Source organism: Monocercomonoides exilis (assembly GCF_001643675.1).
Source record: "Monocercomonoides exilis strain PA203 chromosome Unknown scaffold28-1221067, whole genome shotgun sequence".
Lineage (NCBI taxonomy): Eukaryota > Preaxostyla > Oxymonadida > Polymastigidae > Monocercomonoides > Monocercomonoides exilis.
In genome coordinates this window covers 1-1,079,054 of record NW_027150573.1, presented here as the reverse complement: position 1 = coordinate 1,079,054, position 1,079,054 = coordinate 1, and the positions used below count along the sequence as shown (strand labels likewise).

At 38.0% G+C, this 1,079,054-nt stretch overlaps 275 protein-coding genes across 275 annotated transcripts; 135 read left to right on the top strand and 140 right to left on the bottom strand.

Moving 5' to 3' along the window:
• Window positions 1-473: 473 nt before the first annotated feature.
• On the bottom strand, window positions 474-3,708 carry MONOS_1195 (putative copine 1/2/3). The gene is made up of 6 exons (XM_067864527.1): window positions 3,573-3,708; window positions 3,468-3,524; window positions 3,306-3,411; window positions 2,959-3,257; window positions 2,800-2,876; window positions 474-2,684 (listed from the first exon to the last, which is right to left on the bottom strand). The coding sequence occupies exons 1-6, from the start codon at window positions 3,691-3,693 to the stop codon at window positions 729-731; spliced, it is 2,616 nt and encodes an 871-aa protein (XP_067725801.1). The 5' UTR covers window positions 3,694-3,708; the 3' UTR covers window positions 474-728.
• Window positions 3,709-3,991: 283 nt separating this feature from the next.
• On the top strand, window positions 3,992-5,994 carry MONOS_1197 (putative Leucine-rich repeat containing protein; the record flags this gene model as incomplete). The annotated part of the gene is made up of 8 exons (XM_067864547.1): window positions 3,992-4,019; window positions 4,075-4,249; window positions 4,308-4,868; window positions 4,990-5,125; window positions 5,234-5,284; window positions 5,418-5,531; window positions 5,652-5,742; window positions 5,801-5,994. 8 exons carry the CDS (start codon window positions 3,992-3,994, stop codon window positions 5,992-5,994), a joined length of 1,350 nt encoding a protein of 449 aa, XP_067725800.1.
• Window positions 5,995-6,034: 40 nt separating this feature from the next.
• MONOS_1198 (dynein haevy chain 8, inner dynein arm 4) lies at window positions 6,035-20,568 on the top strand (the record flags this gene model as incomplete). The annotated part of the gene is made up of 4 exons (XM_067864557.1): window positions 6,035-6,039; window positions 6,099-6,144; window positions 6,224-6,298; window positions 6,378-20,568. 4 exons carry the CDS (start codon window positions 6,035-6,037, stop codon window positions 20,319-20,321), a joined length of 14,070 nt encoding a protein of 4,689 aa, XP_067725799.1. The 3' UTR covers window positions 20,322-20,568.
• Window positions 20,569-20,577: 9 nt separating this feature from the next.
• On the bottom strand, window positions 20,578-21,958 carry MONOS_17730 (putative G2/mitotic-specific cyclin-B; the record flags this gene model as incomplete). Its single annotated transcript, XM_067870679.1, has 3 exons — window positions 20,578-21,459; window positions 21,518-21,805; window positions 21,893-21,958. The coding sequence occupies 3 exons, from the start codon at window positions 21,956-21,958 to the stop codon at window positions 20,722-20,724; spliced, it is 1,092 nt and encodes a 363-aa protein (XP_067725798.1). The 3' UTR covers window positions 20,578-20,721.
• A 27-nt stretch (window positions 21,959-21,985) lies between these two features.
• MONOS_1199 (uncharacterized protein) lies at window positions 21,986-26,807 on the bottom strand (the record flags this gene model as incomplete). Its single annotated transcript, XM_067864568.1, has 6 exons — window positions 21,986-22,228; window positions 22,311-22,371; window positions 22,462-22,805; window positions 23,024-23,964; window positions 24,151-26,727; window positions 26,790-26,807. 6 exons carry the CDS (start codon window positions 26,805-26,807, stop codon window positions 22,084-22,086), a joined length of 4,086 nt encoding a protein of 1,361 aa, XP_067725797.1. The 3' UTR covers window positions 21,986-22,083.
• Window positions 26,808-27,027: 220 nt separating this feature from the next.
• On the top strand, window positions 27,028-27,717 carry MONOS_1200 (putative DNA-directed RNA polymerase II subunit RPB4). The gene is made up of 3 exons (XM_067864579.1): window positions 27,028-27,201; window positions 27,260-27,337; window positions 27,419-27,717. Exons 1-3 carry the CDS (start codon window positions 27,038-27,040, stop codon window positions 27,582-27,584), a joined length of 408 nt encoding a protein of 135 aa, XP_067725796.1. The 5' UTR covers window positions 27,028-27,037; the 3' UTR covers window positions 27,585-27,717.
• A 364-nt stretch (window positions 27,718-28,081) lies between these two features.
• On the bottom strand, window positions 28,082-28,954 carry MONOS_1201 (uncharacterized protein). Its single transcript, XM_067864591.1, has 5 exons — window positions 28,914-28,954; window positions 28,706-28,805; window positions 28,575-28,646; window positions 28,419-28,513; window positions 28,082-28,365 (listed from the first exon to the last, which is right to left on the bottom strand). The coding sequence occupies exons 1-5, from the start codon at window positions 28,935-28,937 to the stop codon at window positions 28,243-28,245; spliced, it is 414 nt and encodes a 137-aa protein (XP_067725795.1). The 5' UTR covers window positions 28,938-28,954; the 3' UTR covers window positions 28,082-28,242.
• Window positions 28,955-29,442: 488 nt separating this feature from the next.
• Window positions 29,443-30,831, top strand: MONOS_1202 (uncharacterized protein; the record flags this gene model as incomplete). Its single annotated transcript, XM_067864602.1, has 4 exons — window positions 29,443-29,586; window positions 29,692-29,905; window positions 30,074-30,207; window positions 30,294-30,831. The coding sequence occupies 4 exons, from the start codon at window positions 29,443-29,445 to the stop codon at window positions 30,693-30,695; spliced, it is 894 nt and encodes a 297-aa protein (XP_067725794.1). The 3' UTR covers window positions 30,696-30,831.
• A 1,577-nt stretch (window positions 30,832-32,408) lies between these two features.
• MONOS_1203 (uncharacterized protein) lies at window positions 32,409-43,892 on the top strand (the record flags this gene model as incomplete). Its single annotated transcript, XM_067864612.1, has 1 exon — window positions 32,409-43,892. The coding sequence occupies one exon, from the start codon at window positions 32,409-32,411 to the stop codon at window positions 43,224-43,226; it is 10,818 nt and encodes a 3,605-aa protein (XP_067725793.1). The 3' UTR covers window positions 43,227-43,892.
• A 15-nt stretch (window positions 43,893-43,907) lies between these two features.
• MONOS_1204 (putative Coiled-coil domain containing protein 94) lies at window positions 43,908-45,391 on the top strand. The gene is made up of 2 exons (XM_067864623.1): window positions 43,908-44,212; window positions 44,273-45,391. Exons 1-2 carry the CDS (start codon window positions 43,939-43,941, stop codon window positions 45,223-45,225), a joined length of 1,227 nt encoding a protein of 408 aa, XP_067725792.1. The 5' UTR covers window positions 43,908-43,938; the 3' UTR covers window positions 45,226-45,391.
• A 41-nt stretch (window positions 45,392-45,432) lies between these two features.
• MONOS_1205 (uncharacterized protein) lies at window positions 45,433-50,017 on the bottom strand. Its single transcript, XM_067864634.1, has 2 exons — window positions 49,987-50,017; window positions 45,433-49,919 (listed from the first exon to the last, which is right to left on the bottom strand). Exon 2 carries the CDS (start codon window positions 49,906-49,908, stop codon window positions 45,559-45,561), a length of 4,350 nt encoding a protein of 1,449 aa, XP_067725791.1. The 5' UTR covers window positions 49,909-49,919; window positions 49,987-50,017; the 3' UTR covers window positions 45,433-45,558.
• Window positions 50,018-50,877: 860 nt separating this feature from the next.
• Window positions 50,878-51,576, top strand: MONOS_1206 (uncharacterized protein; the record flags this gene model as incomplete). Its single annotated transcript, XM_067864645.1, has 1 exon — window positions 50,878-51,576. The coding sequence occupies one exon, from the start codon at window positions 50,878-50,880 to the stop codon at window positions 51,574-51,576; it is 699 nt and encodes a 232-aa protein (XP_067725790.1).
• Window positions 51,577-51,690: 114 nt separating this feature from the next.
• On the top strand, window positions 51,691-52,580 carry MONOS_1207 (putative ubiquitin-conjugating enzyme e2 j2). Its single transcript, XM_067864656.1, has 5 exons — window positions 51,691-51,749; window positions 51,850-51,990; window positions 52,049-52,063; window positions 52,120-52,239; window positions 52,296-52,580. The coding sequence occupies exons 1-5, from the start codon at window positions 51,740-51,742 to the stop codon at window positions 52,481-52,483; spliced, it is 474 nt and encodes a 157-aa protein (XP_067725789.1). The 5' UTR covers window positions 51,691-51,739; the 3' UTR covers window positions 52,484-52,580.
• A 3-nt stretch (window positions 52,581-52,583) lies between these two features.
• On the bottom strand, window positions 52,584-56,005 carry MONOS_1208 (DNA mismatch repair protein Msh2). The gene is made up of 6 exons (XM_067864667.1): window positions 55,706-56,005; window positions 55,583-55,651; window positions 55,345-55,524; window positions 55,140-55,250; window positions 53,322-55,037; window positions 52,584-53,188 (listed from the first exon to the last, which is right to left on the bottom strand). Exons 1-6 carry the CDS (start codon window positions 55,974-55,976, stop codon window positions 52,743-52,745), a joined length of 2,793 nt encoding a protein of 930 aa, XP_067725788.1. The 5' UTR covers window positions 55,977-56,005; the 3' UTR covers window positions 52,584-52,742.
• Window positions 56,006-56,458: 453 nt separating this feature from the next.
• On the bottom strand, window positions 56,459-60,013 carry MONOS_1209 (uncharacterized protein). Its single transcript, XM_067864678.1, has one exon. The coding sequence runs from the start codon at window positions 59,924-59,926 to the stop codon at window positions 56,954-56,956; it is 2,973 nt and encodes a 990-aa protein (XP_067725787.1). The 5' UTR covers window positions 59,927-60,013; the 3' UTR covers window positions 56,459-56,953.
• Window positions 60,014-64,718: 4,705 nt separating this feature from the next.
• MONOS_1210 (uncharacterized protein) lies at window positions 64,719-64,943 on the bottom strand (the record flags this gene model as incomplete). Its single annotated transcript, XM_067864691.1, has 1 exon — window positions 64,719-64,943. The coding sequence occupies one exon, from the start codon at window positions 64,941-64,943 to the stop codon at window positions 64,719-64,721; it is 225 nt and encodes a 74-aa protein (XP_067725786.1).
• A 3,745-nt stretch (window positions 64,944-68,688) lies between these two features.
• Window positions 68,689-73,576, top strand: MONOS_1211 (putative cation chloride cotransporter). Its single transcript, XM_067864704.1, has 8 exons — window positions 68,689-68,764; window positions 68,821-68,845; window positions 68,905-69,016; window positions 69,072-69,114; window positions 69,169-69,453; window positions 69,549-69,788; window positions 69,991-70,214; window positions 70,366-73,576. The coding sequence occupies exons 1-8, from the start codon at window positions 68,722-68,724 to the stop codon at window positions 73,369-73,371; spliced, it is 3,978 nt and encodes a 1,325-aa protein (XP_067725785.1). The 5' UTR covers window positions 68,689-68,721; the 3' UTR covers window positions 73,372-73,576.
• An 88-nt stretch (window positions 73,577-73,664) lies between these two features.
• MONOS_1212 (uncharacterized protein) lies at window positions 73,665-93,482 on the top strand (the record flags this gene model as incomplete). The annotated part of the gene is made up of 6 exons (XM_067864715.1): window positions 73,665-73,713; window positions 73,792-78,107; window positions 78,221-78,332; window positions 78,443-85,756; window positions 85,891-86,229; window positions 86,378-93,482. 6 exons carry the CDS (start codon window positions 73,665-73,667, stop codon window positions 93,019-93,021), a joined length of 18,774 nt encoding a protein of 6,257 aa, XP_067725784.1. The 3' UTR covers window positions 93,022-93,482.
• A 2,902-nt stretch (window positions 93,483-96,384) lies between these two features.
• MONOS_1213 (putative Activator of Hsp90 ATPase, N-terminal) lies at window positions 96,385-97,307 on the bottom strand. The gene is made up of 3 exons (XM_067864725.1): window positions 97,224-97,307; window positions 96,799-97,077; window positions 96,385-96,726 (listed from the first exon to the last, which is right to left on the bottom strand). Exons 1-3 carry the CDS (start codon window positions 97,258-97,260, stop codon window positions 96,596-96,598), a joined length of 447 nt encoding a protein of 148 aa, XP_067725783.1. The 5' UTR covers window positions 97,261-97,307; the 3' UTR covers window positions 96,385-96,595.
• Window positions 97,308-98,074: 767 nt separating this feature from the next.
• MONOS_1214 (putative TM2 domain) lies at window positions 98,075-99,041 on the top strand. Its single transcript, XM_067864734.1, has 2 exons — window positions 98,075-98,213; window positions 98,281-99,041. Exons 1-2 carry the CDS (start codon window positions 98,107-98,109, stop codon window positions 98,732-98,734), a joined length of 561 nt encoding a protein of 186 aa, XP_067725782.1. The 5' UTR covers window positions 98,075-98,106; the 3' UTR covers window positions 98,735-99,041.
• A 1,702-nt stretch (window positions 99,042-100,743) lies between these two features.
• On the top strand, window positions 100,744-107,968 carry MONOS_1215 (uncharacterized protein; the record flags this gene model as incomplete). The annotated part of the gene is made up of 3 exons (XM_067864745.1): window positions 100,744-100,757; window positions 100,869-100,998; window positions 101,206-107,968. The coding sequence occupies 3 exons, from the start codon at window positions 100,744-100,746 to the stop codon at window positions 107,485-107,487; spliced, it is 6,426 nt and encodes a 2,141-aa protein (XP_067725781.1). The 3' UTR covers window positions 107,488-107,968.
• On the bottom strand, window positions 107,896-111,430 carry MONOS_1216 (putative HECT-domain). The gene is made up of 4 exons (XM_067864756.1): window positions 111,109-111,430; window positions 110,932-111,000; window positions 109,645-110,862; window positions 107,896-109,471 (listed from the first exon to the last, which is right to left on the bottom strand). Exons 1-4 carry the CDS (start codon window positions 111,277-111,279, stop codon window positions 108,275-108,277), a joined length of 2,655 nt encoding a protein of 884 aa, XP_067725780.1. The 5' UTR covers window positions 111,280-111,430; the 3' UTR covers window positions 107,896-108,274.
• A 299-nt stretch (window positions 111,431-111,729) lies between these two features.
• Window positions 111,730-112,107, bottom strand: MONOS_1217 (uncharacterized protein; the record flags this gene model as incomplete). The annotated part of the gene is made up of 1 exon (XM_067864768.1): window positions 111,730-112,107. One exon carries the CDS (start codon window positions 112,105-112,107, stop codon window positions 111,730-111,732), a length of 378 nt encoding a protein of 125 aa, XP_067725779.1.
• A 1,813-nt stretch (window positions 112,108-113,920) lies between these two features.
• Window positions 113,921-116,869, top strand: MONOS_1218 (uncharacterized protein; the record flags this gene model as incomplete). The annotated part of the gene is made up of 1 exon (XM_067864779.1): window positions 113,921-116,869. One exon carries the CDS (start codon window positions 113,921-113,923, stop codon window positions 116,867-116,869), a length of 2,949 nt encoding a protein of 982 aa, XP_067725778.1.
• A 90-nt stretch (window positions 116,870-116,959) lies between these two features.
• Window positions 116,960-120,748, top strand: MONOS_1219 (uncharacterized protein; the record flags this gene model as incomplete). Its single annotated transcript, XM_067864790.1, has 1 exon — window positions 116,960-120,748. The coding sequence occupies one exon, from the start codon at window positions 116,960-116,962 to the stop codon at window positions 120,746-120,748; it is 3,789 nt and encodes a 1,262-aa protein (XP_067725777.1).
• A 4,400-nt stretch (window positions 120,749-125,148) lies between these two features.
• MONOS_10393 (putative Serine/threonine-protein kinase TIO) lies at window positions 125,149-143,305 on the bottom strand (the record flags this gene model as incomplete). Its single annotated transcript, XM_067862840.1, has 3 exons — window positions 125,149-135,040; window positions 135,110-143,151; window positions 143,219-143,305. The coding sequence occupies 3 exons, from the start codon at window positions 143,303-143,305 to the stop codon at window positions 125,296-125,298; spliced, it is 17,874 nt and encodes a 5,957-aa protein (XP_067725776.1). The 3' UTR covers window positions 125,149-125,295.
• A 705-nt stretch (window positions 143,306-144,010) lies between these two features.
• On the top strand, window positions 144,011-147,525 carry MONOS_10392 (uncharacterized protein; the record flags this gene model as incomplete). Its single annotated transcript, XM_067862839.1, has 2 exons — window positions 144,011-147,333; window positions 147,516-147,525. 2 exons carry the CDS (start codon window positions 144,011-144,013, stop codon window positions 147,523-147,525), a joined length of 3,333 nt encoding a protein of 1,110 aa, XP_067725775.1.
• A 2,138-nt stretch (window positions 147,526-149,663) lies between these two features.
• MONOS_10391 (uncharacterized protein) lies at window positions 149,664-153,386 on the top strand (the record flags this gene model as incomplete). The annotated part of the gene is made up of 3 exons (XM_067862838.1): window positions 149,664-149,682; window positions 149,817-150,373; window positions 150,680-153,386. The coding sequence occupies 3 exons, from the start codon at window positions 149,664-149,666 to the stop codon at window positions 153,197-153,199; spliced, it is 3,096 nt and encodes a 1,031-aa protein (XP_067725774.1). The 3' UTR covers window positions 153,200-153,386.
• Window positions 153,387-154,443: 1,057 nt separating this feature from the next.
• On the top strand, window positions 154,444-160,319 carry MONOS_10390 (uncharacterized protein; the record flags this gene model as incomplete). The annotated part of the gene is made up of 5 exons (XM_067862837.1): window positions 154,444-154,477; window positions 154,574-154,878; window positions 154,958-155,034; window positions 155,091-155,805; window positions 155,923-160,319. 5 exons carry the CDS (start codon window positions 154,444-154,446, stop codon window positions 160,084-160,086), a joined length of 5,295 nt encoding a protein of 1,764 aa, XP_067725773.1. The 3' UTR covers window positions 160,087-160,319.
• A 378-nt stretch (window positions 160,320-160,697) lies between these two features.
• Window positions 160,698-170,572, bottom strand: MONOS_10389 (putative ubiquitin domain-containing protein; the record flags this gene model as incomplete). Its single annotated transcript, XM_067862835.1, has 2 exons — window positions 160,698-170,439; window positions 170,493-170,572. The coding sequence occupies 2 exons, from the start codon at window positions 170,570-170,572 to the stop codon at window positions 160,698-160,700; spliced, it is 9,822 nt and encodes a 3,273-aa protein (XP_067725772.1).
• Window positions 170,573-173,256: 2,684 nt separating this feature from the next.
• On the top strand, window positions 173,257-175,351 carry MONOS_12506 (putative ancient ubiquitous protein 1). The gene is made up of 6 exons (XM_067865133.1): window positions 173,257-173,525; window positions 173,601-173,643; window positions 173,690-173,939; window positions 174,017-174,199; window positions 174,457-174,908; window positions 175,086-175,351. The coding sequence occupies exons 1-6, from the start codon at window positions 173,294-173,296 to the stop codon at window positions 175,255-175,257; spliced, it is 1,332 nt and encodes a 443-aa protein (XP_067725771.1). The 5' UTR covers window positions 173,257-173,293; the 3' UTR covers window positions 175,258-175,351.
• A 97-nt stretch (window positions 175,352-175,448) lies between these two features.
• MONOS_12507 (Autophagy-related protein 4 B (Atg4B)) lies at window positions 175,449-179,579 on the top strand (the record flags this gene model as incomplete). Its single annotated transcript, XM_067865134.1, has 1 exon — window positions 175,449-179,579. One exon carries the CDS (start codon window positions 175,449-175,451, stop codon window positions 179,577-179,579), a length of 4,131 nt encoding a protein of 1,376 aa, XP_067725770.1.
• A 769-nt stretch (window positions 179,580-180,348) lies between these two features.
• Window positions 180,349-182,646, bottom strand: MONOS_12508 (uncharacterized protein; the record flags this gene model as incomplete). The annotated part of the gene is made up of 1 exon (XM_067865135.1): window positions 180,349-182,646. One exon carries the CDS (start codon window positions 182,644-182,646, stop codon window positions 180,472-180,474), a length of 2,175 nt encoding a protein of 724 aa, XP_067725769.1. The 3' UTR covers window positions 180,349-180,471.
• Window positions 182,647-183,085: 439 nt separating this feature from the next.
• On the bottom strand, window positions 183,086-186,219 carry MONOS_12509 (putative DNA-directed RNA polymerase III subunit RPC3; the record flags this gene model as incomplete). Its single annotated transcript, XM_067865136.1, has 7 exons — window positions 183,086-183,293; window positions 183,410-183,562; window positions 183,699-183,782; window positions 183,982-184,105; window positions 184,238-184,298; window positions 184,540-185,870; window positions 185,966-186,219. The coding sequence occupies 7 exons, from the start codon at window positions 186,217-186,219 to the stop codon at window positions 183,147-183,149; spliced, it is 2,154 nt and encodes a 717-aa protein (XP_067725768.1). The 3' UTR covers window positions 183,086-183,146.
• Window positions 186,220-186,730: 511 nt separating this feature from the next.
• Window positions 186,731-198,074, top strand: MONOS_12510 (putative polyketide synthase PksE; the record flags this gene model as incomplete). Its single annotated transcript, XM_067865138.1, has 2 exons — window positions 186,731-189,801; window positions 189,841-198,074. 2 exons carry the CDS (start codon window positions 186,731-186,733, stop codon window positions 197,576-197,578), a joined length of 10,809 nt encoding a protein of 3,602 aa, XP_067725767.1. The 3' UTR covers window positions 197,579-198,074.
• Window positions 198,075-198,282: 208 nt separating this feature from the next.
• Window positions 198,283-199,806, bottom strand: MONOS_12511 (pre-mRNA-splicing factor SYF2; the record flags this gene model as incomplete). The annotated part of the gene is made up of 5 exons (XM_067865139.1): window positions 198,283-198,703; window positions 198,792-198,919; window positions 198,990-199,057; window positions 199,142-199,394; window positions 199,459-199,806. 5 exons carry the CDS (start codon window positions 199,804-199,806, stop codon window positions 198,505-198,507), a joined length of 996 nt encoding a protein of 331 aa, XP_067725766.1. The 3' UTR covers window positions 198,283-198,504.
• Window positions 199,807-199,866: 60 nt separating this feature from the next.
• Window positions 199,867-200,741, top strand: MONOS_17729 (putative HAUS augmin-like complex subunit 2; the record flags this gene model as incomplete). Its single annotated transcript, XM_067870677.1, has 6 exons — window positions 199,867-199,968; window positions 200,015-200,104; window positions 200,158-200,227; window positions 200,272-200,404; window positions 200,452-200,560; window positions 200,634-200,741. 6 exons carry the CDS (start codon window positions 199,867-199,869, stop codon window positions 200,739-200,741), a joined length of 612 nt encoding a protein of 203 aa, XP_067725765.1.
• An 820-nt stretch (window positions 200,742-201,561) lies between these two features.
• Window positions 201,562-203,864, bottom strand: MONOS_12512 (putative histone acetyltransferase MYST1; the record flags this gene model as incomplete). Its single annotated transcript, XM_067865140.1, has 10 exons — window positions 203,803-203,864; window positions 203,546-203,728; window positions 203,397-203,494; window positions 203,006-203,308; window positions 202,741-202,929; window positions 202,417-202,552; window positions 202,132-202,213; window positions 201,916-202,030; window positions 201,720-201,838; window positions 201,562-201,634 (listed from the first exon to the last, which is right to left on the bottom strand). Exons 2-10 carry the CDS (start codon window positions 203,715-203,717, stop codon window positions 201,562-201,564), a joined length of 1,287 nt encoding a protein of 428 aa, XP_067725764.1. The 5' UTR covers window positions 203,718-203,728; window positions 203,803-203,864.
• A 3,437-nt stretch (window positions 203,865-207,301) lies between these two features.
• On the bottom strand, window positions 207,302-213,606 carry MONOS_5173 (putative nucleotidyltransferase domain containing protein; the record flags this gene model as incomplete). Its single annotated transcript, XM_067875299.1, has 6 exons — window positions 207,302-208,401; window positions 208,604-208,714; window positions 208,901-209,196; window positions 209,413-210,594; window positions 210,711-211,600; window positions 211,907-213,606. 6 exons carry the CDS (start codon window positions 213,604-213,606, stop codon window positions 208,288-208,290), a joined length of 4,293 nt encoding a protein of 1,430 aa, XP_067725763.1. The 3' UTR covers window positions 207,302-208,287.
• Window positions 213,607-214,040: 434 nt separating this feature from the next.
• Window positions 214,041-215,384, bottom strand: MONOS_5172 (putative 14-3-3 protein; the record flags this gene model as incomplete). Its single annotated transcript, XM_067875298.1, has 3 exons — window positions 214,041-214,842; window positions 214,922-215,228; window positions 215,315-215,384. The coding sequence occupies 3 exons, from the start codon at window positions 215,382-215,384 to the stop codon at window positions 214,461-214,463; spliced, it is 759 nt and encodes a 252-aa protein (XP_067725762.1). The 3' UTR covers window positions 214,041-214,460.
• Window positions 215,385-215,485: 101 nt separating this feature from the next.
• Window positions 215,486-222,710, bottom strand: MONOS_5171 (putative ubiquitin specific protease 12; the record flags this gene model as incomplete). The annotated part of the gene is made up of 13 exons (XM_067875297.1): window positions 215,486-216,135; window positions 216,302-216,586; window positions 216,978-217,730; window positions 217,907-220,417; window positions 220,625-220,745; window positions 220,939-221,054; window positions 221,271-221,388; window positions 221,556-221,707; window positions 221,900-222,046; window positions 222,114-222,241; window positions 222,305-222,395; window positions 222,475-222,541; window positions 222,604-222,710. 13 exons carry the CDS (start codon window positions 222,708-222,710, stop codon window positions 215,767-215,769), a joined length of 4,965 nt encoding a protein of 1,654 aa, XP_067725761.1. The 3' UTR covers window positions 215,486-215,766.
• Window positions 222,711-222,881: 171 nt separating this feature from the next.
• Window positions 222,882-228,598, top strand: MONOS_5170 (uncharacterized protein; the record flags this gene model as incomplete). Its single annotated transcript, XM_067875296.1, has 3 exons — window positions 222,882-222,990; window positions 223,053-223,713; window positions 223,794-228,598. The coding sequence occupies 3 exons, from the start codon at window positions 222,882-222,884 to the stop codon at window positions 228,205-228,207; spliced, it is 5,184 nt and encodes a 1,727-aa protein (XP_067725760.1). The 3' UTR covers window positions 228,208-228,598.
• Window positions 228,599-229,326: 728 nt separating this feature from the next.
• MONOS_5169 (putative CBL-interacting serine/threonine-protein kinase 21) lies at window positions 229,327-231,057 on the top strand (the record flags this gene model as incomplete). Its single annotated transcript, XM_067875294.1, has 4 exons — window positions 229,327-229,463; window positions 229,612-229,913; window positions 230,095-230,196; window positions 230,335-231,057. 4 exons carry the CDS (start codon window positions 229,327-229,329, stop codon window positions 230,811-230,813), a joined length of 1,020 nt encoding a protein of 339 aa, XP_067725759.1. The 3' UTR covers window positions 230,814-231,057.
• A 5,178-nt stretch (window positions 231,058-236,235) lies between these two features.
• Window positions 236,236-240,276, top strand: MONOS_5168 (uncharacterized protein; the record flags this gene model as incomplete). Its single annotated transcript, XM_067875293.1, has 1 exon — window positions 236,236-240,276. The coding sequence occupies one exon, from the start codon at window positions 236,236-236,238 to the stop codon at window positions 240,274-240,276; it is 4,041 nt and encodes a 1,346-aa protein (XP_067725758.1).
• Window positions 240,277-240,559: 283 nt separating this feature from the next.
• On the bottom strand, window positions 240,560-243,002 carry MONOS_5167 (uncharacterized protein; the record flags this gene model as incomplete). The annotated part of the gene is made up of 1 exon (XM_067875292.1): window positions 240,560-243,002. One exon carries the CDS (start codon window positions 243,000-243,002, stop codon window positions 241,065-241,067), a length of 1,938 nt encoding a protein of 645 aa, XP_067725757.1. The 3' UTR covers window positions 240,560-241,064.
• Window positions 243,003-243,015: 13 nt separating this feature from the next.
• On the bottom strand, window positions 243,016-244,352 carry MONOS_5166 (Unconventional myosin tail; the record flags this gene model as incomplete). The annotated part of the gene is made up of 8 exons (XM_067875291.1): window positions 243,016-243,409; window positions 243,510-243,568; window positions 243,632-243,738; window positions 243,809-243,874; window positions 243,926-244,086; window positions 244,118-244,203; window positions 244,252-244,311; window positions 244,348-244,352. The coding sequence occupies 8 exons, from the start codon at window positions 244,350-244,352 to the stop codon at window positions 243,375-243,377; spliced, it is 579 nt and encodes a 192-aa protein (XP_067725756.1). The 3' UTR covers window positions 243,016-243,374.
• Window positions 244,353-244,378: 26 nt separating this feature from the next.
• Window positions 244,379-250,084, bottom strand: MONOS_5165 (putative peptidase C19 family protein). The gene is made up of 3 exons (XM_067875290.1): window positions 249,862-250,084; window positions 248,211-249,808; window positions 244,379-247,999 (listed from the first exon to the last, which is right to left on the bottom strand). The coding sequence occupies exons 1-3, from the start codon at window positions 250,049-250,051 to the stop codon at window positions 244,496-244,498; spliced, it is 5,292 nt and encodes a 1,763-aa protein (XP_067725755.1). The 5' UTR covers window positions 250,052-250,084; the 3' UTR covers window positions 244,379-244,495.
• Window positions 250,085-257,841: 7,757 nt separating this feature from the next.
• MONOS_5164 (Aspartate aminotransferase 2) lies at window positions 257,842-261,571 on the bottom strand. Its single transcript, XM_067875289.1, has 9 exons — window positions 261,536-261,571; window positions 261,275-261,462; window positions 261,118-261,225; window positions 260,774-261,064; window positions 260,431-260,682; window positions 260,196-260,279; window positions 259,742-260,054; window positions 258,753-259,498; window positions 257,842-258,502 (listed from the first exon to the last, which is right to left on the bottom strand). Exons 1-9 carry the CDS (start codon window positions 261,555-261,557, stop codon window positions 258,311-258,313), a joined length of 2,196 nt encoding a protein of 731 aa, XP_067725754.1. The 5' UTR covers window positions 261,558-261,571; the 3' UTR covers window positions 257,842-258,310.
• A 68-nt stretch (window positions 261,572-261,639) lies between these two features.
• Window positions 261,640-263,729, top strand: MONOS_5163 (uncharacterized protein; the record flags this gene model as incomplete). Its single annotated transcript, XM_067875288.1, has 6 exons — window positions 261,640-261,655; window positions 261,714-261,786; window positions 261,854-261,980; window positions 262,048-262,134; window positions 262,207-262,285; window positions 262,338-263,729. The coding sequence occupies 6 exons, from the start codon at window positions 261,640-261,642 to the stop codon at window positions 263,174-263,176; spliced, it is 1,221 nt and encodes a 406-aa protein (XP_067725753.1). The 3' UTR covers window positions 263,177-263,729.
• A 361-nt stretch (window positions 263,730-264,090) lies between these two features.
• On the top strand, window positions 264,091-265,130 carry MONOS_5162 (putative cathepsin B2 cysteine protease). Its single transcript, XM_067875287.1, has one exon. It carries the CDS (start codon window positions 264,121-264,123, stop codon window positions 264,964-264,966), a length of 846 nt encoding a protein of 281 aa, XP_067725752.1. The 5' UTR covers window positions 264,091-264,120; the 3' UTR covers window positions 264,967-265,130.
• A 1,940-nt stretch (window positions 265,131-267,070) lies between these two features.
• Window positions 267,071-274,901, top strand: MONOS_5161 (uncharacterized protein). The gene is made up of 4 exons (XM_067875286.1): window positions 267,071-268,126; window positions 268,222-268,625; window positions 268,716-270,677; window positions 270,828-274,901. Exons 1-4 carry the CDS (start codon window positions 267,623-267,625, stop codon window positions 274,495-274,497), a joined length of 6,540 nt encoding a protein of 2,179 aa, XP_067725751.1. The 5' UTR covers window positions 267,071-267,622; the 3' UTR covers window positions 274,498-274,901.
• Window positions 274,902-276,597: 1,696 nt separating this feature from the next.
• MONOS_5160 (uncharacterized protein) lies at window positions 276,598-276,975 on the top strand (the record flags this gene model as incomplete). Its single annotated transcript, XM_067875285.1, has 1 exon — window positions 276,598-276,975. One exon carries the CDS (start codon window positions 276,598-276,600, stop codon window positions 276,973-276,975), a length of 378 nt encoding a protein of 125 aa, XP_067725750.1.
• A 6,301-nt stretch (window positions 276,976-283,276) lies between these two features.
• Window positions 283,277-286,690, top strand: MONOS_5159 (uncharacterized protein; the record flags this gene model as incomplete). Its single annotated transcript, XM_067875283.1, has 2 exons — window positions 283,277-284,052; window positions 285,427-286,690. 2 exons carry the CDS (start codon window positions 283,277-283,279, stop codon window positions 286,688-286,690), a joined length of 2,040 nt encoding a protein of 679 aa, XP_067725749.1.
• Window positions 286,691-288,071: 1,381 nt separating this feature from the next.
• MONOS_5158 (putative cleavage stimulation factor 77) lies at window positions 288,072-292,885 on the top strand (the record flags this gene model as incomplete). The annotated part of the gene is made up of 2 exons (XM_067875282.1): window positions 288,072-290,979; window positions 291,128-292,885. 2 exons carry the CDS (start codon window positions 288,072-288,074, stop codon window positions 292,675-292,677), a joined length of 4,458 nt encoding a protein of 1,485 aa, XP_067725748.1. The 3' UTR covers window positions 292,678-292,885.
• Window positions 292,886-293,127: 242 nt separating this feature from the next.
• MONOS_5157 (putative Prefoldin subunit) lies at window positions 293,128-293,929 on the bottom strand. The gene is made up of 4 exons (XM_067875281.1): window positions 293,826-293,929; window positions 293,632-293,774; window positions 293,476-293,560; window positions 293,128-293,404 (listed from the first exon to the last, which is right to left on the bottom strand). The coding sequence occupies exons 1-4, from the start codon at window positions 293,886-293,888 to the stop codon at window positions 293,324-293,326; spliced, it is 372 nt and encodes a 123-aa protein (XP_067725747.1). The 5' UTR covers window positions 293,889-293,929; the 3' UTR covers window positions 293,128-293,323.
• Window positions 293,930-294,047: 118 nt separating this feature from the next.
• MONOS_5156 (uncharacterized protein) lies at window positions 294,048-299,064 on the bottom strand. The gene is made up of 3 exons (XM_067875280.1): window positions 298,977-299,064; window positions 298,604-298,911; window positions 294,048-298,542 (listed from the first exon to the last, which is right to left on the bottom strand). Exons 1-3 carry the CDS (start codon window positions 299,038-299,040, stop codon window positions 294,319-294,321), a joined length of 4,596 nt encoding a protein of 1,531 aa, XP_067725746.1. The 5' UTR covers window positions 299,041-299,064; the 3' UTR covers window positions 294,048-294,318.
• A 120-nt stretch (window positions 299,065-299,184) lies between these two features.
• On the top strand, window positions 299,185-300,017 carry MONOS_5155 (putative 60S ribosomal protein RPL30). Its single transcript, XM_067875279.1, has 5 exons — window positions 299,185-299,221; window positions 299,281-299,307; window positions 299,383-299,488; window positions 299,609-299,710; window positions 299,800-300,017. Exons 2-5 carry the CDS (start codon window positions 299,287-299,289, stop codon window positions 299,898-299,900), a joined length of 330 nt encoding a protein of 109 aa, XP_067725745.1. The 5' UTR covers window positions 299,185-299,221; window positions 299,281-299,286; the 3' UTR covers window positions 299,901-300,017.
• On the bottom strand, window positions 299,992-302,398 carry MONOS_5154 (putative glycoside hydrolase family 92 protein). The gene has a single exon (XM_067875278.1). The coding sequence runs from the start codon at window positions 302,388-302,390 to the stop codon at window positions 300,144-300,146; it is 2,247 nt and encodes a 748-aa protein (XP_067725744.1). The 5' UTR covers window positions 302,391-302,398; the 3' UTR covers window positions 299,992-300,143.
• Window positions 302,399-303,884: 1,486 nt separating this feature from the next.
• MONOS_5153 (uncharacterized protein) lies at window positions 303,885-304,091 on the top strand (the record flags this gene model as incomplete). The annotated part of the gene is made up of 1 exon (XM_067875277.1): window positions 303,885-304,091. One exon carries the CDS (start codon window positions 303,885-303,887, stop codon window positions 304,089-304,091), a length of 207 nt encoding a protein of 68 aa, XP_067725743.1.
• A 56-nt stretch (window positions 304,092-304,147) lies between these two features.
• Window positions 304,148-304,495, top strand: MONOS_5152 (uncharacterized protein; the record flags this gene model as incomplete). Its single annotated transcript, XM_067875276.1, has 1 exon — window positions 304,148-304,495. The coding sequence occupies one exon, from the start codon at window positions 304,148-304,150 to the stop codon at window positions 304,493-304,495; it is 348 nt and encodes a 115-aa protein (XP_067725742.1).
• Window positions 304,496-307,532: 3,037 nt separating this feature from the next.
• MONOS_5151 (uncharacterized protein) lies at window positions 307,533-308,055 on the top strand (the record flags this gene model as incomplete). The annotated part of the gene is made up of 2 exons (XM_067875275.1): window positions 307,533-307,711; window positions 307,791-308,055. The coding sequence occupies 2 exons, from the start codon at window positions 307,533-307,535 to the stop codon at window positions 308,053-308,055; spliced, it is 444 nt and encodes a 147-aa protein (XP_067725741.1).
• A 332-nt stretch (window positions 308,056-308,387) lies between these two features.
• Window positions 308,388-308,633, top strand: MONOS_5150 (uncharacterized protein; the record flags this gene model as incomplete). Its single annotated transcript, XM_067875274.1, has 1 exon — window positions 308,388-308,633. One exon carries the CDS (start codon window positions 308,388-308,390, stop codon window positions 308,631-308,633), a length of 246 nt encoding a protein of 81 aa, XP_067725740.1.
• A 1,160-nt stretch (window positions 308,634-309,793) lies between these two features.
• On the bottom strand, window positions 309,794-310,387 carry MONOS_5149 (uncharacterized protein; the record flags this gene model as incomplete). The annotated part of the gene is made up of 1 exon (XM_067875272.1): window positions 309,794-310,387. One exon carries the CDS (start codon window positions 310,385-310,387, stop codon window positions 309,794-309,796), a length of 594 nt encoding a protein of 197 aa, XP_067725739.1.
• An 18-nt stretch (window positions 310,388-310,405) lies between these two features.
• MONOS_5148 (uncharacterized protein) lies at window positions 310,406-310,775 on the bottom strand (the record flags this gene model as incomplete). The annotated part of the gene is made up of 2 exons (XM_067875271.1): window positions 310,406-310,654; window positions 310,755-310,775. The coding sequence occupies 2 exons, from the start codon at window positions 310,773-310,775 to the stop codon at window positions 310,406-310,408; spliced, it is 270 nt and encodes an 89-aa protein (XP_067725738.1).
• Window positions 310,776-312,476: 1,701 nt separating this feature from the next.
• MONOS_5147 (uncharacterized protein) lies at window positions 312,477-313,609 on the top strand (the record flags this gene model as incomplete). The annotated part of the gene is made up of 2 exons (XM_067875270.1): window positions 312,477-312,682; window positions 313,048-313,609. 2 exons carry the CDS (start codon window positions 312,477-312,479, stop codon window positions 313,607-313,609), a joined length of 768 nt encoding a protein of 255 aa, XP_067725737.1.
• An 84-nt stretch (window positions 313,610-313,693) lies between these two features.
• Window positions 313,694-314,431, top strand: MONOS_5146 (uncharacterized protein; the record flags this gene model as incomplete). Its single annotated transcript, XM_067875269.1, has 2 exons — window positions 313,694-313,709; window positions 313,761-314,431. The coding sequence occupies 2 exons, from the start codon at window positions 313,694-313,696 to the stop codon at window positions 314,429-314,431; spliced, it is 687 nt and encodes a 228-aa protein (XP_067725736.1).
• Window positions 314,432-314,657: 226 nt separating this feature from the next.
• MONOS_17728 (uncharacterized protein) lies at window positions 314,658-315,355 on the bottom strand (the record flags this gene model as incomplete). Its single annotated transcript, XM_067870676.1, has 2 exons — window positions 314,658-315,247; window positions 315,349-315,355. The coding sequence occupies 2 exons, from the start codon at window positions 315,353-315,355 to the stop codon at window positions 314,658-314,660; spliced, it is 597 nt and encodes a 198-aa protein (XP_067725735.1).
• Window positions 315,356-316,229: 874 nt separating this feature from the next.
• On the top strand, window positions 316,230-327,063 carry MONOS_17727 (uncharacterized protein; the record flags this gene model as incomplete). Its single annotated transcript, XM_067870675.1, has 2 exons — window positions 316,230-316,242; window positions 316,277-327,063. 2 exons carry the CDS (start codon window positions 316,230-316,232, stop codon window positions 327,061-327,063), a joined length of 10,800 nt encoding a protein of 3,599 aa, XP_067725734.1.
• Window positions 327,064-333,330: 6,267 nt separating this feature from the next.
• On the top strand, window positions 333,331-335,029 carry MONOS_2787 (uncharacterized protein). The gene is made up of 4 exons (XM_067872736.1): window positions 333,331-333,403; window positions 333,513-333,576; window positions 333,639-334,129; window positions 334,189-335,029. Exons 1-4 carry the CDS (start codon window positions 333,398-333,400, stop codon window positions 334,948-334,950), a joined length of 1,323 nt encoding a protein of 440 aa, XP_067725733.1. The 5' UTR covers window positions 333,331-333,397; the 3' UTR covers window positions 334,951-335,029.
• Window positions 335,030-336,301: 1,272 nt separating this feature from the next.
• MONOS_2788 (putative COMM domain-containing protein 10) lies at window positions 336,302-337,611 on the top strand (the record flags this gene model as incomplete). Its single annotated transcript, XM_067872737.1, has 6 exons — window positions 336,302-336,382; window positions 336,455-336,496; window positions 336,546-336,728; window positions 336,792-336,920; window positions 336,979-337,053; window positions 337,158-337,611. 6 exons carry the CDS (start codon window positions 336,302-336,304, stop codon window positions 337,425-337,427), a joined length of 780 nt encoding a protein of 259 aa, XP_067725732.1. The 3' UTR covers window positions 337,428-337,611.
• Window position 337,612: 1 nt separating this feature from the next.
• On the bottom strand, window positions 337,613-342,971 carry MONOS_2789 (uncharacterized protein; the record flags this gene model as incomplete). The annotated part of the gene is made up of 6 exons (XM_067872738.1): window positions 337,613-341,601; window positions 341,801-341,871; window positions 341,989-342,088; window positions 342,156-342,353; window positions 342,441-342,583; window positions 342,661-342,971. The coding sequence occupies 6 exons, from the start codon at window positions 342,969-342,971 to the stop codon at window positions 337,961-337,963; spliced, it is 4,464 nt and encodes a 1,487-aa protein (XP_067725731.1). The 3' UTR covers window positions 337,613-337,960.
• Window positions 342,972-343,006: 35 nt separating this feature from the next.
• Window positions 343,007-345,475, bottom strand: MONOS_16824 (putative Secretory protein 61 B (Sec61B)). The gene is made up of 6 exons (XM_067869697.1): window positions 345,358-345,475; window positions 345,163-345,304; window positions 344,971-345,105; window positions 344,770-344,912; window positions 343,335-344,685; window positions 343,007-343,254 (listed from the first exon to the last, which is right to left on the bottom strand). The coding sequence occupies exons 1-6, from the start codon at window positions 345,427-345,429 to the stop codon at window positions 343,148-343,150; spliced, it is 1,950 nt and encodes a 649-aa protein (XP_067725730.1). The 5' UTR covers window positions 345,430-345,475; the 3' UTR covers window positions 343,007-343,147.
• Window positions 345,476-345,673: 198 nt separating this feature from the next.
• On the bottom strand, window positions 345,674-346,625 carry MONOS_2790 (putative 60S ribosomal protein L17-2; the record flags this gene model as incomplete). Its single annotated transcript, XM_067872740.1, has 5 exons — window positions 345,674-345,929; window positions 346,003-346,105; window positions 346,183-346,410; window positions 346,475-346,515; window positions 346,583-346,625. The coding sequence occupies 5 exons, from the start codon at window positions 346,623-346,625 to the stop codon at window positions 345,826-345,828; spliced, it is 519 nt and encodes a 172-aa protein (XP_067725729.1). The 3' UTR covers window positions 345,674-345,825.
• A 102-nt stretch (window positions 346,626-346,727) lies between these two features.
• Window positions 346,728-347,369, bottom strand: MONOS_16793 (putative Ribosomal protein L7Ae/L30e/S12e/Gadd45 family; the record flags this gene model as incomplete). Its single annotated transcript, XM_067869665.1, has 3 exons — window positions 346,728-347,021; window positions 347,155-347,224; window positions 347,285-347,369. 3 exons carry the CDS (start codon window positions 347,367-347,369, stop codon window positions 346,778-346,780), a joined length of 399 nt encoding a protein of 132 aa, XP_067725728.1. The 3' UTR covers window positions 346,728-346,777.
• Window positions 347,370-347,560: 191 nt separating this feature from the next.
• MONOS_2791 (Histone H4) lies at window positions 347,561-348,085 on the top strand. Its single transcript, XM_067872741.1, has one exon. The coding sequence runs from the start codon at window positions 347,627-347,629 to the stop codon at window positions 347,942-347,944; it is 318 nt and encodes a 105-aa protein (XP_067725727.1). The 5' UTR covers window positions 347,561-347,626; the 3' UTR covers window positions 347,945-348,085.
• A 105-nt stretch (window positions 348,086-348,190) lies between these two features.
• On the bottom strand, window positions 348,191-351,553 carry MONOS_2792 (uncharacterized protein; the record flags this gene model as incomplete). Its single annotated transcript, XM_067872742.1, has 16 exons — window positions 348,191-348,563; window positions 348,667-348,863; window positions 348,976-349,035; window positions 349,156-349,485; window positions 349,596-349,656; window positions 349,761-349,827; window positions 350,009-350,097; window positions 350,235-350,305; window positions 350,399-350,477; window positions 350,535-350,613; window positions 350,663-350,798; window positions 350,870-351,100; window positions 351,151-351,218; window positions 351,263-351,343; window positions 351,406-351,485; window positions 351,546-351,553. The coding sequence occupies 16 exons, from the start codon at window positions 351,551-351,553 to the stop codon at window positions 348,191-348,193; spliced, it is 2,010 nt and encodes a 669-aa protein (XP_067725725.1).
• Window positions 351,554-351,680: 127 nt separating this feature from the next.
• MONOS_2793 (uncharacterized protein) lies at window positions 351,681-360,908 on the bottom strand (the record flags this gene model as incomplete). Its single annotated transcript, XM_067872743.1, has 3 exons — window positions 351,681-352,318; window positions 352,438-360,804; window positions 360,857-360,908. The coding sequence occupies 3 exons, from the start codon at window positions 360,906-360,908 to the stop codon at window positions 351,681-351,683; spliced, it is 9,057 nt and encodes a 3,018-aa protein (XP_067725726.1).
• A 303-nt stretch (window positions 360,909-361,211) lies between these two features.
• Window positions 361,212-367,035, bottom strand: MONOS_2794 (uncharacterized protein). The gene is made up of 3 exons (XM_067872744.1): window positions 366,969-367,035; window positions 366,791-366,859; window positions 361,212-366,710 (listed from the first exon to the last, which is right to left on the bottom strand). Exons 2-3 carry the CDS (start codon window positions 366,821-366,823, stop codon window positions 361,311-361,313), a joined length of 5,433 nt encoding a protein of 1,810 aa, XP_067725724.1. The 5' UTR covers window positions 366,824-366,859; window positions 366,969-367,035; the 3' UTR covers window positions 361,212-361,310.
• Window positions 367,036-367,154: 119 nt separating this feature from the next.
• Window positions 367,155-369,907, bottom strand: MONOS_2795 (uncharacterized protein). The gene is made up of 2 exons (XM_067872745.1): window positions 369,833-369,907; window positions 367,155-369,749 (listed from the first exon to the last, which is right to left on the bottom strand). Exons 1-2 carry the CDS (start codon window positions 369,854-369,856, stop codon window positions 367,224-367,226), a joined length of 2,550 nt encoding a protein of 849 aa, XP_067725723.1. The 5' UTR covers window positions 369,857-369,907; the 3' UTR covers window positions 367,155-367,223.
• A 2,277-nt stretch (window positions 369,908-372,184) lies between these two features.
• On the top strand, window positions 372,185-374,234 carry MONOS_2796 (Vacuolar protein sorting 4C (Vps4C)). The gene is made up of 7 exons (XM_067872746.1): window positions 372,185-372,223; window positions 372,332-372,440; window positions 372,511-372,655; window positions 372,720-372,927; window positions 373,036-373,514; window positions 373,649-373,868; window positions 373,958-374,234. Exons 1-7 carry the CDS (start codon window positions 372,194-372,196, stop codon window positions 374,057-374,059), a joined length of 1,293 nt encoding a protein of 430 aa, XP_067725722.1. The 5' UTR covers window positions 372,185-372,193; the 3' UTR covers window positions 374,060-374,234.
• Window positions 374,235-374,276: 42 nt separating this feature from the next.
• On the top strand, window positions 374,277-383,054 carry MONOS_2797 (uncharacterized protein; the record flags this gene model as incomplete). Its single annotated transcript, XM_067872747.1, has 4 exons — window positions 374,277-374,431; window positions 374,495-374,663; window positions 374,742-374,909; window positions 374,979-383,054. The coding sequence occupies 4 exons, from the start codon at window positions 374,277-374,279 to the stop codon at window positions 382,680-382,682; spliced, it is 8,196 nt and encodes a 2,731-aa protein (XP_067725721.1). The 3' UTR covers window positions 382,683-383,054.
• On the bottom strand, window positions 382,952-385,655 carry MONOS_2798 (uncharacterized protein). The gene is made up of 2 exons (XM_067872748.1): window positions 385,398-385,655; window positions 382,952-385,341 (listed from the first exon to the last, which is right to left on the bottom strand). Exons 1-2 carry the CDS (start codon window positions 385,641-385,643, stop codon window positions 383,275-383,277), a joined length of 2,313 nt encoding a protein of 770 aa, XP_067725720.1. The 5' UTR covers window positions 385,644-385,655; the 3' UTR covers window positions 382,952-383,274.
• Window positions 385,656-385,702: 47 nt separating this feature from the next.
• MONOS_2799 (uncharacterized protein) lies at window positions 385,703-386,620 on the top strand (the record flags this gene model as incomplete). Its single annotated transcript, XM_067872749.1, has 3 exons — window positions 385,703-385,763; window positions 385,816-385,909; window positions 386,323-386,620. 3 exons carry the CDS (start codon window positions 385,703-385,705, stop codon window positions 386,618-386,620), a joined length of 453 nt encoding a protein of 150 aa, XP_067725719.1.
• A 466-nt stretch (window positions 386,621-387,086) lies between these two features.
• Window positions 387,087-388,928, bottom strand: MONOS_2800 (putative Glycosyltransferase Family 50 protein; the record flags this gene model as incomplete). Its single annotated transcript, XM_067872752.1, has 7 exons — window positions 387,087-387,375; window positions 387,490-387,751; window positions 387,884-387,969; window positions 388,039-388,207; window positions 388,296-388,583; window positions 388,653-388,764; window positions 388,823-388,928. The coding sequence occupies 7 exons, from the start codon at window positions 388,926-388,928 to the stop codon at window positions 387,106-387,108; spliced, it is 1,293 nt and encodes a 430-aa protein (XP_067725718.1). The 3' UTR covers window positions 387,087-387,105.
• Window positions 388,929-388,939: 11 nt separating this feature from the next.
• Window positions 388,940-390,058, top strand: MONOS_2801 (putative FAM18B protein). The gene is made up of 4 exons (XM_067872753.1): window positions 388,940-388,953; window positions 389,043-389,114; window positions 389,234-389,617; window positions 389,670-390,058. Exons 2-4 carry the CDS (start codon window positions 389,048-389,050, stop codon window positions 389,939-389,941), a joined length of 723 nt encoding a protein of 240 aa, XP_067725717.1. The 5' UTR covers window positions 388,940-388,953; window positions 389,043-389,047; the 3' UTR covers window positions 389,942-390,058.
• MONOS_2802 (putative tubulin-specific chaperone D) lies at window positions 390,044-397,834 on the bottom strand (the record flags this gene model as incomplete). The annotated part of the gene is made up of 6 exons (XM_067872754.1): window positions 390,044-390,772; window positions 390,845-391,774; window positions 392,038-392,611; window positions 392,704-397,220; window positions 397,265-397,388; window positions 397,447-397,834. 6 exons carry the CDS (start codon window positions 397,832-397,834, stop codon window positions 390,691-390,693), a joined length of 6,615 nt encoding a protein of 2,204 aa, XP_067725716.1. The 3' UTR covers window positions 390,044-390,690.
• A 3,438-nt stretch (window positions 397,835-401,272) lies between these two features.
• On the bottom strand, window positions 401,273-408,330 carry MONOS_2803 (uncharacterized protein; the record flags this gene model as incomplete). The annotated part of the gene is made up of 2 exons (XM_067872755.1): window positions 401,273-408,192; window positions 408,273-408,330. 2 exons carry the CDS (start codon window positions 408,328-408,330, stop codon window positions 401,675-401,677), a joined length of 6,576 nt encoding a protein of 2,191 aa, XP_067725715.1. The 3' UTR covers window positions 401,273-401,674.
• Window positions 408,331-410,602: 2,272 nt separating this feature from the next.
• MONOS_2804 (putative histone-lysine N-methyltransferase 2D) lies at window positions 410,603-413,967 on the bottom strand. The gene is made up of 8 exons (XM_067872756.1): window positions 413,735-413,967; window positions 413,588-413,630; window positions 413,235-413,538; window positions 413,069-413,182; window positions 412,892-413,013; window positions 412,660-412,753; window positions 412,450-412,542; window positions 410,603-412,340 (listed from the first exon to the last, which is right to left on the bottom strand). The coding sequence occupies exons 1-8, from the start codon at window positions 413,919-413,921 to the stop codon at window positions 411,078-411,080; spliced, it is 2,220 nt and encodes a 739-aa protein (XP_067725714.1). The 5' UTR covers window positions 413,922-413,967; the 3' UTR covers window positions 410,603-411,077.
• A 32-nt stretch (window positions 413,968-413,999) lies between these two features.
• Window positions 414,000-414,826, bottom strand: MONOS_2805 (IFT27a, intraflagellar transport protein 27; the record flags this gene model as incomplete). The annotated part of the gene is made up of 3 exons (XM_067872757.1): window positions 414,000-414,435; window positions 414,490-414,609; window positions 414,683-414,826. The coding sequence occupies 3 exons, from the start codon at window positions 414,824-414,826 to the stop codon at window positions 414,115-414,117; spliced, it is 585 nt and encodes a 194-aa protein (XP_067725713.1). The 3' UTR covers window positions 414,000-414,114.
• A 156-nt stretch (window positions 414,827-414,982) lies between these two features.
• MONOS_2806 (putative ubiquitin-activating enzyme E1 C) lies at window positions 414,983-416,808 on the bottom strand (the record flags this gene model as incomplete). Its single annotated transcript, XM_067872758.1, has 7 exons — window positions 416,686-416,808; window positions 416,400-416,561; window positions 416,245-416,324; window positions 415,854-416,188; window positions 415,524-415,771; window positions 415,264-415,400; window positions 414,983-415,178 (listed from the first exon to the last, which is right to left on the bottom strand). Exons 1-7 carry the CDS (start codon window positions 416,791-416,793, stop codon window positions 414,983-414,985), a joined length of 1,266 nt encoding a protein of 421 aa, XP_067725712.1. The 5' UTR covers window positions 416,794-416,808.
• A 111-nt stretch (window positions 416,809-416,919) lies between these two features.
• MONOS_2807 (uncharacterized protein) lies at window positions 416,920-417,683 on the top strand. The gene is made up of 2 exons (XM_067872759.1): window positions 416,920-417,065; window positions 417,134-417,683. Exons 1-2 carry the CDS (start codon window positions 416,934-416,936, stop codon window positions 417,422-417,424), a joined length of 423 nt encoding a protein of 140 aa, XP_067725711.1. The 5' UTR covers window positions 416,920-416,933; the 3' UTR covers window positions 417,425-417,683.
• Window positions 417,684-417,772: 89 nt separating this feature from the next.
• On the bottom strand, window positions 417,773-419,375 carry MONOS_2808 (putative lecithin-cholesterol acyltransferase; the record flags this gene model as incomplete). Its single annotated transcript, XM_067872760.1, has 6 exons — window positions 417,773-418,290; window positions 418,354-418,768; window positions 418,829-418,957; window positions 419,038-419,112; window positions 419,184-419,195; window positions 419,370-419,375. The coding sequence occupies 6 exons, from the start codon at window positions 419,373-419,375 to the stop codon at window positions 417,773-417,775; spliced, it is 1,155 nt and encodes a 384-aa protein (XP_067725710.1).
• Window positions 419,376-419,386: 11 nt separating this feature from the next.
• MONOS_2809 (uncharacterized protein) lies at window positions 419,387-420,110 on the top strand (the record flags this gene model as incomplete). Its single annotated transcript, XM_067872761.1, has 3 exons — window positions 419,387-419,511; window positions 419,573-419,643; window positions 419,698-420,110. The coding sequence occupies 3 exons, from the start codon at window positions 419,387-419,389 to the stop codon at window positions 419,946-419,948; spliced, it is 447 nt and encodes a 148-aa protein (XP_067725709.1). The 3' UTR covers window positions 419,949-420,110.
• A 4-nt stretch (window positions 420,111-420,114) lies between these two features.
• On the bottom strand, window positions 420,115-425,967 carry MONOS_2810 (putative Radial spoke head 10 like protein B; the record flags this gene model as incomplete). The annotated part of the gene is made up of 6 exons (XM_067872763.1): window positions 420,115-425,195; window positions 425,249-425,323; window positions 425,387-425,426; window positions 425,483-425,566; window positions 425,637-425,808; window positions 425,892-425,967. 6 exons carry the CDS (start codon window positions 425,965-425,967, stop codon window positions 420,294-420,296), a joined length of 5,349 nt encoding a protein of 1,782 aa, XP_067725708.1. The 3' UTR covers window positions 420,115-420,293.
• A 230-nt stretch (window positions 425,968-426,197) lies between these two features.
• Window positions 426,198-429,769, bottom strand: MONOS_2811 (uncharacterized protein; the record flags this gene model as incomplete). Its single annotated transcript, XM_067872764.1, has 8 exons — window positions 426,198-426,973; window positions 427,089-427,313; window positions 427,598-427,705; window positions 427,806-428,452; window positions 428,565-428,672; window positions 429,102-429,412; window positions 429,613-429,658; window positions 429,728-429,769. The coding sequence occupies 8 exons, from the start codon at window positions 429,767-429,769 to the stop codon at window positions 426,652-426,654; spliced, it is 1,809 nt and encodes a 602-aa protein (XP_067725707.1). The 3' UTR covers window positions 426,198-426,651.
• A 361-nt stretch (window positions 429,770-430,130) lies between these two features.
• On the top strand, window positions 430,131-431,542 carry MONOS_2812 (putative cyclin B). Its single transcript, XM_067872765.1, has 2 exons — window positions 430,131-430,323; window positions 430,500-431,542. Exons 1-2 carry the CDS (start codon window positions 430,147-430,149, stop codon window positions 431,232-431,234), a joined length of 912 nt encoding a protein of 303 aa, XP_067725706.1. The 5' UTR covers window positions 430,131-430,146; the 3' UTR covers window positions 431,235-431,542.
• On the bottom strand, window positions 431,455-433,015 carry MONOS_2813 (DEAD box ATP-dependent RNA helicase). The gene is made up of 3 exons (XM_067872766.1): window positions 432,918-433,015; window positions 432,507-432,799; window positions 431,455-432,457 (listed from the first exon to the last, which is right to left on the bottom strand). The coding sequence occupies exons 1-3, from the start codon at window positions 432,984-432,986 to the stop codon at window positions 431,641-431,643; spliced, it is 1,179 nt and encodes a 392-aa protein (XP_067725705.1). The 5' UTR covers window positions 432,987-433,015; the 3' UTR covers window positions 431,455-431,640.
• Window positions 433,016-438,742: 5,727 nt separating this feature from the next.
• Window positions 438,743-439,639, top strand: MONOS_2814 (uncharacterized protein; the record flags this gene model as incomplete). The annotated part of the gene is made up of 3 exons (XM_067872767.1): window positions 438,743-438,749; window positions 438,814-439,062; window positions 439,386-439,639. The coding sequence occupies 3 exons, from the start codon at window positions 438,743-438,745 to the stop codon at window positions 439,637-439,639; spliced, it is 510 nt and encodes a 169-aa protein (XP_067725704.1).
• Window positions 439,640-439,661: 22 nt separating this feature from the next.
• On the top strand, window positions 439,662-440,177 carry MONOS_2815 (uncharacterized protein; the record flags this gene model as incomplete). Its single annotated transcript, XM_067872768.1, has 1 exon — window positions 439,662-440,177. One exon carries the CDS (start codon window positions 439,662-439,664, stop codon window positions 440,175-440,177), a length of 516 nt encoding a protein of 171 aa, XP_067725703.1.
• Window positions 440,178-440,342: 165 nt separating this feature from the next.
• On the top strand, window positions 440,343-442,365 carry MONOS_2816 (uncharacterized protein; the record flags this gene model as incomplete). The annotated part of the gene is made up of 4 exons (XM_067872769.1): window positions 440,343-440,755; window positions 441,092-441,186; window positions 441,379-441,591; window positions 442,061-442,365. 4 exons carry the CDS (start codon window positions 440,343-440,345, stop codon window positions 442,363-442,365), a joined length of 1,026 nt encoding a protein of 341 aa, XP_067725702.1.
• Window positions 442,366-442,787: 422 nt separating this feature from the next.
• Window positions 442,788-443,127, bottom strand: MONOS_17726 (uncharacterized protein; the record flags this gene model as incomplete). Its single annotated transcript, XM_067870674.1, has 2 exons — window positions 442,788-442,988; window positions 443,056-443,127. 2 exons carry the CDS (start codon window positions 443,125-443,127, stop codon window positions 442,788-442,790), a joined length of 273 nt encoding a protein of 90 aa, XP_067725701.1.
• Window positions 443,128-443,137: 10 nt separating this feature from the next.
• On the bottom strand, window positions 443,138-443,817 carry MONOS_2817 (uncharacterized protein; the record flags this gene model as incomplete). The annotated part of the gene is made up of 2 exons (XM_067872770.1): window positions 443,138-443,384; window positions 443,795-443,817. The coding sequence occupies 2 exons, from the start codon at window positions 443,815-443,817 to the stop codon at window positions 443,138-443,140; spliced, it is 270 nt and encodes an 89-aa protein (XP_067725700.1).
• Window positions 443,818-465,443: 21,626 nt separating this feature from the next.
• On the top strand, window positions 465,444-466,135 carry MONOS_2818 (uncharacterized protein; the record flags this gene model as incomplete). Its single annotated transcript, XM_067872771.1, has 2 exons — window positions 465,444-465,668; window positions 465,896-466,135. 2 exons carry the CDS (start codon window positions 465,444-465,446, stop codon window positions 466,133-466,135), a joined length of 465 nt encoding a protein of 154 aa, XP_067725699.1.
• A 979-nt stretch (window positions 466,136-467,114) lies between these two features.
• On the top strand, window positions 467,115-467,402 carry MONOS_2819 (uncharacterized protein; the record flags this gene model as incomplete). Its single annotated transcript, XM_067872772.1, has 1 exon — window positions 467,115-467,402. One exon carries the CDS (start codon window positions 467,115-467,117, stop codon window positions 467,400-467,402), a length of 288 nt encoding a protein of 95 aa, XP_067725698.1.
• A 91-nt stretch (window positions 467,403-467,493) lies between these two features.
• On the top strand, window positions 467,494-467,961 carry MONOS_2820 (uncharacterized protein; the record flags this gene model as incomplete). The annotated part of the gene is made up of 1 exon (XM_067872774.1): window positions 467,494-467,961. The coding sequence occupies one exon, from the start codon at window positions 467,494-467,496 to the stop codon at window positions 467,959-467,961; it is 468 nt and encodes a 155-aa protein (XP_067725697.1).
• A 2,583-nt stretch (window positions 467,962-470,544) lies between these two features.
• On the bottom strand, window positions 470,545-470,853 carry MONOS_17725 (uncharacterized protein; the record flags this gene model as incomplete). The annotated part of the gene is made up of 1 exon (XM_067870673.1): window positions 470,545-470,853. The coding sequence occupies one exon, from the start codon at window positions 470,851-470,853 to the stop codon at window positions 470,545-470,547; it is 309 nt and encodes a 102-aa protein (XP_067725696.1).
• A 1,068-nt stretch (window positions 470,854-471,921) lies between these two features.
• On the top strand, window positions 471,922-472,122 carry MONOS_2822 (uncharacterized protein; the record flags this gene model as incomplete). The annotated part of the gene is made up of 1 exon (XM_067872775.1): window positions 471,922-472,122. One exon carries the CDS (start codon window positions 471,922-471,924, stop codon window positions 472,120-472,122), a length of 201 nt encoding a protein of 66 aa, XP_067725695.1.
• Window positions 472,123-472,956: 834 nt separating this feature from the next.
• Window positions 472,957-474,190, bottom strand: MONOS_2823 (uncharacterized protein). Its single transcript, XM_067872776.1, has one exon. The coding sequence runs from the start codon at window positions 474,138-474,140 to the stop codon at window positions 473,295-473,297; it is 846 nt and encodes a 281-aa protein (XP_067725694.1). The 5' UTR covers window positions 474,141-474,190; the 3' UTR covers window positions 472,957-473,294.
• Window positions 474,191-476,277: 2,087 nt separating this feature from the next.
• On the bottom strand, window positions 476,278-478,301 carry MONOS_2824 (uncharacterized protein). The gene has a single exon (XM_067872777.1). The coding sequence runs from the start codon at window positions 478,224-478,226 to the stop codon at window positions 476,577-476,579; it is 1,650 nt and encodes a 549-aa protein (XP_067725693.1). The 5' UTR covers window positions 478,227-478,301; the 3' UTR covers window positions 476,278-476,576.
• Window positions 478,302-480,907: 2,606 nt separating this feature from the next.
• MONOS_2825 (uncharacterized protein) lies at window positions 480,908-482,567 on the top strand. Its single transcript, XM_067872778.1, has 4 exons — window positions 480,908-481,011; window positions 481,085-481,155; window positions 481,219-481,712; window positions 481,772-482,567. The coding sequence occupies exons 1-4, from the start codon at window positions 481,007-481,009 to the stop codon at window positions 482,540-482,542; spliced, it is 1,341 nt and encodes a 446-aa protein (XP_067725692.1). The 5' UTR covers window positions 480,908-481,006; the 3' UTR covers window positions 482,543-482,567.
• Window positions 482,568-494,034: 11,467 nt separating this feature from the next.
• MONOS_17724 (uncharacterized protein) lies at window positions 494,035-494,340 on the top strand (the record flags this gene model as incomplete). The annotated part of the gene is made up of 1 exon (XM_067870672.1): window positions 494,035-494,340. One exon carries the CDS (start codon window positions 494,035-494,037, stop codon window positions 494,338-494,340), a length of 306 nt encoding a protein of 101 aa, XP_067725691.1.
• Window positions 494,341-497,390: 3,050 nt separating this feature from the next.
• Window positions 497,391-498,557, bottom strand: MONOS_12491 (putative C2 domain). The gene is made up of 3 exons (XM_067865117.1): window positions 498,375-498,557; window positions 498,220-498,329; window positions 497,391-498,151 (listed from the first exon to the last, which is right to left on the bottom strand). Exons 1-3 carry the CDS (start codon window positions 498,535-498,537, stop codon window positions 497,684-497,686), a joined length of 741 nt encoding a protein of 246 aa, XP_067725690.1. The 5' UTR covers window positions 498,538-498,557; the 3' UTR covers window positions 497,391-497,683.
• Window positions 498,558-498,617: 60 nt separating this feature from the next.
• On the top strand, window positions 498,618-499,339 carry MONOS_12490 (putative 40S ribosomal protein S11-1; the record flags this gene model as incomplete). Its single annotated transcript, XM_067865116.1, has 3 exons — window positions 498,618-498,626; window positions 498,799-499,169; window positions 499,258-499,339. The coding sequence occupies 3 exons, from the start codon at window positions 498,618-498,620 to the stop codon at window positions 499,337-499,339; spliced, it is 462 nt and encodes a 153-aa protein (XP_067725689.1).
• A 944-nt stretch (window positions 499,340-500,283) lies between these two features.
• On the bottom strand, window positions 500,284-500,979 carry MONOS_12489 (Transport protein particle (TRAPP) component Trs33; the record flags this gene model as incomplete). The annotated part of the gene is made up of 4 exons (XM_067865114.1): window positions 500,284-500,309; window positions 500,362-500,545; window positions 500,638-500,761; window positions 500,822-500,979. 4 exons carry the CDS (start codon window positions 500,977-500,979, stop codon window positions 500,284-500,286), a joined length of 492 nt encoding a protein of 163 aa, XP_067725688.1.
• A 69-nt stretch (window positions 500,980-501,048) lies between these two features.
• Window positions 501,049-503,303, top strand: MONOS_12488 (putative flagellar associated protein). The gene is made up of 6 exons (XM_067865113.1): window positions 501,049-501,391; window positions 501,458-501,519; window positions 501,583-501,717; window positions 501,797-502,010; window positions 502,094-502,165; window positions 502,261-503,303. The coding sequence occupies exons 1-6, from the start codon at window positions 501,083-501,085 to the stop codon at window positions 503,065-503,067; spliced, it is 1,599 nt and encodes a 532-aa protein (XP_067725687.1). The 5' UTR covers window positions 501,049-501,082; the 3' UTR covers window positions 503,068-503,303.
• MONOS_12487 (Transcription initiation factor TFIIF subunit alpha) lies at window positions 503,196-505,381 on the bottom strand. The gene is made up of 7 exons (XM_067865112.1): window positions 505,130-505,381; window positions 504,972-505,067; window positions 504,832-504,910; window positions 504,645-504,719; window positions 504,134-504,573; window positions 503,904-504,013; window positions 503,196-503,794 (listed from the first exon to the last, which is right to left on the bottom strand). The coding sequence occupies exons 1-7, from the start codon at window positions 505,367-505,369 to the stop codon at window positions 503,416-503,418; spliced, it is 1,419 nt and encodes a 472-aa protein (XP_067725686.1). The 5' UTR covers window positions 505,370-505,381; the 3' UTR covers window positions 503,196-503,415.
• Window positions 505,382-505,415: 34 nt separating this feature from the next.
• Window positions 505,416-508,378, bottom strand: MONOS_12486 (uncharacterized protein; the record flags this gene model as incomplete). Its single annotated transcript, XM_067865111.1, has 4 exons — window positions 505,416-507,638; window positions 507,707-507,841; window positions 507,899-508,166; window positions 508,242-508,378. 4 exons carry the CDS (start codon window positions 508,376-508,378, stop codon window positions 505,503-505,505), a joined length of 2,676 nt encoding a protein of 891 aa, XP_067725685.1. The 3' UTR covers window positions 505,416-505,502.
• A 60-nt stretch (window positions 508,379-508,438) lies between these two features.
• MONOS_12485 (uncharacterized protein) lies at window positions 508,439-509,431 on the bottom strand. Its single transcript, XM_067865110.1, has 3 exons — window positions 509,322-509,431; window positions 508,851-509,199; window positions 508,439-508,796 (listed from the first exon to the last, which is right to left on the bottom strand). The coding sequence occupies exons 1-3, from the start codon at window positions 509,418-509,420 to the stop codon at window positions 508,639-508,641; spliced, it is 606 nt and encodes a 201-aa protein (XP_067725684.1). The 5' UTR covers window positions 509,421-509,431; the 3' UTR covers window positions 508,439-508,638.
• Window positions 509,432-509,615: 184 nt separating this feature from the next.
• Window positions 509,616-512,158, bottom strand: MONOS_12484 (Thioredoxin-disulfide reductase). The gene has a single exon (XM_067865109.1). It carries the CDS (start codon window positions 511,968-511,970, stop codon window positions 510,486-510,488), a length of 1,485 nt encoding a protein of 494 aa, XP_067725683.1. The 5' UTR covers window positions 511,971-512,158; the 3' UTR covers window positions 509,616-510,485.
• On the bottom strand, window positions 512,153-515,757 carry MONOS_12483 (uncharacterized protein; the record flags this gene model as incomplete). The annotated part of the gene is made up of 2 exons (XM_067865108.1): window positions 512,153-515,462; window positions 515,530-515,757. The coding sequence occupies 2 exons, from the start codon at window positions 515,755-515,757 to the stop codon at window positions 512,232-512,234; spliced, it is 3,459 nt and encodes a 1,152-aa protein (XP_067725682.1). The 3' UTR covers window positions 512,153-512,231.
• Window positions 515,758-516,110: 353 nt separating this feature from the next.
• On the bottom strand, window positions 516,111-516,675 carry MONOS_12482 (uncharacterized protein). Its single transcript, XM_067865107.1, has 2 exons — window positions 516,466-516,675; window positions 516,111-516,398 (listed from the first exon to the last, which is right to left on the bottom strand). The coding sequence occupies exons 1-2, from the start codon at window positions 516,660-516,662 to the stop codon at window positions 516,311-516,313; spliced, it is 285 nt and encodes a 94-aa protein (XP_067725681.1). The 5' UTR covers window positions 516,663-516,675; the 3' UTR covers window positions 516,111-516,310.
• Window positions 516,676-516,795: 120 nt separating this feature from the next.
• Window positions 516,796-518,513, top strand: MONOS_12481 (putative TAP42-like family). The gene is made up of 2 exons (XM_067865106.1): window positions 516,796-518,052; window positions 518,153-518,513. The coding sequence occupies exons 1-2, from the start codon at window positions 516,827-516,829 to the stop codon at window positions 518,268-518,270; spliced, it is 1,344 nt and encodes a 447-aa protein (XP_067725680.1). The 5' UTR covers window positions 516,796-516,826; the 3' UTR covers window positions 518,271-518,513.
• Window positions 518,477-519,617, top strand: MONOS_12480 (uncharacterized protein). Its single transcript, XM_067865105.1, has 3 exons — window positions 518,477-518,870; window positions 518,920-519,338; window positions 519,406-519,617. Exons 1-3 carry the CDS (start codon window positions 518,544-518,546, stop codon window positions 519,470-519,472), a joined length of 813 nt encoding a protein of 270 aa, XP_067725679.1. The 5' UTR covers window positions 518,477-518,543; the 3' UTR covers window positions 519,473-519,617.
• MONOS_12479 (putative glycine--tRNA ligase) lies at window positions 519,598-522,089 on the bottom strand. Its single transcript, XM_067865103.1, has 3 exons — window positions 521,937-522,089; window positions 521,434-521,887; window positions 519,598-521,352 (listed from the first exon to the last, which is right to left on the bottom strand). The coding sequence occupies exons 1-3, from the start codon at window positions 522,058-522,060 to the stop codon at window positions 519,771-519,773; spliced, it is 2,160 nt and encodes a 719-aa protein (XP_067725678.1). The 5' UTR covers window positions 522,061-522,089; the 3' UTR covers window positions 519,598-519,770.
• A 29-nt stretch (window positions 522,090-522,118) lies between these two features.
• MONOS_12478 (Transport protein particle (TRAPP) component Bet5) lies at window positions 522,119-522,885 on the top strand. Its single transcript, XM_067865102.1, has 4 exons — window positions 522,119-522,303; window positions 522,388-522,423; window positions 522,478-522,588; window positions 522,638-522,885. The coding sequence occupies exons 1-4, from the start codon at window positions 522,134-522,136 to the stop codon at window positions 522,762-522,764; spliced, it is 444 nt and encodes a 147-aa protein (XP_067725677.1). The 5' UTR covers window positions 522,119-522,133; the 3' UTR covers window positions 522,765-522,885.
• On the bottom strand, window positions 522,845-526,836 carry MONOS_12477 (putative RINT-1 / TIP-1 family; the record flags this gene model as incomplete). Its single annotated transcript, XM_067865101.1, has 8 exons — window positions 522,845-523,130; window positions 523,198-523,330; window positions 523,427-523,541; window positions 523,617-523,674; window positions 523,942-524,114; window positions 524,210-525,433; window positions 525,553-526,765; window positions 526,817-526,836. The coding sequence occupies 8 exons, from the start codon at window positions 526,834-526,836 to the stop codon at window positions 522,968-522,970; spliced, it is 3,099 nt and encodes a 1,032-aa protein (XP_067725676.1). The 3' UTR covers window positions 522,845-522,967.
• A 690-nt stretch (window positions 526,837-527,526) lies between these two features.
• Window positions 527,527-529,213, bottom strand: MONOS_12476 (Replication factor C subunit 3, RFC3; the record flags this gene model as incomplete). Its single annotated transcript, XM_067865100.1, has 5 exons — window positions 527,527-527,694; window positions 527,788-527,932; window positions 528,027-528,534; window positions 528,640-528,949; window positions 529,016-529,213. The coding sequence occupies 5 exons, from the start codon at window positions 529,211-529,213 to the stop codon at window positions 527,527-527,529; spliced, it is 1,329 nt and encodes a 442-aa protein (XP_067725675.1).
• Window positions 529,214-529,294: 81 nt separating this feature from the next.
• MONOS_12475 (putative protein BOBBER 1) lies at window positions 529,295-530,001 on the top strand (the record flags this gene model as incomplete). Its single annotated transcript, XM_067865099.1, has 2 exons — window positions 529,295-529,361; window positions 529,419-530,001. The coding sequence occupies 2 exons, from the start codon at window positions 529,295-529,297 to the stop codon at window positions 529,898-529,900; spliced, it is 549 nt and encodes a 182-aa protein (XP_067725674.1). The 3' UTR covers window positions 529,901-530,001.
• Window positions 530,002-535,182: 5,181 nt separating this feature from the next.
• MONOS_16510 (uncharacterized protein) lies at window positions 535,183-536,913 on the bottom strand (the record flags this gene model as incomplete). Its single annotated transcript, XM_067869417.1, has 1 exon — window positions 535,183-536,913. One exon carries the CDS (start codon window positions 536,911-536,913, stop codon window positions 535,183-535,185), a length of 1,731 nt encoding a protein of 576 aa, XP_067725673.1.
• Window positions 536,914-541,137: 4,224 nt separating this feature from the next.
• On the bottom strand, window positions 541,138-541,500 carry MONOS_11740 (uncharacterized protein; the record flags this gene model as incomplete). Its single annotated transcript, XM_067864304.1, has 1 exon — window positions 541,138-541,500. The coding sequence occupies one exon, from the start codon at window positions 541,498-541,500 to the stop codon at window positions 541,138-541,140; it is 363 nt and encodes a 120-aa protein (XP_067725672.1).
• A 1,954-nt stretch (window positions 541,501-543,454) lies between these two features.
• MONOS_16751 (DNA replication complex GINS protein PSF3) lies at window positions 543,455-544,233 on the bottom strand. Its single transcript, XM_067869625.1, has 3 exons — window positions 544,046-544,233; window positions 543,629-543,968; window positions 543,455-543,577 (listed from the first exon to the last, which is right to left on the bottom strand). The coding sequence occupies exons 1-3, from the start codon at window positions 544,166-544,168 to the stop codon at window positions 543,477-543,479; spliced, it is 564 nt and encodes a 187-aa protein (XP_067725671.1). The 5' UTR covers window positions 544,169-544,233; the 3' UTR covers window positions 543,455-543,476.
• A 302-nt stretch (window positions 544,234-544,535) lies between these two features.
• MONOS_11741 (uncharacterized protein) lies at window positions 544,536-550,148 on the top strand (the record flags this gene model as incomplete). The annotated part of the gene is made up of 2 exons (XM_067864305.1): window positions 544,536-546,557; window positions 546,800-550,148. The coding sequence occupies 2 exons, from the start codon at window positions 544,536-544,538 to the stop codon at window positions 549,608-549,610; spliced, it is 4,833 nt and encodes a 1,610-aa protein (XP_067725670.1). The 3' UTR covers window positions 549,611-550,148.
• On the bottom strand, window positions 550,062-550,997 carry MONOS_11742 (uncharacterized protein). Its single transcript, XM_067864306.1, has 4 exons — window positions 550,881-550,997; window positions 550,766-550,813; window positions 550,602-550,672; window positions 550,062-550,537 (listed from the first exon to the last, which is right to left on the bottom strand). Exons 1-4 carry the CDS (start codon window positions 550,975-550,977, stop codon window positions 550,283-550,285), a joined length of 471 nt encoding a protein of 156 aa, XP_067725669.1. The 5' UTR covers window positions 550,978-550,997; the 3' UTR covers window positions 550,062-550,282.
• Window positions 550,998-551,013: 16 nt separating this feature from the next.
• Window positions 551,014-551,541, top strand: MONOS_17723 (uncharacterized protein). Its single transcript, XM_067870671.1, has 2 exons — window positions 551,014-551,230; window positions 551,275-551,541. Exons 1-2 carry the CDS (start codon window positions 551,027-551,029, stop codon window positions 551,350-551,352), a joined length of 282 nt encoding a protein of 93 aa, XP_067725668.1. The 5' UTR covers window positions 551,014-551,026; the 3' UTR covers window positions 551,353-551,541.
• Window positions 551,444-553,615, bottom strand: MONOS_11743fu16833 (putative splicing factor 3A subunit 3). Its single transcript, XM_067864307.1, has 3 exons — window positions 553,482-553,615; window positions 553,175-553,424; window positions 551,444-553,094 (listed from the first exon to the last, which is right to left on the bottom strand). The coding sequence occupies exons 1-3, from the start codon at window positions 553,578-553,580 to the stop codon at window positions 551,557-551,559; spliced, it is 1,887 nt and encodes a 628-aa protein (XP_067725667.1). The 5' UTR covers window positions 553,581-553,615; the 3' UTR covers window positions 551,444-551,556.
• A 3-nt stretch (window positions 553,616-553,618) lies between these two features.
• On the bottom strand, window positions 553,619-558,511 carry MONOS_11744 (Structural maintenance of chromosomes 4, SMC4; the record flags this gene model as incomplete). The annotated part of the gene is made up of 8 exons (XM_067864308.1): window positions 553,619-554,107; window positions 554,220-554,354; window positions 554,531-554,870; window positions 555,000-555,700; window positions 555,831-556,366; window positions 556,426-558,079; window positions 558,141-558,332; window positions 558,416-558,511. The coding sequence occupies 8 exons, from the start codon at window positions 558,509-558,511 to the stop codon at window positions 553,772-553,774; spliced, it is 3,990 nt and encodes a 1,329-aa protein (XP_067725666.1). The 3' UTR covers window positions 553,619-553,771.
• An 835-nt stretch (window positions 558,512-559,346) lies between these two features.
• MONOS_11745 (uncharacterized protein) lies at window positions 559,347-562,089 on the top strand (the record flags this gene model as incomplete). Its single annotated transcript, XM_067864309.1, has 1 exon — window positions 559,347-562,089. One exon carries the CDS (start codon window positions 559,347-559,349, stop codon window positions 561,612-561,614), a length of 2,268 nt encoding a protein of 755 aa, XP_067725665.1. The 3' UTR covers window positions 561,615-562,089.
• A 1,286-nt stretch (window positions 562,090-563,375) lies between these two features.
• MONOS_11746 (uncharacterized protein) lies at window positions 563,376-566,997 on the bottom strand (the record flags this gene model as incomplete). The annotated part of the gene is made up of 2 exons (XM_067864310.1): window positions 563,376-566,777; window positions 566,845-566,997. The coding sequence occupies 2 exons, from the start codon at window positions 566,995-566,997 to the stop codon at window positions 563,499-563,501; spliced, it is 3,432 nt and encodes a 1,143-aa protein (XP_067725664.1). The 3' UTR covers window positions 563,376-563,498.
• Window positions 566,998-567,354: 357 nt separating this feature from the next.
• Window positions 567,355-572,118, bottom strand: MONOS_11747 (putative Bardet-Biedl syndrome 7 protein; the record flags this gene model as incomplete). The annotated part of the gene is made up of 16 exons (XM_067864311.1): window positions 567,355-567,578; window positions 567,641-567,770; window positions 567,858-567,961; window positions 568,135-568,244; window positions 568,439-568,584; window positions 568,742-569,494; window positions 569,703-569,921; window positions 570,182-570,297; window positions 570,428-570,513; window positions 570,602-570,684; window positions 570,928-571,012; window positions 571,098-571,151; window positions 571,253-571,406; window positions 571,504-571,651; window positions 571,720-571,848; window positions 571,945-572,118. The coding sequence occupies 16 exons, from the start codon at window positions 572,116-572,118 to the stop codon at window positions 567,445-567,447; spliced, it is 2,625 nt and encodes an 874-aa protein (XP_067725663.1). The 3' UTR covers window positions 567,355-567,444.
• Window positions 572,119-572,247: 129 nt separating this feature from the next.
• On the bottom strand, window positions 572,248-574,090 carry MONOS_11748 (putative Zinc finger MYND domain-containing protein 12; the record flags this gene model as incomplete). Its single annotated transcript, XM_067864312.1, has 5 exons — window positions 572,248-572,683; window positions 572,857-573,220; window positions 573,342-573,683; window positions 573,734-573,875; window positions 573,930-574,090. The coding sequence occupies 5 exons, from the start codon at window positions 574,088-574,090 to the stop codon at window positions 572,433-572,435; spliced, it is 1,260 nt and encodes a 419-aa protein (XP_067725662.1). The 3' UTR covers window positions 572,248-572,432.
• Window positions 574,091-574,191: 101 nt separating this feature from the next.
• Window positions 574,192-575,679, top strand: MONOS_11749 (uncharacterized protein; the record flags this gene model as incomplete). The annotated part of the gene is made up of 5 exons (XM_067864313.1): window positions 574,192-574,250; window positions 574,306-574,568; window positions 574,656-574,855; window positions 574,941-575,207; window positions 575,287-575,679. 5 exons carry the CDS (start codon window positions 574,192-574,194, stop codon window positions 575,677-575,679), a joined length of 1,182 nt encoding a protein of 393 aa, XP_067725661.1.
• A 126-nt stretch (window positions 575,680-575,805) lies between these two features.
• On the top strand, window positions 575,806-578,072 carry MONOS_11751 (putative prolyl-tRNA synthetase). The gene is made up of 2 exons (XM_067864315.1): window positions 575,806-577,300; window positions 577,415-578,072. Exons 1-2 carry the CDS (start codon window positions 576,030-576,032, stop codon window positions 577,911-577,913), a joined length of 1,770 nt encoding a protein of 589 aa, XP_067725660.1. The 5' UTR covers window positions 575,806-576,029; the 3' UTR covers window positions 577,914-578,072.
• Window positions 578,073-578,167: 95 nt separating this feature from the next.
• MONOS_17722 (putative tRNA intron endonuclease, catalytic C-terminal domain) lies at window positions 578,168-579,154 on the bottom strand (the record flags this gene model as incomplete). Its single annotated transcript, XM_067870670.1, has 4 exons — window positions 578,168-578,640; window positions 578,706-578,786; window positions 578,856-578,987; window positions 579,070-579,154. 4 exons carry the CDS (start codon window positions 579,152-579,154, stop codon window positions 578,168-578,170), a joined length of 771 nt encoding a protein of 256 aa, XP_067725659.1.
• Window positions 579,155-579,334: 180 nt separating this feature from the next.
• MONOS_10431 (uncharacterized protein) lies at window positions 579,335-581,650 on the top strand. Its single transcript, XM_067862882.1, has 5 exons — window positions 579,335-579,856; window positions 579,944-580,475; window positions 580,590-580,683; window positions 580,852-581,017; window positions 581,185-581,650. The coding sequence occupies exons 1-5, from the start codon at window positions 579,374-579,376 to the stop codon at window positions 581,299-581,301; spliced, it is 1,392 nt and encodes a 463-aa protein (XP_067725658.1). The 5' UTR covers window positions 579,335-579,373; the 3' UTR covers window positions 581,302-581,650.
• Window positions 581,649-586,431, bottom strand: MONOS_10432 (putative ATP-dependent RNA helicase DDX42; the record flags this gene model as incomplete). The annotated part of the gene is made up of 5 exons (XM_067862883.1): window positions 581,649-585,552; window positions 585,730-585,973; window positions 586,040-586,191; window positions 586,245-586,322; window positions 586,375-586,431. The coding sequence occupies 5 exons, from the start codon at window positions 586,429-586,431 to the stop codon at window positions 581,785-581,787; spliced, it is 4,299 nt and encodes a 1,432-aa protein (XP_067725657.1). The 3' UTR covers window positions 581,649-581,784.
• A 4,045-nt stretch (window positions 586,432-590,476) lies between these two features.
• On the bottom strand, window positions 590,477-591,061 carry MONOS_10433 (uncharacterized protein; the record flags this gene model as incomplete). The annotated part of the gene is made up of 1 exon (XM_067862884.1): window positions 590,477-591,061. One exon carries the CDS (start codon window positions 591,059-591,061, stop codon window positions 590,477-590,479), a length of 585 nt encoding a protein of 194 aa, XP_067725656.1.
• Window positions 591,062-597,786: 6,725 nt separating this feature from the next.
• Window positions 597,787-598,965, top strand: MONOS_10434 (uncharacterized protein). The gene is made up of 3 exons (XM_067862885.1): window positions 597,787-598,110; window positions 598,206-598,427; window positions 598,497-598,965. Exons 1-3 carry the CDS (start codon window positions 597,813-597,815, stop codon window positions 598,805-598,807), a joined length of 831 nt encoding a protein of 276 aa, XP_067725655.1. The 5' UTR covers window positions 597,787-597,812; the 3' UTR covers window positions 598,808-598,965.
• MONOS_10435 (dynein light chain) lies at window positions 598,966-599,649 on the top strand. The gene is made up of 3 exons (XM_067862886.1): window positions 598,966-599,265; window positions 599,339-599,396; window positions 599,467-599,649. The coding sequence occupies exons 1-3, from the start codon at window positions 599,008-599,010 to the stop codon at window positions 599,514-599,516; spliced, it is 366 nt and encodes a 121-aa protein (XP_067725654.1). The 5' UTR covers window positions 598,966-599,007; the 3' UTR covers window positions 599,517-599,649.
• On the bottom strand, window positions 599,569-600,528 carry MONOS_10436 (putative 60S ribosomal protein L15-2). Its single transcript, XM_067862887.1, has 2 exons — window positions 600,466-600,528; window positions 599,569-600,374 (listed from the first exon to the last, which is right to left on the bottom strand). Exons 1-2 carry the CDS (start codon window positions 600,488-600,490, stop codon window positions 599,785-599,787), a joined length of 615 nt encoding a protein of 204 aa, XP_067725653.1. The 5' UTR covers window positions 600,491-600,528; the 3' UTR covers window positions 599,569-599,784.
• Window positions 600,529-600,611: 83 nt separating this feature from the next.
• Window positions 600,612-603,020, bottom strand: MONOS_10437 (putative adhesin). The gene is made up of 2 exons (XM_067862888.1): window positions 602,903-603,020; window positions 600,612-602,849 (listed from the first exon to the last, which is right to left on the bottom strand). Exons 1-2 carry the CDS (start codon window positions 602,967-602,969, stop codon window positions 600,724-600,726), a joined length of 2,193 nt encoding a protein of 730 aa, XP_067725652.1. The 5' UTR covers window positions 602,970-603,020; the 3' UTR covers window positions 600,612-600,723.
• A 9-nt stretch (window positions 603,021-603,029) lies between these two features.
• MONOS_16787 (putative Proteasome subunit beta type-6) lies at window positions 603,030-604,216 on the top strand. Its single transcript, XM_067869658.1, has 6 exons — window positions 603,030-603,096; window positions 603,178-603,377; window positions 603,481-603,566; window positions 603,670-603,768; window positions 603,852-603,941; window positions 604,014-604,216. Exons 1-6 carry the CDS (start codon window positions 603,052-603,054, stop codon window positions 604,148-604,150), a joined length of 657 nt encoding a protein of 218 aa, XP_067725651.1. The 5' UTR covers window positions 603,030-603,051; the 3' UTR covers window positions 604,151-604,216.
• A 433-nt stretch (window positions 604,217-604,649) lies between these two features.
• Window positions 604,650-611,658, top strand: MONOS_10438 (putative nephrocystin-4; the record flags this gene model as incomplete). The annotated part of the gene is made up of 8 exons (XM_067862889.1): window positions 604,650-604,811; window positions 604,879-604,933; window positions 604,996-605,124; window positions 605,183-606,331; window positions 606,489-608,460; window positions 608,668-608,951; window positions 609,101-609,498; window positions 609,676-611,658. The coding sequence occupies 8 exons, from the start codon at window positions 604,650-604,652 to the stop codon at window positions 611,656-611,658; spliced, it is 6,132 nt and encodes a 2,043-aa protein (XP_067725650.1).
• A 118-nt stretch (window positions 611,659-611,776) lies between these two features.
• On the bottom strand, window positions 611,777-612,187 carry MONOS_10440 (uncharacterized protein; the record flags this gene model as incomplete). Its single annotated transcript, XM_067862891.1, has 1 exon — window positions 611,777-612,187. One exon carries the CDS (start codon window positions 612,185-612,187, stop codon window positions 611,777-611,779), a length of 411 nt encoding a protein of 136 aa, XP_067725649.1.
• Window positions 612,188-612,298: 111 nt separating this feature from the next.
• Window positions 612,299-614,067, bottom strand: MONOS_10441 (uncharacterized protein; the record flags this gene model as incomplete). Its single annotated transcript, XM_067862892.1, has 6 exons — window positions 612,299-612,562; window positions 612,650-612,772; window positions 612,866-612,955; window positions 613,038-613,624; window positions 613,696-613,778; window positions 613,838-614,067. 6 exons carry the CDS (start codon window positions 614,065-614,067, stop codon window positions 612,299-612,301), a joined length of 1,377 nt encoding a protein of 458 aa, XP_067725648.1.
• Window positions 614,068-614,215: 148 nt separating this feature from the next.
• On the top strand, window positions 614,216-616,195 carry MONOS_10442 (putative RNA-binding protein 3). Its single transcript, XM_067862893.1, has one exon. It carries the CDS (start codon window positions 614,237-614,239, stop codon window positions 615,761-615,763), a length of 1,527 nt encoding a protein of 508 aa, XP_067725647.1. The 5' UTR covers window positions 614,216-614,236; the 3' UTR covers window positions 615,764-616,195.
• A 251-nt stretch (window positions 616,196-616,446) lies between these two features.
• MONOS_10443 (putative protein of unknown function (DUF4483)) lies at window positions 616,447-617,654 on the bottom strand (the record flags this gene model as incomplete). The annotated part of the gene is made up of 4 exons (XM_067862894.1): window positions 616,447-616,928; window positions 617,028-617,267; window positions 617,324-617,406; window positions 617,489-617,654. 4 exons carry the CDS (start codon window positions 617,652-617,654, stop codon window positions 616,608-616,610), a joined length of 810 nt encoding a protein of 269 aa, XP_067725646.1. The 3' UTR covers window positions 616,447-616,607.
• A 305-nt stretch (window positions 617,655-617,959) lies between these two features.
• Window positions 617,960-621,505, top strand: MONOS_10444 (putative adenylate cyclase; the record flags this gene model as incomplete). Its single annotated transcript, XM_067862895.1, has 3 exons — window positions 617,960-618,303; window positions 618,403-618,613; window positions 618,695-621,505. The coding sequence occupies 3 exons, from the start codon at window positions 617,960-617,962 to the stop codon at window positions 621,503-621,505; spliced, it is 3,366 nt and encodes a 1,121-aa protein (XP_067725645.1).
• Window positions 621,506-629,753: 8,248 nt separating this feature from the next.
• MONOS_13795 (uncharacterized protein) lies at window positions 629,754-630,212 on the bottom strand (the record flags this gene model as incomplete). The annotated part of the gene is made up of 2 exons (XM_067866529.1): window positions 629,754-629,888; window positions 629,934-630,212. The coding sequence occupies 2 exons, from the start codon at window positions 630,210-630,212 to the stop codon at window positions 629,754-629,756; spliced, it is 414 nt and encodes a 137-aa protein (XP_067725644.1).
• A 2,395-nt stretch (window positions 630,213-632,607) lies between these two features.
• On the bottom strand, window positions 632,608-633,721 carry MONOS_13796 (putative 40S ribosomal protein S26-1). Its single transcript, XM_067866530.1, has 6 exons — window positions 633,705-633,721; window positions 633,522-633,618; window positions 633,432-633,467; window positions 633,317-633,365; window positions 633,137-633,261; window positions 632,608-633,055 (listed from the first exon to the last, which is right to left on the bottom strand). The coding sequence occupies exons 2-6, from the start codon at window positions 633,615-633,617 to the stop codon at window positions 632,981-632,983; spliced, it is 381 nt and encodes a 126-aa protein (XP_067725643.1). The 5' UTR covers window position 633,618; window positions 633,705-633,721; the 3' UTR covers window positions 632,608-632,980.
• A 68-nt stretch (window positions 633,722-633,789) lies between these two features.
• MONOS_17721 (uncharacterized protein) lies at window positions 633,790-634,848 on the top strand (the record flags this gene model as incomplete). The annotated part of the gene is made up of 3 exons (XM_067870669.1): window positions 633,790-633,928; window positions 633,986-634,159; window positions 634,229-634,848. 3 exons carry the CDS (start codon window positions 633,790-633,792, stop codon window positions 634,846-634,848), a joined length of 933 nt encoding a protein of 310 aa, XP_067725642.1.
• A 254-nt stretch (window positions 634,849-635,102) lies between these two features.
• MONOS_13797 (putative P-type ATPase (P-ATPase) Superfamily Protein) lies at window positions 635,103-639,827 on the top strand (the record flags this gene model as incomplete). Its single annotated transcript, XM_067866531.1, has 2 exons — window positions 635,103-635,369; window positions 635,455-639,827. 2 exons carry the CDS (start codon window positions 635,103-635,105, stop codon window positions 639,595-639,597), a joined length of 4,410 nt encoding a protein of 1,469 aa, XP_067725641.1. The 3' UTR covers window positions 639,598-639,827.
• Window positions 639,828-640,603: 776 nt separating this feature from the next.
• On the top strand, window positions 640,604-641,158 carry MONOS_13798 (putative signal recognition particle subunit SRP9; the record flags this gene model as incomplete). The annotated part of the gene is made up of 4 exons (XM_067866532.1): window positions 640,604-640,648; window positions 640,700-640,723; window positions 640,785-640,853; window positions 640,912-641,158. 4 exons carry the CDS (start codon window positions 640,604-640,606, stop codon window positions 641,020-641,022), a joined length of 249 nt encoding a protein of 82 aa, XP_067725640.1. The 3' UTR covers window positions 641,023-641,158.
• A 4-nt stretch (window positions 641,159-641,162) lies between these two features.
• MONOS_13799 (putative Methionine aminopeptidase 2) lies at window positions 641,163-643,450 on the bottom strand. The gene is made up of 5 exons (XM_067866533.1): window positions 643,192-643,450; window positions 643,022-643,103; window positions 642,876-642,947; window positions 642,669-642,810; window positions 641,163-642,589 (listed from the first exon to the last, which is right to left on the bottom strand). Exons 1-5 carry the CDS (start codon window positions 643,309-643,311, stop codon window positions 641,344-641,346), a joined length of 1,662 nt encoding a protein of 553 aa, XP_067725639.1. The 5' UTR covers window positions 643,312-643,450; the 3' UTR covers window positions 641,163-641,343.
• Window positions 643,451-644,838: 1,388 nt separating this feature from the next.
• On the bottom strand, window positions 644,839-645,309 carry MONOS_13800 (uncharacterized protein; the record flags this gene model as incomplete). Its single annotated transcript, XM_067866536.1, has 1 exon — window positions 644,839-645,309. One exon carries the CDS (start codon window positions 645,307-645,309, stop codon window positions 644,839-644,841), a length of 471 nt encoding a protein of 156 aa, XP_067725638.1.
• Window positions 645,310-646,518: 1,209 nt separating this feature from the next.
• MONOS_13801 (uncharacterized protein) lies at window positions 646,519-649,266 on the top strand (the record flags this gene model as incomplete). Its single annotated transcript, XM_067866537.1, has 1 exon — window positions 646,519-649,266. One exon carries the CDS (start codon window positions 646,519-646,521, stop codon window positions 649,264-649,266), a length of 2,748 nt encoding a protein of 915 aa, XP_067725637.1.
• A 4,363-nt stretch (window positions 649,267-653,629) lies between these two features.
• On the bottom strand, window positions 653,630-656,600 carry MONOS_4985 (uncharacterized protein). The gene is made up of 2 exons (XM_067875097.1): window positions 656,475-656,600; window positions 653,630-656,388 (listed from the first exon to the last, which is right to left on the bottom strand). The coding sequence occupies exons 1-2, from the start codon at window positions 656,547-656,549 to the stop codon at window positions 654,235-654,237; spliced, it is 2,229 nt and encodes a 742-aa protein (XP_067725636.1). The 5' UTR covers window positions 656,550-656,600; the 3' UTR covers window positions 653,630-654,234.
• A 121-nt stretch (window positions 656,601-656,721) lies between these two features.
• Window positions 656,722-660,564, top strand: MONOS_4986 (putative endoplasmin precursor). Its single transcript, XM_067875098.1, has 2 exons — window positions 656,722-656,808; window positions 656,856-660,564. The coding sequence occupies exons 1-2, from the start codon at window positions 656,753-656,755 to the stop codon at window positions 660,223-660,225; spliced, it is 3,426 nt and encodes a 1,141-aa protein (XP_067725635.1). The 5' UTR covers window positions 656,722-656,752; the 3' UTR covers window positions 660,226-660,564.
• A 2,150-nt stretch (window positions 660,565-662,714) lies between these two features.
• Window positions 662,715-664,473, top strand: MONOS_4987 (putative Serine/threonine-protein phosphatase 5; the record flags this gene model as incomplete). The annotated part of the gene is made up of 9 exons (XM_067875099.1): window positions 662,715-662,718; window positions 662,826-662,867; window positions 662,957-663,102; window positions 663,172-663,294; window positions 663,353-663,463; window positions 663,535-663,633; window positions 663,778-663,888; window positions 663,994-664,164; window positions 664,312-664,473. 9 exons carry the CDS (start codon window positions 662,715-662,717, stop codon window positions 664,471-664,473), a joined length of 969 nt encoding a protein of 322 aa, XP_067725634.1.
• Window positions 664,474-664,607: 134 nt separating this feature from the next.
• Window positions 664,608-666,903, top strand: MONOS_4988 (Adenylyl cyclase-associated protein CAP). Its single transcript, XM_067875100.1, has 9 exons — window positions 664,608-664,638; window positions 664,733-664,825; window positions 664,915-664,986; window positions 665,037-665,159; window positions 665,215-665,396; window positions 665,472-665,920; window positions 666,023-666,075; window positions 666,223-666,603; window positions 666,688-666,903. Exons 1-9 carry the CDS (start codon window positions 664,621-664,623, stop codon window positions 666,766-666,768), a joined length of 1,452 nt encoding a protein of 483 aa, XP_067725633.1. The 5' UTR covers window positions 664,608-664,620; the 3' UTR covers window positions 666,769-666,903.
• A 90-nt stretch (window positions 666,904-666,993) lies between these two features.
• On the top strand, window positions 666,994-671,942 carry MONOS_4989 (putative ATP-dependent RNA helicase). Its single transcript, XM_067875101.1, has 8 exons — window positions 666,994-667,006; window positions 667,073-667,402; window positions 667,468-667,977; window positions 668,193-668,483; window positions 668,712-669,007; window positions 669,280-669,405; window positions 669,634-669,784; window positions 670,087-671,942. The coding sequence occupies exons 2-8, from the start codon at window positions 667,099-667,101 to the stop codon at window positions 671,799-671,801; spliced, it is 3,393 nt and encodes a 1,130-aa protein (XP_067725632.1). The 5' UTR covers window positions 666,994-667,006; window positions 667,073-667,098; the 3' UTR covers window positions 671,802-671,942.
• Window positions 671,943-672,099: 157 nt separating this feature from the next.
• On the top strand, window positions 672,100-677,682 carry MONOS_4990 (putative Intraflagellar transport 140; the record flags this gene model as incomplete). Its single annotated transcript, XM_067875103.1, has 8 exons — window positions 672,100-672,219; window positions 672,326-672,378; window positions 672,440-672,596; window positions 672,689-672,807; window positions 672,873-672,983; window positions 673,057-673,183; window positions 673,280-674,914; window positions 675,001-677,682. 8 exons carry the CDS (start codon window positions 672,100-672,102, stop codon window positions 677,485-677,487), a joined length of 4,809 nt encoding a protein of 1,602 aa, XP_067725631.1. The 3' UTR covers window positions 677,488-677,682.
• Window positions 677,683-677,748: 66 nt separating this feature from the next.
• MONOS_4991 (uncharacterized protein) lies at window positions 677,749-688,340 on the bottom strand (the record flags this gene model as incomplete). The annotated part of the gene is made up of 2 exons (XM_067875104.1): window positions 677,749-688,238; window positions 688,304-688,340. The coding sequence occupies 2 exons, from the start codon at window positions 688,338-688,340 to the stop codon at window positions 678,613-678,615; spliced, it is 9,663 nt and encodes a 3,220-aa protein (XP_067725630.1). The 3' UTR covers window positions 677,749-678,612.
• Window positions 688,341-689,060: 720 nt separating this feature from the next.
• Window positions 689,061-690,713, top strand: MONOS_4992 (putative FK506-binding protein 2B). The gene is made up of 5 exons (XM_067875105.1): window positions 689,061-689,270; window positions 689,324-689,426; window positions 689,514-689,524; window positions 689,596-689,689; window positions 689,743-690,713. Exons 1-5 carry the CDS (start codon window positions 689,088-689,090, stop codon window positions 690,642-690,644), a joined length of 1,293 nt encoding a protein of 430 aa, XP_067725629.1. The 5' UTR covers window positions 689,061-689,087; the 3' UTR covers window positions 690,645-690,713.
• A 4,381-nt stretch (window positions 690,714-695,094) lies between these two features.
• Window positions 695,095-696,498, bottom strand: MONOS_18639 (uncharacterized protein). The gene is made up of 2 exons (XM_067871676.1): window positions 696,070-696,498; window positions 695,095-696,017 (listed from the first exon to the last, which is right to left on the bottom strand). Exons 1-2 carry the CDS (start codon window positions 696,487-696,489, stop codon window positions 695,271-695,273), a joined length of 1,167 nt encoding a protein of 388 aa, XP_067725628.1. The 5' UTR covers window positions 696,490-696,498; the 3' UTR covers window positions 695,095-695,270.
• A 265-nt stretch (window positions 696,499-696,763) lies between these two features.
• On the top strand, window positions 696,764-698,461 carry MONOS_4993 (uncharacterized protein). The gene is made up of 3 exons (XM_067875106.1): window positions 696,764-697,067; window positions 697,139-697,245; window positions 697,306-698,461. Exons 1-3 carry the CDS (start codon window positions 696,791-696,793, stop codon window positions 698,242-698,244), a joined length of 1,323 nt encoding a protein of 440 aa, XP_067725627.1. The 5' UTR covers window positions 696,764-696,790; the 3' UTR covers window positions 698,245-698,461.
• A 158-nt stretch (window positions 698,462-698,619) lies between these two features.
• On the top strand, window positions 698,620-722,053 carry MONOS_4994 (putative protein of unknown function (DUF4486)). The gene is made up of 2 exons (XM_067875107.1): window positions 698,620-708,276; window positions 708,364-722,053. The coding sequence occupies exons 1-2, from the start codon at window positions 698,652-698,654 to the stop codon at window positions 721,896-721,898; spliced, it is 23,160 nt and encodes a 7,719-aa protein (XP_067725626.1). The 5' UTR covers window positions 698,620-698,651; the 3' UTR covers window positions 721,899-722,053.
• A 127-nt stretch (window positions 722,054-722,180) lies between these two features.
• On the top strand, window positions 722,181-727,335 carry MONOS_4995 (uncharacterized protein; the record flags this gene model as incomplete). The annotated part of the gene is made up of 4 exons (XM_067875108.1): window positions 722,181-722,236; window positions 722,300-726,300; window positions 726,363-726,844; window positions 726,938-727,335. 4 exons carry the CDS (start codon window positions 722,181-722,183, stop codon window positions 727,070-727,072), a joined length of 4,674 nt encoding a protein of 1,557 aa, XP_067725625.1. The 3' UTR covers window positions 727,073-727,335.
• Window positions 727,336-728,639: 1,304 nt separating this feature from the next.
• Window positions 728,640-731,594, bottom strand: MONOS_4996 (putative U4/U6.U5 tri-snRNP-associated protein 1; the record flags this gene model as incomplete). The annotated part of the gene is made up of 3 exons (XM_067875109.1): window positions 728,640-731,025; window positions 731,081-731,289; window positions 731,386-731,594. 3 exons carry the CDS (start codon window positions 731,592-731,594, stop codon window positions 729,011-729,013), a joined length of 2,433 nt encoding a protein of 810 aa, XP_067725624.1. The 3' UTR covers window positions 728,640-729,010.
• A 19-nt stretch (window positions 731,595-731,613) lies between these two features.
• On the bottom strand, window positions 731,614-734,552 carry MONOS_4997 (putative condensin-2 complex subunit g2). Its single transcript, XM_067875110.1, has one exon. The coding sequence runs from the start codon at window positions 734,510-734,512 to the stop codon at window positions 731,702-731,704; it is 2,811 nt and encodes a 936-aa protein (XP_067725623.1). The 5' UTR covers window positions 734,513-734,552; the 3' UTR covers window positions 731,614-731,701.
• MONOS_4998 (RINT1-like protein) lies at window positions 734,544-738,288 on the bottom strand (the record flags this gene model as incomplete). Its single annotated transcript, XM_067875111.1, has 8 exons — window positions 734,544-734,771; window positions 734,835-734,967; window positions 735,051-735,165; window positions 735,247-735,304; window positions 735,441-735,712; window positions 735,835-737,130; window positions 737,239-738,118; window positions 738,170-738,288. 8 exons carry the CDS (start codon window positions 738,286-738,288, stop codon window positions 734,684-734,686), a joined length of 2,961 nt encoding a protein of 986 aa, XP_067725622.1. The 3' UTR covers window positions 734,544-734,683.
• A 288-nt stretch (window positions 738,289-738,576) lies between these two features.
• MONOS_4999 (putative methionyl-tRNA synthetase) lies at window positions 738,577-739,765 on the bottom strand. The gene is made up of 2 exons (XM_067875112.1): window positions 739,723-739,765; window positions 738,577-739,639 (listed from the first exon to the last, which is right to left on the bottom strand). The coding sequence occupies exons 1-2, from the start codon at window positions 739,724-739,726 to the stop codon at window positions 738,642-738,644; spliced, it is 1,002 nt and encodes a 333-aa protein (XP_067725621.1). The 5' UTR covers window positions 739,727-739,765; the 3' UTR covers window positions 738,577-738,641.
• A 131-nt stretch (window positions 739,766-739,896) lies between these two features.
• MONOS_16800 (putative 40S ribosomal protein S16-1) lies at window positions 739,897-740,792 on the bottom strand. The gene is made up of 3 exons (XM_067869674.1): window positions 740,724-740,792; window positions 740,281-740,527; window positions 739,897-740,202 (listed from the first exon to the last, which is right to left on the bottom strand). The coding sequence occupies exons 1-3, from the start codon at window positions 740,769-740,771 to the stop codon at window positions 740,057-740,059; spliced, it is 441 nt and encodes a 146-aa protein (XP_067725620.1). The 5' UTR covers window positions 740,772-740,792; the 3' UTR covers window positions 739,897-740,056.
• A 335-nt stretch (window positions 740,793-741,127) lies between these two features.
• Window positions 741,128-746,401, top strand: MONOS_5000 (DNA polymerase alpha catalytic subunit, Pola1; the record flags this gene model as incomplete). Its single annotated transcript, XM_067875116.1, has 7 exons — window positions 741,128-741,317; window positions 741,376-741,501; window positions 741,578-741,662; window positions 741,712-741,773; window positions 741,832-745,382; window positions 745,454-746,192; window positions 746,283-746,401. The coding sequence occupies 7 exons, from the start codon at window positions 741,128-741,130 to the stop codon at window positions 746,399-746,401; spliced, it is 4,872 nt and encodes a 1,623-aa protein (XP_067725619.1).
• Window positions 746,402-746,506: 105 nt separating this feature from the next.
• On the top strand, window positions 746,507-748,195 carry MONOS_5001 (Protein disulfide-isomerase; the record flags this gene model as incomplete). The annotated part of the gene is made up of 2 exons (XM_067875117.1): window positions 746,507-746,816; window positions 746,872-748,195. The coding sequence occupies exons 1-2, from the start codon at window positions 746,518-746,520 to the stop codon at window positions 748,193-748,195; spliced, it is 1,623 nt and encodes a 540-aa protein (XP_067725618.1). The 5' UTR covers window positions 746,507-746,517.
• A 66-nt stretch (window positions 748,196-748,261) lies between these two features.
• Window positions 748,262-749,094, bottom strand: MONOS_5002 (uncharacterized protein). Its single transcript, XM_067875118.1, has 3 exons — window positions 748,624-749,094; window positions 748,450-748,557; window positions 748,262-748,370 (listed from the first exon to the last, which is right to left on the bottom strand). The coding sequence occupies exons 1-3, from the start codon at window positions 749,078-749,080 to the stop codon at window positions 748,357-748,359; spliced, it is 579 nt and encodes a 192-aa protein (XP_067725617.1). The 5' UTR covers window positions 749,081-749,094; the 3' UTR covers window positions 748,262-748,356.
• Window positions 749,095-749,226: 132 nt separating this feature from the next.
• MONOS_5003 (uncharacterized protein) lies at window positions 749,227-755,438 on the top strand (the record flags this gene model as incomplete). The annotated part of the gene is made up of 10 exons (XM_067875119.1): window positions 749,227-749,292; window positions 749,369-749,440; window positions 749,504-749,743; window positions 749,817-750,578; window positions 750,674-750,982; window positions 751,110-753,364; window positions 753,457-753,581; window positions 753,706-754,160; window positions 754,247-754,993; window positions 755,080-755,438. The coding sequence occupies 10 exons, from the start codon at window positions 749,227-749,229 to the stop codon at window positions 755,215-755,217; spliced, it is 5,169 nt and encodes a 1,722-aa protein (XP_067725616.1). The 3' UTR covers window positions 755,218-755,438.
• On the bottom strand, window positions 755,431-757,395 carry MONOS_5004 (putative PIH1 CS-like domain). Its single transcript, XM_067875120.1, has 3 exons — window positions 756,892-757,395; window positions 756,774-756,839; window positions 755,431-756,710 (listed from the first exon to the last, which is right to left on the bottom strand). The coding sequence occupies exons 1-3, from the start codon at window positions 757,372-757,374 to the stop codon at window positions 755,463-755,465; spliced, it is 1,797 nt and encodes a 598-aa protein (XP_067725615.1). The 5' UTR covers window positions 757,375-757,395; the 3' UTR covers window positions 755,431-755,462.
• Window positions 757,396-763,139: 5,744 nt separating this feature from the next.
• MONOS_15833 (putative DDE superfamily endonuclease) lies at window positions 763,140-763,481 on the bottom strand (the record flags this gene model as incomplete). The annotated part of the gene is made up of 1 exon (XM_067868734.1): window positions 763,140-763,481. One exon carries the CDS (start codon window positions 763,479-763,481, stop codon window positions 763,140-763,142), a length of 342 nt encoding a protein of 113 aa, XP_067725614.1.
• A 1,451-nt stretch (window positions 763,482-764,932) lies between these two features.
• Window positions 764,933-766,830, top strand: MONOS_15834 (uncharacterized protein; the record flags this gene model as incomplete). The annotated part of the gene is made up of 3 exons (XM_067868735.1): window positions 764,933-765,280; window positions 765,347-766,077; window positions 766,509-766,830. 3 exons carry the CDS (start codon window positions 764,933-764,935, stop codon window positions 766,828-766,830), a joined length of 1,401 nt encoding a protein of 466 aa, XP_067725613.1.
• Window positions 766,831-770,961: 4,131 nt separating this feature from the next.
• Window positions 770,962-771,385, bottom strand: MONOS_15835 (uncharacterized protein; the record flags this gene model as incomplete). Its single annotated transcript, XM_067868736.1, has 2 exons — window positions 770,962-771,021; window positions 771,074-771,385. The coding sequence occupies 2 exons, from the start codon at window positions 771,383-771,385 to the stop codon at window positions 770,962-770,964; spliced, it is 372 nt and encodes a 123-aa protein (XP_067725612.1).
• Window positions 771,386-778,096: 6,711 nt separating this feature from the next.
• Window positions 778,097-778,877, top strand: MONOS_3628 (putative Rpb8-PA). Its single transcript, XM_067873639.1, has 4 exons — window positions 778,097-778,186; window positions 778,320-778,518; window positions 778,591-778,633; window positions 778,702-778,877. Exons 1-4 carry the CDS (start codon window positions 778,111-778,113, stop codon window positions 778,768-778,770), a joined length of 387 nt encoding a protein of 128 aa, XP_067725611.1. The 5' UTR covers window positions 778,097-778,110; the 3' UTR covers window positions 778,771-778,877.
• Window positions 778,878-778,911: 34 nt separating this feature from the next.
• On the bottom strand, window positions 778,912-780,023 carry MONOS_3627 (uncharacterized protein). The gene has a single exon (XM_067873638.1). The coding sequence runs from the start codon at window positions 779,985-779,987 to the stop codon at window positions 779,046-779,048; it is 942 nt and encodes a 313-aa protein (XP_067725610.1). The 5' UTR covers window positions 779,988-780,023; the 3' UTR covers window positions 778,912-779,045.
• Window positions 780,024-780,225: 202 nt separating this feature from the next.
• Window positions 780,226-784,896, bottom strand: MONOS_3626 (uncharacterized protein). Its single transcript, XM_067873637.1, has 2 exons — window positions 784,734-784,896; window positions 780,226-784,670 (listed from the first exon to the last, which is right to left on the bottom strand). Exons 1-2 carry the CDS (start codon window positions 784,886-784,888, stop codon window positions 780,497-780,499), a joined length of 4,329 nt encoding a protein of 1,442 aa, XP_067725609.1. The 5' UTR covers window positions 784,889-784,896; the 3' UTR covers window positions 780,226-780,496.
• A 32-nt stretch (window positions 784,897-784,928) lies between these two features.
• Window positions 784,929-785,774, bottom strand: MONOS_3625 (dynein light chain). The gene is made up of 3 exons (XM_067873636.1): window positions 785,662-785,774; window positions 785,262-785,502; window positions 784,929-785,163 (listed from the first exon to the last, which is right to left on the bottom strand). Exons 1-3 carry the CDS (start codon window positions 785,758-785,760, stop codon window positions 785,156-785,158), a joined length of 348 nt encoding a protein of 115 aa, XP_067725608.1. The 5' UTR covers window positions 785,761-785,774; the 3' UTR covers window positions 784,929-785,155.
• Window positions 785,775-785,884: 110 nt separating this feature from the next.
• MONOS_3624 (putative Proteasome subunit alpha type-6-A) lies at window positions 785,885-787,416 on the bottom strand (the record flags this gene model as incomplete). The annotated part of the gene is made up of 8 exons (XM_067873635.1): window positions 785,885-786,290; window positions 786,403-786,507; window positions 786,596-786,677; window positions 786,742-786,898; window positions 786,952-787,033; window positions 787,098-787,192; window positions 787,293-787,349; window positions 787,410-787,416. 8 exons carry the CDS (start codon window positions 787,414-787,416, stop codon window positions 785,985-785,987), a joined length of 891 nt encoding a protein of 296 aa, XP_067725607.1. The 3' UTR covers window positions 785,885-785,984.
• Window positions 787,417-787,657: 241 nt separating this feature from the next.
• Window positions 787,658-788,942, bottom strand: MONOS_3623 (putative Proteasome subunit alpha type-5-A; the record flags this gene model as incomplete). The annotated part of the gene is made up of 8 exons (XM_067873634.1): window positions 787,658-787,846; window positions 787,953-788,055; window positions 788,113-788,201; window positions 788,270-788,371; window positions 788,438-788,524; window positions 788,615-788,722; window positions 788,778-788,859; window positions 788,929-788,942. 8 exons carry the CDS (start codon window positions 788,940-788,942, stop codon window positions 787,658-787,660), a joined length of 774 nt encoding a protein of 257 aa, XP_067725606.1.
• Window positions 788,943-789,122: 180 nt separating this feature from the next.
• On the bottom strand, window positions 789,123-790,162 carry MONOS_3622 (putative cathepsin B2 cysteine protease). The gene has a single exon (XM_067873633.1). It carries the CDS (start codon window positions 790,130-790,132, stop codon window positions 789,293-789,295), a length of 840 nt encoding a protein of 279 aa, XP_067725605.1. The 5' UTR covers window positions 790,133-790,162; the 3' UTR covers window positions 789,123-789,292.
• Window positions 790,163-790,213: 51 nt separating this feature from the next.
• On the bottom strand, window positions 790,214-791,467 carry MONOS_3621 (putative TPR Domain containing protein; the record flags this gene model as incomplete). Its single annotated transcript, XM_067873632.1, has 7 exons — window positions 790,214-790,646; window positions 790,714-790,764; window positions 790,822-790,917; window positions 790,973-791,078; window positions 791,161-791,235; window positions 791,291-791,352; window positions 791,411-791,467. 7 exons carry the CDS (start codon window positions 791,465-791,467, stop codon window positions 790,341-790,343), a joined length of 753 nt encoding a protein of 250 aa, XP_067725604.1. The 3' UTR covers window positions 790,214-790,340.
• On the top strand, window positions 791,467-792,109 carry MONOS_3620 (uncharacterized protein). The gene is made up of 2 exons (XM_067873631.1): window positions 791,467-791,757; window positions 791,805-792,109. Exons 1-2 carry the CDS (start codon window positions 791,515-791,517, stop codon window positions 791,901-791,903), a joined length of 342 nt encoding a protein of 113 aa, XP_067725603.1. The 5' UTR covers window positions 791,467-791,514; the 3' UTR covers window positions 791,904-792,109.
• A 56-nt stretch (window positions 792,110-792,165) lies between these two features.
• Window positions 792,166-794,016, bottom strand: MONOS_168591 (putative phosphomevalonate kinase; the record flags this gene model as incomplete). The annotated part of the gene is made up of 4 exons (XM_067869727.1): window positions 792,166-792,392; window positions 792,514-793,812; window positions 793,867-793,937; window positions 794,000-794,016. The coding sequence occupies 4 exons, from the start codon at window positions 794,014-794,016 to the stop codon at window positions 792,166-792,168; spliced, it is 1,614 nt and encodes a 537-aa protein (XP_067725602.1).
• Window positions 794,017-794,065: 49 nt separating this feature from the next.
• On the top strand, window positions 794,066-795,120 carry MONOS_17720 (putative B9 domain-containing protein 2). Its single transcript, XM_067870668.1, has 4 exons — window positions 794,066-794,246; window positions 794,309-794,429; window positions 794,485-794,583; window positions 794,634-795,120. The coding sequence occupies exons 1-4, from the start codon at window positions 794,097-794,099 to the stop codon at window positions 794,822-794,824; spliced, it is 561 nt and encodes a 186-aa protein (XP_067725601.1). The 5' UTR covers window positions 794,066-794,096; the 3' UTR covers window positions 794,825-795,120.
• Window positions 795,121-809,236: 14,116 nt separating this feature from the next.
• MONOS_2650 (uncharacterized protein) lies at window positions 809,237-810,979 on the top strand (the record flags this gene model as incomplete). Its single annotated transcript, XM_067872584.1, has 1 exon — window positions 809,237-810,979. One exon carries the CDS (start codon window positions 809,237-809,239, stop codon window positions 810,977-810,979), a length of 1,743 nt encoding a protein of 580 aa, XP_067725600.1.
• Window positions 810,980-811,754: 775 nt separating this feature from the next.
• On the top strand, window positions 811,755-812,790 carry MONOS_2652c1 (uncharacterized protein; the record flags this gene model as incomplete). Its single annotated transcript, XM_067872586.1, has 3 exons — window positions 811,755-811,898; window positions 812,192-812,538; window positions 812,619-812,790. 3 exons carry the CDS (start codon window positions 811,755-811,757, stop codon window positions 812,788-812,790), a joined length of 663 nt encoding a protein of 220 aa, XP_067725599.1.
• A 3,897-nt stretch (window positions 812,791-816,687) lies between these two features.
• On the top strand, window positions 816,688-817,221 carry MONOS_2653 (uncharacterized protein; the record flags this gene model as incomplete). Its single annotated transcript, XM_067872588.1, has 1 exon — window positions 816,688-817,221. One exon carries the CDS (start codon window positions 816,688-816,690, stop codon window positions 817,219-817,221), a length of 534 nt encoding a protein of 177 aa, XP_067725598.1.
• A 1,262-nt stretch (window positions 817,222-818,483) lies between these two features.
• On the bottom strand, window positions 818,484-819,647 carry MONOS_2654 (uncharacterized protein; the record flags this gene model as incomplete). Its single annotated transcript, XM_067872589.1, has 2 exons — window positions 818,484-819,121; window positions 819,485-819,647. The coding sequence occupies 2 exons, from the start codon at window positions 819,645-819,647 to the stop codon at window positions 818,484-818,486; spliced, it is 801 nt and encodes a 266-aa protein (XP_067725597.1).
• A 2,129-nt stretch (window positions 819,648-821,776) lies between these two features.
• Window positions 821,777-823,439, top strand: MONOS_2655 (putative TAP42-like family). The gene is made up of 2 exons (XM_067872590.1): window positions 821,777-822,877; window positions 822,942-823,439. The coding sequence occupies exons 1-2, from the start codon at window positions 821,793-821,795 to the stop codon at window positions 823,075-823,077; spliced, it is 1,221 nt and encodes a 406-aa protein (XP_067725596.1). The 5' UTR covers window positions 821,777-821,792; the 3' UTR covers window positions 823,078-823,439.
• On the bottom strand, window positions 823,309-825,176 carry MONOS_2656 (CDP-diacylglycerol---serine O-phosphatidyltransferase). The gene is made up of 5 exons (XM_067872591.1): window positions 825,004-825,176; window positions 824,839-824,946; window positions 824,716-824,782; window positions 823,942-824,657; window positions 823,309-823,832 (listed from the first exon to the last, which is right to left on the bottom strand). The coding sequence occupies exons 1-5, from the start codon at window positions 825,161-825,163 to the stop codon at window positions 823,630-823,632; spliced, it is 1,254 nt and encodes a 417-aa protein (XP_067725595.1). The 5' UTR covers window positions 825,164-825,176; the 3' UTR covers window positions 823,309-823,629.
• MONOS_2657 (uncharacterized protein) lies at window positions 824,766-830,299 on the top strand. The gene is made up of 4 exons (XM_067872592.1): window positions 824,766-825,567; window positions 825,634-825,746; window positions 825,808-828,390; window positions 828,473-830,299. The coding sequence occupies exons 1-4, from the start codon at window positions 825,242-825,244 to the stop codon at window positions 830,044-830,046; spliced, it is 4,596 nt and encodes a 1,531-aa protein (XP_067725594.1). The 5' UTR covers window positions 824,766-825,241; the 3' UTR covers window positions 830,047-830,299.
• Window positions 830,300-830,333: 34 nt separating this feature from the next.
• MONOS_2658 (uncharacterized protein) lies at window positions 830,334-832,429 on the bottom strand. The gene is made up of 5 exons (XM_067872593.1): window positions 832,362-832,429; window positions 832,189-832,290; window positions 832,093-832,139; window positions 831,931-832,011; window positions 830,334-831,872 (listed from the first exon to the last, which is right to left on the bottom strand). Exons 1-5 carry the CDS (start codon window positions 832,404-832,406, stop codon window positions 830,450-830,452), a joined length of 1,698 nt encoding a protein of 565 aa, XP_067725593.1. The 5' UTR covers window positions 832,407-832,429; the 3' UTR covers window positions 830,334-830,449.
• Window positions 832,430-832,529: 100 nt separating this feature from the next.
• Window positions 832,530-833,868, top strand: MONOS_2659 (putative Mov34/MPN/PAD-1 family protein). Its single transcript, XM_067872594.1, has 4 exons — window positions 832,530-832,642; window positions 832,695-832,929; window positions 833,020-833,406; window positions 833,488-833,868. The coding sequence occupies exons 1-4, from the start codon at window positions 832,551-832,553 to the stop codon at window positions 833,683-833,685; spliced, it is 912 nt and encodes a 303-aa protein (XP_067725592.1). The 5' UTR covers window positions 832,530-832,550; the 3' UTR covers window positions 833,686-833,868.
• A 99-nt stretch (window positions 833,869-833,967) lies between these two features.
• MONOS_2660 (uncharacterized protein) lies at window positions 833,968-835,026 on the top strand (the record flags this gene model as incomplete). Its single annotated transcript, XM_067872596.1, has 5 exons — window positions 833,968-834,038; window positions 834,099-834,213; window positions 834,286-834,469; window positions 834,524-834,732; window positions 834,819-835,026. The coding sequence occupies 5 exons, from the start codon at window positions 833,968-833,970 to the stop codon at window positions 834,840-834,842; spliced, it is 603 nt and encodes a 200-aa protein (XP_067725591.1). The 3' UTR covers window positions 834,843-835,026.
• Window positions 835,027-835,059: 33 nt separating this feature from the next.
• On the bottom strand, window positions 835,060-836,845 carry MONOS_2661 (Vacuolar protein sorting 36A (Vps36A); the record flags this gene model as incomplete). The annotated part of the gene is made up of 9 exons (XM_067872597.1): window positions 835,060-835,170; window positions 835,324-835,559; window positions 835,636-835,772; window positions 835,885-836,024; window positions 836,097-836,185; window positions 836,240-836,309; window positions 836,364-836,504; window positions 836,558-836,690; window positions 836,742-836,845. 9 exons carry the CDS (start codon window positions 836,843-836,845, stop codon window positions 835,060-835,062), a joined length of 1,161 nt encoding a protein of 386 aa, XP_067725590.1.
• Window positions 836,846-836,925: 80 nt separating this feature from the next.
• MONOS_2662 (Vps52A, component of GARP and EARP complexes) lies at window positions 836,926-840,182 on the bottom strand (the record flags this gene model as incomplete). The annotated part of the gene is made up of 2 exons (XM_067872598.1): window positions 836,926-839,932; window positions 839,993-840,182. 2 exons carry the CDS (start codon window positions 840,180-840,182, stop codon window positions 837,054-837,056), a joined length of 3,069 nt encoding a protein of 1,022 aa, XP_067725589.1. The 3' UTR covers window positions 836,926-837,053.
• Window positions 840,183-842,244: 2,062 nt separating this feature from the next.
• MONOS_2663 (uncharacterized protein) lies at window positions 842,245-842,558 on the bottom strand (the record flags this gene model as incomplete). Its single annotated transcript, XM_067872599.1, has 2 exons — window positions 842,245-842,420; window positions 842,489-842,558. The coding sequence occupies 2 exons, from the start codon at window positions 842,556-842,558 to the stop codon at window positions 842,245-842,247; spliced, it is 246 nt and encodes an 81-aa protein (XP_067725588.1).
• A 1,225-nt stretch (window positions 842,559-843,783) lies between these two features.
• On the top strand, window positions 843,784-847,926 carry MONOS_2664 (uncharacterized protein; the record flags this gene model as incomplete). Its single annotated transcript, XM_067872600.1, has 1 exon — window positions 843,784-847,926. One exon carries the CDS (start codon window positions 843,784-843,786, stop codon window positions 847,924-847,926), a length of 4,143 nt encoding a protein of 1,380 aa, XP_067725587.1.
• A 637-nt stretch (window positions 847,927-848,563) lies between these two features.
• MONOS_2665 (putative Protein kinase domain containing protein) lies at window positions 848,564-858,747 on the top strand (the record flags this gene model as incomplete). Its single annotated transcript, XM_067872601.1, has 8 exons — window positions 848,564-848,831; window positions 848,889-848,990; window positions 849,052-849,159; window positions 849,215-849,388; window positions 849,593-850,155; window positions 850,386-853,084; window positions 853,253-854,652; window positions 855,049-858,747. 8 exons carry the CDS (start codon window positions 848,564-848,566, stop codon window positions 858,429-858,431), a joined length of 8,697 nt encoding a protein of 2,898 aa, XP_067725586.1. The 3' UTR covers window positions 858,432-858,747.
• MONOS_2666 (putative Intraflagellar transport protein 43) lies at window positions 858,526-859,644 on the bottom strand. Its single transcript, XM_067872602.1, has 4 exons — window positions 859,403-859,644; window positions 859,310-859,359; window positions 859,150-859,239; window positions 858,526-859,071 (listed from the first exon to the last, which is right to left on the bottom strand). The coding sequence occupies exons 1-4, from the start codon at window positions 859,617-859,619 to the stop codon at window positions 858,772-858,774; spliced, it is 657 nt and encodes a 218-aa protein (XP_067725585.1). The 5' UTR covers window positions 859,620-859,644; the 3' UTR covers window positions 858,526-858,771.
• Window positions 859,645-860,209: 565 nt separating this feature from the next.
• MONOS_2667 (putative exosome complex exonuclease) lies at window positions 860,210-861,384 on the bottom strand (the record flags this gene model as incomplete). Its single annotated transcript, XM_067872603.1, has 6 exons — window positions 860,210-860,252; window positions 860,305-860,523; window positions 860,611-860,693; window positions 860,749-860,989; window positions 861,069-861,188; window positions 861,242-861,384. 6 exons carry the CDS (start codon window positions 861,382-861,384, stop codon window positions 860,210-860,212), a joined length of 849 nt encoding a protein of 282 aa, XP_067725584.1.
• A 1,324-nt stretch (window positions 861,385-862,708) lies between these two features.
• Window positions 862,709-864,486, top strand: MONOS_2668 (putative snRNA-activating protein complex subunit 1). The gene is made up of 3 exons (XM_067872604.1): window positions 862,709-862,933; window positions 862,995-863,108; window positions 863,200-864,486. The coding sequence occupies exons 1-3, from the start codon at window positions 862,726-862,728 to the stop codon at window positions 864,225-864,227; spliced, it is 1,350 nt and encodes a 449-aa protein (XP_067725583.1). The 5' UTR covers window positions 862,709-862,725; the 3' UTR covers window positions 864,228-864,486.
• A 72-nt stretch (window positions 864,487-864,558) lies between these two features.
• Window positions 864,559-867,065, top strand: MONOS_2669 (transketolase). The gene is made up of 3 exons (XM_067872605.1): window positions 864,559-864,673; window positions 864,739-865,021; window positions 865,086-867,065. The coding sequence occupies exons 1-3, from the start codon at window positions 864,590-864,592 to the stop codon at window positions 866,867-866,869; spliced, it is 2,151 nt and encodes a 716-aa protein (XP_067725582.1). The 5' UTR covers window positions 864,559-864,589; the 3' UTR covers window positions 866,870-867,065.
• A 720-nt stretch (window positions 867,066-867,785) lies between these two features.
• On the bottom strand, window positions 867,786-868,136 carry MONOS_2670 (uncharacterized protein; the record flags this gene model as incomplete). Its single annotated transcript, XM_067872607.1, has 1 exon — window positions 867,786-868,136. The coding sequence occupies one exon, from the start codon at window positions 868,134-868,136 to the stop codon at window positions 867,786-867,788; it is 351 nt and encodes a 116-aa protein (XP_067725581.1).
• Window positions 868,137-868,661: 525 nt separating this feature from the next.
• MONOS_2671 (uncharacterized protein) lies at window positions 868,662-871,211 on the top strand (the record flags this gene model as incomplete). Its single annotated transcript, XM_067872608.1, has 1 exon — window positions 868,662-871,211. One exon carries the CDS (start codon window positions 868,662-868,664, stop codon window positions 871,209-871,211), a length of 2,550 nt encoding a protein of 849 aa, XP_067725580.1.
• Window positions 871,212-871,442: 231 nt separating this feature from the next.
• On the top strand, window positions 871,443-874,655 carry MONOS_2672 (uncharacterized protein; the record flags this gene model as incomplete). The annotated part of the gene is made up of 1 exon (XM_067872609.1): window positions 871,443-874,655. One exon carries the CDS (start codon window positions 871,443-871,445, stop codon window positions 874,653-874,655), a length of 3,213 nt encoding a protein of 1,070 aa, XP_067725579.1.
• Window positions 874,656-874,727: 72 nt separating this feature from the next.
• On the top strand, window positions 874,728-875,495 carry MONOS_2673 (uncharacterized protein; the record flags this gene model as incomplete). Its single annotated transcript, XM_067872610.1, has 1 exon — window positions 874,728-875,495. One exon carries the CDS (start codon window positions 874,728-874,730, stop codon window positions 875,493-875,495), a length of 768 nt encoding a protein of 255 aa, XP_067725578.1.
• A 2,902-nt stretch (window positions 875,496-878,397) lies between these two features.
• Window positions 878,398-880,430, bottom strand: MONOS_2674 (glycerol-3-phosphate O-acyltransferase). The gene is made up of 7 exons (XM_067872611.1): window positions 880,293-880,430; window positions 880,114-880,232; window positions 879,963-880,056; window positions 879,813-879,908; window positions 879,490-879,730; window positions 879,169-879,422; window positions 878,398-878,977 (listed from the first exon to the last, which is right to left on the bottom strand). Exons 1-7 carry the CDS (start codon window positions 880,404-880,406, stop codon window positions 878,558-878,560), a joined length of 1,338 nt encoding a protein of 445 aa, XP_067725577.1. The 5' UTR covers window positions 880,407-880,430; the 3' UTR covers window positions 878,398-878,557.
• An 81-nt stretch (window positions 880,431-880,511) lies between these two features.
• MONOS_2675 (putative L-serine dehydratase) lies at window positions 880,512-882,908 on the bottom strand. Its single transcript, XM_067872612.1, has 3 exons — window positions 881,740-882,908; window positions 881,380-881,622; window positions 880,512-881,197 (listed from the first exon to the last, which is right to left on the bottom strand). The coding sequence occupies exons 1-3, from the start codon at window positions 882,862-882,864 to the stop codon at window positions 880,658-880,660; spliced, it is 1,908 nt and encodes a 635-aa protein (XP_067725576.1). The 5' UTR covers window positions 882,865-882,908; the 3' UTR covers window positions 880,512-880,657.
• Window positions 882,909-882,924: 16 nt separating this feature from the next.
• MONOS_2676 (putative Ciliary basal body-associated, B9 protein) lies at window positions 882,925-886,264 on the top strand. Its single transcript, XM_067872613.1, has 2 exons — window positions 882,925-883,490; window positions 883,555-886,264. The coding sequence occupies exons 1-2, from the start codon at window positions 883,297-883,299 to the stop codon at window positions 885,893-885,895; spliced, it is 2,535 nt and encodes an 844-aa protein (XP_067725575.1). The 5' UTR covers window positions 882,925-883,296; the 3' UTR covers window positions 885,896-886,264.
• MONOS_2677 (TOP2, topoisomerase IIA) lies at window positions 886,110-891,633 on the top strand. The gene is made up of 2 exons (XM_067872614.1): window positions 886,110-886,170; window positions 886,306-891,633. The coding sequence occupies exon 2, from the start codon at window positions 886,315-886,317 to the stop codon at window positions 891,487-891,489; it is 5,175 nt and encodes a 1,724-aa protein (XP_067725574.1). The 5' UTR covers window positions 886,110-886,170; window positions 886,306-886,314; the 3' UTR covers window positions 891,490-891,633.
• An 886-nt stretch (window positions 891,634-892,519) lies between these two features.
• On the bottom strand, window positions 892,520-892,876 carry MONOS_2678 (uncharacterized protein; the record flags this gene model as incomplete). The annotated part of the gene is made up of 1 exon (XM_067872615.1): window positions 892,520-892,876. The coding sequence occupies one exon, from the start codon at window positions 892,874-892,876 to the stop codon at window positions 892,520-892,522; it is 357 nt and encodes a 118-aa protein (XP_067725573.1).
• A 910-nt stretch (window positions 892,877-893,786) lies between these two features.
• On the bottom strand, window positions 893,787-906,062 carry MONOS_2679 (uncharacterized protein; the record flags this gene model as incomplete). Its single annotated transcript, XM_067872616.1, has 2 exons — window positions 893,787-905,850; window positions 905,938-906,062. The coding sequence occupies 2 exons, from the start codon at window positions 906,060-906,062 to the stop codon at window positions 894,180-894,182; spliced, it is 11,796 nt and encodes a 3,931-aa protein (XP_067725572.1). The 3' UTR covers window positions 893,787-894,179.
• Window positions 906,063-907,041: 979 nt separating this feature from the next.
• MONOS_17719 (uncharacterized protein) lies at window positions 907,042-909,277 on the top strand (the record flags this gene model as incomplete). Its single annotated transcript, XM_067870666.1, has 2 exons — window positions 907,042-907,044; window positions 907,109-909,277. 2 exons carry the CDS (start codon window positions 907,042-907,044, stop codon window positions 909,275-909,277), a joined length of 2,172 nt encoding a protein of 723 aa, XP_067725571.1.
• Window positions 909,278-909,562: 285 nt separating this feature from the next.
• MONOS_2681 (Vacuolar protein sorting 34A (Vps34A)) lies at window positions 909,563-917,887 on the top strand (the record flags this gene model as incomplete). Its single annotated transcript, XM_067872618.1, has 8 exons — window positions 909,563-909,573; window positions 909,626-909,811; window positions 909,872-910,478; window positions 910,645-916,469; window positions 916,658-916,815; window positions 917,020-917,111; window positions 917,314-917,478; window positions 917,617-917,887. 8 exons carry the CDS (start codon window positions 909,563-909,565, stop codon window positions 917,755-917,757), a joined length of 7,185 nt encoding a protein of 2,394 aa, XP_067725570.1. The 3' UTR covers window positions 917,758-917,887.
• Window positions 917,888-917,950: 63 nt separating this feature from the next.
• On the top strand, window positions 917,951-919,213 carry MONOS_2682 (putative polyadenylate-binding protein 2). The gene is made up of 3 exons (XM_067872619.1): window positions 917,951-918,003; window positions 918,054-918,147; window positions 918,201-919,213. The coding sequence occupies exons 1-3, from the start codon at window positions 917,962-917,964 to the stop codon at window positions 918,959-918,961; spliced, it is 897 nt and encodes a 298-aa protein (XP_067725569.1). The 5' UTR covers window positions 917,951-917,961; the 3' UTR covers window positions 918,962-919,213.
• Window positions 919,214-922,177: 2,964 nt separating this feature from the next.
• On the bottom strand, window positions 922,178-923,292 carry MONOS_2683 (WASH complex subunit CCDC53). The gene is made up of 4 exons (XM_067872620.1): window positions 923,194-923,292; window positions 922,788-923,145; window positions 922,622-922,703; window positions 922,178-922,544 (listed from the first exon to the last, which is right to left on the bottom strand). The coding sequence occupies exons 1-4, from the start codon at window positions 923,263-923,265 to the stop codon at window positions 922,376-922,378; spliced, it is 681 nt and encodes a 226-aa protein (XP_067725568.1). The 5' UTR covers window positions 923,266-923,292; the 3' UTR covers window positions 922,178-922,375.
• A 117-nt stretch (window positions 923,293-923,409) lies between these two features.
• Window positions 923,410-926,012, top strand: MONOS_2684 (uncharacterized protein; the record flags this gene model as incomplete). Its single annotated transcript, XM_067872621.1, has 5 exons — window positions 923,410-923,438; window positions 923,513-925,180; window positions 925,323-925,463; window positions 925,659-925,794; window positions 925,868-926,012. The coding sequence occupies 5 exons, from the start codon at window positions 923,410-923,412 to the stop codon at window positions 925,922-925,924; spliced, it is 2,031 nt and encodes a 676-aa protein (XP_067725567.1). The 3' UTR covers window positions 925,925-926,012.
• Window positions 926,006-927,389, bottom strand: MONOS_2685 (uncharacterized protein). The gene is made up of 2 exons (XM_067872622.1): window positions 926,912-927,389; window positions 926,006-926,863 (listed from the first exon to the last, which is right to left on the bottom strand). The coding sequence occupies exons 1-2, from the start codon at window positions 927,365-927,367 to the stop codon at window positions 926,114-926,116; spliced, it is 1,206 nt and encodes a 401-aa protein (XP_067725566.1). The 5' UTR covers window positions 927,368-927,389; the 3' UTR covers window positions 926,006-926,113.
• Window positions 927,390-927,406: 17 nt separating this feature from the next.
• Window positions 927,407-931,729, top strand: MONOS_2686 (uncharacterized protein). Its single transcript, XM_067872623.1, has one exon. It carries the CDS (start codon window positions 927,452-927,454, stop codon window positions 931,349-931,351), a length of 3,900 nt encoding a protein of 1,299 aa, XP_067725565.1. The 5' UTR covers window positions 927,407-927,451; the 3' UTR covers window positions 931,352-931,729.
• A 69-nt stretch (window positions 931,730-931,798) lies between these two features.
• MONOS_2687 (putative calcium ion binding protein) lies at window positions 931,799-935,368 on the bottom strand. The gene is made up of 8 exons (XM_067872624.1): window positions 935,309-935,368; window positions 934,967-935,242; window positions 934,338-934,913; window positions 933,977-934,190; window positions 933,510-933,812; window positions 932,646-933,368; window positions 932,353-932,512; window positions 931,799-932,177 (listed from the first exon to the last, which is right to left on the bottom strand). Exons 1-8 carry the CDS (start codon window positions 935,357-935,359, stop codon window positions 932,069-932,071), a joined length of 2,412 nt encoding a protein of 803 aa, XP_067725564.1. The 5' UTR covers window positions 935,360-935,368; the 3' UTR covers window positions 931,799-932,068.
• A 28-nt stretch (window positions 935,369-935,396) lies between these two features.
• Window positions 935,397-936,448, bottom strand: MONOS_2688 (Rab7L2, Rab7-like protein). Its single transcript, XM_067872625.1, has one exon. The coding sequence runs from the start codon at window positions 936,423-936,425 to the stop codon at window positions 935,808-935,810; it is 618 nt and encodes a 205-aa protein (XP_067725563.1). The 5' UTR covers window positions 936,426-936,448; the 3' UTR covers window positions 935,397-935,807.
• A 621-nt stretch (window positions 936,449-937,069) lies between these two features.
• MONOS_2689 (uncharacterized protein) lies at window positions 937,070-941,833 on the top strand. Its single transcript, XM_067872626.1, has one exon. It carries the CDS (start codon window positions 937,124-937,126, stop codon window positions 941,732-941,734), a length of 4,611 nt encoding a protein of 1,536 aa, XP_067725562.1. The 5' UTR covers window positions 937,070-937,123; the 3' UTR covers window positions 941,735-941,833.
• A 15-nt stretch (window positions 941,834-941,848) lies between these two features.
• On the bottom strand, window positions 941,849-944,277 carry MONOS_2690 (uncharacterized protein; the record flags this gene model as incomplete). Its single annotated transcript, XM_067872628.1, has 1 exon — window positions 941,849-944,277. The coding sequence occupies one exon, from the start codon at window positions 944,275-944,277 to the stop codon at window positions 942,427-942,429; it is 1,851 nt and encodes a 616-aa protein (XP_067725561.1). The 3' UTR covers window positions 941,849-942,426.
• A 95-nt stretch (window positions 944,278-944,372) lies between these two features.
• MONOS_2691 (uncharacterized protein) lies at window positions 944,373-946,223 on the bottom strand (the record flags this gene model as incomplete). Its single annotated transcript, XM_067872629.1, has 1 exon — window positions 944,373-946,223. One exon carries the CDS (start codon window positions 946,221-946,223, stop codon window positions 944,373-944,375), a length of 1,851 nt encoding a protein of 616 aa, XP_067725560.1.
• Window positions 946,224-946,762: 539 nt separating this feature from the next.
• MONOS_2692 (uncharacterized protein) lies at window positions 946,763-951,753 on the bottom strand. The gene is made up of 2 exons (XM_067872630.1): window positions 951,485-951,753; window positions 946,763-951,397 (listed from the first exon to the last, which is right to left on the bottom strand). The coding sequence occupies exons 1-2, from the start codon at window positions 951,738-951,740 to the stop codon at window positions 946,884-946,886; spliced, it is 4,770 nt and encodes a 1,589-aa protein (XP_067725559.1). The 5' UTR covers window positions 951,741-951,753; the 3' UTR covers window positions 946,763-946,883.
• A 212-nt stretch (window positions 951,754-951,965) lies between these two features.
• On the top strand, window positions 951,966-952,737 carry MONOS_2693 (putative DEAD/DEAH box helicase; the record flags this gene model as incomplete). The annotated part of the gene is made up of 5 exons (XM_067872631.1): window positions 951,966-951,984; window positions 952,050-952,216; window positions 952,269-952,336; window positions 952,395-952,488; window positions 952,543-952,737. 5 exons carry the CDS (start codon window positions 951,966-951,968, stop codon window positions 952,735-952,737), a joined length of 543 nt encoding a protein of 180 aa, XP_067725558.1.
• Window positions 952,738-953,900: 1,163 nt separating this feature from the next.
• On the top strand, window positions 953,901-956,048 carry MONOS_2694 (putative histone acetyltransferase type b catalytic subunit). Its single transcript, XM_067872632.1, has 11 exons — window positions 953,901-953,954; window positions 954,028-954,203; window positions 954,266-954,460; window positions 954,516-954,673; window positions 954,734-954,838; window positions 954,939-955,061; window positions 955,139-955,204; window positions 955,292-955,493; window positions 955,598-955,776; window positions 955,820-955,919; window positions 955,983-956,048. The coding sequence occupies exons 1-9, from the start codon at window positions 953,912-953,914 to the stop codon at window positions 955,772-955,774; spliced, it is 1,245 nt and encodes a 414-aa protein (XP_067725557.1). The 5' UTR covers window positions 953,901-953,911; the 3' UTR covers window positions 955,775-955,776; window positions 955,820-955,919; window positions 955,983-956,048.
• Window positions 956,049-957,533: 1,485 nt separating this feature from the next.
• Window positions 957,534-959,124, top strand: MONOS_2695 (uncharacterized protein; the record flags this gene model as incomplete). Its single annotated transcript, XM_067872633.1, has 4 exons — window positions 957,534-957,843; window positions 958,027-958,131; window positions 958,218-958,686; window positions 958,773-959,124. 4 exons carry the CDS (start codon window positions 957,534-957,536, stop codon window positions 959,122-959,124), a joined length of 1,236 nt encoding a protein of 411 aa, XP_067725556.1.
• A 9,813-nt stretch (window positions 959,125-968,937) lies between these two features.
• MONOS_15645 (uncharacterized protein) lies at window positions 968,938-969,210 on the top strand (the record flags this gene model as incomplete). Its single annotated transcript, XM_067868536.1, has 1 exon — window positions 968,938-969,210. One exon carries the CDS (start codon window positions 968,938-968,940, stop codon window positions 969,208-969,210), a length of 273 nt encoding a protein of 90 aa, XP_067725555.1.
• A 169-nt stretch (window positions 969,211-969,379) lies between these two features.
• Window positions 969,380-969,682, top strand: MONOS_15644 (uncharacterized protein; the record flags this gene model as incomplete). Its single annotated transcript, XM_067868535.1, has 1 exon — window positions 969,380-969,682. One exon carries the CDS (start codon window positions 969,380-969,382, stop codon window positions 969,680-969,682), a length of 303 nt encoding a protein of 100 aa, XP_067725554.1.
• A 1,233-nt stretch (window positions 969,683-970,915) lies between these two features.
• Window positions 970,916-971,334, top strand: MONOS_17718 (uncharacterized protein; the record flags this gene model as incomplete). The annotated part of the gene is made up of 2 exons (XM_067870665.1): window positions 970,916-971,060; window positions 971,147-971,334. 2 exons carry the CDS (start codon window positions 970,916-970,918, stop codon window positions 971,332-971,334), a joined length of 333 nt encoding a protein of 110 aa, XP_067725553.1.
• Window positions 971,335-971,596: 262 nt separating this feature from the next.
• On the bottom strand, window positions 971,597-973,573 carry MONOS_15643 (uncharacterized protein; the record flags this gene model as incomplete). Its single annotated transcript, XM_067868534.1, has 1 exon — window positions 971,597-973,573. The coding sequence occupies one exon, from the start codon at window positions 973,571-973,573 to the stop codon at window positions 971,597-971,599; it is 1,977 nt and encodes a 658-aa protein (XP_067725552.1).
• A 3,839-nt stretch (window positions 973,574-977,412) lies between these two features.
• Window positions 977,413-990,951, bottom strand: MONOS_7433 (uncharacterized protein; the record flags this gene model as incomplete). The annotated part of the gene is made up of 5 exons (XM_067877757.1): window positions 977,413-978,801; window positions 978,874-980,768; window positions 980,935-981,471; window positions 981,537-990,468; window positions 990,883-990,951. The coding sequence occupies 5 exons, from the start codon at window positions 990,949-990,951 to the stop codon at window positions 977,413-977,415; spliced, it is 12,822 nt and encodes a 4,273-aa protein (XP_067725551.1).
• A 457-nt stretch (window positions 990,952-991,408) lies between these two features.
• Window positions 991,409-995,447, bottom strand: MONOS_7434 (putative Transmembrane protein 16H). The gene is made up of 5 exons (XM_067877758.1): window positions 995,367-995,447; window positions 995,203-995,304; window positions 994,980-995,147; window positions 992,112-994,928; window positions 991,409-991,978 (listed from the first exon to the last, which is right to left on the bottom strand). The coding sequence occupies exons 1-5, from the start codon at window positions 995,388-995,390 to the stop codon at window positions 991,808-991,810; spliced, it is 3,282 nt and encodes a 1,093-aa protein (XP_067725550.1). The 5' UTR covers window positions 995,391-995,447; the 3' UTR covers window positions 991,409-991,807.
• Window positions 995,448-996,017: 570 nt separating this feature from the next.
• MONOS_7435 (putative tetratricopeptide repeat protein 21B) lies at window positions 996,018-1,001,529 on the top strand (the record flags this gene model as incomplete). Its single annotated transcript, XM_067877759.1, has 8 exons — window positions 996,018-996,143; window positions 996,199-997,067; window positions 997,137-998,061; window positions 998,196-998,410; window positions 998,520-999,863; window positions 1,000,016-1,000,237; window positions 1,000,356-1,001,010; window positions 1,001,137-1,001,529. 8 exons carry the CDS (start codon window positions 996,018-996,020, stop codon window positions 1,001,527-1,001,529), a joined length of 4,749 nt encoding a protein of 1,582 aa, XP_067725549.1.
• A 160-nt stretch (window positions 1,001,530-1,001,689) lies between these two features.
• MONOS_7436 (gamma-tubulin complex component 2) lies at window positions 1,001,690-1,005,177 on the top strand (the record flags this gene model as incomplete). Its single annotated transcript, XM_067877760.1, has 13 exons — window positions 1,001,690-1,001,815; window positions 1,001,893-1,001,965; window positions 1,002,021-1,002,217; window positions 1,002,274-1,002,426; window positions 1,002,484-1,002,713; window positions 1,002,891-1,003,027; window positions 1,003,118-1,003,241; window positions 1,003,318-1,003,497; window positions 1,003,620-1,004,119; window positions 1,004,209-1,004,363; window positions 1,004,439-1,004,531; window positions 1,004,633-1,004,935; window positions 1,005,009-1,005,177. 13 exons carry the CDS (start codon window positions 1,001,690-1,001,692, stop codon window positions 1,005,084-1,005,086), a joined length of 2,349 nt encoding a protein of 782 aa, XP_067725548.1. The 3' UTR covers window positions 1,005,087-1,005,177.
• MONOS_7437 (3',5'-cyclic-AMP phosphodiesterase) lies at window positions 1,005,089-1,008,591 on the bottom strand. Its single transcript, XM_067877761.1, has 2 exons — window positions 1,008,417-1,008,591; window positions 1,005,089-1,008,352 (listed from the first exon to the last, which is right to left on the bottom strand). Exons 1-2 carry the CDS (start codon window positions 1,008,547-1,008,549, stop codon window positions 1,005,546-1,005,548), a joined length of 2,940 nt encoding a protein of 979 aa, XP_067725547.1. The 5' UTR covers window positions 1,008,550-1,008,591; the 3' UTR covers window positions 1,005,089-1,005,545.
• A 115-nt stretch (window positions 1,008,592-1,008,706) lies between these two features.
• On the bottom strand, window positions 1,008,707-1,011,791 carry MONOS_7438 (uncharacterized protein; the record flags this gene model as incomplete). Its single annotated transcript, XM_067877762.1, has 3 exons — window positions 1,008,707-1,011,467; window positions 1,011,519-1,011,568; window positions 1,011,615-1,011,791. 3 exons carry the CDS (start codon window positions 1,011,789-1,011,791, stop codon window positions 1,008,707-1,008,709), a joined length of 2,988 nt encoding a protein of 995 aa, XP_067725546.1.
• Window positions 1,011,792-1,012,012: 221 nt separating this feature from the next.
• MONOS_7439 (uncharacterized protein) lies at window positions 1,012,013-1,014,946 on the top strand (the record flags this gene model as incomplete). The annotated part of the gene is made up of 6 exons (XM_067877763.1): window positions 1,012,013-1,012,064; window positions 1,012,142-1,012,197; window positions 1,012,260-1,013,587; window positions 1,013,669-1,014,115; window positions 1,014,212-1,014,612; window positions 1,014,676-1,014,946. 6 exons carry the CDS (start codon window positions 1,012,013-1,012,015, stop codon window positions 1,014,810-1,014,812), a joined length of 2,421 nt encoding a protein of 806 aa, XP_067725545.1. The 3' UTR covers window positions 1,014,813-1,014,946.
• A 3-nt stretch (window positions 1,014,947-1,014,949) lies between these two features.
• Window positions 1,014,950-1,015,420, bottom strand: MONOS_7440 (uncharacterized protein). The gene is made up of 2 exons (XM_067877765.1): window positions 1,015,309-1,015,420; window positions 1,014,950-1,015,254 (listed from the first exon to the last, which is right to left on the bottom strand). The coding sequence occupies exons 1-2, from the start codon at window positions 1,015,400-1,015,402 to the stop codon at window positions 1,015,130-1,015,132; spliced, it is 219 nt and encodes a 72-aa protein (XP_067725544.1). The 5' UTR covers window positions 1,015,403-1,015,420; the 3' UTR covers window positions 1,014,950-1,015,129.
• A 112-nt stretch (window positions 1,015,421-1,015,532) lies between these two features.
• On the top strand, window positions 1,015,533-1,017,204 carry MONOS_7441 (Syntaxin 5B). The gene is made up of 8 exons (XM_067877766.1): window positions 1,015,533-1,015,923; window positions 1,015,977-1,016,066; window positions 1,016,114-1,016,183; window positions 1,016,254-1,016,272; window positions 1,016,339-1,016,538; window positions 1,016,626-1,016,678; window positions 1,016,751-1,016,845; window positions 1,016,943-1,017,204. Exons 1-8 carry the CDS (start codon window positions 1,015,579-1,015,581, stop codon window positions 1,017,100-1,017,102), a joined length of 1,032 nt encoding a protein of 343 aa, XP_067725543.1. The 5' UTR covers window positions 1,015,533-1,015,578; the 3' UTR covers window positions 1,017,103-1,017,204.
• A 2,145-nt stretch (window positions 1,017,205-1,019,349) lies between these two features.
• MONOS_7442 (uncharacterized protein) lies at window positions 1,019,350-1,020,758 on the bottom strand (the record flags this gene model as incomplete). The annotated part of the gene is made up of 1 exon (XM_067877767.1): window positions 1,019,350-1,020,758. One exon carries the CDS (start codon window positions 1,020,756-1,020,758, stop codon window positions 1,019,484-1,019,486), a length of 1,275 nt encoding a protein of 424 aa, XP_067725542.1. The 3' UTR covers window positions 1,019,350-1,019,483.
• Window positions 1,020,759-1,022,376: 1,618 nt separating this feature from the next.
• Window positions 1,022,377-1,023,327, bottom strand: MONOS_17717 (uncharacterized protein; the record flags this gene model as incomplete). Its single annotated transcript, XM_067870664.1, has 1 exon — window positions 1,022,377-1,023,327. One exon carries the CDS (start codon window positions 1,023,325-1,023,327, stop codon window positions 1,022,377-1,022,379), a length of 951 nt encoding a protein of 316 aa, XP_067725541.1.
• A 5,715-nt stretch (window positions 1,023,328-1,029,042) lies between these two features.
• Window positions 1,029,043-1,038,059, top strand: MONOS_7443 (uncharacterized protein; the record flags this gene model as incomplete). Its single annotated transcript, XM_067877768.1, has 3 exons — window positions 1,029,043-1,029,331; window positions 1,029,537-1,029,796; window positions 1,029,877-1,038,059. 3 exons carry the CDS (start codon window positions 1,029,043-1,029,045, stop codon window positions 1,037,392-1,037,394), a joined length of 8,067 nt encoding a protein of 2,688 aa, XP_067725540.1. The 3' UTR covers window positions 1,037,395-1,038,059.
• Window positions 1,038,060-1,038,677: 618 nt separating this feature from the next.
• MONOS_7444 (putative Sugar Porter (SP) Family MFS Transporter) lies at window positions 1,038,678-1,040,474 on the bottom strand (the record flags this gene model as incomplete). Its single annotated transcript, XM_067877769.1, has 5 exons — window positions 1,038,678-1,039,235; window positions 1,039,306-1,039,816; window positions 1,039,874-1,040,185; window positions 1,040,239-1,040,314; window positions 1,040,375-1,040,474. 5 exons carry the CDS (start codon window positions 1,040,472-1,040,474, stop codon window positions 1,038,810-1,038,812), a joined length of 1,425 nt encoding a protein of 474 aa, XP_067725539.1. The 3' UTR covers window positions 1,038,678-1,038,809.
• A 148-nt stretch (window positions 1,040,475-1,040,622) lies between these two features.
• Window positions 1,040,623-1,044,514, top strand: MONOS_7445 (uncharacterized protein). Its single transcript, XM_067877770.1, has 2 exons — window positions 1,040,623-1,040,662; window positions 1,040,718-1,044,514. The coding sequence occupies exon 2, from the start codon at window positions 1,040,721-1,040,723 to the stop codon at window positions 1,044,423-1,044,425; it is 3,705 nt and encodes a 1,234-aa protein (XP_067725538.1). The 5' UTR covers window positions 1,040,623-1,040,662; window positions 1,040,718-1,040,720; the 3' UTR covers window positions 1,044,426-1,044,514.
• A 25-nt stretch (window positions 1,044,515-1,044,539) lies between these two features.
• Window positions 1,044,540-1,045,560, top strand: MONOS_7446 (uncharacterized protein; the record flags this gene model as incomplete). Its single annotated transcript, XM_067877771.1, has 3 exons — window positions 1,044,540-1,044,661; window positions 1,044,721-1,044,817; window positions 1,044,883-1,045,560. 3 exons carry the CDS (start codon window positions 1,044,540-1,044,542, stop codon window positions 1,045,558-1,045,560), a joined length of 897 nt encoding a protein of 298 aa, XP_067725537.1.
• A 164-nt stretch (window positions 1,045,561-1,045,724) lies between these two features.
• On the bottom strand, window positions 1,045,725-1,047,633 carry MONOS_7447 (putative tRNA methyltransferase complex GCD14 subunit). Its single transcript, XM_067877772.1, has 5 exons — window positions 1,047,426-1,047,633; window positions 1,047,183-1,047,345; window positions 1,046,367-1,047,124; window positions 1,046,183-1,046,294; window positions 1,045,725-1,046,056 (listed from the first exon to the last, which is right to left on the bottom strand). The coding sequence occupies exons 1-5, from the start codon at window positions 1,047,573-1,047,575 to the stop codon at window positions 1,045,734-1,045,736; spliced, it is 1,506 nt and encodes a 501-aa protein (XP_067725536.1). The 5' UTR covers window positions 1,047,576-1,047,633; the 3' UTR covers window positions 1,045,725-1,045,733.
• A 58-nt stretch (window positions 1,047,634-1,047,691) lies between these two features.
• MONOS_7448 (uncharacterized protein) lies at window positions 1,047,692-1,053,184 on the bottom strand (the record flags this gene model as incomplete). The annotated part of the gene is made up of 3 exons (XM_067877773.1): window positions 1,047,692-1,052,885; window positions 1,052,939-1,052,986; window positions 1,053,056-1,053,184. 3 exons carry the CDS (start codon window positions 1,053,182-1,053,184, stop codon window positions 1,047,840-1,047,842), a joined length of 5,223 nt encoding a protein of 1,740 aa, XP_067725535.1. The 3' UTR covers window positions 1,047,692-1,047,839.
• A 3,386-nt stretch (window positions 1,053,185-1,056,570) lies between these two features.
• On the top strand, window positions 1,056,571-1,056,843 carry MONOS_17716 (uncharacterized protein; the record flags this gene model as incomplete). The annotated part of the gene is made up of 2 exons (XM_067870663.1): window positions 1,056,571-1,056,662; window positions 1,056,714-1,056,843. 2 exons carry the CDS (start codon window positions 1,056,571-1,056,573, stop codon window positions 1,056,841-1,056,843), a joined length of 222 nt encoding a protein of 73 aa, XP_067725534.1.
• Window positions 1,056,844-1,059,965: 3,122 nt separating this feature from the next.
• Window positions 1,059,966-1,060,616, bottom strand: MONOS_17715 (uncharacterized protein; the record flags this gene model as incomplete). The annotated part of the gene is made up of 3 exons (XM_067870662.1): window positions 1,059,966-1,060,188; window positions 1,060,233-1,060,369; window positions 1,060,545-1,060,616. The coding sequence occupies 3 exons, from the start codon at window positions 1,060,614-1,060,616 to the stop codon at window positions 1,059,966-1,059,968; spliced, it is 432 nt and encodes a 143-aa protein (XP_067725533.1).
• Window positions 1,060,617-1,062,195: 1,579 nt separating this feature from the next.
• Window positions 1,062,196-1,063,679, bottom strand: MONOS_17714 (uncharacterized protein; the record flags this gene model as incomplete). The annotated part of the gene is made up of 3 exons (XM_067870661.1): window positions 1,062,196-1,063,278; window positions 1,063,371-1,063,510; window positions 1,063,610-1,063,679. 3 exons carry the CDS (start codon window positions 1,063,677-1,063,679, stop codon window positions 1,062,196-1,062,198), a joined length of 1,293 nt encoding a protein of 430 aa, XP_067725532.1.
• A 7,087-nt stretch (window positions 1,063,680-1,070,766) lies between these two features.
• On the top strand, window positions 1,070,767-1,071,711 carry MONOS_17713 (uncharacterized protein; the record flags this gene model as incomplete). The annotated part of the gene is made up of 3 exons (XM_067870660.1): window positions 1,070,767-1,070,815; window positions 1,071,083-1,071,378; window positions 1,071,517-1,071,711. 3 exons carry the CDS (start codon window positions 1,070,767-1,070,769, stop codon window positions 1,071,709-1,071,711), a joined length of 540 nt encoding a protein of 179 aa, XP_067725531.1.
• A 1,028-nt stretch (window positions 1,071,712-1,072,739) lies between these two features.
• On the top strand, window positions 1,072,740-1,073,072 carry MONOS_17712 (uncharacterized protein; the record flags this gene model as incomplete). The annotated part of the gene is made up of 1 exon (XM_067870659.1): window positions 1,072,740-1,073,072. One exon carries the CDS (start codon window positions 1,072,740-1,072,742, stop codon window positions 1,073,070-1,073,072), a length of 333 nt encoding a protein of 110 aa, XP_067725530.1.
• A 334-nt stretch (window positions 1,073,073-1,073,406) lies between these two features.
• MONOS_17711 (uncharacterized protein) lies at window positions 1,073,407-1,073,610 on the bottom strand (the record flags this gene model as incomplete). Its single annotated transcript, XM_067870658.1, has 1 exon — window positions 1,073,407-1,073,610. One exon carries the CDS (start codon window positions 1,073,608-1,073,610, stop codon window positions 1,073,407-1,073,409), a length of 204 nt encoding a protein of 67 aa, XP_067725529.1.
• A 532-nt stretch (window positions 1,073,611-1,074,142) lies between these two features.
• Window positions 1,074,143-1,074,911, top strand: MONOS_17710 (uncharacterized protein; the record flags this gene model as incomplete). Its single annotated transcript, XM_067870657.1, has 3 exons — window positions 1,074,143-1,074,215; window positions 1,074,399-1,074,456; window positions 1,074,602-1,074,911. The coding sequence occupies 3 exons, from the start codon at window positions 1,074,143-1,074,145 to the stop codon at window positions 1,074,909-1,074,911; spliced, it is 441 nt and encodes a 146-aa protein (XP_067725528.1).
• Window positions 1,074,912-1,078,731: 3,820 nt separating this feature from the next.
• MONOS_16626c1 (uncharacterized protein) lies at window positions 1,078,732-1,078,983 on the top strand (the record flags this gene model as incomplete). Its single annotated transcript, XM_067869520.1, has 1 exon — window positions 1,078,732-1,078,983. The coding sequence occupies one exon, from the start codon at window positions 1,078,732-1,078,734 to the stop codon at window positions 1,078,981-1,078,983; it is 252 nt and encodes an 83-aa protein (XP_067725527.1).
• Window positions 1,078,984-1,079,054: the final 71 nt, after the last annotated feature.

The window sequence follows — 1,079,054 nt, the reverse complement described above, 5'->3', positions numbered from 1 at the left end:
AAAATATGGGGAAAAATATTTCACTTCAGGCATTTTCATTGATAAATTATGCACTTTTCATTGATTTTCTGAGTACAAAAAACACAATTAAAATAGGTCCATTTTTTGACATAGGCGGAATGACACAAAACTTCATGTTATGATTTCACTGATGCCTGTTTGCAGATGTGAAAATCAGATTTATTCTGAAATCTGAGAAAGTGAAATAAAGTTATGAGAAAAGCAGTTTTTCAATGCCTTGTGCAAAAAAAGCTTGAAAGATCGTATTTTTCCCCATATAATCATTTATATAAACTTTTTTTCATTTAATTTCTTTTAATGAATCTTTTGAAAAACTTGTCTGTTATTTCATAAATGAATTTGAGTTTAAAAAGAAACTCTTTTTATTAACATGAATGTTGGTGAATTCATAATAATGAAATATTTGCTAATTCAAAATGAGAATATATTTTATGAGATTAAAATAGGAAAAATTTGATTTCTTCCAGGCTTTATTTAAAATTTGAATTATTTTCATTAAAAATAAAAATATAAAAAGAATTGAATTGCTCAAAAATAAAATTATAAAATCAATGTTTAATAATACCAAAGAAAAAATATAACTTATTTTAAAAACATTTGATTCAAATACAAAGAATACAAACAAGGAAAAAATTAAAAAAAATTATTTTTTTGAAAAGCCATCAAAGACTATGTATCTGACAGCTAATTGTCTTTACAGTATAACATTATTCAACATGATCAGTGTTTTGAGTTTCATTTGCATTTGAAGCGGCAGACACTGAACTTCCCTCATTTTCAGCGCCTGTTGCCACTGATGGCTCTAAAACTTCACTGCCTGATTCAATTGCAGGCTTCATTTCATTTACAGATGAGGCATTCATTTCAGAGTTGTTGGAGTCAGAAGAACTTGCTGTGTTGTCAGTTGAATCAGATGAAATGGTTGATTTGTCTTCAACAGCAAGAGAAGAAGAAGAAGACGACGAAGAAGAAGGCATTGATTCTGCACTCTCTTTCGGCAAAGAAGAATCAGAAGCATCAGAAGATGAAGCAGAAACTGCTTCTGCCTGTTGAGATAAAGCTGCATTATCAACAGCCGAAGCATCTTGTTGGGATTCAGGCTCAGCTGATGTGCCTTCTTTTTCATCATCTTTTTTGGTCTCATTTTGAGGAGTATTTGAAGAAGATTCATCTGCAGCAGAAACAGAAGCAGAAGAAGAAGATGCTGATGATGAATCAACTGTTGAAGAAGAAGAAGAAGAAGAAGAAGATGATGACGAAGCTGAAGACGAATCATTAGAAGCAGAAGATTGATTAGAACTCACAATTCCTTGACTCCCACTGCTCGCACTAACAGTTGGTGATCGTTTTGGTGCCTGTGGCTGAGGCTGCAGCTGAGGTTGTGGCTGGAGTTGAGGCTGAGGGGGAAGCTGTGCTGAAGGAATGCCTAACAGAGACGATGCCTGTGCGTGCTGTCCCTGATAGAGAATAGACTCAGCAGGGGTCAGCCCTCTCGACTGGAAATACGCTTCGACTTGAGACGGGATGCGTTCGAGAATGACACGCGCCAGCTCTTCCATCGGACGGTTGGCGTAGTCGTTGAAGGCAAGAAAGTGCACTGTGTCCCGCTTCATCGCAAGCCCCTTCGAAGACACAATCGGAATCATCTGCGAGTCCAAAATGCGCATTTGTGAGAAGTCCTCATCGCCCACTCCAACAATGATGACAGACAGAGGCAGCTCTGAAAACTCCACAAGGCAGTCCACCGTCGTCTGCAGGTCAGTCACATTGCCATCTGTCAGAATCAAAAGAATTGTGTAGTCAAAATGTCCCCCTGGCCAGTTGTGTGGAGAGAGCTTCGCAGCCACCTCCAACACTTGTGAGAAGATGGTTGGACCATGCAGCTTCACATTCTCCAGTGCATATTGATACGCCTTCACCACCCCATCGATGCCAGGGACACAGGGATCAGAGGGGTTGAAGTTCAGAGGGAAGCAGTGGGACACACAGTTCTTCCCAGGTATCCACGCACCGAAGCCAAAGGCCGGGTAGATGTCATCAGAGTCGTAGTTCGAGACAATCTCCATGGCACGGATGACTTGGATGTACTCATTCTCTGCCCAGTTCGTCGTGTGCAGCGAGTGCGGCTTGGATGGATCACCATTTGAAGCAGTGAAGTCGATGGCAAACATCGTCTGAATATCGCAGCCTGCAAGAATGTAGTCGAGGAATGAGTATCTTTGCTTCTGGGTGACATCGTCCAGACGCAGCCTGCCCACCACTTTCATTCCTGTTTTGCGCGGAATGACTGTCGGAGCAGCACCTGAAGAAGAGGAGGTGTTTGAGGATGATGCAGTTGAAGTCACTGGAATCCGGCCTTCTTCCTCTGCAATGTGGATCTTTGCTTGCTCAGAAGCGCTTCCTTTGCTGCTCATAGACGAGGCAGATGCAGAAGAAGAAGATGATGACGGGGCCTTTTGTGAAGTCTCCATGTCAGGTGAATATGAATACAGCTCAACAAGTGAAGCTATTTTCTTCTTCTTCTGTGCAAGAAGGGTATTCAGTTGGCGTAATGTCACATCATTGAATGCAAAATCTGTTTTCTCTCCACGAGATGAGACTGAAGTAACCATCAATCGTATCGGTCTGTCATAATCTCCTTCGCACAGACGGCCAAATGGAGCCTAAAAAATACATTGAAACAATAAGTTATATTCAATGAATGCATATAAGTGTTATTGAAAATTGCATAATTTTGTAGATTTATGAATAAAAAAGGAAATTCAAAAAGATACAAACCACTATCGGTCCAAAACTGTGAGTTGAATTTGGATCAATCAAGTCGGAAGAAGCAATAATCGTATGAGATCCGTCATCTAATCATCATTAAAACAAACAAACAAGAACACAGAAGCAACACGAAATATATTATATGTTTTTTATAAAAAAATTTATTACCTCTCGTTTTCATAAGTGATAAGAAAATCCGATTGCAATCCTTTGGCTTAATTAAAAGTGTATATGTTAAACTAATAGTTACATTTATTCCGAAAGACTTCACTTCATCAGCAACAAGTTCCATTGTGCAAGTCATATCTTCGTCATCAGGACTTACAAGAGGCGAAATGATTCTTCTTGTAGGTGATCTAATAAGGTCGATAAGCTCAATGATCATAGATCCGATCCACTCTTGAGATTTTGGATCAGATTCGTGAGTTATATCTGTTATTCGATACACATTAAATAAAAGACGTTGCCTGTAAAAAAAAAAAATAATGAAATAACATTTAAACGAATAATCATACGAATTTCCCATCAAATAATCAACAAAAAATTGGGTTGTGAAGTGAGGTGAAGTGGTTCCTTGTATTGTTTCTGATTGACGTACGGGTATCCATTCTTCATCATCTCCTTTTGAAAAATTAAAATGAAACTTAAAGTCAACAATTCCAGATTTAAATGAAAACCTTCTCCAACAGGCACATGAAGTATAACTTTAAATGCATTATGAGCAGGGTTTGATTCTAATAGAAAAATTTGAAAATATACATATCAAATAAAAAATTTCAAACCACTCGGTAAATCTTCGCAGTTAACATGAATCTCAAATCTCATATTTGATTCTGCATCATCTTTTGAATTTTGAGTTGGAGAAGAAGGACTCAATGAGCCTGTAGCAACGGGTTCAGACATTTTCAAAACCGGTAATTCTTTTTTGCTGTAAATTATGGTTACATTTAATTTTTTTTGAAAAGATCATTAAGAATATAATAAATTTGATAAATTAAATGCCCAGAATTACAGAGGACCTTTTGAGGAAACGTAGTGAACATAATGAAGGGCAACTATCTACACTGGTTTTATCATTGTTTTGCATATTTTTATTTTCTTTTTTATCAAAAAACTATAGGAGGAAATAGCACTTCATCAACAAGATTTAGAAAAAATAGAGGTTATAGGAAGTTTATGTCCAAAATTAAGAATTCTATTAATGCAAAATAATCTTATTCCAAAAATAGGTACATTAATTTTTATAATTATTTTAAACTTAATGATTACTTAAACTATTTGTAGAAAACTTACATAAACTTAAAAATCTTGAATATTTAAATTTAGCGTTAAATCTTATAACAAGAGTGGAAAATCTTGAACGATGCGAATCACTCCAAAAGCTTGATTTGACATGTAATTTTGTTGTGGAGCTGACAAGTGTAGAAAGCCTTTCACAGAATCCTCGCTTTTCAATATTGTTTGAATATTTGCTGTTGAATAAATTAATTTATTTTTAGAACCACATAACAATTTAGATATCTTACTGGTAATCCTTGCACTGAATACACAAATTATCGTGCATTTGTGATTAGTGTTATTCCACAATTGAGAGAACTAGATGGAGAGGAAGTATCTGTCACAGAACGTTTGAGAGCACAACAAGATAAGGCTCAGTTAAGAGAAGAAATTGAAAAGCAGCAATCCATTGGATTAGCTAAATTTGATGCTGCAAGAGCTAAAGATCAACGAGAACTTGAGATGAAAGAAAGGAGAGAGAAAGAAGAAAAAGAAAAACTGAGAGAGAAGCTCAAAAGAGAAATTTTAAAAGAAGAGGAAATAGAAGGCAGTAAGAAAGATGATATTGAAGAAGAAAAAGAAGAAAAAGAGGAGAAAAAGCAAAGTGACGAGAAAAAGAAATTAAAAGAATCGAAATGGCAAAAAGATATTGAAGAGGAAGAGGAAGAGAAAATTGAACAAAAAGAGCAAAGAAAAGAAAAGAAAGAAAAGAAAGCAGAGAGAAAGGAAGGAAAAAAAGAGGATGACAACGAAGACGAAGACGATGATGATATGCCTGAATTGGAGGAAGCAGGAGATATGTTTGTTCAATTTTAAACGATATCGAATTTCAAACTGAACAATAATAAAAAATATCTTATATGAATCAATTCTCTTCTGAATGGCTTTCTCTCTTCTTTTTTAACCGAATGCATTCTTTAGTTTCAAGTACACACCCGAAGTGAGACTGTCTGCTCATCATGAGCTGATGCGAAAGAGAGAAGAGGAAGACGAAGAAACAAGCAAAAAGAAGCTGAAGAAGAAAATGGAAGAGGAAGAGGAAGAAAACAGAAGAAAGGTTTCTTCATCCATTTCTTATACATTTATATGTTTTCTCCTTTTCTTTATTTAATAAATTTGCATTTAATTTCTCTCTCTCTTTTTATATTTGAATTGAACTTGACAGAGATTGGTTCGTGAAGATGGAACGATCATTCAGAAAAATGAAGGCGGATGGGTGTGCTATATTTATTGACTTCTTAATTTTTAATGGATTTTATTTTTCGCACTTTCATAATTCTTTCATATTTCTATTTTCAAATTGTCATATTAACAATATTCATTTTTCATTCATATATATTTTTCTTCAGCCCTTCCGCTTTTATGAGAATTCTCCGCCTGGAACGATCACACTCGAAGTGAAAGTGGGAAGATTTTTAGACACATCTCTTATTGACACACAAGTTCATCCTGATCACATTCTGGTTTGTTTCATTTGATTATTTCAATTGCCTTTTTATCAACATTATTCATATTCTACTTCATTTATTGTCTGTCAATAATTTTTCATATTATTTTATATTTTATTACAAACACACAAACAGATTATGATCAAAGGAAAAGCACTTCAATTGAAGTTCCCATTTGAAGTCTTTTCTGATCAAGCAGAAGGCACAAGAAGCGAAGCCACTGGTGGTATGACACAATCAATGAAATTCTTATAATGAAAATAAATAATATTATTTTTATTTAGTTTTGCGAATTGTTGTCCCAAAAGTTAATCCAAATGCGTCGTTCTATGGTGGCCCAGATTACGATCCGCAAGTCACATTAACAGGAAAAGCACCAAAGAAGCAGCCACCTTTGATCTCTTCATCTGTTGTTGGAGAATTTCAAAATAGCGCCATTTCAACCCAGAGGAGTGCTGTTGGTGGAAAAATTAGTTGAAAACATTTATAATAAAAGCATTTTTAATAATTTCACTTCAATGAAGTATTTCACTTTTTGTTGAATTTTTAACATTTTTGTTGTAACAAATGGGTTTGATCTAGAAACGTTAATTTCTTTTTTCTCCCTTTGAACTTCAAACACTTCATGGTTTGACGAGAAGCTATTTTTTTATTTATGCATTTATTTTTTGTCATCGCATTATTTTGTCAATCCTTTTTGAAAACAGTCTGATCAAAAGAGAAAGGGACGTATTGAATATGTGGGTTTTCCCACTGCTGGAAAGTCAAATAGGCAAGTTACGGTATGAGCTCGATTAAACGTTTCTTTTGAAATATTGTCAATGCAAAAATATGTGAAAATATCATTTATTATTTAAATAGGGTCCATCTTTGACTTCTGAGCCACAAATCCGCGCAAGACAAAAAGGATTTTATTCAGATTTTGTTACAAGTGGAGGTGGACAACCTCTAGATGCAACGGCCCGATCCCAGTATCCTGGTCACCGTTCTGCAATACAATTTGTTCCTGGAATTTCTTCAACTGGTCTTCCTGTTTCGTCAGTTGCTGCAACAACACCAGAAGTGATTGCTCAACCGGCGTCAAAACTTCCAGTTGTAACTCGAGCTCTTCCAAACATTGATGCAATTTCTAAGCCAGTGGTTGAGTCGGCTCTTCCTCTGGCTGAAGAAATTGCTCTTGTTTATCCGCCCGAGGTTCTTGAACCTAAAGTATTTGCAGAATACAATCCAGGACCAGGAAAAATGCCAAGAAAAATTTATGTTGAAAGAGCTAAGCGAAGATATGCAAGCTTGGATATTGAACAGCTTTTAAAACTTGTTGGTATCGATTATTCCGAAGCACCGGATCAAGGTGACTTGAGCAGTTTCCTGAATTTGGAGCTTTTTGACAACACAGATATGGACGTTCGCAAACCAATTGATTGGATCAATCTAGGAATGAAAATTGACTTGAAAAAGAAGAAAAGTAAAAGGGAGAGGATGAGAGAAAAGAAAAGAGAGGAAAGACGACGAAGGAGAAGAGCACATCACCATGTCAATGAAGACGATGAGGAAGAAGCTATCGATGATGAAGATTTGAGCGAAGACGAAGAAAACGAGTTCATTTCACGGATTATGGCTGAGGGAGATGAAGAAGAGGAAGAAGGAGAGAATGAAGAAGAAGACGAATTCGACGAAGAGGAGTTTGATGAAGAAGCGTTTGCCGGTGGGGCAGACGAGGAATTTGAGTTTGACGAGGAAGGACGGCCAATTTTGAGAGGGTCAGGAAGCGGAATGGGTGGAGGAATGGGGATGGAGAGAGAAGACGGAGAGGTTGACGCAGAAGCGGGAAAAGCAGCAGTGAAACTTATTGAGCTGAATGATGAGCCAGAGATGAAGTTCTCTACTTATGTTGAAGCACCTGTGCCAATTCCTGGGCGAGCTGCGAGGTTTCACAAAGACGGGACAGCCAAATGGGAGCCATGCGAAGTGATTGGACTTGTGCGGATGAAGGAGAAAGAGCGGGAGCAGCTGGAAAGAGAGGCGAAAGCACGAGGAATCGAAGTCAGCCAGGATGGCTCGCTTGTTCTATCACAGGCACCTGAGAAGCCACCACCTGATCCGTATGAGCTGATGGACAAGATCAAGCGGATGCGGGCGGAGATGTACGAGCAGCAACAGCAGCAGCAGAACAAACAGAAGCAGCGCCGCAAGAAGTTCTCAAAGGAGCCATCGTATACACATGAGTACTTCCAAGTGCGATGGGGAGACAACCAGCGGAGTGTGCTGCCCCGCATCCACGTGATGTTCCTATCTGAAGACCCCGAGCGCTTTGCAATGCGAGTGCTGCAGGCACACCAGCGCAGGAGGGAGGCAGCGCTGCAGCTGAAATACTCGCTCTGTTTGGACTCGATGCCGACAGAAGATATCGAACTTCCGTCGCAAAAGAGCCTGGAGAACATTATGGACATGGCAACACTATCGAACTTTACACAGCTGCACAAGAAGCAGACGCTTGGCGGAGAAGGCATTTCACTGGGAGGGCTGGCTGATGCAAGTGCTGCGGGTGTTGAAGGCGCTGCCGGAGGAGCGGCATTCGGTGCAGGAGCTGACGGCGCATTCGGTGGAGGTGGGCTGCTGGAGAGAGACAGAGACAACAACGAGGATGATGACGATGACGATGAAGAGCATTTCGAGCCGCCTCTTCTCAGACGGCAGAAGCTCGCTCACATGGACACCACACCGTTCCTCAGAGAGGTAACACAGAACCACTGCAAATCAATGAACCGCCTTGTTTTCGATCAGATGAGGAGAGATGATGCACATGCTTATATGTTTGAAGGCATTGAGCTGCCTCCACTCGCTGAGACTCTGCCTCCACCTGATCAAGGCACTGTGCCATGCCCTGCACACAACATGCAGGATGCCAAGAACGAACTTATCAAACAGTCATTCCTCACAAAGCCGCAGGTGATTGTTGCATTGTACCACATCCGTGCGGAGTGCAACAAGATTGTAGATATGCGGCTGTTCTGCACTTCTGTTTTGAGCGGGAAGACAATCAGACTCGAAGATCTGTCTGGCATGCAGACACAAACATGCTCTGCAATGGTGTCGTTTCTGACTGACCGCTGGATGGAATCGCTGAAACAGGGTGTCTCCAGCGCATTGCAGACAGTGGGCAAAGGATGGTTCAACCTGAACGAGGACAACCAGGATGTGTATGAAGTGAGCAAGCTGAAGAAGTTCTTCAACACTGTAACATTTATGATGCAAGACGCACTGCGTTCGATGATGCAGGCGAGTGTGGAAGAATACGCAGCCTTTTTCGAAGCACTGACACCTGCATATGTTGAGGTGAGAGATATGAATGATGTGACAGTCACGTTCTGCCGCAAGCCAATGAAGCGATCAATAGCAAAGATGATACTTGCTGTGAAGAAGCAGCAGATGAAGCAGCAAAGAGGCGATGCGTTTTATCCACAAAACGGAAACGATGCTGGAATCGACGAGCAGATGGAAGAGCAGCGCTGGAACGAGGCAGACGAAGGCATGACTGAGATGAACGAAGGTGAATGGAACGAAAACCGTTCATCTGTAGCAGTCAGCCCGTCTTCATCTCCATATTCGTCTGTGCCAGAGGAGCAACCGAGAGAGCCTGTAACAGCTGAGATGCTGTTGAGGGACATGATTGCACCTCCTCCACTTCCCACTCCTCTTCTCTCAGTCGACATCGAATGGACACCGAAGGACTCCATTCACACACACATCCCATTCAACAAGTTCCTCGATGTTCCTCTTGCTTTGTTTGACACAGCACTCGAGTCGTGCCAGGAATTCCTCCATTTGGAGACACAGCTGATGCCCAAACTGTTTAAAGTAAAGAAAGATTCGTCTGTCCAAAAGACTGTTTCTGCTGTGCTTTCGGCAGTCAACGCTGCATCCGGCGCATCTGGTGGAGACGGAAGAGATGCAGTGGATGAATTGGAGGACAAATCAAAGGCAGAAAACAATGAAAGTGCTGGGCAAAGCAACAACGCTGAGAAGAGCGCAAAGGAGAGGAGAAAGCAGCTACCAACAAACATCTATCTGGTTGTGCTTGATCCAGAAGACGAATATGCGAAGGCTCGAGTGGAGAGACTGAGAAACGCACTGAGGAGATCAATTGAGCCTTTGCAAGATTATGTGAACACATTTGTACCATTGCATGACATTCTGATGATTGAGCCAAGAGCATTTGCACAGGAAATGAGCGGTGATGGAAGATCTCCATATGAAATAGCCCAGCTCATTCGAGAATATCAGGAAAAAGCAAAAGAAGTCGACACACTTATTCCGAATGAGATGAACTTGGGGCTATTCCTTGTGTCCTGTGTGAAAATCAAGCAGATGTTGACGAAGAAATACCAAGAGATTTCCAAGTCTCTTATCCAGGCGCTGGGACACAGAGTGATGCAGCAGGCGTCTCAGCTGTCTGAAAAGTACCAAGCCATTCAGCAGAAGATGAACGAAAGGCCTCGCAATCCTGAAGAACTTGTGCAGAAAAGAGAGTTTCTGGCGACGATTCCGAAGGAGTTGAATGCGCTTCAGCCAGAGCTAGATGCGATGAAGGAGACATACGACACACTTGAGCAGTTTGAACACACGTTCACTGACGAGGAGTTCAAGAAGCACTGGGCAGGATATGGCTGGGCGAAGCAGATTATGAGCGAGAGTGTGGATGCAGACGCCAATCTGGAGAGATACCAGAAGATCTTCGAGGAGCAGCTGAGCACATCACAAGAGAAGTTTGCAAGGCAGCTGCAGGATGTGACAATTATGGTGTCCAGACTGACACGCCATTCAGACTTTGGGAAGGTGAACGAGGTATTCAATGAAGTTACGAAGATCAATTTGCAGCTTGAAGATATGAAGAAGCGTCAAAAGGAGTTTAACATGAACGAAGGACTTTTGGGAAGAGAGATCACAGAGTATCAGGAATTATCATCCACTTCAAAGAAGTTTGAAGGCTTTTATTTGCTTTGGACAACAGCCAACTCGTGGTCTCATTGGAAGGTCGACTGGAAGGAGTCCGAGTTTACTGAATTGGATGCAGTGCAAATGGACAGCCAGCTTACAAAGGCGATCTCTTCCATGCAGCGTTGCACAAAGATCTTCAGAGAAGTACCTGAACCACTTGGCGTGGCACATTTGGTGAAAGAGCAGATGGACGAACTGGCACCGCATATGCCACTGGTGCTGGCATTGAGGAATCCTGGCATGAAAGACAGACATTGGAAGCAGATACAGAATGAGACAGGAATGGACATCAGGCCAAAGAAAGGAACAACTCTGAATGACATGTTGAATCTGGATCTTCAGGGCAAAGAGGACGTGGTACTGAAGATTGCAGATGTTGCAGCTAAAGAGTATGGTCTGGAAGAGGCACTGATGGAGATGAAGAAAGAATGGGAGACAATTATCTTTGAGATCAAAGAATACAAAGCCACAAAGACATACGTTATGTATGGCGCTGCTGAGATTCAAGAGAGGTTGGATATGCATCTTCTGAGAACACAAGCCATGTCTTTCTCACCATTCAAAGAACCACATAAAGATGCAATTGAGAAGTGGCTGAATCTTCTGCAACGTGTTTCACTTATCATTGAAGAGTGGTTGAAATGTCAGAAGAGATGGATATACTTAGAGCCCATCTTTTCATCAGAAGATATCCAGCGTCAACTTCCTGTTGAATACAAAAGATTCCAGGGTGTTGACAGAACATGGAGAAGACTGATGAATCAGGCACATTCAAAACCAGGCGTGTTGGAGTTTTGCGCACCTGAGAATCTTCTATCATCATTCCAGGAGATGTTTGCAGTGCTGGAATCTGTTGCAAATGGATTGGAATCATATTTGGAGACAAAAAGAAAAGCATTCCCTCGATTTTATTTCTTGTCTTCAGATGAGTTGCTTGATATTCTGTCTCAGACAAAAGATCCCACTCGTGTGCAACCTTATCTGGGTACATGCTTTGAAGCCATTAAATCTGTCACATTCCAGCCAGATATGGAGATCACAGCAATGATTTCAAAGGAGAAAGAAAGAGTGGAGTTCGTTGAGGGTATTTATCCAGAAGGAAATGTGGAGCAGTGGCTGAAGGAACTCGAAGGATGCATGTTCACAGCCGTGAGAGATCAGATTGTGCAGTCACTGGCAGATTACAATGTGCGTCCAAGAAAAGATTGGGTTGGAAGATGGCCAGGACAGGTCGTTTTGTGCGTTGGGCAGATTTACTGGACGCAGGAAGTGGAGAGGTCCATTGAACAGGGAGGATACGAAGAAGTTGACAAACTATTGACAAAATTGAAGGGACAATTAAACGATTTGACTGATCTTGTGAGAGGAAATCTTACAGATCTTCAGAGACTCACACTTGGAGCACTTATCACAATTGATGTGCATGCACGTGATGTGACAACCAGATTGGTAGAGAACAAAGTTGAAGCTGTCACAGACTTCGATTGGATTTCACAATTCAGATATTATTGGGAAGAAGATGATGTGCATGTGAAGATGATGCAGACAGATATTATGTACCAATACGAATATCTCGGAAACACAACTCGTTTGGTGATTACTCCACTAACAGATAAGCTTTACATGACTCTGATGGGTGCTATCAACCTTCATTTGGGAGGAGCTCCAGCTGGGCCAGCCGGAACAGGAAAGACAGAAACAACAAAAGATCTGGCGAAGGCTGTTGCCGTGAAGTGTGTCGTGTTCAACTGCTCTGAATCTCTGAAAGTGACAGCTATGAGCAAGTTCTTTAAGGGTCTGGCGATGACTGGTGCATGGTCTTGCTTTGATGAGTTCAACAGAATTGATATTGAAGTGCTGTCTGTGATTGCTCAACAGATTGCAACCATCCAGAATGCTGTCATGGATGGCTTAGAGCATTTTCATTTCGAAGATGATGATATTCCTCTTGTTCCTACCCTTTCTATCTTCATCACTATGAACCCTGGTTATGCAGGAAGAACAGAGCTTCCTGATAACTTGAAAGCGCTGTTCCGTCCAGTGGCTGTGATGATCCCAGATTATGCTCTAATCGCTGAAATTCGTCTGTTCTCATTTGGGTTCAAAGAAGGATTTGCACTTTCAAAGAAAATGGTTGCCACATTCAAGCTTTCTTCAGAACAGCTTTCTTCACAGGATCATTATGATTTTGGTATGAGAGCTGTCAACACTGTTATTTCTGCTGCTGGTAATTTGAAACACGAATTCCCAGATGTTTCTGAAGAGCTGCTTTTGCTTCGTGCTTTGAGAGACACAAACATTCCCAAATTCCTTGCAGACGATATTCCACTTTTCAAAGGTATTGTTTCTGATCTGTTCCCAGGTGTGGAGCCAATGGTTGTTGATTATGGTGATTTGAGCACAGCAATCAAAGAGACAACAGTGCAAAAGGGATTACAGACATTAGATACATTCATCACAAAATGTCTGCAACTTTACGAAACAACTGTGCTTCGACATGGTTTGATGCTTGTCGGTCCAACTGGTGGAGGGAAATCCAGTTGCCTGAGTGTTCTGAGCACAGCAATGACAACATTAAAGAAGAGAGGAGTTGAAGGATACGAAACTGTCATAATGCACAAGCTGAATCCAAAGTCAATTCCATATGGTGATCTGTATGGAACATACGATGCAGCAACAAATGACTGGAAAAATGGTGTGCTTACACTTATCATGAGAGAATGCGTGAGAGACGAGTCTTCAGACAAACACTGGATCATCTGCGATGGACCAGTCGATGCTGTCTGGATTGAAGATATGAACACGGTGCTTGATGATTCTAAGAAGCTGTGCCTTGCATCAGGAGAAGTTATTCCATTGACTCCTGCAATGAACATGATCTTTGAGGTCGAAGATTTGCGTGTTGCTTCACCTGCCACAGTTTCGCGTTGCGGTATGGTTTATTTGGAGCCTTCTTCTACAGTTCCTCATTCTGCTCGCGTTTATCATTGGCTTCAAACACAGAAAGAAATGTTCGCACCACACATCGAAACACTTCAAACGCTCTTTGATTCGTTTTTGTCTGATTCTCTTGAATTCTTACGTCATCATTGCTCTGAAGCTGTTCCTACAGTGGATTCAAATATATGTGATTCTCTCTTTAACATGCTCGAAGCGTTGTTTGTTCCATATCTGCCAGAAGAAGTGAAGGGAGAGACTATGCCAACTCAACAGAAGCTGGATGATATGGGAGAGTGTCTGCTTTACTTGTTTGTATTTGCGCTGGTGTGGTCCGTTGGTGCTACGACAAACGTTGAAGGAAGAAAGAAATTCAATGGATTCGTGATGAATATTCTGAAGCAGAAGTTCGGAAAGTTTGTTGATGCTTCACTCGAACAACCAGACGAAGATCAACCAATCAAAGGTTCATTTGAACCAAATCCAAAGATTCCTGCAATTTACACATTGTACGACTTTGTATACAACCAAAAGGAGAAAGTGTGGATGCCCTGGATGGATACGATTGATGAGTATGTTATTAAGCCAAAGACTCAGTTCACTGAAATGATTGTCCCAACAGTTGATTCGGTGCGTAACACACACATCATCGATTTACTTGTTAGAAAATCAAAGCATGTTCTTGCGATCGGTTCAACAGGAACAGCAAAGACTGTTACACTTGAACAGTATCTTTTCAAACAAGCTCCAAGCGAATACATTCCTATTCCAATGACATTTTCTGCACAAACATCAGCGACTGCTACTCAGCGCCAACTCGATGACAAATTCGAAAGACGTCGTAGCGGAATTGTAGGAGCTCCACCCGGCTCAAAGTTTGTGATCTTTGTGGATGATCTGAACATGCCTAAGCTTGAAATCTACGGAGCACAACCACCAATTGAACTTTTGAGGCAGTTTGTTGATCATGGCGGGTGGTATGTTAAGAAGGACTCCACTTCTATTCCATTCTTCAAGATTGAAGATGTGCAGCTTGTGGGAGCTATGGGACCACCAGGAGGAGGTCGTAATCCTGTGACTAACAGGTTCCTTCGTCACTTTAACCACATCTACTTCACAGATCTTGAAGAAAGCAGTGAAAAGATGATCTTCTCAACAATTCTGGGTTCATTCTTCAATCAGTTCCCAGATGTAATTCGTGGGCTGACAGATCCAATTGTCAATGCCACTGTCGAAGTTTATCACACAATTATGAGAGAACTTTTGCCAACTCCACAAAAATCTCACTACACCTTCAACCTTCGTGATCTGAGCAAAGTGTTCCAAGGAATTCTTTCAGGCGACGTGAAATCTCTTTCTGATTCTGCACAAGTCATCCGTATGTGGCTTCACGAGACAACTCGAGTGTTTGCTGATCGTTTGGTCACTTCCACGAAAGACACGAAAGACAGAGAATGGTTCCAGCAACTTCTGCGAGGTCAACTCAAGAAGCACTTCAGTGTTACATGGGAAGGTGTTGGCGCCAGCGAGAACATGATGTTCGGAGATATTCTGTCATCATCAAGCAGCGACACTAAGCCATACGTACAAATTACAGATATTGAGAAGCTTAAGAAAGTACTCGACGATGCATTGGAAGATTACAGAGACGCTCAAAAGGGAGGCTCACTTGAACTTGTGCTTTTCCAAAATGCAATTATGCATTTACTGAGAATCGCAAGAATTATCAGACAACCATACGGAAATGCTTTGCTTCTTGGTGTTGGAGGATCAGGAAGACAATCTCTTACTCGTTTAGCTGCTCATATCGCAGACTTCAACCTTCGCTGCATTGAAATTAAGAAGGGCTTCAACAGATTTGAGTGGCATAAAAGCTTAAAGGAGATTATGAAAGGAGCAGGACTTGAAGCCGAGCCAACAGTATTTCTATTCTCAGACACACAGCTTGTTCAAGAATCATTTTTGGAGGATATCAACAACATGCTTAATTCAGGTGATGTGCCTAATGTGTGGGATCCACAAGAAATGGAGACGATATATTCAACAATGAGACCCATTGCCCAATCACTTGGAATTATTCCTACAAAAATTAATCTCTTCTCTCATTTCGTGAAGAGAATCAGAGGAAACATCCACATTGTGCTTTGCATGTCACCATTTGGCGATGCATTCAGAAACAGACTGAGAATGTATCCTGCTCTTGTCACCTGCTGCACCATCGATTGGTTCGATCCATGGCCAGATGAGGCTTTGAGAGCTGTCGCAAGAGTGAAATTGGATGATGTGGACTTTGAGCAGAAAGAATTTGATGAAGGAGAAAAAGACGAAGAAGGAGAGATTAAGAATTCAATTCATCACCAAGCAGAGGATTTGACAGATAAAGTGATCGAGATGTGTGTGATGATTCATCAGTCAGTCGAAAAGGCAAATACAAGATTTTTGAAGGAGCTGAAGAGAACAAATCATGTGACGCCACTGAGCTATTTAGAATTGATCACAACTTTAAGAACTTTGCTGAAAAAGAAGCGAGAAGAACTTAAAGTTATGAAGAACAGATTGTCACAGGGTGTGGAAAAGATCACCAGAGCCACAGAAGAAGTTGTGAGGAATGATGCTCGCCTGAAGGAAGTGCAACCTCAGCTGGAGAAAATGACAATTGAAGTGGACGAAATGATGAAGCAGATCCAGAACGATCAGAAGGATGCCAGCGAACAGAGGACAGTCGTGAAGAAAGAAGAGCAAGAAGTGTCAGCTCAGGCAGAACAGTGCCAGAAGATGAAAGACGAAGCCACTGCACTTCTCGAGAAAGCACTGCCAATTCTGAGAAATGCAGAGAAGTCACTCGAGAAGCTGGATCCTCGTGATATTGCAGAAGTCGGAGGATACAAGGCACCAGGAAAAGGTGTGCAACTTGTGTTGGCTGCATTGTGTATTGTGATGGGAAAACCACCTGAAAAAGTGCCTGATCCTGACCATCCAAATCAAAAGAAAGATGATTACATGGGACCTGCTCGTGGTCTTGTGTCTCATCCTCGTGAACTTATGGATTCTATGCTTAACTTCGACAAGGAGCATTTAGATCCTAAGATGATCCAGAAGATTGAGCCTTACATTCAGAACGAAGAGTTTATTCCAGAAAAGGTGGCAAAGGGTAGTAAAGCTTGCATGTCTATCTGTATCTGGATTCGTGCTTTGTACAGCTTCTATTTCACATTCCTTGATGTCAAGCCAAAACAAGAACTTGTCGCAAAAGCTGAAACTGAACTTGCTGCTGTGTTGAAGACACTGAAAGAAAAGCAAGATTCACTCTCAAAACTCGAAGAGAACATCAGATTGCTTGAAGCCAAGTTCCAAGCAGCTGTTGACAAGAAAGAATCCCTCCAGAACCAAGTGCAGAACTGCGTCACACAAAGAGATCGTGCGTTCAGATTGACTCAAGGTTTGGGTGGCGAATGCACAAGATGGACAAAGGAGATGAAGGATATCGAACTTTTGGAGCACAATGTGGTGGGTGATGTTCTGATATCCTCTGGTACCATTTGCTACCTTGGACCATTCACTTCGCAGTTCAGATCTGACATTATCGCGCAGTGGAAAGAAGCTCTGACAAAGATGAACTTCCCATTCAGTGCAAACGCTTCTATCCAAACAACGTTCTCCGATCATGTGCGTGTTAGACAATGGGGACTTGACGGTCTGCCATCTGATAATCTGTCAGTTGAGAATGGTCTGATTATGATCAACGCACGAAGATGGCCTTTGATGATTGATCCACAAGGACAAGCAAATAAGTGGATCAGAAGAATGGAGAAAGGAAAGCTGGACATTGTGAAACAGACAGAAGATAACTTCATGAGAACTCTTGAAACAGCTATTCGATTTGGAAGACCTGTTCTTATTGAAAGCGTTGGTGAAGAACTCGATCCTGCACTTGAGCCTGTACTTACCAGATCTACTTTTATGCACAAGGGATCTGAGGTGATGAAACTTGGCGATACACTTCTGCCTTACAACAACAACTTCAAATTGTACATGACAACAAAACTGCCTAATCCCAAATACGCTCCAGAAACAAGTGTTAAAGTAACACTTCTCAACTTCACTGTGACACAGAGTGGATTGGAAGATCAGCTTCTTGCAACTGTTGTTGTACAAGAGAGACCAGATTTGGAAGAATCGAAGAACAGTCTGATGTCAAGCAACGCAAAGATGAGAGCTAAGTTGAAGGAATTGGAGGATCAGATCTTGAAACTATTGTCCGAAACAGCAAATCCATTGGAAGATGAGACACTTATTAATACCCTTTCAGAATCAAAGAAGATGAGTACAGACATTGAAGTCAAGGTTAAAGAAGCAGAAGAAACTGAACAGCAGATTGATGAAACAAGAAACACATACAGACCAATGGCTGTTAGAGGATCTCTTCTGTTCTTCTGTGTTGCTGATCTGTCTTCAATCGATCCTATGTATCAGAATTCGCTGCAGTGGTTTATGGATCTTTACAGGCAATCAATTGAGGAGACAGAGCAATCGCAGGACTTTGCCACTCGTTTGAACAATCTGATGGACAACTTCACTTATCTTCTGTATCAGAATGTCTGCCGTTCGCTGTTTGCAAGGCACAAGCTGATGTTCTCCTTCTTGATGATCATGAGAATCTTGACATATGAGGGCAAAATCGACCAGCAAGAATATCGTTTCCTTATCGGTCGTTCCACTGTTGCCAATCCTCAACCAAATCCAGCAGAAGATTGGCTCACGTCACGTTCATGGATCGACATACAGGCACTGGCAGAGCTTCCTGCATTTACTGACTTAGACAAAGACTTTGCTGCAGATCCAGATTCGTGGCGAGTGATCTTCGACTCTTCACAGGCGCATCGCGAGCCGCTCCCAGGCAGATGGAACGATCTGAACCAGTTCCAAAAACTGCTTGTGCTGAAATGTTTGCGTTCTGATAAGATCACTGAAGGCGTGCAAGACTTTGTACAGGAGAACTTTGGAAAGAAATATGTGCAACCTCCAAACTTCAACTTGGCTAAGTCATATCGCGACTCCAATTCAATGAGACCTCTTATTTTCATCATCTCACCTGGTACAAACCCTGCAAAGGATCTCGATCAATTTGCAGTTGAAATGAGGATGACAAAGAAACTCCACTCTCTTTCTTTGGGGCAAGGACAAGGTGTAAAAGCTGAGCAATACATTAATGAAGCAACTGAAAACGGTTTCTGGGTTCTTCTTCAAAACTGCGATTTGTATGCTTCGTGGATGCCTGAGCTCGAACGTATTGTGGAGAACTGGAAACCTGAATCTGTTCATCGAGACTTCCGTCTGTGGCTCACTTCTCAGCCATCAGAGAAATTCCCGGTGTCGATCTTGCAGTCAGGTATCAAAATGACAAATGAACCACCAAAGGGACTTCAGGCAAATCTTCTGAGAACATACGAGTCATTTGATCCTTCAGTTATATCACCTGTGGGAGATCAACACGATCCAAGCGTTTTGAGAATGCTTCTATTCTCTCTTTCCTTCTTCCATGCAGTCATTCAAGAGAGAAGAAAGTTTGGTGCATTGGGATGGAATATCAGATATGAATTCACTGTGGATGATCTGAACGTGTGCATTAAACAGCTGCGCCTGTTCTTAGAGACATCTATCGAAGTACCATATCGCGTGCTTTCATTCCTGTTTGGAGAAATCAACTATGGTGGTCGTGTCACTGATTTCTTGGACAGAAGGCTGCTTTCAACATTGCTCGAGAGATTCATTTGCCCAGATGTGCTACAAGAAGGATACACTTTCTCACCTTCAGGAAAGTACACATCTGTCGACTGCGAAGATTTGAAGGGCTACATTCAAGTGATTCAGAGCTATGATCTGAATGCATATCCCGAAGTCTTTGGGTTGCATGAGAATGCAGATATCACCTGTGCCATGAAGGATACAAATGATTTATTTGATAATCTGCTTTCTCTTCAGCCAAGCACAGCAAGCGGATCTTCTGGACAGACAAGAGAAGAAATCATTCAGGAGAAAGTGGAGTTTATTGGAGAGAAAGTCCCACACATGTTCAATTTAGAAGAGGCACAAAAGAAATATCCAACGTTGTACGAAGAGTCAATGAACACTGTGCTCGTGCAAGAAATCATTCGATACAACAGACTTCTGAAAGTTATCCACACTTCGCTGGATGATATGATAAAGGCACTTGCAGGAAAGGTGGTGATGAGTGCAGAGCTTGAAGCCATGTCTAATTCATTATTTATCAATCAAATACCCAAACTGTGGGAAAAGCCTGCCTATCCTTCATTGAAGCCTTTGTCTGTGTGGGTGGAAGATCTTGCACAGAGATGCGCGTTCCTGGCGAAGTGGATAGAAAACGGACCTCCAGCAGTGTATTGGATTTCTGGATTATTCTTCCCTCAAGCTTTTCTTACCGGAAACCTTCAGAACTTTGCACGGAAATACAAAATTCCAATTGATAAGATATCATTTGAAGCAATCATAAGAGATGATTACAAGAATCCTGAGGAAGTTACAGAAAGGCCAGCAGATGGATGTCTTGTGTATGGACTGTTCTTGGAAGGAGCTAGATGGGATCACGAAGCACATGTTCTGACTGAATCCCGTCCGAAAGAGCTGTACACAACATTCCCTATCATCCATCTGAATCCAGTGGAGAACAGAGTTCCACCAACAGAAGGGTCATACAACTGCCCCATCTACAAGATATTGACAAGGCAAGGAACACTGTCCACAACTGGGCACTCAACAAACTACGTCATCTCACTTGATATTCCTTCAGACACTGTTGAATCTCACTGGATCAAGCGTTCTGTTGCTCTCTTCTGCGCTCTTGATTACTAACCTCTTATGCTTCACATTGGCTTCTTTTTATTTTATTACACATTGCAACATTTTTTTGTTTTTGTTTAAACTATATTTTAATGTAATCAATTCACATGTTTATTTGTAATTATCCTTTAATCATTACTGCTCAATCTCGACTATTTCTGCTATCTCTACCCAATCTTTTCACTTAATTCTTTGTTCACTTCGAATTCTTAGTGCTTAAATCACAATTTAGAAAACAGGTTATTTCTTTCTCTTGTTATATTGAAAGTTGCAAGAAAAGAGGATCTATCTAATGTTAAAGTGACGTGAACTTGACATGGAATAAAATATGAGAACAATATCATTTCGAAAAATGAGTGAAACAAAAAGTGAAATGTGACGTGGGAAAAAAAATCTGAAAAGCTCAATTCAACTAAGTTGACAAGCAGCTAACCACATGCTCTGAAATGTTCAAATATAATCTCTCTGCATATTTCAGATATGTTGACTTGTATCTCAGATTTGGTGCCTTTTTCAACAACTCAACGATGTCCGTGAGGCAATGCCTCATCTGCTCCCATTCATATCCCGTGTAGAATGCAAGAGTAGCTGACCATGGTCTTTTGTTGTGGATGAGCAGTGACAAAGCAACAGAAGATGCTGCCACCATTGACGGAAGATACGAAGTGGAGATGTGGTAGCTTGATAAAGTCTGCTCGCAGATGTACCGTGCCGACAGCCCCAGGGATTGATCCAATTCTGCTATTATTGAAAATCGTTTGAGGAAAGTAAAAGCTGTTGGGAGGCCAAGCTTGAATCTCAATTTATCAAGCACAAGACGTTCCATTACATAAAGATCAGTCAGTGAAGGAAAGGCTTTTGTTAAACTTTTCAGATGCACTGCGCTGGGGTATTGTGTCTCTTCAAACTTGCATGCTATATACAAGCATGCAATTGCCAATAATGGAAGCTTTTGTTTTGATAGAGAAGAAAGACTCAAAAATCTATCAATCATATTAACTGCAAGATATAAAGAATCTGGATTCAAGTTCAATTTTGCTGCCTTAAATGCGTAATGAATTTGAACTAGAAGATCTATAACAGCTTCTCTATCGTCTGCTGTGAAACCCTTTTGAAGATCAATGTAATTCGTTCTGATGAATATCTTTTTCTATTTAGAAAAAAGTAATTAAAGTGAAATAAACAAAAAATTTTCGTTAGAAACAAACTTCCAATTCAGAATAATACTGAAATACTTCTCCAACGTATCGAAAGCAATCCATTTGTATGTTTCCTTCTTTAAAATCCCAGCTTTCGACTTTTTCATCTGGCGGAATGATAAATTGTGGAATTACGAATGTTGATGTTGGCTGTTTTATTATTTGTGCTTGTAACTTTCCGTAGCTGTCCAAAGTGTCTTTATCTTGCGCGGTTTTAGCAATTAACTGTTCATTAACAGATGAACTTCCTGAGACAGAAGCAAGTCTCATTGTGCTTGTTGAAGGAATAGTCATTCTCTTCAAGTAATGTGTCCAGCATGGATCAAGGAATTTTAAATAAAAAATGACTTAAAACAGAATAAAAAATTCTATAAAACAGCAAACAGATAATTCTTCTTTCAATGGATTAATTGAAGACATAGACGTTAAACGAGCTCTTTCTGTTATCATTAGAATAAGTTATAGGTTTTTGAACTGTTTCTTTCTTTGATAATGCAGTTTGAAATTTTCAAATGAAATGAAAGGACAATATGGGTTCAGATTTTTTTCTGATATGAAAACATTTTACAAATAATTTAATTAAATTTTTGTTGTGATGTGAGAAATGGATGAAATGTGGCTTCAGAAGCAGTTGGACGTGTGTGAGGCGACAAAGTTAGAAGAGATATTAGAAATTCATGAAGATCGTCATTTATCTCAAATGGACGAGAAGGAAACAATCTTTTTCATCATTGTTGAAAACAAACATAGATGCATATAAATAAAATAAAATAAAATAAAATAAAATAAAAGCATTTCATACGTGTTGCAAAGCTCTCTCAGGTCCATCGGAGGTATGTAAATATCTGTTATGATTTCTTTTCCTGAATGAAAATATTCAAACATTTTCATAGAAAGGAACGAAAAAGCAATGAGATTAGAAAACATTCATAAATATCAAATTTCAAGCAAACCCATATCACTTGCAGCTTTTTTTACGGGCTCTGAGCCAAAAACCATCATCATCATAACAATCTCTTCAATTTCTAAAACTCCGTCTTTTTCTCTTGCCTTCTCTTTTGCCTTTTCTCTAATTCCTTCCATCTCTTTCTCTTTCTCTTTCTCTTCGCCTTCAATTTTCCCTGCTCTTGCAAATGCGATCTCCTTTTCTCTTTCTCTCCGGAAAATGAAGCTTGAGCAGAGCAGCGTGAGTAAAAGCAAGCCAGCCCCAAACACATCAGACTGCGTAGACAAAGCAAAGGAACTCACAAGCACTTCCAAGCTGCGCAGGCCTCGTGTCCCTACATTTGACGAGAGACTAGGAGAAAATCAATAAAATGAATGGAAGATAAATAAATAAATAAATAAAAAAGGAATTGAGCGTTCGTTAGAAAACAAAACTTCAACAATTTTTTATGAAATAAATGCGAATATATTTTTCAAAATTAATGAAAAATATAAAATTCACTCATCTTCATCCAAAAATATAAACATGTAAAAAGAGCACTTTCATTTCAAATGAACAATCAAAAATACCTTTGCTTAACTAAGGACTCACCAACGATATCACTCAACCCCCAGTCAATCAGCATAAATTGTCTGGAATCAATTTTTGTCTTTTCAGAAGACAAATCGTCTTTTACAATTCCTTTCTCTTCTTTCTCTTTTGCTTCCTCTGCTTTTTTGTCTTCTATTTTTTGAATGTTTTTCTTTCTTTCTCTTTCCTTTTTTTGAGTGTTGCTCCAAACATGATCATATTTAGACAATACAACACTGCCATAAAGTTGCTTCAAGTTCTTTTTTCCCTTCAAATAACTCCCAATTGCATCACACATTTCAGCCAGATTCTTTTCATAGTCTCCAAAATCATTCGCTTCTAAATCTGCACAATTTGTTTGAAGATTCTCTTGTTCGTCCCCCAAAGTCATTGAATCATTGCTAAAATCAAACAAATTTCTCCTCTTTTTGTGTGTTTCAAATGTGTTTTCTCTTTCAATCTCTTTGTAACATTCATCTTCCTCAGAGACTTGACTTTCACCAAAATAAGAGTTCTTCCTTTTTTTCTCTTTAAATTTTTTCATTGTGTTCTTTTTCTTCATTTTTATTTTCACTTTTTTGAAGTCTTCAACACAATCGCATACACTTTCATTGCACTTGCCTTCTTCAACTTTGTCATTGAACTGACGAAGAGCTTCTGAATGAGATGATAGTTTTCTGCTTAAATGTTCATCATTCATGTCAGTTAAAGGCCTAATTGAAGGTAAATCTTTTTCTCCGATATCTGCTTTGCTTGAGTTCAATTTCTTCTTCTTCTTCTTCTTCTTTCTTTGATTATCCAAATGCTTAATTCCCTTCGTGTGGCGAGTGTGAGTGTCAAGTGATTGCTTCTTCTGCATTGTCTTGAAGAGTTCTTCGTCTAATCCTTCGATTGGATCTTCTGAATAGAGGATGTTATCTGGCTTTATATCACGATGAATCTAAAAGGAAATGTAGAAATATGCAACATTAATAGAAAACATGAAAATAAATAAATAAATATTAAAATACACAAAATCGTCGTTTTAATAAGGAATAGAAAATGAAAATCAATTTGGCTCATATGGAAATAACATGAATTCATCGTTGTAATTCAAGTATATCATGAAAATTCAGTAACCGCATACAATTCCATTTTCATGAGACAAAGCGAGAGCAGACAGCAAGAGAGACATGAATGAGCGAATAGAGTCCAAAGAGAGTGAAGACAACGAATTGAAAAATGTGATGAGCGACGATGCGTGTGCCTGTGTGTGCCGAGTCCGAGGATGAGGCAACTGCTTCTTTTTGTTGTGTGAATCAGAAGAAGAAGAAGAAGATGATGATGATGAAGATTGATTCGATGATGATGACGACGATGAAGCTGTTATCGTTGAAGAAGATGAAGAAGTTTGTGTTGATGGTATTTGCAGTGGTTGAGAAGCTGTTGAAGTGATGTGTGATTCTTTCTTATGCTCTCTTCCAATTCGTCCGTTCCTTCCTTTTTTGTTGGATTCCTTTTGAGACGATGCAAAAGAGCTGTGCTTAGACTTAACAAGCGGTGTGGTTGGCTGAGGATTCTTATAAGAGAAAAAAGTTGATGAAATGAAAGGGAAGAGAAACGAGAAAGTGCAACTGAAAGGATTTGAAGAGGATGAAAAAGAATGTGTGAACGAGGCAACAAGATGAGAAAAGGGAGAAAAATACGGCGAGGCCACTAAAGTCGAAGGGAAAACTGCTGGAAACAAAGAAGATGATGAGGATTTATGATGTTTATTACTGTGTTGATCAAGTTCTTGTTTTGTGGTTTTCCTTTTGACTGAAGAAGATGAAGTGGTGGAAGGTGAGATGGCTGATGAGTCAGAACAGTTGCTATTCAAAGGCGAAGGAGAAATGTTTGATGAAGAAGGAGAATTGGATTGTGTGAAATGATCTGAAATGAGGTTATGATGTGCTTGTGAAATGGAAGAGGAAGATGATGACGATGAAGAGGAAGAGGAGGAAGAAGTAGGAGACGGACAGATGGCAGAAGAATGAAATGGAACAGATGTATTTATCCTACTGTTGTTGTTAGTGGTGTTGTTGTTTTCTGCAGCTGAAATGCCAACAGAAACAGGCTTGTTCAGTTTGGAAGAATCAATGAAGTGAGCTGGCTGTGAAATGCTGATTGAAGAAGTCGCTGATGATGGCGAGGGTAGTTTCCAAGGGCTTTTTGGTGGTAAATGAAGCGTCAAGTTGTGGCGTTTGGAGATGCAATTAGCTCTGTCTTCGGCTTGTTTGCTCTTTTCTTTCTTTTCTTTTGCTTCTTCTTCATCTTCTTCTCCTTCCCTTTCATCCAGATAACTTGCACTGCTTTCGCACTCTTCCCTTCTCTTCTTCTCTCCACGAAGCAGAACACTCAATATGCGAAATTCTCTTCCGATGCGTTTAAAAGAAGAAGTCGAAGGAAGAAACATCTTCAGCGCATACGTCGGTGCAAATGCATTCAGATCATCAGATCTTAACAAGTCAGCAGCCTCCGAAGCGCCTTCAGAACAATCGCATTTGCTGTTTGATTGATTTGCGCTTTCAGATGAATGCAGTCGATGATGCAGCAAACTGGAATGGCTGTCTCTTGCTCTGCTCATTCCTTCTCCGCTCTTTGTACAATTCTTTGTTTTTTGGTTGTACTGCGCAATTTCAATCTTGTGCACGAACGGATTTGGAGAAAGAAGAGGATTTGTGAAATAAGTCTGGTTTTCAAAATCAAGTTGATCTCCATTCGATTGAAGCGGAAGAGAAGAAAAGTTCATAAATGAAATCTTGCACGCAGCTGAGTGCAAGGAAGAAGCATCTCTCTGTCTTTCATTGTTTAAGTCCTCTGCTTCAGTATAAACCGATGAATGAAATGTTTGCTCTTTTTGTTGTGCGCCAACAGCGCTGCATGAATTGTGCATCGAAGATGCATCATTTGCTTCTGCTAATTCACTGCAAGTGGATACACCCTCAGAATTAGAGAGATAATCATCTTCTTCTGATTCTTCAAAAATGTCCAGTTTGCGTCGTTTAACTGTATGTTCATGACCATTCATTTGGTTTTTTCTTTTGTGATCATTTTTTCCTTCTTCACTTTCATCTAGATCATTTGTTCTCGAAATGTGTAAACATTGTAAGAATTTTGGTGATTTTAGCGAATTTTCGTTGTAGACTTTCATTTTATAACTCTGCAATGAAGCGTCGCCATTTCCTACAAAAGAAACGCTGATTTTTGATCCTCGTTTATTCTTTGATGTTTGCAATTCTGATCCGGGTCTATATAACTGTTTCAATTCATTTGCCTCAAACACAACTGAAAAAGTTCCACTACCAATAACTTCTCCAATCAACAACGAATCTGGAGATTTGATTGTCCAAGGTTTTATTGAATCCAATTTGGAGAAATGTTGTTGTATTATATATGATGGATGCTGAATAAGAAATTGCTGATGAGTTTTGATTGCTTGTTCTTTAACTGCTTCTGCCATTTTTCGTTTTTCTATATCTGTTGGTGTAGATGAAAAGTAAAATCGAGGTAAGTTCGAATCTACATGGGTTGCACCAATATGATTAGATTCACGTCTAGCGTATTGGAAAAATGTCGTTCCCATTGATTGCACGGAGTGAAGCATTTGCCCTAAGCTGTTTGCATCCTCCTGAAGTGAAGTTTGACGAATTCCATCTGGAAAAGGCGCAAATGTAATCTTTCTCTGAAATTTTTATTGAAGAATAAAAATGCAAAGCACAATTTTAACAGTTCAATTAATCAAACATTTTTTTGATTGCTCATTTATTCATTTTGTAATTGCTCAACAATCCTTGGTTCTACAGAAAAGAAACAAACAAAAACACGAAAAAAAAATTATTTTCTCAACATTTGTTCTTTGATAATTTATATGAGTTAATATAGGTGTAACAATATCTTCTAAAAATCAATTCAATGTATTTAAAATACACAAGAATTAAAAATGGATCTTGAAGTAATTTATATTTCACGCACAAAATTTGACCGCAACTCAAATGGCAATAACTACAGAAAGTGAAGATGATGATAGAATTGTTGACGTTTCTCAGTGCAAGTTGGGACCTGATTTTCAGGATTCAATGCCGTTGCAATACGATCATGTTTTGCAATTGTTATTGTCTGTAAAAGATGCTCAATTTGGAGCTCAAGATCCTCCAGAGTTTGTGTTAAATTACATTGATATTTATATATGAAATTGTTTTAAATGTTCATGAAAGAATTTTTGTGAAATCTTTTGATCATGTTCAAAAATTTGCTCAATTTAAAAATGCTTCTCTGGCAGAAGAACTTCGAAGGTTGGATATTTTTTACTTATAAATAGTGTTCGGTAACTTTCTGTTTTAAATTTTCCAAATTTTATTGTTAAATAAACGAAGAAAACTAACTGATCAAGGCTTTCACGAATATGAACAAGCTCAACTGGCAAACTTAACACCTGAAACGCCTGAAAAGGCTCGTTCATTGATTCCTTCATTGAAGAGATTCGACGATGATGCATTAATTAGAGTTATTCAATTGATGACTGTCTTTAGAAAAGGTTGATGAAACAAAGAAAATTTTCATTTCATAACTTTTGTAACCAGTTACCGTCGGAACGAATGTTTAAAATTTTATCAATCACTTCAGTTTGACTTATTTTATTAAATATATCCGCGCAATTGCGAAAAACCAGAAATGAATAAGTTTTATTTTTCTCAAAATTGAATTTTTAATATTTCTTTAACTCATTGAGTATTTTGATTGATTTGATAAATTAATGGAGAATTCATCATTCAGATGAAAAATTCCAAGTAATTGAAATTATGTCCTCTTTCGCTTATGTTCTATTGTGATTAATGAAAATGAAATAAGGAGCCTTTTATGAAATTTTCATTAAAAATTATTATCGTTCATTCTTTAAGCAGCTAACTTAAGCCTACTTAACAAATCTTTGACTTTTTTTAAAATTAGTGTGGGTGTGAGTATGAGCGCGTTGTTCAGGTATTTTATCCAATTTTCTTTCATTTCTCCTTTAAATAACGTTCACAAAAACCAATGAATAAACTATAAAGTAAATTTTCGCAATTGAAAATGACAATGCAAAATGATAAAAACGAAAATCATATAATAAAATTGATTATTTTGTCTTTAACATAATTCATCTTTCAGCTTTTATTTAAAAAGGAAATAGAAGATATTATTAAAATATATTTTATTGTTTTCACCCTGATTTAGCCTGCTCCTTTCCAAATCTCGCTGTGTGACCATGTATTATTGTTTCTTGAGCGTATTGTGTTTCCTCGCAATGATGTTTTCCATGATACGATCTCTCATCCGGTTTCATCTTTATTTATTTATTTATTTTTTATGTTTCATAAAAGAGAAAAAAAATCATACCAGTGTGGTTGAATAAAAGCCATACATCTGACTTGATGTTAATGGAAATGATGGAGCATCACCTCTGGTTCTTTCCTTTTCTCTTAAAGTTCTCTCTTTTCAAGAATGAAAAATAGATGAATTTGCATAATCAAAAATTGGATTGGGTTAACAAACCTTGAGTCTGTAATGAACGTTCCATTACATCCTTTGGCGATATGTTGCACGGTTTTTCTGGATATGGAATAACTTTTGCACAAAAACGAAAAAAAAAGATAATGAAAATGTTTTCAATCATTTTAGCAAACATGTATGGGGATTTGGCGTATAATCTTCTGTTGTAGTATGATATTTCATTTCAGTTTTAACCATTTGGTCCCAGATTTTACCCTGATCAACCGCGGTAGTCTTTAAAAATAGATTTATCATTTTCAATGTGAAAAGCCAATAAATATTTTGAGCAAATACATATTCGCATAATAGTTCAAAAGGTTACAAAACATATATAAAGCAAACTCCTTGTTTGAAAAAATAAGCCATGTTTTTCAAAAATACAAAAATCAACAGTTATTATAAACCATAAGAAAAAATCATTGATGAAAGGAAATGAAAACAATATAATTTTATTTGTTTGTTTTTTTCGCTTGCATCCTGGAAACTATTTTGAAAAAATGCTTGTATGTATAATTATTTTTTTTCAATATTTTCGGAATGATTTCCTCATGTGAAACGAACGAAAATGAAAAAAATCAAGAAAATTATGTTGGCAACATTATTGATTTGTTGCTTTTAACCAAAAATGATGGGCTTTCACCAACAGAAATTGTATGCAAACTTCAGGAACAAAATATAATAAATAAGCCAGAGGATGTATTGAATGGTTCGCTTAAAAATAACTAACTTATTTAATTTTTATCACTCTTTTTGTGATTACTATTTAGAGACTTCAAAAATTGATATTAAAACATTATTGAAAAAGAAAAGTTTTATTTCACGGCTTAAGAATGAAGCATTCACTAAAAATGTACCTTCTTGCAGAAACTTTATGAGAATAATAACTTGGATGCTTTTAATATTAATCATATCTATGAATGTCATTTCAAAAGTGAAGAGTCGATTATTTATAATTATTGCACTTATCGGCTTATTGATCATAATTGGTTCTGCAATATTGGTAGTTTACGCTTTGGTTTGAGTTACTGATTAATTTTTGTTTTTAATATTGCAATGAATTTCAAAAAATCAAAAAATCAATCATTTTGAATGAACAACTGTGAAAAAAAAAAAAAAACAGAAACATAAGGCGCAGCAACGAAAGCAGGATCCACTTGATTCCACAAAAGAATCTTCTGATGAAAATGCGAATTCAAAAGGCAACAGCTACGATGCACCCCAAGCTTTACCACAAGAGCTTCAAGAACCTCCTACTCTTGATCAACAACCTCAAAACAGGAATCGTGGATTTTTTAGACAAATAATAAATGCTCTTGACGGAGCGCAAAAAGACAGTATAACATATTTAAAAAAAATATTTTTTCCTGCTTTTTTTGTATTTTCTTTCTCTTTCTCTTTTTCTTCTGTTTGAGAGGGTTTTTTTTTTATTATATCAAAATCAAATTATTTTTCTAATGTTTATTTATTTATTTATTTATTTATTTGCAATCTTACGTGTTTAGACATTGCATGTATTGTAATATTAAGTTATTCGCTTTTCGTTATTTCCGAATGGTGGATGAAGTTATTTATATTTTTTGTAATAATTGGTGGCGTTTCTGTGGAATATTATTCCTTTCTTGAAAGAAATCATTTGGTTTGCATTTTTTTTCATTGAATCGGCAATATCAATTTTATTTCATTTTCATTTTTATTTTCTATGATTCAATTTTTGATTTGCAGCCGTTTCCTCATTTGCCCGATCATCACAATTCATTCATCTTGAAGTTGGTCTATTCAATCATGGCATTTTTCCTATCTGTTATAACTGGATATGAAAGTTATTTCTTTTTCGTTCCTCCGCCCCATCTCAGACAGCAAGTTATACAGCAACAGCAAGATGAGCAGCAGAATCCTCCACTTCCACAAAACGAAACAGAAACAACTGAAAGCGATGATGTGGAGTCCAATCATCATGACGAGCCTCTTCTTTCGCCATCTGCCTTTGCACATGAAAAATCGGATGAATCAGAGGAGACTTCACAATTTTCAACAAACTGTATGAGTGAGCAGCATGAGGAAGATAATGAAGAAGTGGATGATGATACTGGAAATTTTGCTGCGATGAAGCGTATTAATAAATGAACATTAATGGAAATCAAAATGCACAACTTATCATTAATTCAAAGTTAAAAAAACAGTGGAATTTTTTAAATTTACGTCTTATAAATTATAGAAATATCTTTTTATTGCACCTCAGATGTGTTTTGAAGGTTTTTTGTTTCAAAAGTGAGTTTTTTTTTTTTTTTTTTTTTTTTTTTTGATTGTTAGAAATGCCCATACTTAAATATAAGAAAGGATCATATTTGAACAGAATTGCTTTTATTTGGTTTCACACCAAAAAATAAGCAACAAATGAGACTGTTTCATTTTTTTTATTGTTTTCAAATCTTGTGCTTTGCCGTCATTAATGATTTTGCGGATGGTGAACAGTTTCTGGAGTTAAATGTTTTATTTGATTTGCAAGACGACAAAAGTTCAAATATAATCCATATAGGTGTGCTTTTTATTTAGGAAAATTTATTTTGAATAAATTGTATGTTTTTATTGATTTTTCAAAAAAAATTTTCATTCTTAATAGAGAACAATTTGAAAAATTCTCTTCTCACAGATTTTGTTCTGAGCAATTCTTCGTTGGAGATATCGCACTGCAACATTTATCATTGTTTTTGCATCCCAATTTTCAGATGCATTTGCTCATCATCTCTGATTATTTTTCAGTGTTCCATTCATTTCAAGGAATCTATGTGTTCAAGCCCGATCTCCTTGTCCGAGAGCGCGACAAGCTTATCAAATATCAGTCTTTACTGTAAATTTCCTGCATTTGTTGCACCTCCTTTGATGAAATCCAATTTATCAACTTCAGGTGCTTGCTGTGAGTTATTGTCGATATCTCATTGCTCTTTTTCCTCAATGATGACTTCCTCTTCACCATTTCTTTTTGCAGAAGGCGCGACTCTTGTCACTGCGTTGTATTCTTCTTTTGAAAATTTGACGAATAACCAAGCAACAAAGTCAGTTTATTATCCTTTGACAATGCCCTCTTTCCATCATTACACGTCAATCAGCCACTGCTCATTCTTTTCAGTTAGCGATGTGTATGATGGAGGACTATTTCAAAGTTTAAACAGTCCTTGTGCATCCTTGACTTCGTTGAACAATTCATTTATTTCTTGCTATCGTTCGTCGAATGATAATTATTCTGGAAAGCAAGAGAATCCATTATCGCTAGAAAGTAAAGTTTTGGGTAAAGGAGAGCATTCATTTGTTTGGTGTGAATGGAAAAATACACCCCCGCAAGGATTTGGGGGTGCCATTGCCATTTCTGCCCGTGGGGCATCAATCAATATTCGTTATTGTTTATTTGACAGCATTAGCACAATTAAAAATGGAGAGTTCAATCATGGAGGTGCTTTATATCTCTCAAATTTGGAAAATGTTAATGTTGATTCATCAAATTTCAGTAAGTGTTGCGCATATCATGGAGGAGCTATTTGTAGCGTTGATCATATGAAAAATGAACAATACATAAATCTCATTTTTTACAATTGTTCGATACTCCGTACTCACGGAATGGTATGCTACTTACGCACTCAATATCTTCAAGAATCAGGAACATTCATTTTCTCAAATTGTCGATTTGTGAAGAATTCGGCTGGAAATTCTGCTGGATGTATATTTGTTAATGGGCCTATTCCAAACATAAACCTTTCAGCACTTTTGATCACAGAAAATACGTTTATCTTCAATACGTTGAATGGAACATTTACAAATTCAACAGTTTTTGGAGGAACAGGAATGTGCTTTGAAGGGCTTTCGGAACAAGCAGTTCAAACCCAATTTATTAGATACTGCTTTTTCCATCAAAATGAAGCGAAGAACGGAATGGGAAATGATGTGAAAATAAATAGCGGTGGAGTTAATTCTAATCCATTTTTCGAATCATATTCAACAACGACAGAAAAGCGAGTGTTTTATGGTGGTACAGCTAATAGCGAAGTGTACAATGGATGGCTTCCTGTAAAGGTGATGCTTCTGACTCGATATGTTCATGAGAATGGAAACGATTTGGATGAGCTTTGCGGTCTGAACGATACAATTCCATGCAAAACGATTGAACACGCATTTGAAAATATGATAGATAATGTTGAATGCAAAATATTTTTGCTTGAATCAGTCTTTACTCCTTCTTCTGTGCTATCCATCAACAGCGATAAAGTCAAAGTGATTGGTAATGGAACAGACAAATCAGTCATAAGAACAAGCACACTGTCAAGTTCCTTAATGCTGTTCTCCATCAATGCAGGTGCTTTGAGTGTCTTCTCATTGACGATTGACCACAACACTGCAACAGAAACAGTTGGATTATTTTCAATTTCTGGTTCGTCTGGAAGAGCTAACCTGAAGCATCTTCTCATTACTTCGTCTAGGGCTCAGTCCACTTCTTTTAGCAAGCCATTATTTGACATTGCTTTCGGAAGCATTTCAATTGATTCCTGTATTGTGTCTTCTTTGAGAACAAGCACTCAGCTCATTAGGGCTCCAATTTCCTCATTTTCTGAAATTTCTAACACTAACCTCACAGAGGTCATTCGAAGCTCTGGAAATGGAGGAGTGATTGAGTGTAACGTTTCAAATGGAGAGGCATTGACTCTGAATAATATATCATTTGATGGGTGTAAATGTGAAAGGGGAAATGGAGGATGCCTTTCCATAATAATGCAATCTGGCTCAAAAATGAGACTTGGAGAAATTGATTCGCTGACTTTTGCTGACTGTGGTGCACAGGGAGCAGGAAGCAACGGATTTGGAGGGGCAATATTTCTGAAATTGGAGAACTCGGCCAATGATTTTATCTTTGACAAGATGACATTCACCAACTGCCGTGCTTCGCAATTCGGAAACAACATTTTTATTGAGGCGGAGGATTTCAGCCAAGTGATCAATGCAGATCGGTTGAAGTTCAGCACTCAACTGAATGTGCTCACTGATCTGTGTGGATATGAAAATAGCGATCGTTCGTTTGCGATTCCTCTTGTGCTTTATCTCAGAAGCAAACCGAGCGAGTTTTATGTTGGGAATGCGAACAAAAGAGATTGGTACATGTGTGGATTTGCTGACGAGCAATGCTCAACAGTCGATTATGTGCTCCTGCAGCACAAAACATCAAGTGGAGTGTCAATTGCGGTCGATAGCAGTTCCACTCTTTCACGAGAGATATCTCTGTCTGAAGGTACTACAAGTGTTCGAGGGATTAGGGCTCAGGCACAACTCATCGTAAACGATAATTCGACAAAAAATCAAGATGGGATGATTGTTGGTAGAGCAACAGTTTCTTTTTTGAGTATCAAGTTTTATCTGCCGAGTTCACTATCTGGAAGAGAAACTCTATTTCTGGTTCAGTCAGGATCTTTCTCGTCTGAGCAATGTGTGCTGATGCTAATGTCAGACACAACAATGTCGTACTGTTTTATTATTTGCGTGGGAGGAACGAGCACAGTGAAATCGCTTGTTGTGAAAGGATTCAAATTAACAGAAGCACCTCTGATGATTTCACACACGAACGGACAACTGATCATTGATCTTTGCAACATTTCGAATACAACTGCCACATCAAATGAAGGAATAATTGAATGCACAAATGGAGGTTCATTGACTCTTCAGAATTCGACAATGGAAGGAATTGTGTGTAACAACAAGGCATCCATAACGATTGAAAATGGAAAAACAGTGAAAGTGGAAAAAATCAACATGAAATCCATTGAACTCGCAAATGGAAATGGAAGCGCAATGAATATTGTGATGAATACAGGAAATATTGTTGAGATTAGTGAGGCAACATTTTACAACTGTTTGGCTTGCTCTGGTTGTGGCGGAGGGATATATGCTTCGTTTGCTGGAAGCGGAAAGCTGAGCATCGGAAAAGATGGAACGCTCACATCGTTTTCAAAGTGCGGAGCAAGTGATACAAGAACTCAATGCGGATACGGGGGAGGGCTGTTTGTGAAGGCTGCTGGTCAGTTCAATGATTATTCGATTTCTTCAGCCAGCTTTACGAGCGGCGTTGAAAAAAACCATGCAGCGAAAGGAGGAAACAACATGTTTTTTGATGAAGCGAATTTGGCAGATTTGATGAATTCTGGAAAAGTGGATGTTACGATCTCAACAAATGCAGCAGAATATGATGATGCAATGGGCTTCGAAAATGGAAATGAGGATTATGGAATTCCTCTGGCTGTTTATTTAATTGATCCATTCCCTCTACCAGTAGTAGTTGGAGGAAACAACGAGAGAGACTTCAGTGGATGTGGTCATTCCGGCTATCCCTGCTCTACAATTGCATTCGTAGCAAATCTTCGCTTTTCTTCATTGAATAAAGATATCATTCTCGATCCTTCATTTGTTTGGAGCGAAGAGATAGGAATGAATGTTGGCGAATGGAAAGTGAAATGCGCCCAAAAGAACACAAGAATTGCTGTTTCTCCACCACCTCCAACAGATTCAACTTCTTTAATAACAGTCACTCAGCCAACAACAATCACAAACATCACTTTTGTTTTGCCCCTATCTCTCAACTCCAGAACATCTTTGATTCAATGCAATGGAAACAGTCTGACGTTCAATGACTGTGGGTTTTCGCGAACTTATTCAGAAGAAAGCAACGAGATCAATTTCAGCTTTGCAAAAATTAGTGGTGGAATATTTGTTGCAAATGGATTTGATGTTGTTGCAGAAACAAACAAAATGGCATTTTCAACGAGTCCGTTTTTGTTTGAAGGAGGAAGCTCATTCACGTTGCAGAGCTGCGAATTCAACGGAATAACCGTGAAAAACGGAAATGGGGGACTGTTTAGTGCATATGGGAATAGAGGAAGCTGTGAGATTGTGATTGACAGATGCCAGATAACCGCTACATGCGAAGATGGAAACGAGCTGAAGGGTGGATCTTTGTTTATCCAGAAACAAGGGAATATGGATGTTACTGTGAAGAACGCCAGATTCAGCAGCTGCAGTGTCCCAAGCGGTGAAGAATCAAACAGAGGAAGAGGATTAGGAGGAGGAATACATCTGCATATTTCAGATAATAATGGAGTTTATTCGCTGAAAAACCTGACATTTTTTGAATGCAATGCATGGAAAGGAAGCAACATATTTGTGGATGGAAGCAATTTGACTGAAGCAGTTCGAACAGATAACTTCCAAATTTCCTGGAGGGAAATGGATAAAATGGATTTGATGGGATATGAGCGAATCTCCTGCAATCGAGATTATGCGATTCCTTTGGCTGCATTACTGATTTCATTTTCTGGAAACGGATATGTTGGGGGTGAGGAAGATGGAGGATACGATCACTCAGGATGCGGATTCACATTTGCTCCTTGCCGTTCAATCAGCAAAGTTGTTGAATTGAGATTTGGATCAACGCAACAGCAAGGTGTTGTTGAGATACTCCCATCATTCCAGCTGGACAGCTGCACAAAGCTTGCCTCGTGCTCTGTTTCTATTTTAGCGACAACAAAAAATACTTCTGTTTTAGTTTGCAGTAACGGAAGCGGGGAAGGGGATGGTTTGATTGAGACAGAAGTAGATGTTTCAATTTCGAATATTACGTTTTCCTTGCCTCCAAGCTTCGTTGAAACGCCTCGTTTGTTTCTGATTCTGTGCCAGCAATCAACTTTGAACATTGCTAATTGCTCAGCAACAAGGCAAATAGATAGCGAGGCAATCGAATTCAGCATTCTTTGTGCAACAGGAGGCGAAGTTCATTTGACTGAATTTGAGCTGAAAAGAATTGATTTTGGAGATATTGCAGCAGTTGAGCTGAGAGGACAAGGAACATCATTATTTGTTGCAGGATGCACTTTTGTAGCGATTGAGAGTCTGACACATAATGGACTGATCCACTTGATAGGTGAATCTTCAGCCGACATTAAGAAGCTAACAGTCAATGGAACAACACTGGAAAGTGGCAGTGTCATTTCTTTTGGGGAAGGAAATGGAATAAAAATACTTTCAAGCGAATTGTCGAATGTGACTCGTAACAACGGGAATGGCTCAGTCTTTTCAGGCGTTATTGGACAAGGAAAGCGAGTGGAGATCAGCAACTGTGTATTTTCGAAAGCTATGTGCCAAGGCGAGATTCCATTTGGTGGGATGGGAGCATTCAATGTGTCGAATGGAGGAGAGCTGATATTCACTCTGAACAGAGTGGAGAGCTGTGCAGCGCTGGGAGCGCAGGGCTATGGGGGAGGACTGCATCTGAAATTCGATGCGAATGTTCAGTATTCGATGAAGTCAAACACTTTCACAGGAAATCTTGCCTCAAAGGGAAGTGATCTGTTTCTGCTTTGCAGCAATCCAGAAACGCTGATCAAAGAAGATCTGTGGTTTGGGACAATCGACGAGCTGAACACGCCTGAGCCAAATTTCTGGGTTATGGACTCCGTTGAAAGCTCAGAAATTGACTATTCAATCAAGAAATATCTGTTTTCTGGAACAGGAGATATTATCTTTGTTGAGGCAGGAAAAAGCACTTTGCCGAACTGTGGAAGCGATGCAAACCCATGTGATCAATTGGAGGTTGGTGTCGGGAACCTCAAAGATAATCAGACAACTGTTCAGATCAACAACTACAACTGGGTTTCAGGAGAGATGAGAAGAGATGGGAAATCGCTGACAATCCGCGGAGTTGCAGCCAAATCTGAGCTGAGAATAGAAAGCAACGGTTTCTTCAATGTGGTTGATGATATTTCACCAACAGTACTTCTACTCAACAGACTTATTTTCAAACTACCAATCTCACCGGTAGAAGGCAACACTGGGGTTATTCAGATGAATGGCGGACGAGTGACAATATTGAATTGTGAATTTGGAGGAAGCGAAGGCTCTGTAGAAGCTGGAAAGCTTTGGATCGTTGTTGGAGAAGGTGGAGAAATCCATCTTGAGAGCGTAGCATTTTCTTATCTGACTTTTCTGTCGAGCTTCGGAATTTCTCGTTTGGAGAGAGGGAAAATGTCCATCAACAATCTGAATGCGTCTCATGTTGCATCTGAAGGAATCGCATTGATTGAGAAAATTGAAGGTGAAAGCTTTGAAGCTAAGGCAGCAAATATCACAGATTGCTCCGCTTCTAATGGAGGGATATTTATTCTTAAGAATGTGGAGCAGGCATCAATTTCTGGAGGATGCGAATTTTTGAGATGCAAATCGAGCAACAGCGATGGAGGTGTTGCCAAATGTGAGCTTGCCTTCGAGAATAGATTCGATATGGAAAACGTTGAAATAAGTGAATGTGAAGCCAATGAGACATGCGGAAGAGGAGGAGGCATTTTTCTTTGTTTAAGTGACGATTCCACAAACAACTTCAAATTGGGAGAGATGGAGTTCATGGAAAATAATGCTTGGTGCGGGAGGGATTTGTTTGTCAGATGTTCTGATTTGAATCAAACAGTGAGCGGGCATCGCTTCTCTTTTAACCTATTAGACGAAAATGGCGTTTCTATTGTGGATATGAAAGGCATTGACAAAAGATTTGATGGCGAAGCAATTGATCTGCTTCTATTTCTTGTGAAATACGAATCGGATGAGGTGTTTGTCGAACAAAATGGCTTTGATGTGATTGGGTGTGGCAGTTTGATCTATCCCTGCTCATCTTTCTGGAGAGGTGTGAAAAATGCCGATTTGAGTTCTCCATCCAGAATTATGTGGATTGGGTCAAACGTTGTCATCCAAGATGAATATGATCTGTCCAATTTCGAAGTCAAGTCCTCTGTCCCTGAAGAGCATGCTAAGCTTGATTTTGCTTCTGAAATAATCGGTTCTGACTCATCTTCTGCGATCATCACAAATTCGATGAATCTTCAATTTTACCTTGTTGATTTCGTATTGCCGTTGGGATTCAGCACCAATCGTAAAGTTCTGATATCTTCTTCCTCTGAAAATGGGAATCTGCATTTAACTGATTGTGCATTTTCATCGAGGCAACAAGGAATAATTTCATTTTCGCTGATTTCTGCGAATGGAGGAGCATTTTCGCTTATTCGTTGCTCAATCGGAAATGAGAAGTTTGATTTCATACCAATTTCTGCATCCTCCTCTTCGGCTGTAATTGAAGCATGCAATATTTCTGGGGCCAAAACAGAGAATGGGATAGAAGGTGGAGCGCTTCGAATCACGCTGAATGCAGAGCAACAATTAATTCTCAACAAAACAGCAGGAAAGAATTGTGAATGCTCACAGACAATTGGAAAAGGTGGGTTTCTTTATGTTAACTGTTCGGATTCAGAAAGCAACGCTCCTTTTGTTTTTGATACAATCACTTTGGAAAACAACAAGGCGAAAATTGGGGAGAATATTTACATTTTGTCGAATGATTTGAATGCAACAGTGAAATCATCTTCATTCATGTTTGATTATTCTTCAATGGCAAATTCGACAAATCTGTTTGTGGGGAATGATGATGCCTTCAACAATGCCAACCTCTTCAGATTTCTTGAGGGTTATTCGAATTCTCGGATACACATCTCTTCACTTGGATTTGATGTGAAGAGATGTGGAAGTGAAGATGATCCATGCTTTTCTTTTTGGAAGGGAATGCAACAAATTGAAGGAGGAGAAGAAAAAGAGATGATTATTCACAGAAAGGCAGCTTTGAAGGACAGCTTTATTCTTTCTAACTTCAAGATATGCTCTGCAACAACATCTGAAGTGGAAGCCAGCCATTCGACGTTGGCTGTGAACCAAGAGGAGCCAGCAGAAGGAAAAGGATTGATTAGAAACAATAAGGCTCTGACATTTTCGTGGATAATTCTTTCAGTGGAGTTTATTTGTGAAAATGGAGAAGAAATCATTGTGAAAAACGAAGACGGTGCTTTGTCTTTTGAAGAATGCTGGTTTTCTTCAATTAACACGGGCAGTACGGTGCAAAACTATTTGTTTGTGGAGATGGAAAAAGGAAAGCTGAATATTGATGATCTGAAGGTGGAGAGAGTCCACACAAAACGAGGCATTTTCGATGTGTGTGATGGATGCGAGTGCAGCATGAACAAACTGAGCGTTCTTTCATCTACAATTGAGAGCGGAAGCATAATTAACGTAAAGGATGCAGTGAAGGCAACAAAACGCAATATGAAAACAATGATAAATATAAATGAATCGACATTCTTTTCTGTTTCGAGGAAGGATGATGGATCGTGCGTTTGCAACAGCGATTACATCAGCAGCGATACTGAAATAATTGTGAGGAATTCCTCGATCGATTCGTGCAAAGCACTTTCATCTGAGAAAGGTGGTTCTCTTTTCTTTTTGCAGAGTTCGGGTGGCTCACTGAAAGTGGAAGAGACACGAATAGCACAATGCTCTTGCTCTATTGCGAGTGGAAGAGGAGGCGGAGCATATTTGGAGTTTTTGCAAAGAGAAGAATTGCTGTTTCTTTTTAAAAATGTAACGTTTTCTGGAAACGAGGCATTTGTTGGCCGAGACATTTTCATAGAATGCACAAACATCTCAAACCAAATCAACGAAACGCAGTTTGCAATGGACATGAGGACAGACTTTTACATTCGTCTGAATGCAATTTATGGGATTGACCCGACGCTCTCCGAGCCGACTGATCTGATCGACCTGGTTACAATATATCAGTCAGCTTCGATTGTGGTTTCGAACATATTCGAAAATGGTGGAGCAAATGACAGGCAATGTGGAACTAACTCCCATCCTTGCCTTTCTCTTGGATATGGGATTAACCATCTTGTTGGTGACTTCCTGAGGATTGTGGCCATTGACGAGCAAAGTGAAATTGAGAAGGAGGTTGAGCTAAATGATATTACTATCCAATCGAAGAGTTTCATAAAAGTTAAGCTAATTGTTTTATCTGCAATTACTGCAGCTGATTTAACATTGATCAAAGCAAAAGGAAGAAATCGCCTTGAATCAGTCGACTTCCTGTTTGCAGACTCATTTTCATCAAATCACGAAACAATTCTGGAAATTGACGAAGGAAACATGCTGATTGCCGATGTTACATTCAAGTCGGAGAATGGAAGTTCAAAAGCTGCTTTTAATGAGCTTATCCGGATGGAAGGCGGAACGTTGTTGCTCAGCCAAGTTTCACTCGAAAGAATTGATGCAACGACTCTATGCACATTCAAAAGAGGAACATGCCAATTCCGTTCAGTTTCTATTGAGGATGTGACTTCACTTCGAGATCTGTTTGTTGTGTTGTGTGAAGACGTCTCAATGAAGGAAGTGACAATCAGCAACACGACCAGTCAGATGAGCATCATCCGTTTGGATGGAGCTGAGAACAAAGCACACAAAATTGATATGAAAGCTGTGTTGTCTGAATGTGTTGTTTCGAATGTTTCATGCGCAGGAGATTATCCTCTTGTTTGTATCAACAATAGAAGAAATGTGGATTTGTCGAATTGTGAAATATACAACTCTTCATCAAGAATCGAGAAAGGAAAGATGATTTGCTTTCTTTCTTGTGTGGATGTCCTTGTTGATTCGTGCATCTTTGATGGTGATTCTGAAAATGCAAAAGAGAACCACGCTGTTGAGAATAAATCAGAAGTTTGCAGATGGAATGGATCTCTTGTGGATATGGTGAAGAGTTCTGTAATGATGAAAGAAACGACAATATCGAATTCATCGACTGGAGGGTTATCTGTTTCAGATGGATCTCTTTCCATTGAAGCAGGAAAGTTTCTGGATAGCAATCCCAAGATTGAGGGATATGGATCAGCTCGAAGAAACATCATATGTTCGGATTCTGGAATGTTGAATGTGGTCAGCTTGAAAGGAGGAGATGGAATCTTGCCAAATACATCTCTTTGGATTCTGAATGATGGCTGCGAATTGGATGGGATAGCAGCTGAAAGGATTTCTCCGTTTTTCATTCCCATTCTGGATTTGGCAAAAATGGAAAAAGAAGAAGATACAACAAAGATTACTTTTGAGGGTTCGTTGCTTCTTCCATGCAATCTTTCGTTCCAGCTTGTGGCATCAATTAATGAAGAAAAGTCAATTACAACATACGATTTCAAAGACGAAGATTTTGCTTCAGAGTCAAGAGTCTCCTCTTTAATCGATTCAGAAACCATTGATTCTGCTCCAGAAGAAGCGGAAGTTTTTGTGAGGATATTGTTTGGAAGGCGGGATGCTCCATCTTTCACATCACCATCAATTTTAAGAAACAAAACAGAACACATCGATGATAGAAATGTTGAAACAGAAAGAGGGAGCAGAATAGGTTCAACATGGGTAACTATAGTGATTGTTTTGGCTGTTCTATTTTTAGTTGTTCTTGTTGGATTTGTTATATTTGTTGTTCGGTGGAGAAAAGTTAAGAATGAAGCAGAAGATTTGAGAGAGATAGTGAATGATAACATAAGAAAAGATCCGAAGGCGTTTGAGATGGTGACGATGGAGATGTCTCCCGAGGACAGGTGGAGAAGAGCTGAGAGGGAGGCAGAGAAGAAGAACGAGGAAAGGATCAAGAAGAGAATATATGATACGAATATGGAACATTCAGAGTCATCAGAGCACCTTCTCTCTGAAAGTGGCTCCACTGAATACATCTTGGGCAGAGATTCAGACAAGATTCCTCAATGGATGCTGGAAAAGGTTGATGAAAATGAAGATGAGGAAGATAAAAGAAAACGAACTCCATCTCCTTCCATTTCATCCACTTCGACAACAGACACTTCAGACACAGAATCCACCTTTGTTCGTAGGGAGGATCTGTGCCCTACAACTTCGTCAATGTCGAATCTGGTGGATGCAATGGCTTGCTCCTCGCCACATGAAAAACTGATAGTTGATTTGAGGGATTCTCTGTTCATGCTTTTTCATGGAAGAAACGAGAAGAAAGAGATGGCGATTGGAACGTTGGAAGAGAGAGAGATGACAGCTGCTCAGATCCTGTTTTGGGTGGCGAATGGAGCACTCCACTCGTTTGATGAAATGGAAATACCGCTTCAATCACTGGATGGTCTGAGTCCTCACATTGTATTGTTCTCTGAACACATGGTGATCTGCATAGCAATGCACTCAGACTGCTCTTCTGATTCTGATTCATCATCCATTTCTTCTTCATCCACCATCATCACTTCCTCGTCAGATTATTCAGCTATCAACAAGAATGGCAGAAAGTGTTCACCTCCTCCTTCATCTGCTTTTGAGGAGGATGATGAATATAAAAAGGAGAGCATGAGATGGAAGGCACCAGAGTTATTGATCAACAAGATGGGAGCAACAAAGAAATCTGTTGTATTTTCGATTGGGATGATGCTGTGGGAATGCTTAACTCTTCAGATTCCATTTGGGGAGTACGAAGCAGAAGTAGCAGGACAAAAGATAGCAGATGGCGAAAGGCCTGATGTGAAAAAGTTAAGAGGAAGCAAATATTTTGAAATGATTGGAAATTGCATTGCTGCGAATAAAAAAGATAGGCCATCTCTTATGGACTTGAAAAAAGAGTTTTTCAAACATTTTCCTGCTGGTGCCACAATGTTCACTGTTTCTGATGCAGTTGATTATACAATTGCAAGCGATAAAAGTGGTGAAGCGAAATCTAGCGAATTGGCGGATATCATAAATATTAGTGTTGATTGAAACCTTTAAAGGAAAAGAAAGATTGTAAAATTTCTGTGAATGGTAGTTTCATAAAGAAACATTCAATTTATGGAAGCGATGTTATGAAAAGAGATTGCATAGGCAATCCATTCAACGAAGAGATAAAAAAAGAAAACGGTGCAAATATTGAATATTAATGAATTTGATTTATCATGCTGCTTATCATTCGATAAATCAAAAATGAAACGTGAAATTTTTATATGGTTAAATATTTGGAAAATCATCATTATGATGACTATTTGCCGTTTGTTAAATTTGAGTTAACACAATTTCAATATAGTTATTAATAGTTTTTTGTTATTATTGGTATTTGATAAAAATTTTTTTCGTTAGCTTTTTTCATATTTTCTCAACTTTCTAAAATATCTCGATTTGACTTTAGAATAGCGTTTTTGAAAATAGTAGGTATCAACACATTTATTTCGTTCACAAAATCCTTTGTTTGTCTTTATTTGTAGTTTTTATGTTTAGAGATCATTTTTTTATTCAAAAGGTTATTTTTTTGAAATGAAAGATGGTGTTTTGTTTTATTTACATATTTCTGTTTTTAAAATGGATGGAATTAATTAATTTCATTATGATGTTATTTATTTCGAACAACCACATCAGTTTTTTTCATTGAAAAGAATAATTCAAATGGATAAATATTTTTGTACCATTATAATAAATATTCATTGACTAATTCTTCGAAATGGCTGAAAGAAAAGTCCTTAACAAATACATCCCTGCAGACTTCGATCCAGATGTTATTCCAAAATCAAAAATGCCAAAAAATATGCAATTTGCCATTCGGATGATGCTTCCTATGAGTATTAGATGTAAAACATGCGGGGAATTTATGCCTGCAGGATTAAAAATAAACTCAAAGCAAGAAATTGTTAAAGGTGACACTTGGATGGGTCTAAGGCACTACAGATTTTATATGAGATGTCCTCGATGCGCTGCTGAGTTTACAATTAAAACGAGTATTTTTTTATTTTTATTTCCATATTTTTGCATTTAAGAGTCTTTTTATTTTTTTTAAGATATGGAAAAGGATAATTATGTTTGCGAGCTGAATTGTGTTCCGCACTACACTCCTCATTGGCAATACCAGGCAGAAGAAGAACAAAAGGCAAAACAAGAAAGAACTCTTCAAGACGAAGATGCCATCAAAGCATTGGAAAATAGAGCAAAAGATAATGCATTGGAAATGGAAATGGATGATGTTTTAAGGGAAACAATGGAGCTCAACGCACATCGGAGCAAAATGAAAATTGATGATGTTCTTTCATATCTAAAAAAGTTAGATGAAGAACGAACAAAAAAAGAGGAAGAAGAAGAAAGAAAAGAAATTGACAGGCTAATTCAAGGAGCGAAAAAAATCCACAACGTAGGTGAAGTGAAAGAAGAAGAATCAGACTTACCTGAACAAGACAAATTGAATGAACCAAGTAAGAAAGAGCCTATTGTAAAGGAAAAAGAAAAAAAGAGATTGCTTATTCAAGAGGCACATGTAATTGATGATGATAGTGATGAAAGCGATGAGGAGAATGTGGACATAAGTGATGCAAGGGATCGAATTAAAGAGGAAGAAGAATTTAAACAGCGAGAACCTCTCTTTGAAGAAGATGAAAAAAAGATAGTCTTAAATGAAAATAATGAACCAAATAAAATTTCGAAGCAGTCAGATGCAGATGTTGCAACGCTATCTTTATTTTCGATAAAACCTACAAAGGCACGTTCTTCGGGTGAACATCAAATTGGTGGAACAGATAGGCCATCACCATCAACGTCCGATGAGCATGATAAAAAGAGCTCACCAAAACAGGGATTCTTACCATCTTCATCTTCGTCTTTGGAACAGCAGAGTAAAACTCAGAAACACAAAACAAAAGAATTACCCTCTTCGACATTTCGATTATCTTTCTCATCTTCTTCTAAACCATCTCAAACATCCATTTCATCACTGTTCAAAAAGAAGAAAAATGGCAAATAGACTGGTTCTTACTTTACTGAGATATGAATTATTAAATTTTTAGACAATCTCAATTCAGTTGTTTTCTGACCATTGACATTTGCTATCTATTCATTTCATTTCACTTCAAATTGTTTCATTTCATTTTTTAAAAACGTATTTTTTCTTTTTTCAAATCAACAATTAAGATTTCATAAATTGCCGATTTGTTAAAAAAAAAAATAATTCTTAATCGTTGATATAGTGATTTTCCCACAGAAATGAATTATAAACAGAAAAGATATCTTTTAAAAAATCAATTAAATTTTTTGTGAAAAAATTCAAATGAAACAAAATGCAACAACATAAACACCTTTATGAAGAATCATCCAATCTGATACTCGACGGATACTCCTTTTTAGCTTTCTTCAAAAGAGACTTAAACTCAGAAAATGGCCCTGTTGAAACTTTCAGTGAAAAAAGAATAGAAGCAGAATTCTCTGTGATTGCCTGATTCGACCCAATGAATCTCTTCATAACCGACATCACTGTTGCAGTCAATGGCGTTTTCTGAGTCTGTTTCCGCTGCTCGTCTGACAAAAGCGGGAGTGTGATCATCAGGCACAATGTTGCATGTTCTATGATCTGCACCACATCCTGAACGCCCTTGAATATTGTGCTGCGCGGGTCGGTGTCGGGGTGTGCAGCCCGGTCATCCCAATTGAAGTCAACATTGAGCCCGTACAGAGTGAGGATATCGTCAATGACACTCACTCCGTTTGCGCTGATGAAGCTGAAGGCAAATGAATTCACTGTCACAAGCTGGGCACACGATCCGAGTGCATACATTGTCAACACAGGGCAGTCGCGATATCTCATCCGAAGAGTCTCCAGAAGCGTTTGCACTGACATCAGATTCCCCAGCATCATCAGGCTCTTCTGCACAAAGCCCAGGCCATACATAATGCCACACAGGTTCTCTGTCATCTTCATGTGTGTCATGTGGTGCGTATTCAGCAGCAGCCCAACAACAGGTACAACTCCGCTGACAGCAGGATCGGTTCGGGCGTCTTTGTTGTTCAGAACAAGCGCACTCAAAACACCGCAAGCGCTTGTCAATGTCTCTGGCGGCAGTTCTGCGTGCTTGTGGATGATAGCTGCCATCGCTGCCCCTCCGCCACATCCAGTCAGAATGTTCACGTTTTCTCGGCGCTGGAGAACCATCAGATTCAGAACCAAGCATGCACACAGAACTATTCTCAAATCAGAGCCTGAATACATGTTGAGAACAGAAACAATTGTTTTCATCCCATTTTCCGCCTCCGCAGCAATCGCCTTCCTCCCTTCCTGCAGTTCGCTCAAAGTGGAAATGATTGCAAGGCAGTTGTACGCTGTGTCAGCCTGAGCCCCCGTGTTCTCCTCCAAAATGCGGAAGCACACACTCACCACATCCTTCTCGATCATCTCGCCCATGAGGGTCCTGTCTCTCAGGAAGTTCTTCAGAATGCCCATCGTCAGACAGGCAATCATCGGAGTCAGAGCAGCGTGCCGCCTGGCAAGATCCACCATGCAGCGCACGCCCTCTGCGCGTATCAACAGCACCATGTCAGACTGCGACTGGGAGACGATGAATATCAGCCGCAAAAGCATCGTCAGGTCATACATGTCCTTCGCAGAGTATGTCACAATCAGCGTCTTCTTCAGCGCATTCTGCTGCAAAATGACTGTTCTGCACTCAGAATTCGGCATCAGCGCACAGCACACCTCTGCAAATGGCTGAACAACATCCTTCCCAACATTGGTGTCCATAAACAGCCCCGCCAGCAGCGGAATCACATTGTACTTCAGAAAGAGTGGTGGACACAAAGGGTGGTACGACAAAACGGCAAGCGTCTTTGTCAAGTCCAAATTCTTCCCGCGCGGATCGCCCTCGACCCTCTTTGCAATCCCCGAAATCAGCTCTTCGTCAGCCAGAATGTCGAACTTCGGAACAAGCGCCCGGCTTTTGAACAGCACAAGCACTTCTGCGTTGCTCTGTGCCAATCCATACGCATCGTTGAATCGCAGAGCCCGCTTGTAGTGTCTGATGCTCCGCCTGATCAGATAGTCCGCTCCTGCCTTGCCTTTCTCCCTCATTCGCTCAGTAATCTCATTCATAAACTGGTCTCCCATCGCTGTTATCGTCCTCGAGTGCTTCGACTTCTCTTTCTCTTTCTCTCTTTTGGACTTTCTGTAATAGCGAGAGTCTTCCTGCTCGATCTCTGCCTCGACCAGCAGCGTCGTCACCAGCCATCTCGAGTCAATCAGCTTGTCAGCTTCGACCTCTCCCAGGTCTGCCATCCCTTCGTCCACTGACGCCACGCCCTCGCACGCTGCCCGGTTCAGCCCAGCCTCCGTCGGCTTCCGCTTCCACAGGCGCTTCATTCCTTCGGTGGCTGCTTTGTAGTACGGCTGCAGCATCGGCAGGAGAAGGCTGAGCGGATCCTGCGCGTCGGCTGGCTGGGTCATCAGTGGAGGCAGCTTGCGCTTCTTGCTTGGATCTTCTTTCTCTGACTCGTCAAGGCCGTCATCGTCGTCTGTGTCAGAGTCTTCCTCAACTCCTTCTTCTACAAATTCGAGTGCAGGGTCCATCAGCGTCTCTCCTGCTCTGCCTCCAAATGACAGTGAAGTAGCATCCTCTTCCAGCTCGTCTTCCAACTCGTCCAAGTCCAATTCAAGCTCCACAACTTCTGCCCCGTCGTCGTCTAATATAATGTCGTTGTGTGCTTTTTCCTTCTCTTTTTCCTTTTCCTCCTCTTCGGGACTTCTATCAATCACATCCAGAATTTTCTCCTCTTCAGCCAACGTCCACATTCCGAATGTTCCGTCCTTGTCAATTCCAGACGTCGATTTCTTAAGCAAAATAGGCGGAAGTTTCCACGCTGCGGCAGCTGCTAAAAGAGCTTGCTGCGCAGAGGAAGAAGATGAAGCAGAAGCAGAAGCAGTGTCAGAAGCAGCAGTGCTTGATGAAGGAACTGATGACGAAGAAGCAGAAATTTGTGTGTCTGCCTCGATAATTGAGCGCCGAAGCTGCTTTTCTCCGGTCGGCCCAAAAAGTTGTGGTGTATTTGGATCGCTGAAGGATATCGGAATCTCCTTTGTTGTGATGGGGTCAGAAACAAGATCGTACCATTCGTCTTCATTCACTCCGCGCTTCTTTCTCTCTTCTTCTTCTGCAATAAGCCTCTTTCGCTCTTCTTCCACTGCTTTCCTTTGCCTCTCTTCTTCTTCTTGCCTCTTCTTCTTTTCTTCTTCAATTCTGCGTCGGTTGTCTTCCTCCTCGCGCCTTCTTCGCTCTTCCTCTTCTTTCCGTCTCTTTTCTTCGTCTGCAATCCTCTTCCGCTCCATCTCTTCTTCTCTTCTCTTCTCCTCTGCAATGCGTCTGGCTTCTCTTTCCTCTGCCAGCTTCCTTTTCCTTTCTTCTTCCTCTTTCTTCTTCCTCTCGCGCTCTTCCCTTCGCTTTCTGCGCTCTTCTTCTTTCTTCTTCTTCTCTTCCTCTTCTTTTCTTCTCGCCTCCGCGTCTTCTTCGTCTTCTTCTCCATCTGCAATCCACTCATCATCATCCACCACGCTCTCCTTCCCGTCTTTCCCTTCCACTCTCATCAGCTTCTTCTGGAACGAGTCAATAAGCATGGCGTGGATCAACGATTCGCTTGCTGCTGCATCAATCGCACCCACATTCAGCTTCGACAGCAGATCCTTCTTCCTTCTCATCCGCACTCTCCTCATCACTTTCTGCCTCCTGTGCCACTTCTCAACACGCTCCCCGTCCTCTTCGACTTCATATTTTTCTGCCCCTTCATCGTCTTTGTTGCAGTCCACCCACTCTTCTTTCTCGACATCCACGTATTTCACATCATCTTTCAATGCTGCTGGCGCTCCTCCACTTTTCTCTCTTGCTTTATCTTCTTCTGCTCCTCCGATGAAGCATTCGTCTCGCCCGTCATAATCTCCCTGGCTGACATCGATTGCTTCGCCTTCTTGTGCCAACCGCTCTTCAACTCCAACCACTTTCCCTGCTGTGTTCATTACTATCGTTTGAACAACACCATAATCATATCCTCGTTCATCTTCTTTGTCAGCAGCACTTTCTGCTTCATCATCTTCTTCTTCAGTGTCTTCGTCTTCATCGTCTGCTGTTTGGGGGCGAACTAACAGCCCTCGTTTCACCCTCTTCCCAATCATTTGCAATACATCGTCGTCATCTTCTTCTGATTCGTTAAAATCATTACCATCGAATAAAATTCGAGATATTCTGAAATGTTTTTTAATTTTCTTTCTTTTTCTATCTGTATTGAGACTACTTATAGCATAAAGTTGGTTCGAAGCATCATCTAATGATTCCGAATCTGGATTTCCTCGGAATTGCATTGAAGATCCTCCAAATCTTTCAATTCTATCTCTCAACGATGCACTTATACCTGTTGGACGCTTTTCAAGAGATTTAATGGTATGATCATTCATCATCGATTGAGCTCTATCCAGTTGATCGAAACGATTTTTCAATGTTGAAAACGTGAAATCGTCAAAATCTTGAGTCTTCAGAAAATTGCGTCTCCATTCATCTGCCGTCATTTCCTCTCCATCGTCACCACGAATGATAATGCGAACTTTTCTAAATATACGCTCCTTTCCATTTGAAGTCGATGGACGAGAACGTTGATGAAAAACAATCAATTTGCTCATTGTATTTTGCACTATTTATAAAATACAAAATGTGTGAAATAAAATTAATAAATTTGCTCAAAACAGAAGATAATTTACCTTGGATAAATTTTTTCAAGCAAAATAATGATAGTTGATCAATAATAACACAATTAAAATTTCTTTCAAAAAAGAAATTAAACTTTTGATTATTATTAACATTTTTATTATTTGAATTCAACAATAAAGAAAATTTAAAATATTAAAAAAAGATGGCATCAAAGATCTTTTTTGTGAAAATGAACAATCAAGCAGAATTGAAAGATGATTTACGATCAAAAATTAAACGTCTGTTAAAATTAAAAATTATAAATTATAAATTGATAAATTTTAAATTGCTTAAGTTGTTATTTCATTATTGAAGTCAGAAATACATTGGAAGGTTACGTCTGAGTTATGCTTACTTCAGGATTGCATAAATAATTCCTCAATCGAAACAATAGTTTCTTGTATTGATCATGATGAATTGATACAACTCACTAATTTTTTTGGAAAAGGAAAAACTGGAAATGAAATTCTTTTAATAACAATTTTCGGAAACTTGTTTCAAAAGATATCTCAATCATACAGCCATCCTGAATTGATACAATTTTACAAGTCAATGGAAAGTTTAGGGTTGCTTACAAAATTTGAGCAAACTGCCTTGTTGGTTGAAGATGAATCGGTTAAACTGGAAATATATATTGCGTCGATGCTTGCACTTGGATGTCAAAAAATAAATAAGACTCCTTATATTGAAAAAGTACTTAAAGTATTTTTGGAAAAATTAAAACAGTTTTCTCAACAGTCTTCTTTTAATGAAATTGATCGTTTATTAAATGGCATCCTTAAAGCTTTAGTCCTTCTTTCAAGGACAACTGGTTTGCATTTTGTAATTAGAATGTTTTAATTCAAATCTTCATTTATGCTGTCTTGGATATTTAAATTTTAGGAAATGCAAAATTATTTCCAATGATTAGCAAACAGGATATTGGTTCAAAAAAGCATCCTCTCCACTGTTTTCTTTTTTCAGATGATATTAAATCTATGAAAAATGCAGGATTTATCATTGTTCAATGTTCAACAGCTTTATATGCTGAGAGATTGGCATTAACTCATCTTCTTTCATCCAATACTGATTTTTCAGAGCTGTACAAAAAAAGGACAGAAGAAGCAGAAGAATCCAATAATTCTCCTATGCACGAGCAGAAACTTTCAAGATTATCTGTACTCAATGAACTCATCGTTCAGTTTCTTTTTGTATGTGAATTGGACGACTCCCTGTCCTCGCTGTTAACAGAAGGGTTGATGAAAGAGCAGCTATGCAACATAGTGATCAATGCTGCATTAAACAAAAATACGGAAGATGTCAATTTAAAAGCTAGAGATCTCATTCGATCCATTTCAACACAGATATCTTCATCTTTATCAACTTGGAAGAAATTTGATTCATTAAGGCAGATGGCAAAAAGGAAATTGGACTCGGGCTATGAGCCAAAAAGCTCTCTGGATAAAGATCAAAAAGGAAAGGATGAAGTTAACGAAGAATCGGATTTAGAAAGTGAAGATGAATTTCTGGAGTTTTTCACTTTGTTGGATTCTCCTCCTGAGCTTGAAAGTGAAGAAGAAACAACGAGCGAAGATGACGAATATGAAGATGAAGGAAACTGACCAAAAGACAAATAATAACAATGAATTACCAAAATGCTACATTACGTTAATTATTCAAAATGATCTGACCCAAATGAAATTGTAAAATTGATTATTCAAAAACTAAGTATGGTATTATATTTTGTTTGGTAGTCTTTTTTCGTTTCCTTTAAATTTCTTTTGGATGCCTACAAGTATTAGTTATTATATTTATTTTTATGTGCATTTTGAAATTATTTTTTCTTTGTTTTGTGCTCGAACTTTCATTCTTCTGTTGTTTTTTGTTTTTTGAAGAACTTGGAGTCAAAAGACTTCAAATCGAATTGGCAAATCTTACAAAAGATCCTGTATTCGGTATTGTTGCAACTCCAAAACCTAGCAACATATTTGAATGGCACTTTATCATTGCAGGACCAAAAGATACTCCATATTTCGGTTTGTTTCTTTTCAATACAATTTTGAGCTTTTTCAAAATATTTTTATTTGACTTTAGGAGGACAATATCATGGTTTATTTTATTATTTAAAGAAATTTTAGGTTGTATTTTTTATCAAAACAATTTAGGAGTATTGAAATTTCCTCAAAACTATCCTTTTGCTGGTCCGGAAATACAAATGTTTACACCTTCTGGAAGATTTGAGACTAACACTCCAATTTGCACAAGCATGAGTAATTTTCATCCAGGTATTGAATTATTTATTAATAATTAATAATTATTTATATTTATATTTTATCCCAAGAGTCGTGGAGTACAACATGGTCCGTCTCTTCTATTTTAGTTGGTCTTGTATCTTTCATGGCTGAAGAGTCGCATGGAGTTGGGAGCATGTCTGCCTCAGACGCAGAACGCAGGAAGCTGGCTGCTCAATCAATTCATTTCAATCAAAAGAATCCTGTGTTTAACCAATTATTTGCTTCTCCTACTTGAAATTATAAATTATTCCGTTGTTCAACAATGTTATTATTTTGCACTTCGCTGATTTTATCTTTTGACACAATTAATATGAACTTTTTTTATTCAAGTGAACTTTACGATTGTCCTAATTGAAAGAAAGAGTAGAATTCGTCATGAATAATGATAATGCACTTGAAGAAAATAACAATACGTGAATGGAAAAATACCGAAAAAAGTGATAACAAATAAAACAAAAGTAATTTTTTTTTTAATGAAAATAAAAAGCAGCAATTTATGCAAGAGTTGAAACAAGTTCCAATGCCTGTTCTGTTGTGAGGCTGTTTGTGTCGACAGAAGCCAGAGCGTCAATCACAGACTCAATGTTGCTTTTTGTTGTTGCGGACGTGGAAGGAGTGACAGCAGAAAATGATGTGGGAAGTGGAGTGGAAGATGATGAAGATGCAGGTGATAAAAGAGACAAAGGAGAATTGGAAATAGAAGGTTCTGGCGCAGTCACAGAGAAATCGCGGCTTTCGCTTTCAAACTCAGCAAGCTTCTTTTCAGCCAGCTCGATGACATGTGGAGGAAATCCAGCCATTTCAGCCACATGAATACCAAATGATCGTTCGCATGGCCCGTCTTCAATTTTAAACAGAAAAGTGAGCACGCCTTCGCTCTGCAAGACAGAAGCATGGCAATTTCCAACAGATGGAAGCTCCTTTGAAAGGGCTGTTAACTCTAAATTTGCAGAAGTAAATAATTGAAATTACGAAAACAGTTAAAAATAGAATTCAAAAAATTACAAAAAAATCCACAAATAAATGTTTAAAATGAAATTTGAATAAATAAATTTGAACGACAAAATAAAAACCGTGAAAATGAGTGGCAAATAATGTCGGTGATCCAATTGTCTTTGCTATTGTCTCGCTTATGCTCCAAGCAAGCCCAAGTCCATCGTAAGTAGATGTTCCTCTGCCCAGCTCGTCAATGATCACAAGAGAATCTTCTGTTGCTGATGAAAGAATCGATGCAGTCTCCAGCATCTCTGCCATAAATGTCGAAAATCCCCCAAACAGAAAATCTCCGCTGCCAACACGAGCCAAAATCCTATCGCGTACAGACAGACGGCAAAATGTGCACGGAACAAAGCATCCAATCTGTGCGAGCAGAACAACAATGCCCACAGAGCGGATGTATGTTGATTTCCCACCCATGTTTGGGCCTGTAACAAGAAGATAGGAAGGAACGATGTTGTCTTTTGATGGTGTTACTGGATTTGTGGTGGATGCTGTCTCCGGTTGGGATTGTGCAGCCTTCGACCGCTCATCCCAAGCACCGCTGACGAGATAGCAATCGTTTGGGATGAAGTTGACGCCTTCTTGCACTTCAAGGCACGGGTGCCTCATTCCACGTATCTCAATCACTCCTCCAATCCATCCGTCACTTGAGCCATCTCTTTCGCGTATTTCATCATAATTTACCTCGTCTTCATCATCCGCTTTTCCTTCTGCCGTTGCATCCTTTTTATCAAGCAGCATTTGCTGTCTTCTTTTCTTTTCAACTTCTGCTCTTCTCAGCGTGCCCTTCTCTTCCATAATTGGTCTCACAAAAGGTGTTGGTGCAGTGCATGAAATTTGCCCAAATGCACATAACACGTCCAATGTCGACAAGATTGTTCCCAAATCTTCCATTGCTGTTGTATACGATGCAACAATATCCAAAGTCCTGAGTTCTAATTCTCTTTGCTTTTCTTCGTACTTCTTCGTAAGCTCAGTGTACAAAGTTGATGCTGCTCTCAAACCGGAGAATGTGAATCTCACACCATCTTTATGAGTTTCAAGCCAAGTGTACGTTTTGCCTCGGCCTCGAATCATCTTCTCATCGTTCTTGCTCATTTTGAGGTAGAATCCTTGTTGTGGATTCTGCTCTAACTTCACTCGCTCCCACGGAGATGATGCATTTCTCCCGCCTTTTCCGCCTTTTTTGGCTCGGCCAGTGCTTTTTTGTTCGTCAATTTCTTCACCCAGCAATTCGCGAACAGCCTGTTGATGTAATCGTTTGATTTTCTCTAATGTTTCATCTCTCTTTTGAGCAATTGCAAGAAGAGATGGATCAAATTCAGCCTTCACCAGGTACATGTTGTCGCTGTCCACCTTTTTCAGGTCGATGACAGATTCAACCAAACCAAGAAATAGCTTGAAGTGTTCGTTCACAGTGAGAAGTGGATCAATGAAATGACAGGCTAATTCTGACAGAGCCCACTTTTCATCGCGCAAAGGGGCAGAAGCCAGTGCAGATGCAACAGAAAGTGAAGTGCGGCCGCTTGAAGGGTCACTCGAAGAAGACTCTATCAGAACGGGGATTGGTGGTGCCATCGCATCAACAAGTACACGCATAGCTTCGCATAGCCCAGGTATCAGTTGCACTGATTGATACAGATGGACTGTGTCTTCCAATGTGCCTTTGCCTCTGGAGAATCGAAGAGCAATCTTCTCGACATCTGAAAAGAAATGAAGATATTGCTGTTGTACTGCTTGTCTCATCTGCGTGTTACGGACAAATATTTCAACAATGTCATGTCGACTTTCTAATAAAAAACAAATTTTTAGTGTGTTTGTGAATGTTTATTAAAGTTAATATAAATAATCATCAGTTAAGAATGAATGAGTTAATTGTTCTCTTTTCAAACCAATCTCTTCAAGATCCGCTGATGGTTGTTTCAGCCACTGTCTAAGCTTCCTTTCTCCCATTTTTGTACTGCATTGATTCAATAACCCAAAAATAGTCATTGTTTTTGGACCTTCAAATTATTATTGAAAATGTTCGTTGAAAAATTATTGAATAATTTTTTTAATCAACGTTTAGAAACATTATATTAAAATGAATGAGCATACCATCTGCCCCGGCATCAAATATTCCAAGAGCATAAGTTGCAGAAGCATCGAGTTGAAGATGAGTTCCAGTATTAATTTGTATCAAAGAAAAAAGTGTGTCACTATTCAATGGAACTGAAACCGTAAATTTTGAGAGAAGTAACTGCAATGCGTATAAGCCCATCTTTTGTTCAGAAATTGCTTTTGAAGCAGATTCGAAAATAAAAAGGTTGAATTGTCAAGGAAAAAAAAATAAAACCGCTTGCGCATTTGTCTCCTCCAACAAGATGACATAGTTCTTCATATGTTTCTTTTGTTTTCATTAAGGCTTAAATGGTAAGAATAATTTATAAAATATTGATTTTGTTAACGAAAACAAAACCTGATTTAAGTTCCCGACCGGTTAAACCGCAGCGAACAAGCACTTGCTTTACTTTTTGTGCTTCATAGTCTTCACCATGCTGCATTAAAATTGTTGGATCTCCTGATACGCTTTGTAATATCGCTGTTTCAAGGTTTGTGTACTGTTTTGTATCAAGGAATTCACCAATTCCAATTTCCTTCCTGTCAACATCAACCCACGCTATCCCAGTGATTCTCTGTAAATTTTTCATTTGCCATGTTATGCAAATATGACGTTCTGGTTCATCCATATTCCTAAAAGTTCAAATCTTAATGATCTGATCGTATAATAAATATAAACAAAAATCTATTGAAAAAGGAAATATTCTCTTGAACTCCCCGTCTCATAATTGATTGAAAAAAGAAAGATTTAATTCTTTTTTTAAAGATTATTATAATTATTATTATTTATTGATTTATGTTCTAATTTATTTGTTTTTGATTCAGAAAATTGATTGTTTGAATATTGAATGTAAACAGGACGTTTTTATTCTCTCGTTTCTTTAATTTTAAGTTAAATAATTCCACTGAAAACACGTGAGGTTTTCGTTTTTGAAATTTTTTTTGACTGATTTGTTTGAACTTCAAATGAAAAAAAATAAGAAAAAATGGAAATGGAAAAAAAATGAATATCATTAAAAAAATGATTTTTCAGTCAACCTATTAATCACAATCATTTTGTTTTGAACTTCATTTTTCGGGTGGAAAATTTTTTCTTTCAAAATAATGCTCCTTTTTTTATTTTTATTTATTTATTTATTGAAATTTTTGAAAGTGAATGTTACCTCGACATTTTTTGCTTCAACTGTACAAATAAGAAAAAAGAAAAGAAAAAGAAAAGAAAGAAAGAAAAAGAAAAAGAAAAAGAAAAAAACTCGAGTTACATTGCAAAATAAACGTATCAAAAACACGTTAAAGGATGTAAATCGTGCAAATGTATGGGGAAAAAAAAGTTATTTTATCAACATTTCTCCGCTTTCTTTAAAAAAAAGAAGAATGAAACAATTGAGGAAAATGTGATAATTGAGCAAAAACGAAAACTCTGATTAAATTTTGGCTCTGAAAGTCAAAAAATAAAAAATATGCAATTAAAAAACTCTTGTTAACATAACAGAAACATCACGAAATTTGCTCATGTGAAAGATTTCACGAAAATAAAACATTCAAAATTTTGACAAAAACATATTCAAACCGAAAAAAAGCATTCAAATTATATGTGTGTCACAAATCAATGGTTTGCATCCTTAATCTCTTTGTATTGCCTTCGTTTTTTTCTTCTAGCCACGCACACAACAGTTACAATCACAACCACAACAGCAACAACAGAAGAAACGCTAACAGAGACAATGATTACAACAAGATGTGTGGAAGGCAATGTGCTTGGATCATCTTTCTTTTGTTTCACCAAAACCACATTTGCTGAATGCTTGTTTTCTCCATTAATAACTCCACTCGGATATGTCAAGCGGCAGACAACTGACGTGTACTCATCCACATCAAGCAAAGATGGAGGAATCCTCACTTTCATTTCTGTCTCATTTGTGTATTCAGAAACTGGGCAATTTGTCCATTTCATTTCTTCTCCTTTCCTTTTTTTGGACACTTCAAACGTAAGTCCACACGGAAACAAATATGACCCGTGCACAACTGCTTCGATTTCTTTCTCAATTTCATTTTCTCTTTGCAGTTCATTCTTTTTGCTGGTGTCATCTCTTTTCAGCGTCACATTCTTCAAAATGGGTGAAAAGAAATATGAATCCATGTTCTCTGCAGCTGTTCCAGATGCTTCTTCATTAGACAACATTCCAAATGGCTTCCCATCAAGCCCATCACTTCCTGGAGACAACGATTCCACTCGAATCCAATCTCCATTGCTTCTAACATTGTGCCGCAAAGATGGAAATTTCTCCCATCCAACATCGATTGGATGGTTGTTTATGAAACTGCAGTTGTACAAATGTAACGTAGATGAATGAGAAAGTATTGCTCCATCGCCAATGTCAATAAATGAACTGTCATTGATCTCCGCCGATTGAATATCATTCATAAAAACAAGTCCCGAATCCCACGAGCACAAGGGATTATCCTCTTTGTAACCATTATTCAAATTCTCCACATTTTCAGCATTTTGATAAGCTCTGGAGCCACATGCCGCCTTTCCGCTTTTACGTTGGCTTGCGTGAGTGATATTCCCGTTTCTTCCGTAAATAACAAGCTGCGTAAACATTGAATAAAATGATTCTGATTTGATCAATTTGTATGGCAACAGTTTTCCTTCGCCACCAAGCACGTTTTCGCTTTTTAAGCCAGTGTACCAAGGCCGAAAAACAACGTCAACAATATAAACATCAAATCCTCCGTAAATCAAATCTATTGCATCTCCTTCAATGGCATCTGGATACTCGATATCCAAATGTTCCATTGCAATATATGTTAGCTTGCCACCGAATACTGCAAGTGCAAAGTCGGTTTTTATATTTGCTCCAATTTGAAGAGCTCCTCTGTTTTGTTCATTTGTTGTCGAAGGCATCGAAAAAGAGTCAATCATCGAAGAAAATTTTGTATTTTGGCATCCAGAAACAGGCTCACTGACAAACACTTTACCAATAATATATACTGACATGTGACTTTTCCATGGCTTGTGTTTGGCTATTCCGCTTAGTTGAGAGCAGGGTTCTTCTTTTCTCCCACATGTTTTCTCATTGCTTGCTTTTTCGCTTCCGATGTAGATGTTTTCTGAATGGTATGGTAATATGTTCTCTTTGTCTGCCATAAGATCAATTATTCTTCCATCTTTCCTATCTTCAAGCAATATGTAATTCTTCTTCCCGTAAATCCCTTCCATCTCGAAAAAAAATTGATCTTCGTCGATCTGCTCTCTTCCTGCTGGAAATGAAAAGTAAACGTATTTCCCTTTTTCTGCTGCACAATTCGTGAACTCCATATCTTTCAATTCAAGTTTCAGCGTTTTTGTGACTTCGTCTGTGGCTTGAATAAACATTGCTCCTCCTTTTGACTCGTCATTCAGTTGAACATTCAGCCGATCTGCGTTATCGTTTGCACTTCCGCACGAACAATTCGAGAAATGCATTCGAAAAAACAAGCAAGGATGCTCGCTATTCGTTATTTCCAAATATATCGCTCCTCCCAATTTGTGCTCAGTTGACCAGCAATTTGTAAATGTGCAATCATCAAACTTTGCAGATTGGCATCCTCCCATTATAGTCAAGATCGATTGCGTTTTGCTTTTCGTGGTGATCGAGTCCAATGACATGGCGAAATTTTCAATTTTTTGAGAGGCTTCAGCAAGTATCAGTGCACAGGAAGATGTAAAATGTGAAATCTTAACACTCTGAAACATCAATTCACCAGATTTGCATTCAATAAGCACGCAGCTCAGCTCATTCCCAATATCTATATTGCTGATATTCGTTTTTTCCAATTCAACTTGTGAACCTTCTCCTTCCACAACAATTAATCCTTGATTTCTTCCACTTTCTCGTTTTGTATCCACGCAAATATCGGCATAGCTAATGTATAAAAATCCTTTGCCTTTAACGCAAAACAAGGCGTCGCCGATTTTCACTTTCTTTTCGTCCAAAGCTGTTGTGACACAAATTATGCTTTCGTCTCCGTTATCAAGTTTGATGCGACGCCCATCAATAACAATTGGCTCAGTATCGAATTTATTGCAGCTTTCTGCTGTATGGATCAATAATTTTCCTTCATGCTTACAATGCTCCACTGCCTTTTTAATAGTTTTGCATGGCGCATTTCCAGAAAGACCACATTCTTCGTTATCAACCCCGTTTTCTCCATCAACTTCAACTTCATTTTCTTCATTGAGTTCTACTTCTTTACACTTAATTTTAGAATGGCATTCAGTAATTCTTTTCTCGTTCTCTTTTCGCAAGCTGAAATCGTCCAAATTCAAAAAAGAGTTTGAATTGACCAAGTCTATAAAATCCCTTTTGTTCCTCTGATCCATGCTGTCTTCAGCTTCTTTAATAATTTCCTTTTGATCTCGTACACATGCTATGACATCTGGATTCAGATTATCAATTCCTTCAGGAGCACTGCAAATATTCTCTGCGAAAAATGCATCCCCCTTTTCTTTTTTTGTTTGCATGTCTTCATCTCCTTTCTTATCTATGCAATTGATGTCGTAGACACAGCAAAAAATGCTCACAAACAAAAACATATCGCAATATTCCGATATTAAATTTTTCCTTTATGATCTTAACCATATATTTATTGAATTTTTTAATAAAAAAATGTACAATCCCAATTGGCGGACATAACCCATAATTTTTCATGTGAAAAAAGAAAAAAGAAATAGATTCAAATATAAGAATCATGTCTTTTTGTTGAAGATATGTTTAAAATGAAAAGTGCTGGTGGGTGCTGTATTTAGAAAATAAAAAAAAAGACAATAATATTTTTTTATTGTTTGCCCATTAAAAATTAATAAAGAAAAACACTGAATGGTTTGAAAAATGAACAAATAGAAAACAATAACTTAGTATGTTATGTGCTTTAACTTGTGGCATTCTGATTCATCGATGTTTTTTATTTCATCTGAAGAAAGAAAAAAAAAAGTTAATAGATAAAAAAACTAAAAAATCAAACTCCCATTTGTTCATAAATATTATTGACAGACAAGGTATCCAAAAAGGTGTAATAAGTGCTGTCTTCTTGCCTTTTGTAAGCGAAAGAATCCATGAATGATTGAATTACTGAATGTCTGACTCCATGTGGTGGGAAGCTTTTACGAAACTAGGACCAGAGACCTTCTATGCGGTTTGTGTGAGTGTTTGTTTCTTTATTAATAAATGTTTTTTTGTGATTGACCATTCTATGTGTGTAACCAAGATTTTCCATTCCATTGCAGGCCCGCCAGCTGTCACTGTTAATTATAGAACCTAATTTAATGTTTCTTCTCACAGAAGAATGAAAAGTGTGCTTTTTTCTATCTGGAACCATTTCCATAAACATATTGCTTTTTCCTTTTCCTGTTTGAGGGACGTCAATACCTCCGAAAACCCACTGCTGAGGTTTTTTTTCTTCCTTTTTTATATTTTCTGCGAAATAAAAGCATCTCATCAATTTGAACTATTCTGTTGACTCCACCAATCCTTTTCTTCATAATCTGCATTTCCCGAGATACGGCGCTCCTAAAAAGAGAATAAATGTGGCAAACCGTGTTTTTGGATAGATTTGTAAGTAAAGTTGCCTGTTTTGCTGTTATGTTTATCCAAAAGAACTGTGACAATTTCATAAATTGATGCATTTTTATTCGGATTTTTTTAAAAACTGTATTTTTCCTTATGCTGACCGATTGGTGTTGGCAACAATAGCGAAATCTTTCATCTGCTTCTTTTTTGAATCCAATCATCTTTTTGCATTTGCCACAGTAAATATGCTTCTTAACCAGATTCCTTTCCACAAGAAAATCAACGGTTTTATCTTCATCGTTGAAGGTTTGGCTCAATTTGGATATTTCTGGTTTTTTATTTGAATTTTCCATATTTAATAATGGGTTATGTCCGCCAATTGGGATTGTACCTTATTATATGCGAGACAAAACTCTTGCTTTTATGAAAAAAACAACGATTTGTTCCAAACTTTTTTCACTTTCAGGCAAGTCACAACTTTTAGTAACATTCAGAAACTAGTTTTTTTTTAAGATTTTTTGTAATAGAATGATTTAACATGATATTGTTAAACATGCAAGTGGTGAATTTCCCATTTTTAGAATTCTTTTTTTTCAATGAAAAAAATCAAATTTTCGAAAATATTATGGAAATGATCAAACTTATTCCTTAAAATAAAAATCAAAATCAACTTTTTTAAAGAATTATTTTAATAAATTTTATATAATTCTAAGCTTTTTTTTTTATTTTAATGAAGAATGAAAGAAAAGTTTGCAATTTATTCAAATATTTATTTTTTTTTTTTAACATTTTGTGCAATCATTGAAACACACGTTTTTTGTGTGTGAAAAAGTGATTTTCAGATTATAACCCTAACCCTATTAATAAAAATATGAACAAAAAATAAAATGCAAACCTTTAACCTAGTATTTCGATTCGAAGGAAAACACTAAAGCAGAACGAAACCCGAGAAGTTCATTTTCACTTCATTTTATTCCTTTAAAACCAACAAAACATTCATTTATGAACTTCAAACATCTTTAATTCACTTAATTTGAATGGAAAGATTTTTACTAACAAATCAATTTGGACCAAACTTAAAATTTTCATAAAATCGTTCAGTTTTCAAATTTCAATTTTTGAAATTAGTTTGATCATGACCATAATATTTTCGAAAATTTGATTTTTTTCTTTGAAAAAAAGTATTCTAAAAATGGAAAATTCACCCCTTGCATGTTTTATTTTTTGATGTAAAATCATTCTATCCCAAAAAATCCGATAAAAAACGAGTTTCTGAATGTTGCTTAAAGTTGTGATTAACCCACTTTCATATCATAACAAGTCAAACATTCTCATCCAAAAATGTTTTGAAACTTTTGAAAAATGAGAAATTTGTTCGGAAACTCTGAATGGAACAAAATTCATAAAGTGAAAAATATCGTCCCATGTACTCAAATTTTGAATAATAATTTTATTTTCGAATCTTTTTTATTCTTTTGAACTTTTGCGACATCTGCGACAAGAGTTTATCGTGTCGGTCGAACAAAATAACATGTGCCAAAGGGTTTAAATTTTGGTGATTATTATTGAAATCATATTTGTTCTTTCAAAATTTTCGGTTCGAAAATCTTCACTTTATATCAACAAAAGAATGATGAAAAGTGAAAAGGCTTATTTTAAAAAAATCTGTATCTTAATTTGAGTAAAACATTAATTCTTAATACAGTTGTGATAAAAACATATATAAAATACAAAAACTCTTCCCAATGACAAACAACCTTTGAAAAATAAACACACCGAAAAAAGTTATGATTTCAAAAATAATTACCCATATATTTACAGCCCTGTGATTATATGCGATGAAAAATGAATGAGAAACAAGTAAAAAATGTCAGTTCATCGAAAAATGAAACAATAAACGAATGTGATTATATTCGACGTGATTATTTCCGGTTTAGACTGTAATGGTGATCCTTTTTGAAATCAGCCTTTAATTCGAGTTTTGATCAAAATTTTGTTCTCATTGGGATTCAAAAAGGAAATGAACTATAACTGTTGATACATATTGTTCATGATATTGTTATTGCAAAAACAAATTTTGATAAAAATCCCATTGAGATAAAAATATTGATCAAAACTCGAACGAAAGGATAATTTCAAAAAGAAACAGCCATATGAATAAAATAATATAGTATGAAAAACAACCACCAGAATATATTTTTATGCTGTGTGATTCAATTGGAGTCTTTGATAAAGTTGGTCAAGTTTTTTCAAAAAGAATTGGGAAAAAATACTGACTTGCAAGCTTTTTTTGCACAAAGCACAAAAAATTGTTTCGCTCATAACTTTATTTCGCTTTCTCAGATTTCTTTAAAATTTTGATTTTCATATCTGTAAACAAGTATCGTTGAAATCAAAACATAATGTTTTCCAACATTTCACGAATATCAAAAATTGGATCAATTTTTATTGTGTTTTTTGATGTGAAAAAGTCAATGAAAAGTGCATAATTTTTCAATGAAAATGCTTGAAGCAAAATATTTTGCCCCATTTGTGATTATTTTTCAATTTTGATACAAAATATCTTCCCTATGATAAACAACATTCGAAAAATCAATATCCAGAAAAAGGTTATTATTTTAAATATTATCACCCATATTAATGAATAAAGAAAACCTTTTTATCATTTAAACAACATCTCTGATATTTTTTCATCTTCATCTTTGGCTTTTGTTCAGTTGATATGAATTCAACTTTTTGATAAAAAAATTTCGCGAATGTCCGAAAACCTTGGAATTTTCAACACTGGAAAAAGTTATGATTTCAAAAAAAAAAAAAAAAAAAAAAAAAACGCAAATACTTTGGGGATTATTTTTAAAATCCGTATTATATCCATCGAAATTTTCAGTTTTTGAATTCGCTTTGAATTAAATAAAAACCACTCGGAAAAGTTATACTTTTTTTAAAAAGTTTAATTTTTCATGAATGAAATTTTCAACATCATAATCTCGAACAATTACTATTCTTTTTTTATTTTTATTTTATAATTCCTTTCTGATAAAATATAATATGGCAAAATTTTTTTGAAAAGTTCCATGACTTTAATTTTGTCCCACAAAAGATCAAAAAAGATCACAAGATTTCGATCATTCCGTTCCCATTTCATATATTGTTTTTTATTGTGTTATCTTTTTTTGCTCTCATCAACAAATATTTAATTTGAACAATACAAATACTTTTTTAACGTTTCGCAATTTTTTATATTTTCTTTTTAAAATTGTTATTTTAAAGCTATTTGATGAAAATATATTATTAGTTATAATTACTTCATTTTCATATCATCAAACTGAAAATTCATTTTGATTTTTGGAACATTTATTTTGTTATTAATATATTTCTTTGTAACATGTTAATTAAATTTAAATTTGCTTAAATGGGAGTATTTTTCGTTAGAAATTGTTATTTGGGGAAATTTCATTGAAACAATGCTTGCTATAATTGAAAGCTATTCAAAAATATTGTTTTCAAAGAGCAGTTATTAATGTATTAATAAAAACATGAAGGGTGACGAAAATTTTCAAAAAAATTGTTCATTTATTAATAACTCAAAAATGGATTCTATTCACATGTTGAGAATAAAACAGTTAGTTGTAATCAAGTTTATTTCATTTCAGCATGTGCATTTCTCTTCGATTTTTCATATCATTTTTTGTATTTTCAAAAGATATTCAGTTTAATTTTTTCGATATTGAATGAAAATAGAAGATTTACTCATCTGATTAATTTTCCTTTTCATATGTAGTTGTTTTGTGAAGTCGTCTCTTCGCTCTGACATTTTTTCTACAGCAGCGTGATTGTCTTTTTCGCAATTCCGGATGCTGTGAAGTGAAAAGAAGATTCGACAGGGGATTGGAAGTTATCACATTCATCATCAGCTCCTGCAATTTTCCATTCAAATGCCTCGGCGGTGGCTGCGTCATACACGTCGGATGCAGCGATGGATGACATCGAGTGGCGGCTGCGGTCAATGGTGCCTGAGGCTGCTGGGGTATATGCGCGGTACATGCTAATGCTGTTGCTGCTCCTTCCATCGCTGTGGGTGCAACATATAGTTCGAGGGATATGTTGTGGAGCGGAGGACGGTGCAGAATGGGGGTGTTGTGTGAACCTCTTATGTGGTGCTTTCGGTGATGCTTTTTGTTCAGCTGGTGGAGAAGCTTTTTTCTCTTGCGGTGTCGGTGAGCACAAAGTCGGGGATCAAGCTGATCTTTCATGAAGCGGATATAAATGCGCTTCCGTCAATCAAAGAACTGCTTATCTCGTCGCTATTGCCGAAAACGATAACGCGTCTAAAATCCCTTCAGTCAATATTGAGGCGCGTGTAAGGTGAAGCGTGAAAAGGAAGTGATAGTGTGAGGGGTTGAAGTGAGGGAGGTTGTTGAGAAGGTGCTTGAGGTGGAGCGGATGATGATCGAAGATGCAGCTCTATCGCATTGGAGGTTAAACTTACTGGATGGAACGAGCGAGAAGAGTGTGAGGAAGAAAAACGAAAGTGTGAGTGAAGTTAATTTAATATTCCTTTGAATTTGTGATCAGATTTTCAAGGATAATTGTAAAAGAGATGGAGATAAATACTGAGATTTCGTACTGTTCAACAAATGTTTTTGTAATGGATGAATAACAAGGCTCCGCCCTTGTTGAAGCAAGAAAAAACCACATGTCAATTAATACGGATTTGGCAAACAAAGAGGAATAAAGTTTGAAGCTGTCGAGCAAGATAGAAAAGAAGAGATTAAACTTTATACGAAGAAGATGATACTGATGTTTGTGAAGACGAGGGATTCTGCGGTGATGCAAATTTAACTCGAGATAGTGAAGGCGAAGAAGAAGGATAGAATGAAGAAGAATTCGATGGAAAGAAGACGAAGAAGGTGTTCATAAATTAGAAAAAGAAGAAGTGGAAGACGAACGAGCGACTGAGTTTGCTTATAAGGATGCAGCAAATTGAGAAGCAAATAATATCTTCTTTAAGGTGTGAATTATCATTGGAATCAAATTTTGTGGAGATAGTGTAAAGTGTAGAGAAGAAGGCAGTTCATGCTCTCCAAAAAGAGAAAACGAACATGATTGTGGATGTGGATGCTTGTGACGTTGTCTGTCTGCATGCAGTCAACCATCACCTGGAATTGCTAATGTTGCTTTTCAACATCCTCCTCCAGCTCCTCATATTTTTCTTGTCTCAACACTTTTTCCATTCTCCTTTAAAGTTTCTGTTTCTTATAATCCTTCTGAACTTCAAGTGCATCTTTGCCCTCATAAATGCTCTCGATCAGAACATATGCTTCCACAAAGATGCCCAAAATGTTCCCCCTCAATGGCTCTTCAATTATCATCCATTTTCATTGTCTTTTCCTCGTCTCGTGCAGACATTGATATTCTTTGGACTTCTTCCGCTTTCACTTCGCCTGCTTGATATTGAGTAACAGCTTGTCGAGATTAGGCGCGAAAAGAGTTAGCGCTTGTTGAAGGAATTTCCAGAGTATAATGAAGATGAAGAAGAGGAAAAAGAAGATTTTTAAAAAGGTGGATTTTGTTTGATGAAAATGAATAAAATTTTATGTGAGAAGATTCATCAGGTGTGTAAATTGAGAAAAAAACAAACGCAGAGGAGACATTAGCGTAAAATAGGCTGGTTATTTGGCATACATGTGAATTGGTGGGAATATCCGATAATAATGACTGTGAAATATAGGAACTGGGAGAGCTGTATACAGATCTGGAGAAAATAGTGTTCAACTTTTCTGTGAAACAAACAATCCATTCTGACTTGATGATCAAAATATTGAAAATTCAGAAAATGGTTATTTGGGACGGTGAAGAAGGCGAAGAAGGAAAAGAAAAGAAATGTTGTGATAATTCTGTTTCAGTTCTTGCTGTTGTCATCGCAGAGTTTAACGATGAACTTGAATCAGAGACTGTCCAACCACTCAGCTCGTCATTTCCTCGGATTTCATGATTTTGATCAGAGAAGGCCAATTCATCGCTCATCGAAATCATTCCACTCACAACAACTATCTTTGTTCCAGTTTGACGTTTAACGGAGTGTTTCATTGTCAAACAAGGGAATTGAACAATTCCACAGCGTGAATGATCATATTCCTCCATGTTGCTCACAAGATTTCTTCCGGGTTGAAGAGATTGATGCACAGAAGGATGGCTACACTCGTATTTACGTTGTCGTATCCTCTCACCCTATAAAAAGAGTCCAAAGAGGCTGTGATACATGTTATATTTTGTAGCTTTGCAGTTCCTTCCAGATTTGGTGAAATAACAAAAATGCCCTTTCCACATTTGGGTATGTTTGTTCTTAATGAAGAGGAGATCAGGAAATATGGACTCTCTTTTATCCATCTTAGGAGGAACTATTTTTTATATAAAGCTTATAATGACCTCTGTCATTCGAAATAGTGCTTCTTCATTTTTCAAAGGCTTTCGCATTTAAAGGATATATTCCTTTATCTTTTCATTTCAAGGAAATGCTGCTCTGTTGCAAATTTTTTATCAACACTGAAAGAAAGAATTGAAAAATAAAGAATAAATAACACAACACAAAATAAAACAGCAAACCATTCATCTTTGTATATTCATTGCTTTCTTGAACATGTTTAAGCAATAATTGGAGAATGAAATGAAATTTTTCGTTCTGGGCATTGAAGATTTCAGTTCAAATAAAAATAAGAATCATCAACAGAAGATTAAATTTTCAATAAAAATTGAATTAAAAAAACCTTGAACAATTTCAAACTCAGTTATTCCAACACGGACTAAGGAAAGATAAAGCATATTCATTGTTCAAAAGCTATTTTAATTTTGATCACATAACAGAATATATAATTTTTTGATTCAAAATATTTTTTTTCATAAAAAAAGTTTGCAATGAACTAACAACAACTGTGGAGAAAGTTAGTTTTTCTAATTAGAATTATGGAAACGGAGTGTTTAAAAAATTAACTTCCATGGGTCAAATTTTTGATCTGATGTCACTTTTCAAAAAAATTTTGCCATATATGAAAAATTCACACTCCAAAAAAAGTTGTGATTTCAAAAATAATCATCAGCATGGAAAAAATTTTTTTTCTTCACTCCTAAAAGTTAAAAAAAAAAAATAAAATAAAATAAAATAAAATAAAATAAAATAAAATAAAATAAAAAATAAAAAAATAAAAAAAATAAAATAAAAAATAAAAAATAAAAAATAAAAAAATAAAAATAAAAATAAAAATGAATTATTTTTTTTGGAAATTCCGTTGACGTCAATATTTTCATTTTATCTAAAATCCTCGTATGTCATTTTTTTGTAACAGTCAATCTTCTTTTAAATATTTTCGAGTCAAACAAGTTTTCCAAAAATGAAACAAAAAAGAAAGATTTGAAAAGTCGTAAAAAAATGGAGTTATATTTTTTTTATAAAAGATTAAATTTGTCTAAACACAAACGTAGTTAATTTTTTTTAAAAATGCAATTGTCAATTACACAATCTATAATTGATTCTCATTTTTTACTATCAATCATCCAAGAAAAAAAAAACAAATCTTTGCTTTCAAAAATATTTGTTTTCGTTTAAATAATAAAATTTCGTTTTGTGCATGCATTAATTTCTTTCGAACTTAAATTATATGATTTTTATTAAAGAAAATCATGATTATGTCAAAAATTAAATCCCATATTTCAGCATATGAATAGCAAAAAATGAAAAATGTTTGTAAAAAATTATCTAAATTAAAGTGGCGAATATAATATCGATTTATAGTATCAAAAAAAGATTCGTCCAAAAAAGCGGGGAATGGCAACTGGAGTAATTGTTTTAACATTGACAAAGCTGATAAGTTTGTGAATTTTATTTAAATCGGTTGAAATGATTTTTTAATTGTTATTTTTAAAGATGTGATGTATTTCGAAAGATTCGGGTTTGATAAGCCATTTCTTCATTTTCTAAAATGAATTCATAATCCATCAATTTGAAAAGTTATATGGTTGGAAATGGAGGAATATTCCTACTACTGGGAATATTTTTGTTATGCATATTGCTTGATTTATTCACGACTCTGTCAATTGGACAAATTCTTGGAACAGGAGAAGTTTGAAAATCTGTTTTGCAAATCTTTTGGAAATAATTTCACTTTTTACGAAAAGCTTAAAGGAGGCGGAGCCTATTATCTACTTTCAAGAACACTAGGTTTGATTAGTTTTTGTTTTTAATTCTTTTTAACAAAAAAATTATTTTGAAAAGGAATCGAATTTGGTGGAATCTTTGGATTTGCATTGATATTTTCTTTAGCATGTTCGTGTGCGATGAACCTCATTGGAATGACTGATTTATTACAAAGCTGCTTTGCTCAATTGCGATTGACTTATCCTTCTATGGATGAAAATAAATATTACTGGATGATTCTTGGGATACAGGCAGCAATCCTTTTTGTCTGTATCTTATTTGCAATTTATGGAACAAAGCTATTTACAAAGGGAACAATCATCACATTTTGCGTTTCTTTAGCAACAGTTCTTTTTATAAATTGTATTGATTTTTTCCCCTTTTTTAATTTCATATTCATTGCATTTTTGATAATCTTCAAATATTTTTTTTTATATTTTTTTTGTTATTTACATAAGTTTGGCTGATACTCTGTGACGCAAAGAATGTTATAGGCGTTACTCCAAGCGGAGAAGAGACAAATTTGAGATTAGAAGAATGGAACTCAAATTTGTTTGGCCATAGCTCACTTCCCCATTTCAGTGCCAATGTCAATGTTATGATACTTGTCAGCTGGACGTTGCCTCTGTTTACGCAGCTCTTCACACCACTGAACGTCGCACAACACATCGCAAATCCCACTTTCAATATTCCTTACGGTCTGCATAAAAGAAAGAAAAGATAAAAAAATAAATATTGTCGATTGAGTTGTTGTGAAATTCTATGTGTTAAATTAAACATATAAAGTTTAAAGAAACGGAACACAATTATAACTTTTGCTTTTTTGTCTTTCTATCTTTCTTCATTTTCATTAAACTCCAATATATTCTTCTTTTATTTGGTGCATTTTATTTCAAACAGGAACACTCATTTCAGTTCTGATAGCGACTCTTATCTATATCGTGACTGGCATTGTTATGTCCTTCCGCATTCCCGCAAGATCTCTTTCTTCAGACCCTTTCATCTTGCTTCGCCTTACTTTCCCTCCAGTTGTCTATCCTCTCGTTGCGCTCCTCTTCCTGTCAAGTGCCATTGGCCATCTTATTTCTGCTGCTCGAGTCCTGTTTATGATGGCTGATGATAAGGTCTGCATTGAAATTAGTTATTTTCATTGGCTTATTCATCGCTATAAAACTTATTTCTCTTCACTTTTAATTTGCATTTTTTACTACATTTCCAAAATCCACTTTCTTTTTTTTTCGAACTCCACATAACTCAACCACACTTCATGAAAAGGTTTTTTCCTGGATGAGTTGGATAGCCAAACGCCAAGCACCATCAACCACATCCCCTTCTTCCTCAGGCTCATCATACGATTCACTCGACTCTCCACGCTCATATTCTTCCACATCCACCGCCTCTGAATATGCTGCAACGTCTTTCTATCCTCTGCCCATCTCCACTTCATACCTTGCCCATCCTCCTTCTGCCAGCGAATCCAACTTTTCATTCACTCACCCGAATCGCTCGCAGAAAGACGGACAAAACGGCACATCTTCCTCATCCTCCACTTCTTCTCAGCTTGCGCTGCAGTCCAAGAAAGCACACTCAGGTGCTCTTCCTCCCTCTCCACATCGCTCAGTTTTGGTTGTCTCTGCGCTGATCCTTCTTCTTCTCATTGTTCTTCCATTTGCAGGCAATCTGGACACAGTCGTTGAGCTAGGCGCTGCTACTAATCTCGGTGCCTATCTTCTGGTCAACGTCTCCTGCTTAATCCACACCCTCATCGGCGCACCAAACTGGCGTTCTTCGTTCAAAGCCAACTCGCCGACTGCTTCTCTCTGCGGAGCCATTCTATGTGCTGTTGGGATGTTCACTGTATCGCCAGTGATTGGCGCAGCTTGTGTGGGAATTGGCACAGGCTTTTGGCTCATATTGACGTGGGTGCACAGAGGGAGTGTGCATGACTGGGGGCAGGTCAGCCAGTCATACGTCTTCCACAGCGCAAGGCGGCAGCTACTGGCACTTGACCCCAAGCAAAAGCACATCAAATATTGGAGACCCAATCTGCTCTTTTTTTGCTCGTTTGAGTCAAAACAGGGCGCTTCTGGGGCTGGTTCTGGGCAGACTTCTGGTGCTTCTGGTGGATGGAGCGGCGGGTCTATTCGAGGCAGCAATGATGACATCGCACTGACAAATGACAATCTGCCTCCATTCGTCACACTCACAAATCCTCATGGTTTTGGACTGCCACCACCAGAAAAGAACAAAATTGTGATGTCCAAGAAAAACCCCCAAGTTGAAGCAGGATCAGGATTTGAAGGAGAAAATGCAGCACCTGCAAAACATGCATCGTCGTCTGAACTTCTTGTGCCACTCACCCGCGGAACATTCACCTCATCTGTCCAGCTGCTGCTTTCATCACCATCGGCAGCTTCGCTTGCTGGACTTGATGAAGAAGCAGAGGATGATGAAGGAGACGAGACACTCCTGAAAGTGAGACAGTCGGATAAAAGCGAGTATTTTGGTTCAAACAACTCTGGTAGAATGACACTGAATATTTGTAATGACTTGAAGAAAGGAGGGTTGCTGGTGTTGGCAAATGTGATCATCAGAGATGAAGGTGAATATGTGACCAGAAATTCGTGGATAAGCAAATACACAAAGGCGAAAAAGCGTGCAGAAAGAGCAAGAAAGAGGAGAAGAATTGAAAATGGTGAGATCATCAAACAAGATGAAGATGATGAAGATGAAGATGAGGAGAATGAAGAAGAAGATGATGACTTCGATGAAGAGAGTGACATGGAGGAGATTGAAGAAGATGAGACGCCATGCTTGAACACAGATGTTATGAGGCAGGTGGAAGAGTCAACTCTTTTGATGCAGAGATCGATTGCACAGAGGGGACTGAAGGCCTTTCCGTGTGTTGTGGCTGCAAGATCATTCAGAGGAGGTGTGCAGTCATTGATATTGTCACAGGGAATAGGAGGAATGAAAACAAACACTTGTGTGTTCCGCTTCTATCAGCTGAAAGATGCATTTGCTGTTCCAATGCCCCCAATCCAATCTTCAACTGCTGCTCATCCTGATGCTGGAGACGGCAAAGAGACTGAACTGACACCGTCCACATTCGTCTCGTGGTCAGATGTTCAGGAGTATGTTGGCACTTTACGTGATGTTGTGTGTGCTGGGCATCACTTTCTGCTTTTCAGACACTTCGACACATTTCAATGGCCAAAGAAACAGAAATCTGGCATATTTGGAAAGATTGCAGGACTGTTCACGGCAAAAAAGGATGGAATGACTTCTGATGAAAAAGGAAAAAGCGAAGGCCAAGACACTTTTTCATCTTCGAATCCTTCAGCAGACGTTGAAGAAAAACGCTACATTGATGTTTGGCTATCTCCAATCGCTCTGCTTCCAGAGGATGAGAACGAGAGCAACTCTTCAAAATCTTCTGGGGGTGCAAATGACAGATCATTCGACTCTTCGTCCTCGATGGCGCTTCTCTTCGGCCATATTTTGTCGCGGCAGAAGCACTGGCAGCAATACAAACTCCGAGCACGCCTTATTGTTGAGAATGCTGAAAGTGCAGAGAACAAGAAGAGCAGAGAGTGGGAAAGATTGCGTCTTCTGCTGCAGAATCTGAGAATTATTGCAGAGGTCGATGTTGTTGCGCTGGAAAAGCCACGCAACGAGCACGGAAAAGACATTGGCGGATGGTTCCCCAAGCTTAGTTATCAGTCTGCAGACAGAGAAAAGGCACTTCACAACAGATTCGAAATGGAAGGAAATGATTCACAAAAACAGAATGGAGATTCATTCAAAGCAAGCCCTTTGCACAATTCATCTTCTCAGCGTGTTCAAAGAGAGATACCATCACAGACATCTGAAACATACGTGTCGCTGATGAGCCGCACAATCCGTAGGCATTCTTCAGACACAAAACTCTGCTTCCTCCCTTTGGATGCTCGCATTCCACCTTCTTCATTGATGGAGTCACGCACAGCATCTTCAACTTTCTACTCTTTCCTTAACACATTTCCCGAGAACGACAAACGAAGGCTTCTGAACCAGAGTGGTGTTCAGACTACAGCAAGAAGACCCAAACGCATTGTGGAATCACATAATGAGAAAGTGAGCATTCCACTGAGAGCGAAGACTTATCAAAAGAAGTCAACAGAAGAGATGATGAGAGAAAGAGCGGAGGAGTACACTCGCATGCTGACAAAACTCACAGACGGCATTCCTCCTGTTATTTTAGTGTTTGCTTCGCGTGCAGTTGTAACCAGAGATTTGTAATCATTAACAAAAAATTATTAATTGAGGTATTTAAATTATTCAGTCATTGTGTATATATATTTTCTTTTTGCAGTATTCAGATGTTTTTATTTTGTGAACGCTCATTTCTCAATCATTATGATTTATTTTTTTTTCCCCCCAAAATTATTTATGTTGTTGTTTTGTGCTTTGAAATGTTTTGTTAAGAGTGTTACAAAAATTTCGACTACCATCATTTTTTTTCAAATAACCGTTACAAAAAGAATTGGGCCATTTTTTCGAGTTCTGAGAGGCCAATCGCATAAAGAACTCATATGGCGACAAATGCATATCTTTTTAATTATGTTACATCAGTTACGCAACGTATGCTATCACTTATTCCTTTTGTATGAATCTTTTATTTAATCTTATCCAATCCTTTATAACAAAATGCCAAAAAAGAAAACATCCAATATGGATTCTATGAATGTGATGTATTAGAACCTGATTTACGATTTTTAACAGAACCAAGCGGAGTTGCAAAAATGCACGAATACAGCAAAGATTCATCATCCACATCATTTCACGTCCTGCAGGGTACAGAGTCAAGCAAATCAACTGCCATTGGAGCAGAAGGAAATGTTAAAAAGACAAACGAAGATGGAATTGAGAAAATCATTTACGTTGGAGATAATTCTAGCTTTGTTGTGTTGGCAAGTCAGCGTTTGGTTCATCTATCAAGTGATCCAACTTTTGAAAAAGATGTTCCAGCGCCCCAACATACAGTTTCTACTTTATCATCGATTGGATATGATCAAGGAAAAGGATCAGCATCATGGTGGAAATCTCTTTCTATGAAAAGCTCTGGATGGAGACATTCATGGCATGATTTTAGTGTTATGTATCCATCAACACTTTCACGTTCTGTTACCGACATGGAATCATTTGACCTGACTTTTGCATCGGAAACAATCATTTCGTTGATTTATGTTGGGTCAATCCATTGCTTTTTCGTCTCAACAAGCGATGGACTGCTATTTGTCCTTGACAAAGACGGGCATTGCGTCACATGTGGAGGAGCCCTTCGAGAAGAAGAAGAAAGCACAGAAATCAGAACATTTGCAGTGGATTCGCACGGACAATGCGCTAAAACTCTTGCTGAGCTGGAAGAAGAAGAAATGCTGGTCGAGGCAGGAGAGAAAGCCAGACAGAAACGAAAGAGAGAAATTGAAGAGCTGAAGGAGAAAAAGATCCAATATCTTGCCAAGCCAAAGAAGAAGAGCAGTGCTGACGGAACGAACGTGCACGGGTTCAGCAATTCGAAGGTGGGACTGCTGAAGAGCGGTGTTGGGCCAGCAGAGATTGCGCGGAGGATGCTGAAAGGAGAAGGCGAGCGAGTGATGAAGAAAGAGCAGGCGAAGAGCAGAGAAGACACAGATGCACGAGGAAGAAGCCTGCAAAGAGGCGATCCGAATGGAGCTAGAAAGAAGAGCTTAGACAGCAAATTGAATGAAAAAGGTGCAAATTTGGGAAAAACAGGGCGAACAGCGAATGATTCATCAACTTCTATTCCGACATCTGCATCTGGTGTAAAACACGGAAGCAAAAGAAACCAGCAAAAGTCGACCAACGGTGCCTTTTCAAAGAAAGGAGGCATCAGCTGGAGCGGTACGAACGAAGACAGACATACAAGACCTTCTGGTTTCTCCCCATTCACTTCAAATTACGCCACTTCACCTCCTTCCACTTCACACACTCCGTTTGTTTCATTGCCTTCAACTCCTTTCTCCTCCTCTGCAGCTTCTCAATCAAGCAGAGAGTCTTTATGTGCCCTGACGCTTTCATACAGCGTTGATATGGACTTGCTATGCGCTGGGTTCAAAGATGGCTCAGTGCGTATTTACAAGTTCACTCCGTCGTATTTCCCACACACAACATCACTCGCCAAGTTCCGTCTCGAACACATCGCAACAATCAACCTGTCCAAACTCTCTTCTACTCTTTCAGCTTCATCGCAGCCTTTCCCACCTTCAACTTCCATCTCATCCGCTGACATTTCACGCAATCCACTCGCAACATCTTCTTCCTTTTCTTCTCCCTCCACATCTTCCTCCTCTTCCACTTCACCCAATTCCATTCTCTCAACCACCTGGGTCAGCACTCTCTTCACCCCCACCCAATACAACATGCTGTCCAATGAGCCACTTCAATTTGACTCACCTGACTATCTCTACCACAAATACAGAGCATCTCTCGACCCTTCCTCGTTCTACGTGGCAATTATGGACAAAGACAAGCACAACAAAAGCAACGCTGCTGCTTTCTCAAATGTACTCAGCCAGCTGAGTCTGCACGCCATACAGAATGAGCCCACATATCAACCATCTCTTGCCTCTTCCATCTCTTCTATAAGTCTATCCACTTCATCTTCATCTCCACTGCACAGTCGCATTCCATCAATCACTTCAACATCTGCACCCACTTCTGATGCTTCTACTCGCGCAACTTCTCCAACACCGTCTTTTTCTTCCTCATCGTCGTCTTCTTCGATTGTTTCTGTGCATTCGGCACGGTTCATTTCTCAAACTGACCGAAAACTCGACGAGCTGATGAAGGCTGTGGAAGAAGCTGAAGGCGAAATCACTAAACGATCAAACAACACAAACAACAACAGCAAAGGAGAAACTTCTTCGAAGCAGCGATCATTTCGATCTTCAATTCCACCCACTTCATCTCCACTTCGCCCACCAACCACTTCATCCGCTAGAACCTCTGCCTCATCTTCGATTTATTCGACCTTCGGCTCATCTGCCCGTGCCAACCCAGCCACTTTCACCATTTCCGATGCGCTTCGTCCAACACAGTCTGTCCTCATTCCCCATTCACTCTCCAGTGCAGAGACCACCAACCGCCTGGCCTGCACTGCCACTTTTGCTGCCATGGGCTCCTCTCTCTTCTGCATCGACTTGGCCAACCTGCGTGTCATTTGGGAGCGGCGCAATGCGCATCCAACACAAATCACAGCTATCACACTGATGAAGGCGTGCAAGCGGCGGGCGCAGGAGCTGGTAGTCACAGGAGGGATGGACGGGACGGTGCGTGTGTGGGACTCAAGTGGAGAAGCTGTGATGTCACTTCTGGCACACGCCAAGCCTGTCACAGGCATTGCTGTGCTGGATGGTTGTGATGCCTTCTTCACGTGTGGAAAGGACGGTATGGTGAAGGCGTGGGATACTTGGAGTGGGAAGTGCCTGGCAGAGCACTCGTTCATGGCACCGATCAACTGCATGGTGCTCTTCCCCTCTCCACCTCCTCCGAGAACAGCGTTTCCTCTTCCACCCCCGGTGAGGATAGCACCAGGCGATGCGCTGATGACAGAGGAGGAGATGATGAGGCTGATGAAGGACAGCTCGAAGAACAAAGTGAAGCCGAGAAGAAGAAGAATGCTGAGTACATCGAGTATGCAGATGAATGCACCCAATGGTGCTGAAAGTAGAAGTCTTTCGCCTCGCTCGTCGTCACGTTCGCCTTCGAGTTATGACAGAAGATCGCACGAAGGAGCAAACAGGGAGAACGGAAGGAATTCGATATCACCTCGTTTGTCCCCTTCGAGAATGGACCGAAAGGGAGGCGAAAGTCCATATTTCTCATCGGCACGCCCGAAAACACCTCAAAGTTCGTTTGACTCAGCTCAAATGAATCAAAATCAAAAGAAAGCCAAAAAAACGAAAAGAAAAGCAAACGAGAATTTTGATGGAGAAAACGAAAATAGCTCTGAAAACAGAAAGAATGGAATGAACAGCCGAGCGAATAAAGGTGTCGAAGACGAAGATTTAGAAGATCTCATCAGAAACGACGAGGAAGCAGAAGACGACGAAGATGATGACAACAACAACAGCGGACAGCAGTCTGACCCGCTGGAGCTGCAAGTCAAAGGAATCAATGCAAGCGAAGGAGAGCTGGGCTTCAGAGGCTTCTTCCACGTGTCACTGGCAGTCTGCACAGCAACAGAGATGCATTTGCTCGTGTGTCATCTGCCCCTTCGGATGTGGGTGAAGAGCGGGACGCGGGTGGCGAAGATGATTCCAGTGACGTTTGCGCCTTATCTGTTTGACAGCAACTTTTTGATGAATGGGCTGAAGGAGAGAGAAGAAGAAGAGGGGGGAAGAAGAGAGGAGGAGGAAGATATTGAAAAAGAAAGGAACAAGGAGATGAGTGAAGCAGAAGGAGTGGAAGGAAGGAAATTGTTAGATAAAAGCGACAACAAGGACGCTACAAAGAATATTCTGAACAGTACGCAAAACAGCTCAAAAGTTGTTTCACCAAAGAAAAATGCTGAAATTGCATCAAATCAACAAAACGTCAACAGTAATGCAGCAAGTGCTGTTGCTGGAAATTCTGCGTCTTCATCTTCGTTGATTGAAATTGAGCTCAAAAAGAAAGAAAAAGCATCTTCTTCACAAAAAAGCACGATTACTCTTTCCAAGTCCAAGCTGCGTTACATCCTCCGCTTCTACCGCCGGCTGATGCCAGCTGCCTTTCTCTCCAAGTTGGAATCGTCTCATCCTCCTCTCAATCACTTCCCTCAGCCTCCAATCATCCCTCTTTCCTCTCATCTTTCTCTGCCTTACTCCCGTTCCCGCTCACCTTCTCGTCCGCACTCTCGCCCCCACTCTCTTTCGCCTGCTGCCGTTCTTCCTTCATCCAATTCACCAAACTCACCCCATCTGCCTGCAATGTCTGCCCCGCCGTCTCCGCCGCCTCCTTCTTCTCCACAGGTTAGTTTTATTCTTTCACTTTCTTGTTTTTAAAGTTTATCTTTGCTATTTTTAATACTTTTTTATAAATTGAATCAAAAATCCTATTTTCCACATTTCTTTTGAAATATCAGTCGATGACAAGAATGAATCCAGCAAGACGCTCTCCAATGCTTAATCGTTCAATGACAACATTCGAGCTGCGTTCAGCTTCTTCATCGCCCAATTCAAATGGCTTCATCAACAGTTTTGTTTTTTTTTTATTCTTTTCACTCAATTAATTCTCAAATATATTTTATGAACTGTTCCTTGAATATGCTTTCTTTCTTTCAAATATCCTTCAATTAATATTTCAGTAATCGATTCTCTTTCTTCCCGGCCTGGCACCGCCGAGTCCTCTCTCTCGTCCACATTGTCTTCTTCTCTCTCTGCCTCCACCCTCACCGCCGCTGTCACACCCACCACTCCCTTCAGCTCTGCCCTCCTCAGCCAGATGTGCCGTGCAGGTGTCACATCTCCAACAGGAATGCTGACTGCCACTGCTCTCATGAGCATGCCCCCGCGCGCCCCGCCCATGTTCCACCCGACCCTCCTCGGCCTCCTCTTCGTCGACGGCTCTCTCCGCATCTTCGCGCCGGGCCTGCAGAGCGTGCTGTCTTACTCTCTGCCTTCCACATTCCCAGCGGAAGAGACTCAAAACGTCTGCTTTTCACTGCGAGCATCACGTCTGTTTGTGGTATCTCCATCTTCACACTCACTAACCAGCTACTACGTCAGTGGCACGCCGTTCAACAAGGACGAAGGGTGGAATGCACAAGGCGATTATCAGCTGAACTGCCTATCTCCGCTGCCTCTGCCCTGCCCACAACCAAATCTGCGCTCCCAGACATTCAAATTGTGGACACGCTTCTTCCGCTTCGGGGCACAGGCGAGGCAGGAGGCAGCGATGGAAGAAGAGGCGAAGAGCGAAATGAAGCAGCCGTCAGATGAGATCAATCAGCTCTTGGGGCTGAAGAAGAATGGCGCTCGTAGCGACGGAAGAGCATCCAGCAAAGGCACCACATCAGGACGATCCTCACTCTACAACTCTGCCTGTCCTTCTCCATTGGGAAGCCCTGCTCCGTATCCAGGGAGACAGACGGGAACTGCTTCAACAACAGCATCTACAGGCTCCGCTGCAGATGCGCTGCCAGCCTCAGCCATTCTGCGGGAGAAGCCAGACGAGGTTCTTGCATGTGGTACTGCCGATGGGAAGATTGCTCTCTACGACTCCAAAACAGGCGAGCTGTGGGCGTGTTGGCTGGCCAACTCTGATAGAAGCCTCTCTTTTGTGACATACGACCCTCTATTCTCGCTCCACCGACCGTTTCCGTACGGCCGCGGTGGGGCGGTGGGTGAAGGGCTGATGAGGGCAGCGAAGATGTGCGAAGAGGCAGACATCATCCAGAGAAGAGAAATGATGACAATGAACCCGAAGATGGCACGGATGACTGGGCTGAATGGAACTATTGTCGATGCAGCTGGTTTGTATGGAGGAGACGATGCACTCAACCAGACAAACACAACTGAGCAGATAGGATTGAAACCATACAATTTGAATTCAACAAACAATGCACTTAGCAGATCAATCAATGCAGATAGAGAAAGCGATCGATTACTTCTTGCATCAACAATAACGTCTTCTTCTTCATCACTTTCTTCCACAGGCTCTGGAACATCCAATCAAACTGGGCAGGCACTTTCTCCTTTGTCGTCTCAACAGAACAGAACGCACCCTCTTCCACCTGCGCTATCTTATGCCCCTCCCTTTGGAGCCTCAACGTTCAACTCTCGTCGCAACGAAAGGAGCTTCAACTGGATGTCAAACAAGCGCTCTCCAACATCGTCGCGACTGCAGAGCATCAAACTGCGCAAGGACACGCCGCTGGCAAAGGCAGCGATCAAAACAGCGAATGGGCTGCGCTCACGAAGAAAGTTCCCATCGGCTGTCAAAAATGAGGAGTTTAATTACTCAGCAATCGCTGGGCTGAACTCACGAAGAGAACGAGCGAACGAAGAGGACGAAGAGAGCTATGCTGATGCAGATGTCTTTGGCAATGGACTGAACATAGATGATGGATTTATCTGCTTCCGTGAACACGATGATGTCGACAACGAGGAGTTTGGATTTGGCCCTCAATCATCGTCAAATTCAGCTTCTTCGACTCTGACTCCCTCATCATTCTTCATCACACAGCCGCAGCTGTCTGAAACGATGCGTAGCAGCAAGCTCATCCGCCCCATCACCATCCACCCAGCATACGCACACCCATCTCCTCTGGCTGAGCAATCTGCTCTCTCTGCCACCTCTGTCTCTGCCACAAGATCTCCCACAAAGCCCTCTTTGCAGAACAGACAAGGCGCAGCATCGCCAATGCGACTGGAGACAGTCACAACACCAGCCTCGACTTCTCCATATGCTGATCCAAATGCTATCGCCTCGCTGACAAAATCGACAGTCTCCACACTCAGCTCTGAGATGGCACGCAAGAAGGACACGGGTGTACTGATATCTGTGTCTATTTCAGGGAACGTGAAGATTTGGGACGCAAATTCGCTCATCCTCATCTGCTCGTGCGATCCAGAGGTGCCCTTCAAACACGGCATCCGTCCGACCGCCCTGGCTGTGATTGCGCCCATCCTCGCACTCACTTTCTCAAATGGAGCAGTCGCAATTTTCTATCCGTTCTCCTTTTTGGATACAGAAAGTGGTTATGCAGATATGTTTGCTGAGGAAGAGGAAGAGGAAGAAGACGATGGGTTGGGAGCAACATCAATGTCACCATCATCTTCTTCTTCTAATTTTTCTCCCTCAAAGAAGCAAAAGACGGGCATTCAGCCAAATATGACACAGCATCTTCAGTCAGGCCAATCCGCACTCCGCCCTCAATCCCCTGAAAAGCAGCGAGCACCGTCTGCCCCTTCGTCCATCTACACCACTGCTCCTGTCGACTGGTGGCATTCCGGTTCAGCTAACTGCGTTGCCTCGTCATATCCGCTGAACATCTTTGCCACAGGCGGAAACGACGGAATCATCAAAATCTGGTCTGTCCAGGGGCTTCTGCTGAGAGAGGTCTATTTGGGTGTGGGATTCCGCTCGAGTATGGTGCCTCCAGTGGACTCGCTCTGCTTTGTAAACAACAACTGCTCACTAGCTGTGGAGCACGAGGGAGATGTGTTCACTGTCCCTCCGCAGGAGTTTCTGCCTCTCAACTACACTCCTTGGATAGATCACGGCGCTATCTACAAAAGGACTCAGACACCTGCCCCGTTTGCATCAGTCAGCAGAGCAGCGAGAGAGCTAATGGCACCAGAAAATGGAGGAGAACAGCCAGCTTCTGAGCAATCAACAGAGCGTTCGGCTGGTTCTGGTGCTTCAACAGTCACAAAATCCTCTTCTTCTGCATCTATTTCATTATCTCTTCAATCAGCAAATCAAAAAGGAAAGAACATAACTTCTTCATCAACAAGCCATCTTCGTCAATCTGATACTCAGCCACTGGCACAAGATTCGACTCTTCAAACTTCATCTTCCTCAACATCATCTGCTCCTTCTTTGTTCACTCTCAACTCAACTCTTAATCCTGATGATCCAACACAAACTTCTTCTTCTTCTATGACTTCTTCCTTATCTGCTGGCAATAACAAAGGAATCTCAGGCATAGCACGAGAATCAACTCAAACACCCACTCGAATAGGGCTTGTTAGAGCAGCCCACAATGCTCTTCCTCTTCCTCTCCCGGCGCCTTTCCCAACACACCACGAGTATCGCAAGATGGTCTCTTTGACGCTGAAGGCGTTGCAGATCAACCCTCAAATGGTCTCTTGGGAGAAGAGCAGAGAGCTCAGCCAGAACGAACAGGCCATCGCTGCTGAGAGAGAGAAAGAAGACGTCGAAAAGGCACTTCGCAGGAAGAGCGGATTGGGGGTAGCTGCTACAAGCACATCGCCTTCTGCTTTGAAGCAGTCACGTGATGGAACAAGGGCAATTGAAGGAAATGGAGAAGGTTCATTCAAAAGTAGAAGTGGAGACGAGAAGTGGAAGGAGAGAAACGGAGACAAAGACGACAAGACGAATTCAGATGAAAGTGCGGGCAGAAGCAAGTCGGGAGACAGAGAAGCAGAAGATGCACACCAAGATGAAAATCAAGGCTCTTCTCTTCTTCCGCCTCTTCACTCTCGTTCTTCGCTCAACCCGTTCTTCTCATCCAGCTCAAATGCAACTGGAAAATCACTCGAAAATCCTCTTCTTCGGATGATCCAAGACACAAATCTCGCACTGACTCAGCAGACAAACACAGCAAAACAGCTATCTCCTTCTTCTCCTTCATCATCATCATCTTCTTCTTCTTCTTCCTCTGAAACAATTCCTGTGTCATCTCTTCTTGTGGAGAAGCCCTCATTCACAGTGGGAATGGTGTTCAGCCAGCTCCTTCGCTCAGGAAAGATCAACATGTCTAACTCAGAAGACTCTCAATCACAAGCATCATCGACAAGCTTGCTGGCTGCACTGAAAACACAAAAAGGAGAAACTGACTTGGCAAAGTTTTCGCTTATGCCACCGACAATTGCAGAGGAAGAGGAAGAAGAGGAGGATGATGAGATGGAGGGAGAGGATGCATCAGACGAGAAATCGAGGTTGAATGAAGGAGGGTCTGTTGTAGGTGTGCCTACAGAAAAGGCAAGTGATGATTCCAATGAAAATGTTGATAAAGAAACAGCTGATGAAACTGCAAATGGTGAAAAGTCTAATGAAAAAGAAAAAGATGAAAATTCACAAAAAACAGAAACTTCAATAAACAGTCAAACAAACAATATGACAGAACTTGATGTTAATAAAATGAATGAAAGCACCAATGAAAACACAAAAGAAATACAAATTGATTCATCTACCTCGCCATTGATGGACATGACTCAGATTTTGTTCAATCCAATTCCTGTTCGAACATCCACTAATCCTTTCGAATCGAATTCTGAACAAGAAACAGCATTCATTCCTTTAACCTCAACTTCCATTTCTTCTCCGAACGAGTCTGGCAACAACACTTCAGCCTCTTCTGCTTCTGCTTATGCTTCTTCAACTGACTTGACTCCAACTGCTTTGTCTCCTCCAATTGTCAACCCATCCACCCCCTCAACACTCATTTCAGATCCCTCTTCTTCTGCACCACAACAACAATCTTCAATTCAAATATCTGAATCTGTCTTTCTTCATCCCGTTGAAAACAGCTCTTCCTCTTTGTCTTCTTCTCCTTCTCGCACTTCCATTCCTCCACTTCAGTCACATCCAAACACTTCCTCACAAATTCTTCCTCCTCCCCTCAAACACAGCGAATCTGCCATTCTGAAGCGCTCTCGCACCAACGCCACTTCAATGAAGACACTCACTCCTGTCACTGAAGACCCCGCTCTCCTCTTCTCCAACGTCACCTGCCCGTCTGTCACTCGCCTCACTCCTTCTCCTCCTCTCCCTCTCACAACACGCTCACCTTCTTTGATGCGTCAAGCATCAGACACTTTGATACCACCACCATCTTCTTCTTCTTCTTCTTCTTCAACAGATGCTCTTTCAGAACCACAATTGTTCCCAGCTTATCCGCAAAGGCCACGCCCTGCACAGTCAAATGCTGCCTTGTCACAATCTCTCACACGAATCTCGCACATTCCTCAGTCTGCTTCTTCTTCCTTCAGACAATCAGCAGATCAGATGCCTTATGGAGATAACAATGACTTCAATCAAAGCAGAACTACTTACGAACAAGTGAGCTATTACTCAAATTCTCGTCCTTCATCAAAGTACTCTGCCAAACGCTTTCCCTCGCAGCAGCAGCCAACAGCATCTCTTTCTAATCTTCCCAAAAATTCTCTTTCTTCCTCTTCCACAAGCATCCACACAGCCACCACAGCCACACTGAATGGCCTTCCGATTGATCAAGCGCGGCTGACGTCAGATGAGATGAGTGCCATCGTGGTAGATGCAGTGAAGACAGGCAGCATCGATAGAAAGGGACTAGAGAAAGCATTGGGTGTGGTGGAGGCACTGATCGGGCTGGCAGAAGGGAAGAAGGGGTGGAAGTGGAGATTGAGGTATTTAGACAGACTGCACAGCCGATTGGCAATGAAGGAGAGGAAAGAAATGAGAAGGAAAGAGAAGGAAAGACTGATGCGTGAACGCGAAAGCGGTGCTTTAGAGTCAACTGCGATGAATATGTCCTCATCTGAAGTTGGCTCTTCGACTCAGCTGTCTCCCACACTTTCATCTCAACTTGTGAATTCATCCACACTTTCAAACACACTCCAATCTGAACAGCCGTCTGAAGGCACACTCAAAGGCTGGTCAACCAGCTATCCCTTTTCGTCCACCAATTTTAAAGCAATCAGCACAGACAGATCTTCTCCTGTGGATGAGCCTATTGCAAGTGTGGAAGATGCAACATCGTCTTTCTTGTCTCTTCTGTTGTGTACAATGGGAACACAGCCTTCTTCAGAGTCAGCTTCTTCTTCTTCAGTGGGGTCATATTTGAATTCCTCTGTAAATCAGTCATTTGGAAAGGAAAGGACAAGGAAAGGCAAAAAATCGAGTAAAACATCAACTTCTTCAACTTCACTGGATGAGTTTTCAGAAGCAACGCTTCTTTTGGAGGCTGAACGGGATGAAGAAGACGAAGAGAAAGAAGAAGACAAGCAGAGGATGTGGCACAGAAAGCTTGTTGAAGCACACGACAACGGAAGAGACATTGCCAACGAGGAAGTGCTGAATGAGCTGAGGGAGGAGTTCAAACAGGAGCTAAAGCAAGCAGAGCAGCCGCCGCTGTTTGCGTTTACGAAGCGGTCGAAGGCAGAAAGGAAGGAAATGATGAAGAAGCTCAAAGAGGAGGAAGATGAGGCGTGGGAAACACGAACAAACAGAGAAAAGAAGAAGGAAGAGGCGAGAGCGAAGAAGAGAGCAAAACAAATGGAGAGAAAAAGAGAAAGAGAGAAGAAAAAGGCGGAGAAAGAAGTTGAAAGGAGATTAAAAGAGGAAGAGAAGAGAAAGAACAAGGAAAAGGAAAAAGAAAAAGAAAATGAAGGGGATGATGAAGCTGTTCCAGATTCTTCAGATGTTTCTGGAGAAATGCAGCAAAATGGGAATGCAAAAGAAGGTGAAGAGAATGCGGAAGAAATAATAAAGGAGATAAAAGAAGAGAAAGTGGAGGGAAAAGAGGAGGAGGAAGAGGAAGAAGAGGAGGAGGAAGATGAGGAGGAGGAAGAAGAGGAGGAGGAGGAAGAAGAAGAGGAGGAGGAAGATGAAGATGACTTGAAATACATTCCAATAGCACCAGTGATTGTGTTGGAGCTGACTACGCAGCAGAAAGAAGAGAGAGCCAAAGAAGCAGCACGATTGGCAAAGGAAGAAGAAGAGAGAAGAGAAAGAGAAGCCATCCGACGAGAAAAGGAGATGGAAGAAGCAAACAGAAGACAGAAGGAGTTGGAGGAGAAGGAGAAGAAGGAGAAAGAAGAGTACGAAAAACAGTTCCTGGAGAAAGAAAAGAAGCTGATGATGGAAAGAATGGAGAGAATGAAGAAGGCAACTGAAAATCTTATTTCTCGAACAGGCGATGATGCTAATAAGCAGTCTTCTGATCAAAATGGTTTGTTTGGTTAGTCAGAATTAACTTAACTTTGTTATTATTTCTGTTCATCAATCATCTTTGTTTTCTTTATCTTTTCTTTTCTTTGATTACTTATGTGTTTATAAATTATGATTTTCCATTCTTGCCAATAGATTCCATAAGACCAATAGAATTCCCTCAAACATCAGAAACTCCATCTTCAAGAAGAAAAGGGAGGAAAAGTGTGAAATCAGGAAAATCCACTCCATCTTCTGCATCGTCTTCACCTAAACCTGGTTCAAGTCGATCCAAAAAACGAGATTCTGGTTCAAAGACACCACACAAAATGCATCAGACATCTTCGTCTGAAGAGAAAGAAAGAAAGATTAATGAAGAAAAACCGGAAAATAAAAAAGATGAAAATGAAAGCAAACAAACGAATGATGGAATAACTTCTCTTCTTTCTCCGTCTCCTTCGACGTCGTCGATGTTTGATCGTGGTAGAAAATTGGGTTTGTTTTTCTTTTATTTTAAAAAATATTGTTTATTTTTAATTATTCAATGCATAATAACTGTAATAAATTTATTTAATTGTGAAATCTTCTTGCATTTCTCCAAATTTATTTGCCAATGTATGTTTTGCATTTATCTTCCTTCCAGAATCGTCGCAAAGCAACCACAATCTTCGCATCGTCGACAGCGACTTCACTTTGGAGAAAGAGTCACGCCCACAAACATCAGACACAGAAATGACAAGAAATCTGAAAGGAAGCGAAGATGCTCCAAAACCAGATGAAACAATGACAGATGCTTTGAAAGATGCAGAAGCAAAAGAAACAAAAGAAGAAACAAAGCCATCCTATCAATTCTCGTCATTGTCTTCTCCTTTGCAGCCTATCTCTTCTCAAACGTCTGAAACCGCTTTATCACCAGTCTCTTTGCCAATCGCAGACTCTTTAGCTTCTATCTTACAGAAGGAACCTTCTTCTTCTTCAAGTTCAACCGAACTTCCAGATGTCAGTAAAACTCGTTCAGTCACATCCTCATCGGCTTTATCGTTGGAATCATCTGACAAAGCAAGCCCACCAGCAACAACAATCGCTCCAATTGCAGATGAGTTGAGCGAAGATTCTGATGAGGATGACACGTTGAATGTAACAAAAAGTCCACAACAAGTCAAAGAATCCCAAAATGAAGCAAGTAACAAGCCAGAAAGAGAGTCCAGCGAGTCTTCACCAGCTGAAGACGAAGCACATCAGCTGACGCGCAGTGAAAGCCATTTGAGTCGAGCCAGCATTGCGAGCAGAGCAACCAGAAGAAGCGAAGACGAAAACAAACTTCTGCTCCGTCGGGCGTCGTCTGCACATCTCTTTTCTGCTGTCACACCGCCTGTGACACCACAATACGTTAGAGGAGGAGAAGTTGATGATGAAAATGCACAAGAATTGGATATCAATGAGAACTTTGGTTCGAATGATCTTGTTGACTCAGGGAATACAAATGAAGTTGACAGATACACAAAAGATGAAGAAACAGACAGCAGCGCAGATAATAATGTTTCGAATATTCGATCTCCTGTTGTGATTGAGAGTGATGAAACAGAAAGAACTTTAAGAGTTGTGATTGACAACAAGCCATCTTCTATCCCATCTTCGGGTGTTCATTCGCAAACAGAAAAAACAGATGAAGAAAACAGCCTTCTAACTCGGAGCAGAGATAGGCCTCTTCCTCATTCTATTCAGATGCAGAAAATGACTGCAGAAGATAGAACGGATGATGGGAATGAAGATAATACAGGAAATGGACTTCGTTTTGAAGGACTTGGGCAACCGAATCAATTCTATTCGGAATCCGATGAAATAACGAGAGCAAACAATCAAAAATACAACGATGAGCAGGTACATGCACATCATTCACATAGAAAACAACATAAAAAGACTTGCCCATATTATCACATGCATCATCACCATCACAATCGTAACAGGCATTCATCCTTTTCTGCTAATTCTTATCCCTCCGAATATCAAACACTTCCTGAACAAAATCTTCAACCAACACCTTCTCCTTCCTCACTGCGGTTGCCTCCTCCGCTTTCTCCAACTAAAACTCGTTTTGCTGAATCTGACCAGCGTTCTGAACAATTGCCTCGTGGGAATGATAAAGAAGAGTATATTTCGAATGTATTCAGCAGTTCCATTGATGAAAACAACAAAATAACTGATGCAGGAAAAGAAAATGGATGGTTCAATGAAAAGAGAGCATCGTTAAATCGAGTTTCTTCCCACCAAAAGATGACACTTGAGCCAACGCAACCTCCTCCTCCGCCTCGAAAAAGGGTGAAGTTTATGTCTGGTCCATATTCAGAATTGATGCCAGTCAGTGAAATGCGCGAAAGAGGGACAAAGAGCGAAATAAATGAAATGAAAGAGCGGATGCAAAAAGGAATGAATGAGCAAAACAGACACGTTGAGAACAATGAAAACAGTGAAAGTGCAAAAGAGAGGAAGAAAAAACATAGTTCGCATCACAACAGCAACACGAACTTGAACGACGTATTGTTTCCCATCATCCAAATGGGAGTGCGAATGTACAACAGATCTCTTCGCGGAATGAAGCACACCGCACACCCTTCAGCTCAATTTGAGGCAAGTCTTCATGCACAGCAGTCTTCTGCTTTATCGTCTTCACTGACTTCTTCAATGAATCAGCTGCACAGCTCCACATTGGATTCTTCACTGAATCTGACAAATGGAAAGTCTTTCTACCCATCACACTACGATCCTTCTTTGGATTCTCCTGCAACTCAGCAAGCAAAAGTTACTTTGCAACAGCAGTTGTCATCGTCGTTGACATTCCCTCAAAGTTCATCACTTACTTCACATTCGCTCTTCTCTCCTTTAAAAGCGAACTCTTCAGATTCGAAATTAAATGCTGAGCTATTTCAAACTTTATCAGCATCAGATATTCATGCTGTAACTTCCAGCATTGCTCCATTGAAGCAAACGTATCCTTCTGACACAAACAATCAGAGTGCAACTCCCATGGCAGTCTCATCAATTCCTCCACATCGACCAAACGCTGCACAACAGAAATCTCTTGTGGATGCCCTCGACTCAGCGTCTTCTCCTTTGTTATCGCGTTCTTTGACAAAAAGCTTTCCTCATTCATACCATATTGCCTCAAACAAAAGACTCGATGGTAAAAATCCAGATTATTCACAAGAAATGCTGAGTGATTCTTTTCTTGATGTTGACTTTTCCTCTTCAGGAAGCGACTACTCAAGCGAAGATGAGTCTCTTTCGTCTTCTTCATATTCAACAGACTCTTGTTCATGTTCGTGTCCAAGCATAGATACAGTGACCGAGTCATATGATGAAAACGAACAAGGGGAACAATTTCAAAACAAAGCAAATTTGGAAATCCAAAATGAACAGCGTCGCCATCGCCATCTTCTGCAGCAGCTACAGAAACAAGAACAAGAGCCATCCCAGCAATTCGAAACAGCTTCAGATGAAGCACACCCGTTCTTATCAATACGCAACTATCCGTCAACAGCCCGATCAAAGCCACACCAGACGCAGTTTACGTCGGGATCGAACTCTTTTCTGCAGCAGTTGAAGAAGATTCAGATGCAGCTGAAGAAAGTGCTGGAGAATGAAGACTCGGAGCTGAAGGAGGCACTGCAAATTAAAGGATCGGGTCCGATGAGATACACAAGGCAGGTCACACCAATACAGCAAAAACTGGCGGAAAATAATGAAATGAAACAGAAGATAGCTGGGGCGCCTTCGTCTTTGGAAGTCAATGGACAGCAAATAGTTGGAAGGCCATTTTATCCCCCTCCTCCTTTATCATTTTATCATGGTCATTTTTCAGCCACACCAACAACTGTCACTACACAAAAATATTCCAGCGATGAGAGACTTTCATCTGAAGGCAGCTGGGATAATGAAAGAACTGACAAGCAATCCGCACCCGTGTTTCTTATGGATGAACTTATCAAAAAGACACTTCCAGTGATGGTGAATGAGAATGAGATAGAAAAGCTTAGAGAAGCCGAAAAGTTAGAGGCTATCCAGATGATGGAAATGGAACGACAGAGAATACAAAGAGAGCAAAAGCTTAAGGAAGAAGCGTTGTTGGGGAAGAATGAAGAGGATGATGGTGATGAAAATGAAGAGCAGCCTGCACTGACTGCTAGGCGAATTCGTCCACAAACACGAGAATTTACATCAAAAGGGAAAGCAGAACAGGAGACAAGAAGGCGAAATAACAGAGAAGAAGTACAAAGAAAAGACGAGGAAGCGCGGATGCATTTTAGAGAACTTTCAGGTGGATCGCGAAGAGGGAATTCAAGAGACAGAGATAGACAGAGTGGGAATGAAAGCAGAAGCAGCTCCACCCAAAGAAATGTTACAGACGAAGAAAGGAGGAGTGCGGATTTATTGACAACTCCGCGAGGAAGACAACTGTCAGTCAGAGATTCGATTAGCGGAAGAGCATATGAAAACAAATTCCATCGAATGCTTGGTGAGGGAGAGTGGGTGCAGCCAACAGCAAGAAGAGCGAATGTAACAGGTGAAAGTGACAGTCCTTCATTAACAACTGAAGACGGACTTGTAGCGAAACAAATAAAACTGAATGATCGTAGATTTGAGTCATTAGGTGTAAATGGAATGAAATTAAACGGGAAATATGCTTCTTCAACATCAAGTGGTTATCCTTCAACCAGCTCTTCTTTGGCACCTTATCAGTCACAGTATTCCGCTCAAACACAGCCCTTTTATTCTGTCACTCCAACTTCAGTTCAACCAAACTACAAAGCAGATTCTCCACTCAGTGAAATACTGAGAACAAATACCAGCTTGTCAGCAAAGCAAGGTTTTGTACAACCTCCATTGCCAGCATCTCTAAGATCTTCCAATATTTTATCTCCTTTACCGATGAAGCAAAAGGAAGAAAATTTGATTTCTTCATCTTCAGAAGAAGATGATGAAGAAGAGATGCAACGCGAAATGTCAAGCACACCAATGCCTTCACCTGCAGATGACGTTCCACACATATTTCCATCTTCGCCTTTGGACGGGAGCAGTAGCTCTTCGCAGAATGAAAATGAAGATGTACCAATTGTCGAATCTTCACCAGAAATAGAACCAGAGTTTTCAATTTCACCTAAAGATTACAGATATCTCCAAAATAGCAGAACGGATGCAACTACAAAGAATAATACATACGAAATTAACAAATCTGTAAATGCATCAGATGAAACAGGAGATGAAAAACAACAAAAAGAAAGGAGTTTCATTCTGGCGGAAAGAGCAAGAAGACTTGGTGGAGATGGCATGAATAGTTCACAAGTATCGCTCAGTTCCTGGAATTCATTGCATCAGACACAACAGGATATGCAAACGGACGAGGAAAAACAAGATGCAAAGCTTTCTTCTTCAAAGGGAGGAGCAAAAGGCAGCACTTCAGCACTTCGAGAGCGAAAAGGATTTTCACCTTCATCTTCTCGCTCTCATTCAACAGCAGACATATCGAATTCAATAACATCTCGTTTGCACATTTCAACTCGATCTTCGTCTGCTTCTCGTGTAAGTTTAGGAGCATCTACCGAAAGAAGTACAAAAGAATATTCAGAAACCAGGGGAACAAGTAGAATTAGTGAGTTAAGTGACGAGAGTTCATCAGCTATTCGTTCGGTGTCGATTCAAAATAATTCGATTGAAAGCAATTTGAATGCCAAAAGAGCAGCTTCCACAATGTCTGAAAAGATGGGTGCAACAACAGAGAAAGAAGGGAGACAATGTTCATCTGCAACTATTCCATTTTCAGTGAGAATCAAACCAAATGAAAGGCCTCATCCGAAACGATGGAAGGAACAAAAGGCAAGGATGCAAAACGAACTAAAAGAAGAAGAAAATAAAAGCGTTTCAGAAGCTCCAACTATGATAGAGAATGAAGAATTGTCAGCCAGAAGGCAAACGGATTCTCTTTCACCTCCACATTTGCATCATATTGTATTTGGAAAAGAAGTAAAGAAATCTGAGATTGAAGAAGTATCAGAGAAAGCAAAGAAAGATTGTTCTCCTGAAGAGAAAGATGAATTGAAAAGCGCTGAAGTTAGAATGACACCGCATTCGACAATTAGACAGGAAAATATTCTTCGAATCAGTCAAAGCAAATCTCATTCAGTTCCATTCACATCTTCTGCTGCTTCTTCATCTGCCATCACTGTGGGTCCTCATTTATTTGATAAAAACTATTTGATGAGAGGGGTTGGCGCACCGCAGCGAAAGTCTTCTAATCTGTCTAGTGCTGATGTAATTCCATCTGCTTCTTCTTCTTCTTCTTTGTTTTCAGTTGATGGGTCTTTCGACAGGAAAAAAATATCTACATCTGGAGCTTCGCGACCAACTCCTCGAAGCGAGCGTAGGGGAAAAGACGGGGCGGAAGAAAGGAGATATACAGACATTTCTGAAAGGCAGAGGTTGATCGGTCCGTTATCGCGTTCGATGGCTTGGAAGGATGAGAGAAGCGATGATTTGTCGAGTACTATCCTTGTGAATCACAAAGAAATCAGCGCATTAGCTGTTAACAAAGAAGCAGCACACCATCATTTTGCACATCAGGGAACTAATGTTTTGTCGAATGCTAACAAGCAAACGAATGCACATCTTTTGAATACACCTCGCAATCGTTCAAATGAGACCAAAGATGATGCACAGCATAGCTCTTTTAATGATAGTGTGTTGCACGGACATCATGCGCCATCAGTTCCAATGTGGAAGAGGACAAAATATTCTACAAATGCGCTGCAAAAGGGGTTTGTTTTTGGAACATCAAATGTTCAGCAAGGACGCGATGAAGGTGGCAAATATGTGGATGATGAAATAGATCCACCACCGCCTCCTCCGTCACCTGCATTGCCTATGGAGAATCATTCGCTTACAACTTCGTCACCTTCAATAACTTCTCCGTCTCTTCGCCTGGTGTCTTCTCTTAGTGCTCGTGAATCAGGTGATCAGCCACTTATTTCTCGAATTCCACCATCAACAACTTCATCTGCCCTGCTGTTGAATGTATCTCCAATGCCAGTTGCTTCCAATGTATCGAGTTCGAACGAGAGAATTTCCTCAATAACCCCAGCGACTCCCGTTTCTGATCTGGAAAGAAGAAAGAGGAGGAAAAGTGCAAGTGAGAAAAGTGAGATATTTGCAACTGCTGGTGAAAACTTCCTCGAACCATCGATAAAGATATTTTATTCTGAGGCGCAAAAGAATGATGTTCCAAGTAAAAATTGATAACCAAAAAATTATCAAAGCAAAATGAGTGTTAATATTAATTCTAAAGATGATGGACTTGAGTGATTGCAAAGAATGAGCTTCGGATTGAAAGAGCAATATTTTATTTGTCAAATTCTGCAGGAAATATCAATGTCGAAGTTTGTATTTATATCAACAGAATTAAAAGCCAATGCTCGATTAAAATGTGTGCATTGCATGAAACTGATAAATGAACAGTTTTTTGTAGAAATCTGTTTGGAAAATAATGGTTATTTTTACATTTTGAGAATATTTAATATTTATATTTGTAAACAAAATTATTTGTATGCAAAAGAATACTTCAGAGCATTACTTGTGAATGCAATGTTGTTTTTTTTAAGTTTTTATATTTTTGTTTTATTGGATACTGGATGAAGCATTTCTCTTTTTTTTAAAGTCTGAAAAAATTTTTTGGTTGTAATATTTTTAAAAAACAAAAAGATTTTAATTTCTCTTTTTTCAAAAATAATCGATATTAATCAAAATAAATTTTATTTTCCATCAAACAAAGGATGTTTGTGAATTAAAGTGGAAGATGATAAAAAAGACAATTTTTTAACATTTAAGACAAAAAAAAAAAAGAAGAAAAAGAAAAAGAAAAAGAAAAAGAAAAGAAAAAGAAAAAGAAAAAGAAAAGAAAAAGAAAAAGAAAAGAAAAAGAAAAAAAGAAAAAGAAAAAGAAAAGAAAAAGAAAAAGAAAAAGAAAAGAAAAAGAAAAAAGAAAAAAAAAAAAAACACAATTTGCTCCTAATTTTTTCTCTATCATTTAATACAAGACTTTCATAACAATGCTTTAAATATCTTTTAATTTTCTTTATTGAGAAAAATTATTGAAATTTGCTGTGAAAAAGAAATTCATAAAACCTATAATTTCGTCCAAAAAATTTTTTATTCAATATTTTTTGTTCGAAGAAACTGTTTAATACGAAAAAGAAAATGTGGTAATTTTTTATTGCATAAACTTAAATGAATTTTTAACACTGTTGCATTAAATCAATGTTGTTTATTTTTTTCAATTAATATTTTTTTTTTTGACATGTGCTTTTCTTTATTTTTTAAGAACAAATGGGGCTATATATTTTGTTTCAGGCATTTTCATTGTAAAATTATTCACTTTTCATTGACTTTTTGATATCAAAAAACAAAATTAAAATTTTTAATTTTTTGACGTTCGTGAAATGTTGGAAAATTTTTGTTTTGATTTCAACGATACCTGTTGAATGAATTGAAAATCAAATTTATTTTGAAATCTGAGAAAACGAAACAAAGTTATTAGAAAAACAATTTTCTCTTGCTTTGTGCATAAAAAGCTTGAAAGTCCGTATTTTCCCCCAAATGTGTTTTAAGATCAATTTCAAAGAGTTCCAAAATTCGAAAAAAAATCACATCAAATATTTTTAAGGAAAAAATTTTTCTTGAACAGGGAAAAAAATCAATATCAAGACCAATCACTAATTCATGAAATTGCTATGACGACAGGTGATATATAATGAATGAAAAATGAACGAAATTTTAGGAACAAAATAAAATGAGTTAAAGGTTTTTATATAAAAAAACCAATTAATAAATGACTGCCCAAAGTGCAAACGATATTCATCCATATTTGAATATGCACAATAACAAAAAGAATTTTTCTTCAATTTGTTTCGATTCGATAATATTGATAATCATCTGAAAATACCAAAATTTTGATTGATCGTCGGTCTGTTGGAAAACAATGACTTTCCATGTGCATTCGAATAACAATATTTTTTGAATAGTTCCTTTTGTTTCATTTAAAGGAAAAAAGGCAAATGTATATTATAGGGGAACACGAATTTTTCAAATTTTTTATTATTAACGAATTCTATATAGTATAAGAATCATTTATTAATTAATAAAAATTTGAGATCATCAAATTTTTTTGATAAATAATAATCAAGGATTCTTAGTATTTATGGGATAGATCAATAAATTTTCATGTTATTTTTAAGTGCTAACCCTAAAAAGAAGAACGGGAACAAACCCTAAACCCAAGATTTGTTACGCAAACCCTAGAACCTAAACCAATCTATTAATGTTGATATTATTTTAGAATTTTAACCCAAATTATTAAAAAATACTGGGTCAGATCAAAATGTTTTGATTGAAAAAAAGAATTTTTAATGATTGATGATCTCATATTTTAATTAATTTATAAATGATTCTTATACAATATTATTTCCGTTTATTATAAAGATTTTGTAAAATTCGTGTTCCCCTATCATCTCCTTTTGCCGGAAAAAATGATTGTTGTTCATTTTCATCAATGTTTCATTCCAACTCACAAATATTTATAAGCGTGAATATTTGAACATTGTCTAATGTTTTCTTCCATTCCTGGAAATTTCGATGAGTTGGAATAAGTAAAAAAAAAAAAAAAAAAAAAAAAAAAAAAAAAAAAAAAAAAAAAAAACAACTTTCATTTTCACCTTATTATTTGACAAAAAGAATTTTTCAAAGAATTTTGCACAATTTGAAAAGAATGTTCGCTCGAGCTACAGAAAGTGGACAAATAAAGATTGCATCTCAAGAAAGAGATGTCAAAACATCATGATGAATAAATTAATTGGAAATTGAAAGTCATCCAAGAGCAATTATTTTATCATTGAAAGTCAAAGGGTTTCGGCACGATAACAAATCAGTTGTCCCAAATATTTGTCTGAAAGCCCACTATTTTGAGCTGCAGATTCTGTTGAACCACCTTATACACCAGATGGAACCAATTTTGAAGGGAAGTAAAAAAAGTCCGTCATTCCCATTGGGGCTAAATTCTTTCATTTATGAAAAAAACAACAATTTGTTTCAAACTTTTTCCACAATGTTATCATGATTTGTCTTTTATTCTCATGTGAAAAAAAAAAAAAAAGGAAAATTTTCATAATAGAGATATTCAATTAAATGTGCAGAATGGAATAGAATTCATAAAGCAAAAAATATCGTTTCATTATCATATTTTCACTTGAAGTTAACTATTTTTGTTTTTCAATTGTTTATCAATAATTCCATTCATTTCCTGTTTATAAATTCAAAAATCTTTTTACATATTCATATATATTTTCTTTCTATGAATGTTTCAACCACAATAATACTTAGTGTTCATTTTTCTTTTCTTTTCTTTTATTTCAATTTCAATTTTATTTTATTTTTTTACATTTTTTTTTTCAAATGAGATTCCACAGCAGAAAAAAAAAATGTCGTTTTGAAGAGTTTTTGGTGAAAGTTCTTTAAAATATAAACAATACTGATAAAAATTGGAGGCACGAATACTCGAGCAATCACTTTATATGATTTCTCTTTCAAATTCTCATATGTTGTCAATTATTTTTTGTCTTTAAAGAAATATAAACTTTGTTTAACAATTACACTTCCACAAATAATCGTTAAACAAAAAAAGTGTTGAATTTTCAAATGTTAAAAACATAACAATACATTATCATTAAAAAATATTTTAAACACGTACAAATTTGAGAAGATGAAAATGCTTGATGAAACGAATGGTTATGTGAGATGAAAACAAGAGAATTTAAGGTGTTTAATGGAGTTCTTTTTCTTCCATTTCTTTGATCCATTGTCCAAATTTGGCCCAGATTTGTTCTTTTGTAGCTTTCAATTTCTCTTTCATTCGGACAGATTCGTCATCGGCTTCATCGGCCGTAAAATCAACTAACGAAAAGTTATGAATATTCATATTTAATAATAACATAAGCTTATTAAATTACAATTAAAAATGCAAACTTTGGAATTTATGATCATCAACATCCTCGCATACATAGGGCATATCAAACTTCCCTGTTTTTGTAACTTTTCCTGTTCCTGTTCCGCAAGTACCCTTCCAACTTCCTTTAACCTTCATTTCATACGTAACAATACGCTTTCCTTTCCTCACATTAATTTGTGCATCGCCATCAACAGTGTCAACGGACTCGATGGTAATGGATCCGTCCTCAAATGGAATGATAACTTCTTTAAGAAGTTCCGGAATACGTTCTTTTGACCATGTTGTTTGAGGACGTTCTGTTACATTTGAAGTTTTGAAAAATTCATTTTTAAGAGTAAAAACCAATGCAAAATATTTCATTTACAAAACAACAAATGATTGAGGTGCAATTTTGCAATTAATTTCAAATAATTAAATTTGCATATAACGTGTGAAAAAAAACCTTCCCAATGCCATTGCCCAACGTTCCAGAGTGACATTTACAGGTGAGAAACAAAAATGATAACTGATCGAAAACTTTCCAAGTATGTACACATTGATCAATATTCAATTTGAACATACTCGTTGACTCATTATCATAAAAATTTATGTGAAATTAAAAACAACTATTAAATCACTTCAATTTACAAGTTATAATTAGAATTCGCGAAATATTATCTTTGTGAAATAAGTTTTCTTCTATTTTTCTATATTTTGATGATAAATAATTTATCTCTAAAAAATTCATAAATTCGGAAACTCAATTCCGTTGCCATTAAAGATAGCAAATCCGAGATTGCTGATAGTATTTTTTATTCAAATTCAGAAAAATCACGGGGAATTCATCAATTATTGGTTTCACATTTGTGATGTCGAACTTTTGAAAATCAAAAAATGAAGCAATTTTTTAAAAAGTAATTAAAATCAACATAACTATTTCTCAATTTGGAAGGTTAATTAGCGCTTACAAAAGAAAATATCTTTCATCAAATCATTAAAAGTGAAAAGAACAATTCAATATTAAAATATCCCTTATATAAATAATAAATATTATATAATTGTTTGCTTTGAAATCGAATGTGAAAACCAATTTTGTTTTTCGGTGTATTCTCTTTCAAAAATTTTGACGAAACAAACTTCTTCATTCAGATTCAACTCCTCCAAATTTCATAATATCTCCACATTTTATTTGAAATGCCAAAAACTTAATATTACAAAGGAGAGAAACGAAAACTCATTTTATGAGAGAAAACAAAAAATAATCGATTTGATCATAGACCATAAACAGTTATGATCTTGTACTAAATAATAAGTGAGATCATTCTTCTTCTTGAAAAAATTTTTTCATGGCACAGCAATATCAAACTGGTGTTTACCCTGGACAACCGCAAATGATGGGAGCTTCTAATCAGGTCAATCTCAATGATCCACGCTCTTTTGATGGAATTCAATGGTACATATTTTTATATTTTTTATAACCAAATTTTCAAATAAATATTCAACATTATTTACTATTTAAGGTCTCCAGAGATTCAAGCAACCGTGAAAATGGGCGTACCTGCTTGGGGGAGTGGACAATTTAGTTCTTCAACAGCATGTCTTGCATGGGCTGCTTGCTTTGTTGGAGTTGCTGGAATGCATCGTATTTATCTTGGAGAAACTATTATGGGGATTGTTTATTGCCTCACAGGAGGTTTATGTGGAATTGGACAGTTGATCGATGGATGCAGTTTGAGCAGCAAAGTTGAAGCTCGCAACGCTGAAATTAGATCAACTGCTCAACAAAGAGCTGCCACTCTTGCAACACAACATCCTCAAGTCGTTGTGCAAATGGGACAACCAATGGTTGGTGGACAACAACCATACCCTCAACAGCAACCTGGATACTCACAACCAGCTTATCCTGCACAGCAATATTCTCCACAAGCTGCACAAAACGATCCATCAAAAGGATCTTATGGAACATCGCAATAGACGCTGAAAATGTAGAGTTTTTATAATTTTTGTTTATTTGTCTGAAAAACTTCGTCTGGATGTTTTCATAATTTTGCACATTTGCTTCAAACTTGTTTGGAGTAACTGTATGATTTTTATTTGTATTACTCTATGAGATAAATTTGATGCAATATTTTAAAATGTGCATTTCTGAATATTGTTTGTGAAGGATTTTTTTGATTTTTTTTTCAACTGAAAAGTTGGTAATTTGTATTTGTTGAGTGTATTTTTATGAAAATCACATTGTTTCTATTTTCAAAATAATACAGTCTATTGAGAATACGAATTTTCTTTTAATTCAAACAACAATAAAAAAAACTCCAAAAAAATATTTGAAGACCCACATTTCATGCCCGAATGGCTCTATTTACAAAACTATCAGTATATTTTCATTTAAAAAAAGAAATACATAACGAATTTCATTGAAATACTTTATTTTTATTTTTATTTTATATTAACATGTAAAGAAAGCACAACTATATGGGCAAACTTTCAAAATGCTTCGTGTAACAAACAGAAATAAAGTCACCAAGCAATCAGCAGGTATAATTTATAACTACCAACAAATTTTATTTTTTATGATTCTTTATTCAGTTCCGTTAACAAAATCCGTTGAAAAAGCTCATGGTGGCCTCTCCGCATCAGTTTATTTTTCTTTCATCGTTTGAACAATTATTTTAATAAATCCAATCTCAAACAATTTCACAAAATTCGCTTGAAAATGAATTGTGAATTTCAAAGAAAAACATAAGCATCCTTTGGATTGTCCTTACAATCTTCGCAGGAGGATTGATCTTTTTTTTCTCGCAATTCTCGACTTCAAAGCCTTTTTCAACAGATGGTCTACTTCACTTCTCATTGGCAAATATGGTTATTGCAAGGTGGATGAATACAGTTGATTTTGGTTTTTTGAGGTTTGAAAATATCATTTTTACGAAAAATTATTACATTTTAAATTTGTAATTTAATCATTTTCAAACAACTTAGATGGATAGTTGTGTTGGAGTTAGTATTTATCGTATGCTATTTGTTGGGGATGTTTATTATCAAAATTGTGCTGAGACAAACAATGAAACGAAACATGTTCAGAGGACTTTCGTGCTCTGATTATTCAGTAATGGTTGAGGGGCTTCCATCCGATTTGAAAGACGCAAAAAGAGTTTGATATATATTTATTCTTACAGAGAAAATGATGATTGAATGTTTTAACGAAATATTTAATTGTACATAATTAGGTAGCAAACCATTTTGAAGTATTTGCGCCTGTCCATTCAGTTCTTCTTTGCTTTGATGTCGGAGAAATGGGATCGGTCCAATCAAAACTTAACAGAGAAATTCGAAAAGTTTGCGACGAATTTCTTCAATGTGTCATCGATTTCTATTTTCATTTATTCTTTTTTAATTTATTTAAATCAAAAATTTTTATATTCATTTTTAAATTTGTAAAGTACAATGAATTCACCAGAATGGAAAATTCATATGATTCATCACAATCATTTATTGAAGAGATTACACGACCGTCGCTAAACCATCCAACAGCAAAGGAAAGAGAAGTTGAAATTGAGATTCCCAATTCATTGAATATTCATTCATCTTTCTGGACGAACTGCAAGCGAAACATGGGACTGAAGAATGACAAAGGTATTTTTTTTTTTTTTTTTTTTTTTTTTTTTTTTTTTTTTTTAAACTTTAAATACCATTTCCAATAACTTGTGATTTCTTGTCTTTTTGTTCCATTGACAAAACACTTTCTTCTTCTCCACTTCTCAAATGTTGTCCATTCGATGTCTATTTGACAAATCAAAGAATATATTGAGAAAAACCTGCTTTCTCTATTCCATCAGAGAAAGAAGCTGAAAGACCCCATTTTGAACCCAGCCACGACTGTTGCATTTGTCATATTCGAATTTGTGAGTGATGCGCAGCGTGTCTGCGAGGAATACAAAAAGAAGACAGAATGGAGCAGATGGTCAGGCGAGCCAGTGAACATGCCATACGCATAGTATGCATCATTCACTGTGATTATATCAAAGTTAATAAATGAATTAAATGTTGATGCTATCTGAAAATTATTTAATATTATTGTTATTTGATGTTTGATCTTCTATCACAGTAAATTTGAAGGAGATGATCTGATAAAGCTTACTCCCCATGTGGAGCCTGGTGACATTGATTTTGTTCATCTTTCGCAAAGTCCAGCAGATGAATGGGCAAAAAAAGTAGCAGTGATTGCACTTTTTCTGGTGTGCTTCAATTTCAGTTGAAATATTTTTGGAATAATTATTGTTGCTATTTAATCATTTTGCTATGCTGATATTTTGCTGTGTAAATGCAAACATGGGGATGAATACTGATTGATTTCATTATCACCTTCAAAACACAATTCATTTTGTGTTTCATTCCGCCTCTTTAACCAATCAATTTCTCACATGCAATTTCTTTTCTTTCAGGTGGTCTCTCTTCTTATTGATGCCATTCCTGTTTTCTGTGGAGAAGCGTTTGTTGCATCAAAGTCTTCAACAAATAAGATCGTGTATATGATAGTTACAGCTGTTATTTTGACGATAATTGCCTATCTCTTTCTCCACGTGATGCGTTCATCGTCATCTTCCTTTATTCATTCTTCGTCTTTTGCTCAACCCCAACGCTTCAAAATCTTTCAAATGGCAATTATTTTCTGCATTTTGACCACTTTTGGAGTGTTTTTGATGTCTTTTTTGGTGAAAAGAACAACCACATATGATGGCATTACACCAAATGATGATAATGCAAAAATGTTGATTGAACCTTCTCTCACATTTCCTGCATCAACAATAGATTATCATTCTTTGTCTCATCAGAACCATTCCTTCAATCAATCTCCATTGAATTCTTCACCCTCTCTTTTCAACCATAAATCATTTCATTCATCCTTTGTTTCGCTTTTACAAACTAATGCTTCATTCAACTCTCATCTTTCTGATCATTCCACACCTCAACTTTCGAACAATTCTGAAGTAGCAGACACAACACAGCATCACAATTTACCATCAACTATCCCCACATCACTGCTTTCTTTGAGCCAAATAGCAGATGCTTCTGTTGAAATGGCATTATCTTCTGCAAACGTCATCACACATTCGAATGATACATCTGATCTAACTTTGACGGGATATGCCTTTTCATACAGTTATTTCGCATTTGCTGGCGCGCTCATGTTTTTTATTGCGCTTTTTGTGCCCTTTGTGGAGATTGTGTACAACTGCTGCCATTTGAAGACGTGGGGAAAGAAATGCTGGCTGAGGGCGTCTCTTCGCCCAGAAGAAAAGAAAAGCACGGCAACAGATAAGAAAGAGAGAAACAGGCAAATGAAAAATTCGACAGAAGATGGCAAAGGAAGTTTGGTTAAAGGAGAATCGAAGTGGAAAGAGAAAGAGATGGAAGATGTGATAGTGGCACATGTTGATGAAGATGACGATTCCTCAGTCACATCCTATTCATCAACCACTCCACTCACAAAGAACCCTTCTCCATCTACTTCTTCTTCTCCACGTCAGTTGTCTGCTTCCTCCTCATCCTCCTCTTCCGCCACATCTTCTTCTAGTTCTGTTTCTTTGTATGAAGCCAATCTTATCGAAAAGCCAGAGCAGTTTCCTTTTGAACATAGAGTATCATTCACCATTGCATTAATCTACATTTCTCTCTTCATTGCTCCAATCTTCCCTCTGATCATCCCAATCCACGCGGCTGTGTTTATATTCCTCTTCTTCACAGACAAATACAACATCTTCCGTGTCTATGCTTCGCCTGCAGTGGAACAAGACGTCCAACAGAGCCCCTTTTCGCTTCTTTCTCTTTCTCTCTCTGCAACGTCTTCTTTGTTCTCTAAACTGTTCACACACATGCAAGCTGCATTGCATTTGCACATCATCCATTTTATTGTTGCTTTCTTTCTGACAATCTACCAGAATAAGATGGCTGACACACCCGAAGGACAAAAAGCTGGTATTGCAGGTATGTATTTGCCTGTGTATGTTGTTGGAGCATTCTACTTGATATACGTCATTTGGAGTGTTGCTGTGGCTGTCAGATCAACATGGAGAAAGAGGAGACGGTTAACAGGGAATCTGAATGCAGTGGAAGAAATGGAAGAGATCAGAGACAATATTGAATCAAAGGGAATTGCGGAAGAACTGAACGAAATGAGAAACGGAAACTCTTCAAATAACAGAATGAAGAGAAGAAAAATAAGCTCTGTCACTCTTCTGTTTTGGAAGATTCTGTATTATTTTTGGCAGTTTATTTGGATGAGTGAAGAAGAAGACGAAGAATGGGTTGAAAAGATAATGGAAGTTGGATGCGATGAGCTGGACATGATAAGTGAATATGGCACAAACAATGAAGAAGAGGAAGAAGATGGCAATGAAGATAACGACGAGGAAGATGGAGAGAGGAAAAAGAAAAGTGGAGAAGAAGTTAGAGCAAACGTTAATCCTGCAGCATTGTTTATGAACAAAGAGGAGGAAGAGCTGAATTCGATGAAGAGATTGCTCAAGATTCAGCGGACGATGCATAGAAATCAAAAAATGCAACTTTTCTCTTCTCTGAATACAATGGCGTTGTCTTCTTCATCCTCACAAACAGCTTCCGCATCAGGCAACGCAAATTCTTCGTCATACTCTTCGTCATCCAATGCAGCATCTAAATCCTCATTCACTTTCAATTCATCACTCGTTTCCTTCCCTCCGTTCTACTTTGATCCTTCGTTCCATCTTCCGTTTGCTGCAGTTGAGAACGTGATCGAAACATACGTCGACAAGCACCCACTTTACATCGAGCCTGAAATATCACCTCTTGCACGGCCTCGCATTCCACCGCCTCCGCTCACAGGAGTCAGAAAGCAGCAGCAGTTGCAAGAGGAACAGCGACTCCAGGCACAACAGAACGGGAAGGCTAAAGACGGAGCAACAGCAACTGCTCAGCCAAAGCCGAAGGCCAAAGTGAAAGTGAAGGCGAGAGCAAAAGCAGTCTCGATACAGGCACCTGTTTCGACACAAGCAAATAATAATGACGAAAGAAGGGCGACTACTCCATCAACTTCTCCAAAGCCAAACAGCACGCCATCTCCATATCCATCTCCTTCGTCCACTCCAACACCTTCACCATCGCTGACACCTAATTCTGGAGTTACTCAAACATCAGAATTGGGAGCAAATAGCAAAAGACCGAACACAGACAGAGAGTACAGATTGAGAATGTATCAGGAGCAAAGGGAGAGAAAGAGAAAAGAACGAGAAATGAAAAAAGCAGAGCAGGAAGCACAAGAAGGAGGCGAAGAGGGGAAGGAGAAAAAGAAGAAGAGCAAAACACCTGTGAAAGGGCTATCACCCAGAATAACAGAAGAAGAAGATGATAGCGAAGAAATTGATGCGAATAACAGTGAAAAAGAGGAACAGGAAGATGGCAATGAAGAAGAGAAAAGAGGCAGAAAAAGAAGCAAAAGCAAAAGCGGGAAAGAGAAGAAAAAGAAAAAGAGAGGAAAATCCAAAAGATCGAAATCAAAGCACAGCATAAGAGAAGGCAGCATCAAATCAGACGAAAGCGAAGAAACCATAACTTCGCTGAAAGACGAGAAAAACGAAGAAAACGAAGCCTTTCTGAAGCCATCTATGAGGCGCAGGAGTGATGCTGATTCAGAGTCTGTTCGAAGTGAAAAAGCTCGAAAGACACCAACAGACACTTCACAACAAGACAAAAAAACAGAAAATTTCAAACAGAATGAGCTCAACCCAAGGGCCGTTGTGTACAGAGACGCCAAGCCTTGCAGACCAGAACAAGCAGAACGCTCGAATGGGAGTCGCGTACAGACAGCTGGAGCGAATGGAGCACGCACCCCCACTCCCACACCCTCAGCCAAGACACCTGTGCAAACAACTGCTTCTGGCTTTGGAGCCTCTTCGTCTGCCCGCCGCCCAACTGTCAAATGTGACACAAAGCCGTCTCCGCAGTACACTTACTACTCCTTCTGGGGCAGAATACCGCATGTGCGTCTGCGCCGGAGGAAGATGGAGAGTCTGCCGATGAAGATGATTGAGCAGTTTGTCGAGTTGGACGGAAGCGGGCGGCTGAAGTCGTATCGCCGCAAAAGCGCAAAGAAAAACCAGCTTCCTGGCTTCGGCTGCCCACGCCCTGTTGCGATGAGATCTATGCTCAACCAAAAGCAGATGGCTGACATAGGAAATGAAGAGGAGAAGGACGCGAATGATTTAAGGAGAGGAACAAGAAATGATTTCGATGAGGACAATCAAACACAAACAAATACAACATCGCTGGCTGACATTCTGTTCCCTTCCACTCTGCTTGAGCCACACAAATCAGCAACTGCTCAAGAAATGCAGGGCAACGGTGACAACACAAACGAGCAAAGAAACGGGAATACTTCTGCTTCTTCTCCTTCGCCTTCTCCACCGACGTCTCCAAGCTATTTGGATCAGTCCAATGAGAATACTCGGCCAGACAATGGAAACGAAGTACTGTTGAACAAAGCAGGAAGTATTGATCAAGAATTAAGTTCAAATCGAACAAGTGCTGCTGATTCTGAATCATCATCATCATCATCATCATCATCATCTTCTTCTTCTGGTTCGGTTCCATCTTCTGCTACAGTTAATCATTTGCTTGATGTTGCAGAGAATTCACCAGCACATTCAAGATCAACATCCTCTGATCTGCTTGCACCTCGACCATATCTTTCTCGCTCGTTTCAGAATGCAAGCTATCCACCCCAGGACGAAGAGAATGAGTCAAAAGGTGCTTCATCAAGCAATGGAACAGTTGCAGTACAAATGACAAATTCTTCTTCATCTTCAAGTGATTCAATGGGTGAAAAAACAAAACCAAGAAAAAAGACAAAAATCAACAAGAAAAAGAAGCCAAGTTTTGATTGTGATGATGAAGGCACGCCTTTCATCTACATTTCTCTCCATTCCATCAAAGACAATGCAACTCCTTCCATTGTAGGCAACATGATTGTGATGCATCCACAAGATCTTCCACAATACTACCTCAGCAACACCACTCTCAACTTTTCTTCCTCTGCTGCGTCGCCGTCTGCGTCGCTTGAGCCTGTTGAAGCACTCTTCTTTCCTTCTTCCCGCCCAGCTTCTCCTTTCACTGTTGCTTCTCCCACTTCTTCGCCAGTCTCTTCTATCTCCCCCCACCAGCACGTCTCATCTTCCCGCCGGTGGAATCTGCAATTCGGAACAAACATCTTCGGCATCACTGCTGGCGATGTTACACTCACTCCGCGTCTTTCCTCCTTCGCCAATCTGCGCACATACGATCCATGCTACTCTCCTGCCACATCTCCGACTATGCAACAGGCAGACAATTCTCCCCTTTCTCTACCCTATCAGCCCAATGCTGGCCAGCCAATGACATTGGACATGCTGCTGACACCACGTCAGCGATCGTCTCTGCATTCGCCTTCACTCACATCTTTGCAACCTTCTTCACCTGCCACTGAAAATGCTCCCCAGAGCTTCTTTAACAAGCATTTCAGACAAGGTTCGTTTAGAATGAACAACAGCAACTCGCCGATTCAGCTTCCTGCAGAAATGGAGAGGATGGGCGATGTTGAAGGAGGCAATGCACATCAAATGAATGCCTATGCAATGTCCACGCCATCACGTCCAGCATCTTCATTGTCTGCATCTACAAGTGCCAGAGAAGAGCAGATGGACGAAAGTGAGGATGAAGGCAGAGATTATGATGAAGAATCAGATCTGTTGAGCGCAGACGAAGAAGAGACGCGAGAGAAAGAAAAGCAGCTGATGATGCTGATGGCACAGATGCCAGACGAATTTACACCAGTATCCACAATCTCCACAGCCACGCTGCAATTTGTTCCACCATCGCCTTCAATAGATGCCTTTTCATCTCCAACTGTTGCTGTCCCTCGCTCTTCCTCGCCTTCTTCTCTTTCGCCTGTGCCTGCACAAGCCAACAACAGTACCGATGCATCATCTGCCAATACTTCTGCAATGTCTTCATTTTCATCTTCCAAACAAGCATATCCTGCTTCCCACAGCCACAGCAACTCAATGGCTCCTCGCATTCCAATATCATCTCCAACCATCCCATCTTCAACAGCTGGTGCATCAAACAGAAGGAACACACTCCATCCGCTTTCCATCTCCTCCTCTTCGACTGATGATTCCCCCGCTCCATTTGTTGGCTCTGATGAAGATGATCTTTTGTCCCCTACTTCTGCTCTGATGGGACAGCCTGACCCATTCCCTGCTGCTTCTGCTGATAAAAGCACGCAAAATAGCAATAGCAGTGTTTCTGTACCATCATCGTCTACTTCTTCAGACGAGGACGATCTTTCTGCTCAATTGTCAGCTGAGCCAAAAGTTCCATTCATTTCTCGAATGAAGCATTCTCGTCAGGATTCTCTTCTGATGATGTATCCAGCTGCACCAGAAATGTCCCATCCAACACAGGCACCACCACAGATATCGACTTCTCTTCCTCTCTCTTCATCTTCTGCCTCATCACAACCAACATCAACAACAACAACATCATCATCGCCCTCATCTTCTTCATCTTCTGGTTACGCTCGTTCCCCTCTCCGAATGAACACGGTTGCTTCTCAACTTCCCCCTTCCTCGCTGTCCACATCGACTGTTTATGACTCGGCGTCGTCTTTGGTAAGCACAGACTCCACTGATTCCACAGACTCAATCGAATAAACAGGCTATTCTGATTACATGTGATGTTGTGATGCTGATTTAAAAGTAAATAGACTCGTAATGTGTTATCCTAAGTCCTATTTCATTTCCTTTTGAAAATTAGTTTGATTATCATTTATTTGTTCTGACATTTCGGAAACAGAATGATTACAATTGCGTCTGCGTGTTGGAGCCTAATTGCGTTATCTATCGATTTACACATATTTTTTATGTTTTTCTTGTTTATTGTCTTCGTTAGTGCTTGTTTTATTGATTTTGTAATTCTCTTGTTGGATTTCTGTAAGTTTTTCATTTTTTTATAAATAACATTATATTCTTACTGCTTTGTTTAAAACACTCAAGCGTTTTAGCTTGCTTCTTTCTATTTGCCTCATGAATCGAAACTGTTAGTTCTTTCATCATTTCGAGTAATGACCAAATCAAAGTTTTATTCATTTTCATGTGAAGTGGATAAAGCAAATAAATATAGAATTTTTAGAAATGAATAATAAAAACTTGAAAGAAATGTGGAAATACATAAAAAGACGAATGGTTAAAGAAATGTGGAACACTTAAAGGAATAATTCGTAAGTTTAAACGAGGAAGTAAAAACAAATATTTTGGATGAGGTGTTTATTTGTATAAGAAGAAAGGGATTCAGCCGACATAATTGCATATGCCTCAAAATTTTGAATAATCTCTTTTGTAAAATGATGAGTAACTTTCGCTATAAAACATTCTTTGACCACAATCCGCAAAATCGTGATTTATCTGTAATAAAAGATAAAATTTCTCTTCACTTTTTTTTCTATTTCAATCCAAAGCCCTCTGCATTTCTGATGGCCGTGAGCAGTTTTTCTTTCATCTTCTCCGCCGACTGATACTCTGGTAGCATCAGCGCATTGAAGCAAGTGTGCGATGTTGGCAGCTGGTCTGAGTCTGGCCCGTTCCTCACCACCACAAACTTCATCTTCCCCAGCCCTCCAATCGGCGCCCTGTCTGTCGACGTCACAAAATGCAGCAGCAGCCGCTTCTCGTCTTCGCTCAGCGTATGCACCACCTTCCAGAACAGCTTAATTGTCGGGTGCTCGCTGCTGAACCCGCCGTCATACTGCGCATTCTTCTCCAGCGCCTCAAAGTCGAGCTCCCGCGAGCCGACGATCAGCAGCTCGAGCTCTTCTGGCTGGAACATGTGGATCAAATCTCCCACAATAGCAGAAAATCCCTTTGCAAATGCATCAAAGTTGTGCTTCACTGATGTGTTGAAGTACCAGTTGATGTAGCAGCAGATGTACTCTTCTCTGTTTTCCCCTGTGACATCCTTGTTCCGCCCGTCGCGGCACAGATCGATCGTCCTAATCTCCCCAAACACGCGCCGCACCACAGAAAACGTCTGACACAGCGACTCCACCTCGTCTGGGGGCATCTGCAGCATCATCTGGAACGAGTGTGCCAGTTCTGGCTGGATCTGTGCGAGGTCAGCGAGTGTGGGTGGGATGTTCAGAAGCTTCTTGTACACAACAAGAGGGAAGTGGAGGTCGAGGATGGTGGAGTTGTAGATGGCCAGCCCAAGCATCTTACCCACAAGCTCTAATGTTCCTTGGTCGTCCTGATAGAATGGATTGAACCAATAAAAAGAAGATGAGTTGGAAGAGGAAATAGGAGATGAAGAAGGAGATGGTGATGGTGATGGTGATTGTGTAGAAGTGTCTGAAGAGGATGAGGAAGAAGATGGAGTGGATGATGATGAAGGAGAAGTGGATGATGATGCAGAAGCAGAGGCAGAAGCAGATGGAGTGGAAGATGAAGAAGGACTTTCTGTGCTTGAATCATCATCACCGTCCAATGCATTTACATCGACAACAATTCCGTATTTCAGATCAAACAGCTCTCTCATCAGAAGCACAAAGAACTCCTTTCGCACTCCTCCTTCGTCAATCGCTTCTTCATTCACAAACACGATCTTCAAAGGCTTTCTCAATTCAGATGCTGTTTTGCCTTCAATCTATGCAAATGTAAGTGAATTCAGAGAGAAATAATTGTAAAATATACGATGACGAATAATGCGAAATAAAATAAACTCCGAATATTATAAATAAAACTCATCAAAATAACTTCTTTTATTATAAATAAATGTTTATTTGAACAAAACACATCCACACAGTCTGGCAACCACACCTCATTCAGAGTGTCTTCGATGAGATGGTCTCTCCGCACTTTCAATGTACAGCTCAGCACATTACTTCCCCGAAGCAGCGACGACAGAAACTGCCCTCTGACTTCGCGCTCTTGCTGGTGCTGGGCCTCAAATCGCAGAATTGTCGCTTTGGAGGAAGCAGTCAGCAGAAAAGGCGAGTTGCAGAAGGAGAATTTCCCTTCCTTCATCAGCACATACTCATCGCCCATCTTCCGCTCGTTGACAACTTCGTTGTAAAAGGCATCGCACATCATGCCTCTTTCGTCTAGCCGGCTCTGCCGCTGCTGCAGCGTCGCTCGAAACATCACTCGCATCGCACCAACAATCACCTCCATGCTTCTCCTCTGCTTCGGAGTAGCCAATTGATCCTTCCCGTTTTCACTCTCTTGCTCTTCTCCTGCAGCATCCCCCGCTCCACTGCTGCTATTGCTTCCGCTGGTTCTGCTGTTCCCGCTGCCTCCTCCAGGCTCATCTGTGCCGGTTCTTCTATTTCCTGCTCTGCCCTGTGAGGGGGTTATACGAAACCCTGTTATCAGAAGGGTTAAAGATACGTATGTCTGCATTGGCCCGATCATCCTTCTCAAAATGGAAGGCTCAAATGAAGCTAGCCAACGAATAAGAGTCGCCTGCGTTTCCATTTCCAGTTCGCACAACACCATGCAAACATTTACCAATATGTCATTGTTGGTAAAATCTGCAACAACATGGCTAAGAAGGAGAATAGGAAACAAAGCAAGAGTCTGTGATGAGGCTTGAATTAGTGAACGTATTTCCAAAAGCTGTCTGACAAGTTGTTTTGTAGATGAAACTAATGTGTTTGTTAACTTTGGATCATCTAATAGAAAAATCGTTTGATACACATTAACAATTGTTGTGGGGTTTATTGTTTTCCAAAATGGAAGTGGTAAGGAGCATAAAGTTGATGATGCTGGCGATGAAACAGATGATGACATTGGTGAAGAATGAAGTGGAATATTGTGAACAAATGGTGACGAAGGAGGTGAAGGATCAATCGAAGCAGACGATGGTATATAAGAAGAATCATCTTCATTAGTTAGACGATGAAGATGATTACTTGTCGGAGGATTTTTTATATCTTCAAATACATGAATAACGTTATTCAGATCTGAAAAACATCTGGCTACTATTTCAATTATCGCTTCATTTGATCTTTCTTCTTGACAATATTCGGCAAATTCCTTGGAACGAAAAAAAGGTGTATCAAATGGAAAAATAATTCTTTAAATTTTGAAATAAAATATACAAACAGCAAAAGTCTGATAGTCTATATTACATGGAATTAGATCTTTCAACGGGCAAAAATTTCTTTCATTCTTCTAAATTGTCATTAAAAAAGAAAAGAAGAAAATTTATAATAAACGCAATAATTTAAGATAAGTCAAAAAAAACTCATTTGTAAATTTGAATTAAAAAATTTATCAAACAAGTGATTCTGCTTCATCGTCAACAGAATTAAGATTTGTATTTTCTCGTGAAGGATAGTTTCTACAATAAGGATTTGTGCATGGATGCTTAGAACAGCCAATTTTTAATTGTCTTTTATATCTTTTGACACGTATCTCCAGAATTTTGGCTGTATCAAGCAAATTTGACATTTCGATCTACACCATACTTGAAGTTTTTAAAAAATAATTGGTGTAATATTTTTTGCCTTTTTAAAAAAAGGAACGATTTGTTCCAAACTTTTTCTGCTTTCATTTCATTTTGAGTCTTTCATAATAATAATAATAATAATAATAATAATAATAATAATAATAAAAGTAAAATTTTTGATAAGCGAAAAAGATTCAGTAATGGAATGTGGAACAATATTTTGAATACACAAAATTTCTTCCAAAACGGCAATCTGTTCGAAGCACTGGACTTCTTTTCGACTGCGTTCGTCTTCAAATCAGATAAAGACGAAATTGATCTGCTCTGATTGCCATTCTCTTCATTCCATTCAGCAACTTTAACTTTTCCTTTGTTCTCTTCCTTCATCGTCTTCTGCTCCATCTTCTTCCTCACCTCATGCTGCCTCTCCAAAAGCATCTCGTGAAATGCCTTCATTCCTTCGTCCTCTGCCAGCCCACTCGTCTCCTGTATATCATTCGCCCAGATGAGTAAGACTGGCTCATCCGCTGCGGCACAGAATCTGACGAAGTATCAGATGAAGAAGGCAGATTATTTGGGCTGAACGTGGATGGATGTGAAGTTGTTGTGGAAAGCAGCACGATGCTCAGCTTCATTGCAATTGCAGAGGCGGAAATAGAAGAAGAGGAGGAGGAAGAGGAGGAAGAAGAGGATGATGACAGAAGAGGAGTAGATGGCTGGCTTTGAAGTGTGGTGGGTGCGTGTGGTGAAGCAGAGGGAGTGAAAGAAGGAGAATACGAAGGAGAAGGAGTGGCTGGAGGAGAAGGCAGATAAGACACGCGAAATGGCATCGTCCCAAGTGGCTGTGCAAATGGCACTGGCTGATTAATCAACCGAGTTTTGTCTGTTTGAGAAGAAGAGATGATTGAAGATGAAGAAGAAGATGATAGTGTTGATGATGATGAAAGTGGAGAAATAGCGACAATTCTTGTCTCGCTGCTCCGCTTCTTTCTCGGCGGGATCAGAAAAGTCGAGTCCAAATCTGCCTATTCTTCCAACTGGCTCTCTGCCCCTTCCATTCCTGTGAATGCAGACGAGGGAAGGAAGACGCAGCAGAACGATGAATAAAACGGATGGATACAGGAGGAGAAGATGAAGAAGTGAAGGAAGGGATTGTGGAAGAAGAAGCAGAAGTAGTAGTAGAAGAAGAAGAAGATGGACGAGTAAAATAAGGAGAGCAGCGCAGATAAAAGAAGAAAACAATCGCAAATGGCAGTGACCTCAAGAAATTGATGTGCAACTGCCAATGAGAAGCAACATGATGAAAAATGTTGTTTCAATTTCCTCTTTCTTTTCTCATCAGTTCAATCACTAAATGAATGAGTTGAATTTTAGTCGATTAACCTGATAAGCATTCCCTTTGATGCTTTTCTGATACAGCATATGATGATGAAGAAGGTTGTGTGTGGAGGATGACGATGATGTTTGATGTGCGTTTAATGATGAAGAAGAAGAAATCCTTTTCCTTTCAATCATGCCTTTGTCGCACCTTTGAATATGTTAATGAGTGAACGTTAATCCATTTCCTCTTTCAAAACGATGCTGATGAATGATAAACAAAAAATGTTCGAAAGAATTGTTTCAATGGCATCTTCTCCATTCTTTGCTTTCACGATCATTATTGCAGTTTGTTCTTTTCTTCTTTAATCCATTTTCAATTTAATTATTCTTCAATCTGATTCTGCCTCCTCATTTTCCTTTTCATTCTTCCTTTCTCCAAAACAAATTCTCCCAGCAAATAGAGTGCGTCAGCCATTTCTCTTATGACTTCCAAAATCCTATCAAATGAGAAAATAAAAATTAAAAGCAAAAAATAAGTATTTTCATGAAAAATGTCATATAAAACAGAGATTATAGCACACCGATTGCAAGTTCAGTCATTCCCTGCAACCACTTTGCGTCAATAAAACATATCCATTTGTACTCATTCCACCTTTATCCTTTTTCCCTTGAACTGAAATTCTATCTCATTCAGCCATAAAAACACATCAAAAACCCAACCCAAATGCTCGTATGACCTTGTTCCATGCATCCCATCCCTTCTGTGAAAAGTGTCCATTTCAGCCAATCTGAGCAAAAACAATCATTTCTTTCAATACATCAAAAATCTCTTCAAATAAAAATATCACAAATAATCCACCAAAAAACATCCATTTATATGTGGTGCAGTACTACAAAATGTTCATCATTCGTTCCTCTTCTATTCATCTGTTTTCATAAATTTTCACATCATTCATTTCTTCCCAAATTCCATTTCTCATGAAAATACAGTCAACAAAATTACATGCTCTAAATCATATGTTGTTCCATCTCAGAAGAAGAAATCGCTGAATGGAGAGTGACGGCTGAAATATCAGAACATCAACAAAAATGGATGAATCATTCTCCATTATTAATTGGATCATAAATGAAATGTTGAAAAACAAGCAAAGGAGAATATTTATTTCCATATGATAATATGATGTTCAACAAAAGCTGAATGATATTAAACAGAAGTGCCCATATTAGTTTGCAATAGAAAAAAGAAAAGAAAGCAGTTGGACAGGCATGATTGTTGCGGTGTCAGGAATATTTTATTGCGCATGGATAATTAGTGTGGGGTGCATGTGCAAGGGTACCACAAGTGATGGAGCAGGATTTAGAGAGGAATCAGTGAAAGTTGAAAATATGAATTATCCTGAAGGCGCATGGCCAGAGAAGGCTCAAAGCAACAAATGTGGTGATTACATTTTATTTGATGAATGCATTAAAGGAAAAGAAGAAGGAGAAAGAGAAACCTCGAAAGAAGAGAAAACAATGAAGAAATACACAAAACAATGGAATGAAGGAAGAAGAGAGATTGTGAAAGGTGAAAAATGGGGTTTTTGCGATGAATGGAAAATGTGGGGAAAGGAGGGTGTGTGCGGTTGGAGTTGGGTTGAGGGAAGTGTTGTTGTAGCCAATTCATCAATGAAACTGAATTCATTGGGATTGATGGAAAGAGGTGGGGAGAGTGTGCTCAGGGCATCGGATGGAAGTTCTGTTGAGGTGAGTGGATGTGTGATTGGAGTTGAGAGAGGGATACCCCTTTTTGATTTGCGTGGGAGCTGTGGATTATTCACCAACATTTCACTCAGATCGTCTTCTGCTTCAGATGAGCAAACATTTCCTTCTCTTTTCTCTTCAAAAGTGATGGAAGGAGAGATTTCTGAGAAATGCTATGTTTCTGTTTGCTCCTCTTATTTCTCTTCATTTTGTGTGTCAACAGCCCCATTCCTTTCTTCACCTTCCATAACCCTTATATCTCTCTCCAAACTCACTTTTTTCAATATTTCAACAGCAAATGATGCATGTCCATCTCCAACAGCTTCATTTCCTCACACCTCATGCCTGATGAGCAGTTGTTCATTCTCATCGGTTTGTGATGTGTATGATGGTGGAATTGCCCCCTCTCTCAACAACCCCTTCACTTCTTTAACTGTTTCAAACACCTCTTTTGTTGGATGTTGTCGCACAAGAAATGTTGCATATACAGGAAGCGAAGGGAATCCATCGAAGCCAGAGAGACAAAATCAGACAGACAATGGGGCAAATTCGTTCACTTGGTGTGTGTGGAATGGCTCAAAAACAACTGGGACAAATAATTCTATTTCGGATGGAGTTTCGAGTGGTGGTGCGATTTACATGTATAACAAGGAATCAGGAACGCTTTCAGTGAAGTTTTGTTCGTTCAATGATTGCAATGCATGCAGTCGAGGAGGAGGAGTTTTGTGCTATGTTATATATTCTTTCAAGATCGAGAACAGCTCTTTCAATTCTTGTTCTGCACAAAACAGTGGAGGAGGAGGAATGCATGCTTATTCGATTTCAACATGTGTCAGGATCAGTGGGTGCGAGTTCCAGAACTGTAAGGCATATAGTAATGGAGGAGGACTTTTTCTTAATTCTTTTCAGGTTTCTGGATCTTCCTGTATTGGAACAGAAAATGGGAAAGGTGAGAGCGCTTGTGTGTTTGAGTGCTTATTCACTTCGTGCTCACTGACAGATAGATTTGGCGGAGGGATGTGTTGCGATAATGCCCCTTCTGCAATCAAAATGAGGAGCCTCCAGTTCATTTCGTGCAATGCAATGTCATGGGGAGGAGGATTTCTTTTTAATCCAAACCAAGAATTTCATCCGATTAATTCTATTTATTTTTATTTCTTCATCTTTCACGATTGCAGATGCACTGATGCAACTCCATATGGACACGATGTGTATTTTGAAGATCAATACAATCTCTTTTCATCGAATAATCCGTTCTATGAATCATACACAACTAATACCAATGAGAAAAGAGTATGCTATTCATTCTATTTAAGTTCTTGGACATATCAGCAGACAGAAAAGAAGGGATGGCTAATGGACAAGTTTTTTGATCGATTTGTAGGAGTGAATGGAGATGATTCAAATGAGAAATGTGGAGAATATGAAATGCTCCCATGCAAAACAATGGGGCATGCTGTGGAGGCGAGCGTGGTTCAGCTGAGCTCTACAATCACGTTGCTGGGTGGGAGGCACGTGAGCGAAGGGACAACAATCAATGTTGGGGAAAAGAAAATAATAATAACAGGGAATGGGAAGACAGTGAGTGTGATTGGGACGAATTCTCTTTCTTCGACTGCAACTACTCTGTTCAGTTTATCTTCTGGTCGGCTGGAGGTGGGGCATGTGGGGATCGACCACAACGCGACAAGAAGCCCATCTCCGAGTGTGTTTGTGGTGTCTGTGGGGAGCGGGGCTCTTTCGCTGGAGGATGTGGTGATCGACTCTTCGACATCAGGAGGGAGTGGAATCTCGTCATCTATGTTTGAAGTGGCTCTGAAGCAATTGAAGACGATTGATGTGGAGATAGAAAATATGAGAATATCACAGTTTCTTTTCGCTGAACCATCATCAGCAGGATCGTCAACTGGAGAGAGTTTGCTGGGGAATTTGACAATTCGGAATGTGAATCGTACAACAGGTGATGGAGTGGTGATGGCAAAAAGCGTGAAGGGAAGTGAGACATTTGTGGTGTGGAACACAACGATGGAAGAATGTGAATGCGAGAACGGGAATGGAGGAGGGATAAAGATTGAATTTGTCTCTTCAAAAAGCAAGGTTCTTATTGGAGATTCAACATCGCACAGTGGAGGGACAACAACATTCAGTCAGTGCAAGTGCAGTGGATGTGGAGGAGGGGTGATGATGAATATGGCTGATGCAGATGAATTGTTTGAGTTATCAGGAGATTTGATATTTGATGGGAATGAGGCAGAATTTGGAAAGAATATGTTCATTTTGGGAAAGGATTTTAATTCTTCTGTGACAAACACTTCGTTCAACTTCGATTATTCTGAAATGAAGGATGATGAAACTCTGTTTGTTGGAAGTGATAATTTTCATTCTAACAAAGATTTGTTCATGTTTCTGATTCCATTCAGCTCATTTGAGATATTTATCTCATCTGAAGGATTTGATGTGGCGCGTTGTGGAAGTGAGGAAGAACCGTGTTTCACAATGTGGAAAGGGATGGAAAACATGGAAAAGTAATATGGAATGAAAACAATTCAGATTGAAGGATCAACAATTATTCGAGATTCATTCAATGTGTCCAATTATCAGATCAAAAAGGGTGTAAAGATGGGAGAAGAAGATACAAAAGCAACTTTGAATTTTGAAATGTCAGTTGGAAGTCAACTGGAATATTTCATGGAAAATGATGATCATCTTGAATTTTCCAACATCAAACTTCAACTGGCATCTGGATTTGACAATTCAGCCAAAACAATTATTTCAAACAAAGGAGGAGATTTGGTGATAACTGGATGCTCATTCCATTCAGAAGCAGGAATGGGCAATGGGTTTGATTGTGTGTTTGTGGATGTGATTGGAGGAAGTATGGAAGTGAATGATTTGTCGATGGAATCGTGCAATGTTGGAAACAGCATTTTTGCAATTAATGATTTTGGAGTTGTTTGCCATTTTGTGAATGTTCGAGTGGAATCATTGAATGAAAGTGGAGGATGCATTTTATCAATCAAGAAACATGAACCAGAATTGAAGATAAATGGAGAAAATGAAGAATGTGTAAATATTGAGATTGAGAAATCATCATTTTCAGGAGTGAAGAGAAGTGATAATGGAGCAAGCATTTTGGAGTCTGCAAGTGAGAGTAAGATTTGTTTGGTTGTGAATTCGAGCAACATCACAGAGGATAAAGCAGAAACAAGTGAAAAAGGAGGAGCAATCTTTTTCACATTGGGTGCATCTGGATCAATGAAAATGGTTGGCTCAGCAATCAGTCATTGCAGCTGCGTCAATGGGAAAGGAGGAGGAGTGTATCTGGCAACAAAGGAAAGAGGGGATTTGAACTTCACATTTGTGGGGATGAAATTCAGTTCAAATACAGCAAGAGTGGGAAATGATATTTTCATTGAATGTTTCAACATCACATCGCAGATCAATGAAAGTCAATTTCAGTTCGATCTTCGAGAGAATAATTATTCACGAATTAATGCAATCTGTGGAATTGATAGTTGCGAACACAAAGAAGATACAAATCTGATTGGATTTGTGACTATCCATCAGAGCGACACTATCATTGTAAGCAGTGTGAATGGATCAAATGAGAGACAATGTGGAACAAACACACTTCCATGTTATTCAATTGATTATGGACTAATGCATCTGACTTCGGAATATGTGAGTCTGTTGCACATTGACACCAAGAGCGCAATTGAGGAAGAGATTAATTTGAAGGAAATGAGTTTGAGCTCTAAGAGCAGAGAAACGTGTGAAGTTGAAGTGAAATCAGAGATAACAAGTGAAAAGAATTCTTTGATTTCAACAACAGGAACAGTCTCATTGGTGAGAGTGAATTTTGTGTTTGATTCGAATTTCATTTCTCAACATGAATCATTGATATCACCAGAGGGAGGAATTCTTGAGATAATGAATTGCTCATTCACTACAAAACGATTAATAGAAGAAGGAAATGTTGTGAATGCAAATATTCCATTTAACATTATCAATATGGAAAAAGGAGAAGAACAACTTGATGGATGCACAATGTCAAATCTCATTCTTCAAAAATCTTCAATATATCTTTCATCATCGCTTCCTTCAGTGATTTATTTGTTTGAGATTAGCAATTCAACAGTTTCTCATTCGCTTGTTGAAATTAATGAATGTGGACAACTAAATATGGAAAAGTTTCATTCAGAAAATATCACAGTTGAGGGAAATGAAGAATCATTGATATCTTGCTTGGCAATGAAAAAGACAATTCAATTAACAAATTGCACAATTGGTGGAGTCAGTTCAAAGACCACAAAAGGAAAATTGATGAATGTGGAGAATAGTTTGGATGTGAAAATGGAAAGCTGCATTTTTGATGGGAGTGCAAAGGAAAGAAATGAGCAGAATTTGAATGATGGAGAAGAGATGTGCAGATGGTCTGGATCTCTTGTGGATGTTGCGAAAAGTTCTGTAATGATGAAAGACACAACAATCTCGAATTCAGCTGAAGGTGGAATAACAATGAGTGGGGGAAATGTGATAATTGAGAAAGGAGAGTTTTTGAATAACAATCTATCATTTGAAGGATATCCATCATTGAGAAGAAATATCATCTGTTCTTATTCTGGAACATTGAATGTTGTGAGTTTGAAAGGAGGAGATGGATTGAAGGATAATTCTTCTCTTTGGATGTTGAATGTTGTGTGCAGTTTTGAAGGGATTGTTTCTGAGAGAGATTCTCCATTTTTTATTCCTGTGTTAGAAAGTATAGAAGCAAAAGAAGAGACAGATAGAATGAAGCTGACATTCAAAGGAATGCTTTTTGTTCCATGCAATCTGTCATTCTCAGTTGTGAAGAGGAAAGGAGAAGAGAAGGAGATTGAAAAACATGTATTTGATGAGGATGGGTTTTTGTCAGAAAGAGAAGTTGAAGGGACTGTTGCAAAAGATCTGATCAGGAGTTGTGGAAATGAAATCGAAGTGAGTGTGTTAATTTTATTTGGAAATGCACAATCTCTTTCATCGACGCAGCCATTCATCTTGAAGAATGCAAGCGAAACAAAAGCAAAAGGAAATGAAACGATCGTTGAAGGAGGAAACAAGACTGTGCCTTATTGGATTATTATTGTTGTGGTATTTGCAATTTTGTTTTTGATTGTTTTGATTGTGTCAATTGTTGTAACCATTCGATGGAGAAAGGCAAAGAAAGAGAACAAAGATTTGAGAGAAATTGTGAATGATAACATCAGAAAGGATCCGAAGGCGTTTGAGATGGTGACGATGGAGATGACACCAGAGGCGCAGTGGATGAGAGAAGAGAGGAAGAATGAAGAGAATGCAAAGAAGAGGGTGTTTGTGAAGACAATGGTGCATTCGGAGTCAGAAGAGTATTTGCTGAGTGAGAGTGGATCGACAGAATATATTCTTGGAAAGGATTCAGACAAAATCCCTGAATGGGTACTTGAAAAGGAAGATGAAAAGGAAGAAGATGATATTGAATTACAAAAACGATCTTCCTCTCCATCTTCTCAAAGCACTGACTCTTCGGACACAGAAACTACCTTTGTTCGAATGGAAGATTTGTGTCCAACTACTTCTTCTATGTCAAATCTGGTAGATGTCATGGCATGTTCTTCGCCACATGAAAAACTGATTGTCGATTTAAGGGATTCTTTATTCATGCTGCTTCATGGAAAGAATGAGAAAAAGGAGATGGCAATAGGCACACTTCAGGAGAGAGAACACACAGCTGCCCAGGTGTTGTTCTGGGTGGCGAATGGGGCACTCCATTCGTTTGATGAATGTCAATTTCAACTTCAATCGTTGGGCAATCTGAGTCCTCATATTGTGTTGTTCTCGGAGCACATGACGATCTGCATTGTGATGCATTCTGACTTTTCTTCTGATGGCGATTCTGATTCATCATCCATCTCTTCATCAACTATTGTGACTTCTGCAAGCGATAATGATGATGATGACTCTCTGCCCTCATCAGCATTTGAGGATGAAGATGGCTTCAAAAAAGAATGTTTGAGATGGAAGGCGCCAGAACTGCTGATGAACAAGAAGATGGGTGCAACAAAAGAATCAGTTGTATTTTCGATTGGGATGATACTGTGGGAGTGTCTGACATTGGATATTCCATTTGGGGAGTATGAAGCAGTGATAGCAGGAGATAAGATCGTGAATGGAGAGAGGCCAAGGATGGGAGATGTGCAATCGAGTTTTGAAGATGTGGTGAAGAAATGCCTTGCACAGCTTCCTTCTGATAGACCATCTCTCTTCAACATGAAAAAGGAACTCTTTCAGCGCTTCCCTCCCGGAGTCATGATTGTTACAGCATCTGATGCAATTGATTATGTAGAAGACACAAATGGGTATTTCTGCGACAGCGAATACGTTACATGCTGAATGGAGCAAATAAATTCAGCAAACATTGAGAGAGAATAAAAAATCACTTTTTATAAAAACAGAATAAGTATCAACTTCTTTGAATAAATTCATATTTGATTGGGAATTATTTCTTCGAAGCTAAATTTGACAATTCTGTGATGAGAAAGATTGAAGAGAGTTGACAAGCCTCGTGTTTCTATTCAAAAGACATTCGCAAATGAATGATGCAGAGTTCATTCCACAAAAATAGGTGGATCCCCAAATTGCTTTATCTTTCTATTTTGAGAAAAACTCCACGAGAAGTGATCTCTTTTGTTTGGAGCTTTTGCATTGTTCTTTGATGATTGTCTGAATTTTTGTGAAAACCTTGAAATTCACTTTTTGTTATCTGTATGCATTTTTGTAGGTATTTTTGCATGTATATTGTGTGTATATTTGCATGTATTCAATAAGTTATTATATAATGATATAAACATTCGAAAGTGGCTTTATATTTGCGGATGCTCGAATTTGTTTTCATTTGCTTTTTTCGTTTTTATTCAATCACATCACGTAAGCATTCAATATATATTGTCAAAATCGGATCTTGCATCGAAAAGAATAAGAAATTCTCCAGAGCAATTTTTCCCGAAATGGAAATTATGGTATATTTTTTTGTAAATTGCATTGAGCAAATCGACTTCAATATATTATATTCTTCATCATTTTCATTTTCTTGAAACAAAGAAGACACTATGAACAATCCTTTAAATTGTTGTTCAATTATCCTTTTCTTTTTATGAAAGAAGGAAACATCAATCCACGATAGTCTCAATATTAAATCTCTCTCTTTTCTTTCGAAAGTTACAATGACAACTGTTTTGATTATTCCTGAGTTCGTGAAAATTTTTTCTTATTCATGATTGGATAATCATGAATTCAAAACTTGTTCTTTTTTTCCAAAAGTGAATTTTTTCAGATCTTCAAACTTGAATAAAAAATTATCAGGATTCCGTTTTGTTTTGAAATAATGAATAGCGTCAACTTTTTAATGGGACTTTTTCCTTTATTGGCTCTTTTTTTGTTTATGCATGCCAATCATTCAATGAAATTTTCAACACTGGATTGATTTCTTTTATTTTTCTCATTAAAAATTTTTGCATGGGAGACTTATTATATTTTGTATATTTTTCAGAGATTTCACAAAATTACTACTAGCATTTTTAACAATTTTCACACTCAACATGAAAATTTCTTTGTTATTAAAATGAAGTGTTAAAATAATAATTTGATATGCACTCATGAAGAAGTGTGGTAAATGTTGAACATCAAATTTTTCTATTTGCATCAAACTCATTAAAACAAAATAAGCATGGTCGCAGATCATTCAATGTTGTGACCATTCACTTGTTTGATGCAAATAGAAAAATTTGATGTTCAACATTTACCACACTTCTTCATAAGAGTGTGCATTTTTCATATCAAATTATTATTTTTAACACTTCATTTTAATAACAAAGAAATTTTCAAATTTGTGTTCGCATGTTGATAAAAAAATGAAATGTGAAAAAATCAAGAAAAAACAAGTTGTTAAACTTAAGATTTTGAATATTAAATGGAAAATGCTAGTAGTTTTAAAAAATATATTTCAAAAATTTGTGAAATACATCTTCGGCTGAAAAAAGTCACTTCAAAATAAATAAAAATTGCTATATGGGATAAAATTTCAGGTTTTGTGAAAAAAAAAAAAAAAAAAAAAAAAAAAAAAAAAAAGATTTGTTCCAAACTTTTTCTGAAATTATATCATAATAAGTCTTGTATTCCCATGCAAAAAATACAGAAAATTGTTTTAATTGAGAAAAATAAAAGAAATTATTGAGTGGAACAAATTTCATAAAGCAAAAAATTTCGTCCCATATCTCTACGAAAAATATACAAAATTTATAAAACAAACCAGAAATTTAATGTGCTCGTTTGATAAACACCCTCATCCGAGTGTTGAGGTCCATCTTGCTTTATTGAATGATTGGCATGCATAAACAAAAAAAGAGCCAATAAAGGAAAAAGTCCCATTAAAAAGTTGACAATTCACAAAATTTGTTTGTGTTTTTATTGAAAGTTTTTTTTATTTAATTCATTTTTTCAATTTCCTTGCAAACAATTAGTTTTTCTTTTTGGAAACAAAGATTATTTGTCCACATAATTATTCTTATTATCGGTGGAGGTTCAGATGCATTTTTTTATTGCGGAAAACCTGTTTTATTCATAAGTGAAATAATTGTGAAAAAAAAAGTAACGAACTGACAAAGTTTAAAATAAGCATTCCCAATATTATTGATTCTTTCAAGCATTCTTGCGATCTATTGATTCTGAGAAATAAAATATATTATGTGGGTGATTATTTTTGAAATCATAACTAATTTTTTAATATCGGTTTTTCAAACGTTGTTTGTTTTGGGGAAGAGATTTTGTATTCATATGCCTTAAATTTTCTTAACTGCTGTCAAAACAAATGTAAAAGCTCAAATAAAGCAAAAGAAATATTTCTTAAAGCCTTTTCACTTTTCAGTATTCTTTTGTTGATATTCAAGGGATATTTTCGAACCGAATTTTTTGCATGGAAAAATACGATATCAAAAATTATCACACATGTTCTATGTCTGTTCTTTGCATCCACTGGATTAAGAAGGAAATATAACATATTTATATAACATCAAAAATAGGTATTATCACAAATATTTTTTTCGACAAATAATTTGATTTCTTGGAAAAAACGTTTCAAAAAGGAATGCCAAGCACTTTATGAGACATTTTCATCTGAAGAATCATCTTGGAAATGGATATAACAACATTTTTCTGAGGTATTTGCAGTTTGCCAGCACTGCAAAAAAGCAAAATATATCAATAAAGGAAGGGGACATTCTAGAATCCTGAAGCGTCCAAAGGACAAGAAAAGTGTTTCCTGCTTAAAAAATGCAACTTTAGAGTCTTCAAAATTACCGATTTCAACAGTGTTGATGATCCTTTCGATGTTTTGGCTGGAAATCAAAGATTGGCAAATCGGGATGATGCTCAATGAATCTCAAATGACGATTGGATACTGGACTAGCGTTGCAACGTCGACTGCGTTAAATTTCTTAAATTACAGAAATAAAAATTGAAGGGACTGGCAAAAGAGAAGAAATCGATGAAGCGGCATGAAGGAGATAGAAATACAAAAAAGGTTTATAAGTCAATAAATAATACTGTGATCATTAATATGAATTTGTTCTCATTGAATATAACAATTTTTTGAATTAGGAAAGCAGAAAAAATTGATGTGGATATGGGTAATTCTTTTTGAAAAGTCGCAAATGTTCAATTTTCAAAGAAATCAAATATTTCATATCTTGATCTAATTTCAAACCCCTCTCATGTGACTTCACCAATGTGGAGGATAAATTTTGACAATGCTATTTAACACATTCCTGTGAAGTTGCATGAGCGGGAACCGAAATTTGGTCAAGATATGAAATTTTTGATTTCTTTGAAAATTAAACATTTGCGACTTTTCAAAAAGAATTACCCATATATGGAGCTGTCGAACGAAAAGGCAAAGAAGAATTAGGAAAAAAATTTGTGGTCATTGAACCAAATCGAAATAAAGAGACTTTGATCCCTATAATTAAAAATTAAATCAAAGAAGGAACAACAATTATCAGCGACGAGTGGAAAGCTAACACTTTTTGAGGAGGAATTGGTTATACACACGAAACCGTCTGCCACAAACTTCATAACATTGATACTGTTACGAAAGCCAATACGAATGCTACAGAAGGAATGTGGGCACATTTGCGATCATTTTCCCCAAGATATGAAGTGAGATAGCGATTTATTCCTGGAGTGCTTGCAACGTTCATTGTGAAAAGATCAGGTTTGCTATCCAACGGAAAATTCATGGAAAAAGCTATAAATGTTCAATCTGAAGATGAATTTGAATTGGAAATTGATGATGATGGAATTGATGAAAACGAAGAAATTCCTGATATTAATGATATTTTGGGAATTCAAGATGAAGAAGATGCTGAAGAAAGATAATATAAATCAGATAGTTTGGATTTTGATCTATTTGGAGCTGGAACAGGAGATTCTTCGGAATTAGAAAAAAAAATTATATTTTTGTGAAAATTTTTCACAAAATAACTACTTTATTTTATTACTTGTATGTATCATTTCGTGAGATGTTTCCCACGGAATATTAACAGAATCAAAAAATGGAACTTCCGTTATTAAAATTAAGTGAAAAAAACTTGAACGCGTTTTGTTTTCTAATGTCCAAAAGTGTATAAAGTGTGGAGAAAATTATCAGAATTCACAATTCATTTGAAATAAACTCTATTGCATTTATTACTATCTATTTTTTTTATCCGAATACTTTTTATTAAAAGAAAGTACCTTCCTTGTACATAGATAGATTTATTTTGTATAACTTTACAAACAAAAAATTGAAGTGAAATTACAACCAGGTGAAAACCAAAGGCAAATTTCATAAAATGCCCAATTATATAACAACATGTGTGTAAAAATAAATACTTGCATTTTCCTTCTCATTGAACAACCTTCTTAAATTGTAATAGTTTCTTGCAAAACTGATGAAGGATGGAGCAGCTCTTAGAAAGAGTTACAGCCAGTTGAAGTGCAGATCCGCGAAGATTGACAGATCGAAAAGGAATAAGAGTATTGTCCAACGGAGAAGAAGGAGAATAAACAGGAACGCATGCAAGCGTAATCAGAAGATAAGGAAAATAAGACTGAGTAGTCAAATAATGAATGATGCTGGGGTTGTAAGTTGCTATTAAGTTTAAGAGAGTCAGACATTGCGAAAGACAAGAAGACAGACGGAAGAATATCAGAAACGGCGGGTTGTCGATTATCAGTGATGTGGGGGGTGTTCCCATCTGAGGCGTAGCTATTGCCACGGCAGAGGGGATGGAAGACGACTGAGGTGGCGTAAAGACTTCAAAGAAGATGTCGCTGCTCTCCTTCTGCTCGGTGTCATTTGTGCGGAGATGGGTTGGATAAGAAGGAGAGTTCAGAGCAGGGCTCGGTTGATATGTTGGTAATGATCTGAGAGATGAAGTGTGAGCAGACTGTGAAGATGGTGCAATGGAACTAGGAGAAGTAGCTGAAGTGTCTGGCGCTCCCACATAAGAAGAAGAAGAGGAGGAGGAGGAGGAAGAGGAAGGAATCTCAACCATTCGCGAAGTGGCAAAAGCAGAATTAGCACAGCCAATCAGATCGTATGGAGGAATGAGCGGATAATGAGTGCCAGAATTCGAAAGCAGAAGAGATGAAACAAAAGTTGTGCTGTTTAGCAGCAGCTCTGCAATGTCGAGCCGAGCAATTCGTTTCGCCAGGCGGTTGTGTGGAATTAGCATCACGAGGAATGTCAGGATAGATGTGAGCATGTCAAACTGCGTCAATGACAGTCCACCATGTATTGGAATAATCACCTCAAACTCAATAATCTTGGTAGGAAGCGGCATTCGGTTAAGTTCATTGTTATACTTTGATTCCTCTCTCACTGTCTTTTGTGCTGGTTGCTTATCGACTTCAGCTGAGTTAATCTGTCCTCCAGAAAGCAGCGCCTGCTCAGCTGGCACTGATGTCTCTTGTGGTTCTCCTTCTTCGTCGCTTGTTGGAGAAGTTGAAGAATCTATTTGCTGTTCTGAAGAGTCCGATAGGCTGAATGGCGAATAGATTGTGGAGCGGAGGAGAAAAGCGCTGGGAGATTTAGACTTTCTCACGAAAGTGCGCAGCGTGTTGACAACGCTCTCAATGACTCCGTTGTCAGAGAGGACACGCACAGATGAGAGGTAGTGGTTGTCGGGAATGATGGATTTCCCTTTGTTCTCAATGGAATGTGTCAGCTTGTATTCAAGCATCCAAATACGTTCTTGATCAATCATTACTTTTCTGTCCAACAGAATCTTTTGCTCTTGCGTGTATTTTGATAAAGGCGGAATTGACAAGGAAGAAGATGTAGAAGAAGAAGATGATGATGACGATGATAGGGAAGAAGATTGAATAGAAGCAGAATTTAAATGTGGAAGAAGGAAGCTTTTGTGATGCAAAAACGATGGGCTGTTGTGTATCTCTCCAGAAGCGGAAGAAACAAGAGGTGTTTTCATCGATGGCCCGTAGTCCTGATACGTCCCCGTCTTCTCCACTCTGATCGAAACACTACTGTTCAGCATGAGCTCGTTCTGCTTTGCCATCAAAGGAATACTGATGAGATCCCAAACTTTGTTGATCAGCAGTGGCCACACAGACTGAATCTCCTTCCTCTGCCTTTCTGCAAAGATCGACCACGACCCCATCAAGCTCTGCGGATACTTCCACCGAAGCGCATCGTCTGTGGCTGTTGGGCGGAGCAGCTGTGAGAGTACATGGAGCGTGTGGCCATTGTTGTGGATGAAGAAGGACAAAGACGATGGCCAGTAAGGATCAGCCACTGGAAAGGCAACACTCAGTGAATGAAGCGAGGGAGCAGGCTGAACCAACGAAAGATATGGCTCAGATGATGAGGAGTTCTGGACGGGCTGAGCAGATGGAAGCATTGAAGGCGGATGGATGACTGGAAGCGTCAAAGAAGTGCCAGGCTGATTAGACTGCTGCTGTGCTGAAACAGAGGAGTGCAATTGTGATGCACCGAACTGCGAAAGCTGGGAATTCAGCTTTTGAGTCCTTTTTTGGAAAGCAGCTGTTGCGACTGCTGAGCGGAAGATACCGTTGAATTCGACGCTTATGCGAGACAGCTTAGTCGCAGCCTCAAGCACATACTCCATAATTAGCAGCACTGAAAAGAAGGATCGCACAGACAGCACTTCAAAGCGGGAGGCGCCAACAGCTGCGATGAAGGAGAACAGATCCACACTCGCAGAAGAAGGCGAGTGGCGGTGCGGAAAGTGGGCAAAGAGCGGCTTGGCTGGAATGGAAGAGGGCTTCACAGGAGAAGCACGTAGACGCGACCGTTGCTCCCCCATTGATGAACGACTCCAAGGCGATCCTCCACCGCCCCATCCACTTGATAGCTGTGCCTCTCTCGAGTTCACAGACGGTATCTTAATGGTCAGCTCGTTTGGAGCAGAAGATGATAATGGAAGCTTAGCAGCATCAGCCATCTGTGCACGTGCAGTCTTGTCGATGTTGTGCAGGTCAGTCATCATCAAAATAGAGAATGGCTGAGTCTTTCTGTTCACAGGAGAATACGAGCAGAGCGGCGGACGCACAGAAAAGGAGAGAGGAGAAGGACAAACAGAAAACACAGCAGGATCGATGAGAGAAATGAGAGTGCCCCAAAGCGATGTGCCGTTGAGGAGGAAAAGCATGATAGACGCATGAAAACTGTATGGATTGGCAAGAAGCAGCGGGACAGTGACAAACTGTGCTGGTGATGCCAGATAAAGAACGTTGTTCCGCTCAGTTGCCAGCTCTTCGTGCGAGCGAGAGAAGGAAAGGGCGTTGCGTGCTTGAATTGGGAGAATGTTCCGATCGCGCCCTTCCAACTGATGCACAGCAGGGAAGAACTCACCCGCTGGCACAGAAGACGCAACAGGAGATGCTACAGACTTCTGCACAGACGGCAGCGCTGCATTGTACAGAAAATGAGAACCAAACCAGTCGAGCATCAGTCGCGATGAATGAGGAATGGACACACTTGGTGGCGGACGAACAAAAGCAGGCCTTCGATGAAGAAGATAAAAGCTCTGGTCGAAGTCTTCGTTGGATACAGCAAACAGAGCAGATGCTGCGTTGTGGATGCTCTGCCCAGCAAATGCATCAACCATCTGCTTCTGCTTCAGATCAGCGGCTCCAAGCAGATCACAAGGAGAGTCAGCACTGCTGCTTCTGCTTCTGTTCTTCTGACTGTTTCGCAGTGGAGACTGAACAATTGGCGAGAGATTCCTTCCTCTTGTCATTGCACCAGACTCGCTGTCATCGCGTGATTCCTTCGAAATTTGGTTTCTTTGCGGAGAAGTGTCCTGTACTGCTGCATCTCTCCTTCTGCCCGTTCTGCCTCTGGTGAACTCTTCTCTCATTGATTGGTGTCTGCTCAGCGACTGAGGTGATGATGAGCGTGAATGCGACGAAGGAGGGACGACAATGCCATGCTCAGTGTCCAGCTTCATGTATGACGCTGCCTGCTCTTCAATTGTCTGTGGATCGCGCTGCAGATGAATCAGCACTTCACGTGTCACTCTGGCAAAGAAGGAGAGCGCATATTCAACTGGAGAATAAGCTAATCCTGACGAGATGCAGTTCGGCATTGAAAGAGGAGTAATCCCACCTCCAAAGCCGTAACTCACAGGTGGTGGTGATGAGATGGCATATCCCAACCACACGAGAATATCGACCAGCCAGACAGGATTGCCAGTGTCGCTGAGTGTGTCAGGAAACGGTGACACTTCATTCACCATCGGCGCAGCTGCATTGCTTTGATAAGGATTTCCAGACGAAGACAAGGTAGACTCTGAATGTTCCGTTGACTGCAACGATGAGTCGAGCGTCAAAGAGAATGGTTTGCTTCCGAATCCAACAAACAGCTCTTTGCGATTGGCTCGAGGCATCAGATGCGGTTGGCGCATCAAAAGCTCCTTTGAGTTGGGAGAAGTGTCTGAACATGCATGCGATGACACAACCATCCTCAGAACAGGAGTGTCTGAATGCACCGAGAAATGGGAAGAGATAAAGTGCGGGAACAGCTTCTTGTTCGGTGGGCCTTGCATCAGATAGAGTCTCTTTTGCCTCTGCGCAACCTCTTCGTTGCTGTGCTCCCAGGCATCCGCTTGGCCTTTCTCGAAGTAGGATGCTGTGAGCGAAGAAGGAGAGCAAGGAGGTGGAGACAACGGATGCACATACGGCATCTGGTCAAATGGATCTTCACCGGAAGTTGGGATGGCTGATAGATGCATTCGCGAGGCAGACTGCTGAACATGCGATGTTGTGACAACATTTCGGATGTATGTGGAGAAGTGGATGAAAGGAAAAGAAAAGAACAGAGGAATGCCAGAAAGAAAGCCGATTGAAGAAGGAAGTAGACTCGATCCAGAAGACGAGTTGACAATCTCCTCCAATTCGTAGTTCAGCTGCGAAGTGAGTGACTTGCAGTGCGACAGAAACTGGAAGACAGACAGGAGATCAGCCTGTGCAACACGAATAGCACGAGGATTAAACACAACAGAACGCTGGGACGAAGAAGAATTGGTAGATGATGAAGCAGCAGACTCAGCTGTGGAAGTGGTAAAGACAGGAGTTGATGTGGATGTTGAAGTGTGCTTCAACGGGAACATGTTGCCTGAAACACTCCACACAGGAAGAAGCGGCAGCCCAGAAAGAGTGCCACTCCAAAGCCATCGTCCTTCTTCTGTTTCCCCTGGTTTGTCTGCACTGCCAGCCATTCCCTTTGAACCAGCTGCTGTTCCTGATGATACATTCTGGTTCAGATTCTTCTGTTGGTAGCTGTGTGGGAATGGAGAGGAGCTCGGGGGCAGAAGAGGCATTGGCGATTCTCTGACAATCGGAGGCGAAGAACGTCCCATCAGAAGCTGTGCTTTGTTGGCTGGGTTCAACAACCGTGGAACAGAAAGCGACCACCAGCCAGACAGAATATCTCTCATTCTGTTTGTCCCGCCAAATACATTGAATGTGTTCACCTGTACAGGCGCAACAACCAGCGAATCGCGAGTGGTGAGCACAATCTGTGGCTGCTCAGCAGACGAACCAGCAGAAGGCATGACAGGCGATGAAACATTGGCAAACTTCGAAGAGGCCTCTGATGGCATCACTGCTGCGATGCTACCTGGAAGCAGCGATGTTTCAGCGTGCATCAGCTTCGACGGCTTTGGCAGGTCGAACGCTGTTGAGTCACCTGTTGTGTCGTCAGAGGAATAGCACATGGCCTCAGTGAAAGCGAAGAAGCTGCACAGCAATGCAGACACAGTGTTCTGGTGATGGCGGAACAGATGCCCAGCCAGTGCAGCACTGGTCTGATCCCAATGAGGAAGAAGGCAGTCTGTGAGAGAATGGGAACTCTGATGCTTTTTCTCTTCATTCAGCGAGTTTTGTGTGATTGGATCAAAAATTCCTGTTTGAGAAATATTGCGTGATTTGCTGTGTCTCTCTTTTTTGCCAATGAAATAATCTTCTGATGAGTCAGCCTTCAGAGAAGAAACTCTCGAGGGCGACGAAACATCCGCTGGTGAGTTCATCTGCGATCCCTTCAGAAACGCCGAGATCGACTTGTTGGCAGTTGTCGATGAAGTGACTGCAATGGCTGAATTGAACTGCTTTGGAGGCATCCTCTTTTTCGTTTTGACCAGCGACGCAGGGAAAGGCAACCCCCATCTGAACACAACATGATACAGATGCTTGCTCTCCTCACTTGCCATCTCTGGATCAATCTGCCCACTTCCTCGTGCGTTCTGCTCACGTGCCACTTCATACATCGTCTTTGGCGACAGCTTTCGCTTGATCTCCTTCGCAGTCGACGGGTCGAGCAGGTCCAGCGGAAGCTGCTGTGCAAACTTGAGCCACGAGCTTCCGTGTGCCCCGCCGATGTTCTCGTAGTACATCTCAAAGAATGTCGGCACAACGCGCACTCGTCGGTAGTCTTCTGTGTAAATGGCAAGCGACTGACGGGGTGTCCAGGGAGTGTGGTGCCTGACGAATGATAGGACTGTCTGGAGCGGATCGTTCATGATCAGAGACGTGTTGTGCATGCAGATAAAGGCAGACACCATTGGCGAGTGGGGATATTCGTGGGGTATCCAAAGCGACAGAATGGACGTCAGACGCAGCATGTGTGCTGGCAGCGAGAAGATCGAAAGACGCACTTGCTCTGCAAATACATCGCGCCAGTGCTGCATCGTCGATGTTGGCATTGGCACAGTCACTTCCTGTGGCAGCTTATGTTCTGCTGTGTTGCCTCTGCCATTCGCTCCTTTTCCATCTTCCTCACCTGGCCGCAAAACGTGCAACAGTGGCTCCGGCCGGTTAATGTCGAGTCTGGAAAGCTTTGAGGCCGAATATGCAGAGTTTTGATTGTCCACTTCTGAGGAATTGCTGGCAAGAGATTGGAAGGTTGGTACCCATTTGGGGTTTTTGGATCGATTTGTGGGAGCTTCGTCTTCTTCTCTCAGAGATGATGGCATGCCAAATTCGATGGAGGATCCGCCAGCTGCCGCTGTTGGAGCTGTTCTGTCAAAAGGAGAAGGCGGGAACGTGATGACTGGCTCAAATAGATTGCAGTTCATAGACAGACGAAGCATAATAAAGCGGAGTCTAATCAATGCTGGAGAGTGTTTGCGCTTTTTGGCACGGACGGATGACTGCTCAGCAGAGATGTGAATGAAGTTCTTTGACGAGGCCAGCAAAGAAGGATGAATGGCAGATGGGATTGAGGAAGCAGAGGAATCTGGTGAAGGAATACCCGGTGTTGAAGCTGATGAGGGCAGAATTGACTGCTTCTCTAATGTTGCAATTGCTTCATTCATCATGTAAGTTCTGCTTCCGCTGCTTGTCGAAACCTCTGTCAACACTCCATACAGTGCAATGATAAGCACAATGTGATGCTCCACATTCATCACGCCGAAGATGTTGTTTCTGTTGTGCATCGAGCTGTCTGGCAGAAGCTCTCTCAAATTCATGTCGCTTGTCTGATCAGGAATGAAGCATTGCCCGCCTTCCAGCAGATGAACATTTCCTCCTCTCTGATTGATGTACGGGCAGACAGACAGGCACTCAAGCTCCAAATCAAGCAACCCGGCCAGAATCACAAGCAGAGGGCTGTTCAGCACATCTCTCTCTCTTCTTTTCATTTCACTTCCTTTCCTCCTTCCTTCTTCCACTCCGCTCCTCTTTCTTGAGCTTGGCAATCCGCCAAAGCCCAATCTAGGCGTTGTATTCGAGTTCTGAGGGAACATCTTTTCATACGCTTTTTCGAATGATGAAGTGCGCTCAGCATTCAAATAAGCATTTGGAGATGAGCCTTCATCGAGTCCCACCGAAGAGTGAGGAGGAGAAGATGTGGAGACATCGAGAAGAGACGAGTCAGCTGTGGATTCAGTCAAGTAGCGCGCAAGGATTCTCTTCGATAGCAGTCCAATCATCATGTCCTGCCTGGCAATAACTGTGGAGAGTGGTATAAGCAGAAGTGCTGCCATCAAATCCACCAGCCTCACATCGCTCGGAGTGAGTGTGTCTGCTCCATCGATGTGCAGTTGGATGTCATGTGAGTCAGATATCTTCATCACCCACAGCAGAACACGGCAGATCGATACAAACATCCCGTGTCTGCATGTGAATGCTGGTGATGCACGGTTTGTCTCGTACACATAGAACATGCCCTGAAGGAAGCACTCGATGATGAAAGAGATAACATGGGGTAAGTACGGATAGTCATCCTCATCTGCCTCAAGCGACTCCTCCAGCTCCTTCGCTGTGCTGGGCACGTGCTCGTGGATGGTGCGTGACTGCGCCTCGTAGTTCATCTGGATGCTGTTGTGGAAGTGTGACAGCTGCGGTTCCACCAGAATCATCCGCGTCTGGCTCGTCTGTTGCTCCAGCTTCACAGAATTCACAATGCCGTAGTTGAAGAACTCGCTGTTCATCAGTGAGATCACCATCAACGTTGTCGTCGTGTCCAGCTCATGCAGGCTTGTTGGGAAGGACAAGCGCTGCTGAGCAGCAGGTGGAACAGCAGACGGAGGCAGATGGCTGTTTAGCACATCCCTCGATGTCTGCATGTAGGACTCTACAATTGGCATGTGTGGGATGGAGCTTGAGCGGCTGCACGAGTACCACTGCGGTGCCTGATAGGGATCAAAGCCATATGGAGAGGAAGACTTCGAGTCAGACTGGGACTGAGATTGAGATGAAGAAGAGGATGATGCCGAACGGTATGTGGGATACAGATGTCCACTGGGCTTTTCTCGTTTGGTTGACTTGGTTCCTTCCTTTGATGCAATGGATTCTTTGTTCTTTTCCCAGGCGCCTCTTGTCTCTCCTGCGAAAAGTGTGTCTACATTCTCGAAGATGGGCTGAATGGAAGGAAACAGGAGCCACGAAAGCAGCGAAATCACAACTGATGACGTTGTGCATAGGAGACCGTGCACAAACTTCCCAGGCAGCACAGGAAGAGGCGGAGTTGACAGAATCAGATGGATGTGGAGACGCATGTTTCTGTACGTCTTTGCCAGGATGTGTGAGCGAGGCCTCTTCGGATCGATTGTCAGCGTGGTGGAAGAAGAAGCGACGGCTGCACTCGATATCTGCCGGAAGCCCAAAGGCTGGTGCATTGCAGGAAAGATAGGCGAGTTCGAAGTCAGACTGGAATTCGAAGAAGAGGAAGAGGAGGAATTAGAAGGCTTTTGCTGTGTGATTGCGGGTGGGTCGAAAATGGTTGCCTGATCAGGATTGTCTGCAGAAGGGAGATCAGGCATTGACGGTACCGTTGGCAGCTGGGCATGAGGATTCATATAAGAAGAAGGAGTTGCTGATGCATTCCCCTTTTGCTGTGCTGGATGGGCATCCAAGTATTTGTCTGTTGTTAACGACTGTGCACTGATGCTAGTGCTGTGCTGCGTAGATAGCTCAGTCTCTTGAATGGACAAGTTCTGTGTAGACTGGTCCAGCTGCGACACGCCCACCGAAGAAGACGAAGAAGCTCCCTGGGCATCTCCATTGAGAGTTGTGTGTGTGCCCACGTTGTTCCCTCCTTCAAACAAGTAGATGAAATCTACGTCTTCTGAAGTCATCCCCCTCTTCATCGGAGACTTCCACTCTCTCACACAGCTGCACTCCCCTACCCCATGCAGCACACAGCACAGCCCGTCAGACAGATGAGTGGCACCCCAACGCGACCGGCCGCCAAACAGAACAGCGCCCAGACAAGGTAGCAGCTCTCGTGTGATGTGCTGGACGATGTTGAGTGGTGTGGAGAGGAGCACGCGATGAGGCGCTTTCAGATGCATGCAGACATCGCTGCCCCTCACCCGCACTCCTCCTCTGCCTGAACGTGAGTCGTGGCGCAGCTGCTGTTGAGATGCGCCCATCCCACGAGGCGTCTTCGGTGGGTCCAAAAAGGCAGGCGCTGTGTCCATCTGCCCTGTGGGTGAGAATGTGTGGTTTCTGGCTGAGAAGTCGTTGTCTGCAGAGGCATCGCTGGGAGAGGTGCTGATCTGCAGCAGTCTTTTTGTTGATCCTTTTGGTGCATCGTGTGGCAGATACTTGGCAGCAGACAGAAAAGCGAGGTGGTTAACAGGAGTGAGCGGAGCATTAGCCTGCTGGGCGCTGATTGAAGTGTGTGTAATGACTGCTTTCACAAACAGGTTGCGTGTGACTGAAGAGAGAGAGGCAGACTGGCCGAGTGACTCGACAGACTCGATGACGGTGTTGAGGCAGTCGATGGCAGCTTTCTGGATGTCAGACACAAGCTCAGCATATTTCTTCACTAATTCCCGTTCAGAGGGCACATCTGCGACGGAATAGACAGGAGAGATGGATGGAGTGAAGGAGCTGAAAGAGGAAGAAGAAGATGAGGAGGAGGAGGAAGAAGAAGAACCAGGTGAAATGGCTGTGAAGGAAGAAGGGGCAAAAGGAGGATAATAATATGAAGAAGAAGCACAAACATACGAAGACGAAGAAGAAGATGAGACAGAAGAAGACGAAGAAGACTGCAAAGATGCAGAGGAAGAGCCCTGATCAGCAGACATAGCAGCAATTGCAGCCATCTGCTCAGCTTCTCTGACCATCTTTCTGTGAGTCATTCGAGCAGCAAAGAGGATGTGCGTGATGGTGTTGCGGGGGAGAACAGAGCAGCAGGGGCAGAACGAGAGGAAGGGGAACACGAAGGAGAGGATGTGGTGCCAGCGGAGGAAGCTGGTGGGGCGTGTGGTGTGCTTGACAGAGGGGTCTTCAGAAAGAGAGGAGAGGATTTGAGAGTAGACAGGAGGGAGACGAGAAGAAGAAGAAGAAGAAGAAGAAGAAGAAGAAGAAGAAGAAGAAGAAGAAGAAGAAGAAGAAGAAGAGTCGCAGGGCGATGTGGGAGAGAGCTGGGAAGCAGGCGATGTGACATAAGGAGAGAAAGCAACGGGGATGTTGAGGTGGAAGAGAGAGTGAGGGTGCTCCAAAGAGAAGCAGGAGGAGCAGAATGGACGAGGAGAGGTTTGATGCTCATCTGGGCATTGGAAGAAGGTCGCAAAGAAAGGCGCGACAAGCTGCACAAGTTCATTCAGCCAGACTTCTTCTTCAAAAGGAGCGTTTTCTTTCTCTGAGACATCTGGCAGCTGGGCAGTGGAGGCAGAAGGAGCATCGACCATGCCAGCAGAGGCAGATGTGGTAGAAGATGAGGACTTTTTGAGGGTTTTGCGTGATGTGGCTGAGGAAGGCGCTGAAGAAGAAGAAGAAGAGCCAGAAGAAGAGGATGATGATGAAGGACGATATGCCCATTGAGGACGAAATGTGCCGTTCCAAAAGGAGCCGATGATGGAGGAATAGAGAGCACGTGAGCAGCATCCAAAAGTGCGGATGAGGTGTGTGCAGCCATGGATGGCTGTGAGGAAGAGACGGCCGACTTCGAACCAGTCGATGGAGAGGAGAGAGAGCGACTGGCGGAGAGAAGAGGAGCGCAGAGGAGTACTGAAAGAGGATGGCTGTGGACGCAGGGAAAGGGTGGAGGCTGAGGCAGAGGTAGCGACTTGAGGAGGAGGAGAGGGAGAGTGGAAGGAGGAGGAGGAGGAGGAGGAGTGCTTGAAGGATGAAGAGGAAGAGGAAGAAGAGGATGTGTTGTTGTTATTGAAGAGATGGGGGAAGATGGGAGAGAAGGAGGAGAGATCGAGTGGAGAGAGATGATGCTGCGAATTGGCATCTGGAAAGATCTCGTTGGAGAAATAGCTTTCGTTCTGGCTGAATTTTGACTGGCTGGTGGGTGTTGTGTTAACAGATGGGAAATAAGCAGAAGAGGCAGAGGAAGTCTGACTTGAAGAAGAAGAAGAGGACGAAGATGAGGAAGAAGAAGAAGAAGAAGAAGATTCTACTGCTTCCTGTGCATACATCGCCAGCTCCTCTTCAAACAGAGCGACCTCAGCCATCATGCCATCCACAGTGAGTGAAGGGACAGTGAGAGAGGCAGGAAGAGCAGGGACATGGACAGTGCAAGCTCTGATGACACAGGCGTTGGCGAGGGCGAGCATCAGCGGGACAGCCTCAGAGAGATGCATCCATCGGCACACGCCCCACCGCACAGCCAGCCACGTGGGGATGGGAGGAGAGGGGAAGAGGACAGGGGGGAAGAGAGTGCGGAAGGTAAGGGCGCTGGCGGTGGTGTCCGGGAGGAGGTTGAGGAAGGAAGGGTGGATGCGAAAGTGGGAGGAGGAGGAGGAAGAAGAGGTAGAAGAAGAAGATGATGATGATGAGGAAGAAGATGATGAAAAGTAGCTGGGGCTGGGGATGCCTGGGGGCATGTCTAATGAGAGCGGATAAGAATCCATTGTGATGAGGTTGATTGGACGAAGAGTAGCATTTCTGATGGACGGGACAGTGTATTGTGAGGAAGAAGAGGAGGAGGAGGAAGATGAAGAAGAAGTGGATGAAGAAGGAGAGGGAGAAGGAAAGAAAGAAGAGGAGCCAGAAGAAGTGGATGTTGAAGTAAATGGAAGAGGAGCAAACAGAGAAGAAGGTGTTGAAGCAGCACCAGCAGCAGATGATGTGGATGAGGAAGAAGAAGAGGAGGAGAAAGAGGAAGAAGCAGAAGAAATGTTAACAGGAAGTTTTGGAGGAAACGACTGAAGAGAAGGCAGAAGCAGGGAGCAGAAAGAAGGGAAAGTGCTTATAAACACAGGTGACTCAATCCACAGGTTGTCGTATGGCATGGCTGGATACCCCAACACCTCATCTGGCCGCTCAGTCCGCCAAATCCTCTCTTTCTCTCTCTCTCTCATCTTCTCCAGCTCTTTCTCTTTGTCTTTCTCTCTCCCTCTTCCACGCAGGTTGTATGAAGCATCAGCAAATGGGGTGCTGCCTGGAAGAGGAGAAAGAGAAGAGGAGTAGCCGATTAAACTGCTGGGGAAACGAAAAGAGGAGGAGGAAGAAGAAGAGGATGATGATGAATAGCCAGAGGAAGATGTTGGATTCTGAGAATAAGAAAGAATAAGAGGAAGAAGATTAGGTGGATGAGGGAACAAAGCAAGCGGTTTTGTTCTGGAGAAGAAGAAAGGAGTGAGCGAGACAACACCTGAGCGTATGAGAAGAGAATAGACGATGTAAGCAGAAAGGAAGCCATCGTTGTCGCTGATCTGCGGGTTGAGCAGCACTCTTGTGAATGACCTGACAATCGTCGACACTTTTGCAGACATGTCCGGCGATATAACATCGTGTATAGCAAATGTCTCATTCATCTGCTTATCCAACTCTCTCTGAATGGGAATCATTGCCGAGACAGACGGGCGCTCAGCGTATGCAGTGCTTGATGGATGGAGCGTGCGGGTGCTGGCAGCTGCGCGGACAGGGCGCATCGGATGGGCAGAAGGAGAAGAGTGTGGCGTGTGCTCAAAGAAGGACAGCTCGTTTGCATCCGCTTTTTGTGAGAGTGGCTGTGGCTGGATGTGATGGAGCACGCGGTGTGAGTATATCAGCAGCTCCTTCGGAATGCGCGTGGCAGGTGGAGGAGGGACAATGATGGGCTCTGGTGGGGCGATGGGCGCTTTGGATTGGGCGAAGCGCTGTGATGGGTCTGTGAGATAAGTCGACTCGGAAGAAGGGCCAAGAGAAGGAGGAAGATACGATGATGAGGAAGAGGAGGAAGAAGAAGAGGCAGAAGAAGAAGAGGTGCTGACTTCAGAGAGAGAAGGTTGGAGGAGTGGCTGTGAGGTGGACTGGGCAGGCTCAAGAACAGGGAAGGCGCCTGTGCCAGCAGGGGAGCTGGTGAGAGGGGTATGAGGGGATGTGTGTGGAGGGTTGGTGTAATCAACAGGCTCATGGATGACAAGTGCTGCTGTTTGTGTCTCTTTCAGCTGGGGCTGCTGATTGGATAGTGGCTGTGTCATCAGAACAGGAGGATGGATGACGACAAGAGGAAGAGGCCCTTTTTGCTCTTTCTTTGCAGGGGCTGCAGCTGACGGGGCGGATGAAGAGCTGAATGAGGTGAAAGCAGAAGAAGATGGTGAAGATGAAGAAGCAGAAGCAGAAGAGGAGGAGGAAGAAGAAGGCTCAGCTGCACGTGCAATCCCAATCTGAGTCTTTGGGAGAGTAGACGTGGAAGAAGCAGTGAGTGAAGGGGTGGATGATGTGAGTGGGGCAGTAGACGCAGCAGACTCTGCCGTGGAGATTGTGGCAGTCGATCTGTCCAGCGACGAGATGGCGCGGCTGTCGCTGGTGTCTGCTTGAGACGTGAGTGCCTCAGAACTCTTCAGCGTCCCACTCTCCTTCCGCTGCGAGGCATCTGCGGGGCTTTCCTTGCCTTCGAGCGTGGTGATGGTGTATGTGCGCTCAGATTCGCTTCCTTTCTGTGTGTCGTCCTCGTCAGCGCTCTTGCTGCTGCTGAAGAGGCTGTCCTCGTTGCCTGGCGTGCTCCCAGTTGACCCTTCTTTCGCCCCGCTGCGCAGCTTGTTCGTGTCGAATGAGCGCGAAATGCTGATCATGAAGTCTTCGCTGTCTGAAAGCATCTTCGAGTCGCCTTGCTCCTTTGACGTTGTGCTGGCTGTCTGCTTCGACTCGCTCGAGTTGTGTCTCCTCACATGCCTCTTCATCCCTTCTGCCGCATTGAAACTGCCGGCTTTGTTCAGATCTTCTTCTTGCTCTGGTTCATGTTCCATCTCCTGTTCTTGTTCCTGTTCTCGCTCTTGCCTTTGCCTTTGCATTTGCTCTTCCTTTTGTTCCTCTCCTCTTTCCTCTCCTTCTTCTCTTTCTTCTTCTTCTCTTCTCCTCTTTTCTTCTTGTTCCTCTTTCATCTGCTCAAAATAGAGTGCACTTTCTGCTCGGTGCATCGCCATCATCCGCTTTGCCTCTTCTGCTTCCCACTGAAAACTCTCCTCTTCTTCTGCATCATCCTCTTCCTCCACCAAATACTGCCCTATCTCCTTCTCTTCTCTCATCAGCGACTCTTTTTCAATATTCTCTTCTGTTCTTTCAGTTGATGTCTGTTTGTCTCCTTCGCTTCCTTTTATCATCTTCTCCTTCACTTTTCCTTCTGCTTCAGTTTCTGCCTCTGTCACTTTGTCTTCATTCTGCTCTGCTTCTCCTCCATCCTCTGTCTCATAGTCAATCTCCAGCTCCACTTTCCTCTCGAGCCCTTTCTCTGGTATGTCTATCTGAATACTCAGTCGCTTCTCAATCGAATAGACTTCTTTCTCTCTCAGCTGCAACCTCCCTTCATCTGTCACATGAAGCTCCGGAAGCGACTCATGATGTGTCAGCTGTCTGAACTCTTCCTCCTCTGCCTCCCTTTCGTGTGATTCTTCTTCTGCTTTTCCCTCCTCTTGTGGATGAAGGCCGTCCTCTGTTCGTTCACTCGTGTTGTTGTCTGACACACTCAGCTGTGTCTGCTTATCCCCCGTTTTGTTTTCAATATCATCCAATTGTTTTTCCTCTGTTTCAGACAGTTTCTGTTCTGTTTCCTTCGATGTGCTTGTCATGTCTCCTCCCTCAGACGGTGTGGCAACATCTCCACTCTGCACATTCGAAGGGAGTGTGTCGTATGTCTTCCTCCCTTCGTCCATCAAGGCTTCTCTGGGAATCACAATCAGCCCCAAAACTGTCCCGCTCTCGATCTCGTACTCTTCTAACGTGTACTCCTCCAGCAGCTGCTCCCCCTCCACCGTCAGAATGACCAGCTCGTGGCTCAGCTCTTGTCCAGCAAACTCTTCTCTCTGCTCCAATTCTGCGATCAGCCTCTCCTTTGCAGACAGCACAGTCGCATTCCGATTAATCTGGAAGGAGATGACACCTCCATCTGACTTGTGGAAGTTGAGGGTGATTTCAGTCAGATTCGAATCTTCTGCTTCTTCTCCTTCTCCTTTCATTTTTTCATTGTCGTCTCCATTCTGATTATTTTTGCCCATTTCTTCGTTCCATTTCTCTTCTTCTTCTTCTTCTTCTTCTTCTTCTTCCTTATTTCTGCCATTTATTTCTGTGTCTTCTGTTTTTGTTCCTTCAGTGTCTATCTCTGACATCATTTCTCCATGTTCCATCAAAGTGCTCTGCTCATCTTTCGATGAAGAGCCAGTGTTGTCTGCTTCTTCTTTGTTTGTATCTTCATTTTCTTCCTCTCCTCCTTTTTCGTCTTCACCTTTTTGAGATTCCTCCTCTTCTACTGATTCTGTCAGCATCTGTTCAAGAAGCTCATCTTCATCATCAATCATCATAAATCGTTTTCTTGCACTTTCTTCTTTCCTCTTTTCTTCTTCTGTATTTGTGTCTACTCCTTCATTTTCAGTCGAAGCAGAACCATCATCGTTTGTTTGTCCATTTTTTGCTTCTCTTTCAACATTTCCATTTTCATCTCTCATTTCTTCTCCTCCTCCTTCCTCTTCCTCGTTAATCTCCTCAATCACTTCCAATTCCTTCTCTTTCTGCACATCAGCAACAGGCACAAACGAGTCCAAATAAGACAAAGGCACAAACGACGTACACTCTGCTGCATTCACCTTTGCTACTGGCATCATCCCTTTTGTCGCATCATACTTTCCCTTCTCAATGCTGTCATACAGCCCCATCATCAGCCTCCTCCTCCGCTCTCTCTCGTCCTCTTTCTCTTCTTTGCTCCTCTGCTGGTCCCGCCTAATCCACGTAAAGTCAGGCAGCTCAGATATCATCGGCATCTCCGAATACTTCTGCGCTTCCTCCACAAACTCCCCTTTTTTGCTTGTCTCGTCTGTTTTGCTTGAGCCTCTCGCTGAGTCTGATCCACTTGGCTTCTTTTGAGTGCTGTCTTCAGATTTCCCATCTTCCTTCTCGTCTCCGTCTGTGCTCTTCTCAATGTCTGCCATGTTGATATCGAGTATTATGTCGCCACTGCTCCTTTTCCTCCCATTTGCAGCTGGTTGCTGTTTTGACTGCTGAAGCAGCATCAACGGCGCAAGGGTAGATCCCGTCTTCTTTTCCTCTTCTTCGCTTTTCTTTTCGTCTTTTTTCGGCTCCTCACTCTGCCCTTCTCCGATGGTTTTGAGCTTCTTTTTTGATGGCTGCTTGCTCAACGCCTCGTGAATCTCCAACTCTTCCTCTTCCGTCTCTTCCTCCTCTTCCTCCTCCTCATCGTCGTCTTCATCCTCAACTTTTGTGAGAAAAGGTGAAAATGTGAACGCCTGCTTATGTGCAGAATGAGAAGAGTTCCCAGGCGAAGGAAAAACAACAGGCGAAGACGGGCGAGGTGGCAGTGTCTTGGACTCAGCGAAGCATACTCCTCCGAAAGCACTTGTGGAACTTCTGAAAGAATTCCCAGATGAACCATCATTGTCAGCAGATGAGCCCTTTTCAATGTGGATGCCTTCCTTTCCTCGCTCCTTCGCACGCTCATTCAGCCACTCCTGGAGTTTCCTCCTCTTCGCATTCAGCGTCTCCTCCTGCTGGTTCCACAGCACAGGCTCGCGCAGCTGGAACTCCTGGTGGGCGATGGGGATGTTGTTGTCCAGATCGTTGAACGCTTGCTGGAACTTCTGCCCTGGATTGAACTTGGTGAACGTGTGCCGCTCGACTGTCTGCATCACAACGAACTGGTGGTTCAACAGCTCGGGCCATTGGAACCGGTTTTCTGGATCCTTTTGGAGAAGCCCTTTTAGAAATGATGTGAATGTGGGAGACATTGTTGCTGGATATTGCACCTCATCCTCTTTAAGCTTCCGCTGCAGCGATATGAAGTTATCTGCTTTGAATGGAGGCTCGCCAACATACAGCTCATATAGAAGGGCACCAAGCGACCACAGGTCTGCTTTCCATGTGTATTTTTGCTCGTTTGCGATCTCGGGTGCCATGTAAAGTGGAGTTCCTTTAATTGAATGCTTTTTTGAGTTCTTCTGCTCGATGATACACGCAAATCCGAAATCGCACAATTTTATAACTCCAGTTGAGTCAATAAGAATGTTTTGTGGTTTCAAATCTCTGTGAATCACATTCTTCTCGTGAATATATTTCAGCGCAAAAACTAGCTGTTTGGTAATCCAGCGAATTTCAGATTCTGAAAATGATTTGTCTTCATCCAGCAATTTAGAAAGATCACTTTGAGCAAAGGGAGTAACAAGCACAAAATCTGTATCCGTTTCAAAAAAATCCAAAAATTTGATAATATTCTCATGCGACAGCGATCTTAAAACATCCACTTCTTGTGCTAATGGTTTTGTGTCTTTTGATTTTGTTCCAAACTTTGAAATATATTTCATTGCCACAATATTGCCGGTGTATTTCAATCTTCCCTAAATAAATTAAACATTTCATATGTTCAAAATTAAACGCAACATTTAATAAATAAATGACTGATACCTGGAATACTTTACCAAAAGAGCCCTCACCAATTATTTGGATGATATTGTAATTAGACTCCCTGTTTTGATATATAGAAGAGGCCATCTTAAACTACAATTTTAGTTCCTTTCTGTGATTTTATTATAAATGTCTATTGCAATGATTTAGCCGTTGAAAAAATTATTTTTATTTTTATCAAATAGCAAAGTATGTTTTACACGATCTCATTTTTTAATCATGTGAACAAAAGTTATTTGTTCAATAATATATATATATATATATATTGTTAGTATTTCTTTTTTCAAAAGAATATTTTTGAAGGAATTGAAAAAAAGAAAAAAAAAGAAAATGAACAAATATCATAACGATAAGAACACTATTTTTTGAAATTTGTTGAAAATGAAAAATAATGACATTCAGAACTTATTCAACACAAGCATTCATAAAAAAAAAGAGAAAGAAAGAAAGAAATTAAATGACAATCAATGCAAATCAGAAAATTTTGTTTTTTTTTTTCGACTATCCCATTTTCATATAAAAGAAATGATGTTTATTGTTTTATTTTTTGTTTTACAACTTACGGCTTTTGTAGTTAATGCACATATTGTGCATATAGAAGAATTTTTAAACCAACAGGGTAACTTACCGAATGAGAGCAATTATCGAATGGAATTAAGTATTTTAAATTCCACGCTTTTTTTTCATAATGCATCAATAGAATTATGTTCAATAACGGTTTTACAGCAATGTTACAATTATTCTTTTTTTGTTGGCGCACAATCATCGTTTTCAATCATATGCTGTCATTTCATGATTAAAAGTGAAAATCAATTCAATGTTATCTTCAACTTTGGATCATTAATTTTGAAAAATTCATCTGCTAAAGAATCTTCCAATAGAGTATTTTCGAGGAGCATTGTCAACTTCGACAATGATATTGCTTCCCTACTTACGAGTAACTGTGTTTGGAAAGATTTCTTGTTTTGTGGGAATGGAAGTTTTCTGAGAGCTGGAGTCGGAGCGTGTGATTTCATCAATAACTGCATATTTGCTAATGTCACAAAAAAAAATTCTGAAGCAGAGAAGGTCCAAACTGAAAAAGAATCGATGACAACAATGAGTATAACGGAGAGTTGTCATATTGAAGATTCAATGAATGTGCTTGAGGGAGGGATAGCGAGCGGAACAGAAGGATCTAATTCATTTATGTGTAACAATTGTACATTCATTCGGAACGAAAGAGTGGATCAGAGAGCGAAAAACACTGGAAGACTGTCAACTACAGAAACACAGAGCTTCATGAATGCTGAATGGAATGAATGTTCTGCTCCATGTGGAGGAGCACTGTATGTGCGTGACAATTCTAATGCAAAGTTAACAATTGAGAATTCTTCATTTGTGAAATGCAATGCGACTATGACAAGAGGAGGGGGAATATTTGCTTTGAACATTGCAGAATGCACGGTGAAACATTCCACATTTGTTGAGTGTTATTGCGTTGCATCAACAAATTATGGAGGAGCCGGTGCAGAATTAGAAGGAATGAGAATTCAAGTTTTAGTTGAGAACTGCTTGTTCAAAGATGGTTGGTCGGGTAATGATGGCGGAGGATTGGGAATTTGGAGATCAAACACAATAAATTCGAAAGATTGCATTTTGGATTGTTCATTTGTCAATTGCAATGGAAATGACAGAAATTCTGATGGAGGAGGTTATATTAGTTGGAGTGCAACAGATAAAGTTGTTTTGAGAAATTGCCTTTTTCAAGGATGCCATTCAAATTTTCAAGGAGGAGCCGTAAGTATTCTTACAAATGGGTATAATGGAAATCTTTTATGGTTTTGCTTTTTCCACAATAACACGGCACAATATGGCAATGACATATTTGTTTATGATAACAACACACATTCCCAAATTGTTTCTTGTTATTCATCACGAACAGAAGGTGTGAGATATTATGCAGACGGAGATAAAAGCGTATGGCTGCCTAATAATGGAGGTGAATGCAGGTTTGTATCCTCCAAATTGACACAACCTTATGCGAAAGACACCTATAGCTGTGGATTGAATGAATCCTGTGCATGCCTCACTATCAGTCATTGTCTGACTCAAATGATTTCTGGATTTGTGAATGAAATCAAGGTGTTGAGTGGAACAGTTGTAGAAGGCAAATGTGTTGAAATTAGTAGTGGAGCAATAATCATTCATGGTCATTCTGTTTCAGGAACAATAGCCAAGACAGAATTTGAAAGCATTGGATTGAACCTCTTTTCTGTTGAGAATGGATCAGAAACGGTGACTGATATGAGTATAATTCACGACTCATCGAGTGTTGCTGGTCGAAATTCCTTGTTATTCAGAGTGAAAGGAACAGGATTGATGGAGCTAAGAAGATTGAATATTTCAATGGATTCAATGCATTCGAACAAAACCCAAATGTTAACAGCTTTTGTAAGATTGGATTCTGGGGAAATAAAGATGAACGAAGTGAAATGGGGTCAAGCATTCAGTAAAACAAGCTTATTTTATTTTCCTTTAAATACAATTACTTCGCTGCAATTTGATAATTGTTCTTTTTACAAATTTTTAAAGGCATCTGATGGGAGCTCACTCTTGGATTCAAGTGACTGTTCTGTAGATATAACAATGAGCAAATGTGTGATTGATGGATGTCGCAGCACAATTTCAAAGAAAGGAGGAGCATTGAAAATAAAGATAGGTTCAGCAGGGTGCTTAAAGGTTGATAATACAGCAGTTCGCAACTGCATTGCTTCAACAACTGCAGGAAGGGGCGGTGGAATTTTTATGACTGTGTCAGAAGAAAATGCAGACTATTCAATCACTGCCTCGTTCACAGATAACGAAGCCAGATGGGGGAGTGACATATTTGTTGATTCGACCAATTTGGAATCCACAGCGAAAGGAGGAAGAATATCTTCTCTTAGTGCTTCAAATGCAACTTTCAACAAAATACGAGGGTTTGACGGAGGAGATGTAAGAGTCAACATCCCATTGTGTGTGTATCTGATCCCATTACCAGACGAACTTGTTGTGAGCAATGAAGATGCTTTCGATCACTTGTACTGTGGATTTGTTGAGTTTCCTTGCTTGACCTTGAAACATACATTGGAAAGAAAAGAAGGAGAGATAAATATATGTGTAAGTGGGATGATTAAAATGGCCGATGAAGTGAAAATGGAATCTACCAAATGTGCAATAAGAGGACAGACCGAAGGAAGTGGATGGATTGTCCTGGACGATGACAATGGGATTGAGTTATCATTGGTGAAAGTCAAAGCAGAAACTCTTTTTGAACAGTTGTTGTTTTCTTTGCCCTCAAAAATGCAAAAGCATAACATTTTTATTTCTGTTCAATCCGCAACAATATTGACAATGGAGGAATGCTCTGCTTCAACGAAAAACACTGGCACTGAACTTTCATTTGCATTCATGGAAGTGACAAGCGGAACTGTTAATATCACACAGTTTAGCGCAAATTCTATTTCATTGGCTGACTTTCCTCTTATTTCACTGGGAGGAGCTAGAACTTTTGGAATAATTGACAGATTGGAGATGGATGAAGCGTCTTTAACGGCCAACTGCGAGCTAATCAATATTCAAAACAGTGCTTCAATGAGCGTGAGCAACTCAAGAATAACTGGAAAGAAAGTGGAACAGAGGAATCTGCTGCTTTCTTTTCGATTTCTTTCGACAATCAGTGGGAATAGTGTTTCGCTTGTGAACTGTTCCATAAAAGGCTTCAGCTCATTTGAAAAGAATGGAGGAGCAATCGAGTGTGTATTGGAGAGTGAATGCTCATTTGAGGTTGTTGGTGGGTTGATGGAGAATAGTGAATGCATTGGCAGAAATGGAGGAGGAATGTGCGTTGAGATGAAGGAAGGATCATGGTTCAGCATTGGAAACGTGTCTAACGTCAAGACAAAAAACGAAGAAGATTCTAAAAGTTATAGAAATGGAGCAACAGGGTTGAAGAACTGTACTTCAATAAGGAGCGAAGAAGGAAATGGTGGTTGCGGAGGTGGCCTGTGTTTATTGTTAGTTGGAAATGCTTCCGATTTCTTTCTGAAAGAAGTGATGTTTGAAGAATGCGGAGCCGATGCAGGGAAGAACGTGTTTGTGAATTCCAACAATTTATTTAGAGCTGTTAATAAGTTTTCTTTTGCTTTGTCTATAAATGAAGAAGAGAGATTTTCATATTCTGGAATTGAAAGAGAAACAGCAGGAGTAAATTTATTGATTCCACTTGATCTTTATTTGAAAAATTTATCATTACCAATTTTCATTAATGGGACAGAAGGTGCTGATTTCTCTGCTTGTGGATTTATGAATTATCCATGTCGTTCATTGAACATTTCGTCAGAATCTCGATTTGGTTCACAGCCTCGCGTTTTGTTAATTTCTCAGCCTTTTGCTTTTGATGAAGAATTCGTTTTTGATGATCAGGAATGGAGAATTAGTTCTTCATCCTGCATTTCCTCAAATGGATTTGCTATTATATCACCAATCGAACTTGTCCAAGATGAGCTGATGATTACAAAAGCGTCTTCATATTTCAATAATATAATGTTTAATTTATCCAGAACGTTAAATGGTCGAGGATCTTTATTTCGAGTTGATTCAGACAATCTCAATTTTAACAAGTGTGGGATACAAAGCACCGAAACAGAAATTGGATATGGATTTGCACGAATCTGTGGAGGAAAAATTTTCATTTGCAATTTTTCTGCATTTTTGCTGAGTTTTCCGTCATCTTCTTTGTTTAATATCAATTCAAGCAGTGCTTCGCTTGCTATGGGTGATTCACAATTTGAGAAATTACAATTTTCCAGCGATAGCATTGTGAAAGGATGCAATTCTGGCATGAATGTCACTAATTGCGCATTTAACGCTATTCGCTCGCTGCAAGGAAACGGTTCTTGTATTTTCATGGAAGAAATTTCCGAGGAACTTTCTAATATTGTTCTAAATAATGTTAATTTTACGAATGACTCTGCAGAAGGGAATACTTCTTATGGAGGAGCTATTTATTTGAATTATCATTCGCCTATTGAACTGAGCTTGAGGAATATTCTGTTCATTAACTGCTCAGCATATAAAGCCAAATTTTTATTTATGATTGGCAAAGATCTCAATGGAACAATTTGCTTAAGAAATTTTGATTTTGATTTTGATACTTTTGCAAATGTTGAAAATGCGTTTGTGGGTAATGACACAAATGATGAAAGGATTATGAATTTTGATCTGCTTCGATTTCTGATTGTATATTCATCAAACAGCACATTTATTTCTGATGAAGGGATCGATGTCTCGAGGTGTGGATCAATTAACGAGCCTTGTGAGTCTTTATTCTATGGGAAATTACATCTAAGTGTGAACTCGTTCACAATATGTGTTTGTTCAAATTTGACTTTGCGTTCTAAAGAAGAATTAAGTGGATACGAACTGAGATCTTACGATTCATCAACAGCAAATATTATTGTTCCATCATCTTTCTCAAATGCTGTCGGATGTGTTATGATAAATTACAAAACAATAAAATTATCAAGACTACGATTCATTATTTCTGGACAACTACCAAATTCCATTGTTTCAATCATTTTATCAGAAAATAGTTCACAAAGTACTGGATTGTATACAATCAATTTTGCGATTGAAGGAGGAAGCGCATTTCTAAATTGTTCGCTAATGACTGTATTATCTGGATTTGTTACTTTGGCAAATTGTTCATTTATTGATTTGCATTTTGCCATCACACCTTTTGTTCTATTCGAAGGCGTCACATTTGTTAGACAATTTTCTGCAATGAATAAAATGAATGATGTGAGTGTTCTGGTTTCTTTTGATAACTGCAGCTTCATCAACGTCACATCAACAGTATCGAATGGAACTTTAGGAATTATTGTAACAAAAGAAAATGAGAAAACATTTATTTCTAATTGCACCTTTTTGAATGACAATCTAATCAACGACAACACAAACGGAGGCGGATTTTACTCAAAAATATATTCGAATGGCTTTTGTAAAATTGGTGATTGTTCATTTGATAATTGTTCAGCATCTGAATTAAATGGAAGAGGAGGCGCTTTTTTCATGAAGGTGATTGAAAATGAAACGAATAGATTTCAATTGAAAGATCTTTCATTTGAATTTTGTAACGCTCAAGTAGGAAAAAACATTTTTGTGGAATGTGATGATCTTGAATTCGTTGCTCCATTGAATCAGTTTGATTTTTATCTTCCCACAATCAATATTGATGAATGCTTGCTATATTTTGGAACGAGATATCAGAACGATGATGAGCCTATCAATTTGTTCACTTATTGGACATATCATGGAGACTCTATCTATTTGTCTCTTGAGCATGGGGAAGATTCATTTTTATGCGGTTCGAAAACGTTTCCTTGCAAATCCAATGAATTCATTAGAAATAAATTTGAGAAAGATGCCTCATCCGCAATACTGTATGTTGATTCATCGTATTCAATAACATCAAAAATTATTTTTGTTGGGGAACTTGAGAATCGAGGACTTCATGGCTTTTGCAGCGTTGGCAGCAGCGACTCTTATCCTGTTCCAGTAACTATTGGATATTCAGCACCAACTGGCGAGGAAAGACTCGACTCATTGTTTTCTTCTTCTGGAAACATTACAATCGGGGGATTTCTTTTTGATCTCGAGAAAGTGGGCTATGTTTGCGTGATTCGCTCAACTGACGGATTCTTGAAGATTCGAGAATGTGACTTCAGAATAAATAACAACTCAAAAGACATTGGAATACTGGCAAAAATTAAAGGAGAATTGATTGTTAAATGCATTCAACTGTATGGTTGCGGAGAAGTTGTTCGTTCTGAAGCAGTTTTGTTTGTGATTTCCCATGTGCTATCTTCGATGAAAGTGGAAGATGTTTCTATTGATGGAGTGAGTATCGTAAATGGAGACATGCTGCAAATAATTGATGATATTACGCCAGTCGAATCGTTCAATGAAGATTTAAAACTTAATGCATCAAAATATTCACGAAATTTTATATTTCAAGATAACGAGCAAATAGCATTCGAAGTTTCAAATATTTCTTTCAAAAACATTGTATTTTCTTCAACTTCTGTTGTCAACAGTTTTCGAACAGCCACTTCAGAAAAGGCGTCTGTTATTGTTCGAAATTTAAATTTTTGCAATGTTACGCATACGGGAGTTGGATCGTTGATAAATTTAGATTCAGTGGATATCTCTATTAACAATTCGAATTTATGTTCATGTTTCATTCTTTCAGAAAATGAAGAAATACTAAGTGCTACGGATAGTATTATGAAGTTATATAATTGCTCAATATCTTGTGTCAGTGATAGGATTAGTTCAATCAATAACAAAGAAAATCAAGAGCATTTCAGCTGCAGGTTTGAGGGATCGCTTGTAACACTAAAAAACTGCATCTCAACTATAAATTTCGTGACATTTAAGAATTCATCGGCTGGAGCGTTGATTATTATTGGAGGGTATGCTAACCTGATTGAGTGTGAATTTATAAACAATGCAATAAACTCTGTAGGGTACACTTCTGTTCGGAGGAACATTCTGTGTGATTCGGGTGCACTTTCATTTGATTCATATTCCGACGAATCTGGAATCAAAGATCCAAATCTTCTTCTCGATGGTGAATATCTCGAAATGTGGATTCAGAATAGTGGCTGTTCAATAAACAGTTCACTGAATTGGAGTTCTGAAGAAAGCGGTGATTTATCTGAAGAGACATTGAAAGAATTTCCTCAAAAAACTTATCTTTTTTGCAGGCCTCACGTCTTGACAACAATGAGAATTGATGAGGATGATAAAACAATTATCCATTTCAAAGGAAATAACCTTCTGCCGTGTCTCGTTTCATATGAATTGTTTTCCTTAAATGTATCTGATGAAAATGCAAGAATGCAAGAAATTTCTTTATCCTTTGTAACATGCACGTATATCAACCAGGATGAGAATGCAATCGAGACATCAAAATCTCAGCTTCAGTCTGCATTTGACTTAACAAATATTCAAATTTGGGTTCGAGCAGTTCTTTCATTGAAAGAGAACGCTCTTTCTAAAAAACATTCAAACGGTGTTCGTGTTATTAAAACGGAACCTGTACTTTTGCAAGATGTTATTGAACAACCTAATGATACTTCCAAATCATCAGCAAAAGCATTTCCTTGGTGGATTATACTTATTATTGTTGGAGTTTTGATTATCGCTGTGATTATTGCTGTTATTGTAATTGTTAAGAAAAAGCGCTCAAATAAATGGAAAGGAATCGAAATTAGAGATATTAATGAAGAATGTGAAGAAAAGGGATTGACGGGCATGAACGAAAACGACAAACAAGGGATAGCAATAAATCCTGTTAATAAGACGATATCAAAACGGGATAATTCGTCGATCGTTATTCAATCATCGAAGGTTTCAAATGTTGATGGAGATGGTATTAATAAGAAACAACTTAACAATTCGTCGCCCGCATCAACAAATCCATTTGAGAATACTCCTGGATTGGCTAACGATTCACCAAATGAAGAATACAATGAATGCTCGTCAGCTGATATATCAGGTAATTCCAGCTTTCTTGAATCTTTTGAATCACTTTATCCAAATGGGCAAAATACAGATAATCTCTCGTTTAAACAGGGCTCAACAGATTTGTTGTCTGTTTCTTCAACAGCAGCGCTTCTGGCAAATGAAAATAACTCAGTTGCACAAAGTTTGGATCTATCTCAGTCAAATAACGGCTTCATGTCTAAAAATTTCAGTGTAGCTGAGAATGATTCTTTTTCTGATGAATTAAAAGAAGATATAATGAGCAAGCTTTTAATGACTTCAATGATGCGTAATGCTCTGCCGAAAAATGAAATAACGGGCGATTCTCAAGATGTATTAACTGAGATTAGTGCCGCTTGTCCTGCATTTGCATCTCATGAGAATATTGACTTGAAACGGGATTCTGAACAAATGGCAAATCCTTCGCAAAGAAAAAGGAAAAAGAAAGGAAAGAAAGGAACGCATAGAAGGGGAGCAAAATTGAATGATGTGCAACCAGAAAATGAAAAAGAAGAGACGGGATGTGAAGGAATCCTTTTGAAAAATACAGTTGCAATGGTAGAAAAAAATAATGGATCTGATAACATCGAATCGGTTAATTTTAAATCTCCTGAATATTATCATGCATCTTCTTCAGCATCGAGCACTCCTTTCTCTTTATTTGGAGATGACGACAAAGCTACTGAAGATTCTGAATTGAAACAATGCAACAATTTATCAGAAAATACAAAAAACATCATCAGAACAGATACGATTCTTGATGATACTGTTTCTGTTAATACTCTGAGTGCATCATTTAAACAAACAACTCCAGATAATCCTGTAGATTCAGCCCAATCTGGGCAGGGTGAAGTAAATACAAGATGTTGCAATATGGAATCTGAAAATCCTCCAGTTGCAGATGGAGAGCGCAAACAAGAGCGTCTTCGAAAGAAGAAAAAGAAAAAGAAAGTTGAAAAAAGCACTTCTGAACAATCAGGGGATCCTGCAATTCATGTGAATAACAATATCGAAGAGCAGGAACAGAAAGAAACTGATCAATTTTCAGCTCTGAATGCAGTGCATGATAAATCATCGTCTGATCAAAACTGTTCAGTGGAAAAGCCCAAAGATGGAGATTCGGAAGCATTAAATGCACATAATTTTACCGATATCAAATCTGATAAGGAGCAAACAAAGGAGAATGCCATTAATTCTCCAGAAGAGTTTCTTGTGAATGAAAATATAATTCCGGACAAATTGAAGAAAAAGAAGAAGAAGAAGAAGAAGAAATTACAAAAGCAACAAAAAGAAGAATCGAATGGTGAGTTACCTGATGTTAATTCAACCTTGTTTGATGAATCAAAAAATGAAAAATTTTCATCAAGCGAAGGTCCAACAGTTACGAAAACAGATATTTTCGATATTTAATCATCCGACATTTATTCTTCTGCTGCTTCCTTGAATCAAGAAAATAAAGAAATAATTGTGGTTCAGAATTGTGATTGATCATCTCAATCTCGATAAGAATAAAATCAAGTTCGAGCAATTTCATCGCTTTGGAAGCATCTCAGAAACGAAGTTAAAATGAAGAAGAAATCGAAAAAGAAAAAGAAAACGGATGTATATGAAGGTTTCTTCCAGATAATTCTAGTATCTTCGGTTATGTGTATTTACAGACCATTTACGGAAATAGATTGCTTTATGTATGCATTACTCTTTCAATATTTTATGTAAATGGTGCTGAAACAAAAACAATATTTTGAATTCGTTTTTGAAATGTTTCTTTTTACAAACGCATTATCACTTCGGAAAGAAAAGTTGCTGATTATCTTATTCTCTCCCACAAACGATGAGATACACCTAATAAAAAGGAACGTTTCATTTATTGTGATTATGTTTGTTTTGTTTCAAAAATTTTTCCATTTCGCTAAAAGTCATTGTGTTCAAAGTTTTTTGTTTCAATTCTTTTTAAAGCTTTAATTTTGTAAATATTTTTCGACAATTCAAAAATACCTTTTTTTTGAAATTTTTTTCTATTATTTTTCTTGATTCCATTTAATAATTTGTTTTTCTTTTCCATTCTTTTCCATTCTATTCTGTTCTATTCTATTCTACTCTCTCTCTCTCTCTCTCTCTCTCTTTCTCTTTTTTTTTTTTTTTTTTTTTTTTTTTTTTTTTAAATGTTCTTGGAGAAAGTTATGCGCGAAGAAAATTGTATCAATTTTAAAAAAGAGATTCTATATGTAGATAAATATTCTGAGTTTGTATGTGTCATTGATTTTCTTGAATTAGGTTTTTATTTATTTTTTATTAAAATTTTTCGGTTCAAAATATAGGGGTTATTGTTTTATCAAGGCATCGAATTTTATCTGTACCATTTTTTTTATAAAATGTTATATGTCCATTTTCCTTCCTGTTTCTCTTTTATTTTATTGGCACACTTTATCTTTCATATATAATTTTTTATGTTTAAATGTGTATTATTTGAAGTATTTCACAAAATTTTTTGTATTTTCGTCAGATCATTGTGAAAAAATGATGGAATTAAATGTAACAAAAACCTCAGGAAAGAATAGACCATTCAAACAAAAGTTGTTTTCAATTCAAATTAATTTATAATAAAAAAATTATGAGAAATTTGATCTTCAATTTGATCATTTGAACTAACACAAATGCAACAACAAAAGAAATCCGAGGTTACTGACAGTGTGTATTTTATCAACTATCAAAATTCAAAAAATACACTAAATGATACAACTTTTAAATATTTTAATATGTTTAATCATTCGAAATTAATTTAAGATGATGATCTTCCTCTTTTTGCTGGAACTTTGTTCAAACGATCTCGTGGAATTTTTAAAAAATGGAATCAACGATTTGTGCAATTAACCAAAAAATCAATAATCATAGAAACTCCAAATTCAACGAAAAAACCACGAATATATGATTTGACAGGCTCTGAAATTATTCCTGTTATTAGCAATCAATTCGATAGGAATAACGTATTTGACGTAAAAATTAAGACGCCTGCAAAGATACTAACTTTCCATTGTATTTCTGCTGCAGAGCGTGCTGATTGGATTAGTGCATTGAAAATGCGAAATTTTGTATATGATCATTAAATTAGAACTTAAAGAGTTTTCTTAACAATACGCTTTCTTTGTTTCTTATAATGTTTGTTTGTAGGATTGCGTTGAAGCAATTCAGCGACCCGTAGGTTCTTCAATTTCGAGCAATTTACTAAATATAATTCAAACTGAAGGGTTTGGTAAAAATTGCGTGTTTTGTTTCTTTTTTTGAAAAAATGTGCAATAATTAGGATGTCTATGATAGAGAATACAAAGGTTTCAATAAAAGCCTCACAAGCAACTCCAGAAATACCATCAATAACGTCACTTAGCACAATCACTTCAATTGATGCTCAACATCTTCCTGATTCGCATGCCAAGGGAGATAAAACTCTTGTTCACGAAACATATCCATTATTTTCTTTATTTAAACTACCAAGAGGAAATTTACTTTTCAGAATTGTAGATTCATCACCTTGGCATTCCCAGGTCTTGGGTGCTGAAAAGGCAATAGGCGATAATAAAGAATTGAGAAAACAACGATTCTTGGAGCAACGATTGATAACAGGAGCCGAAGAAGAAGAAGAACCAGAAAGCGTTGATTTTTCTCAAATGAAATGGAACGAGCTGTTTCAAAATCTTGTTGATGGCATTTCATCCAAAAAAGTCAAAGGTGACGGTGCTAAAAAAGCAGAGAAATCAACTTTTCATGCTGTTGCACATAAAAAAGAGCAAGATAATAGAGAAAAAGAGTCCGGAGGAGAAGAGCGGGAAGGATCCGGAAACGATGAGAAAGGAAGCGAATCTTCTGAAGCAAACAAACAGCACGACATCAACAATGAATTTGTTTCTGCATCTGATTGGCTTAAGAATATGTCCAGGTTCACTCGATGGATGATGCATGAAAGAGGAGTCAATACTCACCGGCTTCTTTTTGAGGTTGAACGTGCAAAGATTGTGGGCCAAGTGTGTTATTTTTGTTGAATTTTCGCTCCTATTTTAACTTTTTGTCATAATAACGTTCTGAATTTAAAATGCAAATGAATATAATTTACCACGCCTTTCACATGTTTTTGATTCTAGTTTGTTGGAGAAGCTCGGAAAGCCGCCATTTCCATGATCACAAACTTTATCCAACGAAGGGGGATTCCGTTTATTCGGTCAGACTGCCAAAACCATTCCGTGCCTTCTGAAGGTTCGTCTCAGACCTCGTTCAGATCTCAACCATTAGATCCTGCGCAACTTCCACCAACTCACATGGTGCGGAACGGTATTCGCTTGCGCCTGTGCGCTGCCCATTCATCGAAGCCACCACTCGAGTCACGAGATTGCTACGGTTCGTTCTGGAGCGAAGATATAACACGAACTGAAGCAACAAGAGAAATGAAAGCAATGGGACTTATAAGCTTTCTTCAGACATCCACGAATGAACATATTTCAGTGACTTTAAAAGGAGCTCAGTCGGGGTTTTTAGACGATTTTAACGAACAGTCAGAACCTGACTCTGATTCTGATGGAGCCACAAGAGGAAGAATGAGCGCGGATTCAGACATTCAAGAGCAAAGCTATTCATCTGCTGCTTCTCCAGCAGCAGGTAGATTTGTTCGCATCCCTCTTTGCTGCACTGTGGACTATATGGGCATGCGCATTTATGCTGAAGCATCAATTCCCGTTCCGCAGCTTCAAGAAGAGAATCCTCTTTTTGGACCAAAAATTGATGAAACCAACTGTGCTTTGTCTGTTGAGCATGATTTTGTGATGGCCTCGTTGAAATCGAAGTTGAATGCAATCGGTTCTCTATGGAATTTGAAGGATCACTTGCACTTGCAATGTAAGAAGGCCAAGAATATGATGGAAGATGAAGATGACGAGGAGGAGGAAGAAGAGGAAGAAGAAGAAGATGATGATGATGATGATGATGATGATGAGGATGAGGATGAGGACGGGGGTGAGAGAAGAGAAGGCAATAATAACGAACGAAAAAGAAGTCAAAGGCAAAGACCGATTAGGAATGGCGCTGCTGCATCGACTCAGAGTTCTTCTGCAACACAACCACAGCAACAGTTCATTGATACAGAAATTGCTCTTCCTCACTCATTTATTATTCTTCGCGGAAGTGATGAGCGTTTGTACTCATACAATCACTACAGCCTTCTGCCACCTCTTTTGAGCGGTCCGCTTGCTGTGCAGCCTCCGCAATCTGTGCCACTATCTATTGCTCTTCCTTCTCAAATAAAAGAGCTGTCACTGTTTGCTTTTCTGCCACCGTCTTTTCTTGCTTCAAAAACTCCTTTGCCAATTAAGGCTTTGTCTCAGTTTCGTGTGGAGCATCTTTTATCACTTGGAAGTCCAGTTTCGCCTGATGTTCCAACCAATCCATTTGGACATAGACTGAGTGCAATTGTTGATTCTGTTCCTAATCCTCCAACTTCTTCATCAGCTGCAAATTCTGCACCTTCTCAGCTTATTGTTACATCCACAACACATCCTCCTCCAAACATGGCCTGCGTTGTTAATATCCTTCCTCCTCCCCCTCAACCCATTACACCGCAATCTCTTTCTTCTTCGCATTCTTCAAGTTCATCTACAAACACTTCTATCATGAGCTCTCCTGCATCGGGGTCTTCATCTGCATCATCGTCATCCAGCAGTTCTTCTTCGATTCAACCACTATCAGTTAATTCTGATTTACACCTTCATATTCCTCTTCTTCCTGATACGCTAGCAAACGCAGCTGAAGTTTCTGATGCATCCAAGTCTCTGATTGAGGAGCGCCTAACGGCATTTTCACAAGCCATTGACACAATGCACATTTGGCCTTGCTGCTTCGAGCAGCTTGTGGATGAGCTTCATGCTGCTGGTCTTCCTCTTTCTTTACTCGGTCGTCTGGCGCAGATGACGCAGCTGCCGCACATCCGGTCGCTCTGCGAAGTGGAGATGGTGTCGCGTGTCTTTGCTCGCCTTCTGCGGTTTATTTTTACAAAGGAACGGATTTCTTTGGCTGAAAACCCGTTTAGCGAAATGCCCCACCGCCGATATTTCAGTTCTATGGATCGAGTGAATATGTACAAGTCTGCTTTTCAGTCATTCCTCTGCCAAATCCCCGAGGACTATGCTGTAGATCCTTTGAACTACATCCCATTTCTTCTCCAGAATGACCTTCCAATACCCAAGAATGGAAGCAGCATCTCCCGCCGGATGATGGAAATATCTGTCGATGTATTCAATCTGACGTTGGGAACTGCTGCTGAATCGAGCTGGTTTTGGGCATGTGTAATAGCACCTTCTGTCGAACGGGATTATGGTTACGTTTTGTCTCCTCAGGGGACGTTTCACAGACCTTCACTGTTTATGGAAATGCAGCGCTTGACGGGAATAACTTTCAGAGAAAGTGATCTCTATCCACTTCTTGTTGCATCGGCAGAAGGAGAGTTTGAATCGTCAGCATACTCATCCACTTCGTCAATGCTAAACTCGATGTCTTCTGTTTCATCTTCTCCTCTCTCATATTCTACAGCCGCTACACCACAAACAGCCATTTCTCCTTTTTCTCCATCCACAGCATCCATAACATCACCTTCTCCTTCCTCTTCTCTTGTCGGAACAAACACCATTGCAACGTTTTCAATATCACCTTCTTTGCTTCCGCAACCTCTCACAAAAGAAAGCCAAATATTTCCCAAATCTGCCATTCCATCTGCTCAGCTTTCTCTCTCATGCACGCTCGCCATCCATCCGCAGTACTTGAAGATCGCTCCGCGCGAAGGGCTTGACATCCTTCATCCGCCACTCATCTATCCTCCTTTTGTAATTGCTGTCAAATCTTATATACAGAACACGCTCTCAAACGAGATTCCCACTGAAGGCTGGCTTTGTGTTCGGAGGTCCAAAGTTCGTCCCATTTCGTGGGACGATTTTGAGAAGTTCCAATCGAAAATAAAAACTCCTCCATATTTCACTTTCCTTCTGCGAAGACTCTCTGAATGCGGAACCATTTTGGCAAAAACAGGCAATTACAACGATTCTCTTCAAATTCTCAACAGAATGCTGGACATTGCACGATCTAGCTGCGGAATACCGAGCCGTCCTGTCTCAAAAGCTTTGCTTCAGATCGGAAAAGTGCATCACGCTGCTGGTAGGGATGGAGTTGCAGAGATGTACATGAAGGCAGCCCTTGGAGCATCGCCAGCTGTTTATCATGGAGAAAACGCACAGATACTCATTGGATTAATTGATGTATTATTTGCGCAAGGGAAGAAAGAAGAAGGACTTCTGTGTGCGCACGTTGCTTCAGTGTTCATTATCTGGCATCTTGGACCCAGCCATCCTCTTCTTGTTGAGCTGGCGCTTGCATTGGCAAAATCGCACGAACTTGTTCATGAATACAAACGGACTATGCAGCATCTGGAGAGAGCCGCTGAATTGAGCACGAAAATTGTCGGTTCGCATCATCCATTAACAACACGATGCAATCTCCTAATGGCACGTGAATACAGACGCAGGGGCGAAGCAAAAGAGGCAGCCAGACTCTTTACGCGTGCATTGAGCATCACAGAAGCTGTACTGGGGGAAAATTCTATGGATGCGGCAGATGTTAGGTTTGAATTGGCGGAAACATTGAAGGAGGAAGGATCGTTACAGCAAGGGTTGGAAGCAGCGAAATTATGCCTAGCCTCTAGAAAGAAGATACTTGGGGTTGGAGACCTTCGCACGTTGACTTCATTAGCACAAACTGCTTCATTGCTAGCGGAAAGTGGAGATTATATTGAAGCTGTTCGTGTTGATGAAGAGCTATTGAGTGCTTTACGACAGATGGTTGAATCAATCACTGTGTCGAAAATGGAGAGCATCGAAGCTGCAAAGATGTTGGATCCATCGACTGCTTCGACGGATTCTTCTTCTTCTCAATCTTCTTCTTCTTCTTCAGAAAGCAATGATGATGATTTTGTTCCTCCTGCCAGTTTGATAGATCAAATACAAAGTGTCACACGAGAAATTGTGCTTCTTGTCTTCAAGGCTTCAGTGGCTGAAAAGCAGGCAATTGTCAGAGCTGTTCAAAGAGTTGACAATCAAATAGCACACGAAACTCTCCTTGCTGCAGTGGTGTCCAGATTAAATGAACTCCGTCCCTCTGAGTATGTTGATAGCCTCCTGAAAAAGGCAACGGAGGGCGACAACAATGCATTTCGCGAACTGATTTGTGTTTACCAACTTGTTCAAGGAGAAGAATTGAATATTCAAAAATGAGAATCAGTCATTGAGTGTTCATATCAGAATTTTGCCAATTTGTTGGAAATGTATTTGTTTAATTAATCTGGTTTGAAGTTTTGTCTCCGTTTGACATTTTTTTGTTGAGATTCAATTCATTTGTGTTTATTTTAATGATTTTTTCATTGTATTTATTTGTCGATTATTTATTCTTCAATTTTAAAAGTATTTCAATTTACAATTAATAAAAATAGCAAACATTGCTGTTCATAGTTAGTTCCTCAACTTATTGAAAAAAGTGAAATGCATTTGAAAGAATACACCATAAAACTTTAAAGAAATAAAATTGCATTTGAATTGCATAAATGCATGTAATCACATGGCAAAACATTGCTAGAAAAAATTAAGTTATTCGTAAACGAACTAAATATAATTGGGTAATAAATAGTTTGCAAAAGTCTTGGTAAAGGATGTAAAAATAGTTATTGTTCTCGATCTTAAATAGAATGGAATTTAAGTTGATAACTATCTTTTATTGATGAATAATAAATCGCTTTTGCGATATATCAGATCGAAATAACTCATTTTCAATAACAAAGAAAACGATGTTATCTCTCTTTTTTTAAATATTTTTGAAGTTGAATACATAATTAAGAATAAGAAGCGAAATCCAATTTTAAGCTTTCATGCGATGTAGTATTTGAATGCTGTTCATTTGTTATCAAGTCTTTATATTGTAAAGAAATGTCCAGATCCTCTTTCGTCAAAGGAATTGAGTTGTACAAAGCAGGTTTCAATTTAAACAACGGAGTTTCTGCAAACATTAATGAAGGAAATTGAAACATTTCTTTTCCTTGCCAGGTTTGCGTAATTAGTTTTCTATCTTCGTACGGAAGTAGAGAAGGTGAGAAAGTGAACGGCTCCTTATGCGCAGATGAAGCAACCATCGCAAATGGTAATCCGTCTTTGATTACAGAAAGCCTGAAGAAAGACTCGAATAATGACTGAGCGGAAGAATACTTCTTCAATATGTATCTAACGTCCCCAACTGTCTTCTCTCCATTCGATGGATCTTTGACCTTCTCCAAAAGCTGTCGGCAAATATCTCGAACGGCTAGATCTGAATGCTCTGATGCTGCTGTGCTCAGTTCTTCTGAATGGCATTGTAGAATTCTGTCTGATAAAATCGAACTGGAACTGGAATAATTTATTAATAAACTGAGAGGATTTTGACTTGAATGCTTAAATGTGGGAGAAAGCAGCAATTCCATTACATCTTGCAAATACACTAAATTCGGTAAATATTTCGAGGAAATATGATACGCTTGCCTCAAAGTAAGCGTTGAAGAAGAATCAGTAGCTTTCTTTGCTTCTGGTAATTTCTTTGTTGCTTCCTCAAGTTTGATAATCTTCGTCAAGTAACTGTTTTCCCACCACTGGTATGGTAACATTGACTTATAATCTGGAATCCACTCCTCTTCATCACTCATTGTTTCAGCATTCTTGTATCTCGCTGAACTTGATTGTGCCATTTCATTCTTTTGCGTTAATGGAACTGTGCTAAATGTGAGTAACAAATCTAACAAGATACTGACAAGTGGGTTTGATGGACAAATCCTGTACGCTGCTGCGAGCAAGGTTTCCATCCATTTTTGGCTGTGTTCTGGGAAGCGAAGACATGCAAATCCGATGGCAGCAGATAATATTCGCTCGCATTTTCCATTAAGTGCAAGATACAAAAACCACAAGTCTCTCGGAATCAGCGAAGCTGGATGCACAATTGAAAATGGCTGATCGATAGATGGAATGATGCTTGGCACATCATCAATAAACATGATTGATTCTGAATCTTGCAGCTGAGCAGTAATGACAGGCACAGAATTCTCTCTTTGAAGGAAGCGGCAAACACACTCTGCTCTATTTATCCATCCCTCTGGCGCGCCAGCCGATACTCCAGCTGCACATGCACACATCGCCAGAGCCATTGCTTGTGCAAGCTCCGTATGACCACTTTTTCTAATTATAAATGTCGACATCGCCTTGGGTTCGATCTTCTTTTTGAAGTTGGAGAACCAGGGATAATAGGAGCTTGCAGCAAGGTAGAAATCTGCACAGCGATATGGAAGCTGAAGTGCAGAAAGAAGAAGAGACGCAAAAGGTGAAAGAAGGGCAAAGTCCTTTAAAAGAATGAAGAAGGAAATCCATTCTTCAGACAAAGGCTGCTGCCCAGGAAGTAATTCAAATAGCAAAAGGAAAAAGCGGCTTAGGATGAAGATTGCTGATGTGGGTCTTTCCATTTCTTCTTTCATTTCTTCATTAAGCTTTTTTTCTGCAGCTGTTTTCCCGATTGAATTCTGAACAATTGGAAAAGAAAGTTTGTCTTCGCCTGAATCACTTGAGCTGAGTTTATCATCAGTAAAAAGTGAGTAATAAAGCTCTAAATCCATAAGGCTAACGCCAGCCTTGTCGCAGAATGAAATCTTTTCAGAATCGGATGCTGAACGAAGTTGCTCCGCTTTTTCAGTGTTCTTCAAAAAGCACATGAGCAGTTTTTCCATTGCCATCTTGGATGAAGCCATCTTTTTCATATAAAGATCGGTTTCTTCCTCAACCGGCACATTAAAGCGCGAGCGATAATGTTCAGTAGCATTTGCATATATACTCAATGCCTCTTGGAAAAGCATTGATGAGTGAACGTTACCGAGGGCTACAAACAGAAGGCGCATAACCTCTGTTTTTGGCGTTCCCACAAGCTTTAATTGCATAATTTGTCCAACTAATGAAGATAGTTTCGGTGCAGATGAGACAGTTTTCAAGTTCCGAATAGTATTGACATCATCTTCAAGCTGATTGCTAAGCACAATCAGAAGAGCTGGCGTCAAACCTGGAACACATGTTAAAGTAACTTCGAGTTCTTTGCACCATTTTCCAAAGAACGGGCAGTCAACCATTCGTGAGTGAACCTGCAATAAAAAGCGCAACCAAATCCATATCATTGCCAAATTCACCAGATGCTCATCTCCTTTGAGCATGTCCATACTGAATTTGGAATTTATCATTGCATCTTCGAGATCCAAGAAAAACTTTACTTGAGCAGCGCGATTATCATTTTTATCTATTTTAGAATTACTGGCATTACGATTTATTTCTTTGGCATTCACTATGACATATGCATCATGAAGCGATTGTGCAAATTTGAGCGAAAAGATATGGCTTTTATAAACTTCTTCAAAATTTCTTTGTATAATAGGCTGCAAATTTTCCAAAGGAATCAACTCTTGTTGGCTCTTCTCGTCCATAGGCCCATTGATCAATGAAAACTTTTGCACATTTTGAATCATTTGGCAAAACTCTTCGTGGAAAGCTGCTCTCTCTTCTTCAACCGTTGGCTGGCTGGTTAGCGGTGGTAACTGTTGCTCCTCCGACTGTTGACGACTCGCTTCAATGGCCATTTGGAGTGCTTTTTCGAAATCTTGTTCATCTACTCCTTCTTCATCCATTGCCATTACTTGCTCGCTGCTTGCTGCTTCAACTGCCGCTTGGCTTGAATTTGCTAAAGCTTGTTCTGGCTCATTCTTCTCTTTGGAAATGCCACCCTTAATTGATTGGATGTCATTCCACATTGTCTCCTCAGTAAATGTCGCCCACTCATCAACAGGATTTATGCGGTCATAAACAAGAATATAGGCCGAGCCGATTTCCATCTCACTCAGAAAATATGAAGATCCTCCAAAACACTTTGAAGGAAGATCCTTCAGGACAAATGGACTGACAACACTATCATTGAACTGATACCAGTTGTGCGGCGGAACCCTCTCACGAATGAGCGAATAGTAATGACCACCGTCAGCGGTTCCAGAGTGCACGATAACTCCACTAAGTACGTATTTGTTTGAGTTCACATGAGAATTGACAGATGGAAATGCTTCATTATTCATTTGATGGCGAAGAAAAGATTCACTTGTTGATTCTGATGATATAGACATTGAAGATGATTCTGAATAAGACATCTTTGTAGATGAATTTGCTGATTCATTGTTATCATCAGTTTGCTTTGAAAAAGCGTCAACTTGCGATGAAAGACTCGAAGAAGATTTGGATGAATTCTGATTAGCAGAATTATTATTATTATCTCCTCTGTCAGATGCTGGTAAAGATTCATATTGTTCTTCAGATTGCATAATTGAATCAAGTGTATAAGGAGTCATATCAAGTTCTTCAATAGGAAACTCAAATCGATCATTGATTTTCACATTCTTCTGAAGTGTAACGTTAAACTCTATTCTTTTGAGGTGGATGAACAGCGTATTTGGCAGCTTTGAAAACACAGTCTGTTTTGTCGCTTTCACGTGCTCTTTGCATTCTGTGCACTCCCACTTGTTGTCTCCGTCAAGTGTCTCCTTTTGTATAAGCACCTCTAACGACTTTGTAAGATCTGCCTTCTGCTTGATATCACATGAAATAAGGCTAAACACTTCTTTCTTCTTTGAAACATGCCCGTGGCAGCAATGGAATATGTTCGTGGTTTCTCCTTCAAAATACATCTTCAAAACATTTGGCAGATGCGACGCTAAGAGATGTGACTCAAGCTTATCGAACAACTCCACTTGGAATTCAGACACATCTCTTTGAAGCCCCACATTGATTGGCTTCCCAAATAAATAATAGTGCTGGAGAAAATCCTTCATATTCACTTTGCTTTCGTGAGACTCCTGCAGTGATGCAAAAAGCGAGCGAAGTTGATCCCAAACCTGAGCATTCTGTTCGGCAACTGTTGTGGCACTTGCTGTTAAAGCTGTTTCATTGTGATTTGATGGCAAAGCCTTTGTTTCTGCTGCTGGTGGAGTTGAAGCCTGCTTTGGATGGAGAGTGAAGAGTGAGTATCTGAATGGATAATGCATATACAATTGCTGAAGGAAGCAATTCATATAGCAGATTTGGCTTGGGTTTTGAAGGCCAACATACTCTGAGGAAGAGCGCAGTGGCGGTGGAAGATTGTATTTGAACGTGTTTCTCAAATCAGGATGTGTAAGAGCTTTTTGGATTACAGGAAAACACAGAGAAACAAATGTGCGAATATTCTCTTTCGAATATAAACACAAAGTTGTAATCAAAGTGAATGCAGCTGTTCTTGTTTTTGGATCATTGCATCGCTTTGATGGAGCCAACAAATCTTTAAAGGAGCTGTGCCTCTGTGATACATCAGATATCATTGAAGAGGAAGAGGAAGAAGATGATGCCGATGATGAAGCAGAAGATGAATTGGAAGAAGTTATTTTCGATGCGCAAATTGATGGCGTTTGAGAGCAATCATCTATTTGTGTACTTCCCATCAGCATTGTGTTGTAGATAAACTTCAACATTTCGTATGGCTTGCGAGATCCTAATTTTCCAATGTCAATAGAATCGTACAAATAAAGATTGCCATTTGCAAGTGAAGAATAGCCAATGATTTCGATAATATGAATAAGCAATTCAAGGAGCCTTTCAAGATATTCCTCGTTGCTAGCAGATCTCTGTTGGTGCATATCAATGCTTTTCCATTCCTTTATGAGTGTCGAAAGAACAATGGCTAGTCTCATCATAAGTTTTGATGGCATCTCTCTCATTGTTTGTAATGAAATGGCACTCGTAAGTACATTGAAATATGAAGAAGATTGATTCTGGTAGTGTTTGTGAATGATTGGCAATAAAGAAAGAAGATTCAAAAGTCCGGATGATATCTCAGTCGAAGCACTCTTTTCGGACAAAGTTAGTGTCGTAAGGCTCATCGCAATAGACTCGCTCGCAGGTCTGCTCCACTGATCTTCAGCTACAAGAAGCGCCAGAATATATGGGCGAAATGCCGGGCAGGAAACAAGTGGTGCAAGCTCGTCACAGTATGTATGACAAAACGAATGAAGAAAATTAGCCAAACCAACAAACTTTTTTTCCTGTTCATCACCTCCAAGAGGAAAGTCGATATGTTCCCCGAGCGATTGTTGATCCAGCAATGAAAACTGAGGATGAGCAGATGGCAAAATGCTGGTGCTGTTGAAGCAGCTCATCAGAGTCATTGGGTTTCGCATTTTTTCTTCAAATGCAGAATACTCTGTTGAAAGGAGAAGATGTATGAATGGTTCTGACATAACTGCCGATGAAGACGTGCATATCTTAACTTTCTCCAAAAATCTTGCAGACTCCGTATTTTTTGAAATATCAGAGTCAAAACCATTTGATGAAGAAGAACTTGCAGAAGGCGAAAAAGCATAGGTTTCAATAGCAAGAGGAAACGGAAGAAGGCGATGGCACAAGACTGCGATGGTACTTCTCAAAAGCTCGGCAAAGAAATAAAAATTCGCCTTGCTAAACTCAGCAAATGCTGCATGTTCGTTGCATAAAGAGAGAAGAGGCTCAAAAGACTTGACAGGATACTCTAGAACGTTTCTTAGAAGCATAGAATTGAGTCCATCCGTTGTTTGAATTTGGCAAAAGAAGAACATGCAAAGAACATTGAGTGAATATACAAGTGAAATGTAAAGCTGCCCGTTTATTGCAGTTGTGTCAGACGAGTGCTGAGGAAGTGCCTTCACAAACGGAACAAACGAGACCACGTAGTTGACAATCGCATTGAGAGCACCTGAAGAAATGAAGCGGATGCGCCAACACCGAAGATTGATTTGCTTAACTTTTTGTGATGCGGATGAAGATGCAGACGAGCTTCCATCGCTTGGTGCATGGAGAGTGAGCATAATCGGTGGTTGCGTATGTTCTGATTCAGATGCGATTTTAAGAGAATTCTCATTGGCAAACGCATCGTTTGAATCGATAACAGTATCTATCGATTTTATCAGAAGTGAAAGCACGATTTTCATTATATACTCCATCTTTGGAGGCGAGTTGACGCCAAGCACATCTGCCCAGTTTGTATCAGGGTTGCATTCCGTCAGCACCTGTGTCACCTCTTCAGAAACTTGGATGTAGCAAAGTAGATCCTGCACAATGGCAGCAATCTGGGTAGAGAGTGGCATCAGCTCAAACAGCAAGCTGTGGCTGTGCTTCATCATGACGGATGGATGGCTCTGGAAGTCGCTGGCGCAGAATGTGGCCTCTTTGAAGTTGAGCGGATCGGTTGACAGCCCCCTCGCATTTTCATTGAAGACAGGCACGACACTGTCAAGTTGTTCCGGATAGAAAAGTTTAACTTGCTCATGGGTTAGTGGATTGATAAGGGGCAAGCTGTAGGGTATTTGTCTATATGCCACAAATTTCGTAGACTCGTTGACTCCCAACTGCACCAATAGTTCCCGGCGGAGTGTGATCTCTTTATCCCCAATGAACAAGCGGATGAAAACTCCGTCCGTCAGTTTCAGTTCTTTTGCGATTCTCGTGCGCAGTTCCTGCACGCACACAAGATGGCTCACTTTGACAGATATGACTCGGTATTTCTTCACATCTACAGAAACTTCAAAATGCGGAACAGGTCCGCAACGAGAAAAGCTTATTCGCTTCTCAAAGTTCAGCGTTGAATCGTATGCAAACAGCAATTCGCGAATAAGACGAAGGATATTTTCCACACGGTTTTTCTGATATTTTCTTGGAAACACAGAGCTTGTATCAGCATTCTCGTGGATGCAACGGTTGATATGTCCCAAGAGTTTAATGAGTTTAGTAATAATGTTTGTTCTTATAAAGTTGGCTTTATTTTCAAGACCGTTGCTTGGGGAAGCAAGTGAACACAACAGATTTCTAGAAAGCTCTCCAACACTTCTTGACTGTTTATATTCTGCAGAAATTGCATCCCTTTGAATGGGCGAAGTGAATGAATCAAAGCAAGTTTCATGAAAATGTGTCGTGTTATCAAGAGATGCTCCTGCTTCTTCATTTGAATGGCTGGAAGTTGAGGAAGTACACAAATTCACCTTCTTTGTGAGGCGTGTTTTGAAAGAATTCACCCACTCAAGTTGTGTTTGACTTAATGACTCAGAAGCATCTGTTTGCATCCAATCAAATTCTCCACCATTTGCTATGACAATATCCAATAAACAGTTTATTGCTTTCATAAAATATTTGGTAGCACGGGCACTTATATTTATGTCTTTGCTAGTTTCACTGCTTTCTTTCACAACTTTCAGGCACTCTCGGAACAACGCAAAATCATCTTCACTTAGAAAAAGCGGTGAAATCGGTGCGTGTGTAAGATCCTCATTCTCTGTGTTTGTTATGTAAGACTCAGTCAAACGAAACTTTGAGATAATAATATTTGCCACGAATATCTTTGACTCTTCGTCAAATGGAAGAGAAAACAGATCAAGAAAGAATTGCGTTCCAACCTTTCTTTCATTCCGAGAAAGTGCATCTCTAACAAGAGAATCCCATAATCTATCAATCAAAGTATCGCTTACATAACCTGTGTTTTTCAACATCTCCTTAATAAAATTTGCGATTGCTAAAACAGCGGTATGATGTGGTAATCCTGAAAAGCGAAACTCGTCAATTTGAGGATCATCTGTAGGTGGAAGCAATGTTTGAATTGCAATTCTCTTTTTCTGTGGAGTTTCATCTCTTTCATTCTTATCTTCCCTATCAAAAACTGACTCTGCTTCCCACTTTGCATAGCAGTGTGAAAAGTGGTATTGATCTGCAATGTTTTGCTTGTATTGAATTAAGGGCTGCAAACACATCTTCTCGATCGAATTATCATAAATATTTTTTAGCTCATCCGTCCACTTCGAAATTGACTGCATGAGCAACAGCGCTTGCACCGGATATCCTTCCTCCTTCAGCACTTTGTATAAGAAGTTGACATAGTCATGGCAACGTTCTTTCTTGGTTAGCGCTGTGCAAAACTTGTCGAGAACAAAAAGTGCACTGTTGATTAGTGCTTCACTGATAGTTGGAAGGGTAAGGAAACAGCTTGATGCATTTCTTTGACTTTCGGCCGCTGAATCCGTGTGATGATGTTGGGTCCATTGCTTTTTCAACGACTCAATGACTGGTGATGGAGCTCCGTCCATAACAACAAAGCACGGGTGCCCCAACAACACTTGAAAAATAAAGTAAAAAATAGGTTGTGAAATATCAGTAAAGTTATGACTTTCAGAAGCAATGAGGATTTCACCCAGTATCTCCATCGTCTGCTGGGTAAGTTGCCTTTTGAATGAAAAGAAAAGATTATAAGGAAGGCCAAGCTCGCCATCTTTTCTTGGCAAAGCCTGAGTTGTACTGGAAGATGAAGACGATGCAGAACAAGAAGCTGATTCAGGTTTTTCGCCTTCGTCGCGTGTGCACTCTTCATTTTGTAGAAGCAGTCTCACAAGCGAACATATCGCTCCTTTATTTGACAACATCATTAATGAAATGCTTATGCCAGATCTAATAATGCTTGCTGCAAGGTTTTGTTGCTGTATCATCATCTTTTCATACAGTTTAATAATCTGTTGTGGAGTTAATGAATCATTTTTTGCAAGATATTCTAGTAAAGGCTTTCCTTTCGTAGCTATTTCATTGTGACAGTCTGTTCCAAATAAATAATCGAATATATTCGACTCGTCCACCATTCTCGAAAGGAGAGTCGGTGTCAGCGCAAGAGTCCTTTCAATTACCGATGGAAGCTGCATTTTATTATATTCGTCCCATTCAAATGAAGGGATCTCTTTGACAAGATTTTTCAAATTCTGAAGGGAAATCTCGGAGTGTGGCCTTACGGGAAAATGCAAATCAAGATCATATGTGCGAGTAAGAATCGTGAGAAACTCAAGTCCCTTCAGTTTTGTCTTTATCTTACTGCATTTCAGCATCTGTGCACCTACATTAAAAAGCATACTCTCCATCTGATATCTTGTGTCCGTTGTATTTGTGGTGGTTTTAAACATACACTCTTCAAGAATAATGATGATGGTTTTCACATATTCAAACGAATTTTCATTCAGTGCATCAAAATTAAAAGATGCAACAAGCGTCTGAACGTGATTGAAAATTTCGTGTAAGCCGGCATTTTTCAAAGGTTCTGTTTTAATAACATAGCAGATCTTCTCGAGCAAGAAGAGCTTTTCAGTAAGTTCTTTGACCTTCAAGTTTTCCTCATTGCTCGTACAAAACTCATTTTGAATATTTGCAATTAGTGCATGATAAAAATCTATTTTCCATAGGCATTCAATCATTTTAATTTGAAATTGTGAATTTGGAAGATATTCAATAGGAATAATATCTTTGTCAAATTCTGTGGTAATGTTATCAGATATCTGCTCATTGAAATCTTGTACAAATTCTGAGAAGATATTTCCAAAGAAAGAAGTAATTGCCTCCAAAAATTGAGGTATTTGTGGCTTTAATTTATAGCACTCACCAATGACGAGCAAAATATCTTGAAATTTTTTAATAATTTCGTTCCACATTTCGGAAGGGTATGATCTAAAATTCATTCAAAAAATAAAAAAGCGCATAATAATGATTAATAAACATACGGTGGAGTCTTATAATACGTTAGTAATGTAATAAGATATTCAAGAAGTTTTTTCCATGTTTCAGTGGGATCATTAACCATTTCAATTGGAGGAAAAACGTAAAATGCAGATCGGAAGTAGTTCAAACATTCAACTGATTTTTCTTCTTAAAAATTAAATGAAATAAAAAAACAAAATAATAATTAAAAATTACTTTGTGTTGATTTAACTCCTTGAATTACTCCATCCAATCCAATAATTTGTTGATGAAAATTTTCTTTTGTCAATGGAATAAATTCTAGAAAAAAAACAAAAATAAAAAAAGAATGGAATGAAAAATCGCACCACTGTTCATGAAGCAAAATCACTGTATTTTTTTTGTGCTTCGAATATTTAGAGAGAATAAATGAAAATATTAATACCCATTATGATTTTTGTTTTCGAAAGATGTTATAGTGTTGTTTTGTTTTTGTTTTTATCATTCCTCATTTTTTAAATTTTGAAAAATATATTAGCAAAACATTTCGGTAAATAACTTGAACATAACATTGAAAAGAAATAACACCATTCATAATTTAAATTTAGGAAAATTTTTACACCATTTTCTATTCAAATTTGGTTTCTTATTATTCCAAATTGGTCAATTAATTATTCAAAATAAATAAAATTGAGTATTTACAAAAAAAAAATTTTTTTTTGTGAAAAATTGGTTTTTGGCTAAATATCAGAAAATATAGAAAATATTATATTCACTCAATGTTCGAAATATAGATGAGAATTTGAACCCAGATTTTTATTATTTGTGAGTAAACATGAAATTATCTGATTTTTCAGAAAAAAATTCATCATCATGGAAATTGGTTTATTTTTGAATTATTGCACCTCACATCGATAAATAATGCATTATTCAACCAAGAAAAGTTGTTTGCATCAATAGGGTCAGTAGTTTATCATATCCCCTTTTTTTTATCGGGACCTAAATTTTCTTGCTCTCAAGAGCACTTTCAGAAAAAAATAAATAATAGAAAATTATTAATATGTTATAATATACTATTTCCGAAAATATTTTTTCATATTATAATTTTTGTGAAAAGATCTGGTGTTTTTTGATTTATTTTTAAGATCAAAGACTTGCTCGTATTTTCATGAGCTTTTTGTTTTGAGATTTTTAAGTATTGTTATTGTTATTGAACATAACTTCTTTATAATTTTGGTTATTTTTCATTGTTAACACTTCATTTTTTTATTATTTTTTTCTTTTCACTGAATTTCAACAAATTGAAGAATGCATTTGAATAAATAAGTTTTTTCGTTAATTTAAAAGCGTAAATATATTAATTATCAACAAATAAAGGTAATCAGAAATAAGAAAATCTTTAATTTTTAATGATCGAGATCATTATTCAAAAAAACATGTTTTTGTGTATTTTTGTGTTTTTAACTTCAAATCATATTTTTTCGTTTCAAAATTTTGGTGATACACATATCAATTAGTTTTTTTAACTATTCTTTTATGAACAAAAACATGCTAACTCTAATTTCACATTTTATTTTTAATTTTATCGAAATTTAGTGAAATGCAAAAAATAATAAAAAAACGAAGTGTTAACAATGAAAAATAACCAAAATTATAAAGAAGTTATGTTCAATAACAATAACAATACTTAAAAATCTCAAAACAAAAAGCTCATGAAAATACGAGCAAGTCTTTGATCTTAAAAATAAATCAAAAAACACCAGATCTTTTCACAAAAATTATAATATGAAAAAATATTTTCGGAAATAGTATATTATAACATATTAATAATTTTCTATTATTTATTTTTTTCTGAAAGTGCTCTTGAGAGCCAGAAAATTTAGGTCCCGATTAATTTTTTGGGTACCGATAAATTTCTGACCCTATAAGTTTATTCAGATAAACAATAAAAAACAAATAAAGAATTCAGAAAGGGCATTCGTGGATTTATTTTATTCTGAAAAATATTTCAATTCAATAAGAGAAATAGATACAAATTAATTATTTTGATTGAATAATGTGTGACCCAACAATGTGTGGTGAAATAATTTAAAAATTATATGATTTCCATGAAGATAAATTTTTTCTGAAAAATCAGAAAATTTCATGTTCATTGACAAATATGATTAATTGGGATTCAGTTTGTCATTATTTTTGCAAATAATGAAAAATATAATATAATTATCACTTACCGATACTCCTCCAAATACAAAATTTCACAAAAAAGTTTTTTGAAAAATACTCTATTTTATTAATTTTGTCAAAATAATTCTAACAATTTTGAATAAGAAGTTTTCCAAATTTGAAAATTAATTGATGTATTTAATCACTTGTCATTCTTATGATTATATGACAATTTATTTAAACTGTTTTTTTTTTTTTCATTAATGAAAATAAATGAAATAAAGAATTGACAAATGGAAAGTGGAAAATTTTTTCTTTCAGGAAATAATTGAAGATTATTGAGATATTATAAAACATTTTGCACACGTCACTTATTTGATTTTTTTTATTCATTGCAGCAAATTTGAATGCAATATATTTTTTTATTTCCTCAAATTAGTATTTTGAATAATGAATGGTCATTTGATTTATGGAATTAGTTGTTCTTCACAAAAAAAAAAAAAAATAATTATTGATTTTCAAAGAAAATAATATTTCAAAGGAATTTTTTTGAACATTACAATAATTTATTTGTTTGTATGAATATTTTCTATTGTTCTGGATTAAAAACAATTCATTTGAAAAGAAAAATTATAATATTATGGCAAATTTACGATCCTGTAATTATTGAAATTTTATCAAAATGAGAAGGACAGACATTGTTGATCCTGATGCAGGAAAATTTTGTGTAGAAGATATAGTGGATCACACTCGTTTTACAAGACCAAGAAGAACTTGGCCTTATTTCTTTTTTATGTTGTACATTCCTTTTGGACTTGCTTTATTGGCAATAAGACTTATGTTCGTGGTTGCAGCAGAACTTTTTTTGTTTCCACTTTCACGAATTATTGGATTTGAGAATGCCATGTACAAATGTTTGAATTTTAGAAAAATTTCATTTTTTAAATTTGAACGAATAATCATTAATACACTGTTTCTTTTTCATTAAGTTTATCGCTTTATGCTCGGGATTTTTGTGACAGTGAAGGGAAAGTGTGAAAAAATTCTTCAACCATCCATTCAACATCTTTTTATTCAGAGAAAATTGGACTGGGCAACCTGTTATTATGATATCAAATCATATTAACGATTTTGATATTGTTGCAGTTAGAGGAAGTTTTGAATGTGCAGCAATAACTCCATTGTACTACCAGACATTTTTGATTACTAAACAAATGGTGAAATCAATTCATCCACTTTATGTTTCTTTGTCCGATCGACAATACGTTCGTGATCAAATTACAAAACATTTGAAAACAAGCAACCTTCCAATACTTTGCTTTGCAGAGGTATTCTTTTCCAAAGAAACAAACTCACAAGAATAATTCCATTTTTTATAACCATTTTGAACACAAAAATTTACTAGGGAGGTCTAACATCTGGAAAAACATGTCTTCTTCAGTATCATAGACATTTATTTTCTCTTGGACATCGAATATATCCCATGGCAATTTCTGTCAATGCTCCATTTGACAGTGTTCTTCACGATCATTACCTTTGCGCCACTCTCACGTCAGATATCTTTGTAATGCTATTTAAACCTTATCATGTATGCAGTTTTTACTTTGCATCCTGCTGATACTAACTTCTGCATAAATTATTATTATCTTTCTCTATCTTTTTCTTTCTTTCTTTCTTTTATTCATTCATTTACTTTGATTAACAATTCATTTTCATATCATCTTTCTGCTGGATGCATTCTCATTGTGCCATTACAAAAAATAAATAAATAAATAAATAAATAAATAAATAAAATAAAATAAAACAAACCAATTTTCTCTCTGATAAAACTCCAATTTGTTTCAGCATTACACCATCTCACTCTTAGCTCCCTCATCCATCAAGCCCACCGAGACGCCTGAAGAGTTCGCCGAACGTGTGCAAAAGCAGACAGCACAGCATCTGAATCTGTTTGCATCGCCCTTTTCAATCAGAGACAAGGCGATTCTCGTCAGAAAGTGGATGGCGCTGCGGCAGGGCACACGCATATTCACCCTCTTTCCCCGAAAGAAAGACGGGAAGATTGTTTATGAGCCACGCTCTCCTTCTGATTCAGCCCCAGCTGCTCAGCAGACTGAGCCTGTGATAAGCAGAGGATCAGCCAGCAGCGAAGAAAAAGCAGATGATCGTGCTGCTTTGTCTTCTAAGAACGTGATTGAACGCAGCGAAGAGAAACAAGCTAAGGACAAGACAGAAGAAAACAACATGAGTCGCAGAGATAAGAGAAGAGAACAGAAGGATACGCTGTTTTTGACAAGGCATGCTGAACTGAAAAAGAAATATTTGGAGATGAATGCTTTTTTTTTTGTTGTTATTCGTGCTTTCGAACAAATTGAATATTATGATGTTTTTTTCATGAAATATTTTTGTGTTCTTCCTCCCTTTTTAACTAATATTATCCATATTTATTTCTGCTGTTCTTTTTCAATCTTCAGGCAAGCCCGTCAAATGACTCCATTGGATGACCTCGAATCAATTGACGTTTTAATGGAAGGTAGGAATCCTAGGCCAGATTTATTGAAGCCAAAAGAAACAAAAACTTGGGCTCAGAGACTTAATCAAAAGAAATCAAATGAGGATAACAAAAAATCCAAAAAAACAGCATAAAATTAACTTTTGCGTTTATTTCAAAATACACTTCATATTTTATTTTATTTTATAAAATGATATTTGAAAGATTGAGGAAAATTCATATGTGAAAGTTTATAAACAAAAGATACTGATCGAAACCTTACTTTAACAAATATATTTTTTCTTCTTATTGTTTCCCACAGTCGGCTGCTATTGTCGACTAGTTTATGGATAGCTTTTATGTTTATGGAGAAGACACTATTTGGGTTCTTGGAACACCGTATCCATCTATTCTCAAGCTGAAGTCTGATCCAACACTTCAAAATAAAATAACGTATCAAGAACGACTTCAATCTTTGATTTTGCTCACATACCGACGAAACTTTCCTCCATTATTAAATACAAAAATAACTTCTGACAGAGGTTGGGGTTGTTTACTTCGCACAAGTCAAATGATGTTTGCTGAGGCTCTTCTGAGAGTTGAAAAGGAAAGATTGCCTGACGATAGTGTTTTGGATATTGATGCTATCATAAATCAATTTCTTGATACACCTCTTTCTCCATTTTCTCTTCATAACATTAGTGTTGTTGGAACAAGATTTGGAAAGAAGGTTGGATCTTGGTTTGGTCCTTCTGACGGTGCAAACACGCTCCAGCACATTTCCCTTCAATCAAACAATTTGAAATTTCCAGCAGTTATATCATGTATGGATACAATAATTTTAAAGGAAGTTATATACCAACGTTTGGCAGATTTGAACCAACGACAAGTTGAGAAATCTTTGCTTCGCACATCGCGAATTGCACCTCATCCATCAGTGGGACCTGATGGAGTTCAAAAAATGCCAATGAAATTTCGTTCTCAGAAAACGATTGAACACGACCTTGGGATTGTTAAAGGGAAAGCCAGGCATCGATTTGCTCCGTTGGATTATCAGAAACAAACAATATTTATTGCTCCACGATCAGCTCCTGCACCCACAAATCCTGGAGCTATCAATCTGTCACTTTCTTCAAGTTCATCAACGTCAACTTCGTCGTCATCATCATCTCCATCGTCGCACTCAATAGACCAATCATCTAACTGTATCAAGATTGGCTCACGGATTGTGAGGGAAGATGCTCCGTGCGAAGATCTCGAAGGCTTTACGTCTATTGTCGCAGACGAGAACGATGACAAGCTGGACGAAGAGCAGAACAATGCAACAGCATCAGGCGAATCTGAATCCCAAAAAGGCTCAGACGAAGCAAAAGAAGGAGCAAGCAGCGAAGAAGAGCAGTCGAAGACAGACAACGAAAAGATGCAGCTGCTGATGAAACTGTCTCTTTCGTCGTCGCTTCCAGTCTCCACATACTCCATCGCGTCTGTTGAGAGGTCAGCATCGGCCTCAAGCTTCCAGCAGCTGCAGGAAGCAGAGCAGAAAGACATGATCCCGCCATCACCATTCAAAACCCCTCTATCTCCTGCAAACAGCAGCCCTGTTCAGTCTGTTTCTTCTAATCATACACAGCTCTCTCCATTGCAATCATCATCATCATCATCATCATCATCATCACCAACATCTCCTTCTGCTTCTTCTTCCTCTTCTTCATCTTCTGCTGGGCTATCCCCTCATTCACCTGATGACACCAGCAGCAGCTCAATCACAGTCTCCTCTCCTCTCCAGCAGCCAGCCAACATGCCTGTCATCCTCTCTCAGCAGCACACAGGCGCCATGCTCACCTGCCCCTCTTCTCTTGCCCGTCTTTCTCTCTCTCTCTCCTCCTTCACAAACACTTCTGAGCCGTTCTATCTCTCAAAACCAACATCGCTTTCAGCCTCTTTCGCACATTCGTTTTTGAGGAAAGAGGAAGACAAAGAAGAAGCAGAAGCAAAACACACAGCAAGAGCAGCGTCTCCTCTGAAGGGCCAATCGCCAGTAAGCCCGATGCTGCAATCACAGGCACAGACATCTCAAAATGGAACATTGGCTTCTTCGACATCATCATCATCATCTTCTTCTTCTTCTAATTCAAACAACAATTCATGTTCAACGACAACTTTATCATCATCCTCTTCTTCTTCAACCTCACCGAATATACAGTCAACCTGTCTCTCTCCTTCCCACGCCTCTCTTTCACCCAGCCGCACCTTCTCTCCCTCTGCCTCTTCCATCAGCTCCCGCTCCTCCACAGACACTTCATCCTCCTTCTTCACCCCTCTCCCTGCCCCCGCCATCCTCCGCTCTGCTTCTATTTCTCCGTCGTCCACGTGTTCTGACCCACCTTCTCCACAGGTTGTGTCGAATGCTCTCTCTTCTTCTTCTTCCACTCACCAGGCTGATCACCTCTCTTCCTCTCCTTCGCTCGCCACCTCCCTCACCACCTCCCTCACCACCGCCACAGAAACATCCATCCTCTCTGGCTCCGACTCTTCTGCCCCAAAACTTCCTCTTCCTTCTCAGATCTCTCCAATAAGCTCGCCCCACTCACACCCAATCCCCATATTGCCCTCACTCCGCTCCATCCAGCTGTCTTCTGGTGCTTCTCTTCCTTCCTCTGTCCCTTCCATCTCTTCCATCTCTTCCATCTCCATCGGAGCATCGTCTTCTCCTTCTTCTATTCCAACCTCGCCATATCAGTCATTTATCTCCTCACCACACTCCACCCCTCTCTCTGTCTCTTCTGCCATCTCTCAGGCAATCACTGAAAAACTCAACATTTCTCCCGACGATTCTGTTCGCTCTTCAAATGCCTTATCATCATCATCATCATCATCATCATCTTCTTCTTCTTCTTCTTCTTCTTCTTCTTCTTCTTCTTCTTCTTCTTCTTCTTCTTCTTCTTCTTCTTCTTCTTCTATATCTTCATCTCAATCACCATCATCGCCATCCTCATCTAATTCATCTAATTCATCTTCCCCCTCTTCTTCATTTCGCTCTCCCTCATCCACAGCACACAAGAATCTTCCTTCCAAAGAGATCGTCCCTTCTTCCACTCTCATCTCCCCCAAAACATCTCAAAATGCTTCCGAAAGCGAAAACGAGAGCGACGACGAGTCGCTTACGAACTTCGAGCTGGTCGGTGAAACGCCGCTGAATCGCCTTCATTCTTCTTCTCTCTCTCAAAATGGAAGCCTTCCTGCTGCTTATGCTGCAACACCCTCACGTGGCATGCTCAACCCTTCAACCAGACCTTCGTCAGCATCGTTTTCTTCAATTTCATCAACATCTTCTTCTTCGTCATCACCTGCTTCTTCTGTTGCTTCTTCTTCTTCTTCTTCTTTGTCTTCCTCTGTCTTCACTGAAGAAGCATCCAGCCTCACCAGCACCTCCTCCTCTCTTCAGCCGCTGTCCCTCCATCCATTCCCTGTTGAACCGCCGAGGCCCCTTCAGACAACAGATGATCCAATTCACACACTGTACTCAACACGCACAATTGATCTCTCTGAAATAGAAGATGCCCCAAGAGATAACAGCAGAGGGAAGGAGAGAGAGGAAGAGGAAGAAGAAGAGGAGGAGAACAAAGGAGAGAAAGAGGATGGCAACAGCACAGATGGCACAGGGAAGGAGAAAGAAGACAGAGGAGCATACAAATGCCCCAGTCTGCCAGACATATCTGGCTCTGTCTCTTATATGAAATCTGCCTCTTCTGCTCCTTCTCTTGCAGCCAGCTTATCCAAATCATCGTCATCATCTTCCTCCTCCTCTTCTTCCTCTTCTTCTACCTCTTCTTCCTCCTCCAAAACTGGCTCCTCTGCCTTCTTCCGCTTCCGCCGAGCACCCACATTCGCGTCTGCCTCGTCCTCTCCATCGACCTTCGAGTCCATCTCATACATCAGACAGCGTGGGCGCTCCACAGCTGTGCGTCCTGGCTCCCCCTCCGCCTGGACAGCCGACGGGAAGTTCTCTTGCTCCACCTCTTCTCTTGTGCCGAATACTGCTCTTGCCCCTCCGTCTGGCCCGTGGCATCCGCTGGTGCTGCTAGTGCCAGTGAGGCTGGGCGTGGAGAGTGTGAATCCAGTTTACTACCCTTCACTCAGAGCGATCTTCACCCTCCCTTTCACCCTCGGCATTGTGGGCGGCAAGCCCCGCTCGTCGTACTGGTTTGTTGGGGTGCAGCAGAACCGGCTGTTCTATCTGGATCCGCACGTAACACAGCCAGCCGTCACCAAAAGAGAGCAGATTGAGCCGATGATGCACACATTCCACCAGAAGAACATCCTCTCCATCAACATGGCGAACATCGACCCGTCGATGATGCTGGCGTTTCTGGTGTCGAGCAGACAGGACTGGGACGAGTTCTGCCAGCGCATCAACGAGATTGAGCCGCCGCTCTTTTCGCTGCTGGAGAAAAAGGCACAGCTGTGGGGCGAGTGAAAGAGAGAAAGAGAGAGAGAGAGAAAGTATAATGTGATTGGAAATGTAATCTTCATAATTCGATTTATTGATAATTTGAATAATATTCTTTTATTATTTTAATATTAATGTTAATAATAATAATAATAATAATAATAATTTAATATTTTGATTTTTGAGTGTTTATATTCTTTCTATTGATTCTTCTTTGATTTAAGCTTTTAGTCTCTGTTGTTTTGTGTTTCTTTTCTTTTTGTTTCGTTTTCCATTTAATATTTTATTATTATCTTTTTTTTAAGTTTTTTGCAGAAGCATTAATTTCTAAGAGTTAGTCAAAACATTCTTTTCGTAATTTTATATGTCTGTTTACTGATATTTTTTGATTCATTTGTCTTTTTGTTGTTAATCTTGTTTCTTCTGTTTTTTTTTTCTTTTAGGAGAGCGATGATATGTCTGTTCTTAATACATACCAAAAGCCATTAGCCGTGTAATTTGCGTTTGCTTTTGAAAGAAAATAAAATTAGCATTTGCATTCATTTGTTCATTCATAAAACATTTTCTGTAATTCTGCCATTTCTTGAGATCTTACTGCATATTCATTATTTTTGTTATCATTATCATTGTGATGGCTTTTTGATCTTTATTCAAATATCGAGTATCTTTATTCTCCAGCTGTTGCTTTTCGTTCAAGGCATATTTATTATTATTATTATGAGCAGCTTTTTTCATCGTTACTGCTTAATAAAGCAATAATTCCATTTTAAATTCAAGAAAAAAGAAAGAAAGAAAATTAACAATCAACCTGATTTTATTATTTTTATTTTGATGCAAAACAATGATTTGAAGGTGAAATGTTTAGATGAAATGGAAGAGTTATCATGCAAAGGAAGGCATCAATTCAACGAGAATTGTCTCAGAAAGGTATCTCAATCACATCATACCCAACAAGCGGCAAATCAACAGAAGGTTTTATTTGAGCAATAACACTCTCAAGCACAGCATTTCTATTGTTTCCTTTTTCTTTGTCTCCAGAAGCATCATTGTCTTTTCCATCATTCGACTTCTTTGATCCTTCTTGTCCCTTCATCACTCTTTTTCTAACAGTCTGCACAATCGCCTCATCGCTCTGCCTCACAAGCGTCACAGCCGTCAGCGCACTGCTGGCAGAAGCATCTCTGATGAACATCCTCTCCCCCTTCAGCTCTGCAGACGCCCACTGAACTGTGTCGCACCAGCTCTTCTCTCTCCACCACTCTCCACTTTCAATCAGCTGCTGCGGGGGAAGCATGAATGGGCGGCTCTGCACAGTCCAGCTCTGCTGCTTGGAAGACGAAGAGGCACCTTCTGAACTAGGGGCTGTGCTGTTTTCCTTGTCTGGTCCAACATATTTGACCATCAGATTTGTTGCAGACTGCGCAGGAAGAAGCGAATGCATTGCCAACACACACAGATAGTCTTCGGCTTCTGGCACTGCTGAGAAGTCAAACTCTTTCCCTTCTCCTTTCTTTCCTTCCTTTTCATCAGCCAATCCAGATGTTGCATCTGTTGCAAAGGCAGCTTCGTTCATTTTCGACCGAGAATATCCCTTTTCTTCAACAAGCCCTCCAATCAGCCCTTTCACATCTGTCATAAAGTGGAGTGAAATCGCAGCGGCAGACACAGAACTGCGCATTCTTGCGACAAGCGGATGGAACTCAGCCTGTCTGATGAGTGTGGGCGAGAACACATCGAGAATAGAGGAGACAAGTGATAACACAGCCGATGAATGAGGAAGAGGTGGAGAAAGCGAGTGGAGTGAGCTGACAGCATAGATCATCGGATTTGGATCTGTGCGTGATGATAATAGACGCTCAGGTGTTATGATGTCTGGCCTGCTGCTAATGGAAGACTCAGACAACCGAAGAGCCCTCACCCAGCCTTCCAGCTGTGTCAGGAGAAGAGCTAATACTTCCAATGCGAGCGGCTTTTCCGGGTATTTTTCAGATTTGCTGTCTTTCTCACTTTCTTTTACAGACTCATCATCGCTCGGCTCTGTGACAAGAGTGTGAAACAGAGGGGTGGAAAGAAGAGCGCTTGTGAGCTGCGAAGAAGAAACATGGTTGGAAAACAGGATGCGCAGATAAAACTCCTGAGGAGGCATTTTTAAAGTTGGGGCAGCAGCAGAAGAAGAACTGAGGATGCGAGATGAGGATGTACAAACAAGTGAATGTCGAAGAGTTGGGTATGTTCTGTATGAAACAGAAATGACTGTCTCCTTCTTCCTTTTCAGCGATTGAATACTTTCTGTTACTTGCAAGGCGGTGAGCGGACGAGCTGTCGGAAGGGGCGAAGGAACTGGAGTCATTTTGGATTTGCTGCTGGAATTTATTGCATCCACTTTGCTTTTCCTCTTCTTTTCTCGCCGAACTGGTGAAGTGAGTGACTTTTCTGAGACGGATTCGTCTTCATTCCCTTCAAGTTGGATGCTCAGCTGCTTTTGAGCTTGCTCCATTGATGAGTAAGGCATTGAAGAGTATATTTGCTGGGCATCAGCATTCGTGAGCAGCAACGACAAAGCAGCATCAGAAAAGATATCCTCGTCGCGAATAGATACATGAGACAGATACAAATGTGTGATAAAAGGCAGAGGATGGAACTGTGAGTGCGTGATAGAAGATAAGCGCACAAGAAAAAGAAATGACGATGGATTTAGTGCGTAGTTTGTTAGAATTGGTGAAGTCTCAGGTGTAATGTTGTTTGTTAAAAGAAGAAGAGCGATCAAAGGCCAAGACGGATATTTTATAGTGCCATTTCCAGATGCACGCGATAATGTTCCAAAAGTACTGAAAGAATATTCGATGATCGATTCTACAATTGATGGCTGGATATATACTCCTCGTGAAATTATTGTGGCAATTGATGACAAGGAAGAATCGGAGAGTTTCTGAAAAAGTTCCTCACTGTCTGGAGAACATTGAAGTTGTTGTTTTTTATCTCCACAAAGGGATGCAATTGATGCTTCATCAACCATGATTTCCGATTCATAAAGTTGTATAATTGTTGACGAAACATCAGCTTCCTCGGATTGCAAACTTAAAAAAATTGCCATTTTCAGTAACAAAAAAAGATTTTCGGTGATGTCGTTGTCAGTTAAGCGCTTTCCCCGAAGCAAAGATTTGAATTGAGGATTTTTGAGAAATAAATCATTCCCTTCTTTTGTAAACTCTTGAGCGCGTCGATTCCACTGTTTAAGCAATGATTCAAATTGTTTTTCGTTTGAATGAATGCTAGGTAACTGAAGTAAAACATCAATAACATTTTTCTCAAAAGAAGAAACAAAAGTTCGATCTATTCCTAAAGTATTGCTCTTATTTGACTGCTTCATAACCTTCAAATACACATTAAAATTTTAAAATAAATTAAAAACGAAAATGCAATCGACAGCTCCATACTTAATGCTAAAATGAAGCTTTTTCTTTTTCGTGAATTTTCTGTATTTTAGTTTGGTTTAAGTTGATCAACAATTATGCGAGATATGGGAACAATAGTAAAAGAATTAAATTTTTATTGTTATTTTTAAAAATTAAAGTGAAGTGAAATATTAGAACACTAAAAATCGCGAAGGATCATTATGCATTTGTCAATTCGAATAAGGTCGGCTTCAAGACGCATCACAGCTTTTCTCATTTGTTGGAAGCGCTGTGAATCTGGGAGAGCAATTGCAGAAGTAGTTGAAGTGATTGAATCTCCAAGTGCCTAAAAGCAAGTTCATTTTTTGAAATGAAATTGTGAAATCAAAGTGAAAAATCGATTAACAGTCGAATAATTATCAGAAGATAAAAATTTTATACAAAAATTTTTTTGAAACAAACTTTCAGAATTGACTGTTCTTTCCAATATCTAATCAGAAGATTTGCAGCAGAAAAATAGAGCTTTTGAAGGATGGTATCAGCAGCATCGTCAAATGAGAGTCTCCACAAATAAGTTGTTTTTTGAGGGCGATATTCTGATGTTTGTGGGATTTCCTATAAATTTAAATAAAAATGAAGCAGAAAATTAAATTAAAAATTAAGAATGAGAATAAATAGAGATGAATTATTATTATTTTGGATGGATGAATTTTTCAGATGAAGGAAATTGGAATGAAAAAGAAAGAGAAACCTGACAAGAAATAAGTGAGTTAGTCATCAGTTGATACAAGAAGCGATTCACATCAAACAGATTGAGAAGGCCTTTTTCAGAAATCTGTGAAAAAAAGATGTAAAAGAAAAAGAGAAATAGCATTATTGATAAAAATGGACAGATGAAAGATGAATGAATTAATTCAGTGATTTTCATTTTATTAATTGTCAAAAAAAAAAAAAAAAATAATTTATTTTTAATTATTTTCAATAATCATTTGAGAAAACTTATATAGAAGTTAAACTCGATTGGATTTGCACACTTCTTTTGATGTGATGTAATCTCCGCGGCGAAGAATACGCCAGACACACAAGGCATCGTCATTTGAATCATTTTCTGCTGCATTCTCTTCATCTGAATTGGCAGTGGTGTGTATGAAACGAATTCTGAATCAAACACAAGAACATATTGCAAAATACACATAAATAAATAAATAAATATAAATGAGTCATTTATTATAAGTTTGAAATATCAAGCAATAGAATGAGTGAATTCAATGATTCAAAAGAGAAACATACTCTTTCAGAATATAGTCTTCGAGAAGCCTTTCCTTCAGCGTTGTTTTCAGAGCAAGATAATCTTCAATAAAATTCACAATTTGAATCAATCACAAAAACAGAAAAAAAAAAAAAATGAGAATTTCAAAATATTAAAATAAAAGGAGGAAAAAGTTAAAAGCAAAGTGAATGCGTTTTCTCACAATATACACAAAAACAACGATTTCATATAAAATTAATATCGCCAAAACGAAAACATTAAAACCAAAATAAAATCACAGACTCAAAAAAAATTTTTTTTAACACTTTCCATTTGAACATACTTACAGAAAACACGATTTGTGTTGTTGTCTTCATCTCGAGAACAAAAGGAGGCTCTTCACACAAAAAGCGAAGCAGCATTTCCCACTCCGCTGGCGTCCTCGAAATGTTCTGCTGAATCGCAGTGCAGAACGACTCCAACGTGAATGAATGTGATGTCTCGCCCACTCCTTTCTCAGAGTAACCAGATCCTCCTCCACCTCCACCTCCACCTCCACCTCCACCTCCACCACCACCTCCACCCACCCCACCCAATATGACACCTGCTGCGCCCATCCCTGCACCGGAACCAATATCAAGATGCAGCTCGTTGTTGATAATCTCATTCAATAAGGAAGCGCCGGAGTCTTTCGTCTCTGATTTCCTTCCTCTTCCCGCTTTCTTCGGCTCCTCCGATTTCTTCCTTCCTTTCTTTTGTTTTCCAGATTCTCCACCTGCTCCGCTACTCGCTTTATCCTTTCCTGCTGCAATGCCCCCTTGTGCACCCAATTCCTTCGCCAGTGCTGCTTGTCTCAATGCTCCTCCAGCCATCCCCATCTGCCCAGCTGCTCCAACCTGCTTGTCAGACTCGTCATATTCTCCTTTTCCTTCTCCCAAGTCAAACAATGTGTCCAAAACAAGCTTCATCTCAAACGGAAGCAAGCGGAACGGTAGGTTTGGCCTGCTGAGGATCTGAATAGCGAGAAAGGACAGAAGAGCCTTTGGGTCAGTTGTGGCGGTGGCTGGGAGAAAAGTGAGTCCGAATGAAGGAGTGAGCAGCTGGTGGCGGAAGAAGACATTGCTGAACTCGTAGTAATTCACTCGGAAAAGAGGAATGTGGGAAGATGAAGCAGTGGACGAGGTGGAGGCTACAGAAGACGGTCGAGGAGAAGAAGAAGGTGAAGGAGAAGAAAAAACTGAAGAAGAAGCAGAAGTAACTGAAGAGGAAGAAAGTGATAATGATGATGGCTGGTATTGATGAGGTGCTGGTGAAAGTGAAGAAGCAATGGAAAAAGCAGAAGACGAAGAAGGAGATAAGCTTGCTTGCCGAGCATCATTTGCTGCTGTAGGGAAAAGCGTAGATGAAGAAGATGATTCTTTAAAAGCAACGGATTGATCCAACGATGACTTGGATGAAGAAGAAGAAGCGCTGTGGGGTGAAAGTGATTGCGACGATTGAACTGGAGCAGCTGGAGTGTATGAAAATGAACCTCCTTCTGGAGGAGGCGTAGGCAATGAAGTGGATGATTGAGAGTCAGGAGTTGGAAAGGTTGGAGCTGCAAAGAAAGGGGTCGCAAAAGATGGAGTCTGAAAAGACATTGAAGCAACATCCGGAAGTGGAGTCGAATCAAAGCTAACACAAAACAAAACAAAACAAAACAATATATTTATAATGTTTAAAAAAAATTTCCCATTGATTTCGGCTAATTTTAAACTAAAGCAACAAACTTCGATAAAGAACTTCTGATCAAGAAATGATTTGCAGTCAGAGCCGTAAAGGCTTTATCAACAACATTACCATCACCTCGACTCATATGTCCTATTATTTGGTCAGCAAGATCGGGACGTTGTTTGACAACAGCAGAAACAGCCTGTTGAAATGAGCATCTTCCTTTTTCGAGAAAGACATCAAAAAGAAGAGATGACAGCATTCCGTATTGTTGTAAAATGAAGTACGAAAACGATTTGAAGCGTAAGCGCATCAGTATTGCGGTTAAATCAGCAGATAAAAGTGACAAAGAAATTGGATGCTTTTGGGACGTTTTACCTTCTGAAGGTGGAAGAGGTGATAGTTCGAAAATTACAATATTATGGTTAATTAAAGTGAGTATCGTTGGTTGAACTACTTCCTGTTTTAGTCCAGTTGATAACACTACATCGTAAGCGGTTCGTTTTGGTCTTTTCAGCAAATATGTTACAATTTTCTAAACAAAATTGAACAAATTTAATAATAATAAAAATAACTAACTGCTGCAGCATCTCCAAAATAATGATTGACAATTGTTGAAGCCAGGAGATAATCATTATGCTCCATTCAAATAAATTATGATCATTAATGCCATATCAATTTTTTATTCATTTAAGTCTGAAAATATATTGCATTTCAGTTTAAAATTAACAAAAAATGATTATCACATAACTATTTTGATTTTTCGATTGAAAATAGTTTGTATGGGTGTTAAGATCTGTAAAGATTTTTGCGAGCGAATATTTATGATTTCTGAAGATTTATTGGGGCCCCAGGATCCAATAGCCATTGTTGGACTTGGTGCGCGTTTGCCAGGGGGTGCAAACTCACCTGAACAGTTTTGGAACTTGCTTCTTGAAGGTTATGATGCAATAACTGATATTCCAAAGGATCGTTGGGATGGGAAATATTTCCATGATCCGGAAAACCTTGGACTTGTTGGTAAATCTATTCAAGATAAGGGTGGCTTTTTGAAAGGATATAATATCGATGAGGTAGATTTGAAATTCTTCTATTTATCGCCAAGAGAAGCTAAGACCCTTGATCCAAATCAGAGACTATTGCTAGAAGTTACTTATGAAACTTTCGAAAATGCAGGAGTTGCACTTGAGCAGATGAGCGGAAGTCGAACTGGAGTTTTTGTTGGAATCTCTGCAACAGATTATTCACATTTACAATTTCCGGACATTAATACGATTGATGTTCACACACAAACTGGCGTTTCTACTTCAATCGTTGCAAATCGCATATCATATTTTTACAATCTTATTGGTCCTTCATTCATTGTAGACACTGCTTGCTCTTCAACGCTTGTTGCATTAAATTGTGCTTGCCAGTCGATGAGAACTCACGAATGCGATTCAGCGTTATGCGGAGCAGTAAATTTAATGATGTTTCCCGAAATTTCAATTGGATTTTCAAAACTTGGAGTGCTCTCTCCAGACGGACATTGCAAGGCATTTGATGCAAAAGCAAATGGATACGTGAGATCTGAAGGATGTGGAATGGTCCTTTTGAAACGTTTGTCTGATGCAGAAAGGGATGGTAATCGAATTTTTGCAGTTATCAGAGGAACCCACGTTGGGTCGGATGGCCATTATCAACAACAAATGACATCTCCATCTGAGCAGCAGCAAGCTGTTGTGATTCGAGAAGTGCTGAGAAAGTCTAGTATATCAACAGCTGACATTACTTATGTTGAATCTCATGGAACAGGTACTTTTGTTGGAGATCCTATTGAATGTCGCTCAGTTAGTTCTGTGCTTAATATTGGGCGTGATACTGGAAATCCAATTCTCATCGGTTCAGCAAAGTCAAATGTTGGGCATTTAGAACCTGCAGCAGGTATCGTTTCGTTGATTAAAATGGCTATGGTGATGAAGCATGGAGTTATTCCTCCAACAATAAATGTGAAAAAAGCTAATCCGAACATTGACTTGAAAAAGCTTAACATGAAAATAGTTACAACAACAACAAAATTCCCAGCTCCTCTACGGCCAGAAGTTCCTCGCTCTGCACTTGTTTCAGCCTTTGGCTTTGGAGGCACGAATGGTGGATGTGTAATTCAAGAATACAGAGGAGGCAAAGGATTGAAAGATGTGAAGAGTGGTGTAAAAGAAATCGAAAGAGATGAACTGTTTCTGCTTTCTGCTCGTTCTGTTGAGTCATTGAAAGAACAAGCGAAACGACTTGCAGATTATTTGGAAATGCCATCATCGGCACCAATACAGCATGTAGCATATACACTTGGCTGCCATCGAACACAACACAAGCAGTGTAGGCTTGCCTTTGTAGCTGACTCAAAAGAGAAAGCAATTGCAGAACTTAGAGCTTTTGTGAATGACGAGAAAGATACAGGAATTGTCCAAACTCGGTTTGCTTCATTAACACCTACTGAAAAGTTGAGAAAGCTGTGCCTTGTTTACTGTGGACAAGGATCGCAATGGTACGGAATGGGAAGAGAACTATACAGAGAAAATGTTGTATTTCGAGAATGGATGGATAGAATAGACAATTGCCTGAAGGAACTCGGAGCAGAATATTCAATTGTCGAGGAAATTATCACAGGAACAGAGGAAACATCCCATGTAGATCAAGTGGAATATCTTCAACCAATCTTCTTTGCCATCCAGGTTTGCGTTTACAAAGTGATGGAAGCCGCTGGTGTGAAGCCTGATATCATTGTCGGACATTCACTGGGAGAGATTGCTGCTGCTCATGTTTCTGGAGCTTTATCAATTGAAGATGCGACTCGCGTTGCATGGGAGCGTTCGAAAGGACAAAAGTTCTGCAACGGAATGGGTCATATGGCTGCTGTCACTGGCGAGAAAGATGATCTTTTATCTCTGATTGAAGGAAAGAAAGTGGATATTGCAGGACACAACGCACCAACGCGTTGGAATATTTCAGGCGAAACTGAAGACATGAACGAAGTGGAAAGAGTTGCAACTGAAAACGAAGAATCATCAATTCGTGTCAGAAGGCTTCTTGTTGACGAGCCAATGCATTCACAGTATGTGGATCTTGTTCACGATCAGATCATTTCAGGGCTGAAAGGAATCACACCTCTACGACCTTCAACACCACTTGTATCAACATATACACCCTTGGAAAAGGAAGTGAAAATGGATGGAGAGTATTGGTGGGCATCATTGCGTAACCCTGTACAATTTATGGGAGCCATTCTAGAGATGATTAGGCGAACGTCTACAGATTCTTCAGGAGACGAGGATTCAGTAAAAAACGAGGAAGATGAAGATAAAAAGGAAGATGGATCAAGCCATTCTGCAAAGGAAATCGAATGGGTATTCTTGGAATGTGGGCCCCACAACGTGCTTCGAACATTCCTCGGAGAAATTATGGGTTCGGAAGGAAAGCCTTTCATTTATGTTCCAACACTATTGAGAAAAGCTGAAAATGAAAGAATGCTGATGCTGCGATCCCTGGCAAACGTGTATTGTCTTGGGTACAATTTGGATTTGAAGAAGTCTGTGTTTGTGCCATACAACACATACGACGAACGAAAAGCACGTGTTTTGTTCGAAGAGTCCTCATTGTCTGCAAAAGAGGATGTGAGTGAGTACTGCTTTGTTGAAGGACTGCCATTGTACGCATGGACACGAACACAGTGCTGGAATGAGTCTCCAATGCAACATGAGCATCGTTTGGGTCCAGCTGATGGACACCCCATTGCGAGAATTAGACAAGACACACTCAACCCTTGCTGGCAGAGTGATATATCTACATCACACATCCCGTGGGTGCTGGACCATTGCCTGCAAGGAAACATTGTCGTTCCTGGAGTGACTTTTGTGGAGTGTATATTGACTTGTGGACGAAGAGTATTTGGAGACAGACCTTTCTGGCTGCGAGATGTGCAGTTTCTGAATGCATTCTATATGAACAAAGGAGAAACGGTCAGAGTGAATATTTCATTTGATCCTATCCACAAGCCAGGCTCCCGTTCTGCTACAGTTAATGCATACAATGTCACATTATCTTCTCGTGTTCTTCCAAAAGGTGAGTTCACGTTGCACTGTGCTGTTGTGATGGAAGCTGAAGAGGAAGTGATTAAGAGAGAAAAGCAACAGTTAACAACAATCCCGCTCCTTCAGCCAGACTTTGTTCCTTCGCAGCCAAGTCAAGCGTTTGATACAATTGATCTCGATGCGTACAGAAAGATGTGCCCTATCGAAATACCAATCGACCAATTCTTCGCCCAGCTTTGGACAGATGGACTGGAACTTAAACGCCAGTTGCGTCTTACAAGACGAATTTGGATCAATGACAGAGACAATCCTTTAATGTCACTTGCCTACATTGAAGTCAATCCAGAGACAACCGAAGAAGAGCTCGGGAAGTGGGGATTTATGTATCCTCCTTTCCTCGACTCCTGCTTGCAGTCAGGTCTGTCAGCCAGAGAGAAAAGAGGTGCATTCTTCCCTGTTGAGGCTGTGCGTGCGAGCTTTATCAGATCAGTGCCAAAGACGGCAAGACATTGCTGGTCATTATCTCGCAAGGATCCAATCACTGGGCGACTGTCTATGACATGCTGTGATGACGAAGGAAAAGTGTATGGATCTCTTCAGGATGTTCTTATTCGATATTTGGAATCAGGAAAAAGAGGAAGCAAACTGGGAATGATTGGTGGAGCAGAAACTCCGATGTTTGAACACAAATGGGAGCAGATTGCAACTCTGCCATCTTCATCGAGCGAAACACAATCGAAATCAGCTGCATTTCCAATAATTTCCTTTGATGAACTGGACAAAGATTTTGGAAATACCACAGGACTTCCTTCTCTTGACAACGCTCAATTTTTAGAAGAATGCAATGCGATGATGAACGGAATAGGATCAGAATTTCAGACAAAGGAAATGGCAGATGTTGTTGTTCCAATGAATAACACGCTTACTGTTGCTATTATTCTCGAAGTTTTCAGATCAAAATTGAATCTATGGAAAGAAGAAGCTGAGCTGATTCGCTCAAAGAAGATTGACGTTTCTGCAATCAAAGCTATTCCAGTGAAACAACTTGCTGAATCCGTAAATATTCTTCCGTTCTATCACAGACTCTTCTTGCTTCTATCCCGCTATCTTTCTGAGGCTGGATATCTAACTTTGTCATTAACTCCAGAAGCTCAACAAAAAGCGAACACTGAACCCACATTCTTCATTGAAAACTATGTTATAGCTCCATTAGCACCGTTCTTCCATGATGAAACGCAGACACTTCCTCACAACGAAGACTGCAACGCATTGGCTGCTGAGATTCTTACAAAATACCCTCAAATGCGCCCTTCTACCACTCTCATGATGGATGTTGGGCGAAGGATGAAAGATGTGATTGTGGACGGTGAAAATGCAGTCACATTGATCTTTAAAGATAAAGGGCTTGCTGATGCTGTTTACAGAGACGATGGAGAGGTGCGTACACTGAACTATGTGACACAGGGTGTCTTGCAAAGGCTTGTTGCAGCGGTGCAAGCACAGAAGAAGAACAAAGAGGCAGCTGGACTTTCTGAAGAAGAAACTGTGCTAAAAGAGACAAAAAGTGATTGTCCGCTGAAAATTCTTGAAGTTGGAGCAGGAACTGGTGGAACAACTGCATATTTGATGGAGTTTTTGGATCCGCTTACCACAACGTACACATACACCGACATTTCAGCATCTTTCTTTGGAACGGCAAAACAACGTTTCTCTCGCTATGCATCTTTCATGAATTTCCAGACGTTAAACATCGAGAATTCTCCAGTAGAGCAAGGCTTTGAGCCACACTCACAGGATATCATCATTGCAGCGAATGTTGTTCATGCCACATCTGATCTGTCTGCTACACTTTCTCACATTCAACAGCTTCTCAAGCCAGGAGGGTACTTAATACTTCTCGAAGCTTTGAGCGGACTGAAATGGCTTGATATTGTCTTTGGATTAACCGACGGATGGTGGGCACTCAAAGATACAAAATTCAGACAGCATCCATTGTTGACCCCGGACATGTGGAGAGATATATTGAAAGAGACTGGGTTTTCATCAAGTCATGTATTTAATGAATGGACAGCTGGAATTCAAGGTGATTCTCAACAAAAGAAGATATTTGCACGTTTGGGTGTTACTGTTGCACAGGCATCTCAATTACCAAAAGAACAGATTGACAAGCAAATCGCTCTTTTCTCTGAAAAGAAACAAGAATGGATTGAGCACGCAACTGAGGCAGGCAAATCCAAGGCAACAACAACATGCGTTGTATTTGTGGAAGATAGGAACCTCGTTTCAGGGAGACTCATTTCTTCTCTTCTTCGGGATGGCCATATCGTCATTGGAGCAACACATTCACCACTTCCGAATGCCAAAGAGAGTGACTCTGCATCGCTTCTTCATCAACTTTGCGCATCTTCACAAAATGTTCTTCCAAATGATCCACAAAAGCCGTATGGATCTCTGCTTGATGAGAAAGAAATATCTGCATTTCTACAAAACTTTTATGCGATATATATTCCTGATGCTTCAACAAAGCGTGATGGCTATGATTCCATTTTCAATCTCGTGACAGAAAAGAAGTTGCCTGCAATCGTTGCACTTGTCCATCTCTGGTCACTTGATCTGCCATGTGTTGCAAAGACTGAAGATGAAGTGAAACATGGTTTTGAAATGAATATTTATTCACCATTGTATATGGCGCATGCTCTGATGGATGCTTCAAAGACACCAGCTGTTTCTTCGCACATAACCACTTGGGGAGTGACAGAAGGAGTGTGGTGTGTGACTGGACGCTCACAGGGAATGGTGAAAGGTGAAGTTGGTCTTGGGCAGTCAACCATATGGGGACTTAACAGATCCATTATCAACGAGCTCGACTCCGTTCATCCTCGTTCGCTCGACATTGCAAGATGTCCTGGAAGCACTGAAGTCAGTGGAGTTGTGGGTATTCTCAGCTCAACAGCCCTTGATGCAAAGGAAAAGGCCGAAAAAGAAGGAAGCTCTCCATCAATAAAAGCACCAACATCTGCTGTTGTTGAACTATGCGAGACAGAAATTGCAGTTAGAGGTAACAAATGCTTTGGACAGCGTCTTATTCAATTCCACGATAGCTCAGAATTAGCACTTGTGGAAAAATCTCTTCCAAGTATTCCGCTTGCACCATCTTCAAATTCATCTGCTTCTGCTTCTGCTTCTGCTTCTTCTGCATCTTCATCCAGTTGCACAGGAGCTTCTGAATCTTATTACACGTTAACAACACCAAGGAAAAATCTTTTATGTCTTGAAGAGCGTTTCCGAATGGCGGAGTTGCCAGCTGGAGAAGTTGAGGTTGAAGTGGCAGCATCTGGTGTTGTTTATCGAGATGTGATGATGTGGACGTGGCAGCTTCCAGAGAATGCAAGGCAAGGTTCTAACTTGGGTATTGAATTTGCTGGAATAGTACGTCGAATTGGAGATGGCGTGACTCGTGTGAAAGTTGGCGATAGAGTGTTTGGTGTTGGAAGGGAGTGCTGTGGCCTGTACACGGTTGTACACGAAAAGAATGTTGGATTATGTCCAAATGATGGTAAGTATTCATGGGATCAACTTGGTGCCATTGGGTTGGAGATGAGCACTGTATATTATTCGTTGGTTACTGTTGCCAAGGTGAAAAAAGGTGATTATGTGCTGATCCATGCTGGAAGCGGTGGAATTGGATTGTGTGCCATATCTCTATGCAGACACTTCGGTGCCATTCCAATTGTTACAACACGATCAGAATGGAAGCGAAACTATCTTTCAAAGATGGGAGTTCCATATGTTCTTTCATCAGAATCACCTGCATTCGCACAAGAATGCAAAAAGATCACAAATGGAAAAGGTGTAAATATTGTTCTGAACTCTCTTCCGTCGCAAGAGCTGATACATGCTGGACTATCTTCATTGTGCAAAGGAGGAGTATTTGTTGAAATCGGAAAAGTTGACTTGTATCAAGGAACAATGGTTTCTCTTCTTCCATTCATTTCCAATATTACATACAGAGTTGTAGCCATAGATCAATTCATTTATGATAATGACGATATTTTATCTGAGGTGTTTGATGGATGTTCTAAATTGCTTTGTTCAAACTCTTTTGTTCCACCTCCTGTCACCACATTTGCACTCTCTCAAGCTGAAGATGCCTACTCGTTCATGAAAGATGGTAGACATGTGGGGAAAGTTGTGATTGCTCCGATTTCTTCTAATCTTCCTTTGTGCGGTGAGTGCACAAGCTCATCAAATGAATATACATCACTCTGCGTACCACACTTCCGCCGAGTCATTGGAGCAGAGTCGCAAGGAAACTATATTGATGCAACAAAGACATACCTTGTGACAGGTGGTACAGCTGGATTCTCTCTCTCATTGGCCACAGGACTATTGAAAAGAGGAGCAAAGTATCTTGCTGTCTCTTCTCGTTCAGGAAAGGGCGATTCAACGCGTCAACAGCACTTTGAAGCATTACGAAAGAAATATGGTGCTGATATTAGAGTATTCAAGTGCGATGCATCTTCACCAGAGGAAACTCGTGCAATGTTGGCTGAGATAAGAAAGACAATGCCTCCAATTACTGGTGTCATTCACGGTGCTATGCTTTTGCATGATGGGTATATGATGAATCTGGATGATAAAGCGTTTTGGGAGGTTCTTGGTCCAAAATCCTTTGGCGCATGGCTGATACACGAGGACACTGTTAGGAATAATGATCCTATCACAATGTTTGTGCTTCTTTCTTCTTTGAATGTTGTTGTAGGTACACACGGACAGGCAAACTATGGATCAGCAAACATGTTTCTTGATTCACTTTCATTATATCGACGATCACAAGGACTTCCATGCATTTCTGTGCAATGGGGAGTGCTTGGTGGAGTTGGGTATGTTCATCGAAACACAACAACACTTGGAGCAAATATGGGACAGTTTGGATTCAGAGCATTTTCATCAGACTGGGCGAATAGAATTCTGCATACATGTCTTGAAGCACAAGCTGATATTGAGGATGAACACATTGGACGGAAAAGATTCCTCGAAGAGAACGCTGGTCATCATTCTCTTAGCGCATCACTTGCACAGCTTCAGGCAGAAACATTCAAGAAGCTGCCAATGGGCCTTCGTCCATTTTCGCTCCGACCTGAAAATGAAGCACAACATCCATCGCATTTCTTTGATGGAGCTGAGTCTCTAACAAACATACGAGCTGCAAGACGTGTGTTCAATCATCCGCTTTCAGTTCCTGTGACTGTAGGCGTGTTCAATGTTAGTTGGGAGCCTCTATTTGCATTCATGGCATCGCTCGCAGAAACTGGACGGTTTAAGTACATAAAAGAACAAGTCGACAGAGAAATTGAGCTTCGAAGCGAAACATCAAAATCAAATGAAAGTGGCAGCGCGACTGAATCGACATCATCGTCTTCAACGAGCAAAAGCGGACAATATGCTTCTGTAGCAGAAGCATTGAGGACAATAGTGTCCCCTGAGGAGTCTGTAGCATTCCTTGCTCAAGCAATTGCCAAAGAATCTGCTCGCGTTTTGGGTATATCGTCAGAAGAAGAGATATCAATAGATGTTCCACTTTCCCAATATGGTCTTGATTCACTTACAGCTGTTGAAATGAAGAACTGGACAGAGAAGCAAGTGAAAGTTGACATTCCTGTTGTTGACTTTGTGAGGGGACCATCGTCCGACCAGCTGGCGCGGAGCATGCTGGCCAAGTTTTATGAAAAATTCCAGAGACCAAAACAGTCTACTCCATCCGAAACAGGAGAAGCAACTACAAGTGGCACAAGTACCGCCTCAAGTGCATCTACAGCATCAACCAAGCAGTCTGAGCGAGCTACTGAGAAAGCGCAGTCTTTGCCTGAAAAGGAGTTTGAAGAACATAAGGAGAAAAAGAAGCAGCCATTGACTGCTTACGTGTTCACAGGCCAATCAGGATTGAAGGCAGGCGTTGGAATGGACATATATGAACTGTATCCAGAAGCCAAAGAAATATGGGACAAATGTGATGCCCACTTTATGGAGGAGCTTGGAATTTCAATTCTGAAAATTGTGAGAGAAAATCCAATTGAATACAAAATTGATTTCACTGATGGAGAAAAAGGAAGGATTTTGCGCGAGAAGTACATGAACTTCAGAATTACTAACGATGATGCTGTCATGAAAGAAGTGCATTCAGTTGATCCAACAATCAATTCACGTGCTTTCCCGAATGTTGCGCCAGACACACCTCACTTTATCTTCCATTCTCCCACAGGACTTCTCTCAATGACACACTTTGCTCAGCCTATCATCATCATTTACGAGTATGTTGCTTTGGCCTGCCTGAGAAGCCATCAAAATAGCAAGCAAATCAAAGAGGACCTTTCTAATAGACATCTTTTCTGTGGTCATTCATTGGGCGAGTATTGCGCCTTGACAGCGATGGGAGGAATTGCCTCGGCAGAAGAAATGGCAATGGTGTGCTTCATGCGAGGAATGGTGATGCAGAGCTGTGTTCCTCGTGATCCTGTCACGCACATGACTGACTATGCAATGGCTGCTGTTTCACCAATGCGTGTGGCTCCTTGGTTCAAGATCGAACATCTTAAGAATGTTATTGAATGCACTGTCAACTCATGCGGAGGAAGACTTCTACAGATCGTGAATTACAATGTTTACAATGATCAATATGTCGTATCTGGTGAGAAGTATGCTATCTGGCAGCTTTCTATTGTACTTACACACGTTGAGGAGCAAACCCGGAAGAAAAATGAAGATTCATCATTCAAATACGACGAAGAGTTGCTCGCAAAATCAATCCTCAGTGAGATTGATCGATTCTGTTACGAAGCAATTTCTGCATATCCCTATGCATCAACACCAATCAAGTTACCTCGCACCACTTCTGTAATGCCCCTTGAAGGTATTGACATGCCTTTCCACTCGAGTGTGCTGAGAAAAGTTGTCCCTCTCTTCCGCTCCTTCTTGGATTCGAGGCTTCCTTCCGTTGACGCCTTCGCATACGCTGATCGTCTGATAGGCAAATTTATCACAAACACTTATAGCAAGGAAACATTCTCACTCTCTCTGAGCTACGTTCGCCAGCTTATAGCAGTCACCAACTCACCGTATTTGAGAGAAGCTGTTGGACAACTTGTAGATCCGAGTGTCAACGAAATGGTACTTATTCATGGAATGAAGAATTCACAATCATCCTCATCGTCTAATGCATACCCCCCTTGGCTCTCTATGAGCAACAATGAAAAAGCACGCTTGCTTCTTCGGGAATCACTTTCATATCAGTTTGCATCACCTGTACAGTGGATTGACACTCAAAACACCTTTATGTTAAACGGCATCCGCCGAGTTATTGAAATTGGGCCTTCAAAAACATTGTCTACAATGTTCTCAAAATCGATAATGCGTTTGAAAGAACAAGGAGAACAAGGACATAAGATACAACAATTTATTATCCGTATGAACAATCGTTCTTCACCAAATGCGACTGAAAAAGGAAAAGCAACATTAGGAGCAGTAAACAGTGGGATTGAGATATTGACTTTTGCAACCGACAGAGAAGTACTTGAACAATTGGTAAAGGAAGAAGTTCAAAACTAACATAATTTATTGCTCCAAATTTTTTTACCTGAATTTATTCTATTTTTTATTTTAATATTTAATTTTGTTATGTTTTATTTTAACTTTATGTTTTTTTGTTCATTTGTTTTTTATTGTTTGAATTCTCTTATAATTATTATCCACTCTGTTTATTAAGAATGTTATTGAAAGATATGTTGTAAATTGGCGTCATTGCAATCTTGAGTTCTAATATGTTGCTGTTTATTGGGATTTGATAAAGGATTCCACGTTTAGCAAGAAATGTTATGTTTGTTATGTTCATAAACACTATCATCTTGGTTTGAGAGTTTTCCGAGTGCTGTTTCCCTCAAGCTTGAGGGAATTTATTCTAAAAAATTATTATTTATTTTGAATGTCTTTCTTACAATCAGTCTCTATGGATTTATTACCTTTTATGTATTTTCATATCGTATTTATTTGATTTTTGACGCTCACCTTTATTTCAAACAGCTGTATTTTGTACATAATTCAAAAGCAATTTTTTTTCCTTCTTTAATGCATGTTACAAAACAATCTATTGCAATTTGTAACTCATTAGGCTGCAGAATTCACGATTATTAAATTATAACCATTGTTGAAAATTTTGAGCCCTTGAATCATTAGGGAACATTCAATGCGAATCAATTGTTTGTCATCAGTTTTTAAATGTTAATAAAAATAGAAAGCAATTATTTCAAAGACTTAGATTTCACAATATCATGTTTAACAAACATGTGTTAGTAAACGAAAAATCAATTATGAATTGGGCAATTGATCCCATTAAAGAATGGCAGGTTTTCTGTAAATGATCCCGAGTTCAGTTCATCGCCTGCTTGCGCATTCCTCAATCATTGAAATCAGAAGTGTTCTTATATCTCCGAATTAATCATATCATAACACATTTGGCTTCAAATGGACCAACTATTTCATACAGCTGTACCTCTTTCCAGGCTTTCCTTGATGGCAGTTGTGTGCTTATCATAATCTCTCCGCAGCTTCTTGTTAAACTTCTTGTTTCCTTCATGTATTGCATCTACTTCTTCTTCTGCTTCTTTGTCTATATCCTTTCCAGCCATAAGCCCAACTGATCTCCGATGACGATGGAATTTTTCCTTTCGTAAATCTCTGTAAAATTGCATAAATATATAATTTGGTATTTGATTTATATACATAAAAATTTTGACAGTTACAAAGAAAATTTTGAGTTTCATACTCTTTATTCAAAGTCTTTATAAATTCATCAACGCGCTTTCTATCAACTGGTAAAATAACTTGACCTTTCTCAGAAAGAGATGCGGTGCTTGAGGTCAATTCATTTTGCTTTCTTCTCTCGTATTCATCCTTTTGACAAAGAAAAAGAAAAAGAAAAAAATATTTCCAAAGCGCAAATAAAATAAGAAATGAAACATACCAAATCGACAAAGAGGTTTTCAGATCTCTTTTTGAAAGCTTTTCTGGTTGCTTCATAATTCACAAAATCTTTGAAATCGATTTAAGAGAAATTCAAAAAAAAATGTTGTTAGAAAATAGATGAATTTTAAACAGAGATTTTTTTTGTCAAACCTCGGTGAAATCCATCGAGTTGCTTTTGTTTTTCTCGTTTTTTCGCTTGCTTCATTCGAAGTCCAGCTTCAAGAGCAGTTTCTTCCATAAGAGATGGATCAATAGTCTCACCTGATTCGAGTGCAGCGGCTAGTTTCTCTTGTTTTTCTTGGTTCTCTTTTGCTCTTCTAATTTTTTCCTGTTTCCAAAAAGGCAATGATTTCTTTAACTCCTCTTCAACAATAACATCACGGATTTTTTTTCTTTCCTCATTCTAAAGAAAATAAAACAAATATATTTTCATTTTATTTTTATAAAAAATAGCTTTAAGTGCATGCCATCTTCAAGCGCAATTCGAATAATCTCCTTTTGTTAAGTTCTAGTCTGTCCAAAGTTTCATCATCAGATTCTGAAATGTCCGAAGATGTATCTTCAGAATTACTTTTGTAGTCATCAGAATCATCTGTCATATGTTTTTCTTCCCCTCCTTCTCCACTTTCATCTTTATGATCATTGTCTTCGCTTGAAGAATCATCGAGATCATATTTTTTGTTTTTAATTGAATCAAGCTCTTCATCGGAGCTATCATCGCTAAAAGAAGATGGCCTTTTAATTTTTTTTAATGATATCTCTGAATTGTCATTTGTAACTTCCTTTGAGATTTTTTCTTCGGTATTATTATTCATAATTGATCAAATAATGCCATCTTTCATATGTGAATCAAACTTTTTTGTTAATTTGTCATAATGAACATTCAAGATGTTTCAAAACCCCAGAAATCAACAGCAATAGTAACAGGTGGAGTTCATTCTGCTTTATCTTTAGCAGAAAAATGCGGAATTCCATTGGTTTGAACAGATAAATTCTTTTTGAATCTTCAACACTTTGCTAAAGGCCATATCAAATCAATTGGAAATAAAAAAAGAAGATAAGTTATATGATATTCAGATGCTCATTTTACAAAAAGAAGCCGAACTTCTTGAGGTTTTGCAAACTTTTATTTTAATTTAAATAGTTTCACAATAATCAATTTTCAGCAAAATAATATGATTGAAATATTACGATTAAAAGAAAAGACTGCGGATTTTTGTGAAGAATCATCGATAAGTTTGTGAATATTTTTTATTTTTCTGAACTTTAAAAGTAAATAGTGAGCAAAATAAGTGCGGTGTCAAAAGTTTCAGAACTTTTAAAGCAAACCTTGGCAAAAAAAGATAAAATAAGTATCATATTACAGCGTTCTTCTCAGTCGAATTGGATTTCATTGGGGAAAGAAGGACAAGAGTTTGGAGATCTTTTTTAACTTTTTTTCAAATGATGTTGTTTCAAAGAGAATTCAATTCAATGGTGATGAAAATACCAACAATTCTCGCCAATCTTTGTGACAGTTTCAAGAAAATTATCTGGGCTTTCCAATTTATGGAATCTCCGTTGGAAATGGTTTGTTCATTTTTAAAAAGAATTATTTTCTCTATTATGAAATGAATGTTTCGATGGAAAAAAAAAAAAATAGACATCAATTTTATCACAAATTGAAAATTTGATAACCTTTCAAAATCAATATCACGATTCTGTTCAGCAGTGCTTAGATTTGATTTCAACAAACGATGAAGAAGTTTGAGCTTCGAATTAAAAATAACTTTCTGAATTTAAGCAATTGATTTGCATATTTGGAAAAGTTAAATTGTAAACCTACAATATTGTGAAGTTATATTTTTTGTTGTGATTGTGCGTTTTTTTATTAAGAATATTTGTTTTACAATAGTTACATGTTAAAAATTTTAGTGATTTTATTTAATTTCTTGTTTATTTCTCCTCAATTATCAAATAAGATATTTTGATGATGATGATGATGATGATTTTGTTGTTATTGAAATAATGGATTTTTTGCGTGATAAGTACAAAATAAAGTTAATTGTCGATAATGTAAGTGTTGTTGCATTTATAATGCAAAAATATGTGATTCAATATGTGGGGAAATGTTTGTATTGAGTTTGTGAAAAGCAAATTATCATTGAAAAAAGAAAGACTAATCTTTAACAAGATTTTAGCTGATGATAATCAACTTCAAAACATAAAAATTACTTATTTTTTACAAAATATGCATCCGTTATCAATTTTTCACTGAATTACAATTCATAATAAAATTATTTAGAGGTTTCTAAATATAAGAGCATCCAATTTACTCGAACAACGTACTCCATTTGTTCGTAATAACGTATGCCTTTTAAAAAAAGAATGAAATAAATCATTCAAAAAGCTAACTTATAAATATTGGTAAAAACTAAATTTCAACAAAATCAAGCAATGCAAAAAAACAAAAAAATAAAATTCAAAATGTTAAAAAATATAAAATACAAAAAACAAAAAAACATACCAAAGTTTAACAAAATTCTTAAACAAAAAATTAATTATTAATTCGTTATAATGAGCCATTAGCTCTAAATGGTACTTATTCTTGAAGATTTATAATGTTCTTTTTCTTTACTTGTCTGTAAATAAACAGGTGGAGACCTATTATATTTCACATAAAAGAGGGGGTTTTTTAACAAAGAAATATGATTGTTTCATAAGAGTAGCAAAAATATTAACAGCAAACCAATGCAAATTTTCTGAATTAAGAATGATTTTCGGCCTTCGTCGATGATGCTCTTCTAAAATTGCTGGAGATAAATCAAAAACATAATCTCCATGCACATATTTCAATAATTGAAAACGCTAATAATAATTTTTAATGAGAAATAAAAAGATTTTGTTTTTATGATGTTAGAAATTTTAACACAAAGATAAAAAACCTTAATTGTTTGAATTATATCATCGACTGTGATTGAAGTGATTGCTGAGATTTGCTTCACAGAAATCGGACCGGTCATCGAAGAAAGAACCTGAATTATTGTGTATTTCCAATAGCTTATGTGAATTATAATAAAAATTCATTATTTATGTAATAAATATGTGAATGTTTAATATGAAAATGAAAAAATTCATTCACAGCTAATAGAAATTCATACTTAAAATACGATAAAACACCCAAATCTGAAAGAGGGGTTAACGGCGTTCCAGCTCTGCCTTCTTTCTTTGATAACTCATATGCTTTTATCATTCAATAGTTGGTTTAGAATGTCAATTTTAAAAAAATGAAGGAAAATAAAAAAGAAAATACAAAAAAATGAATGAGAAAAAATAATTTAAAATGATCGACAAAAATTGTTCAAATTTATAAAAGAGAGACAAAACACAAAATAAAACAAAAACAAACACAAAACAAAACATTCAATTTATTTGAAAGCACATACAAAACGAAATAAGAAAGCGTCCATATCCTTTTTGCTGGTATGGAGGCAGGACCATAATACACGCCAGATTAAAATTTGATTCTGACTCTTTTTCTTTTGAAAAATAACCAACAAAATGACATCCTTGCTTATCAACCTGTTACATTCATTACACAGAAAAGAAAATTCATGAAGATGATTAAGTTCATTTAATGTTAATACATATTTTAAATAACACACAAAAAGATGAAAAGCCTTTCAAAATAAACATATTCAATTATTTCTTCACAGATATTTTCTTTAAAATAATTCAAACTTCAGTAATTCCCTTCTTTTCAAGCACACCTCAGTTAAAACGTAAAATAAAAATATATCAGCAATCTCAGGTCCTGTTTTATGATCAAGAAATAGTTTGGAGATCAGTGATAGATTCTGGCAGTAAACTCTTTGTTTGAAGCCATCCACTTCGAACATGCTGATTTCTCCTTGTCTGAAAATCTCATCACCTGGAGGACATAACATTTTGCATTTTGTCTTTAATTCAAATGTCAAATTCGTATAATTCATATCGTTCATTGAAAAAACATTCAAAATTGAAAGATAATCAAACCATATGTCTATCAAGACTTCTTTTAACTCTAAACGGGGTTAAGCAATATTCACAAATGTATAACATTTCGCTTCGCTTTTCCTCTCCAAGAACATCAGCAGGATATGGTGAATAATACCAAGTATCAATTTCATATCTTCCCAACCAAATTCGATCTATATTTCTTGGTAATGGCTCGTATGTCATTCCAGATCCGGTTCCGCTACGTTTTGCTCGTTTAGCTCTGTTTTCACCTTTGGCACCACCTTCAAGGTCATCTGTACGAGATTCAGGATGAGAATTTGAATGTTGTTCTTCATGATGCTATTTTTTCATCAGTCCATTATAATTTTATTTGATAAAAGAATTTTTTTCCAATAAAAGTATACTCAGCAAAAGAAAAAAGGCAAACCTTCTTTTGAGCTTCACGCTTTCGAGTTCCATCAAAAATTGGTTTCACCCCTGGCTTAAATTTATCAATTGTAACCCACTCATCCATACGCCTATTATCTTTGAATAAATAAACGAGCAATAAATTGGAAAAATATATTGATCAAATACATCCATCAAAATGAACGTAATATGTTTCTTCCCCTTTTGTATTTGTACGATCGAGAATAGTTGCTAACAAATATCGTTTTTCCATTTGACTAAAGCAAGGAAGTTTCATATCAATTTCATATTTAAATTTTGAATTAGTTTCAGCATCGTCAGAATCAATTGTGCGAGACATCAAAAATTGTGCTTTTGATTGTTTGTACAAAAAAAAGTTTTTTCCAATTTTTCAATTCTTTCTCATTATAATAATCTGCGCATACATGGATCGCAATATTCAATTTTCAGTCACTAAAATTTTTTCAAAAAAAAAATTACTGATCAAATACCCTTCACTAATTTCGGTCAATGTTATTTTTTCTCAAATTTTTTTTGAAAATATTTATTTAGTAATATTTGGTTTAAAATAATTTTTATCAAAATGTGATAAATATATTTGAACATATTTTGAGAAAACAATTTGAAAGGAAAATAAACTCTTTTTTTATTAACTTTGAAAACGATTTTGTGTGTTTTTTTAAATTTTAGTTTAATTAATTGTTCACAATAATGATTTTTTTATAGCTCAGATATTTATCTCGAAATTTGAAGTTTTATACGAGGAATAAAGTTTTATTTTTTCCAACAGAATCTGTTTTCTTTTTCTATTTTTTTTGGCACAGTGAAGCTCGGTTATAATCACTTCGGTTGTAATCAAGATCGCAAATAATCACATTTTTTGTGCATCAATAAATTTTGCATTTTTTATGTGTGATTTCATCGGTTATAATCACACTAAAATCGTGAATAATAACATATTTTGAAAAATTAAAAGTGATTTTTTTTGTCTATTTTGAAAATTTTGAAAAAATGAAAGTTGATTTTTTCTGCTTTAAAATGAATAAAAAATTTCATTTAACATAAAAAATTGAATAATCAAAACAAATGTGTGGATTTTAATAAACATTGAAAATTTTCTTTGTTTATCTTCAAGAAAAAAATTCAGAAATACTTTCCAACGAAAAAATGATTCGGTTATAATCAAGTTCTGTATTAATCTCAAAAAATCGGGCAAAATGGTTTGTGATTATGACCGAGCTTGACTGAATATATTTTAGTGATTGTTTTTGAATCCATATTATCTCAATCAAATATTTCAGTTTGAGAATTCACTTTGAAATATGAACATAAAAGCAGTTAAAGTGAACTAACTCTTTAAAGTGAATTTTTTGACGAATTGAATCTCAGACATCTTCATTTTTAACGATTACCATGATTTTTTTTTTTAGGAAAGAATATTTTATCTCCAAAGAAATAAAACCTTTGAAGAATCAAAACTCTGAAAAAAGTTAAGATTTCCATTATTATCACCCGTTTCATTTTGAAAGTTTGAGACGGAGTCAAAAATGAAGGGTTCGGAAAAAGTAAATTGAATCAGATTGATATCAAAATAAGCAGTGGATAATGATTGTGTGCTTTTGAACCATGAAAATTAAATCCAAAGGATATCAGATTGCTTCAATAAATTTCAACACACAAATATGATATTAAATGGGTGTATATTTTAAAGATCATATCTTTTTTCGGAATGTCTACTTTTTATTGGTTTAATATATAATTGGATATGAATTTTCCATTTAAAAAAAAAATGAAAACAGACTAAAAAATTAATGCTTCAAATATCCTTCATAAAAAAAAACAACTTTGAAAGTTGGTAAAACTATTTTGTGATGTTTAATTGATATTCGAAGCGAATTTTCACACCGAATTTTTATCTAAAAAATTAGGATTCATTAATTATCACCAAAATATGTTCAATTATTTTTTGAAACCATAACATTTTTCGGGATGTTTGTCTTTGTGAAAATTCATTGACATGTGTGTTTATTTTTAAAAATCATAACTTTTTTCTGGTTGCAGATTTTTCAAAATATGCTTGTCGTTGAAAAGAGCTTATTAATTCAAATGTTTAATTTATCACACCAGTTTCAAGATTAAGTGAATCAACTGAAATTAATATTCAAATGTCTTTATTAAGCCTTTTCTCTCTTTAGTGACTATGAATTCATATTCAAAAGAAATTCTTGAATCGAAAATTTTGAATGTAAAAATATGACTTTAAAAATGATCACCCACATATAAAAAAATATTTTTCATTTTTATTTAAAATGATTTTCATCCGTTTCAAAAGCCAATGTTTGACTTAAACAAACAGTTGAGGTATCGCAAAATGGATTTAATCCTTTTCAGCGTTCATTCATGAATATTCAAAACTAATATTCAAACCGAATATTCAAACAGAAAAAATGGTGTTTCAAAAATAATCACCCATATATTTTCGCGCTCTCGATAATTAATTGTTTTTATGCAATTGGCTGGATATTTTTTATTCTGGAATTAAATCAATTGAAAGTGTTTCTAAAGCCAAAAGTTGAAATAAATTCTCGAAAAATAATCACAAAATGTGACTTTTCTGTTAATTGTTCTTTTGAATGTGTTTGAAACAACATTTCATTTTGAATCTTTTGAAAGAAAATTGTCGATTTCAAAAATATCAACACAATTTATTTGTTTATTCATGTAAATTTTTCGTTTTTTATTCATTCTCAAACTACTCCCAATTAAAGTTTTAAAAGGTTTTTTGTTCCTAATCACATAACATATTTGGCTTGGGAAAAATTGTTCACAAAAAAAAAAAAAAAAAAAAAAAAATTTCCATATTATTATTATTTTACATCTCGAAAGAAAGAAAAAAAGTTTGATAAATTTATATTCTTTTTCAACGCTGTACCAAGCATATTATTTTGAAGAGCCTGATACAGTTATCAATTTGCTATCTTTCCATTTCAAGTACATACACATTCTTTAATTTTTCCCTCTCTTTGAAAATTTTTATCAAATAAAAATTTAAAAAAATAACAAAAATAAAAAAAAAGAAAGGTATATTTTTTAAAGGGTGATGTCTTTTTTAATTGAAAAAATAATCAATCAACCAATATCAGTCTCAAATTCTGACGTATGTGGTGAATGAAATTAACTTCGTCAGCCTGAGGGAAAACTACATTAGAAGATGATCAGGAACAAATACAATTCAAAGTCATAGAGGTATCAAGTACAAATAATAAAAAAAACGATAGCTGAAAAAATAGAAAAGAACAAAACATGAAAGAAAGAAAGAAAGAAGCAAATCAAAAAAATAATGGAGGGAGAAGTGTAAACTTATCTTCAGAAAAGAAAACAAAGGAACCTAATCACAAAAACAAAACGAGGAAGCATCAAAAAGATTTTGTTTCGAATGCTTTCAATGAAAAAAGATAATTAAATGGAACATTATATCTTCAACAACTGAAGCAGTCCAGAAAATATAGTTTTAAATTTGACGTCTCAGATTTCTTTTTGGGAAAAAAGCTAAATAATATCGATTCAATAAACTTGAATTCATTTAAATAGGAAAGAAAAGAAAAAAAAAAAATAAAATAAAAAAAAAAAAAAGAAAAGGAAAGGAAAAACTAGTTGAACAGATTTTAAAAAATTAAATTAAAATAAAAAAGACTCGACGAATAAACAAAAGCGAATAAAATAGAAGAAAAGAACAAAAACTCAAAAACAGTAGTAGTCTGTTAATACAAATCAGTAAATGTCAAAAATAAAATGAATAAAATAAATAAAATAAAAATAATTCGAAAAAAGACTGAACATAATAATTCTATGAAACCATGAGGCGATAGCTCGAAGGATCCATAGAAAACCACAAAAATGGAAAATAAGTCAAAATATAAGTTTTTTTTTTTGTGTGAAAGAAAAGAAAAACAAAATAAATACATCTGCAAAGTGTAAACCAATCATCACCATAAACGATGAATGAACAAATACGACAAACACCTGAAAATAAATAATTTTTATTTCATGCTAATAAAGCTAAGAATGCGTTTTGTGAAAATAAAAGATTCAGAATGAAAGTGTTAGAAAAAGAAACATTGCTAATCGAAAGTAGCGTCAATTTAGAAGAAGCAGAAGAATTTTAAAAACATAAGTGAAGAAGACAAATATTAGAAAAGCATAAGAAATAATAAACTGCAGCAATGACCGCTTAAGGATTCTACAAAAGTATCAATCAAACATTACAGCAGCAAAGGCAGCAAAATAAGAACTCAGAAAATAAAGTAACAATGTGACGTGCTTTTTTGGTTAATATCCTTATGAACATATAAAACTTAGTTCTTTTTTGGATATTCCAATTGTGAGAATAAATAAGCAGAAAAAGCAGATTGATATCAGTCGAAAGTTATAATCATGCAAAATAATCAAAAAATATAAGTCAATAAATTGACAAGCGATACAATACATACATTGTCAGATTAGTAATAAACCACAAGGAATGATTTAACACAAATACATATCGAACACTACTAACTTTCACCAACATTAATATAAAAATATAGAAAGCGACAGAAAAGATAATAAGAAAAGAAAAGAAAAGAAAAGAAAAGAAAAGAAAAATGGACAATGAATAATTAATAGTATTTATTCATAGACATTTCTCTGCATCCAAAAAATATCTATTTCATTGTAAAATGCTTCGTATTTGTTCCTATGAACAGGATTTTAAATATGTCCCTCCACATTTTTGCGTATTTCTTTTCCATTTTGTCCTTTTTCGCAAACAACTTTGTTCATTTGTCTTTTTAATCACTAAAGAAATAGTTCCTCTGACCTGCAATATCAAATGCCTTTTAAGTTAAATTGCTCAAAAGACCAAGCATGTTTGCTTATTTCTTTCTCTTTTTTGGCTCAAACAATCGAAGAAGGGGTTGCCCCTTCACGAGAAACATCAGTGCTCGAAGAAGCTCGTTTTTCAGCTCTCGCAGTTTGTGTGGTTGCAGCTTAGCAGAATAAAACACATTCACATGATGACAGATCAATTGGATGGATTAAATAATAGAACATAATGAAGAAGGACAGTTGTGCACGCAAACAACAAGAAGGAAAATAAAATAAAATAAAATAAAATAAAATAAAATAAAGTTTAGTAAATAAATAATAATAATAAGACAACCATCAAATAATAAAAAGAAAGAAGCATACAGATGAAGCAATGTCTGTTTGGTTGTCAAATGGATCCTCAATTGGAAACAAATGAGTTGATTTCCCTTCCTTTTTCGTTTGCCTCCAGATACAGTCATTCCGATGTAAAAACTAAACATATGAATATTTTGTGTGCACAAAAAGAATAATTATGAATGCATATTCATATATAAAAAAAAAAAGGTTATATATTCCAAATATATATAAATTGAACAAGATTTTTTTTACAGGCACTTTTAATCACATTAAAAAATATTACCATATTTCAATAGCACCATCTTCCCTATCTTTTCACACCTTGCCAAGCCGAATGCTGACCACCTGTGAGTTCGGGTGGAAGTGGTAGAGCCAAAAGTTGTAGAAGTCTATGACCAGCATAGCCATTGATTCCCGATTGCTGGCAGTGCTTCCTTTGGTCCGCCAGATGTGGTGGTCGGTCGAATAGCGGATGACCATCTGATTGACTGTGGTGTGCACAAACGAAGAGGAAAGTGCAATGATAGACTCAGACTGGAAGGAGGGCAGAACTGGCGGATCACACTGCTGGAGAAAAAAGATCACCAAGCAGATGAAGCAGCGGGGTGATAGACAGCCTGATTGCACAATTGATAAAAAAATATACAAGAAAAATGAACAAAATTAAATATATAAGAATATTAAATATTGGAAATAATATTTTTGTTTAAATAGCAAAGTTTCATTTTCTAATCCATCTTTTCTTTGATTTATAAACAATTAACGTTTAACAATGTCACCATCCTTTTTTTACTCATTTCATCAACCCAAATACACAGGCAATAGCCACACACCTTCATTTTCTCTGTCCAGCATTCTCGCGTTTGCCCAGTGCAAAATAAACAAGCCGAGCTGGAGGCAGCGCGAGTCGGTGATGCAATACAAATGAAGCAGATTGGAGTAATGAAGGAAAGGTACATTGTCCAGAGTGATCAGGCAGTACAGATGAGTCAAAGTGGAAGAATAGCAGGAAGGCATCGACGCTGTCTGATAGGCAGAATAAGGGAGAAAAGACGAGGAAGGCAATGGTGAGGCATCTGAGATTGGCAAAAGAGCAGCGGAAGAAGAAGAAGAAGATGATGAGGAGGAGGAGGAAGAGGAAGAGGAAGGGGAAGAAGAAGCCGACGAAACAGAAGAAGAAGAAGCAGAAGAAGAAGCAGCAGAACCCATCCCTGCATTTGTGGGTGGAGCAGAAGGAGCAGGCAGAGCAATGGAAGGATGGGCAGAAGGGCCTGTTGACGAGAGAGGGACATAAAAGCCGATCTTCTCCAGATTTCCTCTCTCGTCGTAGTAACACTGCAGCCCATCCATTTCATAGACGTTGCAGACATCATCGAAGAAAGTGTTCACTGGATGTTTGTCTGAACTCATGGCTGCTTTGGAGGAAGGCGCTGGAGCAGATAAATGAGCAGCGAAAGGGGTATCTGCTTGAGAAGGCAAGGAAGATGCGAAAGACGCTGAAGACGCAAAAGATATAGAAGACAAGGAAGAGGCAGAAGAGGCAGAGGTACAACGAGAAGGAGCAACATTAGCTGGGTTGGATGAATCCTCTGAGCCTGCAACTGAAGATGGACGTGTCTCAAATGCTGAGCTGGCTGCAATCAGATCAGCTTTCTGTGGCACTGTCAGTTTGCCCACTTCATTCTCACTCCTTCTGCTTCGCATCCATTCCTTCTCTTTCTCTCTTTCTCTCTCTGCCTCTTTCCCTCTCTCTCTTTCTCTTTCTCTTTCCCTTTCTCTCTCTTTCTCTCTCATCATATCCCTCCATCTCCCTTCTCTCTTCTTTCTGTCTGCCCTTTCGTTCTCTGCTTTCTTCTTCAGCACATACTTCTTAGACAGGATGGGAATAAGTTGGCTGAGTGACATGCGTAAAAGAGGTGTTGCTATCGAAGGAATAACAACCAGATCGAGATTGGAGAGCGGAGGACACAGCCCAGAAAAATACGAGCCTGAGATCTTGACATCCACAGTGGCATCTGAATGAATGAATGAATGAATAGATAGATAGACAAATAAATAAAAGAGGAAGAGAAGAAGAAGAAGAAGAAGGAAAAAAATAAAAAGAACAAAATAATACCATTACTCAATCAACAATGAAAAAACAAAATAAGCACGCCTTGATATAACTCCTGCACCAGCGCCTTCACGTCGTTCAAGATGCTGTTTGCGACAACAGAACGAGGAGGCAGCGGGAGAAGGTTAGACACAACAGACATAATTCCTCTCTCCAGCACTTGCAGCTGGGAAGAGCTCAGTGCAACAGCTGGGTTCTGTGTGAGGCGGGTGGCTGGAGAAGGAGAAGGAGAAGGAGCAGACATAATAGAAGAAGAGGAAGAAGAGGAAGAAGAAGGAGTAGTTGAAGAAGAAGAAGTAGAAGAAGAAGACAAAGAAGAAGTGGAAGCAGAAGCAGAGGAAGAAGAAGGGAAGAAGGAAGACTGATTTGACAAGCGATCAGGAGTTTGGAGGGAAGAGGGGGAATTGGAAGCGAAGGGCTGGGCAGTTGGATAAGGAGCACGCTTGTAAGGAGAGGTAGGTGGAGGCAGAGGAAGTGAATGACTGCTCAAAGAAGAGGAGATGGAAGAAATAGAAGAAACCGAAGAAACTGAAACAGGGGAAGAAGAAGAAGATGATGATGACGAAGAAGAGGAGGAGGAAGAGGAAGAAGAAAAAGAAGAAATTGCTGAAGATGAAGTAGAACCTGAGAGCGACAAGAATCTTTTTGGCTGAGCTTTCAAAGACGATGAACGGGTGTGTCTGTGTCCCGAAGGTTTTTGCCCATCAAACGGAGCAGCAGAGACGAGGAAGCCAGCGTCTGCCTTGACTCTCGCTTTCGAGTCGTCACACCTCTCTCTTCTGCCCTCGCTGCTGTCCAACGGGTGCTCCACATCTGAACATTCTGCGCTCACATAGGAAGATGAGACAGAGGATGAGAGAGAAGGAGCAGAAGAAGAAGAAGAAGACGCAGTTCGTGGGGAGACCATCCTTGCGGTTGACAAGCAATATTGTGGTGGTGGAGGAGGGGGAGGAAGCGGAGGCAGAGAAGGTACAATGGAAAAGGAAGGAGGAAATTTTGATAATGCCGAAGAAGAAGAAGAAGAAGAAGAAGAAGAAGAAGAAGAAGAGGAGGAGGAGGAGGAGGAGGAGGAGGAAGAGGAAGATAATGATGATAAGGATGATGAAAAAGAAGAAGAAGGAGGAGGAGGAGAAGGAGAAGGAGAAGTTACAGTTGAAGCCAAAGAGAGCTGTATATCAGAGGGAGTTGAAGATAATGCTATACGAGGTGCAAACTGGCGAATAGGCGAAGAGGAAGGCAGCAACAGAGGAGAACTTGGAGTTTTATTTGAAGGAACATTAAATTTAGTAGCAGAATAAGAAGAACGAGCAGCAATCTGTCGCGAAGGCGAGTCAAATGATGAAGCAAGAACAGAAGAAGAAGAAGAAGAGGAGGAGGAGGAAGAAGAAGAAGAAGAAGAGGATGAAGAAGAGACAGAAAAAGGATAGCCAACTTTTGTTGCTGCTCCTGCTGCTGCGTCAGAATATGGCTTGTGTCCTGTTCCTGCTGCCTGCTGCCGAGTCTGCTTGAGAGAGCCCTGACGAGCTGAAGAGAAGGAATGCACTTGCGCTGCAGAAGTTACGTGAGAAGGAGGTGGCAGAGGCGGAGGAGGCAAAGCAGACAAAGAGAAATCAAGTGGACGATGCACGTCATGGCGTCTGATAAGCGGCTGTGCTGCTGAATTTGACTTTTCGAGTGATAAGTGTGTTAGTCCAGGTGGATTGTGCAACTGAAGACCCGGAGGATAACTTGGTGAGGATAACGGAGGCGAAGAAGAAGAGGCGACGGATGTTGAATTGTACAACGGCAAAGAACTATAGGCATGCTTTGCCTGAGGTGGAGGAAAGGGGGGAAGAGGAAGAGGAGGTGGTGGAAGAGAAACAGACTGATATTGAGAAGTTGGTTGCGATGGAAGATATGACTGTTCTGATGTCACATTCACAGAAAATGCCGAGAATGCGTGTGCAGCGGATGGCCGTGTTCTATCAATAAACCCAGATGAATTGGTAAGAGAACTGTTGGGAATTGCTTGACGATAGTCCTGTGGAAAAAGAGACATTGTTGGTGGGGTATATGGTGAAGTTGTAGGCGACATTGAATAAGAAATAAGTGGAGAATGAGATAACCCTCCAAGTATTTCTTCTGATAAGATAACGCCATTAGGTTCTTTATTTGCATGGTCATGCGGCTGCTCCTCAAAAGCAACAATAGATTGAGAAGACTTTGATAATACGATATTTGATTGATCAAGAATATCTTGACAATTTTGCTCAAAATCTTGTGATTTAACGCTATTAAAAGATGCACTGTTCAATTGTCTGCTACTTGTTCGAACAGTTGCATCCTTTACAGTTTCTGTTTGCATTTGCTGTGTTAAAGAAGTGAGTTGATCACAAGATCCTTCTTTCATACTTATAACTTCATTTTCTTCTGGAATCATAAGAGCTTGAGATGCACAGCCATGAGCATGCTGATAATTTTGTACATTATCTGTCATATCAAACGCAAGAGCAGGAATTTTCACTAAAGATGAAGATTTTAGAAAATGAACGCTATTTGTTGAGCCAATCATGGGAGATTCAATAAAAGCAGAAGATTCATATGATGGACCAATCATATGCGTTTCTTGACTTTGATCATGAAGAGGTGTCCATGCATATGAACGAAGTGAAGAATCTTCTGGTGAAATAGGAGCATTTCCATCATTAAGACGTTGACCTGAAACTATTAACGAAAATACTCCACTTGGAGAATGAGGGGCGCTTATGCTAAGCGATTCAATAATGGAATTTTCAGAGCTCTGTATTGATTTATTACCAATATTATCATCAACAGTAGATTGTTGGAGAAGAACTTCATTCTGGTACATTCGCTCAACGACATCCTGTGACACCTTCTTGTAGCTATCGTCAGAAGACGGCTCTTGAGATGTCATATTATATTCAGCCTCCAACACACTCAATCCAAAATAGATCAAGATATTAACCTTAATATTATAAATGAAAAACTGAATCAAGGATCTCAGCAATGATATGATGTTTTCCATACATTACTATAAATATCGCGAATTACAAATAGTTATTATCTCATATAAAGTTGAAAATTTCAGAGAAAAATTCAAAATTAAAAGTTTATTCATTTTTTTAAACAAAGTGAAAAAATAAAAAGCAAATTATATAAAAGCTTTCTGAAATCGAAAACACTTTCGTGCAACTCTTTTTGAAAGGCTTGTTGAAGTCAAAAAAAAAAAAACATGTGATTATTTTCTCTTATTTTGCAAAAACAACATGTGACTGAAGATTATTCATCAGAAAAAAAAATTCCAAAAGCAACGATACATAAACGACAGCTTATGAAGAATATGTTGTGATAAAGCTAAAAATATGACCATTATTGAAAACAATAAGATTGTCCTTCTGCTTTATAAAAATCTGCTCTTTCATGATCTGCATCACAAAATAAAGAACTGAGTTTCTTTTTTAAAAACAAATTATTTTTATTTTATTTAATTTTTTAAATAAAAAATATTAATAACATACAAAGCATATTTGAATTATTTGAAAATATTCTTGATGATTTTTCAAAAAAACAAAAATAATAATTATGAAAAAGGTTACAAATGGGCAAGCACAAAATTACGAAATGGGAACCAACAACAACAAAAAAACTCACACAATTATGAAGACTAACATTGGGTCGGGAAAAATCTTCATTCACTTACCCTCACACAAGAAAGAAAATGATTCGTTTTTGTTGGGATAGGAAGGAGAAAGGAAAAAGTATGGTTGTTTATTGTCCTTCTGCTCCAGCCTCACCATCTGCTTCATCACCAGCAGGTGCGTCACTTGTCCAGAGAGTAAGGTTATCTCTGATAAGCTGCATAATAAGTGTTGTATCTTTGTATGATTCTTCTGTAAGTGTGTCCAATTCTGCAATGGCATCGTCAAATGCTTGCTTTGCCATTTGGCAAGCTTGATCTGGTGAGTTGAGAATTTCATAGTAGAAGACAGAGAAGTTCAACGCAAGTCCAAGACGAATTGGATCAGTTGGAGGAAGTTCAGTTGTCGCAACAGATGAAGCTGCTTGATAAGCTTGCAACGATTTATCTGCTGCCTCCTTTCTGACTGTTTCAGTGGTGTACTCTGCCATATATCTGCAGTAATCTCCTTTCCTAATGTATTCAATCAAACAAAAACGTTTTCACATTTAAAAAATGAACATAAATTTAACAACTTTGAGAATTAACAAACATTTTGTGGAAGAAGACTTTTGATTCTCCAGATGTTGCATTTGGAATAAGGTTTTCATCGATCAATTGGAAGATTTCGTTGCAAATATCGGTCAATTCCGACTCGATGACTTGTCTGTAATCCTTAATACGTTGAACATTGACCAAATTTTGGCGACCTTCTTCCTTTTGCTCGATGGCAGAGATAATTCTCCAGGCAGCTCTCCGGGTTCCAATCACGTTTTTATATGCAACAGAAAAAAGATTTCTTTCTTCAGCTGTGAATTCTGTGTTCATCTTTGCCACAGTTTTCATGCTTTCAGCCATCTCTAAGTTTTGTCAAAAATTACATTAAAAATTTTGTTTAAAATATTCAAGTTTTCAACTTAACGTAAATTAAACAATAAAGCCGAACCTTCATATCTCTCAGATTGCTCTTGCAATTTAGCCATATAGATAAGGTCAGCTCTTTGATCTGCTGTCATTTTGTTGCTTTGATCAATCTTTGAACTCCGATTAGATCTAATAAATACCCTTTTTACCTCAATCGATCAATCACCCATTGTTTGATAAGAAAGTTGGCAAAACTTTTTGTGAATGATAAATTTTTACGATTATCCGTATTGATATCAGACTTTTTGCAACAACAACAACAACATAAAAAAAAGTTAGAAAGAAAAAATCGAAAACAAGCCTGTGCATTTCCACGAAAAATAAAGTCAAATGAAAAACTGTTTCACTGAAAATGACTTTTCATCACATTCTCTCAATCGAATGAAATGAAAGCTTAAGAGAAATATAATGTAGTGATTGCAATTCTCGTAAACCCATAATTTGAAGTCTGTATCGTTTCACTCTCATCCTTTATTATGTAGCCTCCAATTTAAGTCCAACGTTGCGTCTCTTTTTATGATTATTTCTATTATAATCTTTATTTTTGGCAGATACACCATTTTTAGCTGCAATCATAAGATCAAGCATTTCACTTTTGTGTTCTTCTTTCTGGAAATTGTCTTTAAAGATCACCTCAATTGATCTTTTATTGGTCCACTCTATCAAGATTTTTTCCATATACTCCCACAATTTCTCCGGTGTTGTATTTACTAACCAGGTATAATTTTGGGGCTCTGATGATCTGAAATACAAACTCGAAGTGAGCGAGCCCAGCTCGCCAACATCCAAATGATAGCGCATCACCCTCACAACTTCAGACAGAAGATCTTTTTTATCGTCTCCCTTAAAAAAAAAAAAATAAATAAATAACATTAAATGTTTGTTAAGACCGTAAATAAGCAGCATATTCTATTCAAAAAAAAAAAAAAAAATTACTTTCTTCTTCTTCTTTCTCTTTCTCTTTCTATCTCTCGTTTCGTCTCCCATCATCAAAAACCATTTTGCACACCTTCGTAAATCTCACATAAAAGCTTGAACTTGGCTGAATAATGGACAAGTATTGATCCTCCATTTTTTTTGCATTCGGACTCTTCTTGATCAAAAGCACAGGCAACAGCCTCCACACTTTCTCTTCGTTCTCCTTCGCTTTCTTCATCAGCGCCTCTTCGGTCGCCTTAAGCGCAGCCATTTCTTCTTCTGTCTCGTCTGGCATGTTCAGCCGGCTGCGTATTTCTTTGCGCTCTTCGAATGTCTTCACCACATCTTCTGATCTGATCTGGTTGTCAGGCACAAACTGATTGGGATATGAACAATCATTTGCCATTTCGTCGTTTTGTCATTTTGTCATTTCACAGAAAGATTTGCAGCAGAAATTCAAATAAAACATTGAGATTGCAATAAACAAATGAATCAGTAAATTATGTGCATAACAGAGAAAGACAAAGAGAAAGACAGACAGACAGAGAGAGAGAGAGAGAGAGAGAGAGAGAGAGAGAGAGAGAGAGAGAGAGAGAGAGAGAGAGAGAGAGAGAGAGAGAGAGAGAGAGAGAAAGAGAAAGAGAAAGAGAGAGAATACAGTTTTAAAAGCATTCAAAATTCAAACATCACAAAAAATAAATAACATCTGCATTCTCATTTCCTTTTTCTTCTCTTTCTTCTCTTTCTTCCATTTTCTATCTGCAAACCTCTGCTCTGAGAACTGTATTTTGCTCAATAATTCCTCTCCATTTCAAATTCCTCTGCATAACAAGCATCTTATACTTCACTACCGCTGCCGGTATTTTGACTATCCGAAGCGGCGCTGTCCACAGGTCGATGTCTTCATTCAACTCCTTTATCTTAATCTCTTTTGATCCTTCTTTCTCTTTCTCTTTCTCTTCCTTATTCTCTTCTTTTTTCTCTTCTTTTTCCCCTTCTTTTCCCCCTTCTTTTCTCTCTTCTTCTTCCCCTTCTTTCTCCTCACTCAATCTCTGTATCACCACTTTCGTGCAAGTGCCTTTCTTCGGCTGCTTTCTTATCAGCTTCTCCCGCACTGCCATCAGAACAGCGCCCACATTCGACCCAAACGGCACAGACGCCTTCACCTCGCACACTTTCCTCGCCAGCTGGTCATACACAGGCAGCATTAAGTGTTCTTTGCCCTCATATTCACTCACTGTCTCGTCCTCAAGCACCTGAAACGCGATCGGCCGCTGCACGGTCTGGCTGTAGTTGCGGTAGTATGAGTATCCGCTGTACATTTGCACAAAGCACAGTGACATGATGCTCTGGTTGTGTGTTTTGGGGTCTGCCAGCTTGACTGGGGAGATGGTGTCTGCAGCATACGACATCGTGAACAGACGGATGTGGTCGGCGGGGGCGTTGCACTTGCGAGACAAGAAGCGGAGAAGAGAAGAGACAGTCATCCGACGGTCGAGCGGGAAGGAGACAGCCGGAAGCTGAATGAATGAGCAATCGAATCGAATGAATGAATGAATGAATGAATGAATGAATGAATGAGTCATGGATTAATATGTGTTTGTTTACAAAGATGTAGTTTAAGTGATTATTTTTTAAAAAAAAGTGAGAGATAAATTTTGCATTGAAATAAATAAATAAATAAAGTTGAACAAACATCTGCATTATTAACATCTCTGAACTGAACAATTAATTCGTTGTCCTTCTTATCTTGCCATTCCAACGCATTCATAGCAAACTCTTCTTCTTCCTCTTCTTCCTCTTCTTCCTCCTTTTTTTCTTCTTCCTCTTTTCCTTCTTCTTTCTTCTCCTTTCCTTCCTCCTCGTTCTCCTCTTCTTCCCCTCTCCTCTTCCTCATCATCTTCTCCTTCACCTTCTCTTCTTCTTCAGTCAGCGCCAGCTGAATCAGCAGCTCACACCCATTTTCAATCCCTTGGCTTGCAAACGACTGTGGCTGTGTCATATCCACCACGTCTTCCATTCTTTTGCTTCCTCCTCCTCTTTCTCCTCCTCCTTCTTTCTGCACACCATAGAAATGCACTGCTTCTTTCACTTTCCCTTCAAACTTGAACAAAAGCACGTCTTTCCAGCTGAATTGCTTCATTTGGCTGCTTCCAACATTCGCTTCTTCCTCTTTCTCTCTCTCTGCTTGCCCTTCCTCTTTCTCCTTCTCCTTTTCTTTCTCTTTCTCCTTCATTTTCTCCTTCTTCTCCTTCTCTGTAATGTAATGTGATAGCAATGCACTCAGCTGTGGCATCAGCCCAACAACTTCTTCAGAATCGTCTCCATATTCAACACACCCGATGAAATGTATTGTCTTCTTCTTCTTGTCAAAATAACGAACAAGCAGAAGCTTCGACTGGGTACTTGAGGAAACGAGAGAGGAAGAAGAAGAAGGGGTGGAAGAAGAGGAAGGTGAAGAAGAAGAAGAAGAAGATGCAGATGTTAATGCTTCAGATGACAAATGCATTGCACTTAACTCGTCTTCCACATCTTCCACATACAGACAATTCACTCCAGACCACCCAAAACGTGCTATCGATCGGATGTCTTCATCCAAAATCTTGTCATCTTCATTCGCTTCTCCTTTCTTCTGCTCACTTTTCTTCTCTTTCTCTTTCTCCTTCTCCTTCTCCTTTTTCATTCCATTGCTTCCCTCTCCTTCCTCTTCCTCTTCCTCATCTTCGTATTCCACCTCGTTCGGATCAGGCTCCAAAAACAGAATGGGCACCAGGTTCTTCTTCCCCTCGACGTTCAGTCTCCCTCTCATCCTCTTCCTCGCCTTCTGCCTCATCTGCTCCTCTTCTGCATCTGTCCTCTTCAGCTCCTCGTTGTACTGCCTGCGTGTCAGCACCCTCTGCTTAATCTTCTCCTCCAGCTCTCTCTCCCGCGCCATCACCTCGCTCAGCCCGTTCTGCTCAGCCACTGCACCCTCCACCAGCTTCCACACACGCATCCTCCTTCGCTCAATCCCCGTGCAGTCTTCGATGCTGTCCCGCAGCTCCTCCACCGTCGCATCCCTCTTCAGATAAATTGAACCGGCTCCTCGCTTCGTGTGGTCAAACACCGCTGCATTCCCCTTCGCGTTCGTCTTCATAAGCGAGCTGTTCGTGAAGAGCTGGAAAATCGATAGCGTCTTCCTCTCCTGCATCGAGCGGATGGAGTCGACGATGTGGCTGGGAATGTCCTTCTCCTCCACGTTGCCCATCAGCTGTGGCACCAGATCCTTCCGCAGGTACACCAGCATGTACGCCGACGAGATCTTCGGAGCCTCGCGGTATCCGCCATAGATGTCCCGCACCCTCCTTTTCGCACCGCCAAAGTTCGCCTTCACCGCGTCGCTCACCTCTGCCTCTTCGACAATGTCGTCGTTGAAGCACACCCATCTGTCGTCGCACTTTGGACGTGTATACACGTAGTAGTGCCCGCCCTGTGCATACCCTGAGTGCACCAGCACAGAATGCAGCACATACACATTAGAGTGGAAGCGCGGATACGACAGCGACTCCACAGAGAACTGGTCGGGAGGCGGCGGAAGAGGCAGAAGCGGGTCGATGTGCTCCTCTTTCCTCTGAACACCGTTTCTCCGCCGACGTCTGCGGAGGGGCTTTTGTTGTGTTTGTGGAAATCCACTTTTGTCCGCTTTGCTTTCAGCTTTCTCCTTTGCCGTTTCGATGCTCTTTGCAACAAGTGACGACAGCAGAGCTGAAGAAGAGGAAGAAGATGATGAAGAAGGTGTTGATGATGATGAAGAAAGCATTCCTTTCTGCTCGGCGTATCGTTGCAGCTGTTTCTGAAAGGCAAACTCGAACTTCTGGATGTATTCGCTCGACAGGCCCATCCCTTCGATTCTTCTCTTCTTCTCCTCTTTTGCCTTCTCCTCGTCCATCTCCCTCGACACCCGCTCGGCGTCTGCCCCGCCTTTCATCAGCGCTGCCTCTCTCTTCTTCTTCTTGTTCTCCTGTTCTTCTGCATCCTCCCGCATGCGCTGCTGGATGAGCTCTGCCTTCGCCTTGTCGCTCATGTCCACCATGTAGGGGCTCATGTCAATCTCCAGCGGATACGCGAATCTGTCGTGGATCTTCATCATCATTTCTCGCTCGATGTCGTATTCCCACCGCATCAGGTTCAGATCAAGAACCGGTGGAAGATACAGAAACTTGGTTGACTGTTCGATGTGGTTGCAGTTTGGTGTTTGGCATGCGGTTAACAAGTAAGTGTTTATTTGGGTTTTATAATTATAATTGTCATAATATTAATTTGATTCAAACATAGCATTATGAATAAATAAATAAATAAATAAATAAATAAATAAATAAATAAATAAATAAATAAATAATTGAATGAATACGCAACAATGCAGCAATGTTCACACTTTCTTTGCTCTTTGCTCTCCATATTTTCCTGCATTGTACATGTTTTTCCCCTCCAGCGTTTCTTCTTCTGTCATCGCAGCCAAACTTTCTTCGAGTGAACGAAACCCTTTCACTGGAACACTGAAATGGATAATATTCATTGAAAACGAAATAAATAAGTAAATAAATGATTATTACAAATTCAATGAAAAAATAGAAAAGAAAAGAAAAGAAAAGGAAGGAAAGAAGGAAAATGAAGGGGAAAAAAAAAGAACAGCTATTAGCATGTTTTATAATGCATATGGTTAAAAAGACTGTTACAATCCTCACATACTTTATATCAAGAAATGTTTGAGTGCGACAAGACGAGTAATCAACGTCAATGCATCGGATGGAGTTCAGTGTGACTCCTTCGAATATGTGATTGAAGCAGCCTCTAATTGGAGTCACCTGAAAATTATGTTTGAAATCAATGCATCATTTCACAATATGGAAATAAGAAAGATATGCATTATATGTACGTAATCAAAAAATGTAATCGAGATTATGAATAAAAATATCCAACATTCAAAGCAAAAGCTTTAAAAAAAATTTTTTTTTAAAAACGACAAATAAAGTAATCAAATAGCATTGCAGCATTTAATCCTGTTATCTTCACTAGCATACGCTGACTTTGTTCATCAGCTCATCCAACAGAAGCCTGTTTAGCTCGTTCACGTCGTGCTGCACAAATGCCTGTGCTCCTGTCCAGCCAAATGACTCAGTTAGTTCTCGTGTGGAGACACTATCACAAGAATTGGTTGTTAACATTGTGGTTCATGCATTGCAATTGTTGCAACCGATATCAAAAAAAAAAAAAAAAAAACCATTCGTATTTGACAAAAGCGGAAAATTTATTCAATGAAAAAATTGAAGTTATAATAACGATAATAAATAATGGCAGAAACACACCTTCGCGGTGAAACCTGCAAATTGAAAAAAAGACGCTGCAGAGCTTCTGCTAATTTTGGCAAGTTTCGTGTTTTCGAAGATGTTGCCACTTCTTCGTTTTCGTCATCATCCAAATGCGGGATATCAGCATCTCGAGGCATGTGATACACGCACTGCAAAGTTTAATAAGCGAACGAAAACAAAATAATGTCGCAAGCAAAAAAATACAAAAAACAAAAACAACAGCAATAACAATTAAAGGATTTGAGCAAAACGAAGTAATTAATGAATGCAAATATTATCATGAATGAAAAAAGTTTTTATTTTGAATTCTTCAAATTTTTATAAAATTTTCAAATGCACACCCATCGAAACAATGGAATATGATACATTGATTGTAAAAGTGAATTCATGTAGCATGTCGCTCCTTGATTCAGTAATCCCACGCAACCTGTTTCGCTTCTTGCATTTCTTGAAGGAACAAGAAATTCTTCAAACCCAACAAAATATTTCTAAAAATTGCGTATAATAAATAAAACGAAGAAGATGAAAAAATTTGTACATTGCTACAAAACACACCATAAGTCTAATTTGACATGAAATTTTCCCTCTTGAAAGAAATCCATCTTCTTCTGTTAAACGATCTGCATAAATTAAGTCCCACCATCCTTGATCGCGTTCATCTCGAGAGAATATATGGTGGCCGGCTTTTTATTCAAATTAAATACGACTTTATCAAATGCTCGATATTTTAAATATTGCTTTCATACATCTAACAATGGATTTCGAGTTCTTTTTATTCAAAAGAATAATGGCGAACGCCAATTTTGGTGAAGGTATGCTATCATATTCATCGAAAGACTGTTCAAATCGATGAAAATAGAAAATTTTTGGAAAAAAAAACAAGCATTTCGTAATTTAAAAAAATTGTTCTTCAAACGCAGCAATCAAGGAAAAATGCTTGAAATCCATAATAACCTCCGTCACCTGGACGTGTAAAAATTCTCCTATTGGTTAAATGAATGAAGAAAGAAAAAACAATCAAGTCAAAAAGCAAATTTTTTCCAACCATTTTTTCCCAAAGGCTTCGACAGAATTCGTTTTAATATGTTTGTCTGGAGAATACGATATTTCGAAAGTGTGTTCGAAAATCTCTTCCTCAGTTGGATCTAACATTATTTTATAATTATGGTTCTTTATTATTTGTTATGTGATTATATGTGCAATGGGTAATAATTCAACTAGAATAGCATATTTGTTGAAATTCAAGAATTTGAATAAAAGAATGATCTTTCCTGCAATAAATAAATCAATTCACCAATTGCTGACTATTGTGGAAGAAAATACATGAATTATTCTGGTATTTCTGAAAATTTACTGTTTGAAGATGAATGGTGCATTATTAATGATGATGCGGAGTATTTCCCCGTTGAAAGTGAGCAGCCATCAAATCAAGGTTTTTACTGATTATTCTGTCAATAATGCATAAGTCTTATTTTATAACATATATAATAAAAGATGGTTTGAATGGAATATATGGAGTACAAAAGAATGTCCTTGAAGAGCTTGGAAAATTAGGAATTGCTGGAGCAAATTTTTTATTCCTTGGACCACCGGGGAGTGGAAAATCGCATACAGCCGCTGCAACTCTTGGAATCCCTGCTGAGTGGTTAACGAACCCCGTCCAAACTCTCAAAAGTGGGACTTGGGAACATTTATTTTCGCCTCCAAAGCTTTCGGGAGAAGCTTTGCGCTCATATCAGGCAATGGAAACAACACATTTTTCAATCAAAGTTTCGCAGCACGTTGTAGTACACAAAGTAGTTTTGCGAGGAGTAGTTGTGCGAATCGTCGAAGTGACGCTTCCAACAATACCAATTTTTTGTACTGATGATATCTGGACTTCTTCTGTTTTTGAACCTCGAAGATCCATAATATCTTCAAATCCCGAAGCTGAAAAATGGCTCGATGAAGTCAGGGATATATGCGAGCGAATATGCATCGAACTTCCAACAACTTATTCAGCCTACAAGAGAATGAAGAAAAAAGAAGCCATTCATCAAAAATTACAAAGGAAAAATTCACATCAGCAACAAATGTTTTCTCAAAGTTCAAACAATGAACAAGACAGCAAGAAATCCAACAAGTCAGAACGAGGAACACAAAACAAAGACAAAGAGTGTGAAAATATGAAAGTTATTATTTTATTTAACAGCACATCTTTATCTTTCCCTTGATTGCTGTTTATTTCATTGTCAGGCTCCCTTCTCAGCAAGCGTCTGATTGGAAGCCGCTGACTCCGAGAGAGGCGACAATCCCTCCGTTCCATCGCTTCCGCGACACAGGAACCAACGGTCCCTTCCATCTTGTTGTGCTGATGCATCCGCTGATGGGGTGCATGTGGAGGGAGCGGATTGGCAGAGAAGTTGGGCTGAAGAAAGGGCTGCCCCCTGTTCCTGTCTCGGTTGTCGAGAAGAAGAGCACGGACTCAACTTCTGATTCGCATTCTGATTCAGCTTCTTCTTCTTCTGCTTCTTCTTCTGCTTCAGCCTCAGACAATACAAAGGAAGTTGTTCTGTCATATGCTCCTTTCTATCCATCCGTCGAAGAGCTGTCTTCTGCCCCAGCCAGCGTCTCCTACTTCCTCCCCCCGCTCTCCACCGTACTGTCGCTCTACCAGCACTCCTCGACCTTCTCTTCTCTCCTCCTCTCCAGCCACATCTGCCTCCTCTTCATGCTCTGCGGCTCGCAGACGGTGCGGCAGAACTCCGCCGTCGCCTTCAGCTTCGCCAACGACGCCTGCTTCATCCCAGGCGGTGCGCTGAGGGAAGGCGAGCGGAGGAGGAGGGAGTTTGAGGAGCTGTCGGCGCGGGTGATGAAGAAGTGGTGCTGGCTGTCGCATTTCTACCACATCCCGTCGGTGGAGGGAGAGCGCGGGTGGAATGAATGCGATGTGGGCGGAGTGAATGAAGGAATCAATGTGAAGATAAGAGTTGTGAGGGAGAAGGAGAAAGATGGGAGAGAAGGAGGAGTGGGGCAGAGTGGAAGAAAGGGAAATGGAAGTAAAATGGGTGGAATGAAACAACCTTTGCTTCAATCATCATCATCGTCGTCGTCGTCGTCAGTTGAGGAGCCTTTTTTGCTTTCTCATTCGACTACAAGGAAGAATAAAAGCAACACTATATTCACTGGGAAAAACGATGCTGTCAGAGCAAAAGAAGCAGGAGGAGAAGAAGACAATGACGATGATGATGAGGATGAGGATGAAGGAGATATCCAGATATTAGTTGATTATGACAGAAATGTGCCAATAATTGTTCCTCCACTGCAGATTGGGCAAGTTCTGATTGATCATTCGTCTCCTTTCATTGCCACTACTTCTCTTTCGCTGCCTTTCACATCACCTGAACCTCCATCCACAACATACACGTCATCTGCCCCTCCTTCTACTGCTTCTTCTTCTGCTTTTTCATTTGCACCTTCTTCTTCCCCTTCTTCTTCTTCTTTTCCTTCTTCTTCTTCCCCTTCTGATGATGTTTATAACTGCAACTCATCAGCTTCCTCACTCCAGCCATCTGCCCCTCCTCTTTCCGATGCTCCATCAATGTCTTCTTTCTCCTCCTTCACTTCCTCTCCTCCATCTCCTCCATCTCCTCTTCACTCTTCCTCTTATCTTCCTTCTGACTCTTCATCAAACACACAACCAACAAATTCATCATCATCATTCTCCTCCTCATCATTTACAGACTCCCCTGATTACTCACAGCCCCCACCTCCTCCACCAACAGCTGATCCTTCAGAGACAGCCAGGCTGATGCAGAAGATGCAGCAGGCAAACGCAGACGCAGCTGCCCAGCTGACAGGCGAGATTGCGACACACGCAACGTCTGCTACTTATGCTTATCCTTCTTCTGCTTATGCTGTAGATGCTGATGCTAATTACGATGATGATACAAGGAGAATGAAATCAAATGATGAAACAACAGAAACAACACAAAACGGAGTGATGATGATGATGAAGGATGGAAGAGAGAAGGAGAGGGGAGGGAAATGGATAGGCGAAGAAGAAGAGGAAGGGCTGGCAGGGCTGAGCAGCAAGATGTCTCATCTGCTTTCTCCTTCCACCATCGTCACTCTTCCACACAGCACATCGCAGCATCAGCAACCTCCTGTTGCCCCCTTTTCATTCAGCGGGAGAGGAGGCAGAGAAACTAAAACTTCTGCTTCAAACGCTCCAAATGCTTCAGATATTGCTCATTTGCACTCATTTGACCAGAAAATGCAGACTTCCCTTGCTTTCCCAGCTGCTTCCCCTTCTTTCTCTCTGTCAGCTAATCAAAGCTATCTTCCACCCTCACTTAATTTCCCTTCTTCTTGTTCTTATCTTTCTTCTCCTTCTCCTTCTTCCTTCTCTCCACTCTCCCCCTTGTATGCCCTGATCCGCCAGCCCTGGCTGAATGAGCTGTGGACAGTTGCCTTTGAGAAGCTGGATGCGACGCGCTGTGTGGTGTTTCTGCGCACACAGACAGACAAGAACAGAGTGAAGACATTGGACAGTGTGATCACAGGGGAGAGGAATAAAATGAATAATAACAAGAATATGAATAAGGACGTGAGGAAAGAGAAGGAGAAGGAGAAAGGAAAGGAGAAAGAGAGCGGGGGATCAAAAAGAACAGGGATTGTGCTTGGGAGAGAGAGCGAGGGATGGAAAGGGAAAAGCAATGGAAATGGAGAAATGATGATGATGAAGATGGCAGAGAAAACAAAGGCAATCGAAATGGCAGAAGACAAACCAGTTCAAAATCAAAAGCAAAAAACACACGAAAACAAAGCCAGTCTGATGGAAAAGGGAATGATGCCTTCTTCTTCTTCTTCTTCTTCTTCTTCTCTTCCCTCAGCCACCCACAAGTCCTCCATCGCCCCGCTGGGCGTGCGCATCCAGCGGAAGCTGCGGACAGCGCTGGCACTTGTCCTCTCTGCCAGCAGCGGCATTGCGATGTCCTCAACCGTCAGCACATTCGCCGGCCTCTTCTTTGGCACAGCTGGCATCCAGGGCATCGCCATCTCCCTGTCTGTCGGAGCAGCTGCCTCTGTCTTCTCCTTTCTGGGGCTAAGAAATGCGAAGCTGTCTTCCCTGGTGAGGCAGTCGGGGCAGAGCTTGGGCCTTCCCCGGTGGGCAGTGAGCCTGGCAGCTGTGCCTGTGGAGTGGATAGAGAAGGGGGCTGACTCAGTCACTGCACAGGCTGCAAGAGAAGTCGCATCATCACTCGCAAAGACCGCATCTTCTTCGGTTTCTTCTGCTATTTCTCGATCCGCTTCTTCTCATTCTCCTTCTTCTTCTCTTTCTTCTTCTGCTTCTGTTGGGAAGACAATCACTGAGTCTGCTGTGTCGCTTGCCCTCAGACACTACAGCTATCTCATCTTCTCCACACTCTCTTCTGTCATCTTCTCTTCTCTGCCTTCTCTTTTCTCTTCTCTCACATCATCTCTCTTCCCTTCTTCTTCTTCTTCTTCCTCCTCCTCCTCCTCTTCTCGTTCTGCCTCCAAAACAGCCTCTCGTTCGCCTGTTGCCCCTTCCTTCCGCACAGCCCTTGCTCCTCGCCCTCACTCTGCTGTTGATTTTCCTTTGTCTCTGAACACGTCTGTCTCCCCTGCCATCTCTAATGCAACACACGACTCACTCGAAAAGACAAAGGACACACAAAATGCTTCTTCTTCTTCTTCTTCTTCTTCTTCTTCAACTTCCCCTGCACAACAACAGCAGCCTCTTTCTGCTCCTCCTTCTCCTCTCTCTTCTTCTTCCCCTTCTTCTCCCCTTTCTTCCTCTTCTCCTTCTTCTTCCTCCTCCTCTTCCTCTATTCTTTCTCTCCTCTCCTCCATCCCCATCATCATCATCGGTGTGCCCTGTATCGGCAAGTCATCCATCTCCCGCTCTCTCTCTGCCAAACTCCACACTTCCTTCACAGACGTAGCTGAACTCACCGAAAAGCGCCTCAAATGCCCTCTTCCTGTCTACCAGCGGTCGATGGGCGAGAACAGCCTCATCACAGCGCTCAAGGCAGAGATGAAGGAGACGGTGAATTTGATAGCCAGCGGAAGGCTGAAAGGAGTGGTGGAGTTTCCGTGTGAGCTGCTGGAGCTGAAGAAAGAAGATGTGGCTGCCTTGTTTCCTCGCCCGTTTGGAGCAACAGTTGTGTTCTGCCGGTGCAGCATGGAGCAGAACATGCTGCGGGCGCTGCAGTTCAGAAGAGAAGAGATTGCCACGTGGGAGGCGAAGAGAAAAGCAGAAGGGGCTGCTTCTGCTTCTCCTCACCCGAATCCTCAGGCCCCGCTGCGCCATCTGTTTATGAGCGCACCGTCGCCACGGCAGGCGCTGCAGACACAACTCTCACTTTCTGAGCCCTTCTTCCACGCTGTCTCCCATCTCGTCGTGGACATCTCACAGAAGTCGGCAGAGGATTGCGCAGACGGCATCATCGAGCTGCTGGGGCGGTTCATCCAGTTTGTGGGAGTTTCGGTTGGAAGAAGTGAGAGATTGATTTCTCCTTCTCCTTCTCCTTTGCCTTTGCCTTTACCTTTACCTTCTTCTGCTCAGCCTTCTACTTCTTCTTCTTCTTTGGGACAGAATCCTCAGCCTCAGATGAAGAATGGATATTATGGAAAAGCTATTTGAAAATAAAATAAAAGAAAATGTAAAAATAAATTTCTTGTTAGAAATTTGTGATAAATTGAAAAGGATATTTTTTGGATTATTGAATTTGGTTAAATTATTTTTATATTTCTTTTTTATTAAAATCTCGCTTATATCTTTTAAATTTTGTGGTATTTTCTTTTTCTTTTATATTTCCGTTATAATTTATCTGTTTTTTGCAAGGAATTTGCTGTTTTTGTTGGGGTTAAATGGTTTATTTTTGTTAAAAAAATTTATTTGTTTGTTAAATAAAAAAATTATAAAAAAAAAAAAAAAAATAGAAATTAAATTGTAAAATTATTTTAATTTTGCTTTATCTGTTCATATTTCACTTTAGCTAATATTCTAGAATAATTGTATGCTTGCTTGAAATCCGAACGAATTAAGTTTCAAATTCGAAATTTCCATAATAACATTTATTATTCTACTTTGGTTTTTCAGAGCCTTTTCTGGTTGCGCATAAAAGCAATCATTATAAAAAGGCGGTAATGATCAAATACAAAGTGATCTCGCAAATTGGGGAAGGTGGCTTTGGAAAGTTTGTTTTTTTAGAGTCAGAATAAGACTTTTATATGTTTCTATACTTTACTCTTTATTGTGTTTCTCATTTCGAATTTCCTTTCACTAAACGAATCTGTTCATTTTTAAAGGGTTCATCTTGTGGAAGACCTTGAGACGGGAAAACGATATGCCATGAAAATGTTTTCTCGAACAAAAGGAGAGAAGAGTTATTTGACGTTACAAATGCGCAACGAGGCATGCTTCCCTCTCACTTTTCCTCCTTTAGCAGTCATTTATTTTCATTTTTCATTGTCTTTTTTGCATTTATCTTCAATTTTATCTCATCAATAATTTACACTTGTTTATCTATTTTTTTCTGAATCTATCACTTCTCTTCGAACGTTTCAGATTCTTTTGTGTAAGAAACTAGTTCATCCGCATATTATTGAATTTGTGGACTTTTTTTCCAGTTCTACGCAGTTTGTTCATTTGAATGAGCATAATAATTCAAGCTTAATTTTATTAATCGTTTCTAAATTTTTATCGTTTTATGGAATGGATATACTTGGCTTCAAATATCTGTCTAGGCATTTTTTGGTCATGGAATATGCTTCTGGAGGAGCAATGTCATTTTTCATTTCGCGATTTGGAGCATTCCAAGAAAATACCGCTCGGATGTTATTCAGACAACTCATAAGTGCAGTTGATTATCTCCATCAGCACGATTACGCTCATAGGTATATGTTTCATTTTGTTAATTTTTCTTGTATGCAATAATTTTCAATATTTATTTTTTTATTTTTTCATCATTGATCTAATCGTGTTTTTAATTGAATGTGCAATCTGTTATGTATCTGTTAAAATTCTCATTAAATTCTTTGACAGAGATATCAAACCAGATAATGTGATGTTTTTAAAGGCATGCTTCCATGTTCCTGGTTCCACATCTGGGAGTGGGCCCGGACACAGCATTCGGAGATTTGCACCTGCACCGTTTACTCCACCCCATCTGAAGCTGATGGACTTCGGTTTGGCAGCACGCGCTGGCAAAAGTGGGCGAGTGCTGACGAGGGCATGTGGAACGTCGTATTACATGTCTCCGGAGATGATGACAGAGCGGTTCTACGATGGGAAAGCTGCTGACATATGGGCGCTGGGTGTCACTCTCTACGAGATGATGACTGGAAGTGTGATTTGTTGTTGAGAGATAAAACTCTTTCATTACTTTTCTGTTTTAAAAAAAAAAAATTTTTTTTTTTCGTTTTTCTACTTTTTTTATTGTTTTTCGTTTTACAAAATTGTTCCATTGCTTTCGTTTTGACAACACACATTTCATTTCTGTTGCTTGTTAATGATGTCTATGCTCAGGGCATCCATTTTTTGGAGAAGGATGCAGTGGTTCTCAGCTGACTGACCATATAATCAGATGTCAGTATCGATTTCCTCCATTGTTTCCTCCAGATGCAGCAGGTATGATTTTTTTTCAAAATGAGATTCATTTATTTGAAGTTATTATTGTTGATTATTTTCTTTCTTTTTTATTTTATTTTCTGCTAATGTGTCTTGTCCAATCAACTTACCAACTAATGTCATATTTCCATTGATCAGATCTCATTCAGAGGATGCTTACCCCAACTCCCCAGCTGCGCATCACGATCAGAGAGATCTTGACTCATGCATGGGTTGTATCAAACTCGACATACACTCCATACCAGAGCACTAGCCCCATCAAGTATCTGATATCCACCTCGTCTTCGATCTACCCCGATCCGCTGCTGGATGTGTCTGAGGAACTGAAGTCTGAGCTGGCGGGGTGGGTGGCTGCGAAAGAGAAGGAGAAAGAGAATGCAGCCAACCCAGCAGACAGTGAAAAGCCAAAGAATCAGGAGCAGGATGCAAAAGCAGCAGGAGCCGATGCCTCAAAGCCAAAGCGCGAAATGGAATCTGATCCGAAAGTTGTGCAAAAGGCAAAAGAGGAAGAAAATCAAATAAGAAAGGGAAAAAATCGAGAAGAACTTACAAAAGGTGCAGAAGCCACACAGCAAAAAGAGGAAGCAAAGGAGAATATTGTTGCTGTTAAAGGTTGAAATATTTGGTGCCAAGCTGAATTTTTATAATTTATGTTCAGCTGTTATGCGTTATTCAATTGTATTTTTATGAAAGTTTAGATTTGCTTTTTTGAAGTCAATTGTTACATGATTCAAATTCATAAATTCTCTTTGATTTTTCACGATATCTGCTTTTAAGTTTTCATTGTCACTTAATTTACATGTTCACAAACGCACTTCACAACACTTTTTTTCACCTCACTTGTTTATTCTGTTTTATGGATGTATTTTAAACACATTTTTTTGGTTTTGTTGTTATTTCACAAAGAGGTTATCGTATTGATGATCAATATTATTTGCTGATATTATAAGCGTAAAAATCAATGAATTACTCAATGTTAAGGTAAGTGGGAAGATCACAATCTGTATAAAAAAAATGTTAAAAAGATTTTTTTTTTTTTTTTTTTTTTTTTTTTTTTGTTGTTGTTGTTGTTGTTGTTGTTGAACATAAATTCAATTAAAAAAGAACATGATAACACTTTGTTTTTTTTTTAAATGGGCAATTATTCTTGAATCCATATATAGCCAAGCTCGGTTATAATCACAATCCATTTTGCACGATTTTTTGTGATTATAACCGAACTTGATTACAACCGAACCATCTTTTCCATGGATTAGTTTTTCTGCTTTTTTTTTACGAAGAAAAAAAACATATTTTCAATTTTTATTGAAATCCACGCATTTGTATCGATTTTTTATATTTTCAATGTTTCAATGTTTTTAATTGTTAATTATTAAGCAGAAAATAACAACTTTCATTTATTCAAAAATTTCAAAATGGACAGAAAAATACCCAAATATTTTCAAATTTTGTTATTATTCACGATTTTAGCGTGATTATGACCGATGAAATTACACATTAAAAAAATGCAAAATTTATTGATGCCCGAAAAAATGTGATTATTCGCGATCTTGATTACAACTGAGGTGATCATAACCGATCTTCACTGAATTTTCAATCAAATAATTCTGTCTGAGCATTCACCATAAATACTGATTAATAGATACTGAAAAGATATAATTACTAAAAAGATTGTTTATTCTAAAATATGTTTTCGAATATCGTTTTTTCAAACAATTATTATGTATTTTTTCCTTCAAAATAATAAATCCTCTTCGAAGAAATAAAAATTTGGTATAATTATCACACCGAAAAAAGTCATGATGTCAAAAATTATTCCCCAAATGAAGAATAATAAAAATGGATTGTATATGAATTAAAGAAAAACTTATTTCTAACAATATTAAATTTGTTTTGATAATTATTTTGCATTCTTTGATAATATTTCACCATCACAAGATACGTATATTTTTCTTTTCGTCGAGTTAACAAAATCATCAACAAATGGTTGATAATTGGTGTACAGTATATGATTCATTTTAATAACTGAAATATCTTTTTTATTTTGAAGGAATAGAGAAATGGGTTTTTTTTTTCAAAAAAGTCAAGGAACAAGTGTTTTCTGCAGGAATAAAACATGTGATTTGAATAATGTTCATCAATAAACAAATAGTCAACTCCTGTTTTCGGTTAGAGTTGGAGAAACAAAGACCAAAATCAGTCAATTTTGTTCATGAAAACTTAAATGAGTGGATTTATTGAAATGGTGTTTGTAACATTTTGACGAATGGGAAAAAATATGAACCGATAAACAGTTGAAAGCAAGCCCTTCATCTATGAAAATTATCGTCTTGAATTTGATATTTGCTGGTTTGATGGGGAGCCGGGTTTCTTTTGATTCTTTTATTCATCCAAACAGAAAAAAATCTCCCTCAAAAAATTTTTTTCTTATTCTTTCAATACCACTGTAAATCCATGTTTTTGATTTTTTTCCACCTTTGTGGAATTCTCTCTTTCCTAAGAATTGCCTCGTCAATTTTTCCTATTTCACCCTCACCTCCAATAGGTTGAGAATCCAGGTATGTGATTTTCGAAGAAATAACACAAAATTGAGAATCCAAAACTGACAGTTTTTCGATTGATATAGAGCATAAAATTCGCATGAGAAAATCCAATTTCAAACAAAAATTCAAAAATATTATCAACAGTTAGTCGAATAGAATAGCAAAGTTGAAAAACGAGTATTTAAGAATATTTTTATCGGAATATTTCAATTTACACATCTGTATTATTCTCTTTTTCCTCTTTCCGAATAAATGTTCATTTTTTTATAGAATGTTAGGAAATTTTTTTTATGAAAAAATTGAGACGTTATTGATAAGCCATTCAAGCAAAAATGGAATACAATAAAAAAATATCATTCAAATCAGAATTATTCTTTAGAGAATAGTTTGCACTTTTTGTCGTTAAATACAAATCAAACTTGTGGATGATTATTTTTAAAATCTTATTTTTTTTCGTGGTGTTTATTTTTCAAATACCGTTTGTCTTTTGAAAGAGTTTTTTCGTTCAATCTGTGTTTTTCATCACAAATTCATCATAAATAAATGTTTATGCGCAAAAAAATGATGTTGAATTGGGACAAAATATTGACTTCAGGCATTTTTATTGAAAAATTATGCATCCCAGATGATCGTTTTGTGATCGAAAAATTTGAAATAAATGTGTTTATTATTTGAAATACGTTTGAGGTCGCAAAACATAATGTTATTATATCAGTGAAGTTTGTTTACAGATATGAAAACCCAATTCATTTAGAAATCTGAGCAAGTTTTACGAAGTAATTAGTGAAACAAATATTAATTGTTCAGTTCAAAAAAAGTTTGAAAACTTGCATTTTTCCTAATCAAAAAAAAAAAAAAAAAAAAAAAAAAAAAAAAAAAAAAAAAAACTTATTGACATTTCTTATGATGCGCAAATAAAGCAACAACTTTCTCAACGAAACAAAAATGCACTGGTTGCAATGTACCCTCTAACCAATGTTTATGAAATCTGTGAGATCAGAATTCACTTTCCCCTCTTCATAAAACCGACAATAAAATTGAAAATTTCCCATTTGATAGGCAAATGCATTTCCCCTCAAAAAAGAAATATTAGTTTATTTTCAAATGAAATTTTAATATTTAAAAATGTACAGATTAAAATTTAAAATTACGAAATGCATGATGGAATATATTAAATATGACAATTCAATTCATAAAATAAAATAAGCACAGAATTTTAAGGCGCAATTGATGATTAAATAAAAGGTTGAAAAATCGAGAAAAATTATTCCATGCAAAAAACGAAATACTATGGAAAATAATTAGCACTAAAAAAGTCGATAGAAATTTACAATTATCATCATCATAATAAAATTGAAATGATTACAAAAACTAAAAAAAGTAAAAAAGATAATAAATCGATCTCATTAAGGTGAATTTGAACCAATAAAAAGAAAGAGATAAAAAAAGAAAAAAATAATTTTTACAAAATTTGAAAGCATTCACAAAAAATGACTTCTTTTGAAAATTCTAATTTGTTTTGCAAATGTAGAAATTCAAACAAATTTGGTGACAAATAAAGCTTAAAAAATATAAAAATAACTAAAAAATAATATATGAAACAAATAAAAAGATTGGCAAATTTCAGATAAAAAAATTCAAAACAAGCAAAATAAAAATAGATATATATAAAATATCAATTAAATTTATTTTTATATAAATATAAAAAGGAAAGAAAATATTCTTTTCACGAATTCATCAAACAGAAACAAATATCTGCTCTAAAAATAAGAATTTTCGCAAAAAGAAAATATAATTTTATCTTATAAAACAAAAATTAAAAGTTTGGAGTACATCAACAACAAAAAATAACATTGAAAAATATACTGTATAAATAATATAAAAAAAGAATTTTCTTTTCATAAAAAAAAAAGGCAATAACATTCACTCGTGCAATTAAAAAAAAACTTAAAAATTTTAATGAAAAACGAAGATTTGAAATTACGCAATCACTGAAAAGTGAAATAATCACGAAATATTTCAGAAAAATACTTCAACAATCCATATCACAAAATCAGTCAAAAAAAGAGAGAAATATACAGTTGTTTGTACAGACATTAGCAAATAACATTAAAATGTTTATTGGCAGAGAAGTTTATAAGTTCTTTTTGCTCTCCAATGCTCAAAGGCGCAGAGACTTTTCTAGCGTTCAAAAATTGTAAACACTTTTTTCAAAACGCTCATTGAACACTATGCCACAAAAATATAATTTTCACAATAACTCCTACACGTCTAAATCATTTATTTTTTCAAATTATGTCTTATGCTTCTTTCACATTCGTAACAAATTGCTGAACATATTTCAGAAAAGCATTCACTGGAACAAACATGTTATGATTAATCCTTTGCATGAACACTATTTCCGATTGGTTAATAATGCTTGCTGGAATGCCTATAGATTTTGACCACCAACCATTTGAATATGAAGAATCTCGATTAAGTTTTAACGACAGAATTACACTACAAAGAAGCAACATTCCTAAATTATCTTCTGAAACAATCGGACTCATTCCATCTTTTTTAGCAATCGACTCAGCAACAATTAGCATATCCACTAGATAAACAGCGTGCAACATTTCCGATAAAACTAAAGACGACACCCCTCGGACTATTTGGAAAAAATGACGAATTTTCTTTGAGAATTTGCGCTTTCGATCCATCACTATTTGTTGAGTTGATTTTTGGTTATGTCTTTGTGAAATGGAATGTTTTTTAACAAATAAATCTGGAAGAAGAAATTCTAATCTGTCGCATAAATAACATGCAATTTTTGCAAGTGTATCATCGTCCACAACGCTCAAAAAAGCAGAATTTTCATCGCATTTTAATTCTTGCAATGTGTATTGCTCAACTTCATCGAATGAACATTCAAAATGCGAGGGCAGATCTTCATTTGACTTGCTTGATGGACAATACTGTGACGAAGGATTTACAAATTTTATTTGTTCTCTTGAAGCATTAGAAATGCTAATTTCTGTAATTTCTGCTGTTAAACATGAGTCCACAACAGAAGTCATCAACAAATATCAACAAAGATGATCTAACCTATAACAAAATAAAAACCGATGTGATTGTTGTATTGACTTTCACAGATTCACATGTTCATAACGTGTGTTTATCGTTTGAAAGCATATAAAGAATTATTGTTTGCCATAATAAAAACTTCATGCGAGTACGAATGTTTATGTGTTATTTACACTCCGTGTTGGTTTCAGTGTGCAAATTAAATTTATTTATAATAACAATTTATATTTGTATTTATTATTTCGAAAGTTTGTCGTTGTATATTTGCCATTTAAATAATCTTTGAAGATTATTTCCAATGAGTGAGTTTTTCACTCCTGAATCAAAAGTTCCTATTAATGATCATAACAATGCTGCATCATCTGTTTTTCATGCAACTTCTTCACCTTTTCAAAATATTACTCCAACTCATAATTTTCCAACCCCAACTTTTATGACACAACCAAAAACAATGTCCAGTGTGTTTGAACAATCTCAAAGGATGCGTCAGCATGAATCTTATGACACGTTAGGAAAGGTTTCTTTTGAAAAGCATAATAGAGGAAGGGGTCGTGGAAGGGGTCGTGGAAGAGGCAGAGGAAGAGGTCGTGGAAGAGGCAGAGGGGGATATCTTTCCCAACGACCCCATTCAATTGGTTCAAATGATTCTCAAAAAGGCAAATCAAATGTTGAGATTTACAATAGAGCAAAGCATATGTCTTTGCCCCATTCTTTTCCTGTACCAGCGATTGGTGACTCTCCATCTTCTTCTGCATCACTTCATCGCTACTCTCCTTCATCAATTCCATTGCCCCAATTTCCAATCGACGCTTATCCGAAGGGTTCTCATATTGGAGAACCGTTTGGACAGCCTTTATCATTTTTACCAAAGACCACATCTGATTCAGTTTTATCATCTTCATATCAATCATCATATCCTCCGCATCCTTTTTTAAATCCGTTTCAACAAAATTCTCAGTCTCCTCCTTCAAATACTTTTTCTTCATCTCCCTCACAGGATTCTTTCCAGCAGCTAAATGCCTCATCAATTATACCGCCTGTTCGTTTGCCTATAAGTGACAGCCGCCCTTTGGAAGACACTATTACCAGAAAGCGCCGGGGTCGTCCTCATCAGCAAAAACAATCTGCAAACCAAATCCATGCTAAAAGGAAGCAATCGATTGCATCAACATATTCCCCTCGTTTATTATCAACGTCTAACAAGTCTTCGTCTTCTCTTTCGCCATATTTGCAAGCAAACGCTACAAACTCATCTTCCAAGGTGTTTGACAGCATCGACCATCCTCTTCAGGAGACATTGCCTGAGTGGCTGTGGCAGGGCCTGACTGGCGACGGAAGAAGGGATGGATTAGAGGAATGCACACGGGCAATGCTGCGGGTGTTTGTGGCAGCTTCGCTTGTGCCAGATGCAGACGAGTTGAGAGAATTGTGCAGAAGAGTCGAAAAAGCAAAGGAAAAGAAGAAAGAACAGCTTTTAAAGAAGAGAAAGCAAGTAGCAAATGAAGAGAGAGATCTGTCAGTGAAGGAAGGTGCATTGAATATGAGTGAGAAGACTGATGAAATTTCGAGTGAAAAAACTGAAAAAGAAAGCGAGGAAATCAAAAACTCTTCAACAGAAAATAATGAAATTGGTGCAAATCAAAATACCAATCTTTCTTCATCTCCCGATCAGAGCAAAGAAGATGAACTCAATTCAAATTCAAACTTTCAAAACAACTCAAGTTCTGCACTGAGAAATAACGAAATTGCACAAACACAAAATGAAGCTGTGGCCAATCAAAGTAATTTTATAGAAGGATGGGAAGACTCAAACGCTTCTGGATCAGAAGCTGGCGCTTCGCAAATTGCAGAGAACACATCTTCGGTTCTTCCATCTTCCTTTTCTCTTTCTTCTGTCATTTCGTCGTTAGATCCTTCTTCTTCAACTTCTGCCTCTTCTCTCTCTCCTCCGCCATGTCTCGCTGTGCGAGGGCGTGGCGCGCTCTCCTTCAAAGAGCTGCAATCACTGCTCCGAATGGACTATCGGAGGTGCTACGACATTCTGAGTGTGCTCACCACCACCCCGTTCCTCCGGCGAGAGACAAAGGTTAGAGACCCCAACCAGCCCTATCTGTTCTGCGAGAACTGTGCGATCACTGTAAGGCACGCAGATCCTCTTCCACTGCCTTATTCTTTGGAGATATCATTTGAAGAAGGCGCTTTTGGCTCTCCTCTGTTTTCTTCAAATTCTTCTTTGGGCTTGCGAAATCCGATGGGTTTCAGAGAAGACGGAGAAGGAGGAGAGTTCTGGGATCGTTCAATGGGCATTGGAAGTGAAGAGGAGGTGGAGAAAGATAGAAGAGGAAGAGACGGGAGAAAAGGTCTTTTTCCGTTGGTTGCGGAGAAAGACACAGTAAATGGAGGGAATGATGATGATTTGCCCTTGTTTGATGGTGATGAAGATGAAATGGGACAAAAGAAAGAAAGAAGATACCTGGTTCCAATCAGCGATGAAGAAGGAAACAAAGAAGAGCCTGGCATCAATGATTTTCGTCTTTTGGATGACAAAGAGAACGAAGGTGAAAAGCACAACGAGTCTTCAGCTGATGATTGTCTGACGCTGCAGTCGCTGTTCTCGTTCCCGACGTCTGCGTGGATGAAGAGAGAGGATGTGATTGATGTGGCAGACATCCTGCCTACACTTTCCAGAGAGACAAAGATGCTTATTCTGAATGAAAGACGGCTGTATCGCTTGATGCAGCTAAAGGAGCTGTTTAGCAGCAGGCTCAGCGAGCTGATGAAGTTGGAGATGAACGGAAAGGAGATGGAGATGGAGAAGGAGAAAGAAGGAGAAGGGGAGAATGAGGCTGATGTTGATATCGATGCTGAGAAAGCACAGGAAGTAAACGAAAAAATACAAGAGACAAGCAAAAATGAACAAAAAAAGGAAGAAAATGAAGGAATGACGAAAGATAATGAACAAGATGAAAATAATGGAAATATCATGGATGCAAAAGAGAACATAGCCAAAAATGAAGACAAGTTTGAAATGAGAAAAGAAGACAATTACAACAAAATAGAAAATCCGGTGAATATAAAAACTGAATCGTCGAGTATTTTAACTCCTGTAGCAAATTCAGGAAAAGTGTCGACTTTGGCTAATGCATCCGATGCAAAAGATAAATCTGATTCAAAACTGGCTGAAGCAAATGACAAGAAAGAAGCAGAGTACAACAATAAAACAGTTTCCGAGAATAATAACAACCAAGAAAAAGATGACCCATTCATGCAAGTTAATGATAACACATTTCAAGATAATAATGCTCCTCTCTCTGCTCCCGCTTCTTTCTCTCCTCCGGCATCATCTTTTTCCTCTCCTCTGTCTCCACTGAGCTCTCCTTTGATGACTCCTTTCCCTCTCTCTCCATCTTCCCTTGAGGATGAATTCTCTCAATGTTGCTCAGAAGGCGGGGCGCTGTTCTCGCAAGTTTTGTCGTCTGTGTGCGAGGAGCAGCTAAACTGGCTTCGGAATATGTGGCTGAAGGAAAGTGAGAGAGAGGAAGAAAGTGTGTGTGCTGCGTTAGAGGAGGAGTTTGAACTGCAAACGAGGCAGTTTGAGGAAAACGAGGAGAAGCTGTTCAATGAAGGAGAAGAAGGAGGAGCTGGTGGAGAAGAGAAAGGGAGCGGAAGAGATGGAAGAGGAAACGAAGCAGAAGAAATTGAAAGCGGAGCAGGGATTGGGGAGTCAAGAGGGAATGACAAAAGAACACGAGAAGATAGAGCGGAAAGAGCAGAGGATAGCAAACGTGGAAGTTTTGATGAAGATTCCGAAAAGAGATTGAGAGAAGATGGGCAAAGAGAAAGAATGATGATCAGCAGCGTTCCAAAAGCTCAACAGAACATTGTTATGCACATGCCTGGTTCTGTTGCTCCTTTATCACATCCCTCAAATATGCCTTCTTCTGCTTCTTCTTCATCGTTTTCAATAACTTCATCGTCATCTCAGCCTTTGGTTCATTTACAGTCTTCTTCGAACTCTGATCCGAAAGAAGACAAAAATGAAGCTGTCAAAATGGAAATGGAAAGTGGAAGCGATTCAGAAAGTGCATTGAAAGAGAAAGTGGACAATGCAAAAACAGCGAATGAGAGAAATGGCAATAATCCAATGATTTCAGAAGAGATAAAGGATAATCAAAACATTCATGCTCCCAATCAAAGAAAAGTCTCAGAGGAGCAAAGCAGTGAAATAAAACAGAAAGATTCAAAAGGCAGAGAACAGAGCTACAACACGACTGTGGGTCAATCTCATTTTTTGAGCGCTTCCACGCTCCCTCCTCCTCCTTATTTTAGTTCAACATCTTCAATTCCAAATCAAAACTATACTGCTCCTAACTTGCCTTCTTCTTCTTCCTCGTCTGCCTCGTATTCAAGCACAATCTATTCGAATTTCAAACCTTCTTCAAATCAAGCTTCCACAAACAAGCCTTTTCCATAAAAATTTAAAGATGCTTCTTTCGCCTCCACAACTTTTACACCTTTTCATCCTCCTCTAAGCACTCATTATTCAAAGAAATGAATTTATCGATTCAAGAGTTGCGGAACTTTTAAAATTCTTTGCAAAAGTAACTAAATTGAATAATTGCATTTAACATTGCAAACGGCTAATATGTCAGTTTCCTTTTTGCATTACTTTCCTATTTTTACATCATTTTTTACTGTGATTGATACGCTTTTGATTTTTTTTTCTGTTACATTAAGAAATTATTTCGAAAAATGTCAAAGTAATTTCTCATTTCATTTTTTGTTAAAACGATGCAAAATAACGGAACATTGAAATAAAATTATTCTGTAATTATTTTATATGATTGTTGAAAGTTAGAAAGCCAAAGTTGATTATAATTCAAACAATAGTCGAATGTTGAATTTTTTGTTTTTGCCTTTCAAAAATGAATAAAACAATTAAAAATCTTAAATCAACTTCGTTAGAAATGGAAATCACTGAAGCAAATGTTGCATGTGCATACAAATTACATCTTTCAATTAACTCTTAAATATTAAAATCACTTTCTAATCAAATAGAATCAGCTCCAGAAAATTCATCATCTATTCATGCTGTCTGAGTGTTTTTCATTATGACTGATAATTCTAAATAATTCTAATACAATTTTTCATTCGTATTTTCGTTTTAAACGAAATCACATTTCTTTCAAAAGCACAATTCTTTTAGAATTGGTTATTTTTTTTCATTTAATTCTTATTTTTTAAATCAAACTATCTGTGTAATTATTTTTTTTCATTGTGTTTTCCAATTATTCCCAATCCAGAATTTGGTACTCCTTGAAGAATCTTATTGACTTCACTCAAAAAATCAGGAACCTCCACATCGTCTTCATCGTCGATTTCATTGCTTTTCTCATCTTCAATAAAAGAAGTTCTTTTCTTTTTTGGCTTTATGTTTTCTATTTCCTCTTCATTTGAAGTGTTCTTCTTTACCTTCTTCTTCTTCTTCTTCTTTTTCTTTTGTTGCATTTCTTCTTCCTCTTCATCTTCATTTCCATCTTCACCTTCATTCTGAAAATCCATTAAATCTTTTAACAGTTGTGCATTGTTCTTTCGCTGCCTCATTAGCTGCAATTGCTCACTTGTGAAAGAAAAAGACACTTTTCTTTCAGATGATGGAGAAACTTGTAAAGGAGATGCTTTCGATAAATCAAAGCGAGATGGTGAAGAAATAGAAGATAATGATGTATTTTGCGAATCCTTGTCTTTTGAACTTTCTGCCACCCTGTTTTTCTTCTTCAGTGCAGAATGAGTAATTCGCTGAGGAGATGTTAAAATGTCATCGGCTGGGCAGAAAGTCAGAGAAGAAAAAGATGAGACATCTGTTAAAGGAGCAGATGAAGAGGCAGAAGATTCATTTTGTTCGTTTTTTGTGGTTGACGACATTGAAAGATTTGTTGGATGAGGAGGAGTTGAAGTGGGATTAGGAGTAAAGCTTGCCTTCTCAGAAAGTGCAGGTGAAGTGGAAGATTTTAATGGTGTTGAAGTTGATGAAGAATTCGATGCAACTTGCAGACCATCTGCTTGCAACGTCTGTGTTGACTCCGCGGAAGAAATCGGTGCTTGAGGGGAATAAATGACTTGAGGTGGAATAATTGGTGGTGAAATGGAATGAATATGAAATGGAGAAAGAACTCCGTGCATCGGAGAGTGCACAGATAGGAAAGAGAAATTAGAATGAACTGGCGGTTGTGACACAATTTTCGAAGAATCAACAGAAGGGTTATGTTCTGGTGTTGTTGTTGATTGCTTGGATGGAATCTTGGGTAATGCATTTGGCGTTGAAGGAGATTCTTCACTGTTATAAAAGTAAGCTTGTGAAAATTGAGTTGTTTTTGAAGAATCCGCAGATGCATCTGCATGTTGCAGAAGAGGATGTGTAAAAATAGTTGCTGGATCTTCGCACATTGGAAGATTCAAATCTATTGTTTCTTCAATTTCCTCTGTTTTCTCCTCATCTTTGCGACAACGCTCGTTTAAATCTTTAACTGAATTTTTTTTCTTTTGTAGTTTTTCTTTTCGTTTTTTACGTTCTGTGCTTGGTATTGATAATAGATCAGTTGTCGTAAAATAAATGTCAACAGGAGATGGCGAAAATGAAATCGCAGTTGAATGATCATATGCAGAACCAAACATCTCTCCGGGTGCTTTGACAATTGGAAGATCATTTGACTGAAAGTCTGTTGGTTCATTTGAGTTATTATTAGGCGAGTTTGTGAGTGAAGAAGAAAAATCATCGAACTCAAAGCCGAAATCATCTTTTTTCTTTGTTGATACGTCATTCGTTTTACAAGAATCATTTAAAGTTTTTTCTTTTCCAACGATATAACCAAGTCGATGAGGAGCTTGTAAATAAAGAGTTGTTGGTGAATATGTCTTTCTTGGATCATCAGTCGTCGGAATGTGTAAAATTGGTAATATCGATATCAACGTGAAAGAGCGATAAGATGAGTATGATCTAGATGGATCAACAGTGCACCCTTCAGGATATTGTTGATTTATTTCGAATGGATGATGTGAACCGAATGTGTCCAAATGAAAAAGATATTTCCCTGGTTGATAGTTAACATGATGCGCTTTAATTCTCGGTAAATAGCAACGAATATAGATCAATCGTTTTTTTCGATGCAATCGAACACATATGGAGTTTTCAAATTCCATAAAAGATCTTATGCCATAATTTATGAAAACATGTTTCATTACTTTTCAAAAATAACAAAGACATTTTAAAAACAAAAGAAACGCAAATATCATAAAGAGGGGTGATGAAAGTGAAAATAAAACTTTCAAAAAATAGCGATATTGGCTCAAAAATTTTTCTGATGATGAAGAATACAAAAGGAATAACAGATCGTCATCCACAAATCGGGAGGATAAACAGAACATAAAACGTTTGATCATGATGACAATTATCAATTGAAAAAGTTAAAATATTCAAACATTAGAAAATAACAAAGAATCTGAGATAAAATAAACAATAGAATAAAAACAACTTTTACAATAAATTGAGAAGCATTCATGAAATAACTTTCTCTACTTCTTTTGAAATATTTGAGTTGAAACACCATCTGTTGATCCATTGAAAATTGATTACAGAAAGGAAATACAAAAATAATTTTCAAATAATAAGGATAAATTATCTTCATCTTTCAACTTAAAAAGTCAAACCATCAACTTCGGTGAATATGATCTCTTTACTAATTTTATCATCTATCCTATATTCAAAACTAAAAAATCAAACAAAATTAATTTCTTTAAGATGATTGCAATTGAGCGAAAAAATTGCATACGTATTGGCGAAATGCACAGGAAGATCGTGTGATGTGAGTCTTTTGAAGGCTTCACTCATAACAATTGTCGCTTCAATTTTACGACTGCTAACGATTAGATAATCATACTACGCGCATTCACAAAAATTAAGGAGAAATACTTTCAGTAAAAAACCGAGAATCATTTAAAAAAAATACCTCAGTCGGAACATGAAGAGCAAAGAAATTATCTGTTAAACATGACATGCTGATTCCTCCAAGTTTCTATGCAATCATAAAGCGAAAATAATGTGAAAATATAAATAATTATCAGACATCAAGTGCAATTCGCCTTTGGCACTTAAAACTTTCTGGAAGAAGGTTGTAAAGCCCTTTGTCCGTAACAACAAAAACCCGTTTTTGTGATTTAAGTTTTCTGTTTACTTTCACAACTTCATCTGAAAATAAAACTTGTGTGTCTCCTAAAAAGACTTTAACTGAAAAATAGAAATTTCTCAAATTCAATACCGGTCTTTGAAAAAAATTTCATGACGTTAGAATTAGAATGAAGATTTAGTAAATCTCCTGCTGGTTTTTTTGACTCAGAAGATGAACTGAAGTAAGTTAAAAAAAGAGTTAAAACTTAATTTGCTGAGACGAACCGTCGAATTTTCTTCCCCATAAAAAGGGGCAATGTACTTGGATGATCTGATGGATTCGAACTTGTTGAAGGCAAATCTTCTTCTACGTCCACAAACGACATACAAACGTAAAATAAAAAAGATCTAATTCAGCCATAATTAGATTATTGAAATCTTTCATTTAATTATTTAACTCAAAACAAGTGCGTAAAAATCATTGTAATGCTTTCAAAAAAATGATAATAGCGATAACAATAACAAAAAATTACATGAAATCAAAAATGCTATGTCCAATTCCTGATCGATAAATTGATCTTTCTTCATCTTTTCTCTTCTTTGATCGTTTTGCAATATCCGTCAAGTCTTCGAGAGCTGATAAATTAGTTTCATTGTTCAATCGTTCTTTTTCATCCTCTACTTTGTCATCTTTCAATTCTGCAGAATTGTTCTTTCGCACTTCCTTTTCTGTCAGTATCCCATGTGCCATTGCAAGTGCTATTTGATCAAAGTCCCACAGTAAACCTCTTCTTTTGTAAAACAGAAGATATGCATTTCTCGTCAGAGCAGCATCTGGTTCATTGACATGAGTGACATGGCTGTCGCTGATGTCCAGCCACTTCTTCGTGATGGGTGAGTACACCAATGCTGTGTAATGTCCTCCTCTGGTTGACCCACTATGAACAGACACTGCATACAAATCGTATATGGCAGGGCAAGGCGGAGGTGGCTGTGCAGTTGATGAAGATTGCTTGCCTTCAAAGGAACTTGAGCTGAACTCATACTTCTCTTTCGTCTCTTGCATCATCCGCGCCGTCAGCTCTGGAGGACACAGCTCAAAGCTCGTTAAGTCCAGCCCTTTAATTGGATACTCCACAAAAGTATCTAATTTCTCCGCGGAGAAAAAGGTTGTTCCAGATGAAAAGCGTTTGAGCTGAATCACCAAAATCATCGGGAACCGCCACACTTTCATTGTCTTCATGGCTTGTTTGTGCTCTTTGCACACGTTGCAGTACCACATGTTGTCTTCTGTCAGCTCTTCAGGCGATGTGAAGATGTCAAAACAGTCCATCAGCGTTGTCTTCTTCTTGCTGTGCTTCAGTTTCCCTGCTGGAACAACAGATTCGACTTCTGGTTTGTCTGCGCCATCTTCTTTATCTGATTCTTTATTGCTTTCTTGTTCCGCCTCTTTTTCTTTCTCTTTCGTATCCTCCTTCATTTCCTTCTCTTCCTCAGCTTTTTTGTTTTCTGCCTCTTCTTCCTTTTCTTCTTTCTCTTCTTCTTCTTTCTCTTTGATCAGCTCCTCATTCTCCACACACTCCATCATCAGATGCTCCATTAGCATTCCATCATCATTTCCTTCTTCTTCTTCTCTTTTCTCTTCTTTCTCTTCCTTTTTCTCTTTCTCTTCTTTCTCGTCCTCTTTCCCTGTTCTATCTATCCACACCACCATCAGATTCTCCTCACTCCCAATCTTTGGCACTGTGTCTTTCAATGTCTGTGTGCTGAGTGGGATTTCTATGAGCTCTCCTTCTGTCGCATTGTCCACATTGCCCAAAAGAAGACGATATGGAAGAAGAGAACGAGGCGGAAGCGAAAGTGGAACAGCGCAAGTTGTTGACTGTGATGCTGAATTCAATCCAACTTCTGCTTTTTCATTCTTTCCTTCGCTTTTCCCTTCCTTTTGCTCTTTTTCTTCTTCTGCTGCTGCTTTCCTCTCACATTCTTCCCATCCGCCTTTGCATCTGTGATACTCATTCGAATAAGCACAATGCCATGCTTTCTCCTTTCTCACCTTCGATTTGCTTGATTTTTCGCTTTTTTCATTGAAAAACGTGTCAAAAGGCAGCAAAAACTGCTCTTTTTCTCCAAAAATGGGTTCAATGTACTTCCGTTTAGAGCCAATAGATAACGAATTCTCAGTCTTTTTGTTGTCATCTTTTGTGGCTTCTTCTTTTTCTGCTTTTTTGGCTTTTCTTGCTTCTGCATTCTCAATCTTTCGTCTTTTCCTTTCCTCTTTCCTCTCCTTTCGGATGCATTTGACTATCTTCCGCCTTTCGTCCCGTGTGAATTCTGTGATTGAGTCATCCATCATAAACTCCATCAGATCTTCTTCATCATCATCCTCTTCCTCTTCCTCTTCTTTCTCTTCTCCCTCGCCATCCTCATTGCTTCCATCATACTTTTCCCATTCGTCCTCATCATCATACTCATCATCATCATATCCATACGCCTCGCTGTCATCTTCATCGTCCTCTTCTTCTTTTTGCTTCAGCTCAAAAAAGATTCTCGATGCTTTTTCTCTCAACTTCTTCATCCGAAGCTCTCTTTCCTCTTTCACTTGACTCTTTTTCTGCTTCTTCTCTTCTTCTTTTTCTTTCTCTTTCCCTTTCTCTTTCTTTTCCTCCTCCTCTTCTTTCTTCTTCTTTTCCTCTTCCTCTTTTTTAGCTTCACTTATTTTCGGTCCAAACGAAAAGCTGCGTCCTCCTCTTCCGCCAAGCATCGCCCAACTTCCCATCAATGGAACAACTTTTGATTTGCCTTCTTTTTTATCTTCTTCTTTTTCTTCTTTCTTTTCTTCAGTTTTGCTGTTGCCTTTTTGTTTTTCATCTGTTTTGCTTTCTTTCTCTTCCTTTTCTTTTTCTTTTTCTTTTTCTTTCTCCTTCTCCTCTGCTTTCTCCTCTTTCCCTTCTTTCTTCAATGATTTTCTCAGCTCCCCGTCTCTTTTCGCATCCTTATCTACATTCTCCTTGCTCTCCACCATTTCCTCCTCCTCCTTCTTCCTAACTTCCCTTCTCCCACATCTTTCCACCCACTCCTCATACTTCAAGGGGTCAATATAGTTCCTGATCACACTCCATATCTTCTCATGCAATCTGATTCCGCTGCTGTTTGCCACAGACGCTGTCACCACAAATGGCATGCCACACTTCTTCGTCAGATAAGGATAGTAACGCGAGTGCGGCGAGCGCGTGGCTCGAGACATCTGAACGAAGAAGCACTTGAGATCAGATGAGGAAGAGGAAGAAGAGGAAGAGGAGGAAGAGGATGAAGTAGATTCATTCTTCTCTTTCTTTTCTTCTTTCTCTTCATTTTCTGCATTTTTTGTCTTCTTTGCTTTGTCTTTTTTCCCATTTCCAATCTCTTCGTCCACCTCAAACACAACAATCTTATCTTTCTTCAAATCAATCAGCAGCTCGTTTTCTTTGAACGTACGAAAGACGTATGAGTTCACCACATCACAAGCAACAAGGCAAGACGGGTTGAGTGGAAGAAGAGCAGAAGAAGTGTGTTCCTTTGATGCTTCTTCTGCTCCTTCTTTCTTCTTCTCTTCTTTCTCCTGCTGCTCATTCACTTTCTTTGCCAGCCCCATCAGCATCGTCTTGATATTTCCATATTTCGGCAGTGTAAGCAAAAACTCCTCAACTGTTGGCTGTCTTCTTCTCTTCTCTTCTCCTCCTCTTCCTCCTCCTTCTCTCTCTTTGCTCTCCCCCTTCCATCTCGCCAGCAGCACCCGGAATTCGCGTGTCCTCTCGCCAGGGAGTGGAAGCGGCAGGCACAGAAAGTTCTCAAACATCACTTTTTCTCTGTGGCAGTCTGGACAGACAATGATCGACTTCAGCTGCCCGTGGAACAGATGCACAATGGTGCTGTTTTCGCGCAGAAGAAACTTGTCCCACGCAATCTGCGCATTCTGCTTGTCGTCCAACGTTTTGTCTGCCTCTTCTTGTTCAACATATGGCTTTGAGGCAACAAGATTGAGATCTTCGTGCTGAAAAATGAAAATTTTGAAATTTTTTTAAAATAGAAAAGTGCAATTTCAATTGATTCACAAAGAAAAATGATAGGACAATTAACAAATAATCTCTTCATTAAAAAAAAGAGAGAAACAAAGAAAGATCGAAAAACAATAAAACATTTTGAATTTCCTCTTTCTTATTCAATATTTTCCCCTCCCATTTCCTTATAATCAGAATCCACACCATCCCATCCAACAGAAATGTCAGCAGCTCCTGCGAGTCCTGTTGGTTTGTGCCGCTGAACTGCGGAGAAAAGCATCCAATTAGCGTCTTCAGCCTTTCAGGCGATGTGGTGACTGATCTGTTTGTTCTCTCTAAAATTATTTCTTCAATTGGTTTTGAGTTTTCTTTCTTCTCTTCTTCTTCTTCTTTTCCTTCTTCTTTTCCTTTTTCTTCTCCCTCTTGTTTATTCTCCTCCTCATTTTCCTTCCCTTTCTTTCTCTCCTCTTTCCTCCTCGCAATCCACACATTCCTCATCACCTCTGCCATCACACAGCCCGACCTGCCTTCACACCCCAGTTTGTTGCTCTTGTTGATGTCCCCTACAAACTTGTATGACAAAACATACGCCGCAAACGGCACAGTCGCCAGAAGACACTGCAGCGCCGAGTTGAAATAGCACGTGTTCCCCAGATTGACCAGCCCTGACTGGCCATGGAGCCCAAAGCTTGTGACGGTCGCTGTGTTGGAAGCACTTGATGATGATGATGATGATGATGAATCTTCTGTAGTTTCTTTTTCTTTTTCTTTTTCCTTCTCTTTCTCTTTCTCTTTCTCTTTCTCTTTCTCTTTCTCTTTCTCTTTTTCTTCAGCTTCTTTTTTCTCAACCATTTTTTCTTTTTCAACTTTCGTCCTGATTTTTTCGAGAGTCTGTTTATTTTCTTCGCTTGCAAACAGCTTCAAGTCGTCCAACAGTTCAACCTCGTCGGGCGAATAGAAAGATGAACAGCACTCTGCTAACTGCACAGAAGGAGCACTTGAGTAGTGGCTGTAATACGAAGAAGACGAATATAATGATGAAGAGGGAGACGAAAACGATGAAAGGCCATAGTTGCGCTCGCTTCTTTGAACGAAGCCGATCGTTCGCAGCTTCATCTGCTCTTCTGTCTCCTCTACATGCTGCGCCTCTTCAAGCAGCCCCATTTTACTCTTGTATGCCAAATCATTCGCTGGGTTGTATCCTCTTTTATCATCTTCGTTCATTCCAAAAGGAGAAACAAACTTTGCATCTGCTCCATATGACCTAACATGTTCTGCATGTGCAAGTGAGTTGACTTTGCTGAGTGTCAGCGGCTCATGCTTCCCAAAGACTTTTTGCCAATGATCCCACAATTTGATGGCTTTTGGATCTTTCGTAGATGCTGGTAGAATTTCCACAAGAACCGTGCGGGTTCCGTTTAGGCCTTCTTGCAAAGTCTTTAAACTGCTAAAAACAAGCTCTTTCTGTGGATTAAAAGTTGTCCACAATTTGATTGCGTGTTTAGGTTGAAGGTGTAATCCTTTCATAATTTTAATACAAATGTCACTAAATGAATGAAATTTGGACAATTCAATTGATTGAACCGGAACAACTTCTGTGAGATCAGAATCTTCATCTGTTTTTGTTTCTTTTGTCTTATTTTTCAGTTCAAAGATAATTGCAGTAGGATCTTTTTCGATTTGTTTCATTGACATGAATGTTACAACTTCAAGAGTTATTTTCGGTCCTCCGCCGTATGTCCCAATAATTTGAACCCATTGTTCTTCATGAATCAATTCAAAATCTTTCACGACTTGTTTGCCTGGAATATATTTAAAATGTGACAAATAATTGCCATACAAAATAAGTGCACACTTTTGTCAAATTTTTGTGTTCCAGGAAGAAGCAAATCTGAGTTGTCAACAGGACCACAAACGCATCCATCCAATAAATTTTTCAACCAAGAAGAAGAAACTGCACATGCTTGTTCCATGTGTTTCATATTTTTAAGTCCTGAGTTCGTTTTCACATCGTCAATCAATTTTTTATCAACTTTCTGAGACATTTAAAATAATCGTCAATATTTTAAATTTGTAATGGGAAAGCGGAATTTCGGTTTTTTTTTTTTTTTTTTTTTTTTTTTTTTTTTTTTTTTTTTTTTTTTTTCGAAATGTGGAGAGCTGTCGACGGACATGACAAACTTTTTCCTTCACGTCACACAGGGAAATATTAATAATTATTATTTTTATTTTTATTTTAAAAAAGATTTTCAACATAGTTTGCGCAGAAGATTTTTTGTATTAATAAAACTTTTGTGATAAGTGCCTGATAGCAGGTGTTTTTGAAACATGAAATTATGTTTTTTTTTCATTTTTTCACATGAAACTTGGATACCCAATAAACAATTGAAGCATTTATTTCATATTATTTGATTCGAGACACAAAAGTTTTTCTCGACATTACAATAATATTTGTTAAATGAATCATTCAATTTGTAAAGGTTTTATTTCAATAAATTCACTATTAATTGGGTTATTCTTTTTGATAAGTCGCAAATGTTTTATTTTCTATTGAATCAAGATTTTCATTTTTTGCTCAAATTTCTGTTTCCACTCACACAACTTCATTTGAATGCATGAAATAGCATTGTTCAGAAATATATTTCATATCAGAAAAGTTTGATGTTCGAGGACAAAAATTTCATTAAAATATATTAATTTTGATTTATTTGTGAATTAAACATTTGCGACATTTCAAAAAGAATTACACAATTGTTCAAAATATATAAACTTATTTTTCGAAATTGGTTATCTATTTATAAAAAAAATGACAATTTGAATATATTTTTATAAAAAATTATTGCCACAAATTTGTCTCTAGCTGAGTGTTGGAAAGTGATGAGAATAATATTTTTTCGTAATTCACAAAAATGTTGAGATTTTGATAAAAAGTTTGTGTTGTTTGTCAACTATCCCCACCCCCCCCCCCCCCCCCCCCCCCCCACTTTTTTTTTTTTTTTTTGAGTTCTATTTGTTAAAATTTCGCGAAAAATTAAAAATTGAATCATTTCATCAAATTTTCATATCAAATTGCCAAATTTTGTCAATATGGAAATAATGGCATTGGTGAGTTTTTTATGTCGGTGATAATTTTTGAAATCAAAACTTTTTTCGTGGTGTTGATTATGTTGAAAATTCTATATCATTAACCTAATAATTATCTTTTAAATAAAAATGTTTTTCAATCGCTTCAAAAGTTAATGGTTGATGAGAAAGATAGACAGAAATGTTTTTGATCAGATTTTTCACTCTTCTGTGTTCATTAAAAAATTTTAAAAACAAAACAGAAAAACCGAAAATTTTGAATAAAAAAACATAACTTCAATAATAGTCACACATATGTCAAATATTTTTTGAAAAGTTTCTTTTGTTTTATTATCAAATAAAGTTAAAATATCATATTTCGATCAAATATCTGTTCCCTCTCACAAAACCACTTTCAAATCAATATGTAAACATTGTCAATATTTTATTTTCATGATAGCGAAATTTTGTCAGTGGTAACAAAAATTTGATCGAAATATGAAATTTTAACTTTATTTGATAATAAAACAAAGGGAAATTTTCAAAATAATTTTTTTGACATAAACTGGTGAAATTTGGTGATACGGGGCTAAATATTACCCTTCAGGCATTTTCATTGAAAAATTATGAACACTGGATGAACTTTTTGTGATCCAAAAAACACATTTAAAATGGATTAATTTTTTGATATACTTGTGAGATCACAAAAAAATTTTTTAAATTATTTAAATGATGTTTGCTTTCGGCAATGAAAACACAATTTATTTTGAAATCTGATAATGTTATTGAAAGTTATAAGTGTGACAAATATTTTTTGCATTGTGCAAAAAATGCTTGATAGTTCGAATTTTCCCACATTTGGTATGAAAATTTGAAGAAAACACATCATTTTCTTTTTCTCCTAAAAATTTAACAAGTTCATTTACATGAAATGTTTGTTTTAAATCAATTTTGAAATTCTCAATTCTCAAATATTTTTTTATTCTTTCTCACAAAAATTCGCAAAAAGAGAAATTATAAATTCAAACACTATCGTTCAAGTTTTGCTTCTATCTTAAGTTAGTTTTGCGAGTTGGAACTTTAATCTTATAAAAATGAGAATATTTTCCAAAAGCCAAATAATTTCAAATATGAACTTGAATAAGAATTATAAAAATAATAACAGTTTGTACATTTCCTAAAATTAAGATTTTTCAATTTTCAGTTGAATAAATCATTTAACTTCTTCTGAACTTTGAGCTTTGATCCTTATTGAAATTTTTATCGAATTCATTCCATTTTTGATAATGTCAGTTTTTGAAATTCAATCTCATTTTTTCTCTAAACATGATGTAAGTAATTGGTTTATTGAATATATCATGAAAGGAACATTGTCATTTTGTTTTGAAGATAGTTTGTTTTTCACATGCATCAAAAGAAGGTGAAAATGATTCCCAACATGGTGAAAGAGATTACAAATGAAGTGAAGATTGACAATTCATTGTTGTCCAGTAAAAGTCGATTGAATTCTTCACTTTGCAGAAGCCCTAATAAATACAGCGTTTGTATTGAAAGAAGAAGAAGAAGAAGAAAAATACGCTGATGAAGACGAAGAAGATGAAGAAGAAGACAACAGTGAAGATAAGGAATACGAAGATGAAGAGCTTTCAGAAGAATCAAATGAGGTGAAATCAGAAGAAGAAGAAGAAGAGGATGAAGCAATTGAAGGAGAAAATTATATTGATTATGAAGATGATGAGGTTATTCATTATAATTGATAACAAATTTGACTAAACAGAAGAAGAAGTCTATGAAGTCGCTTTTCTTAAACAAAATAAGAAGAAAAAGTCCTATAAATAAATAAGACATTGAAGTGAATTGATTGAGACAATTCATATGGATAGATTGAGGAAAGAAATAATAACAAATTAATTCATGAAATATCAGTGAAAACCAACTTTTCTTGTTTTCATCAACCATTTCAGTGCCTTTTCCTCACAAACTGCATCTTCTGAGTTATTTATTCACCAATCTCAGTCATCTCCCTTTCACACGCTTTTTATTGGAAACGAATTGAAATATTCCTCGTTCTCTTTTTCCCTTTTTTCCTTCCATCTCTTCCTCTTTACATTCATTTCTTTCAAAACGAATTTTCATTTTCTTCATTTCAACAAAAAGCTTCCCTTTCAATGAATATTTTGCTTTATCAATCTTTGCATGTTTTTAACCTTTTCCCTCGTCTTCCTTTTCCTTTCTCGATCTATTCCTTTTCTTCCTAGCCTCACCCCAAACACATTTCTTCTTCTACAAAAAAATCAAATCTCTCTTTCTTTCTCTCTTTTTCCTTTCAACATCCTGAATGAATAAATAGCAATTCGAATATACACAAAAAATAACAGCAAAATTTCAAAACAGCTGTTCAAGTCAGCGTCGGCGTTTTATTCCTAATTCAATATTTGCTTTTCTTCAACAAAAATTCATTATTCCTTCCCTTTCTAAGTGTTTCATCATTTGATTCACCAACCATCCTTTCCAGAAGTCATTTCCCCATCAAATAAGTCGATTTCTTGCTCTTTTGAAAAATGCAATATTTACGTTTTCTGCTCAAATTCCATTCTCATCATTGAAAAATATCCTGTTTTATGTCAGAAAATATCATCTTCAATTTCCTTCCAAATTCCTTCATCATGCACACTTTCCATATGAATTCGCTCTTTCAACTCCATTGTCAGCCCAGATAACCAGATATCCCGCTTGTATTCATTTTCATTCATTTCCGCCTCCTGCCATGAAAGAAACACAAAAACAGTCAATAAACAAATATTCATATAAAGAAAAATAAATAAAGACCAAACTGCCCTTCGACGGTTTTTTGCCAAACAGCCTTATCTCCACAGCCATCATCATTCAAATATTCAATCTCTTCATTTCAGTCTCAGAATGGTCAAATTGTAATATTGCATCCTTCTCCACGAAATACATCGTGTATCTCACAGGAGGGTCTTTTCAACTCATCTGCAGTTTGGTAAATGTGAAGAGGAGTTTTTCGTTTCGGCAATGATCTGCTCCTTTAATAATATTCTCCAACAACCAAAGCAGTATTTCGTGTTTATCTCGTCAACTACAGGCATAAAGGATATATGGAGCAGAGAAATGATGGAAGAATCTTATTTGTGATAGGATATTTGAGTTAAGTATTTTGAAGAGCACTTTGGATTGAGTGGGATTTTTGAATGAAAGAAATAAGGAGACATGCGATGGTGAAGTGTGGAAGGGAATTGGGATACGCGGAGATAGTGGATACATAAGGGAAACATCTAATATATGTTATGCATTTTAATGATGGAAACATCTAAATCACCAAGATCAGAAAAAACGATAAATGCACTTGGATGTGGAAAAGGGATTTTTTTTTGACAGGGAAAAAGAAGAGAAAAAGATTCATTAGAAGAGAATTGGACAGAAGAAAAGGATGAGATTGTTTATTTCCAGAAATTCGCGGATTAAATTGAACAGTGAAATTGAAAGGAAAGGAGTTGATAGATATTTTTGTTGTTTATTTCTGAGGGGAAAATATATGGTGATATGTGGGGAAATTTTTAATTGATTAATATTAATCGATCTTCCATTAATTTTTGGATTTGATTTTTCTTGTCAATTTGAATTTCGTTTTTCAAAGCGATATTTTTTCCAACCGACAACATCATATAAAACCATGTCAACTTCTTTAGCAGTAGAATGATTTAATTTTTAATGGATTTTTCTATTTGGGAATATGTTCATTTCCTTTGCCGAACGTTTCTTTGAAGATTTATCTCAATTTGCATTGGATCGAAAGATAGATCTTATGATGGGTCAATGCTGTTCAATTTGGCACACAGACAAATTAAACTGAAAATCATTTCATTAACTTTCTTTTCTGCAAACAGTAAATTGTTGAATAAGTATTCTTTTCATTCATGATTTTTTTTGATGAAAAAAAAATCCTCTGGACGAATTTATTTCATTCAAATCGTGTTTTTATTCTTCGATATCTTCTTCGATGAATGAATGAAAACATTGATATTTTCATTTCATTCAACAACCATCAGATCCGACAGTAGGTTTCTCCTTCAATATCAATTTTGAAATACAAAAAGAAGTATTTATTCCATCACAAAGTATCAGCCAAAGTTATATGATAAAGATAACAGTATTATGTTAAGCCAAGAAAAGCCTATTAGAAGGCATGCAAAAATAGAGATCGGCTCTGATCTTTTTCATTTTGAAGATGAAACATTTGAAGTGAAAAGGAAAGAGCATTGGTGCTATCCTTTTGTGAAATGGATGGATTCCAAAATAGCGTTCGGCAGATTACACAACACTGAATGCCTTCAACAAGTCACAGAAGATGAAACAAGCGGGGAAACCTTTTTATGGAAAATCCACATTTGAAGGGCAATTCTATATAAAAAAAAATGGAACGAATGGAAGATAGACAGATTGAATAGGAAAGCTGAGGAAATAGATATTTTGGAAAAGCCTGCAGATATAATTGAAGAAATGCTTTTAAAAGAAGAAGAAGAAGAAGAAGAAGAAAAGGTAACAACAAAATTCTTGAGAACAATTTACATTCATTGAAGAAGCAAAATTAGATAAGAAAGCGGAAAAGAAATATTTTTATCTGAGCGGACGTTAAGGATTTTGAAAAAATAAATTGTGGAATATACTCCAATTGAAAAAAAGACGAAGGCGTAAAGATTTTTCTATGACATGGAAAATTACAAAATTAATAAATGGAAGGAATTATAAAGAAATAAGAAAAAGGTTATTGATTCCAGTGATTTTGCTGTCAACCGCGCTGAAGGTGAGTGTTTGAAGAGGAACAAATGTTGAGCTGAGTAGGGTGATGGAGGCGTCGTGGAGGAGGGAAATGAAGCCATTGAGGGCATACTCGATGGTGGCGCATGGGGTCTGTTGGAGTCTGCCACAACCATCTGTATTGGTTCCATTGCTGTCAACGATTTTGTTCTGGGCGATGAGAGGGAACCAGCCATTATATTCAGCATTATCAGCTTGTCCATTTTTCCGCACTCTTTTTGTTGGGGTTGTTGATCCACAATTCTCGAATGGAGATTAAATGATGCTGCTTCCATTAAAGAACTCATCATTTCCTCTTCCATTTGTTGTTACGTTACCATCAAAGAAACAGAAAGCAATGAATTTTATTCCAGTCATCCAGGAATAAGTTGCTGTGCAACACAGCGCAGCGCCACCATTGAAAGCTGATGAACTTGTCAATTTGTTGTTTATGAATTGGCAATCATTAACCAAAAATTGATTTGGTTTATTTTGTTAAAGCCAATTGAATGTGAGAGAAACAGCAGAATCACCACCTGTATTTGAGTGCACTTGCATTTGGAAAACAGGAATTGAGCACTTGTTGGTGTACTTCCCATGTTAAAATACCAACCAGTTCCACGCCAATTTTTTATTGAACAGCTTTCCGCTCTGTTATCTGAGAATTCCCAAGCAGAATTTGGTTGAGGGTTCCATATTGATACTGCTCCTCTATGAGCAGCTGAGCAGCTCGTGAAATTGTATTTTGCGATGTTGATATTTTACACATGTCCACAATATAACGCTCCACCATGATTTGTATGTGAACAATTGTTGAATGAACAAGAAGCGATTGAGAGATTGGCATTTGCACTATAAGCATTAAGTGCACCACCAGATGAAGAGCCACCAGACGAATCATTCCATTCGCACCATTCGAAGCGATGATTATTAACATCAATCGAAGACAGCCTTCCAGGAGTTTTTCTTTGAGATTCAGATCCAACATGCACAACAGGACCATTTGATATAGAGTGTGTTTGGTGGAGAAAAGAACTGTTGAAGGCGGAGAGTGAAGTGGATGGGCTATTGAGAAAAGGGATTATGGCACCATCAATGGGGTTGTGGGTGTGGATGAAGATTGTTGAGCGAAGAGAGAAGGAAAGGATTGTATTAGTGCTGGTGGAAGAGGAAGAAGAGGAAGAGGTAGTTGAGGTGAATAGATTGAATGTGTGAGAGAAGGAATGAAAGAGACAGAGGAGATTGGTGAAAGGAGATATTGGAGAAATTGGTGCTTGAGAGATGGAGATTGAGGTGGATTTGGATGGATGAAACGAAAAAGAAAGTAAAATGGAAATGAAAGTTTATAAGATGCTGCTGTGCGTTAAACGAATTTTTGGAGTTGTTTGTTTTAAATTTAAACAATTGAAAAAGTGTTTCAATTTCTCTTTTATATGCTTATCCAAAAAATAATAGAATCACATGTGATTTGAATAGCGAAATCAATTAAATATTGGATTAGCATACGTTGAATCGACAAGTTTTGATCTTATTTCGAGCAATTGACTGCATTTTGTGTATGTTATAGCAATTACATTAAAGAAATGAAAAAAACAAATATTTTTATTTAAAATGCTTTTTGAACTTAAAAAAAAACACAATATACACGAGAAATTATTTGAAAAATAAGTATTATTTTCTTCTAATATTTTTTTCCGATGAATTTCAGAATAACAAATAATTAACGAACGACATTTGAATTTCAATTATTTTGTTTAAAGAAAATTCTCTTTATTTGAAAAAAACAGGCCAGTTTGAATAAATGAATGATCTACAAACACCACCAAATTTGCATTCATCGTGTTGATCACGATGCAAAATTCTCATGTGAATAAGCTTGAAGTGTTTTAAAATTTGTAAAAAGAATAAAACTTTATTTTTTTTCTTATTGGAAAAAAAATAAACATTTAATGTTGATTTTTGCATTTTCCTTTGAAGATTAATTGTTGATGTTAAAATTGTTGGTGAGAATTGAGTATAAAATCGAAACAACTGTGCACTTCAATGAAAATAATATCACATGAAAAAACTTACTAAGCTCAAAATAGCATCTAACTTTAAAAAAAAAAATGGACTTATAGAAAAAAAAAATTCGTGCTCCAACACAATAATAAATCATAAAAGAATAAAATAGCTTTTATATTAATACTGCTTTAATCAAAAACCATTTCATTGTGTTGCTCACAACCTTTCAACACAAAAAAAAAAGTCAAAAAATTTATGAAAACATCAAACAAAAACTAAAAACATCGACAAATAAAATAAAATAAAATAAAATAAAATAATTCCTAGAAACGAACTACATATTGCAATTACACAATTTGATTTGTAACCCATCCACTCATTTCAAACATAAACAGTGTCTGTTCTCCTTCACACACAGTTCATGCTGACAGCACAACATTCTCTCTTTTTGCATTTTCTTTGACCTCCCTCACTGCTTCTGTAAGGGGCAGAAGGAGCGATCTGATTGTTGAAAGAGAACAGCAAAATGAAAATCGGACATGATTCGGCACGCCAAATGCAGAGCCCGGGACAACTGCAACACTATAGCGCTGAAGAAGAAGATTTGCAAACTTAAATGCAATAATATTTATCAAAAATCATCAACAATTTTTAAATCGAAATATGTGTCAAAATGTTTCCACAAGAAAAATTAAAAAAAAAAAAAACATGCAGCTGAATTATTCATCTTTGACATTAACATTCCTTTTCAAATCACAATCAAAAAACAAATGAAGCACAGAATGTTTGTATTCCAATCAAAATATTCTTTTCTCTTATCTGATCATATATACATATTTATAGACATATTTATATACAAACCTCAACATCATCTACTTCATCTGGCACTTTCGGGAACAAGAAAAGAGCAGCCTCAGCTTCACAGCACTCCAACCCCGCTTTCCTTATCACTTTCAGCAAAAGCTGCTTCCGGCGGTTCAAAGACAGGCAAAGCAGAGCCAATGAAGAAGGAAGCACAGGCGGCTGAGGATAATAGGCAGGGGAGAAAGGAGAGGCCACAGAAGGCACGGAAGGAGAGAGAGAAGGAGAATAAGCTGAGGAAGTAGCAGAAGAAGAGGAAAACACAGAAGCAGAAGAGGGAGAAGATGGGTGGAAAACAGGTTGCTTTAACGAGGGGGCCATGGGAGGAGAAGACAAAGGAGAGGAGAAGGAAAACGAAGAAGCAGGCGAATGAGCAGAAACAAAATGAACAGTCGACGATTGATCCGATGAAGACGAAGACGAAGAAGAAGACGAAAGAGAAGCTGTTGCAGGCGGTTCTTGTAAAGAGGAAGAAAAACTATCAAGAAAAGTGGAGGTGGAAATGGCATTAGAAGAAGAAGAAGAAGGTGAAGAAGAAGGCGATTGAGAAGACAATGCAAAATGAAGAGGATGAAACGACAGAGAGGGAGAATGCGAAGGGGTGAACATAATTGAAGGCGAGGCAATGAAGTCAGGAGAGCGGGAGTAAAGGGAAGGCGAAGGAGAAAATAGGCTTGGAGAAGGGAAGGGCATCAGCAAAGGCGACGGCGTTGGGGCGGGAGGGATGTGTCTCAAGTAGTGTATTTCTGAAGTAAAAGTGGAGCAAATGAAATGTGAATGGGAAATATTAGTTGAATGGAAGGAAAAATTGTTGCAGTTAAAATTAAAAAATTTATGAAATAAGATGAAACACTAAACATTTTCGTTAATAACAATCATCAAAATACATAAATACATATACGTTAACTTATTCTCTCTCTCTCTCTCTCTCTCTCTTCTTTTTTGTTGTATTTTCTTTCATAACTTCATCACAAGCACAACACAAATACCTTCTTCATCTTCTTCAGCACTTTCATCATCAGAATCATTTTCTTCTTTTGGCACTTTCTCTTTCATATCTTTTTCTCCACTTTCCTCTTCTTTCCCTTCTTTTCCCTTGTCTTCTTCTTCTTCCTTTGCCTTCCCTCTCATTTCAAATATCTCTTCTTTCTGAGACGCTTTCACTATATCTCCTCTTCTCTTCTCTTTTCTCGCTTCTCCTTCAGCTCCGTCTTCCCTCGTTGTGCACAATGGAAGCGCATCCCGCAGCACAAACTGCATCAGCGACGGGGCATTCACAAAGCCCAAGTCGTTTATCGCTTTCTTTGCGTGGTTGAAAAGAGAAAAAGCAATCACAATAACAACATCAAACATCAAATAATAATAATAATAATAATCACAAAAAATGTGAGATTCAAAAGGAAAAATATGAATTTCATTGAATTCAATGTATTTGCTGCACACTTCCAATGCTGTGAGCACAACAGGAGAAGTGAGACAAGGATGAAGGATGATAAAGCCGATCCTTTCGCCTGGAATGGCAAAATCCTGAACATGCAAAAAGATTAATATATATAAATATATGAGAGGTTATTCCATAAAAGAAAATTCAGTTTTCATTATAAAAAAAATATTTATTTCATTGAAATAGAACATAAAGAATACAATAACTTCTGTTAATAAAAACAATGTGTGATACCTTGCTAAAAGATGAGACGATGATGGTGTGTGGATAAATTGGGAGCAAAGACGGAACAACTTTCGATGGAGTGTGATTAAGCCTGCGATACGGCTCGTCACACACCACAAATATCGGGCGGGGTGACTGTGAATTAGGAGATTCAGCCGAAGTAGAACCTGAATGATTATCAGTTCTCAAATCTTTCGCTTCATTCTTCTCTGCGAAATCTTTCGCCTTTGCCCTCCGCGATGCATAGACTCGCATCAACATCTGTCAATGAACAGAAATTTTAATATATATATATACAACATATAATATTTATCTTTATGAAAGAAAGATTTAATGCATTTGTTACTCAAACATTGCTTAAATCTTTCAGATTTGATTTTTGATAGACCCTTCCTGTAGGATTATGAGGCTGAGTCAGAATTATTGCAACAGTCTTATTTGTAATTGCTGCTTCGATTGCAGGAACATTCAAATTATTACTTGCATCTACTGCAACAATCACTGCTTTTGCGCGTCGTTCCTCAATTATATTCAGATATTCAGGAAAAAAAGGTGCAACTATAATCACTTCGCTTCCTTCCGAGAGCATGCAATGAAACAAAACATTAAGACCGGCAGTTGCTCCACACGAAAGAATCACATTCTATAACGCAAAGAATGTATGCTTTTTAAAATTGAAAGATTTAAATTTGATACATCTTTCTTCAATTTGATGCCGTGCCATTTTGAAAATTCTTGAGCAAAAACTGTTCGTGTATCATCTCTTCCCAAACTGGATTGATAACAATGAAGATCTGAAGGGGGCTTAAACGATTTAGTCACAAACAATAACAGAAAAAAACAGTTAACATACATTATCACATAATTTTGCAAGAGATTGTGAAAACTCTATCGGAGGAGAATAATCAGGATTTCCAATAGTAAAATCAAGAACTATTTTATTTTCATTCTTTGACAGTTCAGAAGCCTTTCGTGCAAACTCACGAATCAGAGAAGGCTGTTGCAAAAGCTTTTTGGACCTTTCATTGAGTATTTTTGTATCTTTAGATGTTTTATAAGCATAATGTAATTATTTCTTAATGATTTCTTTCAAATATATTAATATATATCATACAAGGTAATGTTTCTTCAATCATTTATTTAATTATACTTAATATTTTCTAACTCTTGGTTTTGATCGAGTATTACATTTGCATTTCATTCAGCTAAGGATTCAAAATGAACAACATTAACGGTATTATTGTTGGTTATTTTCTTCATTTAAAAGTATTTTAATGATATTCATGATTTAGTACATTTTTACCTTCAAGGAGCCCCAACAAAAGATATTATTATAACTGGAAGTGTTGACTCGCTGTGGAATTGGTATCTATTTTTAAGATTTTAAGAATATTATTTAATGAATAAATCTCAAAATTTATTTTTCCTGAAGGAATCCTTCTGAAGCAAAGCAAGCGCTGAATGGATCAAACAGTTTTCGATCAAATGATTATTTTGCAATTACACTTCCAAAAGGAGTTGGAATCGAATATAAATTTGTTGCGTTCACCGAAGGCATAGTATGACATTGTTATTGTAATTTGCTTATTTCTGACTTTATTTCAAATTTAATCTTAAAATTTGTAGTGGTGGGAGGATGGCTCAAACAGGTCATTGTGGATAGATCCTTCATTTTCAAAGAATGGCGTACTCAACATTTATTGTAATTGGAATGTTTGAAAATGATTTATATAAAAATTTTTTGGAAAAAGTTTATTGAAAAATTAACTAATTTTTTGGGAATAGTGGATGCGAACATTCTCATTAGATGCAGGAGCATTGAATTATGGTTCTGGAGATGGCTGGAAGTTTGACGTTGAAGAAGGTTTGTGCGACAGTTGCTAACAATTTGAAAATTAATAATTATATTTCTAAAGATAAATCAAAGGAAGAGGAAGCGAAAAAGAAAGCAATTGAAGAAAAGAGAAGATTGGAAGAGGAGGAAAACAAAAGACGAGAAGAAGAAATAAGAAGGGAGGAAGAAGAAGAAAGGAGGTGTAAAGAAGAATTGAGAGAGAAGGAAGAAGAGTTGAGGAAGAGAGCAATTGAAGAGGAGAAGAGAGAAGAGGAGGAAAGGAAGAGAAGAGAGGAAGAGAGGAAGAGATTAGAGGAAGAGAGGAAGAAGAGATTGGAGGAAGAGAAGGAGAAGAGAGAAGAAGAGAGAAGAAGAGAAGAAGAAAAGAAAAGAGAGGAAGAGAGGAAGAGATTAGAGGAAGAGAGGAAGAAGAGAGAAGAAGAGAAGAAGAGATTGGAGGAAGAGGAGAGGAAGAAGAGAGAGGAAGAAGAACGATTGAGAAAAGAAGAAGAGAGGAAGAGAATGGAAGAAGAGAGGAAGAGGAAAGAAGAGGAAGCAGAAAGAGAGAGAAAGGAAAAAGCAGAAGAGAAGGAGAAAGAAGCAGAAAAGAAGAGACAAGCAGAGGAAGAAAAAAGGATGAAAGAAGAGAAAGAGAAAGAAGAAATGAGAAAACGCAAAGAAGAAGAGGAAGAAGCCAAAAGGATGAAGTATGAAAATGAACGTCAGCTGGAAGAAGAAAAAGCAAAGGAGAAAGAGGAGAAAGAGGAGAAAGAAGAAGAAGAAGAAGAAAATACAGTGAAAGAAGAACATGAAGAAGAAAAGAAGGAAGCAAATGTCCGAGGAGCAAAACCCAAAGCAAAACATGCACAACAAGCAGCCACACCAAAACAACAAGGCAAAAAGAAGGGGAAAAAGCATTAGACTTTTTGAGGAGGAAAAAAAAAGAGAATGATAATGTGTGGTTATCTGCATATGTTATGAATAAGTATAGAAATTAATAATTAATTAAAAAAAAAAACGAATAAAAAATGTCTATTTATTTTGTTGTTGAGTATCAACGAAAAGGGATTAAGCTTTTCTTATTCACTCAAAAAAATTTTTAACATATTAACTGTTTGGTTTGCATAACCGGCAGCTTTTTGATTGCATCTGCAAGTATATTTAGCCAGCTTTGGCTTGAAGATTTCAACTTTTTTTGCTAATTATTGAGCTTTAGACTCGGTTTTGCTTTTCTTCTTTATCAACTTAATTGTGGTGGTGAACATTCATTGTTTTACAAGTAAGTAATAAAAAAAATGTATTTTTATCATCTTTATTTTATTTTTCTTTTTTACCAAATCGAATAAAAGCAAATTTTCGAAATTTATATTTCTGAAGTTGTATTCTCAAGATTAATGTTTTTCTTCACTCATTTTCAAAACCTTTTTTATTGTTTTTAAGCACAATGATGACTTGTAAAATTTTTCATTTATTCAGAATGATTTTTGTTGATGATTTTTCATATTAAACAAATGATTTAATCAAAAACTTTCGCTAAAGCGAATTAGAAAAGAGATAAACATGTTAAAAAATTTAATTTTAAATAATAACCTTATGATCAATAAGTGTATTTTCATCGATTCAAAGAGTTTATCAAAAAAAAAATCTCGGGAAAAAGTTATTCTTCAATGTTTCGAAAATGATTAATAGCATGACAACAACATTCAAAAGATTCCATATAATTTCAGTTCATATTAATCCATTTGTTAAGTGTTGAATTTTTAATATTCAACATTTAAATTTTAACCACAATACAAACTATTTTGATCAATAGTGAAATTCCGCTTGTGACAAATCATATTTTAGTTACATCAAATACAAAGAAAATGTTTTTCTTATTGTTTGCATCAGTTCTTGCTGAATCTATTGTCGAAACAGTTAACAACGATCCATCATCAACATGGGTTGCTGTTGAATACCCAGCATCAGTGATCACCCGCGCAAAATTCCTCGCTCGCTTGGGAACATATGTTACCAAATATGAGGAAACTTCATTTGACCTTGACAACGCCCTCCCAGAAAACTTCGATTCCCGCGAACAATGGCCAGGAAAGATCCTCCCAGTCCGTGACCAAGCTTCATGCGGATCATGCTGGGCTTTCTCAGTTGCTGAGACCATGGGTGACCGTCTCTCAATCAAAGGATGCGACTTCGGAGATATGTCTCCACAAGATCTCGTTTCGTGCGACACAACCGATATGGGATGCAATGGAGGATACATGGATCACGCATGGGCATGGACAAAGAGCCACGGTATCACAACCGAGAAATGCATGCCATACCAATCAGGAAGCGGACGTGTTCCAGCTTGCCCAGCAAAATGCGTCAATGGATCAGCCATCGTTAGAAACAAGTCTGTTTCATACAAGAAATTGAATGCCCAACAAATGATGGAAGAGCTTTATGAAAATGGTCCAATTTCAGTTGCATTCACAGTCTACTATGACTTCATGAACTACAAGAGCGGTGTCTATGTTCACAAGACCGGTGGAATTGCTGGTGGACACGCTGTCTTGTGCGTTGGATGGGGTGTTGAGGACAACACACCATACTGGTTGTGCCAGAACTCATGGGGACCAGCATGGGGAGAGAAAGGACACTTCAAGATTCTCCGTGGATCAAACCACTGCGGAATTGAGAACCAATCCTATGCCCCAGAGGTTCAGTGCTAAATGTTTTATACCAATGTCTTTGAGCATTTGGTGAGTAATTTTTTCGTTTCATGAATAGGTTTTAATTTTTTTGATTTATTTCAATAATAAAAAAAATAAAATAAATTGATGAAAATTTTTTTGAAATAAAAGAGTTAAAAAATTTTTTTATTATAAAAATTTTTAAAAAAAAAATGTTTAAGTTGAACATTTGATGAATTCAAAATTGAAAAATTTGAATGATACATCACTATTTGTGTTCTGAAGGAAAGTATTAAATTTATGATAAAAATTTTGAAGGGAGAATGTTGTAATGCTACGGAAAATTATAGAATGAGAATTTATAAGAATAAGTTTATTGACATTTCACCATTATTTCAAATATTGTATCTGTGATAATTATTTAATTTTAATCTTTCTTAAGCAGCTTTTTTAATTGAAGTGATCAACTTCAAAGAATAATAGTTGTTCTATATTCCTTCTTTGTAAATCCATCATTTTTGAGCAAATTTTGTTCAGTTTTGATTTCATTCAAAATACAATAGTGACGAAGAAAATTAAATATCCTAAACATTATTCTTGTTTTGTATGTTTTTCTGTGAATAATTTCTTCATTAAATCATTCCTGCAGTTTGAGCCAATGCTATTTTTCTGAAAATGATCAAGTTACTTGTAATTTTTTCATGAAATATTTGTGTTGGAACGCAAATACCGGTGGATTAAAAATACACGGTTTGCACACAAAGGAAATTAGTTATTTTCAGAGATTTCGTTTGATTTGTATTTTCATTTCAAAGAATGGAAGCATTTTGTTCAAAATTCGAAATTGAAATTTCATATTACAAATTCTTCTTCAAAATAACAGGAGATGAATGAAAAAACAAAGTGTTCAGTTCTGTAATTATAATTGCATTTGAATCCTTTTTAATTGATTTTCTTCTTTGTTTTCTATTTAAGAATTATTTTATGAAGTCAAGCTCCACACAAAAAGATAATAGAAACAAAAATCTCGAAGCGAATAGATTGAGTAAAATATTGGAAAAGAAGAACTCAGATCCATTTTCATATTGAGCAGTTCGTGAATTGGGTAAATTGATTGATGAACAGAAAATATCAGTGGGTGTTGTTCTCAAAATTTTGAAGCGTTTTGAATGTTTTCAAATATTGAAACATACAAGAAATTTAAGTTTTGGATTTATTTCATTGGGCAAAAGATTTGAGAAGATGATTGTTGATGAAGAAAAGAAAAAAGAAGAAAAGAATGAAAAGTCACTCATTGAGCTTTGTGAATGCTTCGCTTTGCTGAATTTATCGATCATTTCAGATGAATTGAAATCGATTTGCGTGTCTTGTCTTCTGAAAGTTGGATTGAAGAGGGAGAAAAACGAGGAAGTTCAAAAAGAAGTGGAAATGGCTTTGGTGGCACTGAGCAATGTTGGATATGTGTGAATGAGTCTGTTTCATTTTTAAAGAGATTGGATTCTCTCTCTCTCTTATTTTCTCACAAGGATCTTGAAAAATACCTGTATTTGTCTGAGATCACAGAAATCATCAAACATCATCAGGAACATCACAATCGTACACAACTGGCTTATCAATGCGCTTGGCAGTTTTCAATAAACAGACTAATCAACGACAATAGTTTTGAAGAAGTGATTTTGGATGAGCTGCATTTTGCGAGAGAGGCAACAACAGAACTGGAAGAGCTGACAAAGTGCGTGAATTGGAAAAGAAAAGAAACAAATGAAGTGAAAGAACTTGACGAAGCAATGATAATCAGGAGATGGATCCAAACATTTGAGATTTATTTTCACTGTTGTTGATTGAGAAATGAAGAATTTGTTGAGATTTTAAGTAGAATTCCTGTGTAGTTCGAGCAGCTAAGTATAATAGCAGTGGAATTAGTAACTGGTGCACTTATCCAATGATAAATTCAGCAGAGAGAAGATTCGTGAAAGTTGATAAGCTGTTGAAGGGAGGTGCTGTTGATGCTGTTTTGGAGGGGATTAAGCAGCCAACGTAGAATGAAAGAATGACATTTGAATAATTGATATCATTTCTGAATTTTTCAAAGCGATCGAATGAAGTGTGGGATTGTGAAACGGAAGAAGTATCGAGAAAAGAGATGAAAGTGGAGGTATAAGAAAAGAAGGAAGAAGAGTGATGTGAATTTTTTGAAGACTGGTTGTGCCATCAAACAGAAAGAAGTAAATTTGAAAAAATTTTCACCAAGTGAAATAATTGAGGTTATTTTGTTTCTTTTTAAAAGTACTAAAAAAACACACTTCATTGTTTTCATTTCCAGTCGTTTTGCTTTGAATTAATCATTATTTTTCAAAGATACGTGTATTTTTAGAAAAAATATGGAAAAATTATTTTCACATAAAGAATCGAATAATTTCATAAAAACCAGGTTTGTTTCAAATTCATGACCGAAACTTTTTTTCAACACAAATTATTGGAAGTTACACGTTTTTTTCACAATCCATCAATTGTTTTTTGGAGAAAAAAAAAATAAATAAATAAAAAGTGGAGATAGAATTTTCAATCAGGCACTAACTATTTTTACGATGAATATTTTTTTCTTATTCTTTCATTATCTTCACTCTCAAATTTTGTCTTGTTTGGTGAAATCAAAAATGTTAATAATTGAATAAAGGGTAAGAAAAAATACAAAATGTCTCTGAGCATATCAAGGCAATCTTCAAATCAAACAAATTTGCAATATGCTCAAATTCTAGCAGAACTTGCCGAGCAACGTAGAATTTCTCAACAAACAACTTCTGAACTTCAGGAAAGATTGACTGAGATTGCAGAATTAAAAGCTTCTATTAGCGAGTTAAAATCGCAATTAGAAGTTCAAGAAAAGAGTTCAGAAGCTGAGGTTGACCGGTTAAAAGCAAAACATATGTCAAATGTTGCTGATCTTGTTGGAAAACATGAAGAGGAAATTCGCCAATATAAAAGAGATATTAAAAAGAACCTTTCCGATTTAATACAATCGCAAAACGAACAGAGAATGCAATCTGAGGTTTATAGACAAAAAATGAAAAGGGAAGAGCAAATTCAGTCAGATCTCAGAATCGAACTCATAAACACAAATAAAAGAGTTGATTCAATTATGGAAGAAAACAATCGTTTAAAGCAAGCTCTTCTGGAACGAAAACAAGGCATCAAAGAAGTTTGACATTCTGATCATATAAAATCTTGCACTTTTGATAATTATATGTTTTTTGAAAATATATATATAATTTTTTTAAAAAAAATAATATTCAGAAAGAAATTGTTCACGAAAGCATGGAAGATAATGAAAATCTCAAGGAGCAAAACGTAAGACTAAAGATTGAACTTGAAACATTACAAGAGCAATTAAAAGTTGTTCAGCCTTTATCTGTAAAAAACGAAGAAAGAATTTCTCAAATGAACAAAGAATTTACCAATATTCAAAAGCAGCTTCTGCAAACAAGTGATGCACTTAGAATGGAAAAGCGACAAAAAGAAAGGTTGAGCGAAGAAATAGCAGAAAAAGAAGCTGAATGGGCAGCAATGTATCAAGCTTTACAGTCTAAAAATAATGAAGCTCAAATGAAGATCAATGAACTGCAGAGGCTCCAAGATTCAAAGGAAGGAGCCTATGACAGAGAAGAAATGAGCCATATGCAGCAATTAAATGATGAAAAGTTTGGCAAAAAGCTTCAAAGATAGACTTTTCATTCTTTTTAATCAAATTTATTTATTTCATAATAATATTTTTGTTTTTCTCTCAACAGAAGTAAAAATGCAGAAGAAGCGAAAATACTTCGACAAGAAATAGAAGAACTTCAGCTGAAGATTCTGAAGAAAGAAGAAGAGGAAGAAGAAAAAGCAAAACTTCGAAAAGAAATGCGAAGAAGCAGAAAAAGCGAGATGAAGAAGATGAATAGAACGATTTTATTGCTTCTCAACAAAAGTGAAGAAGCAGAGAAGAACGAAGGGAAATACACAAAAGACACAGAAAAAATGAAAAGAGAGACAGAAACTGAAGCAAAGGAAGAAGAAAAGAAGGTGGAGGAAGAAGAAGAAGAAGAAGGTGATGATGAAGATGATGAGGAAGAGGAAGAAGAGCATTTGAATAGGCAATTGAATGCATTGAACGAACAATTGAGGAATTTATTGAGTGAAAAATCGATAAAAGAGGCAGAAATGAAAGGGAAAGAAGAAGAAGTGGAAAGGATGAAGGAGAAATTGAAGGCGACAGAAGGAGAATTCAAAGAAATATACCTGCGAATAAAGAAGAAGGAAGAAGAAGGAAGAAGAAAGATGGGGGATGAAGAAGCAAATGATGACAAGATGAACGAAAGGATATTGTTGATGGAGGAGGAGAAGATGAAGATGGAGAGAGAGAAAGAGGAGGAATACGAGAAAATCAAAAGGAAACACAAAGAAGAAATCGAAAGTGGGAAGAAAAAGATGGCGGAATTGAAGAAAATGCTGAGTGATTTAGAAGAAGAAAGAAGAGAAGAGGCAGAGAAGAGAGAGAGGAAAGAGAGAGAAAGCAAAAGAGAAGCAAAGAACATGAAGGAAAGGATCGAAGAGCTGGAGAAGATGCTGAAGGAGAAGAAGAAGGAGAACGAAGAAGAAAAGGAAAAGAGAAGGGTTCTGATGAATGATGTGGCAGAGCTGAAGGAGAAGAAGAGAGAAGAAGAGAGAGAAAGAGAGAAGGACAAAGAGAAACTGCACAGCTTTTCGCAAAAGATAGCCGAAAAGGAAGAGGAAGCGAAGGAGATACGGAAGGAGATGGAGAAGCTGAAGGAGACGATGAAGCGGAGGGAAGAAGAGAAGGAGAAGGAGACAAACGATGCGATGGTGTATCAGGCAGAGGTGTGGAGAAGGGAAGTGTTTGAGACGAACGAGAAGCTGATTGAAGAGAGGCGAAGGAAAGAGAGCGAGCTGAAGAGCAAAGAGGAAGAAGTGAGGAAGATGTATGAGATGGAAGAGAAGGAGAGGAGGAAAGAATACGAGCTGAGGCTGAGTGAGCTGGAGAGGGTGATTGAGCAGATGAAGGAGGAAGAGAAGGAGAAGGAAGAGGAAGCCAGCCGGGTGATAGAGACGATGAGGGAGGAGCTGGAGAGGAGGGAGGAGCAGAGGAAGAAAGAGCTGAGTGCGTCGTTGAAGAGCGAAGTGGGTGTGATTGAGCAGCAGTTCGAGAGGGAGCTGATGGAGAGGGAGAAGAGGATTAACGAATTAATGGACAAGCTGAATGAGGTGAGGAAGAAGAATGCAGAAGAGAAGCTGCAGAGGGAGATGGCGATGAAGGAGAAGGAGAAGGAGAGAGAGAGGAACTACAGAGAAGCTGAAGAGTTGAAGGAGAAGACGAGGAAGATGCAGATGAAGCTGAAGGAGGAGGAATGGAGCACGCAAATGGAGAATATGAAGGAAGAGATGGAGATGGTGGTGGAGAAGGAGAGGAAAGAGAGGGAGAGGATGAAGGCAGAATACGAAAGAGAGAGAGAAAGAATGCTCAGAGCACAAGAAGCGAAAGAGGAAGAAGCGAAGAAGCTGATTGAAAATGCACAGAAAGAAGCGAACAACTTTGCAAAGCAGAAGGAGAAGGAGATGGCGTTGTTTAAAGACAAAGAGAGCAGCAAGGAAAGAGAAAGAGAGAGGGAGAAGAAGCTGATGATTGAGAAGGTGAATGATGAGAAAAGGGAGAACAAACGGTTGAAGGATACAATTGATGAATTGCAGATGAAGTGTGTTATTGTTTTTTTCTGATTTTTTTTTAATTGAAGCAACTTTTTTGAATAAAAACAATTTTTTATATGAATTTATTCATTTTATTATTCTTTTCATTAAATTAATCATTTTTTCTCCCCATTTATTTAATTTTATCAACAATTCAGAATTGGAACACTGTCTGACCAGATCAAGCAGAAGAACCGGGAGATCTTCCACACTCAGAAGCAGATCTTCACCTCGCAGCACCCGCAGTTCCTGAAGCGTCTGAAGCGGCGTGCGAAATCCCGCATCTCAGCGCTGAAGCAAGAGCTTGTGTTAAAATCTCTCCAGTGCGACAGCTATGAGGAGGAGTATGGGAACATCATGATGCAAATGGCGAAGGAGGCGCTGGGCTTCTACGACTGCTACGTGCTGGGGGCAGTGCATGCAGGGAATGTGCTGTCTCCACTGGGCGAAGAACTCGGCGGACTGACACCAGCCACTGCGGCTCTGGTGGCAAAGGCTGGTGGAACTGGAAGCATTGGAAGTGATGGAAGAGGGATGAGAACAGGATTTGCTGGTTCTTTCGCTTCCGCGTATGCATCACCTTCTGCTTCTTCTTCTTCTTCTGCTGCTACTGATGCTTCTGCTGCTTATGCTTCAACTCCTAATGCTCGTATGCAGATGCCAAATAGACTGACAGATCAGCTTGGTTTATCTTCAAACATTGTGCAGCCATCTCCTCTTCCTCCGATCCTTCCTCCGCTTCCTCTTCCTTCCACCATTCACTTCGACTCCAATCCATCTTTAACTTCTTCTTCACCTTCTTCTTCTTCTTCTTCTTCTGTTTCTGCCTCTCCCTCTTCTTCCACTCGCAATGCAGACACTTCTTCTTCTATCCTGTCCACCCCACAAACATCTCATCTGCCTTTCTCTTCGACATTCACACCAGCCATAGCAACTGCCACAGCCACATCCACTTACTCCACCCTCAGATCTTCTGCTCCCTTCATCCCCTTCAAAACCACACAAAATCCTCTTCTCCTGCTGAATGCAGAGACGAAGCGCTGGCTGAAGGCGAAGGAGGCGAACAAGGAGACAGCACCGATGCTGCCAGCAACGTTGGCTGTTCCGGAGAAGCTGAGAGGAAGAAGAAGGTTGCAAAGAGAAAGAGACTTTATGAGAGAAAGGGAGATGGATAGAGAAAGAAGACAAAAAGGAGAGAATGGGGAAGAATATGATGATAAGGACAGCTATTTTGATGGAAGGTACAGAGAAGAGAAAGGCAAGTACAGTTTGTATGAAGCGAAGGTCAGCCCAACGCTGACGCCGCTGCCGTTTGTGTATGACTTGGAAGATGAGAGTGAAGACTTGTTTGAGAACATTGATGAAGACGATGAAGACGACGACGATGATGATTTCAATGATGATGTGAATGTGAAGGAGGCAATGGACGAAGTGGAAGAGGCATTCAGAATCAAAGAAAGAGAGCGAGAAAGAGCAAAAGACGAAGCAAGCCGAAGTCTTCTCTCTCGCAGTCAGCTTGCAGCAAACCTCCCGTCTGCTCTGAAGGCGCAGCATTTGACTTCGCGTTGGAGCAGATACATGCAAAACAGCAGCCTCACACCCACTCGCAATGCTCAGCCTTCTCCAAAACAGCCAGCCAATCTTTCGATGCGCTCTGCTTCTCATCTTGTTTCTGGTGGAAGTCCTTCTGCTTCATCCTCTTCTTCTTCTTCTTCTTCTTCTTCTTATTCTTTCTCTTCGCCTTATTTGCTTCACCAATCACCTTCTGTTCTTTCTGCTTTCAATTCCACTGTCCAACAGACTCTTCCCATCACATACACTTCTCACTCACGCACATCTTTGTCTGCTTCACCACATCACACAATGTCTCTCTCTTCTTCTCCATTCAAATCATCTTCTCCTCATGTTTCATCATCATCATCATCATCTTCTTCTTCTTCTTCTTCTTCCACTTCATCCTCTTCTTCATCAGTGCCACTGTCTTCTCACTTGTCCTCCTTCATATCCTCCCTCTCCTCTGTATTTGACCCATTCCCTCTCCTTCTGCTTCTTTCGAGTCTCTTTTCAGATGTGTGTGCAGTCGATGCGCAGTCTTCGCAGATATTTGAGAGGATTTCGATGAACTTGGCGAAGGAGCAGAGGCTGCGGATCGAGCAAGGCGAACTGAACAGGAAGAGAGAGGAGGAAAGGAGGAGGAAAGCAGAAGAGGAAGAAGAGGAGAGAGAGAAGAGGGAGAAGGAAAGAGCGGTGAAGGAGAAAGAGAAAGAGAAAGAAATAGAAGAGCTGAAGATGAGTGTGCGAGATTTCACACAGAAAACTGGAGAGTTAAGAGAGAAAATCAAAGAGACAACGAGCAAAGCAGAAGCATTGGAAAAGGAGAAAAACGAAAGTGATAGAGAAAAAGAAAGGATTGCGTTTGAATTGAAGCAGAAAGAAGAAGAAGTTTGCAAGTTAAGCGAAGAAATAAGAGAGCTGAAGGAGATGAAAGAAGAGTTTGAAGTGAACGAAAGAGAAAGAGAAGAGAAAGCGAATGAATTGAACAAGCTCTTTGAAACCGAAAGAAGCAATTCTGAAGGCAGAAAAGCAGAAATCCAGAAGTTGACAGAGGAGAAAAGGGAAGTTGAAGAAAAGCTGAGCAAAAAGAAAGAGGAATTTGCAGCGACTTTGCAAGAGATGCAGGAAAAAGTGGTTAATTTGCAGAAGAAATTTGATGAAGAAGCAGCAAATTTGGACGCACAGAACTTGTCGTTGTCGAGCCGAATGAAAGAAATGGAAGAAGAGCTGAAGGCGCTGGCTGTGCAGAATCTGGAGCTGAAAAGCGAGAAGGAGGAAAAAGAAGGGGTTATCAGCAATCTTCAGAGAGAGGTGGAGAAAGAAGTGCGCAAGCGAAAGAATTTGGAGGCGACGTTCAATGAGGTTCTGGATGAAAGAGGAGAAGAAGAGAGAAAGAGAAGAGCGCTGGAAGAGGAAGTAGAAAGGAAAAAAGTGGAGATGGAGCTGCTGATGAAGATGGTGGAAAAGAAGGAGAAGGAGAAAGACAGGCAGGAAAGCGAAGTTCGAAAGAAGGAAGAAGAAGAGGAACAAACAAGAAAGAAAAAGGATTTTTATGCCGAAGCGAAAAGAAAGCGTGAAGAAGAGGCAGAAATAGAGAAAATTAAAGAGTCAATGCGAAGGAAAGAAGAGGAAGAAGACAATCAGCTGAAGAAAGAAAAAGAAGAGCGAGAAAAGCATGTGAAAGAGATCGAAGCCGAAAGAGAGAAAATGCCTCCGATTTCGTCACTTGTTTATGTCTCGCCCTCTCAAATGCATGAAATAAGCCCATTTAATAAAAACTCCTCATCTCCGTTGGGCAATTCTTCTTCCTTCTCTTCTCTGTCTGCTCTTTCTTCACCAGATACTTCAAAGGCATTAACTTTTGACAAAAGCATTTCCATTACAAATAAGACTGTTCCATCGCCTAAAGATTCTATTCGATCGCATGCTGATCCATTGGATGCTTCTTCGTCGTTCTTAACGACAAATCCTTCTTCTTCTTCTCCTTCTTCCTCGTCTTCTTCTTCTTCTCCTCCTTCTCCTTCTTCTTCTCCTCCTCCTTCTCCTTCTCCTTCTTCTTCTTTGCTTTCAACAAGCTCAAAATTATCAACAGCCAAAATACAAACGTCTCATTTGTCATACGATGCGAATAAAATTAACTCGACTATTTCAAGCAATTATCCTGGATTATACGAATCTTCGCAATGCAAGAGTGAGGAAGATCTTTTTCCAATACCATCCTTTCACCTTTCCTTTGATCCAGACAGATTCAGCGAATCGACGAAATTGATCTGAAATTCAACTTTATTTTCTTCTTATCATGCTTCATCTTTGACGTTGTTTCAGTCATTATGTCTGGACACAACTATTTTTTTATTATTTTTAATTCTGAATAGCCAAATTTTTTATCTTTATCATCGCTCCATGATTTCAAAATACACTGGCAAATGTTATTTCTTTTATTATTGCATTCTCTCCTAATTTTTCTTCTTCATCTCAAAAGAAAATTAATCGTATGTGCTCGTGCATAACAAGTTTTAATTGGACATTCATAAATTTGTTGGTTGTTGATCGAGTGACAATTGATTGATGAAAAGACAAGATTATATATTTGTCTTCTTTCATTAAATTCGCAATTCTTTTCATGTGAAAAAAGAATTTTTTTTCTTTTTTAAATATAATTAAAGTTATTTATTTTACACTATTTATCAAGCTTTTTTTGGTCAAAGTGGAATCAATAGATTCAATGCAGATTGGATCACATTATTCAAATTGAAAAAAAAATTCAAAATTGTGGGGTTGTTTAAAAATACCCTTGTTTATTTAAATTGACTGGCTTATTTTTAAAATGCGCAAGCGATTTTGAATTGAATGTGCAAAACATGAAAAATGATTGTGTTAGATTATTAGCATGAAAGATTGATATAAAATAATGAAGTTAAATTTGATTTTCTTTTTTAAAAAAATTTGATCTTTCAATAATCTTCTCCGAAAAAATAGAACAATTCGATACTCCGTTAAAAACGTTATTCTAACATATGCAATCGAAGATATGAGCTTCACAATGAGAGTTTGAATGATTGTTGCAATTAAAAATTCAATTTTCCCAATATACAAATCATAAAAGCTTCTGAAAACTTTCAGTTTATTTTGTCACAATTGTCAATTGTTTCTTATAATTGTTACATCAACAACAACTTCAATGTCAACTTTATTAATTCCCTTTGGATGACTTTGCCTTTAAAGTTTTTTGCAACAGAAATTTTCAAATGATATTGTTTAACATTTTTCGCCTTGTTGAGAAACAATATAATGAAACATAAACAAGAAATATATTGAATACTTAATGTTTAAAGGAATATTAGGTTGCTTTTCAAGATTTCGTTTTTTATAAAGAACATTTAAAATTTTTTCAAAAATAATTTTTTCAATATTTTTTTTTATTTATTCGATAACACAATTTTCTTCCATGTTATAAATTATATAAACCATTTGCCTTTTGTTGATCCATGTTTTTATCTTTCTTCATCCTCAGGATTACTCGCAACCAGATATTTAATTTCCATAATCACATCTATTTATTCTCTCGTGTCTTCATCAACAGATTTCTCTTCCGACACATTCAGAACACTATCAAATGATCAATCGTTACTTCCCTCAACTGCTCAGATAATTCACTCTCTGCCTTCAACACATCTTTTCTTCACCAAACACAATCTTCAGCAAATAATCCTGTGGAAAACGAAGGAAATGAAACTGACAGAAAAACACTTGGATTGCAGGATTCATTCGTACAGGAAAAACATCGCTTTGGATGGTGCGAATGGAATGATACAAATGGTGGATCAAGTCATGGTGGATCACTTTATGAAGAATGCACAAATGCTAACCTCACAATCACTTCTTGTTCATTCAACAATTGTTCATGTACAGGTAATGGCCATGGTGGAGCGTTATACTGTAATCATTCGTTGAAGTTAAACATCTTAAAATCAAATTTCACAAGTTGTTCTGCATTACATGGAGGAGCGAATTGTGTAGTTAATCCTCAATCCAATTCTGTTTGGACATTCTCAGAAAACAGAGTTGAAACTTGTGAAATGACTGATTGGTGTGGAACTGGCTGGTATTTCAGACTCAATAATATGCCAAATAATGCAAAATACTTGTTTTCAAGCTGCATGTGTATCGCCAATACTGGTGGCAATTCAGCCGGATCGTTAACATTTTATGACCCTCCAAATAATAAACCTAGCCAATTTTCAATCAATGATTGTCAGTTTAGAAATAATAAATTGACAAGTGCATCTTCCACACGTTGAGGAGCTGGACTGTGTTGCACAAACACCTTCACTTGGATGAGCGGGTTCAAATTCATCACATTCTGTTTCTTCGATGGCAACACAGCAACGAATGGCAGAGGAAATGATGTGTTCTTCAATGGTAATTTCATTACTCAATCTCCATTTGAGAATTGTGGATCAACAACCTCAACAAAAAGAGAGTGGAATCAAGGAACATCTGACAACTCCGAATACAACAGCTGGCTTCCAATCATCAACCACGCAGCAATCACCAGTCTCACCCTCAACAGCCAAAGCATCTTCCACTTCACCTCCCTCACAGCGCCCCTCACTCTCACCTCCTCCAACATCACCGATATCACCTCCACAGCCACCCCCGCCAGCTATGTCCTCTCCTCTGCCACCTCCCCTGCCCTCTCCATCTCCCTCGCCAACTGCACCATCACCAACATCAACTCAGCTCCGCTAAACCAACAGACTGCCACCAATGACGGGTGCATCTCATTCGCCTCATCTGCCCCTGCCAATTCGTTTTCGGCGAGCAACAGCAATTTCTCCAGCTGCTCTGTGAGCGAAAGGAAAACGGATATCGAGAAAATAAAAGAGGAAAAAATTACAGAAAATGCGGGATGCTTCTAAAAATAGATGCAAAGGCGAAAGGAAGAAAATGTACTTCTTTTCAAAGAAGTTGGCATTAGAGATTTTACGGGGATGTGGTATGAAAATGAAGAGAGAATTGATAACGAAAATAAAGATGACTTACAAGACGAAAAGAAAGAGGGAGTTTTTTAAGAAAGAAAAAGAGAAAGATCATTTTTTTAATTTTTGAAATAGAAACATCAGAAAAAAACATGATCAACAGAATTAAATGAAATTGAGGAAATGATAAAAGCAAAAGAAATTGGCCTTTGATTCCACAACTTCAACATCGCTGTGCAATGCTTGTTGTGAAAATATTTACAGTTTAATGAAATGTTTGCAGGAAAAATATTTTTTTTCAAAAAATTGTCAGAATTATATTGTTTTCTTTTTATTATTAATGCAAAAACTATAAAAATTATCTTTGAAGCGAATCATTCTTCACACAAAACTCAAAACAAATTATAATTTCACTTTATTAACAAATTATTTATTTAATATTTATTTTATTTTAGCGTGAAAACAAGCTTCCATAGAATTATCGAGGTTTGGTTAATAAGACTGTCAAAAAATGTTCAATTTTTCTTTTATTTCCACTTTAATTTTATCAGTGTTTTTTGTTTGTTTTATTTTCCCTTCCCACAATTGTTATTAATTTAAATGATCTTTTCTAATTTAAAATCTCTTGTTGATTTTTAATTTTTGCCCTTTAATTTGAAAAAAGTGGTCTTTATTCAAATTAACATAGGTTTATTAAAAAAAACCTCGATTAATTCAAATTTCTCAATTTAATCTGCATTGTATCTAATCAACACCTATTTTGATCACACACATTTTAATTTTATATTTTTTCTTTCCTTAAACAATCTCTGAACTGAAGATTTTTTAGCGTTATACGACTGATTGTTTTCGTGTTTTATTTGCTAGGGTTAAGAAAAAGGTAAAAAAGTGGGGTTTTCCAAGAAAATCCAATTATATTTGTAAATTAATGATAAGAAAGAAGATGATTCTAAATATTTGAACAAAGTTAATTTTTTAAAATCAAATAAGAATATATTAAATATTGATCATTTAATGTGCTAGAAAAATGATTATATCTGTCAATATTAGCGTGTCGGTTGAGTCCATTCTGACCCTTTTTTTCTATTTGATATTAATTTGTGTGCGAAACGAATGTAATGACAGTCTTCCACAAAAAATTGTTGATCTGTCCTTTTTTTTATGTCTATCATCCAGAAAATTTAAATTGTTTGAAAAATCCGATTCTTAAAAATACAGATCAAAGAATAATGAACGAAGACAATATTTTCATCCTGGATGAGCGAACAAAAAAATAAAAAGAACAAATATCAAGAACTGTGCCTCCTCTATCCGAATATTGATTTGAACCAATCATTTGCCCTGTGATTCATCCTTTGGAAGAACAATATCACCAAATGATACGGATGAAAGCTCAAATAAAGGAAAAAGAAGAGAGAGAGAAAAAAATTGAGGAGCTGCGAAATGTGGAATTTGGTGGAAAACAAAAAAAGAAAAATACTTACACGCCTGCAACTCTGGATAAAAGAATGAAACTTTCTTCTCTTTGCAGGAAATACGGCCAAGAAAAATCAGAATCATGGAATCCAAGCGAATGAGCATTGACCACAATACCTTCATCAATGTGTCTCGCAAAATTGAGAAGCGGAATTGATATTTCCTTTCCGTTAAATCATAAAGGAAGAAAGCAAAATGCATTCAATCAATAATTCAAAGAGATTATCAGAGAAAAACTTCGAAAAGATCTATTGACAACTTTAAGGAAAATGTCAAAAGAGATGTCAATGACAGGAAGAACAATAGATAGAACAACAATTCATCGCATGCTTACAGAAAAAAATGAAAATACTCAGAAATATCCACAATTTTCATTAGAAAGAATAACAGTCAGATTTTCATCCGGAAATACAGAGGAAAATAAAACAATTCGAATTGCTTTTGTGGAAAAGTTTTTCGAATATCAAAGAGATGGAGCTATGATATTCTTCATTGACGAAACATCCTGGAATATTGAGTGCATTCGGAAATATGGATGGTCACAAATGGGTGAAAAGGTGTTGATTCCGCCACCTCCTATTCATCAATGTTTGACAGCTGTCACGTCAATATCAACAAAAGGAATGGACTACACAGAAATTGTGCGAGGAACAATGAACCATGAGTTATTTGAGGCCTGCACAAAAAAATTTCTTCTATCAATCATAGAAAATGATTCTTCTGTTATTGCCTTAGATAACGTAACAATTCATCACATTCACACAGATGAAATTGTGAAGGAGGCTGGCCATCAAATTTCATTCAATGCAGTCTATTCCCCAATTCTGAATCCGATCGAGAATATTTTCGATTTTTGGAAAAAGAGAGTGGAGGAACAATCTCTTTGTTGGGAAGGTGAAAACCACTTAATTTTCACTATTCTTTAAACTTTCAAAGAGATTTCTCCAAGAGAGGTCAGAAGAACAACTTCTCACGTCGAAAATGTTATCTGTCCACAACTGCAGGTAATTAAAAAACTTGTGCAAGTTTTTGTCATTTTAATTAATTGTTTCCGACTTTTTTTTGCAAATAAACAATAGAGATCCTTATTATTTCATCATGTTTTGTAATTTCGTATTTTTCTGAAACAAATATAATCAGAAGGATGCGCTTTTAAAGAAAATGTTCTGCATGTTTATATGATTGATGAAGAAAAAATATAAAAGGTTAAAGATTTGTTGATGACAAACATTAAAATGATAAAAACCAATTAAAAACAAAAATAGGAACTGATGGAAAAATAGACATTGAAAAAAAAGAAAAGTTCAAAATATTTCAATGACAGTCAATTGTTATTCTCTAACTGATAAAACATAAAGGAGTGTTCGTTAATTGCGTGTAATTGACTTAAAAAACAACAAACCTCAGCAAACATTATTTCTTTTGATATTTCTGACACAAATAGTTATTTTTTCATGGCTCAAAGGTTCGAAAATTCAAAAAAATGCAATTTTGAGACACTATTCGCTTATATCCTTGAAATACGCAAAACACTGAACAAGAAGAAAAAATGCAGTGTTGAAAAAATTATACTGAAATAATAACAAAAATAAATATAGAAATCAAACAATAAGTGTTGACAATCCACACCCTCTTCCTCATTTTTGTTGTTTGCTTTATAAAAATGTTTATATTGTCTAAATATTTTCGAAAAGTTCCTTTTGTTTAATTTTCAAACAAAACAAAAATTTCATTCTTCGATCAAATTTCGGTTCTCAAACACAATTCTTCACTAACATGGAAAAAAAACCATTATCGAGATTGTTTTTTCATGACTTTGAAATTTGGTAAGTTGGTACAGAAATTTGTTCGAAATATGAAAATTTTTCATTTATAAATAAAACAAAAGGAATTTTTCTAAAAAAAATATTTAAACTGATGGCATAAACCGCTAAAGTTAATTTATTTCAAATCCCATTGTAGTTAAAATATTAATCAAAACTTCAACGAAACAATAATATGAAAAAGGATCAACAAAATTATGAAAGCTTTAAAACAAAACTTTTTTCAATTACCCCAATAAAATATTAAAAACTCATTAAACTCTGAAATTACCGTTTTTTACTAATTTCGAAAATAAAGTGCAAATTTCTATTGATTAATGTTTAAAGAAATCCAATTTTTGAAGTTTATCAGAAAAAGACATTCAGTAAAGATCGGTTTTAATCGCCTCCATTCTAATCAAGACTGCGAATAATCACAATTTTTCAAAAAATGATATGTATTTTTATGACTATTTTCAAATTTTTTTCAACATGAAAATTGTTGTTTTCTGCTTCAATGTTAACGATAACGTTCAATGATGCATTATTTATTGCCAAATTCATAAAAGATGGTCTATTTTGAAATTCTTTGTATTTTTTCTTTTTTGTTGGATAAAGATATATTAAGAAATTATATTCAAAGAAAAAACTATTTCGGTAATAATCAGGTTCGATTATAATTGCAAAAAATCGTGAAAAATGGATTGTGATAATAACCGAGCTTCACTGTATTTCAGTTTAATCTGAAAAAACAATTTATTATAAATGTTTAAAAAAATAATAATTATAATTCAAAAATTAAAAAAAAAATTAAGAATAGAACAAAACAAAACAAAACAAAACAAAACAAAACAAAACAAAACAAAACAAAACAAAACAAAACAAAAAAAAAAAAAAAAAAAAAAAAAATCAGCATAAGTGTGACAATTTGATATTCGTCTAATTGTTTTGCTTTTTCTGAAAACTATTCATTTCGAAACGGTCAAACAAACAAAAAAGTTTAAATTTAAATTAAATGACACTTTTTTCAAAACAATGAAAATATTATCAATAACTATATTATAAAGAAAGCCTTTAACAACCAAAATTAACTCTTTTAAAAAAAACGAAAAACACTGACTGATCAAAAATTTTTATCACAATTCACTCAAACCTTAAATGAAAAAAAAACAATAAATAATAACCTTTATACAAAGTAAATTAAATACAAAATACACAAAGAAATTGATCCAGAACTTGATAAAATCTAAAATGATAAATATATTAAAATTTACTTTGATAATAACATCAATTTACCTACAAAATCAAGATCAAGAAGATCCATCAACAGGAGAGCCTACTACTATTTATGTGGGTCAAAGTGGCACCTCAGATGCAAGTGGGAAAACATTTGAAACACCAGTGAATACTCTGGAAAAAGCAAACACTTTGCTTACAGGCGATCCAGCGGAAGGGGGATATCACATTAAAGTTATTGCAACTGACGAATTTCCTACAAGTGAAGCTGTAACATTTAACAAACAAAAGGGAATCACCGTTGTGGGAGTCGATAAACAGGGAAATGAAGGTGAAGACCAAACAGAAATCGAAGCAAAGGCAACTATTGTTTGCTCTATGACAGATGGCACTGTTCTTTTTACTTGCACGCAAACAGTGGAATTCAGGAAAATCTCTTTTAAGTTTGGAACACTTACGGGAACAAATTCATTGATTCATGCAACAGATGCTTCAGCTTCGCTGAGTTTGATTAGCTGCGATTTTGTGCGACCGAATCAACAGACACCCGGAGGAAATGGCGAAGGAGACGAATCACAAGCACTAGGAACCACTCTTGTGAAAGTGGAAGCAGGCATATTGACGATGGAAACAGTTATAGGCACAGCCACCGAGAATCCAATTTCGTTTTCAACATCGCCGTTTTTGATTACTGGAGTGACAAAGGTTTCTTTGAAAGATTTGCAATTGTCAGAGATTACATCGAAAACAGGCCCTGTGATGAAAATTGTTGGAAGCGGTGAGATTGGCATCGCAGTGACGTTGGACGGCTGCAAATTTACAAAATGTGCATCAGAAGAAGCAGCAGCAGAACCACAAACGGCAAAAAGCGGAGCGTTGTATATTGAAAGCAGCAATCTCGCCAGTACATTTGAAATCTGCGATACAACCACTACAACATTTGCTTCATGCACCTGCGCCCATGGGAAGTCTGGAGGTATTTATCTGAAAATGGATGGGATTACAGACTATGAAAAATTCACTTGGCCTTCAAGCGGAAAATTGACATTCACCGGATGCACAGCAGGGACAGGCAATACACAGAAAAAGACAGGCTTATATCTTGAAGTTCAGGCTTCTGTAATTGCAGATATTGCAAATAATATGCATACTAAGTTTGCAAGCGAATACAAGCGAGGACAGGACGACTGGGTTGTCGCAGCATTTGGTGGTGCAGGTGTTGACGATATCGATTTTACTGAAGAATATTTCGATCCAGAAGATCCACCAACAGGAGAGCCTACTACTATTTATGTGGGTCAAAGTGGCACCTCAGATGCAAGTGGGAAAACATTTGAAACACCAGTGAATACTCTGGAAAAAGCAAACACTTTGCTTACAGGCGATCCAGCGGAAGGGGGATATCACATTAAAGTTATTGCAACTGACGAATTTCCTACAAGTGAAGCTGTAACATTTAACAAACAAAAGGGAATCACCGTTGTGGGAGTCGATAAACAGGGAAATGAAGGTGAAGACCAAACAGAAATCGAAGCAAAGGCAACTATTGTTTGCTCTATGACAGATGGCACTGTTCTTTTTACTTGCACGCAAACAGTGGAATTCAGGAAAATCTCTTTTAAGTTTGGAACACTTACGGGAACAAATTCATTGATTCATGCAACAGATGCTTCAGCTTCGCTGAGTTTGATTAGCTGCGATTTTGTGCGACCGAATCAACAGACACCCGGAGGAAATGGCGAAGGAGACGAATCACAAGCACTAGGAACCACTCTTGTGAAAGTGGAAGCAGGCATATTGACGATGGAAACAGTTATAGGCACAGCCACCGAGAATCCAATTTCGTTTTCAACATCGCCGTTTTTGATTACTGGAGTGACAAAGGTTTCTTTGAAAGATTTGCAATTGTCAGAGATTACATCGAAAACAGGCCCTGTGATGAAAATTGTTGGAAGCGGTGAGATTGGCATCGCAGTGACGTTGGACGGCTGCAAATTTACAAAATGTGCATCAGAAGAAGCAGCAGCAGAACCACAAACGGCAAAAAGCGGAGCGTTGTATATTGAAAGCAGCAATCTCGCCAGTACATTTGAAATCTGCGATACAACCACTACAACATTTGCTTCATGCACCTGCGCCCATGGGAAGTCTGGAGGTATTTATCTGAAAATGGATGGGATTACAGACTATGAAAAATTCACTTGGCCTTCAAGCGGAAAATTGACATTCACCGGATGCACAGCAGGGACAGGCAATACACAGAAAAAGACAGGCTTATATCTTGAAGTTCAGGCTTCTGTAATTGCAGATATTGCAAATAATATGCATACTAAGTTTGCAAGCGAATACAAGCGAGGACAGGACGACTGGGTTGTCGCAGCATTTGGTGGTGCAGGTGTTGACGATATCGATTTTACTGAAGAATATTTCGATCCAGAAGATCCACCAACAGGAGAGCCTACTACTATTTATGTGGGTCAAAGTGGCACCTCAGATGCAAGTGGGAAAACATTTGAAACACCAGTGAATACTCTGGAAAAAGCAAACACTTTGCTTACAGGCGATCCAGCGGAAGGGGGATATCACATTAAAGTTATTGCAACTGACGAATTTCCTACAAGTGAAGCTGTAACATTTAACAAACAAAAGGGAATCACCGTTGTGGGAGTCGATAAACAGGGAAATGAAGGTGAAGACCAAACAGAAATCGAAGCAAAGGCAACTATTGTTTGCTCTATGACAGATGGCACTGTTCTTTTTACTTGCACGCAAACAGTGGAATTCAGGAAAATCTCTTTTAAGTTTGGAACACTTACGGGAACAAATTCATTGATTCATGCAACAGATGCTTCAGCTTCGCTGAGTTTGATTAGCTGCGATTTTGTGCGACCGAATCAACAGACACCCGGAGGAAATGGCGAAGGAGACGAATCACAAGCACTAGGAACCACTCTTGTGAAAGTGGAAGCAGGCATATTGACGATGGAAACAGTTATAGGCACAGCCACCGAGAATCCAATTTCGTTTTCAACATCGCCGTTTTTGATTACTGGAGTGACAAAGGTTTCTTTGAAAGATTTGCAATTGTCAGAGATTACATCGAAAACAGGCCCTGTGATGAAAATTGTTGGAAGCGGTGAGATTGGCATCGCAGTGACGTTGGACGGCTGCAAATTTACAAAATGTGCATCAGAAGAAGCAGCAGCAGAACCACAAACGGCAAAAAGCGGAGCGTTGTATATTGAAAGCAGCAATCTCGCCAGTACATTTGAAATCTGCGATACAACCACTACAACATTTGCTTCATGCACCTGCGCCCATGGGAAGTCTGGAGGTATTTATCTGAAAATGGATGGGATTACAGACTATGAAAAATTCACTTGGCCTTCAAGCGGAAAATTGACATTCACCGGATGCACAGCAGGGACAGGCAATACACAGAAAAAGACAGGCTTATATCTTGAAGTTCAGGCTTCTGTAATTGCAGATATTGCAAATAATATGCATACTAAGTTTGCAAGCGAATACAAGCGAGGACAGGACGACTGGGTTGTCGCAGCATTTGGTGGTGCAGGTGTTGACGATATCGATTTTACTGAAGAATATTTCGATGTATCTGTTGAAAGATATTTGAAAAGTGATGGATTGAAGAATAATGATGGTTTATCATTTGAACACCCTTCTAATTCATTTATTGACATGGTAAGATCATTTAAATATGATGTGAAAAGGAGACAATATTCTATGAAAATCATTAAAAGCGCAAACGCATTAAAGGTCGATTCAATTACGTTTGATGTTCCTCAGGGAATAAATATTGAAGGAATTGAAAAGACAGATGGAGTTGAAGCAAACAAGGAAGCATTGTTGAACTGCGATATTCATCCAGGAGGAAACTTGTTTACATGCAAGCAAACAATTACATTTAAGTATTTAGCCTTCATTTTCCCGAACTCATTGGATGAAGTTAAAAAAATTAATAAAAACTTCAACACAGATCCATTTGCTTTAATTTTTGCTGATAGCGAATCAGAATCTTTAACTCTTAGCAACTGCCGATTTGTTAGACCAATAACTGGATCACAAGGAAGAATGCTCAAAAACGTTGATGGCAGCAGCAGCATTGCAATCAATCTTGTGAAAGCTTCAAAAGGCTCAATTTATCTGGATTCAGTTTCATGTTCCGATGAAAAAGAAAAAGTTACCTTTAACGAGCCATTAATTGACATTAATGGAGCGAACAAGATTAATTTAAAAGGAGTGGATATAAGCAAAGTGGACATTGTTGAAGGAGCTGCGATTAACATTGAAGCCGGCGAAAGTGTTTCATGCGACGTCAAAGTTGAAGGATTGAAAATGAATGAAATCTCTTCTAAAAAATCAAAAACAGCAGGACTACTCATTGATTTAAAATCAGATAAATCCAAAGTGGAAATAGGAAGATCGGAAAAATGTTCATTTAAGTCATGCGCTACTCAGGAAGGCAAATCAGGAGCTATATACATTGAACTGAAGAAGGCAACATCAAATTTGGCGCTTCCAACAGAGAATAATTTGGAAATTGATGAAACAAATTCGGCAGGCTCATCATCTGCATCATTGTGCATCATCGCTCCAGACTTTGATGAATTTAGTAAACAAAATGGTGCATTCGATTTCGCCAAAAATTACAATGACTCAAATGCAGGGTGGGTTGTTGGAGCATCTGATCCATCTTCTGATCCAGAGGACGTTTATGAGAAGTATGTGAAGAAAAGCAGCGAAGATCCCAATCCTGATGAAAAAGAAAAACCAAAAACAAAAACAGCTGTGATTGTTGTGGCTGTTGTCGTTCCAATTGTATTTGTGATTGCAGTTGTTGTTATTATTATAGTTGTTGTTGTTATTGTCAGAAGAAGAAGAAGATCTAAATATAGTGAAAATTCAGATGATGAAAAAGATAACGAAATTGAAATGAGCGCACACGTCTAAAAGTTTAAATATCTTCTGATGATTCAAACAAGAACATTTGAATCACTTTTTAAAATTATTATGGATTTTTTATTGAATAAATCTGTTTTATCTTTTATTTTCGAAAGTTAAACCCAATAAACTATTTCAACATAGTTTATTATTATAATTATAATTATCATTGCGTTTATTGTTTTTGCGAATGAACAAAAAACACAGTCGATTTGATTCATTTTTTATTTATTCGCATTCTTTGTAATCCACTATTTTAATCATTCAGTTATACCCTGTATTTTAAAGTTATATTTTTCATCATTATTATTTTATATCACTATTTAAAATTATTGTGCGTTTCTTTTTGATATTGAGAAATGACCGTTTAAAGCTTAATTATTTCACATCATTACGCTGAAATAATGACTAAATGAATGTAACAAATTGAATTTCTGGGATTTTTAAATGTGTACAAAGGGGTATGCGAATTTCATTTTCAACAAGAGTTTTTTAAAACATCAATCAAAGCAAACAAAAAATGAAAAGAAAAAGAAATTCTATTTATTTATCAAGAATACAACAAATCGATTCAATTTGAAAAAAAGAAAAAATACAAAAAAGTTGGTAAAATTATCAATTTGAAAATTGAAAATAATTCATGATGAAACTATTTTGATATGTTAAATTCATTTTTAAGCTTAGTAAGCTCAATTCTTTCAATAAGCGATAGCATTCTTATGAAATATAAAACTCCTCTACTGTATATATGCGCATTGAGCTCCTTTATCAATGGCAGATTTGAAAAAGATAGATTTTCAATATCATCTTCTTCTATTGATCATAACCAAAATTAATTTTTTTGTGGAAATTGAGCATAAAACAAAAACATTAATTTTTGGAGTGACTTCATTCATATAAATTGCTTGCACACAATAAAGATAATTATCTGAAGTTAACTTTGCCATAATATAAATATTTTCATTAAGAAATCAATATTTCTATGAATAATGAATTATTAACCGATATTAACGCATCTATTCCACTTAGAATCGTTGAAGATTCCATTAAAAAAAACATCTATGATAACGAAGCATGGAGTTTTTTGCTTCATGATTTTACAGATATTGATCCACGTTTTATTAATTTCTTAAGGTCTTTCTACCGTTATTTTTTACAATTCTATCCATCATGTGCATGCGTTCGAAAAAGTTTGATTGATCTTGAGTCGAGCGAAGGGAAAATCGAATTAGTTGAGAAACTTTTAAAGTCAAGCTTAAAATCAACAACCTCTGTTTTTCTTTATGAAAGTTTTATTCAATTTTTTGAGAATGAAAAGAACTTTAATACTAATCAAGTTATTTCATTGTACGAAGATGTGATACAAAAAATTAGCAGTAGCGTTTATTCAATGCCAATTTGGAAAAGATACATCACTTTTTTGAAAGAAAAAGCACATGAGAATCCTGACCTAGTTCAGCAATTAAGAGATGTGTATCATCGTGCACTTATGTCTCCGATGCTTGGGCTTGAAAAGATTAAATCTCAATACGAAGATTGGGAAAGAGAAACAGATAGTTCTTGTGCAAAAGCTCATATATTTAAAGGAACAGCTTTCTATACAAATGCGCTGAAGCATTTACATCAAATGCTAACATTTATGCACGACATAGAAGAAATAATAATTCCAGAAAAGCCATGTAATACCCTCAAAGAAAAGGAACAATATTTTTTTTGGAGGCGCCTGTTGTCGTTTGAGGAAGCAAATATAAATTCTTTTGACTTACCCACTGAAATTTGCCGTACTTCGTTTGCTTTTCGATCTGCTCTACATCCTCTATATTTTTATCCATCTATCTGGCTTCAATATGCAGAATTTCTAATCAGAAATGGTTTGAATGAATCTGCAAATGAAGTGTTTTTATCAGCTACTGAAGCGCTACCAATGAATCTTCTTATTTCGTTTGCGCATTCAGAAGCATTGGAAAATACGGGTCATGTTAGATTATCCGGTGGTGTCCTCCTGCATCTTGTCTCGCGTCTGGTGCAGCAATGTCAAGAGAAACCGCATTCGCTGCAGGCTCTCAAAAGCCTCACGCTTTCATTCATCCAGCTGCAGCGCTTTGTGCGCCGGACAGAAGGGATGAATGCAGCCAGAAGTGTGTTTTTGAACTCTCTGCGTGTTCTTCTTGCTGTCACAGGCAGGAAGTACTTCAACGGGGCGAAAGAGGAGGAATTCAGCTGCTTGGCAATCAGCAGCTCCGAACATCCTATTTTGTATCTGCTCTTGTCGGCCATCGAAATCGAGCTGTTCCAGAACAAGTCCAAGCGCACGGCGCAAGCCCTGTTCGAGTTCGGAGAGTTGGAAGTGTTCCACTACTCAAACCCTGCTTATGTGATACGTCATGCCTCGTTTTTGTCGACGCAGCTAGGCAGGCACGACGAGGCAAGGCGTGTGTTTGAGGCGTTTCTTAGCCAGCGGCACGAGCTGGACGGAGGAAGAGCAGAAAAGACTGACTACGCTGCTGATTCACTGCGAACAGGAATTATCTACAGCGACGAGAAAGATGGATATGAGGATGACAAGCAGATGAAGAAAGCTAATGATGGAGATATTGTGCAAGACTCATCAAAAATGGATATTGAAGATACAGCCGCAGCTGGCATTGCATCGATGGCTGATGAATTGGCAAAGGGAATGAGCTCAAATGATTTATCGATGGCTTCCTCTTCATATTTACCTTCTTCGCTGGCAGCATTCGCAACATCTGCTTCAGCTTCAGAGCAAAAACAGCCAGACAGCAAGCTGAGTGTGCTGAACGAGAGAGAAATAGCGAGTGTGTGGAGCGAGTATCTGCAGATGGAGAAGCGGCTGGGGAGCATCGAAAGGATGAAGGTGCTGGAGCAGCGGATGGCTGTGGCGGTGGGAGGCGTTGCGAGCGGAGCGTATTTGGAGGACGGCGGGCAAGGCGGGCTGGACATGCTGGCTGAGGAGCAGCTGGCGAGCGAGCGCCTGGGCATGGGGGATGAGAGCGACGACGAGGCGCGGGGAGGAGACGATGATCTGAATGCAGACAACGTCGGAGACGAGGACGATATGTTTGGGCTGCGGGGAGAGCGGAGGGGAGGCAGGAAGGGTGGGAAGGAGCAGAAGTTTGTGGATCGTGTGATGTCTGAGTCGCTGGCTACGTCATCTTATCCGTTGTCGATTCCGCTTGGGCGCAGGCTGGTGCAAAGATACCAGTTCATGGGGCTGTCCCCGTGCAGCGACGAGGAGTTTGTGTCGATGGAGGTGAGGCAGCGGCAGAAGAAGACAGCAGAAGAGGAGGAGGACAGCAATGCAGGAGGAGGAGGCAGTGGAGGAGGAGGAGGAGGAGGAGGCAGGAATAAAGAGAAAGCAGGGTATGAAGAGGAAGACATGGAGGAGTATGGCAACGAGGAGGACGATAGCGAAGGAGGGATAGCAGATCTGGGAGAAAGTGCAGAGAACAGAAGGGCAGGGGGTGTTGGTGGGATAATTTTGACAGACGAGGAAAGAGCAGCGGAAATGATGAAGATGAAAGAGAAGAGGAGGGAGAAGAGAGAGAAAGCGAGAGAGAAGGAAAGAGATAGAGAAGGGAAAGAAAAAGACCAGTTTATGAAGCAGAAGCAGCAGAATCAAAGAGGCGGCAAAGAAGACGAAGAGGATATAAAATGGGACTGGGATGTTGAGTTTGAGGAGCAGATGAAGAGGCGGAGGCAAAATGAGAGGAAGACAAATGAGTGGCAGTGCAGCATCGACGAAGAAGCAGCAGAAGAGAACTACCGAAAGGCCAAGCAAGGAAAGCTTTTGATAGGAAAAGACGGGATTTTGCGCCCAGTTATTTCTGTTTGTTCAGAAGAAGCAGGAAATGCAGGTGTTGGCAGCAGTGTTTCTGGGGGTGGGCGGAAAGGAGGCGACGAAAACAGAACAGAAGGAGCAGCGAAGGACACTCAAAGAGAGCTGAAAAGAGGCGCCTCGACTGCTTCTTCTACTTCTTCCTCGTCTGTGTCTTCGAGTGGAGTGTCAGCTGAGCAAAAGCTGGCTGAAGACAGCAGGTGCGAAGAAGGAGACCTGCTCACGTTCGCCCAGCTGACGCCTGGGAAGACGCCGCTTTCTTCGTCGACCGCTGAAACGCTGTCGTCTTCGCTGTCTGTTGTGTTTGCTGTCTGTTCTTCCACACCGCAGGAACTGAAGCGCAAGCTGCAGTCGTACAGCTACCCGCTGCCTTCGTCGCTGGCAGTGTACCGCCCTGTCTTGTACCAGCAGCTGGACGCCACACTCCAGGCAGATGGTGTAGGTATTGTGTTATTATTGTGTTTCTATGTAAAAATGGTAAATATTTATTTTTTTGTTCTGTTTTTCTTTTTAAATAAATAATATTAATATATTCTTCTATCTCTCTGTGTGTATCATTGAAACATATTCCCCTTTTTAACTCCAAACAGACCTCAAAGAACTCGAAAGCCCCGAATTGAAGCGAGCGCGCCTGGAACTCGAACGCGACGGCAGCAACGACGACGAAAGCAAAGCCAGAAAAGAGCGGCTGGATCGGCGTCTGCTCTGCACAAAGCTTTCTCTTCTGAGCGGACACGAGAAAAACTCGTCGGGTTCTTCTTCCTCTTCTTCCTCCTCCTCCTCATCGTCCAATCCACACACCCCACCTCCTCTGCGGTTAGGCCGTCGCCCTTCGCCAGACAGGCCATTCACAGCACGTGAAGTGATCTCTGCTCTGCAGCTGTCTCTCATCCAGAACAAGATCACCAAGCAGCATCCTCTTCAGCCTCCTCTCTTCTTCCCTGTCTCTCTCTACACGCCTCAGCCGCTTCCGCCGTCGCCTGCACCGTCTTCTGCTTTATCTCAGCCACAAACACTGCAGTCGGTGCCATCGTCCATGCTGCAGATGCTCCCGTCATACACTTACTATGTCTCTCACAAAGACAGCACTTCATCTCATCTGAATCCCTTGCGTCCTTCACTGCCTGGCTTATCGTCTTCACTTTCATCTTCACCTTCACCTTTATCATCTCTCTCTCCATCTGATACAGAAATTTCTAAAAACTCTTCTTCTACTTCTTCTTCTTCTTCTTCAACATCATCGACAACCTCAACTTCAGCACCCCCACAGCCAAATCCCACAAAAACAACCTCTGCCTCTCTTCTTTCCTCGTCTCATCTTCCTCTCTTTGCGCAGCGTCTGTTGTCTGTCCTCCCACCTCTTTCGTCCTACAAAGGCTTCCTCCCGTCGCCTGAGATGGTGATGCTGTGTGCTCTGCAGACAAAAGTGACTGACGCCCCGCTCAAACTGAACGATGCTATTCAGTCAATGCTGATGCCGTCTCTGACTTCTGCTGCTGCCGCCTCTGCTGCTACTGCTGCTGCTTCATCTGCTCCGGCAACAAGTGCATCAACAGGTTCTTCTTCTTCTTCAACTTCTGCTCCTTCTTCATCTTCTACGGCTGCTGATAACACATCAACTATGTCCTCCAAATCAACAACCGAACAAGCTACAATTCCTTCTTCTTCTTCTTCTTCTTCTTCTTCTTCTTCTTCTTATCCTCCGTTTTCATCGACATCATCTGCTTCCTATTCCATTCCCTCTTCATTTGGACAGCCTCGCCCGTTTGCTTCGCCTTCCTCTCTGTCTGCCTTTTCTTCGTCTTCTGAGAAACCCACTCGTCCTGATATATTTGCACGCGACATAAGAGACAGAAGCGAGGAAAGAGATAAGATGGACATCAGCTATGGCCCAGGCGATGCTGAGTACAGAGAAGAAGGAAGCAGCAGAAGCGACAAAGGAGGCAGAGATATGAGAGGATATGGAGAAGATAGAGAAGGAAGAGAATTTCGGGGCTTTAGAGAGCGCAGGATGTTCAGGAGTGACAGAGATGCAAGAGATTATAAAGATCAGAGAGAAGACAATGGAGGAAAAGATTACTCAGAACCGGCGCCATATCAATATCCTCGTCAGTTTCCTCCGTCTTATTCACGAAGATGAATTGAATGCTCGTTGAAAATGCAGTTAATTATATCATTTCATTTATTTATTTATCATCAATCTTTGCATTTGGTAAAAGTTGGTTAAATTTTATCAAAAAACTGTGTTGCAATCACTTCATATTCATTATTTGTCAAATCCAAAGATCATTTCAAAACTTATATTTCTTGCTCTTCTTAACTTAACAATGAATGATTCAAAAATCTAATTTTCGATTATTTTTCACCTTTTCTGTCAAATAAATGATATATGATTATTTGTAACTTTATTATTCATAATTATGAGAATTGTGTGTTCAATTTGAATGCAAATGATTCAGGTGTCCAATTTTTCATGAATTTATTTGTGTGTTGGAGCAACAAACCATGTTCATTCATTCGTGGCTTTCATTAAAAATGAAAAAAATAGAAAACTGTTTAAAATGATGTTTTGCATGGAAAAAAATAATCATTTGGCAGGAAAATTTGGTATTATGAACGAATATGACGTTAGAAAGTGAGATGTATTTTTCAAAAAATACTGTGTCGTTAAGAAGAAATTGTGAAGTGCTAAGAGCCTTTTGACAACAATAAAATCATATGTTATGAAAACAGGATGCTCACTTTATCTTTTTTGAGATGAGGTTTACAAGAGACAACAAAAATATTTACTTTGTGATCATTGCAACTAACTCCCTCAAACTTTTTTCCATTTCTGTCTTTTGTTTTGTAAGATATTGTTGTTTTTGCTTAAATGATAAATATATGAATAATTGCAGATTAAAAGCACGTAAAAAACAAAATACAAATAGTTGCATACGTCAAGTGAGCTAACTTCTTTTTCGTCCTCTGTAATCTTGTTTTCTAACTGTTCTTTAACAAGTTTCTGTGGTGTATGCAAAAACCTATCACATGGAAAATCAAAATATAAAATATTAGTCATTTATAAATTGACAAATTTTAAAAATAAACAAACATTCTTCCCACAGCACGATACATTGTCACTCCATCTGGAATTTGTGAAATTTCCTTCAAAACAATGTTTGATTTTTTAACTTCTTTTCCATGGTACCACAGTTTAGCTGCGGTTTGGTTTATTTCCATGTTAATTTGACTGATCTAAATAAAAAGAAAAGATCCTTCTTAAAAGGAATTGTTTTCCAAGCACACTTGAATTCCAAGCTTCTGTATTTCTTGAAATTGTTCTGGTGGTATTTGAATTCCTTTTGACATGTGATTGCTAATAAAAAAAGATCTTTCGAATCGATGATCTTGAACATAACTTCATCTTTATTTCTATTTAAAAAGTTTATCTTTTTCAATCTTTTAAAAAACAACCATTGTTTAACAATAACCAATCAAATGCAAGTGGACTCAAAAATTATTCAAAAGTTTTTCATTTGCTTATATATCACAATTAATTTTAAATTTAGAGAATATAATTCATCAAAGAAAATTTTCCAAAAAATGGTGATATGCTGAAATAAAAGTAATATCAAATACAATTAATAAAATATCATACACACAATACAAACAACCGTAATAAGAAACACAGACCAAGAAGGCCAACTGAAAAAATGAAAAAAAAAAAAAACAAAAAAATATAATAGTTTTTTAAAAAGGAAAGGTGTATATTTTTTATTTATTGATTTTTTTTATTATTTTACTTTTTTTTCTTTTTCTCCTTCTTCTCCTTCTTCTCTTCCTTATCCTTCTTCTTCTCCTTATCCTTCTTTTTCTCCTTCTTCTTCTCCTTCTCCCTGTCCTTCCTATGCTGCGTTGCCTGAGGCAGCAGCATTGTGAGTGACATTGACACTGTATTCGCATCGTGGAGTGCCACAGCTGGCGTGCCCACCCCCAAAAACCTCACAGAAAGCGCCCTCGCTGCTGCCTTGTCTGTCCAGTCGCGTGTCGAGTCCAGCACAGACGCCCGGCGCGTCTCCCCAAAGAGCACTCTCAGAAACACATGGCAGTTTGACAGTCCCCTCACAAACGCCTCAAACATCACACGCTGCTTCGCCAGCTCAATCTCCTCTTTCGACCTCCGCCGCTTCGCCCCGCCGTCCCCTCTGTCTTCTTTCTCCCACTCCAAATCCTTCATCTTCTTCAGAATGCCCTGATCCAGCTCGCCCAGCACACCTCTCACAATTTCTGGTGGAAGCAGCGCATTCTGCCGAGACAGCCTCAGCCTTCTTCTTTCTTTCTTCTTTTCTGCTGCTGCTGCCTCGTCTCCATCGCCAAGAGCACCTTTTGCCATGTCAAACTCTTCCTCTCCGCTTTCTGAGTCTGACGAAATGTCTGCCAGCGCATCTTCGGCTGCTGCATCCATCTCTTCCTCTGTCGAATTTGCTTCATCATCACCATCGTCTTCTTCCTCTGTCTGCACACTGGCTGATGCTCCTTCACCACTTCTCCTTTTCTTCTCCTTTTTGTCCTTTTTATCTTTCTTCTCCTTCTTCTTCTTCTCTTCTCCCTCAGTATCCTCATCCTCTCCTTCCTTCTTCTTCTCCCCTTGCTCCTCTGCATCAATCGACTCCTCCTTCCCGCTCTCCTTCAGCGACATCCCATCGTCACTGCTGTCTGTCTCATCCTCGTTCTCCTCTGCCTCTTCCTCCTCCCTCATCTTCTTCAGCCCTGCCTCCACCATCTCCACCGACGGGAACAGCACAAACCGGCTGATCCTGATCCGCTTCGCCCTCCTCCTCGCACGCTGCTTCAGCTCCTTGCTGCATTCTTTCCCATACACCACCCACACCCGGCAGCCCATTGCCACGATGACTGCGCCATTCAGAGGAACTTTGTTCATCAGCCACGACAGGCACAGCCCTTTTGAGACATCTGCCAGAGTCTGCTCACGAATCACACATCCAAAGCTCTTAGAGGAAGAAGAGGAAGAAGATGAGGAGGAAGAAGAGGAAGATGATGAAGCAGCAGAAGAAATGACAGAAGGAGTGGATGGATTGGATGAAGATGCAGATGAATCTGATGGGGATGAGCCAGAAGGTGTGAGGGTGATGATACGCAAGCCACCGATGACACCTGAGCGAGGCAAATGATTAGGTGCTTGCACAGCAACAGGAGCAGAAGCAGCCAAAGAGGAAGAAGCAGCAGCAGAAGAAGAAGAAGAAGATGTTATATCAGAAGTTGTTGATGAAGAAGATGATGATGACGACGATGAAGCAATTGAAACAGAAGCAGAAGCAGATGAAGCTGAAGACTGTACGGCCGAAGAACCCGGACCGACAGACGAAGACGAAGACACTGCAGACTGAGACGCGCCTGCTGCAACAGACGATCCGCCAGAAGAGGAACCACCCGAAGAAGCAGAGATGTTCTTCTGCTGCTTCAGCAGGTATGCTCTGAGGTTCTTCTGGAGCGGGAGAGCACCGTTGGGAAGGGTGTGTGGAATGGATTGGGGAACAGTCGAGGCTCCGAGGTTGTCCCAGAACTCGTTCACAACTGGGTCTGTCGCCAGGGTTGGGAAGCAGATGACAGAGATGGCGTCGCGAGTGATGTCTACAAGGGAGGCAAGAGAGAAAGAGGCAGAAGAAGACAGGAAGAATGCAAGCATTTCGCTGTCATCATCACGAGAAGACGGAACCTGCGAGCGCACAGCATCCATCGTCTCTATTGTCCTCTTTGTGATTTCGTTGTACAGAAAGATGGCTGCTTCTGAGGTCGTGTTGAAGGTGTGCCCTGCAAACGCTGGTGTTGTCATCTTCGGATGCATCGTCCCTGGCGCATGCACCATCTTCGCCTCATTCCACAGCATCTTCTTCCCTTCCTCTTCTTTCTTCTCCTCCTCTTCGCTGTCTTCTGACTCTTCTGATTCTTCCTCGTCGTCATCATCATCATCGCTGTTGCTGCTGCTGCTTCCATCTGATTCTTCTTCTGCATCTGAATCGCCTTTATCTTCGTCTTTCTTCTCGTCCTCTCCTTCCTCTCCTTCTTTCTTCCCTTTCCCTTTCTTCCCTTTCTTCTTCAATTTCTTCTGCTTCTTCAGCTTCTTCTCCTCCAGCCTCTGCTTCTTCCACGCCTTCTTCAGCTTCCTCGTCGTCTTCTTCTCCATCGCACACAAAGTGTCCATATACCTCGCCTCGTCCTCCATCGTCCACAGCAGCGCCACAATCACCCGCACCGGCGGAGTTGTCACAAGCACATAGTTCGCCCCATACGCCACTGAAGACACCTCTGGCGACACCTCCACAACTGACTGCCCTTGGATCGCAAACAGCGCAGGCAGCCCTGCATGCGAGCTGATCAGGTCGCGAATGGACGACGGAAGCGTGTCCGCAACAGAAGGCACAGTCGATGGGACAGAACGCGACGAGCGAGAAGAAGAAAGAGAAGGAGCAGGGGCTGACGAGCCGATCACATCCATCTCCTTCAGCTGCGCGAGTGACGGTGCTGGCTGTGCAGGGAGCCCGAACAGCGAGTGGAAGAGAGATGACTCACTTCCTTGGTTCTCTCTGAAGGGATCATCTACACCACCACCAAGGTCATTTGCCAGGGCTGTCGAGGCGTCTGCGCCCATCACGCCCAGACTCTCCTGTTGAGATGTGCCCACCCAAAAGTGGATGCGTGAATGGACGCCAAGTGTCACTCCATTCAGCGTGTCTCCTGCTCCACTCAGTCTGCACACACACACTTCATCCAGACCCCGGCTCCGCTTCCCCTTCCGCTTCACAACAGACAGCTCTTCGCTCCCGGCTGTTCTTTCTTTGTCTCTGCCTTCCTCCTCCAACGCATCCTCATCGATTGCAGACAGCAGGCACCGTCTGTTGCAGAACGCCTGCATCTTCTCTGCTCGCTCCCCTTTCACTTTGCTCATCACCTCCAACCCATCGCTCGACATGCTGCACTCCAAAAGCTCTCTGAATCCGTCTCTTCCTCTCATGTTCGCCTCCTCCAAGTCCATCCGCTCGTCCTCTTCGTCGTCTCCACGCTTCTTCTTCCCTTTGCTCTTCATCACCCGCATCATCGCTGAATGCGTGCCCTCTGAATCAGCCGACGCAGGCACCAGAAGCACCTCCGTCCGCTTCAGGATGAAGCACTCGCCTTTGCTGAACAGCCCCACCCAGATCTGCTCGCGGGTGTTCTCCACCATCCGCGTCAGGGCAGCATCTGACACAAACACCTCCGACACGCCCACGTCTCCTGCTTTGCCCCTCACCCCGCTCTTCACCATCCACACACGCAGCCCAATCGACAGCAGCCCATCGATATCGCCAAATGAGGTGCCCCCAATCCCTCCTCCCATTCCCCGCGGAACAAGTCCGCCTTCCATCTCGTCGTCGTCCGAGTCGCTCGACCGCTCCGAGTCCTCTTCGTCGTCGGTCATGCTGTCGATTCCCAGCTCGTCCACTCCTTTTCTCTTGTTCCGCTTGGTGTCATCAAGCTTGTTTTCCTCTTTGTTGTCGTCTGAATCCTTCCCTTCTTCGTTCTCGTCTCCTTCGCTCTCTTCGTTTTCGGGGTCGAACATCTGCCATCCGTCTTCGTCTTCTGCATCTTGCGTGAGCCGATCACCACCCCAGTCTTTTTCAACAAATGGCGCTGTGACAATACTCGGTTTCACACCTTGCCCTTCTCCGCGGACACTCAACCCGCTCCATTCAATCATCCCTTGCAGCGACTTTCCTACACACCCATCACTCATCCGGATCATCGCAGAAACTGGAAGAATGTGTGCTGGTTCTGCTGATGAAAACAGCCGATATAGATGTTCAACGTTTGAAACCTTCATCGTACGTTGCTTTTCTTCCCATTCAGCATGCTTTTCACGAATTCTCTGTTTAAGGCTATCATTGACCTGCTGTTGAGTATTTGTTTGCGGCATTGCAGTCATTTCAACTTCTTTTCCCATGGCAACTGGAGCAATTACAAGATTCTTTTAATTTGTCAAAAATTTTTAAATAAATAAAAAATACTTTTGAGAAAACAATGCACACATCAATAATACATTTTTCTGTTGGCTTTTGAATAGTAAAGTTGATTGTAAGTCCTGCTCCAAGGCTCGTGAGCGGGATGGTTACGGAAGTATTGCAAAATAGCATGTATTCATATGTAAGTCGAATTGGAGTTCCAATGATGCTGTTTGTTCTTTCGTTCCAAATTTTAACTTCTAACGGAAAATCTGGGTCCGTATCAAATGGAAGTTCTCTGGGTTCTTTGTACTTAATACTAGTTTCCTTCGTGACTTCTCTTTCTTGAATTGACAATCCCAATGAGCAAATCTCAATTGTGTAAACATCTTTATCTACGATGAGAGAATGAATTGTTTAATAGCATGCATGTTTTTATACGAAAAAATGAATAACAAACCAGGAAATCCGACGTAGTCATCAATTGTAATTTGCTTTATTGAAATGCTTCGAAGTGATACCATCTGTGTTAAAAATAGTTTTTTCGGATGAAGTGGATTTTATTAATTTTTAAAAAAATAACCTGCTTAATTATTAGTAACTTTTAACCCTAATTAAGCAAGAGAAGTATTATCTCAGAATAACACTTCTAATAAATGGGAAGAACCATAACTGGTCAATCAGATCATTTTTGCTCGCTAAAAAGTCTGTTATTTGATGTTATTAATAAGTATAACGAGCTAATTTTTTTGCTTTTCGATTAGGCATTCATGTCGCAAGTAGTTAAAACAGTACGTCATTTGAAAAAGTCATTTATTTCTTTTTTACACTTTGTTTTGTTACAAATCTATTTCTGGTTTTTGTAGAAACGTCAACAGGAGGGTATCAACTCAAAAATTGCTCTTATGATAAAGAGTGGAAAATATGTCCTTGGATACAAGCAAACTCTTGACACAATCAGGAAGGGAAAAGGTTTGCTTTTATCTTTTATTTTTGCTCAACAGAAAAACATATAATATATGGATTTATGTGATTTTTAATATGCTGTTTGAATTATAACGCACATGCATATGATCTATTTTTTTATTACAGCAAAAGTTGTTTTGATCAGCAGCAACATTCCACCCCTGCGCAAAGCTGAAATTGAATATTATGCAATGCTCGCCCGCATCTCAGTTCATCATTATAATGGAAGTTTGATGAAATTAATTTTATATCATTCATTTTGTTTAATAATGAAATTTGTTCTTGTGAATTTGTGAAAACATTTTTTTATTCTTCAGCCAATGTTACTTTGGGAACAGCCTGCGGAAAATACTTCCGTGTTGGAACTTTGTGCTGCATTGATCAAGGAGATTCTGATATTACATCTCTTTCATCGTAAACTGATTTATTTTGGTTGTGTTCTTTTCAAACTGCATCTTTTTGACTTGATATTTTTGAAAACATCAATAGCGAGCAATTCATTTCTTAAATAAAAGTTCAACTTTCATTGTTTTTTTATATTTTCCTCATAAATGCAATATTACTTATGCAATAAGATGGTAATTACCACAAAATTGCATCAACAAACATAAAAAGCAATAATATAATATTTACAAACAAAAATTCATTTTATTTTATAATTTCAACTTAGTTGTTCCGAAGATGGTGGACGCTCTTCTATCCCCCAGTTTTTGTTTGGTTTATCACCCATCTTTAAAACGAGCGTTGAGCCTTTCACTACATCCCAATGAGAGATAAAGCATTTATTGTATGTCTTTCCATTAAGAGTCGCGCTCTGTATATATTTGTTATATTCGGAAACTCCTTCAGCTTTAATGGTGAATGTTTTTCCGTTTTCCATTTTGACCTGAACTTCTTCAAACAAAGGAGAGCCAATTAGATATGCAGGAATTCCCGGAGTGAAAGGATAAAAGCCAATAGAAGAAAACACAGCAAACGCAGAAAGTCCACCTCCATCTTCATCTCCTGGAACGCCCATGATGTCGTTTCGGAACCACTCCTTCAGCATGCAGTGAACCATTTTCTGCGTCTTCCATGGATGCAAGGCGTGATTATAATACCATGGTATATGCATTGAACACTCATTTGCCATTGTAAATTGCCCCACGTTCGCCGTCTGATCTGGCCACTGACCCCAGAAGTTTGGCCGAGATGTTCCCAAGGGCTCTTTAAACATTGAATCCATTGCATCCGCAAAAGAAGCATCTCCGCCCATCAATGAAACCAAATCAGCTGGAGCATGTTGCACATCCCAGCGGTAAGTCCATCCGTTGTTTTCATCGTAGTACATCCGACCGCCGTACCCGCCAGACATGCGGTAGTCAAATGGCATTATCCACCTCCCTTCTTTATCGCGCGGATGGAAGAACTTCGTGTCTGGTTTGAATAGCGCCCTGTAATTGAATGCACGGCGCATGAAAATGCGATACTCCTTCTTGTAATCACTTCCTAAAGCTTTTGCCATCTGAGCAATACACCAGTTGTCATAAGACGCTGCTTGAGAAATAGCTACACATTGTCTCAATTCATCTCCTACCTCCCAACAAGTTTCGCTTTCATCCTCCCTCAAACCTGGATAATAGTCGTTCTCTGCAAAGAATGCATCAAGATCAGTCCTGCTTTGCCTTTTCCATGGAATAAGAGTAGCCTCCATCTGAGTCTTGTTTGAGACCAAAAACGCTTCGGTAAGGTTGAAGCCGCACATTCCTTTGCAGTACGCATCCCACATCATTGCGATGCAATGCTTGCCATTCATTCTGTGTGAATCACCATTCACCTCTGGAAATGTAGGAAGCCATCCATCATCTGACTGCTCTGCCATTCTCAAATAAGAATAAATCATGTCATTTTCTTTTTTACTTTCAATCAGCACGCGCAATGGATGCGCTCCGCGAAAAGTGTCCCAAATCCAATCGTCAGTATAAAAATGAACTCCTTTATCTTCGTGTATGTTTCCATCAAATCCAGAATAATACTTTCCGTCTTCGGAAATGCACACCATGCGCTCGCATATTCGATACATTGATGTGTAAAGCACAGCCCTATCTTGTTCGGTTCCCCCTACAACTTTTATTTTCCCCAAAGCTTTATTCCATTCTTCCTTACCAAAAGCAGCAACAGCATCCAGATCAAAAGTTTTGATTTCACGTTCAAGATTTGTCTTTGCTTGCTCTGCGCTGATCAAAGATATCCCACAACGTAAGCTAACCTTTTTAACATCTTCGCCGTATTTCAGAACAATGTGTGATTCATCTATGTCGATTTGAAGTGGTTGAGGATCAACCTGTCCATATAAGTAATGAGCAACATTGACCCGCTCGCTAACAGAAATGGTGTTTTCCGATATTTTTGATACCCTACTCCCTCTGATGGTGATGCTCTTTTGATGGTTTCCTGAAAAAGTCATCTCGAAAATGGCAGACTGATAGCACGGTGCAACGCGCAGATCGAATTCTTCATCTACTATATAAGCAGAGTATAAATAAGGTCGAAAGATTTCTTCGTCGTGCTCGAATGAGAATGATCCTTGAGTGCCCAGAGATGGGTGCTGCGTGCATCCAATGTCAAAAACATAAGCACCGCGATGTGAGGTAAGGAAACGCGGAAATGAACTCGTCAATTCTGGGTTTGATTCGCTTTTCACAGGGACTAGTCGAACCATTCCATTTGGTAAATGGATGGTTGGAACCGTAGGTTCAAGAATCTGTGAGACTGATCCCATTAGTGGATTAACGCAATCGGCAAGATTATCGTTGTTGCATGCGCAATGCATACCAAAAATAATAACAAACAGCCAGCACTTGCTTGATGTTTTTGTTCTTGTCTGATGCTTGCTAAACACAGAAATCAGGAAATGGGGGATTCTCATTTTATTATAATGGGTCAAAACGATAACACAAAATATGATGAAATAAACATAATTTTTTACAGATTATCCTGTTTCTTTCAAAATGAACAAATGGATTTTCGATTATGTTTTTTCATATCGAAATTGCAAGTTAAATATGAACATAAACACTTTTTTTTTTTTTTTTTTTTTTTTTTTTTTTTTTTTTTTTTTTTTTTTGTAAAAATGAATAAAGTTTATTTCCATCAAATTTTCATTCCAACTCATCAAATTTCACCAGAATGGAAATGATAACATTTTCATACATCTTCTTTCGTACTGGAGAAGTTTTTTGAATTGGAAAAAAAGTTTGAAGAAAAAATGATCTCACATTTAATTTTTGATAATTATTCAAAATAAACTTTTTCAAAAAAATATGTCATTTGTGCTTTTATCTGGGTATTTTTTTTGAAAAGTCACAAAATATTAATTGATCTGAAAATCAGATCACAAATGATCAGAAAATGTTGATCATTCCGTAACCATCATTTATTACTGAGAATTATTCAATTGAGTTTTGTCACCCTATTCCCAAATGTTGCGTTTTATTAAAATAGATTTCATATATTATTTTCGCTATATAATCATTTTAATGATATTTTGTATTATTTTCTTGTTTTTTGAAACAACTAAATAAATTGTTCATATTACTTTGTTTTCATTTCAACAGTTCGTTCAAATGTTTTAATTTTTTGAATTGAGACTCCACAGTAATTATTTTCCTGTTTTATAAAACAAATAGATTTTTTCTTGCTTTTGTTTGATTAATTATATTAGAAATTATTAAATGAAAAAATTTCATCGATAATGTCCAAGTTGCAATTAATAGAAATTCAAAAAGTTGTTAATACAGAGCAGTTATTAATGTTATTGTAAAAAATTGAAGTTAGATATGTTTATTTTCAAAATAAATCACCATTTATAACAAACTTTAATAAACAATCTTTTCTCTTATTTTGATTCATACAGTTTGTATCATCAAATTTCTTTCACCTCAGAATGTGCCTTTTCCTTCTCCCTTCCATTTTATATTGACACATTATCGAAAGATATCCTGCTTCATTCCTTTCAAATTGTACGAAAAAAGCAGGCTTTTTCAACTGGTCGTCCATTCTGATACAAATGTGAATGCTATCAGCTCTTCGGGTGGAACTTCTGACTGACATTATAGGAAATGTCTCATCAAACTTCTTGTTGTGCAGCCAGTTAAGCAGTCGTCTCTTCGCTCAGCGCCTACGTCTTCTTCAATTTCATAAATTGGATCAGCATTCCAATCAACTTCGCAATTCCGGAGGAGGAGAAGCACAGAGAAAAAAGCGGCAGGAGATGATCAGCCATCATCTTCGTCATCAGCACATTTGATTGACCCTTCGGATGCATCGGAGGTGGCGGCATCATACACATCGGCAGGAGCGATGGATGATATCGAGAAGCGGTTGCTGAGAGAGCATCAGACTCCTTGAGGGACATGCTTTTATGTGTCAGGCGGTGTTGCGTGGGGGTGTTGTGTGTGCGTACGATGTTGCGCTTTTGGAGATGCTTTCGGTTCCGCTGATAGCGCCACTTCCATCGCTTGCAGCTTCGGTGAACACGAAGTCGGGGAGCAAGCGGATCTTTGCGGCAGCAGATGTGATTGCGTTCCCGTCGATTTACGATCTGTTTGACCCGTCGCTGCAGATATGACTATCACCACATTCGATGCGTGTAGTGGTGAAGCTGGAAGATGAAGTGATGAAGTGATGGGGCGAAGGGTTGCAGCATGTGAAGTGTGGGAGATTGTGGAGAAGAGAATGGAGGCGGTTTGGTTGAGGATGGAGAATGTGGTTCTGTTGCCTGAGGAGATTGTGCTGGCGGTGCTGGAGGAGCGGGAAGAGGCAGAGGAAGGTGATGGGAACGAGGAGAAAAACGGGTATCCGACAGCGCACAGAGAGTTTGTGGAGAGAATCAAAGAGAACCAGGGGAAGGTGGAAGAAGCGATTGCGCCGCTGGTTGTGGAGGCGCTTGGGATGAGTGGGCTGAGGTTTGTGAAGGTGGGGCTGGAGGCTGGTGCAGGCAAGCAGTATTCAGTGTTTCAACTGAATAATTGAAGCGGAGGAGCAGCTTATCGGAAAAAGACGATGAAGATGGAATCTGATGTGATATGCTGCGGAGATCCATCGATTTCATCACAGAAACATTCTCATCATCATTTTGTGGGGCTTGTTGAAGCGATGCGAATGATGAAATGGAACCTTTTTTCTTTCTGAACTTTCAGCTGCCAATGCAGCTATAGCTGTAGCTGCGGATCTTTTTAGATGTATTCTAGTTGTCTGTGTTGCGTCTTCCATCATTTGATTCGGTGCTGGGGATGTGAGTCATCGTTACAACTTTCACACGATGCGCTTGAGCCAACCGGATGAATACAATGTGGCTGACTGGAAAGTGCTTCAGATGCAGTTTGATTTCAGAGCGATTTGATTAGGCAAAGAGTTGGAGCTCGATGAAACGGTCTGAAAGAAATATTCGAAGGAATCGTAGGTGAAGTCGTACAGGTAAAATTGAGGTTGGACTGAAGCTGAGAGTGAAGGTTTTGAGAAATAGGAGGTGGAGAAGAAAAGATGTGTTGCAGGCATTGTTTCGGATGAAGTGTATGCTGGCATATCTGGTGGAGCTGTTAGGGCTGCAGATGAATTGAAATTAAGTGGAAGATGCGATATGATTGTGGCTGCCACTTGAGGACGGCAGCGCGTGATGCAATTCGCAAAGCGATAAATTGACAGATGAAGATGTTGAAAAAGCATACGTCTTGTCATGCTTCATCAACATCTTCTGCTTCTGCTTCTTCAGCACAACACAAACAGGTTCCGAGTGAGAAAGCCTTTGAGTGTGCATTTGAAGAGATAGATCATTCAATTTATCTATCCACATTTTCATCAGCTTTGCCATTTTCATCACATAAATCTTCTTTTTCTCATTCTTCCTCTTCTTCCAATCATATCGTTTCAAATTTTTGCTTATTCTTTGAGAAATAAATTGTTTTTTTTTCTGCATTTCCTTCCGTTCCGTCAATCATCCTTTTTTCATCTTCCATTTCCTGATTATTATCACCTTCATTTTCTTTCATAGTACTTATCGCTCTAAGCAAGCATTTCAATAATCTTGATACGTGTTGTCTTCTTTTTGCATATTTCATTTCAAATGAAGGAAAAAGAGAATACGAAGAGGAAGAATTAATAAAAGAAGAAGAAGAAGAAGCTCTTAGCGATGAAGCAACATTTCCTGTGTTCAACATGCAAGACGAGCGTCTGACAATCGACTGAATTTCTTCAAACAGCTTGTTCCCTCTGGGAACTATTCATTTGGAAAAATAATACACAGTATTCGTCTTCTCTTTTGGCTTTCTTCTTCGATTTCTTCTTTTTGTCAGGCATTTTTTGTGGAAGATATTCAAAAAGAGCATTTGAAGTGCCTTCAGAGCAGTTTGACCAAAAGATCACGTTAATTGAGATTGAAAGATATTTCATTCTGTGCAAAATTGAATCCTTCTGATGCGATGTGTCTTGCAGCTTGCAATTAGACAATTTCCAGTTTGTGTGAATTCTTTCGATCAACGAACACATTCAAAATTATTTCCTCTTTCATCATCTGCTGCTCGATCCATACAAGCATACTCTCCATCCATCTCTCACTCCTTTTCTTCTTCTTGCATGTGTGCCTCCTTTAGTGATGCTAGTGAAGCGGAGCAGCCAGTTGCGAATCGAGAGAAAGAGTTCAACAAGATAAAATTCCAGTGATTGAATTATTTAAGGTTGCTGTGTAGATCTTATGGTAAATGAAAGTGTGCTGATCGACAGGCTCGAGCTCAATCACCATGTTGCTATGCGTGAAACCGGATTGATGTGACCTTGTTCTTTAGCTTGTCAAATAAACAGATGAATGCTTCTGAATGGACATCTGCATTCGTGCTGGCTGCTGAGCGAGTAAAGGCTTTCTTACCCTTCACCATCTTCTCCACAGCTTGTAACAACTGTTGATTTTGATTTTGCATCAGTCTTTGTCTTTAGTTCTGATTCGTAACCATCTTCTGCGTAAGCTTTTGCTTCTTCTTCTTTTTTATTTTTTTTTTTTTGTTTGCTTGTTAATCAGTTTCTGTAATTACTCATTTCTCATTCTCTCCTTCTTGAGTGTAGAGCACTTTGAGGAAGATGAGGTTGTTGACAGGCAGAGGCATGGAGTTCAATGGAGGTTACGAAAGAGAAAAAAGGAAGAAGCTGGTTGATGAGAGAGAAGATTTCAGAGAAGAGGAAGAGGAAGGACAGATTTTGGATGATGAATTTTTGCATAGTGTACATACTCATCCAAGGAGTGTGACGCTTGTTTTTGTTATTCGTTTGGAAGCAAGCGGGACAATCATATTATGATAAAAGTGATTGGAGAGAAGAAGGAGATGCGTGTAGAGTGGGAGGGGTTTGTGGGGAAGACAATTGTAAAGAGGATAATACAATAGGACGGTGAGATGTGTGTCACGTTTATTGGGGAGAGGCTGTTTTGGAGGAGAGAGTTGAGAAGAGAAGTGGGAGAAAAAGAGAGAGGAGATTGTTTATTGAAGAGAGATGAGTGAAAAGTGAAAAGTCTTGTGCAGAATTTGCGTTTGACATTTGATGGGAAATTGTTTATTTTCAATTCGGACACAGAGAGAGAGAGAGACGATAGACGAGTTTGCTGCAATTGAAGATGCTGTGATTCATTAAAGTTTTTTGTTGATATTGAAATAAAAATGAAGTGTGTAATCTGCCGAGTCTACAACAAGGAATGGACGATTTGGTTGTTAACTCTGGCATATTCGATAATTGCCAAGAAGAGAATTAAATTTCGGATCTGTCCAAGGAATCGTTCTGTGTATCAAATAGTTGCATCATCTGCGTTCCGTAAGATGTTAAGTCTTCTTCGGGTTGATTTAGATGTTTTCTTTTCTATTTTTCTTCTTCTGCGCAATGATGGAACTGCTGGTTCTGTCGCCTACAGCGATTGCGCTGAATTTGCCGGAAGAAAGATAAGAAGAAGAAGAAGTTGGAAAGGAAAAGGAGGCGAAGTGGATGAGTGGGCTGGCAGAGCAGCTGTAGGAGAAGGATAAGATCATCTGGGATGAATCAGAGGAAGATTCCAGAGCTGAGCGAGAAGCACAACACAGAGGTGAAAGAAGTGAAGCAGGTGAAGGAGAAGAAGTGCTGGGCTCAGCAAAGAGGAGTGGTGAGCGTGGATGGCAAGCGGAAACTTGTGGGTTGGGGGGTTACAATTTCCATATCTTCTTCATTAATTTATGCGTATGGCTGGCGGTTCCATCTTTGATTTCCTTGATTCTGCCGTTGGGGCTGTGTGAAAAGTGCATGTGCTGACGACAAGCAAGCAGAAGATGCTGTTCAAGGAGTCAATTGAGAAGCAGAAGTCAGAGATTGCGCAAAAGAAGCATGAGATAATCAAAATGAAGGTGTTGTATGAAGAGACAATGGAATATCAGGCTGGGCAGGTGAAGGTGCTGGAAGAGAAGACGGGGAGTGGAAAACTTGTTAGTGGAAGGGAAGGTGTGACAGAGGAGAAATGGGTCAGTGCGAAGGACGGGTCGAGGATAAAAAGGAGGAGGAACAGAAACAGAGGCGGAGAACATTAGGAAGCGGAGGAGGGTGAAAATGAAGAAGAAAGAGATGCATGTGCGCTGTGTGAGATTCAGGTGTTGCAGTGAAAAGAACCAAAGAGAAAGGACGAAGATTGGATGTCAACAGAAGTACCAATAGAAGTAAACAAAAAGGAAGGGAAGACGAGTGTTGTGCAGCGGCTGCATACGCTTCTTAAGCAGAAGACTAACCGCAGAGACTGTGAAGAGTCGGAGTGGATTGTGAAGTTGTTGAGTGTAACGGGGTTGAGAAATCTGATACAGGTGGTAAATCTTTACTGGAAGTACAGATGATGATGGAGCATCCGATAAAAACGGTCTCTGTTTTGATGGTGCATGTGGAATACGAAGCGATGCATGCGTTTCGGTTGCCACAAACGCGGAGGTCGTCAGTTCCGATGCAGATGCTGCTGATGCCGCTAAAGACCGGGCTGCGACAGAAGCTGGCGCGGACGCTGTCGATGATCCAGGGAATATTTAGAGACAAGATAGCGGCAGACCTGGGCAATGGCAGCGCTGGGTGGGAAGGTGTGGTGCTTCCAAGGCAGGTCCATGTGGACTTTATTTATATATGATTGGGGGAGAAATTCTTGTTGAAATTGAAGAAATAAATTGTGTGGTTGGCGAGGATGTTTGGGGAAGAGCTGTTCCGGAAGGAGTAAATTGAAGGTGAAATGCAGTTTTCCTAACAACTTGACGGTGCTTGAAGTTGTATCGAGAAAAAATTGAAGTGTCTTTTGGTTGCTTGAGGAGATACAATCGGAGAAGAGATTTGCTGAAATATCTGTGTTTCCTGCGTTTTTACTGAACTTCAGGATAGAAGCAGCTTCTGGATGTTTGTGACGAAGCTGATCTGCGAAATCCTCATCTGCAGTCTTTGAACAATGAGATTATGAAGACAGAAAGATACACTGGACAACTTAAAGCAGGAGCTTTATGCAGTATCGAAGGTGGCTGGGGAATGGATTGGGCTGAAGCTACCAGTGGAGATTATACAATCGGTGGTGGAGAAGAAAGAATGGCGGTAGGCGTTGTTCCAGATGGTGCGGCTGCTGCGAGGGCTGTTGCGGCTGAAGCTGTGGAAGAACGACTCAAAAAAAGGCGATCTGCTTTGATTTTCCTTTGGAGGATGGGCAGCGAGTGGTGCGGTTTCTGCAGACGGTGGCATGAGGAGGGAGTTAATAGCAAAGCCTTGCTATGTTCTTCATTGGCATTGACATCCTCCTTTTCGTATTCTTTTTCTAATTGTTCTTCCTCTTCCTCCTACTCCTCTTTCTATTTTTCCTCTTCTATTCTTCACTTATCGATTTTTATGTTTTCAATTTTTCTTCTTAACTTGATTTTGTTTCATCTATTAACCTCATTCTCCTTCCATCACTTGTTTCTTTTCACATTCATTCTCTTTCAAAAATTTTTTTGAAAGTTACAAATATATAGTTAACATTGAGAATGTTTTGTCTTCTTTTTGCTTATTTCTGAGTAAATAACAGAAAATAAGAAGGTGAAGAAGGTGAAGAAGAATAAGACAAATATTGTTTTGAACAAATTGGAATGAAATGTTGTGAAATTGGAGTGTTTAATGAATCAGGAGAAGAAAGAGGAGAAGAAGAAGGAGAAGAAGATGATGATGAAAAAGAAGAGGAGGAAGAGGAGGAAGAGGAAGATGAAAAGGAAGAAGAAGAAGAAGAAGAAGAAGAAGAAGAAGAAGAAGAAACACTTTAAGAACAGAAGCTCCTTACGAATTTCTCGAGCAGTTCTTGAATGAGGAGCTTCCAACTGAAACACTTCCCGAAGTCGAACTGTCAATCGAAATGATGCAACCTTCAGACAATTTCACTCCATCGGCATCAATTCCATTCAGCACAGCATTTCCACATTGCCCAATCTCAACAACATTTCTTGTTAATTCAACCTGTTCCAGCTTCACATTTATCAATGATATTTCATCTCCACAAAACAGAAACAATGATTTCTTGAATGATAGCATTGTTATTGAGCAGTTGTCAACATGCACAATTCCATTTTCGACGCTCAGCAATGATGAGTTGAGTGAGACAGATAGAATGCTGTTTGACTCACCAACTGAAGAAAAATCAACAAATGAAAGAGATAATTGACCATTTGTTTCATGGATAAGAGAACCGCCTGAATAGGAAAATGACTGATCAAAGTTGAATTTCAATCTTTCAATCCGAACAATCCCTGTTGTTGTGATGATGCTTCCCTCGTCACTAACAATTGTTGAGTTCAGATGAACCAAAGCAGATGAAATAGATTCAAGGGAGCGCACAATAACATTCAACGCACTGCTTTCTCCATTGATGATCATTTCCCCTTATATCAACAGCTACGAATTGCGCGAAGGGATGATGTATTGCATTCCAACATCTAATGACTCACAAGGAAAACGAAACTCTCCGCATTGCTTGCTGTCTTCCCAGTTTTTATCAGCAGAAGATACAAATAGCGTCTCACTCTGGTATTTCACATCATTCAGCTGAATATCCATTTCTTCTTCTAAAGAGTCTGTTTCGCAGTCCCGTATTGTAGGATATTTCACAAAATGTGCTCTGAAATATGCAGCAAACTTTCTAAGCTTAAAAATAGAAATTTAACATTTTAATAGAATAATATAGCATTTAAATGAAAGATAGATAAAAACCGTTTGATTTGCGTGTTTAACATCTTTATCAAACTTGTGGGAGGATTCTTTGCATTAATTGAAATTCCAGTTGCATTCTGTGCAATGAAAAATTATTATCAAATAAAAATTTGATTCATTAACGAATCTCAATTTTTAACTAGAAAAAGAATCCATACAAACTATGAACATTTTATATATCAGCAGTTACAGAATAGTTTAAGCAAATAAAACAATAATTCATAACAAAAATGAAATTTTAATTTTGATAAGAAAACAGAAACATAATTTATTGTTTAAATAATTTTTTGAAAAGAAGAATTTCACAATTATCAAACAAACTTTTCCATGAAAGTTTGTTTGATAATTGTGAAATTCTTCTTTACAAAAAATTATTAAACAATAAAGAAATTTGAATATTATTTTTGATCAAAGCAAAAAATGTTTATTGAGCTTTCATTATACTTATTTTTATTTTATAAAAAACATGTTCAATAGCACTATTGAGAAGCACAATACTGCACAATTTTTTTGGTTGTGAAATGAACTGTCAGAGTTTATTTCAACATATACAAGAATCATTCTTATTATCATATTACAAGTGAAATTGCGTATATTTTTACAAAACGAACATCCCAGAAAATGCAAAATTTCTGAATCTTGTTCCCATAGTGAAGTGACAGCAGTTATTTAAGTAGTGATAGTGTTTTTGGATCAAGAAACAGTATAATGCAGCCAGGGAGAAAAAACCTTCTTGATACGGGAGAACTTTTATTTTTGTGGTATAAGCGGGAAACACACACCCACAAGAATCTGAGAGTATAATTGCCGCTTCTACACATGGTGCATCAATCAATATTCGTTATAGTTTATTTGACTGAATAAGCGCAATTGAAAATGAAGAGCTCATTCATGGAGGCGATTTCCATTTTTCAAATTTGGAAAAAAACTAATATTGATTTCATCAAATTTCAGCAAGTGTTGCGCAAATCGTGGAGAAGCGATTTACCGCGTTGATCATATGAAAAATGAACAATACACAGATCTTGCTATTGAAAATTGCTCAATTTTACATTCTTATGGAATGGTGTGTTTCTTACGTCTGAAATATCTTCGGTCATCAGGAACCTTCATTTTTTCAAACTCTCGTTTTGTGAAAAATTGGGATGGAAATTCTTCTGGTTACATATAATTTAATTTCGCTTTGCCGAGTATTAACCATTAAGCACTTTTGATCACAGAAAATATGATTATCTTGAACACAGTGAATGGAATATTTACAAATTCAACAATTTTAGAAGGAGCAGGAATAAACTTCAGTGGACTTTCGGAACAAGCTATTCAGACTCAATTGATAAGATATTGTTTTTTCCATCAAAATGACGCGAAGAACGGAAATGGTGAACTGTTCAGTGCATAAGGGAATAGAGGAAACTCCGAGATTGTGATTGATGGGTGCAAGTTAAGTTCATCATGCGAAAACGGAAACGAGCTGAAGGGCGGATCTTTGTTTATCCAGAAACAGGGGAATATGAACGTTGCTGTGAACAACACCAGATTCAGCAACTGAAATGTACCAAGCGGTGAAGAATTAAATAGAGGAAGAGGATTAGGAGGAGGGATATATCTGCTTATTTCAGATAATAATGAAGTTTGTTCGCTGAAAAACCTGACATTCTTTGAATGCAAAGCGTGGAAAGGAAATAACATATTTGTGGATGCCAACAACTTGACTGAGACAGTTCGAGCAGATAACTTCCAAATAGCTTGGAGGGAGATGAACAAAACGGATTTGAAGGGGTATGAGCGAGTCTCTTGCAATCAAGATTATGCGATTCCTTTAACTGAATTTCTAACTTCATTTTCTGAAAGCGGATATGTTGGAAGTGAAGCAGATGGAGGATATGATCATTCGGGATGCGGATTTTCATTTGCGCCTTGCCATACAATCAGCAAAGTTGTTGAATTGAGATTTGGATCAGTGTAAGAGCAAGGTGTTGTTGAAGTACTCCCATCTTTCCAGCTGGATAGCTGCACAAGGCTTGCCTCGTGTTCTGTTACAATTTTTGCAACAACAAAGGATTCATCTATTTTTGTCTGCAGCAACGGAAGCGGGGATGGGGATGGTTTGATTGAGACAGAAGCAGATGTGTCAATTTCGAATATTACGTTTTCCTTGCCTCCAAGCTTCGTTGAAACGCCTCGTTTGTTTCTGATTCTGTGCCAGCAATCAACTTTGAGCATTGCTAATTGCTCAGTGACAAGGCAAATAGAACGCGAGGCAATTCAATTCAGCATACTTTGTGCAACAGGAGGCGAAATTCATTTAACTGAATTTGAGCTGAAAGAATTGACTTTGGAGATATTGCTGCAGTCGAGCTGAGAGGGCAAGGAACATTATTATTTATTGCAGGATGCACTATTGAAGGGATTGAGAGCCAGACTTCACATGAGCTTATTCACTTGATAGGTGAATCTTCAGCCGACATCAAAATGCTAACAGTCAATGGAACAACACTGGAAAGTGGCAGTGTTATTTCTATTGAGGAAGGAAATGGAATAAAAATACTTTCAAGCGAATTGTCGAATGTGACTCGTAACAACGGGAATGGCTCAGTCTTTTCAGGCGTTATTGGACAAGGAAAGCGAGTGGAGATCAGCAACTTTGTATTTTCGAAAGCTATGTGCCAAGGCGAGATTCCATTTGGTGGGATGGGAGCTTTCAATGTGTCGAATGGAGGAGAGCTGATATTCACTCTGAACAGAGTGGAGAGCTGTGCAGCGCTGGGAGCACAGGGATATGGGGGAGGACTGCATCTGAACTTCGATGTGAATGTTCAGTATTCGATGAAGTCAAACACGTTCACAAGAAATCTAGCTTCAAAGAAAAATGACCTATTTCTGCTTTGATGGAATCCAGAAACGCTGATCAAAGAAGATTTGTGGTTTGGGACAATTGACGAATTGAGCACGCTAGAGCAATATTTCTGGGATATGGACTCATTTGGCAGTCCGTTGATTAATTGCTTAATCAAGAAATATCTGTTTTCTTGAGCATCAGATATCATCTTTGTTGAGGGAGGAAAAAGCACTTTACCGAACTGTGGAAGCGATCCGAATCCATGCGATCGATTGGAGGTTGGTGTCAGCAACCTGAAAGAGAACAAGACGACTGTCCAGATCAACATCCACAACTGGGTTTCTGGAGAGATGAGAAGAGATGGGAAATCGCTGACGATCCGTGGTGTTGCTGACAAATCTGAGCTGAGAATAGAAAGCAACGGTTTCTTTTATGTGGTTGATGATATTTCACCAACAGTACTTCTGCTCAACAGACTTATTTTCAAACTACCAATCTCACCGGTAGAAGGAAACACTGGTGTTATTCAGATGAATGGCGGGCGAGTAACAATATTGAATTGTGAATTTGGAGGAAGCGAAGGCTCTGAAGAGACGGGGAAATTGTGGATTGCTGTAGGAGAAGGTGGAGAAATCCATCTTGAGAGCGTAACATATTCTTATCTGACTTTTCTGTCGAGCTTCGGGATTGCTCGTTTGGAGAGAGGGAAAATGTCCATCAACAATCTGAATGCGTCTCATGTTGCATCTGAAAGAAATGTATTGCACGAGAAAATTAAATGCGAAAGCTTTGGAATCAATGTTGAAAATATTTCTGATTGCTTTCGTTGGATTTGTTTTGTATGTTGTTTGGTGCAGAAAAGTCAAGAATGAAGCAGATAATTTGAGGGAGTTAGTGAATGACTGAGTGAGAAAAGATCCGAAAGCATTTGAGATGGTGACGATGGAGATGCCGCTGGAGGAGCAATGGATTTGAGCTGAAAGAGAAGTTGAGAAAAAGAACGTTTTGAAAATATGTCACAAAGATTTTGAATATTCAAAATGTTTGGAGACAAGCATTATCTTCACACTTCTCTTTTAATTCAAAGTTCAGATTTATTTAAAAGTTAGCATCATCATTGTCACTTATTATCGTTCCACTTATCTCTTCTGCATAGCCTTCTTCCTCAATGAGAACAATAGCTTCCTTCCTTCTTTCTTCGTCTTCAACATCCCATTGGCAAACATTTTGAGAATAAGTGCGTCTTGGTTTATTATCAAAATTATTTGTTTCTTCGGCTGTTTCTTCGGCTGTTTCTTCGGCTGTTTCTTCGGCTGTTTCTTCGGCTGTTCCTTCGGCTGTTCCTTCTTCGCATGGAAGCAATTCTGATATTGAATGATTGTCTTTTTCCTCTTCCCATCTTCCTAAAATAAGTGAAAGTGTTTGCTTTCCAATTGGAGAAGAGAGGCAAGAGTATATCTTGCTTGTTGCTTGTTTCTTCGCTCTTTCGAAAGAAACAGCAACCCTCACTTCACTCCATCTTGTATTTTCTTCTTCGTCGAATGGAGCAGCGAAAATCCTTCCTTCTTCGCTGCTCCATAATAGATTTTTCTTCAACTCTTTCACCCTCAGCTTCGGTGAGACTCTCACCTGAAGCCGAGGGGTGTATGGGAGGAAGTGCCTATTGATTGAGGCACTTCCTATCTCATCTGTTGATGAGTTAAATCTTTTTTTGAAAAAAGAGATTAGCTCATCAACAGATGAGATGTCCTCTCGAGAGTTCTGTGCTTCTCTCGAGAGGACACCAAACTCTCCATCAACCTCGCTTTTTCCGTGTCCTTCTGCAAAGAAGGAAAGCGAGGTTGATGAGAATGTTTTGAAGATTTTTGATGAAGGATAAAGAAGAAAATGCAGAAAAGAGCCATTCCGAAAATGGGGACCGCAGTCGGTCCACACTTTGAGCGATCTGTTTGTACGTGAAGAGTGAAGAGTGAGTTCAAGTGCATTTTCAAGGCAGTCGATATTCTATCGACTGTCCTTGGAAAGCACTTCTGAGAAAAAGTGGAAACTAGATTTGCTATTTCTTTTGTGTTGTGATTGATAAATAACAACTCCCAGGTGAGAAACTTCTTTCTTTTCATAAAAATCTCTGCTCACCTGGGATTGTTTTATTGGGAGGCACCAGTTTTGTTTGTAATCGAGAATAACAATTGTTTGTCCGAATGAAAGTTCTTCAATACATTTATGATAATAATTTCTCTGTTTGTTCTGGATTATTTGATGAATTTCTAATAATCTTTTTTCTTCCCTTTCCTTCAACGTTAAATGTCTGATTCTTTGAATCTTCGTTAATATTTCTCTTCGAGCACACAAATTACACACATCAGTTCTTCTTTTTGATTTTCTTAAATTTTTTGAAAGTGTGTAAAAGTGTGAATAGCTAAGTTTAACATCAATTTCCTTCACCATTTGCTTCCAAAGCGAATATTTGGATCCATTAATTATACGTATTTCATTCTCAAACCATTTTTCATCTTCGTTTTTCGAAGTTTGATCAATTATATCGTTTGAAGATTCTTTCAAAAATGAGGACATCATCTTCTTTTTCATTTTAGAATTTTTTGATTCGATTTTTGATGAATGCAATTCTTTCTCGATAGATTTTTCATTTGTCACATTCATATTAATATTATGTTAAATATTTGTTTCATCAAATGAATTTCCGTTATTTGTTTCAGTCAGTACATGGAAGAAAGAAGTTTGGATAATTGAATCAGACGATCAGCTGGAACTTGCAGCGCTGCTTGAAGAGGCAGAAGACATGGCGCAAGAGGCGGCAGCTGGGCATGCAGTGGGAGATGAGCAGCTGGAACTTGCAGCGCTGCTTGAAGAGGCAGAAGACATGGTGCGAGAGGCGGCAGCTGGGCATGCAGTGGGAGATGAGCAGCTGGAACTTGCAGCGCTGCTTGAAGAGGCAGAAGACATGGCGCAAGAGGCGGCAGCTGGGCATGCAGTGGGAGATGAGCAGCTGGAACTTGCAGCGCTGCTTGAAGAGGCAGAAGACATGGCGCAAGAGGCGGCAGCTGGGCATGCAGTGGGAGATGAGCAGCTGGAACTTGCAGCGCTGCTTGAAGAGGCAGAAGACATGGCGCAAGAGGCGGCAGCTGGGCATGCAGTGGGAGATGAGCAGCTGGAACTTGCAGCGCTGCTTGAAGAGGCAGAAGACATGGCGCAAGAGGCGGCAGCTGGGCATGCAGTGGGAGATGAGCAGCTGGAACTTGCAGCGCTGCTTGAAGAGGCAGAAGACATGGTGCGAGAGGCGGCAGCTGGGCATGCAGTGGGAGATGAGCAGCTGGAACTTGCAGCGCTGCTTGAAGAGGCAGAAGACATGGCGCAAGAGGCGGCAGCTGGGCATGCAGTGGGAGATGAGCAGCTGGAACTTGCAGCGCTGCTTGAAGAGGCAGAAGACATGGCGCAAGAGGCGGCAGCTGGGCATGCAGTGGGAGATGAGCAGCTGGAACTTGCAGCGCTGCTTGAAGAGGCAGAAGACATGGCGCAAGAGGCGGCAGCTGGGCATGCAGTGGGAGATGAGCAGCTGGAACTTGCAGCGCTGCTTGAAGAGGCAGAAGACATGGTGCGAGAGGCGGCAGCTGGGCATGCAGTGGGAGATGAGCAGCTGGAACTTGCAGCGCTGCTTGAAGAGGCAGAAGACATGGCGCAAGAGGCGGCAGCTGGGCATGCAGTGGGAGATGAGCAGCTGGAACTTGCAGCGCTGCTTGAAGAGGCAGAAGACATGGCGCAAGAGGCGGCAGCTGGGCATGCAGTGGGAGATGAGCAGCTGGAACTTGCAGCGCTGCTTGAAGAGGCAGAAGACATGGCGCAAGAGGCGGCAGCTGGGCATGCAGTGGGAGATGAGCAGCTGGAACTTGCAGCGCTGCTTGAAGAGGCAGAAGACATGGCGCAAGAGGCGGCAGCTGGGCATGCAGTGGGAGATGAGCAGCTGGAACTTGCAGCGCTGCTTGAAGAGGCAGAAGACATGGCGCAAGAGGCGGCAGCTGGGCATGCAGTGGGAGATGAGCAGCTGGAACTTGCAGCGCTGCTTGAAGAGGCAGAAGACATGGCGCAAGAGGCGGCAGCTGGGCATGCAGTGGGAGATGAGCAGCTGGAACTTGCAGCGCTGCTTGAAGAGGCAGAAGACATGGCGCAAGAGGCGGCAGCTGGGCATGCAGTGGGAGATGAGCAGCTGGAACTTGCAGCGCTGCTTGAAGAGGCAGAAGACATGGTGCGAGAGGCGGCAGCTGGGCATGCAGTGGGAGATGAGCAGCTGGAACTTGCAGCGCTGCTTGAAGAGGCAGAAGACATGGCGCAAGAGGCGGCAGCTGGGCATGCAGTGGGAGATGAGCAGCTGGAACTTGCAGCGCTGCTTGAAGAGGCAGAAGACATGGTGCGAGAGGCGGCAGCTGGGCATGCAGTGGGAGATGAGCAGCTGGAACTTGCAGCGCTGCTTGAAGAGGCAGAAGACATGGCGCAAGAGGCGGCAGCTGGGCATGCAGTGGGAGATGAGCAGCTGGAACTTGCAGCGCTGCTTGAAGAGGCAGAAGACATGGCGCAAGAGGCGGCAGCTGGGCATGCAGTGGGAGATGAGCAGCTGGAACTTGCAGCGCTGCTTGAAGAGGCAGAAGACATGGCGCAAGAGGCGGCAGCTGGGCATGCAGTGGGAGATGAGCAGCTGGAACTTGCAGCGCTGCTTGAAGAGGCAGAAGACATGGCGCAAGAGGCGGCAGCTGGGCATGCAGTGGGAGATGAGCAGCTGGAACTTGCAGCGCTGCTTGAAGAGGCAGAAGACATGGCGCAAGAGGCGGCAGCTGGGCATGCAGTGGGAGATGAGCAGCTGGAACTTGCAGCGCTGCTTGAAGAGGCAGAAGACATGGCGCAAGAGGCGGCAGCTGGGCATGCAGTGGGAGATGAGCAGCTGGAACTTGCAGCGCTGCTTGAAGAGGCAGAAGACATGGCGCAAGAGGCGGCAGCTGGGCATGCAGTGGGAGATGAGCAGCTGGAACTTGCAGCGCTGCTTGAAGAGGCAGAAGACATGGCGCAAGAGGCGGCAGCTGGGCATGCAGTGGGAGATGAGCAGCTGGAACTTGCAGCGCTGCTTGAAGAGGCAGAAGACATGGCGCAAGAGGCGGCAGCTGGGCATGCAGTGGGAGATGAGCAGCTGGAACTTGCAGCGCTGCTTGAAGAGGCAGAAGACATGGTGCGAGAGGCGGCAGCTGGGCATGCAGTGGGAGATGAGCAGCTGGAACTTGCAGCGCTGCTTGAAGAGGCAGAAGACATGGCGCAAGAGGCGGCAGCTGGGCATGCAGTGGGAGATGAGCAGCTGGAACTTGCAGCGCTGCTTGAAGAGGCAGAAGACATGGCGCAAGAGGCGGCAGCTGGGCATGCAGTGGGAGATGAGCAGCTGGAACTTGCAGCGCTGCTTGAAGAGGCAGAAGACATGGCGCAAGAGGCGGCAGCTGGGCATGCAGTGGGAGATGAGCAGCTGGAACTTGCAGCGCTGCTTGAAGAGGCAGAAGACATGGCGCAAGAGGCGGCAGCTGGGCATGCAGTGGGAGATGAGCAGCTGGAACTTGCAGCGCTGCTTGAAGAGGCAGAAGACATGGCGCAAGAGGCGGCAGCTGGGCATGCAGTGGGAGATGAGCAGCTGGAACTTGCAGCGCTGCTTGAAGAGGCAGAAGACATGGCGCAAGAGGCGGCAGCTGGGCATGCAGTGGGAGATGAGCAGCTGGAACTTGCAGCGCTGCTTGAAGAGGCAGAAGACATGGCGCAAGAGGCGGCAGCTGGGCATGCAGTGGGAGATGAGCAGCTGGAACTTGCAGCGCTGCTTGAAGAGGCAGAAGACATGGCGCAAGAGGCGGCAGCTGGGCATGCAGTGGGAGATGAGCAGCTGGAACTTGCAGCGCTGCTTGAAGAGGCAGAAGACATGGCGCAAGAGGCGGCAGCTGGGCATGCAGTGGGAGATGAGCAGCTGGAACTTGCAGCGCTGCTTGAAGAGGCAGAAGACATGGCGCAAGAGGCGGCAGCTGGGCATGCAGTGGGAGATGAGCAGCTGGAACTTGCAGCGCTGCTTGAAGAGGCAGAAGACATGGCGCAAGAGGCGGCAGCTGGGCATGCAGTGGGAGATGAGCAGCTGGAACTTGCAGCGCTGCTTGAAGAGGCAGAAGACATGGCGCAAGAGGCGGCAGCTGGGCATGCAGTGGGAGATGAGCAGCTGGAACTTGCAGCGCTGCTTGAAGAGGCAGAAGACATGGTGCGAGAGGCGGCAGCTGGGCATGCAGTGGGAGATGAGCAGCTGGAACTTGCAGCGCTGCTTGAAGAGGCAGAAGACATGGCGCAAGAGGCGGCAGCTGGGCATGCAGTGGGAGATGAGCAGCTGGAACTTGCAGCGCTGCTTGAAGAGGCAGAAGACATGGCGCAAGAGGCGGCAGCTGGGCATGCAGTGGGAGATGAGCAGCTGGAACTTGCAGCGCTGCTTGAAGAGGCAGAAGACATGGCGCAAGAGGCGGCAGCTGGGCATGCAGTGGGAGATGAGCAGCTGGAACTTGCAGCGCTGCTTGAAGAGGCAGAAGACATGGCGCAAGAGGCGGCAGCTGGGCATGCAGTGGGAGATGAGCAGCTGGAACTTGCAGCGCTGCTTGAAGAGGCAGAAGACATGGCGCAAGAGGCGGCAGCTGGGCATGCAGTGGGAGATGAGCAGCTGGAACTTGCAGCGCTGCTTGAAGAGGCAGAAGACATGGCGCAAGAGGCGGCAGCTGGGCATGCAGTGGGAGATGAGCAGCTGGAACTTGCAGCGCTGCTTGAAGAGGCAGAAGACATGGCGCAAGAGGCGGCAGCTGGGCATGCAGTGGGAGATGAGCAGCTGGAACTTGCAGCGCTGCTTGAAGAGGCAGAAGACATGGTGCGAGAGGCGGCAGCTGGGCATGCAGTGGGAGATGAGCAGCTGGAACTTGCAGCGCTGCTTGAAGAGGCAGAAGACATGGCGCAAGAGGCGGCAGCTGGGCATGCAGTGGGAGATGAGCAGCTGGAACTTGCAGCGCTGCTTGAAGAGGCAGAAGACATGGCGCAAGAGGCGGCAGCTGGGCATGCAGTGGGAGATGAGCAGCTGGAACTTGCAGCGCTGCTTGAAGAGGCAGAAGACATGGCGCAAGAGGCGGCAGCTGGGCATGCAGTGGGAGATGAGCAGCTGGAACTTGCAGCGCTGCTTGAAGAGGCAGAAGACATGGTGCGAGAGGCGGCAGCTGGGCATGCAGTGGGAGATGAGCAGCTGGAACTTGCAGCGCTGCTTGAAGAGGCAGAAGACATGGCGCAAGAGGCGGCAGCTGGGCATGCAGTGGGAGATGAGCAGCTGGAACTTGCAGCGCTGCTTGAAGAGGCAGAAGACATGGCGCAAGAGGCGGCAGCTGGGCATGCAGTGGGAGATGAGCAGCTGGAACTTGCAGCGCTGCTTGAAGAGGCAGAAGACATGGCGCAAGAGGCGGCAGCTGGGCATGCAGTGGGAGATGAGCAGCTGGAACTTGCAGCGCTGCTTGAAGAGGCAGAAGACATGGCGCAAGAGGCGGCAGCTGGGCATGCAGTGGGAGATGAGCAGCTGGAACTTGCAGCGCTGCTTGAAGAGGCAGAAGACATGGCGCAAGAGGCGGCAGCTGGGCATGCAGTGGGAGATGAGCAGCTGGAACTTGCAGCGCTGCTTGAAGAGGCAGAAGACATGGCGCAAGAGGCGGCAGCTGGGCATGCAGTGGGAGATGAGCAGCTGGAACTTGCAGCGCTGCTTGAAGAGGCAGAAGACATGGCGCAAGAGGCGGCAGCTGGGCATGCAGTGGGAGATGAGCAGCTGGAACTTGCAGCGCTGCTTGAAGAGGCAGAAGACATGGCGCAAGAGGCGGCAGCTGGGCATGCAGTGGGAGATGAGCAGCTGGAACTTGCAGCGCTGCTTGAAGAGGCAGAAGACATGGCGCAAGAGGCGGCAGCTGGGCATGCAGTGGGAGATGAGCAGCTGGAACTTGCAGCGCTGCTTGAAGAGGCAGAAGACATGGTGCGAGAGGCGGCAGCTGGGCATGCAGTGGGAGATGAGCAGCTGGAACTTGCAGCGCTGCTTGAAGAGGCAGAAGACATGGCGCAAGAGGCGGCAGCTGGGCATGCAGTGGGAGATGAGCAGCTGGAACTTGCAGCGCTGCTTGAAGAGGCAGAAGACATGGCGCAAGAGGCGGCAGCTGGGCATGCAGTGGGAGATGAGCAGCTGGAACTTGCAGCGCTGCTTGAAGAGGCAGAAGACATGGCGCAAGAGGCGGCAGCTGGGCATGCAGTGGGAGATGAGCAGCTGGAACTTGCAGCGCTGCTTGAAGAGGCAGAAGACATGGTGCGAGAGGCGGCAGCTGGGCATGCAGTGGGAGATGAGCAGCTGGAACTTGCAGCGCTGCTTGAAGAGGCAGAAGACATGGCGCAAGAGGCGGCAGCTGGGCATGCAGTGGGAGATGAGCAGCTGGAACTTGCAGCGCTGCTTGAAGAGGCAGAAGACATGGCGCAAGAGGCGGCAGCTGGGCATGCAGTGGGAGATGAGCAGCTGGAACTTGCAGCGCTGCTTGAAGAGGCAGAAGACATGGCGCAAGAGGCGGCAGCTGGGCATGCAGTGGGAGATGAGCAGCTGGAACTTGCAGCGCTGCTTGAAGAGGCAGAAGACATGGCGCAAGAGGCGGCAGCTGGGCATGCAGTGGGAGATGAGCAGCTGGAACTTGCAGCGCTGCTTGAAGAGGCAGAAGACATGGCGCAAGAGGCGGCAGCTGGGCATGCAGTGGGAGATGAGCAGCTGGAACTTGCAGCGCTGCTTGAAGAGGCAGAAGACATGGCGCAAGAGGCGGCAGCTGGGCATGCAGTGGGAGATGAGCAGCTGGAACTTGCAGCGCTGCTTGAAGAGGCAGAAGACATGGCGCAAGAGGCGGCAGCTGGGCATGCAGTGGGAGATGAGCAGCTGGAACTTGCAGCGCTGCTTGAAGAGGCAGAAGACATGGCGCAAGAGGCGGCAGCTGGGCATGCAGTGGGAGATGAGCAGCTGGAACTTGCAGCGCTGCTTGAAGAGGCAGAAGACATGGCGCAAGAGGCGGCAGCTGGGCATGCAGTGGGAGATGAGCAGCTGGAACTTGCAGCGCTGCTTGAAGAGGCAGAAGACATGGCGCAAGAGGCGGCAGCTGGGCATGCAGTGGGAGATGAGCAGCTGGAACTTGCAGCGCTGCTTGAAGAGGCAGAAGACATGGCGCAAGAGGCGGCAGCTGGGCATGCAGTGGGAGATGAGCAGCTGGAACTTGCAGCGCTGCTTGAAGAGGCAGAAGACATGGTGCGAGAGGCGGCAGCTGGGCATGCAGTGGGAGATGAGCAGCTGGAACTTGCAGCGCTGCTTGAAGAGGCAGAAGACATGGCGCAAGAGGCGGCAGCTGGGCATGCAGTGGGAGATGAGCAGCTGGAACTTGCAGCGCTGCTTGAAGAGGCAGAAGACATGGTGCGAGAGGCGGCAGCTGGGCATGCAGTGGGAGATGAGCAGCTGGAACTTGCAGCGCTGCTTGAAGAGGCAGAAGACATGGCGCAAGAGGCGGCAGCTGGGCATGCAGTGGGAGATGAGCAGCTGGAACTTGCAGCGCTGCTTGAAGAGGCAGAAGACATGGCGCAAGAGGCGGCAGCTGGGCATGCAGTGGGAGATGAGCAGCTGGAACTTGCAGCGCTGCTTGAAGAGGCAGAAGACATGGCGCAAGAGGCGGCAGCTGGGCATGCAGTGGGAGATGAGCAGCTGGAACTTGCAGCGCTGCTTGAAGAGGCAGAAGACATGGCGCAAGAGGCGGCAGCTGGGCATGCAGTGGGAGATGAGCAGCTGGAACTTGCAGCGCTGCTTGAAGAGGCAGAAGACATGGTGCGAGAGGCGGCAGCTGGGCATGCAGTGGGAGATGAGCAGCTGGAACTTGCAGCGCTGCTTGAAGAGGCAGAAGACATGGCGCAAGAGGCGGCAGCTGGGCATGCAGTGGGAGATGAGCAGCTGGAACTTGCAGCGCTGCTTGAAGAGGCAGAAGACATGGCGCAAGAGGCGGCAGCTGGGCATGCAGTGGGAGATGAGCAGCTGGAACTTGCAGCGCTGCTTGAAGAGGCAGAAGACATGGCGCAAGAGGCGGCAGCTGGGCATGCAGTGGGAGATGAGCAGCTGGAACTTGCAGCGCTGCTTGAAGAGGCAGAAGACATGGCGCAAGAGGCGGCAGCTGGGCATGCAGTGGGAGATGAGCAGCTGGAACTTGCAGCGCTGCTTGAAGAGGCAGAAGACATGGCGCAAGAGGCGGCAGCTGGGCATGCAGTGGGAGATGAGCAGCTGGAACTTGCAGCGCTGCTTGAAGAGGCAGAAGACATGGCGCAAGAGGCGGCAGCTGGGCATGCAGTGGGAGATGAGCAGCTGGAACTTGCAGCGCTGCTTGAAGAGGCAGAAGACATGGCGCAAGAGGCGGCAGCTGGGCATGCAGTGGGAGATGAGCAGCTGGAACTTGCAGCGCTGCTTGAAGAGGCAGAAGACATGGCGCAAGAGGCGGCAGCTGGGCATGCAGTGGGAGATGAGCAGCTGGAACTTGCAGCGCTGCTTGAAGAGGCAGAAGACATGGCGCAAGAGGCGGCAGCTGGGCATGCAGTGGGAGATGAGCAGCTGGAACTTGCAGCGCTGCTTGAAGAGGCAGAAGACATGGCGCAAGAGGCGGCAGCTGGGCATGCAGTGGGAGATGAGCAGCTGGAACTTGCAGCGCTGCTTGAAGAGGCAGAAGACATGGTGCGAGAGGCGGCAGCTGGGCATGCAGTGGGAGATGAGCAGCTGGAACTTGCAGCGCTGCTTGAAGAGGCAGAAGACATGGCGCAAGAGGCGGCAGCTGGGCATGCAGTGGGAGATGAGCAGCTGGAACTTGCAGCGCTGCTTGAAGAGGCAGAAGACATGGCGCAAGAGGCGGCAGCTGGGCATGCAGTGGGAGATGAGCAGCTGGAACTTGCAGCGCTGCTTGAAGAGGCAGAAGACATGGCGCAAGAGGCGGCAGCTGGGCATGCAGTGGGAGATGAGCAGCTGGAACTTGCAGCGCTGCTTGAAGAGGCAGAAGACATGGCGCAAGAGGCGGCAGCTGGGCATGCAGTGGGAGATGAGCAGCTGGAACTTGCAGCGCTGCTTGAAGAGGCAGAAGACATGGCGCAAGAGGCGGCAGCTGGGCATGCAGTGGGAGATGAGCAGCTGGAACTTGCAGCGCTGCTTGAAGAGGCAGAAGACATGGCGCAAGAGGCGGCAGCTGGGCATGCAGTGGGAGATGAGCAGCTGGAACTTGCAGCGCTGCTTGAAGAGGCAGAAGACATGGCGCAAGAGGCGGCAGCTGGGCATGCAATGGAAGATGAGCAGCTGGAACTTGCAGCGCTGCTTGAAGAGGCAGAAGACATGGCGCAAGAGGCGGCAGCTGGGCATGCAGTGGGAGATGAGCAGCTGGAACTTGCAGCGCTGCTTGAAGAGGCAGAAGACATGGCGCAAGAGGCGGCAGCTGGGCATGCAGTGGGAGATGAGCAGCTGGAACTTGCAGCGCTGCTTGAAGAGGCAGAAGACATGGTGCGAGAGGCGGCAGCTGGGCATGCAGTGGGAGATGAGCAGCTGGAACTTGCAGCGCTGCTTGAAGAGGCAGAAGACATGGCGCAAGAGGCGGCAGCTGGGCATGCAGTGGGAGATGAGCAGCTGGAACTTGCAGCGCTGCTTGAAGAGGCAGAAGACATGGCGCAAGAGGCGGCAGCTGGGCATGCAGTGGGAGATGAGCAGCTGGAACTTGCAGCGCTGCTTGAAGAGGCAGAAGACATGGCGCAAGAGGCGGCAGCTGGGCATGCAGTGGGAGATGAGCAGCTGGAACTTGCAGCGCTGCTTGAAGAGGCAGAAGACATGGCGCAAGAGGCGGCAGCTGGGCATGCAGTGGGAGATGAGCAGCTGGAACTTGCAGCGCTGCTTGAAGAGGCAGAAGACATGGTGCGAGAGGCGGCAGCTGGGCATGCAGTGGGAGATGAGCAGCTGGAACTCGCAGCGCTGCTTGAAGAGGCAGAAGACATGGCGCAAGAGGCGGCAGCTGGGCATGCAGTGGGAGATGAGCAGCTGGAACTTGCAGCGCTGCTTGAAGAGGCAGAAGACATGGTGCGAGAGGCGGCAGCTGGGCATGCAGTGGGAGATGAGCAGCTGGAACTTGCAGCGCTGCTTGAAGAGGCAGAAGACATGGCGCAAGAGGCGGCAGCTGGGCATGCAATGGAAGATGAGCAGCTGGAACTTGCAGCGCTGCTTGAAGAGGCAGAAGACATGGCGCAAGAGGCGGCAGCTGGGCATGCAGTGGGAGATGAGCAGCTGGAACTTGCAGCGCTGCTTGAAGAGGCAGAAGACATGGCGCAAGAGGCGGCAGCTGGGCATGCAGTGGGAGATGAGCAGCTGGAACTTGCAGCGCTGCTTGAAGAGGCAGAAGACATGGTGCGAGAGGCGGCAGCTGGGCATGCAGTGGGAGATGAGCAGCTGGAACTTGCAGCGCTGCTTGAAGAGGCAGAAGACATGGCGCAAGAGGCGGCAGCTGGGCATGCAGTGGGAGATGAGCAGCTGGAACTTGCAGCGCTGCTTGAAGAGGCAGAAGACATGGCGCAAGAGGCGGCAGCTGGGCATGCAGTGGGAGATGAGCAGCTGGAACTTGCAGCGCTGCTTGAAGAGGCAGAAGACATGGTGCGAGAGGCGGCAGCTGGGCATGCAGTGGGAGATGAGCAGCTGGAACTTGCAGCGCTGCTTGAAGAGGCAGAAGACATGGCGCAAGAGGCGGCAGCTGGGCATGCAGTGGGAGATGAGCAGCTGGAACTTGCAGCGCTGCTTGAAGAGGCAGAAGACATGGCGCAAGAGGCGGCAGCTGGGCATGCAGTGGGAGATGAGCAGCTGGAACTTGCAGCGCTGCTTGAAGAGGCAGAAGACATGGCGCAAGAGGCGGCAGCTGGGCATGCAGTGGGAGATGAGCAGCTGGAACTTGCAGCGCTGCTTGAAGAGGCAGAAGACATGGCGCAAGAGGCGGCAGCTGGGCATGCAGTGGGAGATGAGCAGCTGGAACTTGCAGCGCTGCTTGAAGAGGCAGAAGACATGGCGCAAGAGGCGGCAGCTGGGCATGCAGTGGGAGATGAGCAGCTGGAACTTGCAGCGCTGCTTGAAGAGGCAGAAGACATGGCGCAAGAGGCGGCAGCTGGGCATGCAGTGGGAGATGAGCAGCTGGAACTTGCAGCGCTGCTTGAAGAGGCAGAAGACATGGCGCAAGAGGCGGCAGCTGGGCATGCAGTGGGAGATGAGCAGCTGGAACTTGCAGCGCTGCTTGAAGAGGCAGAAGACATGGCGCAAGAGGCGGCAGCTGGGCATGCAATGGAAGATGAAAGTCGACACTTCGATGAAGAGTTTTTTATATTGATTTCTTTTTTTATTTAGACTTATTAATGTTTTTGATATGTCAAATTGAACATTTGATAATTGTTTATTGTTTATAATTGTAATGTAATCTTTCTGTTCTTGTGAGAAATTTGTTTTTGATTTGTATTGATTTGATTCAAGTTCTTCTTTGGAATTCAATGAAATATTTCGTTTGTTTTCTCCAATGGAGTTCTTTTTAATATTAAGAGAATGATTATCATATTCCATCAAGTTTGGAGAAGTAATATTTGGTATTTCTTTTTCTTTCTTTGTATTCAGAAACACCATATCATCTTCAGATAATTCTTCAATAATAGAATTTCGTTTTTTCCTTTTCTTTATGCAACATTCTGTGGTGTGTTTTCGAAGCCACCATTCACAAAACGAAAAATTGAAATGAGTCATTGCTTCAAAAAATATTAAAAAAGGTTAAATTAAGAATATATATAAACGTTTTCGAGCAGTTGGCGTATAGGGCTTTGATGAACGAATCACTCCATAATCATGACGTTTCAACATTCTTTTGGCATGAACAATGTTGTTCTTTGTGCAACTCCACCCCGCTTGAAACAGCTCTTGCTCCTCCACAACATTCAAAAATGTTTGCAAGAGCAAAACTTTGTCTTTTTTATTTAGTAAATCGTATAAAATTCCACAATGAAACAGAACTTTGGTATATTTTTCTTTTGTAAATAAAAACAAACTTTTTTTATAATTAAGAAAAACAATAATAATACAATACCATTCAAACACTCAATGAATGATTGCTTAATTTTCTTTCCATTATTAGAATGGTTTAAGTAATATAATATTAGTTGATTCTCTGTGTTATTTGAACACTGGTTCAAATATTTTTTCAGTTCTCGACAAATTTGAGATTTTCTGCTTTGAGAATAAGTATCAAATTGCATTTGTTTGATAATAAATATTTTATTTTGGTAACGGAATGATCAACATTTTCTGATCATTTGTGATCTGATTTTCAGATCAATTAATATTTTGTGACTTTTCAAAAAAAAATACCCATCTACTATTTCTTTATGGGGCACTCTAACATTGATAAATTCTGTGCTTGCCATTTTTATCAGAGCAGTTTATCTGTGAATTTGTGCGAAATAAAGAATTAATACAAATAAGTTAATTTGTTTGGATTGTTTTATTGATTAATCCTCTTTCTGTTATTCACTAAAAAAAGAAGAAGAAGGGATTGATGAAAGATTTCTGAGAATTTGAACATAAATTATAATTGTCCAATTTTTTCAATTTATTTAAAATGGACATGCGAGAATTGAATTTTAACACAGGCACAATGATCTGAACTCAGCAAACCACCAGCCATGAATGTGCCACCAAATTGTTGTGCTGAACTTTTACAAATATTCACATCCAAAACTATTTATATAAAAATAATTCTCGAAAAATGTGGGACAGAATATTTCGCTTCATTTTTTTTCATTGAAAAATGATGAGCTTTTTATTGATTTTCAGCGATCAAAAAATAAATAAAAAAGACTCAATTGTCGAAATTCATGTGACGTTATAAAAATTTTTGGAAATGATTTCAACGAAGTTTGTTTTCATATATAAAATTCTAATTATTTAATGTTATCAGAAAAAGTTTAAAAAAGCTCTGAGAGAAATATAGTTATTATTGTCTGTGCAAAAAAAGATAGAAAATCCATATTTTCCTCCACTTCACATATTTTCAAAATACTCCAAAAAGAAGATAAATGTGTAAACATTTCAATTTCATTAAGTTCAAGCAAGTTCCTTCAAGTGCTAAACCTTGTCATTATAAATAATCAGTCTGAATAAATCAAACTATTTTTTTTTTTTAAATTGTTAAAAGAATTTGATCAATTTGTTTTTGGATACAAGAATGAACACTAATATCAATTGGGATTAAAAATAAAATTTGTGTGATCATTTTTGAAATCATAACTTTTTTCGGAGTGTTTATGTAATGATGATTTATTGTCATTTGTTAAATAATTTTCATTTAAACATTAAATGTTTATCAATCGTTACAAAAGCCAAAGTTTGACTTGAAATAATAAAAGGTTTTTCATAAAAAAAATCTGTCACTTTTCAGGGTCCATTTTAGAAATATTCTTCACAAATGTTCAAACCGAAATTATTGCAGAAAATATATGATATGTGTGACTATTTTTGAAATCATATTTTTTCTTTTAAAATTTTCGGTTCTAAAATTTTTCTTGAATATCAATGAACAAAAATTGAAAAGTGAAAAGGCTTATTGAATTCATTTTGTTTTTGATTCGGAAAAATCATTTGGTTTTTCAAACAATTATCAAGCTTTTTCTCTTTTGAATCAAAAAATATTTTCAAAAAGCAAACAATCATTAAAAAATCAAAACCCAGAAAAAAGATATGATTTCAAAAATAATCACCCATATCAAAAATAATCACTCATTTATTATCTGAACTTTGAATTCTTTTTGAGAATATATCTTGCCTTTTGCATTTTCAGAATATTAATGACGTCTTGCTTGTTGTTTATTTGCCTTTTTCACACTTTTTTTCTAAGTGAAAAAGTCTTTCTTTTCAATTTGAAACAGGAAGAATGTTTCCATTTGTATATTTGTGTATTTCGAAACATTTTTGTTTTGATTGAATAAAAAAAACTCTAATTTTTATATCTATTTTGAAAGTTTAATCCTTTTCCTTGTTGTGCTTGCTTTCTTGAAATTTGTGATTATTTTAGAAATCACATCTTTATTCGGTTTGGAAATTTTTCAGATGTTGTTTGTAACTGTGAAGAGATTTTGTATTTAATTTGTGTTTTTATCACCATTGTATCAAAAATAAATGTTAAAACACAAATAAAGATTTTGCTGTCTTCAATAAACCTCATTTTTCTGGTTTCTTTGTTTATGTTAAAGTGAAACATTCGAACAAAAAATTTTGAAAGAAAAATAAAGATTTCAAAAATAATCACAATAATTTTGATCATTAATTTCCAAGTTTTTGATTAGTGGATCACTCAGCAGTGTAATATTTTTAATGTGTATGAAACGTTATCGTTGATAAACAATAAACGCTTTTCCAATCAATTTTGTTGTTTCATCAGTAAAAATGATTGTCTTCAAATTCACGAAATATATATATATATATATATATGGGTAATTCTTTTTGAAAAGTCGCAAATGTTTAATTTTCTAATAAATCAAAAATCTCATATTTTTCTTAAATTTCTGTTTCTACTATTGAATCTTCTTAAGTATTCATGAAATGGTATTATCAAGTTATTGATTCCATGTAAGTGAAGTTTCGTGAGTAAAAACAAAATTCTTATCAAAATATGAAAATTTTTATTAATTTGAAAAAGAAACATTTGCGACTTTTCAAAAAGAGATACCCATATTTGAAATAGACAATAATTTGAACATTGTTAAAAGTGATGAGTTTGTCACATTTAAAAATGATTTTTTGCTATTTGATCAATAATACCAAAACGAGAGTGTTTATTCAAAGAAAAGCATTGATTGGTTTCAAATACACATCATAAAAACAGTAAAATTTTGATTTCAGTTCAATTTTTTTCTATAACCATTTATGAAAACTTCAATTTTTTTTAAAGGTTTCTTCATCTGCAATTTGAATGAAAATAGTATTATTCAAAATGGAAGCAACTGACGTTGGAAATGCAGCTAAAAAACTGCGAGTGTTGTCTCCTTGTATAAATAAAACATTGAGTTTGCGAATTTTATTTTATTTTATTTTTTTTTGGAAAAATTTATTTGTTTTATTTCAAATCTTTGAAGAATTGCTTTCTGAACTGGAACATTGTACAGAAATTGAGCAAAAAGAGAACATTGAAGAAGTGTGTGATCTAATGGAGAAATGAATGAAAAAGAATCACCTTCAGTTTTATCAACAGAATTCTTCGAGGAAATGGACAAAATGATTGATGAACAGAAAATATCATTGGGTGTTGTTCTCAAAATTTTGAAGCGTTTTGAATGTTTTAAAATATTGAAACATACAAGAAATTTAAGTTTTGGATTCATTTCATTGGGCAAAAGATTTGAGAAGATGATTGTTGATGAAGAAAAGAAAAAAGAAGAAAAGAATGAAAAGCCACTCATTGAGCTTTGTGAATGCTTCGCTTTGCTGAATTTATCGATCACTTCAGATGAAATGAAATCGATTTGCGTGTCTTGTCTTCTGAAAGTTGGATTGAAGAGGGAGAAAAACGAGGAAGTTCAAAAAGAAGTGGAAATTGCTTTGGTGGCTCTGAGCAATGTTGGACATGTGTGAATGAGTCTGTTTTATTTTTAAAGAGGTTGAATTCTCTCTCTCTTATTTTCTCACAAGGATCTTGAAAAATACCTGTATTTGTCTGAGATCACAGAAATCGTCAAACATCATCAGGAACGTCACAATCTTACACAACTGGCTTATTAATGCGCTTGGCAGTTTTTAATAAACAGACTAATCAACGACAACAGTTTGAAAGAAGTGATTTTGGATGAGTTGCATTTTGCGAGAGAGGCAACAAGAGAACTGGAAGAGCTGACAAAGTGCGTGAATTGGGAAAGAAAAGAAACAAATGAAGTGAAAGAACTCAACGAAGCAATGATAATCAGTAGATGGATCCAAATATTGGGAACTTATTTTTATTCGTCTCATTTGAAAAACGAAGAATCTTCTGGGATCGTTGGCAGAGCTGTGCAAGCATTTCGAGAGATAAAGAATATTTTTAGTAATGCGAGCTTTGAATTTGTTTATCTATTGAAAAACATGATGGAAAACAAAGGAATTTCTCTTAATTCATTGTTCAAAGAAGGGGCTATTGATGCTGCTTTGGAGGAGATTCTGCAAGCAATATTGGAAAACTATGAAATTCGTCAATGTTTGATAATTTTAAAGTTCCTTTCAGGAGGATTGAATGAAAAGATGAAAGAAGAAAGTGACGAGGCAAAACGAAAGGAGTTGAAAAGAAAGATATTTGACAAGTTGGAAGAAGAAGGATTCGAAGATTTAATGACGAGCTTCCATGAAATGGTGTTATGTTATTCAAATGACCATCAATATTTACGACTGCCAAAAAATGCCTCTGATTATTTTGTTCATCAATAAAGCAGTCGTTATTTTAAAGTCCGTTCCTTGCATCATCTTAGAGAATCATAAGACAATGATAAGAAAAGAAGAAGAAGAATTTAAAGAAGAGGTGGATCCTTCCAAAAGAACAAAACGAAAAAGGAGAAAAGAGAAAAGAACAGAACTCAATCAGAAATATATCCAGTGAAAGCAGTTAATTTTTCAGTCTTTTCAGTTATTTTCGTCTCTTTCAACATTTGCTTTTGACTTCTATTTTTCCTTTCCATTCTCTCTCTTTCGCATAGCATTAGCTTTCGTATTCAAAAAAAAATTCCCTCTCCATTTCCATTTCCATTTCCATTTCCATTTCCCTTTCCCTTTCCCTTTCCCTTTCCCTTTCCTTTCCTTTGTTTTTTTTTTTTTTTTTTTTTTTTTTTTTTTTTGATATTCCTTCCTTCTTTTCAACAACAAATCTCCATCTTCTCTCACTCCTCATCGCGCATTTCATTCGAATTCCAAGCCACTCTATCCAAAGGATATCACTCTCATATTTTCCTTCTCCTCGATCCCACTTCAATGCAATATCATCATAATCGTGATATGCATATTCCGCATAGCATCTGAACTGCTTTTTATAATTGACTCCTACTCTTTCATCATATGCATCTCATTCTTTCTTTCCTCCATGTCTTTTCTATTCCACTTCATCTCATTCGAGAAATCACTTTCCTTTTCTCTTTCTTTAACTGTTCTCTATCTTTTCTGTCTCCTACCAATTTTTCAATTCATTTTCTGATATCTCCTTCACACATCTCTCCATCATCCTTTCCACATTCGTTCTTCGCTTCAACCACATCTCAATGAAAATGAATTTAATTTTATCTACCTTCCAAATTTCACATTTTATTCAATTTGAAAATTGTGATTGCTTGTTGAATCAAAAAAAATTAAATGCATCTGATTAATTGTTAAATAACAATTAGTGGTGAGCTTTCTGTTCCAAGAAGAAGATAACGAAGAAGATGTCTTTTCATAAGATCGAAAGAAGTTGAAAAAAGAAAAATAAAAGTTGTGAAATTCGACTTCAGCAATTCTCCAAGCATCTCCTCCTCATTTTCTTTTCGAAAGACGCTTTTGAAGCAAATGTTTTTTTGTTCTCTCATTCTCACAGAGGAAAAAGCAGTTTCAGATAAATGTTTGAAAATGATCAAAACTACCATTACAACATAACAGAAAAATAAAGCGGCTTTTCTTGTGTTTTCAATCGACAAAAATTGCTTGCGTGTGGATGGATGTATGAATGCTGATATTATAATGAATATGCAAGCTTTTTTATTTTATATTATTTCATTTTTTCACTCTCTCGCTCTGTATCGTTGTCTGTTAAAATAACAAATATGTAGTTCCTTTACGATTGCAAAAACTTTGCAGAAATATATAAGGATGACATCACAAAGAAGTTCACTGGTTTGTAGATAGTGTTATTTTTATTAGTGATGATTGTGACTGCTTCAAATATTTTATTATAGAATTGTTTTCTGAATTTGAAGATTGTGACAAAGTCAGTCAAAAACAGAATGTCTATGAGTTAAATAGACTGATTGATGAAATGAATAAAGAAGAATTCAGATCTGTTTTCAACAATGAAATGTTCGATAAAATAAACAAAATGATTGAAGAAAAGAAAATGGATTTAAAAAACGCAATTTTACTGTTGAAGCAAGTGGGATATTGTAATGAGTTGAACGAATCACAAATTTGTGGTTTTTATTTCACTTTATTGAGTAAGAGTTTCGAGAAAATGATTTTTGAAGAAGAAGAGAAAAAAGAAGAAAAGGATGAAAAACTTCTTGTTGATCTCTGCGAATGCAATCTTTTGCTTGGCAGCATATTTTCATCGAAGCTAATTTCAATTTGCGTACCTTGTCTTTTGAAAGTTGCATCAGACAAAGAGGAGAACGAAGAAGCACAAAAAGAAGTGGAAATGGCTTTGTTAGCTTTGAACAACATTGGGTTTTGTGTATGAGCATTTCTATTTCATTTTTGACGTTTTTAATGTTCTCTCTCCTTTTTCATTAGAAAGTGGAACAAGAACTTTTCTTGGATAAGATTACCGAAATCATCAAATATCTCCAGGAGCATCGCAACTTGACACGACTTGCCTATCAGTCAGTTTGGCAATTTTTAATAAATCAATTGCGCAACAATAGAAGTTGGGAATACGTTGTTGCAAATGAACTGCATTTCGCAAGAGAGGCAATAAAAGAACTTGAAGAGCTTTCGAAATGTGTGGATTGGAAAAGACAAAAGGATGAGGAAGGAGTTAACGAAACGAAAGAAGAGATTATTTTAAAGAGATGGCTCAAAACATTATTAATTTATTTTCGCTATTGTCAATTGAGGAATGAAGAATTTGTTAAGCTGATAGGAAACATTGCTCAGATATTAAGAACAGCTAAAAATAATTTTGGAGAAATTTGCGATAGATGTTTAGAATGTTTTGATAATTCAGTGAGAAACAAATCCGTTGAAATTGAACATTTTTTGGAAAGCGGTGCCATTGATGTGATATTCGAAATGATCGTCCAATCAAATATCGATCTCCGACAAAATATATGTTGTTTATCGTTTATAAAAAAACTTTGCAAACGATTAAAAGAAAAGAAAGCAAGCGAAAGTTATGAGGCAAAACGAAAAGAAGTTAAAAGAAAATTGTTTGAGAAGTTAGAGGAATATGGATATGAAGATTGGACCATCGGATTCAACTATTGCTTTGTTGAAGAAGATGAGGATTGTTATTTTTTGATTGAAAATTTGAATGATTATTTTGTTTATTACTGAATCAAATGCTTTTTTGACTCCTTGCACCTTGAATAATCACTTCATTCAGTTATAAGATAGCATTCATTCGAATTAATAATTAAGAGATTTAATTTTCATGAAAAAGCAAATGAGCAGATTATTAGGAATGTGAAAGGATCCATTTTTGTCAAAATTATAATCCAGATACTTAAACTTGTTTGTTCAAACAATTTCTTACAATATCAAACTGAAGAAGAAATAAAAAGATCAAACGAACAGTTTCAATGAAGGAACAAATGAATACAACGAGAAATCGAAAGGAGCAACTTATTCCAAATTATTTGTCATTTTCTTTTCATCTTTCATCTCATTCAAATTGCCCTATGTTTTTTCAACCGTTCAATTGATCCTTTCATATGTGAACCTTTCAATAGATTTCACTTCTATTATTTCAGTTTGGTATTGAAAGCTGTTTTGAATGAATGATAATTATGGAATGAGAGAATGATAAATGACGAACGATACAGGTTTTGCATATTAAAAACAAGTGAATCTTGTTGAAAACCATTGGCAAGAATTGAATCAGGTAGAATTCACGTTTGCTCAGACAGTGAATAACTATTATTGAAATATACTGAAAAAACTTTGCTAAATTGAAATTTGATTGAAAAAATGTCATTTGATGTGTTCATTGTTCTGATCCAGAATGTTTTTCTAACAATTAACTCGGAATCAAAACCAAATTATCAGGAATCTCCAAGTTTGAAATCACCAAAAGCAATATCAGCTCGGTCGACTTTAAAATGAAGCTTCTTTTTATTGTTGGATTTTTTTTTTTTTCCTTTTTTTTTTTTTTTTTTTTTTTTTTTTTTTTTTTTTTTGTTTTTCTTTCCAAAAAGTTCAAAAAAAATTCACATCAAAACGTCCACCTAGAAAAATGAAAAATTGTTGTTTTTGAAAATTTAGTGATTTTCAAACGAGTTGTGAAAAAAAAAATATTATTTTCTATCGATGTGTTTATATGTTTTGATGAAATGCTCATTTCCTTTTTTCCTTTTCCTTTTCCTTTATCATATTTTCACTTAACCAATTATTTGTAAAATTTTGAAAGTGATAATGATTCTTTGTATTCATTTCACCAAGGAGCAATATCAAATTAAGTTAATGAAGTGAATTAAACAACACTCAATAATTCGAAAATGTGTTTGACAAATACATTTTAACTTTTTGAGAAAAACATTATTATCTTTAAACAATTTCAAAATATCAACAAACATCAATTTTTCTTTTTCAAGGGAAAAACAATAAGAAGAGTTGTTCAGACAGCAAAATCAAAAGAAAAACATTAGTTCATTAAGATTTTTTGACCCATTAAAGTTAAATACGATCAATGTCTCAACTTTTTGCTGAAACAAAGAATTTCAAAGCTGCAATTGAACTCATAAACAATTTCAAACAAGAAAAATTCCTGGTTTATTTTCTTTTCAATTTTCATTTTCTTTTCATTTCAATTTTTTCGCTTCTTTCTTTTTTTTTTTAATAGTCATTCCTTAAAAGAGTAATAACAAAATTAGGAGGAGAAAAGGTACAGTGAGAAAAAATTTTCGATGATTTATAAAATATTTTTATTGTAGGTCGGAAAGATATTTACTGAAGAAGAAGAAAAAATGTTCATGGAAATGTTTGAGCTTAATGCGGAAGAAATGGACATCCTTACCGAAGGTTGCTGCTTTATTTTTGAGCAAGCAGCATACATGACGTTAAAGCCTGCTAAGTTTGCTGCACAGCTTGCAAAGACTTCAATTGAAGAAACAAAGGTATTTATCATTCAAAATATGTAATAATCAAACTTATATTTGACTTCTTTCACTGAATTTCAGAGAAATGATTTTGTAAATGTATGGGAAAAGAAAGGAGAATCATTTATCCAGAATTTACGAGATCAAAACTTTGGTTTCCCTCCTGCAGTGAAAACCATTAAGTGGGAATCGCACATTCCATTGGCATCGGTATTCCATTTTCAATGAATCAATTAATCACATCGAACTCTTTTAACTTTGTTTATAGTCTGCTACAAGACTTGATCGAGCTCCGATGGCCACACTTCAGTTTTCTTTTGACGAAGCCGAGCACAGTGTACAGGTAAGAAAAACTTTCTTTTTTTGCATACTCATTTGATTGTTACATCACATAATTGAATGCACATCAATGCACTTCTTTTATATTCGCATTCAAATATGCTCTAGCCTTCTGGAACTGTTATTTCCTCGGCATCGGATAATGCTCCTGCGGGTGCCACTTCATCATCAAACGCTTCTGAAACTTCTTCCGTTGCCTCTTCTTCAACAAGCTCATCTTCCACAAAGCCAGCAGAGAATCGCTCATCTCAGCAGCAACCAGAGCATGTGAAGAAAAGCAATCGCTCTATCATTTTTGAGATGAATCATGAAGAGCTTTCTTTATTTTCCAGGCAACTTGAACTTATTCAGAATCAACTCGATGCTTTATCTGCTTGATTCTTTATTCTGTTCTTTGCTTCTTCTTATTAATAAATCTAATTTTCACAGCAATTCTAATTGTTTGAAAATAATTCAATTTACGTCTTTTTGAATAAATTTTTTTTATAAATCTCATTTTATTCATTTTTCATGTCAGTTGAATTTTATCTTTACCTATTATAATCACTTGCAGAGAGAGACATTTTTTCCCTTTCTTTTTGGTTTAATATTGCAACAAGCCATATAAACATTAAAAACATAAGCCAATATGGATAGAAATGATGATACCAACAAGAAATAATGCAACAAAGACCGCATAAGACAGAACAGGTGTGATATGCAAGCAGGCACTGAAGGAATGACATGAAAATGACATGGGAACTGAAAATGAGATGACGAAGCAGAAAATACACGCAACAAGCACCCGGAACGATGATTGAAATCATCAACAGAATTACCGAATAAATGATTGCAAGAGTTGAAAAACAAACCGAAGCACAAATTTAAAATGGAACAATGAAATAGATAGTGAAGAAGTGTGATTAAAACATTCACTGCCCTTCAATTCCAACATCCATCAGATTGATATCATTCACATTGTTTCGTGGTTCCTGGCATTTCGTTGCATCATCAACGCCAGTTACTTCCAGCTCGGCCATCCGATTGTTCCTCTCAACAGCATCCTGCTCTTCTTGGATCTGCTGCTCCATCGTCTGAAGTGAAGAGAGAGAACCCGAAGAAGAAAGCATCCCCTGCGAAGATGAGAACACAGCCTGGTTCGACGAGAGTGCAGCAGTCATCGACGCCAGGTGCTGTGAGAAGATCTGCTGCACATGATCCACCGTTGTGCGTATCGAAGCCACCTCGTCCTGAATGTCTGGCGGGATGGGCTCTCTTGCCAAGGCCAGTGTGTTGAACCGGGCTTCAATGTTTTGCATGTGCTTGTTGCAGGAAAGCTGGTACGAATGCGACAGCGAAAAGTCTAATTCAGCATCGCTGTCAGTCTCGCTCGTCTCGCCTTCTTCAGTCACACTGCGCGAGATGTGCATCATCTGCGACTGCAGATGCGACGGGCTTCCTCCCATGTCTGAGTACACAAGCTGTGACGACACGCCCATTGACACACCAGCTGCCTGAGATGCTGAGGAGGACGAGGAGTTTACTCCTGATTGCCCAGTTCCATCTTCATTCTTAACATTCGAGCCTTTCATTTTGTCTCGCTCACCAACTAATTCACCCTGTGCATTCACTCCCTGTTGCTGCTGAGAGTCCACAGCGCCCACAGCCGATCCATCTCCGATGCTTAAAGATCCATCAATGCCCAGATGCAGCTGAGAGCGTGCTTTGTCCCAGCGCGGAATCACAACGCCTTCTCTTTTGTGAGGATGGCAGAACTCACACGGCTTTCCGTCGATTGCAGTGGTGCATCTGTTGCACCGCCTGCAGTGCCACATTCTTCCGTGGAAGCACTCGTCGCAGCGGGAGCAGTGGAACACTTCGTTGCGGTTGACGATGCAACCTCTCACACGCTGCGTGTCATCAATCGAGGGATACACAGAAAGATCGCCCACCACTCGAATAACTGGCGGGCCGTCTATTGAGCGCAGTGCTGCATTTGCCAGCATGTTCGCAGAAGCAGCCGCACCAGGCGCGAGTTGCGAGGTGAGCGCCATTTGAGAGGGGTCTTGTGGGAGTTGCTGTGAAAGCTGCTGTTGAATCTGCTGCTGCACTTGCGAGGACTGGCCGAAGCAGAATGAGAAGGTCAGCACCTGCGGGGGAAGAGCAGCAAGATATGCGCCTGTGAAGAACTCAGTCAGATAAGGCGTCTCGCCGCTGTCCAGAACATCTGGCGCATCAGACAAGAGTGGACTGTCAGGGAAGCTGGGTGAGCCTGTTTGAGATCGCACAGACTGCTGCTGGGAAGACTGGGGTAAGAGATGAGAGGATGCTGGCTTCATCTTTGGGAAAGAAGAGGAAAATGGTGAAGTGACAAGCTGGGCACATGCTGGATGTGCATAGACAGCGTTGGGAGGCAGAGGAACAACAGCAATTGGAGGATGCACACCAAATATCTCCTGCAGAATGTATGTCTGTCTGGGCGTCAGCTCCAACAATGGCACTGTGTTGCGCCACGCCACAGTCAGTGGCTGAGTAAGCGTCTGCTGTGCAGCTAAAGACATCTGAGCAGACACACCCGATCCGTCGCCCATCCCATCCAGCCCTCCTCCTGCACCCCCAGGCCCTCCCAGCTCGTCCATCCCGTTCTCCTTCTCTTCCATCTTCATCAGCGACTGCTGCATCTGCGCCTTGGCCCACGCGTCTTCCTCGTCAAAGCCCCACAGCTGGATCATCTCCTCGCAGCAGTAGTGGTACAGCTCACTCTCCCGCACAAGCCTCCACAGATCCACAGGCAGCAGCGGCAGAGACAGAGACGATGCACTCTGGTGCATCTGCTCGCCTGCTCCACCATCACCGCCGGCCGGACCATACCCGCTCATCTGCTGCCTCGGCGCTGCAATTGCAATGCCTGTCGGGTTGTGCACAATCAGATCGTGGTCTCTCTTCCTCGGCCGCCCTCTTCCTTTCCGCGGGAGAGCAGCAGGTGTCTTTCTGTGTTGTGTTTGGAGTGTCACAAGCGTCGTTGCTGTGTGCCGCAGATACGATGCAAAACAAGGAGCTGCCTGAAGAATGCCGTATGCTGGGAAGATTACATTGAACACATTTCGGCAAGGTTGTGCGGCCAAATACTCACCCAGCTTCCCATTCATCATCATCCCCAGCACTTCTTCGTGTGCAGCATGTGTAGGCACAACAGGCGTCGCCGTAAACAGATCAGCTATTCCTGGAAGCTTCAATGAAGACGCAGAGGAGCCATCGTCCACAGAAATATTCCCTGCACCACCCCCTCCAATTCCACTGTCTCCCCCCGCACCTGGATTTCCCCCATTTCCCAGCGCAGAAGAGCCCATCATATCTCCGCTGCCTGCATCCACCCCATTCAGCTGGGTGAGTTTCTGCAACGGGAAGGGAGTTGATCCAAATCCCGGGGGCAGTCCGCCAGACAGCGGAGTGGCTGAGTTCTCTGCGCCCTGCTGGATGGAAGGCGCTCCATTGTGAGGGGAGCTGTGAGGCCCTCCCTTGTGGCACAGACAGCGGTGGGTGCAGCCAACACCTGCCAGATAGCACACACACCTGCGCGTCGTGCACTGTCCTGAGCGGCATCCACACCCATTCAGCGGATAGAAGGGGAAGATGGAGCCGGCGTCGGGCTCGCGCTTGCTGGGTGCGAGAGGAGGGATCTCTTCGACATTGGCCAGCTGGATCTGAGTGAAGAGCCATTGCGAGGGAAAGGGAAGAGGCTGGATGCGCTGGGAGGTGGTGATGTAGTTGATGAAAGCAGCTTCGATCGCCTTCTGCTTCTGCATCGACTGCAGGATGCCTGTCAGAAGCAGTCTGATCTCAGAATTCTCGTCAAACAGGCGAAGAAGCTCAGTGGCGAGGCGGTCGTCGTCGTTGGAGTTCAAGTCGACAACAGCCAGTTGTGCGATTGGCATCTCATCTGCAATGGAAGAAGAAGGATTGGCTGAGGAGGATGATGGAGAGGAAGGAGCAGAAGTGACAGAAAGTGCAGATGATGAGGAAGAAGGCGAGGAAGATTGTGAAGTTAAAGAAGATGAGGTGTTAGAAGAAGAAGAAGGGTCTTGTGGAAGTGATTCGTTGTTTGAAGAAGAAGGAGAGGAAGAGGAATTAGACATATCAGAAGAAGAAGAAGAAGAAGAAGCGATGGTGGAAGAAGTGTTTGAAATGTTTGATTCATTTGACAGCACATTGGCTCCTATTTCGTTCTCCTGCGCTTTCCTCTCGTCAACCTCTCCCAAAGAATTGATGAATTCCTCCTTCGTCCCTTTCTTATCCAAATCTTTCTCTTCTCCTTTCTGCTCGCCCAAAAGTGCAGCTGGCTCGCCCTGCTGTGTCTGTGCAGACGGAAACAGGAAGGGAAGATAGCCTGTCAGCCCTTGCACTGCACGGGGAGCAGAAGACGCTGGGTCGGCGATTGACACCAAGGCGAATGGGATGTGAGGAGAATCTGACTGGGCAAGAACATTCTGCTCTTTCAAGAGATGCTCCAGGTGAGGCTCACTCAGAAGAACATATTCGAGAAGAGTAGATGGAGGAAGAGGAGCTGAATTGGCTGGAAAATGATATGAGAAATAAAAAATAATGCAGGAAATGACGTTTGGAATAGTTTTATAATAATCCATTGTGATTGTAGAGATGATAATGATATGGAAGTTTGTTGCGAGCATTGTTTTATATAAAATGAATAGACAACAAAACAAAACAAAATGCAGTTGAGAAGAATAAATAACAAGATCGAATAAAATACACACCAGGAATATGTGATGGAACACGTATTTTTGGATCATCTATCCACCGATCTTGAAGAAGAAATCGATAGCGCCTGGATATTTATTGTATCAAAAAAGCCGAGAAAAGAAGTGTAACAGGAAAGTTATTATTATAGAAAATGTAAAAATACATTTTCAAATATTTAAGGTCACTTAAGTATTATGCAAACCTAAAACGGATTGTAATTCCATCGAGACGAGCAAACCGATCTGCTGCGCATGGATGATAAACGGGACCTCTCTTTGTGTTGATTCCTGGAAATGAGGAGACTGAATCAACAAATATAAGTCGATGAAGAACAGTATTAAACAAAACTTTTATTCAAACTGTTCATACCATTTTGAACTTCTGCTCCTTTTGTTTCCATTGGATTGGAAATTTCATACGGATTAAAAAAGCCGTCACGAATATCGTGATTTGTTTTGGCCCATTTTAATTTTGGTGGTTGTGATAGATAAATTTCTAAATAAGTAAAGCACGAAAGAGGATCTTTTGGTACTTCATCAGGCTGATCTTGAGGATACATGCGATTACCTGTAACACAAAATAAATGCAAACACATTTAAAACGTCAAAGAGAAAAAAATATATCATTGCAATAAAAAACTATTGAGCAACAAACAAAAATATCGATTGCCATTTTCATCAGATAAAGCAATTTTTTCGATTGTGTCGAATGGTATGTGCATTCTATACGTATGTACAGCATGAACGAATTGCACAACAATTGATTTTAATCCGTTGTGAATTGCGAATGAAGTGTACCTTATTGAGAAATAAATATGTAAAATAAAAGATAAAAAATAACAATAAGAAATAAAAAAAAGACTAAGACAACAAACCATTTTCTTAAATAGTTGTAAAAAATGTTGTGTGGATTTTCTGCAAGCAATGCAAGAGTAACTGCAGTATTTTTAGAAGCAACAGCTTGCGTTAGGATCGGGTCATTGAAATGACGGGTAAAGTTGAATTCAGTTGGGGGCGAAGGTGATGAACCACCTAAAGGAATTTGATAAGGACCAATGCACAATTCTCCCAAAGAAAATGGATAACATCCTTTTCCTCGTTTGATCGTCAGTTTTTTCCCCTTCGGACCAATGCGTAAAGCATCTTTTGTCAATTGGTCTGCTTGAACGTCGGGGATAGTTTGCATGAAAGGGACCTATATAGTAAAAAATATTCATAAAGTTTAAATTTAAAATTAATGCTCACACAATACAAGATTTGAAATGAAAAATTGATCAAAGCCATAAATAGAAGAACGTAGTTTTAAAAAATAAAAGTGAAATGACCTAATATAAAATAAGTTAACAAAAAATTGTTAACGCTTTATTTAATATGTTTCTTAGAGTTTTGCCAATCGATCTGGGCTTGCTTTGTCATTTTTGATACAGTCATGGTAAATTGAAGTATCGAAGAAATATTTATTGTATTTCCTAATTCAATAAATGTTAAATTAAGTATTAATAATTTATATTTAAACGAATATAAAATTAAAAAAAGTCGAAAATCAAACCTGTGACTTTGTCCAAAATGACAAACATTGCTTCATAAAGGCTTGAAATGATTACTGCAATCAGTGTTGTATGTTCAATATCGTTCATTAATTCCTCCTCCTCTTCCTGTGAAAAGTTAATTTTTGTAGAGTCACCAGAAGAATGTTCTCCTTCATTTCCTTCCTCATTTTCGCTTTTCTCTTTTTTGCCTCGATTCTCCTTGGAGTTTTGTTGAAGTGCTATTCTTGCATCCTCTTGCAGCTTCTCAACAGAAGTGTCCATAAAAGGCAAATAATAACAAGAAACCGCAACAATGTACACGACAATAAACAGAGCTTCGCTCACAAGCTCAACAAAATATGTCATAGAAGCAGCAGGTTTTATAGCACCAGTCAGCGCTGGACACGCCATAAGGCCAGAGAGACCAGACGTTGGGTGAGAAATGACATTTCCGAGAGGAGTCACCCGATCGATCTGCCACGAGCCCAAAACAGGGCGAAGAAAAGCGCGGTAGAGGAAAGCAAACAGAGAACGCGGCTTAGTGCTGCAGAAGGTTGATGTGAGGGCGTCTGAAGCGAGAGAGGAGAAAGAAAGCGGAGCTGAAAGATCAGCCGAAGAAGCAGACGACGAAATGGAGCTGATCATTGAAGGGCAGACAAAGTGGAAGTATAAGTTGCGAGAGAGTGTGTCTACAAGCCCCTTGAAGAAGTCAAAGAGCACGAGTGGCAGATAAGCTGTAGGGAAGAACGGAACAGTCGCCACAAGAAGAGTAGATTTCGGCGAGTGGCCGGCTTCGATGCTGCTAAGCGAGTTCGGACTCGATGACTTGTTATCAGAGCTGTCTGGTGAATGACGCATTGATTCGGAAGTGGTTGTAGAAGAAGAAGAAGATGATGATGATTGAGATGAATGTGACTCAGATTTGGTCGAATCGCTCTGAGTGTTGTGGTGGACAGCGAAGATGTTGCACTTAATCTGTACAAAGAACAAAGTGACGAAGATGTGGAGCAGAGCAATTGCTACCTCCCGCACGGTCGAAAGCGACGGGTCGCTTCTGTGCAATATTCTCGACAGAAGAGACACTTTTTGCTCTTCTGATGAAGCCATCTGGAGCGTCTGCGCTTTGCCTCTCCCAAACCAGACAGACAACACATGCGGGACAAGCCCCAAGTATTCCACTTGTTTGTTGGCGTTTGCCGCTGGTTGGGCATCGGAAAGGGCAGACTCAACTTGAGTTGGCAACAGCTGCTTTATTATTGTTTTCCTAATTGGTGCAAATAATTTCCAAAACAACGATTCTGCAGGAATGAACGCAAAGTACACAGTCATAGCAGATTCTCCAAATCCATAGCCTTTCGCAAGAAATTCGTCCTTTTAACAAGCAAAAGAATAAACATATTTCAAACAAATCACAGTTAAATCAAAATCGAAAATCACGTTATTCTCAATACAAACCAGTACGCACATGGACAATCCAGAAAAGAATAATTGAGCAACAATGAGAATTCTTTTGATTATTCCAATTTCGCTAAGAGGTCCATATGATCCGTTTGACACCATGAATATTGCTTGGAAAAGAGTAACAGATAATCCAATAACTGCAAAGAAAAAATCAGAAGGTTTAATCGAACATAAAAAACAATGCTAAATAAAAACATTTCATAAATTGATTATGAACAGTAACTTCTTCCTTAGAATTTGAATCAGGAGCGAAGATTCCACTTTTTGACAAAATTGAGAAAAACATGCCAATTGTCAAAAAAGGGCTGAATCCAATTTCCATTAAAGTTCCTTTTAATAAAATTTATGCAATAGAAAAAATTAACTCTTCATAAGAAAATATATTACCTTGAACAGGATTCACTTCAGAACGTCTGAAAAACACTTCATAATTGTTTTTTGAAGACATTCCATAAACAGGCATAAAAAACAAAACAACGTATGTGAATAATATAAGTATTGACCAGAAGCACTTTTCTTTAAATGTTATCTACATAAATAAATACAGATATTTTTAATCTTGAGAAATTTTCATAATCACACTTCCTTTTCAGGAGGAGGTACATAAGGGCAAAACTTTGTTATTTTTTGTATTATTTCATATCTTCTGCGCATATTACGCCTTCAAATAATTTCTTTACTACAAATACGAAATATGCTTAATGGGAAAGAAATTGCCCACTCTTCAACAATCATTGCACAGTGTTTTTAGCATCCTTATGTTCGTATCAAAACCAACAATCTTTGTTGTTTATTTTATTTTTTCTCCTCATTTGTTCATCAACATTCAGAAATTTATCATGTTTTTAGGCTTTTTTTTCTCATGTATTATCTGAAAAACGTTGTCAATCAACATAAATTGAAAAATTGAATTTGTCCTTCTTCAAATTTTTAAAAATTGATACGAAAGGAAAGAATATGGTCGAAAGAAAGGCGAAATGTTGGTAAGTCCTAAAGAAAATGAAAACAAAGAATGTTTGTATTTCACTCACCCAACAAACGGAGAGTCTTTTACTCCTTCTTTGCTTCCTTTCTTGCACGGCGAGCTGCTCTTTGAACAGAGATGCCTTTTTCTGTCATGATCATTTCAATATGGCATGGAGTTTTGTTGAATCCTATTTAAAGCAAAACATTAAAAAATATTTATTTAAAACAATTCTTTTCATTTTAAAAGATGCAACAACATACTGTTAATTCTACCATGAGCACGATACATTCTTCTGCTGTGGATACGAGCCTTGTTAACTTTGATGTGAGCAATGGCGCAGTTTCTAACATTGAGATTGTTTTTCTGAAAAAAATTCAATTCATAAATATTGATTGACAATTTACAAAAAATAGTGCGTAAAACATAAATAAATGCAATACCTTTGCATTGCTTTCGCAGTTACGGATCAATTCAAGAAAAACTCTGCTTGCTTTAACAGGGAATCCGCTTTGTGACCATTTCCATGCCTTTCCTTGTGGGTTATGTCCAATACCGTATTTATAGCGACGGAATGGAACGGCTTCTTTGTGCTGAATAACGTGGCACAGAAATTGTTTTGCTCTTTTCAATTTCATGTGGCGAAGAACTCCAGCAATTTCACGTGCTTGCTAAAATTTTTTTAAAAGATAAAATTAATCAAAGAATATATCATAAAATTTGATTTATATTTACCTTGAAGTGAATTGTGACGTCATTTCCTTTTGCCTTGGCAACTGAAAAGTCATGAATAAGCCATTCGTTATACGATTTAAAACGAAAAATCATTAAACATTAACTCACCTTTTTCTTTAACATTCCTGTAATTAACGACGTGTGCCCTCATTTTTAGATCAACCTTTCGTATGAAGCCAGAAAGGGAATAATAGATCAATTATGAAACCGTAATTTTCTTTTTTATTAAAAATTCACAATTAAAAAAGACTTCTTTAAAATTCAATTGTTTTGAATAAAAAACAAAAAAACACGGAAGATTATTTAACCAGAAAATTTAGCTAATTCAGCACGAATCTTTTTATATTTCTGTTTAATTTTGTCAGGAGAGTTTTGTCCATCAAGTTCTGTTGCAAGAACACATGAAGTTGGTCTTTTTGTTCCTGCTGCTGCACCAAGATCTGCTTTTGAAGGAACAAAAATGTATGGAACGTCCATTTTTTCGCAATAGACAGGAAGATGTGAAATGACGTCAATAGGATAGATATCTCCTGCAATAACGCAAAGCCTTATGATTTAAATTACAAAAAGTTTTTATCATAATGAAAGTTTGTTTGATCATTGACAAAGGTTTTCAAAAAAATATTTTTTGATATTAAAAATGAAAATTGAGCACACAAAATAATATAAGTCAATCATACCCCTTCTTCCCCTTTCTTATGCTTTTTACCACTTCTTTAACACCTCTTCGAAGTGTTTTTTCTTTCGCAGCTATGTTTATGAAAAAAACAACGTAACAATCGAAGATGCAATGAAAAATCAAAGACAAACAATGCTTAACTAATTTGAATAGCTTTTTTGTCAACTTAGGTCCTGCAAGAGGATCAGCAATAGGTGAAATACCCTGATCTTCCATCAACAATTCCAACAAACAATAATTTGATCCAAAGATATGGTTTTGATCATAAAATTATTTTTAGCAAATTTTCTGAAATAATCAAATATTTATTTTGAAATTTGATGGATGTTTGCAAAGTCTTTGAAATGAAGAAAATTTTAAAAATTATGGTAAATGTCCATTTGATATATTATGGGATATTTTTAACTAATATAAATATAAAATCTCAAATGTGAACAACATTGATTATTAATCTCAAATCTATTATATAAAATATGTCTGGACGTGGAAAAGGAGGAAAAGGAGGAAAAGGTATTGGAAAAACCGGAGCAAAGGGATATCGCAAGCTTCGTGATAACATCCAAGGAATTACAAAACCAGCCATCCGCCGTCTTGCCCGCAGAGGAGGCGTGAAAAGAATCTCCAACCTTATCTATGATGAAACAAGAATCATCTTGAAAATGTTCCTTGAAGGAATCATTCGTGATGCTGTGACATACACAGAACATGCCAGAAGGAAGACAGTTACCGCCATGGATATTGTCTACTCACTCAAACGCCAAGGAAGAACACTTTATGGCTTTGGTGCATAAACTCTTATTCGTTTCAAGTTATCTTTGTTATGTGTTTTTTCAACACATCTTTTTATGTTTCATAAAATAAGAAAAATTTCATATTAATTCTTGAATTTTTTTTTTTTTTTTTTAATTTTAAAAAACATGCAAAAAAATTTCTTCATTTTACAAAAAAAGAAAAATGGACTTGAAAATTCAATGAAAAAAACAATTATTTCAAAAAAAAGAAATTCTTCAAATAGAAATATTTATTTTAAAAACTATTCAAATGTGAAATCTTGACTCAAGTTGAAAAGATGCAACACCTCCAGAACGGTTTTGCATTCGTTTTTCGTCTTCCGTTTGCGGCCGGCTACTTGATGTTGTTATGATTTCAGGAGGTTTTGGTGGGACAGAAGCTTGAGGAGGTAATGTTGGAAGAATGGACGATGTTGGAGTAATACGCATTTTATTTGTTGGAGAATCATAATTATCTTCTTTCCTTTGTTGAGGCAACAGAAAATGTTGAGTAGAAGCCTCAGAGGATTTTGAACGATCTTTCCATGTTTTCTTTTCAGACTTTTGAAGGATAATTTTGGCTTTTGGAGGGCCATGCGGAATGGGCTGAGCGCAAAATCTTTCAAACTCCTTTGATTTTCTGAAAAAAATCGAAGATAAAGCAAAAAAGTTAAACATTCAGACAGTTCATTTTGGTAATAATTAAATAATGAGAAATATCATGTGAAAAACAAAAATCAAACTGTCGAGATTGGACAAGGCAATCAGGAAGCGGAAGAGGTCGAAGAGGACGTGATTGATTCGAGGAAGAGACGCGAATGTGGCGAGGAGAGGAAGAAGAAATAGATGAAGAATCGAAAGATGGAATGGATGAAAATGGATGTTCAGACGGGTGCGTCATGCTCTGAGGCATAAACTGCTTTATCCGCTGCTCAACTTCCTGTTATTGTTTCAAAGCAATAAATCAACCCCGCAAAAAATTGTTCGTTTTGAAGAAGATAAAAAATGCATTCATTGTAGGAAAGCAGAAAACTGACATAAATGAAACAAACTGGTGAGTCTGGATTGAGTTTGTACTCCCATTCAAGATCTGAAAATGCATCTTTCATTCGCTTTAAGATGAATCATTCATTTTGTGAATGAGATAAGAAGAAAGCATCAAAATATATTTTTTATTGTTTTTTAAAAATAGATAAAGCATTATTTTCAAATGTCAATTCAAAGAAGCAAACTCCAAGTCTCATCAAAACATCTGCTCTTTGGAGAAATAGTTGAAGAGGAGCAAAAATTGAATGCGACAAATCCTCAGTCATTGCCTGCGCAGAAGAGCGGGAGGCAGATTGAGGTGATGTAGATGACTCGGAGTACGAAGAAGAGGAAGAGGAAGAAGCAATTGAATGAGATGGCTGAGGCAGAACGAAAAACGAAGAAGAGAGAACAGACGTCTGCGCTCTTGTCGAGGGAGAATATTGTGTCATTACAGACGAGCGATAGAAAGGAAGGCACTCGATTGCAAGGTCCATCTCCACAAGACTCTCTTCAATGCGTCCGGCCTCAAGCAGCTGAATGTAAAAAGATATGGAGAAGCAATATTAATAAAATGGAAACAAAATTAATTAATTAATAAAACAGAGTGTGTGAAAAAGACAAGTTGTTATGTAGTATCACAGACTTCTTTACCAAAGTATGCATGAATCTGTGCAATTCGATAGAGTGTTTCCTCATCGCCAGGACTTCAATTACATAAAAATGATAACATAATCAGATTGTTTCACGAATTATTTAATGTTAAGAGGATGCAGCTGATAATGTTTTAAACAACAGAAAGAAAGCATACTTCAATTTCAAAGCTATCAAATAATCTTTCATTGCTGATGGAAGATCTCCCATCTCACGAAAACAGTCTAAAAGTTTATTCAAGCCATTGAATTTAGTCATTCAAAGGATGTATCAAAAGTGAATTTAATCATGAAAACGCATTGAAGATGATCGAGTTATTTGACAATTTTTGAGTGAGAGAAAGAAGAATTCGAAATAGCAAATTATTCAGCCAAAACATCAAAATGAGCAAGAAATGAATAAAACCTCCTCTGTTCTTTCTGATGATAGCAGCTTGTTCATCGGCACTTATTGCGTCTGCCAACAAAGAAAGCGATTTCTCGAAATTCCCCTCGCTAAATATGATTTTCCATAACAGCAAAATAAAAAACCGCATTTGTTCATTTCAAATATTAATTGAAATCATTCATTTGATGTAAAAAGTATTTATAGTTTTTTTTTCACAGCAGAAATCACAATAAATAAAGCAAACCTTAATGCAATGATAGCTTCATCGTTGAGAAGAAGGGCAAGTTCTTTATTCACTGCTTTTCTTTCGGAATCCTTTAAAAAAAATAACATGTTTATTGTATTTCATCAAAATACAGAAAAAGATTTGATAAAATAACACAATGACAAAAGAAATGTAATTCAAACAGTTTCGACTTCTGTCAATAGTTTTGTCATCTCTTTTTTGCCTTTCAAAATTGAACCACCCATTCGAAGATAACTTGCACTGAAAACAAAATCCAACACACTTTTAGAAAACATAAATTCACAAAAAAAATTATACCGTTGGCATCGTAACAAAGCAGATTCCGGTTGTATTTTTATTGCTTCTGCCATTACTCTTGAGGCCTCAACAAATTTTCCTTCAGCCAAAACAAAATTCTGATTTTCAAATAATGAAATTGCTAAAACCTTTCTTTGAAAGCAAGCTAGCTTGGTTGCACAAAGCGTCAACTCGATCCTGAAAATCTTGCATAAATTGCACAGCATGTGAATATCTCGGATCAATATCCAGACATTCAAGGCAATAAGACTTGGATATTTGTTCCTTTGGTTTTGAAAGTGTTCAAAAATCAAATGAGCTCATCGTTTGTCGAACATATATGAATAATGCCATACTTCTCCATCTATCAGATATGCATATGCAATCATCATTAGCAATGGTTTTGAATTTTCTCTGCTACAGAGAGTTATTGCTTTATCGAGTCTCTCAATTGCACATTTCCAATCGCTTCTTTGAAGAGCAGGAATTGACCAATGAGCCCAAAATGACCATTCCTTTTCAACAAGTCGGATTGCATCAGAAAATGCTTGTTCTGCTTCATCATTTTTTCCTGAACGTGTAAAAATCTTTTTAAAAGAAATTATCATCGGACACAACATAAGTTGAAAAAAGATACCAATCCAAGCATATCGTAAATATGAGCAAGTGTAATTTTATATTCATCTTTCTCAGAAATTTGCATTGCTAATTTCATTTTAATTAACTGAAATAATTTCTTTGCAAGAAACCTTTTTTAACATGATACGCGGCAGATTTAACGTCTGATAATTTAAGATAATTGTTCATTTGCTCAATGTGTAGTGAAGGATCTGTTTATTAAAAATTGTGAATTTTTTTTAAACAAACAACAAGAACTCTGATTTTTTAAAACCATTGTCAGTTAAAAAAATTCTACGATGAGTTGATGCTATTTGCTTTATCACATCGTCTACAGTTACTGTTTTATTTCGGCTTTATTAAAAACATAAACATTAATATCTAAATATATCACAAAAATCAAATAATAAATACGTTGTCATTAAACAGAAAAATTTAAAATGGGGTGTTTTTATAAACAAGTAAGAAATACAAGAATTCAATCTTTTCAAACAAAAGCAAAAACATATAAAACAGCAATTAACAGAAAACAAATGTTAACCTGTTTAATTATTTAAGGCTCATAATAGCTTTCTTATTTGGATCTATGATAAAGTGCGATATGCTTGAGGGTGATAATGTTCCTTTTGGTGGAATGAAACCACTTCTTATAAGCTGATGAACTGTTGATATCAATTGTGATGCTCTCCTCCGAAGAATAATCGGAAACGTAGTTAGCTGTGTTATACTTTCTAATACAGACATAAAGATCTGACTTGGGCTTGCAGATTCAATTAATAAATAAGAAAGAATTGACGGATATTGAATCTGCTCAGATTGATTTGAGAAGCCACCGTGCGATTGCTCTACAGAGATCCAATCAATCAGAAAAGAGACAAAGGCAGCAATGTATTCAACATCTTTGTGAACATCTCGAATATCAGATGCTTTCTCTTCGTGCTCTTCTTCTGTATTATGCGATGCTTCATCTTTGCACTTTTTCTGCGCAAACATAATAAGAATGTCCATCGCATTAAAGAACAAATAATCTGTTCTTATGGATTCGGTGGTTGGGGCTGAAAGAATAACTGGTGTTTCTTCTGATGGATGCGAACTCATAAAAACAAAGGCATAGCAAAAATGTGTGTTCAGATGAACGACTGATGCAGTTGCTGTCTCCATAACTTCATCAGTAACTGATGGAGAATCTTTTGAAAATAGCGAATGATCACATATTATTAAAAACCAATAAATGGAAAAAGAGAATAGAAATTTTTATATTTAAGAAAATTCAATTATGTTTTTGGAAATCAATAAAAATACACACTTAATGAAAGGGTTGTCAGAGTCTTTCTTAGCATTGCACAAATAAACACATGAAGCCCCTGTGCAGCAATTTGCTCCATTCCTTGGACAGTGCACGAAACGCGACTTATCAGATTGAGTACAGTTGCTTCTAATTGAGTTGAAAATGACAGATGCGACGGAAGCACTATTTCCATTAGCTGCAACACAGACGACGAAATCTTATAACGTGGAGATTCAGCCAGCAGCCGCTGGGATGCAGCTTCTGGCTGCAGCCAAACAAGAAGCTGGGCGCACTTTTTTTCAACGATAAGAGCATCTCGAAGGAGACGTGCAATCCCCAATCCTATCGCCACAGAAAGTGCTTCTTGATGATAACACGTGTTGATCAGCGTCAAAATGGAGAAGTTGCACAAATTGGAAAGCCGCTTCATGATTGTAACAGCAGACTCAACATGTGAAATTGTAAAGAAAGATGAAGATGGGAATGGCAAGCTGAGAGAAGTTGAAGAAGATGGTTGTGAGTCACTTTCCAGCGACGGCAAGTATTTTCTGAATGTTTTGTCTTCCAGTGCAAGTAATGCCAGCGGATGGGGAAGATTCACATATTCAAATTGATGCTTCTCGGAAACAAAGCTTGCAAATACAGAATCCTCTTCTTCCAGCAATTCTTCTCTGTTCACTTTATTGCTGTCAGAAACATTAAACAGCATCGAGAGAAGATTTTGTTGTGCAGAGACAATTGAGCGAATGGAGTCGATGCAAATGTGTGTTAGTCCAACTGCTCTGAACTGCTTCTGAAGAGAAGGTTCGTGAAGAAGGGTAATTATGCAAAGCAAAATGCCACTTTCAAACAAGATACATTCTCCCATGCCAACTGAAGATGAACATTGCTGTATTTCTTTTGCTGATTCGTTGCCTCCATTTAGCATCGAAGATGATATAGACGCAGCAGAAAAGTAAGGCCAAGATATGAAAATAGATGAAAAATGCTTTTTCGCCTTTCCTTTCTCTCTTTCCTTTGCAAGTTTGATTTCCTTATTGTAATCAGCGCATTGATGCAGCTTGTTCAGCAGTGCTACAATCACATCTGCTGCATTTGGCAAAGATGAATGGGAAGAAACTGGTACTTCTTTGTGTTCCCCACTATTCATTTCAGTTGGAGATTCTTGTCCAAAAAGTGCGATGCTCGAAAGGATTGCTGAACTATTCAGCTCAACTGCAGATGAAAGCAGCGCAAAGCATGCACGAACAGATTTGTACTCTCCGCTGAATGTCAAGAAATGAAGTAGTGGAAGGATTATTGTTACTACAATGTGCTGTTGGCATGCTGCCTTCAGCACATCAACATCTGATGCAAAGACTGCTCTTAGAGTTGAGAGGATGCAAAGGAGGCAGTGAGGGTTCCGCGTAGCAGGTGTGGCAAAACCTTGTAAATATGTAGACACAATAGACAGATCAGGTTCTGATGAAGCTTTCAAAGAGTGAGACTGGAACGGAGAATTGTGAGAATTTGTGGGTGTTTCATAGAAAGAGCAAGATAGAAGAGAAGAAGCTGAGGAAGTAAGATCAGATAAAGAGGAGCACATTTTTGTAAGAAGGACAAGATGATTTGCAGCAGGACAAGCAGAAGGAAGAGGATCGCCCAAATGAAAGAGGAGCTCAGCAGTCGGAGAAAGTGTTTCGGCCGAATCACTGTCAAAGTGACTGCAAAGTGGCACGCAATCACAAGGCGTTTCAGAGTACTTAGTTGGCTGGAATGATAGCAAAGCATAAATTTTTTTAACTGCATTGCTTAAGGAAGTCCAGAGCAATTCCTGTTGAGAGGAGGACTCTGACGCAGAAAGTGGAGAAGCATTAGCCAGTTTCTCGGCCATGATGTGGAGAAGAGATGAAACAATTCCAGCAGAGCAAATGGAAAGGGAGAAATCGAGTGTGCCATCACTTTCATTTGAAGAATAATTTTTATTTGAAGACGATGCAGACAGTTTGTGCGAAATTGTTGGGAAAATATTATCAACAATCAAATGATAATGTGGAGATAGTAGAACAGCGGTTGATAAAATTGGCAAGAACAACACAGAAGAATGGGTGAGAGTGGACTCAGCCGTATTTCGTGTGGATTTACGCTTCGGCTTATCGGCAATTTCATCTGTGATTAAGGGCTTTGAGAGGAGAACGGATAGCAACGAGAGCGCAGAATGTGCGAGTGAGGAAGAATGTGGTGGCTCAATTAACGAAAGGAGAGAATCAATAAAGCAGCTTCCTCTAACACTGTTCGATGAGGAAGAAGAAGATGCTGAGGCTGAAGATGATGTGTCTTCAACGGATGATGAAGCTGAAGAAACCTCGTTCAGTGAAAATGACTGAGCAATCGTCAAAAGTGTAAAGGCTGAGCGAATCGTGGTGAATACGTTTTCTTGGGCAGTTAACGGTTCCAGTGAACATAGATGGCTTATCAGAGAAAAGACTTGTTCAGCAAAAAGTTCCTTATTTTCATAAGCATCAGAAAAAGATGATGATGGCAAAGAAGGAGATATTAAAGAAATAGGATTAGTAGATTCATCGAGAGGCTTATTTGTTTCTGTAGAAGAAGATGTTAATTCATCTTCCGTTTTAACTATGAGAACTGCTTTTTTAAACAGTGAAATTAAAAGCTGAGCAATTTTTGCGAATGGGATCGATGGTGTTTGGTTCAAATATTCGGCAGTTGCGGAGTCTGTGGATGTTTGAGCACAGAAAGCTGTTGATAGCATATGCACAATTTCAGAGATGTTGCTCTCACTGAAGAATGGGTAGCAATCTATTGTGTTTGGTTCAGTGTCGTCATCTGGAGCAAATATCTGAGACTGAATGGAAGTCAGATAAGAACTCACAGCACTTTGGAAAGACGGTGATGTGATTGACAAAGTGAATGCATTTGAAGTGAAAGAGTTGTCAAAGAAATGTGACGGAAGAGAAATGTAGGCAGAGATGAGTTGTTTTTGCTTGGCAGATGAAAGTGGACGCATTGAGAACAAAGAGGTGAATGGAATGGAATGAGAAGCAAGAGAAATGTAAGATACAATAAACGAAGGACGCATTAGAACAGTTACAGTATTTATGCAATCAGAAAGTATTTTTGTTTCCAACAAAGAAGTTGGAGATGATGAAGATGAAGTCTCAATGGAAGAGTCACTTCCAGCTGATACGCAGTTCATCAGTATGTTAAAATTAGAGTAAGAAAGATCATCTAAACTTTCAATTCTATTTTCATCCTCTTTGAGCTCAACTTTATGATTCACAACAGGATAAAGAAAAGTCTCTGCAAAATCGTCTGGAAGAGGCGACGATGGAACTTCATCGTTTTCTATTTTATTATTGCTTTCATTTTGCGAAAGAGAAAGCGCAAATTGCCATTCAGTCTGAATTTGAATTCTGAAAGTGATTAGTCTGTTCAGAATGTGAACAACATGTGACAAGGCTGTGACCCGCTCTTGTTGATGTTGAAAATACTTCTCGTTCATTTCTGCTTGAAGCTGCAGAGCAAGTGAGGATAGTGTCATCAACGAGGGCTCGTAACGTAATACATCCAATGCAGCAATATCACTAATTGTGAGGGCAACTTTCAGAGATGGCTGATCTGATACAGCAATAGGAATAGCAATGTTTCCTTTCTGGTTCTTTTTTGGGCAGCAGATGCAATCACTTAACAGTCCCAGAGTTCCAATCAGGCATTGCACGATATGAGAAGCAGAAGACGGACTTTTTACAATTTGATGTGCGAATTCGGCTGCGATAGCAACTAACACAGATGGAAATGAGTTTGTCACAATCAAATCGAGCAAAATGATTCGAGAAGCAACTAAATTGCACAGAAGAATTAAACAAAGCTTGACTATCTCAAAGATAGCTGCTTGTGTTTTGTAGATTAACTGCGAAATATCAAAGAACTCAGCCAATGTCTGGTTGCACTCAACTACCGATATGGAAACTGTTTGCTTCGAAGTATCCTCCATAGAAGAAGAATCATTTTCCTCTGACTGCTTTTCGTCTGTTAATTCCATTTTTGATTCTTCTACTTTTGTTGATTGAACTTTCGACTCTTCAGAGAAAGAAGATGCTTGTTTTTGTGGCTTCAGTAGTGGCATGAACATTATCAAACATTTCATTAATGTCGATGGAATGTTTAAAACATGAAGAAGACGCCTTTGATTTCGTGTTTTTGTCCAAGAAGATAAAAGCGACAAGCAAATGTTTATTATTGCAATCTCATCTGCTGATGATTCGTCAGAAATCGCTTCAGGATGTTTAAGTAAAGGAGAGGTCAGCAGAACATTTGAAACTGCAATGAAAGCATCGTTTGTTGGTACTAGTGATGGTTTAGCTGCAAACACGCTTCCAGATTTAGTTGGAGAAGAGCTTGTGAAAGTATTGTTCTGTTCGGTGAGAGCATAAAGTGCTAAAAGTGGATTGATCAGAAACTTGCGCTCAGATGAAAAGAAGAGACAGACAATCAGATGAGGTACAAGCGATAGAAGTGCTGTTTTTGTTGTGTTGTTCTGTGAGTCCGAAGTCAGACAGTTCAACAGAGGAACAGAAAGCGACAAGCACAGCCATCCAATTTGTGAGTCTGCTGGATCAAGCAAAGGCAGTTCTTTGATGGCAGCAGAAGGTGGACGTATCTCCTTGATTGATGAAAGTGAAGGTCCAAATGTTTTCTGAATGCTTTCATTCAAAATGTTGATTGAGGAGCTGAAAAAGTTGAGTCCACTGTTCAGAAGCTCTCTCACAACAGAAACAGCTCCAGTGCTGCAGAGCGATGTTGGAGTGAACAAAGTCTCACTCTGCTCTCCTGGGCGAGCATACAAAACAGACAAATACATCCTTTTTCTGAATGGTGAAGGATATGCTGTTCGCTGTGTTTGAGAAGATTTTTGGTGGTTTGCTGCATCTGTTATGTTTTGTGTGATTGCCAGTGATGCAAACTGTGAAAGACACAGTGCATAATAAGTCCAATCCATCTGATCAGAGACAGTATCTCCGAATGAAGAAACGGGTGCTTTGTTCAGAAGTGATGCACTGACTTCAATATCTTTAATGGAGCAGCAGGAAAATATCGTTGCGAGTGATTGAATATACCCCGATTCGATAGCAGCGTTGCATGCTTCTTTGACTGGGAATGGAACAAGTGTGACTGAAATGTCAGAATCAAGTTTGTTTTGAAAGGAAGCCCAAGAAATGCACGAAAGAAGCAGACAGAGCGATCCCAAAGATGCAACAAGGGCAACGCCTGGTGGAAGTGGAGCAGGATGCGCAGGTGAAGGTGGAGGTGACAAAGAGGAAGATGAAGTAGAGGGTGAAGATGAAGATGCTGAAGCAGATGACAATGATGTTTGTTCAGATGGCTGCTCAATTGGTTTGTCTGAAGAAGCATCAGAGAAAGCTTCCACAGCTTCTGAATGTTCTGCGATGATTTTTGCACAGCTCTTCAGAAGAGAAGCCAAAACAGGAATGATTCCATTGCGACGGAGCGAAGGTCCGTGTGGTGAATGCAAGTTCTCAAAAATAAGTGTGGAAGAAGAAGAAGAAGAAGGTAAAGACAATGAAGAAGACAAAAGAGAAGAAGAGACAGCAGACAGAGGTATTTGACGACTCAGAAGCACAAACAGTGAAGAGAGAAGCTGATGGAGTGTTTTTGTGGACTTTTCATTTTCTGCTGTGAAAGAATCGCAGACTGAAGACAACTTCTGAACAAACAGATTGAAGCGAGAGGAATGAGGAAGACGCCCAACAAGCTTCAGACCAGAAAATGCTGGAGAAGGGTTTGATACGACTCTCTTCGACACAGTTGAGTCTTCTGCTTTATGAGCTTCTTCCTCTGAAGGTGATGGTGCTGATGAGGAAGCTGATGAGGAAAGCATTTTCTCTTCAGAATCAGAAGAGATGGGAGAAGGTGATGTGGATGAAAGAGACAGAGAAGGCAAGGCGGAATCTTGTTGAGATGTTGTTTCTTGTGATGAAGAAGACAAATCAAGTGGAGATTGAGACGAAGACGAATTCAAGGGTGAAAAGGATGCTTGGATTGACGTGTCTAAAGATGGCTGAAGTGAAGGCGTTTGAAGTGAATCTTGTTGTTGAAGTGGTGATTGTGAATCAGATGAGCATAATGAAGAAGATGGTGATGAAGATGAAGCGGAAGCAGAAAACGTTTCATTGTTAGCAGTCAAAGCAGCAGTCGCAGCGATTGTTTCCTTCAAAGAAGAGACTTCGTCCGCCAACGTGCCAATTGTTGACTGCAACGACAACACTTTGTTCGCAAGTTGCAAAAGAGGCTCTGAAAGAACCTTCAAATCTGTTGTCTGAGACAGAAGTGTGGCTGAAGTAGGCAGACGAGGAAGCTGCTGAGTGATGTAATCAAACGTGAGTTGCTGTGGAAATAACTCGGAGGTGCCTTTGCTTCCCTTTGAAGTCTGTTTTTCTTTCTCTTCAAACACGTTTGTGATTGCCTTTGCAACATAATACAACTTTTCTTTCGCTTCTTTTTCCTTTCCGAGTTGCTTCTCGCTTTTCTTCAGCTTTTCTTCCAAAATGCTCTCATTTTGAGAAGGCTGGGGAGGATGCTGAGGTGGTTTGATTGAAATCAAACTGACATCGCTTGCAGCGATAGGCTGAAGAAGAGGTGCAGCCGATGACGCAGAAGGAGGACTTGATGCCTGTGCAAAGTTAAGCACATAATTCGGAGGAGAGGAGTGAGAATCAACTTTTGTATTATCAATTGGAAGAGAAGATTGGTTAGGGGTGAACAAAGCATCTTCTTTAGTTCTGGTGATTATTTTTGGCAAGTATCCTTTTATTGTCTTTTCTTCGGTTTTCTTTTTGGCTTTCTTTTTTTCATCGTTTTTGTTTTCGATTGATGTCTCCTCTTGTTTCTTGTTTTCATCAGCCTCGCTTTGCACGGGGGACAAGCTCAGTTTTGGAGAACTCGGCGGAATTGGACTGGGCACAGTGGACGTTGCAGCAGTCGAAGGGGGCATCAGAGGTGTGATTTCAGGGGGAGTGAAAAGAGGTGAGAGCTGCGGGAGATCTGAGGCAAGTGAAGTCGGCGTGGACGGGATAACTTCAGATAGCGACGTTGACAAAAGAGGAGATGCGGGTGGGAGTGCTGGTGTGGACGATTCTGAGGAAAATGGAGGGGGTGGGCTGGACGGTGGAGGAGGAGTCGAGGGAGGAGGCGGAATGTTATCGTCTGCAGTTGATGGTGTTTCTTCATTTCCATCAAAGCCATTTTCTCCTTCTCTTAATTCATCGCTTCTAACTTCCTCATTGTTCTCTTCAGAGCCTTTTTCTTTGTCATCTGCTTTCCCATCGTCTTCTTCGTCTGGCTCAACTGCAAATGTCTCACTAAAACTCAAATGAGACGATCTTCTCCCTGATGCATTTCGCAACTGCCTTATCGAAGCGCCTTCTTCTCTTTCTCCTTTCTCTTTTTTATCTTCTTCTGCTTCTTTCTTATCATTCTTTTGCTCTTTTTGTGATTGCATCTTTTCTTTTTCTTCTTTCTCTTTCTTCTTCTTTTCTTGAAGTTCTTTATAGATTCTGAGCTTCTTTTCCCTCTCATCCTCTTTGCCTCCATCAGTTGCTTCCTCTTTCTTCGATGAATCTTCAATCTTCTCCAAATCCTCCTTCAGCTTTTTCTGCCGTTCTTCTCTGTCCTTTCGCAACTTCTCCTGCATCTCTCTGTATCTCTTCATCACGTCGTTTATGGATTCTTTTTCTTCTCCTTTTCCTGCTTTTACTCCACTAGTTTCATCGCTTTGCTTCGAATTCGTCTCATCCTTTTTTGCCTGCTCAAGAGCCTTTCGACTCATCTCCTGTAGACGCAAAAAAGCAGATGAATGAGAAGAACTTGGTGCATTTTCATTTGAAGAAGAAGATGGAGATGCTTGTGAATGAGATGGAGAGGAGTCAGAAGAATCAGAAGGAGCAGGAAGAGATGGAGTTGACGATCTTGATTGAGCCAATAGAAAAGGATTGGTTTCTGGTTTAGGCTTTGGCGATGGTGCTTGAAGGGGTGGAGTGTAAATGCTTGTTGTGTTGAGCTTTTCTGCGAGTTCTGCCAGAGTTGCTTTATCTTGAGAAGTGAAGTCATAACCCATTTCTTCAGATGGAAGTCTTCCTCGACTGCCTTCAAATTCTTTTACAACAGCCTCAGGAATTTTCGATAGGTCAAGGACTTTTTGATTTTTCAATACTGTGAAGACGCTATGCTTCGCTTGCGATAGTGGAAGGGTTAAATGATTATGAAGCTCAGATACAAGTCCACTTGCTTTGGCATCTTGAACAATAGACTTTGAAGAGAATGTCAATGAAATGAACCGTAACACAAATTCTCGAAGTTGAAAAAATACTACAAAAAGTATTTGAATATTTCAATAAAAAAAACCTAGTTTTACACATACAAGGATTTTGTAGTATTTGCATAAGTTTTGTTGTTAAAGACGTTCCTGCCATTTTGTGTTGTCCTCCTAAATAGCTTTTACATTAAATCATGCATAATATATTATCCAAAAAAACCTTTCAGAAGAAATACAGTGAAAACAGAAATAAGCCCTCTAATAATTGCAGGCTGAGGTAAATCAAAAGCTGGAAGTAAAATTTCAATTATATTTTTTTCTAACAATTTCCTTGCTGTTGAACCTATTTAATTTAAGTTGTAATAAACACGCATAAATTAATTATTGAAAATTTCTGAAACCATTTGAAATGTTTTCCCACATTGTACTAAACGTTGTTACAAAAACAGGTGAATCAATGTTTGATAATTTTGTTATTAACTCATCAACATCAATTGCCATTTTAGAAAGAAAAAAATAAATTTAAAAAAATAACTGATCAATGCCCTTTTTTCATCATTCATTTATTTGTAAGCTGTTTTCTAAGTTGTCTTGCACTCTTCTGCATCCTATCTATTTCCCATTCCAAAAACTTTATATTTAACTGCTGCATGGTCAGAGTACTAAGCATTTTGAGCTTCTGCCTTCGACGTTCCTCTCTGAGCCTTCTGTTTCTAATTCTGGTTCTTTTTATCTTTGCACTTTCTTTTCCAGTATCTCCTTTGATGAAAAACACCTGCTCATCATTCGAGTCATTTGACAAATCATCCAAGTCGCTTTGAGTAAGTTCTGCATTTGATTCCACAGCTTCACTTTCCTTTTTCTCATTAGTCTCTTTCTGTATCACAGGTGTTTTCGTCTTTTGAGGTTGAGGAGCTTCAGTTTTGATATCAATCACATCTGACTGTAGCTTTACTTCAGGTTTTATGCTCGTACTGTCGTTCTCCTGCTTCTGAAACGGTGATGAGCCGTATTCATACGAAGCGCCATAATTTCCTTTGTTTGCAATTTGATTGAATGCTCTGTTTTGAAGCGTGGTCTGTTCGATTTTGATCCGCACATTGCGAAGAAGCATTGCCCTCTCCTTCTCTTTCTCTTTCACACACGAAGCTACAATCGAATTCACCCACTCTAAAACATGACGACGGAGCGGAAGAGAAAGTGTGGCAAAGAACGGAGGAAGGGTTTGTGCTGGACGAGGAGAAGAAGGAACTGACGGAGAAGATGGAGAAGACAGTGAAATCGGAGAAATTGGGGAGATCGGAGAAATAGCTGGAGAATGAGCGGAGCGAGAAGCAGAATGCTCGGAAAAGCCGGGACGGGGAAAGAAGAACGGAGTTGAAGGGAATGGAGGAGATGCTGTCAACGGTGGCAATTTTGGCAGCAAAGAGATTGGAGAAGGCGAAGGCGAAGATGAAAACGAAGAAGCAGCAGCTGATGGTGTTAATATGGGAGTTAATGTTGGTATTAATGTTGGCATTATTGTGGGTGTTAATAATGCTGGTGCTTGTGCTGAGGCAGGTGCAGCTGTAATTGTTGTGGCAGAAGCATTTGCAGACACAGGAACTGGAGAAGGAGAAGAGGAAGAGACGGTTGTAGTGGCTGCAGGAGTCAGAGGAGTCGTAGGGGTTGCAGCAGAAGTGGGAGCAGAGGAAGGAGAAGATGAAGATGATGTAGAAGACGAAGAAGAAGATGAAGAAGAAGTGGAAGAAGAAGATGATGATGAGCTAGATGTTGGGGAAGAAGTTGGTGGAAGTCCAAAATAAATGACTGAAGTGGTTGGCTTTTGAAGTGGTGGATTAGAAGCTGGAAGCGATGTGTGGCCAGACACTGGCAAGAGCGGGAAAGGAGAAGGATTGGTAAACATAATCAAGGGAGAAGGTGCTGGCTGGCTGAAATGCTGGGGAATCTGAGGGACAACAGGAGGAGTCTGAGGCTGAGAAGATTGAGGAGGTTGAGATGGTTGAGATGGTTGAGGGGGTTTGGAATGGAGAGAAGCCACAATGTGGGGCAGGATGTAAGGGAACGAGCGCTGAGACGAATGAGACGTGGTTTGAGAAGGAGACAGTGTTGACTGCAGCATCGCCAGAGGGGACATTGTGAATGGAAGGAACGGGGCAAGTGGTATTGCTGAGAAGTCCACAAGGCTCATCAGACAGTCTGTGAGCAACTCTCTCTCTTGTTTGAGCGCGTCTTCTGCCTCGTTCTCGTCGTCTTTGCGCTCCTGCTGCTCAATCAGCCTTTCCTCCGCCTGGTCTTCTTTCAAGTACTTCAGCTGCATGTCACGCAAGCTTTGCGAAGGCGAAACCTGCTTGGCTCTCCCTGGCTTTCGCTTTGACTTTATTTTTGGTGCATTTTCAGCTGCTTTCCCTTCCTCTTTCTCCAACTTCGCATCTTCTTCTACCACTTCGATGTCCTCTTCCTGCTCCAAAATGCGCAGCTCCATCATTTTCCTTTGCTTTGCTCTTTCTGCCTCTCTCTTCCTTCTCTGCGCTCTTCTTTCCTTCTTCATCTTCTTCATCCTGTCTCTGAACACAAGCATCCAACTGCGCACGCCACACAGCTCGCACAGCGTGTGGTTTCTCCTCTCGTCCTGCAGCTTCAGCAGCCGTCTTTGCTCTTCCATCTTCTGCTTCTTCTGCTTCTGCTGAGCTTTCCTTCGCTTTCTCTCAGCTTTTTCTTCTTTGCTAAGCTGCTTTGTGTGATTTGTCTCAGGAATTATTTTCACTCCTGCTAATTTCTTGTGTTTTTCATTCTCTTTGTTTTTCTTTTCTTTCTTCTTCTTCTTCTTCTTTTCCTTCTTCCTCTTCTCTCCAAATATCTCCAAGTTCTCTTTCGATTTCGGAGTCTTCCGAACCATCCTCCTTTTGCTATTTCTGCTTTGAGATCCGCTTTCCTCTGTCTCTTCGTTGCTTTCAGATGTGTCTTCGTCTGAAATCACAATAGACATCTCAATTCGGCTGCCTGCACTCAGCTTGCTTTGCTTCTGTTGCTTCTTTTTCTTGTTAGAAGAGTCTAAATCACTGCTTCCATTGTGTGTATCTTCTTTGTTTGTACTTTTATTGATGATGTTTTCATTTGCCTCATCTTCATCAGCACCTTCGTCTTCTTCTTCCTCTTCTTCCTCTTCTTCATCCTCATCGTCGTCATCATCATCGCTTTCATTGCTGTCTGTTTCTGATTCAGATGGAAGAGATTCATCGTCTTCTTCTTCGTCTCTTCTTCTGTCAACAGCCTCCAAAAGCTCACTTCTAACAATCCTTCGCTTCTCTCTCTCCATCGCCCGTTCTCTCTCCTGTTTTTCTTCCTCCTGAAGTTCTGTGCCTTCTCCACTCGCTTGCACTTTCTTCACAAACACAACACTTTCGTTGTCCTCCTCCTCCTCCTCATCCATTGCTCCTTTGCCTTCTCCTAACGCATCGTCAAAAAAGCCATTCATCATTCCAAATGACTTATTGTCCATATTCACCCGATAAGAGCCATCTGACTTCCCTCCAATCGAATCCAAAACGGAATTGTCTGCACTGTCTTTACTGCCATCTGCTGTTCTGTGTGAATTGTTGGCAGTTCCTTTTGTATCTAGCTTGGAGAAGCCGATTTCGTTCAGAGGAACATTTCTACAGAGCGTCTCATCAAATGCAAATGAAAACATATCGTCTTCATCATCTTCACCAGTACTATCTGCATCACTTGCAGTTGTAAAAGCAGAGGCAGAGGCAGAGGCAGAAGAGGAAGCATCTAAACTCGGCTTCGCCTCAAAGAAAGAAAAAAGCGAAAGGTTTGTGCCTTTTCTTGTTTCATTGGTGTCGTCGTCGTTCATTTCCTCTTCATCGGCGTCTCCACATTCATCTCCTTCGACAACCAGCAGCTCTTTCAGCAGATCTGTCAGCATTGCTTGTTCTTTGAACAGCTGAACAGATTTGTGCGAGCTTTGATTCTCATTGACTAGCTCCACATTGATCTGCTCTTCTCTTCCTTCTGTGATTGTCCCGCCACAGCTATTCTCTGCATTGGCATCTGCATTCTCACACTCAGCTGCTGCTTCGTTTTCTCTGTCTTCTTCCAGCCACTTCAGCAGCTTCATCGCATCCAGCGGCTCGTACCAGTCGCTGTCTTCGTTGTACAGCCCTCTTTTCTTCCTCCTTTCAATCTCCTTTGTTATCTGCTTTGCATACTGCTTCACAAAACTTGAGCGGTTTTCGGCGATTTCTGCCAGCTCTTTTTTGGTCTTTGGCTTTCCGCTCGCTTTCTTTGCTTTACTCTCTTTTTCCGCTTTTTCTGCTTTTTCTGCTTTTTCTGCTTTTTTCTGTTTTCTGGTGCTTTTGCCTTCATCCAATGTTTCATTCTCTTCTTCCTTAAATGTCGTGTCATTCATCATATTCCCCAGCTCCGCTAGTTCTTTCTCTTTCTTCATTTTCTGCATCTCCAAGCTTTCTATCAGAGCATTCTGTTCAGCTTCTTCCTTCTTCTGCTCTTTTTCTCGTTCTCGTTGCTCCTGCAGTCGCCTCCTCCTTTCCATCTCCTTCCGCTTGAGCTGCATCGCCCTTCGCCGTTCTCTTATCTTAGCCATCCTGTCGCGCTCTGCTGCTTCCCACTCTTCATCTTCTTTCCGCAGATCTTCATCATCCAAGTCAACCCATCTTTTCTTCACTTTCTTGTCATCCACCTCGCAGACCTTGATCAGCTGCACTTCTTCATCTTCATTCCCTTCTCCACTCTTTTTCCCTTCTTTCTCTTTCTCTTTCTCTTCGATCTCTTCTTCCTCCTCCTTGCTGTCCACCGTCTCCCACTCCAATTCCTCGTCTGATTCCGTCTCCATCCACGGCTCCCACTTCAGACACACACGATCCTTCTCTCCAGACAGCAGCAGCGACCGCATGTCTGTGCCTGTCCTCCTCTTCCCGTTGGAGTCGTGCTTCATGTAGTACTCCTTGTAGCGATACAGCATGTCTCGCAGCTTTCTGATCCGCAGATTACGCTCAGTGAGCTTCTGAACAACAGAATCCTCTTCGCTGCTATCTTCGTCGTCTGATTCGCTCTCTTTTGAACTCGATCCAAATCCAGAATCAGACAAAGGAGAAGGAATTGACGATGATGTTTCTGTGTTTTGCTCTTTCTTTTTGTCTTGTTCGTCATCTTCGGAATCGTCATATCTCAAGTCTCCTTTTGCTGCCATGTACTTTCGCCATTTCTTTCTCAGCGCCTTCTTCTCGTTCTCCATCCTCGCTGCCACTCGCTCCATCTCTGCTTCTACTTCCAATTCAACACTTGCCAATGTTCTCCATCGAACGTCTTTCAGTTCATCTTTCGACCCATTCTGCGTGCTTTGTGTATTCCCGTCATCGCTTTTTTGGATCAATTTCTGGAGAATCTCAGGCCCTCGACGCTTCCGCAAATTCTTCTTTGTACCATCTCCAAGCAATGTGTCAGCATCAACAAATACACGCTTTAATCGCAATTTATCTTGAGTATTTTCATCAATAGTTTCTGTAACTTCCGCTTTCTTATCTGTTTTTAATTCTTCTGGTTTCTCTTCGTCACTATCTTCAATCACAAATAATTCGATTTTAAAACTGTCATTTGAAGCTGTTGGAGACTCTTTTGTTGGTGAGTCAAAATCTTGGAGCGCTTGTTCTTCTTGTGAAAAAGTTTTATAATATGATCTTGAAGAAAGTCGAAATATTTCTCTTCTCTTGCAAAAAGCATCTCGCTTACTTGATTTTGAATGTGAAGAATGAGCACGTTTGCGACTAATTTGATCATTTTGTTCTTGACTTGAAATCTCTTTTAAAGAATTTGACATAGAATTCGTTTCGTTATCAGATGTATTTTTTAAAGCATCAAAATCGGCATATGTTGTCGTTGGCGCATCTTGTTGAGACGTTGTGATAAGATTATCAGTTTTCAATATGCCAATTTCCTGAAATGAATATATCCAATTCAAATTTTCATTTTGAATAATAACCAAAGAATATAATCAAAAGAATATATATTTCAAACTTGAGAAACTTCTTCGTCAAATCCTTGGTGCATAAATAATTTTTTTAATTTTTGTTTTAATAAAAAAAGCTTTATGTTTTGTGTGAAATATATTTGAATTTTTACGTAAAAAATAATCCGTGGAACAAATAGAAATTAAAATATATATTGCATAATGTGTAGCAGTATAGAACCAAACTAGTTAAATTTTCAATAATATTCTTATTGCGTTTAAAAAAACGGTTAATCAATTGATCTCATATATTGGCTTCCCTTCATTCAATTTTATTTTATTATAATTGTTAAACTCTGTTTAGTTCTTGCATTTTTCATTTAAAATTTCGGAAAATGATAATTATTTTTTGATATTTATGAAACAAATAAAACATCAAAATAATCGCTTATTAAACTTAAAGATTTAAAAAAATAGAACTTTAATAACAATTATTAATATTCATTTCATATTTTTGGAGAGCCTTGGAATATAGCTTCCAAAATACCAATTTTTCCATTGTTTCTTTATGTTTGGTGTGAATTCATCAAAGGTCCAAAACCATTTGTGCTGTGGAGGAGTTTTCATAAACAATCTACTGGTTATGAGTTGAATGTTTGCCGAGTATTTATTAAAATGTTTGTTTCTAAGAATTTTTACGTTTTCTTTGTTCAAATAGCCAGATGCATTCATGACTAAAGGAGAATAAATAACTTGTTCCTGAGCTCCTTCGCAATCAGTTTTTGATGCACAATCGCATATGTTCTCGGTTTCATTCTTACTCTCAATTTCGTCTTCTCCTTGCTGAATAACCTTCTTAGCGTCCTCATCATTAAAGATTTCCATATTCATAAATGACACTACATTCATCTGTTGCAGTAGAACTTCGCTTAAATCATGAAGCTGTTTTATCTTTCTGCATATGTTTCCAGAATGAATTTGCAGTTTCAAAAGATTGGCTTCACGAACTTGTGAAATTCTGGTGTCTTTTGGTAAAACAGTTGAAAAAGGAAATTGTGCAGAATCAGCATGTGCAATTGCAGAACCAATTTCAGACTGAACGAGTGGACCACTTTCGCAAAATGAAGGACAGACAGATCTGCTTTCACATTTTGGAGAAGATAAACAATCAACTCCATTTTCAGAGACGCTCAAACATTTTGTATTTTCTGTTGAAGGATTTGACAGATGTGTTGTAAATAATTCGGATATGGATGATTTGTCAGAAGAATCAATTCCAAAACAGTAAGGCAAACGCGAAGCTGAAGAAGATGTATTCGAAAGATAAAAAGGAGTCCAAGCAAGAAGATGTTGTGAATGTGATGGGAGGTAAGTTGGTTTAGGGATAATAACAGAAGCACTTGTAGAAGAACTGTCTTGAAACCAATCGAAACTTCTTAATGTCTCAAAAGATTCCTCTTCCGCTTTAAGATTCTTTTCTATATCTTTGTTTCTTTCCCTCTCTTTCTTCTTTCTCTGTCTCCCATTCTCTTTTTGCATTGTCCACAGATATCTCTCCAAATTTGTCGTCTGCTGCATTTTGTCGCTTTCTCTAATAATTTCCTCTTTTTTCTCGATCATCTTGAGCAGCTGCTTCTTCTCTTCTTCACTCATTTCTTTACCTTCTCCTTCTTTCAGCTTGTTTCTCAGTTCTTCAAGTGTTTCTTCTTTTTCAAACTCAGCCGAAACATCGTTCTCATCCTTGCTGCTTATTCCCAGCTTCCGTTCGGCTGCATCCCACATTTTTCTCTCGTCGTCTCTTTCGATCCACGGCTTGCGAATCCATCTGCCAAATATTCGCCTGTACTGCTCAGCCTCTTTGATTTCTGTGCGAATTGCATTAACTCGTCTTTTGTCCAACTGCCTTCCGCTTTGTTGATTCTCTTCCATTCCACATGAATCAAATTCTTCTCTCTGTTCATTATGGCATTCACTTGAAGTTTCATTATTGGCTTGTTCTCCTCGACTGTCCGTGCATTCTCCTTCACTTGTACCTTTTCTTGTGATGTTTTGAGGCTGTGTGCTTGTCCCTCTCTTTAGTGATGCGTCTCTTTTCATCCATCTCCCAAGCATCTCTTGCAGCAGAACTTCACTCAATCGTGATTGCCTTTCTCCATTCGCCTCGATTTCTGCAAACACGCTGACTGCATTTCGGCTGCTTTCAGCAACATAAAACTGATGTAAGTTCTGGGAGGTTTCTTCATTTAAGTCAGAAAATGATGTGCATTTGGCGTTATCAGACAAGTTAACAACTGAATCGTTCATATGTAATGCTTCATCGCCTCCTTCTTTGGCTTCGGAATTTTTTTCATCAAGATCAAAAGACAAACATAAATTCTTTCTACTATTTTCTTTAACTACTTTTTTGACATCTTGATTTTGCAGTCTATTATTCTCGTAAACATCCAGAAAATCGCTTACAGAATGCAAATGATGCGTTGCAAAATGTTCAAACTTTATTTTTTGATTAACGTCAATCTCTTGTTTACCATTTTTCAATAGTGGCTTAAGATTGGAAGAGCCTTCCCAAAACATTGGTTCATCGTCAAAAAAAGAAAGATGATGTTCAAATAGATGTGACTCGTAAAAGTGTGGTAATAAAATATTTCTCGTATTGCTTGATTGTATAACTAATTCATTTCTATTTGGATAAATTGTGCTGTCTTTTGTTTTTGTAAAATCTTTATTATCAGCCAAATTATTTGATTCCTCTTGCAATGGTGTTAAAAACCTATTCGATTGATCAGTCAAAAAAGAGCACTGTGCACCTGAAATGGATTTTGTCTTTGTTTCTTGTTGAGAATATGTAAAAAGTGAATCTTCTTTTCCTATTTTTTTTGAAAATGCATTCTTTGAAAGATATGTACATTTTTGTTCAAAAGGGGAAGATGACGGAAATGACAGAAATGTTGAGTGATGCCCTTGTAAGAAAAAAGAACAATCTTCTGCTTTAAATTCGTTATGAAAATAATTTAGTGAATCTTCTTCCTAAAAGAAGAAAAATGAATTAATTTCATGTGTAAAGCAAAAATAGAAAATAATTTATTGTTCAACATTAAATATAAGCATACATTTTTAAGCGACTCTATCATCATTTTTCAATTCATGAATTAAATGAGCCAATATAACTTTTTCTATCTGAAAGAAATTACCATTATATTTTTATTATCAGAAATTCAATGTTCAAATTTTTAAGTTATTATTTAAATGTTTCGATTATTATGAACCTGTTTATGTTAAATAGACGTGTGAGACACGAATTGCCTTTTTTATTGAAGTCAGTTACAATTGTTAAAGAAAATTCTGGTCTGAGCGAAATAAACCAACTAATATCACTTCAAAATATTCCAATCATTAGTCAGGAATAACTCAAACAATAGAATGAATTTTTTTTGAAGTGAACAATTTTGTTTGTTTCACAAATATTCAGATTGTGCAAAAAACACTAGATTAGATCGATTTCTCAATACACCATTTATTATTCTAATTTGGTAAACTTATTATTCGAAATTGGTCAACTAATTATTCAAAATTTAAAAACTAATTAATCGAAATTGTTAAACTTCTTATTCAAAATTAATAAAATTCAGAATTTTTTATTCAAAAATATTTATTGATATAATATGATCACTGGCTGAGTATCAGAAAGCGATTAAAATGTTTTGTTTTTTCACTGTTCTTAAAAAGGATGAAAAATTAAACCCAGATTTTTATAACTTGTGAATAAATATGAAATTTTTTGATTTTACAGAAAAAAATCATCACCATGGAAAATCGGATAATTTTCAAATAAATAAACCTAACATTATTTGATTATGCGTTATTCATTCAAGATAATTTTTTTGTTTCAATTCAAGAAGATGAAGATAGTTATTTTTCATAAATGAAAAAAATCTTTGAATGCACTTTCAGAATTCAACATTTGTTTTTATTGATCTTCAGAATATATTTTAATAAAAAAAATGAATCATGATTGAATTATGTGCAATCCAACAGTGTAAGATGAATTTATTTGAAAATTATCCGATTTTCCATGGTGATGATTTTTTTCTGTAAAATCAAAAAATTTCATATTTATTCACAAGTTATAAAAATCTGGGTTTAATTTTTCATCCTTTTTAAGAACAGTGAAAAAACAAAACATTTTAATCGCTTTCTGATACTCAGCCAGTGATCATATTATATCAATAAATATTTTTGAATAAAAAATTCTGAATTTTATTAATTTTGAATAAGAAGTTTAACAATTTCGATTAATTAGTTTTTAAATTTTGAATAATTAGTTGACCAATTTCGAATAATAAGTTTACCAAATTTGAATAATAAATGGTGTCACTTCATGAGGATTAATTCTGATATCATTCCTCCAAACGTGTCTTACATAACCCAACTCTTTTGGCATTCCAGACTTTCATTTTCATGTGAGTTGTATCTGCAAAAAGTGATTTTTGAAATCTTGTGAAAATAAAATTTCGAATTACTCAGAGATTTCAATAATTATTTTTTATTTTTCAAAATCCATATAATAATGAAAATCTGGAATGTTTGAAGAGTTGGAATAGATATAATAAATTATGATGAAAAAATTTTTTTATTCTTATTGATGTTATCAAAAAAACGACACGATAAATTATTTATGAGGTGTTTTGAATTTTAATCTCCAATCGTAACAACAAAATACAAATATTTTCTGATTTTCATTCGAGGGAAAATACGGACTTTCAAGCTTTTTATGCACAAAGCATTAAATAATTGTATCACTCATAACATAATTTAACTTTAACAGATTTCAAAATAAATTGGATTTTCATTACTGTGAACAAACATCATTGATGAAATAACAAAATGCTTTGTGACCTCATATATATTTCGAAAAATTAACCTATTTATTGCAAAACTTTTTGATCACAAAAAGCTCATCTGATGCGCATAATTTTTCAATGAAAAAGCTTGAAGTTACATTCTTTCCCCCATTCAATCTTTATATTGTTGAAATAATGTATTTAATTTTCAGAATGTGCTAGAAACAAGGGAGATTTTGAACAAAATTAGATATTTTATGAAAAAGAATTTTTATTAGGAAAAATGAAAAAATACATGATGTGTTCCGACTCAACTTTTCCAAAGTGATGAAGATGTTTTGCTTTTTACAAAATCATGTTGTTTTTTGGAATTGGTTCAATAATTTCATTTTCACAATTATGAAAATGAACTGCATGTTGATAATTTACAGTTATTAGTTTATTTATTTATTTATTTATTTTTTTTTTGCAAATTGTATTATTTCTTTAATGAAAATTGAAAATGGAATAATTCAAATTCAACAAATAATTTTTTAATCAATATATCATATGGCGAAAGAATTTTTATTCGTAATATAAATTATAATCAATATCCTCATTTCTTGAATTAATATGGTTAAAAGATCAATAATGGCAAATTCACAGAACTTTGTGAAACAGGTTTGGATTGTTGAATACACTAAAAAATTGATTTATATATGAAATATATATCTATTTTATGAATTATTTTAAAATAATATTGATTCTGCATTTTTTTATAATTTCCAGGCACAGGAGTGTAATAAGTTAGCTGTTTCAGCTGAAAATGCCAAGGATTATCGATCAGCATTGGAACATTATAAAAGAGGATGCCAAGCATTGTCTTTTGCAATAAAATGTTTGTTTTTGCTCTTTTATGAAGAAAAGTACACACAATTTTTTTGTAAAACTTAACTAATTTCCTGAAGATGAAAACTTTTCCGAAACAAAGGCAAAATACAAAGAGATTCTGACAGATATGTTAAAAAGAGCTGAAGATATTCAAAAAGCACTTCCTCAACTCGAGAAAGCCAAAGAAGAACCTCCAACAACAGATGGGCAAAAATCTAAACCGTATATCAATAAATTGATCTTTTTTGTTCACATATTACTGATCCACTTCACACATTTATTATAGAAAAGGTTCTGGAGACGATGATGACAAGGGTTTGAAAGATGCTCTGGAAGGTGCAATTGTTAGAGAAAAGCCGAATGTTAAATGGAGTGACGTGGCTGGATTAGAACAAGCAAAACAATCTTTGAAAGAAGCAGTCGTTCTCCCAATAAAGTTTCCTGACTTATTTGTTGGTGAACGAAGACCATGGAAAGGAATTTTGCTTTATGGGGTTTGTGGTGAAAAATTTTTCTTTTAAACGATAAAACAAAAAATTTTATTGTCTTTTTTAAAACAAATATCTTTCATGAAATTTATTTCATTCAATTTTTTTTGAAAGCCACCCGGAACAGGAAAATCATTTTTGGCCAAAGCTGTTGCGACAGAAGTTGATGCAACATTCTTTTCTGTTTCTTCTTCAGATCTGATGTCGAAATGGGTTGGGCAGAGCGAACGTCTTGTGCGCTCACTTTTTGAATTGGCACGAGAGAACAAGCCATCAATTGTGTTTATCGATGAAATCGATTCAATTGCCGGAAAGAGAGGAGACGGCGAGTCAGAATCAACCCGTCGAGTGAAGACAGAGCTTTTGGTGCAGATGCAAGGTGTCGGTGCTCAGAACGATGGGATCCTGTTTTTGGGCGCGACCAACACGCCATGGGATTTGGATTCAGCAGTCATCAGAAGGTTTGAAAAGAGAATTCTGATACCTCTTCCAGAGGCACATGCAAGAGAAGCACTGTTCCGCATCCATTTGGGAAAGACGCCAAACACTTTGACACCTGAAGACTTTAGGCTTTTGGGCGAAAAATCCGAAGGGTTTGTAATGTAATTTTTATTAAATGGAGAATATCGTATTAATTTCATTTGCTGTTTTTCTCTCTTTCTGGAAATATTATTGCAATAATTCCTTTTAATTGAAAAAAATATAATGAAATTGTTTTCCTTTTCAGATATTCCGGGTCTGATATTTCTATTGTTGTGCGTGATGCGCTGATGCAGCCAATTAGGCGGCTTCAGACAACTACACATTTCAAAAAATACCCTATCACAGAGGCTGATGGCACTACAACAGAGAAATGGGTTGGAGTGTCTCCAGCTGAGCCAGGAGCAGTGGCAATGGATTTGATGGACATACCATCGAAAGAGCTGTACACACCACCTGTCACAATGGTTTTTTAATTCTTTTTTTTTAAAATTACATAAGTTTATTTATTTATTTATTTATTCATTTGCTTTTTGTGTTGTGTAATTTTTTTTAGGAGCATATGTATTCGTCTCTTATGCACACCAGACCTTCCGTGGCACCTGTGGATGTTGAGCGCTGCGATAAATGGACGAAGGAATACGGAATGCAAGGGTAAACTGTTTTGAGCAATGTAATTTCCATTACTTTATTTTTTACCATTTCATATTCTTTTTTTCTTTTTCTTTTCTTTTTAACAAGTGAAAAATTATGGTATTTCATAATTTTCCTTGTTGTTTTTGAGGATGTCCAACAAGAAGAATCATTGGAGAACATGCATAACAGCTCCTTCACAACCTCTTAAACAATTAGATGCTCATAATTTAGAGTACTTGATGAGAGAAAAGCAACATTTAGCACGTAAATATCCAACTTATTTATGCTTTTCTAACGAATGCTATTCAAAAGACAGCGGAAGTTTCGAAATTCAATCAGTAAATTCAATTGGTCGTGCTTGTGAAACAAAAGTTATAAAGGAAATTGACTTGAGGTTTTCAGATTGTAGATTTTTTTAGTATTTTTGACTTTGTAAATTGAACCATACGATGCACAGTCTGAATCATTTACAAGAATTTAGTACATTGGATGCTAGTGAAAACGTGCATGGCCTTAAGCCTGGATTTGAGCGCCTTAGACGCTTATGGCTTGATAGGAATAACTTAAGGACTGTTTCAATAAATCTTGTCCCTCGTCTTGAAGAACTTTATTTAAATGGAAATAAAGTTTTGTGTTTTGCTTTAGTTATTTCTAATTTAATTTAATTTAATTTTTTCAAAATTTATCAAAAAAACTTTATCAAGCTAAAAACTTTTCCTCACCTTGTAGATTTGCCAGCACTCAGAATTTTGGATTTATCAGATAATGAACTTAATGGATCACTTTCATCTTTGATGCCAGTATCTTCTCATTTGATATTTTTGAATGTTTCGCTCAATAGATTTTCTTGGAATGCAGATGAATTTCAGACAGTATGCACATAAAACTCTGAAAAAAAGTATATTCAACATCTTTTATTTTTTTTCTATTTATTTTCACAGAACCTTGAAATTCTTTCGCACTTTAAAAAAATGAAGTCTTTGACCATTTCTCCCAATCCATTCACGAGCAACTTCAAAACTGGATGGGCACATCACATTATATGGGCATTGAGGAAACAGAGTTTGGCAATGTTGAACGGTACACGCATTACAAAGGAAGAACGGAAGCAGCCACCCCAGCCATTGCAAATAAACCCATTTAAGCTGGAAGACCCTGAAAAGGAGAAGAAAGATAATAATTTTGCTAACAACGAGGACATTGAATTTGAGGGTGCTCAAAGGGGATCCAACGAAAATCAATCAAATTTATCTGCAGAAAAACAGCAATCCAACGAAGGGAAGCATTCAGCAGACCCGCTTTCCCATCAGTACGCCAATAATGGATCTTCCAAATCTTCTGCTTCTTCAACAGCTTCCGCTTCGTCTTCATCCACTCCTTCTGCCTCGTCTGCCTCATCTTCCTCTTCCACTTCACACGGCTCGTCTTATACTTCAACTGGATCTGTAATCAATGCTGACGGCACGTCACATTCCACTTCATCTGACTCTTCTTCTGCAATCAACACATCATCATCATCATCATCATCATCTTCATCATCATCATCATCATCTTCTTCTTCTTCTTCTTCTTCTTCTTCATCTGCTCATTCAACTTCCTCATCTGCCTCTCACCTGTCTTTCACATCTTCCATCACCGACACCGCACCCAACATTCTGTACTGCACCGCTATCATTTCGCTGCTCTCCCAGTCGTTCCTCACCGAAAACGACGCTGTTTCTATTCTCCGCCAGCTCCACCACAACATCCTCACTTTCTCCAGCTTCCCTCTGGATGCTCGCTCCATCGTCTGGCAAGAGCAGACCGCCTCCTCCTTCGCACACACACTCACAGCCTCCCTCGCCTCCATCTCGCTCTTGTCCCCGCTCTCACGTGTCACCGCCCTCCAGCTGCTCGCCCTCTGCATCACAAACCTTCCCGACGAGCACATCGGCATCTTCTGCGCTGAGCATCTCCAGTCCATTTCGCAGACCAGCCCCAATCCTCTTGTCCAGTCTCTTGGCGACGCCATCAAGCCCTTCGTGTTCCTCATCCTCGAGCGCCGCCTGGCAGACCCAGCCACCCAGCAAATTCTGTCTGTGCCGCCGTACTCGTCAAATGTCGTCTCCACTTTCACTGCGCTGCCTTCAAAACAGACACAGCCGCTGCCAAAAAGGAAAGCAGCTTCCTCTCCAAAACAGCTGACACCTGCAGCCATCCAGTCTCTCACATCGTCTGCTGCTGTCTCTGCTGTCTCATCCACAAGCTCGTCTTCTCTGTCGAATTCACAGCAGACACAAAGCCAGCCAACAGGAGCTGCTACTTCTTCTGCTTCTGCTTCTGCTTCTGCTTCTTCTTCATCAGCTGGCAAAGCAACATTCCAGCTACATCCGCTTTCCATCCACTTCATGAAGATTGTCAACTTGCTCGATCTTCCTCTCTCTTCTGCGTCTGTCGCAGAAATATGCGACGCCCCACTTTCGACGGAGACGCTGTCCATCTACAACGACGCCTCTATGCCCAAGAAATCACCTCAGTTTGACACTTCAGCACTTCACGATTCATCAGACACACACCCACAAGACATTGAATACACAACACACACTTCATCGTTATCATCATCATCAGCATCAGCATCATCGAGTGCTTCATCTCACAAAGATCTCTCTTCCTCATCCTCCTTCTCATCTTCTTCTTCTGCATCCTCTTCCTCTGATCTTTCTTCATCCATTTCATCCACCCCCTTCACATCATCTCTTCCCTCCTCCACCTTCCTCATCGAGTTCCTCCAGGACACTTGCTTCTTCATCCTCCGCCAGTCAGACACCACCCATGTCCACCTCTTTCCCGATGCTCTGACCAGCCTTTCTCTCCTCTTCTGCGAGGCAGCACACTTCAAAAGAGACCAAGAGCACACCATCGCCGACACCCTGTGCGACCTTTTCTTCTCGCTGCCCCCGATCACCCCAGCCATCTGCCTCCGCCCCATCCACCGCCCGCTCCTGCGCTGCATCGGCGCAGCTGCCGGCAACCTCCGCGCAGGAAACGTGTTCCATCTGCGCCGCATCCACGAGGCGATGCTGGGGATGGTCTTGTCTGTCGACACGGCCACTCTGGCGGACGGCGCCTGCACAGCTGACTACCCGCTGGTGATTGCAGACATCACCCGCTGCAGCGCTGCATTGTGCCGTGCACAGCGCATCATGAACGAAGTGGCTGAGGCACACAATGTGCAGCAGATCGTCCCGAAGATCTGCTCTTTCCTGCTGCTAGAGCCTCCTTCACTGGTGCTGGCATCGGCTGCTGCTGATGCACTGGGCACGATGTTGGAAGCATATCCATCTTTAGAGAAGGCAAAGCGAGACAACCTGGTCAACACCATCGTCACTGAAACAAATGGAGGCGAGCTTCTGTTTGTAGTTGTGAACAGCTTTGTGGGGAATGGGCTTGATACGATTTGTGAAGTAGAAGCTCCATTGTCCACATCACAACTTTCGGGAAATGTCGATCAGATGACTGGCACATTGTCTGCTTCATCTGCAGTTGCACCGGCAGAGCCAGCTCATCCAATCTCTTCAGCTTTGTCAGATCTTCTCGATTCCTCAAATCACAAAAGAGAAAGCAACATCACGTTTTTGGGCTTTTGCAAGGCAGTCCTTCGCTTTGAAGCCTTCTTCTTTCGCGCCGATCTGCCTGAGACAGGCGAGATCGCTCATCTTGTAAGCAACGGCGTGCGGAGCCTGCTGCTTTTCGCGAATCTGCCGAGCAACCCTGTTTCCTCTGCAGCACTTGCCATTCTCTACCGCCACCCGAACATCCTCACGACAACAGAGCATGTCATTCTGGTTGCACAGACGCTGCGTTCGGTGCAGACAACCACAGACCTCGCCGACGCCTCGGCCTCCAAGCGCATCGCGACTGTGGCAGAGCTCTTGTCGAACATCGCCCGCGAAGACAGCAGAAAGAGAGGCATTCTGTTTGACAGGCGCTGCGTGAACATTGTCCGTCACATAACCAGACTGATGGAGCTCAACTTGTCGTTTGCTTCGACTGATGCGCTGCTGACCACACAAGATGAGCTGCACTCATCTTTGGTCGATTTCATCGCAGCGATTGAAGAAGGCGGATGGGACGAAGGAATTAGAGCAGCCACAGAAGACTCTGCCCTTCTCTTGCGCCTGTCGCTTTTGGAGGTCAAACGGAAGTGTTCTCTGACTGCCCGTGTTGAAGACACAATCATCGGGAAAAGCGTGTCTCGCCTTCTTGTTGCACTGAAGGAGCTCCCAGCTGACTCTGCGGCGGCTGCGCGGGTGCTTTTGCGGCTAGCAAAACAGCTGGATGGCGCTCACCAGCCTCTGCAGAGCTTGACAAGCGGAGCAACCACTCTTTTGCCATGGAGACCGACAAAGCTGATGAGTGGGAACGGAATGAAGAATAAGCTGTTTGAAAAGAAGAAATCTGATCTATCTTCATCTGTTGGTTCAGTGTGTAAAGATGAATCAGACAGTGGCAAAGGAAATGCAATCACGAAAGAAGATGAAAGTGAAGGCAGTTTAGCATCAAAGAATATGAAGCTTTGGTCTGATGATCTTGTTCTCTTTGCCAAATTGGGTGGAACTTCTATTGTTTTGAAGACAATCCACACACTTTCAAAGAACGAAGAAGAAAGACAAGCCAAACAGAACACGCGGAGTCCATCATCAAACAAACGAATTCAATTTAGAACAAATTTCGAAAAAGCAACTGGCGAAGAATGTTTAAAGCAAATTGACAACCACATTTCTTCGTCGTCGTTTCGGTTTGTCCCCAGAAACAAATCATTTATGGAGCTTTTAACGACCGGCTCAACTTCACAGGAAAACTATTCTGCTTTTGGAGGAAGAATTGAAGGCACATTTCAAAGAGAGGAACAAACAAACACTGAATTTCTTTCAGCATCAGCATCGTCACATTCACTGCAGTTGGAAGATCTGATATTTGAGATGAGCCCAGTGGTGAGCAATCCATACGCCGACAGGCTGCGAATGAACAAGGCGTTCCATCCGTCGCGTGTGATGTCCCGGCGAAAGGACTCTCTTCAGAACATCATCCCTGGCCTGGACTTCAGCCCCGCTTGCTCCACACCGGATTCCCCCGCACTCTTCATGGCACTTAATTCTCCGATAAGCTCCGCGCTAGTTTCTCCGGCCGTGTCACCGCTAAGCACTGAGAAGAACCTGAGCTACACTTTTGAGCAGCTGCGTGCGCTGTCTGAGGCGCTGAGCAACGAGTCCTTTTCCAGAGACGACCGGACTCCGAAGCAGAACCAGGCAGAAGCTGCCCCACCGGCGACTGTCGCAGCAGCAGCTGCATTGACACAGAATGCAGAGATGTCTCCAGGTGCTCTTTCGCCTTCCAACAGAACTTTTTCCAGTTCGGTCCTTTCTGAAACGTCTTCGGTGGAGCTTTCTTCTTCTTCTCTGTTGAACGAAAATCAGTCAGAAAAGATGGAAAATGGATCAGTCGCGTCTTACAAAGCTGCGAATGGGAAAACTGCAAAGACAAAATTTACAATTCCAAAAGTTATTCGGCAGACCCCACGCGAAGTATTTTCAGCCGAATGTCAACAAAATCCTCTTTCGCATTTGGACAATTATCCCAACAGTTCAACGCCATCTATTCAGACAACTTCTTCCTCTGCATCAACATCCATAACTCCATTGTCATCATCATCATCATCCTCTTCCTCCTCTTCCTCTTCTTGTTACTCAACTTCATTGTTTCAAGACTCCACAGCCCATCTCGAAGTGTGCCTCAGATGCCTTCTTGCGATGCTGTGGTATCCTCGGTCTGACCTCTACCCCCTTCAGCTGATGATCCGCCAGCAGCTCCGCTCCGCCCGCACCATCCGCACGTTGATCCAGTCGGTCGTGCTGTTTGGACTGCTGAATGCACATTACGGTGCTCGTGTGGCAGGCGTCGTGGCAGAAGTGCTGAAGGTGCCGGTGAACGGCAGCGACGAGACGCCGCCAGAGGCAGTGCTTTCGATGTGCAGCGAGACAGACTCGTTCATCGCTTCTCTTATTGCGTATTATTCAGAGAGAATCATCCCGTCGTATTGCACTCGCTCAACACCAGCTAATTTCCTCTATTCATTGCGGGAAAATGAATCATCTAGCTTGTTTCCTCCACCTCAATCCTCCTCCTCCTTCTCATCTTCTTCTTTTTCTTCTTCCTCTTCCTCTTCTTCTTCTTCCACTCACTTCTCTCTTTATTCTCTCCCTCAGTATGTCAAATGTTCAGAGACACTGGACGTGCCTTTCTTTGACAAGCCACGTCCAACCTCGCTCTGGTTACTAGGCACTGTTCATCCAACCGTCCGCCTAAAAGCAAGTGAAGAGCTTCTTCTGTTCCACACCATTGAATTGTGCACTTCCTTTTATGAGCAGCTGCAAGCGGTTGATTATTCTCAGCTTGTTTCAGTGGAAAATGATTATTTTCCAAGCGAAGCAGAAAACGAATCTTCTTTTTCTTCTTCGTTTGCCCTTTCAGCCCAAAAGATATGGCGTTCTGCTTTTCCGTTCAACCGCCTCTTGTTTTTTGTGTCGCTTCTGTTTCACGAGTACGGCAGGATGGGTCTTTTTCTCTCTGACGATGTGATTGGCACTCTTCAGGCGAACATTCACGCTCTGTGTAATTTGGTCTCGCTGTATCTCTGTCTGTTTCCGGAAGAACTGAGCAAAGTGATTGAGCTTATCATTCGCATTCAGAAGGAGAACAGCTTTGATCTTATTCCGAAGTTTGTGGATGGGCTTCTGTTTCAGACTGAGCTGATGAGGACAGCAGCAGTTGTGTTGGTGCCAACACTCGAAAAAGTGTTGCTCGGAAAACGAAACACAATTCCTGATGCTCTTATCGAAAAGACATTACCTTCTCTTTCATCATCTCCATCATCTTCATCTTCATCTTCACCTTCTTCTTCAAATCTTCATTGTTCAAGTAATACTTCCATTTCTTCGAGTGCTCCTTCTCTTTTCATGGAGACCATCTCCAATCATCGGCAGATTAAGCCACTTTCTGTTCTGGCTGGCGCATTCTATTCATTTGACGGCTCTTCCTCTTTTGCTTCTGTTCTTCTTATCTGCGATTGCGGTCTGTTTGTGGTTAAGCTTCTTCAGACACAGAAGGAGTCCAAAAATGACTTAAAAGCTGTTTATCCCCCAACACTGAAGAGAAAGCAAAGAATCGGCACCTCTCCCAAATTAGGTTCCTCAACTTCTCCTCTCCCCTTCTCCTCTTGTGACGAATATGCTCCTTTCTGGTCGAGCATTCTCTCTTCCTCCTGCTCAATTCCATTTTTTGATTTGGCAAACACTTCATCCATTGCATCGTCTTCATTTACCTCGAAAGAAGAAAAATTTATTTCTCATCCATCTTCCATAACTGAGTTTCCATATTCTTTCCCCGCAAAACCCGATCCATCTTTCTTTGAATCCTTTTATGGCCCGTTTGGCAGCTTCTCTTCTGACATTCTGCATCCGTCCTCTCTTCGGTGCGTGCAGATCTTGTCTCTCAAAGACATCGCTTTTGTTGTCGTTTCTGTGAGGTTGCAGCGGATTCGCGTGAAATGCGAGCCTTCTCTGCGCAATTTCGGGTTTGTTTTTTATTCAGGCTCTGCTAATTCGATCGCTGAAGCAGCAAAAGCGCTGAAAAGAGTGTCTGAAATGGCTGGGTTCAACATGGCTGAGGAAGCACTGCCTGCCCTTTCGCTGAATGAAGAAGGAGAAGCCTTGTTGAACTTTGCACAGGCAACGTCTTCAAACACTGAAAAAGTCAATTCGATTGAATCAGCATCTCCAATGCGCTCACCTTCCCCGCTCTTTTCGTACAACCAATCACTCAAGAAATACACACCGCTTTTCTGTGGATTTTGCCTTTTCTCTTCTTCCACTTCTTCTTCTTCCTCAACTTCCAATTCTATTTCGAGTGGTCATCCTTCTCTTCTTTATTTAGATCAGCATTTTCTGTATGAGTTCCCTGTGTCTTCGTCGTCGTCCTCTTCTTCCTTTTCTGTCAGCAAGTTTTGGTCGTCTTTCGGCTGGTCAGATCTTCAGCCCGGAAATGCCATTGCTCTTTCTGACTGTCTGCAGACTGAAATAAACGCTGTTGTGGCTGAAGAAGAAGAACGAGGCGACAGAAGACTTATTCCATCGGCGGAGTGGCCTTCTGCAACGGCTGGTGTTCCGCAGATATACCCTCCTCGTGCGAAATCAGCAAAAGTGGCATCTGCAAGCCAATCAAAGAGCGTTTCGCCTTCAAAATCGCCAGTCAACAATTCGTTTCTTCCTTTTTTTTCGGTCTCTGCTTCAAATTCTACAGCATCATCTTCAGAGTCACCAGCAAGGCGTTCTTCTTCTTTGTCTTCCAATGTGATGCCATCAACCCCACAGCGTGTGTATTCATCTCGCCTTTGCCTCCATCGGAGCCTGCTTCCCGACCCGTTTGATTCGTTTTCTCTTATTTTGCATTCTACCCCCACCTCTTTTTATTCTTCCTCTTCCTCTTCCTCTTCTTCTCGTTCGGCTCGTGAAATAACACACAGACTCACGTTCACTTGCTGCGAAACACTTCAGAGATTTCTTTCTGCGTATCGTCTTTCCATTGAAAAGTTGTGGAAAAAACATTAGAATTGAAACATATTTTTGTGAAAGTCGCGAAATTTTCTTGTAAAATTTTTATCTTTATTCGATTTGTTATTTGTTATTTTTCTTTACTCTTTGATTTGGAATTGTAAGTTGTTTTTAACTTTATAGTGACATTAATATTCCATTTTTTTGTTTATCTTATTTTAAAGACTTATGTATAACAATGGAACATCTTTTCATATTTATAATGTTTTATATGTCTTTTGTGGATGCTTTTCATCGCCTTATTATTATTATTTTCATTCTTTAAGTTTTCTAATCGACGTTGTTTTTTATTTAATTATTTTTTTTTCTTAGCACAGTTGATAAATCACTGAAGTGTAAATGCTATGAAAAAAGAGGGAAAGAGTTGAATAAGCTTATTTCTATGTAAATTGGCACATTTTCGATCAAAATGCCCCAACCAAGAAACAGAATCAAACTAAAAGAAAATAGTTAGATAAATATTTGAACAAATAAATTGTAAAAAATTCAATTGTCAAAGTATGCTTAATGACCTTCTATTGAATAACACATTGCTGAATTCTCCAATCACCAAATGCTCAACGCAATTCAGCTGCCATTTCCTGTGAATTTAGTGAGCCCAGCGACTTGTATTTGACTTTCGCCCAAAGATATCAAACTCCTGCTGCTTAGAAAACAATGCCTGTTGGACATATTCTTTCTTTGCCTCATCTTTCTCTGACTCGCCTTTTGCATGTGTTTGTATTTCATTCAAATGTTTCTGTCTCTCCTCAGCCGATTCAAAATAGAACTGAAGAGGTATTTTCTCTCCCAGTGTGATCTCTCTCATCCACTCATCTCCCATCACTGTCTCGTCAATCAGCTTCTCTACATCAGCTCGTCTGCTGCTGACATAATCGTTTGTACGGAAGCATCCTTCCAAAATCGAAGAAAATGTGCTGTCGCGTGGAATAGTGAGTGAAAATAAAGAAAAGAAGTTGGAAAATTCAGGGAAGCCAATAGACAATTGAGACTGCTGGTGATACGAATCAGCTCTGATGGTGCAGCAATTGCAGGTTGGCAACAGCTTCCCTGCAGGAAACAGCCTGTCGTCCAGTGAGAAGACGCTTTCTACGCAGAAGGTGCTCAAAAATTCTTCGAGACATTCGCTTTCAGTGCGTCTCCCACTCTTCGCGTCTGGATGTGTCAATGCACAGAATGCATCACGCACAGCACTCAAAGGAATACGCATAGAGACAAAGCGTCTTTCCTCTTCAAGTGTGGAATGAGAGTGGAGCTGTGAGTAGTCGTCTGTGTGGCACAGCATCATGTGCCGTGCAACCGCAGACACCCACGCACTCAGCACAGCAGAGAAGCGTGATGAGAGGTGGTGCTCTTCATTCAGCACTTTGCTCTCGCCCTCGCGCCTCCGAGCTGATCTTGTCAGTGCTGAGTCGCTCGGCAGCTGCTTGTGTGGAGTGGAGATGGGCGATGACTGTGGAGTAGCGGATGAGAAGGCAGTGTCAGATGCGTAAGAAGAGGAGAGCGGAGATGGAGATGAATGGATCGGAGCAGTACGTCTAGATGCAAAATGAGAAGGTGACGAAGGAAGAAGCGGCGATCTCTCGTCCTTGTCTGTGACATCAGCCCACGAAGGCATCACAAATTTCACAAGCTCTGCCACCTTCACAAACCCTGCATCTCTGCGTGAATGAGATAGTTCTGATCGAGTTGATGATAAGTCTGATGCAGAAAGAGAGGAAAAGAGCAGATCAATTTCATCTTCACTTAAACGAAACGCGGAATGCGCAAAAGCTGTCTTCAGTGTTTCTTGAGTAAGCACACCGCCTGGCAAGATTGTTGATGTACGTGTCGTGGAAGGTCGAGGAGAGGCAGCTGATGTGAATACTGCAATTTGCTTCATCACTTCAACAAAGGGCATGCGACTTAGAGCGCTCATCATCTTTTGCTGGATGATTTCCACCGATGATGCTTCAAGATCAGGCGGAAACTTCTCTTCTTCAACACCTTCTTCTCTTTTCAGTTCTGAGATTTCCGCTATTTCTCTGGCTCTCTGTTGTTTTACGGATCGCCTGGATGGTGATGCGATGGGATAATCTTCCTTTTCCAGCGACTCTGGAGGATATGCACTTTGCGGAATGCTGTGTTTCTCATCAAATCCTTGAATTTTTCTATGGGGAGTATCTGGTGATGATGTTGTTTTGTAAAATGATTTATCTATTGGTTGTGTATCATATGGAGCAAAACAGTATGCATCGCCAGATGGTATAGTCGGAGAGAACGAGCGAGCAATTGCTTCTGTTGATCTAATATGCACTTCTTTTTGATGACGTGAGCTTGATGTCTTCATTTTCCCAAGCGATGAAATGTTCCATATTCCCCACATTTCCATTGTGAAAAAATTATCTTCCGGAATCGTTGTTGAAAGAATTGTGTGATAATACAACCAATCCGCAATCGTGATGTTGCCATCATCACAACCAACAAGAGGAGGACAAAACGTTTTTCTAAACCTTTCTCTCATTTGATCTTCTGTCATTTTTCCAGATGTAACGTAAACGCTCGACTGACTTCTAAAAAGTGAGGCAACAAAGTCAAGTGGAACGCAATCAGAGTCTCCAACAATTTTAGCGAAGGTTGAATCAACAACTTCTCTTCGACTCTCGTTCATTGGAATCTAAATAAAAAGTTCAACAAAAATACAAAGAATAAACTACAACAAATAGAATAAACCAATAAAGAATTTCTAAATTTCTCCATCTGTAAAATTCCTTCGTCTTGGTTAGTTTCAAATAAGACTTTTTGTTCGACCCCTGTAAGTTTAATAGGCAATTCTTGACAAAACCCTATCCACTCTTCTTGCGTAAAATCTTGAGGGGCCTCCGGGTCGCTAAGAACAGCCATAAATTCGAAGAACTTTATGTCATTTGGCCTTGAATGAAGACCTCTGATTTTATCAAGCACAGCTTGGATGCTCATTTAAACGGATCTATACCATCATGCAGAATAATTGATCAAATTTACCATGATAATTTCAAATGATATCAACTTCTTTGCGGCCAACACCACAACGGCCGCAAGAAAGTCTAACCATTCGAGGTATTATTAATAGATTATATTTTTGATAGAAAATTTTGAACATTTTTTTCAGTTAAAGCTTCAACTTTTTTGTTTATTCTCCTTTTATTTATGATGCTTGTTCTCGGTGCTGCGCTGACAGGATTCATTGCATATTTTGCTGGATGGTTCGCTGTTATTGTATGAAGCTTTTTTATAATTAGTATCCTTTTCCGATTGAAAAACCTTTTGTAATTATGTTTTTTAGGCTGCTGTTACAATGATAATAATTGGCGCAGTTCTTCTTGTTTGCTTTTTATATTTTTTTAAACGTATATATTAGATTTTAGAGATTTATTTCATCGGATCTTCGAAGCCATATATTTGAATTTAATCATGAAAATGGACAAATTGTGATTCTTCATAAATCAACAATTTTCGCTTTGATGTGTTGTCGTCCATCCAAAAAAGTTGTCACCACTTCAGATCAAATACAATATCTTCGTATTGGAAATGATACTTGGTTTCGAGAAGATTCCCCTGATGTTTTTTCCAATCTAAAACCAAATTCAGTTCATTGTTTTTCACTTCACCTTTACAGTGGCACAACAATTCGTTCAGAATGTGAAATGCCTTTATCTGATATTCAACGCATCATGCTGTTTGTTTACCATTATAATGGAGCTGCCTATGCACAACGACGGGCAGAAGATATCTTTACGAACACATCACTTCTATTGACTGGCTTTGAACCACCAGAAGGAGACGAAAGAGACAAAGAATTGATGGCTTCAAAGAACAAACAAAAGCAAAAGATGAGTCGGAATGATAAAACAGGAAATAAAGAACCAAAGAGGATAATTCCATTGTTTTATGAGTCTGATTATGATCTTGCTTGATCAATGTTCGTATTTTATCAATTCAACAACTCACTTTAGTGACATTTTTAAATGTAATTATAATTTTTCATTTTTTAGGTTTTAATATTTTCTTTTCTTTTTGTGTTTTGTTGTATGAACATTTAGTGTTAAATAATTTTTTGTTTTTTATTTCACTTTGCGTTCAGAAGTACTTATTTTTTGTGATTTGGCAATTAAGTTCTTCTTTTTATTAGAGCATATCTGCAACAACAATTGTTCGAAGAAATTATTTTTTAGACTTTTGTTTCTAAATTAATATTTCAAAAAGAAAACGAACCACAAAACATTTAGAAGTTCTTTAAATTTGGAGAGGTTAACAAAGAACAGGAGAATAAATTAAAGAACCTCGGTTTTTGTCCGTGGAGCTCTCTCGTTTCTTCAAAGAATATTTTCACAATTATCTTTGAGGAAACAAGCTGAATAAGTCAATTAAAAATAATCTCAGCGTTCTAAGTTATTCTTTGCTACTCTTTTTTCTCAACTTTCTTTTGAAGTGATTTTGGCTTGTACAAGAAGAGGCATAAAATAACTAAATTTGAGATGAAAAATAGAATGCAAGAGAGAAACATCGGGAAGAAGTCAGCTCTGCCCAAAAACTCTATTTGATATGAAAGCCTAATCCACAGAACCTGAATAAGAAGCCATGCGAGAATAATTGCACCAAATGAAAACATCGTGACAGAAGGCGCAAATGGCAAAGCAAGTGGAAGAAGACTGAACCACCAGACAAAATACTAAAGAATAGAATAAAATATGTTTTAAGAATAAAGAAATGCATTTCAAAGTTATCGCAAGAATACAACATTTATAACAAAACATCAAAAAGATTGACAAATTAAAATACAAACCTGAACAGTGCAGACTTTATTCAGCATGACAAAGCAGAGTGTATTTGCGAAAAGACACAAGGGAAGCTCCTTGTAAAGTGCAATTGAAAGGAAGAGCCACAGAATGAGCTGAGGAAGGAAGAATCCAACACTTGCAATTGGGCTGACAGTATCCATGCTGTCTCGCAGATACAAATAGTACCAGAAGAGAGAGAAGTTGTGGCGCACGTCCGTTCGTGTGGCGTGGTAAAGGAACTGCTCAAACAGACATTGGAAGCCATACCTGCAAAGACAATAACGAATAAGAGAAAAGAGAATTGATAAGAACGGAGTGAAAAATTGTAAAATGTTTTATTGAATATTGTTATTTGAATTCAATTGTGAAAAAAGTAATATTAATAAGATTTTTCCAAACATATAGAAAAACAGTCCAGAAATAGCTATAAAAACTGACAACGCAACACATCCAAAAAGAATTCTATATTTCATAATGTGGAAGAACTGAAAGTTTATTGAAAAGGTAAAAATATCAAATTTCAATAAAAAAAAAAAAGAAAGAAAAACTCAAACCCATCCAATCCATCCGAACAATCCTCGTCTTTTTTGTTCCTTTGGCTTCTTTGCATTTGTAGCATTCTTTTTATTTAAACCGCGCTCAACCCATTCATTGTCCAATCGGAGCACAAATGGAAGTGTGAACAACACTGGATATATTTTCACATGAACGGCAAGTCCATAGCTATATTGAAATAAAAAAATTTTTTTAATTTATCCAAAGAAAATTAATGAAAATTCCTTTTGAAAAGAAAAAAAAAGAGCTTTCAAACAATATGCCAGAAAGAACGAGCTTTCGTTGAAGAAAGAAATAGAGAGTTAAAAGAACGCAAAGAACAACAATAGATTCTGAGCTCCCACGTGTTGAAATGTTTATCACAATTGGATTAAAAATCCAGGTGGAGGTGTAAATTAGAACTTTTTTCATATCCAAGTGAAGTTCAAGCAAATCATCTTTTAAAATTTTGTAGATTAGAAATCCGCACAGAAGATCAAAAGCGCAAAACACTAATTTACCAAAAGCCTCATGCACATATAAATTAGGTAGAACAAGGTAAGCACTTTTTTATTGTGGTATATTCGACAAAACAAAAATGTTTAATTTTTATAAACAATTCAAAACAGCGTACTAAAGAGGAGAATATCGATATGTTGATCTATAAAAAGGTGATTGGCCTTCAGCTACATATTTTGCTCCCTCGGTTAGAACAGTGTAATCAATATCAGTGTATTTCAAATCCACTAAAATTGCAAAACGTGAACATTTTTTAAATTACAACTAACATTTAAAAATTCATACTATGCGCATCATGCCAAGTTCCATAGGCGATTAGGAGCAGCCTTATGGCTAGTCCCCCCAACATTAAATGGGAAAATTTCACTTTCATTTTTCTGATCTTGCCCATATTTAAAATAGTGAAAAACATATTTGTTTGATTTTGTTTTTTACCGATAATTTCTCATTCTGAAAATTAACAATTATCATTTTTTGAATTGCATTATTCTTTTTTATTTTCCAGATAACATGGACTTTACACCTCTTGTTCAACAACACCATCCAATTGTTTGGGCGTTAACATTTGCATTCAAAGGTTCGAAATCATTTTCATAATCGGAAAATTTCACACCGCACTATATTTATTTCCTTGAATTTTTCTTATTGTTTTTTCTAATGCATTTTCAAATCTAATGATCATTTCAATCATAAAAGGATTGGCAATTGTTCTTTACATACTGGCTGGAATACTGAATTTTGGCTTTGTGACAGCTTTTGTCATAATAATTTTACTGCTAGCTTGTGACTTTTGGATGGTGAAAAATATCAGCGGGAGAATGCTTGTTGGATATCGTTGGTGGAATGACATTCTTGAAGATGGGCAAAGTGTTTGGCGTTTTGAAACTATAAGAGATCGTTCGCTTGTTCCAAAATTCTCAACTACTCTCTTTTGGGGAACATTGTGGATTTATCCTGCTGTCTGGAGTATTCTTGCTTTGGTTGCCATTATCAAGTTAAACTTTGGATGGTTGTTAATTGACATTGCTGGGATAATGCTTGCTGGCACAAACCTTTTAGGTTACATAAAGTGTTCAAGGCGTTTGCTCATTCACTATTTTTCATTTTTTTTCAAAATATTTTCATTTATCAGAGGATCCAAAACAAGCGTTCAAAAAGCTTGTGACGCAAGCAACTGTGACTGCCGCAACAAATGCCCTGAATCAACAGATGGGAATTTCTCCAGAAGCTGGACAATCATCGAACAATTCGCTTTCATTTCCATTCTCATTGATGTCTCAAGGCACTTCTGAACAGCAAACTTCTAATCCTGCAACTTCACCTGCAAGCTCAACAACATCTGCTGTCCCTTCATCATCGAGCAACCTTCCACCAATATACTCAATGGGTGACGCTGTTCCTTAATAATGTCATTTCGTTAAATATCGATAATTCAAATATTCACGTCATTTTATTTTGCATTTTGTGGTTTTTTATTTCCATTTCTCATTTATATTATAAAAAAAATGTATTTTGCAACAATTTATTGAAGATTTTTCATGCACCCAAAAGTGGGGGAAAAATAAAAATAAAGATAATTATAAAAAAACTTTATAAATACGCTAATCATAAGAAATATTCCAAAAAAAATATTATTGTTCTTTGAATCATTGTTTAATCTTAATTTCAAACATTTTAAATAAAAATCCATCAGAAACTGGAAATGAATATTTGGGCAGTTCCGCTCAATTAACTATTTACATCCTTTTTTGTTTCCGAAAATGATGATGAGTGTAAAATGGTTTTTGTTTTTCTTCAATGAACTTTGATTGCGGTGCTTCATCGTTCAGAACTTATCTTTTGTCTGGAAAATTGAAACCAATTGATAATTGCAACTTGAAAAGCAAAATATGATTACACAGTGAGTTTTTTAAACAATTTCCGTAAATTTGTGACACTTATTTCATTCTTTATTTTAAGCTTTCAAAAGCTATTTTGATGTGTGTTTCTTAATAAATAATCTCACTGTTAATACAAAGATTACCTTTATTTTGCAAATATAACTGTAATTGAATGTGCTCGATTTTATATAAATGATTTTCATCACTCCACAATGACAGTGAACAGGATCGATCGTATATTTATTAAATATAAGCACGCTTTCATTGTAAAATTCAGCCAGTGAATGCAGAAAGCGATAGCAACGCTCTGAGGCTTTGTTGAGCATTCAGATGTGCATCTCCAATAGGCTTATCCCTACAAAAACAACAAATTACATCAAAGTTATGTAATTCAACATTTTTATAATTAATATTAATTGTTCCAAACCATTCAATAATTCCCATTGGTATTTCGGAATTCACCCAGACTTCTTTTTTCTCACCTTTCTCTTGCTCTTCAAGTAGAGGCATCATGTTGAACAGCAAATTCACCTGTTGCCCAGCAAGACGCCTAACCTGCGGGAATGGATGTGTCAGCAGTTGAACCAAAGAGCTCAATGCTTCCTTCTGTGTTTTTCTGAAGTGGCACAGAAGCCCAAGGATTGGCACTATGCTTGTTGCCCTCTTTGGATTACTGCCCCACAATGGTTGCTCATTCCCATCAGACTGAGAATGTGAAGAAGAAGCAGAAGGTGGTAAAGCAGATGAACATTTGAGCTCTTTTTCACTTCCCTGCTGTGCTTTCTCAGCCACAGAATCCAATGCGTTTTTATTAGCTGCAGTCTTTTGTCTTTTCAGAAGTGCTCTATTGAAAAATTTGCAAAGTTCATCAATAATCGCCTCGAATTCATCAGGGTATTTCTGGTTTTCTTTGCTTTCTTCTTTTTCGCTTCTGCTGAAATGCTCTGTGTCAGCAGCAAACTGAAGCAGAATAAAGTTTGATGTTGTACAAAGCGGAAGGAACACTCTATCATTTGGCTTGTGCTGCTTCAGAAGGTGGAGAAGGGTAACAAGAAGGTCAGTTGGAGAGACTGGGCGGATAATATGAGCATAAGAGAAAACTGACGTTCCTTTCTTCTCTGCTTTCTTTTGAAGATCCTGCCGAAGAGGGAAGCACTTGCTGTTAAGCAACAAAGATTCTTCGATGCATTCCTTCAGTGCAATCTGACTGGTTGATAAAGACGTAGCAGAAAGCGCTGAGGAGCTACCAACGCTCATTGTCAGTCCACACAATATCTCCTCTCTGCACTGTGCAAAGCCCAATAATCCAGCAAGAAATCGGAAGATGTATTCAGTGCGAGACCAATCAATTCGGATCCTGAAAGTGTTAATTCATGCAAAAAAGGAATCGTTAAAAAAGATAGCAAAGAAATAAAAAAGAACATTTTTGAAAAATGAAAGAATATAAAAAATAGAAAATGATTCACAAATTATAAGTTTCATTATCAATAACAAATTAATTCATCCAGACAATTTCAAAAACAAATGTTACATTTTTGGAAAAAAATTTTTTTGAAATACAGAGAATTTGAACATAATCAGTCAACAAAAAAACATTTCACTTAAAGAAGAGCAACACACCAATGACAATTCGAAATATAATTCCGAAGTTCTCTTTCTTCACTTGGAATGTCAGAATTACACAAAGAAATGGGCTTTCTTTGTTTCCCATCATCTTCGTCCTCTTCTTCCTCTTCCTCTTCTTCAATAATATCATTTTCTTCTTCACCAACACCAATTCTTCCATCTTCTGTTTTTCCATCCTTTTCTTCTGATGCATCTTGAGTAACATTCTCTGAATTTCCTCCAAAACTCTCAACTTCATTATTCTTTTCCAGTTTTGCCAGCCACAAAAGGAGCAACCGCAGCTTGCCTATCTCTTCAAAACTTAATCCAGTTTGGCTTTGTCTCAAACTATCTTCCTCTCTTTTCATTTGTTGGCTTTCAACAATCATTCCATTTCCTCCACTCTCAGCTTGAGGTGCAATTCCATCTTTCTGAATCTTTGCTTTCATAACGTCATATCCCCGAATGATCACATCTGCCAAAAGCGGTCCAGCTGTTGTCCGAACATTGTCAATTGTTTCAGCACACTGCCTTCCCAACAGATTCACAACGCGGCACAGTAATACACCATCAACGCAATCTTTGCATGCTATATTAAAAAAGAGTGTTCAATTTTTCATTTAATATTTGCAAATAAACAAAGAATTATTAATTAATAGGACAAAATACAAGCAGACATACAATTAGCTAACGCTGATGCGAACTTGGCAATGCTAATGATGGCTGCTCGACGCACGAGTGAACCAACATCTCCACCTTTAACTTTTGTGTAGTCAGCACATGCATGTGCAAAGAAATCAAGTGCCTCATTCACCAACAACGGAGAAAGGTGTGGTAATTGAACAGTTGACAGTTTCGATGAAGACGATGAAGAATCATGTGAAGTGGAAGACAAAGAGCCATCTGATGAATGAAGTGCAGTTCGAGTTAAGATCGAGCCAACTGCTTGGATGGCACTCGATCGAGTGAATGCATCGTCCTCAGCTGCGCCAGTGCTCAGTGGATCAGCCTTGGATAACAAAGCAAGTGAGCGGAGAATGCGAAATAGCCATGTTGAAAAGAGAATGCTAGAATGAGTTAGAGAAGATGATGAAGATGCACTTGAAGAAGCATTTGAAGATCCAGATTCTGCTGACGTAGGATCACAAGTTGTATTCAATGCATAATCAGAGCTAAATGCACACTTCATAATGTCTACCAAAGGAAGATAAGGAATGGCCAAGCAAACACCACGAACTGGTGCATAATTGAATGAAGGAGCTGTTTGATTGAGTGAAGAGCTCCGATCAGCCGATGAAAGAGACAGACGCTGTTGCAGTGGCTGCTTCATTTTGGTAGCCAAAGAAGAAGATGAAGACGAGGATTGCGATGAAGAAGCACTCGGCTTAGGCAATTCAGCAGATGCAAGCATTTTCAAAAGAGTTTCTGTGATAGATAAAGTTCCAGCATCGTTTCCTTCTCTGCTGGTTTGGCACAAAAGCAGCATTTGCACCGCTTTCGCAGCTTGCAATTGGATCTCCATGCACATGTTTGTCTGGGTGAAGGCGAGCAACTGGGTTTGTTTTCGTTTGCGTTCCAGTTCAACCAAAACTTTCGACTTCTTTTCGGTACTTTGAGATAAAGATGATGAAGCCGATTCACAAAAGCGTGTTTTGGTGAACAAAAAGTCAAACGATGCAGCGAGGAATGACTGCACAATCAGACCAAACAGCTCCAGAAGCTGCTGCGGCAGGGCAGATCCAGGGCAGCTTGAAGACGCATGGCAGATGGCTGCGATCAATCGAAGTACAGCACAAATCAGTTGAGTGTTCAGCTCGTCTGTTGAAGGCTTGCAGAGAGGTGCTAAGACAATTGGAATGGCAGCAATCACACTCAAAAGAGAAGAGCAAGTGGCTTCTTCTGCTTTTTCCTGTTTTGGCTTTGCTTCCATTTGTTTTTCTGCTGCTTCAGTTCCACAAACAGAATTTACTGTGACAAGAGATGCAAGCCTCACTTTTTTATTTCCATTGAGAATAACTCTCAGTTCATCCCATTTGAGTGATGAGAACAGGCGCTGAAGCGGAGAATTAGACGAAGATGGTGCAGTTGCATTCTGCTCTGAATTTTCAATGACAATCAGAGGGATAAGATCCAATCCTGTTGTGTCTGTCTTCTTTTTAGTCGCTTTAGATGTAAATGAAGACGACGAAGTGAATGCTTGGACTCTCATCAGTTGGTCATAAAGTTTGTTTTCTCCATTCTGAAACTCTTCCTCCAGTTCAAGTGAAGACTCGCCACAAACGTTGCCTTCAGAACAAGAAGAAGCAGATGAACTCGAGGAAGCACTTTGCTCAGATTTCGATGCTGCTCCAAGCTCTTTTCGTGTCTTTTCTGAAGCATCTGTTGGTGAAGAGTCGTCCATTGATTGTCTTTTTTCTTCCATCTGTTGAATTGCAGCTCTCCAATACGCCCCGTCATTATCTTCGCTTTCATCGTCACACTGATCCATTCCTTCGCTCTTTTCTTCCATCTCGTTCTCTTCTGCTGCCAACGCCATCAGCACTTCGCTCAGCGCAAGAACTGCACCCTGAACAACAGGCGTAGCTGCAAATCTTTGTGTTGACAGATCAACACATCCGCTGCAACCTCCATTCAGAGCCTCAGCACACAAGCCAAGCATCACCTCTTCGACCGAATAGCCATTTCCATCACAAATCTTTCCTGATGAAGCCGCTTTGATAGCTTTCTCTTCTCCTTTTCCTTCTTCTTCTCTTTCCTTCTCAAAAGGCAAGAGATGGATGACTGTGCCCAACGAACGAGCTGCCAGCGCGCGAATTGAAGAGTCCCAGTGAGACAGCCTCCTCAGCACAAGATGTTCAACCACATCATTTCGATAAACTTTGAGAAGACAGACAGAATGACCAAGCTTCACAAACGACGACGAAACAGACCCAACACTGTAATAGTCAATCAGCTGAAGCAAGGAAATCCCCTCTGGAACAACTTCCACTTCTTCTTCTTCTTCCTCTTCGGAGTCACTTGTCTCATCCCGAGGAATCTTTGTTTTTACTGTGCCAAGCCTTCCAACACATTCCTGTAGAGCAGCAGCAGCCGTTCTTCGGCACACAACATCCGCATCAAACAGGGCCACTTTCACCAGAGCAGATGCCAAAGACATCACAAGCCCATTAATACGATTGTCCTCCTCGCTTTTGTGTGCTGAAGAGGACGATTTTGCTTTTGAAAGAAGATCACGTCTCGACTGCAAGAAAAGAGACGGCTGGAACATGCGGACACTTGCCCAGATGGCAAAGCACGCAGCGTCTCGTACAGCAACTCCCACAATCGACTGCGAAACGCGCTGCTCGTAGAAGAGACAGCCAACAAGGGCTGATATAAGAGGATGCAACAAGTCAGGAAGAAGAGCGCCTCGTTGGATGATCTGTGCCAAAGAGAGGCAGCATCCCTGGGCTGAATGCGCCATCATCCGTGCCTCCTTCTGTGAGGTTATTGGCGACGAATTAACAGAGCTTAGAGAAGAAGAAGATAATGAGGATGAATAAAATGATGAAGAAGATGATATGGAAGAAGCACTTGAAAACGAGGAATCTGATGCGTCTTCACGATTCGACTGCTCGCCTAAGCAATTTGGATCGAGACGGAGCAAAAGAGACTTGACAATTACAGCAGCCGCTTCGCTTGAAGGAAGACGTGAAACAATTCGACCAACAGCCTTTGAAGCGCAGACACGAACGATTGTGTCTGGATCAGAAAGAGACGAAAGAAGACAACACAAAGAATGAGAGACAAGAGGATGTGAAACGAAAAACTCTTCCGCAGATTCTGGTGCATTTGTTGCTGATCGTCCAAAAGAGGCAGAAGTAGAAGAAGATGAGGATGAAGATGAATCATCTTCTTCACATCCACAATCGCATTTTGAACATTTGGCGTCTTCCTTTTGAATGTTTTGTTCTTTTTCTTCTGTTGATTTTTCGCTTGCAGTTGCTTCTGCTTCTGCTTTTTGCTTTTCTTTTTCAGTTTCGCCTTCTTCGCCGTCATCGTCATTATCTCCCACATCAATTGTAAGCGAGCGGCATCCGCTTTGATATCTCCACTCTATCGACGCAGGCGGAAGAAGCGTGATGCAAAGGAGCCCGATGCACTTCGCCAGCAGCTTTCGGACAAGCGAAGGCGGATGGGTGATGATGAAAGGCACCGGAATCCCATTCACCGTTGGGATGTCTGTCTGCTCCACTCTGAGTGTGGCATCTGCACAGAACGGCGTGAAAAGCGAAGGCGACTCAAACGGCGGAAATTCGCACAACTTCGGTGGTGGAATACGTTCTGCAAAGAACGAGGGAAGCTTAATGGATGCAGATGAGTTCTCAGTATTGTTCTCGCTTCCTTCCAAAGACGCAGCTGAGCTTTCTTTTTCTGTCAGATATGCAACAGAAGCGGATGAAGACGAAGCAGAAGGCGGCAGGGACTGTGAAATGAGTCCGTTCGATTGCTTTGCATTTCTTGCGATGTCTGCCCAGAAAATCAGCAGAGGGAGGATTTGATCAGCAATCTTTTTGAGAGGTTCTTCTGGTGCGTACTTCAGCAGACGCGATAGCAATGTAAGCGAAATGATTGTTCTGTGTTGTGCTGGACAGCGAAAGGAGAAGAGAGTGCTATTCTGAAATGAAAGTGGTGCTGCTTCAGTCGAAGCAGATGATTGTACTGAAGAAGAAGAAGAAGAAGAAGAAGTGTTTTCTGTTTTTGGAGGCTCGATGCTTGCTGACAGAACGCTTGCTTTGGTTGACTCAAATGGTGTGGAAGAGATCTTCCATGGAGGTGCTGCACCTGCACGGCACATAGAAAGATCAGGCAAAATATCTGCCTCTGCTATTGATGCCATGATACTCCAAACAAGTGAAATGAGAGGCAATCCTTGGAGATCAGGTGTCGTAAACATACGCGCAAGTAGTTCACAGGCTGAATCTGAAGCAAGCGAAGAATCTCGTAATGAACAACTAGCAATGATTGTTAAGCGAGAGGCATAACAAGTTGCTCGCTTTGATAGTGAAACTGAAGGAGTATTTATACCTTTGATAATTTTTTGTATGGTAATTGAAGACGTCTGAACACGCTTTGGCAAGAGGCAATATGGAATAAGAACAAACAGCGAAACCCACAGCAACAGAACGTAACGGCATTGCCATTGACTCGCATTTTCCCTTAAAGATATTAATAAATACTCAACAAAGAAAGTGAATCAAACTTTTCTGAGTCTGATACATTCAATTGATTTCTTTCGTTCAATAATGGCTCAAAAAAATATTGGTATCTTTCAATAAAATCAGTGAGCATCGCCAAATCAGAATCTTCCACAGAAAAAAATCGAACTGTTTAAAATTGTACAATTTGAAGAAAAAGTCAAAGATATAAAACTTTTAAACACACGTATAATTTTTGGTCCTCTGCATTTGCAAAGTGCATATAATGTTCGAAGATTGTACTTCAGCTTTTCCCAGCGAAGATGTAAATTTGCTTGAGAATTATCTTTTTCCCATCCGATTGGAGCTTTTGAAAATATTCGTAAAGATTCTCGCGATGGAACAATCAAAGCTTTTGATATTTGTTCTAGATGGCTGTCCAAAATTCCAGGTTGCTCTTGATAATTTTCAAATATTGAAATAGCGCTGTCATATGGATGAGGAATGTTTCTAAACTGGTCTTCTTTTCCTAGCCTATTTGCTGCATGTTTTACAATCAATAATGCATCATCATTTTGAATATTTGTAAGTTCTTTTAGAAGCCAATCACCCTCAATAAAATGAACCCTATCCATGAAATAATAATTAAGGCTGTTTCTTTTGCATATTTCAGGAATTTTTTTTTTCAAACTAATACGAACTAAACACAGTTACGTTTTAATAAATAACATAATTCATTATCGATGTTTGTTAAAAAAACTCAACGAAATTTTTTTGCGAAGTGTCAACTTTTTAATAGGACTTTTTCCCTTATTGGCACTTTTTTTGATTTTGACTGCAAACAACCGAAAAACGCTGGATGACTTTTAGCACTTTATAAATCTTTTTTAACTAGTTTAATTCTATTTATTTACTGTTTTATTATTTGTTTTTGTTTTTTAAACATTGAGAAATTTCGTTTTTTTGCTAAATTTAATAGGACTTTTTCTAGCCAACCAGGCAACTCACAAGAAACTGATGAGTTGTTTTGAATAGCATAAACTATAATCTAACTATTTTTAAATTCTTTTTTTCACAAACACTTTTTTCTTGTTTTTTTCACATTTCATTTTTTTAACAACATGCAAACATAAAACTGTTTATTTCTTTATTAATATAATGAAATGTAAAAATAACAATTTGATACGAAAATAAAAAATTCTAATAATTAAATGTTGTTATAATAAAACAATTATTTTTTCTATTTATCTTTAACGGACAATTGGAACCATATTGAAACGATCAACGATCAATTTTTTGTGACAAAGTTAAATTCTTGACAAATAGAAAAAATAATTGTTTTATTATAACAACATTTAATTATTAGAATTTTTTATTTTCGTATCAAATTGTTATTTTTACATTTCATTATATTAATAAAGAAATAAACAGTTTTATGTTTGCATGTTGTTAAAAAAATGAAATGTGAAAAAAACAAGAAAAAAGTGTTTGTGAAAAAAAGAATTTAAAAATAGTTAGATTATAGTTTATGCTATTCAAAACAACTCATCAGTTTCTTGTGAGTTGCCTGGCTGGCTAGAAAAAGTCCTATTAAATTTAGCAAAAAAACGAAATTTCTCAATGTTTAAAAAACAAAAACAAATAATAAAACAGTAAATAAATAGAATTAAACTAGTTAAAAAAGATTTATAAAGTGCTAAAAGTCATCCAGCGTTTTTCGGTTGTTTGCAGTCAAAATCAAAAAAAGTGCCAATAAGGGAAAAAGTCACATTAAAAAGTTGACTCTATTTAAAACGGTATGGGGAAAAAAACGAAATTCATATATATTCAATGATTTCGAAGATTTCAAACCAGTTTGAGCTATTTGTCTCAATAAACAACTTAAATTTTGAATTTGTTGAAGTATTATTTCATTTTGTTATTTAATGATTGAAAAGTTCAATTTTTAAGATTATTTCTAGTGACAAACAACTATTAAAATATTTCTTGAATTTTCATTTCCTGTTGACAAACAGAAATATTTGAGTTTCTCCAATAAATAATTTTTTCCATCTTGGGCTGTGATTTTATTTTGATCTTTTTTCTTTATCAAGACCTTTTTCTTTTTTGTCATGCTTTTAGCTTTACGCAAGTTTGTTTATAATTTAAAATAACCAGAACTGTTTGTTAAATAATGATCTAATTATTCTGTTATTTTTTTTCAATATTTCATATTTAACAAAAAGATCAAGGATTATAATAATCATATGTATTGATCATTTGCTTGCTGCTTTTCCATCGAATACTTATATTCCGAAGTTTTAAGCTTTCATATCATATGACATCGATTCTTTTTGATATGATTTTGTTGTTTTTGACTTTCTCAACTTGGTTTTTTTTCATTTTTTCTTATTTCATTGTTTTTTTTAAAAAAACACGATTTCAGAGACATGCATCCATTTGTTTTAAAATTTAATGAAATGAAATAAAAACAAATTTGAAATGAAATGATATCTCAAAGAAAAAACAACAAAATATTTGTATTTGACGAACAATTTTCAGATCAAAGTTTTCATATGTTCTTCCATTTCGCTTCAAATTCTTGTTCAATTCTTTTTCATTTCAGAATTAAACAAAAATATACAATAAATAACACCTTGTTTTTATTTTTTATGTGCATGAAAATTTACTCAAATTCATATTTGTTCCGAAAACTGTGTTTTATACAAAAACAGTGAAATGAGAAAAAAAAGGTCAAATATTTAATTGAAAAATTTAAAAACCAGTTAAAATAACAATATAGGAATGTCGAATTGTGATGCTGTGGCTTTAAACGTTCGGTACAAAATATTCGCTTCAAAGTCAGCAAGTCTTTGATTTGGGTACTAAAATAATAAATATAGTTAGTGTTAATAATGGTGGACACTTTCAATAACTGTGGACAGTCGAATTTTCTAAACAACCATTGAAAGTTGCATTTTGACAATTAGCCAGATTATTTCTTTATTGAATACAAACTCATGTGAATGATTATTATCACCAAACCAATATACTGAAATTATATATAAATTGTTTTTTCTTTTCGGAGAAATTCGGAGAAATAAAATACTCCGAGTTTCTCCGATAATAGAAAATGCTATCTTCTTAATTCTGAAGAGCAAGTTGTTTCATTTCTGTATGTCTTATAAGTTCATAAGCATTGAGGGAATAGTTGGGTTTTTAATCTTAATACAACTATCAATGGTCGTTGAGATCATGCAACTGTCCACAGTTATTGAAAGTGTCCACCATTATTTACACTAACTATATTTGAATATTTCTTTGAACATAAAAATTTCATAATTTTTATCAACAGAATTCTGAAAAATAAAAATATCAAGAAGTCTATTTATTTTGTTTTTGTTTTCAGCCTTTTCACAAATTAAAAAAGCAAAAATTAGTTTAAAACAAAAATGATTTAAATTAATTTTTGAGGTCAAGTAAAATATGTACCTTATTTGATATTTGTGAAACAGAAATCAGAAAAATTGAAATCGTTAACAAGTTTAAAACTATCTCGATGAGCCGTGAATTGTCAAAAATGTTTATTTGGAGCAGAATTTTTTATTTTTTGTGAAAAAACCACGTTTTGTTCTTAAGTTTTTTCACTTTCATTCCACAAAATCTCTTGAATTATCTGCGCAAATAAGTTTGAAAATAAAGAATTGGGAGAAAGATTCAAAATCATCACTTGGCACAAAATTCAAAAAGAGAAGAACATCTTCCCACTTACTTCATTATCTATAATATCATTTCACACTTCAAGTTTATTTTTCAAACACTATTTTGTTTTTCACAAAAAAGAATTGTAACTCTATTTTGACTTTTTGTTTAAATATTTTTAGGAAATGTTTATAAAATGTATTATTCATTTTGTGAATTTCTTTCTCACAAAACTGATAAGAAAATGATATTCAACTCTAGCCAAGTGCTTTCCATATAGCGGAATTTTTTAAAGCAAACCTTAGTTCGAATTTTTATTTTAATTATAATAATAATTTCATTTTTTTTATTTAAACGGATTTTTGAAAAAATGTGTTGAAATAGGGAACACATTATATTTATGATATTGTTATTGTAGAAACATAAATTTGACTTAAATTCCATTGAGAAAAAATTTATGATCAAAACTCGAACGAAATTATGATTTCATAAAGGATCAGCCATTAAAACTTTCTTAATATTTTCATTCATGAAGCAAATAAACCTCAAACGAAAATTGAGAATGATGGAGAACTGAAATTGGCATTCAAATATGAAAATGTCAAAAGCAATTCATCAAACATCATCCTTGAAAACAAAATCAAAATAGTCTAACCCACATTTTTTTGAAATTAAATCACAATTGAAGAGACGTTCACAAGTACTAGTGCGGTTACAAATAGAAGTCTTCATTTTTCATATTTTGAAGCTCGGCTTTTGTCAACTCAGTAGAATCATCACTTCAACTTCCTTTTTCATTCCTTTGTGAGTGTCTGTCTTTCACTATTTTCACTTTCGTCTCTGCCTTCTCCTCTGCTGTTCGCCCATTCCCCAATTGCGTCAGACACTGTCATCATCAATGAACCAGTAGGAAAACACCCAATGCATCCTCGCTTCACTTCACGAAGTGATGGACGGTCTGATGATCGGCTGGATGTGCTCATCTTCATCACTTTCTCCCACTTCCTATTTCCAATCCTCGCTACATCTGGCCTTTCTCCATTCGCAATCTTCTGTCCCGCCACTTCTGCTGGATACTCCCCAAACGGGATTTCCAATGTCAAACACTCCCACAGTATCATCCCTATCGAAAATACAACAGATTTTTCGGAAGCCGCCATTTTCTTGTTAAGCAGCAGCTCAGGTGCCTTCCACCTCAAACACTCTTTTTTGAAGTCATCCTCTTCTTCAAACGCGGATGAAGGAAGGGAGTCATCATCATCATCATCACTGACAGATGTCACAATAGTTGATGAAGAGATGGATGATGAATCCGAGTCTGAGGAGCAGTCGGAGTGGAGGGCAATGCAGATAACCATGTGTTCAGAGAACAACACAATATGCGGACTGAGATTGTCAAGAGAAGAAAGAGTATTTTCCATTTCGTCAAAGGAATGGAGAGCAAGATTGGCCACCCAGAACAGGATCTGAGCAGCTGTCTGCTCCCTCTCTTGCAGAGTGCCTATCGCCATCTCCTTCTTCTCGTTCCTCCCATGCAATAACATGAACAACGAATCCCTCAGATCAACAATCAGCTTCTCAAAAGGGGATGAACAGGCCATGGCATCCACCAGATTCGACATCGATGAGGTGGTTGGGCACAGATCTTCTCCCCGAACAAATGTTGAATCTGAATCTGTGGTTGAAGTTGTTGAAGTGGATGAGATGGATGGAGATGGCGTTCTCTTTCTCGAAATATCGTCTTCCTTCTCATCAACCTTTTCTAATGCCCAATCGGGAATCTTGTCTGAGTCTTTTCCAAGGATGTATTCAGTTGATCCACTCTCAGATAGAAGATGCTCCGAAGACTCAGAGTGTTGCATGTTCGTATCATATATTCTCTTCTTCATTCTCTCTTCATTCTTCTTTTCTGCCTCTCTTTCTGCTCTTCTCCACTGCTCCTCAGGCGATATCTCCATTGTCACCATCTCAAATGCCTTTGGATCTTTTCTGATGTTGTCATTCACAATCACTCGCAAATCTTCTGCCTCATTCTTAACCTTCTTCCATCGAACAATAAATATAATAGATACAATTAGAATTATTAGTAATATGATACTCATGATTATTACAATCAACAACCAATAGGATTTTCCTTCTTTTCCTCCTTTAACAATTCTTTCATCTCCTTTTTGTTCCGGCTCACTTCTATTCTTCAGAATGAATGACTGGGTTGATGAGGGAGAATCAGCGTTCCCAAACAGAAGACATACGCTCACCTCTTCTGATTCTTCTTCTGCTTCTGCCTCGGGCTCAATCTCTGAGGATGAAACTGTACACCAGGCCTCGTGCTCATCCACAAACCCATCCTCCCCAAACTCATGCCTCTCAATGTGCTGCTCAGAGCGGAGCGAGCGCACCAGCTGGCAGGAGAGGTTGCAGGGGAGCAAGAGCTCACCCACAAACCTGAGCTTGGCCTGCGTGCCTTCCACTTCCATCTGCACCTCTCGCAGCTCAGTGACAAACAAAGCAGATGGCCGATCTGAGGCCAAACCCTTCAGAGTGCACCCCTCATTCAGAATCCACAGCGATGAATTGTCTTTCAACCCGTCGCCTCCCTTCAGACTCACCACATCCACCACAGCAGAGCCTGTGCAGATAACATTTCTTCGAGCTGATGGATATTGCGGAAGGGAAGGCGTGTTGTTCACAAACATCCCCATGGTGATGTCAACATTCCCACAATCAACTGATACGCCCCCTTCTGCAGAGTTTGTGATGATTGTGTCCTTCAAATGGCTAGTGCTGTTGAAAAGATAAATCAACGATCCATTCCAATGGCACGCATCTTCAATTGCTGAATTATCGATGATATTGGTATCATTTTGATATCCTTCAAAAAACGAAGATTCGATGGAAACATTATTGGACATATCAATAATCTGTGCATTTGTGGAAGATGATGTCTGATTAGCAAATGAGCAGTTTGAGATTCGACAGAGAGTTGGAATGGAAGAAGATGATGACAACAAGCATGCGCCTGGTGTCATTCGTTTGATCCCAGAGACATTCGAGTGAATTATCATAATAGAACTTTTAAGATTCTCCTCGTTCATTTTCGAAATGCTTCGCTCTTTTATTGAAATTAGAGAACTGTTTTTAACAGTGATATCTGAAGTGTTTATTTCTTTAATGATGAGATTTGAGCCTTCACAAGCATCGATCAGTGAGCTTCCTAATGTCAATTCACCAAACTCAACGGCTTGCAGCTGAGCAATACAAGAACTCCTTGGCTCAAACAACGGACTTGAAGTGATCATGTGTTTCACGCTTGTTCTGCTCATATCAAATGATCCTGATGCAATTGAAAATAACGATTGATTGATGCAAATGCTCTGATCAGCACTGGAGAATAAACAGGATGCAACAACCAATGATCCATTCATTTGAATGAATATGCTTTTGCACGTTGAGACAAATCCATGTTGAAATAAAAATGAAACACATTCAAATTTCACGGTCTCAACACTTTCCATAATACACTCTGATCTTTGTGATTCTGAAATTTCCGTTCTCAGATGAACAACAGCATATGTTACTGGATTCAGACTCTTAACCGTCACACTGTTTGAAGTGCATGTTTGTGATATGTCACATTCTCGATCTATCAGAAGCTGACTGTATGCTGAAGACACAATATGAGACAATCCATAACTCAAGGATTTGCATGGTGTTGTTGAGTTCCCACATGGTTTCGCATCATTCCCCTCATCATTCACTCCACACACAAAAATCAGCTCGCTGCGATACACAACAATAAGAGGAATAAGATCCACATCTTCAATTGGAAGTATTTCATCCACACCCCAGATCGCATTAAACCTATCATACGGTGGTTCACGAAAGTCTATATCAAATTGTTCTTCGCTGATTTGTTTGGAAATTGAAAAGCACTTCACAAACACGTCTCTTCCTATCCTCGCCTTGTTGTTTGAGAACGTTATGTTTTTGAAATGGAATGGAATCATCTTGTTTTCCTTTGAAAGACAATTCAAAAACACTCCACCTCCTTTTCCTGCAATGGCAGAGCATGAAGAAATCTTTGTATCGTTTATCTCAAATCTTCCTCCCTCCTCCATCTTCACATGCAACGCTCCTCCGCAATCACTAGTATCAGCTGCGCACACGGTAAATGATGAATTTGATAGCATAGCATTTGCATCATTGACCATCGTTGTTATCAACATACAGGCGCTGTTGGAGCTTTGAGTTACACTGCCAAATAAACAATGTTCAATCGTCAATGTCCCATCAGCTAAATCTGAAGACCGATGAAATTCAATAAAAGGCTTTGAAATTTGAAGTATTTCAAATGTACATGAATAAAGCTGTATATTTCCATCTTTCACAGACAAAAGAATGAAAGACAATATTCCCTCGCTTTGAAGATTGAATGAACATTCAGAAATGCTCAAGCGCGCATCACTCTCTCTGGTTTCAATAAAAGCTTTCTGCAAATTGGTGAAAATTGGCGGCAACGAAAAGTTGATTGATGAAAATGATACAAGGCTTGCAAATATTGCAACTCCAACAGAATTAGCCAATGTCTCATTCACTACCAATCTTGATGATGAGTTTTCTTGCTCTGATTTAACAGTGACATTGTCCATCTGCACTTCTTCAAAAAGTGAGCTTCCCCCTGATATGAGAATATTTTTTGTTCCCTCACCCTGTGTTCTGTTCAATCCAAAGTTCAACGAATTACATGGAAAGTTTGGTTTTCCACAGGCGATGTTATTTATTCCTCTTTCCCCATCGACGTGAATTGTTTCGTTGAAATATCCTGTGATGAAAATAAAAAGATCTTCAGCATTGGCAAAATGAGTCCTATCAAAACCCATCAGTGAATTTATTCGTTTGGAAAGTTCAATATCCATGGCAAAGCTGAATGAAGTTGAATTGACTAATTCTGTGAGATCGCTGCAAACAATGAACATGTCTTTTCCAATCGCTGCCATGTTGTTGGTTAAATGCAAATCCTCAAATTTTATCATATTTGCATTGTCCACACAGTTCAGAAAAATGAACCCACCTCTTCCAGATGTATCATTTTCACATTCGCATCTGCTTGTTTCTGTGTTGTTAACTGTGAGTGCACCTTTCTCTTGAAGGGTTATTCCCGCGGCTCCTCCATCGTTGCTGTCTTTTGATGAAATAGTCATAAATGAGCACTGATCAATCAAAACGGGAGCATTAATTGTTGATGACAGAATACAAGCTATATTTGAACTAGAAGAGGTTATTCCTTCAAAGGTGCAGGAACTCAATGTTAGTGATTGAACTTTCTCATTTCCACTTGTGTGTTTGTTGCTTGGCTCTTCAGTAACAATTGAGACTAATGGGCAACTTGTGAGTTCCACAGATGAAATAGTTAGCATTCCAAGAACGACAAATGCTTTGCTTGAAGCAATTACAGGGCTTGATCCAAAAGCCATTTGAGATATTGTGCATTGTTCGACTCGAAGAGTTCCCCCCAAAACAAGAAGAAGAGAAAATGTGATGGAATCCTTGGTTTTGTTTCTAAATGTGCAGTTCTTCAGAACAAGGTTCGAGCTTTCATTGTCTGCAGAAGAGATGAGAGAAGATATCGAGATTAAAAAACTTGACGGAATGCTGAAGCAGATTCTGTCAAACTCCAAATTATTCTCATTCAATAGCATCACCTCTGAACTTCCTGTCTCCACAATGGACTGGAATTCCAATTTCGCTGTTTCTTCGACCTGTTTTGAGCGTATCAACAAACAAGACAAAATGAACTGGTCTTGGATGATAGTCGACCCATCAATCCTCAATTCCTTTTTTTCGTTTGTGGCATCAGTTGCCAAGTTTTTGTATCCTCTCCAGAACGAATTGCAGGGAAATACATCATCTCCACATCCCAAACAATCCTTTCCAGACTGAATTATTTCGATTTCTAACGATTGCCTGTGCAAGAAAAAATAGGACAGATTCACTGGAACATCCAGAAACGCTGTGCTGTCAATCCCAAAGAAATCCAAATTGTCGCCATCATCGTTTTTAATATTCACAATCCGACTTGTAGTAACTGATCCATTCAAGTCAACACATTGAACAAACATATCTTTTCCCCATTTTGCATCATTTCCTGACACATTCACTGAATCCATTTGATAATTGCTTGTCGAATTTTCACACAGAACCAAATAGATTCCCCCACCCTTTTCATTTGTTGTTCCCACCTTGCATTGCTTCAACGACACATTTTTTACGATATGTTCTACGTCATCCACCAATATCACTTCCATAGCACCCCCATTCCCAGACTGCCGAGTCATTGTTGAGATGCATGTATCATTCACAACAAGGTCTCCACATTGCTTTGTGATGAATGCATTCAAAGACTGGCAGCCCTCGATATGGCACAAGTCAAGAGTCACTTTGCCTTCCTTTGAACTTATAAGAGGCTTAGAAAAGAACTGTTCTGCAGATGAAGTTTCGCAAGTTATTTGGCAAGAAGAAAGAACAAGAATCCCAGAACTTTCGCTCATCAGAAACAATGATGAACTTCTGCAGTATTCGTTTGAACAATCGTGTATAAACTTCATTTCCGATGCTTGAAGTTTTCCAGTACTTATTCTGAAAAGAGCTTCTTCTCCGCTTTTCATCTCTGACTTTATGCTTGTCATCGATGTTCCAGATCCGCTTCCAATAACATTTGAAGATCCAATATCAATTTGGCCTGAAGGAAACAGTCCTTCTTTTATCTCAAAACTCATCGATTCTATTTTGGCTCTTTCAATTCCCTTTTTTATTGTCAGACAATTGAATTCATCAAAGTCACTTCGCCCACAATTATTCCAATCGTAGCCATTTGTTGCAATCATAATCTTATTCTGATTGTTTGGCGGATCAATCACATAATGTGAGGTCTCCTCTGCAGTTGCCCAGGCAAAAGTCGTTCTGGGTTGATTGCTTGTGGAAAACAACCTTGATGCAACAAGATTCAATTTTCCAGTCCAGGTTTCATGTGCATAAATATCATTTCCTTCATTTGCTGTATTGTTTATGAAAATGCAATCAGATAGTGTTGCAGTGATACTGTAAACTTGACTGTGATCAAATCTAATTGCTCCTGCATCGATTTTGGCTCTATTTGACTTGAACACACACGAAACAACAGAAAAATCATGCTCAATTACATAACAATTAAGTGCACCTGAGTACCCTCCTTTTGCTTCATTCATGAGGAAAATGGATTCTTTGATAAAGCATGATGTCTGTTTATTAATCTCAACTGCGCCAATACCTTCTCCTGCAAGACATTGCGTAAAATTGGAAAAAGACACTTCGAGTACTCCTGTTCCCCTTATATCAAAGGCACCTGTCGCATACGAAACGGAGCATTTACGAAAAACACAACTTTCACACGTCCACTTTCCTGATCCTTCATTTCTAACTGCAGCTGCTCTGGAACCAGATTTTGTTAGAGAACAGTTTTCAAACAAACATCTTACAGTCGAAAGGGATGCATCCCCAGTGAGATAAATTGCTCCACCATTTTGTATTTCTGCACTTTGAAACGAAAAAGTTGTATCATTGAATTCCTTTGATCCTGCGCTGAAATTAGTTCTGGTTGAAACTGCCTCACAACTCAAAAATGACGAATTGCAGCAGATGAATACACTTGTGGATCCATCAACAATACACCCCAAATATGGATTCTGAACAGAAATGCAATTCACAGAATCCAAATCACATTTCTTATCTGGACTCATATAAGAAAAAGATGAATAAGATTTTGCATTGACTTTTCTCTGTGAAATATTAAAAAAGCAACAGTGGCTGATTGCGATGGAAGCAACAGATGATAGTTGAAAAAAAGGTGTTGATCCTTGAACACAAGATGAGAATTCTGAATTATGAACTTTTACGTTTAATTCATCAATAGAATTGAAGCTTGTCATTGGTGCTTCTACAAGACTTGTCATCGTCTTCACATTCTTTGAAAAGTGCATCGAAATATTCCAAAACAAAATTGAACCACAACCTCCAAAGAACAAACTATACTTTTCTTTTCCAGCAAAATTCAACAAGCATGAATGTATATGAAGCGAAGAGTTGGACTTTAAAGAAACCAAACAGCATCCCTCTTTCTGCAGAAGCACAAGTTGTTGAATGCAAATTGATGTGTTTGTAGTTATTAATTCGGCTTTGAGAAGACTCTTCAAATCATTTTTTGACTCTGCGTTTTCGGATATTGCAAACTGCGCCTTTTGAAAAGATGGATTAATTTTTGATGTTGGAATTGGAAATGAACAATTGAGATGCATCTCCCTGATATGGTCATGCAAAATGCTCTCTTCTGCACAAGAAAATTGATGAATTGCAATTATAAACAATTGAACCGTTGAAATCAAAAATGTTGATGCGCTGAGCATTTGCATCAGCAGAAAAAGAAAACTGAAATTCTTCTTCTAAGCCCTTAATAAAAAAGCAAGAAGTGAACATTTTCTACCCATAACTTTTGATTCACTTATGGGAAAGCATGATACTAGTTCTTTCCAATCAGGAAATGCTGCAGTCACATTCTGCATATCATGAAAATCGTTGAATCTTCAGAAAAATCAATCAATATTCATGAATGAGGAATTAGAATAATTCAAGTCTATCAAAAAATATGTGGAAAAATCAATTAACAAAAAAGTGCAAATAAACAACTTCATACAATATTATCAACTGTCATTGAAAACGAAAGAATGATGAAAATGCATGAATTAATGGTTGAAAATTGTGTGAAATCAATAACAAATATAACTTTTTCAAAACGTGTGAATTTAATGAGACAAACGATCTTTCATATTATTTCATCAAAACATTTATTCAAAAGCTCGCATATGAAACGAAGGAAAGAAAAGAATAAAGATCTGTTGCTTCTTGGAGAAAATCTGTTTCTGTAATTTTTCTGATTTTCTCAATTTTTTTTCTCCTTTATTAATGTTTTGTCTTTTAACTTTTTTCCCATTTGCCGAAAAATTCTGAAAAGGATGAAAAAAATGAATATTATTCCATTTATGATTCATTTGACCAACTGATGCAAATGTCATTTGAAGGAAAGGTCCACTAACAATTCATTATGATAGCAAAATTTGAAGCGAAGAACATGAAGATCGATTGGCTTATTGTTCAATACACTCATTTGAAAAAATTTTCAAATAAATTTGAATTTGATGCTGGATTTTCTTCTCGTATCCAAAAAGACACTTAAAATTAAAATCACCATAAATATTTTTGGGCAACTTTTCCTAAACAAAATTTCAAAAGAGGAATTTCTCTTTTGAAAGCATTGAAAATTAATACCTTGAATTTTATTTCATTTATTCTTTAAACGATAGTGTGAGGTCGAGGATAATCTATAATTTCAAAAAGATATAGAAGTGCTTTTATGAAATTGGAAAAAATGCAAAACTGAAGAGATCAAAGGAATATCAGATGAATTTTCACAAATGTTCTCCATATTACATGCAAAAATTTCAATTACTTCCCTGACATTAACGTCAATTTTCAATTCTCTTTCTGCTTTGCAACATGTAATCATCATAAAAGCAAATGCCAAGAAAGCATTGTTTTATAATATTAAAGCCTTACTCCCGAAAAATCATAGTTTTTTCGTAATGAAAAAATAATAAAGGTTTAATTGAAATTTTTCCTTTTTTGAAAATTTTTGGAAGTGACATAAATCAAATTTATTTCGAATATGAAATCGGAAAAATGCTCTTTTCATTTCAGTAATTGTCTTTCGGCTTTTGAAATTGAAAATGAATTTTCTCATCAATTTTCATTTATCTCTTTGATTTTCGATTTAAAATTTTTCGATTACAAACTTTTCGATGGATAAATAAAGTTAACAAATCAATGGGCAAAACGCAATATGATAGTTGAGAAGGAAACGCATATTCTTTTGCATCAGAACAATACTTTTTAAATGCTATTTATACAAATAAGAGAGAGCGTCTAAAAAGAAAGGGAAAAAAGGAAGAAATACTTTTTCATAAAACAAAAACTTAAAATCTAATTCATAAAGTGCATAAACAAACATGAATTTTAACGAAACATAAAGTAAAGAAAGACAATAGATCTGCTACAAAATAGACAAAAAAATGAAGAAAATCAAGTTCTTTACCTGTTTCATCTTCAGCTTCATAGCATTTGAGTTAAAAGATGAATCGTTTTCTCAAGATTTCCGCGCGACTGATGCAGAGCATAAATAGCTTCTCGCTTTCCAAATCCCATTTCTGTCAGCGTTTCCACAAACGGGGAAGACTGATACGGCGACGACGACACAGAAAATGAGCTGGATGCGTCTTTCAAGCTTGAATTGGCAAGCAGCGAAGTTGTCGTGCGGATGTGAGGCGGAGAAGGCGATGGCGGCACAAGAGGACTTGGAACAGGCGAAAGAAGAGGCGATTCCTCAGGATCAGACCGGTTGTGATGGTGGCGGTGGTGGCGGTCTGAGCGAGGATAGTCTTTCGGAGGAGAGGCAGAGACAGGCGAAGCTGCATGCGGCGGAACGTGATAAGAAGAAGGGCGAAGTGCAGAGGAGGGAGAGTGTGCGTGATGTGGGCGTGAATGTGAATGTGAATGAGGATGAGAATGCGAATGTGAATGTGCATCTCCAAGCGAGCGTGGCTTCAGTGCCCGAGGAACAGCTATTCGGGGGCTGCCTGCTGAGCCAGGCAGATTCAGCGGCAGGAGCAGCCGACGATGGCCAGAGCCTGAATGGACGCCGCGGTGTGTGGCTGGGTTGATTGGCGGGTACGGATTCTTTGCACGTTGCGGCTGGCTCGATGCCACGATCTTCGGAGCTGTCTGTGGCTGAGCGTACGAAGAAGCAGACGGAAGGCGCTTTTTGTGCTGCGGATGAGAAACATCGCAGTCGCTGAGGTGGTCAGACATCACAGTGATGTCTGAGGCGATGGAAGGCGCCTGGCATAGAGAGGAAGCATCAGAAGAGTCAGATGCAACAGAGGCGTTGTCGTTTCCTGCAGCTTGGCGCAGAGGAGACGGCTGGGCAGGTGCAGCATTTTTGGGAGGATGGATCACAATGGCTGGATATGAAGGGCTGGAAGGAGATTCTGTTGGTTTGTCTTGGATGGAGAGTTCAGCTGGGGGAGAAGCTGTTTGGGATGAAATGGATGAAGTGGATGAGGTGGAAGCAAAAGAGCTGGAAAGCAGTGGAGTTGGTGCTTCATCGTCTTGGTGAAATGTGCTGCCATTTTTAGTTGTTTTCTGAGAAAGAATCGATAAAAACGGAGGCAAAGTTGTGTTAAAAAGATCTTCCTGTGAAGAGGCTGATGGTTGTGGGTGTGAGACATCATCGAAATGCCTCAGCTCGTCTTCTGTGAGGAAATTGCACTTGTAAGGGCCTATCGTCATCGAATTATCAATCAAATCGATTTTGCACTTCATCAGAAAAACAGACAAAGCAGAGAAAAAAGTATTTGAATTTAAAAATGAATCGTGAAAGTTTAATGATAAACACAAATAATGTAAGAGTTCTGTTGTTACAAACTCGAAATTTTCGCAAATTGTCGACTCCAAGTGATACATCAAATACGCCCCCTTCCAGCACAAACATTGGAGTGGATACAAGCATTCCTTCAATCTGTTCGCGTAACACCATTGCAAAAACATATCATTTGGAGTGATTGTCGCAATAAAAAAATTGATAAATCAAAAAATATAAATTTGTGTCTCTAAAAGAAGAAGAAGAAGAAGAAACCATCAAATCAACTGAATGAATATAGCCCATGATGACCCCAGTTCCAACTCCAACAGCTGTGCCGTGTATCGTCTGGTCAATCACATCTTCCAATCTGGAAATGAGTTATTTGAAGTGGGGAAGGATAATATTAATTGTATTGTTTATACGAGTATTGTGATAGTATATATAGCAATCGAATATCGATAAATCAAAGATAAGCTTTTTCATTAAGTATTAGAAAAGAGCACACCCGCATTTGATTGCACATTGCAGTGTGATAAACGTTCTTGCAGCTCCTGAGTCAATAAGGATAGCCACACGCACATCGTTGATAAATCCTGCACAAAACAAACTTGTTTGAACATGAAAAGACTTCGATTATATTCAAAATAAGCAAATAAATGAATCAACAGGAGATGTGGCATACATCTGGCAATAGCTGAAGTGCCTTCTTCCAGTTTCCTTCAACTGCAAATTTCTTCTGAGCTTTTGAAAGCTCTTCTTTTGCATCTGGGGCATAAGGAAAAATGGTCACATATTTCTAAATCACGAAAATATTCATTTGTATAAAATTTGCAAAGAGAAAAGCGTACTTCCTTGTGCTTATGAACAATATAGGCTTTCATCTCTGTTCGAAAACGCTCCAACAATATCTTGTTAACAAGCTCCAGACTCCCTGTTTCGATTGCATCCGCGAGAAGCGGTGTTTGAATCCTGAGTAAATCTCTTACTCGTTGATCCATACTGTAGCTCTGCATTAAAAGTTCTCCGTCTTTCAGTTTTGGATATTTAATATCTGTTCCCACGGGTAAATCTGGAAGTCTATTAAATGTTGTTCCTGTTTGATGAGGCCTTTTCTCTTTAAAAGAAGACCAAGCGCTTTGAAGTATGCCATCGCTGTTGTGTTCAAATTAATATAAATGGAAAAAAAGTGCTTGATTCATACCGAAGAATGATTCTAAACTGTAATGGACGTGATGGATCCAATCCTCATCGATGAGAATCAATTAATAACAAATCATGTTTTGTTTGCAGGATAAGATACAGTTTTAATTATTATAAACAAAATATTAAAAATACATAAAATACTTACCATTGAGAATGACATTGTCAACTAAAGATTTTCCTTTATGAACTAAAACAACATTTTCTCTATCAGTAAAAAGATCATCAGCAATCAATGTTCTCAACTCTCCAGCTGTCACCTCGAGTCGTAGCCTGTATAAAAGTTTTAATCCTGTCTCATTTATACGAGCTACGATAGGGACACTCAACGCCATCACCGAACTCTCTAATTTTCTTTCTCACTTTTGTTTGCCTTATTTTGGAAGTGGGTCGATCAGAAAAAAACTAAAATGTTTGGCTATCGTTTTTTATAAACAGCAAATCACAAGAATCTTGATTTAAATATAAAAAATGATTTGAACAATTGTGAAATGAAAGATATGTGTTTTTGAATTGATATGAAATGAATCACAAAAGCTTGAGAGCTTCAACTCGTTCTTGAAATAGCTTGCACATATCTGTAGCTATTGTATCAAAAGGAGAGAGCACATCTACGCTCTCGCTTGCGCTGCATTCAACAAATGAAAGCCCATGAAGACGAGCAAATTCAGAAGCTTTGAGAGGATCGACAATTCCCACAGAACGCAAGTCAACTTTATTTCCAACAACCACTCCAGGAAGATTTCTTCCGGCTGCCTCTTCGACCTCTTTGTACCATTTTTGAAGAGAGAGAAAGGATTCCTCATTTGTAATATCATAAACATATAAAACTGCAGAAATATTTGTCAACTATCAAAAAAAGAAAATAAATTATGCATTAATGCGTATTAAAAAATATTATACATATTCTTTGCGGAGCGTGCTGAATAATTGCTGGCCTCCAACATCAGCAATAAGAAATTCGACAGTTGTGTTGTAATCCTTTACAAAATATTGCTTAAATTCCAGGTCGCAGCCAGGAGTCTGTTTTATTATTTTTGAACAATAAGATGGAAAGATAAAACTGAATTTTTTTAATAACATGGAAAATATATACCAATGTGTAAGCTGGGTTAAATCCAGAATCAGAACTGATGAATCGTTGTACAATACTCGACTTTCCAACAGCCCCATCACCAACAACAGCAAGTTTGCATCGCAAAAGGCTTGTTGCCCCTACAGAGCCCTCTGAAGAACTCATCGAACGGTCAAATAAAAATATTATTCAAATTTTTGATCAATTTTTCATAAAATAAAGCTTTCGCGTAGTTCGATTTAAAAAAATATATTTATTAATTGTTTCTTTAAAGCATTTCTAAAGAGCCAAAAAATTTTAAATAACAATCAAAAAATAAAACTACTCATCGTTAGAAAACTTTACTTTCAGTCGAAGGAACATTCCCTGTGGAAACACAGGATCTGTCACAGCCAATTCTGTACCCGACTCAAACAGATCTCCAACTGGTTTCTGTAAATTATCGTGCGTTTGAGCAAGTGCACGCATGTATAATGGAATTCCTCCAGGTAGTTGAATAGAAGGGTTTTTCATTTGACTGTAAAAATAATTTGTTTGAAAATAAAAAAATACAATCATAAATAAATTAAAAAAGAAGTATGTAGAAAAGTTGATATTCATACTATTCTGGATTCTCTTTCAATTTTGTCATTATTTCATCGAATTGAGCATCTTTGCGAACTTCAATCTCGGATGAGATGTCTGCACAGACAAGGCAGGTCTCGTTCTTAGAAAATTCAAATGTGTTGGTGTAAGGTTGCTGTTATTTCAGCATTTTCAATTGAGGAAGGCAAAACACAATAATTGTATTATTAATGAAAATTCAAAAGAGAAAGGAAAAAATGAAGAAATTTATGAAAGATCGAAAGAGAATCAACATTACCTCAGCACCAGAGTACTGGCAGTAGTTATCCAAGCTAAGGGCATTCATTGCAATCTTCATTGCCTCATTCACACACATCGCTGCAATGATGGAGTTTGTGGATGCAATAGCTGGGATAACGTGTTTAATCACGCCAAGTGTGAGCTTGAAGTCAACTCCTTCGATTTTGTACTTTTCAGCTCTTTCGCTTGCACATTTCAAACACCACAACACATCTTCTTCTTTGTCACCATCTGGCTTTCTTCCATCTGAGTGAAGATGTAAAAAAACAAAAAAAAAGAGTTAATAAAAGAAATGAAGTCAATGAAAAATATTCATCAAAATTCAAACCATGTGCCTTTGGGAATTCGAGCAAAGACCACTCAACACAATGCTCGGGAACACGAGGATTTGAAGCAATGGTGCACATAGGAAATGTAACAGGTGGTGGGATCAAAATCATTCCGCATTCATAACATGCATTTACAGTTGGAAGAATCACACGAACTTGCCCAGAGAATCCTTCAGAGCCTCCATCAATGAAAGGAATAATCTGTCCATCTCGAGCAATATCCACAAGTGTCGCGTTCATCCAACGACGGGCATCAACAGAATCCAACCCAGAAATCACCATATCAAACTGGTGATAAAACGTTATAGGCTTGTCTTTGATATTTCCAACATATCTAAATTTTTTAAATAATGAAATTATTTATTGTATTTTCAAAAGTTTTCTGCAAACGGAGTAACGTGACATCCTTCAACACGCTTGTTAACAAACTCGGCTGCAACTTCTGCTTTTGGCCTTCCTGTATCCTTTTCCTGAAGGATAATTCAATAGAAGCCCAGAAACAGTTATTCGACAGTTCAAAAACAAAAGATAAAAGAGTCTCAAACCGTAAATAAAAATTGTCTATTTAAATTACTAATATCAATTGTATCCAAATCGATAACGTGAATGTCTGTGAAGCCAGACAGCGCTAGGTCTTTCAACACTTCGCATCCAAGACCTCCTGCACCAATCACAAGAATTTTCATTGAATGCAAAAATGTCTTTAACTAAATGACGCGTATTACAATTTAATAAGTGTTGCATAATACAGATTGTAAATTTTCATCATAAATTGATTGAAAGATTAAAAATAAGCTCAATGAAATCTGATTATGACATTTTTAATCATACTTTTTCTGGCTCTTCTGTGCAGTCAGGAGTGAGCATAGATGGATGCTCCATCAATTTATATATGCCTTCCCAACGTTCCTGGTCAAGTAAAGTGGTTTGTTCAGTCATGAAGAATTTTGGATTTCTTATGGGTTTCTGTTATTTCGATATGTTATTATTTGTTATGTTCAAAAACCTTGTTTGTGAAACCAGAAAGCTCAATTAACCTTTTTCAATTGTTGATCAAAAATACATTTTATTATTTTGAAATGTCAAAACAAACTGTTAGCATCATCCAGGCTTCACGGTCAAAAAAGGCAATCAATGAAATTGAAACGTCCATAACTCAAGATCTTGAAAAATTAACTAAATCTTTTGAAACCCTGATATATCTTTCGAAAGTTTGTGTGAATTAATAATGAATTTCTCTGAGTTTATTTTTCTTTCATAATGTTTGCTTATTTTTCAGCTCCAAGAGAAAGTCTTATCTACAGCAGATGAAGTTGTTTTTGAAGCAGAGGCTGAGAGCTTAATTTCAACAATTGAATCATTACTAACATCGACTTCCCATTTGAAAGAAAATGTTTTGATGAACGATTACCAAGCAATTACTTCAACAGTTCTTGAACATAAACGAAAGCTGCAACAACTTGCAGACAAATCTCAAGCAGTTCTATCTGCAGCGGGAAAAGATCTTACAAAATCATTTGTGGAACTTGAAGAATGCAGAAGTAATGTTATTTCTTCTAAAACTGTATGAAATGTCAAGGATCATGAACTACTTTAAAGCTGTAACAAGTTTTGGTCTTTTGATTACAAAAATGCAACTCGTGTTGAAGAAATGATAAATATTAATCAATGCGACAGTTGAACTATACTGAGGTTTCGCGATCCGATTTATCAATCCGGAAATTGAAGATTAATTATCACTTGATTAACGTTGATGTATTTTACGATTTGTCATTTGACATTCCATTTTTTGTACTTTTTCATCTATGAATATTTCTTTTAAGCAAAAATTCTGTAATTTCTGAAAATTCAACGCATATTCACGTAAAAAAAAACCACAATAATTGTAAAATGCCTCAAAATATTTATCACTGTTCGTTCAATTCTCTTTTTCTCGATCATTTGTCTCCAATCGATGAAGTGCAAGCATATTTGCTTTTGCCCTTTCTGCATCTTTGATTTTTTCTTCTTTTCTAAGCTGATCAATATGGTCTAATTCGTCCAGTGCTTCGTTCCAAGATATTTTTCCCCTCAGAAGATGAAGACAGACTGTTTTATCTCTCATGTCAATATCATCTATGTACGGTAATCCAACCTGATCTGCAATGTATCTTCCAACATTTGAAGCATATAATTGTGGATCTGCCTTTTCAGCTTCAGATGGGTTATACACATCAAATATTTCCAATTCGAAAGAGCAGTAAAATTGTGTAAGTATGTTCCACATCAAAGGAAAGGCATCAACTGTATCGTAATTGATGGAAGAAAATTTGTATGGATAGCGAACAGCAAATGGGCGGACTGGCACTCCTGCAATAAATGCTCCTTTCCTAAAGCGAGTGATACAAGTACCGTTCCCAGTAGTTCCCTCCGCAAAAATGAGTGGAGTGTATTCATCTGTTGGCATCAATAATTTTAATTTTTATGAAAAGAACTTTAAAAACCATAAAGGCTACAAACTTGGTTGTGGATTTGAAATACGTTTCACTATTAATCCAGCAGAAGATGAATGTGAATTTCCTGTTTTAGCTTTTTCGACTTCCCTTTCAACAAGAATGCACCGATAGGCTTTTAATAAGAATGATACAATTGGAACATTTTTCATGGTTGCCTTTGCAACAAAGGATGGGGTGCCAACATATCCTCCAACGGATATGATATCGAAAAGCGACATATGTGGACCTACAAGTGGATAAGGTTCATTCCACTTGAATTTAGGCAAATCTTTTGGTTGCCGAGATACTGGTCGTTTTTTTGTGTGATCAATGTACTTGATGTGAAAGAACCCTGCGCAAACCATCACAACAATACACCAAAATCTCATGACATATTGTGAAGCAACTCGACGCCATTTTGGAGCGGGTTTTTCCCAATCCTATCGGAAATTTTGAAAAGAATATTTATATAAAAATGAATGAATGAATAGAACTCAAACATTATATCCAATAAATACAATCCTTTGGCAGACGTAGTGAAGGAAAAACGTAAACACCATGAGTACTCCTTTTATCAATGCCAAAATCGGACCTGGAAAAATATAAATTTTAAATCTCTCATAAAGTGTCTAAAGAAATGAAAAATCAATGAAAATAACAAATAATTTTTAATTCCAAATGGGAACATAAAAATAAAAATATTTATAACCATTGGCTTGTAATCATGAAGAATATGCTTAAACTTTGGATGCATTTGCATTTTTTTCAACAAATCTTCGTCTACCTTTGGATACATCCTTAATGAAAATATCTTAATTAACCGCACAAAAAACGCTTGTTAGAAAGCATTCAAACTTGATTTTTTAACTTTTATATTGTGAGATGAAAAAAATAAGAATAATATGATCAAATGAAAATCAATCTTTTCAAAAAGAAAATGAATACTATCAACTTAACAATTTTCAAACAAAATTTCATTTATCAGACAATAGGGAGTGACAAATTGTTTTGATCATATCAACCACGAATAATATTTGAAACAATCATTTGAATAATAAATGGCTGCAGTTTTACCAACAGAAGCTAAAAAGACTGGTTTCATTTTTAAAACTGATAATGCTATGCAAGATGCAGATATATTAGCAAAAATTAAAGGAGAAGGAATTCCATTAGTGCATTTTGAGTTTGTTTCTTCATATCTTTGGATATTTTCATTTCACATGTGCATAAAACTGTTCTCATAGCGCAACAGAATGGTCAGATGCTAGTAAAATGGAAGCAGCTTTTAAAACATCTTTTCCAAATCAAGAAACACGTATGAACAAACAGTAAATAATTATTTATTCAATTTTTATCCTATTATTTAAAGCATTTTTGACAGGTAAATTCAAGCAAGACGGACAAATTATTGTTGTTTCTGGAATTTCACCATCAAATATGGATTCAATCACATTTTTAGTAATAACTTTATCACATATCTTTACGCAAATGGAAGAATCAGAAACAAATCCACGTCAAAAGCCGTGTGCCATTGTTTTAAAAGGATGGCCAATCGATTTCATTGGAATGGCGTTAGAGTCGGGAGCTGAACTTCGCTTTGCAGTGGAGCCTTTACCTTAAATTTCAATATGAAAACAAGTAATTATTTTTTTGATTAATTTTTTGGATGATACAGATGTGATGCTGTGAAGTTGTTCAATTTTCTCCATTTTTTTGCACTTCATAAGTTTTGCAGCATTATTATGTATCTTCGTCACCAGAAGAAAATCAAGGATTTTTTGTCAGTATTTTTCTCAACGTTTTTCAAATAAAAAATATTCTCATGCACAAAACTGTCAATTGTTTTGTGACAATTAGAAATGGAAGAGTAATGAAATGAATTTCAAAATTAAATGTCAAATTCTTACATAACAAAAATAAATTAAAAACATTCTTTGAAAAAAATACATCGTTATTTCAATAAGTTCAATAATAGCCATATTCATCATATTCATCGTCTTCATCGCTGACTTCATCGTCTTCCCAATCGCTTTCACCTTCAATCATATCACCGTCATCAAACCCAATCCCTCCCTCGTCGCCAGACATTCCCAGCTGATCCAACTCTGCCATCTGTTCAATTCCGCTTTCCTCGATCTCCTTCCTCAGCTGTCTGAGTGTTGCCTCTCTTTCTTTCAGAAGTTCCCTTCGCCTCGAACTGATTGCAAACGACGGCTGATGGAATACTGCTGGTCCTTCCAGCCAGTCCTCTTTCTCTCCGTCTTCCAATATCATATGCAGCTGCTTATCAATTTCTTCTTTTTCCTCAAATTCCTCCAGTTCTTCATCGGTCATTTCCGACTTATTTTCCACCTCTCTTTCGCTGTCAAGCGCCAACAGTCCGCTCACTTCATTCGCATATTCCCCACACACCCACTCGTCCGTTTCAGTCAGTCCTTCTCCTTCTCCTCCACTGAGCTTAAGCCTCTTTTGGATGATTTTGATTCGTCGCGCTTTCTTCTTCAGCAAATTCTCTCCAAAAACTGAACCTAACAAAGTATCAACAAACCGCTCCACACGCACAGCCAATCGCAGTGGCTCTCCCAAAACAGGAACAGCTTCTCTCTTAGCCTTCTCTTCTTGCTCTTTCATTCGCTTTTCTGCAGCCTCCTTCTCTGCTGCTTCTCTTTCGGCTGCTTCCTTCGCAGCTATTTCTTCAGGCGACGGTTGCAAAGGCGCTCCTTTCTTCGGTGGAGAGCCTGGTTTTGATGTGCCCTTTTGATTGCTTGATGACTTGCCTGTTGATTTTGCAGCTGCCTTTGCTGCCTCTTCCTGTGCTGCAATTTCCTCTGGCGTTGGCTGAGGTGCTTGTGGAGGGGCAGGTTCAGGTGGAGGTGGTGGCGGTGGAGTTGGCTTCACGAAGCGATCGTCGTATTTGACAGCCGCGCATCGCACAATTGCCTGGATAAACTCGGGGAAGAGCATCTCCCTGTCAAGCAGTGAGGAGAGAGAAGAAAGTGAAATAGGGAAATTATACTCTGGTTCTTGATTAGCTTCGTCTGGTCGAGACGATTCAGCTGGCGATAAAGTGGTAGATGAAGATGGAGGCAGCTGATTTGAAGATAAGTTTGCTTGAGGCTCTTTACCAGTCAATTGTGTTTGGTGAGCACTCAACGGAGTTGGCACTGCAGAAGATGCAGAAGCAGATGGTGGATGCGACTTAGGCTGCATCTGCACTGATCTTGCGCTGGTGGGCGAGGAAGGGCGAGTAAGTGAATTATTGCCTGAAAGATGGAAGTCAGCTGGAGACGGGAATCTGTTTGTGGGGATGCTCACCTCCTTTGGCTTCAGAATTTCAGCCCATGCGAAATCAGCCACTTCTTCTGGATGCAGCGGGACAGGAAAGCGCGTGTCAGCCACAGACACTGTTGAGTTGGATCTCGAGCGCGATGTGGTGTTCGGCGGGGTGGGCTGCCTCTGTGAGAGGGAGACGCGGCTGCTGATGGAGTCAGAGCGGCTGTGGTGGGACACGCCTTTGGCAGACGGGACACGCGAGCGCATTCTACGCCCTCTCCGCAGCTCTGTAAACTTCGCAGTGAATAGCCCCATCGTCTCCTTCTCTGCTTTCCGCACGCTCTCTTCAGCAGCTGCCACTTCTTCGGCCGTGTAGATTGAGGTTTGTGTGCAGAGTGCAGCGATGGCGGGTGTGAGGCGGCTGTCGAAGAGACGCGCCCGGCGGAGCAGATGAAGAAAGAGTCGTGCGTTGAGCGTGCACCGTGACGGAATGTTTGCATTTTCTGAGAGAGTGCAGGAATTTGATCGTGAATTGCCATTTGAAGGATCAGCACAGCTTGCAACCCCTTCTCTTTCTCTGTCTCTTTGCCCTTCTTCACTAGTTGCTGCAACATTAGATTTGTCTGCGTTTTCCTCTTCTTTCGTTTCGTCTGAATTGTCTTCGATTTTTTGCTCCAAATGTGTGTTCATTGAATCTCTTCTGGCTGACTTGCTGTGCAGAGGGAAGATTGCCCTAATCTGCTTCTTCAGTTTGTAAATCTTCAGCGCAGACGGTGGGTCATCGCGGATGATGTTCCACGTTTTGAACAGCTCCTCCGCAGTTATCGTGGTGATTGCGTTGCTGTTGGCTTCTTTCCCTATTTCCTGTGTGCATCCTTCGCCTTCTTCAGAAATCATCGACAGCTGCCCCATTCCTAGTCCGTTGATCGCGTCGTTCTTCATCCCGCCTTCTGCTGCCCCATCTTCCTCTGCCTGCTTCTTCTTCATGCTCCGCTCTTCCTCCAGCGCCTTGTTGAGGTCGCTCAGACGCCGATAGAAGGAGTCTCTCTCAATCTCTGCGATCTCCTTCTCCATCTTCCTGGCCAGTGCTTCTTGCTCCTCATACTCTGCAGTGCTTTCTGGCAGCGCCAAGTCAGCACACGCAAACAGCCTGAAAAGTGGGCGTACTCTTGTTTGGATGAACGAAAGGAGATGGGGAGGAAGGAAGAGCACAGGCTGCTTGCTGGCGTCTGGCTCGAAGGGAGGGAGATAATGCAGAGGAGAAAGTGGCTGCATCTTCCGCATGGTCGATGAGGCAGACGAAGAAGAAGGCTGAGAAAGAGGCTGCGGTGTAAGTGAAGCAGGAGAAGTTGATGAAGAAATTCCAGCAGTGTTTGTGTTTGTGTCGGCTGAGCCATACTTTGGAAGGCGTGTTGCCTGTTTTGCGTTCCCACGAGGAAGAGTTGAGACTGACGTTGTTGCACTGCCAGCTATCAAAGAAGAAGATGAAGACGAAGCATCTCCATTGTTAATGCTGGCAATTGAGGGTAGAGTGTAGTCAAAGCCGATGATGCGATGGTTGCTGTCGAGACGAGGAGGCGCCCTGGCGAGGAATGGGATGATGATTTCTGTGATGAGGCGGTGGAGTCTGGAGTGAAGTGGGGTGAACGGGTGAGGATAGAGATGATGTGCCAGATGCACGAGAATGGACAAGAAATGACGAGGAAGGAAAGATAAAGAGGGATGGAAGAGAAACACTGGATCTGGTTGGTTTAATGAAGAAGACGATGAGGAGGAAGCAGAAGAAGAAGATGATGATGATGAGAAAGGTGCAGGCAGAAGTGGAGGGCAGAGAAAAGGAGGGTCGTATGTCTGTGTGGTGAATGAAGTGTGGCCAAGGAAGATTGGAGAGACAATCCGCGTCAGCTGCTCCAGTGTCAGTGGATGAGGAGGAGGAGCTTGGAGGAGCTTCATCTGCTCAGTCATTGGCGAAGAAGAAGAACCGCCAGGTGAGGAATGAGGAGAAAACGATGGAGATATCGATGGTGATGGCGATTGCGCAGGCATGTTGGGGTCTCTTGCTTTGAAGTCTGGAGATTGGGAGCGTGTGAGTGAAAACGATGAGAAAGGCGCAGACGAAACAGACACGAGCGGAGACAAACGCTTCGCGGGAGAGCCCATCTGCAGCATCGACGAATACTCCACAAGCCCATCTTTTGTTGGGCCAGACGCTTTTGATGGATTCAAACCTGTTAAAGAAGAAGCAGCAGAGGATTGTGGAGACATTGCATTGTTTGCAGAGCTATCGTTCTTTTCGTTCCCATTCCTGTTCTTTTCCTGATTGGCAGCTGTAGATGGGAGTAGCACAGGTGCAGCAGCGATGCCTGTGATGCTCATCCACAGCCAGAGCGCAGACAGCGTCGGGGCAACAGACAAAACAGGCGGTGTGGTTGGGGCAGACGGAGAAGGTGCCTTCAGCACAAACGGGGCTAACTGGCTGGACATGTTGTGCTGCTGCTGTTGTTGCATCAGCTGTGCCTGTGTCGGAGGCAGAGGAGAAGTGGCAGAGAGGATGTGTGGATGAGAGTGCTCGCCGTTGCTGCGATATGACGCTGAAAGCAGAGCAGAGTCACAAGACAGGCGAGGAGACACTGCAGTGAGAGACAAGTGCACCTTCGTCTGGGAGCAAGATGTAGTTGTGCAGCTGAGCCTGTCAAAAGTGCTTGGACGGAAAGTGGCTGTGGGTGTCGACGGAGATGACAGTAGCCCGATAGTCGATGAGACAGATGATGGACCACCGGATAGCAGAGCTGAAGGCGTCGCCACAGCCACGCGGATGAGCGACGGGTCGAGGAACTCCTTGTTGGCTGCCAGCCACAGATACAGCTGCTTGATCTCCTGCCCGTACTTCGTCAGAACCATCGCCAGGCTGCCTTTGATCTGCTGCGCAGACAGAGGCGCTGGTGCCTGTTGCTTTTCGGTCTCTCCGCTGTTGCTGCCGTCGCCATTCGCTATCATCAGACGAGGCTGCCCAACAGCAACAGGAGGTGAAGTGTAGTTAAGAAGCAAGTCGTCTATGTCTCCGAAGCTTTGTGCTTCGTTCACAGAAGATGAAGAAGAGGAAGAGGAAGATGATGAAGTGTTGCCTTTCCCTCCTTTTTGCTGTTGTCTGACATCAGAGCGTGGCTTCCCTTCTGCATCAACAGCAACTGCGCTGCTTGCTCCTTCCTTGTCTGTGCTGCTGACCATTCTGTCGTTTGCAAATACGCCTTTCGTCTCAACACCAGTTGCAGACAGGAAAACACCCTCTCCGTGTTTCTTGTTCTCTCTCCATTCGCCACTGTACTTTGACCCGTCCACATAGAAAAATACACCCATTCCGTGCCTTTTCCCATCCACAAACGAGCCGACATACCGGTTTGAATAAAAAAATGGATAGTTTCCAAGATTTGACAGTTGCCATGTATGCTCTCCATGCCCATTCTGCATGTCACATGCCCAATCCCCAGTATAGCACTGTCCAACGCTCAGCCATTTCATTCTTCCATATCCGTGCCTCTGCCCATTTTCCCAATTCCCTTCATAAACATCTCCATTTTCATATGTCATTCTCCCCTAAATAAATTCATGAAATATAAAATTATTTATCTCAAAAACAGTTTTCAAACTTTTCCGTTTCTTTCTCCATTCTTGAATTCTCCTTCATAAACAACTGTCTTTTCATTGTTATACCACAAAATACCCTGGGTATAAAGAATCCAAAAAATAGTGAAAAAAAAAACGACAAAATGTTATAATTTTGAAACCCATCCATCACGAATTCCTTCTTTCCAATCTCCTTCGTATCTTTTTATTGTTGTGTTAAAATTAAAAATCATTACAAAAACAAATAGGCAGCACACTTCATTCCAGTAGGAGATAAAAATGACCCAAATCCATGGCGAAGTCCTTTCACAACATCTCCAGTGTACACAGAACCGTTTTTCCTAAAAATTAAATGAGAGGGAAATGAGTTGAAATCACAAAAACTTAATCGATTAAATAAAATTCACATGCCAGTTGTATGTGCCTCTTCCAGTAATTTGATTATCAATGAATTGTCCTGTGTATTTCGTTCCATCGCTCCATTCTAGTTCTCCTTTTCCGTGCATTTTTCCATTTTTAAAGCTTCCTTTATATGTATGACCTCCAGCTACTTTGACAAATCCTTTACCATCAAATATATTTCCTTTTGTAATAATTCACATTTCAAAAGCAAGAAACATATAAAAAGATTATTCATTAAAATGACCAAATAAAACGTGTATTAACCTGCATGCTCAAGTATGATACTTGATGTAAGGAGCTCTGGTTCGAGTACAGATTCAAAAACAGAAGCGAACTCCATATCAACGGTCGATCATAACCATTTATTAATTTGAAGACAATAATTAGAGGAGTTATTAAATATAAACATAACTATTCAAAGCATTTAAATCCTTCTAAGCACCATTTGCGCAATGAATCGTTGCTTTTACGAGTCTACACTTCAAAAATATATATTTATGACTCAATTGGTTGAAAAAATCCCCAATAACAAAAAAAGTGAAAAGATTTGCAAATTACAGAAAGAAAATTGAAATTGCACTTTACAATCCTTTATTCAAAGATTTACAGAACTTTGGATATATACAAAAAATGAACTAAAACTGCAAAAAAAAAAGTTAAATAAACAATTGTATTCCAGTTATTTATTTCTTTTCTTTCAAAATCGTTTCTCCTATATCCAGCAAAATGAAGCCTAAATTGTTTATTCAATGCTTTCATTTCTTATAAGGTACATAGAAATTCAATTGTAATTACTCAAAAACATATTATTGACTGAATTAAATGGGTTCTGAAATTTACCTAACTCAGCGCATCTTTTTTTTTGATGGAAGTTCATTCATAATTATCATCATAGAAAACAAATGAATTCATTGCTATTTCCATCTTTAAATACAAGTTACTCCTAAAGCCTGAAAATGAAAATACATTTTGTGGTCAATCTCTTCGACACAGTGACTGTTAACTGCACATTCCTTTTCAAGTACTATTTATCATAAAACATTCCCGAATTGCCAACATCTTTGCTTCCTAAATGTTCTTCTTCTTCTCCACTTGCATCCATCCCATCTCCTTCATCGTAGTCCATCTCATCCTCGTCAAAGTACTTATTCATCAGATATTGTGCCTGTTCCCTCAGCTCTGGGTCTTTGTTGCTCAGCACCTCCAGCGCCTCGTATCCGTTTGCCTCTTCCATCATCGTCTTCCCCTTTGGAAGCATACGCAGAACTATTTCCATCATACACACAGACACCTTCCTCATCGTCGGGTTGAGTGATGAATGCAGACTGACAAATGAAGGGAATGTTCTGATGAAACAACAAATGCAAACAATGAAATGAATCAAAAAATAGATGTGAAAAAAAGAAAACATTAAAATTGCTCAGTAAAAATTTGAAAGATTACATAAAAGTTAAATCAAACCCGAGATTTATCACAGCTCCCAGATGAGCCGCGCTGCAGTTGGCGATGTATGCGAGACAGCTTGCCGCAGGTTCAAAGAGAGAATAACGTCTTTTGTCGAGCAGCTGCACAAGCGACTGAAGAATTACAGGATGTCTGAGAATCGCATTGGCAAAGGAAACGCCGTGGCAGGCAATGTGATGAAGCAGACGGACGCAATCGCGGGTGAGGATGTTGAGTGAAGGACTGAAATGGAAGGAAAGCCAATGATAATAACAGAGGGAATATGAAAATGTTAAAAAAAAGGTTTAAAAATTTTCGGAAAATGATAAGAAAAAGGCAATTGAGATAAAAGTTGATAAGAGAAAGGTTTTTAATAAATTATTCATCAATAAAAAGTAAATCCAAATAATAACTTGTGAAAAAAAAATAACAATAAAAATATGATAAAAGACCAAAATTTTTGAGGAATAAAAAAAAAAAAAGGAAAAGAAATGAACTATCACGTTGAAGAGATTTCATTTGCAAACCCATTTGTATCATTCCCATTTGCTGTCAAAACTCCTTCGATCCATTGAAACAGTGCAGGCCCGGTGGCAAGTGGAATCTTAAGAGCATCAACAGCAATCCCATTAAAACTTACATTGAGCATATGTCACGAATAAGAAAGATCAAAGGACAAAAAGTGAAAAATGTCATAAAAAAAAATTATTTTTTCTGAAACAAAGAACTGCACACATTTCTGCTTGAGGGTTGGCCTGAATAATCCAATTTGAATGCAAAAGATTTCGTGATGTCAGCACATTGGCAATGGTGCGAATAATCGGGATGCACATCTGGAGGAACGACGGAGGGGCATTCGAGAAGAAGCTGCTGTTGAATTCGAAAGAAGGCTGTTGAGACGAAGACTGAGAAGAGGAAGAAGATGACAACAATGTGGATGGTGGTGATGATGATGATGATGGATATCTGTGCGATTTTGACAATGTAAATGGGTTGTCTGTTGGAAGCACTCCAGCTGGGAGTGGCTCAGGCACAGGCTTTGTGGATTCAACTGACTGCATTTTCTCTGCTGATGTGTTGGCAGTTGATGGATAGCGATGATCGCGTGCGAATGTGAATGGAGAGTCTGTTGATTGAGGCAAGGCAAACTGGTTGGATATTTGGGGAGAGGGAGAAAATGGAGAAGTTGGTGATAAAGATAATGGCAATGATGAAGAAGTAGTCGAGCCAAAAGGCTGTGATTCAGCTGATGTTATGTGAGATGTGCTGTCTGTTTCTTCAAGATCCATCGCAGAATCTGAAGATGCAGTTGTTTCCTTGCTATCGTCGGACATAATGGGAATAATACGAACAGGCTTATGGTGTGTAAACAATAACTTCAGCTAAAATGAACCAAAAAGTGCAAATCATCCCAAAAAATGAACACATAAAAGCAAAAAATAAAATAAAAATAATTAATAAATAAATAAATAAATAATATTGAAAAGACAAAACCAGTCCAGTCAGAAGAAAGGACTCACAAATCGAATCGATACACTCATCTTTCTCACCGCTTGAAATGTATGAAGCAATCCATGCTGCATTTGCCAGAATGCCGAGATCCTGTTTCGAAGTCAAAACATTATGTTATGTTATGAAAATATGAATATTTGATAGTTAAAAAATGTGAAAATCAAACGATTTTAGTAAAAATAAAAAACTAAATGATTGGATGGATTAAGAAAAAAGAAAAGAAAAGAAAGGAAAATCAAAAAAATATTCAAAAAAGTGTTGGACATTTTCATTTGTTTCATTGGCATTCAACAAGCATACGCTTTTTGTTGTAATAATCCTCAGAAGCTCGCTAACAATGTTTAGAGAGAGAATTTCGTGGATTCTGCTTGAATCTCCTCTGATAATGGCTGTGATGCTCCAAAGGAGTTGCTCAATGAGGGAGTTGTTCTACGTGTCGTGCACAAGTTTCAGCAATTAACAATAATTATAACATTGATCAAATTTCAAAATACATTAAGTTGAATGAAGTTGGTATACCTCTGTAGCTTTGACAAGATTTAATAGAACTTCAACTCCATGCATTGACTTAATTATTTCTTTGTTCTGCAGCGACATGCATGCCATATTTCCAATTATCACAGTAGTGATTTCTTGAACTTTCATAGCAGCAGTAGGTGAAAATCTTGTCCACCAGCTTTCGGTCAATACTTGAGAAGATTGAGTTGTTGCAAAGCAAGACATTTGTTTATCTTCTTTATTAGTTTGCGTCAATGGTACTAGAAAGATCAAAAAATCATCGAGAAGATTCATGAGGTGTTTAACAACATCTTCTGAACATTGAGAAATGTCTTTTGGGAAGAATGATTCATGAAATAAACAAATATTTTAATTGAAAATAAAAATGTTTTAAAATTCATACAGCAATATGTTATTAAAGTTTCCATTAAAACGTTTTCAGTTTTTGTTTTTAGGAAAGGTTTTAGCAATAGAATAATTTGCATTAAGAGAGAATTTGAAATATCATTGAAATCTTGTCGTAAAGCCTTACGTAGATCAACTATAATTTCAAATGCCTCTGATTCGTCTTTTGATTCCTAAAGTTTGTCATTAAAGTGTAAATTTATAATATTTTTTGTGAAAAATAGCAAAAATTGTATTCAAACTCTTAGCTGTTGTAATAATTGTGAGTATTGTTCCTCTGACATTGATATATCTTCACTGTCATCATCTGCATCAATTTTTTAAAAGAAAATACAATTTTGCTGTTGTAAATTATTTGTTCAAATATAAGCAAACCAACATCAATTGTTCTTCGTCTTTCTAAAAGAAGTTTTTCCCTATGCGAAAACTGTTCCGATGTAACTCTACTTTGCTTTGTTTTTCCCAAAGATTTTTTGGTTTCATCTTTTTCAAAACGCGAAAATCGTTGAGAAAATTGCATTTTTACATTTTTAGAACCGTTATTTTTTTTGTTGTCCAATTATCGATATTAATTTGTTAAATGAATCAAGTTAACACTATATACATTTTTCAAACGAATAAAAAATGATTGACTTTGAGGCCCATAGAATAATCGATTAAAATGGATGAAAAGACTGAAGCGGTAGAAGAAGAAACTCCTATCACTTTAAATGAAGTTCCTATGTACGTTGTTCCAACGACAGATGTTGTGGAAGAAATTGACAACGGAGATGCGATGAATCCATACACTTGTAGTGTTTATGTTAAAGAAGTTTATCAATATTTAACGGAACTTCAAGTTTGTTCATTGAAAAAATGGAGCTAAGTGAATAAAATTTTTCTTTTATTAAGAAGAATGTGAAGTTGAATTTCATTTTATTTTTAAATTTTTTTCTGTTTTGTTTTTTTATATTTGTTTTTTTCTTTTTTGTTTTTTTGAAATACTTATTTTATTTTTTTGTGAATGTGCAATAGAAAAAGTTTCGTCCAAATCCTCGTTATATTAACCTTCAACCTCAAATTACAGCATTAAACAGACTTTATAGTGTTGATTGGATTGTGGAACTTCATCGCATTCTTTCTCAAACATATCACACTTCTCTTCAAGCTGACACCATCTTTATCAGCGTCTCTTTATTTGACCGATTTTTATCTAAAAAAGTAGTTTCTGTTGATAAGATTTACATGCTGATGCTAGGCTGTTTTTTTGTTTCTTCCAAATTTGAAGAAACTTATTATCCTTCAATCGAACAATTAGTGAATTTTTGTCCAGACATTGCAACAAAAGTTGATTTAATTAAAATGGAACGAATAATTTTGAATGAGCTCCGATATTCACTTGGAGCACCTACAGCACTTACTTTCTTGAAGCGTTACGCGAAGGCTGCTCATGCTGATTCTTCTGTTGGAATGATTTCTCGCTTCATCGCTGAATATTCATTGATGGATTATACGCTTACAACAACATATTTGCCTTCTGAAATTGCAGCTGCTTCTTTGTCCCATGCACTGAGAATTGCTGGCAGGCCCCCGTGGTCAGCATCGTTGGTGTATTACAGTGGATTAACGTATGAACAAATTTATCCAATATTAATTCAGATGCAGAAAATTATAAAGAAAGCACCACATGAAAAAGCGCATGGAATTTACTTAAAATATTGCTCAAGCAAATATTTAAAGGCTGCATCAATTGCATGTGCAAAGATTTAAGATTTTAGTTCTTGTATGTTTTTATAATTTTTCAACGATTTGATTTTTAAAGAAATGGATAGTTTTATGCTGAAGTTGCTATTTTATTTTTCCGTCTTTTTGCCTCTTTAAAAATAATTTTTTATGTTGTTTGTTGCTTTGGTCAAAAGATTTGTTATCAATAATGAATAAATTAACTGTTTATGTGGTTAAGAAATTCTTAATTTTACACATCATTTAACTTTGTACAATTCTGTTTTATATGCGTGGATCATTCGCGCAGTGTCAATTTTTATGTAAATATGAGATAATAAAACGGAAAATATGAAGTGATTTTATGAAATTCATTGAAAATTGTGAAAAAAGACTGAAAGAATAACGTCTTAAACCACATTTAAATGAGATAAGATGGAAGAGTCTGTGTTGTCTAAATAAGATCAGCGACATTCATAGGCATTTCATCTATTTGTGTTGAATAAAACTGTTCTATATCTCTTAGAATTCGAATATCTTCAGTCTTAACAAATGAGATAGCAACACCTTTTCTTCCATATCTTCCTGATCTTCCAATGCGATGCAAGTAAATCTCTCTGTTTGTTGGTATATCATAATTTACAACAAGAGATACAATACTAACATCTATTCCTCGAGCCCATATATCTGTAGTAATCAGCACTCTGGCTTCACCTCTCCGAAACTGTTCCATGATTTCGTTACGTTCCTTCTGTTCCATTCCTCCGTGCATGGACACAACAGAAAAGCTGGCCTCCTTCATCTTTCTGGTGAGTTCATCAACTTTTGTTCTTGTGTTGCAGAATACAACTGACTGTGTTACAGTCAGGGTATCATAAAGATCGCATAATGTCTCAAACTTCCATGCTTCTTTCTCAACTGAGACAAAAAACTGCTTGATGCCTTCAAGTGTCAATTCATCACGTTTTACCAAAATACGAACAGGTGTTGTCATAAATTTGGTTGTTATTTCCAAAACAGATTGTGGCAATGTTGCACTGAACACAACAACTTGAGTCTCACGAGGTAAATAGCGATAGATCTCATAAATTTGTTCTTTAAATCCTTCGTTTAACATTTCATCTGCTTCGTCCAAAACCAACATCTTTATATGCCTAATTTTCAAGTGTTTTTTCCTTATCATATCTGCAACTCTTCCTGGCGTCCCAACAATAACTTGAGCACCTGCTTCTAAGCGACGAACATCATCTGAAAGTGAAGATCCTCCGATACTAAAATAAAATAAATAAATAAAAATATTGAGGTATATGTTAATATTACCTTGCATGACACTGAACAGCCATGTGCTGACCAAGAGTTGCAATAACTTTTTGAATTTGTAATGCAAGCTCGCGAGTTGGACATAAAATAAGCACTTGTGGTTCTTTGTTTGTAACAACAACAGACTGAAGTGCAGCAATACTGAATGTTGCGGTTTTTCCTGTTCCTGACTGGGACTGAGCAATAACATCTCTTCCACTTAGAATTGGTAAAATTGCCCTCTGTTGAATTGCGGATGGCTTCTCAAATCCATAATCAACAATGCCCCGCAACAGATTTTCGTTTAATTTCATCTTTAAAATATAAAAATTGTAAACGGTTTTTCAAAGTTATATTTATTGATTTTTATAATATTAAATTAATATGTTGCAAATATATGAAACTTTAAATTTATATCCAACAATCTCGCACCTCTGCAAACGATGGAACTACCGAAACTTCGCCAGCTGATTCAAAAGCCGTATCGTTTAAAGGATCCATTGAAAAAGATATCTAATTATGAAAGTATTGGGAACGATCTTAATTTTTTTTAATTATTTATTTTCTTATTCAGTGATTTTATTCGCTGTGAATAATTTATTTCTATTTCGTTTTTAACAATAATTTTCATTTGACATGCAATTGTTAAATTCAAACTCAATTTTAAATTCTTCAAAAAATAAAACTTCAAAAAAAAAATTTTTTTTTTCCCAATAGAAATCACTTTTCTATGCTCGATATTAATTAGGCCTTTGCGACAAGCTAAGTTTTGGACGTTTATGTAGGTCGAGATGATGTCTTTTTGTCGAGTTCTTTTTTTTTTTTTTTTTCAGCCATTACAGATTTATTCTATTCTTTGCACAAGTTTTATGAATTCATAGAATATTTTAACTCATTTATTTTATTCGAATATTCATTTATTCAATTCGAATATTTTTCTATCCAAAATATTAATGTAGGAAAGATCAAAATAGTTATTTATCAAAAGACTTGCTCGCCCATCGACAAATGTTGCTGACTTTGCGTTAAAAAAATAATTATCATGTGTCCTTTAATATAGCTTTTTGGATTTTGTTTATCATGCGAATCTCCTAGATATCAAAATAAAAATAAGATATTTCTATTGTTTTTGAAAGCAGGTGTAATAAATAAAAACAACGGTTTTCTTTGTAAATAATAATAATAACAATACTGCATTTTCCAGAAGGAACAAGTCAGTGCTGCAAAATCGACGAAATTAAAAGATAAATTGTGGAGTGAACAATCAAGGTATTCTTGTTTCTTTTTCGCAAACAACTCGCAATTAATTCAAATTACATTATTTTGAAATTCAAGATACAAATCAAATGAGTAGATAATAGGATAAAATGATGGAAACTAAGAAAATTTCTTTGAATTCTCAATGTGTGCGATAGTTTTCCAAATCATTTTTTTTAAAAGGCGTTCTATCATATAGCATCTTCGTTGTTAAGCCTGTTGGATGCAACAGTTTATTTATTACTTATCAAGAAGCTGATTGAAAACCAGTGGGATTTGTAATACATGTTGCTTCATTGGATGGATAAGAAAAAGATATGACGGCATGCACTCTGAAGGAGAGAATGTTGACAGCTTTCCAGATTCTGTTCTAAGTGTTTAATGCACTCCATTCCTTCAAAGAAATGAATGGGATGCTCTTTTCGCTGTTCTGTCTCAGAAACTTTATCATTCTTTCTTCAAACATATGCCGATTTGCGTTGCCCTTCACACCGACTGGTTATCAGACAAAGATACTTCATTCATCTCTTCATCAATGGTAATTTCATCTTCATCCGAAATATTACAAAAGAACAAGATATACACCAACTTGCCTCTGTTTTGATAAGCATTTGCACACTTGGATGGTTTCAAAAAGGAGTATTTGAGATTGAAGGCACTATAACTGCTTATTAAGGTTTAGAAGAATAAAAATAAGGAATCTATCACTTTTACCAATAAAGCGATGTTGAGGTGACATTTTATATCTTTGATTCAGCTTAATTAATGTGAATCAGTTATTTCTATGCCGAAAATAATGACTGAGAAAGACCAAATTTTTTCAAAAAAAATTGCGGTTCGTCTTTTCCCCGTTGGCAAAGGAATTCAGCTGTCTTACGCCTTCAGACAGATCACCTCTCATCAGCCACAAGAGATCTTAATCCGTGGCTTCACTGAAGGCGCCACATGCTCACCATGTGTGATGCTTTCGACTTCGAGGCTGCCCCAATTACGGATGCTGTGATAGCTTTTTTTCCCAATATGCCACAAGCCCATCAGATGCAAGAGCAACAGAAACAGTTACACACAAACACACAACAAAAATGCTGAGCAAGCATATTCCTAATTATTCCTGGATTCAGCAACAATTTCTAACCTTATTAGCTGAGAAATGCTAATTTTCTTTTGTTGGCTCGTTCAATTCAAAATGTGATTATTCCTAAGAAAGCATCAAAGTGAGTGCTTGAAAAAAGTTAAAAATTTTTAATACACCGCAATGGAGTCAGACATATAACAGCCTCAGATAGTTCATCTTACGGTCATTCCATTAGGAACAAAAAAAGTCTGCTGCAATCTGCAGAAATGAACAAGCTATTATATTACAAAAAAGAAATTGGTTGAAAAATATATCATTTGGAGAGCACTTTCAAACGAGAAAGAAGTAATTCAAGCGCACGAATGAAACAATTACAATTATTGTTTAAAAAGTTTCGATACAAAAATTGGAGTAAAAACATTTAAAAATTCTGTTGATATTTCCAAAATTCTGAATATTCGTTGTTGTTTGATCCTCAATTTTATATGTTGCATATTTTTTCAAAAGTTTTATCGTATTTTTCTAATTTCTATTTCATTTCACTTTTTTGATATTGGATTGAAAGTTGCTTGATATTCTCCACTTCATCTTCTTGCGTTTCTCTTAGCTCGATTTCTGATTCAGAACAATTTGTCAGAAAACCTTTCCCAATTAAACTTTTATTTTTGTCATTATCTCAATTCAATAAAACTTTATCTCGAACTGATTTTCCTAGCTTCATTTTTCTTTTTTTCATTTGAATATCTTTCTTTTGTTTTAGCTTTCTTTTCCAATACATTGTTGCTATCACAATCTCTCAAAGAAATCTTTTGCTCAACGCAAAATTGAAAGCATTTTGCATCAAAATTGTTTGTAATCAAAACACAGATTTCAGTTAGATGAAAGCGTATTCATAAATAAAAGTTATTTCTTTCAAATCATTAGAAATAATTGTTTCTTGACATCATTGATATGATAAAAAAATAGTAGCTGTTCTTGTAGTTATTTCATAATTGTTCTTTTCAACAGGAATACCATTGGTGCCAAACTCGGAACCTGGTGCCAAACCCGGAACTGGCAAATATTTGTGTAATTTGAAAAAAATAATAACTTATTGCAAACAAAGAACGAAGAGCTCTCATTCAAAATTTGACTATGCTTATTATTATTTATTTATATTTTTTTATCAAAAACGCTAATACATTCGTATTCATAAAAATTGTTTAATTCATCAATTATCCAAAAATAAATATTGTAAACAAGATAACAATAAAAATAAAATATCACATCACGATTTGTTTTATATTTGTGAATGAAAAATTAATATGTGTTAAAAAATATTTGTGATTCACATGGTTATGATCAAATGTGAAAAAATTATTTTGTCATAAGAATGTGAAAAGTTATTGGCAAGCTCAACCACAACTTGCGAGAGAGGTTTGCTTTAAATATTTCAAGAAGCCTTTAATAGCAATTTATCTTTCTTTTAATTTACAACTATAATTTTATGAATACGTCTGCCAGATACCTGTTTTGTCTCAAGCATGCTTTTTTTCGTAGCAGACGTTCCAAAAGTAAAGATTACAGTCTGTTATTATTGGAATGAAAATTATTCTATTATTGTTTGTTATGCATCACTTTTAAAAGCTTCAAAAACGGGGCTATAACTGCAGTGTTTAATATATATTTTTTTAAAGTTTGTTGGTATTTAATTTGTTCAATGATAAGACAAACTTTGTTTATATGTTATTTATACTAATGACTTTAGTTAATATTTTGATTCAAATAAATACATATTCAGCTATTATTTATGTTGATATTATTTATTATAATTTGTTCAATTCTTTCTATGTTCAATTATCGTACTCGATCTACTATAAAATTTCTTGTGCATTTTCTCAATACATTATGTTTGTTAATGTTTTATTTCAAAATTCTTTATTTTCAAAGAAATATACGATGCATTTGTTTAATCAATTTTAGAGCATTTTTTTAGTATAATCTTTGATAATTCTTTTTTTATTTGTTTGTACTATTTCATTACATAAGAAAATATTAAATTCTTTTGTTCAATCAACATGTACTGTTTTTTCCTCATGTTAATGAATTTCTCTTCAAAGAAATACAGTTTATAATATTGATAATTTAAATAAATAGAAAAAATGATAATGTTTAACTTATATTTTTGAATATTATCGTGATTCAAAAAATTATAATTTATTTATTGTTTGAAGATAAAAAAACCTATTTTAATCATACAAATTAAAAAATAAAACTCAAAAAATGACTTAACAAATGTATCGTATATTATTGTGAGAATAAAGAATTTTGAAATAAAACTCCAACAAACATAATGCGTTGAGAAAATGCACAAGAAATTTTATTGTAGATCGAGTACGAAAATTTAACATTGAAAGAATTGAACAAATTTTAATAAATGGGTAGTTATTTTTGAAATAATACAATTTTTCGGTCCTTGAATTTTGCAACAAATCAACAATGTTTTTCAATTTTAATCGAATTCAATGTGTTGTTTTTGGTATTTTCTTTTCATTTCCTATTCATTTTGATGTTTTTAATTTTTTTTTATCTTTTATTTTATGCTTTGATCAAACATGATATATATCAAATATTTTTCTAGATATTGTATTTCAGAAAATATTTTTCTTCAAGTCATTCATTTGAACGATAAAAAGAAACCATAATTTTTGTGGTTGCTGAGGATGCGAAAAGCGAAATTGACATTGAGCATTTGGATTCAGCAAGGATTTCTTGTTAAAAATGCAATAATTGGTTTGTCCAATTCATTTGCTTTTCTTTGTATTGAATACAGAAGAGTTTATTGAAAAGAAAGAAGAATAATATCATTTTTTTCAATAAATTGATTTCTTTAGTGAAATATAAAATATGAAAGAGAAAATTTCGAAATTTGAAAGAAGGGCAGAAAGAGAATGTTTGAGTTGTTGATAAAAGTGAAAAAGATGATGAATCTATCATTTGAATAAGAAAATGAAACGAATGAAGAGATAACAAGAATACAAAGGTTTTGAGCGTTTTTGTTTTAAATTTCTTATTCACAGTTTGTGGTATTTAGAATATTCTGGATTCACTCATAGTATGATAAAGTTATATAATAAGGTCATTAATCATTTCATAGAAATCTGTTATTACAACATTTAACAGATGAGAAGAGTCCGCTAAAACCGAACACATGGGTATTTTTTTTTGAAAAGTCACAAAATATTAATTGATCTGAAAATCAGATCACAAATGATCAGAAAATGTTGATCATTCCGTTACCATTATATATTGCTGAATGTTATTCTATTGAGTTTTGTCACCCTATCCACAAATATTGCGTTTTTTTAATATAAATTTCAAATACCCATTTTTCTATTGTTACACTTTTATTATTTAAATGTTTTTTTCTTGTTTTTTGAAGTCACAGAAATATTTATTTATATTTCTTTGTTTTCATTTCAACAGTTCGTTTTAATGTTTAATATTTTTGTGAGGAAAATTCTTTTTGAATATATTCCTATGTTGAAAAACAGATAGATTTTAACTTGATTTTATTTGAGTACTTTGAAAAGAAATTATTAAACAGGAAAATTTCATCGAAACAATCCTTGTTGTTATTAAAAGAAATACAAAAGGTTGTTAATTTTGAACAGTTTTTAATGTTATAACAAATAAATAAAAAATAACATAAAATTTCTGATATCAAATGTCCTTTTATAAAAATTCAAAAAAGAAATGGTATATCAAATCTTGAATCAAATCATGAATCATATCTTTAATAGATGCCAATTGCTCATTTGCTTTTTTGCTCATCTATATCTTCAAATTTCAACTCTACTTTTGAAAAAACCTTGTTTTATCCTTTTCCCATGGATCGAGAACTGTATGCTTTTGTTGCTGTTTGACCATTCAGAAAAAAATGAAAATGTTGTGTTTGTGTCACAGGTGGAGCTGCCTGATGACATGATGGGAAATGTCTCATCAAACTTCTTGTAGCGTTGGAAGCGAAGCAGCCGTCTCTTCGCTCAGCGCCTTCGTCTTCTTCGTCTTCTTCAACTGGAGCAGCGCGTAGATCAACTTCGCCATTCCGGAAGCGAAGAAGCGAAGAGAAGAAGGCGACAGGAGATGATAAGCCATCTTCATTTTCATCATCAGCGAGTGAAATTGGCCGTTCGGACACCTCTGCGGTTGAAGCGAAATCCACGTCGGCAGCAGCAATGGACTTCATCAAGAGGTGGCTGGGGTGTATGATAATCACAATAGTCGTTACTGAGGGAGCAACAGACGCTATGGGGATATATTGTGGCGCAGCTGGATGTGCTGTATGGGGGTGTTGGGTGTGAGTGCGATGTGGCGCTTTCTGTGGTGCTTTCGGTTCCGCTGGTGGCACCGCTGTTTCCGTCGTTTGCAGCGTCGGTGGGCACGAAGTCGGGGAGCAAGCAGATCTTTGCAGCGGCAGATGTGAATGCGTTCCCGTCGATCTACGATCTGTTTGACCCGTCGTGGCAGGAATCGTTATCTTTTCAGCTGAAATATTTGGTGGTGAAGCTGGACGATAATGTGATTAGGCGAGAGGTTGCAGTGTGTGAATAGGGGAAGAGCTGAAGAACAAGTAGGAAGACCTGCAGAGGACAAAAGCGAATGCTGTGTAGACGCTTTGCAAGACTGGCAGGAAGTTCGAGGCGCAGGTGGCGGAGCTGGCTGGGGAGAAGGAGGGGCTGGGGCGGTAGATCTGGGAGCTGAAGGAGCAGCACGAGGATGCGAAGCAGGAGATGAAGAAGCGGTATTCGGAGTTCGTCATGCTGCTGCAGAAGATCCGTGACGACGAGCGGATCTCAAAGCGGATGAGCGGGCTTGTGGAGCAGCTGCAGGAGAATGACAAGATCATCCGGATGCGGGAGAGGAAGATTCTGCAGATGAGCGAGAAGCACATCGCAGAAGTGAAGGAGCTGCAGCAGCTGGTGGCGATGAATGAGAAGGTGGAGCTGATTGATGTGGGGATTGAGAAGGAGAAGAAGCTGCATTCTCAGCATGGCAGAGTGGCGAGTGAGTGCAGCGAGGGGGCAGTGTCAGGGGCAGGGGTATCGCTTGCCACACCTTCTTCTTTGAATGCCCCGGCAGAAAGAGTGATGATTCCGTTTTCTTCTTTGTTGATTCTACCTTCTGGGTTTCGTAAAAACTCAAATGAGAAGCTTGCAGCAAGCATCGGGGATTGCAACGCTGTAATGGTTGGGCCAGACCCGAGCGGGAAGGGAGTTGTTGTGAAAGTGGGGAGCGGGATGAGTGTTGTGGGAAGAAGACAACGGTGGGTGGAAAGAGTTTCGACTGAGATGGAAGTTAGGGAACGAGATGTGGGATAAGCGAAAGATCGAAAAGAATGGTGCTGTCGAAAGTGCAGGAAAAGACGATACACATGCAGAAGGCGCTGTGCAATAGATGAATGAGAGCTGCAGACGGAGCTTGTGTAATAGAAGTTGGAGCAGAAGAAAAAGAAGGAGTTGTATGAAGAGACGATAGAGCATCAGATGAGAACGGTTTCTTGGTCACTTAGGCAAGTTGACCACGAAACGGCGCATGAGCTTTGGATACCGATCACTTTGCATTCGTCTGTGCAGATGAAGCGTTTGTTGAAGCCGCTGAAAATTGGGCTGAAGTCGTCGCTAGTGTTGAAGCTGACGAAGATTTTGGGGATATTCGGAGACAAGATTGCAACAGACTTGGAAGAGGGTATCGCTGTGTTAGCGGAAGCGGTGGTTCCGAGGCAGCAGTTTGGGTATTTTGTGTTCATGTGGCTGAGGGTAAAGCACGCAGCGCAGAAGAAGAGCGAGGCCGCACAATTAAAGATGATCTTCGTTGTGGAGCTGTTTCTAAAAGACTTTGCTGATGTGTTGTTGTTAAAGAAGTTTGAGCGGGAGGAGTGCAAAGGAGACAAGTTGTGGTTTTCATGACAACTGCAAAGTGCTATTTGAAGGTTTTCAGTTGAAGCCACTTGCAGAAGAGAGCTAGATGTTCCTAATGACTTTGGACAGGATGTTTTGGAAGGAAATCAATACAGCGGTCACAGAAGCTTCGGACAAAATTATCAAGACGTTTTTTTGGGAGTTTGAGTGGCTGCAGAAAAAGATTGGGGAGGCAGACTCGTCTGTGTTTCTGGGGTGTCTGTTAAATAACACCTGAGCAGAAGAAAAGATGAAAAAAGGACGCGATTATGGCGCTGCACGATGAGATTCGTTGATGCGATTCATTGACTTTTCATCATCATCATCACACGAAGCTTGGTGAGGGATCACGTATTCGAGGCAAGAGTCTCTTTTGTGAGAGTGCATTCCGCAGATACCGAACGCGCTGTTTCTGTGGATCTTTCGGGATGTATACTTGCTGTCTGGATGCTGTTTGCCATCATTTACATCGTTACAATAGGCGTGTCATATCAATTACATCTTCACGCTGTTCCTGAAACATCAGGAAATATTTAATTCCTCCGAGATTTGAACATATCTGTGTCCATCTGAGAAAAGTACGGTTAAGATGACAGTTAGTCCGCATTTTGCCCTGCTAAAGATGGCTCTGAATGGCCAGGGGCTGGTGATTTCGGTGATATCCACAGGGGCAAGGGCAGGGGCGGGGGTGGAGGTGGTTCAGAAACGGCAGATGGAGTCAACGCAGTGGGCTATGTGGAAGACAGAAGGGCAGCGGGCACGGTTGTGGATGGATGGGTTGGTTGTGGAGTTGGTGGAACTGCAGCTGTAAAGAACGAGGTGGAAAAGGCGATCTGTTTTGGGCTGCCGCTGTGTGATTGGCTGCATGTGGAGCTGCTCCACAAGGCTATGGAACGGCAGAGGGAGAGAGGAGGAGTCAATATATTGTCAAGAATCATCATCTTCCTCTTCCTTCTTATCCTCCTCCGTTACCTTCTTATTTTCTATTATTCACTCAGAAATAAGCAAAAAGAAGACAAAACATTCTCAATGTTGATTACATATTTGTTTCTTTCAAAGAATGTTTTTAAAAATTATGAATGTGAAAAGAAACATGATCTGAAAGTAGAATGAGGTTAATAGATGAAACAAAATCAAGTTTAGAAGAAAAATTGAGAGTATTAAAATAGATAAGAAAAGAATGGAAGAGAAAAAAGAGAAAGAGGAGAAGAAGGAAGAGAAAAAATAATTTGAAGAAGAACATGAAAACGAAAATGTCAATGCCAATGAAGAATATTTACATGCTTCGCTATTAATTCTTTCAGCTACACCACCGTCTGTAGAAACTGCGCCAATCACTGCCCATCCCCCAAAGGATCATCAAAGCAAATCGCCTTTTTTTGGTCGTTCCTCCACAGCTTCATCCACAACAGTCATCGCATCAGCCGCACCATCTGGGACGACTCCAACCGCACCTCTTTCTTCTCCAATACCGACTGTATATTCTCCACTGGTAGCTTCAGCCCAATCCATTCCAATGCCACCTTTGATACTGTATAAAGCTCACGCTTTAAGTTGTTCAGCGCATCTCGTTGTCTTCACAATCTCATTGTTCAAAGACTGCAGATGAGGATTTCGCAGATCAGCTTCATCACAAACATCCAAAAGCTGCTTCTGCTCGGAAGTTGTTCGGCAGAAACCACAGAAACGCAAACGCTTCAGCCTCCATTTTCTCCTGCTGTATCTCCTCAAACAACCAAAAGACATTTTAATCTCTTCTATGATACCTCTTCTAACGCAATTCAGTTGTCAGGAAAACTCCAATTCACCTCCAGTTTACTCCCTCTGCACAAATTCACCAAATAGCCACTTCCCTGCAAAGTCCTTCCGAAACAGCTCTTCCCCAAACATTCTTGCCAACCGCACCACCTCTTTCTTCAATTTCTCCGAGAACTTCTCCCCCAGTCATATTTGAATAAAGTCCACATGGACCTGCCTTTGAAGCACCACACTTTCCCACCAAGCGCCGTATTCGCTCAAATCTACCAATATCTAATCTCTGTATATTCCCTGGATCTTCGACAGAGTCCACGCCAGCTTCTGTTTAAGTCCTGTCTTCAGCAACATCAACGGCATCTGCATCGGAACTGATGACCTCCACTTTGGTGGCAACCGAAGCACATACGCCGTTTCGTACGCAACCCACCACTGCATCTCAGACACTGCGCTCATCAGCCGCTCCATCGCTGTCGACTCCGCCAGAAAAGTTCCCTCTCCAACCACTTTTTCCTCTGCTCCGCCTTCCCTTCACCTAATCAACCAGCCACTCCACTGTCTCTTCATATGATGCATTCATTTTCTTCTGCTCCTGCTTCTTTTGCGCAAGCGCCATCCACTGTTACTCAATCACTTCCTTGAATGGCACCTACTGCTATCTTATCGTCTTCTCCTGCATTTTCAACAGTACCATCAGCATCTTCGTTTCCTTCTCCATCTTGTTCTTCTCCTGCAGCTGCTCCTCCAGTACGCTCGTAGGATTTGACATCCGCTCTTCGTCCCGGATCTTCTGCAGCAGCATGTTGAACTCCTGAAGTTTCTTCTCTGTCTCTCCTTCCGTCTCCTCCTCCTTCTTCTCCTGCTCCTTCACCCCTTATCGTTCATCGAGTACATCCAGAGAAAGAACCACATCATCATTTCTCAACAACGCCACTTCCGGCACCTTCTCCGCTCTCTCCTCTGTCCTTCATAGAACAACCATCCACCTCATCACTTCGCCTTCCAACTTCGTCACCACACGCCTCGACTGCGGCAATCGCTACACCAGCCGCGCTATAGCGGGCGGTAGCAGTAACGGATCAAATAGAAAGTGTATCAACAGGAATGCATTCAGATCCATCACCATTAAGATATGTTTGCTCCACATCTTCTTTCCAGACGATACTGCTTGTGAAGAAAGCGGCTCCACAAACAAAACTGAAATCATCTCCGAAAACTTATCATTGTGTTTGTTCAAAATACACACGAACCACACAGAAAGCTACGTGACTGCATATTCACACAGCATCTTCAGCGATAGCGACATGTGCCGAACAAACGTTTCAGCTCTTCTCGCGTCACTATCAGCAGCCGCCTCTCGATGTTATCCATCACTGCTGATGAAGTATTAAACGCAGTTACCGCCGATGCCTCCGAAGGATCAACTGTCGATGCAAATGAAGATGATGGGCTTAAGCACTCCAACCTTCTTCTCTTCTTTTCTACTCATCGGAATGAAAGATAAAGATGACAAAGACAAAGGCCTTGATGGATAAGAGGACTGCTGCGCTACTCCTGTAACAAGAAGATTTTTCAGATACCCCACCACGCCTACTGGAAACTCCAACAGCTGCACAAAGACGATGTCTTCATATGACAAGAAATTTTGATCAGTCAGAAATACTTATCTTTTTTCAAGTGATTGAGAAGCACAAAACTGGATATCTTCATGCAAAGAATTCAAAATGAAATGAATAACATACGAAAATAAGAAAGATTAATATCAAAACAACAAGGGTTTTGATTCATGACTTGTTCTTCAAAATGATAAACTTGTACTTTCTCTAGTTTGCTATTTTAGGGCTTATCGAATAATAAATTGAGTGTTTATTTCATTTTTTTCCATTCAATAAATGTATCTTTTTCTTTTGAACACGTATTTTTGAATGTGATTCGAATGCTATGCACATGAAATAAGAATATTTCTGCTATCAAAAATATCGAGAAAAAAATTTCAAAAAAGTTCCTTTTTCATTATTTGTTTTTGAACAAAGAAGTGCATTTTAAAATAAAACAAAATTCAAAAGATTTTTGTACGAAAAATATCGATAATGAAACAAAAATCAAGAAATAGAAACATATCAATTCGTAGATTCAAGCAACACGAAAATAATATAAATTAAAAGTGAAAGTTATAAAAAAAGTTTAAAATATTTATGATGTATGGACAATTTTTAAAAATATTTGTGGATAGGGTGACAAAACTCAATAGAATAACATTCAGCAATATATAATGGTAACGGAATGATCAACATTTTCTGATCATTTGTGATCTGATTTTCAGATCAATTAATATTTTGTAACTTTTCAAAAAAAAATACCCACATGTTAGTTAATGCCTTGCTGATAAACCGAACTTATTTTGTTGTTTTGGATTAGTAACAACAAACTGCATTGCATTTCAATGTGACATGAATATTTGGAATTTTTTATGAACGTTAATTGGAGATTGAAAGGAATACAAGTCGATCAAATTGACAAAGCGTTAAATAAGCCTTCAAAAATGAATTTTTTTTATCAAATAGAAAAAGACGGATATTAAGAATAAATTGCAAGTTTCATTGAATCATAATCATTTCAAGTAGTTGGGAACAAATATTTTCTCACACACAAAAATCAATCTAATTATTCCATGATCGCCTGAGGAAATGCATTGAAATTTGCTGATCAAAAATGTGATTTTTATATTTTCTCAATTCACAATATAATAAATAATCAATAAACTTCTGGATTGTTGATACTGAAATATTTTGTGAATGCTTCATTTTTAAATTCTAAAACAAAACAAAACAAAACTAGACTAAACTAAAAATGGGGGAAAATATGTAACTTCATGCTTTTTCATTGAATAATTATGCGCTTTTTATTAACTTTTTTGATCAAAAAATCTGAGAAAAATTTTCTCACTTTTTGTAATATTTGTGATGTCACAAAACATTGTGTTAAAGTTTCAATGATACCAGTTTACAGGTATGGGAATCCAATAAATTCTGAAATCTGAGAAAGTCAAGTTAAGTAATGAGCGAAACAATTTTTTTGTTCTTTCTGCAAAAAAAGCTTGAATGTTCAGATTTTCCCCCAAATAAAAAAAAAAGAAGATGAAGAAGAAAAAAGAAAGAAAGAAAAATGAAAATTGATAACCTTATTTTAATTTTCTTTTTCTTTTTCTCCACATTCATTTTCTTTTCATTCAAACTCCATGAGAATTCTGATTTATATTAATTTGCAATTGGACTGAATGTGCAACGTGCTGATGTTCCATTCGGTTCACAACTCCAGTTCTGATAATCCAAATATCCCTCTCCTTACCAGACCTCTGGCTATCCCTCCACCAATCATGAAACTTAAATCACCCAATGCCGTGGATGAAGATTGCGAAAGTTCGTTCATCACATCATCTTCAGAAAACCTGCTTGTTCTTATGTGTTTGTGTGTGTTGGAATCCAGTGGTGGAGCTGATCGAAGAATGACGTGCTTTAGGATTTAAAAAAAAACAATTGAACTTTTGAAATTTTTGAAGCATCTGATGATCAAGTTCGAAATGAAACAGATTTTAAAGCTTCAAAACCGTTCAATTAAAAACTTGTTGTTGAATTCTTGTAAAACCTCTAATTATGAAACAAACTCCAAATGAAGTATTCAAAATCCACTTCTTTCCGCCATTTTCTCTTCCTCTTTATATTTGCTCCTTTTGTGTATGCTTTTTCGATAGATTTCGAATGCTTTATTACACTTCCATTTGACAAGTCTGTTTTCAACTGATTTTCGAAATTTTCACTAAAAAAATACTTCTCTGAAAGTTAGATTAAAACTCCTGATAAATCCATTAAAAGATTATTGAAGAAGAAGATTTCATTATGCCATTCGGAAAATTAGCTCCAGAGATGATTGAAAGAATAGTTATTAAAACATTTGGTTGGGAAAAAAGGCGATGATACAATAATTGCGAAGAAAAAGAAGAAAGGAATCATGAAACACATTTGTGCTTTAACAGATTTGCAGTTATTCTTAAATCGTGAATTGAAGGTCAATTGCTGCAGCTGTTTTCGATTCATGTGCTTCATAAATTTACACATCATTTCTTTCTCTTTTGGCTCTGCGTATTCCGCCTGTTCGTCTCCAATCTATTTGCCTTGTGCTATCTGAATTAACACTCTCCTCAATCAGATGTTTTCAAATGAATACGTTTTGCAAAATCAACAACCTGTATCTGCAAACATGCTTTCAACTTATTCAACGTCCTTTTATCTGATCAGAGTTTTCAAACATTTTCCTGTTCTTTTTATTTTTCCTCTTTATTTCTTCTTCCTCATCCTCCTCTTGTTAAGATGGAGGTTTTAATTCTATTCAACTATTTCAAAGTCATCGTATCTGCTTTAGAGCTAAAAGTTTCCTTTTCTCTTCAATTGTAATCAAATGATGCATCAAGCGAATTCAAATAAGAACAGGCAAACGCAGAGAAGGATAAATTATGAAAGGCTTTGAAACATGGGGAGAAATAAAGAGGAAGTTAAAATAAAGAACAAGATGAGAAAGTTTGTTAACGAGAAGAATGAGGTTCTGTTCATTCCATTCAATAATTCATATTCTTTGTCGCTTTAAATCTGCAATGAAGTGAATCCATTTTTTCCTTTTCCAGCTTCTCTATTCTGGAGTGATTATGCATTTATCTTTTTCTTCTTCAACGAAATTTGATAAATCTTGTTCTATTTCGTGCTCTTCTTTCATTTGTGTATATCTACATGGTTATTTTCAAGTTCGTCAATGAAGTTGTTGAAGAAGGAGAAGAAGAAGAAGAAGAAGGAGAAGGAGAAGAAGAAGGAGGAGAATCGAATGTAGATTTGAAAGCAATTTCACCTGAACTGAGTTCAGATGGAGTAAAGAAGGTTATATCGCCTAATGATTCATCATCCATCTTCTTCGTATTCCTCCACCTTTTTTCCTCAGCTATTCTTCGCAATTATCAACAAGTAGTTCAAACAGAAGTTGTTCAGATTAAACCTTCCAATTTAACTTTTCCTCCTGCTTCTTTTTCCTCTTCCTCTTCCTCTAATTCCTTTTTTTCAACATATTCATCTCCAAAAATTAATTTAATCCGATTTCATTAGCTAAGTTAACAAATACTAACATAATCATCCTCCCTTGCTGTACAGACGACTCAATTCAAATTGTTTTTTTGACATTTTTTCTCTTTTCTTGTATTTTTGATGATTTGTTACTTCTGATCTTTAAATTGTGGACAATTCTTCATATGCATCTTAATTTGAACTGCACGAACCGAAATGCTTCTGCTATTCTTTCAAAATGTATGTTCTAATATGTTCAATCGTATCATATTGATCACATGCCTTCAAAGTCATCAGAACATTTCATATGGGTGATTCTTTTTGAAAAGTCACAAATGTTTAATTTTCAAATAAATCAATAATTTCGTATTTTTATGAAATTTTTGTCCGCGGACACCAAACTTCACAAACATGGAATCAATATCTTGATAATGCTATTTCAAACATTCTTAAGAAGATTTGTGAGGTGAAACAGAAATTTGAGCAAAATATTTAATTTTTGATTTATTTGAAAATTTAACATTTGTGACTTTTCAAAAAGAATCACCCATATAATTCATTGGAAGAAAAAAGTTAATAATTGAAGCTATCTTGGAAACATCGAAATAAAAAGTCAAAAAATTCATGAAAAACTCATGTCAGCTTTTATATTTTCATCTGTCATCCAGCATTTTGTAAAAAATGAAAAGATCGATTCTTTTTTTTAGACCAACGAATACGAAATATCAGATGATGATCATGGATGGAAAAGTATTTTCTGAATTGTCAAGTTCCAGGAAAAGTGAAAAGTGCAGCAAATCCTGGAAATTTTTGGAAGAACAGTCATACGGAGACCCTGTTATTTTGATGGAGTTCATGTTTCAACATACAAATAAAGGAAAAAAGTTATATCCTCAAATTCAGAAGATATTCAATGGTTTTTCGTTTTCTGTTGATGTTATCTTTCTTTGAACAATAATCTTTCTATCTTTTTCAATAGACAAAAATAAATATGTTGTTATGAGGCTGGCATCTGTTTACAATAATGAACTCAATGTTCATTCAATAGTTTCTGTTCTCAAATGTTTATGCCACGAATTCAGCTATCAGCAGCTTCTTATGTTTTATTTTAACTGCACAATCGGAAATTATAAACTTGCAAAGCAAAACAGTTCTTCTGAAATTTTTGATATTCCATATCCAAATAAACCTACTCTTCCACCCTTTAAATCAAGTTTGGATTCATTTTTTAATAAAATGGTATATTTTTTTTCTAAATTTTTTGATGGATAAACCAAGAGCTCAGCAAAACAGACGAGGAAAAATTCTTGAATGTTCTGATAGAAAACTCAACTGAATTTTCGGAAGGTTCGAGACGGATAGTACAGTTAAACGAATGTATGCTTTATTCTTTCATACGAAACAAATTGAATTACAAGTTAATTCGGAAAAGGCTCAATGGATTGTGAAGATGATGATTTTTCAATTTTAAATTCAGATGATTGCATGGAGGAAGATATCGATCCTCTGAAAAACTATTTTCAAAGTGACCAAATTGCAGACTTGGACTTTGGGTCTCCTGAAATTGAAATAAATGATATTTATTCACCCAAGTTTAATAGCATTCATCAAGGAATCGATCAATGGATTGACTGCGAATGCAGATCACATCAGCTAATCAAAGGTCCAATATTAAATGGTGGTGCTTTTAATTTCGCGTAATCAGACATTGAAAATTAAAACAATTCAAATGATGTTTGTGATGGAGACATTGAAATGGAATCCATCGACGAAGATTTGTCTCGTTCTTCATTCAAAGATATTATTAGCATTTATGGGTCAAATGGTAATGATCGGGATCAATGGTTTAATGCATCAAAAGATTCATCGGTCGACAAGCATTCAGCACCGACAAGCTGTTATCATTTACAGAATTTTGGTAATACCTGTTATTTGGCTTCTTTGATTCAAGTGTTCATATCAATATATCAATTTTTTGATCACTTAGAAGTTAAAAGTGTATCAAAGAATTCATATTTTGACAACTTAATCCAACTTGTTTCTACCTTCAAGAGCAGTAAATGCGGTTTCAACTCAAACATCAACTCAAAATGGACACTATCATTTGTCAAACAATGGGAAAATGAACACCGTTTTTTCAGAGGAAATCAGCAAGAATTCTATGAGGCATTTCTGAATATCGACAGTGATTTGTCGTATGCAACTCCAGCCCTTTCAAAAGAAATGTGTGCTCAGATTAATTTTCCCAAAAAGTGCTCAGTTTGTAACAGTTTTTCATTTGGTTTTTCAGAAACCTCTCCAATTATTCGTTTGAATGGTGATGATATCATCAAATCATTAAACAAATCTTTTCAATTTAGCACATCAAATCATAACAATAGAGATGCATTTTGCGAAAAATGCAAATATAATACAAATCAATTGGCAATTTTAAATATAATTCAGTTTCCAAATATTTTGGCCATTTCGCTTGAACCTTTAAATAACAACAGAGAAAATACGTTGAATGTTCCTTTTTGTTTGTCATTTTCAAATGATATGGAAGGATTAAAATGTGGTGATTGTCATGTTGAAGGAGCTTGTAACTTCAGTTTGATTTCTGTGTTGTTCTTTCAAGGGAATAATGAATCTGGACATTTTTTCTCTTTTTGCTTGAATCAAAAAGAGGACAATGTTCATTTGTCGAATGATGAATGGATATTATGCAACGATGAAAATATTTCGGTGGTTGGACAAAATGTGCAATCAGAAATAAAAAGACAAATAAATGGTGGTTCTCTTCCATTTTTATTTGTATACGTTCGCAACAATAAGCAGCGCTTCTATAATCTTCAGAATCCATTCTCCCCCAACTTATTCAACATTGGACGCGATATTTTCATGTCTCAAAATCATCACGACGATATCAGAATTAATTCGTTCGAGAAGCATACAGCAAATAGCATGAAGAACAGTGAAGATGGAGGAACAAATTCTTTATGTCTATCATCAAAGACAAATTACATATCATCACCTTCCCTTTTCACTTCAATTTCTTTAACATTTCAAACAACACTCCTCATGCGAATGACTCAATTACTTCATCAATTCAACAATATTCAGCCACTTCATTGCATCAGCCAATTCATTCAAAACATCGCACTTTCTTAAAAAATGCAACATCTTCATCGGAAACAAGAAATTGCTTCAAAGGCAGAAACTCCTCAATCAAAAAGAACTTCACACAGAATCATCAAAAGCAGATTAATTTTCAAATGAAAAAACCTCCGACTCGAATAATAAACATGACTAAGGCCAAGTTGTTTGAAAAATTTAAAGAAACCATTATAAAAATGTCCAGAAGCACTTTCTATAAAAAAAACCAAACATATTAAGCAGACCAAGCGTCGAACAGATTTATGCCATTTATGCGAAATGTATTCCTCTCTTCAAAAGAAACGAGACAACCTCAAATCAAAGAATTCTGATCTTTCAGAAAAAAAAAAGAAACAATACAACTTATTGAAGATCATCGACTTCTAGCATCTCATCAACAAAGTCACTTCAGATTTTTGAAGAACAACTTAACTACAAACGAAGCATTAATTCTATTTGACTTCAAAGAAAATTGGACTTTTTCAATTCGGAGAAATCAACTAAGCAAAGATTTCTATTCCAAAGAAAGTGCATCTCACTTTTGTGTGATTGTTTATGTTTTGGACGATAAAAACAACAGAACAAAACACGTTTTCAATTTCTTTTCGAAGATTCTCACTCATGATTATCGATTCACCATTAAGTGTTTGCAAAACGTTCTTTCATTGCCAATGCTTAAACAAACAAACACATTTCATTTCATGCGCGACACTGGGCCACACTTTCGCAATTCACAACTCCTTCATTTTCTTTTGTCTAATAATTCTTCATTTGCAATCAATTAAACCACCACTTTATCATTTTTTTGTGAAAAACATGGTAAATGTGAGTGTGAAGGTAAGTTCGGGAGTTTGACACATCTGCTAAATTACGAATTGAACAATGATATCTCAATAAATAATATTGATGAACTAATTGATTTTTTCAATAAGATCACGCACAACTTTCATTCACTGAATGATTTTAACCTTAATGAACAAAAAAATACATATCGGTATTTTTCAAGGTTGTTATATTTTTATCTTTTTTTCTTTTGATGATTGTTGATCTTTTTTCTTTTTTTTATAACATATTTTTTTCAGGTACAACGCTTCCAATATAATTCTTTGGAAAAAGCTGAAGGCAGATGCAGTGAAAACCTTCTTATTTTGCGAAAAGCGAAATGAAAATATTTTCAGATCTGTTACTTCTCCATCGAATTCAAAAGGGGATGTCAAGATGAATTTTAAAGAGGAAAGGGTGAGAGATGAAAAAAATAAAAAACAATTTTCAATTCGTGAGTCTGTTCCACAAGTTGAGTTAATTGGAAGCAATACGTTAAAATTGTTCACTGAAAGAAAAAAACACTGTTGTTTATTAAATTAGTTTTGCAAAAGTTTTTTGATTTGTTGTATTCTGCTTTCAAATAATTTTGTCTTTGTTTTGAAAATGAACTTTTCAAGTTGTTTGTTGCTCAAGCTTTAACTTTTTTGGAATATTTTTCCAAAAAAATTAAAGTACTCCGGTTTTTTTGCTGTGTGCAGAAAATGAAGGGGCAAGGCTGATTCCGTCCTGGGACTGTGCTGTGACCGGTCCAGCACAGTCCCTTGAAGGCTTTGGGTCCAGAATCAGCCTCCCAGGGCAAACGCTTGATAAGTCATTTTTGAACAAATTCAAAATTAAATGAAAGTTTATTATTTGATAGTTTCGTTTTGTTTTTGTATTGACTTTTTCGGCCGGAATTTTTGTTTAAATATTTTTGTGTTAATTTTATTCCAATAAATTTTGTAATCTGCATTTTTCGAAAGTTTTGGAGATATTGTTCATTCAAAAATATAATAGCTATTTTGAGAATGTGATTTCTTATTTTTTTAAAAAAGAAAAAAACATATGATGTTTGCATGTGAATAAAAGAAAATACGTTCTCAGAAGGGCTTTCACTGTTTCAGTAATATTTAATATATTCAAAATAATATATTCGACTTATTTATTATCTTTATTTTTGTTTATTGATTCATTGCTCTTTTTTTTTTTTTGTTAAACTCGTGTGTTGCATTCCCAAATTCTTCACATTCAGAAACGGTATTGTAACTTCTGGGTGATTTCATTAAATCTTCTGCTTCATTTGCAAAGTGATGATGAGCTTCTTGAACTCACGCAGTTTAAAAATTCTTTGCTATCGTTAAACAAAATCAGAAACTGTTTTCATCAATTGATCGGAACATTTGGAGTTTCAAACCGTTTTGAAATCATTTTCACACTCCAAAACTTGAAGCAAATAATAACCGTGGTATTAGACACTTTTGTATTGTTTGTGGCGAAATGAGAAATCAAAAGGAAGGATTGTGTTATTGGCTGACAAGAACGTGAAACAGCGGTGTAAAGAAAATTTGAATTTTTGCTAAATTTATTCCTTTATCAGAACGATGAAATTCAGAAAAAGAGAAATGTTTTTTGCATCACAGAAAATTCACATTGTTCCTTTGACAATTATGTTATTCCATGAAATTTATAGCATGAATGCTTTCGTTGAATTATAATTTGTTCGTGAATACATTTCTGTAGAATATATTCTGAAACAGAACAAATATTTGTAAAGAGCATCATACATTGCACAGATATATCTGATGAAAAATTCACGATCAAGTGTTTTAGTTTGCAAAAATGAAATATCATAAAGTGTTAAAACAAAGAACAAACTGAATAAATATTGAAAACAAGCAATTATTTTTTCATCGAACTGCTATCTTCAATGCTATTTTTGAACACAATGTTACTATCAATTCTTCACATAAACAATACCGAATGTTTTATCATGATCAGAAAAATAATTGTTAATATTTTTTTTTTTAGAAAACGACAAATAATGTTTTTTCACTTTTCATTTTTCTCACGAAAATATTATTATCACCTAAAGTTAAACAGAAGTGTCAATGAAAATGATGGAATAATATGATAATTTTGTGAAATGAGCAAAAAAATACTTTTGAGTTTCAAAATAGCGAATGCTCACTCAAAAAATATAAAAAACTGTTTTTAACAAAAATTCTTTTTTTAATTGTTGTTATATTTGAAAATTTAACAATTTATCGAAACATGAAAAATGACCGAAAATTTTAATAGAGCTTGCATGCTTTCAAAAATAATGACCCAAATAATATCAACATAAATAATAGCTGAATATGTATTTATTTGAATCAAAATATTAACTACAGTAAGTCATTAGTATAAATAACATATAAACAAAGTTTGTCTTATCATTGAACAAATTAAATACCAACAAACTTTAAAAAAATATATATTAAACACTGCAGTTATAGCCCCGTTTTTGAAGCTTTTAAAAGTGATGCATAACAAACAATAATAGAATAATTTTCATTCCAATAATAACAGACTGTAATCTTTACTTTTGGAACGTCTGCTACGAAAAAAAGCATGCTTGAGACAAAACAGGTATCTGGCAGACGTATTCATAAAATTATAGTTGTAAATTAAAAGAAAGATAAATTGCTATTAAAGGCTTCTTGAAATATTTAAAGCAAACCTCTCTCGCAAGTTGTGGTTGAGCTTGCCAATAACTTTTCACATTCTTATGACAAAATAATTTTTTCACATTTGATCATAACCATGTGAATCACAAATATTTTTTAACACATATTAATTTTTCATTCACAAATATAAAACAAATCGTGATGTGATATTTTATTTTTATTGTTATCTTGTTTACAATATTTATTTTTGGATAATTGATGAATTAAACAATTTTTATGAATACGAATGTATTAGCGTTTTTGATAAAAAAATATAAATAAATAATAATAAGCATAGTCAAATTTTGAATGAGAGCTCTTCGTTCTTTGTTTGCAATAAGTTATTATTTTTTTCAAATTACACAAATATTTGCCAGTTCCGGGTTTGGCACCAGGTTCCGAGTTTGGCACCAATGGTACCATTATAGAATAAAAAAACACAATAAGAAAAATTAGAAGCATTTGCCTCTTTTATCAGATTTCTTGATTCATAATTTTGTTTTTATGAAAATGAACTAATCTATTCCTATTTTTCAGTTAATAAAGAAGATTGCCTATTTCGAAGAGTTATGTTTTCTTTGCAATCAACGAGATCTTCAAAAAGTCAGAAACAATTGGGCAACAAAATATTTCAAAAACGACTCCAACAAAATGAAATGGGAAAAATTTTTTTGAGCGTATTAATGCTGACGCTTATTTAATGCTGATTTTCTTAATATTTCCAGTTGCACTTGCATGCGCATTCTGCCTTGTATTTTTTTATTGCAGCATTTTTAATGAGGAATCTTTTTTTTCTGAATTTTTCGATAGAAAAAATCCTTCTCTCTCGTATTTCCACTTTCAAATTGATGTTTTCACTTTCAATAATTAACCTTTGACCTATGCTCGTAGAACAAATACTGAATTGTGACAAACAGGAAAATTTTTGAACATCTTCTTTGCACTGCTGCATTTTAAATGAAAATTTCTGAAATAAAACTTGTTAAACTGTATGAAGCATAACTTAGAGAAGGTTACAAGATCATTCAAATGCACAGCCAATTGCAAAGTGTACTATTTTTATGGTGATTTTGTCAAAAATGTCAAATCCCCTTTATTATAGCAAATGCTTTAAAATGCCATCAAAAGCAAGATATTTTCCCCTGTTTCGTTTGTTTTTTAACATTGCATCATTCTCTTTATAATAGTATTTAAAACAAACACCGAATGGATGAAATGCTTTTGAAATAAATCAATTCGACAGATAGATCAGTTCGTCCGACTGATCTTCCGACAGACTGATCTTTCGGCAGACTGATCTTTCGACAGATTGATCTCGACAAAGATATGTCGATTTCCTATAAAAGAATGATGTTTTTTTTTAAAAAGTTTGATGCACTTCAAATAATGTTTTCAACTATCAGATTATCATTCAGTTAAACAGAAAAAAATAAAATGTTACACATTTTTTTGCTAATGTTTTTGTCATAATAAAAAAGATCAAAATAAACTTATTGTCATTGTCGGTCGACTTGTCGAGGTCTTCGGTAAAAAGTCTGTCTGTCGCAAAGGCCTGAATATAAATTATTAAAAGGTTTATAACCAACAAAATTTTCTGTTAATTAGAGCTACAAGAAACAAAAACACCCATTAAAAGAGAAAATATTTTTGAAATCATTTTATCTGCTCCATAAGTGTGATCATTTTTTCATTTTTAACTTTTTAATGTATTTCAATTCTAAGACTAATTTTTTATTGTCTTTGTTAAGAATATTATTATTCAATTGATAAATGTATTGAAATGGTATAAAAATTCAGTGTTAAAGATAAAAGAGAGAGATATTTTCTCAATTAAAGCAGTGGACAAAACACTGGAAAGGGACAAAACCCGGGAATGTCCAATGAATTGAGGAGTTTTTCAACAATAGACTCCACTTCCTGATTTCTTTTTTTGAATTAACAAAAATAAATGTTTATTTGAAAAAAATGTTCATACGATGTTTTTATAATGTGTTTTTCTTGATTGCAGCATGAAGCTAGCATTCAAAATCATGATCGAAAAGAAACATTTTCTGATATGAGACAATATGAAAATATTCGAACATAATGAGAAAATTTCTATCAATAAATAAAAAAAAAATTGTATGAAAAGGAAAGTCGCTATCAGCTGTATTAAAATTGTTATCAACATTTTGTTTCAGACACTTGTTTTCTTTTTCGTTTTTCTCCTGAAAACAGAAAATGTTCATCCATTTCTTCTTCATGAGTTTGTTCTGAAATCTTGCGTTTTGTTTTCCAATCACATTTATTGTTGTTTGGTTTCCTCTCTGACATTTGCTTTTGAAGATTGTTTTTCAAGGTGCTGGATTTTCTTTTTTCTTTTTCTTGGAGTTAAAAAATAAAAATTAAAAAAAAAATATTCATTTCATTCAAATTTTATGAAAATTTTTAAACCTTCTTCACTTGGTTCGTTGTCCTGAACAAAATCATTGCTTGTTAGAACTTTCATGTTTTAAACAACATTTGAAACACAGGCTGAAGAATTAATTGAAGATATTTTTGTAATTAAATACTGATTGAGCAGTCGGTCTAAAACAACTGAAGGATCAAATGGTTCTATGCCGCAAGTGTGGAACGATTTATAAAATAGTTTTAGTGCAAAGCGCAGCACTCACAGCATCTGCCAATGCTGGTACAAGAACTTTTCTTCATGACAATATTCCACTTTCAATTGGAAGTAAAAAAGATGAATACAGTCTTTTTTTGAATTTAGCAAACACATAGCGATCAAGCGGTTGTGTCAAATGTATGGCGTGCGAAGGAAGAATAACAATTTCAATTTAATGTTCACGACACCATGTTATCACAGGCCAGCAAAGCCTCGATGAATGCCCGTCCATAACAATAAATGCAGATGCTTCTGATCCATGCAATTCAATTCTTTTTTTGTTAACAGTGGAAAAAATGTTTTTCATCATGATTTGTTCAAAGTCATTTTTTGTTATCCAACCGCTTCTGTTGGCCACTATTTCAAGTCGTTGATATTTATATACTGCAAGATCTTTTTCAACAGTTTTTGAGGTTCAAATCATCACTGGATTAATTGATGATCCATCTGCAATAATTCCGAAAATCATAGCTGCGTTGAGCTGAAGTTGTTGGGAGTGTAACATTGGATCTTCTTTGTCTGATCGTTTCATAACGAAATTGCTATCATATTTTCATAAACTTGTGCCTGTTTCATCAATAATAAATGTCAGATCAGTGCATAAATTTTTTGTTGTACTAATTAAGTCCCCAAGCAATGAAAACCACACAGAAATGTTTGTCGTTGAGGATCAGAGCAACCTTTATATTTCTATGGATTTTGATTTTATCATTTGTCAAGCACTGCTTCTTTTCTTGAAATGACTTGCCAATTTTTCATTAATTTCTGTAATTTCGCTGTTATCATCCTTGATTCTGTTTTTTCTTTGAATGACGTGTTCAGCCCTGAAATGCAACACAAAAAAGTTAAAAAAATATTCAAACAAAAACCAAACTATTTTAATAATGTCTTTGAATGTTATTTTATCTGCTGAAAACAAAATACATTTGTCATCGTCTTCTTTTTCTTCTTGTTCCTCGATATAAAACAAATTCAATCTTCCATTATGTTGTGGATCCATTCCCTGTCTCAAAGTTGATATTAGTCGATATAGTGCAGAAGAAGAGACTAAGCCAGAAGATATTTTGATTTTGTGTGAAATCTCTTTTCTTGAAAGAAAAAAAATCACTTTTTTCAACTTTTGATTTTTATCTTCTTAATTCTGCGGTGGCAAAAACTTTTGAAAGTTCTGAAGACGAAGGAAAGAAGACATATTGAAAGAGAAAGCAAACATTACGGCTTTGTGATCCATACATTTTATTGTATTTGTTCAATAATTTTATCATTTCAAAAAAAGATTTCTTCGAATAATTGAAGAGCAATAGGAAAGTGTTTGCTATTTTCAAAATCAATTTCATATTTTTTTTTTTTTTTTTTTTTTTTTTTTTTTTTTTTTTTTTTTTTTTTTTTTTTTTTTTTTTTTTATGAGTTTTTCATTTGACATTCCCGGATTTTATCCCTTTCCCTGATTTTGTCCACAACTCAACATGTGATCACTTAATTGTAGACCTTTGCGACAGACCGACATTTTTTGAAAGCGTTCGACAAGTCGACCGACAAAAAAATTTATTCAAATGCTTATTGCATTTTTTTCGAATATTTTTTAATTTTTAATTCAAACAAAAAAGATAAATATAATTTTCATGTATTTTCAAATAATTAATAATTGGTTAACAATTCATAAATAAACATTTTTTATTTTTTTTCGACAAAGATCAGTCGGTCGAATTGATCAGCCTGTCATATAGATCAGTCTGTCAATCTGATCAATCTATCGAATAGATCAACTTTTATATCAGTAAGCTTTTATCACGGAAGGTACAAATAACTATAATTTCATAAAGTTTTTACCTCTTGAATTACAAAATTGTATTAAGACAAAAGAAGTGGTTTGAATACATAGTTTAATTTAAACAAAAATGAATTGTTTTGATTTTTTTTCAAAGAGCGACGCATTGGGAAAAAAAATAGAAGAGTTGAAAAGAAGTAATTGTTCTTTTGTCAAGTTGGAATATTCGAAAACCACTAATTTTGGAAAATGCGTGAAAAAAATTTATTACGATCAAAAGTTACATCGTATCTTTTTCTTTATTAAAAAAAGATTACAAACACCCCAACAATACAGGTGATGAAATTGGAAAAGTTCACTTTGAAGTGAACAACAACAAACTTTGGATAGCATATGCTCCAGTTAAAAATGATGGCTCGTTAAAAAAGGATGGCCATATATACTATTTATGTCCTAACAGCAAGCAAGGAGTTGATTGCGGGATATGTGGAAGGAAAGGAAGCGAAAGGATATGCAATCATCAATGTTCTCTGTTGAATAATTCTTGTATCGTCCAATATTTTAAATCGCCATGTACTTCAAGCAATCAAACAAATTTTGCAACAAAGAAAATCGTGCCTTATCATTTTCAATATGATTCCTTAATTAGTTTTTTTTTGAAGCTGATCAGCCATTGTAATATAGCTTTCTTGTCTGCTTACTCATCGGAATTTAATACTTTTATTTCAACATTAATACAGATCTCACAACAAAATCCTTCTTTGTCAACAGAGTCCATTTTTCCGCGTTTAAATCACAGAAAACTCTCTTCAATCATTCATGATGAAGTGAACAAAATAATCGCTGAAAGGAAAAAAATAATCTATAACTCTATGGTTGGAGTGATGATTGATGGAGGAGTTATTGCAAGCAAAAAATAAACAGTTATTACAGTAGTCCCATTGAAGGAATTTGCAAAACCATTTTTTTGGAGGATAAATGAAGCTTGCTACACTTCATCAGACTATTTGAAGCTCATCACACAGATTTTAACGGAAATCAGAGATCTTCACGGAGAAGTGCGATGCTTTTGCACGGATGGTTTGCTTCCTCAACGGAAAGCAATTGAAAGTTTGAGTGAAGAAAATATTACTAAAACGTCTTTATCGATATGCACAGGAACGACTCCAATATTTGTGTATTGTTGCAATCATCTGCTAAATTTAGTGGTGCGTCATTTTTACAGAAAAAATGAATTCTTTCAAAAATTGAGAGATACATTAATTACATATTCCAAACAAGTGAAAGTTTTTTCTCGAAGAAATCCTACTATTCTGAAATGCCCCACATTTGTGGAAACCAGATGGCATTGTCTTTATGGCATTTGTTGTTTCATTAGAAAACATTATTTTAATGATTGCTTATCTGAATTGAAGGAATTAATTTTTGTTAAAGATGAGATCAAAAATGAACTTCTTTTATTTCCTCTCAAAGAACTTCAGTTGTTCTTTGAAAATGAAGAAATTAAGTTAGGTGATATTTTCCCTAAGATATTGAAGGTATTTGCACGGTTCATTTGTATGCAGGAGCTGGCAGAATTTTCCGATGAAAACTGGCGATCTGGTTTATGTCAAATTATAATTCTTTTTTTTAATTTTTTCTTGGCAGGAAATCGAGGGAATATTATTTCTTTAGCCTTCTCTTTGACACCAACAGGAAGAAATCTTTATCAAGCAGGATCATTTTCCGAAACATTCTGCTCAGAATTGTGCAGGTTAAAAGAAGGATATAAACAGGCTTTTTCAGTGGAAACTACTTGTTCGATTTCCAAACACGTTGATTCAAATAATGAATTACAACATTTTAATATGAATATTACGAACAATGCAGATTCATCAAAATCCCAGGGTCGCGAACACTTATTTTAGTCAATTTCACCCTCATTTTCGTCATTTTACTCCAATGCAATTTCTTCTTCATCATCTTCTTCCTCTTCCTTTCCCTCTTCCTCTCCTTCCACTTCTTTTTTTCCTTCCATTCCATCAAAACAATCAACTTCTTCTCCTTCTTGTTTGAACTCGATATCTTTTGAAAATGAAATGGAAACTGATCATCGAAAAATCTGCAAGATGAAAAGAATAGACAAGCAAAATGAATTTCCAAATGAAACTTCAAAGCAAAAAATTGTGAAAGATTTGTTCATTGGAAATGATTTATCTTTTCGAAAAAAATGTTCGATGTTCCATCTTCAATGACATATGAATCGAACCCCTTCATAATCGACGCATTTTATTCCACTCTTCATTCGTTGAATCCTGAACCTTGCGAAAACAAAAAGCAAACTTCATCGTCTCAAAAGGAAAGCAATTCATCTTCTCATATGGGTCATTATTTTTCATATCATAACTTTGTTCGAAGAAAGATCTTATTTTAAGTAATTGTGGTATAAAGAGAAAAAATCAAAAATACATGTTTACAAATGAATAGAAAAAGAATCGTGATTGGTTTTTTGAAAACTAAGTTAATTTGAGAAAATTTTGAAAATTCCCTTATAGCATTTTATAATTAAGCTTCTTTCAATATATGAATTATTTGATATCACAACATCTAACAAGTCCATTTATTGATTATTATAGATGACAATTTAAGTATGATTCAATTAAATAACTTTTTCATATGCTTTGAATTACTTATCATTTGAAAATGAATGAATAGTTGTTTTATTAAATTCAGATACGTAAATAAGAGGTTTTAAATTTTGTTTGATGTTATTTTGGACTTTATAAAAGTCATGAACGTTGTTTATTTTATCTGAAGCGATTTTGAAAGTTAAAGAAAAACAGTGAAATTAATGTGAAGTGTGAAACGAAAATGAATCTTGCATGTATTCAGATGGAAATGGTATCATTTTAAGAAGTAAGTGAATAAAGGAGAAATATTGCAGCGGAAAATAACAGTCAGATGTTTGTCTCTTTATTTTCGTTTGTTAATTTAGTTTGGTTGTTGTTTTTATTGTTGATTTGCTTGTTTGTTTGTTTTGTTAGCATCTTTCAAGAAATGGGAGGCGGAAAAGGAAGTTTGAGTGGTTTCAAGCTTAGCGATGCACAGGGGCAAGAAAGGGATGCATATGCAGAGGGAAAGCTGAAAGAGAAATGGAGAAGGAGGCAAAGCGGAAGGCAATTCCAATCAAAATGATGAAGATGCACCCAGATGATACGAGTCCTTGTCTAAGAAGGAAAAGGAATAAGAGGAAAAATGATGAATAAGTCTTGTGAGAGAGCGATGGAAAAAAGGAGCTTTGGACGGATAGCAAAAAATGAATGGAGGAGCTGCGAAGCACTCGGAATTAATCCCGAAGAGGCAAAACAAGCGACGCCACCACATTCGTTAATGCCTTGATTTTCATCGCAATTGTATTCTTCCTCTTCCTCCTCCTCTTCCTCCTTATCTTCTTCTTTTTCTTCTTCTTCTTCTTCTTCTTCTTCTTCTTCTTCTTCTTCTTCTTCTTCTTCTTCTTCTTCTTCGTCGTCGTCGTCGTCGTCGTCTTCGTCTTCATCGTCGTTTACTTCGCCTTCTTCTTCTTTGGTTTATTTTTCAACAATTCAGCTGTAGTAGCCGTTGTACAGCCAGAGAATTGTTCCAAAGAAGATTTGAATCATAATTTCGTTGATTTCACTTGTTTTTCCTTATCTTTTTTTTGTTTGCTTTCTTGATTTTTCTTCATTTTTCCTGTTCCCTGATCATAAGAAATAGAAAAATTGCAACTGCTGTTGCAAATCATATGTTTAAAGAGAAATCAAAATAATGTTTTTTGTTTTTCGAGTTCTTCTTTCAAACTTCTCAAAAAAGGAAAAGATCTCTTGAAAATTCAGATTGATTATTGCTCTTCTCAATGAAAAATGAAGTGCACATATTAAAAACAATAAACTTTTCAACAATACAAGTTATGTTTAATGCTTTGTTCGAAGAAATATAAAGAAAACGAATAAAAACAAAGCGACAGAATAAAAAACATTGTAATCTTTGTGCTCATCTATTTTCTCATCTTCTCTATAATTAATAAATTAAAATCATCCTTCATAATATTTATATAATCCCTTCTAGATTTATTCTCTCGTTCATATGTGACGAAATTCCTTTAACACTAATTCGCTCGCAACATTTTAAATCGCTTCAGATAAAATAAACAACGTTCATGACTTTTATAAAGTCCAAAATAACATCAAACAAAATTTAAAACCTCTTATTTACGTATCTGAATTTAATAAAACAACTATTCATTCATTTTCAAATGATAAGTAATTCAAAGCATATGAAAAAGTTATTTAATTGAATCATACTTAAATTGTCATCTATAATAATCAATAAATGGACTTGTTAGATGTTGTGATATCAAATAATTCATATATTGAAAGAAGCTTAATTATAAAATGCTATAAGGGAATTTTCAAAATTTTCTCAAATTAACTTAGTTTTCAAAAAACCAATCACGATTCTTTTTCTATTCATTTGTAAACATGTATTTTTGATTTTTTCTCTTTATACCACAATTACTTAAAATAAGATCTTTCTTCGAACAAAGTTATGATATGAAAAATAATGACCCATATAACAATCACTGTTCCAAAAATGGATAGCGAGAATCCAGATGATACGCACATTATTCAGTTACTCAAAATAATATCAGAAAATTCTTAGTTAAAAATTTATGAATTTTCTTGAATGGATCAAGATGAAATTGATGAGGAAGACCTGGATATTTTTGGATTATCACAAGCTGAAAGAGATTCTGAAGAAGACGAATTTCCTGACACTTTTGATTCGTCTTTATCTTTCCAGAAAGAGACCAATAAATATTTCACAAGAAAAGAAAGTGAAAAAGAAATCAATGAAATAAGGAGCAAAGAAAGAAGCGAAGTTGCTGAAATCAATGATGATGACGAATCCTCAGACAATTCTGAAAATGACGATGATCTTCGATTTATTGGCTCAAGTGAATTTATTGAATTTGGTAAACTGAAAAATATGGATCAGAAACAAATGACAATTAGAAGCATTATCGAAACAATAAAGATGGATTGGTTTATAAGAATGAAAAGTGGATTTCATCAATATGCGTCAAATGTTCTTTCTAACCAAAACAAGGAAGTTAGGGAACATGTGGAAGCTTTGTATTCTTCTTTTATTTTTGACTGTCATCAGTCTGTTGTGCTTGATAATTGTTTTGTTTTATACTCTGAAATTAGTAAACTTGATCATTTTCACTCAATTTTTTCAAACATTTGTTTCGCTTTAATAACTTTCCCCTGCAGCGACACTTCTTGCGAGCGACTATTTTCAAGGCTTCGTCGTATCGTGGGGGATAGAAGACACTCACTTTCATTGGAAATGCTGAATTCTTTGCTTCTTCTTTGAAAGTTTTCATTATTTCATTTTACTACATAAATTCAAAACAATTGATAAATTTGTTTTTTTTTTTTAATATTTCTGTTTTTTGAAACACTGATAATTATTTTAGCTTAAATTATCTAAAAGAATATACTCTGAACGTCAATTGAAACAACGATAAAAAATTATTAAATGTTGACCTTTGGAAACAAGCTGCAATTTTCCTCAAATCGTTGATAAGAAAAAAACGAATTAAACAAGTAATTTCTTCATTCTCTTTTTTATGTGACTTTAAATTTGATTTTCATCGATGGCAACAACCATTCGTTGAAAAATAAAAAGTTAATTGTGATTAAAATGTCATTTCAATCCTGAATAAATCAATCTTAATTTTGATTGATAGATAAATTCATTTGAAATAGCATTTCAAAACTGAAATATCACAAAATCATCAATAAAAAGTTCTCGTTGACACTTTACAAGATTCTTAAAAGATAATATGGCTAAATTTTTTTGAAAAGTTCCTTGACTTTAATTTTGTCCCACAAAAGATCATAAATGATCAATATATTTTGATCATTCCGTTCCCATTTAAGTTTGATAAATGTGATTTGTTGTAATTTATTTAGCTTTTTATAAAAAAAATAAGATACATATTTGTTGATATCATATGCATTTTTAACTTTATATTGTAATACATTCAAGTAAGCGATTGCTTTCAGGCTGTTTGTATCATATGAGTTTCATGCTTTTATTTCTTCATTTTCATTTCATCTGTTCGAATATTCATTCTGAATTTATGGATATTAACTTAGTTTTTTGTTATTTTCCTTTGTAAAAGACAAAAAAAGTTTAATTTGCTTGAATAATAGAATTTTTTAAGAAATTGTCAATCATTAAAAATTTGTCAAAAATAGACTCGTTGTATTCGAAAAATGTTCAAAAAGGTGCAAACATTGAGCAATAATAAATGTTATCATTTTGAAATGCAGCACAAAATGTTAATTTTCAAAATATATCTTTATTTATTACAAACTCAAAAATGCAATCTCTTCTCATTTAAAGATTCATAAAGTTTGAATCAAACAACTTGTTTTCTTCTCATTTTCATTTCGTCTCCATACGTCGTTGAGACATATTCCGCTTCATTCTTTTCAAATAACACGAAAAAAGCAGATTTTCTTTTCCGGTATCCCATTCTGATAAGAATGTGGATGTTGTATTTAAATAGCCTGCGGTTCTTTTGGCTGATGCATTTGGAGATGTCTCATTATATTTCTTGTGGCCGTGGCAGCGCATCAGTCGTCTCTTCTCTCAGAGTTTTCATCTTCTTCGTCTTCTTCTAATGCAGTACGCCGATCAACTTCTCCATTCCGGAGGTGGAGAAGCGAAGAGAAGAAAATGACAGAAAATGAAAAGTCATCTTCATCTTCATCTTCATCATCAGCGCCTGCGATTGACCCTTCGGATGATTCAAAGGCGGAGGCGTCATTTATCACTTCAACAACAACGATGGATAACATCGAAAGTCGGCTGCGGATTGTTGAATCAGAAGAATGTGAGGTGTGTGCAAATCAAAAGAAATCGTTGCCGTGTGCGCTGCAGACGCTGCGTGGATATATTGTGGTGTGACGCAGCTGGCTCTGCTGAATGGAGGTGTTGTGTGTGTGCGTACGATGTGGCGCTTTTGTCGATGCTTTCGGTTCAGCTGGTGGCACCTCTTCCGTAGCTTGCAGAGTCTGTGAGCACGAAGTTGGGGAGCAAGCGGATCTTTGATGCGAAGAATGTGAACAGCATTCCCGTCGATCTGCGATCTGTTTGACCCTTCACTACAAATATGGTGATCGCAACAGTCGAGGCGTGTGGTGGTGAAGCTGGACGACGAAGTGATGGGGCGAGGGGTTGAAGTGTGTGATATGGGAGAGATTGTTGAGAACGGACTGTCGGTGGTGGGGCTGAGGATGGAGGATATGGTTCTGTCTTCAGCAGCGATTGCGCTGGCAGTACTGGAGAAGCGCGAAGAAGCAGAGGAAGCAAAAGAAAAAGAAAAAAAAGAAGGAAAAGAAGTTGACTGTGGAGAAGAAGATGAATAAAAAGGAAAAACATGAAAAGGTGAAGCAGGAGATAAAGAAGAAGTATTCTGCAGGGAAGGATAAGATCATATAGATGCAGGAGAGGAAGATTCTGCAGCTGAATGAGAAGTCTAACTCAGAAGTAAGGAGGTGAAGGAGGCAAAGGAGGTGAAGTGACAGTTGGTGGCCACGAAGAAGAAGGCGGGGCTGATTGGTGTAAGGATTGAGAAGGAGAAGAAAGGCTGTTCTCTTCAAAGCGAAGTGGTGAGTATGGATGGCAAGTGAAAACTGGCTGGTCGGGGGTTACAATTGATACATCTCCTTCATTAATTTGTGCGTATGGCGGGTGGTTCCATCTTTGGCTTTGTTGATTCAGCCGTTGGGGCTGCATGAAAAGTGACGGGAGAAGTTAACAGAGATCAACAAAAATGGAAGTGCTGTGATGCTTGGACCAGATCTGAATGGGAAGGGGGTTGTTGCAAAAGTGGGGAGTGAGGCGAGTGTTGCGAGAAAAATAAACAGCGGTGATGGAGGCGGTGGTGGAAAAGCAGATGCAACGGTGCAGCAGAAGATGAACAAGATGGAAAAGGAAACGAATATGCTGATGGCGCAGTTGAAAGTGCAGTAGCAGACGTTAAGCGAGCAGAAGGCGCTGTTCAAGGAGGTGATTGAGAAGCGGCACACAGCGCTTGCGCAAAAGAAGCAGGATTAGAAGAAAATTAATTTGTCGTATGAAGAGACAGTACCGCGCCTGGTTGGGTAGGTGAATGAGCTCGAGAAGCAGGTTGGGCTTGGGGAATTTGGAGGTGGCAATAAATGCGGGGCAGAGGAGAAAGATGAGAAGAAGAAGGATGTGGCGAGGAGAAGGAAGAACAAAAGTTGAGTCGGAAAATACGATGAAGCTGAGGAAGGTGAAAAGGGAGAAGAAATAGATGAGAGCGCGCCGCATGGGTTTCCTCTATCGCAGTGTGAAGATCTAACGAAAGAGTGAAAGGACTGGATGCTAGCTGTTGTTCCAAATTGTGAAGAAAAATGTGTGGGGAAGGCGATAATTGTGCAGCGGCTGTACATGCTTCTTGAGCAGACAACAGACAACAGAGACCGAGAAGAGTCGGAGCGATCTGCTGAGCATTTTAGTGGATCTGGGGCAGTGTTGTCTGTGGCAGGCGGGGAGCCTTTGCCAAATGGGAAGACAGAGATGAAGCGGCTGATGAGCACGGTGTCAGGTGTGTTGGGGCAAGTGGCGTACGAAATGGTTTATGTTCTTCGGATGTCGCACATATATTAGTCGTCTATTCCGATTCAGCGGAGTCAGCAGTAGCTAAAGACAGGACTGCGATAGAAGCTGGCGTGGACGCTGTCAACGATCCAGAGAATATATGGAGAAGATATTAGCAGATTTGAGCGATGGCAGCGCTGGGTTGGAAGATGGGGTGCTTCCAAGTCAGTTGTTTTGGAGATTTTTTGTGTATGCGGCTGTGGGAGAAGTGCTCGGAGAAATAGAAGAAGGAGGTAGTGCTGTTGAAGATGATCTTCGTGGTGGAACTGTTCCGAAAAAAATTTGCGGAGGTGCGGCTGTTAAGTGGTATGTGCCGGAGGAGTTTCCTGGATGTGAGCTGTATGACTTCCTGTACTGCAACACGGTGCTGTTTGAAGGTGAGCAGCAGCAGTTGCTGATGAAAGAGAAAGAGGACTTCTTGACTATGTCGTTACGGATGTGTCGGATGTGTATCAATATTGTGTTTGAAGGGGAATTGGGCAAGAAGATAAAGTTGTTTCTTGGGGAGTTGGAAGAGATTAAGTCGGATAAGGGGGAGGCAGAAGCGTATGTGTTTCTTGGATTGTAGCTGAACTTCTAATGAAGAAGCTGCGAGGTTGAAAGAGGCGATGAATGCGCAGTCAGATGCGATATGCAGTGAAGATCCACTGATTTCATCATCTTCAGCAACATCATCGTCAATGTGTGTGGCTTGTTGAGGCAATTCGAACGATGAAGTGGAGTCTCTTCTGCATGTACAATCCGCAGACACTATTAGCGCTGTCCCTGAGGATCTTCTAAGACACGTGCCGGATGTTTTGATGCTGTCTGCCATATTAAGTGTCGGTGCTGTGGGAATATGAGGAAAACGACTTTATCAAGCTGTACCAGCGGCAGCCGGACGTGTGCGATGCTGCTTACCGACGAGAGCCTCTATCATAGTCTAAGAATGTTGCGGTTGAAAAGACTGTGAGCTGTCACTTTGCACTGCGGAAGCAAACACCTGACGAATAGATGCGGGCGCTTTCGTTGGTGTCGGCTGGGATGTGGGAAAGGGTTGTGCTGAGGTGGAGTGTGGAGAGTGTGCAGCCTGCGGTGGGGAAGAAAGAAGGGCGGCGGGCGCTATTGTGGATGGTGCGGCTGGTTGTGGAGCTAGTGGAGCTACAGTTGTGTAGAACGAGGTGGAAAGGGCGATCCGCTTTGGGCTGCCACTGGAGGATGGGCAGCAAGTGATGCAGTTTCACAAGGAGATGGCACAACAGAGGGAGGGAGGAGGAGTCTAAATCTTGTCATGTATCATATGTATATGCTTTTTCAACACAGCACTAATAGGTTTCGAGTGAGATGGTGATGGCAATTAATAACATGTTGCTGTCATTTGAGTCTGCATTTGGCTTGATCGATCCTTAGATTTCTCCGACCATATTTTCATCGGCAATATTATAATCATCAAATAAGTCTTTTTATTATTTTTTCCTTTTCTTCTATCTCTTTAATTCTAATTATCTCTATTTTCTTTTGAAATGCACTTTCTTTTTCTTCGACGCTTGCTTCCGCTCTGTCCATTAACCTGTTTCATCTTCCATTTTTTGTTTATTATTGCCTTCGTTTTCTTTTAATGTACTTGTCGAGCGAAACAAACATTTTATTAATCTTAGAATATGTTATCTTCTTTTAACAGATTTCAAATAAAATGTGAGAAATATAGAAGAAGAAGAATCTCTTGACGAAGAAGCAGCAAACGTCGCAGATGAAGGGATAGACAAAAAAACGGATTTTGCAGAAGAAGCCTCATAATGTGCTTAAAGCGTGTTTGACGAGAGTCTGATAATCGTCTTGTATATTTTCCTTCAGGTTGTTCCCTCTGTGGAGTGCACTTCTGAAAGTTTATCGAAATGTTCGTCTTCTCTTTTATTTTTATTCTGCAATTTTTTTTTGTGAGGTCTTCTTTATATGAAAGATGTTTAGATGGTTTATCTTCAATGACTTCAGAAGAGTGAGTTAACAAAATCACGTTAAGTGAGATTGAATGACATTTTCTTCAGTGTCTACACTGAACACAGCTGATGTTGTGTGCATTGCAGCTTGCAAGAGGGCTTTTCCAGCTTTTGTTAAAGCTTGAGACCATGCTCAAGTTAGTTATCATTTTTTCATTCTTCATCTTCCACTCCATCCATGTCATCGCCTCTATCCTCCTCGCCAACTTCGCACACCTCTTTTTATTGTTCCACTTTCGAAAAGTGTGCGCATGTCTCCTTCTGTAATAATTGAGGAGCTAGTAGTGCAGGGTAGCCAGCAGTAGTTGAAGTGAGAACGACAAGCCCGATGCAGTGCCTGAAAGTGAATTGCTTGCGGTTGCTATGTGGAGTGAATGAGATATAAAAGCATGGAGCAGCTAATTCAACATCACTCACTCCATTGCTTTCTGCTTCTCGATTGCTTCGACTTTATGCTTCAGATTGGTAGATACACATAAAAATGCTCCGAATAAAGACTGAATGCGAGCTGGTTGCAGAGAAATTCGAGGATTATTTTCTCTTTACTAACTTCTGTCATTTCTAAATGGTGTTTGACATCTTTTAATTATGACGTTGTGCCTGGATTTTGCTTGAGCTTCTGTACAATTTCATCTTCTGTATTCATTTTTTCTTTTTCTTCTTCATTCTCATCTTTTCCAGTTTGAATGTTGCACTCTCCGAAAAAGATAAAGTTGTTGGCAGGATGTCGTTTTCTTTGTTTGACATTGATGATGTAAAAGAAGAACTGAAAGAGTTGATGGAGAAGAGAGAAAGAGAAAAAGAAAGAGAAAAAGAAAGAGAAAGAGAAAGAGAAAGAGAAAGAGAAAGAGAGAGAGAGAGAAGATGAAGGGAAAAGAAAAGGGCAGATTCTGGATGGAATCGATGCATTTGAGGTTTTTGAGACTGATTTGCGAGAGTGGGAATTGGATCTGACTGAATTATCTGGTGACGATGACTATAATCGTTGTCCGCGTGATACAGAGTGCTTTCCAAAAATGAACAATTCTACCAAATTGAATCTTCAAAATATTTTTTCTTTCCTTCTCGTCTTTTGATGACTCATATTCATACCAACGGTTTGAAGCTACTCTTCTGAAAACTTCGCTCAGAGTTAATTCTTCTTCTTCTTCTTTTTCTTATTTCTGTTTTTCCACCTAACATTTTGGAATCTTGTATGAATCTATCCCCAGGATGTATTCAGTTGAACCACTCTCAGAAAGAAGGCGCTCTGATGACTCTGAATGTTCCATATTCGTCTCATACACCCTCTTCTTGAACCTCTCTTCATTTTTCTTCTCATCTTCCTTTTCTGCTCTTCTCCACTGCTCCTCAGGCGACATCTCCATCGTCACTATCTCAAACGCATTCGGATCCTTTTTGATGTTATCATCAACGATCTCCTTGTATTTTTTTGCTTCATTCTTTGCCTTTCTCCATCGAACAACAATTATAGATAGCAACATTATGAAAACCGAACAAGCGATCACAATTAACAATCAATAAGATTTTCCTTCTTTTCCTCCTTGTACAAGTTTCCCATCTCCATTTGTTTTCACCTCTCTTGTGTTCTTCAGAATGAAAGGCTCTGTGGCCGAGGGAGCATCAGCATTTCTAAAGAGCAGACACGCATACGCCTTTGCCTCCGCTAACGCCTCTCGAAAAATGCTCCCTTGCATTATCTCAAAGGTCTCTTTTTCCTAGACAATCCCTTTCGCATCTAACTCCAACAGATTCAGCAAAACCTCTGTTTCGATGGTTGTTTACAGCCGGAATGACAAATTGCAGGATAAAATACTCCAACTAGAATGTGATTGTGAACTCGCTCTTTGTTTCATTTTTCACCTCTTAGGCAGAATGGAGTGTTGGGATAAAGAAGAGAGATTGCCTCTGGCGGGGGATGCAGGTAAGCGTGTATTTGCTGTCCAGCATCCACAGAGAGGTGTTATCTTTCGCATTGTCTTCCTCTTTCAAACTCTCTTCGATCAGCGACACCCCATCGGAGCAGGCGATGTTCCTGCGGGCTGACGGATAGCTGCTGACCGAAAGGCTGCTACGGGTAGAGGGGCCGTTGCCCACAAACTTTGCATCGTCGATGCGGACAGCACCTCCAGAGACAGACAACGCTCATCTGATGCGTTTGCCACGGTGAGATCGCTGACAGCTGCTATTGTGTTGTACAAATGAAAGAGGAGATGCTGTCTCAGCTGTCTCCGTTTATATTGCAGAGCATTCTATGTGAGCTCTCTCAATAAATCACGCGATAAGCGAGAGTTAGGGTGCATTCCTTACACTCACATAACTTCCTTGGAGTGTCTGTTCTTTTGATTCGCTGACAGAGGATGGATCACGTTGCATGTAGTTGCAATTGTTCGGGGAAATGTACTCAGATGGAGAAGACACAAAAAGTACAGACGAGCCGAATGATGCGCTGGCACCTGTGTTTGTTCAGTTGGGAAAGATGAACCGGAAAAGGCAAAATATTCTTCGGCTGTGGAGGGGAGGCAGAGGATGCTGCCCTACAAAAAAACTTGATGCTCGGCTGCCACAATGTGTGCCGAGGCGCTCTGGCACTTGAGGAACTCGAAGGCGCTAACCGACATCTGGAGGCGCTGAAAGTTTATTTCTGCGAAGGAGATGCGGTCGACAGCGGAGAGAAGGAAACGCGGGAGAGCGAACGCGAGGCGTTTGACGTAGCTGTTATCGACAATCAAGTGGCCATTCTCGATGGCTAGCAAAGAGTAGTTGAGGAATGCTGGATGTTCAGCTTGCTCTGTGGTTGACAAAATGGAAGAGGAAGCAAAATGAACAAAGAAGAGAAAAATGTGGCCATCGGTGTGGCACACAACAGCACTGCCCGTGTGCGAAAAAGATGGGTCGAAGAGGAAGTCGAGACATCCAATCCTGACATTTGCAGACGTCGCAAAGATAACAGGGCAGCGCTGAATGGAGGCTTAGTTTGCATTATTGGGAATATTGCAACAAAATAGTTAATTTAAATAAATTTAAAATTTTATTAACATAAATGAACAAACAAATCACAAACCATCAATTTTGTAAATAATTTTGTTTATTTGGACTTGAACAAGTTGTATTAGCTTCTATGAAATATTGATGTTCATTATGAGCAATGAAAAATTCCCATTTTAAACAATACAAGAATTCTGATTATCGATAAAACATTCTCAAAAAATAATCGAAACATACTATGAAAATTTCATGAATCAACAATTGCAAAACAGTTTAATCAAGAAAAACCCTTTTTCATTGAATAACAAAAATATTTATTTTGATCAAAATATAGGATATATTATTTTTTGTTTCAAATTTTTTTTTCTCACAAAGAAGTTTGCAATGAACCAACAAACACTATGGCAAAAGTTACCTTTTTTCATTTGAATTATGGAAACGGAATGATAAAAGAATAACTTCCATGGGTCAGATTTTTGATCTGATGTCACTTTTCAAAAAAATTTCGCCATATGTGTTTTTCATTTGTTTTGCCTCTTTTTTTTAAGTTTCAACTTCTTCTCAATTTTTTCTTCTCCTCCGCACAAAACTCTTTGCTACCTAAAATATGAAATATATTCATCTCGAATAGTTTTCACTCCTCTTTCAAAATTAACTTCTTTCTCTTTCATTCTTCTTTTATCACTTTCACAAACTGCATCTGACATTGTGAGCACAACAGCATCTGCAGGAAAGCGCTCAATAAACACTCTTTTGGCATTGATGAGTGTTGGCCTCGCTGACGGGCAAGTCGCAAAACTTGACATCACACAACCCTTCAAGCTGCTCTCGCCAATGGCTTCAACACTTGGTCTCTCTCCATTCACAATTTTCTGCCCCGCCACCTCTGCCTCATAGTCTCCGAATGGAACACTCAGCGATAAACACTCCCACAACATCATCCCGATCGAGAACACCACCGACTTCTTTGTTGCCCCCATGATTTGTTGATCAGCAGCTCTGGTGCCTTCCATCTCAGGCATTCTTTTTTGAAGTCATCCTCATCCTCAAACGCAGATGAGGGCAGGGAATCATCGTCATCGTCATCCTCACTGGCAGATGTTACAACAGTTGATGAAGAGATGGATGATGAATCCGAGTCTGAGGAGCAGTCGGAGTGGAGGGCAATGCAGATAACCATGTGTTCAGAGAACAACACAATATGCGGACTGAGATTGTCAAGAGAAGAAAGAGTATTTTCCATTTCGTCAAAGGAATGGAGAGCAAGATTGGCCACCCAGAACAGGATCTGAGCAGCTGTCTGCTCCCTCTCTTGCAGAGTGCCTATCGCCATCTCTTTTTTCTCATTCCTTCCATGAAGCAGCATGAACAGCGAATCCCTCAAGTCCACAATCAGCTTCTCATGAGGGGATGAGCACGCCATTGCATCCACCAAGTTTGACATCGATGAGGTGGTGGGGCACAGGCTTTCTGATCGAACAAATGTTGAATCTGAATCAGTTGAACAAGTTGAAGAAATTGATGGCGATTGTGTTCTTTTTCTTGTCTCTTCTTCTTTGTCGTCATCTTCATCTTTCTCCAGTGCCCAATCGGGAATCTTGTCTGAGTCTTTTCCAAGGATGTGTTCAGTTGATCCACTCTCAGATAGAAGATGCTCTGAAGACTCAGAGTGTTGCATGTTCGTATCATATATTCTCTTCTTCATCCTCTCTTCGTTCTTCTTCTCTGCCTCTCTTTCTGCTCTTCTCCACTGCTCCTCTAGCGACATCTCCATCTTCACCATCTCAAAAACCTTCGGATCTTATCTGACGTTGTCATTCACAATCTCTTCCTGTTTTTCTGAATTCCTCTATCAGATTTATAAACCAGCTCAAAACATTTTTATAAGAGATACAACCAATGTTAATTATAATTTTTATATTTCACAACTCCAACATTTGTTTCAAGTGTGTGATTTTCGCAAAAAAAAAAAAAGAAAAGAAAGAAAGAAAGAAAGAAAAGAAAAAAGAAAAGAAAAGAAAAGAAAAGAAAAGAAGAAGAAGAAGAAGAAGAAGAAGAAGAAGAAGAAGAAAGAAGAAGAAGAAGAAGAAGAAGAAGAAGAAGAAGAAGAAGAAGAAGAAGCAACTTATCGGACAAAGGGCTTATTTAATCATTAACTTTTAAAGAATATTATTTTTCTTTGTTACAAAAAGCATCAAAAATAAACAAACAAAATAAAAAACATTCTAAAAAAACAAATATTTGACAAGTAATCTTCAATTTGAACTTCTGAATGTCAAAAGTTCGAATGCAAGGTTCCAATTAACTGCTGTTTTAATAACCAATTCTATTGTTGAAATTAACGATTTTATATATTATCTGATTTTGTTTGTTGAAAAAAAAGAATAAGAACAATAAAATATAATCATCTTATAAAAATTATCTTGGATAAAAGAAAAATTGCCTCAAACTTGTTCTGAACAATGTGTTTTTTAAAAAACAAAAATTTTTGGATCTCTTCATTGATTGCTTTCTTATTTATGTCTTATATGCAGATATTGCATATCAAGCAATAACATCATAATTGTGAAACAAGAGATAATGAAATAAATGCACATGAACAAACAATATCGTTTCATTAATTAATTAACAATAAAAATGAAAATATACAAAGTTAAGAGTGCAAAATTTTGGATCAAACTTTTCTTATAAGGAAATTGAACTAATTTTCTAATTTGGCGCATCAAAACAAAGCTAACAAATCGGATCTCCAACGAATGTCTTTCGATCAAATGAATTATAAATTTTTTCGATTATTTTTTAATCTTCTTTTATTTGAATTAAAAATTAACACCAATTAATTGTTAGGAATTCAATAAAATTGATAAAGTTTGTAATAAAAACGATGATTGCACACTTTTTGGATAATAATTGAGAAATTTAGCAATTCGACAACGAAAAACTTATTCGACCGACACAATAATTAAAAAAATGAGTTGTCGCAAAGGCTTTCTTAATTGTATTTTTTTATTAAAAAGCTCAGAATTTATTTTCATAGATAATTTTTTGATTAAAGAAATTTGATCTCAAAAATGATCACCGTTTTGTTAACAAAAATTGAAATCTATTCGACATATCATGAAAGTTGAGTTGGTCTTTCAAGAAAGCAACATTGAAATGATTAATATGAAACGAAAATATTATTTATATGTTTCGCTTGCAAGTTATTGATCTTTAAAAAAAAAATGAAATGACAGAATCCTTTTTTTAATTTTTATTTGGTGGAAAACACGTTCTTTCAAGCTTTTCATGCGCAAAGAATAAGAGAATTGTTTTAATCAAAAATAGACAAAATTCTTTGTTTGATGAATGATAACATAAGAATGTGTTAAAATTTTGGACATTTACACATTATTTTCACATGAAAAAATATTCAGAACCCCATTTATCGCTTGTTACAAAAATTTTTTCATATGATTACCATTTCATTCAATAGTTATTTGGTTCAAAATAATTGCTTTAATGAAGAATAATAAGTTTTGATAAAAATCTGATATGTTCATTCAACAATAAAATTTGCATAAATCCTAAAATTTTCTTCAACAAGTATTCCGAAAAGCAGTGTACTTTTTTAGAGATGATTGAAAAATAATCAGAATTCAACTCAAAATAAAATTTTGCAATAGTTCAAAACAAAGCCCAAAAAAATGTCAGAAAAGAGACGAAAAAATTTTTTTAAAACACATATTTTGTTGATATTCCAACAATAAAAATGTTTATGGTTTTTTATTGATTTTTGTCGATTATTTGAAAATTCGAAGTTTTTCAAACTTTCGACTTTGCTTGAAAGTTTTTCGATTAAGAACAATTTTGATGTATTTTTAGAAGATTTTTTCAGACAAAGAGAAATAACAGGTTTTGAAATACAGTAAACTTTAAATCATCATGAAGTGCTGTCTTTTGTTTACCATCAAAGCAAAAACGTTGGAAAATGCTGAAGTGTGTCTCAAATCAACAAGCAATAAAATAAATAAACAAATATAAATTGAATGCGGAGATACATAAATGAAAAATATAAAGCAATAAAATATCTTTAATTATTATTCTGAAAAAATGAAAAGTTGCTCCAAAAAATAAGAAGAAATCAAAAAATCATTGACGTGACGTTCATTTCAATCGTTGGATGGTATTTGTTCAGCCATCCACACAGCAGCTGAACAATCAAAGCGATCACTCAAACTTAGCAATCCCCTTTCATCCATTCCGGAACCTCGCTCTCAACATAGTTCTTCCAAAATGTCTTCATCGTCCACCCTTCCTTGTTGCTGATGTTTACATCGTGCCTCATCCACTCCGGCGGTTCGCTCTTAACGTTCGCAATCCACAGCATCGCCATCGTCCTCCCGCTCTTGTCCACTTGTGTCGTTCTGTGCCTCATCCACTCCGGAGGCTCTGTTTGCACATTCGCAATCCATGTCATCGCCATCGTTTTCCCATATATGTCCCCACGCCCCACATCGTGCCTCATCCATTCCGGAGGTTCGCTCTTCACATTCTCTATCCACAGCATCGCCATTGTTCTTCCTTCCTCGTCTCCCTCTGTCGCCTCGTGCCTCATTTCCTCTGGAGGCTCTGCTTTTTTTCCAACGATCCAGTTCATCGCCTCTGTTCTTCCATTTCTGTCAAAAACTTTCGCTTCGTCCTTTCCTCCCTCCAAACTTTCACGTTTTCTCTCATTTTCACAGTTCGTTCTTTCTCTTCTCTTTTCTTTGTCCTGAGCCACATTGTCCGCCTTCATCCATTCCGGTGGTTCTGTTTTGATGTGCTTTATCCACAGCATGTCCATCGTCCAGCCATCATTGTTCGCAAGTGCGGGATCATGTCTCATCCATTCTGGTGGCTTTATTTTCACATTTTCAATCCAGATCATCGCCATCGTCCATCCGTCCTTGTTGCGCAGGGTGATGTCATGTCTCATCCATCCCAGAACATCCGTTTTAACATTACTTATCCATAGCATTGCCATCGTCCAGCCATCATTGTTCGCAAGTGTAGGATCGTGCCTCATCCATTCCGGTGGAGTATTTTCTTTCAAAATAATCCACTTCATGGCCAAAGTCATTCCATTTCTATCCTTAAGCTCTGCATCGTGTCTCATCCAAATTGGTGGTTCAAATTTGAGTAATTGTATCCACTTCATGGCAATTGTTTCTCCACAATTATCTTTAAGCGCTGCATCGTGTCTCATCCATTCTGGTGGTTCTGTCTTCACATCTGAAATCCAGATCATAGCCATTGTACATCCATTATTATCTCCGATTGTTAAATCATGCCTCATCCACGCTGGTGGTTCAAATTTGAATAATTTAATCCATTTCATTGCCAATGTGAATCCATCCTTATCGACAAGTGTTGCACCGCGCTTCATCCATTCTGGTGGTTCTGTGTTGGCATTTGCAATCCACCTCAAAGCCTTTGACCATCCATCATCATCAACAAGTGTTAATTCATGAATCATCCATTCCGGCAGTGCGCTCCCAACATTACTTTTCCAATGAGTTTCCATTGTCTCTCCTTGCTTGTCTTTAAGAGCAATGTTGTGTCTCATCCATTCTGGGGGTTCTGTTTTGTTCTCTATAATCCACAGCATTGCCATTGTCCTTCCCCAATAATCAACATTTGTTATATCATGTCTCATCCACTCTGGTGGTTCTGTTTTCACAAACAGAATCCAATTCATAGCCATTGTCCTTCCATAATCACCTCCGATTGTTTTATCATGTCTCATCCACTTTGGAGGTTCTGTTTTGTTCTTCCTAATCCAATCAATTGCCTTTGTATCTCCAGAAAAGTTTTTCTCAGGATTTAAAGAACCCGCTTCGTTTCCCATTTCCTTATTATTTTAGGTGAACTGCAATTGCTTGTTGCTTGCAAACAAGCGATTCAACAAATATGTTTGATCTTTCAAGAATACTGTTTCGTTATGGGTTGACACCAATATTTCGAAATTTTTATTGAACATTTCTTGAAACATTATACACAATGAGAAAAAGAAGAATTTATGGAAATAAATTATTTATTTCAAATAATCAATGTTTTTTCAAGATTTCCCAGTTCATTTAAACAAAAAATTTTTATTTAGAAAAAGAGTTATAAAATACCAGTTAATCATTTTTCAAAAATTTGAAAACCTCTTTCGAAGAAAGAAGTATTGAAAAACCATGAATGATTCAACACAATCACTTAATATTGTCTAAAAAGAAATAATTCGAAATTTTTGTCCATCTGTGATGGTCTCCTATTAAAAAAAATGATTGTCCCAAATTTTCCACTGAAGGAGATGGAATATAAAAGAATTGCGTGGTATGCAGCATTTGAAAAGATAAAATTAACAAAAATGCGAGCAGATGAGATAGAATGTGAAATTTGAAGAAGGAATAAAAAACAAAAAAGAAAAAGAAAAAACAAATTGGATTAATCTAAAATAAAAGCACTTATCACAGATGAGACACATTTATGGAAATTGTCTATATTTCAGGATCTGCCTGTATCAGAACAGTAATTAAAAATACGGAGAGCGCTTGTGTGCTTGAATGTTTATTCACTTCATGCTCGCTTACAAGTGATTGTGGCGGAGGGATGTATTGTTATGGTGTTCCAGCAGCATTCAAAATGAGGAGCCTCCAGTTCATTTCGTGCTCGGCATATTCATATGGCGGAGGATTGGATTTCAGGCCATATCAATCAACACCCCCAAGCAACAATCAATATTGCTATTTCTTCTTCTTCCACGATTGCAGATGCACAACCACTTCCACTCCATATGGTCATGATGTGTATTTTGAAGATTAATACAATCACTTTTCATCAAATAACCCTTTCTATGAGTCTCATACAACAAATATAAATGATAAAAGAGAGTGCCATTGGGTAAATGGAGCATATCCGCACACAGAAAAGAAAATTCTTCTTCTTCTTCTTCTTCTTCTTCTTCTTCTTCTTCTTCTTCTTCTTCTTCTTCTTCTTCTGTTGACAATATGTCTTTCCTTCACCTTTCCTTCAATAAAATATTTCATTCATCTTCCGCCTTCTTTCTCTTCGTCTTTCTCCTCTTTCTCCTCCTCTTCTTCTTTTCTAAAGAATATTTCAAATGATGAATTAAACAAAGCAATTTCCTTTATTTTCAACAAAGTTAACAGAATTTCTGATTCTTCTGATGTTTCTGTTTTTTGATGAAATGAATGAGATTAAAAAATCTCCTTCTCTTCATTTGGCTCATAGAAAGGCAGAGCAAAACACAGAAAATGATTCATTTGTATTCAATCAGCAATATTAGCAGTTGGAGAAGGAAAGGGAGAGGGAGAAGGAGAAGGAGAAAATATAAAAGAGTTTGAAGAAGAAGACGAAGGAAATGATGAAGCAGAAGAGAAAAAAGGTGAAGAAGGAGGAGAAGGTGAAGGAAAAGAAGAAGAAGAAGAAGAAGAAGAAGGTGAAAAATGAGAAAAAAGCGATGATGACGAGGTTGACAATACGCTCAGTGGGATTAAAAGAAGATACAGAGAAGAAGAAGGCTTTTCTATTGGAAAGTTATGTTGAATACAGAAATAAAATGAACAATTGACGAAACATCGTTCATCCATTCGGCTATTCTATTGAATTCATCTGAACATGCAATGTTCAATCAAACAAGACAAATTGAATAATTCGATTTTTTTTCCATCAGTGCAAACAGTTCTATCAACATGAATCAATGAACTTGTCACTCCCTTCATTCAGACTGAATGCGATCCAAAAAAAGAAAGATGAATTCCTTCCATTGAAGACTGTTCATTGTTTTCTCCCAAATAAGAAATGACGATTTGTGTGTGGCATTTATGTTTCTCAAGATTAAGTTGCTCTTGCTGTTTCATTTTTTCAATCTCGTTTTATCTGGAAAAAATGGCTTTTTCTGTTGAATTTGCAAAACAATTCGCAGTTAAAAAAAGGTCATTTTCTGCTTCTTCTTTTGTTGTGTCTTTGTCTGATTTTCAAAATGATAAAGCTTTGTTGTTGGATTGGTCTCTCAAATAACACCCATTTAGTTCATTACCAATTCTCTCTGTCTCTTTGGGGCTTGCCGAATTTTGTTCGATTCTTTCTTCGTATTAGTTTGTTCTGTATTTGCATCATTTTGGACAATTGCTCTTTTCTTTTGTTTTGCTTATCCTTTTTGATTTTTGAATTCTTTCATCTTCAATAGTTCAACGAGTTATTTTTATAAAAAAATGAAAAAGAAGGCAAGTTAAAAACAGTTAACATGACAAAGGTGTACAAACATTTGTTCTCCTTGTTTCCATCAGAATTGTTGAATCCAAATGAGAAAAATATTATCGTTCAAGAATCGTTTTATTTACATGTTTCTATTTTCTCATAAAAAGAATTTCATTTGTTTCTTAGAAGTGATTGCAATTCCTTTCTCAGAGTGCATTTGCTTCATATTGAAAAAAGATAAAGGAAAATATCATCAAAATGAATTTCTGTTGGTTTGATCAATCAGAAACAAAAGGTTTTCCATTCTTTCCTCGTTCAGCCAAACTCTGCTATTTCGTTGAACTTTTGTTACAAAAACTATTATTTTATAGAACAAAGCAATTTGTGTTGAAGTTGCATTTGCTTTTTGAAAGAAAATAAATGATGTTTGAATTTTTCGTTTATTTTATTGAGAAAAGAATAATTTCGAACACATTTATCGTTTGATGCAATAAACAGAAAAGGTTTTCGAGTAAAAGATAACTCTATCGATGAGCTCAAAAAGATAACATCAAACGAACATTTTTTAGGTTTGTTCATGATTCTGTGATTTGAAAGCCCAATTCTATTTGTCATTTTAAAATTTTTCGAAGAATTGCTTCATGAGCTGGGGCATTGCGATGAGAATGCACAAAGACAGAAGATTGAAGAAATAAATGAAATAATTGAAGAAATGAATAAAGAAGAATTCATATCAATTTTCACAAATGAACTGTTCGATAAAATTCACCAAATGATTGAAAAAAAGACATTGTCATTGGAAAGTGCAATCTTTCTGTTAAAGCATGTTGGATATTACAAAATGCTGAAAAAGATTTTATTATATACTTTTGATGATTCATCATTGAGCAAAAGAATGAAAGAGATGATGATTGATGAAAATGAGAAAAAAGAAGATAAGGATGAAAGGCTGCTGGTTGATCTTTGTGAATGCTATGCTTCCTTTAGATCCTACTTCCCAAAGGAATTGAGGTCAATTATTGTGCCTTGCCTTCTGAAACCTGCATCGAGCAAGAAGAGAAACGAGGAAACCCAAAAGGAAGTGGAAATGGAATTGCTGGCTTTGAGCAATGTTAACAAGTATTTGGTTTGAGTACTTCAATTTCATTTTTGATATTTCTGATTTTTACCTCTCTTTTTTATTAGAAAATGGATAAAGAATTGTATTTGAATGAAATCAAAGAGATTATCCAATATCATCAGAAACACAGAAATATGACTCGACTTGCTTATCTGTTCCCTTGGGAGTTTTTAACGAACCGATTTTACTGTGACAATAGTTTGGAGGATGTTATTGTGAACGAACTGCATTTTGCGAGAGAAGCAGCAAGAGAAGTAAAAGAGCTGACAAGATGTGTGAAATGGAAGAGGAAGGAAGAAGAGAATGAAAAGAGAAGAAAAGAGACAAAAGAAGAGATTACTTTAATGAGATGGCTTGATACAACTGATAATTTCTTTTTCTCATGCACATTGTGGAATGAAGACTTTGCTGAGATTGTTGGCAGAATCGCTCAGTTGGTTCGTGCATCAAAGGCTAATCACAGAGGAATTCACAATCAATTCATATATACTTTTGCAAATGCGGCGGGTTGCGACTATGTGAACATTGGTGCTTTTTTGAAGGAAGGAGCTACTGATCTCATTTTGGAGGAACTTCAGCAGCCAACATTGGAAGATGAAGCTATGTGCGATTGCTTGAGATTCTTTATGAATATTTCAAGACTATCTACAGATAAGAAGTTTTTTGAAATGGAAGAAGCAAAAAGAAAGGCAACTAAAAGGAAAGTGTTTAAAAAGATGGAAGAAGAAGGATACGAAGACACCATCACAACTTTCAATGAAATGGTTTATTTTATCAGAGAAAAATATCATTTTAGATTGCCATTAAATATTTCTGATTATTTTGCAAATGGATGAATTGCGAATAGATTTTTATAATTTTAATAAACGCACTTTATTTGAATGATCTCGTGTTTATTCGAAAAGATAGAGTTTATTTAAATAAAATAGATACAATTCAGATTAAGTTGAGAAATTTGAATTAATGGAGGTATGTTTTAATAACCCTATGTTAATTTGTATTGAGGTCACTTTATTCACATCAAAGCGCAAAATTTTAAAGTTACCACCTTAATTCAAATTAGAAAATGACAGAATTTTTGCATTTATGAAAAATTCAATGATTTGTTCCAAACTTTTTCTCCTTCGTATCATTATTAGTCTAATATTCCCATGCATAATAATGAAGATAATAAAAAAGTTGAGAAAAATCTCTGAAAGCAATGTGTAGAACAAAATTCAAAAAGATACAGTCTGTCACAAAAAAATGTTGATCTGTCTGTTTTTAATGTCGATCATCCCGTTTTGTGAAATTGTTTGAAAAATCCCGATTCTAAAAAATACAGATCAAAGAATAATGAACGAAGACAATATTTTCTTTCTGGATGCGCGAAAAAAAGGAAAAAAGAACAATTATCAAGAGCTGTGCCTCCTCTGTCCGAATATAGAGTTGAACAGATCATTTGCCCTGTGATTCATCCTTTTGAAGAACATCTTCACCAAATGATACGGATGAAAGCTCAAATAAAGGAAAAAGAAGAGAGAGAAAAAAAATTGAGGAGCTGTGAGATGTGGAATTTTGTGGAGAACAAAAAAAAGAAAAATTCTAACACGCCTGCAACTCTGGATAAAAGAATGAAACTTGCTTCTCTTTGCAGGAAATTTGGTCAAGAAAAATCAGAATCATGGATACAAGCGAATGAGCATTGACGACAATAACATCATCAATATGTCTCGCAAAATTGCAAAGCGGAACTGACATTTCCTTTCCGTTAAATCAAAAAGGAAGAAACCAAATTGCATCCAATCAACAATTCAACGAGATTGTCAGAGAAAAACTTCTAAAAGATCTTCTAACGACTTTAAGGAAATTGTCAAAAGAGATGTCAATGACAAGAAGAACAATAGGAAGAACAACGATTCATTGCATGCTTACAGAAAAAAACGAAAATATTCAGAAATATCCACAATTTTCATTAAAAAGAATAACAGTCAGATTTTCATCCGGAAATACAGAGGAAAATAAATCAATTCGAATTGCTTTTGTGGAAAAGCTTTTCGAATATCAAAGAAATGGAGCTATGATATTCCACATTGACGAAACGTCCTGGAATAATGAATGCATTCGGAAATATGGATGGTCACAAAGGTGTGAAAAGATGTTGATTCCGCCTCCTCCTATTCATCAACGTTTGACAGCTATCACGTCAATATCAACAAAAGGAATGGGCAACACAGAAATTGTGCGAGGAACAGTTAACCATGAGTTATTTGAGGCCAACATCAAAAATATTCTTCTTTCAATCAAAGAAAATGATTCTTCTGTTATTGTCCCAGATAACGTAACAATTCATCACATTCACACAGATGAAATTGTGAAGGAGGCTGGCCATCAAATTACATTCAATGCAGCCTATTCCCCAATTCTGAATCCGATTGATAATGTCTTCGGTTTTTGGAAAAAGAGAGTGGAGGAACAATCTCTTTGTTGGGAAGTTGAAAACCACTTCATTTTCACTCCTCTTCAAACTTTCAAAGAAGTTTCTCCAAGATAGGTCAGAAGAACAATTTCTCATGTCGAAAATGTTATCTGGCCTCAAGTTTTGGAAAGAAAAAACGGCGAGATACAATCTTGTTGACAGACGATTTGAGCTAAAATACATATAATAAATGAAAAGCGCTCTTTTTCTGATAACTAAAAAATTGAAATTATTTGGCGAAACTTTGTCTGTCATGTTCAGTTTTAAAAATGCCAAAAATAAAAAAATAATGGGCATGATCACTGAATAAATTTGTTCTTACGCATATTTCCGCATATTGCAAACTAACGTTGATGAACTCGGTAGCTTGCAAATTCCATGTTAAATTTTATTCATTTATTTTGATATACAGTGTAATTAATGTTGAATAGTGTAGAAATTATCAAAGCATGTTTTTATCTTAAAGAAAGATAATATTTTGGAAAATTAGTTGATATATGTTTTTCAATGGCTTGAAATGTTCTCATCAGAATTTGTGTTTCGATTAAATACTGGTTTGATTTTATCTTTTCAAGAAATAATTGATCAAATCAATTTCTTTAATTTATTATTTAAAAACAGGAAGTTGAATTGTCTGAAAGCATGTGCCTTGTTGAATTCACGAGAAATTGCGAATGATATCGCGAGATATTTTAATTGGAGCAGAAAAAAGACAATATTATGAACAAAGTGATTAAAGAAGAGAATTTTATTAAAGAAGCCAAAAAGTACGAAGGAAAGATTGAAAAATTGGTAAAAGATTTTTCCAAATCAAATCTTTTGTTTTTTCATGAGTTTTCACAACGCCGATATCAACTGGTGTGCTTTGTCTGCTGTTAGTTGCATTGATGAAAGAGGAAAACGAGGAAGCTCAAAAAGAAGTGGAAATGGCACTTTAAGCGCTGAATTGCGTCGTCTAACAATATGTTTCAACATTTAAATTTTATTATTAACGTTTTTGATTTTCTTTCTTATTTAATAAGGAAATAGAGCATGAACTGTTTATGAACGAGATCAAAGAAACCATCCAGTGTCTGCAAGAACATCGCAATTTGACTCGATTTACCTATCAGACTTCTTGAATGCTCATGATAAAAAGAATTTTTTTTTTGGATAGAAGTTTGGAAGAAGTTCTTTCAAATGAGCTTTATTTTATGAGAGAGACAATAAGAGAACTGGAAGAGCTGAGAGAATGCGTTTATTGGAAAATGAAAAAAGTTGAAAGCTAAATAGAAAGGAAAGGAAAGGAAAGAAGCAAGAGTAATTATTGATGAAGAAAAGTTTTTGAATTTTATTTTATCTATCATCAAAACAAAAATGAAGAAATTTGAATGTGAGTTGGAAGCATAATGAGAGTGTTTTGTACAGTTGAAGAGACTGGAAGAAAGGAAATGTTGTTGAAGATGAAGAGGAGGATATTATTTTGTTAAATATAATATTCAAACAAATTGATATCCATATTACGTTTTTCAATGATTTTCATCTATCTATTGTTAAAGAGAATAAAAAAGAAAACTGGGATGTTTAAATAAAAAAGATGAAGAGATGCATGCAAGAAAATAGACAGGGAAATGATAAAAAAATGCACTATCAGATTTCATTGTTTTAATTAAAAAAAAAGAAGTGGACTGTAAACAAAACAAACTCCAGGTTTCTACGTCGGCTTTTTCCCTCATCGACAAACTTTTTTATCTATTATATTACCTGGTTTTTTTCGGAATCACTCTAAATTTTGTGAAGACCGTTTATTTTTATATTTTTTTCACATCAGATCTTGTTTTAAAACAAAACAAAATAGAGTTAAATAAAATATCAGGTATAAATTCACAACGATAAATTAACTTGCTTGAGTAAACTTTCGAAGAAAAGCGAAAAATTGAATTGAATAAAGTGATAAAAAAATTTCAACAAAACGACTGCTTTCGACTTCTTCTCTGTTTCAGCATCTTTTTTGTCATGACATCAATTTCTCATTTGTATTTCTATGAATTTGCTTTGGATACAAGGATATTCTAACAAGAAAAGAAGTGCAACGATCATTCACACAAATTTTCAGGGTGGTTCAATTCAAATATGAAAAACAACGCCTTTCTTTTGCATTTCCTCATTTTCTTCTAAATCAGAAGAAGATGTGGAATGGAGCATTTTTGAATGCAGTTATCTGTTTGGAAGATAATTCTCGAAAAACAAATTATGCATTCTATGAAATAAATTAAATATTTTTTGTTTCGCTCTTTATTCATCTCATCTACAGTTATCTTCAAAATATAAATGTTTCTTGATGATCATTCAGAGCGTTAATGTTGAGTCCATTTCAGCGTAATGAAACATAATATTTGTTCCAATGAAAGAAGCTTATGAACCAATGGCAGCTGATTTTCAACATCTCTTTCACATTTCATTGAATTGTTCAAACATGTTGCTTTTTCACCGTTTCTTTTCATTCAAATAATTCAAAATTCTGCCAGTACATTCGATTGAATGTTTACAATTTACAGGGAGCAATATAAATCGTTATAAATTGTTTTCAACTAATTATTATTAAAATTTCGAAAATTCAATATTTGAAATCAAAGACTCAAACTTAGCGCCAATATTTTTTCATAATTGAATGTGTTTGATTTTATCTAATGCTTATGTGCTTGATTTTATCTTATGCTTGTGTGCTTCCAATCAAAAGTTGATTAATAAATTACACATGATTCAAACATTAAAAACAAAATCAGAGTTCAAACTTGATCGATGCACACACTAACAAAAAAAACAAAAAGGATGTTACTGAGTTCATCAACGTTAGTTTGCAATATGCGGAAATATGCGTAAGAACAAATTTATTCAGTGATCATGCCCATTATTTTTTTATTTTTGGCATTTTTAAAACTGAACATGACAGACAAAGTTTCGCCAAATAATTTCAATTTTTTAGTTATCAGAAAAAGAGCGCTTTTCATTTATTATATGTATTTTAGCTCAAATCGTCTGTCAACAAGATTATATCTCGCCGAAAAAACTTGTGAATGTTTTTTTCATTTCGTTAAATGGTTGTTGACTTTTTTTTCAAAAATAAATAATAGAAATCTTATTCATTTCAACATGTTTTTTTTCGTATTTTTCTGAAACAAATATAATCAGAAGGATGAGTGATAAATGAAAATGTTCAGCATGTTTATATGATTGATGAAGAAAATATATAAAAGGTAACAGATTTGTTGGTGATAAGCATTAAAATGATACAAACCAATGAAAAATAAAAATAGGAACTGATGGCATTTTTAAACAATGTAAAAAATGAAAAGTTCAAAATATCTCAATGACAGTCAATCATTTTTCTCTAACTGATGAAACATAAAGGAGTATTCGTTAATTGCGTGTAATCGACATTAAAAAACAACAAACCTCAGCAAACATTATTTCTTTTGTTATTTCTGACACAAACAGTTATTTTATCATGGGCCAAAGGTTCGAAAGTTCATAAAAATGAAATTCTACGTAACTCCTCGCTTTGGTTAGATTCAAGAGAGTTGGAACCAAAAATTCAAATAAAAATTTGCAAAAAATAAGAAGTGTCTAGCGGGAATTGAACCCAGACCCTAGCACAATGGTCGGATTTCAACCAATTACTAGACCATTATCGCACCCCCATGGTGTTCACTTTTTTATTAATCTTTTATTGCTAACCCTATCCCTAAATCAGCAATCAATCGAAAAAACCGAGTTAAAAATAACCCTAAAAAAACAATGGTGGGTCGGATCAATTTGAACCTGAACACTTGAATTATACCCTCGCTTTTGTCCTTGCAATTTGCAAAACGCTTAACAAGAAGAAAAAATGAGGTGTTAAAATACTTTGACAGTGACAATAATAAAAATTAAAAGAATAATCAGATAACAAGTGTATTCAATCCATACGCTCTTACTCATTTTTGTTGTTTGTTAAATTAAAAGGCATATATATGAAAATTGAAGCGAAAACAAAAAAACAACTAATAATACCCCAATCAATAATTGAATAAATAAAATTTTCAACTTGAGGTATGATCAACATTAAAAACGTACAGATCAACATTTTTTTTGGTACAGACAAGACCTATTTGAGAATTATTTAATCATTTCGATAGAAGTGATCATTCTGAATTTTATTCAACTTATTGCAAATGACTCAATCATTTTGAAAATAAGTCAATCTATTATTTGATCAATTCTTAAAAGGATAAACAGGTGATTATTTTTGAAATCATAACTATTTTCGGAGTGTTGTTTATTACGAATATTCATAATCATCGAAAATAAATTTATCATTGAAATATGAAAATTTATTCAACAATATCAAAAGCAAATGTTTGATGTGAAAGAGAGACAGAAATGTTTTTGTTGGAGTTATCACTTTTCTGTGCTCATTAACTAAAATTCAAAACAAAATTATCAATCCGAAAATATTTTTCGAAAAATTATTATTTCAAAAATAATCACACATATACCAACTTTGATCATTAATTTCTAAGTTTGCTTTGTTTCCAGTGAACAAATTGTATGTTTTTATCTATTTTGAAATGGACTATTTATTCTATCATTTTCTATATATTCTTTATATGTTTTCTCATCAATCAATGTTAATAGGTGCAAATTTCTTGGAATTGTTTTTATTGTTATAATACCTTTAACAATGTCCAGCGAATATTTTGCAGTATTTTGCAACTATCAATGTTAAGTCCACTCATATTCTTTCATTATTTTCATTCGATTTCTAATGAAAAATGTTCATGTCATTTGATTATTGTTTTTGATTTGTTTTTTAATGAAAAGCAGTTTTTGTTTGATCGTTTTCGTTGAATAAAAACAAAATACTTATGAAAAAAGCTAAAATTTGAACGATGAAGCATATTTATGTTTTTCAATGAATTTTTTTTGACTTTATTTTCTTGTTTTTTATTTTTTTAATCTGTTGTTATCATTCCATTGTGAAACTTCAATTCAGTTAAGAAAAATCAAAAGAATGAGATTTATCCAATGATTTAGTGTTTTTATTGTTTGAATAGTTATTAATGTTTAGTATTGAATTTTGCGAAAATTTCTTCTTGAATATTTCGCATTTTTCAGCTAAATCGAATAAACAATGTAAGCCTGGGTGACGTGAAGGGAAAAGCTCTTTACGTCCGTCGCCAATTTTCCACTTTAAAAAAATAAAAAAAATTAATAAATTAATAAATAAATAAAATAAAATAAAAATAAAATAAAAAAATTATAAGAAATATTATTTAAAAACATATATATGTGAATATACAGATTATTAGATTTTAATTTTTATTATCTTATTTCGATGATGTCTTTTTGATCAATTTGTCCCATCATAACATAATTAAGGAAACAAAACAAAATGCTCTTTCACTTTCAAGGCAATAATTGCGTTATGAGAATGCGTTTCTAGAAATAATGTATTTATTAATAATACATATTTTAAAATTTAAACCATTTCCTTTCATCTTAGCATTGGTATATTTCTTATTAATATTCTTACGCAGCTGCTTCTGAACGTAACGCTTTTCTTATATGCAAGCAATAGAAAATAATAAATGCTATGATGTGCAATTGCAATTTGTTACAAGTTTTTGTTCGTATCATTTTCTTCTTTAAAAGGAATTTTTTAATTAGTTAAAAGAATGAAATGAGAAAGTGCAAATCCAAAAAAGCCTTGAAATAAATAAGCAAGTGAGTGGAATGAATTTTCAAATATATGAATCAGTTTTTTTCAACAAAATTTGTTGTTGATCTGACAAATATGATTGAAAAAAGAAAATATCTTTGGATAAATACATTATGTTGTTGCAGCATTTAAAGCATTCTCAACATTTAATAGAATAAAGATTCGGAAGTTTTCTTTATTCTTCACTGTATAAGTAAATTTCAGAAGCAAATGTTGGCGAAAAAGCGAAGCAGGAAGCAAATGATGAAAGACTCTTTGTTGAACTTCACAAATGCTTTGCGTTGCTAATTGAATGATTCATTTCAGAGGAATTGCTTTCGATTAATGTGATTTGCCTTCAAAAGATTGACTCAAAGAAAGAGAAAAGCAAAGAAGCACAAAAAAGTTTAAATTTTTTGATAACTATTAACGGAATTGAACATAAGGGAATGTGATTTATTTATTGATTGATTATTTGAATTTTTTGCTTCATTTATTTATATCTTTCTTTTTAATTAGAAAGAGGAGATAGAATTTCGTAACATAAATGAAATTCAAAAAATCATTAAACATCATCAGAATCGCAACAATCTAACTCATCTTGTTTTTTTAGTTCTCTAGGATGATTGTAATGGGGAGGATTGTCGCTGAACAAGGATTGAAAGAACTTGTGCATGATTGGTCGCATTTAATCATAGAGGCAATAAAGGAACTGGAAAAGTTGACAAAAATTGAAAATTGGGAAAGAAATGAAGATGAAAATGGAGAAGAGAAAAAAAGTGTATATAATAAGGAGGTTGCTTCAAAAAATTCTTATGACGTAATTTTTTTGCAATTAAAGAACAAATATATTACCATATTGATTATAAGCATTATTAGTTTATTTGGAGCAGCAAATAATTAACAAAGAGGAATAAGCGATCAATGCATCATATTATTCGATATGCAATAGAAAATGAAGTTGTGGAAATGGATGATTTATTGCAAAGTGGAACAGCTGAAGCTAATTTGAAACAGGTTAGTCAATCAACAATAGATATTGCAATAATATTTCAAAGCATTTTTTTTTGATTTTTTTTCAAGGTCATTGAAAGAAGAGGAGAATGAAGAAACGAAAGAAGTGAAAAAATAGATAATCAAAAGAGATGTTCTTGAAAAGATGGAAGAAGTTGAATACGAAAAGGAAATCGCAAACTTTTGTTGAATATTGGATTTCCAAAAAAAAAAGCAAATCTTTTTTTATTCTCGTTGAATATTTCTGATTGTTTCGTGAAAGATTGAGAAATTATTTTCTTTTTTTTCCTATTTTTGGATATTAGGTCTTTCTTTTTTAATCGTTTCACAAAATAGGTGACAAACATTCGCTAAATAAACGTGAGCATATCTTTTTTAGTAAAAATGTTTCGAAATGAAACAAAACAACGAAAGAGAAGTTTTTTTTCACCAATTCGATTAATATCTTTTTTCTTCTTTCAAATAATGAACAAATTGGATTATTTAAGAAAAACACTTCACAAAGCCGGAATGTCATTTTAGAAAATAATCGTCATCACATGCTATTTAGTTATTTTTAGAAGAATATAAAAATCTTTTTGTAACTTTCAATTCTTTCTTAAAACATGCTCAATTATATTTGAAATGAGATGGAAAATAAGAGCAGTTTTTTAAAGACAATTACTTCGAGAAGTGGAAGAAGAGTGAACAAATCTTTCTGAAGGTTCTTTTTAATTTGAAAAAATCCATGATCAATTACAAAAATATCAATTCAGCAAATGCAGTTGAAAAAATATGTAACACTTCAAATAAATTAACACACTGTTTCACTCATATTTAAAATTTGATCATTTCTCATCTCGAACAAACATCAGTTAACTTTAAAAATAATAAACCACTGAAAATGCTATTCTTTTTCAAATGCATTTAGTTCTCATCATCTCTGGGTTAACATCTGAATATTTCAAGTCAAATATGAACAAAGTTATTCTTTTCATTTCGACAAAGGAAAAAAATGCTAAATTTCTTTCTCAAATGTCAATTTATCCGGCAACAATGTTGTATATCAATGAATCAACAAAACCTACGAAAAATTTCATCGAAAATGTTCGTTCAGTTTCCGAAAGAAATATTAGTTTAACATTAAAACTTTGAACGCGCATTATTATTTAAAATTAAATAACTCAAAAACAATTCAGACTCTGCATTAAGTCTCATTGTATTTATCATACGAAAGAAAACAACAATGCAAGTTCTCATTCTTTTCATATTGCTTTTATTTATATCTTTAAAGAAAAAAAGGCAAATGTTTCAACTGAAGAACGAATAGTTATGATTGTTGAATATTAAAAAATGAAAAAATAACAATGTTGAGATTTGGGTCGTATGTCTTGTTGTATTGTTTTTTCTTTTGCATTTTTTGAATAATTGAAGGGAAGTGACGTCAATGACGTCAGTGAAGTCTGTGACGAATGAAAAATCCGATTTCCGCTTTTGCTTCAGTGAAAATTGAATGATGGTAATTAAGAAAAATAATTTTCCTTTCTTTTTTTTTTTTTCTGTGACGTGGAAAAATTTGCCACGTCCGTCAAAAATCAAAAAGGTCCGTCAGAAGTCAGCACGTCACCCAGGGTTAAAACAATAATTCAAATATTCTTGGAATGATAAATATTGTGCAAAACAAATAGAAAATTTGAAAATAAAAAACTTTCAAAAAACAATGATCGTTAACCCAGAAGAGAATCAATTCGAAATGACTCAATCTTTTTGAAAAAGATCTACACTTATTGAAATTTTGTTCAACTTTTTGGCTTCAGCTAAAGCTAATGCCAAATGATAAAAACAAACGAAAATTGGTCTTCAGAAAATATTTATAAATATAATTTTTTTTTAAAATCAAAAAAGCAAAAAACTGAAAAAGATGGCGAGATATAATCTAGTTGACAGACGAGTTGAACAAAAATTCAAATAGTAAATGAAAAGCTCATTATTTCTAATTATTTTAAAATTATTGTTATTTGGCGAAACTTCGTCTGTCATGTTCAGTTTTAAAAATGTTAAAAATAAAAAAATAATGGGTGAGATCATTGATTTCATTTGCGTTTTTCTGTTTCTCCACATATAGCTTTCAAATATTGATAAATTCTGCTGCTTGTGTGTTTGTTTATGTAGTTTATTTGTTTTTATCAATCTTTATTAAAAATATTTTGTTTTTAGCTGCTTAATTTCGATCGTTCACTCAATCACTTTCACTTTTGCTCGAAACAAAAAGGTGAAGAAATTGGCATCACGGAAGTGTGATAGCTTATTAAATATTATTAACTTTTATTCATTTTGAAAATTAAATACTCGATATTACGTTTTTTTGTTTAAAATACAATATTTTTAACTTTAGTGTTGCGCTGTATTTAAGATGATACCGAACTTTGAACAAACGAAAGAGTTAATCGAAGAAACGCATTAAGAAGAATTAATTCCTGTTTTTGCCAGAAGAATTGTTCGACAAAATGCACAAAATGTTTGACGAAAGAAAATTACGTTGTAGAAAGCTGCTGCTTGCTGAAGGAAATGGGATATTACAAAGCGCTGCAAGACTTATGGACTGATAGCTTTGAAGAAAACTCTTTGCTCAAAAGATTGGTAAAGATGATAATTGAAGAAGAAAAGAAAAAAAAGAAGAAAAGAATGAAAATCTTCTTGTTGGACTTTGTGAATGCTTTCTTTTGCTTCATGAGAATATTTCAAGAGAATTTGCTTCAATATGTGTCCGTTGCCTTCTGAAAGTTGCAGCGAAGAAAGAGGAAAGCGAGGAAACACAAAAAGAAGTGGAAATGGCATTGTTGACTTTGATCAATACTTTCCGTTACGTTTGAAATTTTCTATTTTCTTTTGATTTTTTTTTTTAATTTTTATTTTATTTTTTTATCAGCCAATCAAAAAGGAACTGTATTTGAGTGAAATTATAGAAATTATAAAGCGTCATCAAGAATTCAACAATTTGACACGACTTGCTTGTCGCTCTGCTTGGGTATTTTTAATAAACCGAGTTTACAGTGACAAAAGTTTGGAAAAAGTGATTGCGGATAAGCTGCATTTTGTGAGAGATGCGATAAGAAAATTGGAAGAGCTGATAAAATGCATAAATTGGAAGAATATAGATGGAGAGGATAAAGGAGGAAAAGAATAAAGCAGCAGAAGTGGCTGAGAAGATGAATGAAGCAGCAGAAGTGGCTGAGAAGATGAATGAAGCAGCAGAAGTGGCTGAGAAGATGAATGAAGCAGCAGAAGTGGCTGAGAAGATGAATGAAGCAGCAGAAGTGGCTGAGAAGATGAATGAAGCAGCAGAAGTGGCTGAGAAGATGAATGAAGCAGCAGAAGTGGCTGAGAAGATGAATGAAGCAGCAGAAGTGGCTGAGAAGAAGAAGGAAGCAGCAAAAGTGGCTGATAAAAGGAAACTCGGATGACTTTGAAGAATCGATGAACGTTGCATCGAAAATGAAAGAATGATAGGTATTTACGAAAATGTTTGCATATTATATTGAGAGACAAATATTTTTTTGAAATTTAGTTTATATATGTGTTGTTGAACTAAACTTGTACTTTAAAAGTTATATATTTTGCAAATTGTTTATTGTTCTTTGCAGAGCATAATTTATCAATTATTTTTGTAATTCGATTCCAGATAATTTTTAAATCTTTATTAGATCTTGAGATTTATAATTCTTCGTAATTTTTCCTTGTTTTATTTCGAAGTGCTTTCAGTATTTTATTTGTTGATTTCACTTCACTTAACTGTCTTTTTATTTCTATTTTTTCACATATGAAGATCAAAACTTGAATAATTCAATAAATTTTTTTTTAAACACTCTATTTGAAATATTATGCCAACCAAAGCAGAAAATCAAAAGCAGTTTAAAAAATTGTTTCAAATATTTAGATCAGAAAAAGAAACAATTGATTGGCTTTTGGATCATAAGATATTACAAAAAGACCGCTATTGTTGGAAGTGTTAAAAGAATATGAAAATCTACGTTTATGAAAATGAAACAAGTCGCTTTCGTTGCAAACATAAACAAGTTAAAATTTCAAAAAATACAAATTTTGAAAAATTCAGATTCAAAATTTGTAATATTTGTTTGATGGCTTTATGTTTTTGGGTCGGAATTTCTCAGACACATTGCAGCTTCATTTGTGGAAAATCAAACATTTCTGTGATGCATGTTTATGATTCTTTCCGAAAGAGCATATCAAAATTTTACATGGAAAATCCGCGAATTATTGGAGGAAAAGGAACTGAAGTGGAAATTGATGAAGCAATATTTCCAAAAAGAAAATACAATAGAGGAAGAACAAAAAGGCAAAATTGGATCATTGGAGGAATTGAACGTCCTAAAAAAAAGGGTCAATTATCCAATCTATTTTTAATTCCTGTTTTGAAAAGATCAAGAGAAATATTACATCAAACAATCAAAAGTTATGTGAAGGAAAAAATAAAAATATACACGGATTGTTGGAGGGGATATAATAATTTAAATGGAGCTGGATATACTCATTCAACTGTCAATCACAAAAAAAGATTTGTGGATCCCATTTCAAAGGCTCACACACAAAGAATAGAAAGCACTTGGAACCTTCTCAGAAAATATCTTCCTCCATACGGTGTGAGACAAAAATATATGCAAGATTATTTAAATGTTTTCACATTTAAAAGAAGCCCTTGTAACTCATTCATTAAGTTTTTACACATTTTTGTAAATTTTGATTTTCAAAGAATGTGAATTTTTTCTCAATTATTGTTTTTAAATATTCTTCATTCCACTGATAATTTAATAAAATGAGATGTGACAAATAAGAAGTTCATTTTCTATTATCAATTAAGCTTTCATCAAATATAAACAATAAAAAATAAAATCTACAAAAAGATATACTAATAAAATTAATATAATAAAAATTCTCTTTATTTCAATCTCTATTAAATGATATATTTAAAAAATGTTTGAATGGACTTGTTATATAAATAATCAAATATTAATTTTACGTTAAAATTTCCAATAAATACCAATACGATTTCTCAGCATAATTATTCTGTCTTTCCGTTTCCGCTGCCTCCTTCTTTCTCTCAGCCACTTCTGCTGCTTCATTCATCTTCTCAGCCACTTCTGCTGCTTCATTCATCTTCTCAGCCACTTCTGCTGCTTCATTCATCTTCTCAGCCACTTCTGCTGCTTCATTCATCTTCTCAGCCACTTCTGCTGCTTTATTCTTTTCCTCCTTTATCCTCTCCATCTATATTCTTCCAATTTATGCATTTTATCAGCTCTTCCAATTTTCTTATCGCATCTCTCACAAAATGCAGCTTATCCGCAATCACTTTTTCCAAACTTTTGTCACTGTAAACTCGGTTTATTAAAAATACCCAAGCAGAGCGACAAGCAAGTCGTGTCAAATTGTTGAATTCTTGATGACGCTTTATAATTTCTATAATTTCACTCAAATACAGTTCCTTTTTGATTGGCTGATAAAAAAATAAAATAAAAATTAAAAAAAAAAATCAAAAGAAAATAGAAAATTTCAAACGTAACGGAAAGTATTGATCAAAGTCAACAATGCCATTTCCACTTCTTTTTGTGTTTCCTCGCTTTCCTCTTTCTTCGCTGCAACTTTCAGAAGGCAACGGACACATATTGAAGCAAATTCTCTTGAAATATTCTCATGAAGCAAAAGAAAGCATTCACAAAGTCCAACAAGAAGATTTTCATTCTTTTCTTCTTTTTTTTCTTTTCTTCTTCAATTATCATCTTTACCAATCTTTTGAGCAAAGAGTTTTCTTCAAAGCTATCAGTCCATAAGTCTTGCAGCGCTTTGTAATATCCCATTTCCTTCAGCAAGCAGCAGCTTTCTACAACGTAATTTTCTTTCGTCAAACATTTTGTGCATTTTGTCGAACAATTCTTCTGGCAAAAACAGGAATTAATTCTTCTTAATGCGTTTCTTCGATTAACTCTTTCGTTTGTTCAAAGTTCGGTATCATCTTAAATACAGCGCAACACTAAAGTTAAAAATATTGTATTTTAAACAAAAAAACGTAATATCGAGTATTTAATTTTCAAAATGAATAAAAGTTAATAATATTTAATAAGCTATCACACTTCCGTGATGCCAATTTCTTCACCTTTTTGTTTCGAGCAAAAGTGAAAGTGATTGAGTGAACGATCGAAATTAAGCAGCTAAAAACAAAATATTTTTAATAAAGATTGATAAAAACAAATAAACTACATAAACAAACACACAAGCAGCAGAATTTATCAATATTTGAAAGCTATATGTGGAGAAACAGAAAAACGCAAATGAAATCAATGATCTCACCCATTATTTTTTTATTTTTAACATTTTTAAAACTGAACATGACAGACGAAGTTTCGCCAAATAACAATAATTTTAAAATAATTAGAAATAATGAGCTTTTCATTTACTATTTGAATTTTTGTTCAACTCGTCTGTCAACTAGATTATATCTCGCCAAGATAACATGTTGCTTGTTGCTTTATTAACATAACACATGCAATAATCATTATAAAAATTAAAAAATACTACAAAATTCTTATAAAAATTTATAAAATAAAAAAAAAAACGAGTATAATTAAACTTCGCAAAACACAAATTGCTAGTTTTCAAAAACTACGCAAACAATAAAATAAATACAAATCAAATTAGACAAAAAATAATTTCTCTAACATTGGATTTAAGCAATCAGTATGTAAAACATTTATTGCAATGAACCTTTCTTTAACTAGGCAAACACAAATTTTAGTATCCATATCCTGGATATGAAGGAGGTGTAGGATATGCTGGAGGTGCAGGATAGGCGGGTCCAGCGCTTGTAGGAGGCGCAGCACCATAAGCAGCAGGAGCAGATGAAGCAGGAGGAGCAGCTCCGTAAGCAACTGGAGTCGGAGGATAAGATACGGGCGGAGCCATGGGATATCCTGGTGGAGGAGGATAAGCGCTTGAAGAAGGATAACCTGGTGCAGGTGCAGGATAGGCCGAAGAAGTTTGATATGGTGCAGCAGAACTGTACGGAGGAGCAGGGGCGGCATAAGGAGGAGCAGGAGCACCGAAGCCAGTTGCTGCAAACGATGTGGGTGCAGACGAAGTGGGCTTTGGAGCTCCGGGCGCATCGTACAAAATTTCTATATCAAGGTCACCCGCATATTTTCCTTCTTTAGTACTGAATGATACAGTTTTTCTTTTTTTGAAATTCATAAATTCTTCAACCTTAAACATCCCAAAAAAATAAATTAGCAAAATAAATCTCGATAACTAATTAAAATAATTTAGCAAACATCAATACGACATGAGCCAAGCAAATCATCGGATGAAAAGGTATCATGATCATACACCTCAACGATCAGCACCCGCGATTTCCATGCAGGATCAAAATTTAAAGACATCGCTAAAATATCATAAAAAACTGGAAAATATTTTTACAACTTCAAACATTGATTATAAATTGGATTTAAGGTATTCTTCATTGTTTTTGTTTGGCAATGCGTTTTTCCAAGGCGGATTATCAAATAAGGATCTGCCAATCCATTTAGATCAGCTTTAGGCAAATTTTTGCAACAAAATACAGTTAAATGCACGCGTCCAGGGTAAGACATTTATCTTGATCAGATTACCAATATATATAATTATTATTGATCTGTCCAATAAAGGAATAAACACATATCTCTTTTTATCAATGGAACAAGTTTGAGAAGCATTTACAAATAAATATTCATGTAATTCATGTTTAAATATTTTTTATATTTTGTTTCTGAATAAAATTATCTCATATGCTACATTTTTTGATGAACTCTGAAAACACATATTATTAATTGGTTTTTTTTGTGAAACAAAATGATCACACTTAATTAATTCAGACCGAAAGAGCATTCCAAAAACAGGAAACAGTATTCTTGGGGCGCACACATCAGCTTGGCAAAAAGCACAAGAAGAGCCTTCGCTATTACCACAGCGTTGGTCTTGGCTTCAAGACTCCACGTGAGGCCATCGAAGGAACATACGTTGATAAAAAATGCCCATTCACAGGTAATGTGAGCATTCGTGGCCATATTCTTCGTGGCGTTGTCAAAAGCACAGCAATGAAGAGAACAATTGTTATTCGTCGTGATTATCTTCACTTTATCCCAAAATATAACAGATATGAAAAACGCCATAAGACTCTTTCAGTTCATTGTTCTCCATGCTTTGAAGTGCACAACGGTGATATGGTTATTGTTGGACAATGCAGGTTTGAATATTATTTTTTTCATTATTCATTTTAAATTTCGCATTTTTGTTTCGCAAATTTGTTTTAATTAATTTCTGTTTATTTTTAGACCATTGTCGAAAACAGTGAAATTCAATGTTATTCGTGTTATTCCTCGCTCTGACTCAAAGAAACAATTCAGCAAGTTTTAATTATTCTCAATTCCATTCACTTCCTCAGCGTGGATTTTTCAACTGGAAAATTAATACTTTAAATTAACGTATTTTTTTCCTAGCTGTTTTAATTAATTATTACGGTTTAATAGGGTTCATACCGAACATAAGTGAAGAAAAAAGTTCTATAAATGAGAGATAAATCAAAAATTTCCATCACTGAAGAAAATTTTGTAAATAACCAATTCCAAAAATTTCTTCAATATCAACCATTCCCAAAACACTACGATTGCACTTAACAGGAGAACACAACTCTTGAAGAAGCTTTGGAAAAATAAAAAGTTTTATAAAACAACTATCTTCACACAATATATTATGATCAATATTTATCTTAAACTTGATGAATGATCAAATCAGAAATAAATCTCAAGTTAACTGAAACAGATCTATGAAACACCAATCAATTTTATTTCTGCTTTTGAATGCAATAACTGAGATGATACATGCACTCCTGAAACAATGGATGCTTGTTTGAGTTCTCCAGCGTTATTCATAATAATACCCAGCTGTTCTTTGCTGTTTGCAAACTTTTTTGTTGAAGTCGTGCGCGGATGGAATGATCGTTTTTGTTTAATGAATATCAGCATGCATTGTACAAAATCCAGTGAAACAAGATAAGCAAACAAACAGACCATCTTTCTAATATGGAGTTTCATAACAACAAACACATTTATCCTATAAATCCTAACATTATTCCAATCATGCAATGAAATGATGATAAACAAAAGGATATTATATACATGCTTAACAAAAACTATTTGAAAAGATTATGAAAAAAATTGAATGAAATAATGAATCATAACATTTATGAGTCAGTTGCACGAAAAAAAAAAAATAGAGCATCTCAAATAAAAGATGATTAAGTGAAAATTACATTTTGCCAGAAGACAAATGAAGTGATGAAGTGTAACAATTACCTTCCCTCATGCAAATTGAATTGCAAATTTACCTAGAAACAATAATGATAAAAGAATAAATGCAAAAAAGAGTAGTAAAGATACATTTAACGGCTGTTGAATCAGTTTCCCCTGAAACTTTGCACCGAAAGCCAAGAGCCTTAACAGCTCCTCTCAATATCCCACATGGCATGGCAAGATATATGCTCAATTCCTCAGGCGGGGAACCACATAAGGAGATTTTTGATATCCACGAAAAGTGAGTATCTTCAAGAACAAGACACTTTTTCTGAAAGTTTACGAAAAAATCATTTGAAAAAAAAGAAAGAAATTGCAAATTATTTTTTCTAATGCTTTGAAAGTTAAATATGTGCTCCAAACAGCATCAATTCCACTAGAATTACACCTTCCCTTGAAGACAGCAGGCCAAAAACCATTTACAAGATAATCTTCAACTCCTTTCAAATTTGGTTGATAATCCGGAAGTGGCGTTTTTAAAAAGAACCTATTAATAAAGCAATTCAAAACAATCAACTCAAAATGTGATAATAAGTTTTTATCAAACAATTCAGTGTATTTCTCTCCAATTTGTTGCCCCATTCGTTCAAGTTTCGAACGAGCCATATCACGTGTTTCACTTGTGCGAACAATCAGATTCACAATTTCTATATTCAAATAATCCTGCAGAAACGAAGCTACAGCTGAACCCGAAGATTTTATCATTTATCAAAAACTCAAAAATGTCATGGGTTGTGTTGATCAATTGTTTGAGAGAAGAAAGTTATGATGGGTACCGTTCATATAAAAATTGCTTTATCATTTTGAGATGGCAAAAAAAGCAAAAAAAGGAGGAGCAGGAAAAAAGGGAAAAAAGGGAAAGGGAAAAAGAATTGTTGAGACAGATGAAGAGAAACGTGCCAGATTGGAGGCTGAAATGCTGATGAAAGAAGAAGAAAGAAGAAGAAAAGAGGAGGAAGAAAGAAAAGCACAACTAAAAAAACAGAAGGATGAAGAAAGTGTGGCAAAGAGAAATGCCGCACTTACATTAGCAGATGTTAGACAGCGGGCTAGACAAGCGAAAAAGAAAGAACTTGAAGAAGAAGCTGATATTGTGAGCCAAACATATGAGAGAAAAGTACACATTTTGTTTCATTTTATTAAATATAGATAAGTCATGCTCGCTTCCGGTTTATTTTGTTAGATTGATCAACGTGATGCTATTATCGAATCTTTATTCAGAGATTTGGAAGAAGCCGAGCGACAGTTTGAATTCTTTGTTTAGAATTTTTTATCATTGCATGTAATGATCTTTTTGTTAAAATGAAGATATCAAAAAGCATTAAGAAGTCATCTAAGCAATCTTGACAACCTTATTCAAATCCAACAAGAACGATTTCAAGTCCTTGAATCAGAGATGCTTGAAGATACAGAAGACATAACTAAAGCCCATGAAGATGAAAGGTACAATAAAATAATAATAACAAAGTGCTTAATCTTGGGGTAATTACTCTATTATTTTCAATGTACTTAATATATGTAGAGTTGTAATCATGAAGCGTCATGAAGCTCAAAAAGAGGAATTGCTGAAAATTCTACAAATGATGGATCAACGATTTAACGAAGAAATGGCAGAGGACAAAAAGGCATTTGAAGAAGAGAAAAAAGCGCTTGAAGAACAACAAAGGAACGATCTTATGAGGAGCAAGTCTGATTTAACAAGAACGATTGATATCTTGACAAATGCCTTGTCGGAGGTTGTTAAATATTTTTTGCTCTATCACTTTTTAATATTCAATTTATTTTCTGATTCTTATTCACATTTAAATCTATTTGTTAGCTTCACAAAAAATATATTTCAAACACAGAAAAGCAAACGCAGGAATTCAGACTATATGCAAAGAAAGAGCAGGTATAATAATTATTATAATAAAAATAAATCGACAATTCTACTTATTAAATTTAAAATTTATTGCTTTGCCATTATTCACAACCAACCACCTTCAGATTGATGCTGAAGAGATTGCAGCGCTGATCCGGCAGATCCGTCGCAACCAGGAGCAGTTCCAGCGGGTGAAGAAGAAGATCCAGAACACAGTGAAGGAGTACACAGAAAGGAACGAGGCGCTGGCGCGGGAGCGGGATGCGATCAGCAAGCACTACCACGAGCTGAAGCAGAAGATGGCGCTGTTCCACGAGAGCCAGCAGGAGCGCCTGAAGGAGCTGACGATGCAGTCGCGCGAGGTGACGCGGCGGCTGCAGGAGCGGATCGACCTGGCTGACCATCTGATTATGGTGGCTGAGCTGAACAGGCACCTCGAGACAGAGAGGGAGAAGGTCACCCCGTTCTTCCCCATCCTCGCAGAGACTGACCCGGAAATACAGGAGAGGCTCGCACGCATGGACGAGGAGATGGAGGCTGCGATGGGCATTTCACTCGCGCCATCGTCTTCTGCAAATGCCTCTTCTTCTTCTTCTTCTTCTTCTGTCTCAGCCAGCCCAACTGGAGAAGGGGAAGACGCAGAAGCAAGAGGAGACTCAATGGCGACAGACTGGTCGCAGCTGAACCAGTTCTTCAAGAAAGCGAACAAAGTGCTGCTGGACAAGATGGCCATTGAGCACGAGTACGAGCGGATGAAGGCAGAGAATGCAGCACTACAGCAGATTGTAGTGGAGTATCTGGACTCGATGAAAGTGACTGACTCAATCACATCCCCTGACAACCCACTGCTGATGGTCAGGCCAGCCACAATCTCAGTCTCATCCACCACTGCTGCCTCAAGGCAGGCAGAAAGAGTGGCTGAACGCGCTTGATTGTTGGCATTTTCTTCACGTCTCTTGCACTTCGTCAGCTTCAAGTCGTTTCATTCTTCTTTACTCAACTCATCCGATATTTTGTTTTAAACTAGATTTTAATTGATTGCAAATCTTTTATAAGTTTATTCTCCTTTCATTACTCTCATTTTTTTTTGTTTGTTTCCCAACGTGCTGTTTTTTTAATTTTATTTTGCTTTTCTTTTCGAAAGAGCAACACGCCGGGTGAAGTGAAACTTTGCTTTTTTGAAAAAAAAAATAAAATGAATAATGTTTTTGTGAAGTGAGATGATAATTCTGATTAAACAATCAATCAAATCTCATACAGAATGTGGAACATCAACACACTCACTTTCTCAGCACAAGCTTATCATCTGGTGTCTTCTTTACGTATGTTCCGATGAGCTGTTTGTATCGTTCCTTTTGCTCTGGTGTCTTCAGCCTGGACGAGAAGATGAGTGTGAGTGCGCGCAGGGTGATTGGCTGGTGGCGTGTGAGCGTCATCACAAACTCTTCATCAGTGATTCGGGTGATGCCTGACGAAGAAGACGAAGACGTGGCCATCGCCATCGTTTGCGCTCGTGTGTCTACTGCACGATTCCGAGAAGAAGAGGCATAAGAAGAAGAAGATGATGATGATGAAGTGGTAGGAGATGAAGTGGGTGTGGTGACAGATGATGGCGAAGCAGAGCGACTTTTCAGTTTTCTCCCTTCGCCTGGTGATGGTCTGAGATGTGGAAGCATTCGACATTCAGCAAGACACAATAACAGAAATATAAGTCAATACGATTTCAAAATAGAAATGAATCAATAATAGTTAAAAAACAAAAGCATGCCTCGCGTTTCTGCTTGCACGTGCTTTTCTCTCTTTTGAAGATGAAGGAGAGATCTCATCGCCTATTCTGCCAATTCTCCGAGACATCTGCTTATCAATCGCCTCATCAGACTGGAAATGTCAAAAAGTCCAATCAAGATAAAAAAACAGAATAAGTTTTATAAAAAGAGAAATAATTCAATAACAAGATCATTTCATTAATAACATTAATCAAATAAATAAAAAGCAAACTTCTCCATCATCATCGTCGTCGTCATCGTCGTCGTCTTCATCATTCACATCCGAGTCAAAGTCATCTTCCAATCTCTCTTTCACTTCCAAAATCTCCTTCTCTTCCTTTTCCATTTCTCCTTCTTTTTCCTCAAACCCTTTCTCCACTGCTTTCTTCTTCAGTGAAAGCAACCTTTCGTTTTCTTCTTCTTCATCCTCTTCTTCATCCTCTTCCTCTTCGTCCATCGCACTGGCACGCCTTCCTCTCCTCGTTGACGTTCGCCGCTTCGATTTTTTGTCTTCTTTTGGTGCTTCTGCAGCAGACGACAGCAGATCGACATTGCCTTCGTCATCATCAGGTATTTCCACCTCCATGTCTGGATCGTCCTCTTCTTCATCTTTTCGCTGCTCTCCAGTTTTCAAGCTGCGGAAGACGTCTGATTCAAGTGAATGAAACTGATCTGTTAAAATTTAAACGTCAATTCAAGTTATTCGCTTTGTACAAAAAACATGCTTGTTAAAAAAGACATACAGCTTTGAGTCTTTGCAGAAGTAGCCGATGGTTTATATTTTTTTGAAGAAAATGAAGAAGACATCTCGCCTTCATCTAGAAGTTAAATGAACCGTGATCATGTGCAGCACGCACATTTTGAAGCATTAACAACGAAATGTTTCAAAACAACAAATTCAACAACCCTTTTTCAGAAAAGAGCTCACACCAGGTGTTTGTTCTTCAACGATCTTTGGCTGTAGTTTATCTTTCCATTTAAAGGGGACAGTAAGCAAGCCTTCTTTGATCTTTATACAGATACAAAAAAGATATTGGCAACAAAAATAAATTCATCAAAAATATGCAAACACTCTCTTCGGCTTCCTCAATTGAAGGAGTCGAATAAGTGATTGCGGGTGCCATTTGGAACCACGATTCACATGGACACAATTGATATCCCTCTCTCTAAACGTTCAAAGCAAATATTGTATTATTTCGAGAAATTAGCAAATATAAAAAACAGATACCGTTCTCTGCAAAAAGGCATAACATGTGCTTTCATCCCCTGCAGGCTGACTATTATGAGAACCTCGCTGCGTGTGAATAGAAAACTGTTTTAATGAACCCCTTGACACTTGGGTCACCTCAATTGCTGTTGGATCACGCATATCAGACCTCTCAAATTTGTGAGGGTTAAATTGAATAACGAAATGTTGCTGGTTCTTAGCGCATTCTGGTACAAAAACAAGAGGAAATTCTCTTTGCATGCAAACACGCAAGTTCCAGTATGGGAAAGATCAATACTTTTCAAACATAGTTTTTCACAAAAATGTCTTTAAATATAAAGAAATGATACTAAAATTATAACAAAACAAAACAAAAGCTATTGAAATACTTTGCTCAATTCAACAATTCGTCAATTTCGTCTTTTTCATTCATAATCTCTTCAAGAGTAATTGTCTCTTCAAAATCCTCTTCATCTGGCTCTGCCATGATAGATTCCAACGTTGGAGGAGCGGGCACTTCAGGTACATTCGAAGAAGAAACATCTTCGCTCCTTATGTTTCGATTAAAGTTCTTCATAAGCAACCATTGGCTACCATTCATTCGTACAGTTTTTGACAAATCTGATGAGTCGCTTGCTTCCTCGTCAGTTGAGTTTCCTTCTTTTGTACACTCTTCTTGAATCTCCTCTTTTTCTGCTTTGCCATTTCGGAACTTCCCATCGACTCCCTGTTTCAGTGCATCTCCTGTTGGAAGGCCCAATTTCTCGCTTCTCGCCCAATCTTCTCTTTCTCTGTCTTCTTCACTCTGTATTCTCTCTTCCATTTCTTTTATCAGTCTCAACTCGCTTCCATCATCTGCCTCTCCTGCATTCTCTCCTTCCTTCATCCCGTCCTCCATCCCGAGCTGCTCGCTCTCTTGTGCAAATGACATAAGCGCCTGTACAAGCTGTCTATCCTGTGCATTGTTGCTCTTCTTGAGTGATGCAATAAGAGGAGCATAGAGTGACTTCTGCTCTCCAACAGGCACTTTGGCTGGACGGTTCTGTTTTTCTATCACATTTGCACCTCTTTCTTGATATAAAATTTGTAAATGAGAAAGAAGACTCTTGCGTTTGTCGGAAGATGCACAAGATGAAGATGACAAAGGAAAATCAGGATCGAATAGAATTGAGCAGAAACGAATAGAATGTGCAATGAACGGTGTTGAAAGCACGCTTCTAACAATTCCCTTTTCTTTTTCTTCCGCTTCGATTCGTTTTTGTTCTTCATCTCGTTTTTCTTGTCGTTCGTCGTATTCTCTGAGGATGTGTTCGATGTCTTGCTCAGATGCTTCAGATATCCTTTGAATTCGCTCCAATTTTCGTTTGTTGATTTCATTTTGTTTTAACTTCTTCTCTTCTCTTTCTTTCATCCTTCTTGCTCTTTCTATTTTCTCATTCTCAAATCCTTCTATCATAATCTCTACAAGTCCCTTGGAATTTGTAATTGATTCTTTGCTTTTGTCATTCTCTTTCTCTTCTTCTTTGCCCCAGAGAAGTGCTTCTAACAGTTTCTGTGTTAAAATGTTGCTTTCAGAAGATTCCTGATTGATAGGCAAGGAAAGAATATGCTGAAAGATCTGAGAAATACTAGAAAGAAGAATTGAACATGATGGATAATTGTTGAAAAGATATAGAAATGAATCTAAAAGCGTGTGGAATCCATATTCATCTTCAGTCGAAGTGGGAGGAGTGCTTTGAGTCATCTGATCTCCATGTGATGTGCGATATGCCTCTGAATATGGAATAAGAAAAGTGCTTAATAGACGCTCACTCGGTGCAACTACAACAAGTGTTGCTATCAGCTCATCAATCTTTGTGCGAAGTGAAAGAATGTTGTTTTTTTGATTGTCGTTCACATTTTGTGGGAGAACAGAAGTTGTTGATGAAGTGGGTGAAGTGGATGATGATGAAAAAGATGATGAATGAACGTCAGATTTTTCATCTGAAGTAGTTTGAGTGAATAAAAGCCATGGAATAAGAAGAGGAAGCCGAGGAACAACAGTTTCAGACACAAAAGATGTGATAGCATTGCAGCTGGCTGAAGATTCATTGTTAGTTATTTCTTCAACAGATATTGCTTGCTGTGTGGGATGATTTGGGACTTGGAGTGTAAGAAGAAATAAAAATAGTGATAAAGATGGTCGTAAGCTGTTTGGAGCTGCAACAAATGAGATTGGTTGAGGGAAACACAAATCAATTAAATCATTAAAATGAGACGATTTTTTCAGCACTTCAACAACAGAAGAAGGAGAAAGTGGACAACTAGATAACTGATTCACAGAAGAAGACCCTATTTCATCTTCCTCTGATTGATTATTCATTTCTTCCTCTGGGTCAGACCCAAAAACACCATCCAAGATTGGATCTGGAATAAACAGCCCAAGAACATTATTCAAAATATGAATAATGTTAAAGCAATTTGAAATTGACTGCTTTGGGGCTTTCATTGCGATAACGCATGACGAAACAAAATCAGTTTCTATAAGTATCTACAATTATTATATATGCATGCAAAAACATATTGATATAAAAAATAGAAAAAAAAGTGAGTGCAAACATTTTCAAGATCTTTCGGGCCAAAAAGAGTATAGATAATTTCAAAGATATCAATCAATAATTCGGCTATTGGAAAAACAGAAACTTTTTTGAGCATGCAATCACAAATAGCTTCTTCCTTCCATCTTTTGAAAAACTACTCAAAATTTGATTTGACAAAGCAAAGAAAATAAAACAAAAATGTAATTCAAACTGCATCGTTATTGCTCAGTATTACATTTATAATAGGCTTCTTCATGTTCGTTGCATAGACAGCTTGAGGAAGTCTGGGGTCTTTCAGCCATTCAATAACTGTGTCAAGAACTTTCTCTGATTTCAGTGCTTCGTGAATTGCTTGTTTCGGAGAAGATATAATTTCTCCAGCTAGATATGGTAATCGAAATCTCTTTTTTTCATCATACACCGTAATTTCATGAGTCAGAAAATGAAACAATTGTTCAATAATATCTGGTTTCCCCAGACTATAACAGAAAAATCGCATTAGAAAACACTAAATCATAGAAGGAAAAGATTGTTTGATTAAATAAAATCCAAACTATTCCAAGAGTTTTTTATTTTCAATTGTAAATTCGTCAATTATATCTTCTTCATCAAGAATGGTTTCTAGTGAAGCATTCCTTTCTATTAGCGCATCAATCGATGACGACAAAATACGAAAATTTCCTTCCCACATTTACGACTAATTTCTCCTTTTCTCTTTTAAATGAGAACTCAAAAGCAAGCAAACAAAAAATAGTATGGTTTTTTTGAATTGAGTTGAATGCATATGGGAAGAAAACAAGCACAAGAATGATGTAATTTGATCTTTTTGTGGAAAGTTGTGAATTTTCGATTTTTTTTACAAATTTAATTTGTTACAGTTAAAAAAAAACACAATTTCGTTCTGTCACATTAATATAAAAATTTAAGAAATAAAAATTTGATAAAAACGAATTATTTGCTTGAAGCTAGAATGGAAGTCAACGCTGACATAAAGGCTGACTCATCAATAGTAGATTTTGTGGATTGAAGACGTGCTTGTGTCTGGATTTCACGCGGAATAGTAAAAAATTTAGTAGAATAATCATAAGTCCATCCTCTTGCTTTAACGTCTAATGATAAAAGGAAAAAATATGATAAATATTGTTTTTGAAAAAAAGTCAAACATTTATAAACTTCCTCCGAAGGTAGACCGCAATATTCTGAAGTGACGGCAAGAGAAATAGTTGAACAATTCATTTCAAGAAGTGATGCGTTCCTTTCTCTTACGGACTGTTGGGCGATAATGGCCAGCTCTGCAAACGAGTCATTTTTTGGTAAATTTCCAAACAATGAGAAATATGTTGAGAAATCTCTATTATTAAATGCTAAAGTGATCATCTTCAATTGTTCCAGATACGGGGATTTTGGACACGCGTAATCAGCTCTGGAAGAAAGAACACGCGCTTCATCTCCTTCGCCTTGAATGAGGTGACAGAAATATTGTATTATCAACCAATATTCAATATTTTCTCCCTGTTGTATTTTATATTCAAAATATTTTATAGAAAAATTGAAAGTTTGTTGATTCAATGAAAATGAAATTTTCAAAAGCATAAATTGACCATCAAAATAAATCTCAAAAAATACAAGCAAACATCAACTTGTTTATCGATACATAATTCAATCAATTTTTTCCAGTTGTGGCTTTTGATAAGAACGGCTTCTTGAGAATCTTTGGCAATTTGTTTGCTCATTGATCTGATCTGAACTTATAATGAAATATTCAAATTTACATTTCATTGTCATTTCGTTTTGACTATCTTTTTTTATTGATTATCGAATGATCATTTATGTCGAAATTAATTTTTTCGATTTTAGGAATAACTTTTTGGTTTTGCAGCCATTTATAATTTACTCCATAAAACAAAATTAAAAAAAAAAAAATAAAATTCCAATTCAATTTCGCAAGTTGAAGACGTTTTTTGTCATAAAGAAAAAATTTTGAAAAATTATAAAATATTATAGGAAATAAAGTCGAGCAACAACTCTGATAAAACAATTACGCAACGTCTCTGCTGCGAAAGCATGAATGAATGCTGAATGCAATTCTGGATATGAAGAAAAGCATGCAAATGCTCAATTCCTCCAGAATGATAAAAAAACTACGGAAAAAAGAATAAAAAAAATGTGACAAGCACATTTCTTCTCTTTTCACGATTCCGTTCTTTTATCAATTGCACACAACAATTCAAGTTATACAATGCAACGCACTCTGTCTGCGCAACACGCCTGTCGCCACTGCTGCTGTGAGTTGACTTGCACGTGGCTGAGGAGCAGGGCAGTGGCACGCAGAGGAAGAGAATCAGAGGAACAGCATGTGGCTTTTGTTGAGTCTTCACGCTGCATTGGCCGCACCAAAAATTGTGTTTAGGCCATCCTCGTCAGAAATGCTGAAATGTAATGCGCAAATATTCAATCAGAAAGACAACAGGCCAAAAGATAGAACAATTGAATGATAATCAACAATATCAGAACAAGAAAAACACAATAAAAATTTAAAAAGAATTCATTTAAGATAAGAAAAAAAAGATCACAGCAGCATTAATTTGTAAACGGGTCATCGGGCGCGAGGTACTTCTGCCAATCTCTCCAACCACCAGAACAAAGAAAAACAAACAAATCTGCAAATCAACGAAAATGTTTTTTCCCGCTGAATTCAAAAATTTCTCTGTTTTTCTTTGTCCATCTAACTCTACACACACTCTCTCTTACTCTTCTCCTCTCTCCTCTTCAGAAGTGTTAACCTCGCGCCTTTATCCTCAGCAGCCACCTTTTGCCTCTGAGACACCAGATCCCTTTATCACAGAGACATTGTTTATTTCTTCAGCACAACACGGATGAATCCCCACCACACGCTCCAAATCTCTCTTCCTCACGCCAAGTCGAAGCGATGGAGCCCAGCCGTTGATCACCTCAGCTGCATTTGGACCCAAATAGTGCAGTCCCATGACAGTCTCTTCGCGGGTCTTGTCGCATACAACCTTCACATATCCTTCTCCCTCATGGCTCCGCTCGTCGCTGATTGCCCACTCAAGCGGAGTGAACGAGCCGTGATAGACAACCACGTTACTTTCGCCCACAACATCCTTCGCTTTCTCTTCGGGTAAGCCAATTGATCCATATTCGAGTGGTGTAAACACAGCTGTTGGCACATCTGTGTATACCATCTCCTCCAGGCTTCCTCCGAACAAACGCTTCGCAAGTATCTTTCCACTCAGAATAGCAGTTGGTGTCAGTTCTGGTGCTCCCAGCTGAGCGTCACCAATGCAATAAATGAACGGAACATTTGTTGCTGCAGTTTTATCAACTGGTATTTTCTTTGTTCGTGCGTCCATTTTCACTCCAGCAGCTTCAAGATTCAGTGCTTCAGTAACAGGCGTTCTTCCAGTTGCAAGAAGCACTGTGTCAAATTCTTCCTCTTTGTCTCCAAGTTTTCCTGTTGATTTTACAATAATTTTTCCATCTTCTTTTTTAGCAAATGCAACTGGTGTCTGCTCTTTCTGGAATTTTGTTCCGTGCTCTTCCATATATGCTCCAACTTTCTCTGCTATCTCCTGATCGAATCCTCTCAACAAAATCGATCGTACCATCACAGTTGTATCGAATCCGAGTTCAGTAAGAAATCCTGCGCATTCCAATGAAACGTATGAAGCTCCAACACATAAAACTTTCCCTGGTTCTGTGGATAATGAAAACAGATCATCAGACGTAATACAGTATTCTTTTGCTCCAGGAACATCAGGATATGTTGGACGTCCACCGCATGCAATGACAATGTATTTCCCCGTAACTGTTTTATCTTCACCTCTTTGTTTGTAAGCAATAGTGTGAGGATCTTTGAATGATGCAATGGCTGGAATATATGTTACACCTTTGGACCTCAGTTCTCCTCTATATCCAAAACTCAATTTGCGAACATGATTTTGTACACGTTGCACAAGCTCTGACCAGTTAATTTTTGCTGCTTTACGGTCAACACCTTCCCATCCAAAAGAAGGTGCATCTGCAATATCTCCACCGATTGCTGCAGCTCTGTGCATCAGCTTCTTGGGAATGCAGCCAACATTTACACATGTTCCTCCCAATCCCCAAGATGTGCCACGTGGAGAGGGAGTCACATAATCAAAACAAAGAACTTTTGCTCCTGCGTCTCCAGCAGCCTTGGCGCAAGCAACACCTCCACTGCCTCCTCCAATCACAATTAAATCATATTCATAAGTTCCAGAATCTGATGGAGTAGCCATCGATAGATGCTAAACCTAGGCAAATAATGAGAAGAAAAAAATGAAATGAACCATAATGCTTTGCTTCGGAGAAATACTCTGACTCGGATAAACATTAGTATTTTAGAAATAACAAAAGAACATTTTTAATTCATCAAGCGTTGTATAAAATTTATATATTTCATAAAAAAGAATAGTAAAATTTCGAATTTTCCTTTTTATTATTAAGAAAAATGTAAAAATTATAAAAAGTTGTGATCTTTAACTTATAATTTTCGCCAATTAATCTTTTTTCCTCAGATGAGCATAAGTGCATTGATCCCCTCTTTTGCACCAACCATTTCTAGTGTAAAACACGCAAATTCCCTTTGTCTGCTCAGTGATGTTTGTATCTTCTGTCGGAGCTGATAAATCAACAGTTGCCACTCTGAATTCCGACGGCCCAGGAACATTCAGCCCAACAGTGAAAATGGCGTGTGCGCCGACATACACAAAGCACTGCTGCGAGGGCTTCACCACGCTCAGGTCGAAGAAGACGTTGTTTGGGAACGCCCGGCTGGCGATCCACCCTCTTCGGTGCTCCAGCGAGAGGCCGCCCAAAATATACCCTTCGAACTTCATTCCGCTGGGCGGGGGATTCTCCCGCGAGTACTTCGACGCGATCAGCGACGTGGCAAAGAAGACTGACGAGTTCTCAGACGCTGCCCGCTTGGCACGGCGCTCAACTTCTGCGTCTTTCTCTTCTTTTTCCTTCGAATCCTTCTCTTTCTCTTGCGTGTCTTTCTCGTCTTTCTCCTTCCACGTGGAGATGAAGCTCTTCCGGCTGTCTCCATCGTTCGATGCCTGCTGGTTGCCCTGTGTCCTGTAGTGGGTGGTGCTTGGCCTGTATGTGCGAGAATTAGACTCTCCGCTTTCATTCGAGTCAGATGCCGATGAGTTGCTGTCTCGTGTCTTCGGTGTGGCTGATGAAGATGTGGAAGGCGATGGAGAATTGGAGTTTGTATTTGAAGAGGAAGAGGAAGAATTGGAAGAATTGGAAGAAGAAGAAAGAGAGGGAGATTGGGCAGAAGGAGTGTATGTTGTGGCAAGAGAAGATGAAGAAGGAGAAGAAGGAGAGGAGGAAGGAGAGGAATAAGAAGAGTAACTGAATGGAGTGTATACTGTTGAGGATGATGAAGATGATGAGGATTGAGAAGTTGAAGAAGAAGAAGAAGATGATGATGATGAAGATGATGAAGAAGAAGAGGAAGAGGACGCCGAAGAAGACGGCACATATGTCATAAAGGAGGAGTTGAGCTTTGTCTTCAGAGAAGGCGAGGAAGAAGAGCCGAGTGAAGAGTAATGTGTCAGAGGCATGGCCATTGTCGATGGAGAGGAAGAAGAAGTTGCTGGGATGGCCTGTGAAGTTGGTAGAAGTGCTGCAGAAGAAGAGGAAGAAGAAGAAGAAGAAGAAGAAGAAGAAAACGATGATGTTGCAGACTGTCCTGTTTGTTGCTGTTGCTGTTGTTGTTGAGGGATGTACTTTGTCTGTGTGGAGATGGCAGCAGACAGAATGGGCTGACTCGAAAAAGACTGTGCAGACGGAGAAGTTGCTGTTGATCCGCTCTGTTGTTGTTGTTGTTGCTGTTGTTGTTGAGAGGAAAAGACAGTTTGAGAAGAAAGACGATCATTTGTCTGTGAATTGGGTGGTTGTGTGGATGCTGTTTGAGATGCCACAAATGAAGATGATGCTGAAAGCAGCTCCTTTTGAATCAGGCCAGTTTTGCTTGGTTCGAAGAGAAGTTGAGAAGGTGAGACTGATGCGTTGTTAGCATTGCTGGTGTTGTTATTGCTCACAGCGCCATTTCCAATGCTGCTTTGAATCAAAGAGGCTGACTGAAGATTCACCGCGTCTGGCAGTACGCTGTTGATGTCCAAGAGACCATTCTCTGTTTTGATCTCGCCAATCGCTTGGCCCGCTGCCGAGGTCTGCAGATTCGACGCGAGGGTGATCAGCGAAGCAGCCAGCGTCGGATCGATCGTCTGAAAATGAAAGAGCGAGTTGTTCAGATCGGCAAGCGCCCCCGCGCTCTGCTTGTTGATCTCCTCCAGGCTCGTCAGCGCTGCCTCGCCGGCTTCGCCTTCTGCCGCGAGAAGCGAAGCCACATCTTGTTCGGGTGAAAGCTTCAGAAAACCAAGTTTATCGCTGTTTCCTTGTGTGGCCCTGGTGCTGTTGTCGTTGAGAGGAGTATTGGCTGCTGATGAAATTGTGATTGAAGGTGATAATTTTGCAGTTGCAGTTGTAGCTGCAGCTGCTTCTTTCAGCGAAGAATGTGCAGATTGATCTTTTGCTGACTCCGACCTGCTTGTTGGGACTTGCAGTTTTTCTTCCTTTTCCGATGTCTTATTCACCAAAGTTGCATTTTGCTGCGTCTGTTTTAAATAGTTTGCTTTGGCTGCTTCCTCCTGAAGCGCCAAGCTTCCTGCGAAGCAACCAGAACTCACTTTGTTCCACAGCTCTGCCAGATCCAATTCGGAGAAGCTGCTTTCGGAATCGTCTTCAAAGGACGCTGCAGAAGCAGAAGAAGATGAGGAAGAAGAAGAAGCAGAGTTGTGTTTATTGTGCTGGATGAGCGCAGGCGGAGTGAAAGTGGAGAGCTGAGTGAAATATGCTTCGAGAGCAGTCAGCGTTGCATTCTCGTAGCCTTCTTCCTCTTCAGAAGAGGAGGAGAAGGAGGAAGAGGCTGACGAGTCTGAGCAGCTCTCTCCGTCCTGCTCTGCCCTCAGCTGCTCTGTCTGCTCTTTTATGCGGCTCGGCCGTTTGCCGTCGGTCGTTGAGTTATTTCTGCTGTTCTTCGCAGACTTCTCATTCGCATCTGGCAGCCGACTGTTCCGTGGCTCTTTCTCTTTCTCTTTCTCTTTGTCGCTGGAGACGCTGTCATCCACTCCAGCCTTCCTCTTTGCCCTTCGCTTCAATCTTCGCTGATGGAAGTGGGGGTCAAAGCCAAGAGACTTCAGAGGATTGCGTGGGTCTCCCTTGGCTTCGTCAAACAGAGGGTGGTTTTGTATCCCCCTTTCCCACTTGTCAAATGTGAGAAGAATAGAAGCTGTCAGCACAGACGAGACACTGTGAACATTGATGAGCTGCTCGATTGGATGCTGGATAAGCGAATGGGCTTGGGAAAGATTCTTTGAAAGGTTGTTCATTGAAGGGTATTTGGAAAAGACTTCTGAAAGATCACTTTGAGTGAAATTTTTGCCAATCATTGCAATCGGCAAATTAGAGTTTGCATCTTCGGATTGTAGAGTAAGCAATTCATCGTATGCAAACGAGTAAGGAAGATATTGCCTGAAAAAACCTTGATTAAGATCTGAAGATAATATTCCAATTAATTGCTTCGTTTTCGAAAAAATGTCATCTTGAAGTTGTTCCTCTTGTTCGATGATATCTTCTTCTATTTCACTAATAATCGCATGTACGTCTCGAAAAAGAGAGCGTATTGCGTGTGAACGTTTGGAAAAAACTGATGGTAACTGAATCAAAAAAAGTTAAGAAATTCATAAACAATCATAGTAAATAAGGTGCAAAATAATAACATACGTTTCGTTTAATCATAAGAAGGTCATCAATTGCATTGACGGTTGAATCACGAAAATATCGCGCAACTCGCGAATTCTTCTTTGTTTGTAATTGTTTATTGATAGGGAGTGATTGGATAGTGTCTCTTGGTGATGGATAAGAAATTGGAAGAAATCCACTTGAAACACTTTCTAAATATAGTACAGCACATTTGTGCCCAAAATGCTCAAAAACAGATGGGCAACACATGCAAACAGGCTTGATTAAAATTTTTATCAATTTTGAAAATCAAAAGCTAACAAACCATTTGGCAATCAGAGCATTGAATAAAAAAATGAGATTCATTTCTGTCTTCACATCTTTCCGTTGGTGGAGTCCATCTTGTCAGAATAGCAGCAATATGAGATGGATTTAAAATGTGAAGGGATAAAAAACAATGCTCGCACAAAGAAGCATGGCACGTGGAGCAATAAATTTTAGCCACTTTTTTCTTGCATCCAAAACATAAGTTATACATTTGACTGTCGGCCATTAGTCAAAATTCACTTATGTTTTATTTATTAATCGTGAAATAAAGGTTAGGATCATGAAATTTCTTATTCTCACAATACATAAACTGTTGTTTCTTTGACGTTTATTTTAGAATATTTGAAAAAAAAATTAACAAAATAAGAAAACTATAAAACTTTCAAAAACTACAAGATTGGAGAATATAAAACCAAAAATATTGAGTGATATGAAAAGTCGAATCATTGAAAAATAAAATTAATAAAACAAAGGAGATGGAATGTGCTTCACATAATCACAATCTTTTGCGTGGAATAGCTTGGCGAATAACTTTTTTTTGTCTCTTTTTGATTTTCGGTTCGAATGATGGATTCACGACTCGTCTAAATAAAAATTTTCGATTTATAATCAATTATTGACATTTTTATAATTAGATAAAAAAAGACAAACATGAACACGTAAATCAATATGGCACCAATCAGAAAAATAACTCCTGCCTGGAAATTACCTTGTGATGACAAATTCTGAAGATAAGTAATCGGCCCTCCTGCCATGACATCTCCAAAGATGGATGCCAGTATAATAAGGACTCCTAGAACTGCGTTAACGACCAACAAAATTATTGGGCATAAATAAATGGAAGCCATTGAAAATCATTATGGTATAATTATTAATTATGAAAACGTAAATATCATGATTTTAATGAATGCATATGATGCTTTATTTTCTTTTGCTGAACTGGAGTTGAAACCATAAATTATTAATTAGCAAATACTTATTTTTTTAACTCAATTGGACTGATTAATACGTCATGAGTCAGGAATCCCCTATCGTTCAAGAGGATAGTAAAAAAAATGAAGATGCACCTTCTCTTTCACGATTGTTTGCAAGAGCATTTCGCATTTACCAAAAAGTTTCTTCGCGTTCTGCAACTCCTTTAGAAATCAAGTCAGCTTTAGAAATTCTTGAACAATGCGATACAATGTGCAGAAATGTGGGATTGTATTTGAATAGAAAGGAATTTTTGGAGTTATCTGAGTTGGGGGCAATGGATGTTCGACTTCTTTCTGTTTTATTTTTAAAAGGATATCTTCGTCAGCAGCTACCTTACGATCCTGAAACGCGCAGAGCACTTTTATTACAATCTCAACAAGATTTCATCACTTTTTTGTCTATTCTTGATTCTTATTCACTGTTTGAAAAAGACTCTCCATTGGGAAAAGCTTATGAAAAAGTTAAGCAAAAAGATTTCAACGGTATCTCACGGGACAGAACAAGTCTCATTGAAAGAATTCGTTTTGAGAAGAAAATTACAGCAGAAATTAACGAGCTTTTGAAACGAAACATGGCAAAGGAAGATGATGAACTGGATCTTAGCTTTTCTGATGAAAGAGATCTTCTAAATCTTAACATTTCTCAATTAAAACAGTTTGCATCAATGACTTTTTCTGAGCTGTCTTCAATTGAAAGAGAACTTCCTTTGGTTGAATACGCTTCCAAAATGAAATGCGAAGGAAAAGATCCAGTTGAAGAGAGTATAAAGGATAGAGAAAGGGAGCAAAAATCAAACGGGGATGAAAACCGTCTGAAAGGAGCGATTGTCATGAGACCTGATGGGACAATAGCTCCTTTGACCCCAGGAACAACTATTCCTGAATCACTTCGCAGCTCATCTTCAGCTACACCTTCATTTGTGCCATCCTCTGCTTACAAGTCAACGCCTGTTGGGCGCACACAGTTTTCGATCACGTCTCAGCCAACGACGTCTCCAGTTGGCGCGCCATTTGGCAGCTCTCTTGCTGTGTCAGACGTCTACTCACAAGCTTCTTATGCATCGACCATTTCGAGCGCCTCGCCTTCTTCTGTTGTGGCGACTTTTGATCCGATGGCAGCCGCAAAATCACGTCAGCAAATGCGCGATGCTGTGTTCAATCCAACGCCCACGTGGACCATTTCACTGGAAGAGGAAATGGAAAGGGAAGCCAAACGCCAAATGGAAAGACTTGCGCGCGAAAAGAAAATGGAAGAAGAAGAAAAGTTTGCTTATTTTTTAATTTATTTCTTTGATTTTTAATGGTTGAATTATCTTTTGCTTATTCACAAATTTGTTGTGAATTCATTTTAAAACTTTTATCAGAGCAAGACCAAAGCCCAGAGAGGACTCAGATGAGTACAATGAACTAGAAAGGAAAGGAAAAATTGAATGGGATGAATGGAAAGATGATCATCCAGCTGGTTCTGGAAATCGTGGTTGAGGATACGTTGCCTTGTAAAGTGGCATATTATATGTTTATGGAGATATTTTTTTTGGGCAATGAGCTTTGACTCAAAGCCAGAGTAATTCTCCATTTTATTCGTTAAGTTTCCCGCGTTCGTCTGATTATATGTTTTTAGTTAAAAATATGTTGGCGATGTAGGTTGACTTAATTATTTGTTTAAATATTCATCAAGAATTTTCCCCATAATAAAGTAATCTTTTTATTTGATTTAACAACATGACGTGATTCTTTTAAAAGTTTGAGTTTGCTATGAAAATGTTCCCTTCATGTATATACCACGCTTTTCTGCTGTGGATAATTTCTTCTCAGTGTCAATATGATAATTTCCTTGTGAAATCATCTTCTTATGATCATGCGAAAAGGAATATGAATAAAAAAATGTTTGGAGCGCAAAAGGAATTGCCTGATCCATTAGAAGATATTTGCATGAAAAAATGCAAACAGGAATTTAAAGGATGTCAAGGTATTTTACCTTCAGTGTGCCAACAGAATTGTTCGACAACTGACATTTCTGACGAATCATATTCTCGATGCATTAAAGACTGTGGAGAAACTCATACAAAGCAATGCATTTCTGTTTGCGAATTTTGTTGAAATATTTGCTTATATTGATTTTTTTAAATAGGTTCTTGTTAATTGCTCATACGACTGCGTTGATAATCCTTCAATGAGCAATGCTCTTTCAGGGAAATATGTTTCAATTGATGATATTTATAAGAAACTTGAAAGCAGAATGAAGAACAAGGAACCTGTAACCGATCGGAGCAAGTTCGATGTTGAACAGCTATATAACCAGAAATCACCCCGCGCTACAAATATTGATATATCAAAAGTTGCAAATGGACATAATTTTGCACGAAACGAAGCGGATTCAATGATGAATGATTATTCAAAGCGCATGAATCATTCTCCATCAAAATCCGAAATAAATATAGAAAATCCAAGACAGAAAAATATTTATGACGGAAGACAAGAATTGGACGGAAAGTTTAAAGACATTAATTCGCAAACTGGTCGTGCTTTAGGAGAGCCCAAACGATATATGTTTGATTATTTTTGTCCTTTTTTTAAATATTGAAATTTTCTAACTTAAATTTCTGTCTATGTTCAGAATTCCAAAAGAGAATGAAGAAAAGCAAAAGAGGCAGCATGCTGTATATTCCAGAGAAATTTATTAGGCGTTATTGTTTAATATTCGTTGCTTCTTGTTCTATCCAGGCTTCTGTTTTCAACTCTGTATTTCAAACACTCTTTTTTATCATTTCACTTTATTCATCAAATCAGTCAAAAAAAAAAATCAAGATCTCTTTAGTATCACCCATATTCATCAACAATAAAAAATGATAAATCAAGAGTAAAAAATAATGCAAGAAATTTGACTTTTATGTAATTAGATAAAGAGAAGAAAGAAAGAAATGTTCAAAAAATAGAACAAGTTACAAAAATAAACTAAATGTAGAAGGCACTGATGATTAGTTAATCATCATCTTCCTCCTTCACTTCGACAAGTGGATATTTTGATGTAAGTTGGGCCCATGTTTCAGTTCCATTGATCAGCGAGGAAATGAGATGGGGCAGCTCAGCACTCGGAACTCTGCATTGCTGCATCGAGTCTCTCTCACGAATTGTGACTGTGTTGTCCTCCAGTGTCGTGTAGTCCACAGTCACTGCAAACGCTACACCGACCTCGTCTGCACGCGCATACCGCTTTCCGATCGATACAGTCGACGGGTCAGTGAACAACGGCACCTCCAGCGAGTCCTCCACTGCTGCTGCTTTAGCTCTCAGTTTTTCATCAGACTGCAGAGCATACACAACTGCTGCATAAGGTGCAACTTTTGGAGGGAAGGAAATGACTGCACGTTGACTGTCGGTTGGGCGAGTCGAGAAGTTCTGGCTGATGATTGCTGAAATGATACGAGAGATACCAAATGATGGCTCAATCACATACGGAAGGAAGTTCTCCACATGAACGATGGACGTCTTGAATGACACCAATTGCTGTGTGATTTTCACTTCCTCGTTTGGAGCATCCGGAAACGGCTTGATGACGACAAATGGCGCTTCTTCTGCTTTTTCTGTTGCAGCTTTTTCTGTGTCTTCCATGTGAAGAGCCTTTCTCATGGCCAACACTTCTTCTTCGCTCATTTTCTCAATATATTCCATCACTGCTTTTCCTTTCTGCTTCAGCTCCTTCCCAATCACCTGTTTGTTTGGCACAGCATTTATCACAGTCTTTGGTGCCTTCAGCTTTCTCTGCGCAATCAAAGGCTTTCCTGACGCAGCGCTGTGCACTCTGAGATCGTAGCAGGAACGATCCGCAATTCCCACAATTTCAGTCCACTCTTCGGTTCTTGCAGCAGTCGGCGTGCTTTCTGCCTTCTCGTTCTTATCTTTTTTCCCTTCCTTTTTGGAGTCCTTCTTCTTCCCGGCTGGTTGCTCGTTCTCTTCTTCTTCTATTTCCTCTGTCAACGCTTCTGCATCCCAGCAGTCGCGTGCATAATGTGCCATCTGTTTGAGCAGATGTTGTCTGAAGCGAATCTTCTCTGGCTTCAGCCCAACGGACTCCAAAAACAGTTGCGTCCGGCCAAGGAAATAAGCAAGCGTCTCGTTGACAATCACTGGACGAGTGCACGAGCAGCCTTCTGAGCAGCATGGTGATGAAGATGATGCAGAAGAAGACGAGGAAGAAGACGAAGCATGGCATGAGCAGTCACAGGTTTCGGAGCATGTGCATTTTCGTCCCCTGTGTGCTTCTTCAATTGTCATCACAATTGGAGTCAAGTTTCCCTTTTCCTGCTCTTCGCGAGGAAGCAGACGAACCTTAACATTGGCAACATTGGCAAAACGGGGGTGAGATGTTTCCTCAGGATCATAGAAATGCTCAATCTCAGCCAGTGTGAATTCTCTCAATCTGAAAAGCCCGCCTTGTGGAGAAATTTCATTTCTAAACGCTTTCCCCATTTGAGCTGCAGCAATTGGAAGCTTGCCATTGCAATAATCGTAACAGTTTTTGTAGTTCATGAACATACCCTGAGCTATCTCAGGACGCAAAAATCTAATATGAAATACAAAACAATAAATGAATTAAATTTAGTCTTTAAAGGACGCGCTCATGTTTCAATAAAAAAGTGCAAACGCTGGATCTTTTCCAGTTGGTCCGATCTTTGTTTCGAACATGAGGTTAAAAGGATGAGGTTTGTCCAATTTATTGCCAGCAGGAGACAGAATTTTGAATTTTTCGATTGATTCTTGAATCTGTTCTTCTGTCATGCTTTCAGCTTGGATTTTAAGTCGGAGTAATTCTGCTTTCATTTCTGCCGGCATATCTGGATTGGACGCCAATTCTTTATCAGCAAAATGTTCCAGAAGATGGTCAGCTCTGTGTGCCTCTCCTGTTACTGGATCAAGGACCATGATATCTTGAAATTTGTCAACGTGACCACTTGTTTTAAGAACTTTGTAAGGAGTAACATTTGTGCAAGAAATTTCAAGCATTCTTTCGGTATGGATGAAATGTCGACGCCACGCTTGAAGAATATTCTGTTCAAATGTTGCCATTGGTGGTCCAAGATCGAACAATCCAGCCTTTCCTGAAGATGGCAACTTTTAAAAAAAGAAATATTTCTCAAATTTAAAAACCTCCATATATTTCGAAGCTCGGCACAACAAAAAATCTGCTTTTCATAACAGCAGAAAGATCTCTTGGAGGAATAGCTTGGGGTTGTGAAGATGTTGACGGACTTTTTTTCCCTTTTGTTGACATAAAGTGACAAGTTTTTCTCAAATTGATCTAAGTAATAACAAATTATTCATAACCCTTTAGAAGAGTTCGAAAGATGCCTCTATTTTCTTTTTTTATTTTCTCTCCTCAAGGAGAGTGCATATACTCAAAAGAGTATCCTCAAATTACTGCTACTGTTCCGCAGACGTCGACAAGTAGTTGGAAACTTTTAATTGGTTTACTGATGAATCTGAAATTTCTGACTTCCGAGATAAATCCTCGAGCGTATGGAGCTTCATTTGTTCATAATCCTTTCATAAATACAAAATGTTGTAATTATTAATTTCCTCTTAAATTTTTTTGTTTCAGCTCAACATTTCCTCACACTTCACTTCATTGTTATAGGTATGCTGTTGAAATTTAAAAATGAGAATCAATTTTTTAATATCATGATTTTAGCACTAAAGAATATAAAATTCATTGTTACGAGACGCTTCCAGGAGTTCGTTTTGTTGTTTGTACTGATTCTACAACAAAAGATTTGAGAGGTGATTTAATGTACATTTATTCGTATGCAATTTTTTTTATATTTTGAATGATGTTAACATGCATTATTCAGTAATCTTTATGTAGAATATGTCATGAAGAATCCTTTCTACACACCTGGAGAATACATTCGTTGTATTAAATTTGAAGAATTGCTTGATGAAAAGCTTCGAAGCCTTCCTTGCTTTTCTAGGCCTTGAAGTTTAATTTCTAAGTGTTTTACAAAATGTTTGTTTAATTGGAATTGTGTGATTTTGGATTATTTGGGTTGTGTTGTTTCTTTTACATGGAAATGGATAAAGACATCAAAACAACTCCAAATTCGACTATTATAAATTCATTTTAATAAAACTAAAAATCAACAAATAATACCTAAACGCAAATAAAACGTAAAATATTGTTTTCAATTTGCATTTCTCCTTGCTGCAATTTTTTCAGCTTCTGCAACAGTGATATTGGTAATTCCTAAGTCATCGAGTGTTCTCTCTTTAAACTGTTGACTTTGTTTTGGAAATGAAACAAGAAGGGAGTATTGTGTGGTCAGCAAAGTCAATGCGTCTGATACTCTAAAAATAAAAGAAGGAATAATTAGGCAAACAATAATTTCTCAAATAAAAATAGAGAGTTATATACTTTGGAAACAAGTTCATTGGATTCTGTGTAAATGGTAAAAATGTGCTTGAAACAGCCATGAAATCGTTCATGAACTTTGTTGCACCAGTTGCACTGAGGTAAAGATCTCGTCGTGTTGTAAGGAATTTTATCCCTTTAAATAAGGAAAAAAAAATAGCGAAGTAAGACAAGCATTTCAAATGAAATTTCAAGAATAATCTTTTTAAAAATAAATATAAATTTTGCAAACAAGATTCGTCAATCAAAGATGCAACGGTTGTCCAAAAGAGCTTCAGGAGTGATGGATAAAGATATCCCTTGAGCAGCTGGAATGATTCTGTCAATGTTGACATTCCAACAGAAAGCTAATTACGAAAGGGAAAAAAAAGGATATTTTAATTTTTTAAAATATTTTGCATAAACAAAGAGAATAAGCACACTTCTTGGGCCACTTCGTTCATTGCTTTTTGTGGAACAGCAATTCCTGTGAAAAGAGGACTGAAGAAAACAATCCCAAATGTGAACCGTGTTTGTAATTTCGAAGAAATAATGTAAAAAGAAAAAAGAAAGAAAGAAAGAAAGAAAAAGAAAAAGAAAAAGAAAGAAAGAAAAAAAGAAAAAAAAGAAAGAAAAAAAGAAAAAAAGAAAAAAAGAAAAAAAGAAAAAGAAAGAAAGAAAAAGAAAAAGAAAGAAAAAAAAGAAAGAAAGAAAAAAAAAAAGAAAACACATTCTTCAAATCATTTATGGTATAATCCAATTTCGCACCTTTTCGCTTTGTAGCCGTCGATAGTCTGTGTGAACGTGTCTACAACATTCGTGCAGATTGCATTGATTGCTGTTCGCTTCAGCTCTTCCAACGAGTACAGCCACTTTCCAAAGATATTTTGTGATTGTGCTGCGCTTCTCGAACCAAAAGACGATGCAATAGACAAAAGATGCTAAAGTAATAAAACAAAGTTTAATAGAATGAAAGTTTAAAATAACAATAAACATTAATAAGAATGCCACATAAAACAACTCAAAATCTTCATACTGGTTCGTTTCCAGTCCGAGTGATGCAGTCACACAGCATTTGAAGTGTGTTTGGGAGGATGATAGCATCGCGATTGAGCTTATTCGCCATATGCAGCGGTGGTGCAGTGGCGTGTGACAGAAAAGCAGAAGGAGATCTGATGGGCGAATACAACAGAGGAGAAAACGAGATTTTTGACGAGTTGAACGCCGACAGTGAGCTCAACTGCGGCACAAAGCACAACTCAGACGGAGAAGACGAAGAAGAAGAAGCAGACTCTGAAGACATGTGTCTCTTTGGTACAGTCGAAGGGTATTCGACAAGTGACGGGACTGCCCCAAACGCTGTCCGCAGCGCCATCTCGTTGTCCACATCTGAGCGCTGCTTCGCTCCCTTCGGCATAGTCACAGCCATGTGCCTGACGAGATACGTGCACCGCTTCTGCAAGCGGCTGAGGAGCGGCTGGAGGATCGACCGCACAAACACCCGCTGCGAGTCGAACGACGGAAGCTCCCGCAGCACCGCGCAGCAGCCGTCTGTCCACATAATCTGCCACTCCACAGCAAACTTCGCAGTGCGGTACGGATCAACCAGGATGTCGCACCCGGGGCACAGATAGAGCGGGTCTTTGAAGATCGCGTTCTCGCGCTCAAAGAGCCGCTGCTTCACAATCATCATCCACGCGCCAAACAGGGCTGGGGAGGAAGAAAGCACAGAAAGAACAGAAAGCGAAGATGCAGAAGGGTTTGTTGAAGGAATGTTTTGTGTTGCAAGAGGAAAAGCGGGAGATGAAGCAGGAGACGGAAGAGGCGACGAGTAAGGTGTGGTTGAGGGAGTGCCAAACAGCGCTGACAATCCAGATGGCGAGGAAGCAACCATTGCCGTGGTGGCATCATCAATCATTGTGTGAGATATTCCTAGCTCTTCGTTCAGCTTCCGCTCGAAGTCGAACATTTCAGCCACGATGTTGATGGCAAGGCCCATTGCTTCCTGCTGTGTGTATTCTGCAAAAAAGCGGGTGAGCGTGGCCTGGCTGCTGATGAATGAGGCCATCTGCAGCGGCGCTGTGATCTGAAGAACAAACTCGTCTTCTTCAGAGACGCTGGCCGCATCGTCCAGCGAAGAAGGGGCTGGGGTTGAATCTGGCGAAGACTGCACAAGAACCCCTGTTCGCTTTAAAAGGACAGATAGAACTTGGTTCAGCCGCTGCTTGATCGGGCTGAGGACAAGCGAAACGAGAAGTGTCTGGTTTTGTTTGGGTTCAATAAAAACATAACAAAACAATTATATTATTCATGAAAAGAGGAAAGGCAAAAAGATAAATAACTTCTACATAAGCAGAACTTGAATGATAGAACACAAACCCAAGCATCGCAAGTGAAATCAAACGAATTTGATTGCATTGTTTTCTTTGGACTTTGTTCTTGCTTCTTTGTCTGTGCTTGTTTAGCTTCTTTTAAAATATCAGTCATCTCCCCAACAAGCAGCGGACGTATCTTCTTCAGAATCTGCAGTGTTTGCTGCATCATCAATTCTGGATGATCGGGAGCTCTGGTGAAATGGGTGTGGTCGTTGGACGGGAGAGCGGAAGATGATGAAGAAGATGTGGAAGAAGAAGAAGAAGAAGAAGAAGAAGATGATGATGATGATGATGATGATGATGATGATGATGAACTTGAAGTTTGCTTTGTTTTTTTGAGATGAGGTGGAAGATCGATTCCTTCAAGCAGAGATGATTCTTCTTCCTCTTCTTCTTCTTCGTTTCTGTTGTCTGTTTTTGTGGATGTTGGATCATCGGCACAGAAGAAAAATATTGTTCGATCAATCAGCGGCTCTGCAAGCAGCGCAATTGGCAGAGGAAGAGAGGAAGAAAGGAAAGGTTTGGACAGCTCTGAGAATTGGAAAGGTGATTGATTTTCATCTTTGAATTGAGAGGAAGAAGAAGAAGAAGCAGAAGAAGCAGAAGAAGCAGAAGAGTTGATAGAAAAATGAGGTGGAATAGAAATTGAATTGGCTTGCGAGATGATTACCTGAACTTTAAGAAGAATAAGAGAAAGGAGATGAAGACTTTTCTGAAGTGCAATGGACAAAGATTCTTGTTGTGCTTGAGCACCTGAGTGGATATTGCTTTCATCTTCATCTTCATCTTCATCGCCTTCGCTTTCGTTTTCGGACAAGTTAGATGATTCATCTTCTTCTTCCTCCTCATTCTCTGAATCCTTCTCCTTTAATTTAAGTGGTTTATGTTTTGCTTTAGATGAATCCTTCGCCTTCTCTTTTTTCTCTTTCAGTTTGCTTTTGTGTTCTTCTTCATCTTCTGTATCAGATTCTGATTCTTCTTTTTCGTGTTTTCCAGAGCGCATTCTCTTGGGTGTTTTTGTTCTTTTTCTCAAAGCGCTTTCATCTTCTGATGGACTATTAACAGCTATTGACGAAATTGATTCTTTTGTCTTAGATTTTATCGATTTATTCTTTGCTGATTGTATGTTTGATGACTTAGTGTTTGCATTTATATTTTCAGTCAACATCATTGGATTATTTGGATAACGTGCTCGTCTCAATAAATGCCGAAAGTCTCTGAAAAAAGAATAAACGTATGACATTCAAATAATAGATAATTTTTCAAACTCAGAATATCTTTTTAGCATGGAATTTCCTAATGTTATGAGTGATTCTTTACTGCTTGAAATGAGAGGAGAATCCGGCGAATACTCAATAAGTTTCTGAAGTTGAACATTTAGCTGTACGAGAAAATCTAGTGCTGTAACTCGCTCAGAAAATTCTTCAGAATTATTTCGCTGCTTAATGGAATCGCTAACAATGTTTATTGAAAAAATTATATGTCAAAAATCTTTTGTTTTCAAACATTATTTTCAAAATCTCTTTTCCAATTGCGTCAACCTGCTTCTTTCGTTCTTCTTCTTCTCTAATTTTTTTTTCGTCAGCTTCCTTTTTCTAAGAACATTCAAAATAATGTTGTAAAATAAAAGCGTTTTGTTAAAAATTACAAATTTCAACAAATATACTTGCTGTTCGATGGTTGCAATTGTTAGCGAGACTTCTTCCAACAATTTATCAACATTCTCAAGTGTTAAATTATCTCCGTCAAGGTGTGAATTGAGAAATTCCAATTCCATATCCAATTTGATCAGTTGATCATTAAAATAACATTAATTACATAAAAATTGATTTATGAAGTATTTAGAATTTATTCGATTGGAAAATGAGGTGTTTTATGCTGAAGTGAAAATTGTGATGTGAATGAAAAATTAAAGGCAATGTAAGTGAAATTTTTTCTGAAAAGATTGAGAGATAATTGAATAAAACAAATTTCGAACTTATGAAAGCAATGAAGATGGTGAAGATGTAAATGAATCAGAAGCAGGATGGTCAATGGTACGACGCGGAAATGCACCAAGCAAAAACGCTTTTTGTATGGCCATATATTTTGTGATAAATGCTTCAATATGAATGATTGGTTTCGTACCTAATTGACAACGATGCTCCTATATAATTGAAAGAATTAAAAAGAAGATTTTAAAGGAAATTATAAGTTTTTATAATAAAAGGTATTTTTAACATTAATTATGAATTCATACAAAGAACCCAGCCCAGTAAGCTATTTGATCTTTGATAGAGCCATCGCTCAGCTCCCATAATTTACTGCTCAGGCGTTGCATAATGACATCTGCAGGAATGCAATTTACAAGCAATTCATAAAGTTTTTTCCGGACTTCAAGAACTCTACAGTTATAAAAAGAAAAATGTTATTCATGAAGAATTCATAAAGTCGGAAAGAACACAAATTGCAATTAATATTTCAAAAATGGTGACACACTGTTTCGCACTTTGTTCCGCTGCAATCGACTTCGCAATGTCTTCGACAGCCACTTCCCAATCTGGAACAGGAATCATCATCGATCCTTCGAGAACAATCCCCGATGAGCCTCCTCGCGAAGACGAAGCAGAAGGACTTCCACCTTTCACAGCACGGCATGCATCAAGCATCAGCAGCGCTCGACGCAAATTGCCTTCACTCTGACGTGCAATATTTTTTGCCAGTTCAGGTGAGACTGCTGGAACTCCTTTTGTGGAAGACGAAGAAAAGCTTGAGCTTCCTCCACCAAATTCGCTTTCCCCGACTTTCTGAAGAATCGATACTATTTCTTCATCTGTTGGAGCAGAGCATCGAATCAGCAGGCAACGAGAAATCAGTGGAGGAATAATCTTCGATGTTGATTCGCAGATCAAAATAAGTCTGCACGTCGCCATGTATTTTTCCATTGTTCGCCTAAGCGCATGTTGAGCTTGTTTTGACAAAAGATCTGCCCCAGACAAAATAACAACTTAAAAATGAAATAAAAATATTTTCCCAATTGTATATAAGAATGAAGGTAATTTTAATAAAAGTGATGAAATTCAATAATATTGAAATAATCAATGTTTCAAACTTTTGAATAATCCTTTTGAGTCAGTAGTGGTTGTTGTAGAGCTTGAAGATTTATCTGATCCATCAATTTCCATAGCATTTTTGTCTTTTTCTGCTGGCATTGAAGAAAATAGCCCTTGGGATCCTGTCGATTCTGTAACATCTAAAGGAAGCGATTGAGCAACTTCTTTAATTAACTCCATAACAACAAATCTATCTGCACTTCCCGCATCTGAAGGGCTAACTTCGATGTGGTGAGGTGAAGAAATTAACGTGATTTCAAAAGTAGAAGAAGATGTTCCTTTTTTCAATTGTCTCGTTTCAACAACCAGCTAAGCGGATTAGATGCAATATATCGGGGGAAAAACTTTAAAAAATGAAATGTTTATTCATCAAACCTTATCGATAGAAGGCCCAAAAACAGAACGAAGTAAAACCATGACACGTGTCTTTTTTCCACATCCAGGTGGTCCATAAAATAATAAATGGGGGAAATCACCTTCTGAAGCCATCTTCTGCAATCTTTTTGCTAGCGGTACGTTAAAATCTAATTGATCCGCGTTTGTTGGTCGATATTTATCAATGAGCAGAGCCATCTTGAAATAAACGCTTTTAACAAAGGGATATTTTGATCTATCATTATTGTTCAATTTTTTTGTTTTCAATTCTTTTCTTGAATGTCCGCAACACCAATTGAAAACACAGAATCTCCATCATCATCTGTATCATCTTCTTTGAAGAAAGGTGAGTTTGCATTTTCATTTCACAAAAAATAATGAAATTTTTTTAAATTATGCATAGCACCTTACACTTGGACTCAAACACTACGAGATATGACTTTGGAAATGAAAGTGCCTAAAGGAACTCCTCCCAAGCAATTGGATATCAAAATAGAAACGAAACATCTTTTTATTGCGGTTAAAGGACAACCTCCAATTCTTGATGCAGATTTTACAGAGCCAGTTATTCCGTCCGAATCAAGCTGGCAACTGGAAGAAAGAGAGAATCTGACACTGTTCATTCAAAAAAGTGGAGATCAGAGATGGTGGAAAAGCCCTTGTGTTGGGTTTGAAGAAGTTGATGTAACGAAAATTGAGCCAGAAACATCTAAATTGAGTGATCTAGATCCAGAAGCTCGTTCTCTCGTTGAAAAAATGATGTATGATCAGGAAGCTAAAAGAAAAGGTCTTCCAACAAGTGAAGAATTGCAAAAGCAAGAAATGTTAAAGAAGTTTATGGCAGCACATCCAGAAATGGACTTTTCACAATGTAAATTTGGTTAATTTCATTACAGTCAAATGTTAAAATTTTTGTTTTATTTTATTATCATTCATAATACTTTTGTTTTTAACATTCGAAAAAGTGAAATTTTGGAAAACATCATGAATAAAAAGTTTGTAACCTTGATAATTTTTAATTTTATCAACGATGAAATAAAAATTTTTATTACTCAAATTGTTTTGAAAAAGAAATTAGTTTCTAAAATTTTGAACAGTTTCTTTTTTGATAAATAAATCACGTTTTGATACTTATTTGAATTTGTTATTTGGGATAAATTTTTTGTATTTATGAAAAAAAGAACAATTTGTTTCAAACTTTTTCTTCAATCAAATCATAATTAATCTTCCATAACTTAGCCTTCGCAACTCAAAAAATTAACATGTTTGCTGTCGATTGACCGGGAAATCTCTTATCGAGAAATTGATGCAAATAAAAATTTTCAATTTTTTTATCGTAATTGGATTTCAGTCAAAGAAAATATAATAAATCAATTTTTTTTACAATATTTTTTGTTGAATATCATATTTTTTTATTAAATAAGAATTAATTTAAGATTTTTAAAAACATATGGGACAATATTTTTGCAATTATGAAAAAAACTGAGATTTGTTCCAAACTTTTTCCACAACCTTATCATGAGAAATCTTGCATTCCTATGTCAAAAAAATACAGAAAAATTCAAAAACTGAGAAAAATATTTGTTAGAGAAGAATAGAACAAAATTCAGAAAGCAAAAAATTTTATTCCATATCAAATAATATCGTCTGTTCTGTTCAAAAATGATTTCCTCGATGTGATTCCATTTACAAATGCAATCTTGCTTTGAAATGAAAAAGTACTCGAAACGCAATATACATTTTATTTTTCCATATTAAAAACCAAAGGTATTAGCTCTCGTTTTTATTTTATTAAAAACTGGGTGATAAAATATGTAATCATATTTTTTCGTTAAAAAATCATGGTTTATAATTTTGTTGGCATAATGAAACTTAAAGGACATCAATGAAACCTAATAATATTCATTAATTTTTGTTATACTGTTCTTTGAGTTTTTATTTAAATTGAGGGTAGTTTATATGTATAAAATAAATGGATAAATAAACAATGAAGTTTTTGAAAAGTTATAAAAAATAGACGAAACTTAGAGTGTTAAAAACACACTCAATTTTTTATCCTCAAATTTTGTCTCTTTTAAGCCTGTGTTACAAGTGAAAAAATCCCTCGTCACGTCCGTCAAATTGAATTACTCTTGTCAAAGAAAAAAATTAATTTGAAAAAATAAAATTTTTTATCATTGTTTTTAATAATACCAAAAATATTTCAATTAGGAAAAAATTTGAAATTTTCAGTATTTAAAATTTTATAAAATTTTATATATATATTGCCGAAAAACCCATTACAATATCTTTTTTGATTTAAGAGAAAAAATAGACTTTTTCACATTTTCTTAAATTAAAATGTCTTAATAAATAGTTTTAATGTTTGCATTTTCACATTCTTTGTTATCACCGATTGCTCAAACTTTTTAAATCTGTTTTTCTCCTTTGAATTTATAAGAAATGTTATTCTCAATTTTTTTCGTTGGTTAAATGAAATCCATTTTTATTTTTATACGAATTCGATTTGAACTTATTCTATTTGAAAAAGAACATATTATTACATTTCAATTCGCGTTTCAAAATCAATTTATTTTAAACTTTTTGTTTGTTGTTTTTATTAGCTTTGAAAAGGCAAAATTTTATGAAGAGATTAATGTCAAAGAAAAACATAAAATGCCTTCAAACTTTAAAACTTAAGAATCAACCAAAAATGTTTGTTTTTTTATATGGAACTAAAAACTTCATTGTATCTTCATTAAAACTCATTAATCCTATGATTTTTCATTGTGAAAATGCTAACATTTTGTTAAGTTGAAAATAAATTTTCCTTTATAATATAAATTAATGTGATATTATGTAATTAATGAAGAGTAAAGAAACAAAGCAAAATACACCAACACATTTTTTAAAAACTGATAGAATTGTCGTGTTATCGAATCTAATTTTCATACCAATAAATAATACCATATTGTTGGGAAAAAAAAAGAAAAAATGGAAAAAGAAAAGCCCAAGAAGTTTTTCTTCAAAAAGTTTATGATTTTTTTGATTCAACACAAAAACGAAATATTCATCACAAGTCGAACTTCTTATTTCTTTCTTTTTGGTATAAACAATGAACAGGCATTTGTGAAAAAAACAAATATGCGAACAACCTTCTTTCGCTTATCAACTTTCAATTATTCTTCCTTCTATTTTTCTTTCTCCTCCTTTTCTTCTTTCTCTCCTATTCTTCCTCAGCATCCATTCTGTCATCTTTTCCACAGCATTTTCGCTCCAACGCACGCATAGCCACCATTATCTCCTTACCTCCCTTCAATTTCTCTTCTTGCTCATCCAACAGGCGAATGAGGATCATCTCAGAATTGTATGAGCCATTCATTCATTTCGCCTATTACAGGCAACTCTTGAAACCCTCAAAGAAATAAGAACTTCCACCCATTCTGAACTCTTTCTTTTCTTCTTCCTCCTCTTCCTCTTCCTCTTCCTCTTCCTCTTCCTCTTCCTCTTCCTCTTCTTCGTCTTCGTCTTCCTCCTCAAATTCTTCTTCCTCCTCTTCCTCCTCATGTTCTTCTTCTACTTCTATTCTCAATCTCTTTCTTCTCCGTTTCATTAAACGATCATACAATTCTTCTTTTTTTCCCTCTTCTTCTTCTTCTTTTTCTTCTGCTTTAGCTTTTTACATCTTCAATGTTGAAGCTTCTTCCACATGAGTGTTTCCGACTAAACAACAACGAGAAGAAGTTCGAAGAAAGAGAAGAAAAAGAATGGTTCGAGAAACGGCATCTGAAAAATTTGCAGAAGCTGATGATGATCATCAGTTACAACAGTACAAGGGAAAGCGATGAAGATTTATATTAGATCTTCAGAACGCTCCATGGCCCGTTTGCCCATTCCCTGGTTTCTCTGTCGCCTTCACTCTTCCTCTCACAAGAGAATGAAGGCACAATATCCTTTGAACCATTGACGCACTCCGGCCTTGCATCTGCACTGCCTTCTGCTTCATCTCCAGAAAAGAGCGTTATTTTACTGCAAACAAATATCAGGATTATCAAGCCGACAAAAAACGGATCACTATTATATACTTCCTGCTTCTTCGAAATCATCGATGTCTTTTTCCTCATGAAAATCATTTTCAAAAGATCATTCTTCTTCTATATCATCATTGTTTTTTTTCTTTTCACGATTTTAATCGGATCACATCCACACCTTAACAGCATTCACTCCTTTGCACCTGACAAATCATTCGATCTCCAGCAATTATCATATTGATACTGAAACAATTGCAACAACCTGTCAAGCCGCTCTACCAAACATCCCGTGGAGCGACAACATCGATGAAAGCTGCAATAAAGACAGGGAAGAAGAAGAAGAAAGGCTAAATAGTGAAGACAGAAATTCGATCAGCGCAGAGATAGTGCAGAGTGAACAGTCGGAAGAGCCACTGATGAAGAAGTGTGAAGCTAAAGATATGGAGCCAAAATTCAAACATAAAAATCAATTACAGAATGAATCAAAAATGAAATCGAAGAAGAAAGAAAGGGATAAATCACATGAATGAAGAAAAGGCGGTGCAGAAGGAAAAGACGAAAATGAAAAAAAAAACGAGCAAGCTGTTTCTGAAAGACGATTTTGCAAGTGAAGGAGAAGCGCAAAGTGAATCGTTGTCAAACAGCTTTTTGCTAACACAACTTATTTTAGGGTGCGATGGGTGATGGCTCTTTGGCGAGTGAAGTGGGTCATTGCAGTTCAGAACACATTTAGATGAACTCGCATATCTCCATCTTAATCGCAGAGAATAATTAGCCTCCACTACGTAATATATAAGTTACTGTTGATTCTGAATTGTTTCAATACGTTGTTAGCATGGAATTCACACAATTTCCTTCAGTCTGTTCGATATAAGCAGCTACCTCCACACAACTCTCAGAGCTTCCTCCACTGTCTGTTCCTTCTTCATTCGATCAGCCTTTTCCATCGAGTCCTTTTCCATTATCGACTAAGTCTTCCTCAGTGCTTCCTCTCCCTTCATCTTTTTCTTTTCAATTGTTTTCTTTCTCTTTCTCTTCATTTGCTTCCACTTCATTCATTTCAAATCTTATTTCAGCTCAACAAATCACTACCACACTCTTCACTCACTGCACTTCGACTTTCTTCATTTTCCATCAACAAATCATGGTCCATCACTGAAGCTGAACAAAAACAAAGATAACAAAAAATGCAAAGAAATTTTGTTACTTCTTCAGACCCTCCTCTATTGCAGTACACTCCCTTGACACGCAGTGAAATGCTATTTCTTCGAAGCTGGTTCCAGCACGACCATTGAAACAACTTGTGTACTTGTTCTCGTTTATCCTCCACTTCGAGTCACAAGGCGTCAACACACTCGAAGACATTTTCTACGACATGCTTGGAGCAGAAGGCATCACACAGTGCTTTGTTCATCAGAGGGAAAAGATAATTGAGTCAAGCTGAATTCGATGAGGCTGCAGGACGCTGTTGAGAAATAGGCAAGGAAATAAATGATTGAAGACACAATTAACAATAAGCGTTTTTTGAAGAACCAGTTTGTGAAAAACACGTTTTCTCCTTCAATTACTTCGTCGTCTGCTTCTTTTTTTTTCCTTATCATAACAATCACTTACACCTCATTTTGTTTCATCCGCACATGGGTCATCCTCAGTTCTCTTGAACTCATTTGTTTTTTTCTTTGACGATCCATCTGTACAACCAATTCACAACCTGTGCTGCTCAAAATATCATCGCTTTTCATAAAGTTATTTCTTTGAAAAAAATTCACTCAAAATTATAAAGAAGATAATAAAAATGGAATAAAAGCATAAATACAATTGTTTGAAACATTTAGATCAAAAGTGAGCCATCTGTAATCTACAGATGAAATGTTTTTGTTTGTAAATGGATGAAGTGTTTTAAAGGGGATATGATTCACTCAAAGAAAAAAAGAATTTGAGAGTGTCATCTTTCCAAAATAAGTTTTCAACAAGTATTAATGTCCAAAAAAACTTCTTTTTGTAAAAAAAAAAATACAAGCAAAAATTTGTTGATTATGAAAAATTGAAGACTTTTTGTGAATTAAGGATTGTTACGTTTTAAAATCCAATATCAATAAATTATCTTCTATTCTGAAAATGCAACCTTTCCTATGCAATTGTGTCTTATATCTGGATTCATAAGAAAAGATAAAAAAAATTCAAAAACATATCAATAAATAAATAATAACTAACTTGTAATAATGCATTTAACGATTGAATGCTAAGGGAGCACCTTTTATCTCCAAGAATATTTTTCATTCTCGAAATCACTCTTTCGCAACTAACCTCACTGCATGGCGATGTAATTAGAGTCAGGCACAATCCAGCGTATTTAGTTTGAAGGTCTCCGTATGAGGAAAAAGCATTGTAAAAAATTTCCGAATCTTCTTCGATGACTGAAGATGAGCTTCCTTTTAAAAATCGTTGAAACAACTTGCAGCAACCGGATTTTATTTTTGGATCGTAATGTCCAATAACTTTATTTGCATATTTAGCAAACGAAGACAATAACCTGGGGAACCAATCTGTCAACAATTCTTTTTCAATCATTTTAATTGATTCTTCTTCTTTTTCGTATGATTGTTCTATGATCATTGACATTTTGCTTGTAGAAAATAGAATTTCCACCTCATCGAAAGATAAATTATCAATAATTTTTTCCTTATAAATGTCTGAATTTTCGTCATTTTCACAATCGCTGAGACTATCATCCATTGATATTTCTTCATCCATGAAAGTTGTGCATTCTCGATGATCTTCAATTTCTGAAGAAGAAGAAGAAGAGGAAGAAGAGGAAGAAGAAGAAGAAGAAGAAGAAGAAGGAAAGGAAGAAGAGGAGGAAGAAGAAGAAGAAGAAGAGGAGGAGGAGGAGGATGATATTGATGAAGATGATGAAGAGAAAGAAGAAGAAGATATTTCAAACATGTCATTAATCGCTTCATCCTCTGCTTCAAGAAGTCCATATTCATCATCAGTTTCCTCACTTAATTCATCCTTTTCACTTAAAGATGAATTTATTGAGGTTTCAAATTTTGATGAATCAAAATTTTCATTGATGATTTCAATAATTTGTAAAATATCTTCCAATTTTCTGTCGTGATCATTTTCACATTCCTCTTTTGTTTTTTTCGCCAAATATTGAGTCATACCCTCACAATTGTCGACATCGTTTGACAGTTCGTCGTCAAGGTTCCTGAAAGCTTGTGCTTGCCGTTCGCTGTCCAATGGAGAAAACATCCTTGTTGTTGAATGAAAACCAGAGGAATAAAAGCCCGAGAACATGTTTGAAGATGACATCAACGAAGATAAAGTGATTGCAGTTTGCGAACAATCGGACAGAGCAATATTCTTTCTTCGTCCTTTATTAAAAGAAGGTCGAGTTTCTGGATCATAATTGAATTTATCAAATAAATTAAAATACTTGAAATAATCAAAAGAAAACTGTTGTGAACGGTACTTTTGCATTCCTGTTGGCGTTAAGGCAAATGATAGCACTATAAGTTCTCCTTTTGTTCCAATCAAAAAGTAATTATGTAATTGAATTAAAAAGTTTGTAATAACATTGTGCCAAACTCCATGATTGAAAAAAGTATGTTTTGATAAACAAATGAAAAAACCTATTGCTTGCAAAATGAAAGGAAATACATTGCACAGTTTCGAGTGATTGTTTTCAAACTGAAGATGTAATCGAAATAATGGATAAAGAATAATTTCCAAACAAATGATACTCAACAAATCCTTTTCACTTAAAAACTTTTCGAATTTTATGACTTTGTGGTTTTTCCTAATAAATGAACAAACATAATACAAGCTGAACCATCTCGTGGGCACAAATGAAGGAATAGTTTTTCCTAATAGTTGTTTCATTCTTCTGGTATGGGCCAATTTTGTGAATTCTTGAATTTTGATAAGAAGATTTGAAAGAAATGGAACTTTTCTAAAAGAAGAGGAGATAACTAAATTTGTTAGATGATTGCAGCAGTAAATGTAAATAGGGACAACCAATGAAAATGATTTTTGAGTTACACTGTCTTTTTAACATTGGATAGAAATATTTTCAACAGCTTTTTTTTGAGCAGAAAAACCGTCACAGCAGAAACTTCTTATAAATGATTTGAAGGTTGAAAATTCATCAATCAGGCTGAAAATGAGTTGTTCGTATTCATGCGCAGTTGAACATGAAGGATATTAACCCCAGAAAAATGGAGATGATCGAAGTGATAGTGTTGCAACAGTCACAACCGTATTCTGTTTGTTTGCTGCAGTAGCTCCATCCAACAAAATACAAAGTCCGTTGTTTGTAATTCTTGTCTGCTTTTCCAGTTGCATTTGACTTTTTTGTTTCTGTACCATAAAACAGACTCTTCGCCTTGATAATTTTGGGAATATCGACGACACCGGAACAGATGGATTTTTTTGACTAATCTGAATTAATGAAGATATGAAATCATTTGTTTCTTTTGACGATGCCGAAAGAAAAGAAATGTTTGATTTGCAAATCATTTTCACATACAATTGTTCCAATTTAGATAATTGATCCGAAGAACCTGAAAAGCATTCCGTACACAATTTTCTTTGTTTGGTTCTCTGCAGTTTTTCCATCATGGTAGATATTTGATTTGAGTTAAGTATTAAGCAATGATGATTAGCTATTGTTGAATAATTTTTGCGACTTGAAACTCCGCATGGAAATCCATCCCTGCTGTTTGGGCATAAGTAATACTTATGCCAGTCTTTACTGGGTTCGCAGTTCTTGTCCACTTTGTAATAAGATATCCATAAGTTATTTTCCACAACTTCGAACGAAATTTTATCCATGAACTCATCTGATTTCTTTGGATGTTTGTAAACTTTTGTATATAATTAAAATAAAATTGAAATAAAAAATAAGAAAAAACATTTTTATCACTGAGCTGACATACCAGGACCAAAATTTGAATTACGTAGCAATTCCAGTTTAATAATTTGACAGTTCGCTTTTTGTAACTCTTTGATTTTTGCTTCAAAAGCTTTAGCCTTGAAAATATTTTTATAATGTGACAACAAAAATTATATTTCAAAAACTCAAACAATAAAAATATCAGACAAGCTGTCTTTGAGTCCTTCTTCAAGTGCATTTTGTTCGAGATCCATAGAATCTGCTGTGAGGGAACTGACGGCAGTTGACTCCATGTGACATTTTTTGATCCGAAAAATCCAATTGTGTCACAACGGTCAATTTCCCATAATCCGTTTCAAATCAATATATTATAAAATATTTTAATGTCAAATTATAATTCTAATTATTTCAATTGTTTCAACAATTTTTTTTTATTTTCTTTTTTTTTATTATACATATTGGTTTTTGTTTTGTTTTATTTCAGCAAGTCCGTCAATTCTTCAAATTTTAATTCTTTAAGTCCGTCAGTCATACAGGCTTAGTCTCTTTTTTGTAATATTTGCATTCATTCGTTAGGTGTCTTTGCAATTATACTCTTTTTTTATTCAAAAAAGTCTTATTTCGAGAGTATTATTTATTTGAAAATTTAAGATCAAAGTGATCCTAGGATCAATATTTTTTGATTAATAAAATTTCTTACTCAATTTAAAGTGTTTTTGAAATTTTTTCATGCTTTCATAACAAAGGGATTACAGTTGTCGAAAATAACTTCAATTTTTTCTTGGAGTGATAAAATTGTGAAAAATAACTGATGTGCTTTTAGTTGCAGTATGCCATTTTGTTTATAAAAATTTTCCTGTTGAACATAGAAAAGAGAGAAGTGCAATAAAAAACATTTCTGTCTTTCTTTTTCATCAATTATTAAATTTTGAAATTATTGAAAAACTATTTCTTTTCAAAAGCGAACATTTACGAAAATGGCAGTGAATTTTCAAAATAATTAAAACCCGAAAAAAGTTTCGGTTTGAAAAATAATCACCCATATGGGTAATTATCTTTGAAATCATATTTTATCTAACAAAAATATCGGTTCGAAAATTACACTTGAATATATGTAAATGAACCTTGAAAAATTATTGATCAATTTTTTTGACTTATAGACAATTTTTCCATTTCAAACTTAGGCTTTTGTAACGATTAATAAACATTTAATTTCGAAATGAAAATTATAAAGATAATAACAATGTATTTTCATAACAATAAACTCTCCAAAAAAAGTTATGATTTCGAAAATAATCACCCATATTTAAATTGTTAAACATAAAGAAATGTCGTATTGTTCAATTGAAAAAAGATATGTGACAAAAATGAAAAATTCACACCTGACAAGTTTTTCAATTGTGTCAACTTTTTAATGTGACTTTTAACTTAATTGGAACTTTTAAGGTTTTTGTTTCTTAACAAGTGAAAACCGCTGAATGGCTTTCTGCGCATTAAAAATCCTTTCTAACCAGTTTCATGCTATTTATTTACTGTTTTATTTTTTATTTTCCTTTTTCACATCTTGAGAAATTACGTATTTTTGCAAAATTTAATAGTTCTTTTTTTTTTGCCAACCAGGAAACGCACATGAAAGTTATGATTTGTTTTGAACAGCATTTGCTTCGAACTATCAACGTAAAATCCATTAATAAAGCAATTTCTTTTTTCTTAAATTTTTGACATTTCATTATTTTCACAAAGAAATAATAAGTTGAAATCAAGAATGTTGCAAAAAAAAATTGAGATGTCAAAAACAAATGGGGCAAAATATTTCTCTTCAGGCATTTTCATTGAAAAATTCTGCTCTTTTCATTGATTTTTTGAGATCAAAAAACACAATTAAAATGAGTCCATTTTTTGACATTCGTGAAATGTTGGAAAACTTCATATTATTATTTCAACGAAGCCTGTTTACGGTTATGCTAATCCAATCACTTGAAAATTTGAGAAAGTTTAATAAAGTTATGAGTGAAGCAATTTTTCAATGCCTTGTGCAAAAAAAGCTTGAAAGTCCATATTTTCCCCCATATGTTTTTTGCTTTTTTTCATTTCATACCACAATTATAAAAAAAAGATCTTTCTTTGAACAAAGTTACGATATGAAAAATAATGACCCATATTTTTTTCTATATAAAATTTCGAACTTTTGATTTTTAACATATGGCTGATCTTTTTTGAAATCATCCTTTCATTCGAGTTTTGATCAAAATTTTTTTCTCAATGGGATTCTGAAAAATTGAGTTTAAACTGAAAATTAAACATCTGCGTCACATACCTTTTGACGTGAACATTTTTGGAATGATGTGAAGTGACAGAAAATAATAACACTCAGTCATTTTAAACATTTATTTTGAAATTAAAAATTGTAATGCAAAGAAAATTTGACATATATTTATATTAATTTTTTATGATTTTGTGTGTCATAATAATATTTATTATTATTTTTTAGTTGTTCATTTTCAATTTAATAAAATGAACAATGGTTTGTGTAATGATCTTTTTCAAGTGGCAAAAATACCACATAACTAACGTCGCTGTCTGTCACTGACGTTATTAAAATCATTAAGTCATTTTTTTAAGTGGTTGTATTTCTCAGTTGAAAAATATTTTTATATAAAGTTACTGACTCTCCAAAGTCAAATAATTATTAGTATGCAAATTTATTTTTTCATTTTTCACACGATTTTTCTCATTCATTTGGATTTCAAAAGTTTAATCAATTTTAAGAAATGTTGTTAACTGATGAGATTCTTATTAAACACAAAAACAATTACAGAAGTTCAGATACTGAGTTTCAGATGCAAGCAAGTGGACGGGGGAAATATTGTGTGCTGCTGGGAGCGCAGAAAATGGGTTTTTCACGTTCATCGATGTGCAGATGAGCGACTGTGCAGTACACAAAAAGCTGCAGCTGGGGCTGGGGCTGGGGATGCGCAGGCAAAGCTTTATATGGAACTCAGTGGCTACGGGAAGTGAAATGTTTGTGGAGTGCCTGAACCTGTGAAGGCAGGTGCTCAACTTGGAGTTCACACTGACGAGCGAGCAGCATGAAAAAGCGAGCGGGAACAAGATCAGGGGATGCGATGAGCTTGTGGAATGTGTGGAGGAAAATGAGGTGGATCTATTTGATGTAATCCGGCTAAGATGGGAGAGGGAGTTGTTTGCATCTTTTATGGAAGGAGGCAGGGCATAGCAGAGGATGTGCAGGACGCTGGCGGTGGAGGCGAATCATATGTGTAATGAGGTGGAGAAGACGCTGCATTTGATAAGATATCTTCTGATATTTGCAGAAGAGAGTTGGATGTTGTGGACGCAGAGGATGAGGTTTCTTGTGGTTGAGAAGTGCGAGGTGAGTGGGAATGATCAGAGTCAGAACGAGCTGGACGTGATCTGGAGCGGAGTGCGCGTGTGGACGGTACCAGTGTGGGAGTAGCCTGTGTGTGCTTTCTACCATGCAGAGCTGTTTGATAGATCAGTGGGAGTTGGATGCAACTTGAGATTGCACGGAGGGACCTTGTGCAGTGTTTCCACATTTCAATTCACTTATGCGTTGGGCAGATAAGGAAGAGCGTGTGACGACATGCAAGTTTTATAACACAGGAAAGATCACCTAGCTGTCAGAAAACAGAAGGATAGGCTAGAAGGTGATAGAGGAGAGCTGGGCAGAAGAGGAGGCGCTGCACAGGCTGAGTATTAGAGCGAGGAGCGGACTGCGGAGTTGTGGGCAGGAGGTGAAGGAGAATAGTGAAGAACAGTGGAGGAACAAGATGAAAAAGGTAAGTTCTATGCGACAACAACGATTGTTCTGAAGTGGAAAGGTGAAGTGGCACATCGGAGGCAGAGTCGGAGTTTGGAGCAGAGAAGGAAGTGTGTCGGGTGAAGGGGAAGGAGCATGGGTGGTGGATGATGGAAGAGATTCTGGCAGGAGAAAGAGGAGGAGGAAGAGGGGAAAGCTCTGCGATAATTTTATCTCTGTTTGATGCATTGATTGAGCAGTGCCTGAGCATGGAGGAAGGAGAGCGGCCTTCGCTGAACGAGATCAAGCGGGAGCTCATGAACTCATTTGAGGTGTGGTCATAGGAGCTGAGCGGAGAGCATGCACTTGAGGATGACGAGGAAGAAAATGAGGAGGAGGAAGAAGAAGAGAAGGAAAAAGAAGAAGAAAGAGAAGGAAGATAAAGATAAAGTTAAAGAAATAGGAAGAAAATTAGATAGGTTGAAACGAATCAATTCGATGGAAACAAACTTTTCATTTGCACAAAGAAATTAGCAATCAGAAAGGAGAAGAGCAACAGTCAAATGAAAAAACAAAGAAAAAATTTAAAAGCCTGAAATCATTATGAACTTAAATTCAAATAGAAGTTTTTTTTTTTTTTGCATTTTTATAATTAAGTGTTTAATTTTCATTCATGGATAACAATTATCTCATGTCTATTTTTTTTTAAAGACGATATACTAAATGATTTTTTTGTGAAAATATACAATTGTTGAATAAAATGGAATAAATTGTCTTTTGCGAATTGCAAAAAAGCAGTATTAAAATCATGATAATTATGTCTTTCGAAGAAAAAACTTGTTGAACATGAAAAATCACTTAGGTTTAATGCTTTCATAAAATGAATAATAATAAAAAAGAGACACTGAAAACAAAGCTTAAAAAACATATTAAAATGAATTGGAAAATCTTGATGTTAATTTTCATAGAATTATATGATTTCAGTCAAAGTGTAAAATGGAAATTCAAAAAATAAATATTTAATTAACGTTAATAGATTGTGAATTGAAAGGATATTTTTGTTGAGAAAACATTGAATTATTGGAAAGTGTTTTATCCCTTTCTGAGCATTATATACAAAAATATAGTTTGTTTTTATCAATTAAAAAAAAAAAAAAAAAAAAAAGGGCCGGGCACTGATTGACTCTAGCCCACCTTTTTCAAGGTGACGCAGATGTTTACTGAAAATACTTATTGTTTATGATGCATTTATTGTAGAAACAAAATTCTCACAAAAATCCCATTGAGATAAAAATTTTGATCAAAACTCGAACGAAAGTGTGATTTCAAAAAGGATCAGCCATATTTCATTGAACTTGGTTGAAATATCCAAATATTCCAAATCAATATTTCTATAATTCAATGATGTTTTTCTATAAAGGTTCAAAAAATTTCGAACTGGAATAACTTTTGGTTTGACGAAAAATTGACACTGGAATTAAAAAATGAAACATTTTGTGATACTCAAAAACAATTTAACAAATGTAAAGAAATTATTAATAATAAAAAGTTAAATTGCTTTTCCAGGAAAGCATCAGTAGTATAGTGGCAGAATCGACGCCTCCCACGCGCCGGGCCCGGGTTCAATTCCCGGCTGATGCAACTTGTTTTTGAATTTTTTACCGAATAAATTTTTCTCCATAATAATTTTTACATAACTTAACTTTTCTTTGTTTTGTTTTTTTCAGTATAAAGAGAAAAAATACAAAATATTATCTGTTTATGGTATTTTATTTAATTCAATAACTCACTTAAAGGTGATGCAAGCATCTTCTTTCTTTTTCCAGATTTCCATTGATTATATTCTTCAATATGAGCTTTTGCCATGTGATAAACTTTTATGAAACAATACATTATTATTTTTTCACAAAAAATAAAATTCAAACCAATCTGTTCGCATCGAGCCATTCGCCCAACAACAGCTCCATCTTCTAATGGTTGCGGATTATGTCCTCGCTTATTTATTTCGAGATATCGTGTCTTCCAAATATTGCGGAGAAACCCTGGAATATCCATTTTTTTATCTGTTGTAATTTTTGAGACCTCAATTCCAAAATCATAAAAATAAGGAATTTGCTTAAAATCTATGTTAGATGGATCACTCTCCATAAAGCATTGTTGTTGGAGAGAAAATGAATCAGGAATTGGACATCTGAATAATTGTTCCATTGCCTTCATTTCTCTTGCAAGGTACAAAGGGGCTTGAAGAACAGACCCCTGCTTTAACTGAAAAGAAAATAAATAAAATAATTTTCAAAATAAAAATGACAATAAAAATGAACATAAAATTAACAGTTGCGAACATCTTCATTTGTGCTTGATTTAAATAATGATTCAATTAATGGAACATCAATTGTAAACGATATTGGAACAGTTTCCTCCAAAAATAGAATATCATTTATATCATAATAATTTCTTTCAATCATATAAGACCCACAGATGGTCAATTGAATAAAAACTCACAAAAACACTTAAAATCAATATTTAAGTTATGGTTTGTCATTTTCGGCACTTCTTTTTCAAATGCAAAACTTCGATTGAAGGAGAATGCAAGCATATCAACATGAATAAATGGTTCAAAATGAAATGAAAAACAAAAACTTAAAATGGGCTCAGATCTGAATCGTTTTACCGTATTTTATTGTTTATATTTAAGTTGTTTTTTGAATCGATTGTTAAATAAACATTACTATTGAATTTAGCAATTTATAGTGGTTATACAACATGTATTTCATTTTTAACATATTTTTTCATAATTATTTATGAATGATTAATTTGTTAGAATTCTCGAATATGGCCTGCTATCCAGAATATGATAATTATACGCACAATCAAAAACCTGGCGCATATTCTCCAAATGAAACTAATGAACTATCTGGACATGTAGAAGACGGTATATTAAAAACGAAATGCATGGAGCAATCAACATCACTTCCAACAAAATCCAAACCAAATAGAGTTTTTAAAATTATAGCACCTATTAAACGTACACCATCTGTACCCGTTTGTAAAAGAGAATCTGCAGTTGCAACAACAAATTCAAGTGCTTCCATGGTAGTTAATCCTGATGAAATATGCGCAAATGATTCGTTTTCTCGACAAGATGGATCAATCAATGCCATTAAATTTCATCAAGGAATTAATTCAATAAATTCAATTTCTTCTTTATCTTCTGACTTTTCGTTTTCAACAACTTCAACTTTGTCATCAAATTTAAGTACATTTTCCACTTATTCATCAATCGCACCTTCAAATTGTTCATTGCCCACTCATTTGAATCCATCGTCTTCATCTTCTATCATTCTTCCCGGAAAGCGTACAACGTCACCTTCATCAACAACCATTGGAGGTACTCATTTAACATCATTTCCTATAATAAATCCAATAATTCAACATCCGCTCGAACAAGGCACAACATGCTCAATTTCTGGAAAATCATTTCACGAGGCTGGAGTTGACGAATATATGTTTTCTAAGAACCATGATTCTTTTCATGAGAACGAAGACGCTTATCAATCATCAATAAATACATCAATACCATCTTGGCTGTCGCAATCTCAACTTTCTTCAACGTCTGTCACACCGCAAGCAACGCCAAGCCCTTCTGGGACGTGCTCAACGAAAGCGTCGCCGTTTCCTTCCGCGGTGTCCTCGCCTGCTTTGACTCCATCGGCATCGAATCAGCAGCTTTCGTCCTCTGAGCACTCGCCCCAGCTGCCGTTTTTGGTGCCTTCTGCCTCATTTCCCCGCTCTCCGCTGCTTCCGTTCTCTGCGCTGACAAAATCCTCTCTGTTGAATCTATCAAATCCGTCGTCAGGATCCACCACACCGATAACCACACCCACGCCTTCGCCTTCGTCGACTCCGAAGCGCAAGTTTCTTATTGTCAATCGAAAGCACACTGTCAAAGTGAACGCCACACCACCGCTGTCTTCAGCATCCACTCCCCTTTCAGTCAGCACGATGTCGTCGCTGACGTCCTCCCCGTCTCATTCAGAGGGAGAGTGGATGAGCATATACGGAAGAGAGATGAATGCGCCTATCAAACGAGGGGGAAAAGGCACAGGAGATGGGACAAAGGGGGCAGAAGGGGTTGGAAGCTGGCTTGATGCAGTGCAGCAGCTGGAAGAACAAGAAAAAGAGGAAGCGAAACGGAAAGAACAGCTAGCGAAGGCGAAGACAGACGATATCGAAAAGAAAATGATGTTTGGGAAGAAAACTGAGCAGACCAACAAAATGATGACAGCAACAACATCAACATTCTCATTGTCGTCGCCACTGCCATCAGCAACATCGTCATTAGCATCACTATCTGTGCCTTCACCTTCATCATCCACATCTTCTCTTCTATCATCATCATCATCAATTGTATCATCAATAGCTTCTTCTTCTTCTTCTCCTTCTCCTTCACCAGCAGACGATGATGAGTTCTCTGCTGATGAGACTATCCGCCCATTCGAAGCGAAGTCTCAGATGATCTCCAGCCTCATCCGCAGCAGCCCCATCGGCTGTGCCAGCAGCTCAGCCATGAATGGCATCACGCCTCTTTCAGACTGGTCTTCTTCCTCTTCTGCCTCTGCCCCTACAGCCTCTGCACCCCGTGTGCTGACAAAGCAGAAGAAAGGAGAGACAGGAAATGAAGCAATGACAGCAATATCATCATCATCAGCAGCAGCATCAACTTCTTCATCAACAACGATGATGATGAATCATGGGCCTTTTGGAACAAACTCTGCAGGAGCGGGGAATCATTTGACTCAGCTGGCACCGTCTGTCAGGTTGTTTGCGAATACAACGCTGTTGAATGACAATCAGGTTTGCTTTATTCATTTTCCTCTCTTTTCTTTTCATTTCTTGTGATTTTTCTCATTATTCAAATAAACTTTGTGTTATTTTATCAAATTTCTATATTTCTCTCCACTCCTCTTTCTCCTCCTCCTCCTCCTCCTCCTCCTTCTTCTTCTCCTCCTCCTTCTCCACTCACCAAATCCTTTCATATTTCATCTATTTCATCTACTTCTCTCTTCTGATTTTCACATCTCATTCATCCATCACAGCAGCCCAAGCGAACACTCCAGCCATCTCTTTCTTACCAAACAGACCTCCATCATTTTCCTCCCTCACAAGCCACACAAATATTGCCTCCGCTTTCCTCCCACTCAAACTCTTCATTGGAGCCGCTGCATCACATCTCTCTTTCTTCCACCCAGCCATCCATTCCCAACAGACCCTCACTCGCCAAGTCGAAGCTGTCGTTGGGATCAGCCAGCTCTCCTTTGATCCCCACGCTGCAAAAGCCAACGGCTGTTAAAGCAGCTTCTTCAAATTCAACAACAACGTTATCATCAACATTACCATCATCATCATCGTCAACGTCATCATCATCATCATCATCATCAACAACAGCCATGCCATTCACAGCATCCACACAAGGAATTAATGTTTCAGAAAGTGGAAAGAAAGAAATTACAACAAGAAACACACAATTAGACACAAAAGAACTGCCACACAAGGAAACAGAGCAATTTTCTCATACAAGCCCCAGAACTGCCAACAAGCAGGCATCTTCACCCAGAAGTGATTCACTCGCAAAACAGCACAATCTCTCAAAGACAGCTTCTTCTCAACAATCTTCAATATCATCTCCTCAATCAACTATTCAGTCTTCTTCATTGTCTTCTTCTCTTTCTTCTTCTCTTTCTTCTTCTCTTTCTTCTTCTCTTTCTTCTTCTCTTTCTTCTTATTCCTCTTCTTCTCTCTCTTCTTCCCAGTCATCCCCCAATGGCCTGTCCCTCCGCTCCTCTTCCATCTCTCCTCTCATCAAATCCTACCACACACGCATCGCCTCTCGCAACTCGAACAATACACATTCTTTGTCTACCTCAGCTGAACTACCTGTGTTTGGGAACACGATTTCTTCTTCTGTTTCTTCCCCTTCTATGCCTTCTATGCCATCTATGGGTTCATTATCCACTTCTTCTTCTTCTTCTTCATTGTCTTCTTTGTCTGCCTCTCTTCCTCTCCCTCCATCGATGTCGACAACAATCATTGGGATGATGGGAAATGACCCTACTCAAACACTCACCACAACAACAGCTATTTCTTCTTCTTCTTCTTCTTCCTCTTCTTCCTCTTCTTCCTCTTCTTCCTCTTCTTCCTCTTCTTCCTCTTCTTCCTCTTCTTCCTCTTCTTCCTCTTCTTCCTCTTCTTCCTCTTCTTCCTCTTCTTCCTCTTCTTCCTCTTCTTCCTCTTCTTCCTCTTCTTCCTCTTCTTCCTCTTCTTCCTCTTCTTCCTCTTCCTCTTCTTCTTCTTCTTCATCGTCTGGCTTTATGTTATCATCATCATCATCATCATCTCTATCATCTTCTTCATCTTCCTCTTCTTCTTCCTCTGCTGGTAGTTATTCATCTCCCAAACATTATTCTATTCATTCTCGTTCTTCTTCCATCTCGAGCAACACATCTTTATCTTCTTCCTCTTCCTCTTCCTCTTCCTCTTCCTCTTCTTCCTCTTCCTCCTCTTCCTCTACAACGTCATCAACAACATCTTTATCCTCAACCACACACTCAGAACCTCCTTCTCCTCTCTTCCCTTCCTCTTCAGCCGGCGCCTCTGCCCTCGCCACGCCTTTGTGCCCATCAGCTGCTCATCAGCAGACATCTCCTGCTCTGAAGACTACAGCTCTCCCTCCATTCGCTAGCAGACTGCAACAAAAACAGCAGAAAGAGAAAGAAAGAGAAAAAGAAAAAGAAAGAGAAAGAGAAAAAGAGAAGAAGAAGACGAAGAAGTCACAGAAGAAGCACAGCTCAGCCACGCCTTCTCCTCTTATCACACCCGATGCCTCGCTGGAGGACACGACACGCTCAGCCGATGGGCTCAAGTCATTTGCCACACGAGCAAGCAATTCTTCTCCTGCTATTCCGCTTGCTCCCCTCACCCCCCTCTCCCCTCTTCCTTCTCTTCCTTCTCTTTCCACTTTTCCTCCGCTCTCTGCTCTTTCTCCGCTCACGTCCATCTCACCCATCATCATTCCTCAAATATCAGCAACCCCGCCTTCTTCCACTTTTTCACCGTCTTACAAGAATATGAAGACACCTCCTCCTCTTCCTTCTTCTTCTACTTCTTCTTCCTCTTCTTCTTCTTCTTCCTCGTTGACCGATCGCTCTTCCATTCTTGCATCTGCCTCTTCCTTCAGCCTCTCCTCCAACAACCTCCACCTTTCTTCCTCACCTTCCCTGCCATCTCGCAACATCCACACATCTGATTCCTCTTCTTCTATGAACTGCGCAATCACTTCCACATCCTCTTCTTCTTCCATTTCTTCCACTTCTTCCACTTCTTCCACTTCTTCCTCTTCCTCTTCTTCCTCTTCCTCTTCTTCCTCCACCTCATCCACCTCTTCCTTCATCAGCGGAGAGCTGACAGACCAGTCTCTTCTTCTCCGCTCCTCTTCCACACAGCCCTCGCACTCGCAGATAGACTCGTCCACCTTCCTCTCTCCAGCCTTGCTCACTCCCTGCGCCACTCAGGCGTCGCTCGTCTCCCCCCGCTCTCTCCGCTCGTCGCACTCACCGCGCACCACACACTCTCCGTTCTCCTTGCACTCTTCCCCCACCTGCGAGTCCCTCCTCTCCTCTGTCTCTTCGCTCTCCATCTCTGCGCAGCCTTCTGTCTTATCCTTCCATTCTTCTCCTTCTGCCTCTTCTTTCTCCACACCGCACTTAAACTCCCTCCCCAACACCCGCCCTTCCACCTCTCAGCGCTCCTCGCCGGGATTCACTGAGCCCATTTCTCAGTCTCTCTCGCTCACGTCCTCGCCTTCACTCCCTCTGCAGAGGATATCGAATCAACCGTCGTATGTGAGTTGAAGATGCTGTTTGGATTTTGTATATACAGAGAAAAAAAATAAAAAATAACTTTTTTTTAATTTTTTTAAATTTTATTTTAAAAGTCAGAGCTGGAAATTGATTTGACATGATTTGCCAATAAATTGACAAGTCGGTTGATAGATACAAAATAATTGTGCCTGTGTGCTTTCAATGTGTTGCACTTTCCAAGCACCAACTTTATATTCATGTAGAATTGTAAACACCCGTTTAATTAAGCACTTTATTTTTGTTTTTGTTTTATAACTTATGAAATGTATATTTGACATAACGTCTTTTATTATTTTTGATCTATTCTTTTTAATTTTTCCAGTCTAACATAGGTTTTTAGTCTGTTTTCAATGTAACTGAATATTTTCACTTCGCAGAGTTATTTGTTAAATCAAATTTTCTTTTCATTTTTTCTTTTAAAAATTTATTTAATTTGTTTTTATTTTATTTTATTTTATTTTTCTTTTTTTTTTGAATTCGTGATAAATGTCAGTTCTGTTTATTTTGAGTACTCTTTTATTAAATATAACTTCGTCTATTCTAATGAAGTGCAAGATGTGAATGGAGAAATGATAAATTTTTTTATAATTTGAAAATTCATCTACAAAAATGATAAATTATCTAAAACTCTCAAAAGAAAACAAGTAAATGATTCAGAAAAGCCTACTCATCTTTTGGTTTTTCCTGTTCATCTGTTTGACGTGCAGAATAAAGTTGAGGAGATTCAATAAGAGGAAAGAGTTGAGTTGAGTCATATATTGTTGCAAATATGTAAAACGCTAAAAGCGTTGCCGAAACTGAACGAATGATCAAAAGTGAATTCGAATCGTGAGGAAGATATTTTGCTATTTCCGAAGAAAATGGATAGAAGACAACTGCCAATGAAAAACAGATTCCAAATAGAATTCTTAATGTTCTCTGAAGAAAAACAATATCCATGACAAATAATAAGTAACTTATACAGAAATAAAATTTTTGAAACCCTTTTGACTTCATTTGTAATCAGTCTTTTCATTGAACGTACAACTCTCATGACAGCTTCAGCCATAGCTTCTAAAATACAGCAATTGATAAATAATTTCATTTTAACAATTAAAAAGAAAAAGTAAAAATAATTTAAAATAAAATATTTCATTAAAATCGAACCGTCTTCTGGAAGAGGTGGCTGCTCAATGTGTAATGCCTTTGGAATAACTGAAAAAATATTAAGAAAATCAAAACACATGTAACTGTTCAATAACGCAATATATAATTACCAAACATCTTAAATAATAAATAGAAAACAAGAGCCAAAAAGAGGCCAATCCTATTGCGATGTGAAGCGGTTTGATCTGGGAAACAAGCTCCTCAAAGTTCATTTTCGTGTTAATCAATGTAATGTTGGGTAAATGATCAAACATTTTCAACATGAACAGTTCGACTAATACCGAACAAATATGGACAAATTACGAACTTCAAAAACTATACACCCAATTGTTCTCAATGAAGGAACAGCTTCAACGTTCAATACCCCAAGGAACGTCCACTTCATTTGATATACTTATAAGGGAGTATCCGCCTTTACCGAAAAAAGGATCGGAAATCAAGTTTCATCAGCTTATAGCGCAACAAGTTTGCAATCTTCTGTTTCATTATGAAAATTTATTCTGTTTTAGGTTCCAGCAGATTTTACTGCTCTTACAAAGGATGAAATTGCACTCATTTCAATTGTACCTCAACGAGCCTTTCTCTGAAACTACACAGTCATTAACCATTTAGTATTCTGAAAGACTATAAATCTTGAAACTTTTTCTTTTCGCTGGATGTCTCATGATTTCATTTCATTCATGCACTTCAAGATATTTTTTTTTTTAATTTTTAAATTTAGAAAGAAAATAAACTAGATTATTCAAAAGATGAAGTGAAACAAAACAAAAAAGAAAGAAACAACAATTGAATTAAAGAAGGCCTTGCCGTTTCAAATCATCATACACCTTCTTTTTGTGAACATTGCCATAAGCATCTTCAAACTCTTCCTCTTCGCTTCCGACAAAAGACCAATTCATAACTTCCTTCTTCATCTTTTCATACAGCGCAACAGCTTCGCTTATTTTTGTAATTCCATGAAAATGTAATGTGTTTGGTATCTTGAGTGAACGCATCCCATGTGCATGTCTCCATTCCTGAAAGTGCTTTTCGAAGTTTTTCGGACCTTTATAGACTGCATTTCCGCAGATCTCACACTTAAACTCTTGATTTAAGCCGTTAAGTTTGTAGAGCCAAAGAGGAATGGGCTTGCCGTCCCAGCCAAGTGGAACTCCCTTTGGATTGTACGGAACGCTTCCTTCATCATCATCAAAGTCCTCTTCCTCTTCCTTCTCTTTTGCCTTCCTCCTTTCCCTTTCATCGTCAGACTCAGCTCCAAAGTCGTCAAAGATATCTTCATCATCTTCATCTTCCTCGCCTTCATGAGCCACTTTCTTCCTGCGCCTGCGCCGCTCAACAGCAGCATCTGCCTGCGCATCCATATCTGCTCTGTGCTCTTCAAGTCGATTCAGCCTCTTCTTCGCAACAAACACTTCAGTTCTATTCATTTCTGAACCAAGCAGCGGAAAGACAAGAGACATCAGTAATGAAGATGGCTTTTCGGATGAAGATGCTCCTTCAGAAGGTGCAGATGAATTTCCAGCAGAGTCGATAAATGTCTGTGATTCAGGTGAAATGAAGAGAAAGATCATAAATTCCATCCAGCCAATGTTTCGCAGAAGCGCAGCAAATGTAGATGCAAATTGCTGTTCTTTTTCGGCTTCGGATGCCTTTTGACCTTTGCCTTGCTTTGATGAAACGGGCTTATCAGTTTCTGCTTTCTTTTTCTCAGAATCTGAATTCTCTGATGTTTCATTATTCATCTGCTTCAAAACATACTCGACGTCTTTCGATACGTCCATCATTAACCTCAGTTTTAGCTCATTAGTTCTATGCTTCTTTCCGTTTCTATGGAATCCAAATAAATTTGCCTTCACAGTTTGACCGCACACTCTACATAACATTTTTTTCATATCCTTTTTCTCAGGCAAAGTTGATGATGAAATGTCCATTCCTTCTTCATTCATCTCTTCAGGTTCGGCTTCACCTTGAATCATTTCGTCAATCTCAACATCAACTTTATCCCATCCTTTCCATGAGCCTTTCCTCCATAACACTCCAAAATACTCCATTGCATCTTCTTCAATTTGATCAAAATCTTCAAGTGGACTAACACGCACGAAAAAACTCTTTAAATACTCCAATAGATTGTATAAGAATTGCTCATATTCTTTATTAGCCTTCATCTCTCGCGGTATCATATGAAGCTGCTTAATGGTATTCAGAAACACTTCAAATGAGCCGTTCAACTGGAGTTGGTTTACAAAAGGAAGATTGACAAATTCGCCATGAGATGCGTTCAAATCAAAAAGCCTTCCAAATGCTTCATCTCCAGTAAATGTGACAAGCTCTATATAAAAGAAGAGGAAAAATAATTGAAAAAAATCCACAATCATTCAAGAATTTTGAAAAAGAAATGAAAGAAAAAACCATTAAGATCGACATCTTCAACAGTACTAGTAACTAATGTCGATGCAGTTCCAGAAGCTTGGTGAAATGTTCTGATTTCCTCAAGTTGTTTAATAAATGCGAACATTCTTGTTGCAGTGGTGGATTCTCCTTCTTCCTTCTTTAATAAAGAATCTTTTTCTTGATACAACCGTTTTAGTTGCTCATTTGTTTCTTTCATTCGTCCTAAATAATAGTTTATTTTATGTTGTTGAGTGATGTATTCTATTTGCTGTTGAAATAAAAGAAATAAAATCAAAAAATCAAGAAAAGGAATAAATTCACATACAGTTTTAGACTTTGTTTTAATAAGATCAGTAGCAACTCTTTCATAACGTTCTAAATCTTCATGACAACTTCTTATCTGTTCAAGAACACTAGAAGTCATGAAAGATTATTCAATAAAGATAATCTTGATCAGATATCCATAATAGTTTAAAAACGATCTTCAAAAATGGAAATAAAATAAAAATGAAAAAGAAATGATCGAAGTGCAGCGAAATGTAAATGAAGTGTCACGAAAAGTCAATGATTTTTTTAAAAAAGAAAATGATTTATTTGTTGGTAATTTGATAAGATTTATTGTGAAATGGAAATTTTTGATGAGCCATCCTCCTCTGGATTGTCTGAAGTTTGTTGAGTAGCAGAAGGTATTTCAAATTCTGAAGGATTAATAGCAACAGATTTTGTGCAATTGTGTGTCTTGTAGATTCCAATAAGACGATCTGCCAGTTCGAACATGTTATTTCTGAGAGAAATGATAATAAACTGAGCGTTTCTTGTTTGAGACTTGACATATTGGGCAATGATAGATACGTTTCGAAAGTCGAGTGCTGCGTCTATTTCGTCCATGACATACAAAGGATTGGGTCTGAAGTGGTGCAATGCAAACACGAGGGACAGCGACGAAAGTGTCTGAGAGGAAAAATTTGATTGAAGAACCAGAAAAAAAAAGAGAGAGAGAGAGAGAGAGAGAGAAAGAGAACAAAATTTGGCTAAAAAATTAATCAAAACAAGTCATTCAAACCTTTTCTCCGCCAGAAAGATTCTGAATGTACTTCCAGCTTTTTGTGGGCGGACGAACGGTGAATGTTATACCTTCAGTGAATGGATCAGCGCTGTCAACCAACTCAAGCTCTGCATCACCTCCAAGTGTTATCATCTGAATTGAATTATCAAATAAATGAAAATGAATGATAAATTGATTTTTTAATGAAAAAAATAGAACATTCACCAATCACAATAATTTCAATCATAAAAAAGAATGAAAATACCATATGCAACAAAACAATAAATCCAATCACATCATCATCATCTTCTTCTTCTTCTTCACCAAACCTGATACATCTCTTTCAATTTCAGTGTGATTATCCTGAATCCGTTCATAAACCCGTCTAGCCTCTGCTTCTTCAGCTGCTCTCCCCTCTCAATCTCCTCATCTCTCCTCCGCGTCACCTCTGCCAGGTCCTTCTTCTTCTCCTCCAGCTCTGCCGCTTTCTTTCTATACGACGCAATTGCTGTCAAATCCACCTGCACTTTCGCCAGCGCCTCTGACAGCGAGCGAATGGAGCCTTCCATCTCAGCCACTTCGTTGTTGTTCATTGCCCTGAGGTGTTTGTGTGGTGTTTCAGACAGAACATCGTCGACGAACCTCAGATCGACTGCCTCGTCTTCGGGGCTGTTGGCGGAGTGAATGGAAAGATGGAATGAAAGAACATTAAGGATAATAAGTGATCAATAATACATACATATATTTAACAAAGCAATTAACTTGAAATAAAGCAATCAATAAACAATATTAGCAAACCCAACAGTCATCTTTCTCAGCACTTCAATCTCCTCCATCCATTTTTCAACCACTCGCTCGTTCTCCTTCTGCTGTTTGTTCAGCTCCTTCACCCGCTCAGCCAGTGCAACCTCGTCCTTTGTGATCACAGTGATCTCCTCTTTCTTCTCTTCGTGCTCTTTCTCCATCGCCTCGAGCCGCTCTGGCACGCCATCGAGCTTCTCTTCCAGCTCTTTCCATTGATTGAACAGCGCCGCTGCCTTCTCCACGTTCTCATTCCGGATCTTGTCTATCTCCTCCATCCGCGCCTCAATCCGCACCTTCTCCTTTTTGCCCCGCTCGCCTTTCTCTCCAATCTCCTTCGCTTTCTTTCGCGCATTCTTCGCATCAAACCGCCACTGCGTCGCCATCTTCTGCTTCTCCTCCAGCAGCCGCTTGTTGTCCACCAGCTCTGCTTTGATTTGTGCCATTTCTGTTCCTCCTTTCGCATCCATCACTTTCTTCAGAGCCTCAATCTCTTCATTAAGTGCATCCACTTCCTTCTTCAGCCTCTTCGCCTCGCTTTTCTTGGCTTCAATGAGCGCATCTGTGTCTGCCCCGCTGCGTGCTCCTTTCTTCTTCTCGCTTTCATTCGACGATGAAGACAATCTCGCTTGTTTCTCAGCTGCTGCTGTAAGTCTGGAAAGACGAGAAAGCACGTTGTGCATCTGCTGTGATATGCTCTTAAAAGAATAGAAAGCAAATGATATTGTTTAGAATTTCATTGAGCATTAGAAAGTTAAAGGAATATAAAAAAGAATGGTGATGTATTTTGTGAACATGGATAATTAAAAAAAAGATAACCAGACAAACCTCCGACTCCATTTTCGCTTTTCTTTCTTCAACATTCAGCTGGTCCATCGACATCACAACATATTTCGAGTTCTGATCGCCCGAACTGTCTGCTCTTTCTCTTCTACGCTCTCTCATCTCTGTCTCCAATTCGTCAATGCTCTGCCTCGTCTTCTGCAGCTCTCTGTTGACATGCTCCAGCTCTCCTCTTTTCCTCTGATACTCTTTCTCTTCTTCCTCAGTGATCACATCAAACCCCTTTTCACCCATAATAACCATCTTCTCATTGTCTGCGGCATCGTCTCCTCTGCCTCTCCCTCTGCCTCCTTCTCCTCCTCTCCTTCCTCCTCCAACATAACCACTCATCGTTCCCGATGGATCCACCACTTCTCCATCCAAAGTGACTACTTTCTTTCGCCTGCGGTCGTCTTCGTATGCAAAATGAAGCGCATCAGTCAAATTTTCTGTGACAAGCGTCGATCGCACGGCAAAGAAAAAGCAAGGTGCAAACATCGGATCGGCAGGGTCAAGCAGATCATACAGCATTGGAGGAATGTCTGCACATCACATTCAAGAAAAATTAAGAGTGAGAAACAAAGATAAATAATAAAAGCACAAAAATAAAATTGAATAAAGAAAGAAAAAAAAATTATCCACAAGCATTGAACTTTCTTCCGCTTTTGCTCTTCCGCCCATCTCTGATATTCCACAGCCGATCTTTCCATCTCCCCCGCCATCTGCTCCCTCAGCTTTTCCAGCACCATAAACGTCTCCACGCCCAGCCGCTTCGCCTTCAGCTCGCCGACGCACGCACTCGCTGTCTCAGCCGTCTCCACCACAAAGTTCTGCATTCTCCCACCAGCCACTGCCACCAGCGCCTTCCTGTGCTTTCTGCTGATCTGCCCCAGTGCCCCCAGCCGCCCGTAGAACCCGCTGATCTTCCCTTGCTTCTTCATCTCCATCAGCGCCTTCGTCGACGCATCCAGCGACTGCGTCCCGCTCAGCCGCGCCTCAAACGACGCGATGGCTCCTTGCAGATCGATCCCGCGCTGATTCAGACGAGCTTCTTGCTCTCTCAGCGCTTTGATTTCGGCTTCTTTCTCCTTCAGCTCCCTCAGAATCTCCTGCCGCGCTGCCTCAATCATCTCTATCCGCTCTTTGCTTTCTGCTGCTGATGCTTCAAGACGCGTCTTCATTTCTTCTGCCTCCTTCAGCTCAGCTGCTGTTCTTTCTTCTTCTTCGCGCTCTTCGTTCAGTCTCCTCTCCATCTCTTTCACTTCTGTTGACAGCTTCTTCAGCTGCTTCTCCGGCATCGCACGTTTTTTCTTCAGCTCTTCTATCTGATTCAGCTGCTTCGTCGTCTCACCAGCCACTTTTGCCCGAATGTCGTCGAGCTCTCTCTCTTTCTCGTCAATCACTTCTTGACATCGCTCAATCTCTTCCTCCACTCGCTTCACTCGGTCTTCTGCGTCCTGCGCTGCATTCGCAGAGTTCTTAGCGGCTGAAGCTGAGGTGCTGTCCTCCTTTTCGAGCACATCTTTCCGTTTTCTGAGCGCTTCCTTCTCCTTTTTCAGATCTGCATCGGTGCTTTTTGACTCAGCCAGCTTCTTATTGACATCAAGCATTATCGCAGACTCTGTGTCAAACATCTTCTTCAGCTCTACATATTCTGCGTTCAGCTTCTTCTCTTCTTCTTTCATCTGTGCCAATGCCTCTCTTTTTTCCTTAAGTTGATCGTTTGCCTCTTGGCCCAATTTCACAAACTTGTTTTGCTTCTCTTCTGCTTCTGTCAGATGATGCAGACATCTCCTGGCTTTCAACTGGATCAATTCGCGCTGCTTTTCCACATAATTCTCGGCCTCGTCCTTTGGCCCCTCAAGTGCTGTCTTTTCTGACTCCGCAACCCGAACAACAAATATTTTCCCTTGTCGTTCTGCAGTTAGTTGTTCAAGTGCTTCTTCCGATGCCTTAATTGGTGCTATAAGAGTATTTGTTCCAATAATCTCTTCAATGTATTCCAATAAGCCGGTTTCTTTGTCTGTAGCGCCCTTAGGCTTCATCAATGATATTGATTCAACTTCTCCCTGGAGGATGAGAAATCGATTATGATTAATATCAAGTCCATAAAAATTAAGCTTTTCTTCCAATTCAGATAGAGTACATTCGCGATGATTAATTCTGTATATTGATGCAGTTGATTTTTCGCGACGAATAACAGTTCTGCTTACGACAAATTCACTTCCTTTTTCTATTTCAGCCGAATCATCATCCTAAACCATTTTTTAATTTGAAAAGCACTTCAATTTTTGAGATAACAAATAAAACACAAACAGAATCATATGCCAATGCAAAGTTTATTGCGACACTAGCTTGCATGACATCCATATGTTCATTACTATGATGAATTAACTCTTCAACACGTTTCATTCGAATGTTTTTGGCTCTGAATCCAAAAACAAAAAGTAACGCATCAATTACATTTGATTTTCCGCTTCCATTTGGACCAACAACACAGGAAAAATACTAAAAAGGTAACAAGGAAAAATTTTTAAAATAATGAAATTTTCATAAAACAAAAAAGTTAAAAAGTAATAAAGTAATCAAACTGGATGAAAAGGTCCAAGCACATGTTTTCCATAATAAGATTTGAAATTTTCAATTTCCATTGACTGAATAACCAACCTTTTCGCTTGATTATCCATTTTTTTAATCGTTTTTAATTATAATATGGGCAGCATTTTGAAGGTAATATTTATTATTATTTACACAAAACAAATATTTCATACGAATGTTTGAGTCTTGATATATTTTATTTGTGTATTTTCCATTTTTAACTTTTCAAACCTCTTCATTGAGCAAAAAGATTTTTTTTGAATAAGAATATTTAATATTTCATTTTATTCATCCAAACAAACTTTTGCATTATTGTCCATTTGTGAATTTACTATTATTTTATATCATTTCAAAAATTTTCGTTGCAAATAAATTATTGAATCACCATAATAAATTATAAAAAATTGAGTTTTAGAGCTTTTATTTTTGTTGTGAAGAGTGAATTTGAATTTGTATGAATCAGGATTATTGCAGCTTAATAATTAAAGATTATCAAGAGAAAGCTCAGAACGAAGAACACGATGATTCAACAAGTTTGCTTCTCTTATTATAATGCTCATAACTTTATGGAATTAATTTTAATAAACTTATAAAGAACAAAAGGCACCTGAAACAATATGCGCTTTTGATTGCACAAAGCATGGACTTTTGGAAAAATTATTTGAACAGAATAATTTGGATAAAAAATTACTCAATCATCATGCAACCTCGTCAATTTCTTCTTCTTCTTTACTTGACAATAAGGGTGGATCAACAATTTGGAGGTCGGATATAAATGTTAATGCTGAGAAAGACAAATGCAAAACTCTCTGTTCGTCTCATCCTTTCTCAATTCCTTTGCCACAAAGTGTTTCTTTTCATCCAAGTCAGACAAATCAGAAAGGATTCGACTCACAATGCAAAAGTTGCACATTAAGCGACAATATGTTGTTTTTTGAGCATGAATTAAAAATGAAACTTAATAATCAAAAACCGAATAATCTCAATGTGAACAAGGGAAGCGTATTAATGATTCCTAGAAGCTCTTGCGACTTCGAAAATGAATTAAATATGTGCAGATTGGTTGAAAAACCTTCTAAAATCGCATTAGATACACACGAAGAAAAGGCTTCTGTAAAAACTGCATCAAAATTACGTGAAGAGATGTTTTCTGGAGCAATAGCGAAGAATTCCATTTCAAAAGAAAATTTTAGACGTTATTCAAGCAGCAGTGGTACTACAGCAAGCGAAACTTTTGAACATACAGATATTGAACATTTTAGAAATAGCCATCAAAGAAACGCAAAAGAGAAGAAATGCGATTTTATAGAAGTACAAGATGAAAGAGAAAGAGAAATTTCAGGAATTGATTTGAAAAAAGCAATTAGAATACATAATGATGACACTGACGTCCGAGGCAGAAAAACAGAGAGTGAGAAAAAGGAGCTTTGTGATGAAGAAAGTCCGCTGGATTGGTCAATGGCTCATTGGAAACCTCTTCAATTAAGTCGGGGAGAGGTTAGTCGGGATGTTGAGGTTGAAGTTGATGGGAAAATGGAGTCTCGCATCGGCACACAGAGGGGTGAAGAACTGAAGAACAAGTGGAACAGAGAGGATAGAGAGTTAATGAAGAGAGAAAGCAGAAACGGGTGTTTAATCAGATCAGACGCTGGTGCCAGGATCGATGCAACGCTGATGGAGAAACAAATGAAAGGAGAGAATGAGAATAATGCATACGACAGAAATTCCGATGATGACAATAATAATAAGGAAGGTGAATGCTCCTGCTTAAGCGTTAATGATGATAATGAAGAAAATGCTAAAATTGAAGAACGCAGAAAGGATTTGGTGATGCGGCAGATAAAAGATGCCGAGAAGCACTTCAGAACATTTGGAGTCTGGGTGACGAAAAGTTGGATGAGAGATGAATGGGAAGAAGGAACGTGGAAAAGTGCGTATGAGAAAATTGTTTGTGGAGATGAGTTAATTGATGGACAGAAGAATGACAGCTTGAGCGAGAATTTGACACTCGAAGAAATGCAAAGCAGACTTCATTCAGATGGAGCTGAAATAAACGAAGAGATGGCAAAAAGACTTATTGATGAAGTGAACAAAGAAGAGAAAAAACAAATGAAAATTGAAAGATTCACACAAATGAGTGTTTTGGACAGATATATGGAGATGAAAAAGAAAGAGAAAGAGAAAAAGAAGAAATACAAAAACCTTGAAGAAAACTATGAAACGAAAAAACGCATTAGCAATCCAACATTTTCAAACAAAAAGAACGAAAAATTCGAACAAGAAGAAATAAAAGAAATTGAAATTTCAGAAAAAAGAAATGACAATCGATCTCTCTTGTACAATTGCGAAGAATATCCTTTGCTTTCAGTAGAATTGATAGAAAAGAAGAATGAGAGAAATTCTTGCTTAGAAACTTATCATTCTTCTTATTTGAATCAAAAACAGGGTTCAAAATTAACTAACTACCAAAATCAATCAGAAGAACAGTGGACAAATGATCAAAAGTATTCAATAGAAAGAACCATGCAGATTTCAACAGGCGTGGAAGATGAATACAACTGGAACGAAGATACAAATCCAGAAAATGAACAAGACGCATTGAAAGTTGTTATCACAAAAGAAGTTGATGAGAATTGGATTTATTCAACGGAACAGGGCTGTGTGGTGGATGAGGAAGAAGAATATCTACATGAATTAGATTTGTCGAGAAAGCTGCAAAGAATTGAACGATTTGCGCGATGGGGAAGAGATCCTCTGAAGAAAGAAAGGAAAATGGAGGAGCTGATGCTGCTTGTTGAAAGAAGTGACATCTTTTTTGTTCCGTTTTTTGCGAATCAAAAGCTGATTTCCGTAAACAATGAAAGAAAAACATGGATAAATGAGACAGAAAACGAATGGTTTGAAAAAATGGAAAAGAATATGAAGATTTACAAATCAAAGCGAATGGCAGAATGGAAAAGTGAAAAGATAACTCTGAAGACAGTGATGATGAGCCTGACACCAGAAAAACGGAAAGCTCTCTGGGCATTTGACACCTATGGCTGTGAGAAGCGAGCGAGAAGTTTGAAACAAAAACAGAAGGAGTCTGAGGCACATGCATTCCGAGCAGCAGAAAGAAATCAGCCATTGACATTCAGTGTGAGTGAATTAGCGAGAAAGACACCCGAGCCAATTATTACATATCACAAATGAGCAAGTTGTCTTCCGAAACTCAGTTGTTAAAATTCTTCTTTGATTTTGCTTTGCAGGAATCAAATTGGTTTGCAATCGTTCAAAGTCCAAAATCCTTCAAATTTCTTTCATCACTGTTGTTGAGAAGATTATAATGACCTTCAAGTTGCGGCACTTTTAAAGCGACATTGATGAACAAAAGAGCAACTACTTACAATGTTCTTGAAATCTTGAACAAAACATTCTTGCATTAATGATTTATGGAGAGTGACTTTGTTTACTTGTTCATATTGGGGTATCCGTCGATTCATCAAGTTTTTGAATATAATGAAGATTTGATGAAATGTTCTGTGCTTTCAAAGATTATTTGAAGCATCAATGTGTGATATACAATTTTTGTTAAAAACTGTTCCATTACAAAAACTTTACTGTCTTATTTTTGAATCTGAATCATTAATTTATTATCATATGAATCTTTACTACTTCAATCAAAAAAAAAAAATTCCGTCATCTCAACTGAAGTTTTTTTTTTTTATTTTTTTTTCTTTTTCTTTTTCTTTTTCTCTTTCTCTTTCTCTTTCTCTTTCTTTTCTTTTCTTTTTCTTTTTCTTTTTTTTTTTTCTTTCTTTCTTTTTTTTTTTTTTTTTGCTGTTGTTGTTAAGATGGTGAAGTTGCTTTATTAATAAATTGCAACTAAAATATAGTTATTTATTGTTGAGTTGATACATGAAACAGATACTATTTCTTGATAGTTTGTTATTTTATTTGAGTTTTTATCCAAGTATTTTTCCTTCATTTTTTCCAATTATCCATTTTATTCTCTTTTATCAAGATGAATTTAAAAAATAAATAATTTTTTGTTTATGACTCATTGTTTAAATCAGGGCATTTTTGTTTTTTTGGCAAAAATTTCATTGTTTGATTTAATGGATACTCTATATTTCAGACATTCAACCAAGCTTTACGCAGATCGTGATTTTTTTGGTGCCTTCTACATCAAAAATTATTCAAGATCGAAAAACTTTAATTCGAAATCGAAAAAGAAGATAATTTGTTCAGAATTTCTATTCAAGTCAAAACCAAAGAAATTTTATTGACACAAAAGTTTATAATTGCAAATGTTTATTTATTGGAAATGTTTTTCTTTCGTTTTGAACGACTGTTTTCTATGATAAAGACTGATATCAATCGATTCTTTTCTCATTTTGAAGATTGTAAATGTTATATTCTATCAGATTCCAATGCAATATATGAAATTCAAAACATTTCGTTTTCAATATATGAGATAAATATCTGTCTTTTCACACACAAAATAAGATCACGAACTATCCTATCACTTGTATTTTTTTCTTTAATTTCTAATAATCTCCTGAACACATGTGAAGAGTTTTAATATTATTCGATTTTATCCTATTCACGCTATTACACACAATCAAACATTAAAACAAATACAAATATGTTTTTTTCTGATTGAAGTTGATAAATTCCTCAGATCATTCACCGAAAGAATTATTCGAAATCGGAAAATTTTTATTCGAGATTGAAGATGTTAAATTCGAAATCGAAAATACATCGTCATCAAAAATTTTGAAAAAAATTACAAAATTAATGCTCATATCAGTTTCTTTTAATTTCGATCTAGAATTAAACTTTTTCGATGTTGAATTATTTTTGGTGAAACAATTCTGATATTACAAATATTTGAAAAGAAAAACCAGTTTGTGTTCGATTTGGATAGCAAAATAGAAAATGCTTTTTTCAACTCCATGTTGAGAAATTTCGATTGCACTTAAAATGAAATGTGCACAACATATTGAAATCTTACATAAACATAATATTTTTAATGTGTTCGTAGCAAATGACTAATGAAAATAAAAACCATCAAAAAAATGAAATGATCCTAAACTAATTTTGAAGCATTCCCTTTGCTATGGAATGCATCTTTTTCACTGCAGAAATTCTACTTTTCCGCTCTTTCTTCCACGATGCTTCTTCATCGTCATACAGCAAAAGCCCAGAAGATACTGAGCTTTTCTTGGATGCCTCAGAAGAGCTGGCGGCTGAAATGCCACCAGAACCTGCAAGAAATGGAGATTTGCGCTCTCTGTCTTTATCACCCTGTTGAGAGCGTCTGGAAATGCTTCCAAAAGAAGAGTGGTTGGAGTGGCCAAGGGACCGTATTCGTCGATACGTATCTGAATGCGACTGAGCTGCAGGGAGTGCTGAGGCAGCCACTTGCGGAACACGGCGGCTGAGCACAGAAGAGCACCAGTAGAGCAGTCGAGGCAGAGGAGGTCGGCGGTAGAGAAGCGACAGAATGAGATATGTCTCTTCGGTTTGAAGTGGATGTGGATGAAGTGAAGAAGAATGGATAGCAGCAGGAGAGAAGGGAAGATGACATGGATGAGATGGTGGAATAAGAGGTGGTTGTGTGTAGAATGCACGAAAAGGTGATGAAGTGCGGGGGCTGAGGCTGCACTGGGCAGAGAACAAAGGCGATGTGAGCGAAGAAGGTTCTATCGGGCTATGTGATAAGAACGTATTTGGTGAAATTCTGATGCTCTGCGAATTGTTGCGGCGGTGGTAGTTGCACAGATCGCACTGGCACACCATCTCCTTCTTTGCCTGAAACGAAAAGGAGTGGGCAGGAGTCCAGTACGGCAGCGGGTTTGGGTGTGTGGTGGTGGCGAGGCAGTAGCATCCTCTCCGGCACTCCATCAGCATCGACGGCGTAGCCTGGTTCTCGCTGGAGATCATCTGCATAAGCCGCTTTGTGTCGTAGTAGGCTCTTGTCCTGCGCTTGGTGCTTTTGATGAAGCTTTGAACAAGCGACTTCTGGATGTCTGAGCGGAGACTGACAAGAGACGGGGTGTAGACACTCAGCGGAGGATTGGCATCTGGTAAGGGCGGCAGAAGTGACAAATAGTCAGGCTTTGCACGCTCATTTGTTCCAATTGTGGATGAAGTGCTTTTGCCAAATAAAAGGGCCGATGATACTTTGTCGACATATTGCTCAGTCGTATCCCCAAACGCAATGCTTTCGCTCTTTGAATTGCTGAACCCTGCATTTTTATCCTCTGCTTGAGGAAGAAAGTCGAAACGCTCGCTTCCATCTTCATTCACCCCGATCTGCTCAGCAAGCGTCTCTTCCATCCACATTTTCCTCTTCGCCGTCAAAAGAGGACGGATGATAACTTCTCCGTTCTCAATCAACAGCAGAATTTGCTTTCTCAGAGCATCATCACTTTTCTCCTCGGGAAGAGTCGGCTGCGGAAGAAACGGCTGAAGAAGCTTCATTTCAATTGCACTCGTATTAACGGTGCTCTCTTCTCCTTTGGATGAGCGTAATGATTTGCTTGAGTGTAGCTCTTCTTCCAACTTAGCCTGTTTTATAGCAAATTCTTTCATCGCTTCCCATTCTCTCCGCATTGCTTTCCCAACCACAACATTCTTCAATAACAATGGCCAATCTGGTGGATAGCGGAAGTTCTTTCCAAAGTTCACCATCACTCGCGCACCTGCCCCTATCGACACAGCTGGGCGGTATGCGCCTCGCTCAATATCGACAGCTCCAATGCCGAGCGATTCCCCGTTCAAATAATATGCGATAAAGCTCCCCATCACGGGAATAGTGGGTCGTTTTGACTCCTCTGCGTAATAAGAGGATGTCTGAGTGATGACATAGTGCAGCGCCTGCAGCTCTGCTTCTCTGCGCTGCACCCTTTCAGGAATCATCGGCAGATGGATGAGACATCCAATCACATCGCCTGGGAGAAGAGGTCGTGGTGTGTAATGAGGCAGACAGACGCTGTTTTGTTTTGGAGCAACTGTCGCCTGTGCAGAAAGAAGGTATTTATCATCTTCCCACAAAAATCCAGGTGGAGGTGCAGTGAGCTGTTCCAGCAGGGACGGAGTTATTTCTTGTGTTTTGTCTCCTTCTCCGTCTCCGCAATCATCTTCACTTCCTTTCTCTATCTCCTTCTCTTTCTTCTCGTTTTCAATCTGTTTTCCATCTTCGCCAGATTCCTTGTGAAAGCTTTCGTGCTTGCTTTCATTCATATCTTCCAATGAATCAATCTCACCAGAACAAGTATTTCCCCAGCGGTGCCCTTTGTTCATCACCCTCACCACCCTCCCGTCGTGCATCACCCATCCGTTCTTGTCATCCAGCCCATATCCAAATCTATCGCTCCCCAGCACTTCTTCTGTCTCTGCCTCGTCCATCGCCCAGCCCACACGCACATGCGGAAGAGGCGGAACAGACTGATGGAAGGAGGAAAAAGCAGACGAAGCAGCTGAAGGCGCAAATTCAGAAGCAATATCCCTTCGAGTTGCGGTTGACAGAACAATCTCAAATGGCTCAAGTTCCATGCTTTCATTTGATGCGGTTTTCCCTTCCGCCTTCAAAACTTCCTTTTCAATCGTCTGAAGTTCAAGATCGTCTTTTAGCATTCGCTCTGACTTCTTCTTTGCAGCTGCCTCATTCATAGGAATCCTGAATGTTCCATCGTCGTCTATTTCCAAGCCAGCAGCAGCTTCTGAGTCAATCTTTGCGTTTGTTAGCGAATTGTCCAAAATGGTCACCTCAAAGAACCACGTCCCTTCCATCACAGAATGCGATGCCTTTGAGGTGGCGCTGCCTTCTGTGGTTGACTCGAGCGTCTGTCCGTCTGGCAGAACTCGGATGGCTGTTGACGACAGGAGCGGATGCATCATCAGCGGGCGCTTATCTTCAGGCGGAATTGACGAAGGCGACGTTGTGAAGAGTGCTTCGATTGAAAGATTGGAGTCTGCTTTTCCTTTATCGGTGTCTGTGTCTGCTAAAACATATGGAATTGGAATCTCCGGTTCTTCTGAGTCGCTATCAGTCTTTTCTTTTTCATCACGTAGATTGCTTTCTGAAATACGTCCAGCGTCATTTTCATCTTTTTTATGTTCTTTGGATAAAGAATGCTTTGGAAATACAGGAGGCACAGATATTGGCAGATCCTTTCCAGTTTGTTTGATTTTCCCAAAAACTTTTTCAGGCTGAGGAAGCAAAGAGCTGTTAATCAAACGAAACAAAAGAAGCCTATATTTATCTGATAACGGATAAGGTGGTGCATGAAAAGCCATTTTAGCAATTGCATCTTCAGAATCAATGCGTTCTTTTTTCTTGTTTTTTTGTTTGGATGTCAAGTTATTCTGAAAAATATTGAAGCAAAATAAAAATTTCAAAATGGAATAACATCAAAGAAAATAGTGCATTTACCATTTCTTTTTCATCTTTTTCGTCGGAAAAAACGAATCGAACTTTTTGCTTTACTCCATTGAACTTTATTCCATCTGAATCAACAACAATGTCGCTCACTTTAATCTTTTTTGTGACAGGTTGTGGAGGAATAAATTCATGTTCACCTTGCATAGTTAAATTTGACTGCGAACTTTTATCTTCACTTATTTGATTTTTAATGAAATACTTATCAAAAGATGTGTAAATCAATTCTTCAGGAAATCCCCAATCAATCATTTTTTGTTTTCTTTCAGCAATTTCATTTCTTTCCTTTTTTTGCTGTTCTATTTGCTTTCTGAGTTCATCTTCCTTCTCTTGATCCAATTCAGTTTGAGTTGTTGTAGAAAAAGATAATCCGTGAGCCTCTTCATTTAGTCGAGAAACCTCCTGCAAAAATCTAACCCTTATCGTATCTGACATTTATTCATTAGATATTAATTCTCTATTATCGTGAAGGAGAATTGATTGATTAAAAAAATTCTGATCTGTTCCAGGCCACAATAAAATAAAATTGCTAATTCACACAAAAAAATATGATAATTATTGTAATAAAAAACAAATTGTTGAAGGATATATCAATCATCTTAAAAATATAGAAAGGATTTCGTCCAATGGAAATGGTTTGGATAAGATCCTCTTTAAAGTTACAAGTCTGTTTTCAAATGGAATGCCATGGAATGTGTTGTAATCAATAAACAGATTGGTAATAATTGCTGAAAAATGGTTAAAAATACATAAATATGTTTTCAAAATAAAAAAGCAAATGATTGCAAACTTTGAAGATAGTTATGATTAGTTCTAACTTTATCAATATATTCTGTATTACCGCTAGCAGCAGGAGCAGATAACAGAGCAAGTTGCTCATCTGAAAAGAAAGAATCGTCATCTTCTGCTTCTTTGATTTCCTGTTTTTTTTTTTGTTTGTGTTTGTAATCATTTATTTAAGACATCAAACTTTAAAACAAGCTAATTATTATGAGAATAAATCACACCTTGAGACATCCGATGAATTCGTATTGTTGAAGAAATACTGCCATTTTGTTGTACAGTGGATGGACAAGCTTCAGGACACTCTTCACAGTCTCGTCTTTAACCTCTGAAAGATTAATTATAATGTCAAGGTTGAGCATTGCAATTTTGTGTGAAATGAAGTTTTTGTTCAAGAAGATAAATAAAAAGAGAAAAAACAAATAAGAATTGCGATTAAAATGAAATAGATTCCATTTTAGAGTCAAAAGAAAGAAAGAAGGAAGAAAGGAAAGAACAAACCCATCGACACTTTTGTTTTAACCATTGTGATAATAGTCTTCTTTGAGATGTGTTCTTTGATCACGGCAAGAGCTGAAATGTTGTCTGATTTTGCAATTATTTCTGATGCTCTAAAATTTTTTGTGAATGTAGCACATACAAAAAAACAGAATAACAGTAATTGGTAATGAAACAGGATTGTGTTCAAAAATTATGGAATATTTGAAACACATTGAATAAAAACGAATAAAAGATTAAAAAATAATCATTTGTCATTTTAAAAATTAATAATAATCAAAGTCTTCAATTAACAAGAGCTTCAAACTTGTAATCAACTGTCAACTTTGTCCCCAGAAAAGCTGAAATAAATTCAATATGTCCAATTTCACTCTGACTTCGTGGAGGCACATTGTCAAAGCATTGATGCATCCACGTGTGCGCATCAGCTGCTGAGAACGGACCTGTGATTTTCTGTGATAGATAAAGATATAATGAAATCAAATAAAATAAATAAATATGTTAAATATTACATTTCAAAAAGAAAAAAGAAAAAAGAAAAAAAGAAAATCGTTTATATTCCAAAAAATAGAACAAAACATAAACACAATCACCATCACCACTATCATACCATCACATTCAGTGGCGGTCCCAGTTTTTCCTGCACCGCAGCCGACGTCGACGATGCGCCGCTGGCAGAAATAGCGTCCTGTGGCTGGATGGGCGTGGACTTCACCTGCAGCCGGCGGTGGAGGCAGAGCGGGCGGATGTCGTGGGAGATGGTGGCAGCGGTGGAGACAGCACTGCGCGGCACGACAAGAAGCTTCATCACACCCGGCTTACCCTCGAGGAAGCGGAACTTGGCCTCAACACGAGTGATGTTGGGGGCATCACATGTGAGCACACACGACAGCGTCTGCGAGGTGAGGGAAATATCCTTGTTCCCGTCTTCGCTGGACAAAGACGATGACAAATACGCAGACGATGAGGAGGAGGAATCTCCAGAACCATCACCTCCATCGCTGCCATTGCCATCACCACAGCTGCTTCTGCTCAGCCCTACCCACATCTGGCTCTTCTCCATCTTCCGGAGCTGATTGACGCTGAGCTTCGCCTTCGTGTTTGGCGTCGCTTCGACATCTGCATAGACGTTGCAGTACACAGCCACAAACTCCAGCGGCGTGGAGGACTCCAAAACGAGGTGGTGTCTTGGCTCGTCGGGACACAGCGTCAGCGTCGACTTCAGCTTCGCCTCCATGTTGGTGAGGATGGACTCCTTCTCCATCTGCTCGTACGTCTTCTTCAGCTCAGACAGACGCTGGTTCAGAACAATCACCTCCTTCGCAAGCGTCTCGAGCTTCTTCGCAGAGTTCTCCGGAATGACCTGTGTGTGGCAGACAGTTTTGGATGAAATGGATTGTTTATTTTTATTTTATTTTATTTTATTTTATTTTTAATTAAGAGAAGGAATAAATTTCAAAGAAGGTGCATGAAAGTGAAGGGACAATCACAAAAACAATAATAAACATTATCATTTTCAATACAATGATTAAAAAACAGGGGAATCACAATAATAACAATAACAAGCAAACCGCTTTCATTGTCACACTTGATGATGGTGAAGGAGAAGAGCCAGACATTGAAGTGATGATGGAAGAAGAAGGAGAAGAGGACGAAGAGGAAGGCGTGGAAGAGGAAGAAGGAGCATCGTTCTGCATAAACGACGGTGTGATTGACGATTTCTTGTCATCTTCGGCATTTCCTTTCCCTTTCGGTTTGCTGGGTGCTGTTGGCACAACAACAACTTTGAGCTGAAGAGAATAAGATGAACACGAATTGAGTATTTTCATGTTTGTTCGGGATGTTTGTGGGGATATTTGTGTGATAGAAAGTGAAAAGAATGAAAAATGATGATTTTAGGATGAATGCGTGCATATGAACAAGCATAAGTGTATGTGTGAATGAATCACATTATTTCATGGGGAAAAATTTTTTTTGAAATTTGAGCAAATAAACAACCACAAAATAAAAACAACAGCAAATAAGAAAATCAATAAATATATAAGCAAACGGTGTCTTCCTGGAATGTCTCTGTAGTGAATCCGACAATCTTCCCAGAAAATGTAATGGCAACAACCTCGTCGAATGCAAGTGAAGTGAGCATTCCTCCTCCCACAGAACAAATCGCTATGTTTCCAATTTTTCAATTTTGGAGGAAAAAAAAAAAAGAAAGAAAAAGAAAAGAAAGGGGAAAAAAAGATGTTTCATATATTTTAATGTGTTAAGGAAAAAGAAAACAGATGAAAAAACAACAAACCTTCGGGGAGTGTGTATGAATAAAGCAACGATGGAGGTGCAATGGTGTATGAATCGGGGCTGTCAAACCCGTAAATTTCGAGCAATCTATGTTCGAATTACAAAATAACAAAAAACAAATAAAATATCATGGGAAAATGCAAAAGCAATTGATAATTAACAATTATGTGCAAACCCGTTGTCCCTTCCCACAATAATCACTGGAAGCGAATTTCTGAGGAGATCGTATATGGCTATGCTGTTCACTTGCCCATCTCCCTATAGAAGATTAATTGTGTATAAAAAAAGAATTGAAAAAAAAAAAACATGGTTGAGTGAAGAAATTATATGCATAAAATATAAAAATTATAGAAAACAAAAAAAAAAAATGTAACGGAAAAGGTTATAAACATGTTAGCTTTTATTCAACAAGATAAATAAAAAATCAAAGGAATGAAATATTAACTATGCTTTTGCTCATCATGTGATATGTTTGAAGTGTCATGATAATAAGCAGCCAACCTCAATTTCCCATCCAATACGATGTGTGGAGCTTCCAACCATTGCCAATCCAAGCACTCCTTCCAATGTACCGTAAATAATAGGCCTAAAATCAATGATAAAATAGATGTTTTGAAATAATTATTAAATATTTTTCTGATTGTCATAGAATGCTTTACAATATAACATACTTTTCGAGGGTTTCTTCTTTCTCTTTCACAATGGCACCTGATTCACGCCGATATCTTAATTGAGGGAACAGTTCAAATTATGTTTTTAAAAATGCATATAAAAGATGAAATTTTAAAAAATATTAATAACATTCAAAAATTATTTTTCGCCAAACTGAATAAGTGCAGTCACCGTTCCTCCAACTGACCATTCATGCTTTATTGCTCCTTCAAACACAACTTTGATGGTTTTGTCGTGGCACCCCATCACAGCGACAGGCTGAGAATTCGAGCGACCAGCTTGCACTAGTTGAAGTCCGCAAATTGTTTCTAAACAGGGTAATTATCATGATAATATTTTTTTTTTTTACAATAATATTGCAAATTGATTTTAAACATTAAAAATGAAGATAACACTTATCCATACCGTCGGCCATCATAAAATATTTTTCTTGGTCTTCAACATACACATCATGAACATTATCTTGCACAGTGTGCATTTCTGCATCTTCAACAATCAGTTCAGTCACTGGATCTGCAAAGGCTAATTCAACTTCTTTGAAAATTTTTCCTTTCTGTTGCAATATATAAAAAAAGGAATATATTGTTTTATTTGAAAATCGGTAGAAATAAAGAAACAGACAGTTTTTGAAAGTCCATAAACTTTGTTGCCAGCCGCAACATAAACTTTCTGAGACTGGTCAGTATTACTTTGTCCTATGTTTACAGCTGTGACTTCATCCTTTCCAGGAAGCGTTTGCTTCCACAAAATCTGTGAAATGATGAATTGAAAAAATTTTGATAAAAATTGAATAAAACAAATATTTCAGCAAAAAGCCTAAATTATTGTCAAGTTAAATTTTCAAACATTAGTTACTTTCTTTTTAACCGTTAAGCATGTTACATCTCCATTTTTATCTCCCACAACTATCGTTTGATGACTATCCTTTGGCCCAAGGGGAAGAACCTTCAGGCAATTGTATGAGGCTGCACCCACCTGAAGAAAATCCACCCTGTTGAGATTCAAAAGCATTTGAGTCATTTCTAAGCAGTAATCCCAAAAAGAAATAAGGAGTTCAAACACACCCATAATACATAGCACTTTTGCTTCAATAAATTGAACTGGATTTAATACCACATTGAATGGTAATTTTTAAAAAAAATAGTCTAATTATTTCGTTATTATTTTCTATTTGTCCCATTCAAAGCGTGAAAATGAAATGAATTCAAATGAATTAAAAAAAGTATTTGCAACAGAAAATTTACATAATTTCCAACAAAATAAGAATTTGAAATGTATGTGAAAAGACAATGTACTAAATATTTCTGATTTTCATAAAACATTTGCTTAGCTCTTCAAAGATAGCTGTCCATTTCTTCTCTGATGGATATGCACTCTGGGCATTCCTCTCCATATAAATCTCTGTAAATGTTAAATGCTTTCTCCAGCTCTTTTGCTGCTTCTTCCCCATTCCCACCATACAAATAAAGCAATCCCATCACTCTTCGCGTTTGGGCTGCAGCGGCCGAAGAAGACCCGCTTGTTTCTTCGCGAAATTGAGCGATTCGTGTCATTGTGCCTAAAGTCTCAGAAACTTGAGTATCCTCTGCATATTGGCAATATCGAATGAATTGAACAAATTGCATAAATTGCATAATTTCGTTAATTTTGTTAGACATGACATATCATATATATATATTTATATATATGGAAAATGAACGTTAAATTGTTTCATAAAAGGAGATAATAAGTGCATTAAATAAACTAAAGGTAGCAAACCAAGAAGCTCTTCATAATCCATATCATCTTCTTCCTCTTCCTCTTCCTCTTTTGCCTCTTCTTCTCCTTCTGCTGCTTCGCCTTGTTTCTTTCCTTTTGCTTCTGGTTCCTTCTTCTTCTTCTTCTTTTGTCCTTCCTTTCTCTTTTTTAAGGCGTCTGAAGACGAGCCAGCAGCTGTTGGGGATGCCTCCAAAATCCGTCGAAGTGATTCGCTCAAAAACTTCTGCCAAATTGTCACAACTTTATCATATATGCGTGAAGCTATTTCAGTTTGCTTTGTAGCAATAAATGTGTTTGCCAAATGGAAATATCCAGGTGTAGTTTCGATATGATCTGGATTGCAATCAACGCTTGAATAATAAATCTTAACGTGTTACAGTATTTAAAAGGATCGCGTTTGAAATAATAAGTAATATATTCAAGATTAAAAACAATAATGAGTAAATTTAATTTGTGTGAAACAGAAACAAATAAGAAAAGAATACATCTTCTGCAAGCTCTTGTCGCGCTTCATCAACTCTTCCTGTTACAAGCATTAAACGTCCCCATGCACGATGTAAACGTGAGCGAAGTGTGTTAGAGCAATCTGGATGCTCCAATACGTTGTATCGTGCTTTTGCAAGATATCCTTCTGCTTGTGCGTATGATTCCAATCCCATGCTAGCTTCAGCAAGAAGAAGATAAGCTGGTACAAGCTCCGTTCTGTCTGCTCCGAATAATTCAATTGAATGTCGTTGGGCTTGAAGAGCTCCTGCCATAGCTAATTGAAACTCATTTGCCACCAAATGCTTCATTGCTTCGCGTTTGCTCGTTTCGATAACAGTTAACTACGAGCATGATAATGTATTAAAAATTCACGAAAAAAACTGAAATGTACCATGATTTTGTGCTTTTGATGCTCTCTTTTCAATCTATCACGTTCTGAACCCATTACCGCCACAGGAGTACGAATTTGTTTAAGTAACGGACATATACTTGTATGAATTCCTAATTGATCAATTAACGCATGATCTCCAGTGCTGAAATATTCATAAAAATTGTCGAATTAAGAAATTTTGAAAAATGCTCCAAACCAGTAATAAGTTACTCTACAATTAGGACATTGCAGAAGTCCTGTTTTTCCGCACATTTCACATTCATTTTTTTGCTTTCGAGGTTTTGCAAGTGTATTAACAACGTTGTAATCGATTGAACCAAACCGTTGAGTCATTTTAATGGGAACGAGTTCAGACATTTTCTGTAAAGAAATATTGTTTTTATAAAACTGTTTTAAAGATATTCAAAAGAAGTGAATTGAATATTCAAGAATATTCCTTAATAAAGTTTTAGCAATAAATGGAACAAAACTTTCAAATTCTTCCAAATGAAATTGTTGCATTGGTTTTTTCTTTCTTGTTTGTTTCTTAAACAACATGCTATTATATTAATATTTCAAAAATATAAATTTAGAACCTTTGATGATTTGCGTGCACTTTTCTTGACATGTCGTCGTTTTTCTCGTATTCTTCGTTCAGAAGGATTTTGGAAGCTTGTAAATATGCGCCATTTTGATTGTTGGTCAGATGACTTTATTAAAACCCTTGTCACACATACAACTCCAAATTCTTCTGGGCTCCATACGAAAAAGGAATATTTTGATCAATTTGTTTATCCAAGTGTCTTTTTTCGAAAATGTCATCAGTCATGGCTTTTATTCGCTCGAAAGATGCAAAGTATTAGGATTTATTTGATTGTTAACAAATATAAACGCGCATTTTAAATTTTTCTTCTAAAACAATTTTTTTAACTTATGCGGATAGATTACATTTGGCCGGATACCACAACTCATGGAAATATATCTTTTTCAAACTTTTTTCACAGAGTATCTCTTCATTCCCCGCTTATGGAAGGAAACACTCAATCTGCTTCTTCGTCCTCATCAGAACAAAAAGCTATCCCAAGAGATAATCTTTGTTTTTTGTGTATTAGACCGTACTGGAATGAGTGCCGAACATGGGAGGTATAAAATTTTATTTGTGAAATTGCTCTATTTTTCTTTTTTAAAATATTCGCATTTATTTATCGTTGTTTTTGTTGTGTTCAAGGTTGAAGTACGTTCAATGCATTCAACTGACGTTCTGATTGGTGTCTGCGCTTTTTCTCTTGACGAAGCTCTTGAAACTCATCTTTCCTCTCTCCCAACCATTTCTCCGCTTGAACGTTTCAATCGATACAAGGAAACAGCTCCAGCATCTTTTCAACAGAAGTTATCTGATCCTGCTTTTTCTTCGTTTAACCCACGTGTATGGCTAGCATCGCAGCCCCACAGCATCGCGCTAAATCAAAGCGGACGTCTCTACATCGGAGAAAAGGTATCAATTGATAATCTTCCTGTTATTTGCAAAGTTTTTTTTATTTTCTTCTTCTTCTTAATATTTGCATTTCTTTTAGTCTGTGCCTGTTTGTGGAGGGTTTGAAGAAGGGGATGTCATCACAATTACTTTGAATCTTCTTCAGAACATCATTTCTTTCTCCATTAATCGTGTTCATGTTCTATCGGTCAATCTTAATTTTAATGCTTCACAACACACAAAAGAGCAAATATCTGAGCAATTCTTTAATCCATCTTCATTCACTGAAACTGATGATTTTTCATCTCCTCAACCACATCATAGAACAAAAGATATTGCTTTTTCTACCACTTCTTCAACAACTTCTAATTCTTCTTCGTCTTCTCTTTCTTCGACTATATGCGCTCAATCAAATCTCTTCTGGTTTCCTGCTGTTTCGTTGCTTTTTGATAATGATTCCATTGAATTTGATTTTGATCCTCTGCCATCTTGAACATCCAAATTGCCTGTTTGATACAGCTATAGAAACAAAGAATTTCACTGATTTATGAAAATCAGTATCAGTAGCAATGTCTTTGACCCTTGCAAGAGTGCATCCTTCAATATTGGAAGAATATAATTTTTTTTTTTTTTTTTTTTTTTATAATCCGTTCAACAATTACTGTCTAATCCTGTTTAATTTATGGCAAAAAATAGAAAATGCATTTGTCCATTCAATATTTTTATTGTCAAAATGATAACATTTTTTGAAACAATTTCAAAGATCATATATTATCCCATTATTATTCAAATACCTCCCATTTCACGATTTTTTCTCCTTCTTTTCGTATTTTTCAAAGGAGTATGGCAGCAAAGCGCGCAGATCTAACTTTTCACATTGACAAATACAATAACTTTCCAGAATGGTACGAAGAGATTCTCCAGCTGGCAGACATCATTGACAAGCGAACAACAATGAAAGGAATCACTGTCATGCCACCATATGGCTGCTTTATGCATACAGCACTCATGCAAGCTGTTGAAAAAGAATGGACACAGCAAGGAATATCTTATGCACAGTTCCCAACCTTGATTCCAGAGACGTTGTTAGCAAGAGAAACTGATCATTTGGCTGGGTTTGCTCCTGAAGTGTTCTGGGTGACAAAGGGAGGATCATCAGATTTGGTGCCTCGCTTGGCGCTCCGGCCAACCTCTGAAACAATTATGTATTCCACATTTGCCAACTGGGTTCAGTCGTATCGCGATTTGCCAATTAAAGTCCATCAGTCGTGTCAAGTGTTCAGATGCGAGACAAAGGACACACTCCCGTTGATCCGAGCAAGAGAAATTTACTGGAATGAAGCTCATTGCTGCTTTGCAACAGCCGAGGAATGTGAAGCTCAATGCAGGCAGTATTCCGCCTCATATCGCCGTGTGTTCGAAGAAATCATGGGAGTTCCAGGGCTGCATATCCGCAGACCTCCGTGGGATACATTCCCTGGTGCAGAGTACACAGATGTGATTGATGTGATCACACCAACCGGAAGAGTCCTGCAAGCTGCATCGTTCCATTTCCTTGGTCAAGGTTTCTCAAAGATTTATGGTGTGACTTTCTCCACAAAGGAATCAGAAAGCGCTGCAAAGGCTTCGTCCTCAAAGCCACCAAAAAAGGAAAAACAGAAAAAAGAGAAAAAACAAAAAGGAAAAGAAGGAGAACAAAAAGGAGAACCGAAAGAAGGAGAACAGAAAGCAGAAGCTGGACAAGCAAATGAGGAGAAATCAGAAGAAGTGTCATCGTCATCAACGTCTTCTTCTTCTTCAACATCCGCTGAACCCGCACCAGCAGCGTCGAGTGCACAAACACTTCCTGACGGAATGGCATATGCATACATGAATTGTGCTGGTATCTCAACTCGAGGGTTGGCAAGTGTTATCATCACCCACGGAGATGAACACGGATTGGTTCTTCCTCCACAGCTTGCGCCAACACAAATTGTGCTTGTTCCCATCTTGAAGGGAAAGGAAGAGGTGGACGCACCTCTCATGGAATTTGTGAACAAGGTGGACAAAGTGCTTCGTGAAGAAGGGTCGTTCAGAACAAAAATTGATGATGGCCCCGGAAAGCCTGGACCAAAGTTTGCTTCAATTTTTTTCCCTTTGCTATAAAAAACACATTTCATTTTCATATCTTTTTTCCCTCTATTTTATTTGTGTTTGCTGCCTTCTTTGTCTTAACAATATTTTAACAGATTCTTCTATTGGGAAATGAAAGGTGTCCCATGCCGTTTGGAGATCGGTCCAAGGGACATGACAGAGTCGAGTGTGATGTGCGTCTTGCGAAATGAGACAAAAGAGCAAAAAGTGTCTGTCAAAGTGGACGAGCTTGTGAACACAATCAAGGCAAAGTTTGTCGCTTTCCATCATCAGCTGTTCGCAAAAGCTGTGGAGTGGCACGACCGCCATCTGGAGAAGTTCCCTTCAGTTGATTTCGCAAAAGGAGAGTTCTCGTTGGATACCTTGAAGGCTGCCTTTCAAAAGGACGATCTGTCCAAGCCTTGTGTGTTCCGTGTTCCATTTATGGATCTGCACGATCCTGATGCTTGTGCTGGGGACAAGCGCATCAGGGAAGAGACAGGACTGGAGGTGAGAGGATACAGCATTGCCGATGCTCCCCCGCCTGAAGGGACAAAATGCGTTGCTTCTGGAAAGCCAGCTAAGTGCTGGGTCTATGTGGCAAGAGCATACTAAACCGAAACGCTGCGGCAAATTAAGTATTTACCTTACAAAACTTTTCTTTCTATTTTTTAATTCTTTTTTTTCCTTCTGCACATTTCACTTCCAATTCATTTGAATGAAAGACACATATTTTGTCAATGTCTTTCACCAAAATTAATTCTTGATTTTTGTTCCTTTGCATTCGAAGATACGTCCCATTTTGTCCAACTAATTTGTTTCTTCCATTCATTAATCTCAACGATAAAGAGAAGTTACAAACAAAAGCGCTATGTTCCACGAGGAAGCGAAAGCAAGATGTAGTAAACTTCTGGAAGACTTTTTGATAAAGAAGCAAAATCAGGGCAAGATGAAGAATCTGCGCAGCTTGCAATTGCTTCATTTTTTACTTCAGTCACAAATCTGAATGGTGTTGCTACAAGTCCACCAAGATCCTCTTTGGGGAGGTTTAATAGCGTAGCTGCAACCATTCGTGAGAAAGTTGCTAAAACGCATAATTTTTTCACAGATAAGCAGACTCTGCTTGTGGCAATCAATGAAAGAAGTGTAGAAGTGAATGAACAATTATGTTTTTCATCCATTGAACCAAAATCTTTTTCATCAATCAATTTGATGGCATACATCGAATGTGAAAGATTAGGGTGTGTAGAGTATGCAACATAGTCCGTTCCATATTTGAGCCCGCTTGTGATCCAGAATCCTATTTCAAACAATTCCATGTACACCGCACATCTCAATAATTCTTAAAAGTTAGGCGTACAAGCAAACAAATTGATCCAATCAATGTTATAACAATTTTCATCACACTGTAACGATTGCCTTTGAAACATTCTCCCCAATCAAGTTCCTGGGAAACTCTTTGTTCAAGATTTGTCACTTTAACAATTCCTTTTGAAGGAAAAGGCATGAATCATCAATCAAAGTCAATTAACTCACAAATAAAAAAGCGCATCAAACCGAATTTCTCTGCGCAATAACACGATTCAAATGACAAACAGAAAGCAATGCATTTGCTATTCTTACATTTCAGTTCAGACGATATTCCCATTGTGAAACAAAGAATATGATGATCCTCGAGCAAATGGAACACTAAAAGTTCGAGAACGAAATTAAGCGAAATATTTTCAAAAATATATTTGTTTCTCAAAAAGCAATAAAAGCAATTGCAAACAATTTTCGTCAAAATGGAAAAATATTCCGTTTTTATGGTATATCTCCCCTTTCTTTTCCAATTCTTTTTTTTCTGTAACTTGCATATATCAAAGTTAAAAAGCCGAACACTTTGTATATGCGAAATAAACTTTCCAAAAATTTCTCCTATTATCAATTCATTATGGGCAACATCTGTTTTTCACGAAATTATAGAATAAAGTTTGTATAAAAATAAAAAGGAATAATATTTTGAAGCTGAGAGTAATTAGCAAAACTGTCCCATTTCATTATTTTTTGATCATTCATCGTTGTTAAAAATTTTCATGTGGTGGACCGGAACAGCTTTGGATTTAAAATTTGTGGGCGATGATAATTTGCAAAGATTAGCGCAGCTGGCTGATACGCCAGCTGCATTTTACCAGAAATACGTTAAGACAAAGCAAAGTGAACTGCTGAAACAGGATGTTCAGATAGCTTTAAATACCACTCCTGAATATGCATCAGATTTTGCTACGCGCGTGATCGAGTATTTTGAGGCTCATTGGTACCCGCAGCATGCGTCGGAACTGGAGCCTCCAAAACCAGTACTTCCTCCTGTCCCCGCAGCTATATCCACAACCCCTGCAATGTCTTCGGCGTCTCAACCTATGACATTTACTCCATCGATAACACTTTCTCCATCATCTTATTCTTCGACTTTGCAGCCATCTGTTCATCAAGTTATACAGCCTCCTCAAATTGAACAAACTTTCACACGGCAAGAAGTTACAGCAATGTTAGAAAAGGCAAAATATGAGAATCAAGATGCATGCTTTTATTTCTTCATTGTTTATTTTTCTTTAATAATTATTTTTCGTTTTTTGCATGAATATTAAAATTTGACATAATGATAGAGTACAGCTCGGAGGTGCAATGAGCTAAGAGATTTTGCTGTTGCACAAATCACTGGACTAAAGGAAGAAATACAGCAAATTCAAAACACTCAAAAGATGCTTGCAGATTCGTTTAACCAGATGAGGAAATTTCTGGAAGATTATATGAAGACTCAACAGACACCTCCAGGACAGACAGGATATATTATTGGTGCTCCGCCAGTGGCTGGAGGTCATGTAGCGTCAGCATATCCAGGGTCGATGGGTGGAATGTATGGTGGGCCTTCATCATCAATGGTGCCTTCGTATCCCATGGGAATGCCACCAGCAACTTCAGGTTTAACACCCTATTCGTGTGAACCAAATTTGAGTGGGGCAATTAACCTTTTGAAGGACTCACGGCTGGAATCTCCGTTTTCGTCTCCATCTGACATATTTATAAACGATATGACTGCTTTCTTCCACACCTTAAGAGAGTCAACAGTTCTGCTGGATTACATCTGCTTGGAGAATGTTGTAATTGTTGAATGGAAAGCAATGCTACCTCAAACAGGTTTGTATTATTTTGCAGTTTTCCTTTTATTGACGTGTTTATGGTTTATATTTCTTCTTATTGCTATTTTCTTTGAATGTTCGTCTGAAAACGGTGAAACGAATGCAAAACCAGGAGCTGCTATTGGTTTGGGCTTCGTAATGGATGTGATGGGAACTGGATGTGCAGCCGAAAAAGGTCAGAAAATATTTGTTGAATACAGAAGCAAGTGTGTTTCATTTTTTTTCAAAGTACGCTTTTGTGACAAAGTGTTTTTTTTATTTTTTCTTTGTTTTGTTTGTCTATTTGTTGATGCACTTTATATCACATTCCGTGCATATAATGTGTATGCGTCTGAATTCGATTGAACGTGACTGAATGTGTCTGTGCCTCTCAGTGGTATTCTGCAAATACGTGGAAGAGAAGAGCGAGTAGATCCATTTATGACAGGCGATGTTATACGCATTGAGCTTAACATGATAAACAGAACAGCGTGCTTCTTCCGAAATAACATGCTTATCCCAATCAAAATATCTGTAATACCAAAAGTGATCAAATTATACGTTTGCAGCATTTTATCAATATTTTTCTTTACTATTTGATTTTTATTCTGATGTTCTCTTTTATTCATTTATTCATTTGTCGTTATCATAACACCTCAAACGATGAATCGAAACCTGAATTCTGTTCATCTATGTAATCCAATTCACAATTGTGCTTTCTGCTGCAGGCTGTTGGAAGCGGACCCGGGGCACGTGTGGATGTGAAGTCCTTGTCGATGACCTCAAGCTATTCGAACATCCCTCCAAATGCATTCAGATGCGACATTGCAATGGACAAAGTGTAAGGCAGAAGTTTACATTTTTGTGAATTTCTTGCAACTTTACAAAATGCGAAATCTAATTTTTTTTATCAGAAATGTTTAACTTTCATTAATTAATTGTTGATATCTTCATTTCGATTTGGGTAATCTGGGATTTTTTTTCCTTGAATGCATTTTGGCGTTTTTTAACTTTTCATTTTTCTTCACTCTTTAATTTTTCTTCAGTAGTTTTGCAAAAAAAAATTAAAAAAGAGCATTTTTTTGGAATTTACAACATTAATTTGTGGTGTCACTCAACAAATTCTGTCTTCAATTCATTTGCCAATTTTTATCCACCTTTTTTTTCTGAAATATTGGCGACATTCGATGTGTATTTTTTTTACACTCTTGTTCTTGTTTCGATTTTTTAAAAGCCTTTCTTCGATTTAAAACAATTAAACATGAGAGCATAAAAGGAACAAAATGAAGTGAAATGAAATGAAGTGATGTAATTCTGATGTGAAATGGCTACTTCACGTCCCATCTTGACTTCGTGGATTTCTCTTCCAGCGATGCCTTGATCTGCTCCAGACTCGACTGCAGACTCTGAGGCATCTGCGGAAGAGGCAACGGAGCAGAAGCTGCACTATTTGTCTTTGACACAATAAAAGCAGAAGGAGAAGGTGAAGAAGCAGAGGCAGAACCAGAGCGAGGCTGTGCAGGGAGCGAGCGAAGAGACATGATGATGGCGTTGGTCTTTGCATCAGACTCGAGCAGGCTGGGAGGAGGGGGAACTCTGCGATAGAGATTGTCTTCCATTGAAAACAGGGCATTCTGCTCAGCGGACTCTGAAGGCGGGCAATGGAGAGAAGACACAAAGGATGGGTAGAGGAGAGAAAGAGTCCAGTCTGCTGAGTCAGAGAGCGTGTGGCTGGACTCCTCCTCAGTCGAGGGCGGAGGAGGAAGCTCAAATGAACTAAATGAAGAAGATGAAGAAGAAGGCGAGCAGGAAGAGGAGGAGTAAGAGAAAGAAGAGGAGACTGATGATGATGGTGTTGTGGAATTTGAAGAGGAAGAGGAAGAAAAATGTGAAGAGTATGAAAGTTCTTGAGGTGAAAAGGAAGGAATTGTGAATGATTGTTGTGGATGAGGTGTAGTTAATACTGAATTAGTAGAAGAAGATGGCTCATGCTGTTCAGATAAAAATGAAGATGAAGTGGATAAAATGTTCGATGAATTTAAGGGATTTTGCTTGTTATCACCTTTTTCTGCAGGTTGAGTGGATGAAGTGAAGATGTTTGAAGAAGATGGACCTCCTTTATTTGGCACTGGTAATGCTTTATTCAATTCTTGCTCTATAACCTTAGGTTGAGTAGGAGCAGATGCCGGAATTGAATCCATCATGTACATTGGGTGGTTCAATGCAGAACCATTTGATATCCACGAAGCAACATTCGACTGAACATTCGACTTCACAAATGTCATCTTGTCAAATCGCCTTTGCTTCGGCTTCTCGGCCGATCCTTTTTCTTTCTGTTCCGTCGAAGTGGCTTTCTGTTTTTTAGCACCTTCGCTTTCGGTGCCAGTCTTCTCTGTTTTATTCGCTCCTCCATCTGCCTTCTCCCCACTCTCGTTTGCATCCGTCCATCCTATTCCCCGGCCTCCAATGCCTCCTGCCCCTTTTGGCGTCTTCCCCTTCCACTTCTTCCCAAACTGCCTGTTCTTCATCGCCATCTTCACCACATCGTCTGGCACCTCTCTTCCGTCTCTCCGCCACACCGCACACACATTCGCAGCTGCCTGGATGTCGTTCTTGTTGTCTCTGCTCAGCAGCACATACACCTCTCCTTTTGCCCCGCCCATCCGCCCGGTCCTCCCCGAGCGGTGTGTCAGCGCATCCTCCTTCATCGGCGCATCGTACGACACAACAACACGAATAGTCGGAATGTCAAGCCCACGCCCCGCCACGTCTGTCGCCACGATGCAATGCAGCTTGCCCCGCTTAAACTGGTCGAGCGCTTTCTTCCGCTCAAACGTGTCTTTCCCCCCGTGCAGCGCCTCCACTGCGAAGCCGCAGTGCGCAAGCTGCCGAGACAGCACATCACAGCTTCCTTGGCTGTTGCAGAATATCAGCAGCTGCCCGCCTGTTGGTGCTGCATTGGTGCCTGTTTCCTTGGCATTTGACGAGGATGAGGATGGAGACGCTAAAGAAGAAGACGAAGACGAAGACGAAGAGGAAGAAGAATCTGTTGCTTCATTCGAGCTGCCATCTTCTGGATCATCTTTCTTTTTTGTGTTGGCTTTAACAAATTCATCAAAATTATCGACCAGCCAAAGCAGCTTTTCCTGCATAGTGTTGAATATGAGCACGCTGTGTGTGCATGCAGATGCCAGTTTTGCATCTCGACTGATCGAAATTCGAATCGGCGGCAGGGAAGCCAGTTTTGACTCGGATACAATGAACTCCTTTTGCTCTGTTTCAGCTTGTGTTTCCTTTGTGCTGTGAAGGTCAGCCGTAGACAGGACTTCTCCTCTTTGCAGCATATTCGCTTCCCTTTTCTTCTTTCCAAACACCTTTTGCGCCAGGCGCTCAACACTTCGCCTCCACGTGGCGCTGAACATGAACACCTGCTTGTTGTCACGTGTCTGCCCCACAATCTGCTCGATCTGCTCGCCAAACCCCATCGACAGCATCCGGTCAGCCTCGTCGATCACCAGCAGCGTCGTCTCATACAGCGACATCCACCCGCCCCGCACCATGTCCATCACCCGCCCCGGCGTCCCCACAACAATGTCGCTTCCGCTGCTGCTGCCTCGGCCATTCTCTGCCAGCAAAGCGTGCTCTCCTCTCTCTCCTTTCCCTCCCTTTGAGCTGCTCCCCTTCGCTGCCCCCTGCAGCGCCAGGCGCTGCTGGTACCTTCCTCTGCCTCCGATAAGACCGACTGCCCCGAGGGTCACAGAAAGCGACGAGGAGGTTGTTGTCACAGAGGAGAAGTCTCCTGATGTGTTGAGTCTCCGAAGAAATTTGTGTATTTCAGCCAAAATTTGCTGAGCTAGTTCGCGCGTCGGGACAAGTATCAGAACAAATGGTGATGCAATCTTTTTTTCTGACAAGTCCTCCTCCATCTCGTCGATAAATGCTTCGGAATGTTCTGAATTTTCTTGGCTGAGATTATGTGAAGGATGAGAAGAAAAAGCATGCGGACTTGTTGATTTGTTCTGTGCGCTGTCACCTCCAACAGCCTGTAAAAATGACCGTTGATTCTTTTCAGATCGTTTTATTTCTCTTTTTTTCAATGCTTTTTTCTGAACAAATGCATGCGAAAGCGCTGGAAGAAGATATGCAATTGTTTTTCCACTTCCAGTTGGTGCTGTGGCTAAGACATCACGGTTTGTCGAAGCAGCTGCAATAGCAGCTTTTTGAATTGGAGTTGGTTCGCTAAAAGAATAATATGAAATCAGCGTTTGCTTCAATGATGGATGAATGTGAAATATTGAAAATTGCGAGCTTTTTGAAGATTCTTCGTTAATTGTTGTCGATCTTGTGGTAGACGTGAGGGTATCGGTTATTGTCTTTAAAGTTGACTTTGACATTAGTAATGGCATTAATGTTTTCCCCGCATTTTGTTTCATACTGATTGAATATGAAGAGAATGGAAATGGCTGTTTTTTGGGTTTTGAAAATGGCAACGATGAAAATGACGAAGAATAAGCAGATTTGTTTTGAATTTTTTCGTAGTTATTCCCCAAGTTAGTTTCGTGATCAATTTTCATTTTTTGGCTTTCCTCTTTTTCTTGGAATAAATCAAAAAAGTCTTCTTTACGGCCTGTAAATCGAGAAATTGCTGGATAGTGGATCTTACTATTATCAACGGCATTAAGCGTTCCTACGCTACGAGCTGCTTTTGCGTCTAACACGTATTCGTCCTTTTCTTCATCATAAAAAACACCTTTAGGTAATGGTGAATTAATATCTTGCGTAGATTCCTCAAATGACGATTTTTTCGAAGAAAAATTAACACTTAATAATTCCTCATCAGCATCTTCGTCCAATAACTCGATTTTTTTGTTTTGACAATTCACATTTTCACATTTATCAAAATCATGAATCTCAATAACTTCATCGTCTTCATCGTCTAAAATCACTGGCAATTCATCTTCGTTTGAACTTGATTCAGATATTATTTCTTCATCAAATATATCCTCATCAGATCTCCCAGAAAAACTCATTCCAAATTGATCTTTAACCCTTTTTATTTTATTGTTCAATTTCGAGCTTGTTGCTGAAATACATATCTATCAAATAAATGAAATATAAATATAAATTTTTATAAAGTAAAGTGGAACATTTGTGTAAAAGATTTTCAAATAAACTAAATTTGAAATCTGCTCTCAAAACTACAAAATGATAATTCATGAATCTTTCTGCTTTTTCAAATAATCTTGAAATTGTAATTTGTTAAGATAAGAAACTTGAAGCCAATTTATATTTGCAGCCTCGCATATAAGCTTTCTAATATGTTCAATAAGATTATCTTTCGGAGATGCCAAATCGCTATTTGAAGTCAAAGACTTGTTCGAACAAATGCGATCATTATTAAGAATAAGCGGCGGAAGAGAAGCTTCCGTTAAAGAATGCGAAACTTGTGACATCAGCTTTAAGTCCATTTGAAATGCTGTTTCCATCGTCTGAACGCAGTCACTTGTTTTTGCATATCTTTTATAACGTCAATAAAAAATTAAATTTATAAAATAACATTTTTACATGCAAAAAGTTGCACACATGAGCGCAGAAGCAAATATTTTTTGAGGTTTGACGTTGTTAAACGCACCTAAAATAGGTTGCAGCATTCCTCTTCCATTTGACGTGGTGCCTTCCATAAAGCAAACGACTGGTTCTTTGCTCTGACTAATAAAAAGATTCAAAGAAATTCCCTAATAATTTCAAGTTGTAAATGTAAATTGACTGTTAACAAAAAAGAATATACTGTTTTGTTTCTTAAAATAGTTTGTTCTTTAGCAGCTTGAATTGCTTCAAAGACTCCGGATGAATAAACAGTAACTTCCTATTTTAAAATGCAATATTTCAAAAAATTCTAATCTTTTTGTTTTCCATACGGAATTAGCTTCAGTTAACGGACTGGAAATAAAAGCAAATTTTGGAGAATAGCGCATAGTCAGATAAATAACATCGATAAAAGATACATGATTTGTTAAAATCAATGAATCTTTATCTGGAATTAGTGCGCGATCACCGATTTTATAGCCATCAGGTCTTGAAATAAAAATATTTGAATAATGAAAATGCTGTTCAAAAATTATTAGCAAACTTTCCTCTTGTTAACACTGCTTTTTTCTTTTGTAAGTGTAAAAATCCGTAAAGCCAGAGTATAATACGACCAAATGTTTTGTCAACAAATCGTATCAATCTTCTTTTCAAAAAATAAACAGGAATCTGTGTAATTTTTCATTTAAAAAAAACTTTCTTAGAATTTTGTCAAAAATAAATGCTTTCCATACAATTGAAAATAATATTCTCAAAATACACCACAAAGTTAGAAATAAAACAAGGAATGGTGTTCGACAAATTATTAAAATCCATCCAAAAAAACCGATTTTTAATTTATCTGGTAAAGAAAAAACACTTTTTTCTTTTTCTGGATTATTAGGTAAAAAAGGGTTAATTCCTGTAGAATGATCTTCAAATTTTGTGTATTTTTCCATAATTTTTAATAGTGGTTATGATCATTCGTATTTGGTAATTATTTTTTGTAAAATAGAATAAAAAACAAAAAAGAAAATAAGTTGATCAACAAAATTTTATCTGTGTGATGAACCGGAAATTGCACTTTACACATCGCCCAAAAAGTTATTATCACTGGAAAATACGAAAACATAAAATATTGGGAAAAAATGAAAATATGAAAAAATAAATTTTGTAACGAGTTTTATTTCATATGTCGAAAATTTTTTGAAAAGTTCCTTTTGATAAATTTTCTAATAAAATAAAAATTTCATTTTTCAATCAAATGGGTGAAAATTTTTGAAAAATCACCACAGATCAAAAATGAGATACCATAATAGTATTATTCATCAAATTTCTTTTTCTTTGAAACGCTTTAAGTTCATTTTTTCGTTGAATAAATTTTCATTCCAACACGCCATGATGATGTCTGAAAACAAAAATAATAATTGAATTTTTATTGCATATTTTGATCAAAATGAATAATGTTTTTATTGAAACAAACGAATCCAAGAAGATATTAATTTCAGAAGAAAACCTCTTCACAGAATTTACTAAGGACAGAGTGCTTTTCTAAAGACCTGCAATAAAAGTTTGTTTCAATTGATCTAAATTACTTATTTATTGCATTTAACATTTTTCAGATGAATTGTTTAATGTGATGTGTGAACGCTTGTCTTCATTTTTGATGCTAAGTACAACCAAATCAATGCTTATGCAGAATTCTTGTTTTTCCACAATAAAACCACATCTCCAATTCATTTTCATATTATGTCAATCTGCACACAAACACATGTATGATCCTCCAAAAAAAGTTTGCTCTTCTGATCTTGTATTTTCTTCTCATAATTCAAATTCAAACGTTTTTAAAAGTATCCATCGTTACAGATCTGACTGTTTCATCATCATACTATTTTCTGTTGACTGAAAAGAGCAAAAGTGAACAAATTTTTGACTGTGCCTACAGGAATATTTCTGTTAAACAAATAAAGAACAGTGATTACCAAATGGAGCATTCATGCTTGTTGAGTTCAATGGAGGGCTGCCTCATTTATTCGTGTGTGAATGTGTTTGAAGGAGGGATCTCAGATGGATCATTTTCGTCAGAAGAATTCATCTGCAGAAACACAACGATAAGCAACGGGAAAAGAGAAATGAATGCTCTTCAGAAAAATGGTCAGATGAATTTGACAGTTAGCCAATCCTTTTCGTTGTGTGAATGGACTGATTGTTCTTCTTCACAAGGAGGTGCTCTTAATGTGCGTAACAGCGAAAATGCTATACTGACTGTTGAAAATTGTTCGTTTTCAAGGTGCATTTCTTCAACAAGAGGTGGCGGAATATATGCTTTGAAGATTGCAGAATGTATTGTGCGATGCTCAACATTCGTCCAATGCTCAGCACAAGTCACCTCTGACTTTGGAGGAGGAGGAATTATTGCAGAGCATGTGCATCTCCAGTCAATGGTCGATGATTGCAACTTTAAAAACTGTTCTTCAGGTGACGACGGAGGAGCAATTAATATTCGACTAACAAAAACTGAAAGAAAAAAGCGATGCATTATCAATTCATTATTTGTCTCGTTCCAAGCAAATCATTCAACTGGATCAGCTGGAGGTGCCATTCAACATTGAACTTCCATAGACAAAGCAATCATTTCAAATTATTTGTTCCGTAATTGTCATTCCATGTGTGGAGGAGGCGCTGTTGGTTTATTAATAAATAGAAACAATAACGGAATATTGCTTTATTACTGCTTTTTCCAAAATAATACATGCGGAGCAGGAGGAAATGACATTGCTCTCCATAATTCAACAGAAAACAACATTGATCCAAGTTGCTATTCAACAAGGCAAACAGGAAACAGAGTTAGTACAGACTTATATTCCATTGTTGATCAAAGTGAATGGCTTCGAAACGATTTTGGAAGAATCAGATTTGTCTCCTCAGTACAAACAGAACCTAGGATTCCATTATTTGTCGCTGATATAGAGATACTCAATGGGACAATAATCGAAACAAATAGTTTTGATTGTGGGCCAGCAGTTTCACTGTTTTTTGCCAAAGTGATATGAGCATAGAAATACAAACAGTTTTTGAAGAATCCGGCTTATCTCTATTTTCGGTTTCTACAGGCTTATTGACTGTCAGCGATCTTATTCTTTTGTGCGACTCGCCACATGCTTATATTCAAAGAGAAAAACTATTTGAAATTACTGGAACAGGAGATCTGAGCATCATCAGGTTGACCAAATCTGTTGGAAGCGAACACTTTGAACAAACAGCTTTTTCAACAGAACTGATCAAAGTTCTGAATGGGGTATTTAAAATGGAAAACATGAATTGGGTGAAGACGAACTTTGCTGTTTCGTTGTTTTCACTAACTTCGACAAATAAAATTTCAACGACGATTTCCAGCTGTGCCTTTGGGGGGATAGAAAGAACAGCTATGAATTATTTAATAGCTATTGGAATAGAAAGAAAAAGATAAATTTACAGAATCAGAAAATGAAGCTTTCGAATGTAAAGCTTCCGGCCCAGGGCAGCGTAGAAGGAAATTGTTTCAATTGAAACCTCAATTCCTTCAAACAGAAAATACAATACTCATTGGAACGCTGGCAAAGACGCTGAAGAAGAAACACAAAATTCAACTGAATTCATCCTCTCAGAATCCTTCTTATCCACAACATAAAATGCGAAACTGAAAACATACCAATCGTCTTTTTGCAGTTGCTCATTCTCCTCAATTACTGAATTAACTTATATCACGTCTGCCTCCATGCCTGATTCAAAATGCAAAAATTCCCCATCTGACTCCAAAAGTTCATTCCATGTTCTCGTTCACATTCGCTCCACGTTCTCTTCTCACAACTCTTTTCCAGTATCGCATCGGTTTCCATTTTGTTTTTCTCTTTCAGATGAAAAACTATCCTTCTGCTGATGGAAAAAATATGGAGGAATCGCAAACAATTCCTCCTTTTTCCTCTGCTTCTTCTTTCCCCTTCAGCGCTGCAAACTCCACCAGCTTCCGCACCAATTGGAGCAACATTAACCACTCTTGATTCTTTGCCGCAACCTACAGAACAGCCTTCGCCAGTCGCTTCAACCAGATTTCAACACCTGCACCCGCCGACACACAAGAAAGCGTCAGCACCCTATCATACAGCTCCGGTTCAGCAATGCAAAGATGTGACTCACCTTCTTCACAAACGCTCTGTTCTTAGACTCCGTTAGAAAAGCTCACAGATCAATAGCATCGCACAAATCCAGCATTTGCAGGTATAATGCGAAGAAGTCTTTGCGATGGCGCACCTCAAGAACAGTCACAAATGATGGAAAGCTGCACCCAAACAACAGAAACTCTGCCAGAAAAATAAAAAGCAACAGCTCTGGCAATGTCTGCGGATGAAACAATCAGAAAATACTCTATTTCGTCTTATGCGAATCCTCTTCAAGCTGCCTCTGATAAAGAAGATATTAACGCATCCCCAGAACATATGGGATCGAACGGAGCCTTCTGAGCCTTTTTCGCATCTCTTTCTCTGCCTTGAAGTAATTCAGCAAAAACACCAGAAATAAGGATGCTTTCGACTTCATCTTATCCAACTGCAATTTCTCATTCTTACCGAAAATCATCTTTATCTTCTTCTCCTTCTCCATCCCCACATCAATCAGCTCCACCTTCTCCCTCATCGCCACAAGCAGCTCCTTCACCTCCTTCACATTCTTAACATTTTCGTTAAACTTCTTGCACAGCTCCGAAATCTTCCTCTGATTCATCCAGATAATATTTGCCTTCTGTTGCAGCTGCTCCACCAGCCCGCTCATCCGATTCGCCTCCTTTTCCTTTTGCAACTTCTTCTTCTTCTTCTTTTCTTTCCTCCAGCAATTCAGCACAATCGCTGCAAGTGACAGAACCGCATCCTCCATCCTTAACCCCGACGCATCCAACCCTTTCTCCACAATCTCCCCGACTTCACACACTGAAACCCCTCGCCCCATCACTTCATCACTTCCTCGTCCAGTTTCACCTCCACACGCCTCGACTGTTGCGATCGCCATATTTGCAGCGACGGGTCAAACAGATCGTAGATCGATGGGAACGCATTCACATCTGCCGCTGCAAAAATCCGCTTGCTCCCCGACTTCGTGATCACAGACGCTGCAAGCGACGGAAGCGGCTCCACCAGCGAAATCAAAAACATCACCGAAAGCGCCACATCGTGTGCACACACAACACCCCCATGCAGCACCACACTCCGCGCCACAGAATAGCCCATGAAGAACATAAGGAGTCAGAGGAGACAGAATCAGCATTAGCAACAGCTGCAGAAGCAGCAAGAGCTGCATTTTCCACTCAAACACCACAGCCTTCTCTCCATATTATCCATTGCAACCTCCGACAAGTTTTATGCGGACACGACCAATATATTAGATTAATCAATAACAGGTACCTATCATGATGAATACTAACTTCTTCTTCCTTTCTTAGGATATCGAAAATGGAAGAATGCAAAAGTTATATGCGTGCTGCTCCAATTAAAGAAAATGATGAAAGTTAAAATAAATCAAGCAGATTGCAGTCTTCGTGTGATGACTGTTTGAAAATACTCTTTTAATTTATTTTCATTCCATTGTTGTCTCATTTTCAATAACAAATTAGAACTTAAAATATAGATCATCAGTTGTGTTATTTTTTACTTGAATATACAACGATCATCAATTTCTTTAAAGTTAAAATTCAAATAAGTTTTAAGCAAATTGTCTGAGTATGCTTTTTGTTATGTTTAAAGCGTCAAAGTTGAAAAAAAGAAATAATTAAAATGTCTAAATCAACGAATATAAAGCTAACTAATAATCTCTTCATTTGCTCAATGAAGTTTTATTGATAATCATTGTTGTTTCTCAAATTAAAGATAAGCAAAAATTATTGCACTGAAATAGACAAATGAAAATATTTGAAATTTACGTGTTTCAGTTGAACAACAAAAACAAACAATAAAATAGTTCATTTATTGTGTTCATCTGTTAATGTTAACAAAGAATATTGAAAATAAAAAAACTCCAAACTTTTCCATAGAGAAAAAAAGAGTTTATTAATTTTAAATGAAAAAATTACGTATTAACGTAATTTTTTTATTTTTTGTGGGACAGATCAGGCTAAAAAAAAGTGATTTTTCAAAAATTTTCACCCAAATTTTCAGAGAAACTGGGAAAAATAAGATTCTCCGAGTTTCTCCGAAAATGAAAAATAGTTTTTATATGATTTTATTAATTTGGATGAATGATTAAAACAATTCATATTGGTTCAAATTCAATGAGGGAATAGTTGGATTTATTACATCGGTGATTATTTTTGAATCCATATTTTTCCTAACATTAAGTTCGGTTTGAAAATTCACTTTGAATATTTATTAATGGACACAGAAAAGTCATTCCTTCTTTCAAAGATTATTTTTTCATGAATTAAATCTCGAACATAAGGAGGAAAATATAGACTTTCAAGTTTTTCTTTTGCACAAAGCATTGGAAATTTGCTTTTTTCAAAACTTTATTTCCCTTTCTCAGATTTTGAAAAAAATTTGATTTTCATATCCTTAAATAGGCATCATTGAAATCAAAACATAAAGTTTTCTAACATTTCATGAATGTTATAAAAATATACCAATTTTTATTGTGTTTTTTGATCTCAAAAAGTTAATGAAAAGTGCATAATATTTCATTGAAAATACCTGAAGCAAAATATTCTGCCCCATAAGTTTTGTTTTCAACTTTCTTTCTTTTTTCTTTCGAATGAATAATTCCTCTGCAAAAAAATAAAAACTTTGATAAATCATAACTCCGTAAAAAGTTATGATTTCGAAAATAATCACCCATATTAATATAACCATCAATTATTGTTGAAAAAATGCAACTATCCACAGTCGTTGAAAGTGACCATCATTATTAACACTTTCAATAAACAGATCTAATTTTTGATTTTTTCTTTCAATTTCAAAAATCATCATTCAAATAATAAATTAATTGAAAATCGATTCATTTTTTTGTATAATCTTGTGAAAAGATCAAATTATCGATCACATTTGTTTTATAACAAGATAAGAATTTTTTTCCCAACTAAATTTTATTATTTCTTTGGTGTTAATCAGAAAAACATCAATTTTTATACCAAAATGAATTCATTTTCTTTTCAAAATCACTAAAATAAAAAAATTTCAATCAAAACGAATGCATTTTATCAATATTGATAAATTAAGAGTTCTGATGAGATAAAAGTCAAGAGAATTTTAACCAACAAACATATGTTGTTTATTCCACAAACAAAAAAAATTTCGTTTCGAAATTGAATATTCTTTTTCCAATAAAAAATATTTTTCGTTCATCATTAGGAATTATTCTAGTAATAAATTATTATTAGTGAAACAATGCAAAATTTCTTGAAAAGTTTTTTCAAATTTGTAAAAAAATATTCATTTTTTCACAATAAAGATGGATTTAAAAAAATTAACAAATAACAGAGCTTCATGCGATATATATATATATTTATTTATTTCCATTAGAAAAATAGTAATATTTAACTATTGTGTTGTTCAAGAAAAACAAACAAATTAAAGAACAGAGTTCCTTAATTCTCCAGAACAAACGATCAACTTCAACACCTATTGATTTGGGAGGAAGGAGCTATATTTTGGTATCTGGTGCTTTCCAGATCATTGACATGGATGTTTCAACAGCAGTACCCACATATGAACCAAGTGGTGTTTTTTCCCTCAGCAGATCAACGATCTGTGTGGGGTTAACTCAGCCTTCATCCTCAAGCAGTACTCTGATTTTCTTCCAATTCCCAGCGACTTCACAACAGACACAAACAGATCGAATAGAAAGCCAAGTTCCATCGTTTTCTTTTCTTTGCGCGGCTTTATTTAACGACAGCATCAATTCCTCTTTATTCGATCTTCACACTGATTCAGCAGACTTAGTCGCAACGGTTGAACAATATGAGTCCGTTGTTTCCACACCATTAATCCACCAGAACATCAACACATACAAGAATACATGATAATCAAAGATCAAACATATGTTAAAGGAAAAATATACAAAAAGGGAAGCCATAATCAGTGCTCAACAAACAGGAATCCATTTTTTTTCAAAGATTCGCCTTCAAAGGAAGGACATAAGGAGAAAGAAAGACAAGCAGAACTGCACAAAGAATGGTTCAGCAGATGAAAGCTCCAGGAGCTTGGAGAAGAAAAGTGTCAGCGGACTGTTACAGCTTGACGTCGAAGAGTGGGATTCCATTGAGTTTCACAGTATCATAATGGAGAGAATCTCACCTGAATGGAAAGGAACGTGTGCAAGAGAGCATCTAAGGAAGGCATGAGGAAGAGTGTTACAGTTGGTTTGTTGGATCCAAGCAAAAAAGGAGGATGAATGCGCGAAGTGTTTATAGGAGGTCCTTACAACGAAGGCCTCGTTCAGCTGAAACCAGATACAGCCATATGTCTGAGAACCTTTTTCTTTGTGAAGAAAAAGAACGGAAAATGCAGATACATTTTCGACTTCAGACCTCTCAACAGTGGAGGGAATGGAATCCACTTCAAGATGGAAGGCCACAGAACGTTGGAAAAACTGACATAAAAGGAGGACTTTTCCACCACAGTAGTTTCAGAGATAAAATCCATGCTTCCGTAGGGAAGACATTCAGCCACAAGGACCCACGCTGTATATTCATACTCGTTTTGAGGAAGGTGATACAAGAAATACGAAACAAATGGTGTCTGCGCTGCGTGGATTGCCCGAACAATATTATGTTCTTTCATCAAGACGCAAACATCCTTCATGCAGCAACGAAGGAAATAACTGGATGGCAAGAAAGGCTTAGACTGCAGGTTAACTTCTGCAAGAGCAAACTTCAATTGAAGAAAACCTTCAACTTCCTGAGATGGATATGGAGTTCGAAGATGTGCAAAGTCAGCCTGGAACAAAAGAGATGCGGGTTCCTGAGGAAGGAATGCAAACGGCAAATGACACTTGCAAGAAGAAATGATGAAGTTTGAATCAGGAGCTTAGAATCGTTTGTTGGTTTTGTCAGTGCAACAAGTTTCGTTGAAAAGGATGGATCTCTTCAAATGAACAGATTTAACAAGGAACTCAACAGAGCTGTTTCGAAGGAAGGATGAAATGGGAATACGAAGGTCAATCCCTTGATCATCAATTGGATAAGCGAATTGAAACTCAAATTAGGAATACAGGAACAGAGAACTTGGACTTCATATACGACTCCGGATGCTGTTCAAACAACGGATGCAGACCTCCGTGCTGATGGTGTCACGCTGAAAATCGAAAAGAACATGTTCCAGTTCCACCAATCTTTCAACAAGGCCTTTTTCAGCCAATTCTCCAACTTTTAGGTGATGTTAGCTGTCTTGATGGGACTCAAGCACTTCATCCCCCAAATCCTTGGACACCACATTCACACAATCTTGCTTAGATCGGACAACACGACAGTGGTTAACGACATCAATTGTTGGACAGGGTGACCGAATCTTCTATCTCTTCTGAGGAAAATCCGAAAGATGACAACAGAATGGAATATTCAGATGAGGGAGATTCGCCTTCAAGGAGTGAAGAACAGGACAGCAGTCACGTTGTCAACGCTCCAACGCGTGTGAGATTACGAGAAAACAGAGGAAGCGCTTCAACTTCAAGAAAGAACCTTGGACGTGAACATCAAGCTGGATGCCTTCGAAAGTGAGAGGAACAGGAAAACAATGACTTTGTTGGGACAAAAAAGCCTGGAGCAAGAGGATAGTCTGAAAGAAGATTGGGAAGGAGCAATAACCCTTGTTAATCCACCGACACCTCTGATCCTCCCTTGTTTGAGAAAGATTCTGGAGTGACATGAGAGAGCAGTCATTTTTCTTTCAGCCTGAAGGAATTAGGTTTGAACCCCGCTGCTAAAGGAGATTACAACATCTTCCATGAGACGGAGTACTTCGAAAAGAGTATTGAGGGCAGGGCCAGGAATGAGGAAGTCGGGAGCATCACTCCAACCTGTACCTTGCTTAGCAGCAAGACTCAACTGGTAGCACAGAGCGGAGAACTGTGGTGGATCAGCAGCTTACAGAAATGCGGAGTTCCTCAATCACTGATCGCAGAGACCAAGAACAGTGTTTCACCTTCAAGATGGACAGCTTACACCTTTGGTATCGCACATGTTGGACATATATGGACAGAGGAAAAATATGGAGAATTTCCGAGGGATTAAGGAGAGTGGAACAGAAGATGTGCCATGCTCTTTGATAACCTGAAGGAGATTGGATTCACCAACACATGCTTAAGTGCCACAAGAGCTGCAATGAACCTATTCTCCAGACTAAGTTATGGAGATGATATTGTCCAAATACCAATCATAAAGACAATTTTCCACTCATTATCCGATTCTCACTTCCTCAGGAGACCTTTCACACACACATATGGTCTCCATCCTTGAATTTTGGTTTCAACGAATGAAGGCCTTGTGACACGGATCTATCGTTCTTTGAGCTTTCAGTGAAGTGCATTCCACTTCATGTTCCATTCACAGCCTACTGCTTTCACGAACAAGAGGTACTATCAATGAGCCAGTCGATATTCTGCTGCGATGCCATCCACATCCACACGCACATCAAAACCTCAATTCCACAGAGTTTCTTTTCAATCCCCTTCTTAGGTGAAGCCGACGAAAAGATTTGCCCTGCAAGAGCAGTAGATTGCTTTTGGGAGAGAGTTCGGAGAACGAACGAGTCAAGAGACACCTTCTTGCTGAATTCAACTCAACACACTCCATTCAAAACATCAGGAATCAGGAAACTAGTGTGGCAAGGAATGACACAAGTGGGGATCCCACAAAAATTCAGACCTTACACAATCAAGCATGCAGCCATTTCTGCCTTGACTTAAAAGGAAGTGCCGGAAGTTCCAATAGCCAGAAATGCAAGCCTCTCCCTAATAGCCCACACTCACACTCTATCTTTCTTCAGAACCAACATCACATCCAGCACTGCCCATGCCCTGATATCCCTCCAACTGAAGAACCAAACGAACCTCACACTATTCAACCCAAGTTCCACATTTCCGCTCGCTTCCCCGCCAACAGCCAATCCATCTTACTCAACAACCATCTAACAAACGAATATTTCATTTCAACATCAGTCTCCTCCAGAACTCTCCAAAGACTCGAACACTCCCGACCCAAACTCAAAGACAGAAGAAACGACTAAAAATTGTAGCAGAATTGAGCACACAACGATAAGAACAATTCAGACAAGTGAAATAAGACACATTCAAGCTGACAGATGACAATCCCAACTATTTATTCTCCCATAACAAGAGGTATTATTGTTGGGTGCAAAACCCGCACACTATTATATTTGATCGTTTGTTTTGGAGAATTAAAGTTATCAGAACTTTAATTTAACTAGAACAAACAAAACCACAACACATCTTTGACTCACTACGAGTGAACTCTTCCCACTATTTCATTTTTTATAATATTTTTTCCTTTAGAATTTTTTTTGCTTGTTTTGACCACAACAACCTCTGTGTTCTTTGTAATTCGGACAATACACTTTTTTATTTTATTGTCTTTTTTTTCTTTATTTCAATTTTTTCCACTCCACAGTTTTCATTTCATTTGGCAAGCTACAGAGCCCTTAACATAAGCTCCTTTCTCCCAAAACAAGTAATGTTGCAGCTTGATTTTTTACACAAAATAAAAATCTTTACCATTATTTATTTTTTATTGAGAGAATTTTTTATAATCTTTTTATTTATGGAAGCGCATAAATATGTTGTACCATTGACTGGTACTTTGATTGGTGCGTTAGGAGTTTATGGATTTCAGTGGGTTATGGGCAAAATTCAACAGAAACACAGGAAAAACAAGAAATCACATAAAGCTTCTTCGACTGCCAATTCAGCATCTTCAAACACCAAAAATGAGCAGTCTTCAAGTGATGAGACAGATGTTTCAGGAGATGCAATATTGAAGCTTCCTCACATTTACACGCCTCGTCTTGTTTCTGCACCTATTCGAACAGTTGCTGAGCGTGCTTTTGATCTTTTGAAAGGTTTGGTGATGCGAATAAAAATTTGTTGTGAAAAATAAAGTTTATAATAACGCTTGCATATCTTGCTGAATGCAATGTTTTATATGATTTTTTAGAGAAGTTTCCAGAGCAAGTTGAAATTGTGCCTTTCAGATACTTCTTTCCTCTCTCAAGCTCTACCCTTACACTTCTTTCATTAACACCAGAAATAACCGAGCCTATGATTGCTGGACACCCACAAACAATTTACAACACATTTCTGTATCCTGTGAAAAGCGTCTTGCAAAATGCGTCAATCAGCCGTTTCTGGTTTGAGGTGATCCATCAAAACACACAAGGTTTGTATAATTTGTTTTATTTTGCATTATTTTATAAAAAAATGTTTGGCTATAATTTTTTGTGTGAAGATCCTCTTTTGGAATGGAGCAAGTCCGCATATAAGCTTGACAATTTCAAGCCCAAAGCAAAAACGAACAAAATAACACACGCAATTCCATTGTTTATAGCAAGTTTAGAAGACAGGGTTCAAGATCCGTTTTTGGCCAAGCTGCTGTTTGTTCGGCAATTTACACATTCTTCTCGGTGCCTGAACTCGCTTCCGATGTATGGTTCTATGGGTTCTTCATCCTCTTCCTCTTCTCAGTCAACCATTTCTAAGATTGTTCCTGCAAATGCAGCACCTTTAGCTGTCCTTGTATTTTGTGTTTGTGCGAAATAAAACTCGCAATGCACTCATTTCTTTTTTTCTTCGTTGAACGAAATTCGCATCTTCACATACGTATTTCATATTTCACTTCAAAAATGCATCTCAAGGATGACACTCATTTTCTAATTTTTTGTTATTGAAATTTTAAATACTCTTTTGATCACATCCATAATCCACCAATAACTGTTTGCTTTTTTCCAAACAACAAAACAATGTCAATCCCACCTCCACCTGGACAAATCGCATCGAGCTCCACGTCATCAATGAGCGAAGTGGAAAGCACGCTGCAACGAATAAATCAGCATCCTGGGGTGCTGGGGCTGATAGTGACACATGGAGATGGAAAAGGAACTCGATGCCTTGCGTCGAGTGAAGATAGCCCTGTGATGAGCGGAAAGGATAACTATGCAAATTACTGCACGCTCCTAGCTTCGCAAGCAAGAAGTTCAATTCGAGATTTGGATCCATTGGTTTGATTAATTTTTTTATGTTTCGTATTTTTTCATCGAATTATACATCAACATGCAATTCAACGGGGATCAGGACGATTTAAAATTCATGCGAGTGAGGACAAGAAAAGTTGAGATGATGATTGCGCCTGGTTTGCGATTTTTTCTGTTTTTCAAATAATCTCATTGTTGGTGTTGTGGATTTTCTTTTTGATTTTTCAGTAAAAGAACACACAATCATTTGTGTGCAAGATCCATCTGTCAAAAAATAAGCAACCGACAATTTTTAAACACACCACACACTTCACGCTTCAACCTTTTTCGTTTTTGTTTCTTGTCACATTCGTTCATTATTTTTTTTTTGAAAAGAACCGAAATAATTCTTCATTAATTTTGTGAAACAAAGCTTAACTCAATGAGACAAATATTAGAGAAAGTGATAAGTTTTCATGTTGTGCGATATGTTTCAGATTTGCGAGGAAAAATGGATCATCACAAAAAAGAAACACACAGAACACAACACGATGATCAGCAAGATTCCTATCTGTAACGATGGAGGTTGACGGTATTTCTGCGTTTCCATGAAGCACGACGGGACGGGCGCAGCTTTCTCAAGCCGTATCCCTTTGACATCAATCCACGGAAGTGGCGGCCAGCGCTTGTCAGTCCGTGGAGCTCTCTGTGCTTGTGGACAGGGTTGGCAACCCAGCGATATCTTGGATCATTGCGAATTGCGTTGTGGCTTGGATCAACAAGGATGACTTCGTACCACTTGAAGATACCGTCTTGGGCAACCCAGTATGAGTTCAGCACACGAAGATTCGGGCATCTCTTTCCAACACGTCCCTCGGCGGTCGAGCGCATGTTGCGTGCAAAAGTCAGCTGATGCACACCATGCCACTTGGGCTTGTGGTATGTGATACCCTTCTTGACCGGACGCTTGCGGCTTCCACGGCGAACACGAATTCGATAAAGCAAAAATCCCTGCTTTGCCTTGTATCCCAACTTGCGTGCTTTGTCAGCTCTAGTTGGGCGAGTGATGCGGTGGCATACAGGGAGTTGACGGTATTCCCATGCGCGAACACGGAACAAGAAGCGCATAACATCGCTTTGTTTCTTTCTCCACAATTCTGCATTCAGTCAGCAGGATCAAATTTACAAATTCCACAAAAAAGATTAATAATTATATGCAATTTCCAGCATTAAATAAATATCTCATACCTTGGATGTAAGAGTAAGCACCCATGTTTTTGGTGAATGATCTCTTGTTGATCGATAACCCATATATTGAATTATTAATATTCATCTTCAATTTCACAACTCCAATATGTGAAACACTTTGACAAAATTATGGATGAACTTAGAAATTAAGCAACAGCTTGAAAACCCCATTTTTAAGACAAAAAATGAGCTTCACGAAATTATTAAATCTAATTTCCAAAAAATAATATTTAAAAATTAAACATTAATAAAATAATATTACTCCAATAAGTCCGATTTTGTTTGATCCATCTGTTGAACTTGTTGCTGCTGTTGCTGCTTAAATCCTTCGAGAACTATTTCACTTGCTTCTTTTTCAAACAAATCCTCGCTTTGCTTGTATGCATTCTCGTCAACACGAAAGATGGGAGGAGGGTCATCAGCCAATTCGCCTGAGGCCGAGCTCGACAAAGGCACGATGTCATCTTTCTCATCGCCATCTTCTGCTCCAAGCATGCTTTTCCCTTCTTCTTCAGTGCTTCTTGCAGCTCTTGGCTTTGCTCCTTTCTGCTTTGTGCACTTTCGTATAGTGACAATCAATCCAATGCAGATACCAACAATAATAACAGCAAAGAATATGATTGCCGGCAGACGCAACATGCTGCTGCTTTTGTCTTGCGCTTCCTCAGCGTCCTTCCTCTTCTTCTCTTCCTTCTCGCGCCTTTCTTTCTCCATTTCTTCTTTCTTTTTCTTTTCTCGCAACTCTTCTTCTTCTTTTATTCTCTGCTTTTCCTCTTCTTCTTTTCTTTTCTTTTCTTCTTCTTCCTTTTTCTTCTTCTCTTCTTCTTCTTTCCTTTTCTTCTCTTCTTCTTCTCTTTTCTTCTTCTCTTCCTCTTCTTTTCTCTTTCTTTCCTCCTCTTCTTTCTTCTTCTTTTCTTCCTCTTCCTTCTTCCTCTTCTCCTCTTCCTCTTTCTTTTTCCTTTCTTCCTCTTCTTGTCTTCGTTTTTCCAACTCTTCTGGAGACAGCGGCGCAACGACATCAGGAATAACCACACTCTCCACAAAACCAAGCACATGCTCCTCAAATCTATTCTCATTCGCCAAAAACACATTTTTCTCTTTCGTTGTCGATTTGCTCTCTCTGACAGTGCTCGCAACTGACGATACAATCTTTTGCCAGTCCATCACATACATGTCGTGCCCCTTCTCAGCACCGCTGCACTCAACAAAATAGCAGTTTGCCATCAAGCACGGATTATTAAAGGCAAATGACACACGAATGCCTCCGCCACCTCCCGCAGCGTTGCATTTGCGGAAGAAGCATTCTTTCAGCGCCGTCCTATCCGAAGGCAAGTTTAAATCTGCCCCTCCGCCTTTCTCTTCTTTGCTGCAGCACTCGTCAAACACAACACTAACCACTTGTAATCCGCCTTCATCACAATCAAGCTCCAGTGCTCCGCCTTTCCCTTTAGCGAAAGATGATTTAAACGCACACTTCTGAATGGAAGATTGCTCAACTAAGTTCCAAAGGAGCACAGATCCTCCAATCCCGCCTTTGGCTTTGCAATCAGAAAATGTGCAGCACTCAATCGATACCATTTGAACGCCATTCAGCCAAATAGCTCCTCCGCTGTCGTCTGCATTGCATCTTTCAAATCTGCATCCCTTCACTGTCACTGACGATTTCATCCCTGCAAGAAGCACAATAGCCCCACCCATCCCTTCAGTGCCTTTCCCATGTGCTTCATAATCAAAAAAGTCACTGTTTTCAAAAAGAGTTGCCCTTTCACTTATTGTGACATGAGCCCTTCCATTGCTGAATGACGAAGTGCGATCGCATTGAGAAGTTGTTGTGTTGATGATACTTGCAGAAGCAGAAGAGCAAATGCCTGGCGTTATTCCGCTATAAATTGCATCATCGCTTCGAGAAAATGAACAAGAGAACATTGTTGTAAAGATCGATAAACACAAATCAGTATCGTTTTCTTCAATAATTTTTCTTGAAAAATTTGAGATATGAGTCTCATATAAAATCAAGTTTGCCATTAGCCCGTTCGAAAAGAGGCTTCCGCGATTTGAACAGGAAACATGCGATAGAAAAGTATTTGAACAACTCATTGAAGTGAAAAGATTATAACTTTTCACAAGACTTGGTTGTTGAAAGTAGCTGCTTTGACTGATAGTGAGATTGTTTAGGGAAACGCTTCCATGGAATATTTCAATGGGCTCAATAGTCAGATGATGAAACGATAATCTCGAAGAATCCACAAAAAGAATGGCGTTGTTCCTCAGCACAATACTTGCATTGTTCTCCACCATTCTCAGCGTCAACGCATTTAAAAGAATTGACGAATTAACTATTTGGAATAACGGCTCGAATGGTTGAATTGAATTAATATGAGAACCTAAAAATTTTATCATAATTTGATAAATCAAGTTTTCAGTAAATACAACAAACTATGTGTATCAATTCTATCAAATTCAGCTTTAACCCCAAATAAAAAGCAAAGCAATAGTGGATTCATGGTATTATTTTGATGGAATGAAAAAAGCTTAAAAAAGAAAAATGAGATGAATAAAATTAAGGTAATATTAATCAAAAAAAGAATGGATTTTGAAGGGAACGATTATGAGGGTCCTGTTTCGACTGGCGTATGCTTTGTTGAATGTGCTTGTTTTATTCGCTCCATTAATTCCACCCCTGTTTTCAATCCTTTTTTATGTTTTGGCCAGACAACAATCATGGCTTTGAAATTTGCTGGTGGTCTTCTCCTCGCAGCAGATTCTCGCACATCGTTGGGATCGTTCATAGCGAACAGAATGTCAGACAAAATCACTCCAGTGTTTGAAGACATATATGTGTGCCGATCGGGGTCGTCCGCCGACACACAAACTGTGACAGCTTATGCCAATTATTCTCTCACATTCAACAGGTTTTTTTTGATTTTATAGATTGTGATTTATGATATTTTTCTGTGATGCATGATGTTATTTTTCCGATGTGTGTTTGGCTGAATGAACAAATTGCTTTTGCAGCATGGAGCTTGGCAGACGCCCTTCTGTGAAAACTGCTGCTTGCGTGCTCAGAGATCTATGCTATACAAACAAAAAAGTGCTAAGCGGTTGGAACTTCTTTTTTCCGAAATATTAACATTTACTGCCTTTTCGATACAAACTCTTGTTTTTTTGACCATTTTTAATTTTTCATTCTGAATTTTTTAACAGCCGCTTTTCTTTGCGCTGGACTGGACGGAGACGAAGCACACATATACTCAATTCCCCTTGGAGGAGCCCTCATTGAAGCTGAGCATTATGCAGCAAGCGGTATTTCTTATTCTGACACATCATTTTACTGATGATTTTATTAATTTATTCATTCATTTATTCTTTTTGTGTCTTTTATACAGGGAGTGGTAGTACATATGTTCTGACCTTTTTAGATAAGCACTTCAAGTCTGGGATGTCGCTTGAAGAATGCAAAGATCTTGCTGTGAAAGGTTTGGAAAAACTTTTTTTTTTAATTTATTCATGGTTTGGTGCAAATTTATCAAAAAAAAAATAATTTATAGCTTGCTCACTGGCCATGTTCCGAGACAACTCAAGTGGAGGATGCATCAGACTTTGCATTCTGCAACCAGGAAAACCAGTGGTTAGAGAGCTTTTCAAAGGAGATCAAGTTCCATCCTTCTTTCCCACATCCCATTGAGCTTTTTATTTAAGCACACTTCGTATTAGGCGTAGAGAAAATAACATTTGTTTCAATTTATATCGATTGATTATTAATTTTCTAAAATTGTTTTTGTGAATCAAATAACATGATCCTTTCCATATTAATAATTTTAAAAAATTCAAATGAATGGAATTGCTTTGTATATCGATTCATTAAATCGTATACTTGAGCCTCCACAGTTGGTTTGAAAATTATTATTTTAATTTATTGAAAGATAACATTTATTATAGCGCGATGACGTTGAAAATGATTTATGTTTTTATAAATATCATCTAACTTTATTTGATGTTATGAAAAAACAAGTCATAAGCGATACTTATGAAAGTTCTCCCTGTGAAACTGAAATAGAAGAAACCGGAATTTATTCTTGTAAAACAAAGAATTTAGTCTTTTTTCTAATTGATGCAGATTCCATTGTATATCTGCTATTAGAAATTGTATTTGTTGGTCTGATTGTTCATTTTCAATAGCCTTTATGCAAATTCATAAATTTCGAAAAGCACTTGACAAATACAATCAAATTCAAAAGGAAGTTGGGCTTGGATGGTGTTTCATGCATATTCCTCCTTATAATGATCTTATTGATATCAATAGATATGCAACAAGTAATTTTTATAAAACCCTCCAACAAAAAGAAGTATGTTTAAAGCGTTTATTTCAAAAAGAATGGTTATTCGAAAATTTTATTCATTGTTCATATATAGTTGTTTTGCGGAACCCCAAGGATTTCGTTATTTTTATCAGACATAACGCAACTCAGTATGCAATTATTTGTGCATTTGTAAAATGCAAATTGAGATTTGCAATTATCAATGTTTTAGACGTCGCTCAACTACCAGAAAGTACTGTTGTACATAGTTTTTTCCGTCATGATAAGCTAACAAGTTTAAAAACCATTATTCCACTCAATTACTTTTTTGACGAAAGAAAGGGAAGCGCATCGATTCCAGGTTTGTGAATAATAACAAAGAAAATATTCTTGCAATTTTTTAATTCAAAAACGAATAGGGTTGATTTCACCTCATATCCAATTCATATTGCAACAGTCATTCAAAGAAGAAGGAAAATTGCTTTTAAAGCAGTTAACAACAGATCCAAAAGAACTTGAGAAATCATATCAGCTTCCTTTTTCATCAACGCTTGATCAATCGTCTTCATCCGATCAGCAAACCATTCGTGGCTCTCCTCTTCTGCGTCCTTCGAATTCTTCATCACCTCAACCTTCTTTGTCTTCTTCTACCCGCAGCACATCGTTTTCTTCTTCGCCAAAGCCATCGTCGAAGGGGCAGACCCCGTCTCGTTCGTCGTCTTCTGCCAATCGCAGTCCAAAAAAGCGGCGTTTCAAAGCAGCTGCAAAGGCAATAATGGCAGGGAACACCTTGTCGCGAGGAGGGAAGAAAGGCGCAGCACAAAAGAAGCCATGGGCGATGAGCAGGGAAGCGAGGGAAAGAGCAGAGGCCATTCGGAAGATGCTGCGTGAAGGGTTGTTTGAGGAGGAGGAAGAAGAGAGGGAGAAGTTTTGGGAAGCTTTTCAACGGAAAAGAAAGAAAAATGCTGCAAAGAAAAGAAAAGAAAAACAACAAAGGAATTCCAAAGCTTCAAAAAGGATGAAAGGAAAGATGGAACGAACGGAAGACTACGATGGAGCAGAAGGGGCAAATGATCTGAAAGCAGATTCTGAGTATGAAGAAAGTGAAAATGAAGATGAAAATGACAATTATGATGGAGATGAATACGATGGTGAGAATGAAGACGAAGACGAAGAAGAGGAGGAAGGAGAGCTGGAGGAGCTTGTTGCACCCGAAATTGTGCCAAAAATCGGCAAAACGCTGTGGATAGATGGCGTCGGGTGGAAGCTCAGCGACTATCTCCAAATGAGTGTAGATGACCTGTCTCACGAGAGGTGGATGGAGAAGAGGCAGCGGCTCCTGCTTTGCCAGGCGCAGCGGTGGCGGTTGTGCCGCGGGTACTTCACGACACGCGCAATGGCCCTCCATTCGCCGTGGCTGTTTGGGTCGGCTCTGCTGCGGCCGTTGAAACAGGAGACAATCACATTCAGACTGGCAAATGTCGCATTCCTGGCGAAAAAGGGATTTGACGAAAATCTGAAAGCGATGGCGAATTGGAGGAGACAATGGGAGCAGTGCCATCTGAACGGTTTTTTTTTAACATTTTTATTTTTATAAATTTAAAATTTATCTCATCACTTATTTTTTCTTTGCATTCTTGATCTGCGTTTTCTTCTTAATTGCTATCTCTGAATTTTCATTTATCATTCATTTTCTATTTTTTTCCCCCTTCATTTCAATTAAAGATACGCAAACTGTTAAGATCGAGTCGCGTGAATTGAGGATCACAATGCACAACGGGCTGACTGTCGTAGGCGAGCGAGCAGTCGAAGAGCTGCTGCAGAACGGGGTGTCTGTCATCGCCAAAGGCACGCAGAGAAACCAGTTCGACCGATACACCGTGAAGAAGCCCGGGACCATCACAATCAGCGGGGTGATTCCGCACCCGAGCTTGACGCTGGTGATGGAGGTGTATTACACAGTCACCATCCCCATTTCAGAGGAAGAAGAGACGAAGAGCAAGAAGACACCCACGCCAAAGGTACCAATCCCGGCGTCTGTGACAAGGAGCATCTGCGTTGGGTGGGCAGAGTACCATCCGTTCCAGTGGAAATACAGGCCAGAAGAAATCGAAAGAGAAGAAGAGGAGAATGAGGAAGAAGAGAGCGACGAGGAAGAAGGGGACGAGGAAGAGGAAGAAGAAGAAGACATCGAAGAAGACGCAGAGGAAGAGCGTTCAAGTGATGGACTCCGCTATCAGACACCGAAGCCAGATTATTCTGGCATGCGCGGAGCAAGCATGTCTGTTGGACCGATGACGCCGCAGCCTTTCGGATCGACCAGCAACAGCAGCGGCAGCTTCAGCGAAGAGGAAGGGCAGACGGAAGACGGATTTTCAACGGTTGTTGTTGATGGAAAGGGAGAGGAAGTCAACGACGGAGAGTTTGGGGCAACGAACATGGCTGGCAGTCAAATAGGCAGCGCTGAGAATGAAGAGCAGCTGGATGCAACAGGAAGCCCGCTGCTGAAAGGAAAAGAGAGAGGCACAAAAAGGAGAGGGAGCACGCGTGCAGACAGAAGAAGTCCAAAGCCGAAAGCGAAAGGAAGAGCGGGAAAAGGAGAGAACAAAGAGGAGAATGTCATCCGAACGGCACATCGGATGAGGCAGCAAACGCTGAGTAGATGGAAGAAGAGGGTGATGATGACATGCCCGGATCTTGTTCTGAGCGAAAAAGCAGCAGAAGCCAAAAGGATTACGCAAAGAAAAGTTCTGGATACAAAGCTTGAGCTGCGGCGTGACTCGATCCTCTCTCTTTTCCTGGGAGGGATGGACGGGTCGTTTGTGCTGGATCCAACACGGGGCTTCCTTTTGACCAATCCAGACATTTCGAAGGCAGCACAGGCACAAATGAAGGCAACAAAGGGCAAAGCGATGTCTTCGTCTGACGACAAGCTCCTCATTTCAACATCCACTCTTTACAAGAATGCGCTTCCTGGGTCTATCCCAAATGCATCACAGCAGCCCCAGTCTTCTGCGCGTGGGCCTCCTCTTCCGCACCACGAGTCCATCTTTCCCTACGACATTTACCATCCATACACAGTTCCACCAGCACTCGGCAACGGCCCTGTCGACATTCCTGCTGCTGTCTCGCTGGCTGACCCTCTCCCGCGCATCCACTTCCGCCTGATGCTGCCGACACAAGAAGCTTACTCTCAACTCCCTGTTTATCTCTTCCCTCCATTCAACAAAGCAAAACTCGCACCGAAGCCAATCACTCCCCCAAATGCGCTGTCGGGGCGCCCTCCGCTTCCGCCGAAAGTTCCATCAACGCCGCCTCCTCAGCCACTCGAAGCACAAGAAATGATCCTTCCTCCTCCGCCACCGCAGCAGCCGATGCTTCCATTTGACTACTCTTCGATCAACGACTCATCGAGCGAGCTCAACAAAAGCGAGTCTGCGCCGCTTCCGCTGCAGAAGCAGACGCAGCTCTCAAAACGCATCTCGGAGAGGATGGACGGACTCTGCAGCGAGTTTCGCATTGCCTTTTTGGGATTTGAAAGAAGCTGCCTTTCGTCGCCAGGCACTTTTCTGGCCACTTTGCCAACAAAACCGTATTTCACATTCAGATTTTTCACTCTTCCGGAATGCTGGACAGAAATTGGGTTGACTCATGTTAGTGATGCAGATCTGTTCCATCCAATCGTTCCGTTTCATACGTATGCTAAAATATGTTTTTATATTATATATATATTTTTTTCCTTTGGCTAATTCAAATAATTTTTTTTTTTGAATCCATTTATTCTTTATACAATCTATTTCCATCAACTTTACATTCTTTTGATAACAATTTTTTCCTCACATTGTTTTTTTTTTCTTCCATTCCTTCCTATCTATCTACTACCCTCCCTCCATACCTCCTCCAGTTCAACTGATTTAGCGCACTGCTCCGACCCACTGTCTGTCTCCTTCCAAGTGAACAGCAGCAACCTGATGGCAACACCCGCAATCAACGTGAAGGAACTTCCGTTTCCTCTGATTGACGACCGCTGGCCGACGCCCCACAACACCCCGCTGACGTTGGCAGAGTATCTTTCTTCGCGCAATCTGCTCATCGACATCTTCGACTTCAACACAGGCATCAACTTCGGCTCTGTTTCACTCCCGCTCGCAAGCTTTGCTCCGTTTGTGGATGCGTCACAGGTGGAAGGTTTGAAAATTTTGAGAACTTTTCTTTGTAAATTGAATGAATCATAACTTAAAACGTTTCTTATTTCTCATTGAATATCCATATTTATCTCTTTATTTCTCCACTTTATTTCTTTCAATCTTCTCTCTTTTTTTTAACTTATTTTTCAGCCTCCAACGAGACCACGCTTCGTTTTGAGCTTGGGATATGGCCAACACTTCCACCGCAGTCATCCACCATCGAAGACCAACAGCACATCATGCTGTCCCCACACCGCCTGAGCAACACACCCCCGCCGTACAGTCAGTGCCTGGGCAAGCTGCACCTCTCAGTGACACACCGGCGGGTGCACCCGGCGCTGCCGCTGCCCGTCTTCCTCCGCGAGCTCAGCTCTGTCGCCCAGGCCCGCTCGTTCTCGCTCGGTACACTGAACCCGCGGAACGGCTTTTGGGTGTCGGAGCTCGCGAAGGCTTCGGGCGCCTCGGCAAAAGAGGCGGCTGTCCCGTCGGAGGCGGAAATCGCACGCAGCGGGAGACAGTCGCTTTCGGTCAGAATGGAGAGAGAATTAGTATGTGCTATCTGCTCGTTTTCTTTTTTTTTTTTTTCTTTTTTCTTTCTTTGCTTTTTTTCCCTCCATCGATTTATTGTTCTTCTGCAACAAATTTGTTTCATTGTTTTGGATATCATTTTTTCCCCCTTTCATGCTAATTTTTGATTATGATTATTTCATTTGACTCAATTTTAGACGAAAGAGAAGCAGCTTGAAAACATTGCATTCGCCCAATCTTGTGTGACCAAAGTGATCTATCCTTCTTTTGCTCGCCCAGTATTCATCCAAATCCCGTTCTTCAATCCTCGTTCCGAAGAAATGACGATCGAAGTGTCTGTCGCTGAAATAACACGCGGCGGCACAGCCAACGGAAGCAGAGGCAGAAGCAGCGATGCTCGCTCTTCGGGCTCTTCTCAGTTGGAGCTGTTTGTGCTGACTGAAGAAGAAGCAGTATACTTCCAGGGGCTGTACTATCCAGACACCCTTCAGGGGCCTCCTTCTCTCGTCTATCCTTCTCAAGGCAGTCAATCATCTTCCTCTGCATCAGCCTCTTCTTCTTCTTCTTCTTCTTCTTCTTCTTCTTCTTCCTCAATGTCTGGTTCATCTTCACAAATGAGTCAAACAATTATTTCGTCCCGCCCGAGCTTCCCATCCTCCATCAACGACACAACAAAGAGAGTGCCTTCATTCAAAGTCCCGCCACGTGCTAATGTACTGATTCCATTGCTGTACCAATCATTTAACGGCGGCGAAGTCTACACCGCATTTCAGATCGATGCTGCCTCAGCGGCCTCCACGTCACCAGCACCACCAACCGCTCTGGGGCTGTATCCTTCCTTTGGCACCGAAGGCATAAGTCAGAGGAGAAACCCAGGCGGAGACGTTCTTTCAGACAGCCCCGCAATCAACCCGTCGCTTTATCAGGTTGCCATCTCTGACAGATTCAGCAGCAGCGTCGTTGCAGCAAGCCATGTGGTTGTTTGCCCTTCGAACGACACTGTCGACAGAACATTCCGTTTCTTCCAGCCAGAAGGCGTGCCTCTTGATTCCGCAGTGAGCATATCAATCCCATTTCCTCAGCCTTTCACTTCGTATTCGCCAGCACCAATCTCTGCTTCTTCACAGCTGCAATCTGCCACATCTCCTTCAGTCTTCTCCTCTTCTTCTCTGACTTCATCATCATCTTCTTCATCTTCCTCGGCATCCATCAAAAAAGTCGTTCTTTCCACTTCTTCTGTTGGCATTGCTGCCGAGTCGCTTGTCACATACTCCCCAGCTCCTCTCCAGTCGATACGCTTCCGTTGTCCCGCTGCCCCGTGCTTCCAGCCATTCCGCTTCAAAGTGGCGCTGTTCAACGACGAATGGGGAGGATCGCTGTTTGAGATTTGGGAGGTCGTCGTGTGCCATCTACCGCATCTCTCTATCTCTTCTCTCGTTGGCGATTCTGTTCGTCTATTTGAGGCGTTTGACCTTCGGAGAGAAATACTTCCGACACTTCCTGTGTTCCACGCCAATCCGCTCTCCCATCTGATCGCTTCAGCAATCCCGATTGAGATTGTCAACGAGATACGCAGGGCTGCCCAGAGCAAGCGGATGGAAAGAGGGATGGGGCCGTCTGCCATATCGCCAGCCTCAAGCGAGCTACGATTGACACAAGGTGGAGACTCGCTGTTTGAAGACGGTGGTCTTGGCTCTCCAGGCGAAGGAGTGAATTATGTGTTGTGCTCGTTGCTGCCAGGCCGCCGCGGAGGTGTGATAACAATGATGGAGAAGGACACTGCAGATATCAAGCGAATGCTGTTTGTAACAAGCAACTGTTCAATGCCTCAACAATACAAACAGTTTACATTGTCCGTGCCTCTGAATAAATCATTTCCACAGCATCTTATATTTTACAATCAATTCAAAGAAGCACACAATTTCATATTCTCAACAGATCGTCCAGATCTTTTGCTACTAACAGGAAAGCATGCAAAGCTTCATCCGAATGAAATGCTTTCCATAGAATTTCATGTTGTTCCACATTCTCAACCATGTCAAATATCTGCTGCTATTTTCATAAGCGCAGAAGACGGAATTGACATAGTCTTGCAGGAAGCATTTGTTATTCATCTCACTTTTGATAGAAATCCTCCTATCGAGGAACTCTCTCTTCAAGAACTTGTTCTCAATCAATGAGCATTTCACTTTTATTTTTTTCATTTCAAAAACAATCATTATCTGTAATATAATTTTCTATTTACTTATACATACAAGTTTTAAAATTAAATGCTATTAAAAAAATCATAGAAGGAGGCTACTCAACGGAATCATCGGATGACGATTGAGCTTGGTATTCTCCAAGAAATGATTGCACAAGATCTTCTCTTTCTGCTTTCAAAGTACCTAACATTTCCTCTGTTTGAGTGCTCAGATCTTTGATTTCTTCATCGGCCTCTTTTAGCGCCTTTGTTAATTCAATAATCCTTTCGCGTTGATTATTTTCATCTCCAAGAAATCTGATGGAATCAGCAAGCCCATCAAATTCAACGCTGCATTGCAAAATATTTTTCATAATTGCTTCTGCTTGTTGAACAATCAGAATTTGGCTCTCCTGTGGTTTTGACTTAAATGTTTCTTCTGCTTTTCTTGGATATTCTCCAAGTGCATCGATGAATTGCGATGACAAAACATTTAAAACATTTTGTGCTTTCGTAATGATATCCATATGAAATGTATAATGACGTGAACTTTCAAGAAAAATCTAATGAAATGAAAAAGTGAAAATGATATGGTTAATGATCAAACAATTGAAAGTTTAAGAAAAAACGAATATGATTCATTTCTTCTTCTTCTTGGTGACCTTTTCAATTTCTTTTTTACTTTCTTGATTTTCAATGTTAATTTTTGTTGCTATATCCGATAGAATGTCTCGAAGCATTTGCTGAAGAGGATTTGAAAGCGTTGAGTCAATCTCTTCTCCGCTTTTCATAATCGTCGCATCAATAATATCCTGAACAGCTTTGTCGAGCACCGGCTTTGGTAAAAGTCTTTCAGATTCTTCAATTTCTTTTCTTCTCTCATATTCTTGTATTTCAGCTTCCTGAATTGTTGCAAAAAAAAAAAAAAATATTAATTATAATAATAAATCAGAATTGAGATCATTTATCCAAACAAGTCAGTACAATACCTTTTGCATCACACATCTCATTGCATGCTCTTCCTTTTCCATTTCCGCCCTTTGCTTTGCTTCGTTCCTCCTCCAGGACTCTGCTTCCAGCTCTTTTTCTTTTTCTTCTTCTTCCAATCGTTTCTGAATAAACACACACAGAAAGCGTCGAGTAAAAATAATAATAATAATTAAAAAAAGCATTGATTGCAATTGAGAACAAAACCAATTGCACACCTTCTCCATGATTTCTTGATGCTCTTTTAAAGTAATTGCAGATGAAAGAGGTGGAAACGCAACTGAAGGAATAACTTGCTTGAAACAGTTCTGAATGAAATGAAGAAAAAATTTTTTTATAGAAGCAAAGCATGAGCACAGGCAAAAGCAAAAACAAAAGAAAAGGACAAACGTGCTTTGTTAAACGCGGCTTCCCATTAAACACACGCTGAAACAGTCTGTAATTGCGATAATAGCTGTCCATCACATAAGAGCAAAACAATTCAACTTGATTCGGCAAAAACGTCACAACAAGTGCTTTTGGAACAGCTTTCTCATGAAATGCAGACGCACTTGATAATGCTGATGATTCATGATCGCTAGAAATTTTAAATTCGCTTTCTGTTGCCTTTGAATTATCAGATGAGTCTTTTAGCAACGAATCAGATAATTCTGAAGGATTTTGCTGTTCTTCTTCAACTTCTATCTTCTTTGCGTTCTTTCCTTTCCTTTTAGCTTTAGGCGTTTGCCCTCTCTTCTCTTCTTTTTCTGCTCTCTTTTTTGGTTCTGGTGTTGTCGGTTTTGAGGCAGATATATCTTTTCCAGGAGTTAAGGGGAGCAGGGTTGAGGACGAAGAGTTCTCTTTCTGCGTTTGGATTGTCAACCGCGACACAGGTCGAGAATCTTCAACAACATCAGGAACTTTAACAGGAAAAACATAAGGTACAACAACATTGTTTTTCAGCAGGGAAAGGCTGTCATCAATCGATAGCTTCTGGGCTGTTCAATGTAATTTTTATTAATTTTGCAATGTTGTATTTCTGAATATTTTTAAAAATGGATTAGCAAACCTCTCGATTGCATATCTACATCAGAAAATATGTGAAGAAAAGCGCATGTTGTTGATGGAGTAAAGCCTGAATTCTTACAAAACCTTGAAAAGGAAAATAAATTTTCTTCAATCTTCAATAATAAGAGAAATACTGAGCGAACATTATCACTTTATGATAAAAGTCGGTAAATATATCTGCCCTGTTATCGCCTCTGAAAAGCCAATCGCCAAAATTGAAAATGTCTGATTCGAGAGTTTCTCGCATTTCATCTTCAGATGGAAGCATCCAAAGCGTTTCTAAAATTTCTGGCGTCAAACAATCACGCAGATATGGCAGTGGCGCTTCTCCAAACTCAACTTCGTTCAAAAATCCATCTTTTATATTGTTCATCACTAATTAAGGTTCCTTTAAACTGTCAAAACACTGTTAAGTGAAATAATCAACAATAAATATTTCATGTATCGAAAAATAACAAATAGAAGTTGCAAATGAGAAAAGAGAATAAAGAAAAAAATAATTTATTGATCAATCTACAAGAAAAAATACAGCGGAAGCAGACATGAGCTCACCACAGTATCAGTCTCATTATTCTCCAAATATGCAACATTCTTACAGGCAAAAGCCAGGGGTTCAAGGAGCGTCAGGATATCCAGTTTCTTTTTATCCTCAGCAAACAATGCCAATGAGATCAATGTACGGTCATTCAATTTCTCATCAATCAAAACATTCATCATCGCACGAAGAAGTGGATCAAACTGAAAATTATCGAGATGTTAAATCACGCTCGCCCTCTGAATCTCCAAAGAGAAATGAAAGATCATCAAAACACCACAGATCGCATAAAAAACATTCTTCTTCCAGGAGTAAACGCTCAACCTCCAAAAAGCATCATCACAAACACAATCACAGCAAATCTGTTTCATCACATTCTTCAGATTCACAAAGTAAGCGAAGGCATCGAAGCAGTTCCACTAAAAAAGTTAGCAAAAGCCACAGCCACCATCATCACAGCACGAAGCATCACAATCATAAAAGCCGTTCAAGTTCGCGTGATTATGATGATAGATTTGATTATTTTCACGGGCATCATTTTCTTCCACCTCCAATGATGATGCCATTTCCTGCTCCAAGAAGAGGTGCCTTTATTCCAATTCCTCCAACCTTTAGACCAATCCCAATGATTCGATTTCCACCGATGATGCCATATGAAAAGGGAATGCGATCTGAGTATCATCGAAAATCGAGATACGATACAAGAGACGAACACTCGAGAGGTGATATAAGATCAATTGAATCGACAAGCGGAAAAGTTTTTAGAGCACCTCCTTCTAAGTCTTCACGGTTCACATTGGAGCAAATTGCAACATCAACCTACTTATTTGTTGGAAATTTGCCTTATACTACCAGAGAATCAGATTTGAAAAAGTTGTTTGAATCAAATACATCAGGAGTCGTAAAGGAAGTTGTCATTAATGTGGACAACCAAACTAAAATGAGCCGAGGAACTGCGTTTGTCACATTTGACACACACGAGCACGCAGAGGAGGCAATGAGGAAAATGCATGGATATGAGCTGGATGGTCGTCCCATTCGGATCGACTGGGATATTGGCAAAGACGAGAAAGATAAAATGCGCGACCAGCACGGACCGAGAAGAGGAAGAGAAAGATCGGGCTTCTCGGAGAATGACAGCTGGGGAATCGATCCGTATGGAAAAGCTTCAGAAACAAGCGACAGCTGGGGCCAGAGTGCGGAGACTGGTACGTCGTGGAACACTGGAGACGTGGGGGCAGATGCAAATGTGCAGGACTCGTCGTCGTGGGGAGAGAGTAAGGACGAGCTAAGCGCGAGGAAGAGGTCTCAATCCCCAGCGTTGCGCTCGAACCACACACGCGATGACTCTGAATCAAGGTCGCGCTCGAATTCGAGGGCGTCTTCTCGCCATCTTTCTCGCTCCCAATCTCGTTCAAAGTCTCGTTCTCGTTCTCGTTCTCAGTCGCGCTCTCAATCTCCAAGTCAAGACACTATTTCGCCTGTTGGAAAGCAGTATCTTCTCGATGATGAAGCTAATGAGAAAACTAATTGAAATATTTTAATAAAAGTAAATGAAAAGCTGCTGAAATTGTGCGATAATTAATTTTTTTTTATGTATTTTTGGTTTTTATTTTTAAAATGTTGATTAATTTTTTTATTTTTTTACAAATGTATTTAAGATGATAAAGTAATTGGCCATCTTTTCCCATTTCACTGGAAGGATTGATATTGTGATGATTTTTTTGAAGAGGAAAAGAAATGCGATTGATGATATTGGAAGATATTTTGACTCGCTTTCTCGCTCACGTTACTCAGAAAACACATTCATTTGGTGCGCATTAATTATATATTTTGGATAGAAGAAATGAAATAATGTTTATGTGAAGCAAAAAATTATATGAAGAATATATTATGCTTGAATATTATTGAATTTTGTTGACTGTTGGATTATTCTAATTCAAAAATGAAGAAAATTCACTTACAAAGAAGAATTTTTCTCTGAGGAATTGCAAGGTTTTACAAGTTCTTAAAAATTATGTGCTCTTTACTTCAATTAGTTTTTGGCACATAATCGTTTTATGTTTCAATTTTTATTTCCCTAATGTCATTGTGTAACATGCAACAAACGAATTGAACTTCAAAAGGGAATATGTTGTCAATGACAGCGAAAGTCAAAATAGCTTTAAAAAAAACTAATCTGATGAACAAAAGAATAAACGCGCTAAAAAATCACATAAAATTCATAAAGTTAAAAATTTAAAAAAGTACTGAAAATTGAAGTTATATTAGAAAATTTAAATAGAAAAAATCAAAACGCAATTAATTTTCCTCTCAAATCTATTTGCTGAATAAATTTCTGTCAATAATCTCGCGAGCTCGATGACTTCTATTTTAATTCAAATATCTCTTTTCATTGAACGCTCGTACTTCAAATGCCCGAAGACATCAACCGTATCATCCTTTGGATCAACCTCAATCATCTTTCCAGTTGTCCAATCTTTCCTCAAACGAGGCAGCCGACGTGGAGGACGCTCCCAACGTGTGCTCACCTTGGGTCTGACGTCGATGGACTGCCGCATTCTGAATGAAGCGGTTGCAAGTTTCCTGTCTTTTTCTGCAAATGCTTCTTGTGCATCTTCAAGCGGATGCTTGGTTGAATGACCCAACCCGCCTCTCTTAGTAGTCCTTGCATATATGTCAACTGTATAGGGGCGTTTCTTGATTTCGTTCAAACATATATAATATTGATTAATTAATTATTAAAACAAAAATTATGATTAACACGTGCAAATGCATTAAATAAATTGTTTATAAACCATTGGAACACTTCTTGTTCTTGCTCGTTCTTTTGCAGCCGTTCGTTCGAGCCATTCGCTTCCATATCTTCCTTCAATAAGCGTTTTCATAATTCCCTCTGGTTTTGAAGAAATTCCGTATGTGTAGCTTCGATCGTATAACCCAGGATTATGACTGACCCATGTATTTTTTGGAGTTTCAATTCTATAGTCATGATCATATCGAAAGGCATACATTCCCCTTGATGTTGTGACCCCCATCTAAACGATAGAATAAAAATATGAAACGTTTTGTTCAAAGTCCAAAAAACGCAAGCCTTTACTGCTTCCTTGTTAAGTCTTCGAAAATTACGCTCGTGTCTAATTTTTGATAAATCTCGAAATTCTTCATGATGAAGAACTTTAAAACATTGCAAAATGCAAAAAAATACATTTGTTTTTATTTTTATTTTAAACTTAAAAAAATGTTAAAAAATGCAAACGCTCTGCAACTCCATATTGCTCTTTTGGGCTTGGTCTGCCAAATGTTTCGTTTCCTTTCATTCCTTTTGTTGCAATTACTTTTGTTCTTCCCAATAAAGATTTTCGCAACAGAGGATGAGCTACAGAAGTTCCAATGTGAATGCTGCATTCATCATCATAATCCATTGTTTTAGAATTTATTTTTACAACGATTGATCATCTTGTTTCATTCTACAATAAAAAATCAGCAATATTTTTTGTGATTGTGATAATGTTTAACTGTCATTTTCGAAAAATATCAAACCAGCAAAAATCGAAAAAATAACAAAACAAGAAAATGTTATGCCTTTGATCGAATTGAATTAACAAAAAGCTTTGTTGCCCGCTTGGAGCTTCAGTGGAAATTGGAAGAACTTCGTTAAAAATCATTCTGTTATAATTTGGGTGTTGTTTTTATTTCGTAAATTGATAATAACTTGCCAAAATTCAAAATGCATTATAAATCTTATGGAACCGAATCTTTTGATGCAAGTGAAACGATTGTCACAGTGGGAATCCTCACTTATCATCCAACTCATGAAAAGCCTCAAGAATTCAAAATCAAGAACTTTCGTACAGTGATTGGCAGAGCGAAAACTGCCAATATAAGAATATCCGATCAAACCGTGTCCAAATTTCATGCAGTCATATACAAGTTGCAGAGGCGGTATTATTTGAAGGATTGTGGAAGTACAAACGAAACATACATCAATTCAAACAAAGTGGAAGCGATTGAACATTTAACGCCTGAAGGAGAGCCAGTTCCCGCTGATGACTTGCGACATCCTGGAATTCAGTTTGGTGAGAACCGCGAGAATCTCGGAGAGCCAATAGTCTCTGGGGACATGATCGCACTGGGCACCTGTTTTCTTCATTTCACAATTTCCACTGAAAGCGTCAGAACCAGGCAGTCTTCACATGCACAGCGTATTTTCAAAATGGAAGAAGGTGTTCAGCTGAACACAGAAAACATAGATTTTCCACCCAGTGAACAAATTACAGATGCAGAGACGCTTCGGCAGGATTATGAACGGCTCAGAGTTGCGTATCTTTTCAATCGAACTGGAAGCGATATGGATGTTGATAACATGATTTCTCGATGCTTGGTTTGCAGCAAATCATTTTTATTTAATTCACATCTGTTTATTACTTCGTTTTATTTCTTATATTCTATTTTTTTCATTTAGGATGTGTTATTCCAACTATTTCCCACAGCTGAAAGTGCAGTTGTGCTGCTGGCAGAGGAGAAGCAGAAAGAGATGAAGCTCGCTGCGTCGCGTCTGCGGGAGCGGGACGGCGAAGACAAAGAAGGAGAGTTTGTGTTCTCGTCGAAGCTTGTAGAGTATGTGCGGCGGCAGAAGCAGGCAATCCTATCACGGGACTGCCAATCCGACGATCGGTGGACTTTGTCTCATTCGATTGTGCAGATGGACACGCGGTCGACGCTGGCGGTGCCGCTGATTGGAGGGGGCGAGGTTGTTGGGGTGCTGGTGCTTGATTCCTCACAGCAGGACGCCTTCTCAAAGAAGGACCTTTCGCTCCTCACGTCTGTCGCTGCACCTATCGGAAAGGTTGTTGTTAACCAGCGATTGTTGAATAGAGTGTTGAAGGAAGAGAAAGAACATGAATCTCTTTCTCGTTTTTTGCCGCAAAGACTGCTGCAGCGCATCCTCCGACCAGGAGATCAGCCATCCCCATCATCCTCGCTTCCCTTTTTCAATGCAAGCACTTCATCATCGCTTGCCACTCTGAACAGGACGATGTCAAGTGCTCAGTTGATGCAGCGAGATTGCGTTGAAGTGCAGCACGGAACAATCTTCTTTGCAGAGCCAAAGGGCGTCAGCAGGATCTACCGCCACCAAACACACTCTGAGCAGTTCACATTTCTGAATGAGTATTTTGACAAGATGGTTTCCTGTGTGTTCCGTCATGATGGTGTTTTGGACAAGTACATTGACGACATGATGATGGTGACGTGGGGAGGAACGCTGTTGGAAGAGCATCGGACGCTTTCTGCACAGGAAATTGCCTCAAGGGCGGTGATAGCTGCATTGGAGTGCAGGCAGGCCATCTGGAAGTGGAACAAAGAAAGAAAAGAAAAGTACGACAGAGCGTTTGCGCAGTACAAGAAGAGCATTGCTGCAATCAGATCGTCCTCGCCTCTGTCAGTCGCTGAAGACCAGCTTGCTTATCCGCCTTTCTTCAACTTCGAGCTTGGCATCGGGATCAACACTGGAAAAGCCATTGCTGGGTTTTTAGGTGCAACTCAGCGTTTGGAATACACAATGATTGGCGATGCGGTGAATCTTGCATCTCGTCTGTGTTCTGTTGCTGAGCCGTTGCAAATCCTCATTTCTGAAGAAACAAATGCTCTGGTTGCAAACATGAAGGACGTACTGACGATTGAAGTTTCCCCAAAATCCCTAAAAGGGTTCAAAGACAAAGTAAGGGTGTTTGAAGTTGAGTATGGATGCCACGTAAAGCGACAGAATGTCCGCTCTCCTTCATCTGATGTTGCATTGACGAAGCAAAAAAGATTAAGTTCGAGTTCTCGTGCTTCGTCTCCATTACATGCACAGATCCCAACACAGGAGTTAATAGCCCAAAATCCAGCAGATATTCGACCAGCTTCCCCTCTTTCTACATCCTCTGCACGTTCTTCTTCTATTTCGTTGTCTCCTTCTCCTTCGATCACACAGCAATTTTCCGTAAACTCTTCAGCGTCGACTTCTTCTTCCTCATCCTCTATTCCTTCTTCTGCTACTGCTTCCTCCTCGCTTTCTTCAAAACAATCAACACATTCACAAAAGTCAAAAACGAGTCAAATTCATTCAGAACAACTTCATAAAGTCAACCGTTCAGATGGCAAGCTTCTTAATCTGCAATATCCGCCTCCTGTTCAAACTCCTCGCTCTGCTGCCAGCACACTCAGCGTTTTAAGCGACACACAGTTCAGCAACACTCCAAATGCAACGAGCCCTGTGACTCCTTCTTCACGCAGTGCACTGACTTCTCGTACTTCTTCTGGCAATTCCTTGTCCCCAGCGCCTTCTCTTTCATCGGGTTTTGCACAGGCAAGTGCCAAGATCAAAGACACCCCAAGTGACTGCACAGAGTCTATCAAGGACACGTCATCCACTGAAACATCCTCAACTGGATCAACTGCAGTCGATGAGCATGCACAATCCGCTTCCGCAACAGCAGCACCCATTCAGAGGAGAGCCGATCTCCATCATCACAAACAACCAATGGCCTTTCCTTCGACATCACCGTCTTTTCCTTCTGGGCTGAATTCGATAGTTCCTCTGACTTCGTCTGGTTCTTCTGCAGCTGTCACAACATCTGATCGCAAAATAACTTCGTCTTCATCGTCACCGTCTCAAACTCGCAGGCCATCCATAATGCGCAAAACTTGTCCTCCTTCAGATTCTCTTACAAGTCCTAGTTCATTAACAGTAAAGAATGATGAAACAATTGTTATTCCAATTCAGTCATCAACGCTGGATGATGCAACAAGCAAAAAAACACGCAGTACGCATCAGAAGAAAAATCCTTCCTCAATCTCTTCGGTATCACCAATGCAAGGCACTTCCCCTGTTGAGAATTCGTCCCATTTGCACAAGGAAACACCTTTAAAGGAGAGCAGAATCACAAATATGACGGTTGAATCAAGGCATTCTAAGTCTCTGTTTCCTGCTTCATTAGCTGCCCCAGTCTTATTTGATTCACAGTTCAAGAAAAAGCGCTCGAATGAGAATGAAAACGAGGAGCAGATAAACTTTGTTTCTTCGACCAAAGATGAAAATGAGAAAGACTCTTCTGTGCCTTCTGTTCCAAGGCAGGTGGATAATGTTCATCACCGTCTGTCTCTTCAGCCGTCCTCTTCTTTGAATTCTCACAGAGGCACAAAGCTAGATCTCTCTCGCTTTGCGCCCATTCGAATTCCAAAGTTCAAACAAACACAGAAAAACGTTTCGGATCCTCACAAAAACGCGTAAAAGAGTGTTGTTCTGATATATGCAACTGAAGCTGCACTTGAAGCATCCGCTTATGGAAATTGAACCTTTGCAGAAATTGTTTATTATCAAATCATTGTTTTAACAAAATCTGTTTGTAACGATTGCATTTTTCGATGGTTGTTGATTTTCAACATTAGTCTCATCGAGGTGTATTTGAATTAGTCTCATCAAAGAGTTCATTTTGGATTCTGCAATGAAGAATTTGTTGATCAGCAATTGGATTGCGTGATTGTCTAGTTGCTGCGGGTTGATGTAATTTGTTGGGTTTTTTATTTGCTTGCGTTTTGACATAACTTTGGCACAAAATTGTATTCTCAAATTTGAAGGCTTCTTTTTCATTACGAGTTAACTACTTAGCATTTTTGTAACATGTTTTTCGTCTTTCATATTGAAATCACGAGGCGTTATGATTATTTGTTTTTTATTGGTGTTTCAGTTTGTTCCCAGATAAATGGGTTTGTTTGTGGATTGATTGACTTATGTGAACTGCATCGAGCAATAAATTCTGTTAATTAGAGTTGGATAATTTTCGTTTTTTTGAATATTTATTGTTTTGCTTTTCATTTCCGTTTTCTTTATTTTTTCGTTGAATTTGCCAGGCAGTTCCAGATGTTTTGATTTTATTTTAAATATGTTTAATACCAAAAGGAAACAATTAAGGAACGACACTTGTAAGTGATTACATTTCTTGAACCTTTTCAATTAAACATTCACAAAACGAATTTTAATTTCTGATTTGAAAAAAACAATAAAAAGAAATTAAAAAAGATTTAGATAAAAGAAACATGCTATTGTTCCAATCACATTTTTTTTTCACACCATCAAACAACATTTAAATTAGATTACAATTCCATTTTCGAAATCTGCCTTCTTGGAACATCAGACTTAGCTTTCAAGATGAATTGAGCCACTGACAGATGATACGAAGACATTTCATCAGAATAACAAACAAGTGAGTAGGAGAGTTGATTGAATTGCAGAATCAGCAACAAAAGAAGAAGAAGAAGAAGAAGAAGAATATGAAGATGCAAATGACATCTGATATTCAACTTCTGTTTTCAGCTTCAAATATCACACAAATGAACATAATTCAAAATGAGTTGACAAGAAAGCAATTGGATCTCAAAATATATGGATGAATTGTCCAAAAAGAACCCAATGAAGAAGTATCGTTGTTTGGGCTTATGAAAACATATAATTTTCTCTTTTCATCCTCTTAATAGCAAAGCTGACAGCAACCGATAATCACCTGGTTGACTCCATAAACACAAAGACTTGTGATTCCAATCCCTAAAACTGAAATTGACAAATTACAATACCATTGAAATAAATAGATAATAATATAAATGATGAGTTGAAGAGTAACCTTCTTTTCCCATTCATTACAAATTTCTCTCAATTTGTATTTTCAACATCAACCAAAAAACGTTTTCTTCATTTCTTTTCTTAACTTTCAAAAATCTATTCCGATGGATAATATAATCATCAAAGTTAATAGAATTTCCGCTTTAAAATGCTCCTATTTGTTATATTCGTGCATCAGATAAATTCTGGATTTCAAATCCTTTTGACTCCAATTAACTTATTTTTTGCAAAATTTGTTTTCATAAAACATAAAGATTGAAATTGAAAAAGAACCTGCCTTTAAATTTTTTTCCGATTATCAAATGAAATGCATCATTTTGGTTCTATTTCAGTATATTATTCTCTCAAATACGAAGACTGCCTTTAAAAACAAATTTCCTATTCTTGGCTTTCAAATTTTTTCATATGGAAAAGTCAGAAACAGAATAAAATCATTTCAAAAATAAAGACTCTCTGTTATGAATATTGACATTTTTAATTAAAATAGTCATTTTAATCTTCAAAAACCAGAACTTTCAAATAGAATTCCGTTGTTGGTGTTGAATAATTGGTGATTAATATTTCACTGAGAATATTGTTATTTATTTTCACACATAACTTCATTTGATGTTATATTGTTTTTGACTTGGAACATTTTTGAAAAAAACAAAAATATTTGATCATGAAATCCATAACAATAAACATCGAAAGATAGATTGTTGTTTATCTTCATTATACCTTGTCATATATACTAATTCAAGATGGTGTGAAAGCACATATATTTCTGTGGTTATTTTGAGCTATAAGTTTTCATCAATTTCTTCTATCCAATCATATGCTAATTCAATGCGAATGGCAAAAATGTTGCTGTTTTCTTGTTGCAATGTTTTTTCAAATACGTAGAAGACAGACAACACAAATAAGTTCATAGGTTTACAATTAATGTTGTATTTTATTTCTTGTTTATTACGATTTTTTCAATTTTTTATAAAAGAATTATTTTCTGAATTGGAAGATTGCAATGAGGAAGAGCAGAAACAAAAAATTATTGAAATGAATGAATTTATGGAACGGATGGGTAAAGAGGAATTATATTCTGTTTTGGAAAAAGAATTGTTCAACAAAATCCATATAATGATAAAAGAAAAGAAAATATCAGTGGAAAATGCATTATTCTTACTGAAGCATATAGGATATCGTGTTGCAATTAATAATATTATCTTAGATAACTTTTTATTTTATTCGTTGGGGAAAAGATTTTTGAGAATGATTATCAAAGAAGACCATAAAAAAGAAAAAAAGAATGAAAATCTTCTGACTGATCTTTGCGAATGTTATGCATTTTTATTCAGAAAGCATTTGTCAGAATTGATACCAATTAATATACCTTGTTTTCTGAAGGTTGCGCTGAATAAGGCGAAAAGCGAAGAAGTTCAAAAAGATGTGGAAATAGCATTGGTAGCTTTGAGTCGCATTGAAAATATTGGGGTATGAATTTGTTTCATCTTTGTTCGTTTGACATTAATTCTTTGTTTTTATAAGAATGTGAATAAAGAGCTTTACTTGAATGAAATTAAAGAAATTATTCAATATCATCAGGGACATCATAATCTTACACATCTTGCTTATCAGTCTGTTTGGCAGTTTTTGATTCGTAGATTTTCCAAAGATATATGTTTGGAAGGAGTAATTGCATATAAGCTACATTTTATGAGAGAAGCAATTGGAGAAATGGAGGAGCTGACAAGATGTGCTGTTTGGAAGAGAAAAGAAGATGAGAAAGAGAAGAGAAGAGTGGAATCGAGAGAAGTGATAACTTTAATAAGATGGTTTGAAGCATTAAATCCTCACTTTATCGCGCACAGATTCGGCGATGGAGAATTTCTTAGGATTGTAGTTTGTGTTGTTGGAGTATTTCACACTGTTAAGGATTATCTCAAAGAAATCGGAAATAGTTGCATTAATTTCTTAAAAAGTGCATCGATGCTCAGATATATAGATATTGATCACTTGTTAAAAAGTGGAGTTGTTGATGTTTTTTTGGAGGAAATTACTTTATTAAATGTTGATCGACCACTTATTTCTTGTTGTTTGTCGTTTTTTAAGGAACTTTGCCAAAGATTCAATTATGTGACAGATGAAAGTGAAAGAGATGAAGCTAAACAAATAGTGAAGAAGAGAACATTGATAGAAAAGATGGAAGAAGAGGGATACGAAGATTGTATCTTCGGGTTGTGTCATTATCTTTGTGAAGGAGCATTTGGCAACGCTCATTTGCTTCAAAACTGCGAATATTATTTTGTTTATTGCTAAATAGAATTCTTTTGAAAATTCATTTCACTCGCCTTTGGGCAGAATATTTACACGAAATATTATTCAGAATAATAATTTTGTGCTCAAAACAATAATTTTTTCGTTAAAAATGTAATTTTTGCGAATAAAATGATTATTTTTTCATATGAAAGGAAAATTTTTGCAAGCGAAATAACAATTGGAAAATATTCTTCAAATTTTAGATCACAATTTCACGTAATTTCGTTTCCGTCGTTCAAAAACCCGGGAATTTTTCAAAAACCCGGATTTCAAGAAATAATGAAATCTGATCATCTCTTTCAAAAGCATTTTCAACAACATATTTATTTTCCATAAAGTATCGATAGTAATTTTCCATCCAAATTTTGATCATTTTCCGTTAAAATTCAATTCGCCTTGTTGAGAGAATCAATTTGAACTTTAACTCATTTCTCAATAAGAAATCAAAAAAAATCAACACCAGCATTTCCGTGAAGAACTTTTATTGTTCAATGAATACTTTCCTATTGCATTTTTTTATTCACAAACAAAAAATCAATATTAATTCTCATATTTTTTTAATTATGATCAAAAATCAAACCCATATTAATGGCTATTACAAAAGAATTGTCGTTATCAGAGCTTAGGAAAAAGTTGGCAACCTCCGAAATAAGAAGGTTAAAAACAACATCTCAAAAATATTTGAACTGCGGAAGGATCATGTTATAACAAGAAAAGTGGCTGTTGATTCTGGCACCATATCAAATGGCTCATGGTACAGAGGAATAGCGGCAGAGAAGCAGAAAAGGCAGGCAGGAGTGAACGGAAGACCACCAATTATTACACAAGATTTAATAGAAAAAATTGAGAATCAAGTTATTGTTCTTCTTTCAAAAGGTGAAACAATTAGAGTGAAGGACGTGCACAAAATGGTTTTGTTTTTTTTTATCAAGGAAATTAATTTTTCTAAGTATTTTTAGATTGTGGAGCATCTTGAGCAATCATTGCGTGACGAAGAAGAGATCAAAATTCCAGGTTTAAATGCGGCGTATTACACGATTCAAAGAAGCAGTGTTTTGAAATCAGCGCTTTCCAAACCTTTAGACTCAGCAAAAATATCTTCACAATCATCAAGTGCCATTCAAAAATGGTTCGAAGAACTTCATCAGATTGTAAATGACAATGATATTAGTGCATCAGGGATAATTAATTTCGACGAAACATCACTTCATTTTGGAGACGATTCTTGCAAACTGGTGGTTTGTTTGCAAAATCAAAAACCCCCTTCTACACCGTTACCAAAAAAAAACTTCAAACACAACTTTATGCCTTTGTGCATGAGCGGATGGCTCTTGTTTACCTTCTTATCTTCTTTGGCCAGCAAAAAAAACACCTTCAGAATTTCTCACACTTTCATCATTCAATATCAACTATATATTTGCTTCATCTGGCTGGATCACAACAAAAATCTTCGAAAAAATAATGTGCGAAAACTGGCTAATTCAAATTGAAGAAAAAATGAAAAAAGGAGGAATAAAATCGTCATTATTTCTTATGGATAATCATTCATCACACTGTAGTGAAGCCGTTGAAATTTTTGCAAAAAAAAGAAACATCATCATCAAGAAATTTCCACCAAATTTAACTCACTTGCTTCAACCGTGCGATAACTCAATATTTGCAAGGTTCAAAAAAACGTACAACAACAACTTCAAAACTTCATCTGATCGTTCTGCTTCTGCATTTCGCTCCGCTGTTTTTGACATCCTCCCAGAAGCACTTTCTGCAGCCACAACTCCATCAAATATAAAACATGCATTCAGGCAGACGGGCGTTTGGCCGGTCAAAGCTGCTCCGGTATTGGAAAGAATAAGCGGGGAACCAGAAAGAAACCAATCATTATGTGTTGAAAAAAACAAAGAACAATTGTATGGAAGATTTTCTCCAAAGAAAAAGAAAAATGAAGAAAAAACTCTTGAGAACAGGAAAGCTGATATTGAAAAAGGCAAAACAATCAAGAATGGAAAAGATGAAGAAAGAAAAAAAACTTCAGCAATCAGTGATGTGTCAATATTGATGAAGAAGAAAAAGAAACGAACAAGAAATGAATTTTTGAAATTGATGAGAAATGAAGAAAAGGATGAGATGGCTATGATGAATATATCAAAAAAAGAAAATAGAAATAAAAGCGAAAAGAAATTGTGGAGAAAATGTTTGAGGATTGAGTACAATGACGATGAAAGTGATGATGAAAATGCGAAGACGATTTGAAGCAAGATCTTTTAATAATAATGCTTTTCATTGTGAAATTTGTAGTTTGATATTCGATAAATCCAGATAAATTGCATTTCATCTTTTTGAAAAATTAAAAGGTTTGATTCTTTTATTAGAATTCCATTTGTTTCCTCATTTCATCAGACGCTATCGAATATTGGAATATTTTCACAATTATAGGATTTTGTTGGAAAAAGCAAATGAAAATAGAAACAAATGATTTCATTCGTTGTGAATTATTCGTAAGAATAAATATTGATAAAACAAGTTTTAAGAAATAATTTTTGAAATATGCAATTCACAATAACTGAAAGAATAACAAAATAATTTTTGAAAAACATATATTTCTTTCTTATAGAATGAACAATTCTTTCATTAACATATGAATTATCAACAGCTTGAACATCATTTAATTTTTGAATGCGTGTGAAAGAAAAATGTCAAGAACGATTGAATGATCTTTCAATATGATGGATGTCCGGGTTTTTGAAAAATTCCCGGGTTTTTGAATGATGGAAAAATCATTTTTTCATATGAAAGGTCTTCATTTATCCCCAACACATTTTTTTCATTTTCACACAAATTTTCGAAATGAAAAATTAAGAAATATTTTGTGAAAATACAAAAGACAAATCAATTCTTCGAACAAACTTCCTTTTTCCTGGTTTTCTTTTCATCAATTCGTTTTCCTGTTCGTTTGGGTCAAAATAATAAAAAAATAAAACAAAATAAAAAATAAAAAATAAAACAAAATAAAACAAAACAAAACAAAACAAAATAAAATTAAATGAAATGAAATGTAGTGCTATGTTATTAAAACAAATAAACTGCTGAAAGTTTTTTTTTTTTTTTTTTTTTTTTTTTTTTTTTAATGATGTTCATTAATTCATCCATTTCATCCATTCCAATGTCTTTCTATTATTCTTTCTTTTTTTCTTCTTTTCGCTCCAAAAACTATTTCGAATCATCAAGAAGTTCTTTATATGTTTTTAATTTAACAAAGTGATGAAAACGATCATTGAAAGAGAAAAAAGAAAATTTTGATGGTTCCAGAAGTGCTCGAAGAACTGGTCCGAATGAATAATGAAGGGCTTCACATATTTCAAAAGCTTATTTGATAACAGATGAAGGATAAGCAGATTGATTTTTTTGAGGAAATGGGGTTATTATTTTATCTTGACACTTTTTCTTTATTCTGACCCAAAAAAAAGGAAGTGTCAAAAGTTTAAATGACAACATTATTAAAAGAAAACAAAATCAGAATAAATTCTTCTAATAACTTTCCTTTTTCCTTCACCTCGATTTAATGCATTATCTTTCTTTTCATCGTCAGAATCATCGATTTTCACATGAAGAAATCTTCTTTTTGTTTTTTTCTTTTCATCCACAACAGTCTTCACTTCATCTTTCTCATTTTCTTCCGTTTCACTTTTCCTTTCAATATTCATTTTCAAATGATTTTCCCATTTCTCAAAAAGATTTTTGTCAGTAATCAATTTTCCATAAAAGTTGAATCTATTTCTTCAGGACGGAAGAGGGTAAATCGAAGATTCGGGCAGTTTCAAAAGAACTGGCCCAGAAGAATTGTGAAGAACACCACTGCAGACAAAAGCTTTCTGAATTACAGAAGGTGATAATGCAGTGTGGATAGCTTGAAGCAGAACGTCGGAAATTGCAGCTCGTTTGGAGGAAGATGAAGAAGAAGAGGGAGCCTCAAATCTGTTTGTCAGTTCAGATTTGAACACGGCAAACACTCCTCTGTCCAGTGGTTGACAGAGGTGTGTGCTGTGTGGCACGAAGGTTAAAACGTCGACTTGTTGTTTTTGGAATCTCGCCAGATCGATGGATCTGCGCGAGTTGCATGCGAGTCAAGAAGGAGAAGAATGTGTTCGTTTTCAAGTGACATGCGCTTTCGTCTTTCAATAATCGAAGGAAGAAGAATGGTGAGTGCAAACCTTTAAAGGCACTCGTTGTCAATCCAGTTGCTTCCATTTGCACATATCTCAAGCGAAGAAGATAATAGGCTTTTCAGTTTCTCTGGAAGGTTGACACTTGGCCATAGAATAATAGAATGAAAGGCATATCCATTCGCTGCAACAGCTGCCACGAATGAAGAATTTATCATTCTTGGTGGTTCTTTCGTGAAACCTGCTTTTGTGTCTGCAGTATGCACAACAAGCTGTTTTGAATCTGTAGGAACGCGCGTTGAAGATTCATCAACATTCATCATCAAAGCTGGATTAAAATGGAACTTTTCATGCAGATCGTGTTGCGTTTTACTCCAAGGTACTTAAACACTTCAGTGCGAAACAGTCACTCAATTGATAAACAGATTCTTCGACATTCCAGTTTTCAGCTCCGGATGACGCTTGACAAAGCCGTAAGTTGCAGACATTGAAACTTCTGAAAATGGTGAGTCTTCATCATCGTTGTCGTTTATAACATTTTCTATCTGAAAAACAAATGATTAAAACAATTATATAAAAATTATACAAACCAATTCTCTTGTTTTTTTTAAAGTTAAACATGTTCCAGACTTTGCTTCAATGTGAATAATATCCAAAACTCTTTGTTCCTTTTCGCCAACAACAGCTGCAGGTCTGCCAATTTTTCCAACCAGCCTTCCTTTTCTGAGAGCTATCACAGCATATTTGATACCTGTGCGACTGAATTCCTTAGAATTGATAGCATCAGTTATACGAACAACTCCATCAACAACGATATGAGCCATTCGCTCCAGCCGACTGTGATACTTCCTGTACTTACGCGAAGACATTGCGCGCTGCAGTTTTTTCTGACCTTCTTTTAATTTTATTTCTGTTGATATTTTCATTTTTTTAATAATATTTTTAAGATCATAATAATTTTCAATTTTTCAAATTGAAATGAAATGAAAAAAAAATCGAAAAATAACATCTTTTAACAAACAAAAAGTTTTGTGTATTATGTAACTCTCCAATTCCACACAGAAGTTCAATGAAGGGGCTAAGCCTCACTATCCCAACACCAATGAGAAATTAGGTTTGTTTCAAAATGAATTCATTTATTTCATTAGAAATCGAACATGTGTGAAAAATCTTTGAACATCTGAAATAGTGGGAAAAAAACTGATTTAATAAAAAAAGGTCTTGATTTGAAAAATGTCAAGAAAAAATTGTTCCCTATATAGAAAAGTTTTTTTTCCAAGCTGAAGATGAGGTTGATAAATGAACTCAAATGAATGAAAAAGAGAAATCATCATTGTTGCAAACTCTCGTGTATCGAGTGCCCGAGATATATATGTGCACTAGTGGATGATTTTTTCGACGAATATGTTATGTGATGCAAATGATCTCCAATTAGATGGATTTCCTGTTGAAAGATGAGAATCAATAAGGAGAAGGCATTTTTCTGCTTCGAGTGATATACGCTTTTTTCTTTCAACTATGGAATGGAGAAGAACTATTTCTGTATATTTCTTGAAGTTTTTGTTGTCCATTCAGCCATTTTTGTTTGGCCAGATGTCAAAAGTGGGCAAGAGAAGTGGCTAATATTCGTCCGGAAGATTTTCACTTGCCCAGAGAATGATGAAAGACAATACATAATTATCCTCAAACACAGCAGCAACGAGCGTTGAGATATTCATTCTTTTTGCTTCATTGAAATATTCAAAGCTTTTGTTTAAATAATGCACAATGCTTATATTGGTAGCAGATGAGACACTCAAAGAAGATTCGTCAACGTTGAATGAAACGAAGGTTTTTTGTAGCTTTTTTATTGAAATTTTGTTTGCATTTGGTTCCAAGGCTTCATCACAATTTTTTATTACACTGTCAGCCGCTTGAAGTCCAATCTTTTCGGTTTCCTCTTCTTTCTATCAGAACAACTCTTCAGAAATTCATTAGTCATCTCATTTTACACTGTGATATGTGACTCTTTTTCGTCTTTTGTCTTTTTCAAAAAATATTACCATCTGAAATAGTAAATATTATTGTTATAAAATAAAACATAAACATACCAGTTCTTCGTTTTTTTTTACTAAAAACTGATTCCTCAATTATAGTCAGTTTTGATGATGTCCAAAACCATATTTTCCTTCTCTCCGACGACTGAAGCAAGTCTTTCTGGTTTTCATACTTATTTTTTCTCCCGTTAAGTCCAAATTTCACTCTTTATTCCAATGTGACTGAGCTGTTTGGAATGTCAAAGAATAAGTGATCCAGACAATTCCATTACAGACTACACCATTTATTATTCGAATTTGGTCAACTAATTTAACAAAATTAATAAAAATCAGTATTTTTTAAAAACAATTTTTTTTGATTTAATATGATCACTGGCTGAGTGTCAGAAAGTAATTAAAATGTTTTGTTCTTTTCATTATTCTTAAAAAGGATGAAAAATTAAACTTCGATTTTTATTATTTGTCGAAAAACATGAAATTTTTTGATTTTTCAGAAAAAATTCATCACCATGGAAATCGGATAATTTTCAAATGAATTATCCTCACGTTGCTTGATAACACATCATTCAATCAAGAAAAGTTATTTGCATCAATTTTACAAACAAAAAACAATAATTTTTTATTAGTGAATAAATCCATGAATGCACTTTTTTGATTCTTCATTTGTTTTTATTGATCTTCTGAATTAATTTAATAATTAATTACTTTTCTTGATTGAATGATATGTTGTCAAATAATGTGAGGTTTATTCATTTGAAAATTATCCGATTTCCATGGTGATGAATTTTTTCTGAAAAATCAAAAAATTTCATGTTTTTCGACAAATAATAAAAATCGAAGTTTAATTTTTCATCCCTTTTTAGAATAATCAAAAAACAAAACATTTTAATCACTTTCTGACACTCAGCCAGTGATCATATTAAATCAAAAAAAATTGTTTTTAAAAAATACTGATTTTTATTAATTTTGCATAAGAAGTTTAACAATTTAGAATAATAAGTTTAACAACTTTGAATAGTTAGTTTACCAAAATCGAATAATTTGTTTATTAATTTTGAATAATTAGTTGTCCAAATTCGAATAATAAGTTTTCCAAATTTGAATTATAAATGGTGTATGTGTGCTATTCGCTTTTCTTTGCTCTTATATTTTTATTTGTTGGATTGTAAGCATGGCATTTTTTTTTTTTTTTTTTTTTTTTTTTTCAAAAAAGCAAAAAATTTATACAATGGGCAAAATATTTGCATTTATGAAAAATGCAACTTACTGTTCCAAACTTATTGATCATCGAACTGAAATAAGTCTAACATTCCCATGCATAATTATGAAGTAAATAAAAAAAATATTGAGAAATACATTCGATAAAATATCGAGGAACAAAATTCATTTAGCAAGAGATTTCGTCCCACATTTAAGTCATTAATAATATTAATTGAATATTTATCAGGATCTAAATCTAAAAAAAAATTTATCCAATGACGAACAATTCATGCTTTCAAGATTCTTTTTCATTTTCAATAAATATTTTTTGACTGCAGAAAAGGAGCTATTGCATTTTGTTTTAGTATTTACAAAAAAATACAAGCAGTGACGTGAGGAGCTTATGCTCTAACTGCGGCTCCTTGTCCAGCTGGAGTCGCACCTGGTTTTCTTTGCTCGTCTTTTTTGTCAGTGGGCTAAAATGATTGCAAAAATTAACAATGAGAATAAAACAACAAATAGTTCAAAAGCTTTCATTTGAAAGGCAAATTTCATACTCTGCGACGTTGTGGTGGATCACGATTGCGACGAGCTTCATCAGATCTGACACGCACTTGATGTGAATGGACAGCGCAGGAGACGCAGTATTCCATTTTCATGTAAAGCTTTGGGATGGTGTAGCCTGAAAAATGAAAAATTATTAAAATATCATCTTAAATCAGAAATCAAGTTCAAACTATCATAAGCAGTTGCGGCCTTGATATCATTCAATGCAGCAGCTTCAACCTTTTTCGTTCAGCGAAATTAATTTAAAATAAAACAAGCTGGAGAAAAAACTAAATTGTTGCAAACCATATTTCTAACGACAAATCTTTTAATAGCTTTGTCCTGATTTTATGAAAAAAGATAAAAAAAGAAAGCAATGCAATAATACTTTCAAACCTTTGGGCAGCATCTTCCGCAATTCACACAGCGAATTGCGCGTGTGTGTCCTCTTCCATGTTTGGAACGACCTCCATTTCTGCGTTTAACTGGCATTCTACACAAAAACAATTTTTATTATCAAATATAATAATTTGGCAATCATGTTAATGGATTATAATAAGAAAATTGCAATAAACACACTCAAGTGTTGATCTAATATTTCCTCTCGTCAAATCACCTGTAATTTATCTTTTGAGTTTGTAAAAATTCATAATAAATTTACTGAATGTCAGATGGAACTGACGAAGCAAAACATATAAAGAACGATCAAAAATTTTCTAAAGAAGAGCTAGAGCGAAGATTAAAACGAATTTATGAACAAGAGTCACGGATATATGATGATGTATTGAAGCGCTATTTCTGTGGTATTGAAAAGTTAAATTAAATGCACAAAAATATAAATGTAATCAATTGAATATTAGAGCAAATTGCTGCATTTTCAACGCAATTAGCGGAGCGTGAATTGGAGCAATTCGACAAAGAACAATCACTTGATCCATTTGTGTTTGATCCATTTGGATGGGTGCATAGACGAGCATGCTCCGCGGCAAACTGTACAAAGAAGTGCTTGCCATATAGCAGATACTGCCTCCAACGTTTGAGCCTGCTTTTTTGAAATATTAAGAAAATGATTTTTTTTCAATCCAAAATTACATGAAACTCAGACATTCTTTTGGACCAAAAGCAAAAGCTGTATGAGCCTCGAATTATAGAAGGCTCAAAATCAAATGGTTGTTGCGTTACGAGCTGCAACCGAGTTCCACTTTCCCGAAGAATAATGAGGCGCTTTCTTCAAACAACAGAAACAGAAGATGATCCTCTGTTTGCTCTTGCTCATGAAAGCTTTTTGGAGCCGCCTGATTCTGCGGTTAGTGAGAGTGAATCACTTGATATTGGACAATTTCCTTCATCTTCCGGAATTCCTTCGCCTTCATCTTCACTAACAAATGGTTCTGTATCTTTACCAATGACTCAGCCTTCTTTTTTCCCTTCTTCTTCTGCAGTTGCACTTCCGTCGTTTAACGAACAACGAAAATCAGAATCATCTTGCATTGAAGCGCCATCGTCTTTCTTTCCATCACAACCAACATTTTGCAATGATATTGAAACTGAACACGAAGAAGCAGAATCGGCTTATGTACCTCCTTTTTTGCCGAAGCCCCCAGCATCACCAACATTCTGTTCGCTTCATTGCTGCGAACTTTCCGCTTTTAGCAACGAAATGTTATCATATGCACCAATGATGAAATCAAAAACGAAGTCTTATACAGATAAATGGAGTTAGAAATGTTTCAAGAATAGTTGTTGCTACTGTTACAATTATTTTTATTTGTTTAATAATGTTAAGTTGTTTTTTCTTGATTTTTTTTTATTTGGTTTTCAATTGAATACAAAAAAGTTTTACGTCTGCAACTTGAATTACAGAAGTATTTTTTTGTTGTTAGGATTAATATGCGTTTTTAATAATTTGAAGAACCTTTTACAGAATTACCAACTATTTTTGATCTGCACCAAAACTTTGGCTACTTCTTTTAAAAAATGTCCAAAATTCTCAGACAAGTGCCAGACCAGAACATTAGATGGCACTCAATATCTATAGAAGAAGTAGAAGTTAATACTGCAACGGCAAAGTCATGCGGACTTTCGGAAAATGAGGCAAAACAACGGCTATCAATTTTTGGCCGTAATTCGCTTCCTTCTCCGAAGAAAACTCCAATGATAATAAAATTTTTGCAACAGTTTAATAACATTATATCATACCTTTTGATTGTCATCATGATTTTTTGCTTTGCTGTTCAAGATATAGTTTGTTTATTTCGCAACATATGCTTTTCAACAATTTTAAGCTTTTCTTTAAAAATAATTATTAACAATTAAAAACAAATTTAAGCCCGAAGGAGTGGTTATTGCGGTTGTCCTTGTTATCAACGCTCTAATTGGATTTATCCAAGAAAGAAAAGCTGACAAAGAAAGCCAAGCTCTAACAAAAATGCTATCATTATCAACAACTGTTTTGCGTGAAGGGGTTAAAAAGCAAATCTCCTCCGATCTCATTGTAGTCGGAGATGTTGTTGTTATCAACTCCGGGGACAAAATTCCCGCAGATTGCCGATTGTTTCAGGTGAACAATTTTTCGACTCAAGAAGCTGCATTAACTGGAGAAGTGACAGCAAATCCGAAAGTTATCGAAGAACTTCCAGAGGATGTTGTTCTCGCAGAACGAGCGAACATGGTTTATTCAGGCACATTTGCAGCAAAAGGAACAGCTCAAGGAATTGTCGTTGCAACAGGAGTTCGAACAGAAATAGGAAAAATCTCTGCAATGGTTGCAGGAGTGAAAGAAGTTGCAACACCATTAACAGTTGAACTTGACAAATTTGGAAAAAAAATAGTTTTCATAACCTTGGTTCTGATCCTTATTACATTTTTGGTGGTGTTCTTCATCAACTACCCGTCGATGGTTTGGTACGAAGCGATCATTTTTGCGTGCTGTGTCGGGATTGCGCTTGTGCCGGAAGGGCTGACAGCAATCATCTCACTCACGCTAGCTATTGGGATGCAGAAGATGGCGTCTCGGAAAGCAATCATCCGCGCAATGCCAGCAGTCGAGACGCTCGGCGCTGTGTCTGTCATCTGCTCTGACAAGACAGGAACACTCACCACAAACCAGATGACTGCCCGTGCGTTCTTCACAGTTCAGCGCAAGTACACTGTGTCCGGTAACGGCTACGACCCATGCGACGGTGAGATCACGACGCTGGAGAGAGGGCAGCAGATTTCTCTGAAGGAAGCAGCGCCTGATCCGCGGAATGAGTACACGCTGTCACTTCTGCCGAACACAGAGGCTGGAAAGCAGCTGCAGAAGAATGTGCTCGAGTGGCAGGCAAAGCGGAAGCGCCACGCCGAAATGGTGCTTCAGCATGCGCTGCAGATTGAACAGCCAACTTCTGTGAAGGTGGAGGTGGGTCCCGATGCGACAGAGGAAGAGGCAGCTCTTTCCTCAACAGGAACGCCCGGCGCAAAGCCGCTGTCGTACACGTTCGACCATCCGGGACTTGTGTCTGCGCTTCTGCGGTGCGGGGTGCTGTGCAACGATGCGGTGCTGATGCAGAACGAGGAGCAAACATGGGACGTGCAAGGGGACACGACTGAAGGTGCGCTCTATCCACTCACGCTGAAGGCAGGATTCAATATGACGCGGATGCAGAGCGAGTGCCCGCGGCTGGATGTGATACCGTTTGAGTCTGACTGGGGCTGGATGGCCACGCTGAACAGATGCCCGTGGAGCGTGAGCGACATCTGGGAAGAGAAGCTGTGGGGCTCTGAGGACGAATACGAAGAATACGACGAGCTGGAAGAGAGCGTGGTAACCACAATGGCGTCTGTCTGTGCTGAGCTGTCGACGAAAAGTGGAATGAAAGAGCCAGAGGAACATTCGGATGAGACAGAAAAAACAGAAAATGAAGAGAATAAAACTGAATCAGTGCCAAAATTTGAGCAAGTTGACTCAACTCAATCAGAAACAGCAAATCCAGCTGATTCATCATCATCATCTTCCTCTTCTTCCTCTTCCTCTTCATCTTCCTCTTCATTGCCATCTCCATCGCTCTCACCTTCAGGCGCCTCTTCCACTGTTCGTACAAAGACACCCCGCATTCCTTCAGCATCTGGTACAGGAGCTGGTGCAGATGCAGATGAAGAAGACTACGGACTCGAATCGTTCGACAAGTGCCACAACGTGCTGATGCTCAAAGGAGCACCAGAAAGGATCTTCAAACTGTGCTCGCACCAGGCTGTCGTGCGGCCTGTAGCCACAGCGACGATTCCCCCGCCAGATGTGTTTGTGATGCGCGGCGGAAGCACCAAGTTCACCCCGTCGGAGATGCTGTCTTCGCAGAAGGACGAAACAACAGCCGTCGACACATACCTTGCGAGCGAGCCGATCGATGAGGAGTTCTGGAAGGCAGAGACCGAAAAGATGGCGGCAGTGGGCCTGCGCACAATTGCGCTTGCACAGAAGATTGTTCCAGAGAAGAGATATCCGCCACAGCAAGATGACGAAGACGATGATGACGAAGAGGAGGATGAGAGCAACGAAGAGGACGAGCCGACAATCAATGCAGATGATTCAGACGATGAATCTGACTCTGATGCTGATGGTGACTCAGATCGCATGCGCTCGTCAGGAAGAAGCGCCAAGATGAGTGGGCGTGCAATTGAGATGAAGTCTCCTTCCCCCAAAGCAGCAAAGACACCACTTCGCGCAAAACGTCCACCGCCACTGCAGTTCGAAGAAGTGTACGAAAAAGGATTCACTTTGCTGGGAGTTGTGGGAATCTTTGATCCGCCACGGCCAGAAGCACACCGCGCAATCAGAAAGTGCAAGCGAGCACGCATCCGTGTGGTGATGATTACAGGAGATCACGCAAAGACTGCAGCTGCTGTCGGTGCTCTGCTGGGACTGGACCCGAGGAAAGTGAAGACATCTACAGAGCTGGGCGAGCTGAGTGAGCAGGAGCTGGCTGAGGCAGTGGATACAACCCAGATATATGCGCGTGCTACGCCAGCTGACAAGATTCGTATTGTGAAGGCGCTGCAGGACAGAGGATACATCACTGCAATGACAGGCGATGGTGTGAACGATGCTCCGGCGCTGAAGCAGGCGCATGTGGGTATTGCGATGGGCATTACCGGAACAGAAGTGGCGAAGGAGTCAGCGAAGATGGTGCTGATGGACGACAATTTCTCGACGATTGTGGCAGCGGTGGAGCAGGGCAGAGTAGTGTACTCTTCTCTCAAGCGCACAATCACATTCACCCTCGGCACCAACTGCGCACAGGCTCTTGTTCTCGTCATTTCCTCCTTTTTCAAAGGAGGCATTGCCCCAATCACTGCCCTGCAGTCGCTCTGGATCAACACCATCACTTCCATTCTGCTATCGACGTGCGTGCCCTTCCAAAAAGGAACACGAGGAATTCTGGACCAACCTCCACGTGACCCGCGCAAGTCTCTTCTTTCATCGACTTTCTACATCCGCACCATTTATGTCGGTGCAGTGGTAGCAGCAATTGTTGTCGTGTACTTCTATCTTATCACCGACCTGAACGACGAGGCGTCTATCAAGCGGCACTCGGCAGTGGCTGTGAACATGATTACGCTGATGCAGTGCTGCTTCCTGCTGAACCACGTGTACCTCAAAGAGAACTCCTTCACGTGGCGTGTCTTTGTGGATGCTGGCTGGCTGTCGATTGGAGCAATTGTGCTTCTCATCGGCCTGCAGTTCTTCCTCACCTATGCGCCGTTCATGCAGCAAGTGTTCCGCACAGGCAACATGCTGTGGTACGACTGGTTTATTGCGCTGAGTGTTGGAGTGTTTATATTCATTGTTGTGGAGATTGAGAAGCTGATCCGAAGAGCCATTCGCAGGCACAAAAAGAAAGTGGCTGCAAAGAAAGGAATTGTGAACCGCTTTGAGCAGAACGAGTTCTTCAAGGACTGGAGCAAAGAAGTGTTTGACGATGAAGAAGACGAGAAGATGAAGAGGCGGAAGAAGAAGCGGAGCAGAAAGAACAAGAACAAGATGAGAGAGGACGATCCTGACAGAGATGCCTCAACGCTTGTCCCGCCGTCCACTGCTGCACTAGCAAAGACCTCTTCGTCCCACAGCTCGTCTGCCTCTCTGCCTGCTGTCTCTTCTGAAGGAGCGTCTTCTCTGTCTCCCACAGCTGCGCCGTCTTCGAGTGCATCGACGATGTCTGCGTCTTCGTCTGCCCCGCGCCTGTCTGACATCTTCCCGTCGATGGCCATCCCGCAACAGCCGTCAAGTGCCTTGCACAAATCTGAATCAATCAACAACATCACCAGCAGCTCTGGAATCGTTGTGCGGGCGGGAGCTGTTGGAGAGAACACTTCCCACGTTTCGTCGGTAAAGAAGAAGAAGAAGAAGAGGTCTCTTCTCAAAAACTCTGCTTCTACTGCTTCAACCACAAACGTCACAATGTTTCTTGATCCTTCCACGCGGAAGGATCAATAGTAGTAATCTTTGTTATTCTTTTTATTTTAGTCTTTTTTCCCCCACTATTCATAAACTTAATTTTTTATGAAATCTCGCAACTAGTCTCATCATTCATTTGTTCGTTCATGTGTATCACTTTGTATTTTCTCAATAATCTGAGAATTTTTATTTTTTATTACTTTTAAAATCTCCTCATTTCCAGATTTTAAAATTTCATTCTAACTAACACCTGCTTACCATAGTTACTTTTATTTCTCCAAAATCCTCTTATAAGCTTTCTATTCTATTTGCTGAATTGGCGAAATGTAAACTGATCTGAAACAAACTCTTTTAAAAATATCGAAAAAATCTATGACAACTTGTGAATAAGATCTATGATAAACCTAAAATAGAAAAATGAAAATTTCGAAGAGAAAAATGAAAAGCATACTGTACAAATTCCCAAATGAACAATGAGAAATATCCGAGAGTGATAAGAACATGCTGCTTTTTCAATCTCCTAATTTCATCGTTTCTCCTTATGAGCATACAATCGAAAAGGTGCTTTTTCTTCCAAAGCTTTCGAAAATTAAACACGACCATTGCAGAATTTAGCAAAAACGTAAACCACTTTTTAAATATGAAGAAAAAGAAAGTGCCGATAGCATGCGATGCATATTCAACAATAATCCAAGGATTTATTTCTTCACAAAAGTCACGTGAAGAAAGATTGTCCTGTTCTAAATCCCCAAGGGATATAATGATGAACATGTGCCACAATGAACAAAATAAACTAATCAGAAAATTTAGAGCGGTAAACACCAGGGAAGGAATACTTATTTGATATGACATAAAAATTCCTTTTCTATTAGCGAAAACGAATTTTTTAAATACCTAAAGATGAAAGTAGGAAATTATAATGTTTCATGTCAATGATCAAAAGAAAATGAACTTTTTCAATAATCTATTATATTGTGATCAATGATTTTATTAACAAAGAAAAACAAAATGAAATGGAATGATGAAAAATGCCCATCATTAAATAATGTACATCACGTCGTTTGATGATTTTGCAAACAGAAGCGAGAATGTGTGTTTTTAACCATCTTTATTATGAAACATATTAATTTTTAAATAAAAGTTATTTCTTGCAAATCCGTTAAAAGTTTATTCTTGAATTATATTCGTGTTTTCTTTAACAGTTTTATTTATGTACTTTTTTGCAGACACGTCTTACAATGAAATATAGAAACAGAGAAAAAAAGTTTGTTATAAAAGTGACAGACGACAGGACGGTGTGGATCTGAATGGATGTTTTTATTTTTTGCAAAAATATATTTTTGATTTTGGCAGTGTTACAAATTTATTACAAAGCAGCAACAGGACATCAAAAAAATAGACAGACTTACCACGTTGTTTTTGCGTGGGTCTACAGCGGCTTCTTCATCCTCGTCATCTCAGTAACTCTCATTTCATTTTCTCTGAGTATTATTCGGACTATCTCTGAAATTTTCTCGCAAGCGTTAACTTAAATTGTAGATGTTCACTATTTACTTAACAATTCAAATTTTAAAAAGGAGGTTAAACAGGTTTTTGTTTTTGAATTTTTTCGTTTTTTTTTTTTGACACATAAAATCCTGAAAGCGGAAAAGATACAATTGTAAAAGGAAAACAAAATAAGAGTTGATTGCTGAAGATGAACATTCAATTCTGAAACAACTTTTAAGGTTTAAATAAATATATAACGAAGAGGAGAATAAGAAAAAAACAACTTATTCAAACAATCTAATCATCATTACCAAAACTAACAATCTCTTTGCCAGTTGGCTTTATCAAAATCGTATGCTCGTGCTGGCTAACATGTGAACGGGAAATATCGCTCAAAGGAGCATACGGATGAACAAGATCTGCATCGATTAAAGCTTTCAATGGAATAGCGTGTTGTTTCTCTCCTGTTTCTTCCAGCCACCTTCGGCACCAAGCAAGAGTCTTGAAACGCTGGTTGATGTGGTTCAGAAGCTTCCGTGCTTTGGGGTTTCTGACTGATCCGATGCGCGACATGGCATCAGGAGCCATCATGTAATGAGAACAGTCTGGGCCATCAGACACTGTTCCTTTTCCTGTGGTAGCAAACGTCTCGATTGCATACGCTTCTCCTTCTTCCATCTTCAAATGCGCATCACACGCGTTTTTGTGGATGGGCACCAGCTTTCCTGAATGCACAATATAGTCTCCCAGTGAGTGACCGCTCAGATTCTCAACAGGCCTGATTGATCTCATCCGTTTGTTCTCCTCCACTTCGTATGAGCAAATAACTTCCTCGATGGCATCTCCAATTTCAATGAATCTGGCATCAATCCCTGCCATTTTGATGCCAGTCCATGTTCCTTCTTTGCTTGCCTCAATCAAAGGCTGCATCGTTGGGTCAAGGCACACAGTGAAGGCGCTGTCGATGATGTGCCCATTCATATGGGTTCCAATGTCAATCTTCATAACATCCGTATCCAGAAGGACACGAGTATCACCAGGATTGGGCGTGTAGTGTGCTGCACAGTTATTGAGAGAAAGGCCAGTTGGGAACGATAATCCACATGTGGCGTGTGTGTAGTCCGGATAAAGAGATGAAATTAGTTGCCGTGTTTCTTCATCCTCATGAAGCGCTGCTTTTCCTTTTCCTTTCCCTTTTCCTTTCTTTCCTTTTGCTGCATCTTCCGAAGGAGTTGCTGGAGATGATGCCTCATCGTTCAGAAGCTTGCCTAGAAGAGCAGACATTGCTGGATTGAGAGATGAGCAAGATGCTCTGAGAAGATTTGAGGAGACATCAGAAAGAAAGCTATCTTCCATCAGATAGCGCCCTCTCATCTCAACTTCAGTAACAAAATCAATCAGTCGCATCCCTGGCCGCAAGAGCTGTCTCGCATATGCTCTCATTTGCCTGTGTGCTTCTGCCGCACGGCGAAAATCGTTAGTGATTCCTTCATTCATTATTTCCAATCGAATTTTCTCTGAATTTGCTGAACGGTGAGTTGTTCTGAATTACATAAATTGCACACCAAGGCAAATGAAAAAGATTGACATTAAAAATTAAAATATATAAAATAAAGGAATACCCTTCGTCAAGATGTTTTTCAAGCTTTCCCAGAGGATATCTCTTCTTTGGATACATTTCGCTCAAAGGAACAGTGGGAGGAAATGTTTGCAACACTTTCTGTCCTGGCTTCACCGCATACATTAAATCGGGCAAATCTGATCCTATTGGAAATTTAATCAAAATTGAATTTAATTTCCTAAACAGTCTTGAAATAGCTTCAATAAACCTGGACGTCTCGTTAATCCTTCTGGTGGCGGTGGAAGATGTTGCACGGTCTGTTTGTCAGGCAAAGAAATAACTTAAGAGCAAAGCAATATATATCATAAAGAATGTTTCAAAATTTTGAAAAACTTTGCAAAGAAACGAATAAACCTCCAGAAGGTGTTGCTGAGGATGGAGTTGAAGATGAAGACTGAATATCTTCTTTTTGTGCTGACTTATCTTCCTTCTTCTGCTTTTTTTTCACATTTATTTTGAGCAGCAATTTGCATGGAACAATGCGAAAAATAAGTTCTTTTGAAAAAGTTTTGATTTTTTCAAACTTGTGAAGGCACAGCTCCAGCTTTTGCTTTTTCCTTTTCTTTTTTCTCGCTTATTATTTTCTCATCCTCTTTCTTTTCGGATTTACTCGCAGAAGTTGAAATTTTTTCTTCTGAACTCATCCGTATATAAAAATACTGGGTAACTGATCATCAAAAAAATAACTGTTTTTCATTTGCATGTATGTTCATCCATTGGTTATTAGGGAATCAATAACATCTTCCCATTCACTATCAGAGTCGCACATAACAAGTGTTGTTACCCTTTCTATCCACCGAGAACAGATCATATTCGCTACTTCAGCTAAGTTCTTGTCTTTGCTGCGACAAAAATAATTAAGTGTATTAATGTTAGTGTAATTTAGGCAAAGATCACAAAGGGGTTTATTCTTGAATAAATCATATGATTCGTCTGACGAGGAAGAAAATGAATTTATAAAAGTTGTTTCATTCGTATCCAAAGATGATTGCATCATGGATTTCTGCTCTTCCATTTTATTAAATTTTTCAAGCATTTCTTCTCCTGCTCGTAGGAGTATTAATATTGTTTGTAAGAGTTGGAGGGCAAAGATGTTAACTGGGAGGAAATTGAGCTGTGAGGAATCTGACTTGTTTTGAAAACTAGCAAGCTCTTCCAAAGTTGAAATAAGTGCTACAATAACACGATGCTGGATAAAATCATTAAGAGATAATGCTGAATGTGAATTAGAAGATACAGTAATAATAGTTTGACTATCAAAAGGTGCTGTGGATGAATAATTTAGAGGTTGTACAATCTTCTCTTCAATAGAATCTTTGGAATACTTTTCTGTTGATTGAAATCCATTTTTGTGAGTAAAGATGTTAAGCATTAAAGTTCTCATGACAGACCATATTCTGGCTCGCTCGTTCCAATTAAAGATCGGAATTTGAAAGGAGATGTCTATTTGACATGGAAGAATGCTTTTCGAAGACGATTTGATCCCTTCGCAATGAAAATTCTCTGCTTCACATTCAATTTGAGATTTATCTTCCTGTTCCATCTGCATTGATGGAGGAGCAACAGTCGGTAAACAATCATAATCAATATCCCTATTCTCAATAAAGCAGCCTTCTGCTAATTCAGATTCTTCTTCAGACGGAATGGCTCTGTCAAAATCTTTATCTTCAATTGAATATGAACAATTTTCCATTTCACCATCACTTTCCTGATTACAATCATTGTGTTGCTCAGCCATAGAACGACTCCTTAAATCGACACACTCGTAATTATCCTCGGGATACCTTATCAAATTCTGTTTTTCTGCTTCTGAAGAACTTTTATTTGCTGCAATTATCTCACCATCGAAGATGGTTAAGATTACTCTTGGCGTATTGATTTCGTCTCCATCAATATCGTTCATCAACATTCTTGAAAAAACAGTCAGTAAAGATTTCTCTGCGACATAGATTGAAAACTCTTCATCGTTTGACGACAAAAACTCAATAATTGTCAAAGCTTCACTTATCGTTTCAGCGGAAGACGAAAACAAGCATCCAACAACAAATGGATATAATCCACATCCCGCCATAATCTGAAAACACAATCCAAACAAAGTGACATATATTTATTTTTAAAACAAAAGCAGAATTAACAAATACATCAGAATGCTCATAAAAAGTCATAAATTATCATTCCTTGTTCCATGAGGGGTTGTTGCAAGAGAGAATGGATTGAACTACGCACAAAACATCCAAAATCCCATAGTTGTTAACGGTCACTTCCTGAGCAAATCCGCAAGTGAGTAAAACGTCAATTGCAGACAAAGAAGACGCAGCAACAGGGTGAGAGCCTGTTGAAATTACATCGCTTGTGCAGAGCTGCGAATTGCACAGCAAATTCGTGCTATGTCTGTCGTTCTTTACGATTTTTGCAACTATTTGCATGATAGCCTCAACAACAGATGGAGAGATGTCATCCTGAAGAAGCCACAACACCAAAGGAATAAGTGTGGAGCGCATCCCAGAGCGAAGTTGGTCAACATTGATAAACTGTTGGGGGTCTGCAGCAACTTGAGGCGAAGTTGGTGGAAAGGGAGTTGACGAAGATGATAGCATATCTGCAGATGAGGTTATACTATCGTCTTCCAATATATTTGACATTTCGCGCAAAAAATAAATGCATTGCACATAAACATCTGCGGAATGCGTTATTGCAATTGGGATAAGAGACAGCTCTTGCTCTTTTCCACTTGATGATATGACCGGCAGTTGAAGCGTTACAAAACATGTTCTAAAAAGGGATATGATGCAATCATGAATTCTATTTCTTAGAATCCATTTCTGACAATCCTTTGAGGATGAGGCGCAAAGATGAATAATTGTGATTGTACTCTTTGTTATTGATTGGGTCCTTTGCTTTGTTAGAAACTCTGCAAAATAACCGAAAATTGGAGAAAAAACAACGGAATTTATTATTTCCCGATTTTCATATTTGACTGGAAACACAAAATAAAACAGAGAATTCAAATTCATATAATGATCATTCGATAAGAAATATATTGATATTAAGATTTAAGCAAATTCAATCTTTTTAATTCAGCAAACCAAGGTTAATAATGATTTCAAGTGTTATTTCCTAAATTTTTCAATTTTTTGACATTAAATTGAAAACCAAAAATACAGATTCACATCACACAATGATAAAGCACCGATGACTACAAGCCAAAATTGAAGAAATACATTCTAAAATATTGCAAGAATAAGCAAAATTTGCACAAAATATATTTGCTTTTACCAAAATATCAAAACGCATAATAAAAAATAAGTTCAATAAAAAGCACACATCCTATAATTCTTCTTAGGGAGGGTAATGTGTTTTCAAGATTCTCTTCATCGCTTGTTTCAAGATTCTGTATTAATTCCAAAATTCTTTTTTTCTGAATGCAGAAAGGTCAAAGGTTTTGTCCAGGGTAAAAATAGCATACAAAACTATCAGAATCAAAACTTTTTATTGTTTCATTCGAAACTCTAAAAGAATGAAGTTTGTTTTCTCGTTTCTTTTGCCGTAAATGGCACATTACAAATTCAGAGCCATTTTCAATTCTTTCGAAATTCATTTCTTTCGAAAAATATTTTAATCGTTCAACTTCTCTTTGATCTCTTGAAATTAACGCACATTCATTTGTATTCATAAAGAAGGAATCCTTTTTTGAAATTCAATTTTTTGTAATGGGCATTTTTATTTGTCTCTTATTGATTGTTTGCTTGATTCTGAATTCATCGTTTAAAATACAAAACATATCTTTAATTTTTTTGTTTGAGAAAAAATGTTATTTGAAATTAGATCAAAAATTTAAGTTTGACTTTGAGATGCAGGACGATAATTCTCAGGAAATCAAGAGTAATTCGTCTGCACTGAATGACCTATATTACAATGATTTTGTACAAAATGAATTCAAATTGAGTTCGAATGAAAAAACTACAAAAGATAATCAGCAAACTCCTCATCGACCTCCTCCACCTGATTTGATGGAAAAAGCAGAAGAAGCACGAAGGGAAGAACAAAGAAAGAGAAATAGAAGAAGCGATTCTCGTGATGGATCGGATCAGAGTGAATCAGATAAAAGAGATGAAAAAGCTGAAAAGGAAAGCCATGACGAAGATTATTCCCTGGGAATGAATAAAGATGAGATTGGAGATTGGTTGATGGGCATTTCTTTAAACAGTTCGGCAAAATCGCTTTTTCATTCAAAAATTACAGATCATTCACCTCAAAAAGTCGAGCTTTCAACATCGATTGTTCATTCAAACCATTCTGAAATGACTCCAAAGCAAAAATCTCCTCATAAGCCGAAAAAGAGGCAAAGTCCAAAGTTTAGCTCGTCGAACCACAAAAGAATTTCACCAACTCGACTTTCGTCATCTCTCGGTCACTCGCATGACCATAGTTATTATTCAAAAGAATTGACAGCTAAATCTACGCATTCTGCAATCAGTTCTTTGAAGCCATCTCCAAAAGCATTGAAGCATCCACTTCTTTCACAATTGATGCGAAAGAAAAAGAATCGATCATTTCACCATTCACCACACCCAAAAAATTCAAGAAAAGCGCATATTTCACCAAACAAGGAATCATCGCATCAACAAGTTCATTCGAGCAGCTATCGTTTTCATAATAAACAAACGCGTAATTGGCAAAAGGAATCTTGTTTAAGTTCTCCTGAAAAAAAGTTCAAGCCCAGCCATCAACAATCCAAATTTTCTCCTACACAAAGCGAGTCACCCAAAAGCCGTCCAAAAAGTCAAAGTAGATTTTCTCCTATTCGAAGGATAAGGAGCGATTCCAACTTTTTGGATGAAGGCGTTGAGCAAACTCGCAGTCATATTTCCACACCACAAACTTTTATTCAAACATCTTTACCAAAAAAATCTTCAACTCAATCATTTTTTTCTCAATATTCTGCATTACACGAACACATTTCATCATTCGAGGCAGCCCTTAACGAAATCATTTCACAAGTTGACGAGCAACTCGAATTAATCCCTTCTCCTCCGCAATCACACCTTCAGCCAAAGAGCTTTGCTTTTCCTTCTTCGGCTCAAACTTTTTTGAGAGAACAGCCTCTGCCTAACGAACCTCGGAAAGTTCTCAGTGGAAGCAGCGCAGATGAATTTGAAATATCACCACTGAATTCGTTTCTTCGAAGTTCTGCAACTAGTCCGCAATCATCTCTTCATAAAGAAAATCATCATCTTCCACATTCACATTCTTCGAAAGGATCGGAATTTACATTGCAACAGGAAAAATCGTTCATTAGCCCATCAATCCCACAAGAAAAAGGGAGATCGCCTCAAAAAACGATCATTAAACGACTTCATCCAGCATTTGTATCTCGTGTGAGTAAAGAAAGAGATTTTTTGCTAAAGCAACATTTCACCGCGTCATCGGCTGTTCTTTCGAAAAATGATGAGGCGGAAAAAGACACATCAAAAAGATCAAATAATTGGAGTACTAGATGGGATTCACAACAGCATCCACAAGATTTACTGGATGGTTGTGAAGCTAATGATGTTCATGTTATTGAAAAGCGTCCTGCATTTGCTTCAGTACCATCACTACTGCTTCCATCAAGCAGTTCGCGCTTGACCCCATCAAACACTCATCCCCCTGACAATGTATCCCATTTATTTCCAACACCTTCTCCTCAACAGTTGTTGTGGGACGACGATCCTGGTCGTTGCCGTTATCCTGGTTCTTTGGCAGCTATTGAAAGAACAAGAAGTGCAAATGAAAAGAAGAATTGCAGAAATTCGGATAAAAACGAGGGAGAGAAAAAAGAAGGTGTGTCGAACGATGTTCCATCGCTCACACAAAACGAGGAGGACGATATTCTCTGCAGCACTCCTCCTCCTCCTCTAATTCCGCCTGCAATTGCATGGACAAAACTGAAAAGGCTAAGTATTGACACAACAGCGCCTCCTGTTCTCGATGTTAGAGGGAAGGACGAGAGAAGGAAAGAAGAGGAGGAAAGGCAGAAGAGGATTGATCTGTTGCAGAGTGGTGAAATGAATTCAGCGAAAGGAGATAAATATCATGAAACACATAAAGGAGTCGCAATGAGCGATCTTCAAAAAAACAGCTCAAATAGTATTCGAAGAACACCCCAGCTCGGAAAGGCTTCTTGTTCGTCGCATGAGCAATACAGCGAATGTTCAATTCCATCATCGGATCAAGCTGGTCTTTTCCCACCAATTTCGTCTCTATCGCTAATGGCCCAGCTTCACGATCCACCTCAGACGTCTCTCATTCCACCATCCCCTCAGATTTCATTTCCAGCAATTCCTTTCAACCCATCTGATGTTGCTCGATGGGACAGTTTAACAAAAACTAACTACGCACAATATGTTCAAGGTGGTGACAACAGCAGCTGGGCGAATGAGAATAGAGAAAGAAGTGGTGAAAGAACTGAAAGTGCTGTTACAGAAGACAGCACCAATCAAAAAGCAAAAGAAAGAAAGTTGAGACAATTTGTGAAGGAAACTGATGATCCTCGCCTTTACCATTTGAAATTAAGAAATGCAGGATATATCAGAGATGGATTCCCCGAAGTTATATGAATGAAAGGTCTTTAAAAGAATAAATTTTTTTCATTTATTTTTAAACTTTTACAAATTTTAAATTTAAAAGTTCATTCGTTTGTGCTTATGTTGTACTATAATTTTTGTTAACATTTTTCTGCTTTTTTATTTAAAATTATAATTTTTAATCAAACAATAGCAAATCAAGAAAATTGTGCATTGTGTTTTACAAGAAAGAAATATATTTTTGATTATAGAAATTTTCTAAAAAAAAGAAAAAACAGAAAAACAATGTCCCAACCTGGAATTGAACCAGGATCACGGCAAGTTTAACCATAAAGTGCCGTATGCTTTCCTTTTGCACCACCAGGACTCGTTAGTAGAACTTGTTCGAATTTTCCCTGCCGCACCGAATTGATTGAAGAAATTCGAATTATTTGTGACTTTTTGAATGTTTCTCGCTCAATTCGGTATTTTCTCAATCTTTTTCCAGGCAACTCGAGGATTTTCAAATTTTTTTTGTTTTGTAACTTGTGATCATAACTTTTTTTGTTTCTTAAATTACTTCACCATTATTTTGAGTTAGGTTTTAACATTTTGTTTGTATGTTTGTCATATATTATTAAAACTTTTTATGATCCGTTTTTTGAGTTTTGTTTATTTTTTGTTTAGTGCATTTATATCATGTTTTTATGCAATTTTAATGAGTATAAATAACTTTTAACCATTTTTAACTATATTTTTTATATGTTTAGTATAAATATGATAGTTCTGAATGTTTAAATAATATTTTTTTAACAAATTCACTCATTTCATATTTTAATATTTTGTTTTGAGTATTAACAATAAAATGAAGTTATTCGATAAAAATTTCTTGTATTCTTATATATGTTTTATGTAAAATTAAACAAAAAAACTTATCAATAATAAAATCATATTGTATTTAGATAAAAAGGTAACAAAGGTGAATTGAAAAATAAAAAACAATAGAAAAACTCACTGTCTTTGGTTTAACAAGCTCTGCAAAGGAGTTTCGCTGACTCTCTTTTCTTTTATTGAAGCACTAGAGGAAGAAGCAGAAGGAAAGGAAGACGATGATGAGGGTTGCTGAAAGCGAAGAGACCTCCACTGATTTGGTAAAAACCAACTTGATAATTCGTCACTGTTTCTTTCTCTTTCTTCATCTTCATCTCTTTCGTTGATTATTATTTCGTCTCTCCTTTCCTTTTCTTCGACAGTTTTCTTTTCTTTCTTCTCCTTTTCATCTTTTCTTTCTTTTTCTCTTTGATCTTCCCCAGTTCGCTGCTCTTGGGCTTCAGAATTGCCTGAAAAACATAGTTATGGTAATGTAAATATAAAAACAAGTAAAATAAACATTATAAACATTAATATGGGTAAAAATAAAAAAGTCTAACTATCTTCCGAATAAAACAGAGTTGTGATTGATGATGGCGTAGGAGCTTCAGGATTCAATCTTTTCTTCATATTGACTCGATAGCGTTCATTAGCGATTCGCTTTGCTTCCACTTTCTTCTCATGTGACTGCATCAGATATCCAATGAATCGAGAATTTGCATCTGAGTCGACTGCAGTCAGTGGATTTTTCAGGATGTGAAAATTCGTCAAACAGCATGCAATTGTGAAATACTCCGCCACTCTTTCCACTTCAAATGGCCATGGACGCCTGAAAACGGCAAAAAGAGTCTTCAACCTCCCAAAAAATCGCTCGACAATCACTCTTTTGGATGCCAATTCGGGTGTTCCGACAGGTTTTGAGATTATTGCACCCAATTCTGGCCTTGCTCCAATGTATGCTGAGTCAGCAAGTATCTTTGCTCCTCCCAATTGACTCTCAAATTGAGGTAAATGATCTTTGAAAAGGACAAAATCATGTGTTGACCCAGTTTGGACGTGACTGATTGTACAAGCAGTACCAATTCGAGGATTAACACCAACTTCCACCTTCACACAGTAAATATGATGCTTTCCACTATAAAATTTCTTTCCATATTCCAACCTTCCACCTGGACGATTTGTGGGAATTACCGTACAATCCAAAACAAGACCCACCTCCTTCATTCCTTCTAGACGATCTGGGCGAAAAGTGAGAAATAAATCAGTCAAGGGCACTCTGATGTCTGCAGCAATTCTGTGAAGAAGTCGAATTGTTGCATTTTGAGTGTCATAAAAAGAAGAAGAAAGCATAAATGTTAGTGTAGTGGATCCATGATGAAGAAAAGTGAGTAATAAAAAAAGTTGATCAGAAAAATTGTTGATTGCCTTTTCTTTTCCTCGATGAGGAGATATTTCTTTTTGAAGAAGTTGAAGTAACAAATCGAACTCAAATCGGGCGAAGCCCGTAAAGCGAAAAAAGGCAGTTGGTGTGTTGTCCAAAATATTCAAAGCTCTTTCGATGATTGAAGTGGTTTTTTTTGTTTCTTTGATAGCAGGAGAAGCAGGCATTTTATTTCTTTCTTCAACTCTCTCTAAGACACTCAAAAGTGAAGATTCAGACATTGATCGAAACAGTCAAAAAATGATAACAACAAACACACCCTTTATATGTAAATATTTTTGTGATCAAAAAGGACCCATGATAAAAAACAATGGATGTGATTAAATCACATTGGAACTTAGTCGATCTTTTTGGAATGATATCAAACTCATACCAAAAAGAAAAAGTTAATGCGATATAACAAAATAAATTCGAATAAGTTCTAGTAGAACTTGATTGATTTGACTGAGTCGCGAAAATGTGACTCAGTCAAATCGATTTTAGTCTGGTTTGTCGAATTTATCTATTTTTTATCGAATTTCCCTCGATCTCACCAAGGGCGAGATTGTGATTTTCATGATCACAAGTTGTGATCAAACATTTTTTTGTTTTGTTTATATTTTTGTTATTTAAAGCTCATGAACGTTGAACTTTTTATATGTTTTTATTTTTTATTTGAATATTTTGTAAATAACTATGTTTTTGTTGTTTTCTTATTTTGATTCTGGTTTTTTGAAACTTTAAAATTTCGCAATTGTGACTCAGTTGTTAATTTTTACTGTTGAAATCGAGCCAACTTTGTTTATGCTTTGATCAATTAACTATTTCATATTCATTTTTTTTGTTAATTTTCAATATTTATAAACAATTAAACTTTTTTGTGTTTTCTTTACTGTTATGTGTTTATTAAATAATCATTATTTGATATTTTTTCATTTCGAATAAAAAATAAAAAGAAGATATGATTCTAAAGCTTCTTTTTTTGTATTTTTTCTTTTTTCTGAAAATATTAATGAAATGAAAAAAACAAATGAAACTTGTTCTTAATATTGAAAAATGAAATGAAATTTTCTTATATCATTATTATAATTCAAATAATCATTGTCAAACATAAACAATTAGAATTTCCAGGTTTTTCCGTGAAATATCAATAATTTAAAAAAACTGACAAAATAGAAAACTATTTTAAATGAAAAATCATTATATTCAATTAAAATGATAAAAAATGAGATGTTAATTATTAATTATTATTACAAATTTTTTCTAAAATATTTTGATCATGACACCCAGAATTGAAAGCATCGGATGTGACTGAGTCACATCCAATTTGACTGGGTCTCAATGGCATTAGATCGATCTTATTGGATGTTGACCGATCTAATGCCACTTGACGCAGTCAAATCAATCAAGTTCTAGTGGGGGACTAAACCCGGGCCGGGGAGGAAACCCGGGCCACCAGTTTTTTAAAAAATATTTTCCAATTTTTTAAGCGAAAAAACATTTTTCAAAAATGAAAAAAATATACATAATATCACATGTGAATATGCAGCAATTCATGTGATTGGCACGTCCAAATGTTTAATGCCTCTGTATATAAAAAATAATTTGTGATCACATAAAATTTTTTGATTTTTTCTTTTGAAAACAGAAAAAAAAGAATTTTCACTTTTCGTTAACTTTTATGTTTATTTCACACAAATGGAATTTATCTGCTCACGTTTATTTGTTTCTTCAAGGTCTCAACGAAAAGTCGAAATTTTTTTACAGAAAATTTTTTATTTCTCGTTGAGACCTTGAAGAAACAAATAAACGTGAGCAGATAAATTCCATTTGTGTGAAATAAACATAAAAGTTAACGAAAAGTGAAAATTCTTTTTTTTCTGTTTTCAAAAGAAAAAATCAAAAAATTTTATGTGATCACAAATTATTTTTTATATACAGAGGCATTAAACATTTGGACGTGCCAATCACATGAATTGCTGCATATTCACATGTGATATTATGTATATTTTTTTCATTTTTGAAAAATGTTTTTTCGCTTAAAAAATTGGAAAATATTTTTTAAAAAACTGGTGGCCCGGGTTTCCTCCCCGGCCCGGGTTTAGTCCCCCACTAGTTAAAAAAAAATTTTTTTATAACTTTAAAAATTTTTTTCTTTAATACTACCAAAGAATATTTAAAAAATTCTTCAATTGATAAAATAAATGTAACATGAAACAGCAAAAAAAAAAACATCTGATTAAAATAACACGCCAACATGAAATAAATTAATTTTATTAAAATTTATTGTTCATGCCCTTATTAACTATTTGTGTAGTATTTCACTATTTTTTGTGAAAAAGGAAAAATTGTATTATCTTCTATATAAGCTCTATTTTAATATAAACAGCTGTGCCTAATTGCAATATCTCCGAACTTCACACAAAGCTAATTTATCTTCAACTAACTTAGAAATCATTATTCGAGCAATTATTTATAGGGGCATAGAAAATGAAATTTCACTTTCCAAACAAAATTTCTCCCACTGACAAAACAGACGATACAACATTGTCATGCATATTCTCCATTTTTCCTCAAATTTTGTATTCTTTTTTTGATAAGCACATTCTTTGAACGGTGCCAGAATAAATTGAGGATGTGCAACATTGGAACACATGTAAACGTGTTTTTGAGTGCTTCTACCGATGACTGTTCTAAAGGATAATCATTCACTTGCTCATATCGTTCTCTTTTCATTTTTCACTACCTTTGGCATTGCTTTTGCTTTCACTTGAATCCTTTTTGTTCACTCTATCAGAATCCAAAAATAGTTCTGACTCTGCGACAGAGCTCTGCTCAACAGCTATAAATGACAGCTGCACTTCAGTCGATTCTTTCCCGAGTGATGTTATGACAGCATCAGAAAGAGAATCTTCGCTTTCATTTTCGGCATCTTTATCATCGCATTTATTAGTCGTTCTCTCTTCTTCTTCCTCCTCCTCCTCCTCTTCTTCTTCTTCTTCATAGCTTTCGCCTATTTCTTCTTTCTTTTGCTTGATTGTTTTAAATCCTTGTTGTTTTTGTTCCATTCTCGGCTTTCCATTCTGTCCTGATCGTTCGTTTCTCCCTTCTCTTTGTGTTAGCAGCGATTTTTCCATTATGTGTCTTTGCGCACCACGCGAATTAGCCACATACTTTGAATTCTGGGGCTTTTCATTTGTTTTAAAAGGACCAGACATCTTGCCTCTTCTGCTTTCAGAAAAAGAACCCGCTTTTTTCGCGTGTGGTGGCACAGCCGGAGCAGAAAGAGTGTACTTCTGTTTGCTTCTGTCAACTTCTCCGTATTCAAAGCTGGCATTTCGACGCCCAGGCAATGGCTGACGAACTGTGCCAGAAACGCGTGGCATTTTTGTTGAGACTTGCCGCATAGGCAAACCACCTTTGGCTCTGCCTCCTCTCGGAATAAACTGTTGGCCTCTTCCACTTGCTTCATATCTCACAATCTTTCCTTTCGAGGGTGGATTCAAACTGGTCTGCTCACCTTCGCCAGAAGAAGCGTTATCAACACATTTGTTGCTCTCACTGCTTATGCTTGACTCCTGGCACATTTCAGTTTCACCGCCACCATCTTCGTTCTCTGATTCCTTTGCAGCTTGTCTCGCCTCCTGTTCTCTGAGGATCCTCTCATGCTTTTCTTGAGCAAGCTGTTCAAGAGCTTTCATCTGCATGGTGCGCAACGCTTTCTCCTTGTCCTTTTCTGCCAGCTCTCTTTTCCGTCTCTCCAATTCGTCCTCCAACGCTTTCAGTCGAACCCGCAAATCTTCGTTTGATCTGTTCAATTTATTGATTTTCTCGTCTTTCCCACGCACAACGCGTACAAGCTGCTCCTTCAGCGACATTATTTCTTTCTCTTTCGCTTCCAGTTGGGTGACATATGGCCCTTTTTTCACGTATTCTTCCTTCGCCTGTTCTGATTGCCTTTTGGTTTCAGGAAACGTTTGCCTTCCCTTTTTCCCACTTCCTGCCTGACCCTCTTTGGCACCTTCCTCGTCTGGCAACGGAACCATGAAGCCATCACCCATAACGTCAGCCACAAGCGTTTCTCCTTCTTTTCCAACTCGATCAACAATAACATGGCAAAGCGTTTCGATTTTTTGCTTCAGGAATTCGTTAACTTTCTGCTGATACACTAAATTTCTATCAGCAATTCTAGCTGATTGCTCGGCCTTTCGTTGAGACACCTGCGTTCGCTCCAACATCACTCGTGTTTGCTTTATTTCATTTGCCAATGATGCATTTTTCAAAGGAAGTGACAACTGATCTTTTTGAAGATCTGATAGTGCCTTTGCCAAGTCTTTGTTCTCTTTTTTCTCTGTTTTTAGCTCACTTTCCATATCAATCAACTTTTTGCTTTTTTCTCGAAGAGCATTTTCCAGGTCTGTAACATGATTTTGTTTTTCTAGTGAAACTTCAAGCTTCTCACGGGTTTGTGTGAGTTCTCTACGAAGATCAACAATCATTCTATTCAAACCTTTCACATCTTGAACGCTTTCATAAAAAGACCGAGGTTCTTGATACTCTGAATATTGAAACTGAGGAGCGTGAACAACTTGCTTTTGATTTTGTCGACGTTGAGTTCTGAATTCTAAAACTCTTGGAGGAGATGCGAGATTTTGTTCGTTTGACTGAACAAGAGGCTGGCTTTTTGTTTCTTGTTGATGTTGTTCGGAAATAAATGACAGAGATTTTTGGGAAACAGATTTATTTTCATCAGATTGTAATTTTGTAATATGAGAAGGATTTTTATCTTTGATTTTAGAAAAATCTTCTTTTAATTCACAATCATCGTCCATCGTACCATCTCCAATGCCTCTAACATCAAATGGTGCATGCTGTGGTAATTGAGGCTTTTAGAAATTGCAATTTTTCAGCGAAATAAAGTGATATAAAAAATTGACAAAATGTTAATTTTGGTAAAAAATATATCACAAACATGCTCTAATTTTTTAATTTGAACGGGATCGTTGAGATCAATTTTTCCTTCAAATTCTAGTTCAAGCTTTGACATATGCTTTTATGTTGTTGTTATAAAAAAACGAAAACTGTTTATAAAAATATTATTTATTAGATCTGTGACGATTTGTCAAAATGGAAAGATACGAATCAATTCATATATTATGCAATTTTTTATGATTTTTTAATTTGTTTTAAAAAGATATTTAACTTTGATCTTCTCCCATATATTGAATCTTTTTATTCGATCGTAGACAGATGCTTGCTCTGTTGATATTGGCGCTTTCACAGTTGTTGATAGCAGAAGCAGACAGGTTTGATGTTATTTGTGCTTTTGGTATTTAAGACTAATTTTTTGTAGGAAAACAACAAAAACTGGAAATGCTACGCGTGTAGAATTTGCTGCAGATGTTTCAAGATTAATGAAACTGATCGTAAATTCTTTGTATTCTAATAAGGAAATATTTTTGCGGGAATTGATTTCAAATTGCGCAGATGCACTTAACAAAGTTAAAATGGAGGCCCAAACAAATCCTGCAATTCTTGGGGAAGGCGACATGCAGAAACTTGAAATTCATATTAACCCCGATGAAGATGAGGAAACTATAACTGTTACAGATACAGGAATTGGAATGTCGCGCGAAGAACTGATGGAAAATCTTGGTACAATCGCTCATTCTGGAACACTTAAATTTTTCGAAATGGTTGCAAATGGTACTGTTGAGAGTGATTTGATCGGTCAATTTGGTGTCGGTTTTTATTCTTCATTCCTCGTTGCAAGTAAAGTTGTGGTGACATCTCGGAGATACAATACTTCACAATACATATGGTCATCAGTGGGGGCTGAATCGTACACCATTCGCGAGGATACAAGCGGAGAAGATCTCAAACGTGGTACAAAAGTGAAACTGTATTTAAAAGATGCTAGATATTCCAATTCTTCCATTGTTCATGCATTGGTTGAGAAGTATTCACAGTTCGTCAACTTCCCAATTTTCATCCGTTTTGAAAAAGAAGACCAGTGGACTTATGAAAGGAGAATGAAAGCTGAAGAGAGATTACGTCTTCAAGAAGAAAGGAAGAAGCGAAAGGAAGACAAACTAATTGAGACAGAGAAATTTGATGATGAAGATGACGATGATGACGATGATGATGATGATCTTATACCCGATCCAGAATATGAGGAAAGACAAGTTAACTTACAACCACCAATTTGGGTGCGAGATCCAAAATCAGATAAAGATGAAGATTATATTTCATCCACGGAATATGATGACTTTTTCCACACAGTTACATATTGGGCTTATCGTCCAGATGCACCATTGGGGAAAATCCATTTACACTCGTCTGTAGATGTTCGATTTAAGACAATTATTTACATCCCACCCCGCATTCCTCCGGGAAGAAACAAGTATTCTGTGTGCCGTATAAGCAGATTGAGACTCTATGTTAAGAAAGTTCTGATTACTGAAGAAATCATGGATTTCCTCCCAACATACTTGACATTTGTGCGTGGTGTGTTGGAAGTCGATGATTTGAGAGATCCATTGTTGGAGAAGTACGATAAAGACAAGAAAAAACAAGGAAAGAAGGTCGAGGATGAGGACATTGATGAAGCCATTCCTCTTAACATTTCTCGAGAAATGCTACAAGGTTCAGAGTCGCTGAAGCTGATTGCTAAAAAATTGGCAAGGAAGATTGTGGACTATCTTGTAGAGCTGTCAGACAGAGCCAGAAAGGACGAATCAGATGAAGACGTTGAGGCATATGATACATTTTACAGGGAATTTGCAGCTGAAATCAAGCACGGAATTAGAGACGATGACGATAATCGAAAGAATTTAGCGAAATTGCTTCGATTCAACTCATCGTTGCATCCTGAAAAGTTGATTTCACTTGACGATTACATTGAAGAAGCCGCAAAGCAGATCGAAGCTGAAGAAGCAGAAGAAAAGAAGACCGAAACACAAAAGAAGAATCCATCGCAGCGTTCGAAAAAGGATCATGTTCCTATTTTGTACTATGCCGTGGATACCGAAGATATTGACAAAGCACAGTCATTCGTGAGAGAATCGCCCTTCTTGCAGCCATTCTTGTCTGAAAAGAGAGATGTTCTGCTTCTCTTTGACGCGAGAGACGAAGCATATCTCCTGCGTATCATGGTGTTTGATGGGCATCCTATTATTTCAGTGCAGGAAGAGCTGGCTAACAAAGTGAAGGAGTTCGAGTCAAAAGGTCCGATTAAGAAGAAGCTGGCGAAATGGAAGAAGGATATGGTGCCGTTGGTGAACTGGATGACATCTGTTCTTGAAGGAAAGGTCGACAGAGTTGAGGTTAGCTCGAAGTTGGCTATGGGAGAAGTGGAAAAGAAGAAGGAGGAAATGAAGCAGATGCTGCTGGATGAGGAAGAGAAGAAAAGACAGAAGGAGCTATTTGAAAAAGAGAAGGAGAGATACGCGATGAGAAGAAAGAAGATTAAGGAGAAGAAGAGGGATGACAACTCAGTTGTGATTGCCGGAAAGAAGGAGATGGAGGAGATGGACAAGGAAGACAGATATCGCAAGAAGCATCCAAGAATGCTGTGGGAGCTGCACAAGATGGAAAAAGAAGGAAAAGAGATCGTGAAAGACCGTGTTTCATTAAAGAAGTCAGTGCCTTGTGCTGTCGTTGCAGGTGAAGGAGCGCTTTCCAGCGGGCTGAACAATTTGTATAAGGATCACTCAATGGTGACGGAGGAGATGAAGAAAAGAATGAGCAAAAAAGTGTTTGAGATCAACCCAGCATCACATCTGATCCAGAGAATGAACAAGGCACTCAAATCCATTCAGGCAAGAAAGGCGATGGAAACTGCTGGAAGAGAAGAGAGAGAGCTTGCAGCAAAGGAAGGCAGAGAGGTGAAAGAAGGAACGCCAGAAGAGGAAGAGATGATATACAATGAGGAAGGTGTTCTTGAATCACCAATTGTGTCAGATATGAAGAAGATGGAGCTTCTTTTGCTGTCTATGTATGAAACAGCAATGCTTCATGACGGATATGGTGTGGATCACAAGGTTGATTATGCTGAGCGATTGTTTGATGTTCTGTCGAGTATGACGGGACTTCCACATGCGCCTGTGCTTCCTGATGATTTGGAGGAAGACTTTGACGACTGGCTTGCGAGAGAAGTCGAGGAAGAAAACATGTTGAGAGAGAAAGAGAAGGAAGAGAAGAGGAGGAGAAAGAAGGAGAAGGCCGAGCGTAAAGTCAAAGAAGAAGAAGCGGCAAAGCTTGGGAAGACTGTTGAAGAACTTGAAGCAGAAGAAATGGAAGATATGAATGCCGAGGAGAGAAGGGAATATGAGAAGCAAAAGAAGAAGGAGGAAAGAAAAAGACAGAGAAGAGAAGAAAGAAGAAGAGAAAGAAAGAAGAAGAAGCAGAATAAACGGCCAGATGAAAGCTATTTCGAAGAGATTGAAGAATATGAAGATCCTGAAGATATTCTTCAAAGAAAACTTGCAGAGAGAAAGAAGATGAGACAAATGAGATTAAAAGATAAGAAAGGTGAAAATGAAAAGACTGAGGAAAAGAAGGAAGAGAAGAAGGAGGAAAATAAAGAAGAAAAGAAAGAAGAGAAGAAGGAAGAAAAGAAAGAAGAGAAGAAGGAAGAAAAGAAGGAGGAAAAGAAAGAAGAGAAGAAGGAAGAGAAAAAGGAGGCCAAAACAGACAAAAAAGATGCAAAAGAAGATCTTTAATTTATATTCCCCTCTTGTGCAAATATAAAAGAGGTCGTTTATTTCCATATTTTGTTTTTATTTTATTTCCATGTTCAATCTATCTTACTGAGCATTTCAATAATCATCCAAGACTCTATTTGCGTATATAATAAATAATATAATGATGTTGATGTTGAATATATTTTTGCATTACATGTTTGAAATCTTAAATAAAAATTCTTTTAAGTTTAAAACAAATTTCTTTTAATAATGTATTCTTGAATATGAAATTTTAAATACAAAATTTTATTACAAAGAAAAAAGTTAAAAAAATCATTTCTATTTGGTTCATTTAATAAATACGTTTATTGAATAAAATTGTTGTATCAATTTTTATATGTGGATATGTTTTTCAAAGATAGAAAAAAGAATAATTTTTTTCCATTAAGAGAGTATTTGAAATGAATTTTGCGAATAAATGAAAAATGAAACGATTTGTTCTAAACTTTTTCTGTTTTTTTTTTAATAAGAAATATGACATTCTCGCAAATTATAATAAAGAAAATAGTTTTATGTTGATAAAAAGAAAAGAAATAATTAAGTGGAAGAAAATTCAATAAGCAAAAAAAATTGCACGGTTAATCTTATGAATTTTGAAAGATGAATTGTTTAATAAATGTTAATGTTTTTCATTATCATATGGCTGATCCATTTTGAAATACACTTTTTTCAAGACCAGTTTTTAAATTTTGGCACAATATATGGGTTATTATTTTTGAAACACGATATTTTCTATCAAAATTTTCGGTTTAAGTTTTTGTTGTGATTATTCATAAATGAACCCTGAAAACTGATAGAGCTGTTATGTGATTCCTCTTCTATTTTTTTAAAATCAAACTTTGGCTTTTGAAACGATATGGAACAAAATATTTGACTTCAGGCATTTTCATTGAAAAATTATGCACTTTTCATTAACTTTTTGTGATCAAAAAATTTTTTAAAAAATGGGTTAATTTTTTGAAAGACATGAGAGGTAATACAACATGATGTTATTATATTAATGATATTTGCTTGCAGATATGAAAACACAATTTATTTAGAAATCTGAGAAAGATTTACAAAAATAAGAGAGATTTACAAATATTTAATGCTTCGTGCAAAAAAAGCTTGAAAGTTCGTATTTCCCCCCGTTTCCCTTCAACTGGTATTTTGTGGAAAATTGACAACAATGAATTTGAATTGTTTATGTAATTGTTTTTCAGAAACAGCATGATTTCAAAAGTTTCATATGAAGAAAAATAATTGCGCTAATCTTGAACAAAAGTTGAATATTAATTAAAAATAACATAACGCACTCCAACATAATGCAACATGGCTTAAACATTTCTCAAAATAAGAGCTTTTTTTTTTTTAAATTGACAGTTTTGACTCAAAGTTTGATCAGTTATAAATAAGGAATTTTTGTGAAAAAAAAAAATAATTATTCTTTTTTTTCACGTTGTTCAATAAAAATAGTATATTCATTATATCAATTTCAGCTCACAGATTTTTGAAATTTTTTTATGAATTTTTCGTTGTGAAATAATTTATTTATTGTTTGAATTTTTGAGAAAATTATTTGACTGGAACTGAAACCCAATCGAAATAAGAGAGTTTCATTTTTGCAAGATATTATATGTGTAATTTTTTTGATTCCAATTTTTTTTTTTCAAAAATTTCGATTTAAAAAAAATACCTTGAATATTAATTAATGATCATTGAAGAGTGAAAAGTCTCTGTTAAGACATTTTAACTTTATTTCAGCTGATTCATTTATTTTAAAAACAGAAGTGAAAATTTTGGCAATTGAATTAATAAGACATTCACAGGGACAAGCAAAGTCTGAATATTTCGTGCACTGAAAAAAGTTTTCATTTCAAAAATTAACACACACATATGAATCTTTTTGATATTTTTTGTTTTTCACTGAATATTTTATTTTCGAAACAGAATTGAAACATATGGAAAAATATTGTTTTCGTGGATTTTTCTTTTTCAGGAATATTTTTCTAGAAAATCTCAATCATAAAGCTGTCGTTTTAACTTAATTTGTTTCTTTGATTTAATTCTATTTATCAACAAAATAAAAACTCCACAATTATATATTTGGTTATGGTCGAAAAAACTTATTTTGAGTTTATGTCTTTCACAGAAAATGCCATGAAGATTATCAATTGTTTTTAAAAAAAAATAATGCAACGAAAATGAAAAAGAAAATATAATGAAAACAGTTCAATTTCGAATTTTTCAAATAAAATCCCTTTTGAAATCAACGATGTGGAAAAGAATAAATAATCAAGAAACTTGTTTTAATTTTATTGAAAACACATGCAAAAAAATTGCTCAAATATTTATGGTTCAAACATGGCTCCAGAAGAATATTTATTTGTTGAAATGTATTTATTCCATAAAAAAACAACAAAATATATTTTACACTTGCATTCCTCAAAAAACTTTTTCAAAAATATTATTCTTGAAAAGAAATAGTTATGGGTATTTTTTGGTTGTTTTCTCCTTGCTTTTCATGGGTATTAACAAATATTTTTTGAATTTTCAGCGCATTTATTAAAATTATTTTTTTCAAATCAAAAAATTTAAAGCACGATTTCTTTGCCCAGAAAACATCAACAGAACTACACTTCGTTTGAATTTTTAATTAAAAAATAAGATTTATAAAAGTTTCTATAAATTCCATATCATCACCATATTTTTGCAAACAAAAATTTAATAGCCAGACTAATTAACGCACTGAAGCACGATCAGCAGCCGTCAGATGGGGTTGTGAAGAAACTTATCACAGACTTTAAAAATATGGTAAAAACATATCCAAATATCATCGACATTGAAATACCCGAAGGAAAATCGGTTACAGTAGTTGTTTGTTTAATATTTTTGCTTACGGCTTTAAATTCACAAAATTTTAATAATTGAATATATGTTCAACAGGGGGACATTCATGGTCAGTTCTTCGATCTTCTTCACATTTTTGATTTGAATGGATTGCCGTCTGAGGAATTATCATATATTTTTCTTGGAGATTGGATTGATAGAGGCTCTTTTAGTATTGAAGTTTGTTCACAAAAAATAAAAATTTATGATTTTTTTACACATAATTATAAACTTCAAGACATGTATCACTTTATATGCACTGAAAGTTTGTTATCCAGAACACGTGCATCTTATTCGTGGAAATCACGAAACAGCATTTTGCGCACGTGACTACGGTTTTAGATCCGAGGTATGCAACAACATTGGAAACATGTGAAATTCTATTTCTTGGGTCATATAAAAATATATTTCTAAACTTAGTGTTTGTATAAATATGACATAACAATTTATGCAAATTTTATGGAGTCGTTCAACACATTACCACTTTGTGCAATACTTAACAAACGAATATTTCTTGTGGTTTGAATTTGACTTGAAGATTATTTCAATAAACTCTTTGAATTTTAACATGAAATTTCAATACATTTGCACACAATTCTTTGCTTCATCATTTATGACACTGATGATTTTTCAATGGTTATTGAACTGATAAATGCTATTTAGCATGGTGGATTATTCAACAGGCTTGGGGTGACGTTGGATGATATACAAAAGGTAGATAGATTTCACGAACCAGGACAGGAAGGTGGAGAACTGTTTATGACACAAATGCTGGTTTGCACTTTCATTGTTTTTAACAAGAATTTTCTTTTCAATTTTTTCTCTTTATGTATTTTTGAAATAACCGTTCACATATGTGATACAATTGTTATTTTAAAGTGGAGCGATCCTTCTCATTCAGTTGGTGTGAAAGAATCATATCGGCCATATGGCCATTGGTTTGGACCAGATGTGACACAAGATTTTCTGGAAACTAACTCTCTTAAGCTTGTTATACGATCACACGAGTTGAGAAAAGAAGGTTTTTCTGTTGAGCAGAAAAAGAAACTGGTATGCGAAAAATAGAGATATTTTTTATCTTTTTTCTTTTGCAAAATTTAATCAAATTGTTTCGTGCATAGATTATAACATTTGATTTTTTTGACCATTTGATGCGAAATAATTTGTTTATTTTCTCTTTTTATTTTTTAATATCAGATCTCTATCTTCTCTGCTCCTTCTTATCAAGGCGTTAGAAATAAAGGAGCATTTTTACGCATTTCTTCTCCAAAACTAGAAATTGTTCCTGTTATATTCACATCAGTTGCCCAACCTCACACAAAACTATTCTTTTACCCCACACCGGAAAGAGGAATTTGATCATTCAAATTGCTCAACTTCAATTTTCAGCAAGCATTCTTTCTTCTTTTTGAAGAATTTCGATTTTGTTTATTATAGATGTTTTATAATCATTTTTTTCATTTCAAATATTCTTTTTTTTATAAGTAAAGGTCTTGAAGATCAAAGATGGAAGCACGTTTTGAAGTGTGTAATTTCAAAGACAAAATTCAAAATTTATCAAACATTCTTTTTACATTAATAATCGAAACATGATGTATATTCGTAATGGTAATTTCAGGCTCTTCTGCAACGTCTGGAAAAAGACATTGAAAAATTGGAAAGAAATCAAGGTGCTGGAGACGAAGTTGAGATAGAGAAAAGCCCATTTGATGCATGCTATTTTTTATGCTAAAAATTTGAAAATTTATGTTAATTTTTGCAATTTACAAAAATGTGATTTTTTCAATATTTCATTTTCAGGATTATTTGGAAGCTGTGTTTCCTCCCCTTCTTGAAGTGGCTCATAAACTTCCCGAGCCAGTCCCAAAAATGGTTTGAAGCTAATAATTTTATAAATCTTTCAAAGACTGACGAAAATTTAGACTGAAATGCTCGAGAAAGTGTTTAGAGAAGAACAAATTCTTATTAGAAAGTCTCTAAAGTGCAAGAAGCCAACTCCAGAGCAAATGAAAGCTCAGTACAAACCAGTTGCTGATGCAATTAACGTATGATTTATTTGAAATTTATGAAAATTTGAATTAAAGTAATATTTATATTTAGGCAATTGGTAAAGCAGTTCCATTTAAAACCGAACCAAATTTCGGTCAATGGAAAGTTGTTGAAGAGCTGTCGAAATGCGCCAACTGGGTTGAAATTGAGAAAACACCTATGGATTATGTTGATAATACATGGCAAGTTGCAGACTTCTATAATTTGAAGATTATTCGTGAAAATAGAGGAACGTATGATGTTAAATTTAAAAAAAAAATAAAATGGATGCATATTTTCAATTATTTTCCTCCATTTTTCTTTTAAAGAAACCAGGATCAAGTCACATGGGCTCAAGGAATCAAGAAAGTGGCAACTGATTTGCTTGACTTCATCAAGGAGCATTATCGCACAGGACTCTCATGGAAGCGTGATGGAATGGACATCGACCAATATACAGACGGATCTGCATCGTCTTCCTCAACACCCTCCAGCTCCTCCTCCATCCCTGCTCCGCCAGCCATCCCTGCTGCACCGGCTGTCCCTGCTGCTCCGCCTGTTTCCGCTTCTTCAGCCACTGCTGCTGAGAAACCAGCTGCAGACACAACAAAACTCTTTGCAGAACTGTGCCAAGGAGAAGGCATCACAAGCCGCTTGCGCCATGTTTCAGACTCGGAAAAGACAAAGAACAGGCCAAGAGAAGAAAGAAAGTTCACTGTCCCATCTTCTGTCGGCGAGAAAAGAGTCGAAAAGGAAGAAGCCGTTGCAGGACCAAAAGGTTTCATTACATTTTTTCTTTCTTTTTTTGATTTATTTTTGAAATCTTTTATGAATGTCCAATACATCTACAAAACTGAACAATCGATGCTTTCATTCTCAGCAAAAGCAGTTGCACCACCTGTTTTCCAGAACTTTGGCAACAAATTGAAATGCGTATGCCTTTATTGGATGTTTTTCATGAATTTAATATTTATTTTATTTTTTTATTTATTTACAAATCTTCAATTTTTTTATCTGTGTTAATCCACAAAACAAAATGACATTTGAATGAATTCTATTTGTTTTTATTTTCCCATTCAGGAAAACCAAGTGAATGTGCCTGACCTCACATTTGAATCCGAAACCATCCAACAGACAGTGTACATGTACAACTGCAAGAAGTCTGCCATCCGCATTACAGGCAAAGTGAACTCGATTGTCATCGACAAGTGTGTTGGGTGCACAGTCGTGGTGGACGATGTGGTGTCGAGTGTGGAGCTGATCAACTCGAAGGACATCAAAGCACAGGTCGTCAACGTCTGCGCCTCGTTCCTCGTGGAATCTTCAGAGGGCGCTCAGATTTATGTGTCACAGGAGTGCATGGAGAAAGTGGAGGTGTTCTCATCCAAGTCAGCCAATATCATCATTTATGCACCTGGAATCAGAATCGACCCTGACACCAAAGAGAAGGAGGAAGGAATGGTTTGAAATAAAGATCAATTTATTTAAAAATTCTATTTTGTGTTGCATTTTTCTCAAAAACTAACTTTTTTGTTACATCATCAGATTGAGCATGCACTTCCAAGCACGTTGCGCACTGTATTCAAAGATGGAGAGCTTGCACACGACTTTGTGAAACATGGTTAAACGATTTAAAATTAGATACTCAGAGAGTTATCCGCTCTTGTTTTTGATACGTTCACTGTTTTTTTTATGTTGTTGTAGTTACTATTTTTAACACCAAATCTAATTTCTTAGCAATAATTTGAAAATCACATTTGAGATGCAATATTCAAATTAAAAATTCAAGAAATATTTAATGAAAGTTAAGTTTTAACAAAAGTTAATAATTATTGATCATCATAGACCATTATCTATCTGCTGGGTAATGCTTTCTTTTGTTTATTTGATTTTTTTGATAAAATTAAACATATTTCTAATATTACATCAGATTTCCAACTGTAAAATTTATTTTATATGTCACAGTCAGCAATAGAAAAGAGGATGCCTCTTACTCCAGAGGAAACAGGAACTCCAAGCCCTTCACCAAATCTTTCTCCAAGTCCCGATCCCCTTGCGAGTCCAGTTGATGAGATCGGTATTGAAGGTGCTGGCTCAGAGTTTAAGAAGGAAAGCATCTCGTATAACTGCACGCACGAAGTATGCTTTCCGCCTGGATGGGTTCAAAAGGAAACACCACAACCAACAAGACCTCCAGCAAAAACTTTTCCTTTTAAGCTGGATGCCTTTCAAGAGGCATCAATAAAGTCAATAGATAAAGGTTTGAAACAACAAACTCTTCGCATACGAATCTTATTGTCCTATTTTTATTTAATTATTCGTTAGGTGAATCCGTTCTTGTTTCTGCACATACATCTGCAGGTAAGACAGTTGTGGCTTTATATGCTATTGCAACTGCCCTTCGAGATAACCAACGAGTTATTTATACAAGTCCAATTAAAGCACTGAGTAATCAAAAGTATAGGGAATTATGCGAACACTTTGGAGATGTTGGACTGATGACAGGTGATGTCACAATCAACCCAGATGCTGCATGTCTTGTGATGACAACTGAGATTTTACGAAACATGTTGTATCGAGGATCAGAAGTTACACGAGAAGTTGCATGGGTGGTGTTTGATGAGATTCATTACATGAGAGATTTTGAAAGAGGAGTTGTGTGGGAAGAAACAATAATCATGGTTCCTCCAAAAGCAAGATTTGTATTTTTGTCTGCAACAATACCAAATGCTCGTGAGTTTGCTGAATGGATTGCAACGCTCCACCAGCAGCCGTGCAATGTTGTGTTCACAGATTTTCGTCCTGTCCCTCTTCAGCACTACGTTTTTCCTGCTGGTATGGTTTTAAAGACACAAAAAATTTAATGCCTTTCTTTTACAATTATGACTTTTATTTGTAATTTTTTATTTTATTTTCTTTCTTTCTTTCTTTCTTTCTTTCTTTTTTTTTTTTGATAATTCTTGTTTGTATTACGTTAATGATAATTCATTATTTTTCAAAAAAAATTTTTTGAAATATTCAAATCAAAACCAACATTACAACCTTTACAGGTGGCAAGGGGCTTCATCTTGTACTTGATGAACACGGCGTGTTTCGCGAGTCTTCTTTTGCGACAGCCATTTCGTCGATGTCTGTGACCAACGAGCAGCAAGGCTCAGGAACCACACGAAAAAACGTGGGGCGGCAAAAGGACTTCACCGAAATATTCAAAATTGTGAGGCTTATTATGGACAGGAACTTCGATCCGTGCATTGTGTTCTGCTTCAGCAAGAAGGAAGTGGAGATGATTGCGGTTGGCTTGGGAAAGCACGATTTCTTGCCGGGAGTTACTCCGGGAAAAGGTTTGAGCTGCTCAAAGATTTGAAACATGGACTGTGCCTGACATTGTGGCTGACAATATTTCTGGAAGACTTCAATTATTTCTATGAGATTTTTTTTTAAAAATATTTTTTACATTTTATTTTGAAAAATTTCTGAATTCATATTCTTTTTTTGAACTTTTGATAATTCTTTATATAATATTTCCATAATTTCATTTATATTTTATTTTATTCATCATTTCCAAACAGAATCTCCCGAAAAGGCGCTTATCCGAACCGTCTTCCAGAATGCGATTGGCACTCTTCCTGAAAGCGACCAGAATTTGCCTCAAATCAAAAACATCCTTCCTCTTTTGCTCCGAGGCATAGGCGTCCACCACTCGGGTCTTTTGCCTATTTTGAAGGAAATCAACGAGCTGCTGTTTCAAGAAGGGTTGATTCGAGTGCTGCTGGCGACAGAAACATTTTCTATGGGGCTCAACATGCCGGCAAAGACTGTTGTGTTCTCGTCTGTGAGGAAATTCGATGGGAAAGAGTTCAGATGGGTTTGGTTGTGGATTATTATTATTATTATTATTTTAGATACAATCGAGATTATGAAAAGAAAAGGATTGATGATGTCCAGAAAGGATGTTGTGATTGACAGTTTTTCTGAAAAAAAAAAGAGATTTTTTATTTTTATGAACTTTGCTGAGAATGCATTTTCCGTTATTCTTTCTTCTTTTCTATTTCCCTGTTAAAATTTTTTTAAACTTAATTTTTCTAAAATAAAATTTCTCTCTAATTTATCAACACATTATTAACCTGCTATTCTCAGATTTTGTCTGGTGAGTATATTCAGATGAGTGGCAGAGCAGGGCGTCGAGGGTTGGATGACAGGGGTATTGTTATTGTGATGCTGGATGAGCGGTTGGAGCCACAAGAAGCTCGCTCCATCATTAATGTGTGCTTGCACTTTATTAATCGGATCTTTTCATAGCTAATTTAAAAAAAAATGATAATTGCTGTTATCTTGCTGAATACATTATTTGTATTCTCCTTTGCTTCATATCCTTCTATTCTGTTTATCTGCCCCTATTCAATCTAATCAAATAACCATCTGTTTCTCTTTCAACCTTGCTGTCATTTCAAAAAAAAATTGAAATAAAATAAATTTTTTCTTTTTGCACAGGGCCAAGCAATTCCTCTAAACTCCCAGTTTCATCTTTCCTTTAACATGATTATCAACACACTGCGTGTTGAAGGTGCCAATCCAGAGTTTATCATCAAACATTCGTTTCTTCAGTTCCAATCTACGAAGAAAGTGCCACAGCACAGAGAAGGTTTGCTCATGCCGATTAGATAAATCAATATAATCATCTGCCATCTCTCTCTCTCTCTCTCTCTCTCTCTCTCTCTCTCTTTCTTTCTTTCTTTTTCTTTCTTTCTTTCTTTCTTTCTTTCTTTTTCTTTCTTTCTTTCTTTCTTTCTTTTTCTTTCTTTCTTTTTCTTTCTCTCTCTCTCTTTCTTTTTGTCACTTTTTATAATCATTTTCTAATATCAATCAAAATTATCATTTCATTCAACACATTCTCCATTCCATCTCATTATCTTTGACTCAACACATCATCCTCTTCATTTTCAGAGCTTGCCCGTCTGCAAAGCCTCCACGACTCCATCCGGATCGCCAACGAGCCCTCAGTCAAGGACTGCTACGACACTTACTCGCTCCTGCGGCGTCTGAGGGACGATATGCACTTTGTGGTGATGCATCCGCTGCATGTGCTGCCTTTCCTGCAGACAGGAAGACTGGTGCGTGTGGTGGATGGAGGTGGGTGTGTGCTGTGGGGGAAAGACGTGTGGAGTGCAGAGGAGGGCAAAGAGACAAAGGAGGACTCATCGTCTTCTTCTGCCTCTTCCTCTTCGCAGGTGTCTGCTCTGAATGGAAAGGGAGCAGGGATCGACTGGGGATGGGGTGTTGTGGTGTCGTTTATGAAGAAGCAGGTTCCACCGTCTCTTCTGACAGAAGTGAAGAAGCGGGAGAATCAGAGAGAGAAAGATCTGAAAGGGATGGGAATAACACTGCCATCGCTGCGGTCGTCTGACGATGATTCATCCATTTATGTGATTGATGTGCTGTTGGAGATTGCGCCTGGCACTGCTTCTGATGTGCCTTCTCCTGCTCCACATCTCAAAAACAGCGGGACAAACTCATTCAGAGCAGACACTACCCGCTCTTCTTCTTCATCTTCTTCCTCCTCCTCATCCTCTTCTTCTAAAGAGGATTCACCTTCCTCACCCACCCCCTTCCTCACACCATCCACCGCACTTCCTCCGCCCATCCAGAAGCGCAAGCCGCAGCCTGAGTATGCTGTCCTCCCTGTTGTCCTATCGTCCATCACAGCTGTCTCTTCTCTCCGCCTGTTCATCCCATCTGACCTCCGCACAGCAGACTCGCGGGCGTCGGTGGGTGCTGCCATCTCTGCAGTGGCTGAGCGCTTTCCAGAGGGAATCCCTGTGCTCGACCCCGTTGAAGACATGGGGATAACAGACAGCTCGTTTGTGAAGCTGGGGGAGCGAGTGAAGATGGTGGAGGAGAAGATCCGGGGAAAAGAGGAGCAGTGGGCGACAAGCGAGATGAATGAGGCGCTGATGAAGTATCAGAGAAGGCTGTCGCTGAAGGCAGCAGTGGAGGCGCAGAAGAGGGTGGTGGAGAAAGCAGAGCGGATGATCTTGTCAGACGAATTGGAGGCGATGGTGCGTGTGCTGAAGCGCTTTGGGTATGTGGACGACTCAGGCGTGGTCACAGCAAAAGGCAGATGTGCAGCCGAGATCAACTCAGTGAATGAGATTGTGCTGACGGAGCTTCTGTTTGGCGGGCTGTTCAACGAGCTGAGCGACGAGCAGACGGTGGCGCTGCTGTCGGCGATGCTCTTCCAGGAGAAGTCAGACGACAATCTGGCTGAAATGAGGGAGGAGATGACCACGCCAATGAAGCGGCTGCACGACACAGCAGAGAAAGTGCGGGACATCTGCAAGCAGTGCAGAATGGCCCCTGAAAGCGCTGACGATATTGTCGAGTCAATCAAACCTGCGCTGGTTGATGTGGCGTATCGCTGGACACAAGGTGAGTCGTTTTCGCAGGTCATTGAGAAAACAGCGGTGTTTGAAGGGTCGGTTGTCAGGTGTCTGAGAAGGATTGACGAGCTGTTGCAGCAGATGAGCGCAGCAGCGAAGGCAATGGGATCAGAGGTTTTGGATCAGAAGTTCGCAAACTGTTCAACAAAGATTAGAAGAGATATTGTCTTTGCAGCTTCACTTTACTTGAATCCTGAAGAAGACAAAAGAGCAAGCACATGAAAATTCACAACTCAATGTTACTAGATGAAAAAAAATGTAAAAAATCTATTCATTTCACTTTAAAAGATTGAATACATTCATTTCACATCTTATTTATTTTTTTGGATGAAGGATATTTGAAAGATTAAAGTTTTTGATAAAGTTTATTAGATTTTTTCCCCAAAAAATGTCAATTTAAAGCTCGTATGCTATATTTATAATCAATGATTTATCTTTTAAGACTCAGAGAGAAATAATTTAAACATATGATGAAAATTTAAGTTTTGTCAGTTTTTCGACACCCATCATTTCTCATCAAATGCCGAAAAATTTTCATACTTCATGGAGAAATTTGACATGTGGTGCATTTCATACATTAGCACAAATATACGCTATAGGCCTTGGCTCAGAAAGAAAAGTTGTCATTTGTAATGATGAGGTTTGTTGAAAAATAACATTTTATTATTATTTCTGTTTTATTCACTTCTTAACAATGTATTGATAAATTAAAATGCACATAAATTACATTTACTATATTTTTACAGGGGACAAGCATTTTCGACTTTTCTTGCGATTCAACACCTACGAAATGCTCATGGTATTTTTGACTTTATTATTTGCATTTTGGAAATAAAATTTTTTGTTTAAAAATTTGACAGGGATCCAAATCATACTGTGCTTATCACTGGTTGTGAAGACGGAAAGATTTATCTTTTCCATCATAAAAAGATAAAAACGTACGATGAACAACATCAGAATCCCATCGACAGCATTGTTTGGGATTTGTCTGGATCAAGAATTTTAACAGGAGACAGAGTTTGTTGCATAACATCCTTTATGTTTTTGAAGTTTTTCAAAAAAACATTATTTTTAACTTTTTTAATTTTTCATTTCCTCGTTCATTTAAGGCTGGTGACATTTGCTTATGGCAAATGGAAGATACAGAAGGTACAGAAAGGGACATGTTCCCAATTTTAAAGTACAATCTGAGTTCTGCTGTTGTTTCATCTGTCTTTAGATCTCCATTGTATGCAATTCTTTGTTTTGTCAACTTGATGTAATTCACACAAAAATATACATTATATTTCGCAGACCACCAGCTGATCCATCGAGAGTGCCTGCGACTCAGTTCGTTTCGGTGACTGCTGATGGAAACGTGTTTTATATTGATGAAGATGAAGATCATTACACTTGCATTGGATCGTTTGAACTCATTTTTTTAATAAAACAACACTATTTTAATACAATGATAATATTTTGGGGTACACTTTCTTAGACAACTTTCTGGTCCTCCCCAGTCGATTTTATATTCTCCTACGAAAGATTCAGCTGTACTACTGATGCAGAATCTGATGATGTACACCTTTGATCTCAGCATTCTTGATGGTGCTTCACCACAAACGGTTTTGCAAGAATATTTAATTGATAATTCCATATTTCTTTCTTTTCTTTTCTTTTATCTTCTTCTTTTCATTCGAAACATTGCATATCCACAATAGACAACAATTGCATCATCCACACCAGATGCTGTGCTTCGCGATTCGTGCTGGGTGTCTCAGTCAACGAGTCTTCTTTGCATTTTGGCTGATGAGCCATTTGTGCGTCTGCTGAATCTCGACACAGGCGACAACTACATCCTGGACACCCCAAAGACTGTCAAAAGGAAGCAGACCAACACTCTCTCAAATCCATCAGGCACTGCTTCTCCTGCTCCTTCTGCCTCATCCACTCCATCACCCTCTTCTGCATCCACTTCATCCGAATTCTCTTCTTCTCAGTCAAATTCCACTATCACTGTCAGCACCAGAGAAAGTTTCATAACACAAGACGATCCATTCATCACTGTTGCCTTTGAAGAGCACACTCGCTCTCTCATCGCTGCCACTGCCTCAGGCAAAGCGTGCGTGTGGAGGTTTTATCCAGACGAGGCTAATGCTGTGAATGATTCCAAGGGGGCAAAGGGATTCTCTCCGTCATCTTCATCTGCTTCCTCTTCTGCTTCTGCTTCATCAGGCACATACACAACTGCATTCGAAGAAGGGATCGGCAACAACGACGACGAAGTGGTGCTGGCGTCAGGAGCAGAGTGCTGGGAGCTGTGCGAGACACACGAAATAGAACAGCCCGTAGAAAGCATCCACTGGGGACCTGGCCCACTCGGCAGGATATACGGTGCTCTGTGCAACCGAGGAGTGACGACTGTGAAGCACACGGAGCACAAGGCTGTGATGTCTGAGAGTGTGGCAGCTATACAGACAGGCGGGAAGGAGGTGGCACTGGAGCATTTGGGGCAGTCGAGCATCAAGCTGAACACAGGCGTCAAAGTGGCAGGACTGACTCTGGATGCTAAGCGGATGATTGTGTGGAGCGGCAAGGCGGTAGAGTGCTACAACATCAACCCATCGAACAGTGGGGATGACGAAGATGATGACAGCAGCATGGCCAGAAGATCATCCTTTTCGAGCGGCGGAAGCGGAGATGCGAGCTCTGGTGTGTTCATCAACGGCTCTGGTTCAACAAATGCCAAATTGGCACCGCGTCTGCCTATTCTGGAGACCCGCTTTGACTTCCAGTCGCAGAGCATTGCTGTGAAAGGGCAGTCGCTGTATATATGCAGCGAGCAGAATGTGTATGTAACGAATCTGAAGGGTACAATCAAACAGTCTCTTCCATTTGCAGCAGACGAAGGGGAGCCTGTGTGTTTGGGGCTGTCTGCAAAAGGTGATCATCTTGCAGTGGGATCAAAGCAAGGAACAGTCAAAGTGCTGGATGTGAGTGGCCCAGAAGCTGTGCTTTCAACAGCGCCGTGGAGGTTTACCAAAGGAGCGCCTGTGTCACTGGTGGTGTCAGCAAACGGGTCGGCAGTGAGCGTGCAGTGTCTGGTGGCGCCTGAAGAAATGAACGATGCTTCGGTGCAGCAGCTGAGCAGAGCAACCATCCCTGACACACGTATCCACGTGTACTCAGTTGACAGAGGATCTCTCTTTTCATATGATTTCCTTCCCATCAACTGCTATCCAATCGCTCATCTGTGGGACTTGCACGATCCTCGATTCTTCTGCGTTGCACTGAAAAAACTCATCAGAGACCCAATTGATGGGAAATGGCATGATTCTCGTGATAGACACTTGGAGGTATTGCTTATCTGTTTTATTTTCAAAGAATGATTTTCAATTTTTAATTAATTAATTTTTTTTCTTCTCAATTTATTTCCACATAGATTGCAACAATGTTTTTCTCAAAAGACAAAGGAATTCTTCTTTCTGACAGATTTACAATGAAAGAGCAGCACCAAACTCTTCTTGGCTGCTCGATTCCGTATTTGTTTTTCTCTGTGCGTTCGACAGGAATGGAGCGAGGGCAGCAGCTTGTGGAACGGGAAATTATGAGAGAGTATGAAGGGCTGTCATCACCTGACGTAGCCACACTGACAGCCATGCGCGACTTCACCTTCAACCTCACAATGGGCAACATGGACGAGGCCTACAAAAACGTGCGGGCGATCAAATCAACACAGATGTGGGAGAACATGGCGAGGCTGTGTGTGAAAACCCGCCGGCTGGACATTATGGAGATCTGCCTGCGCAACATGGGACACATACGCGGGATGATTGCACTGCGCGAAGCAAGAGCTGAGCCGCAGCCAGAAGCGCAGCTGGCAATGGTGGCTATACAACTGGGATTATATGACGAAGCAGAGAAGCTGATGAAGGAGTGCAACAGATGGGATCTTGTGAACAAATACTATCAGTGGAGCGGGAAATGGACGAATGCGCTGAAGATTGCAAAGGAGAAAGATCGCATTCATTTATCATCCACACACCATCTGTATGCTCAGCATTTGGAATCTACTGGAAATGTTGTTGGCGCTATTCAACACTACGAGGAAGCAAACACCTCCGACACTGAAGTTGTACGACTGCTGTATTTTTCTGGACGCTCCTCTGATTTAAAGCGCTTTCTTGATGTGACAGAGTCACCTCAAGCTAAAGCACAGTGGGGTCAGATCTGTGAGAGCGAAGGAAGAGGAGAAGAAGCCCTGAAATATTATCGTCAGGGCAATGCAATTTTGCCTCTGGTGCGACTGCTTTGCTACATGGGAAGGACAGACGAGGCTGAGAAAGTGGTGATGGAATCAAAGGATACACTGGCTGCGCAACATTTGGCACAGGTGATGGAAAAGAATGGGCAAATATCAAAGGCCATAAACTTGTACGCAGCATGTGGAAGACACTTAAAAGCGCTGAAATTAGCGATGGTATTGGAGAATGAAGGAGGATATGTTAGCGGTGGATGGGATGAGGCTGATGGGAAAGGAAGGGAAAGTGAGAATGGCGTGATGATGCTTGCGCTGAAAGGAACGAAGCAAGGAATGGTCGAAGCAGGAAAGTTCTATGAAGAGAAAGCAATGTTTGAAAAAGCATTTACATTATATCGAAGAGCGGGCGCATTGAACGAGGCAATCGATGTTTGCTTCAAAGGAAACCTGACTGAATCGTTGCATCAAATTGCTGATGATATTTCTTCAGATGCCGACCCAACGTTGCTTGTTCAGTGCGCAAAGTTCTTTGTCTCTATCGACAAATTCGACAAAGCCATCAACATGCTTTGCGCAGCTGGTGAATTTGACACAATATTCGATCTGTGCTCTTCGAGGAACATCCGACTGACAGACGAACTTGCTCAGAGAATCGAAGATGCAATCAATAGCAAGCTTGCACCAGAACAGCCAGGCGAAGACGGTGATGATCAAGACAGTGAAGAGATAGAACGAGCTGAATCTCCTTTCGGTCCTTCACAACGACTGCAGCGAAACCCGTTTCAGATCAGCCAGCATCAAAAGCAGCAGTATCTGCATTCGATGGCAACAGTGCTGCACACCCAGCAGTCGTATCAAACTGCTGCGAAGTATTTCACCGACTCTGGTGATTTGACATCTGCATGCAATTCACTTATCAGCAGTGGAAACATGGAGAAAGTGATTGCATTTGCCAATCTCTGTAGGGAGGAGAAGGTGTATGTGATGGTCGGCAATTATCTCGAACGACTTGAATGGCGTTCAAAGCCTGAGATTCTGAAGTACATTGTGCAAATGTATCAGAAAGGGAAAGCAATGGATGCGCTTGTTGCATTCTACGAGTCGTGTGCCCAGGTGGAGATTGACGAGTATTTGGAGTATGAGAAGGCTCTTATGGCGCTCAGAGAGGCTATGCGATATCAGCGTCTGTCACAATCACCCGACAAGGCACAAAGAGTGACATCGCTTGCCAGGCGAATCAGTCTTGTGGAACTGTTCTTGAAAGCGAAAGAACTGGAGCCCACCGATCCTATGGAAATGGTGAGGATGCTGAAGATGCTGCTGTCAGAAGAGGATGTGGAGCAGGCAGTCAGGACTGGAGATATCTATGCACAGCTCATCCAGCACTTTCATGCAGTTCATCAGATGGACGACGCCTTTTCTCTGCTGCAGGAGATGTCTCAGCGTGGAATAATGGTAGGCCCTTATCTCGAAAGAGAGTTGATTGACCAGATCTGCCAGTTCAAAGGAGTCACTCCTGAGTCTATTGGAATAATGGACGAAATGGCAGATGCAGGGAACACTCAGTCATCAGCAAATGAAGGTGGTCAGTTTGCAGGCTCAAACGATCAAATGATGGAAGAAGATGAACACGAAGAAGCAGAAGAATGGGTTGATGATGATGAATGAGAAGCAGCTCCAAACAGACAACGCTTGTGCTGTTAATTATCATACACTCACCTCGCATTTCTTTCTCACTTCAATAAAAATTCCTTCCTTTGTGAACTTTTGTTATGTTGTGTATTTCATAACTTATTTGTTTGTTTTGTTTCATCCACTTCAATTACAATCAACATACTTTTCATTACAATTTCTTTCATGTTCCTCACTTTATCTATTTAAACTTTGTACCACTTTAAAATAGTTGCAACATTAAACAAAATTTTAAAATTGCTTGAAGGTTTCCGTCTTTTTGTGCAATAATAAATAAGAGTACAATCACATAATGGAGGGATAATAATGAAATCTATGTAAATCAAATCAACTTTCAAGAAAGAAAAGAACAAAAACAATTTCACATTACATCATTACTGATATATCACTCATTCGAAACATTGACAGATAATAATTCTTCTTATCAAAAACTTGGTATGAAAATTTCCACTTTTTTGCAATTGCGAATAAGAAAACGGTGATAATTGATGCAAATAAAAACAGTTCAAAAAATAAAACGAATACATACAAAAAGAAAACAACATGCAAAATAACTAAGCCATCAATATTAATATTCAAAAGCAACCACAGTTTTCTCCAACAAAAAAGCCACAAGATAACTAATTATCAAGCAATATAATGGATATTCATCAACTTACAGCCAATAAAAAAAAACTGCACTTTCGATTATAAGTTAATCGCAATGCGTAACATTCAATTAAAAACCCTAAGCAATTCTTTATTAAAAAAATTAAAATCGTTTCCCCCTCCTCACGTGATATTATCAGTTCCCTCCTTTTTTTTTCGATAAACTTTCACTTAAATTTCAACAAAAACACTCCGTTTTTCATCATTCTCTCTAAATGCAACAATTCTTACAAAGAGAATGGAAAGGCTTTGTAAAACAAGGCGTGGCGAATGGTTGACTCAAAAGTAACATCTCTAGTTGAAGATTGTTGGAAAATAAATAATCTACAACTTGCTCAAAGATTCTCAATGCAAATTACTTTTCTTAACAATCTCCTACGATCGTGTACAAAGCTACTCGACAGATTCATTTGTATAATTTCTTTTCATATCACTTATCATGTCACTTTTATATTAGAAGTCTTCAGCATCCACCTCCATCCCCAGTCCCAGTGTGGAGAAGAGTAGCTGTGGAAGCATATCGCCAGCCATCGAGTCGTCGAAGTCGAATCCTGATGAAGATGAAGGTGGAGACACAAGAGAGGCCGCACCATCTCCATCACTGTCTCCGCCATTGCTGCCACTTCCATTTGCCATCTGGCGCATCCGCCCGCTGAGCATCGGCGAGCTGTAGCCAGGAAACTCTGCTGCCGGCGCAAGAAGCGGAGAATACACAGAGCTGCTCCCAAAGCCAAACGAGTCGATCATCGGTGAATCTGCCGATAATCCCGAGAAGAACCCGCCTCTGCCTTCTTCTTCTTCTCTCCCACTGCTTGACCCGCTGTTTGCTCCGCTGTTCATTACCATCTGTCCACTGAAGATGCTGTACTCTCCAAACGAGCCACGTCCAGCTGCAACCGATGGAGAGGGGGAAGGTGACGAAGGAGTTGTGGATGGTAGACTAGGAGTGCTGACAAGGAAGATCTCGTCTCCACGTGGTTGACCATCAGCTCCAACGAATGCTCCGCTTAGCGCCATCAGCTGCGATTGCCCCATCGGAACTGCACTCGGAGAAGGAGTGCGCATCATCCCAGATGCTGATCCTGTGCTTGCAGAGGAAGATCCAGCTGCCTGTGATGCTCCCTGATAGATCAGCGGTGTTAGCACAAGCGGTTCCTGTCCGAATGAAAGCTGCTGCGGGAACATGTGCTGGCTTCCTGCTCTTTGTGTCTTTGTCTGCAAAGAAGAACCTGCTCCTTTTGTATTTGAGGCAGAGCTGCTGTTTTGAGGAGCAGAATTTGAAGTCTGAGAAGATGAGCTGAATTGTTGTTGGGCATTTGAACTTGGCTGCGCAATGAAATACGAATAGCCCTGCCGATAGCCAGATGATTGGGACATGAACTGCTGTTGAAGCGCAGATGGATGCAGTACACCCGACGATGAGGGATACAGGAACGAGGGCTGGTAATACTGCTGACCAGGACCTGAAGAAGATGATTGAGACGAAGCATTTGAAGAAGTCGTGTTTGGCGTGACGACATAAGGTGATGGAGGCAAAGGTTTCAGTTGCAGACCGATTTGTTGGTTGAAGAAAGGCACCTGGAATGTGACAGCAGACGAGCGAGCACCAACTGTGCCTGGAAGAGGCTGGTTGCCCGCACCGGATGCAGATGCGCCTCTTGATAGTCCTCCAACACCAGCAGACGACGATCCAACTGAAGGAAACGGTGCAGAACTTCCCTGAACATCGGATCCTGCTTTGCCTTTGCCATTCCCTCCAGAAGCACCTCCACCCATTGATCCATAGAACTCTTCAAGATCGTCGTCTTCGTCTGATTCTTCGCCTCCTTTCAGGTTTCGTCTTCTCTTGTGCCTCTTCCCTTTCTTTGCCTGCATTGCACTCCCTCCTTTCCCAGACAGAAGCTGACTATCATGTGTGAAGTCCTTGAAGCTTCTCTTCACCTTCGACATACCATCTCCTTCGTATTCGTCTCCACCCATCCCACTTTTGCCTCCTCTTCCTTTCCCTTTCCCTTTCCCCCTCATCTTCCCTCTTCCTCCATCGTCTCCATTCATATACATCTCGTTCTCTCCATCGCTGTTCTCCTCCTGCTGCTCTGCCCCCAAAAATGGAGTGCTTTCTCTGCTGTTGGCGTTCTTTCCCAAATGAGCTCCAGACGCCTTCCCAGCTGGATTGGGTGTGGCTGTGAGTGATGAAGAGAGCGGGGTAGGAGGTGCTGATGAAAACAGCTCTGGTTCTGTGCCAATGGGAACAGCAGTCACTTCATTTGTGACTGAGTGCAGTGCAATGCGCACTTCCTTCACGAGCGAAGAGGATGTTGTGTCGGAAGAAGAGGCTGGTTCGTTCATCTGAGGCAGACGAGGAGAGGTGTTTGAATGGACAAGTGGGTTCTTGTGCACCTGAGCCATCGGCATATTGCTGGGCAGCTTGTTTTGATTGGCTGAAGATGAAGAGGAGGAAAGCGGCTGAGGAAATGGAGGGAACGAAGGGAATGAAGGGAAAGAGGGGAAATTGACACCAGATGAGAGCGAAGGAATGGGCAAAGGATACGTGACAGTCATTGGAAACACGGTGCCTGGTATCTTCTCATCATCATCTTCTTCCTCTTCTTCTTTCGCTCTTCTTTCGTCTTCATCTTCTGCATTCTTCATGTTCATTCTTTCTTCCTCTGATTTCACTTTCCCTCTCCCGATGTTGTCGTCGTCTGCATTGGGTTTAATCATCGATCTGTATTGTTCTTTTGTTCTCTCTCTCGTTGACACCTGCGATCGCCTTTCGGCTGCCCTCTTCCTTCTCTCCTCAATGCTCATCCCTTTCCCTTTCTCGCGCCCTTTCTCTTTCCCATTCAGAGGAGCTGGCTCAACAACTGTGCTGGCTAGTATCGAACTCACCATCGGAGGCACCCCACTTATTGAAGCAGCAGCAGAAGAAGATGATGCAGATGCTGACAAAGAATTCCCTGCAACTAAATCCAAAGAAGATGTATCAAGCTTTATATCTGTTGTTGTTGTTGTTGATGATGATGATGATGATGATGAAGCAGTCGCTGAAGACGCATTGAACCCCGCTCCATTCGCATTCACTCCTTGTGTGCCTTCCGTTTTCCCTGTAGCAGATGCTGCCTGCGCCTTCATTGACGACACCAGGTTCCTCACATTCACCTGGTCTCTTTCCTTCTCCTCTTCCTCGTCTGACTGGAAGATGCACGCAGGATCCCAGTCCATATCGCCCATCTGTATGCGCTTCTCCTCCTCAAAGATGGATGCTCTTGAAGTGTGAATGGAGACTGTATCTCCAAAATTGAGTAAGTGTGCTGGGTGTGTCTCTGGCGGGTAATCGTGCCGTGGAGAAGGCAGATGCGACGAGTGCTGCAGGAAGAAGTGGACGGTCTTCAGAAACAAGTTAGACAAGAAAGGAGGAAGCTCTTTGGTGTTTGTCTCGAATGGGAAGCAGCAGCAGACGAAGGGCTGAGAGCCTGTTTTGGGGCAGTGGCAGACAAAGTGTTCGACGGCTGCTGAAGAAGAAGAAGAGGAAGAGGAGGAACAAGTGCTGGACTGACAGAGAGGAGATGGAGTGATAGGGGCAGTTGAAGAGTATGAGGAAGAATAGGAAGAGAAGCCAGCGAGAGAAGACAAGGAGGAAGGAGAAAGAGAAGGTTGTTGGACAGCTGTGGGGAGGATGGGCTTAGCAGTCTTGTGTATGTTGAACTGCTGGAGCAGTTCTTTGAAGAAGATGATGGACGTTTCATAAGCCTGCACGACAAATGCATCGGTGTTGAAGTGTCGCATCAGCTGCACCAGAACAAAGAACTGCTTGAAGGACTCGCGAAGCAAAGAGTTCGAATGGATGGTGGGTGCAGGGGAGTTCTCATAGGGATGTACACACAGGGCATATGGTTGGATCAGATCGTCGAGGGTGCTTCTGCTGCTGAATGAAGGAGAAGAAGATGATGATGAATTAGTATTACTGTCATTATTATTATTATTGTTGTTGTTGTTATTGTTGTTAGATGAAGAAGGCAGATACACATAAGATGGAAGAGCAGCCAGAGCAGATGTCAGAATCTGCTGATATGCCAGTGCAAGTGGAGGAAATGCATTGTGAACCGTGGCAAGGCTGTTTGTGGTGGACGAGGTGAGAGAGGAAGAAGAGGTGATGAATGAAATCATCCCTTTTCGATGGAACTGCCTGGAAGCGATACGCACCGCCTCGTTTGCTGCCACCAACGCTGATGGCCAGAGATTGAAGGAGGCCAAGATTGGTGTTAAGAGAGAGAAGTGAGAGAGAATCTGAGAGGTGATGAAGGGGGAGACGCAGGGGGCAGAATTGAAGGGAGGGGCGAGGGTGGGCGGGAAGACGTAGTGGAGACCAGAGGCGCAGCCAGAGGAAAGAGAGTACGAAGACTGCTTCAGGACAAGATTGGCAAGGGTGTCGAGATCTTCGGGGGAGATGCATAGCTCAAAGGGAGTGGAAGAACAGCACGAAGAAGAGGAGGAAGAGGAAGAGGATGATGATATAGCAGTAGTGGAAGAAGCAGAAGAAGAATCAGAAGGAGGAGAAGAAGAAGCTGAAGTATTGATGCGAGATCTGTCGAATATGTCCTGAATGGTCTTTTGTGTCTCTTCGTCAATCAGTCTGGACAAACAAGGGATGCGCAGAATATCAGCCAGCAGATGCGGTAGAATCTGCTTGAAACTCGGAAAACTCATCTTTTCTCCATCAATTTCGCCATCTCCAGTGCATTTCCCTTTCAAATCAGCATTTTTGTGCAGTTCTGAAATCTTCCTTTTGAGGAACGAGTTGAGTGTGCGGAGCATGATGGCTGGTAGAGAAGTAGCTGAAGGTGACACCTCCACGAGATTGAGGTCAAAGAAAGCAGACAGAAATTCACTAGCGTCGCGGTGGACGGGTGTCCAATATTGAGATTTGAATGTGTGAAGATCGATTTGTGCAACAGACGGTGCAGGCGCTGAATATGAATGGGATGTGACACAGTTTGAGGGGGGCTCTGGGAGTGGCTGGGGCAGAGGAAGAGGAGGAGGGAGGAGAGACTCAGCAACTGAGGAGTCATTCATGGCATTGTTGTTGTTGACATTAGTTGATACTACTGTTGTTGATGATGGTTGTGCTAATGTTGAGGTTGGTGCTGATGACACTGTTGAATTTGTTGAAGATGCAGTAGATGTTGCAATTGATTGTGCTGCTCCATCTGAAAAGACTGAAGGTGTGATTGGATTTGGCTTCTGAATAGAAGGAAGAGGAACAGCAGCTGTGCTGATGACTGGTTGATTAGACAGAATTGGCTGTGTCTGCTGAACGACAGGATTGGCAGCAGTTGAAGTTGACAAAGGAGCATTGGGTGTTGAAGATGCTGGTTGAGCAATTGTTGTAGTTGTCCCTGCTATCCCTGTTGTTGATACAGATGTTATTGTCCCTGTTGTTCCTGATCCTGTTCCTGCTGTTCCTGTCTGCTGTGTAGCTGAGTCTGACACAAGCGGTGGCTGTTGAGGATTCTTCCACTTGGCAAAGGATGGGAAGAATGGCGAGTGTGGTTTAATCAGCAGCGCAAAATCGACTTCTTTGGAGGTCATGGTGCACCCACACCCGCAGCTGTATGTCATCAGTGCGTCTTCTTCGCCTTCTTCTTCATCTTTTCCTTCTTTTCCATCTTCACATTTGCTCATCTTCTTCGACTCACAACATTCGCCCACTTTGTGTTTTGCAGTTTCTTTTCTCTTCTCTTTTATGCGCTCAATCAGATTGGCGCTGTTGTCTGTGTTCATTTTGGCATCAACTGCACTTGCATCCACACAACACTCGCCACAATCAATCCTGTCATCATCTTCATCATCATCTTCTTCTTCTTCTTCGCTTTCGCTTCCACTTTCTCCTTCACTTTCACTTGATTCCCCTCCTCCATTCTGCTCCATCTCCTTTTTGTCGTCTTCCTCTTTGTTTCTCTTCGAATGGTAGATTCCGCAGCAGTTCAACTTCTGCTGGTCCAATTCTGCTTCCCTCAGCTCTTCCACACATTGTGGATCGATGTAGTCGAAGAGAAGAGACAGCTCTGCCACTATGTGGTAGCCCGTTGGAACAATCACCTTGTTTTTAGGTGCGGGTGAAGAAGAGGAAGAAGGTGAAGATGAAGATGAAGGTGAAGGAGAGCAGCTAGATAGCATGGATAAAGTGGATTTATCAGATTTAGCGGAATCATTGACTGTCTCAACAATCACATTGTCCTCCTCCATTTTGATAGACGGATCAATCTCCTTTGCATCCTTCAGCTCCTTCAGCTCCTTCTCTTCTTTCCTCACCTCCTCCTCTTTCCTCTTCTCTTCTGCATTTCTCTTCTCCTTCTTCGACTGGTGTGTGGGCACCCTCAGAAATGCCGAGGGAGGAATACGGCAGAAGCAGGCAGTGCTTGGACATGGATCTTCGTCTATGACACACGTCATGATAGACAAACTTGCCCTGTTCTTGATCTGAAACACTTTCACAAGTCGATCTTCAATCTCAGTGAACTTTGGATGCACTGCTTCTTCTTCGGGCGTGGGGGATGGAGAAGGAGACAGCAAGACAGGTGAGTCACTTGCAATTTTGTTGTCTTTATCTTCTTCACATCCTTCTTCTCCTTTCTTTCCTTGTTTTCCATTCTCTCCGTTCCCTTGCTCCTTCTCTGCATCTTTCTCCAGTACCACCAGCATCGGCCCTCTCCTCTTCGTGCCTCCGACCACACACATCCTCTCAAACAGTGCAAATGACAGCACAAGCAGTATTTCTTCTCTGTGATTCAAGTCCAGCGCCGCAAAGGGGAAAGAGATCGACGCCAGGGGCTGCTGCATCAGGTGGGTGATGGGGAAGAGGGACCACATGACGAACGTGGAGAACGAATGGGCTGCTGATATCTTCTGCCTCAGTCCGATGTCTTCTCTCAGAGACAGCTCCAGGAAGGACAGCGCGTGGCACAGGCACGTCTCAGAAAAGAGCGTACGCCGCGGGCGCGAAATGTGGCTGGTTGTGTTAGAGTCCTTCATAAACACAGTCGAATTGGCGGTGTTTGTGTTTACGCCTGTGCACGATGCTACAAGTGCAGAATTGTGTGGGGATGCTGGGAGCAGTCTGTCATCCTTCTCTCTTTCTTTCTCTTTCTCTTTTTCCTCTTCTGACCACAATGAAGAGACAGGAAATCCGTCATTGCCCAACAGCTCGCCCTGGTCGCGATATGCTGACAGAGCAGCTGATTGAGATGCTTTGATGGAGGCGTGTGTGGCAACCACTGCATCTTTCAATGAGGTGATTGTCGACGCTGCCGGTGGTGCTTTTGAAGAGCAGCGCGGATGACACACGTTTGCGTTGGTTGATTGGGAAGAAGAAGAAGAAGATGATGATGATGATGATGAAGAATTACAGCAAGAATCTGCTTGCTGTTTAGCTTTGTCCACTTTCGGGATGAATCTGAAGAGATAAGCCGGCCGCGCCTTGTTGGATTTCACGCAGCGTGTTGCAATCACAGAAATCGCTCCATTCTCTTCCTCCTCTTTCTCTCTCTCCACTTCTTCCTCATTTTCCAGTCTTTCACTTTCTTCTTTCCTCTTCTTCCCTCCTTCTTTCCCTTTTTCCTTCTTCTTCCCTTTCTCTCTCCACCACCCACCTCCTGCCAGAGACAGTTCAGAGCCTGGCTGAATGAGCGTGGCCACCCACGAGCTGTGCTGCTTGATCTCAGTCATCGAACGCCGGATGACTTCATCCAGTGTTGGCGCTGCGATGTTGCAAGAGTACACATACGGTGGCTTGTCTGGGATGGATACCAGAGAGTAGCTGGTGGAAGAAGAAGAAGAAGAAGAAGAAGAAGAAGAGGAGGAGGAGGAGGAGGATAAAGAGGAGGAAGATAATGTTGAAAGAGAAGAAGAAGAAGATGATGATGATGACTGTGTTTGCGTTTGTGCTGTTAAAATCGAAAAACGAGGTGTCATAGTCTTTTGGAAGTTTGGTGTCTGCTGTCTCGACAGTTCAGGCGATATGAGCGGAATAAGAGAAGACAAGAGGATGGCTGACGATGAGCAGTTCGTGGTTGAGATTGCAGTGTGCAGATGAGTGCAGTGCTGTTCGTGTGTGTGAATAGACTCCCCATTCATTTTTGCATCTTTCAATGAAATTGAATCGCTTCCTGTTGATTCTTTTTCTTTTTCTTTTTCTTTTTCGCTTTCTCCTTCTTTGTTTGTGTTGTCATTCATGTTCATTTCATTATCGTCAATCATTTTATTTGATTCTTCTTTTATTTGCTCTTCCCCTTCATTCTTTCTCCCATCCTTCACATCTTCGTCCATTTCGCTGTTTATATTCACCTCCTCACTCTTGTTCTCTTCTCCACCCCCTGTCATCTCCTGCAGCTCATCCAGCAGCCCCTTCATCTCCTTCAGCACGCTGTCCAAATTAAACTCCGAAAACGGCACAGCCACCGGAGCATTCGGGTTCACACACAGCGAGAAGAAAGGGGAGTGTGGGGAGAGTATCAAGTCTTGCACATACTTCGAGTTCATCAGCTCTCTTGTGCTGCGCGACAGCTGCTCAGCACGGCGGCACTGGTGCGACGAGTAGAACTTGGCTATCAGAAACATGCCTTTCAGATACTCAATCACGAAGGAGCCTTCCAAAATGTCCAGAGGCGAAAAGGGCAGGGCACGAGAGACAGCGATGTCTGTGGAGAGCATCCGGATGAAGCAGATGAGCTCCTCGTTGTTGCGGATGAGCACCGGCTCGTTCAGCTCCCGTGCCTCTTTCTCTTTCTCCTGCTCTGCTGCCCACTCGTGCTCCAGGTGCTTCAGCAGCGTCGGGCAGATCTTCCCTGTCTTCTGGCAGATCGGATGGCGCGTGTGCCGCTTGATCTTCGGCTTCGGAAACGACTGCAGCCCAAACATGAGCGGGAGCGGGTTGAAGAACCCGCCTTTGCAGAGAAACGCCTGCCGGTTTGAGGAGAAGTTGAATGTGGCAGGGCGGCTGGAGATGGATGCGATGGGCAGAATGGGAAGAGAGGAGAGATCAGAAGAGGAAGAGGAAGAAGAATAAGAAGAGGAATTGGTTGACTCAGATGCCTGTGTGCTGGCGTTTAAAGGCTCTGGATGTGAAGAAGGGAACGCTGATGCGCTCAAAGAAGATGTGTTTACTTCAGTCTTCACACTTTCAGGAGCAGCATTTTTATTATCCTTATTCAATTCGCATCTGTCAGTTTTGTTTTTGTGCAGGAAGCACTTCAGGATTTTGCGGCAGAGGTGCTTCATCGGCACGATGCCGTTGACGAGGCGCTTCTGGAGGGACATCTTGTGGCTGAGGAGGTTGCCCACCACATCTGACAGCACCATCCCGTACACACGCGCCTGCCGGATGCAGATGGTTGCAGTGCGGGTGTGCCCCAGCGCTTTGGCAGCAAGCGCGATGATAGTGTAGAACTGCATGTGCAGCGCATCCATAAAGTGAAGTGAGAGATGCTCTGCTTTGTTGAGGCCCATGTGCGCAGATGAAGGAAGCTGCGAGTCGGTCGGAAGTGAATCCTTCGGGCGCTGAAAGGGGATAGGTGGAGGAGATGTTGAATTGGCAACTGATGATGGATTCGAATTAACTTCCGTTGGAGCATTTTTCTGTTGCTGCGATTGCTGTTGCTCAAGGAGTCGTTGCTGTTTGATTGTGAATAAAATCTCCTTTGTTTTAAAAGGAAAATGTGCAAAATATGACATATCAGGAGAGAACATTCCTAAAAATGGGTTTATAAATCGTCTAAACACTTCCAAATAAATAAATTTATTTTCTCCTATTTTCAAAAAAGGAATAGATAGGTCATAAAATGGCTCGAAATCATTTGGGTCAAGATGAGGCAAATATCTTGGTGTTCCTGTATGAAATACAAGCACTCTAGGATATGACGGATCCTGCAAAATTTGAAATGGAGGGAAATATGTTGTTTCTTCAGTTGCAGGTGGTATTTCAGGTTCAACAGTCAAAGTTTCTGTGATGGCATCGTTAATTCTGGACCAATCCTGGTTTTTTGTGTTTGTGGAAGAATCAGTAAGTGTTGATGATTCTTCTAAAAATATAAGAGAGATGAAAAAAGTAAAAATTAAATAGTGCTTATGTTTTAAATTCACAGACGCTTTTTACTCATTGGACCTCGTTTTTTCACAGGCATATCATAAGTGCATTCAAATCTTCGTTGTTTACATGAAGCACATGGATGTCCACTTTATAAAATTTATGTATAAAAGGGAAGATAAAAATAAATATGGAAAATTCATGTATATCCTTTTTATATGTATTTTCAAAAAACATACCCGTCGCATTTTGTTTTCCTTTGGATCACCACGGAAAATATCAAATTAATAATCCGATATAATTTTGTATTGAATAAACTGAGTCATACTTCATGCGACATCGGTCACAAGCCTGGAGAACAGCATATCTCGATTCCATTAATCACAAAAAATAGTTTATGGGGGACTTTTTCGAAAATAGAAATGCTTGATTGGTGATTTTTTTTTATTAAAGTTGATTTTTTCAGATATGATCAAAATTTTTCATTATGATTTGGATTGACTGTTGGGAATTGAAGAAAAAAATAATTTTTTTTTAAAAAAAATGTGGCATTTCAACAAAAAATATACAAATGAAAAGAAAAAATATATATTTAATGCTTTCAAAAATTCAACAAAATTGAAATGGATTATTGTTGATTTCTTAGCATTTTATTATATTTTTAATATTTTTAATTAAGAAGTGTCCATTTTGCGTTCAAACACAATTTTTTTCATTTTTGAAAATTCATAAAAATGAAAATTAATTTATAATATTGTAATTCTGATTGTGTTTTGCTATTAGCATTGATTTGAGTTTTATATGCAGAAATATTCCCATATCTTTCTTATTATTTTTTTCTGAAATGAGACACTTCAATGTCTTGTTTCTTGCCCTTTTAGCATTAGATGCTATTTGTGCCGCAACAGTAATTGAACCTCCTAAATCTTTTACCCCCAAAAAGAAACCACCAAAAACCATACAAGTTGAAATTCTTAAGCCAGCAGAAAATTGCGTTGACCGCGTCCAAAAAGGCGATCAAGTTGAGGTTAGAAATATATAATCATATTACCTCTGCTTAATTTTTTAAATGTATATTAGATATCATTCCATTTGTTTCTATTTTCTTCTGAAAAAGAGGTTGATTGTACAGAACCTGATGAAGGATATTCTTTTAGAGTTGGATATGGAGAATCTATTGAAGGTTTGTTTTGAGCAAATTAAATATTTTCATTTTAAATAAATTTTAAATTGAAATTTGAACTTTGTTTAAACAACAAAATACAAAAAGGATTGGATCAGGTTAGAACTTTTAATTATTTATAAACAAGTTTAAGATTTAAAGCCTTCTTTTTAACATTTCATTTCAACAGGGGATTATTGGAATGTGTTTAAACGAAACACGAAGAATGATTATTCCATCATATCTTGCTTATGGAACAAGAGGAGCTACAGTAATTGTCCCTCGTTTGTAATAATTTATTTTAATTTGCTATTTATTTTAACTTCAATGTTAATAGCTGGGGCATCTATAATTCTTGATGTTACTCTTCTTGATCATACACCAATGGAGTTTGATGAAAGAAGACTTGAAAGAGTGGAACAGACAAAACTTGTATACGACAAACGGCAGAAAGATTCTCATTATATGGGGCATGGTGCAGATAAATATTGGTATCCAAAATATGAGCGAGCCAAACCACGAGACGAAGAAGAAGAAGAAGAAAAGAAGAAAAAAGAGAAAGAGTTAAAAGTTTTGGAAGAAAAAGAAAAAATTCAAAAAGAAGAAGAAGCTGCAATTGAAAAAGAGGTACAGAAATTAATATCTGAAAAGAAAAATAAGGGCGAAAAAGTGGATGCTCAAATCGAATCGGATCTGAGAAAGAAAATTGCGTTGAAAAAAAAGAAAGACAAAAAAGCGATTACAAAGGGATTTCGGTCAGAGGAGCAAGTCAGACAGGAAATTGAAGCGAGACGAAAGGAAGAGGAAGCCATTCTCGAAGAGGAGAGGGCGCGTGAGGCTGAAAGGGCACACAAAACGCCCACAGGGAGAAGGTTTCGAGGACTGCCGAGGCCGTCGCGATTGAAGGCACTGATGCATTCCCCTCCGCCTAAAAGTCAGGAAAACAGAGAAAAATATAAGAAAGATTACCAGCAAAAGACACGAAATCTGAAGGAGAAGAGAGAGATTGGAAGAGAAAGGAAGAAGAGGTGGATTGAAGAGCATTTCAAGCCTCAACTGACTGAAGAGCAACAGAAGCAGCTTGAAGAAGAACAAAGAATGAAGGAAGAAGAAGAAGCAAGAAAGAAAAAGGTTGAATCAGTTAAGGATGCCATATTAAAAGGAGGTAAAAAAAAGACAGAAAAAGAAAAATATTTGAAAAATGATGCTCCAAAAGATGATGCAAAGAAAGAATTATAATATTTCTTGTGTATTAATATGTTGATTAATTTTTTGTTCAATAAACAGCTTGCGTTATTTATATAAGAATTTTTTTTAAGCTTCCCTCAATGCTAATTAGAAATTACAAAAAAAATGAAAAACAATTTCGCAAATAATTGTCATCAAGCATTGGATATGATATGTTTTGATTGCATCAACAAAAATAGCTTTCAAATTCATTTGAAGGGTTATTATTTAACCCCAACCCATTTTTTTATTCTGACCCAAATTTTTGAAGTGAAAAATTTGGAAAAATTTAAAAAAATACAAAAGAAGAATCAATTCTTCGAATTATCTTTCTTTTTCCTGGTTTTCTTTGCATATCTTCTATTTCCTCTTCGTTTGGATCATCAAAAATAACGTCAGTGCGTTTTCTTTAGATTTTTTGTATGAATTAATTTATTTCATCTTTTTCGTTTTCTTCCTCTTGCTTCATGTCTTTTTCCTTATCGTTTTCTTCATTTCTCCCAAATAAATCTCTCACAATCTTCTAGAAGTTCTTTTTTTGTGATTAACTTTCCAAAATAATCGAAACGGTTACGATGGGAAGGAAGAGGATATCTTGATGATTTCGGGAGTTTGAGAAGAACCGGACCAAACGTCTTATGAAAGACTCCGCTTTCTTCAAAAGCATTTTTGATGTAAGAATGAGAGAAAGCGGAGTGAATTGCTTGAGGAAGCACTTCAACAAGTTATTTTCTCGTAGCAGACGATGAAGCAGATGATGGAACACCAAATGATGAAGAAATAGAAGCTTTGAGAGTTACAAATACTCCTCTATCGAGTGGCTGAGATAAATGAGTACAGTGGGAGATGAATGTGATGCTATCGGTTTTGTTTTTTTCCAAGGGAATCCAAATAGAAGGATCCCTATATGAAAGATGGGTATAGATATAAAGAAGATATTACTCAGTTTTCATTGAAATACAATCAAACCCGGATATAATCAAGTCGAATATAATCTCATTCGTTTATAATCACATTTATCGATGTACCGACATTTTTGGCCTTTATTTCGTTCATTTTCAATCAAATAAAATCACAGGGCTAAATATATATTATCACATTTTGTTTCATAATGGGTGAATTTTTCATTGAAAAATCGATTTTTTGATCAAAAATGGTTGAACATTCTTGAAATCATAACTTTTTTCGATGTGTCAATTTTTCAAACGTTTTTTGTCATTGGGGAGAGACTTTGTGTTTGAATTGTTGAATTATCAAAACTGCTAGCAAGACAAATGTTTAAGCTCAAATAAAGATGAAGATATTTTTGAATAAGCCTTCTAATTGTTCAGTATTATTCTGTTGATATTCAAGGGATATTATCGAACAGAATTTTTTGAATATAAAAAACATGATATCAGAAAATAATCACCCAAATCTCAATTTTTTGATTTTTCAAACTTATTTTAAAATATTCTAAAAACATTATAAAACATAAAAAATTGTTATTTCTATTTATATGGGGCAAAATATTTCGCTTCAAGCATTTTCATTGAAAAATTATGCACATTTCATTCACTTTTTAATATCAAAAAACATAATAAAAATGAGTCGGTTTTTTGAAATTCGAAAAAGGTGGGGAAACTTAATGTTTTGATTTCAACGATGCCTGTTTACGGATATGTAAATCAAATTTGTTTTGAAATCTGAGAAAGCAAAATAAAGTTATTAAACAAACAATTTTTCAATACTTTTTGCAAAAAAAAAAAAAAAAAAAAAAAAAAAAAAAAAATTGAAATAATTTATTTTCCCCATTTATTAATTAATATATTTTCGGTCAAATCAAAAATTTTTGAAAAATTTTCATTAAAACGCATTTTTCACTTGCGAAATCTATTATTATCTTTTATTCACATTATTTAAACTATTTAAACATAATTTTGAAAAATTTAAAAAATCGAAATTTTTGATCAAAAAATCGATTTTTCAATGAAAAATTCACCCATTATGAAACAAAATGTGATAATATATATTTAGCCCTGTGATTTTATTTGATTGAAAATGAACGAAATAAAGGCCAAAAATGTCGGTACATCGATAAATGTGATTATAAACGAATGAGATTATATTCGACTTGATTATATCCGGTTTTAACTGAATTCTCACTTTTTTCAACGATGGAAAGCAGAAGAACTGTTTCTGCATATTTCTTGAAGTTTTTCTTGTCCATCCAACCACTTTTGTTGATCCAGATGCCAAGGGTCGGTGAGAATAGAGACTTAAGTTAATCCGGTTGAAAAACACTTGACCAGAGAATGATGCAAAGAAATGAATAACTATCGATAGCCACAGCAGCAACAAGTGTTGCCTTGTCCATTTTTTGAGCTTCCCTGCAGTGTTCAGCCCATTAGTTTGATGAATGGACAACGCTGATATTTGTAGTTGCATGCACACGCTCAGAAGATTCGTCGATGTTGAATATTAATGAAGGATTGTTGTTATTAGCTTCGTGTAATCCTTTCATCATTTGATTCCATGTGTCCATTACACTCTTGCATGACACAGCCAACCTGTTCACATCAAAAAATTAAGGACTGCTCTTTTTCAGATCTGGATGACGCTTTAGAAGTCAATAAGCCGCTGCATTTGAAACCGTAAATATAAGGCTCGTTTTCGTCTTTCGAATCATTAAAAGCATTTTCCATCTTAAGAAATAAGTTTATTAGTGCAAAATGAAATTAAAACAAACCAATTCTCTTGTTTTCTTCATTGTCTGACTGGTTTCACAAATAGTGTCAATTATGATCACATCAAGAACTATTTCTTCCTTCTCTCCATTGATAACCTGCGGCCTTCACGGTTTTCCCACTGCCCTTTCAGCTTGCAACGCCAGAACTGCGTTTTTTTTTTCTGTTGCAGCTGAATTGCTCTGAATTGATGGCATGTTTGATACTGATAACATCATCATAAACAATATGTGCCATTCGTTCAAGTTATTGTATAATTTCCTCAAAAAAGGATGGCATGGCATGCTTTTATTTTGCAAGCCGTTATTTTCTTTTTAGCTCTTCAAGAACTTTCATTTATTTGCTAAGTCTTGATCTCATTATTTATAATTAAAAATTTCATTGAAATTATAAAAAACATATGTTTTGAATGAATAATGAGGCTTTACACACCTTGAAATCAATAAATTTCTCAAGGAAAATTGATGAAAGGTTTTTAATACCCCCCATCTCTCTCTCTCCCCTCCAATGAGAAAAGGGATTCATTTCAAAATACAAATTTTAAACACAATATAGATTTCTATTATGCAAAGAATCTTGTCATTATTTCAAAAAGTGGGACACAAAACTTTCGATATGAAATAATAGGTCAGAGCAAATGGAAAAAAAAATTGAGGTTGAATAATAACCCTGTCGTCTGAATATGTGACATATGGAAAAGAACACTTAAATCATAATGACAAGGGAAAAGGTTGATCATTCGACCAGTGATGATTTTTTTCTTGAAAAAACCAAGAACGGTTTCGGATCAGAGTTTTATGAACTCATTAATAAAGGTCAGTTACTAATATCTTGCAAAAAGCCCAATTATCTTCCACGACATTATATTTTTTTGAGATGAGTCATTATTCTACCGTTTACGAAAAAATCAACGATTTGTTCTTATTTTTTTCAACGGCTGGATTATGAAAGGGATTTCATTTTCACACAAAAAACGAACTCATCACTTAAAATCGAGAAAAAGATAAGAAAATACTGTTCGGAACAATATCCATTAAGCAAAAAATTCGTGCTTAATCACAGACGTTCTTAAAACTTTATCTATTCTTTTTCTTCATTCGAACTTTTTTGTTTTTGATGCCAATTATTCAATAAAACATGATAACCCTCAAAATTAGGAAGAGTGTATTTTTTCATGAATGATATTCAGTTTTTTTTAACTTTGTTTGTTTGTTTGTTTGTTTTTATTTTATTTTATTTTATTTTATTTTATTTTGCTTGCTAACTTTGGCAAATGAATCTTTTATTTAATAAAAATTTAAATCGAAAAGATATATACAGTTTGTGCAAAAAACACCGGACATCGCACAAAATACCGGACAAGATCGATTTCACAATAACTGCAAGATAAATAATTATGACTATTTTCCTCTAAACACATCTTGTCAATACAAACTCATTTGATATACAAGACTTCACTTCAGCTTTATTTGTGTTCAGAAATAAATATTTATTCAAATCTCGGAGAAACTCAAAATTCTATTTCTCCAAGATTTCCACATAAATTTTTTTTGAGCACAAATAAAGTAGTTTTAAAAGTTTTGTATGTCAACTAAGTTTGCATTAATGTGATGTATTTTGAGGAAAATTTCCTGAATTTTTCCTCTTGCAGTTATTGTGAAATCGATCTTGTCCGGTATTTTGTGCGATGTCCTGAATTTTATGCGATATCTGTACCAAGCATCTGCTTTCACAAATTTTGTTTGAACATAAATTTTCTTTAGATACATACAAACAAAAATTACGAATCCAAATGAGCAAAACAAGTGATCAATAAAAAAATAATTATAATCAGTGGATTTATTTCTGAATTTTGTCCAAAAATTTAATGTTTTTATTATTTTCTAATCAGAAATGATAAAGAATTTTCTATTCAAGGTAATGCAAAATAGTATAGAAGTTTTTTAGTGGGAATAGTTGATGAATACAGAATAAATGTTGTATAAAAACTTATAATCATGTCTTCATATCCACCTTCCTCCAACTTAACAATTGTCTCACTTTTAATCGTTTTGCAAATTTCTATGTCACCTTCATCTTTTGTGATTCCTTTCAACCGCAGAGTAAAATGAAATATAAATTTTAAAAAATTGAATATCTCCTCTTTCTTTGTTGTTGTCTGAGAAATATCTTCCAAAATAACACCAATCACCCCGCCCCTCAGCAATAAAATTATAGAACTTTCTCTGGTAGTTATCATCAATTCTTCGATAGTTGAAATGAATTCCTTGATAATATCTCTACGCTTGTTGTTTGCAGATTTGCATACACTTACAACACATTCAATCAATTCAGCAACTTCTCCTCTCTGAAGATAAATAATAGCTGAAAGTGATAATTTACACCATCGTTTGACGATTATCGCATTCTTCATGTGCTTCAATTCCTTTCTGCTTGCCTTCCAGTCGACTTTTCTTCTCAAAGCACTCAACTCCCTTGTTGCTTCCCTTGCAAAATGAAGTATATTCACAAAATCATCAAGCAATTTTGAATTTGCAAACAATCTGCAAAATAAAAAACTCCACGCAGATTGATACGCAAGATGAGTGAGGTTGCAATTCCGCTGATGATATTCAATAATTTCCTTTATCTCATTCAGATATAATTCTTTTCCAATAATCTGTTTTCAACCATTATATAACTTTACATTAAAAATTTAAAAATCAGCAAACTTCTCCAGAATTAATGTTACTCATAGCGAGCAAAGCGATTTCGACATTTCTTTGCGCTTCTTTACTTTCCTCTTTGTTCAAAGCAGCTTTCAAAAGACATCTCAGACAAATTAAAAGCAATTCTTTTCTTAAATTGCGGCCATGAAATAATAAATAGCATTCGCATAGATCAACCAAAAGCATTTCATTCTTTTCATCTTTTTTGCCATATTCTTTGAATATCATCTTTTCAAATTCATAACGCAATGATGATTTTCTGAAGCATTCATAATCAATCTCTTTCAATACCATGCAATACCCTACATGCTTCAATAAAATACATGCATTTTTCAATTGTATTTCCTCTTTTTCAATCATTTTTCCAATTTTATTTAACGTATCTTCCTGAAGAATTCTTAAGTCCAATTCTTCTTTGTCCATCTCATATATTGATTTATTCAATTCATTAATAATATTACCTTCCTCAAAATCCTCACAATGCTCTAATTGCTTTAACAATTCTTTTCATATTATTATCATTATATCCAAATTCATAAATGAAAAAAGACAAAATAAACACAACCAAAAAATCTTAAGTGCAGCTCTTGAGAATTCGCTTGAATACTAACAACCATTGTAGAAAACATTTGCATGTTGCCAACTCTTGACTTTTTGTTGGAGATTTGTATTTTCCCGTTCAAGAATTTTTGTAACCATTCTTTGTTCTTGTCAGTTAGAAAAAATGAATGATCAACCTTCAACGCCTACTCCAAGAAGATCTACAACAAGAAGGATCCACAAAATAACTTTATCTCTATCTTCAATGACTCTTAGCGATATTCCAGGGAATACAGCACAAGTTGTTCTTTCACCAAGAACACAACGAATATTTGGCAGAGAAGGAATAACTATTCACGATTTGCGGCCTTTTGATGAAGATGCAAAACTTAGTAAAGAACCTTCATTGTCTTCAAGTGTCATGGATACAAAACGCCAGAGACGTGAAGCAAAACGCGAAAGTAAATATTATTTTTTCTTTTTCTTTTTTTTTTAAACTTATACTGTTCAAAACAATTATTAAATAATATAGCACTTTTTAATACTTTGAAGGAAGCTTATAATAGTGAATCGCAGCATGCTGAAACAATGGATGCTCTTGAAAAAGCAAGACAACAAGCTGAACGATTAATTGCGCAAGTGTGGTCAAATTTGATTTCAAATTCCCTTTTCATTATTTTACACAATTGCTTGTTAAAGGAGGAAGAAAGAGTGAAGGAACTTCGAATGAAGAAGAAACGAGAGATCGAACAACAGGTTGAAATGGAAAAAAAGAGAGAAGATCTGAGCATTCAGATGATGCGAGACATGGAAGAAAAGGATGAATTTCGTAAAAGGCAACAAGAAGAACACGCTGCTGAAGTTAGGAGACGTGTTCAAGAAGCAAAAGAGCGTTCCGAAGAAAAGAAAAAACAGGTTGCAGAACAGCAATCAAAACAAAAGGCTGAAAGAGAAAAACTTTATAAGAAAAGGGAACAAGAAATTGAAGAGCGAAGAAAGCAACAAGAAGAAGAACGAAAGTTAAAAGAAAAAGAAAAAAAAGAGCAGGAACTTGAAAAAGCCCGACAACGAGAAGAGACAATAAAAAAGATGAGAGAGGAAACTGAGAAAAAACGGGAAGAGCTTCTTGCTCGGCAAGAAATGGACGAGCTGCGGAGAAAAGAGATTGCAGAACAGAGGCAAAGAGAGATAATGGAGAAAAAAGAACTAGAGAAAGAAAAGAAGCAGGAGAAGCTGGAATACATTGAGCGAATGAAGAGGAAAGAGGAATTTCGAAAGGAGGAGTCGCGGAAGCGGATTGAGGAAGAGGAGAAAGTCAGAAAAGAGATTGAGCAAAAGAAGGCGCAGCTGCAAAGGCTGCGGCGCGATGCGGAGATTCGGGAGGAGCAAGATAAGAAAGCGCTGAAGGAGGCGATGATGAGCTATCGGAAGACGGGTGTGTGGAAGCCTCCGAAGTGGCTGGCCGAGATGGAAGCGCCGACAGAGCAGCAGATGAGAGACTACGAACGCACTGGCTCGTCTATGCGTCTGACGGGCTCTCCAAAGCGCTCGCCGAGCAAGGAGTCTCCAGCCAGCCAGCCAGCCACTTCTTCCTCTCCTTCTACACAACCACAATCTGATGAGTCTGAATCTTCATAACGTGTTTTCTTCATTTTATTTTAATTTCTACAAATATTTTGAGAATACTTCTCTAAATTAACTCATATTTCATCCTATTTAAGCTTTAAAAAACACTTTCTAGATATTTATTCGATTTTTATTCATTACACTTCTTTTGTAAGCAACCAGTTTTAGTTCCAATTTTTTGGTTTCAAAATGTGAAATTTAAGATAGATTTAAATATTACACCAGAAAACTTTTTTTCAATTATAAAATTCATTAAATATCGAAACAAATGTAGAAAATGATATTCGACGTATTGCAAAATGACTTGAACACTTTTTAATATGATATTATTCTATTTATTTTCAATTTGTTGTAGTCTTGATCCTATACCATAAATTATTCTTTGGAAATAGAACGGTTCAAAAAGTTTAGTTGCTCTCATGACGAAACAAGACATCGAGAGGCTTCACTTTTTGCTAGAAGAAGGAGAAAAACTTAAAGAAAATAACTCCTATACCGATGCTATTTCCCTTTGCTTTTCTCAAGCCAAAAATCTTGCGACTCAACTCATAACTTCTTTTCAGCAGGAAGAAAGGCCTAAAGAAAAAGAAAACGCACAGAGCAAATTAGAAGAGTTGTTTCCATTACTCGTTGAAGCACAATTAGGAATATCTACTTGCACGACTTCACAAATTTTGCAACGAGATCCATCGCTTTCCTCATCAGATAATATTTCTTTGATTATGAATGAAATTAAATCTACTCTGGCTTTATTATATACTGTACGCAGTTTTTCACCCGCTCGTTTATACTGGCTAATTCATCGAGGAGTTATATGCATTTTTACTCTTTGTCAAACTTTGACAAGAGTTGGATTTTCGATTTTTCCATGTGCACCATTGGCAGACTGCATTGCTCTCGTTGAGTCTTCGCTTCCACTGCTTTCTATTCGTCATCTTTCTCTGCGCGTTTCACTTTACACAGCTCTTTGCTATGCGGCAGAATCTGGAGGAGATATTGATCGAGCTGCACAAGCTGCAGAACAAGCTTGGTCAAAGGTGAACGAATTGAACGAAATCGAACATATGGATGATACTCCTTTGCCAGGCGAGGAAGAACAAATGCTTCAAGACGCAATCGAAAAAGTTGGATTGTTGCAAATTAGGTATGATCTTTATCAGAAAAAAAAGACTGCACTTGAATCAGTGCAACTCATTCACAACCTTGTTGAAACAACAGCGCAAAATGCGAAAGGAATGACTGCTGAAGACACAATTACAGACACAGAAGCGCAAACAAAAGAAACAACCGATGAATTGAGAGTGAAAAGAATTCGGAAGATCGAAGCTCTTTTGAATCTAATATCAACAGCTCAGAAAAAGATTGTAGGAAACCCATATACAGAATCCCAAATAAAAATCCAACAAGTTAACGATGATTTGGAGCAGAAGAATACTGAGAGAAATGACATTTCAAATAAAGATGATAAAAATGCTTCACTTGAAAATGCAGATGCCACTATTATTCTTCAGTGTATCCAACATCTCATCTTCCCCGCGCACATATTGTCATCGACCCAATCTTCATCAAAGGCAACTCCATCGCAAAGCGCTTCTGCACAGTCTAATTCCACTGAGAAGAAAACTTCGCAACCAGAAAAAGAAAAGGCAAAGAGACCAAAATCTGCAGAGAAGAAGCCTGGAAGACCTTCTTCACGTCCATCCTCTGCGGCAAGAGCAGACATCAACACGACTGCTGCCAATGGTACAGACATCCCTCGACCACAATTCTTCGCAGAAGAAGACTCCAAAGACCCTTATTTTGATCCACCATCTGCTTCGAGTGCAGATGCCTCGACAGATAACACTTCTGATCCGTTTTTCCTTCCTCCGCTGATTCTCCTACGTGCCGTTCGGCTCTCCTTCGCCTGGGACTACTTCCCACTCTTCGACCGGCTCGGCGCTTCTGTCGATCGGGCAGTCGGAGTCATGGCGATGCAGCGCATTGGCCTTGTCGACTCGCTCAGCGTTGAAATGCCCAGCGCCTCTGTTTTGAGCGCGCTTGACTCGTATTCTCCGCTGTGTGCCCCGGTTTCTCTGGCAGAACCACTTTCTCCTCCGCAAATTAACGAGGTGCGGCTGTACTGCGCACTGTCGCCTTTGATGAACAAGAGCACGCAGAACTGCGCTGCCGGAAATTCACCACTTCAGTTTGCTGCTCAAACTTCTGTAAAGAAAGATGCTTCTCCAACCACTTCATCTGGAAGCAAAGACGATGAACCTGCTCCACTTTCAGTCAACGGAGGAGATTCAAGTGCTTCCAATTTCAACTCATCCTCACCGTCATCATCATCTTCTTCTTCCTCTACTCCATCTCCTTCAGAATATCTTTCATCTTTTCTCGCTTCGCAGGTACCTCTTGTAGAGCGTGTTTTGAGATTTCCTGTTGAAATGCAGTTTTCTTCTGCTTCTTCATCACAGCCATCTTTTCTGTCAATGCCATTTCACGTAGAGCGCCTAGGGAATTCTCTCCTTCTGCTTCTTTCTTCTTCTCCTTCCACCTCAACAGCTGTAATGCCATCAGATCCCGCAACAGCAGCCAGCGGAACTTTCAAAACAGACACGAAACTCCTCACGAAAACAGGCAGGGCAATCGACACAATGGCGCAGAATTTATCAGCTTCAGTGTCTTCTGGCCCGACTTCGTCAGCTGCACTCAGCGCTGCCTTCTCTCTCCCATCTGAAGTCGTCGTCGACGCCCTCGCGGTGCTCTGGCACCACATCCAGGCACTCGCCTTCTCTTCGTCTTCGTCATCGACTCCTCTCTCGTTTTCGTCGCTTCTTCCTCTGCCGCTCCTGCTTCGCTTCACAACTACTTTTTTGTGCATCATTTCACTCGCTTTGATTCCCTCAGATAAATTCTCTCCATCTACTCATCTTCCCATTGTGTCTAAACTTCCAGACTCAAATGCTAACTTATCACCTTCTCAGTCTTCCTCTTCCTCTTCTTCTTCTTCAGCCTCCTCTCCATCTGCAAGCATTTCACAGCGTCAACGGCAACAATACCAGCAGCAGCTTATGACTGTATTCTGCCTGGGGAAGGAGATGATTGATCCACAAATGCACAGTGAGGCAGCCATCATCTGTGCGGAACTGTCGCGCAAACTGGTCGAAACAATCGAAGCAGAAGAGAAAGCTGGCATTTCGAGCGAAAAACAGGACAGAGAAAGAAATGCAGCTCATCCGCTTCAGACAAATGCACTGGGAAATGGACAGACAGCATATGCTCAGTCTGCTTCTGGCGCTTTCTCCTCATCAATGCTTGGCTCATCTGCATTGGTACCTACGTCGTCATTTACAATGACATCACCTTTTTCTCAAACTCAGGCAAGTAGGATGTTTAATTCTCCGTTCATTAACACACCCACACAGACGATTCCAGCGGAGCACCTTGTTTGGATAGGAAATGGAGGCTGCTCTCAGTTAGTGCATCGTGAGCAGCTGAAACTGCACTTGTGCCGTCTTCTTCGCTTGATGCGAGAGAAGCGAATGGAATGCGGCATTTTTGAGGAAGAGGAGCGGATCAATGAGACTGCGCCGGTGAAACCTGTGGGATCTCCTTTGGCTTCGTCTTCAATGCAGTCACAAACAATGAAAGGAACATCATCATCATCATCATCTTCTTCTTCTTCCACTTACTCAGCCACAGCTCTTCAAACACACACATCTGCTGTCATTTCAAAGCCCTTGTCCACAAACACTGCCATCGCCTCTTCGACTTCATTTCCCGCCACCTCCAACTCTTCTGATGCTCCTGCTGCGTCATTCACTCCACATCTCTCTTCACTTCTCCTCAAATCCAGCCGAACTTTCCTTTTATCTGCAAAGTCCACTCTTTTCAGCCACTTCTCGTCCTTTGCCCAGCAGCACTCCTTCTTGGACTCGGTCACTGCTGATCGCAACTTCCTCGACTATGTTCTTTGCACCACAACGCCTGCTCTTCCAGGCATTCCCGACACCGGCCGAGGGAACGGGCTCATCACAGCGTCGATGCTGGAGGTTGTGGTGAAGACATACTCATCCTACACATCCATCTCCCAGGCAGCAAATACGTCGCTGCAGCTTCCACTGACTGTACCCTTCGAGACAGATGCGATGTGGGTGGTGGAAGGCGACCTGAGAGCGCTGTATGCACAGATTATGCGCTCGCTGTTTTGGGTGGAGATGAAGCGCGGAGGAAACAAGGCGAAGAAAGTGTATGACGCGCACTTCAGACAGAAAGTTACCAAGAAGGAGACGCTGGATGCGCTGGGGACGGCTGTTGGGATTGGCTCGAAGAAGACACAGCCGATTATTGACAGAGGAGCTACACAGAGAATGCAGGGAACAACACGACCATCTGCACAGACAAGCATACTTAACTCAAACACACTCTCTGTTCTCTCTGCTACGTCTGCTGTACCTTCATCATCGTCATCATCATCATCTTCTTCTTCTTCAAATGGTTCACCAGCATCATCAGGCACATTGGAGGATGAATATTTTCCTCCACTTTTTTCGCTCACAGCTGAAGAAGAGATTTCAGCTGCGGTGCATCTGAATCCGTATGAACGGCTTCTGCTTAACGAAGAGTCAGTTCGCGCGAAATGTGAGATTCTGCTGCGTCTGATAGCTGAAGAAGCAGAAGAGGAAGAGACAACATTGCTGAAGCGCCACTCAAAAGAAGGCAACGGAAAGAGAAAAACAGCGGAAATTGAAGAAATTGACGATGAAAGCGATATTTCCGGAGCAAAAGCAGAAGAAAACGGACAGAAAGGAAATAATCAGCAAGACAAAGAACAAACTCTGATTGAGAAACAGAAGCAATTCGAAGGAACACAAAAGAAAGGAAGGTACATTCCATCGAGAGTGTACGATGGTCTCGGGTTTTCTGTACCTTCAGCCACTTCTCCTTCCTCCTCCTCTTCTCCATCTTCTTCATCTTCCTCTGCAAGTGGCGTTCCACCCATCACCCGTCAAGTGCTACGTGTGCGCGAGAGAACGCGTATGATCACTCAGCTGTGCAGCATCGTTGTAAGCAGCTGCCATCAGGCCGTGTCAGCAGCAGCGACTGCCGTCGTGGCTGAAGCGACGCTGTCTGTTTGGATGCAGCAGATGAGGAATGAAGTGCTCCACATCAACAGGAAGAGAGAAAGAGCCACGTCTGGTGCAGAACGACTGGCACTGATGGAGAATCCACCCCTTCCTCCGCTGCTGATTTCACGCACAAGCACATCCATCACATTGCTTCCCATTGATCCTGCACAGACTCCGATTATTCCATCCTCCGTTAGCTCTTCATCAAATCAATCATCATCAGCTCCAATATATCCATATCGTCTTATTCTTTACGGAAAGAAGTCTGATGCAGCCACGGGTCTTTCCATGAAGTCAACCACACTTTCTGGCACAGGAATTCCACTTGAGCCTTACCAGCCAGTGACCATTAGCGGATTGGACAGCAACGCCTCATACATCTTTGGCTGTGCTCGTTGCGATGAGAATGGAACTCCTATTTCAACTGCTTCAATCAACACAGCATCGTCTTCAACAGCCAGCACTTCGAAAAAGGAGGCTGAATCTGCTTCTTCACCAAATGGCTCTCAAATAACGAACATCAAAGTGATTGGAATGGCCACTGCTCCAATCACAACATGCTATCCTGTTCCACTTGTGTCATTGCTTGCTTCGCTCTCGTCCACACTGAATCAGATTGGGCAGATGGTCCATTCAGCACACACAGTTCGGAGCAACAGGAAGATTAAGATGGGCGATCTGGCTTCAAGTCCACAATTGGAAGCGGTCTCACCGTCTGGAAAGACAACGCTTGTGTCGACGTATTTGATGGGCAATTCATTGACACTTGCAAAGCTGATATATTCGTATGCTGTGATGGTTAATACAGACACTCTTCCCAATTCATCTTCTCCATCGATCAGCTACACTCATACCACTCCTTCACTCACAATGTCTTCTGTGCGGCACTTTCTTGACACTGAACTGGCTTCCTTGCTGCCTCGCTCTTCTGTTTACGGTGTGGCCTCCTCAGCAGCACGTGTTGGAATGTCATTAGCTCTGCAAGCAATTAGAAGAAGTGAAGGAAGAAGGGAAGAAGAAGGCGAAGGAGGCGGAAATTCTGAAGAAGGTGATAAGAACTGGATGGATTCAGGAATGGATGCGATGGGCAATGACGGTGGAGAGGAGGATGAGATCGAAGCTGGAGGAAGTGGCAGCAGTGGCATTGGGATGACTGCATTTGAGTTGTATGGAGGAAAACGAGCGGCTTTGAGAGAAATGAGAATGAGGGAGAAGATGCTGGAGGTGATGAAGAGAAAACAAAGAGAGAGGAAGGAGATGATCGCGATTGAAAGAAGAGAAGAGCAGAAGAAGCAGGAGTTGGACGCATTGCTTGCTGAAGAAGCAGACAACACTGAAGGAACAGTTTTAGATGAACTGAATGAAGGAATGGAGGGATACAACATCACACAGCGATTCACCGGAGAAGATGGAGCTAACACAGGAACAGAAGAAGAAGAGAGTCAGTTTAATGAAGAGGAGCTGTTAGAAGAGCTCGAAAATATTGAAGCTGAAGAAGAAGACAATGCAGATGACGATAGTGTGAATGATGAAGATGGCAATGAATCTGCAAGTGGAGCAAGCAGTCGATCAAAAGAATCAAGCTCATTAAGGCCAGATCTTTCACCATCGCAGCTATCACTCACTCAGTCATCGTGCTCAGTGATGTCGTCTTCATCTTCCTTTTCTCTGCTCCAGCGATCAGCCTCTGCCTTTTCCATTGCCATTGAAGCAGCACTGCTCATTGGAGACCACTCGAATGTGGTTCTATATGCCTCGCGTCTGTTTGCTGTGCTTTCTCACACAGGCGCTTTGTCTGTGCAAGGAAAGACACACCCAGCTATCATTCGCTCGTTGGTGGTGATTGTGGAAGCACTGAAAAGCGTTCCTAATCCGATGGCTGCTTCAGCATTGCCACTTTCTGATGGAAATGACTCAAATAAGAGTGAAAGTGCTTCTAATGGAGGGAATGAACAAGCGCGCCAATCTTCTTTGAATGCCAACTCATCTTCTCTTCCTTCACTGGGATGGTTCAGGGCACAGCGATTAATGGCATCCTGCTTATCTGCATTGATTTTCTCTCCTTCGACACCAACCATATCTCAAAAATATGCATCCACTAAAGTTGTTTCCTTGAGAGAGACTGTGATGGGAATGGTGAAGACTCTTAGTGGTGAATGCGCTGTTGTGGAGAAAGAGATGCTGAATGCTGTCAGAAGAAGAGAAGAAGACAAAGAGAGGATGAGACAAGAAAGAATGGAAAGAAGAAGAAAGGAGAGAGAAGAGAAGAGAAAGGAAAGGCTGAGGCAAAGAGGGATTTTGGATACGATCGATGAAGAGGCATCCAACCAGGAGACAGCATCTTTGGATGCGACTGCCACATCAGAAGGATTGCTGGGCTCGACTTTGTCAACAACAACAAAGAGACCAGCTTCCAGAAAAGAGAAGAAGGCAAAGGAAAACAGCGAAGACTCGAAAAATGCGGCGAAGAAAGAAAGACCTGGTACTTCAAAAGGAGATAAAGTGAAAAAAGGAGAAAAAGAAAAAGAGAAAGAAGGAGCACAAGCTCAATCAGCACAAGATAGCGCTTCTTCTTCTTCTTCTTCTGACGATGGAGATAAAACTTCTGCAACTGCTGGATTGATTTCATCTACATCACAACCTTTGTCTACCATGCTTGTTCCAGCAATGATCAAATCTTTGCTGACAGCTGCACTTACACTAGATTCTCTGCTTCTTATGTGTATTAAGATGCATCTTCCACTTAGCGAATCTCAAAACGAATCTCAATCCAGTTCGTCTTCAGACTCATCTTCATCCTCGTCCTCATCCAGCAATTCTCAGGATTTCTCGCAGCTGGCACCAACACCAGTCAAAGAATTGACGTTTCTTCCTTCTCAGCTCTCGCGAATTCACCTGCTTCTCGGACATCGTGCATTGAGTGCGTCGTTTGCCTCTCTTTCTGCCACTTTTTGCGGAGTGGCAACGCGCACAACTTCTGTCAGAGAACTCATTTGGCCTGAAGGAACACCAAACTTTGTGGAGAATGAAAAAGAAACAAGGAAAGATGAAGGCAATCAGCTTGCATCAACACAGACAGCAACAACAATTCAAGAAGATAAAAACCAAAAAGCTTCAAAGAACAAAGAGAAGCCACAAGAAAATGACACACAGGAAACAAGCAATGCAAAGAGTCCTGTTGATTTCCACAATCCATTTGCTGCAAGTGATGTTAATGCTCAGATTGCACGCATCACTTCTCTTATTGAATCCAACCCTTCACAAGCATGGGAGGAGCTGTTGTCAATAGCCCCTCCAGCTGTTTCATTCCCTCTTCCTCCAAATGCACAAAAGGAATCAGACGAGAAATCTTCATCTTCTACTGAAAGCAGCAAATCCAGCGAATCCAATCCGTTTTCTCCTTCGCTCTTTCCTTCTCTTTCTGAGCTTCTTTCTGTGTGTGGAGTGGCTGTCCAGCAACCACGTCCAAAAGAAGCGTCATCAAACGAAGAAACGGAAGAAATAGCAGCTGAAAAGGATGCACAAAAGGAGAAAACTGGAAAAGAGAAGAAAGAAAAGAAAGAGGCAGCAGGGAAAGGGAAAGGAAAAGCGAAAGAAGAAGAAGCAGCCGAAGAAGAAGCATCCGAAGCAGCAAAATCAGCAGAAGCGAACGGACACATTCGGCCAACGCGATCGCCTTTGAGTCTTCTTTCTTCTGCTTTAGCATTCAACAGCTCATTGCTGTGGCCAGCATCCCTTTTGCGCCTTGCACTTCTCATTTGTGAAGAGATGCTGAAGCAGAAGCCGCAGAACTACCAGACTGTGCTGTCGATGATTAAGACGCTCACAATCGGATCAGCTGCAACTCCTATTTCTCCTGTCGTTCTCAATGCAACATTTCCTTCATATTGGCTGCAGATTGGATCGTCTGCCTCAGATTCATCAGCATCAGCTTCAACTTCAGCTTCAACTTCAGCTTCAGCTTCAGCTTCATCCTCCTCTTCGTCATCATCATCTTCTTCCATTACGTTAGATCCCACATCTCCAGTTGAGCTATCTCCATTTTCGGCTTATCATTACATGTGCCCACCGCGTGTTTATGTGCCAAGAGGAGGAAAGCAAGCAGTTCTTGACATCTTCAACAGCGAATATGAGACTGAATACAACTGGTTCAGAGACATTGAAAAGGAGGTGGATGAAGAGATGAACGAAAGAGATCGGAAGGCAAAGGAACTGCGAGACAGAAGAAGTGGAAAGATTCCTTTGGACGACACTCAACAGAAGGCTGAGAGTGAAGAAAAGGAAAAAGCCGCAGCTGAAGAAGAGAAGCCTGCAGAGGCAAAGGCGAAGACAAAAGCGAAAGCAAAAAGATCAGCAACACCCAAGGAAAAGAAGAAGGCTGACAAAGGAAAAGCTGCAGAGCAACCCGAAGAAACAAAAGAAAACGCAGAAGCTAAAAGTGATGGAGATACAGCAAAGACAGACGATATGCCGTCATCAACAACACGAACACCGACTTCTATTGATGCAGAAGAGGAGCGTCAAATACAGGCGCAGAGAGAGAAGCAGCGGACTGCACTGATTGAGCACAAGAGGGAGGAGAACAACAAGCTGTGTGCAGCTGGAACCATCTTTGCTTTTTGGAAGATGTGCCGCATTCGTTCGGCGGAGGTGAAGAAGTGGCGTGTGAGTGTGAGAGAATCATCAGCGTTTCAGGCGCAGTTTGAGATGGTGGCAGGGCTGTGTGAGTGGAAGAGAGCAGAGGAAATGATGATTGCTGAAAGCAATGGATTGGGAAGCGGAGAAGGAAAGAAAGGTGAGGAGATCTGCTTGAGAAGCGGAAAGAGGAGCGACAGCGCAAGAAGCAATGGAGAGGAAGGAGAAGGAGACAAAGAAAGCAGCAGCGAAGCAAGTGAAGAAAACGGAGAAAACACAGGAAAAGAGAAATTGAGTTTGTGGAATCAAAAAACGGAGCCAACAGGAATAATAATGAATTCTTCACTGAGTCAACTGTTCTCGCTCATCAATCATTCATCAGACGCATCACAGACAGGGTCAAGTTCAGTCTCAATTTCTGACATTTCCTCAGCTATTTCTCCTCTTCTTTCCATTTCTCTTTCACCTTATCCAATTTCTTCTTCATCTGCAGCATTCACGTTGCCTCCTTTCCTTTCTTCTCCCTCGTCACTCAGAGCTTTTGCATTGTTTGATCCATCGTTTGTCGTTCCTGTCTCAGAAATGATGATCAACCTTCTGTTTTCGGTGTTTGCAAGAGTTGCCGGAAGCGTAGAAGCTGCTGAGATGGCTAACGGAATGGGGAAAGAGAAGAGAGGAAGGCTTTTGTACGGAGGTGATGGAATCGCAGACGATGGTGATGCATCAGACAATTCTGATGCTCAGTCAAAATCCAATGCAGATTTGCCTTCGTTACTCCCACCAAATTGTGCCTATCTATTGAGATGCTCTTCAAATGGATGCGTTGATGAAATGTATTCGTCTCCTGCACACTACTTTGGGTTCTTTGCGATGATATGTCCAGCACTGAAGACGACAGCAGTTAAAGCAGGAGAAGAAAGTGGAGCTGAAAAAGAAGGAAAAGAAGGGAAAGGAAGCAAAAAGACAGAAAAGAAAAAGAAATCAGAAGCTGGAGGTGAGAAAGCAAGCAAAGACGACAAAGAAAAGGAGGCTTCAAAAGAAGAAGTTACGTTGGATAAGCGCGATGTGCCAACGTTATCATCAATTGTGAATGAAGCAGTGTTTGTTGGATTTGACCCAGAAGAACAAGAGCGAACACAAACAGAACGAGAAGAAGAACGAGACAGAATTCTGAGCGAGTGGAACAAAATGACACAAAAAGGAGATGAGAAGGAGAAAGCTACAGGATCGAAAAAAGGAGAAGGAGAAAAAGAGAAGAAGCAACGTGCACCTTTGGAGAAGAAGGGCAAAGAACGTCCAACTTCTGCCAGCTCTTCAGTCAGTCTATCAACAAATGCAACAGCAAGTTCTCAAGAGCAATCATCTTCTGCGCTTCCATCATCGCTTCTTCCACCTGTCTCATCGTATATTAAGCCCGCATCATCCTCTTGCTCATTTTCATCTTCATTCTCGCTTCCGCCTCTTCGCCGTGCAATTGCTGAAGCACTTCTGTCATTTGTGTCGCACTGCTGCCGTGGTGCAACACTTGCCTCACGAGCATCGCACTTCTCTTTGGTGGTAGAGTGCTGGAGAGTTATGGCGGAGCGGATGAGTTCTGTTCTGGAAGGTGTGATGGGAAGCGGAATGGGAAGCGAAATGTGGGCGGAGATGAGGAAGATGAAATGGCTGAATGAAGTGTTTGAGATGCAGAAGCGAAAAGAGGAAGAGGAAAGAATGAAGAAACAGCAGAGCGGAGGTGCAGATGCTTATGGAATGCCATATCAGCAGATGGGAAGTGGAATGATGCCTTTGCTGTTCTCGTCGTATCCTTCCTCTGCATCCAGCAGCTCTTCAAGTGCATTCTCAACTTTGATATTCCAGTCTTTGCCGTCGTTGAACGCCTCCCTTTGCTTCAGGTTCTTCATCACTCGTTCTTTGACTCAGATCTTGTCTCGCACACTTTGCACACTTCTGTCTGCTATTCTTTCGCTTGCACTGTCGTTCTCGTATATTCGTTTGCATCTTTTGAATGTGAAGAGAGAGGCCGAGAGACAAAGAAGAATGAATGAAAGAAAAGCCAAACAGGAAGAAAAAAGGATGAGCATTGAATTAGAAAGGAAGCTGAAAGAAGACGAGGAAGAGCGAGAAAGAAGAGCCAAAGAGCGAAAGGCTAAAAGTGAAATACCAGAATATTTGAGAGACTCAACGCTCCAATTAGGAATTGAAAAGCTACCATCACCTTCTCACTCGAATCCGTTCACCCCATCATCCAATTCAATGCAGTCTTATTTCAGCACAGCAAGTGATGACCAAAGATCAGCTGTGTCAAACGCTGCAGACGCATCTCCCACACCTTCACAGCTGCTGTTTTTGTCGTTCCACAACCCATTGAATACACTTCCAGGAGCTTCGTGCTCTTTTAATTCGGATTCTTCTCTTTTGCTTCGTTTGTATTCTTTCCTTAACAACACGACACTCGGAGCTTTCTTCACTATCTTTGCATCTGATTTTGCATCTAACCCTGTTTCTGAAAGAAAAACGAGAAAATTCACATCGTTTTCTCATCACAGAAGGACTGAAAGATGGCAAAAAACACCAAATAGCTCATCTTCAAACCAGTCGAATACTAATGCAATGCAGAATCCAACACCAAGTTCTGAAGACCAAAGCAATCAAGAATGGCACACACCGTTCCCTCCATTCAAACAGGATGATCTGTTCACTCTTTCTCCATTCTCTTCTGCGTCTCTTCTGGACATTCTATTCTTCCATCAGCTGTATTCTCCACCCTCTTTGCTGTCTTCGCTCCACGCAGGAACAGCTGACATTATCCGGACAATCATCAAGCTTTCACTGCTGGGCGGATCATTCACCGAATCTGGCCTCAAAAACGAGCTATTGCTCTTCGCTCAGACACTCACAGGCGCTCAAGGAGGAGCCAACAACTCTTCTCAATCATCGCATTCCATGCACAAGTCAGCACCGCCTTTGCTCCCATCTCCTCTGATCTTGCTGCACATGCCGTGGCTGAGTGATCTGACACGGATGGAGCAAATGCGCGTTCTTCCTCCGTCTTTCTCATTGTCGCGCTTTTTGGCTGATGGTGCTGCCCAAACCCCCAATCCGTTTGTGGAAAGCAGCTACAACACATTCGATGCTGTAGCATCTTCAGCCGATGAAATTGCAATGAAGCCGTATGCGTCATCATCGTCCTCAATGCAGTCAGTTTCTGGTGTTTCTGCATCTTCTGCTTCGCATGCACTTCAATCAACAACGCCTTCAGCTATCTCATCATCAGCCTCAACTGCCATTTCATTTGCCACGCAGCCTTCTAATCCAATTATCGCACCGCCTTCGCTCGTTCATTCTTCACAGGTTTCAAACTGTTATTGGTTTACAGAAGCTGGCTCTTCACTTTCAGCTTCTTCTCCTTTCTCAGCTTTCACCACATTTTACTTGCCTTCAGAAAACACAGTTTCAATTCCACTATCCACTCATCTCAAGCCATCTCTTCCAACTGGAGGCAATCTGATTAATGCTTCTCTTCTTCAATACTCTTATCCATCGCTACCTCCGCTTCCTCCTCTTTTCAGCCAGCTTCTGGAAAAGAGAAAAGCAGGAAAACAGCAAAGCGAACAACCTCCTTCAACAACGCAGCCATCAACTCCATCAGAAAAGAAGAAGAAATCGAGATCGCGTCCTCAGTCTTCAAAAGAGAAGACAAAAGAGAAAACCGCAAAGACAAAGAAGGCCAAAGAAGCAGCTGAGAATGCGGAAGAAAGCGGCAAAGAAGACGACATCCAAAGCGAAGTGGAGTCTCTTCTGGCAGACGAAGAGCGGATGAAGAAAGAAATTGAGGAGAATCAGAAGAGAAGACAGAAAGAACGGGAAGATGCGCGTGTGGCCATTGAACTGAAGAGGCAGAAGACGATTCGCTTTGCAGAGAGAATAAGGTGGAGCGAGAAGGACAAATGGCCTGAGGCAAGTGAAGTTCCCAATGTGCCAATCTCATCTGAGCTAACAAGCGAGACATCTGCTTCATTTTATGAGTCTCTTCAAACAACATCAACATCAGCTTCTTCTTCTTCCACACCATTTGCAACTGTCTATTCGCAAATGTCTGTGCCAAAGATTGAAAAGGAGCACAACCTCTGCCGTGAAGACGGGTCGATGTTTGTTGCTTCGATGGCGGTGGCAGAGAACGAAATGCAAACTGCATCGCGCATGTGGATGGAGTGGTGCTATCAGCAAGTGCTGAAAGGAGAGCAAGAAAAGGCAAGAAAGAAGAAGGAAGAAACGGGAGGAGCTGAGCAGGACTTGGAGCGAACAATGGGTGAAGGAGGTGAATTGGGCGAAGTCACCAGTTCAGCCAATTATTCTGGAGCATCGCAGAGTCGATCTCGTCCTTCGTCTCCAGAAAAAGGCAGAACATCTCGTTCGCAATCTCCTTCTAAAAAGACAAGAAAGGCATCTGCCAGACCGAAATCATCCACACGAAAGAGTCTGCAGGCAAGTGCAACGGCCAGTTCAATGAATACTGTGCTTGACGAAGATGCCAATGCTGATGGAAGCTCAACAGCTATTTCGTCGTGCACTGGATTTGACTTTGTGAAAGTTCTGGAGACACTCTTTGAGAGAGCGGTGTTGCCAACAGCACTCGTCGAAAGCAGCTATCGATCAACCCCACCTACCCAGTCGATGGTTGTAAGGGCAGCATCTCCTATCACTCTACAACCAGAAGGCAGCCAAAAACTGAAGCTGCTCCCGATTGACTACATGTTCAGGCAGTCGATGGTCAAATCAAGTGCTCTCACAACATCAACTACATCTGTTTCTTCAACAAATGCTTATTCAACAACTCCTTATCAACCTCCATTTTACCGCCTTCTTCGCCCAACCCCGCTGATAACTCGCTACTCTGCTCTTCTTTCTTCATTGCGTTCTCAGCACTCCTCGTTCATGGTTGCTGTTGCGCTGAGAGAGCTGGCGGCCATCCGCATAGTGTCATTCACTGCTGTGAGAACTCTGCAATCACTGCCTTTGCTGAGGCTGGTGGGTGAAGAAGACGAAGAAGAGCAAATTGCGGTGCTGTTGAAGACTGCTCGTGAGAAAAGGGCAAAAAGGCAGAAGGCAAATGCGCTGAATGTCGATGACGATGAGTTTGACGATGCGTATTTGGACTCAGAACGCGAAAGAGCCATTTCTCTTGTGAAGAAGCACCAGCCGGCAGAGAATTCTCCTTTCCCGTCGCTCGCAAAACGATCAGAAACAGAGCTATTTCTGCTGCTGTCTGCATTCGATCCAGAAGACCTGTTTGCAGAAAAGATGAGAAGAGAAGCCACAAAAGAGATGAGCGATGCTTTGGACACGCTGTTCATGAGCCCGCAGTTCCTCATGGCCACTTCTATACCTTCACCTTCATCATCGTCACCTTCTTCCTCTGATGTTAACGAAGCAAGCGATTCTCCTGGCTGGCGCAAAGTGTTTGGTTGGTGGAGCGGAATTGGTTCAATTAGAGGCAAAGGCGGAAAATCGCCTGTATTTTCAGCAACTGGCCGCAACAAGGAATTTATTGTGGACACCTCTTCACTTTGCCCACTGCCAACACCTGTAGAATTCCTTCCTTCATTTACAGACAATTCAGATGCGCTTGTTTTGTATGAGAAGACAAGAAAGACTTTCACATCTTCACTCACTTCAACTGCACCTTCATCCTCTTCCAACCTCAACTCTCCTTCTGCTCTGCAGCCTCTTCCGAACTTGCTTCTTGCGCTTGTGCTGCTCCACAATCTTGCCACATTCTCTTTCCCTGACGACGCTGATCGTCTTTCTGAAGCAGCCCTTGCAGCCGCTGGAATCTGCTGTGAGATTCTGGCGCATTTCCCGCAGCTTCCTCCTCCCTTCCGATTTATGGATTATGCTGGCATTAACATCACATCTCTCTTATCTCCACTGGCTGTTTCGGGTGCTTCTGCCATCCCGTCTTCTTCTCTTTCTTCTGCAACATCTCCATCCACATCGCCTTCACTCACTCTCTTCATGACACCTCCTCCAACTTCTGCTTCTCCATTCTCAAATCTGTTTGCAGATCCCCACATTGCTGACCCTGCTTCTCTTTGTGCCTCACTCGAACTCTTCTGCATCCATCTGCGCCGCACTGGTTTCGCGCTGCAGTCTCTACCACTTCTTGCCTTATATCGGCACATTGCGATCAACTGTGCTAATTCTGCACACCACGTTTTCCTGTCCACCTACCATTCTGCGCTGGCTTGCCTCGACGCTGGCTTTGTGAGCGAGGCGTTTGTCTATTTGGTGTGTTTGTTCAATACAGGAGCTGCCACAACACTCAGCGAGTGGGAAGTGATGGAAGACGCAGCACTGAAGAGGGCAATGTATAGAGAGAAACTGTTTGAGACAGATAAAATGAAAAGAGGAAGATCGAGGAAAGAGGACAATAAATCCGGATCAGATGAGAGAGACGAAGGAAAGACTGGTTCAGACAGCAGACCTGGCTCTGCTTCTCTGACAGGTGCAAAAGGAACAAAGGCGAAGAAAGAAGAAGGTGCGGAAAAGAAGAAAGAAGGAAAAGGAGGAAAAGAAAAGAAGGGCGAAAAGGAAAAAGCAGAAGCTGATGAGTCAAGTACAAACAAAGAAGGGAAAGGAGTGTTGTACACTTTGCCCGATGATGCTCCATTCCCAATCTTTTGTTGCGACGAGCCTGCAGATTCTGCACAGAACAGAAAAGCGCTGGCATTCCTGTGCAATCTTTCTATTCCTTCTCATCAATCAAGTTCTTCATTTGCATCAAGCAATGAAAGTGCTGAAGGAGATAATAACACTTGTTCACCAAATCCTCTTCTCTCAATTTTGCCTTCACAAATGCTGATTCTGCTGCTGCAGGCGCGTGTGCAGTTCCTTCTCTTCATCTACACATACACCCAACAGGCAACTCACTCTCGAACATATTTCTCTTCAAAGGACGTTGCAAATACGCCAACCAGAACAACTGCACGCGATTCATCCTCTTCATTGTCTTCTTCTTCCTCCTCGTTTGTGCCTCCTCTTGTCTCAGGAATGGCATTCAATTCTCTGATGTCCCCACTCACTGTGGGATCTACACCAGCACTGCTTGAAGGGAACAAAGAAGGGCAGATGGACACAAGAGCGCTGGTTGCTGGGATCAATGCACACCTCACAATGTATGGAGTCAAAACAGGAACATCAGACCGTGAAGGTGATGGTGACTCAATTGGAGGAGGAAATGAAGCTGGAGCTGAAAATGACGAAAAGCAGAGACAATCGCAGGCATCTGCGTGTCCGATGTCTGTGATGAATCCTGTTGTGGTGGCTTCTCAATTGGCTCTTCTGCAGCAATGCCAGGCGCAACTGGCAGAAGCAGAGGAAAGCAACAGTTCCACTCTGGTTGCTGGTGCTGATTTGCTCGATCAAACATCAACAGACAGCCAATTGAATGAAACCGGAGATTCAGCGTCTTCCCATTCTACACAAGAAATCGTATCTTTCACACACATTCCACCTCTTCCAAAGAGACCGCCTCCACTTTTCGCATCTCAGTCGAGCCTTTCTGAAACAACTTCTCCAGTTCTGCAATCAACAGAGAAAGTACACACACCAATAAAACCAACTTCTGCAAAGAAGCAAACAAAGAAGCCGGGTTCTGCAACAAAACGTGCTGCAAGACCACCTTCTGCTTCGTCAAAAGCAGTTCCTTCTGTCTCTTCTTCTTCTTCTGGCAATGCATCGGCCAATCCATATGATGGTACACGCAAGCCATTTTATTCAACTTATTATGGAATGGAAGAATCTAATGAGCCAGCCGCACAAGGTGCAGTTTCAACATTCAAACATGAAAATGTTACAGAAGACGAAATCACTCCATTTGTTGCAACATCAAAATCTGTTCTTACCAAAAATGGTATCAACTCACTGCTTTCTTCATCATCTTATCAGCAAATGTTGGATGTTTTATCAGCTGAACAGGGTGCTAATGGTTCATCTTCAATTGGAAATTCACAATTCCCATCGCTTTCAATCAATCGTCCTTTGCTTCCATTAGCACTTTCTGTTGCCTCCAATCCTGTTAGTACACTCACACAGATGCTCCATGCAACCAGTTCTGATCAGCCTTCTTCTTCTTCCTCTCTGCCGATTGCGCAACTTCTTTTATCAATCATTTCTCTCTTTGTGGATGAGCTTTCATTGTCCACTCTTCCGCCTGCACATGTCGATCCATTCACCAAAAAGAGAGTTCCACAGCCACTTCGTATGATTCCTTCAGAAGGAGATGCACACACTCAAAGCAGTCAATCAGCCTCTTCTTCTACTTCTACTTCTACTTCTACTTTACCATCTGGCCACCAATCGTATCCAGATGTGTTCTCAGTCCAACCATTGTACACCGACACTCTTCTACTCGCCTTGGAAACTCTCCAACTCTGCTGCTGGGTGTCTGCATTGGACGGCTGCATACAAGATGTGGTTGATATCTCTCGTACAGCACTGGATATGATTGGGACACAGCAGGAAGGGGCTTCTGTGATTGTCGCACGGAAGCTGGCAAGACAGCTGGTAAAGGCAAGGGGCAGAGCAAGAAGAACAGGAGCGAGCGAGCAGATGATGGCGAGAGGAAGAACGATGGACACCAGAAGAGAAATGCAATTGATGGCTGGCGAAGGAGAAAGTTCTAATGTTGGATCAACGCAGCTGCAAAAGAGGAACAAGGTAATGCAAAATTCTGTAGAAAACGCACTTTTGAAGGAAGAAAGCGAAGAGATGGATATGCTTCTTGCTGAGCTTGGCGCGTGCTATCCTCATCTTTTGCATTCTTCAACAGAATCTTCAAGCCAGGCTTTGCAGTCGTCAATTCCTTCACTCATTCTGTCGCTGTACATCTCCTCATTTTCATCGTCTTATGGTTCATCACCCTATTTGTGTGCCAATGCTTTCACCACATTCCGCACTTCGTCACACTACGCTGCTCTCTTCAATGCAAACATCCTCCACACCCACATCTTCTCCTTGCGCTGGAGCGAAGCGCTTGCCTCGTCGACTGATCTGTTTACTCTCGCCCGGCAAGCCAACGACACTCGATGGAAAGTTCTCTCTCTCACTGCACAGACACGAATTCTGCGGTCGCTTGTTCCAACAACAGTTGTGTCTTCGAACGGCACAACTGTCCCAGCTTCTGCAGTCTCCCCAGATGTCCTTGCTGTGCAGGCCTTTGCCTCTTCTCTTCGTCCGCTCACACTCGCCATCAAACTGGCACGCTCGCAAGCGCATCCTCCGCTTTCTGATTCGTCAAAGGCAGCGCTCCTTTTGTTTGCAGCAGAGCATTTGTGGGGCGGTGTACCTGAGTGTGTCACCACTCTTGTACCGTCTTCAGATGCACCTGCAATCACAGACACTCCACAATTCTCCGAGCTGAAGAAGTCAATGAGCCAGCTCTTGTCCACTCTCTTTGCAGCAGGCGGAGATTCATCGTTTTCATCCACTCTTTCGTTTTCTTCACAGCCATCTTTGCTTCTGCTGTCTCATCGTATTGCTTCCATGGCATCCACACTCTTCTGCTCTCTATCTCTTCTTCACGGACTTCCAACTCCACCCGTGAATCCTTCATACACATCACTTCCTTCTCCAACTGGCTTTGACCCAATCACTTCTCTTGCTTCTGCATCTTCCTCTTCTTCTTCTGCTGCAAGTGGCAGTACAAGTTCTTCTTCTGTTTCTCCTTTATCTGTTCCAGAGATTGTATTTAATGAAAGGAACAAGCTGATTCTGGATACATTACAAGCCATGTCAGTTAGAATGATGCCTCTTCTTCCTTCTTCTTCTTCAGCTTCCGCTTCATCTTCATCATCGTCTTCCACATCATCAATGTCTACTTTCTCCTCAATCATTTCAGACGCCCATCATCAGCCTTCACTTTCTCTTTCGCTGACACCTTCTCTTTCTCCGCTTCTTGTACCAAGAGTTAATCTGTATACACCTTTCATCCCGTCAATGCTTAGAGCCTCGTTCCTTTCTTCATCCACTCTTCCTTCTGAATCACTCAACATCTCACCAACACTTCCTGCTGCTCCTCAATACCCCACTCGTCGTGCTGATGTCACATCACAAACAACAGCAGCACCTTCATCATCTGCATCTTCCTCTTCTTCATCTACTGCAATTTCTCCTGTTTCTTCTTCTTCATCTACTTCTTCTTCTTCACTGTATGTCCCAATGCGCAGTCTTATTGGCAGCACAGCACCGTCTCTTGTCTCCCTTCTCAACCTCTCCTCAACAGTCTTCTTATCACATGTTCCATCTCCACACACTTTTGCTCAGACGATGCTTCTTTGTGGCAGACTGATTGTGCGTGCACTGCTTCCGCTTGACTCTGTAGTGTTTCCTGAATGGGGAGGTGTTGGCTGCCTTTGGGTGGAAGAGAAAGAACAGAAGAAACAGAAAACAGGAGAAGACAGTTCAGATTCTTCAGAAGAAAAGAAAGATCCCCTTTCTAATTCAGTTAGCGATGTGAGTACATTGACTTCTGATTTGAGCCAAATTAATGAACCATCTCAGCCACCTATTGCTCGCTCCAGCCCACCTTTCTCTGCTGTGATGCGTTCTCCTCTGAGCGCATCACCTCTTTCTCTGTTTGTGCCTGAAACATCGCCTGTTGGTGTCTCATCGCTGCCTCCGCCTGAATCTCCTCAAAAGACAGCAGAAGAACTGGCTGCGTCTTCTGTCATCACACCCACTCCAAAGGGCGCGCAAACACCCAAAAGAAAGCCCATCATTTCAGCCGAGGTGTTTCGCACTCTTGTTGTGTGGGCAGGCTCTTTCTTATCGAGGGCTTGCTGGGCAGCCAGTGGCGGGTGTGGAAGCTTCCATGATCTGTCGCTGTTAAGGGCAATAGTGAGTGAGATTGTGCTGCTGCTGGGTATTGTGGCGCCTGGATGGAAGCAGAAGGAGGCAGAGAGAAGCAGAGAAAGGAGAAAGGCGTTGAATGAAGGGAAGCCAAAGGGCAGTTCAAAGAGCGAGATGAAGAAGACAACCACGTTTGATCCATCGAGCAATTCGACAGTCACAAAGATTGTTAAGACGACTGTCACAACCACTTCGAAGCTTTCTTCTGAGCTTTCTTCAACTGTTGCACTGCCATCGCAATATTCTCCTGCTGATCCAGCAAGAATCCACCAACTACGTCTGTGTCATGCTGCTTTGTGCCTCCTTGAACGAATAACTTATGCCCAGCAGAATCTGAGAACTCTTTCATCTGTTCTTTCATCGGCATCTTCATCTGCTTCTGCTTCTGCTTCTGCATCTGCATCTGCGCCTTCGTCTGCTTCATTGCAGGACTCTTCCAGCTCTTCTCTTCCATTGTCATCAATTCCTGTCTCTATCCGAGCAGATCTGCTTGCAATGCAGAACAAATCGTTCTCACTTCTTCCTGTCGAAGCAGAAGATGCTGATGCAAATGCTGCTTCTGCTGACTCTCTCAAAAACGCAAATGAAGCCACTGCTCAGAAGAAAGCAGGAGAAGCAGGCGGAAAAGAAAAGAAAGAAGGAAAGAAAGAGAAAGAAGAGAAGAAAGGATCGAAAGCCAAAGAAGACGATACGACTGAGAGTGGAATGTCCGACTTGCCAGACGGGAAATACTCTTCTGTCCAGATTCCACTGACGCACATTGGCATTCTCTTCAACAAGCTGCTGTCTGAATCATCTTCAATCGTCGCTCCGTTTGCCGGCGAGTCTCTTTCGTCCATTTCATCTGTTTCTTCATCGTCTGGTGTTTCCCCTTCATCCTCCTATTGGATCTCAACCTCTTCTTCAGCTGACATGTCATCAGCATCTAACTCGCACAAGCTTTCTGCGCTGCACCGACTTTTGTGTCAGTACTCGCCGCAGTATGCCAACAGATGTGTTGTTTGGGTGGAAGAGATGGAATGGATGATGGGGAAGATGGTTGACGGCACAGCTCAGTTCGATGATCAGCGCACAGAAAACGAGAGAGAGAAAGCGCAGAGAACGAAGAGATCGAATTCTGTGGCGTTGGATTCGACTTTGAATGCAACAACATCGTCGACTGAGAACAAGATGAGCGACACAAAGAAAACGCCTTCTCGTCCTTCTTCGAGACAGAACCGCCCGCAGAGTCCTCTCAAAGGAACAAAGAAGACAGCAAAAGACGCAAAGGAAACTGGAAAAGAAGGAAAAGGAACAAAAGCAAAGGAAGGTGGAAGGCCAGTCAGTGGAAAGCTTGCAGAGGAAGGCAATGCAAAAGAAGGAGAATATTCGCCACTCGACAAATTCATCTTTTTGCCTCCTCCTTTCACAAGTGTGTTAGCCCTCAACACTTCAGTGGTTGTGCAGAATACTCTTGCTCAGTCTCAGTCTGTGTATTCTGCACGCTTCCCGTTGGATTCTCGTCTCCCAGCTGCAATTGCAGCACTGATGAACTCAGAATGGCACAGGCGCTTTGTGCTCGAAGATCCAAAAGTTGCTCCTCCCACAGCAGACAAAGGAGCAGCAGCAGCTTCACCTTCTTCTCCTGCTTCATCACCTTCTTGTGGCATTGCTCTTCAACAGCTTGTTTATTCCATCACAGACGCCTCGTCCACGCTGCATGTTGGGCTGAGGGTGATTCCGTCAATCCTTCTTCAGTCTCTGCATGTGATTGTGGAGGATATCCTCAGCCAGCACAAGCTGTGGGTGATGAAGCATCCAAACGGATGGTGGACTGTGTGCGGATGGGGCGAGAAGGACGGAGACGAAGACGATTCGCCTCTTTCTTCATCGTCCGCCACTTCAATCGACGGAATGCAGACGTTGAGCAGTGTTGATGTGCCGATGCCGCTTGACTCATCAGCAAATCCATCATCTTCTCCACAAAAGCCTCGCACACCTCGACTCACTCAAACAGAATCTCCATTCCAGCCCCGCTTTGCAATGTGTCTGTGGGCATTCCATCTTCTCCTTCGTCTTTCGACTGTTGAAGGAGTGTTTGAGGAAGAAGAGGAAGAGGAGGAAGGAGAAGGGAAAGGAAAAGAAGGAGAGCTTTCACTCACAGAATTGCTTGCAACGAAAAAGAACGACACATCAAAAGTTGCTTCTCAGTCTGCAACATCCTCATCACTTTCCACATATTTCGCATCGACCTCTTCATCACAGCTATCACCATCTTCTTCTCTTCCTCTTTCATCTTCTTCTCTGTCTTCTCCCATTCCGCTGCCTCCAATCCCTCTCCATGCGCGTGCAGGCGCTTATCGCTGCATCCAGCGCTTCCTGTTGTCTGCCCTCTCTGCCATCAGCAACAGAAACAAAGATCCTCGTGGAGGTGCAGCAGCAATGGCTGTGTCTTCCTCCCCTGAGCAGCCAGAGGAGAAGAAACAATGTCTAGAGGCGTTGGAGAAGATCAGGCTCGAAGACGACATCATCTTCAACACCACAATTCCTCTCAACGAAACACAGCCACCGATTCTGCCACCGCACCCGCCTCGCCCTGCTCCTTTGAAGTCTTCCTTGTCACACTACTCGTCTCCTCAGCAGACCCCACCTCCTTCCTCAACAGAATCTCTGTCGTCTGCTTCTTCTCCAGCTTCTTCCTCTTCGTCTCTTTCTCCTTCTCCTTCATTCATTCCTAGCCCTAATCTCACCATTGATAGAATCTGCCCTGCCTTAAGCACACTTCTACGCCCAGCTGCAAAGACTGTGGCTCTGAACAAGGCATTTTCACTTTCGCCTTTGCTTGTTGGAGGCTCGCTTCTTCAACCTGAAGGAAGCACTTTTTCACCATTGGCCAAATCTAATCCTCGATTTGCTTCAACCTTGCCTAATGGAAGTGATGGTAGCGGAGCTTGTTTAATTGAAGCGAATATGGACTTTGCTGAGTTAATACTTCGTTCTGTTAACGAAATTCCTTGGTCAGATTAATTTTTTCTTACATATCATTTATTTTAGTTTTTTAAAATGTTTGAATATTTGAGTTAAATTTTTTGAAATAAGCCATTACTTGAAATTTAAGATCAGTGCATTTATTTAACTCAAAAACATTTAAGTTCAACACATTGGTTCACACAGAAATATGAGTATAACTGCAAAAAATGTTTGTGCTTATTTGTTTTATCCTGAAAATAAAAGATTACTTTGTTTTTTGCTCGAGCTTAGGTTAACACTTGTTTAATACCTTTTCGGTCTCATCACAAAGAAAATTGGATGTTCGTTGACCAAAATCATGCACAAATAAGGATAAAATCTGGTCATATTGTTAAGTTTGAGAATCATTTTGGCATTTTATTCAATATTTAATCTTTTAATAATTAATTATTCTTCAGATTTCCCTTTCGTAAGGTTTTTCCTAGATCAAGAAATCTTCAAGGAACTTATCAACTGATATTACAGTCCCATTTGGAATCATTTTTAAATGGAGTTTCAACGTCTATTATTGTTTCTCCATCGTCAGAAAATTCAAAGTGGATCCTCGGGAAGTCTCTTGAAAAAAGTGCTTCAGTGCCTCATTATTCTTCGAGCACTTCGTCAAAGACGTCTCGTTCGCGGTCAGTCAGTCCGTCATCATCAATTCCATTATCACCTGCATCTGTCACTTACAACGAACTTTTTTCTCCAAGAGCAGCATCACCAAGAAGAAAAGAAATAATAAAATCTATTCATTCTAAAGAAGAAAAAAGCAAAAGCAATGTGTCAGCATCCCCATCTTCGTCAAATTTTTCTTTTTCTGCATATGATGAAATTCATCGACAATCTTTTTCATCGAGTGAATCATCAAATGAATCAAATAAACTTCCTCCATCACTTTCGCCGCTTCTTCCTTCTTCTATTTCAGATGGAGCACTTCATTACTTTGCATCCAGTCTGATTCGTGGAGCTGGGTCTTCTTCTTCATTCACACGACTTAGGCAGGGAAGGACAGGCCCTCCAACATTTCGATTCTCAGCAGTGCACATATTGAATGATCGACTTGTTGATCTCTTCACCGGAGTGCAGCTGCATTTTTCTCAAGTTGGCAGAGCGTCCTCTGCAAAAGGCAGCACAACAAAACCGGCAACAGCATCAAGCTTCACACAAATAGCTGGTCTGAGCGAGGAACAATTCACTTCAATTGGGCAATTTGACACGCTCGTCCAATCTGCGCTTTCAAATGTGCCCATCCGAAACGGACTGTTCAGAACTCACATCAGCATAAGAATTATATACGATCCCACACTTCCGCCAACAGTGCAGAAGACGAAAGGGCTCGGAGGTTCCCGAAGTAGAACACCTTCGCCTGGAAGAAATTCTGCTTTTTCTTCTTCCTCCTCCTCCTCTCTTTCCAGCTCTTCTGTTTTCACTTCACTCGACAGCACATCACGTTCTTCTTTAAGCTCATCATTTTCTGGCGATCCCCTCAGACAAAGCGAATCAGCATCGTCTTCTGAATCAACAGCAGCAGTTGCACCTCAGCCAATTGTGTTTGAGTTGATAATTCTTGCTCCTCACACAATTATGTCTTCAGCTGCACCGTCGCCTGGTCCATCTCAAACAGTACAAACACAAAAAGAAGATGCGAGTATTGAGAAGTCCCTGAACATTCTATCTCAGCTGTGTGGCTGTCTCACAGGCAGACGCATTTCTGCGCATTCATGGACAACCACAGCAACTCCGCTGCCAGCGCTGATGAAATCTCCTTTGTTTAATGCATCTCTGCTGTCGATTGTGACCCTTGCTCCTCAGACACTGCCAGATGGAGAGAGAAGCCCCAATGGCAGTGCAGAGAAGAAAGCAATAAATGAAGAAGGAGAAAGAGAAAGTGCTGACGGCTCATTCACAGAAGAAGATGAAATCCAAGCGAAGCCTGCGAAGAAATCGAAGGATGTTGTTGGAGGAGAAACAGAGGAGCAGATCATCGACACTCTCACTTGGGTTTCTGACTTGACAAACATGGACCCGACTTTTGTTCCTCCTCCGCCATCTCAAATTCCTGAGGATTTCTTTGGAGCACTCGTACAACCACCAGAGCCTTCTGCAGAAGCCGAACGAAAACAGCCGAGTGCTGCAAAGAAAGCAGGTCAAGCACAGAAAACGAAGCAGAAGCAGAAGGATGCGTCTCCTCAGGCCGGAAAGGCGATAAATCCTGATGGCAGACGTGGAGAAAGAGCTCCTTCTGTTAAAACAAGGCGAGGTCAAACACAAAGTGTGGATAGAACACAGCAACAACGTCACAGTGATGTGGAAGGGGTGAAGAAAAGAAGTGCAAGTATTGAAAGAAGTCCGTCTTTACAGAAGAAGAAGAAGAAAGAGAAGGAAAACAAAAGACAAGCGAATGAAGAGCAGGAGAAAGTGAGTCAGACACCATCTCCAAGCTCACCTGGAACAGAGGCAGAACGGTTAGAAGCTATGAAAAATGCATCTGTTTGGAAGAAACTGATAGCTGAAAGAGAAAAAGCAGATGACGACGAAGTGAATGTTGAAGAAGACATACCAAACAACACTTCTGAGGAAGTTGCGATGAAGTCTCCGTTTGCTAGGCTTTCAATAGAACGAGAGAGGTTCAATGAAAGAGTCAGGCCCAGTGATGATCCGCAGGTCCTGCAACACGTCGATGATTCTGCCACGTCGCCTTCTTCTTTGATAGTTTCTCCGCCATCCTCGCATCGGAGTAATTCTCCGACACAAACGTCTCCTCAAAGATCCACCCAGCAGACGATGCGGCAATCTTCTCCACCGTCTGTTGAGAGGAGGCGCACATCTCCTTCTCGAAGAGGAAGAAACCAGCAAATCAGAGAAAAGAGTAACGATCCTAATACAGCAAGCGAAACTGGCTCGGTCAGCAGCGTTGTGATGGACTTTTCATCAGATTTCAAAAAGAAACCAAAAAAGCAAAAGCAATTTGAACCGCGGAAGCCAAAGCAAATGCATCGCTCGCATACAGAATCACCCCCAAGACAAGGGCAATCTGCTTTGAAACGCTCCTCATCTGTTGCAGCGTCTCCTCATCATCAGCACAAAAAATCTGAGCCAGTCATTGCTTCTGGAGAAGCAAATGCTCCTTATCAACAAGAATCACTACAGGATAATCAATACCAACAATCCAATGTGCAGCCTTCGGGAGACGCTCTTTCTTCGTCTTCGTCTGTTCCTGCACTTGTTCTGTCAGCAGTTGAAGCATACAACCAGATCCTTCCTCAGCACACACGCTCTCCAAAGCACTCTTCTGTACGTTCTTCTCCTGAACTAGTAAAGCGAAGAAATAGTTTGTCCAATCCATCTTCGTCTGTTGTTTCGTCATCACCTCACACTTCATCAGCCCTTTCCACTCCTTCCACTTCTCTCTCTCATCGGGGAAAGCCACTAACTGACCGAGAAAAGTCACAACCCCAAGAAATAGCAGACGCCCAAATCACTTCTTCTTCATCGTCTTCTTCACCTCATCGTGTTCCATCATCTGCTCCAGACAGATACGCCCACCTCATCCGCATTCATCCTTCTGTTGATCTTTCACCCTCTCAGTCACAAACCTCCCTCCGCTCGTCTTCTGAGCCTCTCCCATCGCAGTCACCTTCTCTGCAGTTTGTGGCAGCGACATATTCTGAGTCCGCTCCTTTGACTGCCACGCCCATCCACTCTGAATCTGATGCTTCAATCAAGCAACCTACCACAATTTCACAGTCTGTCTTTTTGTCTCCATTTCGCTTATCCAAACCGCCCCGCCATCCATTCAATGAAAGCGATGTGGTCGCATCGCAGCCCTTCCCACGTCACACTCATTCACGCCCACACACCCGCACTTCAGTTAATTCCAGAAAGCTTTCTTCATCACTTCGCTCTTCTTCTCGTTCTGTCTTCTCGTCAGACTCGTCTCAAGCCAGAGATTACGGAACTCGCTCTTTGAATTCGGATGTGCCTTCAAATTCGCCTTCTTCCACGTTTCTTCTGCACGATCTCATTGAACAGATCCGAAACTCCACACAAAGTGTTCTTGATGAAAAACTGAGGAAGGGAGAAGAAGACGAAAATGCGCTTGTTCGATCGCTGAATTCACTCTCACGTATTGCTGGGTCCATCCACAATGCTCGTCTCCAGGCAGCACTTGCGTGCTCGCGCCTCGAAAAGGAAATAGCAAAAAGAGAGGAAACTGAGCAGAATGAGCAAAAGGAGTTTGACGAATGGCTGTTTAATGCTGAAGAAAGGCTGAATAAAGTTGAAACCCAGAGCAATGCCTTGAGCGCAATAATAGTTCAGCAGGAGTCGTTTGCGAAGCAGAAAGTGAAAGCTTCAACTGCAATTGTCGCTGATGACACTGAAAAAGTGAGAAATCAGCTGACTCAGCAAGCATCAAGTTTGCTTCTTTATTTTGCATTTTTTTTTTTCAAATTTGTTTGTTTTCCTCCTTTCAAATAGAAATGCGACTAAGTCTCCTTCAAGCGAGACAGCAACTATCCTACCGTCTGAAATGCCAGCCGCCAACGCTGAAACAAATCCAACAGTCTGTCAAAGCGAAGCTCGGAAGGCAAAATGCTAAAGTGGCTGCGCTGGAGCAAACACTGGTCCTCTTTCGGATGCAGGAAGGGAGGCAGAGAGAGCGTCTTGAGGAGCTGCGAGCAAATGAAGAAGAAGGCAAGGAGATGTTGGTGCAGCTGCATCAGACGATTCAAGAACAGCACTCGTCTATCGAAGCAATGAAGGCTGAGTTCGATCAAATTGCGAGAGATCAGATTGATTTGAACTCGGCGCTTGAACAGTCCATTGACTCAGCAAGGCAAGCAGCACGAAAAACGAAGATGGGCTCTTATTCGTCATCTGAAAAGTACAGCAACGCAAAGGACAAAGAAGCAATTGAACGTCAACTTGAATTTATTACTCAGCTTGCAACTCCATTTTCAGTATGTGAATATTGTTATTATTTTATTATAAAGTTTAAAATTCAATTTGTTTTTTGCTTTATATGTACTCTTGCATTTGGTATTCTAAAAAAGTTTACTCAAGACAATTCAATTGGTCAAGTGCTTAACTTCATTTCATTTATTACATCAGTTGTGAACGAAAAGACGTTGAGTCGCAAAGCCAAAATTGAGGAATCAGATGATTCAGATGATGATTTATATTCTTGAAAGAAAAAGAATTCAATTGATTGAGAAAATCCCTACATGTAGAACCAATGTTGAAATTATATTGTCAATCTTTGTTGCGATTTCATGTGATTAATGTTAATATTGCAAAGTTAAAAGCAAATGTGAATATGCATAGAAAACTAATTATTACATTTGTATAAAAGTTATATTGGATTATTCTTAATTTATTTTATTGCATCAACTTGAAAAACATTTCATTTTTTGGATTTAATTTTATAAATAAATTGTGTAATTGAGAATTTAATTTAAAAGCTGCATTATAAAGGATATAGAAACTGTTGCTTGTGTCTAAATTAATTAATGATTAATTAAAGCAAAATTTTTCTATGCAAAGAAAAAAAAATTATTATTTTTCTATATAAACCAAGAAATTTGATTCAATATTTTTTATTAAAGAAAAGAAGCATTATTATATTTATAATTTAAAAAAGACATATTATTGAAGACATATCAATTTGAAAAATAGATACTGTTTTTAAAAAATAAAAAATTGAGCATCAGAGTCAGCAAGCATGTTGATGTTCATTTTTGAGAATATGTTTCACGTGTTTAAAATAGCATCAAATACTTTTCAATTATGATAAACTTATTATTTAAATTTAATTATTTTGAATATTTTTTATTTAAAAAATTTCGATACAAACAGATCATTGGTTAAATGTCAAAAAATGTTTTTTTCATAATATTTTGTCAACTTTCGTAAAAAATAGTACTTAAGACAAACATCGATTTCAATTTTTTGCACGCAAAGATGAAGAAATCGACTTTTTCAAAATATTATCATGTTAATTGAAATTAATGATTTTTTTTGAAATAACATGTTGAATAATTAGTGTTAATGTTGGTGGACACTTTCAACAACTGTGGACAATGAAGTTATCTCAGCAAGTGTTGATTGCAGCATTTCGATTAATATTCTGATATTGAAATTAACATATTTTAACACTGGTGTTTCACAGAAAAAAAAACTCTTATCCCACTGATTTACGAAATAATTATATTTTTCATAATGAAATAAATGAGTGAAATTTCATTCACAAAAAATATTTGTTTCTGTAGAATAAAACAAAGATTTTTTAATGAAAAAAGTTTGCAGTTTGTGATAATAATAAAGAGCTGATATTTATCTGAAAGAAAATAAGAATATTAATCGAAATGCTGCAATCAACACTTGCTGAGATAACTTCATTGTCCACAGTTGTTGAAAGTGTCCACCAACATTAACACTAATTATTCAACATGTTATTTCAAAAAAAATCATTAATTTCAATTAACATGATAATATTTTGAAAAAGTCGATTTCTTCATCTTTGCGTGCAAAAAATTGAAATCGATGTTTGTCTTAAGTACTATTTTTTACGAAAGTTGACAAAATATTATGAAAAAAACATTTTTTGACATTTAACCAATGATCTGTTTGTATCGAAATTTTTTAAATAAAAAATATTCAAAATAATTAAATTTAAATAATAAGTTTATCATAATTGAAAAGTATTTGATGCTATTTTAAACACGTGAAACATATTCTCAAAAATGAACATCAACATGCTTGCTGACTCTGATGCTCAATTTTTTATTTTTTAAAAACAGTATCTATTTTTCAAATTGATATGTCTTCAATAATATGTCTTTTTTAAATTATAAATATAATAATGCTTCTTTTCTTTAATAAAAAATATTGAATCAAATTTCTTGGTTTATATAGAAAAATAATAATTTTTTTTTCTTTGCATAGAAAAATTTTGCTTTAATTAATCATTAATTAATTTAGACACAAGCAACAGTTTCTATATCCTTTATAATGCAGCTTTTAAATTAAATTCTCAATTACACAATTTATTTATAAAATTAAATCCAAAAAATGAAATGTTTTTCAAGTTGATGCAATAAAATAAATGCGTGAAATGCTTTATTGCCTCATCTTTTCCTATCTCTTTCCTTCTTTTTCATCCTTCTATTCTCCATGTAAATTTCAGTAGGATCATATTCAACTCCGGCACTTCCAGTTTCTTTCTGCTTTTTCGCAAGGAAACTGTCGGAAGAGATCATAGCTCCATCAGTTCCCAGCGCTTTTATAACCATTGCACGTCCTTCCAATTTCCTTTCGTGCTTAGCTGCTTTCTTTGGCTTTGGCTGTTGGTTGTGGAATTCTCTTGCATGCTGCTTCCACGCTTCTTTCTGATCCAGGACTCTTCCCTTTGCATCACGATGAGTAATATCAATATCTGCAAAGTCTTCTGGTGTAGCCTTTGTTAGATCAAACGTGGAAGGAATGCCTGCTGAAACTGGAGTTACAAGATTATCGCCAGAGCCAACAAGAAACGGATTGGTTGAATTAACAACTGCAGTGCTCAGAAGTCCTCGTGCAGAAAGCTGTTGAATAGCAGTGGCAGCGCTCATTGTAAACACAGGAAGGTTTATAATGCCCTGCACTCCTTTATCCTTTTCTGATTCCGTTTTATTCTTTTCTGCTTTGTTTTCTTCGTTTGTCGAATTTTCATCATTTTCAGCATCACTGTCCATTTGATCTTCTCTATCTCCTTCTTCAGTCAGCCGTCTCTTTTTCTCTCGTATTTCTTCCTCATTTCCTTCTTCCTCATTTCTAGCCATCTCCGTTTCATCCCATGTTCTTTTCCTTAGCTTTGCTTTTTTCGCATTGACTCCGCTTCCAAGCAAAGAAGACATAACACTTTCATCATCTTCTTCTTTTGCAGACAGAATAACACTCGGAAGGCTGGCCTCATCTTTATCAGCAGCCGTCCGAATCAATCGAGTCATTTCATGTGCATCAGAAAACACAATCAAAGGCTGATTATCTTCTTCAGTGGAAATGGACGAAGCAGATGGATCTGCAGAGGATTGAGATAATCTTTCATTTGAATAGCTGGACAATATGTTAAATGAATAAATATCGTCTTTCAACACTTTTAAATCTCCTTCTTCTTTTTTTGCTGATAAAGAATCTGATTCTGATGGAACATCTGGTTCATAACTGAAAGCAACAGAACTCTCGAATACATCTTTCTTTTTGTCTTTACTTTTTTTCTCTTCTTTTTTGTTTGTTTTTTGGTCAGTTTCAAAATTTGGACGAACTGCAGAGAACAGCTCCGATTCATCTGCTTTCAACAATGACGGCTCAGTCTTGAGCGCAATAGATCCTCTGAGCATTCGTTCTCGTATGTCAGCTTCATCCGTTCCAGCAATAGAAAGATAATCTTCTGCTTTTGAATTCAAATCAGTCGCTTGAAGTTTTGATGCACCATTTGCTTCGGAATCCAAACTGGCTGGTTGTTGCATTTGAGCTTCAGTTTCATTTCCATCGTCAATTAGATCGCTAATACTGAAAGATTTCACAGCAGAAGTATTCTTCTTCTTCTTCTTCTTCTTTTTGAATGTGCTGCTTTTACCGCTTCCCATCGACATCTCATCCATCTCTGCCGTCGTGTAAAAATCTCTCTGGACCCTCACCCCACCATCGACATCATTCGCCTGCTCAATTCCAAGAAAGGAAGGTGTTTGTTCGGAAGAAAAATCAGATGATTGAGATTTTGAAGTAGATTTTGTTGATTGAGAAGAAAATGCACTTGAAGAAGAGTTATTCCCCAAAAGGTTGAGTCGAAATGAATTTTTCTCCTTTTGCCGTTTGAACACTTCATCATCATCATATCGCGTTAATAGTCTATCATCTCCATTCATTTCTGGAAATAGTTCGTCTTCTTCAATATCGTCAAATGGATTTCTCATCTTTCTGGATGCTATTTTTTTCTCCATTTTTAATCGATGTTTTGTTTTTTCTTCCTCAACAAGTAATGTACTTTCCCATGCATCTTCTTCATCGCCTAAAACTGATGTATCTTTTAAAGTCAATATTACATCCTTTCCTTCTTCAAATGATTGCAAAGAATGAAGAACTTTTGTACCATGAAGAACAGCTAATTAATAAAACAAAACATAAATTTATAAATCTAACAAGAATGTCTCAAATACCTGCTTGTTGTAATGCTTCTTCCTTTTTTGATTTAATTCGTTTTTTAGCTTCCATCTCCTGCTTTTTCTTTTCTTCGATCTCAAGAGCTTTTGATCGTTCAATGAAAGTGCTTGCCCAAGAAGATATTGACTCTTCATCATGAGCGTACTCTTCTGCAATTTTTGATCCTTTTTCAACAAGTTTTTGATTGCTTTTATGAGTTTTCTCTCTGAAAAAAAATGAATATAGAAAATATGGAAAGAAATAATAAATACAAAAAATCAAAAAAAATAATTATTTTATTGTCATAAAATATGTTATATACTGAAGTTTACGTTCTGCTTCTTCTTCTTCACGAATGATTTCTTGTTCCTTTTCTTGCTCTTCCTTAATTCTTCGTTTTTCTTCTTCTCGTCGCTTCAGTGAATCTTCATTTACATTAAGCGGTTTAAGACCCAGACTAATACGAAGTTTATTTGTTTCTTCAATAGATAGACTGACATCTCCTCCTGATGCATCCGAAGTTTCACTCATGAAAAATCAAATAAATATATTTTACATATTTTGATCATGTTTAAAAAATTTGATTGAAGCAAAATATTTAAAAAAAAAATGAATAAATAAAAGAGTATCATAATAATTTAATCTTTTTCATCTATTTCACTTTCTTCTTCTTCCACTGAAGAAAGAGCACTAATGATAGCAGAAGTGGCTGTATGTGTTGTTTTCCATTTTGATACGCAAAGAAAGCACACACTAAATATTGAAAGACTGTCCAGAGACTTTACGGATGCAGTTGAAATGGGTTCATCTTCAGATCGAATTATAAGAGATACAAATGAAGAAAGGTATGAAAAGAGAGGTGAAACTTTAATTGAAATAGGCGAATCAGAATTCGAGGATTGAGATGCTGAAGATAATGACACTTTTGACGCTTTTTTAGCGGCTGAAGGCGTAAATGAAAATAGATTGCATCTGATTAGAGCACATAGCGTTGACAGTGCGCATGTTCTCTGATTAACAATATTTAAAAGAGGATCGTCCTTTCTTCTTATTGACTCATATATTATTGAATTGATCGAAGAGGGAGTCGATGAATCTGTAGAACTCTGCCTCAAACCTTCAGATCGACCTTCCAACCCACTTATCAGTAAGAAAATTGAAAGAAGATTTTCCCTTCTGAATGTTTCTTGAACAAAAGAAAGAATGTGATTCGCTTCTTCTTTCTTCTTTAAATGCATTGCTCTGTTTAGCACTCCAACAGTAACAAATGAAAGAATCATGCTCACCACTTGAACCATCCTTTCAGTAGATGCATCTGCAGCAGCTTTTTTTTCGCTGTTCATTGGGCTGCTGAGTTTTTCATCAAGTTCTTCTTCTTCTTCCTCCTCGTCTTCGTCGTCATCCTGAAGGATTGATTTCTTTGGTTTTGATGGTAAATTCTCTCTTTTCTTTTTCTTTTTCTTTTTTGAAGAATCGTCTTTTTGTTTTTTCCCTTCCTTCAATGCTTTAGCGAGTGCATCGTCTTTTACCATCCATCGTATCATCCCTTTCATCTCTCTATCTAACCCAAACCTCACAAGTTCATCATCTTCATCGTCATATTCAAACAAAGCAGAAAGAGTTTTTTCAGTCATTTTGGTTTTATCTTTGCTTTTTGACGATTTTCTGGAAGTTTCAAAAAATGACTTTTTCCCTTTCTCGCTTTCATCATCATCATCTTCTTCCTCTTCTTCGTCATCGTAATCTGTATCTGATTCCATTTGGCTGCTTGTGTGAACTCGTCGAGACAATCTGTCAAAAATATCTCCATCTTTTCCTCTTTTTTTGCCTTTGCTTTTCTTTTCATCTTTCTTTGCGGAGCTTCTTGTTTTTGCTTGACTTTCTTCCGCATCTTCTTTTCCTTTCATTTTCTTTGAAGTTCTCTTTTGGATTTCGTACATTTGCTCAGCGTCTTTTTTCGTTGATTTTCTGCTTTTCCCTTTCTGTTTAACTTCATTTATTTCACTTTCTACCACTTTCTTTGTCCAAGCAGGCAACAGTTCTTTTCCCATCTTTGCCACCAAAATTGCAAGCGCCTTTAAAAGGACAGCACACGAGGCAAGCGATGCGATGTGAGGTGCGTACAAAAAGAAAACAAGACATCCATCTCGACTCAGCTGCAGCAAATCAAAACATCTTCGCATTAATTGTTGTGCACTTGGTACACAAACACTTGTTTCTTCTGCATTTTCTTCGGATTCATCATCACTTGATGATTTTTCAGAGGAAGCAGAAGCAGAAGCAGAAGCAGAAGCAGAAGCAGAAGCAGAAGCAGAGGAAGGATGCGTAACAGTTACAGCATCAGGCAGGAAAGTTGGAGCAATTAACGATGTTATACGAGCAGCTATTGGAGGATTATTTCTGTGAGTACAAAGCAGTGAAAGAATGAGAGGTAAAGAAATTGTATCTTCAATTCGGATAAGAGACGAATCTCTCAACGTAAGAAGAAGATCAACATAAGCTCCTACAACATTCTTAGCTTTATCAAATAGCAGAGCTCCAGCTGTCGATCTCAAAATATCACGAAATGCAATATGTGATCTTTCTTCTTCTGAAGCGACACGTTGAAGTCCCCGAAGTGCAGCACACCGAACAGCAGACGATGATCCATCTAATGAAAGTTTTGCCAAACCAGACAATAATTTTCTGTTGTATTCCGATCCCAATGATTCCCAAAAGGTGCCCAGAATATGTCCAGTTCTCTCTGCAACAAGGCATCGCACTCCAACGCATGGATCTCCAAACAGAGAGCATATGGCTGTAACATTTTGATCCATTTGCTCACTTTTCTCTTTTGCATCTCCATTTGGATCACATAATGGAAACGCAACAAAAAGTGTAAATGCTGCTCTTAATCGGACTTGTGGATTTGCCGAGTTTAAATGTCTCCAAATAAACGGAGAATACAATCGATTTAACATTTCACCTACATCATCAATTGCTTTGTGCTTATGAAATGCGTCAAGAACCAAACGAATGCTGGTCAAAAGTTGTGTGTCTTTTATTACAATAGAGCAACGAGCCAAAGACTGAATACATGTTGTTTCTATCACGTGACGATTCATTCCTTCAGAATTTTTCCATGCAGCGTAATATATTTTACCGTAATTTCGTGCCAATATAGCTGTTTCTTCTCCAATTAGCAATTCCTTAATCAACTCGTGTATTTCTTCAATCAATTGTTCGCCAAGAGAAAATAGAAATGCACAAAATTGTCTTCCTTGTTTTGAGCTCACAATGTTTGGAACAGTGAATGTTCGAAGCAACAGAAAACGAAGGCTCTCGGAATTTGGATGAAATAAATCAATTTCTGTTAATTCATTTCTTTTTTCGTATAGCCGAATAATATCTGCTTGTTTTGCATTTTCTTGTAAAGATTTTGCAACAAGGTTTTGTATTGAAATATCCATCTGGAAACAACCAGAAGAAAATGATAAATAATTTGAAAAATGCCCATTCTTTTTTATTGAAAAAACAATTAGACAACAAAACTATAACAAACATCAAATAAATTTAAAAAAATCACAACATTTACACAATAAAATAGAAAAGATAACAGATAAGAAGAAGATTACTAAAATTTATGTTTCGTGTTGAGGCTTTGCTTCGCTTCTAATTGTTTCAAGAGATTTTGGATCTGCAACAAGACGATTCAACAAGGACCTTAGTCTAAAAAATAAAAAAACGTATTGTTAAAAATACAAAAGGCAGAATGATTCGAATTATACAAACTGGGGGAAGAAATTTACAGGATTGGATGAGAATTCATCGAAAGCATCGGCCAAATATTCGCAGTCAGATATGAACTGTCTGATGCCTGTGGAAGACATTTCCAAGTTTTGTTGAGTTGTGATGAAGGAAACCACTACGAAATAATAACATTGGAGAAATATATCACCAAAAATCACCAAAATACAATGAAAAGTGGGAGTTTTAACTGAGGCAAACTGAAAGAATCGATCTTCTTTGCGAGCGATGTCCAGAATGTGGTGATAAGTGATGGAGATAAAAATTGAATGATGACTCTAATTGTTCGCTGCAGAGAAACCAAAGGAATAGCAAACTTTGAAAATGAAAGATGATAAAAATGAAAATAGAGGGGAAAAAAAATGAATTTTTATGTGAATGATTAGAAAGTTAATACTTCTGGTGTGACATCATCAAAATCTGACTCAGGCAAATCGGCTCCTGTGAATATAGCACTGCAATAATTCAACAAATAAAAAGGAAAATAAAAAAAACGAAAGGAGGAAGAGAAAGAGAGAAAGAAACAAAAATAGAAAAAGAAAAGAAAAAACGTAATTTCCAAATAAGATTCAACGAATATAATTTCCAAACTTCTGTTTTCTGTAAGGCTCCGACGCCTTGTCAAATCCACTGAGGACGATATCAGCCAGCGTATTCACCGCCGTCTTCTTCAGCCGCTCAAACAGAACTTCTTCGTTGCTGAAGATCCCTTCTGCTTCGCCTGTGTTCTGAGTGCTGTGTGTCGATGAAGGTGTTAGCGAGAGCTCGGACGCATACAGAAGAGACGCTGTTGGCTTGTGAGATGGGGCAGATGGTGTGAATGACGGGTGCACTTTGAGGAATTCGTTTAGTCCAATAAGAATCTTTTGGTATTATTTTTAGGAAAATGTTGAAAAAAAACATGAAAGAAAATTCGATTCAATACAAATAACAAAGCCAAAAATTCAAACAAAAAAAACAAAAAAATACTAATAAAATCACAAACTGGTTCAGAATCCTCCTTTTTCAGAAGAGTTATGATCAATTCCAAAGCATTAACAAGAAGCACATTGTTTCGTGAAATGTTGAGTGGATTGTCGAACGAATGAGGAGTGGAAGCAAGAAGTGGCTTCGATGCCTGAAAAGAAGGCAGCAGCCTCATATTCAGCTGCGACAGATCATTCGAAGACAACAAAGAAGAAGAAGACGATGACGATGACGATTCCTCTGCAAAAGCTGCAGAAGCCGAGGAATGGAGCTTCTTCAGGACAGGTTCAGAGAGGAGCGAGGCTGTGTCGTGGAGTGCAGTCTGCGTCGTGTGTGCGGAGGGGTACCCAGCCGCCTGCGGGACAGCACCCAGCACAGCCAGCCGGCTCAGCGGGGTCTCTGGCGACAGCCGCGCGAAGGACGGGTCGCTGGCACGCATCTCTTTCAGCAGCATCTCCATCCGCTTCCCGACGCGCTTGCAGACGGGGCCGATCACAGAGGCATAGTACACGCCCATCGCAGCAGACGAAGGCAGGATTCGGATGTGGTCGATGCAGCCGACGAGGAGGAGGTGGAAGAAGTACGCAAAGCGCGGCACGTGATACGGGTCAAGGGAGAAGTCGAAGGCTGGGCTGAACATCTGAATGTCGCCGAAGATCTCTTCTTCGCGGTCGAACAGCGCCTGCTTCTCCATCCGCACCCACAGCGAGAACAGCGGGGCAGAGGAAGAGAGAATGCGGAGCACAGATATGTCATTCAATGAATTTGAGTCTGAATCTGCTTGTGATTCTGTTTGTGATTCTGATTGTGCAGAAGATGCCTCAGAAGACGAAAGATATGAAGGAGCGATGGAATCAGATTGGATGTGGAGGAGTTCGTGCAGCTGCTTCTCAAACTGGATCATCTCGTTGAATGTGTGCTGGAGGACAGATGCAGCCTCGCTCACTGAGATCGATGGGGAAGAATTGGACGAAGAGGATTTTGAGGAAGAGGAAGAGGAAGAGGAAGAAGGCTCGAAGGAGTCATCGTTTGGAAGCGAAGTGAATGAATGAACATAAAGCGAGGCATCGATGACTGACTCCAGCTTCACATTGGAATCAAAAAGATCAGCTTTGACAGATTCTTTTGAATAAGCAGGAGGAGGAAGGGTCTTTTGAATGGGGGAAGTAGAAGAAGAAGAGGAGGAAGAGGAAGAGGCAGAAAGAGAAGAATGCTTTGTGAGTCGATAATCAAGACGTGAATGGAATAAGATCGATGCAAGATCCTCTTTTAATTTGAAGCAAATGGGCTTAATCACAAAATGCACGCACATCGTCTGTGAAATTTTAATAACAACAACAAATAAAAAATGAATCAGCCATCCATCAAATCAAAAAAGAAGCATATGATAAAAGCAAATATTCAACAATCATATTCCACAAACCCAAGCATCCACATTATTATCAAACGGTCCAACATGCCCTTCCTTTGGATTGCTTCTTTTCCCTCTCTTTTCCTTGTCTTCCCGCAGAATCTCTGTCACCTCTCCCACAAAGAAGGAGCGGTGCTTCTTCAGCATGTTGGCGGCATACGTCAGAATCAGCTCTGGCTTGTCTCTCTGCGAAGTGAATGCTAGCGCCTCCTCTTTTTCCTCAGAGTCGGTCTGCGTAGTAGATGCTTCCTCAGACTTCTTGCTGTGGAACAACGTCAGCTGGTTTTTCTCTTCCTCGCTGAAAAAGTGGAATACAAGACGGTCAATCATCGGTTCACAGAGCAAAGCTACAGGAAGTGGCACATCTTCAGTCAGAAATGGTGCAGATAGCGGAGAAAACTCGACTTCGCTGCTTTTTTCTGAATCTTTTCTTTCTGACCCTTGCTTGGGTGAAGAATTTTGATTGATAAGCATCTGCAGCTCTAACAGCAGAAGCGATAAAACTCTAATGCTGTTTAGCATAAGATTTGCTCTTTCTATTTTTGGCTCTTGACTTTTTGAAATCAATTCAGATGCTGAAGACGAATCCGAGCTTGAACTTTGTGCTTGATTGTCACTGCTTTTATCTGATGAATCTGAAGTTTGAGAAGCAAATGAGTTTTCGGTAGACGTATTTGAATTTTGAGCATTTGCAGGTGATTTTATTTCAGAATGTGTATCTAAAGTGGAATGAAGTGAACTATTTTTATCAGTATTTTCATCTGAAGAAGCAGTATTTTGCGAATTTTGAGAAGACAGCTGAATTGAAATTGATTCACGGTCAATAGGTTGGACAGATTGTGTGATTGCTCTGTTTGGATATCCACATTTCTTTAAAATCATTCGAAATTCACTATCACGATAATTTTTAAGAAATAAAATTTCCAATTGAAGAAATTCAAACTTTTCAATTGCTTTTTTCACTTTTGGACCAAGAACCGAGAGTTGATTTTTTAATAAATTTGTCAATTCAACACAAGTATTACTATTTTCGTCCGCAATACTTTTTTGATATAGTTGCATCAATAAGTTCACCGACTGAATTTTATCAGCAAGTTTTTCTGAATTTGTCAATTTTTCAATATTCTCGCTTAAAATCGTAAATGCAGTTAAAAACGGCTTCAATAAAAGCAAGTCACATGATGCACAAACCATATGGCCTTTACCTTTTCGAACTCATCCGACAAAGAAATTTCTTTATTTGTTTTCATTTTACTCGTGGGTTCGATCAAATTATTTTTTTGGTGAATTTTTTTATTTTTGTGTGAAGGATAAAGCTCAATGCAATTTGCTGCAAAAATCATTAAAAAATAGAAGAAATTTTAGCATAAATATTGTTATTTCAAAAAAAGTCTCTTCAATAAAAAATTAAAAATTTAATGGAATTCAGAATTATCTGCAACTCCAATTGCTGTTATGTATCCACGGGCCGTCGTAAGTGGCTTTCCGTAAAACAGTGGCTTTTCTCCCAAAATCTTGAAACCAGCAACAACTCTTTCGAATTGTCTCTTTGGCACCTCGGCTGATTCAACACCTGTTCCTCCTGCATAAAGTTGGAGAAGTCGTTTTTCTTTATCGTCGTCGCTTTCTGCTTCTGGTGCTGGAAGTGCTTCTCTATTTTTCAACAGCGGAAAGTCCTCTGGGAAAATACGATCTCCTGGTTGGGAGTTTGGTGGAGGTTGCAGTATCTGGCATCTACCTGTTGGAGTGTCTGTTGCGGCAAGGAGCATTACATGTCCTTCAACTCCGACCATCTTCTTTGGCTTCAGGTTGCAAATAACACAAACAAGACGATTTTCCAATTCAGGTGGCTGATAATGTGGAATCAATCCTGTTACAAGTGTAAGAATTTGTCCATCTCCAATGTCTGCATCAGCAATTATCAATTTGTCAGCATCGGGATGCTTATGACTATTTGTCAGACGAGCAATTCGGAAGTTGCACAATGAAAATGCTTCGTTCTGAACAACTTCTGGGTTAACAGGTGCAGGCTGAGCTTTTGGTTGTTTTTGCTTTTTCTCCTTTTGCTGTTGAGGTTGTTTTTCTTTCTTTTCTTGTGGGGGACGAGTGCTCGACTCGGGCTTTTCTTCTTTTTTACTATTCACTGGAGTTGCCCTTTTTTGTATTCCCTCAAGATCTAAATAAAAATATGGTGGATGCTTTTTACCTGGCTTAAATTTACATATTGGACATTCTGTTTCAAAAGGAATCGTGTAGTAATATCCACATGCATTGCATTTCACTTTATATACATTTTTACTCTTCACAAGATTGTCTGCAAACCAAGGATCAGAAGGATCAACCTTTATTGGTTCTGCACCTGTTTCTGCTTCCAATTTTTCAATTATCGAATCAATTTGCTTCAAAGATTTTTCTTTTTATTTAAATGTATAGAAAACAAATAACAATTGAACATATAAAAATACAATAATATGCAAATGCTGATAGACTGCACACCCATCGGAAAACTTTATGGATATAAAAATTAGATCAAAACCGTGCATAATTTTCATTTATGTTCAATGATTTTCTTTTCATTTTGTTTCTTCAAATTTTGAATGATATTGCATCATTATCGAATCGTTTAAATCTAACAGACAAATCAAGTTCAATTTTTATATTCATCACAAATTTTCAATAAAATATTTTTTAATTCATTGCGTGTTGGAGTTGAGATGAACCAAGCAAGAAAGCATGCGAAAACAATTTCATAACTTATCTTCATGAAGTGTTTTGAAAATATTGAAGTTCATACAGCTCACTTCCAAAACACACCAAACAAATAATATGATTAACGATAAGACTTTGCTCTCTTTGAACGTGCACCTTTTCCACCGTATTGTTTAGCTTCGCAGCGACGTGAATCAGCAACAAGAAGTGAACGATCGTATTTCAAGAAAGTATCCTTGATTTGTTTTTTGTTAACTTCATCGACATCTAAAAAAATTTTTTGTTTGTAAATTTCAAAATAATGTATTTCAATTAAAATCATGATTAATAAATTAAAGCACATGCATTTCTGATAGTATGCAACAAGTCCCTTTGCAATTGCCTGACGAATGGCATAAACTTGTGAAACATATCCTCCTCCATTGCAGCGCAAGCGGATGTTGATCCTGCAGAACTTCTTGCGACCAACAAGGAGCAATGGTTCGAAAACTTTGTAGCGAAGAATTTGTGGTTCAACCAACTCAATTGGACATCCGTTGAGCTTCACAAATCCTCTGCCTTTTGTGATGCGGGCAACAGCAACAGCGGTTTTCTATAAGAAGAACGTCAACCACGAATAAGTTTCAGTTATTTGTTTATTATTGAAATGTTAAATATAAATGCAGCAAAGTTTTGAGCAATTAAATAAATAGAGGAAAAAGTTCACCAAAGAAACATTTCATGAACAATACAAAAAACGATATGAAATTATTGCAAGATACGCAAAAAATAAAAATTATAATGCATACCTTGCGTCCAAATACTTGAACTTCCTGCTTGGGTGCTTTCTTGCTCATTTCTGGAAATTTAGCTTGTGTTTCAAAGACCTTAAATAAGATTTTCAGATCAAAAATTTATTATTTTTATCTTTCATTGACAGATTCGGAAATCATTGAAATAGTCATCCAAAAATGCGTTCATGTTGATTGATTCAAATTCTATTTAAAAAAAAGAGGATCATTGACTTTTTGAAACTGAAAAAAAAAACTTTGATTGAAAAGAACGAAATTGTAATTATAATTGTTTCTCGGTTTCACAAAAATTCAACAAATATTTTTATTCACAAAAATCATATGTTCGATGAATTTTTCTTTTTGAAACTTATTTGATCATTGACCATTAAGATTTATTTTCTGTTCAAATTTGTGTGTCCATGGCGTCTCTAAGGCGTCGTCAGCAAACGTCAGAAACAGACGAAGCACTTTCTGAATTGTTGGACACAATTCAAGGGCGTCTTCGTCCTCTGGATCAGATTGAAGAAGAAGAAGATGAAATTAGTTATTATGAGCTATCTGCGGAAGAAAAATACTTTTTAAGAAAAGAATATGAAGAAGAAATGAAAGGTATTATTTTTGTTTTTATATAATTGAACAAAGTGTAAATTCTTATTGATCGATACAGAAAGGCCTGTTCGAATTGGATCGGGCGTTGATGAAGATGGAAATCCTTTAGATGGGATAGTACCGCGTAGAAGAGCTGAAACAAAGAAGGAATTACCTCCTTCAGCTGTTCCACTTCATTTTCTCAGTTTGCTTTGGAAATATTTTCATAAAAAATATTTTGTTACAATCAAACTTGTTTCAAATGCAATTTCAACAAACAGGACCCGTTTCAGAAGGAGGCAAATCAATATCCAATGTGGATCTTGATGCGTTTGCTGACCAGATATCATCGACATTGAAGCAAGGGTTTGAATTTTGTTTAATAATTTTGTTACGTAATCATTTTCACTTTCAGAATTGAAGGAAAAACCGGGGATCAAGAAGTAGATCCATTAGCACAGTCCATGTCACTTGAAGGTTTGATCATTTTTGCTTGTGGTGTTGTGAATTGTGCACGACTAACATTTTGATTCAGATGAGCCAGCTCAAGTTCTTCCTGTCATTCAACCAGCTGCACCTGCAAAACGAATCACAATCACAACCCAAACAAAACTTCCAATGGTGAAATCAGAATCTTCATTGTCTTCGTCAATGCCTTTGACTTCATCACAAGGTGGTGCAACTGACGATAATGCAGAGACGATGATGGAGCCTGGATCAAACATGATGGATGAAGACGAAGAGGAAGACATATTCAACCCAAAACCGCAGCAAGCTGCATCGTTTTCAGCGTCTTCTGCGCATGCAGTGCTCGAAAGAGGAGCAAAAGAGAACAAGACTCTGTTCTATCTTTTGGATGCACAAGAAGTCCGAGGCAGAGAAGGGCTTCTGTTTCTGTTTGGGAAGGTTGTTGATCCGCTCACTCAGCGAACAGTCTCAGGCAGCATTCGTGTTGAAGGGATCAGAAGAGAGCTGTATGTACTTCCACGTCAAACTGCACTGTCGATGGAGACGGGAGAGGACGAGCCTGTTGAGGAGGCAGCAGTCGAGGCAGAGATTCGAAGTCGATTGGGCAGCCTGGCGAAGGAGTCGGTACTGCGCTGGGTGCAACGGCGCTTCCCATTCGATGGTGTTGACGAGGCACCAGAGGAAGGGCGCTATCTCAGACTGAATGTGCCAGCACACTCAGACATCGAGAAGATGCCGAAAAGCGGAAACACTTATTCATACATATTTGGAACAGAGAGAAAGTTGACTGAAATCTTTCTGGTTGCACAGCAGATTATGGGACCTTGCTGGTTGACAGTCGCCAACATTGGGCCAAAAATCAGGGAAGCACACTTGCTGAACACATACTGCTCGCACCAATATCGTGTGTCCAATCCTGCCTTCATCGAAGTGTTGAAGGAGAACATTCCTCCTCCGCCTCTTTTGAGAGCACTGACGCTGTCTGTGCAGACATCCATCAACAGCGCCACTAAGCAGCAGGAGGTTGTTGTAGTGAGTGCACACGTAAATGACCAAGTTGTGCCTGATGGCCACACCGACCAGTCGTCTGTGTCACTCGGAAAGGGTGTTGCTGGATTGGATGCGAATGAGCTGCTGGAGCCTCCTCCGCAGCATTTGTATCCTCTTTTCTCACTCATCTGCCCTGTTGGTGAAGACAACACACCACTTCCACACGACATCGCGCAAGTGGCCAGCAGAAGCGCCAAAGAACAGAATGAGCGCAATCAAACCAGATACAAAGCAGCAGGCGTGGCTGTGGGTGTGTCTGATTCGCATCTCGAAGACTACAAATTGTATGTTGAGCCAAACGAGACAGCACTTCTGTCGCATCTGGCTGTGCTGATCAGTCAGCATGATCCAGATGTTCTGGTTGGCTTCAACCTTATCCACGACATCCTCGGTGTGTTTATCCAGCGACTGGATCATCAAAGGAGTGCTGCAAGAAGGGCAGCAAACACGAGGACAGGCTCACTCGGAATGCAGAACGAGAAGCTGATTGAAGAGACGATGAAGAAATTTGGGCGGTTGAAGAGAGCGAAATTCCCATTTGTTGGTGGGAACATCGATTTTGCTGTGCAATTTGCAACAGCTGGGCGACTTCTGTGCGACGTCGCGATTTCTGCGAAGGAATTCCGCAGAGAACGGAACTATTCTCTTCCAACACTTTCCGAGACAGTTCTGTCGAAGAATGTGGAAGAGTACGAAGGGTCGCTGGTGAAAGCAAGCTGTCTGTCATCGATGGATGTCATGCGGATGATTAAGCACACCGAGCGCCTCTCTCAGATTAGCTTTGAAATGATGCTTGCTCTGAATGTTGTTTCACTCACAAAGCAGCTGGCAAACATTACAGGCACGCTCTGGGCACGTGTCCTCATCGGAGGAAGAGCTGAACGTGTGGAAAATCTGCTTCTGCACAGATTCGCTGCTGATAGAACAATCATCCTTCCAGACAAGAACACAAGAAGAACAGCAAATACAGGGTCTGAACAGACAGAAGGGGTACGTGGACATGAAGGAGATGAGCAAAAAGGAGAAGAAGCGGACGAAATGGATGAAAGAGGGAAGAATGTCAAAGGAAAAAGTATTTTATCTAAGTTGTCAAAGGCACGTAAAGTTGTTACACAGAAGAAGCCGCGAGGAAATGGAGCAAACGAAGAAGAGGCAGAAGAAATTGATGTTGCAGATGCGGATGAGATAGGCGATCGAGACGAAGACGAAATAGAAGATGGAACAGGAGGCGATGGAATGCTCACATTGGAAGATGCGACGAGGAAGATGACACTTTCAAATCAGCCAGAAGCGAAGAAGCAGGCACAGCCACAAGAATCCAAAAGAGCGAGACGAAAGAAGGCAGCATACAAAGGAGGGTTTGTGCTTGATGCAGAGAGAGGCTTTTACAACAACTACATTCTGGTGCTCGATTTCAACTCTCTTTATCCGTCGATCATTCGAGAAAAGAACCTCTGCCACACAACACTGCCACGTGGACAATACTCTGAAGAGGACATGTCGAGCATCACCATCCGGCCAGTCGAAGGGGTGCTGCCGAAGATTGTGGCAGATCTGATTGAAGAAAGAAAGAAAGTGCGGAAGCAGATGGCGCTGCTGAAGCACAGCAGAGAAATCGCCCTGCAGAAGAAGGCAGAGATTGCATCGCTGGATACAATGCAGCTGGCCTTCAAGCTTGTGGCAAACAGCATGTACGGGTGCCTTGGGTTTGAGAGTGGGCGGTTCTACGCAAAGCGTCTGGCGCAGACGATCACGTGGAACGGTCGTCTGCTGCTGCAGGAGGCTGTGAAGACAGTGACGAATGAGCGATACCATGTCATCTATGGTGATACAGATTCACTGATGATAGACACACACAGCACATCTGTGAAGCAGGTGATTGAGATTGGAAACAGGCTGTCTGCACTCGTCAACAAAAACAGGCACTTTCTGCACATCGACATCGATGGCATTTTCAGTGCAATGCTTCTGCTGCGAAAGAAGAAGTATGCTGCAATGAAGCTAGTCACTGATCTTGAAACGACCATCACAAATCCGGAGACTGCCAGGTTTGAGATGGAGTACAGAGGTCTGGAAATTGTGCGTCGTGATTGGTGTCCCATAACCCGTGAGGCAGAGAAAGAGGTGCTTCGGATTCTGTTGGGAGACAACGGAACAAGCAGACACGAACAAAGAGACAAGCAGCAGTCGCACAGAATAAACAGCACACGACCAGCTTCAATGATGTTAGATACAAGAGACGAAAAAGAAGGCGAAAAGGGTGAAGGAGGAGAGGAGGAGGAGGAAATAAGTGAAATGCAGCTGGCGGAGCAGATGGCAGACTCTGTTTGTGGGAAGATTGACGACTATTTGCGAAGACTGTCCAATCGATTGCGAACAGGCGAGTGGAACATCAAAGAATTCGAAATCACCAAAAGCATCTTCAAACGGCCTGAGGAATATCCTGATCCAAAAGGGCAGCCACACGTTGTTGTTGCGTTAGAGTTGCAGCGCTTGAAAAAGACAGTTCGGCCAGGCGATGCCATTCCATACATCATCTGCAAAGGCCCAGAAAACTGGGCTCAGAGAGTATGTTATTGCTGATTCTTATCTTTATTAAAAATATATTTGTTTTTTTTTTTTTTTTCCTGTTCATTTAGGCACATCATCCGAGTCTTGTTGCACAAACAGGAGCAGAAGCATTCAAACTGCAGCAGCAGATGGACATCGAAGGAGAAGAATATGAAGTTGATCCTTCTTCTTCTTCAGAGCAGTCAGGCTTGAAGCACAAATACGAGCCAGATCTTGACTGGTACTTTGCCCAGCAGATCCACCCAGCCATTCTTCGTCTGACAGAGTGTGTTGATGGGATGGACGGTGTGAGGATAGCAGAATGCCTCGGGATGGACACGACAAAATATCGTGAGACTCAACATGCAACTGGATGGAGAAGTCAATTCGTTTCTACGGACTTGCTCGGAATGGAGACACGCTTTCGCAGCTGTGTGCCTCTGACGATGCGGTGCATGCTGTGCAAAGACATCATTTCACTCCCGCCGCTTGCATCGTCTGCGGAAGAGGCGCAGCAGAAGGAGTTCAGCCTGAGATGCCCACACTGCGGAGAGGGCGAGGTGGAGATGCCGCAGTTGCGAATGGCAGCTCAGCTGTTCCTTCGTCGAATTGCCGCACAGCACTTTAATTCTCCGATTGTCTGTGATGATCCTCTTTGCACTGCTGCCCAGGGTGCTCTCAATCTTCGTTCGAATACATGCATTGACAAATCATGCAGGGGACAAATCAAGCAATTGCATGATGCAGAAGCACACTACATTCAACTGTTGTATCTCAGAGAAGTGTTGACGCCTACACCTTATAAACATCCAAGCTATGGACATTTAGGTTTGCTCATTCATCATCAATTTTTGAAATTTATTCTTTGATTTTAAAAATAATAACTTAACATTTTTTATTCCCATGCTGTTTATTTAGTTCCTCATGTGAATCACGACAAAGACCAACTTGAAGATGTTCTTTCTCTGATAAATGAAGCCATTTCGCACTGCACATTTGGTAAAGTTAACCTTGGAGTTCTTTTCTCTCAAGCTTAGTCTCTTTTCATTCACTTCTTTTCATTTCACATCTTTGCCAGAAGTTGGTTTTCAAACCCTTTTTGGCATTTATCGAAATATTTTTGTTTTTTCACCCTTATTTTGTTTTTCAAAAAATGATGTTCGAAGTTTTCATCGTTTTTCTCTTCTTCCAGAATTCTTTCTCTCTTGTCATCCCTAAAATTCATGAGTTATCGAAAAAGAATTATAAGTCATTTAAATCTGAGCTTCCTGTGGCTATTCTTTATCATGTGCCTGGTGATGAAGATAGCGACTCTTTTCGGAAGATTTTCCAAAAGGCGATGCGTGAAACAGCAAGATACGGAATGAAAATTGGAGAAGTTGATTGTGTTGAGAATACAAAGATTTGCCAGAAGGCAAATCTTGAGAATCTTCCAGAGTTAAGAATTTATTTGTATGCAAGCTTCATTGTCTTTTTATTGTTTAAACTATTTTTCATCATTTTCAAGAAAAAAGATTCCATCCGTTTACGAAGGAAACAAGACAGAGGAAGGTATTTTGGATTGGGTTGATGAGAAGTTTCTTCGCAGAGTGCGCATATTCAACAATCGCGAAGAAGTGGATGAAGCCATTTCATTTTTCGAGCATATTATCATTGGATATTTCCCTTCAAGGAATTGCAGCGATTTCAAGTCATTCATAACTGCAGGTGACAGCCCTGTCTTTGGAGATCTTTGGGCTGCAGTTGTAAACAGCACAATAAATAAAACACGAATTGAAATTTTCCACAAAATCTATGAGACTGTAGATGTCTACGATAAAAATGAAATAGAGAAGGAGAAATTGGCTAGCTGGGTGGAAGAAGCGAAACAGCCACTGTTTGAACAACTCGGGTGGGGTAACACAAAGAAATACGGCAGTCCAGACGTACCCGTTGGGTATTACTTTTGCAAAATGAACTACATGGAGCCAGATTGGCTCAACCGCCAAGTGGCAAAGGTGGCGCATCACTTCAAAGGGAAAATGCTGTTTGTGATTGTTGATCACACAGAAAATCCAAAATTGACAGAGACGATGGGCATTGCTGTTGAGAACATGCCTGGATTTGCCATTGAGGATTGGTATCCATCTCCTTTCGGAAAGGCCAGAGCGCATTGGGCACATGCTCCGAATGATGAGAATCCTCGCCCGTCTATTGAAGCTGATGAAATTATCGAATTTTGTCAGAAATATCTGGATGGAAAGTTGCAGATGAACCTTCGTTCAGAGCCCATTCCAACTGTTCAGGAATCCAATGTGACGAAAGTTGTTGGAGATACCTTCAAAAGCATAGTTCTTGATGAGACAAAAGACGTGTTCATACGCTTCCACGCCAATTGGTGCGACAAATGCAAGAAGATGGCGTTCGACTATGAGCATTTGGCCAACGAAACAGCTTCCAATCCAAACTTTGTGGTTGCTGACTTTGATGCCACAGCAAACGACTACCCTCCAGAATACATAATTGGCTCGTTTCCGTCTCTTTTCTTGTTCCCCGCAAAGAATAAGTCCAATCCAATCAAATGCGAAACTTTCAACTACCCCGAGCGGATCAAGAAGTTTCTCTTAAGACACATTCCTGATCTTGTTATTGACGAACAACCTCTTCCAGAACGTCCACTAGACGAAGAGGAAAAGAAAAAGAAAGAAGAAGAAGAAAAGAGCAGAAAATACAAAGAGGAACGGGCTGAGAAAAAAGCTCAACGCAGAGAAGAATTGAAACAGCGCGAAGAAGACAGGAGGTTGCTTGAAGAGGCAAGGAAAGCCGCCAAAGAAAGAGAGAAAGAACTCTAATGGCACTTCTTCTTCTTCAGAAGACTCATCTCATTAACCTTGCGTATTCATTTTTTGTAATATAACTTTTTCAATTTTTTCTTGTTTTATATTTTGATGAAATGCGGAGTATATAAACACATTAATAACGAAAATTAGTAAAAATGGCGATATGAAACAAATCAAAGTTTTTTAACTTTGAAATTGATATAAAAATAAAAAGTAAAAAACGATAAATTTATTTGAATAATAAAGATTATAAAGAAAATTCATACTTTGAGTTTCTGAAGCGACTTTCCACTCAAGGCAACTCAGTAAAACACAAACAAAAACAATAACAATTATTGCAATACCAATTGCCAACCATGTTGTATCTTGCCCAGCTATTAAATAAAAAACAAATAATCAATACATTTCAACCGTCACCAAAATTTTCAAAATCTACAAACATGTTATGCATTGTCCATGATTTGGCCGAAAAGTGTATTCTACTCCAACTTCTTCTTTTGAACTACAATTTGTAGCAAATAGAACAGGCACTCCTTGAGAACATTTCCATGTTGCATTTTTAACTCCTGGATAATTCACAAGACCCTCAGTAGAAACGGATTGATTTTCTGCGCAAACGCATTGCTTTTTTGGATCATCATTATCGTTTACATATCCAGTACTTGTGCTGCAATTATATTTTGTTACGGATTTACTTGCAATATCAATGCAAAATCCAATTACGCCTTTAGAAAAAGGCTTTAAATCATTCAACAATTCATTTTTATCTGGCGCATTTTGTGCAGCTGGCTCGTTAGGACCTTCTACTACAGCTTTTCCCCGAGTTCTAGTCAAATTGTAGCATGCTTCTTGGACCTGTGCATGCTCCAAAGCCACAAAAAGAAAAATCAGGATCATAAATAAATAATAAAGGTATGGATCAAATGATCATATATTTTTTCTCGTCAAAATACTACATGGCCATGTCATATTTTTTCCACAGGCCTTCCCTTTTTTATTGTGATTTTTCTTTTCGCTGAGAAGTGCTGGGACAGCCTTTTACCATGTTTTTACACATTTGCATATTTTACCTCAGTAATATATTTGCATCGCAGTCATTCACAGCTGTTGTGTGTGAATTATTTGTTCAATGGTGATGTTATTGAGGTACATGTAAATTTTTTTATTTTTTAACCGAATACATAGGAATTCTGTCAAAAACAATGCAAATCAAACACTTCCTGCGTTGATGATTGCGAAATTGGATTAACATGCAGAGTTTGTAACATTCATAAAAATTCTTTATATCATTTCAAAAATTGTTCGACTTCTTATTGTCAGGTTGCACTGAATGATCATTATGATATCTGCGATGTTGGCTATCGACTTTGTCTGGACAAAGGAAATGCAGATGAACACTGCAGTACATCGCGAACATTTTGCTTTCACAAATGTGATTTGCTTCATGATAAATGCTTGCATAAAAAGGATGTGAAATCTTATCCTTCTCTTCCAGCATCTGCAGCAGTTCTTTTTCAGGCTTCAAAGGAATTGTTCGCAACTATTCCAAATAGAAATGGGGTTTGTTTTTAAAAGATTAGACAATTGGATCAGAAATTCTACTGTTATGTTTTTATGGCCTTTTGTTGAACAGATTCCTTGTGAAACGCGCTGTGATGAAGAAGTTGAAACCTGCCAAAGAAGATGTGCATCTCGTTCATGTCGCGATGGTTGTTGGCACATGCGTCACGGATGCATTGACGAATGCCGCCCAGAGCGGGATTTAGCGATCCAGCAGATATTGGCGCATCCTGCTGTCTCGTGTGCCGCAAATTGCTCGGCACAGAAAGCAGAGTGTATCAATTCCTGCAGAGGGGACTCTCAATGCCTTGCCAAATGTGACAACAAGCACTTCGTTTGCGAGCAGCTGTGCCGGCCAGAAGTGGCATATCGCAGTGGGCAATCGCGGTGCACTGACGACTGCCAGTCGGTGTTTGTGGGCTGTCTCTCTTTCGTCCAAGGCATCTCCAAGGAAGAGGCAGCCACACGATGCATCGCAGACAGAGAGCGCTGTTTTCACAAATGCGATCCAAAAAAGAAAGAGAGGGCAACACAGCTGCTGTCAACAGCGCAGGATCCAGTTGCTCCTAAGGAATGGAATTCTGTTAATACAAACACTCAATCAGTTGCGCCTACTGTCAATAAGAATGCTTCATTTTCAACTCCATCTCGATATCCCACTCTTGAACAAAGTGAAGATTCCCCCCAATTCTCATACGAGTTGTGTGATGAGATGTGCCGCAGAGCAGAGTCAGCGTGTCAGACAGCGTCGCGCGGCGACAAGCTGCTTTCGCTGCAGTGCCTGGCACAAAAGAAGGAGTGCAGCCATCTCTGTGTAGATGAGAACAATCCTTTGGTTTAATTTCCTTATTTATTGATTTATTTATTATCATTGTAATAATCTTTTGTTTCATTTGAATTTATTCTCATTTTTTGTTCTGTCACATACAGCCAACCACCCCGTGCACACCCAGATGCCACGAGGGCTATCAAAAGTGCTCTTCTCAATGCGACTCCTCCTTCAGCAGCGCAGACGAGCGGTCTGAATGCGACAGCGAGTGCTGGCGAGAGAGAAGCAGCTGTGTCAGACGCTGTCCATTCAGCCCCGATGAAGACGTGTCCCAATGCGACCTCAGCTGCCATGCTGCTTTTGAAGAGGGACTCGAAAAATGCGGTGAGGCTGATCTGTCCTGTTTGGAGACAATCACTTCACAGCGCAAAGACTGCTTCTCTTTGTGCAAATCACCTGCTGAGCTGAAGGTTTATTTATACTATTTATTCATTTGAATAAAAATATATTATCATTATCGTCGTTATTATTGCATTTCAATCAATCTTTCCTTCCTTCCTTCCTTCCTTCCTTCTTCCTTTTCTTTCTTCCATTCAGCTGACACCAGGCGAGCAGACATGTGTGTCTGAATATGATCGCTGTGTCTCTCTCTGCAGCACTCCCGACGACTCCTGCCGCCAGCGCTGCTTCGACAAAGGGAATGAATGCTTCGTGCAAGTCAGATGGAGTGCCTTGTCGCCCTGTGAGCAGCAGTGCAAAGTCACTCACGAGCGCTGTGTGGCTATGTGCTCCCAGCCTTCTTTTTCACAACCACCTTCTCCGTCTTCAGCGTCTTCCTTGTCTCTCTCAGCAGCTGCTGCTAAGTTGTGTATTGACCAGTGCCAGGCAGAAGGAGAGAAATGTGTCATTGGCTGCAGAAAGATCTCTCTATCGTCGTGTGAAGTGGATTGTGTGACGTCCTTTGAAACATGCAGCGCTGACTGCGACAATTCGGCTCTTGCTTTTGCAGCTGACATAAACAGAAGTGGTGAAAGAGCACTTTCAATGAAAGAAGAGCAGCTCAGAAAGACGATGGCTGACGAATGCAAAAAGAAATGCTTCGAAAGCGGAGAAAACTGCTTTGTTGAATGCGCAGTGCAGCCAGATGAACAACAAACAAACACTAGCATTAACAGTAACACTAATGCCTCATCTTCTTCTTCTGATTCTTCTTCTTCTTCTTCTCCATCTGCTCTTTCATCTCACCCTTCAGACGAGTCAGAGGATGATTCCTTGCTTATCCCACAGCTGACTGAAGAAGAATATCAGGCACTGCCCTGTGAAGACAAGTGTGAGCACAACTACACAACATGCTATGTCAAATGCAAAGCAGACAGAGAATGCGAAAAAGCTTGTCGCCGCAGTCGATTTTCGTGTATTTCCATCTGCGAAAGCGGAGTTGATCCTCTTTCTGCTTCTCCCTCACCATCAAAGTCAGAATCTCAACCAAATAAGAAGTCATCTTCTCCTTCCTCTTCGTCTTCTTCTCCTCTTCTTTCTCCTCTCGATCAATGTATATCACAATGCACCGACACATTCAGTGCGTGTCTTGCTTTGATCGCTGATGACGACGATGCTGGCTTTGACCAGTGCAGGAGACTGAACCAGCAGTGCGAGCATCTCTGCCGCAATCCCCCGACTCCGCACGAGGCGTGTGTGAGTGAGTGTGATGGCTCATTTGAGAAGTGCATGGGAAGATGTGGCAGCAATCCCAGCAGAGAATGTGAGATGGGCTGCAGAATTGCGAGGAAGGACTGCAAAGACGGGTGTGTGAAGGAGATTGAGACAGATGCAAAAACACACAGCGGACTGAACAGCAAGAATGTGGAGGGAGAAAGAGAAGGAAGTTTAGAAGGAAATGCTGATCAGATTGTGGCTGAATGTGAAGATGTCTGCGGGGCGACGTTTGACGAGTGCACAGCAAAGTGCCAGCAGAGCACTGGTTCAAAAGGAGGAACAAAAGGAGGATCAAAAGACAGATTGAACGGAGGTGGAGGAGGAGGTGGTGGTGGTGGTGGTGTGGATGATGGCTGTTTTGAGGTGTGCCGTCAGAGTCGAAAAGAATGTCTTCGCGACTGCCACTCAGATGACTCGCAATACAAACAACAGAAGGCACAGCAGGCAGCCGAGGCCGAAGAGCAGCGTCTGTTGGGCGATGTGCACATCCACTCGCCCTGTGAAGAAGAATGCGATGCGACTTTTGTGTCCTGCTCAGACAAGTGCGATGGATTTCAGCCGTGTGAAACGAGCTGCCGGAGAGGAAGGAGGGAGTGTGTGGGGAAGTGCGAGAAAGAAGGGAAAGCGCTGCACCAGCTGAAGGAGAAGGCGCTGAATGAGGCAAAGGAGAAGGAAAGAAAAGAGAAGGAGGAAAAACAGAAAGAGAAGGAAATGAATGAATTGTCAGCAAATGTTGAGGCAGACGAGAAGCCGAAGAAGACAGCTGTTCCACTCAGCAGTGATATTCCCGAAGATAATGCGAGAATTCCACAGGCAAAGAATCAGCCAAAGGCATCTTCACAAAATTCATCACCTTCTTCTTCTTCTGTTACATCTTCATCATCGCAGCCTACTTCATCATCTTCTCCACAAAATCGATATCCAACAGCTGACAACACGGCAAACAAACAACCAAAAACCCCTGCTTCTCCTCTTTCTCCTTCATCGTCGTCTTCTTCTTCTCCTCGATCAACTTCTTCTCCTCCTTCTCAACCGAGTTCTGCTGGCTATTCTTCAGAAGAAGACTTCCAAGCTCAACTGGATGGATGCAACGAATACTGTGATGTGCTCACACGTGGATGCCAGAGTGAATGCAAGTGTGTTTCTGTTGTGTTTATTTTCTCTATTTCTATATCTATTTGTATTCATCAATTTGTATTTATTCTTTTCTGTTCTATTTGTGTTTCAGATATGCTGGCTTTACTGGCTGTGAAGCTGAATGCAGATCACAAGATTCGAGATGTCGAAAGGCGTGTTCTGCAGGAGAGGATCCACCAGAACCGATTAGCAATGCAGAAAGATGGAAGAAGTGCAGTGTGTTGCTTTTATTTGGTTCATTCTCTTTCAAACAATTTTTATTATCTTTTTTTATTCAATTACTTCCAATGTGTTTCTGTTTAATGTTAATAAATAAAAATTGCCAACTGTTCTGTTTCAGCTGGCGAGACGGGTGTTTCACTCGATGATTGTGTTCGTAGTTGTGAAGGAAGCACCATCAACTCTCCTGGTGAATATGATGCCTGCTACAACAAGTGCCGCAACAAGCGAAAGACTTCACTGGAATTATGCGACAGGATTTACAAGGGGCCTTATAAAGACACCAACAGTGACAGAAACACAGGATTAACTTCGTCTTCTGTGAATGGACAGAGCGATGCGTCTGAAAGCGGATGGAGTCAGGAAAGCGATCTTCTTCCACAGACAGCGCTGCTTCGGCTGTGCCAGTCGTCGTGTTCCACAGGATTCAATGATTGTTCTGCCAAATGCGAAAGGAGCGGGGCAGGAAGAGCCTGCCACGACGACTGCATGGGAAGCAGAAGGCGCTGCGAGGCACAATGCACTGAAGACTACTCATCGAAGCCGAAAGAAGAGGAAGGGAAAGAAGTCAAGCTGGTTTGTTTTTTATTTGTTTAATTTTTCAATAAGTCGACAACAATTCATTCAAAATAATAATCCATTAAATCTGCCAATTTCCACAGGACTGCACGGGCCAATGCAAAGCATCGCTCCATTCCTGTCTGGAGATGTGTCTCGGCAACAGCATCTGCGAGTCGCAGTGTGTGGCACAGGCACGCGACTGCGAGGCGCGCTGCTCGCAGCCGAAGGACTTGTGCAGCAGAGTGTGTGCAGCTGAGCGGGCGAAGTGCCAGGCGAGCTGCAATGGCCGGCTGAGCTGCGAGAAGCAGTGCCAGCGGGGTGAGGTGGAGTGCATTCCGCTCTGTCTGAATGAGAGGGGCGATCCGAAGTGCATTGGAGAGTGCAGAGAGAAGCAGATGCTGTGCGAAGGGAGCTGCCTCACGTCAAGAAAGGAGGACTGCTCAGCTGGGTGTGCAAAGAACTACAGGCAGTGTGCCAACTCGTGTGTGAGAGAAGACGATGGGGGTGATGATCCAGCAAATCCTCTTCAGAGCCAGTCTGTGGATGCTTCGCTGTCTGAACAGAATGAAAGAGATAGAAAAACGACACAGCAAAAGCAAGAAGAAGAAGAAGAAGAAAGTAAGGAGTATGAAGAAAGGTATCCAACTGCCCAGCAATCAGCAGCATCGCAGTCGAGTGGAGATGGCGAGGTTGCCTCGCCCGAAGAGTGCAAGAGATGGGCAGATGGGCCGTATGTGGACACACTCATGAACAAGTGCTCGTCCATCCAGAATCCTCGCTGCTACGACGAAATCTGGACAAAACACTCAAAATTGCTGAAGGCGTGTCAGACACAAAACTCGGCAATAGTGTGCTTTTTTTTTATTATTTTGTTGAGTGGTTTTAATAAAAATATTCCTTTTCATAACATACTTCTTATTCATTTCTTTCCCAGCTTACAACTTTTGTCTGTGAATATTATTGCGATGAGCAGTTTACAGAGTGCTTCAATACATGCGGCAAAGGAAACAAAGCATGCCAAGACTCTTGCACAAGCCATATGAATGCCTGCTACAAAGGATGCCCCAGATGAACATTTCTTGAAGTCAAAAGCACTTTTTGCAAATGATTGTTTAGGTGTTTCTTTAAAATGACATTTCATGGATGTTCTTTTCTTTGCAGTTTTTTAAATTGTTTCTCATTTCATTTGCTTATTTTACCATCTCAAGAATGTGTTTAAAAATTTGAAAGATGATTCTGCACAGCTATTCACAGAAAAAGTGTGCGCGAATATAAAAAATTAATATTGTGAAATTATTTGTTTTTTTGTTGTTTGTGCTAAAAATCATCTAAATCAAGAAGTGAACTATTTTTCACAGACTGTCTGAAAGAAGAAAATTGTTCGTCTCGTTTTGCATCAAGCGCAGCTGCTTTTGTTGTTACAATCTCTATTTCTTCTTCTTCCTCTTCTTCTTTTCCTTTTATTTTCCCTTCTTTACTTTGAGTTTTCTCCTCATTTTTCTGATTCAATTGTCCATTATCATTAACTGAATTGCTTGTTTCGTTTTTCCCATTCTCAACATCTTCTCCAAAATGATCTTCAGAGCTCTGTGACTCTCTGTCAAACACAGCTTGTGCAGAAGGAGAAAGAGGAGGCGGATGGATGGTGGGCATCTCGCGAAGTGAGCCAGAAGAGGAAAGAAAGCCCGAAGTTGGCATTTGCCCAGACTCCTTCGATGCAGTCGACGCAACAATGCACAAACCAATTGGAGTTATTGTGGGGTGGATTGAAATGATATCAAAAGAAGGAGATATTTTGCTTGGAGTTTGTTGCACAGAAGCAGTCGAAGAAGAAGAAGAAGAAGAAGAAGAAGAAGAAGAAGATTCATTTGATGGTGAAGAAGTGGAAGAATTATTCGTCTGCAAAATGTATGAATGTGTTTGACTTGGATTCTCCGTCAAAAAATCAATTCGGATAGCCTTTCCATCTTCCTCTGGCCTTATTTCAACGCTTTTCGTGTCAATTGTTCCGGTCTGCGGCTTGATGGTGATTGTGAATTCGACTGAAGATTCGGGCAAGTCTTTTGTATTTGGTTTTTCAATAGACAACGAAAGATCTGTTTTTTTGAAAGAAAAAGGTTCAGATTCTTTTTGCTGTAAATTGGATGAGTCAGTTGATGAAACTGATTGTTCAGCTGTTTTTTCGGCAATAATCTTGTTTTGTTTTTCATCTTCATCTTTCTGTAATATTTCATCTTCATCATCAGATTCGTCTTTTTTCAATTCCATTTCCTTGCGTTCTTTTTCAAGTTGCTCTTTCAATTGCTTCTTCTTCTTTTCTTCTTCTGTTTTGTCAACTCCAAACACCAAAAGTAACTGTTGTGTTGACTTATCAAATGATGCTTTGCAGCTATCAACAATAACAGGATATGGAAGTTCAACATCTGCGTAATATATACAGTCAGGTAAATCATTGTTGGATAAAGAAGAATTGGAAGATTTTGTTTTTAATGGATCAGAACCTGGTGGACAAGTCAAAATAACTCGCTTTGGTTCCAAATCAACATCAATTTCTTGAACAGAACTCTTAGAAAAGCACAAATGAATCGTGAGCAAATTCAAATTCAAAAAGAAAACACTTCAGCATACAATAAGAGGAAGTTCAAATGTTGCTTTAAGTTGATCGGGAAGTCTTACAAGATCAGTGTCTTTCGACTGAAAGTTTTTGGAGATGCAAAATTCATAAAGAAGTTAAGTTAGTGCAAACTTCAGTGTAATCTCCCATGTCAAAAAAGCTAGAGTGGACAATTTTGTATTTCGGAAGAGTAACATTTTTTGCTTTTTGTTCAGATTTTTGATTATTCGCTTGAACTTTTTGCTGAGATGGTTTACCCACTCTCTTTCCTTGGAAGCTCGTGCAACCGTTATCATCTTTGGTTTCACGCGCATCGGATTTTTGTTTTTTATTTCGCGTCTCCTGTTTGGGTTTTGATTGATTCTTTTTAGATTTTGATGGAGGATTTTGATGAACAACTTGTTTTATTGTTTCTTCCTCTTTTTTCTTTCTTGCCTCCTTCTCTGCCATAGCAATCATTTTATCGTACTCTTCCTTTGCGCCAGGTTCTGAAATCTCCTTCATGTATTGGAAAAATAAATCAGTAAATTCTTTCTTTTTAAAGCATTCTGCAAGTCTATTTCTCTCATCCGTAGTTAAATCCTTTCCAAAATCGTCAGGTAATTTATTTGTCATAAAACTAAAATAGGAAAAAAATAATAGTGGTTAAAGAATTTAACATAAATGTTGCATTTGATTTGCAGTTGAAGAAAGTCATGTTAATGCTTTGATAAGAAAAATCTTTAAAGAATTCATCGAATCGCAGCAATATTGTTTATTAATCAAAATGCAAAAATGAGAAAATTAGATGCTCCTACCTGGATTCGAACCAGGATTACAGGATTCAAAGTCCTAGGTGCTAACCATTACACTATAGGAGCCACATTAGAACTTGATTGATTTGACTGAGTCGCGAAAATGTGACTCAGTCAAATCGATTTATGTATGGTTTATTGAATTTCTCTTTTTTTAATCGAATTTCCCTCAATCTCACATGTTTTCAGCTTCGGAATTATCAATTAAATTTGTTTTGAGTGTTGTGATCTTAACTTTTTTTGTTTTGTTAATTTCTTTTCCAATGTTTTTAGTTGTGTTTTAGAATTTGGTTTGTGTGTTTATTAGATATTATAAAAGCCATTTTTGATCAGTTTTTACACTACATATTGTGTATAAAATACCGGACATCGCAAAAAATACCGGCAAAAATTAAAATTAAGGTTAGATCAAAAAGAATTTTTCAAAGTAATTTCTTGTAAGTGTTCATTTGATTGATACATTCAGCTCTGTATGAAGATATGGGTGATTATTTTTGAAATCATATTTCTTCAATCTAAATTTTCAGTTAGAAAAATATCCGAGAATATCAGCAAATGAACACTGAAAAGTTAACAGGCATTTTAAAAAGGTCTTCGTCTTTTTTTAGCTTTCACATATGTTTTTTTAAAACAGTTGTGATGAATTCAGCATTTGAATTCAAAATCTCTTCCAGATGGTCAATAACATTTGAAAATATTAATATCCCGAAAAAAGTTATGATTTCAAAAATAGTCACCCATATACTGGTTTTTGAAATATTTGTTGCAGTAATATTTTATGGGTCATTGAACTGAATAAAAAAATCATTTCTTGCAATTCAACATTTAAAAAATGAAATGAAACTGTTGAAAACGGAAGCCAACACTTTTAAAAATTCGAAAAAGTTGCACATAACTCAAAAACAGTGAAGAACCGGTTTCTGTTTTTGATTTATATACATAATTTATTTATTCGTTTTCTTTGTGTTCAGGGAATTGAATCAAGTGGAGAATGAATATTGCCAAAAGAAAAGAAAATTAAAGAGGATGTTTGACTATGCAATAGGCATGAAACGATTAATCGCGAAATAGCTTCAATCTTGTTTTATGAATCAACAAATAATGTCATCATTGCATTATTTTTTCAATAATTATCCAAATTTATCGCTTCACATAAACGTTTTTTATCTGAAAATGAAATGAAACTTAAATGATAATTCTTTTTCACTGATGGAAAATTGTTATTTAATAAAGTTGTTGTGTAAATGTTAAGTTATCATATCGGCAATTTATTTAAGAGAAAAGTTTCTTTCACATTCAATCTTTTTGACTTTGAAAATGAAAATTATTGCTTTGTTTTATTTTTGCGGAAACAAACTAACTCTATTGTTGATTGATGCAAGCTTAACTCAAAATTTATTTATAGTATCATACTATAATAAAAATGAATGTCGGAGAAATAAATGTGAAAATTCAAATGAATAAGAAAGAGATTGAAGTATTTGAATTCGATTCGAAGTTGAAAGCAAATATTCTTTCATATGGGTGATTATTTTAGAAAAGTTCCTTTTGTTTAATTTTCAAATAAAATAAAAATTTCATGTTTCGATCAAATTTCTGTTCCCACTTACCAAATTTTGCTGTTATGAAAATAAAATATTGACAATGATGTTATATTCATTCTCATGAAATCTGGTGAAAAACAGAAAATGATCGATTGAATTTCAAAAATTTGAAAATTAAACAAAATTTTTTTCAAAAAAATTTTTCATTTAAAAAATTAAATAAATAAAAAAGTTTGAAAAAATATGAAGTTTCAGAGAAATGAATAGAATTGTGAAAAAGAACAAAGTTTACAAATTTTGATTCTCGTGAATAGTAGTTTAAATTTTTTCTCATTATTCACATTAATGTGCTTATCCTCCTTATTCTCTTCCATTTTGTCACGTTGTTCTTCACTATCAACATGATCATAATCGCTGTATTTGAATCTCCTTCTTTTTCTTATTAACATTTTTCTTTATTCTTCTCTCTTTTTTTATCCTCTCTTTCATCATCACGTGATCAAATTCACACTTCTACCATTTTTTAAAAAGTCAAAGATTCCTCATCACACTCACCCTCTCCCTCTCCATCGCCACTTTTCCTGCGAGCAGCATCACATCAGTATTGTTGAACATGCAAACAGCTGCAAATGGTGGGCATTTCTCATTCGCTTCATCTGCCACTACCAACTCGTTTGCAGTGAGCTACACCACCTTCATCGTGTGCAATGTGAGTGAGGACGTAGGTGAAAGTGCAACCCGCGGAAAAGGCGAAGCACTCGTTATCAAGAACAACTATGTGTTTAAAGTGTAAGTCTTCTTCTTTTCATCAATAATTTTGTGTTTTCGGGCAACAAGGTATTTGTCGGAAGAGGTAAGAATATTGTGTGCGATTCCCTTGTTGTTTGCACTAAAGAGCCTTTGTTTTCATTATGCAAAGCATCCATCAAAATAACAACTCCATTGTTGGGAACAACAGAACAGAAGAATTCCGAGATTGAATTGTTGGCTTGCTTGTGTTTCTCAACTGATCTTTTGCTGACAAAGTTTACGAGGAAGTTGAGCCTGGAATCGAGGCATTGAATTGTGGACAATTAAAGATACACTGAAGAAGTGCGCACAATGTGATAGGACTTCTGAAAAAGGAAAAGAACATCAGGCAAAGATTGTTTGGTGTTCTTCTGTGTTTGAAGGTCTATGTTCTAAAAGGGCAAGTTGGATAATCTTTCAAAAATAATGTGCAAAACAGAAGGAAAAGCAATCAGAAATGTACTCAATGTGACAAGCCATTCTGATGGAAATAAAATTTATAAAAATTGCAGTCTCATTGAGCTTTAATTGAACAAACACAGCAGTTATCGAATCAAGTTTTCAAAATGATAAGCTATTTTGAAAAGTTGCGCTATCAGCATAGATGGAGAAATATTAAACACGATTGCTTATTATTATATCAAATCGACTTGTCACATCGTTGAATTAAATCTTGAAATAATTTCAGATGTGAAATCAATCTTCTTGTTGTTTTCAATTTCACATTCCTCGCGTAATGCGAATGAAGGATATGATGAAGTGGAATATAATAAAAGAAGTGAATTGAATAATGATAAGAAAGTGAACTGTTATGTTATCCAGAAAATTTTTCTCAAAGTTTTGTGATAATTGTTCGTTTTTGATGTTCAAAACTCAGTTTTGCTTTTTTCTTCAATGTTTGGCGTTCAAAAATATTTATTTTTTCCGTACTCTATACTTCAAATAATCAGAAAGAAATATTTTTCAAAAAAACATTAACAAATATATTATCATATTTTTTGATATTTAATTAATGGTATTGATGATCTCTATTATGTTCAACTTTTTGTGCTTTCTTTTATTATATTCTTTAGTGCAACAGGCGGAAAAAGATATAAAACAAACTAATTGAAGGTTTGCTTTATGGATTGCATTGCGACAAATTTTATTTCTATTTGTCAATTATGATGCTTTAATAATTTTTTTCTCATTCGCTTGAAAACAATAATTTCAAGTGAACAAATTTGTTAGTATTTGAATAATTCTTTAAAGTTAACAATATAAATTCAAATGGTATATTCTATCTATTTTTTATCGTTTTTTTAATCACGATTGTTTTGAGTTGTTGATTTTGTCCGATTTCTTTGTAATCACTAATTTTTGTGTTGCTTTTTATGAATAACAATGCGTATTTTCATGTTGATGTTGCTTTCAAACTTATGATCCTTTAATCTTTGAATGAGTTTTTATTGTTATTTGATCCGTATTATTTTTTAATATTTTTGTTGTGTATTTAGTTATATATTTTGTTATTTTGAAAACAAATGTTGCATATGTGCATTTTCACTTGAACATTATGTATTGTTTGCAAAAATATCTGTTTCATGTTCTTGTTTCATTTCATTATCAAAATGGATAAATAAATTGAGTTAACAATGTTTAACTTGCATATTTTTTGAATCAAGAACATTTATTTCTTGCTATTATTCACAAGCAATGTAATTTAAAGATAAATTCAAGGAAAAGCAAATGAAATGAAAAATAAAATGTTTAATGGGTTTCAATCAAAAGAAACTTATCTGAAATGTGAATGTAAATGATTGTTGACTCAAATTATTTTATTATATACAGGTTCTTTTTTCAAAAATTGAAAGATTATCAAAACCCTTTATAGTTAAAGTTGTCCGGAATTTTTTGCGATGTTCGGTATTTTATACACAATCTGTATTATCTATTTTTCATACTATGTATTTGCAACAAGTTTTTATGTATTTTCTGAAAGGATTCCAACTTTTTCACAAATCAAACAACAGTAATACCATATTTGAATGTATTTTTAAATATTTGCATATACGTGTTTTTTTAAATGTTCATTTTCATTCATTTCATATTTTCATTTTTTATTTTAAGCTTTAAATAGTTAAAAACAATTTTCAATCAAAAATTTTTATATTTTTAAGTATGTTTAATAACCACAAAAACAAATATTATCTCAAACATCAAAAGTGTATTGTGATTATCAAAAAAGGTGATGAAGGTGAATGTTTATATAAAAAAATATGAAAAAACTCATTATATATTTGCTAAAAGAGATTGTAAAGGCGATTAACTTTCTCTTTTTCTTTTCTCATCAGATGATGAACATGAAGAAGAAGGAAAAGTTGAAGAAGAAGATTGTTGAAGAAGGCGAAGACTTTTCCATTGGTTCGGAATGAACCATGTGCCAACAACATTATTTCTTTCATCTTCTATTTCATCATTTTCACTATTCAACATAATAATTTCATTTCTTTTTTCTTTTTCTTCAATAGAAATTTTCTTTTTCTTTTTCTTTTCTTCTTTTTCTTGTTCTTTCTCTTCTTTTTCACTATTTTGGGTTTGTTGGTCATCAGAATCACCTGAAAAAGATAGTTATGGTTATTGAAATATGAAAAAGAAGAAATTAAACGTTTTAAAGAATAATATGTCAAAATTTATTTGGAAAGTTCCTTATATTTAATTTTCTAATAAAATTAAAATTTTATATTTCGATCATATTTCTGTTCCCTCTCACGAAACTTCACTAAAATGGAAGAATAAACATTGTCAATATTTAGCTTTCATGACATTGAAATTTGGAAAGTTGGAACAGAAATGTGATCGAAATATGAAATTTATATCTTTTCGAAAATTAAACAAAAGGAACTTTTTAAAAAAAATTATGACATATGGGTAGAAAATAAAAAAGTACACAAGCTTCTTCCGCAAGCAGAACTGTTATTCTTGAAGTTGGAGAGGCCTCTGGGTTAAGCCTATTCTTAAGTTTCGCCCGATATCGATCGCTGACAAGTCTCCTTGCTTCTGTTTTTCTTGTTGTAATTAGGTATAGTTCATTGATGAACCTCTGATTGGCTTCGCAGTCAAGTCCAGTTAATGGGTTGTGTGGGATGTGGAAGTTTGTCAGTGCGCATGTAACAATGAAGTGGTCAGCAATCTTTTCGACCTGAAATGGCAAATTGTGGCGAAAGACAGCGAAGAGAGTCTTCAAACGACCAAAATAACGCTCAACAATTACTCACCGCGATGCTAGCTGAGGAGTTCCGACAGGTTTCGTAATATATGCATCCAAATCAGCCCTCGCTCCGATGTATGCCGAGTCCGCAAGCACCTTTGAGCCTCCAAGCTGCGCCTTAAATTGTGGGAAATGCTCCTTGAAGATAGAAAAGTCATGCGTTGAGCCGGCATGAATGGAACTGACAGTGCTGGCTGTTCCGGTGCGCGGGTTTACACCAATTTCAGCCTTTACGCAGTATATATGATGTTTCCCGCTGTAGAATTTTGTTCCAAACTGCAAGCTTCCAGCTGGTCTGTTTATTGGAAGAACTGTGCAGTCGACCACAACACCCACATCTCTCATATCATCTAATCTATCTGGTCGAAATGTGATGAACAAATCGATCAGATTGACTTTAATATTTTGAACAATGCTGTGAAGCAATTTTATTGTTGAATTTTGTGTTTCATAAAAAGAGGAAACGAGAAAATGAGTGAAGGATGTTGATCCAAGATGCAAAAAATTCAAAAGAAGAAAGAGTTGATCCTTAAATTTTTCAATTGTTTTTTCTTTCCCACGATGAAGAGGGATTTCTTTACTTAATAACTGATAGAGCAAATCGAATTCAAAACGAGCAAATCCAGTGAGTCGGAAAAATGCATGAGTTTTATCAACTTTCATATATTTGCAAGCAGATTCGATGAGGGGTTTTTTCGCAGGTGAATGAGTGATGTGCACTGGTGCAGTGATAGCATTTCTCTTTTCCACTCTCTCTAATATGTCTAAAAAAGTTGATTGTGACATTTTGTGAAAAAAACAGAAACAAGCAAGTGAAATGACCCTTTAAAGATATTTTTTAAAAGTGATCATCACACCCAGAATTGAAAACATCGGATGTGAATGAGTCACATCCAATTTGACTGAGTCTCAATGGCATTAGATCGATCTTATTAAATGTTGACCGATCTAATGCCACTTGATGCAGTCAAATCAATCAAGTTCTATTAGCGTGTCAAATACCCGGGAATAATTCCCTTTTTAATTATAATTTAAGATCAATAAAAAATAAATCCCATTTTCAGTTTAAAGAAAAATGTTTTTTGTGAGTTTTCTTTCTCATAAAAACAAATTTGAGTAAAACAACTCAAATCTCAACAGTTCATTTGATTGAAAGTTATATTCTTTCTTTATTTTATTTACTTACTTCTTATTCTTTGATAATTGCTTTTTCAAATTTTTCATTCTATTTTTCGATGAATCCAAACAAACGCAAAAACAACAGATGTAATTATTCACCACAATTCATGTAGAAGAATGTACAAATGTGTTTTAATTAAAATCAACAAGTTTGTTAAGTATAAATTGTTTTCATATCATTATTTAGTTTGGAATTAAATATTCTAATTGTTTATGAAATATTCGCAACTATAAATGTTTTTATTGATTATAACGTTACGAATTCTTTCCAGTTTTAAACAATCAAAAGTCTATACTGAAATGTTCTCGCAGGGAAGTTGAAAATCCAATTTGCAATTATTTAGCCTGTGTGATAACAAGTTTCTTTATCATAAACATCTTATTGCGCGTGAACGATCTCAACATCATCCCTCTCTGCGGTTGTCTTCTCCACACTGCACAACACCACTCAGCTGCCTCCATCTATTCCTCCACTTGCCATGTCAATCCAGCACCAAAATCTCCGCTTTACCTCTTTACACATGCATCTCTCGCCCTCACAAACTACTCACTCACCACCCCTCAACCTGCCATTTTCTTCTTTCCCCTCTTCTCCACCCCAGACAATCTTCTGTCAGATGCCCACTCCCCAATCCCAACCTCCTTCTCCATCTCCCATTCCTCTTTCTCCTCATTCATTCTCTTCTTCCACCTCTTCCTCTTCTTCTTCCATCTACCCCTCTTCATCACACGCCCCACCTCCCGGAGATGATGACAGCCCCTCTTCCTTCACTCCCTCTAAGCAGTCAAACTCACACAACTCTCCCTCTGCCTTCCTCAGCTCCCTCTCTGCGCATAAGTCTCTCTCTGTACATGCTGCTGCATCTCCTCTCAGAAAATCGGTCGATTCTTATTCGGAAAGTAGGCTGCAGCCAATCCCGCCAACACCTTCAGACAGAATTGAAGGCATTGACGGAGCAGTGGCAGTTTTCGAGACACTTAGTGAGGTCGACGAGGCACAAAGTCCTGGGTTCAAGGCACACACATAACAGTTCGATTATCAATATGAGAAGATCACAACGCTCGCTACGCTTTCAGCAGAAGATGGGCATTGCGGTGCAGATAGAACAAGCTATTCTTCTTCATCATCATTCAAGACATCATTATCACATGCTTATAAACCCATCCGTGCTCCAACATTTTCTTCACATCAGATTCAGAACTTGTGTGGTATCTCCAACAGCTCTCAAAACACAGGTGCATATGCAGCTGCCTCAGACACAACTGCCCTGCCTCTGTCTGTCCTCTCCTCCTCCCCCACTATCTGCCAGTCTGCTCTCTTCCCTCTCCTCTCTCCACTCACCAAGGAAATCGAGCTGTTGGTCACTCCAATCATCTCCTTTGCATCACAGCAGAAGGAGAGCAGAGCAGGCAAGACAGCCAAGCAGCACGGCATGAACGCCACAAACAGCAGCCAGCTGCCATCTCAGCTGCTCAGCAGTGCTGGCTGGATTCTCAGCGGCGACCGCATTCGGAAGATCAGCGAGGCAGACAGTGCGGCCCCATCGTCTCTGATGTCGACGATGATGGACGAAGGTTTCATTACCAGCTGCCCGCAGAATGTGTTCAATATGCTGGTCGATACAGTCAACCCGATCCTGTCTCCACTTGCATTTTACAAGGCGATGACTTCTTTGGCACAGAAGAGGCTGGCGGGGAAAAGCAGTGCTTTGGGTTATCCACAGTCTGCTTCATCATCTTCATCTCTTCCACCAACATCGATGTATCTTCCACTTTTTTTCTCCCAATGCTCTTATCCCCTCTTTCTATTTCACCTTCATTTCCCTACCGCTCCATTTCTTCTGTCCGCGATGCCCTCCTTCTCCTCTCCGACGCTATCAAACAAACCTCCTTCGAGCACCGCATCATCAGCGCTGCGCAAAAGAGGAGCTTTCCTGCTTCCATTCTTCCGCCTGACGTGCTTTCTCTCCTCGAAACAGAAGGTGACTTTGCAGAGAGAAAGGACTTTTTCTCGACTGTAGAAGAAGGAGAGCTGAAAAGAGCACTTTGAAATGAAGATTCCCTCTTGTTAGCTTTGCTGTGTATGTCCTCAGAAATGATGGTGTGCGATTCAGATGCAAATGGATGCGACTTCGTGTGCTCCCACAATGTCTGTGGAGGAAGAAATTTCCATACAAATACCACTCTTTTCAGTGAAAGATGCAATTCACATCAAACAAATAAGAATCAAACAGGAAGTAACAATTCTTCATCTGAGATGAGCATCAATCCATTTTCTGATCCCTCCAACGATATTATCGTGCCCTCTGAGCAGCAGAGGCAGCTTCAAGGAACAGTCGGAGGCTTTCTGTTTGTGGCAGACAAGAATAGGATTAACGGATTCCGCAAAGCAGCTGTTGTGTCTACGCAGCGGAAGATGTTCATAGAGCAAATGACAGTGAATGTGGACTATGCGAATAGGAGAACACACTCATCATCTTTGCCTCTTTCTTCACTTACACTTCATAAGGAGTAGAATTCTGTGTCTTCATTGAGTGCAGTCCAACAGAAATCAGATGCAATCTCTTCATAAGCATTAGCCGAGCTCTCATCTTCTTCTGTTCCAATTCCACCTCCACTCACTTCTGCTGATCCCTCGACCGGATCAACTCCTTCTCTATCTCTTTTGGCACCTTCTGTATCTCCTTCTGTATCTCCTTCTCCTCCACTTCATCAGCTTCCTTCCCTAAGCTCTTCCGTCAACCAGCTGGCTTTGCAGCTTCTGAACCCTTAAAATCTTTCTGTTACAAACCCAGTTTCATGCGCCAACGAAAAGTTGTCTTTATGAAATGAGTTAATCATATTTATCTATCACATTTCACTTTGCATGATTATGCATAAACTGAACACTTCTTCAAGTTGAAAAATAAAAATAATCGATTGGAATTTTCTTTCAAAAAAAGTTATGATATTTTTTTAATGGAAACGAATAAAAGAACCTTTATCAAATCATTGTTGATATTCCCCCTTTGCTTTGTTTTTGCGATGATGAAATAATGGATGAATATTTAGAAAAGGAAGATAATGGAGAAGATTCAATCAAAAGGCTGTCGAAGGAGAGAATGATTCAATGACGCAAGATAACCATGACATTGCAATCAATGCAGTTGACAGGGAAGAGAAGTTGCTTGAATTGTTGGATGAAATGGAATCGAAGAAGTTTAGGCCAACAATATTTTTAAAGAACGGATTAGTTACGAAAAGCAGTTTCTATCGTGCAGCAAAGGCAAGGAAGGAAGGAAGGGACATTAGCAGAATCGGAAGACCCCCCAATTCTGAACAAGCAAAACAAAACTGCATTCTTCTCAAAAATTAAAGATAAAATACAACTTGGCGCCTTTCCGTGTGCAAAACAAGTGAGAGACATAGTTGGATTTTTCTTTCTTTTTTTTAAGTATTGTGTTTATATCTTTTTGTTATGAGTTTATTGCCTCATTAATACATAGCTGAAGATCAACACAAGCCAACTCAGAGTAAACATGTATACTACACTTGGTCATATTCTTTTATCAATTCGAACGAGTACCTTTTCTTTGTCCATCCAATCCATTTATCAGTGGAGATAGCTTCTCATTCAACAAAGGAATGCCTTTTTTTGGTTTGAAAAAAGACAGATATTTATTTGATGAGCATCAGTACAAATCGGAATGTATTTTCAATCTGGAAGAAGTGTTTTTAACAACTCCTGAAGTTATACCAAGCCTTGTTGTTGCATCAAACAAAAATGATCAAAAATTAAAGAAAAGCCTGAGTCTTTTCTTTGTCCTTTGGTGCAAATTTTGTTCTCTATTCATGTTGTTTGAAAAATTTCAAGTGTTTTTTTAACAAACCATTGGTGAGAAATTGATTATTGTTATCAAAATCAAACGCTTTGCGTTTTTTTATAAATTTTTTTCTAACTATTTAAAAACATGTTATTTTTTTAAGTATAATTTTCAGTTAAGTTGGAATTCAAATTATATTTTTGTTATGTTTATTTTTAAATGAATGAGTGTGGAATTAGTTTTTTTTAATTTTTCAAAATTTTTCTTATTTTTTTTTGAAACAATGCGATGTTTGAAAGTTTTCTTTTAATTATAAAAGCGGTAACGTGACAATTGGTTGATAAGACATGAAAAATACTCTTCAGAAAAAAAAATAAAACAAAAAATTATCGAGTTCCGGGTTTATTACATGTCCGGGTTTTTTACACACTAATTAGTTGACCTTTAACGAATTGAGCGGGTCAATTCGAATTGATTAAGTCAAAACGTTTTATGTTTATTTTATTGGTTTTGAATTAATCAATTCGGTTTTCAGTCAATCTTATTTGTGATCAAAAATATAAAAATAATATATCAATTTTGATCGAAATTCTTGGAGGTTTTTTGTGTTTTCTGCAACAGAGCAGTTTGTTTTTATAAATTTTTTGATATGTTGATTATTTCTTAATTTATAATTTGTATGTTGTTCATTTTTTTCTGAACAAGTCAAATAATTTGGAAAATGTAGATTTTGTTTTTATTGTTGCAACACGTCAAATAGTTAGTTGGGAATGTGTTCTTTCACATAAACCAGTTATATATGTTTGATTTATTCATTTTTGAGTATGTTTTATTTTTATTTTTCTTTATAAAGGTTTTGATGTTAGGTTTATTATATTTTGTTGTTCACTTAATGATCGAAGTTTACAAATTGTTCAGTTTTTGATATTATACAATTAAATATTATATTCAGCTACTTTCTTTGTTTTTTAGTTTAATTTTTGCTATTACAGTCATGATTTTCAAACTTTCTGATTTTGATTTTATCTTTTTATACAACAAAGATCGTAATGTTTCATTTGTTTAAAACATTCACACTTAAAATAAAAAAATGAAAGATTGGAGAATATTATGATTTTTTTGTTGTTAAAGCTGAGATAAAAAAATGTCAAATATTTTTTTGAAGTTTAAATAAAGAAAATTTTTCTATTTCAATTCGAAGCATTCAACGTTCGAATGAAATGTTAATAAATATCTATTATCAAATGAAAAATTGAAAAAAGTAAATTCTTAAAAAACGATCCTTCCACAAGATCAGACTCCCAGAATTGAATTAATCGATCTTGACTCAATCAAAACGGTTTTGAGTGCTTCTTTTCGGTTTTATGAACCACTGATTGGGATTAGACTGAGCTAACGGGTATTGATTAGATAATTTCGTTTAAGTTCTAGTCGGGGAGTTAACCCGCTCAGGGGAGTTAACTCGCTCAGAATAATTAAAATTAAGTTCATTGAGATCAAAATAAAAATATTGTTCTTAATGTTTCAAAACCTAAAAAATCCAACTTTTTGTATTTGCAATGAATCATATCAAACAAAAATTCAAATTCAGATAAAAAAAATGTGGAAAAAATACTATCGACAGAGAAAATGTTCATGGAAAACAGTTATTTCAATAAATCATTTAAATCATCTGAACTAAAAAAATATTTCCACTTCTCGTATTTTCCGCATTTCTAACACGTGAGAAAGCAGTTGTAGACCATTCAGGTGGCTTATCGGGTATTATTTTCAAAACAACTTCAGGATTGAATGGCTGCCATCCTGTAATCTTCCAGCTGGATTTTATTGTCGATAAGAAAGATGCCATGGCAATTGCTTCCTTCAGCAACGAAGCAAATTCCTTTCTTCGATCAGCAGCATTAATTACGGCTCCGCATTTCCATCCAGTTCGAAAGCATTTCTTCATATTTTCAAACACGTACTGATCGTTAGGTTGAAGTATATGGGTGATTCTTTTTGAAAAGTCACAAATGTTTAATTTTCAAATAAATCAAAAATTTCATATTTTGCTCAAATTTCTGTTAACTAATATCAAACTTAACTTAAATGGAATCTATAACTTGAAAATCCTATTTCAAACATTCTTGAGGAGATTTGAGAGCTGAAACAGAAATTTGAGCAAAATATGAAATTTTTGATATATTTGAAAATTAAACATTTGTGACTTTTCAAAAAGAATCACCCATATGTGTGGTGTGAGAAGGTAGTTGGATCATATCTATTAAATTATCTTTGCAAATTCTTAACATTTCAGTGGAAAAATGTTTTGTGCCACTGTCCATGATAAGCACAGCGTGATTATGTGGTTTTCCGATGGCTATACGTTTTTTCAAAATACTAGGAAGAATAGTCTTTGAAAAAACGTCGAAGAATGCTGTGGAAGAAAGATGACCATTTTCGCTAGGTATGAATACCTCCATTTCTGTCGTTGCTTCTTTGAATTCTTCTGGAATTTTAGAATATTGAACGATGATAGGTGTGAGATATCTGACTCCATTCGAGCTTGTCAGAAAGACGATGCTTGTTGATCTTGGCAATGAAGGTTCAGGCTGAATAGGCGATGAAGATGTGTGAATAGGAATTACCACAGAAGGATTAATCTCAGAAAACACCGTTGAAGTCTCATCCAAATTAAAAATCAGTTGTGGGATGATACAAACCGTTTTGAAGAATTTTTCAATCATGAGAAAAAATGGTTTCACTGTCTGTTTGGATGTTTGCAACGCCCTGTGAACCGGAAGTTGCTTTGGAGGCTTCTGAATTAGATCTGGCTATCTTGCAAAAAACCGTTTTGGCCAGCGCTAATCAACGCATTTCACTTCATTTTCTTCAGATCTTTTTTCAGCTCTAATTTCATTCGCCTGTGAATGAAAAAAAAAACAATTAAAAATCTCAACAACTAAAAAAACGAACAATTTTAGCAATTTCTGGTGTGGTATGATAAATTCCTTTCGACGTATCAAATTCTAATCTGGTTATTATACGTAACACATCAGATTTTGTGAATATTGTTGGTTTTCCAGGCTTTCCAATGTATCGACCTGCGTTTTGAGCTTTTTCAGCTCTTTTCAATGAATGTCTTGTAATTATTCCTCCTTCTTCAATAGCTGATTTCGAAAGTCCACAGACTAAGTGCAAGTATAATCCCTTTTCATGTGGATCTGTCAACGACCTCGCTTCGCTGGATGCAGCCAATCCCAAGACTTGTGTTTTTTGCAACGACATAAACGAAGTGATCTTTATACCATTTTTTCAACGTTTCATGAGCGGGTTAACTCCCCTGAGCGGGTTAACTCCCCGACTAATGGAAAAACTTTCTAATGTTTTTTATTTATCTGTTTCAATTATTTCTCAAATTTTTTTCCCATTTTCAATTAATTGTTTTGGTTCTCTGATGAAAATAATTTTCAACTTTAAATATCTTTTTTCTTTTTCTTTTTCTTTTTCTTTTCTTTTCTTTTCTTTCTTTCTTTCTTTCTTTTTTTGGATTAAATGCGTGTTACGTTGTTGATGGTCGAATCCATTGGTTTTGTTTTGCTTTTATTTTCTTCCTTTTGAAATCATTAATTTTTGTTATATCTGAAGGATGTGTGTGACAAATTTTCAGCAATAAAGAAAAAAACTGAGATTTATTCCAAACTTTATCTGCAATTCAATCATAATTAGTCTTCCATTATGATGCAAAATAAAATAAGAAAAATTATCAAATTGAGATAAATATTTGAAAATTTAGTGTGGAACAAAATTCATAAAGTGAAATATTATATCCCAAGTTTGATTCGCGACTGATTCTTTTTGAAATAAGTTTTCCTTTGAGTTTTGAGAAAAATTATCCTTCTCAACGAGATTTTTGAAAAAGAAGGCAACAAATGTTGATATATGCTATGTATGATGTTTTTTACAAAGTACTACACCAAAAATTATTCAAAATGAGAATTTTTCCATTCAAAAAAATAAAATTTGCATTCAAAATAATGATTTTGCAAACAAAATGATAACTTTTGCGTTCAAAATGGTAATTATACAATCAAATTGATAATTACTGCTTTCGAAATGAAAATATTTTTTGTTTTCAAAAGATAAAAAATAATTTGAAATTTTAAAAAATTTTGTCAGAAAATGTGAATTTATCAAGAAAATTTTTCATACACATGAAAATAATAACAACACAAAATTATATACTATTCAAAAGTGAAAAAATAATCAACACTTAAAAACATAAGAGAGTGAATCAAATTTTGTTCAGTTTAAAACAATTATTAATTCGAAAGCAGTAATTATCAATTTGATTGTATAATTACCATTTTGAACGCAAAAGTTATCATTTTGTTTGCAAAATCATTATTTTGAATGCAAATTTTATTTTTTTGAATGGAAAAATTCTCATTTTGAATAATTTTTGGTGTAGTACTTTGTAAAAAACATCATACATAGCATATATCAACATTTGTTGCCTTCTTTTTCAAAAATCTCGTTGAGAAGGATAATTTTTCTCAAAACTCAAAGGAAAACTTATTTCAAAAAGAATCAGTCGCGAATCAAACTTTGGATATAATATGTCAAAATTTTTTTGAAAAGTTCCTTTTGTTAAATTTTCAAATAAAGAAAAAATTATATATTTTGATCAAATTTCTGTTCCCACTCACCAAATTTTGCTGTTATGAAAACACAATCTTGACAATGTTATTATTTTATTTTAAGTGAAGTTTCGTAAGTGGGAACAGAAATTTGATTGATATATGAATCTTTTATTTTATTTGAAAATTAAACAAAAGGAACTTTTCAAATAAATTCAGACAAATAAATTATACCTCTGTGACCTGACAAATCACATGAATCCTCGTCTGTCACAAAAAAAAAAAAAAATTTTTTTTTTTGAAATAAATATAAAATAAACTATTGCAAAAACTTCTAAAGACTTTTCAAAGCAGTATGGGAAAGATTTGTTGATAGCATCTGTAATATCTTGTAGTTTTTTCTCTTTTGTCAGTGACCGTCAGTGACTGTCAATGACAAATTGTGACAAAAATATTCCTCAACTGACATTTCGTGTCAAATAAAATAAATATTGGGAACTTGATCACATAAATAAAAAAATTTGATTTTTTCAAAATAATAAGAATTATTTTATGAAGATTTTCAAATTAATTATTTTGGTAATTAAGAATTATGAAATCATTATTAATAACCCTTTTTGACAAGTCATAAATATCTTGTCAGTCATTTTGTCATTATTTCAATTTTCTCATGTCATGTCACAGAGGTATAAAATAAACGTTCTTGATTCAAAAAATATGCAAGTTAATCATTGTTAACTCAATTTATTTATCCATTTTGATAATGAAATGAAACAAGAACATGAAACAGATATTTTTGCAAACAATACATAATGTTCAAGTGAAAATGCACATATGCAACATTTGTTTTCAAAATAACAAAATATATAACTAAATACACAACAAAAATATTAAAAAATAATACGGATCAAATAACAATAAAAACTCATTCAAAGATTAAAGGATCATAAGTTTGAAAGCAACATCAACATGAAAATACGCATTGTTATTCATAAAAAGCAACACAAAAATTAGTGATTACAAAGAAATCGGACAAAATCAACAACTCAAAACAATCGTGATTAAAAAAACGATAAAAAATAGATAGAATATACCATTTGAATTTATATTGTTAACTTTAAAGAATTATTCAAATACTAACAAATTTGTTCACTTGAAATTATTGTTTTCAAGCGAATGAGAAAAAATTATTAAAGCATCATAATTGACAAATAGAAATAAAATTTGTCGCAATGCAATCCATAAAGCAAACCTTCAATTAGTTTGTTTTATATCTTTTTCCGCCTGTTGCACTAAAGAATATAATAAAAGAAAGCACAAAAAGTTGAACATAATAGAGATCATCAATACCATTAATTAAATATCAAAAAATATGATAATATATTTGTTAATGTTTTTTTTGAAAAATATTTCTTTCTGATTATTTGAAGTATAGAGTACGGAAAAAATAAATATTTTTGAACGCCAAACATTGAAGAAAAAGCAAAACTGAGTTTTGAACATCAAAAACGAACAATTATCACAAAACTTTGAGAAAAATTTTCTGGATAACATAACAGTTCACTTTCTTATCATTATTCAATTCACTTCTTTTATTATATTCCACTTCATCATATCCTTCATTCGCATTACGCGAGGAATGTGAAATTGAAAACAACAAGAAGATTGATTTCACATCTGAAATTATTTCAAGATTTAATTCAACGATGTGACAAGTCGATTTGATATAATAATAAGCAATCGTGTTTAATATTTCTCCATCTATGCTGATAGCGCAACTTTTCAAAATAGCTTATCATTTTGAAAACTTGATTCGATAACTGCTGTGTTTGTTCAATTAAAGCTCAATGAGACTGCAATTTTTATAAATTTTATTTCCATCAGAATGGCTTGTCACATTGAGTACATTTCTGATTGCTTTTCCTTCTGTTTTGCACATTATTTTTGAAAGATTATCCAACTTGCCCTTTTAGAACATAGACCTTCAAACACAGAAGAACACCAAACAATCTTTGCCTGATGTTCTTTTCCTTTTTCAGAAGTCCTATCACATTGTGCGCACTTCTTCAGTGTATCTTTAATTGTCCACAATTCAATGCCTCGATTCCAGGCTCAACTTCCTCGTAAACTTTGTCAGCAAAAGATCAGTTGAGAAACACAAGCAAGCCAACAATTCAATCTCGGAATTCTTCTGTTCTGTTGTTCCCAACAATGGAGTTGTTATTTTGATGGATGCTTTGCATAATGAAAACAAAGGCTCTTTAGTGCAAACAACAAGGGAATCGCACACAATATTCTTACCTCTTCCGACAAATACCTTGTTGCCCGAAAACACAAAATTATTGATGAAAAAGAAGAAGACTTACACTTTAAACACATAGTTGTTCTTGATAACGAGTGCTTCGCCTTTTCCGCGGGTTGCACTTTCACCTACGTCCTCACTCACATTGCACACGATGAAGGTGGTGTAGCTCACTGCAAACGAGTTGGTAGTGGCAGATGAAGCGAATGAGAAATGCCCACCATTTGCAGCTGTTTGCATGTTCAACAATACTGATGTGATGCTGCTCGCAGGAAAAGTGGCGATGGAGAGGGAGAGGGTGAGTGTGATGAGGAATCTTTGACTTTTTAAAAAATGGTAGAAGTGTGAATTTGATCACGTGATGATGAAAGAGAGGATAAAAAAAGAGAGAAGAATAAAGAAAAATGTTAATAAGAAAAAGAAGGAGATTCAAATACAGCGATTATGATCATGTTGATAGTGAAGAACAACGTGACAAAATGGAAGAGAATAAGGAGGATAAGCACATTAATGTGAATAATATTAAAATCCAAATAAACTACTATTCACGAGAATCAAAATTTGTAAACTTTGTTCTTTTTCACAATTCTATTCATTTCTCTGAAACTTCATATTTTTTCAAACGTATTTATTGAAAAAATATGAATTAATTATATGTCAAATTTTTTTTGAAAAGTTCCTTTTGTTTAATTTTCAAATAAAATAAAAATTTCATATTTCGATCAAATTTCTGTTTTCACTCACCAGATTTCATGAGAATGAATATAACATCATTGTCAATATTTTATTTTCATAACAGCAAAATTTGGTAAGTGGGAACAGAAATTTGATCGAAACATGAAATTTTTATTTTATTTGAAAATTAAACAAAAGGAACTTTTCTAAAATAATCACCCATATGAAAGAATATTTGCTTTCAACTTCGAATCGAATTCAAATACTTCAATCTCTTTCTTATTCATTTGAATTTTCACATTTATTTCTCCGACATTCATTTTTATTATAGTATGATACTATAAATAAATTTTGAGTTAAGCTTGCATCAATCAACAATAGAGTTAGTTTGTTTCCGCAAAAATAAAACAAAGCAATAATTTTCATTTTCAAAGTCAAAAAGATTGAATGTGAAAGAAACTTTTCTCTTAAATAAATTGCCGATATGATAACTTAACATTTACACAACAACTTTATTAAATAACAATTTTCCATCAGTGAAAAAAGAATTATCATTTAAGTTTCATTTCATTTTCAGATAAAAAACGTTTATGTGAAGCGATAAATTTGGATAATTATTGAAAAAATAATGCAATGATGACATTATTTGTTGATTCATAAAACAAGATTGAAGCTATTTCGCGATTAATCGTTTCATGCCTATTGCATAGTCAAACATCCTCTTTAATTTTCTTTTCTTTTGGCAATATTCATTCTCCACTTGATTCAATTCCCTGAACACAAAGAAAACGAATAAATAAATTATGTATATAAATCAAAAACAGAAACCGGTTCTTCACTGTTTTTGAGTTATGTGCAACTTTTTCGAATTTTTAAAAGTGTTGGCTTCCGTTTTCAACAGTTTCATTTCATTTTTTAAATGTTGAATTGCAAGAAATGATTTTTTTATTCAGTTCAATGACCCATAAAATATTACTGCAACAAATATTTCAAAAACCAGTATATGGGTGACTATTTTTGAAATCATAACTTTTTTCGGGATATTAATATTTTCAAATGTTATTGACCATCTGGAAGAGATTTTGAATTCAAATGCTGAATTCATCACAACTGTTTTAAAAAAACATATGTGAAAGCTAAAAAAAGACGAAGACCTTTTTAAAATGCCTGTTAACTTTTCAGTGTTCATTTGCTGATATTCTCGGATATTTTTCTAACTGAAAATTTAGATTGAAGAAATATGATTTCAAAAATAATCACCCATATCTTCATACAGAGCTGAATGTATCAATCAAATGAACACTTACAAGAAATTACTTTGAAAAATTCTTTTTGATCTAACCTTAATTTTAATTTTTGCCGGTATTTTTTGCGATGTCCGGTATTTTATACACAATATGTAGTGTAAAAACTGATCAAAAATGGCTTTTATAATATCTAATAAACACACAAACCAAATTCTAAAACACAACTAAAAACATTGGAAAAGAAATTAACAAAACAAAAAAAGTTAAGATCACAACACTCAAAACAAATTTAATTGATAATTCCGAAGCTGAAAACATGTGAGATTGAGGGAAATTCGATTAAAAAAAGAGAAATTCAATAAACCATACATAAATCGATTTGACTGAGTCACATTTTCGCGACTCAGTCAAATCAATCAAGTTCTAATGTGGCTCCTATAGTGTAATGGTTAGCACCTAGGACTTTGAATCCTGTAATCCTGGTTCGAATCCAGGTAGGAGCATCTAATTTTCTCATTTTTGCATTTTGATTAATAAACAATATTGCTGCGATTCGATGAATTCTTTAAAGATTTTTCTTATCAAAGCATTAACATGACTTTCTTCAACTGCAAATCAAATGCAACATTCATCTTAATTTTTCTCATAAACATTTAATGATATTTTTTTTATAATGATTTTTTTGACTTTTCTTGTGAATTCTGTTCTGTTGAAATGAGATTTTTTTATGTTTCAACGCTGCAATATTAATGAATTACCAGAGTTATCATTGTTGAACTTAATTTAAATTATTTGAATATTTTTCTTTTCATTTCTAATTTATATTTTTTGACTATCAACTTATTCTTTTGATTACAAAAAATTTGTGTAAAGTGGATAGGTCTTGTTTCTTTTCTTTTTTCGGGCATATTGGTTGCTCCAGTGCAACAGGATTTATAAAATTGTTATGTTTTTTTGAAACAATGTGATTTTCAAAAAATTAACAAAATAACAATAAAAATAAATCCTATACAAATGTTCATGAATTCAAAATGTTGAATGGATGCACTGTTTCTTCTTTTTGTGGATTACACAAATCATAAAATATGAATGAAAATAAAGCTTGAAAATAATTTCCAAAAATTAAATAGCAATGGGGAAGGATCAGTAATGTCAACAAGAGCTATTATTTCTGATATTTTTTTAGTTACTGCAGTTGATTCAGAAGGGAAACGTTTTAAATCTGGTAAGTTCTTTTTTATTTTTGAAACATTTTATTGATTTTCGCTGTGGCATTTGTTCTTTATTTGTTTTTTTGATTATTTTAAAAAATAATAAATATTTCAAATTTTTAACGAATTATGTTATGTTCAAAATAGTTTCCAGAATAGAGGCAAAAAGTGATTCTTTTGATTTTAGACTTCGTCTGGACTACAACTGTGATATATATAATCTTCCTCTTGGGCAAAGTTTTTCTCTTGCAATTTCTCCGATCACGGATGAAACTCTTATACCTTCATACGACTATGTTATGAGTGGAACAGTGTTTAAAGAAGAATTCGAAAAACCAGATAAATTGTTTGAATTATTAAATATTTGCTTTTTTGTTGTTTTTTCTCATAATTGACTATTTTCCGATGATGAAACAAGGGTTTTATATGCGTCATTTGGGGGCCTTTTGATGGAGCTTGTCGTATGTTTTCTATCTTTTGTTTTTGAATTTATTAATGAACTATTTGTAATTTTTCTTAAAATTTGAAGGGATTGGCGCCTCATTTGGAAAAAATTGTCCAAGACGATGAAATATATCTTCTCATAAAGAAGATATAACATATTTACTCATTTCAATGTTTTGTTTACAATTAAAGAAATTTCATCATTTCACAAAAAGTGAGCACTTTTGAGTTTTTGAGAGGAGAAAATTTTTGAATTCAAAACCATGATTTATATTTTTCAAGGTTATCGGACAAAGCAAAAAATTTCGATTTTATTTTTGTGGAAAAATAATTTCAAAGATATTTAACAGAAACAAAATCTGAAAAAAACAACTCACAAAAAGCGAAATGAACAAAATAAATGAAATGTAATGTAACGAAATGAGTTAATTAAAAAGTTTTTGATCCTTTGCTCTTTGTCATGAATTCTAAATCATATGGCGTTGATTTTTGATGACTTTTCTTCCACATTTTAACAAGAATCCATATGACAAAACAAACAATGCAAAAAATTGCAACATTTCCAACTGTAATAAGCGGTTGTGTGAGATACTCTTCTTTATGCCTGTACCCAAACACGCGAATTTTGTGTGGAACATAAAGCGAAATTGACACTTCCACATTTTGTATTGTTGGTGTATTATATACAGAAATCAGTTTTTGCGCTCCTTTTTGTCCGTTCACGATCATCGTTCGAATCCTATCAGCGCATAAAAATTCGCATATTAAAGTATCTGAACGTTCTTTGCACTTGTTATGATAACTTCCTAAAGCGAATATATCCCACTCTTCTGGCAATTTATTCATTTCTGAAATAATTGAATTAATGGAGTGACGCTTGATGTGGCTGTGAGATTGAATCAAAAGTACAGGCTTATCTTGACCAGTTCTCTTCGCTCTTTCCACAATTTCAAAATTTACTTGCAATTCGCTTTGCCAAATTCCACATTCATCATACGGACGTGTGGTGTTTCCCATCAATGATTTTGCTGATTCGTAGGTAAAAGTCGTGTTTTTGTGAAGATTTGACATCATACTAAAATCAGGATGCTCATTTTGTGACAATTCATATAAAAGGTTTCCGTTAACTCCTTCAAATAATTCATAAGGAATTTGACTTGATTCAAGCGCCTTCATAATTCCAGTTGTTTGTTTTTCCCCTTTCCATGGTGCAACAATAAAAACATCTTGAAGTCCAAGCTCTTCAAGTCTTTTTGTTATTTTTGGTGATTTCATTCCATTGGAATAATTCCAAGAAATACTCTTGGTTTCACACGTTACACTTAAAATTAAAATAACATTAAGCATGTTGCGCATCATAAAGATTCTCATTATAATTTAATAATCGTATTGTTTCTTTTGATCAGTAATAAATTAAATTTTTTGAAAAGAAAAATGTTTCAAATTTATATCTGAACGAAAACAAATGACTTCAGTCCCAGATTGCACAATTAAATTTCTTTTCCTGATTCCCTCAAGTAATAACAATAAATAGTTTTTGTTTAAGTTTCCGAAATAACAGAAAATAAGTTTCATTGCAAACTTTTTTTGTTAATAAATCAGCAAATAATAATTAATAAGCAATATTCAATCGATTTTAGCAAATAATATTGTAAATAAAAAGCGAATAACAAAGGATACCAATTTGAATGATCATACAACATCATAAAATGAGCAAATTTTGAAAAAATAAAATTTTTTGTTATATGGGCAAGAATAACAAGTGGGGCACGACTTAACAAATTGGATCAAAAAACCAACATAACCTTTGAGCCAAAGAAGCGATGCATCTTCATGAATATACAAATTACATGCGAAAAAAAGAAAAGAAAACACAAAAATCATTTTTCATTATTTTGTGAACTCTCATTTTTAGAGTCAGAAGCTAAGTTTACAATCTCCTGAACTTCTGCCGGTAATTTGGAGATGACGTCTTTCTCCAGCTCCTCAAAGAACAGCAGCTTTTCCTTCTGCGTCTTCCATTCTGCAAGCGTTGTCTCAGGACAACTGAATGAGGCTGAGAAAGAGGTGTTCTTGTAATAGGAAAGATACGGCTTCAAACAAGAGAGATTTGGAACAGCCTGCGCAGAAGCGAAATAAGACAGCGTCTGACGGTCAGAAGAGAAAGGGAGAAGGGCAAAAGGGAAAAACGGGCAATCTTCATCAACACAGCTCGGCTGAAAGAGTCGATGCTGGCAATCTGTGTCTCTTTTCGCAGAAGTGCTTTCAAGTTTCGAGTTTTTTGACTTATCAAAATTGTCAAGTTCTGTTGATCGCAGCTGTTTAGAACCCTTCGGCGATTCCAATTCCGTCTTTGCGTCTTCATCCAGCAAGCGGCTCATGACCTCTTCTCGAAATTGCTCGTCCAAAGCGCATTTCGCACGCTCGTACTGAACTCTCTGCTTGACTGGGAAGTACACATCCATTGCCTCGTTCTGCCGGCGCGACTCGGCTGAGCCGTGTGAAGAGGACGTCGACGAAAAAACTGAAGACGCTGGCGAGGCGCGCAGAGGAGAAGGAGAGCACGTGCTGTTTCTGAGCGGGGTCTCTGCTCGTTTCACAGGATGTGCCACTTTTCTTTGCTTGGCTTTCAGTTTGGACTCTTTTATCTTCTGTTCCACTGCATATCGGATGCGCGACTGCTCCATCATCGCCTGCACTTCGCACTCTCTCAGCTTTGCCCGCCGCTGCAGGTAAAGCACGCCAGTGTCGCTGCGAATGAACTGCGAATACAACTTCACCAGAGACTTGGCAGAATCGTGTGGGACTTCAATCTGTGAATGGAACTCTTCCACAAATTGGAGAAACTGCTCTTCTGGAAAGGAAGGAAACGGATCACACGAAGCAAATGGCTTCTCGATGTATGTATCGTCTTGATCACCTTCAAATACATCATCATCATCATCATCATTGTAATCCTCTTCATCATCGTTATCTTCACTGCTGATTTCATCAGCAGAAATAGCTCGCTTTTCACCTGCCAGCTGTCTGGTTCTATTTTTCTCTTTTGCGAAGTCACTTTCCCTTTGGCTGTTCTTCATCTTTTGTGTCATTGGCTGTGGTGTGAATGAACGGCCGACTCTGTCAAATTTCCCACCGCTTCGTACAGCAAACTTATTGTCTTCGTGTTCTGCTTGATTTTGAGTGAATCCCTTCGAAAACGAAGAATCCAAGTTTCTTTCGTCTTCGCTTAATCTTCTCTTTCTCTCTCTTTTCTCCTTCTTTCTTCGAATCGCTTCTGCATATCTTTGTGTGTCGCACTTTCGTGTTGGCAAAAAACTGCAAAAAAACGCCTCAAACGGAAGCAAGAACGCCTCTGTCAGTCTTCTGAATGTGTTTCTGATGTCCGACGAGAACTCCTGTATCACCGCCTTCACCGCCAGCTCAGCTGAGTGCGGGTCTTCTTCAGCCGAGCGGGTGTGGAGCTGTTTGCTGAGCGCTTTCATTCTGCTGCGGATGCGCTCGGCCAGCTGGTCGTCTTCGGGAAGCAGCCGCGCCTGTGTTGAGACGATCCCTTGCTTCCAGGGAAACCCGGACTGGTGAAGTGAAAAGGGTGAAGGTGAAGGAGAAGAAGAAGATGAGGAGGAGGAGGAGGAGGAGGAGGAGGAAGAGGAGGAGGAAGAGGAGGAGGAAGAGGAGGAAGAAAATGCAGATGACACAGGCGATGCAAACAAAGGAGCAGAAGATGACAGAATGGAAGAAACAACAGGAAGAGAAGTCGGAATGGCTGGTGTGGCAGTCAGAGAGAACGCAGATGAAGGTGAATCTTCTGCAAGAGAAGAAGAGGCCGACAGGACAGCAGCAGAAAAGGACGAGAGCTGCTTCCAGGGCGTAGACTCGATGATCAGGTGGAGCGGAGGAAGTGTAGATGAAGTGAGGTTGTGATACGACAAAAGCGATGAGGAAGAAAGAGGGAACAGCCAGCTTGTGAGAGGGGATGACATGAAATAAAGCGAAGGGGCAGGAGAGGAGCGATGCTGAGGTGTGTGGGGGTCAGAAGCTGGTTGGGCAGAGGAAAGAGAGAGAGAAGGATTGGGTGTGCGAGTAGCAAAGGAAGAAGGAAGGATGAAAAGAGACGGCGACTCGGAGCGAATCGGAGCCAGTTCGTCTTTGTTGACTTGGATCAGAGAAAATTCGTCAACAGGAGAGGAAGGCGACGATGCCCGTGCAGACGACGAGGCAGAAGAAAACGTGAATGAAGAAGAAGTTTGCTCATTCTGCAGCACACCAATGTGCAGCGCATCGTCTTTTTCCCTGTCTTCTTCGCTTGAAGTGTCGTTTTGTTGCTTTTCTGAAGAGAAAAGCTGCTTCTTCAGAAAAGACGAGAGTGTGGCAATTGGAAACAGATTGTCTTCTTTTGTTGGTTCTTCTGCATTAAACGATGATTCTTCTGGTTCTTGTTGAGCAGAAGGCTCCGATTCTCTCTCATTTTTGGTGCTTGTTGCAATCAAATAAGGTGGCTCTCTGATTTGAATGTGCTCCTGCGATGGAATGTTGTTCCTCCAATCTCCCACAAACACAAATGAATAGTTGTCTTCCTTTGAAGTTGAGTCTGCTGAAGAAGAAGAAGAAGAAGAGAATGATACTGCAGATGGACTATGGTTCATCGGCTTTTTGTTCAATAAAGATAGCACAAGAGGAGATGTTACTCCAAGAAGATTGGGAAAGACAGTAGCTTCATTAGCTCTGTGATGAGGCCTATGTTTGTGATACCTTTCATCTTTTTCTCTATCTTTTTTGTGTTTTTCTTTTTCATCACAACTTCTCATTTCTTGTTTCTTTCCACAATCTTCCAAATGTTCTACTGTTCTCTCACATTCACAGCCACATTCATGTCTGTCTTCATTCAATGCCTCTGCATCACATCCATCTGAATATGAACGCTCGTTTTCACTGCAACAATCAATGCTATCGTCACTGTCACTATCACCATCTTCTATTGATGTCAGTGCCCAGAACGGAGCCCATTCACTTGCATATGTCAGAGGCGCAATGAGAGACAAAAGACCCACAACACAACGCGAGGCCAAAGACGGCGACGAGGCAAAGACACAGAGCGGCTTCCCGCAAATCAGCAGCTGCCACAGAAAGCGCAGGTGCGAGACGAATGGAAAGAGTGTGGAGAACACATCCAGCGAGGCAGAAGGCGCGTTGTTCACGAGCAGATCACTGAATGACGGATACAAAAAAGAAGGGTTTATATGTGTAAGCATATCTCGCTGGTGGACTGCAAACACGGAAGGCATCGGCTGAGAAGGGAAAAAACTCGGGAAGCTGATTGCTGCTGATGCTGTTGACTCAGTGCTTCGTGCAGTCTTTGAAAGTGAAATCGGTATAGATTCTGGAATAGTTGAGTATTGTTGATCATTTTGAGTCATATTGCTTTGTTTACTTTGCTTTACTCTTACAAACGAAAAACTTTGTGAAAGTCTCTCACCAATCTGCGCTAAACTAAAGCGCGAAAGGCTAAGTCTCGAGCTCAACGGAACTGGAGAAGACGATCTCGAAGTGGTTGAAGAAAGATCAATAGACAGTGGCCTCGACCGAGAATTTTTCATGAAGCTCTCGAAATAATTAGGCTTGAATCGGTCTGAATGAAGAGGAAAAGTTTGACCATAATAAACAGATGGAATAGATTCTCGAGTGGGAATAACTACTTCAATACTTTCGTTAATAAATTTTAATCTGTATGAGCGCCCACAATAAGGTATTGGCCATTTTGCAATTTCTTGAAATATTTGTTCTCCAATGTTTTTCCTCTCATCATGAAAGAGCGGACCAGCAATATGCATGATATCATTCCAGCACGCCAATAAGGGAAGATGGGATATAAGCACAAGTGCCTTTTGGTAAAATCCTCTACGTATGCTGCAATCAGGTTCTTGTCGAAAATGGGAGATGCAATACAAGATATTTGAATTGTAATTCTTATATTTAGTCACTTTTTTAATTGTAAAAAAATGAATAGAATCTCTCAATCTGACCGTTGATGTATCAGGTATTGAATATGTTGCGCTTTATTTTTTAAAAAAGAAATAACATTAAAACGTAAACTTTCTTCATCAACAAAAACCATACACTTTTCCTCTTTGTTCTTTGGACAAACTTTTTCCAAAGCTCCATTCTATCTTTTGTCCAATATCCAAATCGAAATAAACCGAGCAAATGCTATGAATCCAATTATATGCGCCTAAAAGCCCTGAAGATGTTTTTTTGTTTTCGCATATATTCATGATTTTGTATTGGTTAAGATCTAAAAAAAAGATTTCTTGTATTTGTAAACTTGTCATTGGAGAACATACTAATCTTTCTTTATATGTTTACCAATTTTTGGTTTATAAAAATTAGTATTGATTGAAAATTAGGCATTGGAGAAATAATAAAAAAAAAACTGCTGTGAAATAATACAAAAAATTATTAATATTATTTAATAACATTTTGCAAAGGTTTGCGCATCGTATTAATAATTAAAAAAAAAAAGTAATTGCATGACATATAGTTTATGATGCTAAAAAATTTCAAGTGTGAAAAATTATTTGTATTTCAAAAAGGAATAAGAAAAGAAAATAATTTAAAGAAGGTTAAAAAAATAGCAGAGAGCCATACCTTTAAATAGTAACACAGCAAGATATCCACCATAAAACAGAAATAGAAGATGTTTGACGTGTGAGGAAATTTCAAAACCAAAACCCTCTCCTACAATAGCGTTCCATCCATCTCCAAACTTACGACTCATTGTATCTTTAATAAGCTTTGCAGCGTTTTCATAATGATTCGGGCATTTTTCAAGCGCTGTAACAACAACTTCAAGAGTTTCAACACGCATTTCTTCATTCATGTCGCAATACTGACAATATGATTGTGACAAGAGAGGAATAATGCATCATCAGTATGTAATAATAAATGACGTTATAAAAATTACGTTTTACATTGTTATAGCAATCAAATTAACAAAAAGCAAGAAAAATAGAAAAATTATTCAGAGAATTAACAAGAAATAACAAGCTTTTATAAGTGGATAATTCATTAATTTTCTGTACTCATCAGTGGTGTCTCCGCTGTCATCTCCCTCCGGCTTGTCTGTAGGCCTTTCGTCGTCTTCCATATATTTCGCTTTATGGGTCTTTTCAAACTACTGTTCAGTTCAATCAAGTTTAATAATATGTTCTTCGCTTTTTATATATATATCAAAGAAAAATCCTGAATAATAAATTAAAAATTTCATATAATTTGTTGAAAAATCTATTTTTTCGTTGAACGAAAAATTAAAAAAGTGAAAAATTATGGAATATGCAAAGAAATGAAATGAGGTATGGACACTTTTCAAATTTAAGATGACCCTTCTTCTCTATCCATTTCGGCTCTGCTTTGCAAATATTCCACAAGTCCTCCGCTTTCCACCATCTCTGTCAATTCTGCGTCTATTTCATCTGCTGTCAAATATTTAATTATTCCAAAGCCTGTTTCTGTTGAAAGTGCTCCAGATGAAGAAGCAGATGAAGAAGACATGGATGATGATGAAGCAGAAGCCGATGAAGATCCTTTCATTTCCGTTGGTCGTTCAGCAATTGCAATTTCCAGATCAGTTCCCTGTAATTCTCTATTTATGGACCCTTGCATAGCAGACAGCGCAAGCTGAAACATTTAAGTTTTAGGTTAATTTACAATTAAAAAAAAAATGAAGTGATAGTTGCAAAAATCAAATTTTTAATAATAATAAGAAAGAAAGAAAGATAAATAAATAAACCCTGATTAATTCTTTCTTTGTTAGTTTTGAGCTACGATCAGGAAGCTTCAGTTTCTTTTCCAAGAAATTTGTTGTTTCCAGCTCTTTCACACCAGATGAAGTGGCCTGTAGAAGAATTTAATTTAACAAAAATGCAAGTGTTAATGTTTTTATAAAAGCATTAAACAAAAAAATCAAAATATCTGCAACAAACATAATATCCTGCAAAATGCCCAGAAGGCTCTACTTTGTAAATGAGTGGACCAGCTTCATCATCAATTCCAAAGAAGGTAATGCTGAAAATAACATGAAAAGAAATCCATAACTTAAATTATTCCAGTCTTTAAAAGAAAAACATACCTGCATCCAAAAGCTCTTCCATATGCATGTTGAGTGAAGAATTGAGTTTCTCCAGCCATAAGTTTTGCCAAATAATCCACAGGTATTTCAATTCCATTTTTAAACTGAAATTTTGCAGCCTTTTGCCGTGCTTTGAAAAGCAACATTCGCGAATCAGCTGGAATACAACAAATTTAAAAAAATAAAATCTACATAAATAATTTCGTTAACCTTGCATCCCAGTGAAGAGAGCACCAATGTGTGGAGTAACATTATAGATGTGACGAACTGTATCTGGATCGACCAACTTTTCCTGTATCACAAATTTATCAACATGTTATTGTGAATTAAAAAAGACGAAATTATGCCAATCATACTGGTACTTTTTTCTCCGAAACTGCAATTATGCAATCTTTGCCCCTGATCGCAAGTGTCGTCAGATTTTCTGATTTAATAGCCTTGTGCGCATATTCTTGATTATTTACCACAGGATATATAAGAATGTTGAAGATAATATTTTAATATATGCAGTTAAATATTTCTTTTGTTGAGCTTTAAATGAATAATCAAACCGACTTGAAACAACTTTCCTTCGGGAGAGAAGATTGTTATATAGTGATCATATATTCCTAAAAAGTGCATCCGACAAAAATATCATTCAGTCACATTGTGAAAACAAAGTTAAAAACCTGACATTGTTCTAGTTGATTTTTTATGGTTGACGCATGATCTTCATTGAAAATGACTATCGTTAATAATTGCAATTTATTATTATCATAAATTACTAATATCCATGTATAATATATTTATAAAAGCTTTGAGTATATCTGCAATATTTTATTTGCTAAAACTTAATTTGATTATTAAACATTTTTTGTAGATATTATGAATTATTAAATTTTTCCATTAAAAGAAAATAAATAATTAAAATCATTCTTCAATCATCTGATTCTTCAGCTTGTGCCTTTTGTATTAAGGCTCTGACTTGTTCTGTTGTGTAGCTCGTGAACTTTCCAGTTTTAGCCGAAACAATTGCCATTTCCACATTTGATTCGTCAATTTTGTCTTCCATCACTTGTTTCAATGTTTGGATGCACAACAATTCTCCCTTTTCAAGTGGCATAGACTGAGAATATTAGAATGAACAATGAAGATGAAAACAATTCATAATATTTTATATTAAAAAAATTCATTTCCATCATTAGTACGTTCGAAAAAAAAGAAAAACAAACCTTATAATATTCATCAGACAGTTTTGTTTGAGCACCTTCAGCAGCAGAGCCAATTGCTTTGCATTCGACTGACATGAAAGTTCCTGATGGATCAGTGTGGAATCTGAAACAATATGACAGAAAAACGCATTATCAGAAAGAAATAAGAAAAGAGGCAAACAATCGCGGAATGTATCTGTAAGTATCTGTTCCAGGGATTAGTTCTCTATCACATCCGGCAAGAAGCAAAGCAACGCCATATGGTCGAGACTTAAAAAAAGAGTGAAATGGATGAGCGTTTATTGAATAGCGAAAGAGACTGCAGTTGTAATTCAAACCATCACTTTATTTTTTCCTTCTCCAAATTTTAATGAAATATCGCATATGCTTTGAGCACATGTTTCAATGGACATTGGTTCATCGTACATAAATCTATGATGCTGAAAATGTGAAAGTTGAAAAAATAACAAATGAAATCAATGAAAGTGTCTATTTTTATTTCAAACATTTGTATCTTCTCTTGCTTGATCGATCAACTTCTTACCATCTGAAATCAGCCCAGCAATTGCAGCTCCGATGTGGTCATCAACTTTCTATTCGGAGAAAAAATCCAGAATCCAATTACGATTGACATGTTTAAAACAATACAAAATTATAAATTTTGTAAAAGCACATTAAAATACCATGATTTTATCCAATGATGATGGAATAAGCAGCCTTGAGGAAATACGCTTTTCAGCTGCGAGAATAGTCCCTTCTTCTAGTTGAATCCCAACTGCAGTCGTCCCCAACTGTTTTCAATAAAATAATCTTAATAGTGCGCACATAAAAATAAGTGATAATTACCTTTACAGCCTCCATAGCATATTCAACTTGAAAAATTCTTCCTTCAGGTGAAAAAGTGTTAACTCCTCTATCATAATCGCTCCTTTCCGTCAAAAATTGTAACAAAAAATAAATTAAAATGAATATTAGTGCAATTTAATGCAGGTCAAACTTATTTGTAAACATTAAGCCAATTCAATATGAAAATATTCAAAGGGTGGTTAAAGATCATCATTTTTCATTTTGTGAGTTGAAATACTATCATTGGAATCAATGAAGATTTCAAATATCATATATAAAAATTTATGTTTTAAATGATTTTAACTTTCCATAATAACATGTCAATTGTTTAAATAAAGAACACAATTACAAAAAATCTCTCCGATTGTATTTAACATACAATTAAACTTTTTTCGTGAACAAAAACAAATCATTATTAAAATTAAAGTCTATATTCGTAATTTGCAATGAAAAAAAAAATTGAAAATATATCATACAGTTTATTGGATAAAAGAACTCATCCAAGCCCATTAAGCTTAGACCATTCCAGTATACACATCCTGCTCAATGCCACATTCGTTTTTACCACGAAGGATCTTGAAATGTCCTTTCTCTCCCCAAGTGTTGCCCCATGAGTTTTGGCAAAGCCAATATGGTGTGTTCTTCTCAACACCCCAGCCAATAATCAAAATAGCATGACCTCCTGCCTTGATGGGGACTTTGTGCTTGTAAACGCCACTTCTATAAAACTGGAAGTCCATGTACACTGTGAAACCAGCAGATACTGGTCCGTGTGCAATGATTTCTTCCTGAATTTCGTTTGAGGTCAAATGCTTGTAAGAGTTCACTTTTGTTCTAATAATTTCAGAGCCATTTTGGCATTTTGTTGGGCACTGAGGAACACGTCCAGAACCAGAAACATATGGTAAGCATTGGTCAGTTGTTATACCATTGTCGCGGGTCCAAGTCCATGCAGGATCAAATTCTCCTCCGTTGCATGCTTGGTCTGTTTTGTCGCACGAAACCAAATCTTGTGGAGACATGTCTCCCTGCCCTTTTCCCGCAACCTCCAAACGGTCTCCAACGCACTCAGCGATGGCAAATGCCCAGCATGAACCGCATTGTTGTTGGTTTCTCACCGGCAATATTTTTCCGGGCCATTGATCGCGAGAATCAAATGATTCGGGAACATCATTTCGATAGATGTATTCCTCAGCTGGAATTTGGGACATGGTGTGGCCAAGGCGAGCAATGAATCTTGCATGGTTAATAATTGAAGGATGGTACTCGACAGCAACCCATGTTGATGTTGGATCGTTGTTGACTTGCTCAACGATAGATTCCGCAAACACTGACGCAATAAAGAAGAAAAACATTTTTTAGTTTTCTAAACTATTTGGACGTTAAAGGGATTATTTTTTTTAAAGATCAATCAGAAAAAAAAAACGATGGGTAAAAAAATTTTTTTCATGCGAATTATTTATTTTCAAGAGATAAACAATCAAATTAAAAGCTATTTGAAACGGTACATCATTTTTAAAAAAGAAATAAAAACGATGAAAAGTTTATTGACACATTTTTAATTCATTTCTTCTTTTTTCCTTTCTTCTTCTTCTTCTTCTTTCCTGATGGCTTCTCAATCACTGGTTTTGGTGGTGGTGGTGGGAGTGTAGGTAATGTTCTTGGTATTGTTAAAAGTTCTGAATGTGCAATGCTCAAATTCCTTCTTACAATGGTTGTTCTTGGATGTTCCATTCCTAGTTCTTTTTGAAAAACTTCAAGTGCCTTCGCAAATAATTCGACGCAAGGTTTAAGTTGTTCTTGAATGAGAAGAATTGCACCTATATTATTATAGAGTGTACATGTGTCGAGATGATCTGTTCCTAATATCTTTTGAAAAATTGTTTTTATAAATTATAAATTTTAAGTGGAGATGATAATTTCTCATATTTCATACCTCTTCTCGAATCTGCTTTGCACGTCGAAATTCCGTCAGCGCTTCGTCATACTTCATTCAAATAAATGAAAGAAAAAAAATAAGTTTTTAACAATGATTAAATCATACTCGCTGAGCATGATAGTACAATCTTCCCATGTGAGAATGAGGAATGGCAATGTCCACATGATCTTCAGGAAGCCACGCAGAAATGCATTGAGCGGCCTGATATCATTAAAAACGCAAATTTGATTTGATGGTAATTGCTTAAAATTCACACTTTAAAAATTGCCAGTGCTTCGTCATCTTTTCCAATGCTTTCTTCAATTTCACCACAGGCACAATGAAAATACAACGAAACTTCAATTGGGGGTTCTCCATTCTTACTGTGTTCGGGGATGTAAATCATGATTACAGCATTACGCAATCAACATAAAGTCAAATAAATAACTAAAAAATCCTCCAAACCATAAAGAAGTCCATTTATCCAGGGCATCTTCAAGACAAGCAAGAGCACGATCATAAACTAAGTCATGATAAAATCTTAATAGAAAAATTCATCGAAATTGAGTAAGTTCTTGAAGAAACAATTGCATACGTCTGAGATGCAACAAGAATACGAGTAATTTCATCAGTTGGCGCTGGAGGTGCCACAAGCACCTAATAATAATAATAATCAAATTCCTCGATATTTTTACATTAGTCTAGCACGACATACCTCGTGTATCAAGGCAGGAACAGCAGATAGCTTGCGGCCTAATAACATCTTCCCCATACCTTTTTATTTGACTGTCTTTGATCAGTAATTTTTTCGTCAATTAAATGGAACAAGAACGAGATCAAACTGAAACAATCAACGAAGAAGATGATGAGGAAATGGAAATTAGCGGCCAAGGTGCAACTGCAGATGAAACGAAAGTCAGATGGGGAAAGAAATTATGTGGATTAAATTGGAGAATTGATGTTCCTGTCAAGGTCGGAGAAGAGGAAGATGACGACGAAGTTTCTGCACCACACGCCGTTTTAGAAGCTGTTTTCAGCACTGTTGATGATAATGGCACAGAAGTTTGCAATGTTTTGTTACGTTTTAATGTTTTATATATGTTCTATAGAATTTTGAAACTGAATACATCAGAGTCTCGAAATCAAAACTTGAAAAGATTGTAGATTCATTTTCAAAAGCAGCGGATTTTGCAAAAAAGCACAATTAGAGGAAATTGGAAATTATATTTGCTTTGCAATCACTAATATTGAACTTCTTCACGTCAAATGCTCTTTCTGTTGCATTTTAATTGTTCTTATTTAGCGTTTTGTTATTTTGTATTTTTAATTCTTTTAATTGAATTTTCATTTCATTTTTTGTGATTTATTCTCTTTTGACAAATAATACAAAAATAAGAGGGTATCATGTTTTCAATATTTTTTTTTCCTATTTTTCTTTCGCATAGAACATCTAATTTTAAAATGTTCGTTTCATATTCCATGCTTTTGAATTGATAAAAGTTTGCCTTTTAAAATTTGGACTGAAAATCCATCTGTAACAATTTGATTTGAAAATTCTTGTGCAGTATTTATCTGAAATGGTTGATGCAGAACAATGTTTCGTTTGTATTTACTGCAGATAGAATTTATTTTCTTTGCTACACTTTCCAGTGAATTTATTCGCGAAAGCAAGATGAAGAATGCATCTTCCCCTCCAGCTGCAGTTGAGGAATCGAATTTTTTTGATGCATAATAATCATATAGAATATTCATAAAGTTAAATTATAATAATAATAATCTCAAAAAATAAATACAATTCTGAATATTCAAAAGTCACACCTCCTGGAACTCCAACGGCAACTACACCATCTTCGTCTAATTTTAGGACATCTGCAACCTCATCAATTAACAACGGACAAATAGGAACCCCACTTTTTGTACTGATGGTAAGAAGTTGTTTTCTATATTTTTCAAATAAACTTGAAAGAACGATTAAGAAATTCTCTTGTGCAGAATGAGAATGGAAAGAAAATGAAGAAGACATTTGACTGCTTATATCATCACATTTAGATGTATTACTTTCGTCATCTTCACTTTTGCTTTCCTCAACTTTGAAATCCCTTAAGTGTTCAATCAATTCTTTGTTGATTTCACTTAATTTTTTAAATAGCTGATCATATTCCTCTAAATGTTCTGTCTTCCATTTTTTAAGATGTGAAGATAGAGAAACTGTTGACGATCCACTTCCAACTTCACAAAGGCTAACAAAAAGAGGCACAGATGCATTAAAGGGAAGTTTTGAAGGCGGCAAATTCCAAATTTTCATCATATCTTCAACCCTAGCTCTCAAAAAATCTCCTGAAAATTCTTCTCTTCCCATTAACTCTGGTTTGCATTGTAAAGCATTTGGCTGTTGAAACAAATGAGAACCATAACAACAACACATAACATCAAAACCACTTCCAAATTTTCCTTGAAGCAAAGAATGTATCAAATGTGAAGCGCAAAACAATTGCGTTTTAAAAACAGAAGGGCAGCATAAATCCGTTTTGAGCTCGCTTATAGAATCCTTTTTCATCTTTTTCCCCAGGAAATAGTGCAGAAGAGCACCGCACACAGAAGTTACCAAGCAAGCGCTGCTTCCAAGTCCTGTCTTTCCGATATTGGAACTGCAAGAAATTTCATTCGATGTATTTATCTCACATTTCGCATTAATTCCATAATCTTGTGGTAACACATGCTTTCGAATTGAACAACTCCAAGATTCTTCGTTCGATAAAATCAAGCAAGGACTGGCATAAAATGAGTCATCGGCCCATACGGTTAAATGTATTGAAAATGGAATAAAATTGCATAAAGTTCCGCTTCCTTCAAACAAGTATCTTAACAATGCGAACGAAGTATTTCTAAAATAATCCATTAGAGGGTTAATCTCAATATTCAATCTTTCGAAATGAAGATTTTTGGTTGTTTCACATCTCCAGATGTTGTAATGTTCACTTTCCTTTATGAGCATAGGGGATGATAAAGTTAGCTTCCCAATATGGATTTCTTCTTCTGTTTTTTGTAATTCAGCAATTATTTCATCATCTTTCAGTTCGCAGTAAAAATGAGCATTTTGAGTTGCAACAACAATCCCTGCATATGTAATTGTTTTTCCTCATAGACTACTTCAAGAAAAAAATCAACAACCTTGCGAATCTCCATTCAAAATTAAATATCCTCCGCTCATCAATATCTTTCCAGGAACTTTCACAATAATCCTATTGAAAAGTAGAATGGATCAAATATTAATTCTTGAAAAAAAAATAGCTGGGCATCGTACGAATTTGGTTCTATCATAAGATAAACAAAACTTAAAATTTCTTAAGATTTTTTTAAAATAATTATATGGCACATGATCAAGAGGAAATTTAAATATCATGGCTGAGCTTTATGTGATTGGTGAAATAGTTGGAGCTTCGGGATTTTCGTCTAAAAATCTTTGCTGTAAATTTACTTTCACTTATGGAGAGCATTGGAAATTGCACAAAGGAGAGCAAACAGGTCAAACGCAAACTGATTATGCTTCTGTATGTACAACTTTATTGTTGAAGACTTTGGCTTATTTGATGTATGTTATTTTTAATGATAGAGTGACATGTGCGTTTGGTCTCATCCTGTTGATTTGTTCTTTACAACGACCAATGTTATTGGATGGCCTCGCTTAGCTGTTCAAGTGTTTAAAATTGATCAATATGGTTGTTATGATTTAGGTATTTTGTTTTTACATTCCTTTGTTAATTATTTATTTTTTTTTCGTACTTTCAGAGGGATATGGATTCGTCCAAGTTCCACTTGCTCCAGGAACTCACAACTTGAAGATATTAACTTGGAAGCCAACTGGAACAAAAACAGAAGAATTTGCAAGTTTGCTTATGATTGTTAAGTTCAACAAATTTCTAATATTTTAATTGTAGAGGAATTTCTTGGACTTACACCAAGATTGAAAAATGAAAGTTTAATTGCATCTGGAGATGATAGGAAAATGTTACGTACTGAATCTAGTGGAGTGGTACATGTTACATTGGGGATTATACAACGAGAATTCGATAAGCAAGGAATTGTTACAAAAACAGAAAAATCAGATGGAGCTATTGGAGGAGATTGAGTTAAGAGTTTGCAAAGGGTGAAAAAACAAATAATTAATTTGATTTCAAAGATATAGTGCAAAATAATTTATCTTTAGATATTTTTGTTACAGGTCAAACTATTTGTTTCACAAATTTTCAAAATCTTGTTATTTGAAGACAATTTGTTGGATTCTATTAAAGAAAACAACTGTTAGTATTGTATCATATATTAACATCAATCATCTGTGATGTTTGTTTAAGTTCTTGAATATTGAATTGAAAAAACTTTTGTTTTTCCTTTTTTTCATATATAATATAACATGATGAAGTAAGTGAAATGAGATTCATTTAATACTTATAAATTGGGGAACAAAATCATTTTTTTTTCATTTAACTTTTTTGAATATTAAATGCTAATGCTTCTTCAAATTAATAAGCATATATTAATATACAAAATCTTTTTATTAATACTAACTTTAAAAAAAGATAATGCAATTGATATTTTCATAATAAACTTTCTTCACTCGCTAAGGAAATAATTAAAAAAAATAGAATCATTTGAGTTAAATATCAATTGTTTTAATATAGTTCTTTAAAAAGATTGTCAAATGGAAATAAAAGCTGTGTGCTTTGATTAAATTTCTGTTCACACAGATGAAAATTCACAGAAATGGAAATTAATACTTAATGATGTGCTTGCAACAATTCAAAAATTCTTTTGTAATAGAAAACAAAATACAAATTGAAATTTACAGTTTTTTTTACACATTTGTTTTTATACGAAATAAATATTTCAAATAATTTTTGACAAATGTGGGAAAATATGAACATTCAAGCTTTTTTTGTACAAGGTTTTGAAAAATTGCTTCACTCATAACTTTGTTTTTCTTTCTCAGATTTCAAAATAAATTTGATTTTCATATCAGAAAACAGGCATCGTTGAAATCATAACATAAAGAATTATGACATTTCACGAATGCCAAAAAATGAACCAATTTTTATTGTATTTTTTGTTCTCTGAAAGTCAATGAAAAGTGCATAATTTTTCAATGAAAATGCATGAAGTGAAATATTTTGCCCCAAATGGACGTCACAGATTGTGCAAATAATTCCGCATAAGGTCGATTTCACAATAACCGCAAGAGGAAAAATTCTGACAATTTTCCTCAAAATATATATCATCAATACAAACTCATTTGATACACGAGACTTTCAAAATAGCCTCATTTGTGCTCAGAAAAACTATTTTTAAAAAATCGGAGAAATTGGATTTTGAGTTTCTGCGAGATTTTGAAAAATAATTTTCTCTGAGCATAAATGAAGCATTTTTGAAAGTTTTGTATATCAAATGAGTTTGTATTAATGAGATGTATTTTGAGGAGAATTGACAGAATTATTCCTCTTGATGTAATTGTGAAATTTATCTTGTCCTGTATTTTTTTACACAATCTGTATTTCATGAAATCACAGCTTTATTCGGATGATGAATGTTCATTGATTTTTCTTCACTCGCCAAAGAATATTCATCCAAATGTGAAATGCATCATTATTATTACAAATGTCCAAATTTGATATGAAAGAAAAGCAGATGTGCATTGAAAGAGTGTATGGTTAGTGTTAGGGGTTCAATTTCAACAACTGTGAACAACAGTATTATCTTAATAATCGTTGAAAGTTGCATTTCGACAATTAACCCATTTATACCCTTTTCTTATGCAAATTTAAGTTGCTTACGAAAAAGAAACAATCTGCTCCATAGAGTAAAGAAATGACAATTTTTATAATATATTAGTGTATTGGATGTGCGTTTGAAACAATTAGTTTTTATTTGAATTTATTGAAAGTTTAACTGAAAAAATATCTGAAATTTTTTATCACAGTTGTTGAGATAATACTTCTGTCCACTAAGCATGTGTTACACTAAAGAAAAATTGTGCTTGTGGTTGTCAGTGACAAAACAGAAATGTCAGTAGATAATTTCACTTTTTATTAAAGTGTTTTATTTTTCATTTTCTTTTCAATATTAATTTATATTGTTTCTTGACAAAATGGGTAATTATTTTTGGGATCATACTTTTTTTCGGGGTAAGTTTAAGATTATGAAAAAACAGTTTTCAAACATCAAAAATGCTTTCAGGCATCAAGAATAATATCAATCATCAACTTTCAAGTCAACAATTATAAAAACAAATAGTTTTTATATGATTATAATTTGATGACCATTATAAAAAACGTAACTTGTTTGATATTTGTCTTTTTTGATGAAAAACAACTTTTACGGATCGTACATATTACATGAATGTTTATGATCTATTATGATGATGTTGCGCTATCCAATAGAATGCAATCATTTCAATTTGGAAAATTTTTGTCAAATGTTACTGTTTTGTATTATCGTGAACAAAAATGAAAAACAAAATCACTTTATTGTTTGTTTCAAATATGCAGCAACACTATCCATTATTGTATCAAACTTTGCAATAATTTGAGTGTCAGTTGTTTAAAATCTTATAATCCTCTCATTTAACCGAATGTTATTGTTATAAAAGTTTCATTGAATTCCATATATTTCTCGTTTTCATTTTTTCTTTTCTTTAAAACTGGCATTTTATTCTTCACAGTAATTATTGATTCGCAGTTTAAAAATGTTAATCATGTTTTTTTAAAAAATATAATCTGTCTGTGTTTCTAAGTCCAAAAGAAAAATTGTAACAATGTTGAATTTGACTCTCAATTTATCTAATAAATTAATTGCAAACAGTTCTTTTCAAAGCGAGACATTTTGAGATAATTTTACTCCATTAACAGTAAAAATAAAGTTCTCCTTATGATCACATTTCTTTTTCTTTTCTTTTATCTCTCACTCTCTCTTTTTTTTCTTCTCCTTCTTTTCTTCAGTGCCTTCCTTGGCCTTCTCTTCTTTTCTGTCTTTCGCTTCTTTCTCATGTTTCTCTTCTGGCTTTCCTTGCTAATCTTTTTCTTTTCCATCATCTGGGCTATTTCCTAAAATTCCTTATCTTTTTGCTCTTCTCTCTTCCTCTTCTCTTTCTTTAATTTTTCTGTTTTCGCTTTCTCTCTCTCTTTTCAAGCCGCTCCACATGGTTTCCTTGATACACCTCCAGAAGCATCAATAACGATGATATTGAGTGCAGATCCTGCCAAACCGGTTGTTCAAGCCTCCTTTCTTCTTCCTCGCTTTCTCTCCCTGCCTCTCTTTCATCCCTTCTTCAATGGTTTCCATGAATCATCACAGAAGGAAGTGGTGCATGTGGTGTGCTCATCTGCACCTGGAAAATGAATAGTTTTGGTGGCAGAAGGCCAAGAAGTGTTTGTTGAAAATTTTATTGTTTTCTATTTTTGGAGAAAAGAAGGAAGTGAAATTGTATCTTCGTTGGAAGGGCAGAGGAAGCGAATTTGCGTGTTGAGAGCGGCTTGAATAGCTGAGATGTCACGCAGGAGATGAGATAGTGAAATTGCATATTCTGAAATGAGTCAAAAAAGTTCATGGATGAGAAAGAAGAAGAAGAAGAAGAAAAGTGAAAACAACAAATATTTAAGTTGTTTCATGAAAGCACAAAATTACTAATAAGAAAAACAAATATATTCTGATCCTTTAGTACATATATATAAAATAAAAAAAGTTTCGAAAATTATACTTGACAACTCCAAAAAAATGCTAATATAACCAATCACGCATATTTCACATTTCTGTTCGTCTGTCTTTGCCACATCTCCTTTGAAATCCAGTCATAATGAGAAATACGTAAAAACTGTAAAGTCAATCAAATTAACAGAAAACTTTTGAAGATGTTTGTTTTTGATGACCTCAAATTTGAAGCATCAGCAGAAGAAAAAGGAGAAGAAGAAGATATTGGATATGCCTGAGAAGTTTTACTGTTCGGGGAGCTCACAAACTGTGGCAGCTTATCGTTCTGAACAAACCCTTTGCTCTACTCGTTCTCCTTCTTCAAAATTCTCTTTTTCTCTTCTATGCGTCTCCTTAACTCCGATTTCTAATTCAACTTCGCAGTCATCTTATCGCCTGTCTTTTCTCCTTCATTCAGCTTCCTCAGCTCCGGATGAAGTTTTTCCTTTTTCTTTTCTGTCTGCTCTTTCCTGAACCTCTTCAACTTCCTTGTCACTTTTTATAACTCTCCAGTCCACTTTGCCCTCTCCTGTTCCACAAATTTTATAGAATAGTATCAGGTACTGCTTCATAACGGACACAAGCTCGTCCACGTGGGAGATTATCTCTTGAAAGTTGACAAGTTGAATTTTGTTGACCAAACTGGTTTTTTCACCTTTAAGGAAAGATGTTGCCTTGGCTGCTCATTAATGATATTGAAAATTGAAAAAGTGGATGGAAGCGAGGTTGGATGAGAAACGGTGTTCACTTATATGTCTTGTGGGCTGCTTTTACCGTTTGCGACTTCTGAGACACATCTGCAAAAGGATGAACTGTGACAATAATTTTTGAAGTATTTGACTTTTCTGCGTTCTTTGCTTTCTCCTTATTCTCTCTCTGCATAATCTCTCGTTTGTGCTCCTCAATCATCATTCTCCTCTTTTCTTCGTTGTTCCATACCAGCTTTTTCATTTGCTCCTCAAAACGCTATTCCTCTTAGAATATCATCGTTAGCGATAGCATTGACAACAAGTGAGTCAAATGTAACGTAAGTTTCATTTTGGAAAGTGCAAAAATATTGTGCCTTAACATAGGTTTATACATATAATGCTTCAGGTTCGTATCAATCTCCTTCTTCTCATGCATCTGCTGCTTTTCGGTCTTCAGCTTCTCCTCTCCATCATCCTCCTACAGCCACAGTTAGTCAACAAGATTCTTTTTTTCCACTTCTTGTTATGTTTGCTTCCACGAAGCCACTTCGATTGTCTTGTCGTCTTCTCTCCTTCTGCCTTTTTTTCCGTTCGCTTTGCACCGACCGCAGTGCCCTCATCTCATTCACTGCCTCGTGGTGTTGTAGCTCGATTTCTGAGGACTTCTTCTTTTTTTTTTCTCTTTCTTTATCATCCATTATTTCTCCTGAGCAATTTCTCAAATCGTATTGCACTCATCTCACGTTGTCGATCTCTGTGAATGTCTTTCCTAACAATCTGACAGAGAAAATTTGAAAATCTTGACGAAAAAGGATTGACGCCTGCACCGTTATCGTATCGCTGATGCTGTAACATTAGATTGTTTTCTTCTTTGGAATGAAGAGGAGGAGGAAAATATAGGAGGAGGAGAAGAGGAGGAGGAGAAGAGGAGGAGGAGAAGAGGAGGAGGAGAAGAGGAGGAGGAGAAGAGGAGGAGGAGAAGAGGAAGAGGAAGAGGAAGAAAGAGAAGGAGAAGGAGAAGAAAAGGAGGAAGATGAAGAAGACAACGAAGAAGAAGAAGAAGAAGAAGACGTTAAATTTCATTATTGAAGTTGTCATAAGTGAACTTTCCAAAGAAGTTGAACACTATCACTCACAAAACGGGAATAAAGTGACTTTCCTTGAAATTAATAATATACAAATAACATTTATTCTTATCATCAAAAAAAGCAATTCAGATCACATATATGCAAAGAAAGAAAAAGAAAGAAAAATCTTTTTATGAATATTTGTGTAAATGCTCTCAAACAAAAAAACGAAAGAAGGATGAATAAAGCTTAATCAGCTTCATGATAAATCGAAGCTATATGATGTCAATAACAAACTTCGTTATTAGATTTTCGTTGATTTTTCTGTGATTTGAACATAATATTCAAAAGCCTTGTTTTCAATTGGATGCTCATCTTTGGACTTTCCTTCGCTCTCTGAATTCTGTTCTTTTTTTGGATTCTTTTTTCTCCGTTCCTTTCTTCGTTCATTTTCACTTCTTTCCTTATAAACAAAAAATTCATCTTAGCATTCAAAATCTTCTTTGCATTTAAAAGTGAATTCCAAAAAATATTTTGGTCTATATTGAAGTGTAATTCATCATTTAGGCAATATTTATGAATCTTTGTCAGAGTTTTTTCGCGCTTCAAAAACGCTTCACAGGCATTTCGATTTTCTAAAAAGAAAGCGTTACAGCAAATTGTTGAAAAGCAACAGTTGCATTTATAAATCATTCACAATTGATTTTTTAAACAGAATATTTCATTGTTGCAATGAAAACAAACTTTATGAATTAGCTTTTGATCAATGTCAATAGATAAATCATTCTATGATTTGCTTCTCAGTTTCAGTTTATACAAATATTATCGTTAATTCAAAGCTAAATCAACGAGAGTTCTGGTTTTTTTTCTACGCACTTTAAATTACAAATCCAATCTGCTCTGAAAATGTGTGGAAAACTTGTGAATTATGATTCAATATTAACATAATACATTTCTTGATCTTTTCACTGAACAAAAGTTAATTGAAAAATAAATAATTTTAATAGAAAGCAATGTGATACATAAAAATAAAACATCAAATGCCGACATTTGAAAAACAGAAAATAATAAAACAAATGAAAAAAAGAATTTCAATATTGAAACGAATTTATTAAATGATTGTCTACCCTGGGAGGCTGATTCTGGACCCAAAGCCTTCAAGGGACTGTGCTGGACCGGTCACAGCACAGTCCCAGGACGGAATCAGCCTAGCCTCATTTATTTCGCTCAAGAGCGAAAATTGAGGTACCAGAAAGCATTTGTTGGAAGCAAATACTAAATGGCTTGAGCAGCAGACGAATCAAAAAACGTCATTCGTTTCAATATAAAATTCAACAAAAACAAAATTACTCATCAAAAAGACCAGAACTTTAAAAACAAATTGTATCCAATTTTTCCCTATCATTTAATAATTTTCTTGTAGCATTCCCTATTTCAAACATTTCTGTTTTGCGAGAATATTTTTTAGAGGATTTTATCATCCTTTCATCTCTTATGCTTTTTTCAAGGAAGTTCATTAACTCTTTTCCTCGGGAATCTTGTGGTGAACACACAGATCTGAAAATTTGATGACCTCGTTTCTCATAGTATAAATACGTCTTTATGGACTTCGCTTCAATTTTCCTCCATCGTATTTTATTTCCAGAAGAGTGTCTGAGTTAATAAAGAAATGAAGAAAATAAAAACAAAATTTATATAATTGCATCACACTTGACAAAATATCGCGTTGTCTTTTGATAATTATCCGAGTTGTTATGGAGGGAATCATATGAGTCATCTGTATGGTCTTTCAGAAATTTAATAAGTTCATCAATATTATTAAGTGAAGGTCCATTGGGCAAGTTATTTTTCACACAGTTTGTCAGATTCCCGAATTCTCCGTCACATTCACTTTTTCCATGTTTTTCACAAAAAAAGGAAAGAGTTGTTCGTTTGCCTTTGACGGGAGAAGAGTTGTCAGAAAGGAGAAAATGCATAAGCTGGGAATTCCGAAAGTGTGGCCCTGTATCACATGCAAAATGAAGAGTTTGCTTGTCTTTAACGATTTCATTTTCCAAAACTTGCTTCAGACATTCAATGGTGAAACGGTAGTCGTGAGAAAGAGCGTTTGAGAAGAAGTTAAAAATGTGCTTTTCTTTGTCTCCTTTCTTGTTAACAATGTAAACAATTACACAAAAATGTGTGATTTCCTCTTTTTCGTAATAATCTCGGCTTATTTGATTTTTGCAAATAGGAAGCGTCCAATTCTCTTTGAAATCGAACAAAACCAACGCTTCCGAAAATGAAATGTTCTTTTTGATTTTATGGAAGTGTTGACGTTGATTTGACGCCAGAAAACGATGTTTTTCAATAAGTCTTATTGTTTGTTGCTCTTGATCATTCAATGTTTGTGATTTTGTTTTTAGATATTCTTCTTTTTTCTTCAGATGATTGAACATTTCACATAAGTTGCACAAGTCAGTTCGCCTGGAAGCCCTTTTAAGGTGTTTCGTCTTTTTGTAGAAAGAACTTTTTGACATTTTAATATTCGTGGTTTCCATTAACTTTCTGAATAGCTGCGCTTTTGTTGAATTGATGATACGAACTTTTTGTTTTTTGATATGTGAATAAGAATTGTTTGGAGAACCATGAAAGAATGGATTATTGACGTTTGCATTTTGTGAATCTTGATGTTGATAATTGTGAAGTGTTGAAAAGTATTGATTAGGATTTGTTGATCTGTTTTTTGTTTCACTCAAATGGCTGGATGAAATCATTTCTGGAAGGAGAGATTGTTTTCCATTTGGTTTTGTTGATGCGGTTGAATTATGAGTGAGATGATTATTAATTGTAGTATTATTAGTTTCACAGTCTTTTGAGTTCGTTTGATAATTGCATTCAGAAGAAAATTCGTTTGAAAAATGAAGAAATGAAGTGTCTATTTCAGATGTGATGGAACATCCGGAAGGTCGATTTGATAAATCAAATAAGGTCGATTTTTTGTGGTGATTTTCTGATGAAGAATGAACCTTAGTAATTTCATCATCATATATTATTGAAGGTGAAGTGGAATGATGTGGATTTGTCGTATTAGGATGAAGTGAATAAGAAGGATCTTGTAATAAACCATCACAATTAATGCAAACCGAACGAACATTTGTTTTCCTCTGATTCATTGATGAAATATTATTCGAAAAAGAACTTCCTTGATGTGATAGTCCCAATTGAAACAAATTTGGTGAAGCAATATCGGAAACAGGAATGCATCCACGATTCTCCTGAGAGTAAACAATCATAAACGGAATTGAACCTTTGTTAATGTGAGAGTTTGTTTCTGTTGTAATTTCATTATTAATGAAGGATATTTCTCCGTCGTTACAAATATACCAACAATCTTTGTATGATGTACATTTTGGGGACGGGCATCTGCTTCTACACATTGCATAAAAATGTCCGCAATCTTTCGATCCTCGATAAAACAGGACTGCTATCAATCGATAATTGTACATATTTTCTGAATAAAAAGGAAAAGCCTTAATTGTTTCTTCATTCTTAAAAAATGAAATTTGCAATGGAATGTTGTATATTTTCTTTTGATCAAATTTATCAGATTCAAGAGTGATTGTTAAAATATGAGGGAATTGAAGGATATTCATTATTGAATATTGATCTGTATTTTTCTGACATCTGAGACAAAAGGCCTCTCTGTTGTTTGTATTTGTTTGACCTGATGAGAATGATTCATTAAATTCCGAAATGACATCTGAACCGTGAAGTCGAATTAATGGAGTTGATTCACAAATTCCATCCTCATATGATCCACATTCACAACATTTTCTTGGAAATGATTGGTTCGTTCTCATTTGGTTTGCTAATGCTGGTGTTATTGATATGAGATCCTGGTACATATTAAAAAATGTTTCATAACATTCTTGTTGTTCACCCTTTCTCAGTCCATGCCTTTTTTCCCAACATCTCACAAAAGGCAAGGACCAAGATTGTGGGACATTATCATTGTTTATGTTAACTGATAAATCCAAAGGTTGGACAATGTCCAGTAAACGATGCAAATAGTGTGAAATCCTTCCTTTTCGAGTACAAAATCGTTCTGAGTGCAAATAAATAGAACGGAACACTTGTAGCATTGCAGCGAGATAACAAGTGTTTCCCATGTTTGGTAACGGACAATAAGTATTGTTTTCTCTCAGTGTTCCAGTTTGTGCAGCGTGCTGATGATTCTGTGAACAGCATTCGATGATTGAGCTGCAAGAAGAAATTGAGCCTTGACTATTCTTTATCGAATTCTCATTGGTTTCGTTGGAATAATGCAGTTCTTCATTTTTTTCAATCTCCATATTTTCTCCATTATTGATTTGTGATGCTAATTCTGATAAATCCAAATTTATTTCCGGTTCGAAGCAGCTTTCTTCATCCATTTCACATTGAACATCCAAAAGCGAAATTTCATCATCTATCTCCATGTGAATGAATTCATTGTTTTTTGAATTGTTTGATTCTTCTGTTGTCTGCAAATATTCGCTTCTTGTGTTGTTCTCTGTGAAATAATCATATAGAGGATCTTCATCTTCTTCCATTTCTTCACTGCAGTTTATGATTTTAAAATCATCATCTATTTCCATTGAAGATTCTGAAAGTGATAATTCTTCAACACTTTTAATTAATGAACCCAATTAGAAGACAAACTGTTATTTTGTTGTGACAACTTACAAATGCATTTCGATGATTCGGTTGAATTTTCATTTATGAAATCAGTGAAAACTTTTTCATCTTCTGGGCTCATCTCTATAAAAATGTTTATATATGACAAAGAACAAATTAAAGATGAACAGTTTCACATTTTTTTCAATAAAGAATTAGATCAAACTTCGTTTTGAGGGGGGAAGAGCAGCCTTTTTCGGAGTTTGAAAATCAAACGATGTGTACGAGCTATTGTCCTTTGCGTGATAATAGCTTCCATGAGAGCATTCGAAGCCCAAATCGATCAATTGCGATAGGGCATATTCCTGGCAAACACATTTTAAAAGCGTCACTTTTGTATGTGGATTTTCTTCTCGATTATACGCAGACGCTAATCGCAAAATTACATATTGATTTCGATCTTCAGTAATCAAAAATTAAAAAGAGTTTGACTTATATAAATATAAATACAAAAAATAATAACAAACCGTTAAATATTTTTTGAATATGGGGAAATATTTTTTTACCCGTATTTGTATGGAAAAACATGTACTTCAGCATTTCCACACAGTCATTTGCAGATTTGTTTGTTAGAAACTCCCAAACATCTCTACATCTTTCGCTTTTCCTCGAGTTTGATAAAAGAGAAAACTTGATTCGTTCCATGACTCAACAAAAAATAGTTTATTCTTTGTGATGACAAAGTTCCACAAATGGGATGATCTGCGAAATCTTTTATTGTTAATAATTTTAACTTTTTAAAACGTACATCAATGTGTGGAAAATGAATAAAGAGCACATGTATTTTTTGAATTGATGGATATTGAACACTTTTCAAATTTCAAGTATTAGATTTTATTAAACGTTTTCACTGAGAATTTTCTTAATTATTAGTTTATCCTGACAAATATTCGTTGAACGAAAGGTGAAAAAAATATGTTTCTGCAGAACGGAAGGTTGCACCGATACAACTTTTGAATGAAACCAGGTTTGGTTGCTTTAAACGATTTTTATTTAAAGAAATGCAAATTTTCACATATTCTCCTTTTTATTCCCTTTTGTGTCATTTCAATTCTGCAAAAGTGAATTGCAGAGATTCCAATTTAAAAAGCAACAATTATAGAAAAAATACTGGCTCTTGAAAAGATGTGCTTTTATATAACGATTTTCGACAAATAAATCACATGAATATATTTGCTCAATCAATTGCTGAAAATACATCCAATGTTTTCTTATCAATCCACAGCTTTCAGGCACATTCAAATTCATTTGTTTGCTTATTTATGATTTTCTCTCCTTTGAATTAGTGCTTCTTTATACTTCATCTGCAACCAGACATCCTATAAGTAAAAAATTTCCTTAGGCTTTAGAGAGAATATTCGAAAAACCTTACAGCGCTAACAAATTAATATTAAAAGTAGTTCACTCAGTGAGAGCAATGCTGAATGAGAGATCACCAAACAGATAAGAATGAATATTTAGGAAGAAACGTGCCTAGAAGCAGTTATGCAGATGATAAAAAGCAAGAGACATCAAAACTTGATGATCGACATTATATGACTCCAACGAGTGCAGCTGAAGCAGGAAGGGAAGAACAATGAGGAAGGAAGAGAAAGAGATAATAGCAGAGAGGGAAAAGAGGAAGAAGAGAAAAAAAAAATAAAAGAATTGAAGTAATATGCCGAGATGAAAAGTCGACCAAAGTTGCTGAACATAAATCGGAATATGTGAGAATTGAAAGTTTTGTCGAGTATTCACAAGAATAATATGAAAAAGTTTTGATACTGTCTATTTATATGTTTTAGAAATGCTTTTAAGGGAAAGTTGAAGAAGATGTGATAGCAGAAGAAAATAAAGAAAAAATGGAGAAAAAGAGGAAGAAAAAGAAGCGATTAAACCGATAAACGAAACAGCAACGCATAAAAAAAGTTCGTTCAAATGAAAGTGGTGAACAGCAAAGCCAAAGAGAATGATCGAGAAGATCTGGATACATCGCAATCCATCAATTTCTTGATCTGATAAAAACGTCGACTTTTTCCATTTTAAAACATATGCTTTTATCAATGAAACTTTGGATTCATTTCTGTCGAATTATTGGTAGTTTTCGCATGAAACAAGCGAAAATACAAGTTATTCTCATTCATCATCATCGTCAACAATTGGCTCATTGCCTTATCATTACTCTTCGCCAAGCAACATGAATGTACGAAATTCTTCATTCACTTCTTTTTCTCCTTCTCCTTCTCCTCCTTCATCATCATCATCATCTTCTTCTTCTTATCAGCATTCTTCATCAACCATTTCACTCAACTCACATTTTCCTTCATCAAAATTCATTTTTCTTTCATAATTATCTAAAAAATAATTTTATCTCCTATCATATTGCAACCTCATCTTCAAACAAACTTGTTTCTTCCTATGCCAATATTGCTCAATTGCAGAGCTTCAGCAGATAATTTTTTCACAACTCTTCCACAATCACGCTACTCTTTCATCTTCCATTCGACTATCATTCATTTCTGAGTTTCAGCTTCCTTTCAACTTTCAATCAACAGTCTATCTGTATCAAAATAATCATTCTAAAATGGCTGCACCAACTTCAAATTATTTATTCAACCTCAAAGGGTTCTGTGAAGCATTGTGTTTTCAGTTGGAATTGCTCTCAATTTGTGATAAGAGTTTTGTTGCAAGAATTTGGTTTATTCTTGTTTACTGATTTTTTAATTGTTCTTTTCAAACTTATTGAATTTTTGGACATGTTAAATATCAAAATAGTCGCAAAAAAATAAGCTTCAATGTTGATTTATGATCTTTTGGATGCATTTTTAAAAAATACTAAAACAACAAATAAACAATTGAAAAGAGATATTCACAAAAGTCACAAATCACAAATATGAACGATCAATAAAACAAATGAAATGGCATATGCATGAGTAGTCAATTTGATTGTTTATCCTGTACACTTCTCGAAAGAACTGAAGAAATCTGATATACACTTGCAAACTTTATTGATGTTTACACAGTCAAATACAAACATTCTGTTATATCTCCTTTTATTTTGCAATCAATATAAACGGAATTTTTTGAATATTAACTATTCAAAGTTCGACGTCATACAATCTGCAATGATATTTCAAAAAAAGAAAAAAGAAAGAAAAAGAAAAAAAAAAAGAAAAAGGAAAGTACAACGAAGTTTCATCATTTTGAGGTGAATGATTTCATCAACTGTTTAAACTTTCTGATGCGAAAATAGAAGAAGCCAAAGTGAAGTTTGTTGGTTAACTTTTAAAAAATTATCTCACATCTCTTACACATTTTTATTTCAGGAAAACAGCACAGCATTATTCTTGTCATTCTATTTTTTTTTTTGACTTAGTCTTATTCAACTGAAGCAGAACGTAGATCTTCTTCTCCATTCAGGAGGCAGAGCAGCGAAGAGAAGAAAGCGAAAGTAGATGACAAGTAATTATCGTCTTCATCTTCGCCTGCAATTAACTCTTCGTATGCGTCTGCGGTGGCGTCATGCACGTCTGTAGCAGCGATGGACGATATCGATAGACGGATGCGGATTGCTGTGTCAGAAGAAGCTGGGGCGCATGCAAATCAAAGGAATTCGTAATTAAGGGAGCAACAGACGCTTCAAGGAATATGTTGTGGCTCGGCGGGGAGTGCTGAATGGAGGTGTTACGTGTGCATACGATGTGATGCTTTCTGTTCCGTTTGTTGGTCAGGCTCCATCGCTTGCAGCATTTGTGAGCACGAAGTCGGGGAGAAAGCGGATCGTTGCAGCGGCAGATGTGAATGCGCTCACATCGATCTGCGATCAATTTGAACCGTCGCTGCTACCGTCGGTGATAGCGCGGCTGGTGTTGCAATCGCTGCAGTCGAGGCATGTGGTGGAAAAGCTGGAATGCAAAGGGATGGGATGAAGGAGAAGAGGAAAGGAGTGAAGATGAAAAGATTGAAGAGGAAGAAAAGGAGAGAGCGAAGAATGAGAAGAAGAGGATTGAGAAGAGACTGGTTTCGCTGACGCAAATGATAGGGATAGAGCGGATTGTCCCGCTGCGTGATGTGAGCGAGAAGATGGTGATGAAGGAAGAGAAGGCGATTCTGTAGGCTGATTTTCCTTGTGGGGAATATGAGCTGTTAGAGTGGGCGACGGGGCTGCGGACGTCTATTTCGCTGAATGAGCCACGGAAGATGGTTGAAAACAACGAGAAAGATGGAATGAAGGGGGAAAACATGATCGAAAAATCGAAAGAAGAAATCGATTGCGGTGTGAGACATGACAACGCATCGCTTCTAAATGGTATGCGGAAGATTTGGTGACGAGGAGGTGATGCTGCAGTTGTGATTGTGGGAGTTAGGCAGATGAGAGAAGGAGCGGAACCAAGGAAAGTGGAGGTGATTCTGAGCAACTGCACAGCAATGACGCGTGTGCATATGTTTGGGAGTGTGTTTGCGGGGGCGTTTGATACAGAGATGCAGCTGACAGGGCTGATAGAGGGGAGGCAGGCAGAGGTGCAGACCGCAAAGGTGGCGGGGTTCTTCTACAAGTCGGAAAAGAGGATGGGCACAGAGCAAGAATACATCCAGCGAAGACAGACGGCAGCAGCGCGGCTGGGGAACACCCTGGATGCGCCTTCTGTGCTGATGCACGGGGTTGTGACGCAGGAGACTTGGAGGAAGGAGACGAGCGCATGTGCAGGGGATGCAATCTGCGGAGGAGCAGCGAGCGGAGAGATGATGGCAGACATGATGGCGAGGAAGCGGAAGAAGATGATGATGAACGGGGCGATGGAAGGGGGAATGGGAGGAGTGCGGAACTGGAGGAGGAGCCTGGCAGACTGGAAGAACATCGACTTTTTGGGGGAGACGACGACAGTTGTGCTGAACGAAGCACCAGGGGAAGGGAAGAGGAGGCGTGTGGTTGTCCCGATGGAGGTGATTGCAGGGAAGGGGCAGAGCACTGTGACAGTGGTGGCGACAGACGATGAGCATGTGGTGGCGAAAGTGGTGGGGGTGGATCTGAGTCTGTGCGGAGGGAGAAGGAAAACGGAGGGAAGAGAAGGAGAAGAAGGAGAAGAAGGAGAAGGACGATTGAGGGAAATGCGGCTGATGAATGTGTTTGACCCGAAGAAGCATGTTTTGCAGAAGATGCACTCGGCGCTGATTCTGCCAGAAAAAGTGCTGAGAAGCAGATGTTGGGATGCAGGCGATGAGAAGGATGAAGAAAAGAAGGAAGAAAAGAAGGAAGAAAAGAAGGAGAAGGAGGAGAAAATAAAATCAAGATGTGAATGTGAATGTGCCAGTTCAAATGGGAAGAAGACAGGAGGAGTGTCATTGAAGAAAGCATATCTTTCGAAATGTGCTGCGACGCGGAAGATAAAAGATCTGTCGACATCTACATATGAAAGCTACAGTTGCTTTGGGGGAATTCTTCATCTGCTGAAGTGCGTGATGAAGGCGAAGGCGAAGAAGAATGAGGGAGACGAGGCAAAAGTGAGAGCATTTGATGCGTGGTGTAATGCGTTTGAGGAGCTGTACAAGTTGGTTGATGATGATAATGAGGATGAGGATGAAGATGAAGAAAAAGAAGAAGGAGAAGAGAAGAAGAAGAAATTCCGAGAGCTTTGTGATCGTTACAGCGAATTTGCATGTGAGGAAACGAATATTCTGCTGTTCAAAAAGGCGACAAAATTCTTTGCGAAAGCGGTTCGGCCGAGTTTGGCGAGCAAAAAGGAGAAGACGGTGGTTGACCACGATCTGCTGGGCACGGAAGATGTGGAGCTGTTTGAGGAATATGCAGAGCCAGCTTTGTTTGCGAAGCTGAATGCAGTGGAGCAAGTGTTTGTGCTGGCGAGGCTGGTGGAGCTGGGGCAGAAGGCGAAGAAAAGTGAAGAAGGAAAAGAAGGAGAAAGAAGAGAAGGAGAAGAATTGCTGGAGAGGAGTTTGAGGAGGTGTGTTGTGCTGGAGGAGAAAGTGAAAGAGAAGCTGAAGTCGCAAGCGAGAGACAAGAAAGAAGAGAAGAAGCTGTCTGAGACAGGACATCAATCGAGACTAGTTGTTTTGGGGTTGATCGAGGAGGAGGAAGAAGAAGAAGAAGAAAAGTGAAGAAAGAGCAGTGTGAAAGAAGCATTTGCTCGAGCATGCAACGAAGGAGGGGATTTGTCACAAGATGAAAACTCGAATCAGAACGATGGAAGTGAAGGTGATTTGAGTTTGCGTTACGAAGGAGACGAAAACGGTAAAGCAGAAGGAGTTTGCGCAGATAAAAGAAGGGATTACTCCTGACATATAGAAGATTGTCTTCAACGAAGTACCGCTGAGTGACATGTGCACAATGGGCGTGTGAAACATTCGGAACAACGACTAGCTTAAGCTGATGCTGAGTCTGCAAATGGGGGTGTAATGTTGATGAAATAACAGATGGTGCAGATGGAGAAAGGATCGAGGCCTGGATTGAGAATGGCAATGCCGATGGTTGGGATGGCTAGGGCAGGGGCAGAGGTAGGATTAGGGTCGAGGCCGAGAATATAGATGCAGTCGAATGCATGGCAGAGGATAAGCAACGCTGGTGCGATGCCTCGTCGGGCAAATGACTTTTGTGGCTCTTTCTTTATGGATATTCGATCAAATCCTCAGATGGCGATGCCTATGGGAATGCAGATGGAATCAGAGAATGTGCATTATGGCTTCACTTCTGCTTCTTGTGTTTCTTGCGACTCTTTTGGAGATGATGAGCTTTGTTCCTGGAAAGAAGAAGAGGAAAAGCCAGTTGCGAAGTTCCAGCAGGTGGAGAACATGATGGAATACCGAGAGAATTAATATCATCGTGTGGCGTCATCTCATTCTGTACTGGTTGAGTGGAACCATTTCTTCCTGGACTATGCGCGGTATCTGTGGATGTGTCGGGGAGAGGGTGGGCAGGGATACGCGTGAGTGTGGGAGGTCTGTTCCTTTTGTGTCAGCGAATGTGATTGAATGCACCGATTCGTTAGCATCAGCAGCGTTTGCAGCTGCGCTGACACATGTTTGTGTGCACTCTGTTTGCGTGGAGAAGGTGATTGAGATGAGGGGAGGAAGAGCGAGTGTGTCTATTAGGAGCATGACACAGCCCCAGTGCTGTTTGTGAAGGAGATGGAGGAATTTGAAAGAGGGAAAGAAGGAATAGAAGGAGAAGAAAAAGGAGAAGGAGAAAAGGAAAGAGAAAGAGAATAAGAGAGACAAGTGAGGAAACAAGTGCTGTGCTTGAGTGGCTTGGGGAAACGAGTGGAGATGAAGCAGGTGGTTGTGTAGGAGTTTGTGTATGACGTGAGCGAAAAGTGGGAGATGAATGAGGAAGGGCGGAAGGCGAGGAAGTATGTGGAGTCGGAGAAGATGCTAGCTGGGCGTGTGTGTGTGCGATGTGGCGCCGACAAACAAAACATCAGCGCAGAGGTCGGTGGAGGTGCTGATACAGGTGCCAGGACGGTCGATTGCACTGCGAAGTGGCAGTGCGACGAGGACACAGAGCGTTGTTCCGGGTGCGTATGGGATGCAGACGATGTCGTATGCGTTCTGTTTCCCGGAGAGTCGGGAGTTTATGCACTATCCGGCGTTGGTGGCGATGCGGGGGCTGCATGTGTGCTGCAGCCGAGATGGAATGCACCGGGTGAGGGTGGAAGTAGAAGGTGTGGCTGGTGATAAAGAGGAAGCAAGCTTGCCATAGGAAAAAAGATGTTGCCATATGTGTGGAATACAACATCACCAGCCGAGTGCAAAAAGTTCGAGAAGAAGAAAAAGTCGACACACTCGATCCGTTCGTTCGAACAGGTTTCAAAGATGGTAGGGCAGCGCTGATGAACGAGTCTAGATGGTTGAATGCAGAAGACGGAGACTCTAGAGGGTTGATGCTCACGCTAGTTGCGCTTGACATTTTTTGATGTTTTCTGGATGACTTCTTCAAATACACCCCATTCAATAACAACATCTTGTTTAACTTCATTTTTTAACTATTCTTGAACTCTTTCAAATACTCAATTCACTTACTCCTTCCGGCTAAATATTCTTCATCGTCTAATTAAAAATGTTCAAAATTGTTATTGACAACATGAAATATTTCCCTCTGAAAATTCACTTATCGTTGTAAAAGTTATATGCAGAAGTTATATTTTTTGAGAATATTGCAACAAAAAAAACGAATTCAAAAAATCTAAAAATAAATTAAACTTTTAAGAAAAAACAAATTACAAACAACCAATTATAAAAATGCTTTTTTTGCTCAAATTTCAGTGAGATGAATAAGCTTATACAAAACGTTGATATCAATTCTGAGATTTGAAAATTTCTGATCGAATAAAATTTTATATACGTATCTTAATATTTAATTTTCTCGAAAAAGAATTGAAACATTCATTGTAAATTTTATAAACATCTATTTTCAAGATGGATCAAAAAGAAAAAACTCTAATTCACCAAAAATCAGCAATTGTAATTCTTATGAGATCAAAATACATAACTTTTTAAATCTGAAAAATTGTCGACCAAATGAAGTTTGTGACATGTTTTTAAATATTATCATGATAACATTTGTAATTCAAGAATAATAGAAAATGAATGAAAAAAAAAATGTCAATGTTTCAAAATTATGATAAAATGCGACCATTCAAGTTAAAAATAAAGGATTTCGAAGAGTTTCACGAGAGATTTTATCTTTATTGATTTTAAGATGTTTTCCGTTCATATTCTTCATATGTTGATAACTTTCGAACCGAAAAAAATCAGACCGAAAATTTTGACAGAAAAAGTATGATCCCAAAAAGAATTACCCAAATATTAATAAATATTGTCATTTATACTAAATTTATAATTTTTTAGAGTGACAATTTTTGATTAATTTAAATAACTTGAATGAACCATAAATTTATTTTCGAATTTGCCACGATTGATTTTTGAGTTTCATAATAACAATTTTTAAAAAAATGAAGAAGGAAAACTATTGAAAACGATCTGCCCATCGAAATTCTTATTATCCAAACAGAAAATTGCTGAACTTATGTTTTTTCATTTTGCAATAAAAAAAAATATGTGACATTGTTTTTGTATCATATTTAGAAAGCTAATTCGTTGCAATCAACACACTGGAAAAGTGTGTGAATACTTCTATCGTATTTTTTTATTGATCTTCAAATTAGAAGATTCATTCATGAAAGTTTGTTTTTTTTACAAATTTGAATTAACCTCGAGACAGCTTAGAATTTGTGTGCCATTGAACAAATGCATTTCGCTCAAATTTTTAAATTCCGAAATTCTTGTAATTTAATAATCAAAAAGTTCTTTATTGAATTTGAAATAGCAATATCTGAATTTTTTTTAAATTTCAAATTTAAAATAATAATTGTTAAAGAGAATGAAAGTGTGAAAAACTGTATAACCCAATTAATGTTTCAATGAATAAAGATTAATCGAACAGTTCTTAAATTTGTTGTGAATTTTTAATTTTACAACTTTTTTTTCCATTTTAACATCATTGGAACTATTGTTATTTTAACTTGATTCAGAAAAATAATCTATATATTTGCTTTAAATTGAAATAGGAAAAATACTTAAAGAATGAGAAAGTATGTTTCTTTTAATTAATCTTCTATAAAGATGTTTATTTTATCGAACATTTTCAAGTTAGTCGGATAATTGTGAAAGAAGAATTGCATTCGCAATATAAAAAGAATATGAAAAATATGAGAAACAGATGATGATTTTATTAAACCTGTGATGTTTGAGATTTGAGTTGAAACAGTGAAGAATTCAATTATAAGTATTATATCTTTATCGTTATCTTTTTTTTCTCATTGTAAAACTTATCATAAATTTGTCGCAACCAATTCCTTCAGAGAATCTTTCGAAGAAGAGAAAAAATTGAAGCAAACATGATGGTGAAGAATTGTTCTTGACTAATAACTCAGACAATACTCCTTGTCTGCAAATGTTAGCATAGCGATGCATGAATGAATATCTGCTCTCACTGATTCTTCAGAAAAAAATGAGTTTGATGTTTGTTGATGCAACATTGCGAACCCACAACCTGTAACTTTTATCATGAATGTTGCCTATTCGATTTGATTTTTATGAAAATGAAGAGAAAGAGAAGGAAAAGATGTTAGGAGTGAAATAAAAAGAGAAAAACCTGATGGAAGATAAAAATAAACGCAAAGGGGAAAATGACTGTCTTTATGGACTTTGAAAAAATTCAAGAGATAAGAACTTTTCAAAAGCAATGAGCAGATTTCATTTATAAAGCACTCAGTTGAAGAGGACCTTCAATGTTATCATCTCCTAAAAGTTCAGATGGACTTGAAGCAAGCAATGATGGATAATCTTTAATAATTGTATTTATTCCTCATTTTCCTTCCTTTATTTTTCTTCTTCTTCTTCTCCTTCTCCTTCCTCATTTGCTTCACCTGCCTTTCCTTCTCTTCCATCTCCTAAGAATCTGCTGCCGTTCATCACCGAATCCCAAACACACACATGTTTGTCTGAGCATCTGCTGATTCTGCCAACTTCTCCTCCGCACAACACAGACTCCACCAATCGCCATCAGCATAGGAACTGCAAAAATACCTCCCACTTCACATTCGTCCCACAAAGTCACCATTGCGATCGAGAGGCTCAATCATCATCAGCATTAACTTCTGTATCTTCTTCTTCTTCCACTTCCCCTTCCTCTTCCACTTCCACTTCCACTTCTTCTATCTCTTCTTCCTTTTCTCTTCCCTCCATCTTCTCTTTAACAACTCGCCATCGGCTGGAGCAGCGGCTGTAAGTTGCTCATAAACACTTGTCTCTCATCACATTACGCAACCATTTCTCCATCGCGTACAGAATCTACCGATGGAGAAATTCCCACTTCGGAGGAATTCCTTGGAATAAGCGAGAGTCAATTTCCAGGAATTTCGGAGAAAAAGAAGAGAGAAGGAAAATGAGGAGAAAAAAGTGGTAAACCTCTCAATTAAGTGATAGAGTTCTTTTATTCTTCTGTCTTTTTGAAATATCATATGTAAAACTAGTTTCTTTTCAGTTCAATTTTGAACTAATTGGAGGAGGAAAATATGACACGATTGTTAAAAGGGGGAAACAGTAGTTATTCTGCTTGATAACGATGACGAGAAAGAAGAGGAAGAAGCAAGACATGATGGTGATGGAGATAATGATGAGAGAAAAGAGGAAGAAAAGAAAGAAATGAAGAAGAGGAGAAGGAAGAGGAAGAAGAAGAAATATCAGAAGAAGGAGAAGAGATGTCTGACCGGGAGCTTCCTGATAATGAGAACACGTTCGAAACATCATCAGACTCCGAAACATTCGAAATGGTTTATATGAAGCAATGCAAATAGTCAGATAAACACACAACAACTCCAACATCTGCATCAACATCAATAGCAGCAGCAGCAACAAACTCAACATCAACTGCTTTTGCTGCAGCTTCTGCTTCTGCTTCTGCTTCTGTTGCAACAGCTACAGCTCCAACCGCCTCCGACTCCATACCCGACAAGGCTGTTCATTCCACCTTTCCTTCACCAACTTTCTCTCCCTTGTCTCTTTATCCTTCTTCTGTTTCTCCAATCTCTCCGCTAAAATACTCTGCTAAATCCACTATTTCCGGCATGTCTTCTGATAAGTCAATCTCTTTCCCTTCCCCTTCAACTTCTGCTTCTGCTTCCTTTATCTCTGCCTCATCTTCCACCCCTTACTCCGATTTGGAACAGCGTTGACCACTGCTCTTCCGCTTGCCCTCTCCCACACAGTCACTTTCCTCAACACTGCCTATTTCTCTGCTTCTTCCTTTCATGCTGCCTTTCCTGCCTTCTTCTTCTTTTTCCACTTCACAGTCAACAAGTTCTCTTTCTTCGTCGCTTCTTCACCTCGCCATCATAACACATTCTGCTCTATCTTCTTCTTCTGCTTCTTCCGTCTCTTCAACAGACAGCACAATCAGAAAAGGATTCACCAAAACTGTCACATTTGGAGAATCGCTTCCTCACATCGAAGGATCGCCTTCCTCTCTTGTGCCATCTACTGACAACTCCAAGCCTTCTTCATCCACTTCTTTTCCTCTTCCTTCTCCACCTTCTTCGTTTCCCTCCCACGGAACATACGAAGGCGCCTCAGTCGCTTCCTCCTCTTTCCTCAGGGAATTTCCTCGTCCTCCGCAATGCCCAGGCAAAAAATCTTCCTTGTCATCTTCTCTCCGCTTCATCAAAAAGGTGTTCCAGTCGGCAGTCCTCATCGCTTCTCCAAAGGCGAAGAAGAAGAAAGAGAAAGATGATTTCTTCACTTTCTCGCAGGCTAACACTGTTTCCTTGTTTTTTGGGAGGAAGTAGAATGTCAAAGACGGAGAATCTGTCCAGCTGTTGTATCACCATACACCCCGCACATCATCGCTCTTGGGTATTGTTGGTACCTCACTCGCTTCTTCGTTTTCTCCTTTGTCATATTCTTTTGCCTCCTCCTCCTCCTCCTAATTATCATCATCTTCTTCATCTTTCTCTTCTTCTTCTTCCTCTTCTTTTTCTTTTTCTTTTTCTTTTTCTCCTTCTCCTTCTCCTCCTCCTCTTCTTCTTCTTCTTTATCATCGTCTATTCTTCTCACAAATCTGACTGACGCTTTCAATTGCATTTCCTTTAAGCACAAATCCCCAACTAACACTTCCGCACAGATTTTGAATGAATATGTGAAAGTTGAAAAGGGAAAGAGTGTAACTTAACAACGAATATGACATAAGAGAGTGAGAGAGAGGAACAGGAGAAGGAGAGAAACGGAATAAAGAAAAAAGAAGAAAATTATAAAAGAGAATGAAATAAGAGAAGAGGAAATAGAGAACGAAGGTCTGGAAAAAGATCTTGATATGGAAAAGAAAAGAAAAATGATGCAAGCATCGACTTTATAGATGAACCCTGCGAGTTAACCAGAATATGTTCAGTTTTTCAAAGGATTTATTCTATCAAAAAGGAAATAATTTGATGTGAGAAAAATAGTAACATAAGGAAAATAAAACCAAAAAGAGAGTTTATGAATTTGTGAACTCATTTAAGTTGTTGTATTCGTTGATTCAACCTTCTTCATCTAATGCACTATCTTTGCAATTTTTCAAAAGAACAACTTTTTTTCATTTATATATGATTAATTAAAGATTATTATGAAAAAAAATACAAACTTCATTTCCAAATGTTTGTGTATTGTTTCAGGAATAATTGATGAAATGAATAATCAAGTTAAAAGTATTTCATAGAATGAAAATATTTGGATTTTTTTTTGTTTTGTTTAAATTAAAAAAAGAGAAGCTTTATATTCGAAGGAGAGCATCCAGCGTCTGAATGCTTATTGGAAAACGTTTATCACCGAGAATGAATCTCATTTTGGATATGATTCGTTCGCAACTTGCTTCGCTGCAAGGAGAACAAATCAGAGTCAAGCAGAGTCCTGAGAAAACCATTTGCAGATCTCCGTAGGAGGAAAATGCCCTGTAAAAAACTTCTGAGTCTTTTTCAATCACACTTTCTGGGCTTGATTTCAAAAACCTTTGAAAAATTAATAAGCATCCATTTATGTATTTTTCTTCCAGGTGTCGAATTGATTTTCTTGTTTACATCGAGAAAGCTTCAAATAATCGTGAATACCAATCGGCTGTTAAGTAATTTTCTATGTTCTTCAATATTTTCATTTCTTTTTCAAAAGATAATTCATTGCACAATTCAATCTTTCTTGTCGAGAAAAGAAGTTCAACTTCATTTTCATCATGCACGCTGATATCCATTTCTTGTTCATCATCATTTTCGTCAGAATTGTCTTCGAAAGCACAAGATGAATTTCTTAGTTCTAAATCAATCGAATGTGGCTCACTTGTATCGTTAAATGTTAATGTCGAGGAAACTTCGGAGTTAATCTCTTGCGAGAAAGAGCTGTTGAAACATGAAAGTTGACAATTTGAAGAAGATGAAGATGAAGCTGGCGATAGCAAGGATGAGGAAGAGGACGAAGATGAAGCAGAGACTGAGGCAGAGGCCGATGAAGAAGAAGACGAAGAAGAAGACGAAGACGACGACGAAGAGGAGGAGGAAGAGGAGGAAAGCACTGCCGTTCTATCAGAAGTTTCATTCGCAATTGTTTCTGATTCAAAATTTCGTGAAGATCCAAATTCGAACATATCATCAGAGGCAAGTTCTTCTGCCAGAAGTAATCCAAGTTCATCGTCTTCTGAATCGCTTTCTGCTTCTTCTTCTCCTAAAATAATATTATTCTCGATAGAAAAAACAAATTGATCATTTTCAATTTTCTGTATCAAATTGAAAATACTTGCTATACACTCTTTATTGATTAATTCCGATTCTCTTGATGTAATATTATTCTTTGCTTGGAAAAACCCGTCAATTGTTAAACAATGATTATAAACATGATTATCTTGATTTTGCAAATGCGACAAAGCTGACAACTGAGCCTCGGTATTCAATACAGAGTTTGTTGATAAATATGCTTTTTGCGTGTTTGTCGAAACTTTTTGAGATAATTGCAATGAGGCAAAATTTTGAGAAGAAAAGTCTGAAGCATCTGAAGATAGAGAATGTAATTCAGAAGCACCATCCAGACTTACTGTTATTGTTAAATTCTCCGTATGATTTTTCTCCTTATCTTTTTCTTGGTAATTTGAAGCATTAATAAAGTTTTGAGTGAACATTTTGAGTCTGTACAATTGCATTCCAATGGGAGTTAAAGAAAACGCTAAAGGAATTATTTGACCATAAGTTCCCATGAAAAAATAATTATGTAATAAAACAAGAATGTTTGTAATCGCATTGTGAAATTCCAAATCTTTGAATAAGCTATGTTTTGATAAACTTATTAGAAATGTCACTGATTGAATTAGAGCTGGAAAAACTTGCCACAGTTTTGTATGATCATTCTCAAAAAACAAGTGCAGCTTGTACAATGGATGAAGAATGACTTCTGTTTTCATAATATTAATCAGCTCATCCAATTCCAACAGCTTTTCTTTTCCGATCACGTCAAACTTTTTTCTTACAAACGAGCATATTTGGAACAAGCTGTGCCATCTTGTTGCAGCAAAAGCAGGAACGGCCTTCTTCAGAATTGATCTGTATGTTTTTGTATGGGATCTTTCCGAAAATTCCAAAATAGAATATTTTATTTTCGAAAGAAACTTTATTTTGCTGAATGATGATGAAATTACTAAGTTCGTCAAATGGTTGCAGCAGTAAATAAAAACAGGTTCTATTGTTGGAGTCGCTTGAGAAGAGGAAGATCCAGTTAAACTTTGTTGAATAAAAAGATTTATAGCTTTTCTTTGTGCCGCCAACCCATCTGTGCAAAAACTTCTTATAATAGAATTAAAAGAAGAAAAATCTTTTGTGAATTTTTGAAATAAAACCAAATAATCATCTGTTTTGTAACATGGAGGAAAAATTCCCCAAAAAAAAGGTGTTGATAATAAAGATAATTGACAAACAGTTACAACTGTGCACTGTTTATGAGCTACAGATGCACCATCAACCATTACACATAATCCACAATTCGTAATTTTTGTTTTTCGTTCCTTTTCCACTTTTGCTTTTTCTTTCAAAACTAAATATGAAACCTTTCTCCTTGTTAAATATGGGAAAACAGATTTTGTATTTACTGTAGGATAGGCTTGCCCAGCTCGAATAAGAGATGAATAAAATTCATTTGATTCTTTTGATGAAGCGGATAAAAACGAAATATTGCATTTTGTGATCATCGAAACAAATTGTGTTTCTAACGTCTCGTGAATAGGTATTGATGGAGATATGTGATTGTTTTGTTGAGTAATTGAATAATTTTTGCTCGCAGCTTGTCTTAATAGAGTTGTAATAAAGTCAGTTTTTAGTAATTCGCATTTGTGATTCATAATTGAAGGACTGCTTTTTCTTCCGCATATTCCACAGCTGATTCCATCTTTGCAAACTGGACAAAGATAATATCGGTGAAAATCTTTCTTCGGTGTTCCGTCTTTTTCAACTTTCACAAATGTAATCCACAGATTATTGTTGAAATTTTCGAACGCTATTTTTGAAATGAAATTGTTTTTTTTCACTGGATTCTCGTAAACTCAAAGTAATTTTGTTTCAATTCATTTGTTAATCATAAATAAATAAATAATAAGAAAAGCAAAACCTGTTCCAAATTTTGTTTCACAATGCTTAGAAATATTTATGAACTGTGCATTCGCTTCCTTTAACTGTTTAACATTGTCTTCAAAGGCTCTAGCCTGAAAAAAATTATACAACAAAAAATCGAAAAAATAATTGGATAAAAAAAACAACCAATAATGAATTTGATAATGAAATTTTCAACTCATCAACAAGTTTGGTTTTAATTCCATCACATATATTTTCCATTTTGACACTGAATGTCACTGACTTCACTGACAGTCAGTAGATCATAAAAATCCGAAATAGACTTCGGTGTCAGAAACCCATAAAATAGTCAATACTAATAATTCACAAAATGTTTATATTATTATTAATAATAATTATGAATTATTAATTTATTTTTGAAAAAAATTGATCATTATAAATGAAAATGCGAAATATTTAAAAAAACTCTTTTTGAGCTCAATGTCAGTCAGTTGAATTTTTTGGCCCGTCAAATGTCAGCATGTAACACATGTTTACTGTCCACAGTTATGGAAAGTGTCCGCCATGATTTGCACTAACTATAAATAGAATTATGATGTGATTTATTGAATATTTCTGTGCAAAATAAAAATTTTGACTTTTTCACATAATTCAAACCACAAATAAAACCAAATTAAAATTCAGTTCATCATGAGGCTTTTGTAAAGAGATATAATTTAGAATAATTGTGTTTTTTTGTGAAATATTATTGAACCATTATAATATATATTTGTTCATGATTTATGAGCTTATTGAATCACGAAGATGATTCAAAAATTGAAGAATGTTCGTTAAAGCATGACATAACGGATGAAGCTCATGAAGTACCACTGGGCTGTCTTTTTGCGAGATCCTTTCGGATATATCAAAAAGTAAAATCACATTCTGCTAGTGACTTTGAAATAAAAACTGCATTGAACATACTTGAACGATGCAACACTTTAACGGAGTCCTTGGGGCTGTACCATACTCTTCGTGAAACCCTTGAATTATCTGAAGTTTCATCAATGGATATTCGCCTTCTTTCAATTCCATTTTTACAAGGATTCCTTGTGTCAAGAACCACATTTAAACTACACACGCGAAAGAATGTTCTGATAGAAGCACAACATTATTATAAAACATTTCTATTAATTCTCAACAGTTATTCTCAATTTGAAAGTAATTTGCTGTTAAAGAATGCATTTTCTGAAATTCAAAAAGGAAATTTCATGCACATCACATCATCCAGGGATGTGGCACTCGAAAAAATGGGAGAAGAAAAGACACTTGAAAAACAGATCTCCGAATTAATGAAGCACAACAAAGCAAACGCTGATGATGATCTTGATCTTAGCTTTTCAGACGAGAATGAGTTACGAAAATTGAACATTTTGCAACTGCATTTATTTGCACTTTCTGCTCTTACAGAACTTTGTAATATTTCACGAGAGCTAAACCTTTTGGAAGTAAGAGAGAAGAGTTCAACTGAATTATCAGAAGCATCCATAAGAAATTGTTCAAGGAAAACACAAAGTGGAACAAAACTATCCTCCTCGCTTGGAAAAAGCAACATTACAATACAAGAAGATTTGAGTTGTGTTAAACACTCAAGTATTGCTGCTCCATGCTATTCTCAGCAATCTAACCACGGACAATGGACGACTGGGAAAATTCTGAGCAACACATCATCTTTGTCACCATTTTTGGCAACAAGAGCTGAAAGGATGGAAAATGTTTTTAAGCCTGTCAAAACTTGGACTTACTCTCTTGAGCAAGAGCAACAAATGGAAGCAGAAAGGCAGTTTGAAAGAATATCTAAAGAAAGTTTGCAGCTAAAGTCAAAAAGGTGTGAATTCATTTGCAATCAATTGATTCCAAAAAATATCAAATTTAAATTGAATTTTTTCCAGGAAAGAAGAAGAAGAAGAAGAAGAAGAAGAAGGCTATGATAGCAATGAGGACTCTGACGAGAAGAGACAATCTCAGATGGAGATGGATGAATGGAAGGACGATCATCCAACTGGTTTCGGGAATAAATTAGGTTGAGATGCAGAAGGATTCGCAAATTGACTATTTTATTTATTTTTTACAACACACGGAATAGAGATAAAATGCGATTAATTGGGAAATGTGCTACAACACGCTATTTATTGAAAAAGAAGTTTGCCAATACATTCAGCTTACGCAAAGCAAATTTCCATTCAACAAAAAGAAGCTGGAAAAGACTGATTTCCAACCTGAAAGAATTGAATTATAGATTATAAAAAGAGAAAGATATTTTCTTAGAAATACTCTTCTATTATATTCATCATTAAAGGGCAACTTATTTTCGAAAGATGAAAACTATTTGCTTCTTTTGAGGCTTTCTAAAAGCATATAAAAATCTCAATGATATTAAATACATTTCCTTTTAAAAAATACCATATGTATCAAAACGAGTGAAGCATTCTATTTGAAAATGATTTTAAAAAGAGAATAAAAAGACTCTAAAAAACGTCTTTTGTTGGAATAAACCACACAAAAGACAACTGAAGGGAAAGGAATTTGCACAACAACAAAACGAAAAGAACAAAGGAACAAAAAAAGAAACACTGACAATTAAATTGTATGACGTTGGCGGGCGAGTCTGAGAAGAGAAGACGAAACGCCCTCCGTGTAGTGATGGTAGATGATTGGTATGTTATGTTCAACCAGATACGGCTTCCCGGGGAATTCAATCCAATCATCACCGCGCATATAAGCAACGCTCTGACCCTTAGGAACTGCATCCAGCATCTCTTTAATAGCCGGAGTTGGATCAGCTGATAAAGCGAAAAGAAAATCATCAAAGTAAGTTTAAGATTTAAAATTCAACAATTTCATTCATAAATAATAATTATTATTTCAAAAAAAACAGACAAATAAGCAAACCAGTATAAACAGGGAACACTTTCTTTACCCTTCTCAATTTGCTGACGTTATTCATTCTCTTTTCGAGCGAGTCAGTCACACGCACTTTCTTGTTCTGATACACGCTCTTTTCGTCGTGAACGGCAACATACACGTTCCTTCCCATGACAGCCATGTGCGAGAACAGTTCCAGATGACCACGATGGAACATATCATACACACCCACCGTCATCACATAATCAAATTCGCCAGGCGATTTCGCGTGTTTGAACATCCATCTGTACAAGCGTACCAGCACAGGGATTGTTCCGTAGCACACTGGAATAAGGGCAAGCAGCATATGAGAAAATGGTGTTCTGTTGGACGCCAAAAACAGGGCCAAAAAGTGGAGGAACCACACAAATGACAGCTTCAATTTTCCATTTACAGAGAATGGCTTGATATACAAGGTATCCCAGTCAATCATATAGAATGAATGAATCAGTGAGCCAACAATGATCCACTTTTTATCCAAACCAGCTGCGCAAACAGCCGCATTGAAAACACCTGCAAATGGGCATGGCATTCCGCGGAATACTCCAGGTGGACCATCTTCTGTCATAAACTTCGCCAATCTTACAACAGTGCAAGTGAAATGTACAACACCAAGAACAATTCCGATGCCAGCTGTTGTTTCTTCAAAATATGAAAGCAATGCAAGAGTTGGTGCAACGCCAAATGTTGTTACATCTGCAAGACTATTATCAAAAAGTATCAAATAATGATTATGTTACAATATAAAAATAAAAAAGTTACCTGTCCATGAACATGCCAAAATCTCCGCTACATTTCAAATGGCGCGCAGCTGGTCCATCAAATGCATCTGCAAAAATTCCGCCAAAACAATAAATAAAAACATAAAAAGATGCTTATACGTACCAAATATAAATCCAAGAACAACTAAAAACGAGCACCACATTGGTTTGTGATGAACAGCACAATATCCTGCAAACACCCCACTCAACGCATTTCCCATCGTTAAGCCATCTTCATAATAAAAATAGTGCATGTCAAATGCGATTGAAGATAAAATTAATCACAAACTTGGTATCACCATTCTGTACTTCCATAAAAAGTTCTCTTTCTTTGGTTTTGAGAAATCTTCGAAGTCTGGTGAAGATGAAGGAGACGGAGACCTTTCTTCACGTTCAATCAAGGCTGAAGAAGACCTTTCTTTTGAGCGCCGATCAGCACTAGATTCCATTTTAAATTTGTGTGATCCAAAAGTAACATTAATACATTCAAATTCCGATCAAAATATTACAATTTTTTTTGATTTTTTATGATGATTTTATTTTCCGTTATATTACTTGTTTTATTCACAACTTTTGGTAAAAACATTTTAGTTGATCCAAAAATTGGGGAAGACAATTCTTTATGCCTTCAAGGTGACGAAGGAAAAAAATGCAAGACTTTAACATATGCCTTCGACCATGCAGAATCAAATGTTGCAATATATATTATTCCAGACATAGAAATCATCAGCACTTCTGTGCATTTTACCACTTATTCGAATAGTGTTTCTTTTAAGGGGAAAAACAAGAATGTGACAATTTGTTCAAATTCATCGAATCTGGACCCACTTTTCAATTTTGCAAACTCCATAAGGTATTTCTCTATTTTCAAAGAAATATTTGCTTTTTCATCAAAAAATTGAATTGCTTTTTATGTTAGTTTCACTGTTTCAGATCTAACCTTTAAAAATGTTAAAAAAGGGGTATTTTCTTTCGAAAAATGCAAATCATTAACACTTACAAACCTAACTTTTAAAAACATAGATTCCACAGGTATGATTTTCCACAATATTTTGAATTAAAAAGATATTTCCCCTCTCAAATATAATAATAGAAAACATCTCTCCTCTAACGTTTGTTGACTGCTCGGTTGATTTACTGAATTTTATCCCAGATAAATCTTTTTCTGATCCGTCACATGGGTCTAATGAGTTTTTCTCACACATCTCAGCATCTACTACGATTTTTTCTTCAATAAAAACAATATCAGATTCTTTGAACTCTGAACCTGACACTGCTTCACCCACTTATATCATAAACGCTGCATTTGGTATTTTTTCTGACTGTTCGACAGTTGTGCTCGATGGTATTAACGTTAAAAGAAATAGCGGCTGCGTTGTTAGAGGAGAAAATTGTAGTACTTTTTCTATCATAAACTCCTTTCTTGGGCAAGAAAGTGGGTTGCAGCATTCATCAAATGATGTCGAATACAGCAGCAAAGATGCTGCAGAGCCAACCGCGGAAGAGTATGCACAGTCGACTGTTGTTATCACCGGTGCAAGCGACATTACAATCGAAGGCACAAAGCTGAGCTGTCTCAAATGCGGAGAAAGCAGAAGCTGTTGTGCTGTTCAGGGAAGCGTCTCAGGCGGATTGCCGCAAACGCGCATTAAAGTTATCAATTCTGAAATGAAGTACTCTTCAGGCGCATCAGCGCAATTACTGCTGAATATGGACAGTTCATCAGCCCTTTCAACATTGATAAAAGATTATTCAATTCAGTCGTCTTCCTCTTTATCTCCTTCTTCATCGAGCGATTCACTTCATCAATTCCATTCTGTCACTTCAACAGAATCTCTGCCATTTCACTGTCAAACACACACTTCTCCATCTCATTTAAAAACCACAACACCCATAACATCTTCTATTTCTTTCACACTAACAGCTCTAACACTTCCTCCCCAGATAGGCCACTGCTTATCTGTTCTTTCTGTTGCAGAGCTGAATGTGGTCTCCCTCAACTGCGACGGAGGCGGGTCTGTCGCATCGGGATCGCTTATTGTGCTGTCAAATTCCAGCAAGGCACAATTTTCATGGGACGAAGAGGCGGAAGTCTCTGGCATTGTGTCTTCTTTCTATTCATCTGGAAACGGCGCTGGTTTGTTTGTGGACAAAACGAAGGAGGTGAATATTTCTCACATCTGGATACAAAACGCAGAGGCGAAAAAGAAAGGAGGCGGAATATTCTTCGGGGAAGGCGTGGAGAATGTGTTCCTTTTTGATGTGTCGATGAGTCAGTGCGATGCAGAAGAGGAAGGAAGGTGCATATGCTGGGAAGCACCTTATGGTGCAGATGAGCCGCAGCAGGGAACGAGCAATGTGGACTTTAAGTACACGCACTACTATGTTGAATGCATCGGAAAAGAAGCTGCCTCCTTTTGGAGCAGATGGAGGCTGATTGAAAAATATTCGAATCCCAATCAGCAAAACAAATTTCCTAATTATCTTGCAGAAGACATCGACAACGAAGCTGTTTCAACAGCTGCTGTGTTCAGTCTCAAGCACATTGGCACAGTTATTGTGAACTGGGACTCGTCGACGTATCCAGACCGAGACGTGTCTCGAAGCTACATCAACAACTGGAAGTCAAGCGGACGATCTTCTTCACTCAGACTGAGCCACGTCAACGAGGCGTCTTTGACAGGCATTCGTATTGACCACGTGGTGTCTACGAAAGGATCAGCACTGGCTGTGGACGCGACGGTGAAGGTGCTCAACAGCGAGTCTGACTTGGACATCCGGAACTCGGTTTCAGAGGCAGATGGAGGCGGGCTGGCGTTGCTTGACTACGATATGGATGATCCCGAGCAGAAGCACGTGGTGGAGTCCAAGATAAACATCGACCTCACAACGCTGAAACTTTCTAATTGCACCTCAAAGGGAAGAGGTGGAGGAGGATATTTTCTGCGGCCTGTTCGAATCGAATCGGCCAAAGTGAATGAAGTGTATGCAGTCGTCGATGGTGCTTGCTTTTATGTGTCTTGCAAAGTGAACGAAACAGAGCAAATGAACGAACGCAATAGAAACATTCAAAAACAGTCACTTGATAACCGTGGTAAGCCTAACAGCGTCGTCCAATTCAACAAAGCATTTGATCTGATTAAAGGTACCATTTCCGACATCAAACTGAGCAGCATCGACGGCAAGCCTGTCAACATGTCTGCCATCACAGTGGTCAACTGCACCGGGGCAAAGATGTCAGGCACCGTTGACAACTACCTTTCGTTCATGAAGTGTACGACGGATGCTGCACACGGCGGGATGATCAGCTGTGCGCAGACTGACTGGGCCATTCTCTCCTACATGACAGCTGGGGACATCACCATCAGCGGCAGCGGGGGTGCGTTCTACTTCGATGCCACAAGACCATCGACCAGCCAGCTGTATCAGCTGGACATTCTGACCTGCACGTTCTACAGATGCACCAGTCTGAATGGGAACGGAGGAGCTATTGTGGTTGCGCTTCCGTCGATTGTGAACGACAACTCGATGGACAAAGTAGAGATGATGATGGATCATGTGACATTGTCCAACTGCGTAGCAGAAAAAGGATTCGGCGGAGGAATGTATTTCCAAATTGGATCAGGGAATCAGAATTCGGCTGCAAGCAAAGCAAAGAATGACATTCCATCAATATGTTTGCATTTATATATAACTTTTTTTTCAATTATGTTTTTATATCATTATTTACTCTGTTTCTCCATTATATTCTACCTCAGATCACTTGACTTATTTGAAAGAAGTTTATTTCACAAGCTGCTCAGCTTTGTGTGGAGGAGGCTTCTATGCGTCGCTTGGGAAAGGAAATGATGATCATTTCAATGTGTCACTCTCTCAGTGCCGTTTCAACATGAACAGCGCTACCAAGCAAGGCGGTGCATTGTACGTCAACAGAGAGCCAGCACCTGCAACAAACGAGGATGGAATGCAAATACACAGACAAAACAAAACAACTTTTTCCGATCGAGTGAATTCCTATCTGGCAGAAAACAGGTTGAGAAGCACATATTCGGATAGGGCTCCAGGTGATGATGACTCGTCGCTTTATCGGTTCAATGCGCTTGACACGATGTTTGGAGGCAATTTGTGCGGCGGAGAAGGGCAAAGCAACAGCAGTTCGCAATTGTGGCGTACTGTACCGTGCGGCGGAGGCATCTTTTTCCACGGGCCTTCCCCCCTTCCTGCAGTCACCACTCAGCAGGCAACCTCCTATTCATCATCATCAACCTTATCGTCATCCCCAACTTCAATTTCTTCTCCTTCTTCTATTCAATCAGATAATTCTGCGTCACAATCATCGGCTGTAGTTCCTTCAGAGACTTTAATTATGAGGCTTTCTAGCTGCTATTTCGGTACAAACATGGACGGTGCCATTCACGTTGAAAACGGAGGATATGTCCATGTAAAGGAATCCAACTTTTACGACAACCAGCATCGCTATCTCACAAAAACGTCGCCAATGGATGCTGTTTGCACAGACAGTTATCTTCGGGTCGATCAGAAGAACTTCTTCAGTACAACTTCTAATCAAATGTCCAACAGTGGTTCACTTTTATTCAACGAAAGAGATAGCAAATATAAAATGTCACAAAGTTCTGATCAATTCAAAGAGATTCAATCTAATTACATGGCAAATGATGGTATTCCAAATCTCCTATGCGATGATATATGCAATTCCTTTACGAAAGGTTTGAGTGATGTTTATCCGTGCCAGTATCCTGCCCCAACATCTCTGCAGAGCAGCGTCCGGGAAGTGAATGTGGAAGACTATCCTCTTCTTCCGCAGATGAAGATTGAAGGACGAGGCATAACACCGTTCAATCCGATCCTTCGCTTAACGCGCCCGAAGGATTCTAACGACGAAGATGCAAATCCAAAAGAGAAAAACTTCACACTTGAAGCAGTGCCAACTGAGGCAACCAGCCGATACCAGTTCTATTTGCTCACACCACAAGTAATGAATGTGCTGAATCTGGGCGATGATGCACCTCTGTACTTCTTTATGGACATATCCTGCGACGGCGGCCGAGTGTGGGCTGGCGAGACGCTCCGACTGACCATACTGCACCAGAATAATGCTGGTGATAGACACATCAATGTGCTTATGGTGGGGTTGGTGGTGCCTTTCTTTATTCTGCTGCTGTTTGGAGCAGTTGCATGCTATTTGTATTCACAGGCATTTCGAAGGAAGAAAAAGAAGAGGAAGACACAGTGGAAGAGCATCGACGATGCAACAACGCGAAAGGGACTGACCGATGGTGCTGAAGAGATATCGTTCAGATATTATGATTAAACTACCATTTCACACATACACACTCTCATGTGCTTTATTTCATCTGATCTATTCAGGATCACTCTTTCGGTAAATCTTAGACTAATGTGACATAACTTTCCTTTTAAAAAATTGAAATCTCCGTTTTCTTTTCATGTGAGATTTTCGTTTCTTTAATGTTTTTATGAATCTTTTATCTTTACTATCGATTTTTGTATGAACACTTTCTCATTTCTTAATTTTTTTGTGGGCAAATAATACAAATGAGATAAGATTTCTTGCTGATTTATCAAAATTTGAAACTGGAATCAATAAAACATTCCCTGTATTTTTTAATTATGAAATGAATGCTCTTTATAATTTATTTGAAATGTTTAAAAGCGAAGTGATATGGGGTTGCTAATCACATTTTTGTTACTTTTTTTCAATCAAACCTGTCTCCAGCTAATTTATCAGCATTTTTCTTTGCCCATGTCTGTGACAGCATCTTCTTCACTCTTTTTCTTCTGTTTTTCTTTGCCTGCCTTTCTTTTTCTTCATTTCGTTCCATTTCCTGATATCTGCTTTGCTTCTCTTTCAGCTCCTGAATGTAATCTTCCTCCGAACTATCTTCGTCTCCTCCAATTGACGAGTCATCATCCGACTCATCGCTGTATTCATCGTCCATGCTGCTTTCATCATCAAACCCTCTCATTTCAGCATTCCGCTTCGCTTTCTTCTTCTTCTCCATTGCTTTCAGATACGGAAGAACAATTGTTGGCTTCTCCCATACATCCCTTGCTGGCTTAATAACAGCCAACGTTTTATCCATTGGATTTGTAAGTGTTGTTGATAAAGTTGAACTGTTCTGCAGTTTCGACTGTTCCATCGACGGAGAAGAGGAGATGGCCGATACTGCTGATGCTCGCTTTGCTGGTCGGGGCATTGCAGAAGCTGGGACAACGTGTGTCGAAGCAGAAGCAGGAAAAATTGTAGTTTTGATAGGAACTGAAGTTGAAGTTGGGAATTCAGAAACCGAAGATTTTTCATCTTCTTGTTGTTCTGTTGGTACTAATTTTGTTGTTGCTTTTGAATGCGAAGAAGTTCCTTTGGATGAATTCAGCATTGATGTGAGAAGAAGCGTTTTCACTTTCTCTTCATTTCTCTTCTGCTTCGCTGCAGGTGTTGATGTGTTTATTTCTTTGAGCAATTGCGCGTCGTCGACAACTGCTGTTTCAATGAGCTTTGCTTCATGAAGCACCTTTTGGCTGCTGGCTTCTTCTTCTCTTTTTTCCTTCATTTTCATTTCTTCCGCCTCTTGCATTTCTCTCATTTTCTGCTCCTTCATCTTTTGCTGCGCTCTCTTCTTCTTCTCTTTCATTTGTCTTTTCTTTTCTTTTTCTCTTTCTTCTCTTTGAAGCTTTTCTTTCAGAAGCTTCTTTCTTTCTTTCTCTTCTTCCCGCTTAATCCTTTTCATAGCTCGACTTTTGCTTGACGTTCCACTTGCTCTGTTTTTACGACCTCCTCCTCCAAAAAGCGTGATTTCAGATAGAAGCTCATCCACCTTCATCTTTTCTTCATCCGGCAAACCTTCATCATCTCTCTTTCGTTTCTTTTTCAATTCTTCCATTCTTCTCTTTCCACTTTCAGATGCCAGCGCTCTTTTTTTTCCTTTCTTCTGTTCTTGCAAAGCTTCGATTTCATCTGGAAGTTTCACTGTCCATCTCTTCTGAATATCCGTTTCTGCTCTCAAATTTCCACGATTTAATCCAAACGAAGTGTTCTCATCCTCAGATGAAGAATCTTCATCTTTATGCGCTTTCTTTTCTTTTGTTTTCTTTTGCTTCTCTTTCTTTCGTTCAAGAAATCTACGTTTAAAACAACGAATATGTACAAAGTTATCTAAAAAAGTTCGAGCTCACATACTCCATTCTTTTTTTGTACCGATTTGTCTGTTTCACCCTTTCCTTTCTTAATTCATGTGCCTTATTTTGACGTAAACGAGCGCTAAACAAATAAAATAAATAGAATTTCATCATATCATAAATAGAATTTTTTTTCATTCATTCAAATAAACAAGCCGCATACCCAAATTCAGCCAGTCTTTCATCTTCTCTGATTTCATAATCAGAAGACTGATTTTCAAAAAACATAAAAATATATACGATAAAACTTCATTCAAACATTATCTTCTGATTCTTCTTCGAAGTCAATATTCCGAGGCCTATCAGGACCTTTTGGAATCCTTTGGTTGAGCTGTTTTCTCTTTGTAACAGCTAATAATCTCTGCAAACAAAAGTAAAACAGGAAAGACAAAAATCATAATATTTATGATACAACATAATACAAGTTAGTACTTTAAAACTCTTTGGTATATCATTATCTACGTTGAAATCAGACATTTATAAGAAAACGAAAAAAATTTTGGTTGGAAACACTTATAAAAGAATGTGACCAATTCAAAAGTTAATGATCAATATATCTGTAAAATGAACAAGAAACTGTGATGCAAATATCACTAACCCATATTGAAAATTTGTTTTATAATGACCCAGCGTTTTTCGGATCCAGATGAGCCTTTTCGTTATGACGCTGAACAACAGCGAGCATTTACTGATAAGATGCCATGGAAGGAAAAGTATAGCTTTCTTTTGAGTACTAACTTATTTTTAATTTGGCAATTTTTTAAGTCCAAAATATTTTCAGAATGTGAAGATATCCGCTTTAGCTTTACTTAAATTAGTTATGCACGCATGTGCGGGAGGCAAGCTCGAGGTCATGGGGATTTTACAGGGAAAAGTAACGCCAAATACATTTTATGTTATGGATGCTTTCGCTCTTCCTGTTGAAGGAACAGAGACAAGAGTCAATGCAGGAGATCAAGCAAACTCATACATGGCACAATATGCTATTTTATCAACGGAGGTGTGATTGCTTTTTGATTGAAAATGAGTTTATTTAAATAACAATTCTTAAATAATATGAAAAAATTTTCGCTTTCTTTTATTTAATCAGTTGGAACGACCCGAACAAATAGTTGGATGGTATCATTCGCATCCTGGATACGGATGTTGGATGTCTGCTATTGATGTTGCAACACAATCGCTTAACCAAGCGCTTGATCCATATTTGGCAATTGTTGTTGATCCTGTGCGAACAATGTCCTCTGGAAGAGTAGAGATTGGAGCATTCAGAACATATCCAGAAGGATATCAACCAGAAACATCTCAATTAGAATATCAATCAGTTCCCCAAGCTAAGTTTGAGGATTGGGGTTCACAGGCTCATCGATATTACAAATTGGATACCACATTTTTCCAATCATCAACAGATAAAAGAGTTCTAACTGCATTACAGAGAAAATATTGGGTGAACACCGTTTCCACAACGCAATTTTTACTTGTGTGCTTATTCATTTATTTAATTTGAACATCATATTATTTTCACTATTGATTATTCGAATATGTTTAAATTAAAAATTAGAATCAAGATTATTATACAAAACAGCTTGTTGAATTGTCTCAGAAGATGCAGCAAATGAGCAGCAATCAAGCGGCTGATGGACGTGGAAAGAAGACAGCGTTTTCAACACTTTTGAAGGATGCTCAGAAGATTCTTTCTGAACAATCAACAGCATTAGCAACGCATGTGTTCAAGCATGCACTATTTGGATTTCATTAATATTTGAAACACATTTAGTGCATTTGTTAAAAATATCAATAATTTCTTTGATCATATTTTGTTGTAATTGTGGAGAAATAAAAGAATAAATGAAATTTTATTTCTATAATTTAAAAGGAGACACAATATTGAATTTACTGTTGTATTTGTCAAACAAACGAATACATAATTATTACTCTTATTGTTTCCAGAATTTTTGTTATGAGCCATTGCTCTCACTGAAAAAAAAATAATGATTTATGATCTTCTCACTTTTTCTTTTTTGATTTTCATCGAAACGTTATGGAATATAACGAACCTTTTCGCAATGGATACAGAATTTCTAGTAACAAAAAGGGAATCCAAATTCAATGGTTTGACAGAAGCTCAATATCAAAAATATAGCATTTTCTATTTTAATATTTTTCAACAAGGGGTATTTCTGGATACGGCGGAGAATTCCCTCCAACATCGTTGCAGAAAAATACTGGATTAAATGAAGCGATAAAAGAATTCAATGGAGCTCATCTACTGAAACAATTTGATAAAGTAATATTCATAATTATTATTTCTAAAGTGCTTTCGAACATAATAATTGTATTTATTTCATTACATATTTAGATAGCTGCGAAGTATCGATATGTCAGCTCAGTTCTTGTTGCATTCTTCTTGCCTTTGGTTTTGCTTCTTCTGGCTTTGGTTCTTATCTGGGCAATCTTCAATTGGGATTCTCGTGGAGTTGTTTTCTCGTTTAGCTTCACACTTCTTGCTTTTATTGCCTTTATCTCTGCGGTATTTCTCGTAAGTATGCATGCATTTTTTTATAGAAAAATTATTATCATATCGAAATATTGATTAGTTTCGCCAATTGTATCCGTGTTTTTGTCTAAGAACGCGAAAGAAAAAATCTGGAGGAGGCTTGATGTGTGGTTTGCAAAGAATGGACAGCAGCACATGCAACAATATCCAGATTTAGTATTGTATCATTCGACCTCAGTGTATAGAACAATTTCTGAAGAGTTGGAATCTCGATGCGTTATCAAAGAAAAATGCCAGATAGTGCATATTGTATGTAATTGTGTTAATGAATATTTTTCAAAATTTGAATTTTCTTTATTTTTTTTTCGAAATGCATTTTATTTGTTTGATTATAGATCAATTTGGAAAAGAAGCACTGAATAATCTGACTGCTTTTAATTATCATTTTTATCTTATCTATATAACTATATCATATTTCGTGAATACACCTCGCATTTTCGTTCATTTTTTATTTTGTGATGTTTTTCAGTTCTTTATAATTCTGGTTTGAAGATGTTTTGAGACTTTTCGGTTTTGGAGAAACAATAATTAATAACAGCTTAACAGTTATTATTTATACAATAACAAAAATGAGAATTAGGATGAAACAAGAGCAGAAATTTCTGATTTGTTGATGAAAAAATTGGGATAAAATATGATATCCTCTTCGCTTTCATCGCGACAGAGAAGTAGCTTTGCCTCTCCAATCTAACAGTAAAAAATAAAAGAAAATCATTGACAAAAAAGATATAATTAGCATCAAATCAATCAAAATATTTCGTTTATTTTTTTTAAAAAAAACAAGAGAAAGAAAGTGAAATCCATCCAAATTAAATTAGATAAAAAGACAAGATAACACACCGAGGCGTATTCCTGGGCGAGAATAGTGGTGAGATGAAGTGCATCTGCTATTTGCAAGACAGAACATCCGCGCCTCTCGCGCGTCAGATTCACAATTCGCTCACAAATAGCTTCTTCAGAGTGGGTGAGCAGATGTATGACAAAGACTCCTGTTTTAGTCTTTGAGAGACGAAGTCCAAGATTTAATGATTCAAATTGCTGACAGGCTTTTAGAAGATCTTCTGGTGAAATGAGATCTGTGCAAAGAGTGATGAAGAAAACAAATTGAAAAATTAAAATCATCAAGTTTTTAACTGAAAAAAAAAGCCAAACCAATTCCACGAGCTCTGTTATACTTGGCATAAGCATCTACAAGCGTCATCATTCCTCCTTCTCGTTCCAAAATTGGTGTGAGAAATTCAGTCACTTGGCGGCACAGCTCAACCTCGTACGCTGAACCAGCGGTATCTCTGACACACAGCAAATGCACACGATCATAAAATGAAGAAAATCAAATAAGCCAAAAGGAATGTAAACAAGAAATGTTTTAATTTAAAATTTTCTCGAAACTATCAGGCAAACTTAGTAACTGGTGAAATGATTCCAAGTGAATGCACAAATGCAAGATACTCCACTTGGTCTGCGTCTGCAGCACTTTTCGACATGGCCCCGGATCCTTTAGCCCTTGATGCCTCGCGCTGATAATCTTCTGTCATTTGAATCTATCAAAATAAAACAATAAAACAATAAAATAATTCACAAAATTCTCAAATAAAAAAACAAAAATTTCAAACCAAATCGTAAGCGCTATCCATCAGAGCATCAATACTCGTAAAACTTGTTTGGATTTTTTGCTTAAGTCTTTCTTGTGTTGCTTCAACAGCTATGCATTTTTAAAGATGGCTAAGTTATATTTTCAAAAAATAAATTAGCAAACCCGATGCAGCTGTTTTAAGATCCAATGAAACTGGAGGTTCAGGTTCAGGCTGTGTAATCGTCGGTAGGGGCTAAATTCAAAATAATGCTTCGGAAAACAAGAGACCAAAAAACTACAATCAAACTTCTTTTCTACGCTTCACAGCTGAATCAAAACGAGTAAAAAATGGTCTTATCTTTCCACTCATGCATCGAATTGAAAATCTGACGTTCTCAGAAGTTCCAGGATAACTGATAAGCATTTTATCTTTGCTAAATACTTCGGGCTGAATTTGAAAAAAAAAATTGCAATTCATAAAAAGTGTCAAAAAATACAAACTTGTAAAGAATAAGTATCCACCAAATCAAGAAACATAAAGTATGACGGAGCAGATCGATTGCAACTTATAAATAGCAATCTCTGAGTTGTGAGTTGCAAGTTATATCTGTTTTTCATAACCTGGTGCTCATTTCTTTGAAAAGATGACAATTAATGCGATTTTTGCAAATAAGAATTTTCAAACATAGTTACCTCGTTGTCCTCAAGGGAAAGATGGACAACTTCATTCTCAAATAGTATGACTGTCTTCGCAATTTCGGAAAAATCAACAGGAGACAAAAAATCCATTTTGAGGTTTTTCCTATGGGTTGTTCAGAAAAAAAATAGTTTTTTCTCAAACGCAAAATAAAAGATAAAATATTTTGATATAAAAAAGCATTTACTATTTTAACAAATAACAGTTGTAAAATTAGTTAAAATTAAAGAAGAAAACTTAAATAATACAAAAAAAGTTAACAGCTCAAAAAGAATATGGAAATTTAAAGTGAAATGGCATTTATTTTTTCAATGAAACAAAAGTTACTATTTTTTGTTTAGCCTCTTGGTTGAAGACTTTACTATCCACCACATCGAATCTGAACGGCTTATCAGCGTAGCACCTGTGGAGCACGTCCACAAACACCGAATACATCTGCGACACCTCGTTCATTGCATCCTCGAGTGCGACGACAGCATCGCCTCTCTCCTGAAACACGCGGATGATGTCGTCCACCAGCTGCCCCAGATACGCCTGCCACTTCATCTGCATCTCCGACGCCAGGTTCGCCACCGTCGTCTCGCTCACCAGCCGCCTCACCACTTCTGAGTCAGCCACTTGCACCGGAAAGATCGCCTGCCCCTCCGTCCGGTTCGTCTGCACAGCAGCTGTGACAGTGGCCACATATTCAGACAGGCTGCGGAAGCTCTTCGTGAGATGATACGCAGTGTGCGTGGACAGCGACGTGCGGAACAGCGCCATGAACTTCTCATACCACTCTTTGCATTCCTCTTTGCCTTCGGTGACACGCGCGATGTGATACGCATTCACCAGCAGAAACGCGCTTTTTCGTGGTTCTGCGATCTCCTTCGTGTGGTTTGTGTAGAATGCGAGAAGCGCTGTTATCAGCTCTCCGAACGTGCTGATCACGAACGGCTGAGAGCGGTAGCCAATTGAGAGTGCAAGCACTGCACTCACCAGCTGAGCACAGCGCTGAGTGATTGGGTGGACGGTTGTTTCAATAGGCTTCGGCTTCTTCGGCATTGGGATGGACTCCACGTGGCGCTTCACGACGGCTCTGAACTGAGGCCAGAGGATCTGGTCGAGGGCAGCGAAGTACTCGTTCAGCACGACCACCCCGTCGGCATGGAGGAGCTCTTGCAGTCGGCCATACTCCCGCGCAATGATCAGCAGCGCAACCAGATCGAAGCAGGAGCCAATGAGAGAAGCAAATGTGTCCTTGTAGAGATTGATGAGCGGCTGCATTGTGGGCGAGATGGTTGTGGTGGAGGAGAAGAAGTAGAATGCAAAGCGTGTCTCTTGCACAGACATCGCTGCGAGTGGTGCGTGTGCCGACACAAACGCCTCCTCAAACGAGATCTTCAGCTTCTTCCCTTTCAGCACAGAAAGATGGATAGGGTCGAATGCTGCTGAGAAGACATGGGCCCTGTTGCCGAGCTCGAACGGCTGGATGGATGGCGTAGTGGTTGTGATGAGGGTGGATGGTGTAGCTGTCAGCGTGAATGGAGAAGATGCAACAGAAGGAGAAGGAGTAGGAGCAGTGGGAGACGGAGCTGCGTGGGAGGCCATCAGAGAAGATGACATGGCTGATGAGAGAGAAGGAGATGGGGCAATGAGAGAATATGGATCGAAGGAAGAAGATGAGGAAGAAAGCGATGAAGAAGAAGAAGATGTTGAAGAAGCAGAAGAAGATAAAGGACCCATGCCAAGCTGTCTTTCGTCTCCCGACGGCTGGGCAGGTGCAGTGAATGAATAAGAATACAAAGTTGTTTCTGACTTTTTGAAGATCGAAGCAAAGCCTGCTTTCCGTCCAATCTCAGCAGCACCGATGAGGTCGTTCTTTGAGGCGATCTCTTCGATGGCGCGGGTGAGGCACTCTACATACGTCTTGCACAGCTTCACCTGGTTGCGTGCAGCTGAGTCGATGTAAGCACGCTCGCATTCATCTGCTGTGGGAGGCGTGTTTCGGCGGAGGAACGTCATCATCCCCCGCGAGCGCATCAGGATCTCCTTCATCACTCTGCTGTGTGTCTGCTTTTCAGTCTGCCGGATCACATTGAACGCGTCCAGCAGGTAATTGCGGCTGTGTCTGATGGCTGTCTGCGCCAGCTGTGTCAGCGCTGCCATCGCCTCCTGAGTGGACGGGAAGGACGCGTATGTCTCGTCGCGGGCAGAGTCCATGGCTGCCTGGAGAGTGGCGAGGTGGTTGCAGAACGTGATGCACGACGTCAGCTGCTGGATGAGCTCCATCGATGTTGTAGACGATGCAATGCTCGCTGGCGGGACGGGCGCACCTGGTGACTCTTCTCGCATTGCCTGCGGAGGAGGAAGCGTTGTGGTGGAGAAGGTCTCGTCCAGAAACGGGAAATCGACTGTTGGGTTGTCTCCGCGCGACTGTCCCTTTCCTTTCCCTCTGCCGTCTCCTTGCCCGTCGTAGCTGGCATTCATAGAGTCGCTTCCATCGTCTCCAACTCCACCGCCGATGTCTGGCGGCTCCCACATGGCATCATCAATCATCATCTCTGGTGGAATTGGCTCTTTTCCTGGAGAAAGTGGTGCAGATGACGATGATGAAGACGACGATGCAGAAGATGGAGCTATTCCGATTGATGACACTTGATGCAAAGAAGAATATGCAGCAGAAGAGCGAGATTGGGAACCCAAGTACAAAGCTGTTCCTCTATCTGTACCTCGACTCTGTGAAGTTGTTGCTGCAGACGGTGGAGTAGTGGAAGAGCCCATACTACTTTGTGAGCTAATGGAAGATAAAGTTCTTCCAGAGTTTGCTGGATTCAAACTTGCTAGAAGAGGTCGTGTAGCTTCCATTGAAAGAGAAGCAACAGCAGAAAGAACAGATGGTGAAATGGAATGGAAATGGTCGTAATCAACTTTTATTGGACCAGACTCAATTGACCGCCGTGCTTCATCTGGCACAGTTATGCGATCTAGATAACTTGTAAGTGCTTTAGAAAATTCTTTTCTGTTTTTCAATTTGTGATTCATTGAAAGAGAACTATCTTGTAGATTTCGAATTTCAGATGTAAGAGATGAAAGGTGATCTTGAAACTCTTCAAGTAACTTTTCCATGTTTAACAAAACATCGTCGCAACTTTTTATTTGTTCGTGAAGGTCAAAAAGTAATTTTTCTTCTTTGACATCTGAAATAAAAGTCAATTTGAAATATAAAATGACAAAATTACAACGTATATAAAACAAACAATCCTCAACTGATTCTGCTTCAATTTTTCGTATCTGCTTGTCCAGAGCTTTGGAAGAATCAGGAATTGTCTTTCCGGACTGAATCGCTCTTTCTACAAAAGAATCTCTTCCAAAACGTTTTAGCTCTTCTTCAATTTCTTCAAAGTCAAGATCATCTTCATGAAGATTGACTGCAATAGGTTCAAACATGCTGAAATGAAGAAATTGATCAACGATGATCACTGTGATCCATTTTTGTTTATTTGGATGCAATAAATACAACTATGTTTTCACTGCATTTTGCAGCTCAATAAGGCCTTTGAGACCTGTATGACGTTCATTATGCTTTCGTTTTTATTCGCAATGATGAAAATATAAATGTTTGCTGTTGATTGGAATGTTCAGGTTGTTAACTTAATTTAAAAAAGAACAAAATATCAGTTTTCTTTTCTTTTGCATAAGAAAATAACTGATTTCGTGTTCATGATATTTTTTTGTTCGATATTAAAAAAAATATTTCCCCTTCATTTTTTATGAGTAATAATTAAAATCGATTGGAAGTGTTTATTTTTTCATTTTCCTTTTCTTTTCTTCTTATTGCTTTTCATTAACAATTTAAAACGCGATTTCACCATTTTTTGTTATCCAGACAACTAATTTGACATATAATTCGAACGATGATATTCATTCTCCAAAACAGGTGGATACGCTTTCCATTTCTCTTCTACGGAAATTTTTCCAGATGATACTCTTTCAAGGACTCAACAACCTTCAAGTTTGATGAAATAACATGGATTAAAGAAAAGGAAAGGGAGCACAGGGATAGGAATAGAGAAAAGCAAAGGAGAAAAGGAGGAGTCTTTGAAGATACCTTTTGACTGACTGAAAGTTCAGATATGATCAGAAGATAAAAGGACATTCATTCGACAAAATTATTTGATTAAATTTTCAAATGAACAGTCAAATGGACTTTTCTTTTCTTTTGTTTGTTTGTTAATTGTATTTCGAAGCAATGAAAAAGACTCTTAAACAAACAATTCGATTGAATGCTGATTTGTGAAATATTGAAAAAGAAAGAGAAGACGAAAAAGAAGAGAAAGAAAGAAAGGCATCATTTTTGAGTTTGAAATTCAAAACAATTCATCACACATTCACAAAATAATCTGAAATATCCAATGATAATTCGAAATAAAATTGTTTGTTGAAAAAATCAAATGATTGATAAAAGCTTGTGATAACATCTTCGTATCCTTCTTCTTCAATCTTTTCAAACACTTTCCTTTTCGTTGTTTTTCGTTTAACTTCTTTCACATCATCATCCTCCTTTTCTTTCAATCGATCTGAAATTATTAAATAAAATGCTAAGCAATAATATATAATTTCATTTTTCGATGTTGATCGCTGAACTTCTTTCAGAATCTCATCGAATGCACCTTCCTTCAGCAAAATATCAATGCTCACAGACTCATTTCCACTCATTTCCCAAAAAATTATTACAAAACTTTCAAATATTTCTATTTCATTTTCTATTTCCGCTCTGTGCAGACAGACAAGACGATGAACTATTTCAATGTGTTCTTCATTCAACAATTGAAACGTGCGAACATAATAGAGCAATGAAATTACCCATCTCAAAAAAACCTTCTCTGTTTTCCTATACTTCGGTTTCTTTTCCTTTTTCTTACGCTTCTGACAATCTGTTAACTCTTCCAATTCTTTTATTGCCTCTCTCGCAAAATGCAGCTCATTAACAATCAATTCTTTAAAACTTTTGTCTTCGCAAAACCTGAAGATTAGAAACTGCCAAGCAGATTGATAAGCTAAGTGGGTCAAATTGTGATGTTCCTGATGATATTGGATAATTTCTTTGATCTTATTCAAATACCATTCCTGTTTCACGTTCTTATTTAAAAAAAGAGATCAAAAAGCTATCAATCAAAAATTGCCCAAACTATAGATGTGTTAATGCAAGACAATGCAGTCAATGCAAGTTCCACGTCTTTTTGAACTTCCTTACAGACTTCTTTCTTCAATGCAACTTGCAATAGGTTTGGCACACAAATAGAAAGTAATTCTTCTGAAAAATCATTGTCATTCAGCATGAGATAGCATTCGCAAAGATCAATCAGAAGCCTTTCATTCATTCTTTCTTTTTTCTTCTCCTCCTCAATAACCATATTTTGAATTATTTTGCTCATGAATAATTTATAAAAACTTTTCGAACATAATTCAGTCGATAAGTCATCACATCCAATAAGCTTCAATAAATGAACTATATTTTCAATGACATTTTCTTTTCTTCAATATTTTCCCCCATTTCATCGAACAGTTCTTTTGTGAAAATAGATTTGAATTCTTCTTCATTCATAATATTAATCATTCTTTTCATTTCCTTCATTTTCTGCATTTGTTCATCTTCTCTGCAACATTTCAGTTCAAGAAGCAATTCTTCAAAAAAGCATTCAAAAAATCAAAATTTTTGTTCAGAATTGTTTATTCCAAATAAATGAGCAAACGTGAAAACATCTCGGTTTTGGTCATAATCTGTGTTCTTTCTTCAGATTTATCATCATTGTACATACTCATTCTGGTTGTTGCAAGAAATATTCTTAAAGAAGGGCAAAGTGTGACAAACAGCAAAAAAAATTGAAAATTCTAACAACATTGATAATCCGAAAAAAGGTGAATAATCGATATACAAACATTTTTTATTTATTAAAAAACAAAGAGGCGCAAAAGATATTGCAAAGAAGCCCAGAGATTGACTGTATGAACCAGAAATGGAAATCTTTTGTTTATTGATCAAACCAACAAAATAATAATTTCAAAAAAATTGTGACAAAAAACTTTTTGGAATATTGATGTTATTCTTTTTTAAATGTTGTGACAAAAAATTAAAAAAAGGGTAAGATGTAACATATTGGGTCCCGATTTTCACTGTGAATTATAATCAATGTTTCACCAAATTTGACACATTCGAATATCATCATTCATCGAATGATATTTTTTGTAAAAAAAAATTATGATTTCTATTGAAAAATCCTATCAGAACATTATTTTTAAATCATTATCACTCAATAGGTTGGACAGATCCATTCAATATTTTTTATGGATAATGAAAAAAAAACTTCAAAGATGATGAAATATCTTCAGATTCTGTTAATAACAACAATTTTTTTTTGAGGATTTTTTGATTAAAGTTAATTTAAGAAGAAAATTCGTTGGAGAATGAAGAAAATTTTGTATGTTTCAGTAAATATTTGTAAATTCTGGTTTTATTTTTGGTAATGAAACTGAAATTCACAACTTATTTGTTAATCGTTGAAACTTAATTACACATTTATTAATCGAATTTTCAACAATGAAGTATATTTAAGAAATAATTCAAGATAATTTCTATGAAAATTTTCGGACCCAATAAGTTACACTTTACCAAAAAAAGAAAATATCATGGAAAATTTTAAAAATAGATTTATATTCCATTGTGTTTTTCTGTATTTTTCATGTGAAATTGATAAAAAATGAACAAATTTATATATGAAATAAGCCTATTTTATAAAGAATCAAATCATTGAAAAAAACAACCATTATAAAAATTTCATTGAATGAAAAATTGAATTTTTTTATTAAAACGACAATGAGATTGTAAATATCAATTTCATAGAATTTAAACTCTTTAACGCTTTTTCACACATTCATTTAAATACGATATTTGGAATTATCATGTTTTCTTAAATATAATTTATTATTCGCATTTGCGAATGATGAGACTTCGCGGCAGATAATGCTGCAGAAATAAAATCCTGCGGCAATGATATTTACCGGAGGCCCCACTTCATCTGTTTCCTCTTCTTCTGTTAGACACATTTCCCAGTTTGAACAATATCAACATCCATATGATTTCTTCTTGAATCATGCATATAATGAACGACAATACCAAAAATTGCAAAAGACTCGTGGCAGAAGATTAGCTGCTGTGGCTTACCCTGCGGTTAAGCGTACATCGACAAGAAAACGAATGGAAACCCTGGATATTAATCAATTGATTCCATCAAAACCGGGTGATGATCGTGGAGGAAGGATGGTTATGAAGCAAACGTGTCTAGATCTTGCACATGCTCTTCAAACAGGAAGATTTCAAAGAGAAGAATTGAATCATGATCTATCAATGGATAGAAGAAGAGTCAGTGCTTTACTTTCTATTTTCAGGGCAATCGGACTAGTTAGGGAAATACCACCAATAAGCCCCTTGACAATTCGAAGATTTTCTGACGTAGCACGCTATCCTCTTGTTCCACAACAAACAGAGTCATCTTTTCACTATCCTCCTCCATTCTTATCTGCAACACCTGTTTCTTTGTCATCTGTATCAGCAAAGTCATCTCCTTCTTCTTCAGCGGAAACACCTAATTCGAAGTCAGCTTTAAGTAATTCGTCCTCTCCTTGGTCATCTTTGCCTTCTTCTCCAACTCGAGGCGCTGACATGCACACAAATCGAAGTAAATTTAGTTCGTCGACTGGATCCAAGCTGCCTCGATGTAATGGCTTACGCTATGTTGGATGGAGATATCTTCAATCATTCATTTTAGAAGCACCTCACGCATTTATTTCAGCAATATTTGAACTTCGTTACAGATTGCGGCACAATTTGGATGAAATGGAAAGGACGACTGACGAAATATCGAACATTATGATGAGCATTTGCATGGCAGTTGCTGTCGCTCGCTGGAAAGCAATGAAGAAAATGAAGTGCTCTTCTCCAACGCAATCTGATGATTCAAAGTTGTCACCACGTGAGAACACAGGAGACGTATCATTAAGCACAGCAGAATTGCTGGAGAAGCACAAAGCCAATCTCATCGGATCAATAAACGCTACTTTCGAAGCAATTGACAGAATGATGGACGAGATGCGTGGAGACGACGACGAAGATGACCAAAACATGGAGTCACTGAGGTTGCCGCCAAAAGCATACCAGCAGCCAGCTCAGCAGGCGATTCAGTTCCACCACTCGCCGTTCTCCCCCTTTGAGACATCTCCTCAAAGCCAGGCGTCATATTCTGGACATTCACAGCATTCACGAGCATCTTCGCATTCATCATCGCCATTGTCATCACCATCACCTTCCCCTTCACCTTCATCAGCGCTGTCGCCATCGTCTCAGACGCTTCGGCCTTCTCCAACTTCATCTCCATCTCCCTCTCCATCTCCGTCTTCATCTACTTCTTCATCTCCATCTCCTTCCATGCAGTACCTACAACACCCACAGAATCAGAACTCACCAAGTGCCATTCACACAAACAGCCGCAGCTCAGACAGTTTTATTCATTCGCCCTCTGCTCTGTCGCCAACAGCCAGCGCTTCTCAGAAGGCGGCTGTTCCACACGCTGCCCTTTCATCGCTGCTCAGCCAACAGCAGCAGCAGTCAAAATCGCCCTCGTCTCGTTTGCCATCTGCCAAACATCCGCTCAAAGAAGCCATTAATCCCTCATCACTCATCCTGCCAATCCCTCCAGTTACTCCACTAAACGCTCTACCGTTCTACCTCCCGCCTCTTTCTCAGTTCGCTCTCCCGCTTCCTCTTTCTCTCCTTCCGTTCTTTCTCCCGCTCAGCCATCCGTCTTGTGTTGCCGTCTTTTCCCGCACCGATTCTCCATTTGGCGCGCTGCTGTTTGACGCTGGCACCGATTCATTTCAAAGCGAATATTTGCTGTTTGCTGAAAGGAAACTGTTGAGAGACAGAAACAGAGCATATGCTGCACAGGCACAACAGGACACTCAACACCACTCAGCTTTCCTCTCATCCCCCGCTTCATCAGCATCGCCTTCACCTGCATCTCAATATTATCCTCCAGTTCCATATGCAAACGGGAGAGCATACGGCATTCAGAGCTTGACCCCTCTGATTTCGCCTTCTTCCTCTCCTCCACCACCACCACAAATACATTCTTCATTCAATTCAGACGAGCTGCTTTTGTTCCGCCCGTCTTCGCTTCCTCTGCCGCTGCTGTCATTCCCTGCTGTCTGCACTTTCCCTTTCCCTGCCCGCTGCATCCTCCATTCTCTCATCAAGCACCCGTTCAAGTTCTCAGACTACCCGCACTTCGACAGCCTGCCTTATACACCGTCGTATTCTGCTAGTTCAGCGCTGCCTCGACGAGAAACAGGGCTTGCGTCTTCTTCCACTTCGGGTCTGTCACCGCTGTCTTCGTTTTCTAGCGAGCCTTTCTCGTTTCCGTTTATGAGCCAGCAGGCTGGCTTGTCTGACTCGGCTGTTGAACAGCAGCAACAGCAACAGCAGCAGAAAGCAGCACGTCGCAAGAGGAGAAAAGCGAATGTTGAGCCTTCAGACTCGCCATACGCTTCGTATGCCAATCCAGTTTTAGCTCCCTCGGCAGTCAGCAGCGAGCTGTATTCAACAGAGTTTCCCAGCTACAATGACTTGGCTGAGCAAAACTCGCCTTACCCTCCTTCAGCTGCGATGCCACTGAATTCTTCGTTCAAAGTTTGTTCACCACCGTCTCTCAGTGAAATCTCTGATTCTCTTTCGTCATCTTCTTCTTCGCCTTCTTTCAGTTCTTCTCCTGTTTCCTCTGAACATTCTCCTTCGAATGCGACTATTCTTTCCTCTTATCATCGGCAGCCTTATACAACTGCACGTTCTTTGCCCGTGTTTCCCGAGGCTCTTCATCAGACTGGCATAACACGCCAGCAAACTTCTTCTTCTCAAGCACACATTTTGTCTCCTTCTCCTTCTTCGTCTTCGTCTTCTTATCAACGAGATCTGGCTCAGCGTAATCTTTCATCTCTTTCCAATTCTTCTTCTTCTTCTTCTTCCTCTTCTCCTTCCTCTTCGTTTCCTTCTAATTCTTCGTTGCTTCTCCAATACACTGATTCATATCCTCTTCAAACAGATCAGGCGCCTTCTCCTTCCATCTCATCGTCTTCAGCAGGCATTTCTTCTTCTGTTTATCCTTCTCGCTTCAATCAGTACACTTCTCAACAACTTCCGTATCTTTCATCAACTTCTTCTTCCTCTTCCTCTTCTTCTTCTTCTTCCCCTTCTTCTTCTACCTCTGCCTCTGCCTATCAAGTTCAATTTGATGATTCACTCTCAGCGAAACACAACGTGGCAGACAGTTTCTACTCATCCGAAGGATACGACGGAAACATCACTTCTTCTGGAGGCCCCATGCCGATGATGGATATGCCTGGGCAGTTTGGCTATTTGAGCGCACTGCCTTCTCCTCGTGCAGCGTCAGGCTCCTCTTCTGCTTCTTCGCTTTCTTCTCTTTCTTCCTCTGCTGGAATATCAGACCGCTCTTTGATGGGCCCTCCATCTTCATTCACTTCACTGCATGCCACTTGGACACAGCCTCCGCTTTCTTATCCTTCTCCTTTTTCAACAGGAGATTCTCCTTTCTCTTCAGCGTCGTTCACTTCGTTTGTGTCATCTACCTCTTCCCCTCCGTTTCTCTCTTCGGCTGATCTGTGGAACGGGCAAAACGAACTTCCAACGCCGCTGCAATATTCCAATTCTTCTTCGCTGCTTATTTCTGAAAAGCAACCGCTTACTTCCTCAACGGGATCCGGTGCAGGTTCGTCGATTGCTTCATTCTTCTCGTTTTCGCCTGGCAACTTTGCTTTCTTCTCTCCGCGAACGCCACAATCGCCGATGCTGCGTATTGCTGGATCGCCTCAGCAGGCTTCAGGCGCTTCGCAGCAGAACAGACCATTGCAAAGAAGAATGCCTTCTCTTTCGATGTCGACAACTGCTGCTCAACTGTCAAGATATGCAGACAATAGCAGTCTTATTGATCAGCCTAATCCCCAGCAGTCGCCTCAAGTTGCGGCGTCTCCTTCAACCGAGACTCTTGATTCGTTTTCTTCTAATTCATTGCCATCTCGCTCGCTTCCTCCTTCTCGTTCACTTTCTAGTTCGCCAGTTGCATGATTTTGTGTTAATTATCGGGAACATTAGATTCATTATATTTTTTGTGAATTTTTCATTGGAAAATTATTCACTTGCAATTTATTAATTTATCAAAAAGGTTATTTTAAAACTTTTGAATTAAACATTTTGAAATAGCACTTCATGAAAAATATTTTTTTTTCCCTTTTTTAAGTTATTAAATTTTCTAGAGGGCCATTCCGAACAAATCCTACTGAAATACGTGTAACTTTATTTTTTATTTTTTATTTTTATTTTATTTTGGTGTTTACAAAAAAAAACATATCGTTCAGCTTGATTGAATGCTTTAAATTTTGAAATTATAATCCTTTTTCTTTCCTTTTATTTTGATGAGAGTGAAAATGACAATAAAAAAATAAATTAATATAAAATAAAAAATTATCTAATAATTTCTATATTGAAAGGCGAAATTTTTCCTGGAATCAAGGAGATCACTCCCTCCATGTTTTTCTTTTTTTCTAAATAACTTTGAGAATAATTCAATTATAAAAATGAAATGAAAATTATTTTTAATGTTCAATATCTTATTACAAATTGAAATTCTGAAAAAAAACTGCATTGAAAGGACTTTATTTTGATGACCATTATTCAAAAAATTCATAACTTCGTTTTCTAAAGCATGTCGTCTCCCGCTTCACGGGAGGTAAATGCTGGTGCGGACCAAGTGGTTGTTGAGACAAAGCAGGCTTCCGTATCGCATCAGGAGGGAACTGGGCAAAAGATGATAAATCAATACGTTATCGACCAAAAGCTTGGTTCAGGTGCGTATGCAAAGGTAAAGCTTTGCCATCTTCAAAATGAACCAGAAAAGCAATTTGCAATGAAGGTTGTCAAGAAAGCTGTGAAAAGGATTCTCGGACCTCCCCGAAAAGGAGGGCAAACAAATGGTTTTTGTGATTTTTTCTTTTTCTTTTAATATCCTAAAAACTGAATCTATTTTGAAGATACAAACAAGGAAGTTGCTATTATGAAAAAAATGGACCATCCAAATCTTGTTCGCTTGTATGAAGTGATTGATGATCCCAAAAAGAAAAAATTGTACATGGGTTGGTATCTGATTAACAAGCTGATTTACATCAAAATTTTTTTAAAAAAATCGTTGTTTAGTTCTTGAATATTTAAGTGGAGGATCTTGCTTTGAAGAAGGTCAAGATCTCATGACTGAACAGGAGGCGCGAATTGCATTCAGAGATATTGTTGTTGGCATATCTTACTGTGTGCCTGCTCCACTTTTTTTTAGTAATAATTAAATACATTTTTGTTGTCAAAGTACACAAGCATCATATTGTGCATCATGACATTAAGCCGGACAACATTTTAAGAAGTTCAACTGGACAGCTGAAAATCAGCGATTTCGGGGTTTCAATCCTTTATCCGTCTTTTGATTCATTGATCAGAGAGATCCGAGGAACACCTGCATTCATTCCACCTGAAGCAGTTAAATGTTTGCATTACTTCTAAAATAGTTATTTGAAAATAGAATTATTTTATTATTTCTATTATAATGATACAACACGTTGAATTTCTTTTATAAACAAAAAAACTTTATTTTTTCAATATTTGTTTTGATCCTTTCTCTAACTGCAACCTCTTTCTTTTATGTCATTTTTTCTTCCTTTTTTTTTCAAAAAATTGCAACAAATAAAAGCCCCTCCTGATCCAGAAGGCTATTCGCCATTTCTCGCTGATGTGTGGGCGCTTGGAGTTACTCTGTTTATGTTTGTGTATGGCGAGGCGCCGTTTATCGAAAGCACCGCTTTTCTGACATACCAGCGCGCAATCAACGAAGAAGTGGACGAGGAAGAGTGGGACCGCAAGCGGAAGGTGAAGATGACACAGAGAATTATGAAGGAGCGTGGCCTTCTAACAACAACAACAACGACATCATCATCGTCTTCATCATCATCGTCTTCTTCTTCCTCATCAAACAATGTGCAAGGAGAAAATGGAGTGCTGGCTGCTGAGCAGATCCAGCGGATCCGCACAGAGGCAAGCAACAATGCAGAAGGGACACAGGAAGGGTTTGTGAAGGAAGAAGAGCAGACGAATCAACAGCAGCAGCAGCAACAACAACAATCGCAATCACAATTAAATAACGGATCATTTGAGATAAGAGACGACGAATGGATGCTGAGCGAAGACATGAAGAGCCTTATGCGCGGGATGCTTACGAAGGATCCCAAGCGAAGATTCAATCTGATGGTGATACGAGTTTGTTAGTCAACTTCTTTATGCATTTTAGAAATAAATATTACTTACTTTTAATTTCTAACATCGGTTTTATTTCTTTCATTAACCTACGCAATTCACCTTCTTTTTCTTCACTTCACTCCCTTCCATTCCACTCCCTTCACTTCCCATCCCATTACATATTTTCTCATCCCATCTAATCTAATCCTATCCTCCCCCTCCCCCCTTATCCTATACACAATACAACACAGGAGCATCCGTGGGTGACTGAGCACGGGCAGAATCCTCTCCCCGACGAGCTGGCAGAAGTGAGTGTGACAAAAGACGAGATCCAAAAGGCGCTGACACCGCTGATGTCGTTCTCGCAGCTGATCCGATTGAAAGTGCGGCTGTCGAAGAAGATCAAGGGCGTGCGGGAGCGCATCCTGACCGAAGAGAAAGGGAAAAACTCCGACAGCAGCGGCCGTGAGCACCGCTTGTATTCTTCAAGCTCACTGCCGGGCATGCAGTTGCTTGGCATGGACTATGAAATTCCCCTCTCCAACACGCCTTCTTCGCTCAACTGTGTCCATTCGGCAGCGTCTCACAAGAAGCTCCCTCCGCCTTCGCTGTCTGCTGCGTCGTCGTGCTGTTTGGACTCGAACGACGAAGACGCCAAGACCATCCGCGCGATTGCAGCACACGAGCAGAGAAGAGGAGATCATTCAGACACTGAGGCAAATGTTGGAGTGGAGACAGAGGCAGAGGCAGAGGCAGATGTTGTTGAAGGAGAAAAAGGAAGAGGAAGAGGAAGAGGAAGAGAAGGAGAAGGAGAAGTGAAAGGCAGACGCCGTGCTGAATCTGATGCCAGTGTGGATGTGTATGCCTACACCGACACTGAAGCTGATGGTGATGCTGATGTTGATATCGATACTGATGTCGATGTTGATGTCGACGGCGTCAGCCCTTCCCGCCGCTCCACTTTTGGCTGGGGCAGCCTGCTTTCTGAGCCTGTGAGCGGGCAGCGGCGGTTCGACGCCGACGAAAAATCCTCGTTTCAGTCGATCACTGCCTCCTCCTACGACTCGGCCGCGTCGCAGTTGGACTCTTCCCCGGGGAGCCTCTCCACAACAGCCACTGCGTCGCATTTTGTGCACACACACCAGTTCTTCCAGGCACCGCATGGATTGACGGGAAAGGCGATTGAGCAGGACACGCAGAATTTGACAACTTCTCCTAGATTCAACAACACAACTAATGCTGCTTTGACTTCTTCTTCTTCTGCTTCTTCAGCTCAGTCTGAAAACAGAAGCAACATCCCACCACCTCCACTCACAACATCATCTGAGAATTCCTTCACACACACATCGTTCGGCTCGTTCAATACATTCGGTGCATTCAACGACAGAACAGCTGCTGAGTGCTTTATTGCTACTCCAGCCACTGCTTCGTCTGCCTCATCCACTTCATCCGATTCATCCACCTCATCATCCACCTCATCTGCCTACTCTTCCTTTAGCTCTGCACGCTTCCCTGCTTCTGCTTCTGCTTCCATTTCATCCTCCATTTCACCTTCTTCTTCCTCTTCTTCCTCTTCTTTCTCTTCCCCATTCTCCTCCTCTCCTCTCTCTCTTTCCCCTCACATGCTCTATTCCCCCACCCCTCAAAACCCACTCTCCCTCCCACATCCGCACACAACCCCCATCTCTGCCATCTCTTCCATCTCCTCCATCACCTCTCTTTCTTCTCTTTCTTCTCTCTCCTTCGACTCCCAGGCAAACAGCGACATTGAGCACGAGCTGCTGGACAAGCTGGCGCTGTCGCTGCAGTCGCCGGGGCCTCGTCTGCCTCCTCCACACCCGCCTCTTCAGTCGCAGGTGTCGCGGCTGTCGATGAGGAAAGAGCCGCTTTGCCCGCTTTCTCCGATGCCGCAGACTCCAACGTCGTTCACGAAGAGAGAGAAGGAGAAGGAGAAAGAGAAAGAGAAGGGTGCGAAGATGAAGATGAAAGGGTCGCCGCTGGTGGAGGGAGGGAGGAGAGGGTGTAAGGGAGAAAGAGAAGGAGAAAGAGAAGAGGAAGAAGATATGAACGAGCAAGAAGATTTGTTTGGTTTGGGGCTGCTCGACAAAAATGGCATTGAACTGCACAATGCAGCTGATCAACCAACTTCATCTTCTTCTGCTGCTGCTTCTGCTTCTGCTTCTTCTTCTATCTCTGGTGAGCACATTCCATCTCTTTCACACAGAACATTAGACGACTCAAGCGACAGTGCCAATTATGCTGAGAGCATCTCAGACATCACACACTCGTCTTATCTCTCTCCCACTTCCTCACTTTCTCCTTCTCCTTCTCCTTTTTCACCTTCCTCCTCCTCCTCCTCTTCCCCAGCCAACCACCAGAGCGGAAGCAGCAGCAGTGGCAGTAACAGTAACAGTAACAATGGCAATGGCAGTATTGTCAGCCAAGTGTCATCTCCTGCATTGTCTGAGGCATCTTCTGTGTTCTCCCAAGGAAGATACGATCCATTCGACCCTGCTCTGCAAGTTGTGAGCAAGTCGCCTGCGGCAATCAAAAGATGGAACACGTTTGTGGAACCGGAGAAAAAAGCGGTGAAGGCGGTGGGGAGAAGAGAAGGGGCGAAGATGAAGGCGAAGGTGAAAGCGAAAGTGAAAGGGGAAGAAGGAAAGGATGATGGAATGGAAGGGAGTGGAATGAGAAACGGGATGAATGGAGGAGAAGGAGAAGAAGGAGAAGGAAGAGGAGGAAGAGGAAGAGGAAGATTAATGAATGCTTATTCAAGGAAAGAAGGTGAAGAAGAAGAAGGAGAAGGAGGAAAAGGAGAAGGAGATGACAATGATTCTGATCTCTGTGAAGCAGAGAGATATGACCAATCGTCATTTGAGAAGGATTTTGATGAGGTTTCGTTGAAGCGGTCGAAAAGTATCGATGAAAGCAGATCAATACAGTTCATGTATGCACACAGGGAAAGCAGCAAGAGCAGACAAAAACTGAAAGCGAAGCAGAAGCAAAATCAGAATCAGAATAAGAATAAGAATAAAAGTGAAAGACAGAACAATAATAGTAATAGTAATAGCAATAATTATAAAAATGAGAATAAAAACAATGACTTCCACAATAGTCAGGACGAAAACGAGACAAAAGCACAGAAAGTGAATTTGTGTGTGAATGTGGACACAAATGTGACAGTTGATGACTTGTTGGAAAATCATACACGATTGCTGAAGCAGAAAGGCATTAGAGAAGAAACAAAAAAAGAAGAAAAAGGCAAAGAAGAAGGAGAAGCTGAACGAAATGTAACAAAATTATGGTCAGAGGAGAGGGAAGAAGAAGAAGAAGATGATGATGATGATGATGATGTGATGAACGAAACATTCAGCAAGTCAACAGAAGAGAAAGAGAGTAACACAGCTAATGTCAGTGGAAGTGGGTCATTGGAGCAGTTGGGTGTGGAATTAACAGAATTAGCTGAAACAACTGAAGGAACTAATAAAACTGAAGTGGATGAATATGACAATGAAAAATTAAATGAGAAAATCAATGAAGACAATTTAGTTAAGCAAACAAGCACTGCACCATCAACTCCACGGCAGGTGATGAAAGAAAAGACGAATTTGGCATCTGCACCGTTCTCGGAAATATCAGCTTCTGCTTCAACTTCTTCTTCTTCTTCTTCCTCTTCCTCTTCTTCTTCTTCTTCTGCTGCTGCTGCTTTTTCTTCCTCTTACAATTCATTCCCACCACAAAGCTCTTCTCCTTCATTCAACTCGTCCATCCGACACCAAACGCCTCCTCCTGCATTTTCCTCTCTTCTTGCTTCTTCTCTTTCTTCCTCATCTTCTTCTTCTTCATCTTCCTCCTCCTCCTCTTCTTCCTCTTCTTCTTATTCTTATTCTTCCTCTTATTCTTCAAACCCTTCAACTTCTTCTCCTTATCCTCCTCCTCCTCATCCATTCGGACCTTCTCCTGTTGGCATTGGAGGCACCCTCACTTTACCTCCCCCACCTCCTCCTTCTCATCCTTTCCTTTCTTCTTCTTCTTCTTCCTCATCTTCTTCCTCATCTTCTTCTTCTTCCTCATCTTCTTCTTCCTCCTCCTCCTCTTCTTCTTCTTCTTTTCCTTTCCCCTTACCTCGTTCCTCCTCCCCCATCCCTCTCTCCCACACTCACTCCCCACGTCAATCTCAACCCCAATCCCAAATACAACGCCGCAGCCTCGCCTCCTCCTTCACTTTATCATCGCCCCCTCCTCATTCTTCTCTCCTCTTCATGCCTTCCCAGTCTCTTTCACAGGACTCTCTGAAGCTGTTTGCACCGCCAGGCGTAACTGGCTTGTCCGTCAGAAATTCAATCGAATCGACTTCTCCCAGACATTTATTGAATCACATTGAAGAAACTGGGAAGAAACAGAAAGAAAGTGAAAAAGAAGATGAAAGCGAAAAAAATGAAAAAAACGAGAAAAACGAGAAAAAGATGCAAAAGAGGAAAATTCTTATACCAACAGCAATTGAAGCACAGGCTTGTTTCACAACGTATTTGTCATCCACAACAAAAGGCTCAACATTTGGACATTCTTCTTCGAATCAGAAGAATACACAATCACTTTCATCAACTTCATCCTCTTTATCATCATCATCATCATCTTCTTCTTCTTCTTCTTCTTCTTCTTCCTCCTCCTCCTCTTCTTCTTCTTCTTCTTCTTCTTCTTCTTCTTCTTCCTCCTCCTCCTCCTCCTCTCCTCCTTCAACCAACCACCATCTCAACCCCAATATAAACCCCAATCCCAACTCTAACCCCAACCCTTCCCTCCTCTCCCCTTTCTCCCCTTTCTCCACTTTCTCCCCTTTCTCCCCTCTAACCCCTTCTTCTGCCTCTCCTTTACTCACCACCCGATCCACCGCCTCTCAATACAACCCAGCCTCCGTCTCAGCTGCAGCCACTGCCTCTTCTTTTCAGCATCCCAACCCAAACAAAGTTGTTGTGTCGTCACTGGAGACGAAGAAATCGCGCTTGGTGAGGCTGAAGAGGGAGCGTGCAGAGGAAGAGCAGAGGAAGATCCGGCAGATGGTCGAAGAACACAAGCACAGGAAGGCGGTGGAGGTGAAAAGAAGGCAGAAGCTGAAAAGGGAGCATGGAAAAGGAGAAAGTTCATTTGGTTTTGTGAAGAATTCAATGATGAATGCAGAAGGGAAAGAATTGCATCAAGAGACGAAACACATGGAACACACAGAAAATACCAATGAGCTGACAATACGTCGTCCTCGCTCAACGACTCCGAAGCTGCCGCCAAACCCGCACAAGCAGAGAAATGTTACAGCTGACAAAGGAAAGGAAGGAAGAGAAGGAAATGAAGTGAATGAAGCAATAACAACAACAACAGCATCAGCAATAGCAGCAGAAGGAAGAAGCCATCCTCCTTTCATCATCAAACAGCAGAGGTCGCAGTCAGACATGGTAAACAGAAGACGGCTAATGGATTTGCATAATACAACCAAAAATGGATATGACATGAAAATAAAAGAAGACATTTCAAAGAAGAATGCAACTGATGCTAAACAGAGTGAAAGCAGAGATATTCGACTGTCTTCTTCACTGGCTGATTATCTGCCTCATCCAACACAGCCACACGTTGACATCATTGTGAGATCGCAGTCGCAATTACAGTCGTCTGTGACTCAGAACAAGTCAGCGACTCAAAATAGCACAGCAGAGCATCAAAACACAACAGCTTCTGGTTCTTTCTCAGGCTCTTCTACTTCTTCTGCTTCTGCTTCTGCTTCATCCACTGCACAATCAGCAACGCTTCCAGTGTCCATCAACCAAAACCCGTCGCCTGGTTCGTTTTCTGAGTTGATTCAGCAGCGACACAAGGCGTCCAATCAATTGTTTTCATCATCATCTTCTTCTTCTTCTTCCTCTTCCTCCTCTTCTACCTCTTCTTCCTCATTTAGACGTAAATTTCTTTCTCAACCTCCATCTTCATCAACATCAAACACCCCGCTGCGTCATCATACTTCAAAGCTTGCCTCTCTTTCTCCGCCACGCAGTAACAGGCAAGTCACAGCCGTTGAAGCAATCCAAGGATTTGAAATAAGCCCACCAAATGGAGTAAGCAGAACAGCACATTCAACAGAAAGACAAGTAAATTACGAGGCCAATCAGAACAATGACAATTTTGAGAGGAACAGAAATTACGCTTTTGGAGAAAGAGGAGAAGGGAATGCATCAGATGCAGCATTGTCTTATGCTGCAGGAAAAGAAGAGCTCCACTTTGAACAAGGAAGTAAAAAAAACGATATTCAACACAACCATTCCACACAAGAAGAAGATTGGCGAGGCACAACAAAACGATCAGAAACAGTCAAAACAGCATCTTTGCCTTCAATCACACGTAATTCCAAGTCCCTTTTCAATATCACTTCTCCTCTTTCTGAGCAGAACAGGGAGCTTTTGATGATCATCAAGGACGATTCTGCTGCTTTGCCTGCGTTTGCCTCGCGGCGCTCGTTTCCAAAAGTCGATGCGAAGATGCGGGCATCCACGTCGTTGGGGTTCCAACCGCCGAAGAGAAGTTCTGTTTCTGTGGGGGGAAGGCAGAGTGCGATGGGGGCAATGGAAGTGGTTAATGCAATGAATGCAATGAATACAATGAATACAATGAATACAGTGGGTGGGACGCAGAGAGGGAATGAAAGGTACCCTTATGAGAGAGAGAACGAGAGAGGAGGAGGAGGAATTGGAGGAATTGGAGGAAGAGGAGGAAGAGGAGGAAGAGGAGAAAAAGAGAAGGATGAGGAAGAGGAAGAAGATAGCAGTAGAAGTAGCAGTCTGTGGAAAGTCAATGCGAACTATGCACAAGCACTAACGCAAACACAGACACAGACGCAATCTCTTCCACTCACTCAACAACAACAGATGCTCATAAACACAGAAGGCGATGCAGATTTGCGTTCTCCTTTGATTGTTAGCTCTATTTCTGATTCCTCTCCTTCTCCGTCTCCTCCACCGCCTTCTTCTTCTTCTTCTTTTCAACCATCTGCTTCTTTTCTTTCTTCCTCTTCTCAGTTACAAAATAACAGCTCTTACATCACTCGCCCTCTTATTTCTACTCCCGAGCCGCATTATTTCCGCGAGAGCAACGAAAAACTTAGATCTTCTTATCCATCTCCACCAACGCATCCAGCTTCCTCTTCCCTTCAGAGCACTTTCTCACCCACTTTCCAGCGCTGCCCGCCTGCCCAGTGTGCATCGCCTGCTTCTTCTTTGTCTCCTCCTCTGCCAAATTCAATGCAGATGTCCAATCCCATGCCAAATCCCATGTCAAATTCTATGTCAATGCAAAATTCTATGGTATTGCCAGTACCACGATACATCCCATCCCCCACAAAGCACAAGAAACCCAGAAGCTCCTCTCCATTCTCAGCATCTGTCACTGCCAAGCCTTTTCAGCTGTCGCAGATGCAGCCTCTTATACCACCTTTTGCATCTTCAAAGGCTTCGACATCACAATCTGTTTCATTTGCCTCTTCTTCTTCCTCCTCTTCATCGTCATCTTCTTCATCATCTTCTACTTCTCCGTTTCGTCAAAGTATGTTTCCTCTGTCTCCAACCTCTCAGTTGAGGTCTTCCCTTCAAATATCACCCCACAGCTGGCACAGAGCCGATCCGTCGACGTTTCTGCAGGTTTCTGCAGACTTCATGAGCTCCTTTTCCGATCCGGAATCGCCTCCCCTCCAGCCACTTGCTCCTACTCTTGCCCCTTCTCTTCCTCCTTCTCTTCCTCTTCCTCTGCCTTCGTCGACACACAGCCAATCAGAGCAGCCCTCGCCAAAGCTCCAGCTTCCGCCTCTGCCTCTTTCGCGCCTCGAGCACTCGGCAGCGCTGGGAGACCATCGCCAGCAACAGCAAAGGGCAAAGAACAACCAGCACACCCGGACACACTCACAAACACACGCACATACACGGACTCGCTCTCGTTCGCAATCGCAATCACATTCGCATCCCCATCCCCATTCGCAGACGCCTCCACCGCCACAGCCGCGCCGCTCGCTGCTGGAGGCGAAGCTGCAGGACGACAAGCACCGCCAGATGCTGCGGAAGAGCCCACTCGAAAGATCAGCTTCAATGTTGGCCACACACGGCTTCTCAGTCGGAAGGCCTACTGCTCAGAACCAGACTCAAATTCAGACTCAAATCCAAACACAGTCTCAAACTCAGAGTCAACAACAACAGCAACAACAACAACTCTCACTTTCTCATTCGCCAATTCGTTCGTTTCGCTCTTCTGCACAGGGGAAGTGAATGGATCATTGGCACTGATTATTCTGAATAACTATTTATGTTTTTTATAAAAAAAAAATAATAACCCTCTTGATTTTGGTATTTTTAGAATTTTTATTTTTATTTTATTTATTTTTTTTTATTTTTATTTATTTATTATTATTTTTTTCCCCAGTTATGATTTGTTATTTTTCGTGTTTTTATTCGCTTTATGTTCAATTGTTTCATGACTATCTGATTGATATGATTTAAAACAGTTTTTACGTTACAACTATTTTTTCGGTGATACGTTCTTTCTTTTTAAATTATCTTTTGTTACAAATCAATTATTTTAATATGACTTTAATATATTCGAGCATGTTCATATCGGAGGCTTTCCTGCAATCATTGTTTGTGTAAAACGAGGAGGGCCTGCACGCAAATTTGATGAAGAATCCGTCAATGATTTTGAAGAAGCTGTTGAAGAAAGCAATTTTGCTTGAGAAGAGGATGCTCCCTTTGAATGAGATAAGGAACTCTCACCAGAAGTTTTTTCGGATTGCATTTCTTGCGTTATATCTTTTAATAAAGTTGAATGATCCCATGGTTCATCATATTCTTCAACAAGGTCTGGTGGAAAAATTGAAGAAATTAGAACCGACATATTGACGCCTCCAGAACTCTGAGAACAATAAATAAATTAAATCACAAATAAACAATACGCATATCGCAAAACAAACGAAATAAAGGAAAAATATACCATTTGAATTGGCTGAGCAGAAGTTATTAAGCTGTTCAATTCATTCAAAGTGTGTATTTTTTGTTGATGTACAGCTGGTGCTTCAGCAACCTTTGCACAACAAAATATTATATTAAAAGGCGAAATAAAATATATAAAGATTAATTCATTTGTGGCAAACCTGATTTGTAATGTCATCACCATCCTGAAGAGCAACAGCAAAATTATCGGCTAAAAAAAGATGATGAGCAATTCGCGAATATTAATCACAAACTTTGATCAACATATGTTACAGAAGTTGTCTCATGCAATTTTTGCTGGGGTTCATCATCTCCACCTGCCCAGCCGTTTCCACTTTGAGATTGCCGATAATCCTGATCTGCAGTTGAAGAAAACGCATCACCTGATTCTTCAACTTTTCCTTTTTGCTTTTTTTGCCTTTTACCTTTTCCGCGAGATGGAATGGGCGCGTCGTCTCCTTCGAAATTCATTTATATATTTCACAAATTATATTTTGGGTTCACAAAAATGTATGAACTATTTTTGACATAAGTTAATAAAAGAAAAGTGTCTTCTATCCTGCATGTTTGAAATTCATTTTTAAATATTTTTTAGAACAACATCTTTATCAGATGTGAGTTTTTTCGTGCTCAAAAGAAAAAAACCAATAAATAGGAACAAAAAAAATAATTATTTTCTCATTAAATGAAATAGTCAAGAGAGAGAAATCGTGTCGTTTTTTGTGGACATAAATTTTTTAACATTTCGTACATCTCACACCACTTAGTAATAATTGTCAACAGTTTCATTTTTCAATTTAATCACAATCATTATTTAATCATAAATAATTGTTCAATTTTCTTTTTTGAATTTGACAAAAATCTTCAAACATCCTCAAAAAAGGTTTTCCTCTCAAAAACATGTATTTAAAGTTGTTTTTAGTTGATTGTAAATTGTTTTTCTGGATGAAAATGCGAGTTGGAAAAAGTGAAATGATAACAAAAATTTATGAAATGAAAATCCATTTGTCTTTCCTTTTGGAGTTCAACATCTTTGCAGTGAAGTGAGAAGTGTATTCTCTTCATTCTGGAAGAGGAATGTCCAAAGTTATCCCTTCACTGTTTCTAAATTAATTATTCATCGTTAATATAAAATAATTTTACTCATCAAGCACACCTTTCCTCGGGGAAATATTTTGTCTGTGTAAGGATTCGGTGGAAGTGAATTGCATTGGAAATGGAAATACGGCTCATTTCAAGTATTTGTATCGGACTTAGAGCAGGTCCTCCAGATTTCTCAATTCCACAGATCTTTCGTCTTGAATTGCTTATAATAGTAATAAAGCCATCCGCAACTTTTTCTTCTTCCTCCGTTGGATCCAAAAGAGCTGCAAACCTGAAATTTACAAGAAGTTTTATTAGATTATGTTTACAAAATTGTATAAGCTATTTTTCTTATAAATAGAAAAAAAAAGAAGCAAACGGAGAAGAAAACAAGGCGAAAGTTGTAGACACAGGAACGTGGAGAAGAGTGAGTGGAACTGGTCTAAGCTCTGAGGCAGGATGCTGAATCAATAAAATAAAGTTCAAATATGAAAAGTACTACCATGCGCAATCAAACCACTATCAGCTTATCAGAAACAATTGATGTCCGCAGTTTTTTAAAGTTGAGAAGTGCTGCAAAGGCTGCCAGAAGAGAAGCATCAATAACGTTTCCGCAATCATCAATGATATGAATATTTACATCAATGTCCCAAACATGAACAGTTGCTAAAACGCACAATGCTCTTGTACTTATGGATCCGCTTTCTCGAATACCTCGTTCAACAATCCTCGCAATCTCTAAACAGCGCACAGATAATCTAAATTGACATGGGATTTTAAAAAATGTCATTAATAAACTCTTAAATATTTCATTCAAATATATCATTTGCTTAATACCTCCCCAAATCATATTCAGGTGAACTAAGCGGACTGAAGTGAACTTTCACATGAATTTGTCCATCTGAAGGTCTTTCTTTCTTTGGAGTCGACATCCTTCCAGTAACCGCACAAATAACTCTAAACGTAAACACAAGAAAACATTGCATAATTTTGATTTAAACAATGCATACTTTGTTTTTCCCATATAAACTTCAGAATGATTGTTTGTTTTATCAAAAAACACTTTAGTTGCTCTTCGCTCATAAAACTGCCTACGATCCAATCTAACTTTCTTTTCAAGACATTCTATTGTGAATGGCTTCACTGTTTGCATCTTAAAAACAATTTATGTGAAGTCAATATTTTTGTAAAGGTTATGAAAAATCTGAATTAAAGAAATAAACTTATTGTTGAACTAATTATTAGAAAATGCATTTGTAACTCTGATAACAAAATAATATATGCATTCCTTTTCATGAAACATAATTTTTTCTATTTTAATTAAAACCAGTTTTGTTTCTCTTTTTATTAGCAATTTGACAATTTGTATTCATATGCATCAAAAATCATATACTAATATTTCATGCTGGTGGAGAGCTTATTATGTTGAATAAGATTCTCTGACAATTTTTGCATCCAAACAAGATTGCCAATTTTTTTTAATTGATTTCTTTGCATGAGAAGTCGTTTTTTTTCCAAAATGTTAAAGAATTATCGCTTTCACCATAATTGAACCTATATATAATCAATACCATTCGACATGACATTGACAAAAAATGAATTAAAATTTCATGATAAAATCAAAAATGAAAATTGATGAAAAAAGCAGAAATCCCTTGAAGAAATGGATGATTGAAGAAACTTCAGTTCAATTCTACTGATAAAGACAATTTGAACAATAGTTCCCTGAAGAAATTTCCAATTTTGAAAGCAACAAAATTTAAGGAACATTTTCAAAGTTTTTGTATTTCCCAAAGTAAAAAATCTTCTGAATTAAACATTTCCTCCCAAAGCATGAACAATCTCTGAATATGCAATTACATGATTTCAACTTCTTATTTGGGAAATGAAATGCTTTCATCTGCATATTTAAGAATGTTTGAATCAAGCAAGTTCATAAACTTTTAGAAAATTAATTTAAGAATTGTAAAACAAGGTTACACATTCAAAAGAGAGAAGCAATTGTTCGAAAAAGAAATTCTGAATGAACATTAAAAGTGGTTATTTATTTTAGATGACATTTCTTATTATAGTATTCAATATATATTATATTGTATCGTTTTAGATGTTTATGTTATATCTGTATGTTCGAAAGAAAATTTCTTTTCATAACATTTTCAAATGCAGATTTAAAATTTGTTATTTTCATTAAATTCAATTTGATAATGTTAAAAATGGATTTAATGGACAAAAGAAAGAAAATTCATTCATAAATACAAGGACAAACTTTTCTTTCACAAAACAAAATCATTACGCATTTTGATTTATTTTTTTTGAAAGTGTTTTTTTATGATCAAAAAGGCTTTACTATGCATTTTTCCCCTATGTTGCATTTTTGATAACAATTTCAATCATATACAAAAAATTATGATCTTTAGAAATGCATAATTTCTTTTTTGACATTTTTGATCTAATAAATGCTATTACGCCTTCGATCATTTTTTATATTCCATTTATGTGGAACCCGACTTTCAAGCGATTGAAGCCAGCTTATGTTGAAAATTGCAGAAAACTTATAATTTTATTTGGGAGAATGAATGACTTTTCGTTCGCCTCGTTTAAATCTGTTTGGGCGGACATGAAATTTACTTTCATCCATGATTCAAAGCCAGAAGATGTGGATGATGACGATTTTATGCAGGAGCTTTATAGAATATTTATAGGTATATGTTTTCTTTGTTGTATATGATTATTAATATTTTTGTAATTATTTTTTTCCGTTAGATTTCCTCTTTATTCAAGGACAACCATCTTATGTTCGTGTTGGAGCAATTTTTGGCTTATATTCGTTATTTTTGACCCGCAAAGGAGAAAGAGTTTTGATCAAGATTGATGATAGTTTGAAATTTTATCATTGCTTTGTGCATATTAAAGGATATTTATGATTAATGATTGACATTTAACGTTTTTCTGATATTATTTTTTGTAGCTGTCATGCAGGAGCTTCAAAGCCTTTCAAGAGAATTGATCGCACTAAATGCGACAGATGCATTCTTTGCTTTAAGAGATCTTCGCGTCATGCATAAAGCCTTTGCATACACAGCCGTTATGTATACTCCAGGACCTCCATCTACATTGCCAGACGAAGAAATATCGGCATCTGTGCCTGCGGAATGGCTTACTTCTAATGGCGTAGCTACCAATGTTGACTTTTTGGAAATACAAAGGGCAAAAGAATCTTATGAACGTGCAAAAATTGTTGCACTTCAAGAGGCAAAGGACAATGGAGTTGAAAGTTCAACAATTGAAGAACTTGTTCGCCCTGATATCCTCGCTCCAACAGTTGCAGAAGAAATAGTGAAACATGAAAGCTATATGTTACAATCCATGACACATGGAATTACAGATCCAACGACGTTAATCGCAGAACGAATGAAATTGCGACTTCAAGCAATGACAGTTGGAGTGAAGCACGTTGCGCGTGAGAGAGAAGACGAAGAAGATGACGGAATGGGCATTGGACTTGACGCGATGGGTTCTGGCACTGCAGGCGCGGTTCCTGGTGATGGTGAAGAAGACGGAATGGGAGAAGGAGGAGAAGGCGGAGAAGAGGGCAGTAATGGAATGCCTGGAATGGGCATGAAGAGAAGAAGAGGAATGACCGAAGCGCAGCGGCAGCAGCAACAACAACAGCTTTCACGTCCTCAGTTCAAAAGAGGAAGGAAATCGCAATATCTGCAGGACTTTGATATGGGGGCGCCGATGATGACACCGCAGATGATGATGCAGATGGACCCACAAATGATGCAGCAGTATCAGCAGATGTTGTTTGCACAGCAGGCAGCGATGATGGCGCAACAAGGGCAAATGTCACAAATGCAGCAGCAACAGCAGGCCCCGATGATGGTTTCTGGTGAGGGAATGCAGATGATGGGGCAAATGAATTCAGATGGAGAGACACAGGTCACAAGCTCTGAAATGGACATGAATGAGCAGTCTCAGATGAAGCAAGAGTAAGCAAAGAATCAGCTTCAAAATTTTATCACAAAAAAATGCATTATAACTTTTATTTTTTTATGATTGTGGACGGCTTTTCATTTTCATTTTTTGGCAAGCATTCTTACAATATTTATTTTTTTTCCCTGATATTTTTAATTTCAATTTTCTGATTCATTTTTCTTTTTTTTCTTTTAATTTCACTTTATTTTTAAAAATAAATTTAGTTTACTTTTTTATCGTTGGAAATCCATAATAATGAAGATAGCAAATACAAAAACTTTGATTATTTTTTTGTTGATATCTGAGAAAATTTCGAAAGTTCAAAAGAGTTTTTAAGATCTTTTGTATTATTCTTCAAATAGAAATTATTTAGAACAAAAATGGAACAGTTCTCAGATATAGATAAACTTGCCGTTTCCACCATTAGACTGCTTTGTGCTGATATTGTGCAAAAACCAAAATCTGTGTGTTTTGAAAGTCCTGTTTCGGTGAATTTACTTTTTTTTGTGCTTTTAATATAAAAACTCAGGGACATCCTGGAGCGCCAATGGGTATGGCTCCAATGGCGCATACATTATTTTCTCGTGTTTTAAAATTTGATCCCCACGATCCGGCATGGATTAACAGAGATCGCTTTGTACTTTCAAATGGGCACGCAAGCTCTTTGATTTACTCCATGTTGCATTTATGCCAATATGGCATCACTGAGGATGAATTGCAAACGTTCAGATCATATGGCTCGCGCCTTGCAGGGCATCCAGAGTCGTTGCATGTTCCAGGAGTTGAAGTTACAACAGGACCACTTGGAAATGGTTTATTTTTAAATTTTTAACAAGAGTTCAAAATTTTTTTTTTCGATCATCTCCTTAAACATAGGAATTTCTGCTGCTGTTGGTCTTGCTATTGCAGAAAAGCATCTTGCCGCTACATATAACAAACCAAATTATGATATTTTTAATTCTAACGTATTTGTCTTCTGTGGTGATGGATGTTTACAAGAAGGCGTAGCATCAGAAGCTTGCTCTCTTGCCGGAACCCTTGGATTGGACAATTTGATTGTTTTATACGATAATAATGGAATTACAATTGATGGTCCAACAACAATTTCATTTTCAGAAGATGTGAAAAAGCGCTTTGAGGCATATGGATGGGATGTTCAAAGCGTGGAAAATGGAGACTCAGATATGCAAAGTATTCTTCAAGCGATTGAAAGAGCAAAGAGCAACAGTTGCGGATGCAGTTCATCATCGTCTGCAACACCTTCCACAAACAGCTGTGGAGGCAAACCTCATCTGATTGCTGTTCATACAACAATCGGATTTGGAGCAAAGCTTCAGGGAACATCGAAAGTCCACGGATCGCCACTTGGTGAAGAAGACATTGAAAGACTGAAAGGAGAATGGGGCTTTGATCCAAAGAAGAAGTATTTCATTCCAGAAGAGGTGAAGAAATTTTATTCTGAGAAAGTTGTTCCTCGCGCACAGTCTGCGAAAAAGGAGTGGGACGCACTTTTCGCGAAGTACTGCGAAGAATACAAAGCAGAAGGAGAAGCGCTGCAACAGTTGTTCATTAAAGGAGAGCTTCCAGCTGGCTGGAGAGATGCTCTTCCCAAATACAAGCCAGAAAGCGAAGGAGGAAAGCCAGAAGCCACAAGAAAGTCTTCTGAGCTTGTGATGGCAGCGTTGGCAGAGAAGGTACCACAAATTGTGGGAGGATCAGCAGATTTGCTTGGGTCGACACTTGCATCAGTGAAAGGATCGCCGATTATGAAGAAAGGAGATTTCTCAGGAAGAAACATCGCATTTGGCATTCGCGAGCACGCCATGTGTGCCATTGGAAATGGAATTGCCTCGTTTTGCAAGGGATACATTCCTTTTGTGTCCACCTTCCTCGTCTTTGCTCCATATGCATTTGGAGCCATCCGTCTGTCTGCTTTGTCTCATCTGCGTGTTCTGTTTGTCTTCACACACGACTCCATCGGTGTTGGCGAAGACGGTCCAACTCATCAGCCCATTGAGACGCTCACTCAACTTCGTGCCCTTCCGAATCTGCTTGTAATGCGTCCAGCTGATGGCAAGGAGACAGCTGGTGCATATGCAACAGCAGTCCGCCAGGATGGCCGCTCAACTGTGTTTGCTCTTTCTCGCCAAAATCTTCCTCAGCTCGAAGGCTCAAAAGAGGAAGAGGGAGTTGAGAAGGGTGCTTATGTTGTGTACCAGTCCGGAGCTCAGCCAGCAGCAGACACACAAGCGCCTTTTGATGGGCAGAGCATCACCATTCTTTCGACAGGGTCAGAGGTGCATCTGAGCATCGAGGCAGCGAAGCTGTTGGCTTCTTCTGTGAAATCTGTGCGTGTTGTGTCTGTTCCATGCATGGAGCTCTTCCGCGAACAACCTGCTGCATATCGTGCCTCTATCCTCGGGTGCACTTGCAATGCGCCTTGCTCATCGGAGCTTGTGATGTCTGTGGAGGCTGGCCTTACCAACTGCTGGTGCGAGTTCTCCCACTGCCAAATGGGCATTAATACATTTGGCGTGTCTTGCCCAGAAAAGCATGTTTACAACCACTTCCACCTTACACCAGAAGGAATTCGCGATCGTGCAATGACAGAACTGAAGCTTCACCAAGGGAAATTCCTTGAAACACTTGTTCTGGAATAAATATTTGCTGTATTTAGAATTCTTCTTAAAAATTATTTCTTTAATCAATTTTTTGAGTGGGTTTATGTTGTAAACATCATTGTGAGTCATTTTTTTTTTTTTTTGAATAATACTCTGCAATGAGTTTGTGATTGATTATATTTGTTCTTTGATTCAATAACATTCAAAAACTGAAAATACAATCATTTGGCAGACATTTTTTTAAGTAAAGCATTTGTTGTACGAAAGCATCAAATTAATAAAAATTGAGAGGAAAATCAGTGCATTGCTTTTTCACATTTTTTAAAATAAAACTTGGAGATTCAAACATATTTGGGTTGAATTTTTATATTTTTTGTAAAAACAAAGAATTGTTCCAAACTTTTTCAGCAATTATGCAATGATAATTCTTGCATTTTTGCACAAAAAAAATATTGAAATTAATTGAAATTGAGAAAAATATAAGATAAAAACCAAAGGAACTAAATTTATAAAGCAAATAATTTTTACCCATTCTTCCATTGTATTTATTATTAATAAAGGGTGCAGGCGGTTTTTATTTTCGTTTTTTCTTTCATCCACATCCATAGCGAGGTGCTCAGCGAACATGAAAGCTGCACTCCATTTTGTTGCATTGTTATTGCTTGTTCTCCACAGCTGCAGTTGCAGAGTAATTGCAGAAAGGCAAATACAACAAGAAATGAATAGGGAGATTCAAAAAGATTGTATCAACGTTAAAGATGAAGGTGGTAATGTTAACAATAATTTTTCCATTAGAAGTGATGTGATTGGGAATGCGACTGTCAATCGGTTATGTTGCGCTGAAACAAATCTTGCTATCATCAACACCTCCTTGTGTGTGGCCTATCTCACGTTAGCGCCTCTCATTGGCTGTCCACTCCTCACTGCCCAATACCACTAAGCTGCCGCAATCTTCTCATCCATTTACCAAGTCAACCCAGCAACCAAATCTCCACTTTTCATCTCTACCCATGCCTCCCTCTCCCTCACAAACTTCTCCTTCACCACCCCTCAACTTGCCATCTTCTCCTTCCCCCTCTTCTCCACCCCAAACAATCTCATCCCAGACACCCACTCCCCAATCCCTGCCTCCTTCTTCATCTCCCACTCCTTTTTCTCCTCCTTCATATACCTCCCTCAGCCCTTCCTTTTTTCTCCTTCTTCCCTCTCTTCCCCTTCCCCTTCCTTTTCCCTTTCCCCATCGATTTCCTCTTCCCCTTCCCCTCTCCATATCCATCACCAATCCCATACCCACCTCCAAATCCATCTCAATCTCCATCTCTCAAACACCCTCTTCTCAAACATCTCCTCTCCCCAACCTCATCCATCTCTTCCATCCCTTCCCTCCCACTCACTCAATTCATTCATCTCAACCACCTCTTCCTCTTCTTCCTTTTCCACCAACATCAACACCAATGCCAATACAATCCCCTCTTTCTCTCTTCACTCATCCCTCTTCATCCACTCAACCATCTTCCTCCACACTCACAACCCCATTGACGGAGCCATCCTCCCCAACCTCAATAGTCCATCCACTTCTCTCTCTGCCTTCAACACTTCTTTTCTTCACCAAACATGATCTTCTCCAAATGATCCTGTTAAATATAATGGATCCGAATCTCAAAGAAAATCACCTGGAAGATTGGATTCTTTTGATCTGAACAGTCATCGCTTCGAATGGCGTGAATGGAACAATTCAACTGGTGGATCATCGCCAGGAGGTGCACTTTATGTTTATTGTGCAAATGCAAATCTCACAATCACTTCTTGTTCATTCAACAATTGTTCGTGCATGGGCAATCGGGAAGGAGGAGCATTTTTCTGTGGAAATTTGTCGAAAATAGATATTGCAAAATCCAATATCACAAGCTGTTCGGCGTTCAATGGAGGAGCAGCTCGTTTAAGATATTCAAATTCATCCTCATTATGGAAATTTTCAGAAAATAGAGTTGAAAACTGTTCTATAGCAAGTAATATTGGAACTGGTTGGTATTTTTATATTGGTGATTTTCCATCAAGCGGTCAATTCTTGTTTATCAAATGCAAGTTCATTTCAAATTCTGGTGGTGATTCTGCTGGCTCTTTAACATTTTATAATCCACCAAAAAATGAACCAAATCAATTTTTGATTGATGATTGTCAATTTATTAACAACAAACTGACTGCCTCTTCCACATATGGAGGAGCTGCAATGTGTTTCCTTCCGCCATATTCCTGGATGAATGGAGTGAAATTCATCGCTTACTGCTTCTTCGATGGAAATACAGCGACAAATGGAAGAGGAAATGATGTGTTCTTCAGAGGAAATAACATTACCAAATCACCATTCGAGAAGTGTGGTTCAACAACCTTCTCAAAAAGAGTGTGGAACAACGATACAGCTGATAGCGATGTGTACAATGGTTGGATCCTTCTAATCAGCGAGAACAAAATTGTTTCCAACAGTGGTGCTGATGTTGATGCTTGCGGTAATCCACAACAAACTCCATGCTCCACCATCGAGTATGCTTTGAATGACTTTTATTTTTTCAAAGGTGCCTCCCTCACCCTCCTCAGTTCCACCTTTATTCCCTCTCAGACAGTCACCTTCACAACAGTTGATACAAAAATCACAGGAAATGGAACAGATGCAACCACCATTGCCTCCAGTGGCATTCCTCAACCACCAAACTCACATTCTCAATCATCACAATCAACATCATCTCTCGATCTATCTTCCACTTATGCCCTCTTCGCACTAACACAAGGATCCCTCACAGTCTCTGCCCTCGCCATCGCCCACAACTCCACAAACTCCATCACCCCCATCCTCTTCCACCTCTCTGAAAATTCCCCTTCCCTCAACCTCAACACAACCACCATCACCGGAACAACCTCCATAACACTAAAAACTCCCCTCTTCTTCCTCACTGCTGGCTCCCTCGCCCTCAACCACACAGCAATCACCAAACTCTCCCTCAACAGCCAAAGCATCTTCCACCTCACCTCCCTCACAAACCATCATACCCTCAACTCCTCCAACATCACCCACATCACCTCCACTGCCACCCCCACCAGCTGTGTCCTCTCCTCTGCCACCTCCCCTGGCCTCTCCCTCTCCCTCACCAACTGCACCATCACCAACATCAACTCAGAACAGTTGAGCCAACAGACTGCCACAGATGGCGGATGCATCTCATTCGCCTCATCCATCTCTGCCAACACATTTTCTGCGAGTGACACCATCTTCTCCAGCTGCTCTGTGAGTGAGGATACAAGTTCTGGAGGAAGAGGCGGTGCTCTCGTGATCGAATTCAACCAAGGCTCACAAGTGTCGGAATCATCTTTTTCCATGGCAAATGTGATGTTTTCAGCAAACAAGGCCAGCATCGGAAGAGATATGTATTTTGTGTGTGAATCCCTTGTCGCTTCTGTGAAAGAGCCCTTATTCACCTTCATGAGAAGCATCACTCAGAAATACAACTCGATTGTTGGACATGATAGAACAGAGGCATTCGGAGATTGGGATGTCGATTTATTTATTTTTTTCGATGGATACTTTGATGATACAATTTATGTGGATGGAACATCTGGGGTGGAGGATGTTTATTGCGGGCTGGAGATGGCACCATGCAAAAGCATGAATTATGGGATGGAGTATTTAAAAAGAACATTGAATATAAAACAGGAGATTGTTTTTTGCACAAATTCGTCTGTAGCAGAAAGCGTAGATGTGGGAGGGATGAGTGTGAAAGCAAAAGATGTGACAGTTAAAAGTATAGAATGCCAAACAGAAGTGAGTGGCTCTGAAAAATATATTCTTAAGTCATCCTCGCTGACAGAAATAAAGTTCATTGAAATTATTGTTCCATTGAGCTTTAACAGAGAAATCACATCAGTGATCGAATCAAGCACTCAAATTGGAGAGCTATACATGACTAACTGGGCGATAAGTGTGATTGGAGGGAAGCAAAGCACGATTAGATTTTCCTTGATCAAATCAACTGGGAAGATGGTTAGATTGAACTTTGTCACGATTTCAGATGTGATATCATCGGTCTCATTATTTTCATATTCACTTTTCTCACGAAATGTGAATGAAGGAGAAAGTGAAGATGAATTCAGAGTGAAACTGTTGAATTGCACGATGCAAGGATGCAGTTTGGATGACTCCTCATTTGGTGAATCTCCATTGATGATATCTTCTTCCGTTTTGTTTGAAAACAGCAACTTTTCTAACATTGAGAACAAAGGCAGTGAAGAAGGAGGTGTTGCAAAAGTGATATTGCAAGGGAGTGAAGAATTGGTGATGAAATCAACAAATGCATCATTTTGTTCACTTTCATCAAGTAATGGAAAATGAGGATTCTTGTATTTGGATTGTCAGAATTGCTTGAATGAGAAGCCATTTCTTTAAGAAAACGTATCGTTTGCAAACAACAATGCGGCCATTGGAAAGAACATGTTCATTTTGGGAAAGGATTTTAATTCATCTGTGACAAATGACTCATTCAAATTTGATTATTCCTCAATGATAAATGATGGCAATTTGTTTGTTGGGAGTGATGATTTTCATTCAAACAAAGATTTGTTCATGTTCCTCATTCCATTCAGCTCCATTGAGATATTTATCTCATCGAATGGATTCGATGTGGCGCGTTGTGGAAGCGAGGAAGAACCTTGTTTCACAATGTGGAATGAGATGAAAAAAATGAAAAAGGAGATTGGAATGAAGACAATTCAGATTGAAGGATCAACTGTTATTAGAGATTCATATGATGTGTCCAATTATCAGATCAAAAAAGCATCATTGATGGGAGAAGAAGATACAAAAGCTATCTTGAATTTTGAAAAGGCAATTGGAAATCAGCTGGAATATTTCATTGAAAATGACGAACATCTTGAATTAACGAATATCCAACTGCAACTGGCATCTGATTTTGACAGTTCGGCCAAATCGATTATTTCAAACAAAGGAGGAGATTTGGTGATAACTGGATGCTCATTCCATTCAGCAGCTGGAGTGAACAATGGATTTGATTGTGCGTTTGTGGATGCGATTGGAGGAACTGTGGAAGTGAATGATTTGTCGATGGAATCGTGCAATGTTGGAAGCAGCATATTTGTTATTCACGATTCTGCAGTTGTTTGCCATTTTGTGAATGTTCGTGTGAAATCGTTGAATGAAAGCAGAGGATGTCTTCTTCTGATCAAAGGAACTGAATTAACAACAAAGATAAATGAAGTGAGTGAGGAAATGAGTCTCAGCATTGATAATTCGTCATTTTCAGGGGTGAAGAGAAGTGACAATGGAGCAAGTATTTGGGAGTCGAAGAGTGAGAATAAGATTTGTTTTGTTGTGAATTCGAGCAACATCACAGAAGACAAAGCAGAAATGAGTGAAAAAGGAGGGGCAATATCCTTCACATTGGGTGCGTCTGGATCGATGAAGATGGTTGACTCAATAATCAGTCAATGCAGCTGTATCAATGGGAAAGGGGGAGGAGTGCATCTGGCAACAAAGGAGAGAGGAGAATTGAATTTTTCGTTTGTGAAAATGAAGCTCAGTGCAAATACAGCAAAAGTGGGGAATGATATTTTTATTGAATGTTACAACATCACATCTCAGATCAATGAAAGCCAATTTCAGTTTGATCTTCGAGAGAATCATTATTCGCGAATTAATGCGATATATGGAAGAGATGAATGTGATTATCGAAATGATACAGATCTGATTGGTTTTGTGACGATCCACCAAAGTGACACGATCATTGTGAGCAGTGTGAATGGATCTGATGAGAGGAAATGTGGAATAAATACTCTTCCATGTTATTCAATTGATTATGGACTAATGCATCTGACGTCTGATTTTATGAGTCAAATGATTGTTGTTGATGAAAGTATTATAAGTGGTGAATTGAATTTGAAAGAAATGGGTTTGAGTTCGAAGAATCGAGTCGTATGCAAAGTTGAAGTTGAAACGGGGATTGAAAGCACAAGAGATGCTTTGATAACAACAAATGGAGAAGTGTCATTGCTGAGAGTGAACTTCTTGTTCGATTCGAATTTCATCTCTTCGCATGAATCTTTGATATCACCAGAGGGAGGAATTCTTGAGATAATGAATTGCTCATTCACAGCAAAACAAACAACAGAAGGAGGAAAAGCTGATTTTGCAAACATTCCATTTCATTTTATTAATGTGGAAAAAGAAGAATTACAACTTGATGGATGTGCAATATCAAATCTCATTCTTCAAGAATCTGCATTATATCTTTCATCAACTTCTCCATCGGTAATTGATTCATTAACGATTTGCAGTTCAACAATTTCTCGTTCTTTTGTTGAAATTATTGAATGTGGACAATTAAACATGGAAAAGTTAAATATTGAAAATATCACAGTTGAAGGAGATGAAGAATCATTGATATCTTGTTTGTCAATGAGAAAGACAATTCAATTAGCAAATTGCACAATAGGAAAAGTGAGTTCAAACACCACAAAAGGGAAATTGATGAAATTGGAGGATTGCACAGATGTGAAAATGGACAATTGCATTTTTGATGGGAGTGCAAAGGAAAGAAATGAGCAGAATTTGAATGATGGAGAAGAGATGTGCAGATGGGATGGATCTCTTGTGGATGTTGTGAAGAGTTCTGTTTTGATGAAGGTGACAACAATTTCGAATTCACAAGATGGTGGAATGACTATGAGTGAAGGAAGTATCATGATTGAGAAAGGAGAATTTATAAACAATAATCCATCGATTGAAGGATATCCATCATTGAGAAGAAATATCATCTGTTCAGATTCTGGAACATTGAATGTGATGAGTTTGAAGGGAGGAGATGGATGGGAAAGAAATACGTCACTTTGGATGTTGAATGAAGGGTGCAGTTTTGAAGGGATTGTTTCTGAAAGAGATTCATCATTCTTTGTTCAAGTTCTGGAGAGTGTGGAAGCAAAAGAATCAACAGACAGAATGAAGCTGACATTCAAAGGGATGCTTCTTGTTCCATGCAATCTGTCATTCTCAGTTGTGATAAGGAAAGGAGAAGAGAAAGAGATTGAAAAGCATGATTTTGATTCAAATGGATTCTTGTCAGAAAGAGAAGCAGAAGGAAGTGTGGTAAAAGATCTTATCAATAGTTGTGAAAATGAAATCGAAGTGAGTGTTTGCATTTTGTTTAGGAATACAGAGTCTCCTTCATCGACAATTCCATTCATTTTGAAGAACAGAAGCGAAACACAAACAAATGGAGATGAAAGAATTGTTGAAGGCGGAAAAGAAGGAAAATCGATATGGCCAATTATTGTTGTTGTGTTGATCGCGATATTGGTTGTGGTGTTTGTTGGATTTGTTGTGTTTGTTGTCCGATGGAGAAGGACAAAAGAAGAGGCAAAAAAATACAAGGAGATTGTCAATGATAACATAAAGAAAGATCCGAAGGCATTCGAGATGGTTACGATGGAGATGTCACCGGAGGAGCAGTGGAGAAGAGCAGAGAGGGATGCAGAGAAGAAAAATGAAGAGAGAATAAAGAAAAGAATAAATGAGAACGAAATGGCGCATTCTGAGTCAGAAGAGTATTTGCTATCTGAAAGCGGATCAACAGAATATATCTTGGGAAGAGATTCAGACAAGATCCCTCAATGGATGCTGGAGAAGGCTGATAAAAAAGAGGAAGAAGAAGAGGATACAAGAAAGAGAACTCCATCACCATCCACTTCATCCACTTCAACGACAGATTCAAATTCAACATTTATTCGACCAGAGAGTATGTGTCCAACCACTTCGTCGATGTAGAATCTGGTTGATGCAATGGCCTGCTCATCTCCACATGAGAAGCTGATTGTGGATCTGAGAGATTCTTTGTTCATGCTGCTTCATGGAAGGAATAAGACAAAGGAGATGGCGATTGGGACTCTGCAAGAGAGGGAGCAGACAGCTGCACAGATCCTATTCTGGGTGGCGAATCTGGCACTCCACTCCTTTGATAAAATGGAAAACCCTCTTCAGTCACTTGCCAATCTCAGTCCCCATATTGTTCTGTTCTCAGGGCATATGGTGATCTGCATTGTGATGCGCTCAGACTGTTCAACAGACTCAGATTCATCCTCCATCTCATCATCAACGACTATTGTGACATCTACCAGTGATGATGATGATTCTCTGCCTTCTTCTGCCTTTGAAGATGAAGATTATTACAAAAAAGAATGCCTGAGGTGGAAGGCGCCCGAGCTGCTGATCAACAAGAATATGGGGGAGTCAAAGGAATCGGTAGTGTTCTCAATTGGGATAATGCTGTGGGAGTGCCTGACTCTTCAGATTCCATTTGGGGAGTATGACGCAGAGATAGCAGGAGATAAGATAATGAATGGGGAAAGCGTTGATCACGAGAGAATTCGAGATTCTTCTTATTATGAAACAGCTAAAAGTTCTATGTCAATGGAACAGCATGAAAGGCCAATGCTTAATGTTTTAAAACGAAAATTTTACGAACATTTCCCATCAGGAACTAATTTTTTAACTGTTTCTGCCGCATTGGACTTTGATCTTGATAAAGACGAAGAAGGAGGAGAAAGCGAAGAAATAATCATCATTGGAAGTTATGTAAGTAATTCAAACTTGCACGTTGGTGAATAAACTGAAAATGAATTTGTATATTTATATGAAAATAATATTTATTCAAAATAGTGACACATTTTTATATTCTTTCCAGAGAATTACCTTTAATATGGAGCAAGCTTTTTAACTGTTGTTGCTTTCTTTTATGTTGAAACTTATGAAGCTTTAGAAACAACTTTCTTCTAAACAAACTCTTTTATGATGTTATAATTCTGTAACAATTTGTTATTTTTTCATTTCAAGAACACCATCCTAACTTTGACATTTCATTTTTGTGTGATACGTATAAATATGCATGTATTTATCAGAAATTCACATGGGGTGCTGAATGTTAGTTTTTCTGTTCAAACACATTTGCAATATTGTAATTCCACTTTATTGTAACTCCTATGTTGCAAATTATTGGATAATTGTTGTTGTTCAAAGTCCACTGCGCACTTTTTTAACTCATTTGTATTTCTTCTTTTTTGTTCCAGAAATTTTAAAACCCGGATATTCTTCACAAATCCGAACAAAAATATTATGATTTTTCTTCATTAAATATGCGTTGATAATTTATTGTACATAATTTTGAAGAAAAGTGAGATGACGTGAAACTTTTTTAAAAACTCCCGTTTCAACTTTTGCGTGAAACTTTTTATATCCCAAAATGTTTTCATTGTTATTTGAAAAAATGAAAGTTCTTGTTTCTTTCTCTTTGATTTTTCTATGATATCTCATGAGCAAAAAATGAATCTTGATCCAATACCATTTATGACAACTGAAATAATCATAGAAAATAGTTGCATTTGTATGTAGAAAACTTGCAAAATCTTTTCGATTCTTTCAGTTAATTTTGCAATTTTTTGTTAATTAGGTGAAAACAATATAAGTGATTATTTTCATAAACAAAAAAATATTGGGGTGTTTATTTTTGAAATCATAACTTTTTTCGGTAAGTTGTTTTTTAAAGGTTGTTTGTTATCGGGATGTAATTTTGAATTCAAATTCAGAATTCATCACAACTGTTTCAAAAACAACTGTCTTTGCATAAATTAATATGAAGATATCTTTAATAAGCCTTTTCATTTTTCAGTGTTTTTTTGTTGCTATCCAAAGTGAATTTTCAAGAGAAAATTTTTGAATGAAAAAACATGATTACAATAATAACTACCCATTGAGTGGTGTCGACAATTAATCGGTCTTTTATCAAAGTTCGATAGTGACTTTGGAAAATGAAAAGACCCTCATATATAACATTTTCTTTCGAGAAAATCAACAAATTTTATATGTGTTTCAGATCATTGCACAATATCTTCTCCATAAGCCTCTTATCTCCAATTCTTTTAATTTCTATAAAATAATCAAAATAAAAATTATTTTATTAAAAATATATAAAGAAGAACAAAATTTTTTTGAATTTGATTATTTTATAGATATTCAAAGAATTGGAGATAAGAGGTTTATGGAGAAGATATTGTGCAATGATCTGAAACACATATAAAATTTGTTGATTTTCTCGAAAGAAAATGTTATGTGTGAAGGTGTTATCTTTGTCGATTAATAAAATAAAAATTGAATGTCAATTATTGCAAATATCTATGTTTGAAAAAAATTCATGACAAAAATATGAAAAAAGGAATTTCGAATTTTCAATGAATAGTTTAAAAATATTTAAGGAACTTTTTCAAACTAATAATGTGGACAAAAAAATAAAAAATATAATAGGAAAATAAAACAAATTGAAAATGGAAAACAATCATCACTCATCTGTTTTTGACATTTTTTGGATTTGCCCATTTTTCTTGTGATTTCATCAAAATAAAAAATTCTTCCAGAGCAATCCTTTTTTTCATTTCTGTTGTTTTTGGTATTTTCATAGTCAACTTTGAAAAGCTTTTTTTTTCCTGTTTGTAATTTGGGACACATATAACAGCATTTTAATTTGCAAATTTTTAATTTCCAACCAAAACATTAATAGAAATGTCATCATCGAAGATTCTTGACATTTCAAAGACACTATAGTTGCATTTTTAAAGTCAGAAATTGTCTTTATTCTTTTTGTGCTTTACAAAAATGTGGAAGTTCCACTTCCTTTGTATTCATATTTCACTTTCAAGCTGTGTTGGTTAACTTTCAAATCCTGAGGCAAACATTTTTGGATCCATTTCCTTAAAAATTATTCAGATGAAAATGTTTCATCCAGTTGACAGCATTTTTATAAGAAATATTTATCCAAAATTATTAAAGCTTCGATAAAAAAATTATTTGTGATCAAACCCATTTTTAATATCATTTTCAGTTATAGAATTTATTTGTCTGCGTTTTTTTGAAAACTTCCTTTAAAAAAAATTTTCGAATTAAATAAAAAAATATTGAAATTTTCAACTGTTCATTCCAACTCACCATATTTTTACAGTCATGGAAGCAAATGTTTAACATAGTTATTCACAAAATTTTAATGTGAAGTTACATAAGTGTGAACTAAAATTTGATGAAAATATTCAGTAATCATTTTCACTTGATCACTTAACAAAAGATAATTATAGAATAAAATTTAACATTTTAATATTTTGCCCAGTGGACGAAAAGAATAGATAAAGAAAATATGAGTGATGATTTTTGAATTAATAATTTTTTTCGGAGAACGGAGGATCACAAAGATTTTTGTCATTTGCTTTCTTATTTTCATTATAGCATTGTGAGATGCGTATAAACAGTCAAAATCGAAAACAATCACATTGAGTTTTGCACAATATTTTATGACTTTAACCGATAATGATTAAGCGCGATAACATTTTACACAGATAATTATATTTTTGATAAATAAATTCATTTATTCATTTTGATATTTATTTCATTTTTTTTTATTTTATTTTTCTTTTGTGGAACGATGAACGGTGAAATTTTTAGAAATATGAGGAATTAATTTAAAAAAGTATTAATCCATGCTATTGAATAATTATTTAAGTCGAGAGCATCAATGAAGCAGTGGTCAAATAATAATAATAAAATAATGAAAAGTAAGATTTCTTAAAAAAAGAATAAATCAAAAAATTTATCTATTCACTATTCTTTTTGTAGTTGACATTCCAAGTGTTTCACTCGTCAGACCCTGCTTCCTTTTTCTTTCTCTTGCGATTTTTAATGGCTATTTGCTCATATTCCTCGTAAGGTTCTTCTGAAATTCCTTTTGATTTTTGATGATTAGTCATTTCTTCACATTTTTCTGAATTTCTCTCTGAATTTTCATCCTTCTCATTTTCCAACTCCTTTTGTTTCCTTACGCAATTTGGAGATAATGCAATCTCCTCTTTCTGGCTCAAAAATCTCTTATCCGTGCTACTTGTTGCAGGAGGCGAAAGAATTTTTTCCATTTCCGGATCTGTTAAAAGCTCCTTTGTCATTTCCTGGCAGAAACGTTGTTGCTTTTCATCCATAAAGCGAGGCGAAGGCGAATAATGCTTTAAATATCCGTCCCATGAGGTAGGCTTCAAATGCGCTTTTTCGCAAATCATAAGCTAACATTTATCAAGCAACAATAAAAAGGTCAATTTAAATTTCGTTGTAAATTAAAAAAACATTCCAACAAATTGTTTATACTATCACAAGCAAATAAAAATAAATAGACATTCATTCATCACAAAAGATAAGCTATTTGGATTGCTCATATTCATTTTTCAATTCACAAACCACAAACTCACTTTCAAACCTTTACTCTGTCTGCAAATTCAACAACGCTTTCGCCTTCTTTCTGCTGTTGAGGCGGCAAGTACCACACATCCGCATACAAAAGCCAGGAGCGCATAAGATTAATGCAATAACCCCAAAATGTCATCTTTCTTGAGTTAAAGAACGGGTCAGCAAAAAGTTTGTGATATTTGATTGCAATGGGCACGACTGTTGCTCCAATTTCAAATGCTCCCTTTTTAAACATGATACAATACTTGTTATTAACACAAGTTCCTGATATAAAAATAATGCAGAAGATAAAAAACATGAGCTTAAATAACATGTCAAAGTCCAATTAAACCTTCAGGAAATATGAGAAGTCTGCTTTTCGTCGGATCATTGATATGATCCTTAATTCTTTTACTGACTAAGCCTTTTTCTTGATTCACCGATCTATCAAACCAGATGTTATCAACACATGCAATAACCTTGGATTGCAGAAAGCCCAGAACACCGCCATATTGTTGACCTACTGTACCAAATGTTTCTTGTGTTGTCAACAACATATAATCCATAATTGAAGTATGATTGCTTACATAAATCTGAAATAATTATATAGTTTAAAATAAAATATTTTCGAAAGATATTATTTTTTAAAAATCCAAAATATAAATATAAATATACCATATTAGGTTTATGAGTTGGAAGATGCCCATGCACTTTTACAACCGAAGAAAATGTCGCAAGCCACATTCCACCATACTGTCGAATTAACCATCGCTTATTTCAAAAATTCGATTGAAAACTGCTTTTCAAATAATTGAGGAAGCAAACTTCAAATTTCGTCTTTGAATCAGATTTTGGAATAGGGGCAATTGTTGTGAATACAATCGCAAAGAATACATTTCCTAATACCAAAAAGCAAAATCTTCAACAAATCATTACATAATTAAATTAAAAAAATTCCGAAAATGCTTGTAAAAACCTCAGCGGAAGGAGTATAAAATGCCGTATAATTACTCCAAAAGCCCAAACAACCCAAAGAAATGGTGTCCAATTCCAGTTATTCTTTTTTTTTGGCTCAAAACATTTATTAAATTGATCCTTCAAAATCAATTCATAAATAAAAACATCAATTTGATATCAAAACAATTCATACAGTACCTCAACAACGACTTGAAGGCCATTTCTTACGAATGACAATCCGCTCAAAAAAATGTTATATGCATCTGTTGGTGGAGGAGACGTGTACAAATTTTCTTGTACAACAGCACTCATCACTTTTTCATCACTCAAATCAATTCCCATGGGCCATGTTGTTCTTCTATCATTTTGCGATTGATCCATGACAAAACAAGGATGAAAGATATAATCAATAATAAATTTAGGGAAATTTGATTTGGATTCTTTTCACTCTTAACAAAAATACATAACAAATAATTTCATACAGGAAATAAAAAGGATAAAAATAGTATTAAAACAGCAAAATAATATGCAATTAAATCAACCGAAGATAGAACGAATTGTAACTATTCAAATACATGAGGCGACTTTCTAACAGGAGGAATAACATCCATATTAATTGGAGTTGGAGAATAATTCTTAGGTGGAGTCGATAGAACCAAATGATTTTGATCAACTTCTGCTGAATTGACAATTGCCATATTTGTCGATGGCGCAATAATCGCGGAAGGCATTGGCCCCTTATCAGCACCAATGATATAATCGTCTTCATCAACATCATCGTCATCGTCGTCATCATCATCGTCATCGGTCGACAAAGAAGACAACTTCGACAAGTTGCTTTCGCATGACGTCTCTGTCTGTTTCTTCCTTTGCATCTTTTTCTTTTCTTTTCTTTCCATCGCTTTCTCCATAATCTGCCTCCGTTTGGTTGCAATAAGCTCCCTTTCATCTAAAGAACGCTGTATTTCTTGTCTAACAGCCTTTTTCTGCTTCGCTTCATCTTCTTGTTCGTCAAGTTGAAATGTGAAAGCCAAACCACCTTTGCTTGTTTCTCGATATTCTTCACGTAATGCTTTCCCTGTTAGATACATTGTAAATATGACCTGTTCAAATAAAAATGAATATCATTGTTATCGAATGAAATTTCGAAACAGAACATTAAAAAAAGAAAATGTAGAAAAAATTATCAGTCTGAGCAAATTAGTGAAAAAAGAAAAAAAACTCATTTCAAGAATTTATTAATTTTTTTTCTCCAATCATTTCTATCTCATCCATTAACACACACCTCGTCAAAGCTGATGGGACATCTTCCGTCCTCCAAAATAGCAATCTCTGCTGCCACAAACGCCTGAGTGGCATAGAAGCCATTCCTCTCAATGCACGGAATCTGCACCAGTCCTTCACAAGGGTCGCACGTAAGTCCCAAACAATGCTCCATTGCAATCGACGCTGCATGACCAACTTGGTAAGGTGATCCGCCCATCAGCATTGTAAGAGCACCAGCAGCCATCGAAGCGGCTGATCCAATCTGAACAAATAGTTTTATTTGGAAAAAAAAAATGGAGAAGAAGAAGAAAAATAAAGAACAAAGAGAAGAATAAAACATTAAATTATGATATTCCTATGAATCGATCTAAATGCAAACCTCTGCCTGACATCCACATTCAGCGCCAGAAATTGATCCATTTGCTTTGATGAGGTTTCCAAGAAGCCCAGCAACGGCCAACGCTCTGATAATCTCAGCATCATCAAACCCTTCTTTCATTTGCATGTAATACAAGCACGCAGGAATCACTCCACAAGAGCCGCATGTTGGAGCCGTCACAACAATCCCACCAGAAGCATTTTCCTCGCCCACGGCCATTGCATATGCCATTACAAGCGTGTTCCGCCTGTACTGCTCACTCAGCCGACGAGACTTCAGGAACAATGAACGCGCACGACGCGGGGTGTTTAAGGGACCAGGAAGGACAGCAGTAGAGCTGTTTAAACCACGGTTTATTGCGTCTTTCATTGTCAACCAGACTTTCTTCAAATAATCCCAAATAGTCGGAGGCTCGTATTCATCAACATACTGCCAAAGAGGCTTTCCAGTTTCTTCAACCCAATGCAATATCATAGTGAAATTGGAGTATGGATATATCTCGTGAACGCTGTTCATTGCTGTTCCTGGAGGTCCTCCTTTTGTTGAGTCATCAAGAAGTGCTCCACCTCCGATAGAATAGCATGTATATTTTTCTCCGGCTCGTGGTCCGTCCAATGCTTCGAAAGTTAAGCCGTTGTGATGTTCAAGATCTTTTTCTGGCTCCCAACAAAGAGTAACTTCTTTTCCTTTTAATCCTTCCATGATAGCAACATCAGTTAAATGCCCTCGGCCTGTTGCGGCCAAAGAACCATAAAGGGTAACTTTGACTTTATGCGTATCCGGAAATCGTTTATTAAAGCGGCCGCACGCACGTCTTGGACCCATGGTATGGCTACTACTAGGCCCAGTACCAATTCTAAACAAATGACGAAGAGTCTCCATTTTCGCGGCCATTCGTTTCTCATACTCAGCTTGAAGATCTTTTCCTTTAAATTTACTGCTAATGTATTCAAAATCTTTCGCGGTATGCGCAAAGTCAGTTTGGGTTGGAGTTGAAGGACCCTGATTGAAAGATTGGGTTGACCCGACTCGAGGAATGGTTCGAATGGAATAAGACCGCAACAACGGAGGTGGATGAGCTGGAGCAGATGGAGTCGAGGGATTAGAAGATATTTGAAAAGCCATTAAAAGATTAATAAAAATAAATGGAATAACGTCCTTTATAGTATGGAGCAATTTGATCAGTTTATTTTTTAATATTTTTTTAAAATTTTAAAAATGGACATTAAAGGAACTGCTGCTCGCCCAAGTCTAACATTTAATTTTGAAAAAGAAAAACAAAGACGTCTTTTTGTTCAGCACAGTTTTTTTACTGATCCAATTGAGAATTTTCAAATTGCAGTTGTTTTAAAGAAATACCCTCCAGAAGAGAAAGAAGGAAAATCTGAAAACCAACAACCGCAATCAAATACTTTATTGGATGGTGTTCAATTGTCTGATGGGAAAATTTGGGCAGGAATCGTTGGATGGCAGCAAAAGATTTTTTCTCCAAGGTTTCAAGATGTTCTTGTATTATTTAAATTATCATATCCAAATTAAAAAACCCTTAGAGAAGTTATGTACTATAGGCAAAACGCAGATAAATTTCTTGAAGACAAGAACCCAATTGAGTATGATTATGTCAATAAGATTTCAACCGCGTGGGAGCAATCTCATGGAACCTATATGGGAAATATTATTTATACTTATCCAGCTCAAGATGGAAAAGTACCAAAAAGTTTTCTAGGTGCAAAATATACAACATCAAAGAGGTTTGCACAAGATTTTTTTCATAAAAAAATCATTTTCTTCTCAAAATAACATATTCAACAAAAGCACTTCTCTATCTACACTTGTAATACAAGAAAAGCATTTATATGAAGGTGAAGTACTTGAAATAAAAACAGGAAGAACTTTTCCTTCAATATCGATGCACATATATGCAGCAATCGTCGAAGAAGTTATGAAGAATGGAGAGCAAACGCCTGTGCAACTTGGAGAAGAACTGCTCTGCACAATCTCACTCACAGACACAGGCAGACTCGACATCCGCCCGCCTTTGCTGACTGGATCCAATGCTCCATACCGCTTCCGGTCCACGCTCAACAACTGCGTGTATGAGTACACGTTGGAAGACGCCAGCATCAAGCGCTCTGTCGAAGACGAGAACCGCGAGATGCTGGAGAAGCAGCGCGTCTATGAGCAGGCAGCGGCAGTGCGGGACTCGTCGATGCAGAAGGGAGTGTTTGTGTCTCCGCTCCCGCGCGACGGCGATCTGCGGTATTTCTACTTCATCGAGCTGGCGTCGCTGTACGGGTTTGACTACAAAAACCTCGCTGCACATGTGGCACTTGATTTTCCAGACGGCTGGTGGAGCAGTGGAGAGGCAGACGACTACGACGAGATAAACGAAATGGAGGAAGAAGACCTGTTGAGCGAGAGCGATATGGAGCAAGATATGGAAGAGGAGGAGGTTCAGATGGGAAACCAGAGTGGAATAAGAAAGAAGAAGAGAAAAGGCAAAAACAACACAGGAATTGAATACGAGGATGAGTATGGAGCCGAGGGAGAGGAAGGGGCAGATGACGAGGAAGAAGATATGGAGATGTATGAGAGCGAAGAAGAAGACAACGCAGCCGTCACACGAAAGAGGCTGAACAAACTGGCAAAGCAGTCACGTCGCAAAATTCCTCCTTTGAAGAAAGATAGCTCAACAACAAAAGGCACAAAAACTGACGAATCGCTACAGCATCCATCTTTTGCTTCATCATCATCATCATCATCATCATCTTCTTCTTCTTCTTCTTCTTCATCTTCTTCTTCTTCACCAGAGCCTCTGCCTCGCTCTGTCAAGTACTATTCAGCCGACGGATCGTATCAGTTGCGGCGCGGCGGTACGATTGCACGGCGTACTCAGACAGGAAAAACGAAGGCCAACCGTATTTTCGGCAGCAAAGAGACACATTTGGGCTTCCCCATTGAAGCAGAGGCCGTTCTGCCAGCAGAGACACGAAGAATGTCCGCAGAGCCTCCGCGTGTGATTGTGGCAGTGGTGACGCCGTCTACGTCGTCCTCGCTGCTTCCTCTGCCGCTGATGGCTGCTCCTTTCTCTGCTGCCTACAATGCTGCCGTGGAAGAAAGAGAGACGACAGTTGGCTACTGCTGCCTCGATCTCCCAACAGACGCCGGGTTTGCTGTGAGAGTGGTGCCTGCCTGGCGGCCCACTCCAACGATCGCTGAAATGCTGAGGGAGAAGTTTATTGGAGGAGGGCCGAAGGTGTTTGACGCGAGGGATGTAGCATTTCCGCAGCTGCAGTACAGGTCGCTTCCTCTGCAGACAGCTGAGAGCTTGAATAAGAGAACACTGGAAAGCGAATCACCTAGTTTGCAATCATCATCATCTTCTTCTTCTTCTTCCTCTTCCTCTTCATCTATTCAACCGTACAGCCACTCAGTCCGCTTTGTCAACAAATACGGCTTCTCCACCGAATCCAGCGGTTTTGTCGTCCTCCGCTTCCACATCGCTGTTCAACTGTCAGCACCTGCCCTGAAGCGAGCAGCTCAGAAGAAGAAAGAAGACTTTTCACTCCACCCTACCCGCTTGCCCCAGTCGCTCATTCCGCTCCCTCTTCGCTGGCTGAGCGTCCTTCCATCTACAGCAGCACAGTTGCTCAAAAAAGCAGTTGATTATTCGAAGAAGAAGAAGGGCATTTTGAATGAAGGGAAGATGGAAAGAGGGGAGATGTCGGCAAGTCAGTCAGCGTTTGGCTCTTCTTCTTCGTCGTCTTCTTCTTCGTCGTCTTCTTCGTTTCGCTCTCGATTTTCTGCAAGGCCTTCAGCTTCATCATCATCATCATCTTCTTCTTCCATTCCATCTTCATTCTTTTCATCAGTTCCGTCTTCTGCTTCTGCTTCTGCCTCATCCTCATCTCAACAGCCGTCTTTTCTCGCCAAGCCACCATCAACACCCACATCACCATCCATGTCATCCTCTTTCTCTTCTTCTTCCTCTCTTTCCACTCCTCTTTCAGCCAGCACAAGCTCTGTGGCTACTCCTCCTAAGACTTCTCTCTCTTCTCTTCTGCAGAGAATGAAGGCAAGCCGCGCATCACCTGGGTCGGTTCCACACGCAGCGCCTGCTCCTTCTGCACATGAAGATGCGCAGCCTCCTTCTTGAACTTTTTGATCTGAACTATCCTGTTATGATTGATTTTGTAACAAAATCTTTTTCAAATGAAGATTTGAACTTATACTATTTTAAAATTGTTGCCTCGGAGAATTCTTCAAATTTTGAAATTTGAGGAATATCATGTAGATATATTTGCATCTTAACACATCCATTTTTTCATATGTTTTATTGTAATATTTTCTTTGTGAAATGAACTTCCCTTAATTAAAAAGGTTCTCTTTGTCTGGAATTCTTTTTTCTCGTTTCTTTGAGCAGCGAGATAGGTTTGGCTTGAAAAATTAGCATAATTTAATCACATTTTTAAATTTATGAATAAAACATACTTCAATATTTCAATAATAATTTATATCAAACAAATATTTATGGATTTTTCTTTTTGAATTGATAAATTTTGGTAGGAAGAAAAAATGGCCGAATTTGAAAAAGCTCCTGTTGAAGAAATAGAATATGAGAAAAGAGATATGCGAGAGGCCGCATATAAAGCGCCTGAAATATTTGCCGGACCTTCAACATTGATAACTGGGAAAAGATGGATCTATTTACCGGAAGAGAAAAAAATTGTTCAAAAAGAAGTATCTTATGTTCCCGTACTGTTAAAGGTCTTTGACGAGTTGCTTGTAAATGCATCAGATAACAAGCAAAGAGACACAGAAGATATTAAAATGACTTTTATAAAAGTTAACATTGATCCGGAGCAAAACGTTGTAACTGTAGCAAATGACGGAAGAGGAATTGCAGTGAAAATAAATGAAAAACACAAGATTTATAACGCTGAATTGATTTTTGCGAATGTACTTAGTAGTAGTAATTACAACACTTCAACAAAGAGATTGACTGGTGGCATTAATGGTCTTGGTGCAAAGCTAACGAATATATTTTCTAAGCAATTTGATGTACTTACAATATGCGATGGAGAAAGATATGAACTTCATTGCGCAGAAAATATGCTTCAAATACACGGCCGTGTAACAACTCCAACAAGCGCAAAAGAAAAAGAAAAGCTAAAAAAGAAAGGCAATCTGACAGAAATTAGATACGTACCAGATTTGCAGCGTTTTAATATGGAAGTTATGGATCATGACTTGTTGTCCCTGATGTACAAGCGAGTAGTTGACATGGCAGCATGCAATATTAATTTAAAAGTTATTTTGAACGGAGATCAAATTCAGTTCAAAAACTTTGAAGAATATGTGAAAATGTATGATTTCCCAACAGAAGACGAAGAAGAGACAGAAGAACTTCAACCAAAAAAGCCCAAAATGATTCATGTAAAAATCGGTGATCGATGGGAAATCGTTGCGATGCCGAGCAAGAATGGCTTTAGACAAGTGAGCTTTGTGAATTCCATCGATACATTTGACGGAGGTCCACATGTTGATCTTGTAGTGTCAAAAATTGCAGATGTTCTAATTAAAGAAGCAGCAAAGAAAAACAAATCTGCCAAGTTTACAACAGCCATGGTCAGAGAACAGTTATGCTTGTTTGTGCGTTGCCTTCTTTTCAATCCAACGTTTACTACCCAAGAAAAAACAAAGTTACTTGTTTGCCAGTCAGATGTGAAGAAAGAATGTGTGATAGACGAAGAGGTCATAAAAAAGCTTGGGAAAATGGGTGTCTTGGAGCAAATGCTCCAGTTAGCTCAAAAGCAAGCTGATTCAAAGCTCAAAAAAGGAACTGATGGAAAGAAAACAATTCGAGTACGCGGAATTCCAAAGTTAGAAGATGCCAACATGGCTGGTACTCGTAATGCGCGTAACTGCACACTTATTCTGACCGAAGGAGATTCTGCCAAATCGCTTGCTGTTGCAGGGCTTGGAGTGATTGGTAGAGACAATTATGGAGTGTTTCCACTGAGAGGTAAAGTGATCAATGTGAGAGATGCAACAGCATCACAGCTGTCGCAAAATGCTGAATTTACAAATATAAAGAAAATCATGGGGCTTCAGCAAGGCAAACATTATGATGATATTAAGGATCTGAGATATGGGCATCTGATGATTATGGCTGATCAGGATCATGATGGGTCTCACATCAAGGGACTTCTCATCAACATGTTCGAAAAGATGTGGCCATCTCTTTTGAAATACAACGGCTTTATGCAGGAGTTCATCACACCAATCATCAAAGCAACGAAAGGAAAAACAGTGAAGTCATTTTACACTGAATCATCGTTTGAGGAATGGAGGCAGAGGAACGGCACCCGCGGATGGAAGATCAAGTACTATAAGGGTCTGGGTACCTCCACACCTGCTGAAGCGAAAGAGTACTTCTTCGATCTTGATCGCCATCAAAAGGACTTTGTTTGGACAGATGACAGACAATGCTCAGACGCTATTGATCTGGCTTTTTCAAAGAAGAGAGCAGATCACAGAAAAGACTGGCTGAACTCATACAAAGAAGGAGATTCACTGGATTCAACAGATGATGTTGTTCCATACCCAGATTTCATTAACAAAGAACTTATCCAGTTTTCACGTGCTGATTGTATGAGATCTATTCCATCTGTTGTTGATGGATTTAAGCCTGGACAACGAAAGATTTTATATGCCTGCTTTAAGCGTAATCTTAAGAATGAAATTAAAGTTGCCCAGCTTTCTGGATACGTTGCAGAAGTATCATCATACCATCACGGTGAACAGTCACTTCAGTCAACGATTGTTAACCTTGCACGTGATTTCGTCGGAAGCAACAACATCAATCTTCTTGTTCCTTCTGGTCAATTCGGTACACGTCTGTCAGGTGGCAAAGATGCTGCGTCTGCTCGTTACATTTTCACAAAGCTGAATCCGCTTGCAAGACTGATCTTTCGAGAAGAAGACGACAGATTGCTGAAGTATCTGGATGATGATGGTATGCCAATCGAGCCTGAGTGGTATGTTCCCATCATTCCGATGTGCCTTGTCAATGGTGCAGACGGTATTGGAACTGGATGGTCAACGAAAGTGCCTTGCTTTTCACCTGCAGATATCCTTAATAACATTCGAAACTTCATCAACCAAAAGCCCTTCGAAGTTATGGCTCCGTGGTATCGTGATTTTGAAGGGAAAATACTGTATTCTGAAGCAGAAGGAAAGTACTATTCGTTTGGTACATTCTACATAACTCCTGAAAATACAGTGGAGATTGTTGAGCTTCCCATTCAAAAGTGGACTGACGATTATAAGGAATGGTTGGAAGAGAATCAAGGATCTGAATCAAAGGCTGATATATGGGTGAAAGACTTCAGACAATATCACACCCACACACAAGTTCATTTCAGCATCACTTTGATGGAAGGGCATGAACACGATTTCGATGGCCCCGACGCATACAAAAAACTAGGACTTGTTACACCAATTAACACCACTAACATGACGCTGTTCGACAAATACGGAAAGATTCGCCAGTATGCATCACCATTGGAGATTATGAAGGAATTTTGTGAGCTTCGTTTTGAATACTACATGGAACGAAAGAAATCAATGCTGAAGATTCTGAGAGAGCAACTGAAGAGATTGTCGAACAAAGCACGATTCGTTCAAGAAATCATTGATGAAAAAATAACAGTGAACAACAAACGCAAAAATGAGATTGAGAGAGATCTTGAAAAGCGCAACTTTGATAGAATGCCCCGTTCAGAAGCAGCTGATTTGCTTGTTGGAAACCTTCACAAAGTTAAATCCATTGTTAGTGAAGAGGAAGAGGCTGAAGCAAATGAATCGCAAGGAGAAGGAGAAGATGAGGATGAGGATGAAGACGAAGAAGAGCCAGCACCCTCAACTGCCAGAGGCCGTGGAAAAGCATCAGCTTCATCAGCATCAACTTCCTCGACAGCAAAAACAAAAGAAGCAACCGGAGTGAGTTATGATTACTTGCTGAGCCTGCCAATTTACAATCTCACAAAAGAAAAAGTGGATGCCATTTTAAAAGAAAAAGAACTTAAAGAAAAAGAGATTGAAACTGTAACCCAAAAATCTTCGAATGAGCTTTGGCTCTCTGACTTGGATGCATTTGAAGAAGCTTGGAAAAAGCAAGAAAAGAAAAGAAAAGAAATATTAGCGCAGACTCCAAAGAAGAAAGGAGAAAGAGGAGGAAGAGGCGGCAGAGGAAGAGGAAAGAGATCAGGCGATGATTCAGATTCAGATGCTGACTTTGACAAAAAGAAGAAAGGAAAAGGTAAAAAAGCAGATAAATCATCAGAGCCACAGAAAACATCCGAGTGGAGGTACATTGACCCTGTGCTGCCAACAGTGAAGAAAACGCGAGGCTCAAGGGGGAAAAGCGGAGAAGAATTATCTCTTTTACCCACTGACGATATTCCAACTCCGTCATTGACGCCAATCCCTTCAGGATCTCCAACTCCTACACCAGGATATTCCTCTTCTGAGTTTAGTGATTTCCCTGGCTCATCTGGTTCTGCATCAGCATCTGTGTCTGCATCTTCAGCGTCATCTTTTTCAATGAATGAAGATTTCTCGTCAATGAGTGTCTTCGAAGCTGAGGTTGCAAAGAAGAAATTGAAAGAAGCGAAATCTGGAAAAGCAACTTCCCGAACAGCAAAAAGCAAGCAAGCAAGTGCAAGCAGCGGAGATATGGATATTGATGAAGACGATGTTGATGTTCAGCCAAAAAAAGTAAAAAGAAAAGCCAGCCCAAAAGAAACATCAACAAAAAGTGCAGCTGCAACAAAGAGAAGAAGGCCAAAGAAGCAAGACTCAGATGATGAAGATTCATTTTCTGTTGAATCTGATGACAACGAAGACTTCAACATCTTCAGTGATCATGTGAGTGATGCTTATGACGAGTCAGAAGACTCTGATGAGAATGACGATGATTTTGACTCACTTATTGAAAAGGAAAAATCAACTACACCACGACCCAGAGTGTATCAAAGGAAGAGAAAGTCAAATGATCTCTTCAATGCTTCTTCAGAAGCTATTGATACTGCCATTCCATCACCTTCTGCCTCTCCTTCAACTACACCTTCTTTGTCTCCTGTGAAATCATCTGGTAGTTCGTCTTCAAAGCGTATAGCTGACGATGACGAAGACGATGAAGATGACGATGATGACCTGCTGCTTGAAATTGACGATGACAACAAAAAGAAAGCGCCTGCGGTAAAGCCAAAATCAAAGCCAAAGGCAACGCCAAAGGCAGCCTCAAAAGCATCTGCTAAAACATCACCAAAAACATCACCGAAAGCGAAGGGCAAAACTTCAGCTTCAACTCAGAAGTCTGTTTTCAAAGGCATTTCATTCGATGACGAAGACGATCTTTTCATGCAAAAAGTGAAAATGGTTGCTCAGTCAAGCCTTTCATCAGCAACTTCAGCTGCATCATCAACAACTTCATCATCCACAACAACAACATCTGTTCAGCAATCGAAAAAGATTGAAACATCGAAGGTTGAACAGGAAAAAAGTACTTCAGCAAAAAGAAGCCAAAAAAAGACGGAAAATGAGGATGACGATTCAAATTCAAAAAGGTCACTTCGAAAAAGAATTGTGAAGTCATTTTCATTTGACGAATCGGAATCAGAAAACGATGTTTCTGACAACAGCATCAATGAAGATAGCGAAGATAGCGATTTTGAAATCGAATGAAAAAGTTAGAATTATAAGTGCGGATTAAAACAACTCATTTTTTCGATGCCGTTTGATAATATCTTATATACTCACTTCGTACTCGATTAGTCATTTTTTATTTTTAATTATTTTTCGCATTTCCAAAAATGATTTTTAGAAAAATAAGTATTTTTTTTAACAGTGAATGTACGTGAAGCATGTCGTAAAGCAAAGTTATTCTATCAAGATGCTTGTTATGGGATTTGAAAAAAAGATTATTTCTTCATTTCTTCGAGCTGAATTCAAAAGAAAGTAAGTTTTAGTGACTATTCATTTTTTCACCTGACTTTACAGCAATTTGTTTGATTGAGAGGAGACTCAATCAATCCTTTGGAACAGATTATTGAAACATTTTCCCACAGATTTTAATTAAAAATGTGATATTATCTTTAAGGATCAATGAAAATCTCGAAATTGATTACAAATATTACTAAAAAATTAAGTCTTTTTGATTGGAAAAAATAAATATTCCAATAATCTCATAAATATATTGGCTTTTCTGTGCTATGTCGAAAACAATGGAAAATCGTCAATAATAAAAAATAATAATCATTATATTTCTTTTATTTCATTTTCCTTTATGCAATAAACATATTTTTTGAATGGGCGTGATCAAAATGACAATGGATCGAGTTAACTTTTATCGATAAAGCACGCAACATCAGAAACATTCATTTGCAACAAAGTGTTTTTTTTTTTACAAATTTTGATTATGATTGCAGTAAATTTGTATTAAATGCAAGTGGTAATATTGCGTACACTCCTTCGATGCTTTTCGTGATTCAACAACCTTCAGAGAAGACGATCCACTCCCATCAGATGCAACAACCACCCCATTTCCTTCTGTCAACCTCACATTCTTCACGGACAAGTTCACCAGAATGCTTTCTCCTGATGTTGTAGATGACAAAAACGGGGCAGATAAAGAGAATGAAGAAGATAGATTCGGCTCAGAGAACAATGGTTTTGAGATATTCAAATCTTTGATCTCCACATCAGACATCGATAGCTATAACAGCAGCACCACAAACACTGATGACGATATCACATATTCTCCAGTATTGCTCATGGTGATCACAACATCCTCCAATGAGAGTGACCCACCTCCATCAGATATCACAACCACACTCGGGGAAGGGCCTGCATTTGAGTTGCAGTCAACCTTCATGTGCAATAAACCAAGGTGACCTGCTGACACACTGAACAGCGTTCCTACCGATGAAAGTGTTCCTGTTCCAATCGAACTTTCCGTCCTCCCTTTCCCAATGACTGAAATCTTCTTTTCCCCAATCTCAATCGTTGTTGTCTCGCTTGTGTGATTCCCTTCCAGCAGCGTGATTGCCAAGCTAATCTGTATTTCGCACATCTCAAACGCCTTCTGCACCGTTTTGCACGGATTTGACTCATTCGTCCCGCACGGATCAATCAAATCATTTCCATTCACTGAGGCATAAATTGTCTTGTCCTTCAGCCAATCCCACTTTTAGGTGTGCTGATATTTCCAACTCCCTGTACTCGAATAATCATATCCATGACATACTCTCTGGTCATCTGTATTGGTGGTGTAACATTCATAGAACGGATTGTTAGAAGAAAATAGGTTGTTAGCTTGAAAATACGCATCATTTCCATATGGAATGGAAGTTGTGCATCTGCAATCATGGAAGAAGAAGAAATAACAATAAATCACATCATTTTGTGATGCTTGTTTGTATGGATAAAGATACAATCCTCCTCCATATGACAATGCTGAGCATGAAATAAACTGAATGCTCCTCATTTTGAATTGATTGGGAACAGTTTTACAAAACATGCCTCCGCCGCCTGTGCTTGTAAGTGAACATGAAGTGAAACTGCAGTCAAACATACACGCACTATCCTCTCCTTCTCCCTTTTCTTTTGCAATGCATCTTAGACGGAAAGTTGGTTATATTGTTGATAAAGACCTTTTTGTCGCTCTCACCGTTCAGTTATTTTGTATATTTTTAAATATTTTATACATTTACAAGCTTGCAATACAATTATGGATATTGTTGAATGGCGACCATCTTGCAGTTTGATTTGAATAACATTTTATGAAATGATACACAAAGGTACGCAAAAACCATTTCGTGATAATATCTAAAATTTTAATTTTGTATTTGAATCCTATTGTAGAATTGTTCAGGAAAAAACGATTTTCCATCATATAATTTTGATCCTTATGACTTTTGAAAGAATTGTGATTTTCTTTGAGAGTTTTATCTTGAATTTTTTTATAAAAAAAGAATCAATTAAAATTGTAAGGCTTATGTATTTTCCAACTGAAGGCAATTTTATTACAAAGAACAAAAAATAGAAATTGAATCTATTGAAAAGAAAAATAAAACAATCACATAACGTTCGAACAAAAGAGCAGAAACAAAATTAAAAAAAACTTGGATAAAACAAATCAACGAGTCCTTGATCAATGCAAAGTTGCATCGTTTTTATCTTCTTTTATAAATCTTTTTTTCTTTCTTTGACATTAAAATGCTTAGAACATTCCGAATAAATTGTTCAAAAAAGTATTCTTTGATAATAAATGGATAAGATTTGGGAGCAGAAATGAAGTGATAAGTATTCAGATGCATATAGAAGGAAATAAAAAATATCACCACATAAAAAATCGTTCAAAGAGAACATTATTTTCAATCGCTTCCCATTACAGCTTCAAAAATCGAAGAAAGATCGTCTTTTGAAATGAACGATAATTCAATATCTTTAAGCATCTCTCTTGTAAGTGTTGAAGAAGGAGATGAAGGCTGTGCGGATTTCGAGTTTGATTTCGATGTGTCCAAATGATTTGGTTGATTATGTTGTGAGTCATGAGATGATGAGATCGAAAACGAAGTCGAAGGTGATAATGAAAATGCATGCGATTCGTTTTCTGCTGAAGAACGATTGAGAGATGATGGAGAAGATGGAGATAAAGGCTGGGATTGAAGTGGAGTGGAGCAGGCTGTCTTTTGTTGCTCCACTTTTTTAGTAGTCGTTTTGGGTTTGACAGGTGAAGTACCATGATGTACTTGCTCTTGAACCTTTCTTGATGTCTGTGCTTTGGGTTGCGTCTTAATCATTGATGAGGATGAAGGAGAAGATTTCGTATTCTCTGAAGGAGATAGAGGAGAAGGACTTGCCCTTTGAATGGATGCAGAAGGCGATAATTTTGACTTCTTCTCTGATTGTAATTGTGTCGTATTATTAACATTTGAATCTGGTTGTTTTTCGATTCGTTGTGGTGTTTGCTTTTTTGTCGGTTGCGTTTCCTCTTTCACTTCTGATTTTGTTGATCTTGATGTTTGCAATGAATTATCCGCGATCGAACGAATAGGCCTGTCTATTTTTTGTGATTGAGAAGGAGTTTGAAGAGCAGAACAAGGTGTTGAATGGAAACTACCTTGAGAAGGCGATAAAAGGCAAGGAGGTGACAATGAAGGCACGCACTCAGAAAACTCCTCAATTTTGCTGCTTTCTTCTTTTTTCTCTTCAGTTTTCAATTGTTTCGAGTTTGCGGTTAACTCAGAAGATTCATTTTCTGGTAAACGTTTTTGTTTTGTTGATTTAAGACTATCTGATGAGGTAGATTGAGTTGCTCCACTTTTACTTGTCTTTAGTTTATCTGAATCAATTTCTTCACCACTTTTCTTTTTCCCCGTGCTTTTTAGCAAAGGATTTGTTCTTGTGGAAGATTTAGCTCTGCTGCTAACGCTTTGAGGTTGGCTTCGCAAAGTTGCAGGTGTCTGAGAACTTTTCGTTTTTGATGATGAATTACTTCTTCCTGTTGAGCTTCGTTTTGTTGTGGAAGCAGAGTTTATGCTGTGTGATCGTGTGAGTGAAGATGCTCTTGATGGCTTTGCTTGTTTGCCTTTTGATTTCAATTTTGAATCAGTTTGTGTCTCTACCGTCGCTTTTGTTGACTCTTTTGCTTCATAATTTGCAACACTCGAGCGATCTGTGAAAGGAGCCTTTTCTGATGAAAGCGTCGGAAGCGTTTCTGATGTATTTTCTGTTTGCAATGTTGAAAGAGAAGAAACCGATTCCTCTTTAACATTATGCTGAGCAGTTGCATGATAATTAAGATTATTAACAGAAGATTCTTCAACATCTTTCTTTGTCTCTTCTTGAGGTTCATTCTCCAAATGCGCCTCTTCGTTTGATGGAGAAGAGGCTGCTGCGTTCCATCCAGAAGGCCAACGGATTTGTGCTACGGGAAGAGGCAGTGGCGGAACAAACACGGTTGGCTGGCTTTGAGGAGAACCGATTACAACTGGATGAGGAGAAGGCAGCATTACTAAAGGAAACGAGCTCGCATTCGCCATGTCAGTGCCAGACATTGGATTCTCCCTTGACGAAGAAGGAAAAGATTGAAGCGCGGGAGAGAGAAGAACCAGCTGCCTAACAGTTGCAGAACCTTGTGATGAGTCAAAATTCATAAGTGGTTGAGGAGAAGGAGATAGGCTGCTTTGATTTTGAGGAGTTAGTGCTTGATGTGGTGGTGGAAGGTCGGCAATTGGGTGTGGTGAAAGAAAAACAGATTGCTGAGGCTGTTGAATTATCTGCTGATGCTGCAGTGGTGTCTGTGACATGTAATTAGACGAGCCAAAAGAAGGCTGCGTTATTTCAGGTGTTTTGACTGCAAAATTCCGTTCATCATTCATTATTGGAGAGACTACAAAAGACGGACTTTGCTCATTTAATGCTCTGTGAGAAAGAGGAGAAGCAGAAATTTCTCTGATTTGTGGATTTACATTTGACTGAGATGAAACATTCAGCGAAGCTCCAAGCAAATTGCCTTGTCGCATCTCCTTTTGCTTCTTTTGCTTCTTTGCATTGATCTTTTTCTTTTTTTTTCCAACTTTCTCTCTTAAACGTCTCAACCTTTCTGCTTCTCGCATTCTGTCATTGAATGGAAGACTGGCAAGCCATCGTTCTTCAGTCTGCTTTTGCTGCTTCAGCCGCTCCGCTTTTATTCTCTTTGCTTCAATTCTCCTTTCTTCTGGTGTTTCTCCAGCAAGTTGCTGAGATAACTCCAACTGGTGTCGAGGAGTGTGATCTCGTCTGTTTGACAAAATTGGATGCAGCAAAGGTGCACTTTCGTTGCCTTCCTCACCTTCTTGATAACTTGGTATAAGATTTCTCATTGAGTTATTCAGTTCTTCTTGTTCCTGCTCTCGCTCTCTTGATTTTCTTCTCTGCAGAATCCGTTCCCTCTCTTTCCTCAACTTAGCTTTTTCTTCATTTTCCTTCAGCAACATTTCAGTCTCTTCGTCAATTCCACACTTCTTTCTGTTTTCTCTTGCTTTCTTTTCTTCTTCGATTTGCATTCTTCTGTTTGAAAGGAAAAAGTCGTGCTTTGTGGACTGGACAACAAACGGACGGCTTTGAGAAGGCGAAGTCGATCTTGAGGCATTCAAACGAGGAGGAAGTGAAGTCGCCGATGGATAAAACTCATCCTTCCCTGATTCGCTCCATGGTGTTGATTTCCCCCTTGCAACTGGACTGTAAGAACGAGCCCTTTTATTCTTTTTGGCTGATCTTGCTCTGCTATTCCCTCTTCCTCTGCGCTTTTCAAGCATTGCTGGATTTCGCAAGTCACGCTTTTTCTTCTTCGTATTCTTGCTGCTTTTCAGCTTCTTTGGACTGACATCAAATGAAACTGATTTTCTTTTCTTAGGTTTCTTATTCTCTGGTCCATTTTCCTCCTCCTCATCTTCTTCATTTCCCCCTTCTTTTGCTGAGGCACTGGTTCGTCGAATAATTGGTGGTGCTTCCATCGGATCTTCCATTGGAACAATCCAAAATGGTGTTCCTATTCGCGCAACAAGAGTTGGCGTTTCATAAGGAGAGTTGGATGCATTTTGTGCTGTTTTGTTTTCATCTCTTTTGTTTTTCTCTTTTTGATTTTTGTTGTCTATGTTTGACTTTCCATCACTTTCTTCACCCGCTAAAGATTCGAATTTTTGTTTCTTGTTCTTTCTGTTTCCTTGTTTTTCTTCTCCTTTGTCTTCAGGCAAACGAGTCTCAGAATTTTTACCTTTCTCTCTTCCTCTCTTTTCAATAAGCACCCGAACCAGCTCTGTCAATGCTCTGTGCTCTCTTTGGTTGAGTTCTTCTGCCCTCTGCGAAAGAAGCGATCGAAGGCTTTGCGGCGTGTAAGCTCCACTGTCCCACTCTCTTGAATAGCTGGTGTGACGAGAAGATGGAGTTATTGTAGACTCTGTTTGACTTTTGCCGTCACTCATTCCCATTCTGAATGGAGATGATGGCGTTTTCGTTGGAGTTTCTGTCGGCCTTTCAGAAGAGCTGCTGCTTTCTCTTTCACTCAAAAGCAACTGTGTTCGAGGCGCAGAACGATTTGTATCAGAACTTGCAGGATATGATTCTTCTTCTTCTTCTTTGAAATTGGAGCTGTCTCTTCCTCCATTCAACAATTCCCATTTTTTGCTGATTGACTCCTTCGTCTTCATCACATCTCTTTGAAGCCATTTCAGCTCTTCTTCAAGCAAAGCATCTTCCTTTGACATAACTTCTGTTCTGTTCTGTTTTCCTGACTTACTCTCTTTTTGATTGCCTTTTTCTTTTAGACTTACAGAATCTGTTTGCTTCGGTTGTTCAGCAAGAATTTGCGCTTGCGAAACTTTTTCATCTGAAATGCTACCAACCTTGCTTTGCTTACTCGCACGAGACGAGCGCATCAATTCTGCTTCGGCTTCCAAATCTCTCCTTCGAGCCTCCATCAGCTTGTTTAGTATTTCTTCGTCTTTGTAAGGCGTTGCTTTGCTCTCTTCCAAAGGCAATTCTGGTGTTTGAATGGACTCCCAGCTCTCAGGCTCTGTCATCGCTTTGCTCTTTTCGTTCTCTCTTTCTTGCTCAATCATCAAGCGGAGCTTGTTGTACTTTGGCTGAGCTTCTGGTGTGTTTGTGCTGTTTTTCGGAGAAATAGCTGATTCATTGGCTTTTTGTTTTTCTCTTTCTTCTGCAATTATCCGCTTAACCTCATTTTCCATTTCCTCTGCATTCTTCAAGAGCTTTTCTTCTTCTTCCCTTGCTATTTTGGCGCTGATAAGTGCACGTGCCGAAGGAGTCAATTCCGAATATTGTTCACTGCGAGAAGATGGAAGTGGAGCAATTGAACTGAAAGGCGTCAAATAAGAATGCTCTTCTTCTGGTTTGGTTTGGCTGAAACCTGAGATTGAAGGAAGAGGAGTTTCTCCATTAACATTTGATTGTGCAGATGCATTTGGTGAATGAAGAGACAAGAACGAAGAATTGTTCGGCTCGATTGAAGGAGGTGGTGGAGGTGGAGGAAGTTTCAAAGTCTTCTGTGGCAAATCGGATTTCTGCTGTTCACTAAGAATTGCCCTGACATGTTCAGTTCCCTGTTCATCTTCAATTGCCACTGGAGCATCTCCGCTTTTGCGGACAGTTGAGAAAGAATCGATTTGAACTGTGTTTCCTCCTTTTGACGATGAAGAAAATGGAGTTGTTGGTTGGACGATGACAGATGTGGGTGAAGAGAATGTCACAGAAGTTGTTGCAATCGAAGAAGGAGAAGAAGAAGCGGTAGATGACTTGTGGCTGTGGATTGATGTGGATTGAGGAGCAGATGGTGTTGAGATTGCTGAAGATAAAGGAGTGGCGAGAGTGTGACTGGAGCTTTCAAGCTGTGAAATGTTTGTGTATGTTGTGCTGTCTGGTAGAAATGAAAATGAAGTGGTTGAATGTGGAATAGGAATGGATGAAGGGGAAGAAGAAGATGCAGAAGAAGAAGAAGAAGAAGATGATGATGATGAAGTGATCAAGTTATCAGAACGAATTGAAGGATATGCAAATTGAGTTTTTGAAGCATCGTTAAGTCCAAATGAAGAAGATGATCCATTTGCATTCGCTGCAGAAGAAGGTGTCTCATTCTCATTTAACAGTTCGGTCGGTTCTTTTCCTTTCTTTGCAGATTGTAATGGCTCATCATCTGTTGCATTGTAAGACTCAGAGAAATCATCCAGCTCTTCTTCATCGTCTGTGACGCTCCCTTCAGAAAGCAAAGAACTTCCCTCGAGCTCATCTCCTTCCTCAATCAATTCATCAGTTTCATCTTTATCTGAGGCATTGTTGTTGCGACTTGAAAATGTTTTTTGTTTCTTCTTTTCATCGCTTTCAGAATTCACAACACTGTCATCTGCTTCATGAGTATTATTAGCATTCAAGCTCTCATCTTGGAACAAAGACATTTCATTCCCAAAAAAGCTTTCCTCTTCTTTTTGTTCTTCTTTTGCAATTTCGTCTTCTTTGTCTGCGTCAATGGAAATCTCTGAGTCGCCTTCGTCATTCTCTCCATTGTCTTCATCACTGTCGTATTCATCACCCTCTTCTTCGTCATCTTCATCGCTGTATTCATCTTCATCGTCACCTTCATCGTCATCGTAGTCTTCTTCGTCTTCTTCTTCATTTTCATCCAATTCACTTGTTCTTTCCTCTGTTCTTGCTGTTTTGACCGTTCTCTTCGTTGGCACAGCACGTCCACTTCCTCCCAGCAACCGAGGTCGATCGTCTGAATATCGTCCAATTGCGAACTCCAAACTTCGAATGGCCGGATGTTTCGATGAAAGTGGAGGAATCACTGCAGCTTCGGGTATTCTGTCTGAATTATCAGGAAGAGCAAGATCTGCTTTACGTGGCTGCGCTGCAAATGATGAAGAAGAGACAGAAGTCGAAGTCGAAGTCGAAGTTGAAGATGAAGCAGAGGCTGGGACAAGTGATTGAGGCGGCTGAGTCAAATAGTCTGGAAGCAACGAAGCATGCCCAAGATCTGCATTTTGATTTGGATTTTCCTTTTCATTCTTCAGCTGTGTGTAGTCCGTGTGATGAATCACTGATGAAAGAAGCCTTCCATTTTTGGAATGTTTCCTTCCTTTGTGTCTTTTTGACCTTTTCTCTTCTTTTTCTCTCTCTTTCTCTTTTTGCATCCGAACTGCTCTTTTGTGGATGTTTCTCGCTTCTCTTTCCACCTCTTTTGCTCTTTCTCTGCTGAGAAAGCCGTCTTTTGTGACAGAATGCTCTGAGCGATTGCTTCTTGCTGAAGTTTCGTGAACGGAATGCGAGCGGCTCTGTGAAAATGAGTTCGAATGAGAGCGAGGCTGACGATGTGACGTGGAGTGAGTGCGTGTTTGAGATGAATGAAATGATGTGGAGGATGGGTTGTTTGGATGGAGGTGACGTGCGAAGTGCAATGATGGTGTTGATGATGGTCTTTGCTTTGGCTCTTCTTTGCTTATTTTTGAATGTGAATAAGCTGATTGGCTTGTCATTTGCTGGGAATGAGAAGAAAGATAAGGTGATTGCTTGATCTCTGTTCTTGTTGGAGATTCAGGGAGAGGCATCGCAGGAGCTGTAAGGAAATGCTGTGAGGGAAGTGGAAGCTGCACATCATCAGATGTCGCTGGAGCAGTGAAAATTGGAGTTTGTGAAGTGAACGAGTGTGTAAAGACGGATGGATGTGGAGGAGGTGGAAGATGGGAAGAGAGATCTGCAGGTGCTTGCATCCAAGAAGGGTATGTCGATGGAGTGGGGATTTGTGGCTGAGGATGCTGCTGATCAGTCACATCAAGCGAAGAATGTGAAGACAATGGTGCATTTACAGTTTGTTGCTTTCTATTTTCTGCAAGTGCTATTGAGGAAAAAACTGTTGGCTGTGCCTGCTGTGGAGTCAACATATGAATGTCTGTAATGTTCGAGCGATTAGTTTTTTGAGAAGGTGAAGTGACATCAACTTGAGGTGGAAGAGGCATATTTCGAGACTGGTTACTTTGATGTGGATTGAATGACGTGTTTGTTTGAGGTGAAATATAAGCATCAGATGGAAATATTGGAGACGGAGATAAGTGACCAACAATCGAAAGCTCTCTTTTGGTTTGCATAGAAAACTCCGTTTTTGAAACAGGATTGTATTCGGTTTTATCTTTGTTCAAAACACTTTCGTGAATTTGCCTTTCTTCTGTTTCTAATTTTCCTTCTGGATTTTTTCGTTCAGTTTCTGCTTTTTGTTGGTTTTCAGTGTTTGTTGCAGCCTCTTTTGAGTCATTTGTATCGCTTGTCAGATCTTCCAGTGTGAGTTTTTTATCTGATCGTTCCAAGCTGCGAGTCAGATTCTGTTTAGCACCTTTTTGTCTTTTTTGATAGCGCTTTTCAGTTCTTCCTGTGTTTGAATGAGGATTCTCATGTTTAGCAGCTGTATCCTTTTCAGCTTCTTCTTCTTCTTCTGTTCTTTGATTGCTATCAATCAAAGTTTTTTGATGGGAATCCTCTTTGTATGTCTGAACTGTTTGTGAATGGAATGAAAATGGCTCAGTCTGAAACACCTCTGAGGTTGTAATATCATCTGATTTCATAGCATTACTCACCTCATTTCTTCTTGTCTCTGCTTCTCTTTCTGTGGAAAGAAGATTTTCTTTTTCTTTTTCTTTTTCTTTTTCTTTCTCCTTTATATTCCTTGGATCAAACGAAGAATCACGCAATTTCTGTTTTGCAGCCAGTTTTTCCTTTATTTTTGATTGCTTTCTGACTGAGCTATCTGGATTCCTTTCCAATTCGTGTACTCTTTCTCTCCACAGTGACACCTCCTGCTTCAAATCATTTGCAGCCCTCCATTGCTCCAGCGCAAATTGCTGTGCTTCTTTCGCTCCCATCGTCAAAAGCAGCGAGTTAACCTGCTTTTCCAGCCATTTTCCTTCTGTGGAACGAGAAAATGAACGAGAAGAGGATCTGTCTTGTGTGTGTGTTTGGGCATTCTCTGTCTGATGTTTTGAATCAGTGGATGTTTGTGAATACACAATCCGCATCATAACTGCTTGGTTCATCAGAGAAATCATTTTTTCTTGTTCTGCCTGCTTCATTTTATTTTTCGAGTCTTCAAATCTTTTTGTTGCATCTGCAATTATTTCTTCTTTAGAGGCAAGCTGCTTGCGGCAATCAGAAAGAACAGAAGAAATCTGTTCCTTGTGCTTCTTTTCCAACTCTGCCATTTGCGCTTTTAATTCCTCGTTCTCGCAGATGATGTGCTCTTCAATGCAATTTCGATACATCAACAGCTCAAAATGTGAGGCATTTCCTCTTTCAGTTGCAAAAGAAGATGCAGATAAAGAAGTTTCTTGATTATTTTTCATGGCAGTGTCAATTTGAGGTTGCACTGTTGATTGAGGGAAATCTGAATGAGAATGAGATGAGAAGCGTATCTTATTCAATTCTTCAGGCATTGCAAAAGTGGCTTCTTCTGCTTCTTTCAAAAATGTTTGTAATTTTTCAATGAATTTATCTTCAGAAATAGCAATGTCGTTTTCTTTCTCTTTGGCTTGCTCCAAATTCTTTTTCAACAACTCTTCAATTTCTCCATATTTCTGTCCCAAGACATCCAGCTGCCTTTGCACAGAACTCAAATCTTCGGCTCGTTTGCCTTCTGATTCAGATGACAAAGTTTCAATTCCACTGAATTCATTCAGCTTCAAATTCATCACTTTGTTCTCCGCCAAAAGCAGCTCTCTTTCCATTTCATTCATAACATTTTGCCTTTTGAGTTGGGCCATCCTCTTTTTTGTTGCTTTCTCTTTTTTCTTCATCTTCGCCAAGCATATTGCTCCATCCAGCCATCGCCTCATCCATCTCATCTGCTTCATACGCTCTCCTTCTGCAGCAATCACATATCGCATTTTGCTTTCCTCTCTTTCTGCTCTTTCTTGATTGTCTCGCATGAAATTCTCATTTTCTGCATCTTTCCTCTTTGCTCGTTCCTCAGCCAGCTCCAGTTTTGTTTGTATGATTGCTTTTTTCAGCGCATCAACTCTGTTTTCCAACTGTTCTTTTTCTGATTGGAGCTGTGTGGAAGAGGCACACGCCGCTTTAATCACATCACGAAGTGGACGAAAGATGGCAAGACAGGTGCTGACCAGAGACTTCTGTTGAGCATCTGACTGTTTTGAGAACAATGAAGATGATTCACTTTCTATTGACTCTGGTGAGTTATATTTGAATGACGGTTTTGGATGTGCTGTTGATTGTGGTGTGTCAATTGAAGACAAAGCAGGAGATAGAATGGAATCTGCTTGTTTCTCTATTTCTTCAATTGATTCAAACATTTTGTTGCTTTCATCTTTCATAGGCATAAAATCAGTTTCTCTCTTAATCGACTGAGATGTTTTCTTGTTCTTCTTTTGTTCTTCACCATTTGCACTTTTTCCAAAGTTTAATTCTTTTGAATCTCGAGATTGTGCAGCAAGCAGCAGAAGAGTATTCAAGTTGATTTCAGAAAGCATTCGCTCAATTGTGTCTGTTGGAGAAGGAGTCGAAAGCCATTTGGCAGTAAAATCACCATAAGCTTCAGTTTGTTTGGTTTTATGAACGCCAGATGAATACAATTTAGTTGACTCTTTAACATTTTCTTCTTCTTGTTTGGTTAATCCTTTGCGTGTTCTTTGATCTACATCTTTCAACATTGTTTCAATTTCTTTTTCTTCATTAGAAATGATTCTTTCTCTGTCTCTCTCTTTCATCTCCTTTTCTCGTTCTTCCATCAAAGACAGCTTCAGCAAAAGTGCTCGTTTATCTTCTTCCAATGCTGAAATTTCAGCTAAATTGCGTTCAGATTTAATCACATCCTCTTCGTTATCTTTATTCATCAATGATTCACTGATTGTTTGAATATTCATTGGTTCTTCTCTTCTTTGATTTTGAGCATTATTTGCTAGTATTTCTTTAGCATCACCAAAAATGCAGTTATCTTCAGAAGAGCTTTCACTTTCCTCCAAATAAAAAGACAAGGGAATGCGAGTTGAACGATATCGTTGATTTTCAATGTGTTTGCGACGGAAGACACGTTTTGAAGGGCTTTTTGAATCAGATTCGTCGGAATGTTCAACTGCATCTGCAGAATATGATCTTCTTTTGTAAATTTCATCATCATCATCATCATCTTCTTCTTCTTCTTCAGATGAGCCATTTTCAGAAAGTTCGTCGTGAATATCCGAAGAATAAGAACGAGTCTCATCAGATGCTGAATCTGTTGAAGACTGCTTGCTGTTTTTTGTTCCTTTTTTCTGAGATCTATTTCTGAGAAAGTGAGAGAATGGGAAAGAAATGTTTGCATCTTCAGATTTCGACTGTGAAATATCAATCGAGCCTGCTCTACGCTTTCTCCGTTTGTATCTTCTTCGAATGTTACCTAATTGTTTTCTCAGTTTGACACTTCTTTTCTCTTCATCTGCCAATTTCAGAGTCAATTGAGATATTTTTTGCTTCAGTGTTCTGATAAAGGCAGGCAGCGAAAGCGTTTCTTCTGTTTTCTCTAAACTCTCCGAAATGGCTGGTGCATCCATTTTCATTGAAAAAGAATATCGATGCTGCAGCTGCGAAGGCGAAGGCGTATCTATCATTGATCCTTTGCTTCTGTTTTTCTCTTTTTCTTTCTCTTTTTCTCTTTCTTGTCCTTCTAAAATAAGTGAAGAATCGAAGTCTTTGCGAAAGTTGTATGATTCCGCCATGTCTGCACTTCCTGTGACTTCTTCATTTTCTGCTTCCTTTTTAAGCTTCATGTTAAGTAAACGTAGTGTGTCCTTGTATTCGTTATTTTGTAATTGAACCGCTCTTATCTCCTTTATTTTTTGATTTCTCATTTTAGCTTCGAGCTCCAGTTCAGCTTCAAGCGATCTGATTTTCCTTTCTTGGTCAATCCATACATGCTGATTTCCTTCATTTTTTTCTTTACATTTCAATTTTTGTTGATGTAGTTGCTTCATCAAATCTTCAGCCTTTTCTTTTGCAAGTTTGTTCTCTTCTTTTTGTCGTATAATAATCATTTGTTGTGAAATCATCCTTCGTCTAAGTTCGGCAAATGGAACATCTTTTGAAAATCGAATGTTTTCGGCAAGCCATTGATTTTGACCACTTTTTGTTGTCTGATCTTTGCTTCTAACTTTTTCAACCTTTGGCTTTGATTCAGTAAAATCGTCATTTTTCTTAGGATGCGAATCTTTTTGCATTTCACGCTCATTGCTTATGTTCCCTCCATTCTTTTCATTCATTTGCTCAATTTTATCCATCATTGATTTAATTTCTAAGAGCATTTTTTCTTTTTCTTCTTTCCATTGTTCTCTTTCTTTTTCTTGCTCGATTTTAAATAAGTTTACGAATTCTTTGCATTCGTCATTGAATGACTTTTCGCATTGATTAATTTTTTGTTCCGTTTTTAGAATAATTTCTCCTTCTTCTGAAGATATATTCGATTCGTTAAATGCAGGAGTGTCTGTTCCTTTGTCCAACATTTCATTTCTCGTTCTTTTCACATTGTCAAAAAAGAAGTATTATTAAAGATAAGTGTAATTTTGTTGTTCATTTGTCAAATTAAAAAGGAGGTTTGCATACTGATTGTTTTTTTCTTTTTCAAGTTCTTGAAGTTGCATCTTTGATAATCTAATGACATGTGACTCTAATTCTAAAATTCTTTTTTGTTGCCGAGAAATTAACTCCTGAGCATCTTTTGATATCATGTAAAAACGTTAATAGTGTTTAATTTTTTATTCAATTACGAATTATATGTGCCTTTTTCAATTATCTCAAACTTATTGGACATTTTTGGAAGAAATAACAAAAAAGAATCGAATATTTTTCTCTAAATTATGATTAACTTGTTTATTTTTTCTATTTTTCTTTTTCAATATTTTGATTTTTCGAAGTCAGACATAGAAAATACAAATTATTGAGAAGCGTTGAGTTTTTTTAGACGTGAAGTTAAAAAAAGGTTTCAACACAAAGAACATCAATTTCTCAAACAACAAAAAAAGAAAATTAAAATTTAAATTTGTTTGAAGTTGAATATAACAAATTCAATTGATTGTATTTTATTAACAATGACTCACAATAGGATGAACATGCAAAAGCAACAAACTGCTTTTGAAATCACATAATTTAACCCAATACAAAATTTTCATTTTAATAGTTTTATTTTTTGAAATGAAATTTGAAGAGCCATATATGTGTATTTTCGAAAATTGAAATGAAATTGCTTTATTGAATTCGATAATTTGTTTTTTAAGTTTACGAAGGGTCATTTTCTCATGATTTGATCAAAAGTTTACAGTGAAGCATTTTAAAATGGAAGATAAGTTGAGTTTTTCAGAAAGTGATAGTGAACAATCAAATTTGAGAGCAAGAAAGAAGGGAAGGACTCAGGCAATTGTTAGAGGATCTTCCTCTCGAATGCCTTTTACAAGAGAGCAACGATCGATTCTCAATGAATTTGTTTCTGAAAATCCTGCATGCAGGCCAACATTGGAAGAGAAAAAAGAGTTTTTAACGAATGATGTTTTGAATTTTTGAAAAGTGTTTTGATAAATGTTTTGTTTTCAGATTAATGGCCAAAACTGGTTTGAATAGTCTAAGACTCGGTTTGTCACAAATTTCTTCAATTAACCGAAATCAAATTATATAAAATATAAAGACAATTGGTTTGGAGTTTTGAGATATAGGATGGTTTGAGTGTTTTTTCTTTTTTTGAAGAATGAAATAATTGTCAATTTAGAAACATCAACATAAGCCCAAATACATAAAGCTTACTGAAGCAGGAATTGAAGCTTTTCTAGAGAGCGAAAGAGCAAAGGCTCCATCGACAATGGTGAATGTTCAAGTTCCACATAAAACTAAAGATAAAACTTCAACTCGTCCAGAAACTTCTATTAATCTTCGCCGTTTTCCTCGTCAAACGCAATCTACCGAAGAAGATGCTTCATATCATTCTCCAAAAAAAGTCAATTCAACTCGACAACCTTCGTCAACAGCAGGAAAACCATTGTCAACCGTTCAAACGCGACACGCCAAAAAGAGTGAAACGTTCTCCGAAGCCGAAAGCTCTGAAATAACCGATTTTGAGAGTGACGAAGACTTCGAAATGGAGCGAACAACCAAACAGAAGAAGAAGCGTGCAGCTGCAACGCGAGAGAAAAGCGAGACAGAAACAGTGACACCGATATCAACGTCACAGCTGCTGTATTCCCTCCCTTTTTCTTTTCCTCTTTTTCCGTCGAGACAGCTCATGAGCTTAGTCTCTCTCCCGCTTTCGATTTCCTCACCTTCAAATCAAACCCTTTCTCCATTCGCTTCCACCCCCTCAAACACAACTTCAAACATTAGAAATCCTTCGCTTCCATCTCTTCCTTCACTTCCTTCCCCAGCTGCTTCTGCCGACAGCTCTCCATTCACAAAGATGATCGTGTCAGACCTGAAGCTGACGCAGCTGCCTTCGCCAATCGACTCCACGCTCTACCGCTCTCCTCCGCACCCGCTGCAGAGCCCGCCTCATTCATCGTCCACCGCCCGCACTGCAGCAATGTTTGATCCTCTTTTCTTTGTCAAGTCGCCTGCTGCTTCTTCGCCTCGTGCTGAATCACCAACAAAACAGTCCTCTGCTTCTGCAGCTTTCTCACCTCAAACGCCGCTTTCTTCAGCCGGCCAGCAGGGAGTTGTTCGGATGATCCCTCATTCTTCTGCTTCGCAGACACCGCCGTTTGCTGCTGATTTCCCAACGTTCTCACCTCGCCCTGTGACTCCTTCTCCTCAACTGATGCCGCTATCGTCTCCACAAATAGCAGAAAGCACGCAAACTCTTATGCCACTGCAACAAGAACAAAAAGTATCTTTGCATGCAATTGTTGATGTTCCACTTGCTGCAAAAATTGTCACTCAGACTTCAAATGACATGCATTCGTTCATATCAATTCCGGAAATCAAACCAGAAATTTCTCCGGAGCCGAAGACGCCAGTGATCCACACGTTTCCTCCACCTGTTGTGTTTCAGGCGCTTGTTGATGCAGAAAGGATGGCGCCGAATATGAAAGATCTCGAACTTGCCACTCGGCAAATGCAGCAGTCTTCTGAAGATTCTGACTATTCAGCTGATTCTCCGCATTTGGAGAATGACTCAACGCGATCTGCTTTTTCTGCTTCTCAAGGCGGATTCAGTTATCCTTCAGAGAACTCTGCATTCGAAGTATTTCAGACAGTCAAAGAAGACGACACGCCAATTTCGCTTTCATTTTCGAGTCAATCAGAAGAAAGTGATTCACATGAAGAAAAAAGGAATGACAGAACAGAAGATGATTTACCGACAATCCATCGAATTGTCACTTCTCTTTGTAATCTGCTGAGTTATTCGTATCAATCAAGCGAAACATCTGATGATGTTAACACATTTGATAAGCGTTGTCAACTTGCTGTTCCCATTCCATTGAATATGTGCCATGAAGATGGCGATTTAATGTTTAGCGAGTCGACACCTTCTCTTTCGTATTATGTTCAGACACTGCATTCTTCTGCTCATCCAAACTCATTTCTCGGTTCGCTATTGGAAAATGATTTGAAAAATGGATTAAAAAGCAGATTGGAAAAATCAAATAGAATTTTAATGAAGATTAAACAGCAAAAGCAACAACAGCTGCTACAAGCCAAACAAATGAAAGAGAAAGAATACGATTTGAGAACAAATCAATCTGAATCACAACAAATGAGTAGTTATGAAGATAGGATCTATCTTCAGACGGATGAGTTGATCTTCGGAAGACATGTTTCTAATTATCCTTCTGCTGCTCAATCAATCATTGATTCCACTTTGAAACAAGCTGACTTTAACACACAGGAAATTGTCCGAAAGCAAGCAAAAAAATCTGGCAAAACAAATATCATCTCTTTCATGAATTTTTTATCGAAATGAAAAAGATAGTGAAAGAGATAGTTTTAAGTTTTGCTTTTCTGCACGAAGGAACATTATCAAATAACTATCATTTGCCAATGAAAGCTTTACAGCATCTTCATGTTTCCAAAACAAATTATTCTTTATTTTTTTCATAATTCATTATTTTTTTTGTACATTTTCTTTTCCATTTTATTTATTTGTTTTATTTGAAAAACAAAAAAAGTGCTTTAAAAGAAACATGAGACTTGTCTATAACTTTATTTCCCATAATCTTTTACTTTTTTATTTCTTTTTCGTTGCCTGATGCTGACAATGTGTGATTGTGCTTATAATTTGCATAGTTTAAAAGAAATTATTTATATGTAGACGCTCATTGGTTGTTCAGCCTCCGTCAGTGTTCCTTTCTTTAGCACGTTGTTTTGATGCAACAACGTTATCTAACGAATCTTCACTTGATTTTTGCATTTCAGCAACTTTATACTGCAATGGCAAGCAAACATCTATACCATATTTAAGTCCATTTTATTCGTATTATCCAAGAAACACGTTTAGGTTTGATTATTCATAAAGTGAGTTTTGTGTGATTAATTATTTCAAATTTTTTGAAATAAGGTTAATGAATGTCGTAGATTTCCCTCATCCAGATCGAGTATTTCCAACTGATTCAGGAATAGTTATTACAATTTGGACTTGTACCGGACCAAGAACGATTATGCCAATTGCAACAACAACCTTACCTCTTTTCTCCCGAACAGGAAGGCCTCGTATGGGTGTTAAACATGTCCCTCTTGTTCCTGTCACAACTTCAACATTTTCAAAGTCTCAAATTCCACTTCCACCAAAACCATTTTTCAATGATTATAAAGTTCAAGTTGCGAAACGTCTTCCTTGGTCGGCTTCATCTTTTATAACAACAAAGCATGAGCTTATGTTACTAAATCCTACTCTTCGTCATGCTAAATTGAAAGAAATTAGAGACGAAGGAGGGCACCCTGTATGGGGTGATGGAACTCATCCATCAGTTTCGCCTTTTGATCTTGGAGCAGCAATAAAAGAGCCGAAAGTCAAGAAAGAAGGCGAGAGAGGTTATGGTGCTCATCGCCAAGCCGCGCCACAGTTGACAATATCTCCTTTGGCAATCGTTTCAGCTCCACGTTTTATTCCGCGTGTTTCGTGGATGGACGATGGAGTGGACAAGGCAATGGAAGCGATTCATCAAGTGTGCAATTTGTTTCTAATAATTGGCGTAATTCAATTTTTGTTGCAAATTTGATTAAACATTGTTTGCTTATTTTGATGTGAACTCATCCTTATTAAACAACATACATAATCAACAACCAATATATAATTTTTATATTCTTTTCATTTCATTTCAATTTTAATAGGAAATCCCCAAAATAGAAGTTGAGGTGATTTCTCTCGAAATCGAAATGACCCCCACATTCTATGATTATTACTCCCCCGCCTCTCTCCTTTTCTCCGACCGCGCACTCCTCTCCTCCTTATCCACACCCACACCCTCTGCCGGGGTGGTTATGAGCTACCAGTCCTTTGCCATTCCGATCCCCCCCTCTTCTTCCCAGCGGCGTCCGGGTATCCACTCCGTCGCTGCCTCGCCCAACATGGACGGCGAAGGCCGGCTCTGTCTCGACCTCCCCACGCTGCGGCTGGCAGAGTCCCTCGGCATCACCTCTGTCCCTCCCTCGCAGGCCTTTGCCTCTGAGAACAACCTGAAACAGCTGCACTACCTCAGCAACCTGCCCCCCACTGAAGGTATCAACGAGACCCAGCGCCGGGCGATCTGGGTGAACCGTGCAACAGCCATCAAGTACCCGTCGCTGCTGTACCGCTTTGTGCAGTCGGTGAACTGGCGCTCGAAGAAGATGCGGCTCGAGGCGATAGACTTCCTGCGCCGCTGGGAGTCTCCTTCGCTCTGGTGCCTGCTGGAGCTTGTGTCGACAGACGTCGCCGAGACCCACCCGTTCGTGCGGGTGTACGCCACAGCACACCTGGCGCGCCTGGCCGACGACGATTTGATTGAGCTCCTGCCGCAGCTGGTGCAGTCGCTGCTGTGCGACAACCTGGCGGACTCGCAGTCAGCAGGCGGGAGAAGAGGCAGACAGCGCGGCAAGTACGGCAGACGCGGCTCGATTGACTCGGAGGACGGGTACAGGCACAGACACGGGGCAAGACACAGGCGCAGGAAGGGGTCGCAGGAACGGCGAAGGCGCCATCGCCATCGTAATCATCATCATCATCGCCATCATCGCCATCATCAACATGGTAGACAACATCATGGACATGGCAGACATCATAGACACAGACATGGGAGTGGGAGTGGGATAAAGCAGGGATTTGATCAACAACAGCAACAGCAGCAGCAACAGTATCGCATCAATGAGCCTTATCTGAAGCAGGAGGCTGTGCTGACAAAGCAGGACGATATGGCAGAGCCCACTCAATTGGACGCAGCACGCAGAGGAAGCGGCGGAGGGAGACAAGGCACCCCATCACCCGCCGCAACACCTGCACGTTCAGTTGCGTCGAACACATCACAAAACGGGCAGAATTGGAGTGGCACTTCAACAGCCGCAGCAGCAGTGGCAGTAGCAGCGTCGTCTGCATCGACCCCTGCTTCTTCAGTGTCTCCAGATGGCTCACCAGCTTCAGGCGCAGCTGGAAGGAACGTGGTGATTCCGACTGCACTTCCATCTGCAACTGATCAGCTGGGGCACACACAACAGTCACTTCAGCAACAGCAGCAGTCATCGCAGCAATCACACCCACAGCCACAGCCACAGGATGGCTCAATGCCGAGTGCCGAAGACAGCCAGTTCTCCAGTTCGCATGCACCTGCTTTTTCAGCGCCAGACACAGCCAACTTGGCGAATGTATCGCCTTCTTTGACATATTCTTCTGGAAGTTCGTTGAATCAACAGCAGCAGCAGCAACAACAAGGCGTGCAAAGAGAAGGGCAGGTTGGACAGCAAGGAAGCGGAGGAGGAGGAGAGGAAGAGGAAGAGTACGAGTGGGAGGAAGAGGATGAGGATGAGCAGGAATACGAAGAGGACGAAGAAGCACAGCCACAGGCAGGAAGGACGGAGGAACCTCGTTTGCCTGCTATGCCTGTTGCTGCTTCTTCTTCTTCTTCAGCCACTTCTTCTGCTATTGCACTGAACAGCCAGCCAGTTGGCGTGCAGCAGACTCCTCACAAACGATACAGAAGTCGAAGCAGAAGCAGAAGCAGAAGACATCACCACACACACAGAAGACACGGAGGAAAACGGCACGTGAAGACATCTTCGATGAACAAGAGCTATTTGTCACAGGGGAATGGCAACTTGAATGAGAAAGAAGGAGCCAGTGGAAATAGAGGAGGAGGAGGAGGAGGGGGAGAGGGGGGCAGTGGTGGTGTGGGAGGAGGAAGTGGAGGAGGAGGAGGAGGAGGAAATGGAAGCGGGATGGGGATGGGGAGTGGAAGGAGGACGGAGAAGAAAGGGAAAGCAGGGCAAGCAGTACAGCCGGGGAAAAAAGTGGAGCAGACGCAGATAAGAAAAAGTGAGCAAGAGGAAGGGCTGGTGCAGCTGTTTGACCTGCTGAGCACCGACGACAACAACGAAGAGGAGCCGCCGAAGCTGGCAGATGAGCTGTTCCAGGACGATGAGGATGAGGGAGATGAAGGAGATGAAGAGAGAATGAACTCGTCGGAGGATTTTGAGGAAGAGGAGGACGAGGATGAAGATGAAGGAGAGACATGCAGTGAGTATACGTCAGACGAGTTTGGCAGCAGCTTCAGCGAAAGTGGCTCGTCTGGCTATTACTCGTCAGATGAAGATTCATCTCGCTACTCCTCGTCTAATTCTTCCTCTTCTGGTGGTTATTCCTCCTCTTCTGCTTCTGCTTCCTCTTCCTCTTCTTCTTCTTCTTCATACAGCGACTCCGATCTCTCCAATTATGACTCGAATGATGAAGACGGCGGAGGAGCAAGCAGGTCGAGTGGGAGCGAATATGGCAGCACATACACAACTTCCTCGGCAGAGCTGTCAGCAAAACTGAAGACGCCTTCACCGTCTCAATCGCAAACACAATCGCAGACACAATCACAGCAGTATAGCAGCAGAACACCCGTTTACCAGACACAGCCAGCAGTTGGGCAGATGGTGGAAAAAGGGGGAGAAGGAGGAGAGGGAGAAGGAGGAAGAGGGGAAGGAGGAGAGGGAGGAGTACGTGGGACAAAAAAGACATTGAATGCATCACAGAATGTAACACAAGTGAATTCAACGGCAAATCAAAATGGAACAGAAAATGCAGAAATCAGGCAAAATATGGAGCTTCCTGCGGGCACAGAGCGAATTGAGGTGATTGAAGTATCTGAATACGAAGAAGAAGACGAGGAAGAAGAAGAGTTTGAGTATGAAGAAGAAGAACAGCCTCAGGCGCACAAAGAAGGAGCAAAGGAAGCAAACATACAAAGTACACAATCAATGCAGAATCAAACAGCAGATAAAGCAGCAGAACAAATGATTGGGAAAGAGAAAGGAGAGAAAGGAGAAGAAGGGAAAGAAGGAGGAGCAGTTGTGGTGGATGAAGAAGAAGGCAACAACGATGCAAAAAGAGAAAGAGATAGGCGAAGAAGGAAGCGGAGGAAGAAGCCGAAGAAGAAAGAGTTTCAGCCATCTGCGTTTTTCTCAGATTCCGAAGAGGACAACAACGACTCACAGCAGAATCAATCAGACGGAGAGAAATCGAGTGAAAAGAGAGTCTCAAAAAGGAGGAAAAGGCGCAGCGAAGACGAAGATGAAGAGGAAAGAGAGGGAAAATCGGAGGCAGATGACAATGATGATGACAATGAAGACGAAGATGATGATGATGATGATGGAGATGATGAAGATCTGTTTGACAACGACAGCTTGCTTGCTGGTGGAAGGCACCGGAGGATCAGAGAAGGCAGTGCGCTTGTGGGGAATGCAGGCGATGGATGCACGTCAGGACAGGTGCTTGCGACAGGGAGAGGACAGAGAGAAGGAAGAGGAAGAGAGCAGATGGCGGGAGGAGGAGGAGGAGGAGCATCAGGAGGAGTTGGTGGAGTTGGAGGAATGGGAGCAACAACAGGAGGAGGAATAGCAGGGATGAAAGAAGGAGAGTCGATGGGGATGCAGCCAGGAAGCGAGAAAGACGGGATTAAAAGGAAGCAGAGGGAAGCTGGAAGAGCAGAAAGAGCAGAACGGCTGCCGAGCGGCGGGCAGCACGCGGCGGACGGCGAAGGGGCGTTTCAGCTGAGCGGCGATGCGAATGCGCAGCTGTCAGCGTACAACGAGATGGCAGGCGAAGTGACGGAGTATCTGGTGCGGAGAGGGGCTGAGAACTACCTGGGCGAAGAGGCGGGGCTTGTGTGGCCACAAAGAGGAGGAGGAGGAGGAGGAGAGTGGGACGGGGCAGATGTGTATGGAGAGCGGCAGGAGATGCTGCTGTATCCTTCCCTTCCCTCTGCTTCCATCACACACGCCTACATCACCTCGCTCTATGCGCAGTTCGACCGGGACGCGCCGCTGGCAACGCTCTTGTTCTCGCGGGCGACGCAAAACCTCGAGTTGTTTATTCCTCTCTTCTGGCTCATCCACATGCTTGTGGAAGAGAGTCTGCTGCACGAGCAGGCCACGCTGCTGATGCGTGCCTTGCTGGAGAAGATGCGGCAGGAGCAGCCGCTGTACCTCGTCTACGCGTTCCGGCAGCGCGTCTTCTTTGAGACGATCTCGGCTGAGTTCGATTCTGTGGTGAAGCTGAAGCGGACGCAGAAAATCAGCCACTTAAGAGCCATCAGTGAGAAGTTCTTCAGCATGAACCACCCGTTCCCCTCGCCCGTGAATCCTTCGTATTTCTCCATCTTCTTCTACAGCCAGAAGCTGAGTGTCTACAAATCGAAGGTGCAGCCGGTGCAGTTGCCATTCTACACTGTTTCAACGTCTTCTTATCCACACCACAGGATGCTGTATGACGAAGACCCAGACTCGATCATGGCGAAGATTCTGAAGGAAGAAGAGAGCAAGCCGCAGCCCACGCGCCTGTCGAAGAAGGAGATGAGAAGAAAGGAGCTGGAGCTGAAGTCGATGAAGGCTGCAGCACAGAGCCAGATGGCTGCGAAGCAAGCAGCAGGAACAAACGGAGGAAGTGGAGGAGGAGGAGGGGTTAATGATGGAAGTAATGCAATGATGAATGCAACAGCTGCTTCTGTTTCTGGTGCTGCTTCTAATTCTTTTTCTGTGCAGACTGGAAGCAGAGGAGCAGGCAGTCGAAATCCGCAGGGTGAAGCTCAGGCAAAAGGAGAAGGTAAAAATATGTCAATGAATACACTTACAAGCTCAACAGGATCATCCGAAGAGAATGTTGTGAAGGAAATTAGTGAAAGGCCGCATCGGCTGAGTGTGACGCGTCCTCCGTCAGATTTGGATGACTTGCTGTTGGAAGCATCGCAGCGGGGTTACAAAGGGAAGAAAGAGGCAGACAACGACGAGGAGGAAGAAGAGGAAGAGGAAGAGGAAGAGCCAGATGCTGCAGCAGGAGATGGGGCAGAGGGAGAGGAAGGGGCAGATGAAGGGGCAGATGAAGGGGCAGAACCAGAAGCAGATGTTGAAGCAGAGCCAGCAGCAGCAGAAGTTGCTGTTTCGAATGTGTTGTCTTCTGAACAGCCGGCTTTGTCGCAGTCAGGTGCACCACACCCACCTCCCTCTCTCTCATCCACATCACCCTCAAATCCCACTCTGTCACCTCCGTCTGCTTCTCTTGCACTTTCTGCTAACACAACCACATCTTCTTCTTCTTCTTCCAATACCAATCCTAATTCCACAACCGCTTCTACATCATCATCATCTTCTTCTTCTTCTACATCTCACCATCTCCCTCCACAAGCTCCTCCGTCTTTGCCCTTCACCACCACCTCCGCTGCCACTTTCTCTGCGTTTATGCTTCCCGACCCGCTTCCTGCGCCCAACCACCGCTTCATCTTCAAGTCGAACGATGATGTGAGGCAAGACATGCTTTCGCTTCAGATTGTGTCTATCTTTGACAAGACGCTGAAAGAGGAGAATTTGGACCTGAGGATGAAGCCGTACAAAGTGATGGCGTTTTCGTCGAAGCCGCCGAGAGGGCTGGTCGAGTTTGTGCCGTCGCAGTCGATCGACTCGATCCTGAAGACACACGGCAGCTTGGCAGCGTTTGCTTTATTTTATTTTATTTTATTTTCATTTTTTTATTTATGAATATTTTGGTTGTTAAACATTTTTGTATAAATATTCTTTCTTATTTTCTTTCTCAATATATTTTCTATTTCCTCTACCAATAATTCTTCTTCTTCCATCTTCTCTTCTTCTTCTTCTTCTTCTTCTTCTTCTTCTATCTCAGATACTTCCGCAAGATCGCTCCTGACTCAACCACGCCATACAAGTTCAAGCCAGTCATTTTGGAGAACTTTGTGAGGAGCTGTGCTGGCTATGGGGTGATCACATACATCATGGGTGTTGGTGATCGACATTTAGACAATCTGCTGCTGACAGATGAAGGTTTGAGGAAAGGAAAGGAGGGGAGAGGAAGGAATTAAATAAATAAATAAATTTCTTTTGGAGAGAGGGTTGAATTTTTTTTTTTTTGAATGTCAATTGAAACTTGAAAATTTAACTGTTTTGAACTGCTTTTGAAAAACTTTTGAATTGTGTCAAATTATCAACCTCTTTTTCATCTCCTTTTTTTCCTTCTTTCATTTTCAGGGCATCTTTTCCACATCGACTTTGGGTTCTTTTTGGGGCACGATCCAAAAGTGCGTCCGCCTCCAATGAAACTGAGCAAAGAAATGATTGACGTGTGCTGAAGAGATAAGTTGACGAATACTTTTTGTTTTCGTTTTTTTTTTTTTTTTATTTTCAATTGATCTTATCCTTATCAACGTTTATGCTTCTTTTTCTCTATCTCTATCTATCTTCTATCTATCTATTTCTTTCTCTCTCTATTTCTTTCTTTCTTTCTTCTTTCTTTCTCTCTCTCTCTCTCTCTCTCTCTCACAGCTGATGCAAGGCGGAGACTCTGAATACTTCCAGAGCTTCATGAGCTATTGCTGCGAGGCATACTCCATTTTGCGCCGGAAATGCGCCAATCTCATCATCACCCTCTTTCGGATGATGCGACACGCCAACATTCCTGATTTAAAGAACGAATCAGGAATTCTATCGGTATTGTTAATGTCCTTTGAATTATTTGAATTTTATTTTTTTTGAACCTTGGTTCGATTTATTTTTCATCTTATGCGTTTTCCTTTCGCTTTTGCATTTGACTCATAATTTTTCCTTCAAACTTTTTATTTTATTCAGGTTAAAAATAAAATGAACTTTGAAATGAGCGAAGCTGAAGCTAACAACCATATTTTGTTGAAGATCAAGGAAAGTGCGTCTGCCGTCATCCCTGGCTTTGTTGATATATTCCATCGTATTGCTCAGTCTTTCAGAGCATAAGTTAGATGGATCTTTATTGTAATTATTTCCTTCATTTCTTTGCGAGTGTATTAGTTTTGCTTTCTTTTTTCCTTTTTTTCATTTCACTTACATTAAATTATTTCACGTTCTCAATACGAGTTAAATTATATTTTATCGTTTTTCAAAAATTACCACAAATTTTAAATTTTGATAATGATTTATAGATAATACCAAAGATCAAAAATGGATCAACAGCAACAAATTCAGCAACCATCAGATGTCCAAGTTTGCAATATATATCTTTGTTTTTAAATTTTATTGATATTTTTTATCAGGTGCCAAGTTTTGAAGGGCAATTCGATTCAATGGATGCTGAATCAATGAAAATACAACAATTTCAACAGTCAGAAGAAGCAACACCAATGACAAGTATTTTTATTTTTCATTTTGCTTTCTTTTTTATTTTATATTTCGTTTTACAGCTGAAGATCCCACTTCTGTTGCTCAACAAGAAGCTGATGCACGATCAATCTTCATCGGAAATGTTGATTATTCAACAACCGAAGAAGAGCTTGGACAACTTTTTTTGCCTTATGGTGCAATTGCAAAAATAACTATTCTTACAAACAAGGCTGGTCATCCAAAAGGTTGCGCTTATGTGCAGTATCAAGATCCAGAATCTGTTCAGGCAAGCATGGCGCTCAATGGCCATAAACTTCATAACAGGGAAATAAAAATTTTACCAAAAAGAACAAATATTCCAGGATATAATAGGCAGATGAGAGGAGCTCGTGGAGGATTTGGTGGAATGGGAATGATGGGAATGAGAGGAAGAGGACGTGGAAGAGGAGGAATGCAACCAATGATTATTATGGTTGCACCACCAGGAAGAGGAGGAATGGGGAAATTTCTAAGTTCAATGCAAATGATGCCTTATATGGGTAGAGGTAGAGGGGGACGTGGAAGAATAAGAGGAAGAGGAATGCCAATAGGACCTGGAATGCCGATGGGGATGGGAATGGAAGAAGGCGGAGAAATGATGGCTCAACAAATGGGTGGAATGCAACCTCAACAGCAATTACAACCTTTACAGCCAACTCCTCCACAACAACAGATGCAAATTCCGCCTTTTACAACGCCAGTTATGCCTTCACAGCCTTCAACTTTTTCTAATGTTCAGTTACCTCAAGCTTCAAATCCATCAGGGTTGTTTTCAGCTTCAATAACGCAGCACACGCAATAAAATGATTTAGATATGTAATCTATTCGGAACATCTACAATAATTCATGAATTGTTAACAGATATGTGAACATTGGAAATAATGGTATGAAATATTGAATAAATAATAAACAGAGAGAATCAATAAAAGAACAAAATGAATCTACTTAAAAGATAAATAATTGTTTTGATAATAATATTACATAAAAAATACATTTCAATATTTTTTAATTGACTTATAAAATATAATAAAAAACGGAAAAAAAAATAAACAAACAATAATATCAATAATAATAATAAAAATAAAAAGAAAGAACTAAAAAAAATTTAAAAAAAAATCATTGAAAATGTAAATGAACAATTTTTGTGTTGTTTTGAAATTTTTTTTGTTTTTGATAAATTAATTTCTGACTATTCTTTCAATCGTAATTTTTTCATGTATGTTATCAATTTAGGAATGTAATGGTGCTTGCGCTGATATTTATTATGTTGTGCGCCAATTTCGCAAGTTAAAGATACATGAAAGATTGTCAACCAAGTGAAATATTCCTTTGAAAAAATCGACATTTGAATTGCATATCGAGCTTTGAATTGAAGAAACATTCGATATTGTTTACGGCATATCTTTCAGAATATTATGAAAGAAATTGACTTTGACGCACGATAATTTTATTTCTGCAATTTTTGAGGCAATTTAATTCTAACATTGAATTAAAAATACAATTATTTGAAAATGTAATTGAGATCCTGTAATTTTTCATTATGTGCACGTTGAGTATGTTCATCTATTAGTTTTCTGTGAATTTGTTAGCAGATATTTTTTCTAAAAAATTATTTTTTTTTTTTTGTATTTTTTTTTTTTAAATGAGAACTTTTAAGTTTGATATTTAAGCACAATTTAAATTTTTTAATATTAAAATATAAATTTTTCGATTTTGAGAAATTGTTAAAAATTTTTTGAAGAGGTTAAGATAAAGCATATAGTAACTTTCATAATAGGCGGACACTTTCCTAATGGCCGGACAGCAGCCTTTTCTCAGCAGCTAATGATTGTTGAATTAAGATCTTTTCCCACATCACTTGTCAGGTGAATATGAGTCCATGCAGTTTGCCAAGAATGAAGAATTCTTGAGCATTCATTTTTTAAAAATAAATTTTGTTTTTCGGAGAAATTCGGAAAAACTAATTACTCCGAATTTCTCCGAAAAACAAAATTTATTTTTAAAAAATGAATGCTCAAGAATTCTTCATTCTTGGCAAACTGCATGGACTCATATTCACCTGACAAGTGATGTGGGAAAAGATCTTAATTCAACAATCATTAGCTGCTGAGAAAAGGCTGCTGTCCGGCCATTAGGAAAGTGTCCGCCTATTATGAAACTTACTATAATTATCAGAATTTTTGATCAATTTTATTAAATTTTATTTGATGTTATATAAAAGCAATCACAACTATAAAATAAAATATTGCATTCGTTTGCAAAAATCCTATCTTAACAAATATATTTTTAATTGGATTATTATTGATGAAAACTTGCAAATGTTTGATTTTCAAGTTTATGGAGTATTTTCTTTTTTTTGAGAATTCTTTCAATTGTTTAGCAAATTTTGATTTTTATGAAAATCATTGTACCTTCAGTATTTTGTATTGTCCAATATTCTTTGAATGCGACGTTTAACACATCAATTGTAAATATTCATGATGTAAAGTTAGATTTCATTAACTCAGAAATTTTAACATTCGGCACTTTTCAAAAAGTTTGAATTAAATTAAACAATATGAAACAGAAATTTGTTATTCTTTATGTATATAGTAATATTAATTACTTATATTTAATAAAACAAAAATGAAAGTTTATTTTGAAATGACTGTTAATGATGAGTGAAAAGAAAAGAAGGAAAAGGGATTAATTTTTTCTATACACAGCTATAGAGAAAACCTAGCAGTGGAATATTTTCAATAAAATTTTATGTGTTTTTTGTCACAATATGAAGCTGAATTATTTATTTGGGGGAAAATATGGGGGAAAATAAAGACTTTCAAGCTTTTTTGCACATAGCACAAAAAATTGCTTTTTTCATAAATTTTTTTCACTTTCTCAAATTTAAAAATAAATTATATTTTAATTTCCTTAAACAGGCATTGTCGAAACGATAACAAAATGTTTTGTGTCATTTCACGAATGTCAAAAAATGGTCCAATTTTTATTGTGTTTTTTGACATAAAAAAGCTAATGAAAAGTGCATAATTTTTCAACGAAAATCCCTGAAGCAAAATATATAGCCCCAGATGTAAATAACTCATAATTATTTCAGTGAATGCATTATTTCCTCTAATTCAGTCATTTGAATGACAATTATTAATGAAATAAATGATTATTTATGTAAACAAACCTTTAAAGAAGAGTTTATTAATGTGAACTTTAAGTTTGAAAAAAGAAAAATTTCCTCAAATGGATGATGTATTGAAAAATCTTTTTTTGAGCCTATGTTTGATATGAAAGAAAGACAAAAATGACTTTAATTAGCTGAATCTCTATTCAGTGCACAAAAAATTAAAGTTAATTCATAATTTCAATGTGTAATTTTTGCAAGAAAAAATATTATTTCAAAAATAATCACACAAATAGTCTGCTGGTTGTAATCATTTTCAACAGAACAGATGAAGGAAAAAGATGATATTCAACAAGAATGTTGAAATTTCATAGAATAGGTTGTGAACTATAAATTAGTATTTTTATTTTGAAAAATATGATCAAAAAATATCCACACATATGTCAAATTTTTTTTGAAAAGTTCCTTTTGTTTAATTTTCTAATAAAATAAAAATTTTATATTTCGATCAAATTTCTGTTCCCACTCACCAAATTTTGCTGTCATGGAAATAAATCCTTGTTAAAGTTATTTTATCCGTTTGGGTGTGATTTCGTGAGTGAAAACAGAAATATGATGAAAATATGAAATTTTTTCTTTGTTTGAAAATTAAACAAAAGGAACTTTTCAAAAAAATTCACCCATATTTGTTTTCATCTGCCAAAAAACGAAACATTGCAAAAGGAATTTTGACAAAACAAAACAAAACAAAAACAAAAATTAAAAATTGAAATTAAAAGAGTACAATTGCAAAAACAAAAAAATACATTCATTTTTCTGATATCAAAAAAATTGTCTGAATATGAAATCACTCTTTTGATATGTTCCAGTTAAAAGAATATTAAGAAATCTGACACAAGTTCGCAATTTCAGATTCAATAAAACATTTTTATTTACCTCTTATTTCATTTGACAGAGTAAAGTTGAAGTGAGGATAACTCAGGAAAGAAAAAACATAAATAAAAAAAGTAATTAAAAAATGAAATAAGACTTTAAAAATAAAAATACTAGCAATTTCTCATGATATTAAAAATATCAGCTATTTTCACAGATAAAAAATTAGTTCTACGTTTCATCATCATCATCATCATCATCTCCTGAATCATCATCTCCTCCATTATCATCGTCTTCCAATGGGTGAGGAGGTAAAGATCCTCCTGGGAATTTCTTTTGAACTTGCTTTACAAATTCGTCGAATTCATCCATATCTTCTCCAGCTCCTAATGCTTTCATTCTGTTAGTTAAACAAAAATTCATAAATACATCGGTAAATTTCTGATAAAAAAGAAAAAGACTGATATTTTATCATACCGTACTGCTGGTGCAGGTATTTTAACTTTTAGCATAGTGTAATATGTCTTATAAGGGCGCGCGAAGACCAGTGGATAAGGATCTTATAAAAAATTTTTTTTGAAATTTTTTTTATAAATAAACAAATAAAACAATCACATAATAATTAATTAAAATAATAGAAAACCTTCTGGAGGAGCAGCTTCTACTGGTGGTGCTTCAACTGGAGCTCCTGGAAGTGGAGGAGCCATTGGTACATTTGGAGCACCAGTTGGCAGAGCTGGAGGAGGTGGAATAGTTGAACCATCAGGAAGAGGTGGAGCTTGTGGAACAGCTGCAGAAGTAGTTGGAGGAGCAGCTGATGGAGGAGGTGCTGAAAGCGTTGAATCAGGAATTGAAGCAAGTTTCTTTTCAAGATTTGCGAGTGTAGCCTCAATTCGATAAATTCTAGTGGACACATCAGATAATTTTTGATCACATGTTGAAATGAATTTATTTAAATGATGTGTAGTGCTTATTATGAAATTGTTGAAATGAACGATCACCTAAAAATTTTTAGTAAAGTCATCAAACAATTGAAAAGAAAAAAATACCTTTTCTATTGGAGCAGATTCAACTTTTGTTAAATCTGGTTGATTGGCATTTGAAGAAAAAGCCGTAGACATCAACAAAGAAAAAAAGAGATCACTGATATCCATAAAATATTTTTTTCGAAATACATCAAACATAATATTAGTGGTTTACAAAAACCAATCTGATTCAATAAGATTAAATATTCCACAAGTGTTAAAAAATACCCTTAATAACTTATGACGACAATTGATTCAAAACAATTTAAGTTTTGTACGATTTATTTGAATATAAAAAGAGTTAGTAGCTTATAAAATATAACAAATTATTTTTTTATATTAGTTTGGATGAAGCTAATTTTGAAGAACTCTCAGATGAAGATACAACTGCTTTTGAACAGACTCATATCGTTCAGCAATATAGTCATGCTTCAAGACAGTTTGCTGCTCAAAGACTGAAGCCTCAAAGACTTATTGCAGGAAAGGCTGTAATGAAAGAAGAAAATGATGTTTCGACTGGACAAATCGACATTCTTGATAGAAAACCCACTCAAATTGAATTCAACGCAGATAACTTTCATGAAGGAGAGGGCATATTTGATGATCTAGATAGAGAATCTGAATCAGAAGAAGAAAACGAAGTTGAAGACGACAATGAAGATTACCCTGAGATGGAAAGACCAAGAGTGTCACCAACTTTACTTGGACTGATTCATTCTAACGAGCATGCTTCGCCACAAAAACAACAAGGAGATGCAATTCATGCAATAGTAGATGAACCATTTGATGAAGACGAAGACGATGATGAGGATGACGATTATGATTATAATAATGATTGGGCAAAGGAAAAGGAAGATCCATTTGAATACAAAAAGGGAAGATCTGCTCTTATACCAAAAGAAGAACTTCTTGCCTTGCAGAGAGGTGATGCGCTGGTGAAAAAATCTCGCAGAAGAATTGTACAATCTGAACTTGTTGGTTTTCCGTTATTTCAGCAACCAATTAATCCATCAGCACTTGGAATAGAAGGGGTGCATGAAGACCCATCGTTTTCTTTTCAAACACTTACAGTCTCACCAGAGGCTCAACGCGGATCGCTTCCTATCGATCATCAATTAACATTGCCACCAGAACTTTCTGCTCCTTCGATGACTGAGAATTATTTCCATCAAAGCGCTTTCCAAGGATATGAAGTACCTCCTCCACAGTCAGGGCATCTGGCCCCTATTCAATTGCTCCCATCTGTATTTTATCGTCAGCCGTTATCAATCGCACTTATTGACGGTATTCGGTCCCAGCTCCTGCGACATGTTCATCTGCTTCTTCAATTACGAGTAGGAATTCTGACTCAAATTGAGTCATTAGCTCCACAAGCATCTGCAGTGAGCTTTTCAGGCATGACACCCCAGACGGGAATGGAGAATTCTGGAGCTCAACCATCTTTTGACGGGAAAACAGAATCTATTCGTTCAGATGGAGTTAAAACAATGAACAGAGTTACAAGAAACATCAGCATTGATGGAAATAAAGAAGATGAGTTTTCAGAAGATGAAATTGACGAAAGCGGCGGCATGACAACAGCAAGCTCTCAGCAAATTCAATATTTGCGCAGTTTACTCGTAAAGGTGAATTACATGATTGATCATCTTTGTTCAATGAAGACACAAACTTCTCAACTATTTTCAAAGCAAAGCTCTTCTTCAACACAGCCAATGAATTATACTTCAGCATTTCAACCTATTCAACCAAACTACCTTGGACAAAACACTAATCAACCTTATTCTGCAACTCCTTCTCCACCTCCAACAAATGCTTCTTCATCGTTTTCTAGTTCAACTCCTTCAACTTACACAGCAGCCGGCGTTCCATCAGCAAGATCTGCTTCCTCAAATTCGCCACCAGACAGTCAGACAGCAACTCAGCCTGTATTTGAATCCACACTTCAAGTGAAAGAAGCGATCGAACGCAAAATCAGCTTCTTTGACCATCCAGTTCTTGATGCAGCGAAAAAGTTTGCATTTTCTTTTATGAAACATCAAAATAAGAGAATTATGCTTATTGCTTTATTCATTAAATGTCTTTTTATTGAATCATTTATTACGAATTTTTGTACTTCAAACGAAAATTTTTGTATAAAATTTCTATATTAATAGTTCCACTTCTTTACAAACTCTTCAAGAATCAAAGAGACTTTTGGGATTAATCAGTGAAAAAGTTCCAGATTTGAGAGATGTCACAACCACAAACTTACAAAAAGCTAGTGACAGGAACTTGCTTCTTCCTCAACAAGATAAGTATGCATAGCGCTGAAATAGCTTTCTTTTTTTTTCCTTCTCTTTGACAACAATAGTTTTTGCCGAATTCATTTGTTACTAATTTCTTTCTGATTTTCTTTTCTTCCAATTTCAAAATTTTAATTTTCTTTATGCTCATAATTATTAATGTTTGAATCACGTAACAATCTGTTTATTTCCATCTTCTTTGTCAAGTCTTCTTGTTTGGGCTTTGCTCAGAACGAAACATAATTACCAAAAGGCACAAATTATGTATTTTCCGCATTTGACTGCAAAAAAGCTGCAGAATAGATTTTATACGCACCAAAATTTGGATGGTTCAATTTTTCAGGTTTGCTCTTTCCTTTTTTATATTGTAATTGAGATGATCATCTTTAATGAATGTATCAAATGCAATTTTCCAGAAATACAAAGAGTGCAAGGATCTTATATCGAAAAAATCCAAAGAAAGGCAAAAATAGACTTTTCTGATTTTTTGTTGTATTTTATTAACATTTTCTTTGTTTTTTCATTTTTCAATTTGAGAAAAAAAAAAAACATTCTTTTTTTACAATATTTTTGTATTTGCTCACGAAATCTCTAAATCTCTGAATCTCTAAATTTGAAATAAAAAAAGCAAACAAAACAAAACAAAACATAAATGATGACATTTACTGCAAAACAAAAGGCAGAAGAAGCATTAGACTCATAACAACATAAGGCGCTTTAGAGGGACTTTTCTTTGCTTTTCCTTTCTCTTTATTTGAAATATTTTCTGTTTCGCTTTGCTCTTCATCTTCATCTTCTGAATCTTTTTCCTTTTTTCCATTTTTCTTTCTTTTTGATGCTGGTTTCTTTTCTTTTTTAGCTTTCTCTTCTTCCTCTCTTGCCAGTTCCTCATCAAACGTTGCAAGAGGAGAACGAACTACCCAAAGCCACATAAAACCAGCAACAAGAGGCCACAACAAAGTTACCATTAAACTCATAATTGGATTTCCAATTATGTCCTTTCTTGAATTTTCATCTGCTTTAACTCCAATCAGCGAAAGACATCCAGTCAAAAACGTGAAGATGACAATTACAACTGTTAAAAGTGTTGGCAAAAATGGACGTTGGATATACAGCATTGATGGCTCCTGCGCAGACGAGTTGTTTTGAGAGCGCTTCGAAGATGCAATTTCCTTCATCCATATCTTTTTGATCCTCATTAATGAATATACCGCAAAAGGAAAAGTCATCATAACAGAAAGAATAACGGCATAGTGAATGTTTCCTTGAGTAATGATAGCTGCAATATTTAATGATATAATTTGAAAAGACGGAAATAGATTTGCTGGATTCAAGTCTTGTTTGAAGAGGATATTACAAACTGTGCTTAAAAATAATATAATTTGAATGATACATGTTGAACATTCAATAAGCTTTTATTATAAAAAATAAGTGTACCATCAAAAGGATTCGTGACAAACCTCTTTGCGATTTTCGAATAATTGTTGTTCGCAAAAATTTCCGAAAAGATACGAGAATAATCCAGAATTTAGCAAATCAATCAGAATTATTTCCAGAAGGCATTGATTGCTCACAAAGTTTGAAGTGTTTTTTAAAAAGACGGTGGGGAAATAAATTCTTTGAAGCAATTTTACACAACCTAATAGACTGATTGAAAGAGACAGTTTTGAAGCTGCTTCCTCAATCGTGGAGCATATCCGAAAAATTTTGGATGTACATGCTTTCCCCTTCAACTTCAGCGTTAAAACAAATAACGCTAGCTCGAAAATAGCCAAGACACAAAAAAGAATAACATTTAACAAAAAGTGAGATGATGATTCAGGAACTTGTAGAGATGCAATAAAAAAATTTCGAGAACAATAAAGAAGCGAAGGAATTAACACAAGTCTAGTTATAATTTCCATTACGTTTGCCATTTTTGAAAAAACAAAAATCTGTGATCATATTAAGCCCATGATTCATACCATTAAATCTGAAAAACAATATTTGGTTTGCAATTCATGGAGGGAGAACCTATTACGTATATTTCGGATTTAACAACCACTGGAGATGTGGTTAAATTGCTTTGTCCACATATTGCAGATTGTGATGACGACAACAAAGAAGAAGGTCATGGTAAATCTTCTTCACAACTTTCAGAGACAAATAATGCTAATGCAGCAAAGATAGATGAACAGAACAATCATCAAAATCCTTTTATGCAGATTCATCCGAAAGATAAATGTGACGGAGCATCATCTAATGAAATTGCAAAGTCGAATGAAACAGACATTTCTCCTCAAACTTCGTTAACGTCTCAAAGCATAAAATCACTATCACGAGAGAGGGAACATTTAGAAATTGGAAATTCTTCCAATAAAGTTGTTGATCAATTTAAAAACCGAGATATTCCAAATAAATCAATACTAAAGATCCTTTTGTCTGCAGATCACGCTGCAGCAATTATGAACAGATATCTCGGAAGTACGCCGCTTGCTCCATGTCAATCTATTCGTTGGGCTGAAGAAGAATCTTTTCGCTCGAAAAGAATGCTTTCGCTTGAAGATGAAAAAACTGAAGTGGAGGAGGAGAAAGCAAAACGTCTTGCTTTGGAAAAAGAAAAACAAGAATTAATAAAACAAAATGAAGAAAGAGAAAACTTGCTTCGAAAAGAATTGGAAGACGCAAGAGTGAAAATTGCTGTTCAGCAAACAAAACTCAAATTTTTGACAAAAGTACTGGAGCACAAGAAGAAAAGAAAGCAAAAAGGAGGGAAAAAGGTTAAATCAGATGGAGAATTAGAAGAACAAAAAGAAAAAGAAGGCGATCTTTCTGAACACGAAGACGATGATTCAATTGATGTTGGTCTTTTATTTTCTTCATCAGAATCAAATTCTGAGTCTGGAGAAGACAAAGAAGACGATCAAGCCACTAGCTCTGAATTCCCAACAGAAATGACTTCTTCAAAAGGTGGGGCCCATCTTTTGAGAAGGAAGCCAAAGAAGAGAGGGAGAATGGCTGTTTGGGGGAAAAGCGCACGAAAACAGCACTCAGGCAGATTACACAAGAAGCATCAGCCAAAAGGAAAGAAGCAGAGCCACAAAAGATTTAGAATGGGGGACTTGTACGAAAGCAGTGATAGCAGCAATATTGGGGGCATATCTGAAGAAGAAGAAGAAGAAGAAGAGGAGGAGGAGGAGGAAGAAGAAGAGGAAGGAGATGACAATGAAAGTGGAAGCAATTTGATATCAGATGATGATAACTTGTATGATCTGAGCCTATCCGAAGAAGAGGAAGAGGAAGAAGACGAGGATGAAGATGCATTATCTCTTTCATCAGAACAAGAGGATGGATCTTCCTCCTCTTCATCTTCCTCTTCATCTTCTTCTGATTCAAGCAGCGATTCAGATGCCAAGAAGAAGCGCAAGCACAAAAAGCCACTGAAGAACCCATTTTTGAACAGCACAGTTTCGTATGAGAATCCATTCAAGAGCGTTCTCGCACAGAACAGCAGCAATAACCAGACCAACTCAACAGTCTTTCAGTCTTCCTCAACCAATCCATTTGCGAAGGTGCTGATGCCAATGACCTCTTCAACTGACAAGAAAGAAGGTGAAGGCGAGGGTAAAAAAGATGAAAAAGAGAAAGAGAAGGACAATCAAAACAGCTTTGTGAATCCGTTTGCTGAGTTTGCTTCGGCAGCTTCAGACATTTCGTCGAAGTCACAGTCAATCAATCCATTTGCTTCGTTCTCATCAAGTTTCAGCAGCGGAAATACGTCAGCTGTTACTAATCCCTTCTTGTCTCCTTCACTTTCTTCTTCTCCCTCATCATCATCATCATCATCTTCTTCTTCTTCCCCATCTTCGTCATCTCCATCATCTACTTCTTCACCATCCGCTTCATCCTCAACCGAAGTCTCAGCCTCTTCACTCGTTTCCCCATTTGTCACCCGTACATCATTCACCACGCTTTCCACTCTTCCTTCTCTTAGTGGCCAGTCGGCAGCACTTCCTCCACCGCCTCCTTCATCCTCCTCTTCCACCTCTTCCTCTTCCCACCTTCTGATCAGTCCTGTCCCGATTGTCCCGAAGGGGCTGAGTGAGGCAGACAAAAGAGCCATCAACGAAGGGAAAGAGAGAGATGCGCAGCTGGCGAAGGAGAAGCGGGAAAGAGCGAGAGAAAGAAGAGAAGAGAGGGAGATGGAGTATTTCAAGAAGATGCCGAAGAAGAAAGGGCACAAGAAGTATGCACACAGCGAGAGTGAGAATGAGAGTGGGAGTGGGAGTGGGAGTGGGAGCGAGAGAGAAGAGAGCAGAGAGTCAGAAGGAGAAAACAGCTCAGAAGGAGAAAGTGGAAATGGAAAGAGGTTTGATTCGGAAGAAGGAGATGAGAATGAGGGAGAAGAGGAGGAGGAGGAGGAAGAAGGAGAAGAAGGAGAAGAAGGAGATGAGGAAGATGAAGACGAAGAAGAAGATGATGAAAGCGGGAATGATAGCGATGAAGTGGAGACAAGATACAAAAAGAAAAGAATTGAAACAATTGTGATTGGAGGAAGTGAAGAAGAGAGTGAAGGAGGAAGCTCAGATGAAGGAGAAGAGAACGAAAGAAGTGGAAGTGAGATGGATGAAGACGATGATGATGACGATGACGATGAAGATGACGAAGACGAAGACGATGATGAAGAGCAATCAGAAGAAGAAGACAGCGATGCAGATAAAGAAGCTGAGGCGTCCATCACAAAACTCGTTGCATCGTCAAAGATGATGAACTCAGCAGCAGGCATAGCACAGGCACAAGACAGCTCTGCGAAGTCGAACCCGTTCTCAGATGGATTTGTGTCTCCGTTTGCACCAGCAAGTGTCACAAATGCTGCAAATGCTGCAAGTACTTCAAATTCATCAGGAACATCACCTGGCTCTGGAATGGCATTTCAGCCAAACCCGTTCACACAGCTGGCTGCGATGACTGCGAAACCTGCAGGGTCGGAGAATGCGACGGGGGAGAGCGTTGCTTCTTCGACTGTAACAACAACAACAACTACGACGACAACAAATACAACTTTGACTTCGACAGCATCAGCATTTCCAGCTGCTTCTGATGCATCAAGCGCAAATAGCAATCCTTTTGCTTCTTTCTTCCCTGTTGCCTCAACAACCTCTGCTTCTCCTTTTGCATCTCCTAAAAAGGAAGAGTCAAAAGATGAGAACAAAGAAGATTTGAAGGAGAAAGAGAAAGAGAAAGAGACAGAGAATAAAGAAGGAGAAAATGAAAAGAAAGACATACAAGCAGATGAAGCAGAAGCAGAAGCAGAAGCAGAAGCAGAAAACAAACCCGAAACTGATTCATCTTCAACTTCTTCATCAGAAGAAGAAGAGGCAGGCAAAACAGCAGATGCACCAAAACAAGGCGAATCATCATCGATTTTCTCGTCTTTTTCAAGTCCTTCTGATGCTTCATCATCAACTGCCACAGAAACTACAACTTCAACCACAACCACAACTGCATCTGAAACCGAAACAGAAAACGCATCTTCCACTTCCAATTCGTCTTCGTCTTCGTCTTCTCTTTCTTCTCCTCCGTTTGTTTCTCCTTTTGCCTCGTTTACACAGCCAAGCGTTGATCCTGCCTCCAATCCATTTGCCAAGTTTTTGACATCGCCATCTTCAGCGTCTTCTTCTTCTTCTTCTTCTCCTCTTTCTTCTTCTCCCTCTCCTCTCACTTCATCTCCCTTCTCATCATCGCCCTTTGGCACTTCCTCTGTTTCGCAAGCTGTTTCCAATCCTTTCATTTCTTCTCCTCAAAGTGCTTCTCCTTTTTCATCTTCATCATCAACTTCTTCTTCTTTTTCTTCTTCCTCAATTTTCGGCCAAAACCCTTTTGGTGAACAATCTTCTAATCCTTTCTTACAAACTAAGTAATTCTGTTGTTTTCCTTTCCTTTTCTTTTTTCTTTCTCTTTCTCTTTCTCTTTCTCTTTCCTTTCCTTTTTAATTTATTTATTCATTTTTTATTTAAAAAAATAAAATAAAATCTCTATATTTTATATTCTTAGCTATTTTGCGAACTGCTGGAAGAATTAGAAGCAAGCGAATGCAATGATAAAATACACTTCAAAGATATTTAAAAAAAAATTATCGTTGAGCTTCAATATTTGAATCTGCTTTTAACTTTATTTATTTTTTTATTTCTTAAAAAAAAATAATTTCTAAGCTTTATTGCTTTGATCATTTCATTGTTCAGTATAAAAATACTGCTAATAATAATTGTAGTGACAATAGTTTCACCCGCCTTTCTCTTAATAGTTTTTTATTTTATTTTATTTTTTTTAATAAAAAAGGAGTTGACTTCACAGTTACAGAAGAACGTAAAAAGCTTATTTTCTTGTTCACTTCTGATTCTTTTCAAGGAAAACAAAACAAAACAAATAAACAATAAAAAAAAAATGAGGTGAAATTAAACAACTTCAAAAACACGCATTAGCCAAAAGAAAAAAATATTGAACCCTAATAAAAAATCTATAAATATATAATTGATAGTCCATTTCACAGAAGAATTAACAAACATATAAATAATTGATCTGATTGAGTTAAAGAAATAAATGAAAAAAATTGAAAATATAAAAAAAAAGCACTTTTTTCAATGCCCATCCAAATCATCTGTTAGTTCAGAGCCTCCCATCTCGTCGGTGTCTTCATCGTCCACAGACAGACGCTCATACTCAGCCAGTGCAAATCGCTCCCAGTCACTTTGAAGTAAAGAAAGAAGGAAGGAAGTTAAAAAAATAAAATCAGAAGAAGAAGAAGAAGAAGAAGAAAAGGAGATTTGCAATGGAAACAAAAAGAAAATTTAACGATGATGAAAAAGAAAAAGAAAAGATAGAAACGAATATATTAGCAAAGTTATTTGAATATTTATCACACCTCATCTGATTTGTCTGATCTTTCACTCCAAATGGCTCTTTCGTCTCGAAAGTAATGTATTTGTTGTGGTTCGTCAGAACATTGAACACGAAACAGCTCAGTTTCGATGACAGCATGTCAGCCAAAGTGATAAAGACGGACGAAGGATCAAATGCTGCAGCTATAAAAAATACACAGCAATCAAATTTATGTTTCAAACATTTATTTAACAAATATGCAGATAAATTGATAGATGCAAAGAAAAAGCACAAAAATTTTCAAAATCCAAAAGAAATCCAAAAGAAATGTCAAACCGCCCTGCTTCGATATATCTCCCTTCCCCTTCTTCTTCCCCTCCAGCCTCGCTTCTCTCGCTGCAGGCGCCTCGTCAATCCTCGGTACATGTCTCCCCTTAGGGTGTATCATATCCACCAGCTGCACCAACACATCCTCAAAGTTCACCTGCTCCATGCCCATCGCTTCCACCCTCTCCAGCTGCTCTGCATAGCACTGCTCCATCTCCCACGCCGACAGCACCCCGTCCCCATCCAAGTCCACCACACGGAACCAGTACGCCACTGCCGTATCTGTCGTCTTGTCTTCTTCGCTCAAAAGAAACCAGATGAAGTCCTCAAAGCACATCTTTCCTGGCACAGGGCTCTTCAGCCTACGAGGAGCTTGCTGGTTGATGATGCGGTCGATGGTGGTGTGGGTGAGCGAGTAGTTGCCGTAGCGGAAGAGGTCGGTGTCGCTGATCAGCTGGTCGTGGTCCTGGTCGAGCTCCCAGAACTTGCAGTAGATCACATAAAAGTGCTCGTACGAGAAGAAGCGCAGGATGTGGTTGATGTTCGGCTCCTCGTCGCACACGTGGCACACCTCCACCAAATCAGACCGGTTCAGCTCAGCCAAAGTCATCCGCTCGTCTTCGGCGCGGTTGACGGTGTAGAACATTCTGACTGTCACTGTCTCCAGATACCGCTGCTGGAACTCGGGTGTGCGCCGCAGGAAGTCAAGGCCAGGATGCACATCCAAAAGATCTGAGTGAGAAAACGATGAGGATGATGATGAAATACAATTAAACAATGCAATCATTAAAAACACGAATATAAATAGAATAGCAAAAGAAGTTAAATAATTTAAAAATGAATTCAAGAAAAATTACAAAAAAAAAGTTCAACCTTCCAAAAACGGCTTCCAGTCTGCTGGGGCGATGAACTGGTTGCGCTGCCGCCTCACAACATTGAATGCCCTTTCAATGCGAGTCAGTCCTCTCAGGTAATCGTTGAAGAACGCCATTGCACTTTTCTCAGACAGCAATCCTTCGTCCAGCACAGCCAATGCGCTTGCGCCGTTGTTGGCTGCGCTGCTCCCGTCAAACTTTCCATCCATCATCCGGTAGAGCTCTTCTTCCATCTCTTCTTCTTCGGTTAGCCCTTGCAATTTGTGAGGTGATTTGGAAGAAAATGGAGTGAGAGACGGTGCTGAAAAGAAGAAAAAGAAAAGAAGAAAAAGAAAAAGTGTAACAACAACAACAACAACAACAACAACAGCAAGACGACGACGATGACGATGATGATACATAAAGATAAGCAATCATATTGCAGTTATTATCAGAACAATTAAAGCCAATGATATAAATACACACATCCTTCCCACACAGCAGCCGTCTTCTCGTCTCTGACGAATCGCGCCACTCGCAGTTTGTTGTCTGCATTCATTCGGATGCCTTTCATCATCCGCCGGAAAAGAGGGCGCGCAAACCACACCGGCAGCTCAAAGGCCTGCTTGATCAGGTCTTCGCGGAAGAGAGGCAGCGTCAGGCCTTCGGGGTGCTGTGAGAACACAGTGCGTATAATATCCTGGTTTATTTGTTCACATTATTGAAAAATAAAAAAAAAAGAGATTAAAATAACAGTGGAAATTGATAGGAAATAAACAAAAAATTTTTTAAGTAAAAATTCAGTTAGATTAAGCAAATTATTTCACAAATGAAAATAACATCAAACAATCTGCTCATCTGGAGGAGTAACTAACACGTCAGGGGTGAATATAAAACTGTTAGGAGGAACAATGCTAATTGATTGCCTGTCTGCTGAAGGTGAGGCAGGTGTAAGAGGTGTTGTATTAGAATTCGATGATGAAGATGAAAAAGATGCTCCGCTTTTGCCATTTCCTTTCCCCACAGAAGATAAGGAAGATGAAGCAGAAGCCGAAGAAGTGGGAGACTTTGAAGTGAGTGGAGGTGATGAAGTGGGAGCAGATGACGTGCTCGTTTTTCCTCTCTCTGAAGAACCTTCATCAACTAAAATAGATGTTGATATTCCTCTTCCAATTTTTGCTGAAATTGTCTGATCATCACTGCCAGTTGACGATGTTTGCTTTATTGAAATTCGTTCCATTTCCACTGTCGGTAATGCAGCTTTTGAAGGAGAAGATTTCGATCCTCCTGAAGAAATTGTTGATGTTGATTGTTTGCTCGCCGTTGCTAATTGTTTTTCGTTTAAATTTCCTAATTCATTCAAAGAATATCCAAGAATAGAATTGCGCTTGGTTTTTGAGCTTATTGGCGATGTGGTACGCCCCTGAACAATAATATAAAAAAATATGAAATCTCAAAATACTCACAAAATAATACCTCTACAGGTGAAGCAGGTGCATGTCTCCCAGATCCCATTGTAGGTGAATCAACGCTTGAAAAAGGCTGAGGACCAAATGAAGAACGGTCTGCATCTCTTCCCAATCGAGATTGACGTGGGAAACTAGGTGAAAGAGGGGGCTGAGTTGTATTTGAAGGCTGTTGTAATGTTGTAGAAATAAATTCATCTAGAGTTCCTTCTTTTGCGCTCGCAAGCAAAGTTTTTATAAAATTTTGTGTTTCTGGAAGACTAATGAAAGTACAAAACAATTCATCCTGAAAATAAAAATAAACATAAAAATATTCTTTTCTTTGAACTCAAATTCAAATTATAATTCAAACAATCTTTGGCTTTATTCGAACTTTATGAACGGGTATTGGCTTTATAAACATCTTTAATTAAAAATCCTTTAAATTTATATTATTTAGGTTTGATCATCAGAATTTCTATTCTTTTCAATTGCTCTATAAATAGCTTTTTAATGCTTAAAAAAGACAAATACTAACTTTCAAAAAACTGCTATCCGAATAAACTTAAACAACTTTGACAAGCTGATTGATAACGGAAATTCATCTCTTCAAAAAGAATTCAAAAGCAAAAAACACTAATAAATCCTCTTTGTTTCCATCCAACCATCCATTAATCTTTATTAAATTGAAAACACATTATAAACGAATCAAAAGTTGAACAAAAACATGAAGCAAAAAAATCATTAAAAAAATAAATAAATAACATTAAAAGATTGTTTTTTGATTTTTTTAAAATTTTTAAAACACTCAAAAAAGTAAAAGAATAACTCAAGAAAAATACTTTGAAGTTTTTCCCTCTATAATCAGCACTTTATATTATAATGCATTTTGAAGATGATTTCTTTGATTCATGAGCTGACTCTTCAACAACTGGTTGTTCTTTCATCATGTATTTTGATTTTTTAAATATCACAGCCAAACGTCCTAATTCCTCAAATGATTTATCAACTATGTCTCCCGTTTTTGCAGATGTCTCAAAATAAGCGCAAATACCTTCTTTCTTGCACCAATCCTCCACCTCAAATCGACTAACTTGTCTATTTTCCCATTGATCACTTTTGTTTCCAATAAGAACAAACGGATAACAGTAAGGCATATCTTCAACGCACCTATCAACTACTTTTTTAAAATCTTTCAGCTCATCAAATGATTCGTGTGATGCAAGGCTGAACACAAGTGCACAAGCATCCGAATCTCGAAAAACCAAGGGCATCATTGTAGCAAATCGGTATTTTAAAATAGTTTCAAAAATGCCAACACCAACATTTTTCCCATCAATTGAAACATGCTTCGTATGAAAATAATCACCTAATCCATTTTGATTTGCGGGATAATGCCCATGAACATATCTACAAATTAAACTGGAAGTTCCAGAATTGCCTACACCAGCCACATTCACTCTCACAGCTAATTCCCCAACAACTTGCATGAAGACTCATGTAAATATAATTTGGGACAGAAATTTTTGATTTTTTCATAAAAAACACCATTTGCTTTATCCTATTTCTGCTTTTATATCATAACTTGTTAAATATTCTTGCGCAGAAAATATTGGTCAAGCTATTGGATAACAAAAAAGACACAATAAATGAAAAATGGATGAAAGTTTAGAAAGCAAAAAAATAGTATTCCGTTTAAAATCTGGAAAATAAATAAAGCAAACCACTTTGATAAAAACTAACGATATCGTTGAATAATTATGAAAAATAACAAGACTTTTTTTGGTACATAATAAGTTGACAAACACTCAAATAAGTGGAAAAACACTTCAAACTAAGATAAAAGCTTTCTTGTTACATGGATGAGATAATTTCATTATTATCTTCCCAAACAAATTGATTAAAAATATTTATGCAATAATATCAATATTCTTTCAAACAAAATGTTGAATTGAAAAACTTTTTGTTTGGAACATGTTTTCACTTTTTACATATTTCCTGAAATAATTTTTCAATGTTTGAAAAAAAAATAATTATAAACTCTCTGATTTTCAAAATGAATTTATCATATTTGAAAACAAAAATTTGACTTTTATGTGAAAAAATTGAAACTCATTATTTTTAAAACAATTACATAATAATACTTTTCGATTAAAGATCTAATTCGCATTTTAAAAGTGATGCATTTATGAATCAAGAATGTGACAATGATTTAACATCCGCTCTTATTTTATGTGCGGAATGCGTTTGCACATTGGACCGATTTCGACTTTCACAATGCATATACAGCAAGCAAACAGAAATTGATTCTTTTTTAAGTTCACTGGAAGCCTTACCAAATATTTTTTATTTAATTCTTACAAAGATGGAGAATCTAATTCATGACAAACAGTTTATGAGCTTGAGCGACGAGGAACATCTGGATATTTCGCAATTTATAATTGATTATTCTCAACGTTATATTTCCATTTGTTATGCGCTTTTGTTTCACAGAGATCCGCGTATTGTTGCAGGGTCACTGAGTTCCATAAGAATATTTATCGATCAGTGTAAGCAAAAAATAGAAAATTTTGATCAATTCAAAGAATTAGAGTCAACTAAATTTAGATTGAAAACTGTTATTTGCAATGAGCAAATAATTCACTTTTACCAGTCAGCCATATTTCTGTCAAATTCGCGCTGGACATCAGTTGTTTGTGAATCTCTCAAATTACTTGGATCAATTGCATTTCGATATTCCTCAGAACTTATTCGAGTATCCCCAACTCAAAAAGTTGACATTTCTAGCTTTTTTCGTTCCTCATTTTCATGTTGCAATGATATAACAAAGCCTATCCGAAAAGTCCACAACACATCAAAAATATTTTCCGAAAGAAACAGACATAAAAATTCAAGCACGAATTCATTTCTGATTCGCATGATCGATGACTGCTTTCTTCACTTAGGCTCATTTTGCTCAAATGCTAATGAGGAAATACAATTACTAGCTTTAGAGCTGATGACACAGCTGCAAGGAGTGAATGACTGTTTGCTTGCTCAAACTCTTTCCAAAGATGGATGCTTTTCAGAATATGCAATGACCGTAATTAAATCCCATATGCGTCAAAAGCGTAAGGATTGCTGTAGCGGAGATATCACTTTTGATTTTCTTCGATATTTCGAGCAGCTGTATATTAACGGTGCAGAGGAGGAGGAGGATCTGAGCACTATGATCCATCTTGATCGCGTTTCAAAACAACTTTCATCGGAAAAAGAGAATCTTAAGCTGCAGAAAACGGATCACTCATCATCTCCTTCGTCTGGTTCGAATAAACCTTCAACAAGCGTTTCATCATCTCAGAAACCAGCAGCAAATTCTGTCTATAACTCCATTATGTTGCACATTCTTGGAATGGATGATTCAAACGGTACTTCATTGGAGAATGTCGTGTGCGTGCCACTTTTCTTCAACTTCACCGTGTTTTCGAACCGCACATCTGCGGGATGCCTCCTCCGCTCGTTGGAAGATGAACACCGCTCTGTGCGATTGGCTGCATATGAAACAATAATGAAGCATTCTCGCAACAATCCCTTTTTTGCGTGTATAGCATTGCCCCATCTGTTTGATGCCGACAAGGAAAAGACCGAAGCAGCCAAAAATCGCTTTTCAGAGAATCTTCAGGAACTATCCTTGATTGCTTGCTCTTATGTGCTCAAAAGTAGATCAATCTCAGCAGATTTCAATGCTAATCATCCAACTTGTTCTCTTCAGCCACAAATATCAATGAGCTGCTTCACACCTCCACAGCTACAGACGTTGTTCGTCAAAGTTAAGCAGTCAGACGAAGCACAGGCGATTCGCCTGCTTCATTTTGCAGCACATCTCGTTCTTCCTTCGTCGTTGGTGACTTTATCCTTTCTGAAAGGGCTCCATTCGCTCTTATTTGTTGAAGGATCATCACTCAGACATTATGCATCGCAGCTTATGCCACATATCTACTATGCATTCCACAACATAGCAAAGCACCATCCTTTTCCTCTTATTGTACAATACGCTAAAGCCAGGCTGCTTCGTCGGTGGGTGGATGAAGAGGCTGAATTAAAGAAACTTGAAGGAAACTCAAGTATGAAGACTTTTCCAACAAATAATTCTGGAAGAGAAGGATCAATGAAATTACTGTGTGAAAATGCTCTTTCAACAGATGCTGGTTGGGCAGATTATTGGGGAAAAGAACGGCCAAAGGAAGACAAATTTATTATTGTGCAGCCACTTCCTGGAGACATTGAGTGGAAGGCTGGAATATCAGTCCTGTGTGGAGCCAGAAAGGGCATTCAAAAGATGCTGCGGGAACAATCTGCATTGGTCAATCGATGGAGATCTCATTTTCGATATGCTCATGATTCCGCAGCCAATCGGAACAGCACTGACGAATCGAAAGAAAGGTCATACGATCGCGATGATGTGGCGCCGGTAAAGAGAAAGTTTAAAAAGCATTCAAGCAGCGAGATCCAATATCCTTCACACTATTATGTAGAGAAAAAAAAGATTGATGTGTACAAACGATGTATCAGCTTTTTTGAGTCGTTGCCGCAGTTCATGCTCGACGAAATGGTTGTGACAGAAACAGAAATAGCAATTATTAATAACGAAGAGATGTTATTCGACTCCTCTTCTATTGATTCACTAATGTTGGAATCAGATTTTACTGATGATGCAAAACATTCAACAAAGTCAGATGATGTTTTGCTTATGGAAAAAGTCAAGATGATGTCAGATAAATCACAAGACGTTACAAATAAAGAACAAGGAGCTTTGGCTGCTGCGCCCAAATCGTTTGATTTTTTGGTAAATGCGATTTCAGAAAAAAATTATTTATGCAAACGAAACAGAAGGGCTTTATTGAATACCTCGACAGCACTCCGCACAATGTTTGCGAACTTTAAAAACAAAGACAATTTTCTGAATGTGCCGCTGCCTCTGATTGCTTCCTATTATTTGCCTGCAGTCGTTGCGAATGTGCCATTGGAGCAGATGGAGAAATGGAATGTTGTGCTTTTCACTTTATTCGCAAAGGCAATCACACTTCGTCCTTCTCTTACTGGCTTTGCAACATTTGCCGAACACTCGATTTTTACTGAGCGAGATTTCGTTTTGGATTCTTGTGACAATTTGATCAAACAATTGTCTCCATTTATGCAAAATGATGAACAGCAGAAAGAAAAGGCAAAGTTATCTTTTAAATCCTCTAACAACAGGCCATTCTTTAAGCTTTGCCATTCCTTTTGCATTATTATTAAGCTACTTGCAGACTTATTCTCAACAGACCCGAATTCATTTGCAGACAGCAAGACATTCGATCAAAGCGATTCAACTGAACAAACGCCATTCTTTCAGCCAGACTTATATGGATTTCAAAGGGATTGGATTATTCATCAAACAAAGCATTTATCTACACTTTCCACTAATCTTTTACTTTCTTTCGGGTATTTCGAAGATTCTAGCTGTGAACATTGCAAAATAAAGTTATCTGAAAAGAATGAAAACTCCTATCAAATGATTTGGTCATCTGTTCTCCTATATGTCCACGCATTGAGCTGTGCTTTTACCAATATTTTTCAGTGTCACCCCTCAGCAGATATGCCGTGGGTGAAGCTGGAGAATGACTTGATGATTGCTGATTCAATTTCTTGCAACTCAAGTGAGGTTGAGCCCATTTTGCTTCCGAATGACGTAAAGAAGTTGCCCCTTTCGCATCAAGTGACTTCAGCAGCTCTCGAGCTGCATGCTATTGCCTCGCAGCTGAACCCAGAACAACATTTTGTTTCTGTTTATGAGGAGGTTAGTTCATCTTGTTTAAATGCCATCACTCGAACAAGTGCAGCTGTATCCGACATTTTGGACAAGTTTGCTTCTTCGAAGAATTATCAGAAAGAGAGGTTCAATGAATTTGTGAAGAAGCTTTCACTGACGTCGCTGAAGCTTTCGTTGTTTCCGACATCGTCTTTATTTGACAGATCAGGCTATCCTGTTGGAGTTAAGCCTTCCTGCCCTTTGGAATTTACTCTGTTTATCTTTCTTCAGCAAACGCATTCATTCTCCAGACATCTTTCACGAAAGCCTGCTAAAACTCAGAAATATCCATTAAACGTCCAGCCTTTCTTATTTTCAAAGCCTCTTGTGAATTGCGCATTTGAACGGTTTATGCCTCAACTACAAAAGACGCTTTTTCAACAAAGACAACAATTTTTCCCTCTTCTAAATAATACTTTTATTAAATTTTTGATTCAATTTGAAAGAAAATCAAAAGAAATACAAACGTATGATGTAAAGTTACCCATGCAATGGAATGCCCTCTCAGGCTACATCTCATCAAACAAATCATTATCTGACAATTCAGTGATTGTGCTATTTGTGCCGATTCGCCTTTCTCCTCTCCTATTTTCGAACGAGCCTTCTTGTCACTCTGGTGCTTCAATTACAATTTCAATCCAAAAGCAACTTGTTTCTCGATCGCATTACATTTTTAATTCTCAGTTTTTAACCGAAAAAAGTGGAGCAATGATGTTATCATATGCAAACATTAATCCTCATCGAATGCTCAAAAATGCAACAGCAGTTAGATCATTGGCAACACTGGAAAAACGAGAATTCGCTCAAACAAGGTGGAAAAAGCATCGAGAATTCTCAATTGGACAGTTTGCCTTTCATCCAGCGGAGCAACAAAAAGTGGTGGCTTCTTTTCCACGTTCAGACGCAAAGGAAAGAAGTTTTATTGATTTTCCATCTCATATTAACTTCGTTATTGTACCAAAAAACTAGAAAACAAAAATATGGATTACGTTTGATTAGCATTTGATGTTCTTTTTCTTTTTCTTCTTCTTTCACAGATTATTTTGTTTCAAATTAAAAATTAACAAAGTGAATTATGACTGATTTTTAGAAGTATTTTTTATTTTATTTGATGAGTTCAATTAATTTTAAAAAAATATGAACAAATGAAAGCAAGCATTTGGATTTCAAAAAACTGCCCTTCAAATTTCTTTTCTCAAAAGTTTCAATAAAAATAAGTCAAATTACAGACTTGCAATACATAAAAACTTAATTGTAAAAATAAGCACTCGATTAAAAAAGGAACAGTTTCCATTGTGAAAAAATAACTCAAAGATCATTTTCAATAAAATTAAAAATATGCATATAATGAAATAAATAAATAAATATAAATAAATAAATAAATAATCTCAAAAATACAGAATTCGAATCAAAAATTGAATGAAAATCTTTACAAAATTCGAAATGAAACTCTTTATTAAAACAGATGAAATTCTCTCCCCATTTCCATATTATCACAAAGTGAAAAAAAAGACAGCAATAGAGATATCTTTCATTTGCAAAAAAGAACAATTTTGCAAAATATATATGTGAAATAAGGGTTGGCAGAATGCATAAAATAATTATAAATTCGAAAAATCACATTTTTCGTCAAAACTATCCTGCAAGCATTCTATACAGTTTTAATTATTATCAGTGGAACCTTGAATTTGTACGTACTGTCTACGCTTTTTGTTCCTCACAACATACACAATTACAACAACAACCACAACAACGACAGCAATAGAGACAAAGACGCTAACTAGAATGATTGTTACGGTTTTTTGAGGCTTAGGAGAATCCTTTGGATCAACTTTCTTCTGCTTTATTAAAACCACATTTTCTGTACGTTTTTTTAATCCATTTGATGTTCCGTCGGGATAAGTCAAGGAGCACACAACAGAAGTGTATTCATCCACATCAATCAGTTTTTGAGGAATCTTCACTTTCATCTCCGTCTCATTAGCATATTCATAAATTGTGCAATCGTTCCATTTCATATCTTGTCCTTTCTTATTTTTCGAAACTTCAAATATCAGTCCACAAGGAAACAAATAACTTCCTTGAACAATTGCTTCTATTTCATTTTCAGCTCTTTCTTCGTCTTGGATCTCATTCGCGTTGCTTGTGTCATTTTTTGCAAAAGTCACATTCTTCAAAACAGGCGCAAAGAAATACGAATCCATTTTGTCGGCTGCTTTTCCAGATGCTTTTATATCAGATAGCATTCCAAACGGCTTCCCTTTCAATCCATCGCTTCCAGATGCCAAAGAATTCACATTAACATAATCAGAGAGCTTTTTTCCATGTTGACGAATGTTGTGTCGCAAGGAAGGAAATTTCTTCCAGTCAATCCCAATCGGATGATTGTTTAAAAAGGTGCAGTTGTTTATTTTCAGTGCAGTGGAGCTTGCAAGAATTGCTCCATCGCTGATGTCAAAAAACGAGCTGTCGTTTATGTAAGAAACATAAGAATTGCGCAGAAATACAAGTCCATTATCCCATGAGCAGAATGGATTGTCCTCTCTAATTTTTCCATTCTCTTTTCTGGGTTTCTGTCCCAATTCATTCAGGTTAAAGAAGTTGTAATTTATTTTGTTTTCGTTGTTGCGAAGTTGAGCTTTCCCACTCATATTTCCGTTTCTTCCGTAAATAATTAATTGTGAAGCAGTAAGTGTTCCCCCTTCAACGACTATAAGTTTATAAGGAAGTACTTTTTCTTCTTCTCCAAGTATCGTTTCCTCTTTCAGCTCTGCATGCCAAGGCCTAAATATAACATCATAAATATCTAAGTGGCGTTGAACATTGATTAAATCAATTGGATCTCCTTCGACAGAATCTGGATACTCGATGTCGATTCTTTCAAAAAGCAACAATTTTAATTTTGTGTCAAACACTGCAGTGGATTCACCGGCTTTCATTTTTGCTCCAATTCTTAGCGTTCCTCGATTTGGCTCTGCTGAGCAGAATCCTGAACAAGAATCCAAATCTGACGCAAAAGATGCGTCTTGTTTGAGCAAAACAGGTTCATCAATATTTATCGCTCCTCTGATCGCCATTGTCAGGCTAACTTTGCTCAAGCCATGCTTTATCCCTGTGCTTAACAGCTTGCACGGCTCTTCTTTTCGCCCACATGTCTTTTTCTCGCTTGCTTCTTCGCCTCCAACGTAGATGTTTTCTGAATGATACGGTAATATGTTCTCTTTGTCCTCCATAAGGTCAATCATTCTCCCTTCTTTCCTCGCTTCCAGCAACATGAAATTCTGCTTCCCATAAATTCCCTCCATCTCAAATAAAAATTGCTCTTCGTTGATCTGCTCTCTTCCTTTTGGCAACGATAAATAAACAAATGTTCCTTTGTCAGCTTCGCAATCAGAGAACGTCACATCTTCAACAGATATTTTCAGTGAATCAAATGCATCATCGGTTCCTCTAATGTACAATGCACCTCCTTTGGATTCTTCATTTAGCCTAACGAATTGCTCCTCTAACATTCCTGCTGCACTTTTGCATGAACACTTTTCGAAACTTATTTGACTGAATAAATAATTGTTATTGCTTTCCCCAATTTCAATGTATAAAGCTCCTCCTAGCTGATGTCCCTTTGACTGGCAATTAGTAAAGTTGCATTGATAAATTTTGCTCCTTTACACTCACTAAGAATTGTAATAACAGATTGTGTCGTGCTTGTTGTAGTGACTGTGTCCAATGTGCATTCGCCGATAACTATAGCACCTGAAGCTTTTGCAAGCAGCAATGCATAAAAAGATGAAAAATGTGTGATTTGAACGTTATACAGATAAAATGCTCCGGAGTTGCTCTCAATCAAGACGCAATTCAACGCTTGCCCAGAATCTGTTGAGGTGATATTGGTATCATCCAAAATAAAATAAGTTCCTTCTCCTTCTTCGGAAAAGAGCCCATTGTTTTGACCGCTTGCTCTTGTTGTGTCAACTTTGATGTCTGCTTTGCTCAAATGAAGTTCACCCTTTTTCTTCAAATTAAAAAGCGCATCGCCTTGCGTAACCTTTCCCTCATCCAATGCAGTTGTGATGCTTACAATATGTTCTTCTTTATTTTTGACGTCAATTCGATTTCTTTCAATTACAATTGGCTCTGCATCGTATTTGTTGCTTTCTTCGGATATGAAAATAGTGTAGGATTTATCAAGGTTGCATTTTTCAACAGCCTTTTTAATTGTTTTGCATGGAGGCTTTTTTGGCTTTCCGCATTCTTCTTCGTCACTTCCTTGAGCTCCGTCCACATATACTTCCAAATAGACGACATGCAGCCAATCTTCACGAAAAATCTTTATCCCATCATTTTTGATAATACAAACTCTTCCCTTTTCCGTCGTACTGAAGCATTTGTCATCAAAAGGAGATTTTTTTATTTCAGCATCTCCATCACAGAGTATTGAAAGGTCAACTCCATTGTCATTCTCCAAATTTCTTTCAAAGAAGCACCCCTGAAACAAAATTTTCTCGCTTTTCAATTCGTTTCCTGCCAAGCCAACAACTACGCCACTGCCAAAACGAGCTCCACAATCTCTAAATTCTCCGTTTATGCAGTTAAACTCATTCATCTTAGTCAAGTCAAGTATCTCCAATCCTCCTCCGTTTTCTTCTGCAATGCACTTTTGGAATTTCACCTTTTCTAATATAACTTTTCCCTTTACTGCTCCAATCATCACTCCTCCTCCTTGAATCGCCTTTCCATTGTTAAATGTTGTATCTGTGATGTGCAGCTCACTTTCAGGATGTAACATCTCAAAGAAAAACGATCCTCCTGCTGTTGACTTCGGAGAGGCAACACCAGAAAACACACATTTTAAAATTGAAAGTAATGCCTTCTCATACTCCCCGCTTTTAGCTTCCAATAAAGCAGGACCCTCAGTATTTCGTTCCGCAGTGAATATATTGCTCCCCTCTAGCGTAAATGAATTTGGAAGTTCAAAAGCACATGCATTATTCAATTTCACTTTCCGAATGTGAATATCGTTCAGCTTCTGAATGGTGACACCCTCAGAAATATGTAACACCGCAACCTCAGAAAAAAAGAAATCACGCACCGAATTCCACAACAATTTGTCAATCGAAACTTTTCCTCCAGTAACACTCAAAATTGAGAAATGGGCATATTCATTTATCCATTTTGCTATTTTTATTTCACAATCGCTGATATCCAGATCTCCATTGATGCCCCTTGAAAGAATAACTGAAGATTCTTTATTTGCCAGATTTGATTGTTCCTCTGTTTTGAATGGTTGAAAATCGAATGCAAGACGCTTTAATTTCAATATTTTCTCGTTTGCCATATGAAATCTCCCTTTAACAGTCAGCTCTTTCAAGTCAAATGTGAGCATACTCCTCTCATCCTCTTCTGCTAACGTTGTCATGATTAAATTAAAGTCCTTTGTGAACACAAACCCAAACGACATTGCTGCTGAATCAATAATTTTCAGAGTTTTTGGGTCGGCACTTTCACCGAGCCGCTCGATTCCCCTTGCAATGGTTTTGCACGGTTCCGCTTCTGTTCCACATTTTTGCACATCGTCATCTCCATGATCAGAAACATATATAATGTCAGCTTCTGAAACATTCCAACTTTTGAAATTCTCTTTCAAAAGGATATCAGAATTCCGCTACTCAACTGTGCAGCAAGACAGCAAAAAGAACATCAAAAACTTCAATGTTGAACGCATTAAATAACAACAATAAATCACAATTTAAAGAATAAGGTTTTAAACCATAAATGCTTATAATTGTTGATATTTGAACAAAAATAATTAAGGTTATTCTTTCGAAAATGAAGGACTAAAATATTAAAGTTTTTGTTCTTTGTTGATTGAAGATTTTTTATTGTCTGAAACGCATGATAAAAACAACTTAAACTCATTAATCTATGGATCAAAAAAAAAATGTGCTATTCATTTTTTAAAGCTATTTTTTAAAAAATAATAAATGTTAAAACCCTTCATTTCGTAATTTAGAGATTTTTAATTTCATAATGACAATAAAAATAAACAATGAAATGAGCCGACGTGGAGATAAAGTTGAAAGTTTAAAAAAAAAAAAAAGCTGTATTTAATTACACTCACTCATCGATCCTCCATTTCGTCATGTGACTCATCATCAGCATATATTTCTTTTGGATCCCTTCCATATTCTTCGTTTGTATCATCTTCATCGTCATCTCTTTCTGCATTTTGTCGATATCCTTTTGCGTTTGCCCGCTTTCTTTCGTCTCCTTCATCGTTATCGTGATCTGTTTCCATCTCCTCATAATTTTCTTCTTCTTCTCCTTCTCTTTCCTCCTCTTCATCCTCCTCTTCCTCTTCCTCTTCATTCCTTCTTTCTTTTTCCGTAGCAGATTCTGCATCAGTGTCAATATCAGTTTCTGCTTCTGTTTCAGTTTCAGTTTCAGCACTTTCATTGGAACTTGCTGTTTTTGCTGTGTAGCGTCTGTCAGATGAAGATTTCGGAGTCGAATATTGCCATCTCGATTGTGGCTTGGATTTCCATCTGTTGCTTTCTTTTTCATCAGATTCTTCATTTCCTTCTTCCTCTTCCTCTTCCTCATCTTCCTCTTCTTCGTCGTCTTCTTCTTTTTCAATCTTTTTCTTCTTCTCATTATTGTCTTGATAGAAACGAGATTTGCCAGTGCTTTCCCATCTGTTTAATCCGTACTTTTTGAATGTCGATCTTCCTTTTTCTTCTGTTTCGCTGTTAGCACGCGAGTCACGTGAGCTTGTTTCTCCTTCTCCTTCACCTTCTCCTTCTTCTTGATCCTCCTCTTTCTCTTCCAGTTCTGTCATCTCTTCCATCTTTGCGAGTATCTTACGAAGCACATCAACAACCTCAAATTGCAGCTTTTTCGGTTCAGAAAGCGCTTCCTTCAGCGCCACAATCGTCCCCACTCTCTGCCCAATTCCCCCTGATATCTCCTGAACAATGCTCTTCTCCCCAAACGCAAGCACCGCATGCCCACAGCTCTTCCTCACATTCGCGTCTGTGTCACACAGCCCCAACATGATTGCTCTGACTGTCTTCACTCCCACATACTCCAGTCCAGTCGCCGCTGCCGAGCGGATCAATCCAGACGAGTCGCGCAGCAGCCCTTCCACAAGCAGCAGCTCGCCTTCTGCCCCACACTGCGCCAGCACCCTCGCTGCTCGCTCTCTCACCATCCGGTCTTTGTCACGCATGAATGGGTAGATTGTTGGCAGGAAGTTCTTCATCTGGAACTGAGGAAGAATCGCCACTCGACTCACTCCGCCAAGAAGCTGCTTTGTTGGCATTGAACGTCTTCGGCGGCCGCGAGCTGTGCTGCTTCTGATTGGCGTTCCTCTTTCAGCTCTAGCGATGTAATCGTCCTCATCATCCTCATCATCTTCGTCGCCTTTAAACGCATCCTCTTCCTCTTCGCTGTCTTCAAATGCGCTTTCGCTGGCTGCTTTCGTGACTCGTCTGAGCATCACCCCCAGTCCTTTCACAGCTGCTCGCCTGACAAGCGGCATCGGGTCGTGGCATGCGCCGTGCACAGCAGACACAACCGCCTCGCTCGACTCTGTTGTGTTGATGTCCACTCTGCTCAGCCCAAACACCACAGCCGTCCGCAGCTGCGACGAAGGCAATGAAGAAAGAGACAAACCAAGCTGCACCAGTCTCCTCTGCCCAGCCTGTGACATGCAGCCGAGCGTGGCTGCGATGTGATTGCGGCTGGCTGTCCCCTCGCGAAGCTGCTGCACAAGCGGCTCAATGGCACATTGCAACGCTTGTGCAGCTGGCAGACGCCGATCAACGAGGAACTGACTTCGGAGCATCTGCTCTCTCGAGCGGCTTCTTCGTCTGCGTCTTGCCGTCTCATCTTCGCTTTCATCATCTTCTGATTCGAAGTCTTCTTCACTTTCAGCCAACGGCAGTGGCTCTGGGAAGAATGGTGAGTAGACAAGGAGCACAGAAGCCGCTGCAGTGAGGGTGGGGAACTTCCCTCTCTCTACCAGATCGATCGTTGAGAGATGGCCAAACTGATCGGGATGAAAATCGCATGTGCGCGACAGACGGCCGAGGGACTCAACAGAACAGAAGCGCACTTTCCAGAAGGAGTCCTTCAGACTGCGGATCAGCTGGTTGGTGATAATAGAGAGCAAAGGCTGCGACGAGAAGGCTGAAGAAGAAGACGATGCAGACACTGATGCTGCAGTAGGTGCAAATGTGCCAGACGAAGGAAATGCTGATGTTGAATCAAAGCTTCCAGAACTTGGGCGCACTCTGCTCTTCGACGGATCGGCAACAATCCCGTTTCTCCTCACAGTCAGCACAAACGGCCTCTTCGCCTCTTTCTTCTCCGTCCATCCTTTCAGCGCCTCTTTCTTCATCCGCTCATCAACTGCAATCACATCCACACCGCCAAACGAGCCCAGCGCACGCGCCGCAGCTTCTCTCACTTTGGCGTCCTTTTCGTCATTCAGCGCAGAAAGCAGTGCACCCACACACATCCACGCTGACCGGCAGCCTAGATCGCCCAGTGCCAGACATGCTGATGCTCTGACGAGACTGGGAGATTGAGGAGACAGACAGCGGGTAAGTGTTCGGATGACAGCGAGGGAGGCTGGCTCAGGGAGAGAGGCAGTTGTTGTGGGAAGGGAAGAAGAAGATGAGGAGGAAGATGATGATGATGAGGCAAATGGATTTGTCATGTCGAACTCGCCTGAATCGCTCAGCGAATTCTCTTCCTCTTCTTCTGAGTGATTCTTCTTCTGCTCTTTCTCTCTTCTGCTTTGGGGACGAGTAGTCGATCGAACAGGTGTTGGAGTTGTCAGAGGATGAGCAGATGGTTTGTGCAATGTTGAAGCAAATGATGAAGTTAAAGAAGAAGATGATGATGATGAAGCAGAAGAGCCATTTGAAGGCCGCTGCGGAAATCGGATTGGAGAAGGTGTTCGGAGATTGTGAAATGAGGGAGGTGAATGCGAAATCGACTTTGTTCGCCTTTTGTGCCTCTTTTCATTGACACTTTTTCCTTCTTCTTCATCTGAGCCATCGTTGCTGCTCTTCTCATCTGTTTTACCTCTTTCTTCCTCTTCTTCCTCTTCCTCTTCATCATCCTCATATTCCCACTCAGCTGGTTGCGGATGCTTGTCAAACGCACCTTCCAAAATCGACTGCCGCAAAAGTGTCAAAAACTCGCGCGGGTCAATGATCATCCCCAGCTCCTCCACCTCTTTCCCGTCTGCCCCTTTCCTCTTCTGCTTCGTCGCCACCATCTGAGGTGGGTCGCTGAACCGCTTGATGTCCGTCACATCCACATAGAACTTGACCTTTGGCTTGTTGAATCGCGAAGTCCGGCTGTTCTGGTAGTTGCGAGCTGTCAAAGTCGGGTGCGTTCGCTCAGCCCACGTCTCTTCTGTTATCTCTGCGGTGAATGGCGTTGAGGCAAACGCTGAAGAGTCGAACTCTTCCACGTCGATGTCTTCTTCTGCTCTTATAGCGCTGTCTCTCCCGTTTTTCGGCAGAAAGCCCAGTGCACGTGCAGCAGCTGCCTTCACACGGGAGTGGTGGTCTGACTCCAGAATCTCAATCAGCGCCCGCTCGCCTTCCTCGCCGACTTTGCGGAGGGTAAGGCCGAGGCGCAGCCGGTCAGCCGCGCCGAGTATGAGGCATGTCTGCAGCTCTCCAACCATCTCGCGCCAGACTCCTTCGCCCATCCCTTCCACAACCTCAATCACTCCGTTCTTCGTCTCGTAGTTTCCTCCCCGCAGCTCCTCAATAACTGCTGGCAGAACGACAGTCCTCTGGATCTCTGTGTGATTGGCCATGTGCGTCAGCACAAACGACTCTAAATCCGCATCTCTGCCTTCAGCCACAGCCGCTGCCAATGTTTCAATTCCATAGCATCCCATTGCAATCATCACATCCACGCACAGCCCTCGCAGCGCTCCTGTTCGAGGAGAGTGCAGCATTCGTGTTAGAAGAGGAAGAGTGGGAAGAGAGAAACTTCGTAATTGGCCCAAAAGATATAGACCAATTCCAATGACGCGAGCAGACTCTGTTTCATATGATTCCAACAGTGAATGAACGGCATTCACAACTCCTCCTCCAATCTTACGCTTTTTCCTCTTTTTTTTCTTATTTTCATCGTTTGAGATTCGTCTTTGTGTTGATTCTCGTACTTTGTTTTCATCAGCATTTTCATCTGTATCATCATTTTCCACTTTTTTATCATTTCTTTTTTCGAGCTCAAGATCTTCATCGCCTTCTTCATACAAAGCAACACTTAGAGGCGATAATCTACATAATGCACGTAATGAGCCGTAGCGAATTTCCTCTCGTTTATGAGTCAAAAGTGACAAATAAAATGCAATCTTTTCTGAGATTGAAGATGCAGATTTTGGATGCACAAAGCTAGATGTGGTCGAAACAAAAGATCCAATAGAAGATCTTCCAGTGTTACCTCCATCAAATCCTTGAAACTCTTGCCCGTCCCCTTCTTCATCATTATTTTGCTCTTCTTGTAAATTTCGCTTTGTCGGCTTTGAAGAAGGTGTGATAAATGTTAGGTTTTCTTTTTTCGGAGACCCCTGTATTGCAGCTCCACTCAATGCTCCAGGTCCTGAAATCAGACATATTAAAAGGAAAAATAAATGAAATGTAATTTAAAAATAAAATCATTTTTTTCCATGTTCAATGAAGCACAAACCAACTAGAGGAACGTGCGTAGCACTTCTAGTTTCCATCAATACTCGCTGCAGAATTTTTGTCGAAGTCTTGCTGACTGGAAGTGGGGTAGTTGGACCATATGATTTTGCTTTTGCTGGAAGGCGCTCAGGTGATGGTGAAAGCGAAGGATTGAATAATCGACGAGGAACATTTTTTGGAGGATAGCTAAACTGGCCTCCACCACCCGTTCCTTCGTCAGAACAAATTGGATCCCCTACAAATTTTGAACCAAACATTCAATTACGAAAGATGGGAAGAAAATTAATTCTAAAATGCTTTCGGAAAGAAATTAAAAAAATTATATACATTTAATATGGAATAAAAATGATTGAACAAAAATATATCGATCAAAAGAATATTTATTTGCATTATAAAGTGGATAGAATTATTATTTTGAAATAACTTACTTATGGCTCATTACATACGCATAAAAAAGATGTAGTTTTTCATGTCTTATTTGTATGCATACAACACTTGAATGTTAAAATTTTTAAAATTCTATTTGTGCTGCTTTTTTGTTTTTTCAAAATAGCAATCAAAAACAGATGACGAACAGAAATTTCCTCAATTCATTCCATTGCAACAGAAAAAACAATCTAATTGGATTGATGATGATATATTTTCTCCCAAAGCTGATTCGAAAGTTGAAGAACCTGCACCTCAAAAACTTTTGCCATTTTTTCAACGTTTACCAGCTCTTTCATCTTCAGTGGTATATTGTTTTTTTCTTCACTTTATTGTGTATGATTTTTTATTCATTTAAGATTCGAAGTCTGAGAAACGATCAGAAAATTCATGTTGATGGTTCATCTATTCCAACTCCCATACGAATGTTTGAAAAGAATGAACGGATGGTTTTTTGTATCCATGATGTAATTGATTGATGATAGAGTTTTTCCTGCTTTTCTTTCGGGGATATTAGCAGTTAATCGATTTGAAACTCCAACGCTAATTCAAATGCAAGGGATATCTGTTCTAATGACTGTATGTACTCTCTATCATTTTTTTATTTTTTTCATTTATAATCATAATTTATAGGAAAAAAATTTGATTGCAGTTGCTCCGACTGGTTCGGGAAAGACAGCTGCCTATCTTCTTCGTATTATTTCATCAATCATAGAAATGAGAACACAGAAAAAAACTGAGAAAGAACTTAATATTCATCCATTACGAGCTGTAATTATTTCTCCAACAAGAGAAATTGAAAGACAAGTTCTAGAGACTGCAGACTAACTGTCTCGAGGGTATATTTATTAGAATTCTTCTTAACAATTCAAAGAACAATTATTGAACAATTAAAATTAGACTGAATATTAAAGTATCTCAACCTAAAACCAAAACTCAGAGCATAGAAAGAACATCTTCTTCTCCGCAAGTTCTTCTTCTTCGATCAGCAATGAATTGTTCACAATGCTAAAAGGAGCGAATGTTGTAGTGCGTTCTCTTCACTCAGTGCTCCAGCAGGTACATCAAGATAACAATGTCTTTTCAGCATTAGACTACGCATTACTTGATGAGATAAACAATTTATGTGACAGTTCGTTCAAGGGTTAGATATATATATATCAGAACAATTTTCATACGAAGCGCTTCTCTATCTGTCTATCTTTTTTGATAAGCACAAAAGAAAGTGTCAAAAGAAGAAGAACCGGATATGCTGTAACATTCTTTTCTGAAAAAGTTTTCCATTCGCTTGTGATGATCGCAAAAGTGATTAAGCAATCAGGCAGACATGTTAAGGAATACATGCTTCATCTGAAACAACTGATGTTTGCATTTAATAAATGATTTTTTTTTATGTCAATTGCTTATCGTTTCATAATTATTTCAAACATTTAGTTATTGTTATAATTCGGAACAGATCAACAATGCAAGCTTGTTGCTCCTTCAATTTGTGATGACATTGCAAAGATAACTTCATGAGAATTCTAAAAGGTTGACAAAAGTTTCTTTAAGTGGATTCAGAAAAAGTTAAAATGAAGTTTGAAAGAAGGAAGATCTGTGCATTGAATAAAAAAGAGTGCAAGGAAATGTGGGGTGAGGAAGAAGTATTGATAGAAAAATGAAGGAGAATTTGATAAAAGAAAAGACAGAAGATAAAAAGGCAATGTGCAACTTGAGGAAGATGTCTCAGATAAAATTCAAAAAATAAAGTGGATGAATACTCGCATTCCATGTTAAACTCCTTTGTGAAGAAAAGGTTATGAAGTCTGTTTATTCCAAAGTTATTATAAATAAATAAAAGCTTATGTGAATGAATGAGAATAATTTTTTTTGAAATTGATTCACAAATCAAAGCCTTTTTCAATTATTTCACTTAATTTTAAAAGAGAGAAAAGCATGGGTGAAAAAATATTAATATTTCAAAAAGGAACAAAAAATGATCAAAAATCCATAACAAATCAAAATGACTTCTGTTGATGCTAAACAAGCGATTTCCTTTGTTTTCCGTTTGATATTTTTTCATAAAGTGAACCTACGTACTTTAATTTAAATTTTCAACATCCTCAATATGCTTTTCAGATAATACATCTGGAATAGGTCCTCAAACACCATCATTTCATCCAACATATACTCATTATTTTTTTGGTGACAATGAAACAATCAATGATGTTAATTCAAGTGAAATTGTTATTCATATAAAGGATGATACTTTTGAAACAATGATTGAAGGGATTACAAAACCAGCATCTGAATCAGTTTTGATAATTTTTATTTTTATTCTCAATTTTTTTCTTGTTGAATCTTCAATTTTGTAAAGTCAATCGACCCTGTTGATACAATAATATCTAGCTTATCACCCTGCACTTTTGCGCCTTTTAAAGACACTCCCCGGGGATGGACTCCTCCTGGCAATCTTGTTCTTCAATATAATCCTCCTATGTCATTCGCTGGAAATCGATCTCCTATTTCTTCTTCATCTGAAGATACAACTGTTGTTTATGAAATATATCATGTTTGAAATAATTTTTTAAATACTTTCAATATGTTTTTGTTACATATTATTTAAGGAATCATTAGCGAATCACAGAATGCGTCTATATCATCATCAGCTTCAGATAATGCCGTTTTTCTTTATTGACACAGCATCATTTATAGATCCATGTTCTCGTGATTCAGTGGAAAAAGATACAAGCACACCTGATACGCAATGGGAGATTTTCATAATGTTTGTCCCTAAATTTTTGTAAAAATAAATATTTGTTTTTATTGTTTTTATTTTACAAAGATTTCAAAAAACAACAAGAAGGGAAATTACTCATTACTCTATTGTTGGATATACCACAGTGTATCGATTCTTCCGCTTTCCTGACAATTACAGATTTCGCATTAGGTTTGGAGTATTTGAACAGACAATTTGAAGATTTAGACGTATTTTTCGATTTGCAATCTGTTTTATTTCTTTCTTTTTTTTAAATGATAAATACACACAGTCAATTTTTGATATTTGAACCGTATCATCGACAGGGTCATGGAACATTTCTTTTGGCGAGCGTATACAAAAAAGCACTTTCATCTGGAGTAATTGACACTACACTAGAATTGCAATCGCCTGAGTTTGTGGTTCAATGAACCCAATTTATTCTACATGCACTATTGATATTGTTATTCTTTTTTTGTTGAATGTATTTAGTTTTAAAATTATGCGTACTGTTACAGATATAATGCTCCTTTCTAAGCTTGGTGTTTTGACTTCAAAGTGTGTTAATTAATAAATAACAATTCACAAAGATTTTATTAATCCTTTTATTTATTTATTTATCTGTTTATCTGTTTATTTTGCAAGGCCTATTCCTTTTGCTAAACCTTCTGATCCTGTTGAAACAGCTTACTCGCTTCCATCCATATTACCTTTCTCTCCAGATCTTTTGGAATCTGCTCAAAAAATTGTGCCACTTTCGACAAATCAGCTGAAACATTGTTACAATATCATTCGAATGATTTGCTTGCCTGGAGATGCAAAATCTGAAGAAGAGTTTCGAAAGGATGTATGGAAAGTGACTTAAAATTTTTAATAATGTTAATACTGTAATTTTTGATTACTGTGAATTTCACACAAATAATCTTGCTGCTTGAATTTTTACCATAACAGATAAAACGTCATTTATTGCGAACGCACGAAGAAGAGCTTGTTGGATTAGCACAAGAAGAAAGGATATCTAAACTTTCACTATTATATCAAATGACATTAGCGGAGTACAAATTGGTTCTGGCCAGTTTTAAAAAGCACATGGATCTTCTATCATGTGAATCTTTTGGATCGTTCTGAAAGTTTGTGAAATCTTTTTCTTTCATTTTTATTATTTTTCGTTAGCAACACAAACAAAATGTTAAATATTGTCAATGATAATTGCGAAAGATGCGCCATATTTTAATATGAATCCATAATGCAATTAAAAAATCATATTCACTAAGTATGAGAGAAATTCATTCTTTGTTGTTGAATATCATTCAAATTGAAAATTATGAGTATTTAGGAAATGAAATTTAATATCTCATCAATTCATTTTTTTTTTATGGAAACACGAATACTTTTAAGGGCATTTTTTTGTCTTTATTTAGAAAAATATAAGCTTGTTCCAAATTTTTCTATTATCATATCATTATGAGTGTAACGTTTTTGTGCAAAAAAGTATATGAAAATTGATAAATTTAGAAAAACAATAGAAAATTTAGAGTTGAACAAAATACAAAAAGTGAAAAATATTTTCCCAAAATGGTCAACTTTTTTATGGAACTTTTTCCCTTATTGGCACTTTTTTTGTTTTTGATTGCCATCAACAGAAAAACGCTGGATGACTTTCAGCACTTATAAATCCTTTTAAACTAGTTTCATTCTATTTATTTACTATTTTCTTTTTTATTTTTGTTTTTTATACATCGAGAAATTGAGTTTTTTGCAAAATTTTATAGGACTTTTACCAGCCAACCAGGCAACTCATAAGAAATTGATGAGTTGTTTTGAATTGCATGAACTATTATCTAACTATTTTTAAATTCATTTTTTTCACAAACACTTTTTTCTTGTTTTTTTCGCATTTCATTTTTTTAACAACATGCAAACAAAAAACCGGTTATTTCTTTGTTAATATAATGAAATGATAAAAATAAAATTTTGATTTGAAAAACAAATACTTTAATAATGAAGCGTTGCGAAAATAAAACATTTATTTTTTCTATATGGGTGATTATTTTCGTAATCATATTTTTTTATTAAAAAATTTCGGTGCAAAAATATTTCTTGAATATCAATAAAAAAATTGAAAAGTGAAAAGGCTTATTGAATGCATTTTAATCTTTGATTCGGAAAAACCATTTGTTTTTAAATACAATTATCATATTTGGCAAGTTCCAAGTATATGGACCATCGATAAAAAAAATTTCATATAAAGCACACGAAATAAAATGCTATTATAATTAATTTAAAATTCGTTTTATTTGTCGAAAATGCAATGTTAATAACTTTCTGTTTTTTCATTTGATCAGTCCCATAAATATTTTTAAACAAATAAAATTTTTATTCTTTGATTTTTTCATAATTGAACACGTTATTCTTTTTTCCATTCTTGTTTTTGTTGTGCTCATATCTTGAGATATACAAACAAGTAACTTTTTCACATTTTTTCATGTTTTTTCGAGTAATATAGACACAATTGAGTTATTTCTTTCACACAGGTTATTTCGAGCACAAAGAAATGCAAAAACTTTATTGAACATCAAATAATAATCAAACGAAAAATCGTATAATTTTTTTGCAAATATTATTATTGATTGAATTTTTAAAACAAGATTCATTTTTTTCAGTTTATTTCATCGATGATATTGATTCCCACTTCCATTAAACAATTTGAATTTATCACTAAAAAATTCATATAAATTAATTTATGTATTTGTAAAATTCTAAAAAAAGAAAAAACCAAAAAAACCAAAAATACATAGAGAAAGAGGATTATTCAGCAGATGTGCTTATATTGTTTACTTCTTCATAAAGCAACATCAACAATAGATCATCGTATCTGTGCTCTTCGATGTTCACTCTTCAGAACAGATACGAAACCGAAGTTGTTAAATGCACGTTCCAGACACTCGTCTCAGAAGGATGCAAAAAGGGAGGAGCGATATCTTTTGAGCTGAAAGGGGCAGATGGACAGCTGAAAATGAGCAATGAGGGAGTGACGGACAGCATCTGCAGCAGTTCTGAAGGATGTGGTGTAGGAATCTATTTGACATATTTAACAGACAACAATGACAGATATTCATTGGAAGAAATAATTGTTGGAAGAAACAGGGTACACCTGGGAAGAGATGTGTTCATTGCGGTGAATTATCTGAAGAATGGTGTGAAATCAGAATTCTATGCGTTTGTTAAACTTTCAAATAAAGAGGAGGGTTTTTGTATCTGCGCTGTTGCAACTTGATCGATGGGTTCTCTTTGTCTGACTTGGTGTTTGGTGATGTTTGATTGGACTAAATGGAAGAACACAACAGATTTCTTTGGGACAGACAAATTGAACTTTACAGAAGGCATATCTTTGGACAAGCTGCTGTTTGAGCACACAGACACTTCTGTTGTTGTGTCGTCGAGTGGAAGAGACATTCGCGGGTGCGGATCAGAAACGGAGCCTTGTCTGTCGTGTGGGAAGGGATGAGGCATTTCAGAGAAGAAATTCAGTTCAGAGAAATCAAAATCAACATAAGTGCTACCATTTCAGACGAGTGGGACCTTTCAAACAGCTCAATAAGCCCAGCTGTTCCTTCTTCTCCTGGCCATTCTTCTTCTTCCTCTTCCTCTGATGAGCCTTCCTCAGATGAATGCACAATCAATGTGGGAAAAGCTATTCAATCTCTTTCTGAGCCTTCTGAGGCTGTGCTCACTAACAAGCTTATGCTCACCTTCACCTCCATCAACTTCTGCCTGCCTTCGTCTTTCGAAACAGCACAAAAGGAGCTTCTTTTCACTGAGACAGGAACAGCCACGCTTAACAAATGCTCCTTTGCGATGCAGACAGCAGAAGAAGGCATTGCCTTTGTGCTTTTCCATGTTTCGTCTGGAACACTTTCGATTGAAGAGTCCAAAATGGCCGAGCTTTCCTTTGCGGCATCAGCCATCCGACTTGCTGCGCCAGCTGAACATTTTGTGACAAGCGTGTTTTATGTGAGGATGAAGGAAAAGGCGGATGGGTTGGCTGATAGCTGATCAAATGAAGGCAGTGTGCAGGCGAATTGTCGTCATTTGTGACATGTGCATGCTCAACGACTGAAGGCAGAGGAGGGGCAATTGCATTGAACTGCCTGGACGATCCAGAAGATTCAGATGCACAGTCTTCGGAGAATGCGAAGGTGCTGCCAATCAAATTTCGGCTGATTCGGTTTTCTTTGAACAGAGCGAGTGTGGCGAAGGATCTTTACATTATCTGCCGATCGATTGCTGAGCAGATCAACGAGGCGCTGTTTGTGATGGACTTCAATGAGTTGGCTTTTTGCAGAAATTATGCGATCTTCGGGATTGACAAGGCTCATAACGAGCCGATTGATTTGGTTCCATTTATTGTGTTCTACAAGTCAGAGCGGATATTTGTGTTAGGAGAGAAGTGGAAGAACGAGAAGGATTGTGGGTAAAGGGAAGGCCCGTGTGAGACGCTCAGCGAGGCTGTGGGGCATCTGAACGACGAGCCGTACCAGAACGTGCTGGTGGTGAAGAAGGCAGCTGTTTCAGCAGAGACAGCCATTTCATCAGCGACAGTGCAGACAGTCGGAAGCAGCTCCGCTGTTTTTGAGTTCAATTCCGAAATCGCTCAGATAGATGGAAGTGCCGATTGTGTTGTGTCTTCGTCCGAGGAGTGCAGTATTTTGGGGATGGACGTCGTCTTCGGCCACAGCTTCGCTTCGGCGCATCGCTCTGTCTTTGGGGTGAGGAGCGGAAATCTGACGCTGGGCGACTGCACAATCACGTCAGAAGAGCAGGTACAGCTGGAAAATACTGTAATTTGTGTTGAAAGTCATTGTTTGTGTTTGAGCAATGTTTCATTCTTGGCCATCCGCTTGCAGGCATCGAGGCAGCAGCCATCAGCAGAAGCATTTGGAGCAAAGCAATCTGAACAGTCTTCATTAGAGTTAGAAGCAGACCGCTTATTCTTTGAGGCTTGTTCGAACACTGCTGTTACGTTGCTGGATGTCAACTTAAAAGAGTTTTTGTTTCTTAATTTTTTTTTAAATTCCCTCTAAATCTGCCTAATTCATCGTCACATGGAAATCCTCACTTTTCCAGCCAGCAATTTCGGAATATTTCTCGATGGCACACCAAGCGTCAGTAACTTGAACACTTTCTTTTTCAGGATTTTTGAAGTGAAAGCTTAAGTTGCATTCAATTCAAAACAACCGGTCAACAATGAAGATATTTCGCTATATCGGTTCAAAAAAGGTCATTTTTTATTCAGCAATTCTAATCCTTCTTTTTAATTGAGAAATTAAACAAATTGATTAAATATTTATAGTTTTTATTAAATATTAATAGCAACATAAAAAATGAGGTTGTGAAATTTTATATAACAGACGGAAGCAAATAACAATAAACTTAACGGAATAAATTCCGAAACATGAGATGATGAAGCTCCATTCCTGTTATCTTGAGATAATACAAAAATAGGAAAGAAAGAAAATATTTATGGGACTGATCAAATGAAAAAACAGAAAGTTATTAACATTGCATTTTCGACAAATAAAACGAATTTTAAATTAATTATAATAGCATTTTATTTCGTGTGCTTTATATGAAATTTTTTTTATCGATGGTCCATATACTTGGAACTTGCCAAATATGATAATTGTATTTAAAAACAAATGGTTTTTCCGAATCAAAGATTAAAATGCATTCAATAAGCCTTTTCACTTTTCAATTTTTTTATTGATATTCAAGAAATATTTTTGCACCGAAATTTTTTAATAAAAAAATATGATTACGAAAATAATCACCCATATAGAAAAAATAAATGTTTTATTTTCGCAACGCTTCATTATTAAAGTATTTGTTTTTCAAATCAAAATTTTATTTTTATCATTTCATTATATTAACAAAGAAATAACCGGTTTTTTGTTTGCATGTTGTTAAAAAAATGAAATGCGAAAAAAACAAGAAAAAAGTGTTTGTGAAAAAAATGAATTTAAAAATAGTTAGATAATAGTTCATGCAATTCAAAACAACTCATCAATTTCTTATGAGTTGCCTGGTTGGCTGGTAAAAGTCCTATAAAATTTTGCAAAAAACTCAATTTCTCGATGTATAAAAAACAAAAATAAAAAAGAAAATAGTAAATAAATAGAATGAAACTAGTTTAAAAGGATTTATAAGTGCTGAAAGTCATCCAGCGTTTTTCTGTTGATGGCAATCAAAAACAAAAAAAGTGCCAATAAGGGAAAAAGTTCCATAAAAAAGTTGACACTTCAGTGAAGCCGGATTATTATTACAATCCATTTTGCGCGAATTTTTGTGATTATAACCGAACTTGATTTCAATTCGAACAGTTTTTTCATTAAGACTTTTTGTAGAATTTTATTTTTGAGATAATGAAAAGAAAAATTTAAAAATTTTATGAATTCAACCCAATTGGATAGATATATAAATTTGAAATGTTTCAATGTTCTTTATTGCAAATATTGAAACAGAAAATAACAACTTTCATTATGAAATTTTTTAAAATTGACATTAAAAAACCTATTATATATTAAAAAATGCGATTATTCGCAATTTTGATGTGATTATAACCGATAAATTGCATATTAAAATATGCAAATCATTTTTTAATATTCGAAAAGATGTGATTTTTCGCGATCTTTACTCCAAACGAGGTGAAATAAACCGAGGTTAAATGAATATCAAATTCACACTGCCATAAATGTTGTTCTGAAATAATTGTCACTTCCATGTTAAAAAAAAAATAGACTTCACAAGAAATAAACACATCGGTTTTTGCACAACTTTTTGCGAAAATATTCGATTGAGATTATAATCAATGCGACTTCACATTTAAAAAAAAATAAAAATATTGATTAATTTATTTTATGTAAATTTTTCTTTTGAAAAAAATACTTCACATTTACGTTTTTTTCACATTGTAAAAATATTTTTTGTCGACAATATCCTCTTTTTAAACTTATTTAAATTTAATTTCTTTAAGTCATTAATTTGGATTTTTCAACAAAAATAAGTTTTTCAACGAAAAACGAACCATTTTGAGTGAAAAAATGATTATGCTTATTAAGCCCAATGATGATAAGCGATGGAAAATGAATGAAAAATAGGCCAAAATTATCCGTGCATCGAAAATTTTGACAATTGCCGATGTTGATTATATTCTATGTGATTTTTACCTGTTTTAATTGGATAATGAAAGTTTTTAACTCTCAATGATGAAAAAAACCAAAAACATTGTCATAAATAACTTGTTTTATACTTTTAATCGTTTCCATTTTACTTTGACATAATTTGAAATATGTTATTATTGTTTTTTCAAATGAACTTTGAAAATGCAAATCACTCTGGTTAAATATGTTTCTTTCTTTAGATATGTTTTCTTTGGTAACAAACAATGCACACAAAGCTTTTAAAAAAGAAAGTGTGAAAGGAATAAATACCGAAAAAAATAAACAGCTAAAACTTCGAAAAATAATTCATTAATAACTTTTTAAAAAAGACTGTCATTAATAATGTCGAGAATTAATCTTTGAACTCAATTAATTTCTTTTTAAAAATAAAATTTTGTTTATGAAATATCCATTATGATTATTGGACATATTTACTCAAATTGAAGGTTTTCATTCAGTTTTGTTTAATTCTTGATGAACAAAAGAGCTTCAATGGCGTGAAATTTGAATGTAAATATATATATATGTCAAATTTTTTTTAAAAGTTCCTTTTGTTTAATTTTTAAAAAATACAAAATTGTCATTTTTCAATCAATTTTCTGTTCCCACTCAGAAAACTTCGCTGTCAAGAAAATAAAATTTTAGCAATGTTATAATATCCATTCTAGAAATGTTTCGTAAGTGGGAACAGATATTTGATCGAAATATAAAATTATTAATTTATTTGAAAAATAAACAAAAGGTACTTTTCAAAAAAATTTAGACATATGTATGTGCTAAATGAGAAAATAAATATTATTAGCGGCTGACAAAACTGAAAGTTGTTTATTCCTTGTTTTTGAAGTTTTCGCGGAAATATCAAACCTGTATTTCAATGGAATTTTTTTCGAAAACATTGGTGATTTTTGGTGTTTAAAATATATCTTTAAAAGTGGAATGTTTATGCAAAAAAGAAAAAATACAAATTGATATAGTGTAATATTGAAGAAATTTTGAACAAAATTTAGAAGACCATATGTCATTGAAAGTGTGAAAAATGTCACAATAGTATTTAGTTTGTGCAAAAAATACCGGACAAGATCGATATCTCAATCACAGCAAGAAGAAAAATTCTGATAATTTTCCTCAAAATATATCTCATCAATACAAACTCACGTGACATACAAGACTTTCAGGACAGCTTCATTTGTGCTAGGAAAAAATATTTAGAAATCAAGAAGAAATAGGATTTTTAGTTTCTCCAAGATTTCTGAATATTTTCTCTGAGCACAAATGAAGCTATTTTGAAAGTTTTGTATATACCTTTGTGACATGACAAATAACTTGAAGCCTCGTCTGTCAAAAAAAAAAAAAAAAAAAAAAAAAAAAAAAAAAAAAAAAAAAAAAAAAAAAAAATTTTTTTTCTTAAATTAATATAAAATAAACTATTGCTAAAACTTCTAAAGACTTTTCAAAGCACTATGGAAAAGATTTGTTGATAGCATCTGTAATATCTTGTCGATTTTTCTCTTTTGTCAGTGACCGTCAGTGACCGTCAGTGAAGGTCATTGACAAATTGTGACAAAAATATTCCTCAACTGACATTTCGTGTCAAATAAAATAAATGTTGGGAACTTGATCTTTTTTTTTTGATTTTTATTTTTTCAAAATAATAAGAATTATTTCATGAAGATTTTCAAATTCATTATTATTGTAATTAAGAATTATGAAATCGTCATAAATAACTCTTTTTGACAAGTCATAAATATTTTGTAAGTCATTTTGTCATTTTTTCAATTTTCTCTTGTCATGTCACAGAGGTATAGTTTTGTATATCAAATGAGTTTTTATCAATGAGATATATTTTGAGGAAAATTATCAGAATTTTTCTTCTTGCGGTTATTGAGATATCGATCTTGTCCGGTGTTTTTTGCACAAACTGTAATTGTCTTATGCCATTTTTTATTTTATTTAGTTTTATTTTATTTAATTTTATTTTATTTAAATTTTATTTAAATTTTATTTTTATTTTATTTTATTTTTTGAAAAATTCCTTTTGTTAAATTTTCAGGAAAAATGAAAACAAAATATTTTCATCAAAATTTCATTCCAACTCACCAAAATTTACCAGCGTGTGGATTAATGCTTGATAATGTTATTATTCACATTCAAATTAAGCCTTGGTGACTGACTGACTTTGACTTGGAAAAAAGCGAAATTTGACTGACACGATGGAAAAAAACCACGTCATTTTATAATGGGATTTTTCATATTGAATAATTGCATATTAAAAAGGAAAGAATTTTCCATTTATATTTATTACATAGGAATAAACTAATTTTAAAAAAAGTTTTAATATTAGAATTAAAAACTTAATCAATTATGGGGAACTGACGGCACTGACGGAGATGGATTATTTTGATCAAAAAAATGTCAATGATGTCAGTGACAGGCAGCGCCTTGGAAGAAAGCACTATGGGTGAAGAACGAATTTCACTTGAAGAAGGATTGAAAAATAGCCTTTCAAATATTTTTATCGTTTGATATTCTTTTTCAAATCACTTTGTTTGTTGAATGATTTTTCAAAAGGCGAATGCTTTCGAAAAAAGATGGAAGAGTTGAAAAAAGCTCGTTGTCAATAAGTAAAACTCGAAAAATGTTAAAACTCAAAATCCGGTCCAGGTTTTGTTTTGTGTTTCACCAATTTTTAATCGTTTTTTAATTTCATTTATTCTGAGTGTTCAAGCATCCCAAAAAAATTGACTAATATTTATCAAAAATATCCTTTGAAATTGTGAATGACAATTTATGGATTTCTTACTCAAAAGTTTACGAACGTGAAGCTGCAAAGAATGATTGTCACAGGTATTACATATGCCCAAATTCAAAAGACTGTTTTCCTTGTGGTGCATCAGGAAGAAAATCATATCCAAACATCAACAAATATATTTGTCAATTATTAAAACATCAGCAAATATCAACATTATTAAAGCAGCGAAAACAACTTGCAATTCATAGCGAAATGGAATAATCAAATTATGAAAAAACAACAATTACAAGCAAGCTTGAAGATCTATTTGTCAAAATGATTTGCTAATGCAACGCTTCATTTTCATCAGCATCGTCAGATGAAATGAATACATTTTTATCTTCATAAATGCGAATCAGTCAAGAAAATTCATCTTTATCACAAACTTCGATTTTCCCATATCTTACAAGAAAAAAAGTTTCTCAGATGGTTTTGAAAAGCAAAACAACAACAAAGCTTGAAAGAATCAAATCAATCACAAATAAAAGCGTTTGTATTTTACTGGACGGTAGATCAGCTGGAAATGTTTCGTATACTGTTGTTTCTGTTGCTTCTCTTTCATTACAGTCATCTCCATTTTTCTGGGGCCTATATCCTTGTTGTAATTCAACTGATGAATGCACTAATATTCTGAAAACCATCATCTCAGAATTCCAGTCGCTTGATGTGACAATAAGTAGTTTTTGTGCAGACGGGTTTTCTGCACAAAAAAAGGCAAAAGAAAAATTATCAAACGCTCATTCTGAAGAAAGCACATTTGTCGAACATCATTTTGTTATTAAACCTGAATACATCTATTGTTGCAGCCATTTAACTAATCTTGTCATAAGTTCCTGTTTCAGCAAAGTGCCTTTTCTTCTTGAAATCAAAAAGAAAATGTTGCAATTTGTTCAATTAGCCCATAGTATATCCATCAGACTTTTTTTTGAAAAAAACTGCTCCTTCGTTCATTGTCACAAGGTGGTACAGTTTGTTCAATTTATGTTCCTTTATTCGAAAAAAGCGCCAAATTATTGAGAAAGAAAAATGGATTTCAAAAGAAGACTTAATTGACATCATATAAGCTGAACTTGTTCTTCTTCCTTTGGTTAAGTTTCATCTTCATTTGGAAAGCAATAAAACAAAACTAAGTCACGTTTTCACGTTTATACAACGAATTATTGGAATTTTCATTGGAATGACAAGGCATCCATTATTTTCTGAAGAGAAATGAAATAATGCAATTTCTAATTTTCTTATCCAAATACATAATTATTTTTTTACAGGCTCTCGAGGTGAATTCATTTCTTTATCGTTCGCTGTGACTCCAATTGACATGGAATTATACAGAACACAACAGTTTTCGAATGAATTCATTAATTATTCAAGATTTTTCGATAAATTTTATTCAGCCATTCAATCAACAAATAAAGCATCAAAAAAAAATCAGATCATTCACGAACATCAATTTATAACTCATTTTTCAGACAATTCTGCTGATTCGTTGTTGCGGTGTCATTATTCAACATTTTATGCTGTGTCTGAACCTGTCGAATTTCCATAGGATAAATCAATTTTGTGTAGTGAAGCGCAAATTCATGCCATTCAAAATTTATGTGATGGCAAATATTCAAAAAAATGGGGTTCACGACTGTCTCGATTTATTCTCTGAACGAACAACTAAAGATTCAAACAAAAACGAACGATCATTATCTGATGAATTCGAACAAATTATTAATGATTTGAATAATTTCACAGAAGCAAAGGATTCCTCTGAAGGGGTTCAGGAAGCCCAAATGTTAGAGACAGAATTTGAGAATGAATAGGATGACGAATTCGGGTTACAAGAGGCTGAAAACGAAGCAGTGAACGATTTGTTTGAATTATTTCCCCACAGCGACCATCAACTTTCGGAAGTTCTACAATTGAGATCTTCTCACTTTTCTTCTTATTCATCGTATTCATCTTCATCCCCATATCATTCTTCCTCTTCGGATAATTACACAATGATTGATGAAGCAATTTCAACTGATTCTCAAACAAAGAAAGAACGAAAACAGAACTCAATGGACATGGATGTAGACACAGAATGGCATGCATGCATGAATGAAGATGAACGTGAAGACTTTTCTGACAGCAGCAACATTGAAAACGATAAAGATGATGTGGATATTCTTTTTCTTACAAAAAAGAAATCTACAATTGTGGAATATTCGTTGAATAAAGAGAGAGAGTCAAACCAGATGATTGAAAGCATGAAATTAACGGATTGGTTTCCTCGAATGTCATCTGCATTTATTAAATACTGCAACAAGACAATTGGAAATTTAAACAAAAAAATAATCGAAGGTTACGGTATGTTATTTCAACGATTCATGAAAAGCTGCTCATCTGAAGTTGTTGAGGAAGATGCAGAAATATTTTATAACGCTTTTTCTTCATATGCAAATCTGCAAACCGTCTATTCTGGGCTTTGTCTTGCGCTAATAACTTCCCCTTGCAACGAAGCTTTCTGCGAAAGTGCCATTTCTTAAATAAAAAACATTATTGGAGAAAAGAGATATTCTTTAAGCATGCATTCGTTGGAAGCACATCTACAAGTTTGTTTCTTTTTTGCAATCCATTTTTTCATGAATTCATATTCACAAAATTTGTTTGTCTGAAAGGAATGATAAAAACAAAGTATATTTCTCTTTCGATTTATTTTTTCAAAGAATAAGAACATAGAACATTCATTCTCTCCTGGCTTTTGAATAATTAAACTGCGAAGAGACAAAATATCAGAATATCTATTATTATATGAAATATACAAGAATGTTTTATATTTTCACAGATCATTTTCACTTCTTGCTTTATAGACCTTCGTTCTTTGAAATCTTTATTCATTTCTTCTTCTTTCATTTAACAACCAGGCCATTGATTGCAATAACTTTATTCGATTGAAAATTTTTTGAAAAAGCTTAATGAAAAGTACTTATTTTACCAAAACAATCATTTTTTCTTAGGCTTCTCAAGGGATGTTAATTATTTTATGCTTTGGATGGCATTCTTTGAATCTGCGAATCAGTCAAAGCATTGATTTGATAGATTCAATCTCTTCCAATCATTTTCTGCATTTTTGTCTATCTTTTCTTTTCCTTTATCTTCATACAACTTATCATAAGCTGTTTTTTTGATCAGATTTGGTTTTGTGTTTTCCTTGAAAATGCAGAAAATATACGACGACTCGACTGATTTGAGGGATGAGCCTTTCCATTTGTCAAAAAAATTTTCCATTGTTCCTGAAATCTGTTCGACAGAAGCATCCGCGGTTGCCTCTTTCGACACATCTGTCGCTGAGATAGATGAAAATAAAAGGAGATTAAAGATTGTTCCATCAAGAGTGGGGCATGACTTTCGATCATGGCATCTCACTGATCAACCCCAAAATTTATACAAAAATAATCTAATTTGACCTTTCATTTGACTCATATCTCTTCATAACTGTTGAAACTGTAATTGATTTTGAAGGAACAAATCCATCACATGTTCTCACAAAAATTTATAATCGTGGAGAATGCAGTTTTGAAAGGTTATAAGAAAATTGCATTGTTTCTGAAACTAATAAATGAAAATTTGCAGTAAAGACACAATTTTATGCCCTGATAAAAACGCAAGGAACGTCTATCATTGTGTTTTCATTAAAGTCTTAGAATATCAATTTTATTTTCACATTTTTTATAGGGAAAAACTCAAATTAAATAAATCAAAAAATTGATGAATGAGGATTGTGGAAGTGCTTCATACCCTGGAGAATTCAAAATACAGAAATTCATGCAATTTCATTACATTTATTCTTAAATTCTTATTTCATTATTTGCACAAAAAACAAAAATTTCCAATCCTTAAGATTAATATAGGGAATGATCGATCAGATGCCACGATCGGCAGTTATGCCAAGAGTGGCTGCTGTGTCTGTCCCTAACATTCAGCTGTCGCTGCTGCAGTCGTGGGCTCTGCAAACGTTGTAGGGATATGTTGTAGTGGTGCGTGCGGTGCTGTATGGGTGTGTTGTGTGTGCATATGATGTGGCGCTATCGGAGATGCTTTCTGTTACGCTGGTTGCTCCTCTTCCGCTTCTTGTGGTGTAAGTGGGAAAGAAGTCTGGGAGCAAGCGAATCTTTGCTGAAGCAGATGTGAATGCATTCCCATCGATCAATGATCTGTTTGACCAGTCGCAGCAGATATGGAGACCGCAGCAGTCGAGACGTATGGTGGCAAAGATTGACGAAAAAGTGATTGGGCGAGGGGTTGTTCTGTGAAGGATGGCAGAGATTGTGGAGAAAGTGGAGACAAAGAGGGAGACAAAGAGGAAGGCAAAGAGAGAGAAGAAGAGGGAGAAAAAGATGGAAGGAGAGAGAGAGGTGATGGGAATGAGGAGAAAGGCATGCGTCGACAGAGAACAGAGAGTTTGCCGAAAGAAACAAAGAGAACATGGGGAAGCTGGAAGAAGCGATGGTGTCGCTGGTTGTGAAGGTGTTTGGGCTGAGTCGGCTGAGGTTTGTGAAGGCGGGTTTGGGGATAGAAGCGTAAGCTGAGGCGGATTCAGACAAGCAGCATTCTGTGGAACCAGAAGTGCGCAGCACTTCGTCAGTCGACGGCATCCAACAGGAGATATTAAGAGCAGAAGAAGCAGCAGATGGGTCTTTGGACATAACTTCAGATGGAAGTGAAGGAAATGTGGGGAAAGATTAGGAGCAGGTGGAAATGTCCACGAATGATTTGAGGATGAATGAGGAATCAGGGAGAGATGGTAGTTCGATTGATTTTGAGAAGGAAGAGGAGGAGGATAGGGATGAAGAGGATGAAGAGGATGAAGAGGATGAAGAGGATGAAGAGGATGAAGAGGATGAAGAGGATGAAGAGGATGAAGAGGATGAAGAGGATGAAGAGGATGAAGAGGATGAAGAGGATGAAGAGGAGAAAAAGGAGAAAGAGGAGAAAGAGGAGAAAGAGGAGAAAGAGGAGAAAGAGGAGGAAGTTCGAGGAACAGGTGGAAATATAAGTTGATCATTTGACAATAATTGAGGAAAAAGATAAATCCGATGAAGAAATTAGGGGAAAAAAGTCGTTCGATTTATGAGGAGTGAAAAGAAGAAGAGGAGGAAGAGGAGGAAAAGGGAGGGAAAAGTGAGTGCAGATAGAAGAGCGGAGTGTTGTGGTTGTTCTATTAGGTTGAGGGATTACAAGAAGTGCCTTTAACTTAAAAGGCAATCAGCAAATGATGCGTGTGCGCATTGCACACATGAAGACTTTTGATGTGCTGGGAGAGTTGACATGCCGTTGCCTTGAAGCTGTGCCAAGATGCAGGTGAAATGGTGGAGATGCAGCTGAGGAACAAAGTCGAAGAAAAATCAGGCTTTGGAGCCGAGCTAGATCCTCATGCAGCATGGGACATGGAGTGAAACAAGGATAAAGCAGGCGATTTCAGAGGAATTTGTCGTTATGTATAACTCACTTGTTGAATGGTTCGAACACAAAGCAGAGAAGTTCGAGTTTGTGATTGATATCTTTATCAGCCAGGACGAGCTGATCCACCTTGCGAATGAGCACATTGTAATGAAATCGCGGCTACTGCGTTGTGGAGTGACAGCGTTCGTTGTGATGGAGTACAGATGATTCGGTAAAAATGAAATTCACTTCGGAGAAGGGAATTGAAGCTGCACGGCAGAGCAGAGAAGGAGTAGAAGCAGGCAATGTGAAGGAGATTCTGAGCAATTGTTCAACGACGCTGTTAGGGCATGCGTTTGAGTGCGTGCTTGATAAGGCGTCTGATGCAGATAAACAGCTGTTTTGGCAGGGTGAGTGAATGGAGGCAGAGGTGCAGAAGGCGGAGTGTCATGTTCATGCAACACATCCGACAAGAGGCTCGGTACAGAAGAGGAGTTTATTCAGAGAAGACAGTCAAATGCTGTACAGACGATGGGTTTACGCGGCTGTGATGCTTCGTACGCCATTTCTAACAGATCACGCTTTCTCAGCGGTTGTTCCTATAGATGCATCCATGGCATTGAAGATGGCAGAAGAGGATCTGCATTACAATTTTGTTTCTTCTTCTTCTTCCTCTTCCTCTTCCTCTTCCTCTTCCTCTTCGTCGTCGTCAATTTCTATTCTTTTTTGAGCGTCTGTTCCTTCTTCTCATCCTCCTCTTCATCTCAAATATCTCATCCGTCACATTCCTCTTCTTCTCTCTCTTCATCAGCCTCAGCGCATGCATCTCTGGAACCACTTGCTTTGAATAGTATGTCAAATGTGAGTGTTCTGATGAGTTGCCCGTCGATGTGCTTGTTTTATTGGCTTTACAGTTTTTGCGCAGCTCCATCTGCCTCCTTATCTCCTGATGCGACGAAGAAGAGCGCTTGTGCGACGAATGGGACGAAGCCATCGGGTGTGGTACATCGTCAAGATGAGTGGTGAATTTGAACAGACGAAAAGGAGAATAGAAGAAGCGCTTTTGCGACGAGGTGTGTGAAGATGGAGAGTATGTGCCGAGGAGAAGCGGCACATCAGTTGTGGAAGAGAAAAGAGGCGCAGAAAGAGCAGATGAAAGATATGAGGAGGAAGTGGTGGAGATGATAGCAGACGAAGTGACTGCAGCTGGTAAGTTTGATGAGGTTGTTGGGGCTGCAACAACAGCAGATTGTTGGAGGCTTTCTGGCTGAGCCAAATGAGACTGACGCGAGGGAGAGCTCGCCTGTGTGAGTGACTGCTACGATGTGGCTGAGGAAGTGCGGGTGTGGAGAGATGTCGTGTTCAAAGAGGAAGACAATGATTAAGATTGAGATTGAGACTGAGACTGAGATGAAGGCTGAGGTTGCAGGGTGAGTGCAGGGCCAGGCGAGGTGGATGCAGACATCTGCTGGATGGGCCGAGAGAAGGAAAGAAGAGCAGAGAAAGAGGAGGAAGCGAGAGATGTTGGAGAAGTCAGAGAGGCCAAGGAAGAAGAAGCAGAGGAAGATAAAGGTGGGAAGAAGATGATGACGAAGAAGAAGAAGATGCAATGGATGCAGTTGAAGATCCCCCAAGCACAATCGCCGGAGCCAACAGAGATGCAGACACTGAATACGATGTGTCATCAAAGAATGAGCGAAGCGTGGCTAACGCAAAAGTGGTAGAAAATGAAGTGTTTGAGGTACTGATTTCAAAGCGGTGCGCTGTTGATGAGTGTATCCGTGCCATTGACGTGGTTGTTAGAGTGATGGCGGGTGCAGGGAAGATGGGGGAAGTGGCTGAGACAGAGGCAAAGGTGGAAACTGTCAATGAAGGAGAAGTAGATATTGAAGAAGCAGATGAGGAAGAGGAAGAAGAAGGGGAGGAGGAGGAAGAAGACGCTAAATTTCCAAGTGGCATTTGAGTAGATTGAGTTGCAAGTGTCAGATTTGTCGATCCTTTCGTCTTGTTTGTCGATATCACACTGAACGCAGAGTTCGCAGACTGCAACTGGATATCTTCTCCTCCTTTTCCGGTTGGAGTGAAAGAATATTCATTCACTGTTTGTATTGTTATGCGAGTGGGAGTGGTGGACACAGGAATTAGTGTCTTGTTGGGCTGCCTGGGTGACTGCAGCTGAGTATTCGAAGCAGAAGAGGTCTGAGAGGAAGAAGTGGAATTACTCGAAGCATTACCAACAGAGTTTGCATTCTGAGCTGTTGGGAGTATTTTTCTCGTCTGCACAACCAGCCTCACGTCATCGAATGTCTGCTGTGTCTGTGTCTGAACAGACCTCTTCTTAGATGTGCTGAATGAAGCAGAGGCAGAAGAGAAGCGGTTGACAGATGCAGACGACGAAAGCACACTCGAATTCCAGCGGGTCGGAACAAAAGACGGCTGCAAAGGAACTCGGGGCAAAGAAGAAAAGTTGATTGGGTATATGTATTGCATCAGCTTCAATGGAGAACAAGAAAGAGTTTGAGTCTTGCTTAGCACTTCAGCATGGGAAGAAGCAGAGAAGGAGGAGAAGTTGGATGTTGAAGAGGAAGAGGAAGAAGATGATGATGAATTAGGATAAGGAGGAGGAAGAGGAGGAGAAGGAGAGTGAGAAGAGAAAAGAGCTTGGAAGAAGAAGAAGAAGATGGGGTGATAGAAAGAGAAGAAGAAGTAGTAGAAGAAGAAGAAGAAGAAAAGGTGAAGAAGAAGAAGAAGAAGAAGAAGCAGAAAAAGGAGGATGATGATTGGTGGGGCGATATGAAGGAAAAGTGAAAGAAGAAGAGGAAGAAGAAGAGATGATGATGAAGAGATATTGAAAATAGAGTGAAGAGGAAGGGAAGATGAAAGAGAAAAGATAATTGTTAATAATTCTGTTTCATTACTTGCTGTTATCATCGCTGAGTTCGATGTTGAACCTACATCAGAGACTGTCCAGCCACTTTGATCATCATTTTCTCTGATTTCATGTTTCTGTTCAGCAAAAGCTAATTCATCGCTCATCTGAATCATTCCACTCACAATAACTTTCTTTGGCCCTGTTTGACGTTTGATGGAGTGCTTCAAGGTCAGACAAGGGAATTGAACAATTCCACAATGTGAGTGATCAGATGCCTCAGTGTTACTCACATATACTTCTTCTGGGGTGGGGAGGAGATAGATGCACAGAGGAATGGCCAAACTCGTGTCTCCATTGTCATATCCTCTCACTTGCTCAACAGAATCCAAAGAATCTGTCACACATGTGATGTTTTCTGATTTTGCTGTTTTTTCCAGATTGGGTGATAAGACGAAAATGTCTCTGCCCCACTTGGCTGTGTTGATGCCAAACGAAGAAGAAATCAGGAAATCCGGATTTTCATTCAATAATCGAAGAAGAATTCCTCCCCCAAATCCATTTGATGACGAACAAAAGCACCCTTCAAACATCCCGCCTTCCACTTTCACTTCATTTCCTTTTACTGCGCATGACATCATCGACACTCTGTTGGCTGATGTTCTGCTTCCACATTCTGTAAATGAACAAGTATTTAGATCTTTATCTTCTATGCCATTTAAGAGACAAATGTTAACTATCAACTGTGAACTTTTCAATTATAAAGCATGATTGAATAAAAAAATAATAATTAAAATATTTTTGTTAAAATAAAATACAAACCACTATATTTATCTAATTTTCAGATGCATCGAATGTGTGTGTTCAATTTTCGCATTTCTGTTAAGTTCATGTACATAATGCAAATGAAAAATTCTATTCAAAAGAAAATTTTATTTAACATTGAAAGTCAAGTTTATCAGGAAATAGAATCAATACACACCTTGGACATTTCATTTGTAAATAATTGCAAAGAAGTTCAATCAAGTGAAACCCTTTTTCTTTGAAAAACAAATATTTTGATTTTGATCAATATATAAGATATATAATTTTTTGATTTTGAGTTTTATTTAAATAAAGAAGTTTGCAAAGAACTGATAAGCATTATAGTGAATTTTTACGTTTTTGATGAGAATAATGGAAACGGAGTGGCTTTGTATTAACCACAATGTGTCAAATTTATGATCTGATGTCACTTTTCAAAAAAATTAAGACATATTATAGAAAATTAGAATAAAAATGTTTTGATATTATTTTTTATGAACAAAAACCAAAACATAAAAATTTCGAAGACGAAATAATACAAACAAAAACAATTCAGAACATTGTTGAAACCATTTTTCAATGAAAAATATTTCAATTCAATGATTTTAAAAAACGTTCAGTAGATTTAAGTTTTTTTTGGTTATTTCGAAATAACTGGGTTAATTCAAAATTCGTGGCTGAAACTTGAAATAACACGATTTATTTGAAATAACAAATTTATTTCACATTTCATCTATTATTAAGAAATTTATTCATAATATCGAAAGAAAATTTTTTTTTAAAAATCAAAATTCAATTTTCATTTTGTGAAAATATACATTTATATATTGAAAATATTACTAATAGAACTTAATTCATTTGACTGCGTCAAGTGGCATTAGATTGGTCAACATCCAATAAGATCGATCTAATGCCATTAAGATGCAGTCAAATTGGATGTGACTCAGTCACATCCGATCATTTCCATTCTGGGTGCCATGATCAAAGAAATTTAAAAAAAAAATGAATAAAAAAATTGATAATTTCAGTTTTGTTTTTTATCATTTTGATTGAATTTAATAATTTTTCTTTCTTAAAAGTTTTTTATTTTGTAAGTTTATTAAAATTATTGATATTTTTTGTAAAACATTGGAAATTCAAATTGTTTTTGTTTGATAACGATTATTGGTGATTTATAAAAATGATATAAGTAATTTTCATTTCATTTTTCAACATTTAGAACCTGTTTCATTTGTTTTTAACATTTCTCAATAATTTTCCGAAAAAATAAAAAATACAACGAAAGAAGCTTAAAAATCATATTTTCTTTTTATTTTTCATTCGAAATGAAAAAATATCAAAAAATGATTGATTAAGAAACGCATTACTGTAAAGAAAACACAAAAAAGTTAAATTTTTTATAAACATTGATAATTTACAAAAAAAAGAATATGAAAATGTTTTTTGTTCAATATATAAACAAATTTGACTCAATTTCAACAAAAAAAGTTAACAACTGAATCACAATTGCGAAATTTTAAAGTTTCAAAAAACCAGAATCAAAATAAGAAAACAACAAAAAAATAGTTAAATACTAAAAATACATAATTTGACAAACAACATATCAAAAAAATAAACATCAACATGATTTTACATGTCAAAATATACCTCTGTGACATGACAAGAGAAAATTGAAAAAATGACAAAATGACTGACATGATATTTATGACTTGTCAAAAAGGGTTATTTATAACGATTTCTTTATTCTCAATTACTGTAATAATAATTCGAAAATCGATATATAACTATTCTTATAATTTTGAAAAAATCAAAATTTTTATTAATTTGATCAAGTTCACAACATGTATTTTTTTTGACAGGAAATGTCAGTTGAGGAATACAGATATTGCATAAAATACCGGACATCGCACAAAATACCGGACAAGATCGATTTCACAATAACTGCAAGAGGAATAATTCTATTAATTTTCCTCAAAATATATCTAAACAAACCTAACTCATTTGCCATACCGGGCATTCATTTCCGTGCAGACTGAATATTAAAAAAATAATTTTTAAAATCTCGGAGAAACACAAAATCATATTTCTCGAGATTTTAAAAATTATTTTTTTAATATTCAGTCTGCACGGAAATGAATGCCCGGTATGGCAAATGAGTTAGGTTTGTTTAGATATATTTTGAGGAAAATTAATAGAATTATTCCTCTTGCAGTTATTGTGAAATCGATCTTGTCCGGTATTTTGTGCGATGTCCGGTATTTTATGCAATATCTGTATTCCTCAACTGACATTTCCTGTCAAAAAAAATACATGTTGTGAACTTGATCAAATTAATAAAAATTTTGATTTTTTCAAAATTATAAGAATAGTTATATATCGATTTTCGAATTATTATTACAGTAATTGAGAATAAAGAAATCGTTATAAATAACCCTTTTTGACAAGTCATAAATATCATGTCAGTCATTTTGTCATTTTTTCAATTTTCTCTTGTCATGTCACAGAGGTATAAATCAAAATATAAACAAAACAAAAATATGTTTGATCACATTTTGTGATCACAAAAATCACAATATCGCCCTTGGTGAGATTGAGGGAAATTCAATAAACCAGATTTAAATTGATTTGACTGAGTCACAAAAATGTGACTCAGTAAAATCAATCAGGTTCTAAAGGAGAGGCCTGATGGCTCAGTCGGCAGAGCGTGTGGCTGTTAACCACAAGGTCGGCGGTTCGAGCCCGCCTCGGGCCGAGTTTTTTATTTTGTTTTTTATACTTATTAACAAAAATTAATGATTTTCTTTTAAATTCTTGAATAATTATATTAATGATTATTTTTCACAAAAGAAAAAACAAAGGATGAAAGCTATGTCGATGAAATGAACTGTTATTTCTTTTCATTCAAACAATTTTTGTTTCTTTATTTAAAAAAAAATAGTAATCAAAACTCAAAGTCAAAGTGAAGTGATTGAATGATTAATGAGAGTATAACAATGTTAATGCATCTTTAACCTAATCTTTCAGTTCTTTTTTTAAAATATCAGTTTTCAAGATCGGTCAATAAAGATATAAACCAAATTTATTCTCATTAAAAAAACAGCCGTATACAAGAAATCAAACAATTCTTTTTTCATATCGCTATACATCTGAATTAATTAACTTAAAAGAAAATTGTTTCTCACGTTAACGCTTTTTAATTACAAATGTGAAATGGGAATATAATTTCTTCATAATTGGAGACAAATATATGTTAACGCTAGACAATTAAAAAACCATTTCCACAATACATGTATATAGAATAATAACAAAGAAAAGAACATATATATTAATACATAAAGAATATCTAAATTGCATTAACATGTGAATTCATATAATTTTTATAATTTAAGTTTGCTCTTTAAAAACAAGTCAAAAAGTGCAATTGAAATAAAATACGTATACTCACATTAAAAAAATGATAATTATCATAATATAGATTAATTAGTGTGCGAAAACAAAACAAGATTTTTGTAAATGGTTATAAATACAAACAAACATAAACAAAAAGCAAAACACAAAACGACAAACTTCAAATGCATAATAAATCTTCTTTACGATTATTCATTAAAAATGAACAAATGTTCAATTCGGACTTTGTCTATTGAAGAAATCGTTCATTCTTCCAAAGCAAAAAATTTCAGCTATCTGGTTCCAAAATGACAATCCTTCCGCTTTTGTTTATAATATATTGACTGGTTTTCAGGCATGTTACGTCGATCGCATCGGACATTGTTATCATTGCCGAGCTCGAAGGAAAACGTTGAATAAACTCTCTCTTTAAATCCGTCAGTGAAGGCCTATCTGATGGCTCGGCAGAAAACGATGATTTCACAATTCCCTCAAAAGTCGAGTGAACTTCTTCCATGCTTGGCCTCTTCCCATTCACTATTTTATCCCCAGCTGTTACAGCTTCATATTCTCCAAATGGAACATGAAGAGTCAGGCACTCCCAAAGCATCATCCCTATCGAAAACGCAACTGACTCCTTCGTTGCCCCCATTTTCTTGTTCATCAGCAGCTCAGGTGCCTTCCACCTCAGGCACTCCTTCCTGTTGTATTCATCATCCTCAAACGCAGACGAGGGGAGAGAGTCTTCATCTTCGTCATCATCACTTGCAGAAGTCACAACAGTTGATGAAGAGATGGATGATGAGTCTGAACTATCATCTGATGAGAAGTCGGAGTGCATCACAATGCAGATCACCATATGTTCCGAGAACAGCACAATGTGCGGACTCAGATTGGCCAACGATTGGAGCGGGTTGTTCATTTCGTCGAAGGAGTGGAGCGCAAGATTCGCCACCCAGAACAGGATCTGAGCAGCCGTCTGCTCCCTCTCCTGAAAGGTGCCAATCGCCATCTCCTTCTTCTCATTTTTTCCATGCAGCAGCATGAAAAGTGAATCCCTCAGATCCACAATCAGCTTCTCATGTGGCGATGAACAGGCCATTGCATCCACAAGATTCGACATGGACGAAGTGGTTGGACATATATCTTCAATTTGCACAAATGTGGTTTCCGTGTCTGTAGTTGAAGAAGTTGACTTAGATGAAATGGAAGGTGTTGGAGTTCGCTTTCGAATCTCATCCTCCCACTCCTTCTCATCAACTTCTTCCAGTACCCATTCTGGGATCTTGTCTGAATCTCTTCCCAAGATATTTTCTGTCGATCCACATTCACTCAACAAATGCTCTGATGATTCTGAATGTTCCATATTTGTCTCATATATTTTTTTCTTTATCCTCTCTTCATTTTTCTTCTCTGCATCCCTCTCTGCTCTTCTCCACTGCTCCTCAGGCGACATCTCCATCGTCACCATCTCAAACGCCTTCGGATCCTTTTTGATGTTATCATTCACAATCTCTCTCAGATCTTTGTTCTCATTTTTCGCTTTTCTCCATCGAACAGCCAGAACAACAGATACAACAAAAACAATCAGCAGAATTACAACAAGCACAATGACAATCAATAACCAATAAGATTTCCCTTCTTTTCCTCCTTCAACAATCCTTTCATTTCCATTTGACTATGTTTCGCTTTCATTCTTCAGAATAAATGATTGAGTTGATGAAGGAAATTCTGTATTCCCAAATAAAACATATGCACTAATTTCTATTTCATCATTACAATTGCTGATGAGATCTTTTTCCACACTTCCTTCTGCTTCTCTTTCTGACAAGAATCCATTTGAATCAAAATCATGCTTTTCAATCTCTTTCTCTTCTCCCTTCCTCTTCACAACTCTGAATGACAGATTGCACGGAACAAAAAGAAATCCTTTGAATGTCAGCTTCATTCTATCTGTCTCTTCTTTTGCCTCCACACTCTCCAGCACAGGAATGAAAAATGGAGAATCTCTCTCAGAAACAATCCCTTCAAAACTGCACCCTTCATTCAACATCCAGAGTGAAGTATTATCCTTCAATCCATCTCCTCCTTTCAAACTCATCATATTCAATGTTCCAGAATCAGAACAAATGATGTTTCTTCTCAGTGATGGATATACTTCAATTGATGGATTGTTGTCAATGAACTCTCCTTTCTCAATAATCACATTTCCACCTCTCATTGTTATTCCACCTTCAGGTGAATTTGATAATGTTGAAACTTTCATCATCATAGAACTCTTCACAATATCCACAAGAGATCCTTCCCATCTGCACATCTCTTCTTTCTCGTTCAAATGTTGCTCATTTCTTTCCTTTGCACTCCCATCAAAAATGCAACTGTCCATTTTCACATCTGTGCAATCCTCCAATTTCATCAATTTCCCTTTTGTGGTGTTTGAACTCACTTTTCCTATTGTGCAATTTGCTAATTGAATTGTCTTTCTCATTGACAAACAAGATATCAATGATTCTTCATCTCCTTCAACTGTGATATTTTCAATATTTAACTTTTCCATACTCAATTTCCCACATTCAATAATTTCAACAAAAGAACGAGAAATTGTTGAATTGCAAATTATAAATGAATAAATCACTGATGGAAGTGGTGATGAAAGATGCAATGCAGATTCATGAAGAATGAGATTTGATATTGAACATTCCATGAGTTGTAATTCTCCTTTTTCCATATTGATTATGTGAAATGGAATATATGCAAATTCTGCATTTCCTTCTTCCATCAATTGCTTTGATGTGAATGAACAATTCATAATCTCAAAAATCCCTCCATCCGGAGAGATTAATGATTCATGCGAAGAGATGAAATTCGAATCGAACGCAAAGTTCACTCTCAGCAATGACACTTCTCCATTTGTTGTTATCAAAGCATCTCTTGTGCTTTCAATCCCCGTTTCAACTTCAACTTTGCATACGACTCTATTCTTCGAACTCAAACCCATTTCTTTCAAATTCAATTCACCACTTATAATACTTTCATCAACAACAATCATTTGACTCATAAAATCAGACGTCAGATGCATTAGTCCATAATCAATTGAATAACATGGTTGTGCGTTTGTCCCACATTGCCTCTCATCAGATCCATTCACACTGCTCACAATGATCGTGTCACTCTGATGGATCGTCACAAAATAAATCAGATCTGTATCATTTCGATAATCACATTCATCTCTTCCATATATCGCATTGTAACGAGAGTAATGGCCTTCTCGAAGATCAAACTGAAATCGGCTTTCATTGATCTGAGATGTTATGTTGTAACATTCAATGAAAATATTATTCCCCACTCTTGCTGTATTTGCGGCGAACTTTATTCCAATAAATGCGAAATTCAATTCACCTCTTTCCTTTGTTGCAAGATACATACCTCCTCCTCTTCCTGTGCTTTCACCGCAGCGGCAATGACTGATTGTTGAGTCAGTCATCTTCATTGATCCAGATGCACCCAATGTGAAGGATATTGCCCCTCCTTTTTCACTTGCTTCTGCTTTGTCTTCAACAAACGAACTCTCATTCACAACCAAACAAATCTTTTTCGCACTCTTTGATTCCAAAATGCTCGCTCCATTGATACTTTTCTTCACTCCTGAAAATGATGAATTGTCATTGGAGATTTATTCCTTCTTCATTTATCTTCAATCCTGGCTCAGATTCCTTGATCAATAAAATGCATCCCCCACTTTCATTCAACGATCCCATTCGTACATTCACCAAATGACAAGAAACTCTACAACCATAAACAACAAAAATACTGTTTCCAATATTGCACGATTCCATCGACAAATCATCCACCTCCACACTTCCTCCAATCACATCCACAAACACACAATCAAATCCATTGTTCACTCCAGCTGCTGAATGGAATGAGCATCCAGTTATTACCAAATCTCCTCCTTTGTTTGAAATAATCGATTTGGCCGAACTGTCAAAATCAGATGCCAGTTGCAGTTGGATATTCGTTAATTCAAGATGTTCGTCATTTTCAATGAAATATTCCAGCTGACTTCCAATTTCCTTTTCAAAATTCAATATTGCTTGCGTATCTTCCTCTCCCATCTTCACATTCTTTTTGATCTGATAGTTGGAAACATTGAAAGAATCTCGAATGATAGTTGATCCTTCAATTTGAATTGTTTTCATTCCATTCTCCTTTTTCATATTTTCCATCCCTTTCCACATTGTTTGGCATGGTTCTTCCTCGCTTCCACAACGCGCCACATCAAATCCACTCAATGAGATAAATATCTCAAATGAGCTGAATGGAATAAGAAACATGAATAAATCCTTGTCTGAATGAAAATCATCACTTCCAACAAACAGAGTTTTATCATTGATCATTGAGGTATAATCAAACTTGAATGAGCGCCATTTGTCACTGAACAATTAAAATCCTTTCCCAAAATGAACACATTCTTTCCAATGGCTGCTTTGTTGTTCTCAAATGTTGCGCCAGCATCAAAAAGAAATGGCTTTTCATTCAAACAATTTTGGCAATCCAAATACAAGAATCCTCCTTTTCCATTGCTTGATGAAAGCGAGCAAAATGATGCATTTGTTGATTTAATCACCAAATCTTCATTCCCTTTCAATATCACTTTTGCAACACCTCCTTCTTCACCGCTTCCAGTGTTCATAATGTTTGAAAAGCTGCTGTTTTCAAATAAAACAGAAGAAGCCATCACCAATGGAGATTTGACAAATGACATCCCCGTCAAACTGCATCCCTTCAATGTGCAACTTCCACTGGTTGTGATTATCAATGAGTATTGAACAATATCTGTTGATGATCGGATCTCAAATAAACAGTTTTCAAATTTTAGAACCCCATTCGATGAGATCAATGAATTCATACATTGCTCAAATTGACTTGGAATCTGTAACTTCAAAGATAACAAGCTGAGTGAAACTGTTGATGAAATAACAGATGAAGTTAATGCTGAATTCCCTTTGATTCTCTCAATAAACTGAACAGGCTTGTGTTTGGTCTCATCTCCTTCATTCACACACCCATCAATCACAAGCACTTTCAAAAATGAATAAGAATCTTCAATTGTCCCTTCATCCCTCACTTTCACTTTCCTTTCTCCTTCAATCCCACTTCTGTCAACGTGGCTTATTCCACTCCACATCGATTCACACGGATATGCTTCACTCCCACATCCCAATGTGTCATACCCCTCCCTCGACACACACACCTCCATTCTCTTCACTTCAACAAGAAATAGCCCAAGATCAACACTCTCTGCAAAATAGTCTCTGTCAATCCCTTTCATATCAACTGCCATCCATTCTCCTTCTCCATTTTCATTTTTGTATTCAAATCCAAACCTCTCCTTCATCACTGTTTCATTCAGTTTCTTGCAAGAAATGAACAAATCCCTTCCCTCAGCAGCAACATTGTCTTCGAATATCAATATTGTCAACGCAAAGTTATTCACACAATTGTCACTCAAATCCAGATATATTCCTCCTCCTCTTCCTCCATTTCCATTCGCCGAGCATCTCAATATGGATGATGATCCCATTTCAAGCAAATCATTCAGCTTCATCTCGCTCTTCACACACCCTCCACTCACACTTCCTGTCTCAATATTCTCAAATCTGCTTTCTCCATCAACTCTCAAATTCGATCCTCCATTCGACGTCATCAGCGATCCTGCTCCCACAACACACCCCAATGCTGTCATGTTCCTCAACGTCACTTCCGATCCACCATTCCCCACCATCACTCCTCCTCCGCTGGTCTCAATCCCACTCAAGGAACAGCTCTCAAATATCACATTCCCTCCTCCAAATCTTGCAATTCCACAACCTTCGAATCTTATCCCGTTCATTTCTGTTCTCTCTATTCGAATGACCCCTCCATTCCCAATCACTATCCACTTCCCACACTCATTCACATTCTCATTCGCATTCCCATTCCCTTCTCCTCCTGAAAACAAACAATCCAAAATGAAGCATTCCCCAATCCTAACTTCCACAATCGATTCATCGCCAGGCGTACTTGCAGAGGAGCATGGAAGCGAAATCTGAAGAAGTGACAATGTCAAATGTGTTTGTCCATCTCCTTCTGTCAATTCAAATTTCCCTTCCTCTTCAACAATCAGTTCTCTCGTTTCTTCATTCCCTTCGATTGTCAGTCCTTTCCCACCTCTGTTGATCGTCTTGCTCACTAAAGCAGCATCAACAAGCATAATCCTCTCTATCTCATCCTTCAACCGATCAAACCCAATATCAACAGACAAGCAAGGATTTTCTTTCACCCCACAATTATCCTCCTCATTTCCAGCATTACTCACAAACAAATTTGTTCCCAACCTTGGAAACAGATAATTGATCAGTGAGTCTTCTTTTCTTGGTTCAGATGATTCAAATATCCACATCTTATTTTCTGCTGTGATTCTTGTGGCTGTTCCTTCCCACAACGCTGGAAGAAGTATCGTCCATGGTGATCCACACACCAAATACACATCTTCTCCTTTTTGTGCAACATTGTTCGCAAAATCATCATTCTTCATTGAGTATTCAATATTCGTTGTTTCAAATGTCAGATGCAACCCTCCTCCTTTTCCACTTCTATCTAATTGCACTTGGCATCCATTCATCTTGTTATCATCAAACAACAAATTCCCTCCATCTCCCACAATCATAAAAATCCCTCCCCCAATTGCGCTCGTTGACTCGCATTTGCAATCCTCAAACACGCATTTGTTAATATCCACATACTTCCCACTCCCCACTCTCCCATTCAACACCCCTCCATTTCCATTCTCTCTCTGAATCGATTTGAATGTGCAGTTCCAGATTTTAGCATTTATCCCTTCTCCAATCTCAATCTCATTTCCATCATTAAAACGAGATTTATTCATTGTAGTGTTCTTTATCTCAACATCTCCTCCATTTCTCAGCTCAAATAAGCTTCTTCCCTCATATTCTCTTGTCACATTCCTCACAATCACCTCATCAATCAATCCTCCAACCCCTACTCCATCAAAAGTCACCATCCCTAATTTGGTCATTCGGATATTTTCAAATTCACAATTTGCCAACTCCACTTTCCCTCTTTTTCCGCAAATCAATCCCACTCCAATACTTTCTGATTCTGCTCCAAATGAACATCCTTCAAATCTCAATGTGCTTGAACTGCACAGAAATACACACTCCTTTTTTGATTCGGCAAATGTTGATATCGAAAATGCCAATGATGAAAACGATACTGCTCGTTCGCTCTTTATCAAAAATATGTTTTCTCCTCCTTCGCTTATTCCAATCTTCGCCTTTTCAATATCTCCATCAATGTTCATTTCTTGAGTGTTGAGTGTCATTTCATCGAAAATAGAACTTCCATCAACAAGTTTCAGTGTTGCTGGCGATGTGCCAAAAACACTTGTTCCTGCATATGTCAATGTGGAGCATGCAAAGTCAGAATATCCGCACTTATAATAGTCCATCCCTCCATTTCCCCCATTCACATACCCAACGCTCGGCTTCTCTCGAAAGAATACCACAACGGGAATCAACTTCAACTCGTTCTCATTTTCTACTCCCATAAGATCTTTTATGTCAAATCTTTCACCTTCAATCTCAAATGAGAAGGAGAATGATGCGTTGTTCACCAACTGTGACAAATTTGTTCCTTCAACAAACACATTGTTTCCTCCATGTGCGGCTGTGTTTACACCGTCTCCTGTTCCAAATGTCAATCCACTCATCACAAAGTCCCTTCCTCCTTCTTCGCATTTCAACAACACTCCTCCCCCATATCCCCCAACTGACCCCTCACCACCAGCTGAACATTTCTTAAATGACGTCACCACTCCACTCTTTCCCAAACGCATTTCTCCTGTTCCCTTCAATATCACACTCATTCCTCCTCCGCATCCCTTCAATGTTCCGCATCTTTCAATCACAACATCATTCACCTCAACAGCACATCCATTTCCAACTTCTCCACTCACAACACTCCCATTTCCCTCCAAACTGCTCATCTTCTCAATCGTGCAATTCCTCATCCCCAGCCTCTTTCCATTTTCATCACATATCAACCCTTTCCTCCCCATCACACATTCTTGTGCTGTCACATTCCCGATCGTCAATGAACTCGATGATGATGAATACTCAATCAATCCCTTCATATTTGTATTTTCCACGCTCTCAAGCAATGTATCCCCAATCGAAGCCTCCCCATTTCCATCAACAACAACGAATGGCTTCAATCCAAATTTCGCATGACTCATGCTGAAATCTGAAATGGATAATGTCCATCCACTCGCACTCACAAACTCATAATTCGCAGAATCTACTCCATTCCCCATCTTTATCCCACAATCAGTAAATCTAAATATGCCTCCTGAAGAATGGACAAATGATGAATGTTCCCCAATCGATCCTCCCAATTCAAACAATATCCCCGTCAATGTTGATGAAACACTGTTCATCACCAACGCTTCTTGCATTTTTGTTTCTGTTGCCTCGATTTTTATTCCAAAAGTTTTATCACTTGAATCAATCTCATATGACTGTTCATTCAATTTCACTTCTTCATCAAATGAAAATGTGCTTGTAAATCTGATGAATCTCTTTGAACTCGGAAACTGAACTTCTCCAACATTCCCAATCACTTTGCATGGGTAATCTTCATATCCACACAGACTGAATTCATTTCCTTGTTCTCTCCCACTCACATATGCAGGCGATGGTATTGTTCGAAGAAACACAACAAGTGGAACAATCATCTCTGTCTGGTTTCTCTCTCTTCCACAAAGTTCATTCAAGTCTGCAACTTTAATTCCAATTTCTGGATTAAATCCAATTGAGGTGTTGTTGATGACTGCTGGCATATCCTGTGCTTCCACAAACAAATTCTTCCCTTTCCAGGCATTGCATCCTTCAAATTCCATTCCTTCAAGCACAAATAATCCAATCTCTTCAGGAAGCTCAACAAACATCCCTCCTCCAATTCCTCTTCCCACTTCATCAATATCCTCTGTTGGAACTTCACATCCTGATAAGTTCACATTTTTCATCTCCAAACTCCCTCCCTTCCCAACTGAAACCATCATCCCTCCTCCTTTCATCCCACTACCGCCTGAACATACTGATGACAAATTGCATTCTTCAATATTTGCAACCCCATTGACACCCATCCCAACATTCAACCATCCCCCTCCTCCATTTCCACCTGCAACTTCCACCTCCACTCCACACATTCTGCTGTTTGATATCTCCAATTGAACTCCGCTTGTCATTGTGATTGGTGATTTCCCATTCATCTTCAGTGTCACTCCACTTTCCATCACAAATCCATCAACAATCAGATTCCCTCCTGCCATGTCAATGATGCTGTATCCGATCTTTCCACTTGTTAATGCCCCACTTTCAAATGAGACTGAACAGTTCGTCACACTGAGTGTTGATGTTGAGTGAATGAATGCACTTCTCCTTGAATTCAACTGACCTTTCACAACAAATGAAAGTCTGCTCATTGTCAGTGAACTCGAACATCCAACAAGCCAATCTTGTGCGGCTGATCCTCCATCACTTACATTCACCTGTATCTTCTCCCCCTCTGATGATGTTGTTGTTCTGCCTGAAATTATCACACCAAATGATGGTCCTGTTATTTCCTTGGTTATTGACGAAGATGAGACAATCTCTATTTCTTTTGAACTTTCACTCAATCTTGAGTTCGCACAATAATCAACTGTCAAACACCTGAATGCATCAAATCCACAATGGTTGTGATCTTTCCCATTTCCTCCACTTCCATCAACAAGCACCTTTGTTCCCATTGTGCACAAATACACAAACAGTGGAATCACTCCACTTTCTTCCCCATTTTCACTCCCACTCGACTTCAACACATCTGATGGAATGGTGCTTATGTCAAAAAATGAAAATGAGCTGGTATTCACTTTTGACTCCAAAAACACACCACTCCCACAATGAACAAACACATCCTTTCCATATAATGCCACATTCCCATTCACTTTTGAAAACTCAACATTCTGCCCAATTGTCAATCCACATCCCCCACTCTCCATCACCACCATCATCCCTCCTCCTCTCCCTCCGTTTCCTCCATTGTTCTCTGACTTGCATCCATCAATCACACTCGACCCATTCACTACAACTTCCCCATTTCCCTGCAAATAAACATATGTTCCTCCTCCTTTTCCACAGACACAACTGCATCCATTCACATTGCATCCATCAACACCCACAATCCCATAATCCCCAACTGTTCCTTTCATCCATCCTCCATCTCCCTCATTCCTTTTGACTCCACTGATATTGCATCCTGAACAAATCACACTCGTCATTCCTTCATAAAATTCAATCGCTGAATGAGCTCTAAACACAAGTGCTCCACCAATCACAAATCGATCCATTTTCAGACTCCCGCTCTGCACATTCACAATGCTATATCCAAAGGCCACACTCGATGTACTCTCTGATATGTGAGCAACTGAGCAGTCTGTGAGCGTGAGTGATGAGCTGGTCAAAGCAATGAGTGATGTTGCACTCGATAATGAAAATGGAATTTGGAACGCAATGTTCTTTATTGAACTTTTGCTTTCGATATTAATCAAATACGAAGGTGTCATTCCAATGGGCAACAAAATATTCACATTCGTCTTGTTTGTTGTGCAATACACCTCCCATTCATATGACCCTGCCATAGACACAACTTCTCCCAGCTCAAACCCTGAATCCAACACAATGTTCTTCTTTGACGAACTGAATCTGTTCTCTGCTGCCTTTGTGATCGTTTTGCATGGAAAATACCCAAACCCACAAAACCACGAGTCATATCCCCCAAACCCATTCACCGCTTTCCCCACATGTGCTGCTCCTGAAAATGTATCAAATAACACATTCAAAGGAAATATTCCCATCCCTCCCTCATTCCGGTCACATCCCATCAGCTCATCATAAATAGATCCATTGTTTTCAACATTCAGCTTTGTGGTTGTTATTGTCCCGCTCACAAACCTGCTCCCATTCACAAACACATCTTTCCCTCCCGATGTTGCACTGCAACCAACAAAACTCACTGTTGTTATCGCAAAATCAAATGAGTTATCTGCCAGCCACAGCATCACCCCTCCTCCATATCCGCTGCACTTCGTTTTGTTGAATTTTGTTGTTCCTCCATTGTGCGATGTTGATGTTCCAATACGAACTTTGCTTGTTGAAGAAGCCAACTCAACCTTTACACCTCCTCCATTCCCACTTTCGCAAAAGCATCCTTCCATTGTTGTATTCCATATCACAAATGTTTCTCCTCCCTTCACACTCTTTGTTATCACCACTCCATCCCCTGTTGTTCGATTCACATTCCGAATTGTTAAATTCCCCAGCAAACTCTCTCCAGATAACGTTCCTGCAGATGATGGTTCGGCAAATAGAGGTTGACTCATTTTTATATTTTTGATCTCCACATCAATCGTCTTCAACTGATTCAGCGCCACTTCAAACACAGATGATGATTTAACACTTCCTCCTGATGTTGAAGAGTCTATCGCCACATCCTCCAGCAAAAGAATCCCGCTTTCCAGTGACACCACAAACACGCTTGTTGATGAGCTTCTTGTAGCGTTGTGATCGATCCCTATATGCCTCACATCCAATTGACCAGAAGATACGCTAAACAGCACTGTCGAAGTCGAAGAAAGAGGATTCGTCCCAATCACGCTCACTGTCTTCCCTCTCCCTACAATAGAAATCTTCTTTTCCCCAAAACCGATTGTTGAACCTTTGCTCACATGCTTCCCATCCAACAAAGTGATCATCGAGCTCAGCTGCGCCATGCTCGACCCCACTGCATGCCTTACTGTCTTGCACGGAGCTGCATCGCTCATCCCACACATATCACTCAAATCACTTCCACTCACCCCAACATACAGATCCTTCATCCAGTCTCTCAACCACCACTTCTTTTGCGTTTCTTGATAACTATTTTCTAAATAACACATTCTCTTTTCATATATATTCGTTGTATATGATTCATAGAACGGGTTGCTTAACGAAAAAAGATTATTTCCATCATGAAAGAACGCATCATGTCCACACGGAGTGGAATTGCTGCATCTGCAATTGTGGAAGAAAAAGAAATAACAATAAATGTTGTTGCTTGGAGCTTCTGATTGAACTGGCCTGAAATCTATTCCTCCGCCATATGATGTCGCTTTGCACGAAATAAACTGAACACTCCTCATTTTGAATGCAGCTGGAACACTTGCACAATACATCCCTCCACCACAATTTCTTGAAAGTGAGCATGAAGTGAATGAGCACTCAAACACACAAGCACTCTCCCCTTTCCCACTTTCTGTTCCAATACAATTGGATCCAGAAACATTAAAATAATCAAGATAAAGCCCTCCTCCATCATAATTTGCAGAACATTTGTGGAATTCGCAACCACTTATAATAGCACATGTTGAAATTGAATATGCAAACATTCCTCCCCCTTCATCTGTTAGAGCTGCGCAAGAAATGAACGAGTTGTTCTCAATCTTGATTGATTTGATTTTATAGCACATAATTCCTCCTCCAAAATTAAACGCATAGCATTCGTTGAACGAACAACACTTTACAGAGAGTGTTCCTAATGATAGTTCATACATGTAAATAGCTCCGCCATTTGAATCACCATCATCAGCGAAATGCGATGTTCCTGTTGTCCTCGATCCACTCCATTCGCACCAAGTGAACGAATTTACCATATTGTCTGCTATCTGGGTTCTCCCTGGTTTCGATGGATTTCCTTCGCTCCCATTGACCGCAACATTCTGAGAGCGATAGCACCTGACAAATGAGGTGTTCGAGGCAGCCAATGAAGATGAAGGGCTGTTGAGCGAGGGGACAATGCTCCCATCATACACATCCCACACTGATGAAAATGTGCATCCACTCATAAGAAATGATGTTTCTCTCAGCCCTTCACCCAGATGTGTTGTTTTCGATGGATTTGTGGAGATGTTGAAGAATTCTAGTTGGGAAAGAGAAACAAAGTGCGACGAGATGAATGGGGCTGAAGACACACAAAATGATGAGAAATGAGAAGAACAAACAGAAAGGTGGCATTTCTCTGGAATCTCTCCTTCTGATGCTTTTGAAGAGAAAAACGGTGAAAATATCTCTTCAGTCGAGGTTGAAGTTGAAGTTGAATATGATCTGAGGGAAATGTTGGTGAACAATCCACGGCTCCCATCAAAATAAAATGGCGAAATGTCATCGAGCACAACAATCAAGCATTCGCAAATCACCACCTTGCTCTCCTTTTCAATGCAAATAATATTTCTTTTTTCGCTCGATTGCAGCCTTAATCCACTCCATGTTGTCGAAGAATTCTTCAATTTCCAATATCCTTCTATTTCGCTCCCATCTGATCAAAAAACACCATTTCTTCCGTTCCTCCTGATTGCATATATCATTTTCTTTTTTATCTCGAGTTTTCTTCCGATTTCTATTCTGTTAATTTCTTTGTTTTCATTGAACTTTTCTTCATTCAAATCCTTTAAGCAATTCATTGCTTCATCTCTTTCTTCATTTCCTTTATCCTTCCTCGTATCCATAAAATTAATGCTCGCATATGTATCACTAATAAATGCGCTCTTCTCCTTGTTTGCTCTTGCAGGAATCGTTTTAATCTTATTCATTTCTTTATCCATCTTCCACTTCTCCTCCCATACACCTCCTCCTTCATCCTGTAAACACATTTCCAGAGCTAGTGCCGCAATGGACAATGCAATAAAGCACATGTTTGTATTAGTATCAATTCACCTATTTTTATTTTTGTGATCTTTTTTTGATAATAATGCAAATATGGATCGAAAAATTTCGAATTTGTTAAGTGTTTTCTTTATCACAAATGTTTAATCAAATTTAACATTATGGAAGTTTGATTTATTTGGAAAAGTGCCTTCAGATGCATGCTTAATTCCATGATGGGTTTTGATTTTATATACTTTAGAAAAAAACATGGAAAACGTTTTTTTTTGTGTGTGATAGTGGAATTTTTTATTTTCGCTTCTGCTAAGAAAATAGGACAATGTGAAGAAATTGAAAGCACTATTTAGAATTTTATTCATCAGAACAAATACGAATTATTTCACCTCTCAACATGTTCCAGGTGTCAGCCTTTTTTTTTTCACAAGATAAAAACTTGTTTGTTTCATAAACATTAAGGCGTTTTAAAAGTTAACTCAAAAAAAAAAATTATCCAAAACAAACTATACGTGTATTCAAAGTTGTGCTCGACATTGTAAGTTTGAACAGAAAAGGATGATATAAATGAAAACATAAGAAACAAATTAAACTTTGATTTTATGAAATGTAAAATATTCAATCAAATAAATATTCAATTGTAACATAATATCACAATATATTCTTATAAAAAGAAGACAAAAAATAATTCCTCACATAATAAAAATGAAATTAAACTCAAATAAAAAATAAAAAATAAAAAAATAAAAATAAAATAGACGTGAAATCCTGGCATTCAACTTCGTCTCATATTCGCAATAAGTGCGAGAAGGAAGTTGAAGCACCTTTGAAGTGAGATTTGTAATGAGATTTGTTATGAGATTGTAAGTGCTACATATAAACAGCTCTCATTCAGGAGTCGCTATCCTTTTTCTCCAGCTGGTTTTTGAGCTCAATCACTTTTGCCTTTCTCTTCTCTTCTTCTTTCGACCGGAAGTTTGCCAGCTCTGCACAATATTGCTCCTTCAAACGGTTTTCTCTCTCGCGCGCCTTCAAATTGGCCAATATGTCTCTCCTTGCATACTTTTCAGACATCATTTAACACAAATTCACAATTTTAAATAGAAAGAAAGAAAGAGAAAAAAAAGCAAACAAAAAATGAATTTGAAAATAAATAAATTAGCAGAAGAAGAAGAAGAAAAAAATAACTACAAACCTCGTCTTTCTTCATGGCGTTTTTGACGTTGTTGGTGATGTTTGGGATAAGAATGGTAATGAGCCCTTTCACCAGCAGAAACACGTTCTCGATGGCGAAGAAGATGATAATCTGTATCATCATCATCATCTCTGTCAGCGGCGTGTCCTTCATCAGCACTGCCCAGATCTCCTCTCGAAAGTGGAAGAAGATCATCCCAATGTTCGTTAAGACAGACAGCCACGACAGAATCTCCAGCACATTCATGAACGACCCGATGTTCGCAGCAGACATCGGAATCGGCCGCTGACACACAAAACACAGCTTGATTGCCTCGGCACGCAGGGCAAGCTGGTTGCCAATGAAAGAGATGAGCGGAGCAATTGGGAAAGCAGGGGAGAAAAGCGTGGTGTAACCGAACTGCATTGCCAGATCTTGGTAAGGCTCAAACGTCGAGTAGATCTTCATCCCCATCTCTTGCTCCATCGATGTTGGCATCTTCGCCATCTTCTTTTCTTCTGCTGCAAGATCTGCTTTGCACCGGCGCAGCTTCTCCACTTGCTTCGGAGAGATTAAGCGGGCTGTTGGCTTCTTCGTCTTTTTGCCAGCAGCAGATGAAGAAGACGAAGAAGAAGAAGAACTCTTCTTCTTCTTCCCTTTCTTCGCCTTCTTCGACTTCTCTGCACTTTCCTTTGCCATCTGTATTTCCCTCTCCAGTTGTGTGACTATCGCCTTCTTCTTTTTATAGCTCCTTTTTTTCATCCAGCGGGACATGCTCGATAGCACCCACAGTGCCATAGGCAGCAGTGTCTGCGATGCCTGTGTCTTAACAAAGTAGATTGCGAACATTGTTATCAGACGAGTGCGCAGTGATGTATAGCGCTGCCTGCCCGGATCGTCTGAGAAAGGGTTGAAGCCGAACGTGAGGAAGAACAGAGAGAAATATGTGTTCAGCAGACGGAAGAAGACAATGCGGTACACAAAGAAGTTGTCGTAGTCCGACTGAGTGCGGTAGTTCTCCCACTTGTTCATAGAGACCGCCATGAACTGGTAGATGTACGAGAACAGGATGGACACGATAGCATTCAGAATTGAAGGCACCAGCTCCAAAATGAACACCACAAACGGCACATTCGACAGCGAGCGGAAGTATGCCAGCATATCAGACTCATAGATAGTCAAGAGGAGGATGATGGCCACCGCAGCCAGCAGCATCAGCGCTGACAGTGGTAGCGTCACAAAGTACTTCATCATCCGCAGGCGGGACGGATAAAACCGCTCGTTCTTTCCAGTGATGGGCGAGTGCTGGATGGTCCCTTCAAATGAAGGGCGTATCTTTTCGGACTCTTTGAAATTGAATGTGTTCCACTCGTATGTCTTCTTCGATTCCAGTCGCTTCCAGTGCTTTGTGAACAGAGCCGACCACACACACACAATGAACGAGAAGATGGTCCCTGCAAGTGCTTCGATCTGCCCCGTCTTGTCGATCATCTGTATGACAAAGGCAATGATGCCAATAACAGCCAGACCAAACATCCATTTTGAGTAAAACCCTGTAAAACAGAAGAACAGTGCAATCTTTTCTCCGAAATAACGCGCAATCATCTCAGTCGGTGGGAAACGTGCCGATTTCAGCCAGCTTTTGCGGAGTGCAGCCATGACTTCCTTTTCATGGACAGGATATAGCGCAACGATATACTTCATCTCCAGTGCACGTGGGATGAGATAGTCGCCATACCGCAGCTTGCCCAGCTTCTCGTGCTGCATTACCTCGATGTCTGTCATTATATCATGCACAAGCTTCTTCCGCTCAGAGGGGAAGAAGAACGAGTCCTGGTCTTCGATGCCCTGGTAGCGATTGCGCTGATGATCCACAAACTCGACCATGTCGCAGCCTTCGACTTCAACACACTCTGGTTTCAGCAGCTTCTTGAACCCTTTCACCTCTGCCTGAGCACATAGCGCTTCGAACGTGGCTGAGATGTACACAATCGTCTTCTTCTCGTCCTTCGACAGGCGCTCCTCAAAGATAATCTCTCTTTCCTTCATCTTCTGGAAGATCAGCTCCTTCACTTTGATCTTCTCTTCCACAGGCCTCGATATCAGTCTGCTCGCAAAGCAGCCACCGCCCGTCTCGTCTTCCTCGTCTTCGGCCTCTTCGAGGTCTGCCCAGTCGCCATACACCATATTCTGCTCAAGCTGATCGGCAACACCTTCCTCAGCAGCAGACGCTTCATTCACAACATATTTCACTCGCTTTGGCGCTTGCTTCTTCTTTGGCTTCCGCTTCCTCCCTTTCGCCATAAACTCGTCCTCCACAATGTCATCGTCGTCTTCAATGCTCGTCTTCTTCAATTGCTTTTTCTTTTTCTCTTCCTCTTTTTTGTTCTGTGGAGTTCGTTGTTTTATTAAAAGTTTTTGCTCAACATGCTTTTTCTCTGTCCCATCTCCTTCAGAGTTACCATTTCCTTTTGAGCTCGCTTTCTTTTTCACAGAAGATGAAGATGAGGAAGAAGAACTCATTTTATCGTAATTCTCAAAAACCATCACATAATCAATAACTTGAAGCTTTTGTTTATGGTTTTTCACAGCATTTACGAGATCCATCAACTCGAATTTTTTCCTCATTTTCCCTTCTGAATCAATAAAGTGAGCATTTCTTTTACGTTTCAAATATCGTCTATATGCTCGTTGTATTGTAACTGCTGCTTTCCATCGCGCCATGTGCGTCGTAATGATAGGGACCCAATGCCTACGAGTCATGTGCCCCTTCCAAGTTTTTTGGATCAGCAAAGCCGCATCTTCTTGCTTTTTTCTGATTGCAGTTGCATTTTTCATCTGAAAAAGCAATACATTTATATATCCAATTCAATTCAATCAAAAACATACTATATTGTTCCAAGTCTTCGTGAGATTGTCCATCCATGAATCTCTTTCTTCGTCGTTTTTCGCTTTCATCTTATGAAACGATTTACTCACAATACATGTGATGAGTCCATCTTTTGGATCTAGCATAATTTCTTTCACATCAATTAAAAGCACTGTTAATAAGGGTCGCTTAAAAAAATCATAAATATAAAAAAATTCACATTCTACTACAATGGTACGATACCTCCATTTTCTCATCTTTATAATGAACTATTCTATCATTTTTAAGAACAGTCCATTGTTTTGAACTCGAAGAAGATGCGGGTGCATAAACATTAAGCCAACCCTAATAAAAATGTAATTTTTGATTGAGTAATCATGCAAAATTACATTAAATCTATCACATACTTCTTTAATGAAATTTTCAGGCATAAAAGAACAAAATCGCAAATATACACTGTCTGTGTATGTGTGTTTTGCTCAATGTCCGGAAAGATCAAAATGACCACATTCATATTCACATCGATTTTAATCAACATCATATGTATAAATAACCGTATTTATTTAAAATTTAAATATAAACAGCTGTTCGATTAAAAATTTGAGGGTTATGTGATCGTTGAAATTCAACGTTTTTGAAAATAGATTTTCAACTCTAAATATGTATGTCTGATTTATAATATAATTATTAGTGTTACCAATTGAAATATTTAATCTGTTTGCGAAATAGAAAACATGTCAGATTCATTATTACATCAGTTGGCACAGATTTTGTATTATTTGCGAAATGGATTATATGGAACCGCAAATGTGTTGATTGAAGAGGTCACACGAGGTGGACAAAACGATCCAGTTCTGAATTTTTGGAAGGCTTTTGTTTTGTCACAGCAAGGCGTTTTCATTGAAGCAAACAACATGCTTATAAAATTGGCAAATTTCGAGAAAACAAGACTTGCTGCTTGCTTGCTTGTTGAAGAGCTTCAATCACATGCAGAATCAAGAGGTTGTAAAAATAATATTTTATGAAAAAATTTACAGAAATTTTTAGGGCAAAAGCTAATGAATGATATTGAAGAAACAATTCGAACAACTGAAACAAAGTGCAATGACGAAGCATTCGCACTTGGTGGAATGCTGTGTTTCCTTCTGAATAAGCTGGATAGAGCAAAGGAATACTCAATAAAGGTGAATGAGTTTTCTTGCTTGAAGGATTTTTTCTTTCATTATTTTGTTTTTCTAGGCGAGGCAAAAGAATCCAACCTCGAAAGCTGCTACCCTTCTCGAAGGATGGTGCATTGCAAGTGAAAATAGAACAGAAGGAACGAGTCTATTTGGAGATACTCAGGAAATATTGAAGCAGATGTGGGAAAGGGAGCAAAATGAAGATGCCATGCTTTGCTTGGTACAAATCTATATTAAAGAAAAGCTGTTTAACGAGGCAACTAACATCCTCTCACAAGCAAGTGTGAAGATTCGGACATTCCTTCCTGTTTACATCGAGCGGATGCGCCTCTCGATGAACGTGACTGAGTGGAGTCATTCGCTCGACGAGGCACAGGAGATCTTGCGCAACGACCCCAGCTGCATCCCAGCGCTCTCCACAGTCTGCCTCTACTTCCTCACCCACGCGCCCAACGACCGCTCCACCGTCCGCTACATCAGCGAGCTCTTCAACGCATTCCAGCAGACACACCAGCTCGCCCCACACACACTCGCCTCGATCATCCGCCCTCTGATTTCGCTCGGTCACAGCATCCAGCCCGTCCTGCAGGAGATTCTGAGCGGCTGCCAGCGCCTTATGCCGTCATTTCAGGCGATGCTGCCAGGCGCCGGTGTGAATGTGGCAGCGTTTCTGAATGAGATGGGCAGAGCTGCGTTGTACTCGGGTGATGCGAACTGGGCGTCTTCGCTATTTTCGCAGGCGCTCGAAGCAAATGCGAGCGATGTGGATGCGCTTTGTGGGACGATCTGGTGCATGATTGAGAAAGGCAACACAGAAGACGCAGGAGACCAGCTGCAGTTCTATTTGGACACACACGACGCGTCCGAGATGGCAGCTGTTCCACTCTATTTACATGCGAGATATCTGTGGGAAAAGGAGAAAGACAGGTGTGACATTCATATCAATCATTTAAAACATTAAAATTTATTATTGTTATTTTTGTTATGAAATTGCAGAAGCAAATGCCTTCATGTGCTCAACCAAGCGCTTGTACATCAGCTGACTCCCGTCTTCCCTCACATCTCCCACTACCGCAGCAACATCTCCGCAGCCACTTTCTCCATCTCATCTGTACCCCCATCTCCTCAGTTCTTCTCTTTACTCGATCCCGCTGTCCTCATCCGCATCGCCCGCACAATCCTCACCCATCTTTCCTCACAGCCCATTCCGCAGGACAACACGCCGCCTCCAATTCTCTCTCGCCTGGCAGCTGTGCTGCGGATGCTCACAGCACATGCACCCAGATTCCGCGACGCTCTTTTCTTACTCGGTAAAGTGTGCTATTTGTGCGGTAAGTTCGCAGAGGCACAGAAAGTGCTGCTGACGTGCTTGGAGGAAGAGGAGGTGGATTTGGATGATGTGGAAGAGAAAGACGTGAGAGGAGGGAGAGGAAGAGGAGGAAGAAGTGGAGGGAAAGGGAAAAGTGCAGGAAAACTTGGAGGGAAAGCAGGATTTGGTGGCGAAAAGATTGAGAGCGGGTTTGTTGAGGCATCTATGCTATTAGCGCGGATTGCGATGGAGTCTGGCGACATCGACGGAGCCAAGCAGCGGATGGAAGAGGCGATGGCACGCAACTTTGCTATCAGAGATGAGCCGTCGTATCGCATTCTGAGTGGGCAGCTGCTGTTGAGGAGTGCTCCAATCGGAGTTTCTGCCTCTTCTTCTGCGTCTGCGTCTGCTTCATCTGTTCAGTCAGCAGCTGAGGAAGGGAAACAGCTGCTTCTGTCGACACTGAACATGGCAGGGTTCAGATCGACTGGGATGGGCGGAGCACTCGACGGGAAGACGAGGAGAGAAGGAGGAGATGTGCAGGTGGAGGCATCTGACAAGGCAGTTCTATACACAGAACTGGCGAACTTCCATGCGAGGAAAGGGGAATGGGTGTGATTCTTATTTAAAAATTGATATTTTTATCCAATTTATCCTTTGAATAATCCAATTTGTTTTATTTTTATTTTTTATTTAAAATGCTATTTGCTTATTTCCTCATCAAAAACACCTCATTTATCATTCAGAGTGAATGCTTCCGCTATTTGGAAGAAGCGCGAGTGGAGCTCCAATCCACCCCAGAAGAGATCACCATCACTTTGGCAACTGCTAATGCGCTTCTGATGAAAGGCGACATTTCGTCCTGCATCGGCCTGTTGCAGTCGATTCCTAAGGACAATCCTTCATACAGACAGGCACAGATGAAGCTGGCTGACGTGCTGCTCGTGCACAAGGGAGATAAGTGTGAATGAGTCTTTTCTTTCTTTCTTTTTTCTTCTTTATAAAAAGATTGATTTTCATTTAATTTGGCAATTTCTTTCTTCATTTCTTTAATTCTTTTTTTCAAACAGAGAAGGATTTCTCTCTGTTCATCGCGCTCTTTCTGCCTCCTCCTCTCGAAAGGGCTCATGTGCTGCACTTGTTCAGTTAGGAGATGCCTTGTTGCGAGTGGGCGATGTGGAGAAGGCACTTGACTCGCTGATGTTAGCACTGAAGCAACTGCAGGGTGGTGCAGATGCTCAGCAGGCAGAACGGATGGGGAGGAGGATGATGAAAGAGGGAGCGAAGAGAAGGAAAGATGGGAAAGCGGTATCTGCAGTCACACACATTGCATTGCCAGGGCAAAAGCGGACGCAGATGGTGGTGAGGAAGAGAATTGTGCATTCGGATGACTTTGACAAGCCAGACGAGGAAGTCGAAGAGCTGGTGGAGGAAGAGATGGACGATGACTTTGATGGAGTCAATCCAGATGACGATGAAGATGAGGATGAAGATTTCATTGGCGAAGACGACGATGACATGAGCGATGTGCAACAAAGAATCCACTCAACTTCTGTCTCCCAGGCAGACAACATCGCCGCTGCTGCGCAGGAAGACCTGGGTGCCATTGGGCTGAATGAAGAAGCGCTGTGCTCGAAGATCGGGCGAGTTCTGATCTCGCTGCACTATTTCAAGAAGGCCATTGCATTTTACGAGGATGTGGTACAGAAGCACCCTGCATCGGGACCTTTGAGAAGAGAGCTGGCGAGTCTGCAGATGAAGCTGAAGAACTACTCATTGGCAGAGGAGGTGATGGTGAGCGGGATGAAGAAGGCGCGCGAGCTGGCGGCGAGTGGGAGAGGAGGAAGTGGAACATCAACGGGGGTGATTGCAGGGGAAGGGTCTAAAGCAGATGGGAGAAGTGGAGGAAGGGAGAACATTTCTGTGGAGCTGACGCAGAACTCTGTGGCTGATCTGTACATGCTGTGCTGCATCCACCGCGCAGGGAACAGCGTGTCGCAGGCGATTGTCGATCTCGACAGGGCGCTGATGCAGCAGAATGCGCTTTTGGAGCATCTGCGCACGATTTCTGTGTCTTCTGTGCCTGTGGCAGTGTCTGGGGCATCAGGAGGAGGGGCAGGGGGAATGATGATGATGATGACAGGGGCGGATCTGCTGCAGCAGGAGAGGCACGTGATGGCTGTGCTGTGTTCAGCAAAGGCAGATATCTTGTCATTACAAGGGGAGAAAGAGCAGGCGATTCGGATGCTGCGGGACGTGCTCAACTACGAAGAGAACAACGAAGAGGCGCTTCTGTCACTTGCAAGACTGTCACTCGATGGGAACAACTTGGATGAGTGTGAACAGCGCTGCGAACATCTGCTGAGGCTGAAGCAGAATAATGAAGAGGCACTGCTGATGCTGGCTGATATAAAGTGTGATTTGATAGAATTTTTGGTTGAAAAGATTATTCCTTTTTTTTCCTAATCTATGCAAATGATTTTGCACTTTTTTATGTATTCTTTCTGAACCTTATCATTTCCTTTTATTATAATTATCTTTATTTCATCCTATTATTTCAACTCAGATTCCAAAAGCGTGAATTCTCCTCCACCTCCACTCGTTTCCTGTCTCTTTTGAAGCAGAATCCTCTTCATTTCTCTGCACTCCACAAGACCATTCAGCTTCTCCACAGAGCAGGCCGACTGGACGATGTGCCCCAGCTGATTGAAGACGCCACGAGAGAAAGCAAAAAACTCAGCGGAAGCATCGCCCCTGGGCTGCACTTCTGCATTGGATGCTATGAAAGGTATTGGAATTATAGGAATCATTCTATGATAATTAATTTTATTCTTATATGTTTCATTTATTTTTATTGAACTCGATTATAAATAAATAAATAAATATTCGTCCTTAAAAAATTTCAGATATCGCTACAACTACTCAGCTGCCATTGAGCACTTCAACCTGTGCCGTCGTGACTCTGAATGGGGCGTGGCAGCTGTCTCTCAAATGGTCCGCGTCTTCCTCAACTTCGAATTGGAGCGCAATGCTTCCGAAGCGGCTGCCCGCCCCGCGCCGCGCCTGTCGCGAGACGAGGAGGATGCGCTGGGCACAGCCCGTGCGCTGATCAGAGAGGCGAAGGAGGTGCTGAAGCAGTCGATGAACGGAGAAAGAGGGGAAGAAAGAGAAGGCGCAAAGAAGCGGAAGGGGATGGCGAGCGAGAACGGGTGGCTGGACATGGACGTGATGGAGTTCTATGTGCTGTCGAGTGCGTTCTTCGGTGGGCTGACGGGCAGCGCCGGCGGAAGAGGCGCGAGTGCGCCTGCGCCTGGATGGAGCGATGCACAGCGAGATTTGGATGGCCTGCTGCAGCAGCTCGAGCGCTTCTCACACGCCGCAGAGGCGCCGGTCTCAGAGACAGTGCCGGTGCTGCTGGCACTTGCACACTACAGAAACAGAGCAGGCGATGCGACCACGACAAAGACGCTTCTGAAGGAGATTGCTGCGATCACTCCCACGCCGTCGCTGTTTGAGGAGTTTGAAAGGGCTTATCTGATGCTATCGGAGATATTTGTGGATGTATGAATGAAAGAATTTTGATATTGATTGTTCATTTATCAACTTTTGTTATTTTCTTTTTCTTTTTCTTTTTTTTTTTTTCAATTCTTAAACAAACCTTATCTTTCGATTATTTGTGAATTTCAGAAAAAGAAGTATGATATTGCTGAAGAGTATTGTGGCAGATGCTTAGCACTGAACAAATCTTCCGCAAAGGCGCACTCTCTCCTTGGGCTTGTGCTTGAGAGGGAGCAGTCGTACGTGTCAGCTGCAGAGCACTATGAAGTGGCGTGGAAGCTGCGCGAGAGAACAGACGCTGGTTTAGGCTATCGATTGGCATTCAACTACATGAAGGGAGGAAGATCAATGGATGCGATTGATGTGTGCAAACAGGTGCTGGAGAAGTTCCCGGATTACCCAAAAATCAAAGAGGATATCATCGACAGATGCAGAGGAATGATAAGGATGCCTGCTCCTGAGGGAACCCAAGTCACAACAATGGCAACTCCAGTCTCCAGATTTGGAGGTGGAAAACGTTGATATTTCTTATTCACATCATTTGCTGATTCTTCCTCCTTCATATTTTATCTTCAAGTCACTTTTGCACTTTCTTGATTTCCATTTTTATTTTCGCATGTCGTATAACGCCATTTCCTCATTTCCAATAAACAATTCAATTTTAATTGATAATATTTTGTCTATGGGTTCATCAAAATTTAATTCTTTGATTTCTTCATCCATAATGGATGAACAGATTGTATTGCAAGGATACCCTGCAATAACTCAAGAGTCAGAAATATTGGATGATTTTTTAAACGTTCTGATTGTGTGCTTCTTTTTTAAATCAGAAATTTTAAAATTCAAAATTATTTTTTCATATGAAAATAAAATTGAAAACAAAAGGGGATAAATGGAAAGTACATTACTTTTCAAACAGTTGGAGGAAAAGCTTCAGCTTCAATTGATCCAAGCCTTGGTTTGAAAAAGTTTTTTTTTTTGAAAACATACTAATTTACTCATTTTTTAATTAGATGTTTCAATCTCCGCATATTGTGAAAGAATTATCCCTCTTGCTTTATCGTACATGCATCTGTCTCAATTTGTGAAGGAAAGATTGAACATTGACGAAGATACAGACAAAGATTCTCGAAGCACTCTTCTTTCAAAGAAACCTGCCACAGGACTGATTTGCGAAGCATTCTGCGCATCGCTTGATGCACTACTTAAAGTTTGATTTGCGTTATTATGTTTTTCATTTCCTTTGTGAATTTTGAATTTTTTCAGAAATATTGTGAATTTGTTCTTCAGTTGGAAGCGCAACATATTCAAGGACTTTTAACGCTTCAATTGTTGTACAATGCAATTCAACCATCATTTTCTTGCTTATCTGGAGTCGAAAAGGTAGTTTCTCTCATTGAGAGTGAAAAAGCATTCGGAGTATGATTCTTAGCATTTTTTCAAAAAATGATAAAACAATTCATTTTGAAAAATAAGGCACATATTTTAAATATCCTCGTTGTTCAAACAAGAGAAGTTGTGCAGAGTGACATATCGTTGCGAGATACGTTGATTGAACTCACGAGACATGCTTTTGTTCCATATTTATCGATGTTAAAGGAGTGGGTTTATGGCGGCAACATAAAAGATCCATATCGTGAATTTATGGTCGAACCATGCAATGCTTCTGTTCTCGCGAATGCAGCACAGACTGACATTGAGAATGTGTATGTTCTGTTGTGCTAGTCAAGAAATTGGGAGAAAGTGAAACAGAAATTTTGAATAATTGAAAGAAGGAATTGAGATATTTTAATTGACGATTTTTAGATATTCTTCAACAAAACTCTTAAAATTCATTTTTTTATTCCTTCTTATATTTGTCTCAATTTTATATAAATTCTTAGAACGTGGAACAAAAGTTTCAGAAAGCGGAAGATTTATCCAAAGATCCTGGAAGGAGATGTCGAAAAGATCTTCTTATGTGGAAAATATGTTCATTCAATGATTAAAATGGGAAAGAAAATGCGGCGAGAGTTGGACGGTTTGTTTTCAGTATTGCTGCATCTTCCTTTTGAAAGTTGATCTTTGACCGTTGTTTTTTGATGTAAATGAATTGTTCACATTATCTCAGAAGAGTTTGAATATCGTTCTCCACAGACTTCTTTTTCTCCTCAGATAAACAGAGCTTTTGCTTCAGCTTCTCGAGATCTTGTTGAAATTATTGTTAAAGAAAAAGGGCTTATACAAAGATTAAAGTTTGACTTTTCATTAATTCTTTTTGTGTTTTGTTAACAAATCAAAATTCTACTCAAATTTTCTCTCCTTTTGAAGATCTCTAAAATCAACATTTCTTTTTGCAGAAGGTGATTTCTTTGTGCTGTTTGCAGATATGGCTGAATCTGAGCTGAAGAAGCCAGCGGCTGCTGTCTGCATTCCTCGCCTTGAGGCGATGTTGGATGTGGCGCTGAGCTCAACAGGAACAGACGACGAGACATTCAGAGAAGATTACGGGTGTGCTGAATTTCGCTGAATTCTGCTCTTCATTTTCAAAAAAAAAATTGTTCTATGAAACACATATTTTTCTTTCGCTTGTTTCTATCTTTCTTTCTTTTGATTCTTTCGCAAATTCGAAGGTGTGCCATGAGTGATACTCCTCTCGTAGCTCATCTTCAAGCTATCCACGAAGCATCTATCCGAAGAGAACGTCATTCACATTCTTCATCTTCTGGTCAGTCCAGACGCTCTCCCTCTCCTGCTCTTTCCACGTCACCCACACCTTCGCCCTCTCCTTCCTTGTCGCCTCCTCTTCACACTCCACTTCATTCCCTCTCGCCATCCTCATCCACTGCACCATTCCCTTCACTGTCAACTCCTTCACAATCATCAAGTGCTTCGTCTCCTTCTTCTTCTCTCTCGCCTTCTGTTGCTGTGCTTCAACTGCATCCACCAGATTCCCATCCTCCATCTGGCTTTTCTGCACTGGAACTTACTCACAACGTGTCATTTCCCTTAAACATTGTTATCGATCTGAAATCTCTCTTAAAATATCAACTGATTTTCAGACACATCTTCCTGCTGAAAACGGTTGAAAGAAGGCTTTGCAGAATATGGAAAGTGATGCAAATGACAAAAGGTTTGATTTGTTTATTGAACACTTTTGTTTATCAGTAGTAATATTTCTGTATTTTTTGTTTGTTTTTTTATGTTTGATATCTTTTCAAGTTCTCAAGAGTGATTTTGGAGGGCCAATGAGTGTGTTTGGGCGTTGTGAACGGTTGAGACAAACATTTCTGCACCTAATTCAAAACATCCTCTTTTTCACGACACAACAAGTGATTGAGCCAGCCTGGAAAGAGCTGATGAAAGGAATAGCAACTGTATGCATTTGATAATCTGAAAAAAACACTTAACTGTTTTAAAATCTTTATAAAATATTTTTTCCTCGAATTCAGGCTGATAGAATTGAAGATCTAATTCAAAGGCACACAAACTTCATCGATAACATTCTGAAGGATTCATTAATGACAAATCAGACAGTTATTACAGTTTGGTTATCATTTTGTAAAACATATTTAATTCAATTATTGTCATATATTTTGAATTCTTTCACTGGAATGCTTATTTATTCTTTTATATCAACAATAAGCTTTTAACGACCATTGAAGCTCAATGTCTTGCCTTCTGCGATGCAGTGGAAGAGTTCTATCCCAAACCATACACCGTTCCCGACATCTCAGCACAGCGCGACCCGCTCCGAAGGCCGCAATCAGAAGCCTTTTTGAGTGTGTCTGTTCCACGCCCTATTATTGCCTCGCGCTCTATCAGAACTTTGACCATTGAAAAGCTTGTTCCATTAGATAGCAATCCTACTTTCATCCAAATCATAACAGATTGCGAGATGAAAATTAACACACGAATAAATGAACTCATGGGAGAGTTGCTGAAACTTGTGTGCTTTTTTGTTATTTTGATTTTTATTTAAAAGACTTCTTTCTTTAACTAATATTTTTGAATTATTTCAGTCTGCTGTGGAAATGGGAATTGTTCATCTTGTTACGTTTCTTGATCTTCACGAACGGTTCATTCCAAAAAGGAAATAATATTTTTATTTGACTTTTTTATTTTTTATTTTTTTCATTTCTTCATTTCAATTTTTCTGGTTTCATTGTTCAAAAGCACTCAAATGAAGAATGAAATGTGAAAGCAACAAGACTGCCAAAGTGAAATTAATCGCTGAAAGGCAGAACATTAATCAATCGGTCGAATAAAAAAACGATTAGAAAACAAATCGTTGAGAAGTGCTGCGGGTGTGAATGAAAATAAAAAGTCAGAGAAAGAGACTGAAAAGTGTAGTTGTTGCGAAAAAAACACACAAGGTACTTGAATTTCAGGGATAACTTACATCGAGATGGAGAACGTAAAAAAGAATTATTATACAAGAGGATAGATTAGAAATAAAATTTACGACTGTTGTTCAAAATCAAAGATTGCGAAATTATCAAAACTGGATGCAAAATACAAATTATTGTTAAAAAAAGAGGGTGAAAAAATAAATGAAATCATGGCTTTTTCACAGAAACCACTCTCACGCTGCCTCTTCCTGAGGATGTTGCTGGTTTCGGGCGACTTCCATCAACAGAGCCAGGCGAAGAGAGTGTTTTGTGGAGCGGTTGGCTCGGATTAACAGTCATCACTCCAGGCCTTGTGCGTTTGGCACCAGATGAAGAGGAAGGAGTAGATGGAATGGCAGATGAGCCAGAGGAAGAAGAGGAGTGTGTCATCTGAGAAGACATGCTGATCGACGATGAGGCAGACGAAGGTGATTGCATGTTCAGTGTTCCGCTGCCAGAATATGTTGGAATTGACGAAGACGAAGAATTCCCCGATGAAATCATCCGAATCGGTGGTTTTTTCACTGGCGCTGATTTCTGTGTGGTTATTCCTGGGTGTTTTGCAGAGCTCATCGACTGGTCAGCTTCATCCTGAGACTCGCTGCTGAACGGAGTACCACCAGAAAGCACCTGCTGCGAATACGATGGTGAGAAAGGTGAGCGTCCGAGCGGAGTCAGCGGCTGTGGCGACTCTGGCACAGTGATTTGATAGAGCGACGGCTTCACTTGACCTGAAGCAGGCGGGGTGATTGGAGGAACAAGCCCTCCAGTGGATTTTTTGTGGATGGAGGAGTGTGGCTGGCGCATGTTGGAGCTGTCAGACAGCGATGTGCCGATCTCAATTACCGACGTGCCAACCATCAACGAGCCAGAGGAGCTGCCCATGGACGACTTTGAGCCTTTCTTCAGCTCCAGCGACGATCTCTCAAATGTGCTTGAAGAGGATGTGCCCCTCGCGCTTGATGGCATGGAGCTGCTGGATGCGCTGGATGCCATTGCAATTGATTCGTCTGTCTCAGCATCCATCGGAAGAGATCTGTCTTCAAACTGTCGATCTCCTCGTGCCCAGTCTTCTTCGTCGGTACCTTCTTTGTCGCCATCACCAGCTATCAGCATCGGATCCTCCAGCTGAATCTCAGGAATGCGCTGCTCGTCAATAGACTGCATGAACTGCAGGCGGTTGGCTTGGAGGTTGACTATGCAGATGTGAAGCTCTGGGAAGATGCGGGTGAGTGTGGAGAAGAGCGGGTACACACAATAGTCAATCATGTTTGTCATCATCTTCGCAATGTTGGAGTTGGATCTTGTCATGTACGGAGAGCGTGGTAAGTCTTGTTCGACTTCTTTGTCACCTTGCTTCAGAAACTCCTCCTGCATCAGCTCTGACCAGCGCTTGCAGATTCTCCACTGTTTGCATGTATTGCTCAAATCTGCTGCATGAAGCAATGTGCATATGAGCAGCTGCCTGTCATCGGGGCTATCGCGAGAGAAGGGCTTTGTCTCGATGTGAGTAGCTAATCGAGTCAGTGTGGTGAAGTGTGATGACATATCTGTCGCAAGAATACCTGAGATCACGTTTCTCCGGAGCTCAATGTATTCCTCTGATGTTAGCTGTTTCAGAAGCTCTGTCCTCCCCAGCAACGCAAAGCAACGCGAGGCGTGGAAGTTCTCAAGCACAGAAATATCGTTGTAGTTCAGTGCAAGTGGTGTCTGTGCATTGACCTGATACAAGTTGTTCAGACCAGGATGATCAATATCTTGGCACAAAGCTCCGATAAACAGCGCAAGAATGTCCAGTTTAGTGAGGAATTTGGTAACTTTTGTGTTTGTCAGAATAAGAAAGATTGTCTGCAGTGTGTCGAAGGCGTGTGTATAGTTGTGGTACGGTGTCTGTGTGAATGACTGACGAAGCTCAACCAAGAAATTGCGGAATACTTTCAGATCAATCTTGAATCGCTGCAGAAGCCCGAATTCGTTGAACATGCCTTCGATGAAGGACAGCAGCGCGTCGTGTGAGAACGAAAACACGTTGAATCCCCAGTCCTTCAGCATGCTTGTGTCGCCCATTGATGCAAAGTCCACTTGATCCAGAAGGCGAGGATCAGTTGCCTTCCTCCGCTCTTCTGACTGGAACTCGCCAATGATCCACTGTCGTGTCATGTCGTCCACCCCGCACTCTTTGAAGAGCTTCTTGAACTGAGGTTTGTACAAGTCTTCGGCTGAGAGTGAAGTGACCATTTGCGTCAGCGCTTTCTTCAAGTCAGCTGGCTTCATCTTTTGATCGCCTCGAACAATATCAGCCACTGAGCGTGTCAAAGTTTGAATTGGTGTTTCTGATGCTCGTGAAATGCGCTGTGTCATATCCTTTGCTTCCTTCATAACGGGCGGTGGAATGGAGTCTGCTATTGTGCAAAGAGGTACCTCTGCTGGTTGAGGTGTCGCATTTGGCTTTGACGAAAATGCTCCAACAATAAGTCTGGCAAAGTTTGCTGATTTTTGCTTTTCTTTTGCGATTTCTTCGTCTTTTTGTTTAATGAGCTCTTCGAGTGAAGCTATGTCATCTGCGGATTGTTCAACCTCGCCTGTAAGTTGCTCCACTCTGTGGATCATTTCTTGAAATGCTTTAACATCACTTTTTCTTTGTTCTGCATCAGCATCTCTTTCATATCCCAAGTTTGTTAGCTTACGCTTTAAAAGAGAATTCTGTAAAAGAATTCCAACACGTGCTCGAACCATCTCTGCTGATATTGGTACTTGAAATACATCGGCTGCTCCTTCTTTGTAGCAACGTCTCATGGAATCAATACCTTCATTCATTGAAACAATAATTACATTCATCCCAGGGAAGCTATTTTTAATCGTTTTGAGAAGCTCAAGTCCGCTCTGCTCCTGTAAACTTAAAGATACAAAAACCAAATGAATTTCTTGTGTTGCAAGAATATTCATTGCTTCTTCAGCATTCTTTGCGCAAATGACTAGAAAAGAAAAAAGCAATAGTGATAGATGATAAACAAAAACGAAAATGATATTCAAATAAACCAGTGTATGATCCAGAAAGAATCGTGTTGACCGCTTGTGTTGTTAATTTTTCCATTCCAACGATAAGCATTGGCATTTTATAAATTTCTTCAGCATCACTAAGTGCTGCCGAATCAGTTGTTGTTTCTGACATAAATAACCCTGATTCTTTGATAAACTTGATCGATATGATCAAATTGCCCCTTCATATTATTATTTGTTAAAATTTTTGGTAAATATTAAATTTTAAAACAGAAAAGTATCAAAATACAAAATTTAGAAACAACATAAGATCTTTTCGATTTCTTTGATTAAATAAGTTTTGAAGCTGATCTCCCGCGTCTTTGTGTTGACTCTTTACTAAATTCGTTGAAAGAAAGAGTTTTCTTGGATTCATTCTGTTTTCTTGCATTTTCAAGCTCTTTTTGTTCAATTGAACGTGCCCGAGTAAAGAATCGTTGTTGAGTTTTCGAGGTCACATTTTTGCGAGGTGTATAATTTTGAGAAGAATTGGCCTTTGAATAGATTCTCTGTGAAGGAGTTGTGGATTTAGTTCTTCTTTCAGGTGATCTTGATGGAGATCTCGAAAAGTCCAGGAAAATATGAGGCTTCTCATCAAAAGCATCGTCTAATTCTGAGTCCAAACTGCCTTTTTGCTGATCTCCTTCTTTTGTTTTTGTGGGAATGATAAGTCGAGAAATAGATGAACTCCTTGGAGGAGTAGAAGTCAGAGGAGGAAAAGAGGAATGAAATGGTGTTGATGAATTGCTGAATTGATTGAATTGCTGAAATGATTGAGATGGTGTCTGGGATGAATGAAAAGAGGAGGAAATTTTTCCACCTGGTGGAAAGACAAGTTGTGGTGAAACTAAAGGTGGCTCGAAAAGTTCAATTGTGGAATAGTCATTCGTTCCGGGTGTCTGTGAATTGTCAGAAGAAGTTGATTGCTCTTTTTTCTTTTTCTTCTTTTTCTTCTTTACAATTACTGGTTTTATTGCTTCGATCTGAGAAGATGTGATTTCGCATTCTTCTTCTTCCACCTTTTGCTTTGTTTCTTTCTCTTCAGGTAATTCTGTTGCCTCATCAGAGTTTTCCTTTTGAACAGATGAAGCTTCATTTTCTTTATTCTTTGTAGTCGTTTCATCTGTTACTTCTCTTTCCTTTGACTCTTCTGTGCTTGCTTCTGCTAAGATTGGATTTACAGCGTCTAAATCCAAATGCAATGGAATATGTGAATTTGATTGTGGAGATAAAGATAGATGAGATTGTGGAGATTGTGTTGTGTGTTTGTGATGATGGTGATGATGTGATTGATGTGGTCTGCTTTTGTGCTCTTTTTTCTTTCTCTTTTGTTTGTGCGTATGTTTTTCTGTTTCTTCTTTGTTGACATCCAAAACATGCGCGTCAGTTCCTTTATTTTCTTCTTGCTCATTTTCAACTTGTTGGGTAGCAGATGCCCTTTGATAATCAGATTTTGTATCTGAATGTTTTGTTTCTGGGCAGTTTTGCTCTGCTTTGTCTTTTATTGTCTGACTTGAAGATTGTTCGCCACTCTGCTTCTTTTGATGTCTGTTGAGAATATCTGTGTCTTCATGCTTATTCTCATCACTTTCTTGTTTCGCTCCAGTTAATGATATTTCGTTCGGTTCTTTTGTTTTGAGATTTGCAGAATCTTCTTCTTCACCTTTATCTTCATCTTCATCAGAAAGAGATGGAAGTGATAAAACAGAAACATTTGACTCTGACATTCTGCGCTGTGACAAAGATGAACCATCAATATCTTCGCTTTTGTACGAATAATCATTTGAATGTGTTTCATCTTTATCTGACGAGCTTTTCTCCAAATTTTCTTCTTCCTCCTCCTCTTTCATTTCTTTATCATATTCTCTCTGACTGAATATTAGCTCATTTTCTTTTTCTGTTGCTGCATTTTGTTCTTTTATTTCGAAATCTATTTTTTTAGGACTCTTTGATATTTCTTTCATATTTCTATTCCCTTCATCTTTCTTTCTTTCATCATTATCATCTTCTTCTTCTTCTTCATTATCATTATTATTATTTACCTTATCTTTTGTTGTTTCACTATTATCATTGTGTTTGTTGTTTGTCATTGGAATGTCCACACTAAATGATGCAAGAAGCTTCTGAAGAGAAGATGACCAATCGATGTGTGGTTCTTTCTGCGCTTCATCCTCAGTCAAAATTTCATCTTTTGCCTCTTTAAGCTTTTGTGAATTTGATAAAGAATTTTCCATATTAGGATCAGTTGAGTGTTGAAGTGTTTCTTTATCTTCAGTCGAAATCCCAGTTTCAATGTTTGTGAGTATGTCTGTTTGAAGTGCAGATGTAGAGCTCATCAATCCATCTTCAGCTTCTCGAGGATCACTGCATTGAGAAGGGTTGTCAGATTCAGATTTTGAAGGTGTTGCAAGGAATGATGCGGAAGGCTGAGGAGTTAAAGAAGAAGAATTTGTTTGAAATGGAAGTGTTTGAGTTTGTGAAGTGCTTTGCGAGAGTGATGGAGACAGATCTAGTGTTGAGCGAAATGGAGATGATGAATGATGCAGAAGACGTGAAATTGTACGTGATGGTGAGGGGCGTGCAGATGGGATTACATAGGAAGGAGACAGCGAGCGTGATGAACGGAATGGAGACGATGATATAGCAGATGTCTGTGTTTGTGTTCTTGACTGATGAGGAGAAAGCTGTATTGGTGATAACTGAATAGAAGTGTTTAACGGAGAAATAAACACAGAATTTGATGAAGCAGCCATATTTGCATATGCTTCTTGCTTCTTTTCTTCTTCTTTCTCCCTCTTCCATCTTTCAAATAAAGTAGGTGGCCTATTCTCCTCTGAAAGAAGTTTGAAAAGCTTCTGCTGCTCACGATGAGAAAATCGTTTATCTAACGTTGGAAAACAAAATCTTTCAATTTTTGCTGGGGTTATGTTTTCGGCATTCTGAGAATTGCTATCATTTTCTATTAGTTCTTCTGTAGCATTTTGTTTGACTTCATTTTCCTTCATTTTTTGAAGCTCCTGTTCCAGTTGACTAATTTTTTCCTTCATCTTTCTAAAAACGTTTATGCATTTTTTTATTTAAAACAATATATTGATTTCAAACTTCTTTTCTGATTCAAGTTGGGCAATCTGCGCAGTGAGTTCATCTTTTAACTAGAATATGGAAAATTAATAGAAATAATAAATGAATAGAGTGGACCTTGTTTTTATCTTGAGTAACTTTTTCAACAACATCCAAAACGCCTTGCATCTCAAGTTCATGATCTTCTTTCAGTTCGTCAAGTTTTCTTTTCAATAATGCATTTTCCTTACGTACTTCTTCGCTTTCATCTTCGCTTTCCTCGTACGAAGACTCTTCTTCGCTCTCATCCGACATTAGATGAAAAAGATTTTTGAAACTTGATCTGATTTTTCTTTCTCAGAAAAAACAAAAATTCACTTATTTCATTTCATTTTCACATCGCTATGTTAATAATCGGATGGACAAATTTTTAATTATATTTCTTGGAAAGATTTTTTATTCTTATGGGGGAAATAACCTCTTCATTTGCTTTTTATTGCTTATAAACAATAAAGGCGTAATCAGCTTTTACTGATATGGCTATAATCGAGCCACGGTTTTCGACTTTACGATCAAATCAAGAAACTTGTGTGTTTTAGTTTTTGTATTTACCAAGTTATATATTTCTTCTTGTTTTCTTGCTTTGGAATGCTTAATCTACAAAGTTCGTTCTGTCACAGGGAGCTTTTCCCAGAGGTCTCAGCAGGAACCTTATGAAATGGTAGATTGTTTTCTTTTTGTGTGTGTGTGTTGGAAATATTTTTTAATTTTTTGTCTTCAAAGATTGAGACTCACAAAAAACCAATTGCACAACGATACATTGTTCCAAAAGTTGTCGATTTTGGACCACGTCCGAAGTTAAAACCAACCGGAGAACTTCCAGTGTTCGAAGCGATTCTGCCTCCATTTCCTTCTCCACGTTCAACAGCTGACATTGAAGAAAGCACAAACAAAACAGGTTCCAACGCAAATGAAGTCTCATCCGAAGAAAATCATGAGGTTGGAGAAACTTCTTTTATTGAGGAGCAATTTCCAGAACAAACTGAACAAAATCCTCAACTTAATGACACTTCAAATCAACAAATTGATGATGCGAATAATAATTCCAATTCACCCAATGAAGAATTAACAGGAAGGGAAGAACCGTCAAGCCCACCAGCTATGAAGGCAATGCCAGCTTCGGCTCTTCCTCCATTGCGTCTAAACTCTAGTGAATTGTCAAAAAGAGAACTTGATACGAGCAAGGGTTGTGAAGGAGGGATGACTACTGGAAGAAAAAGCGGGGGATGGACAGGAAGAGATGAATGCTATGACCCTGAATTCATCTGCAAGGTTGCCTCATACGTTCCTCGCGATTTATTCCGCGATCATCCAGAAGTCTGTGAGTCGCAAGGGATCAACCCAGAAGCATATTCTGCGTGGCTGAAGGGAGAGCGTTATGCTGCTGTTGTTTTGCACAAGCACGAGAAAGAGCGGACAAAGAGAGCAGAAGAGGAGGCAGAGAAAAGCGGGATGGCAGACAGAAACCCGATTGGCTCAGCATCGATGAGAGGAGGTTTAACACAAAGAAGCAGGACAGACACGCAATTAAGTTCATATCGAACTTCTGCTTCTGCAACTTCTCGAATGTCTGTGAATGGAGCAACTCCATCCACGCCTCCGTTCTCTGCCTCTTCGCTGAGGGAGGCCAACGGGGCAGCGACGTATTCTTCGATGGTTGTTCCTCCGCTTTCTATGACTTACAGTGCAGTCTCAGAGAATGCAGACTTGAGAGAGCGGATGATGGAGACATATCTTTCAGCGCGCCTCTCGCAGCGTGCTGAAAGAGAGGCGCAGCAGCGTAATTTGTTTAAGGCGGTGCAGGCACATTCACAGCACTGCGGGCGAATGGAGACAGAACACACAAAGCGGAGAGAAAGCGACAGGATTGCTTCTATTGAAGGGAAAGGAGAAGGGTGGCAGTCTGAGAGAGAGAGAACACTGCTGAATGACACAGACTCGCCTTCTGGTCACAAACATCCAGAACATACAGTGTATCATGCATATCTCGATCCAAAGTACAGAAAAAGCAGGAATACGCTGTTGCAGTATTACACTCCGGATGCTGGGAGGTTTGTTTCTTTTTTTTATGTTCTTCATGATTTTGTCTATTTTCTGCTTTTCTTTCATTTTTTTTACATATTTGTTTATAGTGGAACAGCACGCCATCACATTCCACATCTTCCGCCTTTGAACTCCACAGAGCATTCGCCCAATCCTCTCACTCCAGCTGGAACTGGCTCAAATCTTGCAATCACATCCTCATCTGGGTTAAGCAGTTCCATGTCAGACCAAGAATACACTGAAATATTCAGCCGCTCTCCGCTGAGTGGGCGGATGAGGGAAGTGGCTGGAGATGGAATGCTGCTCAGCGAAAGAGACGGGGGGCTGACCACAAGACGCTCAAACGGCTGGTCAACTGCTCGTTTCGGATCGAATGCGTTTCCGTACGATGCAGACACGAACATGTTTGCGAGGAACTCGGCAACTTCGTCGAAAGTGACACCACTCAAACTGCGCAACCCACACGATGCGTCGCTCAGAGACAGAGAAATAAGAGTGGATACCGAAGAGACGGCAGATGCTGATGAAAAAATGAGGTTTGAATATATTTTTTTATTCGTTTTTTTAAACAGAATTTAATGAATATTGCTAATCATTTCTGTTTATTTAATAAAATATTTGTTCTGCAACAGTGTGGATTCCAATTGGTCTGATGCATCAAATGAAGATATTGCTGAGCGCGTTCGAGAGATAGAAGCCGAAGTGACTGAGAGAGGAGCATCGAACCTTTCCGCATCAAAAGCGAATGCTTCATTCTCTTCTGCTTCTTATTCTTCGATCCGTCGCGGAGCAGGCTATCATCTGAATACAGGGCGGGACGGCTCAGAAATGCTTGCCGGCACTGCAAAGTCGCAGTATCCCTCTCGCACACTTCAAACAAGCACATCATCACCACAAATTTCTCCTGTCACTTCACTCCAGCCCCAAGGTTCGCCTATGGGCACTCTTCCACTCCAGGGCGATTATCATTTGTCTCCCTTCGTATCTGCAGAGAAAAAAGAAAGCACCCCTGTTCAGACATCTTCTTCTGAAGGTGTGTTCCTTTTTTTTAAATTTTATTTTTATTATTGAAAATCTTTGACAAATTATGTTGCAGATTCAGAAACACCTTCTGAAGAGAAATCCTTTTCGATCACCAAAACAATGCAACGCATCAGTGAATCAGTTGTTATTGATGAAAAAAGCACAGGAAAATATCTTATACCGAATGGACTTGAAAAAGAGTCAGAGTAGAATTATTCAACAATCAAAATCTTATTATTTTTTCTTTGTATAAGCCTTCAAGTTGTTTGTATCAATCTTTCTTCCTTGTTTTATTTTTTTCTTTCAATTTTATGCTTTTGTATCATTTCGCCATTCTATGAAAACAATTTTATAAGCCAAATCTGTTCAGATTTTGGGGGAAATGTCAGCAAAGTTAATGAGATGTAAAAGAAGATTTATTTAGTAAATGAACTAATCGTACATTAATTATTTCTCGAAGTGATAGATCAAGAAGAAATTGCAGTGAAGTTTAACACAAAAGAAAAATGTTGAAGTGGAGAAGGTGATCACGACTTCTTGTGAGCAGCTGAAACTTCGCGAATGTGAATTGCAAATGCATCATCTGGATTTTCTTCGTCCCATTCGTCTTGCCACTCTCCAGCGTCTATGTCAGCGGTTGGAGCCGAAAAATCTGAAAAATCAAAATCACGAACTAAAGCAATATAAATGTTTATAATCAATAAACCTCCCTCAAATTCTTCAAATTCATCGTCATCTTCCAAAGAAACAAGATGAGGTTGCGTTCGTTGTGTCTCTGGTGCCTTTTGTTTCTCCGACATTTATCACTTGATCAAAATGCCCTTGATATTTTTAATCGAATAACGAAAAATCAAAAATTATTCTGTTATCAACTTAAAAATGATAATTTAATATCAATAAAAGTCAAAACAAAAAGTATGAAGAAGAACCATAAATAATTACTTTATTTTTTCAGCTTCGCTATTTGGAAAATCTAATGGATATCACTTCACGCTTTTTCGATCTTGTGCAAGAAAATGAAGCCAAAAAACCACTTCCTCAGAGAAAGTCCGTTTCATTGCAAAAGAAAAACAGAAAAATTGATCCGAAATATATGCAGATTTTACAGAGAGCAAAAACTGTTCAGGGAAAAACAGCACAGTGCCTTAAAAAACTTTCCCATCTTAATGAACTTTCCAAAAGAAAAGATTTGTTTGATGAAAATGAGTCTCAAATCGACCTTCTTTCTGCGAGCTTTCAGACAGACATGCAAGATATTTCTGGAGAAATAGCTCGAATCAATCAACTTCTTAGCAACGCATCAATGAATGCTTCCACAATTGTGTGCATTGAGTCATTCAAGAATACTCACCATATTTTCATTTTTTTTTTCAGAATCATTCAAAAGCAATTGTTGAGGATTTGGCAAGTGTAACTCAAGATTTAACAAGAGCTTTTCAATCACAGTTGAAGGAGCACGCTGAAGTATGCAAATTTTATTGTTCTTTTTTGTTTATTATTATTTTTTGAAGTACTTACAACAAAGGGCTGAACGACGAAATCTGTTCATGGGAACTGAAGACGTTGCTATTCCAAGACGAAGTATGTAATTTAGTATTTTTGAATAAATTTTTAAGTTTATTGCTTATTTTCTTATGTATGCTTCACAAAGAAGGATCTCACAAAATTCAGTATGGTAAATTTCTTTTTGATAATAATAAATCTCTTGCAATTTGTTTGAACTTAAAACATCGTAGGTTTGAAGATGAATTTGATGAGCCAACGCCTGTCCTTTCCTCCTCCACTTCTTCTTCTTCTTCTTCTTCTTCTGTCACTTCATCAGCATCCACATCATTCAATTTACCACGTCATTCAAATCAAAAACAAATACCCACTCAGCGTTTCAACAGCAGCATGGCAGAGGACGATGATGCAAAATGGAACAATAATGGACTTGGTTTGTTTACAATGGAATTTTGAATACAAGTCAAATGTGAAATATTAATTTTTGATGAATATTTATTTGTTTGAATGCGACTGTTAGATGAAAATTATGCTCCTCTGATTACCGAGAGAAGACATGATGAAAGAACAGCTGTATGTCAAATGATTTTATATTAATGAAGAAATGAATGAATTTCTTCTTAATTATCTTTTTTTTTTAAATAGTCTTTGAATATGGTACACCGGGCCATGAGTGAAATAAGCACCATGTTTCAGGATTTGGGTCATCTTCTGACTCAACAGAGAGAAAGTCTTCAATTGTGTGCATCAAAAAAATTTTTTGTAACAGTAATACTTATTTAAAAATTTCCTATATTGTTTCTATTTATTCACTAAATCCGAATGGGAACTTATCAGAATTGATGCAAATCTTGATGAGACAACTGAAAACATGGATGCTTCAATATCTGCACTTGAAAAGGCTAAGCGAAAATTTGCATCACGCCGCGGACTAATCATCAAATGCTTTCTTGCAATTTTCGTTATGTTGCTTATATTTGGGATTTTTATTAAATGAATTATGTTTGCTTTTTTGTTTTCGAAGAAATAAAGTTATTGAATTTTTTTTTATCCATCGTAAAAAAAAATAATTGTTTCAATATGAAGAAATAATCGATAACTCAACATTTCTCAATTTAAAGAAAGCAAAATAACATGAATAAAAATATGTCCGATCCGTTTTGAAATCAAAGGTTGGAAAAATAAAAAAACTTATTCATCAGATTTTTTTATTAACTTGACACTTAAAAGAGCAATTAGCTATGTCATAATGCAAGCTCGAAGTTAACTCAAAGCTTCATATGAAAACAATGAATAAATGTTTAAATATGTGACAGAATTCTTTCATTTATGAATAATATTATAATTTGTTCCAAACTTTTTTTGCAATCGTATAATTACAAAACTGACATCGTTGTGTTATATTGAATGTTGAAATATTAAAAAGTTTAGAAAAATCTTGAAAGAACTGTGTGGAACAAAATTCACAATGTAAAATATTTCGTCCCATATTCATTATTTTCTCTGTCTGAGTATTTTTTCTGAGTAATAAGAAAAAAATATTTGTAATTATATACCACTTCTCATTTTTTATTTAATCAAATTTTATTTTAAGTTTATACGCAAAACATTTTTTTGAATTGAAATTTTTTATTCAAGATTGAAAGAATGGCATAGGTCTGAATTGTACCATTTTGTTGAAGCCACAAAAAAATTTGAAATTTATTTATTATTAATTGTTATTATTTAATGAAACTCAAATCGATCGGAATGAAGCAAAATAATAATGTTGAAAAACTACATGAAAATTTAGTGATCACTGTCCCATAATATTTTCTTTTTTAAGGCAAGATATTTATTGTTCAATTTAAAGACTTTGTGGAGTTTTAAACGATTTTTCAATGCTATATTTGAAGAAAAGGTTTAATTTATTGTGCTTAAAATGGAAAGACAAGTGTCATATATTCTTATCAATCGTTATTCTTTCTGAATCGGCAAATACGCGATATATCCGCTTAAACATTATAATTTGTTAATAAAAACGAAGAAATACAAAATACAAGTTGATGAATGCATATCTAATGGTATATTTATAAATTTTTATTGATATTAAAGATTATAAAAAATCTATTATTATTTTTGTTGTTTCTATATTGAAACATTTATTTTGCATTTGGCTTCCGAAAAAAGTTTCGATTTTAAATGCAACCTACATTTCTTTGTTCATGAACGCGATGGTAATGTTGGAAAGGAAAGAACCGCTGTTTTGGAAAGGATTTGAGAAGCATGAATGAGTAGAATGAATTAAGGAATATATAAAATGATTGATGGATCAAACGAAATGAGGGAAACAAATGGGAATAAGAAGAAATATGCAGTTGGATGTTTTTTTTTCAGAGGTGTTTAAGGAAGATGAATAGAATAAAAGTAAATGGACTGAGATTTGAATGTGCAGCGAATCTGGGACTGAAGGAAGGAATGGGAAGGCGCGGAGTGTTAGAAAAAGTTAGTCAAAAATTCTTGAGCTTGGTTATTGAGCTTGGTATTAATGGAAAGTCGGGCGAAGAAGATGACGGAGCAGAATTGCGGATTGCAGATGTTGCGATGGGAAAATGAAATGGGGTGAGGAGCGTTTGCAGGTTTGATGATTACACGCTTGGCAATGTTGTTGGCAATGTTGAAGGAGGTGACAGATACGATGTGTTTTGGAGCAGAAAGGATGGGAAAAACAGACAGAAGAAATGAGAGAAGATGGTGAGTGGCAGGCTGTTGGGGAGTGAGGATGAAGCGGAGGAAAGGATGCTGGATAAGCATATGGCTGATGGAGCAGATGTGTTTGTTGAGTGAGGTCGAGGGGCAGTTTTTTTTATTGGAAGGGAGAGGAAAGAAGAGGGAGATGGAGAACATATGGAGGGTGTGGATCTTGTTGAAAGAAGAGAGGGAAGAAGAAGGAAAGGGGGCATAAGAATTGAGCTATGAACAAAGGGGATGGGTCTGTCTTCGAAAATTCACAGCAAATTGTTTTGTGATGTTTTGAGAGATTTCAATCTCTGTGTTCTCGGGTTTTTCTCATTCAAATTGTTGGTTTTTTTTTTATTCAAAACCATTCTGGGCTTGCACATTTTTGTTCGTTTTTTCTTTTATTCACTTGATGTTTGCTCCATGTTTGATGAATTTTTCACATAAATGTTTTGTTTTGTTCTTGTTTTGGATCTTGTTACGAATTTTTGAAAGTTCATTTTTGAAGAAAACATTAATTCTTACATTTTGTGATTTTAAAAGTATTCTTTTTTTAAAAAATGAAAAAAAAAAGTTCAATAAATGAGCAAAGAATATTAATTAAAAGAAAAAAAAGCACTTTTCGTTTTTGTAATAGCAAACTCCAGGATCAGGTTTTGACTACGGTTCCCTTTGAGTTGACAACTCAGTCTTTGAGGAGATGCGGTTAAATTGCTTTTTTATCTCAACATCAATCGTCTTCAACTGCATCAGTACCACATCAAACACACGCTTCGTCATTCCACTTCCTCCTGATGTCGAAGAGTCGATCACCACATCCTCCAGCGAAAGAGTCCCGCTCCCCACAGACACCACAAACACACTCGGCGATGGACTTCTTGTTGCGTTGTGATCGATCCCCACATGCCCCACCTCCAGTTGACCAGAAGATATGCTGAACAGCGTTGACGAAGAAGTCGAAAGCGCACTCGTCCCAATCACACTCACCGCTTTCCCTCTCCCAATAACAGAAATCATCTTTTCCCCAACACTGATCGTTGTTCCTTCACTCACATGCCTCCCACCCAGCACTGTGATTGTCGAGCTCAGCTGCGCCATGCTCGACCCCACTGCATGCCCCACTGTCTTGCACGGCGCTGCCTCACTCATTCCACACAGATTGTTCGAATCATCTCCACTCACCCCAACATATCTATCTTTCATCCCTTCCTTCAACCACTCCTTCTTTTCTGTATGCTGATATTTCCAACTGCTTCCATTATAATATTCATAGCACACTCTCTTCTCATTGCTATTCGTTGTGTACGATTCATAGAACGGATTGCTTGACGAAAAGAGGTTGTTATCATCTTCAAAATACACATCATGGCCATATGGAGTGGAAGTGGTTGTGCATCTGCAATCGTGGAAGAAGAAGAAATAAAAATAAAGATTGTTGCTTGGAGCTGTTGATTGACTTGGAGCAAAACACAATCCTCCTCCATATGACGATGCGTCGCACGAAATAAATTGGAGGCTCCTCATTTTGAATTTTTCAGGAACAGTAACACAATACATCCCTCCGCCACTTGAACCTGTAAGAGAACACGAAGTGAATGAGCACTCAAACACACAAGCGCTTTCCCCTTTGCCACTTTCCGTTCCAATACACGAAGATCCAGAAACCTGAAAAGAATTAAGAAAAAGTCCTCCTCCATCATAACTTGCTTTGCATTTCTGGAATTCACAACCACTGATCCTGACACATGATGAAATAGACCTGGCATACATCCCTCCTCCATTATCTGTTTGAGCAGTACATGCATTGAATGAGCTGTTCTCAATCTTGATTGAATTGATTGAATAGCACATAATTCCTCCACCATCATAATGCGCATAGCAGTCATTGAACGAACAAAATTTCACTGAAAGTGTTCCAGCTGCCAGATCATTCATTTTAATCGCACCTCCACTCGAAACTCCATCTGTATAAGATCCACTTGTCCCAGTGGTTTTTGTTCCATTCCACACACACCCTGTGAACGAATTCGTCTAGTGAACGAAATGATCTTCCTTGTTCACATGCATTTATATGATACATTGAAATAATGATCAACTTCAACAGATTCATTCATAAGCTAATATCTATAAAATAAAAATCAAAAATTCATCTGATAATAAAAATTAAAAACGTATGTTTTCAAACATGAAACTTAAAATAAGCAATGAAGTGAAAAAACACCTTAAAAAATAAAGAAATCATTTTATAGTGGAACAGATCACAATTAAATTTTATTGTGGTGTATCGATCACTAAATTTTCATGTAGTTTTTCAACATTATTATTTTGCTTCATTCCGATCGATTTGAGTTTCATTAAATAATAACAATTAATAATAAATAAATTTCAAATTTTTTTGTGGCTTCAACAAAATGGTACAATTCAGACCTATGCCGAAAGAATCGGAAAAAAATTTTTTATTGTTAGTGATTATAGTTAGGGAAAAAACCCGCACAAAATACGAAACTTGTGCACATGGTCTCATAATTATTAAATAACTTTGCACATCACTAATATTCATTTTTTTCTGCTCAATTTGAACTTTATTAGGTATATTTTCAGTTTTTTTTCGAAATAAATATAATTTATGGTTTTCTGAACCATAACATTTCTCAAAAATAGCAATGACTTCGCCTTGTCGAATTTTTTTCCAATCTTTTAAGGATAAATTAGAATCGAAAACAAATTCTGCAAAATACAAAAATAGAAAGGAATACTTTCAAAACTTAAGGGCTAAAAAAATGACAAAGCGTGGATTGGAAAAAAGAAAAAACGGAAGACCTTCATATTTAACTGAAGAAGAAGAAGAAGAGCTTGTTCTCCAAATTATCAATTGGAGCGATGTTACTACTCAACCAACATTTGAAACGATTCCATTATTGGTTTGTGATTATTTATTTATTTTTTTCTTTTTTTATTAATTGAAAACAAAGGCTTACAGAATTAGAATGAAAAGGAAATTAGAAACAGTTGAGTTTGTTGAAATGCCAAGTGTGAAGTGGGCAAGAAATTTCGTCAATCGACACAAACAACTGAAAACAATTAATCCAATAAATTTGGATATTGCCCGATTGAGGGCTTCAATAGAAACGAATATAAAAACGTTTTTGATAAATCTTCGACGATTAATGTTTATTAAAAAATATCATCCATCACTTATTTTGCAACTTGACGAAACAAGTTGCCAAATAGACGAAAAAACAAAACAGAAAAAAATTGTCTCGAAAATATGTTCATTTCTCCCAGTGCTGGAAGTCCCTCCACTTAGACATTTGACGCTTTTATTTATCGTCACTGCCGATGGAGGGCATCTTCCAACTCATCTCATCCTCACGACAAAATATGAAAAAGAAATTAAACAGCAATGGTACGATGATAATTTTATTCTACATTCAACAACAAAAGGATGGATGACAGCAGAATTATTTGAAGAAATTATACTGAACAATGTAATGGAATACATCACAACACAACGAAGAAAAATTGAAAAAATAAATAATCATCTTTATACACATCAATCTTCAACTTCAACAACCCATTTTAAACATGTCAAACCAAAAAAAAATTCAAACGCAACTGACATAACATGCGACTCAAATATCACGAGTACAACAAAAGATAAAATATATGACTTTAAAAATTTTGATTCATTATCATCAAATGAATCAAATAAATCTTCACACCCACCACAACTCTCATCCTCATCATCCCCACCTCTCTCTTCAGCCTCATCATCCTCACCTCTCTCTTCAGCCACATCATCCCCACCTCTCTCTTCAGCCTCATCATCCCCACCTCTCTCTTCAGCCTCATCATCCCCACCTCTCTCTTCAGCCTCATCATCCCCACCTCTCTCTTCAGCCACATCATCCCCACCTCTCTCTTCAGCCTCATCATCCCCACCTCTCTCTTCAGCCTCATCATCCCCACCTCTCTCTTCAGCCTCATCATCCTCACCTCTCTCTTCAGCCACATCATCCCCACCTCTCTCTTCAGCCTCATCATCCCCACCTCTCTCTTCAGCCTCATCATCCTCACCTCTCTCTTCAGCCTCATCATCCTCACCTCTCTCTTCAGCCACATCATCCCCACCTCTCTCTTCAGCCTCATCATCCTCACCTCTCTCTTCAGCCACATCATCCCCACCTCTCTCTTCAGCCTCATCATCCTCACCTCTCTCTTCAGCCTCATCATCCTCACCTCTCTCTTCAGCCTCATCATCCTCACCTCTCTCTTCAGCCTCATCATCCTCACCTCTCTCTTCAGCCTCATCATCCCCACCTCTCTCTTCAGCCTCATCATCCTCACCTCTCTCTTCAGCCTCATCATCCCCACCTCTCTCTTCAGCCTCATCATCCCCACCTCTCTCTTCAGCCTCATCATCCCCACCTCTCTCTTCAGCCTCATCATCCTCACCTCTCTCTTCAGCCACATCGTCCTCGCATTTTAATAATATTAAAAACATCTATTCTCATGATAATAAAGAAGAAGAAGAGTGTGAATACGAATTAATGCAATTTGATGATAACGGATTCATTTTCACAAAAGAAGAATATGAAGATGACTGTAATTCTGGGATATCTTCGACTGAATCCCAAAGACTTTTCGAACAAACGAATGTTGACGGTTGTTATGAGTGGTGGTTTCATGGAGGATACCTTAATGTGAGTTCTAATCAACAATGCATAGAAGAAATTACAGACAAAGAAAACAAAAGATTAAATAATGATCATCAAAAAGATCAACACACAATGATTTCACATGATTCAAGACTTCCAGCTCTTCTCATTTTGGATGGACATTCATCTCGGCGCAACAGACATCTCTGGGAAAAGCTATCGGAGGAAGGTGTGGATGTGGTTGTTCTCCCATCGCATACATCGCATCTACTGCAACCTTTGGACCTAGGCCCCAACGGAGTTTTAAAAAAAGAATTAAAACACGTATGCAAAGAACCATCGATAAAAAACATTCAAACAGACTTTTTAACGTTTGTCAAATCCATTGCTGATTGCACTTATCCTGCTTTGGCTCCAAGAACAATTCGACACGGGTTTTCAGAAGCGGGAATCACTTCGCCTTCAATACAACATGTTCTGTCAAAAACAATAAAGGAACTTCCTCCAAACATTAAGCCAACAAAAAAAACAAACCGATGGTCCATTTCCGGGAAATGCATAACTTCTCCGAATATTTTGGAAGAATGGAAGCAATTTGGTGAGAAAAAGCTTGAGGCAGAATTATCTGAAAGAGTGAATAGAAGAAAAAAGATAACAAAGAAAAATTGCAAACAGTGCAATAAAAAGTCAAATTGTTATAAGCAATCAAAAACTGAAAACAGAATGCAAACCTCTTATTTTTCTCATGAAGGAAATATAGATTGCGCAACAGAAATCGGTGATTCCACGCAATCTGACAGTGAGGATGAAGAAACAGATTCACAAGATGGTGAGGATTATGTTGTCACCATTCCATTATTCAACAATGAAAAAAATGGAGATGAAAGTTTGAACGAAGTTGAAGAAATAAAGAAGAAAGATGATAATATTAGTGATGAAAAAGAATCCAGAATATCAGATAATAGCGAAAAATCTGAAAAAAAGAAAAACAGAAAAAAGATTGAAAGCAGGAAAAAAAGAATTACGAAATGGAAGAAAAAACATTACACTGATAGTGAGTATAACGAAACAATTGATGAAACAAACACTGAAGCCACAGACGAGTCTTGCGATAACGTGAAGATTTATTGTACTCGTTCGATTGTTGAAATGAAGAAAAAAAGTGAAGATTTCGAGTACAACTTTTCTGATGAATCCGATGAAAGTTCTGAACTCTGGCAATAAAAAAATATTATTACCAACAATACAGGAAATAACTTTTTCAACCCAGCAGGCTAAATTGAACTTTGATGGATCTTCATTTATTTTGTCGAGTCCATGGTTTGTTGTTCTTTTTGTTAATTTATATGAAGGTGAAATACATGCTGATTGATATGAGCATCTAAAGTGGATAAATTATCCAATCATAAGTCGAAAGTTGCATCGATGCTCTCAATCTTATTTAAAAATACAGATCTTTGGTTTTCGAAAGTATCGTTCGTGCTGTTTCCTCTTTTTCCTTGACCTTGCACTTAACAAACATCATTTCACTCGAAAGGATATTACTGTTTTATGTCAAAAATGGACTGACTCTAAAATTTTCACATAAAAAATTAAGAGAGTGTTCATTGAAGAATCGGAAATTTTCATATGTCGTTCTCAATAATTGACACTCGAGAATTGCTATATCGTTGAATTAAAGAATATACAAATCACTTTGCTTGACTAAATCTACATCCTTTGTTATCCAAATAAATACTTCCTCCTTTGAAAAACCTTTTGTATTCCTTGAAGTTTCACATGTGATATTCAACTGCAATTATTTGATGATTATGATTCTCATTATTTCACCACACAGAATGCACGAATTAACTGAAATTTTCACTTTAATGAACACATATAGCTTTGACTTTCATAGTAGCTATCACTCCTCCAAATATTTTCGTTGATTGGCATTATTCAAATTTGTATTGTTTTCTTTAATATGAAGCTGTATTTGTCTTACAGAAGACCCCATCTATTCTTGCTTCTTCTAAAAGAGCATTTCTACCACTTGCAATTCATTTATATCTCTTCGGCTCTCTTTTTTGGTGAAGATTGCCCCATACACAATTATTGAAAAGCAAATTGATTATTCAATAAACAATTCAATAGCTTTCACAAACAAGGATGGAATATTTTGTTGCCATGAGCGAACATTTCATTTGCTGGAGTTCCGTAAAATAGACTTCGTGAATTCGGAAATTGCTTTGTCCTCTCTTTCGATGTGATTCGTCGATTACGATATTTCTCGGTCAAAATATGCACTTCATTTAACTTGCCTCCTCACTCTCCTATTAAAAACATTGTTGAATGAATAGCTTCAAACTCTTTCCAAGAAAACCGGTGAGATAAAACGAATGATGTTGTTGACATCACAGCAGCTAGGATTTAACTTCTGGAAATTGTTAATGCACCAATGTTGCTCACTTCGCTCATTTTGCATTAAAATTATTTGTCTTCACAGATGGCACAATGTTCTCATAGAAAACATGAATGAACACTCACATGAATCAAGTCGCTCCTTCATTTCTCCGTTAAGCAAAAATCTGAATATCTATCTTTAGATAACAGCCTTTTCATTTCTTTGTCAAACAATGCCTTTTTTGCTTTGTTTTCACATAGCGATCGGTGCATTTTCGAATGCAGAACACTACGTTTCAAGGAACGCAAAAATAATATTTGAAAATAAAAGAAAATAATAAAACCTTCAATGAGTTCGTTTTTTGATATAAACACACATATCTATTGATTGAAGTTGTTTTCGAAGTACTGAATATTGTTGCTTAAATAATCAATGAATTCTGTGAATTTTTGTGTATTGAGTTTCTTATTATGGGAAAAGGAACCATAAAATGTGTCTGTAACTTGTTTCATGTTCACGATTTTCAGTTTCTTTACAAAAAAAGATATTCGTCTTTCGCAATTGGAAAATGGTTTGTATTTGTTTCTGTGAATTTGATGGTACTTTTATTTAGAAGTTTTCAATTGTGTTTATTCATGATCGTGACTTTTTGAAATTCTTCTTCATTATCATGTCACTTTAATGTTTTTCTATGGTAATTTTCATTTTTTTGAACAATAATGAAAAGAAATCCCAATTCATTTATGTTTTTCATCTCGTGTTTCACTTCATAACATGTTTTGACACTTCAATTGCAGCTTTTATTAATTACAATAATTGAAGAATTAAATGTGATCAATTGTCAATGAATAAAATTACAATCAAATCAAATAAAAAATGTCAATATGAAAAGTGAAAATGCGTTGTCATGTGAGTGAAAAACATCCTGATCATTTTTTCCATTTTTGTGTTGTTTTTTCGAAAAAACACATAAAATCACCTTAAAGAATAACGTCTTTTAACGTAAGAACACTATCTCTTTAGTCCATGTTTAAAAATCTATCTGTTTTGCTGCTGTGCAAAGGTTTTTTCCCTGAACAGGGTTTTTTCCCTAACTATTATATTAATGGACACTTTCAATAACTGCGGACAGTAAAGAAATCTCAACAACCGTTGATCGTTGCATTTTGACAAAAACCCAACTATTTCCTCATTGAATATGAACTGATATGAATTGTTTGAATGATTTATCCAACACAGTGATGTTTCATCATTATTATTTTTTCTTTTCGGAGAAACTGGAGAAATAAGATTCTCCGAGTTTCTCCGAAAAATAATTTCATTCTTTTCATTCGAGGAAGCAAGTTGTTTCATTGACATTAGTATCATTTGTTTATGTTCAATGAGGAAATAGTTTGGTTTTTGTCAAAATGCAACGATCAATAGTAGTTGAGATAATTCCACTGTCCACAACTATTTAAAGTGTCAACTATTATTAACACTCACATAATATTAAATAAAACATGACGAATCAAAATTATTTCTAAAAAAAATTATATTTGAACAATTATTTGAAAATACAGTGTGGGAAAAAATTCATAAAGCAAAAAATTTCATCCCATTTGAATTTTTGAAGAAAAAAGACATTTATGTGAGATTAATTATGAAACCATAATTTATAACGGGGTGTTCATTCTTCAAATGTTTCTTTTATTTGGAGAGGTTTTATTCTTTCATAAGACTATATCAGAGAAAAAATTAACAAAAAAATATTTTTGAAAGGAGTCATTTCTAATCAGTGTTTATTTCTCTCTCTTCAATGAAAATTTTCAAACCGAAAATTTTGATAAAAGAAATATTATTGCAAAAATAATCACCCATGTTTTTTGGAAGTTTTATTGACGTCTAATTTTTAACAAAAATGTCACATTTATTTACTTTTGAGTAATTCAACAAAATATATTATCTTTTCTTTTCTTTTCTTTTTTTTTTTTTTTTTTTTTTTTTTTTTTTTTTTTTTTTTTTTTATGTTTTTGAACACAGGTGGCGGATGAAACAAACTTAATTCTTCATTTCATTGGGAGTTATGAAAAAATTCTATTCCATGATAAATTTTTTTCGTAACTATAGTCTCTGTGACAATAATTATGTCGAAAAAAAAACACATGAATAATTAACTCATTGTTTAACAATTGAACATTTCCAAAAATAATTTCACCATTTTGAACACATCATCATAATTTATATTTTTTAATTATATTTATATCTCAAATATTCAGATGATTTTTTCATAATATTTTTCCCATACTAAAAAAGAGAAAACCGTTAAGAAAAGAAAAGTATTTTCTTCGTGTGGATAAGTTCCATGCTGTTAGAAATATGTTGTTATGTTTGCATAATGTGTATGAAGTGCATGAATCATGGTGCCACTGGCGCTGAGGTAGAACTTGTGGAGAAATCAACAAACGAAAGAAAAATGGAAATATTGAACCACACTTTGTTGGGAAGTTCTCAAAAGGACATAAATGGAGATGCAAACATATTAGAAATATTAATCGAAGAGAATCAAGATGGAATGAATGAATGTGAAAAACATAAAATAATTAGGAAGAAATATCAAAAGCAACCAGATAAAAGAAACAACCAAATTGAGGAAGACAGTAGGGAAGAGATAATGAACGAATCACATTTTTTAAATGAAGGAGAAACGAAGAAAACGGGAAGAAAACGGAAAGAAAGTGATATTGACGGATATTTTATTCTGATAAATTCTTCAATGAAGCTCATATCATTGGGACTGATCCAAAACGATGAAAGAAATATTTTTGAAGTTGGGGATGGAAGTTTTTCCGAAATGGATGGTTGTAGCATAATGGTAAAGAGTGAAACATCTCCATTTTTGTTGACTGGAGGATATGGATATTTCACCAACATTTCACTGAGATCATCTTCAACTGAAATTTTGCAATCATTTCCATCTCTTTTTTCTTCAAAAACACGAAAAGGAGAGTTTTCAGAAAAATGTTCTGTTTCTGTTTATTCTTCTTGTTTCTCTTCTTTTTGCGTCACATCAGCCCCGTTCCTCTCTTCACTCTCTATTCCTCATGTTTCACTTTCTCATCTGATATTTTTCAACATCTCAACAGCATCTTCAGATTGTTCATCTCCAACAACTTCCTTTTCCCAAACTACATGTCTGATGAGCAGTTGCTCATTTTCATCGGTTTGTGACGTGTATGATGGAGGAATTGTTCCCTCGCTCAACAACCCCTTGGCCTCTTTAACTGCCTCAAACACCACGTTTATTGGATGCTGTCGAACAAGAAATGTTGAACACATCGGAACAGAAAATGAAAGGAAACATCCAGCGAGACAAAATAAAACAGATGATGGACCAAATACATTCATTTGGTGCGAGTGGAACGGATCGAAAACAACAGGAACAAGCGATTCATATTCCGATGGAAAATCTAGTGGAGGGGCTATATGTATGAACAATCTCAATTCTGGAGAACTTGTTGTTTCGAATTGTTTGTTTAATAATTGTTTTGCATTTAGCCGGGGCGGGGGAATTATATGTTACATTATTAAGTCAATTCAAATCGAGAACAACACTTTTGATATATGTACTGCTCAAAATCAATATGGAGGAGGATTGTATTCTCACACCATTTTATCATGTACTCGAATCAGTAAATGTAAATTCCAGAATTGCAAAGCAAATAGTTATGGAGGAGGGCTTTATCTTCATTCTTTTCATGTTTCAGTGCAAGGATGCATTGGGGAAGAAAAAGGAGAAGGGGAGAGCGCATGCGTGTTCAACTGCAGTTTCACTTCGTGCTTCGTCACAAATTATTATGGTGGAGGAATGTATTGTGCAACTGTTCCTGCCACACCATTCAAAATGTGGAACATTCAGTTTTTCTCATGTTCAGCAGCATCATATGGAGGTGGTTTGAGATTACATCCAAATCAAGCAACAATACCAAGTGATGGGCATTATTGTTATTTCTTCTTTTTTTATGATTGCAAGTGTCTGGAAAATACTCCATGTGGTCATGACATATATTACGAAGATGAACACAGCCTATATTTGTCTTCGGATAATCCATTCTTTGAATGCTACACAACGAATACAGATGACAGGAGAGTATGTTACGGATATAACTATTCGAGTCCTGAGAGTTGGACATTTCAGCACACGGAAAAGAAGGTTTGGCTGAAGGACAAAACGATATATGTGTCAGTGAATGGGAGTGATGCATCTCAATTTTGTGGGGAAAATACGACACATGCGTGTCTAACAGTAAAGAAAGCTTTAAAAATGTGTGAGGTACAAATTAGCTTAGCGATTAACCTGTTGGAAGGAAATCATCAAAGCGAGACAACAACTATTGATATTGGGGAAAAGAAGATTTCAGTCATCGGGAAAGGGAGGATGGAAAGTTCGATTGGAACAGGAGCACTTTTTTCATCTGGACCGCTGTTCAGTGTGTCGACAGGTCATCTTGGTTTATTGCATATGAAGGTTGATTGTAACTCAAATTCAAGTCATTCACCGAGCGTGGTTGTGGTTTCTGATAGGAATGGATCACTCTCGCTGGAAGATGTTGTAATCACCACGAGCATTTTTGGAAGGAGAACGAATGCAATTTCGTCGTCAGTGTTTGTGGTGCCGCTGTCACAGCTATCGATGGTTGGTGTGGAGATCATAAATATGAATGTCTCAAAATCATTGTTCTCTGAGCCGGATCTATCTTCTCCTTCTTCATTCTCTTCATCTATATTGTACTTAACGTCTGCAACATCGGGAGAGAGCACACTGGCAAATGTGACAGTTCAGAATGTGAAGTTAACAAGTGGAGATGGGGTGGTTGTGGAAAAGAGTGTGAAGGAGGGGGAGACATTTGTTGTTCAGAATGTAACAATCGAAGATTGTGAGAGCAAGAATGGCAGTGGTGGAGGAATCAAGGTTGAGTTGGAAACAGACACAAGCAAGTTGCGGGTTGAAAGAACAACAACAATCAAGAGATGCGCAAGTGGCAAATATGGAGGAGGGATGATGCTGTATCTGGCTGACAACTCGATTGACTTCTCGATTGTGTCAGTTGACTTTTCAGGGTGTTCTGCTTCATCGGGAGGGAATTATGTGTTTGTGAATGGGAGCGATTCAGAGAGATGGACAATTACAACTGAAAAGCTGAATGTCCAACATAACAATTCAAAATACAATGAGATTGTGGGATATGATCGGAGTGACACAACAATGGGGCTATTCCCACTGAATGTGTTTCTGGATTCATATCCAAGTGAGTCACATGTGGGGAAGGTGAAGGATGGGCTGGGTGGATACGACTCGTGGTTCTGTGGATTTGACTATTATCCGTGTGCCACCATCACCCATGCAGCTCAAACACGACATCCAGACACAAACAAGAAGATCGAATTGGATTCAGGATTTGAGCTTGCTGAAGAGGTTACGGTAAATGGTTCCTTTGAATGGGACATTTTTTCAAGCACAAATGAGAAGGAAGTGGGTGTGAAAGCACCAGAGATTTTTGAGTCATCTTGTCTGATTGAGGTTTTGAGCAAATGTTCAATGAGAAACATCAGGTTTAGCATTCCATTTGCTCTATCTGGTGCATCATCGCTGATTTCATCCAATTCCATTCTCATCATATTCACTGACTGTTCTGTTGTTTGTCCCTCTGAGAATTCCATTGGATATTGTTTTGTGAATGTGGTTGGGGGAAAAGTGAAAGTGGAGGGATTGGTGATCACAGAGACATTGACATTTGGAGAGCATTCACTGATCGAGTTTACTGAAGGAGTGAAATCAGTTGTGTTTTGTGGATGTGATGTGAACGACATTGAGAAGAGAAATGGAGATGGGGGATGGTTGAGTGGAGTGGTTGGTGCAGAAAGAGATGACGGGGTTAATGGGATAATTGTGATTGAATCGTGTATTGTAAAGGGGTGTAGCTGCAATGGAAGAGGAGGTGGGATTCGTGTTGTTGTGAAAGGGGAAGGAGGTGTTGTTGTGAATGGGAGTTGTGCGATTAATGGACGTGAGGCGAAGAGTTCAGGGGAAAGAGAAGGTGGAAGTGAAGGAAGATGTGAAGGAAGAGGAGGAGGAATAATGATTGTGATGGAGAGCAGAGACAGCTCATTGAAAATTGAATCAGGAAGAGAGGGTTTGTTTGGAGAGAATAACAAAGCGAGATATGGGAAGAATTTGTTTGTTCATTGTGGGAGAAGTGTGTTGTTGGAGTCAAAAATAAATTCAACTTCATTTTCATTTTTTGACTCAAGTTTTATTCGCTCTGATGTTTTGGAGTTGTGTGGGAGTGAGAATGGGAGAGAAGAGGAAGTAATTCCGCTGTTTGTGTATTTGTGTTCAATTGGCTCAAAATTGACAGTGGATGGGAGCGGAGAGGTGGCATTGGATCACAGCCGATGTGGATTTGAGAAGTTTGGGTGTGAGACGATTGACTATTGTGTTGAGAAGAGAGCGAGCATCAATGTGAATGAGATTGAAATTATCTCAGAATCGTTGATAAAGAATGAGATGAAAGTGGCTTCATTTGGGGTGTGTATATCTGGGAAAGAAGAAGGGACGAAGGTGGTTGCGAGGGATGAAGGTTCGATAACCCAAAACAACCTTATTGAGTGCACAAAATCATTTGATATGATGAATTTGGCATTCATGTTGAATGAAGAAATGAATGGGAAGAGAAGAACATTTATCCACTCATCATCATCAACCATTTCAATGACCAGCTGTTCTGTTTTATTTGCAAATAATGAATTGATTGGATATAACGTAATTTGTATTGAGGGAGGAGGGTTGATTGTGAATGGATTTGTGATAGAAGTGGGATTGAGAATGAATGAGAAATCTCCAATTGTCATTTCGAATGGAGTTGAATTGGAGATGAATAACAGCAGAATGAGGGGAGTGAAAGTGACAGGTGGAATTGGAGGAGGATGTTTGAATGTGGAGATGGGTGTCAATGGGGTTGCAAATATTGAAGAATGCAATTTGTCATCAGTATGTTCAGGCGGTAGTGGGATGAAAGGAGGAGGGACGATGGTTTCAGTTGGGAAGGGAGGGAGTTTGGAGATGAAAAATGTGAACTTATCAGGGTGTGCTGTGCCATCAGAGGATATTGATGAAGTGGGAAGAGGAATTGGAGGAGGGATGTTTGTTGAGCTTCCTGAAGAGATTGGATTATTTGTGCTTGAAGGAATGGAATTTGAAGGATGCAATGCCTGGAAAGGGAAGAACATGTTTGTTTCAGGATGGGATCTGAGTGAGATCGTGAACAAGGAGCATTTGAAATGGGAAATGAGTTCAGAGGAGCTGAGATTGTTGGATGAGTTGTGTGGATGGGAGAGGAAGACGACAGGGGAGGAGGGATATGTGATTCCACTGGTTGTGTTTTTGTGGAGGAACTGGAGTGGGGATGGGTTTGTTTCGAGAGAGAAAGGAGGAGACTTCAGTTGGTGTGGATATTCAGAAGCACCATGCACATCGATTGACCACTTGATATCACTTCGATATCCAACACTTGGAGAAGGGGAAACACATATTGCCATTGTGGGATCAGGGTTCCTGAGCCATTCCATATCATTTTCATCTTCATTTTTGTCTTTTTCATCATCAATTTCAGAGTCACCAAAAGTGGTGATTGAAGGAACAAAGAAAGGGACAGGGGTGACGATCAGTGATGAAGATGAGAATGATCTGGATAATGATTCAATGATATCCTCGAATGTGAGTCTGTCATTTGTGAATGTGTCATTCACCAAGCCATCCATCACAACCCATCATGAAGTATTGATTGAATCATCTGGAACAAACACATTATTGTCTGTCTCTGACTGTTCATTTGGCCCAGGGAGGGGAGTGGCAGAAAGTTTTGGATATTGTGTGATGAGAGTGAATGGGGGGAGTGTTGTGATTGAGAGGTGTTCGTTGAGTTTGATTTCAGAGTTGAAAGGGTTGATTGCTTTCAGCCCAAGTGCAGGTGAGGTGATTATTCAGAATGTGAACATTTCATTTGCTGCTGTGACAGAAAGAAGTCTGATATCGATGATGGAGGAAGAAAGCCAGATGAATGAAAAAGAAAACACTCATTCATATGCAAATGACAACAGACCAGTTCTGAGGGTTGTTGGGTGTTCATTTGTCAACATCACGAATGAAGGGATTGGGGCGAGTGTCATTGAAGTTGGATCATTTGAGCATGGAGTGGAGTGTGTGATCGATGAGTGTTCGATATCAAATTGCAAGAGTGATTTGAGCACAGAAGGAGGGGGGATGAGAGCGACTCTGAAGAGCGAAGAATCTGTTTTGAAAGTGAATGGGAGCACGCTTTCGATGTGCAGATGCTCGACTGATACAGGGCGCGGCGGAGGACTGTTTATCAATGGAGCCGATCCAAATGTTAACTATGCTGATGAAACTCAGATACCACGCCTGAGGATTAACATTGTGAATATCATGTTTTATATGAATGAGGCTTTTGTTGGGAACGATATATTCATCAAATGTTACTCGATTGAGCACCAAATAAACGAAACGCTGTTCACTTTGAACTACAACCAGGAGTCATTGAACTCAGACAACTCCATCTGCGGATGCGATTCAGAAATCGAGGGAATCAAGGATCTGATTCCGCTGATCACATACTTTAAAGGTCTGCAAGTGTTTTTGAATGTTGGAGGGGAGGATGGCAGACGATGCGGGGCACAGAGCAGTCCGTGTGTGAGTATCAACTGTGGGGTTGATCACATTCAGGAAGGAGTAATGAATGCGATTCTGATTGACGAGGAAGGGGGCGTTTATGGTGAATGTGTGATTGGAAACCTGGTTGTGAATTCATTCAAAAAGACGCAGGCGATTGTGAAATTTAAATCCAAGATTGAGAAATCAACAGAGAAGGATTGCATCATGGAGTTTGTGAATGAATGCTCAGTGGAGAGGTGTTCATTCCAGTTTGAAGATGGATTAGAATCAACTCACAGTTACCTTATGAAAGTGAAGAATGGATCAACTAAGATTCAAAAATGTGAGTTCTTCTCTTCAGCAATTGAACTGAAGATGAACAGTTCAATTGTGAGTATGGAAAGTGGAGAGTTGAAGATTTCAGAAACAACATTCAGAGATATTCATTCAACAAGATCAGTGCTTTCATTTTGTGAAGAATCAGATGTGATAATTGATGAAGCAAGAATATCGAATATCGAATGTGAGAAAGATGTTGTGAGCGTTGGAGGAAAAGCGAAGGTGGAGATGAAAGAGATGATGATTGAGAATGTGACTCTAGCATCAGAAAGATGTGTTGTTGCTTTGGAAGATCATGAGCAAAAGGTGAGTGTGCTGAACAGCTCATTTGGAAAGTGTGTGAATTCTGTGGACAAGGGAAGCATGATGCAGATAAGGCAATCCAAAAATGTGAGGATTGAGGCATGCCTGTTTGATGGAGAAAAAGAAAAAGAAAATTTCAATGAAATAAAAAAGAGAATAGAAGGATTATGCAAATGGAATGGGTCCTTGGTTGATATTGAAAACGGCTGTGTGGAGATGAAAGAAACAACAATTATGAGGAGCAAGACAGGCGGATTGTGGGTGAGTGGAGGGGGTGTGAAGATTGAAAAAGGAGAATTTGAAAACAACAATCCTGAGATTGAAGGATATCCATCAGCTCGAAGGAATACGATTTGCACAGGGAATGGGGAGCTGAATGTTGCGAGCGTGAAAGGGGGAGATGGACTGAAAGATAACTCATCGCTGTGGATATTGGACGAAGGATGCCAATTGGGAGGGATAGCTTCAGAAAGAGGATCGTCGTATTTTGTGCCGGTTCTGGAAGAAGTGAAGAACACAACACAGGCGAGTGGGAGCGTGGACTTGAACATTCGCGGGAAGCTGCTTCTTCCGTGCAACTTGTCGCTGAAGATTTGCATGAAAAATGGAGATGAAGAGGAAATTGTGAGAGAGGAAATTGATGAAGAAGGTTATATTTCGGAGAATGAGATTCATTCAATTATTTCGTCTTCAGAATTGGAGAAAGCGAAAGAGGAGACAGAAGTGAGCGTATGCATTTTGTTTGGAAATGGAGAGTCTCCTTCATCAACTCGGTCATTCATTCTTAAGAATGCAAGTGCGCCAGAATCAAAAGGAGATGAAAGGATTGTTGAAGGAGGAAAAGAAGGAAAATCGAAATGGACGATTATCGTGATTATTGTGTGCGTTGTTTGTGCTATCCTGCTTGTAGTCATTGTTGCTTTGGCTGTCCGATGGAGGAAGGCGAAGAATGAAGCAGAAGATCTGAGAGAGATTGTGAATGACAACATCAGAAAAGACCCGAAGGCATTTGAGATGGTGACGATGGAGATGTCACCAGAGGAGCAGTGGAGGAGAGCCGAGAGGGAAGCTGAAAAGAAGAACGAAGAGAGGATAAAGAAGAGGGTGTATGAGAAAAGCTTGGGGCATTCGGAGTCATCTGAGCATCTTCTGTCTGAAAGTGGCTCCACTGAATACATTTTGGGAAGAGACTCAGACAAGATCCCAGAGTGGATGCTGGAGAAGGTGGATGAGAAAGAAGTTGAGGAAGAGACAAGAAAGCGAACACCATCACCTTCCATTTCATCCACTTCTACCACAGATACTTCAGACACAGAATCAACATTTGTTCGAGGGGAGGATCTGTGTCCAACAACCTCATCTATGTCGAATCTGGTGGATGCAATGGCATGCTCGTCTCCACATGAAAAATTGATTGTGGATCTGAGGGATTCGCTGTTCATGTTGCTTCATGGAAGGAATGAGAAGAAGGAAATGGCGATTGGCTCTTTGGAGGAGAGGGAGCTGACAGCAGCCCAGATCCTGTTCTGGGTGGCTAATCTTGCGCTCCATTCTTTCGACGAAACGGAAATTCCGCTTCAGTCGCTGAGCAGTCTGAGTCCGCACATTGTGCTGTTCTCAGAGCACATGGTGATCTGCGTTGTGATGCACTCTGATTTCCTTTCATCTGATGATTCAGACTCATCGTCGATCTCCTCGTCGACTGTTGTGACTTCTGCCAGTGATAATGACGACGATGAAGATTCTCTTCCCTCGTCTGCCTTTGAGGATGAAGATGACTTCAAAAAAGAGTGCCTGAGATGGAAGGCTCCAGAACTGTTGATCAACAAGAAGATGGGAGCAACAAAGGAATCAGTTGCATTCTCGATCGGAATGATGCTATGGGAGTGCTTGACACTTCAGATCCCATTTGGGGAGTTTGAGGCAGAGGTAGCTGGGCAGAAGATTGTGAATGGGGAGAGACCGGATATGTCACAAACGGATGGAACGACATACAACCGTCTGGTGAGATCATCAGTGGCACAGAACAAAGACGATCGCCCATCGCTGTTTGGGATGAAGCGCGAGTTTTTCCAACGCTTTCCGCCTGGAGCAACGATAGTGACTGTGTCAGATGCAATCGATTACACTGAAGAAACAAAAATTGTTTGTGCCTCGCTCATCTCGAACAGTCCATGAATCTGGCTTATGCTTTGAGGAGCAATTGTTCTTGTTTCATCAAAGCAATTGACGGAACTTCTTTTCATAATTTTTATTTGTCAATGCATTGGATAAGATTCTTGAATGTCTTTTTGCTAACAGTTATTTTGAGGAAAGAATAGTGAAAAGAGAGTATGGAAAATTAACAAATAATGCTTCAATGTTCGTTCAAATTCATTTTTTTCAGTTTTTCCGCTTCTGCATGGAGGGCGATGACTTGAATTTTCACAACAACTTCATTTTTTTTTTAAAAATTTTTCAATGATTTTCGAAACATGATATTAATCCTTTCTTTTTCCTTAAATATTTGATGAATATTTGTTTTAAAAATTTTTGTGTAATTTACAACACCTTTCATAAATTTATTATTCTTTCATTTATCGCTTGGGGATATTTTTCTTTCATATTTTATTTCTTTGTAACTCTCTTTTGCAATTAATTTGTATATATATATTTTTTTATTAACTATTTTTCTTTCATTTTGTTTTCAGGCAGCAACTCTTTTTTGTGATTATTTGTTCTTCACATTTTGTCTATATCCATTTTCATTTTCATGTTTATATATATTTTGAATGATCATTCTTCTTTTTTGAAGTCAGAAGTTGCATCTTCATTGTCAAAAAAAAAAAAAAAAAAAAAAAAAAAAAAAAAAAAAAAAAAAAAAAAAAAGTAAAAAGATAGATTTCACAAACAGGTCAGAGTGAAATAACAAGAATGCGGAGAAAAAATTAACGCAATAATGGAAAAAAAAAAAAAAACTGAGATTTCTTGCAAACTTTCTCTGCAATTTCATAATAATAATTCTGACATTATCGTGCAAAAAAAATATGAAAACATTTAAATGTTGAGAAAAATCTTTGAAAGTGCTGCGAAGAACTAAATTCACAAAGTGAATTATTTTATCCCATGTCTTTTTATTCAAAGAATAAGAATACAATAATTATTAAATTACATTTGCTGTTCATATTTAATTTTGAAAAAAAGAAAACACAAACAGCTGCAATATTTGCGAAATTGAAAATTTTTGGATGAAAACGCATGTGTAAAGGTTTTTTCCAAGGTAACTTTTTTTCACTCACCGTTATTTGTTTTCATTTCCTTTGAAAGAGAAAAAACTATTAGAGAACGATTAAAATAATCATTTTCGAGAATTTGAAATTAACATTTTAATATTTTATCTTTTCAACAAACTGAAACATGCATTCAGATAAAAATGAGCTTTAATTTTCTGTTCAGTTTTTCAAAATAATATTCGGGTATATATAATACTCTACATTATTGTAATAAACTTAAAACTTTAAATTCATTTAAAAATTCAAATTCCATTAGCGAATTTTGGTATAAATAAGGTTAATAAAACAAAATTTTCTTAAAATGCTGACTGACATTGTCATTCAGCGTTCTCTTTCAATCTCTTCCAACGATTTTCCTTTTGTCTCAGGCATAGCAATTACCACAAACAGAAGTGTCAGCACACACAAAATCAGAAAGATCGCAAACAACCACAAATCTGAAAGAGCACGCGATAGCGGAAGAAATGTAAACACAAGAAGGATGCAGGAGCACCAATTGATTGTAAGAATAACAGACATCGCTCTTCCACGCGCAGCTGCCGGATATAGCTCGGACACCAGCACCTGAAACGTTGGACCTGGCCCCACCTCAAATCCTAAGATGAAGATTGCAATTCCTGGAATTGCAAGTAAAAATTGCTTATCTGCAACAGAACCCAACAATTTCGATAGAACAATAAAAAGATGCCCCAAAGCCATCAACAAATAGCCAACGATCATCAGAGGTCGTCTTCCAACTCGATCAACCTTTATTCACATAATTTATTAAAATATATTTTAAAAAAGGTTAAAAAAAGAAAAAGGAAAGAAAACATACCAAAAACACCGAGAAAAATGTACTTACAAAATTCCACAACCCCACACATATTGTAGCAATAAGCTTGCTTTTGTGATCAACTACTCCTACTGTTGCGAAGATTGATGGAGAGTACATGATGATTGCATTGATTCCTGTAAGCTGAACAGACATTGAAAGTACAACTCCCACTATAAAGGCTCGTTTTGATGAAAGAAGTGCTTTCTTTGCCTCGGAAAGCGAATCAAGAATCCTGCGATATAAGCTTGATAGTGGACTATCATCTGTTATCCTTTCAATTTCGTTGATGTCAATGTCATCATCCTGGACGTCATCTTTTTTTTCCTCATCAAAACTAAACAATTGACTCGAATTAGATTCACTTATAAGTTTGTCCTCATCGAGTTCATGCTCTCGTTTGTATGCCTTCTGCTGTCGTCTATGCTTTTGAAGCCAAGGTTCTGATTCAGAGCAGAAACAGCACCCTACAAACATTAGCAAAGGTAAAACCCCCACAAGTCCCAGCTCCCATCTTTGTTTATAATAGATAATTTTTAATTATTAAAATATGCAATAAAAACGATCACACTTCCATCCGTTTCTCACTGAGAAAAATATGAGATTGAGAACATAATCAATCAAAATTCCCACAGTAATGGAAAGTTGAAACATTGAAACAAGCGATCCTCTACGCTCTGTGCTCGACTGCTCAGAAACATACAGAGGTCCAATAGAACTCAGTGCACCGATAGACAGTCCACTGACAATTCTAAGGAGAATAAAAAGTGCAACATGAGATTGAAGTGCTAATCCTAACGAGCAAAAAGCAACAATAAGTCCTGAAAGCATTATAACTTTTTTTGGTCCAAATTTATCTGACAAAAATCCTGATAGAAGACAGCTATTTCAAAGACAATAAAAAGAATTTTAATAGAAAAGAAAAAGGTTTGAAACCCAACTGCAGCACCAAATAAAACCGAAGAAGATAATAGGCCTTTTGTCGTATCGCTAAGATTGCACCAAGGTTCTTCTGCAATAATCCAACAATTTTGGCAATTATTCGAATAAATCAGAAATATGACATTCACGCCTTCTATAATTCCGGAAGTTATTGACTGAGTGATTCCATAGCTCATTCCTGCACAAATTGTGACAAAAAATGCAGCAGAATTATGAGCTTTCGTACTCATTTCTCCTAATTTTTTCAAAATATTTCAAATTATGTCTTTTTTCTTATTTTGCAAATTTTACAATAAAAGACAAGACAATTAAAAAACGTAAAAAGATAATAAAAAATAATTGCTTCAAAACAAATTTCTATATATAATGATGGGAAATAAGATCAAAATTGGAATTATTCAATTTTGTCTTTCAAAATGTGTGATTTGCTTTTTAAATGTTTTTCCTATAAAGCCTTTCATATTTCTTAACAGATTATGACAAGTCAGAGAGATATTAAAGTGTCTATTGATCAATTGAAAGAAGAATTAAAAGAGAACAAAGAAGCTTCAGAGGCGCTTGCGGCATATAAAAAAGAGGAGTTATTACGAAAAGAAATATGTCAGATAGAATCTTTACTTCGAGATCTTTATGCATCTGTTCAAGAAGAAACCACACAACAAGAACAAGAAGAACAATTAGAAATGAACCAATTTACACAAATATTCAGACATCTGATTGAAGATCGAGAAAAATGGAAAAAAGAAGAAATTCAACTAAAAGAAGAAATTTCACTATACGAGAAAAATCTTTGCCAAAGAGTCGCAGATCATCATTCGTTTTATCAAAATTCATTAGCGCAAGTTAGGATGGATCAACAAGAAGCAGAACAAAGTTATTCTAATGAATCAAAAATTTTGTCAGAACAATTGTCTTTTCAAGAAAGGGAACATTTGAAAAATTTGGAGTCATTGAATAAAATAAAAATGATGAATGAAAATGAATTGAAAACTCAGGAAGATCAACTTACCGAAGAGGAATTATCTCTTGAGAACGAGGAAACTGAATTTTTAAAGAGGAAAAAAGCGGAAATAGAAGCATTGAATGAAGAAAAACGTCATTTGAACCAAATTGAGGAGGATCATTATGGTAATACTTTTGCTGAAAGAAAAAGACAAAGGGACGATCTTCAGTTGAAGATAAGCAGAAACAAAATTGTGGAACGGTATTCATCGAAGCATGAAAGCCAGCAAATTCCCGTTTTCCCTTCTGCTTCTACTCCCGATTCACTCCCTAAGTACGTTCCGTCTTTTTCACATATTTTGTCAACATCTTCCACAAAGAAAGAAAATGCATTGCCGGAAACATCATCCTTACAATTGTCATCAAATGGGCAGCAGTCAGAAAGTCACAATGGCGTGAAGTATGATGGGTTCTTCCCGTCGAATGCTTATCAAAAAAATACAAAGACGACAGACAAGAATGAAATAGAAGAGAAAAAAGCGGTTGAATTTATTAATTTTAAGAAAGATGAAGAAATAGAAAAAGAAAAAATAACAGCAGCGAAGGAAGAAGAAGAAGAAGAAATTGATGCTGGGAACGAAGAAGATGATTATGGCTATGACGAAGGAGAAGATGAAGGCGAAGGTGAAGACGAAGACGAAGACGAAGAAGAGGACGAAGAAAATAAAGTTCCAAAGATTGCCTTCATTTCGTCGAATGTTTTCTCAACTGAGACACCAGACTGGGCGAAGAACTTATCATTTGGCAGTCCGTTTGGCTCAGAAGCAGCAGCACAAAAGCCGGCGTCTCCTTTTGTGCTGGCGCCACCGAAGAATTACACACCTTTAAAGATATTTTCTGATATTCCAGATACTTCAACAACTTCAACAGCAACATCGGCTTCTTCTTCTACTACTACTTCTGCATCATCTTACTCAACACCCTCATCAACCGCTCCTTCATCATCATCATCACCTTTCTCATCATCTTCTTCTTCTCTTCTACCTCCTCCTCCTCCCGTTTCGTTCCCTTCCTCATTTCCTTCTCCATCAGCACCTTTAACCATTGCTCCGCTTCCTTTTCCAACAAACTACAAACCTATTGATATCTTCCATTTACCCAATGATGCTCAAAAAGAGGAAGAGAATAAGATGAAGATGAAGAAGAATGAGGAAGAAGAAAAAGAAAGAGAAAAAGAAAAAGAAAAAGAAAAGCAGAATTCGAGCAATTCATTGCAAAATACTCAGTTGCCAGCACAAAAGAAGGAAGAAAGCAACATTTTCCAGCAGTTCCAGATGCCATTTTCAAATGTGCAGAAAGGAGAAGAGAATAAACAAGTTGCGTTTTCTCAAGACAATCAGCAGAACAAGACAGATAAAGTGGAAGGAAATAAGATGATGAAGAATATTGGAGGAGAAGAGGAAGGAGAAGGGAAAGAAAAGGCAAAGAAAGAAAAGAAAGAAGAAAAAGAAAAAGAAGCTAAAAAAGACAAGAAAGAAGGGAAATCCAGAACTGATTACGATTCATGCAACGAGGAAGAAGGTGGAGGATACGATGAGTATGAGCAATATCCAGAAGACGACGGAGAATATTATGGAGAAGACGACGAATATTACGGTGATGGAGAATATGATGAAGAATATGACAACGATGGGAATCAGAAGAACGAGCAAATTTATTATTCATCTTGGTCTTCTTCATCATCATCATCATCATCATCATCATCATCATCTTCTTCTTCTACCAGCCCTTCTTCCAACCCTTCTTCATCAAGCAATCCTTCATCATCACATTCAGATGGCGCCTTGTCCAACAGCAACAAAGCAGCATCTTCTCTTCTTCCTGTTCCATCTGCCAGTTCATCACAGATTGCATCGACTGGCGCTTCAAACAATCCATTTGCATCGCTGGCAACTCTATCAACACACTCAGAGCCTCAGAAAGTGGATGCTTCTTCTTCTTCTACTGCTTCTTCTTCAAATCTTCCTCCTCCTCCTTCTTCCTCTTCTTCCTCTTCTTCCTCTTCTTCCTCCTCCTCCTCCTCCTCTTCTTCTTCTTCGCCTCAAAGTTCAGAAGGAAATTCAAACATCTTCGCAACTTTCTTCGGTAGCCAGCCACAAACACGATTCCCTTCATCTGCATCCGCTGCCGAGCAGAAGCCAGCAGCCAAATCATCTTCTCTGTTTGCTTCAGGCATTGGGCGCTCTTCCAGTTCTTCTGATTCTTCTGATTCATCATCCTCTTCTTCTTCTTCCTCCTCCTCTTCTGCTTCCAACCCCTTTTCTCTTCTGAGCAAGTCATTTGCTTCGTCGTTCCCAACAGCCACAAAGACAACCAACATGTCCATTTCACCAAGCTCTGAGCTGGCAATGGCGTTTCAGTCGATCAACCAGCAAATCAGAGAAAATGGCAGCTCAACAGCATCTTCATCGTTGCCTTCTGATTCTTCCTCTTCTTCTGATTCTTCTTCTGATTCTTCTTCTTTGTCTTATTCTACTTATTCTACGTTTTCGTCTTCTTCTTCGACTTCTTCTTCCTCTTCCTCTTCCTCTTCTCCTTTCAATCAGACTGAAACGAAGCCTGCTGAAATACCATCTGGCAAAGAAGAAGCAAGTGCAAAGAAAACAGAAGAGAAAGAAGAAGAAGAAGAAGAAAAGAAGAAAGAATCAACAGCATCATCATCATCATCAGTTGCTGCTTCTTCTGGTTCGATGCCTTCTTCTTCTACTTCATCATCATCATCTTCTTCTTCTTCCCTTCCTTCAGCCAATCCATTTGCTTCTCTGAGCTCATTGAGTCAGCCTGCAAGTGGCCCCTTCTCATCAGCGCCTGCCTCTGACTCATCAAATCCCTTCGCCAAATTATCTTCTCTTTCTTCTTCTTCTTTTCCTTCTTCTTCTTCTTCTTCTTCTTCTTCTTTACCTCCTCCCCCAACCTCTTCTTTGGAGCAGTCATCTTCTGCTTTCCCATCAAGTTTCCCGTTCCCTGGCCAGCAGCCTTCGACTAAAAAATCTTCCGTTTTCGCCTCTTCAATTCATAAAACCACTTCTGATGGAACAGATTCATCACCATTTGGAAAAACTTATAATCCACTTAATCAATCATTCTTTGGTAACAATACATCTTCTCATCCACAATTCATAAATACTGATTCGGATATAGCGAAAGCTTTTGCAAGCTTACGATTTAACAATGAATAAAAATAACATTGATAAGTATTTTATTATTCATCTTTATGACTTTTTTATGATAATAAAAAACCGAAATATTTCCATAATAATTTCTTTTCACTAAATATTTATTTTATAATTAAAATGGCAACAGCTGATGAGTATATTATTCCCTTGCAAATCTTGCAACTTTTTCAAGAAAACGATTTGCTTTTGAATTGCATCAGCGAAACAACAGAAGCAGCAAGATTTGACCATGCTTATGCGTTTGAAGTGTTTTTTCTGCGATTTCGCAATATAACAAAATATTTTGATTTTATAAAAGGCATCTGATGAAACTTCAAGCAAATTTGATTGCACTTGGATCATTTGTTGATTTTACAGTCATGGGAGACGAGCCAATTCTCGAAGATACTGCACTTGTATGTTCTTTGTTGTTAAACAAAAAGGCAGTAAAAAATTATTCGAATATTTTCTTTCTAAAAAGGTTATACAACGAGGAGATATAGGATGGATGGGACCATCCACAATCGGAAATTGGCTTGACAATCCTGATGAAGACACAATCGAAAAAATAAGACAAATGCAACCAACAAAAAATCCACAAGCAATTCTTTATGAAAGCACATGGCCAATGTCAACAACACGAGAACTCTTTATAATGCTGTCCCCATCGGAAAATGCTACATTTCCGTTTAGGCAGATTTCATTTGACGAATCAGGATCTTTGCAACCTTCGTTGGCTCCGCCTCATTCGCAATTGGCAACTCAAAATCCAGAACCATCAATGGCAATGCTTCAAGCGAGGAAAGATGCTTCTTTACAAAGCAGTTATGGGCGTCCTATTGCGAATCAAGAAAGTTATGGATCTCAACCTGCTTTAGCTGATGGATTTTATCTGTATAATCCAAAGAAAAAAGGGCCAACATCTCTTTCTTCGGCACCTTCTATATACACCTCTGATGACGCTCCTCCAACACCGCCATCACCCGCAACATTTCTTCGTACCCTTCCACCAATGATTCACTTCCCGACAGCCAACGAAAAGGACCAATTCATTGCAAAGGTTATCTCTTCACTTACAGAATTGAAAATTCCTTTTAAAACATCAAAAGATAAGCAGCCATCAGAGGAAGGCAATGAAAAAGAGACTAAAAGATCGTGAATGGGAAAAGTTAGTTACATAAAGTTTACTCAAGAATGCTTTATCTGCTACACAATGCATTTCTTGGAGCATCGCAATGACTTTCGGGATATATTGCACAAAAGGAACAAAAACAAAACTCAACTTTAGGAATTTATACTGCTTCAAATTTATTACAAAAGGAATACAATTGATTAATCTATCTTTTTACGGGCAAAAGTGAGAAATGAAGTGTGAGTGCGGCCTGACAATGCAAGCATGGCAGAAGCAGATGTTTTAGAAGAAGTAGAAGAAGCAGAAGAAGAAGAAGAAGCAGAAGCGGAGTTTGTTTGACAACTATCTTCTTTTTGCTTCCTTTTTGGAGACAGAAGTTCGTCTTCTTTTGCATCAGCTGACTGGTCTTGCTGCTCCGCGCCTTCTTTTGCAGCTGGAGGTGGTTTGTACCATCCGCATTCATAATCTTTGAGCCGCGTGCGCACTTCATACGGAAGAAGAAGACATTCAATTGTTTCAATGTCTGAGTTTAAGAAAACGGAAAAAGAATTTGAATTATTAATTTTAAAAATAAATAAATAAATAAATAAAAATGTTGAGTATAAATTATTTCATAAAAACTAACAAAAAAGAGAATTCATATTCAAACCTTCAAATCCACTTTTCTTTAGTTGAAGACAATTTCTGTGCACTTGTTCAACGCACGGAGAGAAGCAACATATCAGACCTCCAGAAAGTAAAATAGAATGAGCAGAAGGGATCTAAATGTTAAAAAAAGACAATTAAAGAAAGAAAGAATCGTTGATTTGCAATAAAATAACAAAGAACTAAACCACTTCCCACGGATTTGGTAGATCTAAAAATACAGAATGAGCATATGGGTAAGCAGGAGGGAGAAGAGTGAACGTGGAGGAAGAAGAAGAAGGAGGAGGAGGAGATAAAGATGAATTCATAGGTGGTGTATTGCTTTTCTCAGAGGAAGCGGAATCATCAGAAGAAGTAATGCATAAAGGAACAGTTGTAGACTGATGGGAATGTGGAGATATAAAAGAAAGAGGAGGTGGAGACAAAATGGGACTATTCGGAGCATTTGATTCTTGTGTTGATTGAAAAAGTGGTGGGGTGATTGAAGTGGCTGGCTCCTGAGACTGTTGAGATGCATTTACCAATGAATATGTCTCAGTTCCAAATGAAACTGATGATTCCAAAGAATTGGTGCGTGTTGTGTCGAGAAATGGCAGCATTGAAGCAGGAATTTCTATTGTTGGAGAAGGCAAAGGAGAGAAAGTTGGAGGAAGAATGCCTTTTTTAATAGGTGGAAATGGAGAACATGGAGGTGAAACTTCATCAGATGGTGTTGTTGAGAGAGATGGTTGCAATGGTGGATACTGTTGCGAAGGAGAAAATGGCTTTCCAAGCCCAAATGTTACAACATCTCTATGAGTGACTGTTACAAATTCTCCAAGGCCACGCTCATCGAATTCTTCCTTCGCAGCGTCTGCTCTCACTTTGTTAAACTCAAATGTGTACAAATGCCCAGTTGGTGCAAGGGCTTGAATTATAGCAGTGGACAAAACTCCACTTCCAGTTCCTGTAATTTAACATCAGTGATAACGTAAATTTGCTGTTTAAAATTATTTAGAGCAAACCTGATTCAACAACAACACTTCCTGGTTTTATATCCAATCTCAAAATTACCATTGAAATATCCATTTGATAAAGAACCTGGGTTCTTCTGCGTTGGCATTGAGCAATAAGTGGTGGAGTTGGTTTGAGTATGTAAACAAATCCATTTTTTGCTTTATTCATCAGCTGAATGGACGGGTTTAACCATGATAGAGCAAATGAATATTTTGTTTCAAGAAATTTGTTGATTTATGTCCAATGCAAACCTTGCTTCCAAAAGGACTTCCAATGATACTATCGTGCAAAAACAAACCATATTTGTTGTTGAAAGATTTCCCTTCAGATACTCGAATAAGATTCATTTTCGATGGACCCTCATAAACAATAACAAAGTCTCCAGATTTTACAAGCTTCATTTCAAATAAGTTTCCAAAAAAGAAGAAATAAATAAAACGAAAAAAGTTAGATCAAAAATGTACCATAAGAATATTTCATGGTTTTCAAACTTCTTTTTTGAATAAAAAACCAAAAGTTAATGATATATATTTTTAACAATAATGTGTAGTGCGAAAATAAAATAATCGTGATATGAAAAAATTTCGCGGAATATCAAAAAAATTGAGATAAAAAAGTACAAGTAGATAAAGAGTAAGTAATTTTTCTTATTGCATGTCCAAGTATTAATCTTGAAATGAGCTTTTCCCATCCACAGGAATATCATCTATCCATTTATCTTCGTCGTCCATTTCGTCGTCTGCTTCCTCAACTTCACCTGAGACACCTTCTCCAACTTCCGATTCTGATTCTTCCTCTCCATCATCTTCTTCACTTTCTCCCACATATTCTTCGTCATCATCTTCCTCTTCGCTATCGTAATCGTCTTCCTCTTCTTGCTCTGCCTTTTGCTGTTTGTCCATTCCTTTTTCTTTGTTGCTTACACTTTCATCTTTCTCATCTTTCTCATCGTCATTATCATCAGATTGATCACTCATCCATCCACTTCCACGCAATTGTTGCAGCAACCGTTCAATTTCTTCTTTCCTCGCAAGATCTTTTTGCCTCTGTTCTTCGTCTTCAAGTGAACTGCTTGTTTCATATGAACCTATGTTACTGCTTGCAGGCATATTGTCTGTAGGCTGGCTTCTTTCAACACGTTCCGAGGCAAAAGATGAATAACCAGTTGTTGGTAGCACAGAAGTTGCGAATGGAATAGACGAAATTCGCGATGCAGAAGGCAAAGAAGCTGTTTGCTGATAAGGATAAGCATGAGTATTATCATCATGCCCTGACTCAGCATCAACAGAAATGCTTTGTTCTGATTGAAATTCTTTGTCATTTTTGTTTTCTTCATTATACTTTTTATCATCTGCTTGTTTTTCCAGTTCAGAGTCTTCTGGCAATTCACTTCGATTCTCTGTGTCCATACTTGTCTCATCTTCAAAACGCTGCTTACGTTTTGGCTGAAAATCTCTTCTTGCACTTGTGCTTTCCTTTTCCACTTGGGGCTCCTTAGAGATAGAATCTGAAGTGAGAGCCGAAGAAGTGGGTGATGTCTCGGGCAAAGATGATTTGTGCAGATCATCCTTTTCTGAGAGCTGAGGCTGAACTGTGGAAGGCGGAGACGCATGCCAAGAGAACGGGTTGCGGATGGATACAGCAGGCGGAGGCGTTGCAACAGACGATGCAGCAGCAGGAGGAACAAATGTGGTAGATGAAGAAAGCGGCAAAGCGTCGCTTGCTGAGGGCGATGGCGTTTGAGTGGCAGAAAATGTTGACTGGAGAGTCGACGAAAGAGGCGAAGAAAACAGCGGCTGTCGCGGAAGAGGCGTTTCTTCTGGTGAGAATGTGAGTGAAGACTCTTCTGTTGCCAGAAATGCGTGCGATGGTGTTGGCTGTGAGCCTTCTGGTGCAGATGCTTGAGTGGACTTTGGTTCAGCATATTCTTCGTAATGTGGTGATGCTGGCTTGTCGAGTGGATGTGGTGGAGTTTCTGTCTCAGTATTTACTTGTGAATCTGGTTTCATTCCTGATGATGGTTCAACTTTCATCTCAGACTTCGGCGATTGTGTGCGATAAGCTGAAACTGATGATGGAGAAGATGTTGATGCAGAAGATGGAGACGATGATGTTAAGCGATGGCTCTCGCTTGGAGCAATAGAAGAATGAGGAGAGTACTTTTGAGAATCTTCGGTGTTGTTTGAAGACTTTGCTCCAATCGTTGGAATCGCTGAGAATTGAAAAGTCACGTTTCTTGGTGTTGGGTCGCTTTCCACGGAATGTGGAAGAGAATTCTGTTCAGACGGAGCAGTCATCGTTGAAGATGTTTGATTCTGTGACTCCTCTTCAGTTGGCTGGAAGCGCTGTTGAAGGCGGAAAGACGGTGTGAATGAAGAAAAAGAGTCATCAGCAAAGCGATTGTCTTCTTTTTCTTTCGCCTTCTCCGTCTGGGTTGAAGAAAGAGGAGCCATTGATTGAGCACTTGTTTCATTTGGTTCATTTTGTTTGTTATTTGCAGTTTCGTTGTGTGTGTCATCGTCCGCTTCTCCGTCTCTGTCTGTCTCCAGTTGCGATATTCGTTCTCCTTCGTCTTCTTCTTCAGACACTTCCTCTTCTTCGTCTTCATCGTCATCGTCATCTTCTTCCTCTTCCTCTTCCTCTGATTCCTCTGATTCCTCCTCACTTGCTTCTTCTGAAAGCTCTTCATCTTCAGATTCGCCTTCGTCACTGTTATCTTCATCTCTGTCTTCGTCTTTGTTTTCATCAGCATCTTCTTTTTCTTCTTCTCTTCTTTTTTCATCGCTAACGCTGTATTTATTTGGACTTCTACCAAGTGAAGAATTCAATCGACTTTTACTGAACAGCAATGGATTGTCCATCTTCACTTCATTGAAATCGCTTTCACCACGTTGGGAATCATTTTGCTTGAGATTGTTATTGGAAATGATGGAAGACGACAATGTTGATGAAAGATTTGGCTGTGTTGCTGAATCGTCTGATCTATCATTTGCAAGAGAAGCAGGAGAATTTGACTGATTTTGCTGAGGCGACGAAGTCGAAGGCATCGACAAGCTTTTCATCAGCTCTGCAATTCGATCTGCGGAAAATTGAGGATTCGTCGGTGATGTGGAAGATGCACCATAAAACGAATTTTGTCCAACGGGAGCAGAAGCATATAGCGGGTTAGCTGACGCTTGCTTTTGACTCGTAGACGATGCATCGGTCGATGGAGAATATTGGCCAAGGCCCATGGATGAAGGAGTGAATGAAGCTGATGACACAACCGAAATTGGTGGAATGGGCTGGCTCTGAGGCGAAGAAACGCTCGTACTTTGCGCTTGCTTGGTTGTTTCTTGTGGGTAGCCAGTGCGAATAGCAGGTGAATGGTCAATGTGTTGTGAAGATGACAAGAAAGAAGGATTTTGAAGTGAGTCGGATGGTTGGTAGGTGACTGGTGTTGATGAGGGTGATTGCGAGACAAACGAAGAAGCAAAAGGAGAAGAAACAAGATTCTGCTCAGAAGACGACGATGATGGCAAAGCAGAATATTCAGTTGGACGTGCTTTGAGCGAACTTCTCTTCGCTGATGAGGCTGATGTCGAAGCAGTTTCATAAGCAAAAGGACGATCGCGTTGAACTGGCGTTGCAGTCTGCGCAGAAAGTGTGGAAGACAAATGAAACTGTTCAATTTCCATCCAACGGTCCATCAGCATCTTGTAGTCCTTCTCTCTTTTTTCCTCGTTCCTTCTCCACGTTTCTTTCTCTTCGTCCCACTTTCGCTCAATTTCCATTCGCTCGTTTATTTCCTTCAGTCGCTCTTCCGCTGTCTTTTTCTCTCTTGCCATTTCCTTTTTCTGGTTTTCAAACTCTTGTTTTCTCAGTCGCTCCTTTTCTTTCTCAAACATATCCTCAAATTCATGCAACTTCTCTTCAAAATATGCACGCTCTTCTTCAACTTGCTTCTTCCGTTTTTCAATCTGCTCCTCTTCCAATTTTGCTCTCATCTCTTCGCTTTGCCTCCGTTTCGCTTCTTCCTCCTCTTTTCTCTGGTTTTCTTTTTCGGACTTCTCTTCGTTCCTTCTCATTTTCTCTCCCAATTCTCTGAGAACGCTGCTCAAATCTTTCAGAAGTCTATCATTTGCACGGTCATTCCGCTGAATCACTTCCAATTCTCTGCTCAACCTCTCGTTTTCCTTCCTCTCTCTCTCATTTTCTCTCTTCATTTCGTTTATTTCGCGTGCAAACAAAGACAAAGTGTTTGTCAGCTGCTCGTTTTGCGACTCTCTTTCCTTCCTCTCCTTCGCTAGTGTTTCATCCAACGCTGTAATGCGCCGGATGAGATGGATGTTGGCTTCCACCAGCTGGTGCAGCGTGTTGTTTGTGGAGAGTGTGGCCGATGATGTGGTAGATGCGACAGAAGAAGTCAGAGAAGAAGAAGAAGCAACAGTTGACGACAGTTGCGGAGCCGCTGGGAATTGCTGAGGTACATGCACTCCGCGGCCTAGGCTTTGAGGAGATTGAGATGGAAACATTGGTGGGATGCTCGCAGGAGTTGATGTCAGAGTTGCTGAAGGCTGAGAAGGAGGAGGCAAAAGAGAGAACGGAAATGTGGAAGTTGGAAGTGGAGTGGAGGTGGTAGAAGAACTTCCTGGGGATGTCGCCGGCATAGCTCCCAAGCTAACTGGAGGAGACGGACGAGGGGGAAGCTGCCCTGCAAAGGGAGAAGGGGGAATGCGAATTGTCTGTTGTGAAGGATAGCCAAAAGATGGAGGATTTGAGAATGCAGAAGATGGAAATGGAGATGTTTGTGATGTGGCAGTAGATGGAATCTGAGCAAAAGGAAGCTGAGATGGCATATCAGACGAAGGAGTTGAATTTGTTGCAAGCTTCTTCTTCTTCTTCTTCTTCCTCAATTTATTTTCTTCGGAGTATTTAGGCTCAGTCGATCCATCAGCTGAAGCTTGAGGAAACTGTTCTGCAATGGATGGTTGTTCTGATGTTTCTTTATCTCGTTTCCTTTGCAATGATGAATGCCCTTGACGACTTTCGGATCTATTGCTTTTAATGACTTCTTCTTTTCTCTCTTTTTTTGGTTGAATTTGTGAGCTTTTTGCTTCTCTGTATGCTTTCTTTTCTGAGCGAATCTTGTCTTTCTCATTTTCCTCCTGAGAATAAGAATATGACGAATCTTCAGACGAATCAGAAACAGAATTTGAACTGGATTCAGATGATGGTGATAAGGACTTTCTTTTTTTGACTACTCGATTCGAAGAAATTCTTGATCCGTGACCTTTAGAAGTATCGCTTTGTTTCTCTTTTTTAATATCACTTTGTTTTTGAACCTTTTGTTGTGATGGTGCAGAATGTTGCTTTGAAGCTACACGTGGTGCAGATGTTGCACGACGTGCCAAAGAATTTGAAGGTGATAAATGTTGACTTTTTCGTTTCACCTTTTCATCAGATGATAATGTAGCTTGTTCATTAGTCGTTGCTGGCGAAGTGACAAAAGGTGGCATTGACATAGGTGGTCCATCCTGTTTGCTTTTCGCAGGTGAACTGTGTAGTTGTCTTGATTCAACTTCAGGAGATGAATGTTTGACATCCTTAAACTCTTTGGATGAATCAAAAGTGCTGGATGTTTTAATGCGTTCTAAACTTGATGAACGTTGTAATACATGTTCCAATAGTCCTGGTCTAGGCTTCGGCGAATACATTTCTTGTCTGCGTTTCTAATCCAAAATTTTAGTGAAAAAAATCAATGCTTAAATAGTATCATTCAAACCAATTCTCTTTCACTTAGTTTGTAAACTGACATATCGTGAAGATCAGACTTAATTATGAAAAAATGAAAATGTCATTTGAAAATTTTTTGAAATTGTTTTACAAAATTGATACAAACATTCCACTTGGGTTTTGGCTTTGCTTCTTTTGTTACTGCTCCTGCTTTTCCTTTTTTTTCTTTTTTCTTCGACGAAGCAGCTCTACCAGTTCTTCCGGCAGCTGTTGGTAGTTTCGCATCCAAAAACATGTTTTTGAATAATTATGTAATTATAATGGTTACAACAAATTTTTTGATTCTTTACTCATTTCTCTCGAATATAAACGAAGTTTGATAGTGAAGGGAAAAAAAGTCAGTTGGAAATAAAATATGATTTGAACATAAATGAATAAAGATTAAATAGAAGATTGAAATAGAAAATGAATCAAGCGCAAATCATATTCATTAATTCGAAAAAAGCATTTTCTCGCAACAGAACATTATATAATATATATTTCAAAAGAACACTATTCATAATGATGAGTGATTTCATTGTACAGTATTTATAATGTATTTCTCAAAAAATTTTTTAACGAGAAGAAAAGAACGATATTTTTTTTTTCATAGATAATTCATGTTGAAAGAAGGGTGAATATTAATGAAAATTTTCCTTTGGTCTGTAAATTGTTTCTTGAATTGTATTTTGTTTTCATCAAGAAGATTTTTATTCTGATAATGAATTTGTCTCAATTGTTTCAAAAGTCAATGTTCGAATGCAACTGTGTTCCTTATTTTCAGTAAATTGGGTTTTCACTTTTCAGTCTCCAATTTTATTTTTGTATATAAAACGCAACTTTTCATGCCGATAATTTAGAGAGAAAAAAATATTTGTAAAACGATACGTCAAATTTTCTATTTCAATTCTAAATTGTTTATGTTTTGGTGATTGACATTTTAAAACCAATTTTTCGGTTAAAAATCAAAGTTCAAAAAGCATATCAAATTGAACATCATCATGTTGTAAAATCAAAAAACTTATATGTTCCTCGAAAAGATCATATGAATGAAAGATAATTCCAAATGTTTATTTTTAGTTGTTGGACGAATTTTGCAAAAGACAGTGCGGTTTTTTTTAACCGGATTTTTTTTTATCCGGACAAAAATTAAAAATTGAAATATCTCAACAAATATATAATATTTGGGTGATTATTTTTGAAATCATAACTTTTTTCGGTGTGTTCATTTTTCATAGATTGTTTGCCTTTCGCAAATATATTGTATTCGAATGCTGAATTCATCACAAGTGTATGAAGGACAAATGTTTTTGCTCGAATAAAGATGATGATGTCATTTGCGAGTCCTTTCATTTTTTAGTGTATTTTTTGATGTTCAAGTGAAATATTCGAACCGAAAATTTTGAAAGAAAAAACAAGATTTCAAAAATAATCACCAATTTATTTACAGAAATCTGCATAGTTGTGTACTAACATTTATGAGATCTATTAACATACAAAATCCAAATAGCAGTGTTGAATAATTTTTGAAATAAATAATTTCTATTTTTGAAAATCTGACTTTTGATGAATATTTCTATTTTAATAATACGATTCAATTCATTTTTTGCACACACAACTTATTTTTTCTATGTCATAAACAATTCTTGTTATTTTTTATTTTCTGCGATTTGCTCGTTTTGACTGAACGAAAAGCTATCATTTTTGAAAAATCATTGTCAATGGGACAACTTAAATAATGTTATTCATTAAATGCAGAAAAAACGAACTGAAACCTCCACTTGCACTGTCAAAAAGAATAGTTATAGAATGTTTTAAAAAAATCATTATTTAAAATGACGAAGCGTTTATTTCATAAAAATTATTTGTTTTCATTTTCAAAAGACTTTAATGGAAATTTTCATTTAAATGTGAATTTTGTTGATCTTATTTAATGGATTGTTTTTCATTCTAAATAACTTCGTAGTAGTGATATAATATCATTTTTACATTAATTAATACGACAGTTCGTTTCAGTTCGATTTTTCTGCATTTAATGAATAACATTATTTAAGTTGTCCCATTGACAATGATTTTTCAAAAATGATAGCTTTTCGTTCAGTCAAAACGAGCAAATCGCAGAAAATAAAAAATAACAAGAATTGTTTATGACATAGAAAAAATAAGTTGTGTGTGCAAAAAATGAATTGAATCGTATTATTAAAATAGAAATATTCATCAAAAGTCAGATTTTCAAAAATAGAAATTATTTATTTCAAAAATTATTCAACACTGCTATTTGGATTTTGTATGTTAATAGATCTCATAAATGTTAGTACACAACTATGCAGATTTCTGTAAATAAATATTGTTTATTTGTTGAGATATTTGAATTTTTTATTTTTTCCAAGGCACAAAAATGTCAGGTTTTAAAAAAACCGCACTAATAATTTCTAAGTATTTTTATTATAATTTTTGAAGTATTGCGTGTCACGAATCCGGAACGACCATAAACTTCAATTTTTGTTAACCTTTTCTCCCTTCAATTTGAAACAAATAGAAGGGAGAAAAGTTCAAAAAAAACTAAAATTTGCACATAACCTTTAATAGTTATTTTTGGAGTTATTATTATCTTTATAAAAACCCTTAATACCAAAATAGACCTAATGAAACAGCTTAATATTAACACGAACAAATATTCTCGTTCTTCAGCTGAATTTTCATTAACTCAATCCCTAAGATATATTCATTTTTAAGATCACATGATTGATATGGGTGATTTTTTTTGATATCATAAAAAATTCCGACGTTTGATCAGAAAAAATTTTCATTAAGGGTGGGGTTGATAAGAAAAAATTTTTGTAAAATAATGCAAAAATCTGCATTCATATATTGTTAATATAATTTATTTGTTCGTTTAAAATTGTTTACAATTGTTTTTATTTCAAATTTTGAAAAAAATATAAAAATTTTATTGGAAAACATCGATAATTCAATAAACGCAACAAAACATTTTTTTAATCATTAATATAACATGATAACAATAATAACTATATGAAATCAATAATTTTTTATATTATAATAAGTTTTATGATGTTATTGGAAAGAAATTTATATATAAATATTGAAGATCTTAAAACTTTCGTTAAAAACAATCGATATTCAATAATAAACATTGAAAAAGAGAATAGAAACTCAAGATATTTATCAAATATACAACAATTTGTCGTTGATATTTGCTTGGAAATAAATAATACTTCAAAGAAGTTATTTAAATAGATTGATCAAAGTTATTTTTAAAAATTGCAAAGTTAGAATCAAAAAAAATTAAAAAGAAATAAGAAAAATTTCACTTTTTTCACTAAAAAAGCTCACAACTATTATGAATACATCTTTTTCATCATCTGTTTTTCTTTTAAGCATTGCCTAAGTTGTTTGATGAACATTCCATTCAACAATTTTTTGAATATTCTTCTTTGCGCTATTTCTTCCTCTTCGAAAATCACTTTGAAAGCTGGACAGATATGTGAATAAGTTTGCTTGAATTCTTCTGCAGTCTTGCTTAATTCAGTTTCGACCTTGAATGAGGATGTTAGAGTAACTTTTGAAAGTGGAGATGATGGTTTTCAGGCTGATAACAATCAGCTCTTGGAGGCTGGTGCCATGAGAGTTCGAAACACTGTGCAAAATTGCGAGCACAGCGTTTTCACAGATCAAGTGCACTGGGAGCAGCAGCGTGGTGGAGTGCAGCGAGTGTATGATTGGTGGAGGGGAGAAGGGGGAGCTAAGACGGGGGATGCATAAAGATCGCAGCGATGCATGAGGAGGCTAGCGAGACCAGGCACAGACCCATGGATTGAGCAGCTGGGTGTTCTTGGGGGAGGCAGACGCTATTTGACAGTTTTCCCTCGAGAGCGTGGTGTTTGCCATCGATGAGCTCAGCGAATTCGTGCTGGACACAGCCGGCGCCGACCTCCCCCTCTCCATTCTCAACCTCCACTTCGCATCCTTTCCTTCACCCCCCTCCATCGCCTCCCACTCCTCCCACCGACCCCAACCTCGATGTCGACCTCCTCCCCTTCATCACATTCTTCCGCGTCCACCAGATATTCGTCGACCAAGACACCGGCTCCTCTGCCCGCCAGGTCAGCTATCTGCTTGCCTCCTGCGATTCCATCTTCACAACTGTGTTGCACATCTGCCGCTCAATTGAAAACTTCCTCTGGATCTGCCCACTCTTCCCTCTTCTCTCTCCTCGACGGATCCATCGCTGTGTTCTCCACCCTCTTTTCCGCAGCCAACAAGTCTGTCCACCTCATCTTTTCGCTCATTTGTTCTTGCCGAGGCACCCTTTTCCTCTCCAACATATCTGTCCATTCCCTTCCCCCTCACCTGCCCTGCTCATCATGCTCTCACCACTTCCTCCCTCTTCCTCTCTCACGACAACCTTTCCACCCTCAGTGCCGACAGCCTCTGCTCCTGCTTGGCGATGGCATCAGCAACTTTGTTGAGCATCTCATCACCACGGATCTCTTCATCGGAGGTTTCAGCGTTGTTATTCTAATCTCACTGTGTTAAATCATTCATAAAGTTCATTCAGTGTGATGTGTTCCATCTTCACCACCATCTCGCTCAACAAGCTCTGTTGGAGTGTGCATGCCGACAACTTCCAGCTCACCGGCAAAAGGCATTCCATTTGTATATTTTTCCATACAACCAACTGCAATCTCATCTGCTTGATATGTCAGAGCACTCAATATCGCCTCGTTCAAATGAGGAGGTGGCGGCATCTTTCCAGGCGCATCTTGGTGGCTCCTCAACTGTTAATTCACTCTGCGCTGCATAAAGAATCATCTCTCTCCTCTGCCTTTCGTATCGATGCTTTCAGGCTTTCGTGTTAAGGAAGAAACAGATGAAATGACACTCCTCGAAATCTGTCATTCCTTGCTCTGAGAGAAAGAAAAGATAAGAAGGGGATATGGGGGAATTGAAGAAGGGGAAGAAGGAAAAGGAGAAGATGAAGATGAATCGAGTTGCGAAGATATAATAAGATGATGGGGAAGAGAAAGTGGAAAAAGGGAATACGAAGAAGAGGAAGAGGAAGGATAAGAAGAAGAAGAAGAAGGAGGAGGAGGAGGGGGAAAAAAAGGAAAAAAAGGAAAGGAAGGAAAGGTTGGAGGAGGTGCATAGGGGAGTATGGAAGAAGTAGTTGAGAAGAGAGCAGAGGCATTGAATTGAGCTTGAGCGGAAAGAGGAGGAGGAGGAGGAATATTCAGAGGAGGTTGAAGAAAAGCATCATCAGCTGCATTTGTTGTGTGTGCATTCACATTCTGTTCTTTAATACTTTCTGTTGAAGAATATGAAGAAGAAGATGATGACGACGAAAGAGAAGATGAAGGCAACGATTGTGAGTTAATTTCAACATCATTTGCTTTTATGTTTGTATTGAGCTTATTTATGGATTTATCATCCTCTTCTTCTTTTCTTTCTCTATCCTTCCTCTCTTTTCCTTCTCCATCTTTTCTCTTTCTTTCCTTCTTCCTTTTCTCCTTTTCTCTCATCCTCCTTGCCCAGATCTCATCCTCTCTGTCTTCCAGTGCCTTCATTCCTTTCTCAGCAAACCTCAGCTCCTGCGGATATTTCAGTATGCGAGCCAAAATCCCCTCTTCTCCGTCGCACACAAGCTTCTCTATGTCCCATCCATCAACAGGCAGCAGCAACACACTGTCTTCCATCGTGCTTCTCTGCCCGCAAGTCTCAGCACAGCAGACCCAGTGGTGGAGAAGAGAAGGAAGTGTGAAATGGAGCGAGCACTGTATTTCTTGAAGAACAGAAGAAGAAGAGGATGATGAAGAAAACGAAGAAGAAGAAGAATATATAACTAAGTCTGAATATGGAGACGACGTCGAAATAGTCAGTCGAATTTATATTGAAGAAGATGGAAATACTTTTCTATCTGGTTTCGAAGAGGCATTTAGATGAGAAGTGATAATACCATTTGGCTGATTTTCTGCATCATCTTCGTTTTCCTCATGTGTCGTTTCAGGAGAGCTGTGAGTTGTTGCAATTTTGGCTTCATTTTCGCTTTTCTTTTCTTTTCTTTTTCATTTCCATTCTCAGTTTTCTTTTTGGAAGAAATAGAATAAGAGAGCAGATTTGAAGATGGAGAAGAAATCAATGAAGATGCAGAGGAAAAGGAAGAAGCAATGGAAGAAGATAACATCAAAGAAAAAGGTGATAGAGACGAGTTCCGCTTCTGACTTGCTGCTGTCTTCCTCTTCTGCCTTTTGATTTCAGCTGCATTTTGCGAGAGTGTTGAGCGTGGATGCGCAATTGAGATCGGTTTGAGTGTGCGATAGCTGTGCTTCTTGTGTGTCTGTGCAAGTGGCTGGAGAGGATGACAAAATTGTTTGATAACAGATGTATTTTGAGAGGCTGATGAAGAAGATGAAATAGAAGAAGTTGAAGAAGAAGGTGATGATAATGATGCAGTTGGAACAGCTGTTGAGGAAGGAGATAAGGTTGTTGTTGACGAGCTGGATTTTGAATGGGACGAATTTAAGGAATGAGAGTGTGAGTGAGGCTTTGAAGAAGAAGAAGAAGAAGATGATGATGATGATGATAAAATCACTGAAGACGTATCACAAGCACGTCTGCTTTTCTTCGAAGCAGACTTCGATGCTTCTGACGAGCTGCCATATAGCACTCTCAGCTCGCTTTTCCTTCTCTCTTCGTTCTCTTCGTCCTCCACAGAAAATAGTCCATCTCCTCTTTAGCACCTTCTCATTGAGTTCGTATTGCCCACCTCTGCTTATCTTCATTGCGAAATAAAACCCAAGTAGTCTTTGTGTTCCACTAATTTTCCTGACAGCAGCCATTCTTCGCAGGAAGGAATAACAAGAGATGTTCTGCCTTGATCAAATAACTCCAAATGCATCATTCTATCGACTTTGCTTTTGGAAATGCCATCTTTCTCTGTCTATAAAGAACCCTCGTGCTCAACTCTATTTCCTCTTTCTCTTTCTCTCTCAATTGGCGACGTCAATTTCCCTTCTATGTTATCTCCGCTGAACAAAATTTCGTTCTTCTCTCTCATCCTCCATCTTTTTGCAGTTCTCATTGTCTTCATCTCCTTCTTTTTCTTCTCTCTCTTCCACTTTCTCTCTTCCATCTGCTAACTCGCAAGCATCTTCTTGCTCATCTCCACCTCCATCCTCTTCACATTCTTGTCTCCCATCTTTCAGTTCAGCTCCCGTCATGTCTCCCGTATCTTTAACACAACTTCACAAGGCTCACACTTCTTGCACTCAAGCAGCTTCACAAACACTTTGTTATCTTCCCAGACAATTTTCTTCTTATGCACCGCAGTCACGCACGAAAGCTCCGATTCCTTATAGAACTCCCCCCGCGGCTTCAGCAGTGGCAGCGTCGGCGACACCACTTCTTCTGCTCCAGCTGTCCGCTATGTCTTTCGTGGCTTATCAAACTCCCGCATTCGCGCCAGGTTCTACCGATGCTCCTGCATCTTCCACTCAAACGGCCAAATCAACTCCTGCATTTTGTTCTTCGACTGTCAACTCTCGGCACGCCATGTTTCAGCCCATCACCAACCAAATGGACGCACACCAACGCCGCACCATCTGTTTTCTGCTCGCAATTCTGAGACTAGCATATTCAACAGACGCGTCTGCTTCGTCAAAATAAGCCATGTTTTAATGTTATCTGTATCTGAATCAGAGAAAAAATAATAAAAAATCATGCAAGGATCTTGAAATTATAATTATTAAGTTCAAAATTTAAAAAAAAAAAGAAGATTGAATTAAATAGATTGAACAAAATAACCTTTCTAATTTTCCATTCTACCTCTCTTGCTTCTCATTCCTTTATCTTACCTCCATCTTTTGTTCTCGTTCGTTTCCTTTCTCTGCAGTTCTGTTTCTGCAAAACAAATCTCCCTTGTCCTGCATAAAACATGAGCATTCTTTTACATTTCTTGCTCTTCCGCTGCTGTCTCCAGTCGACAAACAATTGAATTCCCCGTCTCATTGAATTAGCAACAATGCGCTGTAAAAGCATTTCATAAATAAAAAAATGCCACTGCTTCAATAATTATTGCAACTCGCCAAGAAGATGAATGAATGCATGATATTTCATTCTTCTTGTTGGCGCACGAGCAGCAGAGTGAACTCAATCAGCGCCAGAAAACATGTTCGGTTGAAAGCAGAATCTGATAAAATTCTCCATTTTTTTTATAAAAAACCATTTCTCATAAAAGCCGCAACGCAAGATAAATACAGGCCAACAGTTTAAGAATCAGATATTACTGACAAATAAACATAAAATATAAAGATTTTGAATATATTATGACATATTTTTTAAAAAAAGTGGTAAATAAAAAATATATTTGAGAAATAATAGCATTACTACAAACATTAAAAAAAAGAAAGTATTAGCAAACTGGTAAAAAGTTGGAAAAGTTAGTGGTTTTAAAAAAATGAAAGAAACAAAACTCCAGCTTTAATCAGAACCATATCTTTTTGAATTTTTGAATATTTATTAAAAAAAAAACAAATATCAGAAAAATTTTGATTTTTTGTTTAATAGTTATGTATGTGATAAGAGTTAGAAAAATGTTTTTTCTGAATTTTAAAAACTTGTATTCATGGAAAAAACTTCTGTTTTCCGCTTCAAACAATGAAGATGACAGAAGGATCAGAATCTCGATGCCACTTTTTTTTGTTCAAAATGGTTTATTTCATCGATTTAACTTCATATATTACTAAAAAACTGCTTTTTGAAATCTGCAATTTTCGCCCTTTAGCGCGTAATTTTTTGATCTTTTTGCCCTCGAAAAAATTAAAATATAGGGTCGGATCCTTTTTTTCATTCAAAATTGAAAATGTTGAGTATAGTCGAATTTTTAAAATTTGTGATTTAAAAATCGTATAAGGACAGGTATCATATAAATTTTCTGAAAATAAATTTTATTTGTTTTTTTAACAGCAATATTAATGTTATTGATGTTTTCATATTTTTCATTTTTTATTTTTATTTTTAATTATGATATGTTTTTTTGTAATTTTGAAGGATTTGTCATTTCAGAAGAAATTCATTATTCAAATAAAAAATATTTCATTCATTATAAATGATTTCTTGAGAAAACTGTTAAAAATCAAACTGAAAACATCAAGAGAGGAAGTGAGAAAATTGAAAAAAGAAAAATTCGAAAGTAAAAATCGCAAGGAAAAAAAAAGTAAAAATTAAAGCAAAAATAGACAAAGAACAAAATCATTCAATCATTTGGTTTATTCTATAAAAACAAATTGCACCATTCCATCCTTCATTTGCCATTGCTTTCCAATATGCTTCATTGAAATGGGAATTCACCTGAGATATAACTCCATCATTGCACTCCAGTAGACTAAGCTCCCCAGTCGATTCATCTCTTCCATCAACAACAACTGCTATAAAATGACCAATAGGCATAGGTTTCATCGAATGAAGGACATATCCAATGAAATTGTAATCAATCCTCGGAAAGAAAGAAAACTCATGTTTCAGTTGATTTGTTGCATGTGACGTCACCACCATCGATTTCGGAGTGGATCCACTTCCATGAAATGTGATAGTTTTGGGCGGTTGCATAACAGGGGAGTTTTCCTTTGAGCTATGATAAATTGCAAGGATTTTTGGGAACCTGTCAATTTGTGTCCAATACAAAAATGAAGTCTTGCACCCACAATAAGCATCAATACACGGTTCCTCAGTTGATAACTGATCGGTTACAGACAATGACAAATTCAACCCCTTCACAATCGATGGATGCATGATGGTGAAATAAAACGAAGGATTTTGGTTATGAACACGAACATGAGAACACTTCGCACACAGTTTGAATGAAGATTGCTTCACTGTGAAGTCTTTCTTGATATTGCACCCCTCCAAAAATGCATCGTTCAGAATTGCTTCATATGCTGTTGTGATCCCTAATGGATCAGATTTGCTCCCACCATGTTTTTGCACAAAATTCATAAATGCTGGAGTTCCCCACACTTTGCTTGTCACAGTTCTCCCTCTGATTGCACTGAAAAGTCTTCGGAAAATATACACTCCTCCACGTCTTTTTTTGATATCACATTGCACTCCAAACGATGCCAGACATTGACAAATAGAAGCTAAAGCACATGATGATCCAAAATTTATCAACTCCCTCCCACAATTCACCAACACCTGAACATATGAACGTGATTCTTTTGGTAAAGGATGAGCTGGAAATAGAAACGAATGAGGAAATTGAAAAAAGCTACTCATTTGTGGAACTGTTGAAAGAACAGAATAAGGATTTCCTAATGCTTCCATTGAAGACTGTTGCTTCAAAGCAACAAACAAAAAAATAAACAAATAATTATTGATTTGCCTGTCAAATTGAATCAGGCAATTTTTGAAAAAAATAAAAACCAAACCTCTATTTCCATTTTCATTCCTCCTCCTTTAATATCTGAACATTTTTTATCTTTGCTCATTTTTAAACATTCATCGATCTCCGTTTCTTCATCGTCGCTTTCTTCTTCTTCAGACATTTGATCAACCGCTTCATCTTCGTCTGAAGATATTACACTGTAACTTGATGAAGAAGATTGCTTCCGAAAAATTGATTGAATTGAATTCTCTTCCTTTTAATCCTTCAAACATTCACCCAAACAGTTGATCTTGTAATTGAAATCTTGTATCAGTTCTTGCTGAGAAAACCACTCAGTCAGACACAGCAGCATTTTTTCTTGGATATACGGGTTCGATTCATTGAACGGGAGCTTCAATTTTTGGACGATCTTATGTAATGGTGCTTTTTTATAAACAAATAATAAAAAAATAAAAACATAATAAATATCAAAATAAAAAATATTTAATTACAAAAAACAAAGAAAATAAAGGAAAAACAAAAAGCAAACATCCATAATTTTTCATCAGATTATTCATTAGCGAGTTTCCGGGGATCGATTTGATAAAAAATTCGAAGAGGACTTTATTTGCATGATCAACTGACATATTTCTGAAAAAGTTCGATAGCATATCCACATCGTTCATTATGCTTTGCTTTCTCATGCTTGTGTGCGCACGGGAAAATCGAGAACCAGACAACCTCCCACTTGACATTATGAATTTCCTTTTATTGGGTTTCATCAGATTTTCACTAAAAATTTCAATTTGAAATATTTAATTCACATTTATAATAAAAAAAATTATAAACTCTCTGGCTTTGGTAAAAAATCCAAAATCCTTTCATTCATCGAGAAAAAAATAAATTCAATTTTTTCTGTTTGAAAATTAAAAACAATGACGATCACAAAATGACAATATTATCATGTGTCTGATTTATGCCGGAAATGATAAATAACGACATATGTACTTTATTTATTGGAAAAAAACTGTTTTCTGCTCCTTGCACTTTCCCCCCTTTAGCACTTTTTTTTTTGATCTTTTTGACTCCTTCGAATTTTGAATTATGGATCTGATTCTTTTTTCATTGAAGAACAATATTATATATATTTTTAAGAACTTTATATATGAGAATGATATTTTTCATCAGACAAGTTCATTTATGTGATGAATTTTTCAATAAACCTTCAATTTAAGAATTCTTTAATTTTTCCAATTTTTTTCTGATAAGAAATTTTTAAAATTTTTTTCTATAATTCAAATCACGTTAAAAAAATTTTTAACAATTTTGGAAATAGTCAAATAATGAAAAAATAACAATACATATTTTTTTAAATAAAAAAAAATTATTTTAGAATAATTGTGATTTTCCATAAGAAAATATTTATTAGAGAAAAATGTCCATTTCAAAACGCGAATCGACATTAAATTCTCGTTGCAATGTTCTATGGCAAGAAATAAAGAGAATCGGCGGAAATGACGTGGATTCGTTGCTTGCCTATTTGTTTTACACCTACAGGCAATCATCTTCAGTAATTGATGATTTACTGAAGTCTTTGAATGGTTTGGTTTTTTATTTTTTTGTATTGTGTGTTATAAATAATATTATTACTCTCTGTTATTTTTTTCTTTTTGATTTGTTAATTATTTATTTTTTTTTTGAAACAGAATATCACATAAAGTTGCTGGAAGACCTGTCTGTGGTGTACAACAACGCTCCGTTGCACACTCAGACAACAATGCTACAAGCGCTTTCCCGCAACACATCATTATCCGATTTACAGGACTATGGATATGATGTCACAGAGGGAAAATTTATTTACGCGAAGCAAACGCTGAAGAAGAATCAAGGTTTTATCATTCCGCCACAAAAACCTCACCTTCCGTCTTGCAAAAGTGGTTTGTATTTATTTTAATTTTTTTTGAATAATTTTCTCTGTTTATTATAGGCTTAAATGAACAGGAATGGGAAAAGGGCAATAACTGGATGTTGGCTCATTCAACTGAAGCCTCAACTTCGCTTCAGTCAGCAAAGAAAAAGCAGCGAGCTGAGCCAGATTACGCCAGATTTATTGACGAAGCAGCTTGGGATGAAGAAATTATTACAGAAAATTCTTCTACAAATAAAAAACAATCTTCTTCTTCTTCGACATCATCTCAACTCAATAAAAATTCAAAAACCATTTCATAAAAAAATTCTCCTTCTTCAAATTCTTCTTCTTCTCAAGCTGTTGATGCTCCAATCAACACTCCAATAAGGAGAGAAAGGGGGTCAACAAAAAACCAAAATAAAAATTCATATCACAAGCGTCATTCTTCTCCATCTCCAATACCAATTCACAAAATATTCAAATCAAAAACTTCTTCTTCACAAATTTCAATTACAAAAAATTGAAAGAAAAATAAATACTTCATCATTTCAAAATGATAATGTGTTTGTAAGTGAGCAATTAGTAGATTATGCCACTTCACCCACATTAATTCCACCTCAAGCATTTCAAAATCTCTTTTCTTCATTTTCAAAAGAGAATGACACTTCAATACTTCAACAACAAAGCATTCAATCTTCAAATAATGAAATATCTATTCAAAATAATTCTTCAAAAATATTTCAAAAAAGAATGCAAAAGAAAATTCAATAAAAATCATTCTCATTCTCAATCTTTCTCAAATTCATTAAATTCTTCAAATAAATCATCACAAATAGCAAAAGGATTGCCTAACTTAGGCAACACATGCTATTTGGCTTCTCTTCTTCAATGTTTCTCTTCAATAACTATTCAAAAACCATCTTTATTCAAAAACAAACATTTTTGAAGAACACATCTTCGCGTGTTGTAAGTGTTTGTCATCAATTGGCTAAAGATGGAACGGCAGTGCGTTCATGGGTCCCATCTCTTATTGACAAATGGGAAAATTTCTGCAACTATGGAAGCAGACAGCAGCAAAATGTGGCTGAGGCATTTGACAATCTTCACCAACTTCTTCAAAAGATGAGTTGATAAATAAGGACACCTTCAATCCTGTTTTAATCACTCATTTCAAATGCCAAAAATGCCAACAAATCACATTACATTTCAATGAATTTTGTAGCAATATTGTTATCAATTCTTCATCAACGCAACATGGATTATCTTCTCTCTTTGCAACTGAAGTTTTGGAAGGAAAGAATAGTGTCTATTGTGATGCATGCAAGGAAAAATGCTGTGCTGCGAGATGGGAGGAAATGGCTGCATTTCCAGAGGTGCTAGCCCTCTGTCATGAATGAACTGATTCTGCTAGTTCAGCACCTTCGAGAACATTACTAATGGAAACAGACAGAGTCAATCAACGCACGTTTTGCAAAGGGTTTTCTTCTAAAGATATTCAACATCTTCAAAAAGATAATCAAGAAACCATCATATATCATTTTTCTGGACAAATACTATTGAAACGTCTGGATCAACAAAACGGACATTACATCGCAATTGTGAAAAGAAAAAGTGGAATCAATAGTTTTTGGAGTATTTGCAATGATGAAAGTGTTTCTGAATTCGATAGTGACAAATGGAGTTCTTCATGGAATAATCTTCACTCACAAGGTTTCACTCCTTCCCTTTCATTTTACACAAAAGAAAAAACAAAACCAACACTATCTACTATTCAATTTGGTGGTTCTTCTTCTTCTTCAGAAACATCAAATTTAAACACTTTAAATAACATTTCATCATCATCATCATCATCATCCTCATCCTCATTCATCACTCCACTTCATCCAACAACTTCCATTCCACAACTACCATCATCAATTCCATCTTCTTATGGATTGGAAGCTTTGAAAGAAAAAAAGAAAAGAGAATGGGCATCTTTTCTCCCAATGAGAAAAGATTAATCTTCAAGCCCAAGACAAAATTATGGAGTGAGTTCACAGAAGAAACAAACATCAAAGTTTCTCTGTCACATTTCTACAAACTCACTACCAACTTTTCCAAAGCGAAAAGACGTACAGATCTTTGTGGAATGTGCGAGAAACTCAACTATCTCGAAAACAAACTGAAGTCTTCACAAAATAAAAATGGACTTTCTTCTGCCGAATTTCATACACTCAAACTTCTTCGACAACATCGTCTTGTTGCAGAAATGCAACGAAAACATTATCAATCAACTGTTGATAATCTGAAAGAGGGAGAAGCAGTCTTCGTCTTCGACTTCAAAGAGAAGTGGAAACTCCCTATCAGAAAAATCAACTTCAACAGGAATTCTTCAATTATCAACAAGTTTCTCAATTCACAATCATCTCTCTTCAAAAATTAATAATCAACAAATAAAACGAACATTCGACTTCTTCTCCGACTGCCTCTCAAATGATCACAGATTTCTTATTGAGTGTCTGGAATCTGTGATCAAAAGACACTTCTTCGCAGACACTCACACTTTTAAGTTCTTCTGCGATTCAGGTCCACACAACCGTAATCGCTTCCTTCTTCACTTCATCCTTTCAAAACAATCAAAACTTCTTAAAAAGAAAAATACTCAACTCAACTTCTTCGCTGAGCATCATGGAAAAAATATCTGTGATAGTGAATTTGGTGCGTTAGTGAATGCAATCGACAACAATCTTTCGAATGAACACATCACCACACTTCATGATTTGATCAACTTCTTCGAAAACAATATGAACACTTCGACATCAGCTTCTTCAACTTCACAATCAAACATTTTCTCAACATCATCATCGAACTCTTCACCATCTTCAACATCTGTCAATAACTTTGAGCATGAGAGGTACTTTGAAGAATATGTACCATCTCAGCAAATTTCATGGCCATCTCTGTCAGTCCCTCACATGAAGGACTACTTGTATTTTGAGCGCAAAGGCTCATTTGTCTCTGCTTCAGCTGTTGGATATCTTCCTCAACGCTCTCTGGTTGCCCTCGAATCTTCAACAATGAAAGAAAAAGTTCAAAGATCAAGAAAGTCATTTCACTCTGATATCACATCATCTAACTCTTCTCTTCTTTCTCAATCTTCTCAAGATCTTCTTTCAAGGAGATTTGAGCTTCTTCTTGACTCTTCTTCTTTTAATGAATCTCAAAATTGTTCTTTTGGTGTCCCCTATTAAGAAACTAGTTGTTGTGCATGCTTAGCTGGCACTCTATCGGAAGGGTGCTGGACATGACTGTTCGTATTAGATATTGCAGCCTTCGGGCTGCAATATCCGGACCTGGATACGACGAACAGCCTCCCAGGTGCACAACAGTTAGAATCCGATTGTTTTCTTTTGGTTATTGTCCCTGATATGTCACTATTTATTTCTTGGTTATTGTCCCGCTTATACATGTATATATCGAGATTCATTAATAGATAGAGTTGTGAAGGAATTCATTGATCTTTGAGTGAGGTTTTTGGAAGGGAGAGTTGTTGAGAGTGTGAAATGTTGTTTTATCATTGTGTCTGTCTTTTTCTTTGTTGGATTTGATCTTTTTGAGTCAAAGAGAGAGAAATATCAGAAAGGGGTGAGTGGATGGAAAACAGAGGGAAAATAGACAAGTTAGTTTTTGAACTTTTTATATAAGTATTCTTTTTTGTTTGGAATTGTCTTTGATACCATGAATTTGTTGAAATAGTGCTATTTCTTCTTATATTTTTCATTGTTCAAAATTGTTGATATTTAGTTGATATTTGGTGATTGTTTTATGATTATGTGACAGAATTGTGTTTTTGAAAGTTATTGAATTTGATTAGAAAATTTCTAACTGTTTTCAATTTTTTAAATGATTAATATCATGAAGTACTTTTTTGTTTTTTTTATGTCATTTTTGATTGGTGGATGATTGTTATTTTTTGACGTATTTTTTTCATTTCACTCATTTTTCTACGATTTTCAGAAAAACTCAATAACATAAAATAAACACATTTTTGTAACGATCACTCATCTAATCATTCAGAAATGCATGAAAAATGAAAAATATGACTCATACACATCAACATTTTTGAATGAAAAAAGGATCCGACCCTATATTTTAATTTTTTCGAGGGCAAAAAGATCAAAAAATTACGCGCTAAAGGGCGAAAATTGCAGATTTCAAAAAGCAGTTTTTAGTAATATATGAAGTTAAATCGATGAAATAAACCATTTTGAACAAAAAAGTGGCATCGAGATTCTGATCCTTCTGTCATCTTCATTGTTTGAAGCGGAAAACAGAAGTTTTTCCATGAATACAAGTTTTTAAAATTCAGAAAAACATTTTTCTAACTCTTATCACATACATAACTATTAAACAAAAAATCAAAATTTTTCTGATATTTGTTTTTTTTTAATAAATATTCAAAAATTCAAAAAGATATGGTTCTGATTAAAGCTGGAGTTTTGTTTCTTTCATTTTTTAAAACCACTAACTTTTCCAACTTTTTACCAGTTTGCTAATACTTTTTATAATTTAGTTTTTATTGTAATATTACAATTTTTCATTATATTGGAAAACTGCTCTGTTTGCTTCCTTTTCAAAGAAAAGGAACTTTTCTTGTCTGTCAAATAGCAAATCTTCACGTTGGAGAGCATTACGATGAGAATAGAACATAATATTATATAGCCATTGGGAAACAAATGAAGTTACGCAAGATTCATGATTTTTGATTGGAACAAAAGATTAAAACAAATTCAAATGATGTTTTATTGAATGTCGATATAAGGATAGAATTCTGTGAAGGACAAAATCTGCACAAAGTTTTATAGAATTTGGAATATAAGGCAGTGGGAGCAGTTTTTGGCAAAAAAAAGTGGCTTGCAATATCAAGGGAAGGATATTTATCACAAAAAGGCAACAATTCATTGGAAAAAGGAGAATTTCAAGATGTCAATTATATTAATAAGGTTTTCCTGTTTCTCGGACTGTGCCAGGCAGACGTGGAAGGCTGCGAAATTCTATTTCTGATTCCGCTTTTGCTTCAAAAGAGTGTAGAACAGCCAACGACGAGACATCCAATTATCAAATATTTGTTGGCAGTCGAACAACATTCTGCCCAACTGCAACTGGATTTTACTGCTGAAAGAACTTGTAATTGTTGCAAACAGCAAACTTTGCATTGACAATTTGGTGTTTCTGTTTGTGTAGCACACATATGGCTATCAAGCACATCTTCTGCTGCAATTCCTCCTCCTCTTCTTCTTTCCGGATATCTGCATCTTCTCTGTTGTTTGCCCATCTCTTCAATTGCAGTTTCGAGCTGCACTGCCTGGCGAATGAGATGCCTCCATTCTTTTCATTTGAGGCTGCTGCATGGAATCATAGCACGTTCAGCATGTTTCTCTTCTGTCATCGCTCCTCATTCATCCTTCCTTCTCTCTTCCTTCTCACATTTTTCCCCTCATTGATTGCATGTTCTTCCACTTTGTATTGTGACAGCTTGCCTCGAAGCAGCTGCTTTCTTTTCATTTTGTGAATGTATTCACAAGCAGATATTTGTTGCAGCTCATTGGGAAGAGTGAGAAGTGTGAATGAGAGAGAGAGAGAGGAGGAGGAGGGGGAATGAAGGAAGGAAGTTGATCAGGGAGGTTGTCTTGGGATTTAATGATTGTGACTCAACCGAATAGAAAGAGGAAGCGAAGAAAGAAAATTGAATCGATGATGATTAATTTGTTTCAATTCAAAACGTCGGATCTGAAGAATTCAAAGGCATGAATTAATATATTTTCAATAATTTTTTTAGTATTTTCTTTTGATTTTATTGTGAAATTATGCATCTTCTTTTCTTTTAGTCATTATCGAAGCCCGACGAATAGAAACATTTGCGCACACTTCTGCCTCTTCTTCGACTTCTTCGTTTGTGTTTTCTACAGGGATAGTCATTGGGACAGACGACACAGCACAGCTAAAGGCACTACCACAGGAAGATATACCGACTGATGTTGGGCTGCAGGCATGCGGGACTGAGCCGCGGAGTGTGTACTCGTGTCTGGTTGTGAAGCATGTGTTCCAGCCGCTGTCGATGCAACTGAATGCGCCAGCAGGAATAATGATATCTTCGTTTGTTGCAGTGGTGCTGATGGGGCGCGTGTGGAGAGGCGCTGCACCCTGCAGCATCTGGTCAATTACATTGCACCACGATCTTTTGAGCGCATGTGGCAGCAGAGCATCTGGAGGCTGAAGTACATAATATTGTCTGCTCTATTTTTTTGTGAATGTGATGTAGTTACCGAATGTTGTGCTGCCATGTGTTTTGTTAGCGCTGGCAGCGTATTTCGTGGCGGTGACGTGTGTCAACTCGCTCTATGAGATGCTGATGAAGTTCAGGGGAATTCTGTCGATTGCGCTTCCACTACTGAAAAGAGCATATTGTGGAGATGATGATAAAGAAGATGGAAGAGAGATGAAAATGAGGCAATAGAATGACTGATTGAAATGAAGATTCCAAAGAAGAACGAGAAGAAGAGATGTTGTAACATCAAAGAACGGAAGAGCACTGGAAATGGAGCAATTGCAGAAGAGGAGGAGCGGAGTACAAATGTAATCGTATTGTATTGTCTGTTTGAATGAAATTTTTGAACGAAGTGGAAGCAGAGGCCTCACCGAAGTATCATGTGGAAAGCAGGTAGCTGTGTGAGGAGTGGGTTGTACAGAGCGAAGAGACAGAAGCGCTGATGGAAGAGGGGTTTTGGAGTAGGCGTGCACAGAGAGAAGGGAAGTGATGGAAATCAAGATGGAGATAAGATGAAGAAGGGGAGAGAAAGAGGAAGGAGAGAGAAGGTGAAAGCGAAGAGGAATTATTAATGTTATCTTCCATTTCCTCTGATACAACACATTTTTATTGTGCACATCACAATTAATCGGATATTTCATCTTCTTCTTCGTTGACTTGTTGTTCTTCTCATTCTTCTGATGATACAGCAGTTTTCACGTCATTGAGCAGTGGAAGAAAAAGTTAATGGAGCAATTAAAAACATTTGCATTATGTTGTCATCTGGCCAACCGTTGCTGCGATTAGGAGAAAGATCAGAAAGGAGCAGGACAGCCAAAATATATTTTCAAAGAGACAGACAGTTGTGCAGACACCAGCAAAGGCAGTTTTTGCAAGAGGAATGGAATGCATTCAGACAGCTGTGCAGGCAGAGAGAGAAGGCATGCAAGAAGGCAACGCGATTTGAAAAGAGAAGCACAACCATCCTTTCTTTCTGATGCATTTCCTGAACTGTCTCTTGAGAATGCTTTATTCTCTTCCTCTTTGTCCTCTTCCTCTTCTTCTTCTTTTCCCACTTCTTCATCACATTCTTCTTCTTCTTTGACGTGTCCTCTCTTAACATTGGATCAGATCCGCAACATTCGAATGTGAGCAAGATTTTCAATCAATAACTGAATAATCCATACAAAAAATTATCTCATTTGGTTAGGCTATCTTCAACAACATCATCGCTATCAATGCATTCTGCAGCTTCGCTGAATGTGCATTTGAACTGTTTTCCTCTTCCCCAGAGGCGCATTCCGCTCTGCTTCAGCACTTCGTACGGCTTCCGCGCTCCGGCTGTGCTGAACAGGGTGAATGAAGCAAATGGGCATCGAATGAGAAATGGCGGTGGAAGAGGGAAGGAGCTTCAAGGCACATTGCGTTCATCAGCTCGCTTTATGACACCTCCAAGAAGCGAAGAGAAAGCACTGCATGTTCAAATGGAAGAGACAAAAAGAGATATTCAAAAGCAAGTTGAGCGAAGAGCAGAGGAAAGGGAATCACGTGAAGAACCGAAGCAAAGATGAAGACAAATGAGAAAGACGAGTTTTGCACATCGCAAATTGACGCTTTCGAAACAAGACTTGCGCAGATCGCAACAGAAAGGAAGAGGAGGGATTGGGGAAGAGAAGAAGGAAGCGATGATGGATGAACATCAGCAGACATTTTACTCGTTCGGCAGCACACTCTCATCTTCCCACTGTTCACTCAAAACGTCACAGCCTCTGAGAAATTTGCTGCTCCTTTTTTTCCGCTTGCCACACACAATTGTCTGCCCTTCTGTCTTGTTGGAACTCCGCTGTATCTCTTCAAGCCTTCATCTCCTTCCACAGACCCCTCTTCTCTCACACAGAATTCCCTCTACAAATCTTGCACAAGCGCTGCCTCTTTATCAAACATGTCTTCTTCCTCTCTTTCTTCTTCTATTTCATCCTTCTCGCTGCCTCCGCTTGTGACTGTGCCGATCCCTCGTGCGATTCTCGGGAAGAGCAGATTGGGTAATGCAGGTGTGTTTGCAAGCAGCAGCGTGTCAGCGACGAGGGATGTGTTTGAGCCACAGAGCATCTTTCTGAACTATGGAGCGTATGTGGCTGGCTAGGGGATTTTGGTGGGTGGGGAGAAGGAGGAGAAAGAGGAGAAGGGAAAGAAGATGGATTTGGCAGAGATATTATAAAGACTCATAAAGAAAGGGGCTCAAAAGAAAAATAGAATGGGATCAGAGGAAGAATAAGCCCGTGTCGATTGAAACCACGCTTTTCTCAGCTTTTCAGCTAGAAATCAAAAATCCAAGAAGTATTCAGCAGCAACTTATCGAAACGCGATCACTTTCTCAACGTTTGCATCTACTAACAAATCATCTTCATTCACTTCTTCTTCTTTTCCCATTTCATCACCATCATCACCACTACCTTCTTCTTCTTCTTCTTCCTTTTCTCTTTTCCCAGCCAACCTGCCATCCATCAAGCACAGCTTAGGGCGTTCGTTCAAAGTGAAGCAATAGAATGTGATTAATCTATGTGCCAGTGTCGTTTGCAGCGCTTTTCTGTCGATGGATGTTCCACCTTCGCTGCGCTGTGCGTTTTCTATTTAACAGTTAATGGTCTGCGGCTTCGACGACATCCACAGGCTGAGGGGACTAAACGCAATGACCCACATAGCGAACCAGAATTGTATGGAAATTTTGAATTTTTCTATAAAATAAAATATATTTGATTAATTGATTCATTTATATTTGTTAATCTGGACTTTGCTTTTCATATATTTATCTTAATCACAATTTTTTGTTCACTCTCAAATGATGAATAGTTATGATTGTGGAATAATATCTATGATTTTTCAATTGTCTTGCTAAGTGAATAAAGGTTATTTGCTGAATGACGCTGTTGCAAAGCAATTGATCAGTTTCATGAGGTTTGCCAGAAACTATTAATTGAAATTTCATTTCACAAAATTTTCTTTCTTTCTTTTCGAATTCTTTTTCTTTCTTCCTTTTTACACCCACTTTTTCGCTCGTTCGTTTCATTATTCACAAATACACAAATATATTCACATCCAGTTTCCACTGGTACCCCCTTGTCTCTTCTTCTCTTCGTGTAACCAACAAGTTCATCACCAACGGTGCTGTGTTCCACTCTGTGTTCCTGCGCAAAGGCATTCTCCAGCTCATCCTCCGCTTGCTGTACTCACCATGCACTGAATTCATCGACAAGGCCTCTTCTATTCTTCTCTCGCTGACCACCAAGTCGTTCAAGCTGTTTGCCAATTCACTCGACAAGGCGCTGTTTAACGAGCTTGTCGAGCTGATGTTCTCGCCACAGGCAATTGTGCGGAACAACAGCGTCGGAAATCATAGAGGCGCTTGCTGAAGGAAGAGGGCTGGATGAAGAAGAAGAAGAAGAAGAGAAACGAGAAGGATAATGAAGCGAACAATGAACCAACAGTTACGATGGAAGAGCTGCTGCGTTGTTTGCTGAGCTGAGGTGTTGGGTCGAATCTTGCAGGATTACCGGCTTCACCAACAACGACTGACATAGCGAAAATAATGACTGCTTGTGCTTTGCTTAATCTGTATGCACCTGTTGGGAAAAAGAAGAACAGGAGAAAATACGGAGGAGGATGATGATGATGAGGATGAAGAAAAGGAGAGTGTAACGAAAGAGATGAAAAAAGAAGAAGAAGATTGGTGTTCATGTCCGTCTTCTCCTCGCACACAAGGTCATTCGCCCACTTTGTATCGACTGCGTTCTTTCCTGTGCTCACCTTTGCTGCATATTCCATCGATTGCCTCAGTACCAATTCAATTGCCATACCGGTCCCACCATTACATGCTCCACCCACTGCCTGAAGAACGCACACAGCTTCTCCACCTCAGTAGAATGCAGCGCAAAACAGCCACGTCACAACATATTCCAGCGAGCACAGCAGAGCAGTTATTTCTGTGCTACCAAACGCTCTCCTCAATCTTCAGTATAACTTTCTTCTTTCAGAATCGTATTTGAAAGAGGGAATAATCAATTCCTCAACCATTTGCTCCTTCTCCTTCATTCCCTTCCTCTTCTTCTTTTCCCAAGCTGCAACTTATTCCACAATCTGAATTTTTGCTGATTGATAACGCCACAGACTAGCCAATTAAATACATATTATGAACGATCCAGGAAGCTTCGATGAAGCGCTGCTAAACGACTCTGAGAGCGAGCATGGGAGAGAGCAGTGGGATCAGAAGGGAAAGGGAAAAGTATTCAGAACGTGTCAAACTCCACAAGGGAGGGAAGAACTAAGCATGCCAGTGTTTAATTGCTGCTGATGCTGAGAGCCGAAGGAAGAGAAAGAGAAGATAGAAGGTTTGGAAGAAGAGCGGAAGGCCATCAATTTTGATCATCAAAGCGAGTAGCTTGTTTAGTGAAAGATATCGTTGCCATAGGGAGAGATGAGAGCGATGATGGAGAGAGAGTGAAATGAGGAGGAAGCAAAAACGAAAGAAAAGGATGATCAAGAGAAAGAGGAAGATGATGATGAAAAGGGAAAGAAATGGCATAAACAAAAAACGAATGATGGCTCAGGCGAATTCAATGTTGATTTCTTCACAAAGCAACAAGAGCAGGAACTTAGGAAAAGCACGAAGTTAACGAAGGGAGAATTTTAAAATGTCGAGTTGAAATGATAGGAAACCATGTAGTGAATCGAGAAAAATAAAACCTGTATTTTTAAATAAAGAATAAAAAGAGAAGTGAAGGACAGAGTCAATTATTTTTATTAACTGTAGTTTCCTGAATAATACAATCTTCGTTTGCAGAATCTGTTGAGCAGATCAGCAGATATAGAAATTTTTGAAGAGATTTCAGCTAGATTGATGAAAAGCACATTTCTTTTCCACAGAAAAATAAAAATTCACAAATTTGTTGCATTTTTTAAGTTCTTTAAATATTTTTTCCATTTTATCAGCTTTGTTTAACAGGTTAAGTATCTTTTTTCACTTTTAAATTTGTTTTGTTGATTAAACTTTATTAATTTTTAGGTTCATTTTTATTAAACTTGATCAAAAATCGTTTTTCGTAAAAAATGTTAAATAGGTATGTTTTTGGTCTTATAAATAAAACAAATATTTATCACAGAATAAAAGCTTCACACTTGCTAAAAATCAAATTAACTCTTTGATCAATGAATACCACAATATATTTTATTTTTTCGATTTTTGATCTTTTTTATGATATCAAAAAAATCACCCATATACTTCAAAAAATTATTGACAAAATTATTATTAGGGTTTTTCACAAGACGTTAAGAAGTTTTTAAACAAATTATACCTCTGTGTCCTGACAAATAACTTGAAGCCTCGTCTGTCACAAATAAATAAATATATATATGTATGTATGTATGTATTTTTTTAAAAATTAATATAAAATAAACTATTGCAAAAACTTCAAAAGACTTTTCAAAGCACTATGGAAAAGATTTATTGATAGCATCTGTAATATCTTGTCGTTTTTCTTTTATGTCAGTGACTGTCAGTGATTGTCAATGACAAATTGTAACAAAAATATTCCTCAACTGACATTTCGTGTCAAATAAAATAAATATTGGGAACCTGATCATTTTATTTTAATTTTAATTTTTACAAAATAATAAGAATTATTTCATGAAGATTTTCAAATAAATTATTATAGTAATTAAGAATTATGAAATCATTATATATAACCCTTTTTGACAAGTCCTAAATATCTTGTCAGTTATTTTGTCATTTTTTCAATTTTCTCCTGTCATGTCACAGAGGTATAAAACAAATTATCAATTCACAATTATTATGATTTTCATAGAAAATTATATTTATTTAAGGTTATGTCCACCTATTGTGAAAGAACAGAAAAGCTTAATAAAAGCAAAAATTTATGCTTGTTCCGTGTTTGTGACTCAATGTGTTTATTATCTTTTTCTTTATCAATTTCAATTTTGATATTTTTCAATTTTTCCGAAATGTGTCATTTCCATAAAAACCAACAAATCACTTAAACAAATTTCACAGTTATTATTAGGCCTTCGCAACAAGAAAAGTCAAGGCGATGAATGTCGGTCGAAACACAAAATTTGTGTAGGTTTTTTTTATAAATAGTTCTTTTTTAAAAAACTGATAAAAATTCAATGGCTTTTTCTATATGAATATTATCTTATTAATGTTGTTATATCATTTCAAAATAAAACTTCTTTAATTTCGTAAATAATTATTCATTGAAAAAATAAATTATGAGTCAGATCAATTTTGAATATTGTCTTGAAGATAGCACTTCATTTGGAAAATGTTGTCAACAGCACGTTTCACAAATATTTTGAATGTATTTTTTGTTATTATCATTTGCTTCTTGATTATCAAGAAAAAAATTTTTTTAAAGACATTATTATATTATTATCTTTAACCTTAGAAAACAAAATTTTGAAATAATGAATATTATTCTGTCTTTCAATTGAATGATTTTTTGAAGATGTGTTATATTCAATTCAAGAATAATAACGCGCAAAAACAATTGGAAAAAGAAAAAGAAAATTTACGAATGTCATTTCGTTCTTCACACTCGCAATATTCAAAGGTTCAAAGGAAACTTTTCGAAAAACAAAACCATGAATCAAACTTGGTGGATGGGAGGATTAATGAAGGAAACAAAAGCTAAAAAAATCATTTAACCAATGTTTGCAATTGTTATTTAATTATTTTCATTGAATATTTGATTAATAAAAACCAATTAAAATGTTGAATAAAACATATATGAGGATCCCAGAAAAGCATAAGGAAACTGTGAAATTGTATGCGAAAAGAACGTGTTATGTGTGAAATTTTAACATTTGTTGAATTATCTTTCGTTCAAATGAGAAGAGTTATGAGGAAAATTGAAAGATATCATCTTTACAAAATATTAATGATTGATTAAAAACAAAATGTTTGTTTTGACTTTTTTAACCTAGCTTGCGAATTGCGGATATTTGGTAATTTTTTTTAATATTTCAGATGAGATACACTGCTTGAAATACTTTGATTAAGAACAAATTATTACTCACATCGAGACTTTGCATCCAGCAATTTTTTCATTGATAAGCCTTGAAGATGTGGGATCTTGTTCGTTGATTTTTATGAAGTTGATTGTTGATTTCAGTATTTTGATGTTCAGACTGCTTCATTGAAGGAATGAAAAGAAAGAAATGGCGATTGGCTCTTTGAAGGAGCGAGAACTGACAGCTGCACAGATTCTGTACTGGGTGGCGAATGTTACAATTCACTCATTTGACGAAATGACGAATGAGCTTCAGTCATTGAACAATCTTAGTTCGCTTGTTGTGCTGTTCTCAATGCACATGATGATCTGCATTATGATGCACTCCGACTGCTCTTCTGACGATGATTCGGATGTTTCATCCATCTGGGCATCAACTTGTGACATCTGCCAGCTATGATGAGGATGATGACTCTCAGCCCTCATCTATTTTTGAATATAAGGATAACTTCAAAGAAGAGTTCCTGAGAT

What these genes read in the sequence shown, in the direction of transcription:
- MONOS_2655 (XM_067872590.1), top strand. Translation starts at nt 821,793, where the DNA reads ATGAGCTTATTGAATCACGAAGATGATTCAAAAATTGAAGAATGTTCG. An exon ending in TTGCAGCTAAAGTCAAAAAG is followed by an intron (nt 822,878 to 822,941) that starts GTGTGAATTCAT and finishes AATTTTTTCCAG; the next exon opens with GAAAGAAGAAGAAGAAGAAG.
- MONOS_1205 (XM_067864634.1), bottom strand. Translation starts at nt 49,908, where the DNA reads ATGAGCAAATTGATTGTTTTTCATCAACGTTCTCGTCCATCGACTTCA.
- MONOS_2677 (XM_067872614.1), top strand. Translation starts at nt 886,315, where the DNA reads ATGGCCGAATTTGAAAAAGCTCCTGTTGAAGAAATAGAATATGAGAAA.
- MONOS_2807 (XM_067872759.1), top strand. Translation starts at nt 416,934, where the DNA reads ATGTCAAAACAAACTGTTAGCATCATCCAGGCTTCACGGTCAAAAAAG. An exon ending in CCCTGATATATCTTTCGAAA is followed by an intron (nt 417,066 to 417,133) that starts GTTTGTGTGAAT and finishes CTTATTTTTCAG; the next exon opens with CTCCAAGAGAAAGTCTTATC.
- MONOS_12479 (XM_067865103.1), bottom strand. Translation starts at nt 522,060, where the DNA reads ATGTCAACAAAAGGGAAAAAAAGTCCGTCAACATCTTCACAACCCCAA. An exon ending in GAGCTTCGAAATATATGGAG is followed by an intron (nt 521,888 to 521,936) that starts GTTTTTAAATTT and finishes TGCCATCTTCAG; the next exon opens with GAAAGGCTGGATTGTTCGAT. An exon ending in CCAACTGGAAAAGATCCAGC is followed by an intron (nt 521,353 to 521,433) that starts GTTTGCACTTTT and finishes ATTTCATATTAG; the next exon opens with ATTTTTGCGTCCTGAGATAG.
- MONOS_2791 (XM_067872741.1), top strand. Translation starts at nt 347,627, where the DNA reads ATGTCTGGACGTGGAAAAGGAGGAAAAGGAGGAAAAGGTATTGGAAAA.
- MONOS_3628 (XM_067873639.1), top strand. Translation starts at nt 778,111, where the DNA reads ATGTCAACAAGAGCTATTATTTCTGATATTTTTTTAGTTACTGCAGTT. An exon ending in TTCGAAAAACCAGATAAATT is followed by an intron (nt 778,519 to 778,590) that starts GTTTGAATTATT and finishes TGATGAAACAAG; the next exon opens with GGTTTTATATGCGTCATTTG. An exon ending in GCCTTTTGATGGAGCTTGTC is followed by an intron (nt 778,634 to 778,701) that starts GTATGTTTTCTA and finishes TAAAATTTGAAG; the next exon opens with GGATTGGCGCCTCATTTGGA.
- MONOS_4989 (XM_067875101.1), top strand. Translation starts at nt 667,099, where the DNA reads ATGTCACAGTCAGCAATAGAAAAGAGGATGCCTCTTACTCCAGAGGAA. An exon ending in AATAAAGTCAATAGATAAAG is followed by an intron (nt 667,403 to 667,467) that starts GTTTGAAACAAC and finishes ATTATTCGTTAG; the next exon opens with GTGAATCCGTTCTTGTTTCT. An exon ending in GCACTACGTTTTTCCTGCTG is followed by an intron (nt 667,978 to 668,192) that starts GTATGGTTTTAA and finishes CAACCTTTACAG; the next exon opens with GTGGCAAGGGGCTTCATCTT.
- MONOS_12491 (XM_067865117.1), bottom strand. Translation starts at nt 498,537, where the DNA reads ATGTCTTACCCTGGACGCGTGCATTTAACTGTATTTTGTTGCAAAAAT. An exon ending in AAATCCAATTTATAATCAAT is followed by an intron (nt 498,330 to 498,374) that starts GTTTGAAGTTGT and finishes ATGATATTTTAG; the next exon opens with CGATGTCTTTAAATTTTGAT. An exon ending in TTGGCTCATGTCGTATTGAT is followed by an intron (nt 498,152 to 498,219) that starts GTTTGCTAAATT and finishes GGGATGTTTAAG; the next exon opens with GTTGAAGAATTTATGAATTT.
- MONOS_5154 (XM_067875278.1), bottom strand. Translation starts at nt 302,390, where the DNA reads ATGAGAATCCCCCATTTCCTGATTTCTGTGTTTAGCAAGCATCAGACA.
- MONOS_2659 (XM_067872594.1), top strand. Translation starts at nt 832,551, where the DNA reads ATGACCCAGCGTTTTTCGGATCCAGATGAGCCTTTTCGTTATGACGCT. An exon ending in AAGATGCCATGGAAGGAAAA is followed by an intron (nt 832,643 to 832,694) that starts GTATAGCTTTCT and finishes CAATTTTTTAAG; the next exon opens with TCCAAAATATTTTCAGAATG. An exon ending in ATGCTATTTTATCAACGGAG is followed by an intron (nt 832,930 to 833,019) that starts GTGTGATTGCTT and finishes TTATTTAATCAG; the next exon opens with TTGGAACGACCCGAACAAAT.
- MONOS_10434 (XM_067862885.1), top strand. Translation starts at nt 597,813, where the DNA reads ATGGAAGCGCATAAATATGTTGTACCATTGACTGGTACTTTGATTGGT. An exon ending in TGCTTTTGATCTTTTGAAAG is followed by an intron (nt 598,111 to 598,205) that starts GTTTGGTGATGC and finishes ATGATTTTTTAG; the next exon opens with AGAAGTTTCCAGAGCAAGTT. An exon ending in GATCCATCAAAACACACAAG is followed by an intron (nt 598,428 to 598,496) that starts GTTTGTATAATT and finishes TTTTGTGTGAAG; the next exon opens with ATCCTCTTTTGGAATGGAGC.
- MONOS_2794 (XM_067872744.1), bottom strand. Translation starts at nt 366,823, where the DNA reads ATGCACCAAGGATTTGACGAAGAAGTTTCTCAA. An exon ending in TTGACGAAGAAGTTTCTCAA is followed by an intron (nt 366,711 to 366,790) that starts GTTTGAAATATA and finishes TATTCATTTCAG; the next exon opens with GAAATTGGCATATTGAAAAC.
- MONOS_2669 (XM_067872605.1), top strand. Translation starts at nt 864,590, where the DNA reads ATGGAACAGTTCTCAGATATAGATAAACTTGCCGTTTCCACCATTAGA. An exon ending in TTGTGCAAAAACCAAAATCT is followed by an intron (nt 864,674 to 864,738) that starts GTGTGTTTTGAA and finishes ATAAAAACTCAG; the next exon opens with GGACATCCTGGAGCGCCAAT. An exon ending in AACAGGACCACTTGGAAATG is followed by an intron (nt 865,022 to 865,085) that starts GTTTATTTTTAA and finishes CCTTAAACATAG; the next exon opens with GAATTTCTGCTGCTGTTGGT.
- MONOS_12484 (XM_067865109.1), bottom strand. Translation starts at nt 511,970, where the DNA reads ATGGCTACTCCATCAGATTCTGGAACTTATGAATATGATTTAATTGTG.
- MONOS_1207 (XM_067864656.1), top strand. An exon ending in CATGAGTAATTTTCATCCAG is followed by an intron (nt 52,240 to 52,295) that starts GTATTGAATTAT and finishes TTTTATCCCAAG; the next exon opens with AGTCGTGGAGTACAACATGG.
- MONOS_2668 (XM_067872604.1), top strand. Translation starts at nt 862,726, where the DNA reads ATGTGGAACCCGACTTTCAAGCGATTGAAGCCAGCTTATGTTGAAAAT. An exon ending in GCTTTATAGAATATTTATAG is followed by an intron (nt 862,934 to 862,994) that starts GTATATGTTTTC and finishes TTTTTCCGTTAG; the next exon opens with ATTTCCTCTTTATTCAAGGA. An exon ending in TTTGATCAAGATTGATGATA is followed by an intron (nt 863,109 to 863,199) that starts GTTTGAAATTTT and finishes TATTTTTTGTAG; the next exon opens with CTGTCATGCAGGAGCTTCAA.
- MONOS_5004 (XM_067875120.1), bottom strand. Translation starts at nt 757,374, where the DNA reads ATGACAAATAAATTACCTGACGATTTTGGAAAGGATTTAACTACGGAT. An exon ending in ACATGGGAGATTACACTGAA is followed by an intron (nt 756,840 to 756,891) that starts GTTTGCACTAAC and finishes AAAAACTTTCAG; the next exon opens with TCGAAAGACACTGATCTTGT. An exon ending in CATTTGAACTTCCTCTTATT is followed by an intron (nt 756,711 to 756,773) that starts GTATGCTGAAGT and finishes TGCTTTTCTAAG; the next exon opens with AGTTCTGTTCAAGAAATTGA.
- MONOS_2685 (XM_067872622.1), bottom strand. Translation starts at nt 927,367, where the DNA reads ATGGCAAACGTAATGGAAATTATAACTAGACTTGTGTTAATTCCTTCG. An exon ending in TATTCGAAAATCGCAAAGAG is followed by an intron (nt 926,864 to 926,911) that starts GTTTGTCACGAA and finishes TTATAATAAAAG; the next exon opens with CTTATTGAATGTTCAACATG.
- MONOS_2676 (XM_067872613.1), top strand. Translation starts at nt 883,297, where the DNA reads ATGTACTATAGGCAAAACGCAGATAAATTTCTTGAAGACAAGAACCCA. An exon ending in AAATATACAACATCAAAGAG is followed by an intron (nt 883,491 to 883,554) that starts GTTTGCACAAGA and finishes ATTCAACAAAAG; the next exon opens with CACTTCTCTATCTACACTTG.
- MONOS_7445 (XM_067877770.1), top strand. Translation starts at nt 1,040,721, where the DNA reads ATGACAAGTCAGAGAGATATTAAAGTGTCTATTGATCAATTGAAAGAA.
- MONOS_17720 (XM_067870668.1), top strand. Translation starts at nt 794,097, where the DNA reads ATGGCTGAGCTTTATGTGATTGGTGAAATAGTTGGAGCTTCGGGATTT. An exon ending in ATATGGTTGTTATGATTTAG is followed by an intron (nt 794,430 to 794,484) that starts GTATTTTGTTTT and finishes TCGTACTTTCAG; the next exon opens with AGGGATATGGATTCGTCCAA. An exon ending in AAAAACAGAAGAATTTGCAA is followed by an intron (nt 794,584 to 794,633) that starts GTTTGCTTATGA and finishes TTTTAATTGTAG; the next exon opens with AGGAATTTCTTGGACTTACA.
- MONOS_12478 (XM_067865102.1), top strand. Translation starts at nt 522,134, where the DNA reads ATGCCTCTATTTTCTTTTTTTATTTTCTCTCCTCAAGGAGAGTGCATA. An exon ending in TCCGAGATAAATCCTCGAGC is followed by an intron (nt 522,304 to 522,387) that starts GTATGGAGCTTC and finishes TTTTTGTTTCAG; the next exon opens with CTCAACATTTCCTCACACTT. An exon ending in ACTTCACTTCATTGTTATAG is followed by an intron (nt 522,424 to 522,477) that starts GTATGCTGTTGA and finishes TCATGATTTTAG; the next exon opens with CACTAAAGAATATAAAATTC.
- MONOS_5161 (XM_067875286.1), top strand. Translation starts at nt 267,623, where the DNA reads ATGTCTCTGAGCATATCAAGGCAATCTTCAAATCAAACAAATTTGCAA. An exon ending in GAAAACAAGGCATCAAAGAA is followed by an intron (nt 268,127 to 268,221) that starts GTTTGACATTCT and finishes AATAATATTCAG; the next exon opens with AAAGAAATTGTTCACGAAAG. An exon ending in ATTGATGAATTGCAGATGAA is followed by an intron (nt 270,678 to 270,827) that starts GTGTGTTATTGT and finishes TCAACAATTCAG; the next exon opens with AATTGGAACACTGTCTGACC.
- MONOS_1195 (XM_067864527.1), bottom strand. Translation starts at nt 3,693, where the DNA reads ATGTCTGAACCCGTTGCTACAGGCTCATTGAGTCCTTCTTCTCCAACT. An exon ending in GATTATTTGATGGGAAATTC is followed by an intron (nt 3,258 to 3,305) that starts GTATGATTATTC and finishes TTTTTTTTACAG; the next exon opens with GCAACGTCTTTTATTTAATG. An exon ending in ATCACTTATGAAAACGAGAG is followed by an intron (nt 2,877 to 2,958) that starts GTAATAAATTTT and finishes AATGATGATTAG; the next exon opens with ATGACGGATCTCATACGATT.
- MONOS_1204 (XM_067864623.1), top strand. Translation starts at nt 43,939, where the DNA reads ATGGCTGAAAGAAAAGTCCTTAACAAATACATCCCTGCAGACTTCGAT. An exon ending in TGAGTTTACAATTAAAACGA is followed by an intron (nt 44,213 to 44,272) that starts GTATTTTTTTAT and finishes ATTTTTTTTAAG; the next exon opens with ATATGGAAAAGGATAATTAT.
- MONOS_12506 (XM_067865133.1), top strand. Translation starts at nt 173,294, where the DNA reads ATGAGAAGGACAGACATTGTTGATCCTGATGCAGGAAAATTTTGTGTA. An exon ending in TGAGAATGCCATGTACAAAT is followed by an intron (nt 173,526 to 173,600) that starts GTTTGAATTTTA and finishes TTTTTCATTAAG; the next exon opens with TTTATCGCTTTATGCTCGGG. An exon ending in TGCTATTTAAACCTTATCAT is followed by an intron (nt 174,200 to 174,456) that starts GTATGCAGTTTT and finishes AATTTGTTTCAG; the next exon opens with CATTACACCATCTCACTCTT.
- MONOS_2683 (XM_067872620.1), bottom strand. Translation starts at nt 923,265, where the DNA reads ATGTCTACGGCTTTTTCTTCAAATGCCAATCAACCAGATTTAACAAAA. An exon ending in AATCTGCTCCAATAGAAAAG is followed by an intron (nt 923,146 to 923,193) that starts GTATTTTTTTCT and finishes AAAAATTTTTAG; the next exon opens with GTGATCGTTCATTTCAACAA. An exon ending in ATACCTGCACCAGCAGTACG is followed by an intron (nt 922,545 to 922,621) that starts GTATGATAAAAT and finishes TTTAACTAACAG; the next exon opens with AATGAAAGCATTAGGAGCTG.
- MONOS_1200 (XM_067864579.1), top strand. Translation starts at nt 27,038, where the DNA reads ATGGCAATAACTACAGAAAGTGAAGATGATGATAGAATTGTTGACGTT. An exon ending in GGAGCTCAAGATCCTCCAGA is followed by an intron (nt 27,202 to 27,259) that starts GTTTGTGTTAAA and finishes TGTTCATGAAAG; the next exon opens with AATTTTTGTGAAATCTTTTG. An exon ending in CTGGCAGAAGAACTTCGAAG is followed by an intron (nt 27,338 to 27,418) that starts GTTGGATATTTT and finishes AAATAAACGAAG; the next exon opens with AAAACTAACTGATCAAGGCT.
- MONOS_13796 (XM_067866530.1), bottom strand. Translation starts at nt 633,617, where the DNA reads ATGCCAGTTAAACGCAGAAATGGAGGTCGTTCCAAACATGGAAGAGGA. An exon ending in GCGGAAGATGCTGCCCAAAG is followed by an intron (nt 633,468 to 633,521) that starts GTTTGAAAGTAT and finishes TCATAAAATCAG; the next exon opens with GACAAAGCTATTAAAAGATT. An exon ending in ATCCACCACAACGTCGCAGA is followed by an intron (nt 633,056 to 633,136) that starts GTATGAAATTTG and finishes CAATCATTTTAG; the next exon opens with CCCACTGACAAAAAAGACGA.
- MONOS_1201 (XM_067864591.1), bottom strand. Translation starts at nt 28,937, where the DNA reads ATGGCTTATTTTTTCAAACAAGGA. An exon ending in CTTATTTTTTCAAACAAGGA is followed by an intron (nt 28,806 to 28,913) that starts GTTTGCTTTATA and finishes CTATTTTTAAAG; the next exon opens with ACTACCGCGGTTGATCAGGG. An exon ending in TACGCCAAATCCCCATACAT is followed by an intron (nt 28,647 to 28,705) that starts GTTTGCTAAAAT and finishes TTTGTGCAAAAG; the next exon opens with TTATTCCATATCCAGAAAAA.
- MONOS_3622 (XM_067873633.1), bottom strand. Translation starts at nt 790,132, where the DNA reads ATGTTTTTCTTCTTTATTGCGTCAGTGTTTGCGGAATCTATCGTTGAG.
- MONOS_2686 (XM_067872623.1), top strand. Translation starts at nt 927,452, where the DNA reads ATGGAGGGAGAACCTATTACGTATATTTCGGATTTAACAACCACTGGA.
- MONOS_12488 (XM_067865113.1), top strand. Translation starts at nt 501,083, where the DNA reads ATGGCAAAAAAAGCAAAAAAAGGAGGAGCAGGAAAAAAGGGAAAAAAG. An exon ending in GCCAAACATATGAGAGAAAA is followed by an intron (nt 501,392 to 501,457) that starts GTACACATTTTG and finishes TTATTTTGTTAG; the next exon opens with ATTGATCAACGTGATGCTAT. An exon ending in TGACAAATGCCTTGTCGGAG is followed by an intron (nt 502,011 to 502,093) that starts GTTGTTAAATAT and finishes TCTATTTGTTAG; the next exon opens with CTTCACAAAAAATATATTTC.
- MONOS_4997 (XM_067875110.1), bottom strand. Translation starts at nt 734,512, where the DNA reads ATGGATATTTCAATACAAAACCTTGTTGCAAAATCTTTACAAGAAAAT.
- MONOS_12485 (XM_067865110.1), bottom strand. Translation starts at nt 509,420, where the DNA reads ATGAGCAAACAAATTGCCAAAGATTCTCAAGAAGCCGTTCTTATCAAA. An exon ending in GTATCGATAAACAAGTTGAT is followed by an intron (nt 509,200 to 509,321) that starts GTTTGCTTGTAT and finishes AAAATACAACAG; the next exon opens with GGAGAAAATATTGAATATTG. An exon ending in TTCGGAGGAAGTTTATAAAT is followed by an intron (nt 508,797 to 508,850) that starts GTTTGACTTTTT and finishes TTTTATCATTAG; the next exon opens with ACGTTAAAGCAAGAGGATGG.
- MONOS_2787 (XM_067872736.1), top strand. An exon ending in CATCACAAAGAAGTTCACTG is followed by an intron (nt 333,577 to 333,638) that starts GTTTGTAGATAG and finishes ATTTTATTATAG; the next exon opens with AATTGTTTTCTGAATTTGAA. An exon ending in TGAACAACATTGGGTTTTGT is followed by an intron (nt 334,130 to 334,188) that starts GTATGAGCATTT and finishes CTTTTTCATTAG; the next exon opens with AAAGTGGAACAAGAACTTTT.
- MONOS_1208 (XM_067864667.1), bottom strand. Translation starts at nt 55,976, where the DNA reads ATGGATGAACCAGAACGTCATATTTGCATAACATGGCAAATGAAAAAT. An exon ending in ATTTGATGCCGGGGCAGATG is followed by an intron (nt 55,251 to 55,344) that starts GTATGCTCATTC and finishes AATAATTTGAAG; the next exon opens with GTCCAAAAACAATGACTATT. An exon ending in AGCGGATCTTGAAGAGATTG is followed by an intron (nt 55,038 to 55,139) that starts GTTTGAAAAGAG and finishes GTTTTTTATTAG; the next exon opens with AAAGTCGACATGACATTGTT.
- MONOS_2657 (XM_067872592.1), top strand. Translation starts at nt 825,242, where the DNA reads ATGATGATTTTATTTTCCGTTATATTACTTGTTTTATTCACAACTTTT. An exon ending in AATTTTGCAAACTCCATAAG is followed by an intron (nt 825,568 to 825,633) that starts GTATTTCTCTAT and finishes TTTTTATGTTAG; the next exon opens with TTTCACTGTTTCAGATCTAA. An exon ending in TAAAAACATAGATTCCACAG is followed by an intron (nt 825,747 to 825,807) that starts GTATGATTTTCC and finishes ATATAATAATAG; the next exon opens with AAAACATCTCTCCTCTAACG.
- MONOS_1216 (XM_067864756.1), bottom strand. Translation starts at nt 111,279, where the DNA reads ATGTCAAATTTGCTTGATACAGCCAAAATTCTGGAGATACGTGTCAAA. An exon ending in TAGACTATCAGACTTTTGCT is followed by an intron (nt 110,863 to 110,931) that starts GTTTGTATATTT and finishes TTTCGTTCCAAG; the next exon opens with GAATTTGCCGAATATTGTCA. An exon ending in TCGAAGACACTCTGAATGAG is followed by an intron (nt 109,472 to 109,644) that starts GTGTGGTTGCCA and finishes ACATTTGCATAG; the next exon opens with ATTGAAGGCAAAACAGCATC.
- MONOS_5155 (XM_067875279.1), top strand. Translation starts at nt 299,287, where the DNA reads ATGTCGCAAGTAGTTAAAACA. An exon ending in TGTCGCAAGTAGTTAAAACA is followed by an intron (nt 299,308 to 299,382) that starts GTACGTCATTTG and finishes TGGTTTTTGTAG; the next exon opens with AAACGTCAACAGGAGGGTAT. An exon ending in CACAATCAGGAAGGGAAAAG is followed by an intron (nt 299,489 to 299,608) that starts GTTTGCTTTTAT and finishes TTTTTATTACAG; the next exon opens with CAAAAGTTGTTTTGATCAGC.
- MONOS_2666 (XM_067872602.1), bottom strand. Translation starts at nt 859,619, where the DNA reads ATGAATTTCGAAGGAGACGACGCGCCCATTCCATCTCGCGGAAAAGGT. An exon ending in TGTAACATATGTTGATCAAA is followed by an intron (nt 859,360 to 859,402) that starts GTTTGTGATTAA and finishes ATCTTTTTTTAG; the next exon opens with CCGATAATTTTGCTGTTGCT. An exon ending in GTGATGACATTACAAATCAG is followed by an intron (nt 859,240 to 859,309) that starts GTTTGCCACAAA and finishes TGTTGTGCAAAG; the next exon opens with GTTGCTGAAGCACCAGCTGT.
- MONOS_2692 (XM_067872630.1), bottom strand. Translation starts at nt 951,740, where the DNA reads ATGTTTGGTTCAAAATTTGTAGGGGATCCAATTTGTTCTGACGAAGGA. An exon ending in TACGCACGTTCCTCTAGTTG is followed by an intron (nt 951,398 to 951,484) that starts GTTTGTGCTTCA and finishes GTCTGATTTCAG; the next exon opens with GACCTGGAGCATTGAGTGGA.
- MONOS_1209 (XM_067864678.1), bottom strand. Translation starts at nt 59,926, where the DNA reads ATGTTTTTGTTTGTGAGCATTTTTTGCTGTGTCTACGACATCAATTGC.
- MONOS_2801 (XM_067872753.1), top strand. Translation starts at nt 389,048, where the DNA reads ATGGACTTTACACCTCTTGTTCAACAACACCATCCAATTGTTTGGGCG. An exon ending in GTTAACATTTGCATTCAAAG is followed by an intron (nt 389,115 to 389,233) that starts GTTCGAAATCAT and finishes CAATCATAAAAG; the next exon opens with GATTGGCAATTGTTCTTTAC. An exon ending in TTACATAAAGTGTTCAAGGC is followed by an intron (nt 389,618 to 389,669) that starts GTTTGCTCATTC and finishes TTCATTTATCAG; the next exon opens with AGGATCCAAAACAAGCGTTC.
- MONOS_4993 (XM_067875106.1), top strand. Translation starts at nt 696,791, where the DNA reads ATGAATGATCAACCTTCAACGCCTACTCCAAGAAGATCTACAACAAGA. An exon ending in ACGTGAAGCAAAACGCGAAA is followed by an intron (nt 697,068 to 697,138) that starts GTAAATATTATT and finishes TAAATAATATAG; the next exon opens with CACTTTTTAATACTTTGAAG. An exon ending in CTGAACGATTAATTGCGCAA is followed by an intron (nt 697,246 to 697,305) that starts GTGTGGTCAAAT and finishes TGCTTGTTAAAG; the next exon opens with GAGGAAGAAAGAGTGAAGGA.
- MONOS_4985 (XM_067875097.1), bottom strand. Translation starts at nt 656,549, where the DNA reads ATGTCAAAGCTTGAACTAGAATTTGAAGGAAAAATTGATCTCAACGAT. An exon ending in AAATTAAAAAATTAGAGCAT is followed by an intron (nt 656,389 to 656,474) that starts GTTTGTGATATA and finishes AATTTCTAAAAG; the next exon opens with CCTCAATTACCACAGCATGC.
- MONOS_2687 (XM_067872624.1), bottom strand. Translation starts at nt 935,359, where the DNA reads ATGTTTATAAAGCCAATACCCGTTCATAAAGTTCGAATAAAGCCAAAG. An exon ending in TTCGAATAAAGCCAAAGATT is followed by an intron (nt 935,243 to 935,308) that starts GTTTGAATTATA and finishes TTTTATTTTCAG; the next exon opens with GATGAATTGTTTTGTACTTT. An exon ending in GGCTGCTGTGTGGGAAGGAT is followed by an intron (nt 933,813 to 933,976) that starts GTGTGTATTTAT and finishes TCTTCTTTTCAG; the next exon opens with CACCGTCTCTCACTCCATTT.
- MONOS_3626 (XM_067873637.1), bottom strand. Translation starts at nt 784,888, where the DNA reads ATGAATATATGCGAAAACAAAAAAACATCTTCAGGGCTTTTAGGCGCA. An exon ending in AAAGAACAAAGAGGAAAAGT is followed by an intron (nt 784,671 to 784,733) that starts GTATGGTTTTTG and finishes TAAAAAATAAAG; the next exon opens with CGCAACATATTCAATACCTG.
- MONOS_16800 (XM_067869674.1), bottom strand. Translation starts at nt 740,771, where the DNA reads ATGAGCAAGAAAGCACCCAAGCAGGAAGTTCAAGTATTTGGACGCAAG. An exon ending in TTCAAGTATTTGGACGCAAG is followed by an intron (nt 740,528 to 740,723) that starts GTATGCATTATA and finishes TTCTTCTTATAG; the next exon opens with AAAACCGCTGTTGCTGTTGC. An exon ending in TGTTGCATACTATCAGAAAT is followed by an intron (nt 740,203 to 740,280) that starts GCATGTGCTTTA and finishes AAATTTTTTTAG; the next exon opens with ATGTCGATGAAGTTAACAAA.
- MONOS_5002 (XM_067875118.1), bottom strand. Translation starts at nt 749,080, where the DNA reads ATGATCCTGATTTTTCTTTTTGTGGCTTTGGAGCATGCACAGGTCCAA. An exon ending in TCATGGACAATGCATAACAT is followed by an intron (nt 748,558 to 748,623) that starts GTTTGTAGATTT and finishes TTTATTTAATAG; the next exon opens with CTGGGCAAGATACAACATGG.
- MONOS_16751 (XM_067869625.1), bottom strand. Translation starts at nt 544,168, where the DNA reads ATGATTGAAAGAAATTATTATGATATAAATGATATTCTATTTTTGGAG. An exon ending in AATCAAGCACAAATGAAGAT is followed by an intron (nt 543,969 to 544,045) that starts GTTCGCAACTGT and finishes TTTTCTTTTCAG; the next exon opens with TTAAAGCAGGGGTCTGTTCT. An exon ending in GGCTCGATGCGAACAGATTG is followed by an intron (nt 543,578 to 543,628) that starts GTTTGAATTTTA and finishes GTTTCATAAAAG; the next exon opens with TTTATCACATGGCAAAAGCT.
- MONOS_10436 (XM_067862887.1), bottom strand. Translation starts at nt 600,490, where the DNA reads ATGGGTGCTTACTCTTACATCCAAG. An exon ending in TGCTTACTCTTACATCCAAG is followed by an intron (nt 600,375 to 600,465) that starts GTATGAGATATT and finishes GACTGAATGCAG; the next exon opens with AATTGTGGAGAAAGAAACAA.
- MONOS_10437 (XM_067862888.1), bottom strand. Translation starts at nt 602,969, where the DNA reads ATGAATCCACTATTGCTTTGCTTTTTATTTGGGGTTAAAGCTGAATTT. An exon ending in TGATAGAATTGATACACATA is followed by an intron (nt 602,850 to 602,902) that starts GTTTGTTGTATT and finishes TAAAATTTTTAG; the next exon opens with GTTCTCATATTAATTCAATT.
- MONOS_3627 (XM_067873638.1), bottom strand. Translation starts at nt 779,987, where the DNA reads ATGAGAATCTTTATGATGCGCAACATGCTTAATGTTATTTTAATTTTA.
- MONOS_2813 (XM_067872766.1), bottom strand. Translation starts at nt 432,986, where the DNA reads ATGGATCCTTTAAACGATACGGCTTTTGAATCAGCTGGCGAAGTTTCG. An exon ending in TAGTTCCATCGTTTGCAGAG is followed by an intron (nt 432,800 to 432,917) that starts GTGCGAGATTGT and finishes TATATTTTAAAG; the next exon opens with ATGAAATTAAACGAAAATCT. An exon ending in GCTGTTCAGTGTCATGCAAG is followed by an intron (nt 432,458 to 432,506) that starts GTAATATTAACA and finishes ATTTTATTTTAG; the next exon opens with TATCGGAGGATCTTCACTTT.
- MONOS_5162 (XM_067875287.1), top strand. Translation starts at nt 264,121, where the DNA reads ATGTTTTTCTTATTGTTTGCATCAGTTCTTGCTGAATCTATTGTCGAA.
- MONOS_2812 (XM_067872765.1), top strand. Translation starts at nt 430,147, where the DNA reads ATGGATGAAAAGACTGAAGCGGTAGAAGAAGAAACTCCTATCACTTTA. An exon ending in AATATTTAACGGAACTTCAA is followed by an intron (nt 430,324 to 430,499) that starts GTTTGTTCATTG and finishes AATGTGCAATAG; the next exon opens with AAAAAGTTTCGTCCAAATCC.
- MONOS_7440 (XM_067877765.1), bottom strand. Translation starts at nt 1,015,402, where the DNA reads ATGTCGGAGAAACAAAAGGCACCAGAGACACAACGAACGCAACCTCAT. An exon ending in ATTTGAAGAATTTGAGGGAG is followed by an intron (nt 1,015,255 to 1,015,308) that starts GTTTATTGATTA and finishes TTGATTTTTCAG; the next exon opens with ATTTTTCGGCTCCAACCGCT.
- MONOS_7437 (XM_067877761.1), bottom strand. Translation starts at nt 1,008,549, where the DNA reads ATGTCAGAAACAACAACTGATTCGGCAGCACTTAGTGATGCTGAAGAA. An exon ending in TCTTTCTGGATCATACACTG is followed by an intron (nt 1,008,353 to 1,008,416) that starts GTTTATTTGAAT and finishes TTTCTTTTCTAG; the next exon opens with TCATTTGCGCAAAGAATGCT.
- MONOS_11743fu16833 (XM_067864307.1), bottom strand. Translation starts at nt 553,580, where the DNA reads ATGACTTCTAGTGTTCTTGAACAGATAAGAAGTTGTCATGAAGATTTA. An exon ending in TTAAAACAAAGTCTAAAACT is followed by an intron (nt 553,425 to 553,481) that starts GTATGTGAATTT and finishes TTATTTCAACAG; the next exon opens with CAAATAGAATACATCACTCA. An exon ending in TGAAGATGTCGATCTTAATG is followed by an intron (nt 553,095 to 553,174) that starts GTTTTTTCTTTC and finishes TCTTTTATATAG; the next exon opens with AGCTTGTCACATTTACTGGA.
- MONOS_2824 (XM_067872777.1), bottom strand. Translation starts at nt 478,226, where the DNA reads ATGGGAAACGAAGCGGGTTCTTTAAATCCTGAGAAAAACTTTTCTGGA.
- MONOS_12487 (XM_067865112.1), bottom strand. Translation starts at nt 505,369, where the DNA reads ATGCAAAGAGAATTTCCTCTTGTTTTTGTACCAGAATGCGCTAAGAAC. An exon ending in TTGAGGAAGCCGAAGAGAGT is followed by an intron (nt 504,911 to 504,971) that starts GTTTGCATATTT and finishes ATCTGTATAAAG; the next exon opens with ATCAAAGAAGGCTTGCTTAC. An exon ending in ACGACGATGATGATGGAGAA is followed by an intron (nt 504,014 to 504,133) that starts GTTTGCTTTTTA and finishes TGACATTTCCAG; the next exon opens with TCTGATGAGGCGATTGATAA.
- MONOS_18639 (XM_067871676.1), bottom strand. Translation starts at nt 696,489, where the DNA reads ATGGACAAAGAAGAATTGGACTTAAGAATTCTTCAGGAAGATACGTTA. An exon ending in GTAACATTAATTCTGGAGAA is followed by an intron (nt 696,018 to 696,069) that starts GTTTGCTGATTT and finishes GGTTGAAAACAG; the next exon opens with ATTATTGGAAAAGAATTATA.
- MONOS_12482 (XM_067865107.1), bottom strand. Translation starts at nt 516,662, where the DNA reads ATGGCTTCCATTTATTTATGCCCAATAATTTTGTTGGTCGTTAACGCA. An exon ending in ATATTGATTTACGTGTTCAT is followed by an intron (nt 516,399 to 516,465) that starts GTTTGTCTTTTT and finishes ATTTTTATTTAG; the next exon opens with ACGAGTCGTGAATCCATCAT.
- MONOS_2694 (XM_067872632.1), top strand. Translation starts at nt 953,912, where the DNA reads ATGACTTCTGTTGATGCTAAACAAGCGATTTCCTTTGTTTTCC. An exon ending in AGCGATTTCCTTTGTTTTCC is followed by an intron (nt 953,955 to 954,027) that starts GTTTGATATTTT and finishes TATGCTTTTCAG; the next exon opens with ATAATACATCTGGAATAGGT. An exon ending in TTGTTTATGAAATATATCAT is followed by an intron (nt 954,461 to 954,515) that starts GTTTGAAATAAT and finishes ATATTATTTAAG; the next exon opens with GAATCATTAGCGAATCACAG.
- MONOS_11742 (XM_067864306.1), bottom strand. Translation starts at nt 550,977, where the DNA reads ATGAACTTTGAGGAGCTTGTTTCCCAGATCAAACCGCTTCACATCGCA. An exon ending in TTCTATTTATTATTTAAGAT is followed by an intron (nt 550,814 to 550,880) that starts GTTTGGTAATTA and finishes ATATTTTTTCAG; the next exon opens with TTATTCCAAAGGCATTACAC. An exon ending in GCCACCTCTTCCAGAAGACG is followed by an intron (nt 550,673 to 550,765) that starts GTTCGATTTTAA and finishes GCTGTATTTTAG; the next exon opens with AAGCTATGGCTGAAGCTGTC.
- MONOS_5164 (XM_067875289.1), bottom strand. Translation starts at nt 261,557, where the DNA reads ATGATTGAAGAAACATTACCTT. An exon ending in GATTGAAGAAACATTACCTT is followed by an intron (nt 261,463 to 261,535) that starts GTATGATATATA and finishes AAACATCTAAAG; the next exon opens with ATACAAAAATACTCAATGAA. An exon ending in TTGTGCTCACAGCATTGGAA is followed by an intron (nt 260,055 to 260,195) that starts GTGTGCAGCAAA and finishes AACCACGCAAAG; the next exon opens with AAAGCGATAAACGACTTGGG.
- MONOS_2825 (XM_067872778.1), top strand. An exon ending in ATCAAACGAACATTTTTTAG is followed by an intron (nt 481,156 to 481,218) that starts GTTTGTTCATGA and finishes AATTTTTCGAAG; the next exon opens with AATTGCTTCATGAGCTGGGG. An exon ending in GCAATGTTAACAAGTATTTG is followed by an intron (nt 481,713 to 481,771) that starts GTTTGAGTACTT and finishes CTTTTTTATTAG; the next exon opens with AAAATGGATAAAGAATTGTA.
- MONOS_4986 (XM_067875098.1), top strand. Translation starts at nt 656,753, where the DNA reads ATGCTTGCTCTGTTGATATTGGCGCTTTCACAGTTGTTGATAGCAGAA. An exon ending in TTGATAGCAGAAGCAGACAG is followed by an intron (nt 656,809 to 656,855) that starts GTTTGATGTTAT and finishes AATTTTTTGTAG; the next exon opens with GAAAACAACAAAAACTGGAA.
- MONOS_13799 (XM_067866533.1), bottom strand. Translation starts at nt 643,311, where the DNA reads ATGAGTTCAGAAGAAAAAATTTCAACTTCTGCGAGTAAATCCGAAAAG. An exon ending in CTGGAGCTGTGCCTTCACAA is followed by an intron (nt 643,104 to 643,191) that starts GTTTGAAAAAAT and finishes GTGAAAAAAAAG; the next exon opens with CAGAAGAAGGAAGATAAGTC. An exon ending in GAAAAACATCTTGACGAAGG is followed by an intron (nt 642,590 to 642,668) that starts GTATTCCTTTAT and finishes TATGTAATTCAG; the next exon opens with AACAACTCACCGTTCAGCAA.
- MONOS_2688 (XM_067872625.1), bottom strand. Translation starts at nt 936,425, where the DNA reads ATGCAAGTTGTTGGGGAATTAGCTGTGAGAGTGAATGTGGCTGGTGTA.
- MONOS_2796 (XM_067872746.1), top strand. Translation starts at nt 372,194, where the DNA reads ATGGCAAATTCACAGAACTTTGTGAAACAG. An exon ending in ATTGTCTTTTGCAATAAAAT is followed by an intron (nt 372,441 to 372,510) that starts GTTTGTTTTTGC and finishes AATTTCCTGAAG; the next exon opens with ATGAAAACTTTTCCGAAACA. An exon ending in TTGGGCGAAAAATCCGAAGG is followed by an intron (nt 373,515 to 373,648) that starts GTTTGTAATGTA and finishes TTTCCTTTTCAG; the next exon opens with ATATTCCGGGTCTGATATTT.
- MONOS_7441 (XM_067877766.1), top strand. Translation starts at nt 1,015,579, where the DNA reads ATGGATATCACTTCACGCTTTTTCGATCTTGTGCAAGAAAATGAAGCC. An exon ending in AGTTGAAGGAGCACGCTGAA is followed by an intron (nt 1,016,067 to 1,016,113) that starts GTATGCAAATTT and finishes TATTTTTTGAAG; the next exon opens with TACTTACAACAAAGGGCTGA. An exon ending in GACATGATGAAAGAACAGCT is followed by an intron (nt 1,016,679 to 1,016,750) that starts GTATGTCAAATG and finishes TTTTTTAAATAG; the next exon opens with TCTTTGAATATGGTACACCG.
- MONOS_4988 (XM_067875100.1), top strand. An exon ending in TAGAGAAAAGCCCATTTGAT is followed by an intron (nt 664,826 to 664,914) that starts GCATGCTATTTT and finishes TTTCATTTTCAG; the next exon opens with GATTATTTGGAAGCTGTGTT. An exon ending in AAGAGAAGGAGGAAGGAATG is followed by an intron (nt 666,604 to 666,687) that starts GTTTGAAATAAA and finishes TTACATCATCAG; the next exon opens with ATTGAGCATGCACTTCCAAG.
- MONOS_2656 (XM_067872591.1), bottom strand. Translation starts at nt 825,163, where the DNA reads ATGGAATCTAGTGCTGATCGGCGCTCAAAAGAAAGGTCTTCTTCAGCC. An exon ending in GTACAGAATGGTGATACCAA is followed by an intron (nt 824,947 to 825,003) that starts GTTTGTGATTAA and finishes TTTATTATGAAG; the next exon opens with ATGGCTTAACGATGGGAAAT. An exon ending in TGTTCTTGGATTTATATTTG is followed by an intron (nt 824,783 to 824,838) that starts GTACGTATAAGC and finishes GAATTTTTGCAG; the next exon opens with ATGCATTTGATGGACCAGCT.
- MONOS_2804 (XM_067872756.1), bottom strand. Translation starts at nt 413,921, where the DNA reads ATGGCGTTGAGTGTCCCTATCGTAGCTCGTATAAATGAGACAGGATTA. An exon ending in CACTTCAGCTATTGCCAGAT is followed by an intron (nt 413,014 to 413,068) that starts GTATGCCACATC and finishes ATATAATCGAAG; the next exon opens with TCTTTTCATGTTCAAACAAG. An exon ending in ACAATTTGCGAAAATTTCGA is followed by an intron (nt 412,341 to 412,449) that starts GTTTGTAACAAC and finishes TTTCTGATGAAG; the next exon opens with TGCAAAATCGATTTGATTGA.
- MONOS_1214 (XM_067864734.1), top strand. Translation starts at nt 98,107, where the DNA reads ATGGCACAGCAATATCAAACTGGTGTTTACCCTGGACAACCGCAAATG. An exon ending in TCTTTTGATGGAATTCAATG is followed by an intron (nt 98,214 to 98,280) that starts GTACATATTTTT and finishes TTACTATTTAAG; the next exon opens with GTCTCCAGAGATTCAAGCAA.
- MONOS_12480 (XM_067865105.1), top strand. Translation starts at nt 518,544, where the DNA reads ATGAAAATGTTCCCTTCATGTATATACCACGCTTTTCTGCTGTGGATA. An exon ending in ATACAAAGCAATGCATTTCT is followed by an intron (nt 518,871 to 518,919) that starts GTTTGCGAATTT and finishes TTTTTTAAATAG; the next exon opens with GTTCTTGTTAATTGCTCATA. An exon ending in GGAGAGCCCAAACGATATAT is followed by an intron (nt 519,339 to 519,405) that starts GTTTGATTATTT and finishes GTCTATGTTCAG; the next exon opens with AATTCCAAAAGAGAATGAAG.
- MONOS_4994 (XM_067875107.1), top strand. Translation starts at nt 698,652, where the DNA reads ATGACGAAACAAGACATCGAGAGGCTTCACTTTTTGCTAGAAGAAGGA. An exon ending in CACAGGAAAAGAGAAATTGA is followed by an intron (nt 708,277 to 708,363) that starts GTTTGTGGAATC and finishes ATCATTCATCAG; the next exon opens with ACGCATCACAGACAGGGTCA.
- MONOS_5157 (XM_067875281.1), bottom strand. Translation starts at nt 293,888, where the DNA reads ATGTCAAAAGGAATTCAAATACCACCAGAACAATTTCAAGAAATACAG. An exon ending in TACAGAAGCTTGGAATTCAA is followed by an intron (nt 293,775 to 293,825) that starts GTGTGCTTGGAA and finishes CTTTTTATTTAG; the next exon opens with ATCAGTCAAATTAACATGGA. An exon ending in AAGAAGTTAGCTCACTTGAC is followed by an intron (nt 293,405 to 293,475) that starts GTATGCAACTAT and finishes TTATCATTTAAG; the next exon opens with CAAAAACAACAATATCTTAC.
- MONOS_11751 (XM_067864315.1), top strand. Translation starts at nt 576,030, where the DNA reads ATGGCAGCAAAGCGCGCAGATCTAACTTTTCACATTGACAAATACAAT. An exon ending in CCCGGAAAGCCTGGACCAAA is followed by an intron (nt 577,301 to 577,414) that starts GTTTGCTTCAAT and finishes ATATTTTAACAG; the next exon opens with ATTCTTCTATTGGGAAATGA.
- MONOS_2675 (XM_067872612.1), bottom strand. Translation starts at nt 882,864, where the DNA reads ATGGCTTTTCAAATATCTTCTAATCCCTCGACTCCATCTGCTCCAGCT. An exon ending in AATGTGGATGTCAGGCAGAG is followed by an intron (nt 881,623 to 881,739) that starts GTTTGCATTTAG and finishes CTATTTGTTCAG; the next exon opens with ATTGGATCAGCCGCTTCGAT. An exon ending in GTCCCATCAGCTTTGACGAG is followed by an intron (nt 881,198 to 881,379) that starts GTGTGTGTTAAT and finishes TTATTTGAACAG; the next exon opens with GTCATATTTACAATGTATCT.
- MONOS_16787 (XM_067869658.1), top strand. Translation starts at nt 603,052, where the DNA reads ATGGATTTTGAAGGGAACGATTATGAGGGTCCTGTTTCGACTGGC. An exon ending in AGGGTCCTGTTTCGACTGGC is followed by an intron (nt 603,097 to 603,177) that starts GTATGCTTTGTT and finishes TGTTTTGGCCAG; the next exon opens with ACAACAATCATGGCTTTGAA. An exon ending in AAACAAAAAAGTGCTAAGCG is followed by an intron (nt 603,567 to 603,669) that starts GTTGGAACTTCT and finishes ATTTTTTAACAG; the next exon opens with CCGCTTTTCTTTGCGCTGGA.
- MONOS_2689 (XM_067872626.1), top strand. Translation starts at nt 937,124, where the DNA reads ATGAATCAAGAATGTGACAATGATTTAACATCCGCTCTTATTTTATGT.
- MONOS_2798 (XM_067872748.1), bottom strand. Translation starts at nt 385,643, where the DNA reads ATGAGCATCCAAGCTGTGCTTGATAAAATCAGAGGTCTTCATTCAAGG. An exon ending in AATTTAGAAATTCTTTATTG is followed by an intron (nt 385,342 to 385,397) that starts GTTTATTCTATT and finishes CTTTTTATTTAG; the next exon opens with ATTCCAATGAACGAGAGTCG.
- MONOS_10435 (XM_067862886.1), top strand. Translation starts at nt 599,008, where the DNA reads ATGTCAATCCCACCTCCACCTGGACAAATCGCATCGAGCTCCACGTCA. An exon ending in TTCGAGATTTGGATCCATTG is followed by an intron (nt 599,266 to 599,338) that starts GTTTGATTAATT and finishes AACGGGGATCAG; the next exon opens with GACGATTTAAAATTCATGCG. An exon ending in TGAGATGATGATTGCGCCTG is followed by an intron (nt 599,397 to 599,466) that starts GTTTGCGATTTT and finishes TTGATTTTTCAG; the next exon opens with TAAAAGAACACACAATCATT.
- MONOS_17723 (XM_067870671.1), top strand. Translation starts at nt 551,027, where the DNA reads ATGAACAGTTCGACTAATACCGAACAAATATGGACAAATTACGAACTT. An exon ending in ATCAGCTTATAGCGCAACAA is followed by an intron (nt 551,231 to 551,274) that starts GTTTGCAATCTT and finishes ATTCTGTTTTAG; the next exon opens with GTTCCAGCAGATTTTACTGC.
- MONOS_1211 (XM_067864704.1), top strand. Translation starts at nt 68,722, where the DNA reads ATGGCAACTGGAGTAATTGTTTTAACATTGACAAAGCTGATAA. An exon ending in AAATTCTTGGAACAGGAGAA is followed by an intron (nt 69,017 to 69,071) that starts GTTTGAAAATCT and finishes TTTTACGAAAAG; the next exon opens with CTTAAAGGAGGCGGAGCCTA. An exon ending in AACAGTTCTTTTTATAAATT is followed by an intron (nt 69,454 to 69,548) that starts GTATTGATTTTT and finishes TATTTACATAAG; the next exon opens with TTTGGCTGATACTCTGTGAC.
- MONOS_10442 (XM_067862893.1), top strand. Translation starts at nt 614,237, where the DNA reads ATGAGCTCACCACAGTATCAGTCTCATTATTCTCCAAATATGCAACAT.
- MONOS_2682 (XM_067872619.1), top strand. Translation starts at nt 917,962, where the DNA reads ATGGATCAACAGCAACAAATTCAGCAACCATCAGATGTCCAA. An exon ending in AGCAACCATCAGATGTCCAA is followed by an intron (nt 918,004 to 918,053) that starts GTTTGCAATATA and finishes ATTTTTTATCAG; the next exon opens with GTGCCAAGTTTTGAAGGGCA. An exon ending in AGAAGCAACACCAATGACAA is followed by an intron (nt 918,148 to 918,200) that starts GTATTTTTATTT and finishes TTCGTTTTACAG; the next exon opens with CTGAAGATCCCACTTCTGTT.
- MONOS_12481 (XM_067865106.1), top strand. Translation starts at nt 516,827, where the DNA reads ATGAGTCAGGAATCCCCTATCGTTCAAGAGGATAGTAAAAAAAATGAA. An exon ending in AAAATGGAAGAAGAAGAAAA is followed by an intron (nt 518,053 to 518,152) that starts GTTTGCTTATTT and finishes AACTTTTATCAG; the next exon opens with AGCAAGACCAAAGCCCAGAG.
- MONOS_4992 (XM_067875105.1), top strand. Translation starts at nt 689,088, where the DNA reads ATGAGACACTTCAATGTCTTGTTTCTTGCCCTTTTAGCATTAGATGCT. An exon ending in AAAAAGGCGATCAAGTTGAG is followed by an intron (nt 689,271 to 689,323) that starts GTTAGAAATATA and finishes AATGTATATTAG; the next exon opens with ATATCATTCCATTTGTTTCT. An exon ending in AGCTACAGTAATTGTCCCTC is followed by an intron (nt 689,690 to 689,742) that starts GTTTGTAATAAT and finishes CAATGTTAATAG; the next exon opens with CTGGGGCATCTATAATTCTT.
- MONOS_10431 (XM_067862882.1), top strand. Translation starts at nt 579,374, where the DNA reads ATGTGGTGGACCGGAACAGCTTTGGATTTAAAATTTGTGGGCGATGAT. An exon ending in TTTGTTGAATACAGAAGCAA is followed by an intron (nt 580,684 to 580,851) that starts GTGTGTTTCATT and finishes TGTGCCTCTCAG; the next exon opens with TGGTATTCTGCAAATACGTG. An exon ending in CAAAAGTGATCAAATTATAC is followed by an intron (nt 581,018 to 581,184) that starts GTTTGCAGCATT and finishes TTTCTGCTGCAG; the next exon opens with GCTGTTGGAAGCGGACCCGG.
- MONOS_16824 (XM_067869697.1), bottom strand. Translation starts at nt 345,429, where the DNA reads ATGCGCAGAAGATATGAAATAATACAAAAAATAACAAAGTTTTGCCCT. An exon ending in TACCTCCTCCTGAAAAGGAA is followed by an intron (nt 345,305 to 345,357) that starts GTGTGATTATGA and finishes TTATTTATGTAG; the next exon opens with ATAACATTTAAAGAAAAGTG. An exon ending in CATTTTGGACAAAGTCACAG is followed by an intron (nt 343,255 to 343,334) that starts GTTTGATTTTCG and finishes TTATTGAATTAG; the next exon opens with GAAATACAATAAATATTTCT.
- MONOS_2658 (XM_067872593.1), bottom strand. Translation starts at nt 832,406, where the DNA reads ATGTCTGATTTCAACGTAGATAATGATATACCAAAGAGTTTTAAA. An exon ending in ATATACCAAAGAGTTTTAAA is followed by an intron (nt 832,291 to 832,361) that starts GTACTAACTTGT and finishes TTTTGTTTGCAG; the next exon opens with AGATTATTAGCTGTTACAAA. An exon ending in AAGAAGAATCAGAAGATAAT is followed by an intron (nt 832,140 to 832,188) that starts GTTTGAATGAAG and finishes TTTGAAAATCAG; the next exon opens with TCTTCTGATTATGAAATCAG.
- MONOS_2795 (XM_067872745.1), bottom strand. Translation starts at nt 369,856, where the DNA reads ATGATGATAGAGTCGCTTAAAAAT. An exon ending in TGATAGAGTCGCTTAAAAAT is followed by an intron (nt 369,750 to 369,832) that starts GTATGCTTATAT and finishes TTCTTCTTTTAG; the next exon opens with GAAGAAGATTCACTAAATTA.
- MONOS_2823 (XM_067872776.1), bottom strand. Translation starts at nt 474,140, where the DNA reads ATGGTGAAGATGGAGATGTCGCTAGAGGAGCAGTGGAGAAGAGCAGAA.
- MONOS_1213 (XM_067864725.1), bottom strand. Translation starts at nt 97,260, where the DNA reads ATGTCACTCTGGAACGTTGGGCAATGGCATTGGGAAG. An exon ending in TGGGCAATGGCATTGGGAAG is followed by an intron (nt 97,078 to 97,223) that starts GTTTTTTTTCAC and finishes CAAATGTAACAG; the next exon opens with AACGTCCTCAAACAACATGG. An exon ending in TGATGATCATAAATTCCAAA is followed by an intron (nt 96,727 to 96,798) that starts GTTTGCATTTTT and finishes ACTTTTCGTTAG; the next exon opens with TTGATTTTACGGCCGATGAA.
- MONOS_7434 (XM_067877758.1), bottom strand. Translation starts at nt 995,390, where the DNA reads ATGCCTGAAAATTTCATTAAAGAA. An exon ending in CTGAAAATTTCATTAAAGAA is followed by an intron (nt 995,305 to 995,366) that starts GTATGTGATAGA and finishes CATTTTTATTAG; the next exon opens with GGTTGGCTTAATGTTTATGC. An exon ending in CGAAGACTTGGAACAATATA is followed by an intron (nt 994,929 to 994,979) that starts GTATGTTTTTGA and finishes TTGCTTTTTCAG; the next exon opens with ATGAAAAATGCAACTGCAAT.
- MONOS_5165 (XM_067875290.1), bottom strand. Translation starts at nt 250,051, where the DNA reads ATGTCTCAGAAAGTTGATAAAAAATTGATTGACGATGTGAAAACGAAC. An exon ending in AACACAAAAATTTGACAAAA is followed by an intron (nt 249,809 to 249,861) that starts GTGTGCACTTAT and finishes AATATATTCCAG; the next exon opens with GCAAACAAGTCGTGAAAGAT. An exon ending in CATTTCTGTTGGATGGGATG is followed by an intron (nt 248,000 to 248,210) that starts GTGTGGATTCTG and finishes TTCATTTTTCAG; the next exon opens with CACGAAGATCTCAATCTTGT.
- MONOS_3620 (XM_067873631.1), top strand. Translation starts at nt 791,515, where the DNA reads ATGGAACAAGAACGAGATCAAACTGAAACAATCAACGAAGAAGATGAT. An exon ending in TTGATGATAATGGCACAGAA is followed by an intron (nt 791,758 to 791,804) that starts GTTTGCAATGTT and finishes TATGTTCTATAG; the next exon opens with AATTTTGAAACTGAATACAT.
- MONOS_2674 (XM_067872611.1), bottom strand. Translation starts at nt 880,406, where the DNA reads ATGAGTGCTGTTGTACAAGAAAATTTGTACACGTCTCCTCCACCAACA. An exon ending in ATTCAAAGACGAAATTTGAA is followed by an intron (nt 879,909 to 879,962) that starts GTTTGCTTCCTC and finishes TTTTGAAATAAG; the next exon opens with CGATGGTTAATTCGACAGTA. An exon ending in AATTTGCAGACAGAGTAAAG is followed by an intron (nt 878,978 to 879,168) that starts GTTTGAAAGTGA and finishes GATAAATGTTAG; the next exon opens with CTTATGATTTGCGAAAAAGC.
- MONOS_5156 (XM_067875280.1), bottom strand. Translation starts at nt 299,040, where the DNA reads ATGGTATCACTTCGAAGCATTTCAATAAAGCAAATTACAATTGATGAC. An exon ending in TGACTACGTCGGATTTCCTG is followed by an intron (nt 298,912 to 298,976) that starts GTTTGTTATTCA and finishes CTCTCATCGTAG; the next exon opens with ATAAAGATGTTTACACAATT. An exon ending in CAGAAAAATGTATTATTGAT is followed by an intron (nt 298,543 to 298,603) that starts GTGTGCATTGTT and finishes ACAAATTAAAAG; the next exon opens with AATCTTGTAATTGCTCCAGT.
- MONOS_3625 (XM_067873636.1), bottom strand. Translation starts at nt 785,760, where the DNA reads ATGGAAGACGACGAAAGGCCTACAGACAAGCCGGAGGGAGATGACAGC. An exon ending in TGAATTATCCACTTATAAAA is followed by an intron (nt 785,503 to 785,661) that starts GCTTGTTATTTC and finishes TCATATTGTCAG; the next exon opens with TATTGCGACATGAATGAAGA.
- MONOS_7447 (XM_067877772.1), bottom strand. Translation starts at nt 1,047,575, where the DNA reads ATGAAGCTTGTAAAATCTGGAGACTTTGTTATTGTTTATGAGGGTCCA. An exon ending in AAGTGTTGTTGTTGAATCAG is followed by an intron (nt 1,047,125 to 1,047,182) that starts GTTTGCTCTAAA and finishes GTTAAATTACAG; the next exon opens with GAACTGGAAGTGGAGTTTTG. An exon ending in AAAGAAAAGTGGATTTGAAG is followed by an intron (nt 1,046,057 to 1,046,182) that starts GTTTGAATATGA and finishes TCTTAAACTCAG; the next exon opens with ACATTGAAACAATTGAATGT.